The sequence below is a fragment of the Drosophila virilis genome, chromosome 2, assembly GCF_030788295.1.
Source record: "Drosophila virilis strain 15010-1051.87 chromosome 2, Dvir_AGI_RSII-ME, whole genome shotgun sequence".
Classification (NCBI taxonomy): domain Eukaryota; kingdom Metazoa; phylum Arthropoda; class Insecta; order Diptera; family Drosophilidae; genus Drosophila; species Drosophila virilis.
Window position 1 is genome coordinate 11,649 of NC_091544.1, and position 1,144,653 is coordinate 1,156,301.

Here is a 1,144,653-nt window from a genome sequence, read left to right on the forward strand (position 1 = left end):
CAATGCCAGATTTTCAAATTGTATACCATTTTGGACTCGTAAGGATCAGTACTATCCACTGACATCAAAAAATAGAAAATATAAATTTTGACCCAAATCGGCCAAAATGGCAAGAGGTTACATCACGTTTTTATCAAAATCGGGGTCGGTTCGAAAATCAAACCTTTTTTGATGATTATTTTTGAGTTTCTCGGGCAAATAAAGTCTGATTTTCAAATATTATACCTTTTTGAATTTGTACGCATCCCTATTGTCAGTTGGCATTCAAACAAATTAAAAATCGATGGGTTACAAAAAGATGTGGACCCGAAAATGATTCGTTTGTAAAGTCAACCTTTCTTTATGATTTTTTTGAATATCTTGGCCAAATAATGTCAGATTTTCAAATTTTATACCATTTTGGACTCGTAAGGATCAGTACTATCCACTGGCATCAAAAAATAGAAAATCTAAATTTTGACCCAAATCGGCCAAAATGGCAAGGGGTTACATCACGTTTTTTATCAAAATCGGGGTCGGTTCGAAAATCAAACCTTTTTTGATGATTTCTTTTTAGTTTCTCGGGCAAATAAAGTCTGATTTTCAAATATTATACCTTTTTGAATTTGTACGAATCCCTATTATCAATTGGCATTCAAACAAATTAAAAATCGACGGGTTACAAAAAGATGTGGACCCGAAAATGATTCGTTTGTAAAGTCAACCTTTCCTTATGATTTTTTTGAATATCTCGGCCAAATAATGCCAGATTTTCAAATTGTATACCATTTTGGACTCGTAAGGATCAGTACTATCCACTGACATCAAAAAATAGAAAATATAAATTTTGACCCAAATCGGCCAAAATGGCAAGAGGTTACATCACGTTTTTTATCAAAATCGGGGTCGGTTCGAAAGTCAAACCTTTTTTGATGATTATTTTTGAGTTTCTCGGGCAAATAAAGTCTGATTTTCAAATATTATACCTTTTTAAATTTGTACGCATCCCTATTATCAATTGGCATTCAAACAAATTAAAAATCGATGGGTTACAAAAAGATGTGGACCCGAAAATGATTCGTTTGTTAAGTCAACCTTTCCTTATGATTTTTTGAATATCTCGGCCAAATAATGTCCGATTTTAAAATTTTATACCATTTTGGACTCGTAAGGATCAGTACTATCCACTGGCATCAAAAAATAGAAAATCTAAATTTTGACCCAAATCGGCCAAAATGGCAAGGGGTTACATCACGTTTTTTATCAAAATCGGGGTCGGTTCGAAAATCAAACCTTTTTTGATGATTATTTTTGAGTTTCTCGGGCAAATAAAGTCTGATTTTCAAATATTATACCTTTTTGAGTTTGTACGCATCCCTATTATCAATTGGCATTCAAACAAATAAAAAATCGATGGGTTACAAAAAGATGTGGACCCGAAAATGATTCGTTTGTAAAGTCAACCTTTCCTTATGATTTTTTTGAATATCTCGGCCAAATAATGTCCGATTTTCAAATTTTATACCATTTTGGACTCGTAAGGATCAGTGATTGTGTAACATAACTCTGCGCGGAGATTTGACGTTCCAAAACGACATAACTCCGCGCGGAGATATGACGTTCCAAAACGACATAGCTCCGCGCGGAGATATGACGTTCCAAAACGACATAGCTCCGCGCGGAGATATGACGTTCCAAAACGACATAACTCCGCTTGGAGATATGACGTTCCAAAACGACAAAACTCCCGCGATATGACCTTCCATAAAATCATCACGTTGTTTTTCAAAATCGAGGTTTTTGCGATAATCGAAACTTTTGCGATGAATTTTTTTAATATCTCGGGTAAATAATGTCTCATTTTAAAATGTTATACCTTTTTGAATGCGTACGGATCCCTACCATCAATTGGCATTCAAGCAAATTAAACATCGTTTTTTTTTTTTTTTAAAATGTTGTAGACAAAAAACCGATTCGTTCGTAAAGTCAACCTTTTTGATGATTTTTGGAATATTTCCGTTGAATAATGTCCAAAATTTGGACCCAAATCGACTAAATGGCAAGGGATTACATCACGTTTTTTATCAAAATCGGGGTCGGTTCGAAAATCAAACCTTTTTTGATGATTTCTTTTTAGTTTCTCGGGCAAATAAAGTCTGATTTTCAAATATTATACCTTTTTGAATTTGTACGAATCCCTATTATCAATTGGCATTCAAACAAATTAAAAATCGACGGGTTACAAAAAGATGTGGACCCGAAAATGATTCGTTTGTAAAGTCAACCTTTCCTTATGATTTTTTTGAATATCTCGGCCAAATAATGCCAGATTTTCAAATTGTATACCATTTCGGACTCGTAAGGATCAGTACTATCCACTGACATCAAAAAATAGAAAATATAAATTTTGACCCAAATCGGCCAAAATGGCAAGAGGTTACATCACGTTTTTTATCATAATCGGGGTCGGTTCGAAAATCAAACCTTTTTTGATGATTATTTTTGAGTTTCTCGGGCAAATAAAGTCTGATTTTCAAATATTATACCTTTTTGAATTTGTACGAATCCCTATTGTCAGTTGGCATTCAAACAAATTAAAAATAGATGGGTTACAAAAAGATGTGGACCCGAAAATGATTCGTTTGTAAAGTCAACCTTTCTTTATGATTTTTTTGAATATCTTGGCCAAATAATGTCAGATTTTCAAATTTTATACCATTTTGGACTCGTAAGGATCAGTACTATCCACTGGCATCAAAAAATAGAAAATCTGAATTTTGACCCAAATCGGCCAAAATGGCAAGGGGTTACATCACGTTTTTTATCAAAATCGGGGACGGTTCGAAAATCAAACCTTTTTTGATGATTATTTTTGAGTTTCTCGGGTAAATAAAGTCTGATTTTCAAATATTATACCTTTTTGAATTTGTACGAATCCCTATTGTCAGTTGGCATTCAAACAAATTAAAAATCGATGGGTTACAAAAAGATGTGGACCCGAAAATGATTCGTTTGTAAAGTCAACCTTACCCTATGATATTTTTGAATATCTCGGCCAAATAATGTCCGATTTTCAAATTTTATACCATTTTGGAGTTGTAAGGATCAGTACTATCGACTGGCATCAACAAATAGAAAATCTAAATTTTGACCCTAATCGGCCAAAATGGCAAGGCATTAAAAAAATAGAAAATCTAAATTTTGACCTAAATCGGCCAAAATGGCAAGGGGTTACATCACGTTTTTTATCAAAATCGGGGTCGGTTCGAAAATCAAACCTTTTTTGATGATTTTTTTTAGTTTCTCGGGCATATAAAGTCTGATTTTCAAATATTATACCTTTTTGAGATTGTACGAATCCCATTTATCAATTGGCATTCAAACAAATTTAAAATCGATGGGACACAAAAAGATGTGGACCTGAAAATGATTCGTTTGTAAAGTCAACCTTTCCTTATGATTTTTTTGAATATCTCGGCCAAATAATGTCCGATTTTCAAATTTTATACCATTTTGGACTCGTAATGATCAGTACTATCCACTGGCAACAAAAAATAGAAAATCTAAATTTTTACCCAAATCGGCCAAAATGGCAAGGGGTTACATCACGTTTTTTATCAAAATCGGGGTCGGTTCGAAAATCAAACCTTTTTTGATGATTTTTTTTTAGTTTCTCGGGCAAATAAAGTCTAATTTTCAATTATTATACCTTTTTGAGATTGTACGAATCCCTATTGTCAGTTGGCATTCAAACAAATTAAAAATCGATAGGTTACAAAAAGATGTGGACCCGAAAATGATTCGTTTGTAAAGTCAACCTTACCCTATGATTTTTTTGAATATCTCGGCCAAATAATGTCCGATTTTCAAATTTTATACCATTTTGGAGTTGTAAGGATCAGTACCATCGACTGGCATCAAAAAATAGAAAATCTAAATTTTGACCCTAATCGGCCAAAATGGCAAGGCATTAAAAAAATAGAAAATCTAAATTTTGACCTAAATCGGCCAAAATGGCAAGGGGTTACATCACGTTTTTTATCAAAATCGGGGTCGGTTCGAAAATCAAACCTTTTTTGATGATTTTTTTTTAATTTCTCGGGCAAATAAAGTCTGATTTTCAAATATTATACCTTTTTGAGATTGTACGAATCCCTATTGTCAGTTGCCATTCAAACAAATTAAAAATCGATGGGTTACAAAAAGATGTGGACCCGAAAATGATTCGTTTGTAAAGTCAACCTTACCCTATCAGTACTATCCACTGGCATCAAAAAATAGAAAATTTGAATTTTGACCCAAATCGGCCAAAATGGCAAGGGGTTACATCACGTTTTTTATCAAAATCGGGGACGGTTCGAAAATCAAACCTTTTTTGATGATTATTTTTGAGTTTCTCGGGTAAATAAAGTCTGATTTTCAAATATTATACCTTTTTGAATTTGTACGAATCCCTATTGTCAGTTGGCATTCAAACAAATTAAAAATCGATGGGTTACAAAAAGATGTGGACCCGAAAATGATTCGTTTGTAAAGTCAACCTTACCCTATGATATTTTTGAATATCTCGGCCAAATAATGTCCGATTTTCAAATTTTATACCATTTTGGAGTTGTAAGGATCAGTACTATCGACTGGCATCAACAAATAGAAAATCTAAATTTTGACCCTAATCGGCCAAAATGGCAAGGCATTAAAAAAATAGAAAATCTAAATTTTGACCTAAATCGGCCAAAATGGCAAGGGGTTACATCACGTTTTTTATCAAAATCGGGGTCGGTTCGAAAATCAAACCTTTTTTGATGATTTTTTTTTAATTTCTCGGGCAAATAAAGTCTGATTTTCAAATATTATACCTTTTTGAGATTGTACGAATCCCTATTGTCAGTTGCCATTCAAACAAATTAAAAATCGATGGGTTACAAAAAGATGTGGACCCGAAAATGATTCGTTTGTAAAGTCAACCTTACCCTATGATTTTTTTGAATATCTCGGCCAAATAATGTCCGATTTTCAAATTTTATACCATTTTGGAGTTGTAAGGATCAGTACTATCGACTGGCATCAACAAATAGAGAAGCTAAATTTTGACCCAAATCGGCCAAAATGGCAAGGGGTTACATCACGTTTTTTATCAAAATCGGGGTCGGTTCGAAAATCAAACCATTTTTGATGCTTTTTTTAGTTTCTCGGGTAAATAAAATCTGATTTTCAAATATTATACCTTTTTGAATTTATACGAATCCCTACTGTCAATTGGCATTCAAACAAATTAAAAATCGATGGGACACAAAAAGATGTGGACCCAAAAATGATTCGTTTGTAAAGTCAACCTTTCCTTATGATTTTTTTGAATATCTCGGCCAAATAATGTCAGATTTTCAAATTTTATACCATTATGGACTCGTAAGGATCAGTACTATTGACTGACATCAACAAATAGAAAATCTAAATTTTGACCCAAATCGGCCAAAATCACGTTTTTTATCAAAATCGGGGTCGGTTCGAAAATCAAACCATTTGTCATGGTTTTTTTTAATTTCTCGGTTAAATAAAGTCTGATTTTGAAATATTATACCTTTTTGAATTTGTACGAATCCCTACTATCAATTAGCATTCAAACAAATTAATAATCTATGGGTTTCAAAAAGATGTGGACCCGAAAATGATTCGTTTGTAAAGTCAACCTTTCTTTATGATTTTTTTGAATATCTTGGCCAAATAACCAATTTTTTTTGATGATTATTTTTGAGTTTCTCGGGCAAATAAAGTCTGATTTTCAAATATTATACCTTTTTAAATTTGTACGCATCCCTATTATCAATTGGCATTCAAACAAATTAAAAATCGATGGGTTACAAAAAGATGTGGACCCGAAAATGATTCGTTTGTAAAGTCAACCTTTCCTTATGATTTTTTTGAATATCTCGGCCAAATAATGCCAGATTTTCAAATTGTATACCATTTTGGACTCGTAAGGATCAGTACTATCCACTGACATCAAAAAATAGAAAATATAAATTTTGACCCAAATCGGCCAAAATGGCAAGAGGTTACATCACGTTTTTTATCAAAATCGGGGTCGGTTCGAAAATCAAACCTTTTTTGATGATTATTTTTGAGTTTCTCGGGCAAATAAAGTCTGATTTTCAAATATTATACCTTTTTAAATTTGTACGCATCCCTATTATCAATTGGCATTCAAACAAATTAAAAATCGATGGGTTACAAAAAGATGTGGACCCGAAAATGATTCGTTTGTTAAGTCAACCTTTCCTTATGATTTTTTGAATATCTCGGCCAAATAATGTCCGATTTTAAAATTTTATACCATTTTGGACTCGTAAGGATCAGTACTATCCACTGGCATCAAAAAATAGAAAATCTAAAATTTTGACCCAAATCGGCCAAAATGGCAAGGGGTTACATCACGTTTTTTATCAAAATCGGGGTCGGTTCGAAAATCAAACCTTTTTTGATGATTATTTTTGAGTTTCTCGGGCAAATAAAGTCTGATTTTCAAATATTATACCTTTTTGAGTTTGTACGCATCCCTATTATCAATTGGCATTCAAGCAAATTAAAAATCGATGGGTTACAATAAGATGTGGACCCGAAAATGATTCGTTTGTAAAGTCAACCTTTCCTTATGATTTTTTTGAATATCTCGGCCAAATAATGTCCGATTTTCAAATTTTATACCATTTTGGACTCGTAAGGATCAGTGATTGTGTAACATAACTCTGCGCGGAGATTTGACGTTCCAAAACGACATAACTCCGCGCGGAGATATGACGTTCCAAAACGACATAACTCCGCGCGGAGATATGACGTTCCAAAACGACATAACTCCGCTTGGAGATATGACGTTCCAAAACGACATAACTACGCTTGGAGATATGTCGTTCCAAAACGACAAAACTCCCGCGATATGACCTTCCATAAAATCATCACGTTGTTTTTCAAAATCGAGGTTTATGCGATAATCGAAACTTTTGCGATGATTTTTTTTTAATATCTCGGGTAAATAATGTCTCATTTTAAAATGTTATACCTTTTTGAATGCGTACGGATCCCTACCATCAATTGGCATTCAAGCAAATTAAACATCGTTTTTTTTTTTTAAAAAATGTTGTAGACAAAAAACCGATTCGTTCGTAAAGTCAACCTTTTTGATGATTTTTGGAATATTTCCGTTGAATAATGTCCAAAATTTGGACCCAAATCGACTAAATGGCAAGGGGTTACATCACGTTTTTTATCAAAATCGGGGTCGGTTCGAAAATCAAACCTTTTTTGATGATTTTTTTTTAGTTTCTCGGGCATATAAAGTCTGATTTTCAAATATTATACCTTTTTGAGATTGTACGAATCCCTATTATCAATTGGCATTCAAACAAATTAAAAATCGATGGGACACAAAAAGATGTGGACCTGAAAATGATTCGTTTGTAAAGTCAACCTTTCCTTATGATTTTTTTGAATATCTCGGCCAAATAATGTCCGATTTTCAAATTTTATACCATTTTGGACTCGTAAGGATCAGTACTATCCACTGGCAACAAAAAATAGAAAATCTAAATTTTTACCCAAATCGGCCAAAATGGCAAGGGGTTACATCACGTTTTTTATCAAAATCGGGGTCGGTTCGAAAATCAAACCTTTTTTGATGATTTTTTTTTAGTTTCTCGGGCAAATAAAGTCTAATTTTCAAATATTATACCTTTTTGAGATTGTACGAATCCCTATTGTCAGTTGGCATTCAAACAAATTAAAAATCGATGGGTTACAAAAAGATGTGGACCCGAAAATGATTCGTTTGTAAAGTCAACCTTACCCTATGATTTTTTTGAATATCTCGGCCAAATAATGTCCGATTTTCAAATTTTATACCATTTTGGAGTTGTAAGGATCAGTACTATCGACTGGCATCAACAAATAGAAAATCTAAATTTTGACCCTAATCGGCCAAAATGGCAAGGCATTAAAAAAATAGAAAATCTAAATTTTGACCTAAATCGGCCAAAATGGCAAGGGGTTACATCACGTTTTTTATCAAAATCGGGGTCGGTTCGAAAATCAAATCTTTTTTGATGATTTTTTTTTAGTTTCTCGGGCAAATAAAGTCTGATTTTCAAATATTATACCTTTTTGAATTTGTACGAATCCCTTTTGTCAGTTGGCATTCAAACAAATTAAAAATCGATGGGTTACAAAAAGATGTGGACCCAAAAATGATTCGTTTGTAAAGTCAACCTTTCCTTATGATTTTTTTTGAATATCTCGGCCAAATAATGTCAGATTTTCAAAGTTTATACCATTTTGGACTCGTAAGGATCAGTACTATCGACTGACATCAACAAATAGAAAATCTAAATCTACCTTGTTGAATTTTTACGAATCCCTACAGTCAATTGGCATTCAAATTAATTAAAAATCGATGGATTACAAAAAGATGTGGACCCAAAAATGATTTGTTTGTAAAGTCAACCTTTCCTTATGATTTTTTTGAATATCTCGTCCAAATAATGTCCGATTTTCAAATTTTATACGATTTTGGAGTTGTAAGGATCAGTACTATCGACTGGCATCAACAAATAGAGAAGCTAAATTTTGACCCAAATCGACCAAAATGGCAAGGGGTTACATCACTTTTTTTTTTATCAAAATCGGGGTCGGTTCGAAAAGCAAACCATTTGTGATGCTTTTTTTAATTTCTCGGTTAAATAAAGTCTGATTTTGATATATTATACCTTTTTGAATTTGTACGAATCCCTACTATCAATTGGCATTCAAACAAATTAATAATCTATGGGTTTCAAAAAGATGTGGACCCAAAAATGATTCGTTTGTAAAGTCAACCTTTCCTTATAATTTTTTTTTAATATCTCTGCCAAATAATGTCAGATTTCCAAAGTTTATACCATTTTGGATACGTAAGGATCAGTACTATTGACTGACATCAACAAATAGAAAATCTAAATCTACCTTTTTGAATTTGTACGAATCCCTACTGTCAATTGGCATTCAAACAAATTAAAAATCGATGGATTACAAAAAGATGTGTACCCAAAAATGATTCGTTTGTAAAGTCAACCTTTCCTTATGATTTTTTTGAATATCTCGGCCAAATAATGTCCGATTTTCAAATTTTATACCATTTTGGAGTTGTAAGGATCAGTACTATCGACTGGCATCAACAAATAGAGAAGCTAAATTTTGACCCAAATCGACCAAAATGGCAAGGGGTTACATCACATTTTTTTTTATCAAAATCGGGGTCGGTTCGAAAATCAAACCATTTCTGATGCTTTTTTTAATTTCTCGTTTAAATAAAGTCTGATTTTGAAATATTATACCTTTTTGAATTTGTACGAATCCCTTTTGTCAGTTGGCATTCAAACAAATTAAAAATCGATGGGTTGCAAAAAAATGTGGACCCAAAAATGATTCGTTTGTAAAGTCAACCTTTCCTTATGATTTTTTTTTTGAATATCTCGGCCAAATAATGTGAGATTTTCAAAGTTTATACCATTTTGGACTCGTAAGGATCAGTACTATCGACTGACATCAACAAATAGAAAATCTAAATCTACCTTTTTGAATTTGTACGAATCCCTACAGTCAATTGGCATTCAAATTAATTAAAAATCGATGGATTACAAAAAGATGTGGACCCAAAAATGATTTGTTTGTAAAGTCAACCTTTCCTTATGATTTTTTTGAATATCTCGTCCAAATAATGTCCGATTTTCAAATTTTATACGATTTTGGAGTTGTAAGGATCAGTACTATCGACTGGCATCAACAAATAGAGAAGCTAAATTTTGACCCAAATCGACCAAAATGGCAAGGGGTTACATCACTTTTTTTTTATCAAAATCGGGGTCGGTTCGAAAAGCAAACCATTTGTGATGCTTTTTTTAATTTCTCGGTTAAATAAAGTCTGATTTTGATATATTATACCTTTTTGAATTTGTACGAATCCCTACTATCAATTGGCATTCAAACAAATTAATAATCTATGGGTTTCAAAAAGATGTGGACACAAAAATGATTCGTTTGTAAAGTCAACCTTTCCTTATAATTTTTTTTAATATCTCTGCCAAATAATGTCAGATTTTCAAAGTTTATACCATTTTGGATACGTAAGGATCAGTACTATTGACTGACATCAACAAATAGAAAATCTAAATCTACCTTTTTGAATTTGTACGAATCCCTACTGTCAATTGGCATTCAAACAAATTAAAAATCGATGGATTACAAAAAGATGTGGACCCAAAAATGATTCATTTGTAAAGTCAACCTTTCCTTATGATTTTTTTGAATATCTCGGCCAAATAATGTCCGATTTTCAAATTTTATACCATTTTGGAGTTGTAAGGATCAGTACTATCGACTGGCATCAAAAAATAGAAAATCTAAATTTTGACCCAAATCGGCCAAAATGGCAAGGGGTTACATCACGTTTTTTATCAAAATCGGGGTCGGTTCGAAAATCAAACCTTTTTGGATGATTATTTTTGAGTTTCTCGGATAAATAAAGTCTGATTTTCAAATATTATACCTTTTTGAATTTGTACGAATCCCTAATGTCAGTTGGCATTCAAACAAATTAAAAATCGATGGGTTACAAAAAGATGTGGACCGTGGATGTGATGTGATTCGTTTGTAAAGTCAACCTTTCCTTATGATTTTTTTGAATATCTCGGTCAAATAATGTCAGATTTTCAAATTTTATACCATTGTGGACTCGTAAGGATCAGTACTATCCACTGGCATCAACAAAAAGAAAATCTAAATTTTTACTCAAGTCGGCCAAAATGGCAAGCGGTTACATCACGTTTTTTATCAAAATCGGGGACGGTTCGAAAATCAAACCTTTCTTGATGATTATTTTTGAGTTTCTCGGGCAAATAAAGTCTGATTTTCAAATATTATACCTTTTAGTATTTCTACGAATCCCTACTATCAATTGGCATTCAAACAAATTAATAATCTATGGGTTTCAAAAAGATGTGGACCCAAAAATGATTCGTTTGTAAAGTCAACCTTTCCTTATGATTTTTTTTAATATCTCCGCCAAATAATGTCAGATTTTCAAATTGTATACCATTTTGGACTCGTAAGGATCAGTACTATTGACTGACATCAACAAATAGAAAATCTAAATCTACCTTTTTGAATTTGTACGAATCCCTACTGTCAATTGGCATTCAAACAAATTAAAAATCGATGGATTACAAAGAGATGTGGACCCAAAAATGATTCGTTTGTAAAGTCAACCTTCCCTTATGATTTTTTCGAATATCTCGGCCAAATAATGTCCGATTTTCAAATTTTATACCATTTTAGAGTTGTAAGGATCAGTACTATCGACTGGCATCAACAAATAGAGAAGCTAAATTTTGACCCAAATCGACCAAAATGGAAAGGGGTTACATCACGTTTTTTTTATCAGAATCGGGGTCGGTTCGAAAATCAAACCATTTGTGATGCTTTTTTTAATTTCTCGGGTAAATAGTCTGATTTTGAAATATTATACCTTTTAGAATTTTTACGAATCCCTACTATCAATTGGCATTCAAACAAATTAATAATCGATGGGTTGCAAAGTGGACCCAAAAAAGATTCGTTTGTAAAGTCAACCTTTCTTGATGATTGTTTTGAATTTCTCGGCCAAATGATGTCAGATTTTTAAATTTTATACCATTTTGGACTCGTAAGGATCACTACTATCGACTGGCGTTAAAAAATAGAGATTCTGCTCTGTCAATATAAAGGAACGATAAAAGTTCATGGTAGTGCAATTTAAACAATTTTTTGCCCAGTATATGTGGGTGCAAATAAATACACGACAAAGTGCACACAAAACGTTAGAGTCAAAGTGCAATGCAGCGACTTACTATCGTATGTTGCAGCTATTGCGCTGCTCGGCGCCAATACGGAAATACAAATGCGCATTCACCAAATGCGAAGCGAGCGAGGATACCGTGTTTTACTAAAAAAAAAATGTCCACCACTCCACACCATGTGAGCTAATCCGAGCAAAATTAGCGAAACATGGACACACCGTGCGGTTATGCTAGCGGCGTTAAGTCGATTTGAGCGACGGCCACTTATGTTTCAAGCTGAATTGGCACCAAAACGGCGACGCCAACCACAAAGTTCTGTAACTGAGAACTCTGGGAAACCAACACATAGCAAGAACTACTGTCGTAGGCCCATTGCATGCCTCAAATGCGGCGAACAGCACCCGACTGCATGCACAAAACCAAGAAACACACCTGCTAAGTGCGTCAACTGCAAGGCGTGTACAAAATGGAGCGTAAGAAGTAGCAGCAAATCGTGTCCGTGCCGCAATTGATAGGAAACAGCAGCAGTACAGCAACAGCAGCAGCAGCAACAACAACAACATCGGCAGCAGCAACAACATCAGCAGTAGCACCAACAACGACAGCAATAACAATACCCAGCAAATAATACTTCAGCTCCAAGTGGACTAAAGTCGGCTCAGGAACGAAAGCAGCAGTAACAACAACAGCAGCAACAACAACAGCAGCAACATCAACAGCTGAAGTCAAAAAATCAACCGACTTATAGCCAAGTAGCCAGTGGGCATGCAAATACGAGCCGGACTCACAATCGAGCCATGCAACACCTCAAAAACTACCAGCAACAACATCAACAGCAGCAACTCCAGCCCAAGCAGTAGTAGCAACTTCAGAGGCAACAGCGACTGAGGCAGCAACAACAACCGGACCAACAAAAACGGCTGCAATATCAACAGACAGCAAAAACAGCAACCACATGAGCAACAGCAACGACAGCAGCAGCAATCCCAACAACAACAGACAACAGGCGAACTCACCACTTTTAGAGGCGCTGCAGCTAAATATGATAAGTATTAATGTATATAGACATGCTAATTAGTCTGCTGCTCACAATGGCAGCAAGCAACAATATCCCAATATCCAACAATCGATCCCACTAACATCAACCCCTGACACTCTCAATATTGCTAATAAAACACACAATATCGGTAAAGGTATAGTCAGCAACTACATGTTCGCCCTCTGTAGCAACTAGTGCAGCAAACGCAAGAACAACAGCTGCCAACTTTTCTGCGTATGGAGCTAGAAGAAGCAAATTCGCTCAGAAGACAGCAGACTACACAACAGCCAGCCAGATTTAGCGAAATAAGGATAAACTCTAAGAAGACAATACAGGGAGAACCGAATCTCGCTAGAGGAGCTAAAACTTGCTGTTAGGGACCAGCCATTGTTGATACATCGCCATAGATGCTCCTCGGCAACCAGCTCGTCACCTCGCATCCACACAACAGCTCCACCAGCAGCACTCAAACTGTCAGCAGCAGCCCGAATAGCAACAGCGGGAGGTAGTGGAGGCCCACTTGCAACAACGCACAGTCAACAGTCAGGGCGGCTAAAAGGCGAAGAAGTTAATCAATAAACCATATTGAACCCAAGAGACCTCACCTCACTAGGCAAAAGGCACTCTGCGGGACCAGCTCAACACAACTGCTGGCCTCTAAAGCGCCAGATACTCGTGCAACAACAACGGCAAGCATGCCTGTGAAGAACACGGCTGGGTACATGGCAGCTACAAATGCCCCACAGGCTGGGAATATGGCTTATGCTCTCCTGCTTTGGCATGCAAGCACGCCATAAGATGCCCCGGAAGCTTGAGTGGGCATCTATAGCAGACTACAGTGAATCCTTGACGAATGGCAGATATTTCTAAATTGCCAGATGGCGCCCGTGGCACTCCTGGCAACGTCGACGGCCCAATTGCGGGCGGCAAGAACACAGGAAAGTATAACATATTAATCCATGCGACCTAGAATAGATAAATAATAAGTTAATTTGCACCATTTAGAATAATTTTCAACAAATCTTTAAATTCTCCCTTCTGGCAAGCTTTGTTACATTTTTAACTCAACTTGTATAAATTCAACATTTGAGTATGTCATCTCAGCTGATCTGAACGCAATCAAAATTAGCCCTGATAACATTAACAGAGGTATGTTAATAACAGAAATAGTACCGCCAACTGTTAAAAATTCAAATACGCCTGCTAAGCAATAAATTTATTATTGTTAAATGTAAAAATTATAAAATATTTATTATTCGTATTTTCTCACAATTTTGTTCTACGTTGCGATATGCATATAATTTTTGTTAAATTGTTTCATACATGCCAGTAATTTTCAGCTCGTCCGTTCACAATTAGACCCACTTTATACCAATCCTCTCTCATATATTGTATTGTGAATTAGTCGTTAGCAATAAAAAGACAATAAAATGCGATTGCTAGCTTAATCTTTAGCAGTTCGTCGTAGCGAAAGCATGCGCAGCAATTTAAAATAATTTAATAACGATTTCACTGGCACTTTAAAATTTACCTACAGCTTCACATTGTCCACCTGCAAGATGCGTAAATTTAATAAAATACATTTTTAATGATTGTTAAAAACAAGATTCGGAAGATTATACACATTTTTAGACAGACCATATTTGAACATATGTATTTCTATCAATAGCAACAAACGGTATTTTAATACAACAGATCAATTTTTAGCAGACCGTTTCTATGGGATAACTTGCTTTTGTAGTCCAACAATGATGAGATGTTCATGGTATAGCACAATCGTAACGTATTATTCAATTTAACTAAAAGGCTTTAAAAACAAAAATAAGTAAGGGTTCCGATCCTGTTGTCTGCATCAAGGATCTACGGTAAGTATACAGTGAAAATATTTATTATTTTTTTTATTAAACTCGGAAATCGATAGCTCCTTTTAAAGTCTGCTCACAATATTTTTATTATTTGTTAATGATAAAAAAAAATTTGCAAAATCAATATATGTTAAATGGTTCTGAGGCTTGGATTTAATGAACGATGTGCCTGAATAATTATTATTTAATTGTTAAAACAATATTAATATAATACTTTACGTATTCCTTAACACATTTTCCAGGATAGTTAGAATTATGAAATAATTTAACATGTGCAATGGAGGTTGAATAACTTGGACGATTTGCAGTTTTTAGCTCTACATTTTTAAACTTAAACTTATATACATCTTATACCAATGCCTTAAAATATGTGGACAGCATGACTTGTTTTAACTCTTCAAAGTACCCAGGCTGTACGGGAATCTAGCACATAAAATTTAGACTCAGTCTTAGGTATGGTTAATGAATTTATAGTTGCTAATTTCATGACCAACTGTAACCAATCCCACCTATTTAAAGTCAATAAAATTGTATAGCCACCAGCTTTTAATGGATCTTCAAGTCTCTTCACCTCAATTAAGAAATGTCAACATTCGTAGACAAATCTTAGTTTCTAAAAGTACTATTAATTAGCACGTATTGCACTCTGCAATATATACAATTTTATTCAATATATTGTTTATATATATATATAATTAAGTTTTGCACGTTAGGTTACTATAAAAAAATATATTTCAATTTATTATTTTCACTTAACGGCTACTTTTGTTGAGTACATTCAGATTTGCTTCCCGAATATGAACTAATTTATCTAACTGTTGCGGTCGCTTAGCAAACTTCGCTTTGAGAGAGTTTGAGTCAAAATTGAGTGAAGTTTGAGCTGCGTCAGCAATTATGCGTGGGATAGTACTCTGATGGGAACATTGACAGTGGCGTGATATTTAGGGTGAATTGTTTATGTCTACCAAAAGGGGGACAGTTTGATCTTGACCAATGTCGATGTTATCACCAGGCTCTTTGTTTACAATATTAGAAATGTTTATAATTGTGCTTATGCTTATGTGCTAAGTTATGTTAAAGGGTGGGTGCGACTATGGATATGTCACTCCCCCAACCATTAGAAAAGTGCCTGTCCTCAGGTGTTTAAGTTTGGATATAGTGTAACATTTTCTTCTTTTACAATTGGTATATCTCCTATTATTGTAGGTGTTTCTTCTACTTTGGGTTTTTTATATTTTATAATTAATTTCTTAGGTATGCTTTTGAACTTATATGTCAAATACAGTGTTAAACTTATTAATATGATTACAAATATGGTTATTGTAATTATCTGGAATACATTGTTAAATTTTGTATGTGCATTTATAATTTGTTTCGTTTGTACAAACGAAAGTGGTTCTAATTTTATAACATCATTGCTTACGTAAATGCTTTGAGTATAATCTAACATATTGTTTGAAATTGAAATTTCATTAATTTGCAATGAACAATTAAAGATTTTTATTATATTGTTTCCTTCTATTGTTATTTCGTTATTTATACAATTATGGTTTAATATAGTTTTTGGTAAATTCCAAGTTAAAATTATATTTGGTTCTATGTAGTTGATTTGAAAATTTTGCAAAATTTTAGTATAACTACATTCTGATGTTATTTGGTTTAAAATTCCTGTTAAACATTCATTATTAATTAATTTTTTTGTTTCTCTGCTATAAACTTTTTTATCTTGGGTAAAATATTTTTCATGAGCTATTTCTGTCAAAATATTATTATTTTCATCCGGGTATGGAATTATTTCGAATACCGGGCTTTTTATTATTTCTCGAGGAATATGGGATATTATCAGTATTTCGTTTGTATCTGATTTAAACCAAGTGGAAGTTTTTGTATTCAACAATTTCTCAGAATTAACATGCAACAAATAGTCATGTTTTAGTAATTTTGGGTTAAAAATTCCTAATCTTGTGAGCTGCATTCCCATCTCAATGTCTTCTATATATTCTGTAAAGTGTTGTAAGTTAAATATAAGGATATCTAATTTCTTTCCTTTTTGTTTCTCTTGATCTAGTTCGTTCATGATTTCTATTCCTTTGTTTATAGCTTCTATTATATAATTTAATTCGTTAACCTGAACGCTGTTTTCTGCTAAGTTGCTTATTTTTTGTTCAATTTCTGCTTTGTCTTCTTGATCTAATGTTCCAAATAAGTATTTATATGCTGTTCCTACTATGTTAACTAAACCTCTTTTGCTACGTTTGGCTATTTTTAAGCCGTTTATTTCTCTGTTTAATTTTTCTACTAGGTATTCGATTTGTATAAGGTTATTGAATTCTTTACTTTGTTCAATTAAATTGTTAAAAGTTTCTTCGGTTTTTGTTGAGGTTATTTATTAGTTTTTCTTTATTAGCTTGAGTGTCATACTCTGGTGTACCTGCATATATGAATATGTCCGCTGGTGTTCTGTTAGTCGTTTTGTGCTTTGTTTTATGATTGTACGTGTAGAGTATAGTTTCAAATTTTGTAAGTTTATTTTCGACGTCTGAGTCGCTGTTAATGATTCTTAGTTTTTCGTTAACTGTCTTATGAAATCGTTCTACGTCGGATATACCGTTTTTACTAGTGGTTATATTAATATTTACTGCTTCTGATTTTAGCCATAATTGTAAAGCTGTGCACATAAAAGCTGAGTCTTTGTCTGCCTTTATTTCGATGGGTTTACCCATTTGGTTGAACACTTGTAATATAGCTCGTTTGGTTTCTAGCCAGTCTCTACTTTTTATTTCTATTAATGATGCAAATTTTGAATAGATATCAATGCAAGATAAAAATTGTTTATCTCCTACTATGTAAAAATCCATTACATATTTTTCTCGGATATTAGCGATTTCCGGAGTTATTTCGAAAGTTAATTTTGTATCTCTGTGTTCTGTTTTTGCGATGTTGCAAATCTCACATTCATTTATTAGATTTTGAATTAAATTTTGATAATCTGGGAAATAGTGGGTTGCTTTGAACCAATTAATAGTTTTTTCAATTCCTGGATGTAATAATTCTTTGTGCTTTTTTAATATTAATTCTTTGAATTCTGCGTATGTTTGAAGGTCTATTAATTTTGTACTAGTTTTCATTGCCTTTGTTGAATTATTTGGACTTATTATTTCTAAGTAGGCTTCTTGAAAAATTGGAAAATCTGCTTCGTTGTGGAAGTATAGCACACTTTTCTTTGTGCATAAGTATTCTTTTATTAATTCTTTGGCATGCGTATTAGTCATGTCTTTGTACGTAATTTTTATGTTGGTTTTGTGAAAGTAATTCGTAACTTTTGTTTCGTTCTCGGTTCCTTTTTCAAATTCTATTTGTCGATTATAATAATTAAGTGGTCTTTCTGTGATTTGTAAATGGTTACTGTTGTCTTCTTGAGCACTATGTATTGTTGCTCTTGTGCTAATTGTATCTTCGCCTAAGAAGTTTTCGTTTAATTGAATTCTGGACAGAGCATCTGCCACATAATTTTCTTTTCCTGGGACGTATTTAATTTGGAAATCAAACTCATTTAGCTTGATCTTCCACCTTTGTAATTTCATGTTAGGTTCTTTCATATTATTTAACCAGACGAGTGGTCTGTGATCACTAAGGATTTGAAATTGTCGACCAAAGAGATAGGACCTAAAGTATTTAGTGGCCCAAACGATTGCTAATAATTCTTTTTCAATCGTTGAATAATTTAACTCATGCTCGTTGAGAGTTCTACTTGCATAGCATATAGGCTTATGCTCTTGCGAAAGGACGGCCCCTATTGCCATATTACTTGCGTCTGTAGTTAATGAAAATGGTTTTTCGAAGTTAGGGTATATTAAAATTGGGTCGGATGTTATGAGTACTTTTAGCTTTTCAAACGCTAGTTCGTAGTCTCTGTCTTTTATATTGATTTTTGCTCCCTTTTTTAATTTAAGTGTTAATGGTTTTACTATATTAGCGAAATTTGGTATAAATTTCCTATAGAAACCACATAATCCTAGAAATGATTTAATTTCTTTTGGGGTTTTTGGAATTGGGAATTTGACAATTGCTTGTATCTTGTTGGGATTTGGTTTTATACCCTCAGTTGTGATGATGTGACCGAGAAATTCAGTTTCTTTTCTCATAAACTCGCATTTATCCAACTGTAGTTTTAAGTTAGCTTCTCTAAGCTTCTTAAATACCTTTTGTAGCGACAAAATGTGTTCCTCCAATGAAGTGGAAAAAATAATAATGTCGTCTAAGTAGACCAGACAATCTTTAAAAATTAAATCTTCTAAGAGATTGTTCATACAACGTTGGAACGTTGCAGGTGCATTCTTAAGACCAAATGGCATGCGAGTGTACTCGTAATGGCCATGTTTAGTCGAAAATGCGGTCTTGGGTATTGAACCAGGATCCATTTGGATTTGGTGGAAGCCTTTGGCTAGATCAATGGTTGTGAAATATTGACATTTTCCAAGTTTGTCTAATATTTCATCCATGATCGGGATAGGGTATTTATCATTAATAGTTAGTTCATTGAGATTGCGGTAATCTATGACTAACCGGAACTTTTGCTTTCCAGATGCATCGTTTTTCTTTGGAACGATTATTACTGGTGAGCAGTAAGGGGATTTGGATTTACGTATGATATTTTGTTTTATCATATCGCTTATTTGTTTATTTACTTCCTCATCGTATATTTGAGGATATTTGTATGGACGCTTGTAAATTGGGTCCTCATGTTTTGTTAGAATTTTGTGTTTAATTGTACTAGTGAAAGTCAAATTGTCACCTTCATGGTACTGGATATCACGAAATTCATGTAAAACTTTTTTTATTTTTTCTTTTTCTTCTGAGTTTAGGTGCTCTAGCCTAAACTCATTGTTTTCTATTAATTCATTATTAATAGCGAAGTTAAATGGTCTGTCCTCTGTTGAGGGTGGATCAAGGCACTCTTGTGCGGTCATGTCCTCTTCGACCTCTTCGTTGTTATATCTAAAACAAAAGTTAAATTCTCCTAAGGTTACGGATCCTTGTGCATAGTCTATTTTTGCTTGACATGCCTCAAGGTATTCTCTCCCAATCAGAACATCATAATGCTCTGAGAAGTCGTGAATATAGAATTTTTGTTTGCTCGGACAAATTTTGCTTGCTCCTAATCGTATACTTTGTTTTAATTCAATAACACCATTTATGGTGTGAACCTTTAATGTTTCGTTGTAAACTGGAAAATTTAAGCGGTTAGTTTTCATTAGATTAATGGTTGAACCTGTGTCGATGACACATTTTAGAACTTCGTCATTCATAATCAATTTTATGAATGGATTTCTTCTGTTTGTTCCGAGGCTTGCTGATGAAAATTTTCGGATGTATCCATTTTCATCTGCCCACTGTTACTATCTCTTTGACGTTTAGTCGGAGGGTTTGGTGCATTCAAGCGTGAATGGGACTGATTTTGGTAGTTTAAGGGATTTTGGTATCTACCTTGACTTAATTTCTGTTGGAACTCGTGGTGAGCTTTCTGATTGTCTTCGGACTTATTGTGCTGTTTATTTTGTGCGTGATAACTCTGATTTGTGTTGGAATAACCACTTGAAATGGTGGTTGGGTTAGCATTTTGCTGATAATTTCCCATGTTCCTACGATTGTTATTTGGATTTCCCTGAACATTATTATTTTTAGGTTTTTCAGTAACGCTATTTTCATATAATCCCTCTCTTTGAGCTACTTGCTTTAGTTTTTGTGTCGACGTAATGTCGTGTCTGGCTAACATCATGAAAAGCCTATCTGGTAATTTTTTTGTAATAACATCTTTGATTGTGTTATTCATAGCATTTGTATAAAGGGTTGTATTGCTAGGTATATTTTCTAGTGCTAACTTATTTAAAATAACAAAAGATTTATTCTCGAGCTCCTCGATGAACTTACGGACGTTTCCTTGGTAATTCGTGTTGTATAAGCGTCGAAGGAGTTCTTCAAATGGTGTCTGCACTTTGTATTCTTCAATCAATGCGTTTCTCAGCTCCTGCCAAGTGTTGGCTGCTGTCCTTTGTGATATTCTCTGAGCATCTCCTGTGACTTGCAATTCGATGGCTCCGTATAAGATGCTATGTTGTCTAACATCTCGGGTTGGATACAGGTGTAGGATGTAATCTATCCTTTTAATGAAGGCGTTTAGTTGATCCGTTGATCCGTCAAAGCTTGGCACCTGTCTAAGTTGTGAAAGGGCCTGGTTGAGGTGTTGTTCTGATAATTCCATTGTCATCTTGGTGTAATACACTTTTTTTTGAATAGTTTTGAGTTTGTAGGTTTGAACTTTATTGTTCTTTGATTTTGCACTTTTATTTTAAGTTAAAGTTTGTGATGGATTATTGTGTAAATGTTTTTTTTTTTTTTTGTGTGTGTGTCTTAAAAAGACTCAGTAATAACGTATTGCAGGGATCAAACGATATGCAAAGCCAGTCGTTATTAACTGTAGTAGCTTTATTGCCCAAAGGGTCAATATTATTAAGCTACTAATGACCCGAAGGTTCTTGTGCGGATACGTATTCGAGAAAATTTTTATTACACTCCGACAACACTTTCGGTCGCGATTGTGCGTTAGATCTGGGAATTAATTATCCTTTAGCGATCTTTAATTTTTCCCGACGTATCCTACCGGCTGCGCCAATTAAGTTTTGCACGTTAGGTTACTATAAAAAAATATATTTCAATTTATTATTTTCACTTAACGGCTACTTTTGTTGAGTACATTCAGATTTGCTTCCCGAATATGAACTAATTTATCTAACTGTTGCGGTCGCTTAGCAAACTTCGCTTTGAGAGAGTTTGAGTCAAAATTGAGTGAAGTTTGAGCTGCGTCAGCAATTATGCGTGGGATAGTACTCTGATGGGAACATTGACAGTGGCGTGATATTTAGGGTGAATTGTTTATGTCTACCAAAAGGGGGACAGTTTGATCTTGACCAATGTCGATGTTATCACCAGGCTCTTTGTTTACAATATTAGAAATGTTTATAATTGTGCTTATGCTTATGTGCTAAGTTATGTTAAAGGGTGGGTGCGACTATGGATATGTCACTATATATATATAGATAAATATTATTATATATATATATATACAAATATGTGAATATATCAAATAATTTATATGAAAATGTACAAATAAATATACTTACAACATATGTACAAAAACACAAATTGCTCTTCTTAAATAAATCTCTTATCGTTTTTAAAATGAACATGTACTTAATATTGTAGTTTTTAACCTTTTGGCAGGAAGATACAATTTATATTTTTAATTGGCATCAGCTGCAAATGGTATACACTAATATGCACATCAAGTTATTTTCGGTGATTAAATAGGGGACATGCCTAAAAAAATTTTGGTATTAATGATAATAGAGATTATGTTTAGTTACTGATGCATGGTTCTGTTGAAATAATATGTTTACTTTATTTTCTTTATAATACCTATATTACCATTCTTCTGTGTCGAAGGTATGATTAATACAAACATGCAGATATATATAGTTATTATAGTTATGCTTTTTTCGGAAGTTTAAAAGTAATACAATTAAATAATTAAATAAATACTTTTCTTGATTGAATATAAAATAATTTACTAGATTTGTTTAAATTAAAAAGGACTAGGAACCATTACAAAATATAAAATAAATGTTCCGAAATCAAATTAATTTTATACATACTTCTGGGAACATATGAATTGAAAGACCTATTATACTTAAATTTTAATATTCATAAACTTTATTCTATTATAAAAATATATCTAAAATAGTATTTTAGTGCCAACGTTTAATTGGTGAAAGATATGGTAATTGAAATGGAAAGCAGAGAACACAAAAATCTATACAACTAAACATTTCGTGTGCAATCCTGGTGTATTCTGATCAAGCTATCAAATGTTAAAGAATTTTTCCTGATACAATTCCCAAAGTAAAAGAAACCGAAAAACATTTTTAAAATTGCTTGATAAATATAAAGTTAAGTTTAACTCAATATGGCTAGCCACCTTGTCCACTGCCCATTGATTGTTGTTGCTGCTTTTTCTTGTCGAATATGGATAACTTTGACCTGACTGCTCCTTCGCACACCATAATACGCTGTTGAGACGGTTTCTTGTCCAATTCAAAGCATAACGGATCGGTATTTAAATGTCTTTTGAAATCTGAATATCGATGCGACTCACATGACAGATAACTTGAGCCCAGCGCGGAGGCAGCTACAGCAGCTGCAACACTACCATTACCACTACGAGTATACACCGAAGCCGGCAAAGATTCCTGTCGCTTTCGTTCAAAGTACTCTACAATTTTGGCTATTTGAGCAGAACGCGTACTGGGCAATGCGGTAAAAGAACGATCATCCCAAAGAAGAGAATCCGAGCTGATGTCATCAGAACTGTCCGTGTAGATGGACGAAGTGCGGTTCTTGCAGTAAAGCAATTGATTCGTGGAAAACGGGCTGCGTTGTAAAAGGGAGTGTATCTCCGAATCAAGAGCCAATCGATTGATTATTCCAGCTGTCCCTGGCATCTGTGGATCCGCAACATTAGCACTTACTAATGGGTGGTGACATGTATAACGACGATATGGTGTGGGCGGTGGTACAATTTCAGGATCCAATTCATCTAATGAATCTAATGCTGTTGAGGAGGATGTGTTACCGGCGATTGCTGCAGTTCCGTTATCTAAAAGCAAAAGAGATGATGAGGTTGTGGGAGAATCACTCTGATGATGTTGTGCGACTGCAGCAGCAGCCACTATAGCGGTGGTTGAAGTAGGGGTTGCATAGTAACAGCAACGACAAAGACCTGCCAGTTTATCACTGAAAATGAAAACGTTAAACGACATCGACTTTTACGATCACAAAGTGCTTACTTAAGTTTATGATTTGCCAAAGTTTCAATCCTCAGCTGTGATTTTAACTCGTCGTAGCAGCAGTTGCTATTGTTGCCACTGGCGGCGCAACCGACAACTAACGATCCGATGCCGCATAACTGTCGGCTGTAACTAGTGGTGGTTGTAGCTGCATCCGATTCTTCATTTAAGCACGAAAAGAAACCACTTTCAATAGAATCACGCCGGGTCTGGTTTCTTTTTGGGGGGAGTGGCTCGCAGGAATTTTTTTGTTCATTCGGCTCGCGGTCAGTGAATGCAGAAACTGCAGCGGGTGTTTTTTCATTCTGAACGAAACATGTAGGAGTCGGGGTTTTGGAATGCTCTTTGCTGTACTCCTCCCTATTTTTTTCACTATTCAAATCTGCGTTTATTTTAAGAGGGGGCAACGTGTTGGTGAATGTGCTTGTTTTTAATAATGCCGTAACTTCAAGCTCGCTTTTACTGTACTTCATAATAGTTCCGCTGTTTCCACGAAAAAGTGGATGTGTGTACAGAGAGTTTGCGCGATATTTACGTGAGACTGGCATTATAGATGGACGTATAGCGCTGTCATCACTGCTGGACTCAGCATCAGCGCAATTGCCTCCTCCATCAAGATCTTCACCTTCTGAGTTACAATAATCGCAATCGTCAATATCAGTAAGAGCTGATGTTACAAGAGAGGCTATTGCAGCCGTTCCAGAAGCTGTCGAATTGCTGACCCGTTGAGGCAACTTCAGTTCGACAGCGCTGTACTTTCGCGTCAGTTGTGGGGAGACAGGTAAGCTCTTTGGTTCGCTGCAAGTAACTGATTTTTTCGAAGCACAATGATTAACTTCAATTTCAGTGCCAGGTGCCATGGTTTTACCCTGCATTGAAACTAGCTCCTTAAAAAATGGAGCAGACATCTCAAAGCACGAGCTAAATAAATCACCCACGCCCGCAGCGTATGTCTTTGGATTAGCGCCCAATATCTTCTTTATGCCTCGAAGTTGTGCTAGCGCCGTAAAAGGGTTTGGTTTTACCCCGTTGTGATCCTTAGTTGACGATGGTTTGTATTGCGGATCCTTAAGGCACATTGTTTCACCCACTTTGCGAAGCGTTAGAACTGCCGGTACTGGTGGCAGAAGTGGCAGTGTTTCCGACATGTTCGTAGTTGGTAAAAGCACCGCAACTGTTTGAGAATCCCCTAATTGTCGTGGTGGCGTCGGCGAATGCGTAGATGATCGCTGTCGTTGCATTTGATGACAACGCGCTTTATCACTGGGTGATGTATGCAGCGGAAAGTGGATTATGTTCTCACTGAGTGAACGGCGGTGTAGCAGAATTTCTGCTTCTAGCTTCTGTGTAGCACGACGAACGCGTGATTTTAAAATATGTTCGTCGTATTCGCTGCTCCCCGCCAACCAATTTGGCGTGCATGGTAAAGCCGCAGAAGCTGATTTACAACTAATGCCTGTACTGGGAAAACGAAAACCATCTTCATCAACGTCTCGTTGGTCACGCGGTGTCAGCACACCAGCTGGTGCTGTATAAATATTAGCAACAGTTGGCGCAGTGCATAAACTTATCCCATTTTCTATATCACTACCGTTCAAAGAATAATTTATTAATTCCAGCGAGCTTAGTGGGCTCTCGCATCTTGACTCATGCTCGCACTTTTCTAAAAGCAGCGTCAGCTTTTTAGTTGCATCACGGAAAGTAGGTCTACTTTTAGGATCGTACTGTGTTAAAACAAGAAATTTTAAGAAATAACTTAACAAATCTATACATCTTCAAGAACTTACGAGACAACAGTAAAATGCAAGCCTTAAAAAATCAGGTGGTGTATCCATTGGACAGAGCTCAACGAACGCCAGATAATCAAGACCAAATGAAGCAGTGCGTGGCATCAAGTCTGGGTCAGCTTCGATGCGTGCGATAATCTCGCACTGAATAATTCCGAAAGAGAAAACATCACTTGTCTGATCGTACCATTGACCCTTTAAACACTCAGGACTAACCCAGTACGGTGAACCAACAGTCTCTAAACGCGATTTACCGCTGTAAGCAAACAAATTATTATTAGGATAAGAAAGATTCATATTTAATCATTAACAAAAAAAATATAAATATTTGTCTAAATAGAACACACATGTGTACTTAAACATATTCTTTGTTTGGAAATGTATTGAGCATAAAAATTAAATCATATATAAATAGAAACTGTCAGATATTGAATATACTTACGACTTGACTGGTATTTTAGCGGCCAATCCAAAATCACCAACAACAGCTTCATATTGTCCATCTGCAAGATTACGTATAAGCACGTTCTATTGGGAAAACATTTAATGATTTAAGTATGTTATTTAAAAACTTTGTGAGCTCACCTTGCTAGTCAAATCTCTATGAAAAATGCCAGCGTCGTGAACATAACTCATTCCGCGGGCTATGCCCAGTGCCAGTCTTACTTTCTGGGCAGCGCTAAGAAATGCCTCTTGGTTAGCCAGCAATTGCTCCAATGAACCACCGTTAATGTACTCGGTCAAAGCATGTAGTTGTCCTTCTTGCACACAAACTCCCATAAAGCTTAAAAAGTAGTTGGTGTAATTATATTATAATTTGGAGCACAAGGATAGAAGTATGGAATTGGAGAAGTATAGAATTGGAGAAATTGTTCAGTTTGGTTAAGATATATTAGAAAGCAAAATGTTTTCGATACAAAAACTCTTTTTTTTCGGCCTAGATGACCACTCTTTATAACTCTTCTCACATGTAAACAGCGTTCAAAAGATACATTCAACAACAAAAAAAAAGCTGTCCGATGCTTTTAACATTTTGATTAAATCTAACATAGAATTGCATTTTATATTCTATTATTAAAGGAAGTACGCTACTTAGCGATCTTAACTTAATCAAGCTTAGGACCCTAATGAGTACAAATACTCAGCAACACATTAATTATTTTATATTAAATAAAATGTTACAAATGTTACAGATGTTTTTTTCTTGTACTTACAGCTGTAAATCACGTTTAGAGACAGTATTTTCAACGTAGTAAACTAGGCCTTCACGTAAATACTGCGCTAGCTATCATAACCGTTTTTTGTGTAGGCAAACTATTATGATACGAGCTTGAAAGCCAGCAACTCTACCAACACACTGATCCCGGGGAAAATAATCGTATATTTTATTATTGGCTAAATTAAAAATGATTCCTCAAAAAAAAAGTATAAGCCGCGCCTTAATTTGTATTGTGATGGGACATTTTAAGTATACCTGCGGATATATTCAAGCCCATCAGTTTCCAGGTTTTAAAACAATCTTGCTTAAACCAGGCAAAGACTTATCTTGTTGCAGGTAAGTTCAGGCAGATTGGTTTACCATTTCAAAAAGTTGATATTGGCGCTATTGGTGTTTATGATATCAAACAAACTCAATTTATACTGCCTGCCTTCTTTATGGAGTAGCATATTAGGAAAGTTCTTTCAAAATCTGACTACTATATTATGTAGAATATCAAATCTCTTATTTGCCCGCAAGGGCATTTGTCCTTTGAGACATCCGAACAACTTTTTTTTTTTCAAGATGTAAAAAAGGGTCTATCAAATTCAGTAATACTATTCCGAATATGTTATTGCTGAAGCACACTTCTATTACATATATAAAATTATAAGCACTTACCTTAATATGTTAGCATGGGACAATTTATTGAGCAACTGAACTTCCCGCAACATGTTAGGTCGATTGGCGCGCAATTGATTCATTTTCAGCACCATCACCTCTCCAGTAGTTCGATGGGTGACCTATATATATAAAATCAATAATATATATAACAAAGTTGTGTACTTGTGACCTAAAACCCAAAATTTATTTAGAGGACTCTAGTTGGGAGTACTTGACTAAAAAGTTACCCTGACTATACATACGCAGCGCAAGTGCTAATTCTTCAGCCTGTGTCACGATATTGGATGTCAGATGATTAATTGCTTCAATGTTTGTTGTCTGATCTTTATACATTTTTTACTGTATGGTATATGATATAATGATCCCATGTTGATCAAATTTTACATATACACGAGATCTAATAAATGCAGAGTTTGGTAAAGATATCTTAATAATCAATGTGTTCTATTCAAACTTAATTTTCGACCGATGGCAGCTATATGCTATAGTGGACCGATTTGAATTAGATAAGTTATATATGAGGAGCATATTAGAATTTATAAATGCCAACTATTGGTAAGATATCTTGATAAACAAAAAGTGTTTACAAGAACCTAGCTTTGGACCGATCATTCCTACGGCAGCTATATATGGTTATATGTTATATATATATGTATATATGATATGGTTATATGTTCTGCCTGCAAAAAAAAGGCGAATCTATGCTAATTCGCAAGACGAAAGAATAGCAAAATACAGACGGACATGTCTATATCAACTCGGCTGATCTAGAATATGTATATTTTATGGGATCGAAAATGTCTCCTTTTATGCGTTGAACAAAAAATTATAATACCTTAACTGCGGTACATGTATATTTGATTATTTGGGTGTTCATACGACGTTCACTTTAAATCTACATGTCCTTTTTCTTAGGTAACAAACTGTGATAAGAAATTAAGTATAAGATATACTTAATTAGGAAAGTCGGACTTAAAATTTATAATTTTCTTGTTTAATAAAAGTGTTTATAATAATATCTATGTCACAGCGTCTATTATTCGTACAGGCGATTGCTGTAGCTTAAATACTTGTGAGCTATGGTATTTTCACTTTCAACTATGTGAGAAATAGCCAGTGCGGAAATAAAACAAGAAGCAATTGGCAACCACCATAAGAAAATCCTTTTTGCACCAAGATTGAATAGTAATGTCAAAAACCAGTCGGCTGCCTGAGACGACTTTTAGAGGCAAACCTGACAGCAGGTTACGAAAAACCCGCCTTCTGTAGTTTGTTACACGGACAATTAACTTGCAGGTTTCAACTCTGTTCATACGGGGATATTCCCAAACAGAGAAACGAGTTTTATTAAGCGGCATTGACCACGTTTGACATCGATTGCATCGGCAGCGAAATTTTTTAACTATTTCCACATGCAATTTTGTTTACTGTTAACAAACTTTTAATACGATTTAAAGCTGATTTTCATTTTTTATTTTCAAACAAGTTTTAAGTCAAAAGTGATTACCAAAATTTGAGGATCCCATGCACAGTAATTTTTTATACCCTTATAAAGGGCATTAAAATGTTGTCACCTAATGTGTAATTCAAATAAGGAGACATCCGAGTTAAAACATTGTCTAGCTCCATGTTTTAATTGTATGCAGTACAAATTTCGGAACCGGCCAGATCGGACCACCTATCATGTATCTGCCATAGGAACGATCGGTCGAAAAGTAGTTTTTTATGAGAAAAACCTTGTTTTTTTAAAATATCTTGACCAACCATGGCTTACGTTTCCAGCTATGTTGCTTATATATGAGTCAAATCTTATTATGATCGCACTACCTTATTCGATTGTATGGCAAAATATAAAGTTTGCAAGATATTTGTTATCAAACTCAGCATTAATAAAAAAAAACTATTCTCACTACAAAACCGTAAGACAAATGTTTGCAAGGTATTTATATCATCCTTTCTTTGTCGTTTAAACATTTAAAACGTTCTTTGGCTTATTTTTTTGTCGCACGATGTCATACAAGCAAACATGTACAATGCTTGTGTGAAAATGCGTGTAACAGGCAAAAGAAGACATATTCTATCGAAATCGATATCAAAGTCATGTTTTTTGCGAGAATATTTCTAAGCTCACAGACACTAAATTTGATACGTGTACTTTTGGTGAGTTTACACAGATATAAAATATTTTACTTTACGAATATATCAGCTCTTATTCCACTAACATTTAAGAAAGAGAAAATTAATTAAAATATTTTTAAATTTCTTTAGGATCGGGCAAAGGAAATAAGCAACATAACTACAGCGCAAATTGCAAACAACAAGCGGTGTACTTGCGTGTGAGTATGATTGTAGAACGCGTGTGAAAGCAGTTCGGTGCGGGATTCGAGAAATCTCCTAGTCAGGCAAATCCGTACTAGAGGACCCTTACTTGTTTCTTGCTTAATTTCAAGAGTAGGATTGTTGCCTATTTATGCAGGGCTCTATTTATTCTTATTTTGCAGAATAGTGCTAGACAAGGCGATCGTGAATGTGTCTACCGTTTCTGAGTTCTGACCAGTAGATTGAGGTCGTAGCCATCAGCAAAGTAAACAGTTAGTCTTGAATGGAATTTGGCCCAGTTTGCTTTCTTTTACGCCTGCATCGTGTTTGTCTGTATCTCGTCTTTTAACTTGCTTGTCGTTATTTTGGCACGGTTCTACTTTGTTGTGCAGCTCATCAACGGCAGAGCGAGCTTTTATATACCTCACTGCTAAGATCAGTTATAAACAAGAATACCGAACCACTAAACGGTTTCTGTTTTTTATTTTTTTTTCCTTTTTTAATTACAATGATGTTTAACGTGTTATTGCCTTATAGTCAGAAATAACAAGTGTGATATGTAATTTGGAACAACAGAGAAACATCGAAAATAGTATCGTAAATGACTTTTTCGATCAATATTAAACAGATCGCAAGGTAGAGTTATAGAGTTATACACACAAAACATAGTAGTAGATAGTAAAGCTATGATACCTATTACTCTTAAAACTGTGTATAAGAGCTGGAAACCTGTAACTTTTATTTAATGGAGGTGCACACTAAGGCCAATTTTTAAATTCGAGCCTTCAACCTTTAACTTACTTTCAAAGGCCTTTATAAAAAATAAATGATTACGTGTTTTGCAAATTTTCAACTGTTTTGTTTACCATTTACCATTAGCTTTAAACTCATTTTCAGCGACCTTTGTGTACATTTATTTAAGACTATTTTTGCAAAATCTACTGCTCTTGGATCAGCCAGATGTTTAATGAACGAAAGTTTACTTTTCAACGATGGACTTTTAATATATCTTCAAATAGATGTGGAGTTCAAGGCTTGCCACGGGGTATTCCCGATTTTAGAAACATATGCTGTTTACATGAAATAAGAAATGGATACAAAAATATCTGCACTAAATGACCCAAGAGAATAAGACTGCTGAGACGTTAAGACTCAACATTTGAGCGAAAAAGGTTTTACAACAATTTGAATATTAATTATTCCAACTAATTAACTTCAAAATAAGTTTACGAAAAGTGTTTAAGCTTTACATGTGCTTACTCAAAAGCACAATACAACATTTTTGCAACGTATAGCCCGTGGTAAGCATAACACCAAGCAAAAAGTGAAATGCAGCAAGTATCAAATAAATAATTGCTTTTTACACCACAAAATAGGTACAGTTGGCTGCGCAGTTCAGGCCAACTGCATGCCAACTAAGCCGCGCTTCAGCTCATTCAATTTCACATTTCAAATGTGAGAAAAAATTATTTATTTATTTTCCAATGGTGTTGACGTCTAAGAGTTGGTTCGCTCTTTACTTTGTATGAAACCCCTGTGCCATTATAATTTACCTCAATAAATACAATAACCATATAAATGTGTGTATATATGTAATATATACTTCAATAAAGTACAATAACCACATCACCCTCACTTTTTATACACGAAATTTTCTTATTTTTGTTTCATTAATTTTTTTAAGCTGTTGCATGCAGTGCGAAAAAGAAAGTGTAATTTAAATGCATTGTTTTAAGATAGATTTATGTAAGATAGATGCATAAAACGGAAAAATATCAATTAACATTGTAATGTTGAACACAAAATACTCTATATTCATCATCTGTGAGAGTTATTCCTATACTTTAGTGCATATCGGTGTTACTTATAAATGCTCAGTTTTCATTAGTTTACCCATTTTAAAAGAAAATTGTTTTTATGTTTTATATTCATAAATTATACCTTGAGTAGCTAATTAAATATTTAAACATGAAAATGTCAAAAAATCCCGCATTAAAAAATAGATATATACAGATATTTTTCTTATGTCGTGCACGAACAATGAGCCCAAATATGAATGTAAGATTTGTATACACGGGTAAAAGTTGCTCCTACTAGATTTATAATATATTATTTAATCTTTAATTTGCATTTTAATTTGCAAAAAAAAAAAAAAACAGTGTTACATTGAAATTTTTCAATAACGACAATGATTTTAAACAAAGCATTTGACTACAGCTATAACAAATGACAACGGTACTGATCGGACTGTGTGTGTGACTGTTATGTAAGGTTTAACTTACTTTCGGTAGCTGGTTTGGGTTTCTTATGCTGCGTTAAAGCTTTTGGTAATGAACATGTTTTTGCCTGCTGATTAGTGCGTTAACCATTTTGACTTTTCGCCAAGCTAAAAAGTTGTTAAGTAAATTAGTTTTTCTTCCAAATTTTTGGTCTGGCATTTGCACAAATACTACTACCTTTCTCCATTCTAGCTGCTTAACATTAAGCAATCAAATTTGCTAGATTACTGGCTAAAATGCTGAAAACAAAAACTTAACCGTATTTGCAAGTGTTAGTGAGGATAAAACTTTTGCTTCTATCTAAGCATAGCCCGACACAGAACTGTTAAATAACATTATAATCATTAAATACAGTGTATCCCTAATATTACCTATCCGCGTTCCAACTGCTAAAATGCGGTGCAAAAATGTTATCGAAAAAGCCAAACGGAATAACGGACAAGTGAACGCACTTCACACACTATAGGCATGCCCCAGCATGGTGTGCATTAGTCAATGCGTATCTAAAACATATACACAATGGGTAACTTAATATGAAAAAGCGATCGAACGATCGTACAATGAACTGAATTATAACAGAAATTCATACGCAAACATCGTCTATTTAAAGCCCTTTAAAGAAAAAGTTACAATTCAATTTTTGTCAAATCTTACTATATTAACATCAAAATTCTCTTTTCCCTATGAAACTGAAACGAAAATACCACATTAATAAAAAATGAGAAAATTTGGAAATTTACGGCACGCAGAATAGTGACGCTCGTAAATGCTGAGATTGATCAAAAATATCGAATATCTATCTAATATCTATCTAACTTTTATATGCCCGGTTTGGTCAATAGACCTTGATACACAAAAATATTTATGATGTAGTTTAACAAAATTATAATACCTTTTACAAGGGTATTTTCTTTTCGACAAGAACCGACTTTGTTTTCATAGCTACATGGTATAGTGGTTCGATCCGACCAGTTCCGAACCTATTTACCGTTTTTAAAACGATACATTTAAAACTATTAAGCTAGTTTTTATAGAGAGAGACAGACAGACAACCGGTCGGACATTGCTATTTCAACTCGGCTGTTGATGCTGCTCTAGAATATATTTAGTTTCTCGAAGATGTCTCCTTCTATACGTACACATATGTTGTATGGATAGTGGTATCATATTTTTATCACCCATTTTCTATTAAATATTTTGCTCATGTCCAATAACAATGCTTAAAGTTGTCCCCGTCAATTTTATTAAGGAGTATTTAACATATAAAAGGTATTTTTAATTGTCTTCTTTCCCCAATGGGCTTGGTAAAATATTTCTAGATCAATTTTCAGACGAGAGACGAGACTGATGACTTTATTTCAAATATACATTATATATACAAATAAAAGAATGCGCTTCAAAGCAGGTGCCAGCAGTCAAGAATTAATCGAAAGCATTCATCTGCTTATGTTTTGCTTGCGTTATACATAATCGTTTGTGTGCATGCTTTGTTTTTTCCTTGTAGCATGTAGCATTCCCAATTTAAACAAGTAAGCGGTTCTAGTCTGGAGCTCCCGACTAGAGGATACCCTGAACCCTCTTCTTCCAACATCAAATGCATATATATATTCTATTTTAGAAGTAACATATCATGTTTCGTGACTCTAGCTCTGATTATTTATCAAAATTGCCCAAAAAACAGGATATCGATAAAGATTTTTATCGATTGCTTGGAGACGGAGTAAGTTATCGATTATCGGAAACAAACTTGATCTGCACAGGCACTAGGAGCACCTACATCTAATTTTCAAGTCTATAGCTCTTATATGTTCTGAGATCCTTGCGTACATACATACGGACGGACGGACAGACAGACGGACATGGCTAGATCGACTCGGCTATTGATGCTGATCAAGAATTTATATACTTTATGGGGTCGGAGATGCTTCCTTCTGCCTATTACATACATTTGCATTTTGTACAAATACAATATACCCTTTTACCCATTTTTAATGGGTTCAGGGTATAAAAATGTAAGCTGTATAATATATATGTTTGCATGTAATTACAATAGCTGCCTGTTGAAATTATTTATACAGACCAGAATTTTCATTTTCAAGCATTAAAAAACAAAATCTACGTGAACCAAAAAGGTTTAAGCCGATTCTAGACCGGATTGCAGCCCTGGTTAAGATACCTTAAAAATCAAAGAAGTTCATCGAAGAACTTAATCTTTTCTATAGCAGCTATGTTCCGGGCGGTTCCGATATATATACTGCCTGCCTTTCGTGGAAATATAGTTAAAACTGAGAAACTAGTTTGCATAGAAACAGGCAGACTTTGCTATATCAACTCGACGGCTGCATATGGGGTACAGAAAGAGTTTACTATGCTTTAATTACCGCAAGTAAGAAAATAATAACTTTCCATAAATACTTAAAAATATGCAAAGTTTAAATTTAAGCAATTCAATATTTAAAAACATTCTAAGATTCTCCACTTACCCTGTAAACTTCTGAGAAAAACCCGGAACCAATTTTTTCCTTGACAAAATCATCCACAGAATATAGTGCTGAGACAGCAGTACGCAGCGCGCGACATGAAGAGCCTGTCACAAGTCGGTCAGAGGACATTGTACGCATTACCGATGCCGGTGGAAGACCGCAACAGCTAGAGCCATTGCCAGTACTGAAACTTTTACCGTTACTGTTACTGTTATCACTGTCATTGAATACTAAAGGCGACGAATCAGCCGGCGGTACATCACTATTTGCCATTTCGTTCTGACAAACCTGCGGACCGGCAACTCTTAATGACGTACACATGCCTGCTGTGCTTTCCTGCCACAAGGTTTGCGACGAATCCACTTGATCGCACGACTTATCACTGTAGCTGCTACTGATCTCTGGGGGGCCAGGTCCACTATGTTGATTAAGGCTCATAATTATCAACTACGATGTATGTTTTTATGTAGCAGGTATGATTTTTTGATGGATTTAGTAGGCCTAGCGGAACAGAAGCTCTCTTAAGCTGCGATAGTTGAAAAAAATCACATTGGCCACATTCACAACAAAACGGCAGGGTGGAGCAACACGAACACGAACACGAATACGTTTTATGTTAAGCGATCAAATTTTATATTATTTTTTTTAGGCACGACGTACAACACTTTAAAATTCCTATTTGGCGAAGTAAATTGACAGCTTAGAGAAAAATTCAAAACTCAATCACAACATTTTTATTTTATTGCGCTAGAAACTCCAGAAACGGTGATGTCATTTACAGATCCGGCAATTTGGCACAATTGTAGGAAGATTTTTGCATTGGAAGCGCTCCGGAAGCCTGCGGGAAAGAAAGAAAATAAATATACAAATAACTTTTTACATTTCAAAATGTTTGCTTCAAATTAAACTGTGGTAGAGTAAGACACAGAAATATATACACGCGTATTCAAATTTCATTTAAAAAATGTAATAAGGACTGCTTGAAAACCACCTTCCGCTGTTGGAAAATGCGAGGAATTATATTGTATTTGTTTTTATTGGATCAGCTACAAATTAGTTTTGAAAGATTTATAGAAGAATTTGAAAAAATCCATTTGGTGGAAAATTAAGAACCAATGTTGATCGTAATTGTTAATACAGTAAGAACTCTCTTGAGCGGACAGGGAATCTCAGGCATTTTTTGTTTACTTAAAAAGAGTATCCACCAAACAGAGGAAGAATGAGTGTAGCTTGATTTATAATGGGAGAGAAAATGTTCGACCAAGTGGAGTGTCCGCCAAATGAAAGGGGCATGAGTGTCCAAGTGAGGTGTACGCCTAATTAGAGTCTGCCGCGCCTTCACATCTGTTATGACAAAAAATAAGAATGTTTAAAATGAGGTTTGTACTTCAACAATGACTTTCTGATTAGACTTATCTGTATTTATTCATACACTAGAAGCAGAAAAACTTCAATTTGGACATATGCAGTATTCTTTTATTAATTTATTTATATTACACAGCAAATTAAAAATTGTTCGCTTATGAAAAGAATACTGAACAGCATTTGTATTGTAAAATCAACTAATATAAACAGTTTGCATTTTACATATTCAAGAAAATATAATCAGAATTTTAATAAAGCCTATCCTAGTACAATGAAACTGCTGTATTTCTGTACTTACAACTTTATTCTTCAGAAGTACGAAAAAATATTGGTGAGCCGAACTAATGACATAACATATTTTGCTTTAATCACAAAAAATAAAAATACAGCTTGGCAATTTCATTCTCGCCCTTTTATCAACAAATTTGCGATAAGATAGTAGCAAAAATAGCCAAGCAAATCTACAAATTGGGTAGAAAAAATGGCTAACCAGCAATGAAAGCCAATAGATATTAAAAGTGTTGGACAAAATACCCAATACTCATAGCGTATTGGAAATAAATTTTGTTTCCACGTGATTGGCTTGTGTTAGAGATGGAAAAAAAAATTAAAGCACTGTGCTGGTGGCTCTAAGGTTCTAACATCTGCCTATGACATTTCTTCAATAATGGTCGTTAGTAGTCTAAAACATAAGGCCATCGGTTTTATTCTATTTAATTATTAATTCTATTATTCTAATTTAAAACATATATTTTATTAAACATTTTTAGGTATAAGCTTCTAAGCTGCACATAAAAAACTAACCCTATTCAGAAGAAGCAGTGCACTTAGACGCAAAATATAAACATTTAACTATGGGAACTGATTAAAAATATATATACCTTCAACACAACGTTATATATTAAAAGAGTGATCGAGTTTCCGACTAGTATATATTCGAACTTTCACTTACACATATGTACATATCTTTTCTATCTTTTCATTCGCAGCTGTATATAAACGAAAATATACTCACGCAGTTCAGTTTTTAAAGAGGATGTGTGCCTCTCTACCCTTTACCTCCAAATTTTCCAAGTTGACTTTGCCCAACTATATAAATTCGTGCTTATAGAAGCTATGTATATTCTAAATCATTTTTTTCTCTTTATACGCTGAACCGCAGGACAATATTAAAAGATAGACAGCCAAACCTCCTTCTATAAAATCAATGTGCTGAGTTTCATATTGGGTTCATATTTGTTGACCATATATTGGATTCTAAAGGCTAGACATGCGATTAAAGATATATTAAATAATACATCAATTGAAGATAATGATGTATTATGTAAAAAATAAATTTCGAAAATAAGAATGGATATATTTTTCCTCCATTATTTATGAATTATTGAGGCAAGTCATCTATTCCAACGTCGCAAAATGTACAATTTTTTTAAATTACCATATAAATTTAATTATACCTTAGATGCAAGTAGAATAGACTAGAAGGCGTACGAGAAAAACAAACGAAAGCGCAAAACACCTAGTATGCAGAAACTGTCAAGGCAGAAAATAAATGCAAATCAAAGATGTATTTATGATTCTTGTCGACCACCACGAAATCCAATAAGTATAAACTGAAATTCTGACTCAAAATAAATACATACATAAATACTGACTCCAATACATATACACATAAGTAAAAACATATTGAAAGACAAAAAACATCATGGAAACAAAAATGATAAATGATGATTTTACATATATATATGCATGTGCCAGAATGAATGAATTCACACAATAAAAAATGAAACATCTGTCGCAGCATTTGCATTTTCCATTGAAAAGTGACTTTCCACTAAGCGAAAGATACGTTGGTATTGGAAATCGGCAAACAGTATAGACTAAGCTTCTCATCATCTATGCTAGTATTAGTTTGCTAAAAGTGTGTGTGTTATTTTTACATTTCCGCTGCTTACAAAAATAGGTGCATGAGTGTTTGTGTAGCCCTCCACACTAAACCGCATTCCAAGCACACACACACAGCCACATACATAAGGCCCATCAACATAAAGGGGTAAAAGCGAAGCAAACCTTATGCATATATTCTAAACAAAATTATAGTTTAATTTATTAAAAATATACACCTTTTTTTAATATAAGGAAATTCTTTACATCATTTGATTTGGAAATATTGATGTATTATCCCAGGCAAAGGTCACATCTATGGCAGCAATTCCGAAGAAAATGCAGCAGAAAAGAGAATAAAGCATGTACACTCACAAATATATACGCTCACAAACACGCACACTCATTCACGAGTCAAGCGCAGAAAAACATTCAAAAATATGTTTGTATTTATGGCTTTACGGAAGAAGTGCAACAGAAAAAAGTTAAGAATTATTTTTTAATGCTCACATTGATAACATATAACAACCAAGCATTATTTACCATTTTCTTTAGTTGCTATAATCCAATAAGTATGTAGTGCATGTACATATGCGTTTCTGCCTGCGCTGTAAATATATTAATATGAACACAAGCACAAAGTGGACACATAAGCCTTGCGAAATTTGCGATTTTTTATAGGAGGTAAAAATTTCACAAAACAATGCAGTCTTGTTTACTGCGTACTGCATACATTTATAATCGTGACTTTATTAGACATCTCAAAATTCACTGTTGCGTTTTATACAATGCTTTTTATGTCGGTCGAAAAACGTAACTCCATTTGACACTACTATTTTCTTTTCTTGAATTGCTTCCTTTAGTATATATTATTAAACTTATATTTGCACTTGTGAAAAATCGTTCGTAAATTGTTACGACGCGTGACCACGTCAAGCTCCGTTTCTGCCTCGATAATTTTAACAATTGATTTAGCTGTGTGACCGCACTTGGCAACACAAACTCACCAACAAAAATAAAGTATTTTAATCTCTTAGGACATTTTAGTATTTTTCGCATCAATGTTAATACCGTCTAAGATTATCAATTTTCGGTCACACTTTAATTCTGGTTTTGCTTATCGTACTAGTCGAACAGAAATGTATGACAACTTGAGTTGAACATTTTTTTAATTAAATAAAAGTTTACTTATTCATTTTTATATATTTCATATACTTTCTGGCATTAAAATTATCCTCTACTTCATCCATAATCTTGACTTTTTTTCGCGGCTTTCGGGCCTCTATGCGTGACTTGCGCTCCAAATCCGACAATGTACTCAGATCCAATGGCAGCTATATTGAACATATAAATTTGTGAAACACATATGCACATGCGAATAAAAGTCGTCTTATATAATTACTTTTATTATTTTGCGGGGCTCGTGATATCGAATGTTAATAGTGGATCCGTCTGGATGTACCACAACCGTCGGATAAATGCGGCAGTATACAGAACGATGCAGCCGTGTCACCGATGCAGTGGCCGAGGACAGGGCACGCGTATGTTGTAATCCTTGAACACAAAGCTTAAGCATTTTACCCAATAATGTAAAAGCAAATATTTTTAGGCGGATTTACAGCAATTGCTTCCCAAAATTTGTGTTCGATGAGTGTGACCAGTTGTTACCAACAGAAGGAAAAAATATTGACAGCTACACTGCCAATCGAATTTCGAAAAAAAAGTACTCGATTGTTTTTACTGTCAGAATCGATAATTATTTTTGTTAAAGTAAGTGGTGTGAAAATCGCATGTAAAATAAAACTTATTAAAATGTATTAAAATTATTTGGGAAATTACATTTGTACATCTGATACGAATAGGAGAAATAGAGGCTGATAGCCCGACATAAACATTCTCAATCGTTTTATTATATATTAGTTCGTTTGTGTTCCGACAAAATTACATAATTATTGCAGAACAAATTTTCAGTGCAAATTCTGAACTGGGAAGTTAGGTTGTAAAAAAAATCTGTATATACCTCATGATACTTAAAAGCTTTAAAAAAGTGCACCAAACTGGTGCATATATACCTCCTGTTGTGATGTAAAAAACTAAAACTACGGAAACATATTTTTGTACTTTTCAGCGTTTGAAATAATTATGGCAGCACGCCGCATCACTCAATCTTCGATCAACTGGTCTGCTCTGGCAGAGCGTGTGCCCGCAAGCCAAAAAAGCAGTTTCGGTGCCTTTAAGACTAAGTCGGACATTTATGTGCGCGCCGTGCTGGCTAATCCAGAGAGCCCACCAAAAATTGATTGGGCATACTACAAACGCTTGATACCCGTTGCTGGTCTTGTTGATAGCTTCCAGAAACAGTACGATGGCTTGTCCGTGCCCTACCCAAAGGACAATGTGTCGAAACTTGTTGATGCTGAAATCGAGGAATCGCAGTGCGAAATATCCAATTACAAGAAAGCTTCTGAGCAACGCATTCAGAATTACCAGAAGGAAATCGCTCATTTGAAGGCATTACTCCCATATGACCAAATGACAATGGAGGATTATCGTGATGCATTCCCCGAGAGCGCTTTGGATCCGATCAACAAGCCAACGTTCTGGCCACACACTCCAGAGGAACAAGTTGGTTACAAATCCAAAGAACAGTTGGAGGCCGAAGCCCATGGACATCACTAAACGCATATGTGCAAATAGTTCAGAATTGAATACGTGTTTTAATTCAAATAAAAATATAATGAATTAAAATCAATATCAAAATAAACTGAGTCGAGCTGGCATTTCGTCATGACTTTTTGGTTACTCATTTTCAACTATCGAATGTTATGGATATTCAAGATCTAAAGATTATATATCTATTGACAATACAATAGAAGACTTGTGTATGTATATATAGCGAAAAATGAGCGAATATTTGTATATATATTTTTTCGCTAGTATACGATATATACATTTCATATCCATTATAAGAACTCGGCGTAATTTTGCAAATTCTACATCTTACGCTAGGGATGAGTATATTTACATAATATCGCTTTGGCCATCTCTAATATTTTTGAACAAAGAAAGAATAACATTAACATTTGAGGTTCTGTTAGTGATGTTTAACCCAATAAAGTCTTAATCCCTTTAAAGGACAAACTAACTAGTCTTGGCTCGTAAGTTAGCCATTTTTGTACAAACTCTTGCGCAGTTCATTAGGTTGTTTAGTTTTCGTATATGTTAAAAATTAACATCAGAGGCTAGATAGTGGAACTAGATGAACGACAAAAGTTCGCTCAGTTTAGTGTGTCGGCCAATCGAACATATGCAAATCGATTTAATGCAGCTAAAATATTTTTGATTACTCATAATAATAGTTTGCAACATAAATTGCACATTAAAGTTGGTAGTAAAGTGAAAATTATAAAAAGACAAAACAAAGTTACTCTGATCGGCTGCTCTGCATGAACTATTTAACGATTTTGCTGTGCAATCGTAAACCAACGATGCTCTCGCGCCGGAGCAAGGATAAATCACAGGCACATAAAGAGGGCGTAGTTGGGAAGTATGTAAAGAAGGATACCCCACCGGAGATACCGGTGATAAATGTGTGGACTTCCTATTCCGATCAACATCAACGTGCAAAAAAGAAGTCTTTGCAGAGGTGTGCAAGTACTTCGCCCAGCTGTGAGTTTAAGCCGCGCAGCTCGAGTTCTAGTCGCAATACGTATTCTTGTAGTGACGTTCAGCCGGATTACTATCACGCGCGCAGAGCTCAAAGCCAGTTGCCGCTTAACAATCAGCAATCACTTCCACCACAGGGTAACACACAATTTCGAGGTGGCAGCACCCAGCTATGCCAAGGAAACAGTAACTACGTCAACATTGAGCAAATGGATCGTATGCGACGTCAGCAGTCATCGCCACTGTTGCTAACCAACAATCCAACAAGGGGCTTCCAGCGAAGTTATTCTACCCAAAAGCCCTCGCAACCGCATGGGGGTACAACTAGCTATGACGTCGATCATGGACTTCTTAACACCTCCTACGCAAATATGATACAAATGCCGCGTCGACCACGATCACCTGCACAGTTCGCAATGCAGCAACCTCAAAAGCTCCTACATCACCCTTCCACAACATTTGGATCAGTGATTCGATTCGAGTCGTCCACAATAGCAACAAAAGATCAACCACGATATCCTCAGACAAGGTAATGAATAGTTCATTGTTCATAGTTCATACTCAATTTAATTTCGAGTACACATTTTCAGGTCACCATTGGGACAACATCATCAGCAACAACAACAATTGGCAGCGCATATGGTTGGTGGTTATTCCAGCGATTCGTATCCAATATATGAGAATCCGTATCGCGTTTCTTCCATGCGGGCGACGCATTCACAGCGCTCCGAATCTCCAATTTACAGTAATACAACAGCGTCATCAGCTACGCTTAGTGTTACTCCACATCATTATCATCATTTACCTGTACCCTTAGGTGGATCTCTGAGTGGTAGAGGCGGCAGCATGCGTGGCGCCTCTACTTCAGTTCAATCCCTTTATGCGCCACCTCTCACGCCGCCTGCATCCAGTACTTCAACTGCTGGAGATACCAATGGTAACGGAGCGTTGCAAAAAGTACCCTCACAGCAGTCGCTTGATGAGAGCGAAGAATTGCCACTGCCGCCAGGTTGGGCCACGCAATACACGTTGCATGGTCGGAAATACTATATTGACCACAACGCACATACAACGCATTGGAATCATCCATTGGAGCGCGAGGGTCTGCCGGTTGGTTGGCGCCGCGTTGTCTCGAAACTGCATGGCACCTATTATGAAAACCAGTATACCGGGCAGTGCCAGCGGCAACATCCATGCCTTACATCCTATTACGTTTATACCACGTCAGCAGAACCTCCTAAAGCAATACGGCCCGAAGTACCAATGTATTCACCACCTTCACATACACATACCGCATTGGTGCCAGCCAATCCCTACCTACTTGAAGAAATACCAAAATGGTTGGTTGTCTATTCTGAGGCGGACTCCTCCAAGGATCATCTGCTGCAGTTTAATATGTTTAGCCTGCCTGAGCTCGAAGGCTTTGATAGCATGTTAGTACGTCTCTTTAAGCAAGAGCTCGGTACAATCGTCGGGTTCTATGAGCGCTATCGGTGAGTGTGTTTGGCTTCAACTGTAACGCGATTTTATGGTATCTGCTTTTCTTTACAGTCGCGCCTTAATCCTGGAGAAGAATCGACGTGCCAATCACAACAAGCTACAATGATTATACAGGATAATATACCGGACTTGTTGGCTGTGGTAGTCACATCCAGCTTTACGAATGTGAAATTCGCACAACCGGTGTATTTTTACAACTTACTGAGATGTTTTTTCAATGTTTCGGTAGTTCAGTTTGTAAACTGTGATATTATTTGACTTAAAACGAATGAAAAATGGTTTCAAGAATATGAGTAATTGTGTTTAACCGAATTAAAAAAATTGTCTATGCTTTCAAACCGATATACATAGTTAGCAATTTCTTAAACATTATCTTATTGTTATTTTAAGCTTGCGTTTTGGTGTATGCATATTAAGTTTATTAAATTCTTGTGTTTTAATAAATAATAGATATGAAATACTATTCAGTCCAACAAAGACTGTGAAGACTTTGACATCTCAAATAAGTGATGTGAGTTAAGTTTATCTTAGTATATATATGTACATTGGAAAGTACATATAAATAGTAAATGCTTTCAGTGTATGTGTCTTCTTCCCTATGTAAATGCTCAATCTCAGAGTCTAAGACAAAAATATACTTATTTACTTATACTTGTTTATATTTATGCCATGTAATCTTTAATTTCAATTGTAGAGTCCCCAGAAGCTCGCTGATATATGTCTATAAGTATAAATTATATGTGTTCAATCCGACTGCTTATCCGGCGTAGTTTAAGGCATACCGGCAATTACATTATAAGATTATTTATAGAAAACGAAGTTCTATTTAAATACACGATATTCAACTCAATTCAACTATGAAGTGCAAAAACAAAACCTACTTACAATCGTCGCACGAAAGAGCTGTTGAATCGCGCCGAACCCCACAGCGGCGTGAGCTTCGTTTATAAGTATTGGCGCTGTGCACAGTGCCTCAGTATCTTGATAGTCGTGCCGACGTTGATATCGCTAAACATATTGAAGCTACCGATTGGTCAATTATAATTTCAACACGTTAAAAGATACAAGAAATGGTTATTAATTCGGTTCGAGCTTGATTTACGGCACTATTTTATAACACGATCAGTGCAGAAATATTCTGCCAATATATAGCGTAGATTTTTTGGCATTGTTATTGCTCGAAAATCAACAGTGCTTTCCAATTCACAAGCTTCCAAGTGAAAGTTCTAATCCGGCTGCATTTTGTATCGTTTATTTATACAGTTGGTAAAGTCAGCAAATGTGGATATTTAGATATAAATAAATTCACGCACATACAAAATACGAAGCATGCGAATGTATTCATATTTATATACGCATATATACATACAAACAAAAATAAAGAGTGTGATCAGAAATATTGCATTTATGTTCCAACGTGACCAGTTTTCGGTCGGCGCAACTCGGCTTGTACTTTCAATTCACATTCGAAATTCCCATTATTATATGAAGTGTCTACTAATTTAGATATTTTTAATTATCGCAACGCATTTATCGGCGTTTGAATTGCCCAATTAAGAGGAACGTGCACACACTGATATTAAGGCAATAGCCAACAGCAACAACTGTAACAAGCCGATTAGCGTTATCAAAGTAGTGATAAGTGGCATTTCAGGATGTTGTATACTTTTTTTAAACAGCTTTTGCAAAGTCATCTGTTATGCCATAAATGAATAACTTAATGAGTAGTCGAAAAAGTTTTTTTTATTTAGTGTAACAAGCCATAGTTAAGGCGGCTTGATTTATAGAAGCACTGCTATATATTTTTTTCTGTGCTTTTTGTTTTGTTTTTGTTTGTTGATACATTTTTATACAAACGCCTTTTCATAGAAGAGATACACTTGGATATGTATGTACGTGCGTAAGAATTTGGCTCGTATAGATTGTTGTTCGTTTGGCTTATGCTTGCAAAAAGCTCGATTTGATTGCTAGCTATAAAACTATTGTGGACCGTATAAAAATAATAAAGAAGGGTTCCTCCACAGGCCATTTAATTAATAAGCAACATTAAAGAAATATCTGAGGTGTTTAATTCCCGTTAAGAAAGTAATAATATAAGACATTTTATATATGTATATCCAAAAATTCTTCAAAAGCCTCCTACATTAACTGTGTGCTTGCACTCTGTGCTTTCCTGTTGATTGCCTGTAAAGTCTGCCCTGCATGCTTTTTGCGTTACTCTCAATAAGCGCGATGAAGATATATCAGCTAAAGAAATTGTTTACTGACTTCAATTGATATACAATCTACAATCTATTGATATAAAGTACTGCAATTTGTAAAAGCTAATAACTTTTAAATTTTCATCATATACAATTGAGGCCTCGTACAGATGTATTTTATATTTTCGTGGCCACTTTTGACTTATATTTTAATAAATGTTATTTTTTAAAATACCGACTTAAAATTGGAGACTTCTTAAATTCTTTACTAATTCAATTTACACGTTACGATTCTTAATGTTACTTAAAAAAAAAAAACAAGGTGTAATTATAATAAAATGGTAATGATACATTTAATTTGCAGGTGTTCTAGAACATAAAAGAAACAAAAAAAAAAAAAAAAAAAACGAATATTAATGCAAAATGGTGCTTTGCTTAAGTTATTTACGGCAAACGCTTGTAATATTGGCTAGTAAGTTTTTAAAAAGTATTTTACCAAGACAAATGCTCAAATTTATTTTAAAAATGCAGTTGGTTTTGGATGCGCTCAAGAAAGTAGTGTTTTTACAGTGAATACTCATGACCTGACGGTGCTGGTGAATGCCAATGAAAGCTTCGTAATTTATGCTAGGTGAGTACTACATTAATCTTGCTATTTATCAGACTAATTGAAAATCCTACAGCAACAATCTTGCAGACACTGTTAACTTAACGTTAGTAAAACAACATGAAGATCATGTGGATTTGGATCCTGAGTCCTTCATATGCCGCGCAGGTATCTCATACAATGAAACTATTGTTGTAACGGGTCAGGCAGCCGGTCATGTAGAGATCACTGCAAGTAGTAATTCCAGTGACACATGGATGTGAGAAAAAGTTTAAATCATTTGACATTTTTATATGTGTATACTATTTTCAGCACCGATGCAATTTTTGTGCGAATCGTTGTGGCTAAATCTCAAGCTATTATTTACACTTCCGTTATTTTTGGTTGGATATACTTCGTGGCGTGGTCAATATCTTTTTATCCACAAATTTGGATCAACTATCGCCGCAAATCGGTTGAGGGATTAAACTTTGATTTCTTAACTCTGAATATTGTTGGATTTACACTGTATAGCATGTTTAACTGTGGACTCTACTTTATTCAAAGCTTACAAAATGAATACGGAAATAGACATCCTCGTGGCGTTAATCCAGTTCTATTGAATGACGTGGTGTTTTCATTGCACGCAATGTTTGCAACAAGCCTTACTATTGGACAGTGTTTTAAGTATGAGGTAGTGGTGAATCAATTGTAAAAGCTCCTAAGATTAACCAAAATTTGTATTTACAATTAGCGGGGACAACAACGAGTCTCAAAAACTGCTTATGGTCTCTTGATAGTTTTTGCCCTTGTTGTGGTCATATCAGCGGGGTTGGCCGGAGGATCTGTAATTCATTGGCTAGATTTTCTATACTACTGCAGGTTCCGATAATGAAAATTTAAATATTTCTCGAGCGCTATAATATTATTTTTATTATGCAGCTATGTAAAACTGACGATTACAATCATAAAGTATATACCACAGGCCTTAATGAACTATAGAAGGAAGAGTACTATAGGGTGGTAAGTATGCCAATAAAGAAATTCTCTAACATTGTGTACATTTCCTGATTTGAAACAAACATCTTACAGGAGTATTGGCAATATTTTATTGGATTTTACCGGTGGCATTCTGAGTATGCTACAAATGATATTAAATGCATATAACTACGGTAAGCAAGTAGTAGTAGCATTATTAATATGTATAAACTAAAACCGACTGATTTTTGTTATTTATTTTTAGACGATTGGGTTTCAATATTTGGTGACCCGACGAAATTTGGTCTTGGTTTGTTTTCTGTGTTGTTTGATATATTTTTCATGCTCCAGCATTACGTATTTTACAGGTAAATAAATGTATATATGTGTTTTAACTAGTATGCATTTCAGTCACAAGATATTATTATTTTCAATACGCTTTTACATTTTTAGAAGCTGTTGTTAGCTTTCCTTTATTGATAAACTATTTATGTTTTTCGGTTTTTTCAGACAGGCAAATAAGTCTTCAATTTCTTCTCTTACGACGGACACCGAGGTTCAAAGTAATGGGCAACCGAACAGGAGAATTGAAAAATAGTGCTAAGCTAACTTAAATATATTGTTGACAACAATCTTGCGAGCGAAAATGACTCTCAAAACGAACTTCACAGAAGGATAACTAAGAAGTAGAGTTAAACTTTCTTAATTATATTGTTGACATTAATCTGTAATGCTTAATTTTAATTTGTACAATACTTTTTAATCTACTTTAGTAAACGAAAAGTGTCCGTACATTCAATAATACATTATATGCTAACATACATGCATACATAAATATATATTTTGTTTAAAGAAATCTTACTTACTTACTTGTAGAGGTAGGTTTCGCGCTGGTTGTGCAATTTGTTTACTGTCAAAGTAGCTAAGCCAAATTAGCAGTAGGGCAGTAGGTCCATTTTTGATCATTCAAATTATGGCTAATGCCAAAATCTAAAAGATGAATCCCTAAATCGTTAAATTTTGCGTGACTATTATAGAATCTTAGTGGTGGTAAAATTTGTGACCGAAGCATATGCCAATTTTTTTCTTGAATAGAAAATAAATAAGTGAATGCCTAAAAATGCGTGGGGTATGTTTGTTATTTTGACTTAATTTTCTATTTTATCTTTTTCTAGTTAAATATAGAATAAAACTACTTTTAATCTGCTTAAATATAATAAAATAAAATTTAGGGAGTACCCTTACCAAAAGTGCATTTATCGACAACAGCTGTGTCCGATATGCCACACTGTGACTTTCAAAATGGGAAGAAGAAACAACTTGTTAACTTTTTAGAATATTAATACTTATTCTTAAATGCATTTATATGTATGCATGTGTAATATTTGTTAGGAAGGATTATTTACATTACGCCGGCAATGTCTCGTGAGAAAAAAAGGTATTATTGTTAGTTCGCTGCCTATGTATGGCAATTAAATGTTGGTCCCCGATCCGAGATGTAATGAATTGTTTGTAAATTTACGTGTGTGCATTAATTTTTACATTATTAATTGTGTAAATATGCTTCCATTTTAGGCAAAGCACGTTTCTTCTGGAGGAGCAGGAGGAGGAAAATTTGGAAACTTCTGTCTCAACGTCGCAGGAAAACATTATTATTGAAAATGTTACAGACGATATGTAAGTTTACATTACAAACATAAATTTAAAAAATAACGTCGACTGCTTTTTGCATAAGTTTATGAAAGTAAAAATCAATACAAATAGCGTTTTTGATGTATTTTCATTAGAGTAATAAACTAATAGTACCAAAAAAGTAAGAAATTTGTATTATGCAAAATACAGTATAGTCCAAATAAGTTATGCAAAAAGTAGTCGAAGACCAAATTGAACTGTTGTAAATTTATTTATACTTGCAGGCCCATTGAGCCTATGGCTTTTCTACAAGGCCTTCACGTAAGTACAATTGGCAAAAATACAAGGATTTTTATCTGATTAATTAGTTTTTATTTTCTTACAGTCAGGAAATTTGATGCAGTTTAGTCAGGTAACATGCGCGCACATAATAAATAAAACTTCCTATGATTGCTTAAAGCGCTGGGACAGATCTGATTGCACAAGTATGAGCGAAAAACTAGCTACTGTAGAAATTACACTACTTATAAGCGAAATGTCAATTTCAAAAAGTCCCATTGGCTTTATTTTGTACTTTATCGTGTCAACTTGCAGTGAGAATGCGTGTACGCATTGTCGAAAGCGGCAATGGGTTTGTTGTAGTTTAATCTCTTGCAAAATGATTCCTGTCGCTCGAGTTGCGATTAAAATGTCGTTGCTCACGTACGTCAACAAGGATACTTCAGAGATAGATATGGCCAAAAACACTAAATTTATAAGTGCACCGAACGCATCGTACCGTTTGCCTCCAATAAAGGACTCAGCAATAGCGTAATACTGATTATAAAATCCCACAGTGATTCCTAGCAGATGGCAAATTAGCGATAGGACTATTGAGAGTGAAATCAAAGCCATGTACTTCGTAGCTTGAATGCATATAATTTTGTATTTCACCGCTAGCACGTCGAGCTCGTCCGCTAATGTGCAATAGTGCTGAATGCGGTGATATTTCGAGTATAGATTTTTATGGATCTCCTGCTGCATGAAATTCACCTGTTGCACTAACATTTTAAGTCTCTCATTTAAGGTTTCCATTATGTTCTTCGCTATGATCATTGCACCAAAATAGCAATTGTTTAAAAAATTTGAAATTATCATTGGAAACAATTTATAGAGGGACCAGGTCCAATGAAGCTGAGGTTCACTTCGTTTTTGCTGCAACACCAAAGCGATCTCTAAGGCAAGCGGGAATCCAATGACTTTAATCAGTGCCAAGATCACCGATTTTTTTATTTTGTTGATGTCAATATGAAGTTCATTTAACGTTTCAAAAAGGGGCACGTTGCTCATCATTCGCGCCACCTTTTTGCTCAATAGCATTTGAGTAACAAAATTAAGAATAGCTACTGTTGTATTCATATAGCTGTATAGTTTGACGGCGTCGCGTAAGTTGAGTTGTGCATTTGTATAGTCAAGGTACATCTGACGAATATATACACTTGAAAATAAGACTGTTACAAGCATAGCATATGCCAAATATTTCTTTGAAAATACGAAACGTTTTCGACCACGCCAAGAGTACCGATTGGCGAAAAGCCCGAACAATGTTAGCATAAAAATGAGCGTAACAATTAATAATTGGACCAGCATGTTTTTACCCTGAATGGGATTCCACGAAAAGAGACCCATTGCAGATGAAATTTGTTTGTTTACTGACCCTATATTTTATGCATTGGTATTTTAATTGTTCCTTTTATCGATTAATATTATCTGATGTCTTGTCCGAGTCCGAAATGACGCTGAACATCAATGTCACTCAACCAATATCAATAGCAACAATCACCCTGTGTTTGGTACGTGTTTGCTAACCGTTGCACAACCAACTGAATACGTTAGACAACGCATTATGAATTAATTAATAAGAGAAAATAATAACGACTTATTTGACTCAAACTTATGATGACCCCATAAGAAAGCATGCGATTGTGAAGGATGCCGTAAAATATATACTTTGTTCAGACCGTTAAATGCTACATAGATATGTTTTATATTTTTTTTTGTTACAACCTTCAGTCACAAATTTATATAAACATTATATTTAAGCAATCCGTTTTACGTGAAATGATGCTACAAGATATCAAGACACAGATTAATTCTCTGCCCAAGTTGGAAAATCACAACAATGGTGATTATCATTTTGGCATGGTCCTCGAGGAGCCGCCAAAGTCGCACTGGATGTTCTCAATGCCATTAAACAAGCTGTACATTCGTATGAATAAGACTTTTAATATTGATGTAAAATTTAAAACAAAAATGCCTATTCAGCCTCTGAATTTGCGAGCCTTTCTTTGCTTTGTTAAGGATGTCAGTGGACCCGTTCTGCGTTGTCAAAACCATTTAAGTACAGATCCCAGTAAGTAAAAAATAGTTGTATAAAATGTTCCCCTATTAATTATTGGTTTCTTTTAAGTTAAGGGCAATCAAAGTATGCGAGAAAATTTACTACGATGTGAAAACCCGAACACTTCTTATTGTGGAACATCTGAAGGAAAAAGTATTGCAGAAAGATACTCCGTGCTTGTGCCATTAAATATGAGTCGTTCTAGCCACGAAAGCGGTGGATTCGTTCGCCAAACCCTTGCCTTCAGTTTTGCCTGTCAGAACTCATGCTTTGGCCGCAAGGAAACCTGTTTGGTTTTTTGCTTGGAAAACACGAAGTATGCTATTCATTTTAAAAAAATAAGTTTACCCATATAAACTATCATTCCAGCCGTGACATATTGGGGCAACAAGTACTGTACCTTAAAATTTGCACGTGTCCAAAACGTGATCGCAATCAAGACGAACGCCACCTAGAGAGCAATAAAAACAAGTTGTTTTTCGATGCATCGGAGGAGGAAGAACTTGACGCATCAAGTGCCAAAAAGAAGTGTCGCCGCACTATGAAAAACGAAGTTAAAGACGAAAACGAAAGCAATGATAGCTCCGATGTTCACCCTGTCCCAGCTGATTGGGAAGTCTCGCGTGCGATAGACGGTGATTACCGACTTGTCATAAAATTTTCAAATAAGGATTTGCTATTGCGGAGCATCGAGGGTATTATTGAAAAGACGGCTGTCGCAATGATACGGAACCCACAAAATTTAAAACTACGCCAACAAACAAACCATTTGATGAATTTAAAAAGTAAGCACTATCCGATTTAAGAGCTCCCTCTAATTTGTTTAAATGTCATATTTTTGCTTACAGAGTATGCATTAAAGTTGTCCTAAGCAAATAAAATGAAAAATTCACTTAATCTATATTTCTTTCCCATGCTTGTTTTTGATATATAATCATTCCTATGGAAATGTTTCTGCACTATAAGTTTTGTCATACATCATACATCATACATGATGCATTTCATATTTAATATTACTATATCACCATATGCCTAGTTACAATTAAGAAATTTGATTAATTTGAAATAGAAATTTTATATTTTATATTTTAAATGTGTAAAAAAAATACAATACAATACAGGTAACAGTGTATTTTCTTAGTACTTATTTTTGATTTAAATAAGCTTTATTTGGGACAGATAAATGAATGTACAAATTCTATAATAAATTTGACTTCCTTTTTTACAATCAGTACACTCATTTCGTTTTCCATTTTTATACCCTTGCAGAGGATGTTATAATTATATCATAATTATATATCAAATTATATAATGTATAGCTAATATAAGGCGTCGGCTATAACCCCGTAAAAGATCTATAATCTTTTTGATGCCATCGAAACGATCGGTAGAGAATATAATTCTAAAAAATTATTTTTTGTTCTGACCGATACCTTAACTAAACTAAACACGATAGAGTATCTAACACGATAGTACATGTGAGTAAAGTCCATCTACTTTATTATATAGCTCTTATAGAAAGAATTTATAAGCAATCAAGTCTTTGTATAAAAGTGTCCGTTTTTATACCCAACTGAAAATAACACTATAAGAGCTAGACACACCAAATTTGGTATAGTGACATAGGCAGAAGAAACAGCGCTCGAATTCATATTGGGCTATATTAAAATTTAACTTGTCATATATACCTACTTTACGTGTATGTAAGTTGTCATGGAATAGTGAAAAATAATTAAAATTCGTGGTATTATGATTTTGGCGGCTTTCTATTTTTAAGTTTGACAGCTGCTATTTAAAGGCTTCCTACCTGTTTGGAATAATGAATGAATGAGTGAATTCAACAAAAGCTCAAAGTTTCACTCAAAATATAAAATTTGAGATACATTTTCATTTAACACCCTGTATCCACAAATAAGGGAGCAGAGCTAAGGTATTTTAACAAAATAAATTAATTTAGATTTCAATAATTTAAATAATTTTAGCAATAATCGGTAGTCTTGTCTTTTTTAAAATTTATATTAAAGCAATTTAGAGATTGAGTCATCGAAATTATATTCGATTGGTTATTATATACGCAGCTTATGACAAATGTTATATGCAGGGTGTTTTATAGTTGAACATTATGGACATGTAATATTTTACTTGTTTGGTAACATACATAATGCAATTGTTTATAAAGCCAAGACATCAGGTGGAACTGCCTACGCATTCATACTCTATTGTAAGCCACTGAATTCCACTTAAAGCTCGGGCACCTAATCCACCGACATTGGAAGCATTGGGAGAGGTGCGCCAACAACGACAGCTACAGCAACGTTCGCTACTCATTTTTGCAGTCGCTTGATACAAAACAAGATAACTCGACGACAACGATACAAGTTGGCGGAGAGCGATCTCCAATTCTCATAGAAAGAGTACGAAAAGCTGTGCGCGCAGTTTTAGTTTTGTTTGATATCGGTTGGTTAACGCACGTGCGATTTCATTACGGACGGCTTTAAAAAAACATACATATTTACTTAAATAAAGTAACGTACTTATTATTAAATAACAATATTTCTGTTGCTGTTGGAGCAAATTTTAATGCAACTGTGTTAACATGGTTGAAACGGCTACAACAACAACTATCACGCGTACGTCGTCCAGTGCGTCGCCGAGCAACGTTGGGCCACCAGCCACGCCTACTGCAGCGCTGGTGCATCGCAATGACGAGACAACTCGCGGCATTTACAATATAAAAATTATTGTTTTTTTATTGTTTCTGCCTTTTGTGTTATTTGCTGTGCTTCTTAAACATCTTTTGGACTACCTATTCGCTCTTGGACTTAAGGAAAAAGACGTGAGCGGAAAGGTAGCACTGGTAAGGTTAGGCGGTAACTTGACTGAAATTGCTGACGATATTATTTTTTGTATATATATTGTTTCTAAATTCACAGTTCGTTTGACTTTGGCGTATATACACACATACATACATAAGTATGTAATTGAGTTAATATAAACATGCAATACATAAATTGTAACGTCACGCAGTTTTCTTCTTTGGTTTTCCACTCTTGACATCTAGCCCACCGAATGGGTGCGGCTCGGTTGCGTCGCTTACCCAGCATTTTTTTTTTACTCAAACAAATATTTTCGCTTGGCTTTCCAAAAGTAGTCAACTGGTTATGTACATACATATGTACACACAATATGTATATAAATGATGTATTTCCCTTGTTTGTTTGCCAATGTTAGTTGTTTTTTCTTTTAAATCAAATGAATAGCTCTCTCCATTTTAATATATCTACATATATATGAATAAATATGTACAAATACATGCATACATATTTATATAATTAAACGGGTTTCAATGTCAATTGACAGTTACGGCAAGGTCAAGACAGCTGCCCAAACTAACATATAGATACGTTTGGGAGCGCTACGCATTAGGAAGTTGACCAACATCTTATATATGGAATGTTTTTATTAGAATTCCATTCGAAAGCTGTAGGTGGGTCGGACGTAATACAAGCATGCGTCATTAAAGCGCAGTCTGTCCTATACTCTGCCAATCACTTATACATACTAGTCAGGAAAAAACAGGTTTACTTTGTAAAAAAGGTTATAAATTTCACTTTTGTTTTCATTTTATAAAAAGTTTTTGACGTTATGCTTCGCTCCGTCAGTCAACAAAAATGAAAACAAAGATTAAAAGATTAATATGTAATGAAGATACGAGATAAAGAATATCGTACAAGCATGTATTGTAAGCATATTGTTTTGTAATCGCAATCGCGCTTAAGTGGTAGAACGTCAGACCTCGCCCATACATACACGCTTTTAAAAATGCTCAAAAATGTTTAACTTCTTTGTCTAACTTAAGTATAAATACATATCTATATAGATCAAGTATTCATCGGCAGCCCAGCTAGCGGGTCACGTTATTTTAATTACGTTCATAGCTAGTCAACTATTGTAAATACGCCGCACGTTTAAATCAAACATAATCAGTTTTTGGATGCATGTTTATACAAATGTACATATTTACATGAGTAGCCTATTGTTTGCCAATAAAGCCAATTAAATGGGACTATTTTTTATAATGAGTAGTTCAGGAAGATCCTAATGTTCATTTGACGAACGTACATGTATGCATGGATGAGAAAATGGACGCACATTCATAGTATATGTATGTACTTTTAAGGTGACAGGCGGTGGGAGTGGCTTGGGTCGCGAAATTTGTCTGGAGCTGGCAAGAAGGGGATGCAAGGTAGCCGTCGTGGATGTCAATTCCAAGGGCTGCTATGAGACAGTAGAGTTGCTATCTAAAATTCCTCGTTGTATGGCAAAGGCATATAAGGTAAGCAAGTGGTATTCGAAAGTGCTGGTAAAATGTTAATTTTCCTTTTACTATAGAATGATGTTTCCTCACCACGTGAACTACAGTTGATGGCTGTTAGAGTGGAAAAGGAGCTGGGTCCCGTCGAAATTCTGGTGAACAATGCGTCCCTGATGCCAATGACATCGACGCCGCATCTGAAAAGCGATGAAATCGACACTATCTTGCAGCTTAACCTCGGCTCCTATATAATGGTATGTGATAGGCTACCACATTTACTTTCTTAATTTTAACTGATTGCGGATTTTAGACAACAAAAGAGTTTTTACCAAAGATGATTACGCGTAAATCAGGTCACTTGGTGGCAGTTAATGCATTGGCAGGTCTGTGCTATTGGTGTATCAACGAATGATTTTTTTTATTCGGATAATATATCCCGCAAATAGGACTGGTACCGCTTCCTGGCGCGGGAATTTATACGGCAACAAAGTATGGCATTATGGGCTTCATGGAAGCACTACGTGCGGAGCTGCGCCTTTCGGACTGTGACTATGTGCGTACAACTGTCGCCAATACTTACTTAATGAGGACCAGCGGAGATTTGCCGCTTCTAAGCGATGCGGGGTAGACTTTAAATGTTATTTAAGTCAGAAAAGTTGTTTGGTTAATAATTATAATTTTTGCAGAGTATCGAAAAGTTATCCCGGCCTCTCTACTCCCTATGTGGCAGAGAAAATTGTTAAAGGCGTGCTATTAAATGAGCGTATGATTTACGTGCCAAAAATATTTGCACTTAGTGTATGGCTTTTCAGGTAAAGTGAACATAATTGAAATGGCCTTTTACGTTGAGTCCTCCTATTTCTGTAAACTTTTCTTCATCAGATTATTGCCGACTAAATGGCAGGATTATATGCTGCTACGATTCTATAATTTCGATGCGCGCAGCGCACACTTGTTTTATTGGAAATAAACGTAAAACATCTAGGGTAATGATATTTAACTAATGCATTTTTTAATTCAGTTAAAGACAAATATCCTAGACCAAATTTTAAATGTAAGCTTTGAAGAGTATTTATTTAAATAAAACGAAAATTAAATAATTAATTAATTTTGATTATGTTTTTTTATTATTTCAAAGGCTGGTTTCAGTAATTATTCTTCTAAGAAGTCGTGAACTATAACTGTTAAATGTTTACGTAAATGCACTGTATCAAGCGACGAGTTGTCCTATAGGGCGAGACAATTTGTATGACTTCTTTATACAGCAAATAAGACAGATTATCAAAAGCAAATTTCTATAAGCGAAGGACCCCTGTATGGCGATTAGGCTCAAGTGCAGGTTGTAATTCAAACAATGATGTCGCATTAAATATAGTAAGAGTTGAGATTCCCTAACCAGCTCCCCCGAGCTGCGCACTTTAATTTCAATATATCGTCAATAGTTTTGAAATTTAATCTTAAGTTACTTCTGTTCTTGTTGCCTGGACGATATTATATGATAAGGTCACTAAGATGGACATGTCTAGATCGACTCGGCATTTGACGCTTATCAAAAATGTATAATTTCTTATTGAGATCGGATCGGTGATTAATGCTAACTGTACATATGTACATTTTTAATTCTGCAATCCTTTTTTCTTAAAACATGTTTGCATATTACATTCTCGTACATTTTTGGGAGCTTAGTGCTTCCTATAATTCTCACATGATTTAAGTACCAGCACGGCTTTGATATGATTAGTAAGTACATGTTTACCTAAGCTATGTATATGAAAAAGCAGACAGCAGTGGTTGTACTATCCGAAATACAATGCCGTCGAATGTATCTTGAAGACCCGGATTGCTATACATAAGCAATATAAGCAGCATCTCAGAAATAAATTCTAGTTTCAGTTATGACATTTGGTACAGCACGGAAAGACCCCCAGCACCTGACAACACAACACAAGAACATGTACACACATAGCCACATGCGTACATAAAACACCCATCTCCGTCACTGCACAGCGCATGCGTAGCTGCTTTGTTCCATAAATAAAAGGGACTAATTACTTATGTGCTAGGGTTACAATTACAGTTGCATTGTCGATCAGGGTCATGCATGAAAAACCGTCGAGTGTTTTATAGTTGCATTTATGTGCCCTTGCCCCCGCGAAGTTGTCTTTTCATAACATCGATTTCATGCTGCGCCTATGTACATTTACACATATACATATCTTCAAACATTGTTTGATTTGCACTGTTCCTGAGTTTTGTTTATTGTTTTGTTAGTGGTTGTCATTTTCCCCAACTTGTTTCAATGCTAAGCTCTCGATCAGTGCCCTTCTATGGCTACAAGCAGTGCATCACATGTGCGCTGGAGCGCAGCTACGTGAGCCAAGAAATTGTCTGCTTGCCGCTCCATGTGGTCTAGCACTCCGCCCAGGGTCTTTGATGTTTTCTATGTTGTACTATAAGAAATACATAATAGTATTCGTTTATATGACTTGAACGCATAGAATAGAGCAATGGGTTTAAATATCTATGCAGATATATGTACTAAGTAATTTCTGCCTTCCAAAAACTATATTTATATATTAATGATCAGCAATCACAGCGGAATCAGCTCTAAGATCTTAGAGACTCAAAGAATTGAATACATCGATTAAATTATTAATATAACTATCTTTTATAACTTCATATCCGGCTCCTATTAAAAATATATTTCAAAGATGAGAAATTAGTTTAGTTTAAATAAACTGAACTGCACATGATGATATATATTCGACCTTATATTTATCAAACATTATTTCTGTTGTGCTTGCAATATTCATCGACACTCTTCAAAATGTCAACTTAAAATAGAATATTATGATCTTTTTCTGCGACCGTCAATAGCATGTCTCAGTTTTGTGAACTCTAAAAAGCGCGCTCTAAAAATAGGCAGCATGTACGGAGCAAGGCAGCCAATGTAAAAAGCAAATTTGGCCCCATACTGCGGTTGCATTACACATATTTTGTATATACCTTCTAAATATAAAAAAATTGTTATATGTATTGGGAGTTCGCTCCTTAACATTTCAAATACTTCAAACTATTGAAAAAAATTTGTTTGACAAATTTTATATAAAACCTGAATATTTTCGATATCCGCATGGTCCATTCCCATATATTAAAAAAGATCAGCAGGGATTACCCAGCCTTGCCCAGCTCAATGAATAATTTTGATCATATGAGTGTGTAATTTTCTTTGGAGGATAAGAAAGCAACCAATCTATTGAAACCGAATATTTTCATTTCGATCTTTAAACCGTGTATAAATATGTTAATAAACATTATTCACGCCTTTCTGTCAAAGTCAAAGCCAAAGATAAATAAAAAAAGGCAATCCTTAGTAAACACGCTGAACAGGAGCTATGGCAGCTGTGTTTCGAATATCCTTGCAACAAGCCACACATTTTAAACTGTTAAATTATGACGTGCAACTGTCAGTTCAAGTACCGTTGCTGGTGCTGCGTGAGAAAATGTTATCGTTGTAACCAAACGGATGCATTTGCATTGTTCTGTGCATGTTGTAAGTGTGCTGCAGTAGCATTCATCTATAGCTACCTCGTAGCTGCCGTTGTACTGTCCTGACAACGGTATCAGGTTGCTAAGTATTTTGTACCCTGAACCCATTAAAAATGGGTATAAGGGTATATTGTATTTGTGCAAAATCCAAATGTATATAACAGACAGAAAGAAGCATCTCCGACACCATTAAGTATATATATTCTTGATCAGCACCAATAGCCGAGTCGATCTAACCATGTCCGTCTGTCTGCCCGTCCGTCCGTCCGTATGTATGAACGCAAGGATCTCAGAAAATGTTAGATGTAGGTGCTCCTAGGGCCTGCGCATATCGAGTTTGTTTCCGATAATCGATAACTTACTCCGTTTCCAAGCAATCGATTAAAATCGATATCTATATCCTGTTTTTTGGGCAATTTTGGTAAATAATAAGAGTCACCAAACTTGACATATAGCTTCTAAAATAGAATATATATATATATATTTCATGTTGGAAGAAGAGGGCTTAGGGTATCCCCTAGTCGGGAGCTCCCGACTAGATCCTCTTACTTGTTTTCTTTTTTTTTTGTGAGGGCATTGTGCACCCAGCTAATTTATTTACTTTTGGCTTTGTTTAACGATTACTTCAGCTTTTTTCTAAATTGAAACATGTGTCAAATTATCCCGAGTTGTGCTGAGCGGCAAAAGAGCGTTTCACAGGACATTATACTCCTGTCTCATTGGGTACTGTGCGACATTGTAACTTCCCGTGATCTGTTTCAGCACTTTAAATTGGTGTTGACAGCCGTGTTGAGAAATTGTCTTACCCTTTACACATTTTTGTTTTTTTGAGTGCTCTATATACTTATGAAAAATAAAAAGTAATTAAAATTAGCGTTTCTAAGCACTCCTGCTTGACACTCTTCATTTCAAGCACATATTTTCCTCAGCTGCAACATCTGTTGCTGAGCTATTTCGTTAGCCGTGGGAAACTTTGGAGGTCACAATTAAGTATGCTTATTTGATAATACTTTCATGGAAGGTAAATCAAATCATTGCTCATCTTTTAATTGTAGTAAAAGTAAAATATGAGCACCGCCTTATATATGAAATTGTTGGTCGTTTATTCCTTACATTTACATATCATACGCCATAGGTTAAAGTAAAAATAAGGAGACATTCTCAAACTAATTGACTTGGTTTTGAAAATCTAAATAACAAAAAACAATCATAAAAATACTCTATTATGAGCCGAAAATACGGGCAATTAAGTAGAAGATTTGCAAGCAAATGCAACGTTGACATTTACACACAAATTCGTTAAATAATTTTCATTGGCGGTGAACTTGAAATGTGAGGGTCAGAAAGGCAGCTGTTGCACTTGAAACCAACTCAAGTACTCTAATGTGTTCGGATAAATTATTATGACAACCAAGTGTACAACACAATTGTGTTTATGCTGATGCTAGAGCACCTCAGCAATCTTGTTCCATGAAGACAGCCACATGTACTCGCAATGCGGCATAAAATATAAAATGGTATTTTGTTTAATGAAAAAAAAAAAACAAGTAAAAGGTGCTGAAGAACTCGCATACACACATACATGCCCAAGGACCACGGAGAAAGCTGCGCAAGCCGCTAACTACTATGTTTCGTCTGATCATTATGAAAGATAGACGCCATATTTTGGTATGTAAGTTCTTGTTTAAAATATATATAAAAACATAAATAAACATTTAAATAATCTTTATTTTCTTCAAAAGTTGCAAAAAAAAACAACATAGTCATATAGGCATATAGCGTTCTTAAGTCTAGTGTTGGTATACAATACGTTTCTATACTAGTTGTATACATGCAAGCATATATATTATTGTTATTGCATTTTAGACTCAACGAATAAGTCCGGTTTATAATGAATGCAATTAAAATATTGCATCGATCTGAAAGCAGCTTTAAAACATCTTACGTAGTTTGTTAAGCAGCTCAGGTGTTTTAGCTTCGCTCTCGTAAACACTGTAAACAGTCGCAAAGTGCTATTTAGTCTTAAAAAATATCTTGCTCTTAAACCATGTCTCTACATAGCGCGCTGATAAAATTGCAGGCATCAGTGGCCTTGTCGGTCCTTCTTTGCGCCACTCCACTGCTGCTTCTGGCAGCTTTGGTGGCCAAAATCTGTGAAAGTTTCTATACATTCTTTGTTCCGTCCAGAAAATGTTTTATAGGCGAGGTGGCTTTGGTATGTACTTATCGAGAGTTTCAACGAATTTAAATTAAAGTGTACAAATTATAGTGCCTTAGTTGAGTGCCAGACTGGGAGACACCGTGTTGAAACAGTCTTACAATTCCGTGTTGTCCAATCATGTTTTCTTGTTGTGTTTATACTGTTGGTAAACTTTTTTGGAAAAGTTGGGGTTCCGTCTAATAAATTACGACTGAAAATGGAATCTGATCGTTTTCATTGAAATAAGAATGCTATGGTTTTTTTAATATTCTATATAACCACGACTGACGGACATAAATACTCCAACTCAGGTCGGCATGATGATAAAGAACATATATTTTTATATATTCTATTGGTCGAAAAATGCTTCTTTTGCCTGACTTTCCAAACAGCTTTTAAAATATTTTTTAAATGAATCCTTTATTATAACCCTTAAGCCATATTTGCAATGAAAAAATTATATATAAAGTTCACAGATCAAGTACAGATCTCCGCCTCTAGTTTAATGTCGCACTACACTTGTTGAAGGTTGACAAGCATTAGCAGGTTACGTGGTAATAACAGTAATTATTTGAGTAACTTGTTTTTTACTTTAATATATTAAGATATGTACATTATTTCAATGATTGCATATGTAGGTAACTGGAGGTGCTCACGGACTTGGCCGTGCTATCTCTCTTGAACTTGCTAAAATGGGATGTCACATGGCCATAGTTGATATTGATTTACAAGGCGCCGAAGAAACTGTTAAACAAATCAGTGAGACTTTTACAGTGCAAGCCAAGGCTTATAAGGTCGGTAAAAATAAATTTCTTAGCTTAAATCTCAATTTTGCGACTGACCCAAGGTGAATGTGGCCAATTACACCGAGGTTAATGAGCTGAAATCAAATATCGTCAACGATCTTGGACCAGTTACGATTCTCGTTAACAATGCAGGTATTCTTTTGCTAAATAATTCTGTAGAGCCTGAGCCAAACGATGTTCAGCGTATGATTGATGTAAACTTAACATCCCATTTTTGGGTAAGCCTATGTTTACGAAGCAGCATGTATGTCATGCACTAACCTGTTTTTAAATTCCCCACTAGACTAAATGTGTATTTTTACCCACCATGAAACAACTACGCAAAGGGCACATTGTCAGTATAAGCTCTCTTAGTAGTAAGTTTATATTATCTGTGTATTAAGGGAATGGTACATGTTTTTTTTTACATTACAGGTATATTTTCCTTACCTTACAACTGTCCTTATAGTGCCTCTAAGTCTGGGGTCTGCGGGCATATGAAGGCACTTCGTTTGGAGTTAGCTTTTGAAAGGCAGCACAACATTCATGTCTGCACAGTAATGCCTTCGTTCCTCCAGACCAATGACGAGATCACAAAGATTGCGAAAAATGTACGCTTTAATGATTTCTATCCACTAATCAGTGGACCTGCCGCTGCTCGTCGCATTGTCCAAGGGATGCTTCGCGGCGAGCGCGAAGTACTCCTTCCAGGGATCGCTTCTATAATGTATCGTGCTCTAGTGTAAGTTTATATTCTGTAGCATGTTATATTTGTGCCTTCATTTTAATCTTATCTTTCGCAGTCTATTACCGGTCAGCTGGCAGGATAATTTATTTCTATTGATTGCTAATAAGCAGATTCACCAGTTTTATAAGCTTCGAACTTAACGCACCAAAAACATAATGTTTGGTGGCAGCTTACTTTCGTTCTTAAGAAATTAAAAAAAAAAATTATGCATTGCAGAAAAATGTTATTTTGAGCTTCTGCTCACACTCAAAAAACAATAAAAACATATACCTACCTTTATTAGTTGATGGCTACTTTTTAGAGTAATTTTAAGTAAAGAAAAAAATATATTAGTGGATTGCAGAAAAATATTATTTTGAGCTTGTGCTTACAGTCAAATAACGACGAACACAATAACCTACATCTATTAGTTGCTAGACTAGACTAAACTACTTTTTATAGACATCCCCTGGGACATGTTTTTGGTGGGTACACCGATATGCAAACATGAGTTCATTAACAGAATCGGATTTAAATTTTATGAACTCATTGTTATTTGTCAGCCTACTGTAGTTTGGGTTGAAACTTATGTTAACATAATTCCCCCATAATTCGGTCTAATCTCATCCAATTTTGAAGAGGTTTTGGCACCTAAGTATTTACATAAGAAGTTAATGAATACGGGATTCAGCGATTTGGGAAATTTCGCCCGCAAAAGTGCTAAATTTTGTTACCATCTGATCGTTTTTAAAGTCTTTTTTTTAGAGAGTTGAGAGAATTTAGTTTATACGTACCACGAGTTAGGCCTGGGTATATCCGCTAGTGTGTGTACATATATATTTATTTATGTAGAAATCATTGACGTGTCTCACTGAACGCCTCATTGGCAGGCTGATTGAAACACAAATGTGGTGGTGTCAGTTTGTTTGTCTTTGTCTTTAACGCGCACTTTTTAAATAAAGGGCTACGAACAGACAAGGGACTTACGTTCCTGATTATCGACCAATCCCCCACTGGGAGACATTTGAATATAATTTTTTGATGTTGTAAATATTTAGCTGTTGATGCGTGGGAAGTTTGTAACCCTTTGCGCCTTGGAGCAAGTCGAGCCGTCTTATCTGTTAATATTAAAAGCTAGACACAATCATAAAGTAAGTAATTCTGTGCATTCAGATTCAATGATCCTCTTGTGCAAAAGATTTCTTTTATGCAAAACTGTGGTTACTAAAAAACCAAATCTATTCTATGCTAACCACATAAACAACATGTTCATATAATATTATGTGCACGTTTTGCGTTTAGTATTGCGTTATCTACTAACGTAAAGGTAACAAAAAGGCTTAGCCTATTAAATAACATTAATAAATTTAACTGCTTCAGTTTAAGGGCAGCATGGTTGGGATATTGAAACTTAAATAATAAAATGTTTTGGGGGCGTGCGTGTATTGTTTGGCTGCTCCCAATATCGTTTTTATTCTGTCAGACCAAAAAATGTTTATGAATATAGTCAATTTGCTGTCAACTTTTGAACTAGTCACACATGTTCTAGCTCGAATTGGGCATTGCGGCAGTAAGTTGTAAAAATGTCAAGAAATCAAAGTACTAGTATATTATATTATGTGCAAGCGGGACAGCGTGACAAAATGACACTTTTTCAGCGCTAACAGAAATTTTTTCAAATGGAAAATATAATTGTGCACAAACAAATCACGGACAAATGAAGCAACTACAACTGCGACCATGACACGCATGTCAGCGCAATCATTTGACATTTTGACAGCTATATCCCTGTGTGTATTCGTGTAAGGGTTTGGTTAAGTTCAAGTCGTAGGTCAGATTACAACTATAATTTTGCAGACATTTATTTCGATTTGAAGAGAGTTCAAGAAGTTCGAGCGTTAGTTCTAAGGGATCACTGTATTCGTGATGCGTCAAGTAGCTAGTAAAAAAATAAATTATGTTTAACGATAAACATGCTAGACGAGCCGACTGTGTTATTATTATATGTGTTGATGTATTCAATGTAAAAGAAAGGCCGACAGAGCACTCTTACTTATTATTTATACAATTATACATATGAAAATTAAATTTATTATTTATTATCTGCGCAAAGGATATCTTTAGTCGAGCACTTTTAACAAAAACATTTATTCATATATTTTAATTTGCAAGTATACCCCACCCCCATACTGCTCAAATTAATTAATTTTAAAAGAAATTAAAATAATACCTATTACTCCTTAATATTGAATAGAACTCGATAGGAGGCTCAGTCCCAGACTAGGAGAGTCACTGTCTAAATTACAAATTTTGTGGCTGTGTTTCATATATTCTGGAACTGTATTATATCTTTTACAGGCTAGTCGCATAATTAAACAAATATTTTGTAGCGAAAACAGTTACTTTTTTCTCAATAAATGCAGACTTCATCGTGCGTCATTTTCTAAAAGAAGAAACAGTTTTTATCAGGTTGCCAAACATGAAATACCCTTCATGCCAATATGTTAGTGGAAGAATTGTTAAGTTTTATTAAGATAGTTATTAAACTGAAACAGACAGATAGACATTACTGTACTAGCTGAGATCGTATGATTGATTAAGAATACATATACTTTACAGAGTTGGCAATGTCTTTTTCATTGCAGAATACATTTCTTGATAAAGCTATACACCCTCTGCAAGGGAATTAAAATAAAATGAGATCATTTCAGAGACGAAGGCACAAGTGCTTACCTTAGCCGCATCTTTTACACAAGTAGTTCTACTGGTCCGCAGCGACGTCAAAACGGCCACTAATTTTAACAATGATGTAAGTTGTCGCACTTCGGGGGAAACAGAACAAGCAAATCCGTAAAAATGCCTACAGTTTGGTTTTGGGCATGTGCCAAATTTTTTTCGCATTGGTATCCCATGAGCATGCATATAAATGACAAATATTCAAGTGTTTATATGTTGAGTGTTAAGCGTTTCTGAATGGACTTAATGCGAACTAGTGGGGCAAACAGCTGTTATTGGCCACAAAGCGTGTGCCAAAATGCGTTGTTTGCCAAAACATAAATTTCAATTAAATACAATGGGATGTACTAATCTAAGTTCACGTGCATGTATTGACAGATTTGGATATGCAGAGGCTATTCTAGCCCTGTTAGATTTCCGAACTACCTAACCCACAGTCACGTTGCCAGATTTTATAACAATTAAACTCTATTCGATTATTAGGAAACTGGTTTGTTTAAAGATTCTTAATAGAATAATAATGAAACATTTTTTGCAGTTTGCAAAAATAGTGCGGAAAATGCATTTTCGTATCGCAAATTAAAAACATATTGTCAGGCCGTTTGCTCAGCTGGATAAAGAACTAAAAATAGCAAAAAAAATATCGTAAAGTTATGCATATGCATGCATACACTTGCAGTAACAGTTGCATCTGAAGTGAAGAGGAGAAGCCGCATGCACTTGAGGCCAGGGACAGGCCAAAGTGATCAGCATCAACAGTCTTTCCGATTGTCATGAGTCTGTGTCTGTGGATTTTTGCCTCATGCCGCAGATGAAATAGTTGTTCGGAAATGAGTTGCCTTAATAAATTTAGCTCATAGTCTCACTGTATTTTTTATGCTCTGGCGGTGCCTGAAGAGACAAAATATTATGTTGTAATAAAAAATAGTGCTAAAGCATTCGACAAACGCTCACCGTCTATCTGCTACACTCCGGTGGGGGCGAGGAATTGGAACCTAAAACAGACTGGCACCATATGTGCCTGTGCCAAGACCGTTGCAGTGGTGCGCTGAAAAAAGGTCTCCGGTCACGCGCTCAGTTGGAAGTGTAAATATAAATGCACACAGTTTAGAGTAATCCTCTTCATTACTTGTTGTTTTTCGTTAGTAATGAATATTTACGTTTTATGCACATATGCAACAATCCAGCAAATTTCCTATCCGCTCAGAACTATACGACGCACAACTTCTTTATACTCGTGTGCTGATCAGGGAACATCACGCCGGGAATAAAGGAAAGGAGAGGAAATTACGAAAAGTATTGCAGCAGAAACAGACGCACATGTTCTTATAAAGGAGAAAATCCAAGAGTATTATAAATACAACTACCACCGATCATGACAGGGTGTCGCAGCGGCAGAGTCGGGAGCAGAGCCCCAGCTCAGGACCTATGTTTCGTTCCGGGCATTTAAATATCGTGCAGCCACTGAACTGCGGGTTATTGTCAGACACAACGCGGTGGCGTGAACATCACAAGAAATACAAATCAGTACAATATTATTGAAATAGAACACTTCAGCGTTCGTGTGCGTGCGTTTGTGTTGCCCTGTTTTGGGATTTCCCGTGCTCGTCGTCGAATTTGGCAATTGGCCGAGCCATTGAGACAGACAGTTTTTTCATCAAAAGTGTGGCGTCTTTTAAATGTGTGTAATTTGCCGGTAGTGCTAATGTGACAGCGACTCAACCTGGCACATCTATATACATTAAAAAATCTAAATGTCTTCCACAATGAAGTCGCAGCAGCTTCCACTGACCATTCCTACCCACTGCGAAGATATGTTCGGTAAAAACAAGGCGACGTTAAATAAGACATTCAATGAAAACGGTTGCTACGATTCCTTTATGTCGCCACCATTAAGTGCTAGTATCAGAAGTGATCACGATGGCTTTCAGGCGACAAAAGTAACTTTCTCTGGGAGCGTAAACAATACCAATTTTACATGCGCCGAATTGCAGTTTCCGGACTTCTCACACCCCTCCTTCACCACCGACACGCCCAATTCCGCTTTTAGTGACTACACTAACCACACAGGGCCTGAACAGGATAGGGATGATATTGTGTGTGCTTCCTCGGATCAAAGAGGCATGCCCTATCAGCAGGGTCAGTACACCCAGCTAAACCGTGAAGACGTCTTTCGCTTTGAGCCGGAGGATATTGCTCGACTAACAAGCGACAGCGGGAGCGCATACGCCGAACTCGATGGATTAATGCAGGTGCCACAAACCCCGTATACACCTTGCAGTGCCCAAATCACTCAATTAGGGGTCCTGCCAACACAGGTGGAGCCACCTGAGTCACTTAATCAGGATACAGATTATTTTAACTATGACGAAGTTAATTGCCAGTCAAAAAATCAATCACCGTGCTCTTCGCCACATTTAGATGCTTGGTTGAATTTCAACCTCAGTGAATTATCTTCGCCAGAGGCAGCTCAAGAATCGTCACCAAAATTATGCAATATTTACGAGCAACAGCTGTCGCAAGTGAAAGTAGAGCAAACGCAAAAGAAGTTGCCGTCAATGAACTCAACTTTCGGTACACCAAAGTGCACACCCATGTGCAATAATTATGACGACTTCTCCAATCTGTACAACAGTGCGGAGACGTTACAAGGTGTAATCTATGACTATTCAAATGAATTTTCGCCCGAAAATTTTCAACATAATATTGAACACACTATTAAGAAACCAAACCGTGAACACAAAGTTATTTGGACAATTGATGAACTGGATGAACTTAACGCCGCGCTGGTCCTTGACGAACAGCAGCCACAACATCAGTTGAGCTCAGTGTCAGTTGACAGGTCTAATTTTACAGGAGAACATTTTCCAGTTTCAAGAGTTGAAACATCAAATGCTGATGACCAACTGCTAGCCACTGGCGGCAGCGACGACGACGATGACAAGGAGGAGGATGACATGGACGAGGTGTTTGCCCCGCCAGCCGAGAGCGAAAGGAGGCTCAACTATTCAGACTTAGTGGACAGTGAAACTGAGCAGCCCGTTTCGCTTATATGCCGCTGGACTGCATGCAATATGGAGTTCCGGCACCAGCATGTTTTTGTAGAGCACATTGAAAAGTGTCACGTCGATGTCCGCAAGGGAGAAGACTTTTCTTGTTTCTGGCTGAACTGCCCAAGACGGTACAAGCCCTTCAATGCGCGATACAAGCTCCTCATACACATGCGAGTACATAGCGGTGAAAAGCCCAATAAGTGTCCGGTGAGTTAACAATTTGGCATTTTACCCGTTAAATACAGAATACTTCACTTCTTTCAGTACAATATTTGAGAGTTTGGTTGAAAAACTTTTTTCTCGTTTGTAGCCTAAATTTATAAATATTGTTGTTTGCATTAATAGACTGTCAATGACAAAAAAGAAAAAAACTAACAAATCTAGTTTGCCAGTATGTCATAGGGGCGTTATATATTTTTATCCTACACGAGTTTTTATTTATTACAAACATCATTAAGCAAGCAAGGCATCTGGCAGAGTTGCTACGAACCCTTTTTAAGCCACTTGAAATAGAACTGTCAATGACAATCATGACATTGCTCCATGTTTGGCTGTCTGGCTGTGCCGCGACTTTCAACATCCAACACATCAGTGGCTGGATGCAAGCCAATTAGAATAAATTTGCCTAACAGTTCAGTTTTTGCCATACCTATGCTCCCTGAATTGCGAGAATTTGCTTTCCAGCAGCAGGGTGCTCTATCTGATATATGCGTGCTAAGAGTTCGCAATTTCCTGCGCCTAGTAATAGTAGCATTCAATAATGCAATTTTATCACTTTTCATTACAGTTTCCGGGATGCAATAAAGCATTTTCACGTTTGGAAAATTTGAAAATTCATCAGCGTTCGCACACAGGCGAGCGGCCTTATGGCTGTCAATATAAAGGTTGCCTCAAAGCGTTCAGCAATAGCTCGGATCGTGCGAAACATCAAAGAACACACTACGATACGGTGAGTATTCGTCTCTCTGGATGTTTTTGTATATATATATGGCGGTGTGTGCGTATGCTGTAGAAGCAATTTGCTCCTCGTGTCAAAGGAAATTAAAGAGCCCGTGGCATTGGTCGCCTAGCCATCGCAGTCCAATTTAAACGCAGCCTAAAGTTTAAGTCATGTTGTAGTGTTTAAGCTTACGTACGCGGGAAAATATAGCGGCGCGGCAACTAAGAGTTCTGTTTTCTAAAAATGTTCGCTGCTTCTCAGGGGAAGCTGATGTGACTGTCGCTGGTGCCGTTGCCTCTATGACATGTGCACATTTGCCTGATTGATTTATGGTTTTTACGTGTATTTGTGTTGTGCCCAACGAAAATAGCAGCGACAGTAGCAATAGGTCCAGCACTCACGACAAAGAATTATAACGTCATAGCCAACATAAGAGGCCCGGCAAAGCTCACTGAAGTTTCAAATGTCGATGGAGAAATTGAATAAGCGAAACGTGTTACACCAAGGCTTAAGCTGCTTTAATGCTCCATGCAATGAGTGGCAGCCAATCAGACCCACACAACTTTGATCGCGAGAAATATGTTTTAATGGTTTTGGTTGCCCTTATGCCTGCTCTGTGGCAACTAGGCATGCTAGTGTTCGCCCTGGACGCTGCCAGAATAAAATACATTGCATTTTCGAAACATTTTACATAGAAAAGGGCTAGATGCTTCGCTCGGTGGGTGCTAATGAGTTGGACATTTTGTTCCTTTTTAACACCATTGCCAAATAAATTGATTGATGATTAATTGCATTGGAAAACAAAATAATATAACTATCCTTTATCTATGTTCCCTACTCAACAGAAGCCATATGCCTGTCAGCTACCGGGTTGCACCAAGCGTTACACGGACCCCTCAAGTCTTCGAAAACATGTAAAGAATCACGGACAAATGCGCCGCAAGTCTGCCAGTGGAACGCTTACTCCCTCTACCAAAAAAGCGGTCAAGACACGCCGCAATTCGGAATCGGCTGTATCCTTGAGGGAACCGTTAGGTTCATGTGAGCAACGTCCGCAGCGCAGCAGTAGCTGCAGTGAGGCAGCGCATCTGATGCAAAATGATGTACACAATAAGGACATACTTATGCAAAGGTTAACGGAAATAGTATCAACTCCGTCTACCGAAAACCGCAACCCCTGCAGTAATGACAATGTTCCATCTAATAACAATTCAATAAAATTTAATGAGTTGTCAAATTGCATTGTTGAACAAAGCCAATCCGGGACGACAGCCACGAAAGTAGCTGGCCGTGAAAGCCAGGTACATAGATACAATACAGTAGTTGAAACTGCAGCAACGGCAACAAATGATGGCTTTAGCTATTTTGGTAGCAAAGGTGAAAGCGAGTGTGTAAACACATATGCTGTGATGGAAAGGAATACATTGAGCACTTGCAGCATTAACAGCAATAATTACATAGCCAACAACTATAATTGCTGCAACAACGAAAATATTAATAAATTTAACGATCTTGAACAATTGCTAAATTCTACAGCGGTACCTAGCGAACTGCAAAATGTTGGGACTGTTTTTAATTCAGGTGCAAATAAATGTCAATTAAATGAGTTCGTATCGTTTGAATATGTGCGAAAGTATCTAACAGATGCATTTGAGTCCCCCAGTGCGAAGAGGCCGAAGAGTCCTGTTACAAATTTTCAAGAGAATATTCCGATTCTAAATGATTTCGAAAATTATGATATTCAGTTTATTTGAGTATTTAATCTTTAAATGAGATTGTTTGTCAAATATTTATATTTTATCTGAAGATCTCAACCGTATTAAGTAAGTGGTCAAGTTTGTCGATTGTGGAAAAAAGTGTGTATACTCATTTCTATTTGTATATAGTCAATTATTTTTTAGTTTTAGGAACTGTAAGCTAACTTTTGTTTCAGTACGCTCGATATGTTTGTATATGTTTATGTAAAGCTAGTTGAATTGACGGACAATAAGTTTTGGCCTAAATTAGGCCAAGGAAAAAGGCCTAAATTAGGCCGAAATTTTACTTTCTTTAGTGATTAATAAGTCTTCCCAATAAAAATTAACTGTAACTATGAATATATTTCTAAGATACAAGGATTGTACTTCTTAGTTCTCAATAGAATTACAAAAATACACTTATATTTTTATAAATTGCTAAGAAATATATATAGAAATCAAATTTACGCAGTAATACGCCATAAATTAGCGTAATTATGCTCCCAAAAATGATGGAATCTAAATAAATAATTTTCTCTGAAAGAAATTATCTAAATGTATAGCACTTCGCATAAAATGTTCGTGCTTTCTTTTATTTTGTAAAAATAAGGAAAGAATACAATGAAGAGGCGGTGCGGACAATTTTTCTAAAGCTTAAGAAAAGCTTTAAAGCCTGGGTATTGCTCAGGTAAAAGCCGAATACTGTAAAGTAAATATTTATACTCAAGCAAGAATATCTCTTTCAACATCAAGTCACTCCGTTCGTTTATACACCTATATGAGCAATGGGGAAAAAGAAAAAAGGGTCACAGAATCACAAAGCATTTAGTGATTGGTATTTGTCGTATATGCTTGTAGACACTTACACGTGTGTTTTTGGTAGTTTGGAGTTGGATGCAGCCTATTTCCTAGTCGAGCTGAATTAATAAAAAATATTGTTTCTACACTGCATCATGTTAAAAAGCTGTTCTGTTCTAAACTTTATTATTAATAACCATTTATGCTTATTAAAGAGATAATAACTAAGAGGTTCTAGTCGGGAGCTCCCGACTAGGGAATACCCTTAACCCTCTTCTTCCAACATCAAATGCATATATATATTCTATTTTAGAAGCAACAGATCATGTTTCGTGACTCTAGCTTTTATTATTTACCGAAATTGCCCAAAAAACAGGATATCGATATCGATTTTTATTGATTGCTTGGAAACGGCGTAAGTTATCGATTATCGAAAACAAACTCGATCTGCACAGGCACTAGGAGCATCTACATCTAATTTTCAAGTCTCTAGCTCTTATAGGTTCTAAGATCCTTGCGTTCATACATACGGACGGACGGACGGACGGACGGACGGACGGACGGACGGACGGATGGACAGACAGACGGACATTGCTAGATCGACTCGGCTATTGATGCTGATCAAGAATATATTTACTTTATGGGGTCGGAGATACTTCCTTTTGCCTGTTAAATACATTTGGATTTTACACAAATGCAATATACAATATACAGTATAAAAAGCCGTTTGTCCGAAATTGCTTTTGCCTGCACCCACATTCATGCCTTCTGACGCTCCCGTTTATCTCCATACTGTTACTCTGTTTTCGTTGTACGACAATAATGCTAAATATGCTTGGCGATGCTTTGGGGGGTATAATGAGCCACACTATGCATTTAAAAGCGCTCCGAGTGTGCCAGTTAATTTGCAGACTGAGAATGGTCTTCATTACCAACCACTCACACAAAAAAACGCACGTCCACACACGAGCACACACTGGAAAACATGCAACAAAATGTAAAGCAATTAAAAGCAGTGCTGCACAACATGAAGCGCAAAACGAAAATATCCATAAAACATGGACAGCAGCCCAAATTTGACCTTTCGCGTTTCATATAACAGACTGCCTGCTGCGGCTACAAGTGGCCCACGATTTTGTTTTTGAGGTTAAAGTGCAAAAATTGCAAGCAAGTGTGTATCATAATACTCCATGGGGTTAAATATTTACGGACACGCGCAGTCCCGTTTCGGACTCTCAATGCATACGCTTCAGGTAATATATTTTTATGAAGATGACACTGCGCTGTGCTAAATGCTTCCAACTGCTAAACCAAACAAAACAAATATTAGTTTATCAGAGAACTTTTCAAATAGAACATTTATGTGCATATAACATGCTTAATGTAAGAAAATATGGCAACAATTGTTTAATATGTGTAAAAATATGTATTTCTATTCTTTTTTTTTTTTCTTAATTAAAATCAGAAAAGATTCGATTTCTTCGCCATGCTGATGATTAAATACCCTTTCAAATTAGAACACTGTTCTAATCTTAGTTCTGAAAAATACTTAGCAGATAGCTTCATAGAATCGGACAGACGAAATTGGTTTTACTAACACAGATCCAAATGCTCTTAATTGAGTTAAATATCTCTTTCAATATTTTACAGTTTTAGTGACGAAATTAAAATACCCTCTACAAGGATATAAAGAGGTAGTACATGGTTGGGTAGCTGGACTCAGCTAAAACGTGAATACATTTCATACCCCAAGAGGTAGTACATGGTTGGGTAGCTGGACTCAGCTAAAACGTGAATACATTTCATACCCCCCCCCCCCCCCCCCCCCCCCCCCCACCCGAGAAGGTCATAAGCAAATACCCTCTACAAGGATATAAAGAGGTAGTACATGGTTGGGTAGCTGGACTCAGCTAAAACGTGAATACATTTCATACCCCCCCCCCCCCCCCCCGCGAAGGTCATAAGCAAAAGCGCGTCGCTTAGTTTTTCATTTATATAGCTCCTCGCATTTCCCTGAGAAAGTGTTGGCCAGCAGTCGGCCGGCAAAACTGACATCAGGCCAGTATCCGGATTTTTTCTGCGTTTGGCGCTTTCGTTAGCAATTATGCAAATTGGGAGATTGCTGCAGGATGATATTGTGAAATTCCATGCATTTACAATTTTCTAATCAATGAATTTTAATTTATGTCTTCGCTCCCAGTTGTTGTACATTTTCGAATGCTTCCCGCGCATAGTTGCAAATTTTTGTAAATGTTTAAGTTTTTAATGTGTAACAGCTATTTGACTTTTTACAGAGACATCCAATAGCGGTAGGATTTTTTAATTAAGAAATGATGCTTCAACTATAAATCTCAGCAAAAATGTACCTTAACATAATTTACTGGAGGATGGAGGATGTCTATAAAAATTATTAAAGCTTTTAACATAACTAGAACAGGCGAGGATAAGGGCACAAGGATAACGAAAAACACGTTTCTGATCCGTAATTAAGTTAACGTTTAAATTTCATAAAATTTTCAGCTTCATCAATATTCATCGCGAATCCAAACAATTTAACAATATTGGGATCCTCTTTTAATTTGTCTAGCAGTTGCGTCACGTTTTAATTCTTAATTAAATAAATGATTTCCATTGACAACATTAAATATTGGCACAAGGGAAATATTAAAATAAATAAAATGCTGCCCATCCCCAACATTTTATTTTGCGTCATGCATCGCAAAAGTTATGGAAATCGGCAATAGTACTTATAAACTCCAACTCATATATTCAAGCACGTAAGTAAAGTTACTGTTTTCCTTGTACATTTCTACATATGTACATCAGACTTGTAAAACAAAAACTTGTTCCATGAGCGTAATTAGAAGCCTTACTGGACTGAATTGTTGCTAGCATCGTGCTTAAAATGCTCTTTTGGCGTTAAATTTATGACAACCGCACATGTTCGTTGCTGTCGTACTCAAAGGCAACAGCAGACGCATTAACTCTAGCAGCCAAAACTAAGCCACTGGCGGCATAGGTGGTCAGAAAGGCGCCCACACTTTAGAAACTTTCCAAGAATGTGTGGCTTCTATTAGGAAGCAGCTGCGTCATTAAAAAATTTTCAAAAATATTGCACTCCACCGGCATTGGCGGTAGCCACATCGTTTCGATACCCGGGGGTAAAACGCTGAGTAAAACACATCCTTAATTTGAGTTTGTATGTACCCCACCACGAGACGAAACATTTTTTATTGGTCATTTGTATCACTCATTACTTGTAAGTTTTGCCGTTTATTTGTTAATAATTTGTAAAAGCAAACAAAACAAACAAACAATCCTGTTTTATCTTGGATCTTGCGTCTTTCTAAGATACCAATCAAAATCTTGAATATGATTGTGTAATCAAATCCCACTTTATAATTTTAATGAGGACTAAAATATTTAGTTCTTTCGTACAATTATTTATTTTCTATCAATGTCATTAAAACAATTGCAATATCGCTACCTTTCCTGTTTATGTTGCTTGGGGAAAACAATTAAAGTGGGTGCCTTTTTTTCCAATTGATAATGAAATGCAATTAGAAAGTGTGCAGAATTTAATGCTATAAACAGTGCAAACCACTCGAAAAGGAAAAATGGGAAAATTGATGGTGCTAAATGTAACAATAGAAGTAATTTACACAATTTCCTCTTTCATTCGCATTCCCTAAAAGATTTTGCCTTGCAATGCAACGTGAAGCCAGCATAGAGCCTGCATAATAAAGCAGGTTGTCTGTAATTAAAGTTTGTCGAAGCCTGGCTACTGCACTGTTGACGACGGCAGCAGCAGCATCACAAAGCATCATCAGAAAATCAATCCCCGCATCACGACACCGCCACAGCGGAAAATAGAATTCAATTAACGCGCTTAAATTAAACTGCCACTTCCGGTTTTGATGACGTTTTAATCTGAGCCTGCATTGGGCAGACAAGAGAAAATTTTGCGGTGTGGTCATACACTTTTGCCGATCCAACAAGTGACCGTTGCTGACAACAACGGCGCCGTATCGCCTCTTGCGTGACACATGAATGCTGAGGTTGGGCTAGCTACGCAATTTTTCAATTTATTTCAACTCAAGTTTTAAAATTATCTAAAGTGGTAGCAGACGGGTCCAATCGTCAGTCTTGACTGTGTGTCGTATCCTTCGCTTATTTCCCTTGATGTTTAGCCTTGTATTTAATTTACTACATATCACAAACAGATAATATTGGCTGTACCAATGTCCTTACCAACTCCAAGAATAGTTCAAATTGAATCGTTAAATAGCTTTATTTACGAAACTGCATTTCAGTCATAAGCAGTTAATAAATTTTTGCAGGCCTTACATAGTTACATATTAAAAAATGAATTTATGTTCAGCTGCAGCAACACAAAGAGCGCTAACATTTACTTTTGTGTACTTTGCGAGTGCCATCAGTTGTCAGTCATTTACTCAGAAGCTGTGGCTGGGGATTTATTTAGCAGGTGGTAAGCTTAGAAAGTGCAACAAAGCAATTTAGATTTAATTAAATTAATTTAAAAAAAACTTTAGCTTTAGTCAGTAGCGTGCAACTACCAAGTGTTTCAAAGGTACTCGGGGGAGATTATTCAAGGCATATCTTACGAGCTGTTGCTTTTAGACAGTTGGCAGTTGTCAAACAATGATCACAGGTCTTAGCCTTTATTAACGTCATGTTGCCAAATACCCTATGGCGCAATTTACCTTCCGGTCGGCATTGCTTGAAGGCGAAAGCAATGATTGCATATATCTCTTCGGCAATACTTGAACGAATGGGAGTGAAAAAACCACGGCAGATAGGACATTTTTCAGTGCGAATGCGGCACTCGAGACAAAGCACATGTCCATTCTGGCACTGCATAACTGGAGGTGCTATAATAGAGTTGCACACAGGACACTCTATAGCCTTCAGAATACTGTCTACAATTATGACCAGCCGTTTCAGACTGGTTGGCATGGGAGCGCAGCTGATGCTCTGTAAAATACAAAAATAAATATGAAATTAGTTTTATACTGACCAATATTAAAGTTCTTACGTTCTCGTCACAGTCGAATTCATGGTCGCTATTCCAACACAAAATTGTAACGTGATCTATTTGGCTTTTAACAATTTGGGCAACTTCGGCTATCCTCATACCAAGAATATCAACACCGTTAACCTGAAAATTAAAAATTTAAAAGAAATGTAATACTTTAAAATAAGTTGTATCTAGTTTGGATAAGATCCTGTAAATGTTGTTATGCTGTTAATGTTGGGTAAGATTCGTACATGTGTGATTAAATGGTTAAATTAAGTACTAATAAATCAATAGTTAGGTTAAACGCTTCTCGCTGGACTTCGTCGTGTAAATATTACGTAAAGCAGTTGCACTGCTTAATTTCTATTGAACGTGGGTCCCTGTTAACCCAAAGTAAACTGTAACGGCTGCAATACGTATATTGTGGTTTGATATTTAGTAAACACTTGCTTTTTAAGACAAATTTTTGTTAAGATGCCTCTGCCATTTGGTTTGTACACCTAACAGCAATATTTTTAGTTAGCTAGTAGTCATATCTAACAGTAGAGCAAAGGAAAAATTATGACATGTAAATAGGTAACATTTATTTATTATTGATTATGATTATTAGACTATTAGAATAATAATAATAATAATAATAATAATAATAATAATAATAATAATAATAATAATAATAATAATAATAGTAATAATAATATTAATAATACTAATAATAATAATAATAATAATAATAATAATAATAATAATAATAATAATAATAATAATAATAATAATAATAATAATAATAATAATAATAATAATAATAATAATAATAATAATAATAATAATAAATAATAATAATAATGACAATTCTATAGAATTCTATAGTCGCATGGACAAAAAATCATAGCATTAAACGAACCAACCTTTAAAATGCAATCACCGGCCTTTAGGCCACGGAGAGAGGCAGGTGTGCCCGCGGCCACTTCACAAACCTAGACCAAACAAATACAATAAGTAAATAAATTTTAGACAAATTTCAAAGAGGGTATAAAGTGTATACCCAAGGATATGGATCCCACTTGCTGCGCGTCAAACAAAATCCATACTTCTCAATTTTAGGTGCGGCACGTGGTATTGTTAAGAGACGCACGGATGACTCTTGATCTTGACGGTACCTTTCGGTATTGCTGGCATTAATTGCGTTTTTTCCATTTTCATTTAAGTTGCGCTCTTGCATTAGACACGTTTACTCTGTTCAACTCTGTCAGAACTAAGCCGAAAGTTTTAATACGAGCCGCGGAGCATCAAAATAGATACGTGTTTAACGCGTGCTCACAATAAACATACTGCCTCAGAGTTTTTACTCTAAACGCTCGATTCGCACTTGGTCTTTACTTTGTTTGGCTCGTAGTCTCCCTGTGTAGTCGCTACGCTGTTTAACGCTCGCAGCATCCACAGTTGCTCATCACCGTGTATATATTTTGGAGATTTTTGTGAGATACTCGTTCATATGAGGTGAAGAGCGGCTTATTGTAATCGTATAGAGCATCCGGAGGCGTGAACTGCCACCATCAAAATTAGTGAATCCATTCGTACAGAAAATATATAAGCTTTTAGCGAGTGCTTGAATAAAAATTAATATAACATACTCCCCGCAATATTTACACAGTTGGTTAGATTTGTATTAGTTGGCAGATATTGCTGTTGTGAACGTGATAAAAAATACATAGTTTTATAGCAATTTTAAAAATGTTACTTATCAAATATCGATTTTAACTCTGCGATATTCATTCTGCTATGAAAGGATTACGTGCCTAAGATAGCATATCCGATCCTGTAAGTTTTTCTTTTATCTGGGGCACAGCCAAGAGAACGAAAGACTTAGTTAAATAAATGGTCCGAAGCGCATATTATGTATAAAAACAATTTATTATAAAAACCAATTTTCTGCCACGCCGTTGTTCGCTACGCCGTTGAAGTATTTAGTTGGTTCTTTGCGCGCAGGTTATGTTAAATATTAAAATTGTTAATTATTGTACCGCACACCTAGCAAGCTTCCGAAAACAACATGGGCGGTTAACGTTTCGAATGAACCTTTTAATTTGTGTTTAATTTTAATTTGTTTAACTCAATAACGAAATTTAGAGCCAAATGGTCAGTTAAATAAACCCAGCAACTACCTGTCAAGCTTGTAGCATAAAATTTAATGTTTTCGATTGGCTTGGTCACAACAACAATTGGATTTTATTAATCAGAAGGCAAACAACTTATTTCAAGTGCGGCTGCCACACAAATGGTATAAAAAATTTACATTTTTGAAATACCTACTGTCAGATTTGTAATCAAATTAGTTAAACACACAAATTCAGTCTCAAGTGGGATTATATTATTTTTTCTGGAAAAATAAACAAATTCATATTTTTATTTCCATATGCAGTGCTTGCAAAGCTTTACGCAGTAACGACCGTATAAGCTTTCTGCAGGTGGCGCTTTAGAGTTAAGGTCAGCTTACTTCGGGCCGTCTGTTGCTGCTTAGCGAAGCCACAGTTTACTTTTAGCTCTTTGAGTTTGCGCAGGTGTCGCTTGCAAGTTCCGTTTACGCGAAGTGGGAGTGCGCTATCGGTGCAGGTTTAACGTATCCCGTTAATCACATTAACAATATAAGCAGTGATACATAATTATACAAGTTAAAGTAAGTTGCAAGAACTTTATAGGTACTTGAGAGCCACGGACTGGCATTGGGCTCGGCGTAAGCTTTCAGTGACTTGTGTGCTTGATTTGAAAGCGATTCTAGACAGTTGAATTTTTTTTTTTTTTTATAAGCATGACTGCGTTATTAGCAAAATGACCTTACCTGTGGCTAGATACAAAGCCCTTCTGCAATTTTATTGTTTTGGCGTTTAAAGTGGAAAAAAATACAAGAATAAATGAAAATGAAATGTTTAATATTAATGCGCGCCAACGCACCTTTACGAAAATGATCAGGAACTAAATGTTATAAGTTTACAAAATCAATGAGCGTTGAAAATATATAAATATACCGTACATATATAGGTAATTGCATACATTAACATGTGCTGCTTACATGTGTATATGTTATTTCTGTTAAAGCGGGCATCGATTGCGGTGGCGCATGCGCAGCAAGTTTTGACTGTTTGGGGTTTCTGGGTCTCTGCCGAACGTTTCGTTATTTTTGTTTTTTGAGTTTTTTGTTGCTGTAGCATTTGTGTAACTGTGACGCAATTCTCGTGTGAAGTTGTGTGTGTTTCGACTTGTTGGCTATTGGCTGAAAACGAAAGCGGCAAAACCCCCATTAATTGTACATTTGTACACACATATATATATTTATGTACTTATGTATGCTGCCACTATTGCTTACATTGCAAAAGCGAACAGCTGTTTTAGCGTTTAGCTGTTTGGCAGTTTATCTGGTTTGTTAGTTATAAATTTCGCGCGCCAATGATTAGTTCATTTAAGTTGTGAAGTAAAGTATAAAGATTCACTCTGAATCTCGTTAATTTAATATATAAATTACAAATAACGGTAAATGTTGCAATTTTTAATAATTCAACTTATTATTGGAGCACATCGAGTTGGTGTTGAAAACAAATTATTGTTATTGCTTTCATACAGTGAAAACAACCTTTCGTGGACAGCGTCTGTCTGGCATTTATTGTGCTGTCAAGATGAGTCTCCGCCTAATGGAGGCAGATTGCGGATACTGAACCTTTAGATTTCGAAATGATCGATTTAACTAAAATATTTGCTTTTCTTGAAAAATTTACTTTGCTTATGGTTTAGTACATTTTGTCTATGTTCAAACCCTATGTAATCGTCATTTGAATATTTCTTTCAATATGCGATTACATTTGAGTGTAGCGAGCAATAACTCCAGAAGCAGTATATGTATCGTCGCTTACGGCAATTACGACTCTATCCCTAGCTCGACCTCTGAATATTCTTTAAAGAACCGTCCAAGTGAGTTAATGTGGTTTGAGCGAAAATGTCCAAGATAGGGGTCTACAAGGTGTCTATCGGCTAGCGAATATACTTTGATTTTGATTCGGTTCTGGATTCCTTTTTCTTGGCATTGAAAACTATTTGTATTTAAACTATGCTAAGACAATTACTCAACGTTTATAATAACTTAATTTGAAGCTAAAAAATCAAGTTAAATTATTATTGATTTACTATATAAGTCGATGTGATCAGAATCGGCACTATTCGCTTAGCTTTTCTTTTGATACAATTTTGACATTCGCTTGCCTTTCGACTGTGAGCACTTCACGTTTTCGACGTCACACAAATTTCATGGCCAATGTCGGATAGAAGTGAAGTGAAGTGGGCGCTCGTTCGACTTAAAGTAAGTTCATTGTGAGTGTTCAGGTCTTTCCATGTATGTATGTATGTAGCTTTTTAAGTTGCACACTTATAAATCAAAATTTCAGATTGGAAATAATAAATATTTTCTTATTAGTTAGTAACTAGATAATAGTTACATTTAGTACGGAGTGGAAAACTTCATGGCTGGGCAAACACGGAAGAGTATGATAATCAATAGATGAAAATATAAACTCGTCATACACGAAACCCCTTAGGCCGATTCTGCACACTTTAGATAATTTGAATGCTTCTTCTTTCCCTAACCTATGAAGAATCCAGTCTATTTTGTCTTAGTTCCCGCTCAATATTTAAAAAGGAAGGAGGTATTGAAAAACACATAAAGTTGTTCTGCATTAAAATTTGGATCCAAAATTCCAGATTTGAGGTGTCTAATTTTTAAAGTCTCTGAAATCAGCTTACAATGCTCGTCTTTCTGGCTAATAGTTTATTAAAAAGTGTAATTGTTCAGTTACCATTTTGAGTGAGTACAGGGTATACAAATTGCATTGCTTTCCATGACAACTATAACGCTTTAGCGGATGCTGCGCTTAGCGGCCTTACTGCGTAGCTTGATGTACTTGAACTTGCGTTGCCCGTACTACTCATTCATAAAATTACACGGACTCAGTTTTCGTCGCTGCTTATTTGATTCGCACATTTCCGGTTGTGGCTGTGGCCAACTACTTCTAGTGCTTATATGTATATACCTTCGATCTTTTTTGTATAAGTGAATGCAATGCCAAAGTTTTGCCACCCCTTCTAATTTATATGCGTAATTTTATGCTATTTTGCTTGCGATGCCTGTGGCGGTGAACGCGACGTATGCTTAATTACAACCAGTAGGCAAAAATATGGTCTGACGTTGGCAACTGTGCAACTTTCAACAGTCTGCTAATTAATTGTGTTTCGAAGCTGATGCCAAGAGGCAAAAGAATTGCCAAAAAGGTGCAAACATTATTACGGCAATATTAAAGTCCAGTGCCCTCTCATAATTAATAGTACATGAAAAGAAATAACCGTTGAGTTAGGTTTGTAAGCAATTTGTACGTGCGGCGCATACAAAACAGGACCTTGAACTGAGGTTCGCTAACCGTCTTTACGGCTTTTCAACTATTAATAGGGCTTTCCACTCATTTTTAAATATATATGGATGTGCTTAAGAGTGCCAGATTCAGTGAACACACGCTTTTGTGCATGTGTATGCTTAGATAAATTACTTAAAATACTTCGCACGTTTACTCTTCAACGTCAAAAAGGTGTAAATATATATGTCTAGAAATCAAGCTCACACAATCAAACTCTCGTTATCCTTACCTTATCTCTTACAGTTCCGTTAATATGCTGCAGCAATGCACTATTAAGGCACCCAATGGTGCCTTGGGTTTGAATTTGAGTCGTGCACCATGGGACCCCTATCCGTGGGTCAGCGGAGTGCAGGATGAGTCCAATGCGCAGTTGGGTGGCGTTTGCATCGGTGATACGCTGCTGCAGCTAAACGGAAAGGATGTGTTAGGCATGAGGATCAGCGAGCTAGCCACGCGACTAAGCGAACACTGGCTTACCGGCGCTGAGCATGTGACTATGATGATGTGGCGACAGCAGCCAAGCGGGTCGATTTCGACTGGCGATTCGATGGAATCGACGCATGTTGTGGTAAGCCAAAAGCTTGCATGGTTTCAAAATTGTTATTACATTCGTTATATGTGTATGCCATATAATATATGTTAGTTAATCAAACAATTCACAGTATATTTTATGCAATAAATGTATCATCAGAGGCTACCGTTTCTATTGCTTTACTTTTGGCAAACAAACAAAGGCTTACTGACAAAATGTTCTAATGTCCGAAAAAATTCTTACACTGATTCACCCATCATGCAAGTAATTTATCAAACTTAAATATTTCACTCCAAAATTGATGTCAATTTAAAAGTGCAGCATCTTTTTGCCCTGAGGGCGTCTGTCCCCCAAGGTTTTTATCTGACAGTCATATTCCAGTGAACTTTATTAAATTTGACACTTTGTATGCAGTACTTCATTAAAAATTCAATTGACCCAAATTTAGCAAGGATGCAAACAACCAAAATATAATACATGACGCAATGCCTCATGTCTCACTAATGTACTCTATGACAGTCTGTATTACAAATCCATATAAATTTCAATCAAGGTAGCCTCCAAATGCTTATGGCTTAACGCTGGGGTAAACGATTTAATAGTTAAATGTATATTTGAAGTGTGTGTGTGGAATGAATGCAAGCACTTTACAGTATAAACTATTTAGTTATCAGTCATTGACTTAAAAAAACACTTACTTTTGGCTAGTTGGTATACTAAAAGATTTTTAAAAACAAATATTTTTAAGAAATCATTGCGCACTTGTTAATGCAAGTATCTATCCTGATCATAGAAAAAGTTTATTCAAAATGCTAAATTAAACTATCTTCTTTCTTTTCGTTAATTTGTCTTTGCAGCACCATGGCCTTAACCAACAATCGCTGCAAAAGTTTGCAACATGCCTGCAACATATTGCCCAACTACTGGAATGTCCTGTTTGTTGTGATGTAAGAAAATAAACTAATATATATATACTCTTTACATCTATATGTATACAAGGGGGGTTTTGCCGGCGTTGCCCGTTGCATCTTTTTGCTTCAAATTTGATATATAACTTTCTCCCATTTCCGCCAGTAGACAATTTTAATCTACTCGCACTATCTTGAACTTAACGTGTAAAGTTCTATTTTTATAAAATATTTAAAAATCTGTTTAAAATCTATCGATCAAAGAACTACATATTAGAACCAACGGTTTCCGGCTATGTTAGTCTTGTAGTGAGAATCCTCAAGCCCTTTGACAATTCTATCTAAGAGCTGTGAATTTGGTGAAAAACGAAGGAAATAAATTTTCACAAAGATGACTTTGTAGCCGAATGATTTTTCGCTATTATTACAGTTGTGAGTAGAATTTCCCAAACCCCCCCTTAACGTGCATTTTTACCACATAATATAACTACAGCGTCGCACCTCTTACGGTTTGCATTGTATGTTGATCACCAATCAGTCAGTCCGACAGTTTTATATATAGAGATATATATTTATTTTTGTATGAGATTTAAACAAGAGATTGGTGAATGCTGCCATCGGCGCTCTTTAAAACGGGCATGTGAGTTGCATATTGATTAGGTCGGTGGTCTTTTGGCGTGCATCGTCAGTTGGTTGCCAGTTGCCGGTTTTAGTTTTAGTTCGTCATTATCTAAGTTAACCTAACTCAACTCTGGTCGCAAAACTTAGTTGGCAGTTGCCGCTTGTTTCCCTTTGTGAGCCGCCTCCATCATCATACACCGCCACGCCCTCGCCCATGCTGTTCTTCCGGCATTGCGTTGATTTTGCTGCGCAAGTTTGTTGCTAATCACTTGACCGTGTATAAAGTTGAAACGTCGAGCTGTACCAGTGATTGCGTGGCCATGCCCATGCTGCAGGTATGCTGTCGTGGTATTGTTTACACAATTACTTACAGCCTGACGCTGTCATGACTACAAATAACGGCCGATGTTGTTAGTTAATACCCGTTTGCTTTGTTATTACTCACCTATACTTATATTTTCGAAGCTCTATTTTTATTTTTTAACATTTCATTTGTGTGTGATATATGTATATAGTATATGTACACATGCACATATGTATGAATATATGGACACAAAATCATATATTTCGTATGCTTCTTAAATGTTTGCTATTGCATGTGATTTGATTAGCTTTGTCCGCCTACCTGCCGGCACTTTTGCGAAATATATCGAGCATGCTGGCATGATTGATTACCAAATTTAAAAGTCAAATATTGTCGATTAGGCATGACCAGCACTACAGTCGGCCGGGTCATTTTCTTGCGGCACCTGCTACACAGTGCCCCAAGTGCCCTATCTGTACTCAAAGCTTGCGCTAGAATTTAAATTAAAGTTACGGCCAGTGGCTGTTGAAAAGTGCTATGCTGTAAATTTGTTATAGCTACCATGTCAGCAAACACATAACTTCAATTAATTAGACAGAATAAAACGGTCGGCACCTCCAGCCCGGTATATTTAGACTTGCATTTAAATATTAAAGTTATCTTCTAATGAAATTTAACATGCAAAAACACAGTGCCATGTGTTGACCGTAAATAAAGCATTAAGCATGTGGCATGAGAGCAAACCAGAGACGCACAGACGGTTGCATTTGTCACTTGGACAAGCGAACATACATACTAAATACTTACATAGGGTTCGGATGGGCCGATTCGGCTCTATTGGAGCAGCCTTTCAAATAAGCTGAAGACATTGCTTACACGACGACTGCCTCCTGTCTTGCTGCCAACACTGAATGCGTTATGTGCTTATTAACCTTAACTTAGTTTATAGAAAGCACTCTTTAATAGTGCCTCAGTATGTATTTGTCTGGCTTGCGGCCTACTTTAGCGTTCTATATCATATTTGGAAACTCTTTGTACGGCACGAATAAAGCATCACTTTCCGGGTATCTAAATTAAGAGTTTATGTGTATGGATTTGAATATATGATAATAAGTAGGTTGTGCCAATGTGTATGCAAACCAGCAAGTCCATTAAGTTATTAAGGGATTTGTTGCGATAGATTTTCAATAATTCTATAAAAGCATTCTCTTACATTCACACATTTGTATAGTATACTTCAGTATGCCTCTACCTAATGCTAAATTCAACCTATAAATAACAAATTAAGACAACTTTGTGCATTTAGTCGTCTGTATCTCTCCTTTGAAGCCTTTTGTTGACTTTACATAACACCCAAATCGCAATTTCATTATATTAAATATGCATAAATTTAACATTTCATAAGTTGCAAACGCATACTGAAGAAATAATTAGAATAGTTATTTTCTAGACTAGTGGGTATCCCTTGACTTTGCTTAAGGCACCATTTCCCGCTAACAGACACTACTCGTACTATTTTTAATTCCAAGTCTTAAATTGTATTATATTTTAGATAAACAAAAAATATATGAAAATCTAATAAGATAAAAATTTAAAAAAGATCCCTGGAAATAAATTAAGAGCCGAAACATCACCCACTTAATCTTTGGCCCCTTTTCCACCACGGAATATGCTCTACTATTTGCTTTAAGGCATTTATTTTCTTATATATTATTATTATGGGATTGGAAGCAAATCGGTTTACATTTATAAAAATTGAATTTCATATTTGTAAATGATGGCAAAAACAATTCAAGCTGCTGTACAAAATTGTGTCTTTATTGCTACATATTTATAGCTGCTCCTGTGCACATCGAGGCAGGGCCACGTACATAAGTACATGCATTTAAATACGTACATGCAAAACGCATCAATTGAATTCCTCTCACATAATACAGTTATATTATTTTAATCCGCTTGTAATATTTCCTTTTTTTTATTTTCAATTTGTATGGAATCCTTTTATTCTTAAAGTATTGGCAAATGTATGTATGTAATTCAAAATTTCAAAAACGTTGATTATAAAATGGAGGACAACGACTATATCATTGTTAACGTTTCAATTCTAATTAATATTCTCTTTGCATAATTTCATACCTTTATTTAATTTGGGCTATGCTGCCTTCCTGCTGATGGCGACTTTATAACTGACCTCGCCATCACGTTCGTCGGTTACCTTGATTATGCCTACTGCGACTGCATTGGGTCAACTGCGGCTACTGGAATACAGGTTATTAAACCACCTGGCTGGCAGTGCTGCAACGGACACGTGCTTTGCAGTAATTGCCGTAACCGCTCTGAAAAGTGTCCGGTTTGCAGAGTGCCTTTGGGGCCACGGGGACGGTGCTTGCTGTCGGATAAATTATTTACGCTGCTGGCGGAGAATTTCCCTTGTGATGGTCGTAAGTATGGCTCATTCTTAATAGTCAAACAGGCAAGTCTGCCAAATGTTGTTGCGAGAAAACCTATTAATATGTCTTCAGTGCGCCAGTTGTTGGATAAACTTTTGGAATATCTGGTTGTAATCTACCTAAAATGGTGCTTAAATTAGCGTTGTCATTAGTATAATGTCTCTGCCTTGGACCATTATTTGCCTTTGCTTTAGTTTGAGCCAAGCCAAAAACTTCAGATTCCCATTCACATTACTTTTACGTAACAACCGTGAAAGGTACAACAGAATTACAAGGGAGCGCTATTTGTCAATGGCTCGGTGCAAAAGTTTTCACCTCCGTAATAACGTTTAGACGAAAAATTAAGCTGGTGTCAACATTTTCCTAAATCTCGGCACAAATTGAAAAGAAAAAAATATTAAAAAATTAAAAGCAGTATCCATTTAGAGTTGAGTGAAAAGTCCTTAGGTCCTTTTTAGGAGAAAGAGATTAGACAAAAACACTTTTTTTTAAGATAAGAGTATCATCCAAATATACCAATCATATAAAAAGTCTATTCTGTTTTCTTATTGTAGTTGTTTTTGTTTATTATATAATTATGTCGCATAAATTGCAAAAGTTTTTTACGCTTTTTGCCCTCCTCGCTGGATACTTTTTCTTAACATTGTTTTCTAGATTGCTTTGGTTGTTTTATATGACGGTGATGGTTTTTGTATCTTATACCTTATGCTTATGAAATGGGTACGAATGGAATAATAAACTTTTGGGACTGTATCCAAAGTATATGTAATCCGTCCGTCTGTATGCAAGAGGACGAAAAGGGGTATTATATTTATGAGCCTGCACTTTTGGTCAAGAGTTTCGATTCCACAAAAAAAAAAAACAAATTGAGTTTGAATACTTGTGCACGTATTATTAATGTATATCCAACAAAATTAGATTGTTCGTATGGTCAAAACATTTCGAGATATCTTTTAGTTAAGCTCTGCCCACTAGAGCACAATATGTTAAGATATCTGTCAATCGACTTAACCGAATTCCTGCAGTTTTCAATTTAAGCATTTCCATACAATACTTGCTAACTCGCAATAATGTGAAGTTGAAAACGTAGCTAACAAACGACAATAAAAGAAAACAATGACGTTGCTTTTCTAAAAGGCGGATGCATTTGCTCTTGTTGAATTTTCTTGGTACTTTGCGGTCTTAGTACTTGCCTCTAAATTAAGTGTGGTTTCTTTATAAAGAATTGCTTTAGTATTTTCACAATAAGTTCTTCGCATGTTTCTATGTATGTAAGCTTTTACTAAGTACTTATTTGTATTTGCAAGTTCCTTCACGATAAGCTCGTGGAAATGGCTACCGTGGCTACGAGTCAAAAAGGACAATTTCAATTGCCCAACAGCAACAGAAGTCGTGCAAGTGTGTAGGTTAAGTGTAACTCTTTTTTCTGTAGATAAATTTTCAGTTTTAAAACGCTTTCGAATATATACTTATGAATGCTCAAATATATTTTCTTCTTTCTATGTTTTTAATGTTTAGTTAAACAAGGCAAGAATACTGGCGTGGCCGCCGAATGCAATAACAATCACATCAGCGCCAATAAATGCACAAATGAATATCATAGTCAGCCAAAAATGGCATTGCCCAAATCAAATTCGGAAAAAAAGTCCAGAAAAACAGACCGTCAAGTGCTGGCGGACACAGAGCCTTCAGTTGTGAATAACGCTCGGGAGGAGGTCAGGAAGCAAGTTATGGGTATGCCGAAGGGAAATGAGGAAAGTGTGCAGGTACGAAATAATGTCAACGATGCAAACCTGCAACGTTGTGTGATAAAAGAGCAGAAGAAGGAAAATGTCTTGAAGGAGCTTCTACAGGACGGCAACAATATGCTCGTTAAACCAAAGTTAAAGTTGAGTAAGAAAAGTTGGCAGATTACAGGCCAAGATCAAGACGAATTGCACAGCAATGAAGTTGGAAACATAAATAATGGCCAACAGCACTTACTGGGACCGGGGCAGGTGTTGAAGCCAAGCAAAGGCCACCAGAAATATCAAAATTATCATTGCCCGACTGGGAAATCATGCAACAACCAGGCGAAACTTTTCCAGCCAACCAGTGCCAACAAAATGTCAACCGCCAAACAAGCGACCACCGCAGAGTCCCAAAAAGAGTTGGATACAGTCGCTGAAATTGCACTTGCTGCTGCAAAAAACAGTGCGGCGACCTTATCAACGGGGACCCATAAAGGGAAGCCCGAAGCGGAGGCGCTGGCCAAATTTTTGAACAGGCCATCAATAAAAACGCCGGTACACACGCACCCAGACGCGTCCAAGTGGTTGCTGCTACAGCATCTGAGCGCAGAGCATAACTTGGCTGCTGTGCACATCTATGGCACCTTTGGCCAACGCTTGCATGTCCAAATTCAAATGATGCCTCAGGAGAAGCATGTCTGTCTTAGTCTGAGTGAAACAACATCACCCGATGCCGGGTCTATTCAGGTGCATACATTTTTCTTAGCTGTGGTGGCGATCGGCACAGTTCGGAATGACAGCTATGCAGTATTCCTCTGGCACCTTAACCCGGACCAAGAGGTCCAGCAGAAATATCAAACAGTCATCGAGTCACAATGCAGACAGGTCAAATGGTTTGGCACAGCTCAGCCCCTCGCGCGGAGTTGGTCAGAGATTAGCGCTGCAGGCGAATTTCTTACATGGACCGTCAAAAAACAAAGCTCCTGCACGCGTTTTGATATTACCGTGAAACGAAAATAGCACTAAATTCTTATTTTAAGTTACTGCCATGCTTCTATTTGCAAATTCAATTGTAGATGTGTACTGATTTTTGCATGGCATGTAGCAAAAATTAATTCGCACGAATGCACAGAAATACATAACTAGTGCAAATGGTAAAAGTATCAATTTAAAATAGTTTGCATAACGTACATATGTACAATCTGATTTTTTTCTAGCAAATTTGAATAGTGAAAATACAAGCTCCTTCCCTTTTGAATTGTATACTATGTTAATTATATTTGCATTTTTTCATCTCGTTCATAGCATGATTTTAAATATGGAAAATACAATTTTAAATGTGTTAAGTCAGCTGAATTTTTAATTAATAAAAGCATTTAGAAATATGCTTGCCTGGTGTGGCAGGTACCCGGCTACATCATGACATGATTGCCCATTAAACTCTTATCCGCGAGGAGTTATTTTTTCATTTTTTATACATATTTGCATAAAACCAACAACATCAAACTGCCGCTGTTTCCTGATAATTGACTTGCACGCAAATTAATGTTTTTTGCTTCGCACATATATATGTACATGCATATAAGTATAAACATTTGAATATATGCACCAGTAGATATATGTATTTATTATTGAAATTGCAGTTGTGAGTGCGACTGTTACATAGAGAAAATTGCTGTAAATGGTGTATAAACTAAAAAAAATGCATTAGTAAAAAAATCATAGGGCAACATTATTCTTGGTCAAAATGCATGTGTAAATGGTAATCCCATATAGGCATAGGTCAAAACCATCCCCATAACTCGGTCAAATCTCATCCGATTTTTACGAGGCGTGGGTCCTTTTTCATTGCTCGGCCCCTTGATAAATTTAGCATATAATTCTGGCAACATTATCCTTGTTTTAGGGTTTTTAGGGACCGTCATTCTGATTTACTTTTACTTAGGAATTTACTTTTCCAGGAAAAACCATCAGCAAAATATTCTAAATAGCTTTAACATTCATTCTATAGAAAATTCAAGCTATATAAAATCTATGTATACTTATGTATGTAAAATTTGTATATGAACGCAGTCCTACCTTTTAACATTGAATAATAAGTCTTATTACCCAATGCGCCTGCGCTAAGGCGACACCAGCACTAATACCTTAAAAATCAAAGCTCACCACTATTAAAGCTCCTGCGTCTACCTACAGAACCCGCGAGTAATAAAGATAACGGGATAAAAAGCGTTAAGACCAATACCGTGAGACCTGTCTTCATAGAAAAAGACTAATTGACAAACAGACATAGTTATATAGCCTCGGCGTTAATATTGATTAGAAATTATGGGTTCGGACACAATAAACATAACATCTTCTGCAGGGGCGTAAAAGTTATTTTAAATAATTAGCAATCATATTTATGATTGTAATTTATGTGTGCTTCATTCTGTTTGTTGTAGACTCTAGACTCAGTGCCGATGATCAACAAGAAGACTCAATGGGCTCAATCAGTTGACTCAAAAGTATTATAGGTGCACATCCATAACGCACATGTATCACACATGAATATTCATATTTACACACGATATGCATACATACATAGCTTTTGGAATAACAGCTGTTCATTACGCTCATTTTTTTTTATTCTCTCTGTTATACCCTTTAAGCAGAATTATGTGGGAGGAGTATAAGGCAATGCATTCGCCACAAAGATCTTTTCCTATATGTATATGTGCATAATTATTTATGAACCTTCATATACTTATTTACATTTGAACGTTTTTCTGGCAGCATAAAAATATATGAACATTAAAATATATTTGTCGATTTTAAACATTTTGTAAGTACTCGGTATTCCTTAGTCGAATATATGACACTTTTGACTCGCATTTGTGCTCTTCGATTCTTCTTTCGGTGTGTTCGTATATGTTTGCAATTAGTTTTTTTCGATGAGCGTCTCAGTCACCTCTGTTCCGCGTTCATTGTATATATACGTAGATTGTATGTGTATAGTGATTTGTTTAATTTGAGTTTATAATTAATTTGTTAACAAACATTAGCGAGCGCATTTGTAACAAAAATAATAAGATTCCGTGTTTGTCGAAATTTGGAAAACATAGCAGACAATGCGGCCGCCATTGTAAGTTGTTCCCCAATATCGGTGCTCCGCTGGCGTCGCTTAGCTCATTTGTTCTCTCGTCTTCGTTACGTTCACCATTCTCGTTTTCGCGCGCATTCTTTTACTATTCACTTGCCATTCGGTCAGTCATTTAATTACGCCACATACATACATACATACATGTGTATATGAATGTGTGTGCATGGATTTTGTTTTTCTTTTTGATGTGCTAGACAATCATGAACAGCGAAAGAGGTGAGTAAATGTGTTGGGAATATAATACAGTTAAATTATAACAATACACGCTACTCTTTGATAAATGCAACACCCGAATTCTCAACATTGTAGACATACCATATAAATTCTTGCAAAGTGCCAAAGACTAAAATATATATTTCATATTTTAAAAAAAATTAAATTAAACTGCTCCACATATGTATGTATTTTTCGATTTAATTAAATTGGAAAAACTAAAAGCTTATCCGTTGGCCACGGATTTTTCTTTAAGCGCAGTGTTTGCAATCGATCCGATTTAGTTGCGTGAGCTAGAGTGTATTGTCTATACAGTTCAAATTTTCGCTTTTACAATACATACATACATACATATGTCAAAAAAGTAACAAATAAATAAAAAACCAAATTCCCTCATATTTTTGCAAACATACAATGTTTACATTGTAAGTTAATGATAAAAGAAAACAATTCTATTTGATTAAAACAATATCAAATACTCGATATTTTCTACAATTTCGTACAATTGTTATTCGCGAAAAAATTATTTGGAGAGATTGCTTTAAAAAAAGCGTGTATATGATATATAATGGAAATAAAAAATTAATTGTGTGTATTGTACTTAAACTTGTGGTGAATTTAGATGTTTATGATATTGTGGCGACTAGTGATGGACCAAAGTTGCAGGGCTTTCGCAAAAACTCTTTAGATGAGTTGTACAATTCTAAAGTGCAACAGGAAATTGAATCCAATTCGACACCTGTGCAATTGTTGCGACGTGTCAGTGGGACGGTAACACAGAGCATACTCAGTGACTTGGAGCCGGAAACGCAACACTTGCTGGGTGGAGCTGTGATGGGGCCTAGAGATGGTGCCCAAAAGCGCCCGCAGCCCCCACCGCGATCCAACACGAATTCCAGGGTACAGCAGAACCCTTTCAACGAGAGTGGAACAGGTAAGTGTATTGCTTTCTTTGCATTCTAACCTATGTATGTACATACATACATATATATGCTCCAATGTGTAACCTTATTTATTTGTACTTTTACGCGTGCAAAAATGTGTAAACACACACACAAAAAGCGATTCATCCTCATACAGTTTAAATAGTTCCAGTTTTGTCATATACATACATATTTTAAGAGCATAATGCAAAGCTCCGACGTAGTCAATTATTTTCTCCGGTAATAAATTTTATGCACATGTATAATCTAACGCGTGCACGCAGGATCAAATGCACGCAGACCAAGTCGCTTACAGAAGACATCGGCGCCAGGACGACACTGGCAAAAGAACAGACATTCCTTCGATTTCACTGCAAACTGCGCTATTTTGACAACCAACTGATGGTGTTCTCTTTAAGCTCAGGTACATAGAGAAAAAGAGCAAACGCTTATTTAAAGTTTTTGCCGCGCTCAGCCGGTGTTTGGTTCGATTCTTGGCTTTTGTGCGCCAGTGTTTGTCACGCGCTCTGCTGGTTGGGGTGTCACCGGTTTGATTGGAAATTAGGTTTTTATATTGCTTATGCAGGGACATATTATACAATGAAGCGAGCTTATTGAAAGTAGTGCATCCTAACATTGGCGCCATCAAGGCGCTGCGGCGATGTTGTTTATATGTGTCCTTGAAGACGCTGTACGTGTTTGCTGAGATAAGACTTATGTTTTATTTAGTAAATACGAACTGGGTATCTTCTAGTCTACCATTCTCGAAAGCCGCTTTTCCACTTGTTGAAGTCCAAGGTTTTTTTGCTGTTACAGCCGCGTATGTTTCCATGGCACTAACATAGTTAGGCGCTTGTTGTTTTTGGCTAAAATAACTATTATTATTATTGTTACATTGCGTTTGCAGTCGCTTTTTTATTTTTTTTATAATTTTTGCTTTTTGGCATGCAGAAATTCAGTTCACATTTACATAAAGAGCAAAGCCAGTAGTTTCTGTAGTATTATTTATTATACGAGCAAAAGTTTATGTAATTACATACATGATGCAGCATATATATAGTGAAGTATTTTGGATGAATTAATATGTTGAAATTCATTTTTATGCAAAAAAATTGTTCCACTGAGACTCCAGACCATTTAAGCCGTCTTTTAAATGCGACACATGGATGTTTTTACCCCTGCCTGCGAAAATGAATAGCTGTTTAGCTTCTTCACCATTCCTGTTTACTTAAATATGTAACATGAAGAACGATTTGCTTTCACGTACTAACCATTCATAAATTTACAAACACGACGAGTCAGTCATACACACATATGTATGTATTGACATTTATATGCGTACTTATATATTCAAATGCAGACACTTGCAGGTACATGCAAATGTTTGCATGCACGTCTGTACATAAGTATACATAGATGGTGGTATATATATATGTATTTATACGCTAGACCCAATAATTAGAAACGACTAAGTCAGCGGGATGTTAGGAAAACTTTTTGCTCAATGAAAAGGAAACTGTCAGCATACAGACACAGCGCAGTAAGTGCCAAGGCAGACACTCGGCGCTTCATTTCACTTGACACACAAAATCCATTTCTTACTACTTATGTACATAGTTGGTTTTACTTTGATCCCATTTACATTGAATCACTTGCGTTGACTGTACACACTCGTTTTCGTCCCCGTAGCATTCCGACGTCGCGCATCTCACTCGAGTTGCCCGAAGTCATTTTACTTGAATCAAAGCAGTGCCTCGACAACTGTGGTTATTGGGCCAATTACAAAGACACGGCTTATGAGTGCTTTTTCCGTTTACTCTAAAATTATAAAATTTGCGTTTTTAAAGTGCTTTCCTTTCGAAATTTGTTTCCTGCAATGTTTTATTCGACTTTATTATACCCATGTGAAGAGGATTCAATTTTTTCATAAAATGTGTAACGTATAGAAGAAGACACATATTATCAGTATCATAGTCTATCAGTTTTAGAACTATCGTATCCAAATTTTGCATAGATCCGTCTTTCTATAGCTGGCAGTACATATGTCGCAACCGGCCGGATCAGACACCTATATCATATACCTTACATAGGAACGATCGGTAGATAAGTGGGTTCTAATATGGCAAAATAATATGTTTTCCAAGATATTTTCATCAAACAGGTTCTTAGAGCTTCACTATTCTTACATATCTGCCAAGCCGGAAGGATATTAAATCTTTTGCAAAAAAAAAGGTTTAATTGTTTTTCTTGACCCTTGCAGAGGATATTATAATGTACATATAGTCTTGTAGTAGACAAAGTATATATATTCTTGATCAGTATCAACAGCCGAGTAGATATAGCCATGTCTGTCTGTCTGTTTTTATGCTAACTAGTCTTTCAGTTTGAAATAAATAAAATAGCTGCCATGGGAACAATTGGTTGAAAATTACGTTTTTGTATGGAAAACTTTTTGTTTTTCGAGATATCCTTACCATACTCTTCCTTACCTATATTCCCCGTGCTTATTAGATACAAGCAAAGCACTGTAAGCATTATAAAAAGATTCGGTATTAAATCTTCGGCGTGCAGAAGATAGCCCTACTTTCTCGATTTTTGTTAAAAAAGTTTTGCAATAATTGAAATCAAAAATTGTGCTCATCTAAGAAACTGCTTCAAAAAACTTAAGATTATTTTTATTTTTTGCCAGTTGACACTTGAAGAAAATGAAGCAACTTAAAATGGCAAAAACAGCCGTAAGCTCAATGGCAATGAAGGCCAGGGTGTGTAAAAAACGGCAGTTTCTTACCAACCGGATCTTAAAATGGACAGTCAAAGCAATAATGAGAGTTTCTGCTCGGCTTCAGTGTGGGTGTACAAAAAACGTAAAAGCGTCTATATTAAAGTTTCTGCCTCAGAGTACCTTAATGACTTTGGCAAGTTGCAAACCTAAAGTTCATAACAGTTTTTTGTGAAGTGTATGAATATGAAATATTGCAATTGTAGGCCACACATACAAATGCACATTCCCGTCACCCGATGGCAGTAGCCAACTGAAACTAAATTCCCGTCTTACCTGCTTCATGCAACATTGTGTGCACTCCTTGCTATCTTTGGTGACACCTTGTGCAATTTATGTTCAAATTTCTAGCAACAGAAAGGCTGGAAAAAATGGCTCCGCCGCAAAACTTTTAAATGCGGTACATTATTCATAAATGTTGAAAGGAGCTTCAGGCTAAAAGTAACCAAGCGTGAGGAGTCGGTTATTGCGTCGTATAACGTGGTGGAGACATTTAAAATTAATTAACACAATGTTAAATATTTGTTGCACTTCAAACGCGAAATTCGAATTGAAGTTGTAAATATTTTATAAAGTACATACCAAGAACCAAGAGCAGGCCAACTAAACTGAACTGTACCGAACTGAAATGGTCAATATTTACTGTTGATTATAGCTAATTAATTAATAAGCAAACGCTTGTAAACATAATTTTAAATCAGTGTTGTTTGGTTGTGTGTATTATCTGCCGCAAAGACACAACAGCTCAACTAATTGCCCTTTTCTAGCCCATGAATCAGATTGGTATAAACGTACATATTTTTTTGTATGCCCTTGTAGAGGGTATTATAATTCTGTCATGAAATATTAAACGCATAGAAAACATGCTCACCCCATAAAGTATATATGTACATTCTTGATCACCATTAACAGCCGTGCTAATATTACCATGTCCGTCTGTTCTTCTGTCCGTCGGTTTAGTTGCAAATAAGCCCCTCCGATTGTAAGCTGAAACTTTTTAAAGGCCGGTGTTTCTGTTGTAGAAACTACATATGTGGTAACTAGCCGGATCGGATTACTATATCATATTGCTGCCATTGGAACAAACGGTCTTAAAATTAAGATTTTGTATACAAATTTTTTTGTGCATCCAGATATCTTGTTTAGTGCTTATATAAACCAACCCTAATTAAATAGCACTTTTATATAATATGGGAAGAATTATCGAAAAATTAGTTTCTGAATCGCAGAATATACTGCTACTCTAAATATTTTCACCATGCTCTGCATTAATTGGGCTGAGCTACTATCACATATTTGCAAGTTAATGTTTACAAGGGTCGGTTGATGGTAATATAGAATATATATACTTAAGGGGACGGAGATGTCTTCTTCTACGCGTTACACATTTCACGGAAAAATATGTAAACAAGGGTATAAAAGGTCGGTGCACAAATATATATCGGCCTCAAAGCGTATTTAATATTCGTACCGCTGAAGTTTGTTTTTTTCGCTCTGCTTTTTTCTAATATTCAAATATATAAAGATCGCTCGTTCATTGGCTTTGTTTGCTGCTTGCTTCTATCGAAAGAATTTTTGTTGTTGTTATTTTAACTAATTAAAAGAGAGAATTCCCGAGTGTATAGCTGGCACGCGATCATTCGAGTGAGCTTGAGAGAGTGTAGTGGACAGTTTCGTTTATGTTTTTTATTAGCATAAGATATTGCAGCAACAAACGTAAATATTCTCCTATATCTATAGATGTTCGGTGCTTTCCGTGAAATGAAAATGATTCGTTTGGAGCTATGTCAGTAGTACCCCGCCGACTGGTGCGCATCAGATCTGAGATTAGTCAGATTTTTTCATTTAATCTTATCGTCTCGGTGCGGTTGGTAGACAGAAATTTTTTTGTTATTCTCAGTTGTTTTCTATCAACCTTGGTGAAGTGTGTGGTGAAGTGTAATTTGTAAATTGTTTATTGTACTTATAGATTCAACACAATTTGCACTTATTTTTGAGTACATGTTTCTACGAAAACATTTGTAAATCGGGATTTTCCAATTCTGTGTAAAGGCATCTTTCTATAGTGTCGCTTTGGAATTGTGGACTTCCTAGGTGCTATAGTGCTAAAAATTGTGTTGACTTTGAATGATTGGTCAGCCCGAATTTTGAAACCTCAAAAATTTATCACTCCGCAAATTGCACAAATAAATTGTTCATAAATATGCCACAATCCTAGATTCGCTACTTAATAATAGTCTGTTTTAAGCTTATTAAATTTTACTACTTAATACCTCAATTGATTAGCTTTTATTTTTATATTGGAATTAATTAAATATGTTTTGCATTTGGAAGATTTTGAATGTGAGAATCAACTAACCTTCCTTCACTAATTTGCTAGTCGCATGATAGCTTGATCCATAACTGACACGTGATCATTTAACGCAATCAGTCATACTAAACTGGCAAAAACTGACACCAAATATTTGTAAGCAATTATCGTATCGGGGCTTTGTGATAAGTGGCGAGTCGATTGATTTGTCAAGGCAAATATGGTTCAGGGAAATGGAATGGTAAACCGGTCAGAAAAATCAAATCAAGTTTTGATTATTTACAATAAGCAAAATCGACGTTGGACTAATTGTAACAGTACTGGTACCTTCTTGAAAATATAAACCAATTTTAATTGAGCTTGAATCCTTAAGTCATTTCAATTATTAACTATTGACTAACTAGTAATCTCCTAGAGGCAGTATACATCAACTATGGAAATATTTATGTCTTCTACAACCCTAAGAAGTCCCTGTTGAAGTACAGTGATAGGTTGTTGTGCAACTACTTATAATGCCACATCTATCGCGTCGACATCGAAGACAAGCGGCAATTGGAGCATTTTAACCAAAATCAGTCCAAGACCTTTCCTTGTTACTTTCGACGTCACCTTTGCAGCTGCCGTCACAGTTGTCGCTACTTCGGCGCAATCAGCGACTGTCAATCTTTGTTGCAATCTTCAGTTTGCCATCTTAGCGCTGACTTCGCGACAACGTCTTAAGCATAAAGGTTGCTGAGGCTGCATTTTACAATTTAAACGTGATACATAACAGGGGGTTGCTGGTTACGCAGGGCACGGCAAAGCTGGCGTTGCTGTTGACGTTTGCAGGTGTCGATGGCGTCGCCGTCGCCATTGTGTTTGTTTTAGCTTTTGCCATTTAAGTTATGCATGAGTTGCACAGATGAATGCAAAATGGCTTAAATGTAGCATTCTGGCACTTATAACCAATTTGAGAGATCACAGCTTAGACAGGCAAGTGCACAGTAAGGACAATAAGAAAAAAAGGGTAGCATTTAACATATATATATATATATATATATATATATATATATGTTATGTTAAATGCTACCGTTTTGCCTTATTGTCCTTACTGTGGATATATATATATTTATATATATATATATATATATATATCCTCCGTTAGGATCAACATATACTACAATTTAAAATGTTTAATCCTGTTTGCTACTTACAGGCAAGCACATCAAGCAAAAAGTGCAGCTAAATACACTGGCGCACAGTGACAACATGACACAATGCGGCAACACTTCTGGTAGTCCCGCTTCGCAATCACATACCAAATTAGACATACACAATTTCTCGGAGGACTACAATAATGGGTCGTCTGAAGTCGTTGGCGAGAATGTTGGCGAGACGGCACAAAACGCTGCAACAATAATTTTAACGCCGACATCATTAAATTTAACAAACACACCGCCAAATGCGCCCGGTGGGGGTGGCGTTGGCGGCAGCAACATCAACAACAGGGCAAACGCAGACGTTGGCAACAATGACAGGGGTTATCCGGCGCACAGCGAACAATACAAAGGACCTAAATGGTAAGTCAAAAACGCATTAGGGCAAGGGCGAAGCCTTCACATTTTTGGGCGCCTGATGAGCTCCCAACTGTGTGTATATGTGCGCATTTGTTTAACTCTTTGAATGTACTTCCGGTACAGACAAGCCTACATGAACACGTGCATTGCACGCGTTTTTCGCATTGCCGTTTTATTAAGGTTCTTGCTTATTGTTATACATTACATTTTGTATTTTATTTATTGCAATTGATACAAAGGTTGCTATCGTCCTCACGAGTCTGTCTGCTACATTTCCAAGATGCTCTTCCGTTGCTGCGCAGAAATCACGGCCTTAGCTACTGCTTGGGTCAAATTTTCTAAGTGTGATGACCATATAAAAAGCTGGCGTTTCTTTGCTTAACTTTATAGCGTATCTTTGATATTATTATTAACAGCAGCAAGATATACAAAATATGTTAAGTTGTGGGACTACTATTGTAGGCTGCGATATATATTGAAATAGTATTTGTGTTAGTACTTCTTATAAATATTATAAAACTTTTGGTTAGTTCTGGTACTCTTGGTCTATTTTGACAAGTTTATGAGCAAAGCCAAAAAGCTGTACGCATTATTGATGGTCTGCGTACAAAAAAAAATGCAATATAGAATAATAAAAATAATATATTGTCTGTTAATACTTAGCTTATTTTGGAATGCGTACCTTCATAAATATTGGTAGTCCGATTTCAAAAAATACTCCCGCACGCAACTTTACGGGTCGTTTTAGAAGCTCCATGTAGCAGTTGAGAACTTTGCGAGTGGTTACAGAATACTCCAACCAATTCGTGTTAAATACGCTATTTGTAAGCTGCTTAGCACACACGGTTAGCTCGTTGCCGTAATAACAGGGCAAAAATATCTGAATGATCATCATGCAGACAAACTGCATAGTGGTTAGAAACACACCCGGATTTCGTTGCCAGCCCACTTGCACTAGCCGGTAACCACTAAAGCAGATGATAAAGGCGCTGAACACAACTTGGGAGAGGACGTATGGTGAAATCAACAGCTCGCACTGCTTTGTCAGGATGCGCACTCGCTGGTGAAGCTGAAAGATGCGTCGCAATTCTGGGAGAGCCTTCTCTTCGGGCGCCTCGTGCAATGCAAGGAATCGCTGACCTATAATGCGGTAAAGCAAAGCAATATGAAACATAAAGTAGCACCCTATCGTGTCCAGAAGGCAATTGGAAAGGCAGCACAGTGACATGGCCGCCGCGTTGTAGCTCCAGGCATAAAAGTAACCCTGTGGGTTATGCCACTCGAAGGGAACGTAATAACCGAACGGAAGTTCGTATGCATCCTGGTAGAACACGCTGATGTATCCTTGACAAGCTACAAGAAAACTTCCTCCAATATAACCGTAGAAAATTCGCTTAAAATGGTTTTGCTCGTGGCGCCAGAACTGAATTTCTCCTCTTAGCAATTTGTAGTGTCCATGTCTTTCCAGCTCATCCATTAACCGTAATGCCTGTACGCGCCTGTACCAAATGTTGATGACCTTTATGATTAAAACCACTTCTGTCACTGACATATACAAAACATTGCCCGCCTGTTCCATCCCTTTAGCAGTGAAGACTTCCAACCACATAAGCGCAATGTAGGTGAATGTCAATGGAAAATGTAATACAAAAGGATATATTCTCTTCAGTAATCTCCAGGAATCGTTTTCATTTCGCCACTTCCAGATGCCTAACCAACGTTGAACTGTAAGGACAGTTCGTATGCCGGATATGCGATCCGCACATTCAGTTGTCGACATATTAAGTGAAACTCGTGCCCCCTAATGATAAGCTTGCAGCTATAAATTACCTGCTTTTATAGACTTACTGAGCCCGAATTTCATACAAATGTTGTAAATACCCCTTAATACATATGTATATATTCATGTACATATATCCACACCAATGGCATAAAAGCTGACCTCAGATGTGTAGTAGTTCACCCTTGTCCCCTTCATAAGGATAGTTGTTCTGGGTTGGACCTTTCTTACTTTAAATACAACGCTTAGCACAGCTTAGGCAATAAGAGCTAGTTCCATTCGCCATCTCTGTTTACGAAAGCCAGCCCTGCTATGTTTTTTAATTGGTGTTCATATTGACAATTTTAAAACCAAAGCAATTACAATCATTAACATACTGACATAATGATAACGTTAATTGGTATTTATCGTATATTGAATAAGTCACGCAATTTCTGCCTGATATATTTTAAGTACGGTGGCTTAGCCGCAGTCAGTGCAAGGATAACTCTGACATAAACAACATGCCCGCGTGTACTCGTAAGAGTACAAACAATATTTTTCCTGTATATTTTATTTAAAATTTAAGGTCAGTTTTTTTGCTGACATTTCTAAACAATGTTGTAAATGTAAGGATGAATTTAGTCAATCCTTTAAGCTGTAAATTTGGTGTTTCAGAGAAACCCTAAAAAAATATTTAACTCCCAACTTGTACAAATTAAGCAGATTTCATTATTCGAAGTTCAATCCATCTTCCGATTATCAGTCTTGATAAATATGTCGATGTCAGGAAAATGAAAAAATATATTCAACGTTTTAGAGCTGTCTTCTCGATGGATATGTTTAGTTCTTAGTATATGATATATTACATTATATATATATTATTTAAATAGCATTAGTGTGTTTATTAAGCAATAGCTAAGCCAACATTTTATTATGGAAATTTTTAAACGTTAAGGATACACTGAACCCTCTTATTCCAACGCCAAAATGCAGTTCGCGCAACGCGCTCAACCCTTGGCAGGGTTCGAACTCGCAACTAACCGTATTACTTGCTGACGACTATACTCAACAGACGAACCAGCAAAAAAAAAATAATAGTTTCCCAGGTAGGGCTCGAACTCGGACAGACCGCAACACTTGCTATGCCTCTAATTAACAGCCACACTAATAATTAAGTATTTTCGAGAAAAAAACCTACTAAAATGCTGTTAGAGTGCGATAGAATGCGAAGGAGACGCGTATGAATGTGTGTGTGTACATGTATACACAAATTCTTGATGTTTTCGCTAGCTGTGCCATCCAATTGCGCAGTTACATATAACTTTGGTTTTCTCTTAATCGATCTTAATGAAATTTTCTACAGTATATCTAATTGTACCATAGAATATTTATGTTTTCTCAAAAAGTCAATTGCATTAAAATTGTGGCTTAGATTGGTGGCAATATAAGTTGGGTTATTAACTTGATTTATAGCTCTGCGGTGGTAGCGTACTTGATATATATATAATATTCTAGAAGCAACATATCATGTTTGGTGACTCTAGGTCTTATTATTTACAAACAAACTCAATCTGCGCAGGCAATAGGAGGACCTACATCTTAAATTTCTCTAGCTCTTTTAGGTTCTGAGATCCTTGCGTTCATACATACGGACAGACGGAAAGACAGACAGACGGACATGGCTAGATCGACTCGGCTATTGATGCTGATCAACAATATATATACTTTATGGGGTCGGAGATGCTTCCTTCTGCCTGTTACATACATTTGCATTTTGCACAAATACAATATACCCTTTTTACCCATTTTCAATGGGTTCAGGGTATACAAAATTTGAAGGACCATGACACTCAGAACGCTATAAACTGGCCGGGACTGGCCTGTATCCCAACGTGCTGTAGACGATAGCTACTAAAGCATATGATGAAGGCACACAAAACTATCTGCGAGAGAATGTAGGGTGAAACGAGTGTCTGAACCTCGAAAATTAATATGTAAAATTGATCAACAAATTTAGTTCTAGTTCAAGCATACGAAGATCGATTTGGTGACCTGCGTACGCGATCGTGTAACGTGAAGATCATCCGCAGCTCCTGCGTAAATTTCATATCGTTGTCCACATTCTTCAGCCCTTTCAGTCGCATGCCCAGCAATCGATTTATTAACGATAAATGAAACAATAAGTAACACCCGATCGTGTCCAGGGTCACATTTGAGACAAAGGTCTGCGTCATATCAGTCTTGTTGTAACCGTAAGCATAAAAAACCCTGGCCATCTTGTCACTCAAAAGGCAAAAAATAGGCAAATGGAAGCACATAGTCGTTGAGAAACAATACTCCCATGCTGCTGCTGTAGACAACTCCTACACTTATGAGCAGATATAAATAAAATCGCTATTTGAAGACACGCTGCTCATGGAGCCAATTGTTGTGTTCCTCCTGCGGCCAGGGTCAGACCCCGCAGAGTTGCATAATCCACAGGATCCAATGGATAGCTTGTGTGCGATGCGATTTGTTTTCCATTTCTATTCTGAAATATTCTGTACGACGGGTTTTTTATTTACCGGCGTGAATGGATAATTAGCAGCAATTAGGGTGTCATGAATTAAGAAACAAGCACAAAAGGCCATTTACGGAAATTATTTCTGGTCGTGTTTTGATGTTCTGCTAACGATAAGTTGACAGATATAAGCCAAGTTTGTTACATTTAATGTAGCTGATGCACTTATTTTTCGAAGGTGGCGTCGCTTATTAGTTCACTGGTCTCTTGTGTCGGAGCATATTGCCCTGCTTATGATTTTTCTAGCGCTTTGGACCTTGGCCTTGGCATTGTTACCACAGTATGCTACACCTGAAACAGTGATAATGCGTATTATACTACTCTTTGTTGGTGCTCAAATATCTGGCATATTAGTTACCTTTATACATTTGCCAGACATGCTGGGCATGCTCTTCTTCGGTGTCCTTTACACCAATATTGGCTTGGCCAATTTCGAAGGTTATGAGCGCTTTGAACTGTTTTTAAGGTAAGTGTGTAGACACCACCTGGCTAAATGCTATCATTAATTAGTTGACTTTGCAGAGAACTGGCATTGACCAATATCATGCTGCTAGCTGGTCTCGGTCTTGATGGCAGTGCATTTAGGCGGTTGTGGCTTATGATTCTCCGACTGACACTCGTTCCGACAATAGTGGAGGTTGCCGTTATAGCTGTGCTGGCCTATTTTACATTGTCCATGCCCTGGATGTGGGGGATAGCTCTGGGGTAAGTACTTACGAGGTATATTGGTTGAAAAATGTATCACGTGATTGTATTCTAGCCTGGTCATCACAGCAGTCTCACCCAATGTTGTCGTCACAGTCATGCTTAAGTTAAAGGAGGATCGCCTGGGTCTGAACAGTGGCATACACACCCTAATATACGCTATGACCACGTGCAATGACGTCGTAGCTATCTTCATGTTTGGCGTCGTAATCAGCATTATATTCTCCACAAGTACGTGCCACCCAAAAACCAACTCTCTGCTGTAATGCAAAAGAGAATAAGCATGCTTGCATACTTTCAGGCTCACTGACACAAAAAGTATTGCAAGGACCCATTGGTATTGGTATTGGACTTGTTTTCGGCTATCTTTACGGCATGATGCTTCACTATTTGCCGTCGCGGAATGCGGTAAGCAATGGGTGGAGCTCAGCACTGTTTCTGACGCCAGTACGAAACAGTTATAATATACTTTCACTGCATCGCGCTGCATTAAAAAAGTACATTCAGTGAGCACTTACTACACTCAATCAGCGCATTTAATGGCACAAAACTCGCGACACCGCAATGTTATTAGGTGGCGTAAGGCTCCGAAAGCTATCATACATACTACAATCCTTTCTTGGAAAACGTAGTGTGAGGCCTTAGATATTCAACACGTATGTATGTTATATACGTATATAAGAATATGTGTCGTTGTGCGTGTTTGTGCCTGGGCGAATTTTGCATAAAAACATGCTTACATCCATGCGACGACGATGTCGACGATGGCACTGGAGCTGGAGACATTTGCGACGACAGTTATTGCCAGCGTCCATGGAACTTATGGCATCTGTGATGCAGGCAGTTGCGATGCAAGCAGCGTGCGGCAACACAGCTTCGTTGCAGCCACAAAACTCATTGCCGCAACTTACACCGCTAATGGTGCGCATAATCAAACGCCATGGGTGGGACTGAATGGCTTTGAACTCGGAAATACACACGCCCTCACACATGTACATAAACATGGATCTTCACACAAGTGCATATACATAAACCCCTCATAACTTTTGTTTTTTCTTATAACCACTACGCGAAACTGCCGTCGGTATAAAAATGTCATGCTGTGTTCTTTTCAAGACGCACCACTTGCATTCATGTATATATTCGCAACTATCACTATTTATTGTCAGTGTGCATGTGGGTTTCTGTGGCTGCCATTAAGTCCTGGTTTTTTCTTTTCTTATTCTGTTCACTTACTTGTTAGAGTGTATCAGTTTTGTGCCCGTGATGCTGACCGCCCGTCTCTCTGTATGATCGTCGTCGAGAATTCAATCTTGGAATGTATGTCAAGAGAAAAATATACACCTTTTCTTTAATGTACTAAGAAAAAAGCATTTAAATGCAACTAGTGAACAAAATTAAAAACTGAACTGATTTGAAGTATTTCGATTTCGATGTCTATCAAAAAACTGGAGATGAACAGTCGTCTCCAGATTTCACTGTATGTTGTATTTAGGATACAAATACATTTCTAGTTTTGATACTTAACTAAAATTTAAAAAGCTTCGTCCGCGTTGTTTGTAATTTAATGATTTTATTATAGTACTTAGTTGTTAATTAACTTCACTTATGTTGGTACACGTCACTTGTGATATTGTTCTCAGTTGCTAGCTAAAACCCGGTTGAGTAAATGCATACAGTACATATTAGGTTTATTTGAACACCCATACACAATTGTTTGTTTTGTAGTACACAGAATATGTTAAAGAACTTGCTTTAAGCAAAGGCGCTTGTATATCTGCTTGTATATGAATGAGCGGGGCTAGAAGTGTTCACCATCGACTTAGCACACTTGCTTATCATTGAAATTATTTTCCTTTTCATCCATCATATCCAGGTTTATGCAAATGGACTGCGCTTTGCTTTGACAATCTTGGGTGGCTCAATAGCTGTAATGGGCAGCCGAATTATCGGCTATACTTCGGCCGGTGCCTTAGGTTGCGTAATGTTGGCCTTTATAGCTGGCATTGGTTGGAAAAGGGAGGAGCTCAAACTGACCCCATATCAAATGCAAGCACATCAAATAGTAAGTACCCAGCTCGTCAGCGTTGCCTTTTATAGCATATTTAGTGTATAAGCAAAACTTTTTTTATTTGCTGGAAGTCAACGATTCCTTATATTTCGTGAAGATTATCTGAATTTAAAATGATTATCTAGCAAGATACATTATTCTTGCCTTTATTACTAAATATTGCCACGAAATTTAGTAAAATTAATAAAAATATTTATTGCACGTTTTTACTTTATATTCATTATTAATTCTCATAAACGAAATATTTGTTTTAGGCAAGTGTTCCTAAGCGTCTGGATCTGCTGTGGAAATTTCTTAAACCCGTCTCATTTGCACTAATTGGCAAGGAAATCAATTTTGCCGTGCTTGAAGGTCGCGTAATTGGCTATGGAGCGCTGCTGGTACTGTTTGGAAGTTTGGTAATTAAAATAACCGGCAACGCCGCTGTAGTAACTGTTCCTCTCTGGTTAGCATGCCAATAGTTTGTGTATGAAAATATTTTGTTGGCCTGTCGGCCTCTGCGGCTGTCGGACTGAAGGTTATGCACTCAATTTATTAAAGAATACTTAAAAATTAAAATTTAAATAACAGCTGTAAAGCAATGCAAACTGTTAAGCATAGAAAAATCTTGACTGCTTTCTCTCTTGGTCTCGTTTCAGCTCCGCTTAGCTTTTGCATATTTATCTACATATGGCGGAAATCTGTCAAGAAAGGAGCGTGCTTACATTACAATTTCCGGTTTTCCCAAAGCAACCGTCCAAGTAAGTTTACCGTTTCAGCTGCTATGACGTACTAGGTTTAATGACAATGAGAAAGTTCGGCATGGTTACTGGACATTGGCTATACTGATTTTGGCAAGCCATTATTTGGGTTTTATTTGTTTTGCTCAAAAGCTAACGCTATACTTTGAGTTTGTATGATAATATTATTGTGGTTGAATCCGTTGTTGTCTGCAATTGCAGCGCAAGAGGACATTTCGTTCGCATTGCGAGCGCAAACATATGTAAGAGCGTGCGCCTTGTGGCGTACGCGTTTATGTTTCGCACCTCTTTTGTGGTTAGCCAGAATGAAAATGTTACATTTACTTGGCTATCAACCTGCTGTTTGCGGCTTTACCATGCTTCTTGTTGCGACGCAGTGCTCTTCAAGGGATGACCGTAAATTTGTACTTCTTAAATAATGTTTAATATGCAGTCTGCATTTCACTGGTTGTGCAATTCGTCATGTCTACTTGTTTGTCGTTTATTAAAATTGTATTCATTTGCGCATGCAGTCGCAATTGTATACATACAGGAACAGCATAAGCAGCCTTCATAAAATTGTAAGGATCTACTATAATTTAAAATGATTTCTCTTCGCAGGCTGCCTTGGGTCCGGTTGCTTTAGATTTGGCTCGTTCAGCCAAAGTCGCAAGTGATTTAACATTGGCTAACAACGTGCTCATAATTTCGGTTCTGGCCATTATTTTCACAGCGCCGTTGGGTGCTATTTTGATGCTTCGTCTTGCGCCGCTCTGGCTTAAACATGGAGATCCTGAGGACGTAGCTGAAACGCCTGTGACACCCGGTTCATCAGAACCAGGCCCACTGACCAATGTGGGTGAACTTAATTCAGCGCACGGTCAACAAAATATTAAGTAGAGTAGCGAGAGCGCCGAAAATTTATCAAGTGAGATACCAATGAGTAAAATCACAACCTTTCTGTAGTTTTTTATCTTTTGTAGTTAAACATAACCATTAGTTATTAGTACTAACATATTGCCAAGAGCGTAAGGTGAGGGGTAGACCTAGTAAGTTCTAAAGTTTTTAGATATCCTAACCAAAATGTGTTTTGTATTTTACTTACTATTCTTATTTATGTACTTATTTACTTTTGTAATACAGAAAATATTTAAATGGAAATCAATACATAAATACTATCATTTTGGTATTTTTTAATTTACAGCTATACCATTCGTGGAAATAATTGGCCTGGGTGAGTTTTTGATACCATTCGTATTAAATTTAAATGTGAGATAGCTATTTGTTATACAAATATCTCAGTTACTCAGAAGTTTCCTTAGTTAGAAACTTTGCATAAATTATCAAGGCTTAGCAGTAATCCTAAAAGACTTAGAGCCCTCCTAGAATACGGCATTGACAAAAAATTTACAAGAGTTCGCAATCGGCAAGTAATTTTATTGTTTTTACTGAAATGCTAATTATGACGAGATTTGTGTTAATCTCCTCTCCGACCTGGATTTTGGTAATTGGGCTCTCAATTAATTTGAGGGGATTTGCATCCTTCCCTGTGTCAACTAATTTTGTTATGTGTGTATATTCTGTGTGTTATTTCTGAACATTAATAATGTATGACTGTGTTTCTCGAAAATTAATTGAAGTAATTTCATCATTTAAATATGTATAAGGGGGAAATCTTCTAAAGCCCATGCAACATACCATTTAAAATTTAATTTAAATTACAATCAGAGAATTTAAAATTTGTATTTTTGCATCTATAACATAAGAAAGTGATCTAAACTTTTAACATCGTACCGAAAGCGAATACTATACGTGCAATGCAAAGAACTTAACAAGAGTGCAAATTTGTTGCTGGTTTTGCTGCTATTGTTAATGTCCCTTTTAAGATGACAGACTTTGCAAATGGACTGAGTTGGGGCTAGTTGAAAAAAAGAACACATTTGGATTTCCACGTCTATAAACCAGGGAATAAGTGAAAAGGAGTAAGAATTCATCAGTGCATGATATTTTTTTGATTCAGTTTTATTCTTTCAGCTTTGCAGATTTTACCTCTGCTCCGTTTTTCCGCATTATAGGAAGAGCGAGTTGAAAACTGAAGGTAAATTAGTGTTATTAAAATTGCTGCACTGAAATAATTGCGCAGCTAAATGAGAATTTTAATGAAAATTCTTTGGTTTTGTTCAGTTGTCGTTGCCTTCTCTGTTGTATTAATAGTTGTTTTTATTTGCTTTATTTACCTGCGCTGGCCTTTGACTACAAGCTGTGCTGAGATTTTTCAGTTCACGGGGTACTTGTAAATGGTATTTAAAATGCACAGAATCTCATTATTTTTGATGTTAGCTAAATTTGTTTTATGAAATGTTTTATTTTTGATTTATTTTGTAACGAAGGAAACCAAATAAGCCGAAGCTGTGCATGTAAAGAGCACAACATTTAAATCTCGTAAAGTGTACAATTAACCCCAAGCGATTGAGTTATGTTGCCTTTCAATCACTTTCAAATGAGTGCTTGGCACGCCCGTAGGCTTAATCCTTAAAAATTCATTGCCCTTATCGCGGTCCATTTGAATTCCTGTAGCTATAGATCAAGCTTATCAGCGCAAAATATTTTCCTGTATAAAATAAATGTCAGTAGTTTATTATTGTAATTCGCATGCCAAATATGTATAGAATAGAGGCGCAAGCCGAAACCAGGCCAAAGTATACTACCATTGTTGAAAAGACAACACGCATAACACAAATACCATACAACGAGCAACAAGAAGGGAATCAGCGGAGTGGTAGAAAGCAAAAATCAAATCAAAAAGTTCACAAATATGCCAAAAGCAGCAACAAGAAAAAATACAACTGTGCAACACAAAAATTAAGTTATAAAATTTTAAGGGCTAAGTGCGGTTTAATTTCCAAATGCCACGCCAGACCCAGACACAGGTGGGCTAGGCTGGGTTAGGGGTGTGGTAGCGTTTGGATGGTTGGAATTTTCGTTTGGGCTGATTACCATAAGCCCAAGCTAAAGTAAACTGCTAGGGTTTAGGTTCGTCATCGTTTTCTTCGTTGCTGGCGTCGGAAGCGGAAATCAAGAAAACAAAAAGAATGAGCTTAAATTGAGTCAAACTTGGTGCCCGCATAGTTAATTAATAAAGTTAGTTGCGTTTGACTTGACTGTTAAAATTGTGAGTTACAAGCGCACAAATTATGGCTTACAACAATGTCCCAACAGCCAACTAATAATAACAAGAACGAGAATGAACTCGTCAAAGCTACACAATTAACATGACGGAGTCATAAAATTTCACTTTGCCAGTCGCCTGCCCTTTTTCAGCTGGGTGCGCGTCATATTAACATTTGAATTCCTCTGTGGAAACATGCGTCAATCACGTGATAAGTCGCAGTATTCGTCTTGTTTGTGTCTACGCCTTGTCATTTGCTAATTTTAATACTTGTCTCTATATTGTCCACTCATGGGCCTGTCCAAAGCATAGCAATTTTATATTTAAGTTTACACGATTAACATGTTACAGAACATCACAGTTATGTTCGTTAAAATTTGTTAGTTTTATGACTTGTTGCTTCTGTTGTTTTTGTGTAAAGACAAAAGGCAAAATAGTTCGGATCACGGCACTCCACCCTTAGATTGCAATTCTTTAATGGGTATTTCGTTTTACTTTTATTACTCTACATTACAATTTCAAAGCTCTAGGTAAAAATGTCGCGAACGGTACAAACTTGATTTCTTTTTGTGTCTTACTGATCAGATCACCATATCTCACGGCAGCGTCCACGGCTGTCAGGCAGGTAGCCTGGCTGACAGGGAAAATCAATCATAGCAACCTCCATAATTTTTTCGGTTGTTGCTCCACCATATGACGATGGTTTCGTAGTAGTTGCTTCATAGTCAGCCAACACTTGAGTCTCGTCTAGCTCCACGCACTGATTAGGCTTACCGCGAATCACCTGGTTGTTGGGGCACTCTATGCGTTTCAGGCAGTACTTAACGCATGGACGTGGTGCTGCCACATTTGTAAGCTTCTTACTACATGCATAATGTGCAGTGCATTGCGCCTCCACGATTGGTAAGTTGTTATTTATATAGAGCTGATTGCCTGTTTTCTCTGTCGTCGATGTCGTCGACGATTTCGTATCCCGGTGCAGTAGACGTGTTAGCAAGTTCCCCTCAGCGGCGCTCAGTAGAACGCCAGTACAGAGCCCCAATACAAATAGCAAAAGTTTCATTTTTAAAATGTTTACGCTTGCAGCCGTCGACTGAGAAATGCGCCCGCTGGTTTCCACTATATTCAAATAAATTGTAATCTCCGAGCTAAGTCGCAATGATAACATGATAACCTTTAACCGCCCGTCAGACAGACCTAATTAAAACAAACAGATATTCGTTTAGCATTTGTTTATTGACTTGATTATTAGCAATACCCTGTGATCATGAAATTGGAACATTATCTAATAGGGCTAAGGAGACAATAGCGACTCTAATGTATAAATATTCCTAATTAGATAAGGCTTGGATTATTCAGCTAAAAACGTTCCTCAGATGGTCAATCTCCGCCCTGCTGTAAATATGGCTACAAGTAAGGTTCAAACTGATTAAGCAAAACTTTATGCCAGAGGGTAGGGTATTTTCTAATCTACAATAATCGTATAAAAGAGTAAATTCAATTCTTTTACAGGGAATAATAATGTTGTCACAAAATACTTGACGCATTGAAGGAGGAGTATATAAATACTTCATCTGAACAACGACATACATCATTAGACAAATATTTTCACAGGAGTATTTAAAATTCGCTTTCAAAAATCAAATATTTTTATACCCTGAACCCATTAAAAATGGGTATAAGGGTATATTGTATTTGTGCAAAATCCAAATGTATGTAACAGGCAGAAGGAAGCATCTCCCTATTCTTGATCAGCACCAATAGCCGAGTCGATCTAGCCATGTCCGTCTGTCTGGCCGTCTGTCTGTCCGTCTGTCTGTCCGTCCGTTCGTCTGTCCGTCTGTCTGTCCGTCCGTCCGTCTGTCCGTATGTATGAAAGCAAGGATCTCAGAACCTATAAGAGCTAGAGACTTGAAATTTTAGATGTAGGTGCTCCTAGTGCCTGCGCAGATCGAGTTTGTTTCCGATAATCGATAACTTACTCCGTTTCCAAGCAATCGATTAAAATCGATATCGATATCCGGTTTTGTGGGCAATTTTGGTAAATAATAAGAGCTAGAGTCAACAAACTTGACATATAGCTTCTAAAATAGAATATATATATGCATTTGATGTTGGAAGAAGAGGGTTCAGGGTATCCCCTAGTCGGGAGCTCCCGACTAGAACCTCTTACTTGTTTTGTTTTGTTTTGTATAAGAGTTTTTAATTTGCTCCTCCCTATGCCTTTGCTGATTCTGTCCGAAAACGTGTCAAATACACTCAATATGCATTGATTTCCCATCTTTTCCCCAAAGTAAGAAAAATTTCCAGACATCTTGTTTATGACGTTATTAATGAATCGTAATAAATGTGCATTAAGATTGCCGTTTCTGATAACGATGAACAGCTTTTGGTTGCAACGAAACTATTTGAATAATTGATATAAATTATATGCGAATGCTGTCAAAATGGATTTATATACAAGATTGATGATGATTATAAGAACCAATGAAACCCATTCTTTAAAGAAGTTCGAGCAGATGAAACCAAAGGCATTCATTTTACTTTATAGCGAGTTATTGATGACAAGAGCTTGTTTATTTTTATGGGCCCTCAGTAGAAGTTTGCTGACCGTTATTCCCGAAGGCATGTACCTAATAAGTATTAACATTTATTACCTTGGTGAGATGCCGTGCATAGACAAATGGATGCTTAGCCAGTAGCATACCGGAAATTGCCAAACACTGATACTTCCGCCGGAAATAAGCTCAATTGTTGTTACTTTTCTTGGTGTGAGAATTTCAACGGAAGCATAGAAGCCAGAACTATGCGAACAAAGTGCTTTAAGAAATTTCACTTAAAGTATAGTGAAGAGCAAATGCTTCACTATTTTATAACAGTGATATATAGTTAATATAATATTTAGACAATGGGAAGCTAGACATCGAATTTTCGCACTTCGTATCAGTAATGACACATTTTACCTTCTTCATAAGATACATGAGGAATGGAGAAAACCGTGGACACAGGAACTCATAAAGTTGAAAGTTAATGTGTTTATATCAAGTATAAATTGCAATAGTAAATAATTAAAGTCATGGAACGAATGAAAAACTATCCTGACAAATAAATACGTTTTGTGACAACATAAAATAGTTTTCTCAGCCATATCGTTAAGGCTCTGTGCAGCTTGCAGAATGTACCGATCATAATCTTGTTAAACCTCTCTTAGCACAGATAAAAACGTTGTTTAATGCAGATTTATTTAAAAGTGTAAGGCTATTTTAGTTTTCATAGCCGCAAGTCGTAATGAATCTATAACTATATTGTTTATTGCTATTGCTTTAATACTGAATGGATGTATCCGATTTTGGAAGAGAGAGAGGGTGTTGGTGGTGGGGGAACTAATGAAAACTTACGTGTAATAGATTGCTTTACAAAATAATTAATAGCTAAGCTATTTAATAACTGAAAAATGTCTATCATACGCTGTAATTTTTATACTCACTTTTCAAAACATTTTACTAGGATTATTTGAGGTTAATATGTTTATTTAAATTAAAATCGAATGTTTAGGAACATGAATATAATTTGAAATTCATCGGGCACTAATTGCATAAGTACATACGCACGCAAAACTGATTGATGAAATGCTTTATAAATGACCCGATGGCATTGAATTAGCGATAAAAACATAAATTATGTGCATGCCGTGTTTAACCACAAAAGCAGCGGTAGCGGTACCGCTTGAAATCGATTTTAGATTGGCAAATTGCTTTGTGGGCATCTTAAAGTAGGCTGGAGCATTTGCCCACGGGCTTAAATGTGTACAATGGATTATTGCAGCAAAGTGAAGTGTAACGTGTTTGTAACAAATTTCATTTAAATTTTGAATGCAAACGCTTATATAGCTTGGTTAACTTTGATATCAAATTTAACTGCATACAAAAAGGCGCATACAGATTTCATTAATTAGCGCCAATGAAGGTATTTAATTTCAAATATTAATGCAGATTTGTAGAGGCAATGCGGCCGTAACAATAAATAAGGCAGTTTTGTGGAAGTGCCTGCCTGTTTTTAAAATTGCAAATCATTTAGCAATATGTTTGTATAGCATTATTTTATGGTAACTTAAACTACTTATTAAACAAAATTTTTTCCTAGTTGAACAACTTGTTTGTTATCGTTTATGGGTGGATTATTTTTATGTCAAAAATATGCATTGTTAAGCTAAATATTCTTAGTAAATTTCTATAGTAGAGTGTAAACTGCCAAAACATTGACACGTATAGTTCCCAAGTTCCTTCTTTACATATTGAACAATATCGCAAACCTATGCATTTCTTAAAAACATTACATTTATTTAGTTAGTTCTTGGTTAAAATTTTAATTTTAGTTCTATATTTTGGTGTGCCACGTAGCAGTCCATGATTTTAAATTGTATTATAAACACATGCAGTATTAATTATCTCTATATATAAAACTGTTTGTTCTGACTGACTGATCTCGGTCAAATTTCATCCTCTACATCAATGTAAAAATTCATTTGAAAATGGTACTCTAAAATATCCTATATTGACATAGGTCGAAATTGCCCACCCACATAAGTCAATCTTTGTTTAATTATTATATACGTATCATGGGCATGGCCACGTCATACCCGCTAGATACATTTGTTGAGGTAACTACTTTTTTTATAGCCTGAACTCATTAAAAATGGGTAAAAGGGGTATATTGTATTTGTACAAAATGTAAATGTATGTAACTGGCAGAAGGAAGCATTTCCGACCCCATAAAGTATATATATTCTTGGTCAGCATCAAAAGCCGAGTCGATCTAGCCATGTCCGTCCATCCGTCTGTCCGTCCGTATGTATGAACGCAAGCACAGATCGAGATTGCTTCCGATAACCGATAACTTGGCCCGTTTCCAAGTAATTGATTAAAATCTATATCGAAATCCTGTTTTTTGGGCAATTTTTGTAAATAATAAGACCTAGAGTCACCAAACTTGACATGTTGCTTCTAGAATAGTATGTATATTTGCATTTGGTGTTGGAAGAAGAGGGTTCATAGTATCCCCTAGTCGGGAGCTCCGGACTAGAACCTCTTACTTGCTTAAACGTAGTTTGGAAACATATTTGTAGAAAAATTTGTGCAGTTATTAAGTGCGAGAATGCGTACTGGAACTCCATGCCATGTCAAGAGCACGACCAATGCCACTTAAGTTCAATTAAAACCGCACTTTTATTTGTTTATACAACAAACACACTTGACCAGGTGAGCGAACATCCAGAGGACACCAACTCTTTCCAAGACCTTTTGGGCCTCCTCTGCCGCCTGTTTTCATAGCCATTCAGCAACGTAGCTCTGTAGCGAATATTGTGGTAGCGAAGGAAGTGAGTGTTCAGAGCTTTCAATGCTAGCTATTGTTTAACAATTAACCGCAAATTGAATGCAATTAAATAAATAACGGTGTTGAACCTTTGCGTAAACGTTTGTAGGCGTCGTTGCAACTTTACCTTTGTTATACCAATACCAATGTTAAAGTAAACATACGCACATGCTCTGCACATGAGCACCCAGCTGTGTTGTACAAATGAAATGAAATATTACGTATACGTCACATTGGTCCATTTGCCAGTTCACCCACACAAAAACAACAATGGCTGGCAGTTGAGCCGACTACGGGTCGAGTATTTGTTTAAGGTATTGTTATATATGTCGTTCGACTAGTGGCAAATGGCTCTGGCTGTGAAAAAAACAATTTATTGAAGGTAGCAACGTGCCAATCATTAACAGTGAGCGTCGATTATTTGCGGGCGAATGAGGCCTGAAAAGCAGCAAGCCCGTATTCAACCCATTGTAAATTTTTGTAGCGTTTGTGATTTTGATTGGATTGGGAAAAGATTTGCACACCTCTATATTGATTAATCACGTAATATTTTGGTATTTAAGAGTTGTGCAAGTTATGCTTATTTAATACAGCAATTGCGTTAAAATAATTTAAATACCATTTTATTTTTTTATAAAGGTAGTTAAATAAGTTACTTGCTATTGCTAAAACTTACAGGCTATAGACATGGAAGCATACCTGCCTAAAATAAATAGAAATATTTCATAAAATGAATGAGGAAACCAGTTGGCTAGCACGAAACACGGTAGGCAAAAGTCAAATGTCAGTATGGCATGCAAAGTTGTTGTCACACATTACTCTTTGTTTGATGATGCGACGGTGGTGGCCTATGTACTGTTTGCAATCCCAGTTTTGCTAGTCTGCCTTTTTTTATTGCTAAAAATTTGGCTCGTACATTGCCGGGCTTACATTGAAATCAGTTCGTTTTCAATGGGAATGTCAGATGAGGACACCTTAAATTTGCATGACAATTTATTAGTTGGTGTTTGGTAAAATTGATTTTATCCGTGGATTTCAAAGGAAATGGCAATGGTTTTTGTTGTGTGAATTTAAGTCGCACAAAATTAACCAGAAAAGATTCTCTAAAAGAGGAAGCCCTTTCTTTATATGTATTTATATATAGCATACTTTGTTCATTTTTATACCCTGAACCCATTAAAAATGGATATAAGGGTATATTGCATTTGTGCAAAATTCAAATGTATGTAACAGGCCGAAGGAAGCATCTCCGAACCCATAAAGTATATATATTCTTGATCAGCATCAATAGCCGAGTCGATCTAGCCATGTCCGTCTGTCTGTCCGTCCGTCCGTCCGCATGTATGAACGCAGGGATCTCAGAACCTATAAGAGCTAGACTCTTGAAATTTTAGATGTAGGTGCTCCTTGTGCCTGTGCAGATCGAGTTTGTTTTCGATAATCGATAAAAATCGATATCGATATCATGTTGTTTGGGCAATTTCGGTAAATAATAAGAGCTAGAGTCACCAAACTTAACATATAACTTCTAAAATAGAATATATATATGCATTTGATGTTGGAAGAAGAGGGTTCAGGGTATCGCCTAGTCAGGAGCTCCCGACTAAAACCTCTTACTTGTTTATAAATATTTTTATTAAAGCAAACGACCTCGTAGCGCGAGATGCGATTGGTGTTGGTTGAAGAGCGCTCAGGGTATCCCTAGTCGGAAACTCCCGACTAATAGCAAATACGTGATTTTTTAATATGTTAAACCATTAGCAGATCTAAGCAGACAGGACATGTATAGGCCTAGCCATAATACAATAAACATTGTTTATTCTGCCCAAGTTATTGTTTAATATTGTCAAATTTCGAAATTATGAAAAAAGAACGGATCTTTGTACTTTACTCATTGGTGTTAAGTGTTACGAGGCAGCTTTTTTTTGGGGTGGTTGTCTGCCCAGGGCATCGATACTTAAGCAACCTTTGAAATTGTTTAATGGCTATGTGTGTAAATACACAGACATAGTTAGAATATGCTTGGGTAGGAAATATTTTTAGGCATCCATTCAATTGCATTGCATGTTGTTTTAGTTTGCCGAACGTTAAATGTCCTCGCTTAAGTACTTGCATTATTCTAGCGTTTTAGGCCTTAAGTAACCTTCGCTAAACAAATTATAGCTATAACAGGTAATGCTATAGCATTATGTATTATAGCAGGTAATGTATTATTTTTGTATAATATGGTAATTTGATTAATCTAGGAACTAAATTAATTATCCAGATACTCGCGTGTGCCCTTAAAAATGCTAACTACACGAATATGTTTTAACAAATGAGATGCACCTAATTCAAGTTTCCTAGCAATTTTAGTAACCAAGACATGTAAATGAGGTGACTATACTCAGCTTGGCTTGTGCTCAATTACGATAAACGTCGCCGGGAAATGTTGATTTAAATGTGAATGATGGTTTTCATAGCCTTTATACTAGGTTATAGCTGAGTAGCCTTTCGTGGCTTCACAGTTGCGTGCGTTGCTTGCGACAGACTTTCATGTGTTTGGGTCTGGGATAACGCGAAACAGTATATTGACTTTTATACCAGTCTATAGGCGTTTGGTTGAGCTTTAATGCCAATTAGATTCTCTCGTGCCAAGCGGGCATGATTGCGGCATATGTATATGTGTATGTATATATATATAGATATATACATATGGATGAACCATTTGTAAGTGGAATCATATTCCACATGATCCTTACAGTTTCTGAGATGTATACGAACCGACCCTATTGCAAATATGAAAATCTTATCGCACGACTAACGAAGTAACGCCATTAGGTGGCATGACCTTTACGACAAATAATGGCATAATAAACAAATAATATTGCTCTATTCTGGGGCGCCCGACTAGGGGATACCTTGAAACTAATATTACCACTGCTTCATATTCCACAGCCATACCAGGAATTGAGTTTCAAAGACAAACTAAATTAAAACGGCAGCACGGCCCCACATAATACAAAACAATCACAATTGCAATTCTGTTTATAGAATTTCAAATTGAAGCTCGTATGAATATATGTGATTTATATGATGATGTTGGCGAAATTTCCATATAGATTATAATCGATTGCTGGAAACGGGACAAGTTATTGATTATCGGTAACTTCTGTTGTACATATCCTATATTGATAAAATGTTCAGCAGTATGTCTAATTGTGCTGTAGAATATAATATTTTCTCAAAAAGCCAATAGTATTAAAATTGTGGCTTGAATTAATAAGAAGTTGAAAAGAATTTATTTATTTGATTTTTAGCAGGGGGTGGCGGTACTTAATCTGTATGTACTCTTCTAGAGTGTCTAATATGGTGATTCTAGTTCTGAAAACCTAAAAAATTTGCTTTAAGACCGGAGGTCGATATTTAATTATATCGATAGCTTAGAAACGGGATAAGCTATCGTCTGTCGGAACTCGTACTCGGACACTAGTACAATTCAAAATTTCTTCTAAGATCGACGCGTTCATACATACGGACATGGCTAGATCAACCAAGAAAATATTTTTCTTTCTTTATGGGGTCGGAGATGCTTTCCTTGGCCTGTTACATACCTTTGCACAAAACCATTATATCCTTCTTACTTGATTTCAGTATGTTCAAGGTATAAAAAGGCAACAACCGGCCATTAAGCAATAACAGTGGTGATGAGGGCGGGGTGAAGTCTAATGAAATTCCGGAGAAACATGTTCTCGCCTGATAAGCTACCATTGGTCAGCTGCAATGTAAAGCGAATGGCATGCAATGTTGTCCCAAATGTGCACCACGCAGGCGAAGGCGCGGAAGCGAGCGTGACGTTATTGAGCGAGAATGGTGGGTTAAACCAAATAAAATATGAAAGCCACAAAGGCACATGGTTCAAGTCATTTTACTATTGGAGAGAACGTAGTAGTTCCACCTCCTTGGTATTGCCTTGAACAATTGGGCTGTTGCTTGGCCAACTTTAAACATTTATGTTAATGAAAAGAAAACGCCTAACGCACAAGGTTTAACATTCAACGCTCACCATCTGGCGTTCAACATAGGCGTCATTGTTTTATTCTTAACGGGCACACTCCGAAACGTTTCCGTCGCATGATCCTGCGCTGAATTTTATGCAACGATTGTCAGAGCGGGCAATCCCACCCAATCTCCGCCCTTGCTTGGTTTCTTTGTGTGGGCAAACAAAGTACGAGATAAACTTTTGTTCTGCATGAACTTTACCGTCGTTGCTGTTGCTGTGGCATTATATTTTTTGCTTACTTAGAGACAGTTCCTTTTTTTGTCCTCATTTTATCAGAATTAGTTTAGCATAATTCAAATCGGACCAGAATTTTTTAAATTTTTATACCCTGAACCCATTAAAAATGGGTATAAGGGTAAATTGTATTTGTGCAAAATCCAAATGTATGTAACAGGCAGAAGGAAGCATCTCCGACCCCATAAAGTATATATATTCTTGATCAGCATCAATAGCCGAGTCGATCTAGCCATGTCCGTCTGTCTGTCCGTCCGTCCGTCCCTCCGACCGTCCGTCCGTCCGTCCGTCCGTATGTATGAACGCAAAGATCTCAGAACCTATAAGAGCTAGAGACTTAAAAGACTTAGATGTAGATGCTCCTAGTTCCCGCGCAGTTCGAGCTTGTTTCCGATAATCGATAACTTACTCCGTTTCCAAGCAATCGATAAAAATCGATATCGATATCCTGTTTTTTGGGCAATTTTGGTAAATAATAAGAGCTAGAGTCACCAAACTTGGCATATAGCTTCTAAAATAGAATATATATGCATTTGATGTTGGAAGAAGAGGGTTCAGGGTATCCCCTAGTCGGGAGCTCCCGCGGATGGTTGCGTTTTCGACGCAATGGCACATTTTTTATTGCCATTTTTGGCTGTTAAATGAATGGTAAAAGCTTACGTTGTTTCAATCATACAGTGATTATTGTTTCCTATTGATTTTCCATTTAATTATCTGGTTAGTTCTTGTTGCAATAATCTGGTAACGACACATGCATGGGTATAAGGTTTAAGCATGCAGAGTACTTGCTTCTTTTCTTTAAATTGTATGCTATTCAATTTACTAGCCTTTGCTCCAATACATGAGCAGAATGTGTTACTGTGAGCAATCAGACAAAAAGCGCACCAACACTTAGCCTGCCCAACCGCTCAATCCAACTTCGCAACCACCAATGCTATAAATTATGTAAATCTCAAGCGGCTAACGTTACAGACACGACCTGAAAGCCTGTCGAGAAAAAATCAAACAAAATCGATTGATGTACAAATTTTTGTAACATCCTGCCTGGAGGAGGCAGCCTTTTGATTTGTGCCCAGTGTCAGGCGGCCTAGGAGTTAGAAGTGTTTTTGCTTGAATACTTCATTGCCAGCCTGCTTCTAAATTATGTAGATTTGTTTCAGCATAACTCTTGCGTAAGTGAGTTTGTGTGTGTGTTTTTTCTGGATACAGAGGATCTTCGCTTTGCTCCGACGTACAACATTTTAAACCGTCATTAAGCTGCGCCCATAAATATCAGGGCGCCTCTCTTCTACGGCTTTCGCTTTTGACTGTAAAATTATGTAAATTTATTGGGCAATAGCATTGCCCTTTTGCTGTTTCTTTAGTTTGGCCTTGTTTTGGGCACTGAGTAGATTCTTGTAAATTGTACCGAATTATTGCCGGGCGGACACAGCAGATAGTTGGTTTGCTTTTCTGTGTCATGTGTTCAATGGCTAGGGTGTTTATTCGATATAAAGGATATTTTACTTTAATTTTTAGTTAACGCCTTTTTGTATTTTGCTTATTAAACTTTTCCTTCTCGCCAAGCCATTATCGCACTACATTTGAGAGCGAAAACTTTTTTGCAGTTTGGAAAAATCAAATCAGTTGAAAATTAATTTAATTCACACTTGGCTTCAAAAGTTCTTCTTTCGTGTAGCTTTATGATTTTCCTGCATCTATTTCTTATTTGCTATACGAAAAAAAACAGGATGCAAATTTTTAATTATAAAAGTTTGAATCGCACTTGTCGCCCCGCTGCTAGCTAGTCCATCTGTTCGTCACTGAGCACTGAAAAGCAGAAAGCAATGCTAACCATCTGAAATTGTTGATAGCTTACGCAGTGAGTGCTGACGGCGCCCTTGCCAATTTTACCAATACTAATTATGATTTTATTTTCAGCCGATTCCTTACAGTTGAAAGTGCAGCTTTTTGTTTCGTTTCTTTTTTTGTGCCATTCCTGAGTTGCTCTGTTGAAAGTTTACTTCTTGGAGCTCTGAATTCCAATTGTAGTTTATGTGAATGTCCTTAGAGTTTGCTCGTGGCGCAACTTAATTAATTTTACATTGCCTTGAGTTTTCCGCGATAGCTGTCAAAAAAGTGTTCAAATGATAAACGAGCTAATTAATATGCGCTCAAAGTTTACACTCTACCCATCATAGCAACATAAATGGCTGTAATTGTCGCTTGTGGCTGCGCAATTATCCATTATGGGCTTTGCAAAAATTTGTAGAACTGTAATTGCACAGTCCAAATAAAAAAGATTTCTGCAGCGATGCTAGTTTTTGAGCCAGCTGCTAGGTCGGTCAACGACATTGTTGGAGGCACTCCAGCAACTGGATACGTAAATTTCATTAAAATTCATGTGAAATATATTGAGACTTGCATGCATTATGGTCACTAAGTTTGAAATGCGCAGAAACTTGTGTCAAGTGTGCCTCTACATACCGGTGCAGGCCTTGCTCAAATATGCAAATATCACCACGGAAAGGGGGACGTTGCTGAGTTGCAACTTTAAATAACAGAATTTTCCGGGAATAGTAGCTCACCCCGCCGTCCCTGCTTTTCTTTGGGTTTTCTAAAAATGGAGCTCAAGTAGTTTTTCGCTCTATAAAATTTCATGCATAAACTTTAGAAAGTGCTTAAGATTTTATAATTTAAGCATAGCACGTATGCGGTGTCCACTGCCGTACAAAGGAGCCAAGAACTGTTCAGGGTAGTTTGTTACTGCAGGAATATGTATGTATGTTGTTGAACCAAAACTTTATTAATCCCTGAAACCGCTGAGTGGTTTTGATTTAAAGCTATTGATAATATTACAAACAGTTCCATAATTATATGCGAAGTCTTACCGGAACTTAAGTTCGAGAGCAGGCCAGTTCAACTTGTTATGATTGTTATTAGTGCTATTCTTATATAGAATATAAATGAGTTCGAGTTTAATTTTGTAGATACTTGGCAAACACATAATAAATATGCGTTTGGAATCCGCAACATAAATTAAAAGTAGTTTTCATATTTTATTTTACATCTAATGCTTTATTTGTATTTGATTAATTTAGATATTTTTTATCGGTAATGTTTCTTATGCACAATAATCATATAAGTACCACCATAATTAGCATATAACTAGTTAGAATTTAGTGAATTTTATAAATATTCTTTGGTTGCCTCGGTTTGATGAACTTTTTGTTTGCTTTTTAGTTGACATATATTCAGGAAATACATTCTAATGTTATTATTTTTACTTGTCTGATTAACTTGATGCTACTGTAAATTGTCAAGTTGTTAATGCTTCAATTACAGTAGTTACACCATAACCCATGCTTACGAGTTCACTTCTTAGTGGCAATTTATTAACACACATAATTAATTTACCTCTAATTCGACAATTTATTTCAAGTGCAACTACACAAAAGTCGTATCTGTATGGGTTCATATTGCATGCTTAAAATTAGCTTGGCCGTATTTTGTGGCTAAATATACAAGTACGATCGTACAACTGCTAGGTGCAAAAGCTGATCAAATACAGCGCTCAATGTCCTTGTATTTACAAGTACTTTAATGAGCTGTTATTCATGGTTTACTTATAATCTGTATTTTAGTTTGCTAAAATGCGTGTTTGAATTTTATATTAGGGTTTATTTTAGTTTTCTTGTTTTTGGTGGTACAACATGTTTTCTTAAATGCTAACTATAATTCGAAACGTTATTCTAAATTAATGTGGTTGGTGCACTTACAACTAAGTTGAGCGAAATAAATAAAAACAAAAACAAAAACAGGAATATTAAAAATACCTTACAGCTAACATTTTACAGTGGTGTTTCGTTTGCTATTCATAGGTATTTATGATTTCATTTTAAACTAAATAATATCACTATATAATGCTTGCTTAATTTACATATATTATTTACGCATTGGAGTTTTTATGAAATACTTAAAATGTAATTCACATTCAAATATCTGATGCATATTTACATGACCTAGTTCGAGTGGACTATCCTACTATGGATTTGCTGCTTTCATATTCTCATATATTGCATTCGCAGTTGCCCTTTATAATACGTTTTTGTATTACTCGCACTTTTTATTCTGCGCTCATGAAATAGCTAATTTAATGGCTGACAAAATGGTTGAAAAATTATTTACATTGGAGGTTGTTAAGTTTTTGCCTAATTTTTTTTGTATATATTTTTATAAATCTAATCTGGGTGTATCTTTGGTTTGTTTTCTGTAGTACCTGTACGAAATGATTGATTAAATTCAACGGTGGCAGTAAAAACAAAATATACATTTAAATGGGCTTAAGTAGTGAATGTGTTTTACAGATGCACATTTAGATACATGAAATAATGTTGAAGACTTATATAGTATCTTTTAAAGCGTGTAGTTTAGAGATCGTCTTCATATTTTCCCTAACCTTTTTGGCAAAAAAACAAGTTAAACAAAATACAAATTTAACTTTATAAGAAATCAAGTTTCTCGGCATAGCCGACGCTGTATGTATGGCTTATCCCAAGCCAAAACGAAGTCGTTCAAACTGGCTATTTCGCAAGCCAAAGGCAAGCAACAGTGCTCCACGAAGAAGCAAACAATGGGGGATAGCGTTTTGTAGGCTGCTGAATGCGCCGCTGTTGCTGCGCGACTTTGAACTGGCTACCACTTCGGCGTCCTCGGGCGCAATGTCCATGCTGTTGCTGGCAACGATAAATTGAAATATATCGCTGACCTGCAGGAATAACAGTAAAAAAATAGGTAATAATATATCTGTAGAAATAATGATTAACTTTTCGGCTCTTACTAAAGTACTAGAGTATTTTAACGTAACCTGCTCCTGACTTACCTCATTCCAACCATATCGGTTTTTAGCTTGAACAATTGCTTCGTAATATGCACCTGGATGCAGATGCTTAATAGTGTAAGACATGATATGAGTAAGGGGCTCAGAGGCTGGACGATGTTCGGGGGTGAGAATAAAATCATGCCATCTTCCTGGCTGCTGAAATGTGTCATTCATCTAAAGTAAAAAAATAAAATAAAATGAAATTATGGCGTTTATGGGAACGTTTCTCAGTTCTACGTTTTGACAGCTTCTCTATATTATAACAGTCATCTATCATGTACTTACCAGTACTCGTCGGTAGAGCAGGCGCACCTCCTCTAGAGGGGGATAGCTATCGATTTTCCATGTCAAATTGTAACTATCAGAAGAACGTCCCCACTTTGGCGAGTAAAACTCAGCGGGACCAGGCCGACCAGAGAGTTCCATGTACTTGCGGGAGCGTCCCAAAGAGTTATCAGCTACGCAACTGCATAAGTGCACATAAAATCAAATTACTTCAGGCTGTCTCAGTCTAGGCAAGACGGCTACATTTTTGTATAGGTACTATTTCTTTCAAAAATTTAAAAGATATTTGGTTTTATATTTAATTTTGTATCGCATTGCGTACCTAAACCAGTAACCCGCCTGTTACCAAAAGTTTTTGGAGTTTTTTCTCAAAGGAGGTTGTGGGAGTGGGGCAAGCTGCGCGTCCGCATTTCGAAAATTGTGTCAACTTAACTAATCTAATCACGTCTATGTCAGAAGCTACTTGCAGTCAAAGGTAGGTGGCAGTGGATGGGTTGTGGTTGTCCCACATAGTTGCCGGCAAAAACAAAAACTTTGTATATGAAATATTGTGTCAACGTGGCGAAACTTCCACTTCCTTAATATGTTTCAGACAGATTGACGTGGCACAACTTGTTTGCTTATGTAATGGTCAGGACACGGTTATTGGTACGCTGGAGAGTATTATTATATAACAAATAATAAAGAGACAATAACTTATGTGTAAGCACAGGCAACAGTCCATCAAGTTTTATGGAGAAGGTTATAGTAAAAGTTCTTGAGGTTTTTATTACAGTACAATCAATGGTTTTGCTGTTCAACTTACCTGTAGTTGCCAAAGTCCTCCTGCTGGATGTGACGTATGGTAAGTGTATGTCGATTGGCTCTTGTGTTCATAATTCGCCGATCGGTTGTTTGAATCGGAAATGAGTTTTGGTACCAGGACACCTGCAGTTGGAAAATGCCAAACAATATAAAATGTAGAAAGCGAAGCTTTGAGTCCTATTTTCGTTTGTTTAAGTAGTAATAAAATAAAAAGAATACATATAATTTATGGGATCCTTCTGCCTATTACATGCATTTTACACAAACCCCTTATAACCTTTTTTACCATATTCAATGGATTCTAGGTGTAAAAATATGTATTCAAATATAATATAACGTATTATTAAAAATTAGACCAACCGTTGCGACCGGATCAGCGTAAACAATGCAAACGAGTTTTGCCTCGAATCCTTCTCCAGAGTGTATCCAGGATTTTTCCACTTGAATATCCGGTGGGTCTACACGCATTGACACACATTCAATCCAAAACACGAAAAGATAATTGGTTGGATTTTCCATCATAAGATTCGTCAAGCCGCAATTTTAAAAAGGAGAGATGAATTATTTCAAGAGTGTTAACGAAGACTTGTGTTTGTTTCGACTTAGTTTATTTAATCATGTTATAAACGAATGTATTTTACACAACTTACATAAAACATCCAGTCGCATATCCACCGTAACTGGGTCTCCGACGCCATTATCGGCGGTGCATTGATATACCCCCGCTTGTTGGCGCTCCAATTTGTCTAAAGTTAGTATAGGTCCATCACCAATTCTAGCCGGCGATTTGCCAGTGCCGCTCTATCAAAATACAATTTTATATTACTTCATTATTCTTTTGCTTTTAGGCAATAAAAGTAAAGTTCTCGAGGGCGAGTAAAAAATGTTAAAAGTCAACTGCAGTGGCAACTGAAAGTAAAAAGAAATGCAATAGAAAGATCTCTTGACTACAAGTACGCTCTGCAGGAGTTAACCTGCTGTCCTTCTTTCGGTTGCCTTACACAACTAGAGGTAAACACCAAAAAAAGAAGAGAACGATAAGACACAAGAGGCGATGTGGGACTCATGTCTAGTACTTGTATGTAGCCAGTCAGCTTTTGGTTGCGAACATCTTGTTTTTGGCCAAGTGACGCCAACGGGGAACACGTGTCGATGGCTGCTCTAAACGCAAGCAGAGCATCAAACTTGGATAGAAGGGGCCGTGTTAAGGTTGCGGAAATGACAGTAGATTCAAGCGAAATTCAATGGCATACAACTTACTAGAAAGGTTTGAAAGTCAACGACTGCGTTTACATATGGAGCGCAAACTATTTGCTGAAACATGGAGAAACCGAGTGATTGAGCTACGCCCATGTCAAGAGCAAGGCATGCAAGCAAACAAATCGAACGGAAATGTCTAATGTGCCAAAGTGCAGAAAGGCAAACAAGATTGAGCAGGGCGGAAGATAGATTTTTTCGACTATATTAAGAATTTTACCCCTTGTTTTATTAAAAGCTTGCTGACTCTCGGTTAAAGTTGTGGGTTGTAGGTTGCTTGTTTGACATTTGCCAATGTATACTGTTTCATCAAAACGTTTGTAGTTTTATGCAACCCCCTACATTCTATTCAATCTTAATTAAATCACGCTTGGGAGTGCGAGTGTACGTGGGCAAACGATTTCTAGCTTAATATTTTAAATGTTGCGTTTATTTGTGTGTGACAGGCATATAGAATTCTTGGTCAGATATTACACTCATAATAAAAACATATCTCCATACGAGGGAAATATTTTTGTAACCAACCCTTTGTTATGTGTACGTTATCGCAATACACTCCTTAACCCAACACATTATTATATTGTAAAAATTACCTAACGACACTATTGAGATCTATTGATTGCTCATCGAATATTTTAGTGTTGACACCTATATTTTTCGGTCTGAAGAACTACACTTACCTTTTTGGTCCAGTAAATTGATGGTACCGGATTACCGGATCCCTTACATTCAAGGGTAATAGGTCCGCCCTTTCGTGCCTGCAGCTGTCCCGATGTGGGGATAGCGCGAACGCTTGGAGGCACTGTTTGTATGGAAAATATTAGTTTTAATGATTAAAATGGGTTTAACAAACTATTTACGTACAATTTAGATTTGATATGTTGTAAGTGTACATAAGTATACTTACCCAAAATTTCGACTGTGTGTACTTGATCACGATTTATTTTGTCACTGATTTGGCAAACGTAATCCCCTGCATCTTGTGGTTCCAAATCTGATATCTCTAAATTATAACCATCTATCAGTCTTACGCGCTCATCCCGTGTTACCATGATGTTGGAGGCGGTAAGTACATTTGGGCCACGGCGCCACAACAAGACGAAATTGCCTGCAAGAAAAGCAAGCAGAGGGCTCAAATTCAGGAACAGACAAAATATTAAAGGCGCATACGAAAATGTCTTCGTCTGTTGTTCTCCTTGTTGGCTGGAAAATTTATTGTGAATCGCCACAATACAAATACAAAGCAACTGAGATATACATATACTTTCAAGAAGCTAAATAGATGACATTAAAGCGGACAGGAGGTTCACATTGAAGTTGTCGTTAGACATAGACAAACACACATTCATGCAGGCATATACAGATACAGACATCTATCTAAAATGCTATCCGCTTTTTCAGGCCCCAAGTTGCTTGGCCGGTTTGTAGAGCTGTGTGCAGTCTAAAGATTCCCTCTTGCTTGGCTATCCCATTCCGAGTGTGTCCTAGTGCTTTCATCTATTTTTTAGTGTGTTTGTTCATATAAATCACATAATTTCGTAGATGTAGCTGGCAGATTTTTCTTCCATCTTTTTGCATATTTAATAGAACTTACAGTTTTTATAGCCGTAACAAACTACAAATTTGTTATACGAGATTACAAGACACATAATTTATTTATTATTGCATAGGCTTAGGCTGGGAATGTACATTCACGATAAATTCCGAAGCACTGACCTACCGACCCGCTTCAAGAAAAGTTAAACACAATAATTTCGTCAGCTTTGTATTACCTATTTCTGTACTCAGTCATGTGCATTTTGTTGGACTTTTCTTTAAAGTTATTAGAACATACATACGCTGGTATTTTAATTGCTTCCTTCCTGACTTAATATTAAAGGCTTAAAATATGAAATGGGCAAATTGTTTCTGAGATCGCATTATTAATAAATATAAAGACCCTAATTAACCGAAAAAGCTCGACTCCTGGATACACGACTGCGTGATAGCTTGTACCAAAGGCCGCAAATAGAGTATATGGTCGGAGTTTTCTCCTTCCTGATTATGAATATGCATTTGCAGAAAAGGGAAACTATACCGAAAGGTGTATTAAGGGTTGTTATATGTTCACAACAATTTGAATTTGCCACAACATATATGTAGGGTATTTCAGTCGAAACGACATAACGCAGTTAAAAATAAGTAAATGTTAGGGGACCACGTACATATTAACGTGCGTACTAGGATAAACGTTGTCACATTGAATATTTGAGCAAAAAAAACTGTCTCTTATAACTTTTTATTTATACCCCTCCTTGGCCGTCTATAAAGTCGTCTTAAGCGAATACAATCATCTTTTTATTGCTTTGATTATTATTGAATCCCGTAAGTGTTCGAGGCCCAGTTGATGGTAAAATTAGGGTTTTGTTCCTCTACTTTTGTGAGTTGCGTCCGTTCGCTCTGGTCCCGAATTGTTTGCGAATACATTGGCTTACCGTGCGAGGTTATTGATATTTTTTAGCTGAGCAAAAATTGTATGCATTGGGTAATAAGAATTGAATTTTATATCCTTTTTTTATAGACACGAATTTGTGCAGAAGTTGAAAGGGTTGACTAGCAAATTGGACTCCTTTTTAAACCTTTTTTAAAAGAGTTGTGCATATGCATGTGATATGATATGATATGATATATCTATTTATAGATAAACTATTTATATCGGCACAAACAGTCATCAGATATATGAAGGTTTTTACGAACTTTACGCAGTTCAGAAGCGCTAGATACACCAAGACAACAGCTAAAATACTCTATCACGGCACGTTTCTGAAGAGAATTTCAGTATTTTTTGATTTATACGAATATTTTAATGTCGTCTTTTAGCCCAAAAACTGTAGTATTGTTAATCTACATTGTGAATTGTAAATTTGGGAATATTAATATTAATGTGAGTTTAGGTATTTTGGAAATCGGCTCGGGGTGTATCAAAGTATGCTCATCACTTTTTGCGATTCTGTTACTTGTAAAACTTTATACTAAATATCGTGCTATTATGTTGTATTTGCAAGTTAGATTCGTAATCCCTTAGATATATTACCTCTCCTTATATCCAGTCAAAGTTTTTTTTGTTTTGATTATAAGGTTAATGATTTGTATGACGAAGGGCTTCATTCACAGTTTGATATTTGTTTTCTTAATTGGATTTAAACTATTTTGTCATGGTCCCCTTTGTCTGTTTTTCAATTGTGCCAATTAACCATGTTTTCCGTTTACCTCACTTGGCTCTTTTATTTAAAATGAGTAATTTAATACTGCAATTAAACCTTCGCCGTCCCGCAATCATTAAAGACTAATACGGATTAAATGTAGTAAAAAAAAGATAGCAGTCACTGTAAAAACATTACTCGTATGTACATTCGACCATTGATGTGTATACACAGTGAGGTTTACTTTGCTATCAGTTAGGTTTTCCAGCTGTGTTTAACATTTGGTGTGGCCGGAATAGGCAACGACTAAAAAATGTTAAAAATCCTCAAGATTGTTGAACATCTCTTGTAATAATATTCAACTATTTTAACCTTGAACTAACTAACTTAGCCGAAGGTAATTAACGCATTATCCTATAGTCTTAAGTATGACATATGTTTGCATGTTATTAATTGATTTTGTCGTCACAGTCACAATCATAAGGCAGTTTTTTGAACGTGTATCCCGTATATCTCCTGCTGTCTCCAATACGTACAAATGATAACTGACAGGTTGAACAGATTTCGGTCGCATTGTCGTCGATGTCGTCAATGTTCAATTTATTTTCATTTTGCTGCGAACGGTTTATTGCGTTTTATTTATTGGCTTGTCAACAGCATCGCAATTAAAACTCTTTACAAGTTTTCCTTTAAACTAGGTCATGTTAAAGTGTATTGGGCCCAACAATTAGTGTTTATTGAAAGTAAAGTGACTACGTTTTAAAGAAGTATTGGACCTATATTTTATTTGTTATTTTGCCTTCGCTCACATAAATGATGTATGTAATTGTCCACAGGAGCTTGCTGTGGACTGCAAGTTTAATATCATAAAGGTTTTTTTATGTTTATGACATTTATTTATATTAAAAGGCTATTTATTAACTCAGGAATTAAAATTGACACTTATATGCTAATATAATTATTTGTAATGCATTGAAAAATTCTACTGCATGTATACTACGCAAAGTCTTGAATACTCCAATAGTAATTTTACCATATTGCGATTTTTCGTTAGAATTTTCAGTATTTATGATTGTTATACAAAACCAAGATGGAGGTTTTAATAATTTAATTTGATTTACTGCTAGTGTATGTAGTTTGTGTGAACATAAAGTTATAGATGTTGTTTGATAATTATGTTGGTTAGCTGTGCCACGCGAGGCATCGCATGAAAGCATCGATTGGCAAGCTGCTGACAGCTGTTGGTTTTCATTGTCGTGCTGGTGCTGCCATCATTATTAATGGTGTTTATCAAACTTATTTGGAGAGACATTTTGCCTAAACATATTTTCATATTATTTTGCATAATATGTATTAAATGACTATGCGGTTTTCGGAAATCAAAAAATCCTCATGTGTTTTCAGGCTTAGTGTTTGCTTTTCCCATCAATAAATTTTAATAATGGACAATCAATTATGCGAAACTTACCCAAATCGCGAAAATTAAGTTGAACTTTTAATTTCTTAACGGCTTACTCACCCAGATTCTCAACCTGACAGGGCAGGACAAGCGTGTCACCCACTACTGCCCGATAGGTGTGCCCACGGGAAAGGAAGCGCGGTTGCGCCGCAGTCAGCGAGGTGGAAGAGGCCGCAATTAGTTGCTGGGCATTTGTCAGGGATCGGGTATTGGTTCCTGAAATTAAAGACAGTAAAATTATAAGAACATAAGACGTGTATAAGTTGTCTTGTAGTTTAGAGGCAAATATTGTTTCGAAATCGAATAGCTTTCAATTAGTAAGAAAACGAAACGCTGTTGTTTCAGTACCAGGATATGTTTAAATATTTGCGATGGTGTGGCTATTGTCTTATTCCACGGTCCTCAACGGACCGGACCACAACTCTTCGGGAGTATGTGGACGAGTCGGTTTTCCTTGGGGCATCATTTGATTGGGGGAAAAATTGCGGAGAGAGCTAACCCAAAGCCGGTTTCAACGACGTTTTAAGAAGATCTGACTTAGGAAAGCAGCAAAAAGCTAGACGAGTAATGCCCGCTGTTGGCATTGACGACAAATGTGCACACCGACTCAACTAAAGTCAGCTCTCTAAATATAAAGCGTTCTTGCAAAAGTTGCTGAAGTTCTCATCTTCAACCCCAACGAAGCGTGACAAATTTGATTACAATAGCAACAGTATGTTCGTGAACAATAAACTTTGGCCCCAGAAAGCGCCCCAAGGAGCAACTGACTGTTGGCATGGATCAGACCGGCACTCAAAAGTAAAAACAGCAACATCAGCAATGGTGTTCCCCGTTTCCTGCACTGTTGAATTTTATGGCGCCTAGACACATGGTCTGGACATTGGCACCATTTTTGGCGCCACACACCCACGCCCACCATCTTAGTTGCTGCCTTGGCCATAAGCAAGTAGGTGGTTCTTCATGGACTTAGCCTTTATTCGCCAAGTTTGCTGTGGTTGCTTAACTTGTACTAACGGGCCATCATTTTATAACCGAAGCACGAAGGAAACGACAAGTATGCGGTCAGTTTGGCGATTCTGTTAGCCTGTCTTAGGTTTTCTCACCTGCACATAAAATATGTCAACAATGTTGAGGTTAGAGAAAGTTGCTGGTTTACCATTAAAATTTAATTAAAATTTAAGAATTCTCACAGAATAAAATTTGTGACAAGATTACTAGCTTTAGTTGCCTTAAAACCAGCATTGAAAATGGTCATTTGAGTCTGGCGACCCAGGTGAAATGGTATGCGAGCAGCCTTAAATATCATGCATGAAATGCATAACAAATTAAGCGGCAAACTATGAATGTTGCCAGAATGGGAAACATTGAATTTTATTTTTAGGGGCCGCACAATCTTAAGGCTCCCATAATTTGAACTCATGCCTTAGCTCTATCAGTTAAAGAGTGCACACCTTGAATGCATTTTGAATTATACTTACTTCAGTCAAACCAAAACGAAAGCATACAGAAAAAATAGTTATTCCTACTCATGGTATTTGAATGAACACACTTCCAAATATTAATATATAATGCATACTAGTAGTTTTTTTTCAAGTGTATTTAATCTGTGGCGTCTGGTAGATAGTAATTTTTTATATTGTTTGTTAACTTTATACTCTTTCTCACCCAGTATTTTAACTGTTGTTGTTGGCGCTAACAGTGCTGAAAAATGAGCTGCAATGGGTTTGCATGTTGGAACTACATAGGTCGCTCACAATGCGGGTGCAGAAGTTAGGAAACTATTGCACACCTTCTTGCATGTGTACATGTACATGGACTTAAATACATATGTGCTAGTGCGGTTACTTCAGTTTTTGTTCGTTTGCTTACCACAAATGCTGTCGTTTGCGTCACAACACAGCAAACTCAATTTTAAAAAGCGCAGTTGTTGCTTGAATAATTTATCTAAAGCACACACATTTTAAAGTGTCATCAGGCAGTAGGCAATGGTTACAAGCACAAATACTGCCACCGCTCACTGAGCTCTGGTGTTACTCTTGACAAGGTAAGGTTAGCTTTGACTGGCTGTGTGGTGAGTGCTAATGTGTTCACGTGGCATTAGCAACTGCTTTTGTTCATAAAATGCAGAGGGGTTCTTTGATACAGGGCTTTGTTATGCACGCACCTTGCCACAGCAGCACAATCTGACACTTAGGAAATCTGCATAGCTTACATTTCAATGCGAATGTCGCGATTACTGAACAAGTGGTTGCAGCCCAATGTTATCGCTAGCTGTAGGCTTCATTGTGAATGAAACTTAAAGTTTTTTAAATAATAAAACTATTGCTAAACACAACAGTAACCATCAAACATCATCTATGCACGCTTGTTTTCTGCGTCTGTGTTGATGATTCAAAGTATGTGTTGTTTGGAATTCTATTAACTACTTCACCCGTTCGAAGTTATTTCCTAAATTTATTCGTTTTATTTCCGAAGGACATGGCGCTCAAAAAAAACAGCTAAAACACTGAATTTGCTTCATTATTTTACTCGCACGCATCACCACGTGCATGTGAGAAATATGCATAGTGCACCTTTCCGTTGTATTGGTATCTTTTCTCATTTCCGGTGGGTGGCTAACAGTTGACGCCAACAAACTTTGTATGGTTTTGTGGTAGAGTTTACCCGCCATGACACCTTTCCAACTGAACATTGGCGACGCTCTGGGCAAAGCTAGGTGTAGACTTGCCCATTTATACACGTGTGCATCAAAACACCCGTCAGAACCGCATTTTGTTTCATTAAAACTTCGGCCGCATATGTCGAACATACATGTGTGTGTGTGTATGTGTGGTTATATAGCGTGGGGTGTTTGCGATCAGCATCTTGGATGTTTTGCTATAAGTTTACTGTTTGCTTTTCTTTGGTGCCTGGCTTTCAGCGCTTTTCCATCTGCAATTCACTACCTTTTAAATTATGCACGGAAAAGAGTCTAGCAGGAGGAAAGTGAACAATAATAAGGAAAAGTACTATTCGGAGTACCGAAGATTAAATACCCTTGATTCAGTTAACAAGGCTATATAAAATCATTTTAGGCCCGTAATTGCTGCGTTTGGTAATCAATTCAAATGACATTATAGTATTGACTGATTATTCCTATAGGATCTATATATGTCATATGGACTGCCTTCTTCAGATCGTGGCAAGTTCCCGACAGCTTTTAAGCTGAGAGACTATTTTCCACAAATACAACTTTCAGACAGATTATAGATGGCTTTTTCAACGCGTTACACATTTCGCAGTAAAATTTCAATTCCCTTTGCATTAATGTGTAAATGGGAGAGAAACAAAAATGTTCATTTCCTCCAATGCAAGTTGTTTGCTTGTTAGCTCACGTTTTCAGGCACATGGAGCCGAGGGCCGCGGGCTAAATTGCCACAGCACCGGCCTAAACATATTGTTTTTTTTTTCCGTTGTTTTTCAAATGCATTTTAAATGAATGCAAATTATTTACGCGCAGACACCTTCAATAAGGTATCCGACAGTAAGATTTCTGCTCAAGGCGTAGCTCTTTCCTTTCTTCGAGTTTTTTTTTGGGCTGGAATTTACTAGAGCAACTAGCCCGCCTATAGACATAACAAAGGTACCCGCTTCTGTCAGTTGCCATAAGATGGTGCCGTCTGGGTGACTTACTTGACTTCTGCATTGGAACATTTATCAAAATCCGCTTTCAGTTGCGCGCTGTGAACTCTAGATCGGGAAAAGCATCGCAATGTCAGGTGCCGAAGTCGACTTTCATGCACCGACTGCGAAGCTTGGCACACAATTTCGCAGCAATTTCGGAAACTTCAGTGCAATGTCATTCAAACAGTGAAAATGGCATACATATACACACGCCGAGTATTTACATATGCGCGTGTGTATAGTGAGGAGTAGCACCATTTGACACCCAAAATATGCAAATGTTTCCAGCTTGCTCTGCTTCCGCTTTCGAAGGCCCGACTCTCGCACAGACCGAGAACCTGTCAAGCGTTTTCGTATGTTGATAGCCAATCTATTCATCTTTCTAACTGCTTTCACATTTGAAAGCTGGGAGTCATTTGGGTTACTCCTGGTGCAGTATATTCGTCAGTGCCTAACAGATGCTGTCACTAGGTTGGCGGTGAATCTGTTGACTTTTATGCACATATCATTTGCATAACATTATTTATCTATCCGCCCAGCGCATTAAATTTTTAAATTCAAGGTAAATCCGCAAGTAAAATGCTTTTCACGCTTTTTTTCGTTAACTCTTGCACTCTTGAAGCGTAATGCACTTTGGTAAGTTCCTGCACATCCGGTTGTGCATCGTTCAGTGCTGTGGCTGATTGCAGCTAAAGGTGGGTCCTGGCTCTGACATTTGCATCTTGAGCTGCTTCTGCTTTTTTATGTGGAAAAAGCCCAATTGGTGATGCGCAAAACGGAAATAGATTTCTGCATGTTAAGTCAGTACACCATTAACCATTAACCTTTATACTCTTTAAATCACAACTTTCATACCGCATATTTTTATTATAACCATAATTTTTTTCCCAATCACTGACGATTATGTGTAATCAACAGTATTAATTAATCATAAATCTAATTAGAGAGCTTAATTCTTTTTATTCCCCTAAACACATTGTAATGTGGAGAGATTGTTAGGAAAGTCAAGAGTTTTCATACTATCCGTATTAGAGTGGGTCGGTTGATCTGCAAAGTATTAGTATTCCTTTTAAATTATGTGGTCTATATTTACTTGAAAGCGGTTTTCAAACTTTAATTGGTTGGAAAATTTCTTACCGACTTTGACAGTCAGGCTTCCGCTTATGCTGTTGCCCTCTGTGTCTATTAATTTTCCGCGCCTAAAATTGTTTACGCAACATTAAACAAATGCAGCGCCAGCGTAAAAATCGTTTTAAATATACATACGCTTGCCTGGTCTCGTTGCAGAAGGGCAGCATTAGACAGTCATGGCTACATACTTAACTAGGAGTGAGAGGCAATGTGGACGACGCAAGATATCGCATTAGGAATTTAAATTAATAAAATTAAAATGCATGGTGTATGTGGTTGTGTTGTTGTTGCTATTACTGATTCTGCTGCTCAGGGACAGAGCGACGAACGAAGTAATTGGCAACATGGTGAGGCTGACCGCGAGAAAAGAATCTACTGCCCGGGCGCATGCCCCGGGTTGTTAAAGCTGCCACAGCATTTGCATAAAGTATAATGGCCAATATCCTGCTGGCGTTATACGACAGTCGGCATTCAATTTACCGCTTTTTCCCTGGCTCTGCTGCCATCGTCTTTGAACTTTTTCAATTTCTCGTCTTGGCTGTCGTGAAACATTTGTTCCACACTTTATACAAGACGTTTCCGTGCCGCATGTCCAGTTTCTGGTGGTAAGTTACTTTGGTCAATTTTGCATTGGCTCTGTGAATTTTCGTTTCTCCGTCCATATCCATTCGGCTTTGTTTCCTGAAGCTGACCATGGCGCGTATAAATTTGATTCGCTTTTGTTTCTTTTAGCATCAGAAAGTTTATTCCATGAATCAGAGCTAATTAATATACTTTTTCTAGTAGATTTATCAGGAAAACGTTCAAAATGTCATTTTAATGCACTTACTATCGAAATGCCTTCAATAAATGACATGGAATTTCATAGGTGGCAGGTTGCAGTTCTAACTAATGACAACATTAGGTTCAACTAAATACTCATTTTGTGTAGCTTGCTTTTTGTGTGATTTTGATGAATTTTAAAAGAAATTAATCCGGATAATTTGTGGTCTGTTTGTTTGAATTATGTTTGTTTACGCTTACTCGTTTTCTTAATGACGAGAATCAATAAATTAGTTGAAGCAGTTGATGGATAATTATATGTTTTTAAATTGTGCGCAATTATCGATAATTTTAATAAGAAAGAAATTATTGGAAATTTTGTGGTTTTTAATTTAATTTAGATATGGCTAGTGAGCGGTGTGCTGAGTTTCTTTAAATATCCGCCACATAACCGAAGTCGGAGCAAATAGACTTTAGATAGAAATGCATGTCATGCAGTTCAAGATACTTGGCGATTTTTATAGCCGGCTCCAATAGCCGAGTCGATCTAGCCATGTCCGTCTGTCCGTCTGTCCGTCCGTCCGTCTGTCCGTTTGTCCGTATGTATGATCTCAGAACCTATAAGAGCTAGGGACTTAAAATTTTAGATGTAATAATAATATCGATAATCGATAACTTACTCCGTTTCCAAGCAATCGATAAAAAGATTGCCAAGATATCGATATCCTGTTTTTTGGGCAATTTTGGTAAATAATAAGAGCTAGAGTCACCAAACTTGACATATAGCTTCTAAAATAGAATAAATATATGCATTTGATGTTGGAAGAAGAGGGTTCAGGGTATCCCCTTGTTCATATATTTATGCATGTGTATAAAACGGAAGAGTGTAACGCTGAATGGCGACTGCCAAGTCTAGGCCAACCAAATTCTGTCTGCACAGGAACCGGAAACAAGTTTTGCAAGTAGAGAGGAAGGAAGCAGGCGCGCCATTCGAAAGCAACTAAAGATTGTCCTTCTTAGCAAAACCAAATCAAATTCTGCTCGCCATTTTATTCGAAAGTTTTGGAATAACCAGAAAAAAGAGAATAAAAACACCCTTAGTGTTCGAAAGTTACCTCTGGTTTTTGGATTTGCTTACATGTAGGTGCAATTGACGTTCTTAATGACAATGACGTTAATGACCTTCATAAAGGAGAAACCTCCACTCCAATCATTTTTGGTATCCTTTGTATGTAATTCAACATATAAACTAAAATTCAAAACACTAACAATTGCTTGCGCCAACGTAGATACAAGCTGACGCTTTTTTACTTACGTAGAACAAACTCACTGGCCAAAATGAAACCATTTCCCAGCTTTGGTTTTTACCCACGGTGTATAAATACATGTATAAGGCTGTCATCAACAGAGCCAGAAAAATCAGTGCAATCTGTGGAATTAATTGCACTTTTAATTAGTGAGTCTGTGTTTCACATTTTTGTAGGTGAGTGTGGTGGAGCTATTTTATATTTTGAAGTATAGTATTTTGAATACACTTACATAACGAAAGGTAAACAAAATACCTTTATATATTTTTTATACCTTAATACCTTTTATATTTTTTATTCATTTATACAAGGAAAGGTAGACAAAATACTTTTACGGAAATAATAAAAAATGCGGGCGTGTATTTTTATGCCCTTATAGATTGTATTACAAATAAATGTTCCGTATCACATCCGAGCCGATAATATCATGTCCACGTATCCTTCCGTTTAACCGTCTGTCCGCCTGTAAGTTTCTATGCAAACTAGTCTCAGCTTCTAAGCTTCCGCTACGAAGCATAGCATACGTCATATAGTAAATTTCAAGTTTTACTATTGGTTTGGTGTATAGGAACATTCGGGGTGATTAAAAATTTTGTTAAAATCACTTCTCTATTTTATGCCTAAAAGAGTATTTAATCTTCAGCATATCTCATTTCTAGTTTTAATTGTTTTTGCTTGGTTATGCAAAATATACACATATACATAAATATATACATATACTTCTTTTTTTTTTTTATTGAAGTAAATGCCTATTGAAATTGCATAAAATAATATATATTATAATAATAAGTTTAAAGTTATATTATATATAAACTTATTGTATTTTCTTTTCTATAGCCTAACTTTTGTAAATTCGGTTAATATATTAATGTTATGTCGTTTATTTTTTGCAATTTCAATAGGCATTTAATTCAATTTAAAAAAAAAATATATATATATATAAATTAAAATAAATACTTAAAAACCAATGCGTATTTCGCATGTGTTGACTGATGCGGCTCAACGGTATTATTATTATTATTGTTTTAAATGAAAATTAGATTTTAGAATATTGAATGCTCTTTTTAATGGAGGTTTATAACATATACAACAAGTTGCATTTGTATTTTTTCTTGTGAGCCTGTTTAGTCCACACAAACGTTCATATTATTTGAACAATGTTCAAATCATCAATTATCAATGTGTTTGACTGTGCCTTTCGCTGCTGTCGGTTTCCAGTTCTATAAAATATTCGCTCTAAGCATGCACGCTTAATTTGTGTATAATGTGTTCTTTTTTCCCCTCGCTCATTAACTTACGCCGAAGGCCGATTCTTTTGCGCAATTGCCAGCATTTTTTCCTGGACTCCTTCCAACTGTAGGCAGTTTAATGTGTGGTCGCCATTTATCAAAGCTCAAATGGTACCTTTTGTTGAGGACATCAAAGGGTTAAATCTCATTTTGTAAAGTGTGCGATGTAGAAATTTGTATGGTAACGAGTGAGCGTTGTGGCGTGCATTGTGTATGAACAATCCTTCGGCTAATAACTGATACGCGTCGATAAATAAAACCGTATAGAGGGTTCAACTTGAACTCCACATTTTAGTGCGGTTGATAGATAGAGTGTGGCGTACTTCTGAAGCCCATGTCGCATACAATTATTATACAAATTATTATTTTAATAAAAAAACCTAAAATGGCAAGCACCAACTTGTACGGTCCATAATATTTGTATAAGAAGCTTAAGTAGGTCCCATTAGCGGTATTTACTATATATTCAGTAATAACAAGTAAGAGGTTCTAGTCGGGAGCTCCCGACTAGGGGATACCCTGAACCCTCTTCTTCCAACATCAAATGTATATATATATTCTATTCTAGAAGCTATATGTCAAGTTTGGTGACTAGCTCTTATTATTTACCAAAATTGCCCAAAAAACAGGATATCGATATCGATTTTAATCGATTGCCTGGAAACGGAGTAAGTTATCAATTATCGGAAACAAACTCGATCTGCGCGGGAACTAGGAGCATCAACATCTAAAATTTCTCTAGCTCTTATAGTTTCTGAGATCCTTGCGTTCATACATATGGACGGACGGACGGAGGGACGGACGGACGGACGGACAGACAGACGGACATGGCTAGATCCACTCGGCTATTGATGCTGATCAAGAATATATATACTTTATGGGGTCGGAGATGCTTCCTTCTGCCTGTTACATACATTTGGATTTTGCACAAATACAATATACCCTTATACCCATTTTTAATGGGTTCAGGGTATAACAAGTAAGAGGTTCTAGTTCAGGGTATGAAAAGCACTTTTTTATTTAATTCCTTATATATTATATGACCCCAGTTAGCAGTATCGATTGTATCATCTTAATGCAAAATATGCATCATCACATTTCTCCCTATATTCTCTCCCTCAACCTATTCAAAAGCTGTACTTTGAAGTAAATCCTGAGGCGGTTTTATTAGCAGCTAGTGTGTCTCTAAATTGCTTGCATATGTTTTACTGGCGCCCACTCTCCAAAGTTTGTAAAAAAAAAGTTTATTTTGTTTGTCAACCTCGGCCACTGGCTGACAGCTTTACTCAGCTGTGCTTGTGTATTATGTGTATAACAAGAAACTTCAATATTTTTCTTTTGCACCCAACAATAAACAGCAAAAGAGAATGGAGAGAATTGGCTCAAAAGAATGCCAAGCAAATATTAACCCAGGGCTATTCATTAAGTAGTCTTTTGCCCATATGCTTCTGCCTATTCAAGCTTATGTCCTCTAGCTACGTAGCCTTTGCATCATTCGGGTTGTGTACTGATGTACCCAATGTTTGCGTTTGATAAAGGTACCGAAGAGTGGTACTCTGTATACTCACCGTAGTACCATTTGAAGCCTCTTTAAGACGGTTTTATTTACGGTGTATTTAAGATTAAAACTTAACATCTAATTTAAATTCTGGTACTTCTTATTTTAAATATTTCTGGAAAAATTTGTCAGCCTTGATGCCTATAAAAGATTTCTTTCTTTTCGTTTATTATGTCTTCTATCTACAGCTGACGTCTGGAAGCATTAAAGGGTTTAACGTTGGTGCGCTTAGTTGTCATTGCTGTCCCCCTCTGCGTTCTCTATAGGTTTGTTTACCCGTCTGAAAGTCTGGCGTATATAAAACGCACCTGATGTACAAAAATTGCTTAATTGAAACATAAGCCGCAATAATTTTTCCGCCTTCAGAGCCAAAAGACGGTATTAAATTATTCAAATTTGCGCTGTGCATATTAAGAGGCACGTTCGTAGTCCCCGCTGATTTTGTCTGCGTTTTAAAGTTTGTGTAGCAGAATTTTTGCAGCTGTTTACAATTAAAAGTGCCTAAATCAAAATGTACGTCTTGGCTGCAAACTAGAGCTTAACTTCTTTTTATTTTATAACGATCTAAACGATTACAAATAGCCGCAAAACTGTAGCAAACTGACAAAAAGGCATATGAATTTTTGCATCGGGCTGGTTTTGACCGTTTGAGTTATTATAAAGGCGTACTGTCACGCTTTATCGCTTTTCAGATGATTTTTATACCCTGAACCCATTAAAAATGGGTATAAGGGTATATTGTATTTGTGCAAAATCCAAATGTATGTAACAGGTAAAAGGAAGCATCTCCGACCCCATAAAGTATATATATTCTTAATCAGCATCAATAGCCGAGTGGATCTAGCCATGTCCGTCTGTCTGTCTGTCCGTCCGTCCGTCCGTCCATCTGTCCGTCCGTCCGTCCGTCCGTATGTATGAACGCAAGGATGTCAGAACCTATAAGAGCTAGAGACTTGAAATAGAGATGTAGGTGCTCCTAGTGCCTGCGCAGATCGAGTTTGTTTCCGATAATCGATAACTTACTCCGTTTCCAAGCAATCGATAAAAATCTATATCGATATCCTGTTTTTTGGACAATTTTGGTAAATAATAAGAGCTAGAGTCACCAAACTTGACATATAGCTTATAAAATAGAATATATATACATTTGATGTTGGAAGAAGAGGGTTCAGGGTATCCTCTAGTCGGGAGTTCCCGACTAGAGCTTCTTACTTGTTTTTAATTTATTTGATGTTGGAAGAAGAGGGTTCAGGGTATTCCCTAGTCGGGAGCTCCCGAGCTAAGCTGTCACCTTCAAGTTTGCTGTTAGTATTTTGGCTTAGTGTCAAGGATAACATTTTGCTCCATATAACAACCCGAGTATAACAAAATTATCGGAGTGTGACAATGCAGCACGACAAATTCGCGTGTTATCTTAATATTCCCCACATCTGGCGATTTCATAATTTCTGTCAAACATTAAAAAAGATTTCGTAACCGGGCAGAACCGGATAGAAAAATAATCAGCCCGGACCTTTGTTTGCTTGTAACTTTCGTAACTTGTGTAATGCTTTTGTTACGAATTGTGGTTCGTGCTGGTGTTCATGGCCCAAACACGCTATGAAGCTAAAGGTGGTGAATCAGTGTGGTGCGTAGCATCTCAATTCGTTACGGGTGGGTAGTTATCTTAAGACTTTGGCGAATTCGTTTTTCTCGTGATTTCACAGTCTCCAAAACCCAAGCGACTGTTTGTGGCTTGGACGTTGTTGCTACACTTGAGCTCTGAATTTTTAACAAGGTAAACATTGATATATTAACTGTACATTTCGAGGTCTACTTAAGAACCATCATCTGAAATTAAAACATCATTAAGTAAATAAATTTCAGTTAGATAATCTAAGCAAGTAAGAGGCTTTTTTTGGGAGTTCCCGACTCGGGGATACCTTAAACCCTCTTCTACCAACACAAAATAAAGCTCGCAGTAAGAATGAGTTCGCCTTAGCAAAAATAAAAAATAATAATAATTTATTTTAAGAAAAAATAAGTTTTTTCCAATCGAACTCGAGCCCGTACCTTTGCTCGCCACCACCTCTACTCGACAGCCATGAAGACAATTTGTTGTCCAAGGAAAAAATGAATTAAAATATCAGCACATGCATACAGCACAGCTGTTGATAGAATCGTTAACCATACAACATATAGATGGAAAGCTCGACGAAAAGTTTGTAGCCATTCATTTTTTAGATTTTTGGTCATTAGTCGACTTCGTTTTTGTCCGGGTCGGAGTAAGAAGTCCGCATGGCTTGTCAGATAGAACGACATCGCTGTTTTTTGGTTCGCTCACATTACCGGTAACTGTTTTTTACCCTTGGTGCTCTCAATGCTCTCTCATAATGTCTAGGGATTCTTTAAATGTATGTGTGTGTAAGTCCATATCCGCACAAGCAATAATGCTCACAAATTGAATTTTCCGGGCAAGGCCAGGGTATACGCGCTAGCATAATATATACTATTCAGAAATCTACATATCAAAATTGGTGACTGTAGCTCTTATGATTTATGAGATTGATTTTTATCGAAACGGGGCAAGCTATCGATTATCGGTACCCAATTCGTACTGGGCGGGCAGCAGGCGGACCTAAATTCCAAATTTCAATGTCTGTAGCTCCTTCCGCTCTTATATACGGACGGAACCAGTACCATAATGCTGTCAAATAAATGTGTTTTTAATGTAGTTTTTAAAAATTATATTATATTGCAGCTATAATATTCTTTTAGTAAGTCTATTATATGAGTTTATTTATAATAATTATTATATTGGTTTTTTCCGTATTAATCCCAATCCTTAGAATTTTTTGTAAAAAATGTCTACAATATGCAGTTTTAAATTGCTTCTGTAAAGAAAACTCTAAAAGCCTCGGACTAACTCAACTTTTGTAAAAAAAAATTAATATAAATACTGAATGTAGCTGCAGCATGAAACTTTTCCAATCTGGACACAGACCACACAGAGGTGCACAGCACGATGTGAAATGCTCGAAACTACATCCTGCACAAATCCCAATATTCGGGGGTCGCCTTGAGCAATCTTGTGCACACGAATTATACAAAATAGTTATCCCCTTGTCCAGTTGTCGCTAGTTGTTCATATACATTATCACTCACTACAAAAATCAAATCTCACACAATTTGCGTTTTTCCCGTTCCTTACTTAAATACCTTTAGAGCATTTCATATATTGTGCGGTTGGCAGCAAAATGTGTACCTAGGTTAGGCATCTGATCCTGGTCTAGGCTCTAATTATCGTCACCTAAATGATGAACAAAATGCTGATACAACCTTTTTGTAATGCGGAGCATTGGGCTACACGTTTTGACAGGATACCCAGATTGTAGCTTATAATAAGAACATGAGGTTAGAAAAGACAGATAATACTAGTGCTCAAAGGTCTCACGTCAACAGAAGGTTCAACAGAAGGTTCAGGCAGGGCGAATTCGAAGAACGAGCAATGTTTCTGGTCATTTTCGCTGTTATTATTAAGGTTTCTCATATTTAAGTTGCCGCCTTCAGCCTTCAGTAGGCATCGTGTAACACCGAGCAGCATGCTGTGTTATTCACAAGCCCGATTTTGTTGGTCCGTACGTACCGGTCTTCCGGTCGTCCGGGTGTCTGTCATTACAACAGCGTCTCCTGCTTGACAGCAGCGGCGTGGCAAAGTCGTAAAGTACATTTTTTAATTAGAGTCACGAGTAAAACAAAGCAATTAGTAGGGCTGTCAGAGCAATCCCTTTACTTTCCCCTCTGTCCCTCCCAATTTCTCCGTTCTGTCCCGTGTTTTTAATTTTCTGTCCAAATTTTCGCGCGGGCGTGTGAATTATTAAAAAATAAATTACGTAAAAAAATAAATTAAAAGACCGGAAGCCGGCGGGTCAAACCGTTCTCAAACCTTTCCACTGTATGACCTGGAAGTAACACTTGGTTACCATTAGTGGTTACTCGAGTTGAGTAGTTGGTTGTCAAGTATGGCTTTATAATAAAGACTCTAAAAAAAAACAAAGCTGTCTGACACTGTGGGGCCGCTTATAGAAAATTCGATCTTGTACTTCATGCATCTCCCCCGCAAATTAACAAAATCCAAAAATCTAGAGTCACATAATAAAATGGAACAGAGTATGCCACAGTCGGCAGCTCTCAACTGCATAGTGCTTACCTTTTGATTTAGTTTTTAATTTATATTTTGGTTGAATCGAAATTTACTAAAGTTTCAGAAGACAAATAAAAGAAAAAACTCGCATAACTCTTGGTCTGAAACGAAGAGTGCGCCAGGCTCTGGTTTGAAAGTTTTGAACTTGCCCACAGTCGCGTGGCTTACAAAAAACTAAGTTATTAGCACCAACTGTTTTCTGTTGGAGGCGCGGCTGCAGCTTGGTTGTTGCGGGTGTGGTCTGCTACTTGTTGGTGTGGCAGGCAGTCAGCTTTTAGTTTATGTTTACTGCATTTTGTGTGTGAACGTGCGGCAAAAATTTTTGCGTTGCTTTGACCAAGCACTATGTGAAGCACATTGACATTTTCGGGTAGTTGGTGGCCTAGACCCAGTGAATTTAAGCAATGGGTGCACTGTATGAAAGAGTGTCGCCGATACCATGCTCCGGTTGTTGCTTGCTTTAGTTTCTGGTTGCAGCTGCAGCATCCGCCGTTTACAAAATTTATTACACTTGCACTTTGCAGAAAAATATTTGTGGTTCTGAGCATTTACATTTTATTTTTCGAATTTAATTCTTGGTTATTTTATGAAGGTTGTAAGATTTATCATACGATCTGGCATTTTGTTAGTCAGAATAACGAATGCCAATAGCATACACAGGTATCTTACTTTTTATACCCTTGCAGAGGGTATTATAATTTTGTCGTGAATTTGTAACGCATAGAAAGAGACATCTCCGACCCCATCAAGTATATATATTCTTGATCAGTATCAACAGCCGAGTCGATATAGCCATGTCCGTCTGTCTGTTTCTATGCGAACTAGTCCCTCAGTTTTAAAGCTATCTTTATGAAACTTTGCAGAAGTCCCTCTTTCTGTTTCATATGTCAAAACCAGCTGGATCGGACCACTATATCATATAGCTGCCATAGGAACGATCGGTCGAATACTAGGTTTTTGATTAAAAACCTTTTTTGTTTATCAAGATATCTTGACCAAACTCGGCATTAACTATTTTCCCTGTGCTTCTTAGATACGGGCAAAGCACTATATGCATTAAGAAAAGGTTGGGTCTGCAAGGGTATAAGATATGCGGCGTGCTGTAGATAGCCTTTCTTTGTCGTTACTATTAAAGTTTAAGTACAATATACGATGTACGCTTATGTTTCTTTTAGGAAAAGAATGTGCTAATGTTATTGACGTAGTTAAAGTTTCGCTTTAATAAAAATAAACACAAGATGTCAGCAAATAAAACGAATCCAAATGCTGCTACTAATCATTTTTTGTCATTCTGACAACTCACAATATCTTTAAGAGTTATAAGTTTTATGATTCAGTTATTGCGAAACTATTGCTAAGAGCTTGGAGCCACACTTAATTCTCTTAATTCATAGTATTATTACTCAGTCTGATGGCTATGCGCAAAGTTAGTAGAGTCCTTCTGAAGGCAATTGAAATCTCCTTGCGAGGTTAGTTACACTATAGAAGCACTTGAAACGAGTTGCCAAATGGAATGAAACGACGCACAAAAATTAAACTGTATTGATTTATGAAGGCGGGGTGTGTCGTGTGGCGCTCTAAAAAACTTTATCCTGCAGTATAGAAAAACTGAAGGCGAGTGCGACCAGGCAGCCGGGCAGTGGTGGGTGACTTGTTCAAAGTTCAATGAAGTATGGACTACTCGTCTCTAGCCAAGTGCGCAACCAATAAGTGGCGGAAGTTGCTTCGTCGCTTGGCAGGTTGAAACTTTGTCAAAGTCAAACAAAAAGTCGCTGAGCATTCACAACAGTCAGGGTATCTGTGAGGGTGTCAACTCGTCTGGCATTAGCAGTGCATTAGTCGATGGTACATTATTAATGTTCAGTCGTTTGATTTGTATACTTGTTTGGTTTTATGTGTGTTCAGCCCAACCTCAATACTAATTGGGTTGGATTATTCGACCAACACAAAAGTAGCTTTGACTTGATCGCACCTGGCCGTTTCATGCCTGTGCCAATTATTGTATAGAGATAAGTTTTAACGTGTGCGTGTCAGTTTCTTTAGCTGTATTCGACCCTACCGACTGACCCCGTGACCTGTTGCATGACGCTACAAACCGCGGCGGGAAGTTAATTACTTTGATTTATTTGTAAATTATTTAGCTGCTGTACGATGCTTGTACGTGCGTGGCTTGTCACAGATTTCAAATTGCACTTAATTACGATTTCATGTACGTACAAATTAACAAAGTTGCGTAGGAGTGAGTTTAGCTGGCTTGTAAATCGACCGATGAGTACACACATTTAAAGAAAGTTTAAAATTATCAATAACAAATGGAAAAAGTGAATCGCACACTTATAAGAGAAAATAGTAAAACCTTACCGTTGAGTTGTAAAGATAAAAACATATTCAGTAGTAACGATATTATCTTTATTAAACTAAGTTACAGCCGCGAAAATTGTGAAAACGAGGGTTTAGCGATGAAATCGCCCGAAAAAGGATTACTAATGAAGCAACGAAACTAAAACTATTAAATATAAAATGTATAATGTCAAATAAATCGATTATAACATCATTTAATTTGAATTGCAACAAACACATTTTGTAACAAGTAAGAGGTTCTAGTCGGGAGCTCCCGACTAGGGGATACCCTGAACCCTCTTCTTCCAACATCAACTGCATATATATATTCTATTTTAGAAGCTATATGTCAAGTTTGGTGACTCTAGCTCTTATTATTTACCAAAATTGCCCAAAAAACAGGATATCGATATCGATTTTTATCGATTGCTTGTAAACGGAGTAAGTTATCGATTATCGGAAACAAACTCGATCTGCGCGGGAACTAGTAGCATCTACATCTATAATTTCAAGTCTCTAGCTTTTATAGGTTCTGAGATCCTTGCGTTCATACATACGGACGGACGGACGGACGGACGGACGGACGGACAGACAGACGGACATGGCTAGATCGACTCGGCTATTGGTGCTGATCAAGAATATATATACTTTATGGGGTCGGAGATGCTTCCTTCTGCCTGTTACATACATTTGTATTTTGCACAAATACAATATACCCTTATACCCATTTTTAATGGGTTCAGGGTATAAAAACGATTTTATGATCATGTACCCTATAGATGCTGTTAAATATGCTAGTCACATTGTCGCTGGTTTTTGCACAACATCAGAACATATCTTTTGAGCTTCCGTTCTCAATATTTACGCTTGGTTTCTGCTTGAACTTTATTATTAGAAAAGTTTTAATGTATTTGATAAAGGCACGAACAAACCTAAAGCAGAACAATCAAACACAGCAGAAAAACAACTTATACATGAACTGTACAAGTATGCATCCATGTTTACTATGGTGAAATGTGGTTCGAATTGTTGTGTATATCGACTCAATATCTAAGTATAATATACCTAGAAAATCGAGAGCTGATGACTAATACAAGAACAATGTCAGCTTAGTGTTTGGCAAGGTCAGTCGAAATGTTTATTCATATTTCACAATTTACATACACAAAGAACTTAAATCATAAGCTTCTACTTCTTGTTGTGTAACTCAACTTAGTTTCGCTTTTATATTTGCCCCAGTTACTCCGTCCGTTGGCGTTTCTTGTAGCCGTTGCTTGCGAGCTTTGCGTACGTAGGTTTTGTAATAGAAGTCGAAGAATAGTGCAAACATGAAGACGTTCTGAATAAAGCCGATAAACGCGATGAAGACAGGAAATTGACAAGGATTGCGAACGATCACAAGTAAAAAGTGCAGTGATAAGTAGCCGAACTGAACCAGCTGCAGCTGCGTGATATGCCGCTTCCACCATAGCATCTGTTTCAATGCCCCCAGTGAGGTGGCAAAGTAGTAGGCGTACATTACAGAGTGCACCAGGAGGTTGATCAAGCCAAGCATAGTGCAATGAGAGCCCGCTAAGAAGGTCATAAAGATCGAAACACCGAAGACCATGCCAGCGTGGTGATATACATGTAGAAAGCTCACCTGGGAGTTCTTCTTGCGCAATACTATGAAGACCTGAAATAAATTGTGAGTTAGATAATTCAGAGACGTTCTGCTTTAAATGGCCTTGTGTCACTTACAGTATCTAGGAGATCTAGATATTTGAGAATATAGTAGCCATAAGAGGCATACAGCAAGTGCATCATTTGCGGCGTTCTATTGAGATGTTCGACAGGCTGGCAGATAAAGCTGAACTCAGGTTGGAATAAGGTGTAGGTAATCCCGTAGACAAATATGATTGAATTTGCCACAACCTGAATAACGTTGTATAGCTGCATCACAAGTTTCAGCTCAAAGGGTCGCCGCTTTTCCATCCATTTGGGCCCAAAATATAGTACAAATGCCAAATAAACGACGATAACGAAAGCCACACTCCACAAATTGCCAGTGAGCGGTAAATGTGCTACGCGTGGATCTTTGTGCAGTTCGTACAGATCTCGCAGCATATAAAATAGATAAGCTACAACGTTAGGCGCCATTTCAACTCCCACACTGTCACAGGATTCTGGCTTTCCTTTCGTTCGTTCCTGTTCGAATTTTCAAAATAGGCGTCAGCGTTTGCACACTTCGAAAGTCAGTATTCATCTGAGCAATAAACACTAACATGGCCACGTGTTGAAGTTTGCGACCACCATATACCTCTGTCCAACGCTTGATATGGTAATGACCGCTAAATGAGAAGCATTACTCTCGCCCAATTGACCTATGCAAAGCGTCGGCAGCATTACCTGCCGTGGAATATATGCGAGTGGCATTGGCCACGGCGACCAACAATGACAACTATGACGACAAACTATGACGTTTTACGTTCTGGAAGGTATTTATATACATTGTTTTTCTGAAACAAGCAATGGTTGAGATTTTATTTGACTTTCTGGTAATGCGTTACCTGAACGCGTGATAATGATTTTAACTGCTTTTGCACAAATTGAAAGGCTATTTACCGAATCTTGTGTTAGACGGCCATTCTGGACACTCTCAAAGGGTCAGCCACGACCTTGTCTGCGCAAGCGTCTTGCATGACCTTGTTGCTGTGCAGAATTTTTGGCTAAAGACCATCATTTGCATTTTCTTCGCAGCTGCGGAATATGACAATAAACAGGCTGCAGCTCATTTACACAAATAAGCTATAACCGCATGACTGTTGGCGGCCATTTCCATCTAGCATGCTCGCTGTTGGATTGCGCTTGGACTCGGGTACAGTTCGTCGGCAATGTAAAGGGCCGCTGGTAGTGTAATAACCATAATGCCGACGTTTATGGCCACAGCAAACAACAAAAATAATAATGGTAATCATTTTGCCGTTCGCTGGAAGTATGCAAATATACGAGACGACTACGATGATGGCCATGGCGATGTCGATTCAGTTACACAAGGCATATGGCGTGAGAAGGCCGTGAACTGCTTCAAGGATATGGTCAGGTGTTGGGTGGGATTCGCCAAACACCAAGTCTACAACCTTGAGTTCTGTTCTACAAATGATGCGTTAATGACACATACATATATATAGAAGTAAACAGCGGGCCGAAAGCAAATATACTGGCAATGCGAACGTGTCTTACCGAGCCATTTTCTGTGTGTGTCTGCCGGTAATCATGGTTCACTGAATGAAAATAATAATCTCTTTCGGCAGGAAATGAAGGGAAATTCAACAGGAAGCTTTCGTGACGTGCCGCAAACATTCCATGTAAATAAACCAATTCTTTTAGTACTAGTGCCTATTTGTGTGGCAGCCTCTTTCGAGGCATTGAAGAAATAAATTTAATTATCTGGTTTCTATAATTTAATTTTTTAAGCTTTTGTGTGTTCAACTCTGATTGTTGACCTAAAATGTTGCCTACCTACACGGTATTTCCGGATTTGAGTTACTCGAGTAGAGCTTTCTTATAAATGTATTGCCTTCATCATGTTATTTTGATGTTGGTGTTTTTTTGCGCTCGCCATATTCCCTGTCGCACTTAGCAATGCAACTGCCAAGTGTAATAAGTTAACTGAAATTAGTAATTGCTTTTAAATTACTAAGATTTTGACTGTGTTTTTCGCAATCGCATCTGATTTTCTAATCAACTCTTTATATACAATGTATTTGAATATTTGCTTTGATTAGTAAAATAGATAGTAGATTTTTCTTGAAAATATATTTCTTTTCAGCATACCTTATTTTTCTTGTCGATTAAGTTATCACCCATCAACAGGCGGTGTTAATATTAGTTTGCGTAAATGAGAGTCCAGTCTCAGCTCTGTTTATCAATCATTCTAGCGCTGTCAAAGTAAATCCCCTGGTAATAAGATATTTATTTCTATTTCCTCGCGGATATTTTATTATAATTTTTCTTTCCTTTTTGATTGCGCCATTGCATTTGTATATACGAATGCGTTAATACAAACAGAGAGATATGGTAAAAGTGTACATAGTTACACGGAATTTCAAATCAATGGCCTTATTCCGTTAAAGCCAAGCGAAGGACACACGTAAATTCGCCTTATGTTGGTTGTTCTATAAAGCTATGTCCCCTTTTAGGGTGACAGCCATAAGAGCAAACCAAAGAAACAAAAAGGCAGTAATAGAAACGATTTCGTAAAAATATGACAAACAATCAAAACGTATTCGAAAAAACCACAACACAGCCAACAAAACTTGCCAGCTGAGCCCGAGATTTGCTACCCAGCAGCAGACCCAGCAAGGCAGCCTAGTCAGCCAGAGTGCTGGGCGGTGTTGTAGTTAATGGAGATGAGGCGCGGCCGGCGTGAAGTAGGAAAAATAGCTTTGCCGTTCGTTGCACAGAGGAGGACTGATGAAAATTTATTGCTGCCAACATACCCATAGGGATTCGCAAATATAATACTACAACCACAGCGGGGCGGATCCAACAGTTGGACAGATGAGCGCGCGAACAGATGGCAAGAAGGCGTCGGCGGCGGCGTCGGTGTTGGCAGAGGTAGCAGCGATGTCGGTAGCGAGGCGACTGCATACAAACACGTACAACATGTCATGCAGTTTGCCCGGTCCCTTGTTGTTGCCTGGATCTGAATCTGGATCTGGTCTATGCGCTCGTTGCTATGCTAACATGTTTGTAGTGAGTGTGTGTGGAATGTGTGTTGGGATTGTAATGTCTGTACGCTAGATGGGCGTGCGTACGGCAAAACTAAACCTATGAAAAATTCTACAAAGCAAAACATATAAAATGCGGTTTTCGCAGCACTCCGCTGTGAAGAAATCTGTAAAAAAATCTGTTAAAAATATATATATGTGTGTGTGTATGACAGCTAGAACATGCTGCTTTACCCTCTGCCTCGACTTCTATTCAATCTCATATAGTGTTGTACATCGTGCTCAGCTTAGCCGAGCTGCATGCACGCACTCTTCATGTTTTGTTATGAAAATTTAAGTGAAATCACTAAAAATGCCAAACAAAACTGCCAGATATGCAGATATACGGCGCAGGGAGCGGGGATAAACGTATGTGTATTTGTTGTTGGTGCAAAAGAAAGCCTTCGGGTGGAACGCGTTTCCTGGCTATGTTTCGTGTGTTCTTGATGCTGTTTTATTTACGCTATTAGAGTACATTTATGAAAAACTGTAGTCAGTTTATAAAATGTGACTCGATGTGAGTTAATGTGCTTCCTTTAAGAACAACCGAATGGGTTGTGTAGTGCAACACTTTTTTCAGTAGGCGACAGCTGCTGTTTTTGTCACAGGACGATATCACTTGTAAAATGGGTCAAACAAAGTTCATGTTGCACGATTCTCTTATAGTGCCGGACTGTTGTGCTATAAAAAGTTTTCAGCTAATGGTTTTGGCTACTCAATAAACATTTGTCAAGGACGCAGTACGCCCACCCAAGGCGATGCCGCCAATTTGCTACGGGCATACGTCCGTCCTTTGCTTGGCTGGTTGTGAATCGTACGTCCTTCTATATGTCGATGTCAATAGCTACGTTTTATTACCTTGTCCTTTGCATCCAAAACAAAAGCACCGAAAAAAGCAACGCAGCGGGAATGGGTATGACACTCACAAAGCTAGTTCAAAAATTTATGATCAGTGACAAAAGCACATTCCCACCTGTGATATACCTTAACTGCTGCTCACTTTGTGCGTCTGTAATGCTGTTATTGTTGTGTGCTTTGTTGCTTTCGTTTTTTTCTCAGTGTACACGCCTTTTCAGTGCCATTGTTACACACACGCCCCGCCTCCAGGTCGACAGAAACGTTGGCAATTCCACGGTGCGCCACGCATCGATGGCCCTTTTATGCGCTTCGCAGTTTTCACATTTTTTGTGCGCGTTTGCCTTGGATTTTTGCGATAATGGAGACAAATGTTGGGCTCTTAAATTTATCGATTGGTTGGTTTGTAAAAGTTGCCAAGGAAAAATATTGGCCTGGCATGTGAATTTGTTTTTATAGGTAGGTTAGCTGTGCATGTGATTCCATTCCAAGCGCTGCACAGATTTAATGCTTTAAGTCGATCAAAGTCCAACGACACACCTGATCTTTCAATTTATTTCTTGTTTTTCATTGCCTAATAGAAGAAAAGCAAAGTCGACGCTCGATAGCAAACAATGAATTGCGCTCTGCCCAAGATAAACTTGCGCCAAGATAAGCCAACTATTTGTGCAATGTACCCTGTTACCTCGTTGCTCTTGGCCACAGATCCGAAATTTACAATTCGCCCGCCGGCCTGCCTGTAGAAACTTTCAAATTGAAAGTTCATCGCATTTAGGCAGCTGTTCGTTCCGGCTTGGGACTGGGAAGACGCATCTGGCAGGCAAATTTTTTGGACATTTGTTGGTCTCCCTCTCTGCGTATATACGTATCTGCATCCATATCTGCGATGCTTGAATTTGTGCACTCTTTGTAAAGATATTATAGGGCGCCAGCCAGCAGCAACAACAGCATGTGCTTCGGATTAACTATCAGATAAACGCAGCATCTGTAGTCTGTTTGCTTCAGAGAACTTTTAATTTTTCGTGCTCACGCAATTGCAGCGTTGTGGTCCGGGTTAGGCGATTAGGGCTTAACGTTAAACACTGCAACGTGCTGAAGGTCCTCGGCGACCGGATTTATACAGCGTTACATTGGCATTTAAATAGGGTCGGGATTGTTGTACCAAGCGCGTTTTGCAAAGTATTTGCTTTTATGTAAAATTATAAATGCTACTTAGGTTGATGCGGCAAATAAAACAAGTAGTAATGCCTCTTGTCGAAAAAGCTTAACTAGGAAATACCCAGTATCAGAATACTTAAATTACCCTTTTCAAACAAAAAATAAGTAAGAGCTTCTAGTCGGGAGCTCCCGACTAGGGGATACCCTGAACCCTCTTCTTCCAACATCAAATGCATATATATATTATATTTTAGAAGTTATATGTCAAGTTTGGTGACTCTAGCTCTTATTATTTACCAAAATTGCCCAAAAAACAGGATATCGAAACAGGATATCAAAAAATCGATATCGATTTTGATCAATTGCTTGGAAACGGAGTAAGTTATCGATTATCGGAAACAAACTCGATCTACGCGGGAACTAGGAGCATCTATATCTATAATTTCAAGTCTCTAGCTCTTATAGGTTCTGAGATCCTTGCGTTCATACATACGGACGGACGGACAGACAGACGGACATGGCTAGATCGACTCGGCTATTGGTGCTGATCAAGAATATATATACTTTATGGGGTCGAAGATGCTTCCTTCTGCCTGTTACATTTGGATTTTGCACAAATACAATATACCCTTATACCCATTTTTAATGGGTTCAGGGTATAAATATAACGTTAATGCATGTCCGATGATCACGAAATTTCCAGCCAACAGTGGCTTGGGGAAATAAAATATTCAATCATTATTTTTCCAGTACCTTTAATCCTTCCTTTAATTACTCACTTTAAAGGTATAGGGTACACAAAATGAGGAGGGAGAAATATTATAGATATAAACATGTGAATGTACTGGTACAGGTTAAATGCATAAGCTCAGGCGCAGAGTACCCATCAGTTCCCTTCCCATTGAAAAACACTAAAATGCCTGCGGGCTCATGCTTTTAGTGGCTTAGAGCTGCCTTTGTTCGCCGGCTGGGCAATATATATATATATATGTATATATATTTGTAAATATATATATATTGTACCTACAACTTGGTCTGAAATTACTCGCAACTAACTGCGAATCACTTACCTCGATTTGAAGTGGTGGCATCGGCGTAGCAGAGGGCGGAAAGCAGACATCCTAGGCTAATTACAATCAAAATGGGACACTTCATTTTCAGCGGCACTTGGTTGCGGGGTCGACTGCACGCTGAGGAAGTCGCACCGCTCCCGTGGCGTATGCTACCCGAAATTATTTTCATTGTTTTATCCCGTGCTACGTATACGCACCCCTCTTTTAAAATTGGTTGAAGTGGTCTCTTGTGCGGCGCGAGATGTTTCCCGTAATTGATATGGTATGTGAAATACAATGCGCTATTTCGTGTCCTCTTTAAGTTTTAATTTATTAGAAGCTTACATACTTTGCATTAAATTCCAGCGCTTCTGGCACGCATCATTCCTTTTTGCTCAATTTTAGTTTTATTTTATGTTTTTTTCAAAAGCGCTCTTTGCTTTTCCAACTAATTAGCAACTAGGCACTGAACCACATGCGTTTTCTGTATTGCATACGTTCACTTTGCCTTTGACAGATTTTATTGTGTGTTCTATTAAGCGCCCAACGTTTAATTGTCCTTGACGCTTTTTAAACAAAAGAGAGTGTAAATTTTAAAATGTTATTAGTAAATTATATAGGTAATACAGGTAATATATAAATGATTTTGTCCATTAATTCAGAGGTTATAAACTTTTGTTCAGTTCTCAGTGCTCAGCTCAGGCAAAGAGTTGACACTGAAAATTTTACCACAATTTTACTAAATTTACAAATTTAATATATGCGCATTTAAGAAGTTCTCAACAAGTTCGAAAATCCCATATTTTACGAAATTAACGAGGAAAGCTTTAAAGTGCCTGACGGAGACGGGGGGCCAAAGTAAACTAAACTTCAACGCTAAAGCTCATAGCCAAATAACGAATTGCTCTTAAGGACATACTCTTGCATGTGCACACATGTACACTTGGGCCCCTCTTAGCACGCTTCTATTATGATCTACCCGCTGTCATATTTAAAGGCGAAGTTTTGTATAATTTAATGAGTTTGTTTTTCGTAATAGGCCAGCAGAAGGACCGAGCTGGACAGTGCATGTGCGGCCTGAGGGTGTGCCAAAGAAAAACAACTAAGCTGAAAAGTTCAAATTATTTCATTATCACTTCCATGCAGGGCAAAACTCAAGTGCCAAAGAGGCCAGAAAAAGTGCTTTATAGCTATACAATTTTTTATACCCTGAACCCATTAAAAATGGGTATAACCCTGAACCCATTAAAAATGGGTATAAGGGTATATTGTATTTGTGCAAAATCCAAATGTATGTAACAGGCAGAAGGAAGCATCTCCGACCCCATATATTCTTGATCAGCACCAATAGCCGAGTCGATCTAGCCATGTCTGTCTTTCTGTCTGTCTGTCTGTCCGTTTGTCCGTCTGTCCGTATGTATGAACGCAAGGATCTCAGAACCTATAAGAGCTAGAGACTTGAAATTTTAGATGTAGATGCTCCTAGTTCCCGCGCAGATCGAGTTTGTTTCCGATAATCGATAACTTACTCCGTTTCCAAGCAATCGATATCGATATCCTGTTTTTTGGGCAATTTTGGTAAATAATAAGAGCTAGAGTCATCAAACTTGACATATAGCTTCTAAAATAGAATATATATATGCATTTGATGTTGGAAGAAGAGGGTTCAGGGTATCCCCTAGTCGGGAGCTCCCGACTAGAACCTCTTACTTGTTTTTTTTTTGTTGGAGGCAAGACGCGGCTGCTCATAAAAATAAAGTTATAAATTTAGATAAGCCCATGCAGCCGATACTACTTCCGTGAGGAAAAAGCAGTCGGGGAACGCGACTAGTTCATTCTTACACTCGTCCATTCGGTTCAGCCACAAGGGCGAGCACGAAACCCATTAAAGTCACTGCGCTTCTGACGTTGTATGCGTGTTTGAGAGTACGCCATGTATAATTATCTATCGTATTCATTATTGCCATGGGCAGCCAGTGCTTGTTCGACGGCTTGGTATCAGGAAGACCCTACGCAGTGCACCCTAGTGCCTGCCCGTTGCTTCGCCGCATGTCCTGGAGGAGCAATAAAATTTTTGTATCCATTTTGTACGCTACACAATCGACTTGAAGCTTCGTAGGTGGTGTACCATTTATTCGCTGGCCATGTAATTACTCAAAATTATTCCAAGTATTTTGCAGAAGTGGAGTGAACAGAAAGATAAGAGTTTTATATGCTTTGGCCTATACAACCAAAAAGCTCTTATCATGTAGGCGGTAAAGAGTCATAAATAAACAGACCGGCAACGAAACGGTAGAAGAGGGCAAACTGTCGACGCCATAGCCATTGTCCATTGTCATTTTTGCAGCCACCTTGGCTAGTCCAGCATTAGTTGATGTTGTTGCTGGCCGTGGTTATCAATTTTATGGGTGCTCGGCCTCCAGATTTATTGCAGAGCGTCGCTTATTTTTAAGTAAAATTCTGCTTTCTCCTTAGCTTGGAAAAAATGTTCTCTAAATAATTTGGTGTTGTATTTCGCTGTTGACTTGTCTTCGTTTCTCCGCAGTCATTTTTTCGTGAGACTTCACCGTTCCTTATTTTTGGGCTATTCATTTGATATCTAACCTTAACTAATTGCGACTTTCGCTTTCAGAAAACTGTGTCCGGCGGGCTCTTTGTAGCTGTGGCTGTTGGACGTATAAATTGCCCTTTGCCGAATAATTTCAAGCTACAAGTTGCATGCGCAATTAGTTTTAGCTGGTTTCACTGTTAAACTGATTTTCTGTCAGCAGGCGCTGAGCGCCAGTGGGACGTGAATAAAAACGAAACAAGAGCAACGGAAAGGAGAAGCCACGTCTTTGTCAGTTAGTTTCTGTGGTCGACAAGCGAAACTTTAAAATGGGTTAATTGCATTGTAAACTAGACAAACAAATGTCAAACAAGTGCCGTAGAAACTGAGCAGCAAAACAACAAACACTGCTGAGCAGCTTCGGTATTCGCAAGAGCCTGGTGCAGATTCGATTCAAACAGCTGATTTTTATTTTTTAATCCACCGCGGTTGTTTTATAGGATGCCTTGCAACTGAGCGAGCTGCGAAGTGCATAATTAAAATTAGCAAAACCATGTTTAAAAGTCTGCTAAAGACGACAACCAACCAGCAGAGCTCATTTCATGCTCTGCTGCAAACGCTTTAAGCAGAATTGGTTGGCAGTTTAATCAAGCCAGTAGCCCATGCATCAGCAACGACCTTACTCAAATATGCAAGCCTAACCCCTGGCGAACAGAAAACATGTATTCACAGCGTAATTCTGTATGATGAAGGCCATTACTCAGTCCGCTAAATTTGTTAAAATCAGATTGAGGACGAAATGTTGCCTGTGCACTATTTTAATATTGAAATTATACATACTTCAAGAGCTAGCAGAAAAAAACGACGCATACAAGAGCTTAGTTCAAAGTTCAAGCTATGCCTTTTAAAAACTTCGCCAAGTCAAGGGGTACTGACACTCCAACAATGTGCGGAGTTGGCACACACGCTTGCATATGCTGACGCAGAGGCCTAATATGTTGGTCTTGTTGAAACATTTATCGGCTAAAGAACTTTTTTACAAAAGATCTCGATAAAAGATTATTAAAATTTTCCAAAAGAGTGGCACAAGTTCACTGCAACAGTTCTTCAAGTGCTTGCGGGCTGCAGGTTATCTGCAGTCTCTGTGTCCCACAGATGCATACTCCACTTCAACCTAAGTACATCTGCGTCTAAAAAGTTTGTTGTCAGTCTCCATGTTTCAAAAGCGATGAATGCAGTGCATATCAAGTTCTCAAGTTCACTCGCGGATTTTCCTGAGCGGTGCGACATAGACATAAATATAATAAAATATTTGCCTTTCCTCCTTATGTCTGGCAGCAAGTTAGAAGGATAAGGCAGCTAGACTGCCCGCCAGCGACTGGTCACCTACCAATGGATCGATATATGAAATATGAAAAAATACCTTCACCATATTAAGTATATATATGATGGTTGATGTTAGCTTTAGAAACGTATTTTGCCTGCGCCTTGCTTGCTCGAAACCAGTCGGCTAATCCTATGCATTTTTGCTGAAGCAAACATAATTCATCTTTTATGTACAGTGCGCTGGTCCTTGCCGGCGTGGCACCTATGTAGTTGAAGTATGTATTGGTATACAAGCCTGGGGCTATGGATTCACTTAGCAATTACTGCTTTATTTTTTATGCCGAAATGAATTATCCCTTACCGCCACGGGATGCAATTTCTGCTTGCGTTGCTTTTTGAGCTGTTCACAATATTCTTCTATGAATAGCACTTGAGTTTGCCCCCATTGTTACCTGCCCCTATGCTTGTTGCCAACGCGCTTATTTGATGTCAACGTCATAAACGTTCAGTGATGCCTTAAGCGGAAATAAACACGATTGCAAAAACAACAACGTGAATGTTGTCTGTGTGTACACCGTGGCGAGCGCTTCGGTACCTTTTACATTAAGTCGTACAGCTATTTTCAATATCAATCTATTAATAATCTTTTGAATATAATTTAATAATTTAATTTACCTATATGCATATAAGGTTTTATTTAAATATGGCACTGCTCAAATATAAAATCTAGCCTTGCGACCAAATATCGAATACAACTAAATCCATAAATCAAACAAAATGACAGCGAAATAATTGCTAACATAAAAACAACAATTGAAGTCATTATAATAAATTTATAAAATGAAAAAAGTTATTTTAGAAAGTGAAAATGACAGTCAGGATTTTGAAAAAGTTCAACAACACGAAAGTTACATGAATTTGTGACTTTGCTTGACACTTGTAAAAGGTAAATATTGAAGTAAATATTGTTAACGAACGCAAAGTGAAGAAAACATACTGAAACTAACCAGCTGTACGGAAAAAACGCTAATGAAAAAACGCATATTTTCGTACGCGAAATAATTTACCACTTTCTTTAATATTGAAAATAAATCTTTATGCCACAAAACGTTACGCAGCACAAATACTGATAAGGCATTGAAGGGAAAGGCTTCTTCTGAAGTAGCACAATTCTAGTACTTTTTCCTATCTTTTTTCTTTTACAGGTAAGGCATGAAAATATGCATGACCCGGTACATACTTACAAAGCAAAATCGAAAATCGAATCGAAATTGAATTGAATCTTACCAAGAAGTCTTCTTGTGTTACCATAAGAACGGCGGTCAGAAAATGTTATGTGAAATATTGATTTTCAGGACTATGTTGCTCGAATCTAAATTGACAATAGGTTAAAAGAAGTATCACATTGATTTTGCAGGGCTCCAACTAATGTCTTCTGTTGACTAGATGACTAAGTAAGGTGCTTCTTTTTATAATCAAGTCCTATTATGTGTTTGAGACTATGAACAAACGGAGCGTAAACGGTATCTCATTAAATGAAATGTCGGTCTTTTAATCAAGGTCAAATAAGAATTTAATTTTTTTGGTTAATTATCATAATGCCAGCGCTAGACAGGTGTCTTAATCTAAGACAGTCTAGTCAATACATTCAACCATCATTCTTCTTTTTTCTGTTAGCCTTAACGTTAACATACTAATTAATTTTAGTGAACAAATTTCTGTGATACCCTACGTATAGAAATTAGAAAAATTAACTAATTCCGGCCGGTAACTTACAAGGCTTGTTAGCCGACTGCACAATAACCGCTGGCCTGTCTCACTTGACAGCGCAAATTGACTGAGCGCCGGTAGCTGTCGTACCCAGACAGGTAACAATGTTCACCTCTTGTTTTCAGCGACAGTTTAAGATTAAAGCACACGATGTATTGTGACAGTTGACAAGTTGTTTATGCAAAGTCACTGTTTAGATTGACGGACAACCTGTAGATGAGCTACTTTTCCTTTACATATCAATACTACCAAATTTGTACCATCCGAGGGCCACTTGAAGAAAATGGCCAATTAGAAGTTTTTTATGTGTTTTTGAGTTTCACACGGTAATTAATTGAAATTTCAATTGCAGTGAATGTCAGCTGGGCAAAAGGATTTGTGTTCAGCACTTTTTAGCCCCAGCCTGCGGCAGCCTTGCTTATACATACAGCTCGCATTCAACGTGATGAATCCAGTTCCTTCGGCTAAGCGGAGAAAACTTTCAGCCACAGACTTTGTCCTGGCTGTCAGCACCACTTGCTAAACGCTTTTCCTGTTCTCCTTTGTTGTAGTAGTTTTCATAAACTGCATGTGTTTGTGTGTTTATGCATGTGTCTATGGCGGCACAAAAGCTGTTGCTTTCCTGCTTAGGCGCTAGCTAAATGCTTTACCCGCAGGGGCAAGGCACCAGACACGTGAAAGGGCCCTTGTGCCTCTCACAATGCATGCTTTTGGCCACACTAAAGATTTTCTTTTCAAATTTCTTTCGATGTTGGCCCTTGTTGCTTGTCGCAGTGGATCTCTCAGACCGTTTACTTCCTTGGTGCTATTAACTATAATTACCGCATTAAACGGCAAAGTGTCTTAATATTCAATTATAAGTTTTTTTTATCCACAGGCCTTTCGTAAAATACATTTATGCGTGTTTTGTGCTATTTGCGGCGGTCGATTGGAAAAGTTTCACTTATATACATTTCGGCTGACTTTTTCATTCTGTCTTTGTTTACTCTTCTAGGCCCTAATGACGCTTGAGTGCGTACAAATTATATCCGTAAATCTTAATGATTGTATTGCTTTTGATTTTGTGCCAAAAAGCTGTTCGAGTTTTGTCGCCTGCTTGTGTATTGATCGGCTGCTAGCCAATGTGCGCTTTGGTGCCAATGGTCATCTGTTTTATTGGTGCATCGGTAAATAAAATTGTAATATTCTGCCTGCCGGCGCTGATAATGGCCTAGTTGAATATTTCGACATCACCGACTGATTTTCGGTGCATTTGTAACAACACATGGCAGAAAAAACATTGCTAATGAAATTACGAATATGCTCCTTTATCAGGCCCCTCAGACTTTACTGTAACAAGTAAGAGGTTCTAGTCGGGAGTCCCGACTAGGGGATACCCTGAACCCTCTTCTTCCAACACCAAATGCAAATATATATACTATTCAAGAAGCTACATGTCAAGTTTGCTGACTCTAGCTCTTATTATTTACCAAAATTGCCCAAAAAACAGGATTTCGATATAGATTTTTATCGATTACTTGGAAACGGGGCAAGTTATCGATTATCGGAAACAAACTCGATCTGCGCAGGCACTAGAAGGACCTACATCTAAAATTTCAAAAATTTATCTACCTCTAATAGGTTCTAATATCCGGACGGACGGACAGACAGACAGACGGACATGGCTAGATCGACTTGGCTATTGATGCTGATCAAGAATATATATACTTTATGTTACATACATTTAGATTTTGCACAAATACAATATACCCTTTTTACTCATTTTTAATGGGTTCAGGGTATAATAAGCATCTTCCCAAATCGTTGTGCAAATGCATTCGAAGCAGCTCACACGCACTTCAATAAACTAATGAGCACTATTAAAGTCAGCAGCGTGGGCGCTTGGCTGGCATTGCTGGCACCGACAGAATTTTAATTAACAAATCGTAAAGCGCTAATTTTGCAAATTAATAAACACGACACACTATACAACAGAGTTCCACAGCACAGATGCCCTTAGTCGAGCCTTGAACTGGAACTATAAGGCTGGGTAAAGCACATACATAGACCTGAGTACGACGCGACACGCACACAGGGGAATTAAATATCCTAGTATATTTGGTTTGCTTGGAATATAAGTAGAAGCTAATTTCAATTCTGCTCAATGCTCGTGAAAAAGCTTTTTTCACTAGAAGTCAGGCAGATATTAAAAAGAAATCTAATTACAATTGTAATTTAAATTACATTCAAAATACGAAAAATTGTAATAAATATACTTGGAATTAAATAAAGTATACTAGAAAGAATACTCATTGTTCAGCTACGTTAAGCTACCATAGTTGTTCTAATCGACAATCTTAGATATAATATATGCTTCAGCCATGTGGCCGTATATATTGATGATAAGCTCTTCAATTCTTATTGAATAATTCTTTTCGCTTAAGAAATTATAGAGAATTTTTCTGACAGTTTTAGCAATTAAAAGTGGAAATTGCTTGTAAATATAATCGCCCTCAAAAATCCCCCAACTCACGGTATTGATACCTAAATTCAAATTTAACTGTGCTCACAGGTTTAATTTCAAATAGGATATTTTATTATCACCGTTTTTTAAGTCATAGGCACATTACGCAACGCTTGCAATTCACTTCTATTTTTGTTTTCGGATACTAGGTTATCGTACATTTGTCATCATCTATGCTTTGATTAAATTAAATGTATATATAGAAAAAGCTTTTCTGTGTAACTTATTTTGCACAAGGAACCTGTCATAAATAAGTAAGTAGGTCAATAATTTGCACTTAAAGAAAAACAGAGTGTTAATTTCCATCAGAAATACGGAAACTTCTTATCCACAAATGTTTATCAAAATTTGATATTATTTAAAAAAAAAAAAAAAACTGAAAAGAAGAAATGACTATAAAATATAGGTGCACATTTGAGGGCGACTCATTCGCATTGTGTTCTTGATTTTATTACAAGCCTTTCTACGTTAACAATAGCAGCAAAAAGGTCGAGTAGTCCCCGTTAAGGTTACTTGTTACCCTATAAAAAGTAACCTAAAATATCGTGGGAAATGTGGTTTAAAAAATAATTTAAATGCAAACTCAACTATTTCTTGACGACTTCCTGCAACAATAGAATCCACAACAAAAGCTGAACAGGAAAATTTAATAAATAAAAGCTGGCTTTGAAGCTGACAAAAGTTGCGCAAAAATGTATGCAGCAAAAAAGGAACAATATAGTCCCAAAACAAAATTGTATATTTTTCTAAATAATTTACATAGAGATGTTTTTTGGTAAATTGTTAGACGAAAACAGCGGAAACGTCTTAAAGCACCAAAATTGAATTTTTTGTTGCAAAGTAGCGAACGAATAGGTCTTTCATTTATATGCTTCCAGTCACAACAACTTAAAGAAGACAAAACGGTTCGTGACGCAAAAAGGCCTGGATAAATATGATGTTGTCAAAATATCTCCTGCCAATCTGTCAGCTAGTCGGTAAGTGAAACCCTTGCAAGGATTTGTAATATGCTTTACGAGCAAAGTTTTGCGCGAGTAAACATTGTAACTTGCTGGGGTAGAGCGCAGAAGCTGTCGGAAGAAAAAACTCGTATAATTAGTAGAAACTTGAATAAAACCCTGAAAATTGCTTTAAACTGCGCGTGAAAATGGTGTTCGGTGAAATCCATCACAGCTTCGGGGGTAAAATCGGCATAAGCAGAGGTTCTTGGGTGAATATAAATTTGTACAGTCGCGCTTATATCCATGTTTGTTCGCTATCCATGGGTCATACTTGCAAACAAGTTAATAATTATAGAAATAATCCTAATAGAAATAACTTGTGACGTTAAGAATAACAATTTTCTGGTGCTGTTTGTAAACATTTCAGAAACCAGCAGTTGCAGAATGAATGTGGTATTGCAGCATGTGGCAATAATATATTAAAGTATTTCATCTTTGTAGGCAAATTATTTTGGGTATACAAGCTCCAGCGGGTAAATATTCAGTGACAGGCCGTTGAGCTTTTACAAATATTTTAAAAATGACAGCAAAGAGTGGGACGAAAAAACGTGCTGAAGGTTACTTGGCAGTGGCAGCCGGCAACTGTCTTTTTCTAGAAATAGCTGAGAAATAAGACTCAGAGTATAAAGTCTGAAGCGGGAGCTGAACACACAAATATTCGAGGAGACATTCAAAAGTCAGTATAAAATTTAATTAAAAATTGTATAATAACTACAGCTGCACAGTAAGGAAACCAAAATTAGAACAGAGTAAGGCCACATATATTGCATCTCTAGTGGGTACATACATACATACATTTGTTCTTCTTCTAAATTGTCACAATTATCGAGTTGTTAGTGAAATGCGTTTAAAGATATTCGCATACCCCAATAAAAAGGAAGAATGTAATATGTCCCGGTTGATGAGTTCTATTTGAACAAGAAAATATATTAAAAGTGTTGCAAAGAACAAGTTTCTCTATAGTAGTATGTATGCTACAATCGAAATCGAAGACATTTAATGGTCTGGCTTGTGCCGCTAGTTAACTGTCTAATCGCATTAAATTAACACAAATGAAGCTCTTGGCAGCTAACAAAGCCAAACAATTACAAGGCAGATAGTAAAAGGCAGCTTAAGCAGGCGATAAAAAAAGTGTTAGTAAAACAAATAAAAAAAAAAAAAGAATCCAATAAAGTTGTTGCTGCTCTTCCTTAGTTTTGCTTGCTAAAGGCGTTTATAAATTACTTAAATCGTTTAACGCAGTACGAAAAAAAACTGGGGCGCAACAGGAACATCCTGCCCCAAAAACATCCCGAGAACCGGAGCAGAGAACAACTTGTGCCGTGACCACGTACGCACTACTGCAACAGAGCAATACGTTTTCGCTGCCGCCCTGAACAAGTATTCTGCACAAGTCTAAACCACAGACAGACAAAGGACTGTGTATAGAGAAAAGAAAAGCTTTAGGCGTAAGAAAATCCTCTCAATTGATTATCAATCAATTTTTGTGCCAATGTGTGGAAAACAAAAAAATTGAGGTTAAGACAAGCCAATGGTATGAAACAAACTCTAGCGCCTTAGATTGGGACTACTGCGTACGATTGTGTTAATGGAATTAAAACTGGCAATTTCGGCCATGGTGGTTGTCAGGCTGCCTTGTTAGATGTTCGTTGTGCTTCGTTGTTATGCTATAGCTATATCTTCTCACAGTAAGATAATTGACTCGTGTAACCAAATTAGTGAACACAAATCAATTGCATTAAGCGACAGATAGTGCGCGTGTGTGTGGCTTAGGCTCTCTTAGGCTTACCTAAGAATACCATTCATTTTGGCTAACGAAATTGGGATAAGCGCAAAGTTGCTAATCAACAGCTGCTAACGACTAATTTATGCATCACATAGTGGAATACGGCTGGGCTTGAAGCTTCTCATAATAATTAAGGATTATTATGCGTCTTCTCAAGACTTTTGCTTTAATTTCCTCTATCTGCAAATTCCAGGAGACATTTATTGCTATAACAAAGGCAAAATAGAAATATCTTTCTGCATGTCGGGAAATAGGTTGTGTGTCAATTCTATGTGTTGGCGTTATTAGAGGCAGCGCACCAAATATTTGGGCTATTTTCCGACAACATCCTTTGTTGTATATCTATTCAAGAATATATTTCGCCCATTGCTTGTTTTCTTCTTCGCACGTCGGCGCATGTGTTTATTTCTCATCTCGCAGTCAGCTCAGTTTTGCCTTATTTCATGTTGGCATTTGCACAATTTCTTGCCGGTCTTCTTGTGGGTTTTGGCGTCTTGATGGAAATTTTGCTTTACTCTTTGGTTTTCCGCATTTCGGCGCCTTGGCATTTGCCTGCGTAGTTGGTGAAAGCGCCTCAAGCCACCGCAAAACAATGAAAATTGGTTTTGTTACTTTACTTATTTTGCACCGGCTGTTGGCTAAGTTTGTGGTTGGCAATGCGAGTGCGGCTGCGACTGAGCCTTTTGCCCAAGACGTTAGCCTTTTATTGCTCGTGTTATTGTCGGAGTATTTCTTTGGCAGCCGTAAATGTAGCGAGATATTCAACTTCCTGCGTCTTTGGCGGTTTGCAACCCAACCCCGTATTATATTTGCGTTTTGTTATTTTTTTTTTTTTATTTCTGTTTATGGTGTCGGGTATTATCTCATAAAATGTAAAATGTAAACACTTGTAGGCTGCCAGTCTGCCAGCCGTTGAGCTGGTTGGCTGGTTTTGTCTCTTTAGCACGTACACGTTTATCTCCTTAATGTGATATTCAGTGTCTTGGGCAGACGTATTTTACAAGTAGCTCCCGTTTGGACGAGTTCCACGGTAAGTGGCGCTATTGTCCACCGGCTTCAGTAATCGTTTTGCTAAGTATATATCATATATTTCGCTAGTATTACCAGAGTTCGCTTTTATATCTGAAAATTTATTACCTTATTGTAAGGAGGCCCAATCTATGACAACATTTCGGTACACATTCGTATAAGTTTTTCACTTTTTATACACCTTTTATGGATGACAGTTATTTGATTTTAATCAACTTTTTGTGTTTTATGCGAGTAATTCAAGGCTTGTTCGAGTTAATTAGCCAATTAAGTCTACCTTCTTGGCAGCTTAAGTACGCACATGCATAAGCGACAACACAGCGAAACTGATTCACTCTTGGGTCAATATCTGAATCTATAACTCTATCTATCTTTTGAGCAGCAGGGAACGAAATCGCGTACGCGCGCGGAACGTGTCAACCTTATGTCAGAGTTCACTTTCAACTAAACGCTTTTTGCTGAGCGCGTGCTGCCGATTACCGTTATTTGCTCGGCTGACTGTCGGTAATGCTTCGTGTGAGGTCGTAGTAAGTCGTGGTTGTTTCTCGCAACTAGAGTCGTTGAGCGAGAACAGCATGAAGTCGATTGCGTTCTCATTTGTCGTAAGGACAAAGTTCGGTGAGTAAACTTAAGGATACGGCGAATTTAAAGGCAGGCTTGAGGCTTGCCGTGCAAAACCTTCAGTAAAGGGGCATTAGGGTAATTTTTGGCGATCGTCGTAAATCTATTGAATTAAAAAAAAATACATATTTATATACCCTGAACCCATATAAAATGGGTAAAAAGGGTATATTGTATTTGTGCAAAATGCAAATGTATGTAACAGGCAGAAAGAAGCATCTCCGACCCCATAAAGTATATATATTCTTGATCAGCATCAATAGCCGAGTCGATCTACCGATAATCGATTACTTGCCCCGTTTCCAAGTAATCGATTAAAATCTATATCGAAATCCTGTTTTTTGGGCAATTTTGGTAAATAATAAGAGCTAGAGTCAGCAAACTTGACATGTAGCTTCTTGAATAGTATATACATATATTTGCATTTGGTGTTGGACGAAGAGGGTTCAGGGAATCCCCTAGTCGGGAGCTCCCGACTAGAACCTCTTACTTGTTTTTGTTTCAGTTTATAGTATTTTTCAGATTATAACATATTATTGTAAAAATTAATTAATTAGCACTTTGTATAGCTTTGAATATATAACATGTAAATCATCGAGTATCAGTTAACAGGGTAATCATAGCTATGGATATGTGCTCTCTATTTAAACTTTCTTCACAAGTTATCTCTAATGCGTTTTGCCAACAACTTCACTCCGAATATTTAAGTGCCAAGGGGAAATTTTAATTCGAACATCCCGAAGTGTGCCTGCAACATGTTCGTTCCAACATTTCGTTGCATTCAACCACAGCATTGCGTTTGTGGGCTCTTGCTTCCGAACCTTGAAAACAACAAAAAGATTGTTTTGCACATGCATGAAACAGCAACTGAGAGTCAAAATAGTGGAGCATGACCAGCAACCAGACGCGCGTGTAATTAAAATCAAACAGATTCGGAGAAGCAACCTACCGTGGGTCTACCTGATAAGAACCGTCGCCATGAAGACTTCGTACGGTTCGTCAGCATTTTATTGTTGTTGTTCAGCAATAAAGGAAAACAGAAGGAAACTCTTCACAGGCTTGCAGTTATTATGGGGATGATGATACTGGATAGTCTAGAGGTCCGGATTAAAAACAACAATAATGCTTGGTGGGCATAAGCAGCGACATGCAAAATATGAACGTAGGATACAAAAGCCGTCATAAATTTAATTTAAAAATTTTTCAACCTTTCTGCTCCTGTGCCGCTTTTTGATATAGCTGCGTTGCTGTGCTACCAGCGGGGACTTTGACTTAATCAGAAAAAATGGTGGACTTTTTATGATGACCAAATGTGTTGGTTTTTGAAAAATTTGCATATATATAGGAATAGAATGCGCGGGTCGTCACAATTTTCAAGATACAAAAATCACGATTGGCCTGGCAGCTTGCTTTTATTATTTCACTTACCCAAAATTAATATCAGTAGCGGCTTTATCGACAAGTGAAAATTTGAAGCGAATACGCACCAACTTCTATTTCGCCCTAAGAAGTATACTAAGTATACTGTATACCACAAGTAAAGTTGGGCCACATATATTGGCTGGAGGATTTGTCGCCATTTAAACATTTCAATTTTTGGTGCCATCTGATTAAAACTAACTAAGGTATCTATTGATGCACTCAGATGCACTTACAGGAGGCCAAGCGGATTATGTGTCAGTTTGAATTTACTTGCTCGTCGCCGCATAGGTGTGTCGGGATGGGTATCCAGGAAGTCACGGGGCGTTAAAAATGGGAAACCATTGAAAGAGTGGGCGCAGGGAAAACAATGGGAAGAAGAACTACAAACAGGCAAACAAATAAACAAGCTGCAAATAAACATGCCGTGCTGTGATTGCCGGACAAAAAGGCAAAACAATTGAATTGAATTGAAAACAACAGTACAGGCACCAGAGGGTAGTCGAGGGCTTAAGGGAACTAGCCGACAACGGTGCTGATAGTATTAAACATACCTCTCCGAGGTCGCCTGGTATGCGTGCCGCCGAAAGTCCTAGCCGCCAGTGTTGCATGTCCAATCTGTGCGTTGTCTGTCTGTTGCCGGTTGTTGTTGCTTGATGTTGTTTGCGCTGCACTCGAATGCTTTTTGCAATGTAAACAGCTGCTCTCGACCACCCTCCACTGACACTCGGTCATATTTTCACTTTTTTTATTTTTGTTTATTTGCGTTGCTGTGGTTAATTTCCTCTTTTTGTTTGGGTGTCCGCAAATTAGTTGAATTTCAGCAATGCCGACGAGGCTGTTCTCAGTTTTTGTTTAAGTTTGGCGATCGGCCCGACCAGATGTGACATAGGCTGCGACTACCACCCCTATTTTCACTCGTATACCCTTAAAACTATGCCGTCCTTCTACGAACTTAATCCTCTTAAAATTTGAAAGTGCTAATAGTTTTTCATGTTTCATCCCTGACTTTTGGGTTTACAAAAACCATCCACCATAAGACTATAACTTCTCTCTTTTTGCCCAAAAAAAGGTATCAAAGCCTATAACATATATGCTTAGAATTATCATTTGCGGCTGTGCATGGATATATCCTTGCTCTGTATACTAATCACATATATTGTGATTGTGGTAATTGAAAGTCTGGCGCTCCCGACTTAAGCAATTTGACTTGTTTTCCGCACTGAGTGTTTGAAAGAATCTGTTTAAAAATGTGTTAAGGCTAGGCCTTTCGGCGTTAATGCTTTTAATGTCAGTTCTCGACCAATACTATTACGACCCATCTGCATTTGCACGTACATTCCCCTAATTGTGTGAATACACAATTATGGAATCATATAGAAATTCCGGTAATAAATAAAGCCAAACGAACAAATTTTGTGCATTTGTCACCAAAATTAATCACAAAACAAATTGCACACGGAATAGGTATAACAATATTCAACAATGCAATAAAATTATTCTTTAGTACGCTCATACACCCATTTCCTACTCTATGGGACATGGCTGGCTTCTGCGATATTACATTATTAATATTTTTAGCACTTAGCTAGGCATAGAAAAACTTGCCGAAATTTGACGGGAAAATAATAGCATTGTGACAACAACAACAACCACACATGTGTACACAGCCACCCATGCGAACATGTCCATTGAGCAGGACACATGTCTGGAATCAGGCGGACATCCTGGGGTATATTGAGCCATGGTGGCTTGCTCTTTTATTTATGATAATGTCTGGCCATTCGTTTGGTTTATTGTGCTAATGTGCCGCAATTAAGATTAAGAAGATGATTTTCCTGTTTCCGAGCCTGCGTTTGTGTGCGCCAATCAGCACGTGTGCGAACGCCCACGTTTATACTCAAATGCATTGTGCACTTTTGGTTACCTTACATTTGTATATATAGCTGGTGCCATTAATGCCATTTGTTGCTGATTAATAAATTAAATTTTGACATTTTTAAATAATTTAAAGATTTTTTTTAGTCAAATTTTGGGCTTTAATTAAAATCGTAACAGTCTACCTGCCAATCTAATCTGGTAGTTTCTCAATAGGGACGTCATATGTACAAATAGCCTCGGTTTTGAATTTTTGCAGTGCCGATTATGTGATTAATGACTTGGGCAAAAGGTCTCCCACCAATCTGTGAAGTCGCGCCGTATGAAATCGTGCGATAAAAAGTCTTAAACATCAATTTCCATTGGCTTGTTCCTTTCTGGGAACCGTAAGTATTTATTTATGACAATCATTTATCATTGCAAGCGAACAAGGCAAGTTTTACGCGATTACGTTTTACCATTACCCTGCACATTGGGCCTGTCTCCGCAAAAGTGCTGGTGGAGCTCATCCTTTTCCTCTTGTTATGTTAAGTGCTCAATCGAATTTGTACTTATATTTAAAGCGTGTTTCAAGCTACGTTGCTGCCTTGCCCATCTTTCTGCTCTACATTTATGTTAACTTTATGTATTTAAGATTTGTTTTATTTTATTGGTTTTGGCAGGTAATTAATTTATAGTTTATTTATTTCGTAGTTCATTCGTAGATACGCTGGTAAAGGGTACCTAATTTCTTTAGCAATAACTAATTATATGCAAGCTTAAAAAAATGTTGTAACAGAAATAATACGGTTAAAAAAATACAACTCATTTCATCTTTTAAGTTGCTTTTAAGGCAAACACATCTCGTCCCAAACACTCAAATGCAATTTAAATTGTTTTTATTTCCCTTCCATTATATTTCATTTGTTTTCGTTTCATTAAATTCATTTATTTCTCGAGTATCATGATACGTGTATCCTATATTTAATTGCTATACAAACCTCAGGGGCAATAAGAAAATCGGTAATCATAGATTAGATGAACATTTTGTAGTTACAAAACTTACGCAAAGTTTCGGCCAGAAATGATTTTAATTGAGATTTTTGCACACAGAACATAGAAAATAGACACATTGCCTGATTGTTTGTTTGCTCCTTTGCGTAAGAGTCGACAATTGGCAAAATGGAATGAAACATAAATATTACGTATATGTTGATGCAAACGAAATCCATTGGGGAAACTGCAAAAGTTCGTCCGGGAGTAGAGCTTTGACTGTGCAAATAGCTGCATGATAAATTAAATTTATGTGAGCACCGCCTCTTCACCTTGATTTGTCTGTTATGGGTATCAGTTGCAGAGCTTATATAAGTGTATAAATCGAACAGTTTTGTGGAGGTTTCACTTACAACTTATTTGTGGATATTATTAGGTTCCCCGAGATGGCAGAAAATGCTTTGAAGAGGCACTGTGTATCAGAGCAGTCACCGGGGAACTTTCAGAAATTGAACGTGCGGAAATTGCGCGTTGAACTCTAATTAGCTTTGTGGGTGCAGCCGCAAAAGTGAAAATGCTGAAATTATACAATCTTGCCACAACCATTTTGGGCTCTCTTTGTGTCCTAAAGCGAATAAATAAATGGCTCTTGGTCGGGATCGAAATGGTTGGTAGCTATTTATTCCATATTTGACTGTTACAGAAATCACTCCGTTACTTATGACAGTGTTTTTTTGCGCAGCTCCCTTCATCTCGCTAACTTAATGTAAAATTATACGCTACTGAGATGTGGGCTGAGATTAGGGTCCACACAGATGCAGAAAGTTGCAACTCACGGCGGCCAGTAGTCAAGTGTCTCTCACGTAAGCGGTAATGTGGGTGCACTGGCTTAATCGACAGTCATTGTATAGCAGAACCACAGTGGACACAACCGAGAGCACACGGTGCTAGTGTCTCGGTCCCTGTTAAGAAGCAATCACGCATCGAAAGCTGAATCGGCAAAGAGTGAGACAGAGATGGGCATGAGTCAGAGATTGGTATGGAAAAAGTGCGGCCGCACGCTCAGGGGCGGGATGTCGATTTTCTGCAATATCATCAACTATAAATTACGAATATTGACGCACAAGAACTGCGAGTACGTGGCGTGATAATGGATATTTGTCAGATATGTGAACATTTTAAACTCCAGCCTATAGCCGCCCGGAGAACCAAAACGTTCTGACGAGCATTGGAGGGTGCAAGGGTCATGGTTGTTTACCCGTACAGATTGGACCTGGAAATAAACATAAAAAGGTAATATGCCGCAAGGGATTGTTGGGCAGGAAAAAACCAAATATTCGGCACTCTGATTGCAGTGAGTGCACAATAAACGTAAAAGAATGGCGGCGATATAAGATAGTAAATATACGAAATGGCGATGCCGAATGTTTGGCAATGATTTGGCAGGATTTTTTCGACTATTGACAGCCTTGGTGTAATGTTGGCTTATTGTGATTAGCTGTGGCAGTAGCACATAAAGAAGAATTTACAGGGCTCGACTGGTCCGCTACTCAATATCTTTGGACGGACAAAAATCATAAAACTGAATTTGCACAACAGCTAAATCGAGCAGCAACAATTATATTTCGTTGCCTTTTATAAGCAACGTCAGTAAAGCAAGAAACATTATTCTCACATGATTGTGTGACATTGAACTTTTGCGAAAAACTTAAAGTTTTGCTTATAAATTCATGGCCTTCATAATGAATACCCCAGGCTCTCATGCTTGGTCTTCTTCATGTACCTCACCAAAGTTTTAGTTATGATTGTTTTCAACTTTCCATAAAAATAGACACAAGTATGATGCAAACTTTGCATTTCCTGCTCATATTTTCTTCGCATTTTACAACAGTTACTTCCTGTTTCCGTTCCGAAAATATAAAAATAAACCAAAACAGCCATTATCGTTGTTGTTGTTGCGTTTGTCGTCCTGTTGGCACTTTTCAGCCCGTTTCTACAGCTTGTCGTCTAGTGAGTGCAAAGAACGTTTGTACTGACACCACCTACTTTCTGCAAGGCTGCTTTATCTACTCATCAGTATTATTACGCAAATAAGAATGTTCTACGTGAATTTGTATTTATATTTAAATTTCTAGTAATTGAGGTTGTGTTAAAGTTTAAAATGATGTGTAATTTAATATTTGCGTCATAGTTCATTGAACAAATTAAAATTCCAGTTTCGTTGACTTTCCAACTTCGATATTGAAAGCGAATTTCTCAAAAAACCTATTTAATACTGAATAGCTGATAGCTGACGTACAAAAAATTTCTGTCTCTTTTGTGCTACACAAAAAAGTGTGGCACGCAGTAAAAAAAGCATTAACAAATATATTTTATTAATTGAAGCGCGCAACTTGAATGACATTTATAAAGCAACCTAGCGCACCCAAAAAATAACACGTTCCGCAACAGTAATGAGGGCTGGACACAAAAAGGGATTAACAACCCTTAGCAATTCCGATAGCACCGTGTGCATGTCTAAATGCCAAATAAAAGCGTTGAGCTAAATGAAAACAAATTACCATTGCATGTGAAGAGAAGCACAGGGAGGGGCATTGCGACGGCCATCATAAGGCTTAACCACGTCCAATGCAATATGCTCCTGCCTGAAGGGTGACTTAAAATGCAACAAATGCTTTTCAGGACTTTAAACACGCAAGTGCGTTATGACATTGCAGGCGCTTTAATAGCATGAAGCAAAAGGCAGGAAGCAAAAATTAATGAACGCAGCCTTAAATGAGCTCAGTTTTTCGATAAATGAGTGTCTCTCGGTGGTAGGTGGTCAATGGTGGGAGCTTAATGACAGAGCTGTTAGGGAGTCAAATGAAGTCGCGACTGGAATTCGATATTGCTTGTGGCTGTGGCGGCTTTGGCTGATAGCTTACGGTGTGCGAGCTTCGTACGGCGATGTCATATAATTTTCAGCTGCCCATAAAGACACCGAATAAGCCGTGAGTACCGAGAGGAATGCAAAATACAAATTTTTTGGCTATGATTAGCGTATCATTACATTTTCTCCACCCGCAGCAATGATAGAACAATAAGCTTGGTGAAATGCTTGAGCAAAAGCCACAAAATTCGTTGACGGAATTGAATTTGGTACAATTTAAATTGCTCTAGACAAACACCCAGCAGTATCGAACCACAGTAGGGGATTTGCTAAGGCGATTCCCTTTTGTCAATGCCAGATACCACCAGGCTCCTACGCTGCATAAGCCTTTGTAAAAACAACAAGTAGCGTCTGCCAATGTTCTGTAATAAATCTCAATAAAGTTCACGCGACAAGCCATAAGATGCAAACCAAACAACTGTTGGTTTCCCATCCCTAAAGAGTATAATAACACCCTCCACAATCTAAAGAAAGAATATTTTAAATTTGATTATCGAAAGAGTGTGACGACGGCGACGATTATATGATTTGTGTATTGTGTGAAATGTATTTGCAATACGAAACTCCTTGTGCCAAAGCTATGGGGGAAGCACTCAAAGAATGGCATTCATATGCACATGTGTTGCCATTGGGGTTGTGCGCGCTAACTTTGTTTATGTTTTTAACAAGTTTTTAATGCGGAAAGGGGAGCGTGCAGCAAATAGGGTTCACGGCACTAAATTGAAAACTCTTTGGAAGCTTCGATTCTCTTGCCTATGTTTCCACCCCTGGTAAACAAGACACAGCATTTTTTTTTTATTGTTGATCAATTTTCTGCTATTTTGGACACCTCAAAGCGTCGCTTTGTAATTAACTTTGGAGAGCTGCCAACAAAGCATAAATCTGAATGAATCAGAATAACGATTATTTTGAATGCATTCGAGTACAAGGATAACATAACTGCTGGCAGCAGTCTAGTCTGTTCAGTCTTGTCTAGTTCCCCATGCATTGGTCCAAACTGGCGCAGACAAAGTTTTAAGGCAACTTCCTGTACGGGCCGAAAAAGTGCCAGCTACGCAAAGGCGAAGAAGAAAAATCCGAATCAACTGTTCATATTTTTGTCTATCCTCGCAACAGACCCATAAATCTCACAGACAATAAGGTTACAGTGTATCTATAGCATATACTGATTTGAATTTATGAGAAACAGATTACGTTCCATGCAGTTGGAAAAAAATATAATCAAAGCGGAAAGCGAGCGACGCAGGCGACAATTCGCCACTGAGACAGTAAGATATATTTGTGCACGCCGCGTGCCAAACAACTATCGAATACATACATCCATATGTCTGTATATGTCTGTATATGAGTGAATTGGATTAAAGTTTTAACCATTCCAAGTGCTGCCTTAGAAGGGTCCGTTCCCCCCACGTTCGATATGGTGCGGCCACGTGACTAGCGCCATGCGGCGCTTAAGACAACAAATGCAAGCGCAAGCCGCAACAGCTTTCAGTATCAGAAGCACTTATTTGAATCTTATTGAAAGGTCAACCGAAGTGTTGCAGCTAGTTGTCTCGCCTGTTGGCCAGTATTTATGTTGGTACTATTCATTTGGTTTTTTTTTTAAGTGAGAGTCTACGAGAGCCCTTAATAAGCTCGAGGGTCTGTTGTACAATCAGCACTTCATTAGACGCGTGGCTAGCCGCGTTATAAACAGCCAGAACGCGGCAGGGCAGACAAATAACAACAAGCAGAACAGAACAGAACAAGAACAAGAACCAAGTAAGTTAAGTACTGCAGCCCTTACCCTTTCTGGCTCAAGCTGTGCGCTGAAGTGTGGCACACACTGCGAGAATCGGGGTCTACCTTGTCGTGGTGTTCCAGGGCAATGGGGCACTTTTTGTTGCTTTTTGCTCGGCAAATTTGAAATTGATATTCGCACGGCGTGAAATCAGTTTCAGTTTCCATTTCGTTTGTCCATTTGCCATTTGGTCTCCCGTCCGGCCGTTAACTATTTTTACGGCGCGTCTATATTGCGTGTTTCTTTTCAGGGCCGGACAGCTCGGCGTCCTTTTTCGGTGACGGTTACAATTGCAAGGGCAGTCCTTTAGATGGGGTACTTGATTTATTGAGTTGCATAAACAGAAATGGCAACGCAATCATGTCGCAACCGGCGTAAAGTGAACGCCTTGGCGTCGTAGCCAACTCACTCTCACCGTTACCCGGCTGTAGCTGAAGGAATTTACCGATGAGCTCAGCTTTCAACTCAATTGCTTCACAAGTCGTTAGGCGTCATCGAGAGGTGTACGCGGGCAAGGGCAAGGGGCAACTTGTATAAGGCAAGTCCTGCACTTTACGGTCGTGTGGCAGCGGCTACCCTGCAGGCCTCCCCGCCTTTTGGCCACAGTAGACATTGAATCTCAAGCCACAATTTTTGGTTGCGGGTCCCTTTCAGCGGCCGCACTAACAGCGCTGGTCATCCCGCCTTCACAATGTATAAATCACAAATAGATTTCCTTCGTTGTGCTTTTTAAACCCCTTGCCGCCTGATGCTCGGGGGCTGTTGGGCTAAAGTTTATGTCGGTTGCTATGTGAGACGTTGGTGGCACTTTGTGCAGCTTTGTGTTGCGCTTCAATGAGGTCGGAATGGCTCAAAAATAATGTGAAAAGTTGCCTTTAACCATTTTTTCACTGCAGCAGCAGCAACAGCGTAAAAAAACAATGCCTCCAAAGGAAGAAGACAGACACAGACACACATACAAACAAACATAGAGAGATACTCAAATGTGTCTTGGTGAGCCTTTTGGGGCTAAAGGATTCTCTAGAATTTACTCCTTTCATTGCAGTACGACTCCTTTGGTCGCCTTTGCTTCGTTGAAGTTATGTGACTTAGGGGAATTGTCTGCTCCCTTATTACCCTCGGCTCCCTACTGCCCATTCTGTTTGCCACTTTGGGTTTCACTTTGCTTTACAGTTGATTCTTTGACTTTTACAAACTTTGTTTGTAAGTCTTTCACATGGTTGTTGCTGCTTACGAGTTATGCCTCTGACTACTACAGCCCCTTATATATTGATAGTGAAAACTTGAGGCACTTCCGGTGGCTAATGTTGCGGAATGTACCCATAGTACTGGGGGCTTAAGGATACATAAGTGTATTTAAATCAATATGTTTAAATTTTTAACTGCTGTGTCAGCACATTTGGTTTTCAAAAAGTCAAGAATGATTGGAATTGGCCTAGAAAATCGGTATGACAAAACGCACCGTCAATTAAAGCAATTAGCTCTAGACAGTTGAAACGCGAAAAACCAGTTAGAAGCAAGCGGCAATTATACTTTAGACTAAAATGAAGCCACAATTGTGTCATGAATGGCATAGAAAAAAAACGAGTCAGCGTAGTTTTTGCCCCGGAACAATGTAGAATTTGCTGTTAAGATAAATGGCGGCAGCAGCAATGCCAGATTATCAACTGCCTAGCCGGGATAGCAACAAACAAAGAGACATCAATGAGAGCATATCTGTACTGTTGATTTTTGGTGTCCCTGTGCCACCAGCTCAATTAAGATGCTTTAATTGGCCTAATTAATTTACGCTCAAGCGCTCTGGAAGTCTAAACCTGTTTTGCACAGCCTGCGCATTCGTGCGACGAGCTTTGAAGAAGGGTTGCGGTTTGGACGGTCTACCGGCTGGTAACCCTGAAATATGCATTTAGCCGCAGATTTGCCACTCTCAATAAAAGCGACGACAAACGAGGGCTGTAATTGGGAAGCAGCAGCCGACTTTCTTGCCCTCTCATGAGTTTCTGAGCTGCAGACGAGCTTGAGGTTGATCCGTCTCTTGTCAACTGGCAAGTTATATGAGAATCTGAAAGGTAACTGTCGCCAGCAATCAGCAAGTCCTGACTTTTTAAAGTATCAAGTTATGCGTTTAATGAGCGGCACGTGCCGTACGACAACTCCAAAACCCCTACCCAAACAAACATTGGCCTTGATTGTGGGGGCTTGCAATTTCAATGGCGGCTCTAAACTATTGTGTTTCAATTGCATCAAAATGTACTATTGTTAAAAAATATGTTTGGTTATGTGCATGTACCAAGAATTATTTAATATTATATATCAAATGTAAGTTTTATCCATAGAAAATTAGTAGATGAAGGTTTTTTGTTTCAATTAATAGGTACAGCCCAGCTGATTTAGCTATATCAATCTGTCAGTCTGTTTGCATAATAAAACCCGTCGATCTCTCAAAATTACTACATTGAAAGTACTTATCATTTTTGGCAAGATTCCCGAAAGGAAAATCACACATAGTTTGATAGTCTTTTAGATGGCATTTTATACTTATTTCGACAACACTCTATTAGGAAAATATGTACGGAAAGGTTGCTTAAATTAAATTTACGAACTTTTAGTAAAAAAAACTTGATTTGGAAATACTTCGTAAGCACTTTAAGGTCAAGCTGGTATAAACAATTTTTTAATGTTTTTTAAGTGAGTGACAGCTATAAAAGCTATGGAAAAATGACTGATGTTTAATTGCTGAAGTATCCATGCAAAATATTATGAATATGCATAAGCTAAATATAAAGCGCAGCATTCGGATATGCGCTGCAGCTTTTCAGGGTGGGACCGAATCCAAGTGCGCTATCACAATAAAAATTCATTACGAAAAGCGCAGAGAAACCCAAAATGCCGAAAAAGAAACCGCAATAATTTTTCCCAAAAAAATAAAAATAAAATGAGAAGAAATAACAACTCTGGCAGTATCATGAAGAAATATAGCTGCAAACTGCTGTCCACCTACTTAAAATTAATTTCGAGACGGCTAGCAAGCCGCCAAGCTACAGACGCCGGGCACATCTCCCGCGGCGTCGAGTCAATGCGAGTGAAATCGTTTGTTATAAAAGGGTAGGAGAATGGCTGGCGTTGATACTGTAAGTAACGACTGCAATGGGCTGTATAGAGCCAAGGGATGACTGGGTGTGGTCCTTAAATGGGCAAAAGGGCGCCATGACTTTTGGTGCGTGTGTCAAAATATTAAAATATTATAGCAAATAGCAAATAGCAACAGCAATAATGAGTTGGCTGGTTTGTTACCCGCTGCTCACCCCGCTGCTGTAGGCCTGATGAATGTTCGATGTGATAACAAAAAGCGAGCAGGACATTTCTAGCTCGCAGCGGGACAGCCAGCAGCTGATAGGGTTGGGCCACTACGAGTGCCAGCAGCAACAATCACAATCAATTTTAATCTGGGGTGAGATTCAAACATAACAATTGAATTATGAAACTCTAGCCGATCGGTACGGCTGCCATGGGAACCTCCACAAAGGAAGCGTTGCTAAGAGGAGCACTATTATCCATCTCATTAATCAGCTTCATTTATCGCCACCTCATATATAAATAGTCATATGTGGTAGCTGTTTTCTGGAACATAATAATGCCTCGTTTGCCAATGCCCCCAGGCGCTCATAAAGCCATTAAGCTCCTCAACCCTTGCGTGTAATTTAGAGAGCGATTCCTCGTTCGGGTTTCGCCTAGTGCAAGACTTCGACCGTCATAAATTATTTGAGTTGAAACAACACAAATAAGCTTACTGGGTACCGAAGGTGGCGGTTGTAAAATAGAGTCTAGACATGCTAAATTCCCTGCTTGGGGATCGCTCTTGTCTGAGATGATCTTTTGCTGGTGCTCGACAAGCTGTGAAATCGCCGACTAATGGCAATGCAATACACACACGACCAATCCAAATATGTACTTCAACCGTTGAACTTTATAAGATGATTGGCATAAGGTTTTCAGGTAAAGTGAAGAGCAAAAAACTGTGCTGCAAACTATGTTAGACGCAAAGTGTTCGCAGTGTCAGTTTTCAATGCAAGGAGAAAACTACCTGATGAAACTCGGGTTCAACCCATTAGCCAATAGAATGAAAAAGCTTCCCTTAAAAATAAATCAAACGCCGGGGCGACATGGCAAACAAGCAAAATAAAAAGTAAGCCCCATAAACTAATCCACCTTCGAAAGCCAACGTACCCTCGGGAAAACTCATACCTGACTCAATCGGGCATGGAGGCAATTCAATTATATTTTTGCAATAATTTTCAATACACTTAAGTGCAGATACACCATTTACCCCCGCACACCTTGGTTCCGCTGTGCGCAACTTCGGCGGCAGTTTAGAAAACAAATAACAGTCAATACAAACTCTGGCTTCCGCTCCTACCACCTTTCTCCTACTACCACGGCGTCCTATCAAACCATTCAGGCTGCGTGGCAGTCTAGTACATTTGCTTATGTGGCTGCTGCTGTTGCATATATTCTTTATTTTATTGGTCGGTCGCTTGTGTATGTTAATGGAAATTGAACCAGCGATTGCCTTTTTGGTTTGATTTGAACTCTGAAGAGTTCGGTTGCAAAGTTCTTGAATTATAGAAGCGACTGAAAATTAACTTAAATTGTTTTGCGCCTGGCAAAAAACGTAGCCGGCTCTAACATGGGACTAAAAGTGGATAGACATAAGTCGATTACTCTGTGATAAAAAGTAATCACGCATGTGTAGAACCTCTATAGACTGTTTGTACTGACTGACTGACTGACTGATTGATTGATAAGACGTGGTTTTGAGTAATTCCATCCTCTAATGTGTAAAAATCGCTAAAAACCTTCGAATGATCATTTTTGTTGCCCATCCAATCGGCTTCATCGTCATTTTCAGGAATCTTCGTTCAAATCATCATTTAAGGTGTTTCATACTTTTCAAAATTTGCCACTGTCTTTTCTTGGTGGAAATGGGGGTCAATGATTTGTTGGGTGAAGTTTCGGGTTAACATTCATTTCCAAGTAGCTTCATGAAAAAATATTGGTCTCGTCCGATTGGCCTCAATTTTAGTTTTAAATCACTATTTAAAACATAATGGACGGAAACCAATTCCAACTTGTGATTCTTTAATTGATGGACCTTTAAGATGTTTTAAAATAGATGTGGAGTTAAATTTAGTTTAGGTTTAAATATGCCACGGGCGGGAACTGGGTGAAAAAAAAAATAAACAATTTTAAATTTTAATACCCACTTGCATATTATATATGTGTATGTGAGTGTGCTTGTGTGTGTGAGTGCGCAGTAAATTTAAACCAATCGCTTACAAATCACTCGACAGTTGCCATCGACTCTGATAAAACGTCGCGCTTGTCGTGCATTAAGTGCAACTCCTTCAGAATTGTAGACAGCACCGGCATCAGTTAAGAATAACGACAACGACATCGACAAGGGTAACTTCAGCACAGACCAGAGTTATGTAATGTCAGTGCTGGGTAGTGCAGCTTACCCAACTTGACATTGACATTCAATATTATCGCAAACAAACGATCGGCAATTGAAAACTGAGCAAGAGAAGAGTTTATAAAATACCTACTAACGAGCGATTGGGGTAAAATTCATAAGCGTGCGCGAGCTTATCTTAGCGCACTTTGTCACAGCTTATCAACATCTCCCGGCTGTCGGGATACGCACTGCGAGGGGATGCAGCAAATGCAGTGAGCTGTACACAAGTATGCTGGCTGCCCCTGCAGTGATTAAAGCAATTTACAGATTGAATGCGAGCTCTCAACCACGCCTCAGCGGACGCCACACAAACTTCAATATCTTTAAACTGTTGGGTTGCTCTGCAAATGTTGAAAAAAGCAACAGACACAATAATCGCAAAACCAACATTATCAACTACAGTAGCAGCCCTTCAATGTGCTGTCTGACGTGTAGTGGGTGGCGTATGAAACAAGAGACGTCAACCGGGATGTGTAGTAAAAATCTTATGAAATGCAACCATTTGGAAAATCCAGCCAATACTTTTATTGTTATTGCTTCATGTAACAGAGCAACAACAATGGCACTAGGGGAGCTGAGGAAATGAGCCCTTGTCAGGGTCTCAGCTAGCACATACATATGTTGCCACTTTGAAACACTTTTGTCAGCCTTTTTACCAATTTGCAGTTTCAATTTTGCACGGTCTTCAAATTTATATAGTAGCTTCCGTGGCCATATATTTCCCTTTTCCGATCACTTTAAATGTTCTTTAAATTCTTAATTTGTGGCAATTGTGAGTGCAGCAAATCGTTGCTTTCGCTTTTATCTTACTTCAGTAAAAATAATAACAGCGCAATAAAAGTCAATCAGCATCTATTTCAATTAGCAGTAACTGGAAGAAATAAATAACAAACTGTACATTTAAGGTTGGGAATAACAGACGGAGGGAACAAGTAGGTGTGGTGTTGAAATGTTTCCGCAAACTTCTTAAGACATATACATATGTATCTAATACATATATACATATATTTGTGTCTGCGGAACGGCTTGTGTGTTTACGACTTTTTGTATGTGGGGTACTTTACAAACATCATTTTTCCGATTCACTCGACGTTCTGAGGGTCGACAGCATCTGCAAATTTGTCTAAATAAGCATCACTTCAGATCATATTGTTAATAATTTAAATTTATACGAATGTCAACGACTTTATCCCGGCAACGAGAAGTGAATTTAGCTGGAGTTTGTTTCACCTCAGTATATATTTATATAACATAACCCCATTGCGCACATACATCCCGTTCAGATTGTTGTGTATCATAATATCTTTAAGTTCGGAGTCCTTGTACAAGAATATTAAGCAAACATTCTGGAAGGAACTTTCCGAAACTTAGAATCAGCCGCTAAACCACCCGCTCAATCAAGAGATGTTGATTTTTTTGTGACATATGCGACCGTTGATATGCAAATTATATGCAAATAGGTATTTCAAATTTCAAGCTGTGTGTTATTGATTAAAAGAAAATTGAGAGCTTTGGGTGGTGCTAAAGAACCAGTGAGATAGCTAAATGCGAGCAGTACATTTTTTCATTGTTGATAGAATACTGTGCGTAAAAGTGCGTAATTAGTAGATAAACAAGGCAACAAGGCTGGGCTCGGGCTGGCATCGCCGCGGGTAGAGCAACTGTAAACAATTCAAACAGACCAGCCGTTTAAATTTAAACGAAATGAATTGAAACGGTTTCAAAACGAATAAGCACGCCAAACAACACGTCGCTGAAATTCCCTTAAGCCTTCTGGTGTTTATAACGCCGATAGCGAAACCGAATTTTGCTAACAACAATTTGTCTAAACACCTACCGAGGTGACGAGAGCATCACCACTTTCATGTTTTGTGTCAGGCATCACAAACAGGAAATCGATGAAATACAATTATAAAATATCTAAGATCATATTTCTAGAATAGTTAATAGCATGTCAAATTCAAATATAGACTTTAATTAATTATAAAGTTTAGGCATTGAAATACAATTATAAAATATCTAAGATCATATTTCTAGAATAGTTAAGAACATGTCAAATTCAAATATAGACTTTAATTAATTATAAAGTTTAGGCTAGAGAAAAAATAGAAGATTGCATAGGGATCATTATGAAATTGCGTTTGCCTAAGCTGTCCAAATTTTACAGTTTCGTATTCGCATTATTTACAAAATAAAGTCGCCTTCTGTTACTGTTTTTGCTCAGCGTCGCGTAATATACAATTTTACTGACTGTGATAAAGCTGCCGAAAAGTGCCCAAGAGATCAATGTACAATGTCGTATGCATGTCAGTTAATAGCATGACAAGTATTTTTGGGCCATTTTAGATTATAGATATAATTACAATACGGAAAATTAAAGCATAAAAACGCACCTTTGGCGGTTGGATTCGTTGATATCCCTAATCTATTACATCGTCGTAGTTATGGGTGGATTTTCTGCCGGTCACATCCATAGCTTTCCCGAAGCTAATGCAAGAAAGCTTCTGATACGGCGGTAAATGCTTTTATTCTGGGTTTTGGAACGTAGGTGTAAACCCATTCCCCATAAGGGCGTATGAGGATAATAGAAGGTCGCCTATAATATATCTATAGCTCGCTGGTCCCATATTTTTGTAATCAAATGCGACTTTTGCCAACACAGGCGACGGACCGTACATATCAACATGAAAATGCAATTAACGCGTTAATGTCACAGATGAAATGTCCGCCGCCTGATGTTGGCCGTGGCGACATCAATTTTTCGTTTAACAACCGCCTGGAACAAAACACATTGTTCGCCTCGTCACCTTTGATCTGTATATTTAAGAGAATATAGCGCTGACGCGTGTTTCTCGGCGGGAATAACAGCGAAAAGGCCGCAGTAACAAGTTGTATCACACAAATGCAAATATATGCGAACATACTTATTTAATTAACAAGTCGTTAAGGGCAACATTACGACGACTACTGCGTTTGGTCATTTTGTTCACTAATTGCATCGCAACCTGTGGAGCAAAAATATCAAAATCAACTATTCCTGCGATTCCCTTCAAAAGCATCTCTAATTATAAACACCCGCTTTCCCTGAACCGGTCGTGGTGGCGCGCGTTGCATAGAAAATTGGTTGGCTTTGTTCAGAGCTGCAGTTACCGCTGCATGGTAACTGCCACACAGTGTGGGCAGGCATAACGGAATTATGCCGTAACAGCATAGGTGCGGTTTGGCGCGCACCACCCCTCTGCGCGATCTTGGTAACGCAGGTATAACCACATAATATCGTTGCTGGGGCAGTGATTTTCTAATTAGAAAAAGTTCGCAGACCATTTGGTGGCCACCAACGAGCATTGCAGCAATTTACGCATGCCGGATAATGGGGATTTCTCCAAAGCATCTGCATGTGTATTTTGTATGAAATGAACAGAGAAAAATGTTTCAGTTATGACAAATGGTGACGACAGGTGTCTTTATAGCTAGACTGAATTTACCAGTACATTTGAATACATTTACGTCCACTGAAACGCTCGCCCTCTTTACAAAAATATTCCGCTACCCACCTAGGCATCCTTCTCTGTCGTCTTCCAATGAACCACAAACCTCGCATAATAAATTTAAGGAGCTCACTGATGTGTATCCCTACAGATCTCAGCAAAATTGTTATGCAAAGAAAAAGGTGCGAAATACAACCCAATGCAAATAGACCTGTTTGTGTGAGTACATATTCTTACACATACATACACACATAGGATATAAGTGTGCAAAGGTGCAGGCCACAGGATAACAGGCAGTTTGTGTCCGTGTGTGAAGCCACGCCACGCCACGCAAAACGAAGGAGCATGAGCCTGGGTAATCTCAGGCGATAGGTGGGAGAAAAAGGCAGGAAAAACTGCGTTGAGTTGTAAATGCCACGCAGGGATTTACGTTTTCATTACGTTTGTTAAAAAGAAGACCAGCTGCCCGGCAGCCAGCCTGCTTGTATATGTTTGTGTAGGTAAATTGCTCCGTGCATTGCCGGGTGCTGTTCGTGTGTAATTTATGTGCTTATTGTCTTTTGCGTAGCCCTCGCAAAATCAGATGGTTGCCTGCCGCGTAGGATTCAGATTGGGCACTTACTTGCCACCAGTTCGTAGTCCGTAGTCAGGTACACCGTTCGCACTGTATGCGGGCGAAGTCTTTTCATTCTTGTAATGTTTCATAAACGTCGGTCGCTGTTACAGGTCGCTTTGATCCTTTGTGACACTTTAACTGCCAAGCGGACTTCGGCGCAGCTGCAGCCAGTAATACCCACGACATCGGCTACCCGTCCAAAGATATAACACCCACGCAGAAATTAAATTTAATCGCTGTGGAACTTTGGCTCCTACAACGGGGTGCCCCTCACCAACATCAGTACGTGGAGCTCTCCTCTCTCAAGAGGGTAATAAAAAGTCCCAAGTTTTTGCTGTTGTTACTTGTTAATGTGGCACTTGCGCTGTGCTGTAGCTGTTAGCCGTTAGCTGTTGCTGTTGCTGTTGCCCTTAGTGGCTAAGTGGCAACTTCATCATCGCGGGCAGAGCGCTTCAAGTTTCAATCTCAAGCTCCCATAATTGTATCCAACAAGCTGTTGTCGCTTCACATTCTTTCCTGCCTGTTCACCTGGCTAGTGTATCCATGCTAATATTTTGTATTTTTCATTTTAACCTTCATCAGTCACTTCCTCACTAATTCCATCGAGCGCACGGTTTTTATTTAGATTACACAATTTTTATTAGCTGAGTTTCTTCACTTTTGGCTGCTCGCGTTTACATGCTTTAATATTGTTGAGATTTAATTTGCTTACTCGTGATTTATAGCTCTTGCCATCTTTAATATCAGTCATATCTTAGAACATATGATATAAGCTGATGAACAACAATTTTGAAATGATTTGTTGAGAAATTAAAACAGTAAAATAAAGCATTGTTACCTTAATCAAACATGTCTATTGTCCTTATTTTGTACGGGATTTCAGGAAGTCTAATCTAAACTCTTTGTCGACGGTTAGCTTAACCGCATTAATTATGTTGCGTGTTGACTAGAATATAGATCTGAGACGCAGATATGATACAAAATCAATTTATTAATTTGGCTGGAAATTAAATATTTATATGGTTACATGAGAGCCATTTCCGAAGCATTACTTACTGCGGCTAACATAATGCACGCAACATGTTTCCAAGTCATGCCTAAGTCTTCCCAACAACAAGAACGACATATGACGTTAACTAAACTGAAGCGTAACACACACATAGTTGGTTGTACATGCTGTAAGGCTAACTTGTTGAACAGTTGATGAAGTATTAAGATTATGTTAATGAGTTAATTAAGTCACAAGTAGCATAGAGCAGACAACCGTATAATAATCATCCAATCTTCAGGACTAGCGGCCAGCTGCTTTGGACGACAGATTTTGTATTGACAGGTGTTAAATTACTTGGCTAAAATCTGTTGCGACGTGATGTTGAGCTAATCGAGAATGACATTACTTAATCGAACAATAACCTTCACATATATTTAATAGTTAGTAAATAGTTTCTGCGACCATCTTCAAAGTTAATGTGAGTTAAGTTAAGTTGCCTGCAAATAATTTCGACTTGATCGATTTGTGTATTTGTCAAACTGATTTATCGAGTGTTTCGTTTTGATGGCGCGGAAATCAGTGCACACACCTCACACATTGCACAGACCGCATCAGACGTACAGACAGGTAACCAAACAAACACAAATGGACCCGCACCGAATAATGATATGCAAATAGCATGCGCTTTTCAGTGGCATTCCAACATCTATGTGCATGTGTGCATCTCTCTGTTCTCTTCTACCGCTCTCCCTCTCTGTGTGCGTGTGTATGTGTGTTTGCAGTCACCAAAATCCCCAGAAAACCCCGTTTCAATCTCAGCTGATTCGCACTGAGCTGCCGCAGTCAGCCGGTGAAACCTGATGCAGGCGGCTGTCACGTAAGTAAGTATGTGCGTTCTCGCATTAGCCTCATGCCCATGCAGACGATGCACGTAAAACTGCAGATAACCAAAGTCATTATTGTGAATGACCTTTTTGGCACACACGCTGTACACCTGGTCTATGGCATATTGGGATTGAATTAAAAGCCGTACAGTTCTAAAAGTGTGTCACTTAATGTACAGAAGTACAAATGTAATTTGTTTGGCTAGCTAAGAGCATGTCGCGCAGTCCGCAGCTATTCGTTATTTGACCCAAATGGCAGTACGGCGTAGCTTATTAAAGTGAGAAAAAACCTCGATATAAATGTTGCTGCTTATCATATTTTTTACATTTTTAACCGCTTCCCCAATTTTTAAGGTGGCACATTGAGGTCAATTTTAAATTATACACTCCCGCTTCCGTGCTCCGGCTTTCGCTCGATTGACGCCGACTGGCAAGGAGTACGGGACGGCAAACGCCGCTCACCGACAGCGACTTGGCTGCCATTGCTCCCCAGGTTGGTTTCTTGCTACTGCCGCCCTGTGTAAATATTGAAATCGATTCAGTTTTCATAAGCCGCTCCGTCCCCAAACGTCCCGGCCAAGGCCAGGTGCGGCTGACTGCAGCTCGTCTGGCGAGATTTACTGGCTCGACCAGGCGGACTTGTGGTTTCGATATTCTTCATGTTTGTTCCTAGTTGTTGTCGTCACCACTGGGGCTGCCTTTGCCTGTTTATACAAGTGGATTACGGTGTTTGGTTCTGATTATAAATCATCTTTATAATCTGTAAATCGTGTTTGGTTAACATAATGGAATAAATTTATTTTATTTATTGCAGCTGTAAGTTTTAATAAGATTTCCACCAATCTTCGCCGTCTCCCCGTCTGCTGACTATTAAACTTTATTCTGCCTATTTTTATGAACTGAGCGTTTAAATACTTTAAGGATAGACGCTCTCATTGCCCTTTCTACTTTCTGACACTGCTTGCAATTATTGAAAATTGCTCAGTGTCATTTACACACTTTCCTCGCATTTTCGCTGGCATATTTGTTGGTTTCGCTTACCCATTTTCCGGCTCCCTCGGTGCGGCCGTCTTGAGAGTTGTCCCTCGCTTATCTGTACATTGTTCTTCTCGCTCTGGTCTCCTCAAGTGCCCCTCGCTTCCGTTATCGTTTGTATGTACTTTTGCCATTTACCAACCTGCCCGCAAAATGTCAGAGCCACTGCCCCTCTGCAGCTCATTAAACGCATGCACAGCAAATTGCAAATATACTTATATAAAATGGGGGCGTGGGGCGTCACTTGGTACCGTTTAAGCTGCAAATAATTTTCAAACAAGTTCTTTAAGAATAAGCTGTCTAACAATCAAGTCTAAAATGTTGTTAAATCTGTATTTTGTAGTATATTACAAAGTAGAACCATACTTAATTTTATGTGAATATGAGGTCTTTTTGTCATAAGCAAGGCTCGCCAGGAGCCGACAGCCGGAGTTTCAATTGAGCTTTGTGTAATGTCTGTTTTAATGTTCTCTGGGCACATAATACAAATTTATAGCCACGCCCAGGAACTTGTTGTAATAATTCATGCCTGGTAAAACTTTAAAATATAACTTCTTTAAATCTCCTTAGCCTTATATGGAACAGATATATCAGCATCTGCTCAAAATTATTATTTTACCGCAGACGATCCGCATTTAGTGAATCTATTTTAAGTGTGGATTCGCGTCGAGTCTGAGTAATTTACCAACGGACAATTAGGAATATGCATGCACATATGGCTATAAACCAACAAGTTAAAAAGAACTGTAGGCAGTCCGGCTGGAAGGCGAGACCACTTAGGGGCAATAGTGGGCAAAATTCTGACGAGGATAATTCAAAAAAGGCCAAAAAGAGGATGCAAAAAATATTTTAGCTAACTTTGCAAGGGGCGGCTGGGGCTCCCTACATACGCCGCGTTAGCTCGGCCAATTTATGGCTGTGTATTTGTCTGGATAGCATTTGGATTTTGAGCGCAATTTACCAGCAAATTAAAGCGCACTTTCACACACTGAAGCACACACATGGAAGCTATTGCTTTTTGATGGTTAATGTTGGTTGCTTTCATGCGCCCTATACCCTATAAAAAAGGTGTATAAGGACTAACTATTCCAGTGTGCAATATATTGTTTCGAAGTTATCTTACAAAAATCCTTTTTTGTATAATTATAATACCCGTTGAGGCACTGCGTCTTTACATGTGTGCATGCATTCCTGTGTATAGGGTATCTTGCCATTGAGAACTGAAGTGCAGATCCCTTTTTGTGCTTGCTATCAAATTGAAAAAGTTTTTGGCTTCCCGCTAAAAGTTGGGTTGTGTTTCTATGCAATTTATTGAGAGACTACTCCCGCATTGACGCATATTGAAGAGTCTTGCTGTGGCTCACATTTGTGCACTGATTTATATGCTGCTTAACTGCAGCGTAGCTCTCGAATATATGACCCACAGTCCAAGGGGTAAATGGCTGTGCTCTAATTAAATATTTTTACTTTGTGTGTGCGAAACTAATTAAAAAGTATTTATAATCCGTAAACATGCCCAAAACAAACTCTACCATCGCCCCAAAAACAGTCGTGACTGTCCCAAAAACTTTGTCTTCTAATGAAACGTTGCTTCTATGTACTTTTTACCATGCCAGCGCTTACATTATCAACACCATCAAAAACAACGAAAAGGCACTGAGTGTTTGTCCTCTAAATATTCCAATGTCGCTTTTTGCTTCCTCATTAGAACTATTGAAGTTATCAGCCATTCGGCAGTTGGATGTTGCGCAAGAAACCTTTTCTATGCCGCATTTCTCATGGGAAGCATTTTATTTTCATGCGCTTATCTGTTGAAAGTTGAAGTTTAAGCTGCTTGTTGGCCATTTAACGGCTTTTCGCACTGGCAACAGCCCAAATTGGACCTAACCAGCGTTTCGGTGTAGAAGTTGGGGGTTTTTGATACATCAACGGTTTTTATAATAATACAAGTGTTACCGAAATCACTCTAAAAAAGAGCAAATGTACTCGAATCTAGACAAATTTGTTTTGCGACACGAATTAAAAGAATGAGCTACTGTACTTATGTGATTTTAGCAATTTACCTTGACAGTATATTCTTACTATTGCAATGTAAATACGCTCTCTAATTTTCTTATACAGCACAAGTATACGTTTGTCAGAATCTTGTATGCGTAGCAGCGGAAGGCAGTGCTATGAAACAAAAAATCCTTAAAACGGAAATACCAGCATGTTTCGCAAGTGTAACCAACTTCAAAGACCCTATAAAAGTTAAAACACACACATTAATAATGTGTTTTTTATTCAATAATGTTTATAGCCAAACAAATTTTAAGATTGTTAAACACCAAACAAGCTGAAGTTGTATGTCGAAAATATATATGTATGTTCTTATATGTACATATGTGTGTATACGTGTGTGTGCTTATATCGATGCCATGATGAAAGGCACAGCGGAAGTGCTAGCTCTGTAAAACAAAAATTCATTCACAATTGAATAGACTTTAGTCGAAAAAAGATTTGCGATGCACAAGCTTTCTAACATTAACATCCTACTGCGCAAAGACGATATGTAATTGTAAAATGTTTTTCTGATGTCATCTTACTTTGCTAGTTTATTATTTTTGAAAAGTTCGCAGAAAGCAGAGCTCCTTAGACTTTCGTTTAGCCACTTGACAACGGATGCATTTTTTCGCTGAAGGCTTTATTGCAACAAGAACTGCAATAAATTGAAATGTCTGTGAGTGCTTCACTAAAAACTACGACTTCTGTACGAATAAGTCTTGGGTGGGTTCCTTGCACTGTTTTCTGTTGATAAAAGCACTTGTTCAACTGTTGTTTGAGTCTAAGTTTTGAATTAGGAAGTTTTCATCGTTGCGTAACTAATTAATAAACAACCCTATATACCACCCACTTATCACCATGAAGGCAAAAATGCTACGGCTTTCCAACCACACGTAGTTTAATTTGCAGCCACTAGTCGACCCGCATCCATGTCCCCTACTGGGCTAATTTGCGTATTTGTTCAATTAGAGCGAACCCTTATCGGCAAATAAGCAAACCTTTCCAATTAAATGCGAACACATGTCTATGAAATTGATATATGCAAATTTTAATAAAATAACAGCAATAACAACGATGGATAGTAAATCTGCCCCCAAAAAGCAAGTATCTCATTAATCCAATTAAGCTAAATTAATTGAAATGCAAATCGACTAATGAGCACGCTGCACCGATTTCCACTCTACGCACATAATTCCGAAGGTCGCTGTGTGAAGGGCCTGTAGTGGAGGTTGAAGTGCATTAAAATATGTTTTAATGGCATGTCATGGCAAATTATACGGCTGTGTAGCACGCATACGCCGTGTTGTACATTGATGAAGCACTTCGATAAGACGCTGGCAAGTGACGTCACGGGGTGGTTAGAGTTATCCTTATTCAGTGAAGCTGATGTGTATATCCTTGTGCGCTTAAGTATGAGAGAAGTTGAGAATATTAATTTTCATGTGGAAATGACCGCTGTTGGTTGTTAACAAGCTTATATCCAATGATTCACATAAAATAGCTCAGACGACTGAGGACAGAGGAGTCTGGTTGTGCTAAGCCTACGACAATTCCAATCAAATTACTGATAAATATGCAATTACTTAACAAGCGAACTTAATCTCATGAGCTTTCCCTCTTTTGTCCTGTCGCTATGAAAATTGTCCACTAATAGAAAATATTTAAAACTATGCATTCCTGACAATTTCATTTTTTGTTTTGTTTTGGCTTACGCAGAATAAAGTTAAAAACTTTGTTAAACTGTCCTCTTATGGCAAACTGAGGAAAAGACTACTCTAAGAATTCATCAATTTCGAATGCAATAGCGACTAAAATATTATCATGCTTCACTGGGCATTTGCAGGACTCTCCCTTTTCCACTACGGCATAGTTCACAAATAAGCTCACGTGCGTGTAAGCAACATTTGACCTACTGGACGTCGCCTGTCAAAGAACTGGGTTAGTGCTGGCACATGGTCCACTTGACAGAGCTCAACTCAAGGTACTTTGGTCTGAGTTAAAAAATGGGCGACCAATGCGCCATTGGGTCAATGAGTTGCTCACCTGTTTTCAATTGAAATAGTGTTGGGTTTATTTACACATCTGAACCTATTCAAAATAGACTAGGGTCCTTCAAAAGTAGACACATGGTCTCTTCTGATTATTACATTTATTGGATGCCTGCCGCCAACTCTGTGCTAGGAAATTACAAAAGTTTCTTAATATTAAATGATTTTATATGTATTGACTGTATGAACATTGCATGATCAAACAAAACAGTTACCTTTGAAAAGTTTCATTAATTTAAAAAATGGCAGCTCATAGAAGAAACACAGCAGCTGACCTTTTTTGTAAACCCTTATTTATTATTAATTTCAGTAGTTGGCAAATTGACCAGTGGATACACAAAACCCTTACATTAAAACTCTTTTAAGTAATTTACCGAGTTTTCTTTTGCTAAGGCCTTCTCTAGCACCTAGTTTTGGTTGGAATTTAACGTCTTTAATCCCATTACTTTTTTCTTAAGGTATATGGCTAATGATCAAGGGCACTTAACGGCAGCTGCTTACGATTCACATGCGAATGCTCATCCAGACAGGTGAACAAAGGCTAAGCAAGGTAAGTCTAGATTCAGCATCACACACTGCCATTGTTTCCGCTAAATCCGTCAGAGATTTATCAGCCAAATGTCACCAAGAGCGAATATTTATATGCGCTGGGTATGGTCCCAGCTGCTGCAATGAATATCTGTGACAACTGATCGCCGGGCCAGTGGCAGCTTCTTGTTATCCGCATACCCATTTCCTACTCGCAATATGCGCAGCATCTTCATCTGGATGAGTGTATCTGGGGGCTGAGAATTAGCGAAATGTGCTTGAAATTCCCATGACTGTCGCTAAGCTGAATTGCCCTTCTTCCACATTTGTACACGCATAGACTCGAGGCTCGTACTTGTTACTCAAATGTGTGCCTGCTGTCGGCTTCCGTCTTAAGTAACGCTCTGTCGCTTCCATTTTCATAGTCATTGCTTTAGCATGTGTGAGTATCCGTGGGTATATAAATTTACATAATGTTTAAGTATGTGTGACATGCGACTTCCGGGATTTAGTTTACGTAAATTTATGTTGCTTTCAAATTGTCTATATATGCAGTGTATGTTGCATCTATGCACGGAGCTTGCAATTAAAATCTTCAAGAAATAAAAATACAAGCAAAAATAAAATATAATACAATTTGATGTCACAAGAAATTGCACAAGCCATCAAGTTGCCCAGATATCTACGCACCTCAAATATTAATTCAAGTTGGCACTAATCAATGAATGGCTTTTGCGCTTCTTTAGCAAAAGCCAAAGCAAAAGCCATTCGAACTGCCAATTGCAACTCTGAAGCCAATTCAAATTCTAAACAGAACTCAACTCCACACCAAGTTTTTGGTTGATATCTATTCCAACACGGCCTTAACGGTACTGATAAAATTTATTACGCATGCGACACGCGTATTTCATTTTGTTTGCTTGTTTGGCGCGTTATTATCGCCCAACGTGGCGTATGATTAACATAAAATGACAGCGGCAATGCACGCTACCTGCGGTACATAAAGCGTTGGTATATCGGATTTGGGCTTTTCAGCTGATTAACATAATTTTCTGCGGTATTACCGGAAAGCCAGATCGACAGCTAAACAGGCAGACAGTGGAATGAATGTAGGTCTGCGGTTGCGTAACGCACAGGCTTCCGTCACAAGCTTTTCGCGTTTTATCTACGTATATATTTTATGATACGTGAACGGAATATTATCGCCTTCGATCATCGTCGTTGGCCCCAAATTCACACTCATTAGCAGTAAACAATTTTTTGAGAAACTGGTAACAGTCACCGTGTTACCAGCAAGTTGGGTATTTAACTTTTAAAGACTTGTACCACGCCGAAGGTGAGCTGCGCATTGTTTCCCTTCTGTCTATGTGCAAAGGACAGGCGAAATGAATGGTCGCTATTGGCGAAGAGATGGCTTTGCTGTGACATAACTGAAAGACGAGCATGGCAGTATTACTAACGGTCGGCAACGCCAGACAATCAGTGAGACATTGTGTGCGTATCCCGACAGGGTCTGTAAGTGGCGTATGTGATATCAAAAGTCGCTGGCAAAAAAACGGAAACAAAAACAAATTGCAACAAAACGAGAGCTTCAGAGACAAAGTGTAGCCGATCCACAATAGCCACGGCTGGTATATTTAAACATTGAAAAGCAATAAATTCCTAATTGAAGTCACTTGCCAGGCATTTGCTGAAAGAGGATAGTGCACATAAATGTACTTACATACTTATCTTTCATCTGGTGATTTATTTATTATACGGGTATTAAAAGCTATTTCAATTTAACATCAATGAGGAAATTTCAATTGAATTTATCAGATTAATGCTAGTACATGTGCAAATGTGTGCGCCACATTTAAAAAAAATCATTAAAGCAACAGAAATGAAAAGCTTAATTGAAACTAGGAGTATAATAACACGAGAATTGCTAACATTTTATATGGCCGCTCCTCAGATTGATTTTTGAATACAATGTTTATGTTATATAAATTTGACACTTAATACCAGATTGCTAGCTTAAGAGTGAAATTCAACCCTTTGCTGCACTATTTACTAAATAAGTTTGTCAGCTTGCAAACTTGACCAGGTCTAGTCAGTGAGGTCATTGGGTTACGAAACAAACTATGCAGTTGCAGCTTATGACACGGATAGGCAGACAAGGACATGCATCAACGCACAGCTCAAATTATGAAGCAAGCCAACGAAACAGGCCATAGCCTTGTGATGATGCGTACATTGTTGCTGAAAGCTGGTGACATAGACATCTGCCTTAGAGGTATTATTACACCATTACGCATACACTTAAGGCTTTCATTAGTTCCCAGATTGACGCTATTTGGAAGGTAATTACGAGAACGAGGCATCGTAAGAGTGATGTCGCATACCAAGTCCCAGGCCAATGGCCGGAAGAGACAGCAGCTGGTAGGCAGTGCACAAATCCAAATGCAATGAGCTCAGCTGCAGACAAAACAGAGCATAAGGCATAGGCAATCACAGTCTGCTAAACCGAGTATATGGGTCTTCGGCTTGGCAGACCGCCCCTCTTTGACCGACCGACCATACAAATGCCGAATAAGCGGAAGTCACTTCAGTCAGTGACTGTCGCTTTGCTAGCTCTCAATTGGCTTTTACTATGTTGTTTGCCAGCTGACCCCCAAAAACAAAACTCTTCTGCACACAGCCGGCCGACGCGTCTGCAACACGAAAATTCAATTAACACGCCAGCAGACAAACCGGAAATGGAACGCTGCTGGCCAACGGCGGTCGAGCACGTGTCTCATATGGCTTTTAAAATTGGCCTTCCTGCATTCTACATTAACGTAGGCTTTGACTTTCGTTTTCTGACTTTGTTCTTCAAATTACATGTCTGACGAGACCAAGTCAATTAGTGCTAAATTATCTTTTTATGAGTGCTAAAAAACCTCAATGGAGTAAAATTAAAGTTATAGCCAGTTTTACTAGCTAAGTGAATTGTAACCAATAATTTGAAAGGGCAACTAAGCTGTGAGATGACAGGTGTAAAGTCAGAGTCGATGGCATACGAGTATTTGCAATATAAGGCCTTTGCTTGACAACTTTTTGGGCGGCGATAACATTTTCTTGCCTTCATTTGAAATTTACCTGAATGGGGATATTTTATAATTTGCATTTAAGTAATTTTAAATTTGGGAACAAGAGAACAGAGTTTATTGAATAAAATGTATTCGTTTTCTGGAGTTCTTGTACCAATTCTAACTTTAATTCCGCAAACAGGCCAATTGCGAGAACACTGAGAATTTTTAAGTTTGACTAATTTTTTGTTTATAAACCTCAACTCAATATAATAAGTTTTATTATTATTCATCTCATATTAAAGTTTAAGTCATGCTCATATTAGTGCAGTCTGGCATTCCACACCAGCACACGCACACTCTTTCCTATTTCCTGACTCATCCACACATGTACACAAATGCGTTCAACATTGAGTGCAAAAAGCATTGTCCAGCACATGAACTACGTTGCAAATGACCAGACGTGAGCCCTCCATTAGTCCGCCTGGCCGCTTGTTTTCGTACCAGCCTGCTCTGTTGCTAACCCTGTAAACGGTCCCGGTACGGGCCAACGAGCCTTGTTTGTTGCCTCATTTTTGATTTGAGTTCTGCGCAAGACCAATTGTTATACCCTGCACCTAAATCCTTAGTATAAAGAATGATGCCGACTAAACTGACAAGCTTATATTAAATATGTAAAAATGTACCGCAGGTTCTCGGTAATCATACGCATCCCAAGCTCCTTAATTTCTGCGTTAACGCTTCCCATTTTTTCCTGTGCGTGCTTTTATAGAATTATGCTACGGAAACTTAGAGCTAGATGCAGGGTATCTTATCGAAGTTTCGACTATAGCCTACTGACTCGTTTGTTATTGTTGCAGCTGCCAGCGTCTGTTGGCCATGTCGTTCTATTGCTTCTCATATTGTTTGTTCCACTTGACCACTAAAGCATAGTTTTAGGCGCTAAAAGCTAAACACCGAAATTCTAAACCAGCTGCTCCATGCGAATACCAGATGCAGAATGGCCTCCGGCCGAGCACTTTAGTTTATTTCGGTGGCTATATGCTGCGAAGAGTTGTGTTTTGGCAGGTGCCTCGTGCTAATATTGAATACTCTGTGCCTCGAACGCATGAGTTAACTCACCACTAATTGTAGATTTTCGTTCACTCTTTCTCTCTCAGGTAGTTCAGAATGCATTTAGAATGAGATTCGCTTCCCAAAAATATAATTTTGTTTTATTTTTTTCCTTATTAAATTGAAAATTATATTGGAAACCACTTTCCCGCTGGTTTTTCTGATTGGTCGACCATAACAAGAACCTGTCTCTGTTGGATGACATTGGAGTTTTGCGGTTGTGTCATAATGATTATTATTGTTCGGTATCGAAAGTCCGCTGTTGATGTAGGAGCCTTTTATACCAGTTGCAATTGATCACAGCGAAATAAACCGCTAAATAAATAAAGCAAAAACAATTAAATCGTGAATTCAATTGAATTGAATGCAATTGAATTGACACGCAGTGGCAAATAACGGACGATCGACCGACTTCAGACCATGAGTAAACATTTTGGGGACAACCATGTAAATACAAAATAGCAAAATTAATTAAAAATATAAAAAGGTCAATCATTGTGCCTTTTATAAAAACAATCATGGTAAACTAAAATAAATAATAAATTTGATTGATTTTTTCCAATAATCACCGCTAAATGTTTAATCAAGCATTTATTGAGATGATTACATCTGGCTCAGTCAAATTGTCAGTTTCCCTGCGTTATAGCAGAAGCAATGCTTTGGAAAAAATAATTCTTAATTCCTAGATTGCTCTTACCCTGTAATCCTAAAGCAGTGGCTTGCGAGGTTTGGAGTGGGTGAACCAGACATATTTTTGTCGATTCTAATTGTACCAGTCTACCCATGAATTTTAAAAGACAAGTAGACGGTAATAGACACCAAATTTTTGTGCTAAGCCAAAGCCACAGCGTGCTTCGTGATAGTGTATTCGGGCGATTATAAATGACAAGCGATAGTCAACGACATCAGCAAGTTCGTAGATCTCCAATAATTTATCTGTGCAGCGTGACACCTACTTTGCCGTGTCGACAATCTGTCTCGGTATATTCGTGGTCGATGGTAGGCAATAATTCGGAACGGCGAAATTGCTGCTATCGGCGAACTGATAACCCTCATATAATATATCCTCTTACCAGCTAATGGCACTGCAACCAACGATTTATGGCGTCTATTAGTAATTGTTGATGAAAAGTGCAACTTTGTTTGACGCCTTATGCTTTAACCTATTAAATACTATAGAAACTTTCATAGAACATCAAATGTGTGCATTCTCTTGCAGGTTATTGACAAATTTAAGCGACGAACGTTCTGGGCAATTTCACCTCGTTGCCGAATTCTGCAGTCAAACGACTTTGCACGTCTCAGCTGTTTAAATTTAATTTGCTGCGTAGTGGTGACTGCTTCACCTGCAGCCCCCGAAGCTGAAGGTTTATTTTCAGGTCGCCAGAAATCAACATTTCTTGGGCGACGTGCGCAATCGAAGAAAATGCACTCAGCAGTCAGGTGAGGTGCACAACACACGGAAATAGTTACCGTCATGCCAAATATGACAAATGCTGTTGCTTATTCCCCCTTTCCAAAGTTGCTCGGCAGTAGCACAAAAAGCTGTCCTGAAGCAGCTGACACGTAAACTGCATAAATATAAACGCAGAATGAAAACGTGCGGGCTGCAACGGAAGAAGCTTGACAACTTTAAGATGGCGAGTATGCGGTTGAATTTAGTCAAAATCAAATGAATTCAGACAGCTTCAGTTTGTATATATAGTATTATCTCTATATATATGGCAATATGGGGTGTCACAGATTTGGTGGGTGACGTTTCGTGTTCAAATTTATTACTGAATACTTAATAAACTTAATGAATACAATTTACTGCGATTTAGGTAATTCTGGCAGCATCAGTGGTAAATTGGCGGAAAACGATTGTATAAAAGTTTTTTGGCATGGCCGGTGTGTATTTAGTATTCTGTATAAACATAGGTCGTCATTTCCCACTCCCTTAACTCGGTCAAAACTCAACTGATTTTCATATTGTTAGGCTCTTTGTTCATAGTTTGGCCTCGTGATCAATTTGGCATTTAAATCTGGCAACATTGTTTTTGGTCAAAATTCATGTGTAAATGGTACCCTCAAATATTCCATATAGACATAGGTCAAAATTTCCCACCCCATAACTCGATCAAATCTCATAATTGCTCGGCTTCCTGATCAATTTGGCATCTAAATATGGCAACATTATTATTGGTCTAAATTCATGTGAAAATGGTACTCTCATATATGCTGTTTTTAAAATTATTTTCGTGGCTTTACATTGATCTTTGTTCTCTGAGAGAATTTGTTGTATACGTGGGGTATACCCGCTAGTAATATAATAATATTAAAAATCTAAATAATATCAAAACAAGCTTTGTCACGCAGATAATATTAAAATTTACGCAAACAACGGAAATGGCAAAGCAAATATATAAAAAAAAATCGATATTTGTTCTCCTTGTGGGTCAGCTAAGTAAGCAGAATCGGTGTAGAGCCATCAACAGTCTGTATATTCAGTCACACATACACATACATACAGTGTCCTATATGGTCAGCGGAAACAATGGTTGAATGGTTCAATGTATGCAAATGCGGAAAGTTTCATTTGCATGTGCAATCGACTCGCTTGGCGACGTAAGTAGTTCACTTTTCCAATTGACATTGCAAACAGATTGTGGTCGTAACTTGCTCTGGACTTCACCACTTGATAGCATTAAACATACCTTCGGTAATGAAAAGTATAAATGTTACAAACGGAAGAGCTCGACTGCGAGATGCTCTGCTCTAGTGGTGGCCCAAAACTGTATGCTTATCTTAAAAACTGCAACAGAAATACAAATACAATTATCTAATGTGTAGTGATAGATTTAATACGGTCAGACAAATAGAAATACATTTGGACGTGCAAGGAATACAAAAATAATTATTAAGAAACAATCTTAAGGACAAGAGTGCTCAACGTGCCTAGAAATCAAAGAATATTATAATCATTAAGTTAGTTTTCAGGAAAAACAATTGTTAGACCTCAGATTTTATTTTAATTTAATCTAGAAGTTAATTTGCGTAAATGTCAATAGTTTTCCAAAGTATATACTTGTACAACACAATTTTGTTTTCTGATAAATGTGTGAATTATTGCACGTTCGCATATATTTTTGCGATATCTGCTTTTGAATTTATCTCAACCAAAAGCTGTTCCTGATAGCCATAATGTGCCTAATTGATTTATTGCGTAATCCGGCTTAGCAAGACGGCCTCCATTAGCAGCATCTTGCTGTTAATTCGAAGGTGGGATGGATTATTGATAGCAGCCATATTCTCAACCCATTCATATCACAATGTCTGCTCACTCATTCATCAATAGGTATTTGGGCGTCTTTGGCTAAGACATTACAAATTCTAGCAAACGCTACATTTTCAGATAGAAAATAGGCATGTCATAAATGTCAATGGCAACTCGCCATTGCACACGCGCTATAAACTCATACTCAATCCAGTTTGTGCAAGAATTATGTGAGCATAGGAGAAATTTAATCAAACAACGCAACCCTTTTAAGAAACGAAAGTCAAACTTCCCATTTGCAACTGGGATAGGCAAAAGTTTCATATTACCTCCCAAAATTGGCCAAAAGGCTAGATACACATTCCATTCGGCTTTTTCACCATTAAATCCGTGCAATTGTATTAAACCTCTTTCTGATTTCAAAGTTACTATACTGGTAGGTACGTATAGTACGTTCTTAGGAATCGCTGGGGTAAATTGCAATTCACTTAGCTTATATTGGCTTGGTAGGCAAGCCGTGCAAATGTACCATGCTTTCAATAACCAGCAAGACCAACAACAATAAAAATGTCGAAAACATAGTAAACATTAACGGGAAAACAATTTTCATAAATCTAGAATTATTACCACGGGCCACGTAGGGCCCACAGACTTGAGTAAGCAGCGTATCCATTGAAGCAACAAATTTGCACAAGAAAGATGAGTAAAATTGCTACAGTGAAAAACACAGTCGACTACTAGATACGCTGCAACAACGCACTTAAATATTTTGCCAGCTTATTAAAGAGTAAAAAGGAATATCAGGGAAAAAAGATAATTAAAAAATTCGTCTATTGTATCCAAATAAATCTTTTTCACAGATATAAAAGATTTACTGTATTCCTGCTTTTATATTATTAAAAAGATTAGGCATATCTTGAACCATTTAGAGATGGAAACACTCCGCCCAATATACGAATAAACTTTCATTCTAGAAACAACAAAGAACGTTGTAATTTACATCGCTGTCAACAAACGATATTTTTCACATATTGCACGCATATTCTAAGCGCAAGCTGTTTGGGGTTGGTTTTTAGATAAATCCTTAGAAAGGGTCCATTATATAATTTTCGAGCATTCGGCAAACAATCTGCTGGAAGCTAGACTGGGCTAAGCCAGTACATAAGTCACATAAATCACGCTTTGTGCTTACTAGTAAATTGGGATGCGACCCCAGAAGCGTCCGCGTTTCTCATTGTCTTTTAATTCAATTTGTGCAATCGGCTTGGGGTTCTTTGAAGTCCACTCAAATTTCAATAATTCTCTTTGCATTAAAATTCAAACAAATTAAAAAAGGGCAAAAGTTGTGAGGAAAATCAAGTCAAGTGAGAATCACAGACAACTTTCAAGGGATGAGCGTGAGCCTTCCATTGGATAAAGACATCAACTGTCGCTGAAAAACTGTCTATTGAATAACTTTAGTTAACACAAACAATGAAAGCAAGTGAATGCCACTTGGAAGCTCAAGTGCTTATAGGCACACTTTTCAGTGGCCTATCAAATCTTAAGCTGACGAAAATGGCAGACACATCCAACCGACGCGCACAAAGGACGAACTTATTCACTTTCATATGAGCTTGCAAAACAATTTGAAAAAAAAAAATTAAAAATATTATATTTAGTGTTCTCCTATGTACTTTATGGTACATAATCAGGAATGTGTTTATATGCCTGTCGTTCTCCGAGTTGCACGTAAATACTTACAATACAAATTTGGATAGCTTTACAACTCGCATATCGAAACTCTGGCACTGCAGGTGACAGTTTTCTCGTTAAATCAAAGATTATACGTCTAACGCACTACACATCACAAATGTTGTGGATTTAAATTTGCATATGCAAATTGGCGTCTTTTGTAGTTCATTAATATTCAACTACTTAAGTTACCACAACATTTCATTCCTTTAACGTTTTAGCCATACAATTAAATCCACACCTTTTATCCGGAAGACAAATATAAACAAGTAAGAGGTTCCCGATTTGGGAATACCCTGAACCCCCTTATTCCAACACCAAATGCAGTTCGCGCAACGCGCTCGTTTGAAGAAATAAAGATACATTAAAAAAAAAAGTTCCCTTGGCAGGGCTCGAACTCGCAACTGACCGTATTACTTGCCGCCGTCTCTACTCAACAGACAACCCAGCAAAAAAAAAATAGTTTCCCAGGTAGGGCTCGAACTCTCGGCAGACCGCAACACTTCCTATGCCTCTACTCAACAGCCACACCACTAATTAAGTATTATTGAGAAAAAAACGAACTAAAATAGCATTACAGAAAAATGTCGCAATTCTACGCTGTTAGAATGCGATAGAATGCGAAGCAGACGCGCATGAATGTGTGTGTGTACATGTATACACAAATTCTTAATGATTCAGTTACATATAACTTTGGTTTTCTCTTAACCGATCTTAATGAAATTTTCTACAGTATATCTTATTGTATGAAAGATACTTGATATATATATAATATTCTAGAAGCAACATTACAAGTTTGGTGACTATAACTCTTTGTATTTTCCAAAATTGCTAAAAAAAAAAACAGGATGTCGATATCGATTTTTATCGATTGATTGGAAACGGAGTAAGTTATCGATTATCGGAAACAAACTCGATCTGCGCAGGCACTAGGAGGACCTACATCTAAAATTTCAGGTCTCTAGCTCTTATAGGTTCTGATGTCCTTTCGTTCATACATACGGACGGACGGACAGACGGACGGACAGACAGACGGACATGGCTAGATCGACTCGGCTATTGATGCTGATCAAGAATATATACATTTTATGGGGTCGGAGATGCTTCCTTCGGCCTGTTACACAGATTTGCATGTTGCACAAATACAATATACCCGTTTTACCCATTTATAATGGGTTCAGGGTATAAAAATACACACGGTGACAGTTGCAATTGATTTTCAATCAAATAAACAAACAAGTGTGCACATTAGTGCGAATGTTTTCGCCACTTAATACATAGGAGTTGGGCTTTTATTTACTTTTCGTTTAAAAAATTTTCACCTTTTTGATGCACACCTGACAATGATGTTTACACACTCCATAATAAAACCAATAGATACGCAAAATGAATTGATACGAATTTGTAAAGAAGGGAATATCTAGGATCAAGAAACTTTAAGCACATCTGTAGCTAACGTTGGAATTTCTATTTCACAGGAACGACAAAACTTTTTATTGTACATAAAATCCACCAAAAATAACATTCCAGAAAAAAATCGATTGGAAACTCTAGTTGCGAGAGATAGAAGATATATTTAATCTTTATACTCTATACTCGTCCGTGCGAAGGCATGAAATGTCAGTTCTAGAAAAAAAGCAGTCGGGCTGGAAAAATAAATTAAAGCCAATATTAATCCTTAAACTTCCGTCATACATTGGAATACATGAAAAATTCAAAATTTGTAGGGATATGGAAATCGTTTGTCCACAACGCACGCCATGTCAATGCGTGGCTTCGTGGTAAGTGGAAGGATCACCGTGCACGCTCTTATGCGAGGCACTGTGGCTGCAGTTGGAGTATAGTCAAGCAACGTCTGCTTGCCTTTAAGTATTATTCGCTGTTTATGGCAAGCGCCTATTACCAAGATTGGCTCATTCCGTTTTCACGTGCTTTATTGGATGATAATAGGGCTAGAGATCGTGTACTGCAGGATAAGAGTAAAAGTACAAGCCTAATTACTACGCTTTTGACAAAGATGCAAGGTTGGCTGTTGCACGCAAATGCCGAAAAGCTGAATCCCGAAGCTAAGGAACCAAGGGGACTCTTCCCGAAGGTCGAAACTGGCGCCCGCAGAGTAACTTTTCGTGATATTACCATACAGGAGTATGAGAACCGACTGCGAGTATGCTCACAGCCGGAAAAAATTTTTTGCTACTTTGCCACGATCAAGACAGAGAATGATGCCGGCAAATTGAAAGTTTTTATGACGCCCGTCGACTTTTTGCGCTCATTAAGACCAGGCCTAAGGCAGCCAGAGGGCTTGGGCTTAAACCAGTTCCGCAGGATGGACAGAGAAAAAATTAAAAAGCTTAAGTGCAGCGGCTTACCGAAGGACAGCATATTTTATAAGCTTCGACCCGATGGCCTCCTCACCTTTTGTGATTTTCTGTACCTGGTCATGCTGCTGACAATGCCAGAGAAATACTTTAAGATGGGGTTCAGACTTTTTGATCAGCAGGGAAATGGTAACCTCAGCATAAGGGATATGAACACTTTACTATTAGGCATCACCCATGATGAGCGATTCAGGAATATCTCTGCTGTACACTTCTATTTTTTTGGGCCTCAGCTCAACCAGAAGCTGAGCCTAGCCAAGTTTCTAGAGTTCAGGCGGCAGTTACAGCACGATGTTCTTCTGCTCGAGTTCAACTTACTTAAGAAGAAGCGTAAGCCAACGGACGCAAATAAACCGCAAAGTAATACAATCAGCGAAGTATGCTTTGCTAAAATACTGTTAAAATGTTCAGCTATGTCAAAGGCTGAGAAGACCAACACTCTGAAACGTATCAACAAGAAGTATCAACCGGTCAAGCGGGGCATAACACAAGATGAGTTTATGTCATTCTTTCGATTCGTTCAACATCTGCCAGACATAGAAACGGCACTGTCCTATCATTATCTTGCAGGTGCAGACATATCCCGAGGAGCACTTAAGCACATTTCTGATGTGCTTGTCGGAGTTCCTCTGTCGGCCCACGTGATCGATGTAATCTTTACAGTTTTCAATACCAAAAACAGCGGGATCCTGGGATGCAATGGCTTCATTGAAGCCTTGCGACATCGCATGTTGCGTTGCAAACACACCTCCTTTAATCTAGAGGATCTGTACGGAAGCATCCTAAAGTGTGCCAAGGAAGCGTTGATCGTATAGGGATATGTAATTTCACCCCAGCCTCACAACACATGTTAGATGTAATAAATTTATATTGCACCAGAATGCCTGTTAGTGTCCTTAAAACTCGAATACCAACATTACAAAGCCACGGCAGCTCTCCACAACGCGGCGCTCTGGTTTGATGCACTTTTCCAAGCTCTTCACTCAACTCCTTTGAGTATAAACGCTTTTAGCGGAAACACATCGCAGGCAATACCTACTACTAACCCAGGTGTATAGCAATACCCACAACTGGCACAGACTGAGCGCACACGTACTTAAGTACATATAATTTACTTTTAAACAAGAACGCGCATTGCTCAAAAGCGCAGTTTGCTTGCTGTCAACGTTTAAGACATGAACAACGAGGCAAAACAGAAAATCTATATATACTGATGTCCTTAAACCAAGGTTCCATGCTAAGCGAAACCCAAATATATGTACTCCTGTAACGAGAAGTTTTTTCAGACAAAATGCCATAAAGCCCTTTAAACGTTTTTGGGGATTAAAACTTGATTAGTTTATTGAATAGTTGCATTAAGATTTGCATATGTACTTGCGACGCTGACTACCTAACCGGAACACAATGCCATAAAACTATTTGGCTATTGCTTATTTTCTATACATTTTTATTTGTATAGTTATATTAATTTTTATCCATTCAAATAGTTTTATTTGACATTTTTCGTAATTGAACGCACTAACTGGGGTTTTAATATAGCAAGTGAAACCACAAAATGAAATGAAATGAAATGAAAATGAAATGAAAACTCAAAATCAATTAAGTGCAATGCAATAGAAACAAATCAGAGCGTTTGTCGAGCACGACGCGGGAACACCCTAACCCTTCTACTCATACCAGACTGTACACTTTTTTTTTCAATTTAATTGTTAAAGGGATGTCTTAAAATGTATACAGAAATTCCTTCTACTAATTACCTAGGTTTGCTTTAGTCACTTTTGTGTTTCTTAACCATATTTATATTCATATATATGGGCTAAATCGGCTATTGATTCTGACAAATATAATCCCTATAGGGTCGGTGATTCTTCCTTTTACCTGTAAAATATATTTGCACAAAGCCTTGCCTTTTTTTCAGTGTATTCAAAGTGAAGTTGGACAAATATGAGAAGAATTTTGTAGTCTTACGAATTGATAGCAAGTATCCTTTGCGTAAGCATGCACGACGGACTTACACTAAATGAATTTGTGACAACCGTTTCATAAAATCTGCCTCAACTGTCAATGGGATGTGTTTCATAAATAAATAAAATATAGGAATTTAAGAATTTATAATGAAATTGACTGAACGTAACAAATAGCATTAAGGAGAATTTTATATTTCTTTACAAATTTCTTTGCGTTGTACGCTAGTAAGCTAGTTATAAGCTTATTTCTAGTCGACTTTGCCATTTTATTTTTTCTTGTCAGATGTTCGGTCAAAGCAATAAAGGTCCAATTTGACTGAACAGAGTGCAGCATTTTCTTCACACACTTGTTCAAAAACATTTACACATATACGTGGGCTTTTGAAGCATTTCTGTGTGGGATATTCAAATTTATAAATTATGAAATTTTATGGCTTTGAGGCGTAGTATGTGCAAAAATATTATTTTACACACGTCTATGCCCAAGCATATTTTCATGCATTTGCGCAGTTTATATTCCTGGTTGCCACACCCATATTCAGACAGACCAAACGACTTAGAGGGTCTGCACTTTAACATAATTTACTTGAATTTAGGTTGCCGAAAATGTTAGCCTGACAGTACCGGCAGGGTATCAAGGTTGAAAGTTGGCCAGAGCCACAGCCACAGCAGGAGCGGCGCTTATCTGAGTTATGAATATGCAGGTTCTTATCGCGTGAATACGAGCATGTGTGCGGCTGTATGACTGGTGTAAGTAAGCATAAATGTGCCGTCCAAGCAAAATTTGCACAAGATTTAACCACCTGCAAGTTTTATTTATCATTAATCCATTTTTGGGCAGTGCACCTAAGCAAAACCTTAAATTTTCAAAAACACCTTTCGCTCATAGTTCATAGTAGTTCATAGTTCATCATGGTTCTTACTCTAAAGTTTATTGCCATTTTAAAACTAGCCAATATAGATTGACTATGCATATCATTGTCTCCTAATTTTATGAAGGTCGAAATAAAACATAGTCTTTAGCTTAATTCATATGTTAATTTATAATACATTTTAATCATTCCACTCAAACCCCCAAAACATTATAAGTATGTAATATTGCAAATTTAAATAACTAAATTATAGATTGCCGCTCATGCAAAAACGGTCAGCTCGACAAGTCGAAATTTAAAGTCCCATTTAAAATTATTACAACACGAACAGAGTTTTAATTTGAAATACAATACCGTGATACATAATTGTAAATCCAGTCATTTAGTCCAAATTAAGCTGGCTTCCTGAAGTTCGATTCCCCTACGTTGTATTTGTATTCCTGCGCATGACAGCAATCAGATACCCCTTTTAGGGCTATAAATCCCCTGTTTTCACTATCAAATACAGATTTTACCGAAATTAACCACAATACTTATACACTTAAACAAATATATTCCGCAATCAAACCAAAGCTGTATACAATTTTAATGAAGCCATCGCATTAATATACAACCAACATTAACTGCCCTATTTGTTGGTGTGCGTTTTGAAATACATAATTGATGAACTTTCGGGTAAACAACTTTTTGAAAAAAAAAATGGTAGAGAGAGCCTGACGAGGAGATTCCTTAGCCCACACACGAAGCTGTCATTACAAGCATTCTATCTTCCTTTTTATGTTATTGGAAGCGCTTTTTTGATTTCATTCGGTGTTTATTGTCCGATCATTATAAAATGTTTAGGTCATACTATGACATCCAAATATTTGTAAGTGCCTAAGCACATGACTATATCTCTAAAAATGAATTTTTTCCATTTTTCGGGAAACGGTACATGGATCTGTGTATGCTATACGATATGGAACAAATACAGAATTTCGTTAAGGATTTTATGAAAACGGGCCAAGAGAGATCGATGTGTTTATTCATGCGCACGGACGGATAGAAGGACTACGTTATTGATCCTGAGTAAGTTTGTGTATTGTATTGCTTTTATTTATAAGGATGGTTTTTAATACATTCCATGACTTTAATTATATATTATTTCAACTTCTGCTCGACATCGCAAGCCAAACTCCCTGATTGCATATCTCTTTATGCATCAATTTATGTCTTATACTCATATCTTTTACCACTGTTCGTTACTTTATGGTCCCTGATATTATTTCTTCCTGTTGCACACATTGGCAAAAAACCATTTGAATTTTTTCCAATTTTTTTTTACCAAGCTGGGTCAAGTTTTATATTAAATTACGATGGAAACGAAGATCACAACAAATGATTAATGTTGTAAAAGGAAAATCTGTCAATAGATTAAAAGAGGCCGTGCTTGAAGTTTTTTTATATCCAGCAATCATTTATCACATGCAAGGTGGACACGTGGCGAAATCAAAATGGCTTCCGATCCGGCTTAAAGTGCCGATGACTAAACGGAATATGTGATAATATACAAAAGGGGGTGACAACCCTCTAACATTTTGCAGTTACCTATTGTTGCTTTTTGATTTGACTGACCCCGAAATAAAAGAGAAAAAATTAGAATCCATTGACGCAACGAATGGCCCTCCAAACCTACACTTTCATATATGGCATATGAAAAATGAAAGGCAAACTGCGAATACAATAATATATATAAAGCCACTGACTGAAACAGTGCAGCCTTTATTTCCAGTTTTTCTGCCAGTGCTCGAACAACTGGCTGACTGCATATGTCAATCAGAAAACAGAGCCATAATCTCTGCTTGACATGAACTTAAAAGTATTATGACAAATATTTCGCAATCTGTGCGCTACTCTGTCTCTGAATTCACGCTACTTTATCCATTTTGCACGCATTTGCATGGGGTCTTCCTATTATGGCATGAAATGTGTAACGTTCTTCTATATTTATAGATGTTTTTTCCCCTAAGGTCTTTTGAAGTACATAATTAAGAAAAAGAAATTTAGCATTAAATTTGCTTATTTGGATTACAAGTGCGTTCAACATGAAATAAATATAACACATATATCTGTAAGGGTTTTAAATCAATGCCCCCCGCAGATAGCTTCTCTTCTTTAAGTTCACATATTTGATGTCATGTATGTAGAGTGTATTATGCTTGGCTCCTTGTTGCCAGTGCAATGGCAATGTACTGTGTGTGTGTGTGTGTGTTGTCCTTGTTGTTACTTTTACTGGACTCTGGCATTTGTGTGACGCACAATTCTGTTTAAATAAAAATCATTTCGTTGCAAATACCTTATGACATATTTCTGTTTTTGACATGGCCTTATTGTAATGTTGTTGCTGCATCACCCCCAACAAGCATGCAAAATACTTATCGAAGGCCTTTCACTTGTTGGAAGAAAACCCAGAGCATATTGTCGCTTTCGGGCAACTGGCACGTATCCTTTTATTTGCTCCTTTTTTTGTACACCGGACATGCGGTAAATCAATTTTTATTTATTATTTTATGAATTGCAATCGGTTTTTTTTTTAAATTTTACTCACTTAAGTTCGCATCGTTTGCATGTATAGCTGTTACCCGATTTAATTTACTGTGTGTATGCCTCCAACCGCCAAGCCCGCTTATCGCTTAATTGAGAATGTATCCGCGGCCGTGCACAACGTGGCACGTAATTTTGTGGTCATTGCAGCGAATGCTGGCAGCCATAAAGCAAATAAATATGAAATATATTTCGTTGATGAATATATTCCCGCCGAATCTCAACCAGACCGACCTACTGTAGCTTGCTTAAGTGTTAAAATGGTTCACTTGCTTTGGGGCTGACATTTTACTGGATTTAAAAAAACATGCTGAAGGGCTGCTTTTTTTTAGCAAACAAACAATTGTAATCTATGAGTTATCCATGTGTGTACGATTTTAAAAGTTATAATTAGCTCAAAACTTTGAGCAATACTTTTGCAAAACGCTGTCGTGTTGCCTGCCAATTTTGTTCCTGCCTTGTTCCTATTTGATAAAGTTGAGCAAATCCAATTATCAGTTTTCAAATCGCATCTTATGCAAATGATGCCTATGCCAAAATGTAAAAAAAGAGACAGAAAGCGAATGTGTGTTTGTGGTTTGGTTTTTACATTGGCAAAGCCAATTGAACCTTGAGGGCGGCTGCACGAGTTATTTGACTAGAAACCTAAAGTAAACCTAAGTTCATGCAGCAATGAAATTCTCGGCGTATGGAAAACTTAAACGGATACGAAAAACTAGTAAAATATAAACTTTTGAGTGTTAGCGTTTTGTTAATACAAACCCACAAATTTGTGGCAATTTATACCCAAAATTAAATAGTCTCTGTGTGTCGACAGTTTAGTAATTTGAAGCTGCATACTTAATATAGGAATTTTCAATTTGGGTAGTAGTGTATCACATTCAGTCACAAGCGGAAATTTAAATGAAAGTAACGTGAAAACTAACAAGTCTACATATAAACGAAGGCCGTAAATGTAAAGGTATAAGGATTGCTTTCTTCATAGAGGGCTGGTTTTTCAACATTTGAATTAAACGCTGTTGATACTGACTCGTCTCAAAAGAGAATCCTATATTTTCATACATTCTCACTAGCTCCCACTACTCCAATGTTCTGACGGAATTCGCTTTGCATACTTGGGAGGGACCCACACATTTGTGAAAGCCTACACTCTAGTGGAATAGCCTCAATTCTGAAGCTGGCACAACTAATTATTCAACTAATATTTGCTTTAACGCACACACAAGCTTAAGAAGAGGAAGAAACTGACCACATAAATCTCGCATTGGTCCCCATTAGACACACACCAGCTGCGCAAGCTGGGAAACACACACTCCCCATAACTTCATAATCGACCATACTAAGTCGACAGTTCGTGCATGTTAATAGGTCATTCAGTTACAGAACTAACGAATTTTCTGTGTGAAAAGGTTAGAAGCTCGGGCAGTCAGACAGATATTGAGCTAATTGTAGGCTTTAGAATGCTCTGAGAAAGACCTTTTAATATATTTTTGCAATCTTAGGCTACTGACAGGTTTGTCCAGGGTTAAAAATGATTGATAACTGCAAATTGCGACACAATTAGCGTACTGGATATTGTATAAGAAAGTTGTTGAGCAGCAAACTTGCCCTTTCATGCAGAGTAAGAGTCGAGCACTAAACTAACGAAGCTGGCTAGACATTTGTTATGAAATTTTCAGCAAAAATTTCTGCAAATCATTTAGCTTATGCTGACGGCCAGAGAAAGATAAATATTAATAACACAGTTGGCCAGCGAGCAAAAGGTGACGGCTAAGCCGATCCCCATCGCCAAGTTGCCGCCGCAGCAGTTTCTGTGTGCGGTGCAGTTTGCACTGCAAACTAAGCCCGGGCGATGCTGTGACAGGGAAAACCGTGATAGACAGAGTCAGAGTCATAGTCCGATCTGAAAATTTTAAATAATAATAGCAAAGTGCGGGACATAGTACATAAAGTGGAGAAAGGCAAGTGAATAGTTCTGTTGTTGATGACAATACAGAATAATGAAGGGCAGTGGAAAACAAAGTAAGCGCCAAATAGCCTCGGCGTATAATAAAGTAGAGCCAAGAATAAACTGAGAGGTGAAGTGTAAGCAAAAATGGAAATGTTTTATGTGAAGTAAGAATATCTGTATGCTATGTACATGAAAAATGCAAGGCCGTACGCCAGTCAAGCCGCACAGCTACCTAAGCCGCCTGCCCTATCCACATGGCTTAGCTAAATATTAAAATTCATACACCATGTTGTACGGTCAAATCACTTTCAGGCTTTGGCCATCTACGCCCTTGTTACTGACACAAACACAAAACGACAACTGCGACGATTTTCGTATGGCAAACAGCAGAACAGCATATTTTACATAGAGCATTTGAGGCCAAACGATACAGCTGCACTGAAACAATTGCACAATTTATGTGGCATTTAGTATTTGCACATCATTCAAGTCCGACTCAACTACCATACCATACCCGGCCCCTAATGCCTGTTGGCAATCCAACGTCCTTTATACGCCTTTTCCAAGTTTCAGACAATAACATAAAACGAGCCGTTAAGCATTAAAAAAAAAAAAAAATGTGCAGGTCAGACACTCACTACAATTCATTTGAACCCCTTCCCAACACATGCTCGACAACTAACCTGCAGAAATATTACAAATTCAAAATGCTAAATGTGCATTTAACTTATGTATTTATGTAAATCCGTCGAAATTATTTTGCCCTGCGGCCCACAAAGCCGAGAAACTCGGAGGACCAGGGCAGGTATTGTGAACGTAGTATTGCCACCAAAACAAACTGCACGTCATTTGAATAAGCATTCCTTTTCGAGGATGTATGTTTGTTTAGTTATCTTACTTTTGCCACGAACTGTCCACATGCACACTTTCCTCAGCTTTGCTGTCAATTGTCAGTGTTTCGGATTAATGGCATGGACGCTCTCATCGTCCTGTGCAGACCCAGTGCTACCAATGGTCGAATCGTACCCTGTTTCTATTTTGCGTCAGTTTTTCATATTTTTGCCATATTTTCGTTTCAAACTATGTAACTCTGTCCTTTTACACTCCCTCTCAGGTGCTTTCGGTGCCACATATTTGTGTTCCCAAATTAAATCTGCACAATATGTGGAGAATACTCCAACTGTGTATGCCATGCACGGTCCCAAAGATAAGTGCATATTTAAATATATTTGTCTGTGTGTGTTGGTCCATAAATAGTACTTGTGTGCAATATGTATGTTGGGCGACGTCCTCGGCTTCATTTTCATCATAACTTATTTACTTGGAAGCACCAAATAATTTAAGATAATGCAGTTGGACTAAAGTGCTAAATCCGATTTGGCCAGTGCCTTGAGGGTAGTTGTAAGATGGTAAGATATTCAACATTAATGCATATAACAATATTTAGATATATATATAACGTACATATGTTATTTCTACAAGAGAATATTTAATGCCTCTGTGATCTCCTGCCTCCTTCAATTAAAGGTTTTGAAATGAACTACCAGCCATTTGCGATGCCCTCTGCTTTAAATGCTCGGTTTCGTATTCATATCGGCTTTTGCTTAATACACTCAGCCTAATCCTTTGCAAATTGCCAACGAAATATCGACCTGGCCACCACTGAGTAATGTCATCAGACAAGACTGCACAAAGAATCCATGAATCGCGGACTATTGTTATTCTATTTTATGCAAATCCTCGCTAGTCAACATTTTAGCATTTTATCGTGTAGCCGGCATAATTTAGTAATTGAATTAAGTTACCTTTCGCAATCGAATAAATTTTAATAATTTAATTTTAGGAGACTGTCCCTTCATACACAATAAAACATTTTATCAAATAATTAAAATCTAAAACCATTCGGCGTATTAAATTCATATTGAAGAAGTGGACATTTATAGGAATACAGGTTTTCATAAATGTTTTGTATGGCTTTGAGAAATTGTCGAGCCACAATATGAAAATAATGCGCGGCGCGGGACGCTTGATGATTTCCACTAAGCCGTAAATTCGCTTCATATTTATACGCACACGCTTCTGCATCTACGCATCCACTGGCATATACGGGAAAGCACAACTTTCACAACCATTAGAAGTCGTGGGCAACTGAAATTGAGACCTTTAAGAGCCCTAGGCCGAGTGGACCGCTCTCGTGGGCTGGCACCCACTACCAGGGGCTTGAAATAAATCCGTTGCCATGGGCCATACACGACTTTGTCAGCCAGATTTTAATTCAATTACATCTGTAGCTGCAAGTTGTGTGCAAATATTTTCATAGGAAAAATTAAATCGTAGCCCGACCCACCAGTCATACCACGCTTTAAAGCAATTCAGCAAACAAGACCAAAAAAAAATGCCCCAGGCATTCGCGTGCGCCGCTATTTGCACTTGAATACAAACATACTTGGTCAAAGGAAGTAAGAATATAGGAAAGTTACTGAATGTCTAGCAGCCTCAGAGATCTTTACTGAATCATTTGTATTATATAGTCCTATACATTAAATACTGTATTGCATAAGCCCATTGAACAGTTCCATTATTATATAATCTTCTGAAATGAAATTCGCTAGTGACGAATATGTTAACTTCGTGCATCTTTCCTAAACTATTTCCCACATACCACTTGTATTGGCAATGCATTTTCTCATAATCGATCACATTGCAGTCACTTATTCTGAAGCAGACACTTTGATTTTGATAAGCTGGCTTATAAAGAACAACAGCTACAACAATTAAAATTAAGACAAGAATCGCTTACCGCCGCAGTTTGGCTTACGGATAAGCAATAAAAGCATGAACAAAACTTTGCACAGGAAGTCGCTATGGGGCGAAAATCTGAAGCGGAAATCGAAATTTGTTAAATGGAGCAATCGATGAATAGCGTTGGATCTGACGTGCTCAACTCCACGCCCCTCGCAAGTCCACAGTTTGGTTTTACATTTTATCGCTTGTACGTTTGCACCATTTCAATTACAAACAATAACAATAAAATGTGTACGAAGGAGACTACGGGACGAGCACGAGCAAGCCGTTAAAGTTCAAGAAAATGCGTTGGCAAAAAAAAAAAGCGGAAGGAGGATTAGTTCACACGGAAGTGGCTGTCAATTGACCCCCTGTGACCCCCATGGCTCCAAGCCAGGGAACGTATTGGCGTCCGTGCGGAAGTTTGACGCCAATGCGGGAATAGTAGGTAAATATTATTGCAAGGAAATTTAAATACAAATTTTCCATTCTCGTCTGCAGTATTTCAGTTTGTAACGCTAAAGTGAACACGTTAATGGAATTGTTTGGGTTCATTTCTTCGCTCATGCCCTTTTAAATTTCTTATACGTTTTTTTAATGCATGTTTAGATATGCTTTGCAAATTTTTTAAAACAAAAACGTAAATGGAGGTATCATCAGGTATCACCAGTATCAGTATCAAAAATTATTTATAAAATTATTAGCTAGCCTACTGAAAATAAACGTTTATTCCTTAGTGAGAAGGTGCATCCTCCACGTCCTGGCAAATCTCTGAGCTCGAATAATGCGTCTTTTTTGGCGGCATTAAGCTATAACACAGTCGTTCTAACAGATTTACGACTTGCTGTGCCATTAACCATAATTAACGACCCAAGTTTGAAGGACTGTATTTTTTAATAAAAGCCATCTGTGTAACAAGATGTTATGAGATCTTTACAGCCAAGCTAACTAATCTCAACCTTGCTACAATCAATACATAGGTTGACATAATTCAAAGCAAGTAACAAAGTCTTGGAACAGAAAACTTATTTCATTAGCAAAGTCCATCAACTCAAAAGCCAGTGAAAATTACGTTGTGAGACATCCCACTTCACAATGTGTTTCTACATGTTGTGGACAATTTAATTCAACGCTAATAAAACTCCAGTAAAGTGAAATTTGTTAGCTGTTGTCGCCCTTGGCAGTCACTGGGAACGATTATCATTGACAGCCGCTGTATAAGTGACAAACGGTGGCCATGTGTTAATCTGGGACGGTCTTAGCACAGTGCAAGATTATGGGCAAGAAAAAAACAATAGGTACAGGACCAACAATACGCACAAGCAAAAACTTGCACATAAACAAAAACAAAAAAACAAACAAAATAACAGTGGTCAACATTTTTAGTTGCGGTAGAATGAATACCAAAGTGTGTTTCATGAACAACACACATTAATATAGCTACTCTCATACGTTCACAGAGAAAGACTCTTACGTAAATAGAAATACATCTCCACAGACTTGGAGACGCACATACGCTATAGGAAAAGCAATCACTGCCTTGGCAACATTTCTTATATCACAAGTGGCCAACTGTACCCCACTGATGGGGCCCGTTCATTGTTGGCTCTGTGTCTTGCGCCACTTTTATTATTATTGATGACAGTTTTGAACAGAAAATAAAAATAACAAATGCATCAAAATACTTCTCCTATCTCACCGTCTGTCCATCTCAGAAGCTTGTGCTGTGGAGGAACCTAACATAAGATCAAAGTGAAGGGAAGAAATATCTTCTTGCAGGCATAAAGTTGACTTACAATATAATGTTTTACAAGTCAATTTTTGACCGAATTGGGAAGTATACGATATAGTTATTTGATATTGATAGGAGTAAACCTAAATATATATCCGATTTTTAGAGCCAGAGACGTCTCCTTTAAAAAAATAACTACACCCCTCGCAAGGATATCAAAAGCGAACTAAACTCAAATAGGGTGGCGCACGAAGATTCCCTATAATTTAAGTTGTAAATGAACTGCTTAGCTTCTATTAAAAAGTTTTCACACCGAAAAAAATGTATACCCAAGCCGCGCTGAGACATATTCCTAATAGATGACAATGCAAAGTAACATCAACTGATACTATCATCATATACTTTGGGAGTAAAAAAGAAAAAATAAAATAATGGAGAAAAAGCAACTCAGGAATAAGATTTAACGAAAAACTAATTTCATTAGGTTGGCAGCAGCCGTCACGCGAAACTGCGAAAAATAAAATATAAAAGTTTCTTCCCGAATTTTTTATTTACATAAAGATGTGTGGAAGCAATGCCACAAAAAGACCCACAAGGCAAGATAAATTACCGGAAAGTGTATACTGTACAGACATCTGTTGTCCCTTTTGCCGTAAGCTCCAGATATTTTTTGTAACTTTTTCTTCTACAAAGTTAAACTAACTCTGATGCAGCACATCAACAAATTTTTATAATTTTTGCTCCAGTTGGAAACAAATGTCTGAATAGTACGTGCTCCATCAATTTTATACTTTATATTCCCTGCCTACCGAGTTACCCAAACGCAAACAAACTCACACATACACACATCCACATATTGAGCTGACACACCCAATTGATTAACCTAAGCCACACGCCATAGCAACTTTGCTGAGTAGAGCTGAGGCAGCACACCCAAGTTAATTTTGAACCGTTTATCAAATGGCGCTGAGCTGAAAACTTAGAATGCATGTGCTGCCGGATGCCAGACTAAAAGCATGGGTGAGTAGTGCACCTTGGCTGGCCGGCTCAACCAGCTGGTGGCAGATGCAGCCTGGCCATAATGCAAAATAGCAAAATAGGAGCAAAAACTAGATATCAAACAAACCTAGATGGACTGAGCATCAAATATGATGTTACAAAATCCGGTGGGAGCGTTGCTCAGCTATTTGTCAAATTTGGCTCTGCTTAGCTCTTTGGCAAAAATTGATGACTTGTGAAAATTCCGACATTATGAAAACTGAAGTGGGCAACAACTTACACAAAGTGTGGGGCACAAGGAGTTGACTCAACAGCCAACAGCTGTAAAGCATATTTTTTCACTTCTTAACAGAATAATGTGAGAACTCAGTCAGAACATGACAATTGCAGCTTGTGGTTCTACTTTGCACAGTGTCACGCCAATTTCGAAGCACTTAACGCCTGGTTTCTGACTGTGCAATCGGCGCAAAAACAGTGTAAACTGCAAGCAACCAACACGAAATGATTTTTCATGAATTCTCCTTGACACGTATACACCTTGAGGCAACGCATGCGTTGCCACTAACTGCTGGGGTGTAAACATTTGCCGCTCGAATGAAGCGCCCAATGAGGCGACTCAGACGAGTGCATAAAGCATGCTCACACAGCCACCACATGTGGCTGCTAGGGTAACCCAAAACAAATATTATATGAAAAGTCGGTAAAGGTGAGCAAGGCTAAGTTGACAGCGGTAGCCCCTACAAGATCGCATAGCTGCAAAGTCAAACCAACATAGTATTGAAGCGATAGATATTATGTAAAATAGTGTTAAGTGAAACTGAAACAATGTTACGAAACAACTTCACCTTCTTTGCTCGCAGAGTGCGATTTTTATTATGCACGTGCATTCAAAATGTCCATATTCCTCACGGCTCAGACAAAGGCAACTTTCAACAAAGCTGAGGTGTAGTTCCCATACAACGTGTTAAACTAGGCGTCCGTTTTCAAGTACGCGTATTTTCCGATCCATTTATCACAGCAAGAGCAGCCACAACCAGAACAGCTCCTATAATATCAGCAAAGATGCCTGGTAACAAAGCGGCAGCCTATGCCCCATTATGCCCTGCGTGTGTGGGTGAAGTTCGAGCCAGTTAACGGAAAAATGCAATAAATGCAGCAAATGTGTTGCTTTGTGTGGCTGCTGCTGTTAAACGCATTTTATAGAAACTGCATTCATGCAACACAGCCAACGCCCATTTGTATGCAATATTTTTTGCACTCTATGTGAATGGCTTTTATTATAATCGTTTGCTCGCCGAGGCATCAAAAGCAGGGCTCTTTAGCACGAATTTCCATCACAAAACGGGCCAATTAGCGAGCGTTAAATGCAAACGATTTTGATTGCAAAATAATTACCATCACTGAAGACATTTTAGAATGTTAATCTCGAATCATGCGACTAAGTATTGTAGTTAGTTATAGACGTGAAAGAGAAGAAGCATTGACTGCTTGTCGAAGCGTGGCTTCAGTATATTTCCCAAAAAGCGGTCATAAAGTGGCAGGACTAGGAAGAAGCTCATGTCTGTTTTGCTGTTTTTGCTATAAAACTTTTATTATACATATGTACATAAAGTAGACGTACTAAGGGAGACTGTACACAAATTTGTCCTAAATTTTGCTTAAATGGGTCACTGCTATCATTGGCTTGGCCACCTGGTGAACGAAGTGTTTGATTAGCTGACACACACCCAGTCTATCAGACTTGGTGAACGAATGCTTAAATTTTTCAAGACTTCAATTTAAAGTTGCATCTAGTAAAAATGCAGCCTTTGAAAACCCAAAGCAATTTACTCGCAATCGCAGCGAAGGCCATAAATTTAAGTCCAATGCGAACCGAGGCATTGCTGTTCACCAAATTCAAAGCTGACCACATTCAAATTTTTCAAGCCACACAAATCCGCGTTGACTGGCTTTGTACTAAAAGCAGAAAGCAAAGAAGTGAGGTATAAGGAAACAACGTAGTACTGCACGCAATGTGGCTCGGCGTTGAGATACCTAATGACATGCTACAAGAGTCAACGCATAACCAAAGACAGTGCTGACCCAGCATTTTACTGGCCCAAGCACAGGGTATAAAACAAAATTGCTACAAGGGTTAACATGGGCAACAGACGTGGAAGCGACCGCAACAATTTCTACAGCCGTGGGCAACTTAATTTCAATATAAATAAATAAAATTCGTACAATGTTTTCTTTTTGGCTCTTTTCAACATCATGTTTTCGCGCAGCTGCCAACCTGCTGCCAAGTCCTGGGGATCAGGGGAAACCAGCATTTGAAAGACCTGCCCAATGCAATACGTTCATTTGTTAGAGCTCTTCCTTGCTTGCTCTAGTACAAGCACTTTAAAAAAAAAAAAACAAACTGTATTCAGTAAAAATAACCTAAGAGCATACTTTTGGAGCTATCAGCCCTGAAAAACTCGCCTCTTGCAGCCGCAAATGCTACGAAAAATTAAGATAAATTCAATTTGCTTGACTCCGGCAGAAGGCACACAAATAATCCCATATACAGTTCTTATTGCCACCACACATCCGGTCAACAAGTTGTTGGTTGTCTTGCCCCGGCATAAGATGTTTTAGCATCTAGTGCGTATGCCGGTCTCGGTCTGGCTTTTGTCATTGCCACACATAAGTATAAATAAGTGTAGGAGAGAGCATATAGCCGTATGGCCATGGCCATAGACATACTTACTAGAACGACTGTGCTTATACTTTTTGCCTCTGCGTTGTGCATGCGCTATTGAAATTCAATAAGGGCGACTGCCGTGGCTTACATTATGCTGGCAGGACCACAAAGTCGCCTTCTCCTAGCCAATAACGACGTTCGCTCCATTCCCACAGCACAAACAACTGGTGTAGCCGTGTCCTACTGGGATGTGGCTATATGTGTGCGATGACTTTCATTACTATGAAATTGATTTCCGCTTATGGCACTTTGGTATTGCTTACATGTTGCGTCTGCTGCAAACACTGACAGGCACCACTCACGAACAATGAATGACTTTTTCTGTCGCTTATCTTCATCAACATGGAAAAGTCTTCGACAGATATGCTAGGCCACTGAGCTGATTAGGATAATGACTTTAATAAGCTTGCCAGTTCGTAGGCGCTGAAGGGCAATTATTCAATTAATTGTGCTTACGTATTTAATTATATTTTTGATGCTGCTGGTGCGGTTGATTTTTAAGACTACGTGACTTATCCTCGGGGCATACTTTGCAATTAAAATTGTTGCACTGTCAACGGCAGCTAAATGCTTTCAGGCTGCGCGTCAGGATGTTAATTGCTCATAATTGAGCATTGCACATGCACTTTAAGTGGCCGGCAAAGGGAAAGGAAGTATGCAACTTCTGAACGCTAATTAAAGGACTCGTTCAGAAGGCGAAACGCCTTGTAAGACCATTTTCTATTGCTGCCCTGAAATAATTAGCCCAAGATGTTTTGACTACGTTGAAAACTTAATTGCAGCGCACACGCTAATTGCCCAACGGATGTGGTAGTAAATTGATGACGTATAATTAAACAATAAAGAACGGATATATTCACAAAAGGTATATACACAAAAGGTTTTTTTCGACCGATTGATCCTATGGGACCCATATTTCTTAAATGGCCTATCTGATATCATAGTGAAACTTTTATATGACAAGTGTGGTCAAGATATCTTAAAGATAAACTATTTTAAACAATGGCATATTATAATGGCCTCGACATATATTTACTGCCTGTAATAAAAAAATAGATCTATGCGACTGACTTGGGTTAATTACCAACATATATATATTTATATGTACATTACACAAATACGTTACGTTTTGCCAAAATTTAATACTACCCCTACAAGGAAAGAAGCATCCAACAAACTGACCAAACAAAACAATTTATTAAAATGCTTTAGCTATAAAAATAAATATCGATAAAACTAAACAAGTATACATATGTCATGCGGCTGTTCAACGAAATGCAATTGCTGCCGTGCATGTTGCAGAAAGGTATCAGGATGGTCGGTTGCATTTGCAGTTGATTTATTAGTGAAAGCAAATCACTTGCTAAAAAATAAACGAAAATACGTAAAATTGAATGCATGCTAGAGGCAAAACAAGCAGTAAGCTCCTAGTATGCAGTACACAAAATGCGTATATTGCGTGTGTCTAAAATGCTCCAGGAATCACTCGGTGTCCATTTGGTCGATATTACAATTTGCATACTCGTGGTCGTGTCTTCTGCAAGAGGCTGGCGGGAGTGTGTTAAAAACAAAAGTGCACTTCATTAAACAACCATCAAAACAACTCAATAAAATAATATTTTTCAGAGAGAATAAAACGAATTGTGGCTGCGTATGTAGATTTGAATGTGGTTGAATGTAAATGTGTGTGCCACATGTACCAAAAACTATATAAATATCGCAAACAACGAAACTTTTCCGATTCAAATGCGATAACATTGCGCGGCAGGCCACAAATTTCTGGTTATCCTCATATTTACTGCAAACAGACAAGCGCACAGGCCCATGGGCATTTCATATATCCAAGGCCGAACCCGAACCATATTAGGACTTGACAAGCTACTGATGGTATTTTTGTTATGCTTTTAACTGCAAAGAGCACAAATGTAACTATATTAATTTAATGAAATGCAGTCCATCAAATCCTAAGCAGTTGGAATGCATCTATAAGCGATACTTAGTTACAGTTTCATGCATGCTGTCTGATGTGTCAGTCAGATGTGTCAGTCATCCTTAGTTTTCTCGCTTGGCAGCAACCATGCGGGGAAGGAAGTCACTAGGATTTGCCATCGCTGCAAATTGGACGAAGAATAAAAATGCTGTACGTCAATAAAAATTTGTCATATAAACGTAAGTGGCTCTAGCCTATAACCATTTGTATACCATGTGCCGTTTAATGGAATGTATTATTATATACCTCGTGCAGGGATCAAACAAAATGCTCAAGATCACGACAATCTGCCATCTTATCGAGTACTTCAAGTTTTACTAGAACAACTTTTTGGATGAGATGTTACTTAGTTCATTTCATATTGATGTATTTGAAAGCAAAGGAACACCCGAATCAAGACTCGAACTCTTATTTGTTCATGTGGCAAAAATCACACAAAGTCACAAAATAAGCGAAACAGTCTTAACCACTACGATGGCTAAATAAACTCATAGGTAAGCCGTTATGCGCAGACAAGAAAACACTCCTAATATCGACAGGAAGTTGACAAAACTAGGGAAATGAGAGAATGAATGGATCAACACAAACACCAGTATAATAAATTACATACGAGCTGGACGCAAAGCATTGCGTTGACGATTTGATGCTTAGTGGGGATGCGGACATAAAGTTGTGTCCTTTGTCTTGCAAACTTTGGCATTGTTTAGTTGAATTCTTTCAAGGAATATGTGGTGATTATTAAGATTAATAATACGACTTGCAGCCACAGGGCGGGTGACGAGCTACCCAGTTGATGTGTTTTTAATGAGATGGTCGACAACAGAATCACGAGCTTCGCCGCCAACACCGCAGAAGCAATTAAAGAGCATCAATTAATATTAAATATTTCAGCGGCATTTAAATGAAATAATTCGCAGTCGCCATCAATCCAACCACAAAATGGCCCGAATTGGCCAATGAGCCGCTGGCTTATAGCCGTCAAGAAGACAGGCGAGCACTGACATACAATGAAAAACTTTGCCGGTATTCCGTATGAAATTTTCATTAACCAAAGAAACCAAAGTGATTTGGTAGTTGCTACCCCATCGCCCCAGCAGCCAAGTTTCAAGTGAAAACTTTTCGACTTGCGCCAACTGGACACATGTTACAAAATTCGCAAATACATTTTTGGTTCTGAGAAAGTTTTCACGCATTCGAAATGCAAATGAAATGCGCGCGATTGTTGACAAGCGAACCGGGAACGAAGTTGAAGTGAACAAAGTTGAACCGAGGCTGCATTTCTTATGAGCGACGAAATGAAAATATTTCAAAAAGCATTTCAATTTCTCCAGCTATACTCGTAATTGAAATTTGCATTTGTATGATGCTTGCATACAAAAAAACAAAAGCAAAAAGTGAACTTTGCCCAGCTAAGACAAGCAAAAAGAAACCTTGGGTCGGGTCGACTCCACCATTGCCAGTTGACTGCCTGGCAAAAAATATAAAGAAAAAAAAAAAATGAAAAACAATTAAGCGCCGCGTCGTGGAATTTTGATTGCAAATTTTTACACCAGAGGAAACCGACAGTGGAGCATTCGTTTAAGGCCTGGTCAAAATATATCTTATGCCAATTTTTTTAATTCATTAAAGCACGAATGTATGCATGTATGTATATATTTTCAGCCACTTAAAGATTAAATCGTATTTTTGTAATTTTAATGCAACAGTGGCATTTTACCAAAATCCGAGACTGTAACAAACTAAAAGCAAGGTGCACTAGCATACCAAGCAAATAATAGCCAGAATGCCTTCATTTGCAAAGACTGCAAAGAATTCTAAAAACTTCCTTGAATCGAAAACAAAAAATACCTAAAACTTTTACCAGCCAGCATTGCCGAGGACCGCAAATTGTTTTAAGTCAGACAGAAGGCTGAACATACTCGCGGAAAAAAACAACAAATATTAGTACTTGTAAAAAGTACAAGCCTCGCAAACAAGGTATCCTCTACCTGGCAGCAAATTTTCAACGAGTCACTGACCAACACAAAACAGGCCAAGCATTGTAGCGCACACTTGACCAAGAAGGCAGCTCCAGTCGGCAAACCGTAAATTTTATTGCATGACTTGATTAAATTCGCATACAACCTCAGCTAGACGGACGGAGGTCGAAGCTGGGTCAGTCAATTCAAAGAAATAAAAACCATGGCCTTTCAGGCTTTTTTTCTGGCATTTTCCCCATTTTAACGTTTTAACGAAACTTAATGAACTTTCAGTGTCACAGCAAAAAGAGTCACCAGCACCTTCTGTGTCTGCATTTAATGTTATGATGGATATTGTGCAAGCCGAAAAGCAATTTTGAACTTTTTAAACAATGTTTAAATGTGTGGGAGCTATTATGAGTTCCGTTTCTATGGTTTCCAGTGACAAGCCAACTGGGTTTTCTATGAATAGTTGCTTAAATATGCCTCACAAGACTTGAAAGCATTTACAGTAATTAGACGCAAATAAGGAGCGAACGCTCGACTTAACGATTCCCTCTAATATATTTCCAATGTGAGAAGCAGCATTCGAACTACAAGCGTTCATATATATTTTTAGTAATTAGAAGCAAATAAGAAGCTAACGCTCCCTCTAATATATTTCCAATGTGGGAAGAAGCATTCGATCTACAAGCTTTATATATATTTTTGATGTATGTAACTCGAATTCGTTAAAAGAAAAAAGACAATTTAATGTGCTTTCTTAAGAAGATCAAAACGTATATATATTGATACTATGCCCCTTTATATACATTTTTTGGAAATTTGACTTACGAAGGATGCTGAGTAGTTTAGCGGTTTGGGGCTTGGTGCTACGCTGCGCAAAATTTAACGAAGCTTAACCTCGCTCAATGGCAAAAAATCCACTTTACTTACACTTTGGACTGTCATTTCGGGCGCAGCTCAAGCAGCAATTGTGCAAATGGGAGGAGTTCAGTAAGTGGTCGACGGGACAAATGTGTCGAGAGTTAGCGAACTTTTTCAAGCTAAATGCAAGCAAAAATGATGAATGAGCTGCAAGTAGCAGCCACGTCTCATGCTGCTCAACGCGGAATGTAGTGAGAAATTATTCTGATTTTCGCAAACGCCAACGCTTGCCAATGGCTATGGCAGAGTTGAACGTGTCATCTATAAACTATGCAAGAAAAAGGAAAAAGCTAGATTACTTTGGATACACAACAATGAAACTGAAATCGAAAGTGCGACAGCGTAATACCGGAAATTGGTTTCATATGACACTGGTATCATATGGACTGCAACATAGCAAAGACAAGGCGATGCTTTCCTGCGTACCTAAACCCAGGCGCAAACCGCAAACACATAATATATACCAGGCCAATAACGCCATACAACCACAAGTGTGATGAGTATATGCGCTATGTGTGAAATATGATGCAGATGGTGTGTCTACGGATAGATTAACCTTCTCTTTGCATGCTAGTAGACAGGGAAAAGGGCGCCTCATTTAGTTTAGGTGAAAGTGAACGCAATTAATAATAGAAACCAAGCGAAGCAGTGAACTTGACTCTCAGCTCAATGCCCTAACCAGACATTTGTATATCGTATTACACATACGTGAGGGCTATAAAAACGTAGCTGCATCTACGCAATGTCACACTTGAAATCCAACAGCGACTTAGTGCTCTGCTTCCTGTGCTCTTCGGCAAGGATTAGCTAGTTGATATAAGCAAAAGAACAGGCTATCAAGTAATCTCGGCTAACCAAAAGCATGAAGACACCCAGCGACGTGCAATGTCGAAATTGGCAAAATACAAACAATCGATTAATGATCAATGAATTCAGGTGGCCCTGGCTATTGCCGCTGTTGTTCTTGTTCATATCAATGAGCCCGACGGCCGCGATAATGGCGTCGCTGCCACTGGAGCCGCTTCTGAGTGAACTGCCGTCAGCTTTGCGCCCACACCACCACACCAGAAGCAATTACCATGACCCGAACAAGGAGCCGTTTGCAGGAGTAGCAGGATATACGAGTACACGACATTATTATGGCGCAACCACTGCAGCTGCTGACGGCCAACCGCTAGATGATGGCGTGGGTGACTTGGCAGCGGCACCATATGCAAATTATGAACCAAAAGCCGTCAGTGCTCTTAGTAGCACAGCCACCGGCTTTGTGCCAACGAGCACGCTACAGAGCTACAACAACAGATTGCAGTCGGACTACGATGCTCGGCATCAGGGCAAAATCGATTTTGTCATTAATACGGCAAATTATGAGCTTGATGCCAATGACGAGCAGCCCGACTATCAAAGCTATTCATATCAGCCACGGGCGCTAGTGTCGCCCCTACGCGATTATCATATTGAGCAATTTTCCAATTATCGCCATCCGGCTGTAGGCCGAGAGCAGGAAAGGGTGGCATTGCACCAACGACAAGTCAGCGATAGCAGCATGTTTGCCTTTGGCGGTAGTAGGCTGCGCCCCGAATTCGACTTGCCTGTTAAACGACAACAACAGGAATCCACCCAACATTATCGAGCGGAACCACAGCCGCAACAAGAGGATCAGCAACTGCTTTACTCTCAGGCACAGGGTCACATTGCCGATCTGTCGGACAGTGGTAGTACTCGTAACTCCTTGCCTCCTATCACAACTAGTGTCCATCATACCGCATCGAGCAGCAAAGCGATCGCTGGACTTCCACTGGCTAAGCATATTGAGGTCACCAAACACGTACCAATAACTCACTATCAAAAACAACACGTGCCCTACAAGCAGCCGGTTCAGATACGCGTTCCCCGACCTGTGATTGCGGCCATTCCGAAGCCTATTCCTATCAAGATACCCGTCTCAAAGACAGTGGCCGTGCCTCAGCTTCAGGAAGTCAAAATACCATTGGAAAAGGTTAAGCCAGTGGCTGTAGAGCGACCGATTCCATTTGTCGTGGAGCGCCGGGTACCCTACCGCGTGGAAAAGCCAATAGCCACTCCCATCTACTACCCATATCCCGTTAAAGTGCCTATTGTACGGACAGTGGTGCACAAACAAAATCCGCAATACGTAATACCCACACAGGGGATGGGAACATATGGAGAATGGAATTCTGGTAATCATCTGCTGGGATAAACAGTAGGTGTAAATCAAACAAAATCATATTTATATTTTATTTTATATTTTATTTTATATACCTACTAGAAATAAAGTATAGAATCTATACAAATCTTATAATAGTGAGCCTATATGGAACAAAGTACATAATAATACAAGTATATTGTTATATATATATGTGTGATTGAGTCGGACATGGCTAGATCGACTCGGCTATTGATGCTGATCGAGAATATATATACTTTATGAGGTCGGAGATGCTTCCTTCTTCCTGTTACATACATTTGGATTTTGCACAAATACAATATACCCTTATACTCATTTTTAATGGGTTCAGGGTATAACAAACATATACACATGTATATACAAACAAGCATACATATTTATGCAGACTTAAAACATCGCCCAAAAATCATCGCATTTGCCACCGAGAAAGCTGGGATTCTGTGAAGCACGTCTCAAATGATTTTTCGCATGCGAGTGGTGTTTCACGAAACCCCGTCTTAACGTGTACCTTCATTATTTAAGGTAACTACTGTGAAAATTTCAGCTTTATAGCTCTTACAGTTTGGGCTTTGCGTTGATCTCCAATCAGTCAGTCAGTCAGGACAAATAGTTTCATATATAGAGATTATTATATAAGTGTCTTAAAATAATAATTCGTTTATATGGTTTTAAGAAGTCCATGTAAACCACTGCTTAGTCACTGGCATTTAACCCTTGATGTCTAGAGCAAAATAATTGCAATTAAAGCCAGAGAGGACTACGAAATTGCAATGCAACTCAAAAACTTTCTCCCCCGCAGCTCAGCAGAACTGAGTAGAGCATAGCCAAACAAGACATTGAAGTCAGAGTCAGAGGCCAACCTCCAAATGAAGAAAAGTAGCCAAGTAAAACTTTTTAATTGAGCTAAGATCCAACGAATGCGGCTAATAAATATGTATTGAAGTGCGGCACAGCGGCGGGTATGCAATGCAAAGGGACAAGTGTAAGAGAATGCAGCTGCTAATTGCCAAATGTAACTTCAAAAACAACAACAACAAAACCAAAAAGCACGTAACGAAACACAACAACAATTCTGCACTAAATAAACGCGACGTTCAACTTCGGAAGGGCGTTAACAGAACAGCAACAAAATTAGCCAAAAAGTAATGTCTTGGCTCAGCTAGCTTGAAGCGTTTCGGGTGGTAGCTGATGGAATTGCTGCAAATTATTGCCGACTAATGAAATTAACTCTAATTGACTCGGAAGTCCTGGGCTAGTGCTTGTTGAGCATTCTTTAGCATTTTTTTTATATAACTTCAACATTCTTAAGGTTACCCAAAACTAATGGATTATAGCCTATATGATAAAAGGTCGCAAAGAAATAATACTTATATGGGACGGGTATGCCGACAGAAAGAACACGAACCGAAATTTAAAATTTAAATTATTACCCTTCAAAATTAGACCTAATAATCAGTTAGTATAACAAATGAACTCTTTTGTGGCTTATCATAGACATGCAGGCGTACACATGTGTATATACATATGTGTTCTACATAAGTGTGTGTGTCACAGCGCACATAAATTTATAATTGTAGTACCCGCAAAACCACTTCGTTAAGAATACTGTGGCTAGTTTGACAACTTCCCCACAACTGGCCGGAACCCGACAAATGACGGCGAACGGCAAATACGAAAGCCGCAAATCGCAATGAACATGCATGCACGCGGTCAAATTGACATCCAGCACGCTGCTGATGAGGCTGGTTAAGCAGTAGTACGGCGAAAGTTAGAGTATGTCTAGTTGTACACCGTATATTCAATTATAAGTATGCATGTATGCCTGTACATGCGAATGCACAAGCGCCAGTCACCATGTTGCTATCTGTGATTGCTTACCATTAATTTGTCACGCACACGCCACATACCTGGAAGGAGTACAGATATGAACCCTTTTTAGTAGTACACTCTAACATTGGCGGAGAGCCATGTCAACGGTGCGTCATAGAAGGACATTTTGGTACATCAGTGTAAAAAAAATGCCAAATTTCAAAAAGCACACATCCTTAAAGAGTCGTAGGCGGCGGTCGAGCATCAAAATGACTTTATAATTTGGCAAATGACTCTACACTTTGTGTAGAGCGAACGTTAAATGCTGCAGAAGCGTACGCCAATGGGGTGGCTAAACATTAAAAATTAATCAGCAATTCCACCTCAAAACTTTGATAATTTCAACGTTGCTATAATAACAAGAAGCAAAAACCTGAACCAAAGCCAAATGGTTGGCTGGTGCGCGAAATATGGCGACAAAAAGAAACGTTTTTGAAAAATGACAGCTAAACTACACCGAAAACAGTTGGTGCCCTTCACCAGACCGCAGCTCTAAAACTTTTAACCCATTTCGAGGGGCGCGCGGACCCCTTTCAAAGTTGGCCAGGCCAGGCCAGCCAGCTTTTGGTTTTTCAAATTTATGTGCGACATAAAATTTTGACTCAGGTGGGTGTAATTTTTTATGTTAACACCGAGCGGGATGCCTTAGTGTTAATATACTTTCTGGCTTGCTTGATAGCTTTAATTGGTTCGCTTGCGTCACAAACTTGCAGGAGAAACTGTGTACTGTACTAAAATACAAGCGGAACTTTTCTCAGCTTATGAACCTAAAAGGCGGTCAATTTTTCGGACGTTCACTTGGCGTATGAGTGATTTTTCATGTTGGAAAATTTATGGGTTGCTCGTTTGTATAGACCTGTGTTTGTATGCGCGTGTGTTTTGTACAAAACTAAAGTGCAGCTAGTGTGTACATTTTGCGATTACCATAAATTATTTACGCTTCACTTTAAAATGTTTAGCGCACACAATCATAATTTTGGCAAGGACATACACACCCATAACCATATTCATAGGCAGCACAGAAGGGCATAAAAGGATTTATGTCAACTGACACAATAGCGGAGTTTCAGGAGAAGGATATGGAAGCATGGCCGACGTTTTTAGTTACTATTCAAACTTTACTCAGGCGAATAATTGTTATTAAAGGTCGCAATTAAGATACAAAAGGACAAAATGGAGGGGCAACTTGTCCATGAACGAGGGTGAGCTTTGACAGCTGTGCCTGGCGTATCCTTAAAATTGAGCATTGTCATTTAGAAATCAGCTGCAAATTTCTTGAGCTCTACATACATTTTTCATGACACATTATCCAAAATTCAAAAACTACTACGTTCCCAGCTGCTCAGGTTCTCATCCAAACTGTTTCAGAACTAGCGACACTCTTTTTCCTGCGTAAATGTATTCCGTTGCACACAGGTCAGCCTGATTGACAATTGCTACAGAGGAATGCAATTCAATAATTCTGATCTAGACACTGACTCAGCTGCACTCATTAGTTTTCAAACTTAACAGCTGCAAAAGCAAACAAGCCTGACTCATATTTCAACCGTGGCTATTATTCAAGATACGCAAACAGAGACACACGCATAATGAGCAAAAACTGTGAACAACAGGTCGTGCAGAAACACAAACAAATGTTACAAACATGAAACAATTCCTAAAGACCTGTTAACAAGCTGACAGGAAATTATTTATTGCCAGCAATGACAGAAATTATGAACTCAAGCTATCTTGCAGGTCTCTGATATATATTTCCACATAGTCACTCAATAAAGAGTCCGTAGTTTACCACACTTGGAATCTAAGATAGCAATATGCATCTAGAAATATGTACAATTGACAAAAAAATATTGCATACGCAAATCATAGAAATATACCATAGGAAAAAGAGTTTTGCAAAATTATTTATTAAAGTTTCTTAAAATGAAGACTAGCTCAGTCACACAACAATTTGTAGAATAGTAATTAAATATAACAGTGCACACTCTCCAACTGTAAATACTCCTGAATGCTTTCGATACAGAACATTAATGCCAACAACACATGTGGCATTTACCATACTATGCTATTTAAGAGGGGAAAGTCCTTTTAAGGCTATTTGTATTCGTATTTCTGTTGTGCATACAAATGAAAATATATGCGGCAACCATCTGGTAATTGGCAACTTATTTAAGCCATTTATATTCCAAAGTGGGCGTTGAGGCTAAACAGGCACACGGGCAACACGTAAATCATTTTATCCAACAGCAGACACAATCCGCAAAAATTTACCTGAATAAGTATGTCCTATTCGTGTTTAGGAGTATGTCGGCGAGTGTTAACAATGTTTCCCATAAGCCGTGCCCTGTGTCGCAGTTTAGATGGGCAAAACCCTAAAAATGCTATCACATCGCGAAAATCTAAGGCAGCTGCAGCGCTGACCCTAAAAAAAGAGACTATCCTAAATTGTATGAATATCAAGAAGTAACAACTTAAGCCTCCATCTCGCTGAGTGGCGATATATTTTTTATACCCTGAACCCATTAAAAATGGGAAGAAGAGGGTTCGGGGTAGATCGACTCGGCTATTGGTACTGATCAAGTATATATATACTTTATGCGGTCGGAGATGCTTCCTTCTGCCTGTTACATACATTTGGATTTTGAACAAATACAATATACCCTTATACCCATTTTTAATGGGTTCAGGGTATAAAAATGGGGATAAAACATACCCATACTTAGCTAGAGGAGAGTCGGGACTAATGCCCACGATTCCACAATCTACATAATCAAATAATTTAACAACCAGTTTAAAATGGATTGTAGTGCGGAATATTATGTGTATGTGTGTAAATTGTATTATGCTTCGCCCATATATACTGTGCAAAATCATATTTTCAAAACTTATACAAAAATATTTCTACGTATAAGTAACTCGCTACAGCAAACTTTTTTGGTAATATATTGCGTGCAGACAACTTTCATTATGCAAAAGTTTTTTAATAATACTACAAACATAGTGGCTGAATAGAGCACACACACAACACACACCTCCTCATACAATACTCACTAGCAGTCATTATTAAAAGCCTCTGTTTTTTTTTTGCCACTGAATGTGCATATAATTGTGTTTAGAGTATACAATTTTGGGTGTTCTGTCAACTTTGAATTTTAAATAATTTATTTAATACGCAAGAACGAAAAACGAGCACCGTCAAGTGTGTAGGATGTGCAGCCGTTTTTGACACCAGTCCGAAAGCCAAATAAAAGAAGACTGTTCCTGCCCCGATTCACCTTCTAATGCTTTAGTAATGTATTGCTGTATTAAATATTTGTGAAAGACATCCAATGAGCTGTTGCCATGCCTAAAGGAGAATCAAACTTTACTGTACAAAAATAAGTTCAATTTCTAGGATGGTGCTCATGAATTTTGCTAGCTACTTAACAACTTGCTAACGAGCATCAAAGATCAATACATGAAGAAGATATATAAGTGGAAATCTATTTTTTTAACATAAAGATAATAGAAGGTAAGTCCTACAACTCTTTCGACTACGGCAATGTTAGTAATTAAAAAATAAAAATAAAAATGGAAATCGGAATATTTTATGAGTTCGTTTTTATACCTCTGTGAAAAGTGCATTAGGTGAAGTCTAGTGCGAACTTCTATTAGTGAAGTAGAACGGAAGCTACCACCCAGCCAAGACTTATCAGCCGTATGAAGTGTATGCACCACATTCACACGTATGCACACACTTATGGCAAGGCAAGGCAAGGCTTTGTATGCAAAATAAAGTGCTTCAAAAGTCACTTAAAGTGTGTCGCTGGATCCCTCCCAGCATAAAGACCGTAAAAAATGTTAAATGATAAATAAAATTTACAACCGCAACAACAAGAGGGACATCAACAGCAGCAGCAGCGGCGCCGACAGCGACATGCAAAGTCACAAGCGCCGAGAGCCGACAATGATATGAGGGGGGGAAGGGTGCAGATGGTTTGTAGAGGGGGAGGGTTGGGGCTGGGCAGCATATGGAGCGAGCAATGGAGTTTTTTCTGCTGCTCGCTTTGTTGTTGCAGGCGACATAATAAAATGCAATTTAGACATCAAAAATACAGTAAATGGAGCGGGCGAAGAAGCAGAGCCAAGGACGTGAACGTGGACTAAAACGAGAAAGAGTAAGAGTAAAAGAAAGAGAGCCACATACAACCACATGACTGACAAGCGGCTGGCAAAGGCAAACGACCACAACCACACACAGCTGCAACAAAGAAACGCGCGGCGCGGTGCGGCCCGGATTGAAGCACGCAGGACGAGCCATGCAAATGCCTAAGTGTGCGTGCGAGCTGTTCAAAATGGCGGCGAAAGACGCGCAGTGCATGTGAGCAATTGAGTTTTATTTTGTCACGAACGGGAGATGGAGACAGCCAAATGATGAATGATATATGTTTGTGCTTCCATGTCGGAGTATAACTGTCTCTCTGCCTGTGCCTGTTTGTCTACTTGCGAAATGCGAATAAATTACAATAATTTAATGACAGTTAATGGGCATTTAAATAAGCCAAACCAAATACTTACTCCTAGCTAACCAAGTTAGTCCAACAATGTGAGAAGATGTGCTGCACAAGACAGAGCTGATTTAGCGACTTGCATGCGACTCGTTTCAAATACTGTCACTGCAGTGTTCCAACACAATCCAGGCAAAATACAAACTGCCATCAGGTCAAGGCAGAGACAGAGAGATAAATACTGAGAACAGCTGTGCATTCCGATCCGTAGCAGGGAAACAAAAGGTGTGCTCTTAATTTAATTAAAGTTTGCGTGACGGTAGCTCTAGCTGGCTGGAATTGCTCAAATTGCTCCGTAGGCATAAGGATGTCCTGCTGCTAGATTCTACTAAGGATGTAATGGTCTGTAAATAGCATTTGGCAGTTTGAAAACAACAACAACAGCCGCCTAGATGAACTTCACTTCGTTTAACAGAATTCCATTTTGTGCGATTTAAGTGAATAAATTTGCCCGATTGCCTTGATGGCGCCTGTGTACATAATAAATGCAGCGTTAAATAACGGCTAAAAAAAAGCTCGACCTCAACTGACGATTTCTGAAAATGAGTTAATGCAACGCATTCTCGTTTGTTTTATACTTATTTCTGTATTCATACAAATGCAAATGGTTGTAATGTTAAATGAGTCACAAAATTGGTATACAACACAGGATTTTGGCTTAACAAAATTCATTTTACAACTCGACGATAAACACAACACGAACTGTGCAAAATTGCATGACAGCGTTTGCAAAACGCTTTGCTGGTGTACGGGACGTATGAGTAATGTAATTATTGCTAATGGAATGAATGTTCGCGATTATGCTTATGTGAAGAGTGGAGTGCAGTGAAGAGTTACCACCAGCCTTTGACCTTGTGCAGGATTGTCTTAAATACTGGCACCTTGACAGGGAATGGCTTGGGCACCTTGATTGGCAAATACTTGACGACCGTGTATGGTACCCGCTTCTCTACAGGTACTGGGATGTGCTTTTCCACTGGCACCGGCACGATGCGCTCCACCGGCACTTTTAGCTCCTTCTCGACCGCCACTTGTACTTGCTTAGTGATGGGTATGTGGATTGGAACTGGCTTCTTGATCGGAATGATAACAGCATGGGAGATGGGTATTTTGACAGTTTTCTCCACGGGCACGTGTTGCTTCTTAACATGCTTTACAGGCACATAGTTGATAATATCCACATGGTGATGTGACTGATGGGAATGAGCGTGACTTTCATCGTGGCCACTTGACTCGGCCAGAAAATTGGAGCTCTGCTCCTCGCCGTCCTGGTGCTGTTCGTAATCACTTGGTCCGCTGGCTGAAGAGCCCGATCCTGTCGCAGATGCCGCACCTTCATGAGGTGTGAAATAGGAAACGTGTTCCAGCTGTTCCTGCTGTTGTTGCTGCTGCTGCTGTTGATGATGCTGCTCCTCAGCGTGATGCTGCTGAAATGCTTCGTATCCTGAATTCAGATAATTTCCCACTGACATTTTGTCGTAGGCGTAATGGTTGCCCGCCTGTTCCGGCTGATATCCTACCGCTTTCTTATATTGCTGAGCAGATGAAGGCGCCCAGGAGCCTTGCTCTCCTCCACCAAATGACGGCAGAAAGCCATCCGCGTGCTCTCCAATAGCCGCTGGATAATTGTAAATCGCTGAGTTGAAGCCCGCAGTTGAGTGCTGCTGGATGTGTTCCCCACCGCCGTAACCGCTTTGACCTGCCCCTATATCGCCGTAATCGTGGGCTGTTGCCGCCACCGCCGCCACGGCCGCGTCCTCATGCTGCTCCTCATAAATTGGTATCTCTTGTTTTGACGAAGCCACTGCTAAGGCTTCGGTGTGCGTGGGCGCCACTGAGCCGTAGCCGTTTGTAATGTGTCCCATGCCCGAGAGATTTGTGAGCCCATTAAGCACGGCTCCTAGTCCGCCCTGGCCATGTCCGCTAAAACCAGAGGAATCGCTACTGTAGCTGCGCCGCTCCCCTGCTGCCGCATCGTAGTTTAAGGCGTAGCGATGCAGCATGGATGTTCCTTGCTCTCCCAACGGCAGCCACCGATTATCGTACTGCGCCGCGCCTTGTGCCATGTTGTGGGCATAACTGCTGTAAATGGCTGTCTGGGCGCCGTTGTCCGTACCCGTCGTCCGTGCTGGCATTGATGAAGCTTTCGTCGTCGCTGTCACTGCGGTCGGCACGGCAATCGACACAATTGCAACGGCCACAATGAGCGGCATCTGCGGAACAAGATTTAGTGAAGTTCATGGAAATAGTTTTGTAAAAGGCAAAGTGCGAAAATATTCCAGCACTGACCTAGGACGCCATCTACTCATCTCAAGCTAATGCATTTTTAATAATCACCAAGCGACCAACAATTGCTATCTACAATACTAAGCTTGGAACTGGTTCATTCGCGTACCTAACGCCCTTTCTCTCTACTTACCCTAAAAGTGTTGGCCATTTAGCTTGGATTGAGGCTTCAGGCTTAAGTAGTCTTCCTGGCGCTGGTCGGTAGACCTCGATAGCTGCACTGCTGCAATTGAAATGTATGCAGTTTACATTTGGCCTGCGTTTTTATACTGCAGTTTCTCAGTAGGACAACGCAAGCAACGGCCAATGTTTTCCTGTTACACAATCTGCAACCTCAGCCCCGCAATTTTTGTTTATAGAAGGCGGCCGTCGCGTCGTGCAGCCAGGCAAAGTGAGTGTCTTGCATTGGTTGACCTGCCTGCTGCTACCTATTTCTTTCTTAATATTTCTCGCTTCCTCTGGCTATAATGGCCAAATTTTAATAGCAATGCATTTGATATTGCCATTTCCAATTTCGCACCCATTTCTCTCTTTCACTGTGCATTTATGAATCAAGTTACGCGATCAATTCAACACAAAAAAACCCCCCAATAAATGCAGCGCAACTGCAAACCGAAAACAACAATCGGACTAAGCTAAACAATAAAGTTCAAAGTCATTTTCCATTTTCCATGGCAAACGAATGATACCAACAATACTGGGGAATAAGCTGCAGGCGGCACGCGCCAAGTTAATAACGAGCTGCGGAACTTCATTATAATCTTGGCATGATCACGATTCGTCCGACTGCGCGTCGTGGCCTTCATAAGCAAAACTAACTTGCACTCATTCAAAGCCGCCATCATCGTCGTCGTCGTCGTCGTCATTGTTGACGACGCGTTGTCATCATCGGCACCTCGAGTAGTATAAACGGGCCGCCAGCTGAGCTCAAAAGTTGTGGGGCAGGTTTGGTCGGGAAAGTAAACAGCGAACAGGTCCAAGTGGAGCGCAATTGATGTAGACTGACAAAAGCTGGCTGCTGGGACTTACCCGAGATTTGACGCTTTCTTGTTGCTGTGTCCGTAGGCTTAGCCAAACTTAACTGAAAACTGTTTAAATATGTTCATTTTCTTTGTTTGGCTCTCCTTCACCTGCTTTGCATGCTTTTTGCTTAAATGTCCAAAAAGGTTAATTTTAATTGTTTTACGATTTTTTCAACTTAGCCATTGTTCAGCGTATGTTAAGGCGCTGAAGCTCTCCCATGTCCGCCTGGCAGCGTGGAGAGAGAGGGGCGCGGCAAGAAAAAGTGAACGCCTTTTAAGTGCACCTGCAGACATGATGCTGCTGATTATATTTTTCTTGCCAAGCGTAACAGCTCGTTAGTATTTTCAAGTGATTTCCACTTATTTTCTTTGCTTCGTCTCGGCCTCAGCGCCACTTCAACGGCAAGGCGAAGGTAAGCAGCAGCCCAGGTTAAAGGAAAAGTACTGATTTGAAAGGAAACAAACATTTTGGTGGCTCGCTGGCTGCCGCCGCACTGCTGCTTTTTTCCACTGGCCGTCACTTTTTTTCGCTTCGAGCTGCTGCTGACTTTTATTTTATCGCAATTTACGTTTACTTCATTTCAATTACAATTACATGACTTCTTTCTATCAGTTGGTTGTGCAATTTAATGGACGTAAACGCAAAATCGCCGACATTATGCAACTAAGGTCAAGCTAAAGATCTAGTTCACAAGTTTATAAATTAGATAACATATTATAAGCTTTTGTAGAAAACCGAACCTACACCACAAACTCATACTATTCCTGAGGAGCTAGACCAGAAGATTAAAAGCAGCAGCATTAGATAATATTTTCTATGTTTTTAAAGATTCCAGACCTACATCATAATCTTACAAGCTCATTATGAAATTGCAGAGCACACAAAATTGCACTACAATCTGCATTTTTCGAAGAAGGAACTTGCAAGAAGTCTAAAAAATATATAAAACGAATTTCACAAAGATGAGGCCGATCATCGCTTTCCTTCACACAAGGTCACAGTGGAAAAAAATTTCAGCTTCCAAGCTCATAAGTCTCTTCGAGTCTGCGTGTTTCACGAATTAGTCAGTCGGCAAATATTTGTATATATTTAGGAAAAATACCTTTACAAATTGAAATGTAGAAGCGAATTGGAATGCTTAATAGCTGTTGCTTTGCCTTTGAGCCGGTTTAAAATTGTGTAGAAATGCTGTGCAATATTTGTTGTCACCCGTATTTTTGTTCGATGCTGAATATTTCAATAGATATAGAAGTATTTGAAAAAAATTCCAGCTTTTCTATAGCAGAGCTGGAATCTATGCCAGTGTGGGCGTGTGTGTTTCAAATACCCATGGGAAAGGGCATTTGCATTTGTTTTTATGCATTGAAATTTTGCTGTTGTTTATTGTAATTCTGCAATTGTAAATTTGAGCGGAATAAAGGATACAAAGACAAAGAACAGCTAGCAAACAAACAAAAAAATAATACACAAAAAGGCAGCCTACCAAGCACTGTGACTATTTCTACCATATTTTTTGCACACATATATTTTGTAACTCTTTGAAAGCGTCACACACCGCGTATACATAACATAAGTATTTAGCGCGAATTAGCACAAGCAGCTTTGGAGTCCACAAGGGGTTAGTAGGAAACGAGGACCGTTACCCGAACTAAACGTGCCACTTGCAGAACAAAATTCCCTATGCATTGTGAAGTGTCATAATAAGCACAAGTATGATTTGCGACATTACCACACTCACAAGCACACAGGCACACACACGCATATACTCTTTAAGGCATACAGTCGACAGTTTTTCAGGTTGTACACTTAGCGTGTTTTAGTGTCGCGTCCTATAGTTTTGGTTCGCCTTTTATAAGCGACTAGCTAATTAAGATAAGTGTGCCTGATTTTTATATTAATTGCACACAAACGAACCCGTTGCGCTGCTCTTATCTCAAATGCGTAGAGCAAAGCAAATCGTCAACCGTTGCCTGGTGACCGAAGTGTGAGTATGTTTGTATGTACTATATAATTCCCGAATAGAAGTAGTTGTGGTCGGGGGTGGGGGTGACTGGGGACTGGCAAACATGAGCAACGTGCGCCTTTGAAACGGACGTGGCTTACATGAGCATGTGTTTTTAAGCCTCGTTGGGTAGAAAACAATTAATTCTATGCCACGCCCACCCACACATGCGCGCTCAGCTCGAGTCAGCCTCCTGTGAAATGTGAAGCATAAAAGTACCGCAACAACCGGAAGCGGAAGCGCACAACTCTTTGCGCGAATTAATCACACAACAAGCACAGCAACAACATTGACTAACTACAAAGGCAACTACAAAGGCAACTACAACAAACGGTATAGGAAGGACACGGTCACGCATAAGCCGTTGGCCAGCGTCAGCAACGGCAGCGGCTCACATTACATTGCTCTGCTCCTAGCGCGAGGACTGGTTGAGCTCTGACCCCTCCGTTGACGGACAGAATTCCTTTATAGAGGGTCACTCTATATCCACCCCCAGACGGCAACCCCTGAGCTTATTAATATGCGTGCTTACACCCTTCCTTCGCCCCTTAACAGTGCATTCCCCGCCGGGGGTTGCGTGATGCCGTGCTTTGGGGCTAGGTCGTAATTTTGACGTCCTCCTATGAGAAAACGCGCCCATCATTTACTCGTATCCGTGGGCCTATAGTATATATATTTGGGCATATTTGTCAATCATTTTGTTTTATTGTTTTTAAAATGCGAACGAGGTCGCCGCTGGCAAGTGAATTTAACGATCCGCCTCACTTTATAATGCAAGTTAAATAAACATGATTTTATATGATTTCGGTGCGTTGTCTCTTGTCTGCATTGTCTGGCTGTCCGATCAGGCCAGCCAGACAGACTAGCCGGAGTTGCCGGTGTTGCCGGTCCTTCCTTCTTCTGCCGTGCTAGTTCGCAGTGTCAGTTTTATGGGTCTGTCAGCCATTTGCCGAATGCGACATCTGCAACGCCTTCGAGTGTAATTTAATTGAATAATTAACTTTTTTATAGCTGCTGCATGTGTGTGCGTGTGTGAATATATATAAGTATGCAAAACGTGTCATTTTAATTTACGAGCATTATGTTTGTGTAACTGCTACCAAGGCAGATAATAAACACGCGCAAAATTAAGTATACGCCTGTTGGAACTTTCTTTTACCGAGACACGCGAAAAACGTCTTGTAATACTTACAGCACATTATTTTAGCTAATTGAAATTATGTTTTAGGCGGTAACTGGTAAAATATTATTTTGGACTATTTTTTATATTTTATAGTTCCACTCCCAGTCTACAACATAGTTTCTTAAAATCTTAAAAATTTAACCGGGTAAATATTGTCTGATTTTTAAATGTTATACCTTTTTGAATTTGTACGAATCCCTACTATCAATTGGCATCCAAACAAATTAAAAATATGTTGGGTTACGAAAAGTTGTGGACCCAAAAACGATTCGTTTGTGAAGTCAACCTTTCTTGATGATTTTTTAGAATATCTCGGCCAAATAATGTCCAATTTTGAAATTGTATACCATTTTGGACTCGTAAGGATCAGTACTATCGACTGGCATCAAAAAATAGAGAATCTAAATTTTGACCCAAATCGACCAAAATGGCAAGGGGTAACATCACGTTTTTTGATAAAAATCGGGGTCAGTTCGAAAATCAAACCTTTTTGATGACTTTTTTTTAATATCTCGGGTAAATAAAGTCTGTTTTTTAAATATTATACCTTTTTGAATTTGTACGAATCCCTACTATCAATTGGCATCCAAACAAGTTAAAAATCCATGGGTTACAAAAAGTTGTGGACCCAAAAACGATTCGTTTGTAAAGTCAACCTTTCTTGATTATTTTTTGGAATATCTCGGCCAAATAATGTCCAATTTTGAAATTTTATACCATTTTGGACCCGTAAGGATCAGTACTATCGACTCGCATCAAAAAAAAAGAATCTAAATTTTGACCCAAATCAACCAAAATGGCAAGGGGTTACATCACGTTTTTTGATCAAAATCGGGGTCGGTTCGAAAATCAAACCTTTTTTGATGATTTTTTTTTAATATCTCGGGTAAATAACGTCTGTTTTTTAAATATTATACCTTTTTGAATTTGTACGAATCCCTACTATCAATTGGCATCCAAACAAATTAAAAATATGTTGGGTTACGAAAAGTTGTGGACCCAAAAACGTTTCGTTTGTAAAGTCAACCTTTCTTGATGATTTTTTGGAATATCTCGGCCATATAATGTCCAATTTTGAAATGTTATACCATTTTGGACTCGTAAGGATCAGTACTATCGACTGGCATCAAAAAATAGAGAATCTAAATTTTGACCCAAATCGACCAAAATGGCAAGAGGTAACATCACGTTATTTGATCAAAATCGGGGTCGGTTCGAAAATCAAACTTTTTTTGATGCTCTTTTTTTTAATATCTCGGGTAAATAACGTCTGTTTTTTAAATATTATACCTTTTTGAATTTGTACGAATTCCTACTATTAATTGGCATCCAAACAAGCTAAAAATCGATGGGTTACAAAAATTTGTGGACCCAAAAACGATTCGTTTGTACAGTCAACCTTCTTGATGATTTTTTGGAATATCTCGGCCATATAATGTCCAATTTTGAAATTTTATACCATTTTGGACTCGTAAGGATCAGTACTATCGACTGGCATCAAAAAATAGAGAATCTAAATTTTGACCCAAATCGACCAAAATGGCAAGGGGTTACATCACGTATTTTGGTAAAAATCGGGGTCAGTTCGAAAATCAAACCTTTTTTGATGCTCTTTTTTTTTAATTTCTCGGGTAAATAACGTCTGTTTTTTAAATATTATACCTTTTTGAATTTGTACGAATTCCTTCTATTAATTGGCATCCAAACAAGTTAAAAATGGATGGGTTACAAAAAGTTGTGGACCCAAAAACGATTCGTTTGTAAAGTCAACCTCTCTTGATGATTTTTTGGAATATCTCGGCCAAATAATGTCCAATTTTGAAATTGTATACCATTTTGGACTCGTAAGGATCAGTACTATCGACTCGCATCAAAAATAGAGAATCTAAATTTTGACCCAAATCAACCAAAATGGCAAAGGGTTACATCACGTTCGAAAATCAAACCTTTTTTGATGATTTTTTTTTAATATCTCGGGTAAATAACGTCTGTTTTTTAAATATTATACCTTTTTGAATTTGTACGAATCCCTACTATTAATTGGCATCCAAACAAATTAAAAATCGATGGGTTACAAAAAGTTGTGGACCCAAAAACGATTCGTTTGTAAAGTCAACCTTTCTTGTTGATTTTTTGGAATACCTAGGCCAAATAGTGTCCAATTTTGAAATTTCATACCATTTTGGACTCGTAAGGATCAGTACTATCGACTGGCATCAAAAAATAGAGAATCTAAATTTTGACCCAAATCGACCAAAATGGCAAGGGGTAACATCACGTTTTTTGATAAAAATCGGGGTCAGTTCGAAAATCAAACCTTTTTTGATGACTTTTCTTTAATATCTCGGGTAAATAACGTCTGTTTTTTAAATATTATACCTTTTTGAATTTGTACGAATCCCTACTATCAATTGGCATCCAAACAAGTTAAAAATCGATGGGTTACAAAAAGTTGTGGACCCAAAAACGATTCGTTTGTAAAGTCAACCTTTCTTGATGATTTTTTAGAATATCTCGGCCATATAATGTCCAATTTTATAATTTTATACCATTTTGGACTCGTAAGGATCAGTACTACCGACTGGCATCAAAAAATAGAGAATCTAAATTTTGACCCAAATCGACCAAAATGGCAAGGGGTAACATCACGTTTTTTGATAAAAATCGGGGTCAGTTCGAAAATCAAACCTTTTTTGATAACTTTTTTTTAATATCTCGGGTAAATAACCTCTGTTTTTTAAATATTATACCTTTTTGAATTTGTACGAATCCCTACTATTAATTGGCATCCAAACAAATTAAAAATCGATGGGTTACAAAAAGTTGTGGACCCAAAAACGATTCGTTTGTAAAGTCAACCTTTCTTGTTGATTTTTTGGAATATCTCGGCCAAATAATGTCCAATTTTGAAATTTTATACCATTTTGGACTCGTAGGGATCAGTACTATCGACTCGCATAAAAAAAAAGAGAATCTAAATTTTGACCCAAATCAACCAAAATGGCAAGGGGTTACATCACGTTACATCACGTCTTTTGGTCGGTTCGAAAATCAAACCTTTTTTGATGCTCTTTTTTTTTAATATCTCGGGTAAATAACGTCTGTTTTTTAAATATTATACCTTTTTGAATTTGTACGAATCCCTACTATCAATTGGCATCCAAACAAATTAAAAATCGATGGGTTACAAAAAGTTGTGGACCCAAAAACGATTCGTTTGTAAAGTCAACCTTTCTTGATGATTTTTTGGAATATCTCGGCCATATAATGTCCAATTTTAAAATTGTATACCATTTTGGGTAAATAACGTCTTTTTTTTAAATATTATACCTTTTTGAATTTGTACGAATCCCTACTATCAATTGGCATCCAAACAAATTAAAAATATGTTGGGTTAGGAAAAGTTGTGGACCCAAAAACGATTCGTTTGTAAAGTCAACCTTTCTTGATGATTTTTTGGAATATATCGGCCATATAAAGTCCAATTTTGAAATTGTATACCATTTTGGACTCGTAAGGATCAGTACTATCGACTGGCATCAAAAAATAGAGAATCTAAATTTTGACCCAAATCGACCGAAATGGCAAGGGGTTAGTTACATCACGTTTTTTGATCAAAATCGGGGTCGGTTCGAAAATCAAACCTTTTTTGATGCTTTTTTTTTAATATCTCGGGTAAATAACGTCTGTTTTTTAAATATTATACCTTTTTGAATTTGTACGAATCCCTACTATTAATTGGCATCCAAACAAATTAAAAATCGATGGGTTACAAAAAGTTGTGGACCCAAAAACGATTCGTTTGTAAAGTCAACCTTTCTTGATGATTTTTTGGAATATCTCGGCCATATAATGTCCAATTTTGAAATTTTATACCATTTTGGACTCGTAAGGATCAGTACTATCGACTGGCATCAAAAAATAGAGAATCTAAATTTTGACCCAAATCGACCAAAATGGCAAGGGGTTACATCACGTTTTTTGATAAAAATCGGGGTCAGTTCGAAAATCAAACCTTTTTTGATGACTTTTTTTTAATATCTCGGGTAAATAACGTCTGGTTTTTAAATATTATACCTTTTTGAATTTGTACGAATCCCTACTATCAATTGGCATCCAAACAAGTTAAAAATCGATGGGTTACAAAAAGTTGTGGACCCAAAAACGATTCGTTTGTAAAGTCAACCTTTCTTGATGATTTTTTGGAATATCTCGGCCAAATAATGTCCAATTTTGAAATTTTATACCATTTTGGACTCGTAGGGATCAGTACTATCGACTCGCATCAAAAAAAAGAGAATCTAAATTTTGACCCAAATCAACCAAAATGGCAAGGGGTTACATCACGTTTTTTGATCAAAATCGGGGTCGGTTCGAAAATCAAACCTTTTTTGATGCTCTTTTTTTTTAATATCTCGGGTAAATAACGTCTGTTTTTTAAATATTATACCTTTTTGAATTTGTACGAATCCCTACTATCAATTGGCATCCAAACAAATTAAAAATCGATGGGTTACAAAAAGTTGTGGACCCAAAAACGATTCGTTTGTAAAGTCAACCTTTCTTGATGATTTTTTGGAATATCTCGGCCATATAATGTCCAATTTTAAAATTTTATACCATTTTGGGTAAATAACGTCTTTTTTTTTAATATTATACCTTTTTCAATTTGTACGAATCCCTACTATCAATTGGCATCCAAACAAATTAAAAATATGTTGGGTTAGGAAAAGTTGTGGACCCAAAAACGATTCGTTTGTAAAGTCAACCTTTCTTGATGATTTTTTGGAATATATCGGCCATATAAAGTCCAATTTTGAAATTTTATACCATTTTGGACTCGTAAGGATCAGTACTATCGACTGGCATCAAAAAATAGAGAATCTAAATTTTGACCCAAATCGACCAAAATGGCAAGGGGTTACATCACGTTTTTTGATCAAAATCGGGGTCGGTTCGAAAATCAAACCTTTTTTGATGCTTTTTTTTTAATATCTCGGGTAAATAACGTCTGTTTTTTAAATATTATACCTTTTTGAATTTGTACGAATCCCTACTATTAATTGGCATCCAAACAAATTAAAAATCGATGGGTTACAAAAAGTTGTGGACCCAAAAACGATTCGTTTGTAAAGTCAACCTTTCTTGATGATTTTTTGGAATACCTCGGCCAAATAATGTCCAATTTTGAAATTTTATACCATTTTGGACTCGTAAGGATCAGTACTATCGACTGGCATCAAAAAATAGAGAATCTAAATTTTGACCCAAATCGACCAAAATGGCAAGGGGTTACATCACGTTTTTTGATCAAAATCGGGGTCGGTTCGAAAATCAAACCTTTTTTGATGCTTTTTTTTTAATATCTCGGGTAAATAACGTCTGTTTTTTAAATATTATACCTTTTTGAATTTGTACGAATCCCTACTATCAATTGGCATCCAAACAAATTAAAAATCGATGGGTTACAAAAAGTTGTGGACCCAAAAACGATTCGTTTGTAAAGTCAACCTTTCTTGATGATTTTTTGGAATATCTCGGCCAAATAATGTCCAATTTTGAAATTTTATACCATTTTGGACTCGTAAGGATCAGTACTATCGACTGGCATCAAAAAATAGAGAATCTAAATTTTGACCCAAATCGACCAAAATGGCAAGGGGTTACATCACGTTTTTTGATCAAAATCGGGGTCGGTTCGAAAATCAAACCTTTTTTGATGCTTTTTTTTTAATATCTCGGGTAAATAACGTCTGTTTTTAAATATTATACCTTTTTGAATTTGTACGAATCCCTACTATCAATTGGCATCCAAACAAATTAAAAATCGATGGGTTACAAAAAGTTGTGGACCCAAAAACGATTCGTTTGTAAAGTCAACCTTTCTTGATGATTTTTTGGAATATCTCGGCCAAATAATGTCCAATTTTGAAATTTTATACCATTTTGGACTCGTAAGGATCAGTACTATCGACTGGCATCAAAAAATAGAGAATCTAAATTTTGACCCAAATCGACCAAAATGGCAAGGGGTTACATCACGTTTTTTGATCAAAATCGGGGTCGGTTCGAAAATCAAACCTTTTTTGATGCTTTTTTTTTAATATCTCGGGTAAATAACGTCTGTTTTTTAAATATTATACCTTTTTGAATTTGTACGAATCCCTACTATCAATTGGCATCCAAACAAATTAAAAATCGATGGGTTACAAAAAGTTGTGGACCCAAAAACGATTCGTTTGTAAAGTCAACCTTTCTTGATGATTTTTTGGAATATCTCGGCCAAATAATGTCCAATTTTGAAATTGTATACCATTTTGGACTCGTAAGGATCAGTACTATCGACTGGCATCAAAAAATAGAGAATCTAAATTTTGACCCAAATCGACCAAAATGGCAAGGGGTTACATCACGTTTTTTGATCAAAATCGGGGTCGGTTCGAAAATCAAACCTTTTTTGATGCTTTTTTTTTAATATCTCGGGTAAATAACGTCTGTTTTAAAATATTATACCTTTTTGAATTTGTACGAATCCCTACTATTAATTGGCATCCAAACAAATTAAAAATCGATGGGTTACAAAAAGTTGTGGACCCAAAAACGATTCGTTTGTAAAGTCAACCTTTCTTGATGATTTTTTGGAATACCTAGGCCAAATAATGTCCAATTTTGAAATTTTATACCATTTTGGACTCGTAAGGATCAGTACTATCGACTGGCATCAAAAAATAGAGAATCTAAATTTTGACCCAAATCGACCAAAATGGCAAGGGGTTACATCACGTTTTTTGATAAAAATCGGGGTCAGTTCGAAAATCAAACCTTTTTTGATGACTTTTTTTTAATATCTCGGGTAAATAACGTCTGTTTTTAAATATTATACCTTTTTGAATTTGTACGAATCCCTACTATCAATTGGCATCCAAACAAATTAAAAATCGATGGGTTACAAAAAGTTGTGGACCCAAAAACGATTCGTTTGTAAAGTCAACCTTTCTTGATGATTTTTTGGAATATCTCGGCCAAATAATGTCCAATTTTGAAATTTTATACCATTTTGGACTCGTAAGGATCAGTACTATCGACTCGCATCAAAAAATAGAGAATCTAAATTTTGACCCAAATCGACCAAAATGGCAAGGGGTTACATCACGTTTTTGATCAAAATCGTTGGTCGGTTCGAAAATCAAACCTTTTTTGATGCTCTTTTTTTTAATATCTCGGGTAAATAACGTCTGTTTTTTAAATATTATACCTTTTTGAATTTGTACGAATCCCTACTATCAATTGGCATCCAAACAAATTAAAAATCGATGGGTTACAAAAAGTTGTGGACCCAAAAACGATTCGTTTGTAAAGTCAACCTTTCTTGATGATTTTTTGGAATATCTCGGCCATATAATGTCCAATTTTAAAATTTTATACCATTTTGGGTAAATAACGTCTGTTTTTTAAATATTATACCTTTTTGAATTTGTACGAATCCCTACTATCAATTGGCATCCAAACAAATTAAAAATATGTTGGGTTAGGAAAAGTTGTGGACCCAAAAACGATTCGTTTGTAAAGTCAACCTTTCTTGATGATTTTTTGGAATATATCGGCCATATAAAGTCCAATTTTGAAATTTTATACCATTTTGGACTCGTAAGGATCAGTACTATCGACTGGCATCAAAAAATAGAGAATCTAAATTTTGACCCAAATCGACCGAAATGGCAAGGGGTTAGTTACATCACGTTTTTTGATCAAAATCGGGGTCGGTTCGAAAATCAAACCTTTTTTGATGCTTTTTTTTTAATATCTCGGGTAAATAACGTCTGTTTTTTAAATATTATACCTTTTTGAATTTGTACGAATCCCTACTATTAATTGGCATCCAAACAAATTAAAAATCGATGGGTTACAAAAAGTTGTGGACCCAAAAACGATTCGTTTGTAAAGTCAACCTTTCTTGATGATTTTTTGGAATATCTCGGCCAAATAATGTCCAATTTTGAAATTGTATACCATTTTGGACTCGTAAGGATCAGTACTATCGACTGGCATCAAAAAATAGAGAATCTAAATTTTGACCCAAATCGACCAAAATGGCAAGGGGTTACATCACGTTTTTTGATCAAAATCGGGGTCGGTTCGAAAATCAAACCTTTTTTGATGCTTTTTTTTTAATATCTCGGGTAAATAACGTCTGTTTTTTAAATATTATACCTTTTTGAATTTGTACGAATCCCTACTATCAATTGGCATCCAAACAAATTAAAAATCGATGGGTTACAAAAAGTTGTGGACCCAAAAACGATTCGTTTGTAAAGTCAACCTTTCTTGATGATTTTTTGGAATATCTCGGCCAAATAATGTCCAATTTTGAAATTTTATACCATTTTGGACTCGTAAGGATCAGTACTATCGACTGGCATCAAAAAATAGAGAATCTAAATTTTGACCCAAATCGACCAAAATGGCAAGGGGTTACATCACGTTTTTTGATCAAAATCGGGGTCGGTTCGAAAATCAAACCTTTTTTGATGCTTTTTTTTTAATATCTCGGGTAAATAACGTCTGTTTTTTAAATATTATACCTTTTTGAATTTGTACGAATCCCTACTATTAATTGGCATCCAAACAAATTAAAAATCGATGGGTTACAAAAAGTTGTGGACCCAAAAACGATTCGTTTGTAAAGTCAACCTTTCTTGATGATTTTTTGGAATATCTCGGCCAAATAATGTCCAATTTTGAAATTTTATACCATTTTGGACTCGTAAGGATCAGTTCTATCGACTGGCATCAAAAAATAGAGAATCTAAATTTTGACCCAAATCGACCAAAATGGCAAGGGGTTACATCACGTTTTTTGATAAAAATCGGGGTCAGTTCGAAAATCAAACCTTTTTTGATGACTTTTTTTTAATATCTCGGGTAAATAACGTCTGTTTTTTAAATATTATACCTTTTTGAATTTGTACGAATCCCTACTATCAATTGGCATCCAGACAAATTAAAAATCGATAGGTTACAAAAAGTTGTGGACCCAAAAACGATTCGTTTGTAAAGTCAACCTTTCTTGATGATTTTTTGGAATACCTAGGCCAAATAATGTCCAATTTTGAAATTTTATACCATTTTGGACTCGTAAGTATCAGTACTATCGACTGGCATCAAAAAATAGAGAATCTAAATTTTGACCCAAATCGACCAAAATGGCAAGGGGTTACATCACGTTTTTTGATCAAAATCGGGGTCGGTTCGAAAATCAAACCTTTTTTGATGCTTTTTTTTTAATATCTCGGGTAAATAACGTCTGTTTTTTAAATATTATACCTTTTTGAATTTGTACGAATCCCTACTATCAATTGGCATCCAAACAAATTACAAATCGATGGGTTACAAAAAGTTGTGGACCCAAAAACGATTCGTTTGTAAAGTCAACCTTTCTTGATGATTTTTTGGAATATCTCGGCCAAATAATGTCCAATTTTGAAATTTTATACCATTTTGGACTCGTAAGGATCAGTACTATCGACTGGCATCAAAAAATAGAGAATCTAAATTTTGACCCAAATCGACCAAAATGGCAAGGGGTTACATCACGTTTTTTGATCAAAATCGGGGTCGGTTCGAAAATCAAACCTTTTTTGATGCTTTTTTTTTAATATCTCGGGTAAATAACGTCTGTTTTTTAAATATTATACCTTTTTGAATTTGTACGAATCCCTACTATCAATTGGCATCCAAACAAATTAAAAATCGATGGGTTACAAAAAGTTGTGGACCCAAAAACGATTCGTTTGTAAAGTCAACCTTTCTTGATGATTTTTTGGAATATCTCGGCCAAATAATGTCCAATTTTGAAATTTTATACCATTTTGGACTCGTAAGGATCAGTACTATCGACTGGCATCAAAAAATAGAGAATCTAAATTTTGACCCAAATCGACCAAAATGGCAAGGGGTTACATCACGTTTTTTGATCAAAATCGGGGTCGGTTCGAAAATCAAACCTTTTTTGATGCTTTTTTTTTAATATCTCGGGTAAATAACGTCTGTTTTTTAAATATTATACCTTTTTGAATTTGTACGAATCCCTACTATCAATTGGCATCCAAACAAATTAAAAATCGATGGGTTACAAAAAGTTGTGGACCCAAAAACGATTCGTTTGTAAAGTCAACCTTTCTTGATGATTTTTTGGAATATCTCGGCCAAATAATGTCCAATTTTGAAATTTTATACCATTTTGGACTCGTAAGGATCAGTACTATCGACTGGCATCAAAAAATAGAGAATCTAAATTTTGACCCAAATCGACCAAAATGGCAAGGGGTTACATCACGTTTTTTGATCAAAATCGGGGTCGGTTCGAAAATCAAACCTTTTTTGATGCTCTTTTTTTTAATATCTCGGGTAAATAACGTCTGTTTTTTAAATATTATACCTTTTTGAATTTGTACGAATCCCTACTATCAATTGGCATCCAAACAAATTAAAAATCGATGGGTTACAAAAAGTTGTGGACCCAAAAACGATTCGTTTGTAAAGTCAACCTTTCTTGATGATTTTTTGGAATATCTCGGCCATATAATGTCCAATTTTAAAATTTTATACCATTTTGGGTAAATAACGTCTGTTTTTTAAATATTATACCTTTTTGAATTTGTACGAATCCCTACTATCAATTGGCATCCAAACAAATTAAAAATATGTTGGGTTAGGAAAAGTTGTGGACCCAAAAACGATTCGTTTGTAAAGTCAACCTTTCTTGATGATTTTTTGGAATATATCGGCCATATAATGTCCAATTTTGAAATTTTATACCATTTTGGACTCGTAAGGATCAGTACTATCGACTGGCATCAAAAAATAGAGAATCTAAATTTTGACCCAAATCGACCAAAATGGCAAGGGGTTACATCACGTTTTTTGATCAAAATCGGGGTCGGTTCGAAAATCAAACCTTTTTTGATGCTTTTTTTTTAATATCTCGGGTAAATAACGTCTGTTTTTTAAATATTATACCTTTTTGAATTTGTACGAATCCCTACTATTAATTGGCATCCAAACAAATTAAAAATCGATGGGTTACAAAAAGTTGTGGACCCAAAAACGATTCGTTTGTAAAGTCAACCTTTCTTGATGATTTTTTGGAATATCTCGGCCAAATAATGTCCAATTTTGAAATTTTATACCATTTTGGACTCGTAAGGATCAGTTCTATCGACTGGCATCAAAAAATAGAGAATCTAAATTTTGACCCAAATCGACCAAAATGGCAAGGGGTTACATCACGTTTTTTGATCAAAATCGGGGTCGGTTCGAAAATCAAACCTTTTTTGATGCTTTTTTTTTAATATCTCGGGTAAATAACGTCTGTTTTTTAAATATTATACCTTTTTGAATTTGTACGAATCCCTACTATCAATTGGCATCCAAACAAATTAAAAATCGATGGGTTACAAAAAGTTGTGGACCCAAAAACGATTCGTTTGTAAAGTCAACCTTTCTTGATGATTTTTTGGAATATCTCGGCCAAATAATGTCCAATTTTGAAATTTTATACCATTTTGGACTCGTAAGGATCAGTACTATCGACTGGCATCAAAAAATAGAGAATCTAAATTTTGACCCAAATCGACCAAAATGGCAAGGGGTTACATCACGTTTTTTGATCAAAATCGGGGTCGGTTCGAAAATCAAACCTTTTTTGATGCTTTTTTTTAATATCTCGGGTAAATAACGTCTGTTTTTAAATATTATACCTTTTTGAATTTGTACGAATCCCTACTATCAATTGGCATCCAAACAAATTAAAAATCGATGGGTTACAAAAAGTTGTGGACCCAAAAACGATTCGTTTGTAAAGTCAACCTTTCTTGATGATTTTTTGGAATATCTCGGCCAAATAATGTCCAATTTTGAAATTTTATACCATTTTGGACTCGTAGGGATCAGTACTATCGACTCGCATCAAAAAAAAGAGAATCTAAATTTTGACCCAAATCAACCAAAATGGCAAGGGGTTACATCACGTTACATCACGTCTTTTGGTCGGTTCGAAAATCAAACCTTTTTTGATGCTCTTTTTTTTTAATATCTCGGGTAAATAACGTCTGTTTTTTAAATATTATACCTTTTTGAATTTGTACGAATCCCTACTATCAATTGGCATCCAAACAAATTAAAAATCGATGGGTTACAAAAAGTTGTGGACCCAAAAACGATTCGTTTGTAAAGTCAACCTTTCTTGATGATTTTTTGGAATATCTCGGCCATATAATGTCCAATTTTAAAATTTTATACCATTTTGGGTAAATAACGTCTGTTTTTTAAATATTATACCTTTTTGAATTTGTACGAATCCCTACTATCAATTGGCATCCAAACAAATTAAAAATATGTTGGGTTAGTAAAAGTTGTGGACCCAAAAACGATTCGTTTGTAAAGTCAACCTTTCTTGATGATTTTTTGGAATATCTCGGCCATATAATGTCCAATTTTGAAATTTTATACCATTTTGGACTCGTAAGGATCAGTACTATCGACTGGCATCAAAAAATAGAGAATCTAAATTTTGACCCAAATCGACCGAAATGGCAAGGGGTTAGTACATCACGTTTTTTGATCAAAATCGGGGTCGGTTCGAAAATCAAACCTTTTTTGATGCTTTTTTTTTAATATCTCGGGTAAATAACGTCTGTTTTTTAAATATTATACCTTTTTGAATTTGTACGAATCCCTACTATCAATTGGCATCCAAACAAATTAAAAATCGATGGGTTACAAAAAGTTGTGGACCCAAAAACGATTCGTTTGTAAAGTCAACCTTTCTTGATGATTTTTTGGAATATCTCGGCCAAATAATGTCCAATTTTGAAATTTTATACCATTTTGGACTCGTAAGGATCAGTACTATCGACTGGCATCAAAAAATAGAGAATCTAAATTTTGACCCAAATCGACCAAAATGGCAAGGGGTTACATCACGTTTTTTGATCAAAATCGGGGTCGGTTCGAAAATCAAACCTTTTTTGATGCTTTTTTTTTAATATCTCGGGTAAATAACGTCTGTTTTTTAAATATTATACCTTTTTGAATTTGTACGAATCCCTACTATCAATTGGCATCCAAACAAATTAAAAATCGATGGGTTACAAAAAGTTGTGGACCCAAAAACGATTCGTTTGTAAAGTCAACCTTTCTTGATGATTTTTTGGAATATCTCGGCCAAATAATGTCCAATTTTGAAATTTTATACCATTTTGGACTCGTAAGGATCAGTTCTATCGACTGGCATCAAAAAATAGAGAATCTAAATTTTGACCCAAATCGACCAAAATGGCAAGGGGTTACATCACGTTTTTTGATCAAAATCGGGGTCGGTTCGAAAATCAAACCTTTTTTGATGCTTTTTTTTTAATATCTCGGGTAAATAACGTCTGTTTTTTAAATATTATACCTTTTTGAATTTGTACGAATCCCTACTATCAATTGGCATCCAAACAAATTAAAAATCGATGGGTTACAAAAAGTTGTGGACCCAAAAACGATTCGTTTGTAAAGTCAACCTTTCTTGATGATTTTTTGGAATATCCTAGGCCAAATAATGTCCAATTTTGAAATTTTATACCATTTTGGACTCGTAAGGATCAGTACTATCGACTGGCATCAAAAAATAGAGAATCTAAATTTTGACCCAAATCGACCAAAATGGCAAGGGGTTACATCACGTTTTTTGATCAAAATCGGGGTCGGTTCGAAAATCAAACCTTTTTTGATGCTTTTTTTTTAATATCTCGGGTAAATAACGTCTGTTTTTTAAATATTATACCTTTTTGAATTTGTACGAATCCCTACTATCAATTGGCATCCAAACAAATTACAAATCGATGGGTTACAAAAAGTTGTGGACCCAAAAACGATTCGTTTGTAAAGTCAACCTTTCTTGATGATTTTTTGGAATATCTCGGCCAAATAATGTCCAATTTTGAAATTTTATACCATTTTGGACTCGTAAGGATCAGTTACTATCGACTGGCATCAAAAAATAGAGAATCTAAATTTTGACCCAAATCGACCAAAATGGCAAGGGGTTACATCACGTTTTTTGATCAAAATCGGGGTCGGTTCGAAAATCAAACCTTTTTTGATGCTTTTTTTTTAATATCTCGGGTAAATAACGTCTGTTTTTAAATATTATACCTTTTTGAATTTGTACGAATCCCTACTATCAATTGGCATCCAAACAAATTACAAATCGATGGGTTACAAAAAGTTGTGGACCCAAAAACGATTCGTTTGTAAAGTCAACCTTTCTTGATGATTTTTTGGAATATCTCGGCCAAATAATGTCCAATTTTGAAATTGTATACCATTTTGGACTCGTAAGGATCAGTACTATCGACTGGCATCAAAAAATAGAGAATCTAAATTTTGACCCAAATCGACCAAAATGGCAAGGGGTTACATCACGTTTTTTGATCAAAATCGGGGTCGGTTCGAAAATCAAACCTTTTTTGATGCTTTTTTTTTAATATCTCGGGTAAATAACGTCTGTTTTTTAAATATTATACCTTTTTGAATTTGTACGAATCCCTACTATCAATTGGCATCCAAACAAATTAAAAATCGATGGGTTACAAAAAGTTGTGGACCCAAAAACGATTCGTTTGTAAAGTCAACCTTTCTTGATGATTTTTTGGAATATCTAGGCCAAATAATGTCCAATTTTGAAATTTTATACCATTTTGGACTCGTAAGGATCAGTACTATCGACTGGCATCAAAAAATAGAGAATCTAAATTTTGACCCAAATCGACCAAAATGGCAAGGGGTTACATCACGTTTTTTGATCAAAATCGGGGTCAGTTCGAAAATCAAACCTTTTTTGATGCTTTTTTTTTAATATCTCGGGTAAATAACGTCTGTTTTTTAAATATTATACCTTTTTGAATTTGTACGAATCCCTACTATTAATTGGCATCCAAACAAATTAAAAATCGATGGGTTACAAAAAGTTGTGGACCCAAAAACGATTCGTTTGTAAAGTCAACCTTTCTTGATGATTTTTTGGAATATCTAGGCCAAATAATGTCCAATTTTGAAATTGTATACCATTTTGGACTCGTAAGGATCAGTACTATCGACTGGCATCAAAAAATAGAGAATCTAAATTTTGACCCAAATCGACCAAAATGGCAAGGGGTTACATCACGTTTTTTGATCAAAATCGGGGTCGGTTCGAAAATCAAACCTTTTTTGATGCTTTTTTTTTAATATCTCGGGTAAATAACGTCTGTTTTTTAAATATTATACCTTTTTGAATTTGTACGAATCCCTACTATCAATTGGCATCCAAACAAATTAAAAATCGATGGGTAACAAAAAGTTGTGGACCCAAAAACGATTCGTTTGTAAAGTCAACCTTTCTTGATGATTTTTTGGAATATCTCGGCCATATAATGTCCAATTTTAAAATTTTATACCATTTTGGGTAAATAACGTCTGTTTTTTAAATATTATACCTTTTTGAATTTGTACGAATCCCTACTATCAATTGGCATCCAAACAAATTAAAAATATGTTGGGTTAGGAAAAGTTGTGGACCCAAAAACGATTCGTTTGTAAAGTCAACCTTTCTTGATGATTTTTTGGAATATCTCGGCCATATAATGTCCAATTTTGAAATTTTATACCATTCTGGACTTGTAAGGATCAGTACTATTGACTGGCATCAAAAAATAGAGAATCTAAATTTTGACCCAAATCGACCAAAATGGCAAGGGGTTACATCACGTTTTTTGATTAAAATCGGGGTCGGTTCGAAAATCAAACCTTTTTTGATGCTTTTTTTTTAATATCTCGGGTAAATAACGTCTGTTTTTTAAATATTATACCTTTTTGAATTTGTACGAATCCCTACTATCAATTGGCATCCAAACAAATTAAAAATCGATGGGTTACAAAAAGTTGTGGACCCAAAAACGATTCGTTTGTAAAGTCAACCTTTCTTGATGATTTTTTGGAATATCTCGGCCAAATAATGTCCAATTTTGAAATTTTATACCATTTTGGACTCGTAAGGATCAGTTCTATCGACTGGCATCAAAAAATAGAGAATCTAAATTTTGACCCAAATCGACCAAAATGGCAAGGGGTTACATCACGTTTTTTGATCAAAATCGGGGTCGGTTCGAAAATCAAACCTTTTTTGATGCTTTTTTTTTAATATCTCGGGTAAATAACGTCTGTTTTTTAAATATTATACCTTTTTGAATTTGTACGAATCCCTACTATCAATTGGCATCCAAACAAATTACAAATCGATGGGTTACAAAAAGTTGTGGACCCAAAAACGATTCGTTTGTAAAGTCAACCTTTCTTGATGATTTTTTGGAATATCTAGGCCAAATAATGTCCAATTTTGAAATTTTATACCATTTTGGACTCGTAAGGATCAGTACTATCGACTGGCATCAAAAAATAGAGAATCTAAATTTTGACCCAAATCGACCAAAATGGCAAGGGGTTACATCACGTTTTTTGATCAAAATCGGGGTCGGTTCGAAAATCAAACCTTTTTTGATGCTTTTTTTTTAATATCTCGGGTAAATAACGTCTGTTTTTTAAATATTATACCTTTTTGAATTTGTACGAATCCCTACTATCAATTGGCATCCAAACAAATTAAAAATCGATGGGTTACAAAAAGTTGTGGACCCAAAAACGATTCGTTTGTAAAGTCAACCTTTCTTGATGATTTTTTGGAATATCCTAGGCCAAATAATGTCCAATTTTGAAATTTTATACCATTTTGGACTCGTAAGGATCAGTACTATCGACTGGCATCAAAAAATAGAGAATCTAAATTTTGACCCAAATCGACCAAAATGGCAAGGGGTTACATCACGTTTTTTGATCAAAATCGGGGTCGGTTCGAAAATCAAACCTTTTTTGATGCTTTTTTTTTAATATCTCGGGTAAATAACGTCTGTTTTTTAAATATTATACCTTTTTGAATTTGTACGAATCCCTACTATCAATTGGCATCCAAACAAATTAAAAATCGATGGGTTACAAAAAGTTGTGGACCCAAAAACGATTCGTTTGTAAAGTCAACCTTTCTTGATGATTTTTTGGAATATCTCGGCCAAATAATGTCCAATTTTGAAATTTTATACCATTTTGGACTCGTAAGGATCAGTACTATCGACTGGCATCAAAAAATAGAGAATCTAAATTTTGACCCAAATCGACCAAAATGGCAAGGGGTTACATCACGTTTTTTGATCAAAATCGGGGTCGGTTCGAAAATCAAACCTTTTTTGATGCTTTTTTTTTAATATCTCGGGTAAATAACGTCTGTTTTTAAATATTATACCTTTTTGAATTTGTACGAATCCCTACTATCAATTGGCATCCAAACAAATTAAAAATCGATGGGTTACAAAAAGTTGTGGACCCAAAAACGATTCGTTTGTAAAGTCAACCTTTCTTGATGATTTTTTGGAATACCTAGGCCAAATAATGTCCAATTTTGAAATTTTATACCATTTTGGACTCGTAAGGATCAGTACTATCGACTGGCATCAAAAAATAGAGAATCTAAATTTTGACCCAAATCGACCAAAATGGCAAGGGGTTACATCACGTTTTTTGATCAAAATCGGGGTCAGTTCGAAAATCAAACCTTTTTTGATGCTTTTTTTTAATATCTCGGGTAAATAACGTCTGTTTTTTAAATATTATACCTTTTTGAATTTGTACGAATCCCTACTATCAATTGGCATCCAAACAAATTAAAAATCGATGGGTTACAAAAAGTTGTGGACCCAAAAACGATTCGTTTGTAAAGTCAACCTTTCTTGATGATTTTTTGGAATATCTCGGCCAAATAATGTCCAATTTTGAAATTTTATACCATTTTGGACTCGTAGGGATCAGTACTATCGACTCGCATCAAAAAAAAGAGAATCTAAATTTTGACCCAAATCAACCAAAATGGCAAGGGGTTACATCACGTTTTTTGATCAAAATCGGGGTCGGTTCGAAAATCAAACCTTTTTTGATGCTCTTTTTTTTTAATATCTCGGGTAAATAACGTCTGTTTTTTAAATATTATACCTTTTTGAATTTGTACGAATCCCTACTATCAATTGGCATCCAAACAAATTAAAAATCGATGGGTACAAAAAGTTGTGGACCCAAAAACGATTCGTTTGTAAAGTCAACCTTTCTTGATGATTTTTTGGAATATCTCGGCCATATAATGTCCAATTTTAAAATTTTATACCATTTTGGGTAAATAACGTCTGTTTTTTAAATATTATACCTTTTTGAATTTGTACGAATCCCTACTATCAATTGGCATCCAAACAAATTAAAAATATGTTGGGTTAGGAAAAGTTGTGGACCCAAAAACGATTCGTTTGTAAAGTCAACCTTTCTTGATGATTTTTTGGAATATCTCGGCCAAATAATGTCCAATTTTGAAATTTTATACCATTTTGGACTCGTAAGGATCAGTACTATCGACTGGCATCAAAAAATAGAGAATCTAAATTTTGACCCAAATCGACCAAAATGGCAAGGGGTTACATCACGTTTTTTGATTAAAATCGGGGTCGGTTCGAAAATCAAACCTTTTTTGATGCTTTTTTTTTAATATCTCGGGTAAATAACGTCTGTTTTTTAAATATTATACCTTTTTGAATTTGTACGAATCCCTACTATTAATTGGCATCCAAACAAATTAAAAATCGATGGGTAACAAAAAGTTGTGGACCCAAAAACGATTCGTTTGTAAAGTCAACCTTTCTTGATGATTTTTTGGAATATCTCGGCCAAATAATGTCCAATTTTGAAATTTTATACCATTTTGGACTCGTAAGGATCAGTTCTATCGACTGGCATCAAAAAATAGAGAATCTAAATTTTGACCCAAATCGACCAAAATGGCAAGGGGTTACATCACGTTTTTTGATCAAAATCGGGGTCGGTTCGAAAATCAAACCTTTTTTGATGCTTTTTTTTTAATATCTCGGGTAAATAACGTCTGTTTTTAAAATATTATACCTTTTTGAATTTGTACGAATCCCTACTATCAATTGGCATCCAAACAAATTACAAATCGATGGGTTACAAAAAGTTGTGGACCCAAAAACGATTCGTTTGTAAAGTCAACCTTTCTTGATGATTTTTTGGAATATCTCGGCCAAATAATGTCCAATTTTGAAATTTTATACCATTTTGGACTCGTAAGGATCAGTTCTATCGACTGGCATCAAAAAATAGAGAATCTAAATTTTGACCCAAATCGACCAAAATGGCAAGGGGTTACATCACGTTTTTTGATCAAAATCGGGGTCGGTTCGAAAATCAAACCTTTTTTGATGCTTTTTTTTTAATATCTCGGGTAAATAACGTCTGTTTTTTAAATATTATACCTTTTTGAATTTGTACGAATCCCTACTATCAATTGGCATCCAAACAAATTAAAAATCGATGGGTTACAAAAAGTTGTGGACCCAAAAACGATTCGTTTGTAAAGTCAACCTTTCTTGATGATTTTTTGGAATATCTCGGCCAAATAATGTCCAATTTTGAAATTTTATACCATTTTGGACTCGTAAGGATCAGTACTATCGACTGGCATCAAAAAATAGAGAATCTAAATTTTGACCCAAATCGACCAAAATGGCAAGGGGTTACATCACGTTTTTTGATCAAAATCGGGGTCGGTTCGAAAATCAAACCTTTTTTGATGCTTTTTTTTTAATATCTCGGGTAAATAACGTCTGTTTTTTAAATATTATACCTTTTTGAATTTGTACGAATCCCTACTATCAATTGGCATCCAAACAAATTAAAAATCGATGGGTTACAAAAAGTTGTGGACCCAAAAACGATTCGTTTGTAAAGTCAACCTTTCTTGATGATTTTTTGGAATATCTCGGCCAAATAATGTCCAATTTTGAAATTTTATACCATTTTGGACTCGTAAGGATCAGTACTATCGACTGGCATCAAAAAATAGAGAATCTAAATTTTGACCCAAATCGACCAAAATGGCAAGGGGTTACATCACGTTTTTTGATCAAAATCGGGGTCGGTTCGAAAATCAAACCTTTTTTGATGCTTTTTTTTTAATATCTCGGGTAAATAACGTCTGTTTTTTAAATATTATACCTTTTTGAATTTGTACGAATCCCTACTATCAATTGGCATCCAAACAAATTAAAAATCGATGGGTTACAAAAAGTTGTGGACCCAAAAACGATTCGTTTGTAAAGTCAACCTTTCTTGATGATTTTTTGGAATATCTAGGCCAAATAATGTCCAATTTTGAAATTTTATACCATTTTGGACTCGTAAGGATCAGTACTATCGACTGGCATCAAAAAATAGAGAATCTAAATTTTGACCCAAATCGACCAAAATGGCAAGGGGTTACATCACGTTTTTTGATAAAAATCGGGGTCAGTTCGAAAATCAAACCTTTTTTGATGCTTTTTTTTAATATCTCGGGTAAATAACGTCTGTTTTTTAAATATTATACCTTTTTGAATTTGTACGAATCCCTACTATCAATTGGCATCCAAACAAATTAAAAATCGATGGGTTACAAAAAGTTGTGGACCCAAAAACGATTCGTTTGTAAAGTCAACCTTTCTTGATGATTTTTTGGAATATCTCGGCCAAATAATGTCCAATTTTGAAATTTTATACCATTTTGGACTCGTAAGGATCAGTACTATCGACTGGCATCAAAAAATAGAGAATCTAAATTTTGACCCAAATCGACAAAATGGCAAGGGTTACATCACGTTTTTTTGATCAAAATCGGGGTCAGGTTCGAAAATCCAAACCTTTTTTGATGCCTTTTTTTTAATATCTCGGGTAAATAACGTCTGTTTTTTAAATATTATACCTTTTTGAATTTGTACGAATCCCTACTATCAATTGGCATCCAGACAAATTAAAAATCGATAGGTTACAAAAAGTTGTGGACCCAAAAACGATTCGTTTGTAAAGTCAACCTTTCTTGATGATTTTTGGAATACCTTAGGCCAAATAATGTCCAATTTTGAAATTTTATACCATTTTGGACTCGTAAGTATCAGTACTATCGACTGGCATCAAAAAATAGAGAATCTAAATTTTGATATCTCGGGTAAATAACGTCTGTTTTTTAAATATTATACCTTTTTGAATTTGTACGAATCCCTACTATCAATTGGCATCCAGACAAATTAAAAATCGATAGGTTACAAAAAGTTGTGGACCCCAAAAACGATTCGTTGTAAAGTCAACCTTTCTTGATGATTTTTTGGAAACCTAGGCCAAATAATGTCCAATTTTGAAATTTTATACCATTTTGGACTCGTAAGGATCAGTACTATCGACTGGCATCAAAAAATAGAGAATCTAAATTTTGACCCAAATCGACCAAAATGGCAAGGGGTTACATCACGTTTTTTGATAAAAATCGGGGTCGGTTCGAAAATCAAACCTTTTTTGATGCTTTTTTTTTAATATCTCGGGTAAATAACGTCTGTTTTTTAAATATTATACCTTTTTGAATTTGTACGAATCCCTACTATCAATTGGCATCCAAACAAATTAAAAATCGATAGGTTACAAAAAGTTGTGGACCCAAAAACGATTCGTTTGTAAAGTCAACCTTTCTTGATGATTTTTTGGAATATCTCGGCCAAATAATGTCCAATTTTGAAATTTTATACCATTTTGGACTCGTAAGGATCAGTACTATCGACTGGCATCAAAAAATAGAGAATCTAAATTTTGACCCAAATCGACCAAAATGGCAAGGGGTTACATCACGTTTTTTGATCAAAATCGGGGTCGGTTCGAAAATCAAACCTTTTTTGATGCTTTTTTTTTAATATCTCGGGTAAATAACGTCTGTTTTTTAAATATTATACCTTTTTGAATTTGTACGAATCCCTACTATCAATTGGCATCCAAACAAATTACAAATCGATGGGTTACAAAAAGTTGTGGACCCAAAAACGATTCGTTTGTAAAGTCAACCTTTCTTGATGATTTTTTGGAATATCTCGGCCAAATAATGTCCAATTTTGAAATTTTATACCATTTTGGACTCGTAAGGATCAGTACTATCGACTGGCATCAAAAAATAGAGAATCTAAATTTTGACCCAAATCGACCAAAATGGCAAGGGGTTACATCACGTTTTTTGATCAAAATCGGGGTCGGTTCGAAAATCAAACCTTTTTTGATGCTTTTTTTTTAATATCTCGGGTAAATAACGTCTGTTTTTAAATATTATACCTTTTTGAATTTGTACGAATCCCTACTATCAATTGGCATCCAAACAAATTACAAATCGATGGGTTACAAAAAGTTGTGGACCCAAAAACGATTCGTTTGTAAAGTCAACCTTTCTTGATGATTTTTTGGAATATCTCGGCCAAATAATGTCCAATTTTGAAATTGTATACCATTTTGGACTCGTAAGGATCAGTACTATCGACTGGCATCAAAAAATAGAGAATCTAAATTTTGACCCAAATCGACCAAAATGGCAAGGGGTTACATCACGTTTTTTGATCAAAATCGGGGTCGGTTCGAAAATCAAACCTTTTTTGATGCTTTTTTTTTAATATCTCGGGTAAATAACGTCTGTTTTTTAAATATTATACCTTTTTGAATTTGTACGAATCCCTACTATCAATTGGCATCCAAACAAATTAAAAATCGATGGGCTACAAAAAGTTGTGGACCCAAAAACGATTCGTTTGTAAAGTCAACCTTTCTTGATGATTTTTTGGAATATCTCGGCCAAATAATGTCCAATTTTGAAATTGTATACCATTTTGGACTCGTAAGGATCAGTACTATCGACTGGCATCAAAAAATAGAGAATCTAAATTTTGACCCAAATCGACCAAAATGGCAAGGGGTTACATCACGTTTTTTGATCAAAATCGGGGTCGGTTCGAAAATCAAACCTTTTTTGATGCTTTTTTTTTAATATCTCGGGTAAATAACGTCTGTTTTTTAAATATTATACCTTTTTGAATTTGTACGAATCCCTACTATCAATTGGCATCCAAACAAATTAAAAATCGATAGGGTTACAAAAAGTTGTGGACCCAAAAACGATTCGTTTGTAAAGTCAACCTTTCTTGATGATTTTTTGGAATACCTAGGCCAAATAATGTCCAATTTTGAAATTTTATACCATTTTGGACTCGTAAGTATCAGTACTATCGACTGGCATCAAAAAATAGAGAATCTAAATTTTGACCCAAATCGACCAAATGGCAAGGGGTTACATCACGTTTTTTGATCAAAATCGGGGTCGGTTCGAAAATCAAACCTTTTTTGATGCTTTTTTTTTAATATCTCGGGTAAATAACGTCTGTTTTTTAAATATTATACCTTTTTGAATTTGTACGAATCCCTACTATCAATTGGCATCCAGACAAATTAAAAATCGATAGGTTACAAAAAGTTGTGGACCCAAAAACGATTCGTTTGTAAAGTCAACCTTTCTTGATGATTTTTTGGAATACCTAGGCCAAATAATGTCCAATTTTGAAATTTTATACCATTTTGGACTCGTAAGGATCAGTACTATCGACTGGCATCAAAAAATAGAGAATCTAAATTTTGACCCAAATCGACCAAAATGGCAAGGGGTTACATCACGTTTTTTGATCAAAATCGGGGTCGGTTCGAAAATCAAACCTTTTTTGATGCTTTTTTTTTAATATCTCGGGTAAATAACGTCTGTTTTAAAATATTATACCTTTTTGAATTTGTACGAATCCCTACTATCAATTGGCATCCAAACAAATTACAAATCGATGGGTTACAAAAAGTTGTGGACCCAAAAACGATTCGTTTGTAAAGTCAACCTTTCTTGATGATTTTTTGGAATATCTCGGCCAAATAATGTCCAATTTTGAAATTTTATACCATTTTGGACTCGTAAGGATCAGTTCTATCGACTGGCATCAAAAAATAGAGAATCTAAATTTTGACCCAAATCGACCAAAATGGCAAGGGGTTACATCACGTTTTTTGATAAAAATCGGGGTCAGTTCGAAAATCAAACCTTTTTTGATGCTTTTTTTTTAATATCTCGGGTAAATAACGTCTGTTTTTTAAATATTATACCTTTTTGAATTTGTACGAATCCCTACTATCAATTGGCATCCAAACAAATTACAAATCGATGGGCTACAAAAAGTTGTGGACCCAAAAACGATTCGTTTGTAAAGTCAACCTTTCTTGATGATTTTTTGGAATATCTCGGCCAAATAATGTCCAATTTTGAAATTTTATACCATTTTGGACTCGTAGGGATCAGTACTATCGACTCGCATCAAAAAAAAGAGAATCTAAATTTTGACCCAAATCAACCAAAATGGCAAGGGGTTACATCACGTTACATCACGTCTTTTGGTCGGTTCGAAAATCAAACCTTTTTTGATGCTCTTTTTTTTTAATATCTCGGGTAAATAACGTCTGTTTTTTAAATATTATACCTTTTTGAATTTGTACGAATCCCTACTATCAATTGGCATCCAAACAAATTAAAAATCGATGGGTTACAAAAAGTTGTGGACCCAAAAACGATTCGTTTGTAAAGTCAACCTTTCTTGATGATTTTTTGGAATATCTCGGCCATATAATGTCCAATTTTAAAATTTTATACCATTTTGGGTAAATAACGTCTGTTTTTTAAATATTATACCTTTTTGAATTTGTACGAATCCCTACTATCAATTGGCATCCAAACAAATTAAAAATATGTTGGGTTAGGAAAAGTTGTGGACCCAAAAACGATTCGTTTGTAAAGTCAACCTTTCTTGATGATTTTTTGGAATATCTCGGCCAAATAATGTCCAATTTTGAAATTTTATACCATTTTGGACTCGTAAGGATCAGTACTATCGACTGGCATCAAAAAATAGAGAATCTAAATTTTGACCCAAATCGACCAAAATGGCAAGGGGTTACATCACGTTTTTTGATCAAAATCGGGGTCGGTTCGAAAATCAAACCTTTTTTGATGCTTTTTTTTTAATATCTCGGGTAAATAACGTCTGTTTTTTAAATATTATACCTTTTTGAATTTGTACGAATCCCTACTATCAATTGGCATCCAAACAAATTAAAAATCGATGGGTTACAAAAAGTTGTGGACCCAAAAACGATTCGTTTGTAAAGTCAACCTTTCTTGATGATTTTTTGGAATATCTCGGCCAAATAATGTCCAATTTTGAAATTTTATACCATTTTGGACTCGTAAGGATCAGTTACTATCGACTGGCATCAAAAAATAGAGAATCTAAATTTTGACCCAAATCGACCAAAATGGCAAGGGGTTACATCACGTTTTTTGATAAAAATCGGGGTCGGTTCGAAAATCAAACCTTTTTTGATGCTTTTTTTTTAATATCTCGGGTAAATAACGTCTGTTTTTTAAATATTATACCTTTTTGAATTTGTACGAATCCCTACTATCAATTGGCATCCAAACAAATTACAAATCGATGGGTTACAAAAAGTTGTGGACCCAAAAACGATTCGTTTGTAAAGTCAACCTTTCTTGATGATTTTTTGGAATATCTCGGCCAAATAATGTCCAATTTTGAAATTTTATACCATTTTGGACTCGTAAGGATCAGTACTATCGACTGGCATCAAAAAATAGAGAATCTAAATTTTGACCCAAATCGACCAAAATGGCAAGGGGTTACATCACGTTTTTTGATCAAAATCGGGGTCGGTTCGAAAATCAAACCTTTTTTGATGCTTTTTTTTTAATATCTCGGGTAAATAACGTCTGTTTTTAAATATTATACCTTTTTGAATTTGTACGAATCCCTACTATCAATTGGCGTCCAAACAAATTACAAATCGATGGGTTACAAAAAGTTGTGGACCCAAAAACGATTCGTTTGTAAAGTCAACCTTTCTTGATGATTTTTTGGAATATCTCGGCCAAATAATGTCCAATTTTGAAATTGTATACCATTTTGGACTCGTAAGGATCAGTACTATCGACTGGCATCAAAAAATAGAGAATCTAAATTTTGACCCAAATCGACCAAAATGGCAAGGGGTTACATCACGTTTTTTGATCAAAATCGGGGTCGGTTCGAAAATCAAACCTTTTTTGATGCTTTTTTTTTAATATCTCGGGTAAATAACGTCTGTTTTTTAAATATTATACCTTTTTGAATTTGTACGAATCCCTACTATCAATTGGCATCCAAACAAATTAAAAATCGATGGGTTACAAAAAGTTGTGGACCCAAAAACGATTCGTTTGTAAAGTCAACCTTTCTTGATGATTTTTTGGAATATCCTAGGCCAAATAATGTCCAATTTTGAAATTTTATACCATTTTGGACTCGTAAGGATCAGTACTATCGACTGGCATCAAAAAATAGAGAATCTAAATTTTGACCCAAATCGACCAAAATGGCAAGGGGTTACATCACGTTTTTTGATCAAAATCGGGGTCGGTTCGAAAATCAAACCTTTTTTGATGCTTTTTTTTTAATATCTCGGGTAAATAACGTCTGTTTTTTAAATATTATACCTTTTTGAATTTGTACGAATCCCTACTATCAATTGGCATCCAAACAAATTAAAAATCGATGGGTTACAAAAAGTTGTGGACCCAAAAACGATTCGTTTGTAAAGTCAACCTTTCTTGATGATTTTTTGGAATACCTAGGCCAAATAATGTCCAATTTTGAAATTTTATACCATTTTGGACTCGTAAGTATCAGTACTATCGACTGGCATCAAAAAATAGAGAATCTAAATTTTGACCCAAATCGACCAAAATGGCAAGGGGTTACATCACGTTTTTTGATCAAAATCGGGGTCGGTTCGAAAATCAAACCTTTTTTGATGCTTTTTTTTTAATATCTCGGGTAAATAACGTCTGTTTTTAAAATATTATACCTTTTTGAATTTGTACGAATCCCTACTATCAATTGGCATCCAAACAAATTACAAATCGATGGGTTACAAAAAGTTGTGGACCCAAAAACGATTCGTTTGTAAAGTCAACCTTTCTTGATGATTTTTTGGAATATCTCGGCCAAATAATGTCCAATTTTGAAATTTTATACCATTTTGGACTCGTAAGGATCAGTTCTATCGACTGGCATCAAAAAATAGAGAATCTAAATTTTGACCCAAATCGACCAAAATGGCAAGGGGTTACATCACGTTTTTTGATAAAAATCGGGGTCAGTTCGAAAATCAAACCTTTTTTGATGCTTTTTTTTTAATATCTCGGGTAAATAACGTCTGTTTTTTAAATATTATACCTTTTTGAATTTGTACGAATCCCTACTATCAATTGGCGTCCAAACAAATTACAAATCGATGGGCTACAAAAAGTTGTGGACCCAAAAACGATTCGTTTGTAAAGTCAACCTTTCTTGATGATTTTTTGGAATATCTCGGCCAAATAATGTCCAATTTTGAAATTTTATACCATTTTGGACTCGTAAGGATCAGTACTATCGACTGGCATCAAAAAATAGAGAATCTAAATTTTGACCCAAATCGACCAAAATGGCAAGGGGTTACATCACGTTTTTTGATCAAAATCGGGGTCGGTTCGAAAATCAAACCTTTTTTGATGCTTTTTTTTTAATATCTCGGGTAAATAACGTCTGTTTTTTAAATATTATACCTTTTTGAATTTGTACGAATCCCTACTATCAATTGGCATCCAAACAAATTAAAAATCGATGGGTTACAAAAAGTTGTGGACCCAAAAACGATTCGTTTGTAAAGTCAACCTTTCTTGATGATTTTTTGGAATATCTCGGCCATATAATGTCCAATTTTAAAATTTTATACCATTTTGGGTAAATAACGTCTGTTTTTTAAATATTATACCTTTTTGAATTTGTACGAATCCCTACTATCAATTGGCATCCAAACAAATTAAAAATATGTTGGGTTAGGAAAAGTTGTGGACCCAAAAACGATTCGTTTGTAAAGTCAACCTTTCTTGATGATTTTTTGGAATATCTCGGCCATATAATGTCCAATTTTGAAATTTTATACCATTTTGGACTCGTAAGGATCAGTACTATCGACTGGCATCAAAAAATAGAGAATCTAAATTTTGACCCAAATCGACCAAAATGGCAAGGGGTTACATCACGTTTTTTGATTAAAATCGGGGTCGGTTCGAAAATCAAACCTTTTTTGATGCCTTTTATTTAATATCTCGGGTAAATAACGTCTGTTTTTTAAATATTATACCTTTTTGAATTTGTACGAATCCCTACTATTAATTGGCATCCAAACAAATTAAAAATCGATGGGTTACAAAAAGTTGTGGACCCAAAAACGATTCGTTTGTAAAGTCAACCTTTCTTGATGATTTTTTGGAATATCTCGGCCAAATAATGTCCAATTTTGAAATTTTATACCATTTTGGACTCGTAAGGATCAGTACTATCGACTGGCATCAAAAAATAGAGAATCTAAATTTTGACCCAAATCGACCAAAATGGCAAGGGGTTACATCACGTTTTTTGATAAAAATCGGGGTCGGTTCGAAAATCAAACCTTTTTTGATGCTTTTTTTTTAATATCTCGGGTAAATAACGTCTGTTTTTTAAATATTATACCTTTTTGAATTTGTACGAATCCCTACTATCAATTGGCATCCAAACAAATTAAAAATCGATGGGTTACAAAAAGTTGTGGACCCAAAAACGATTCGTTTGTAAAGTCAACCTTTCTTGATGATTTTTTGGAATATCTCGGCCAAATAATGTCCAATTTTGAAATTTTATACCATTTTGGACTCGTAAGGATCAGTACTATCGACTGGCATCAAAAAATAGAGAATCTAAATTTTGACCCAAATCGACCAAAATGGCAAGGGGTTACATCACGTTTTTTGATCAAAATCGGGGTCGGTTCGAAAATCAAACCTTTTTTGATGCTTTTTTTTTAATATCTCGGGTAAATAACGTCTGTTTTTTAAATATTATACCTTTTTGAATTTGTACGAATCCCTACTATCAATTGGCATCCAAACAAATTAAAAATCGATGGGTTACAAAAAGTTGTGGACCCAAAAACGATTCGTTTGTAAAGTCAACCTTTCTTGATGATTTTTTGGAATATCTCGGCCAAATAATGTCCAATTTTGAAATTTTATACCATTTTGGACTCGTAAGGATCAGTACTATCGACTGGCATCAAAAAATAGAGAATCTAAATTTTGACCCAAATCGACCAAAATGGCAAGGGGTTACATCACGTTTTTTGATCAAAATCGGGGTCGGTTCGAAAATCAAACCTTTTTTGATGCTTTTTTTTTAATATCTCGGGTAAATAACGTCTGTTTTTTAAATATTATACCTTTTTGAATTTGTACGAATCCCTACTATCAATTGGCATCCAAACAAATTACAAATCGATGGGTTACAAAAAGTTGTGGACCCAAAAACGATTCGTTTGTAAAGTCAACCTTTCTTGATGATTTTTTGGAATATCTCGGCCAAATAATGTCCAATTTTGAAATTTTATACCATTTTGGACTCGTAAGGATCAGTACTATCGACTGGCATCAAAAAATAGAGAATCTAAATTTTGACCCAAATCGACCAAAATGGCAAGGGGTTACATCACGTTTTTTGATCAAAATCGGGGTCGGTTCGAAAATCAAACCTTTTTTGATGCTTTTTTTTTAATATCTCGGGTAAATAACGTCTGTTTTTAAATATTATACCTTTTTGAATTTGTACGAATCCCTACTATCAATTGGCATCCAAACAAATTACAAATCGATGGGTTACAAAAAGTTGTGGACCCAAAAACGATTCGTTTGTAAAGTCAACCTTTCTTGATGATTTTTTGGAATATCTCGGCCAAATAATGTCCAATTTTGAAATTGTATACCATTTTGGACTCGTAAGGATCAGTACTATCGACTGGCATCAAAAAATAGAGAATCTAAATTTTGACCCAAATCGACCAAAATGGCAAGGGGTTACATCACGTTTTTTGATCAAAATCGGGGTCGGTTCGAAAATCAAACCTTTTTTGATGCTTTTTTTTTAATATCTCGGGTAAATAACGTCTGTTTTTTAAATATTATACCTTTTTGAATTTGTACGAATCCCTACTATCAATTGGCATCCAAACAAATTAAAAATCGATAGGTTACAAAAAGTTGTGGACCCAAAAACGATTCGTTTGTAAAGTCAACCTTTCTTGATGATTTTTTGGAATACCTAGGCCAAATAATGTCCAATTTTGAAATTTTATACCATTTTGGACTCGTAAGTATCAGTACTATCGACTGGCATCAAAAAATAGAGAATCTAAATTTTGACCCAAATCGACCAAAATGGCAAGGGGTTACATCACGTTTTTTGATCAAAATCGGGGTCGGTTCGAAAATCAAACCTTTTTTGATGCTTTTTTTTTAATATCTCGGGTAAATAACGTCTGTTTTTAAATATTATACCTTTTTGAATTTGTACGAATCCCTACTATCAATTGGCGTCCAAACAAATTACAAATCGATGGGTTACAAAAAGTTGTGGACCCAAAAACGATTCGTTTGTAAAGTCAACCTTTCTTGATGATTTTTTGGAATATCTCGGCCAAATAATGTCCAATTTTGAAATTTTATACCATTTTGGACTCGTAAGGATCAGTTACTATCGACTGGCATCAAAAAATAGAGAATCTAAATTTTGACCCAAATCGACCAAAATGGCAAGGGGTTACATCACGTTTTTTGATCAAAATCGGGGTCGGTTCGAAAATCAAACCTTTTTTGATGCTTTTTTTTTAATATCTCGGGTAAATAACGTCTGTTTTTTAAATATTATACCTTTTTGAATTTGTACGAATCCCTACTATCAATTGGCATCCAAACAAATTAAAAATCGATGGGTTACAAAAAGTTGTGGACCCAAAAACGATTCGTTTGTAAAGTCAACCTTTCTTGTTGATTTTTTGGAATACCTAGGCCAAATAATGTCCAATTTTGAAATTGTATACCATTTTGGACTCGTAAGGATCAGTACTATCGACTGGCATCAAAAAATAGAGAATCTAAATTTTGACCCAAATCGACCAAAATGGCAAGGGGTTACATCACGTTTTTTGATCAAAATCGGGGTCGGTTCGAAAATCAAACCTTTTTTGATGATTTTTTTTTAATATCTCGGGTAAATAACGTCTGTTTTTTAAATATTATACCTTTTTGAATTTGTACGAATCCCTACTATCAATTGGCGTCCAAACAAATTAAAAATCGATGGGTTACAAAAAGTTGTGGACCCAAAAACTTTTGACCCAAATCGACCAAAATGGCAAGGGGTTTCATCACGTTTTTCTTCAAAATCGGGCTCGGCTCGAAAATCCAATCTTTATTGATCATTTTTTTGGAATATTTCGGGTGATCATTGTCTGATTTTTATATTTTATGCTTTTTTGTATTCTTACGGATCCCTATTATTAATTGACATTCAAACAAACTTAAAATCGATGAGTTCAAAAAATTTGTTGACCAAAAAACGACTCGTGTCTAAATTCGACCTTTTTTCATGATTTTTGGAAATATCTCGGCCAAATAAAGTCGGATTTTTGGAATATTATACCATTTTGTACTCGTAAGGATCAGTACTATCGATTGGCATCAACAGAATAAAAATCTAAATTTTGACCCAAGTCGACAAAAAATCAAAGGGTTATATCACGTTTTTTTTTCAAAATCGAGGTCGGTGCGAAAATCGAAACTTTTTCGATAATTTTTTTAATATCTCGGGTAATAGCTCCGCGCGGAGATATGACGCTCCAAAACGACATAACTCCGCGCGGAGATATGACCTTCCAAAACGACATAACTCCGCGCGGAGATATGACGTTCCAAAACGACATAACTCCGCGTGGAGATATGACGTTCCAAAACGACATAACTCCCGCGATATGACCATCCATAAAATCATCAAGTTGTTTTTCAAAATCGAGGTTTTTGCGATAATCGAAAGTTTTTCGATGATTTTTTCATGATTTTTGGAAATATCTCGGCCAAATAAAGTCAAATTTTGGAATTTTATACCATTTTGGACTCGTACAGATCAGTACTATCGATTGGCATCAACAGAATAAAAATCTAAATTTTGACCCAAATCGACCAAAATGGCAAGGGGTTTCAGCACGTTTTTCTTCAAAATCGGGCTCGGCTCGAAAATCAAATCTTTATTGATGATTTTTTTGGAATATCTCGGGTGATCATTTTCTGATTTTTATATTTTATGCTTTTTTGTATTCTTACGAATCCCTATTATAAATTGACATTCAAACAAACTTAAAATCGATGGGTTCAAAAAATTTGTTGACCAAAAAACGACTCGTGTCTAAATTCGACTTTTTTCATGATTTTTGGAAATATCTCGGCCAAATAAAGTCGGATTTTTGGAATTTTATACCATTTTGGACTCGTAAGGATCAGTACTATCGATTGGCATCAACAGAATAAAAATCTAAATTTTGACCCAAATCGACAAAAAAGCAAAATCGGGTTCGGCTAGAAAATCAATACTTTCTTGATGATTATTTTGAAATATCTCGGGTAAACATTGTCTGATTTTTATATTTTATGCCTTTTTGTATTCTTACGAATCCCTATTATTAATTGACATTCAAACAAACTTAAAATCGATGGGTATAAAAAAATTTGTTGACCAAAAAACGACTCGTGTCTAAATTCGACCTTTTTTCATGATTTTTGGAAATATCTCGGCCAAATAAAGTCAAATTTTGGAATTTTATACCATTTTGGACTCGTAAGGATCAGTACTATCGATTGGCATCAACAGAATAAAAATCTAAATTTTGACCCAAATCGACAAAAAATCAAAGGGTTACATCACGTTTTTTTTTCAAAATCGAGGTCGGTGCGAAAATCGAAACTTTTTCGATAATTTTTTTAATATCTCGGGTAATAGCTCCGCGCGGAGATATGACGCTCCAAAACGACATAACTCCGCGCGGAGATATGACCTTCCAAAACGACATAACTCCGCGCGGAGATATGACGTTCCAAAACGACATAACTCCGCGTGGAGATATGACGTTCCAAAACGACATAACTCCCGCGATATGACCATCCATAAAATCATCAAGTTGTTTTTCAAAATCGAGGTTTTTGCGATAATCGAAAGTTTTTCGATGATTTTTTCATGATTTTTGGAAATATCTCGGCCAAATAAAGTCAAATTTTGGAATTTTATACCATTTTGGACTCGTACAGATCAGAACTATCGATTGGCATCAACAGAATAAAAATCTAAATTTTGACCCAAATCGACAAAAAATCAAGGGGTTACATCACGTTTTTTTCTCAAAATCGAGGTCGGTGCGAAAATCGAAACTTTTTCGATAATTTTTTTAATATCTCGGGTAATAGCTCCGCGCGGAGATATGACGCTCCAAAACGACATAACTCCGCGCGGAGATATGACCTTCCAAAACGACATAACTCCGCGCGGAGATATGACGTTCCAAAACGACATAACTCCGCGTGGAGATATGACGTTCCAAAACGACATAACTCCCGCGATATGACCATCCATAAAATCATCAAGTTGTTTTTCAAAATCGAGGTTTTTGCGATAATCGAAAGTTTTTCGATGATTTTTTCATGATTTTTGGAAATATCTCGGCCAAATAAAGTCAAATTTTGGAATTTTATACCATTTTGGACTCGTACAGATCAGTACTATCGATTGGCATCAACAGAATAAAAATCTAAATTTTGACCCAAATCGACCAAAATGGCAAGGGGTTTCATCACGTTTTTCTTCAAAATCGGGCTCGGCTCGAAAATCCAATCTTTATTGATCATTTTTTTGGAATATCTCGGGTGATCATTGTCTGATTTTTATATTTTATGCTTTTTTGTATTCTTACGGATCCCTATTATTAATTGACATTCAAACAAACTTAAAATCGATGAGTTCAAAAAATTTGTTGACCAAAAAACGACTCGTGTCTAAATTCGACCTTTTTTCATGATTTTTGGAAATATCTCGGCCAAATAAAGTCGGATTTTTGGAATTTTATACCATTTTGTACTCGTAAGGATCAGTACTATCGATTGGCATCAACAGAATAAAAATCTAAATTTTGACCCAAGTCGACAAAAAATCAAAGGGTTATATCACGTTTTTTTTTCAAAATCGAGGTCGGTGCGAAAATCGAAACTTTTTCGATAATTTTTTTAATATCTCGGGTAATAGCTCCGCGCGGAGATATGACGCTCCAAAACGACATAACTCCGTGCGGAGATATGACGTTCCAAAACGACATAACTCCGCGTGGAGATATGACGTTCCAAAACGACATAACTCCCGCGATATGACCATCCATAAAATCATCAAGTTGTTTTTCAAAATCGAGGTTTTTGCGATAATCGAAAGTTTTTCGATGATTTTTTCATGATTTTTGGAAATATCTCGGCCAAATAAAGTCAAATTTTGGAATTTTATACCATTTTGGACTCGTACAGATCAGTACTATCGATTGGCATCAACAGAATAAAAATCTAAATTTTGACCCAAATCGACCAAAATGGCAAGGGGTTTCATCACGTTTTTCTTCAAAATCGGGCTCGGCTCGAAAATCAAATCTTTATTGATGATTTTTTTGGAATATCTCGGGTGATCATTGTCTGATTTTTATATTTTATGCTTTTTTGTATTCTTACGAATCCCTATTATTAATTGACATTCAAACAAACTTAAAATCGATGGGTTCAAAAAATTTGTTGACCAAAAAACGACTCGTGTCTAAATTCGACTTTTTTCATGATTTTTGGAAATATCTCGGCCAAATAAAGTCGGATTTTTGGAATTTTATACCATTTTGGACTCGTAAGGATCAGTACTATCGATTGGCATCAACAGAATAAAAATCTAAATTTTGACCCAAATCGACAAAAAAGCAAAATCGGGTTCGGCTAGAAAATCAATACTTTCTTGATGATTATTTTGAAATATCTCGGGTAAACATTGTCTGATTTTTATATTTTATGCCTTTTTGTATTCTTACGAATCCCTATTATTAATTGACATTCAAACAAACTTAAAATCGATGGGTATAAAAAAATTTGTTGACCAAAAAACGACTCGTGTCTAAATTCGACCTTTTTTCATGATTTTTGGAAATATCTCGGCCAAATAAAGTCAAATTTTGAAATTTTATACCATTTTGGACTCGTAAGGATCAGTACTATCGATTGGCATCAACAGAATAAAAATCTAAATTTTGACCCAAATCGACAAAAAATCAAAGGGTTACATAACGTTTTTTTTTCAAAATCGAGGTCGGTGCGAAAATCGAAACTTTTTCGATAATTTTTTTAATATCTCGGGTAATAGCTCCGCGCGGAGATATGACGCTCCAAAACAACATAACTCCGCGCGGAGATATGACCTTCCAAAACGACATAACTCCGCGCGGAGATATGACGTTCCAAAACGACATAACTCCGCGTGGAGATATGACGTTCCAAAACGACATAACTCCCGCGATATGACCATCCATAAAATCATCAAGTTGTTTTTCAAAATCGAGGTTTTTGCGATAATCGAAAGTTTTTCGATGATTTTTTCATGATTTTTGGAAATATCTCGGCCAAATAAAGTCAAATTTTGGAATTTTATACCATTTTGGACTCGTACAGATCAGAACTATCGATTGGCATCAACAGAATAAAAATCTAAATTTTGACCCAAATCGACAAAAAATCAAGGGGTTACATCACGTTTTTTTCTCAAAATCGAGGTCGGTGCGAAAATCGAAACTTTTTCGATAATTTTTTTAATATCTCGGGTAATAGCTCCGCGCGGAGATATGACGCTCCAAAACGACATAACTCCGCGCGGAGATATGACCTTCCAAAACGACATAACTCCGCGCGGAGATATGACGTTCCAAAACGACATAACTCCGCGTGGAGATATGACGTTCCAAAACGACATAACTCCCGCGATATGACCATCCATAAAATCATCAAGTTGTTTTTCAAAATCGAGGTTTTTGCGATAATCGAAAGTTTTTCGATGATTTTTTCATGATTTTTGGAAATATCTCGGCCAAATAAAGTCAAATTTTGGAATTTTATTCCATTTTGGACTCGTACAGATCAGTACTATCGATTGGCATCAACAGAATAAAAATCTAAATTTTGACCCAAATCGACCAAAATGGCAAGGGGTTTCATCACGTTTTTCTTCAAAATCGGGCTCGGCTCGAAAATCAAATCTTTATTGATGATTTTTTTGGAATATCTCGGGTGATCATTGTCTGATTTTTATATTTTATGCTTTTTTGTATTCTTACGAATCCCTATTATTAATTGACATTCAAACAAACTTAAAATTGATGGGTATAAAAAAATTTGCTGACCAAAAAACGACTCGTGTCTAAATTCGACCTTTTTTCATGATTTTTGGAAATATCTCGGCCAAATAAAGTCGGATTTTTGGAATTTTATACCATTTTGGACTCGTAAGGATCAGTACTATCGATTGGCATCAACAGAATAAAAATCTAAATTTTGACCCAAATCGACAAAAAAGCAAAATCGGGTTCGGCTAGAAAATCAATACTTTCTTGATGATTATTTTGAAATATCTCGGGTAAACATTGTCTGATTTTTATATTTTATGCCTTTTTGTATTCTTACGAATCCCTATTATTAATTGACATTCAAACAAACTTAAAATTGATGGGTATAAAAAAATTTGCTGACCAAAAAACGACTCGTGTCTAAATTCGACCTTTTTTCATGATTTTTGGAAATATCTCGGCCAAATAAAGTCGGATTTTTGGAATTTTATACCATTTTGGACTCGTAAGGATCAGTACTATCGATTGGCATCAACAGAATAAAAATCTAAATTTTGACCCAAATCGACAAAAAATCAAGGGGTTACATCACGTTTTTTTTCAAAATCGAGGTCGGTGCGAAAATCGAAACTTTTTCGATAATTTTTTTAATATCTCGGGTAATAGCTCCGCGCGGAGATATGACGCTCCAAAACGACATAACTCCGCGCGGAGATATGACGCTCCAAAACGACATAACTCCGCGCGGAGATATGACCTTCCAAAACGACATAACTCCGCGCGGAGATATGACGTTCCAAAACGACATAACTCCGCGTGGAGATATGACGTTCCAAAACGACATAACTCCCGCGATATGACCATCCATAAAATCATCAAGTTGTTTTTCAAAATCGAGGTTTTTGCGATAATCGAAAGTTTTTCGATGATTTTTTCATGATTTTTGGAAATATCTCGGCCAAATAAAGTCAAATTTTGGAATTTTATACCATTTTGGACTCGTACAGATCAGAACTATCGATTGGCATCAACAGAATAAAAATCTAAATTTTGACCCAAATCGACAAAAAATCAAGGGGTTACATCACGTTTTTTTCTCAAAATCGAGGTCGGTGCGAAAATCGAAACTTTTTCGATAATTTTTTTAATATCTCGGGTAATAGCTCCGCGCGGAGATATGACGCTCCAAAACGACATAACTCCGCGTGGAGATATGACGTTCCAAAACGACATGACTCCGCGTGGAGATATGACGTTCCAAAACGACATAACTCCGCGCGGAGATATGACGTTCCAAAACGACATAACTCCCGCGATATGACCATCCATAAAATCATCAAGTTGTTTTTCAAAATCGAGGTTTTTGCGATAATCGAAAGTTTTTCGATGATTTTTTCATGATTTTTGGAAATATCTCGGCCAAATAAAATCAAATTTTGGAATTTTATACCATTTTGGACTCGTACAGATCAGAACTATCGATTGGCATCAACAGAATAAAAATCTAAATTTTGACCCAAATCGACCAAAATGGCAAGGGGTTTCATCACGTTTTTCTTCAAAATCGGGCTCGGCTCGAAAATCAAATCTTTATTGATGATTTTTTTGGAATATCTCGGGTGATCATTGTCTGATTTTTATATTTTATGCTTTTTTGTATTCTTACGAATCCCTATTATTAATTGACATTCAAACAAACTTAAAATCGATGGGTTCAAAAAATTTGTTGACCAAAAAACGACTCGTGTCTAAATTCGACTTTTTTCATGATTTTTGGAAATATCTCGGCCAAATAAAGTCGGATTTTTGGAATTTTATACCATTTTGGACTCGTAAGGATCAGTACTATCGATTGGCATCAACAAAATCTAAATTTTGACCCAAATCGACAAAAAAGCAAAATCGGGTTCGGCTAGAAAATCAATACTTTCTTGATGATTATTTTGAAATATCTCGGGTAAACATTGTCTGATTTTTATATTTTATGCCTTTTTGTATTCTTACGAATCCCTATTATTAATTGACATTCAAACAAACTTAAAATCGATGGGTATAAAAAAATTTGTTGACCAAAAAACGACTCGTGTCTAAATTCGACCTTTTTTCATGATTTTTGGAAACATCTCGGCCAAATAAAGTCAAATTTTGGAATTTTATACCATTTTGGACTCGTAAGGATCAGTACTATCGATTGGCATCAACAGAATAAAAATCTAAATTTTGACCCAAATCGACAAAAAATCAAAAAATCATCACGTTTTTTTTTCAAAATCGAGGTCGGTGCGAAAATCGAAACTTTTTCGATAATTTTTTTAATATCTCGGGTAATAGCTCCGCGCGGAGATATGACGCTCCAAAACGACATAACTCCGCGCGGAGATATGACCTTCCAAAACGACATAACTCCGCGCGGAGATATGACGTTCCAAAACGACATAACTCCGCGTGGAGATATGACGTTCCAAAACGACATAACTCCCGCGATATGACCATCCATAAAATCATCAAGTTGTTTTTCAAAATCGAGGTTTTTGCGATAATCGAAAGTTTTTCGATGATTTTTTCATGATTTTTGGAAATATCTCGGCCAAATAAAGTCAAATTTTGGAATTTTATACCATTTTGGACTCGTACAGATCAGTACTATCGATTGGCATCAACAGAATAAAAATCTAAATTTTGACCCAAATCGACCAAAATGGCAAGGGGTTTCATCACGTTTTTCTTCAAAATCGGGCTCGGCTCGAAAATCCAATCTTTATTGATCATTTTTTTGGAATATCTCGGGTGATCATTGTCTGATTTTTATATTTTATGCTTTTTTGTATTCTTACGAATCCCTATTATTAATTGACATTCAAACAAACTTAAAATCGATGGGTTCAAAAAATTTGTTGACCAAAAAACGACTCGTGTCTAAATTCGACTTTTTTCATGATTTTTGGAAATATCTCGGCCAAATAAAGTCGGATTTTTGGAATTTTATACCATTTTGGACTCGTAAGGATCAGTACTATCGATTGGCATCAACAGAATAAAAATCTAAATTTTGACCCAAATCGACAAAAAAGCAAAATCGGGTTCGGCTAGAAAATCAATACTTTCTTGATGATTATTTTGAAATATCTCGGGTAAACATTGTCTGATTTTTATATTTTATGCCTTTTTGTATTCTTACGAATCCCTATTATTAATTGACATTCAAACAAACTTAAAATCGATGGGTATAAAAAAATTTGTTGACCAAAAAACGACTCGTGTCTAAATTCGACCTTTTTTCATGATTTTTGGAAATATTTCGGCCAAATAAAGTCAAATTTTGGAATTTTATGCCATTTTGGACTCGTACAGATCAGTACTATCGATTGGCATCAACAGAATAAAAATCTAAATTTTGACCCAAATCGACAAAAAAGCAAGGGGCTTCATCACGTTTTTCTTCAAAATCGGGTTCGGCTCGAAAATCAAATCTTTATTGATGATTTTTTTGGAATATCTCGGGTGATCATTGTCTGATTTTCATATTTTATGCTTTTTTGTATTCTTACGGATCCCTATTGTTAATTGACATTCAAACAAACTTAAAATCGATGGGTTCGAAAAATTTGTTGACCAAAAAACGACTCGTGTCTAAATTCGACCTTTTTTCATGATTTTTGGAAACATCTCGGCCAAATAAAGTCAAATTTTGGAATTTTATACCATTTTGGACTCGTAAGGATCAGTACTATCGATTGGCATCAACAGAATGAAAATCTAAATTTTGACCCAAATCGACAAAAAATCAAGGGGTTACATCACGTTTTTCTTCAAAATCGAGTTCGGCTTGAAAATCAACTCCGCGTGGAGATATGTCGTTCCAAAACGACATAACTCCGCGCGGAGATATGACGTTCCAAAACGACATAACTCCCGCGATATGACCTTCCATAAAATCATCACGTTGTTTTTCAAAATCGAGGTTTTTGCGATAATCGAAACTTTTTCGATGATTTTTTTAATATCTCGGGTAATAGCTCCGCGCGGAGATATGACGTTCCAAAACGACAGCTCCGCGCGGAGATATGACGTTCCAAAACGACATAGCTCCGCATGGAGATATGACGTTCCAAAACGACATAGCTCCGCATGGGGATATGACGTTCCAAAACGACATAACTCCGCGTGGAGATATGACGATCCAAAACGACATAACTCGAGCGATATGACCTTCCATAAAATCATCACGTTGTTTTTCAAAATATCTCGGGTAATAGCTCCGCGCGGAGATATGACGTTCCAAACAACAGCTCCGCGCGGAGATATATATGTTATGCCTTTTTGTATTCTGACGGATCCCTATTATTAATTGACATTCAAACAAACTTAAAATCGATGGGTTCAAAAAATTTGTTGACCAAAAAACGACTCGTGTCTAAATTCGACCTTTTTTCATGATTATTTTAAATATCTTGGCCAAATAAAGTCGGATTTTGGAATTGTATACCATTTTGGCCTCGTGAGGATCGGTACTATCGATTGGCATCAACAGAATGAAAATCTAAATTTTGACCCAAATCGACAAAAAAATCAAGGGGTTACATCACGTTTTTCTTCAAAATCGAGTTCGGCTTGAAAATCAACTCCGCGTGGAGATATGTCGTTCCAAAACGACATAACTCCGCGCGGAGACATGACGTTCCAAAACGACATAACTCCGCGCGGAGATATGACGTTCCAAAACGACATAACTCCGCGTGGAGATATGACGTTCCAAAACGACATAACTCCCGCGATATGAGCTTCCATAAAATCATCACGTTGTTTTTCAAAATCGAGGTTTTTGCGATAATCGAAACTTTTTCGATGATTTTTTTAATATCTCGGGTAATAGCTCCGCGCGGAGATATGACGTTCCAAAACGACAGCTCCGCGCGGAGATATGACGTTCCAAAACGACATAGCTCCGCATGGAGATATGACATTCCAAAACGACATAACTCCGCGTGGAGATATGACGTTCCAAAACGACATAACTCAAGCGATATGACCTTCCATAAAATCATCACGTTGTTTTTCAAAATATCTCGGGTAATAGCTCCGCGCGGAGATATGACGTTCCAAAACGACAGCTCCGCGCGGAGATATGACGTTCCAAAACGACATAACTCCGCATGGAGATATGACGTTCCAAAACGACATAACTCCAGCGATATGACCTTCCATAAAATCATCACGTTGTTTTTCAAAATCGAGGTTTTGCGATAATCGAAACTTTTTCGATGATTTTTTTAATATTTCGGGTAATAGCTCCGCGCGGAGATATGACGTTCCAAAACGACATAACTCTGCGTGGAGATATGACGTTCCAAAACGACATAACTCCGCGTGGAGATATGACGTTCCAAAACGACATAACTCCGCATGGAGATATGACGTTCCAAAACGACATAACTCCAGCGATATGACCTTCCATAAAGTCATCACGTTGTTTTTCAAAATCGAGGTTTTGCGATAATCGAAACTTTTTCGATGATTTTTTTAATATCTCGGGTAAATAATGTCTGATTTTAAAATTTTATACATTTTTGAATGCGTACGGATCCCCACCATCAATTGACATTCAAGGCAAATTTAATATCGTTTTGTTAAGAAAAATGTTGTAGACAAAACACCGATTCGTTCGTAAAGTCAACCTTCTTTTGACTCGAAATCAAAACTTTATTGATGATTTTTTTATTAATTTCTCGGGTAAACATTGTCTGATTTTTATATTTTATGCCTTTTTGTATTCTTACAAATCCCTATTATTAATTGACATTCAAACAAACTTAAAATCGATGAGTTCAAAAAATTTGTTGACCAAAAAACGACTCGTGTCTAAATTCGACCTTTTTTCATGATTATTTTAAATATCTTGGCCAAATAAAGTCGGATTTTGCAATTGTATACCATTTTGGCCTCGTAAGGATTGGTACTATCGATTGGCATCAACAGAATGAAAATCTAAATTTTGACCCAAATCGACAAAAATCAAGGGGTTACATCACGTTTTTCTTCAAAATCGAGTTCGGCTTGAAAATCAACTCCGCGTGGAGATATGTCGTTCCAAAACGACATAACTCCGCGCGGAGATATGACGTTCCAAAACGACATAACTCCGCGTGGAGATATGACGTTCCAAAACGACATAACTCCCGCGATATGACCTTCCATAAAATCATCACTTTGTTTTTCAAAATATCTCGGGTAATAGCTCCGCGCGGAGATATGACGTTCCAAAACGACAGCTCCGCGCGGAGATATGACGATCCAAAACGACATAACTCCGCATGGAGATATGACGTTCCAAAACGACATAACTCCAGCGATATGACCTTCCATAAAATCATCACGTTGTTTTTCAAAATCGAGGTTTTTGCGATAATCGAAACTTTTTCGATGATTTTTTTAATATTTCGGGTAATAGCTCCGCGCGGAGATATGACGTTCCAAAACGACATAACTCCGCGTGGAGATATGACGTTCCAAAACGACATAACTCGAGCGATATGACCTTCCATAAAATCATCACGTTGTTTTTCAAAATATCTCGGGTAATAGCTCCGCGCGGAGATATGACGTTCCAAAACGACAGCTCCGCGCGGAGATATGACGTTCCAAAACGACAGCTCCGCGCGGAGATATGACGTTCCAAAACGACATAACTCCGCATGGAGATATGACGTTCCAAAACGACATTACTCCGCGTGGAGATATGACGTTCCAAAACGACATAACTCCAGCGATATGACCTTCCATAAAATCATCACGTTGTTTTTCAAAATCGAGGTTTTTGCGATAATCGAAAGTTTTTCGATGATTTTTTCATGATTTTTGGAAATATCTCGGCCAAATAAAGTCAAATTTTGGAATTTTATACCATTTTGGACTCGTACAGATCAGTACTATCGATTGGCATCAACAGAATAAAAATCTAAATTTTGACCCAAATCGACAAAAAAGCAAGGGGTTTCATCACGTTTTTCTTCAAAATCGGGTTCGGCTCGAAAATCAAATCTTTATTGATGATTTTTTTGGAATATCTCGGGTGATCATTGTCTGATTTTTATATTTTATGCTTTTTTGTATTCTTACGGATCCCTATTATTAATTGACATTCAAACAAACTTAAAATCGATGGGTTCAAAAAATTTGTTACCCAAAAAACCACTCGTGTCTAAATTCGACCTTTTTTCATGATTTTTGGAAATATCTCGCCCAAATAAAGTCGGATTTTTGGAATGTTATACCATTTTGGACTCGTAAGGATCAGTACTATCGATTGGCATCAACAGAATAAAAATCTAAATTTTGACCCAAATCGACAAAAAATCAAGGGGTTACATCACGTTTTTTTTCAAAATCGAGGTCGGTGCGAAAATCGAAACTTTTTCGATAATTTTTTTAATATCTCGGGTAATAGCTCCGCGCGGAGATATGACGCTCCAAAACGACAAGGGGTTTCATCACGTTTTTCTTCAAAATCGGGTTCGGCTCGAAATACAAATCTTTATTGATGATTTTTTTGGAATATCTCGGGTGATCATTGTCTGATTTTTATATTTTATGCTTTTTTGTATTCTTACGGATCCCTATTATTAATTGACATTTAAACAAACTTAAAATCGATGGGTTCAAAAAATTTGTTGACCAAAAAACGACTCGTGTCTAAATTCGACCTTTTTTCATGATTTTTGGAAATATCTCGCCCAAATAAAGTCGGATTTTTAGAATTTTATACCATTTTGGACTCGTAAGGATCAGTACTATCGATTGGCATCAACAGAATAAAAATCTAAATTTTGACCCAAATCGACAAAAAATCAAGGGGTTACATCACGTTTTTTTTCAAAATCGAGGTCGGTGCGAAAATCGAAACTTTTTCGATAATTTTTTTAATATCTCGGGTAATAGCTCCGCGCGAAGATATGACGCTCCAAAACGACATAACTCCGTGCGGAGATATGACGTTCCAAAACGACATAACTCCGCATGGAGATATGACGTTCCAAAACGACATTACTCCGCGTGGAGATATGACGTTCCAAAACGACATAACTCCAGCGATATGACCTTCCATAAAATCATCACGTTGTTTTTCAAAATCGAGGTTTTTGCGATAATCGAAAGTTTTTCGATGATTTTTAGAAATATCTCGGCCAAATAAAGTCAAATTTTGGAATTTTATACCATTTTGGACCCGTACAGATCAGTACTATCGATTGGCATCAACAGAATAAAAATCTAAATTTTGACCCAAATCGACAAAAAAGCAAGGGGTTTCATCACGTTTTTCTTCAAAATCGGGTTCGGCTCGAAAATCAAATCTTTATTGATGATTTTTTTGGAATATCTCGGGTGATCATTGTCTGATTTTTATATTTTATGCTTTTTTGTATTCTTACGGATCCCTATTATTAATTGACATTCAAACAAACTTAAAATCGATGGGTTCCAAAAATTTGTTGACCAAAAAACGACTCGTGTCTAAATTCGACCTTTTTTCATGATTTTTGGAAATATCTCGGCCAAATAAAGTCGGATTTTTGGAATTTTATACCATTTTGGACTCGTAAGGATCAGTACTATCGATTGGCATCAACAGAATAAAAATCTAAATTTTGACCCAAATCGACAAAAAATCAAGGGGTTACATCACGTTTTTTTTCAAAATCGAGGTCGGTGCGAAAATCGAAACTTTTTCGATAATTTTTTTAATATCTCGGGTAATAGCTCCGCGCGCAGATATGACGCTCCAAAACGACATAACTCCGTGCGGAGATATGACGTTCCAAAACGACATAACTCCGCATGGAGATATGACGTTCCAAAACGACATTACTCCGCGTGGAGATATGACGTTCCAAAACGACATAACTCCAGCGATATGACCTTCCATAAAATCATCACGTTGTTTTTCAAAATCGAGGTTTTTGCGATAATCGAAAGTTTTTCGATGATTTTTGGAAATATCTCGGCCAAATAAAGTCAAATTTTGGAATTTTATACCATTTTGGACTCGTACAGATCAGTACTATCGATTGGCATCAACAGAATAAAAATCTAAATTTTGACCCAAATCGACAAAAAAGCAAGGGGTTTCATCACGTTTTTCTTCAAAATCGGGTTCGGCTCGAAAATCAAATCTTTATTGATGATTTTTTTGGAATATCTCGGGTGATCATTGTCTGATTTTTATATTTTATGCTTTTTTGTATTCTTACGGATCCCTATTATTAATTGACATTCAAACAAACTTAAAATCGATGGGTTCAAAAAATTTGTTGACCAAAAAACGACTCGTGTCTAAATTCGACCTTTTTTCATGATTTTTGGAAATATCTCGGCCAAATAAAGTCGGATTTTTGGAATTTTATACCATTTTGGACTCGTAAGGATCAGTACTATCGATTGGCATCAACAGAATAAAAATCTAAATTTTGACCCAAATCGACAAAAAATCAAGGGGTTACATCACGTTTTTTTTCAAAATCGAGGTCGGTGCGAAAATCGAAACTTTTTCGATAATTTTTTTAATATCTCGGGTAATAGCTCCGCGCGGAGATATGACGCTCCAAAACGACATAACTCCGTGCGGAGATATGACGTTCCAAAACGACATAGCTCCGCATGGAGATATGACGTTCCAAAACGACATTACTCCGCGTGGAGATATGACGTTCCAAAACGACATAACTCCAGCGATATGACCTTCCATAAAATCATCACGTTGTTTTTCAAAATCGAGGTTTTTGCGAGAATCGAAAGTTTTTCGATGATTTTTAGAAATATCTCGGCCAAATAAAGTCAAATTTTGGAATTTTATACCATTTTGGACCCGTACAGATCAGTACTATCGATTGGCATCAACAGAATAAAAATCTAAATTTTGACCCAAATCGACAAAAAAGCAAGGGGTTTCATCACGTTTTTCTTCAAAATCGGGTTCGGCTCGAAAATCAAATCTTTATTGATGATTTTTTTGGAATATCTCGGGTGATCATTGTCTGATTTTTATATTTTATGCTTTTTTGTATTCTTACGGATCCCTATTATTAATTGACATTCAAACAAACTTAAAATCGATGGGTTCCAAAAATTTGTTGACCAAAAAACGACTCGTGTCTAAATTCGACCTTTTTTCATGATTTTTGGAAATATCTCGGCCAAATAAAGTCGGATTTTTGGAATTTTATACCATTTTGGACTCGTAAGGATCAGTACTATCGATTGGCATCAACAGAATAAAAATCTAAATTTTGACCCAAATCGACAAAAAATCAAGGGGTTACATCACGTTTTTTTTCAAAATCGAGGTCGGTGCGAAAATCGAAACTTTTTCGATAATTTTTTTAATATCTCGGGTAATAGCTCCGCGCGCAGATATGACGCTCCAAAACGACATAACTCCGTGCGGAGATATGACGTTCCAAAACGACATAACTCCGCATGGAGATATGACGTTCCAAAACGACATTACTCCGCGTGGAGATATGACGTTCCAAAACGACATAACTCCAGCGATATGACCTTCCATAAAATCATCAAGTTGTTTTTCAAAATCGAGGTTTTTGCGATAATCGAAAGTTTTTCGATGATTTTTGGAAATATCTCGGCCAAATAAAGTCAAATTTTGGAATTTTATACCATTTTGGACTCGTACAGATCAGTACTATCGATTGGCATCAACAGAATAAAAATCTAAATTTTGACCCAAATCGACAAAAAAGCAAGGGGTTTCATCACGTTTTTCTTCAAAATCGGGTTCGGCTCGAAAATCAAATCTTTATTGATGATTTTTTTGGAATATCTCGGGTGATGATTGTCTGATTTTTATATTTTATGCTTTTTTGTATTCTTACGGATCCCTATTATTAATTGACATTCAAACAAACTTAAAATCGATGGGTTCAAAAAATTTGTTGACCAAAAAACGACTCGTGTCTAAATTCGACCTTTTTTCATGATTTTTGGAAATATCTCGGCCAAATAAAGTAAGATTTTGGAATTGTATACCATTTTGGACTCGTAAGGATCGGTACTATCGATTGGCATCAACAGAATGAAAATCTAAATTTTGACCCAAATCGACAAAAAATCAAGGGCTTACATCACGTTTTTCTTCAAAATCGAGTTCGGCTTGAAAATCAACTCCGCGTGGAGATATGTCGTTCCAAAACGACATAACTCCGCGCGGAGATATGACGTTCCAAAACGACATAACTCCGCGCGGAGATATGACGTTCCAAAACGACATAACTCCGCGCTGAGATATGACGTTCCAAAACGACTAACTCCGCGTGGAGATATGACGTTCCAAAACGACATAACTCCCGCGATATGACCTTCCATAAAATCATCATGTTGTTTTTCAAAATCGAGGTTTTTGCGATAATCGAAACTTTTTCGATGATTTTTTTAATATCTCGGGTAATAGCTCCGCGCGAGGATATGACGTTCCAAAACGACATAGCTCCGCATGGAGATATGACGTTCCAAAACGACATAACTCCGCGTGGAGATATGACGTTCCAAAACGACATAACTCCCGCGATATGACCTTCCATAAAATCATCACGTTGTTTTTCAAAATAATTCGGGTAATAGCTCCGCGCGGAGATATGACGTTCCAAAACGACAGCTCCGCGCGGAGATATGACGTTCCAAAACGACATAACTCCGCATGGAGATATGACGTTCCAAAACGACATAACTCCAGCGATATGACCTTCCATAAAATCATCACGTTGTTTTTCAAATTCGAGGTTTTGCGATAATCGAAACTTTTTCGATGATTTTTTTAATATCTCGGGTAAATAATGTCTGATTTTAAAATATTATACATTTTTGAATGCGTACGGATCCCCACCATCAATTGACATTCAAGGCAAATTTAATATCGCTTTGTTAAGAAAAATGTTGTAGACAAAAAACCGATTCGTTCGTAAAGTCAACCTTCTTTTGACTCGAAATCAAAACTTTATTGATGATTTTTTTATTAATTTCTCGGGTAAACATTGTCTGATTTTTATATTTTATGCCTTTTTGTATTCTTACAAATCCCTATTATTAATTTACATTCAAACAAACTTAAAATCGATGGGTTCAAAAAATTTGTTGTCCAAAAAACGACTCGTGTTTAAATTCGACCTTTTTTCATGATTTTTGGAAGTATCTCGGCCAAATAAAGTCGGATTTTGGAATTGTATACCATTTTGGCCTCGTAAGGATCGGTACTATCGATTGGCATCAACAGAATGAAAATCTAAATTTTGACCAAAATCGACAAAAAATCAAGGGGTTACATCACGTTTTTCTTCAAAATCGAGTTCGGCTTGAAAATCAACTCCGCGTGGAGATATGTCGTTCCAAAACGACATAACTCCGCGCGGAGATATGACGTTCCAAAACGACATAACTCCGCGTGGAGATATGACGTTCCAAAACGACATAACTCCCGCGATATGACCTTCCATAAAATCATCACTTTGTTTTTCAAAATATCTCGGGAAATAGCTCCGCGCGGAGATATGACGTTCCAAAACGACAGCTCCGCGCGGAGATATGACGATCCAAAACGACATAACTCCGCATGGAGATATGACGTTCCAAAACGACATAACTCCAGCGATATGACCTTCCATAAAATCATCACGTTGTTTTTCAAAATTGAGGTTTTTGCGATAATCGAAACTTTTTCGATGATTTTTTTAATATTTCGGGTAATAGCTCCGCGCGGAGATATGACGTTCCAAAACGACATAACTCCGCGTGGAGATATGACGTTCCAAAACGACATAACTCGAGCGATATGACCTTCCATAAAATCATCACGTTGTTTTTCAAAATATCTCGGGTAATAGCTCCGCGCGGAGATATGACGTTCCAAAACGACAGCTCCGCGCGGAGATATGACGTTCCAAAACGACATAACTCCAGCGATATGACCTTCCATAAAATCATCACGTTGTTTTTCAAAATCGAGGTTTTGCGATAATCGAAACTTTTTCGATGATTTTTTTAATATCTCGGGTAAATAATGTCTGATTTTAAAATGTTATACATTTTTGAATGCGTACGGATCCCCACCATCAATTGACATTCAAGGCAAATTTAATATCGTTTTGTTAAGAAAAATGTTGTAGACAAAAAACCGATTCGTTCGTAAAGTCAACCTTCTTTTGACTCGAAATCAAAACTTTATTGATGATTTTTTTATTAATTTCTCGGGTAAACATTGTCTGATTTTTATATTTTATGCCTTTTTGTATTCTTACAAATCCCTTTTATTAATTGACATTCAAACAAACTTAAAATCGATGGGTTCAAAAAATTTGTTGACCAAAAAACTACTCGTGTCTAAATTCGACCTTTTTTCATGATTTTTGGAAGTATCTCGGCCAAATAAAGTCGGATTTTGGAATTGTATACCATTTTGGCCTCGTAAGAATCGGTACTATCGATTGGCATCAACAGAATGAAAATCTAAATTTTGACCCAAATCGACAAAAAATCAAGGGGTTACATCACGTTTTTTTTCAAAATCGAGGTCGGTGCGAAAATCGAAACTTTTTCGAAAATTTTTTTAATATCTCGGGTAATAGCTCCGCGCGGAGATATGACGCTCCAAAACGACATAACTCCGCGTGGAGATATGACGTTCCAAAACGACATAACTCCAGCGATATGACTTTCCATCCAATCATCACGTTGTTTCTCAAAATCGAGGTTTTTGCGATAATCGAAACTTTTTCGATGATTTTTTTAATATCTCTGATAAATAATGTCTGATTTTAAAATGTTATAAATTTTTGAATGCGTACGGATCCCTACCATCAATTGGCATTCAAGGCAAATAAACATCGTTTTGTTAAGGAAAATGTTGTAGACAAAAAACCGATTCGTTCATTAAGTCAACCTTCTTTCGACTCGAAATCAAAACTTTATTGATGATTTTTTTTATTAATTTCTCGGGTAAACATTGTCTGATTTTTATATGTTATGCCTTTTTGTATTCTTACGGATCCCTATTATTAATTAACATTCAAACAAACTTAAAATCGATGGGTTCAAAAAGTTTGTTGACCAAAAAACGACTCGTGTCTAAATTCGACCTTTTTTCATGATTTTTGGTAATATCTCGGCCAAATAAAGTCAGATTTTGGAATTGTATACCATTTTGGACTCGTAAGGATCGGTACTATCGATTGGCATCAACAGAATAAAAATCTAAATGTTGACCCAAATCGACAAAAAAGCAAGGGGTTACATCACGTTTTTTTTCAAAATCGAGGTCGGTGCGAAAATCGAAACTTTTTCGAAAATTTTTTTAATATCTCGGGTAATAGCTCCGCGCGGAGATATGACGCTCCAAAACGACATAACTCCGCGTGGAGATATGACGTTCCAAAACGACATAACTCCAGCGATATGACTTTCCATCCAATCATCACGTTGTTTCTCAAAATCGAGGTTTTTGCGATAATCGAAACTTTTTCGATGATTTTTTTAATATCTCTGATAAATAATGTCTGATTTTAAAATGTTATAAATTTTTGAATGCGTACGGATCCCTACCATCAATTGGCATTCAAGGCAAATAAACATCGTTTTGTTAAGGAAAATGTTGTAGACAAAAAACCGATTCGTTCATTAAGTCAACCTTCTTTCGACTCGAAATCAAAACTTTATTGATGATTTTTTTTATTAATTTCTCGGGTAAACATTGTCTGATTTTTATATGTTATGCCTTTTTGTATTCTTACGGATCCCTATTATTAATTAACATTCAAACAAACTTAAAATCGATGGGTTCAAAAAGTTTGTTGACCAAAAAACGACTCGTGTCTAAATTCGACCTTTTTTCATGATTTTTGGTAATATCTCGGCCAAATAAAGTCAGATTTTGGAATTGTATACCATTTTGGACTCGTAAGGATCGGTACTATCGATTGGCATCAACAGAATAAAAATCTAAATGTTGACCCAAATCGACAAAAAAGCAAGGGGTTTCATCACGTTTTTCTTCAAAATCGGGTTCGGCTCGAAATTCAAAACTTTCTTGATGATTTTTTTGGAATATCTCGGGTAAACATTGTCTGATTTTTATATTTTATGCTTTTTTGTATTCTTTCGGATCCCTATTATTAATTGACATTCAAACAAACTTAAAATCGATGGGTTCAAATAGAAAAAAATAGAGAATTTAAATTTTGACCCAAATTGACCAAAATGGCAAGGGGTTACATCACGTTTTTTGATCAAAATCGGGGTCGGTTCGAAAATCAAACCTTTTTTGATGCTTTTTTTTTAATATCTCGGGTAAATAACGTCTGTTTTTTAAATATTATACCTTTTTGAATTTGTACGAATCCCTACTATCAATTGGCATCCAAACAAGTTAAAAATCGATGGGTTACAAAAAGTTGTGGACCCAAAAACGATTCGTTTGTAAAGTCAACCTTTCTTGATGATTTTTTGGAATATCTCGGCCAAATAATGTCCAATTTTGAAATTGTATACCATTTTGGACTCGAAAGGATCAGTACTATCGACTCGCATCAAAAAAAAGAGAATCTAAATTTTGACCCAAATCAACCAAAATGGCAAGGGGTTACATCACGTTTTTTGATCAAAATCGGGGTCGGTTCGAAAATCAAACCTTTTTTGATGCTTTTTTTTTAATATCTCGGGTAAATAACGTCTGTTTTTTAAATATTATACCTTTTTGAGTTTGTACGAATCCCTACTATCAATTGGCATCCAAACAAATTAAAAATCGATGGGTTACAAAAAGTTGTGGACCCAAAAACGATTCGTTTGTAAAGTCAACCTCTCTTGTTGGTTTTTTGGAATACCTAGGCCAAATAATATCCAATTTTGAAATTGTATACCATTTTGGACTCGTAAGGATCAGTACTATCGACTGGCATTAAAAAATAGAGAATCTAAATTTTGACCAAAATGGCAAGGGGTTACATCACGTTTTTTGATCAAAATCGGGGTCGGTTCGAAAATCAAACCTTTTTTGATGATTTTTTTTTAATATCTCGGGTAAATAACGTCTGTTTTTTAAATATTATACCTTTTTGAATTTGTACGAATCCCTACTATCAATTGGCATCCAAACAAGTTAAAAATCGATGGGTTACAAAAAGTTGTGGACCCAAAAACGATTCGATTGTCAAGTCAACCTTTCTTGATGATTTTTTGGAATATCTCGGCCAAATAATGTCCAATTTTGAAATTGTATACCATTTTGGACTCGAAAGGATCAGTACTATCGACTCGCATCAAAAAAAAGAGACTCTAAATTTTGACCCAAATCAACCAAAATGGCAAGGGGTTACATCACGTTTTTTGATCAAAATCGGGGTCGGTTCGAAAATCAAACCTTTTTTGATGATTTTTTTTTAATATCTCGGGTAAATAACGTCTGTTTTTTAAATATTATACCTTTTTGAATTTGTACGAATCCCAACTTTCAATTGGCATCCAAACAAATTAAAAATATGTTGGGTTACAAAAGTTGTGGACCCAAAAACGATTTGTTTGTAAAGTCAACCTTTCTTGATGATTTTTTGGAATATCTCGGCCATATAATGTCCAATTTTGAAATTTTATACCATTTTGGACTCGTAAGGATCAGTACTATCGACTGGCATCAAAAAATAGAGAATCTAAATTTTGACCCAAATCGACCAAAATGGCAAGGGGTTACATCACGTTTTTTGATCAAAATCGGGGTCGGTTCGAAAATCAAACCTTTTTTGATGCTTTTTTTTTAATATCTCGGGTAAATAACGTCTGTTTTTTAAATATTATACCTTTTTGAATTTGTACGAATCCCTACTATCAATTGGCATCCAAACAAGTTAAAAATCGATGGGTTACAAAAAGTTGTGGACCCAAAAACGATTCGTTTGTAAAGTCAACCTTTCTTGATGATTTTTTGGAATATCTCGGCCAAATAATGTCCAATTTTGAAATTGTATACCATTTTGGACTCGTAAGGATCAGTACTATCGACTCGCATCAAAAAAAAGAGAATCTAAATTTTGACCCAAATCAACCAAAATGGCAAGGGGTTACATCACGTTTTTTGATCAAAATCGGGGTCGGTTCGAAAATCAAACCTTTTTTGATGCTTTTTTTTTAATATCTCTGGTAAATAACGTCTGTTTTTTAAATATTATACCTTTTTGAATTTGTACGAATCCCAACTTTCAATTGGCATCCAAACAAATTAAAAATATGTTGGGTTACAAAAAGTTGTGGACCCAAAAACGATTTGTTTGTAAAGTCAACCTTTCTTGATGATTTTTTGGAATATCTCGGCCATATAATGTCCAATTTTGAAATTTTATACCATTTTGGACTCGTAAGGATCAGTACTATCGACTGGCATCAAAAAATAGAGAATCTAAATTTTGACCCAAATCGACCAAAATGGCAAGGGGTCACGTTTTTTGATCAAAATCGGGGTCGGTTCGAAATCAAACCTTTTTTGCTGCTCTTTTTTTTAATATCTCGGGTAAATAACGTCTGTTTTTTAAATATTATACCTTTTTGAATTTTTACGAATCCCTACTATCAATTGGCATCCAAACAAATGAAAAATCGATGGGTTACAAAAAGTTGTGGACCCAAAAACGATTCGTTTGTAAAGTCAACCTTTCTTGATGATTTTTTGGAATATCTCGGCCAAATAATGTCAAATTTTGAAATTGTATACCATTTTGGACTCGTAAGGACCAGTACTATTGACTGACATCAAAAAATAGAGAATTTAAATTTTGACCCAAATCGACCAAAATGGCAAGGGGTTACCTCACGTTTTTTGATCAAAATCGGGGTCGGTTCGAAAATCAAATCAAATCAAATCGACTGGCATCAACAGAATAAAAATCTACATATTGACCCAAATCGACAAAAAAGCAAGGGGTTTCATCACGTTTTTCTTCAAAATCGGTTTCGGCTCGAAAATCAAATCTTTATTGATGATTTTTTTGGAATATCTCGGGTGATCGGCCAAACAAAGTCAGATTTTGGAATTGTATACCATTTTGGCCTCGTAAGGATCGGTACTATCGATTGGCATCAACAGAATGAAAATCTAAATTTTGACCCAAATCGACAAAAAATCAAGGGGTTACATCACGTTTTTCTTCAAAATCGAGTTCCGCTTGAAAATCAACTCCGCGTGGAGATATGTCGTTCCAAAACGACATAACTCCGCGCGGAGATATGACGTTCCAAAACGACATAACTCCGCGCGGAGATATGACGTTCCAAAACGACATAACTCCGCGTGGAGATATGACGTTCCAAAACGACATAACTCCCGCGATAAAACCTTCCATAAAATCATCACGTTGTTTTTCAAAATCGAGGTTTTTGCGATAATCGAAACTTTTTCGATGATTTTTTTAATATCTCGGGTAATAGCTCCGCGCGGAGATATGACGTTCCAAAACGACATAACTCCGCATAGAGATATGACGTTCCAAAACAACATAACTCCGCGTGGAGATATGACGTTCCAAAACGACATAACTCCAGCGATATGACCTTCCATAAAATCATCACGTTGTTTTTCAAAATCGAGGTTTTGCGATAATCGAAACTTTTTCGATGATTTTTTTAATATCTCGGGTAAATAATGTCTGATTTTAAAATGTTATACATTTTTGAATGCGTACGGATCCCCACCATCAATTGACATTCAAGGCAAATTTAATATCGTTTTGTTAAGAAATATGTTGTAGACAAAAAACCGATTCGTTCGTAAAGTCAACCTTCTTTTGACTCGAAATCAAAACTTTATTGATGATTTTTTTATTAATTTCTCGGGTAAACATTGTCTGATTTTTATATTTTATACCTTTTTGTATTCTTACAAATCCCTATTATTAATTGACAAAAAACAAACTTAAAATCGATGGGTTCAAAAAATTTGTTGCCAAAAAACGACTCGTGTCTAAATTCGACCTTTTTTCATGATTTTTGGAAGTATCTCGGCCAAATAAAATCGGATTTTGGAATTGTATACCATTTTGGCCTCGTAAGGATCGGTACTATCGATTGGCATCAACAGAATGAAAATCTAAATTTTGACCCAAATCGACAAAAAATCAAGGGGTTACATCACGTTTTTCTTCAAAATCGAGGTCGGTGCGAAAATCGAATCTTTTTCGATAATTTTTTTTATATCTCGGGTAATAGCTCCGCGCGGAGATATGTCGTTCCAAAACGACATAACTCCGCGCGGAGATATGACGTTCCAAAACGACATAACACCGCGTGGAGATATGACGTTCCAAAACGACATAACTCCCGCGATAAAACCTTCCATAAAATCATCACGTTGTTTTTCAAAATCGAGGTTTTTGCGATAATCGAAACATTTTTTAGATGATTTTTTTAATATCTCGGGTAATAGCTCCGCGCGGAGATATGACGTTCCAAAACGACAGCTCCGCGCGGAGATATGACGTTCCAAAACGACATAACTCCGCATGGAGAAATGACGTTCCAAAACAACATAACTCCGCGTGGAGATATGAAGTTCCAAAACGACATAACTCCAGCGATATGACCTTCCATAAAATCATCACGTTGTTTTTCAAAATCGAGGTTTTGCGATAATCGAAACTTTTTCGATGATTTTTTTAATATCTCGGGTAAATAATGTCTGATTTTAAAATGTTATACATTTTTGAATGCGTACGGATCCCCACCATCAATTGACATTCAAGGCAAATTTAATATCGTTTTGTTAAGAAATATGTTGTAGACAAAAAACCGATTCGTTCGTAAAGTCAACCTTCTTTTGACTCGAAATCAAAACTTTATTGATGATTTTTTTATTAATTTCTCGGGTAAACATTGTCTGATTTTTATATTTTATGCCTTTTTGTATTCTTACAAATCCCTATTATTAATTGACATTCAAACAAACTTAAAATCGATGGGTTCAAAAAATTTGTTGCCAAAAAACGACTCGTGTCTAAATTCGACCTTTTTTCATGATTTTTGGAAGTATCTCGGCCAAATAAAGTCGGATTTTGGAATTGTATACCATTTTGGCCTCGTAAGGATCGGTACTATCGATTGGCATCAACAGAATGAAAATCTAAATTTTGACCCAAATCGACAAAAAATCAAGGGGTTACATCACGTTTTTCTTCAAAATCGAGCTCGGCTTGAAAATCAACTCCGCGTGGAGATATGTCGTTCCAAAACGACATAACTCCGCGCGGAGATATGACGTTCCAAAACGATCCCCCCCATCAATTGACATTCAAGGCAAATTTAATATCCTTTTGTTAAGAAAAATGTTGTAGACAAAAAACCGATTCGTTCGTAAAGTCAACCTTCTTTTGACTCGAAATCAAAACTTTATTGATGATTTTTTTATTAATTTCTCGGGTAAACATTGTCTGATTTTTATATTTTATGCCTTTTTGTATTCTTACAAATCCCTATTATTAATTGACATTCAAACAAACTTAAAATCGATGGGTTCAAAAAATTTGTTGACCAAAAAACGACTCGTGTCTAAATTCGACCTTTTTTCATGATTTTTGGAAATATCTCGGCCAAATAAAGTCAGATTTTGCAATTGTATACCATTTTGGACTCGTAAGGATCGGTACTATCGATTGGCATCATCTTCAAAATCGAGTTCGGCTCGAAAATCAACTCCGCGATATGACCTTCCATAAAATCATCATGTTGTTTTTCAAAATCGAGGCTTTTGCGATAATCGAAACTTTTTCGATGATTTTTTTAATATCTCGGGTAATAGCTCCGCGCGGAGATATGACGTTCCAAAACGACATAACTCCGCGTGGAGATATGACGTTTCAAAACGACATAACTCCAGCGATATGACTTTCCATCCAATCATCACGTTGTTTCTCAAAATCGAGGTTTTTGCGATAATCGAAACTTTTTCGATGATTGTTTTAATATCTCTGATAAATAATGTCTGATTTTAAAATGTTATACATTTTTGAATGCGTACGGATCCCTACCATCAATTGGCATTCAAGGCAAATAAACATCGTTTTGTTAAGGAAAATGTTGTAGACAAAAAACCGATTCGTTCATAAAGTCAACCTTCTTTCGACTCGAAATCAAAACTTTATTGATGATTTTTTTTTATTAATTTCTCGGGTAAACATTGTCTGATTTTTATATGTTATGCCTTTTTGTATTCTTACGGATCCCTATTATTAATTGACATTCAAACAAACTTAAAATCGATGGGTTCAAAAAATTTGTTGACCAAAAAACGACTCGTGTCTAAATTCGACCTTTTTTCATGATTTTTGGAAATATCTCGGCCAAATAAAGTCAGATTTTGCAATTGTATACCATTTTGGACTCGTAAGGATCGATACTATCGAATGGCATCATCTTCAAAATCGAGTTCGGCTCGAAAATCAACTCCGCGATATGACCTTCCATAAAATCATCATGTTGTTTTTTAAAATCGAGGTTTTTGCGATAATCGAAACTTTTTCGATGATTTTTTTAATATCTCGGGTAATAGCTCCGCGCGGAGATATGACGTTCCAAAACGACATAACTCCGCGTGGAGATATGACGTTCCAAAACGACATAACTCCAGCGATATGACCTTCCATAATATCTCGGGTAAATAATGTCTGATTTTAAAATGTTATACATTTTTGAATGCGTACGGATCCCTACCATCAATTGGCATTCAAGGCAAATAAACATCGTTTTGTTAAGAAAAATGTTGTAGACAAAAACCCGATTCGTTCATAAAGTCAACCTTCCTTCGACTCGAAATCAAAACTTTATTGATGATTTTATTTTTATTAATTTCTCGGGTAAACATTGTCTGATTTTTATATGTTATGCCTTTTTGTATTCTTACGGATCCCTATTATTAATTGACATTCAAACAAACTTAAAATCGATGGGTTCAAAAAATTTGTTGACCAAAAAACGACTCGTGTCTAAATTCGACCTTTTTTCATGATTATTTTAAATATCTTGGCCAAATAAAGTCGGATTTTGGAATTGTATACCATTTTGGCCTCGTAAGGATCGGTACTATCGATTGACATCAACAGAATGAAAATCTAAATTTTGACCCAAATCGACAAAAAATCAAGGGGTTACATCACGTTTTTCTTCAAAATCGAGTTCGGCTTGAAAATCAACTCCGCGTGGAGATATGTCGTTCCAAAACGACATAACTCCGCGCGGAGATATGACGTTCCAAAACGACATAACTCCGCGTGGAGATATGACGTTCCCAAACGACATAACTCCCGCGATATGACCTTCCATTTTTTTTCTGTTTTTTGCCTTACGAGGTTTAAATTGGGACCCTAATCTTCGGTTGCCGTCCTACTCCAGCAGACTGCTTCTTCTCAACCTTCCATCGTTAATCAACCGTAGGACAATTCTCGGTGTTGTCCTTCTACATAAGTTGATTATTGGCGACATTGATTCTCCTTTTCTGCTAGGGCGTCTTCAATTCTCTGTTCCGGCTAGACCAACCAGAAATTATCGCCCCTTATTACTATCTACGTGCACAACTGATTACGCTATGCACAATTCTTTTCGCGTGCTATGTAAAAATTATAATAGTTTGCATCACGTTTTCTCTACCGAACTGTCTCTACCCCTAATAAAATCGTTGCTTTCAGGATACCTTCGGGAAGTCGCTGACCATTCCCAGCTATGAGCAGGGGCATAGCTAGCCGGACAGGCTGAAAAATTTTCCCCCACCGTGTCGGTGATTTCCCATTACTTTTTTCTTTGTCCTATCCACTTAACACTCTTTATCTAACTTACATTGCTTTACTTTATTAACAATTTTCTTACTTTCTTTTTTCCTATTTATTGTATTTTCTTTATTAATATAGCAAATTAAGATTATTTTTAATTTCACTTGAGATCACTTTTTTCCTACTTACAACCTTCTGCTTAGATGTAGGCTCTAATAGCGTCACTGACAAAATTAGCTGTGAAAAGGGGCACAGCTGGCCGGACTGGCAAATAAAACACCTCCATCGGTCGGTGATGCTATTTAGAAAATTGTATCCTTTAACTAGGCTTTTAGCATATAATTATATTGTACAATCTTTTGAATAATGAGGAAGACACTCGTTTGTCGACCATTAATAAATAAATAAATAAATAAATAAATAAATAAATAAAATCATCACGTTGTTTTTCAAAATCGAGGTTTCTGCGATAATCGAAACTTTTTCGATGATTTTTTAATATCTCGGGTAATAGCTGCGCGCGGAGATATGACGTTCCAAAACGACAGCTCCGCGCGGAGATATGACGTTCCAAAACGACATAACTCCGCATGGAGATATGACGTTCCAAAACGACATAACTCCGCGTGGAGATATGACGTTCCAAAACGACATAACTCCAGCGATATGACCTTCCATAAAATCATCACGTTGTTTTTCAAAATCGAGGTTTTGCGATAATCGAAACTTTTTCGATGATTTTTTTAATATCTCGGGTAAATAATGTCTGATTTTAAAATGTTATACATTTTTTAATGCGTACGGATCCCCACCATCAATTGACATTCAAGGCAAATTTAATATCGTTTTGTTAAGAAAAATGTTGTAGACAAAAACCGATTCATTCATAAAGTCAACCTTCTTTTGACTCGAAATCAAAACTTTATTGATGATTTTTTTATTAATTTCTCGGGTAAACATTGTCTGATTTTTATATTTTATGCCTTTTTGTATTCTTACAAATCCCTATTATTAATTGACATTCAAACAAACTTAAAATCGATGGGTTCAAAAAATTTGTTGACCAAAAAACGACTCGTGTCTAAATTCGACCTTTTTTCATGATTTTTGGAAGTATCTCGGCCAAATAAAGTCGGATTTTGGAATTGTATACCATTTTGGCCTCGTAAGGATCGGTACTATCGATTGACATCAACAGAATGAAAATCTAAATTTTGACCCAAATCGACAAAAAATAAAGGGGTTACATCACGTTTTTCTTCAAAATCGAGTTCGGCTTGAAAATCAACTCCGCGTGGAGATATGTCGTTCCAAAACGACATAACTCCGCGCGGAGATATGACGTTCCAAAACGACATAACTCCGCGTGGAGATATGACGTTCCAAAACGACATAACTCCCGCGATATGACCTTCCATAAAATCATCACTTTTTTTTTCAAAATCGAGGTCGGTGCGAAAATCGAAACTTTTTCGATAATTTTTTTAATATCTCGGGTAATAGCTCCGCGCGGAGATATGACGCTCCAAAACGACATAACTCCGCGCGGAGATATAACGTTCCAAAATGACATAGCTCCGCGCGGAGATATGACGTTCCAAAACGACATAACTCCGCGCGGAGATATGACGTTCCAAAACGACATAACTCCGCGTGGAGATATGACGTTCCAAAACGACATAACTCCAGCGATATGACTTTCCATCCAATCATCACGTTGTTTTTCAAAATCGAGGTTTTGCGATAATCGAAACTTTTTCGATGATTTTTTTAATATCTCGGGTAAATAATGTCTGATTTTAAAATGTTATACATTTTTGAATGCGTACGGATCCCCACCATCAATTGACATTCAAGGCAAATTTAATATCGTTTTGTTAAGAAAAATGTTGTAGACAAAAACCGATTCATTCATAAAGTCAACCTTCTTTTGACTCGAAATCAAAACTTTATTGATGATTTTTTTTTATTAATTTCTCGGGTAAACATTGTCTGATTTTTATATGTTATGCCTTTTTGTATTCTTACGGATCCCTATTATTAATTGACATTCAAACAAACTTAAAATCGATGGGTTCAAAAAATTTGTCGACCAAAAAACGACTCATGTCTAAATTCGACCTTTTTTCATGATTTTTGGAAATATCTCTGCCAAATAAAGTCAGATTTTGCAATTGTATACCATTTTGGCCTCGTAAGGATCGGTACTATCGATTGACATCAACAGAATGAAAATCTAAATTTTGACCCAAATCGACAAAAAATAAAGGGGTTACATCACGTTTTTCTTCAAAATCGAGTTCGGCTTGAAAATCAACTCCGCGTGGAGATATGTCGTTCCAAAACGACATAACTCCGCGCGGAGATATGACGTTCCAAAACGACATAACTCCGCGTGGAGATATGACGTTCCAAAACGACATAACTCCCGCGATATGACCTTCCATAAAATCATCACGTTTTTTTTCAAAATCGAGGTCGGTGCGAAAATCGAAACTTTTTCGATAATTTTTTTAATATCTCGGGTAATAGCTCCGCGCGGAGATATGACGCTCCAAAACGACATAACTCCGCGCGGAGATATAACGTTCCAAAATGACATAGCTCCGCGCGGAGATATGACGTTCCAAAACGACATAACTCCGCGCGGAGATATGACGTTCCAAAACGACATAACTCCGCGTGGAGATATGACGTTCCAAAACGACATAACTCCAGCGATATGACCTTCCATAAAATCATCACGTTGTTTTTCAAAATCGAGGTTTTGCGATAATCGAAACTTTTTCGATGATTTTTTTAATATCTCGGGTAAATAATGTCTGATTTTAAAATGTTATACATTTTTGAATGCGTACGGATCCCCACCATCAATTGACATTCAAGGCAAATTTAATATCGTTTTGTTAAGAAAAATGTTGTAGACAAAAACCGATTCATTCATAAAGTCAACCTTCTTTTGACTCGAAATTAAAACTTTATTGATGATTTTTTTATTAATTTCTCGGGTAAACATTGTCTGATTTTTATATTTTATGCCTTTTTGTATTCTTACAAATCCCTATTATTAATTGACATTCAAACAAACTTAAAATCGATGGGTTCAAAAAATTTGTTGACCAAAAAACGACTCGTGTCTAAATTCGACCTTTTTTCATGATTTTTGGAAGTATCTCGGCCAAATAATGTCGGATTTTGGAATTGTATACCCCTTTGGCCTCGTAAGGATCGGTACTATCGATTGACATCAACAGAATGAAAATCTAAATTTTGACCCAAATCGACAAAAAATAAAGGGGTTACATCACGTTTTTCTTCAAAATCGAGTTCGGCTTGAAAATCAACTCCGCGTGGAGATATGTCGTTCCAAAACGACATAACTCCGCGCGGAGATATGACGTTCCAAAACGACATAACTCCGCGTGGAGATATGACGTTCCAAAACGACATAACTCCCGCGATATGACCTTCCATAAAATCATCACGTTGTTTTTCAAAATCGAGGTCGGTGCGAAAATCGAAACTTTTTCGATAATTTTTTTAATATCTCGGGTAATAGCTCCGCGCGGAGATATGACGCTCCAAAACGACATAACTCCGCGCGGAGATATAACGTTCCAAAATGACATAGCTCCGCGCGGAGATATGACGTTCCAAAACGACATAACTCCGCGCGGAGATATGACGTTCCAAAACGACATAACTCCGCGTGGAGATATGACGTTCCAAAACGACATAACTCCAGCGATATGACTTTCCATCCAATCATCACGTTGTTTTTCAAAATCGAGGTTTTGCGATAATCGAAACTTTTTCGATGATTTTTTTAATATCTCGGGTAAATAATGTCTGATTTTAAAATGTTATACATTTTTGAATGCGTACGGATCCCCACCATCAATTGACATTCAAGGCAAATTTAATATCGTTTTGTTAAGAAAAATGTTGTAGACAAAAACCGATTCATTCATAAAGTCAACCTTCTTTTGACTCGAAATCAAAACTTTATTGATGATTTTTTTTTATTAATTTCTCGGGTAAACATTGTCTGATTTTTATATGTTATGCCTTTTTGTATTCTTACGGATCCCTATTATTAATTGACATTCAAACAAACTTAAAATCGATGGGTTCAAAAAATTTGTCGACCAAAAAACGACTCATGTCTAAATTCGACCTTTTTTCATGATTTTTGGAAATATCTCGGCCAAATAAAGTCAGATTTTGCAATTGTATACCATTTTGGCCTCGTAAGGATCGGTACTATCGATTGGCATCAACAGAATGAAAATCTAAATTTTGACCCAAATCGACAAAAAATCAAGGGGTTTCATCACGTTTTTCTTCAAAATCGAGTTCGGCTTGAAAATCAACTCCGCGTGGAGATATGTCGTTCCAAAACGACATAACTCCGCGCGGAGATATGACGTTCCAAAACGACATAACTCCCGCGATATGACCTTCCATAAAATCATCACGTTGTTTTTCAAAATCGAGGTCGGTGCGAAAATCGAAACTTTTTCGATAATTTTTTTAATATCTCGGGTAATAGCTCCGCGCGGAGATATGACGCTCCAAAACGACATAGCTCCGCACGGAGATATAACGTTCCAAAACGACATAGCTCCGCGCGGAGATATGACGTTCCAAAACGACATAACTCCGCGCGGAGATATGACGTTCCAAAACGACATAACTCCGCGCGGAGATATGACGTTCCAAAACGACATAACTCCGCGTGGAGATATGACGTTCCAAAACGACATAACTCCAGCGATATGACTTTCCATCCAATCATCACGTTGTTTCTCAAAATCGAGGTTTTTGCGATAATCGAAACATTTTCGATGATTTTTTTAATATCTCGGGTAATAGCTCCGCGCGGAGATATGACGTTCCAAAACGACAGCTCCGCGCGGAGATATGACGTTCCAAAACGACATAACTCCGCATGGAGATATGACGTTCCAAAGCGACATAACTCCGCGTGGAGATATGACGTTCCAAAACGACATAACTCCAGCGATATGACCTTCCATAAAATCATCACGTTGTTTTTCAAAATCGAGGTTTTGCGATAATCGAAACTTTTTCGATGATTTTTTTAATATCTCTGATAAATAATGTCTGATTTTAAAATGTTATACATTTTTGAATGCGTACGGATCCCTACCATCAATTGGCATTCAAGGCAAATAAACATCGTCTTGTTAAGGAAAATGTTGTAGACAAAAAACCGATTCGTTTATAAAGTCAACCTTCTTTCGACTCGAAATCAAAACTTTATTGATGATTTTTTTTTATTAATTTCTCGGGTAAACATTGTCTGATTTTTATATGTTATGCCTTTTTGTATTCTTACGGATCCCTATTATTAATTGACATTCAAACAAACTTAAAATCGATGGGTTCAAAAAATTTGTCGACCAAAAAACGACTCGTGTCTAAATTCGACCTTTTTTCATGATTTTTGGATATTTCCAACCCTCCGAGATATTTCTCGGCCAAATAAAGTCAGATTTTGCAATTGTATACCATTTTGGCCTCGTAAGGATCGGTACTATCGATTGGCATCAACAGAATGAAAATCTAAATTTTGACCCAAATCGACAAAAAATCAAGGGGTTTCATCACGTTTTTCTTCAAAATCGGGTTCGGCTCGAAAATCAAATCTTTATTGATGATTTTTTTGGAATATCTCGGGTGATCATTGTCTGATTTTTATATTTTATGCTTTTTTGTATTCTTACGGATCCCTATTATTAATTGACATTCAAACAAACTTAAAATCGATGGGTTCAAAAAATTTGTTGACCAAAAAACGACTCGTGTCTAAATTCGACCTTTTTTCATGATTTTTGGAAATATCTCGGCCAAATAATGTCGGATTTTTGGAATTTTATACCATTTTGGACTCGTAAGGATCAGTACTATCGATTGGCATCAACAGAATAAAAATCTAAATTTTGACCCAAATCGACAAAAAAGCAAAATCGGGTTCGGCTAGAAAATCAATACTTTCTTGATGATTTTTTTGAAATATCTCGGGTAAACATTGTCTGATTTTTATATTTTATGCCTTTTTGTATTCTTACAAATCCCTTTTATTAATTGACATTCAAACAAACTTAAAATCGATGGGTTCAAAAAATTTGTTGACCAAAAAACGACTCGTGTCTAAATTCGACCTTTTTTCATGATTTTTGGAAGTATCTCGGCCAAATAAAGTCGGATTTTGGAATTGTATACCATTTTGGCCTCGTAAGGATCGGTACTGTCGATTGGCATCAACAGAATAAAAATCTAAATTTTGACCCAAATCGACAAAAAAGCAAAATCGGGTTCGGCTAGAAAATCAATACTTTCTTGATGATTTTTTTGAAATATCTCGGGTAAACATTGTCTGATTTTTATATTTTATGCCTTTTTGTATTCTTACAAATCCCTTTTATTAATTGACATTCAAACAAACTTAAAATCGATGGGTTCAAAAAATTTGTTGACCAAAAAACGACTCGTGTCTAAATTCGACCTTTTTTCATGATTTTTGGAAGTATCTCGGCCAAATAAAGTCGGATTTTGGAATTGTATACCATTTTGGACTCGTAAGGATCAGTACTATCGATTGGCATCAACAGAATGAAAATCTAAATTTTGACACAAATCGACAAAAAATCAAGGGGTTACATCACGTTTTTTTTCAAAATCAAGGTCGGTGCGAAAATCGAAACTTTTTCGATAATTTTTTTAATATCTCGGGTAATAGCTCCGCGCGGAGATATGACGCTCTTTTTTGTATTCTTACGGATCCCTATTATTAATTGACATTCAAACAAACTTAAAATCGATGGGTTCAAAAAATTTGTTGACCAAAAAACGACTCATGTCTAAATTCGACCTTTTTTCATGATTTTTGGAAATATCTCGGCCAAATAATGTCGGATTTTTGGAATTTTATACCATTTTGGACTCGTAAGGATCAGTACTATCGATTGGCATCAACAGAATAAAAATCTAAATTTTGACCCAAATCGACAAAAAAGCAAAATCGGGTTCGGCTAGAAAATCAATACTTTCTTGATGATTTTTTTGAAATATCTCGGGTAAACATTGTCTGATTTTTATATTTTATGTCTTTTTGTATTCTTACAAATCCCTTTTATTAATTGACATTCAAACAAACTTAAAATCGATGGTTTCAAAAAATTTGTTGACCAAAAAACGACTCGTGTCTAAATTCGACCTTTTTTCATGATTTTTGGAAGTATCTCGGCCAAATAAAGTCGGATTTTGGAATTGTATACCATTTTGGCCTCGTAAGGATCGGTACTATCGATTGGCATCAACAGAATGAAAATCTAAATTTTGACACAAATCGACAAAAAATCAAGGGGTTACATCACGTTTTTTTTCAAAATCAAGGTCGGTGCGAAAATCGAAACTTTTTCGATAATTTTTTTAATATCTCGGGTAATAGCTCCGCGCGGAGATATGACGCTCCAAAACGACATAACTCCGCGCGGAGATATAACGTTCCAAAACGACATAACTCCGCGCGGAGATATGACGTTCCAAAACGACATAACTCCGCGCGGAGATATGACGTTCCAAAACGACATAACTCCGCGTGGAGATATGACGTTCCAAAACGACATAACTCCAGCGATATGACTTTCCATCCAATCATCACGTTGTTTCTCAAAATCGAGATTTTTGCGATAATCGAAACTTTTTCGATGATTTTTTTAATATCTCTGATAAATAATGTCTGATTTTAAAATTTTATACATTTTTGAATGCGTACGGATCCCCACCATCAATTGACATTCAAGGCAAATTTAATATCGTTTTGTTAAGAAAAATGTTGTAGACAAAAAACCGATTCGTTCGTAAAGTCAACCTTCTTTTGACTCGAAATCAAAACTTTATTAATGATTTTTTTTATTAATTTCTCGGGTAAACATTGTCTGATTTTTATATGTTATGCCTTTTTGTATTCTTACGGATCCCTATTATTAATTGACATTCAAACAAACTTAAAATCGATGTTCAAAAAATTTGTTGACCAAAAACGACTCGTGTCTAAATTCGACCTTTTTTCATGATTTTTGGAAATATCTCGGCCAAATAAAGTCGGATTTTGCAATTGTATACCATTTTGGCCTCGTAAGGATCGGTACTATCGATTGGCATCAACAGAATGAAAATCTAAATTTTGACCCAAATCGACAAAAAATCAAGGGGTTACATCACGTTTTTTTTTTCAAAATCGAGGTCGGTGCGAAAATCGAAACTTTTTCGTTAATTTTTTTAATATCTCGGGTAATAGCTCCGCGCGGAGATATGACGCTCCAAAACGACATAACTCCGCGCGGAGATATGACCTTCCAAAACGACATAACTCCGCGCGGAGATATGACGTTCCAAAACGACATAACTCCGCGTGGAGATATGACGTTCCAAAACGACATAACTCCGCGTGGAGATATGACGTTCCAAAACGACATAACTATGCGTGGAGATATGACGTTCCAAAACGACATAACTCCAGCGATATGACTTTCCATCCAATCATCACGTTGTTTCTCAAAATCGAGATTTTTGCGATAATCGAAACTTTTTCGATGATTTTTTTAATATCTCTGATAAATAATGTCTGATTTTAAAATGTTATACATTTTTGAATGCGTACGGATCCCTACTATCAATTGGCATCCAAACAAATTAAAAATCGATGGGTTACAAAAAGTTGTGGACCCAAAAACGATTCGTTTGTAAAGTCAACCTTTCTTTATGATTTTTTGGAATATCTCGGCCAAATAATGTCCAATTTTGAAATTTTATACCATTTTGGACTCGTAAGGATCAGTACTATCGACTGGCATCAAAAAATAGAGAATCTAAATTTTGACCCAAATCGACCAAAATGGCAAGGGGTTACATCACGTTTTTTGATCAAAATCGGGGTCGGTTCGAAAATCAAACCTTTTTAATGCTTTTTTTTAATATCTCGGGCAAATAACGTCTGTTTTTTAAATATTATACCTTTTTGAATTTGTACGAATCCCTACTATCAATTGGCATCCAAACAAATTAAAAATCGATGGGTTACAAAAAGTTGTGGACCCAAAAACGATTCGTTTGTAAAGTCAACCTTTCTTGATGATTTTTTAGAATATCTCGGCCAAATAATGTCCAATTTTGAAATTTTATACCATTTTGGACTCGTAAGGATCAGTACTATCGACTGGCATCAAAAAATAGAGAATCTAAATTTTGACCCAAATCGACCAAAATGGCAAGGGGTTACATCACGTTTTTTGATCAAAATCGGGGTCGGTTCGAAAATCAAACCTTTTTTGATAATTTGAGCTCAGTAGCAGCTGAAATGTTGCATTTCTCGTTTCCATTTTGTGAAGCAGCCCCGCATCCACCGCTTCGCTCAGTGCTTCAGCTTTATTTAGGGCTTTTTTGTACATTTTGACGGCTATATTGTGCGTATTTTTGGTACACTGTGCGAAATATCTATAAACGTAATTGGATATGTAGCTGATTTTGGTAAGCAGAACTGTGGACTACTCTAATACTTCGCAAGTATCTCCCATGAATTTTGAGGGCTCCCTCGGCACGACCAAGACTAAGGCACACGTCTCCTTGAGCGGAAATTGGCTACAATTGTAGCACGCCACAAATGGCAACCATAAAAAGTTTTATGAAAATTTCTAAACGCGCCGCGACCTCAGAATTCCCTATCCTTCGGGGTAACTTGGCCATCAATTGCCAATTACTCGACTTGAAGTTGGGTGCATGTAATGTGGCTCTCATCGCACCGTTGTATACCGAGAATTTTAGGGAAAAGTAGATTTCCTTTATATTGTTTTTTTTTATTATTTGCCAAGTGCATGTGTAAAAAATGTAATCAAATGTTACTATTGTCCTTTACCGCCAACACCCCCCCCCCCCCCCCCCCCTTGATTCCCGTGTATGATGGCATCTAATTGAGAGCATCAGTCTCTGCTTTCCGCTTTAACTTGGGTTACATGGCCAAATGGTCAGATAGTTTCCTCTTCTTGCCGAGGCAACAGCTGCAGCTACTGTTGCTTCTAACTTTCAACAGCTACCTCCTTCTGTATTTCTAAGAAACTAAAAAACAAAAATTAAATGCAAATTCCTGCATTAAGCCCTTTGACAGTTGAAAACTTCTTGCCCAAACTTCGCCTCTATTTTATATTTTTAAAACAATCTAACCGCTGATTAAAGATGCACGTTAAACAAAATTTTGTGCCAAGAGAGAGGCCCTAAAAGTTGCCAATGTGGCTATGAACTTCGCTTAATATTTGTGCATTTGGTGGGCGGCTACCTGTATTTAGGACGCTCTTTTCGGCTTACAACAACAACTATTTTTGCACTTAGCTGCAGTTGAAGCATAAAATTGATTTTTAATTGAAAATTGTTTGCATATTTTGTGGAAGAGCCCCTGTTGCGCAGTGTATATGCATTTCGACTTTCAACTGAATATACTCCGGCGTGAATAGACTTGGGCCAAATTGAAAACTGCATGGGGCTTTATAAACCTCAGCACTTTAGTATCTAGTTATCTTATTTTTTGGGTAGCTGAAGCTTGTGCAGCTCATTTTCCGCAAAATCAATGAGCAAAATTGACTTGATTTAATTCAACAATATGCTTGCATGTGTAATCGTGACGTCAATGTGGCTCTGGGTAGTGCATATATTGAAATATTAAATCAAACCACGCCACGACAACAAATGGCATGCAACAACAGCGGTACATTCAGGCAACCATAAAAGCTGCAGGAGCTACATAAATTGTTGGAAATATCGTAGAGCAAATAGGAGCCGAAGCGCCAACCAACCTGCAAAAATGTTGAACTAGGTCAGGCTTTCAACAGAATCCGTGTGAAATTCGCCGCACTAGCAGTCCCCCTGCAACACCTCTCCCTTAAGGCGCTTCTCCACTCGTCCATAAGCGGGAGCTGGAGTGAGCCGTAGCTGTAGAGCATGCGCACCTGGTACAAAGCGCCACATGGAGCCCCTTCGGCAATTCGCCGCCAGTAATTCGCTCTTAGTGGTTGGTGCTGTTTCTGTGCCGTGTTTGATTGTTTTCTGCAATTTCCCTTTTGAATATCAATTGCATTTTATTTTATGACCTTTTATTGCCTTGTTTTGTTTTCTGTGACCGGCCCATCGCGTGTCCTCAGGCCGAACACCAGATTCTACTTGCCACACCAACAATAACAGCAACAGCATATCCAACCCCCAAAACTCACACAATAATACAACAACGACAACAACTGCAGAAGTTTTCTTGCCATTTCGCTTTGTCGAGCCGTGTCGTGTCCTGACATTGCCAAAAACCACAGAAAACCTCCTGCGGCGGTCGCCTGTGCCATGTCTCCTGTCTTCTGTCTCCAGTCATAAACAGCGTTTCGTTCTTGTTCTTGCTGTTTTGTAGGGCATGTGCATGTAATTATTTCTGCAAAAAATATTTCAATGCAAATATTGTACGCCCCATTCTGCTCCATGTGCATACTTTATGCACTTTTGCTTTTCGGTTGACAGCAAAATGTATATGACCGAGTTTTTGGATAATGAATATGACATGGCGCTGCTCGCGAGAAAGACGCCAACGGAGTTGCTTTCTGGAGTAAGTTATTCTGCCACAAATTAATCAACATTTTAAATTATATTTGCCAATTGCCACAATAATAAAACAACAATTTCATATGCACATGAATGCTGGCGCTCAGAGTCAATATGAGCAACTTAATGGGAAACAAATTCGAATACGAACACAAAGTGAATTTTCTCAGCTAAATATTTACTTTTCAAGAGGCAAAAACCTTAACGCAATTAGCCAAATTCTTTTCCCTCGCTCCACTCCACCCATTACCTACCAAATGAGGCTGAGAATTCGCTCAAGCAAACGATAATTATCAGCCACATTCGTCGTACGCAGGCACACAGTACATAGTCTAATTAAGTTTATACATTTAAAATACTTATACTCAGATATACGCTGTATATGTATGGTGTGTATTTTAAACTTGAACACAGGGTATTTCCCAGCCGAGCACTCCGATTTGTTGATTTTTCCGATTGTAAAACAAATGTGCGACCAAAAGCTAAAAAAACAGGAGCAAGCAGGGCGGACCACCTTCATGGCGAATTCTCGCGCCCTCTGCAGCTCTTGCGTTAACATTATTTTATTTAATTAGGTAAATGTATGCAAACCCTCATACCTATCCACACATATATAGTACATATGTAGCTAAAAGTGGCACAACACATGTTGTAATTACAACGAAGTTTAATAAAGCTGCCTGCCTACGGTGCGTATAATTGTTAATATGCCTTATCCAGTATGTGTATGTGTATGTGTGTGTGTGTGTATGTGTGTGTGTGTGTATGTGTGGGTGTGTGCGCGTGTGATACCGAAGCAATGAGTTTTAATTGCTGGCTGTAAAACTTTAAAGACATTTATTTTGAAAAATTAACTTCTTAACTTAGGCGCAAGTGTGCTTTAGTATACAAAATTGTAAAGCGTTTGTTGAACTCAATTTGCTTCAATTTTTAGAGGATTCATTCCATTAAATTATAAATATTTAATGAATTTCGTAATTAATTAAAATATGTAACGCATAGAACAAGTCATCTCCGACCCCATAAAGTATATATAGTATATATGTATATATATATATATATATATATATGTATATATATATATATATATATAGTATATAAATATATATATATATTCTATAAATATGTATATATATTCTTGATCAGTATCAACAGCCGAGTCGATATAGCGATAACCTTCTACCCGTTTCTATGCGAACTAGTCTCCCAGTCTTAAATCTGTGTTTATGAAACTTTGCAAAAGTGCCTCTTTCTGTTGCACGAGAACATTTGTCGGAACCGGATGGATCAGACCACTATATCATATAGCTTCCATATAAAAGATTGGTGGAAAATTAGGTTCTTGTATGAAAAAGTTTTGTTAAACAAGATATATTGACCAAACCCGGCATTTATTACTTTCACTATATATATGCAAAATCCTTTCAACTTGGGACCAATATATCATATAGCTGCGGTAGGTAGAAAATCATGTTGTTGTATGGAAAACTTTTTTGTTTTTCAAGATATATTGACCAAACTTGGCAAATGGAAAAGGTTAGACCTACAAGGGTATTAAATCTTCCCCGTACCGAATATATTCGTTCTTTCTCGTTTAAGATAAATTTGCAATATTTGTAATGTGCTTTTCTTTGAGTTTAAATATACTTTGCAGATCTGACTTTATTACAATATATGTTATTGGATAAAATATTGATCTGACTTTGATAATACTTTTTCTTTATTAATATTTTTATTGAATTTGTGTTTTATACATTTTATTTTATATTTTTTTGTTGCTTGTTTTTTGTTTTAGGTGTAATATATATTTATTCTCCCGCATATCCTTTTCATGATACAATTCTCCCACAAATACAGTATTGTTTGCTTGTAAATATGATATACAATAAAAATGTCTATACAATTAAGGATACAAAAGTGGTTAAATTAAGGCTTAGAGTACAAATTATGTCTTCCAGTAATTTATAATAGCAAGAGTTTTGTTTTAGATGGATAGATTTAAAGTACAAATCATAGTAGGAGTAATGATAGTATTAGCGTACATCGTACATTTATCGTACAATTAAAAAATCACTTGATCTTAGACTATGCAGCAAAAGCAGGAAATAAACCCAAATCAGGTATTAACGAAAAGTTTTTTCAGAAACCTCAAACACAAATTAAAACTGAAGTTCATTGTCATTGTTATAGCCAAAATAAAGAAATACTAAGCTTTTAACTGTCTCTCGCTAAAAACATTGAAGGCCAAATAGTTGATTTTCTCATTGTGGAAGGCTAAATAATATGGATTTTATGTTTTAATTTCTACGCATATAAAGCAAATCAATAAAGTGTTTGTGAATAACAATGGCCTAAACCATTACCCAATCTTTTTGAGCATTACACACGCGTCCTCACAAATACATAATTCGCTTTTTAATCTTTGCGTGTCTGGATGTACTTTTATTAATGTACGTACATAGTATAAATTTGTGGGTCGTAAATATTTTGCCATATGCACATGTCGATATCTTTGATTAGCTAATGGAAATAACTTTTTAGTATGTGATTTTTTTCTGTGAGTGTATATATACATCAAAATATTTGTTTCATATGCAAACGCGTATTGGCATTTATGTTTGTATAATTGTAAAAAAGAAATTTAGCTACACTCCGCTATTGCTTTCGCGTAAATTAAATCAATCAAAAATACTAGCACTTGCGACCGACCACTGGCCTGTTTAATTCTTTCACTACTCTTTCTCGTTTTTCAATGGTTTCCCAATTGATCTCACTTTGAATGCTTTTCGTATCACTTTTGTGGTCAGGCCCAGCATTTAAGCAAAAGAGCGACGCAAAGCCTTAATCTATATTTTTACAATGTTTTATTGTTCTGTGTTAATATGTTTGAGTTTGGATAGCTAGGTGACTAACGCCAGTAGGGTTTATATCGCGCTAATTCTTAACGCACTCGTGATGTCGGTCTAAAAAAAAATTTAAATTATAATTAGATATGCGTAAAGACTTTAAGCTTCATATTTCATACAGACCTGGACGATTGGGCGCTACCCTGCCGTTTGGGAGTATTTGGAGTGGTCACTGTTGATCCCGCTCGATTTGTCGGAGTGCGTGCGCGTCCGGCCGTGATCGTCGTCGACGTGGGCGTGGTGGCCAGGCTATAGCGTTTGGGTTGGACGATGCGGCTGGGGGATCGAGTACTGCACTTGCCGCTGCTAGCTGCGTCGTGTGCGCTGCTGACTCTGCAGATTTGTGGAGAGGAAACATTAGGAGGGGTATTTTTGCTTTTAGTGACAGCCTTGGGTGTGGCGCGAGCGGGACAAGGATCGCTGGCACTTGACTTCGGACTTCTGCCATACCCAGGTGAAAAAATCATGCAAAATGATAAAGTTGTGCACAAATGCCGAACGAAAAAGAAACAAAATTTAGCTACAAGTTCCAAAACAAAATTTCCAAAACGCTTTCTGACAACGGTTTTTTCACTCACCTGCCCGCAGGGTAGCTGACTGGCCGTGGTATACGCGATTTCTGCGCCGAGTTGGAGTTGGAATTAGGCGAATTCGTCGAGGTGGGCGTTGATCCTCCGCTCTTGGTGGCCTGCTCGTTGGCCAGTTCCTTGAGCATGCTTGAGTCTTTGCTCATAAGTTCCCACTGGATCTGCAGACGCTTAAAGCGATTACTTTCAATTTTGCGCTGCTCCTGGACATCCAGAGTCTCACGTCGCTGCAGCGCGGCAATGGAAATGTTGGGTGAGTTGGGTGGCGTTGAGAAGCGTTTGGCTTGCAACTTTTGCAAATCAGCTTCAGCCGATGCGGCAACATCGTTAAACTTGACTTTCTTTTGTTGGCTGAGCACACGGCTGACCTCCTTCTTGAGTGCCGCTGCATCGTACTGCACTTGCTCACAGGAAGACTCTAGAATAGCCGCAATCTCTGCATAGTACTTGAGCTCGGAGCGTGGAAGCGAGGTAAGAAAATTTTCAGCACGGGCGCGAGCATCCAGATCCTTTCGGGAAAGCCGCTGCTTGGTGGTCTGCGTTTGCACTGTGTGCTCTTCCTCCTCGAACACTTTGGCCAACTCGTCTGTTGAGCCCAGGGCGTAGTTATGCGGCGGCTCCTGCAAGCTGCGTCGCTTCTCCAGCTTCGACAGCTGCTGCGGCTGCTTGGCTTCAATCATGGAATTGCGTTTTGTGCGCGCTTGCACTGAGTTGGCCTTGCGCAATATGCTGCGCGGCATGGGCTGCGGCGGTGTTTGGCCAGTCGCCGACAAGTTCCGACTGGCTGGGCTCGGCTCCATGCCTGAGTCCATGCGCTGCTGCTCATATTGATAGACGTACATCTGCTTTAGAGGATCAGCGTCCACCTCAGAGTCGGTGAGCAGCGTGGAGGAGCCGCGGTAGCCAGAGCTAGGCGGCTGACTAGAGCCCGAACTGGACGCATCATCCAACTGCGTCTGGGCTTGATTCTGCTGCAAGTTCTTTACGCAGTCGCAGACATTGGGCCGATTGCGACGAATAGGCGGCGTCATGCAGAAAAGCGGCCGCTGCAAAAGTTCCGTGTCCAGTTGACTCGAAATATGGCGTACCTCAGGAATGTGTTGCAGCCGCCGACGGTACTCCACAGGCAGCAGTAAGGCCAGCGAATGCCAGTCAGAGATGTGTTTGTAATCCAATGTCTTGAACAGCTCATTTTCGTTAACGCTGCGGTGGCTGCGCTGCTTTTTTAGGGAGGCCGTGGAGGTGGCGCCGGACCCGGCGCTATCCAGCGTCATCTTGTAGTTAAAGGGCGAGAAGATGACATCAGGGCTGGTGCTGGTCTTGACGAAGCCTAGATCAGGCAGCGCGTAATTCGGATAGATCACATAAATTGGCGCCTGCCGCTGCTCGCCCAGATTGTGCAGCTTTGCCAGAAATGATGGTGGCACACATCTGTAACGTTCACTAAGGCTGCTGTGCGTTGTGCTGAGGGAGCCACATGAAGTTTGTATGGAGCGTGTTATCATCTCCGAGCTGGAGGCGCTCGAAAGTGGGCGAGTACTATTCGCACGCCGTGGTTTGGCCCCCATAGGCACCTGAGTCAGCTGCTCTGAATTGCTTGCCTCCGACGATTGTTGACTGCATTGTGTTGGCGTCTGCGTGTTTGCGGCCAGCTGGTACAGCTGGGGATTTCGCAGCGGCATGCTGCGGCGGCGGTGCGCCGGCGAGTTTGTGGCCGTCAGTGATCCCGTAGAGCTGGAGCTAGCGCCGTCGTCATAGAATACGGTGTCGCAGCGAGTGCGCGTCTGTCGCTTGGGCGTCGAAGCCGCGTCCGCCTCCTCGTAGTTGTCGTCGTCGTCATGGCGACTTACTGCCGAGCCCTTGCCCGAGTCATTCATGCTCTTTTTGCGCAAACGTTTTTCTAACGAGCCACTGCTACAACTGGATACGGCGGCATCGCTTGAGGGCCAGCAGCCAGAGGAGACGTCCATGCAGGTAAGCGCGCAGGCCTGGCCCTCCTCCTGCGCACAGCTGCTGCTGCTGCTGCTCTTTTGCTTTATGAAGAGCTTGACTAGATTGAACGCGGCTGGATTTGAGTTACCCGACGAGGCTGAGCCAGAGATGTGAGCTTGGGAGGCATTCGAGCAAAAGTGCTGGCTCCCTTGGGTGGACGACAGCGCGCAGCCGCAACGATGCTTGTGCCGATGTGTATGTGAATGATGATGGTAATGCTGCTGCTGCTGTTGCTGCGGCGTTGGCGTTGGCGTAGCATCTTTGTGCTGCTTGTCCGTCTGCTGCTGTTGCAAGCGGTCCGATATTGAAACACTGATTGAGATCGGCATCTGGCACATGGGGAGCAGGTTGCGCGACCGCGACGTGCACGATTCCATAGTTGAAGTACTGATCGCTTGGGAAACATTCAATGGTGCCGCATGATCTTTCTCCCGTTCATCCTGGTGCTGCTGCTTCTGCAGTTCGCTCTGTAGGTTTGGTAGGCTGCTGCTCTTGCGTACACTGCAGTGCGGCAAATGGCGTGTAAGGACGATGGTTTCCCCGCCGCCATTGTTATTGTTGCCCGACGGATACCTGCGAGCGGGCGAAGGAAGGAGAAGCGAGCGTCTTTACAAGCGCAGACACATCGAGTATTTCTTATTACAATTTGTTTGGTGAAAGGTATGCGGATTGGTTTTTTCAAGCACAACTAAGCATTTAAAAACCCATAAGTTCCGATAACCCCGTCGCAATTGCTGAGCTACCTGAGGGCGCCTGCACGCCGGACGAGTAAATTTCAGGGTTTTCTTTATAATACCGTAATAAATGATCCTAGATAGTCTGGTTATGTGTTTTCTGACGGAGGAGCCTACGCAACACGAGCCAACTAAGAGAATCAAGAGATCGGCTCCAGTTGAGATCTGCCCATTTTGCATGTTCTCGCAAATAAGAGCCAATTTGAATGGCACGAAAATGAAACTTAATTGAACTCAATTGAAATGACCTCATAGCTGCACTCGAACCAGCAAAATAAGAGAAAAGAGGGCTACTCAGATATCCGCAATGCGATGCTCGACAAGTGCTCAAAAACCAATCTGCGGGAATGTGCGTCAGTGTTTGTGTGCATGTTGATGTGTATTTGGATTTGGATTCTGCTTACCGCTGCAATTGAGCCTTTGCCTGGGTCTTTGGTGACTTGCATTGGAACTGAAAAGATTGGGCAGAGCGTGACATGGATACCTCCAGGGCCTTGTTGCGCTTCACAATATCCTCCAAGTTGCCATGCAAGTTGATGTTTTGTTTGTTTCTCACGGCAATGTCGCAGGGCTCCGCTAGAACGCAAAACAGATATTAATGCAATCAATGAATTTACAGAATTAGATCAAATAAGGCTTACCATAGAAACTCTCGTCCGAATAGAGGACGCTGCCCTCGAAGGCAATCGTGTAGTTGTCCTTGTTGCAGGTAAGTATGATATCACCTTCGTCTGGATAGGCATCCATGTCCAGCGAGTCGACAGAAATGTGCGACTCCTTGACCGGCGAGAAAAGCAGCTCGGATTTGCAAAATGAGTTGTCGATGAGCTCGTTGGTCGAAGTTGTCGACGTCTGCGACATGTTGTGTGCCATATGTTGCACATTGGTCATCATGTTACTCTGCTGCAGCTGAAGCTGCATCTGTTGTTGCTGCTGCTGTTGTTGTTGCTGTTGCTGCTGGTACAGCAGCGACTGTTGCAGGCGACTATTGGCGCCGCCCAGGCTTTTGCAGTAGGCTGGCAGCTGCGAGAGTAAGGAGTGTATGTCCTCGGCCCTGAAACTCTCCATGTCTACCTCAGCCAGATTGGCGTCCAAGTTCTTCAGATCCTCGTAGTAAATTAAATCGCCCATCGCATTATAAGATGCCGAAAGCGAGCTCAACACGCTGCGCTGCATACCGCCGCAGCCATCCCGATAGCCATAGTCAAGGAACCACTGATAATCGGAATTGTCGTGAGTAAAATCTTGTGACGAAGCCAGCGAGCAGTTGAGATTGTTGCCACCTCCACCGCCATTACCAACACCAACACCAACACCACCACCACAAAGCAAACCACCTACCCCATGTTGTTGTTGCTGCTGCTGCTGAACCAGCTCGTTGCTGCGCGCGCCAGGTGTTGTCGCATTGCTGTTGTAGTCGGACTCGGGCGTAGCTATATTAGTTGCTGCCATTGCGTTACTTTTCAAAAAGTTGTTGTTATCAGCCTCAGCGCTGGGATCGTCACAGAGGAAAAGGCTGTCGCTGGCGCTGATGTTGCTCACCTGTTCATTCAATATGATGCTGCGCAGCGCGCTGTTATAGCGATCCAAATTACTCAGGACAATGGCCACATTCTGCTTAAGGCTCTCTTCGCTCAGTTCTTCGGCGGCATCCGCATCGGCGTCCTCATCGCGCAGTTGTAGCTGTTGTAACTGTTGCTGCTGGCAAAACTGCAAATGTTGTTGCTGCAGCAGCCGGTCGTTAAGTTGTTGCTGCTTGTATTGCTTGCCGGACGTCACATGCCCAAGGGCGAACAGCGAGTTATTGGGGCTGTTCAAGGGGATTCTATAGTGCTGCTGCGGGGATTGTGGGGCCGACCCTAGGCCGCTGACGCTGGCCAAAGCTGTGCTGTATCCGGCCGTGTTGCCGTTGTATGGCTTACCGCCGTCAATCAACGATTGCTGCTGATGCTGAGCGCTGTGTTGCTGCTTGGCGAAACGTGAGTTCGGATGAGGATGCGAGCTGAGGTTAGTTTTGGTATATGGTTCGTGAGTGGGTGAGCTTTGTGGCGATTTGTTTTTTGATGAGAATTGTTGATGTTCGATATGGCGGTTAATGTTGCTGATGTTGTTGTTGTCGTTTATTGTTGAGATGTCGGTCATACCACGTCGAAATTGTAGTCCTGCAAGAGAAAGGAAAATTAAATAGGAAATTAATAAATTGCTACATTTAGTAAATACGGCTGCAGACCACTTTAATAGGCAGTTAATCTAAGATTTATGTAGTCCCAATTCTAACTGAATTAAAAACTTATATGTTTTTTAATTAGCTTTTTGATCACATCAGATGGAACTAAGTGGGCTACTACCTTTAAAAGACACAGTAAGCATTTGAATAATTTTTATATATATTTTACGAGTCAGCTTCCTATGAACCTTGACATGGGCATTTGCATCTACCACGGGCCAGAAACGCCCTGTCAGTACAAAAAATCTATATTTCTTTAATATGTAGTCATGTTTTAGGGCATGCAACTAACGCAAGGTCACAGAAAGCAGAACATTTGCAGCCCATACTTATTAAAATTCAAGGTGTGAGCAGTCAAAGGACATGTGTGCTCCTGGAATGCAGCAACAGCAAATGGCGATGAGATAGGGTAATTCAGTTTCAATATGAAATTGCAGTGCATTTTTATGAATTTTAATATTTTGCCGGTTTCTTCTTACTATCTTTATAAGCAAACTAATGCAACATATTTATGTCATATGGTGACATACTGTGCCAACGCAAGATTTCAGACAAATAAAATTCTGTAATTCTGTATTAAATAAATTGCAAGATAAAGCATAATGTGCAACAGCCTCTGAAGGGATTGGGAAACGCCCTCTGGCGTGACATTAAAATCAATTAAGAGTCAATTTAAGAAAGTCACAATCTTAAAGTAAATTCATGCAAGAAATGATATTGGCTGTGCTTTTTGTGACAGCAATTATTTGAAGAGGCGCTAGGCAAGTTTAAAGGCAAACAAACAACTTAAGGTTTACCTAAATACTAAGAGTTAATGTTGCCCACCTTGAGGCACGTTGATGCCAACGCCAACACAATTGTTATTGTTGTTATTATTATTTATGTTATGGCTTTTGTTTTCATTGTTGTTGCTCAAATAGTTCCTCAAGTTTTTGTTGTTGTTGTTGTTGTTTTGATTGATTCGCTGTTGCATCAAATACTCTTGATTGCAGGTCAGACCATGAGCCGTTGTTGTTGTTCTTGTTCTTGGCGGCGGCATTAAGCCCTGTTCTCGTAGCTGCTGCTGGAGGCGGCGTTGCTGCATCAACTGTTGCTGCAGCAATCGCAATTGTTGCTGCTGCATGCATTGGTAATAACGGATCTGCTGCAACTGCCGGGGGGTCAGCCCGTTGTTGCCGTTGTGTTGTTGCTGCTGCCGCTGCTGTGGGACATAGTAATTTTCCTTGGAGGAGCTGTTGCTATCGCAGCCGCTGCTCGTGCTGCTACTGTTGCTTGTATCAGCAACATGTTGCCAGCAGGTCGTGTTGCCGTTGGCATCAGAGTTGGAGTTGCTGAGGGGGCATTCAACATCAGCGTTGGCACAGGCCGTGCAGCGTTGGCGCCTCTGCTCTTTGGAAATGTCTACGAATCTCATGATGAATGCAAGCAAAAGCAACAACATCGAACGGCAAAAGTGCTCATCCAATGTTGCTGCAACAAATGTTGCCTGCTGCCTGTCGCTGGCGCAGATTTTATTTTTGGTTGTCGACTGTTGCGACCAACGCAGTCCGAAGGCTATGGCTAGGGCCCGGCCCGATGGGGATCGAACTGTTTTGATCGCTTGTATTTTTTGTTCACTTGTTGCCAAGTTCTTGGCGGTTGTTATTTTTAGTTATGGTCTCTTTTTAAGGGTTCACTCCATTGATCGGTTCCACATTGGCTTTTTAAGTTTTTTTCCGTTTAGTTTGCGATCACTCGCTTTGCTATACATTTCGTACTGCACTTTTCATGATTTTGATTTCTTCATACCATTTTTTCTATTTTTAAATATTGTTTTGCTTTATGCGTAAGTTTCTCTGTAAGATACGAAGCACTATTTATGTGTGTCTGTAATTTTGAGTACAGTCACAACATTTTATAAATACACACATATTTATATATTTTTTGTTTTTCAGTTGTATTTTTTTTTTTTTTTCGTTCAAAAGAGAGCGTATTAATGTAATATATGAGTTTTCTGCATCAGAGTCTCAACAGCAGACGAGTAATTTAGCTTTGGGAAACTATTATTTTGCCGCGCAGCAATTAAGAGTCGAAAATAAACTTTTGAACCCGACAAAGTAATAAACAACGCTGCCTACAAAGTTTTTCCCTACAAACTAGGCCGCGAAATGCGGCTGAGAATGAAAAATTTACAAGTAGTTTAGGCAACTGCCAACTGGGTCCTTTGTTTACTACTTTGGCCACTTGTAAAACGGAAATGGAAAGGTGCTTCACTTGTTTTCACCGTGCCTGTGGCCATTACCAGCAGTATCGTTTGCAGTGCCCAAATCTATTTAAAATCTGACAGACAATTACGTTTCATTTTCCTTATATTCCGCAATCACGGCCGCTTGCTTTTCAAACAATTTATATGAATATACGTGAATAAATATACTCAATGTCGCAAAACCGTGCCAACAAACATGCACATCAGGTTCGGCCAGGTGTTTGACATTTTTGTTTACTGACATAAGCGAAAGGTAGAATATACATAGAAATAGATACAAGACAGCCAGTATCTGGCATAAAATTGCATTAAATTAAAGTAGCCAGGCATTAACGCCTTAGACGCTCCCAGTTTGGTTGGCTTTTGGAAATTGCCAAACAAAGGAAAATGCTCGGCCCCACGAAAAACTTAACGTTACTCAAAGACGTCCATTTCCAACATGAAATCCAAAAGAGAAAGCGAAGCAAGGAAAACGTAACGTATCAAGAAGCTCTTTAGAGGCAGCGCAAACGCAAAAGAACTTGCAACAAGGACCCACCTCATTATATTCAAGCAAAATGGCTGCCAGGCTGCCGCAGACAGTGGCAATGAGGCAGGAGGCAGGTTGGGCGAACTGGCAACCAGCCAACGCCAACGAGCAAGCACTGAGGAGGGGCAGCTGAGAGGTAGACGTTTGGTCAAAAGGAAAACAACTTAAAGCATCTCGCACGCAATCGATAAGTTCATGGAGTTTTTCAAATCATAAACAGATTTGGCAATGCATTAAATTTCGCGTAGCCTGAAACGCAATTTGGCAGTCGATTAGCACCTTCAGGTAGAGAGGAACTCTGAAAATAGACTAGCTCGAGGTATTTGGCTGCAACACACCGGCTGCTGGCAATTAAAACTTAAGATACACATGTGCACGTTAAGTTCAACCACATTTCGAACTCCCAACCAAAGTATGTTTGTGTTTTTATTTTATACATCTGGCCAAACGGACGCTATCTTGGGTGATGCCATCGTCGGGCTGGTCGAATTGGATGCTCTATAGAATAATATAAATTTCTGGTGTGTTGCGTTTTAGTTCAACGCACTTGTTGGCCTACATTGCAGTTGCAGTTGCAGTTGCAGAAAATGAGCATGCAACTCTTTCCCTCTCTCTCTCTCCCTCTCTCTTTTACCTATATAGAGCTTATGCTGGCAAACGACAGACACTATTAAATAAGCCAGCTAGAAAATATATGCATTTACAATGTTTGTACTAGGTTATATTTTTTAGTGAATGCAATGCGGAAATCATTTCGATCATTGTGTCAATTTATTTTCTTTACTGTGCAGTTGCGAGTTCGGAAAGCAAATGCAATTTACAAAAGAAGGATAAACTTTAAATTCAATGGCCATGAACTGGCAGCCAATTCTGCATTTGTTCACTCGATGATCTCATTTCCAGCTGCAGAAAACTCATAATATTTTTTCTATATGCCGCATTTTACCCGAACGAGAAATTATTTTATAGTCACAAGTTTATCAACCGGCACAGAAGGCTGATAACGTGGTTAGCCCCTTTGTAAATCGGTACACTCACTAGCGCACAGTGGGTCTTATATGTATGCGAACGTGTGTAGTGCTGCGACAGTGCGTCACTTAAGAATTTAACAAGTATCTGGCGTGATGCCCGCCCACACTCATTTAATGTTACGTTGATTCTTTTTTCAATTAACAGCTGCTTCACATTCCGAGAGGGTTTAATCAACAACATAGAGCTCGTAAGTTAATCGAATGTATCTTTCGTGTGTTATCTAAACCCATATATATATATATATTCAAATGTATATGTACGTTAGAGAGAAAAAAGAGTACAGTAAAAACATTTTCACGACAGACTCGACGCGCCGCACATTTTCACGGTTGCACAAGCCCAAGGAGACTGACTGAAAATTCACGAGCGAACGGCAATGCGTCGACCACAAGCAACAACAACAACAAGCGACGCGGGCGACGCTGGCGACGACTACAAAGCGACGACCGACGATGTTTGGCAGCAGTCTCTCCCGGCTTTGGGGTGTGTGTGTGTGTGTGTATATATGGATGGGGTCTGTTTGTATGGCTGCTTGCTGCTTGCTGAGCCTCCCAGCTTGTGTGTGTGAGAGTACGTGCATGTGCAAGTGGCAAAGAATGAAAAATGAATAAAAGCACCCGTAGCATCAGAGAGTTGCGATGATTATACAATGTGCAACAGAATTAACCCCAAATGATTTTAAAATATCCGAATACTCTGACCTTTTCAGTTGGCGGTGTAGACTCTATCATCCCAATTTGCAACAAGAAACCAGAATATAAACTCATCCCAAACTAATTACATACTAAATGTATACAAAACTAATTTAAATTCGGGTACATTAAGATATAAACCCAAATGATTTAAAAATATCATTAAAACGTCGGGATTCTGTGACCTTTTCAGTTGGCGGTGCAGAATCTACAATCCCAAATTGCAACAAGAAACTAGAATATAAGCTCATCCCAAATTAATGACATACTAAATGTATATAAACTAATTTAAATTCGGACACAGTTTTATGTTCAGCTTAATAGGGCAAGCGATAGACTCCCCACTCCCTATTCCCTATTCCCTTCCCTTATAGAGTGCGGGCAGTCAGCATACCGTATCCAATGAAAACAAATGAAGTGCTCTGATAACCGAAGAGGGTCAGGATGTCACATCCTACATCCTACATACTACTTAATATGAGATCGGTTTTTGTCTATGTATGTGCGTATGTGCGCGTGCCGCGACTGAATGAACATCTGGATTGAAGACACTTGAGAGGGAAGCACTACAGAAACGGAGAGAAGGGAAGCGGAAAGTGGGTACTTGCTCATTAATGATGACAACCAAGCGTACTACAGACCATTTACAATAAAACAATTACAAATGCGCATAAATTCAAAGAAATCCAATAAGGGCACAATATTATGGCGAACATGGACGTTGGACTCATTGGGAAACACATAAATTAACATCGACACACCCCACAAAACTGGTCTATTAACAACAAGTAAAATGCGTGAAAATTTCTTAAACAGCATTAACGAATGCGAATAAATACAAAAAAGAATATTGTAAAATAATTGTAAATCCTTCCTAGTATATATTCTTGTTCTTTCACTCATATCTCGCAAATCTCCCTCAATTTTTTTATTTTGTAGATTCTCTTTGCTTCTTAACTCACATTTTCGATTATTTCATTTTCTCAAAAACAGCTGAGGGGTAACTGTCTGCCATGCCAGGGTCATTTTCATCATCCGTAAATTGAGACTTTTACTACACACGTCAGACGGAACGAATGGAGAGATGCTGCTATAAAATGTTCAACGAGTCGTCCGCAAAAAAAATTCATCTAGCGAGTATTGAGACAGCGAGAAATAAAACAATTTAAAACATGTATAGCATGCTTTTAGGTGCTTTACAAAATTCATCGAATCTTGTATAGAATAAATTTGAATATTTGGAATTCGATACAGCGTAAATTGTTTAATAACTACATGTCATCTTACATTTTTTAGGTTTCGCTTAGCGAGTGCCTTCTGTACTCAAGTTAAAATTGACCCAGTGATCAAATTTATTTTTCCCCAATGGCGAACTGTGGCGTGACTCATCGCATGCATTTCTAAGTCATCTATACAATTTATTTTCGCCCCCTGCCGAATTGGCGACAATTGAAGGCAAATTAGCGAACTCTGAACTATTCGACCACACTCAGATTATGGCCTCCTACTTGCCAGAGTTTTAATTGTCTCGCACAAAAATAAATTGCTGAACAATGTTTATTTGAAAACACAAACTCGCAGTGGGTCTTGGAAACATTTCCATTTCTACGTCCGTATATTGAATTAAATCCATGTGAACGTCTCTCAAAGACTGGCAGCTGATCTTTGCTTGAAGTCTATAACAACTATATATATATGTCGTGTATCCAATAAATTATTGTGAGTATTATTTTGAATGCTAACGATTAAGTGTTAGTAAGAATCAGAGAATTTGACAGAAGGTACTGCTATTTAACATAACTGTCCTACTTGTATTAGGGTTGCTACTGAAAGCATGGTGTGAGACAAAAAAAGATAGTCTCTGCCGAGCATGGCCCGAGTGTGTTGTATAACGTCCAGTTTGCTATAGTGTTGAATGTTCACTAACAGTACTAAAAGTCAGAGAAGAATATAGAATGACAAGAGCATGAGTAGTATGCTCGAGGACGATGAAAATTATTCATTCTAAAAGTGGAAGTCATAGAGAACAGACGTGCTCGCTCCTAAAAATATAATTATTTTGTGACTATAACGACACTCGGGACTTGCTGTACTGCCAGTATGCCTAATTGCAAAGAAAGTGATTTCTCTGTTCCGACATCAGAAGTGGGATTAGGCGATGCCCCTCCACGAGGCAATTCTGACGATTCGTGGCGTCAGCTTTTGGAATCTCAAAATCGAAATATTCTTGAGATTATTAAAGCAATGCAGATGTCAAATTCAGCATCCTCAACAAAGAAGAGCATCTCGTTGCCAAAGTTCAACCCGGACATTGCAGGCGCAGATGCAAATGCCTGGTGCAAAACTGTGGACATAATACTTGACGATAATCCTATTGAGGGCAGTACACTGGTGATGACCCTCAGCGGCTCCCTAGAAGGAAGCGCCTCGCCCTGGCTTTCTCAAATATGCTATACTGGAATGAACTGGCAAAATTTTAAGGAATTGTTTTTGCAACGTTTCGTGGGAATGGAAACATCGGCGGCAACTTTAATGAACATTTTTAATGGCCGACCGAATGATGGCGAATGCCTCTCCGTATATGCGAGCCGTCTTGTGACCTCACTTTTATCCAAATGGAAGACAGCGAACATGGAGGAAATTGCAGTCTCAGTTGTTTTGGCACATACATCGAAAATCGACAAAAGTCTGCAACGTATGTTATATACGACTAATATTAAAAGTCAAGACGAGATGCAACAGCATCTGAAGGCCTATGCTTATGGAAGGTCAAATGGAGGTCTACAGCCAAATATCCCAATGGAACCAGATCGCAAGAGATCGAAAACATATGGCATTAAATGTCATCATTGTGGAAACCTCGGACACAAAATGGTCGAATGTCGCAAGAGGAAGTATGAAGAAGGCAACGTGTCAAAAAACTCAGCATTACCTAAAGTTCGATCTGCCGTTACCTGCTTCAAATGTGGCGATGCTGGCCACATTGCGTCTTCATGTACGAAAGGAGTTTCTACGAGCGGTGTTGGATCACATGACAAGCGTATAAACATCTGTTGTGTGTCCGAGCCAAAAGGAATCCTGTGTCAATCTGGTGAGCTCCTTCCATTTTGTTTTGACTCTGGAGCGGAATGTACGCTCATCAGAGAGAGTTGTGCCGAGAAATTTTCCGGAAAAAGAATTAATAATTTGATAGTTTTGAGGGGTATTGGAGAAAATCCTGTGTATAGCACTATGCAAATCTTGGCTACTGTTAAAATTGATCAGTACTCCTTAGAAATATTATTTCATGTAATAATGGATAAGTTTTTGAAATACGATGTATTGATAGGCCGTGATATACTCGGATTAGGCTTTGGAGTCTCCATCGAGGCCGACAAATTTGAAATGTACAAAACCAAAACTGTTGATGTACTAATAAAAGTGCCAGATATAAGTTACGTAGAGCATCTGAATAACGATAGAGCATTAAGCAACACTGATAAGAATCGTCTGCTAGAATTATTGCAAAACTATGCTGATAAATTTATTGAGGGTATTCCTCAAACGCGAGTGACTACGGGTGAACTTGAAATCCGCCTGCTTGACCCAAATAAAACTGTACAAAGGCGTCCGTATAGGTTAAGCATAGAAGAAAAAGAAGTCGTGCGAAATAAAGTAAAAGAATTGTTAGACGCAAACGTTATACGTCCTAGTTGCTCTCCATTTGCAAGCCCAATGCTGATGGTAAGAAAGAAAAATGGAACCGATCGACTATGTGTCGATTATCGGGAACTGAATGCTAATACGGTCGCTGACAAATATCCGCTGCCTTTGATTTCTGATCAAATTAATAGACTGAGTGAAGGCAAATATTTCTCCAGTTTAGACATGGCAAGTGGTTTTTACCAAGTTCCAATACACCCAGACTCTATCGAGCGCACTGCTTTTGTCACGCCAGAAGGACAGTATGAATTTTTGGCCATGCCTTTTGGATTAAAAAATGCTTCCTCGATTTTCCAGCGCGCAATCGTGAGAGCATTGGGTGATTTGGCTCAAACGTATGCCATCGTCTATATAGATGACGTGTTAATTCTAGCGAAGACAAAGGAAGAGGCACTTGAAAGGCTACAAACGGTCTTGGAAAACTTGTCTAGAGCTGGATTCTCATTTAACATTACAAAATGCTCGTTCTTGAAAACAAGCATAGAATATTTAGGATACTTGGTTGAAGCGGGTCAAATTCGACCAAATCCACGCAAGATACAAGCGTTGGCCGAATTGCCGTCACCGCAGTCAGTAACGCAGGTGCGACAATTCATAGGCCTAGCCTCGTATTTTAGGCAATTCGTACCAAAATTTTCTGAGCAGATGAAAGCTTTATATAATCTCACCTCCAAGAATAATAAATTTGTCTGGAAGCCGGAATATGAGGAAATTCGTCAAAAAATCGTATCAATTTTGACTAATGACTCCGTTTTGACAATTTTCGATCCACTAAAGCCAATTGAATTACATACAGACGCAAGTTCTATTGGATATGGTGCTATTTTAATGCACAAGATAGAAAATAGACCCAGAGTCATTGAATATTACAGCAAATGTACGACAATGGCTGAAGCAAAATATCATTCATACGAGCTTGAGACCCTCGCAGTTTACAACGCAGTAAGACACTTCCGCCATTATTTACATGGTCAAAAATTTATTGTGCATACAGATTGCAACTCCCTGAAAGCAAGTATCAAAAAAATTAACCTTACCCCAAGGGTACATAGATGGTGGGCATATCTGCAATCATTTGATTTCAGCATTGAATACAGGAAGGGAGAACGCATGTTACATGCTGATTTTTTCTCGCGCAATCCGTTGCCTACTGATTATAAATCCTCAGCGAAAACGGTTGAAATGCACATAAACCTAGCTGAGATAACCGACGATTGGCTTCTAGCCGAACAGCAACGAGATTCTGACATTGCTTCCATAACCTTAAAATTGCGAAACCATAAGATGGGAGAAGCTATCTCAGCGTCGTACGAATTGAGAGCAGGAGTATTATATCGAAGGATTCAAAGAAATGGCAGCACAAAATGTTTGCCTGTAATACCTAGAGCCTTTAGATGGTCAGTCATTAACAATGTTCACGAAGCCATAATGCATTTAGGGTGGAAGAAAACTCTAGACAAAATGTATGCCAACTACTGGTTCGAGAAGATGTCTAAGTATGTGAAAAAGTTTGTAGAAAATTGCATTACCTGTAGAGTGTCAAAACCACCATCTGGTAAGCTACAAATAGAAATGCACCCGATTCCTAAAGATGACATACCCTGGCACACTGTGCATATTGATATAACCGGAAAATTAAGTGGCAAAAACGACTTAAAAGAGTACATCATAGTTCAAGTTGATGCATTCACAAAATTTGTTCACCTTCAACATACGCTGAACCTTAATACGGAAAACTGCATTAAGGCAGTCAAAGAAACTGTTGCACTATTCGGAGTGCCGGCACGCATCATAGCTGATCAGGGTAAATGTTTTGCTAGCACAAGGTTTAGGGAATTTTGTTCTTCGCAGAAGATAGGTTTACACCTGATTGCGACGGGCGCCAGTCGAGCAAACGGCCAAGTAGAGCGTGTCATGAGCACCTTGAAGAGCATGCTCACAGCGGTTGAGAGTAGTCAGCGATCCTGGCAAGACGCTTTAAAAGACATACAGCTGGCAATAAATTGCACGACAAATCGTGTAACGAAATATAGTCCGTTAGAATTGCTAATCGGTAAAGAGGCAAGGCCGTTAGGAATGATAACAATATCAGATGAAAAAACAATTGATAAAGATTTAATAAGAGCACAAGCGAAAGATAACATGGTGAATAACGCTAAATATGATAAGGCTAGGTTTGATAAAAATAAAGCAAAAATTGTAAAATATAAGCTTGGTGATCATGTCCTACTCAAGAGGGAAGAACGAAATCAAACGAAGTTAGATCCCAAGTTTAAGGGACCTTTTGAGATAATCGAAATACTTGATGGAGACAGATATTTATTAAAGTCATTGACGAGTAAGCGCACGTTTAAGTATGCACATGAGTATTTGCGAGCTTTTCCAAGCAACAATGTATCGGAGGAGTTGATAGATTTGAGAGATGATGAGTGTGACAATGTTGAGGACATTGCTCAAGACACTGTGGCACTAAGAGAGAGTGCGGTTGGGCTCATACACGATGGCTAAGACCGCACCATAATACTCACGCCGTGCACAAGTGCTCGATCATGGCGTGCTGAAGCGGGTGATATTATGGCGGGGGTCAGAGGTTGAAAGACCTGTATGGATCCGCTCCATATTATCGTTGCTGGGCAGCAAGAGCCTATAGACGTGTGATGACAGAACAACAACAAAAAAAAAAAAAAAAAAAAAAAAAAAATAAAAAAAAATAAAACCTACAATGACCGATGATACTGCTGTTTGTAAAGCTATTCTTAAAGTAAAGTAATGACTAATAAATTTTACCCAACAATTTTGACTATGGCATGATCTAAGCGAAATGTACACACGAGGACGTGTGAAATGTCAGGAAGGCCGTGTCGTGTATCCAATAAATTATTGTGAGTATTATTTTGAATGCTAACGATTAAGTGTTAGTAAGAATCAGAGAATTTGACAGAAGGTACTGCTATTTAACATAACTGTCCTACTTGTATTAGGGTTGCTACTGAAAGCATGGTGTGAGACAAAAAAAGATAGTCTCTGCCGAGCATGGCCCGAGTGTGTTGTATAACGTCCAGTTTGCTATAGTGTTGAATGTTCACTAACAGTACTAAAAGTCAGAGAAGAATATAGAATGACAAGAGCATGAGTAGTATGCTCGAGGACGATGAAAATTATTCATTCTAAAAGTGGAAGTCATAGAGAACAGACGTGCTCGCTCCTAAAAATATAATTATTTTGTGACTATAACGACACTCGGGACTTGCTGTACTGCCAGTATGCCTAATTGCAAAGAAAGTGATTTCTCTGTTCCGACATATATATATATATATATTTTTTAATATATAACTTAACTTTAATCACTTTGTTCAGCACATAATTTATTTATTATCGAAGAGATAGATCGTAAATAAAAATAGAAACTGAAAAAAAAACTGTTAAGACCAAACAGATTTTAACCATAGCGATTATTTTATGAAATAAAATCTGTTTGGTCTTAACAGTTTTTTTTTCAGTTTCTATTTTTATTTACGATCTATCTCTTCGATAATAAATAAATTATGTGCTGAACAAAGTGATTAAAGTTAAAGTGATGGTGATGAAATTTAACCGTCTACGAATCTGTTTGAAGATGATGTTTTATACTTAGTTTAACATCCGCAAATTTGAACATCAATCTTTTAATTTCAGAGAGAAACGATGATGAATAAAAAAAATTTAATAGCAACAAACTAAAACAGCAAAAATGCATAAATTTGAAATGCAGAATCAACCAAAAAGAAATCGGGTTAATTTTGAAATATTTACTTGTTGAGTTCACACATGGTAAAGTGTTCTGGTTTACAAATTTAAAAACGTATTTAATTTTGCAGCAGATTGTAATTATGCCAGCCCAAGAGAGAGAGAGAGAGAGAGATGAGCCCTCCAGCGTTGACACTATTCGAAGAAAAAAAGGGTGATCTCCTCCAACATATGGTATGAAGCTAATTAAAGACATAACGCCCGTTCCTTGGTGTGAAGTCAAACATGTGGGTGCAGTAAGAAGCTCGTCAGAATAATACGAATATTACATTGACAGGGCTAAACTGCGTCACCAAACTATGTATATTTGTCACGCCCCAAATATTGATAAGAATCATCTGTTCTGTTTTGTAGAAACTCTAGAAGGACAAAGATTGCAACATGTGTTGCAACTTGGCTTGACATGTCCCTGCTGTCGGCAGTTGATTTCAACAAAAACAACATGTTGCATATCACAAACTAAGCCAGCAAAATGCGTCAAATACCAATAAAATTCCACATAGGAAAATTGCGGAGTTTTATTTTATTGTTGAGTGAAAGTCTTTTCCCGCAGTCGTAATAACCGGGCACATAAATGCGGAATAGTCTAGTCGGTCTAATCAATTCAGTGCGCTGCGGGACTTAAGCAACGGGTCGGGTCTAAAGCGACTCGGACTCGAACATGACAAGCAACAAATGTGCGCAACTGCAGCCTTGTCTGTCACTCATTGTGCATGTAGTATATTGTGCGTATATATTTATTAGTACATAAATTGGGAAACACATTCGATCAACACAAAAACAACTCCAGTACTTGACACTCAACCGGTTTTGGCAACCATCCGTAGTTTTCACCTTAGATAGCGACGTCATCGAAATGAAGATTGGATCTACTAAAGATAAACTGATGACAAACCCCCAAAGACTCCGACAAATTGGTTTATAAAATACTTTTAAAAACGCTTCCATGGCAAAATTAAATTGTCTGTGTGGCTAATGCAATTTTCAACAAATCAATGTATAATAATATATAATACATATAAATATAAAATAATATAATATATAATCGTTGAGAAACTGGCCTAATAAGGTTACAAAAATAAATATATTTTTATTTATTTATTTATTTATTTATTAAATGGTCGACAAAAACGAGTGTCTTCTTAATTAGTCAACATATTTTTGTTTGCATTAAAAACCAATAAGTTATACGTAATTTGATTTATAAGAAAGCACATGTTTCTATCCACCAACCAGTTTTATGTTTCTTTCGCGGCTTGCTCGTGTTCCATGACACATTTGTGACTAAGCCGCCGGTCATCCAAGCTGCTGGAAAAGACTTATGACTACCTTTGACTTCTTGATTGCCAATTAGAAATCAGACGCACGACTGCGGTCCGGACCACCTAACTAGCAATACAGCTGAGATGCCCATGTTAACGGCTGGCGGGAGAATTCTATTGAAATGCAAAGCTTGTCATTTAGTTCGCAATTAGTGGCATACAGCCATTACAGCCAAGCTCAGATGCATGGGAAATCTCAAGCCTCAATATGGAAGTAGTATATGCACGTAATGTTTACCCACTTGGCAACTGTCAGGCCCCCGGGAAGTTGAACGCGCTTGCACAAATAATGCAATACTGACCTAGCACAATAGTGTTTACACTATACTTATCTAACGTTTATCATTGTTTATTAATGTGGTTAGGGTTATAAAATTAGTGAATGAACATACAATTCGCCTATAATAGGCAATACGAGAAACTTTTTACTTAAATTTTACGCACTGAGCCAAATTGTCATTTGAAACAAATTAATTGATGGCAACTAAAAGTGCAAACTAAATGGTTTACGCAGCGCAGTCGCGCGATTGATAGAACAGAATGTAGCCGGTTTCCGAGGACTTGTGTATATCCGAGGTGAGGCCATAAAAGTCCTCGATGGTCGAGGCCTCAATCTTGTCGACCATGTCGTCGTCGAAGAGCAGCCAGAGCCCGTGACTCTTCACAATGCTTATGTAATGGCCGCGATTCGGTCCCGATCCGCAGTGAATTACCACCGCGGTCAGATCGTAAAGCCTGTCCGGATTGACCGCATCGTCCGAGGTGTTGAACAGGCGCAGCTCCAGCGGAAAGACGACGCGATGCGACACCTTAATGTGCCGATTGAACTGCTCCATGTACTTGAAACGCTTCAAGTGCAGCGCCAGGATCATCGGCAGCTTCTTGACGCGCATCCGCTTCTGTGCCTCCTGGTAGCTGCAGCAATTGTCGCACTTGAACTTGTTATCCGAGCAGAGGGTCTCCGTGTTGCTGAAGCAGCGCAAGCAATGCGTTATGGACGTATTCTGATCAACGTCCACCTGCAGATCGAAGAAATTCTCGTCCTTGCTGCTCACCGTCTCACAGTTGAGGCAGCGTGTCTCTGACGTAAGTATTCCCTGGAAGATCTCGTGCACCCATGTTGGCTCCGTGTTGGCCCCGTTTGTTTGTGCTATGGGCGTGGTCGTGGCGGTTAGACTCCCATTTCCATCAAGCACACTCAACGAGCCGGTCGAGTTGCTGCAATTGCCGTTGGTTGCCGTCGAGTTGGAGGTCGAGGTCGTTGTGGAATTTGACGAATTCGAGTTCGAGCTTAGCTTTGTTGTGGTGCTGCTGTTTCCTGGCATTTGGCCACCATTTGGGCCGGGAATGGCGCCACCAGCAGCCGTCTTCCCGGTGCTGCTTCCCGTGTTGCGTTCGGCCAAAATAATCTCGTTTATGTGATTAATCAAAAAGTTGAGAAACTCATGCGCATCCTGCTGCATATAGTTGTCGAACTCCTCCTTCTCCTTGCGCAATCGTGTTATAAACTTCTTGGGCGCTATCGAGCCGACCTTCTTTTTCTGCGTGGCAATGCTGTAGAAGAGATCGGCCAGGCACGAGAGCAGCGTCTCCTTGGGCCGCTTATTCTTGGCCTTATATTCGAGCACCTTCTCGCGAAAGGGCTTGCAGAAATACAGCGCCTGCAGCACCGAGTTGCTATAGCAAGTGTTCCCAAAATTAACCAGCCCGAAGTAGTGCTCGTTCGGCGGAAACAGATCAGAGCCGATCTCGCGCTCCAGCTGCGACACGTTGGCGCCCATGGTAGCTACAGGTGCTGCCGCAGCACAGCGGTACAGAAAACCCCACACCGTGTTGTATGCTTAGTGTCGATTGTTAGGCAGTACTATTTACAGTTCATAAATAGGAGTTCGTTATCGAAAGTTATGGTCAGAGCCTTGGCTCGATTTGGTATTGCCTACAGAGATTGCTTAATTTGGGTGGCAGATGCGCAAAACACTTTTCTATTTGTCTGAAAATAAATAATTTTGGAAGAGGGGATACACGTGAGTTTCTTTCGCATAACACAAACAACAAAATTATAAATATTTTAATGTATACTGTGCTTCTTTTTCATTTGAATGCTTTGTTGTTTTTTTTTTTTTTCGCAGGGTGACACTAAAAACTAAGAATTTAACTGATAAAGAACTTTATAACTAAAATGGCAAACTTAAAAAAAAAACTTTAAATCAAGTATGTAATATTCTATTCGCGAATATCCTCTCTCCAAAATATTTTCAAACAGTGTTTCGCTTTGCCCCGCTTTTCAATTATAGTTTATTTATGAAATTCGAATTTTAAATTTTTGCATCAGTTTTAAAGTAGTTTAATTATGAAATAAAAATTTGTAAAATACTTTAAAATTATTGGAATATTAAATTGCTTGGTAATTAACATTTTGGTTACAAATAACATTAATTTATCACAATAACATTAAGTACATACATTAGTTATTAGTCAGAACTTAGGCAAAATTTGCTTGCACTATGATAAATCAAATCATGCAAAATTTTGACGTCAAATAGAACACGCCCTCGGCCATTTTTTAGCGAGGCAAAGAGAATTTGTAAACTAGCTTTAGGTCATTTTCTTACTATCCAATACATTTACTTAAACTATAGACATAGTGAATCATCTATCGCCAATCGCTAGTAGTTGATTTGAGCGTAATCGATACATTTTGCATCTTTTAATGGTAAGAGTAGATCTTTTGATGACTGGCTGTACTAAAAATAGTGCCAATTTTATGGCAGTTAATTGTCAGTACGGTGATTTTTTTTTTATTTATCCGCTAGAAGTGCGCTGGGAAAATTCCGGGCAAGTGCAACGCCTCTCTGACGTGTGCCGATCTACCTTATGGCAACTTGTCGTGTGCCATGGGCAATGCACTCGACACCAGACGCTACTATAAAAGCCAAAGCCCGGGGTCCGATCAACTCTTAATTCCATTTACAACCATAGAGAATATACACACAGCGCGAGGCTCAGTGTCAACTAAACTCCACTCTGCACTTCTGGGATACTCTCAACTTCAGCCAAACTTCAAACTTAAGAAGAAGTTCAATAATATATAATATTTTGTGAACAAGGGGCACCCGATCGTTGGTACTCGTATCCTGAACTACACCAAGTTGGAGCAAATTCTAATTTCTTACGCTACCGAAACCAAACCATATGCTGTGCAGCAGGAAAGTCTATTTCGCCGATCTGTGCGGTATCCAACCCAGCCAGTGAATTCTTTATCAGGAAAGCTGCTCAAAATTCTAGCCTAATTTTTCAAATTTCACAAAAAAAAATATTTGTTACTAATACACTTAAGTTAAGCTTTAAGTCCTAATATTACCAAGTACCTGTAAAGCCATAATTATTATGTGCCATAAGCTTTAATATTTAAAGCCCATGTATAATTATTGAGTAAATGCGTTTGATAAGAATATATTCTCAATAAAGCACTAAAAAGACAAAAGAGCCTGATAGTTATGGGAAAAACCTCAACTGCCAAAGAAAATGAGTTTCAAATTGATGTGAAGCTTAATAAGATTTAAGTATGCTCACACCGTCTTGAACAATGTTTAGTACAAAGATATTCAAACAAATAACTAGTTTTAAATTAAGATCAATCCTATATTTAAGGCCCATGGATAATTATTGAGTAAGTGCCCTTGATTTAAAAATAATCTCAATAAAACACTAAAAAGACAACGGAACCTGCCTTTTAATTGATGGTTATGGGAAAACCCTCGTCTGCCAAAGAAAATGAATATCATAATGATGTGAAGCTTAATAAACTTTAACTATACGCACACTGAGTTCCAATAAGTTTCAGGAATTTTAGTACTTAAATATTCAAACAAATAACTAGTTTTAAAGTAAAATCAATCCTATATATTTCATAGATAAAGTATTTTTCCAACATTGCGAAATACGGTACGCTTCGGTACGCTTTTAAAAGCTCTTAATATCCACCTATTCAATTAGGGATGGACATTTTCCAAAACTTTAGCTACTATTTAAGTGCATTGAATCTTAACGCCCGGTGAGCTCGTTTTCATTTCTATGGGTATTTCTATGAATTGCTAACTATGCATCGACGACTATAAAACTCGCTGTGCTGTGGGGTAAGTAAACAGTACGCCAGGCAAAATGCAGCTAGTTGTAAGTATCGGAATGTTAATAAAACTGAAGGAACAACGGAAAGCTTCAAATTAAATTCGTCCATCACGATATCTACAACGAGCACTGAAGGTAAAATATTTGACAATCGTCAAAGCATTACATCTGAAACGAATATTATCGAGCCTCGACCTTTGCATATCGAACCAAGATTGAGCGTCAAACTTTTGAAAGTACTCACGCTCCTGGGCTAAGGTTCTACTTGGCTCAATAACACAAATGTCTGTTAAAATAATAAATAACATTAATTTAAAATTAATTTAAAATTGCTGCAGTTGTATTGTGTTCAGGTATACAAAACGATGGGAATTCTCAGCAGCTTTATCCATATATAATTGTCGTTCTCGTATTGTACAATAATTATTTGAATTGCAAGTTAAGTTAAATATTTAGTGAAAAGTTTTCCAAAAGTCGCAGTGATTTTCCCCTCGATACATTACAGTGCGAAACGTGAATATGGCAAGGCTTGTTATCAAAATAGCAATTACTGTCAATCATTACTGTCGGTCAATGTAATTATGAATCGAGCTCAATACAAATACAAAAAGAATCTTTCCGATTGAGGCTAAGCTAAACTGGTTCTTCTAACCGTAGAACAAGCGATGCGGAATCGCTCATTCAATATTTGCTAATGGAAGCGTGATTCTGAACTTCTCAATTGCAACATCTGCAACCGGTCAAACCTGTTTGTAGTACTATGTGCAGTAGGAATCACAGTAAATATCGCCTTGCATATATCAAATAGTGATAGAAATAGTAGACGCTCAGTGCAATGTAAGAGCTTGAGCTAAAATGGTCAGCAGAATCACAGTTTAGCCCCATTTGGATTGTTGTGAAATAGAGAAGCTAAGAAATGAACGGCTGGCAAATAATATGCTTCTTACTAGTGGTTTTTGCCTATATCGAGCACAATAATGCCGCCACCAAAGTGCTCTACGAATTCCGGTAAGTTTTCTACCAGATTGCTAAGAATCGACATCAGTAATTGTCCATACCCGTTCTCAGCATTCGCGAGGTTCACAGTGAACGCAATGAGACGGGCACGCTCAACACCTCGAGCAACAAGACGGGAGAGCCCGAACTGATAGTCACAGGCAAGCGCACGTCGCAATTGATACTGCCCGGCAAGGACTTGAATTCCAGCAGCACCGTCTACAATGAGCTGGTTGTCTATACGGCCGATGACAACGGCTACCATGTCAAGTACAATATAAGCATAAGGCCACTCGACCTGGACATACGTCTCGGCGGGAAGACCCTTAAGGTGATCGTGGGCTAGCTGCGGAACCAGTATTATTTTATTGTAAGTGAAAGTGATAGTAGCCAACAATTTTAAACCCATCCTCAGAGTAGTATATTAATTAATTTATTTAAATAAATAATATAGAGACTGGATCTGTTCTAAGCAATGAGAATAGATTTCCATCAAATGATCATCGATTTTGATTATCGAGAAAACATTAAAAAAAAAAAAAAAAAACAAGAATTTATGCAAGAATGGATTAGTCAGTAAATTTTAACAAGAAAAAACAATTCCTACCGTCTGAGAAGTTTCCTTTTGTTGCGGTTTTGGTAAATTCCTGGACCCAGGTCAATGAAAAAGGCAATTTCTGGACAACACTTTTTCGGCAATTCAATAAGAAAAACAACCAGAGGCTGCTTTAATTAAAGACGCCAGTTGCTCAAAGTGTAGCAGAACTTTGCAAGAATGTTTTTCCTGTAAAGAGAGGAAACGAAATGAAGGGAATTATTAATTATACAAACACACAAACAGCTTAAGTGCGGAAGACACAAATTTTAATTATGTACACATAGAACAACTGGCAAAGTCGTAGGCTAACTAAAAGTAAAAGCGAGGCCCTGCAAAAAAAAAAAAAATTAACTAAACAAAAATATGATATTACCTTGTGGGTCAAGTGCGCGAGAAGCAACAACAATTACGCTGATGAGGCCCGACCATGTGAGTGTGAGGAGAACAGCAATAGAATTGGGTCAGCCGGGCCACTGAGACGGAGAGCAAATTTGTTGCAACCGTTAATAAAGCTAATTAATTAATCAAGAATCACAAGCTGCTGCCGCTGTTGATAAGCCTCCGCCCAAGTCAAAAATCGACGCATCGCTCAATTTGAGCTTAGTTTTCTTTCGACAACTAAACGGAACATATCTCACGTCGCAAAAAATAGTCCAATAATAATATGGAAAGCTGGAAATGCTCGTTGACAGGCTTTGCCCTGTTATCGATCATTTGGAGCTGTGCTGGCACGCATCCTGTGGCCAACAACTACACCAACGACATACTGCGCCTCGCCAAGGCAGCCCACATTAAGGCCTACCTCAGCACGGAGGAGCCCCGGCCGTGCGACAACTTTTACAACTATGCCTGCGGCAACTGGCCGCGTCTGCACCCGGCGCGTCTCCACAACAAGAAAACTAACTATCTGGAGGAGCTGCAGGAGCTATTTGTGCGCAAGAGCGCAGATATGCTGAAGAGCACGAAACCTGGCGCCGACAGCAGCGCGGATCGTCTGCTGAAAAGCTTTTATAGCTCGTGCTATGCCCAGGCTAACAACACAGCCTCTGCTCTGGCGGCTCTGCTGCAGGTAACCGATTTCCGTGGCGGTTGGCCAGAGATCCGAGTGCCATCCTGGTACCATTATGAGTATGACTGGCTGCAAGTGGTGGCCATGCTGAAGCGTCGCTTGGGAGTGGACATACTCATCGGCCTCGACGTTGTGCTCGACTACAAGGAGGAGCGTATGCATCGACTCAAACTGGGAGCACCGCAGCTGCCACTGGGCCATCGTCGTCAATATCTAGATGCAGGCTACCATGATGCACGCGAGCGCTACGAGCGCTCGATCAGAGTGAAGCTGGAGGCGTACTTTCCGGAGCAGCCGGACCGCTGGCATGAAGAGGTGGCGTCACAGGTTCTGCAGATTGAGCAGCAGCTGGCGAAAGGATTGCCACACAATGCGGCGCTTACGTTGGAGCAGACAACCCGACAACGTACGGCCGCCGAGATGAAGGCCGCCTATGGCAACTATGTTGATGTCAGCCGCTATCTGCAAATGATCTTCAACGATTCCATGTACGTGGATCTGTACGAGACGCCAGAGGATTACATGTCCAATCTGGTAGACGTGATTCGCAACACGCCGAAGCTGCATTTGGCCAATTATACCATTTGGCGCGCATTGGATACGCTCGACCAGGCACGTGTTCCGGCGACAGTCCAGCCAGGGATGTGGTGCGTGCAACTGGTGCGAAAGTACTTTCCACAGCATCTAGAGAGCCTGTTCCATCGTAACTACAACAACATGGACATGATCAACGAATTGCAGTCCACCTGGGCGGACATTAAGCGAGTCTTCCGTGAGGATTTGCAGGCATCCACAGATCTGCACTGGCTCACGCTGGACACCCGCCAGAAGGCCATCGCCAAGCTGGAAGCGTTGGAGCTGCAGTTCCGCAATCACGATGACACACAACTCATACGACAGATGCACGGCCTTCATCTGCATCCGGATCAGTTCTATCAGAATTTGGTGAGAGTCTTGCAGTGGCACACGCAGCGGCAGCTATCGAAGCTGGTGGAGGAGCCGCAGCTGACGGACCAGGTGTATAAGGTGCCACACTACGAGCTAACCACCAACAAGATGCAAATACCCATCACTTTTCTTCAGGCGCGCTTCTTCTGGGATCCCGCCTATCCGAACGCCCTGAAATACGGCACACTAGGCGTTTTGCTGGCTCGCCAGATGCTGCATGGCTTCGACGATGTGGGACGACACTTCGACCGACATGGCTATCGAAATAACTGGTGGGATGTCACCTCGGAGAGTTCCTTCGCCCGACGCGCACAGTGTTTCCAGGAGCAGTATGCCATATTTGTGCAGTTCAGGGACAAGCCCGTCAAGGACAAAGGTCTACTGAGCCGAATTGTCGCCGACAACGGCGCCCTTAATATCGCATATCGCGCCTACACAAAATGGCTAAAGAACTCGGCCGAGACGCCCATCATCTATCAGCGGGAACGTTTGCCATTGCTCGATCACTCGGAGAATGAGCTCTTTTACTTGGCCTATGCCCAGCTCTACTGCTCCGACTACCCGGATTCCCTGGAGATCTTCGATGAGCTACCCGAACAGCTGCGTGTCAACACAGCGCTCTCCAATTCGGAGCAGTTCGCGAATGCCTTCAGGTGCTCCAGAGACGACAAGTTAAATGCCCGCTTCAAGTGCGCACTCTATTGAATGGCTATTCACAACATTTTGTATTCGCGACACATATCTATTACACAAGTCCAATAAAGCTTTGCACATTTGAAACTGTTTTTAGCCCATATGAAATAGTTGTCCAGTCTTCGGCAGACAAGATTCCTCCACATAGCAAACATAGACTTTAAGTCCAGCATTGCAGCCTTGTATTTCCATTCCTCCGCTCTTATGCTCTCTCGTGATAACCCGCGATGAACTGCGGACTTATCAGCCCCACTTTAAGGCCGGACCGAGCAACGAATGCTGACAGTTTACAGCGACCCAAAGATGCAGCAGCATGTCAGAAACAGGCTGTTCAAAATCTCTCTTGCTGCTGACTCTGTTGCTTGCGTACCTCGGCCAAGTGCCTGGTGAGGGAGGTGCGTTTCAGCGCGTTTTCCAGACGGAGGAGACAGTTCGTCAAAACAAGGCGCATGAGATGCGGCGTCAGATGAACTTTCGTGCCAGTCCCTGCAGCGATTTCTACGAGTATGCCTGCGGCAATTGGGAAACGGAGTCCACGCCGCTGGCCAAGCTGGAACACCGCATAGATGTGGATTTGATGCGACTGCTGGAGGAGAGTGCACATCGCAAGGACAGTGCTCTTGCACGTCAAGCCAAAGAATTCTACCAATCCTGCCTTGTGGCCCGGGCCCACCAGAGTCAGCAGCAGCAGGACTTTCTCAGCGATTTCATTCAGCAAAACGGTGGCTTCCCAGCCGTACCAGGCTCGAAGTGGGCTGCATATAACCTAGAATACAACTGGGCCCAGGTAACAGGCCGACTGCGACGACACTATGGCATGGATATCCTCATAGGGCTGCGCGTCAGCTACAACTATGCCAGCGTGCAGGAGAATAGCATCTACTTAAGTGAGCCAACCACCTTAATTCCCAGGGAACTGTGCACCAAACGCCACCTTAATGAACGCGATTCGGCATATAAGGCGATCGAACGGCTAGTGGCCACCCAACTTAAGACCTGGCTAGCAATGGGCAATGAGGAGTCCGCTCGACTCGCAGGCGAGATTGTCAGCTTGGAACATGAGCTGTGTGGTGGAATGCATGGCCTGGAACCTTGGAATGCCGAGCAGCAGCTCTACACGGCCAATTTTACCCGAAAGACACTATCTGAGCTTTCCCAGCTCTACGATCTAGATTTCAAGACATATGTGAGCAGCATCTACGATCAGACTATCTTCAGGCCCGTCTACATGGCAGCTCCTGACTATTATCGCCAACTGAAGCGCACACTGAGTATCCGCAATGGTACCCAGATAGCCAACTATGTCATGTATCGGGCAGTCGCTGCCCTCATATTTCCGCTAGAGGATAAGCCGGAGCACAGGCCAGCCTACTGTTTGGCCACGGTTAAGCGCCTTTTGCCAGCTGCTTTGGGCGAGCTGTATGCTAGTCAGTATGTCACGGAGGAATTCAGACTGCAACTGCTTCAGCTTTACGACCAGTTGAAGGATGCACTAAAGCGGAGCGTGAGCGCCGACTGGCTGGAAGAGGGCAGCAGACGCGTTGCTCAACGTAAGCTAAGCGATCTACAATTAATACTGCCAAGTTACGAGCAACCTCTGGCACTGCGGCTAACTCTGGACCGAAGCAACTATTGGCACAATCTACGTCAGCTTTTGGATGAGGTGCAAGCACAGCAGCTAAAGCGCCAGCTTGAGGAGAGCCCGCCAATGCCAGCCGATCCTGTGGAGGCCTATGAAACTCGGGTGCACTACCGGCCTGTCCAGCGGCGGCTTGAGATGGGCTGGGCGCTGCTGCAGCCGCCTGACTACGATGAGCGCTACGGCCATGCCCTGCGCTACGCTACTGTAGGAACCGTGCTGGCACGACAGATGGCCACGGCTTTCGACGAGCTGCATTGGTCGATTGGCCTGCTCGAGCACGACAACTGGGACCCACTGACGGCTTATAGGTATCAGAATCGAAGTGAATGTTTTGGACGCCACGTGGAGGAGTATCTGCAGCACAATTCAACCGCCACACAGCTGCTAATAAATTCCAGTGCCGGTCTGAACATTGCCTTTAACGCCTACCTCACATGGCTGGGCTTGCAGGCACCCAACAATGACTTCGTGCGTCTTACTAAGGAGACCCTGCCCGGGCTAAACTACTCCAACACAGCACTCTTCTTCCTAGCCTTCGCCCAGCAACACTGCAATCCGAAGGAGCAGCATTATGGCGAGCCCAATTTATGGCCTACGATCACGTATAGTGTCCGACAATCGCACAGCTGGACTCGCCTAGCAGTAAATGGGCCGTTAAGAAACTTGGCAGATTTCGCACGTGAATTCCATTGCCCAGCCGGATCACCAATGAATCCTTCAGAGAAGTGTACTATTTACTGATGCAGCAGCCAAATTCAATGTAAAAAATATCGTACTATATCCTATGTTAGACATCAGACAACACCTAGAGAGACTAGTTATTTCTTTCGATTAAGTATTTTGTACTGACTATTTACAATAATAATTCCCAGCCCACAGTTAATTTAAGATAACAATTATTTACAGATACTATACATTCAAATGGAGGCGAGTGGGTGAAAATATGAATTATGTTACTAAAATGTCTGAATTTTAGCGATATTGATTTCGACGTACTTCTTATATGTGGAAAAACAATGAGAATGAATATATTTTCATTTGAATAAAGCTGTAGAATTCTATACATATATTGTTTATTTATTCAATTTCTGAACAGTTGCAAATGGTCGACGTGCAAGGTCGGTTTTATTTACTTCCCTTCCCGGCCTTAGAGCGTCTCTACGGCGATAACCCTAGGAACTGGGCCTCAGTCGGCCAAGTTGACCCAATGCGTCAAGTTCAAGAGCGAAACGATGATAGCGGCGCTCATCTTTCAGCGCCGGGCTCAGTCGATTTTTGAACGCTAAAATGGGAACTACACGAGTTGCTCTATTACTGTCACTATTTCTGTCTCACCTTGCCGGGAAAGTCTACGGGGCCGGCACACAATACAGGTACAACAACATAAATCGCGCGAGCATGCAGGCAGGTATTTCGCCGCAGGCCGCCGCCATGCCCAGCCTCGGCAACAACAACGTTGAGAGTCGCCAGGAGCAGAAAGTGCGCCAAACCATGGCCAGAGACATACACAAGTACATGAATCTGAGCACCGATCCCTGCGTGGATTTCTACGAGTACGCTTGCGGAAACTGGGGACGGTACCACAGTCGCCAACTGCGCGCTGGTGAGCTGATCACGGCCCAGCACCTGGTCGAGGCGCGCATAGCGGAGCAGCTGCAGGATTTGCTGACACTCCCGTTGCCACCGCAGCACCATCCCAACGAATACAGCGCAGCGAGCGCGGCAAATGTGCGCAAGGTGCGCAGCTTCTACGATTCGTGTGTCGCCGTGGAGGCCAACACTGCCGAGCGGCGACAATTCCTAATGAAGATTCTGCGGGAACACGGCGGACTGCGCAATGTGCCCAATTCGAACTGGAAGCCCGACTATCACTGGCTGCAAATGCTGGCAGCGCTGCGACGCAACTATGGCCTGGATATACTAATCGGCCTGGAGGTGGACCTCAATCTGCAGCAGCTGCGCGGCAACAGTATTTACCTGGGCGAACCCCGCCTGACTATCATACCACCGGAGCACTGCAGCGCAATAGCCACGCGGCAGGCGAATGTGCGCGACGAGATCTACGAGCAGATCCAGCAGCAAGTTGCGGATAACATGCGAGATTGGTTCGGCATGGAGAGTGGCGAGGCGGCACGTTTCAGCGGCGATATTGTACGCTTTGAATTTGACCTTTGCAAACGCATGCGAGAGGAGGAGACCCTGCCGGGGTCCGAGCCCGACAATCAGCAGGAATCAGCACAGGCTCCCGTTTACGGCGGACGTTCTCGCATCGGGCAGGAGAGATTGCGCCAGCAGCCCGGCGGTAGCTCACTCTATCCGCGAATGACACTGACCGAGCTGACCACTAAGCTGAGCAACTGGCTTGACTTTAAGCTCTTTGTCGAGAGCATTTTAGAGGACGCCTATACGGAACATGTGTACCTGCGCTCCCAGAGCTATTTGACACACCTGGTGCGGACAGCCAAAGCCAACAATCCGATAACAATTTCCGGTTACATTATATACAGGGCACTGCTGGAGCTGAACCAACCGCCAGAGGAGCAGGCGATGCGGCGTCCACGTCAGTGCGTCCATGTGATGCAGCGGCTCTTCCCGCAGGTTCTGGGCGACATGTACCAACGCCACGTGCAACGCGATGACGCACAGCATGACATGGAGCAGGTGTTCAGCGACCTGGTGAAGGCCTTTGAGCAACTGCTCAAGGTTGACTGGCTGGACGAAAGTGATCGACGGACGGCCAGGACCAGATTGGCCCAATACCACACCCAGTTGCCAGACTACCAAGGCGTCGATCTCTCGGGTCTGCAATTCCAGAAAAACGAAGACTACTGGCGAAGGCTGGAGACGACACTGCGCTTCAATTCTCGTGAATATCTTAACAAGCTGCGGGGCAATGATTTTGCACAGATCCCCGAGGGCACGGTGAATGCCTTCGAAGTGCGTGCCGCGCTGGTGCCTCGCCAGCAAGCGGTGCTCGTGGGCTGGGGTCTAATGCAGGAACCCTACTACAGCTACTACTATCCCAAGGCGCTGAAATATGCGCTGCTGGGACAGCGACTGGCCAGCGCACTGCTGCAGGCCTTTGATGACGAGGGCTGGAACAGACACCCCCAGGCGACGGCGCCCTGGAACGAGCTGACAATGGCCGGCTACCGGAACGCCACCGAGTGCCAGCGTGCCCAATACAGCAATTACCTGTCGAATCAGCCCAGCGAGTTCCGCAATGCGACGCGCCTGAGAGAAATCATCGCCGAGGGCGGGGCTCTGAATGTCGCTTTCAATGCGTACTTGGGCTGGCTTGAGCTGGTCCATGGCCTGAAACCTCTGCTTTTCCGAGAGACGCTTCCCGAGCTCAACTTCACTAACACGCAGCTTTTCTTCATATATTTTGCCCAGCTTCGCTGCTGGGCCAAGCCGGACGAGCAGCCCGCATCCGAGGCAATGCCCCTCATGCAGCACACACCCCAACGCTGGGATGTCAACGGGCCACTGAGTAACTCGGAAGAGTTCGGACGGGAATTCGGCTGTGCACTGGGCACCCACATGAACAGCGGCAAAAAGTGCCTAATTTTTTAAGACAACTAACAATAGCAAAAAACTTAGTCAAGATAAGTTCGCGAAGGTAAAATTAAGACTAGACACTTAAGAGTGTTCCACTGAGATATACCCCATCTAAACATATTCTTAAACCCATTTCATCTGGTTACAATCAAGGCACATTTTATTAAATATTTAGCAAAAAGAGTAGCAAAAGCCTCCTTCTACTTGTGTGTTTTGGGTTTCCGGCAAGCGCGAGACTAAATAGCAAGAAAAATAAATTAATATAAAAAGCTGGGCTTACACTTCTATATAGATATATACATGTAAATATATATATATGCATGACGGCGACAATCGCTGAAGCGTGAGATGAGATTCGGGTTGAAGGCAGAATTAAGCACTTAAGCACGCAGCGTCAAGATGCAAAAACAGAAAAATACAATTGCCACATGTACATGAGTATAATTTTCAATATATAAATACCTACATCTGCGTCTTGTACTCGGGTGTAGATACAAAAAAAAAACTCCAAATGTGGGTCGTTGTTGGCCTTAAACTGTCAATCGGTTACTTCGACAGCAACTATTCAATATAGGGGTTTGTGACTCACGTATTTCCGTCTTGAGGATAGGATATGGATTATGTTACAGACTCGAGGGCTAAGTCTAGAAGTTTCAATGGATTTCCTTTCACAGAAATTGCACATTTTGTTTTTTGATATGTAAGATTAATTTTTATAGACGTTGGTTACCCGTCAAGTCAAATTAGCATTATTATCGGTTAAATTATTCATTTAGAACGCCTCAAGCGATCGATTTCAACTTCATTATGAAAAAATAAACACATCGTATCAAATAAATGTATGTTTATATTATAAATAAAGCTGTATGTGAGCGTATCTGAATTCTCTTCACTAAAAAAAAAACCTTGTTGCCGCAGTATAAAATTACGACAAATAAACACAGTGCGGGGTCCAATTATTTATACAACAAAAAGCGTGAATCATATTGAAGTAGAGAAGCAAGCTAAGCTATAAACAAGCATATTCGCAAGTCAAATTAGAATAAAACGAGTACAGATCACTTTTCCTGCAAATAATTATATACTCGTTCAATGTTCAATGGCAATACATAAAAAAGAATTTCTCTCTCGAGTATTTATCATTATTCATTCATCTTTAGCCACATATTTATGTAAATCCTTTCATGATCTACTCTGACGCGGCTTTAATTATTGTGAAAATGTTATTTAAAAGCAGCTGAAATGCATTCAAGTTATTATGTCAGCACCTGACTTACAATTGTAATAAAACAATGAATCCCTCCATGCCGCAAAGGTGCAGAGACCAGAAATAAACTAGTCGCCAGAGCTGGCAAACTCAAACAACTTAATAAATCAAATATACAAGTCCCCAAATATATCAAACATACAAAAAAACATATAAGTTCTCAAAGCGATCGTCCCAATTTCTTCACTCAACTCGAAGAGTAAGAGCCCCGCCCTTGCACATATTCTAATGATCCCACCGACTGAATTCCGGGGCGATTCCCTACTCTTCTCCTGGCTTGGCATTTAACATAATACGCTATTTGATTTACAATTTTAGATCTCAATACTGAAACGAACATTTATTTTCAATGAGCAGCAACAAACAGACACTCCTGTTCCCGTTTTCAAGTGGTAAGCAATTGGGAGTCTATTAATCCTAAATGTTTTAGATGAGCAAAGTACAGAAGAAATACTTTGACTACATATATTAGAATGTAATTAGTTTGAAAATAAAATAACGAAAATAACTAACTGCGATAGAGTCTGACTGTCAATCCGTTTCGTTTAGAGTTAGGAATAATTATTATCTGTTGCGCCAAAACACACACACACACACACACACACACAAACAAGCACTCACAAGCCATGTGGGCGATGATGACGCCTTCGCAGGCTCATATATGGCCCACATATTTGAGTAATAACACTTTACATACGGTTTTGGCAAGCATTTAATAAAGAAATTTATTTCTCCATTCAATTATTGTTTTTGCTTATTGTGTACCAGTTACGAATGCCTCCATATTTATCATCGACTTCTGACAAAACAGATTGTCCCAAATATAAATATATTGTATTTAACATTATATATATAATTATTTATTTTGTATTATTTTATTGAGGTGTTTTCATTAGGGCCACTGAGATAGAGAAACCAATAAAAAGGAAAACATTTTAAGGGAACTAAACCTCGAGACAACATAAAATGTTCACATGATAATGTGCTTGAATTAAGAATATAGAAAATAGCTCCCATTAATCGACACGTCAATTGCGACATTACCGAACCCCAAAACAGCTGGTTCAAGAGGGAGTGTAAGAGAGAGTGCGCGCGAGAGAGAGAGAGAGAGAGAGAGAGAGAGAGCAAAAGAGAGATAGAGAGCAGAGGCGCACACATGCTTATTCAATAACGAACAGCATCGATTTTTCAAAACAAACCCAACCTTTTGTCTGCGCAGAGTTGTATTCAAAAATTATTTTGTACAGATTATGTTTCCATGAACAGCTGCAAACACAATTAAGGAAAATAATGTTAGCAAAATATTTCCAATATAACACTTTGCAACGCACTTGACTTTTCTGTGTATGTATGTATTTGTATACCATTTTCAACTGATAAGGAGCTCGAACGCATTTCAATGGGGCTGCACGATATTATACTTAGGTAAGATAATATTTTGTAACATTAAAAAAAGAGGAACACTTGCAACTTAATCGATTTGCCACACACAAATTTCTTTGGCACTTGCCTTAGATAGATTACTGTTAAAATGCACTACGCACTGGAAATTAAATTCTCAACACGCCAAGAGAGCCAACTATATTATATGGAGTGGGGGTTTGCTCATTGGGTTTGCGGGTGTGGTGAATTCCGCAGAATGCAGGTTTTACACTGTATACACTTATCGATTTATCAATAGGTAGCAAAGGCAATTAATTTTACATTTTAACTATAGTTTAGTCCACTTATTTGGCATAATATTAAACTATTTTTACATTTTACTATTTCCAAATGAAATTAATGAAACACAACGAGCGAACGAACGAACAAGCCCAACAAACGGGCGACGAGCAACCGTCGATGTGGGGCGCTGCTTTGTAACTCATGAAGGCTCTCGCACTCTCGCCTACTCTCGCTCCATGGCTCTCCATGGCGCTGCCACAACATAGGCAGCGACGTCGACGCCTCTCCAGTCGCATAAATTGACCAACATAAAAGCATAAGCAGAGTAACAGCCAAGCAGAAGAGAGTGCGAGAGAGCGACTTCTTAGTCACCCACTGAGAGGGAGTGCGTGCATTTAAAACAATGAAATTTGAGCACTTCGGATGACACACCACCAGAATACCTGATAAGCGAGGTACGCTCTACAGTGTAAAGCGTACTGGTAACACAATATCACAAGAGAGCAAATCAGAAATATGTTTATATAATTGCAATTATATGTGGTAATAAACATTTAAATAACACCATAAATATGTAAATAAAACTAATTAGAAATCTCGATTACAAAAAATAACTGCATTTCAATTTTAAATGTAAGTTTTAAGAAAAGTTTATACATTTAATTGGCTCTGATCGAGGGCAATATTAGCCTGACGAAATACTACCAATTGGCACAAAATGCCAAGCAATTCCAATGCGCAGGCCCATAACAAAAGAGCTTAGAATGATGACTTTGGTGTTGTGCTTGAAGTTAGGGGTGGCTTTGCACTAAAATCCAAGAATATAAATATACATTTGCATGTACTTATGTGTGTATCAATGTTCATGTTACAGCCACAGCAGGTAAGTAATCTCTACATTGATTGTTCCAATTGCAACTACAAGGTGGCGGTGTTTTTATTTATTTTATTTTTATTTTATGACACATAATCAGACTGCATGGCTACGGATAATAGTTGACACTCGAAACATACTATAATAATTATAGAACAAAGATAAGAGGGCTGCGATTCCATAAACTAAATAGAACATATTGCGGTGTTTATTTAGTTAAATAAGTCATTAAAATCCTCATACTGCGTTATGGGGTTCGGGTCTAAACAAAATTTTCCATACATGTTAAGGTACTAAATTATGATTGTACGTGTTCTACACTTAATAATAATAAACAGAAAAAAAAAGAAATCATTGAATTCATATTTGCAAGTTTAATAAAGTCTCGTCTGCTTAAATAATAACAAAATGCAGTTCTCTATGTAAATACATAACTTTATGTTTAATTAAATATAAAAGCAAAAAAAAAAAAAAAAAAAAAGAAATATGAACAATATTTGAAAAGGTGGAAAAACTTATTTGAAATATGTTGATTACTTCGAAAATGGAAAGAGATAAACAGAGACGTGATAAAAACAAATGTGACACCATAGCGCATGAGACACCGAAAGCAAAGACGTTGCCTGAACGAACAAACGAAACAAAGCGGAACGGAAGCTGAGCTCAAAGCAAACCGAATGCGGGAGCGAGTTAAATTAAATCACAGCAGCAGCTGCACCCCCCGACCCCCCCGACGCACAAATACTTGGTATAAGCCGTTAACACAAACAAATCGACAAGCAACTGGTATTTCTCTCATATGGTTTTAAGCAACTATTGAAAATAAGCAAAATTTGCAGCGCCCAATATGAAAGTTCAAATTGTATTTTGTAACTGAAGAAATAAAAATAATATTATAAAAAGCTTGCCTTAAATCAATTACCGCTGAAAATTTAGTAAATAACACACACATGCAAACATATACATGAACAATACAGAAATACAAAGGTGCCATCTGTACGTGTGCGCGCACATATATATATATATACAAAGGTGCACCTACAGGTTGATTGGATAAAATTACCTCTTTTGCATTGAATTGTATTAGGCAATTATCTCAACAATCATCTCGTGCGCTGCTGCTGCGTTCGCCAACGCCTTTGCCGTCCACCTTGTTGCAAATTCCACTCCACTCCTCTTGCAGTTTTCCAATGTGGAACGGTTCGTGTTTAGTTGTGGGTACACAACTTTCGTTGCCAAAATTACGTTTTTTGTTGAATTTGGTTTTTTCTAGTTTTTCTCTTTGCGTGCTTCTCCCGCTGTTCAATAATTTACTTTTGAATAAATACTTGAGTATGCGTTTGCAGTTATGTCAACTTTGACTGCTATTTAATCTTCGATTCGCTTCGTTTTGTGTTGTTGCAAAATTCGTTTATAAATTATGGACAATGGAATGAATATACACCCGCGCTTGATTCGTTTTACGTGTTTTCGATTTGACAATATGCCACACGCATAATTAAGCGATCGCAGAAAGAAAAGTCGTTTTATTGAATTTTGTCGTCAGTAATTTGGCGTGTTAATTTAATATTAATATGGAAACTTTCGACGTAGTGTTGGCTGTTTTTTCATTTTGTAGCAGCCAGTGTGCACACACTCCGCGAATGCCTAAAAGCAACTCTATTGGTAGCTGTTACCAAATAAGTGTGACCAGAGTACGACTTGTTCACAGACTTTCGATGTTTTTGATGCACGACTACCTTCAATACAGCCAACGGTCCGCCTAATTGCGTAGCAGTTGTATGTAACAGAACGCTAACTTTCGTTTTTCTTACGATGGCAAATGTAATCGATAACTTTTCGCGTAGCGGCAGGCAATTTGTTTATTCGAAGAATGAGCAATAATGTTTTATTAATTATATTAATAATAAGTTTAAGCAACTTAGGCAATGGGACACAGAAAATACAATGTGACGGCGCTGAACACACAACTTGTCGTGAAACCGATGGAATTGACCCAAATCAGGTCGCAAGTATGTAAACCAGCGCTACTTGAATTACAAAATTAATTTAAATCATTTCAATGTGTTTTAGAACATTCTAAAATTACTCAGAGCATACAAAATGCTTTAGCCAGCTATGAGCCATGCACTACTGATGTAAATGACGTTAATTGTACCTGCTACGCCGCGGGTATCAAACGCGACCTGGCGCTGTATAAATCAACAGGTGTCACCCGAAAAATGATTAACGACGCCGCGAAGTATGGCACGCGGTACAAAATCTATAATAAGCAGCTGTACCGTGATGACAATTGCATGTTCCCCGCACGCTGCCAGGGAATTGAGCACTTTCTTCTACAGTTGCTGGCCGAGCTACCCAACATGGACTTGGTGATCAACACACGAGACTATCCGCAACTGCATTCTGCTTGGAGACATGATGGGCCAGTTTTTTCCTTCTCAAAGACGAAAGAGTATCGGGACATTATGTACCCCGCCTGGACGTTTTGGGCAGGTGGACCTGCAACCAAATTGCATCCAACGGGCATCGGACGCTGGGACTTAATGCGTGCAAAGCTGGAGAAGCGCTCATCAAGTTTATCTTGGCACGATAAGCAAGAACTTGGCTTCTTTCGCGGCTCACGAACCTCGGATGAGCGCGATTCGTTGATATTGCTTTCGAGGCGTAAGCCACACCTTGTTGAAGCACAATACACTAAGAATCAGGCCTGGAAATCACCTAAAGATACTCTCGATGCACCACCGGCAAGTGAAGTGTCCTTCGAGGATCACTGCAAATACAAATACTTATTTAATTTTCGCGGTGTGGCTGCTAGTTTCCGTCTGAAACATCTTTTCATGTGCAAGTCACTTGTGTTTCATATAGGCGACGAGTGGCAAGAGTTTTTTTACCACCAACTGAAGCCGTGGGTCCATTACGTGCCACTGCATAGTTATCCCAGCCAGGAAGAATACGAAGAATTGCTAACCTACTTTAAAAACAATGATAGCCTGGCCCAGGAAATAGCTCAGCGTGGCTATGACTTCATTTCGCAGCATCTGCGTATGCAAGATGTCAAGTGCTATTGGCGCAAGCTGCTGAAACGCTACAAAAAACTGATTAAATACGATATAGAACCCGATGCTAAAATGCAACGTATAGGGGGTTTGAAGGATGAACTATAGTTAGATTATTAAGTCTTATCTTAATCTTTAATGTTAATTTTTGTAAGAATTACTGAACAATAAAAGAAATATTTCACGTTCGGCGTGCATGAAACATCTTTTATATAAGCTTCAGTCGTTTGTTATTTTGTTTTAATATAGCATTTTTTTTTAATTGCATTGTTCATTAATTACATTCGATAATGAACAAAATAACAAATGCATCAATTTTCTTATAGCTAAAATATCTCAGAATGAAGTAATAATACCATGATTCGACAAGTCAAATCAAATCCATAATAATTGATGGAGGAACGTCTTAAAGATAAATACGAAATATGGAACGCTGGGTGACTTTCTTGTTACATAGAGGACACTTGTGAGTTGACTGTACGGCAGTTAGGATGCAGTTTTTACAAAATATGTGACCGCAGCGAGTCGAAGAAGGTTCACGCTTACGCACGCTGTCCAAGCAAACCGGGCATTTATACGATTCATCGCATGGCTCAGTTTTCTCAACATGCCTTTGCTTCGGCGGAGAGACACCAACTCTAACGTCCTCGACAACTACGGGCTGGTCGCTGGACGTATTTAATAGCCGACGTCGGCTGACACACGATTGTGGTTCATTAGAATCCGCTAGATTAATGTACGTTGGAAGTTGGCGTCTTGGCTCTGGTGAGCATAGATCTATGATAGCATCTGGAGCAAGACTTCTTGCAGATCGGGGAATCGGATTGAATTCAATGTTTGACAGATCAATTAAGTCTACGGGTTGGTCTGTAATTAGATGAAATTAGTTCCCGGTTAATTCCTAGTCTTGAATCAATTAGACTTACTGCTGGTTTCGGGTATACTATTCCTGCGACCAATTATGTTTCTTTGTACTGAATTGTTGCCCTCGGGTCCCAAGCCAGCTTCAGCTAAATTATTTTCAACGTCCTCACAGAAAAGTCGTACTAAAATATTTGGAAAGGTATTTCATGTAAATGTGTAATTATGAATATATTTACTGCTGGCTATTTCGGCTTCTATGAGCTCATTGCGCAGCGATTCTTCCAGCGCGAGCTGCCAACCGTCATCTGTTAAATCCAATGTTGGAGGAGAAGAATCTCTGAATGGTGGTCGGTCAGCATTGAAACTAGAGGGCGAAATGTCCGTGGTCACATTAGGTTCGCTAATATTGTCAGAGCTTGAGTTTTCCATTTGCCCGTAGATGGGAGAATGAGAGCTAACTATGGAATCGTTAGCAGTTGTCTGTAAATGGTGCACAATATTATTGAGGGCTCTATTTCAAGCAAATTGAACAAACCTACCGGTGACGGGACTGACTCCGAAAGAGAAATATTCCAAACACCTGACATTTTCTGTAAGCAAGACTTGCAAATTATATCAAATCTGTAGCATTTCAGGCGGCTATAGCAAAATAAATGTTATCGAAAAGCAGCTGTTCGACACCTATCGCATCTCCGGCAAGTAGAAAGTGTTGTAAAACGAAACGACAATTGGCACTTATCGATATGCCACACGTCACGTCAAAACAAGAGAAAGACAATTGCAATCATGGACAAGGATAAATACACGCTTCAGTCTATTCGGCAAGATCTGATTGATAACAATCTGCAAGCCAAGGCCATTATACAGGTAAATTATAAGTTCAAGCTAAACATATTCTTGTACGAATCCCCAATTTTTAGGATATCCTTAACAGCAGATCTTCTATCGGCGAACTGGAGGAGCTCAACGAAGCGGGACGTGCCAAATTGTCTGCGATTCGCAAAAACATTGAACGGCTGGACGATTGGGCACGGGACATGGCCGATCCCTCGTTGGCCATAGAGGTGGACACGCATCGCGAGCAATTTTCCAAAACTTTACAAGCATTCCGCAAGGCCAACGTCTCCACAATGCTGGAAATCGAGAAAGCCAACCGTGAAGAGCTCATGGCCATCACGGGAGAAAGTGATCTGAGACAGCGCACAACGGCAGGGGCGCGGCACAACCGGGGCAGTCTTGTATCGCAGGAGAACGACGTCACCGAGAAAATGCTGGCCATATCGCGGCATCTGTCGGAGACAACACAGAAGAGTGCGGTTACTCTGGAGACCCTCGTTGCTTCCTCCCAGAACGTGGAGGCCACCAACGATGAGCTACACAATACGGCTGGGAGTATCACACAGTCGGGCAAGCTGTTAAAGAAATATGGACGGCGCGAGTGTACCGATAAGATGTTGCTGTTCTTCGCCTTTTGCCTGTTTCTTGCCTGTGTCTTTTACATTGTGCAAAAGCGACTATTTTAGATTATTAACAAGATCTGCTTTGCAGCCACGTGCAGACAACTTTCAAGTAATTTATTAATGTAGTTGGTATAGGAAGTTTTCGTTATGTGTAAAATGCTTCGCTAATTTAAGAATTATTGTACAGGCACATATTTAAACGCAATAGGAAAACATATTTATTTAAAGCGATACTTTTTTTAATAATTACAAATGTTGTTAGATTATGCTAATAGGGACATCGAGGAACACCGCTGGGATTTGTGAAACCATTCGTGTTAACCATGCGGCAAATGTCCTTATAGGAACGCTGATGCTCATGTGATCTGGGTCTCGATCTTTGAGGCTGTCCATAACGTTGGTCGTAATAGCCTTGATATGACCCACCTTGATATGCTGCTGGATAATAATACCCGCCTCTCGGTTCACTTTGAAATAGTTGATCAAACACGGTTTTACCGCTGATAGAAGCCATCGTACATAGCATGATAACAATATATGAAAATAAAATATACATTTTCTATTTTTACACGATACGGGAAATAAAAAGATCTGACTTTGAATGAGACGATTTCAAAACATGTTGTGCTACTTATGAGATTTTTGTAACCTTGCGCTATTTTGAAAAATATTGCTGTCGCGAGCTACAACTGATAACAACTGATTTAAAAGTGAAATTGAGTAAACTTGACGTTATTCAACACTGCGTGCCGGTATGCAACAGCTGACAGCACTGTCCCGAGTTTGAGTTTCGTTTGTTTTAGTTTATAAAATTGGCGGAATATATAAAACTACGCATAACATGAATCGCACCGAGCAGACGTTTGAGGATCTCAAGTCGTACTTTAGATCCCACAGTAAAATACGTGAGCAGCGGCCACACATGTCAAAGGTGGGTATAAAACCATTTAGTCTGTCGGTGGCATTTAATTGGTTTTCTTTTCGTAGGTGCATTCGGTGTGCTGGAACGCAAATGGCTGTCACTTGGCTTCCGGATCATTTGACAAAACTGTCGCTGTTTATGCCTTGGAGCGCGATCGCTTTGTCAAGAGCAACGTCTTTCGCGGCCACACTGCGTCCGTGGACCAATTGTGTTGGCACAAAACGAATCCGGACCAGTTCAGCACGGCCAGCGGCGACAAGACTGTGCGCATTTGGGACATACGGGTTGGCAAATGTGTTTCAGTTACCAACACCAAGGGCGAAAACATAAATATCGCCTGGTCACCGGACGGTAAGACAATTGCTGTGGGCAACAAGGAGGATTTGATAACATTCATAGACACGCGCACAAACAAAATACGTGTGGAGGAGCCCTTTAGCTTTGAGGTCAATGAGATATCGTGGAACAACACGAACGATTTATTCTTTCTGACTAATGGCATGGGCTGCATGCACGTACTTAACTATCCCAGCCTAGAGCACCAGATGACGCTAAAGGCACATCCTGCCAATTGTATATGTATTGAATTCGGACCGACAGGTAGGTGGAGGGTGTTTAAAAAGAAACTTTGTAAAATGCTCTTGATCACAGGCAAATACTTTGCGACGGGATCGGCAGATGCGCAGGTTTCGCTCTGGGATGCCAACGAATTGGCCTGCCTGCGCATGATTAGCCGCTTGGAGTGGCCCGTGCGTACCATATCTTTTAGCCATGATGAGCGACTCATAGCCTCCGCCAGCGAGGATCTAGTCATAGACATTGCCTACACAGAGACGGGCGAGCGAGTCACCGACATTCATGTGGACGCGTCCACCTTCACGGTAGCATGGCATCCCAAGCAGTATTTGCTGGCCTATGCCTGTGACGAAAAGGAAACTATTGGTGATAGGCGTCGTGATGTTGGTAACGTGAAGATCTATGGATTTCCCGAGTAGCTCCGGATTTCAAATAATACAACTATATAAATTGTTTTTTGACTAGTAACAATTCATTCAATTTGCGCATATTCAACAGATTCATTTAGATATTAATGACTGTCTAAAACATTGAACGCATTTAACAACCATCATCTTCTTGATTGTTTATATTAAGCAAATAATGTAGGTAAAATAAAAATGTAATATATCTTTCTGAATTTAAATTTTTTTAATTTAATATTAGTTATCGATAAAGTAAGCGATGAGAATTTTATATTGTACGGATATCATACAAAATATGTTTTGATATCCACTGTCCAAATAATAGTATAATAACGTCTACAAACAAAATAGGATAAAAGCCATAAATAATTTAAACTAACACTTCTGCTGACGGGGTCGATAATAGGAAAAATATAAATGCCAATTGGCAACACGGAAATTAACCGAGTAATACTAATTAAACGAATGAAAGTCGAAAACTGCGTTTTAGTTACCTGACTTAGGTTGAGTTGGACTAGGCCTGACAATAGATTTTAGTTAAATAATTTATGTTAATGGTAGTCAAGGTCCAGATTAAGCGTTACCACCATCATCCAAGCATTTTCTCACACAAACAGAATGCAAAACATTTGCAATCAGTCACCGACTCGACCAAAGGCAACCGCCACCTAGGCAACATCCACCACAAAGCCAAACCGCAACAGAGCAAAAGTTCGCTAAGGTCGGGCATCTAATTAAAAAGCATTGCAATTTGCAAAAGTTCGACCAACTTTGCAACTGCTCTTTCACTTATATTACTTTGTTCTTGTCCCTAAGATGGATGGATTATGCATTATGAAAATAAATATGAGGCAAGGCATATATTATCATCAATATACATTTGATATGCTACGAACTGGTATATAGTCTTAAAGTCCTTTAGCTTTGCCATCTTTTTTTGTTTCTCATTATGCATTTGCAATTAATTAGCTGTTTAGGCGGAATTAGCTGTGAATTAATTACTTATAATTAATTAAATGTTTTAACACTATTTCTATCAAGATATTATGTATACATATTTCAACCAAAAAAAATCTACATTTCTTGTACAAAAAAGGCCTCGTCGGATATACTTAGCTGTGGAATTTAATTAGCTTGCAGTCGAGTCGGGGCTGCCAAAAATCGGCAGTCGTCAATTTTATAGGCGCCTTCAATCCACTTTATAAGCCATTCGACAGCGATAAAGTCTGAAGTGAGTGGCCTTTAATATAAAATTAAATTTGAATAAATGGAGTCGAGGACGTAAAAGCGAAAAGAGCAAGCTGCCGGCGGCACACGTTTCGCATCCGATTTGATTAGTTTGCAGGGCAGTATTTGAACGCCCTTCCTCCTGGACCAACAAGCTCACGCTCAGCACTTAGCCAAAATTTAATATGCCACAATCTTTGACAGCAACAAAATGGAAGCGCACAATACACAGTAGGAGGCAACAGGAGCTACCCGAAGGTGTTGATACTTTAAGTTAAAATGCGACACGAAAGAGATTTAATTTATTCAAGCCCCGTTGGAAGAGAAGAGGCAGTGATTAAAAATTCAACAAACTGCACTCCGATCCTTTTGCACTCAAGTTTCCCACCCTTTATCCTGCCACAAGCTGAGCCAAATTATGCAAATGCTGTCGCCAGCCAAACAGGAGGCAGACAAACGGTGACAATCTACAAATTGGCAGTTTGTCTGGCCGCACACGTGGAATTCATTTGACCAATTAACTGCCAACCTGGCCAAAACTTTAGTATCTGTAATTTCGAGCTGTTTTTTAAATTAGCATAATATTAAGTTTTTCTTATTCATATATAAATTACATATGTATATTAAACTATGCAATTGTAATTCTTCAAATTTAAATATCCCATTAAGTAAATAAATTGGCAAAAAATATAGCACATCAAGCCAACAAATATTCTTGATTGTTAGCTGAAATCATTTAGGATTCTATCTAGATGAATTTTTGGGTAAACACTTGTCAAGATTTTGCCACGAGGCATTTTCGTAGGCTATTTCTGAGACCTTTATGAAAATGTTATTTGTTTTTGTGTGTTTGTCGGGTTATATTATCGCACACATAGTCTGATTATAATGTGACGATGGTTGCCACAAAATAATATCAGCATTTTCTCATTTCTAAACATAAAATTTGCTTACAACTGTTAAATACGCACCTGGCACATTGCGAAGCGAAAATGTCGACCCTGACCCTGGACTCCCGCTCAAAAGATTCCGTATTAAATTGAACTTTACATTGGCCCTAAAGTTTAAGTTCCATTTAGACAACGACTACTGAAACCTTGAGGAAATTTGGCCTGCTGTCAGCAGCGAACTTAATAAAATGACAGACTTATTATATTTGTGGATGTAAGGTGATGAGGATATTACCTGTGGCGGACTAGATGTGGCGACAAGTCCAGCTAGGTTAACTAAAATAAATTTTGGCAATAAGAGCTTGTATAAATACAAAACACAAAAATTTCTGAAATCCGATTTACCTGATTTATGTGCAGGGTTAATTCGAACATAAAGATAAGGCACAACATGGGGAGCTACGATAGACACAGATACGAGTACTTCAGCACGCTCTGCTCCACACGTGCTCCCTGCCCCTGATCCCTGCCCCTGCTCTCTGCTCCTTGCTCTCTGCCCTTGCTGACACCTGTGCAAAAAAGTTTTCTATTTACAGCCCATCAAGGTGGCTTTATTTTCGTGAGTTTTTGTGCTTCCCACCTCAGATTAATTTTTTGTACAGAGGAGACCTTTGTCTATTTACTTCACATTTGTTGGTTGGAATATTTTATACTTTCGCCTTTAACAATGTATATCATTTTTTGCAAGTCGGCTTACAGCTTTACATTTTACTGCATTGACAAAAAGTTCTTCTTATGTGAAGCTTTGGCAATGCTGCAAAGGCGAAAATATGTACCATTGTTTTCTGTTGCCATGCCGAATAAGGCCGTCTTTGTTTGCGAATCATTTTTTCAACGACCTTCGCAACTATTTTTCATTTCACACTTAAATTTTCAGAGACGGCTTTAACCAGTTGGTTGCTTCGTTGCCTCGTTTAGTCCCTAAAAATCGTGTGGCCCACAAAATAAACAACCTTTGGATTGGGTGGCTTATGTACGATGTTGTGGATTGTGCCCGAATGTGGAGCACATTCTTGTCGACCATCTAAAAAAAATATGTAGAAAATTAATCTGCTGGGTTTCCAAGTGTACTCAAGGGACTTACACATTTGCTTGTCATTTGACAGTTTGCACTTCATTTGGCCCCGGCTGCCTCCAGCGAATTTGCAGCAAGTTATTTTCACATCTGTTTCTTCCTTTGTCAGAGCCCTGTTAATGCCCCAAATATAGTGACAATAGTGAAAGGCTCAAGTTGCAATTGATTTTCCGCTTAGGAGGACAATTTTCTTTCGAATTTATAGATTTCTTCCCATCTAAGTTGATTAGCTTTTGTTATTATTTTTTGCCTTTATTCAGACAAATTCCTTATTGTTATTATTGTTGTTTGTTTTCTGTTGGCTGAAATAAATAATTTTAAATCCCTTAGCTTAGTTTTTGGAAGTTTAATTAATTTCACAGATTTACATTTCACTCCTATTTGGTTATTACACATTTAATTATCAGATTTCGAAAAATCCACATAGTTCAGTAAGGAAAAATTTGAATTTCTCACGTTCGTGAAACATACCCTGTCTAAAGCTGAGTAATGGCTTTCAGTGTAATTTGAAGGTAGAGATTTATATTCTAATAAGCAATTACTAAAGACAATTTAAAAAAAATAATTTTCTTATATTTTCTAACTTTTTAAGGTTCATGGGAGATTGTAACGTGATTTTTTTAGCGTTATTTTGGCGATCTTATCGTACTATTGTAATACCAATGCAAAATGTAATTTCAAACTTGACTAATCGATTTCGAAAAATCCACTCAGCTGAGTGGAAATGAGAATTAAAGGAAGGAAGGGATCAGTGTAATATAAAAGTAGCTTTGAACACATTTGCTGTCGTTTCTGTTGTCAGTTGGTCAGTTCGTAGAATCAATGTTGTGACCCGCAACCGTAATACGGTTTTACTGCCAGTGGCGAGAAGCCCAACCCACGCAAACACAGAGATTGACTTTCTAACACGAAACTTTGCCATTCTGTCTGAAACGCTTTTAATCTAACAACAAAGTTACTAAGAACTTGCCAACCTGAGGTTAAATTTCGTGAAACGTTTTGCAATTTAGAGCTTAACAAATTTACGTTGTCCTCGAAAGCAGAAACATAAAGGTATCTTCTAAGCTTGATATTAAATGGGATCAAATTTCATTTTGTCGTGATACCTTAACATTGAAAGTACATCTTTGTGAAATAAAATCCTTATAGGTATAAGCAAACTGAGACAAATCAGCTTAGCTCAAATAAAGGCCAATAAGAAAATCTTAAGTGTTCGATAAATCTCTTTGCTACGTTTTAACTTAATTTTCAGCTTAGCTTCATTCGGGCATAAAAAGCTGTTTAATAATTCGGAGCCTAAAACGGGTCGTAAGAAGTTGAATTCATTAATTGCCAAAAGCTGCAAAAAACAACGCCTCGACTGTCAAAGAGAAATATGTAACAGGCCTTTTTTACTCCCAGTAAAAATTAATTAGCGTTTCGAGCCGGAAATGTTGGCCTTAATTATGACGCCGAGACAAAAGTCTAGGCCAAAAAATCAATAAACAGTTAAGCTTTCGTGGCAGACCCGAAAAGTGTACAAGGCCTGTTTAAAACACAGTCAAGCCTAACGTACCTGTCCAAGAAATCCAAAATCTTATCTTTCGCAGAACATTTTCTTTCTGCCAGTCGATGCACAATGCTTATTGCAAAATATTCAGCGTAGAATAAATTATTTTTCTTATTATTATTCCTGGCAAAACAATTAAAAGTCTGAAAATAGCAATATTAGAATATTTAAGCTGAGCACAGGGAGCTCTGCAAAACCACTTAAAAGTCACGAAAATATTATAATTCTCGTGGGGCTTGTCGGAGATGAGAGCTCTTGACTTCTGGTGACTGGGACAAACGTCTTTGCTAAGCTGAATGACTTTTGAATATTAAATTACTATTTATGTACACAAAATATATGCCTTGTATAAGGGCAGACAATTTTGAATGCCTTTACATTCCCAGAATTGGCTATCATAAAAATTGTCCACACAATAAGTGTTTTCAAAGCAATGGAAATCTCTGAGGCTCAATCAGTTTATCGATTTAATGCTGCTATCATAAAACGCCAAATGTTAAAAAGTATGCGAATTGTTGCAAAACCCTCTCCCCAACAATTTGTTACCCTTCCACGAGTTGCTGCTTGTGCCACAGCCGGTGACCTGTGCACCGTTCCTGCCCCATCAACTCCCCCCACGCGGATCGTTTTCCAAGGCAGCCATAACAGAAACCTAATACATTTTTTATACCTAATGCGAGTCATTTGGGAAATTTCGAAGCTGTGAGCTTATCTGGGAGTCTGTGGCAAATGTGAAAGGATATTTAAAGGTCATGCAAAGAATGATACCTTGAATCTATATATTGATTTACCATCGTTGCCTTAAATTCGTTGCTCGTTAATTTGGACAACATTCAATCGAAAGCCCAACATCTTAATGAGATAAATTCTAGGTGAGTCTGCATTTTGCTACCATCAGCAATTGAAGCATCGGGGAATAGGGCAAGTATTCGACCGGAGGCAGTATTACCTGAAGGAAAACATTAAATCTAATATTGCGGCAGCAGGTGCCACAGCATCAGCCCATCTCGCTTTCTCCGACACACTAAATGATTTATTGGCCATATCTTGAATGCGTGCGGTCTTAAATTTCAGGATAAAGTCTGTATTTCTTGGCTAAATAAAGCAATAAAGTTTCCCGGAGCTGCTTTTCTTTGCCTTTTGCTCAGAACGGACATAAAATGTATTGGGAAAATATGTAATTTATTGCAGTAAATAATTTTAAATTATTATTTAATTAATTTTGCTATCGGAGCAAGCTTTGTGTATAGGTAATAGAATCAAGCTCAATATCTAACTATGCAATTCAGAAATCAATATAAATGCATTGAACCCGGGCATAATCCCTTGGATTATTTCAATTAAATTAAATAAATTCGCTATGTGTTTACTTTAACATCAACAAAATGTTAGGATAAGGCTGCATTACACATAATAATTTTAATTAATTCACGCCCAATTGGTTTGCTATTTTTATTATAAGTATAATTAAATTTCAACTGAATGTATCAAAAATCAATTTTCATTTATATAATATTTTCATATATATAATATAATATAATTTAATTTCAAATGAACGTAGCGAAATTCAATTTTCCATTTGTGTTCGCCGATAATTTGGTTACACGAATAGCATTTAAATTGCATTCTGGGCAAGGTTTCGGCCATGCTTACATGTGGCCATGGCATCAGCAAAAACATACTTGATGTCAAAGTCATGAAATACCAAATGCAGCAGTGGAATGTACAATTTCGGAATATAGAGTATAATACATTACCTAATAATTGACCAATACAATAAAGGCTTTGAATTTACTCATATTTGTTTCTTTATGGGCATCTAGATGGAGTGAGATTGGATTGGCGAGCATATTGAATTTTTCAAGGCTTTAAAGGACATGGAATGAGTCTTAGCTGATTTAATGGAGCCTTACTTTAAAAACGTTCAAGCGGCTCGCAAAAATGTGTATACTACATTAAACGCAGTCAACTTTACTCGTAAATCCTTTTTCTAACAGGTGCGCTTATTAAAATATTAAACAATTCCGGGCAACAAAACTTTTTCATAAATAAACAAGTATGAGGTTCTACTTGGGAGCTTCCGACTAGGGGATACCCTGAACCCTCTTCTTCCAACATCAAATTCATATATATTCTATTTTAGAAACTATATGTCCAGATTGGTGACTCTTGCTCTTATTATTTACCAAAATTGCCCAAAAGACAGGATATTAATATCGATTTTTATCGATTGTTTGGAAACGGACGGACGGACGGACGGACGGACGGACGGACGGACGGACGGACAGACAGACGGACATGGCTAGATCGACTCGGCTAGTGATGCTAATCAAGAATATATATACTTTATGGGGTCGGAGATGCTTCCTACTGCCTGTTACATACATTTGGATTTCGCACAAATACAATATACCCTTATACCCATTTTTAATGGGCTCAGGGTATAAAAAACCAAGCCAAGTGAATATTCACATATGTGTGTATGTGTGTTAGTTTCAGAATTTGGAAATTTGTTTGTATTTGTTTCCGCCAAAATACCACTAAACCGGCTACAAAACATTTCATTGGGGCAAATTTTCCTTACAAATTGTAAAACTTTTTACTTACGTGTGGGTGTGCCTGTGTGTGTGTGTAATTGTGTGTGCAACCTGCTCTTCGATCGCCCGATTCGCTCTTGGTTTGTTCTACCTTGTTGACTTTATGCCTTTGTTTCGGGTCGCCTTTAATCTTACGTTGCTTTTGGGCGATTTACCTTACGAGCCCGAGCATGCCACACCTTGTCAATAATTTGGTTAGCTGTAACGCACTTTTGTTGCCTTTCGTCTTCGATGAGCTTAAACGCGCCTTATTTCCGCTTCCGTTTCCTGCCATTTTTTCCATGCTCCATTTTATATTTGATGGCATTTACTTTGGTTCTGCTGAATTGAAGCAAATCTGAAGAGGCAGCGACTTTAATGAATTACTTTTTATAGTGTTGGGCGTATACATAAATACTCACTTTACGTAATGCATTGTTTGCGGTGTGTCAATATGTGTTGAGAAATTTATAATGAAGTTACGCGCAATGAAGGACTATCAATTATTCGCCATGCGGGAGCGTGTGTACGTGTGAGCGTATCGCTTGCAGTTAATCGAATTTATTAGACCTGCCATTTGTTATCAACCTAACAAAGTGTACAGGCCCTCAAGCACCCCCCCCCCCTCCCCCTTCCCCTTCCGACCCACTCGACCGGATGCCAACAATAGGTTCATAATATTGCCTATGGCTGTGTCGCTGTGTTTGCATGCGTATATATTGTATATGTGCTATATGGCATACACATACACATGTAAGCAGTAGCCAGCCATCGACGCCAATATTTATGACCATGTCCTTGCGCCTTGCGGCATTTGTTGGCAGACAGACTGTGTAGATAGATAGTCGTCTTTATTATAGTCGTTAGTATGAATATTAATATAAAAAACTTTCCTTTCGCAATAATTCAGTTGTCATTTGCTGAAGCTGAACTGACGAGCCAGGTATCAGAATGACCTTTACGGATGATGGACATCGGAGCGTACGTCCGGCGACTTGGACTGACGCTCACAGACTTCAACATGTTTTGCAAATACCGCTATTACTAAGCTAACAAATTCAAAGCTCAATAGAATTACAAAATACATAAAGTATGATAAATTAAAGTAACAGGACATATAACTCGAGCGCTTGAGAGAGAGCCACTAAATTAAACTCAACTCAACCGTTATAGCGCCTGATCCATTTTTGTTACTCGTTCTTTTTATACGCTCTTAGGCCGGCGCGATTGCTCTTGTGGGTTAGCTGCACCCCAAACAACGGACTTTCACAAGTATTCACATTGGATCGTATTGTATTGTATTGTCTATCTGAAACTAAACTATTCTTGATAATATACTAGGCAATTAGAAATTCATTAGCCCACCAGCAGACAGTCATGGAACCGCATACAAAGTAAACAATGGGTATATGCCATTTTGTTTACGAGGCGTCAATGCCAGAGTCCATGTGCTACCCCACATATGGTTGTCTGCCTCTGGCTTTGTCCCTGTCCCTGTCTCTGTCCCTGTCTCTTTGTGGGTGTGGTTGTGTTTTGCTTTGTGTTGGCAGTTTGTTGTGTGCTTTTGTGCTTTTTATGCTGCTCACTTGTTGGACGGACAAAAAAGAAGCGAAAAGTCCAAAACAAAGTCGACGTTAAAATAGATGGTAATTTCATTATTCAAATGCAGCAACATAAATGAATATATATGAGTGTTTTTGTGATTGAGGTGACTGACTTACTCACTGAATGAATGAATGACTGAATGACTTACTGGTCGGCGTGAGGTGGGCCTGCTTATGGTTTGTTTTACTTTTGCGATTGATGCACGACATTCATTGCGGACTTTCCCTTTTAAATGCGTCTTGCCCTTTATTTGTTGCTTTGCATTTGCATTATTTTTTGTTGCAGCTTTGTTGCAACAAACGAAAGCCGTTTAGTGCTGCAACAAAGGGAAGAGCCACTCGGTTGAGTTTTGGGAGTGGTTTACATTGTGTTCTTTGTCTCACAGCTCTTTTTCTATTCTATATTTCTTTGCGGATAATAAAAGGTCCATTTAGTAAACTTCATTGGCCATGCGGTCGGTCACTACATTAATTTGCACGGCTTTTGATTATATTTGAAATTAGCCAGCATTTTTATGGGCTGTGAGCCTATTTAATGCATTTTCCAGTGCAATTTAAGCATAAGTCAATTTCGTTGAGAGATTTGTTAGCTATTTACATAAGAAACTATTGACGTGAGCTTTGAAAAGTGTACTCAGAAACTGTAGAAGATGTTGATAATCTGAAATATCTAGCAACATACTCAACTTTGACTTCAAACCAAACATTAAATTTATCAACACCTGGGGTATAATTACCTGCTAAAAGCAGGCGGCCAGAAAATGGGAAACTCTCAGAGCTCGCCGCATAGTTGATTAATTAATTTATTGACCAAAAGATTTTGTGCGTCCCACTTTTTGACTTTTGCTCTTCACATGTTATATACTACATATGTATAAATACCTTAGTTTGGCTTCATTTATTAGCTATGAAATTAACAGATGCGAGATTCAATGACCATGAATGTGATGGACTTCCTTAGATCACAGAACTTACATGTAATTAATACCTCTCGTTTATTAATACCTCTAAAAGAATATTTTAAATTTCACGTTTAAACAGATGCCCTGAACGAATGTGCTATTCATGAATAATTTAAATCACTTCATTCATGGCAATTAAGTTAGTCGTAGCCATTGCGTAAATATCTTAAAAACTAGTAAGGAGTTCCCTGGTGACTGTAAATACCTTATTTGTTAATAATATAATATTTGTTAATAGCTTATTTGCGTGTCACTTGCTGTTGGCTAACGGTTCCCCCTTCAATTTGTAACTAATAGAATTGTCACTAGCATATCTTACACATCTGTTTGCCAGCCCAGAAAAAGTCGGTTGCCATCATTCATGTCGTCCAAGCAATTGTGTTGTCGGACAAATGACTTTGTCCTGGTACTAAAGTAGAAAAACAAAGCCAAGGCCAACAAAAGCCACTGGGCAAAAAAATGCTAGAGCCTAGAAAGTATGTGAGAGAGAAAAACAGACAATTAGAGTGTGGTAATATCTTAGATTGCCGCGGAGAAAAGGGTACTTACAAAAAATCATTTAGTCAAAATATTGCTTGCTATTTTTTGTGATCTTTGGCAAAAGCTAATTATCTAATTACGAAATGTTTTTCATTGAAAGTGTTCAAGATAACCTTATCATAACTAGTAAAATGCTGTACGCCGCGTTCGCTTTCACTTTAACAGTAGCTGATAAGAAAAAAACATAACTTAAGCATTTTATTTTATTTGCATAAGCAATTATTTTAAGTGTGTATATACTGTTATATATCATACACATTTTTATTTATGTATAAATGTTCTTATATCTCTTCACTTGTTTATTTTAGCGGTCAGTAAAATTTCCAGCAATGCGCACGCCCATCTCTTAAATCAAATCGTATTCGCTCGCTCTCTGTGTTCAAAATGGTTGCCGCTCAGTGAGTTGTTTTATATACAACATTGGGCAACAACACTCTCATCGCCTCTTTAGCTCAGTGGTAGAGCGTTGGTCTCGTAAACCAAAGGCCGTGAGTTCAACCCTCACAGGAGGCAGTTAAGAATTCGATTTTATTTTTTAACTAACATATTTGCCATTAAATATTATTGATGAGCATTGGATCTTATTTTTTTTACAGATATTTAATTTTTGAATTGCTACTTATTACTGGTTTATTTCTTCCTCCGATTCCACTTTCATTACAAATATATAATGGTTGGCTTAGCATTCTTATCAATTTCAATTCTCCAAACACATTTCACTCGATTTTTCTTGCATGTCAATTCTCAACAAGCAAAAGAGGCATGATCTTCAGATAAATCTGCTTAAAAGACAGTTTTATTCACATATTACCTAGCTTCTTTAAGTGGCATTTTGTATTGCTGATTTGGCCGCGCTCCCATCGGCGCCTCTTTAGCTCAGTGGTAGAGCGTTGGTCTCGTAAACCAAAGGCCGTGAGTTCAACCCTCACAGGAGGCATCGATTGAGAGATTTCTTTTTATTTATTTTTTTGTTACTACAAATTTTATAATAATGGAAAAACTAAAGTAAATAGTTAGTTGTTCATAATTACCTGATTATGCTAAAGATTCAAAGGGAAAAAAACGTATATAAGAACATACATATATATCGGACTCAGTCAAATCCACTTGTGTCGGTCGCATAAATAGCTCTAACGCGCAATTATTTTCTACTACTGTTATTTTATGACCAACACAAACGCATACATATTCCGATTCATACATATACATAAAGCACGTTTAGGCCTTTAAAACTAACGGCAAATAAGAGTTATACGCAGTTGTTTTGGACTGTATATGGCAAATAATGCGGGCGCTCGCCTCGTAAAACGAGTACATTCTATGTCTGACCCAATCTAGCGCGTTTGTGTGTGTGTGTGTGTATGTGAGTGCGTGCTTAGCACAGGCATTGACATTCATTTGCGAATGTAAGGGGCGAAATTAAGGAAAATGTTTTTCACGTCGCTTAAACTGGAAGTAAAAATATATTCAAGCATGCGAATACATCAGTAAAACTGCTTTATCTTTAATATTAATGCCACCTTTGACTATCCAGCTGAGGTAGTTGAGATGCTTATAAGGAAAAAATTATAGGGTTAAGATTATCACAATATTAATTTCATTTGACTTGCAGCCAAAGGTCAACTGTTTCTTACTGGCACAAACAGAAACAGATAATAGGCAAAAAACATTTATACATATAGATACTATATATATAAAGAAAAGCAGAAGAACAGATGTCAATTCAGGTTGCTTTTTATTGTTTTAAGTAACACTTGAACTGTTATTTTTACGCCGTTTAGCCCTTCCAAAGAGCATAAGTCAAGCTTGACTTTTCAATTAAAAAGTTTTTAATGTCAATTAATGCGGGTCGATGTGAGTACCCAAATTAAGCTGATCACATCAGTAGAGTGTACTTTCCTGCACACGGCCAGCATATTTGCTCATATATATTAAAAGTTACCTGACTTGACATCGAGCGCAAGCTGCTTTCTGCGTTAATTAATGCGGATTTGCGGCCCTGTAAAGTATGCTTTATATTCTGAAAAGGGCTAAAGTGGCGGCTGAGAAGTGTGCAAAATGCGTCCATTTTTGCCTGTGGCGTTAAATGAAATGACATAAATTTAAAGCGTCTTGCCACGACCTAGGCAAAATTCGTATTTATGAATTAATAAGGCAGCTGATGGAGCCTTGTGCTAGGCATTAGCCAAGTCGGGGGCCTTGTGGCTGAAACTAATTGAAGGTGACAGTGCGACTGACGCAATGTGAAGCTCCTTTGTTGATGATGATAATAATGACAGACAAAGTCACAGGCAGAGGCAGAGACAATATGTAACTACGAAAGACTGTGTCGTCGACTGAGACCTGGCTAAATCAAATTAAGGTAATTTAGCGTTAAAGACAAAAAGCCATCATTTCATTTTCATACTCCCAGACAGGCATATAGATACTGGCTGGCCTTGTCAGTCAGAATTTATGGGCGTGGCATAGCTGACAGTAATTTATATGCGTATCTCAGGCGTTTTCCTTACTGTTTTCCGTATATTGTTATGCCGCCATCTGCACAATTTGCATATTGTTTTAGACCTGGGTATATACTCAATAAACACAACCCGAAAAAAAGTACGTGAGACGCCTCAGGTAGATGCTTAGTATGCAGGTGGCACGCTCACCTCGATGCCTGTCTACCTTGCTTCCACATGTTAAAAGGGGGCGGCATTGCACTTTCCCATACCTTTGCGCTTGGCCCATTTGCTTTGGCTTTGGCTCTGAAGCATACTTCAACACGCACTCGCACATTCAGAGGCAGCATTTGCCTTTTCTCGTTTAATTTCAACATTTTTTGTGCTCGACTGAGCTAGTCTGGGCCAGAAGCGGCACGTGCACAGGCCAGGGCCCGCAGTGAGTCCTTTGTTCCTTGCCGTGTGTAAATAAATGATTGTTGTCTGCCTTGAATTTAAACAAATGCCAGATTGTGTTCGCTTTTATGATCTCCTGCCTTTTCAGTTATTTAAACATACTTTTTTCTAGGCATTTGCCTGCCTTCGACGTGGCAGGCACTAGCTCTATGCATCTTTTGAATTAATTTGTATTTTATATAATTATCTTTCGTTTTTTTTTTTTTTTGGTATTGCTAATGCATTAATGATATTATTCGCCCCTCTTTAACTGAGATATTCCATCAAAATAGTGTTCATGAACAATTCATGAATATTATTGGCAAAATCAACGTCGACGAATTTTGTGAATATTGCTGCAACAATTAAATGAATAAATGAAATGTTATAAATATTATATTATGGCTTATCATGGAGTATGAAGAGAGTCCCAATTAAGCTGACATTTGTATCGATGGTCAAGGCGAGTCGTTCCCTTTCACTCTCCCAGTTTCAAGTTTTTTTTTTGTTTGCTCAAAAGTCACAAAATTCTATTTTACCGGAAAATGTTCTGCATTTGCACATCTTATAACAAAATGTTTAATTTTATAGTTATTTTATTTGTAGTATATTTTTTTTACATAGATTTAGCTTGTCGCACTTTGATAGACTGTTTGCGCCTATTTGTGATCATAATACGTTTACTTTTGTTAGATAAAAGTTAATTTCGTTTTATAGCTCATTAATACATATATAATTTATTTACTTGTTTATTCTTTGTTTTGTTCTTGTAATATGCTCACTGAACTTAATACTAAACATATATAGATAATTCAATATCGACAATTGATTTAAATATATGTATACGAATACGCGCTAGGTTTCCTCAACATAACTATAGTGGGGCTTAAAAGTTGATTTAAGTATAATCCCAAACATTTTGCTATAATGTACATTATACATACACATATCTGACTTTAATACGATTTTATGTGAACTATTTCATTTTATACAATTATCATTTCGTGTGCATTTTAGCCCAAGTTCATATATGTAGTATGACATGCAAATGTTTATACACACATATGTAAACATTTATTTGTGCTAATAAAAAACCATAAACAGAAATTTCAACGCATCACAATTCCGCGTTTGCCGTTGAGATAACAATTTCAGCAGAGGGTTAAATATTTTTAATTTTTATATTGATTGTTCTAGAGATTATTTAAGGACGATCGAAACATAAACTTAAACTCTTCTAGTTTCGACACTTTACTTATGAGCTTACTTAGTTCAGCAAATTTTTAGTATCTTCGTGTAACTTTAATGGAAGTTCTTTGGGCAATTTTAGGCAATATCTAACATATATATTCAATTCGCATATATAAATATTTGCCATATTTTGCCATATAAATATTTCGAAGACATGGGCTAAAGAATACTTGGGTAACACCGAAAACAGCTGGGAAAAATAATGATTTGATTTCTTAAGTTTGATAAGTTAAATTCCACCTATTCACATTTGATAAAGTTCAATTAATAACAATATTAAAATTATGATATTTCGAGTGGTGTAAGCAAATCCTTTATATAACATCGTTCTCACTTTTAAGTAATCACTCAAACTTTTCAAGATATTTATGCTTAATGGCATTTGGCTGACAATTTTTTATGCTCCTTATCCTCGTTTTCTTTCAGTTTTGGCAAGAAATATGGAATTCATATTGGTTATAAATATGTGTGGGGGAAAGTATTATGTATATACCTCATATTGTATATTTGACATTATTATTGGCTGCATTTGTGAGCTTATCCTTTAACTGTCCGTTTATAAAGCGTTGTAAGTGTTTCCTTGTATATTTTATGTACTTTCAACAATATTGAAATTCAAATGCTATTTGACTATTTTCTAATAATTTATCCTTGAACAATTTACCATAGGTTTCTCCTAATCACCTTCGGGCGTTGAGTAATAAATAATCAATTTATTTATTATAATAAATATATTAAATAATAAATATATTTATTTTGGTAAATAAATAAATAACAAATATGTTTATTATAATAGGTATATAAATAATAAATATATTTATTATAATATATATATTGAATAGTAAATATATTTATTACTCAATGACTTGCGGGTTTGTGGCTAAGATTGCATATTTACTGACTTTCCTTTATATGTTATTTACTCAAGAAGTGACCCGTATTTAAATAGTTGCTTGTAGTTGTTTTTGGTAAGATAGCCGAGATAAATTCTTACAGTTTGTCTAGAGCTGAGACCCTACTTATATAAGTAAAAACATGTTTGTAAATTTATTTCTAGATTTCTTCAAATCACGTTTGTTTACGTTTTGCTCTGGTTTATTTCATTAACATTCGCATTTCGCGTTTCCCAATTTATAATTTCTAATTTCCTGTACTTGATTTAACAATTCAAAAATCATAACTTATTCTCTTTATGCACTCGGAATAGCATCAAATACTTCTTTAGCCAAAGGCAAACCGTAAGTTATTCATCAGCCGCTGCTTTATATAATTATTCATTCGTAAAATTCACTAGGATTCAAAACTATTAATATTCAATTTTATGCTTGTCTTTGGCTTTAATCAATCGGAACTAGCAATTGGTAAATAAACTGTTTACTTTCAGGTAAACCGCTTGGGTATTTGCCTATGGGGATTGTTACACAAATTGTACGCTTAAAATGTTCCCATCGGAATATAAAGGTGGGCTCAAATCATTTAAGATAAGGATAGATTCTTCTTAGTTCCGCTATACTCTAAACGAATTTCAATTTGATGATAATTCTATTCAGATTAGGCCAATAAGTTAATTTGGTGACAAATGCTTGATTTTTTCTCTCTCTTTTTCAAATATTTGCCTGCCTTGCTCCCATTCAAAATAAATATTTTTGATAAAAAATTAAGAAAACTCTCGACAATACAAAGATTTGGCCTATTTCCGGGTATATAGACCAGAGAAGAGGCGTGTTTAAATTATGGTTAACGGTATCACAAACTTAAGAAGTTCGGAAGAGAGCAGAAATGCACTCCCGCAGCTGCTTAGTCCCGAATGAAAACAAATTCATTGTAGTGATTCCAGCGATTCTCCTCCGTGTCCACGCCTGGCTTGGGCTCTGCCGCCGAGCCTGCGGTGCCGGAGCCACAGCTGCCAGCCATGCGATATCCGTGATCGTGTAGATTGTCGAAAGCCTGCTCGATGAAGCAGTGCTTGAGGAAGAAACGAGACGTGTAGCGATCCGGACCACCGTGATCCGGATCTCGTGATTCATTCAGCGTGTCGCCGAATACCTCGCGACACTGTGCGACACGGCCACAAACCAGGATGCGTGACAGCTTCCGGAACTTGACATCGGCCAGGCCATCCTTGCCGAACTGGAAACTGCCGCGGTATCCAATCGTGATACAGCCAGGTGGCCGGGCATCCCGGTCGCCACGTATGCACTCCAGCATGGCGGCCAACTTGAAGTGCTCGGCCTCGCGCTGCAGGCGCTGGCGTTCACGGAAGCCCTCGGGCAAATTGAGCGCCTTGTCGCGCAGAAAGTCCAATATATAGCGGAAAAGGACACCATCACGGTCCAGGAAATAACGGCCCTTGCTGTCCTTGGCCAGCGACTCGCGACCCTCCGGCCCTGCAAACAGCTCGTACAGCAGCGTCGCCTTCTCCTGCAGCAGGGTCTTCAGCGTCGTCGTGTAGTGGACACCGCCAACGTTCAACTCCACAATTTCAGGCATATCGACTACTCTAGCTTAAACTTTAATAATTCCTGTATTTACCGTTAGTTCAGTTTCTCACTTTTCTAACACATATGGGAAATGTGATTCGCAGTTAAAAGACCTCTTGCGATGTCTACACTAACAGGATTTTCTGTTCGCACAGATTGGCTTGTTGCTGTAGTTCTTGTTGTTGTTGTATGGTTTATGGCTTTGGCACGCGCCGTTATCTAGCTTCGATTCCGATCGACCGTTTCGTCCGTTTCGCGCGTCCGCACTCGCTGAGCTCTCGTGTCGAACTGGTCTCCTGTCTGCCAGTGGGGAACTGCTTCTCGTTGGTGTGGTGTAAAAATATGTGTGTATGCATTGTAGAAACTTTCGAGAGAGACAGCGCAGCTTCGGAGGCGGAGAGATGGAGAGATTGAGCGAGAGACGCGATTGGGTCGCGCACACGTTGCATTTGTTTTGTTTTTGAATAATATTTTGTTTAACAAGTGGTTAAATTCTCCAATGTTCAGCTATATTTTGGGCATCTAGCCTTGAGAGAACGATATGCATAGGTGCGATTGATGAGTGCTCGACGGACCGAGCAGGTGTTGTTCTGTTAGTTATTGGCATCAAGTGTTGCATGCAACCAACACGCATACGCACTCACACGCATCGAACTATGCAGATGGCAGGCAACTAGAGAATACTCGTTCGGCCCATTTCCTAATAGGCATGCACACACGCCTTCAAACCTCGGCTGTCCATTTTTGGGGCAACAGGCGTTGACAATTTGACACCTTGGCACTGACATTTACCCATTTACCTATTTGCCCATTTGGCCATCAGGCCACAGCAAACGTGCCTCGCACGACTAAACGCAACTGGTTGGGCTCCCCCACTTACCCCACTTTGGGCTTGAGGCTGGAACTGGCCCCGTTGGCTGCTTGCCAAACGGACAGCATGTTGGCAGATTTGTCTGCCTGCCTGTTCACGCTTACCTGCGGCAGGTTAACAATTCATATGCCTGTTGACAGACACTGAACATTGCCTTGGCGACTCGACCAGCTCATTGGGCATCGGTTCTCAATATTAGCCGCAGATGGCCAGCATAAAAAGCAGCCAGAGCAAAATCCCCCAAAAATAACAATGCGTTGACGCAAAAACTTCGCTTGTGCTTTAAACTTGACGCACATGCACACACATGCGCACACACCCATGCTTAATTGAAGTGAAAACTTTCACTTGAGACAACATTTTGGCCACTGAATAAAGTCCCAGCTGCGGCGACTGTTTGAGTATGTTTTTCAGCAAACCCAAACTCCTTTTTGTTCCTCCTACTTTCGTCCTTGCTGATTCAGTTCATTTCCGTTTCCTACCACCTGCTTCTTTTGAGTGCTGGTTGATGTCCTTCAACGTGTTTTCCCTAGCTCGTAGTCGCTTATCGGTCGCCCGTTAGGCTCGGTCAGCTTCTCTTCCTCTTGAGTCATTGCGCCGTAGAATTTGCGGTTTTTAGGAACACACATTAAGATGGCAGCAACAATTTACGCGCCATTACGCGGCACGTGCTCTGTGCATGTAAAGGAGGGAGAGAGAATACACCAGAGCAAGAGCGAGAGAGAGAGAGAGAGCATGAGAGGCTAGGAGCAGAGGCCAGAAGAGAACATAAGTACTTTTGTGGCCAGTGTGAGTGCACAGCTCTTATGCTCTTATACCTGCGGTCTGCGGCTCACCCTCCCTCCCTCCCTTCCCAGCGACAGTGTTGCGCAATCGTCTCGCCTTGATGCTTTTTGGCTGCCTGGAAATTGATTTTGTTTACACACGTATGAGTGTGTGCGTGTGTGTGTGTGTACGTGTGCGTGTATTTGTCTGTGAGCATATCGCATTTTGTTTTGACAACACGCCAAATTGTCGCTTCAGAGTAGCAAAAAGTAGCTCACGTGCTGCTTCTGATTTGTTTGTTTACCTTTGAGCAATCTTTAGACTATAACGTGTAAGGCAGGCTCATCACAATTACTTAGAGAAACTCGCAAAAACAAGCGCTCGTAGATTTAAATTATTTTCAAACAATATTTTATAATAATTCAAACAGATTATGTACAAGTTACAAACTGACATCCTGTCAATTACAATGATAATAGGTCGTTTGGCAAAGATATGTCAGTATCCACATTATTGCTGCTTTATTCTAAATGCAGTCAGAGTGTGAACATTTCTCTATTCTGTTACTCATTCGCACCGTTGCACAAATATTGAATACATATTTCATACCTGATTGGCAATAAATCGATGTCCAAAATAGCATTTCGTATCTCAAGGCTTACACTGTCAATCAAAACTTTGGTGCAAATGTGAATTTGTTTTTGTGCAGCGAGATTGCCCAATGCCAAATAACGGAATTTCAAGGCAAACAAATACACAAAATCACATACACTCACACATACATACAAGTTTCCATTCTTATATACACGAAACTGACAGCCCTTAAATATTGACACAACTAATGTGAGGGAAATTGCAATTGTGGTGGGAAGCAATTGATGGAATAGCAGGAGCCACCGATTAGCCGAGTCGCAAACACATCGACTATTGATTTACACCGTGTTCGATGTAGCTACTGATGACTGTCCATTGTGTGGCATGGATAAATGCCAGAAGTTAGAGCACAGTCGACTTAAGGATACACGTCAAGAAATTTTCTAATGTGTGACAACGAGATGAGGCATGCTTGTGTGGGGCTTCTTGTCTGTGCATCCTCAAGATACTCGTATTCTGAAAGCCTGCACGCGCCGCTGCGCACGCGAGGAATGCAAATGTGCGCCGGGCTGCTGGGCAATTTAACACCATGCAATCCTCGGCGTTAAGGCGCCGCGGGGAAGGACGTACATGGCAATAGATTTAATGGCAGTGCCTGGGCATGTAAATAAAAAATGCATAAGTATGCAGCGAACAGCAACAAACAAAAACATGGTGAGACAGAGACGGACACGGAGACGCGGGCGGATATTTCAGTATTTATATGAAAAAAGAGAGAGAGAGGGAGAGAGAGAGGGAGAGAGAGAGAGAGAGAGAGAGAGAGAGACAGAGAGCGCAAAAAATGGAACGGGACAGACAGTTTGTCTGCATGCGTTATCGTAGAGCTGATTTTATTTACTGCCTGCAGCAACAGTTTTACCCCCCTTCTCCCTTTTCGTAAATGATGTTGCATGTTGCAAAGGCATTGTGCACGAAGGACATTCCCGAAAGTACTCATATATATACGTATGCACGTTATGTAGCATGCCTTGTGCTTCAAGCAGCTATAAATAGAAGCATTCGTTATAAAAAATAAGAGACTCTTGCTTTATACAATTTAAGTGGATTATTCAAAGCCGACAAAGTTAATGCCAACTATTGTGCCCCAGGCTACAAAAAAATTTATATGTCTGTAGTTGCAAAAATATTTGGCAACACTGCGTATAAATTGTTTGGAAAACTTTATAATGTTAATGTTGTTCATTAGTATGAGTTAAAGCTGGTTATAAACTTCTGCTTTATTCAGTAACTTGTTTCAGCTTATTGACTCAAAGTTTGTTTATGTTTACTAAAGAATTTGGTCTTTTAAAATTTAATTAAAATGAAATATTAGAATTGAAGCGAGTTCTATTTGATGAATTGATAGAACTTAATTAAGCTTGCTCTCATTTTAATCCTTGACAATGCAGAAAGAATATCAACTATCTTTAAAAAGACTCTGCGGCGAATTCGTATGCTGCTGCAAGTGTAATTTGCCTCAATTTTGCGATATTCGCCGCGCGTTTTCACAGTCGCTGCAGACAGTCGAAAAGCAAATGCAAAACTATTAAAACTAAAATTAGCCATGCAATAAAAATTACTCGCAAGAAAAACTGTATGTACAATAGTAAAATTTAACGAGTCTATTAAGGAGCAATTAATGAATTGATTAATAATTGCATTTTCTGCAACAGCAATCAGCGATCAGATCAGATGACACATCTATTCACTGGGGGTCAGCCCCGCCCCGCGACGGTCCACTGGGTCATTTGGCTGATTTCTCTGTGCGCCTTCACAAGTCTGTTGGACATCTGTCGAGCCGAGCGTACCAATGTGGGTGAGTTGGGTGCTAAAAAACTAGCGGTTTTTATTGTTTTTCGCTTAAAATGGTTATGTAATCAAAAATGTATACAGCAGCGTGCAACTACGGCTGGCGTTTTCCGTGTGTATGTGTGTGTGTGTGTGTGTGTATTGGTCCATGTGTGTGTGTGTGTAAGTGTATTTTTATGCAGCAATGAAAAAAACATATGGCACTGCGGCGAATTGGGCGCATTTGTTTTGGCCCTGTAGAATTCGTAAACAGAATTTGCAAAGCAAAATAAAAACAAAGTTCAAATACTATGAATAGATTTTCGATCTTCTCTCTTCTTTCGATTTTGTTTACAATAGGTCTTATTTATGAAAACACTAACCCCGATCTTGAGAAAATTTTCCACTTGGCCATTGGCAAGGCGAATGAGGAGAATGAAGAACTTAAGCTCCATGGCGTGGCCGTGGCCATTGAGCCGAGCAATGCTTTTGAGACCTCCAAGAAATTATGCAAAATGCTAAGGGTAGGCGAGAATCTATGTCATCATATTGCAATACAAAGTTATGATTTACACGTTTTTTAGCAAAATTTGGTGGCAGTCTTTGGACCCACGACAAATCGAGCGGCTCGTCACGCACTGAGCATTTGCGATGCCAAGGAGCTACCTTTTCTGGACACACGCTGGGACTTTGGTGCCCAGTTGCCCACCATCAACCTGCATCCGCATCCAGCGCAATTGGGGGCTGCGCTCAAAGATTTGGTTACTGCCCTAGGATGGGAGAGCTTCACCATCATCTACGAGTCGGGAGAGTATCTGGTCACAGTCAATGAGCTGTTGCAGATGTATGGCACAGCTGGTCCTACCATAACACTTCGTCGCTATGATCTAGATCTCAATGGCAACTATCGCAATGTGCTGCGGCGCATACGCAACTCCGAGGACGATTCATTTGTGGTGGTTGGATCGATAGAAACGCTACCTGAGTTCTTTAAGCAGGCGCAGCAAACAGGCCTGCTTACCAGCGACTATCGCTATATCATTGGGAATCTTGATTGGCACACCATGGATCTGGAGCCCTATCAGCATGCCGATTCCAACATTACCGGGTTGCGCTTCGTTTCACCAGAGAACGGGCAGGTACTGGAGGTGGCTAAGGCATTGTACGAGAGTGAAGAGCCATTTCAAAATGGTAAATCTGCGTAATCCTTATTTAAATAAAATTTTATTTCCTGCAGAGTGTAGCTGACACTCCATGGCTTCCCAGAATCCATTCATATGAGCGCATATAAATAATTGAATTTCCTGTAAAAATGATAAATGCAAATGACCATTGAACCATTTATGAACGTTATCCTTTATGGCCATTTTCCTCTTGCAGTATCGTGTCCTCTGACCAACAGCATGGCCCTCATCTACGACGGCATTCAGTTGCTGGCCGAGACATACAAACATGTTAACTACCGACCCATGCCCCTGAGCTGTGGGGACGACAGTGCCTGGGACAAGGGCTACACGCTCGTCAACTATATGAAGTCGGTGAGTGAAACATGGCGGGAAACATGGCAGAGAACGCTTCATAAAACATAAACATATGTATATGTGCCGCCGCAGTTGTCGCTCAACGGCCTCACGGGCCCCATTCACTTTGACTACGAGGGACTGCGCACGGATTTCCAGTTGGAGGTCATCGAGCTGGGCGTCTCGGGCATGCAGCAAATTGGGCAGTGGAGCACTGAGGCCGGCTTTGAAATGAATCGTCCCGCACCAGCACATACCCTCGAGCCAGATATGCGCTCGCTGATGAATAAGAGCTTTGTGGTAGTCACGGCCATTGTGGGTAGCAATTTTTTGCAATATCAGAATATGGCAATAATAATTTCTTGCTCTGCAGAGTGAACCCTATGGCATGCTGAAGGAAACCGCCGAAAAGCTGGAGGGCAACGCTCAGTTCGAAGGATTTGGCATTGAATTGATTGATGAGCTCTCGAAGAAGCTTGGCTTCAGCTACACCTTTTATTTGCAGCCGGACAATAAATATGGTGGCATAGATCCCAAAACTGGCGAATGGAATGGCATGCTACGCGAAATAATAGACAACGTAAGTTCCTGTCTGGGGAATGCCCATAAATCCAATTGAAATCGCCCTGCGGTCATCTATATCAATGAGCTTACCTTTCCCTTGAGCCCAGATATCGGGAATCACGAACAACGTTATTAACATAATTGCCCCCCTGCCTTCAAACAACAATATATCTTATCAATAGATTGTTCGTTATTAATCCAATTTCTATTGCCATAAATTATGATGGTTAAATTAGTAGAACACAGAGCCCGTGAATTAAATCAATGTGTGTGTACATGTATGTGAGTGTGTGTATGTTTGTGAGTGTGCGCAAGTTCAAGAACATGTCCAAATTTATTAATCAAATACCAAATAGTTGGCTGAATTGGAAAAAACGTTAAAATTGTTGCTGATTGAGTACACATAAATTCAAAATTTTTTTAATTAAGTCAAAGAATAATTTTTTTTTTGTATATCAGACCCAAATTTGCATGTTTTGTGTATACATCGCGAACTACGGACAGGTAAATAATACACAGGTAAATAATACAATTAATAATTAATATAGTTGCGCACGCTACGAATATGTAATATTTGCACATTCATTTCAATTTGCATTTCAATATACTGAGCGAAAAATTGTGAGAATTTGTAATGGATAATACATTTTTGATAACGTAATTAATTAGCGCGCTGACATGGGCATAACTGATTTGACCATGACATCGGAGCGGGAGAGCGGTGTGGACTTCACGATTCCCTTCATGAATCTGGGCAAGTATTTGCTGACCGTGTCGACTTGTGACTTGTCATTTTCTATAGTCTTTGTATCGCGACAGGCATTGCAATTTTATTTCGCAAGCCGATGAAGGAGCCCCCCAAGCTGTTCTCGTTTATGTCGCCCTTTTCCGGCGAGGTTTGGCTTTGGCTGGGTCTCGCTTACTTGGGCGTATCCATCAGCATGTTTGTTCTGGGCCGCATGTCGCCAGCCGAATGGGACAATCCATATCCTTGTATAGAGGAGCCCACCGAGCTGGAGAATCAATTTAGCTTTGCCAATTGCTTATGGTTCTCAATTGGTGCTCTGCTGCAGCAAGGATCCGAGCTGGCTCCCAAGTTTGTGCCTTAGTTCCTTAATTTAAATGGGCTTTTCCAAACTATGTTCTTTTGCTTGCAGAGCGTTCTCTACGCGTGCCGTAGCATCTTCTTGGTGGTTCTTTACGCTGATTTTAGTTTCCTCCTATACGGCGAACCTTGCCGCCTTTCTCACTGTCGAATCGCTCGTGACGCCAATAGAGGATGCCGAAGACTTGTCGGAGAATAAAGGCGGTGTCAATTATGGTGCGAAAAATGGTGGCAGCACCTTTACCTTCTTTAAAGTAAGCAAATGTCGATACTTTCAACATGCAAGCCACCTTATGTTTTTGTATTTGTTAAGGACGCAAAATTTCCCACGTACCAGAAAATGTACGAGTTCATGAAAGACAACCCCCAATATATGACGAATTCAAATCAAGAAGGCGTCGATCGCGTCGAGAATAGCAATTATGCATTCCTCATGGAGTCCACAACAATTGAGTACATCACAGAACGGCGTTGCACACTGACCCAGGTCGGGGCACTCCTAGATGAGAAGGGCTACGGGATTGCCATGCGAAAGAGTAGGTAGCTCCCAGCTCCAATCTATTGCTTTGTATTCATGGCCCGCTTTCCAGATTGGCCTTACCGCGACGTCTTGAGCCAGGCGATACTAGAGCTGCAGGAGCAGGGTGTGCTAACCAAAATGAAGACCAAGTGGTGGAAGGAGAAGCGTGGCGGTGGCGCCTGCTCGGTAAGTGTTCGCATATCCGAAAGGAGTTTGCCTATGCCCTCGGGTATGAATGTGTCTGTGTGTGTGTGTGTGCGCGCAGGATGCAGGCGGAGAGGCTGGCGCAGTGGCCCTTGAGATAAGCAATCTGGGCGGCGTTTACTTGGTGCTGGGTGTGGGCGCCGCCTTCGGCGTATTTGTGTCCCTCCTGGAGATGCTGCTGGGCGTCAAGGAGCGCAGCAATGAAAACAAGGTACTGCCAATGCTTTTCGGTTATCTGGAACGCGTTCGCTTTGGCGACCATTTCGCTTTATTATGTACTTGGCCTGTATCCCAAACACACACACATACACACACGCACCCACACACATACACATACACACACACACACAATGGCAACACCTCGTTATGTTCATCACAATTTCCGCCATCGCTGTTGACATTGAGTACAGGAGGTTGCGGATTCGGATGCCTCCTCGTTGGGCTTTGCGAATTTGGGTGGCGTGTATCTGGTCATGTTCGTGGGCAGCTGCTTTGCCAGTATTTATGGCCTGATTAACTGCTTGCTCAGCATCTACTGGACCGCGCGAGAGAACAAGGTAACGAGCAGGAGAGGTGGACGCTCTAAAAATACATATATATATATATATATATTAACAGCTATCCAGCTCCTCCGACGCGTTGGAAGAAACGCTTTTGTGTCGTGACTAAAAATGGGCATGGGCATAAAGGTCAATTGTGACTTAAATAACGAATATTTTTCAACAGCTTGTACATCGATTTATGGGGTAGCATTCGATATCATCAACTTGGTGACCTAACTAAAACTAATTTTCATATTTTTTTTTAACAGAAACTCGAACTTTAAATAACAATCATATCTTTGACTAGTTATGCGATATGCTTTGCATGGCAGCTTACCATAATCAATGCATGCCCACCTTTGCCAAAGTTGACCTAAATATTAAAGGAGCTTCGTACATTCCTAGGTCAACTTCAAGGACGAACTTCTGGATGAATTGCGCTTTATTATACAATGTTCGGGAAACACTAAGGCGGTTAAGTATCCCAAGGGCTCGGGCAGCTCACACTCGAGTGGCAGCTCCAAGTCAAAGGGATCGTCTCTATCTGTGGACACTTTACCTGAGGAACCATCTGATGCTGATGTGGAGGCAGTCAGGGAAAGGCGCGGAAATGCTGCAAAAAATTAGACAACATTTAATTTTAGTACTCCCATGAAAGTTGGTTTTCATAGCTAATAAAATTGTTGAAGAGCTTTACATTAAGCTTTTACAGAGAGCTTAATAGTGTTTTTGCGCCGAGACCGAGTCAAATGCAGAGCTTTTTATCTGAGAGCTTTATTTCTGTGCATATCTTCACACATAGATGGCATAATTAATCTTGTAGAAAGTGTCATGAGCCGGGCAAAACGTATTTAAACAAATTTAACCAGTTTAAACTGAAATGCAGAAACAAGTCGAAAAGTCAAAACATTTAATAAATTTTTAAATACCAATATATTTAATAGGTTTTTATAATTTTGCATATTCGATTATAATGCCATATGTAATAACATACACACATAATATCTTTAATTGTTTATTTTGTTATGTTTGTATTTTACTTTGTATAACCACTTTCCGTTTCTGGTAGACACTTAGATATTGAAAGGTAAAATTGTACGAAGTTTTCGTATAAATTATGTAGGTATATACCCCATTTAGTGGGTATGTAAGCTTTTGATGTGTATGTAAATATGTATAGATTGTATAATACAGCTTTAAATATCCATTGAAGTTAGTATTAACTAGCTACTATGTATTTATTTGATAACATACTTCAGCTAAACAGACACACACACAAACACACACACGCACACACAACAAAGGACTAATGAGGCGTCAAGATATTGCTAGTATTCTTCATACATTTTGATTAATTTAGGTACGTTACTTTATATATTTGATATATGTCCATATAATGATATATTTCAAAATATTTAATTTAGTTGCCAGAAATTAACTACTCAAACGTGGCGTATCAACAAAATATAAAAGCGACAGAAACACTTAGTAGTTATGTTGTACAATATTTATTGTAGTACATATTTTAAGCATTTGTCGAATTAATGCCACACTATTTTAATATGTCTTACGTGAACTGCATCATCGTCGACTTGTTCAACTTTCCTGATTTACAAGCTTTCAAAATAATACTTCAATTATATTATGCACAGTTGTGCCAATATTTATAATTTGAAAAGAATTGTATTAATTTTTGTTGGAATGAAAAAAATAATAATTCGAATTGTTGAATAGCTTTCAAGAATTCAACATGTACTGTAATGAACATCAAATGTCTTCTCTTTACGAACTGTTTGATCCATCGTATATATGTGCCTGACTTGTTCAGACATATGCTTCGTATTGATATAGTACTTGTTTTTAATTATAATGGTTTGCGTTTAATGTGTAGATATCTTAAGTTGACATTGATGTGGTTTTTGTTCGAGTGATTGTGTACAATTAGGTATCGAATTGTCTTTTATGTCGGTAAGTGTTTTTGGGCGCACAGTTGGCGTGACTTCGGTGGGTGTATCAACGTTTTAGTTAATTTATATGTAAAACAATTGCAAGCTCTAAATGAAGTAAATAATAAATTTAATTGATAAGATAGCTTACTTTCACCAAGTCTCAAAGTTCGATATCAGGTGTTAATTTATGCAATAAGTTATTGAGTGTTGGATTGAAAAGTATTTTAGAGTAAAAATAAATTAGTTACAAATAAATATTTTTCTTTTTAATTCTGCCATTTAATGTTGTAAGCTCGTAGAGTTTGTCATTGGTCTCGTATAAAAGTATTTGCATTGTGTCCTCTTTTTTTTTGTGGGTTTGGCTAAAGCTAAAACATGCACATACAAACGGCAACAATTTATTAATATTTGTATTTTTGACATAACTCTTTTTGTTTCGTGGTATTTTTAATAACATATTGCAAAGGACTTAAAGCTTTTTTTTAGATAAATATATATAGTTACACATTTAAAGCGCTTGTATATTTGTAAAATAGGCTGCTGCATATTGTTGGGAGAGCCAAGGAACCATAACAAATGATCCTGAGTTATTTTACTTGAATATATAATAGCTTTTTTCGCATAAATTTGGTGTTTCCTTCAAAAAGTGTAAAGAATTTTAATTCTGGGAACATTTCCCTTATATTGTCTAACTATACAAGTAATATTTTAAGTATGTATATACCATATGCATAAAATTGTTGTTTTAGTTGTGTTTACTTCTCCAGATCAATTATAAAATAGAAAAAGGTTAGGGCCAAAGGAATATTTATGAGTTTAATATTTAATGCACTCATTATAAGTGAGTTGATAGTTTTTAATACCATGTATATGAAGTTAACTTTGATTAGTTTATGCAAATCATACAATATTTGAATTTAACATTATCCGCGTGTGTTCAGTTTATTATGTGTTTTTTATATTCATCTCAAAAAGTCATTAAAATAAATGCGTTTCTTTTGTTGGTTGGATGGTTTCTTATCCCAACTACCAAAGTATATCCGTACTCAACTGTCTGTAAATAGCATGTGGTTGTAGTAAGTTGTAGTCGTAGTTAGTTGTATTTGTTAGTAGGTTACATTTATGGTGGGGCTTGTGGTGTAGTTTGTAGTTTGTTTTGCCTACTATTTGGCTAAATTTTATCTATAAATTTGTATCTAACTATTCAAAAGTCAACATCGCTCGTCCGGAACTAGCAGGAAAGGCTTTTAAAATTGTTAAACATTTACGGAATGACAGAAAGACGCATGTGAAATTGGCACACACACACACACAACTTACATCCTGTTGATGCATTTGTTTGTGTGTGTTTTTGCCTATGGGTGGTCCTCTCAAATGACACTCATGCGACGCCTGCCATTTCCGGATGCCTCGGCTCAGTTGGAGTTGGCCAGCGTTTCGTGACATACCTCCATGTAGTCCGGGTCGTGCATTATGCCCTTTATCATGTCCTTGAGCATTGTGTATCGTGGAAATATCGGATACATCTTTGAGCTGCCGTACTCTTCCTGCAAGGATACGGACGCATATAAAGAGAGAGACACAGGAAAACAATTCACAATGGGGTCAATTTATGTCAACTCTTTCTTACCTTTAGCACGCGTATCAAATGCCGCAGGCCCAGATACTTTTTCAGCAGACGATACAAGTCATTAATCAGCTGTGTATTTTCGAGCTCAATTTGCGCCGTTGTCATGTCTGTTGAAGATGCAGTTAATCAGGATTCCTCTGGCTAGCATCTGTAATCGACTTACGTTCTAAACGCTCCATGCGCTCCCGGCGCTCGGCGGCCTCCTCGGCCAGCCGGGCCGATGTCTTTACGCCCTCGCCGGACTTCTGGGTCTTTTCCATAATTGAACAGGCTCGCATTACGTATGAGGGTACCGTTTCCTGCTTCTCCTGTCGCGGAATGTCTACCAACGTCCAGTACTGGGTCTCCAGGCGTATTACTTCCTATTAAAAAAAAATATATATATGTATATAACATTAATACTTTATGGGACAACCAAAGTAAATTACGAACCTTTATCATTAGCTTGAGCATGGGGTAGCGCTGAAATATGTTGCGATGACTCTTCGAATCGCCGTACTTGTTCATGAGGTTGATCAGTGCTTTCTTTACCGTGTCGTACGACTCCTCGAGGCGCAGGCGTAGTGAGCGTAGGCGTTCGTTGGTTTCGATAACCTCATCACGGGTCATGCCGCTGGGTGCACCCTCATCTTTGACATCTTGCACGATGCGACGCACGCTCTGCGTGAACTTTCCAACAAAATTTGTGGTTGCTATAATGAGAGGAAAGTATTTTATTATTATCAAAAGCATAAGTCAAAATATAATTGTACGGAAATTGCACGAAACACTGTCATTCACCTTGGAAATGTCAGTAGATACGCACATTAACCCCTATTTTTTACTCTGCGATCCATGCGGAAATTATTCGTCTATGAAAGAGTCGAACTATTATGCCATGATGAGTCGCATTGTATTATTAAAAATAAACAAATTTAATTTTTTCCAAGCATCTACCAAAATTCATTTGAGCGGTTTCGAACCTGCGCCCACAAGACTATAAAACAACGCGTGAGACTTGACTCCCTACGCACTTCACCAAAGCTGCCACTTTTTAAAACATTGCTAGCGTGCACTTTGTTAGGTTTATAAAGTTTTTTGTTTAAATATGGTATACGCATTAAACATCCCGTTTATTTTTATTGGGCCATGGTATGGTATGGTATTTTAAATATAATTGAGTTCTGATTAACAAATGTAAATTTCTCCAAATCTTCTTATTAAATTTTGCCTTATTTTTGGAGTGCAATGTAAATACATATTATGCGTTTTTTAAGGGAGCTATATATTTATTATGTTTAGTATCGATTTAGTTAGTCTGGTTACTAGCCTTTTGAGCATATGAGCATAAGAGCATATGAATTTTTATAAAAATTTCAAAAAAGAATAGAGTAATATCTTATGCAAGAGTCATTTTTCTGTGCTACGAAAATTCGTTATCTCAAGTAAATGATGTTGAATAAATAAGTTTAGATATGATTGTAAATCATAAAAATTGGTAAGGGGCAATTAGCATTAATAGCCACATCGGAAATTCGAATTTATTCATATGCACGCGAAACGTGACATATTTTATGGCTTTAATAAGTCGGAGTTGAAAAACGTTGCACGTTAGTTTCAGGGTAAATTAGATGACGAAGGCGTTGCAATAGGTTCCAGATGGGACTGAATAAGTGTTATATAGAGCTAATAACATAGCCTTTTTATGTTAAACTTAGTTTGTACAAAGCTTCCAAAAACTAATGATTTATATACATGTATTTAATATTTTACCTCGTCACGTGCATCACGTTGCAAGACAACATGTATTAGTCATACAATCATACATTGTTGGGCTCTCTTGTGTCATGTATCATGTCAAATGTATAATTGTTTTAATAGTGACGATCTATACGATGTGATCGATAAGCCTGAAGTTTGATTAAGTAATCGAAACGAAAGCTCAAGGGAATTTTCTCAAAGCGTTAAAAAAAAACTTTTCTTAGTATGATTAAGGAGGATTATAACCATAAAAAACGCCATAGCATATCGTGCTAGTCTCTTGGGAACAATTTGCTCTCTTTCTCTCTCTTTCTCTCTCTCCCTCTCTCTCCCTCTCTCTCTCTCGGCTCTCACGATCGAATGGCATCTGGGCTACGAGTGTAATTATAAGTTCTTACGCGAGGGAGATCTTTTCAGTCTTTAGTAATATATCCGACCGCCAGCACACGAACGTCCGAACAAGTGAGCGCAAAACAAATCAAACAAGACAACGAGGCACGAATACAGCATAAACAAACAGTAGAGAAACCTATATACACTCATACATATAGATATGTAAATATATTTTTGCATAGAGTAAAATTCAAGCATATAACGAAAACGAGATATATCAAAACGAAAAGCCAAAGAGTCAACGATCGGGCGTTTTATTGAGTTTAATTGCGACAAAAATAATTTATAATTGAAAAATGTTGTGAGACGGCATTATTAAAGATTGAACGACTTATCTGATACAGCAGAGAGAAGCCAACAGTAAGGTGTTAAAGTGCGAAGAACTTTCCCTATTTCCCGCAGATATACCCATAGTCAATCAAGGTAAGCTTGATTAGTTTATACTATGTGATGTGTACGAAGAAATAGTTCCCAAGCGAATAGCTCATTTACATTAATTGCATTAGTAATTGCCGTACTCGACAGTTGGCCTTATGCTGTGCTGATTATTTGACTTCGCTTTTAAAGTATGCCACAATATTTCCACATTAAAGCTAAAAGCTGCAATTAATACGTGATTGTATTGCAAGCGCACGATTTTTGCTGATTTGCATATTCAACATTATTTTTACAACATTTTTTTTTTTTATATGTTTTATTATTAAGCTTTTCGCTAGCGATGCGTAATAATATACATAGAACAGCATGTTGGCCATATGGAATCATGTTTTCATTTCAGAAATAAAAGCAAAAGTCTATGTTTTTTTCAAATATTAATTTAGTTAGATCACTGGACACAAGTTTTTAAAAAAAAAGTAAGGAACCAGTTGACTTTAATATGTTTATTTTAATAGTCAAATTGGATGAAATAAAATGCAAAAAAAGTTTTTAATTTGTCATAAAATCAACATTCCATAGTTGCTTAATACAGGTTTTTTAAAGGGATATTTATTTATTTTATATTATTTGTCTATTCATATAGAAATCCTCGACTCTAAGTACTGACGTCAAAAAATATATGAATCGTCACTTTTCGAAATAGCTGACGTAACCTGAAACTCTCAAGCATCTTCCACAGACGCTGAGTTATCCTATTATTATAATTTTAGTTTTAATAATAATTTTATACAAGTGTGAAACTTGAGGTTGCCCGCCAAATTTTTGTCTATTTAAGCTGGCCTCGCAACTGGAGTATAAAGCGCAATTTTCGACTCAACAAATCAAAAATGCACATACTATAAATGTTATTATCGATAAAACCCATGGAAACTGGTGTCGCTTGCTAAACTTGTTTCGCGAATCTGGACCAGTCCCAGAGCCAGGGACCAGACAGACAGATTTAGAATTTAACAGCAGATAACAGTCAACCTACAGCTTCACGTCGCTCAAATTTAATCCGATCGCACGTGAAAATATGCATCATCTGAATTTGAATATATGTGTATGTACCTAGACATGTTTGAACGTGCAGAGTACATGGGCTCCATTGCATGTTATAACTCTCCACTTGTTGGCTTCTCTTGCACACTTTTGCCCACTCTCCCTCTCTCTTTTCATTCTTTTTCGCTCGCTCTCGCTCTCCCTCTCTCTGTCTTGCTGCTCTCACGACCTTGTTGACGCTCAAATAATTGGCAACCTGCCTGCACCCAAGTAGCTTGGCACTCCCCCCATAAATGGAGCTGATATGAGGTACGTCAAATGTTTGACTGTGGCACTCTATTCGCGAGTTGGTCGCGAGTTCGAGCGACTGCGACTAATGAGCAAAAGCGGCTTTTGTTTACCTTTAGCTTGCGTTGGTACCACTCCCCGATGCCCTAGCCTCCCCTCGACGACAACCAGTGTAAACCGGTTGTTGCTAATTTGGCAAAACACAAACACACAAACACAAAAAGAGAAGAAAACAAAAAATGAGCATTGTGTGAACAGTTTTTTTGTTGTCTTGTTGGAGGGCACACTCATAAATGCACACATACGCACGTGTGTGTGTGTGTGTGTGTGTGTGTGTAGCCACAAACATAACGAAATATGCTCATACTAGGAGTGACTCGCACAACAATAACTTCAAACGAAACGTGTCTCCAGTTCTTCATCCATTTGGTCTTCGCTCAGTTTTCAGTCACATTTTGTGTTCGACTGCATGCAGTACTGTGAGTCGAATATACATATATATATATCTTAAATATACATTTAGTCGGGTCGAAGATACATTTTGTCGGGAGGGAATTTTTGAAATGTTTTGGAAGTGTATGTTAATCTAATCAAAAATCCGTAAATTCAAGAGTAGGAATCGTGTGCATTTTAATTATTTGGTATACATTCCAGTTACAATTGGCCCAAACTTTAATATTAATTATGTTATGCTGAATTATGAAATATTTACAATATATGTATATATGTGTGAGCCAATAATTTGCTGTGCGCCTATTTCAAGTTCAATCTTTTCTATATTAATCTGAAATTGTATTTGTATAGTGCTGTTTACGTTTGTCTTCTTTGTTTACTTTTAATTTAGCGCTTTTCATTTTTTGTTGATTATTTAAAAAAAGTTTGTGATGTTTACCAGTCGTTTCTTGTTGTTAAAGTATTTCAAAGAAAATTATTCCTTAGACTGACGCATTTTTTTGGTATTTTGTGTTTAACGTTTGCATAAGGAATGTGATGGAATTGGGTTTTTACGAATTATTCATCATTGACCTATGAGACATTCAGTACAAACAGAACCGATTAACATAAAGGGGCATGCCTTCTAATGAATGCATACATTAATGAATAGATAAGGTTTATGCTACGGATACTTTACTTTTTATTGCATACTTTAAATTGTTGGAAAGCAAACATGAAGCATGTGCGAACTATCTATTACCTTTCACATTAATTTGTCAGCAAACCACAGAAACGTGCTATATGAGATAGGGTAGGAGGTGCTATTCAAAGCTAATTAGCAAGAACAGAAACACACCCCCTAATAAAACGCATTTGAGCGGCATTTAATCTTTAAATAGATAGATTTTATTTTAATTGTGGGAAATAACTTTAAAAGCCACCGATGATAATTCATCATTGGAAAATTTAATGACGTTGTCAAAGTTGTCTTGAATAATTATGAAGTGAATAATGTTTAAACAACTAATAGTAAGAAAATTCGTAACTATTTTAATCCAATTAAGGGGTTGGCTTTAAAATTTCCTTGCATATAATAATATAATAATAATAAAATAAAATAAAAAAAGGTTAAAAAAATATTATGTAGAGCTTTAATGCTTCTGTTTCTACTGTTGAGTAGCTAGTAAAATTATTATTATGGATGAGCTACTTCGTTGCTCATTGTCGTACATATATATGCAGATGATGTCATGAACAGTCGATTGCACTTTAAACAAGTGCATCCAAATAAATTCCTTTAATTAAAATCCACAATCGATTGCTCTGCATGTCAGGCGACCGAATCGCTGAAATTGTTTTCTAACCCACCAAATGGCAAAATTAATTGCCGTTTACTTTGTGCACACGCGTATATATTTCACAAAATGTGTGTAATTAAGCTGTGTACCTGGGCGTCTACGATAAGTACATGAATAATAAAAGGCTGACAGGTGCTAGAGGCAAAAAAAAGACGCCCCAAATGAGCTATAGAGAGGTATTAAAAGGAATGATCACAAATATACCACATCCGATATCCATTTGCAAGTCTATTTCTAAGGTATGTTTCGGCTTAATTGGGATTGTAGCTTTGGTCACGGCCAATGCACAAAGGAACGGAAATTGCCATCGCCAACATGAGATCATAAGACATGAGGTAATGCTGAGCAAATAGTCGAGGGGCTTAACTCAAGTGAGAAAGAAGCGGGAATTAAATAGGTCTGAAATTTCAAAGTCCTCACTTTTAGATTTACTAAAACCCAATTTGGCATAAGTTATCATGTTGCTTATTTATCTTTTTAATCAGACTTCACTATCAGCGTATGCACTATATTTGTTGCCGAGAAATTTATCCTCCCCTCTCCCTGGGGACGCTTTAGTATTCGAGGAGTTGCCCGTGCCATTGGCCATTAATCAGGAAGCTAAATAAGCGTAGGAATGTGACGACGCCTCACAAATCCTAGTCGCACGTGCTATATTCCCCTTTGATATTTGTTCGTCTGGCAAAATGTTTGCTCAGCTCGTTTTAATTAGTTCGGGCTAAAGCCCTTTGTTTCACTAATTGACCGCATTTGGTAACATTGACAGACGACACGCCTCTAAATGTAAGCTGGGGCTGGAGGCGTGTCACAGTTTGGCACGTGTTTGATTTATTGAATTCGTGCGCCGTGCCCATGCATTGAGATTGGGTTAAATTGACGTTGACAAAATGCAAACTGCAGTCGTGACCCGCAGCATTTATGAATTCATGGGCTGATGATTTATTTCAGATCAGGTACTCGTGGGAGTTAACCATATACCACCGTAATAAATGTGCGAACATTTGTAGAATGAAGGTGACAATATCACGGATTAGTCACATTAAAAGCCCGTACAGACGGCTTAGCGCATGAAACCCAACTGATTAAATAGAGCGTGGGATTCTAGAAAAAAAAACGCCCAAGGTGTGTAAATATTTATGGAAGTATATTGAGTATAAAACGAGAACAGCTCAAGGGTTTTTCAAAAAAGGGCTTTCGTTTGACTTAAACTAATATAGTTAAGCTTAGTGGGGTAACTAGTTATTTATTAACTTGTTAGCCTCTAAATCCAAACGTTTAACAGAATATTTAAGAGAACAAGGCAGAAATCTTTAAACTTTGTCTTGGATATCTAGCTTCATACTTATATGTATAACATGGGAACTTTAACCAGTCAAGTCTCCGGACTTATAACCATTTATACCAATATCCTATGGGACGTATGCGCAACATGCATACTTTTAATTCAATCGCTGCGCTAAATATTATCAAATTTTTGCAACTCTTAAGAAACTTTGTGTAATGCAGAAGTTACATTAAATTCAACGGAGAGCGGGATTCTGAAAAATTAATGCGCACTCTAAAGCAATGCTTTAGCGCCTCTTAATATTTGATGAATGACACTCGGGGGACACTCCGCATGCGGTGCTTGCCAGAATGTGGTAAGTTCGGCATTTTCATTAAAACTTTAAGTCACTTTCGTCGCTTCGTCATTTCATGCTGCCATTTTGCATTATTTAAGCAACAAACAAAAACAACCGACAGAAGTTGACAGTCGTGGATTCTTGGGGTAGCACAAATAAATGAGTGTCACATAAGCAAACAAAAGGAAACGTTGCAACACAGAACCCACAGGCACTTGTTAGAGCCACAGATGAGGCCAGGCAGCTACAGTGAAGTCCCAAATGAGAGATCTATGTGGAAGCGAGGTCTTGCTCTGCGTAGCTGAGGCCCAATTTTAACTCTTGAAAAAGTAACAAAAAGGCAAGTGGCTACGCACTTTGACAGAGTGGCAGGAGGTAACCCGCATGATGTGGCAATAACCACATCGATAGACAGACAATAATTACAAAGGCAACAAGGATTCTTTGCCAATAACATATTGGCACGGCAACAACAACAACATCAACAACAACAACAGCTCCGACAACCAGCTGTCAAGTTGTGCAAACTAAACAACCAGAAAATACACACACAGGAGAGAACGCTTTCAGCCAGCGAGACAAATTGACAGACAATTTAGCTGCCAATTGTGCGTCGCTCGGCGGCTTTCCACAGCCCCAGCCCCAGCCCCAGCCCCAGTCCCAGCCCCAATCCCAGCCACAGGATATACCATGGCATTAATTTGGCTCGTGCTGCGTGCAGCACGAGTGCGGGCAACAAATGCAAAGCAGCACAAAATGAAAATGGCCATTTGATGACCGTTAAGCTGCTCAGCAACAAGCCGAAAAGCACAAAGCGAACAAAAAGCTGCTTTTCGGCCATATTCCTGAGGGGTGGAGGGGGGGGGGGGGGGGGTAGGGGGGAAGGACTTCAGCTGGACTTATTCCAGAGCGGGGGAAGGACCTCAGTTGGGCTGTAAATGGACAGCCGCGTTTGTTTGCCCTTGGCGTCAACATGATTATTAGGCCAATTGGGAGTGTCCTATATGTGCTACATCAAATGTATGGCTTCGCAGGACCCGTGTTAATCGGACAGATTGCTTGGCTAATCCACATCGCAAGCTATACAGACTAATAAATAATACATGGCAACTACAAACTGGCTGCTCTGACTACCCCAAGTCTCTATAAGTTTTCTTTTCCTACATATTTCAAAATTTGCATCTTGTGCGACGACGCTGAGTGCATCTAATTTGGCAGCTCGACTCTGTCGTTTGGCCTTTTGTGCAACTTTGGCAATTAGAACTGCAGATCTGGCCAAGTGGCATTTGTGGCAACCTCTGTCCTGTCGCAAAGTACGCCCTTGTTGGGGCAGCAACTTTGGCAGCCACTTGCAACAGAAACAGCTGCAACTGCCACTTGGTACTTGCCTCTTGGTACTTGCCACTTGCCACTTGCCACTTGCACTTGCCACTTGTTATTGCATTTGTTGCTGCTTGTTTTACTGTTGTCCCTACTTTGCAGTTTCATTTGAATGTAACCAAGCCCAACCCAACCGAAAAGTTGAATTAACATACGTGTAAAACTCTTCCTGTTGCACCTATTTGGAGCACCTGTACGTTATCGGGAGAGGCACAAATGTGAGAGTCAGCCGAAATAAGCATTCTTGTGTCTAGAGATGGATTCATTTTGTATACCATCAGATTGATACTCAAAGTTCCATCAGATACATTATTATTATTCACTATTCAGACAGTCTACAGTACACAGTTGAGCATTTGGTTTTGTATTGTTTTACGTTTGGCCCATTTTACGAGCACAAAGTAAAGTTTTTCTATGTGTTTCTGTGTGTGTGTGTGTCGGGCGCATAAAAATCATTCTCAACAATAATAAGAAAAGTTGGCAGTGTTTGGCCCGCGGACGAACCTCCCAGCCAGATCCGCAAAGCCCAAGCAACAAGAGAGAACAAACAGCACTGAAAACAAAAAAGCAGTGTGCAAAATTTACACACAAAAGCATCCAGGCCGAAGCTAGAACACACTGCCAGAATAATATTTTGAGCTTACGATGTGTTTTTTACCCTCCAAAACACTTCTGGGCGTTGCAAACGTTATGGTAAGTTGTATATATCCCAACGTATGGAAAAGTATACTGTATATACATTTATGAAAAAGTAATGGCAAAAACTGCAACACAAAGAAACTCATACGAACAACTGACAGCATCTGGCCGCATTCCAAGGCAATGGGTGTCATCGTTCATATTGCGTATACGCACCATTGAACAAACAAATCGCAATTATGCGGCCGCATTTGCAAGCATTCGGGCCAAAAGCACATTTCAACAAAAGCCGTGCTGATTTTGGCAATTAATGGGCATCACAAAAAAATCTTAATTATATATATGCCAGGCATGAGAGCGCAAAATTGGCACAGATTATCGCTTGGCTATCAGAAACACATTTACCACTATTTCTACTTGTTTTCAATTTTTAACTTACAACTATTTTCCAAGTTGAATAATTTTTACTAAATTAACTTTTTGATAGTTTTAATAATTTGGTGGAAGCATAATCCTCGACAAAAAGAATAACAAGAGAATAATTTTTCAAAACTTGTTCCTCTCTTATTAGCTCAGGTGTCGAAAGACAGCTTTTTGACGAAATAGGTAGACACAAAACCTTGTTAGAAATACTATTAAATAGCATTTGCATTCTGTTGCAACCAGTGCAACTTGTGCTACGTGAGAGTATGACATGTCGACACCTTGACACATGAATGGAACGGAACGAACGGCAGGATAATGCTCAGCTCAGAAGTTGCTACTTCTTTAGCCTGACATTGTAAACCACTTAATATGGAAACGGTTTTCAAATTCATGTCACGCCCGTTTTGGCCAACACTGGCACTGACAGTACCTGTGCGTACCTGTAAGCAAATGAGCTTAGCTCAGGAATCAGTATTTAAAATTACATTTTGTTGCATGGCTCTGCTTTAGTTTCCATTAGGTGCGTCATTTGAGTTATTGCGCATTTTTAAATAAAGTTTCAACATTTACTTTACCTCTCTGCATCTTTGTTTCAACTTTTCTGTTGGCGTTTAGTCACATTTGTTGGTCTATTCCATATTCCTTTCATCAGCTCCTGTCTTCGCTGCGATCGACATTTCCGCTGAGTAAATTGACTTGAGCACCGAGCAGCGTGTCACTTAAAGGCCACCTGATTCGCAATTACTGTCCCGGCGACTACAACGTCCGACTCACAGCCAGTGGACTGGTCATACGGAAAAGCTCTGCCACTCTGCTTGAGGTTGGAGCCTAGCAGTCCAATTTGCGCCCAGGTGGCCTGGCAGTTGGCTTGGACACGCTTCACTGACTCGGCCCATAGCCTTTTTTGAGGCATATGACGAGCTTGCCAGCTAAATGGCTACATTATGAGAAAACGGCTGACGGGATTAGTCGGCCAGCTGCATGCCACAGAGGGGCAGTTGTCCCTGGCTTGCTGCGCTGCAGCAGAATGTGTTTGTTTGTTGCTTTGTTAAAAGTTTATCGCCAGCTTATAAAATACAATTTGCCCGAAGGTCAGTCGGCAGGTCGGTCCATTGCTCAGCGGATCGCAAACCACATGGCTGTGCGGATGGCTACCCATTTAGCCATCCAATTGAGTGCTCCTCACTTTACTAGATAAACATTTACTTAAGGGGCAAATGTACGTCATTTATGTTATTAGCCCCTCGTGTGTTCTCTATATATTTATTTGATTTGTAGGTCGCAATATTAAACGTCCTTACATGCAATTTAACCAGTAAATTATGCTATGCACATAATACAAATAAATAGTAAATGTTGAAATAAATAGTTAGTCCGCTAAATTAAAGTAGTTTACTTTAAAATATGCCTGGTATTGGATATTATTCAATATTGAAATTTCCGCCATATGTATTAATATAAAATGTCCGCTAATTCGATTACATTCAAAATATTAGGTTATAATGTTATTTACGTGTTGTTGTTTATTTTATTTAACAATAAATAACTGCATTGAACAAAAAATAAATTAATATCACAAAAAAAAAGGAAAATTTGCATTGCAATTAAGCTTAATTCTGTGCGGAAATTAAAAATTAATGCCAACTCCATTTGCTGTTGGTAACATGTAAAATCGAAATTGCAAATTTGCAGTAATGATGAAATTGTGTTTCAAATTATTAAGCTGGCTTGAATTTATAACACATGCTAGATTTAATAGCGCAATACTTGACATTTGTCTTTATTTATTTTCGTGTTAATACTCTACTTCAATCAAAAAATAACGCTCCATCATTTTTGGCTTTATTTAGCTTTTTCCACACCTGACGTACATACACATACCTACATAACCACATTTGCCTAAAAATACTTCGCGGATTTTGTGGCCAACAAATTTGAAATGAAAATATATTGTTTGGTTTGGCCAGTAAGGGGTTGACTTTACGGCAAAATGTGATGGTTTTAATAACGTGTAAACAATTCACCATTAGCTAATGTTTTAATTGCAATAGACAAATATTCCACTGGAAGCCCGAAAATACATTTTTGTTAACGTACGAATTTTGAAAATGTTTTATTCAAATTTTCAGCCGTTTTATTTGGCTGTATATTTATGACCCCATATCATTTTATTCCCTCACTCTAATCTATATAGCAATTTGTAAGGCTTGCCTTTCTATCTGCAAGCTCCATTTGCGCTCAATTAATGTTGCCTAAAGCTCATATAACAGCAATAGATTCACGCCTTGAAATTAAATGCTTTATTAAACTAATTGGCTGTCGTCCTTACTCGTCCTGCAAACAGCTTCCAGCTGAGACAGCTTTATTTTATACCTAGTACCCAAACCGTAGGAAAAACAACAGGGAATTGGCTCATGTTTGTTTTGTTTTTGGCTTTTCAGTTTATTCCAAGAAAAAGTAATTTTTCTTATGCCAAAAATAAATGTTCAAATTTCATTAAATTTTTGGCAATAAACCAAAATATTTCCCTCAGTGCTTTAATACGAAGCAATGTTTGCATTTAACCATGCACGTCAGCAATATTTGTCAAGCTGATAACAAATTGTTATTAACAATAATAGAATATCTATAAAATATGACTCAACTCTAACTATAAGTCAAAGTTCTAGAATCTTCCAAAAGGAATGTATGCACCACAATTTTCTTAGTCACCATCTTAGTCTCCACATTGATAAAACGCACTGAAAATAAACATTTTCTTCATCAAAAGTATAAAATATAGTCTGTTTAAATCAATATTTTTTTAAAAACAAATCTTATGAGTGTGCAGATGGCGTAATCGCTGAGACAAATGTACGTTTAGCCGGGTTATCAGTTCTTTGCAGACATATCTCTGCATAACTCTAAGTCTATTAAAATTACTCATCTAGGAGTACTGTTTACCTTTTACTGTTTGTTTACATGAATAACTGGGGTACGCGATCGTGAGAAACATGAAATTCTAGAGAAACGTCAATTAAAAAGCTACTATTCGCGAGAACGGCAGGCATTCTTTGAGCAGATACCTTATTATATCAGCTGTTGGGATCTCATTAAATTCAATTGCTTTCGGCTAAAAAAGCGCAGTATCGATTTGGCCAGCAAAGCGAAACGACCTAATATTCAAACATATAGGAAGCCCATTTGAAGGGAAATCGAAGTGCACATTTAAAGTGGGTGAACATTATAAAAATGAAATATAAATATTATTGAACGTTAAAAAATAAGTTTCAAGCTTTGGTTATTGTGTGTGCGAGTGTGTGATTCTTTTCGGAAGAAAGTTTTAAGCTCGAAACGAGTCCGGGCACTTTGGTTATGCCGGTTACTGGCGAGGTGGCGCAATAATTCCGAGCATTAGAAAAACAAAACAGATGTCAGAGAAAAGTAATTCAAAAGTTAACCGCAAGGCACAACATGCAGCAAAGTGCGAAGGCGAAGAAGAAAAATTACACCAAACTTGATGTCTAATTTAAAACAAACTCCAAGCCTGGCCAAAAGCCAAGGCAGTAACGCAATAAGATTTACAGTTTCCAAAAGTTTGCTACGCAAGGGTTGGGCCAACTAATTGAGATTGAGTTGGACCATAAAAACTTGACACTGAGCTGTGCGCCAACTAATAATGAATCTTTGCTCTCCGCTCTCCATTGTAGACCTTGCACCACAAGCAGGAACGACAAACTTGAGGATATGAACAAAACTAAACCGTCAAAAGCCGGCCTTCCGGTGCGTTTAGTGATTTTTCTGCTTTTTGTTGCCCAAGCCGCGAGTCGGCCTTCAACGGAAAATGAAGGTGACATTGCATCTTTGCCGCCGGATGCAGACAACGTTGAGGTAAGCGGGGGTCTAGAGACTGCGAACTGATTTATCCTTTACTTTAATTTGCATCCTTGCTGCAGTTTCATCATGTGAAGGTCGTGGACGGTGTTATGCACGAGGATCATCCGGTGGTGATGTACAAAGAGGACTTTGTCAACGAGGACTATGGTAACAAACGCTTCCATTTCTCTAAAAACTTAAATTAATTTCCACACACTCACACACAGATCCCACCAAAAACGAGACCAAAGTGCACCATCGAAAATTGTTTAAGGGTCAGCAGCGTATTCGGCATCATCACTTAAGACCACCTACAAAACCGGTGGCGGTGGAGGAAAAGATCGTATTTGATGTGTTGCCCGAGTCCCCGCTTATATTGGGTGATGACGACTCTGTTGCCGACAAGTATGAGGTCGCCCAGCTTGTGCAGCCTTTACAGCAGGAATCACCGCAGAAGTATCCCAAGAAGTACCACAGTCGCCAACGTCGCCAGGCCGACAATCCGTATGTGCGTAAATCATATAAGAGCGATTTCTATGGCAAAGCACCAGCACCCTACTATTTGCCCGTTCAACCTCAATATCACTATCAACGGTAATATATAACTTTGAGCCACTTGGGGGATCTTACAAGTCTGCATATTATATCTTTGCAGGATTCCAGTTGTGGGAAAGAAACCAAAGTACCAGGGAAAACTTCCTTTCTGGCAGACCCCAAAACCTTCCCTCAAGCCAATGAGTATTGGCAATCGCGACGATTTTGGCGAAGATAATGAAAACAGCCTGTTTCACAATTCCAATCCAGACGATGCGGACTTCTCGATGTTCGATCAGCCCAGGCCAGACGATAAAGTAACCGGTGGAGGCAACGGTATCAACTGGCAATCACCCCCAGTGCAAGGTTAGTTCGACCAGTTTTCTAACCCAGCTACTGTGGAAATGTCAATCTATAACACAAGCTGTATTCACAGAATCAGAGCCTGCACCAGTTTTCGGATCAAGCCAAGGCAGACGTCCAACTAGTGGCCCAGGTAAGCTATCACAGCAATCGAGACGTTGCCGTCTGTCATACTTATTGGTTAATTTACGATCCATCATCCCAGTGTACATAACAGAGTATCTTTGCTTCCTAACAAAACGATAGGTCGTCATCATTTCCATCGCTTTCTGCATATCCTACCTTCTATCTCATACTCTTGCTGACCCGTTCACATTCTTGTTACGTCACAGCACGGAGACCCGACATACAGTTTCCACCGTGGCCTCCAACAACCAGCCGACCAGAAGTATTGTCACCATCAACCACCCGGCGACCGGCGCCACCGCCACAGGTGACCAGCTCACCCCCAGCACAAACCACAGCCCGGGTGTCCAACTGCGTGTGGGCAATTGTCAACTGCTGTTCGCAGGGAAGCAATAAGATTCGATACAACTGCTTTGAGGAGTTCGGTTGCCATGGCGCCTTCTGGGGTGTTAATCCCTGTGCAGACAACATTCGCGACCGTGCGATAGCCTCCTTAACAAGATCGTCCAAATAGGCAGTCTGCGCCAAGGCTATTAATCTTACAAAAGTATTCGATTGTCTTGTATGGCTGTGTGCCCATGTCAATGTACTTTTAATAGCTATACAGGAAATCATTTTAATTTATTTTAAGATAGGTCTTAACTCGACAATAAAGTATCCTCTTAATCACCATCAAATACGTAACCTAAAGTATTCATTTGCAGACCGCTCCCAGGCATAATCTGAAAAATACTGTGAATAGCCAAATATTATCGGTGTGGTATTTCCGAACTATTTCTATCTTTTTGTTGCTTATTAGCTAAATTAACTTAATTTAACAAGTACTCGATAATTGGTTATATTATTTTAAATCGCGAAGCTTAAGTTAATTTAAAAATAGCCGATGCATGTTTGGCCTAATTACAATTGGAACATTATAAACACATCTCTTAATTACCCATCTACTATAGGATCCTTCAATCCTCATTCAATTCTAACTGCCAGACAGCGTTGCCTGGTCGACAACCCCTGCTTTCCATTGGCCCCTCACCTGACTAACGGTCAGGTACTGCATAAAAACCTACCCCTACCTGTCCCTAATTAGAGCATGAGAGCAGCATAGCTAAGAGTCATTGTTATTAAGTGCATGATGAACAATACCAAAGAGCTGCACCCAGTGTTCAGTAGAGTGTAAATTAATTAAATTTTTATTGGTCAGCTAATCGCTCACATGCATGCATGCACTCACACGTTCACGCCTCGAAAGTTAACATGTCGGCGCCTTTTAATTGCAGGGAATGTTCAGTCGCCCTCAGTCCAGGCGGCATCCTCCTGGGCCAATCCCAGGCCAAGGCCACGGCCGGTCTTTCGTCAAGGTGAGAAAAATAAGTATAACTGATGCTAAGTAAACCGATTCATTTGATACTCTTTCAGATTCCGTGCAGTACCCATCGGAGCCCAGCTACCAGCCAGGCACCGCCTGTCATCGGGCCGCGCAGCTGTGCTGCAGTTTCGCAAATCTGGGCTCAACTTATGATTGTTTTCATCGCCAGAAATGCGAGCGAAGCCTCGCAGAAATAGTCTCATCGTGCTCCTAGTGCTTCTTTACCTCTGTCGTAAAAAGATCTGTATCTCGATTACGCCTAATCCAATTTGAATCAATGCCGCATCTGTATGGAACAACAGGAATCTAGTCGACACTGCCCACCAACTACTCGCTACTAAGATGGTGCATAGGGGCTTGTTTTGCATTTTCTTTGAAGAATATACACGCCTACAATGTACTCTAGCTTAGCATATTTGTACATTTGTATTTATATATTTTGGAAACCGAGATTATTAAATTCACTACGCCGGTAATAAATATATATTAAATATATCTCTTTATATAAAACTGTTTGTCCTGACTGACTGCTTTGTTGTGTTGTGTTTTGTTCATGGTTTGACGTCTAGATCAATTTGGCATCTAAATCTAGCATAATTATTCTTGGTCAAAATTCAAGTAAAAATGGTTTTCTCAAATATCCTATACATAGGTAAGACTTCTAAATTGCTGCACGCGAGCCTTACGTAACATTTGAATGACATATTTTTATGTAAATACATACATGTATACACACATTCACACATACATACATACATAAGTAAATTTATATATACATACATACATACATACATACATACATACATACATACATACATATATACATACATACATACATACATACATACATACATACATGCATACATGCATACATACACACATGCATACATACATACATACACACATACATACATACATACATACATACATACATACATACATACATACATACATACATACATACATACATACATACATACATACATACATACATACATCCATACATCCATACATCCATACATACATACATACATACATACATACATACATACATACCTACATACCTACATACCTACATACCTACATACCTACATACCTGTATACCTACATACCTACATACCTACATACCTACATACCTACATACCTACGCCTCCAGCTCCACCCCCTTGGTGCTCCTCCTCCGGCTCCTCAGCTTCCAGCGTTGAAGCCGCCTGCGCCTAATTCATAAGTGAAGCCTGCAGGCCTTACTTACATTTTTGAGAATCGAGGAGGAGGGCAGCTTAAATAATTACGTTTTCTTATTCGAACATGCCGCGCAACAAGACAAATTGGTCTGCTATTGGTATAGAAGTAAACTTACGTGCATGTATACATACATATATACGTACACACACACACACATACACACACACGCACACACACGCACACACATACACACACATCTCATAGACCCTATTTATAAGTACATAGGTAAAAATTTCCCACCCCATAACTTGGTCAAATCGTAACCGATTTTCACGAGGTTTGGTTTTTTGTTCATGGCTAGACATCTTAATCAATTTGGCATTTAAATCTGGCAGCATTATTCTTGGTCGAAATTCATGTAAAAATGGTACCCACAAATATCCTAAATAGACATAGGTTAAAATTTCCTATCCACATCACTTGGTCAAATGTCATTCGATTTTCACGTGGTCTGGCTCTAGATTAATTTGACTGACAACAATTTTCATGGTCGAAATTGAATTACAAATGTTACTCCAAATATCCTATATAGGCATAATATTCAAAGCTCAGCAGCAGTGGTAAATTGGCTTTGAGTGAATTTTTATTAGACGTACCATGTGCAAGGCCGGGGATATATATATATATATATATATCTATATATATACATATATATATACTTATACTTATATATATATGTTTTTTCATACACCCCATGGATGAGAATCCAAGTAAGCTAACACTTATTATACTTATTCGCAGGCAGCCGGCGGTTACAAATCTCAGTTGATTTAATTTGCCAGCCTAATGTCACTTGCACTGATATTTACAGACCTCCATGCGAGCCGAGTCAGTAAGGCGATTATGTTGTGGGTATTGTAGTGCCACACCCACAGTTGGTGACATTGTGTGTTTTGGCTTAATTGATTTGTGTTTTGTCGTACAACACGTTGTTTGCTCTTTCAAGCGGGCCCGAAGAAAAAAGGTTGTACTCACCGCTGCCGCTGTCGTAGGATCGGGAGGTGGAGCCACTCGTATTGGAACGCTTAATCTCGCGCCGACCCATGCTGTCTCTGTCTGTGGTCTGCTGCGGTTCCTGTTGCTGTTGCTGGTGGTGGGATGAGTGTGCGGGTGAGCTGCTGGCCACGTGGCACGTGGCAAGAAGTGCGCAAGCAGTTGAGGCAGCCGCTTTGGCCACCGCAGAACTGTAACTGGAGCTGGGTGTAGCTGCTGGGCTGCTGGGCTGACAGTGGAGCGACGGGGTGGAGGCGGTGGCGGGATAGCGGTTCGCGAGCAGCGACCCGGCACTGCGCGTGGTGGGTGGAAACTCAAAGTAGTTGACCTGCTGCCGATTGCCAAGCAAATTGATGGCCGGTTTCGTGGCCAAGCTGCTGCCCGTGTCCGCGTGGCTGGAGCTGCTGCTGCGCCTGTGCTGCTGATGATGCTGGAGCTGATGATGATGATGCTGCTGGTGATGATGATGCTGATGCGTATGATGCCTTTGGAGCTGATTGCTGATGGCGCTGCTGCAGCTGCTGCCGGCTGTTTGAATCTGATGTGGCGTGGGCGGCGGCGGGGGACAAGCGTTGTTGATGCTGCTGCTGCTGGAGAAGGACGATTTTCGCAGTGATGATGGCCTTAACCCCTTGACAGGGTACAATGGGTACTATCGCCCGGCAACGCGTACCCAATCGCGGTGGTCTCGGTCGCTGTTGTACCAAATGCCTGCAAGCAAATAAAAGACAGACAAACTTTAATCGTCATTGTCGTAATCATCGTAATCATTATTGTTATCGCCGAGCATCGCCCAGCGATAGGCAACAGCTCTTAAAGCGTACTCGGCGCGCGTGGCCAGCATGACAACGCACATTGCGTATACGCCCTGCGTTAATGTTGTGCGGCAGCATCGTAAAAGGCAGACCGCGAGCCCATTAACCACGCCAAACCATTTGGGACAGTCTCTGACATTATCGACAGTCAGTGCCAATTTTACCAAATATTTGGCACATGAAATCATTTTGCGCTAATAAAATTTCACGCCCCAATGGGCGGATCATTGATTTGCTGTAAAATGCCAACCAAAATGCCAACAAACTGACCACGCATCCCTTTTACAATTTGCGCTTAATGGGCGTGTCATATGGAGCTTAATATGCATTGATTAGAATAAGATAGTTAAATGTGCTCAGGAAAGTTCATAAATTTCAAGTATTAGTAAAAGTTTGTTAGTAAAATTTAATCACCTGGCGCCGACTGTAACTCGATGTGGTTGGTAATTTAATCAAACACACAATACAGCAAGTGCCTTGAAGTCGCCAAGGTGGCCAAACTAGAGTAGAGTTTTATTTGCCTCGAAGTCCCACTTGAGGAGCCGTCAAGCTGCAGCAGCTTTCTTTAGTTGACATCTTATCTTTATGTGGCAGAGAAATGCTTTTAGTGACAAGAAAAATCAAGCCGAGGCATGCCACGCAATAAGAAGGTAGCTGAAGCAGCAGCTGAAGCAGCGGCAACGGAAGTAAAAAAAGAAATCAATAATAATGGCATTTTATTAGAGTTGGATGCTTCTCGAGCCTGCAGTACTCAACAGGTTGCACTTGCAATATGTGAATCAGGTCAGGATGGGAGTGGACACGGACTCGATTAACTGTCAGAATCGAATCAATTCCTGTTGCTGTTAAGTGCAGCGAGTATTGAGTAGTAAACTAGTTTTTCCTGCTATTTAATTATGTTGTGTATCCGCAGATGGCACACCACTAAAAAGCAAATGAGATTCCAGTTGCAGCACACAGAAATCGAGACAAATGGCAGAAAATGGAGTGGAAGTGGGAACCACAATCTTGACATGCTCAAGGCGAGCTGGCAACCTGTAAATACAATTCCATTTAAATGTCATGAAATGCCTTCTAATAAAGCAAATGCTGGCTGTCTACCTAATAGCCCGGGGGAAAGTCCTGCACAGATATTGTGGTATTCATGGACAGCTTCCGTTTTCATTTGTCGATGCAAAGCAACAAGCTGATTTGCTCATTTGCTCGGTCAATATAGGAATACAGGAAGGTATATACTTGTAAAGCTGGCCTGAGCTTGGCAGGAGAATATCAAGGTTGAATGGTCTAATTCCCATGTGCAAGAGAAATAAAGACAGTGAAAGAGAGAGGGGGGGAGGGCAAAACTCAGTCTTCCACATGTTGCCTCTAATCGGTTCGGATTTGAATTTCCATAATATGAGACCAGATAGTAGAGTGAGAGACAAGGATGAAACCATGCACAAGCAAGAGGAAGGAAAGGATGAAAAAACGAAAAAAAAACACACGATGTCAAACCCAGTGAAGCTCATAGCTCAGTTTGCCAGCCCAACCAACCAGGTTAGATCAGGCAGCCTGGGCCGGATTAAGGCATCAAATTGTTAGCTAATGCCTTTGCCTACATAGATCAAATCATGCCACAAACCTGGCATATGTATGTGTGTGTGCTGCATTTGTCCCTAAGACTCCAACATCGTCGGCTATTCATGGCTAGCGAGGTCGGCTCTAGTTTTAGCGTCGACAACGTTTTTTAATCAATTCCTCAAGTCAGTCTATCAATAATGCCAAATGGTAGACAGACAAAATGAATAATGTCTTGGCATCGCTTTTGTTATTGTTGTTATTGTTGCCGGATAACTGCTGAGCAAGTGGAAAATACGAGTTTCCTTTCGCCTTCCCATTACATTTTTCCATTTGCCATTCGCCATTAGCCATTTTCCTTTTCCGTTTCCTTTAAAGCCGCAGTTATGGCATTTGCCATATGCCCTGGTCACAGAATGTGCCCGCCTTTGAACATGTCAATTCATCACCGGATTTCACCTGCAGCTACTCGCACTTTAAAGGAATCGCTAATCTTTGTTATCCATTAAATTTGATAGCTGAATGTTCCTAAATCCTATATGGAATTTAATTTGTTTAAATAATCGCCAACGCGTTCAGGTGAGCCCTACTTATTTTGGATTTGGTATTTATTGCGCTTGCGGCATGCTCTTCAAAATACTTTTGTTATAATATTTGAGTACCTGGCACATTCCAACCACAACTCCAGCGCATCCCTATCCCTTGTCAATCGGGTTCCCACTCCAAAACTTCGCTTTGGCATAGTTGATGTTGCCCAAGGCTCGACGATGTCATAGTTAAGCCAATGTAAACTTTTTTAATTTGCCATAATACTAAAAATTCCCTTTGCCGCTCCACACAAAATAATTCAACAAGTTTTATGCAAAAAGCCGCTCTCAAATATTTGTGGTTCCAGTTTATGTTTTATGGCAGCTCACACATGGCCAGAGCCAACGATGGGGATCGGGTTCGGAGCGGGTGGTGGGAGGTGGGGAAAGCTCACCAGCTTGAGAGCCATTTGATTTATAGACTCAAAGTGCAAGTAGAAGTGGTTTAATCCCGCAGCTCCACTCACCAAGACGCTGGCATTTCGAGTACCTGCTTAAAATTTACAAACACTTCAATTTGCCATAAAATATGTACAACAATTCGAGACTGCAAATTGTTGATAACAAAATTCAATTTGGGAGCTGCCTGGTCGCAAAACTGAATTTATTAATAGTTTGCTAGTAGAATATTTAAATATTTAAAATATTTAAGTGACAGCTGCTTATCTATAATCTGGAAAAGGATGTGAATTAAGAAAAATATCAGAGCTTCTCGGACTGTTCCTCAATGGAATATTCCCCTATTTCAATGGATATAGTGAGTTCGGACCACCTAAGCAAAATGGTGCCATCTGAGGATTAAATAGTAAAAACGCAAGATACCTTGTATCTCCCAAACATCTGAAGTCCACAATCAGCCAACGAGCTTTGTTTTAAGATTAAACGCTGGGAGGCGTCACCAGCAGAGGCATCAACGAGGACACACAAAGGAAGCTACAGGGAGATCCTTTAAAGTTAATGCCGCTGTCGTTTCCCGAAAATCGATTGCCACACGGGACATGAAAACGAGAATGTAGCAAAATGACAGGGGGGGGGGGGAGCAGGTATATTGGGCGAGCAACATGTGGCTAGTGAGAAGCTGGGCGTTCTGTCGGTTGGGACGAGTTTCAAATGAAAGCTCAGAGGAAATAGCGTTTGCGATGTTTTTTTTTGTGAGTGCTGTACATTTTTAGCAAAAGCATTTTTATTGTCGCCAGGGCAGGTTGATTGACAGAGGGCTACGCGAATTCGTTAAAAAATTGTTTGGATAAACGCCTGCACACCTGAACAGGTAGTCTACATGTTGGCCAACTCAATTGCCCTCGGCTTAAATAAGCGAAGTTGCACGTCCTTTGCCACAATCAGTTGCAGTTGTGCGTGTGAGCTTCCGCTCCAGCCATTATGAACAGCTTGTTTACTCAAGCCAAATGTGCAAATAACCACACCGGAACCCACACGAACTGGAAACCAGCAAGAAGCTCTAGTCGGGAGTTCCTGACTAGGGAATATCCTGACCCCTTTTCTACCAACACCTTATACATCACAATCGCAAACATATGTTAATATAAGCAAACGTTCTGTGTTTCGAAACCGATCTTGATGAAATATTCTACAGTAGATCTTATTATACTTTAGAGTATTTATATATTCTCGAACACTAGGAGGAAAATTTCAAGTCTCTAGCTTTTTTAGGTTCTCAGATCCTTTTAGACAAGCGGACAGACAGGCGGTCATGGCTAGATAGACTGGGTTGTGATGCTGATCAAGAATATATATACTTTATGGGCACGGAAGTGCTTCCTTTTGCCTGTTACATACACTTGCACAAATACATTATATCCTTCTTACCCAATTTGAATGGGTACAAAAACAAAAAGCTGGCCTGAGGCACAGGCAGAAGTGAGACCTGAACCCATAAACAGTAGCCGCCATAAATGTTGTTTTTTTTTAATTAAAATTTAATGAAATTAAGCAAAATATTTTTATTGCCCAGTTGCGACGGTCCTGGTCAGTCAGTACTGTTAAATATGAAATGTGAAACTTTGTTAAAATTTGTTTATGTAAATGACACGGCGCCTGAGAGCTCGGTATTTGTTGAATACAGTTTTAAAAATTCGAAAAAAAAAAAAGACTCCGGAAAAAGTGGGCAGAAAGCGGCAACGAATGCTCTCAACTGTAAGTAATTCACGTTTATTAAAATACCATGGAAAAATCAACCTTCGCTGGCAGCCAGTTATGCGACAGTGTTGCACAGGGGCACAGGAGCATGCGGCACGCGGCACTGTGGCAACACTTATAGCTTTAGATTAACTGGCAGCTTGGGCAAATTCAAAGCTTAGTTGGCAAACAGTTGCGCTCCTTTGTCTCCCCCTGGCATTTCGTCCTGCAAACAGGTTAATTGAATTTACCGAATGCGTTGAATGAGGGGTGGGCGGAGGAGGGACGGGGCGGAGCACGCCAGCGAGGGCAGTTTAGAACGCATGCAGCTCGGACTGCCGTTAGTTAGACGATTACCAGCTATTACTCCTCCCCTCCAATCCACAAAAATTTATTTTCCTGCACCATTTAATGCTTTCTTCTGCCAGCTATTTGCATACAAAAGATCTGGCGACGTTCTCTCTATCTCTTTCTCTCTCTGTCTGTTAGGCTGTTAAACACATTCCATTTCATGCCTGATTTCAGCAAAAAGTGAGTTGCAGTTACCTGAATTATTCTACGGCCAACCCCCTGTTCGTGTGAGTTTGTTTGTGTGTGTGTGATGTAAAGTTAATTATTCTACGAAATGGATTCAACACTCAGTACACGTAACGAGGCGGCAATGTACAAACTTTTATCGCCATTGCTCTGCAATTTGGCGGCGGTCTCGACTGTGTCTATGTGTGTGTGCGCTGAGTGTTTGGGTGTGTGTGTGAGTGTATGCGTGTGTATGCATTAACTTCATTACTACAGCGCAGCACTTGCGCTGGACCTTTCCCTCATAAAATATGATGTGCTCCCAGTCTCCCTCCTATCAGTCCGCCCCCCCCCCCTCCCCACCCCTTTCTGTCTAGCTTGTGGATTAACAGCTTTGAAAATTTGCACGTCATACGCACACACAGCTTTTACGAGCAGCTAGGGGCTGCAAAGCGGGGGGCTGGCAACCCGTTTTTTCTCTTTTTTTTTGGACCCAACCCCCAACATACATATATTTGCGACTCGAAACTTTGACGTGTTTTCAACAGTTTCTACGTGACTTTTCACTGAGCGCTGCACTTGGCACTTCAGATGTTGCCTCTGATTTTGCGCCAACTGGAAGCCAACCTGATAGCCCCAATTTTTGTTCAACAGTTGGCCGCACATATCCATGACATGGCACTCCAATCAATTACAAGCTAGCCATGGACACGGAAGCAGCATCATTTGGGCTTGGTTTGAGCATTCAAATGGGGGGGGCGATCGGTTGGCAAAGCTTACAGGTTGGACTGCATTTATAATTGGTTCTGTATAACCCACTGAAACGAGCTGGCAATCTGGCCAGCAGCACAGTCCAACCACAATGGTATAGCGTTCACCCACCATAAGTGGGGGCAACGAAATGACGGAGAACCCAATTACATTTTTCATTTTCTAGTCATAAATCACATCGAACAAATGCCGCAGAAAACATTTTCATACAAAAAACAGTGCACAAAATTGGCGAAAAATTTCAAAAGTACAAATAAATGTTCAAAAAACATGGAAATGCATTTTTTTTCCTCCGGAACTCTCTATTCCCAACACATGTGAAACAATAGAATCGTTAATGAAAATGGGGCTAATTGGACGTTGAAGAGCCGGATGAAGCGGAAGGGTCACCCAGCCGCCATTTGATGCACTCCATTTGTGCAACACGGAGCCGCAATTGTGTGCGTCTGCCTCCATGTGCATGGATAATTAGAAGCAACTAATTGTGGCCAGAAAATTGCTGAAAGTGGCTCCAATAAAAAGGAAAAAAATTAGAACGCCATTAGAGCAGCAGTTGATGATTGTCAGCAAGCAGTAGAAAGATATGTGAGCTCCATTTAAAATGTCTAAATGGATTCACAAACACTAATACATACGCACACACACACACTCAGGAACTTGTAAATAACTGCGGGATATTCGATTCAATGAGATGTTTTCTCAGCTTGGAATCCATATCACCTCCTTGAGAACTATTAAGCTTGAGAACTATTAAGCTTGAGGAACACCCATGCAAAGTATATTGTGTGTTATGGAAAGTGCTTATATATAGTATATACAAACTTGTTGATGGCTGCAGTTTTCGAGTTTTTCTTATCCTTCTTCTTCCTTTTGCATTCCCACACACACAACATCTACAGAGCATATTTACCCTGCTTGCTTTCTTTTCTTTACAAGGCTTGCAATTTTATTGGAGGGATAACAAAATGTGGAAGTGTTGAAAACCATTTTTTATTTTCAATTTCGTTGTCGATGACATGACAAAGTGCCCTCAACAATGGGGTGTGGCATTTCTCTGTTCAAATATTGCCGTCGCGACTGTCTTGCCAATAAGTAAGCGAAAGAATACAAAAAGAGAAAAAACTTAGGAATCCTCTAGTACTATATGCATACCGATAAAAGGATATCGTTGTCAGTGTTGTAAGCCGGGCCAGCCGGAGGGAACAACAAATTCGATTTAAACGATGACGTTGGCGAAGGAAACTTTAATAGCAGCTGCTCAGAAGGACAACTAGGAAGTCCTTCTACAAACAGAGACCCACCCCACCAAAAGGTGGACCATACTCCAGCCAAAAGTTGGTAACCCAGTAACATTAACTGGGTGCCTTTTTTGCCTGGTTTTGTCTGCCTTCCGCCCTTAGCCTGAGCGAAACTGGCTAAAATATTGATGAAATTAAGGTTTAAATTGTTAATTAAACACGGAGGCAACGCGTTTGGCTTTCGTCGTGCAGACTCAGTTCCTCTCCCCTTGACACCCCTCCCCCCTCCCACCTCCCCCTCATGGGGAACTGGTACATTCTGATGTCCTTCGTCCTTCGTGCTGGTTTGTTTTGCCATTAATGCTTGTAAGTATTCATTAATATAAGCCGCAGTTGTTGTTGTTGTTGTCTGAATTGAATATCTGTGCGGCGTGGTCCTGTCCTCGCGGCCAAGACTTGCCCAAGCCACATTTAAATCAATTTTAATAAAAAATCAAGAAAATTTTGTGAAATTGCCCCATTAAATATATTGTGTATAGAGTCACAAGAAAGTGGTCCATAAAAGCACAGAGCCAACTTGAAAACGAAGGCGGGGTCAGGCAGAGAAGTGTATGGCATAAGCCCGAATAAAAAGATAAATTAAAAAATAATATTAAGAAAACAACGACAGTGACAAGGATGCGGACGACAACGAGGAAAATTACGCATAAAAAGCCGCAATTGAGTTTTTCGACCGAACTCCGAGCCAGAGACCGAGACAGAAAGAATACAATTTTCCATGCAATATATGCGTAAATCTCAACAAATTTCATTTGCCTGCCTGCCCCCGTTGGGGGCGTGGGCGCCGTCAGTAGCAGCGACAACAACAACAACAACAAGGCGAAAATGTACACAGAGCCAAAAAGTCATACACGAAAACGACTGTCAAATAAAAGCGAGGGTTAGCAGGAAAAGAAATACTCGACTTGAATATACCCTCTTAAATACCACGACTGTTATATAGCCAAGGGTTTCTTAGGGTACTATATATTTGTAAAATTGAAGGTCTTAGATTGGCATTCGATATTCTGAATTAAAATATTTTTTTTATATCCTGAACCCATTTAAAATGGGTATAAGGGTATATTTTATTTGTGCAAAATCCAAATGTATGTAACAGGCAGAAGGAAGCATCTCCGATCCCATAAAGTATATATATACTTGATCAGCACCAATAGCCGAGTCGATCTAGCCATGTCCGTCGGTCTGTCCGTCCATCCGTCCGTCCGTACGTATGAACGCAAGGATCTCAGAACCCAGAGACTTGAAATTTTAGATGTAGATGCTCCTAGTTCCCGCGCAGATCGATTTTGTTTCCGATAATCAATAACTTACTTCGTTTCCAAGCAATCGATATCGATATCCTGTTTTTTGGGCAATTTTTGTAAATAATAAGAGCTAGAGTCACCAAACTTGACATATAGCTTCGAAAATAAAATATATATATGCATTTGATGTTGGAAGAAGAGGGTTCAGGGTATCCCCTAGTCGGGAGCTCCCGACTAGAACCGCTTACTTGTTTTAAAATATACATGTACTTGAATATATACCCTCATTAATACCACGACTATTAGACAGCCAAAGGCACATCTAATTAGCTGAGCTATCTCTTGGGTAGTATATTTTTGTGAGATATTAGCTTGGCATTCGATATTCTGAATAGAATTAATTTTGATAATACATGTATTTAGAGCAACACATATACCACTTGCACCCTATAAAAGTGAGTATATGAAAATACGCCAAAAGCAAAAGTGAAAAAGCACAAAATGTCGGAAGCAGGCCTCATAAAAATGTACACACACTGCGGGGCGTGAGGCGATGAGGAGTTGCAGGGGGATGGAAGTTTTTTAAAGCGCTTGCACTGTTCCATTAGTTCTGCGGCAATACTATGGTTCGGGACTTCACATGCTCCCGGAACTTGCAAACTTTTTACGAGCCCTTTTTTCGCTTATGGAAATCAATGCACGCTTATCCAAAGTAGACACACACACACACACACACCGACACACACACACACAGCCACTCTTAAAAGGACTTAAGCAGTCCGTTGATTTACTTGGCGCTCGTGACTTAAATCTCGTAAATCCTGCGGATGCTTGAGAGGAAATAAGTTATAATTGCAAATGCGCCCGCGCCTTGATGTCACTTTTTATTACTTAGTGATAGGCAAGGAAAGATTTGTTTAGCAGCACCGTAAGGAGCTTAAGATTTGGCCACATAGCCTGGCACTTGCTTCACAATAATCGGGTTTTGAAAAATGGAAAAGCGCAATAATTATCTGAAGCGAACACCTTTTACCCACCTGCCGCTCAATCCTCAGTTCTCCTCCTACCTAAGCTAGGCATGCAGTTCATTTAGTTTTTCTTTTGTTCTTTCTTCAGGTTTTTTTTTTTGGTTTTTTCTACGTACGTGACAAATTCTTATTACATGAATTAATGCTGTTTCTCTCCAGCAGTTGTACTTATTGGTTGCTGACCAACTTTTTTAACCGTTTTTCTGAGCTGGTAAATAACTCTTTTGTCATTGTTATAGTTGGGTTTTTGTACCATGTCGCTACAATTTCTCTATTTCGCACTGTCTGTCTGTCTCTCCGTCTGTCTTTCCGGATTTTCCCTATGTGCTGGTGAGGCTTGGATGCGGAGTATGGAGCAGATCTGAAGCGCATATTGTGCGCTTGTCAGATGTCGGCAGACAAGCGAAAACTCGAAAAAAATAAGAACAACACTAACGCTGAAAAGTAAATATAAAGGACATTAAGTGGCGTTTAACAGGACACAATATGCGGCATTGAGGGGGAATCAAGATCAACAACAACAAAGGCAGCAAAAAAGTACAAGGGAGATGCAACATGAGCTTGTGGTACGTGGCGGGTAAATTAGCAGAGCAATCCCCACATTTATTAGCATAATAAGCGCATGGAAGCAAGCATCGACAATGGCAATCGCAGCTGAGACGAGCAACAGCCGTGCCCTGTGAACAGAGAAGTCTGGAAAGGAGAAGTCCCTACATTTGGTAACTTACTTATCATTTTATGCCGCGTGGCCGTGCGTAAATCCTTCCGCAAGGATTTTTGCTGCGCGCTCTAATTATGCCCAAGCACAATGAATAACTGTTGCTCTTGCACGGCGGATTCTTCCTATTCAGAGTACACACACACACTAACACACTCGCACAGTCACTGAGTTTTAAGTTGGGGGGCTGATCGTCTGCAGCACGGCGCCTCCTTCAATTGCAGCAGCCTTCAAAGGTATGCGTAAGCAGGTATTTTGCTCAGGTGTACAAGCTTTTATCGCTAATTCCTGCGATAGACACAAAAACGCGCTTAAGACTGAGCTGACATAATCGGACAACTGTGCAAGTTGGAGGCTTTGGAGTTGTGCTCAGCCCCTTTTCTGGCTGCTGCGACTGCTATTAAAATTTGGTCGTAAGAGCGTTTTGCCGCGTGCAACGTGCCACCAGGACGAGAACTGTCAACGAACTGTGCGTGCCGAGCAGCTGGAATTTCAACAGGCACGGCTGTTATACGCCGCCGCGTATAACAGTTACAGCCAGCGACTCGCAAGCACAGTGGGAAGCATTTCATTGCCGACGCACACGGCGTATGCGCAATTTCCCAGTAACCGAAAGAGAGAACGCGAGCGATAGAGAGAGACAGAGAGAGTGTAAGCGATTTGCTACGCAGCAGCAGCGCAACAATTTGTTGAAGAGCGACGAGGCAGCCGCTTTAACTTGTTATACGACTTTAGGCAGGCGGACGTCGATGTCGTCGTCGTCCTGACCGGAAACAAAAAGTCAGTGCGATAAGCAACGGCAGCTGCTGGGACCAGGCGAGCTTCTAGCGCCCTTTTATTGCCAATTCGAAGGAAAAAAAAAAAACGAAGACGAAGACGCAGCTCACCTTGGCCGAGCCTTGACAATTGTGCAGCAACAGGAGACGCCACAGCCAAGGCGCAGCACAAATTATTGTTGTTGGTGTTGTTGTTGCTGTGCCCCGCATTAGCATAATGGCATAGAATGGCGCTGAGTGGAAATTGAGTTTGGCAGTCTGCAACTTTGTTTTTAGCATTTGTTGTTGCTTCTTTGTTGCCGTGGCAACTGCGTTCCAAATGTGGTTTTCTTCTGGGGCAGCAACTCCTGGGCAACTGTTGCTCAATAAGCAATTTCGAGTGTCGAGTCCCCAGTTTTAATGCCCTGGTCCAGTATAAATAAATAAATATGCATGAGCTGCAGAGGGTTTCAATTAAATTTACTTAAATTGTTGTTGTTGTTGTTTTCTGGTTATTTGCCAGACTCTCAGCTTTGTGCCCTTGCCTGACTGAGGTCAAGAATTTGCATCCAAAAAATATCCAAAGAATTTATTTAGGTTTTGCATTTATGATGAGCAACAGGAATAATAACAAGTAGGAAGTTCTGGTCGGGAGTTCCCGACTAGGGAATACCCTGAACCCTTTTATTCCAACACCAAATTCACCTCGCGTTACGTGCTTTTGCTTTAGATAAATTGCAAAAAAAAAATAGTTCCCTTGGCAGGGCTCGAACTCGCAACTAACCGCACTACTTGCCGCCGTCTCGCGACAGACAACACTACCTGTCACCGCCTCTACACAGTCTTTTTCAGTCTCTGTGAGGAAAAAACCAATTAAAATAGTAGCACAGAAAACAATACAATCGCAATTATAATGCTGTTGATGAATACGAAGCAAACGTGCATGAGGGGTCGGATATGCTTTAGTCTGCCTGTTACATACATTTACAATTTGCACAAATACAATATACCTTTTTTATCCATTTTCAATAAGTTCAGGGTATAAAAACGCAAATTAAGGCAAAATCCAGCTGGCCAGGACGAAAGTGTTAAAGCACCAAACGATTTCAATGGCGAACGCGGACTTCCGTCTTGACACGGGCTGCGACTCGGACTTGGCCATAAGTCCACGCAGATCCGGCTCAAATTGCTGCACGCGCAGGCACATACGCACATACACACGCACACACACATACAAACTTGAGTTGAGTTGACTTGTCCACGGGCAAACATGAGCAAAAAAAAATACATGAGACGTGCGCTGCCTGCAAAGGACGTTGATTACGCAACAGGGCTGAATGACTGACTGCCTTATTCCTTTTCTGCCTGCTGCTGCTACTGCCACGCCTCCATTAAATTAATATATACACACGCACAAACCCTCAAATCAATGTATCACACCCCCCACAGTTGAATCATCTTGGCAAGCTGGCTGCTTTGCTGGGTTATTGAACCACAACACCTGTTGATTTGGCTCATCAGTTATTAGATTAAATAATGCCCACAAACAAAGACATTGTATGGCTTTACGAGCAGCTGCACAAAGTGCCGTCTTAGCCAGATCCTATAACAACGTCAAATGAAATAATTGCATAACATTAAATTCCAGATGGTTAGCTTCAATACGTATTAGTGAGTCAATCAAAACTTATCTCTAAGACTATTTAAATTAAAGTAAAGCAATCGGTTAATAAAGACTAAGGTTAAAGAAAACTTAAACGGAAAATGGGCAAATAAACGTGTTTAAAAGAATTAGAAATAACAACAACAATCACAGCTAGAATCTAAAAGTGTGCAATGAGCTTTCTATCTCAGTTGCTCTCAAAACGGCTTCCATTTTTCAAAAACGCCCTCTATGTTTGATTGTAAGACTAACAATCTTACAAAGCATTTTGTATGAAGCTCTTTTACGCTACCAGCCAACAGATGGCGCATCGAAAAATTTTAAAACAATTCATGTTGTTGACTTCTGCGGATAAACAAATTCTCTGTTATTCTGGTTATGTATGCCATGGCTAGTATGTTTAAGTCATGAATTTCTACGTTTGTTGTTGTTTTTTATTATCATCGTTATCTATATATATATTTATATAATATATATTTTGTAATTGTTTTAAATATTATGAACTACATTTGAATTTACAATCTAATTAATAATTAACATTTAGCCCATAATAGTACACAAATATGCGCATAGGTATAGTTAGGTAATATATTTATTTTTATATTTTGTTTTCTTTACGTTTATTTGCCTAGCAACATTTACATTTACTTAGATTAATATTTTATGAATTACATTCAATTTGTTTGTGTTGTTTTGATTAACTTGTATGATTACTATCTATAACAAACATTTATAGCCCAGCGTTCTCTTACCATTCAGTTTTCAATTGGATTAACGACTTTTCACAAAAAGAAAATCTCGTTAGCCACATTTGGGCCTGTGGGCCGAGCTATTTACACACACAGAGTAGTACCAAAGAATATTACGTATTCCATTACGAATCTTAAGCATATAATATACATATGATTTAAAGACTTCGTTAAAAGCATTCTAAGAAAATGTACAATTACAATTACACGTATGTATGTGGACAAATATTTTCAATCAAATACATTGGGCATAAATTATAATATAATTGTGCTAATTGGTTTTTTAAGTTTTCATCATCTTATTATCTTTTTTTTACTTGATTTACTTGTCGCTCTGCTAATTGAATATTTGCATATTTTTATCTTTTGGAACATTAATTTTTTGTATATATATTTTTATGTACGTTTTACGTCTTACGCTTTGTTATTTGTGGTTCACTTTACGCTAAGGGTATTAAAATTAATATGTACATAAAATGACTTACTAACTAGCAAATATTTGCAAGGGTTGTTATTATAAATGTTGTTGTTGTTGTTGAATGCAACTGAAATTTCTTTCAAAGAAATTTCAATGTAATTTTCCATTTTATGTTTTTTTTTTGCGTTCGTTTGTTAATTTGTTATATTTTCAATGCACAGAGAATTCTACTAATTATAAGCGCTAAACATTGTATATTATTTATTTCTATGGTACTATGCAGTTAAGTTTACGCGTTTCAGTATGCTATACGTATGTATGTGTGTATTTATGTGTATATTTTAAATTAGAAGCGACCAGATAAATCCTGCAACGAAAGAAAATCATGTTCTTATAAGTTTTGTAATCGAAATAAAAATGGACTCTTACTGAGCCCATCAACATATCATTTTGTATTAGAGAGTCCTCCAAAGGCAAATCAACACTTCATATAGGGGCAATCAGCAGCTTCTCCAACTGCCCAACGCCAGAATGCTCCCCCGTCGCCCTGCTCCAGGATGGGTGCTAATTTATTCATTTAGGCACTTGACACTTGGCGTCAAAATATTCATAAGCGATAAGCAAATGTAAGAGATGGCTTGCCATAAGCTTCAGCCTAGCAATTTTTATGCAAATGTGCGACTGCGAGTCAGCAGGAAAGCAAAATAGATGCCCGAAAATGGAAAACTACAAAGAGCTGGCTCAAATTGTATCATAAAAATGACAGCCTAAACATTTAAAACGAGAATCTGGCTATAACAATAAATTTTCTCTCAAATTGTTGTTGCCAGCATAAAAATCAAAACTCAACGCTTATCAGCCGTTTTATTAGTTTCGGCTTAAAAAAAAAATATATATATATAAATATGTATATATATTTGTATATGTTGATCACGCGCAATTTTTATGGCCAGCAATTGAATTTTATGCGCGCCCTTTGACACGGCCGGCAGGGCCAAAAAATCATTGCCTACTTATGGGCGCCGTCAAATAAGTTTATTGCCGCCCTTGAGGGCGCATTCATTTCGCCCGCTTGACTGCCTCCTCGCTGATTAGTTGCTACGCCCACCGGGCATATTTGCACTCAGCACACACACGGTAGTTAAATTCCTTTGCTGTTTGCCAGCGCCTCGGCTAAGTCCTGCAGGGCCTTGCAGTTTATTACAAGCGTGTCGCTTGTTTGCTTTATTACTTATTGCACACACCGTTAACGTGTGCGTGTGTGTGTGTGAGGGTGTTCATGTCTGTCACGTCATTATCCTTTGTCCGTGCAACAAGTGTTTCAATCCCGGGCTTTGTTTGCCGTGTGTACATGAGAGTGTGTGTGTGTGTGTGTGTGTATGAGACAGGCACACAAATCCTTGCGTGTCTTAAGCAGCTTTTGCTGTCCCTCTCTCGCTCGCCGCCAGCTGCCTGATGCTCGTCCTTACACAAATGTATGTACTTTGCCCTTTTCCTGCCACTTGGCAATTGTTTTCCGACACTTCCTTCGGGGCGTCGCCTGCCAACTCTGAAACCCGGCAAGACCTCTAAGTGTGTGTAAATGTGGTTTGAGGCCCGCACCGCTTCGACCAGCTGAGTCTTTTGCCATTTGAGCTTCCTGTCGCCAGCTTAAATGCTGCTATTCAATTGCTGACAATTTGTATCATCATTATAAATTCTGCGCTCGCTGGCAAATTGATTCTGCTGCCTTGTCAGTCCGTCCGTCAGTTAGTTTGCCTGTCCGACTGTCTGTCACCTTGGCTTACGGATAATCAGATTTTCAATGGGCGAACAGTTGAACAATTAGCTGTCCGTCCTGACAACGAATTAGACGCAACAGCAGCATAGTGTGCTGCTCTCCTGGGCCATGCCTGGGCTAACTCAATTTATACCGCAACTCGAGCAAATCCCCGGACATTTATTAATGATGCGCGACCATTAAAATTTAATCAAATGTGCCCAAAAAGAGAAAAGGAGAAAAAATAGCAAAGTCGTCTTGACTTCTTCTTGAATAATTTAGCGAGTTGCGGGCAAGTTGCAACACCTCAAGAAATGAAACCCAGCCCCAAACCCAAACGAAAAAACTTTTGGTTCCCCCGACAGCCTAGGAGTAGGCCAGGACAACGTCGCCAATGTCAACCTCAAGCTGAGGCAACAGAAATCGCGCATTTTGGTTTGCTCGCTTTTTGCTTTTTACATTCTTTTTCTCTTTTTTCTACTAATAAATTGGTCTAAAATGCTTTTGTGTTTCACGCGCGCTTTCGCCGGGGCAACATCACTCCCCTCTCCCTTCCCTTCCCACCCCTCCCCCCTCGCTCTCCGCTGCCTTGCCACACAACAGCAGCTGCAGCCATAATTTGTGCGACTTTATTATGTGTCAAGTGAGTCAATCTGCGGACGATGATGACACGACGACAACGTGAAGAAATTGTGATTTCCGGAGCGGGGAGCAGCTCACATCTTAGCCGTTTATTGACATGTGTCTCGCTGGCGGCGGCTTATTAGGCAACCGTGTGCTATATATATATATATATATATATATATATTTGTGTGTGTGCGTGTCCTTATATTTTTTATTCTATTAAATATGCAACATGCGGCTGGCAACTTTAAAGCATGCCACAGCATTTGCCGCATTTGCATAATATATACAAAAAAAAAAATTTTAAAAAATTTTTGTAAATTCTAGCTATGAGAAATACTTTGGTAAGTAGATCTGTCAGTTGGCCGGAATTATAAAAAAAAAGTGTAAGATGGATAAATGGAAAAATGGAAATCCGCCTTCGAATGTTGGCTGCAATTCAAATTATTCACTCAAATGAAGCGGCGGCAGCCAAACACAAAAGTTTGCACTTGGCATAAATTTCAATGTGTCCCTGGCCCATTCCCCTTCCCCTTACCCGCCCCTCCCCAACCCTTGTCTTAGGTAGCACGCTGCTTGCCCCATGACAAAGGCGATTTGATTTTATTTTATTAGCACATCACATGATTGGCGCCAGAACTTGACAAAGTTTCAACTTTGTCCTGTCGCTGGCTACACCCCCCACCCCCACCCTCTCTCTATCCAGCCGTCTCTCTCTCCGCTCTCCTGGCAACTTGCTCTTGGCCAGCAACTTGAAGATTTTTTTCTGGTCGCTTTGCTGTTTTCTAATTGTTGGCTTACAAAACTTAATGTGGAATTCAATTTGTGCGTACTGCACCAGGCGGAGACGTGGGCGGAGGCGGGGCATTTGAAAAAGTTTTTCCTGGCACTTCATTGGGTTTTTTGTCGCCCGCTGTCCACTGTCCCTACCCTCCCCGCAACAAACTTGAGCACAAAGCTAAAATGCACACTGACAGCTTAACTGACATTGAAAAAAAGCCAGCAACAATGAAAGGTAGCGCAAGCAGAAGCAACGACTATTCAATACCCTGTAATATGAAAGTGAACAAAAGACTTGACAGAAAGCAATCAGAACCTGAGCTCCCTTTCCCGACGAGCTTTGAACTGAACTTTGTCAAAGCGAAAGCTAAAAGCTGCACTCAGAATCTTAACCAACGTTCTATAGGTAAAACCTTTGTAAAATATGCAAAAAAACTGGAGGTAATTTTTCAATATTAGCTGCACTTAACACGCTTGATTTGAGCGCGGGGCAAACAGGCAAATAGCCATAGGTTTTGTTGGCCAAGGACAACAACAACAACAGGAGCAACGGCAGCAATATTAGGGACATAAGTCACCCTAAGGACGTAATTAATTTTTCAGCATTCGCTGTTGCCACACACACACACACACACACACACACACACCTGCACACACTGAGGCGGCAGGTAGAGGTTGCCTTGACGAATTTGCGCCGCGGTCGCCAAAGGACTTGCAAAGGTAGCCCTCGGGCCGCTTGCCCAACCAAATTAGCGCGGCCATTACGTGGGCGAAATAGGAAGGGCAGGAAGAATGTGGGAGTGAGGGGGGTGGGATGCATGAGGAGACTTGAATGCCGGTGGCCAGGTCTTACATATTTTATGGGCCCTGGTAAATGGACTTAATTTTCCGCAGTACGCGCCGCTTTAACGTTGGAAAATTGAAAAAATATCAAAATACTTTAAACTTGTGTTTTTTTTTGCGCCTATTTCTGTTTTTTTTTTGGAACGGAGGCGGGGGCGGGGTGTGAGGCGCACTTGACATTGTATTATGATAATTGAACGCGTGTAATTGCCCTCAAGACGAGAAGCCAGCAGTTGGCAGTCAAAAGCCAGCTCTGAAGGAGGCATCCAGCAAATGGAATCGCCATAAAAGATTCATGGAGCAGGCAGCTCGGGGAAATGGCGACTGAACTAAGGCGATTTGTATATATGTATATGAAATGCTTATAAAAGCAGGACACGGCGAAAAAAATCGGAGAGAAAAAAAATTTGTGGAGCGTGGGAGGTTAACTGTGCTCCCCTTCTTTGTCCCAATCTTTGGCTCCGTCTTTGGTCCCGTCTCTGATACCGTCTCGGGCTCCACCATTTTACATATTCATAATGTATCGCTTTATGCGTTGTGATTTTACATTATTAACATAATTTATGCATAACTGTCACATTGAATGTCTTTTAGGCTTGATGTTAATTGAAACCGAAGCGGAGTCGGAGTCGGATCGAATCGGAGCACCATCTACTCACTTTGTAAACTGTTGTGGCTGCAAGCTCCCATCCTCCTGCTAGTTTAAAGTGTACACATTATATTGTCCTTAGATTAGGCCCAGCCACGTCTTCCAGCTAGATACTACCTAATGCACCCAGGAGGGCGGCGAGGTGACCACGCTGGGCTGTGAGTACTGGACGCGGGCGTTCAGATTTGCAGTCGCCGTTTGTGTGGCCAGTTCCAAGCTGTTGTTGCTATTGTTGTTGTTGTTGTTATTGTTGTTATTGTTGCTCATCAGCAACTGTTGCTGATGCTGTTGTTGTTGCTGTTGCTGTTGTTGTTGCTGCTGCAATTGCAGCTGAGCCTGCAACTGATTGAGCTGAACACCTGCGCTGCTGTTGGAGGCGGCATTGCTGCTGCCGCTGTTTGTACTATTATTGGTTAAGATCACATTGTTGGTATTCGTGTTGACCGCCGCGAGCGGTATATTAATGTCCAGCAAGCCGTCGTATCGCATCTCCTGCTGCAGCAGCTGGAAGAATAAGCAACAAGACAGGTTGAGAGGCTGGCTCCAATCTGGGATCTATGTTTGGCTTACCTCCTCGACGTTGCACTCGAGTCCACCCTGAAAGTCCTCCAGATTAAATTCGTCAATTTGCTCGCTGTTGAGCGCCTCCAGGCATTGCCCTATCAAAGTAGAGGCGCAGTTATTATCTGTTCAAGCAGCGACAGACATAGACAATAGATAATAGACAATAGAGGAATAGATAAGACGGAAAGGAGATCATCAGAGAGGCTCTCAAGACTTACCCTCCAGACCTGAGGACAGCTGCTGCCTCTGCTGTTGCTGTTGCTGTTGTTGCTGTTGCTGATGCTGGACAAGAAGTGCAGCATTATCCGCAGAGCCATCTAGCAGGACGTTGCTGTATGTGTTCAGGGAGTCGGACGAGGGCTCGCTATTGGGATACGCAGGCGACATTGTGGTGGTAACTGAGTTGGGCGACAGGCCCTGCCAAGAGAGGAGAACAGGCAATTTAAGGAGATTGATCCTTGAGGATCCTTGAGGATGGGATTACTCACATCTCGCACTGGGGCGCTGTGCAGGCAGCCGCAGTTGAGCGAGCGATGCAGCAGGCATTGGCCCTGCCCCTGTGGCTGTGGCTGCGGCTGCATTGCGGCATATCCTGGTCCATTCAGGGAATAGCCCTGTGGAAGCTGCGGCTGCTGCGGCGGCTGATAGGGCGGCGGCGGCTGCGTCGGCAGGCCAGATGCGGCGCTGAACCTGCTCCAGCCGTACGATCGTTGGGTTGCAAATACAGAAACAGACGTTGACTTTATAGAGCAGTTAAATATCGTATATAAATAGTGATTGAAATAGGAATATGTATATCAAAGCATGCAAAGCTTGTGAAACGAACAACAAAAAAAAGCGGCTCACACACACACACACACACACACACGGACACACAATCATAATCAAACACAACTGACCCTTGCTGCTGCAACATGTCGCTCTGGAGTTTCAGCTCTTCGGCCATGGAGCCGGCCAGCTGGTCAAGCTGTTGGGCCTGTGCCTGCGTCATTGTCGTGTTCTGATAGTCAACCGAGAAGCCCCAGTCGGGCTCGAGATCCAATGCCCGTATGGGACTCAGACGGCCGCAGGAGCTGGCATTCGATGAGGCGCGCTGACGAAAATCGGGCGACAATTGAAAGCCGCCGCTGAACCGCAAACCGATAGATAAATGTAAGGAAAACAAGTAAACAATACAAAATTAAAAATGTAATCAAAACAAAAAATTACCATAATAAACGAATCCAAAAATCATAAGCAGCTAAATCAAAGCTCAGACTTTTGAGTAATCTACAGTTAAAAGCCAGCATTCAAAACTATTTATTTATATATTTATTATCTAAGATATGCGAAAAAAAATTGCCAAGTCTGCAAACTACGTAAGGGTTAAGATTATATAGCCAGATTTTGTGTAGTCTGTTTCCTTTGATAATGGGTAAAAAGAGTGTTATATTTATTTCGGATATTTTATTGCGACTCTAATAGGAATATAAATGCAGCGTGGAGCTAGATAATCAGGCAGGATTAAGCTCATTATAACTAGATTCTGTATACTCTGAAGCTATTTATTTATTTTGGAAAAGGCAAGTCCGTCTATCTATCCTTGCTTCTTAATAATCAGAGTCTATAAGAGCTATAGGCTTCACATTTAAAGCTTAAGCACAGTTCTCTTCGGGGTAGTATAGATTAATAACCATGAAGAAATCTACCAGATGTGTTTGTTTCTATACTATAACTTTTCTATAACTTTATCCAATAAAAGCTATGCCAAATAGTTGCTTGATAAGATTTTTTATAAGGATAGTTAAAAAAAAAAACTAAAACTTATATTATGAGCAATTGTTTTAATCTTGCCTGCAGCAAAATTACGAAACATTGTTTCATCAGCTTTAGTTTTAAAAGGAGAAGCTTTCAATAGACAGTCGGAACGATTCAAATTAAACTATTTTTTATAGGGGTGATGTTTCCTTCAAATATCTTGACAAATTATCAAACATATCAACAAATTTCTTATCAAATTCCTTGACAAATTTCTTGACAAAATTCTAATACCTCCGGCAGAGCTTACGAACAATTTCAAATATCTTAATGCTTGATTTGTAGATATATAATGATAAATGATAAATAGGTAGCAAAATATCTAAAGGATCTACTGAATTGCTATTTATATTTTATAATCGAATCAAAGCTACTTTCTTTTTTGTTTTCTCAATTGTAAATAGTTACCTGTGCAGCGGACTCTCTGGAAAGTGATCCAGCCCCTCGCTGACGCTGCTGCTCGGCGAGGGCGTGGCATCATTGAGACCGACAACGCCGCCCTGGCGCAAAGCCTCGACACGCTTCTTGGCCCGTCCGCGGCGCTTCTCGTAGCGCGATGTCTCCATGGAGGCGGCACGACGTCGCACCGATTTGCCAGGCTTAGCCTCCGGGTTGAGCATCCACCAGGAGGACTTGCCGGTGCCCTCGTTCTGCACGCGCATAAACCGATTGTGCAGCGATAGATTGTGCCGAATGGAGTTCTGTAAATGGGAGGGAAACCCAAACCAAAAACGTGGCAATTATTATCGACGCTGAGCTGAGTTTTGTCTTTCTGTCATTTTTGCGGGATTTGCAAATCTTGCGGGTTAAGCAATTCCCTTCAAGTCGCGCCGATGTAACGATTTGTAAGCAATTGCGTTAACTTCCTGTGGGGGTCGGATAAGGTCGGTAAGGTCTTGTGCTACGTTTCCTTTTCCCGGTTTGCCATTCAATTGTCTGACGACATTTTTATGGGTTTTAGAGAGCGCGCACATACACGGTCTCTAATTGGAAGTTGTCTTCACTTGACTGTCGTTCTAAGAGCTCCGCGTTGTAGTCGTCGTCGTCGTCGTCTACGTCGTTGCCTGTCGCTTAAGCTGTCAATTCATATTTTATAACAATAGTCATAAATATATCGTCATGCGCAACGTAATGACAGCAAATCGACGAGCAGACAGACAGACCACCAACTGGCAGACTAGAGTCCTCTGACTAGAGGTAAAAAAAGACGCACAACAATTACACACCAAACACAAGCAAAAACAATCAAACACGTTTAGAGCGGATTTGTCATCGGTTACAATTTTGCGGGAATATATATATATACCATATAGAAAAAAGTGAAATGGAGCATTACAAGCTAAACTAACCGAAAAGCAAGGCTGCCGCAGATTCCCTCGTGTCCCAGCTCCGAACCAAATTCGATGCGTCGCGACTTCAGGCGGCAGATTGGCGCCATTTATCACCGTTGCCAGCACATGGTGTGTGTGTGTGTGTGTGTGGGTGGAGGTATGCCTGAGGACTAAACCTGTGCGCAGTCAGCAGACGACAGACGACATACGAGAGATAGGGTAGACAGGAGCAGAAACACCGCCAGGGTTCAGACCTTCTAATACTTTTTTTTTTGTTAGTCAAAAACTTTTACTTGGCGTCAGTCGAGTCCTGTTGGCGTCTCCTGGCGTCGTCGTAATGACATTTCGGTTTTAGCCCACGCACACCCCCGCATACCCCCACTCACCCACACCCACACACACACGCACACCACTTTACCCCTTCTATTTACTGGCTCTTGCATAAAGTTATCATTTTTTTTAAATGTTTAAGTGCGTCCTTTGGCCCAAGCCCAGCCGAACTTAATGTCTGCCATTTGCAAAGATGCTTGGCAATAATTTAAACAGCGAAACGTTTTTATTATGCTAATACGCCTAGAGGAAATTATCTTACAATTCGCTGGACAGGGACCATTCTATTGGCATAACATGCATAAATTAATTCCGATTAAGCTGCCACATGTCAGGCCAAAGGATTAAGCTGCTTAGTCTATAAATACGTTCCTTATCCTTACTGTCTCCAGCTCGATAAACGCAGCATCAAATACATTTAAACGACAACTTTATCATTTTCGATGCGAAATCAATAAATAAGGCAAACCATGCCCAAGTTAAAACGCCGAAGATTTCATACCCTTGCAGAGCCAAGCTTTTCATAATGCTCATAATGCTTTGCCTGTATCTAAGAAGCAAATGTAAAATAGTTAATGCTGAGTATGGTTAAGATATCTAGATAAAAAAGTTTTTTCATAAAAGATCCTCATTTTCGACCGATCGTTCCTTTGGCAGCTATATGATATAAAAGTCCGATGTAAATAAGATTTTGCATATATAAAGGGAGTATAGTAAAAATTTTAAATACCTAGTTTTGTCAAGATATCAAGAAAAACAAAAAAGTTGTTCATATGGCAGCTATATAATATAGTGATCCGACATTAAAAGGATTTTACATTTATATGAAATCCAAAGTAAAACTTATAAATGCGGAGTTTGGTTAATATATATTGATAAACAAAAGAATTTTACATACAAGAGCCTACTTTTCGACCGAGCTTTCCTATGGCAGCTATATGATATAGTGGTCCGATCCGGCTGATTTCGACATATGTACTGCGCGCACTTCTGCAGAATTTCATGACTATAGCTTTTACACTGAGAGACTAGTTCGCTAGCAACAGACAGAGGTGCAGACGGACATAGCTGTATCGACTCGGCTTTTATTACTGATCAAGAATATATATACTCTATGGAATCGGAGATGTCTCCTTCTATGCGTTACACAATTCACGACAAAATTATAATAGCCTGTGCAAGGGTATAACAAGTTAAGTTTTAACTAGGTAAAAGGGCAGTTTAAAGTCACGAGAGAAGATTTTTCGGGGGTTTGTGTTACGCCGGAAAACACGACAAACACCCATCGCTACTTGGGTCCACAAAACCTACTATACGAAATGCTAACAAATGGCATTCATAATTTATAGCACACACTTCATTGAATATTCATAAACTTAAATCTGGCGAATGCCTGCCAGAAAAAAATTCAATTCATCTAACTAATTGGCGCTATAAACTTGGAAGATATGTGTGTACATACATCGACAAGACTTCCAGCCGAGTACAAGATACTATAGAAAGGCAGCCGACGGCGAGGGCCGGGGCAGTTGCCAGGGCGCTGCATTATGTGCTTGCCAGAGGGGTGTAGGGGGAGAAAGAAAGGGGGGTGTGCGCTCCCAATACGTATGTGGGTCACACTCGGGGGGCAACCCCTCCAATCAAATATGAAAAGAAAGAAAGCCTGGGCTGTTATGGAAAAAAAAAACCGAAAGAAAGAAAGAAGCAGAAATTATGGGAAATGGCAGCTCGAAGGCTTCATTGAATTTGCTTGCAACAAAATGGGCGAGATTCAGAAATGGAAATTTAATACGTATATGAGCACAAGTCCATTTGTCGCCAAGGATATTCGCATGTCCTTTTGTGTACACACATAATTAATGTGCACCAAGCGTGAATTACAATGAAACAGCATCCCCCTACCTCCCAATTCACCCCCTCCCCCTCCTACCAATTGGTTGCCAGGCGCTCAGAATTTGACCCAGTTATGCAGAAATAGTTGCGAGCTGCCGATGCCAATTACATTTATTAGACACACAGTTTTTATTTATTAGTCAGCGCCTTGTTAAAGGTCGGCCTCTGATTCATTTCTCTATAATTTATAAGAGTAATTGGTCCACAGTTGGAGAGCTGGTTCAAATGGGGGCGCAATATATGAAATCTACCCGAGTCGAGTCCCCATTCAGCTAGCTTTTTGCTTGCCTAGCAGCAATCCGGGGGCACGCAACCCCCGCGACCCGCGACCCCTCGATAATGTGCCCTCAGCTCGACATCAAATATGCACATTTCACGTTTCCAGTGGCTTATTGAGCGCTTGTGGCAGCCACAAATGCCGCCATGTGCCACTAAGTGCGCCCAACTTGCAACGCACTCAAGTTGAAGCTAAATAGCAAACATTTCTCACAGTGGTATGTATTCTGAGGATGGATTTGTTTAAGAACAAACATTTTTCGCAGTGCACAGTCCTTGTTAGGTAGTTAAAGAGGACACCTCACCACAGAGGTGAGCCTAGCCAAGGGTAGATACATATATTTAATTTAAATGCAGATCAATCAGTTTTATTCATTTAATGTCCGAAAGAAAATAACTTGAATTAGACGGATCTAACAAGTACTTGACTCAGAAGTGAGCCAATCCGAAGGATAATCCTGCATAAATCAGATAAATTTCATTTAAATGCTGCTCAATTAGTTTAATTCTTTCAAAAGAACTTGTATTACACGAATCAAACAAGTATTTAATGTCGTGTTCCGCTTAATATATACATATATATTTGTAAATATGTACTCAAATGAATAATATTAAAAATTATACACAGTGGCAATTTTTTGGTGGGTTCCCAATAACAGATTGGCAGCAAAATAAAATTGTCGCTTTGAGTGGACTAAATGCCAGTTAGCCGGCCAAAGCAGAATAACACGGCAAAGCACAGATCCATATCGGCACAAGGTACAGATATACATATATATTTTTACAAAGGTGTGTGTGAGTCTGTGTGTGCATTGTGCTACTATAAAAAGAAATAAAAGTAAAAATAATAATAAAGAAATCGCGCTTGAATGCTAAACAGCTGCGGCAATTCTCACACACAAATCAAATGAACCCATGCGCTGAACCCAACACAAAAAGCACAAAAAAAATAAAAATGGAGAAAAAAAGATTATTCGCATTTAGATGTGAAATTGAGATATAAATTTTGAAACGGCAACCCATGCACCATGCGCAGGTTGTTCAGCATACCCCACAGCCTGCCACTAATTGCGGCACGAGTTGGCCAAGTTCAATGTATTTAAAATTTCATTTGCCACACAACCTGCAGCTGGCCAAGCCCCTTGTTCTGAGCGCCTACAACTTGACTGGCCAGTTCTCTTTTGCGTGTTTTTATTCTTCAATGAATTCAATTGTTTTAACAAATTTTTCTGCTAGCCAATTTGTAAACACTTCGACACCGAAGACTAAACAAATGCTTGTATCCATGAGATACAAATACTACTATCCATGAGATACATTTTTGCCGGCCCTAAAATTGATGACCTCGACTCGAGCATGTTTATGTTTACTTCAGTCTAATTAATTGTTTAAACATTTTTTTTCTTTCTCTCTACTCTTGACTTCAAATGTAGTATCTTTTGAAAGTTGGGCAAGTAAGTAGGGGGGGGGGGGGGGCGTGGCATATATGGTATGTGGGATCAGGCCATCGCAATTGCATTTGCATTTGCAATTCTCATCATCGTTGCTTTTGACACTCGCTATTAATAAAAGATCATTTATCGTTCACCTTTTGTAGCCAAGTTCTCAGCAGGGAGGGGCCTCATTTGGACACTTATCAGTCACCTATTTAAAAACAATTGAACAAAGGTAACTCTTTTTTTTTTTTGATTCAACTTCTTATCTTTTTTTTTTACTTTTTTGACGCGTTTCATAAATAAATTCATAGCTTTTAAACGGCCAAAGCGAAGAATTAACTCGATTTAAAGTTTGGTTTGTCAACCAAGTTGTCAAAATCCATGAAAACTAACTAGCCACTTTTCAATAGATAAATTAAATTAAAAAAAGAGTTAAGGCATCATTTTATTTTTATATACTTTGACATTTGATGGATTTTTACAGTGTATCAAAAAAGTATTTGACGTCGGCGGAAACTTGAGCAAAGCCATTTGAACCAGTAAAACTTTAAGCACAAGCCGACTATCAAATTGGAATTGAGCAAAAACCCCGTCGAAAAGCCTATGATACAGATATGGCCCATTCCAAGAATCCACCCCTCCCAGAGAAAGTTGCCCAAATATTGTAAAGATATGCGAACATAAAACTGGCAGCATTATCGAGCCGATGATGATGTGATGATATGGTCATGATATAAAGAAAAGCAAAAGTTTTTCGTATCTCTTTTAGTTTTTTTTTGTATCTAGACAAACTTTTATGAATTTGAGTTGGCGACAAAGCCAAAAGGAAAGTTTGCGATTAATCGCTAAGGCAATGGCGCCTGCCGGCAGAGGAAATAAAAACCGGAAGCCGATGCTGTAACGGAAGCTGTGCTGAAATTCTCAACTGCATTCAATTGCACCTGCACGACTTTAAGAAGCGCCACATAAAATGGCCAACAAATGGTAAGCCACACAAAATAAGGATCTCATCGTCCTGTCTGTCTGTCTGCCAAGAAGCAGCAGCAGCAGCAGCAGAAGGGGAATGCACTCGATAAACAGTTCATAAGTGTCGCGTTTGTCTCGCAACAAACTGAATGGTCTAAAGGTTCTCAGCCAAAGGCTACAGCAGCAAAAAAAATAAAAAAAAACTTTTCCCATTCAAGTGGCGACAACAACAACAAAAACAAATCAAGCCAAATTATGTACAATTTGTGCGGCGAGGACATTGCCCCAAAATGTATGCAATCGAAATGGCAGCGAATTGAATTCAGTTTGTGCCACAATTTGTGGCAATAGTTTGTTTGCCTGTCTGTCTGTCTGTCTGTCCATTCGCTTGTCTGCTTATGAAGCCGATGACATTCATTAAGTACTAGTCCAGTGCACTGTCCACCAAATCCCTGTGCCCGCTGGCCAATGCTTAGCTCGTGATTGATTATGCGACAGCCTTTCGAAGCAGGTTTAAGGCACAGGCTTAAAGGGAAGACCGCGCGACTTAAATTTCATAATCATTTAGTTTGTTCCAACTCTGCCCAAACTAATCGCAAATTTACGAGCTGGCCATTAGCTGGCCATGAATTGGCCATTCAAATGATGAACGTGCTTCGCCTGGCTCCTTCTCCTACGTTGTGGCCAGGTTGTCGGCACCTACTCTGGCCACGCCCACATAAGCAGAGACAGGTTCTCGCGCTGTGCCAGAAATTTGCAACACGTTTTGCGTTAATAAAATATATAATTTTATTATCCTCAGTCCGTCTAGTCTGGTCCGGTCGTCAGGGCCGACCACATTAGGTGCCACACACACACACATCTCTACATAAAACAGTTTCTCTTCTGGCCAAGTTTTTATTATATCTTTCTTTGATCAGTTGCTGTTTCAGTTTTTTATTTTTATTGGCGTTTCTGATTATTATTGCATTATTATTTATTGCCTGTGGGGTGGCATTTTCTCTATGAGATAATTTCTCAATAAATTTTTTAATTTATTTTTTTATTACTTCTTTTTTGTTGGTGAATCGAAACCAGTTTGGAATGCATTTATTTATAATTCTTCAAGTTCATTAAATGCCAAACTTTGGCTTTTTTATTCGAACAGCTAAAAAACTGAAGCTTTATGTAAGCGTAAGATTCGGCTCATTTGTTTTGAGCCGAGTTTGGGTAATTGACAACTACTTAATTTTTGACTGATCGTTCATATTAAGAGGTTGGGTTGTTTAATAAGTGTTTTTCTGCAACAGTCAAGCTTATTATGCTATAGAATATTCGTGTATTCCCAAAAAATGTCATTAAAAGTGTGACTTAAATTGGTGGGCAATACAAATTGCTTGATTTACTTGATTTATAGCTATGTGGCGAAAGTGGGGTGAGGATGAAACATACTTTATATGTATATACTATTCTAGAATCTACTTTTCACATTTCGGGTTCCCAGCTCTTATAATTTACGAGATTTGCTCAAAAAACAGAATTTCGATTTTGATCGATTACTCGGAAACGGCGCAAGTTATCGATTATCGGAAACAAGCTCGTGCTACGCGGACACTGGGAGCACCTACGTACTAAATGACAAGCCTCTAGCTCTTATAGATTTTGAGATTCTTGCCCTCGTACATTCGGGCAGGCGGACGGACATGCATAAGATCGACTTGTCTGTTGATGATTAATAATATATACTTTATGGGGTCGGAGATGCTTCCTTCTGCCTGTTACATAGACATTATACCAATTTTACCCATTTTTCATGGGGTGTAAGAACTTTTTGACCCAAGGACATGTTCCTAACAGTTCTCAAATATCGCTTTGCAATGAGGCCTTGCAGTCCACACAAAAGTCTACTGCGCACTTTGCCTATATTCCGGAGCGTGTATATGTGTATGTGTGTGTTTATGTGTGGATGTATATGTGTCTGTTATTCTGGCTGGGCTGCCAGACGCTCGCAACTGCCAGACAATATTTGGCACATAAATCGTGTAGCATTTAGAAGTAGCTTTATTTTGCATTTTTGTGCGAGAGCCAGGCAAAAAATAAAAAAAAAAAAACATTACAACTTTACGGCCTAAGGCAGACGTTGGCGTTAATAAGTGCAACAAGCCCGAGCGTGCCATAAAAATTCCAATGTTTCGAGTGGAAATAGTGCAACAAATGCCACTAACCTCGGACAATGCAAAACTCAGTGCGACGCAATTGCAATTGCAATAGAAACAGAATTAGAAGCGGCTATAAAAAAAAACTATTACGTGTTTAAGGTCTATTAGATCAGCCTCACAATCAGATTCTAGTTGAATCGAGCAATTTTAAAATATCCCCCATATTATTATTATTGTTATTAGTCATACTTGAGATATTAATCAGAAGTAACAATTTGGAAAGCTTCCGAGAAATTCAACAGTAATGCACGAAATTTATAAATATTCTCAACATTAAATCTAGGAGTTCTTTTAATATAAATACTTTCAGTATTTTAGCGATTCAATAATTTCGAAAGCACATTAAAGCTTCAGCTCAAAGCTTTTCGCTGGATGCCATTAACTTTTCTTAAATTTGAAGCGTTTTTATTTTTTTATAATTAAAGTGTTTGGTTCAGATTCTTACTGCAAGTGCCTTAATCTACATACTACGTGGTGTGCTAATACACATAAGTACTATATATGCACACACATATTTGAGGTTTATCAGTAAAGATATACATATAATTAAATGGAGGCACTTTAACAAACGGCCTGCAATTAAAATGTTAATAAATAACTGTAACTGAAGCTAACACATGCACAAAAATAGAAAAAAAAAACCCACAGCTAAAATCATTTGCCAAAGGGAGGCACGGCTGCTTCCGCGTCGCCAGCTTCTGACGTCGCTGTCAGCAGCGAAAAGTGGGCGTGTGTCAGGCCAAGCGTCTACTACGCAATTGCCGGGTACAGTTAGACGAGACACGACACCAGCAACAACAACGACAACGACATGTCAGCAGCAGCAGGCAGAACAACAAATACAAGAACCGAACGAAGACCATCAAAATAAGTAGCCTGCCACAGTCTGGCTACAGCGTGTGAAGAGCGAGAGAGAGCGAGAGAGAGAGAGAGAGAGAGAGAGAGAGATAAGTAGAGATCGACAGAGTTCGGCAAGGGGGCTTCGTGCAAGGTTATTATTTATTTATAAATAAAATATTGCTGATTGCTCTCATGTGTTTAGCACGCTCTCTCTCCCCCGCCTTCACTGTCACTCTCTCATCTCGCATTCTCTCTTTTTCTCATTCCTATCAGTCTGTCTTTCAAGATTTCTACCGTGCACAATTATTCCAGTATTTGCACGTTTCATTTCATTGGATTTGCCAAATGTAAAGGAAAACAAAAATATTTTGCTTGATTTTACTTTGCGACCGTTTCTCGAAGCCCACACACAGAATACCTCCACCTCTCTTCCACTTATTGGTTTTATTGTGTTTCGAACTAGTTATTGTTTTTGTTATTGTTTCTCACATGCGCTTAGCACAAAATGCGCCGCTAACCGCATAAACGAAGCTGGGCGAACGAGGGTTAATGCGGCGTATACTTAACGCGCGCGCTTAACTAGCGTGCAAAATATTTTTGTTGTTAATCGTTGGCGTTTACAGGTTCTATTTCGCATTCTCCTTTCCGCTTCTCTTTTCTGCTGTTGCTTCTTGTTTGCATGCCGTCTCGCTTTATTTGTTGCCATTTGATAAATTTGCAAGAGCGCAGCTGCATTTTTTCTTTATTTATTTTTTTGTATTTCCTTTTGCAACTTTGCTAAGACGCAGTTCGACTCGGCACATGTCACATGGGCCCCGCGACCCGCTCCGCTCCTTCCAAGTGGCTGCTCCAAGTGTCAAATTGATTACGCAAGCGACATTGGTTAAACGCAGTTAATGAATGGAATTACTTAGCCCACCTTGTGGTGAAATGCGGGGCACGTGTACTGCAACTGTATGCATAATGAGACCCGTTCTTTTGTAATTCCCCCGTATAGACAGCCAAGTGCTGCGGGAGCAAGGCTGTGCCGTTAAATGGAGCCGTTTATATCAGAACTAGTTCGAATAATGATTCCCTAACTTGACGCCCCTGGCAAGGGGGGCACCTTGCACTGATAAAGACAAATGCCTTATGTACTTAGAGTAACAAAAGAAGTGCGAATTGGCCACTTGATGACAGCTGATAAGGTGTATTGATAAAACAAATTACAGTTACAATGACTATATAACTATCTAAAGATAAGCACCTTATGTTTTGAATAGCTTTCAGGGGAAAAGATTAATTTTAAAACGTCATTTGAGATATGTCCAATGAACAGTTAGAAAATATATCCCAGCTGCAACTAACATCCTTTTGTTATAAATCACCCTCATTTAATTACTGCATCGACTTATAAAAACTACAAAATGTTGGGCCAAAAATATGTTAACACTTTTAGGATCGCAGCCAAATAAAAATAAAAATATATTTATACAAGAGAACATACGAGCACATACTTATAAAAATACAAGTTTTATTTCAAGATATATAAAAAAAAATTAAATTAAAAAAAATAACACTAAAGAGAAAAAAACTTGGCACAGGTTCAATGGCCAATCGTCGCTGGGAAAGAAGACAACGCTAACGTGAACGTTGCCACAGACCGACCGCGAAGCCAAATTTAAAATTCCACAAATGTCATTTCAGTTTGTTTTTATTTTCCTTTTTTTTATTGAAGAGGAAGCGCCTGGCGAAGGTGTTGCAGTGTGCCAGAATTGCGCGAAAGGCGGGTTGCGGGCCGCAGGCCGCGGGCAGGCCAAAGGAAGCAAATGTCAGAGAATTGCAACGTGTTGCATAAAATTAGCCAAACACTCTAGAGAAATTCATAAAAGGCATCCCGCACTCGACTGTCCCTTTCAGCAGAAAACCGGAAAATTACAGCACTAAAAATAGTCAGAATGCACACGTTCAGCTGCAGTTGTACACTCAGAGGAATTTCATGCTCACAGCGAAAAGTTCGAATTTGATCAGTTCTTAAATGCAAGACTCAAATGCAGACATCTCTGACCCCATAAGGTATATATATTCATGATCAGTAACAACAACCGAGTCGATATAGTTCGTCTGTAGCTACCATAGGAACGATCGGTCGAACATTAAGTTCTTGCATGAAACACTTTTTTGTTTGCCAAGATATCTTGACAAAACTCGGCATTTACCATTTTTACAATGCTACTCATATATATGCAACATCCCATCAACATCGGACAACTATATCATATAGCTGCGATAGGAACCATCGGTCGAAAATTGAGTTGTTATATGGAAAACTTTTTTGTCTTTTAAGATATCTTGACCAAACTCGGTATTTATAAGTTTTACATTGTTTCCTATATTTATGCGAAATCTTATTTACATCGGATCACTATATCATATAGCTGCCATAGCAACGATTGGTCGAAAATTAAATTTTTGTATGAAAAACGTGTTTTGTTTACCAAGTTATTTTAGCCATACTTTGCATTAACTATTTTTCCTGTGCTTTTTGGATACAGGCAGAATATTATGAAAAGGTTGAGTATGCAAGGGTATTAAATCTTCGGCGTGCCGAAGATAAACCTTCATTCTCGTTAAGAACTACTTTTGCAATGTTTCAAAAGGAAAGTTTAAGAACTTAGACCCGGGTTTTTTCCGGATCTAACTATGGGCTATATTTACATCTGCATGTCACAAATGCGGCTGGCCTGGACTGAGGCTGCCCGCCTGTCTTACTGTTTTGGCTCTATGTTGAATTTACTCTTTTAGTCCGCTCGGCGCGTGTTTTATGTCAACTGCGTACTTTCTTTGCCCAATCAGCAGGCGGTGTCAGTTTTCGCAGAACACGAATCGCACTGACACATTCACGCCTAAAGCGTCATCAGAGTGCGTTCTCATTCTCCGGCGGTTTCGTTACCAGGCTGTTATTTTGCCGCGTAATCGCCGAAAAGGGATCGAAACGACAATCGGGCCGACGGAACGACACTCGACTACTTCCGCGAAAATAGCAACAGGCACATTTATAAACAATAACAATAATACATTCGCATTTATAATACGCTCATCACGCGATATTTCGCCGTACATCATCATCATCTTAAAAAAAAATATAAAACATCAAAATGGGTTTCGGATGTCGCCAGTGCAGCAAATTCTTTGGTTTTTGGTAAATGCGCAGACAGCGAGGTGTTAAAGTACAGCAACGACAGCCAGTCTGGTAAAAAATAAAAAACCAAATTCGTGATATGGCCAGAAAGTGGCGACGGGCAGAAATCACGTGCATGACGCACAACAATTCGTGCGAACCGAAACTGGGAATGGATTGCGTTCTGTTGAAATTGATAAGCTGTTCTCTAGGAACAGTTTAAACTAGTTAAATATTGTTCGTGTATTTATAATTTATGAAAACCATTTGAAACTTTTAGGAAATGTAATGTGAGTATTAAACAAAATAAATATAACTTATTCAGTTAATTTGCAAAGTGTGAAGCGCAATTTTATTGATATACAAGTGTCAATGACCTTGCGCCATTTTGATAGCTAGCAAAAGAATGAGCATGACCTTATCAGCCAAAAAAAAAATACTGTGTACATGCTAAAAAAACTTAATCAGAATTCCGATTGTTAACTGTTTTTTAACTGCCACACAATATCAGATGCTTGCATCGGGTCAAACAGAAAATAAAAAAGAAACCCTCTCACTTAATATGAATGGAAATTAAACGTGTTCTTTGTGTAAGTGTGTGCGTGTGTAACTGTTCTTCTATTTACGTATGAATGGATGTAAACAAAACGTAAGAGAGCAATGATAAAAGCGCATTAATTGCAACTTTGTGTTCTGTACATGGACCACGCAGACAGGCTAGAGGAGTTGATTGTGTTGATGAAAGGGGGGGCAGACAGGGAGGTAGCATGTGTAATATTTCATGTATTTATTAAGTAACATGCACAACAAGTGGAAACGCCAATGCAAACAGCAGACGACGACGTCGACGTCGACGGCCACTGACCGAACGACACACAACAGAAGCAGAAGCGGAATAATATGCGAAATAAAAAGAAAAAAGCACAAAACGAATACAAAAAGTAAAACAAACCAAACACGCAAAAAAAAAATGAAGAATAAAACGAAAAGCACAGCACACAATTGCCGACTCTTTCACTCCATCAGTAAATCTCTTTGGCCGTGAACTTGACCATATTCATGCTTCTTTTATTCGCACGCTATAAAGAACCGAATCGTGTTTGGAACTAGTCGAATAAACCAGTTAGCATTATGCAATAGCTCACAAATATTGTGAACTTGTGAACAGACAAAGATCAAGTGAGCGCACTAGCATAGTTGCAAGTGTTTTTTTTTTTTTAATTTTGTTGCTAATGAAGATTTTCCCTTAAAGAGAAAATGTCCATTTAAGGAGAATATGTTCCCTTAAAGGAAATTAACAACAATTGCTTCCGATGGAATTGATTGGCTAAAAGAGACTGATTTACAGCGAAGAACAAGAACTTAGGCTTACCTTCCAGCCAGCACTGCTATTCGAGTCGCCTTTATCCTTAAAGTAGGACACGTTTTGGACCATCCACTCGTAGATTTGGCTCAGCGTTAGACGCTTGTCGGTGGCGGAGCCTATGGCGTGCGTGATGAGATCGGCATAGGACAGATTGCCCCATGCGTTGCGACGGGATGAGTTCTTTTTGGCCGCATTCGCATTCTGCATGGCCTGCTGTGGATCTGCGATTGCAAGAATTTGTCAAATAGAGACAGTCGGAGTGAGATAGTTGCTTACCGCCGCTGGCCAGCTGCTGATTGCTAGCCTTGGTACTGTCCAGCTCATCGACCGGCTCCACAAAGTTCTCAGGCCGTGGACATGGCCACGTGTTGGAGCGGGCGCGCGTCTGCGGCTCGAAGCCGCCATCTGTTGGCAGCTCGCCGACCAGCTGATCCATATGCAGCCCGTTGTCCGACCGAGGCAAGTTGGGCCAGTCCTGAGCGAACCCGTCCATGATGGCAAACAGTTCGTCCTGTAGTTGCAGCTTTGTAGCTTTCTGCAGCTCGCTCCAATACTTGAAGCAGCACTGCCAAATAAAGAGAGAGAGAGAGAATGAAAGATAGAGAGAGAGAGTTAGTTAAATTGAGCGCAACTAAATGAAGCTCTTAGCAATATCCCCTCCCCCCTGATGCTCTACGCACACACTTTCAATTGATCTCCCGTTAATCATGATGCGAATTGCTCTCATTTGCAATTCCATTATATCATTTTGCAATTCCATTAAGTAATTGTGCCATGTCATTTAGTTATTAAACGAGAACACGATCTTGCTTTTACGGGTAATGGGAAAAATGATGGGACTGACATTCCATTATAATATCCGATCACGATTAGCATGTCATGGAGAAGCAGATGATATAGACGCCAGCCTAATTCGATTTTCCAATTCAGATAATTTAGCCTGTTTCAAATTGATTACGAAATACGAAATTTTTATGCTTTCAAGAAGACAGCTCATTTTGTAAAATGATTATTAAATAAAATGAATGTTTAATTACTCGATTTAACTGATTACGAAATAAAACATTTAAATGCTTTAACAGAGCGAGCTCACAAAAATATTGTCATAAACTAAAATTATAATTTCCCTCTTTTATAAATATAAAATTAATAAACTTTCTATAAGCACATTTTTAGTCCTGCCAACTTTCAGAATAATATAAAGAAGAAAAAATATTGTGACAAAAAATTAAGTAATAAATAAAACTAAAATTATAATTTCCCTGTTTTATTAATATTAAATTAATTAAATATCAATTAAAACATTTTTAATCTTTCCAACCTGCAAGGTTTGAATACAAAGAGGGATAACTGGCAGCACAAAGATCAAAAGCGATCAAAGGCGTGTTTGCTTAAGAGCGAAAATAGAGTATTTATGTAGGGGATTTATGTGTCTGGGTGTGTGTTGGCGCAATCAGCTCTGGGTTATGATCGCTCCATTGGGGGTGGTGAAAAGTCGCTGCTTTTGTAACTACATTTGGCATGCCAAACTTACTAAATGATAATATTAACAAGGTAACCAAAAGAAAGGCATCGAATTGCTGTCAAACATTTGCTTTGTGAAGCTTTTGTCAATGGACATGTTGTATATAAAGATGTGTGTATACCACACTTTTCAAAGTGTGTGTGTGTGTTACTTTGTGTGTGTGTTTGTGTGCACATTATCAAAAGTCTATTGACACTGGCCGCGCTGTCTGCATGGGGACGCTGATAAGCTACTGAAGATTGACTGCAGCTTGACGAACTTTGCACGAATTTTAAATGCTCTTATCACTCCTCTTCTTTCTTTTTTGGACAGCAGAACTTTGTTGAAATTTGTATAATACGTATAGTATATATGTATATATATATAGTGACATATCCATAGTCGCACCCACCCTTTAACATAACTTAGCACATAAGCATAAGCACAATTATAAACATTTCTAATATTGTAAACAAAGAGCCTGGTGATAACATCGACATTGGTCAAGATCAAACTGTCCCCCTTTGGTAGACATAAACAATTCACCCTAAATATCACGCCACTGTCAATGTTCCCATCAGAGTACTATCCCACGCATAATTGCTGACGCAGCTCAAACTTCACTCAATTTTGACTCAAACTCTCTCAAAGCGAAGTTTGCTAAGCGACCGCAACAGTTAGATAAATCAGTTCATATTCGGGAAGCAAATCTGAATGTACTCAACAAAAGTAGCCGTTAAGTGAAAATAATAAATTGAAATATATTTTTTTATAGTAACCTAACGTGCAAAACTTAATTGGCGCAGCCGGTAGGATACGTCGGGAAAAATTAAAGATCGCTAAAGGATAATTAATTCCCAGATCTAACGCACAATCGCGACCGAAAGTGTTGTCGGAGTGTAATAAAAATTTTCTCGAATACGTATCCGCACAAGAACCTTCGGGTCATTAGTAGCTTAATAATATTGACCCTTTGGGCAATAAAGCTACTACAGTTAATAACGACTGGCTTTGCATATCGTTTGATCCCTGCAATACGTTATTACTGAGTCTTTTTAAGACACACACACAAAAAAAAAAAAAAACATTTAACCAATAATCCATCACAAACTTTAACCTAAAATAAAAGTGCAAAATCAAAGAACAATAAAGTTCAAACCTACAAACTCAAAACTATTCAAAAAAAAGTGTATTACACCAAGATGACAATGGAATTATCAGAACAACACCTCAACCAGGCCCTTTCACAACTTAGACAGGTGCCAAGCTTTGACGGATCAACGGATCAACTAAACGCCTTCATTAAAAGGATAGATTACATCCTACACCTGTATCCAACCCGAGATGTTAGACAACATAGCATCTTATACGGAGCCATCGAATTGCAAGTCACAGGAGATGCTCAGAGAATATCACAAAGGACAGCAGCCAACACTTGGCAGGAGCTGAGAAACGCATTGATTGAAGAATACAAAGTGCAGACACCATTTGAAGAACTCCTTCGACGCTTATACAACACGAATTACCAAGGAAACGTCCGTAAGTTCATCGAGGAGCTCGAGAATAAATCTTTTGTTATATTAAATAAGTTAGCACTAGAAAATATACCTAGCAATACAACCCTTTATACAAATGCTATGAATAACACAATCAAAGATGTTATTACAAAAAAATTACCAGATAGGCTTTTCATGATGTTAGCCAGACACGACATTACGTCGACACAAAAACTAAAGCAAGTAGCTCAAAGAGAGGGATTATATGAAAATAGCTTTACTGAAAAACCTAAAAATAATAATGTTCAGGGAAATCCAAATAACAATCGTAGGAACATGGGAAATTATCAGCAAAATGCTAACCCAACCACCATTTCAAGTGGTTATTCCAACACAAATCAGAGTTATCACGCACAAAATAAACAGCACAATAAGTCCGAAGACAATCAGAAAGCTCACCACGAGTTCCAACAGAAATTAAGTCAAGGTAGATACCAAAATCCCTTAAACTACCAAAATCAGTCCCATTCACGCTTGAATGCACCAAACCCTCCGACTAAACGTCAAAGAGATAGTAACAGTGGGCAGATGAAAATGGATACATCCGAAAATTTTCATCAGCAAGCCTCGGAACAAACAGAAGAAATCCATTCATAAAATTGATTATGAATGACGAAGTTCTAAAATGTGTCATCGACACAGGTTCAACCATTAATCTAATGAAAACTAACCGCTTAAATTTTCCAGTTTACAACGAAACATTAAAGGTTCACACCATAAATGGTGTTATTGAATTAAAACAAAGTATACGATTAGGAGCAAGCAAAATTTGTCCGAGCAAACAAAAATTCTATATTCACGACTTCTCAGAGCATTATGATGTTCTGATTGGGAGAGAATACCTTGAGGCATGTCAAGCAAAAATAGACTATGCACAAGGATCCGTAACCTTAGGAGAATTTAACTTTTGTTTTAGATATAACGACGAAGAGGTCGAAGAGGACATGACCGCACAAGAGTGCCTTGATCCACCCTCAACAGAGGACAGACCATTTAACTTCGCTATAAATAATGAATTAATAGAAAACAATGAGTTTAGGCTAGAGCACCTAAACTCAGAAGAAAAAGAAAAAATAAAAAAAGTTTTACATGAATTTCGTGATATCCAGTACCATGAAGGTGACAATTTGACTTTCACTAGTACAATTAAACACAAAATTCTAACAAAACATGAGGACCCAATTTACAAGCGTCCATACAAATATCCTCAAATATACGATGAGGAAGTAAATAAACAAATAAGCGATATGATAAAACAAAATATCATACGTAAATCCAAATCCCCTTACTGCTCACCAGTAATAATCGTTCCAAAGAAAAACGATGCATCTGGAAAGCAAAAATTCCGGTTAGTCATAGATTACCGCAATCTCAATGAACTAACTATTAATGATAAATACCCTATCCCGATCATGGATGAAATATTAGACAAACTTGGAAAATGTCAATATTTCACAACCATTGATCTAGCCAAAGGCTTTCACCAAATCCAAATGGATCCTGGTTCAATACCCAAGACCGCATTTTCGACTAAACATGGCCATTACGAGTACACTCGCATGCCATTTGGTCTTAAGAATGCACCTGCAACGTTCCAACGTTGTATGAACAATCTCTTAGAAGATTTAATTTTTAAGGATTGTCTGGTCTACTTAGACGACATTATTATTTTTTCCACTTCATTGGAGGAACACATTTTGTCGCTACAAAAGGTATTTAAGAAGCTTAGAGAAGCTAACTTAAAACTACAGTTGGATAAATGCGAGTTTATGAGAAAAGAAACTGAATTTCTCGGTCACATCATCACAACTGAGGGTATAAAACCAAATCCCAACAAGATACAAGCAATTGTCAAATTCCCAATTCCAAAAACCCCAAAAGAAATTAAATCATTTCTAGGATTATGTGGTTTCTATAGGAAATTTATACCAAATTTCGCTAATATAGTAAAACCATTAACACTTAAATTAAAAAAGGGAGCAAAAATCAATATAAAAGACAGAGACTACGAACTAGCGTTTGAAAAGCTAAAAGTACTCATAACATCCGACCCAATTTTAATATACCCTAACTTCGAAAAACCATTTTCATTAACTACAGACGCGAGTAATATGGCAATAGGGGCCGTCCTTTCGCAAGAGCATAAGCCTATATGCTATGCAAGTAGAACTCTCAACGAGCATGAGTTAAATTATTCAACGATTGAAAAAGAATTATTAGCAATCGTTTGGGCCACTAAATACTTTAGGTCCTATCTCTTTGGTCGACAATTTCAAATCCTTAGTGATCACAGACCACTCGTCTGGTTAAATAATATGAAAGAACCTAACATGAAATTACAAAGGTGGAAGATCAAGCTAAATGAGTTTGATTTCCAAATTAAATACGTCCCAGGAAAAGAAAATTATGTGGCAGATGCTCTGTCCAGAATTCAATTAAACGAAAACTTCTTAGGCGAAGATACAATTAGCACAAGAGCAACAATACATAGTGCTCAAGAAGACAACAGTAACCATTTACAAATCACAGAAAGACCACTTAATTATTATAATCGACAAATAGAATTTGAAAAAGGAACCGAGAACGAAACAAAAGTTACGAATTACTTTCACAAAACCAACATAAAAATTACGTACAAAGACATGACTAATACGCATGCCAAAGAATTAATAACAGAATACTTATGCACAAAGAAAAGTGTGCTATACTTCCACAACGAAGCAGATTTTCCAATTTTTCAAGAAGCCTACTTAGAAATAATAAGTCCAAATAATTCAACAAAGGCAATGAAAACTAGTACAAAATTAATAGACCTTCAAACATACGCAGAATTCAAAGAATTAATATTAAAAAAGCACAAAGAATTATTACATCCAGGAATTGAAAAAACTATTAATTGGTTCAAAGCAACCCACTATTTCCCAGATTATCAAAATTTAATTCAAAATCTAATAAATGAATGTGAGATTTGCAACATCGCAAAAACAGAACACAGAGATACAAAATTAACTTTCGAAATAACTCCGGAAATCGCTAATATCCGAGAAAAATATGTAATGGATTTTTACATAGTAGGAGATAAACAATTTTTATCTTGCATTGATATCTATTCAAAATTTGCATCATTAATAGAAATAAAAAGTAGAGACTGGCTAGAAACCAAACGAGCTATATTACAAGTGTTCAACCAAATGGGTAAACCCATCGAAATAAAGGCAGACAAAGACTCAGCTTTTATGTGCACAGCTTTACAATTATGGCTAAAATCAGAAGCAGTAAATATTAATATAACCACTAGTAAAAATGGTATATCCGACGTAGAACGATTTCATAAGACAGTTAACGAAAAACTAAGAATCATTAACAGCGACTCAGACGTCGAAAATAAACTTACAAAATTTGAAACTATACTCTACACGTACAATCATAAAACAAAGCACAAAACGACTAACAGAACACCAGCGGACATATTCATATATGCAGGTACACCAGAGTATGACACTCAAGCTAATAAAGAAAAACTAATAAATAATCTCAACAAAAAACGAACAAATTATGAAATTGACACTAGATACAAACACTCACCGTTAGTTAAATCAAAGACGACAACCCCGTTCAAGAAAACAGGAGAACTAAGACAAATCGACGACAAACATTTTGAGGAAACTAACAGAGGCAGGAAAATAACACATTACAAAACCAAATTCAAAAAGAAAAAGAAGACTAATCAAAGCAAATATAACAATTACAGGTCAACAACAGACAGCGATCAAAACATACAAGCACCAGCTTAAATTAATTATTATAATATTACTATCAATAACTGTAAACTATATAAATGCACAGAGTATTGAAATTAATCCTATCAAAGCCCATAACGGATATCTCATATTTAAAACAGGAACCATAGACATTCCGACAGATTACGAATTCCACTGTTTAACGGTTAATATAACAAAAACCGAAGAAACTTTTAACAATTTAATTGAACAAAGTAAAGAATTCAATAACCTTATACAAATCGAATACCTAGTAGAAAAATTAAACAGAGAAATAAACGGCTTAAAAATAGCCAAACGCAGCAAAAGAGGTTTAGTTAACATAGTAGGAACAGCATATAAATACTTATTTGGAACATTAGATCAAGAAGACAAAGCAGAAATTGAACAAAAAATAAGCAACTTAGCAGAAAACAGCGTCCAGGTTAACGAATTAAATTATATAATAGAAGCTATAAACAAAGGAATAGAAATCATGAACGAACTAGATCAAGAGAAACAAAAAGGAAAGAAATTAGATATCCTTATATTTAACTTACAACACTTTACAGAATATATAGAAGACATTGAGATGGGAATGCAGCTCACAAGATTAGGAATTTTTAACCCAAAATTACTAAAACATGACTATTTGTTGCATGTTAATTCTGAGAAATTGTTGAATACAAAAACTTCCACTTGGTTTAAATCAGATACAAACGAAATACTGATAATATCCCATATTCCTCGAGAAATAATAAAAAGCCCGGTATTCGAAATAATTCCATACCCGGATGAAAATAATAATATTTTGACAGAAATAGCTCATGAAAAATATTTTACCCAAGATAAAAAAGTTTATAGCAGAGAAACAAAAAAATTAATTAATAATGAATGTTTAACAGGAATTTTAAACCAAATAACATCAGAATGTAGTTATACTAAAATTTTGCAAAATTTTCAAATCAACTACATAGAACCAAATATAATTTTAACTTGGAATTTACCAAAAACTATATTAAACCATAATTGTATAAATAACGAAATAACAATAGAAGGAAACAATATAATAAAAATCTTTAATTGTTCATTGCAAATTAATGAAATTTCAATTTCAAACAATATGTTAGATTATACTCAAAGCATTTACGTAAGCAATGATGTTATAAAATTAGAACCACTTTCGTTTGTACAAACGAAACAAATTATAAATGCACATACAAAATTTAACAATGTATTCCAGATAATTACAATAACCATATTTGTAATCATATTAATAAGTTTAACACTGTATTTGACATATAAGTTCAAAAGCATACCTAAGAAATTAATTATAAAATATAAAAAACCCAAAGTAGAAGAAACACCTACAATAATAGGAGATATACCAATTGTAAAAGAAGAAAATGTTACACTATATCCAAACTTAAACACCTGAGGACAGGCACTTTTCTAATGGTTGGGGGAGTGACATATCCATAGTCGCACCCACCCTTTAACATAACTTAGCACATAAGCATAAGCACAATTATAAACATTTCTAATATTGTAAACAAAGAGCCTGGTGATAACATCGACATTGGTCAAGATCAAACTGTCCCCCTTTGGTAGACATAAACAATTCACCCTAAATATCACGCCACTGTCAATGTTCCCATCAGAGTACTATCCCACGCATAATTGCTGACGCAGCTCAAACTTCACTCAATTTTGACTCAAACTCTCTCAAAGCGAAGTTTGCTAAGCGACCGCAACAGTTAGATAAATCAGTTCATATTCGGGAAGCAAATCTGAATGTACTCAACAAAAGTAGCCGTTAAGTGAAAATAATAAATTGAAATATATTTTTTTATAGTAACCTAACGTGCAAAACTTAATTATATATATATGTGTGGGTATATGTAGTTATGTATCATATCAGAAAAAAAACTTTGTATTCAAATACATTAAGGCCTGAATACAGCTTATTTTCGACTCACTCGCAGACTCTCTTAAATTGGCACATGATAACACAGCCGCCCACTGCGCAAGAGAACGTCCGCTCTCTTCGAGAGCTTTGTAAACAAATTGAAATGTGTTTGTGATTTAAAATACACCTCACGCGCACACTTTGCGCGCTCGCGAAGAGAGCGCCAGACACACACGCACACATTGAAAACTGTATATGTACAATGAAATTTTAACGAAAGAGGCGCAAAACACAACGGCCGTTGATCGCCGCAAAGGTTTTTTTTATTGAGTTTGTTTTCGTTTTTGTATTTTTTTTGTTCAACATTTCTTTTGATTTTTTTTTTTTTAACAGTGGCGCACTAGGTCTACCCTGTGTGTGTGTGCGTTTATGTGTGTGTGTGTGTTTGTATGTAAATTTAGGAGCAGATGTGGCGATGGCGACAGAGGAATACCTTGAGACAAAACACGGAAGTGTATCAAACAAACGTTGCTCTTGTTAAGTATGTATGCATGTACATATATGTGTGTAAGTGCTTGGGATCTACCTGTGCAGGTAACTCGCACATAACCAAGTTATTCCAAGAACATGAACCAGCCGGCAACAAACTCGCTGGAACAAATGCTGGCTAAAAAAAAAGTGAGGCCTTGAAATATTTTTTAATAGTGCCATTTTTTAGATAAGCCACCCGGCATTGCATAATATTTGTAGCGAGTAGTTTATGGCTGTAGATAATGAGAATGAATTGGAAATTAGCTGCATTTTAACAGCTGGAAAAACCGCACGAACAGCCAACTGAACTGCACCTCAAACTGACCTTAGACACCACCGGCAACAGAAAAACAGCAAAGCAGAAAAACAGTAAAACGGAAAAATGGAAAACAAAACAGAAATGAAAACCCATAAACACCCTGTAGCCAATTATATCCGTCACATAACTTTTACAGCAAAAAAAAAACAAATAAGTGGCATTGTCTAGTTCCGAGTGCACGACTGGAAAATACTCTGTTACAAGCAGTTTATATTAATTCTACACAAAAATATACAAGGACTTTCACACATACACATACACCAAAGCGCCACACTATAAACGATTTCTTGGTTCATTTCGGTGCTTATTGTCCGATCAATAAGCAATTTTCAGGAAGGAGATTTATAAACACTACATTCGAATTGTGGTGCATTCAGCAATATTATTAAAATAGAAGGAATGGGGATTACGTATAAGATAATATTTGATTTCAATTTCAATTGATTAAAAGTGCATGTATTCACTTTATGTATAAAAATGTATACTCATCTCCACAAAATGGGTTCAGGCTATAAACAGGTATACTCTATATGTACTCGAGTGTAGTAAAAGCAACTACGACGACTTGGGTCTTATGTGTCAAACTATTAATTGGCTCTATTTTTAATAGCTGTGCACTGTTTTCAGATGCATTTCTAGGCCAGGCACTAACAATTGCCTTGAGCTTTAAAATAGTCCAAATATTCGAATATTTTTTTTTCGAAAATTGCGTCGCTCAGTGAGAAGCCCCTGATGGCACTTGTTGCCGCATAATAAATGTCCAAATTCTTGGCAATGCAAATATATTTATATATATATATATATGTATTAATTGTGAATAACAAAATAAATAAAAACAGAAAGCAAATCTTTGATGGGACTGCTCTCGGGTTTAAAATCTGCGTCATCCAATGTTTTTCTATACATTATCAAATTCCAGCAAAATTAATTTGATATCAACTAAATAATGTGATTTGTTTACAACATCAAAACACAAAACCTGCCCAACAAAAAGCATATAGACCTACGGCTGACGAGAGTAAAAAATATATAACACGCATATTGAATCGATATAAATATATACGTTATATATACATATATCAAAACACATATCGGGCATTATTACCACCTGAAAATGAGTCAGAATCGTTTCTCAAAGTGGGCCGCGTAGCATAACACAATTTTTTTATAAGAACCAGAAAAATAGAGTGTGGGCGAGAAATTAGCATCTGAAATTTTGTATAAACTACGTAGTTCTAATTCTGTGCATTACACAATTTTCCCAAAACGTATCTGTGCCGTGAGTTGATCGAGAAAAGTACCTCGAAACGAAATATTTGCATTTTCAATGTCAGCAAAACGGAAAGGAAAAGTTCACTTTGACAGCAACTCATTAGCGAAAATTTTAACTAATCTATGGATCTCTTATTTTAAAAGTGAGAGAGAATATATAATGAATAAATATTTAAACAGAATTTAATAATAATAATAATAAAAGGCAAGAAAACAAGTGGCGAGCAAACAAGAAAATGAAAGCAATAAACAACAAAAAACGCACACATAATAAAAACAGAAAACTAGAACTGGGCGAATATCGAATACCCTTTGTTTTAAAAGCTGTACGATAAGGTAGTGTGATTTTTGGTAAAGATAGCATGAAAAGCAGAACAAATTTTGGATGGAAAAACTAAGTTTTCGACAGATAATTCCTTTATCTTCCAGCATATCCGATGAGGCAATCTCCTCCCATATATTCTCCCAAATATACATAGATAAAATCCCAGGGACTTAAACTCAATAAAGTCAATGCGACTCACATTTCGTGTAAAAGTTATAATAGCCCGGTTAGAGTATAACTAAAAACTTATTACGAAATATTTGTAACGCATTACATATTCTTTTTTGTTTTTTTTTTTGTCTAATAATATGAAGAGTAAAAATACACACACAGATGTATTTAGAGTTTGGCTGCATCAAGTGATAAGCAAAAAATTAGAGAGTATGTTTTTTATGCGTCTATCTAGAAAGAAGCATTTATCTGCTGCTTATCAGACTCGGCCGCCAAGTAGATCCCAACTGTTAGCTCTCTCCTAATCAGTGTGGCCAATACAGATAATTTTCGGCTAAATTTGGGCACTTTTAGAGGTCTTTGGGTAGAAGCAGAATTGCTGACAGTGTGGCCAATTCAGATCATTTCTGGATAAATTTGGCTACTTTTATAGGGCCGATAACAAAATGCAGCTGTTTTGTAGCTATTTAAAACCTGGTTTCGGCTACTTTGACAACACTGCTCCCGATGCTCATGCGATGTGATTATGCGTCCGAATCAGCCAACCCCTCACACATGGCCAGGTTCAGTTACGTGGAAGTAAAAGATCGACCCACACACGCACATATAAAGAATATATACACACACACATACAGGTACACGCGCACGCACACACATGCTTGGCATAACTCGTCAAACAGGATTATTAAGCAAAGTATGTCAGCGCTGGCTTTGCTTTAAAGACGGCATCTCGCGTGAGAGAGGCGGCCCTCGGACGAGAAAAAAAATAAAGCTGACAGCTGGTCAACTGGTCAACTGGTCTTGGTCCGGCTCGGCTCGGACTGGCCGGGCCAACACCTCGGCCCCAGATGTAAATGACATAGATGCTGGCCGGGCCAAAAGCCGCTCACTCTTGTTACCGTTGCAGTTGGATTGGGCCAGAGTGCTCTCTGGTCACACTTGATCGGGCGACCTTTTAGGCCAGGCTGATATTGAGCCGCCGATTAGCATTTCCCGTTCCCATCTGGCGAAAGTGAAATCCATAGCTGCGCTTTTATAACTTTCTTTCCCTGGATCATAGCAACAAATTTTAGAAACTTTATTCATATCCTGCAGAATTTTAGTAGGAATGTTCTCTTGTGGAACTTTGTAAAATACAGTAAAATCTTAGTCGAATGTTTTTTAAAAGTAAAGCTGGTAACTAATTCAGAGCAAAATGTTTGTGCTAAATTTTGATATAATCAGTTAAAAAATCATATCTGAAGATTTTAAACACATTCTCTTTTTGACAATTCTTCTACAGGGCTATAATTTTATTTATAATTGAATTTTGATAAACTAATTCTTTTTTCTTCTCCTTTACCGGTAATAAAAAATTAAATGTTCGACAAACGCTTGGATAAAGTGCATAATAGGATAAATATGAAACTTAAATAAATCTATTTATTTCTTAAGTCTTGTTTTTTTTTCGACTAGTAAAAAATTATATGTTTGATCCTGGCGATAGTTGCTGGCTTAGTAACCCGCTCGCTTCACTCGCCTTTCAGCACTTGATTCGCCCACAAAATGTTGGCGCTTTACGACGCTCGCATTGGGCTCTCTTATCACACACGCATTAAGATAACACACACAGAATACATTATCTGTGGCCAGCAACAGTCCAGTTTTCCCAGCTATACAAATGTCTGTCTGTCTATATATATATATATATATATGTATATAGCTTATCACACGCGGCATTCCCCGGACTAAAACCTATCACAACACAAAGAGCAAAAGTACCTTTTTTAGATGCCTTTTTCTCTTGCAAATATTGTCAATCCTCTTACATACACGCACGCACACACACACGCACACGTATCTTTAGTTGTATGTGTGCGTGTGTGTAGTTTTGCATGCTTCTGTCATTACTTTTCATTAGCTGCTGGTCTTAAGTAAATCATCTCGACCCTGCACGCTCCCATGCACTTTGCCCCTCTCCTCTCCCTCTCCCTCTCGCTAGCTGCAACAATATTGTCAGTGCCTTTTCCCCCACGGAGAATGTGGAATGGAGAGGGAAAGCACCAAAAGAGGCGGTCAGTCATCGCAGGCGCCGCATTCTGGTTTTCATATGCTGCTGCTGCTTATACCCTTCCGGCAGGCGGGAACATCAATTAGCTCATGCGACTTGACAGCAGTAGGCAAGAGTAGAGCATCGCGTTGTCGCCTAGGCTAATCTTATTTGTTATTAATTTATGAACTCAATTATCGCGGAAGCGCATTCAAATAAAAGCTTATTGAAAGTGCAATGCGCCGACTCTTTCGCACTTGTTGGCTTTGGAGCTTTACACGTGCCGAGGAAGGTCAAAGAGAGAAACACGCGCGATCCGCTCGAAGGGGAGCAGACCGAAGCTGACAAATAGAAGATGAATTTTATTTATTTTATTTTTCATATTAATCAAAGGCTGTTTGGGTTATAGGAAACCGCCAATCGATCGATCAACAAATGATTGGAATCATTTTTAAGGCAGATGCAGTTCATAAATAGATAAAGGTACATCTAATGAACTATTTTTACCTGAGGTGACATTGCATGTTGTCGAAAGCTACTTTTTTGTTAAAAACTTTAATCGAAAACCACTTGAAAATACAACGTTGGTAAGTCACACAATTTTTCAAAAGATAGAAATATAATTTCAGAATGAAAAAAAGTTTTAAAGAAATTTGGAAATTAAATGAGATTATTTTGTTTTCTGATTTTCTTAATATTTAAGTATATTCTTAAAATAGGGTATATATAATTGATACTATTTAGCTGAATTTAATGTTTAAAAATAAAATAACACAGCTTGGCTAGAAAAAAGCTGAATTACCAGCGCTAGTCCCGCAGCGTTCCCCTCCAAAGATCTCTCACCGTATTTTGTAGAAAATTTTCCCTGAATTTACTTAAATAAATTGGTTTGATTTATGGCTTTTAAAATTAATAATTTGGCAAACCTATTTCAGACACTATCTGAACACACAATCTCAAGATATGCCAAAACGGCCAAGCAGAGCCATAAATACACGAGTTCCAACTACCACCAGCAGCTATAGATAAGCCATTTACATAGACATTTATATAAGCACGCTCTGCACTTATCGCCGCTGATCGCCGGAGAATCGACCCATTTAATAAAATCATTAGACCTAATCACATTTCAATGTCAATATTCTGTTGAGAAACTAGAAAACGACGACAGAAAAAAAACGAATTGAAGTCCTGAACAAAACAAAACAGATTTAGATTTAAAAACAACTTTGGAAATTATTCCCGCAAATCCACAAGACAAGACTTCCTATAAGAAATATTGCGCGCTTTAAATTCCGATTCTAAACTAAAGTTTTTCTAATAAGTGTTATGTTTTCTCTGTTTTAAATCCCACAACAAAAAGGACATAGATTATTTATTTAGTATCTGAATAGGAAAAAAAAAGTTATTATTTGTTCTTGAACCCGGAGGATTTCTGCCGTTCGACCTATGTGTTGTAGCTAATAAGTCGCACTGGCTGGAAGGGTAACAGAGAAAAAAAGAGCAAACGACAGCGACTGCGACAGCGACAGCGCACCGACACGCGCTGTAGTCGACGCTATCAGCAGCGCGTACTATTTTTAGACGCATTATCAGCCGTGCTCTAATTAAGATCTCTGCACTGGGCTTTCAAACAAAATGCTCACTAATCGAAATCGCAGCTCTGCAGCCCCCAAAAGAAGCGCAAGTTCAATAAGTCCAATAGAAACAAAAATCTCCCATTGGAGTTCAGCATACACGCACACAAGTTAAACCCAAGTAAAACAAACGCGCAAGTTTAATTAGTCCCATAGAATTCAAGATCTCTAATTGGAGTTATAACATACATATGTACAAAATACACAAATTTAAACACGCAAACATGAACACAAGTTCATACTCAAGATACAAGATGCCCAATTTCGATAAGTCCAATAAAATCGAATATCTCCAATTGGAATTATAATCTAGACACACACACAAGTTCATAATCAAGTACGACTCTGATCCGCCTGGTGACAAGCGTCTCGCATTTAACCTTTTGTAGGCGTTAATTGGACAGAATACTTAAAAATATTCTAGACATGTTTAATGGAAATGTTTTTATTTACCTGTGTTGGTCTAATCAGAAATGGAGTAGAAGCTTTGCTGGCTCCTGATGAGGTTGCTGTTGTTCTTGTTGTTGTTTTTGTTGTTGTTGTTGTAGTTGCTCCTTGTGAACTTGTGTTTATTGTTGTTAGTTGATATTGTACACTTTATTATTAGTTGTCGACACTTTTACGGGAGTCTCTTTGTTGTGCATTTATTAACTCTTTAAATGCGATGTTTTTTGTTGTTTTGAGCACAACTTTTGTCGGTTTTGTGTATTAATTATTATCAAGCTTCGTTTTAAGGCTAACTGGCATTATTTCTTGCTCACACACACACGCACACACAGTTACGTGTATCGATTCCGCATACAGATAAGAATGTACATATGTATATTATGTACAAACACACACTTATGTTTTTATACACTTGTTGTTGGTTTTTTGTGGGCGGCTACTGCTGTTGCTTGAGCTATAAGCATACAAATTAAAACTGTATTTACTTAAGGAATAATAATAATAAAAATACAACAAAAAAAATCTAAGAGCAAGTTATGTATAAATGTTAATATGTTTAAAAGCTTTATGAAGAGCGCGCGCATTGGTGCCAAATAGCGGGAGTGGAAACAAAAGAGAGAGTGAGCGCGAGATCGCGTCACGTCACCAATTCATGCCAATTGGACGCATACAGAAATTAATTGGAATTCGTATAAGAATTCAATGAAAGCGTGCGCCGCAGTCGACGACGGCGCAAACACACACTAACGATCTACAGCGCACATATACATAAGCAAGCATATGTGTGAGCTTATGTAGATAAATACATAATATACATATGTAGATACGTGTGTGTGCTTGTGTGTATGTTTAAAGTTCAAATGGAAAAATTGATATGTATATGGATGTTCGTATGTACACATACATATGTACATATATATAAGCACGTTTACTGTTTATTTTTTATTCTTGCTTTACTCAAATTTGAATTTGAGTAGCTATTTTGATTTTGCACTAGCGTATATGTGTGTTTATGTGTGTGTGATTATACGCGCGTAGCTGCCGGCAGCCCCCAATGGGAAAAGATCATTTCCAGGTCTTCTTGCTACGCTATTTGATTTAATTTCTTACTACGCATTCTTCATACGCTATTTCTTTGTATTTATTCTTGCTCTCTTGTGTATGTGTGCGTGTGCGCGTGTGTGTGTGTATTTTGTATTTTGTATTATGCTGTGTTCACTTATTCACATGTAAATGTTTTGATTGGGAATTTTGCAGAACTATTCACTTTTCAGAACAATCATCGTTCGCAGTTAATACGATTGTCGATTGGTAGCGGGGCGGGGGAGGGCAACACGTGATCAAACGGCTTGGGTAGGGCTCGAAAGAATTTGGTGACGTTGGGGTTAAGTAGCGCGCTTAACGCTGATCGACCTCGTGGCTTTTAACCGCAAACGCAACGGACTCTGCTCGTTAACTGCTTTCTAGTTGGATGCGAACTGACAACTGATTGGTATACGAAACGCCACAAAACGAAGCAGCGGGAAACGACAGCGTCGGCAACGGCGACAGCGACAGCGACAACGACGAAGCGACACGAACAGCTAGCCGCCAGCCAGCAGCCAGCCAGCCCGGCTCGTCTCTCGCTTAGTGGTGTGGGTCATAGATGGTGAGCGCCGAGAGACAAAGCTCTCTTAAAAATGCGTGAGTGTGTGTGAGTGTTTTGAAGTCTACATTTAAGTTCCACAAAAATGCACGTTTTGTATTTTGGCGCTCACATATTTTTACAGCACTCTGGCTCACACACACATGGACATCAATTGAGTAATAATGCTTATAGTTTGCGTATACTTTTGTGCATGTGTGTATGTGGGCTTTAAATGATTTTTTCGTGAATTTTTGCTATTTTGTTTTGCCTGCCATATTCTTGACAGTCGATCTGAATCTGGTAGCGAATCGCGCAGAGTAAAATCCAGTTTCAACCGTTGCTGATAAGCGGCAAATGGGGCAGGACTGTTATCTGCGCGCGTCGCCGCACACTCTGTGGGAAATTTTCCGAAATTGCACTCTGATAAGGAAAGCGCTGCATTTTGCAATGCCCTGGCACGCGCATTCATAACACGAATTTTATTGACCTCCGCACCGCCCGCCCGCCATGCGCTCGGAACCAGTTTGTCGCATAGACTGGTTCATTCGCTTGGACATTTGAGTTTTTAATGTGACTGCCACATAAATTCCACAAATTACGCTGCTAATGAAGTCTAGACGTTTGAGCTTAAGTAAGGCTCAGACGGTTTATGGCCCAGACACTGCTCACAGATGCGAGTCGCAAAAGTGATCAGATGAGAATTTATGAGGCATAGATCAATTTTCCGTTCTATCCGTGCTCTGTCACATTGCAATCTGGCATTCATACTTTCCCGACTGTAGTCGCGCTACACCCCAATTGTCTGGAACATAAAATGTTGCGAACTTGTTCAGGTTCATGATCAAGCATGTGAACCAGTTCAAGAGCTCACCAAACTCTTCTCTTGGAGAACCTTATAAGGTTCGTGAAACCGGATAGGACTAGAGTTTAAACTTGTTAAAAATATTTTGAAGCAACCCTTACAAATGTTATCATTTACGCATAATACATTGGCAAATGTTTGCCTTTTCCAACGTTTGTTTGATATAAATCAGAGATCAACAGATCCGAGCAGGCGTGTGTAGAATATTCAAGTCTGATCGTCGGCGTCATCATCGACTTCTAATCACAACCAAGGTGTTAAATAAGGTTTCACATAGACGTCAAATGTCGTCTGCTCACGAGCGAAAAAAGTGACGAATGTTCTCTGCGCGCTTGTGACGTCACAAGCGGACAAAAAGTACCGAGCAGCACTGCGCTCATGTTGGCTACCACGGCGCAAGCGCCGCTGTCGCCGCCGGCAGAGCCAGGTCCAAAGCTCCGCTCCACCAATTGACGACGTAGTAAAAAATTAGCGCGACATCGGCTCAATTGGAATTAGATGGGGAGTAATGATATCAGTCCGCGACTGGCCTTCAAAAAATTATAATTTCTGTTTAATGGTTCGCCTGTGCGCTGACTGGTATGCGATGAGAGGTGTTGGGGTGTGGGGAGAGGGAGGGGAGAGAAGGGCAACTGGAGAAGAGAGCTAACTCGCCTGAGTTCTGTTTGTCTGTGTTAAGAATGTTTGCTTTCAGTATGCCTGTGTGTGTCATTGTATGTATTGCGAGTCCAATTTGAATATGGGTACTAACAATTTGTTGGCTTGATAGAGTCTAAACTGGAATATAGATTGGTTATTTGGCTGTTTCTCTGTGTGGTGAATGCGAAATGAGTAGGAATCAAATATTTATTACTGTTATTTATGCGAAATATAGAAGCATACTAATCGGTCTTAACAGGAATCAAATTGGTATCTTTTTTAATGGGTCTCTCCTTCAAGCCCAGCGATAAATTGCGTAATACCTTCTTTTTTAACTGAGCTAATAAAGTTAATGCATTGTGATTAATTAAGCGACGCAATTGATGCAATCACACATTAGCGCACGGTCGAAGAATCAACGCAATTGAAAGAAAACTTGTATTTCCAGCATTCCCATATCCCCGCATCCACCGTCATCCTCCTCCTCGAAAGACGTCAATGAAAGTGCGACTTAGTTTAAGTCTATGGAACTGGTACTTCTCGGAGCGGAGCGGACCGGAGGGTTCGCTGATGACGTCGTTTTAAAATGACACCGGGGCCTGGGGCCGAGTGTTGTACAGGCACACACACACACACACGCAAATACAGAGGCATAACTGTATTTGTGTGTATGTAAATTTGATGAAGCACTTCCTGATGCTGCTAGAAGACAGCAGATACCAGATATTAAGATAAAAGAGCGCGACGCTCTTCCGAATGGCATCCACAGCGAAAATCGACAGTCCACAAGCACAGGCTTGGCATCCACATCCACAGACTTTACGAACTGGCGACTCGCCAACATAAAACCACGTGGTCTCTCAAGTTCACAAGCGAAAATAGACAAGACGTAGAGCGCAATAAAAATAGGCAAAAGAGCAAAGAGTATAAGAAGACACTCCGCTATACATATGTAGATATGTGTATATAATATGAATACACATACATACCTGCATATGTATGCCATGTGAATTGAAGAAAACCACATGCTACGCGAAAATATATATATATGTATATGTATGTATGTATTTGGAAGAGGCAGTAGCAGCGCTGACGATGATGGCAGAGCGCAGAGAGTGCAGCTAACAGGTTGGATACCGGCAGCAATGAAAACAAAAACAAAAGCAATGAAAGCGGAAATAAAACACAAATACGCGAAAGGTTTTTTGTAAACAAACCAGAGTAGTTTGTCTGGAGTGCAAAGAGAAAGAGAGCAGTTAGAGAAGCACCCGCGATCAGTGGAGAATGGCGCCCACAAAAGTGAAGCTAAACCAGAAATACACACGCATACACACGACTTAAACACATATGTATGTATATATGTACATATGTCTGGCAAAGTGCCAGCTACAAAGCGGCCCGAAGTTAGAAAACAAAATTAAAAACCTAACCTTACCTAATGTGGTATGAAATGACACGCATAGCTACTCACACATACACTCATGCACACTCGCACACACGTACAAACTAAGTAGCGCAAAAACGTGGTTTGCGGCGCTGACTGCGACAGCGCAGTCGGCGTCAATTGCGTCGTTTAAAATACAGAAAGAAAAATAAAAAAACGACACAATCGCATGTTGATGAAAGAACGAAAGCGAATAGAACATAAAATAGCGTAAAGAGTTAGGCTCGCGTATGGAAGAGTGAGATGGAGGCATGGCCAATGTGTGAAAAGTGAGCACCAAAAATGCGAGTCTTTTCTAGAATTAATTTAAATACACATGCACATGATATATACATATGTACAGTACGAGTATGCACTACAATAGTTCCAGTTAATAAATTAATCTACTACAACCTATTAAGCTCTTTACTGATTAGCACAGCCATTATGTTCCACAAGACCACTTGTATGATTTTGACTTACACTCCACAATAATTCTCACTCACACACACATACACAGTCGCTCTCTCACACTCAGACGTCGGGCAGCGGCCACTTACTTTCTCTCGGCTTTTCGATGCGTGTACTCTTCTTACTACAAACTTTTCGTAGTCTCGCTCCTCTCACTCAACCCTCGAAATGCATTTGCACGCAGACTCGTTCGCACTCAAACGCCTTGCCATGCATTCGACAGAGACGGACGATTTACGGGAACTTGCCTATGACAGGTAACGGTAATACGTATACGCAACCAGGCTGGGTCGCCTTTCTTGACACACTTTCGCTTCGGCTTGGAACGTGTGTGGGCCAGGCGGGTGGCTGCAGCTGCGGTCGGCCGCTGTCGGCCGTTAACTGTTGGTTAATATCGCCTCCGGGCCGTCCCGGTGGGTGTGGCTCCTGCTTAGCTGCCAGGAGTCTGCGCAGCGCGTCCTGTGCTCCAATAGGTTGCGCTTAATTGCCGCCTGGTTGGCTCCCGCCGAGCCTGCTGGTTGGGCAGCAACAGAGTCAGACGCCTTCCTCGGGCTAGGAGCCTTTCATGCTCGTTCTCAACACATCCGACATCCGTCGGCGTTCTGCTCGCTCAGCTCTTAGCCGACAGCTTAATATGGGGGTTGTTAGGCAGCCTAACACCGTGTCCTTGGGCCTAGCCACACTCACACACTCGCAGCTCTGGTATATACGCAGGTAACACAGGCTGTTTAGGTTGGCAGATTGTTTTATCCAGCCATAACCGAACCCGCCGTAATCCTTAGCGTCATCTCTGCTGGGCATTTGTAGGTAGATAACACGACAGACTGCGCAGCATATCAACACGTAATAATCATTCAAATTAGAGCATCATCAGCATAATTCAAGGCGCTGCCATATCAACAGGTACCCCCTCGCTCCCTGCCCCAGGAGCACCCATTAGTAAATTGAGCAACGACCATTATCCTCATCTCAAGCGTGATTTCCACTCGTCTCCCGCTTCCATCTAGCTGACCTCCTTAAGTCGTAAAAACCTGTTAATTAAACTCATAACAATAATACTCATAATATTTAGGTTTATAGATTAACATAAAAATACTACAGTAATTGGGAACTGTAATGGCTGAAAATTATTTGAGGACATGATCTATGCTTTTTTTCTACGAGTTGTAAAAATAATAATAAGCGTATTTTCATATATTTTTCAAATACTATTTTTACCCTGTAGCCATTATTTTTTCATCCCTTAAATGAGATTTTTTCCTGTTTAAAAGGACGTGGTAGGTAGATTTAGTTATGTATGTCCGAAATTGGGATTTGAGATCTACAGGAAAAAATGATCTTTTACTTCTTCCAATTACCCGACATTTATAATATGAACTCTCCAATAAGTAAGTGACACAACTTGTCGCCAGAATATAGAATATTAGTTCTAATTAAAGGTACGGTACATTTTCGATAGTTAATAATAGTCCATATTTTCCATATCATGCCTCAGTGCTACAGACTTCGAAATGGAAGGCAGGCAGCCTATAGAAAACATAACAAATATTTGCCCATCTTTAAAAATCCCTAAATTAAAAGATACAACTTTTGCGCCTTACACACACATTCGCATATAATCTCGAAGTCTTGACGTTCTTAGGATGCTTCTTATAGGTAAGCGGATCGCCCCCCCATGCAACCAACCCCAATTGCCATTATGCACGTGGCTTCTGCACTTTTCATTGTTACGTTGAACCTGTCGCAACAGCTACTGCTGCAGTCGCTGCTGCTGCTGCAGTCGCCGTCGCAGCTATTGGAAAATTTTTGTTTCGCTCGACATTTGCATTATCTCTGTAATATTTGCCCTGTAAATAAATATATATAAAAATTTGTCTGTGTGCGTGATTACTAAGAATACTTTTGCGAGCGCTAAACAGAGAGAGAGAGAGAGATGGAGAGAGGAAGAGAACAAATGTGAATGGGGCATGGGGGAGATTGGTGGGTGAGCGAGCTAGCATCTCACATATTTCTCGGCCTTGCTGATTATGTGTGCACACACACACACACACACATACGCACACATGTGTGCTGGTCTGTCGATTCACATTTTGGTTTTATGCACTTCTCAATTTATGACTGTTGCAGTAATTGTAACTGTAATTGTATGTATGTAAATGTATGCGGAGACACGCACTGGCCGCTGCCACCAGCAGCAGCGCTGCCTCCTTGTCGTAATTATAGATACGTGCGTCTGGAATCCGTCGGACGGCCCAGCCTTATATATAGAAATATATATATTGCGGCATATCGGTGAATGTGCCCCGATGACAAGTGACATTTGTGCCGGTTTGTGTCTGGCGCTTCGCTGATAGCGCTCCTTGCCCCTTAAGGAATGCGGCGTTCACGTCTGCCCGCTCTTCGGAATGAGGAATATTGAGGGGAATATCAGGGACTCAACTAATTTATACTAGAGGCACTTGCGGCCTACTGGGCCCGAGCTTTCCTGGTATGCATAACTTCCACGTATGCGTGGAAGTACAACATTTCTTAGACCTAGTACTTTCTGTCTTTGAGTCTTGTAGTCAACAAATCTCTATACATATATTACTCTGTTTACCCTGACTGACTGAATGACTGAATAACAAACTGACTGACTGACTGACTGACTGACTGACCGACTGACTGACTGACCAACTGATTGACAAACTGACTGACTGATGGACTGGTGATCATCGCTCAGCCCATACCATAAGAGCTGGGAAGCTGAAATTATCGATGTAGTTATGTGATGAAAGCACAGACGGGGTTTCGGAAAATTCTCGAAAAGTGCATTCCTCCTTGGTGGAAATGGAGGTCAAAGGTTTGGTGGGTGGCGTTTCGGGTTCAAATTTATTGCCAATACGTGTTTCACACTTTTTACAGAATACATTCTTACTCGGTGGAAAATTATATACAAATATTTTTTGGGCGAAGTGTTAAGCTTGCATATATGGTATATGGATGCCTGTTTGTAGATACATGCAAACATGTATGAATACCTGTTCGGATACCTACAATCATGTACATATGCATACACGTATAAGTACGTATAAACGTACATACATAAATATGCATACATACATACATACATACACACACACACATACATACATACATACATACATACATACATACATACATACATACATACATACATACATACATACATACATACATACATACATACATACATACATACATACATACATACATACATACATACATAAATACATACATACATACATACATACATACATACATACATACATACATACATACATACATACATACATACATACATACATACATACCTACATACCTACATACCTACATACCTACATACCTACATACCTACATACCTACATACCTACATACCTACATACCTACATACCTACATACCTACATACCTACATACCTACATACCTACATACCTACATACCTACATACCTACGCCTCCAGCTCCGCCCCCTTGGTGCTCCTCCTCCGGCTCCTCAGCTTCCAGCGTTGAAGCCGCCTGCGCCTAATTCATAGGTGAAGCCTGCAGGCCTTACTTACATTTTTGAGAATCGAGGAGGAGAGCAGCTTTAATAAATACGTTTTCTTATTCAAACTTGCCTCGCAACAAGTACATACATACATACGTACATACATACATACATACATACATACATACATACATACATACATACATACATACATACATACATACATACATACATACATACATACATACATACATACATACATACATACATACATACATACATACATACATACATACATACATACATACCTACATACCTACATACCTACATACCTACATACCTACATACCTACATACCTACATACCTACATACCTACATACCTACATACCTACATACCTACGCCTCCAGCTCCGCCCCCTTGGTGCTCCTCCTCCGGCTCCTCAGCTTCCAGCGTTGAAGCCGCCTGCGCCTAATTCATAGGTGAAGCCTGCAGGCCTTACTTACATTTTTGAGAATCGAGGAGGAGAGCAGCTTTAATAAATACGTTTTCTTATTCAAACTTGCCTCGCAACAAGTACATACATACATACGTACATACATACATACATACATACATACATACATACATACATACATACATACATACATACATACATACATACATACATACATACATACATACATACATACATACATACATGCATACATACCTACATACCTACATACCTACATACCTACATACCTACATACCTACATACCTACATACCTACATACCTACGCCTCCAGCTCCGCCCCCTTGGTGCTCCTCCTCCGGCTCCTCAGCTTCCAGCGTTGAAGCCGCCTGCGCCTAATTCATAGGTGAAGCCTGCAGGCCTTACTTACATTTTTGAGAATCGAGGAGGAGAGCAGCTTTAATAAATACGTTTTCTTATTCAAACTTGCCTCGCAACAAGTCAAATTGGTCTGCTATTGGTATAGAAGACAACTGACATGCATGCATACATACATATATACGCACACACATAAATACACACACGCACAAACATACACACACACCTCATAGACACTATTTATACAATTGGTCAAATCTCATCAGATTTTTGCTAGATCAAATTGGAAATTAAATATGGCGGTATTATATTTGGTCGATGCATAGATGCATACAAACACACAATTTAAAACATTTTTACTAAAATTAAGATAAAACTTCTTGATTTATACATTGGCTCTTTAAAAATGTATCTTTTTTTTTAAAGGGCTTTTGATTAAAAAATTTAGAATTTAATTAGTTTTAAATATGACAAGCGCAAAATCTCACCGCGTAATAGATTATAACAAGCTTGTATATTTTATTTATAAGCGTTTTTTTTGCTTTCGCAAATGGAATCCAGATCAGACGATGTCAGTAATCATTTCCACGGCAACCAATAGCCAAATAGCCACTAAAAGGCTTAGATAATCCATTAGTGCCAAAGGGCCAGGCCAAAAGGTACAACACGCTGCGCGAAAAGGTCAGGAGGCGGTGTCAGGACAACGTTGAGTCCTTTACCCCACCAAAAAAAAAAAAACAGTACTTGTGCGTGCGGGTGCGTCTGTCTCTGTGTGTGCGTCTGCCTGTGTGTGTTCGTGTGTGTGTATCGCTGTCGATGTCGGCACAGCAATTTGTACAAGTCAAACTCGTTGGCGCCAAAAGTCTACGGCGCTGGCATTAGCAAAAGAAAAGCCATGCAAGAGATGAAAATCCGTTTAAAAAAGTGCCGAACGTGCCAAAGGTATCGTCCTACCGCCCCTCCCCCCGCGCTAACCCACAAGGCGAACCCCCTGGATGATAATTTATGGCCCTGAAAACTTTGCGTACAGAAGTTTTTCGCCTTTTTTTCTAGCGTAACTTTGCCATGTTGCGCGGCGTTTGCGATTTTTAATTCTTGTGCTAAATTGTTTAAAAATGTTTTAGAAGAATTCTGCAAAATGCGAACAACTTTTACCTCACCCACCGCCGCCCGCACGGCTCGCTGCCAAGAATCTTTCGTGCCGCGTTTTGGCAGCTGCAACTCTGCTGCTAACAAAGTTTGCGGCATGTTGACCACTTTGTCGCCGGCTGGAGATAGTTTTTTACAGAAATTTTCCCAACTTCCGCTTCAGTGTCGATGCAATTTGTATTAGCAAAGTTTTGCGCAAGGAATTTCGCAGTGCACACAAAGTATCCTCGAGGGCTGTAAATTTCCAAATGCTCGAACGGACGGAGGCTGATTTATGGTCAATTAGCGCGGCGCTTAACCGAACCTGTCGCTGCCCCATCACCGGTCACAGATGCAAATGCAGATGCAGATTTCACAGATATAGATACAGATAAAAATTTTACAGAAGCAGATACAAATAAAGATACCGACACAGATACAGTAACAGATACAGATGCAGATATAACAGATACAGATACAGCTTTTACAGATACATCCATAATCCCCCCGCAACGCCTTGGCAGCACATTCATCAAAACTCTTTCGGCACTTTGTTTTTTATGCGTTACGACTTTTATGTGCGACGTTTAGTACCAGCTCCGGTTTGGGCAGGAGTGAAGGATGGGCCATAAAACCATTTAAGCCGATGCCGCTGCCGACGCCTTTTCGATTTTATGCCCAGTTAACCAGATAGTGTGCTGCCAGGGGCGGACATCCAACTGATCATAAAACTACACGCGCCCTCCATAAAAAGCGCCAAAGTCAATTTCAGGATGATTTTTAACTTCATCTTTGCTCTCCAGGAGCCTGGAAAGTTCTTTAAGCCATTTTATGAGTTAACAAGTTTTTTGAGTTAACTTTAATACGGTTAAAATTAATTCAAATTGATTCTTGCGGTTGCGAGAGGCGGGCACTGTTTGAGGTATAATTTGCAACTAAGAATCGGGAATTTTTATAAAATATTCTAAATTATTGTAGTATATTTTATATTATTTATATATATTATTATATTAATTATTTAAATAATAATAATAATATTAGTATTTAGAATATGGAAAGGTCGCCAAAACCAGTAACAACTTTATTATTTTATTTTGGTTCGCATATTAAAATAATATAACTAAAGATCTAAAGGTAAGTAATGCTCGAATCAGCAATAACATCTATCTATTTTGCCTCTCGCTCTTTATCAACTTTGTTTTCAGCTGTTTATCTTTCTCTATAAACTGGAAACTAGCACAAAATTCAAAAGTCAGCAAAAATTTGGCAAGTTATGAAAGTTAACTTATTTAACTTAACTTACGAATCAGCTCAAAGCTTAAGTTAAGCAATTTGACGATGAAGTTCAAAGCGACGAGGTGGCCGAGAGGTTAAGGCGTTGGACTGCTAATCCAATGTGCTCTGCACGCGTGGGTTCGAATCCCATCCTCGTCGAGCGTGTTTTTTGTTTTATTATATTTTTTGCTTTTTTAAATGGCTACATTCCTGGCACCTGGCTAAATCAATTGCCAACAAGCTTTCGAGCTATATATGGCCAATTGGACTGGAAGCCAAGAACTGTGGCCTCTGGCACAGAATTCGTTGATAAAATTGGAAAAGGCGCTGGCCGGAAATGTCAAATAGTTTTCTGTGAGCAAATGCCACACAGTGCCGCATTTCACTTGCCCACAGCACTTTACCCCACTTGTGGCCAAAAATAAAAGTCTTCGCGCTGCAAATTTTTGCAAATTTCGTGCTCAGAAAAGATGAAAAAAAAGGACGAGAAAATGTTAGCGAAATGAATTGGATTGAATGGAAATCGTAGGCGATAAAAATAAATCTTTGCAAGTGCGCAGCGCGGCGCCGCCAACAGCTGACAAGATGAAGGGATGAAGGGCGATGTATTGTAGCAGGGAGGGGGGGATGGAATGATGAAATTGAAAAACTACACGAGTTGACGGCTGGCGCAGTCCAATGCCCGAAGAGGGGGTTGTGTTAGCTGCAGCCAGCGCCATAAGTCATACAATGTGCGTTATCCTTGGCGTCTGCAGGATATTGTGTCCTAGCCGCGCCTTCCAGCACAGCACAGCAGCTCATTCAATATGCAAATGCTGCTCAATTGCGCTTGTCTTTCATTTTTATGCGCCGCTCGGCTTCAAATCCTTTAAAGTCACCACCCACTTGGAGAGGGGAGAGAGGGGGGCAGCACTCATCAGAGAACTTTGGAAATCTTCTAGACACCAAACAGTTCTCCTCTGAAGACTTCCCATTGCCATCAATTTTTATGCGTTTTCTATCGATGGCCATTTTGACCGACTTCATAAAAAAGTTTACGATATCAACAAATTTTTTGAGTAAAAACTATAAATACACACCACACATCGACTGAATGGACTCTTGTTGTCCTTAAGTTCTCCCTCTATCTCTTTACTTGCTTGGCAACTGTAAACTGACCCCAAGTGTTGATGACATGGACATGCTGACAGTTGGATGGTAAAACGAATTTAAATTGATTATTTATGTCAAATGGATTCATATATGATGTACTTATTGTTTTTATGATGATGTGGGATGTAATGATTATCATATTAAGCTATACTCATTATTATTATTATAAATAATAGTAGTTGTCCGATTAGGTTGATTTTATGAGAATCGCATAGAAATGCGATACAAAGGAAAGAGAAGAAAATCAGTATGTGAGCTGTAGTCGGAAAGGATTAAAGGGAGGCATAGGAAACTGAAATAAAAAATGTTTAGAAAGGGCCAGAGAGAGAGAGAGAGAGAGAGAGAGAGAGAGAGTGAGAGAGTGAGAGAGAGTGAGTAAGAGAGCGGGAGAAAGGGGTAGAGAAAGAAACGGGAAAAAGCGAGTGAGAAAGACTGAGAGAAAAGGTGATAAATGTCTGTCAGAGAGAAAAATCAAGAGTTTCTCTGTGGAAGTAGAGAAAAAGACGGATTATATTTCTTTATATACATATGTATTAATAAATAAATTTGTATCTTTAAAGCATGCGTTTGTAGGTTATGCGTGCCCGTCAAGGTCACATACTAACCTGATCCGAAATTCAATCATACGACACGCTGGCATTTACGAAGCATTAATACATATCTTTTTTATTCCTTTACATAGCCTGCGGCGCTTGCCACACGCTTGAGCTGGGCACATGTATGCCTTCCACATGTACACAGATTCCAGCATGACTCCAGCCCAACTGACCTGACTGACCAGGGGCTGGGCGTGGAGCTAAGTCTGTGTCTGGCTTTGGGCATGGGTCTAGGTTTGGGCCTGGGCAACCAACTGTGCGGCTATCGAGCGAGCTCTGATTGAATAATCGTGCGCCATGTCGGCAGTGGAACAAATCGTGTCTAATAGACTGATTAATATCGCAAGATTTCCAGTTCAAGTCCAGCGAACAGCCCCCGAACTCTGCCCCCCTTCTCCCAAGACCAACCCAGACTTTTTGCCCAGTTCAATCTGCTCTGCCGCATGTAACATGATTCATGTGGATTAAATGTGCTCAAATTGATTGATTGCTCAAATGATGTATGGTCATTAGATGGTTTCTATTTTTTTTCGCAGTCAAGCACCTGTCACCTCTTCTCATCTCACTCTCTCGCTCTCTGTCTTTCTTTCTCTCTCTCGCTTCGAGCAACTGCTTAGCCGCACTTTTAATTAGTTTGAGCTAAGCGAAAAACGCAATTTTCAGCATTTTCTTCGACTTTTTTCTTTCACATTTCTTCTTCTTCGTCACACATCAAATTGATTTCTAGCGATGCAGAAATAAATTCGGGCCGTTTCAGTTAATATGGCTTCGCTAAAAGCAGCATAAAAATTAGAAATAAAATGATATATATTCACGGATATCCGCAAGTGCTCAACCCCAACAAAACGAAGAAAGACGCACAAAAGTATGCGCAAGTTTTTTTTATACTTTATTATCATATCCAACCCCACCTCCAACCCTTCCCCTAAGTATCCCTGCCCCTTTTAAGGATACACCTTCTGAGTGGAGTACGGCGGATGCGTAGTCGGTTATAAAGAAGAAATATTACACATTACGCCAAATTGTGGAGACTGTCAGGCGACAATAATAACGTTTAGAGTTAAGTGTACGTATGTGCTGGTCGCCAGAGGGTGGGGGTGGTCGTGGGGGAGGGGGCTTGTCTACAGACAATAGATAGACAGTTTTATTGTAGCCGGGCTGTAAAGTGTACGAAAATATACGCTCCATATTCAAGGGGCAGCTTGAGGGGGACACATTCTAGCCAAAGTGCAACAGCTCATTGATAAGAAAATGATCCAAAGTGCATTTAAGATATGCAATGGCAGGGGTTATAAGCGACGGTAGGGGCAAGGGGTAGTGCTAAAGTTTTCACACTCGGAGAAAAGGGAAAAATAATTTTTACATAACAAAAACTATTTGAGAATGTTGGCGCTCTTTTTTCACTCTTAAATTTAACATATATTTTTTTCAAACTAATTTATTTTAGTTTTTCGTTCCGAAAGTTTTTTTTAAAAGTTTTTTCACACTTCATTACAAAAAGTATTTGAGAATGTACTCTATTACGACTTTTTTAATTAATACTTATTTATGCAACTAATTTATTTATGCTTTTCTTGCTCAATTTATAAAATACCCCGACTTTAAATAAAAAAGTAATTTTTATATCACACAAATTATTTAATAATTATAATGTTCTACTAAATATAATAATAAAATTAATAATAATAAAATCATAATTAATAATTAATTTTTTTGTATGTAATTGATTTAAGTTTATTTCATACAAAATTTATCAAATGCCAATGGCAAGTACTCGGACCTGTAGGACTTTTGTAGTCCATTGAGGCATAATATAATTTATTCTGCAAACATCTTATATATGAGCGCAGCCAGGCCCCCGAATGTCGGACAGTGCGCCATTAGGTAAGTCCACTAAATGGCCGATTTAAGTCGAGGAGCAGCTGGAGTCGAGGAGTTGGATTCCTTACAGGCAAATAAATATTTATTGCGCGCTCAAGAGCAAGAAATCAAAGTGCCGGGCAAAAGGCAAAGGCATGCGGAAAACTTGGCCCGAAGCCACCCTCCCCCGCTCCCAAATGGGCGAAGGTACACGGTAGGATGTGGCGCCTGGGTGCTCAGCGAGTCGCACAGCTAAGGACACTAATAAAATATTGAACGGGCCATCGATAAGAGAAAGAAGGAGTTGGCCCCAAAACTCAAAAGCGGTAGGCAAAGGGAGGAAGAGCGAGGGGGAAGGACGTCAACAAACCTTGCGGACGAAATTTCTCCAGAAGTAGGGAAGCGCTTACGAAGGATGGCAAAGATGACGATTAAAACAAATTTCCACGACAACCTGGCGCCGTTTAGCCAAAGCGGAAGGAAGCGAAATTGTTAAACGCAAAACTTGCTAAAATGCCAGCAGGAGGTGGGCGAAGGGGGCGGGGGGCGAGAGGGGGATGGCACACTCAAAAGCGGAAGAAAGGACTTTACGATTGCACCTTCTCCGTGTGTGTGTGTGTGTGTGAATGTGGGAAAGGGGAGAGGGTGGAGGGAGGCAGAACTTGGCAACTTGCAGACAACTTTTAAATGAATGAGCAGCGCTTCCGTTGAATGCGTTTCACTGTGTCCAGCGTGTCCTTTGTGTGTGTGTGTATGTCCCTCCGTGTGTGTGTCCTGCTCCTGCCAAGCATGACAATGCCGATGGCGATGTCGAGTGGCGGCCACTTGCCAATTGCGATTATGGTTTATGTACAGTGCGCGATAAAGGTCGTCAATAGGTCGCCGGGCACACACAACATCCTCTTCTGGCATCCTTTCATCGCGGGCAAGGAGCAAGTTTCTTGTAACGGTTACAGTTGCGAACTTTTGTTTGACCAATCGAGCGCCATTTTTAATGGCTCAATTATTTTTGGACAATTTGCGAATAAAGCAAAGTTTGCCAGGACATCGTAAGGACAGCCCGCATTCTACCCGCAGCTAAAGCTTGTACCACATTCAAGCTCGCGTGTTATTAGCCTAATTGAGTTGCCGGGCAATTATGCCATGCGATGGCTTAAAGCGGGATATGTACAGATTTCTGGGGATTCCTGGGCATTCGTTTTCCTTGCATTTAATGCACAGTTGCGTGCCTCGTCCTGTTCTTGAAAATTGCATTTTCTTCATTTATTTGCTATGCAAATTTATTTATTGACTGCATGTCGAATGGGGAAATGGCCAAAATGGCATTGACGCAGCCCAGCTGGCCAACAAGCGGAGGACATGCAACAAGGCTGCAAATACAAATCGATTGTCTGACCCCCCCCCCCCTCCATATCCCCTCCCCTTCCTCCCACACGTGCGTGCATGTGGCACGTATCCGTTGCATCCTTCAATGAACTGGAGGCGGGCGGGCAGAATCAGAGCTTCATTCTGAGGTCCAATTCGAAATGAGATTTTACAAATTTGCTCAATGAAAATTCTGGCGAAGTGAAATTATTGAGCTGCAGCTGCAAATGGCTTTAATCAATGCAATAATTGAGTTAAGTCCACAAATAGATGCAATTCCTAAGAAGAACAGCTGAGCAATTTATTTATGGACCTATTGGAGTTGCAGAGAAACTATATATAGTATATGGAAAGAGATCAATGTTGGGAACAGGGAAATTATCCCAATTAAGGCCACTTCTAAAGAGACATAAATTGGATATATAAATATATATATAAATAAATAATAAATACATTTTATTTTTAGTATAAATTAAAAAATAATAATAATCAATTAATCAATAAATGTTACATTCAATTATTCTATACAGACATAGGTCGAAATTTCCCACTCCCTCTAGGTAAATTTGGGACATCGGTCGTTATTTCCCAGTCCCATAACTTGGTTAGATCTAATCCGATTTTCCTCTAAATCAATTTGTCATCAAAATCTGGCAACATAGTTTTTGGTCAAAATTCATGTAAAAAATGAACCCCAAAATATTCTATAACGACATAGGTCGAAAATTCCCAGTACCAGAAATCGGTCAAATCTCATCAGATTTCTATAAAGTTTCGCTTTTTGTTTCGTGAGTTGGCCCCTAAATCTGGCAGCAGTGTTTTTTGGTAAAAATGTATGTAAAAGTTATACTCTCAAATATCCCATATAAACAAAATGTGCCACTTATTCTTGTACTCAACTGACCTTCTCAGCCACAGTGCGAGTCAATCCTGCCAATACCCTGCAAGCCACTTTAACCACGCGGCGAAACAAATGTCAAAACATGAAATTAACCCGCACAGGCAAACAAAGATAAATTCCGCCCTACCGTAATCCCAACCCCCACTTCCTCCTCCCCAACCCACACTCCTCGCACTCCCTTCCGACAGGGCAATAAAAAACAATGCAACTCAATTGGAGCACGCGGCCAAATGCCGTCGCTGACGAATGGCAACCCTGCTAGAGTCTGTTACCCCACCCCCACACGCATGCTCTGCCCCCGAACCCCCTTTAGCTGCGGCTGCCATCTATTTCGAGGAATGCAAAAGCCAAAATTTACTGTGTGAATTCGGGCGTTCAGTGGCACATGCAAAATGAAAGTGGAAATAGAAAAGGAAGTGGAAATGGTTGTGGAAATGGCGCCTGAAAATATGCAGTGCGGCGAGGCCAAAACCACAATGAGCCCCAAAATTGCCAACATAATTTATGTGCATGTGCATGCCTATGTGTGCGTGTGCGTGAGTGTGTTTGGACTCTGCCATTGCTAATTAGCGGCATAATTTAATTCCCAATTGGCAATTGGCAACGCAGCGCAGAGCTGAGCGTCGACATCAGGCATGATTCCAATTGGAAGCAGGCCCTGGCAATGGTTACAAGCATTTTAAATGAGCGGCCTGTTGCTCCAAACACACACACACACACACACACACACACACACACACACACACACACAAACAAACACACGTACACCAATATATACATACACTCAGAGAAATAAATATACTCTAATTTCTAGTATGTAGATATCAGACCAATAAAAGTTCTTGAATTAGGCTTTAAATTAAATAAATAAATACAATTATTTAAGAAAATAATTAGTATTCTTACTACAAGAATTTACATACCAATTGAAAATAAAATTTCCCATTAGTAATAATTATTTGTATTATTAATAATAAATAATGAAATTCTTAAAACAAGAGCTAAAGAGCGCGTTTCGAACTTGGCTTGGATTTCGACAACGCTTGAACATGATTCATGATTAGTATTTTCTTCAAGTGTATGCAAAGCAATATGTTTGCCTCATGTGCTGGCACACGGCGACAAACAAATTTTTTTGGCTGCGAGCGTGTCCTGCATGGGAAATGACGCCCAGAGCCAGGGCCAGAGCCCCATTTGGAGGCTTCTCCAGCTGCTGCAACAACGGTTAAAGCCAAGCAAAAATCGCTGACGAGTGACGCCGAAGGGTAATCGAATTAAATTAAAATTGCAACTGACACACACAGATACACACACACACACACACACTATCACACATATGCTCCCGCCATGCGTGGGGCATTACACTAACAAATGATGTTGACCGCCCGTGGGTCGAGCTGTTAATTAATCTTGATTTTCAAGCGAGAGTGCGAGTCGCTTGCGTCAAAGTGACAATTAAATTAATCATGATGGCAAACGATTATGTCAACAGGAGAAGCTGGACATACAGCAGGACATCGAGCAGGACATGGAGCAGGACGCCCGCAGCGCGCCGACGACTAGGAAGCAAGGCTGTCGGATTTGGGTTCACCGCTTGCCCCAGAATCTCATTATGTCTGCTATAAAACTTATAATTAACATTTTGACCGCAACAAAATTCGCAGCAGCTACATTCCGTGCAAACTAGGCAAGAGTTATGGGAGCTTCAACAAAAAAAAAAGTGTATTAAGATATAAAAAACTGCATTTGACCGCAAGCAAGTGTAAACTTTATGTTAGAGATATTTTTAATTAGTTTTGTGGTTTTACATTTCATGCTCTTAATTTAAGGGCATATAGAAAGGGTATTCAAATTGATGCTTTAAAGATCGGTTATAAATTTAAATTTAATTTAAATATATTTCAATATGTTAAGACCAAATGAATCAACATTCAGAAATAGAGATGACACGAACCGAAACGGCACGCATCTCTACATAGTTTTGTCTACACATTTTTTGCTCTGTTCAATTTTGTAGGAAATCCGCTAAAAACAAATTAAGAATTTATTTTATTTTTCAAATGCCCAAGTTTTTTTCTTTTAAAAAATTCCTTAAATGCCATTGTTGCTGCTCTGAAAACATAAGAAATTTAACTATTTACATGTCGAACGAGAAAAATTGGCGCGTACCCAACTCTACACAAAATTCAAAATCATTGACAAGAGCAACAAAACTTAGATATGAATATAGCCAATACACACACCATCGCTTTTGCTGTCATGCAATGAATTTGTTTCGTTAAGTTTTATGTTCGCTGTGAAATGTGTCGGTCAGTCGATTAATAACACTGCAGCAACTTGTAGTGTTGCAAAAACAAAAAAAGAAACACTCGCACGAGGCTACAAAGCAAAATTAAATATAAATCACTAAATTGAAACAAAACGGCGAAATAGAATGGCGGAAACAGAGCCAGAGGTTGAGGTCAATGGCACCGAGGTCGAGGAGGATGGCCAGGACGAGGACATCAAGCAAAAGAAGCAAACGCGTCACGACGGCGGCGCCGCCGACCTGGAACGTGTGACAGACTACGCGGAGGAGAAGGAAATCTCGGCTGCAAATATCTCGAGCGTACGCAAGAGTCAAATATTAATGGCAAACTAATTTTAAATGGAAATTGTTAACTTTCAGGCCGTGGAACAGTTTGGCAATCAGCGCAGCAAAGAAAACGAGATGCGAGTGGCCAAGGAGAAGGAGCTGCAAAAGGTGCAGGTGAAGAAGGAGGACATCGAACTGATCGTGAGTATAAACCATGACCACTTACCCATGTAATGATCCAACAAAACACGCCCCTCTCCTGTAGATGAACGAACTGCTCGTGAGCAAGGCCCAGGCCGAGAAGGTACTGCGGGAACAGAGCGGCGATGTGGTGGCCGCCCTGGAGGCCATCATCAGCAATTGAGTCGCCGGCCCACCCAGCCTGGACACGCCGTCTCCTTTACTTAGCATAACACTGCTTTATTTGTACATTTATAACTAGTAAAGAAAAAAAAAGAGAAAACCTGATTGTATCGCGTCCTTTCGACCATGTCCAAGATGTCATCCGGAAACAGTTTGATTTTAAACTAACTTACAAATATCCAGACTTAATTTGTGCTCTAGATAATTAGATCATTTTATCCTTGCTGCTCCACAGACGCCTTTTCCATTAAAAAGGTTTTCCATTTGGTTTATTATATTTAAAGTATTTATTTAGAACACTATCCATTGTGTTGACTTCTCTCTGGTCTTGGTAAAACCTTTGAGAATTTGACTAACGAACCAGCACGTACAGTGAAAGCTCTCTAAACGGACAGCTTCTCCAGAAAGAGTTTTCATTGTATGCCGTCAATTTTATATATGAATGAAAATAATTGTCTAGCTAGCAAAAAACCCGAAATTGACATTTGGATATTGCTTTAGTTAAGAATTTCAGATGCACATTTCCGCAGACATTTTCAAAGTCGGCTGTTTCTCATTAAATCTATGCATAAATATTTTGAGTTTGATTTGATGTGGTGTCTCGTGTAAAAAAGGCATAAACTATAACAAATTATTTTTAAACAAAACTCATTTTATAACAACTAGGCAGACAAAAACTAGAACCAAAACGAAAAAATGGTTAAATCACGTTTAAATTTCATTGCGAGCGTATTGCGGATATTGAAATCATGTGATTAAATACTTTTGCAGGTTCTCGCATGACGGCGTATTAATGTTCTGAGCCTTCCGATACAGATCCCGGTCACCAAACGTGCGAGCCTTGGCCAGCATCGAGTCGCCTGCAAAGCAGACATTTAAGATTACAAATTCAATTTATAAAAGTTAAATGGATGGAAGCGATAATTACGATAGTTTCGCTCTCGACTGCAAGAGTGCTTCAAATGATTGATAAAATCTTCCTCCACCGATTCCTCGAGACGTGCCACCGAGCCCTGATATTCCGAATAGAAGTTGTCCTTGACGTAATACGGAATCTTCAGGCCGTTTGTTTCGCGCTTCACAGAGTATTTACTAGCAAATAAATTTGTTTAAATCAAGAAAATAGATCAAATAAGTAAAACTCACTGCGAGGGCGTCAGACTGTACATGGGATCCGATATGAAGAAGGAGGACATCATGGACAGGCCGATGAGCAGTAAAATGGGCAGCAAGTTGATCAAGGCAGAGGAATTGTTGGTCTGCAAGCATCGATTTAAATGTATTTAATAATTTGTTTCATTTATTAGCTTTTCTTACGTCTCTCTCCTCGCGCGCATGCTGACGGCGTCGCTGCTGCCGCATGTAGACATTCTGCTGAGAGAAGCCGCCGTTGAAGAACATGTTGAAGAGTTCCTCAGGACTGATGTCGGCCTGGAAGCCGCCGTAATCATTGTAGTGCTGGCCATGTCCATGGTGTCCGCCTCTGTTGCCGTGTCCGCTTTGCGACTCATTGATGCCATATAGATCGTAATTCTTTCGCTTTTCGACATCGGTCAAAACGCCAGCAGCATTGCTCAAAGTTTTGAATGCCTCGACAGCACCGGGCGCCTTGTTCTTGTCCGGATGCAGCTGCAGGGCGAGCTTCTTGTACGCCTTTTTAATCTCCGAATCAGTGGCCGCCTTAGTCACGCCCAGCACTTCATAGTAGTCCTTGCATCTACAGGAGACATTATTGAGTTAAGAAAATCAAATTGTACAAAGGCTATGCATACACACTTTTTAACTTTTCGCACCGACTCCAGCTGATCGTTCGTGTACTCTGGTGCATGGCTCCTAGAATCCGAGTTAACACGCTTTCGCGGACCAGTGTCCGCATCTGCGCCTGCAGCGGGACGCTCTTTGCCATTGCCGGCATTACCAGGCGCGCTTTTCACTTTCGTCAGCAGCTCTAAAAGGGTTGTCGATTTACAATTAAAATTATTGAGAAAAAATTTACTACACTCACGCTTTGCCTTCTCCGTGGGGTAAAGTCTTTCCGCTTTTAGGAGCAGCTTTTCCGCCTTTTCGGTCCTCCCCTCGGCATATGCCTGCTCAGCCATATCGATGCATCGCTGCGCCTCATCTTTGTTGCCATCCATGGCTGCTGCAGTTGTTCTCCGCCGCTGTGAATGTTGCTTGTTCGACACGTAAGTACGTGGTCAAGGGGCACTATGCAATTGCAATAGTTGGGATCTGTGCGTGTATTGGTATACTACATACACGACGATTTTTGGAGCTCGCACTAAAACACACACACACACAGAGCCTGCCGTGGTCTTTAGCAGTTTTTTTTTTTGCCACTAATTATTTGTTTAATCTAGGAGTGCACATGAGCTGCCTGGCCACTTAATAACCCAGTTTTTTTATTTTTATATATATTAACTAGACGGCCAGCTCAGCTCTCTAATTTAATTGATTTTACTGCGTTTCGTTGACTTTTTCATCACTTTGCAAAAGGACTTATCGATCTATCGCCTTGCCACCATAATCTATCGGCCTGGACGTAAGGTGAAAAGCGCTCAGTTAAGCACACTGACTCGAAATTATTTTATTGCGAAAAATTTAAAATTGATGGACACATTCCGTGTATATATCCTTTTTGTTAAATTGGTAATCTTAATGTTCATAAGCATTAGTTAATGATTCGATAACTTCTAGTTGGCTTTGACAGCTGGTTTCAGGGCTGCTTTTACCAATAGTGTTGCCAGATCGCTGTGGTGCGCCCACTCACATTTACATTTGCCGTACGTAAGTGTGTGTGTGTGTGTGTGTTTGTGAGCGCCGCAGCATGGAATGAAAAGCGCAGCGCGTTCGCTGGCTTAATTCGTCTCGTATTTATTTATAATATAAAAATAATAATAGAAGGCGCACAGAATCTGCGATGCAATAATCCCAAATACCGCGTAGCAAGAATATAGTCAAGTGCAGTGCAATAACCGATGCATTTCGGCCCATCGTCACCGTCGTCGTCGTCGTCGTCGTTGTCGTTGTCATCGAACGTGTGTGCGTGTGTGGCGCAGTTTATACAAGTTGGCCTGAAAAAAAGTGAAAGAAGCAATATCGCCATATTGTGTTGTGTACTAAAATCTATATAATTTCGTCAACAAAACAAATGCTCAGCTAATTTTCGTATTGCGTCGACTTATGTAAATCGAATTGACGGTACGCAATCAAGAAAAATAACTATCTACAAAGGTGCGTATGTATGACTCTTTGGGTGTATTGATGCATACATGTGCATATATACGAATAGGCAAAACTACTACTACACACTTGCATGCAAGCGCGTGTGTGTGTGTGTTTTCGGAAAATGCAGCAATCCAATCTTTGTCTCCATGCTCTGTGGTCATGCGAATTGATTAATGCGCCCCTTGTCTGTTGCACGGATTGATTGTTTATATTATTTCAATATATATCGAGCACAAAATTGGAAAATACAATTTAATCGATATTAATAAATATATATCGATAGGCAACAGGGCAATGTCTGGCAAACTGTTTACATTTTCACCGTTTCGTTTTATACGGAATATATTATATTTTGTGTTAAAATGTATTATGCATTAAATATGACATTAGGTGTATTTTTGATGCTCGTTCACATATAACTGCAATGGGTATTATCTATTAACATTGCTTTTTTGAAACGCTTTAGAAATGCAATTTTGATGCATCTCAGCTAATAGACCTACAGAAAATATGACCTTTTAAATTAGGCTTAAAATATTCATTATTTATTATTATTTCGGTTAATGGGGTCAAATGAAATAAGTATTCGTCTATTTAGTTATTGTGTTTTAGAGTTTTGGGCTCTTGGAACTTTGTAATGGGTATTTCGTTGTCGAACACTCTCGACTCGCGTATTTTCGGCTGATTTACTTTTGTTTTTTTTTTTATACCGAAACTTTTTAAATTCCGAGGAGAGTGAATGCAACACACAAAGGGAACAACAACAACAACGGTAAAAAGTCAAAGACCGATTTGCGCATTTTTAATTCGTTAATTTTGTATTTTTATGCAAAGGCAAAGTAAATGCATGCGTCGTATACGATGGAAAGCACTTGCAATGGCTTTTTCCATTTCAGTCGATGTGCACTTCTGATTCGTATTTAAATTAATATCTATTTCTAAATGAATATCTATATTTAATTTGTTTACAGACCCCGATCGCTGTTGCTTTTGTTCTGATTGCTGCTTACACAACAAGCTACATACAAATTAGGTTGCTCGGTTTCTGGACAGCGCTGGCTGTCAACAGTTAAAGAAGGTGAGTTATCTAATATTCGGAAAGGGAAGTAGCATAGTTTAAATGTAAGTTTGATTACGCCGGCTATCGATTTCTTTCGGCCGGCCAAATGAGTTGTCCGCCCAAGGGAGGTTTTACTGTAGTTTATTTTTGCGCCGAGCTACATTTTAGACGCCTTGCTATATTAAGCCTTGCTATGGGTGGACCTTGAGTTCCATCATCTCAAATCTAAGCAGTTTTCTAACTATAAAATAATCCTTTCTCCCTCTGTTGGAGGAGTTCTCGTTACGCGGCGACAGCTGAGAGCGAAAACATAAAAAGCTCAACCGCAAAAACAAACAAAGACAGAGGCAAACGCAAAGGTAGCGGCAACAATGAACAACACACGCGCGCACACACACTGCCAGCCAAAAAGCCAAGAAAAAAGCTCCCTCAGTCGTCAGCTGCTGCGCGTAGCGTGAAGTTTATGTGCTTTCCTCTCGCTGTTTCGCAGAACGCGTCTAACACAGTCGAAACAATTTGGCTCAAAACTAAAAACTACAAACTACTACGCGTAATCCGTTGTGGAAGAAACTGATTTCGGTTTGCCAAGGTGTGTAAAGGTCGGGCGTCGCTTAACGTTTTCAATCAATTTGTAACTGCCGGCCATAGCGTGACCCGAACGCGCGTGCTTTACCATTGCTGTATAACTGTGACCTTAATTTAAACAAATAATATCAGAAGCCAAATACAAGCAAGCTTCAAACAACAAACACGCGCAATTAAACACTAAAAGCGAACGAGCAGAGAGCTTTACAACAACAACAACAAGAGCACTATGAGAACTACATAGATAACTTCCTCAATCTGGCAACGACCACTTTGCAGTACTCTTGAATTTTTGGTCGTTTGAGGTCATTCTTCAAGTACGCACTGGCAACAAGACAACAATAAAATAACAACAACAACAATTGATGCTTGGCTACATAAAATTTATTACCTCATTGGAGACAAGCGGCTTTAACGAATCGCACTCAAGAGTAATTTCTTGCTCTCTTCTAATCTCAGTGACGCAAATGAACAGTTTCATTCTTATAGAATATTGCTAACAGAAATTAGTATAAAAAATTCCGCCGCATCAAAGTTGTTTGCTTAGAAGCGTTGCCAGGTTTGTGCAAATTTTTTAACAAAATAAAATAAATGCTTGCCAACAGTAATAGCCATTGCAGTCAGCATTGAAATTCTCAAGCTGGTTCTCTCTCTTAATGTATATGTGTGTGTATGTTCTTGCGTATGTATGTATGTGTGTATGTACGTACGTAAATATGTCTTATTCTATTCGTCTCACTCGCACACACAACACATGTTTTGATTTTGCCTTGCTGGCCGTGCAAAGTAAAATGCAATTAAAAACATGTGCGCCACTATTTTGTTTATTGTTTATAAATGAGCGCACTTATTGAAGCTCAGCTGCGCGCTCACTCACAAATTCACTCGCTCGTTCGCGCTCTTCCAATTTGCACTATTTCTCTCGCTGAGGTTATGCTCAGCGCTCAATAGTCAAACAGACGAAACACCCACCGCTATTTACTGCTATCAAACGACCCTCGCCGGTGCAGGTTTTTTGCCTCGTTGCTCGTGAGCAAGTGAGTGAGCGAGAGAGTGTGAGTGAGTGGCGGGTGGCGGCAGAGTAAGCGAGTGAGCGCATGAGTTTCTGTGCAAAGTCAAAAGTAAACGCAAGCTTTTTATTGCTGCGCAGGTTTTTGGCTTTTCGATGTGCTTTAGCTTTTTTTGTATACACACGTACGCTACATATGTGTATATACCCACACACACACAATCACGCACACGCACACATTGAAGTCAATTCGACTGATATAGGAAGAACCTTGTGTACTCTCATGACTATGGAATGGAATTTCGTTAGTAGTTTTTCCCTCTCTTCTTGTTTGCACTTCTCAATGCTGCCCGCTGTGGCCGTTGTTGCTTCTGCTGTGATTACTACACATTCAGACTCACACTCACATTCCCATTCACATTACGTTTTGTTTGAGTGCACTGTGCACCTATTCTAAAATCGCATGCAAAGATGCCCAAAAGACCGTCCATTTACTGCCCCATGGGGTAATGTGAAGGTGCTCATCTGTACATTTGCTCATCTGGCCTGGGTGTCAATGTTGACCTCGCTGTGCCCGGTGCACAGTTATTGATTTTCTTTGTATGCCCTTGCAAAAGATATTATCCTTTTTTTACCACTTGTGTAACGTGGAGGAGACATCTCCGACTCTATAGAGTATATATGTACATTCATAATCAACCGAACCAAAATAAACGCAAATTAATTTTAGCACTGTTTGTTATACATTTGTATAACGGTATAATTTACCGCACATCTGATAGACGTAAGCAAGGGTATTAAAGCTTTGGCATCCAAAAGTTTTGCTGTTCCCTGTTTATTTTTTTTTTTTGCTTTCGAGGCTTTTCTCAATCCCTTTGCCGGGCCATGTGCTCATGAACAAAGCGAGGAGGAGGGGCCAGCATTGTAGAGTCAGCAATTTTTGCTGCCGTTGTTCTTGTTCTTGTTGTTGCCGTTGTTATTGTTGTACTTGTTGTTACTGTGACCGTTACCGTTGCCTTGTTTAATTTCGTTGCTTATCACACAATGCTGATAAGTTGGCTCGCTTCTTTTTTTTTCTGTTTCGAATCATATTTTTGCTGTTGTTTTTGCTTTTTTTTTGTCGATGGCATTGAACATTGCTTTCTGGTTTCTTCACCCTTCTTTTATACATATACAGACATATACATCTACATATTTATATTCATATGTATATGTGTATTTGTTATGTGTGCTTTTTGCTGCTGCTGCTTTGGCTTTGGCTTTTTGCTTTGTTGCTTTGTTGCTCTTTGACAATTTCACGCACAAATATCACGTAGCCGGGAGTATCAGCTTGGCTTTAATATGGTGACACACGTACTCCCCGAATTGACTGTGATAAATTTGATGTGTGCTTTTTTCACTTTTACTCCCCCTTGTCGTTGTTGTCATTGTGATGATTGTTATTTGATCAAAGCTTTTCCGCTTAGGACCAAAGCGTTTTCTAAGGCTTCATGTGTATATATCTGTTTGTATATATATGTTTGTTCAGCATGAATATGACGCTCATTTGAATGACAAGCAAATAAACATAAAAAACAAAAACCACTTCTAAAATTGGAAACCAAGAAAATTGGCAGCAAATTGGCAAGAATTTAACTTTGAAAATTCCTCATAATATTAAATAGTGCGGTGAACTACAAATTTATAAAAAAAATTACTAAATCTGACGCAACAAGTTCTGGATTTGTTTTTGTGCTGGTCGCTGGTCAAAGAAAATCTTTCAAAGTGGATGCAATTGCGCTGCCTCTCGGAGGGCTTTCTCATGTTAGAATGGCCTTAGCCAGGTAAGATAACGGACATCCACCTGCATGTTAACTATGAAACCCTAGAGCGGACATATAAACTTTTATATCGAATATTTTTTACTAATCTTTCAAAACAGCAGCAAGAATTCTCGAAATACATAACGACAAATATTTGTACTTGGATACTTTTTAAATTGTGTTTAATCGCTTGAATCTAATAGGAAACATATATTTACACAAGTATGTGTGTCTGTGTGTACTCGAATTCAGGGCCAATGCCGTGCCTAGACGTAATTACCGTTATGCTCTAGCGCAACAACAACAACTACAAAAGCTCATATGACAGATAAATATTTAAATATTACTGACCCCGCTATGGGGCTATGGCTGATCGTTATCATAAAATAAAATAAAACGAAATTTCCTTGCCATGAAAACTCATTGCAACTATTGTAATTGTAATTGCAACCTTAGCGAGAGAGCGAGAGAGAGAGAGAGTGAGAGAGGGAGGCGCGATCGATACACATGCTTACAATCTGTAGATATCGGGGTTATATTTTCCTATAGGGACAAACTACTCTCTCCTGGCTTTGAGTGGCGAACCGAGTTACTTTCACGCCTTGCGATCTGTATTTGTATTTGCATTGAATTTTTTGTCTGGAACTCGATTTCAACTATTTATAGAGAGAAAGTAGACAGCAGTAGCAGCAGCAGAGCAAACACTCGCTCACTATTACATTCACAGCGGAAGAGAGAGCTAGTTAAAGAGAGAGAGAGATGTTCACAAGGCTCGATTGACGGAACGAAGGTGAGAGGATGCCAGTGGCAGTGGGCGTGGTAGTAAATGATGTGGGAGCGGATAGGAGAAGGGGGTGTTGGTGAGTGAAAATGTTATGCGAAGGATGGCGCCACATTTGACGTCGACAGCGGCGAGGAGATGCAAAGAGACAATGATTGTTGATGATATTTATAATGCTGCCGCTCTTTGTAAATGTGTGTGTGTGTGCGTTTACGTGTGTGTGTGTGCGTGTGTGCACTAGGAAGTAAGCAAGCTTTTGTAATTCTGTGCAAATGTGTGGCTCTTGTTGTTATTGTTGTTGTTGTTGTTGCCATTGCTAAGGTTTTTGTAATTACAAATACACGAACATACTTGAACATATGCTTGTATGTATTTATATGCATGTATAGATACCTAGACATCAGCACGTGTTCACGTCTCTGCTGTAATCATAGGTTACAAATGCGCGTTATGTTATTGTTGTTGTACATAAAGTTAATTTATACGATAAGGTCGTTTTGCTCTACGGTTTTGCGTAATTTGCCTTTGATAATTTTCAATGAGATTTAAGTGCACAGCACATACACCATGAATTTATTAAATATGACAGAAAGAAAGTAAACATGCATATTTAAAATATTTTTTATAATCTACTTGTTGTAAACTACGACTCACAAGTCTCACACTTTTACTATTTCCGTATTAAACATTCTGAAGTCAGAAAATGTTCAATTTGTTTCTCAAAAATGTAGCAATATCTCAAGGTATGACTTGCATTATCAGATTTCCAGGGCATTGTTAACGACATACAAACATTCAGCTTATCGCTGTGACACCTCTCAGCGTGTATTGTCCAAGGTTGCGTCAGCTGTCACCTATTGACACGTTGAAAACTTTTAGGGTATCTGCTGTGTAGGCAGGGCTATAAATAGCGGTGGTTATCACAACAGGCCAATGACAAGATAGGCAAGCCAAAATGCCCCCCCCCCCCCCCCCTCTCCTATCTTTCTCTCTCTGCCCTTCCGCCTAACAGCGACGGTTTGTAAGCGTGCGTGTATCGATTGTGATTTCGGATTGGGTATATGACCTCTCTCGTATATTTACATGCACTTAACGAAAAGCGTTAAACGCAAACACAATTACAGTTAGAACTTGGTTGGCAGGCAACAAGTTGAAATATTTATTTAAATGCAACCGGGCACAAAGCGGCGCAAACAAATGCTAAATAAAATAATACTGTAAAACAATGCATTGCGAAAAAGGAGGTGGAGGCTAAAAGCAGACAGCGCGACAAAACGCAGCAGCAGCAGCAGCAGCAACGACAAAAATGCAGGCGACTGCGACGTCGGCAGCGCCGTGACAGAGGCGTTGGCGGTGCCGTGCCGTAAACATAACATAATGCTGCTGCGCTGCGCTCGCTTAGCCTCGTTACAAGCGGTCGCGTCAGCCGCGCCCTCGGCAACGCCAACGCTAAACGTAGAGGCGGCAGCAGCAGCGGCATCGGCAGCGGCATCGGCAGCGGCAGTTCAGTTGCCCTCCATGCGGCCACAAATCTTGGCGGCGAATTCGTCACCAGGTGGCAACTTACAGCTGACGTCGGTGCCAACGTCGACGCTAGCAGCGTGTACTACTTTTGTTTTCATTGAAAACGTTTTCTGTAATATGTTTGTGGTATGCTGACGTCGGCGTCGCTGCTCGCTGTTCGCTGCTCACATGGTCACTGAGCTTTGCTGAGCAACGGCTGACACTTATTTAAACAGCAGAGGCAGCCGCCACCTCTGTACGTACGTGTGTGTATGTGTGTGAGTGTGTGAGCTGGGGGAGCTTGCACGACAACGTCAGCGTTACGTTTGGCGCTCTGCTTCGCTCTGCGCTGCGTTGCGCGTTGCGTTGCGTTACGTTGCCACGCTCGTTTGTTTTGGGTTGTATTGACCTTCTTCAAAAGTAGGTAACCTCATTTCTCATTTATCGTATACAACTTACATGCTGCCGCTGCTGCTGCTGCTGCTGCTGTCTGCTGCTGCTGCTGCTGCCTCATACGCAGGCGGGGAGGCGTGTTCGATTTCTTGGCAATTGTCTGTCATTCAAGTCGTACGCACAGTGCGCGTCATTGTTTGACCAACGCATTTGTAATTTTCACACTCCCGGCGAGTGTTAAACATAATGTAATTTGTCATGCAGCCCGACAGGGCAGCGAATGGGGGTGAGAGGGAAGGCATGAGAGAGAGTTAAGGGGAGTGAGTGCCAGGCTATTGAAATTGAAAAGACAACTGGGTAACAAACCGATTCGATTAGATCGATTAGATCGATTAGATCTTGCAAAAATAAGTACTGGATCACACTTACTTGTTTTCAGGCTGATCGAACGCTAATTAAACTTTCGCCTTTACAACATAAGATATAAATAGTTATCTATTTATAAATCGAGTTTAATGAATTTAGGCAATAATTTTGTAGTTTGTTGTCGGTTGAAACACAAGTAGATTCATTCCTCATTTTATCCACGTTTTTGCAGGGAATCGCCTTGTTTTTAAGCTGATCGAAAGCTTATCAAACTTTTGCGTTCTATGCTCAAAATATAAATAGTTATCTATTTACAAATGTAGTTTTCAAATGTCAACTTTTCGTCCTTCATAACAATAAATCTTTAAAGATTAGTTTGTAGTTTCATTCCACATATTTTCCACGTTTGCACTTGGAATCGCCTAAAGCAAAATCACAAATTGTGCAAAATGCAACTTTCTTGTTTCAATTAAGTAGGACTATATAGTTTTATAGATATTTAGACATATCAGACAGCTGTGTAAATTAAGGTGTGAGCTCACGGCTGCCGCTTCCTGGTTTGGTGCTGACGTCACAGTTCGCTTGGTGCTGTGCTCCGTGTTTCTCTTGGTCCACATAAACATTTGTACGTTAATTGTTGCACTTGGAAATAGTGTCTCAGCTTGCCCCGTGCCCCGCGCAACCCAAGCCATGTTTGCTTTGTGCGTGCATAAACATTCAACATTTCACGTTCGTCAGCTGCTGCGCCGCTGTCGGCGTCGCTGTCGGCATCGTCGTCGTGAGTCTCGTTTACTATTGACACCATTAATGCTGCTATGCTGCCCCAATGTAGGTCAATTGCGCGCTAATTGCCCCGCACTCGGCTAGATGAGGGGCAGAGAGGGGCATAGCGGGGTCTCTCAATGTTGCCGCTGAATGATTGACGCTGCCGACGTCGGCGTCAGCGCTGGCAGTAGCAGCAGCTTGACCTTTTGGGCAGCAGCAGCAGCTGCCTTTCAAAGAAATTGCGCATATTACGCATACGCCAAGTGCGCCAAAAATGTGTCCAACGAACAGCCTCTTTTCTAACCCCTCCCCCCTTCCCCCTTGCGCCCTGTATTGTTAATGCTGCTGCCTATTGTTTTTTTTTTTGACAGGCTGGCAACTCTGACCCAGTTTCCGCTTTTTAGGCACCGCAATTCAAAACTCAAACTTGGCTTTACTTTGCATGTCATGTCTCCAGAGAGACCCCTCGTCTCCCTCTTCCTCTTCTATAAACACATATATAGTTTTGCATATTTTATGATTTAATCAAAGATATTATACGTACACATACACAGGGCCATCCAGCGGGACTGCTCGACTGCCCCTCTACTCTCTTCCCCGCTGTTGAGGGCAATAAAACAGAAACTTGACCCAATTCTGCCAGCGGCAATCACCAGGCATGAAAACAGCTCGAACCACAGAAATATTGAAAATCTGTGTGCGATGCAGGGCCACAACTCAATAACGGCGGGGGGCTTGATAAAGGGGGGGGGGGGGGGCAGTGTGTGTGTTAAGAACGCTTAAAATTATGGTATTTATTCAATATACAATTGGCTACTTTGGGTCAATTCGATTGGCAAATCCATGGGCAAACATAACTCGAGTGAATCCTTGGGGCCCTTATTGCCTAATTAGAAAGCGTAGTTAATAAAGAAAGTTGAGTGTGCATGGACTCGATGTCCAAGGGAACACGTTAGGAACGAGAAGAGAAATTCGAAGCACAGACTTAGCAAGTAATTTCTATGGCAAGTTAACAATTATAAAAAGAAGAAATCCCCCCTTGTGTTATCCGGAATAGATTCAGAACTCTCGAGTTACATCTGATTCAACATACATTAAAGCTTACATATTATAAATATATTAGGGATTCATCATCGGGTATCACCGATTACTAAGAAGAAATCATTTCCACGCCTTATTCGGATGTATATGCAGCATTCTCGGAAAATATCTAATTAACCTGGCAAGCATATAAACTCCGTAATTCCTTGAACTGGTAGGTTGTTCTTTGACACAGATCTTGCAGGTCGCAGTACAGTAGAGCCCCATTTAGCGCGACATATGTATGTACTTGCCGCATGCCGTTCACAATCTATAAAATTTCATTGACAATTCCGAAACCTTGCCTATAGTTGTTGTTGATGTTGCTTTTGTTGCTGCTCTCAAGTCCGTTCGCACAGGGTTATTACTGTCCGTATTCCCTGCAGCTCCGTACCCTTGTAGTTCCCCCCCGTCAATCACTTAATGCAGTCATTCGCCTAGGGCCAGGGCCGCACACACAAACACACACATAGAGACATGTACCCTACCTCTGGTCGGTTTCTATTCTATTTCGATTTATTCTATTTAGTTTCTGGGTGTTGGGTACATTGTGCCCCCATTTAATTATGATTGCCATTATTAAATATTTTCATTAGCTAGTTGAACGCTTGTTGCTAACTGCAGCCCTCCCACTCAACCCGTCCCCACCGCTTCCATCTCCCCCTCTCGTCCCGGAGAGTGTCTCTGGTTATTCTGGCTTGTAATTGCAACGCTTCGAATACTTTTTGCCTCGTCTGGTTGCCTGTTGTTCTGTTCGCAACCTTGTAGCAACTATTTGTTGTTGTTGTTGTTGTAGTTTTTGTTGCCTTTAACCTTTGCTGCGAAGTCGACTGCGACGTCAGCGTATCCTTGAAAGCGTCTACTGTCTGAGGGTCATCAACAACAATTTTATTGTCGTTGTCGTCGTTGTTGTTGTTGCCAGTTATAGTTACATATCGTATATATACAGCATATATATCATTTGTTATTTCATGGCCAAGCGAATCGGGACTATTTGAAAAGAGGAAGCCAGCGAGTCCACGAGGTGTGCCCAGTATGACATGTGTGTGTGTGTATCTGGCTGATGGTACGCATTAATGATAATTATCAGCGATAGCTTGCGGAGTAAGCGACCCATTATCAGTAATTGCCTTTGTCCAATATCGATTTTCATAGCTAAAATGCTTTGCATGTTTCTGGCCCATGCCCATAACTATAACAAAAAAAAAAAAAAATCAACATGCCTACAAACATTTATATACCCCATAGCCAAAGCAAATAAAGCGGCCTTTCAGGTCAGGGCTTTAAAGTGCGCGCACATACACACACACACTCAGAGAGTTACACATAGCTACATAAATAAATAAAAATACTCGCACTGCTTGATAATTATCTGACAATGAGCTGCGGACAGTGCTCATTGAAATGAGCAAGCAAAATCCGAAAAAAAAAAAATAAGAGCAGAGGCCAAAGCGAAAATCTGTGTGTGTGTGCTCCCAGAGCTAGAGAAAAGTAAATCCCATACATGTGCGCAAAAATACTTGCATTTAGTGTAACTGAAAACTGAAAACTAAAAACTGGAAACTGGGTTATAATTGAAGTCAATGGCAGACGGCGGACCGCGGACGTCGGACTGAAAGCCGACAACGCGCTGACTTGAATTTCAACATAAACAATGCATGTGGCCAAGAGAGGAGACCCGTAATAACAATGATTTATGAGAGCCGCCAAAAGACGCTGCGCCGACGCATGACGCTTGCAGCCTATAGCTCGTAGCTTCTTCTTGCCGTGTTCCATTCCATTCCGGTTCCATTTTGGTTTGCAATGATTTAAATTGAATTCAAGTGGCAGACGGCGGCCAGAAGGAGTCTTCAAAAGGCGATGTGCGTGACAAAAATGATGACAGGCCGTAAAGCAGCGGCTGCTTTTCTTTTTGTATGCCCTGTAACCATTGACAATGAATAAAACCGGGTATATTGATTCGCAAACCCAAAAAGTATATAGCACAGCCAAAAAGCCATTGAAGAATGTATTAAATAGGTATATTTATTCGCAAACCCAAATACTGTATAACTTTGCTTATTGACAATGAGTGAAACAGGGTATATGCCCTTCAAATCCAAAAGATATATAGTCTTTATCAAGACGACAAGCCGATTCGGATTTCTTTTTATACCCCGTACGCATTAAAAATGAGTCAATCAGGCTTTTAAAAGAAAACAAACTGATTCGATTTCTGTATATATATTCCTCTTTCCATTTCGTCAATCGATCCGAATTGAATACCTAATACTTATTTATTAATGTCAAGTTGAGGGGAGAAAGGTTATCTCTATAGGGTATCTCCTTGTTGGACTCGCTCGACTTGGACACTCTTGTTATTCTCGAGGCCCTCTGGTTTGCATAAGTTGCCCGGTTTGGCCCGCTGGCCGTTGTCTCGCTGTTGGCTGCCTGATTTCTCAAGGGTAGCCTCGTTTGTTTCAATTCCAAAATGTTTCAATATGTTCCGCTGCCAGAAGAGTTGGCGACGCCCCGTTGACCATGAGGCCGTCTACCTTCGACTGCGGCTGCCACTTCCACTTACACTCGACCAGACATGCTCTTTAAGCTCTTTTAATCATTTTCATGCTGCCTCTGCTCTGCTTCTGTGTGTTTATTTATTGCCCTCCACTCGACAACAACAACAACAACAACAAGGAGAAGAACAACGTTGGCGTCGTGTTCGCTTAGGCCTCAATCTCAATGTCTACCTCTTGTAATTTGTATCTTTAAGATACGGCAAATGTGGCCGCATCTCTCCACACATCTACATCTGTAGATCTTCGCATTAAATATTTATTATGTAGCCAAAGAGTTGGCTCGCTGTCCGTTGGTCTGCCCCCCTACCTCCCTCCCATCCCTACATTCTTGTTTGTAGTATCTTCTTCTGTTGTTTGTGGTCGGCCGTGTTTCCGCTTCGTGTCCAAAAGTATCTCAAGAGCAATAACTACATATGCTCTGCTCTGCTATGGCTGCTTTGCTGCTGCGGTTTGTATCTGCCAGCACGCAGCTACCTAATGTCAGGCGACTCTCTCTCTTTCCCCCCTCTCTCTCTCGCACTCACATGCGCACCCTACACTCTGGTAGGGTATTTCGCTTTTGTGATGCAGTTCGGCATCGCCTTAAGGCAATGTTGAGACAATAAATCAAGATTCTCCAGAGATTCTCTGGCACTACATTTCTCTCTCTCTCTCTCTCTCTTTCTCTCTCTCTCTCTCACCCTACGCTTACAAAGGATATTTCACTTTTGTCATGCAGTATACCGTGCCTTTAAGGCAGGCAATGTCGAGCGTTTCTCTAACGATATTCTGTCACTGTATTTAATCTCACCCTGCATTTTTTCTCTAGAGATTCTCTGTCTCTATATTTTTCTCACCCCACATTTTGTTAAGTCTGTAAGCGTATTCAGTTGTCGTGGTCGCCTAGTTTTCTTCTGCTTTGTTAATAAGTAATCGCTAGCGATATTCACTTCAACGTGCCCGTCGTCGTCGTCATCGTCATCTGCTTTTTTCAGATTTATTTTTATTTTTTTATTGTTGTTAATCGCTTCTATTATATCGCATTTGCTTGCCTGCTTTTTCAGCTATCTGCACATTTTGATCTCATTCGGCTCGTCATTTTCCAGCCCCCTTTCTTACTAATTACAGCTAATCATTTCACAAAGGTTTTTCCTACGCTATGACTTTGTGTTCGTTTTATATTTATTTTCTGGTCTCCCTTCCAAGTGGTTGGCTTTTAATTTGCATAGTAAATCAGTTCTTGTTGTCTGTAAATTGTGTTGTGTGTTTGGGTTGTTGCCTCTTCGCCGGAAAAGCGTGAAAATTATGGCAGCTAATCGCAGCTTTCACCGAATTCTCGTTAAGCCTATCGCCTTATTAACATCGTTTGCCAAGAACTTAACACTCACTTTCTGAAATTTGAGAACGCTACAAAGTCCAGAGTTATGGCAGAGTGGGACTTGGGAGGAGGATGGGGCTTAAGAGTAGGGTGACTAAAGATGAAATGTTCAGCTCTCGTTTTTAGCTAGTTAATTAACTCTGCAAATTGATGTTTATCAAAATTCTTCTATGAGCGGGTTACAGTTCCATTTTATTTTACGAATTTCGGATACATTTCGTTCAAAAATTAGGGTTAGTTCCCAAATGTCTTTGATGCAATGTTACGGAAATAAGAAAAAAATTCTAAATGGATAAAAATACTTAAAAAAATATTTTAAATTGCTTTGAATATAAACTACCACTTTTATTCTCTCAGTGCAGGCGCCTATAAGGAAAAAGAGTTAATTTTTCTTCAGAAACTAGAAGCATGGCCATAAAATGGTTAGGTCCTAAGCAGAATATCGTTTCGTTTTAGTAGTGCACTTAAGGAAATTTAATACACATTATTTCTGTGAATTGTGAGCGCAGCTGTTAAAAAAGGAAAACCTCTCATTACAAGATAAAATAAGATACCACTGCTTTGTCGTGTTTTAAATACAAGTAAAAGCGGGCTCACTTCCTGTTAGTCTGGTAGCTATACAGAGAGAGGGAGAGGGAGAGAGATAATTAGCCAAAATATTTGGTTGGCTATTGGAAAGCCGCTGAAATTGAAATTGGTCCTTTTCGCTGTAAAATGAAATGAAAACGGCTAAAATTGAAAACGAGTCAAGATTATGGATAAGAGGGGGAGGGCGCGGGGGGTTTTGGCGCATGCTGGGCGCCAGTCAGCGCGAGTATCTTTCACTCAAATGAAAGTAATGAAAGTACTGCAGAAAGGCAGGCTGGCTGGCAGACTGACTGACTCGGAGAAACAAAATCAAATGAAGAAATGAAATTTGCTTTCAAAGAGCTCTGAAGCGCCAGCCCCAAATGCCTCAGCTGCCAATTGTGACGCCGACAGCGACGTCAACTGCGACGTCGACTGCAGCTGAGCTTGTGACTGCGGTAAATGAAAGCTTACGACTTGGCATTGGCCGACGACAGCTGCAGCTCAAGGTGGCAACTGTCAGCAAATGCTGCCGCTGCTGCTGCGTCCTCAGCTTAACTTGACACCTTGCAGCTTGAAATTGAAATTTATGAAGTGAGAGCGAGTGCGAGTCAGAGAGAAGTCCAAGTCCGAGCTCAACTCCCGTCATCTTGCTGTGTATCTTGCATTACTTTCTCTTCCTGTTGGCGCTAAATGATGGATATCACAAAGAGAGCTCTGGTGCAGCAGTTGGTGCCACATGTGGGTGCCTCGCCTGGGCGCAGCCGAGTCTGACCACAGATAATAACAAACGAGAAAGAAGGGCTATCTTCGGCACGTCTACGATTTAATACCCTTGCAGACCCAACCATATTATGTTGATGATCTAAGAAGCTCAGGGAAAATAAGTTAAGCCGAGTTTGGTTAAGATATCATGAGAAATAAAAAGTTTTTATAGAAGTACCTGATTTTCGACTGGTCGTTCTTATGTCAGCTATATGTTTTAGTGGTCCGATATGGATAAGGTTAAGCTTAAATGGAGGGAGCATAGTGAGACCTTCAAATTCCGAGTTTGCATAATATATGTTGAAAAACATAAAAGTTTTTCATCGAACACTTAATTTTCAGATGTTAATAGATGTTGGCGTATATATGAGGAGAATAGTAAAACTAAATGCAAAAAAGTTTTCGAACCGATTCCGCAACAAAGAAACGGACGGACGGACGGGCATGGCTATATCGACTCGGCTGTTTTTACTGATCAAGTATATATATACTTTATGGGGTCAGAGATGTCTCCTTCTAGGCGTTACACATCTCGAGACAAAATCATAATAGCCTCTGCAAGGGTATAATGACAGCTGTCGTTTGTCTCCAGCCCAGGGTGCAATTTTGTCTCAATTGCCCAAGCACAGCTGGCTTTTTGTGGCATTCTCCAGACTCTAAAGCTTTTCCTTTCGTTGGTTCCATTTGGAAAAAACACCCACATTTGAAACTTTAACAATTATTAGACGCAACAGAAAACGAACCTGTCATATATATGTAAGTTGTGTAATTTATATAAAAAGGCTAAGGCTAAGCTTCAATTTTTTAATATTGTCACAGAATATATAATGCATTATTCCGCTTGTTTTAGAACTAGCAAAGTTTAGTCTTATTGCAGCAGGCCCCATCGGATCCCTATATCATATAGCTGCCAAATCGAGTTCTTGAGCGAAAAACTGCATCGAGGACTTCATAAAATTCCTTTATATTTTATAGACTATTTTATATAAACCATAAATAGGGCATTTAAATTATAGAGGGTATTTAAACTGCGGCACTCGAAAGTCAACTGTTTTCCTCTTATTCTTTTGGCAAACGCAATTTGCATTTGTAAATTATTTGCGGCTGTTGGTTTATTGCGCAATTGGACAACATGTTAAATGCTTTTAACCATAAACTGTGCGCACAGTGGGGCAAAAGCAAAAGAAACTGTCTAAATGTGTAACGGAATTAAATATTAATGTTTAAGGAAATGTGTACCTGAATTAAATATCTCAGTTGGGAGAGAGTCCTAAAACAAGGTTCACATCTTAACATATCGCTGAATGCCACTATGCGAGCTCTTCAAAGTGCCAACGCCTCCTGTCATACCCTCCTGTGCCCCCTCTTCTTCTCATCCACCTTCTACTCCTGCGATAAGTTACGCTTTATGGCTGCGCCAGTTCATTAAATTGAGTTTACCAGACAGCGACAACAATGTCTGCACAGGCCTTCCCTCTGCTCCCACTCCCTCCCCTCATCCCACTGCGCTGCTTCTCCCCCTCTGCTCTGCTTCGTCTGCTGCTGATTGCAGCTCGCCGCACAGTTGCTCGGTTCAACTCTAGCTTCAAACTCCGGAACGGTTTCAAGTAGCTTTAAAACTGGCAGCAGCAAAAAAAGACAACACTCACACACATGCAGATGCACGTACATGCACATGCACTTACCACATGCACACTTACACATATGCACACTTACACATATGCAGCTGCTGAAAACCGCAGACAACGTCCCGTTTGCTGCCCCCCTTCCCGCCCACTCTGTGCGCTCAGCTCCATGTGTCTGTCTCTCTCTCTCTCTCTCTTTTAAACTCTCTGTCTCTTGCAGACAGTAGTCTGTGCAATGTAGTAAATTTAATGTCAGTTGTATTTAAATTGAAACGAGCGAGGGCGTGGGATACGAAGGGGATGGAAGGGGACGACGGCAACTAGTGGCTAAAGGGAGCTGCTTGGCTGCGCTTTGCTCTTGTTCTCGTCCGCATTCTCACCCGTGTCCTCATCCTCGTCAGTTGGGTGACGTTCTCTGGACTGTCGACAGTTTGAGTTAATTTCGTAGCCACCGCCTTTTCCACACATTTAGCGCACACACACATAAATATATACACACACACGTGTGTGAGTATCTTGTATCTTTTGCATCTGGCATGCAGCATTGCCCGTCCTCCTGCACCCTTTTTTCACTGCCAATCTCAAGCCCTAGCCCAACACCAATCCCAATCCCTTTTTATGGCCTCTGTCTGTACGCCCATCCGTCCCTCTGCGTTCCTCTCTCCTCCGTTCCTCACAAATTTAAAGTTGAGCAACAACGAGTAAAAGTTGGCCCCTTCTGTCGTTATTGTTGTAGTTGTTATTGTTGTTGTTGTAGATGTTATTGTTGTTGTATTGCTTTAACGCGCTCCACTGAAAGATACAAATTGTTATGCAAAATGGTGAAAAGTTTCATTTGGCATCCTCAGCGACCGACTTTATTGTTGTTGTTTTTTTTTTTGTTTCACAGCCGCTTGGTTTGCTTTTTATGCAAAATTTTTTTACATTTTGATTTATTTTCATTTTATGTTGATCTGCTTTCCGCCACTGTCTCTGTTTGCGCTTTTATTTAATTTTTTTTTGCCTTTACTTTTCGTCTGGCATTGTGCACAACTTCAATTGACTTTATTTGACTTGATGGGCTTATGTTGGGTCTGATCGCTGTCGCTTTTTGTCAACGGCAAGAAAATGAAAAGAGATCCCTTTGCGACAAGCCTCCACTCGCGATGCTATCTTGATCGCGACGTGGCTGTTAAATTGTTGTACAATATGTAATTTATAATGTTTTTAATAAGCGCTTACGAGTTATTGTACTTATCTCAGGCATATTTAAGCTATTTGTCTGTAGATGGCACAGCCAGACAAGTAAGCAACGAGGTTATGCATGGAATTGGAACATTGTATGCTCTAATGAGATTTAAATCGATTTTTTTCATAGGTTGTTTTTGTAAATTTGTTGATTAATATTTATGATATTAATCTGCTGCTGAAACTATGAGAATGAAACAGCAAGTAAAGTTAGCAAGGTTTGTCATGAAAACGTTGGAATGGAACATTGTTCGCATTAGTGAGAATTAACTCCATTATTTCATCAGTTTTGATTGTTCATTTTCATTTTTATTGATATGATGAAACGATGAGAATAAAACAGCATGTCAAGCTAGTGGCCATGCCTATGGCCTGAAACGTTTGGAATGGAATGGAGATTTTGCTGCCTTCTTTTGTATCATGCCACAATTATCTCGCAAAAATATGCAAATTTTCGGCACTTAAAAATTCCGAATGATTTTATTATTGGTCGCCGCCGCTTTCGTGTACAAAATTCTCTCTTCTGCTCAAGGCCAGCGGTAAAAGAACCCGCTTAGCCCCGGGCTATACGAAAATACTGCTGCCCAAAAATCGCCCTAAACCTTGAGAGCTCATCGCACGTTTAATGCCCCGAACGGTCACTCAGACTGATAGGCAAACTTATACAGATATATATATATATATATATATATATATGTGCTTGAAAGACGTTGGTTTCTAATGTTCATAATTACTGGGCACACAGACACGCAGCTCGTTAATTATGCCGTCGAAATTATGACAAATTTCAATAAGGCCAGCAAAATACGTCGGCGAGCAGAGAGTCAAATAAGTTCAAATAGTCCGCCCATTTAAATAAACAAAGCAAAACGTGAGCCAAAAAGTCAGAGAGAAGACGCGTTAAACGAACGGCCCGTCTTTTGGGCTTGCCCCAGACACACATATCCACACACACTCAGATTCTCTGTCAAACATTGCCCGAAACCGAAACCAAAAACCCGAAAAGCCCGAAGCGTACGGCATTTGAAACTTATGATGGGTTCAGGGTCACAAACAACCTAAGCTCGTGAATACAATGAAAAAGCTCAAAGAATTTTGGTACTTCAAAGTTTTTGGCGAACTATAAGAACCAAAAAAACCCATCTTCAGGTAGAATACAATTATAGATCTATATAGAATTTGAAGAAGATTGCAGCAATACCTAAACCTTTGTACTTAAATATTTACATAGATTTCAAGTCTAGAGTTAGAACAACTTGCCAAAGTAAACACTCGGGAAAGTTAAACGATCTGCAGGGCTTTTACAAATTTTAATGCCTTCGCCTATTTCTAACACCTGGGTGACAAATTATGAAGAATTTCTAAAAATATCTCAGCACGGGGCAATTCTTATGCGAAAAAATTGCGAGCAACTGACAAAATGTTTGCTTTAAAGCTGTGAGCGAAATAAATACTAAAATAGCGTCTTACAACACTGAAAAAAAGTCACTTCAAGTTCAAAGAGTTCTATAAAGTGTTTGGTTATTTAAATACAAATTACTTATACTAACTGTTTATTATACATAGAACAAAATGACAAACAATGTATTTTATTTGGAAATTGTATAATCTAATCCAACTGGCAAAACTAATTACAACAAGTTCCAACACTAAATTGGTATTTTTACAACACTTATAAGAAATGCACGCTCTGTTGCAAGTCTGAGCATTTTCATCTGCAAACTATTTCAATGCTGACATGTATTTTCTTGTATGCCGTGCAGATTCTCATTTTCTTAACAGTTCTGCTCGTCCCCAAAAAAAAAACTTGCAAGGTTGCCGGCAATGGCAATGATAGCAGCTATTTGTTGTAGTGTGATTGCTGCACTTACTCGGCGATGTTTTCCGCGACTTGTGGCATGCTCCGGGGCCAGGGCGCTTCCTCAATTCCGGCTGCATGCTCTGCCCATGTGAATGGTTTTATAATTTTATCATCAAATCTGTGTAGACTTATCCGATGCCATAATTAATTGCCATAAGCCAATTATTGCTAATCCCACAGTTTTAAATATTTAAAGATGGCCAAATCTCGGAACGAGTATATTACATAGAGATCCTACTTCTAAGCCGTGTTATTTGACTTTTGGAAGGAAAACTTTGCTGTGCTTAGGTAAATCAAATTACTTGTGAATGGAATCACAGACTGTGAAGTTTGTGAATGTAATGTAACATATTTTGAGCATAGAGGAATCAGGCTATAGGTTGTAACTTATGAGTTCTACCAAGATGCTTGCTCACAAGTTAAATTAACTCGACCTCTAACGAAAAATAGATAGATGGGAGCTATGAGCCACAAGCCAATTGTCTAAAAGGGTATTTAAAATTCGTTGTGCCTGAGGTAGACGTTCTTTTTTGAACATAGTTAAACGTGTTTTCACGTGGCTGAGCGTCCCGATTGGGCTATGGGGCTGGGTTCCGGCCCACTTACGGCTCGACCTTAGTTCTTTAGCATTTTCGTTGATCTTTCGGTTTGCCGAGATGCCGCAGTCCCAATTAGGGCACATAATGAACGCCAAATTGTGGCCCGTTTGTAACTTGCAGGCGCCCTTTGCATGAAACCTTAAATGTAGCCCGTTTTTTTATACGTTTTTTTCTGTCGGTATCTGTGTCTGCATCTGTATGTTTGACCTACTTCTGGCAGTTGTAAAAATTCAATAACAAAAATGGAAAATTAACTGAAAAAGAGTCGCAAGAGCCAGAGTCGGAGCATTGATAAGACACCCAAAGCGAAACTGAACCAAGGCCTGCAGCTCGGCACGATTTCTACTTTGGATGCCCTTCGTTTGGCTCAGCTCGCAGAAACAGAAACAGAAACCAAAACCCAAGAGTTGAGAGCTAAGGAGGAGACACGCTGCGGATTGCACCCATTCCATGCCATTTCCCATTAACGTGGTCGCATATTCGAAACGTGAGTGGCCCACTCCTCCCCTCCTCTAGCCCTCCTCCCTCCTCCCTCGGTTGAGAAGAGGCGACCGTCGATGACACCAGCGATGCGTGTGCGTACGTGATGCAATCAAAATGTTATTAATAACGCAATAAAGTAACCATAATTTCGAACATTAAAATGCACACATTTTGCGCTACGTGCCGCCATAAAAAAAGGCCAAACCGTAACCGAAAATCCAACAGAGCCAACAATATTTAAACCTAAACTTGGCTAAAGACGCAAAAAAGAAAGAAGCACTGCGGCTTAATGTCATGTTCAAGTTTATGGCAACAATTTTCGCCTACAATAGTTGCAACACGCTGCCAGTCCACTTATTGTCACGCCCCATAATCCCATGTTATGTACCGGGTTGTTATATTGAATGTACTTGAATTTAGAATTAATCTAGAAGTCTGACCATGACTAAAATAGCATTAGGTTTTTAAATTGGTTACGTTTTGAAAAGGTTATGACAGTTAAAAGTCTACGCAGAGTATTAATAATATCTATATAACTTTATATATTTGAAAGAAAAAAGAAAAACTAGAATCTCAATTAAGAAGATATATTGTACTAATTATACCCAGCAGGCAAAAGAAAGCATCTCCGACCCCATAAAGTATATAAATTCTTGATCATCAATTGCCTTGTCTATCCGTCCGTCCGTGTTGTGCGCAATTTTCTTAGATCCTATAAGTGCTAGTGACTGATGTCCGCGCAGTACGTGTTTGTTTCAGATAGTCTATAACTTGCCCCGTTTTGTGTATAATATTGGTAGAAGAGGGTTCAGGATAATCCCTAGTCAGAAGCTCCCGACAAGAGCCTCTTACTTGTTTTAATAAGCAAAGGAGGGGGAGTCAATCAGAAGGTTAAATAATGGTCAAAATGCCAGCTAGCAATATAAACTTTAAGATTTCGGAAGCGTTTAATGTCTGGGAAGGGCATTTACTAGGAGTTCTAAAAAGTTACGCGAGTAAACTTACCCAAAAGAGTTTAAACTCAGTTCAGATATTAAAATAGACGAAACACACAAATGCATTAGACAATTCGATAAAAGGAAGTGTTGGAAAACAAGAAAACTAAAACAAAAATTGAGGCGTGAGCTTAAATTGACTGTGTATCTAAGAGATACACGTTTCGGAGAAGGGGGAGAGGGAGGGGTGGAGAGATATCGAAAAGCGGCAACAAAAAGTAAAACGAAATTTGTTTAAAGGAGAAATCATTAAAAACGAGGGCTCCAGCGACTCGCAGATGGCGACTGTCTGTGAATTGTGGCGTTGCGATATCACCAAAACCCAAACCAAGATACATTTACTCCTACAGCAACAACAAAAACAACAACAATAGCAACAACAAAGCTCAATTGAGCTCGAGTTATATTTATGACAGTTGTCCGTAGTTGTTGTTGTTGTTGCTTTGAGTTTCGCTGTTGCTTTCCCATTTGCATGCTGAAAATTGTGACTGTCGCTTGGTCGGCAAATGCAAATTTGTGCAGCGATGCGTTTTGGCAGCGTTTAAAGTCGCGCGCGTGAAAGTCGCGCTCAGCGTCCAGCAGCTGCGCTGCCAAAAAAAAAGAGCTGGCCAACATTTTGCAATCAACAAAGAATTGTGAAGCTGGTAATTGCTAAAGTTGGGTCAAGATCTCTTTGACAAATAAACATACATACATACGACCCCCCAATCTTGCTAGAAAACTATGTGATATATAAAATTGTGTAAGATTGGGCTCATATGCGAGGTGCTTGATAGATCTCGCAAAAGCCAAGTTTTCGTAATCGTATCAGAGATTAATTTTCCGCTAATCGATTATCCACAGGATAATAAAAAAATAAAAACAGGAAAATATTACTACAAAAATAAAAATAATAAAATAAAATAAAATAATAATAATAAACACATCTAATTATGATAAAGTAATTATAATAAAATTATCCCGTAATAATAAAATAAAATAATAAAAAAAAATAATAATAATAAAATAAAAATAAAAAAAGAATAAAAAAATACTAATAAAATATTAAAATAATTGGTGAAATAATTTATATTTGTAAAAATGTGTATATATTTAATTATTAAATTATTATTATTTATTATTAAATATACTTCTGGATATCTCCGAATGCTTTTCTATAGCCTAGCTAATGCTTTCCATACACACATTTTACCTCTGCAGTTGTTGCCAAGCGAAGCAGAAATCATTTTCGAATTGTGGTTGTTGCTTATGTTGTTGTTGTTATTTGTTACGGTGCGGCCATTGCCGTGAAATTTGTGTGAATCAAAGCGACATTAACAACAAAAACGACGTGAATAGCTCTTGACAAGGCAAAGCGAGCCGGCTTTTCACTTCGAGCTCTGCAAAATATGCCTATATTAAGGTGAGGAGGGGGGGGGGGGGGGTGTTCAGAAGCAGCAGCCAGCGGAGCGGGGGGCTGGCCGTGAAACTAGCAGAGGCAGTGGCAGAGGTAGAGGCAGCGACAGAGGCTGTTAGATATAGCCCCAGCATCAGCATCACATGAGCATTGCCTTCAGCTCGGCAATGGACAAATATGCGTGCCTTTTGTATTTATTTATTGTTTCAGCTCGCAAGCTGTTTGATATTTGTGCTCGGCAACGAGCCGAAGAGCTGGCTCATTGCCAACAGCAGCAGCAGCAGCTGGGCGTGGCTTCCTGAGGTTGACCCCAACATGGGATCACATGGAGCAGACATCTCTGCCCTACCAGTAGGCCCAGTTCCAGGGCATGTCTAAGCATGTCCCATGTCAACTCTTGACGACCCGTTGCCAGCTTGATTTATGGCCAGATTAATCACAGCTAAACTCACACACAACACACACACACTCGCATGTTAACACGCACTTTTTGGAGACCTTATAAAGATTTCGAAATGATTTTCGAACTTTGTTCCAATTTCACTATGTCGTACAATATTTATAGCTGCCCGAGAGAAGAAATCTGTTTGAGTTTTCAACATTTTGTATTTCGTATAAAGGGCATCAAAATTGAATGATGGACAATGCTCCTTTTGACGGATTTATCGCTTGTTTAGAGACATTAAGCAGCATTTCCAGAGGCTGGGCTTACAAGATGTATTTTATAGATCGTTAAGAGCGTGGAAAGGGGGGAGAGGGGGAGTGGGGCATGGCATGCTTTTAATCCCCTTTTGGGGTTTTTGGCATTGTTCAATTGGACACAAAAGGGAGACTTATAACCTGAACAATACCCTGAAAATGCGTAAAAATGTATAATAGTTTTGGGCTAATGTATGTGACAAACAGGCAAAGGCGGCTGCGACTCCATAAAGTATATATATACATCCTTGACCAGGACGACAATCTGACAAGCTAGATCGAGTCTTTTTTAACTGTCTAATCGTCTTTGTGAACGCTTTGATCTTCCCCATCCTCAATATATTGATCAGCTATTATTTGGATACATTAATAAACACTTTTATTTCCATATTTAAAACTAAAAATTGAAATAAGGTCACACAAAATTAACGAAAAATGTAATCCACATAGTTCGGTACTAAAAGTAGAAGAAGCAAGTCCTTTAAACTGCGTATCATGAAGTAAAAATTCAGTTACATTAGCTGTAGAAGTAGCTGGGCTTAGGGTATCTCCCAGTCAGGCACGTCCGACTATAATAATTGTTTCTTCGCGACGTGCTTCGCATTAGTCTAACTTTAAGATCTTATTTCTTTTTTTGTTTGTAATTGTAATTGTAAAGTGTAATTAATTAATGGTTTCCTTCTTTCCAGGTATGTAAAAGAAAAAATGACCGTTTAATGCGTTCACATAAAGCCCAATTAAAAGGCAGCTGAAATTGTTGGCCAAAATACCGAACGCTTCTGCGCGTGAGTAATTATAATTTATTTAAATTGATTAAAAAACTTGAAATCTTGATCAGCTCCAAATCGAAACGAACCGATCCGATGCGATCGACCCATTTAAGAGGCTGTTGCAATTATTCATTTAAATCGACACCAAGGAAAATAAACCCAAAACCCAACCAAACCAGTTCGTTTCCTGTCGCTAAAAATATGTTGACAAATTCTTAACAAATATTTGATACCCTACAATTGCCACGGGGCGTAGCCAAGAGCCCAACCGTATCTGTTTCGTATTTTATATAATTAAACATCTCGATGATATCATGCTTCCGGTTTCAGATCAATTCAAACTCGATTCAAAACTGGTTAAAACAGTTGTAAATTAGAATTGCCTTTAAAATATAAAACATGATGAACAATTTAGATTGGTAGATTAATAGATTGGGAACTCTTTAAACAATTGCTGGGTATCTCTTAGTCGTTCAAGTAAAATATGTTTGCCTTTAAAATACAAAATACGATTAAATTGTATTTGTAGATGCGAACAAGTTGGGCATTAGATCGATGTTTTTTCAGTTATAAAGAATTACTGAGTATCTCTTAGTCGTTCAATCGGATTAATTCGTTTTTGTGTTCGCCGCGTGCGTGCCCCAAATACCAATGACGGCTCTGAGAGGGGCGTGTGAAATGTGGAAAGTAAGGGGGTTGGGGGGAGGGGGGATAGCTGGGCCATTGGGCTGGGTCAGTAATGAAGTGGAGTAGGCGATAGCGCCATCTATTGACCAACTGCTACACTTAAAATGAGGTCACTCCAAAAAAAAAGAGCCTCTAATTTGGCTGCGTTTTGCCGGCGTTTTAAGCCGCGTTCAACTTTTTAATTGCGGATGCGCAGACTTTCGATTTCGTTTCATTGTTATTGTTGTTACTGTTGTTGTTGTTTTTACTTTTGTTGTTGGTATTGTTGCTGTTGAGGCCTACGCTCTGTAGCGGCAGCAGCAGCGGCAGCTTCATGAAGCGTCGAGTTTTGCGGCTTTCCAAAAAAATGAAAAAAAAAAAAAAAACAATTTCAAAAAGTTGCTGCACAGTTTCACTTGAGGGAAATCGCAGCTCCCGGTGTCGCGACTTTGTTGTGGCTATGACATAACACACGACGCTGCCGCTGCCGCTGCCGACGTCGACTACAGCGGCGACTGCGACTGTGGAAAGTTGAACGCAAATTGTCGCGCTTGGCTTTTGCTTGAATTTTCAACTCTTGCAACTGCCTTCAATTGACGTGAAAAGTGATTTTCGGCCGACCCAAAAAATTATGTTACCATTTGAATTGTGCAATCCGAATTTGAAAGTATCTGTTAGATACATATTGTAGCACAGATTAGATGGCGGCAGCTTTCATTCAAATGAGGCGCTAACGATGTGATTGTGAGTAGCCTAATCACAGATGATAATAATAATCACTTAATTTGAACTCTAATTGGTGGCCCGGGCCTTTGGGGGGCATTCACTTAATGACTTTCTCAACAGCGTGAAAAACGAAAGGTGATCTCCTATTTTTTCTTTCGTCTTTTCTCTTTCATTGAACTTATGCAAAACAATGAGCACTTTTTGTCCAGCTCTCCCCTCGGTTGCCCTCGGCTACAGAAATTTGAATTCCAATTGTAAAAGTTCATTTTCATTTGCTCGTTGTGCTCCGCTTGACGGCGGGGGAATTGGAAAAGTAAAGATAAAGGTCTGGACCAGGAGAAACACACGCAACATTTACCAAAGCTGGAAGCTTTAGTGGGTGGTGGGGGTAATACATGGATTGCATGACTCTTGGAATCATGGATATGCATATTAATTTTCCAACTGTTACTAATGTGAATCATAGTTTTTAACTTGTGGCACGCATAACAGCTAACTATTTTCTATAACAGTATAACAGGTTAGGTATAGTGAAATAGTATATATACAGTATATAGGCACAGTATATATGCTGTATAACAGTCAGGTATGCCAGGACTAGCTTATGCATTTCAACTCCAAAATAATAATGTTCAGCTTAAGGTTGTTGTCTGACAGTTTGGTCAGTCGTACAGTCGATGCCTATCTATATTGTATAACAATTGCCTTTCTTGATAAGTCGTGCATGTCACACCCAGCTGTATATATCAGTTATTGTTGCGCTATATGCATAACAGATTGCATTTAAAGAAAGTCACCCATATAAACTTTACTAATGAGTAACCATGTAACATTACATTTCCATTTAGATGCATATAACAGCATTTCACATTGAGCGTAAAGAAAATTTGGCATTAAGGAAGAATGGATTGATTTATTTACTTCAAGCCTCTTATAGAACAGTTGACATTTAAAAAAAAATCGCCCATATTAAACCCACCTGCATATAACACTTCGGGTATACTCCTATTGTGTATAACTGTTGGCGTTCATAGTTGTGTTTTAATATAAGAGTTAAACCCTTCCCATATAATGTGTATATATATATATATATATATATATATATATAACCCATCTGCATATAACACTTACTTAGGGTACTCTTCTATTGTGTATAACAGTTGGCATTCATAGTTGTGTGCAATTGTGTATAACAGTTTTTATATATAGTTGTGTTTTAATAATAAATAATGAAACAATGAAACAAACATTTAAAAAGCCTACCCACTTTGTGTACTCTTCTATTGTGTATAACAGTTGTTATTCATAGTTGTGTTTTTATTATGAACCATCAAGACGAATGCCCCCTCCCCGCTGTTCCGTTCCACTTCTGGGCTCAATTTTATTTAGCATATCCCATCTCCTCTCCATTTCAAATTCAATTTCCTTTCGCTTTGCCAATCAATTTAAATCCCGCCTGCGCATCCAGCTGGCTGGGCAAATCCAACAATGCCGGAACTATGCACGACCCAAAGCAAACACCCAAAAATAAAAGCAACAAAAAAGAAAGAGAAATAAAAAAAGATTCATGCACTTTTTACCTTTTACGGTTGCGGGGCGATTTCACTTGAATTCATAACACCCAAAAGAGAGTTGCAAAATTTGTCGAGTTGAGATTTGTGTTAAAACAAAAGACAAAACGAAACCACCCGCGATATTATTTTTTTTTTTTTTGTGATTGTGTGTACACACACGCGCACACACAAACGAAATCTCACCCGCTATCACATGAGGCAAACTCTCTTTTCTGCTGCTGCTGCTAGCCGATTATCTACACCTTTCACCTTTCACGCCAACAACAACAACAAGTGAAGCTCCAGCTGACGTTGGCTCTGCCTTTGTTTTCATTTTGATCTCCAAATTTGCAGCCTTTCTAATTTCAATTGTGTTGTGCAATCTGAACCTAATTGCCAAGGATTGGACTGAATTTTCTCGCTGCGCTGGAAGCTCTGTGACATTTGTACAACAATGTGTGGCAGCGCCCACGAGCTGCAGCACAGCACAAAAAATCCATGACAAATATGTATTACATAAACACACTCTCGAGGGATTTCCACACCAGCAGCTAACTGCAACAACAACAACAACTGCAACAACAACAACAACAACTGCAACAGCTAACAAGTCAAACAACCACACACTCCCAAACAAATACCAAAACACACAGAGGAAAAAAAGAAAAAAATTAGTTTCACCTCTTTTTCATGCCATGCGCTTAAAAAGCGCAGCAAATTATAAACAAGCGCGACTAAGCACTGGCAACAGAGAGCAACAGAGAGAACGAGAAAGAGAGAGAGAGAGCGAGAGAGAGAGGGAGAGAGACGGATTGCAGCGCCCACATTTGCCGCTGCAGTTGCAGTTACAGTTGTTGTTTTTTTGGTAACTGCTTTTTGGCAACACCGAAATTTGGAATACACAAAAACAAACTCAATAAAAAAAATTAAATAAATAAAAGAAAACGTCTACAACAAATGACAAACCGCAGTCAGCGTCTACGGCTACGTCGGCGTCGCTTCGTTGGGGACTATTACATAACAAGCGCGACACGTTTTTGTGCAAGCGACGACGGCAACGCGACGTCGGTAGCGACGGCGACGTCACATGGCCAAAAAAAAGGGGGCACGACTGCGCGCCACAAACGTCGTCGACGCAGGCGACGTAATAAGCGAAACAACAAAAACAACACTTGATCTTGGTTTAGTTACCGCTGCTGATTGAACTCCAAAAATTTGGCATCGCTAGTGGCTTTCTTTTTTGTACATATACACAACACGTACATATACATATCTCCCTCGACAACAAAAAAAAAAAAATATTCAAAAACTGTAACTCCAGCAAATGAGAACAACATACGCAAATAACCGACGGGAAAATATCCTGTTAACGGTCAAGCTCGAAGCAAAGCTGATTGACGATATATAGTGTCTGGCTTGTTTGAGTTATCTGTAATGATTAATACCTGGTCTAAAAGGATTTATTTATTTACCTCTCATTAGTTACACTTCTAATATTTTCATGCCTTAAAAGTTGAAAAATTAATTTATATCCCTTTGAAAAAGAGCATAAAAACGGAAAGAAACGTATATACCCACAACTGTACAGGGTATACGAAAAATGGTTTTAAATACGTTTCGACTGGTGCTGCCATCTTGTGGCAAACTGTTTGGCGTGCGCCTTTTGGGCCGCCCTAATTTCGCTTAATTACACACACGCACACACTCGAACAGAGACTGTCAGATACATACACACATACAGACGTACGCACGCACTCACACACACTTGAACAGAGAGATAACAGCTTTACAAGTTGCGCAGCAAAGTCGCCCGCATTTATATTTCATTAATTTTTGTGTTTTGGTTATTTCTTTTTTTTTTTTTCAGTCTTCATCTGTCTGGGCCATAATTTTTTTTCTGTTTCGCTCTTCATTTTTTTCAGTTTTTCATTTTGATGTAATTCGGCTCTTCGGTTTTGTGCAACTTTTGAAATTTGTATGACATTTTTCGGACTACTGCCAAATGTTTGTCCGCGCAGTTTTCACTTTTTCATTTTTTAAGAAATTAGTCTTAATTTGGGGCGTGCTCAGTTTTCGTATTTCGGTTTTCGGGGCCAACTCTTTCCGAGTCCGAATCCAAATCTCTCAACTGGGCCTTGACGCTGAGTTTCTTGAAGCGTGTGTTTGTCTGTTCAGTTTGCGAGGTCTTAAATGGTGAATACATATAATTTGGTCCCTGCCTGATTAGCAGTTCGTTTGCAAGTTTGCTTAGAAGATAAGTATATACACTTCTTCTATATATATATAGTGACATATCCATAGTCGCACCCACCCTTTAACATAACTTAGCACATAAGCATAAGCACAATTATAAACATTTCTAATATTGTAAACAAAGAGCCTGGTGATAACATCGACATTGGTCAAGATCAAACTGTCCCCCTTTGGTAGACATAAACAATTCACCCTAAATATCACGCCACTGTCAATGTTCCCATCAGAGTACTATCCCACGCATAATTGCTGACGCAGCTCAAACTTCACTCAATTTTGACTCAAACTCTCTCAAAGCGAAGTTTGCTAAGCGACCGCAACAGTTAGATAAATCAGTTCATATTCGGGAAGCAAATCTGAATGTACTCAACAAAAGTAGCCGTTAAGTGAAAATAATAAATTGAAATATATTTTTTTATAGTAACCTAACGTGTAAAACTTAATTGGCGCAGCCGGTAGGATACGTCGGGAAAAATTAAAGATCGCTAAAGGATAATTAATTCCCAGATCTAACGCACAATCGCGACCGAAAGTGTTGTCGGAGTGTAATAAAAATTTTCTCGAATACGTATCCGCACAAGAACCTTCGGGTCACTAGTAGCTTAATAATATTGACCCTTTGGGCAATAAAGCTACTACAGTTAATAACGACTGGCTTTGCATATCGTTTGATCCCTGCAATACGTTATTACTGAGTCTTTTTAAGACACACACACAAAAAAAAAAAAACATTTAACCAATAATCCATCACAAACTTTAACCTAAAATAAAAGTGCAAAATCAAAGAACAATAAAGTTCAAACCTACAAACTCAAAACTATTCAAAAAAAAGTGTATTACACCAAGATGACAATGGAATTATCAGAACAACACCTCAACCAGGCCCTTTCACAACTTAGACAGGTGCCAAGCTTTGACGGATCAACGGATCAACTAAACGCCTTCGTTAAAAGGATAGATTACATCCTACACCTGTATCCAACCCGAGATGTTAGACAACATAGCATCTTATACGGAGCCATCGAATTGCAAGTCACAGGAGATGCTCAGAGAATATCACAAAGGACAGCAGCCAACACTTGGCAGGAGCTGAGAAACGCATTGATTGAAGAATACAAAGTGCAGACACCATTTGAAGAACTCCTTCGACGCTTATACAACACGAATTACCAAGGAAACGTCCGTAAGTTCATCGAGGAGCTCGAGAATAAATCTTTTGTTATATTAAATAAGTTAGCACTAGAAAATATACCTAGCAATACAACCCTTTATACAAATGCTATGAATAACACAATCAAAGATGTTATTACAAAAAAATTACCAGATAGGCTTTTCATGATGTTAGCCAGACACGACATTACGTCGACACAAAAACTAAAGCAAGTAGCTCAAAGAGAGGGATTATATGAAAATAGCGTTACTGAAAAACCTAAAAATAATAATGTTCAGGGAAATCCAAATAACAATCGTAGGAACATGGGAAATTATCAGCAAAATGCTAACCCAACCACCATTTCAAGTGGCTATTCCAACACGAATCAGAGTTATCACGCACAAAATAAACAGCATAATAAGTCCGAAGACAATCAGAAAGCTCACCACGAGTTCCAACAGAAATTAAGTCAAGGTAGATACCAAAATCCCTTAAACTACCAAAATCAGTCCCATTCACGCTTGAATGCACCAAACCCTCCGACTAAACGTCAAAGAGATAGTAACAGTGGGCAGATGAAAATGGATACATCCGAAAATTTTCATCAGCAAGCCTCGGAACAAACAGAAGAAATCCATTCATAAAATTGATTATGAATGACGAAGTTCTAAAATGTGTCATCGACACAGGTTCAACCATAAATCTAATGAAAACAAACCGCTTAAATTTTCCAGTTTACAACGAAACATTAAAGGTTCACACCATAAATGGTGTTATTGAATTAAAACAAAGTATACGATTAGGAGCAAGCAAAATTTGTCCGAGCAAACAAAAATTCTATATTCACGACTTCTCAGAGCATTATGATGTTCTGATTGGGAGAGAATACCTTGAGGCATGTCAAGCAAAAATAGACTATGCACAAGGATCCGTAACCTTAGGAGAATTTAACTTTTGTTTTAGATATAATGACGAAGAGGTCGAAGAGGACATGACCGCACAAGAGTGCCTTGATCCACCCTCAACAGAGGACAGACCATTTAACTTCGCTATTAATAATGAATTAATAGAAAACAATGAGTTTAGGCTAGAGCACCTAAACTCAGAAGAAAAAGAAAAAATAAAAAAAGTTTTACATGAATTTCGTGATATCCAGTACCATGAAGGTGACAATTTGACTTTCACTAGTACAATTAAACACAAAATTCTAACGAAACATGAGGACCCAATTTACAAGCGTCCATACAAATATCCTCAAATATACGATGAGGAAGTAAATAAACAAATAAGCGATATGATAAAACAAAATATCATACGTAAATCCAAATCCCCTTACTGCTCACCAGTAATAATCGTTCCAAAGAAAAACGATGCATCTGGAAAGCAAAAATTCCGGTTAGTCATAGATTACCGCAATCTCAATGAACTAACTATTAATGATAAATACCCTATCCCGATCATGGATGAAATATTAGACAAACTTGGAAAATGTCAATATTTCACAACCATTGATCTAGCCAAAGGCTTCCACCAAATCCAAATGGATCCTGGTTCAATACCCAAGACCGCATTTTCGACTAAACATGGCCATTACGAGTACACTCGCATGCCATTTGGTCTTAAGAATGCACCTGCAACGTTCCAACGTTGTATGAACAATCTCTTAGAAGATTTAATTTTTAAAGATTGTCTGGTCTACTTAGACGACATTATTATTTTTTCCACTTCATTGGAGGAACACATTTTGTCGCTACAAAAGGTATTTAAGAAGCTTAGAGAAGCTAACTTAAAACTACAGTTGGATAAATGCGAGTTTATGAGAAAAGAAACTGAATTTCTCGGTCACATCATCACAACTGAGGGTATAAAACCAAATCCCAACAAGATACAAGCAATTGTCAAATTCCCAATTCCAAAAACCCCAAAAGAAATAAAATCATTTCTAGGATTATGTGGTTTCTATAGGAAATTTATACCAAATTTCGCTAATATAGTAAAACCATTAACACTTAAATTAAAAAAAGGAGCAAAAATCAATATAAAAGACAGAGACTACGAACTAGCGTTTGAAAAGCTAAAAGTACTCATAACATCCGACCCAATTTTAATATACCCTAACTTCGAAAAACCATTTTCATTAACTACAGACGCGAGTAATATGGCAATAGGGGCCGTCCTTTCGCAAGAGCATAAGCCTATATGCTATGCAAGTAGAACTCTCAACGAGCATGAGTTAAATTATTCAACGATTGAAAAAGAATTATTAGCAATCGTTTGGGCCACTAAATACTTTAGGTCCTATCTCTTTGGTCGACAATTTCAAATCCTTAGTGATCACAGACCACTCGTCTGGTTAAATAATATGAAAGAACCTAACATGAAATTACAAAGGTGGAAGATCAAGCTAAATGAGTTTGATTTCCAAATTAAATACGTCCCAGGAAAAGAAAATTATGTGGCAGATGCTCTGTCCAGAATTCAATTAAACGAAAACTTCTTAGGCGAAGATACAATTAGCACAAGAGCAACAATACATAGTGCTCAAGAAGACAACAGTAACCATTTACAAATCACAGAAAGACCACTTAATTATTATAATCGACAAATAGAATTTGAAAAAGGAACCGAGAACGAAACAAAAGTTACGAATTACTTTCACAAAACCAACATAAAAATTACGTACAAAGACATGACTAATACGCATGCCAAAGAATTAATAAAAGAATACTTATGCACAAAGAAAAGTGTGCTATACTTCCACAACGAAGCAGATTTTCCAATTTTTCAAGAAGCCTACTTAGAAATAATAAGTCCGAATAATTCAACAAAGGCAATGAAAACTAGTACAAAATTAATAGACCTTCAAACATACGCAGAATTCAAAGAATTAATATTAAAAAAGCACAAAGAATTATTACATCCAGGAATTGAAAAAACTATCAATTGGTTCAAAGAAACCCACTATTTCCCAGATTATCAAAATTTAATTCAAAATCTAATAAATGAATGTGAGATTTGCAACATCGCAAAAACAGAACACAGAGATACAAAATTAACTTTCGAAATAACTCCGGAAATCGCTAATATCCGAGAAAAATATGTAATGGATTTTTACATAGTAGGAGATAAACAATTTTTATCTTGCATTGATATCTATTCAAAATTTGCATCATTAATAGAAATAAAAAGTAGAGACTGGCTAGAAACCAAACGAGCTATATTACAAGTGTTCAACCAAATGGGTAAACCCATCGAAATAAAGGCAGACAAAGACTCAGCTTTTATGTGCACAGCTTTACAATTATGGCTAAAATCAGAAGCAGTAAATATTAATATAACCACTAGTAAAAATGGTATATCCGACGTAGAACGATTTCATAAGACAGTTAACGAAAAACTAAGAATCATTAACAGCGACTCAGACGTCGAAAATAAACTTACAAAATTTGAAACTATACTCTACACGTACAATCATAAAACAAAGCACAAAACGACTAACAGAACACCAGCGGACATATTCATATATGCAGGTACACCAGAGTATGACACTCAAGCTAATAAAGAAAAACTAATAAATAACCTCAACAAAAAACGAACAAATTATGAAATTGACACTAGATACAAACACTCACCGTTAGTTAAATCAAAGACGACAACCCCGTTCAAGAAAACAGGAGAACTAAGACAAATCGACGACAAACATTTTGAGGAAACTAACAGAGGCAGGAAAATAACACATTACAAAACCAAATTCAAAAAGAAAAAGAAGACTAATCAAAGCAAATATAACAATTACAGGTCAACAACAGACAGCGATCAAAACATACAAGCACCAGCTTAAATTAATTATTATAATATTACTATCAATAACTGTAAACCATATAAATGCACAGAGTATTGAAATTAATCCTATCAAAGCCCATAACGGATATCTCATATTTAAAACAGGAACCTTAGACATTCCGACAGATTACGAATTCCACTGTTTAACGGTTAATATAACTAAAACCGAAGAAACTTTTAACAATTTAATTGAACAAAGTAAAGAATTCAATAACCTTATACAAATCGAATACCTAGTAGAAAAATTAAACAGAGAAATAAACGGCTTAAAAATAGCCAAACGCAGCAAAAGAGGTTTAGTTAACATAGTAGGAACAGCATATAAATACTTATTTGGAACATTAGATCAAGAAGACAAAGCAGAAATTGAACAAAAAATAAGCAACTTAGCAGAAAACAGCGTCCAGGTTAACGAATTAAACTACATAATAGAAGCTATAAACAAAGGAATAGAAATCATGAACGAACTAGATCAAGAGAAACAAAAAGGAAAGAAATTAGATATCCTTATATTTAACTTACAACACTTTACAGAATATATAGAAGACATTGAGATGGGAATGCAGCTCACAAGATTAGGAATTTTTAACCCAAAATTACTAAAACATGACTATTTGTTGCATGTTAATTCTGAGAAATTGTTGAATACAAAAACTTCCACTTGGTTTAAATCAGATACAAACGAAATACTGATAATATCCCATATTCCTCGAGAAATAATAAAAAGCCCGGTATTCGAAATAATTCCATACCCGGATGAAAATAATAATATTTTGACAGAAATAGCTCATGAAAAATATTTTACCCAAGATAAAAAAGTTTATAGCAGAGAAACAAAAAAATTAATTAATAATGAATGTTTAACAGGAATTTTAAACCAAATAACATCAGAATGTAGTTATACTAAAATTTTGCAAAATTTTCAAATCAACTACATAGAACCAAATATAATTTTAACTTGGAATTTACCAAAAACTATATTAAACCATAATTGTATAAATAACGAAATAACAATAGAAGGAAACAATATAATAAAAATCTTTAATTGTTCATTGCAAATTAATGAAATTTCAATTTCAAACAATATGTTAGATTATACTCAAAGCATTTACGTAAGCAATGATGTTATAAAATTAGAACCACTTTCGTTTGTACAAACGAAACAAATTATAAATGCACATACAAAATTTAACAATGTATTCCAGATAATTACAATAACCATATTTGTAATCATATTAATAAGTTTAACACTGTATTTGACATATAAGTTCAAAAGCATACCTAAGAAATTAATTATAAAATATAAAAAACCCAAAGTAGAAGAAACACCTACAATAATAGGAGATATACCAATTGTAAAAGAAGAAAATGTTACACTATATCCAAACTTAAACACCTGAGGACAGGCACTTTTCTAATGGTTGGGGGAGTGACATATCCATAGTCGCACCCACCCTTTAACATAACTTAGCACATAAGCATAAGCACAATTATAAACATTTCTAATATTGTAAACAAAGAGCCTGGTGATAACATCGACATTGGTCAAGATCAAACTGTCCCCCTTTGGTAGACATAAACAATTCACCCTAAATATCACGCCACTGTCAATGTTCCCATCAGAGTACTATCCCACGCATAATTGCTGACGCAGCTCAAACTTCACTCAATTTTGACTCAAACTCTCTCAAAGCGAAGTTTGCTAAGCGACCGCAACAGTTAGATAAATCAGTTCATATTCGGGAAGCAAATCTGAATGTACTCAACAAAAGTAGCCGTTAAGTGAAAATAATAAATTGAAATATATTTTTTTATAGTAACCTAACGTGTAAAACTTAATTATATATATATATATATATATATATATATATATATATATGTTTGTCCTACTTGACATTTAGAAATAGGTCTATATTTCCCAGCCTCATAACTCACGCAAAAATTTGTCATCAAAAACTGGCAACAGTATTCTTGGTCAAAATTCATGTAAAAATTGTACCCTCAAATATTCTATATAGACATAAGTCAGAATATCCCAGCCCCATAACTCGGTCAAATCTCATCCGATTTTCATAGGGTTTGGCTTTTTGTTCATGGTTTGACCTCTAGCTCAATTCGGCATCAGGAACTGAAAACAGTATTTTTGGTCAAAATTCATGTAAAAAGTTTACCCTCAAATATCCTAAATAGACGTAAGTCAAACTTTCCCAGCCCATAAATCGGTCAAATCTCATCCGATTTTAATAAGGTTTAAATTTTTATTCATGGTTTGACCTCTAGATCAATTTGACATCAAAAAGTGACAACCGTGTTTTTGGTCAAAATTCATTGAAAAATTTTACCCTCAAATATCCTATATAGACATACGTCAAAGCTTCCCAGCCCATAAATCGGTCAAATCTCATCCGATTTTCATGAGGTTTAACTTTATATTCATGGTTTGACCTCTAGATCAATTTGGCATCAAAAAGTGACAACAGTATTTTTGGTTAAAATTCATGTAAAAATTTTACCCTCAAATATCCTATATAGACATACGTCAGTTTCCCAGCCCATAAATCGGTCAAATCTCATCCGATTTTAATAAGGTTTAACTTTTTATTCATGGCTTGGCCTCTAGATCAATTGGGCATCAAAAACTGGCAACAGTATTTTTGGTCAAAATTCATGTAAAAATTTTACCCGCAAATATCCTATATAGACATACGTCAAAGTTTCCCAGCCTATAAATCGGTCAAATCTCATCCGATTTTCATGAGGTTTATCTTTTTATTCAGGGTTTGACCTGTAGATCAATTTGGCATCAAAAACTGACATCAGTATTTTTGATCAAAATTCATGTAAAAATTTTACCCGCAAATATCCTATATAGATATAAGTCAAAGCTTCCCAGCCCATAATTCGGTCAAATCTCATCCGATTTTCATGAGGTTTAACTTTTTATTCATGGTTTGACCTGTAGATTAATTCAGCATCAAAAACTGGCAACAGTATTTTTGGTCAAAATTCATGTAAAAATTTTACCCTCAAATATCCTATATAGACATACGTCAAAGTTTCCCAGCCCATAAATCGGTCAAATCTCATCCGATTTTCATAAGGTTTAACTTTTTATTCATGGTTTGACCGCTAGATCAATTTGGCATCAAAAACTGGCAACAGTATTTTTGGTCAAAATTCATGTAAAAATTTTACCTTCAAATATCCTATATAGACATACGTCAAAGTTTCCCAGCCCAGAAATCGGTCAAATCTCATCCGATTTTCATGAGGTTTATCTTTTTATTCATGATTTGACCTGTAGATCAATTTGGCATCAAAAACTGACAACAGTATTATTGGTCAAAATTCATGTAAAAATTGTACCCTCAAATATCCTATATAGACATACGTCAAAGCTTCCCAGCCCATAATTCGATCAAATCTCATCCGATTTTCATGAGGTTTAACTTTTTATTCATGGTTTGACCTGTAGATCAATTTGGCATCAAAAACTGACAACAGTATTATTGGTCAAAATTCATGTAAAAATTTTACCCTCAAATATCCCATATAGACATACGTCAAAGCTTCCCAACCCATAAATCGGTCAAATCTCATCCGATTTTCATGAGGTTTAACTTTTTATTTATGGTTTGACCTGTAGATTAATTCAGCATCAAAAACTGGCAACAGTATTTTTGGTCAAAATTCATGTAAAAATTTTACCCTCAAATATCCTATATAGACATACGTCAAAGTTTCCCAGCCCATAAATCGGTCAAATCTCATCCGATTTTCATAAGGTTTAACTTTTTATTCATGGTTTGACCGCTAGATCAATTTGGCATCAAAAACTGGCAACAGTATTTTTGGTCAAAATTCATGTAAAAATTTTACCCTCAAATATCCTATATAGACGTAAGTCAAACTTTCCCAGCCCATAAATCGGTCAAATCTCATCCGATTTTCATGAGGTTTTACTTTTTATTCATGGTTTGACCTGTAGATCAATTTGGCATCAAAAACTGACAACAGTATTTTTGGTCAAAATTCATGTAAAAATTTTACCCTCAAATATCCCATATAGACATACGTCAAAGCTTCCCAACCCATAAATCGGTCAAATCTCATCCGATTTTCATGAGGTTTAACTTTTTATTTATGGTTTGACCTCTAGATGAATTTGGCATCAAAAAGTGACAACAGTATATTTGGTCAAAATTCATGTGAAAATTTTACCCTCAAATATCCTATATGGACATACGTCAAAGCTTCCCAGCCCATAAATCGGTCAAATCTCATCCGATTTTCATAAGGTTTATCTTTTTATTCATGGTTTGACCGTTAGATCAATTTGGCATCAAAAACTGGCAACAGTATTTTTGGTCAAAATTCATGTAAAAATGTTACCCTCAAATATCCTATATAGACATACGTCAAAGCTTCCCAGCCCATAAATCGATCAAATCTCATCCGATTTTCATGAGGTTTAACTTTTTATTCATGGTTTGACGTCTAGATGAATTTGGCATCAAAAAGTGACAACAGTATTTTTGGTCAAAATTCATGTGAAAATTTCACCCTCAAATATCCTATATGGACATACGTCAAAGTTTCCCAGCCCAGAAATCGATCAAATCTCATCCGATTTTCATGAGGTTTAACTTTTTATTCATGGTTTGACCTCTAGATGAATTTGGCATCAAAAAGTGACAACAGTATTTTTGGTCAAAATTCATGTAAAAATTGTACCCTCAAATATCCTATATAGACATACGTCAAAGCTTCCCAGCCCATAAATCGATCAAATCTCATCCGATTTTCATGAGGTTTAACTTTTTATTCATGGTTTGACCTGTAGATTAATTCAGCATCAAAAACTGGCAACAGTATTTTTGGTCAAAATTCATGTAAAAATTTTACCCTCAAATATCCTATATAGACATACGTCAAAGTTTCCCAGCCCATAAATCGGTCAAATCTCATCCGATTTTAATAAGGTTTAAATTTTTATTCATGGTTTGACCTCTAGATCAATTTGGCATTAAAAACTGGCAACAGTATTTTTGGTCAAAATTCATGTAAAAATTTTACCTTCAAATATCCTATATAGACATACGTCAAAGTTTCCCAGCCCAGAAATCGGTCAAATCTCATCCGATTTTCATGAGGTTTATCTTTTTATTCATGATTTGACCTGTAGATCAATTTGGCATCAAAAACTGACAACAGTATTATTGGTCAAAATTCATGTAAAAATTGTACCCTCAAATATCCTATATAGACATACGTCAAAGCTTCCCAGCCCATAATTCGATCAAATCTCATCCGATTTTCATGAGGCTTAACTTTTTATTCATGGTTTGACCTGTAGATTAATTCAGCATCAAAAACTGGCAACAGTATTTTTGGTCAAAATTCATGTAAAAATTTTACCCTCAAATATCCTATATAGACATACGTCAAAGTTTCCCAGCCCATAAATCGGTCAAATCTCATCCGATTTTCATAAGGTTTAACTTTTTATTCATGGTTTGACCGCTAGATCAATTTGGCATCAAAAACTGGCAACAGTATTTTTGGTCAAAATTCATGTAAAAATTTTACCCTCAAATATCCTATATAGACGTAAGTCAAACTTTCCCAGCCCATAAATCGGTCAAATCTCATCCGAATTTCATGACGTTTTACTTTTTATTCATGGTTTGACCTGTAGATCAATTTGGCATCAAAAACTGACAACAGTATTTTTGGTCAAAATTCATGTAAAAATTTTACCCTCAAATATCCCATATAGACATACGTCAAAGCTTCCCAGCCCATAAATCGGTCAAATCTCATCCGATTTTCATGAGGTTTTACTTTTTATTCATGGTTTGACCTCTAGATCAATTTGGCATCAAAAAGTGACAACAGTATTTTTAGTCAAAATTCATGTAAAAATTTTACCCTCAAATATCCTATATGGACATACGTCAAAGTTTCCCAGCCCAGAAATCGGTCAAATCTCATCCGATTTTCATGAGGTTTATCTTTTTATTCATGATTTGACCTGTAGATCAATTTGGCATCAAAAACTGACAACAGTATTTTTGGTCAAAATTCTTGTACAAATTTTACCCTCAAATATCCTATATAGACATACGTCAAAGCTTCCCAGGCCATAAATCGGTCAAATCTCATCCGATTTTCATGAGGTTTTACTTTTTATTCATGGTTTGACCTGTAGATTCATTCAGCATCAAAAACTGGCAACAGTATTTTTGGTCAAAATTCATGTAAAAATTTTACCCTCAAATATCCTATATCAACATTCATGTAAAAATTGTACCCTCAAATATCCTATATAGACATACGTCAAAGCTTCCCATCCCATAATTCGATCAAATCTCATCCGATTTTCATGAGGTTTTACTTTTTATTCATGGTTTGACCTGTAGATTCATTCAGCATCAAAAACTGGCAACAGTATTTTTGGTCAAAATTCATGTAAAAGTTTTACCCTCAAATATCCTATATCAAAATTCATGTAAAAATTGTACCCTCAAATATCCTATATAGACATACGTCAAAGCTTCACAGCCCATAATTCGATCAAATCTCATCAGATTTTCATGAGGTTTAACTTTTTATTCATGGTTTGACCTGTAGATTAATTCGGCATCAAAAACTGGCAACAGTATTTTTGGTCAAAATTCATGTAAAAGTTTTACCCTCAAATATCCTATATAGACATACGTCAAAGTTTCCCAGCCCATAAATCGGTCAAATCTCATCCGATTTTAATAAGGTTTAACTTTTTATTCATGGTTTGACCGCTAGATCAATTTGGCATCAAAAACTGGCAACAGTATTTTTGGTCAAAATTCATGTAAAAATTTTACCCTCAAATATCCTATATGGACATACGTCAAAGTTTTCCAGCCCAGAAATCGGTCAAATCTCATCCGATTTTCATGAGGTTTATCTTTTTATTCATGATTTGACCTGTAGATCAATTTGGCATCAAAAACTGACAACAGTATTTATGGTCAAAATTCATGTAAAAATTTTACCCTCAAATATCCTATATAGACATACGTCAAAGCTTCCCAGGCCATAAATCGGTCAAATCTCATCCGATTTTCATGAGGTTTTACTTTTTATTCATGGTTTGACCTGTAGATTCATTCAGCATCAAAAACTGGCAACAGTATTTTTGGTCAAAATTCATGTAAAAATTTTACCCTCAAATATCCTATATCAACATTCATGTAAAAATTGTACCCTCAAATATCCTATATAGACATACGTCAAAGCTTCCCATCCCATAATTCGATCAAATCTCATCCGATTTTCATGAGGTTTTACTTTTTATTCATGGTTTGACCTGTAGATTAATTCGGCATCAAAAACTGGCAACAGTATTTTTGGTCAAAATTCATGTAAAAGTTTTACCCTCAAATATCCTATATAGACATACGTCAAAGTTTCCCAGCCCATAAATCGGTCAAATCTCATCCGATTTTCATGAGGTTTATCTTTTTATTCATGATTTGACCTGTAGATCAATTTGGCATCAAAAACTGACAACAGTATTTATGGTCAAAATTCATGTAAAAATTTTACCCTCAAATATCCTATATGGACATACGTCAAAGTTTTCCAGCCCAGAAATCGGTCAAATCTCATCCGATTTTCATGAGGTTTATCTTTTTATTCATGATTTGACCTGTAGATCAATTTGGCATCAAAAACTGACAACAGTATTTATGGTCAAAATTCATGTAAAAATTTTACCCTCAAATATCCTATATAGACATACGTCAAAGCTTCCCAGGCCATAAATCGGTCAAATCTCATCCGATTTTCATGAGGTTTTACTTTTTATTCATGGTTTGACCTGTAGATCAATTTGGCATCAAAAACTGACAACAGTATTGTTAAAATAGTGACAATAAGCTGTTAAGCTTCTTTATAATCTGGCAACATTGTATCAGCACAGTACTCATTCTGTAATTGAGTACTTGTTCAGATTTTTGTACTCATGCTTTGAAGTTTCCATTAAACATTTAACCGAACCACTACGTGTGTTTTCTTTATGTGCATCTTAGGCACACTAGAAATTTCCCAACATTAGTTATGGGCCCAGGTCTCGTTGTTTTCGGTTAAATAAGTACACAAAGTGTCTATGGTTTTGAAAGCTTCCTTTTGTTAAATTTTTAAAAAGTTTATTTCGTGCGAAGAATAACGTGGTGAAATTGTCAAAATGAACATGTCGCATCAAATAGAAAAACTTGGTGAGGACAATTATGACGTATGGCATATGGCCATGAAAAGTGTCTTGGTGGTGGCGGACCTATGGAATGTTGTGTGTGGAAAATATGTTAAGCCAGAAGGAAATGGTGAGGATATCGAAAAATGGGTTAGTGTCGACCAAAAAGCGATGGCTTACATAATTTTAAATCTGAAGCCAACACAGTTGATGCATATCAAGTCATGCCCAACATCTGCAGCTGTATGGAAAAAACTAAAGGAAATTCATGTCTCAGTTGGACCGATTAGGAAGGTCCAATTATATCAAAAATTAATACGTTTCAATATGCAGCAGGGTGACGATGTAGTCGCATATGTCAATTCATTTGTTGAGACAATTGAAAAGTTGGCAGAATTAGACATCAAACTCAATGACGAGTTGCAGGTCATCATGTTTTTGAGCAGTCTACCAGACACATGGGAAAATTTTGTAATAGCGATTGAGACACGCGATGAGCTGCCCAAATTCGAAGTCGTCAAGGTTAAAATGTTAGAAGAGGCCACGCGAAAGCAAGAAAGAGCTAGCAGAGACGGCATAGGGACACCAGAAGCAGTGTATACACACAAACATAATGGACCGCGGGACAACAACAGTGTCGAAAGCAAAGGCAGAAAGAATAGCAGTAAGCAGCCATTCCGAGGCAAATGTTTTAATTGCGAAAAAGAAGGGCATCGAGCGAGCGATTGCCGAAATAAAAAGAAGGATGATAAAAAGAGCCAAAAGGACGAAAAGTCTCTATGCTTAATGCACACGTGTGTCAAGGAGAAGCAAAAGAGTTTTTGGTGCGTTGACAGTGGTGCAACATCGCACATGTGCTGCGACCGCAGCATGTTCCTTACGTATGCTGATAAAAAGACGTCGATAATGTTGGCCGCAAATAAGTTTATCGATTCACCCGGCAGTGGCAGTGTTGAGTTGCACTGCAATAGAATAAAATTAAAGCTGCAAAATGTTTTATATGTCCCTGACTTAAGCATGAATTTTTTATCAGTAAGTGCTGCAGCAAAGTTTGAGAATTCTACCATATTTGAAGGGAAAATTGCGCTGATAAAAGACAAAGAAGGCAACGAGATAATAAGGGCAAGACACGAAAATGGTTTGTATGTTTACAAACATAGTCTTGATCAGGTTCATATGCTAAATAGTTCTGATTCATCTTCCATAAAATGGCACAATAGATTTGGCCACCTGAATTTTAAGGATTTGAAATTGCTTAATGATAAGCAACTGGTGCGTGGTATGAAAGTTGAAAATGTACAATTAGAAATAAATTGCGATACATGTAATAAAGCAAAAATTTGTGCATTGCCATTCCCACAGAAAGCGAATCGTGTCTCAAAGCAAGTACTGGACTTAGTACATACAGACGTATGTGGTCCGATGAATGTTAAGTCGCTTGCAGGCAATCGATATTTCGTAACTTTTATTGATGACTACTCACGCAAGATATTTGTTTACCTTATGCACTCAAAAAGCCAAGTTTTTGAAAAGTTTAAAATGTTTAAAACTTTTGTAGAATGCCAAACAGGAAATAAAATAAAGGCTGTGCGCAGCGACAATGGAACAGAGTATGTGAATAAGCAATTCACTGAATTTTTGATCGAGTGCGGTATAAAGAGGCAATTAACAGTTCCTTACACTCCGCAGCAAAATGGTGTGGCCGAACGTGCTAATCGGACCATCGTTGAAATGGCAAAAAGTCTTCTAATTCATTCAAAGCTTGAAGAATTTTTGTGGGCAGAGGCTGTTGCAACAGCAGTTTATTTGCGCAACAGATGTCCCACAAAAGCATTAGATGGAAGCACACCATTTGAGGTATGGAAGGATCGCAAGCCATCAGTACAGCACTTGAGAGTATTTGGCTCGCGGGCATTTGCACTCGACAAAGTCAGAAAAAGCAAGTTCCAAGCAAAGGGCAAGGAGTACATTTTTGTTGGTTACTCCTTTACAGCAAAGGCATATCGCCTATATGATCGCGAGAAGCGAACAGTTATTGAAAGAAGGGATGTCAAATTCATTGAAGGTGAGTTTGACATAGCAACAACTGATGCATGCAGTATTTCAGAGAGAAACACCTTCACGACGTACATTATCCCGTTTGAGTCAAATCATGAGGTTGCAAAAAACCACCCAGAGCAACCTGCCGAGGTGCAAGAGTACAACAGTGACTCAAATGAAGAAGAAGAGGAGGATTTTGTGAGCGCAAGCGATCCAGGAGAAGATGGCAACGATGACGACAATGACCAAGTAGCGCTGCCACAAGTTGAAGCTGTAGTAAAACATGGGCGTGGCAGGCCAAAAATTATACGTACAGGTCAGCCAGGCAGGCCCAGAAAGCAGTACCAATTGATCAATAGTCTTAATCAGATTGAAGACATTGAAACTCCGCAGTCAGTTGCAGAAGCATTACATGGCCAAAATGCGCAGGATTGGGAAAAGTCTATGCAAATAGAGTACGACGCTTTACAAGCAAATGAGACATGGTCAGTGTGTGAGCTACCTCCTGGACAAAAGGCCATTGGTTCAAAATGGGTTTACCGAATCAAGAGAGATAAAGATGGTAATATTGAAAAATTTAAGTCTCGACTAGTTGCACAAGGTTGTGGTCAACAATTTGGTGTCAATTACTGGGAAACGTTTTCTCCCGTAATTCGATATGAAACCATTCGCATGTTATTCGCAATAGCTGCCGAAAAAGAGCTGTATATGCATCAAGTCGACATTTCAAACGCATACTTAAATAGTAAGCTTAATGAAACTGTGTACATGAAACAGCCGCCGAATTTTATTGACAAGCAGCATCCAAATAAAGTCCTCAAACTAGAAAAGGCACTTTACGGGCTTAAACAATCCGGACGAGTTTGGAACAATACGCTCGATGAGGTATTGAGAGGCATGGATTTTAAAAGATGCAAAAATGAAGCATGCTTATACGTCAAGCAAAAGCAACAACAATTCAGCTACATCGCTGTCTACGTCGACGATTTAATCATAGTGTGTCCCAGCGAAGAAGACATAGCCGTGATTAAGAAGAAGATTGCATCAAATTTTAAAATGCACGATGGAGGCCCCATTAGCTATTTCCTAGGCATGGAAATCCAACGCGACGGCGATCGAGGTTCCGTTTCGCTGTGCCAGAAGACGCACATTCAAGGCCTATTGGACAAGTATGGCATGAGCAATTGCCGTCCAGTAAGCACACCTCTTGACCCAGGTTTTCAAGTGGACTGCAACGACGATACTTGTGTAAAGGTAAATATAACGCAATATCAGTCATTAATTGGTTCGCTTATATACTTAGCAGTTTTGAGCCGACCAGACATTTTGCATGCTGTAAACAAATTATCACAAAGAAATGCTAATCCTCATGGAGAACACCAGTCTGCAGCAAAGCACATTCTAAGATATCTTGCGGGTACAAAGAATATGAAATTAGTATACCGTAAAAATGGCAAACCACTAAAAGGCTATGCAGATGCAGATTGGGGCAACGATCGGCTGGACAGGAGATCCTATAGTGGCTACGCATTTTTCCTGGCAGGCAGTGCGTTCTCTTGGACTTCATCAAAGCAAAGCGTTGTCGCATTGAGCAGCACTGAAGCAGAATATATTTCTTTGTCCATGGCTGCCAAAGAAGCAGTTTATCTACGCAGGCTACTTAGTGAGATGGGATGGTCAAAGGATACAGAGCCGTTGACTATATGTGGCGACAACCTAAGCGCGCAACATATTGCGCAAAATCCAGTCCATCATAAGCGCACTAAGCACATAGACATAAGGTATCATTTTATACGTGAAAAGGTACAATGTAATGATATTGCATTAGAATACGTACCTACAAATAATAATGTTGCAGATATACTAACAAAATGTTTAAGTAAGCAAAAGCACGTAGGCTTTGTAAAAACACTTGGATTGAATTAAATTTGTTATTTTGCAACTGATTATAATTAGCTTAAGAAGAAGTGTTAAAATAGTGACAATAAGCTGTTAAGCTTCTTTATAATCTGGCAACATTGTATCAGCACAGTACTCATTCTGTAATTGAGTACTTGTTCAGATTTTTGTACTCATGCTTTGAAGTTTCCATTAAACATTTAACCGAACCACTACGTGTGTTTTCTTTATGTGCATCTTAGGCACACTAGAAATTTCCCAACAAGTATTTTTGGTCAAAATTCATGTAAAAATTTTACCCTCAAATATCCCATATAGACATACGTCAAAGCTTCCCAGCCCATAAATCGGTCAAATCTCATCCGATTTTCATGAGGTTTTACTTTTTATTCATGGTTTGACCTCTAGATCAATTTGGCATCAAAAAGTGACAACAGTATTTTTAGTCAAAATTCATGTAAAAATTTTACCCTCAAATATCCTATATGGACATACGTCAAAGTTTCCCAGCCCAGAAATCGGTCAAATCTCATCCGATTTTCATGAGGTTTATCTTTTTATTCATGATTTGACCTGTAGATCAATTTGGCATCAAAAACTGACAACAGTATTTATGGTCAAAATTCATGTACAAATTTTACCCTCAAATATCCTATATAGACATACGTCAAAGCTTCCCAGGCCATAAATCGGTCAAATCTCATCCGATTTTCATGAGGTTTTACTTTTTATTCATGGTTTGACCTGTAGATTCATTCAGCATCAAAAACTGGCAACAGTATTTTTGGTCAAAATTCATGTAAAAATTTTACCCTCAAATATCCTATATCAACATTCATGTAAAAATTGTACCCTCAAATATCCTATATAGACATACGTCAAAGCTTCCCATCCCATAATTCGATCAAATCTCATCCGATTTTCATGAGGTTTTACTTTTTATTCATGGTTTGACCTGTAGATTCATTCAGCATCAAAAACTGGCAACAGTATTTTTGGTCAAAATTCATGTAAAAGTTTTACCCTCAAATATCCTATATCAAAATTCATGTAAAAATTGTACCCTCAAATATCCTATATAGACATACGTCAAAGCTTCCCAGCCCATAATTCGATCAAATCTCATCAGATTTTCATGAGGTTTAACTTTTTATTCATGGTTTGACCTGTAGATTAATTCGGCATCAAAAACTGGCAACAGTATTTTTGGTCAAAATTCATGTAAAAGTTTTACCCTCAAATATCCTATATAGACATACGTCAAAGTTTCCCAGCCCATAAATCGGTCAAATCTCATCCGATTTTAATAAGGTTTAACTTTTTATTCATGGTTTGACCGCTAGATCAATTTGGCATCAAAAACTGGCAACAGTATTTTTGGTCAAAATTCATGTAAAAATTTTACCCTCAAATATCCTATATGGACATACGTCAAAGTTTTCCAGCCCAGAAATCGGTCAAATCTCATCCGATTTTCATGAGGTTTATCTTTTTATTCATGATTTGACCTGTAGATCAATTTGGCATCAAAAACTGACAACAGTATTTATGGTCAAAATTCATGTAAAAATTTTACCCTCAAATATCCTATATAGACATACGTCAAAGCTTCCCAGGCCATAAATCGGTCAAATCTCATCCGATTTTCATGAGGTTTTACTTTTTATTCATGGTTTGACCTGTAGATTCATTCAGCATCAAAAACTGGCAACAGTATTTTTGGTCAAAATTCATGTAAAAATTTTACCCTCAAATATCCTATATAGACATACGTCAAAGTTTCCCAGCCCATAAATCGGTCAAATCTCATCCGATTTTCATGAGGTTTATCTTTTTATTCATGATTTGACCTGTAGATCAATTTGGCATCAAAAACTGACAACAGTATTTTTGGTCAAAATTCATGTACAAATTTTACCCTCAAATATCCTATATAGACATACGTCAAAGCTTCCCAGGCCATAAATCGGTCAAATCTCATCCGATTTTCATGAGGTTTTACTTTTTATTCATGGTTTGACCTGTAGATTCATTCAGCATCAAAAACTGGCAACAGTATTTTTGGTCAAAATTCATGTAAAAATTTTACCTTCAAATATCCTATATGGACATACGTCAAAGTTTCCCAGCCCAGAAATCGGTCAAATCTCATCCGATTTTCATGAGGTTTATCTTTTTATTCATGATTTGACCTGTAGATCAATTTGGCATCAAAAACTGACAACAGTATTTTTGGTCAAAATTCATGTACAAATTTTACCCTCAAATATCCTATATAGACATACGTCAAAGCTTCCCAGGCCATAAATCGGTCAAATCTCATCCGATTTTCATGAGGTTTTACTTTTTATTCATGGTTTGACCTGTAGATTCATTCAGCATCAAAAACTGGCAACAGTATTTTTGGTCAAAATTCATGTAAAAATTTTACCCTCAAATATCCTATATCAACATTCATGTAAAAATTGTACCCTCAAATATCCTATATAGACATACGTCAAAGCTTCCCATCCCATAATTCGATCAAATCTCATCCGATTTTCATGAGGTTTTACTTTTTATTCATGGTTTGACCTGTAGATTCATTCAGCATCAAAAACTGGCAACAGTATTTTTGGTCAAAATTCATGTAAAAATTTAACCCTCAAATATCCTATATCAAAATTCATGTAAAAATTGTACCCTCAAATATCCTATATAGACATACGTCAAAGTTTCCCAGCCCATAAATCGGTCAAATCTCATCCGATTTTCATTAGGTTTAACTTTTTATTCATGGTTTGTCCGCCAGATCAATTTGGCATCAAAAACTGGCAACAGTATTTATGGTCAAAATTCATGTAAAAATTTTACCCCCAAATATCCTACATAGACATACGTCAAAGCTTCACAGCCCATAAATTGGTCAAATCTCATCCGATTTTCATAAGGTTTAACTTTTTATTCATGGTTTGACCGCTAGATCAATTTGGCATCAAAAACTGGCAACAGTATTTTTGGTCAAAATTCATGTAAAAATTTTACCCTCAAATATCCTATATAGACATAAGTCAAAATTTCCCAGTCCCATAACCCGGCCAAATCTCATCCGATTTTCATAAGGTTTAACTTTTTATTCGTGGCATGACCTCTAGATCAATTGGGCATCAAAAACTGGCAACAGTATTTTTGTTCAAAATTCATGTAAAAATTTTAACCTAAAATATCATATATAGACATAAGTCAAAGCTTCACAGCCCATAAATCGGTCAAATCTCATCCGATTTTCATGAGGCTTAACTTTTTATTCATGGTTTGAACTGAAGATCAATTTGGCATTAAAAACTGGCAACAGTATTTTTGGTCAAGTTTCATGTAAAAATTTTACCCTCAAATATCCTATATAGACATACGTCAAAGTTTCCCAGCCCATAAATCGGTCAAATCTCATCCGATTTTCATAAGGTTTAAATTTTTATTCATGGTTTGACCGCTAGATCAATTTGGCATCAAAAACTGGCAACAGTATTTTTGGTCAAAATTCATGTACAAATTTTACCCTCAAATATCCTATATGGACATACGTCAAAGCTTCCCAGCCCATAAATCGGTCAAATCTCATCCGATTTTTATAAGGTTTAACTTTTTATTCATGGTTTGACCGCTAGATCAATTTGGCATCAAAAACTGGCAACAGTATATTTGGTCAAAATTCATGTAAAAATTTTACCCTCAAATATCCTATATAGACATACGTCAAAGCTTCCCAGCCCATAAATCGATCAAATCTCATCCGATTTTTATAAGGTTTAAATTTTTATTCATGGTTTGACCGCTAGATCAATTTGGCATCAAAAACTGGCAACAGTATATTTGGTCAAAATTCATGTAAAAATTTTACCCTCAAATATCCTATATAGACATACGTCAAAGTTTCCCAGCCCATAAATCGGTCAAATCTCATCCGATTTTCATAAGGTTTAAATTTTTATTCATGGTTTGACCGCTAGATCAATTTGGCATCAAAAACTGGCAACAGTATATTTGGTCAAAATTCATGTAAAAATTGTACCCTCAAATATCCTACATAGACATACGTCAAAGTTTCCCAGCCCATAAATCGGTCAAATCTCATCCGATTTTCATTAGGTTTAACTTTTTATTCATGGTTTGACCGCCAGATCAATTTGGCATCAAAAACTGGCAACAGTATTTATGGTCAAAATTCATGTAAAAATTTTACCCCCAAATATCCTACATAGACATACGTCAAAGCTTCACAGCCCATAAATTGGTCAAATCTCATCCGATTTTCATAAGGTTTTACTTTTTATTCATGGTTTGACCTGTAGATTCATTCAGCATCAAAAACTGGCAACAGTATTTTTGGTCAAAATTCATGTAAAAATTTAACCCTCAAATATCCTATATCAAAATTCATGTAAAAATTGTACCCTCAAATATCCTATATAGACATACGTCAAAGTTTCCCAGCCCATAAATCGGTCAAATCTCATCCGATTTTCATTAGGTTTAACTTTTTATTCATGGTTTGACCGCCAGATCAATTTGGCATCAAAAACTGGCAACAGTATTTATGGTCAAAATTCATGTAAAAATTTTACCCCCAAATATCCTACATAGACATACGTCAAAGCTTCACAGCCCATAAATTGGTCAAATCTCATCCGATTTTCATAAGGTTTAACTTTTTATTCATGGTTTGACCGCTAGATCAATTTGGCATCAAAAACTGGCAACAGTATTTTTGGTCAAAATTCATGTAAAAATTTTACCCTCAAATATCCTATATAGACATAAGTCAAAATTTCCCAGTCCCATAACCCGGCCAAATCTCATCCGATTTTCATAAGGTTTAACTTTTTATTCGTGGCATGACCTCTAGATCAATTGGGCATCAAAAACTGGCAACAGTATTTTTGTTCAAAATTCATGTAAAAATTTTAACCTAAAATATCATATATAGACATAAGTCAAAGCTTCACAGCCCATAAATCGGTCAAATCTCATCCGATTTTCATGAGGCTTAACTTTTTATTCATGGTTTGAACTGAAGATCAATTTGGCATTAAAAACTGGCAACAGTATTTTTGGTCAAGTTTCATGTAAAAATTTTACCCTCAAATATCCTATATAGACATACGTCAAAGTTTCCCAGCCCATAAATCGGTCAAATCTCATCCGATTTTCATAAGGTTTAAATTTTTATTCATGGTTTGACCGCTAGATCAATTTGGCATTAAAAACTGGCAACAGTATTTTTGGACAAAATTCATGTAAAAGTTTTACCCTCAAATATCCTATATAGACATACGTCAAAGTTTCCCAGCCCATAAATCGGTCAAATCTCATCCGATTTTAATAAGGTTTAAATTTTTATTCATGGTTTGACCTCTAGATCAATTTGACATTAAAAACTGGCAACAGTATTTTTGGTCAAAATTCATGTATAACTTTTACCCGCAAATATCCTATATAGACATAAATCTAAGTTTCCCAGCCCCATGATTTGGTCAAATCTCATCCGATTTTCATAAGGTTTAACTTTTTATTCATGGTTTCACCGCTATATCAATTTGGCATCAAAATCTGACAACAGTATTTTCGGTCAAAATTCATGTAATAATTGCACCCTCAAATATCCTATATAGACATAAGTCAAAATTTCCCAGTCCCATAACCCGGCCAAATCTCATCCGATTTTCATAAGGTTTAACTTTTTATTCATGCCACGACCTCTAGATCAATTTGACATTAAAAACTGGCAACAGTATTTTTGGTCAAAATTCATGTAAAAAGTTTATCCTCAAATATCCTATATAGACATAAGTCAAAGCTTCACAGCCCATAAATCGGTCAAATCTCATCCGATTTTCATGAGGCTTAACTTTTTATTCATGGTTTGACCTCTAGATGAATTTGGCATCAAAAAGTGACAACAGTATTTTTGGTCAAAATTCATGTGAAAATTTTACCCTCAAATATCCTATATGGACATACGTCAAAGTTTCCCAACCCATAAATCGGTCAAATCTCATCCGATTTTAATAAGGTTTATCTTTTTATTCATGGTTTGACCTGTAGATCAATTTGGCATCAAAAACTGACAACAGTATTTTTGGTCAAAATTCATGTACAAATTTTACCCTCAAATATCCTATATAGACATACGTCAAAGCTTCCCAGGCCATAAATCGGTCAAATCTCATCCGATTTTCATGAGGTTTTACTTTTTATTCATGGTTTGACCTGTAGATTCATTCAGCATCAAAAACTGGCAACAGTATTTTTGGTCAAAATTCATGTAAAAATTTTACCCTCAAATATCCTATATGGACATACGTCAAAGTTTCCCAGCCCAGAAATCTGTCAAATCTCATCCGATTTTCATGAGGTTTATCTTTTTATTCATGATTTGACCTGTAGATCAATTTGGCATCAAAAACTGACAACAGTATTTTTGGTCAAAATTCATGTACAAATTTTACCCTCAAATATCCTATATAGACATACGTCAAAACTTCCCAGGCCATAAATCGGTCAAATCTCATCCGATTTTCATGAGGTTTTACTTTTTATTCATGGTTTGACCTGTAGATTCATTCTGCATCAAAAACTGGCAACAGTATTTTTGGTCAAAATTCATGTAAAAATTTTACCCTCAAATATCCTATATCAACATTCATGTAAAAATTGTACCCTCAAATATCCTATATAGACATACGTCAAAGCTTCCCATCCCATAATTCGATCAAATCTCATCCGATTTTCATGAGGTTTTACTTTTTATTCATGGTTTGACCTGTAGATTCATTCAGCATCAAAAACTGGCAACAGTATTTTTGGTCAAAATTCATGTAAAAATTTTACCCTCAAATATCCTATATCAAAATTCATGTAAAAATTGTACCCTCAAATATCCTATATAGACATACGTCAAAGTTTCCCAGCCCATAAATCGGTCAAATCTCATCCGATTTTCATTAGGTTTAACTTTTTATTCATGGTTTGACCGCCAGATCAATTTGGCATCAAAAACTGGCAACAGTATTTATGGTCAAAATTCATGTAAAAATTTTACCCCCAAATATCCTACATAGACATACGTCAAAGCTTCACAGCCCATAAATTGGTCAAATCTCATCCGATTTTCATAAGGTTTAACTTTTTATTCATGGTTTGACCGCTAGATCAATTTGGCATCAAAAACTGGCAACAGTATTTTTGGTCAAAATTCATGTAAAAATTTTACCCTCAAATATCCTATATGGACATACGTCAAAGTTTCCCAGCCCAGAAATCGGTCAAATCTCATCCGATTTTCATGAGGTTTATCTTTTTATTCATGATTTGACCTGTAGATCAATTTGGCATCAAAAACTGACAACAGTATTTTTGGTCAAAATTCATGTACAAATTTTACCCTCAAATATCCTATATAGACACGTCAAAGCTTCCCAGGCCATAAATCGGTCAAATCTCATCCGATTTTCATGAGGTTTTACTTTTTATTCATGGTTTGACCTGTAGATTCATTCAGCATCAAAAACTGGCAACAGTATTTTTGGTCAAAATTCATGTAAAAATTTTACCCTCAAATATCCTATATGGACATACGTCAAAGTTTGCCAGCCCAGAAATCTGTCAAATCTCATCCGATTTTCATGAGGTTTATCTTTTTATTCATGATTTGACCTGTAGATCAATTTGGCATCAAAAACTGACAACAGTATTTTTGGTCAAAATTCATGTACAATAGATTCATTCTGCATCAAAAACTGGCAACAGTATTTTTGGTCAAAATTCATGTAAAAATTTTACCCTCAAATATCCTATATCAACATTCATGTAAAAATTTTACCCTCAAATATCCTATATAGACATACGTCAAAGCTTCCCAGCCCATAAATCGATCAAATCTCATCCGATTTTAATAAGGTTTTAATTTTTATTCCCGGTTAGACCTGTACATCAATTTGGCATCAAAAACTGACAACAGTATTTTTTGTCAAAATTCATATAAAAATTGTACCCTAAAATATCCAATTTAGACATACGTCAAAGTTTCTCAGCCTATAAATCGGTCAAATCTCATCCGATTTTAATAAGGCTTAAATTTTTTTTCATGGTTTGACCTCTAGATCAATTGGGCATCAAAAACTGGCAACAGTATTTTTGTTCAAAATTCATGTACAAATTTTAACCTAAAATATCCTATATAGACATAAGTCAAAGCTTCACAGCCCATAAATCGGTCAAATCTCATCCGATTTTTATGAGGCTTAACTCTTTATTCATGGACATACGTCAAATTTTTCCAGCCCATAAATCGGTCAAATCTCATCCGATTTTCATGAGGTTTATCTTTTTATTCATGATTTGACCTGTAGATCAATTTGGCATCAAAAACTGACAACAGTATTTTTGGTCAAAATTCATGTACAAATTTTACCCTCAAATATCCTATATAGACATACGTCAAAACTTCCCAGGCCATAAATCGGTCAAATCTCATCCGATTTTCATGAGGTTTTACTTTTTATTCATGGTTTGACCTGTAGATTCATTCTGCATCAAAAACTGGCAACAGTATTTTTGGTCAAAATTCATGTAAAAATTTTACCCTCAAATATCCTATATCAACATTCATGTAAAAATTGTACCCTCAAATATCCTATATAGACATACGTCAAAGCTTCCCATCCCATAATTCGATCAAATCTCATCCGATTTTCATGAGGTTTAACTTTTTATTCATGGTTTGACCTGTAGATTAATTCGGCATCAAAAACTGGCAACAGTATTTTTGGTCAAAATTCATGTAAAAGTTTTACCCTCAAATATCCTATATAGACATACGTCAAAGTTTCCCAGCCCATAAATCGGTCAAATCTCATCCGATTTTAATAAGGTTTAACTTTTTATTCATGGTTTGACCGCTAGATCAATTTGGCATCAAAAACTGGCAACAGTATTTTTGGTCAAAATTCATGTAAAAATTTTACCCTCAAATATCCTATATGGACATACGTCAAAGTTTTCCAGCCCAGAAATCGGTCAAATCTCATCCGATTTTCATGAGGTTTATCTTTTTATTCATGATTTGACCTGTAGATCAATTTGGCATCAAAAACTGACAACAGTATTTATGGTCAAAATTCATGTAAAAATTTTACCCTCAAATATCCTATATAGACATACGTCAAAGCTTCCCAGGCCATAAATCGGTCAAATCTCATCCGATTTTCATGAGGTTTTACTTTTTATTCATGGTTTGACCTGTAGATTCATTCAGCATCAAAAACTGGCAACAGTATTTTTGGTCAAAATTCATGTAAAAGTTTTACCCTCAAATATCCTATATCAAAATTCATGTAAAAATTGTACCCTCAAATATCCTATATAGACATACGTCAAAGCTTCACAGCCCATAATTCGATCAAATCTCATCAGATTTTCATGAGGTTTAACTTTTTATTCATGGTTTGACCTGTAGATTAATTCGGCATCAAAAACTGGCAACAGTATTTTTGGTCAAAATTCATGTAAAAGTTTTACCCTCAAATATCCTATATAGACATACGTCAAAGTTTCCCAGCCCATAAATCGGTCAAATCTCATCCGATTTTAATAAGGTTTAACTTTTTATTCATGGTTTGACCGCTAGATCAATTTGGCATCAAAAACTGGCAACAGTATTTTTGGTCAAAATTCATGTAAAAATTTTACCCTCAAATATCCTATATGGACATACGTCAAAGTTTTCCAGCCCAGAAATCGGTCAAATCTCATCCGATTTTCATGAGGTTTATCTTTTTATTCATGATTTGACCTGTAGATCAATTTGGCATCAAAAACTGACAACAGTATTTATGGTCAAAATTCATGTAAAAATTTTACCCTCAAATATCCTATATAGACATACGTCAAAGCTTCCCAGGCCATAAATCGGTCAAATCTCATCCGATTTTCATGAGGTTTTACTTTTTATTCATGGTTTGACCTGTAGATTCATTCAGCATCAAAAACTGGCAACAGTATTTTTGGTCAAAATTCATGTAAAAATTTTACCCTCAAATATCCTATATCAACATTCATGTAAAAATTGTACCCTCAAATATCCTATATAGACATACGTCAAAGCTTCCCATCCCATAATTCGATCAAATCTCATCCGATTTTCATGAGGTTTTACTTTTTATTCATGGTTTGACCTGTAGATTAATTCGGCATCAAAAACTGGCAACAGTATTTTTGGTCAAAATTCATGTAAAAGTTTTACCCTCAAATATCCTATATAGACATACGTCAAAGTTTCCCAGCCCATAAATCGGTCAAATCTCATCCGATTTTCATGAGGTTTATCTTTTTATTCATGATTTGACCTGTAGATCAATTTGGCATCAAAAACTGACAACAGTATTTATGGTCAAAATTCATGTAAAAATTTTACCCTCAAATATCCTATATTGACATACGTCAAAGTTTTCCAGCCCAGAAATCGGTCAAATCTCATCCGATTTTCATGAGGTTTATCTTTTTATTCATGATTTGACCTGTAGATTAATTTGGCATCAAAAACTGACAACAGTATTTATGGTCAAAATTCATGTAAAAATTTTACCCTCAAATATCCTATATAGACATACGTCAAAGCTTCCCAGGCCATAAATCGGTCAAATCTCATCCGATTTTCATGAGGTTTTACTTTTTATTCATGGTTTGACCTGTAGATCAATTTGGCATCAAAAACTGACAACAGTATTTTTGGTCAAAATTCATGTAAAAATTTTACCCTCAAATATCCCATATAGACATACGTCAAAGCTTCCCAGCCCATAAATCGGTCAAATCTCATCCGATTTTCATGAGGTTTTACTTTTTATTCATGGTTTGACCTCTAGATCAATTTGGCATCAAAAAGTGACAACAGTATTTTTAGTCAAAATTCATGTAAAAATTTTACCCTCAAATATCCTATATGGACATACGTCAAAGTTTCCCAGCCCAGAAATCGGTCAAATCTCATCCGATTTTCATGAGGTTTATCTTTTTATTCATGATTTGACCTGTAGATCAATTTGGCATCAAAAACTGACAACAGTATTTATGGTCAAAATTCATGTACAAATTTTACCCTCAAATATCCTATATAGACATACGTCAAAGCTTCCCAGGCCATAAATCGGTCAAATCTCATCCGATTTTCATGAGGTTTTACTTTTTATTCATGGTTTGACCTGTAGATTCATTCAGCATCAAAAACTGGCAACAGTATTTTTGGTCAAAATTCATGTAAAAATTTTACCCTCAAATATCCTATATCAACATTCATGTAAAAATTGTACCCTCAAATATCCTATATAGACATACGTCAAAGCTTCCCATCCCATAATTCGATCAAATCTCATCCGATTTTCATGAGGTTTTACTTTTTATTCATGGTTTGACCTGTAGATTCATTCAGCATCAAAAACTGGCAACAGTATTTTTGGTCAAAATTCATGTAAAAGTTTTACCCTCAAATATCCTATATCAAAATTCATGTAAAAATTGTACCCTCAAATATCCTATATAGACATACGTCAAAGCTTCCCAGCCCATAATTCGATCAAATCTCATCAGATTTTCATGAGGTTTAACTTTTTATTCATGGTTTGACCTGTAGATTAATTCGGCATCAAAAACTGGCAACAGTATTTTTGGTCAAAATTCATGTAAAAGTTTTACCCTCAAATATCCTATATAGACATACGTCAAAGTTTCCCAGCCCATAAATCGGTCAAATCTCATCCGATTTTAATAAGGTTTAACTTTTTATTCATGGTTTGACCGCTAGATCAATTTGGCATCAAAAACTGGCAACAGTATTTTTGGTCAAAATTCATGTAAAAATTTTACCCTCAAATATCCTATATGGACATACGTCAAAGTTTTCCAGCCCAGAAATCGGTCAAATCTCATCCGATTTTCATGAGGTTTATCTTTTTATTCATGATTTGACCTGTAGATCAATTTGGCATCAAAAACTGACAACAGTATTTATGGTCAAAATTCATGTAAAAATTTTACCCTCAAATATCCTATATAGACATACGTCAAAGCTTCCCAGGCCATAAATCGGTCAAATCTCATCCGATTTTCATGAGGTTTTACTTTTTATTCATGGTTTGACCTGTAGATTCATTCAGCATCAAAAACTGCCAACAGTATTTTTGGTCAAAATTCATGTAAAAATTTTACCCTCAAATATCCTATATAGACATACGTCAAAGTTTCCCAGCCCATAAATCGGTCAAATCTCATCCGATTTTCATGAGGTTTATCTTTTTATTCATGATTTGACCTGTAGATCAATTTGGCATCAAAAACTGACAACAGTATTTTTGGTCAAAATTCATGTACAAATTTTACCCTCAAATATCCTATATAGACATACGTCAAAGCTTCCCAGGCCATAAATCGGTCAAATCTCATCCGATTTTCATGAGGTTTTACTTTTTATTCATGGTTTGACCTGTAGATTCATTCAGCATCAAAAACTGGCAACAGTATTTTTGGTCAAAATTCATGTAAAAATTTTACCCTCAAATATCCTATATCAACATTCATGTAAAAATTGTACCCTCAAATATCCTATATAGACATACGTCAAAGCTTCCCATCCCATAATTCGATCAAATCTCATCCGATTTTCATGAGGTTTAACTTTTTATTCATGGTTTGACCTGTAGATTAATTCGGCATCAAAAACTGGCAACAGTATTTTTGGTCAAAATTCATGTAAAAGTTTTACCCTCAAATATCCTATATAGACATACGTCAAAGTTTCCCAGCCCATAAATCGGTCAAATCTCATCCGATTTTAATAAGGTTTAACTTTTTATTCATGGTTTGACCGCTAGATCAATTTGGCATCAAAAACTGGCAACAGTATTTTTGGTCAAAATTCATGTAAAAGTTTTACCCTCAAATATCCTATATAGACATACGTCAAAGTTTCCCAGCCCATAAATCGGTCAAATCTCATCCGATTTTAATAAGGTTTAACTTTTTATTCATGGTTTGACCGCTAGATCAATTTGGCATCAAAAACTGGCAACAGTATTTTTGGTCAAAATTCATGTAAAAGTTTTACCCTCAAATATCCTATATCAAAATTCATGTAAAAATTGTACCCTCAAATATCCTATATAGACATACGTCAAAGCTTCCCAGCCCATAATTCGATCAAATCTCATCAGATTTTCATGAGGTTTAACTTTTTATTCATGGTTTGACCTGTAGATTAATTCGGCATCAAAAACTGGCAACAGTATTTTTGGTCAAAATTCATGTAAAAGTTTTACCCTCAAATATCCTATATAGACATACGTCAAAGTTTCCCAGCCCATAAATCGGTCAAATCTCATCCGATTTTAATAAGGTTTAACTTTTTATTCATGGTTTGACCGCTAGATCAATTTGGCATCAAAAACTGGCAACAGTATTTTTGGTCAAAATTCATGTAAAAATTTTACCCTCAAATATCCTATATGGACATACGTCAAAGTTTTCCAGCCCAGAAATCGGTCAAATCTCATCCGATTTTCATGAGGTTTATCTTTTTATTCATGATTTGACCTGTAGATCAATTTGGCATCAAAAACTGACAACAGTATTTATGGTCAAAATTCATGTAAAAATTTTACCCTCAAATATCCTATATAGACATACGTCAAAGCTTCCCAGGCCATAAATCGGTCAAATCTCATCCGATTTTCATGAGGTTTTACTTTTTATTCATGGTTTGACCTGTAGATTCATTCAGCATCAAAAACTGGCAACAGTATTTTTGGTCAAAATTCATGTAAAAATTTTACCCTCAAATATCCTATATAGACATACGTCAAAGTTTCCCAGCCCATAAATCGGTCAAATCTCATCCGATTTTCATGAGGTTTATCTTTTTATTCATGATTTGACCTGTAGATCAATTTGGCATCAAAAACTGACAACAGTATTTATGGTCAAAATTCATGTAAAAATTTTACCCTCAAATATCCTATATGGACATACGTCAAAGTTTTCCAGCCCAGAAATCGGTCAAATCTCATCCGATTTTCATGAGGTTTATCTTTTTATTCATGATTTGACCTGTAGATCAATTTGGCATCAAAAACTGACAACAGTATTTATGGTCAAAATTCATGTAAAAATTTTACCCTCAAATATCCTATATAGACATACGTCAAAGCTTCCCAGGCCATAAATCGGTCAAATCTCATCCGATTTTCATGAGGTTTTACTTTTTATTCATGGTTTGACCTGTAGATCAATTTGGCATCAAAAACTGGCAACAGTATTTTTGGTCAAAATTCATGTAAAAATTTTACCCTCAAATATCCTATATCAACATTCATGTAAAAATTGTACCCTCAAATATCCTATATAGACATACGTCAAAGCTTCCCATCCCATAATTCGATCAAATCTCATCCGATTTTCATGAGGTTTTACTTTTTATTCATGGTTTGACCTGTAGATTCATTCAGCATCAAAAACTGGCAACAGTATTTTTGGTCAAAATTCATGTAAAAATTTTACCCTCAAATATCCTATATCAAAATTCATGTAAAAATTGTACCCTCAAATATCCTATATAGACATACGTCAAAGTTTCCCAGCCCATAAATCGGTCAAATCTCATCCGATTTTCATTAGGTTTAACTTTTTATTCATGGTTTGACCGCCAGATCAATTTGGCATCAAAAACTGGCAACAGTATTTATGGTCAAAATTCATGTAAAAATTTTACCCCCAAATATCCTACATAGACATACGTCAAAGCTTCACAGCCCATAAATTGGTCAAATCTCATCCGATTTTCATAAGGTTTAACTTTTTATTCATGGTTTGACCGCTAGATCAATTTGGCATCAAAAACTGGCAACAGTATTTTTGGTCAAAATTCATGTAAAAATTTTACCCTCAAATATCCTATATGGACATACGTCAAAGTTTCCCAGCCCAGAAATCGGTCAAATCTCATCCGATTTTCATGAGGTTTATCTTTTTATTCATGATTTGACCTGTAGATCAATTTGGCATCAAAAACTGACAACAGTATTTTTGGTCAAAATTCATGTACAAATTTTACCCTCAAATATCCTATATAGACACGTCAAAGCTTCCCAGGCCATAAATCGGTCAAATCTCATCCGATTTTCATGAGGTTTTACTTTTTATTCATGGTTTGACCTGTAGATTCATTCAGCATCAAAAACTGGCAACAGTATTTTTGGTCAAAATTCATGTAAAAATTTTACCCTCAAATATCCTATATGGACATACGTCAAAGTTTGCCAGCCCAGAAATCTGTCAAATCTCATCCGATTTTCATGAGGTTTATCTTTTTATTCATGATTTGACCTGTAGATCAATTTGGCATCAAAAACTGACAACAGTATTTTTGGTCAAAATTCATGTACAATAGATTCATTCTGCATCAAAAACTGGCAACAGTATTTTTGGTCAAAATTCATGTAAAAATTTTACCCTCAAATATCCTATATCAACATTCATGTAAAAATTTTACCCTCAAATATCCTATATAGACATACGTCAAAGCTTCCCAGCCCATAAATCGATCAAATCTCATCCGATTTTAATAAGGTTTTAATTTTTATTCCCGGTTAGACCTGTACATCAATTTGGCATCAAAAACTGACAACAGTATTTTTTGTCAAAATTCATATAAAAATTGTACCCTAAAATATCCAATTTAGACATACGTCAAAGTTTCTCAGCCTATAAATCGGTCAAATCTCATCCGATTTTAATAAGGCTTAAATTTTTTTTCATGGTTTGACCTCTAGATCAATTGGGCATCAAAAACTGGCAACAGTATTTTTGTTCAAAATTCATGTACAAATTTTAACCTAAAATATCCTATATAGACATAAGTCAAAGCTTCACAGCCCATAAATCGGTCAAATCTCATCCGATTTTTATGAGGCTTAACTCTTTATTCATGGACATACGTCAAATTTTTCCAGCCCATAAATCGGTCAAATCTCATCCGATTTTCATGAGGTTTATCTTTTTATTCATGATTTGACCTGTAGATCAATTTGGCATCAAAAACTGACAACAGTATTTTTGGTCAAAATTCATGTACAAATTTTACCCTCAAATATCCTATATAGACATACGTCAAAACTTCCCAGGCCATAAATCGGTCAAATCTCATCCGATTTTCATGAGGTTTTACTTTTTATTCATGGTTTGACCTGTAGATTCATTCTGCATCAAAAACTGGCAACAGTATTTTTGGTCAAAATTCATGTAAAAATTTTACCCTCAAATATCCTATATCAACATTCATGTAAAAATTGTACCCTCAAATATCCTATATAGACATACGTCAAAGCTTCCCATCCCATAATTCGATCAAATCTCATCCGATTTTCATGAGGTTTAACTTTTTATTCATGGTTTGACCTGTAGATTAATTCGGCATCAAAAACTGGCAACAGTATTTTTGGTCAAAATTCATGTAAAAGTTTTACCCTCAAATATCCTATATAGACATACGTCAAAGTTTCCCAGCCCATAAATCGGTCAAATCTCATCCGATTTTAATAAGGTTTAACTTTTTATTCATGGTTTGACCGCTAGATCAATTTGGCATCAAAAACTGGCAACAGTATTTTTGGTCAAAATTCATGTAAAAATTTTACCCTCAAATATCCTATATGGACATACGTCAAAGTTTTCCAGCCCAGAAATCGGTCAAATCTCATCCGATTTTCATGAGGTTTATCTTTTTATTCATGATTTGACCTGTAGATCAATTTGGCATCAAAAACTGACAACAGTATTTATGGTCAAAATTCATGTAAAAATTTTACCCTCAAATATCCTATATAGACATACGTCAAAGCTTCCCAGGCCATAAATCGGTCAAATCTCATCCGATTTTCATGAGGTTTTACTTTTTATTCATGGTTTGACCTGTAGATTCATTCAGCATCAAAAACTGGCAACAGTATTTTTGGTCAAAATTCATGTAAAAGTTTTACCCTCAAATATCCTATATCAAAATTCATGTAAAAATTTTACCCTCAAATATCCTATATGGACATACGTCAAAGTTTGCCAGCCCAGAAATCTGTCAAATCTCATCCGATTTTCATGAGGTTTATCTTTTTATTCATGATTTGACCTGTAGATCAATTTGGCATCAAAAACTGACAACAGTATTTTTGGTCAAAATTCATGTACAATAGATTCATTCTGCATCAAAAACTGGCAACAGTATTTTTGGTCAAAATTCATGTAAAAATTTTACCCTCAAATATCCTATATCAACATTCATGTAAAAATTTTACCCTCAAATATCCTATATAGACATACGTCAAAGCTTCCCAGCCCATAAATCGATCAAATCTCATCCGATTTTAATAAGGTTTTAATTTTTATTCCCGGTTAGACCTGTACATCAATTTGGCATCAAAAACTGACAACAGTATTTTTTGTCAAAATTCATATAAAAATTGTACCCTAAAATATCCAATTTAGACATACGTCAAAGTTTCTCAGCCTATAAATCGGTCAAATCTCATCCGATTTTAATAAGGCTTAAATTTTTTTTCATGGTTTGACCTCTAGATCAATTGGGCATCAAAAACTGGCAACAGTATTTTTGTTCAAAATTCATGTACAAATTTTAACCTAAAATATCCTATATAGACATAAGTCAAAGCTTCACAGCCCATAAATCGGTCAAATCTCATCCGATTTTTATGAGGCTTAACTCTTTATTCATGGACATACGTCAAATTTTTCCAGCCCATAAATCGGTCAAATCTCATCCGATTTTCATGAGGTTTATCTTTTTATTCATGATTTGACCTGTAGATCAATTTGGCATCAAAAACTGACAACAGTATTTTTGGTCAAAATTCATGTACAAATTTTACCCTCAAATATCCTATATAGACATACGTCAAAGTTTCCCAGCCCATAAATCGGTCAAATCTCATCCGATTTTCATAAGGTTTAACTTTTTATTCATGGTTTGACCGCTAGATCAATTTGGCATCAAAAACTGGCAACAGTATTTTTGGTCAAAATTCATGTAAAAATTTTACCCTCAAATATCCTATATAGACGTAAGTCAAACTTTCCCAGCCCATAAATCGGTCAAATCTCATCCGAATTTCATGACGTTTTACTTTTTATTCATGGTTTGACCTGTAGATCAATTTGGCATCAAAAACTGACAACAGTATTTTTGGTCAAAATTCATGTAAAAATTTTACCCTCAAATATCCCATATAGACATACGTCAAAGCTTCCCAGCCCATAAATCGATCAAATCTCATCCGATTTTAATAAGGTTTTAATTTTTATTCCCGGTTAGACCTGTACATCAATTTGGCATCAAAAACTGACAACAGTATTTTTTGTCAAAATTCATATAAAAATTGTACCCTAAAATATCCAATTTAGACATACGTCAAAGTTTCTCTGCCCATAAATCGGTCAAATCTCATCCGATTTTAATAAGGCTTAAATTTTTTTTCATGGTTTGACCTCTAGATCAATTGGGCATCAAAAACTGGCAACAGTATTTTTGTTCAAAATTCATGTACAAATTTTAACCTAAAATATCCTATATAGACATAAGTCAAAGCTTCACAGCCCATAAATCGGTCAAATCTCATCCGATTTTTATGAGGCTTAACTCTTTATTCATGGACATACGTCAAATTTTTCCAGCCCATAAATCGGTCAAATCTCATCCGATTTTCATGAGGTTTATCTTTTTATTCATGATTTGACCTGTAGATCAATTTGGCATCAAAAACTGACAACAGTATTTTTGGTCAAAATTCATGTACAAATTTTACCCTCAAATATCCTATATAGACATACGTCAAAGCTTCCCAGGCCATAAATCGGTCAAATCTCATCCGATTTTCATGAGGTTTTACTTTTTATTCATGGTTTGACCTGTAGATTCATTCAGCATCAAAAACTGGCAACAGTATTTTTGGTCAAAATTCATGTACAAATTTTACCCTCAAATATCCTATATAGACATACGTCAAAGCTTCCCAGCCCATAAATCGGTCAAATCTCATCCGATTTTCATGAGGTTTTACTTTTTATTCATGGTTTGACCTCTAGATCAATTTGGCATCAAAAAGTGACAACAGTATTTTTAGTCAAAATTCATGTAAAAATTTTACCCTCAAATATCCTATATGGACATACGTCAAAGTTTCCCAGCCCAGAAATCGGTCAAATCTCATCCGATTTTCATGAGGTTTATCTTTTTATTCATGATTTGACCTGTAGATCAATTTGGCATCAAAAACTGACAACAGTATTTATGGTCAAAATTCATGTACAAATTTTACCCTCAAATATCCTATATAGACATACGTCAAAGCTTCCCAGGCCATAAATCGGTCAAATCTCATCCGATTTTCATGAGGTTTTACTTTTTATTCATGGTTTGACCTGTAGATTCATTCAGCATCAAAAACTGGCAACAGTATTTTTGGTCAAAATTCATGTAAAAATTTTACCCTCAAATATCCTATATCAACATTCATGTAAAAATTGTACCCTCAAATATCCTATATAGACATACGTCAAAGCTTCCCATCCCATAATTCGATCAAATCTCATCCGATTTTCATGAGGTTTTACTTTTTATTCATGGTTTGACCTGTAGATTCATTCAGCATCAAAAACTGGCAACAGTATTTTTGGTCAAAATTCATGTAAAAGTTTTACCCTCAAATATCCTATATCAAAATTCATGTAAAAATTGTACCCTCAAATATCCTATATAGACATACGTCAAAGCTTCCCAGCCCATAATTCGATCAAATCTCATCAGATTTTCATGAGGTTTAACTTTTTATTCATGGTTTGACCTGTAGATTAATTCGGCATCAAAAACTGGCAACAGTATTTTTGGTCAAAATTCATGTAAAAGTTTTACCCTCAAATATCCTATATAGACATACGTCAAAGTTTCCCAGCCCATAAATCGGTCAAATCTCATCCGATTTTAATAAGGTTTAACTTTTTATTCATGGTTTGACCGCTAGATCAATTTGGCATCAAAAACTGGCAACAGTATTTTTGGTCAAAATTCATGTAAAAATTTTACCCTCAAATATCCTATATGGACATACGTCAAAGTTTTCCAGCCCAGAAATCGGTCAAATCTCATCCGATTTTCATGAGGTTTATCTTTTTATTCATGATTTGACCTGTAGATCAATTTGGCATCAAAAACTGACAACAGTATTTATGGTCAAAATTCATGTAAAAATTTTACCCTCAAATATCCTATATAGACATACGTCAAAGCTTCCCAGGCCATAAATCGGTCAAATCTCATCCGATTTTCATGAGGTTTTACTTTTTATTCATGGTTTGACCTGTAGATTCATTCAGCATCAAAAACTGGCAACAGTATTTTTGGTCAAAATTCATGTAAAAATTTTACCCTCAAATATCCTATATAGACATACGTCAAAGTTTCCCAGCCCATAAATCGGTCAAATCTCATCCGATTTTCATGAGGTTTATCTTTTTATTCATGATTTGACCTGTAGATCAATTTGGCATCAAAAACTGACAACAGTATTTATGGTCAAAATTCATGTAAAAATTTTACCCTCAAATATCCTATATGGACATACGTCAAAGTTTTCCAGCCCAGAAATCGGTCAAATCTCATCCGATTTTCATGAGGTTTATCTTTTTATTCATGATTTGACCTGTAGATCAATTTGGCATCAAAAACTGACAACAGTATTTATGGTCAAAATTCATGTAAAAATTTTACCCTCAAATATCCTATATAGACATACGTCAAAGCTTCCCAGGCCATAAATCGGTCAAATCTCATCCGATTTTCATGAGGTTTTACTTTTTATTCATGGTTTGACCTGTAGATCAATTTGGCATCAAAAACTGGCAACAGTATTTTTGGTCAAAATTCATGTAAAAATTTTACCCTCAAATATCCTATATCAACATTCATGTAAAAATTGTACCCTCAAATATCCTATATAGACATACGTCAAAGCTTCCCATCCCATAATTCGATCAAATCTCATCCGATTTTCATGAGGTTTTACTTTTTATTCATGGTTTGACCTGTAGATTCATTCAGCATCAAAAACTGGCAACAGTATTTTTGGTCAAAATTCATGTAAAAATTTTACCCTCAAATATCCTATATCAAAATTCATGTAAAAATTGTACCCTCAAATATCCTATATAGACATACGTCAAAGTTTCCCAGCCCATAAATCGGTCAAATCTCATCCGATTTTCATTAGGTTTAACTTTTTATTCATGGTTTGACCGCCAGATCAATTTGGCATCAAAAACTGGCAACAGTATTTATGGTCAAAATTCATGTAAAAATTTTACCCCCAAATATCCTACATAGACATACGTCAAAGCTTCACAGCCTATAAATCGGTCAAATCTCATCCGATTTTAATAAGGCTTAAATTTTTTTTCATGGTTTGACCTCTAGATCAATTGGGCATCAAAAACTGGCAACAGTATTTTTGTTCAAAATTCATGTACAAATTTTAACCTAAAATATCCTATATAGACATAAGTCAAAGCTTCACAGCCCATAAATCGGTCAAATCTCATCCGATTTTTATGAGGCTTAACTCTTTATTCATGGACATACGTCAAATTTTTCCAGCCCATAAATCGGTCAAATCTCATCCGATTTTCATGAGGTTTATCTTTTTATTCATGATTTGACCTGTAGATCAATTTGGCATCAAAAACTGACAACAGTATTTTTGGTCAAAATTCATGTACAAATTTTACCCTCAAATATCCTATATAGACATACGTCAAAACTTCCCAGGCCATAAATCGGTCAAATCTCATCCGATTTTCATGAGGTTTTACTTTTTATTCATGGTTTGACCTGTAGATTCATTCTGCATCAAAAACTGGCAACAGTATTTTTGGTCAAAATTCATGTAAAAATTTTACCCTCAAATATCCTATATCAACATTCATGTAAAAATTGTACCCTCAAATATCCTATATAGACATACGTCAAAGCTTCCCATCCCATAATTCGATCAAATCTCATCCGATTTTCATGAGGTTTAACTTTTTATTCATGGTTTGACCTGTAGATTAATTCGGCATCAAAAACTGGCAACAGTATTTTTGGTCAAAATTCATGTAAAAGTTTTACCCTCAAATATCCTATATAGACATACGTCAAAGTTTCCCAGCCCATAAATCGGTCAAATCTCATCCGATTTTAATAAGGTTTAACTTTTTATTCATGGTTTGACCGCTAGATCAATTTGGCATCAAAAACTGGCAACAGTATTTTTGGTCAAAATTCATGTAAAAATTTTACCCTCAAATATCCTATATGGACATACGTCAAAGTTTTCCAGCCCAGAAATCGGTCAAATCTCATCCGATTTTCATGAGGTTTATCTTTTTATTCATGATTTGACCTGTAGATCAATTTGGCATCAAAAACTGACAACAGTATTTTTGGTCAAAATTCATGTACAAATTTTACCCTCAAATATCCTATATAGACATACGTCAAAACTTCCCAGGCCATAAATCGGTCAAATCTCATCCGATTTTCATGAGGTTTTACTTTTTATTCATGGTTTGACCTGTAGATTCATTCAGCATCAAAAACTGGCAACAGTATTTTTGGTCAAAATTCATGTAAAAATTTTACCCTCAAATATCCTATATCAACATTCATGTAAAAATTGTACCCTCAAATATCCTATATAGACATACGTCAAAGTTTCCCAGCCCATAAATCGGTCAAATCTCATCCGATTTTCATTAGGTTTAACTTTTTATTCATGGTTTGACCGCCAGATCAATTTGGCATCAAAAACTGGCAACAGTATTTATGGTCAAAATTCATGTAAAAATTTTACCCCCAAATATCCTACATAGACATACGTCAAAGCTTCACAGCCTATAAATCGGTCAAATCTCATCCGATTTTAATAAGGCTTAAATTTTTTTTCATGGTTTGACCTCTAGATCAATTGGGCATCAAAAACTGGCAACAGTATTTTTGTTCAAAATTCATGTACAAATTTTAACCTAAAATATCCTATATAGACATAAGTCAAAGCTTCACAGCCCATAAATCGGTCAAATCTCATCCGATTTTTATGAGGCTTAACTCTTTATTCATGGACATACGTCAAATTTTTCCAGCCCATAAATCGGTCAAATCTCATCCGATTTTCATGAGGTTTATCTTTTTATTCATGATTTGACCTGTAGATCAATTTGGCATCAAAAACTGACAACAGTATTTTTGGTCAAAATTCATGTACAAATTTTACCCTCAAATATCCTATATAGACATACGTCAAAACTTCCCAGGCCATAAATCGGTCAAATCTCATCCGATTTTCATGAGGTTTTACTTTTTATTCATGGTTTGACCTGTAGATTCATTCTGCATCAAAAACTGGCAACAGTATTTTTGGTCAAAATTCATGTAAAAATTTTACCCTCAAATATCCTATATCAACATTCATGTAAAAATTGTACCCTCAAATATCCTATATAGACATACGTCAAAGCTTCCCATCCCATAATTCGATCAAATCTCATCCGATTTTCATGAGGTTTAACTTTTTATTCATGGTTTGACCTGTAGATTAATTCGGCATCAAAAACTGGCAACAGTATTTTTGGTCAAAATTCATGTAAAAGTTTTACCCTCAAATATCCTATATAGACATACGTCAAAGTTTCCCAGCCCATAAATCGGTCAAATCTCATCCGATTTTAATAAGGTTTAACTTTTTATTCATGGTTTGACCGCTAGATCAATTTGGCATCAAAAACTGGCAACAGTATTTTTGGTCAAAATTCATGTAAAAATTTTACCCTCAAATATCCTATATGGACATACGTCAAAGTTTTCCAGCCCAGAAATCGGTCAAATCTCATCCGATTTTCATGAGGTTTATCTTTTTATTCATGATTTGACCTGTAGATCAATTTGGCATCAAAAACTGACAACAGTATTTATGGTCAAAATTCATGTAAAAATTTTACCCTCAAATATCCTATATAGACATACGTCAAAGCTTCCCAGGCCATAAATCGGTCAAATCTCATCCGATTTTCATGAGGTTTTACTTTTTATTCATGGTTTGACCTGTAGATTCATTCAGCATCAAAAACTGGCAACAGTATTTTTGGTCAAAATTCATGTAAAAGTTTTACCCTCAAATATCCTATATCAAAATTCATGTAAAAATTGTACCCTCAAATATCCTATATAGACATACGTCAAAGCTTCACAGCCCATAATTCGATCAAATCTCATCAGATTTTCATGAGGTTTAACTTTTTATTCATGGTTTGACCTGTAGATTAATTCGGCATCAAAAACTGGCAACAGTATTTTTGGTCAAAATTCATGTAAAAGTTTTACCCTCAAATATCCTATATAGACATACGTCAAAGTTTCCCAGCCCATAAATCGGTCAAATCTCATCCGATTTTAATAAGGTTTAACTTTTTATTCATGGTTTGACCGCTAGATCAATTTGGCATCAAAAACTGGCAACAGTATTTTTGGTCAAAATTCATGTAAAAATTTTACCCTCAAATATCCTATATGGACATACGTCAAAGTTTTCCAGCCCAGAAATCGGTCAAATCTCATCCGATTTTCATGAGGTTTATCTTTTTATTCATGATTTGACCTGTAGATCAATTTGGCATCAAAAACTGACAACAGTATTTATGGTCAAAATTCATGTAAAAATTTTACCCTCAAATATCCTATATAGACATACGTCAAAGCTTCCCAGGCCATAAATCGGTCAAATCTCATCCGATTTTCATGAGGTTTTACTTTTTATTCATGGTTTGACCTGTAGATTCATTCAGCATCAAAAACTGGCAACAGTATTTTTGGTCAAAATTCATGTAAAAATTTTACCCTCAAATATCCTATATCAACATTCATGTAAAAATTGTACCCTCAAATATCCTATATAGACATACGTCAAAGCTTCCCATCCCATAATTCGATCAAATCTCATCCGATTTTCATGAGGTTTTACTTTTTATTCATGGTTTGACCTGTAGATTAATTCGGCATCAAAAACTGGCAACAGTATTTTTGGTCAAAATTCATGTAAAAGTTTTACCCTCAAATATCCTATATAGACATACGTCAAAGTTTCCCAGCCCATAAATCGGTCAAATCTCATCCGATTTTCATGAGGTTTATCTTTTTATTCATGATTTGACCTGTAGATCAATTTGGCATCAAAAACTGACAACAGTATTTATGGTCAAAATTCATGTAAAAATTTTACCCTCAAATATCCTATATGGACATACGTCAAAGTTTTCCAGCCCAGAAATCGGTCAAATCTCATCCGATTTTCATGAGGTTTATCTTTTTATTCATGATTTGACCTGTAGATCAATTTGGCATCAAAAACTGACAACAGTATTTATGGTCAAAATTCATGTAAAAATTTTACCCTCAAATATCCTATATAGACATACGTCAAAGCTTCCCAGGCCATAAATCGGTCAAATCTCATCCGATTTTCATGAGGTTTTACTTTTTATTCATGGTTTGACCTGTAGATCAATTTGGCATCAAAAACTGACAACAGTATTTTTGGTCAAAATTCATGTAAAAATTTTACCCTCAAATATCCCATATAGACATACGTCAAAGCTTCCCAGCCCATAAATCGGTCAAATCTCATCCGATTTTCATGAGGTTTTACTTTTTATTCATGGTTTGACCTCTAGATCAATTTGGCATCAAAAAGTGACAACAGTATTTTTAGTCAAAATTCATGTAAAAATTTTACCCTCAAATATCCTATATGGACATACGTCAAAGTTTCCCAGCCCAGAAATCGGTCAAATCTCATCCGATTTTCATGAGGTTTATCTTTTTATTCATGATTTGACCTGTAGATCAATTTGGCATCAAAAACTGACAACAGTATTTATGGTCAAAATTCATGTACAAATTTTACCCTCAAATATCCTATATAGACATACGTCAAAGCTTCCCAGGCCATAAATCGGTCAAATCTCATCCGATTTTCATGAGGTTTTACTTTTTATTCATGGTTTGACCTGTAGATTCATTCAGCATCAAAAACTGGCAACAGTATTTTTGGTCAAAATTCATGTAAAAATTTTACCCTCAAATATCCTATATCAACATTCATGTAAAAATTGTACCCTCAAATATCCTATATAGACATACGTCAAAGCTTCCCATCCCATAATTCGATCAAATCTCATCCGATTTTCATGAGGTTTTACTTTTTATTCATGGTTTGACCTGTAGATTCATTCAGCATCAAAAACTGGCAACAGTATTTTTGGTCAAAATTCATGTAAAAGTTTTACCCTCAAATATCCTATATCAAAATTCATGTAAAAATTGTACCCTCAAATATCCTATATAGACATACGTCAAAGCTTCCCAGCCCATAATTCGATCAAATCTCATCAGATTTTCATGAGGTTTAACTTTTTATTCATGGTTTGACCTGTAGATTAATTCGGCATCAAAAACTGGCAACAGTATTTTTGGTCAAAATTCATGTAAAAGTTTTACCCTCAAATATCCTATATAGACATACGTCAAAGCTTCCCAGCCCATAAATTGGTCAAATCTCATCCGATTTTCATAAGGCTTAAATTTTTTTTCATGGTTTGACCTCTAGATCAATTGGGCATCAAAAACTGGCAACAGTATTTTTGTTCAAAATTCATGTACAAATTTTAACCTAAAATATCCTATATAGACATAAGTCAAAGCTTCACAGCCCATAAATCGGTCAAATCTCATCCGATTTTTATGAGGCTTAACTCTTTATTCATGGACATACGTCAAATTTTTCCAGCCCATAAATCGGTCAAATCTCATCCGATTTTCATGAGGTTTAACTTTTTATTCATGGTTTGACCTGTAGATCAATTCAGCATCAAAAACTGGCAACAGTATTTTTGGTCAAAATTCATGTAAAATTTTTACCCTAAAATATCCTATATAGATATAAGTCAAAGCTTCACAGCCCATAAATCGGTCAAATCTCATCCGATTTTCATGAGGTTTAACTTTTTATTAATGGTTTGACCTCTAGATCAATTTGGCATTAAAAACTGGCAACAGTATTTTTGGACAAAATTCATGTAAAAATTTTACCCTCAAATATCCTATATGGACATACGTCAAAGTTTCCCAGCCCATAAATCGGTCAAATCTCATCCGATTTTAATAAGGTTTATCTTTTTATTCATGGTTTGACCTGTAGATCAATTTGGCATCAAAAACTGACAACAGTATTTTTGGTCAAAATTCATGTAAAAAGTTTATCCTCAAATATCCTATATAGACATAAGTCAAAGCTTCACAGCCCATAAATCGGTCAAATCTCATCCGATTTTCATGAGGCTTAACTTTTTATTCATGGTTTGACCACTAGATGAATTTGGCATCAAAAAGTGACAACAGTATTTTTGGTCAAAATTCATGTGAAAATTTTACCCTCAAATATCCTATATGGACATACGTCAAAGTTTCCCAGCCCATAAATCGGTCAAATCTCATCCGATTTTAATAAGGTTTATCTTTTTATTCATGGTTTGACCTGTAGATCAATTTGGCATCAAAAACTGACAACAGTATTTTTGGTCAAAATTCATGTAAAAATTTTACCCTCAAATATCCTATATATGTAGATATAAGTCAAAGCTTCCCAGCCCATAAATCGGTCAAATCTCATCCGATTTTCATAAGGTTTAACTTTTTATTCATGGTTTGACCGCTAGATCAATTTGGCATCAAAAACTGGCAAAAGTATTTTTGATCAAAATTCATGTAAAAATTTTACCCTCAAATATCCTATATAGATATAAGTCAAAGCTTCCCAGCCCATAAATCGGTCAAATCTCATCTGATTTTCATGAGGTTTAACTTTTTATTCATGGTTTGACCTGTAGATCAATTCAGCATCAAAAACTGGCAACAGTATTTTTGGTCAAAATTCATGTACAAATTTTACCCTAAAATATCCTACTTATATAGACATAAGTCAAAGCTTCACAGCCCATAAATCGGTCAAATCTCATCCGATTTTCATGAGGTTTATCTTTTTATTCATGATTTGACCTGTAGATCAATTTGGCATCAAAAACTGACAACAGTATTTTTGGTCAAAATTCATGTACAAATTTTACCCTCAAATATCCTATATAGACATACGTCAAAGCTTCCCAGGCCATAAATCGGTCAAATCTCATCCGATTTTCATGAGGTTTTACTTTTTATTCATGGTTTGACCGCTAGATCAATTTGGCATCAAAAACTGGCAACAGTATTATTGGTCAAAATTCATGTGAAAATTTTACCCTCAAATATCCTATATATGTAGATATAAGTCAAAGCTTCCCAGCCCATAAATCGGTCAAATCTCATCCGATTTTCATGAGGTTTATCTTTTTATTCATGATTTGACCTGTAGATCAATTTGGCATCAAAAACTGACAACAGTATTTTTGGTCAAAATTCATGTACAAATTTTACCCTCAAATATCCTATATAGACATACGTCAAAGCTTCCCAGGCCATAAATCGGTCAAATCTCATCCGATTTTCATGAGGTTTTACTTTTTATTCATGGTTTGACCGCTAGATCAATTTGGCATCAAAAACTGGCAAAAGTATTTTTGATCAAAATTCATGTAAAAATTTTACCCTCAAATATCCTATATAGACATACGTCAAAGCTTCACAGCCCATAAATCGGTCAAATCTCATCCGATTTTCATGAGGCTTAACTTTTTATTCATGGTTTGACCTGTAGATCAATTTGGCATCAAAAACTGGCAACAGGATTATTGGTCAAAATTCATGTGAAAATTTTACCCTCAAATATCCTATATATGTAGATATAAGTCAAAGCTTCCCAGCCCATAAATCGGTCAAATCTCATCCGATTTTCATGAGGTTTATCTTTTTATTCATGATTTGACCTGTAGATCAATTTGGCATCAAAAACTGACAACAGTATTTTTGGTCAAAATTCATGTACAAATTTTACCCTCAAATATCCTATATAGACATACGTCAAAGCTTCCCAGGCCATAAATCGGTCAAATCTCATCCGATTTTCATTAGGTTTTACTTTTTATTCATGGTTTGACCGCTAGATCAATTTGGTATCAAAAACTGGCAAAAGTATTTTTGATCAAAATTCATGTAAAAATTTTACCCTCAAATATCCTATATAGACATACGTCAAAGGTTCCCAGCCCATAAATCGGTCAAATCTCATCCGATTTTCATGAGGCTTAACTTTTTATTCATGGTTTGACCTGTAGATCAATTTGGCATCAAAAACTGGCAACAGTATTATTGGTCAAAATTCATGTAGAAATTTTACCCTCAAATATCCTATGTAGACATAAGTCAAACTTTCCCAGCCCATAAATCGGTCAAATCTTATCCGATTTTCATAAGGCTTAACTTTTGATCAAGGTTTGACCTCTAGATCAATTTGGCATCAAAAACTGGCAAACGTATTTTTAGTCAAAAATCATGTAAAAAATTGTACCCTCAAATTTGTCTGCATAGAATATTTGAGGATAACATTTTAGATCCCAATATACCACTCCCATAACCAGGTCAAATATCATCCGATTTTCATAAGGTTTGACTTTTTATTTATGGTGTGACCTCTAGATCAATTTGGCATCTAATTCTGACAACACTATGTTTGGGAAAAATTCATGTAAAAATTTTACACTCAAATATAGAGATAAGTCAAAATTTCCCAGCCCCATAAATCGAGTCAAATATTATCCGATTTTCATAAGGTCTGGCTTCTTGTTCATGTTTTGGCCTTTTTAATTAATTTGTCATCAAAAACTGGCAACATTATTTTTGGTCAAAATTCATGAATTCATGACAAAGGTCAAAATTTCCCACGCCCATGTCTCGGTCAAATCGCTTCCGATTTTCACGCGATTTGGCTTTTTGCTCATGGTTTAGACTCTGGCGGAGCTGACACCTTTTCCACAAAAATTGGAATAAAATTAAACTTAAAAATAGGGTACCAATAATATATGACTGTCGCCCATTTTCTCTCCCTTAAAGAGACCTGTGATTAATTGCAGGTAAATGTAAGCCATTCGTTTAGTACGCACATGAGGTTATAAAACCATCCTCACTTGCTTAAACACGCGTAAATCAACCTCAAATCATAGACAAGCCTCATCAACAACCTGTGGCTGTTGGTTCCACAACTAATTACCAAATAAGAATCCATAGAAAACAATTTTTATGGCTCCTCGACTAACTCCAACCGCCGCTGTTGTTGTTGGCACTCGCAAAGGCAAAGGTCACATTGGGCGAGGGCCAGACAAAGTAAATTAAATAAGAACTAAAGCCAATTCGAGATGCGAAAGGGCCTTCTTTTTAATGGGGACGGAGGGATACAAACGCTGACAGCTGAAAACAATTACGCCACAACAGCAAAGGCCATAAAATTGTAGCCCAAAAACTAATAAGAGTAAGCTAGTCGAGGGTGCTCGACTAAGAGGTACCCTGCAGGCAACATACAGACAATAATTAGTTTTTTACTGTGCTTCTTCTGTTTCTCAGCCCCACACTTGGAAATGATTTCTTTACTTTCAAACTAACTTCTGTGTACAATAATATCTAATTATTATGAAATTTAAACCCTTTACATTGAAAAGCACAGCATAAGCTGTTGATAAGGAACATAATTGAATTGAGAGAAATTCGGAGTCTCGCACATTCATAATGTGCTAAAAAAAAATCCGAACGAGAAATCGATATAATTCGATTATCGAAAAATAAAACACAACTATTATTAACCCTTTCAATAAACATTTTCAATGGAAGTGAACAAACTGAAACGGGAGAAATATTCCGCTTCTCTTTAGTTTACTGTTCGAATTCTGTTTCTTTCTCCTTTGTCTTGCCTTGTTCCGGAATGTGCTATCATAATCGAAATTACAAATCGATACTTATCGATACAACTATTATGCATACTATCGTTAAATATATGCAATGGATTCTAGACATAAAAGAAAACGAAGTCAAGTGGGAGAAATATTCTGCTTCTCCGCGGGTTACTGTTGCGACTGACTTCTGTTTCTTTCTTCCCCCTTCCTTTTCCCTTGTTCTTGGCAGCGACGTCGCGACGCGTCGGCCACCAACGCTGCTGCTCAAAAAAAAAAAAAAAATAAGAAAAAATGAAGAAACAAATTCGTGTGTGGCTCCTCCACTCATCGCTCTACTGGCATCGCCAGCGTCGCCGAGGCCGAGGTCGACTCTCATGACTCTATGAGTGTGTGCTCCTGTGTGTGTGCTCGTGCGTGAGTGTGTGTGTTTGTGATTGTTTAGGCTCTGCGTCTGCGCTTGACACACACACCACACACACACACACACACACACACACACGCTCACACACGAAGCCGCACAACTTTGGTGGCATTTAGCTGTATTTTTTTCTCTCTCTTTATTTAAATTATTAAAGAAACAAAAAGATGTATTATAACTGGCAAGGGGTTTCCTTTTCGGTCTGTTGCCCAGACACCGCATCCTATGCGAGATCGGGAAAAGGCAGCACCAACAGCTCCGAGCTCTGCTCTCACAGGTACCTGGTCTGCCAGGGCCACACACAAAGCCCCGCACACACGCACATCAAATTAGCCTAGCCGCAGCTACAAATGCCCAAATGAGTGTGTGTATGTGTGTGTGTGTGTGTGTATGTGTGTGTGTTCTTTGCATTTTGCTCCAGCTCTCACACATCTCCTCGTGGTCATCCATCAGAGGAGCATCCATCACAATAGCAGAGAGTCGTCAAAAGAGCAAGCGCAGATTGAATTATTTGCCATTGAGTCGTAATTGTTAGAAAAGTCTAGATACACTCAAAAAAAAAAGTGTTCTTGAAAATTATTATTAAGAACTACTATGTCATAAAGCTGCCATAAGAACGATCGGTCAAAAATAAAGTTGTTGTATGAAAAACTTTTTTGTCTTTAAGATACATTTACCAAACTGGAAATTAAAAGATTTCACTTCATTCGCTCCTCTGCAAAATCTTGTCTACATGGGACCACTATATCATATAGAGGCCATAGGAATATCGGTCGAAAAGTTGGCCATTGTATGAAAAACTTTTGTTTATTAACATATATTGACAAAACTCGGCATTTATTAGTGTTACAATGCGTACTTTCGATCGGTCGAAAATTTAAATTGTTGTTGATCATAGAATTCCTTGTTTTTCTTCGAGTGTGGATAAGGCGCGAAGAGACTACATAAGATCGGGCCACACACGCAGCAATCCTTAGGTGCAGGTGACCGGCTGCACCTTTTAACGTTTAATGAGCGTAAACAGACGCCGTGGGAAGTCTATTACCGACTGCCCTTTCAGCTCTTATCCTATCCGGGTAGACTGTGGTTTTGCCTGCCAGCGGGAAGAAGCCTCAGCAATTGCATTTCAAATAGATGCTGGATATTTAACAATCAAATTGCGTCCTGGGATGTCCGTATGCCACTTGCCCACCCAGGGACGAGACGAGCGATAGGCAGGACACTAAAAAGACTCGCAGCAATCATATTAAGGCTTGTTGTTTTGACATTGTCGGTTGCTCGAGATAAGATCGACAAACCCTGCTTGGGTGTTCCTTTGTCTTTGGTTCTTTTACAGATAGGTTGAATCCTAACTCAGGACGCGCTTTGACAAATTGTCTATAGCTCGAGCTGTAAAATATTGCAGTTGGTTTTGTGCACAAAGGACCTACAATTGTAGGGATCGTATAGAGCAGCACGATCTGATTTTACAGATTGAATTGTTTAACAATAGGTATGAAATGTTGTATGCACAAAATCCCAAAGAAAATTAAACTCTAGGGTGTCGAAGATTTAATACACTTTCTATACCGAAACCCAAAGAACATAAAAAAAAACAAATAATCTATAGGCTGTCGAAGATAAATATACACTTTTTGTGCTTAGACCCAAATTTAAACTTAATTTTCGATCAACCCTATACTTTGTCCAAATATTAAAATGTTACAAGTCTTTAAAAAAATACAGTACAAAAGACTAAACATTTTTGAATAATACTTCCTGTTGTATCTATATCATAGAGATTTCATACAGATTTCCTGAAGATAGCGAAGAGATGATCTTGGCTTAAGAGTACCTATACTATATCACCTATGCGTAGCACCTTTATTGCCCTTTCGCAAGGGTTTAAAAAAAAAGAAACCGACGAATGTTGAATAATCGTCGAAAGCAGCAAAAGCACAAGCCAAGGCCAAGTCGTCAGGCTCGACACGCGTTTTTTCGAAACTTTTCCCGCACTGGAGAGCCTAAAACCAAGAGCTTTGACAAGCTTGATTACGCAAAGTAAAAAAAAATCGAATCAAAATAATAAACTGTTTATAAGTTATCGTTGAACTAGTTTTAATGGGCGCGTGACAGATACAATAAAAAAAAAAAGCAGAAAAAACATTACCAAACTTTATGTGTATGCTAAACGGCGAATGGAAATCGAAAATTGGGAGCTCGAAATGTGTCAGTGTTGGAAAGTTGAGATTTGTCATTGATGACGACAACAAAATGTGGGCGAAACAAAACGGAGACAAATATTTTAATGTGTGCGTGTGTGTGTGTGTGTGTAAATGCGGAAAATGGCGCTGGCTGTGCGCTGCTCCAATCACTCATAAATTGTTACATGGGCCACGAAAGATTATGAAAATTTGAAATGTAAATTAAGCGCAGCGCCAAAACGCCAAGCAGAAACAAAACAAAACGAAACAAAACAAAACAAAAACGAAAAAGAAAAGGAAGAAGAAGAGTAAAAGACTGCAACCAAAACGGCAATTGCTGTGCAAAGTGATTACGAAAAAAGTCTCAAAGTTTCACTCGGCTCACTCACGGCACGAGTGCGGAAGTTATCCCACGGCATTTGGGCAGCTCTCGTCGATGTGAAATGTGTGCATGTATTTCGCCGCTTACAACTCCATTTGTGTGTATAACCAAACTCTTCCCTCCCCCTCTCTGCCCCCCCCCCCCTCCCCTCCAACAAAAACCGCCTGGCAACATTTACACTCGGCTTTTCGTGTGATCGTTGAGAGCTGTATTTGGAATAGTTTTTTTTTTTAGTTGTAGACGCGTTGATCATCAGTTAAAGCAGCTCTCGCAGCCAATAAAATCAATTAACACTTTCATCAGCGGCGCCGCAGCCCACGCACTGCAGGCGTCGCAGCCAGCCGCTAGTCAAAATTATTAGCAGGGGGCGAGGGGGAGCGCCCAATAGCGCTCAAACATTTGGTTTAGTTTTAATTTTGTCAAATGTTGAGAAGGTAACAATACGATTGAGAATGAGAATGAGAAGGCGAATGAGATGACGTCGCGGTCGCCGTAAGCGTCGCTGCCTGCCTTGGTCGTCAATGCGTCGAGCTGTCCACATACACATGTGTGTGTGTATATGTATGTGTGCACGAATATTTTGCTTTGTTGCTAGTGAAAATTGGGTTATTGTCAGAGAGCCATCCATTCATTGAAGCGTCAGCAGGGGTGAAGCGGGCGAGGAGGGGCATCGTTTTTATTGAACTTTTTGTTTTATTTATGGAAATTAGTGTCAAGTAAATCATGTGCATGCGCTTTTGCCATACAATAAATAAACATATAAGCACACACATGCTCGGCGATAGGAATTTCTATTAACAGCTTATTGTAAATCGATTAACTGTGCACTAAGCTCAGCTCTTCAGTGTTGTGAAAGTCGATAGATATTCAAGGAGTTTGCTGAACTGTGGACCAAAACATTTTGAAAGGTGAACCAGTTGTGTTATTTCCGCTATTGCGGGAAGTGGTCAAAGGCCAATGGACGTGAAATGGCCTTTAATATCAAATACATATGAATAATCAACACGAACTTGAGTCTCTATCTCGCTGCCCAATAAGGTGATTTTGGTGTGGGAAGTATTGGATCGTAAGTTTCGATGATGATGAGAACATCGCAAAGTGACTTAAATTATTGACGAAACACGTGACACTTAATTTCTGTTCTTATTGTAAACATATTTTGTTTTAAAAGACTTGAAAAACTGTAAGGGAAATTTGAAGCTAGGGAATTTTTGTTTAAATTCCCCGACAGTTTAAGCAGCCAATTTCGCCAGTCGCTCTCCCAGCGATAACTCAACTTAACGCAATCGAAACTCTCGCCCAGCTTTCAACATGTTTTGGTGTTTAAAACTTCAAAGTGAACGACGCATTACTGTCAAATTTTCACACATTCAAGTGATGCCCAGACGCAGCTGTGGGCCCGACTAATGGCCAACAGATTGCCACCCGTTGCTGATACAGTAGCTGTTGCTGTTGTGTGGCCCGGGCCAAAGGACACGGACACACACGAAGACCCTACGGCCGATGCTAATTTGCACGCCATAAATGAAACGAATGTGTTGAGTGGCCAACCAAAGAGACAGAAAGAGAGAGAGAGAGAGCGAGAGCGAGAGAGAGAAGGAGGCTTCAAATGGAGTAAAGTGAAGAGCCGGCTGCTTCTGCTGCTGCTGCTGCTAGTTGGGTGGGCCAAGACAACGATGACGACCACGACGACGACGACTGCAGACGACGTGACATGCGTTGCCGACAACGCCCCTGGGTTGATACATAGTTCCGCATACATATGTACATATGTATGCCTATGTATGTATGTGTGTATGTATGTAGTCTGAGAAAAAAACTAAGAATTTTATGCTCAAATCAAGTCAATCTCCAAAAACTTAACAAAGTTTCTATTTGAAGAACTGTCCAAAACTATACTCAATTTATGCATGATGTATGCCAATTCTTGTAATTGTTAAATTGAAGTTACTCCAGTCTTTTGAGTGATTCAGTTCCGCCCATACTAGAATTATGAGTGGACAATGCCTCTGAGAGCATAACCGATATGGGCAATCGAAGTTGAAGCCGTCGCGCACTTTGATGTAAAGTAGGAAGCGCCGATAAGCCAGCCGCAACAGCAGCAGCAGCAGCAGCAGTGGCAGCGGTAGCAGCGCAAGGCCGCCTCGGCGGCTCAATTGAAGAGCTGCCTCTGTGACTAAATGATTAAGGCTTATCTGCTCGAAGGACCTCCGGCTTGGCCAGGCCGTTCCATCAGCCATCATCATGCCATGCCATGGCCTCATTCGCCTCGCCCTCGTCAGCCACAAACACATACACATACACATACATATACATACGCACTTGAATACATACAATTATCAGCTGCCGTTGGCCCTCAGCTAGCTCTCGCTTGCTTGCGCGCTCACTGGCGCACTCTCTCCGCAGTTGCGCTCAGTGGTTTTTCAGTGTCGCCGCTGTCGATTTTGCTTCCTTTTCCATACGCTAGTCGACCTCACACAAAGCGTCCCACCAACGCCTCTCACTTGACTAACCGTGGAGAGTGTAGGTGTAGGTGTGCTCTGTACGAGTCTAGTCGAGTGTATGTGTTTGTGTGTGTGTGTGTGCGTTTAACGTTTCGCCATAGTACGTACTGCAGCGTCGACTTTGTTACATAGTGAAACGAAACGAAAACTGAAACGCTGCGAGCAGCGCTGCTGGCGTCGACACCGAAATTCGCCGAGCATTGAAATCGGACAGCCGCTCACTCAGCAGCAACAGCAGCAACCGTAGCAAGCAGCGACGTCGTCGTAGTTGTAGTCGTCGTCGTCGGCAGCAGTCGCCCGACCCGTTGCTCAGTTGGCTACACTTTGTTTAGTTCTCCGCAAACTTTCAAGCGAAGCGGTTGTGGTTCGTTCTCAATTTTTGTGCGCCCACTAAAAAAAAAAGCTGACGGCCAAATTAGCAGCTGCTACAGCAACAACGACAGCTTTAATAAACGGCATGGAGCGTTGCAGGGTTTCAATAAAAGTTTTCCAATAATAAAAACAATATTTCTTTTGTGGAATTTTGTAAATTTGTAAACATAAATTGTATCCATTAATTGCAAACGCGTTGAACGGTTGAATAAAAAAAAAACAACAACAATAAACATACAAAAAAAAAGCTTGCCAAAGAGCTACAGAAAATTTATTAATTTTATACGTGTGCCTGCGTATTTGTGCTTTTGTGTGTAAATGTGTGCAATAAGCAAATCGCTTAATACATAAGTTTATCAAATTAAATTCAAATTCAACTAAAAATAATAAAAAAGTAAATACAGCAACAACTATAAGAGCCAATTTATTCAGTTATAAAATGTTTGAGCCGTATGTGAAAATCAAAAAAAAGCGTAACGTGCACGAAATCTATCAAAATGAAAATGTTGTCGATGTGAATTTGGAGCAACAGCAGCAACAGTCATCGCAGCCGCAGCCGCAGTCGCAGCAGCAACAAACGTCGCAGCAGCAGCAGCAAGCGTCTAGTGATAATTGTTGCTGCCAAAGTGGCCCGCGAAATGTTGCTTTGAGCAGCGCGTTGGCTGAGACGCCAGCAGCGACTAGCAGCAGCAGCAGCGGCAGCAACTGCAGTCGCCTGCAGCAATTGATATCAACGCCTCCAGTATTACTGCGCAGATCGTCGCTGTCGACGCCAGCGTCAGCGTCCACGTCGACGTCAGCGTTGCCGCAACACCCATACACTGTTGCTGTTAGCACGCCATCGCCGCCGCCGCCGCCGCCGTCGCAGTCGCAGCAGCAACAAGCGGCAGCACCTTCAGTTTTGCAACAACATTTGGGTCACCTGAATTACGAAAGTGGAGCAACTGCAGCAGCAGCAGCAGCAGCAGCGCCTGCGGCAGCAACGAGAAGTGGCACAGCAACACTGGCGCAACATTTGGCAACACCCAGCAGCATATTGCAGGCAGCTTTCAACAACAACAACAACAACAACAGCAGCAACAACAACAGCAACTTACAAAACATTTTGACGCGCGCACAAAGTTCCTCCACAGCCTCTGCCGCTTCCTCGAACAACTGCAGCAGCGCCTGTGCCGGCAACAGGCACTACAACGGGGGCAACAACAACAGCAGCAGCAGCAACAACAATAGCATTATTGCCAGCCGCCTGTTTGGGCCCACTTTATCCAACGCCAGCTCCAGCTCGTCTGCCTCCACCTCGTCCGCCTCCTCGACTCATCTGTCGCCGCATCATCATCTGCATAGCCATCATTCCGCTCTGACCAATTCAATAACGAATCGCATTAATCAATCGATACGGCGGCATCTCAACCAGCAGCAACATCAACACAACAGCAACAACAGCGCCTCATCCTCAGCTAGCACCAGCTCTAGCTCCTCATCTGCCGCCGCTGCCTCTACCTCTGCCTCCTCATCACACTATCAGCAGCAGCAGCAGCAACAGTTTAATTGCGCCCATCCTGCACAGCAGCAACATCAGAGCCATAGCCATCATCATCATCACCAGCACCACCACAGCACCAACTACAACAACAACAACAACCACCACAGCAACAACCACCACAGCAACAACCACCACAACAACAACAGCAGCAACAATCAACAACAACAACAACAATCTCCTCTGTGCCTAGTATTATTAGTTAAATGCCCCAATTCGAAGGAGTTTTGTAACGCCGCTGCAAATTTCTGTGATAAAAGGTAAATAAACTCGAAGCCAAATGTGTGCATTACAGTTGTGTACATAAATATTTATTACCTGATCGAGGATGACAGAGTTAATGTACAACTGGTTTTATTGAACCAAATGTATGTCTGTACTTTTCGTGATGTAGTCTAACAGTTCTTTGCTTAACATAACATAACATAATCTGTTACTAACTGGGAGCTGTTGCCTGCTCTGTTAATACGGGCCATTGATATTATGACGTCACTATCCGACTACAATACGTACAATACGTAAATGTACCGCTAGAAATAAAAAAGAAACGCCGTTGGTCAACTATTTTTCTATAAATTTTCATTTATTTAAACACGCTGCGAACTTCGCTTCCTGGTGTACAAATTCGAGCACTCAGCTGAGGAACAGTTTTCTGTAAAAATTGTTTCAGCTTAATAACAAGCTCTACTCACAGTCTGATATATTTTTTTAGTCCCAACCTCTTAACTTACCTTCTCTAAATTATGTACTTAGTGGCAATATTGCACCTCATTGGGCGAATTCTCTTTTTACCGAAAGTCTAAAAACTTGTAAAAGTTTCTATAATTATTTGTTAACAGAGATTTCCCTTTGTTTTTTAACAATTCTTCAGCATCTCTTTTAAGCGGAGCTCAAACGAGCTTTCACTGTAGTTGTTCAACACTAACCAGTCAAGGCGCATCCTTGACGACGGCAACAAACCGCACCATATTTGGTTTAATTTTAATTCATTTATCAACATTATTTGCGTTAATTTGGATGATTTGTCGTCTTACTCTTGCATTTACTTATTCTCCACACACACATACATACACACATACAAAAAAAATGTGTGTGCATGTATGTGTGTGTGTGCTAGGTTATGTGCTAGTTCGGTTCGCAACCTCGGCGTAACCCACTTTTAATTGGTCGCTTTGTAGATGGGTGACCTTATCGTTGAGCGCGAGATTGCCAGTGTTGGTGAGTGCGACTTGCTGCACTTGATACTCGGCCTCATAGAATAGGGCTGGGGGTATTGAAAGAGCTTTACAGCTGTAACAGTTGTTTCCTAAGAAATTGCACGTACATATGTTTTCCTTAGTTTTATGGCAATTGGATTTGGAATCGAAAACATAATTTTTGCACTTGTTTTTATTAATTAACCTTGGAACTTCGTATCGTCTGATAGGCCCGGAAGCGATAGCCTCTTTCATGCGATTGTTTTTACTTTCTTTATTAATGTGATTCATTTAAGAAATCAAAGAGAGAAGGGGAGAGAGACAGCGACATATACCTTAAGTGAAGACTGTAATGGATATTATGCTTTTTTTTTGTCTCTGTTTTTGTTCTTGTTAAGTTGTGGTTTTTTTTTGCAGGTCCTCTGCGCAAACGGAACGGGAAGTTTGCTTCAGTGCCCCTGCCACAGGGGTCAGAACTCAGGCCCCATCCGCTTGAGCCCCTGACAATGTTAAGCCTATGTTATGCTAATGTTAATGTTAATGCTTATGTAATTGCTTAACGCATTCGTGGGCTAATGTTAATGCGTATGTAATTGCGGTGGCATTTCGACTTTTCAACGCCAAAGTGAAATGTTGCAGCAACAAGTTGCATATGAAATATGAATTCGAAACGAAATGCGTCCATCTTTTGCAACTTTCTCATTTTAATATCAATAAGTAAGCGTACATAGTAAATAAATTATTTAAAAGCCTATGTATATGTGTGTGTGTGTGTGTGTGTATAGTTTGGCGCAAAACTTTCAAAAATTAAATTAATTAACAACGGCAGACATCGATTGCTGCAGTTGCGACTGCGGCAGCAACATGTAGCCAGCACGCTGCGGCTGAGTGATTCGAGTTGCTTGAACTCTGCTCTGCGCTGCGCTGCTCTGCTTCAATCAATGAAATCATTTCTACAGATGTTTTTTTTTTTGGTTTTCACTTTGCCTAACGCATTTCACCCAATAATCATAAAAGCAACAAAAACAACTAAAGCAAACAGAATCAAAATACTCCTCTTTCACTCGGTCCCACATTTTGAATTTAGAACAAATCTCTACACAAATTTCTAAGCCAATAAAAAACAGAGAGAGGGAGAGCAAGAGGGAGAGAGAAATCCGGCAACAATATCAGCAGCAGCAACAACAACCACAACAAAAATGAAAGCACGACAAAAACAAAATGTGAAAACGCATGAAAGCCAATTTCTTGTCGTCGTCGTTTCCTTCGCTTCGTCGCAGTCGCCGCACAATTTGTTTAGAAAGTGCAGAGAAATGGTAAAAGCGGCAAAATGCAAACAAGCCAACAACAACAACAACAACAACGACAACGGCAACGGCAACAATAGTCGGCCAAGTTTGGCCTCTTGTGCACTGTAAAAATTGGGCACAAAATGTTTATTAATTTATTGATTTCATTTCATGCCTCAACACGATAATGAAGCAAGTTAATGACGTATGCTTAATGATAATTAAACATTCATTTGAGGTTTTTACTATTATACAATACACACGCCACGCGCTAAGCCACAACGTGCTCATAAACCGCAGAGAGTGCGGCAAAACGACAGAGAGAGACTGAGAGAGAGTAAGTGAAGGAGGCCGCGTGTAAGCTGAGCTTTGCTGCACTACGTCATCAAACAAGTTTTATTCGCCGCGCTTTGACCGCTGTTTTGTTGTTGTTGTTGTTGTTGTTCGCTTACGATTACATAAAGCGTTGTCGTTTCGTTATTCGTGCCTAACAGCGATTTGCTCTCGTTTGACGTCGCCTTACTTCGTTTACACTGCGATCGGGTGAAATTCGCTGCCTCTGCCGTGGCCGCTGTCAGCGTGTCGCTGACGCCTACACGCCTGCGCATACAGTAAACGCCACACAAATAAATACAGGCCAGCGTCGGCGCGAATTCGACGGCTCATTTCATTGCTTGTAATACTTATGTAATGAAATATGTTTTCCCTTTGTCATTATTCGTTATTAACGCGAAACTGGTGTAAACTTTCATTTATGTTGCAATGCTGCCAGTTAAAGTGTCAAAATTGTGTAAAATCCTGCCTTCCGCGAGGTCTCTCTCTCTTTCTCTCTCTCTCTCTCTCTCTCTCTCACACACATTTCCATTTCCTAGGTCTATATTTTGTTTTCTTTTTTGTGTGGAGTTTAAAAATAATCAATAAAACGATTCTATAAAAACGAACAGCATGGTTTATGTTACAAGTAGAACGCAATACTTTAGTGCACTATAAAGTTGTACAAAACACAACATGTTACTGTCACTGTTAAATATGTAAACTTGCTATCGTTTGCAAAAATTTTGTAACAAAATAACAAAAATAAAAATTTACAAATTTCACTCTACTTAAATGATTTTATACGTTTTATATAAGAAAAGCAACAAAAACAACAGTAGCCACAGCAGCTTCACAGTCGGCAGCGACTTTCACGAAAACTGCAAGTAAAACTGCAGAGAGAGAAAGAGAGAGATAGATACGCTGAGGAGCTTTCTCCTTATGGGTCGGCCTTTGCCTCGACTGCGCTGCCCCGCAAAGGCAAATGGACGCAGCGAATTGACGACTGACTTCACAATAAGACGAGGCAGATAAAACAACAGCAGCAGCAACAATAACAAAAACAACAACAAATATAATAAACGTAGCGAAGCAAACCCTAACGATAAAACGAAACTTGAGCGTGGGAGCTTACAAAATTAATATGCGTTCAAGTGTTGACATCGCCCCAAAATACACACATACATACATGCATACTTGCGTATATGTATGACGACGACGGCGAAGAGCAAAGGCAAGGCGTAGACGAAGAGAAATTGCATGAACGATGGGTGGGTGGCTATTGTTTTTGTTGTTGTTGCTGCATTTAGTAGCGGAAGTGAAGAGATGAGCAGGCGCTAAGAGTAGTTTCTCTTTTGAAATCATTTTCATTGGCATGAAAGATCACATTATTTAAATTAAATTGCCAGTCTGTTTCTGCTCTGTTGTTAAATTTATCTTTGCATCGCCTATATATAAGTTTGCATATGTGTGTGTGTGTGTGTGTGTGTGTGTGTGTGTGTATGTAAAATGAAAAGCATTTCCTTTTCTTCAAAACGTTTTTCACTCGGCTCTGTTGTTGTTGTTGGACATGGAGTGAAAGGAGTATTTTTGCCGCTTCTCTTGTTGTTGTTTTTTATGTTGGTGAAAACGCCAGCAACAACAACAACAACAACAACCACAAGCGAGTGAAAACTCATGCGATAATTTGTTGTAAAAATGAAAATTTTCACCATTTTTATTATTGGCTTGCCTTTTGTTGTCGACATTCGTGTCTTAACGGGGAGGCCTTTTTTCTTTCAAATTTCATTTAAATGCTAATGAAAAGTTGCCGGAAGTGTGTGAAAAGCATCACGAGAGTCGACTTCAATTATATAACAAACAACTTTTGGCGGAAAATTGGTGAAAAGTTGTATGTGTTTTGTTGCCCAATTTGGCGCGATTTTCTTTTGCAGCTGCCTGCTGCAGACCCCAACATATTTTTTCCTATCTCTTTTGTCTCCTCTTCCTCCTCCTCCTCCTCCTTCTGCTCGACAGCTTAGCGCATCTTAACACGTGCCGCTCTTTGTCATAAATTCTCTTTGCTTTGCTGACCTGGTGCTACACTCTGTCTACCCTCCTCTCTCCGCTCACTCAAGGTGCCGTTCTTTCTAGGCAGCGTGTCCGTGACCAAATACATTCGATTCAGCTGCCAATGGCGACTGCGGCTGCGACTGCGCTGTCGGTTTGCACACTTAAAGGCATGAAAAGGCTGGTCCTTAAAACAAAGTGGCTGAACCCTGTACAGTGTCCACTCGATAACGCAAATCTTTACTATTTGTTATTTATACATTAAACAGCTTCAAAAATTACTATTTTACTTTGCATTTGGAGTGTCATAACTACTGCTCAACTTTCCAGCCCTCAAACTTTTTGGGTCCAGCCTAATCAGCTCGCGTGCTGAGTCATTCCTCGCGTTGGGAGTTCTCGACGATTGCTGTAACTCATTAATCATCATGAGCTTAACTGTTCACTGAGGCTGCCCAAAATCACTTTAGTTTAGCCCCCCCTCCCCCTGGCTCATTCAACCTTAACTGCATACTTGTGCGCCATGGGCTTTACCTTGTGGCGCCGCCAAAGCATGTTTGAGGTAAATGTGTCCAATGTCATAACAAACAAAAGTTTTCGCTCTGGCCCTTCGCAACTACAAAAAAGAGAGCGCCAAGCGAGAGAGAGACGACAGCTTGTGCTTGTGCAGGTGTAGCTTTCAGTAAGCATGTGTGTGTGTGTGTGTCGCTCAATGCCAAATCAATGTCATTAACATTAAAGCACACTCACTAAAATTGAATAAAGCTACTTGAAGGTACTAAACCCGACGACTCAGCGGTCGCCAGCCCCGCATGATTGACGTCGGCGTTGGCGTTGACGTTGGCGTCGATGTCGACTGCGCTGCTGCGCACGCTGACTTCGTTTTTGCGTTATAATTGTGCCTGCTGCTGCTGCTGCGACTGCGGCTGTTTCCGATGCTGTTTTACGGTTTGTTCACCTTGATAAAATTCGCGTCAGCCTTTTAACACACGCAAGCGCTGTCACACACAGGCGCATTGAAGGTCCTTTTCAGCGTTTGATGGCCACTGCGCGCGGCAGCAGCAGCAGCAGATGCGACTGGGCTAAGAAAACTCCGAGAAAATCTCAGCGTTGTTGTTTTTTCAGCCTTGTATAAATGTTTCCAAGTTTTTCTATTCTTAATTGTATATAAAAATGTTGCTGCTGCTCTGTTGTGCATCTGCGGCAGCGTGAAACTCGCATTGTTGTTGCTGTAGCAGATCCTCGCTCTCTGCCGCGTCGCCGTCGTCGTCTCGCCCATTGTTTGTCAATTTTCCACTCTTGGCTACATTTTCGGCTATTGTTTGCTGTCATCTGCAGGCTCTGCTGCTGCCTGAATTATCCTTGTCTCCGCATCCTGTGACGCATCTTGGCCGTTTCAGATTCAGATTTTACAGGCCCACACAACGGTGCAGTGTTCAGTTTTCATTTGCCGCTTCAGCAGGACGGTCGTGCCTTCGTTCAGTTCTTACACTCCCTCTCTCTCTCTCTCTCTCTCACTCAGACAATCCATAGCCAGCCTAGACAATCCGTGCTCAAAAGCTCACTCGCTCGCTCTCTCTCTCGGTGCTCATTTATGATCTCTCACTCAAATATCGGACAATAACGGTTAACGCTCAGCTTTCGCTCATTTGCTATATTTGCGATATTTGCGCGCCTTACTCGCAATTATGCGCGCTGCACATTTTGGCGCATTCCGTTTTGTGATTTCCGTGTGCCTGTGTCTCTGTCTCCGTGTCTGTCTCGTCTCCGTCTCGTTTTAAACTGTTGAAAGTGTCTTTATTTTTTATCTTTATTGTTAACAAATTTAAATAAATTTTTTGTTGATATTTCCGCGCATCTGGGTTGTGTTCGTGCGCGTTCAAGCTGGAGAACTCTCTGCTCTTAAAGCTGCTCAATCTCCTGGCCCGGCATTCGAGTTCCAACAGCAACTTTGTCAAGATTGAGTTCGAGCGCAGCATCATGGATCTACTGCATGAGCCAAGGTGTTCATCCAGCTATTTACATTTAAACAAATGATTATATATAAATAAATTACATTTTCATCGCATTCCGACTCGATCTAACCACACTTCTCTCTCGCCTCTTACCTTTGCAGATTGCCGGTAAACGAATGTCAGGCAAGCCAAACAGCTAGAGTCACCTCGAACCTGCACGCATCCAGTAGCACAATGGCGGTCAGCCGTGTACCCTCGCCGCCCCTGCCGGAAGTTAATACGCCAGTTGCTGAGAACTGGTGTTACACGCAGGTAAGCCCCGCCGCTAAATCCCTTGTCCTCCTCCTGCAAAGGATTAAATTTCCAATGCACACCCAAGACACAATCTGGGACCTGAGCATTCCTATGGATTTGCCGCTGCATCTGCTCGAATTTCATTTATGTAAACTGAATCCATTTTGTGGTTATATGCGTATTTGCACTTCCAGCCAAATGCATTTCCGTTTGTCCATCTGAATCTTACGTTACGCAGGTGTGCGTCGAGGATGAACTGAAACTGAAAACTAATCCATTTGGAGAATCGTTAAAGAGAGGCGAAATCTGTTGAAAAGATTTGCAATCGCCGACTATAAAACTGTTTAATCTGCCTGACTGATGGGTGACTGGCTGATTGACTGATTGACTGACTTACTGACTGACTGATTGATTTATTGATTGACTGACTTAATGATTGGCTAGCTAACTAATTGATTGACTGATGATTGATTAATAGATCAATATAAGAAAATTATGAAGACGTAATTTACCAATGCCAGATAATCCATACCATAAATGTAAAAAGGGCTGTTGTAATACCGGGCAAGGCCGGGTTATTTGCCATTACTAATCACTATTTCTTATACAAATTCTCAACTTGCAGGTCAAAGTGGTTAAATTTAGTTATATGTGGACCATAAATAACTTTAGTTTTTGTCGGGAAGAAATGGGTGAAGTACTCAAATCGTCCACATTCTCAGCAGGTGCTAATGACAAACTAAAATGGTGAGTACAGCAAAATATATACCTGTTAAATAAATACTAATGATTACCGTTTTAAAGGTGTTTACGAGTAAATCCCAAGGGTCTGGATGAGGAGAGCAAGGATTACTTATCATTATATTTACTGTTAGTTTCGTGTAACAAATCTGAAGTCAGAGCCAAGTTCAAATTTTCCATACTAAATGCAAAACGTGAGGAAACCAAAGCAATGGAATCCCAGCGGTAAGTCCAAAATAATCCAAACAATCGAAGATTATCCCAAATATAATATTTTATTCCGTTTACAGAGCTTACCGTTTCGTGCAGGGCAAAGATTGGGGCTTTAAGAAGTTCATACGCCGCGACTTTCTTCTGGACGAGGCCAACGGCCTCCTGCCCGAGGACAAGCTGACCATCTTCTGCGAGGTCAGCGTCGTGGCGGACAGCGTGAACATCTCCGGACAATCCAACATAGTGCAGTTCAAAGTGCCCGAGTGCAAGCTCTCCGAAGATCTCGGCAATCTCTTCGATAACGAGAAATTCAGCGATGTGACGCTCTCGGTGGGCGGCCGTGAGTTCCAGGCGCACAAGGCCATACTGGCAGGTAGGACAACTATATCCTACCAAGCCTGATAGAACCTATTGCTAATCTCTCTCTTCCTCTTTCTCTCTCACTCTCTCCATCGGCGCTCTCTCAGCGCGCAGTGATGTCTTTGCGGCCATGTTTGAGCACGAGATGGAGGAACGCAAGCTGAATCGTGTCGCCATAACCGATGTGGATCATGAGGTTCTCAAAGAAATGCTCCGATTCATATACACGGGCAAGGCGTCCAACCTAGAAAAAATGGCTGATGATCTCTTAGCGGCTGCTGATAAAGTAAGTCCTCCACTTCCATTCGTTGAGCTGACGGACAAACTGACTTTGGAAAATGTATATCTGAGACTTGTTTTCTAATTGTATTTTATCTATCGGGCGGTGAAACGGTGAATTTCTAATGAAAAACTTAGAGAAAAACAAAATAACTGCTGCTTGTGTATTTGAAATTTATTGTAACTCATTTCTCCTTCTCCCAATTACAGTACGCACTCGAAAAGCTGAAAGTGATGTGCGAGGAGGCGCTGTGCGTCAATCTCTCTGTTGAAACAGCAGCCGAAACGTTAATATTAGCTGATCTCCACAGTGCGGATCAATTGAAAGCACAAACGATAGATTTCATTAATACGTGAGTACCCACTGGCCACTCGATCTGTTTAAAATAAACTAATAGATCTTGGTTATTTACAGTCATGCCACCGATGTGATGGAAACCACGGGCTGGCAAAATATGATCACAACACATTCACATTTGATAGCGGAGGCATTTCGTGCACTCGCAACACAACAAATCCCACCAATTGGACCACCAAGGAAACGCGTGAAAATGAGCTGAAACTACAATGAAGCAGCAACCAATTCAAATGCAACAGCAACAACAACAACAGCAGCAACATGCAACAACAACAATACCTACAACAGCAACAATAATATTAACAACAACAACAATTGTAACATACATTTTAACAGTTGCATGCAAATTGATGACTTGATCAACAAATTCATATGCGATACCACAACAACAACAACAACAACAACAGCAACAACAAGGGCAACTATTAATAATATTATCAATAATAACAACAACAACAAGAACAACACCATCAATTGGCCTAAGCCGCAGCCGTTTATTGTTTCGATATCGAGTAATTTAATTTTGAAACACTTGATAAATGTAATTTTTTTATTTTGTTGATTTATGATTACGATTAATGCTTAATTTTAAGATGAAATTGAAAAAAGAAAAAAAATGCTTAAACAAAAAAGAAAACAAGAGTAAAAACCGCAAGCAAAAACAATTTGAAAACTAATAAAAAAAAAAAAACAAAAAACAAATCAATAAGCGTAAAGCTCATAAGTAAAACGCAAGGCAAATATAAAAAAAAAACATATACATAAAAAAGTAAAATGCGTAACTATTATAATTATTATTATTATTATTAACTATATTATTATGATTACCGCGTATAATTACAAAGCGTACACTTTGATTGTGATGTATATTCGATGAGTATGACTAATGCATAATGATACGGATATGATAATGAAGTTGATTTATATATTGTGTATATGTAAACTCTGCTAATTGAATTCAAGAGAGAGCATTAAAGGTTTTATTTTTGTATTTACCGAAATCTGCACCCCCTCGCGCCTCTACACACACACAACAACCCCCGCCGTAACACACACCCCGTTTCAATAGAACAGTAAAGGCTTAAATTGTATTCATTAAATTTCTTCTCTTTTTCGTTAAAAATAAACTTGAATGTTTTTTGTTTTTAAGTATTTAATGCCAACTTCTTTATTTCTTGTACAAAAAAAAAAGAAACTAAAAAGAAACACAACAACAAAACATTGTCGAAATAAAAGAAAAATTTAGCACTCTGTGTAAAGTAAGCAAAAAAAACAGCAATTAAGTCTTTCTTATAAAAGAGGCCACCTTTAAGTGGCAAAAAGAGCCAACAAATGGGACAGATGAGAGGCTGAGCTCGAGTCTAGTCAAGGCTTCTTTACATATTTTTCATTTGCCGCATCTTAATTGAAAATATAAATGATAAAGAGACAGACAACCGAGTAACGAATAAAGTAAAAGTGATAATCCAACTATAAATATTCAAATTTGTATAAGATCGAATTGTTTAAACTTAACTTAATTTGTGTACGACTTGAGATTCAGGTATTCATGCACATAGAATTTTGCAATCGAAAAATAGATGGAATTAAGCAAATCGAAGGAGAGTTTTTGCTTGATTTGCGCAAGTGTAAATATATATAGAGCAATAGATTTTTTGATTCCGTTCTCGTATAATATAATTAAAATGCACAAGAAATATAAGCTAAACGGGGTGTTTGCACAGCTCGTGAAGAGCCTACCAAAAATCAAATTAAGGCATAAATTAATTAGGCATATTTTATTTTTATGCTTTTTAAAACGATTGTTTGTGGGTTTCATTCCAATTGACCAAATGCAAGCAATTAAGTGGGCTGTGCGAATGCCGCCAGGAATCTGAAGATGGTTAATATTAAAAGCAAACATATTTAAGCTAATAGAAGACATTTTTATGCATGCCAATCTAAATGTGTAGAAAACAATAGAAAGGGAGATTGAGAACTTTATAGTGAAAACTGGGGAAATGCGAAAGAAAAAACGAGCAACACGGGAAACCTTTTTAAAAAACAAACGCAAATTGTAATTGTATTTAACAAATTAGATAATAAATTAATATGTTCTAAACAGCGTAGCGGCTATTTTTTCTCCTGCTCATCGAGAAACTGTTGCAGAAGAGCCGCATCAATTGGAATGTTCAGCTGCTCGGAGCCATCAACACTGCGCTTCGACTTGACCAATTTGTGATCCAGGAACTCGGTCAGCTGGGCGCGCAGTGCCAAATCCGAGCTAACCAGAAAGGCTTCACGACAGCTCCAATACAAGTCCTTGAAGGGCATACCCTGATAGTTGGCATTGCCCTTGTTCTTCAACTGAAACTTCACAATCAGCATGTAAATGCCACGCGAGTTTGTTGTCAGCGAGGAGAATACGCTGCGCAGCGAAGAGAGCGCCAGTTCGCCGGAGTTCTGCACCAACAGCGAGTTCTCGAAGGCCGTTTCATCCGTGTAGGGCAGCATGGTGGTGCAATCCCACCAGGAGAAGTTATAATTGGTCAGCTTGTTCTGGTCCCAAACTAAATCGTGAAAATAATTTCAAAGAAAAAGACATCAACAATAATCATGACAATTTGACTGATGGCTACTTACGCAAGGGCGTATTGATGTGGTCTATGGAGGCCAGCAGATGAATGTTTGGAACGCGCGCCAGACGTGATAGGATGGACTGAGATTTCACATTACGAAGCATGGCGCCGTCCAAATTGTGAACAATCAGGTACAGATGTGTTTCGGGTATCAGTGCAAATTCCTCCTCAATCATGTCTACGGCCTCGTGTGCATTGGCAGAGCTCGGACCAGCGTCCAGAATCTCGCCGGTGATGCTGTCCAACACGTCTTTGAGCGTCAGACTGGGAAAGAATCCGTTGATGACCAAGACCGTTTGCTGGCTGAGAATTTCACGATGAAACGATTGCAGCAGCTGCCGTTTTGAGCCGAGTCCATAGAGCAGAATATTAAAGCCCTCGTTCAAGATGCACATCCACTTGGCGAAGTACGATCGATACTCTTCCATAATAGCATTAATGGCTGTCTCGTGCTCGGCCGATGTCTTCATATCGGCCAACAGGCTAAACAAACGATCTGCGGCCAGTCGTGGATTCTTCAGACGATCCAGTGTGTGATCCGATGTGAGTATCTTGCTGCTGGCGTGTGAGTGAAAGTAGCCATCGCTTTCTGGCACAAATTCGTTGGATCTCTTTACGCGCGCCGACTGCCGCTGACGTGCTGCCGACGGCGTCTTGGGCAGCACAGGCACCACAATGGCACGACGCGCCTTGCACGGGGTTTTTGACTCATCATCTGCGGCGTCGTTGTCTGAGCTGGCTCCGTCAATGCTGCTGCTGCTACTGCTTGATGATGAGTTGCCGTCGGTCGGGCGAAAGTCGCTGTCGTCCGCCGAGAAGTCCTCATCAGAATCGGCCACTATTTTGGCTATCTCTGTAAGAGGGTGGAAAGAATGGTATTCAATATATTGACTGAAGCTTTTCTTGAATGACAATTACGTTGCTTGACGCGTGTCCGGACATGGGCTGGCGTTTTTGGTTGATCTGCCTTCTTGCGTTTCGTATCTGGGGTCTTAACACCCAGCCGCGGAGTCTTTGGTGTCTTTGGCGTGCAGGGCGTCGCATTGAGCGCAGCCAATGCCATGGCATCCCTTTTCTTGGGCGTATTGAAGCCAAACAAGCTGGCGCCCGCCACGTTGTAGTCGGACTGTATGAGCTGTAGATCCCGTGTGCTCGGCTTTGCTGCACCAATGCCTATCTCCGTAGCATGGTCTTGCTCAGCTTCGGTCTGGGACTCATCTTCATCCGTGCACTCAACATAATTGACAACAACGCGCTGCTCCTCGACTTTGGCTCTATAGTCTTGATACTTCTTAGTGGGACTCGGATTGCGGGCTGAGCGACGTGTGCGTGGTCGCTCCTCGATCTCAGCGGCACTTGATTCATCCGAATTTGTTAAATTTTCAATAGATTTAAGACTGGCCGATTTTGGACGCCGAGTCGTTTCTTTTTGTTTCTTTGGCGTTTTATACTCGGAGGCACTGGCCGCAGCCAAATGTGTTTTTGACGGAGTCGCACTCATTTTAAATGTTATTAAACGCTATAAAGGAAAATATGAATGCTTCCTAAAAAATTAAAAACAAAAATAGCTTTTGTTATTTTGCCGCGGATTTCTTAACTTTTTATCGAGTAATCACTTCTTTGCGCATCGTGTCATCGATTATTTTACATGCGTTCAATCACTAACCAAACAACATAAGTGGCATTATCCAGCTCTCCTACATTCTCAAAGTCGATAAGGAAGAAATACATGTTTGCCGCCAATCGACAATTTAAATAATTAAATAAAAGTGAAATAATAAAAGCAAGATCTTATAAATATTTTAATTTATCAATTAATGTTTTATTTTTTTTTTAGCTTTTTGCTTTGAGAAACTTGCAAGAAATAAACTTATACATCTCTTAAACTAATTATATTGAGAGCAAATATTCGATTACTAGTTATCGATAGAGAGAAAAATATACATCACTAACTCTGAGTCAGGCGGTTTAGCGTGCGGCGATTTTTCACTGAAAGTAATAGCAGTGCGTATTTAAGTTGTTTGAAATATTTATTAAAAGTCGCACAACACAGCCAAAAAATGTCGACAATGGCAAGTCCCTTATCCATCGCTGGAACACGGCAGTCCGGCGCTTCTGTGCGCACACAGAATGGTAAGAATTCCCTGCTTTCAGCAACAGCTGCAGCACTTCAAGTTGCCGGGGAGAAGCACGTTGCCAATCAGACCCCCAGATGGTGGTGACGAATCTTCTCGAACAAATCACTCGAAATGTCTCTTTTTTCTAAAACTTGCGTTTGTAAAAGCGAAAAACAAAGTAAATGAGATTTAAATGAAACAATGTCTAGTAATTAAAGTGAGGTTATGACGTCTAGCGTCCAGAGCACTTGTCATCTCGGCTTGAATTTTCATCTGGTTTTCTTTTTCGCAGTTATGGCCGCGCTATCCATATCGAACATTGTCAAGAGCTCTCTGGGCCCCGTCGGCTTGGACAAAATGTTGGTGGATGATATTGGTGATGTGACCATTACCAACGATGGAGCCACCATTCTTCGTCTGCTAGAGGTGGAACATCCAGCGGCAAAGTAAGTTGAACAATTGATTTTGTGATTTTTGGTGACTATTCTATATTCCACATCAGGGTGCTTGTGGAGTTGGCCCAGCTGCAGGATGAGGAGGTTGGCGATGGCACCACATCCGTCGTCATTTTGGCCGCTGAGTTGCTAAAGAACGCCGACGAGCTGGTCAAGCAGAAAATTCATCCGACTTCAATTATCTCTGGCTACCGTATTGCCTGCAAAGAGGCGTGCAAATACATTTCCGAGCACCTGACTGCACCAGTAGACGAGCTGAGCCGTGACTCACTAATCAATATTGCAAAGACATCAATGAGCTCCAAGATCATTGGCGCGGATGCCGATTTCTTTTCGACCATGGTCGTGGATGCCGCTCAAGCTGTGAAGATCACCGATCCCAAGGGTCAGACAGCCTACTCGATCAAAGCCATAAATGTGCTGAAGGCGCACGGCAAGTCGGCACGCGAATCGGTGCTGATCCCAGGCTATGCATTGAACTGCACCCTTGCCTCACAGCAAATGCCTAAGAAAATAGTGAACGCAAAAATTGCCTGCCTGGACTTCTCGCTGCAGAAGACCAAGATGAAAATGGGCGTACAGGTATTGATCAATGATCCCGACAAACTCGAAGCCATTCGCGCACGTGAGCTGGATATCACCAAGGAGCGCATCAACATGATTTTGGGCACCGGCGTTAACGTTGTGCTGTCCAGTGGCGGTGTTGACGATTTGTGCATGAAGTACTTTGTCGAGGCCGGCGCCATGGCTGTGCGTCGCGTTAAGAAGAGTGACCTAAAAATCATTGCCAAGGCAACTGGCGCTGCATTCCTTACCTCGCTGACAAACATGGATGGGGAGGAGAGCTTCGATGCCTCGATGGTGGGCGAGGCAGCTGAGGTGGCACAGGAGCGCATCTGCGATGATGAGCTCATTCTCATTAAGGGCACCAAAGCTCGGTAAGATGTCGCTTAACCGAAAGGCTAAAGTGACCATTTCGTATAATTCTCTTGTGCTTTTACAGCGCTGCTGCATCTATAATTTTGCGTGGTCCCAACGACTTCTACTGTGATGAAATGGAGCGTTCCGTACACGATGCTCTGTGCGTAGTGAAGCGTGTGTTGGAAAGCAAAAAAGTCGTTGCTGGTGGCGGCTGCGTGGAGGCGGCGCTGTCCATCTACCTAGAGAACTTTGCTACGTCGCTGTCGTCGCGCGAGCAGCTGGCTATTGCCGAGTTCGCCAAATCGATGTTGGTCATTCCCAAAACCTTATCTGTAAATGCAGCCAAAGATGCCACCGATTTAGTGGCCAAGCTGCGCTCCTACCACAACTCCAGCCAAACAAACTCCAAGCATGGCGAGCTTAAGTGGACCGGCCTGGATCTGATTGAGGGCGTCGTGCGTGACAACAAGAAAGCTGGCGTCCTGGAGCCGGCCATGTCAAAGATCAAATCACTGAAGTTTGCTACGGAGGCGGCAATCACTATTTTGCGCATTGACGATATGATTAAGCTGAATCCCGAGGACAAGAGCGGCAAGAGCTACGGCGATGCCTGTGCTGCCGGCGAGCTCGACGGTTAAAGCGACCCGCAAACCTTGCTCTTGGCATTTCTAAAATTTGTTTAGGCACTTAATCTTATGTTAAACTCACTGCAAACTTTCGCTCCCATTTAATTGTAATAACAATTTAATTGTTTTCTGCTAACTGCGATTTGTATTAACCCCGCACATCATTTATAGGCCCGCCTCATTCACGTAACATACATAATAAATGAAACTTCAGAATATGCTGCGGCGTATGCAAAACTAAATCGGAAGCTAAATGTTTATTATTTAGCGTAGACTGTAGAGAATTATGTGAGAGAGCGCAGCAAAGAGAGCCCGAGTCCAAAAATGAGGCTATATATAGAACATGCATCTATTTTGTCTATAAATACAAAAAGAAAAAAACATGCCAGAGAAATCGGACAAAGAAGCGTAAACCGTGTGAATATTTTATAATTATTTAGAAAAATTGTAAAAAATATGTCTGCAAACATTTCGGAAAACGCGGTTGACGGCGATGTGAATAACAATGAAGCAACTGCCTGTGGACAGGCTGAACAAGAGGATCAGCCAGCGGCGCAACCCCAAAACGAGCTGCTCGACATGGTATTCACATTGGAGAGCGAAAAGCAAGCGTTGCTCGAGGAGTCCCGCAAACGAATTGGTGCGCTGCGCAAAGATTTTGAGGTTAGTTTTGGATGAGCCATTTGCCGAGTAGTTAAATTGGCTTACAACCCATTTGAACAGGAGGTGCGATGCGAGAATGAGCGATTACAGAAGCGAGTGGCCAATTTGGAGCAGTCTCTGAAGCAGTCGGTGATGCTGGGAGGCACAGATGCGCCCAAATCACGCCAGGAGCAGGAGGAACTGCTGCTTAAGGCCAAAACTTTGCTCTTTGAAAAGACAAAAGTCAACAAGCAACAGGAACAACAGATTGCCGTGCTTAAGAATCAGGTGGACTCCATTAAGGATGTGCTGCAGGTGACCAAAGATATGCTGCAGCTAAAAACCACAGAGTGCGAGCACACCCAAGCGCGCCTGGAGAAGAGTCAACTGTGGATCAAGGCCGAGCAGGACAAGTGTGCGCTCACCGAGAAGAAACTGGCTATATCAAAGTCCGTCTACGACAAGCTGCGTGCAGAATATGACACACAGTCAAAAATATTCAAGGTGAGAACAGCTTTGAAATATGATGAAAAATAGGTCAATAACAAACATTTCCAACTTTACTTGGCAGGACCTGAAGGCTGCGTATGAGCAAAAGTTGCAGGTGCTGAGTGTGGCATTGGCAGAAGCCAAAAAGTAGTTGAACAATTTAATAAACTACATATGTCAATTAAATGCACAAATTCTTTATAAGTTCAATAATTTAATCATCATATTTGTTCTGCGACCAGTCGACTAGGCGCTCTGCTTGCCTTGCGGCTGCTGCTGTTGTTGCTGGATCATTTTTGCGGCAGCCGCTTGCTTCATCTCCAGCACACCCATCACAGAGTTCAGGAAACGCGTCTTTTGCAAGTGGATCTTTTCGATTTTTTCGATCTGTTCCTGCACATACTCGACGCGTCGCTTAAAATAGTCCTTGGAGCCCTCCAGATCCTGTTAAACCAAAGAATTGAAGTGAGCGCAGCAATATGATTAAAAGCAGTTCGTGTTACCTTTTCGATGTAGTAGCCGGTACCGATGTCTATGATGAAATTATTCAAATCCTTTATGCGACCCGGCACATACATACTGCTGGTCAACGGCACAAGTATTTGACGGTTCTCCCAATCTGGCTGGAATGCTTCTAGGGCATCTTTCGATCCAGCGTATTTCGCTTTGCAGCCGTGTAAAGTGGACAGCGAGTCCTGTATGTTGGTCATTTCCTAAACGTGCCGCATACAAAATCAAATTGTTAGCATGTGCCATATTAGCGTGCAACTGCGCTACGGCACCCCGCGCTCCCCCGGCAGCATGATGAGCAGCAACACCCACACGCGACTGGCACTCACCTGCTCGAACTCTTGCTTGATTTGCATCAATTGGTCCGGACTGAGCTTGGTGAGATCAATCATCTCGGTCTTAGCGGCAGCATTTGCGGTTCCAGCCATATTTTGTGCTTAAACTTATAACTTAAAAAAGTAATTTTTATTCTTAATAGTCACACGCAAATATTATAGTGTTGTATTATATCTTTTGGAATAAGTTCAATTGAATGACTCACGAAAATGAACAACTAGTTCCTTACGCCCCTGATAACAGCTGTTATGGCTTTTTTAACATTAACATTAACATAACATTTTTCTGCACTGTTATCTAACATAACAGAGCCAGCAGTATAAATACAGCTGCCCATCGAAGCTGAGCTTCAGTCGAAGCTGCGCGGCGGTCCAGTGCAGGTGAAGTGGTGGTGTGAGTGTGTTTGTGTGAGTGTGTTTGTGTGAGTGTGTTTGTGTGAGTGTGTTCGTGTGAGTGTAAAAGTATGAAAGCGTGTCACTAATGTAGGCGCCGCCAGTATAAATAAGGCTGCCCGGCGGTCCGGTGCAGATGGTATAAAACCTTGTATGCTGGCCTATATAAAAATGAACAATTTTCGGCAATGTTATTTAACATTGCAAAGCCAGTCGAATAAATACAGCTGCCCGTCGAAGCTGAGCTTCAGTTGAAGCTGCGCGGCGGAATAGTGCGGTTGAAGTGGTAGTGTGGATGTGGTTGTTGAGTGTGTAAAAATATGAAAGCGTGTCATTAATCTACGCGCCAGCAGTATAAATAAGGCTGCCCACTAAAGCTTGGTTTCAGTTGAAGCTGCGCAGCGGTCCATTGCAGATGGTATAAACGTTGGTATGCTGGCCTAATTTTTCTTTGTAAATAAAAATTAACATTTTTTAGCAATGTTATTTAACATTGCAAAGCCAGTCGTATAAATACAGCTGCCCGTCGAAGCTAAGCCTCAGTTGAAGCTGCGCGGCGGACCGGTACAGTTGAAGTGGTAGTGTGAATGTGGTTGTGTGGTTGTATAAAAATATAAAAAGCATGTCATGCAAGCAAGAACTTAAGTAGCTAGCAGTATAAATAAGGCTGCCCGCTAAAGCTAAGTTTCAGTTGCTGTTGCGAGACGCAGTACAGATGGTGTGAATGTAATTGTTGTATAACAATTTAAGGAGCATAATATGAATGTTTGCCCGCAAAGACAATTGACCCTGCGCAATATGAATGTAATATATGTACACACATACGTCAGATGAGGAGCAAGCAGTATAAATTGGGATTACAACAGAGATGCGGACTCAGTTGGAGTTGGAGAGCTGTTCAAAAACGTTTGCCTGGTGAGTTCACAATTCATTTTATATATTTAAAAAAAAACCGTCTTTTATACTTTTATTTTATTTATTATATGCAATGTTATAATTCTGTGTTTTGTCAGTCATTCTGTATGCAATTTTATACCATTTTTCTTTCTCATAAATTATAAAATCTAACACAAAACAAAGCCATTTCATTAACAATCACTGCCGCTACATGTACAGACACGTACAGACATGCTCATACACGATACTATTTGTTATAATATAGACGCAACCTGAGCGTTGCGCAGCCATTACATGTTCATATACATATTCTTTTTCGTTATATACTGGGTATGTGTGTGTGTCTGTTGGGTGTGTGTTAATTTCGTATATATATATTAGATAACAATGATATTAAGCCTAAATAGATATAAGTTTAAGTTGTATTGATACATTGTTTGCATTTCATTCGCATTTACCTGTTCCTACAATCATTCAACTATTACATGGTTTAACTAAGTTACCGTTACCGTTACTGTTACTCATTAAACTAACTGTACTTGCCTTGCCCCTTATCATTTAGGTTTATCATACATAACATTATTCTTTAATCAATTGGTAGTTGTATTTGTTTTATCTAATATATTGTTATTAAACAACTTATTAAGTTTTATTTGCATGGCGCGTAGACTTCTCAATAGGTTGAATTTATTTGCTTTTTGGGTGCACTTTTAATAATCGCAAGGCAAAATTTGAGTTTCCTTCAAATTGAAATGAATAAACTTTGTGGTTTACTTTAAATGCAGAGTTTTCCTTGTGCAGCATTAACATTGTGAGAGGATACATATAGATGTATATATATATATATATATATATATATATATATATATATATATATATATATATATATATATATATATATATACAGTATGTCAATAAAGTGTTTTTACTAACAAAAAAAAACTAATTTTTTGGGTTTAGTTGAAAATAAATGTACCTAAAAGTGAGAATTTTTTTTCAATTATAATTTATTTCGATTCTATATTTCTCCTAGAACTTAATGGCAAAAAGAATTGTTAAATAACATTACCCAAACATTTTATAAAATTAAAAAACTAAAAACATTCACATTTTATGCTGTCAATAAAGTGTTTTTACAGCTACGGTAAATTGTTTTGCCGTTCTCTTTTGGGTGATCCCGTTAGATTTGGGCCCATGCGTTTTGGCTTCTCTTGTGTCTTCGACTTTTCTTGTCATTTTCTATTGCAATTTATAACGTTTTGCTTTAATTTTATGAAAAATAAAATGCCAGGAAAAAGAACAACTTTTGAAGTCGCTCAGCTGGTGTATTATAACCATCAGATGGGACGTCAAGTCTCGGAACTGGCTGATATGTTTAATTTATCAAAAGCAACGATATACAACATATTAAACAGAGCCAATAAGGAAGATAGGCTAGAGGCAAAGCCAGTATGTGGTCGACCCTGCAAAATTTCTGACAGAGATAAGCGAAAAATTCTGAGAAAAATTGAGAAAAATCCACAAATTTCGCTTAGGGATATTGCTCAGGAGTTCAAGGAAGAAAGTGGTGTTGATGTGTTACATGAAACTGTCCGAAAATTACTGAATTCCAATGACTACACATCACGAGTTGCCAGGAAAAAACCTCTACTATCGGCGGCGAATATTTTGAAGCGGCTATCGTTCGCTCAAGTCCATGTAAATAGTTCGAACGATTTTTGGAGTAACGTCATATTCTGTGACGAAAGCAAGATGATGCTATTCTACAACGATGGGCCATCCAGAGTCTGGAGAAAGCCACTAACAGCGTTGGAAAACCGCAATATTATTCCAACCGTTAAATTCGGAAAACTATCAGTGATGGTGTGGGGGTGTATTTCGAGCAAGGGTGTAGGAGATTTGACCTTCATTGAGAATACCATGGATGCTAGACAATATCTGAGCATTTTACAGACACATCTCGTCAGTAGTGCACAGAAATTTGGATTCTATGAGGACAATAAGCCAATTTTTAAATTTTACCAGGACAATGACCCGAAGCATAAAGCTCATATGGTAAGAGTTTGGCTGTTGTACAACTGTGGAAAGGTGTTAGACACTCCACCACAAAGTCCAGATATGAATCCAATAGAAAATGTGTGGTCATATTTGAAAAAAAAAGTCGCAAAGCGGAGTCCAAAATCAAAAACTGATTTAAAAGCTGCTGTACTGGAAGAATGGCAGAAGATTCCAGAAACATACATACAAAACCTTATTGTTTCAATGAAACGGCGATTGCAGGCTGTATGTGACGCTAATGGCAGCCACACAAAGTATTAAAAAAAAATATTCCTGTTTTTTTAACATTGTTATTTAGTAATAAAGTTTCGTGTAAAAACACTTTATTGACAGCATAAAATTTGAATGTTTTTAGTTTTTTAATTTTATAAAATGTTTGGGTAATGTTATTTAACAATTCTTTTTGCCATTAAGTTCTAGGAAAAATATAGAATCGAAATAAATTAGAATTGAAAAAAAATTCTCACTTTTAGGTACATTTATTTTCAACTAAACCCAAAAAATTAGTTTTTTTTTGTTAGTAAAAACACTTTATTGACATACTGTATATATATATATATAGAAATTTGTCGTAGCCATTGGAGAGTGGTACATACATATTTAAGTGGGAATGTTAATTTGTTATCAACAGCATATTAATTTGTTAAGAATTAGTTATCAAATCGAAGGGACGAAATACATAATAATAATTCATTTATTACAATCGTTACAATATATTGTATATGTATGTATATGTTGTATAGATGTACATTTATAGAGTAGAGTATATATATATATATATGTAAGTAGGGTTGCCTTTGTATATATGCATGTGTGTATATGTATGTATATATATGTGCATTGTATAGTGTTGTAAATGTCCAAAGTGTTTTCGCTAGTTTGTCGTGTATTTCGTTTGTATACAAGTTGAGGTTCTCAATAACTCAAAAATGTATCAAAAAATTTGAAAATTCTATAAATTTTTAAGAGGAGTCAAATGTACATGCATATATGTAAATATACATATATATATTTATTTTAATTTAAAGCAAATTTAGGCGAAAGTCAATGAGATATATATTAAGCTAACTCATGTGTTTTAAGTGTGTGTGTGTGTGTGTGTGCTCGTAAACCTTCAATATATATAAATAGATATACGAGTACGTGTGTATAATGTGTAAAATTGAATTTATTAAAAAATGTGTACAAAAATTTGGTATACAAATAGCAGCAGAATTAAATAAAGCCTTCGAAATTGATATATTTAATTACAAATGATTGAATTTAAATCTGTGTGTGGGTGTAGGTGTGCTTGTCTGTGTATTGGTAGTTTGCCTTATTGTTAGTTGCTGCTGCTGCTGATTGCGTATACGTCACGTAAGCCGTCGAAAAATATGCACAAAGCGGCTCTAATACTGTAAAATTGTTGCTTGTTTCCGTTTTCTTTTCAGCTGTAAAGTAATTCTGCTCACATTTGTAAAAAAGCTAGGTAGGTTCGCTTCAGTGTGTGTGGGGGTGTGTGTGTGTATGTGTGAGATTTCGTGTCTTTTGAATTGATATGTCCGAGTTCATATTGCATAAGAGTCTATGACAATATATAGTCTCAAATACATATACATATATTTAAAGTATATATGTTGGGTTTTGTTTTTAGAAATTAAATTGGTTAAATCATTAATTATTAATTAATATATGGCATATTGTTTTGCTGCACGCAAAGAAATCGCGTATTCAACCAAGTTGCAATTGTTTTTCGTTTCAATTAACTTATTCAATAAACAATATTTGCATTTGTCATCAAGATAACGCTAATAATATTTGATCTTACGCTGCCTGCATTGTTTATATAATTAAACAGCACCACATTTTGTAACTTTACACGCTGCTTGTCGAACTTTATGTTTATGTACTTTGTATTGTATTTTAATATTTTTGTTAATTACGTTTACATCGAATTTCGCTAAATTGTGTAAATTCTAGTTTATATTTTGCAGTTTAGTTTTGTTTAATAGGCCGCGCTTAGCTAACACTTGCTCATGCTTTATATTTAATAGCGATATTTTATACACAATTATTTGATTGGCTAGTGGCATAATTTATTATAACATAATGATATATGCTTGTGTGTGTGTGTGAACGTGTGTATATATGTTGTGTTTTATATTAACTTTTTGTTTTTGTTTTTTAGCAAGTCTTGAGTTTGAAGCAATAATTACTTAGGCATATTTTGTTTTCTGAATTTTTTTTTAAATTTTTTTGCTTGTAACTTTTTCGAATACCTTTAAAACTTAATGCGTATGCAGCTAAAATATTGTGTGTTTATTTGTGTGGACTGTCCATTTGCTAACAAACGAATCCGTGCGGGCTTTTCTTATTATCCTTCCGTCATTTGTACACTTTGTCAATGCGTGTGACTAGTTAAATAACGCCATGAGATTGCTAAATAAATATATATATATATTTTATTTATTGTGTTTTTTGTTGCATGCGTTTAAATATAAATGATGTAAAGTACTTGGGTTTGTCTTTCGGATCACCTGGATCACCTGTCGTATTGCTAATTTGACGCTGTTTGTTTGTAGCTGGCGTTGGCGTTGCTTACACATACCACTCCTTGACATCCTTGGAGTCGCGCTTCTTGGCCTTCGGCTGTACCAGGCCAGCCATCTGGGGTCGCCCGTCGCTTCCGTAGCCGAGCGAGCCGCTGCCGCTGGACATCATGCCACCGCCTCCTCCACCAGCTCCATTGATGTTGTGATGCTGCTGCTGCTGCTGCTGCTGGTGCTGACCGTGAAGCTGTCCAGGTAGTCCGCCGCCGGCTGCCTGATGATGCTGCCGCTGCTGATGATACGAGCCATTGGTGCTGGTGTTGCCCAGGAGCGCGGCATTCGGATTATGCGAGCCGTAGGCGGCGGCTTTTTCGCTCTCCGTCTTGTAGCCTCGATCGCCGTTCGACTTGAGCCACAGCACCAGCAGGATAACCAGGATAACCGCAATTAAAATGCCCGCCACAATGCCTATAATCATGGCTGTGCGCTCTTCCTCAATGGAATTAATGCGTCCACCCTTGCCGCCCTTGGGCCTATAGCTGTTCACATTGCTGTTGTAGGTGGTGCCGCCATAGGGCCCGTATGGCGGCGGATCTGGCTGGGGTGGGAGCGGCGGGGGCATAGGAGGCAACTGGTGGTCGTCGGGCAGTTGCATGCGCTCATGGTCCCGGTTGCCGCCGCCAGCCCCACCGCCGCCTCCGCCTATCGCCACGTAGATATCGTGCGTGGTTTCGCGCTCTGTGACCGTGGTGCGCAACTCCGGTTGTGCTGTTGTCGTGCTCGTCGTGGTTGTTGTTGTCGTCGTGGTTGTTGTCGTCGTGCTGGAGCTGCTGCTCGGCTGGCTGCTGCGCTGCGTGCTGGTGCCCGCGCTGCTGGACGTGCTGCTTGGCTGGCTGCTGGACGTGCTGCTGCTGCTGCTGCCGGCACTGGACATTGTGGTCATATAGGTGGAGGTGCTGCTGCCCAATCCGCTGCTGCTGCTGCTGCTACCATGTTGCTGCTGCTCGGTGGTGAGATCGCTGCGGCCGGTTGTGGATGCGGTCACCAGCTCGTTGTTGGACTCTGCAAGTGGTTAGCACCGGTTTTTAGTGACTGATTTGGAATACTGAGTTGTGCTGCGAGTGCTGCTTGTGCTGTGTGCTCTGTGCTGTGGCAGTGCGTGTTTGCCCCGCCCCAGAAAGAGAGTATTTATCTGCCGTTGGACTTTAGTTTTCATAATTTATTGAACGTAAACTTAGAGAGCCTAGTTCGATATTGATATTGAGAGATATGCTGGCTGATATGTACAATTGGAAGAGAGAACTAAACGAACATTTAGGTACTTATGCAGCTAAGCTAATTTTGTATGTAAGTTTGTAAATTATTTATGCAAAAATACTTTCTTTCAATCAATCACACTTCTCGCTACGGGTATATACATACATTAACATATCGAGTGTTTGCATATATACATACGCATTTTATTTTTAAATATATTGTATGTATATGTGCCATATAATTACACGTTTTTTTCAGCGAACCTTTTTCGATGCATTGGGGTCTCAAATAAAAATAATTTGTTAAAAAAAATGAATATTTTTTAATCGAATATTTTTGTAATGTAAGAAATGTTTTTAAAAAGTATTTTTCTCAAATGAGAAAATTTTGCAAGTTCAAATCATTTTGAATACATTTTAAAATGTATAATAAAATAAATTTTTGTAATGAAAGAATTTTTTGTTTCAAATTATTTCAATACATCAATAAAGTTCGATAGTGTTAATATCCCCTGATCCTTGAACCCAGCCCGAACGCTTTTTATGTGTTGCTTTAATAGTTGTAGGATTAATTGGAGTTGTTATTGTTGTTGTTCGATATCTTGTTGCTGTTGTTGGTGGTATTGCTCAGATACATATAATACATATATGCTAAATATATTGTATATATATATATATATATGATATATATATATATATATATATAATTAAGTTTTACACGTTAGGTTACTATAAAAAAATATATTTCAATTTATTATTTTCACTTAACGGCTACTTTTGTTGAGTACATTCAGATTTGCTTCCCGAATATGAACTGATTTATCTAACTGTTGCGGTCGCTTAGCAAACTTCGCTTTGAGAGAGTTTGAGTCAAAATTGAGTGAAGTTTGAGCTGCGTCAGCAATTATGCGTGGGATAGTACTCTGATGGGAACATTGACAGTGGCGTGATATTTAGGGTGAATTGTTTATGTCTACCAAAGGGGGACAGTTTGATCTTGACCAATGTCGATGTTATCACCAGGCTCTTTGTTTACAATATTAGAAATGTTTATAATTGTGCTTATGCTTATGTGCTAAGATATGTTAAAGGGTGGGTGCGACTATGGATATGTCACTCCCCCAACCATTAGAAAAGTGCCTGTCCTCAGGTGTTTAAGTTTGGATATAGTGTAACATTTTCTTCTTTTACAATTGGTATATCTCCTATTATTGTAGGTGTTTCTTCTACTTTGGGTTTTTTATATTTTATAATTAATTTCTTAGGTATGCTTTTGAACTTATATGTCAAATACAGTGTTAAACTTATTAATATGATTACAAATATGGTTATTGTAATTATCTGGAATACATTGTTAAATTTTGTATGTGCATTTATAATTTGTTTCGTTTGTACAAACGAAAGTGGTTCTAATTTTATAACATCATTGCTTACGTAAATGCTTTGAGTATAATCTAACATATTGTTTGAAATTGAAATTTCATTAATTTGCAATGAACAATTAAAGATTTTTATTATATTGTTTCCTTCTATTGTTATTTCGTTATTTATACAATTATGGTTTAATATAGTTTTTGGTAAATTCCAAGTTAAAATTATATTTGGTTCTATGTAGTTGATTTGAAAATTTTGCAAAATTTTAGTATAACTACATTCTGATGTTATTTGGTTTAAAATTCCTGTTAAACATTCATTATTAATTAATTTTTTTGTTTCTCTGCTATAAACTTTTTTATCTTGGGTAAAATATTTTTCATGAGCTATTTCTGTCAAAATATTATTATTTTCATCCGGGTATGGAATTATTTCGAATACCGGGCTTTTTATTATTTCTCGAGGAATATGGGATATTATCAGTATTTCGTTTGTATCTGATTTAAACCAAGTGGAAGTTTTTGTATTCAACAATTTCTCAGAATTAACATGCAACAAATAGTCATGTTTTAGTAATTTTGGGTTAAAAATTCCTAATCTTGTGAGCTGCATTCCCATCTCAATGTCTTCTATATATTCTGTAAAGTGTTGTAAGTTAAATATAAGGATATCTAATTTCTTTCCTTTTTGTTTCTCTTGATCTAGTTCGTTCATGATTTCTATTCCTTTGTTTATAGCTTCTATTATGTAATTTAATTCGTTAACCTGAACGCTGTTTTCTGCTAAGTTGCTTATTTTTTGTTCAATTTCTGCTTTGTCTTCTTGATTTAATGTTCCAAATAAGTATTTATATGCTGTTCCTACTATGTTAACTAAACCTCTTTTGCTACGTTTGGCTATTTTTAAGCCGTTTATTTCTCTGTTTAATTTTTCTACTAGGTATTCGATTTGTATAAGGTTATTGAATTCTTTACTTTGTTCAATTAAATTGTTAAAAGTTTCTTCGGTTTTTGTTGAGGTTATTTATTAGTTTTTCTTTATTAGCTTGAGTGTCATACTCTGGTGTACCTGCATATATGAATATGTCCGCTGGTGTTCTGTTAGTCGTTTTGTGCTTTGTTTTATGATTGTACGTGTAGAGTATAGTTTCAAATTTTGTAAGTTTATTTTCGACGTCTGAGTCGCTGTTAATGATTCTTAGTTTTTCGTTAACTGTCTTATGAAATCGTTCTACGTCGGATATACCGTTTTTACTAGTGGTTATATTAATATTTACTGCTTCTGATTTTAGCCATAATTGTAAAGCTGTGCACATAAAAGCTGAGTCTTTGTCTGCCTTTATTTCGATGGGTTTACCCATTTGGTTGAACACTTGTAATATAGCTCGTTTGGTTTCTAGCCAGTCTCTACTTTTTATTTCTATTAATGATGCAAATTTTGAATAGATATCAATGCAAGATAAAAATTGTTTATCTCCTACTATGTAAAAATCCATTACATATTTTTCTCGGATATTAGCGATTTCCGGAGTTATTTCGAAAGTTAATTTTGTATCTCTGTGTTCTGTTTTTGCGATGTTGCAAATCTCACATTCATTTATTAGATTTTGAATTAAATTTTGATAATCTGGGAAATAGTGGGTTGCTTTGAACCAATTAATAGTTTTTTCAATTCCTGGATGTAATAATTCTTTGTGCTTTTTTAATATTAATTCTTTGAATTCTGCGTATGTTTGAAGGTCTATTAATTTTGTACTAGTTTTCATTGCCTTTGTTGAATTATTTGGACTTATTATTTCTAAGTAGGCTTCTTGAAAAATTGGAAAATCTGCTTCGTTGTGGAAGTATAGCACACTTTTCTTTGTGCATAAGTATTCTTTTATTAATTCTTTGGCATGCGTATTAGTCATGTCTTTGTACGTAATTTTTATGTTGGTTTTGTGAAAGTAATTCGTAACTTTTGTTTCGTTCTCGGTTCCTTTTTCAAATTCTATTTGTCGATTATAATAATTAAGTGGTCTTTCTGTGATTTGTAAATGGTTACTGTTGTCTTCTTGAGCACTATGTATTGTTGCTCTTGTGCTAATTGTATCTTCGCCTAAGAAGTTTTCGTTTAATTGAATTCTGGACAGAGCATCTGCCACATAATTTTCTTTTCCTGGGACGTATTTAATTTGGAAATCAAACTCATTTAGCTTGATCTTCCACCTTTGTAATTTCATGTTAGGTTCTTTCATATTATTTAACCAGACGAGTGGTCTGTGATCACTAAGGATTTGAAATTGTCGACCAAAAAGATAGGACCTAAAGTATTTAGTGGCCCAAACGATTGCTAATAATTCTTTTTCAATCGTTGAATAATTTAACTCATGCTCGTTGAGAGTTCTACTTGCATAGCATATAGGCTTATGCTCTTGCGAAAGGACGGCCCCTATTGCCATATTACTTGCGTCTGTAGTTAATGAAAATGGTTTTTCGAAGTTAGGGTATATTAAAATTGGGTCGGATGTTATGAGTACTTTTAGCTTTTCAAACGCTAGTTCGTAGTCTCTGTCTTTTATATTGATTTTTGCTCCCTTTTTTAATTTAAGTGTTAATGGTTTTACTATATTAGCGAAATTTGGTATAAATTTCCTATAGAAACCACATAATCCTAGAAATGATTTAATTTCTTTTGGGGTTTTTGGAATTGGGAATTTGACAATTGCTTGTATCTTGTTGGGATTTGGTTTTATACCCTCAGTTGTGATGATGTGACCGAGAAATTCAGTTTCTTTTCTCATAAACTCGCATTTATCCAACTGTAGTTTTAAGTTAGCTTCTCTAAGCTTCTTAAATACCTTTTGTAGCGACAAAATGTGTTCCTCCAATGAAGTGGAAAAAATAATAATGTCGTCTAAGTAGACCAGACAATCCTTAAAAATTAAATCTTCTAAGAGATTGTTCATACAACGTTGGAACGTTGCAGGTGCATTCTTAAGACCAAATGGCATGCGAGTGTACTCGTAATGGCCATGTTTAGTCGAAAATGCGGTCTTGGGTATTGAACCAGGATCCATTTGGATTTGGTGGAAGCCTTTGGCTAGATCAATGGTTGTGAAATATTGACATTTTCCAAGTTTGTCTAATATTTCATCCATGATCGGGATAGGGTATTTATCATTAATAGTTAGTTCATTGAGATTGCGGTAATCTATGACTAACCGGAACTTTTGCTTTCCAGATGCATCGTTTTTCTTTGGAACGATTATTACTGGTGAGCAGTAAGGGGATTTGGATTTACGTATGATATTTTGTTTTATCATATCGCTTATTTGTTTATTTACTTCCTCATCGTATATTTGAGGATATTTGTATGGACGCTTGTAAATTGGGTCCTCATGTTTTGTTAGAATTTTGTGTTTAATTGTACTAGTGAAAGTCAAATTGTCACCTTCATGGTACTGGATATCACGAAATTCATGTAAAACTTTTTTTATTTTTTCTTTTTCTTCTGAGTTTAGGTGCTCTAGCCTAAACTCATTGTTTTCTATTAATTCATTATTAATAGCGAAGTTAAATGGTCTGTCCTCTGTTGAGGGTGGATCAAGGCACTCTTGTGCGGTCATGTCCTCTTCGACCTCTTCGTCGTTATATCTAAAACAAAAGTTAAATTCTCCTAAGGTTACGGATCCTTGTGCATAGTCTATTTTTGCTTGACATGCCTCAAGGTATTCTCTCCCAATCAGAACATCATAATGCTCTGAGAAGTCGTGAATATAGAATTTTTGTTTGCTCGGACAAATTTTGCTTGCTCCTAATCGTATACTTTGTTTTAATTCAATAACACCATTTATGGTGTGAACCTTTAATGTTTCGTTGTAAACTGGAAAATTTAAGCGGTTTGTTTTCATTAGATTTATGGTTGAACCTGTGTCGATGACACATTTTAGAACTTCGTCATTCATAATCAATTTTATGAATGGATTTCTTCTGTTTGTTCCGAGGCTTGCTGATGAAAATTTTCGGATGTATCCATTTTCATCTGCCCACTGTTACTATCTCTTTGACGTTTAGTCGGAGGGTTTGGTGCATTCAAGCGTGAATGGGACTGATTTTGGTAGTTTAAGGGATTTTGGTATCTACCTTGACTTAATTTCTGTTGGAACTCGTGGTGAGCTTTCTGATTGTCTTCGGACTTATTATGCTGTTTATTTTGTGCGTGATAACTCTGATTCGTGTTGGAATAGCCACTTGAAATGGTGGTTGGGTTAGCATTTTGCTGATAATTTCCCATGTTCCTACGATTGTTATTTGGATTTCCCTGAACATTATTATTTTTAGGTTTTTCAGTAACGCTATTTTCATATAATCCCTCTCTTTGAGCTACTTGCTTTAGTTTTTGTGTCGACGTAATGTCGTGTCTGGCTAACATCATGAAAAGCCTATCTGGTAATTTTTTTGTAATAACATCTTTGATTGTGTTATTCATAGCATTTGTATAAAGGGTTGTATTGCTAGGTATATTTTCTAGTGCTAACTTATTTAATATAACAAAAGATTTATTCTCGAGCTCCTCGATGAACTTACGGACGTTTCCTTGGTAATTCGTGTTGTATAAGCGTCGAAGGAGTTCTTCAAATGGTGTCTGCACTTTGTATTCTTCAATCAATGCGTTTCTCAGCTCCTGCCAAGTGTTGGCTGCTGTCCTTTGTGATATTCTCTGAGCATCTCCTGTGACTTGCAATTCGATGGCTCCGTATAAGATGCTATGTTGTCTAACATCTCGGGTTGGATACAGGTGTAGGATGTAATCTATCCTTTTAACGAAGGCGTTTAGTTGATCCGTTGATCCGTCAAAGCTTGGCACCTGTCTAAGTTGTGAAAGGGCCTGGTTGAGGTGTTGTTCTGATAATTCCATTGTCATCTTGGTGTAATACACTTTTTTTTGAATAGTTTTGAGTTTGTAGGTTTGAACTTTATTGTTCTTTGATTTTGCACTTTTATTTTAGGTTAAAGTTTGTGATGGATTATTGGTTAAATGTTTTTTTTTTTTTGTGTGTGTGTCTTAAAAAGACTCAGTAATAACGTATTGCAGGGATCAAACGATATGCAAAGCCAGTCGTTATTAACTGTAGTAGCTTTATTGCCCAAAGGGTCAATATTATTAAGCTACTAGTGACCCGAAGGTTCTTGTGCGGATACGTATTCGAGAAAATTTTTATTACACTCCGACAACACTTTCGGTCGCGATTGTGCGTTAGATCTGGGAATTAATTATCCTTTAGCGATCTTTAATTTTTCCCGACGTATCCTACCGGCTGCGCCAATTAAGTTTTACACGTTAGGTTACTATAAAAAAATATATTTCAATTTATTATTTTCACTTAACGGCTACTTTTGTTGAGTACATTCAGATTTGCTTCCCGAATATGAACTGATTTATCTAACTGTTGCGGTCGCTTAGCAAACTTCGCTTTGAGAGAGTTTGAGTCAAAATTGAGTGAAGTTTGAGCTGCGTCAGCAATTATGCGTGGGATAGTACTCTGATGGGAACATTGACAGTGGCGTGATATTTAGGGTGAATTGTTTATGTCTACCAAAGGGGGACAGTTTGATCTTGACCAATGTCGATGTTATCACCAGGCTCTTTGTTTACAATATTAGAAATGTTTATAATTGTGCTTATGCTTATGTGCTAAGATATGTTAAAGGGTGGGTGCGACTATGGATATGTCACTATATATATATATATATGATATATATATATATATATATATATGATATATATATAGGTATATAAGTAGTTCGACACTGTCTAAGTATTTAGGCGCTTAGCCTATGTGCATTGCTTTGTATTTGCATATCGCATTTCGATTTCTTTTAGTTTTAGTTAAATTTACAGAGTATCCAAGGCGCAATCACAGTCAGAAATATGAAGACGTGTTCACATTCTGAAAGAGACACATAAGGCGTACTCATTGTCAGTTCAAATTAGAAGCATCATCAACAACAAAGTGGATGAAGTGGGCGACTTTTTTTTTGGCGCTGAAGCTGAACTGAGGATGACACGAGTTGAGTGAGACTGAGCTGAGCATTGATTTTGAAAAATTGAGTTTCGAGATATTGAATTGAATTGATAAACTCAACATAGACATATATAGACTGGACAAATAGCGTAAGAGTGGGAGCACGCATATTTTGTTCGAATTGTTGCTTGTGCAAACACACACACAAACACACACATTTAAACGATCCCTAAACATGAGGAAAGCGCATTGAGAGAGCATTTAGAGTAAGTGACAGCGATGCCGTTCTACCACAAAAATCATATGGCTGAGAGAAAGCCAAAGCAGTTTCCTGTAGTGGGAGCGAGATACCACACAAATCATTTGTATTTCTTACTCTCTTTGCTGTCTAAGCATGCTCGAGCGACAAAAATATGCGTCGTCCCATTATTCTTCTTTTACTCTATTTGTCCAGTCTATATAGGTTTTATGATCTGTGTTGAACTGATCTCAAACTGAACAATATGTGTGTGTGTGTGTGATATGTATGTCTGTGTTTGTGTGTATTTTTTGTAAGCGTTTATAAGCGTAGCATAGTTCAAGGCGCATAAAAACCCAGAGTAGAAGAACATCTTTAACTGATAAGCGGCTTAACTAGAAGTTATATATATGTGTGTCTACTAGGCATTAAAAACGAACCACATTCTACTTTTATACATCTGTATATATATAAGTATATATATATTATATGTACTCGAACAATACAGTTATGGCTAGCTAATAATTGTGTCTGATGATGTTGTGTGATGCAAATGTCAATGACAAAATGACACCACACTGGCAGAAAAAATTAAATAAAAAAAAGGAAAACTTTTCTCACCTGCACCCTTGGCCGTGCTGGTCGACGTGAACTGCTCCGTTGTCTCTCCATAATCCCCGGAGCCGTGCACACAGTCCTCGTCATCGCAGGCGCGCTCCGTGCCATTGTTGTTCGTGTTGTTGTTGTTGTTGCGATCGGAGCCCAGATTGTTGTTGCCCTGCTGTGCGGTCGTCGTCTGCTTGGTGGGCGGCACATAGACGGGCGTTATTAGGTCATCCCCGCTGCCCGACTCGAAGGGGGGCGTGCATTCGTCCTCGTCGTCGCCGCGACAACCGGACCCGGCCCCGGAGAAGATCAGATCGTCTATGGCGCCCGGATAGCCGCTCGCAGGCGTCTGTCGAGTAGAGTTCAAAGTCTAAATTTACTTCAGTTGATCTGGCGCCGACCTGGCCAAGCAGTTATATTGTTTGTTAGTGATTGTTACTTGAGTAAGTGCAATATATTTTTATGTATTAAATGTTGGTCATGTGATATTTACACTCAGAGAAAAAATCCGTACATAATTATGTAAGGAAAAAATTGCGCTTTTCTCAAATTTTTTAGTTTTTGATCAACTTTGGGCTCAAAACAACATTTAATAAAACAAATCTTTTAAGAAAGTAAAATCTCGGCATTAAAAAAGAAATAACTACTCTTCAAGTTTCTTTGATTAAGTGGGCTTAGTAAAAAAAACAACTTAATGAATCTAAAATATTTAACCTAATAAAACTTGTCTTTTAGAATCTTGGCATTAAAAAAAACGTTCTTGAGATAATAGGGAATTCATGATTTTTTCTCTGAATAAAGGCAGCAATTACTTTTGAATTAGCCGAAAACGTTTTAAAATAAATGTACAAAATTGACAGAACTATTAAAATATTCATAAGCGACTTTAGATAATTTCATAATATTTCAAATATTTAATACAATGAGTCCTGTATAAGAAACAATTAAACTCATGATTTTTTCTCTGAGTATGCGTACTATTTGTAACTGTGTAAATGGTTGTGTTAGCTCATGTATTATGTAGTGCAGTGTATTTGAGTACTTTGTGCTGGTTATGTATAGAGTCATGCAGCATTTGTGCGTTTAAACTGGCTTCAAAACGAGAAAATGTACAGTGCAAACAAAACGATAAATCTATCTGGATAGAAATGTATATCTATAGATGTGAGTACTTAAAGGTATTATACATAATACATATATATGGGGATATATATATATATGTATTGATTATTGCAAAAAACTAAGGTTAGTGGCAGTTTCTTGAGGATTATTTGCTGGTGCTGGTTACAAAAAGCGTTACGTTAAGATTAATTTGGATGACTTAAAGCGCATCGCTGATAGAAACAAGGGAAATTAATATATAACATTTATATTAATAGTATATAAACGGAAATCAAATATGGCATTTACACTAGCGTAGACATTTAGTAGCTAATACGTTAGTTTTAGTTTAGGTTTTCAATGTGGAACAGGATTTCCCCCAGCATCACATTAAAGGCTCAATCTCGAATGATTGATTCTTGAAGGATGTGTACTTCAGGTAGGAAATGCGGTTCACACAAAGCTGATTAATTATTTCGATTTTATTTTGGTTTTGGTTGATTAAAGAAAGAATTTTGAATAAACTTGTTTGTTACGATGAGAAAAATACTTTGGAAAGTTGAAAGTTGAGAGGAATTGAAATAAAATTTCAAATAAATTCCCTAACCTGCTGCATTCTCTGCAGATCATTTCTATCTAATACTCCAGTTACCAATTGAACATCTCCACGTATGGTGATATGCGGATCGCGCTCGACGGCCAGATCCAGGATGCGCAGCTTGTTCACCGACAAGCCGGCGATGACGCCCGCGAACGGTCGCTCGATCCTGGTGCGACCGTTGCGGCTAAATTTGCCGCCCACCTGAATATTCGACATGGTATTGAAAACGGTCGAGTGGTGTCCTGTCGGATAGAGTTTCAAGTTCTATGATTATCAGTGAGATCTAAGAAGAGAACTCCCTGAACTTACCCTGCGGCGTGAGCGCCTGTACATTGTAGTCGTCCAGCTGGAGCGTTGCGTTGCCACCCTTGCGGGAGAAGCGCACGACATGATAGGCATTGTCGTTGACCTTGGTGCCGATCTCGCCCAGCGGCAGGTCCACGCTGCCAATGTTGTACACCATAAAGATATTGCCTTCGACTATCTCCAGCTCCATGTAATCCTGTGTGGTCGCGCTCTCAATGCGCAGCAGCACGGCATCCGGCTTGGTGGTAATGAAGCCCAGCGCAATGTTGTCCTCCTCGGTGTCCGCCTGTGCACTCTCCGGGAAGCTGTACTGCACCATGCCCTTGCTGTTGCCGAATTCATATGCAATTGATTCTACAAGATTGGGAATTAATGTGTTATCTTAGCAAGAATTACTGAAATAGAACCCACCGTCATAGCAGGTCGGACCCGTGTAAGAGGTCATGTCGCACTCGCAGGCATACGCGTTCCATTGCTGGACACAGACGCCGCGATTGGCGCACGCATTCTGGCTGCACTTGGTGGGTCCTTCGCAGCCGCTGACCACCAGCGAGCTGGGCACAACAGCATCGCTGGTCAGCGAGGGCGAGCTATCGCCCAGATCCAACGAAGCCAGGCAACCTTCGAAACCGGAGCGGGAGGATATTGAGCCCGGCAGCTTTGAGTACATATCCTTGAATACGCCGCCAATATACAGGATGCCTGCCAGCTCGAGATGCATATTGTTGCCCGTTAATGTGATTATTTCAAAGGAATCGTCTACGGTCAAGGTGTGCGTCTTGGGACCGGGCCGCCGAATGCTGACCTGATGCCAGCGATTGTCGTTCATGTGAATCCGCGACTTATCCCGCATGGTCACAGGCCCATCGCCCAGATCGAATGTGTAGTGTATGTGCCCGTTGACCAGCTCCACGGCCACGAAATCATTGCGTCGTCCGCCATTGAAGACCAACAGACCGTTGGGCTCCACGGTCTTGAAGCGAAAGTCTATAGAGATGCTGGTGTAGGCCTTAAGCATGGCCAGACCTATGTAGGAGTGCTTGGAGCGAAAGGTAGCCGCATGATACGGCTGTCCTGCCGGCGAGTTGACAAAGCGTGCCGTCAGCTTGAACGTGGCGCTGGGCAGTGCCGAGAGCTCCGGTCCCAGCGATTTGACGATGTCCAGGTAACTATTAAAGGAGCCAATGGATTACCGTGTTTCTTGTCATTTAAGAGCCAGAGATTATTTCCTTTGCTTACCGCTGACCATTGAATATGAAGCCCTGCATTTGGCCCACGAAGTTCGGCATCGTCGAGGTCATCTGTATCTCCTCCTCGGCGTGGAACAGCCCGCCCAGGTGTATCGAACGTATCTCCATGGTACTGTGTCGCCCCAGTATTGTCTCAGCTGTGCAAAGAATACGGCAAAGATTGATAAACCTCGGGCTAGTACGGGCTAGCTGGGGCTTGCTCTAATTGTTTAGTTAGACTAGTACCGTTAACATTTGGTATAGGCATACATACAAACATGTATGTGTACTGTACTACATAGTATATATGTATGTATACGAGATATGGATATTATGAAGTATATTAGTTGTTGTTGGTAACAAATTAATGTTTTAGTTACAAGAAGCACATACGCATTTGTATTCAAAACGGAGTAAGTAGTATATAGTAGAAGTATTTAGTAGTAGCACAGTCAAAGACAATATAAACACCAAGAAGAGTAACGGCATACCACAAAATGCTAAAATTGAGAACGAAAACTAAATCAGTTTTGTTGCTCTCTCACAGCAAATATGCTAACAATATGTGTGTTCATATTTGTACAAATATAACGACATATTTTAAGTGTCCCGTTAATATACATAACGGCATTTTTGAATGTGTTTGCTCATCTTAGTGTTTTTTATTGTCTTTGGTAGAGTATATAGTGGAGTATGTAGATGTATATGCATTTAGTAGACATAGAGCTAAATTTGATTCAAAATCGTTTCAAGCAGTTGGATATTTAGTTAGGTGTCAATCGACAGTCGCAGCTTTTGGGTACATACTATAGAAAGGTGCAGTTACGGATAGTAATTATATATATGGTATATATATATTTATGTAGATACGAGTATACGAACATACGTATACACATATATGTGTGAACTGATAAATATAGAGAAAAATTAAAGATAAATGCTGCAGCTTTAAACCATGAATAATCGTTAGACTAGTTGAGTTAGGTAAAAAGGTATATATAGTTAGCTTAGTTAGTTGGGTGCGCTTGCTGATATACATACATATATCCAACCACATACATACAGAGTGGGTATATGTATATGCCATTTTAAGGTACTTATTTTTAGGTGTGTGAGACACAATTTCATTACGATTACTTTACGTAGCGGTGACATATTTATTCATTAGGTGCATTGCTTGAAAGAATATAAACCAAAAGTTAAGGAACGAAATAAAAAAAGAGTTTAAAATAATTTGTTTTTAATAATTTTTGTTATTTCCTTTTTTCACCTAAACCAAACTCGAAAATAATCGAAAATATTCCTATATAAAAAAAAGGAAACGCAATTATATTGTGAATTTTTGCTTCATTTTGAACGACATTGAAACTAAACATCGATTGGCAATTTATACTCAAATTTTGTATAGTTAGTATAAATAGGTTATGTTATGTATGTGTGTGTGTGTGTTAGTGTGTATGCGTGTCACCTATACGTTGACTACGTCTAGCTAATAATGGTGCATTTGCCTCAACGGGCAGCGACCACAATGCGCATACGACGCGTGGGCCACGCGTGGCAATGATTGATATCTGTACATGCAAATGACTGCTGAAAGCTATAACTGGAGTTGTAAAGAGACAGAGAGACAGAGACAAGATAGAAAGTGATAGAGATAAATGAAATGGACTAAAACTAGGTGAAATGCAAAGTGGTTCACAATTGTTGCACCTGCAGGCTTAACCATATAATTAGCCGCATTTGTATTTTTTTAAGTACTCGACAAAAAGAGAAATATGAGAGATATAGATATATATATATATATCGGGCATATCGTAGAGCTAGGCAGCAAGTCATGCGTTTTTGGCTATTGTTTTTTTAAAGTTAAATAATAATTTTGCTTCCTATTTTATTTTGTAGTTGTTGTTACGTTCTCATTTATTTCAGGTGCGCACATGCAAACGCTGACGTGTGTGGTGTGTGCAAAGGTATTGGTGTGCGTGCGTGTGTACATAACAACCGAGGTGCAGCAAGTATTCGCGTGTGCTTGTGTGCGCGTGCGTATGTGTTTGTGTGCGAGTATGTGTGCAACGCCTAAAGCTGGCAACGGCGAGCAGCCAAGAGGCCATACACAGGAGCCGCCTGGCTACTGGCGCCGGCGCTGCTTCTTGGCGAGTTTGCACATTTACGACACTTACACAACGAGAAACTAGTTTGGACACGCTTATTAAGTAGTAGTTATTAACTAGTACATTAGTAGTTTACTTAACACAAAGCTAATTACATATTAAATGGTGCAAAATTACAGCCCTGGGTGCTTCCAAACATTGTTTTGCCTTCTCGTCTCAATAAGTCACAGGTCGCGTGCGCTCGGACACCATTTTCTTTTTCATTTACAGTTTCTTTTTGGCATTTTCATTTTCATTTGTCGTCACGCTCGCATCCTTGACGCGACTTTTATCGAGCGATTTGGCAAAAAAATGCTTCACCGAGTTCTTGCGTGTCGATTTTTTTTCTCTCTCGCCTAAAAGAATTGAAATTGCAATTGAAATATTTTCCGTTGGTTTTTCTTTACTTTTCACGTTTTTCGCTTTTCATTGTTGCTGTTTGCATTTTGAAATAGAAAAGATCGTTAAGATCACATTTGTGATTAGAAAATTGCATTTGCATTCGACATTAGTTGCTGTTGTTGCTGCTGCTGCTGCTGCTGCTGTTGTTATGCTTTTGTATATATAGAAACACAAAAATGTGTATCTATTTTAATTACACACTCCTGAAACAGTCTGTTCACATACCACACGTGTCGTTTAATTATTAAATAGCAGTTATTTAAACACACTTTCTTTGTTTAGCTTATACTTAGTATGCCTGTAAGTAAAAATCTTTGATATTTACATGAAAACAATAGCAAATCAAATCATAAATTATAAACAATTTACAATGCTTGATGTTGAGTCTGACCAATCAAAACAGGGATGTTATCAATTGCTAGTTATAACAGAAGCAGAGCACGGACACTGGCAACTGGTCCCATGTAACCGATTATATAAAGCAGTCTACAGACTGCAGAAATAAATTTGATTGAATAAAATTAGGTATAAACAACAAATTTATCATCCTCTCACAATTTCGAAAATATTTTTTTGAATTAATTATTAAGTTAGATATTCGAAAAGCCATCAACTCAACATCAAGGTCACAATAATGTTGTTCATATAATTGAAATGTAACCCAAAGATGAATATTCATGTACATCTATAAGTACTCAATATGGTAATATTTTCAAGGACATAACAATTTACAAGACAATCAATTTCAAATGGATATGTATAACATTCAATGCGATTTTGGCAGCTGTACACCTGAATTTGTTTTTTAAAACGAAATCTGTATATTATTTTTAAATGTATTCTTATTTATACATAAGAGAATATACATACATAGCTTTATGTATGTTAGGTAAATTCGTTGAAATGTTAGTTTGGGTATTTGTATTGGCAATCATATAGTCGGAAATTAAACAAAATACTTATATGACAGAGTAGAGGTATCGCAAATGAAAACACAACATCAAGATGTTTGAAAAAGTCTCAAAAAAATCTAACGAGAGTCAAATAAATGATAATGAACGAGTATTCAAAATGGAATCAACATCTTCTTTCTCACTCCAAAATCAATTCAAATACAAAGTAAACAGAGTGTGGATAGTTAAAGTTGTTAGGTAATTACGTGAAAGAGGCGTTAAATGTATTGGTGTGAATATGGGTACATAATATGTATACAAATTTTCAAATGCGGTTAAGAAATGAGAAATTCAAAATGAGAAATGAGCATCAAAGAATTGTTTGGGAAAGCAAACGTAACGTATATATATTTTTTAAGGTTCTCCTTACGTTTTTTCCTTATCAATATATTTTTTTTATTGTGTATGTGTGTGTTTATTGTAGTGCTCGTGTGTTTGTAAAAGTTAAATAAAAAATCTCTCAAAGTAAAAATTGAAGTTTAGAAAAACCGAAAAACCGCTGCTGACTGCACTTTTTAAATTGAAATCCTAGCACCTTCACACACCTTCACGCAAAAAGGGGGCGGAGCAGGGTATATAACTGGCTATAACTGTCAATATAATGCACAGGTCGATTGGAGCTGGTGCTTGAACTTGTTCTGCTTCAGATTGGAAACTAACAATCGAATAGGAGTTGCTTATGGATAGCGGGAGACTCGAGACTTGGGAGTTTCCTTTCAAAAAAACGACACGGCACGACACGTAGTAGGGCAATAGATGTGCTGTTGATACATACATAACATACCCCTGACGGGGGGAGCCCCGTCAACTTGTAGACGCAGATTGGACGCTCTGCGCGAGAAGCGTATGGTGTGCCAATTATTGTCATTGAGCACCGATTGGCCAGCGAGCAGGTTCTGCAGGATATGGATACATGGACACATAAGTTACTTGAGGCTGTGAAGCTAGAGCACGTACCTTTTCCCGATCGCTGAGCCGCACGCTGGCGCGAATACGACCCGCTACTAGCGCGATCTCTAGGCGATCCGGGGAATTGGATTCGGCGCTGGTTAGGAGCAGGAGGCCGGCCGGTCGCGAGGTCTTGAAGCGTATGACCAGCTCCTCCGTTTGCGTCTTGGTGCCCTGGCCATTGGCCAGCCAAATGGTCATGTGCTGGCTGCCATTAAAGGCCAACGTCGCCAGCTCCCGGCCGCAAGTAGGTCCGCCGTACAAAGTTGCCGAGCAATCGCAGATGGGTCGGTTCCAGCCCTCCAGACAAGTGCCGCCATTAAGGCAGGGATTGCCGCCACATACATTGCCCTGCACATGGCACGAGGGCTTCACAGAAGCTGCAGAAAATGGGTAATTAGGCTATGTTTAATGTGTACCAATAGGCATGGCACACTCACCGGAATCCTGCACGCGTGCAAAGGCAGCTATATCGATCGCCTTGCCGCTGAGCACCAGGTCACGCAAGCAGCCGACAAATCCTTGACGCAGCGTCGCTGTCCAGATGGCCGCCGGCCAGGCAACGCTGTTGTAGGCGGGCCCAACGCCACCCACATACATGTGTCCGTCTAGCTCGAGTATGGTGCCGTCGCCGGGCGTGCGAAAGTCGTTCCACACACCGTCCACGCTGACCTTGGCATCGCGGCCGTTGCGGCGCAGGATCAGATCGTGCCAGTCGCCATCGTCCACACGACGCCGCGATGCGCGTATCTTCGAGGCGCCCGATCCCAGATCCAGATGTATATAAATGTGCCCGTTGAGTAGCTCAATGGCAATCAGCACAGGCTGGAAATTATGAAATATTAGCAGAGGAAGGAGAAGAACAATCAAGGCTTAGGGGCTTACGTTTTTGGCGCGTGGCTGCTTGGAGCCCGTGGCTAATATGATGATGCCATTGGGTTCCTTAGTCCGGAATTTAAAGCTTATCGAGCTTTGCTTGCCAGTCTCCCAGGGGGGCAACACCTAAAAGGGGCCGGGGATAGGGGTAAGGACTTGACAGAAGCAACTTGACAAAAGCAACTTGCTAGATAACTTACCAAATGGGATTCGCGAGTGGTGAATGTGACCGGGTCCTGAGGATCGCCGCTGGGGCACTGGTATTCCACATTGCCCGCTACCTGTATTAGCTTGGAGCCGCTTTTAGCCAGATCGATGAGATTCAAGTTTAATGTGTCCGCCGAAAACTCCACCTTTCGCAGGCAGCCCACGAAGTTGTTGTGCACGCGAGCACCGAGCAGAGCACGAGGATTGACAGCACCGCCGACATAGACGCGCGAGGAGGAGAGCATGGTGAACTTGCCGGCAATGTGCGAGTGATCCGTGTAAACATCATCCACCACCGTGACGAGCTGTGAAAGCAGCGCCTATCAGACCTTTGCCCTTGAGCAGCTTGTGGAAATAAATACGCACCCGACAGAAACTGGTTATGGACGAGATTTCCTGAATGCGTCGATGGACGGTCACCTTGTGCCACTGATGATCATCGAAACGCACCTTGGCGGGCTTTATGTGCATCTCCTGCTTGCCGTTGGCCAGCCCCATGGTTAAAGAGACGCCCCCGTCGCGCAGCGCCAGGTTTAGATAGTCAGTGCCGTGGCCCGTGTAGAAGAGCAGCCCATTCGGCTGCCGAGTGCGAAAATAGAAGGAGATGGCATCCTGGGCGCTGACAATGGGCTCTGCGCCCGTCTGGCCCAAATCGTACGAGAGGAACTGTGTACCGCGGAACGTTGCTTCGGATGGCGCCTTCTCCTTTTCACAATACTGGCCGTCGTACTCCAGATTACGACACTCGCATATTGGACCCGAATCCGTGGATATGCATATGCCGCCATGCTGGCAGGGATCGTTGCGCTCACAGGCGTCGGTTGTGTTGCCGCGAACGCCCTACAACAAATAAACGCAAGTCATGAATGGATGCACAGTAGAGATTTAAGGGAAGATTGCGCTTTGATGCATGCTTAACTGCTCCAGAAAATGATTTTAAAGTGCAACAATCCTCTTTCAGAATTTTTTTTAAGGCTATGCATAAAAATGCTGTCAGTAACGGTTTCGACTATTGATGACAACGACGCAACGTGAAGCTGCACCTCCTATCGATAACTTTCTCAGTTATCGCACAATACATAACGGGCGATAACAAAGAAAAGAGTGCTAGACAATTATAGAAAGCCTCAAACGTTAGAAATCAAATGAATAAAGATGCTTGCGTTTTGCAAGAAGAGTGAAACATGTCATAAAAGGTCCGTTTCCCCCCATGGATAGACTGATTTTTTTCAAGGTTAAAACACGTCTAAAATTAATTTGAACAAAGATCATGGAAAACAAGATTAGGGCTGATCGAATTTCAAACATAAATGTTTGAAATTAGCGTTTTTCACAATTTCACTGCGAGAGGAACTCCCCAAAACCCTGTATTAGTGCGTAACTGCTTCCTGCTTGTGCTATGAGTTGATCACTAATCAGACAATCAGTTCGACAATCCGTCGGTCCTTCTGTCCGTCAGTCAGTCCGTCAGTCATTCATTCCGTCAATCATTCAGTCCATCAGTCATTCAGTCCGTCAGTCATTCAGACCGTCAGTCAGTCAGTCAGTCAATCAGTCAGTCCGTCCGTCCGTCAGTCCGTCAGTCAGTCAGTCAGTCCGTCAATCAGTTCGACAATCCGTCGGTCCTTCTGTCCATCAGTCATTCAGTCCGTCAGTCAGTCAGTCCGTCCGTCAGTCAGTCAGTTAATCAGAGAATATAAGTACTCGCGTGTATTCAAAATAGTTTTGTCTTACCCTCATTCCTCTTTCGCGGGGTGGCATCTCGCCATGGTCACAAGGGGCGTCGCCACATTTAATGTCGCGCGGCTGCTTCATTTCCTGACGCCTGGTGATGCCGCCCGGCTGATCCGCATAGACAAGATTGCGAATGGAGCCACGGAAGCGCGGCTCAAAGATGACGCTGGGCAGGGCCAGCAATGCAAGCTTGCTGTTGTACCAGTTAGGCATGCCGCCCACATAGACATCCGAGTTGCTGGCGAATTTGCCGAACTGGAACTCCTTGCCCTTGGTGGAACGCTGCTGTGAGACGCCGTCGACGATCAAGGAGGTCTGATCATCGTTGCGCAGCACCTGCACCTTATGCCAGTGTCCGTCGTGGAGCTCGCGTCCCACCGTGATAATCTGGGCACCGCCGCCCAGATTGTAGCGCAGACGAAGTGCGCCCTCGACCAGCTTGAGCTCGAAGAAATCGTAAGTGCCACCGTCGTCCGTATAGAGCACCAGACCGTTGGGCTGCTCCGTCTTGAACTCCAGCTCCAGCGTGCCATTCAGACCCGTATACCATTTGCGAAAGGTGTAGAACGAGCTTTGCGACCCGTCCAGCTGGAAGCCAGCGCTGATCGTTATAAAACTCGCCACCAGGCTGACCAGAAGAGCCGTCACAATCAGCACCCGATATGAGCGACGATATTCCACCACGATGGCTGGCCGGGAGCAAGAACGCGAACGACAACGACGCTGGGGACGCGAGGGCTGCGGGCAAGTCTCGGCGAGAACTCTTCGCCGGCGGCGCGCCTTATTGAATAGCAAGTCGGAGGAAGAGAAGCAGGCCTTAGTGGTCGATGGCTCGGGCAGTAGCCGGATGCCATTATTATTATTATTCTCGGACAGCAGCTCGTCCATTTTGTGGGCGTTCTCAATGCTGTGGGCTGTCATTGCCGCAAGTACATAGTCTGTGTCCGGATCTTTGTGTATATATATCTCAGGCTCTTTAACTCAAATATGTTGCACTTGGCGCGCGCTCATTCACACACACAGCACGCGTACGCACGCACGCACCAATGCAAGCATGCGGAGTTGCGCGCGTAAAACGTAAATGTCGCCTGCGTATTCGTATTCCTTTTCGTATTCGTATTCCAGTCCTTGACGGGCAGCTTTTCGTTTCTGGCGCGTGTCCTTGTATTGGTATCTACTATTACTACACGCGAGCGAAACACTTTGGAATTTTATCCGCGCGTGTAACTTTCATTGAACTTTTCTGCTTTTTGTAGTCGTGTGTGAGAACGTCAATCAAAAGAGCGAGAGAGAGTGAGAGAGCGAGAGAGCAAGAGAGTGGGAAAGAAAAGCTCGTCGTACGCAAAGTTGGCTGCGGCTGTTGTTACGCTGTTATGCTGTTACCGTTACTTATTTCTTTTGTTTTTTTTTTTTTTCTTTAGCACAAATCACTTAAATTGTAGCTAATGTTGCCTTGTTTTCCACTTTCGATTGCAATGTTCTTTGAGTTTTTGGCATTTTGTAGACTTAATTTGCATATTGCTTGACAAATTGCTCACGAGCGTGCACATTTCTTTTTTTCTTCACAATTTATTCGTGTTAGCAAACCGTTAGCAGCCGAATATGTGGCTTGGTGTAGGGGTGGCAAAAGCTCGCCGGATGCTCCCTCCACCCGATGCTACTGCTGTGCCAAAAAGCGCCTCAACGTACATGTACATACTAAAAATCGGAAAATTTTCACTGTACGTAGGAGAAAATTTTTAATGCCACATCAGAGTTAATATTTCCACGTATGCAAAACGCGAATTCCTTGTTAATTTAAGCACCACTTATTATTTGAACTATTGATTTCACCTTTTAGTTCAAGCACTCGATTTGCTTACACAACTGTTCAACTCGATTTGTAACACACTTTTTTGTATTTATAACAATTTTGATTTAACTTTTGTAAGGAATTTGAAGCTGGTGAGATGTGTGCATGAAAATTTTTGAGAATTTCTACCCAAATAGGGATACAAAAAGTAAAAGTCGAATTTTTTCAAAGCGCCACCCGCTGCTCCAGGCTTTAATATCGATCTGCGCTGCATTCACGACAAGACTGAACTGCAATTTCAAACTCAATTTCTTCGCAGCGTTTCCAATGGATAACAAAAGCTCCGACAGCGTTTTCACAGAGTACCAGCACGCGGCTTAGGCGACATAACTTAGACGCTACACTGAGTGCAAATTGTACACGAATAACAATCATTTGCACTGTACAACAAGGCAGTAAACTATTCTAATAATTAAACAATGCCTGCTTGCTTGGGTGAAAATACTCTCGGTTGTATACTCTTGTTCGCGCCTGGGTGTATACTACGAATAAGCCCGACTGCCGTGTGTAGGGCATCAGAATGCCAAAAATTAAAAGCTTCCTTACTTCGACGAGCCATGCATATGCGTACTACTAACATACATATGCACAGACACACATACAGGCACGCACACACACAGAAGCACACTCACACACATGCGTAATGAGCGCTGAACACGCAGGTTCATAACCTGCACCACTTGAAGCGTATTAGAAGGGACAGAATATATGTACATACACTTATACAGGGACGTCTAGGACGACCCGTGTAAATGCCTTGACATTTATTACACACTTCACAACTTCGACAGCTCAGCGTCAAATTCAATTTGCATTTGCTGCTGCATGTGTGTGTGGGTTGCTTGACCACATGGGTTTCTGCACGGGAACTCTTGGGTTAATCGCGTCAAATATGCAACTTTGCACGAATCTCGAAAGGCGGGCACGATTATATTTGATGTACATATTAATGTACATGTATTAACGTTACACTCTGCACATTTCTTCAGCATTAAAATCACGTACTAACCAAAACGCAGAATGAATTTTAAATTTTATTATAATAATTTCCCATTTCGACAAGAATTATACCCGCAATACCGCGTAGTCCTTTCGGACGCTTAAACAGACTGCTGCAATGTGCTGCAGCGACTGAGTGTTTCATAGCAAGAAGCTTTACAGCGTGTGCAGACCGGGTGATTCGGGCTAGCGGTGTCAGCTGAGTGCGGCGCCTTCAACAACTTGCTATAAATAGATATAATTATGTTAATTTTATATTATATTAATTTCAATTCAGGGTGAAATTTTGAAAGTACTGCATACTTTCGTATACATATACATACAAATTGTGAATTATTGCCATACACTTTTTGGGGATTTGACGTAAGTAAAAAAGTTTCGACCATGGTGCTTTAGACAAACTCCATCGATTTGACTAAAACATAGTCACGCAAATGCCAAGATATGCAAGCCCTTGTCTGAATTATGGGTCAACTTTTATGATTATGTATAAAACTAATTAAATTTTTGCAATTGGAAGGGAGGCAAGAAGTTAGACACGGCATTGCACACTAATAACAGCCCTGTTTACAGTTTTTAAATACAATTTGTGATCAGTGTAAATAAAAGTTATCGAACCAGTGCTGTAAAGCTCTACGCAGCAAGAACAGAAAATAACAAACAAAGCGCAGAGAAGCTTGCCGGACGGGAAATCTCCGCTGCTCGCGCCAGAGTTGACAGCTGTGCGATTTATCAGAGAGCTTATCGAGCACTTTACAAGGCGTGTGTGCGCACCTGGGTGTGCACCTGTGGTTGTGTGTATTTACACAAACAAGAATGAAAACGCGCTAATTTAAAGTGCACTCGAAGCGGACAATTTGACTAAAGTTTCTTTTGTTAATACCAGCACCTTACGTAATGCTCTCAGGCACTCAACTGGGCCGTCTGGCAGCAGGCCGTCTTTTGCCGGGACTTGTGGCTAGACATGCCCACACGGAGCGCAAGGTGCGGGTCAAAGATGCCGGCGACCTGCACATTGTCGAATCCGGCAGTGGATCACGCAGTTTGCTGCTGATGCCCGGAGCTCTGGGCTCCGCCTGGACGGACTTCAAGCCACAAATAGAGCAGTTGCCCAAGCTGCTGCCGGATCACACAATAATCGCCTGGGATCCGCCTGGCTATGGCAAATCGGTGCCACCGCAGCGCAAGTTCGGGCTGGAATTCTTCCGAGAGGATGCAGAGGCTGCCGTTAATCTGATGCGTGCCTTGAACAGGCCCCGGTTTTCGGTGCTGGGCTGGAGCGATGGCGGCATAACAGCCCTAATACTCGCCGGACGTCATGCAGATGCCGTGGAAAAGCTGGCCATTTGGGGTGCCGGCGCCTATTTGAATGCAGATGAGGTGAAGGCGCTAAAAGCGATCCGGGACGTGGCCAAGTGGTCACCACGCATGCGTGAACCTATGGAGCAGGTGTATGGCGCCGAGCGCTTTGCCCAGCTGTGGGCAGAGTGGGTGGACGCCGCCTGCGCTTTCTATGCGCTGCGCGATGGCGACTTCTGCCGCACGGAAGTGGGCCAAGTGAAGGCGCCAACATTTATACTGCACGGCAAAAAGGATCCCATGATTGCGGCCGAGCACGTGCCCTGGCTAAAGCAGCGATTGCCACTGGCACGCTACCACGAGTTTCCCGACGGCAAGCATAACATCCATTTGCGCTATGCGGCGGAGTTCAACCAGCTCGTGGCCGAATTCTTCGAAGGAAAATAAAGCACGAAGGGATTTGCTTATGGAAAATTTATTGCTTTATGTTTTGGAACAGAGTGTTTACTTGATGTGGGCGCGAATGGTGGGCACATAGTCGTCGTACTGCGCCTGGAAAAAGTTGCCGGCAACGGGCGTGCCAAAGCTGTATTTGGCCACGTAGTCGCGGATCTTCACGTTGAGACGACCCTCCAGGGTGCTAAAAGGGGAAGAACAAATGGGATTACTTGAAGAATTGGGATATATTTGAGGAGCACCCACGTCTTGTTGATGAACTTGTCGCTGGTGATCTTGTCGCCCTGCTTGAACACGAAGAAGACGTAGCGATGCAGGCCGCTGCCCTCGGCTGGGCCGGCGCCCACATACTCAGCCAGGACCTGGCCGTCGGCGACCTTGTTGCCGGGAATGTTGATGACGGCCCAGTGGAGTACTTCACGCATCTTGGGATCGGTGCGGCTGGGCGCATCGGGATCGACCATGAGCAGAGTGTACAAAGCGCCAGCCTCGGCATCCCAGCTAACGGTGGGCTCATCCTTCACCTGTGTGGGCGTCAGCTCCTTGCCCAGATCCACCTGTGCGCCGGACGGATAGGTAACCGTTGCCCGCGCCTTGGGCTTCTCGTCAACAATGTCGGGAATAATGCCGCTGGTGTCCATGGTGCTCTGTGATGCTCTCTGTCTGGCGTTGAGGCAGTGACTCTGCCTTCGATGCCGCGCCGTGCGCTATTTATCGATCCGGGCCGGCTGGCCAACGCTTCCGCTGCCAAGTCATCGTTGGCTCTAATCAGTTTTGTGCACTTTTGGCTAGATAAAGATAAAGACAAAGATAAAGATAAAGACACCCAGCTGATACGGGCCCGGTTGACTTTATTGACCAGAAAAATGACTACAGCATATTGCATAAATTTTGGAGTCCAAGCTAGCCGGTAATATCCTTATTCCGTATGGGCACATAGTCATCGTATTGCGCCTCATAGAAATTGCCGGCAATGGGTTGGCCCAATCCATGCTTGGCTGCAAACTGGCGGGTACTGAAGTTGAGGCGACCCGTGCGAGTGCTAAAATGGGCAACAAGATATCAGTAAAACCCGGAGCAGGAGCAGTCTCTTACCCACCGTCTGTCTATGTGCAGCGACTCATCAATCCTTTCGCCTTGGCGGTACAGCAGAAAGATATAGCGATGCAATCCGGTGCCCTTGGGCGGGCCCGAGCCGACGTACTCCGCCAAAGTTTGGCCCGCACCCAATTGGTTGCCCGGTATATTGACCACGGCCCAGTGTAAGATCTCACGGAACTTGGGATCTGCGCGACTGGGTGCATCGGGATCCACCATCAACAGCGTATGCAGAGTTGCTTCATCGCCCTCCGCGGCCTCCCAGGTCACAAGCGGCTCGTCCTTTACCTGGGTGGGCGTCAGCTCGTTGCCCTCCTGGACAGCGAGCTCACCCGCATAGCTGACCTTCAGCTTGTCCTTGGGCGGCGCCTCATCGAGCACATCGGGCACAAGAGCATTCATATTTTCGTCTTTTACTGACCAGGCGACGTGTAAAATAAAATCTCAGTCGGGCGATATCGATTTTCGTTATCGCCGTGGTAATTTCGTAATTCGATACGGTGATTCAGACAAATGATAAGGCAAAAGGTGGACAGCTCCTTCTCCTCAGCACACACATGCATTCATATATATGTATATAATATAATTCCAATTAATTAATATCCAAACAAAATTGCCAGGCCTGGTGACAACTATCGTCGTCTTTATAAATCAAAAATGAACTTTGATCCGCGCAAGTTTTTCCAGATAGTAGCCCATGCACACGGCCACAGTCTAATATTTTATAGGTCTTTTAAAGATATCTTTATATATATATATATATATATAGACCTCCCCATACCCAGGCAAATTCATTTGATTTTTGACTGTGTGCATTTATCAGTTGATTCCTAATTAACTTTAGCTGGGCCATAGATATATACATTTATATATATCAAATCAGTTGACACACATCACAACTATCGTCTATATTTTATATAAAATGCTTGCTCATTTATTTGAGTATATGCATATCTTGCTATTTATTTATTAAACAATTCGATTAACACTTTGAATATCAATATTATTAGCGCGCTCTGACAGAGTTTTTGTCTATCAAATACATCCATGGGGGCAAACATTTAATATAATAATACATAAATCATAATTAGGTGTAAAAAGTGAGATTTAAGACGCGCGTAGTCTAATAAAATTACATAATATAATATTGTAAATAATAATATAATATAATGGTATGTTTAATATGTGCCTATATATATGCATACATAGTTTAGAGGATGGGCCAACTATAGTAAATATATGCATTTAAGGCCCGTTGCTGAAGAACTAAATTTGGAATATGCGACAACATTTGTTCAATTTGATTGAGAGAAATTCCAATAACATTGAATATTGGCAAAAGCTTTAAATTCTCTTTCTTTTGTCGTCCTTGTGATACATTTGCTCGATTGCTTCCGGGAGGCCTGAAGTTGGGCTTTAACAGCGTGTCTCGTAGAGACCGCTGCGTCCGATGTAACGCACCCATTTGACCACATCGTGATCGGAATAGTTAAGCTTGGGCTCGAACACTTTCAGGTAACGCACCTTGAAGCCGGACGGTGCAAATGGCACCTCGAAGTTCATGGATATGGGCGGGCGTGTCCATTTCTTTTTAGTGTCCGTTTCGAGCAGTTCAATTTCGGCTGAAAGTTGGGTTTCCTTCATTCCCGCCATCCGTTTGATTTTCCACACAATCGCATTCTCCGAGGCCTTGTACTTGGCCTTGCCTTTCAGGCAAATCAACTGCACGCCCGAGGTGTTGAGCGGTGTGGGTATCTTAACCTCGATCTTCTGGCCAAGCAGCGAGGGCTTAAAGTTAGACTTCAGCACCACCTTGGCCTCCATTTTGGTGCGGCCCACCTCGCGTACCAGGGGTATCACACGGAACGGCAGCGATATGTCCTTAGTTGTACGGTAGCGCATCAGCTCAAATTCACCGTCCGGCGGTATGAAGCTAATCGAATGCTCCGTTTCAAATTTGCTCAGCTTGACGCATTGATGGAACTGGCAATCGTCAATTACGACCACCGGCTTGCCGGAGCGCGATGTCTCCGCCTCGGAATTGCCCGAGAGGCCCCTGCCCTTAGACTCCATGACAATTTTATCGTTGATTCCAAACTTGCATTCGGGCATTCCTAAAAATCGAATTGATTGAAATCGAATTGAATTAATTATGGTAATGATCGAAGAAGTGGATCGGAGCTCACCTGACAAATACGACTTCATGACTACTTTGCCGGCAACGTGTGCCGATAGCACCTGACCCTGGGGGCTCATCAGCAGATTAACATACTCGAGCACATCAAGGAACAGTTCGTTGCGTCGATATTTGATGCCCTCGCGTCGCCAGCCAATCTGGCCGGTAACCTGTGAGGTTATTTGCATTTGCTCCTCCTTGGTGGCTGATTTGATGCCCTGCTGCGTAATGAACGTCTTTAGTGTACCCGAGTCGGTATTCTGCGGATAACCGAAATCCAAGATCTCGTCCAGCAGCTCATAGATGAGCACAAAGTTATTCTTGATGTTCTCCTCAGAGATCTTACCAAAGTAAGACTGCATCACCTCAATGATCTTGAGCAAGAACTCAAATACCATCGCAGCATTCACATTTTGCTTGGTGACCGCAGCCAGCCAAATGTTGGCACGCTAAAAGAGGAGGGGAGGGGAAGGAAGAATGGATTAGAGGCTGGGCGGACATCCGGCTGATGTGGCACGTACCTTGATGTGGAAAAAGCTGGTTCTGGCAATGTTGGTCACCGGCGAGCGCACCTGCTGCCTGGCATGGATGACGTTGACTCGGAAAGCGTCCACGGCGTTGCGTCCGATGTCATCGCGATAAACTCGGGAGATTAAAACCTCGCCTTTGTGGTTGTAAACAAACAAGCCACCAATCATATTTGCGCTCTCTAGTTGCGGAAGGAAATCTTTTGAAAATTCGTTCTCTACACGATAAGCACTAGTCGGAAACCAATAATTTTCCACAAATTTGGGGCCTCTTATCACTTTTCCACTAAAAAATCAATTGCTCTCGCACTCCCCTTTTTTCGATAAGCAGCTGTACATCGCTACTATCGATAGAAAATTGCTCAGGTTTTCAACACTGTCAAAAAATCATCGCAGCCAACTTTAACTTGTACATGACTCTGCGGCTTTGACGAAAACAAATTTCATCTTTACTCGGAAATAATTTCCCTGTTTGATTTAATCGAGACATAAAGTTATAACAAAAACATGCCTGCCGAAAACCTTGAGGAACAGGGTCTGGAGAAGAACCCCAACCTGGAACTGGCTCAGACAAAGTTCCTTCTGACGCTTGCGGAGCACAAACAAGATGCGGCACTCAAGACCAAGCTGCTGGATGCAATACGCGCAGATAATATGGCTCCATGGTACGAGCACATCTGCACTGAGCTAAACTGGAATGTGGACAAGGATTTGCTGGCACGTATGCGCGAACAGAATCGCATTGCAATTGAACAGTTGGACGCTGCCATTGAGGATGCCGAGAAGAATCTCGGGGAGATGGAGGTGCGCGAGGCCAATCTTAAGAAATCGGAGTACTTGTGCCGTATTGGCGACAAGGCAGCTGCCGAGACGGCCTTTCGCAAGACCTATGAGAAGACCGTGTCGTTAGGACACCGCCTGGACATTGTCTTCCATTTAATTCGTCTGGGCCTGTTCTATTTGGATCACGATTTGATTACACGCAACATCGACAAGGCCAAGTATCTGATCGAGGAGGGCGGCGACTGGGATCGTCGCAACCGTCTCAAGGTATACCAGGGCATCTATTCGGTTGCCATTCGCGATTTCAAGGCGGCAGCCACCTTCTTCCTGGACACCGTCAGTACCTTTACTTCCTACGAGCTCATGGACTATCCAACCTTTGTACGTTACACCGTATACGTGGCCATGATTGCGCTGCCCCGCAATGAGCTCCGCGAAAAGGTGGTCAAGGGCTCCGAGATTCAAGAAGTGCTGCATGGCCTGCCCGATGTGAAGCAGTTCCTGTTCTCGCTCTTCAACTGCCAGTACGAGCAGTTCTACGTGTATCTGGCGCAAGTGGAGAAGCAGCTACGTGCAGATTACCTGGTGCATCCGCATTATCGCTATTATGTGCGCGAGATGCGTATTCTGGGCTATACGCAACTGCTGGAGTCGTATCGCTCGCTCACGCTCCAGTATATGGCCGACTCGTTTGGCGTTACCGTTGACTATATCGATCAGGAGCTGGCACGTTTTATTGCCGCTGGACGCTTGCATGCCAAGGTGGATCGCGTGGGCGGGATTGTGGAGACGAATCGGCCGGATAACAAGAACTGGCAGTATCAGGCGACCATTAAGCAGGGCGATCTGCTGCTCAATCGCATACAGAAGCTCAGCCGTGTTATAAATATTTAAGTTCTTCATTCTGCTGTAGCATAGATATACTCATACACACCCAAGAACATATAAATTTTATTAAAAAATTCAAGTTATTACAATGTAAAACTATAATTAATGTGAAACGATACAGCTTAATGTAGACAGCAGAAAATGTTTCTTAAATTCGCTAATCAAATGTAAGAACATTTGCATTTATTTATTAACTAAACTCTTTGGAATTTGTTTGGTATCGTTCTTTTTTTTTATTTGAGTATTATTGCATGCTTTCCGTTTGTACTTAATTTGGTCTTTAAATGTATATTTAAATCTCCTCAGCGAAAATACGCTAGGTGGCGTTTTGCTTATCGAAATTTGCTGCCCTTGTTATCGACAACATTGCAACGCTGGGTTCGCGCATTTAAATCATTTCGAAAGTACAATATCAGTGCACATCAGCCCCTTCGTTTTTACACTTCCAATCATGCTCTTTAGTTAGATCATTGCCAATATTGTCATTATCTGTTTGTTTGTTGTTGCTAATGCAACTGCGTGCCATGTCCTCCAGCGCAGCAGAGTTTCGAATACCGCAGTCGAGCGGTTCTTCGCTTTCGTATTTAAGTGCCTCATTTGCCCGCTGCTGCTGCTGTTGCTGATTGGCTTCTGCCGATGCCTTGGCCAGATCATGCAGATTCTGCACCACTTCATCTATTATAGGGGACCCCGGAGTTAGCGCGCCTGGTACCATAGCTATGGGTGGCAGGGCACCCAGCCCGCCTGGATTGTGACGTCGCATTGCGGCTAAATGGTTCGTGCTCAAATTGATCAACGCATTCATCATGACCTTGTTGCGTTGATAGTCCTTGCGCAAATGCTGCCGTATCTCCGTGTGGCAATGTTCGTTGTTAGTTACTATGATCTCGCCCGTGTCAGTCGTGGTAACTCGTGCCTTGCAATTAAATTTGCGTGACAGATTGCACTGCCAGTATTTTTTATCCTTACGCACGTACTGAATGCCAAAAGTGTGACCGTCGTGGACCAGCAACGGTTTGCCGCGCTGACTCAGCATAAACTCGAGCTTGCCTTGAAACCAGTGTTCGCCGGGTGCGACTACAATATACACAAGATTGGCAGGATTGAGCGCATGTACATGTGTGGGTGTGTGTGCTTGTGTGTGTGTCTAGATGTGTATGAGTGTAGGTTATGTTTGATGGCTGGACATTCACAAATGAGCCCCGTTATTATTATTGTCTCATGCAAGCCCCAGGATGTAAGACTTACCTGTTAACACGCTAACGCTACACTTAGGCCCGCTTTTCTCAATGTCTAGTTTCGCTCTCTTCTTACATAATACAGTTTCTGATAAAAAAAAAAAATTGCAAAATTGCGTTTTAAATAAGGACGTCACGTTACAGAAGTTTGAAGAGATATTTTTTGATACTTTCTAACACGATCAAAAAAGTGTGCCCAACTGGCAGTAGTTAAATTGACATTAAAAAATCCAAATGCCGACACTAATAGACAGATTTACTGGACATTGGAAAAACGCGCCAAGTTTGAGAGAAAAGTTCAGATCGGATGTGAAAAGCTATCGCAATTGGTATGTATGTTTCATTTGCATTTGCATTTGCATTTTACATTCGATATACATGCCCGCAGGTAGTACTATATACATTGATGTACATACAATCAAATTGAATTTCGTCTATAAAAACACTAACTAAGCGGCTCCAGCCGCAATAAATTATCGTTGTCTTATTAACTAGAAACGGCGCCCTCAGATGTTCTCGATTTTAAAATTGTGACTGGCACTGCCGGGTGATATCGTTATAGAGTCGATGACGTGCGCTGCCGTGCCCGCTGCGCTCTCCGCCGATCCGTCCGCGCTCGCATTGATGTCCATGTGCCGCTGCTCCGTATCCGCTGGCTGTGGCGGCGGCGGGGGGCTCTTCATGCCTAGCGGCGACTCGGTCGCATGCATCGATTGGCTGCTCCTGTTCGACTGCGGACTCTGCTGCTGCAGCTGCGCGGGCGACAGAGGCAGCAGCGATGGCCCTGGCCCCACGCCCAGTTCCAAATGGTGCGGCGAATGTTGCTGCTGTTGCTGGTGATGATGTGGATGCGGCTGTGCCTGCATGGGCAAATGCATCAGATTCGGATTGTGCATTATGTTTTGTATGACGCTGCTGGACGGTGGAGGCGGCGGCGGCGGCGGCTGCGGCGGACCATTGGCCATGCTATGCTGCTCCATGCTGACGTGCGACGAGTTGTGATGCTGCACGAGAAGATTGGGCAGCGCCTGCGTCAGATGTTGATGATGATGATGATGGTGATGCTGATGTGAGCCGGCTGGCGACGCTGATGTCTGGTTAGCGAATATGTTGGCACCCAGGCGCGCGCCGGATCCATGATTAATTTCCACGACGGCTGCTGCCGGGGCAGGCGTCACATGACTGCCCTCAGAGACGTTGTAGCCTGCCTGGCCGGGATTAGGATTGGGCGTAACCGTCACCGAGCTACTGCTACTGGGCGTGCCGGTATTGCTAGCGCCGCCGCGCATATGGGGCATGTGATTGTGAACTCCGGTGGCGGATATAATCCGGCCCAGATGCGTGATGCAGCGCGCCCGACACATGCTGATGCGATAGGACTTGCACAGCCAGTATGTCTTCATGCCCTGCTGCGTGGCGACCGTGTTGTTGCGATTGAAAACGCAATTGCCGTGCAGCAAGGATGTGGTGGACAACATGACCATGTTACTGCCATCTGATCCATCCAAATGGGTGCAGCGTCCGCAACAAATATACGTACAATTGTGGAAGATTAGTGGGGCAAATCTTGCGGGTTAACCAAACAAATGCTTAACGCCTAGACGGAGGATGTTATGTACAAGGAGAGGCTACGAAAATTCGTTTTGGGTAAAATTTATTGCCGGTGGGGCAAAGCATGTCCAGGCAGCGAGCTGTGCAGATAACGCTGGATAATCCAGAGATGGAAACCATGCGCGCACGTGAAACACAAGTGAATTCAAGTGGGATAGGTTCCTATTTGGTTATAATATCAAAAGTATCTATTATCATTGTCGAGTTGGCTTTAAGCTCGGTTTTTATCCCAGTTTTAAGCCAATATCGCATGCGTTCGTGAAATACAATTGAATTCAAATGTGATAATTTCCTATTTGGTTTATAACGTCGAATTGGCTTAAAGCCCGGTTTCCATCCCTGTTTTAAGCCAATATTAACACTGTGGGTTAGTAATAAGAGATGGAAACCACGTGCGCTCGTGAAATACAAGTGAATTCAAATGTAATAATTGCCTATTTGGTTTATATCGTCTTGTAGGCTTAAACGTCAGTTTCCATCCCTGTTTTAAGCCAAAATGATCACTGCGGATTAGTAGTAATTCATGATGGATGAAAGGATGAACCAAAGAATTATAAACTAAAATCGAGAATGCATGCAACAGAGTGACAGAGAGAGAGAGAGAGAGAAAGAGAGAGGGAGAGGGGAAGAGGAAGAGATGTGTTGACACATAGATGGTTAGTTGGAAAGCGTCACCTACTTGATGGTATGTCCATGTGATTGGCAAAGTTCTTGGAATAGTCGCTGGGCATATACAGATCATTTGGATATTCGGTGGCGGGGCCAACGTTGACGCCCAGGCTGCTGCCGCCACCGCTTCCGCTCCCGCTGCTTCCGCCGCCATTGTTGTTGCCTATGCCGACAGCCACGCCGGTCACATTGCTGGAGCTGCTGGCGCCGCTGCTGTTGCCCGCCTTGTAGAAGTTATTGTAGTCCAGATTGAAGGCCGGCGCAAACGGATTGCGCAGCGAGCCGCCAGCTGTTGAAGGACCGGAACTGCCGCTCGCTCCAGCCTGATGATGATTCTCCGCCTCGCGCTTCAGGCTGCCCATATCGTAGCGTGGCTCCACCATGGAGATGTGCGGTATGGGCGGCAGAAAAAACTCTTCAGTGCCCAGAGCATTCTCCATGCCGCCGCCGCCGCTGTCCGCATTGTCGATGCTCTCGCCACCCGGCTGCTCTGTCAGTGATCTGCGCAACTGCTTGCGCGAGTAAATGGACAGGGAGTCGCTGCTGAATTCTGCCGGCGCCGGGCGCTTGCTCTGCATATACATGGGCAAACCCGCATCCGCTCGACTGCCGCTCGGCGAGGTCATCGGCGTGCGCGAGCTGCCCTTCGGCTCAGCCTGATCCGCATCCGCCTTGCTGTGGTTTTGGCTGCTGGCGCTGCTGCTGCTGTTGGGCTCGTCGCCGCCGGCAGCATTTGTCGCTTGACTGGTGGACTTCTCTGATGCACTGGAGCCGGGCGGGCTGTTCGAATTGGTCGCCAGCCCCTTGATCTGCAGCAGCTGGCCGATCTTCATAAAGGACTGTAGCTCCGTGTGCTTGACATTCACGACGCCCTGGTACATAAACTCCAGCAGCTCGCACATGATATTGAAGCTCACATCTTTGAGTATGACTGAAAAAGGCGATGCAGAAAGTGACCAGACATTAGAAAATATATCTCAACAGGAGTTTATTATTTTCCGGCATTGGGTTATAGAAATTGAAATAGAAATAATAAGAAATTGGAATAGAAGTAATTAGAAATTGCATCAGAAATAATTAGAAATAATTCGAAATTAGAGAAAAAAAATGCTTAACAGGAGTTTGTTATTTTTCGGCATTGGGTTTTTTTTTTTAATTCCAATTACGTTCTATATTTAAATATATTTGTTGATGCGACGCAAACATCATCATCAGCTTGAAAGGAGGTCACATTCATAGTGGAGATGTTATCATCGAAGCGCTCAAATACTAAATCAATACATAAAAAAAAACACGCAGCTACGATAAGAAATCTGAAAAAAACTTAAATACAAAAACTCAACAACAACGGCAATAATTATTAAATAAGTAGCATGTCATATCATCGCCGGCAACTGGCAACTGGCGCTGCCTTCGACACGGCCTATGGAACTGTCCGACTATTTATGTTTCTGTTTCTACTACTCTGGAGCTGATCTCGGCACAGTGGTCCACATAGCTTGACCCGGAGGGCAGTATTCCAATTAGAATATAATATCATTTTGCTGAAAGCTCTTTTAAGCTCATAGAGAAAACTTTATATTTCACAAAAATAAGCTTTAATCGAGAATTAAATGAAAAAAATCAACTGACGAATAGGAATCCAGATACTCAACCTAAATCCTTTTTGAAAAATGATTTTTAATGTTTAATATGCTAATAAAAATCTATAATTATTAATTAATTTCATATATTAGGTGCTCAGTAAAAGCTCCTAAAGAAAGCTTTTTTTAAGGAAAATGTGATTTAATAGAGAGTAAACTCTACATTTATTTTTAAACACACCAAAATAAATATCAAGCAAAAGCTTGACCCGGAGGCCAGCAGAAAATATATTAATTGGAATCTTATATATTTTCTGTAAAAGCTCCTTTAAACTCCAAAGGGAAGTTTTCTTTTTAAGAAAAGTGTGATTTAATAGAGAATTAACTGGATAAAAAAATATCAAAATGAATATCAAATCACATGAATATGATATAATTTGAAATAGTTGTTGATTTTTGTGAACCAAAGTTGATTTTATGGAAAACATAATATTAATTCTCAACAAAATGAGATAATGTCAGATTTGTAGGTTAAAGTTGAAATATGTGTACACAAATTTGAATGCAGACTTAAAAGAGCTGCAACATTTGTCAATGGAGCCAATCTCTCATTTTCTTAAAATGAAATATAATGGAACCAACTCCCAATAAATCGAACCCAATCGAGACACATTCGATCCACTATGCCGCATCTCAATACGCTGGCATCAACATCTAGTTAAAATAAAAACAATATTATCACTTGTTCTCAATAACAATATTGTATATATGAAATCTCGAGCTCGACTGGTCAACTGTTGCTTAATCTCATCTGGGCTCACGACGCCGTCATCCTATCCCGTGCCTATCTACGACTCGTATCTGTGCGTCGCCACGTCCGTGTTTGCTAAGTATTGCAAAGATCAAAATCCGGGCAATACTACCTATATATATATACACATAGGAGAGGGCTGCAGCCTGTAACCCTCAACGATCTCAAAAGCCTGACGGCTGATCCCCCATAGATACGCGGCGATAGTTGCAGCTAATCATATATTGAAAACTTATTTTCAATAAAAATAAATTTATAATCAGCGATAAATGTAGAAATCTGTACAATATTTGTCGCAGTACAGAGATACAAAATAAATATATATAGAGACGTGTCGTGGATAGGGACAAAGTGTCGCACAAAGAGATCCACAGACACAGCATGATCGAATCTTCGAGTCATATAAATGTACTGAAACGAATTCTGTAGATAAACTTTTGTCTAAAGTTCACGGAGAACGTGATAAATACGCGTAGCATGCTGCGGTTGCTGCTGTTGATAAGAAGAACATCCACCAAAAAATCTACAAGCACAATTCGGCCTGACGATCAACGATCAACGATTGTCAATTGTTGCCTCTAGCTGGTTGTGTATGTTTAATATATTATGTACACACATAATGTACATATAAAATATTGTGTACATATGTGTATAGAGGTCGGCAGAAGGAGAAGCAGAGCAGAGCACACAAATCGCCCGCCTTGCAGGACAGTCTTTTACGAAAGATTCTTAAGACTGATCTGATCTGATGTGATCTCTACTGGATAGTAAAGATATATATTTAAGTTGATCTGATCTCACTTGATCTTTACCGATCTCTACTTTCCCCACGGCTGTAGGGGCTCTGCTGATCTCTACTGATATTGCCCCACAGCTATATATCGCCACAGCTTACCCGCCATAAAGAACAGTGTGTTACAATATATATTTAAGTTGATCTGTTCTGATCTCTATTGATATCTACCTATCTTAACTCTACTACTCGCGCCACAGCTTTAAATCGGCAGCTCGTCATGCAGCACAGTCAGCCCTCGATATACATACATTCAAGTTTATCTGATCTGATCTTGCCTGCTATAGATCGCCACAGCAGGCGGAATACAGTCCCCAGCTCGCCCTACAGAAATGTCAGTTACGATATACTTGATTTAAGTTCTTATTTTTTTGTGCCCACACCCATTGTGAAGAGCACGCCCACTTGGTGCTGGCGACGACCAATAAGATTGCAGTCGATCGCTTTTGAAAGCAATTTTATTTTATGATTATGATAAATGTTTATCGAATCAGAACGCCAATTGGTTTGGTTTTTGTTTTTGTGCATGTGCCTTGTGCTGGAGTGGGCTGTCGCATTTCGACAATGTCGACTAACTGCCACTAACATTAATAAATAAATGTTATCTTGAAACGCCATATTAATCAGGCAGTCGTAGTGCCAGTTAGGTGTAGGCTAGGTGTAGGGCTAGTCTACCACCTGTGTAAAGGTGGGAAGAGCGTTTCACCACGATATAACACTATCCGCAATCAAGGATATTTATACAACTGGAAAGCCAATTCAACTTATTATATATATATAGTAACCGCTTGTGATGTCAATAAAAATCTTGGAAAGATGGAAAGTTTGTCGCAAGCATTTTTTCTTAACACTTATTGGTTTATTATTATTATTTATTATTTATTACTTATTTTTTATTATTTAGTATCTATTCGCAATTATCCATTATCCATTATTTATTATTCATTATTAATTATTTATTATTATTATTTATTATCTATTATTTACGACATATGATCCATTATTCATTATGTACTATTCATTATTCATTATTTATTTATTTATTATTTATTATTCATTAGTTAGCTTTCATTATTAATTATCTATTTATTTACTTTTTACTCGGTTATTGATTTTTCATTATATTCTCCCGCACCTTAGTGGTAAATTGAGATGGAACGTTAAATTCGTTCAATCGGTTTCAAATTAAATTTCTCTCCTCTACACAAAAAGTTAATGAATGAAAATTAATTATTTAAGAAAATCAGTCATTAATGAATATCATTTTATATATATGCATATACTTTTAGTTCTTTATGTTTGTAGGCCTATCCTTTTTTAGGACATGCTGGTTTTTTCTAGTGTATGGCCTAATACCTAAGATTGGGCATTTTTTGGCTTAGGTGTTTCAACGTATGTGAGCATTAGCCAAGGAATTAGCCGATAAGTAAATCTATTTGTTGCTACTGCCTTTTGACTCATAAATTTTGAGTATTTGTCAACACAAGGGCTCCATAAAAAACTAAAGAAGTTTCATATGCTGAATGTCAAAGTCTGATATTATATGATACACTTATAACATGTAGCCCCGTTAAAATACGTAACAAAACGACCAATGACTGCTGGAAGACAGGGGCGTACTTTAAAAGGGTGATGCAAAAAAAAGGGGAATTCTAATGCAGAATGAGTAAAATAATACTTTTAATTGTCCTTAACTAAAAATTAAGGTTTTAATTTTATTTTATTTCCCTTTTACAAATAAATTATAAATTTATAGGCAACCCCCGTTGTCTACCCCCATTGAAATTGACAGCTGAAAGGCAGAGGCGTGCTTCGAAAGGATAAGATAAAAAGAAAACCTGAATGCAGAATGAGTAAAATAATACTCTTAATTGCCCTTAACTAAAACATAGGGTATTTCTTAAACTATTTATAAATTTAGTTCACCCCCATTTACTACCCCCATTGAAGTTTTAGTGCTTCCTGAATACGCCGTCCCTGCTACTGGTTTCTGGGCCATAAAAATAACATTGAGTTTGATATTTACGACAAGTTCACCCGGTCGATATTATATTATCTTCATTTATTGCGGCTAATATCAGCAACAGCCAGAGCCAGAGCCAGAGCCCCAGCCCGATCCCTGGAGCACTTGAAGAGGAAACACGGTGGTTCTCGTCTGGCATTGTAATTGTATTTTGGGTTTATTAAGTGCCAATAGAAAACTTATCTCTGCCCAACTGGCCATAAGTCGAAAATCTTATTTTACGATTTAAAATTATACAAAAAAAAAAAAATAAGAAAAACTGATAAACATTCGAGCTCATACTTATTGGTGTTTATGCCAATAATAAAAAATGGGAAATAGATAATATACGAGGATTAGCGTTGTATGAGGCCACAAAATGGCGTAGATATTAGAAGTGCCCACCTCTTTTTAAGTATTTTGTATATATCGATCGCAACACGGCAACAACTAGAACAACGACAACGGCTATATCAATATACAATATACAATACGGCAATTCATATCTCGCTCCGGTAACCAACTCAAGCCTCCGAGCACCCCTAATCAATATCTCGAAAAAGTCTTCAAGTGCCTGTCGACTAAAGATGGGCGCGTGTCGAAGTACAACTCACGACTTATCTAAAAAATAAATGCATTTCATAGATAAATTAATTTAGACGGTTGCCTTAAGACTAAAAGAACGTAAACTAAAAAATATCAAGTTCGCCAAAATTAATGAATAATACAATTTTGCGAATTGTGTCGAAATTGTTAACGAGATCTATATGTTCCATTTCCTTTCCTTTGTGTGATCTCTCACGATGTTTGATGTTTGTCGTTGTCTTAATTAGACACGTCCGAACAGACATCCAGCTCTATTTTAGACACTTGAAATGCACACGAAAATAATTCACGACTTATTGAAAAAATAAATAGATTGCATTGCATAAATAAATTTATTTATTTTAGTTCGAGTCAACTAAAAATTGGAAAGAACGCAGAGAACCAATATTTAAAGTTAGTAAATAATAAATCGTTTTTATTATGTAATGAGATTCTATATGATCAATTTTGATATAAATCTTTCTTTTAATTCAATTTAATTTTTGTTCCCTTCTCATATTCCCAGTTTCTCTCACGATGTTGGTTTTTCTGACTCGTGTTCGTACACGTCGGGTTCATTTGACACGACATGCTCCCAGCTCTTCTTTGGACACTCGGCGTGCAGAAGTGCCGTTAGGCCCCGGGCAATCGGGCACCGGGCAACCAGTTGCTCAGTGTTGGGCAATAAATGATTGTTGGGCGCGATAAAAAGATAAAATGTTTGACTTTTGTTGTTGGACAAGTAGTTGCTGCTGCTGCTGTTCGTTGTTGTTTGTTGTTATTTAAGTGTAACACGCAGGAGCAACAACTACAACAACAACAACAACAACAAAAACAAAAAAAACAACGACAACAACACCAACACCATCATTTGGCTTGTTAGCACCTTAACTTATTGTTTTTGTTGTTGTATTATGACTTGGTTTATTTATAATTATTTTTACCCAAAAGCATTATTTATAGCCTATATTAATATTCTTTATCATTGAAAATAATACTTATGGTGCTGTTCCCTTCTTGTTAATATACCCTTTACCCACTAAGTATGACCAAAATATAAGGGTATCATGGTTTTGTTTTTAAATATGTAACACAGACAAGTTTATTATTTTTATTTTTCTTAATCATTTTTATACTTTTTTATATTTTCCCAAAATTTGACATCAAGGTTCCCTTATACCCTATAACACCTATTCTCCCAAAATGAACTTATGGAATTTAAAGACAATCTTGGAGAATATTAATTGCTCTATTTATATAACTGTTTGTCCTGACTTTTGTAAGACTTATGAAAAATGCATTCCTGCTTGAGTGAAATGGAGGCCACAGATTTTCGTTTCAGCATTTTCAATAATCTATTCGTAAAATCATGTGGGACGTGTTTCAAGCTTTCTTCACCCCAAGCTTTCTGGGTGAGATTATAAGGGCGAAGTTTCAAGTTTTGTCCATTTTGCTTTAAACTTATTTCCAGCGATTTGGTAAATTCCACCCACAACAGTGGAAAATTGCGGAAATCGGTCGTCGTTCGACCTTTAGTTTACCGTACGATCGATTTCAATATTATTCTCAAAGTTCTTTGTGAGAACTTATTTGATACGTCCCTCGGGCAAGGCCGGGTCATACTTTAGTTATATATACATATATCTAAATATATATATATTTATAAATAGATATAGATATAGAGATATATCTCTTTTTAACATCTAGATTCGCCAAGTCCAACAGACTAAGAGACACATTTGCAGGGTATCTGCTAGTTGGCCAACTGCTACTTCCTTTCTGTTTTTTTTGTTGGTGTTGTTGTTTTTGTTGTTAGGTAGCACATTTCCACAGCTACTTGAAAGATAAAACATTGTTGTTTATTGCCGCTTGATCTGATAAAGCCACCGTGCAGCAGGCGAGGCGTGTAGAACAAGCCAACGACGTGGCAGGCAACCGGCCGGGTAGCCGGGCGATATCATATCCATGAACAATTCCAGAGTCCATGCCCAATATCTAGGTTGAGTTGAGCATTTGATGTGCATTTGATGAGGTCAGCAACGCACCCAACATGAAGTGGAGCTACCTTATCAAGGGAGCACTCGCATCGGCGTGGACTGGGCCATATGGAGGCCAATGGATAGCTGCATCTGGAGACAACGTGGCGACGACTAACCAGCCCAATAGAGGATTATCAGCAATGATTTTTGATTTATCACTGAACCCAAATAGATATACACATTCGTCTTAGACTTGGAGTTGGGTTCTTGTTAACTCTTAAATGTGACATCGAAATTTATGATATGAGCTTGATTTATATCGAGCACGGCACGGGTGGGCATCTGACAACTGACGGGCGTACTTAGATAAAGCGACAGGTGGACAGGACCGTGGACAGCGGGCATATCAGTGATAAAAATTCACCATGTCGATACCTTTGCAATCCGTGTACAGTAAAAGAAACAATGTGGACAATGCTTGTTCAGGGAGACGTCCGTTTTCTATGAGAAGGGAACTAACTATCCGTACAAATTAAATACCCTTGCAGACACATAATCTGCTTGTAATAAACAGCGGAACCCGTAAGAATTCCAGACAACTTGAAAGATTTATTTTAGATAAAGGGTAGCTAAGTTAATAATAATCCAAGAATTTGGAGCAATATTTCTTATGGATGCTATAAAAAAATTTAGCTCGATCCATAAGGAGGAAACAATCTTTTCTATAAAATATCCTGCATTTCAGACAACACTTGATGTTCTCCATATTATTACAATTATTATTTCAGAAGCTAATTTTGTAAAATTCTAGAACTTGAAGTGTTTTCTATGTAAGCTATATAAAAGTTCTTTTTATTCAAAATCGTGGTTGTTTAAATTTTCCTTTTATATATTTAAATCCAATTCCCATTATTCCTTCTTTCTTCTTTGGGGGTTTTTTTTTTTACCAGGAAGAGGGTCATAAGAACGTCCACCAAGTTGAGATCGATTTAGAAAAGAATATTAGATAATTAATGGGACTACCAAAAATTATATGTTCGCTCCAGCGAGCTGTCCATTGTAGACAGTTTACTGTACATTCAGGGCAAAACTTAGCGCGCCTTAAATTTCCCTTTTATAATTCCCATTCATTTCTTCTTCAGGAAATTTTGTTGTACTATTAAGATATTCATACCAACGTCCACCAAATGGAGATCAATTTCTATAAACGAATTAAAGATAATTACTGGGATTACCAAAAATTAGATTCTCGCTCAAAAGAGCTGTCTGTTACTGAAAGATTTTACTGTACATTTCCCCTTTATTTATATATACTTATTTATTCCTTCTTCAGGGAATTTTTTGTTATGTAAAAAGAAGAGAGCCACAAAAAGTCAACCAAATGGAGATCAATTTGTGTTTAATATTTTAAGATAATTATTGGTACAACCAAAAATTAAATATTCACTTCAGCGAGCCGTCTGTTAGTAGACAGTTTACTGTACATTCTGCGCAAAGCTTGGTGCGGCGCCGCGTGAACAATTTGGGCAAACAAATGCTAAATAAATCGGAACACACACAAAAAAACAACTTGTGAAAAGAACGTGCCAACAATTAAATATCCACATACATATACACAGTCTTATATATTTAGAGAGCGTGTGTGTGTGTACTTACTGATTGGATGCTGGCAGGGATTGGTGGTGAATATCTCCTGGAAGTACGGACTGCATATGGCCAGGACGATTTTGTGGGCCTGCAGCAGCTTGCCGTCGCAGGCCAGGGTGACGTCTACCAGGTCGCCGCGGTCGTACAGATTCTGGAAGCCGCTCGCGATATTGTCCTGGAAATTTTTCCAGCAAAGCTTGAACTCATCGTCCATGGCGGTCGCCAATTGTCGGCCGCGTTTCACGGCCAGCCAGCTGTATATATTGGTATTTATTTAAAATACTTTTATTTGTCGTCTTCTTGCTGGCGACTCGACTTATTTGCAATTGTTTCTAGTTAAATGTGCAGAGAAATCTTGAGTCTGTGTTTTATTGCCGTTTTTTAATGATTCTTGTTTATTTGCTTTTGGCCGTGATTTCTTGGCTCGTGCACTTTGTGGCTGACATTCACAACTGAGATGCCACAGAATGTCAGGTAGAACATAAACACAAAATATATATATATATGTATGCAAAAAGCACACTCACGAGAGCCAAACGCCGTCGCGAATGTAATTTGGTATTTTATTTAAACAGATGCTGCAAAACAATTTTAGTTTGTTGTCGTTCACGCGCACGAAACACGAACCGTCTGCGAGCACAGCCAGATTGACTTTGATTTCGGTTTTAATTAACACTTTTTGATTTAAAACATTTTTATCAGAAAAGCGTGAAATGGCAGCGGACGCTGTTTACGTTTCGGTTCGGTCGCCGTTCATAACTGATAGAGAGAGCGAGAAAGAGAGAAGCAAGAAATCATGCGCACAAGCAAAACAGCTGTTTAACGAGTAGTGCTGTAAAGTGCGGAAAATGAAGATGGCGGGTGATTAAATTCAAATGGCTCAAAATGGGTTTTTCCTACAAGCATGAAATGATTATCATATTTTAACAGTAAGACAGTCTTCTTTATATTTATTCTTATACTATACACATCCCTTAAGTAAAGAGAACTTACTGATATTCGATTTATTCAATCGATGTTCGATACATTTCTCTGATAATATTTCCAGGCGCGGACTATAAAATTAAAAAGCGCCAGCAGTGCTGATTGATAAGCGCTTATCTAAATTTTGTAAACTCGCCGACACTGTTCGGCTGAGGTCGACTTAGTGTGTGCGGTAAAATCGTAGAGCCAAATATTGCCAATGCGACCGTCACAGTAGATAACGTGGCCGTGTATAACCCACTTTGTGTTTTAAACAAAAACAAAGAATTTCTTATCTGTGAATGGCTTGCACGTTAATTATATACACACCCAACCATATATAGGTGGATACCAATGCCAATTGGTCACCGGTTTGATTTCTCTGATTTAGTACTTTAAAAACGTTCAACTGCTTTGGTACAAACGACATTTGATTATCTTCCTATTATAATGGGTGGTTGTTGTAGTAAGCAAACAACGCAGCTTAAGCAACGATTATTCAAATAATTGTAATCTCTATTAACTTTCTTCAGGTACTAGTAAATCGGTCGATTTGCCAGCTGTGCCGCCAGCGCCAGCTAAGCAGCGAGCCACAACGCTACCGGAATTTCCGAGTACGCTTTCAAACAATAATTCCGGCATTTCTACATTGGGAGGAGCTACGAACAGAGCACTTGAAGAAGATTAGCAGGGCTAGAGCAATGAAACTAATAAAGAACATCTACAAGTAATTTCAAGAAATAATTATTAAATATGCACCCAATTAGAATTCACGTCAAATTTTCCTTTTAAAAATAAAAAGTTTAAGTAATGTAGTTAATATTTTGTGAAATATGCAGCTTTAAATATTAATTATAAAATCAGTTTTTTTAAAAGAGCGCCAAAAAGACTTTTACAACACTCTGAGCACAACTGTTGCTCTAGTGCGCACATAACAAAAATACTAAAAAATACTTCTGTCAAATACTTGTACGCAATATGGTACTACACGCTGTAAGTGTTAAATATACACCTAATATGAATTAACATAAAATTTGCCTTTAAAAAAAGGTTTAGATATTGCAGTTAATATTTTTTCAAATATGCTGTAATAAATAATAATTATAAATATAGTGTATTAAAAACATTTTCCCAGAGCGCCAAAAAGATCTTTACAACAACGTGAGCACGACTGTTGCACAGCACTAAAATCGCTACTAAAAATACTTCTATTAAATACTTGTACGCACTACACGTGCATGCGGCTCGTGTGTTTTTTATTTTTGTGAAAAGTTTTTTATCAAACTTGGCCGATTATATATGAAAACACGGCCAGAGACATATAAAGATGGCAATACAAACGAATAAACGGAAAAGAAAACATGAATCTTCAGCCGCAGACCAACCAGATGATGCTGAAATAGCGGTACCCAAAAAGCAGCACAAAGAGTCCCATACGCCAAAGAGAAAATCAAAAAAGGAAAAAGATCAGGTGAATAGCGAAGAAAATGCGAATAAAGCAACCAAAGAGGAGCAGTTGGAAGCCTCCGACAGTCCATCCAAAAGTAAAAGGGAACAGACAGCTGTCGATCAAAAAGTTGAAAAAGTGGACGAAGCGGAAATCAGTCCCGACTCGGGCATCGAGCCGGAAGAGAAACCTCTACGCTTTCCCAATGATTTCAAAATGATGCATTTTCGGAGCAAGTTGCTCGGCGACAACTTTATAACGGGTAAGACTGAGATTCAAGACTAAGATTCCTTTTATCTAATTTTGTTCTGCGAACAGAATTGCGTCACTTTCTGTATATGTGCGAAGTACGGCCCAGGATCGTGGCCAAGTATATTGAGAAGCGCGGCAAGCCGTTGGAGCTAGCCGAAGCCTTCAATCGCATCGACAAGACCAACATACTGCATGTGGGCTACCTTTGCGAGGCGTTGCAGCGCATTATCATGGAGATACTCACGAATCAGAAGGCTCACATGGAGTCGGCAGCTCACGCGGGTCGCTATTTCCTCAAGGTGCATGGCGCGCTGCTGGAGCAACTGTTGCAGTCAGCGCAGCCGAAGCATCGACGCAACGCGCTCAAATTGCTGACGGCGATTGTATGCGTGGACTCGCAGCTGGGACGCCAGGTGCTCAGCTCCTACGATATACTCTCGAATGTGCGCACCATGAACGAAATGTTGTCGCACTCGAAGCACGATTACCAAAACGAGGATACGGTGCGCAAGGCATATATACACTTTATACTGGCCTTTCTGGTGGATGGCAATGCGCTGCTCATACGCAACATTATGGATCGCGCCCATTTGATCCGGGTGCTGGCCAAGGGTCTGGTCTACGATGACCATGTGACTGCTTGCGTGGTGCTCAACACGCTGCGCCAATATGTGTTGGAGAATCCGAGCATATTGAAAACAAAGAAGGTGCACGTCTTCGATCTGGAATGCTGCAAGTATCTGCGCCGCCTTTACGACTGGGAAGGCCCCCAAGGCCTGGCCGTCTTCTATAAAGGACACAAGATGAAGCACGACTTTGTGCCGGAGGAGCGCGAGGCCGTTGCCGCCGCCGCACATCAGTTTCTGCTGCTGCTTTTCACCTCGCGGAAACACGGCATCAGCTTCGATGCGATGAGCAACTACCGCCAGAAGCACAACAAGCTGCAGGGCAAAATCCTGGGCAGCCTATATCGTGCATATGCTGACCCGTATAAAACGGAGCTTATATTGAAGACGCTGCACGCCTGTCCCGATCTGGGCAGGCACACGGTGCGCAATTTCGCCACGTACGTGAATCCGATGCGAGTGCCCGCGGCCGATTTGCCCAAAGCCATCGATTTGCTGGCCCAGATCATTGCGGCGGTGCCGCCAAGCGCCCTGTCCGTGGCCATGGACAAGATGACACTGACCGACTTCGGCTATTGGATCAAGGAGCTCTGCCTGCCCATCGAGGCGCTGCTGCACATTGTCGGCAAGTACATGCTCAAGCACAACGATTTCCAGGTGCGCCTGGCCGTCAACCAGCTGCTACTGGCCATGATGACTCAGTACAGCAATTATATGGGCGCCGTCGCGCTGCGGGAGCAGTCGAAGCGTGCGGGCAACTCGTTGCGTAAATTTAAATTTGAGCTGCTCAATCATTTGCTAATCAACTTTCCGCCCATCGAGAGCGTACTTTACTCGCTGTACGTAAGCATAGAGGAGCGTCAAAAGGATGGTGTCCATGTGCTAGAGCATCTGTCGGTCACCCTGGAGCTGATCCTCATCATGTGCAAGGAGAATCGCGCCTTTGTGAACAAAACCAGCCAGATTCTCGATTATTTAGATGTCTTGAGGCCGCTGTACGAAACTAACTTCGATGAGCCTGAGTCGACGGAGGCAAATCCACAAGATCTAGACAAGGTGCAAAAGATTAAGCTGGAGCTGAAATCGATCAAGACGATTTTGCTGCTGTTTCCACGCTCGCTGCATCCGCAGGAGCAGCTCTTCGAGAAGGTCTTGCGCTCCTTCGTCAAGGCCTACATGCTAGAGGATGATAAGGCGGTCAAGTCGGAGGCCGGCGAGCTGCTGCATAGCCTGTTCCAGAACACGGGCATGTTTGACTCGTGCAGCTACGAGATCGACATCTGGCTGGAGGCATTGATCGGCTTCGATGCCCAAACCGTGGACAATGTGACAAGCATTCTGCTCAACATACTTTCGCTGGACTTGTCGCAGGTGGAGGAGGAGCAGCTGCCGGCCCAGGATTCGGCCGCAACGACGGCCAGTAATGTGCAGAATCTGCGCAAGCTTTTATCCCAAATCGAACAGGGCCAAACGGTGCAGGCCTATGTAGAGACGCTGACGCTGAGCAAAATGTTGCCGCTGCTGCTGCAGGGTGTCGCCATCGAGCCGCCGCACGATGCCTACGTGGAGCTGGTCTGCGTGCTGCTCTTTCACTATCACACCAAGCCCGACCAGCTGCAGCAGCTCTACAGCTCGCAGCTGTCGCGGCACAAGGACTACATGGAAATCGGTCAGGGGCCACGTCCTCTGCCCGCGCAGGTAGCCAAACATTGGCCACAGCTGGCGCAGCTGCAGCGTCTGGTGCTGGAGTCTTCTCCGACGCAATCATTTGAGCACATATTCCGGCCGGCGCCGGATCAGAGCGAACCGTTTGAGCTGCAGCTGTCGGACGGCAACAAGCTGCAGCTGCATCTCAGCCTGCGCAATCCGCATCGCAACATGATCTACGCCCACGAGCTGCTCTTTCTACTCGCACAACTGGTGCAGAGCAAGCAGCTGAGTGCCCAGCAATCCCAACTGATAGCCGATTGCCTGATTAGGCTGCTGCAAATTGCCGCGCAGCTGGATGGCGATCAGCCGTGCGCCCCGCTGGCTGATGAAGAGGAGCAGGGGCAGCAGGGGGAAAAGGAGCGGCAGGAGACGCACACACTGCGCCTGCTGCACTACATCTACAGCATACGGCTGAGCCAGCTGCGCGCAACGCACCTGTTCAGCGAGACGAGCGAGACGCAGCTGCACTACGTCAGTTGCCTGCGACGCCTGACGGATCACTGTCGCCGGCTGCCCGGCTTCTGCAGCTACACGAGCTACTACAGGCAGCAGCTGGTCCTGGCGCTGGAGATAGCACTGGACGACAGTGCAGTCTTGGCGGCTGTCGAGCAGCCGGCGCAGCTGTTGGAGTGCGTCGCCCTGGTGGATGCCTTTGAATTAAATGCCAACGAGTGCGCGCAAATGCTGCAGCTGCTAACGGCAAAGCTCGAAGCGAGCGATTACCTGGGGGCGCCGCATTACTTTGAGCTAATGCTGCGTCTTTTGCGGCGCCTGGCTCAGCTGCAGGACCAGCCCGTCGACTGCAGCCTCGCCATGCTCCGGCTGCAAAGCTATTACGGCGAATTTTGCGATAGCTCCTTGCCCGCCGAGCAGCTGGAACAGATGGAGGTGGCCCTGCTCGAGTTCCTCAGCAGCCAGCATCATCATCTGGCCGCTTGCCACGCCCAGTTCTTTAGCTGTTTCTTTTCCACATCCAACCGTAAGCTGAGCAAATCAGCTGTAAAACTCGCCTGCCTGCTGCTGCAGCGCAACACGCAGCTGTCCTCCACTTTTGTGCAGCTTTTGCCAGAGCATGTGGAGCAGAAGGATCTGATCTACCCGCTGCTGGCTGTCGCTTTCAGTCGAGGCTATCGGCTGGAGCAGTCGCTGCTGCAGCGCTGCTATCAGAGCTACAAGGGGGGCATCCTCAAGAGCATCGAGAAACCGCAGAAGGCGGCGCTCATTTACCGGGAGCACGCGGCGGCCAGTGCTGCGATCATTGGCCAGTGCATGCCCAAGTCGGAGTGCGTGGACTACTGCCAGAAGCAGCTCAAGTTCGATGCCGTCGGCCTGTTCCAGATGCGCGTACTGCGCGAGATTTACTGCCAGGCCTTCGGCGCCAGCAAGGATGCACAGCAGCAGGCGCAGATCTTTGTGAACTACGTGAATTTAAATGTTCAAATGCTGGCGCTCGACCTGAAGAAGCAAAGCGTGCAGCTGGAACAGCTCGAGCAGCTGGCCTTCAATTGTTACGACTGGTGGCAGCAGCAGAAGCTGGACTCGGACTCCTCCAAGCCGGATTGGACGCGTCTGCTGAGCGCCTCGCATTGGCTTAACTTCTGTCGCAGTTGCTTGAAGCAGGCCCTGCACATAGCCGAGGAGCCGGAGCAGAGGCAGATCAATGGGCTGTTGCTCAAGCTGCTGGCCTACCTGTGCGATCAGCTTTACGAGGATTACAGTGAGGAGCAGGCCGAGGAGCATGCGGATGCCGCGCTGCTATACGAGATGGCCTGCACGCACTCCTGCTGCTATGATCATCTGCTGGGCGAACCGAGCGCCGTGAAGACACATCTGCTGCAGCTGCTCGAGACGCTGGCACGGAAGGCGCCATCGGCGTTGCACAGCGCCCACATACCCGTGCTCCTGGGTGCCTATCATGCCAGCCTGACGCCCGCCGATCGCTACGTCCTCGCGCTGCTGGAGCACTACGAGCGCTACGATGTGGGGCTGTCCGCATATCGGCCCTTTATCTGGGGCGAAAGCGCCGTTGCGCACTATGCGCTGCGCGAGGCGGACGCGGATGAGCGCGCCAAACTGCAGCAGCAGGAGACAAATGTGGCCCAGGTCCTCGCCTTGATTGTGCGTCACACCTGCCAATATACGATAGAAAACTTTCCCATCTGGCGCACGCTGCACGCCAGCCAGCAGCTGCCGGAACTGCAGTTTGTTAACCCGGCGACAAAATCTGTGAGATTCGGTGATAACTATCTGGAGCAGCGCATCGAGCTGGAAGGCGGCAGCAAGAACTTCTCGCAGGATCAGCGCCGGCTGTGCCCGAAGCGCGACGAGCTCTACGAGCGCTGCTACGATCCGGCCTTTATGCTGCCGCTGATGATGCACTGCTTCGCGCCGGAGTCGGCGGTGCGTGCACAGTGGCCCGTCCAGAACGGACTCCTAGCGCTGAGCTTCTGTGCGCTGTCTTCGCTGGACAAGGACATGCGTCTGGCCGCCGCCTGCTGTCAGCAGCGTTATCGCAGCCATTTCGAGCTGTCCAAGTTCTTCGAGAAGCCGCTCTGGACGCAGGCCTACGACAACATTCAGTCGGGTCTCGCCGAACTGCGCGACTCCTGGCTAGCCCAGCGCCGAACACACGGAGGTATTCCGCGTGTTCCACTAATCCCGGTGCTGTTCATAGCGCACAGCTTCAATCTGAGCACGGATCCAACACATTTGCTGTACAAGCGCATGATGATGTATCTGCAGCTGAAGCAGAGCTTCAATTTCCAGACCATACCCGAATTCAATATATTCTTCTACTCCCAGGAACCTGAGCATCAGCAATACCGCGAGTTCATTGTCCAACTGCTGAGCAATGGCATCAAATGCAGCTCGGATCTCTTCCTGCTGGTGTCCACCAATACGTTCAAAGTGCTGCTCAGCTTCTATAGCTCCCAACTGGCCACTCTGGACACCAATCTGCTGCTGCTCTCCGTGCTGTCCACGTGCGTGAAGATTCCAGGCGCTGTCAAGATCATGCTCGAGCATGTAGGCATCTTGTCCTGGCTGGTCGGCGTTATACGTGACACCCAGTTCCATCAGTTCGACATCATCGAGGGCATCATTAGCATTGTCAACAATCTCTGGTATTCCGTTGCCGCCAGCCAGTCCGAGCTGCTGTCCGACTACGCATATGTCCAACTACGCCTGCATCGTCTCGTGCTTCACCTGCTGCCGCTGCTCTCGCCGCGAGTCTCCATACCCGGTCTGGCGCGGCTGCTGAATGTCGTCCAGAAGACCGCCTCCGCCGGCCAGTATCTGGCCCTGTCAGGCCTGCAACTGGATCTTCTCCTGGACTGCGTCGCTCGCCATTGGCCGGAACAGATTGCCAGCATACGCTACGTACGCAGCTTTGGCGGCACCTACGCCTGCCCGCGCTCCGAATACTGCGACTCACTGGCCAGGGAGCATAGCCTGGATATGCACTCTGTGCTCGCGCTCTCCAGCCTGCGACAGTACGTGACAGACTGGTGGCAAGCGCATCACCAGGGCACAGATGTCGAGGCAGCCCACAAAATGGCTATAAGCGTGCATCCGCCAGACAAAGAGGTGTCCGCTTCTTAGGGAGACAATTTTATTAGCCTGTTAATTATAAAATGAAGCCCTAAACCGTGTAATATATAAAATATTTTTGCATTGATTTAATGAAGATTTCGGATTTGTGTATCTTACCCGGCATTTAACGGAGCAAGTTATTTCTTTAAATTCATTGGCAACGCAATCTCTAAAACAATCAATTAACAATCTTTAAATTTCACTGAATGGAACCTTGAATGAACTTTAATGGGAGAATTGAAAGAGAACTGAGCGACAAACAGCCTAAGATATATAAAGATAAAATATAAATACTATTTATATAAGGAAGTCTTCCCTAAACTTCTCTTAAAATAAGCTTGAAGGTAATGGGATAGAGGAATTTTCCCAAAATGCTTCCATCCATCCAGGAACTTACCCGATTCCACCTCTTACTGTTATGACAGATGATTTCTCACTATTTTTTTTTTTTAAAGATTGGAGCCGAGTTGCAGAAGAGGACAATCCCTTGACTGAGGGACAAAAAGTTTAGGACATATTAAGATAATGTTTAAATTCAACTTATAAAAGGAAGTCTTCCCTGTATTTCCCTGGATGGAAGCTTGAAGGCTTATTTAAATACTTTTCATACAAATTCAATGCAATTCAATTGATGAATTCAAAAAGAAGAAGGAACTCTTTTAGGGAAAAGGTGGACAATTATTTGACTGGAGGACAAAGAGCTAAGGATATATTAAATACAATTTATATAAGGATTCTATGATTATTGTGTCGAAATGATGTTGCGCATTTGCCTGATGGCCGTCACGAGGCGTGGCTCGCAACCGCTACTCAGGTTGAGATACTGCTCGGGTGCTGCCTTGAGCAGCGTGAGGATCTGGGCCAGCTGCATGTTAATGGTGAGGCCCAGTTCTTCTAGCACGTTCGACAGGTACTCAATGTCCACGCTGAGCTGCGTAGCGTCGGAGGCGGGTAGCGACTTGATCTGCAATATCTGCGCCTGGTACATGACACAGCACTGCTCCACGACCAGACTGAGCAGGACATCAGCACAGGGCATCGCCTGCGTATACTTGATGTTGCACAGCTCCAAGGCCTGCTTAAGCAGCGCGGACGGCGCCAACAGCAGCGGCTCCAGATGCTGCGGCAACGTCAACAGATATTGGCCAATCTGCGTGATGCCCTCTTGTGGCGCAAAGCTGAACGCGGGCATGTTGATGCCCGCCGTTGGGTACACTTCGACAGGCGGGCGTATGTGTGCCAAATGCGCCTCGATCGGCTGCAGTAGGATGTTCAGCGTAATGTCATGCGTCTCGGCCAGATAGGTCTTAAGAGTGACATAGACCTGGGGAAAGATGCCTAAGCTGTCCGCACTGGTGGCCGCTGTCGCATCGCTTCCCTTCTGCTGGTAATCCGCAATATTGGCCAGCAGCTGGGCGCGCAGCGCCGGCTCACAAGTCTGATAGATGCTAATGGCGCCGCTGGCGGGTTGCTGCAGCCGGCTAGCGAGGGCGACCAGGCGCAAATGCAGCTGCTGCTCGAACTGATGCAGCTGCAGCTGAAAATCGGCCAGACATTGTAGCTGGGACATGGTGTACTGCAGCAGGGACCAGTTTTCGCTGCGCGCCGTGCCCTCGCTGTTGCCGCTGCCGAGGCTTAGGCTCAGCTGGCGTTGTGTGCGACTGAAGTTCTCCAGCTGACGCTTGAAGATGCCACCGAGTACCATGATCAGCTTGCACAGCGCCAAATCATTTGTGATCGAGTCGCAGCGGGCACAGGCCTGCTGCAGCCACTCGTAGAGCTTGCGCGTGCTGTCCTCCAGATGACGCACTGCATCGCTGGGCGTAGCCTGATTGGACAGCAAACGATCGACTTGCGTGGACAGCTGCGTCTCCTCCAGCCGTGGATACTGTTGTATAAACTTGTGAAAATATTCAAAAATCGATTCGCCCAGCTGACGATGCAAATCGACCGATAAGCTAATCTGCGACTGCTCCAATGTTGAGTTCAGATGCAGCACAAAGTTTTGATTGGCCTGAGCGTATTGGGCCAGTAGCTCGAGCCGCTCATTGGAGCTCTTCAGCAGCTGGAGTATATGGGCGTCCCGGGTGGGCTGTAGCGCCGGCAATAGCTCTGCGATGACCAGAAATGGCTGCGACTGTGCCATGTCCAGCGGCTCCCCGGCAAACAGCTGAACACACCATTTCAGCTGACGCTGGCAATGCTCTAGCAGCTGGTCGTAGTAGAGCGCGAGGAAGTGCTGCTGTGGCGACTCGCTGACCTGCAGCTCCAGCGTCTGCTTCCACTGCTGCTGCAGCACATTCTTCTGCACGGCTCGATAATATTGTTGCAGCTGCGGCAATCTTTGAATGCTTGCGAAGATTTGCACATGCCGCTGAGCCTGTTCCAGATTCGACTCGGCGAAGCACTGTACCAGGCTAGGCGAGGCCATGGCCTCCAGGCGATTCTTGAAGTCCTCCACCTGCGTTTGGCGCTCGGCATGACCGGGCAGCTGTTCCTGCGCCTGCAGCGACTTCTGCAACGCCGTCAGCTTATCGCAGACGCCCTGCAAAGAGTAATTATGTAAATTTGTGATTGAAATTCTCTGCCGGAACGGGTTACCTTCATGTCGTTGCGTTCAAAGCAGTCTTCCAGTTCGGCAAGCAGATTGCCCCAGCCATCCGACTCCTGCAAAGATTCCTTAGCCGCCTGCAGCTTGGTTTGCAATGTGTTTAGGCGCTCCAACGTGGCCATACAGTCGCCCGTCTCCTCCTGCACGGCGGCCACCTCTTGGCGCATCGCGCTCATCTTCTGCTGCAGCGCTGCCACATCGCATTGCAGAGTGGTAGCCTCCTTGGCAATGCGCGGCATGCTGGCCACGACCTGCTGGCTGGACTCCTCGACGGCATAGTTCACCTGCTGCACATACAGCTGCAGCTTGGCCACGTAGCTTTGTATGAATGCGGTGGCAGTTGCGCTCTCGTTTTTATTATTCTCTTCCGTATATTTTTTATAGTTTGCATTTATCCAATCAGCGGCAGAGAAACTTGACTCTGATAGCGCCGAAATATCCATTATCAAAAACGGGTTATATCCGTTTAGGAAATATTTTTAATATAAATTCGGCCCCTTGAATGGCACAGCTGTTAGACTTGTAGTGTTGGAAAATGTTGGGAAGTTGTTTATATTTTTTTTTAATATCTACTGATTTTTGCTTAGAGCTTAAGAATTTATAGCTAAATATATCATATCTTAGCCATAAATTAAGGTAACTACCAAGCGTTAACGGTAGTTACTAATTCGCATGTCGATTTTTTGTTCATGATACGAAGACGCATGATTCTCATCGCTCATCTCTAGCTCACGCACTAACAGATGACAGATATTAAAACATGTTTTTAATATAAGTTCTGCATCTTGAAAATATTGGATAGTTGTTTAAAAGCTGAATATAATTATATCTTAGACACAAATCAAGGTTGCAGTAGCTACTAATTCTCATTTAGCTTTCGATTTTTTGTTCATGAACGAACACGCACGACCCAACAATATTAGTTCGTGCGAAACAAAATCGGAGCACGCGCTCATCTCTAGCACTGGCACTGACAGATGTGTTATTATGAGTCTTTGATACTTTGCTCGAACAACGACGATTTGCTTAAAAGCTTACGCTGATGTATTTAGTTAGTGAAACATGTCAGTTTGCAAAGCCGATCCCTGGCAAGTGAAAAATAATAGCAGTAAACCAGAAAACGGAAATACCGACGTGATTGAAAAATTCGAAGATAATTTCAACCCCAATAAATCAGAGAGCAGACGCACATCAGATATCGTCTACAGCAAAACCGAGAGTAATGCTTCAGGCTCACAACGCATCGAGCCGCTGCCGGATTCGGCAAATTATTTGCAATTGCTAGGTGCGTATAATGAAACTGCCTAATTAATTTGAATTTATCTTTAATTGGCCACGCAGAGCGAAAACTGGAGAAAGTGCAAAAGGGCAACAAATTGTTGGACTCGCTGCAGGAGAAGAAAGAGGATTGCATGCGCTCCTTGCTGGCCTCGAACGGTGTGCCAGAATCTACGCTCGAGCAACTGCTCGATTTTGATACGCCTATCGAGAGCGGTCGGCTGCATCGTCACCTGCTGCCCGTGCAGGCGGTAACTGTAGGCGAAACATTGCAGATCGTGCAATACGACGCTCTCGAGGAACAGGAACAGCAAGTCGAGCAAGGTCAACAAGAAAAGCAGCAAGACGAGACGGAAAAATAAATTAACTAAACCTAATAATAATGGACTCTACGTTTGGCAATGTGTTCCTGTTCCTCACCGATTTGGCTTGGAAGAGTCGTTTGACAATACCATTGCTGGTCACAACAGCTTTCCTGGTCATGGACATACGCTTGCAGATCGAGATTAACATCCAGACGGGACAAGTGGTACCTGAAAACTCACTACCATTAAATCTAGAACTAATCCCTTTATAATACAACTACAGAATGCCAGCGACCTTGATGAGCCGGACGACGCTTTCGAGGAACAATTGGCGCATGGCGCAGCGTTTGCAATGGAAGAGGAGAGCGACGTCTATACGGATGATCTCGAGGAGTATAATAGCGAGTATACCAACGGAGATGGTAACAGCAGCGACACGTCACGTTACAGCGTGGATATCGACGATGACTTGGGCTCCGAGTACGACGTCGAGAATGATCTCGATGCTTACTATGCGAGCGAAATTCACTTCTAGCTAGACTACTTCGAATATAAATTTTAAGAGTAATATATGTACATGTTAGAAGCTAATATCTGTAGATTTTAGATGTATATGCATATAGCCCCAATATTACGTATTTGTATATTTCGGTGTAATCACAATTTTGAAACCAGTTCAAGCCAAAATGCTTGTCTTTTAGTTTTATTAGCCTTACATATACAATTTAATCAATTCGTCGCTAACCGCCGATGGCGTCAGTATGCCCAAATCGGTGAAGAGCAGCGTGATATATGCAGGCGGTGTGTAGTCAACCAATGGATGCACCTTAGACACATCATTTAAATGCTTGCGCGAATACTGAAAATGCAAATAAAAAATTAATTTTGAATAAGCGCGTCACTGTCACAGCGTTACCAACTGCCGCTAATCAGCTAATCAGACACTATTAGCTTCCGTTTTAGTGCTAATTGGAATAAACGGAGCTGCTAATACGTATTAAACTGCCAATAAGTATCTGATCTCTGGAAACGGTTCATTGAATTGGCAACCCTGCTTGCACTACATCTTGCGTACCTTGTACTCGTTAGACAAATCTCTTTGATTCAAAGGATATAGGCGAGAGAACTTGAAACTTTCAGAGAGCACATAGAAGGGCTTCTTCATTTCGCGCGCACACAAGCCCATTGTGTAGGAGCCAATGCGATTAATAATGCCACCGCTCTCCACGACCGCCTCGGCGCCTACCATAACAAAGTCAACCGATTCCATTACATAGCCGGTGGCAGCGTCTAGTATTAGCGTACAATCAATGTCCGCGGCCTGCAACTCCTGTACCATCTCCTCCCTAAAAAATGGTACAGTTAAGCAAAAGATAACAATTGAGTCTCCGATTACTTGCCCGGGGCTACCTATGCCGCCCTGCGTCACAAATACGTGAAAGGTCTTTTTGTTTTGCGATGCGGCTATCAGCGCCTGGAGGACCACTCGAGAGCGGGAGTGGGTAAGGATTCGACAGCCATCGCTGATAAAACGCTGTGCCTGCTGTGAAATGACCTGACGCGAATTCAGTAATTTGGTAAGAAAGATTTTCCCCCGATTCAACATGATCTGCCGGCACTCCTCCATGTGTTTGTCATCCAAACTGAGTGTTATAAAACGACAGAAGAGCTCGCCAGCCGACACGATGGCTGCTATGGACAGGTCCGTATTACGCATCGCTGCCACAGCCTCGCGCATTGTGGTGTGCAAAATATGTATGGTGCCAACTAAGAGTTTATTACGATTATTATTATTACTAGTTTATAAAAAAAATATGCTTACATTGTTTTTTTTCTAATATCATCAGCAACGTTTTAATGGCCGCTATGCCAGAGGACATGTCCTTGTCATCGTCGAGCAACTGCAGAAAATACTTGACAACGTCTTAGAAAATAGTTTATTAATATTGTACAATTTAATGTCATTTCACGGCCACTTACCAAATTCTTCGTTCGTTTTTGTAACTTGTGGCATCTTAAAAGTAAATTTTAAGCTGTTACTTCTCGCTGTCAACAATTGCGATGTAAACAGCTGTTTTCTTGCGCGGGGTGGTTACACGTAAAGACAGGCTCTGGAGATTAGGGATGGATTAAATAAATTAATTGATTAACAAACCAATTAATAATGTGAAAGCAGGCAATTTACATATTTAGCAGATATCATAACACCTTACATTTATGTATATCTATAATGCAGCAAATGGCATAACAAAGTTTTTATTCCCTGATGACGTGCATGCCAGTGTTGCTTGGCGGCGGGCACATTAATAATTTAACCAACACTGAGTGCCGGGGCAAAATAGTAAACAATTGAATATTGTGGCAAATGTTATTTTGTTTTTATTTTATGTTTCGGCATAATATCGTAACAAAATTAACGAAATGTGCATTAAATTAGAGAAGGAAACGTTCAATTAACTAGGGAACCCACTTGAGCTTTGGTTAATGCGCTTTGCCAACGTGTAGTCGTGGACAGCGACAATGTTTAAGCTAGAGTCCTACATAACACCAATTTTGCTGAACTACGTGGCGAAATATGTAAACATTCGCGACGAAGATGCACAGGTGTCGCTGTGGGAGGGCGAGGTATCGTTTCAGAATTTGGACCTGCGCCTGGACGTGCTCGAGGAGGAACTGAATCTGCCAATTGAGCTCGTCTCCGGCCACATACACGAGCTGTCCATCCAAGTGCCCTGGACAAAGCTAACATCGGAGCCGGTGCGCATCGAGATTAATACCATTGAGTTTGTAGCCAAGCTGCCTAACGAGGAGAGCAAGCAGCGTCGCGCCGCCCTGCTGCAGGAACAGCGTCGCAAACGCACTGCGGCCGAGGCCGAGGAGCAGCAGCAGGCCCCCACCAGCATTCCCGGCGTGGTCAACAAGATCATCAACAACATCAACTTGCAGTGCCACAACATCATTCTGAAATACGTCGACGATGACATTGTGGTCTCCATGAACGTGCAGTATTTGAACTTCAGCGCAGCCGATGAGAAGTGGCAGCCAGCCATGGTGGATGTGAATCCCGTGAATGTGTTCTTGCGCAAGCTGCTGCAGGTATCCGATTTAACGATATGTCTAGATAAGCGCAACACGGCTGGTCGTATTGAGGTGTGCCAGGAGCCGGTTCTATACCGTTGCACACTGGAGCTGCGTGTGCTGCGGAAACACAATGTAAATACCATGAGCACCATGAGCACCACGCGGATTGGCGTCTTTACCAAATCGCTGGACATTAATGTGTCGTCGATGCAGCTGCCGATGGTTATGAGGCTGGTTAAAATGCTACTGGAGCTGAAGCCCGCTGAAATTGAGGAGGAAATCTTTAGCTTGGAGCCACCAGCGGCGTCTCCCAATGTCGGCGGCACCACAAATCTGGTCTCAAGCGACGTGGTCACAACTTCATTATTTTCGCGTGCGTGGAATTTGTTTCCCAGCTTCGAGACACCACCGACCTCGGCAACTGTCGAGGATCCCGTTGGGCATGCCTTCGATGTGGGCGTCTATGCGGAGGAATTGAATTTCCAGCTCAAGAACTCGGAGCTAATCACCGACCAGGCCATGGGCGGCATCAAGCGCATACGCTACACCCCAATTCTGCGCATCAGCCTGGGCGGCATATACTACGAGAGGTCGCAGCTGAAGGAGAGCGATTGGACGAATGTGCGGGCGGGCCTATCCAGTATTTGTATGGAGCCGTTGGGTGTCTATCGCAGCGATGATCCCATGGATCGCAGCCTGGTCAACACAAAGGAGGTAGTAGTCAATTCTCCATTCCAATCTCTTGGCTCTAAATTGTTGTCCACTTGCTTTTAGTTCCACAACGAGCGCGCGTTTATTGACAAGAGTCTGTTCGATGATCAGTACACGTTCGCGGATCGCAGCTGGTCAAGCCACAATCACGACGATTACTTCGCACGCAACACCGACGAATATATGCTCTTTCGCAGTCCGGTGCTCGCCTTCGACATTGTCGAGTGCCGTGCGCCGCGGCCCGCTAGGGGCCAAGCCTCGCCGGAGGCGCAGCTGAGAGATCTGGGCCTGCGCGTCAAGTATCGAGTGCTGTCCGCGGGCATAACATTCCATTTTACGCAGTCATTTCTACAGGTTAAAAATGTAATTAGTGATTTATTGCGTCCTTACGATTACTCAGGATATCATGCAGAGACCGTAAACGACAACGTCAACAGCCCTGTGAGCAGGGAAGAGGAGTACAAGAACCGGTACATGACCTATGCCGATTTTGAGTACCTGATGGGCTTCATGCCCACGTGCAACTATAAGATTGAGTTGCGTGACATGACCGTAAAGTTCTATCCGCGACAGCAGAGTGACGAGAGCTCCTCGGCCGCCAATCAGCATCGCCTGAGCACCACGGTCAACCAATCTCTGCTGCCCTATCTGCAGCTGAGGCTAGCCTTCGCTGAGGGTGTCATTTGTGGGCCGGCCAATCCGCAGCGTCTGGTGCAGCTAATCACCCATCTGGAGGACAAGCCACGCGAGATAATCGAGTCCTGCTACAATGCTTACACGTTTAATGTCAAGAATTTGTCGTTGTCGGCAATCAATACCACGCCAGAGATGGGCACGGCCAAGCTGTTGAATATACCCAGCATGCAGGTGCAGTTCAAGAGCCTCCTATTGCCCAATTATTGGCGCCGAAATGTGGCCGCTCTGGAGACGGCCGAGGTACAATCGGAGCTGATTAACTTGGAGTTCTCCAAGCGTGAACTCGTGCTAACCACACGCATCATACCCCTGATATTGGGCTACAATGGCCCCCAGCTGGGCGCGCTGGCCAAGCTGGTCGCTCAGGCGAACAACTCCTCGGACGTGATCAAGCTGCAGTCGCTCATCACCAAGGTGCGGCTCAACTATCGCAAGTACCATACGCACCTGGCCATGTTGTTCTCGCTGCGAAACCTGAGCACAGATGTTTACCACACGATGATGAACATTCGAAACGTCGTCTTGTCCACAAATAAGGGCATCACCAACAAATGGCTTGAGCTGCAGTTGCAGGTTCCGTTTCAGGACTCGAACCCGGACAGCAAGCTGATACCTGCCAATGCAGTGTGTCTCTGGATCGAAAGTTTTCGCATCACACTGGACATCTATTTGTTACAGTTTCTCAACTCTTTCGCAAATCCGGAGCCGTGCATTGAGAATGGTAAGTATCCTCTTCTCCTAGATATGTACACAAAACGGAATGTCGGAACCGACTCAAGGGGTTTGGGGTAACGGAGAAACTATTAACATTTGCAGTATTTAGCTTTCATGTCCTAGATAAACGCCTTAATATATACGGCCGGACGGACAGGCGGGTGGACATGGCTAGTTGCATTCTTAAGAAGCACAGGGATAATAGTTAATGCCGAGTATGGTTAAGATATCTCGATAAACATACAAGAACCAATTTTCGACAGACCGTTCCTAAGGCAGCTTTATGATACAGGGGTTACTAGGACTTTGCAAATGTATGAGGATTATAGTAAAACTAATAAATGCCGAGTTTGGTCAAGATATCTAAAAAAGAAAACATAATACATGCATAGAAACAGACAGATTCATTCGGAAATTTATATACTTTATGGGTTCGGAGATATCTCCTATGAATCTTACTCTCTACAAGGGCATTAAAATCATATTATAATATTATACTTTTTTCTGCATTTTTTTTTTTTTTAGAAATGGAGCCCGAGTTTGATTCGTTCAGTCTATCCGAAAAGCATCCGTCGAATTCGAACTTTTCGATGGCTTCGGTGCCAAAGTTGTCGCAAATGGAAGTGAATATGCGTCGCCTAAGCCGGACGAATAGCCGCAAGATCTCTGTTCCCGCGGAGACGATACACGCGAGCTCCGAACGCGACGAGAAGCCGGCCACGCACATGGAACCCGTAAAAATGGCGCCAAAAAGCGAAACAAGCGGTGACCAAACCATCGAATTGATCCAGTTTATGAAGCGTCTGAGCACCATAGTTGTGGTCATGGAGATAACAAAGGTGCGGATCGATGTGTGCGAGGTGATGCTGCGCAGGGCCAATAAGGATGCGGATGTGGAGTACACATCGATACGATTGGACCGCCTTAAGATCAAGTCGAGCCACGCCGACGAGGTGCTGCGCGGCAACATACGCACCGTCATCAGTGTGACGAACAATCCGGAGCTCTGCAACTGGGTAATGGAGCTGAAGGATTTCGCCGTCTGCTATCGCCTGGGCGCCACAACCGAGATGATTGTGGCTCCGGTGCGGACAACAATCACGCTCGCCCTGTCCCACAAGAAAGCCGAGAAGGTGCCGGAAACGGCGGACTCCAAGTCCAACAAACGTACCGACTCGTTTATCGAGGAAGCCGGAATTGAGGGCCAGTCGGGCTCCAAGAAAGTTGAGTGGCAGGAGGAGCCGCAGTACAAGGAGCTGCCGAGCACCTACTCGATCAATGTGCACGTGGACATGTCAGCTATCAATATCTTTGGCCGTCATGTAGGTGTCCTGATTGGTCTTGGATCTTCTAACTGTAACCAGCTCTCCTTTTATCTCCCTTACAGCTTAAACTCCTGCATGATCATTACGAAATCCTCAACGCGGTCTACACTTCGCTTCTCTCCTTGAGCGCCGGCTCGTGCCAAACGCATCGGTCGGAGCGCCGGCCCAGTCTGGAGATTTACACGGGCAGCGCACAGAACTATGCCATGCTGAAGGAGTTCCTCGAACTGGATCCCAACTTTAAGCCCCCCGCTAACACCCCAGGTTATATAAGTACTTATAGATTATCCATTGACTATTTAGTTACATTTTGTGTTATTTAGATCCCAAAGTGAAGGCCTCCTTGATATTTTTTTGTCAGTGGACTATTCCGCGCATTTCGCTGGAGTTGGAGGGCTTTTGTGATCACAAGGCTCGCAAGCTCTTGTTGAGCTTTGAGGATCTTTTGCTAAACGTGGACAGGCACGAGGACTTCACCAAGGTCACCACCAAAGTGGAGAACTTCAGCCTGAATTACTACGAGGCGATCGTGCTAGACGAGTGGCGACTCATGGACGACTTTCACATCAAAATGCTGGGCGACAATACGAATTTGCCCCTGATCAATATCGTCCTCACAACTGTCAGCCTGCAGGATCTGCACTCGAAGATTGGTGCTCGCAATCTGGTCAATGAACGTCGCACAATCTCCGAGCTGATCATCGAAGTGCAGCCCATCGAAATAATCTTGCATGTGGATCGCATTAGCGAGTTCTTGGTATCCCAATGCGAGTTCTTCGAAATGATGCGCAGCGGGCCAACCAAAGAGGTCGCCAAGACCCAACCGGAATCTGTTAAGGATAGCATTACGACTGTACAGGATCTGCCCATGGTACATCTGAACAGCAAGGGCATCTTTATCTACCTACCCGTCGAGTCGGAAAAGAAATGCTGCAGCGTCCTCTTGCTGCGGGTGAGATGAGAATTTATTCCATAAGAAATCATTCCTTAATCCTTTATGTACCTCTCTCACAGATCGAGAGCATCAAGCTGACGCCGAGTGTGGAGAATCCTCTGGTGCGTCAGCCCATTCGCCCGGATGTATACAACAAGGCAGCGGAGCTGAATATGCTGAGCACGCCGGGCGCCCTGGTCGAGGATCGTCAGTACGAGCTGAGCGTGCGCAGGATTTCGCTCTCCTCGGGCAACTGGCTGCAGACGCAGAAATATCGCTCGGAGGCGACGTTGGTGAACAAGCACAGCAATCCGGCTGTGGAGTGGAACAATCAGACCCGTTCCACAGAGCTGGAGCACATGGATATATTCAAGGACTTTGATTTTATCACCATTTTCGCGCCAGCCATCAGCTATGATCGGTTTTTGGTATGCGGCGAAAGCGTCGAGTTTAATTGCGTGACGGATTTTGTTGCCACGCTGAATACGCATCAAATTCACCTAATCTCCTGCATCATAAATCGCGTGCAGCGGCTGCGCGGGTGGGTTCCTGACTTTTCCTCCAAGAAAATCAAATAACTTGTTTAAATTCCTCAGCATTCTAGGCCAGAGCTGTTTAGAAACATGCCCCAAATCCAGACTCCCTTCGATTGTCGGCAGCCAGAAGGTTTCCCTAGCGGATGTGCAACTCGTTCAGTCGATCTGGTCGCAAACGCATAAAAGTAAACTGAATAAGGATTGGGCGACGGCGAAGGTGCCTGCCTTCGGCAGCTTTGTGGATGCCCACAGCAGCGACACGCTGCTCGTTTCTTGCCAGAGCGACTCGGGCATTAATATACCCAAAAATACAATTGGTGTCCAGGTGCCGCGAAATTTTACATTAGACTCGCAGAAGATGCTGGGCGTCACAAAACAAAAGCTGAGCTATCCGCGCAGCGTCTCCTTTGTCGCAGGCATCTTTGCGCTCAGGGTCTACGATGTGCTCGAGAAAGAGGATAAGCTGATGTTTCGACCGCTGCTGCTGGTGACCGTATCGCAGCCGAGTTTCATGTCCACGCAAACGCCGCGTGCTGTCATTACCCAGGCTTCCGTTTTCGACTTCAATATACATTTGGCCAGGTCGGACACGGAGCGCGATTTCGTCAGCTATGATGAAGCTCTGAGCGGGCAGTTCAGCGAGCCCGTCTTCGACACGCAGCCCGGTATGCTCGGCAGCTCCGGAATTCCACCGCCTCTTTTTACCCTGAAGACGCAAGTCGATAGAAGCCAACACGTGGACGTGGACATCGAGCTGCGCAAGCCCATGCAGCTGAGCCTGTGCGAGAGCAGCATCAAGCTCCTCTCCAGCGATCTTATACGCATCTACTCCTTGTTGAGCCTTACTCCTTACTTTGCACAACGCAGCGAGAGACCTGTTGTGCATACCACTCGCATGCGCCAGCTGAAGCTGCAGTGCTTCAATGCGGATCGCCTGCATCTCGTTTGTGACCGGGTCACCGTCAAGTTCTACGACGAGGCGCGGAGCTACAGCTGCAGCGCCGTCTGCCTGGACTTTAATGCCAATGTCAAGTTCACGGACCGGCCGCAAAAGGCTTCCATTAAGTCGACGTTGGGCGCCTTCTATGTGCAGACAGGCGACCAGATACTATTGCATCCGCTGCTGATACGCCTCTCCGCGGATCTGCTCAGTGAATCCTGGTGCGATCAGCTGCTGACCAGCATCACGCTCAAGCTCAACGTGCTGCACGTCGATGCGAGCATCCAGAACATTTTGCATCTGAGTCAGGCGCGCGACGGACTGGACAACATTAAAGAACACGCTGACCAGGAATGGCAGCACTTTCTGCAAGAACGTCCATCGCTTGGCCAGCCGCCGGCAAATCCGCCAAAGGAACTCTTGAAATACACGCCCTCCCAGGCAGAGATTGTGCGCTCCAAGACGGCGCAGAAACCCAAGATTGAGTTCTACCAGGACGACTTGCGGTCCGTTTGTGAAAGATTATTATTTTCTCAAATCGAATTTAAATATTTTTATTTATATTGCAGAGCGGGCGCCTTTCAGTTTGTCTATCTTAACACGGACACCATGTTGCCAATGCCCTACCAGGTGCAGATAATCAAAAAGAACTATGGCATCATTTGCTGGCGCTACCCGCAGCCGCGCCAGATGAGCCGCATACACATCTATCCCGTGCCAATGCCCGTATGTTGTCCAAATGTTGCCCTGATCTCTGCTAAAGCTTAAATTTTTATCCGTACAGGTGGATAATCCCATCCACATCCAATGCCGCATGGAGTACTTCAGCGAGACGCACGAAACATTCTTGCACTATTGTGATTTCGAGCTCTCGGAAATTGCCAGCAAGCAATTGACGCCGCCGGATCGCAACATTAGCGCGACAATTTGGCGCGTGGTGATCATGCAATCGCTCATCTCCGTGAACGGCTCCTGCTTCGATCCGGAGGAGGATGAGGATCTGCAAACGGTGAGCGTGTGCACATGCTTATAAGCCGTCACCTTATCAATCCCCTTTCAGATCGAGAGCAGCCGCTTGGAGTTCGACTTTAGGAAATGTGACAACAACGATTTTATCCTGCATCCGAAAGTTCTGGTGGGCTGCATGCGCATCGATACTACCTTCCAGGCGGAAATGGTGCCCAAACTGCAGCTGCTCGTGTGCTGTCAGAATATTAAATTGAACTTCTTGAACCAGCCGGACGCGTCAAATGTGCTGCCGCCGCCGCTCCAGAAATATTACTTGCGACGCATCACGAAAATAACGCAGACATTTCTTACCGTGCACGTGGATGATTTGCGGCTGCACGCGTCCGTCTATACGCCAAGTAATTACAGCGTTGAGACGGACTTTCGCAGTCGCATCAAGTGCCTGGACTATGGCTGCCTCAATATGCTGGACATCATGGAGCCTATGGCCTTTCATAGCTATTTGCGGTTTAACAGCGCGAAAAGTTTGCTACAGGCCAACTTTTTGCTGGACAAGCTGCGCTTCAATTGTGGGCCCTGCGTGATACACACGCTGCTTTGCTCCAAACAGCACTGGCAGGAGCTGCTGCAGCAGCGCGACGTCGTACACACCTTAATGCCCAGGTGCGTGATCGTCAATCGCATGCAGACGGCTTTTGTCTTCGGCCAGACGGGCACAAGTGAACGGATCCCAGTGGCAACTCAGGAGCTGCGTCCCTACTATTTCTGCAGCGATAGTCACGGTCAGGAGCTAACGTTCCACATCGAAGATACGGACACACATCTGCTGCAGGTCAGCGAATCGGTGCCCATTGCTTTAAAGTTCGAGGACGAGCACCAAGTGCGGCATGTGCGCATCGGTCAGCGCTGCCTGACCATCAAGCTGAGCAAATTGTCCGCTACGCAGGTGTATATCCTGGTCAAGGGCCAGATTGAGTTGGTGAGCATGGTGCCCTTTGAGCTGCTCACCGAGTTTCGAACCGAGGGCAATCCGCAGGAAGAACAACAGACACATTTGCTGCCTGCCAAGGGCCGCGTTTCCTTCTACCAGGATGTGGCGCGAAATGCCGATATCAGCATGAGGTTCGTGAACCTGAAATATGTAGCAGACCCCTGGAACTGTTTCCAAGAGTTAAACACTCCTATGGTCAAGTAGCTCTTGCTTCCAAAAGGAGCAGGACTTACCTCTTTATCGAACCTTCCCTTTTATTTTTTTTACTATAACTATTGTTACACATACTTTGTAATTGCCCACCATTTATTTTTCAGGCTCAAGCTAAGCTCGAATCAGGGCAAAGGACGCACTGGAGATATCCCGCTTAAGTCGAACAACAGCCTGCCCTGGCTGGTGAAGGTGCCGACCCAGTTGCCGCAGCAGTTTATCAGCTTTTGGGTGCGCATTGTACGCGAGGACGTTCCGCTGGGATTTATCGATGATGATGATTTGCCGCCGCAAAGGATACTTGTCAGCATTTGGCCCATATTCGAAATCTGCAACTTGCTCAGCTGCGAGTTGCCGGCAACGGAAAGCAGCACTGAGGAGCAGTTCATCATTGCCGCGGAGGGAGGACGCCAATCTTTGAGTACGGCCACAACGCACTCCACGGAGCATTGCGTTAAGTTCGAATTCCCGTACGTTAACCATGTAAATAATTTATATTCCTTTTCCTAATCTACCTTCTGTTGATCATCAGCTGCGCCCTCGGCCCCGCCTCGCAAGGAGAATACACTTTTATGCTCAAGAACATCGACTGGCACAAATTCTTCCACTACGAGCCTGCGGATTGGCCCATTGAGCGCACGCTGGACCAGCTGGACAGGACTCTTAAGCCCAAATGGCCGCTGAACGATGCCGAGGAGCTGCGCGTGCATCGCCCTTTCAAGCTGCTCGGCCAGCTGGATGTCCAGTACCGTGCGCAGGCGACACGCGAGTTCTCCTGCACCCTCGGCCTGGAAATTGCCGCCTGGGGCATGTTCATCAACGACACGGTTCTGGATGTTAGCATCTGTTTGCCGGCGGCAGGCGCTCGCCATCTTATCCGCGCCAACTGCCTGGAAATGCTGCCCGCGCTAGGCGGTCACTTTACCATCGCAGCGCCCGTCGCCTCCAGTTGGGTATCCTCGCTGCCCATCTGCCTGGAGAATCAGACGCAGGCGGCGGGTGGCTTGGGGCGTCATGTGCTTCTGCGCGCCAATTCGTTTGTGGACATAGTCCTGGTGCGCTGTGCGGATGTGTTGCGTTTGCTGCTCGAGTTCAAGCTGGAGGATGGACATCGCGTTTTTAAGCTGCGCTCCAAGTTTGTGATCGCCAACTTCTCGGACGTCACGCTGTCCGCCCTGCCACTCACCATGGATCATAAGGAGACCGCGTTGCGCTCCGAGGTTAATGCACTGGATTTTCTAAAGACCATTCGTAAGCTTGAGTCCTTGCAGGCCAAGAGGCATAAGTGAGTGTATTAAGGCGCTTTCATCTTATTTGGCGTTAATGGATCTCCCTTTTTCGCCCTTCCTTAGCAACATTGGCGTCTCCGTGGAGCTGTTCCACGATCTGAACGCGCACAAGTCCAAGCACACGAGCGACACGGCTTTCGTCTACTTCATGTGCTTCGCCGTGGCCGGCGAGCAAGACATTTCCATACCCGTGCCGCTGACACTGCCCTTTACGCGCCGCTGCTTCAATCTACAGGACGGTAGCGATTCCATACCCCTAATGATCAGCCTCATCGAGAAGGACAATGTGTACTATCTGAACGTGTTTCGGGACACATCGCCGGCCTTGATCATAAACAACAATACGAATGTGAAGCTTGTGGTAGCCCAAACGAGCGCCTCGGGCAACAGCAATGTGACCTGTACCTCGCCCGAGCTGGCGGGCAAGCACTTCGAGTGGAATCAATTGATTTCGCCGTTTAGCAAATGCTATTATACACCGCCCCAGATGTACGCCAACTTTCCCGACGTCGAGTTCACTATGTGCAACCTGTCCCTGGCCCTTTACAGCGGTGAGTCTTGGATTATCAAAAAAATTCCGACTCAGCAACTATTTCTCCTTGTAGATTTGGTTGCTTGTGGCAAGCACAAGATTAGCTGGTCGAAGCCAATTCGCACAGACAAGTCGTGGCAGAAGTTCATACATGTGCCCAACCATGGCGTCATCAAGGTCGTGATCTGTGATAAGCATCGAGCGATACGCTTCAACATCTACTACATAGCCCAGCAGCTGGAGTTCTCCGTCAAGGATCTGCGATCGCGCCTCAAACAGCCGGAAACCACGGCACAGCCGCAATTGCCAGATCTCGCCGAGGAGCAGCCGGCCCGGTCGGAGGTGGAACCCTCTGGCTGCGAGCCAGAGCATCGGACTGTTGACTGCATCCACTTTAGGCAGGAGTGCGAGGCGCATCTGACGATCGCCGTGCGCTTCTTCGTCAAGAGCTTCGTCTTCAGCCTGCACACAAACGATCGGGATCGCGATTATCTGAAGACCGAGGTGTGCAACATATATGCGGACGATGTCATGTTGGCCTACGACGACGACGATGATGGACAGCGTGTGCTGCAGCTGCAGCTGCCCAATCTTCAGGTGGACAATCAGCTGTACTCCAATGGCAAATACGATTTCCCGGTGCTTCTGTGCACCCAGAAGCTGTACAAGCGAGACTGCTGCATGCCCAAGGTGTACGATCTGGAAGAGCTGTATCGCAGGCAGGCGCTGGGCACGATTTCGATGATGACCTTTGTGCTGTACGAGGATGAGCTGCAGTTGCAGGCGATGCGCTGCCAGCTGCAGCCCCTGCGCGTCTACATCGAGGATGCGTATCTCAACCAGCTGCTGGACACGCTGGTCGAGTGTGCACCCTCCAACTGTGTCTATACGCCGCGCCTGGACACCAAGCGCGTCGTCCTAGACGCCGGCCAGATATGGCTGCCGGAGCAGGTGGTCGCCCAGGCGCGCTACATCGCCGAGCCGCTGCGTCTGAACAGCTTTATTGTAGAGCCGCTCAGTCTGCTGCTCTCGGTGCACACATCCTCGCGCCTGTATATCGCACTGGATCATTCGCCCCTCTCCTTTTCCCGTTACGAGCGCGAACAGATTCTTACCGTACCGCTGCGATTCGGCCAATCCCTGGGTTTGCACTATCTGAGCGGAGCCATTTTTGGCGCCGGCTGGGTCGTCGGTTCGCTGGAGATACTGGGCAGTCCGAGTGGACTCGCCCGCTCATTTACCACAGGTATGCGCGACTTCATTTCGATGCCCGTCCAGGGCCTGTTTCGCGGCCCGTGGGGCTTCCTTGTGGGCATCACCCAAGGCTCCGCCTCGCTGCTGCGCAATGTCACCGCGGGCACGGTCAACTCGGTTACCAAACTAGCCGGCTCGGTGGCCCGTAACATTGACCGACTCACGCTGGACTCGGAGCACATTGAGCTGACGGAGGCACGACGACGCGCTCGACCCCAGGGTTTCGCGGATGGCCTGACCCTAGGCCTGACCGGGCTGGGTATCAGCCTGCTGGGCGCGGTCGGCGGCTTGGCGCATCATACGCTGGAAGCGCGCAGCTCCGTGGGCGTCCTGACGGGCCTAACCAAGGGCATTGTTGGCGCCATAACCAAACCCATAAGTGGCGCGGCCGAAATGCTGGCCCTGACGGGGCAGGGCGTGCTGCATACGGTCGGATTTAATGCCATGCCACAGCAGGTAGAGCCGAGCGTGACGCGGAATGTGGCCCTGCATAGCAGCTCATATCGCATCTGGCGTTTCCTGCCGGAGCAGCTGAGCACCGATCAAATCCTGTGCTTCCAGGAGATTACCCTGCTACACGCTGGCCAACTGCAGCCGGCTCTGCTGTTCCTGACATCCTCCGTGCTGGTCATTATGGAGCTCAAGTGCGACGATCTGAAGTTCATTTCACCCGTGCTCAAGGTGGAGCTGCTGGCGGATCGCGACGATCCATCTAAACTGTATCTGAGCCTGAAGCCCGAACAAGCCGACGACATGCAGGGCGTAAGCATTCCGAAGGGGCAAATCTTTTGTCTTATGTACATTAATCCTTTTCCTTCTCCTTGCAGCAGATGAAGTACACCAACGAGCGCATCATTAGCTTCCTGAACGCATCCCGTGCCCACGGGCCGACCAGCGATTCGTTAAGCGATCTGCTGCAGCTGCATGAACACGACCAGGACCAAAACGACCACGACGCTCGCCGCCAGACGCAGTGCATCTTCTACATTAGACCCAACCTGGGCGAGCATTTAATACACTACCTGAAGGTTATCAGCCAAACCCGATAAAGCTAAAGTGGGCGACCCTGTACAGAATGTATTGTTAACTAGATGCATATTTGTACATAATATTTATTCTAATATAGTCTACGTGCATCCGTGTTTCGTGCATCATATTCCCACAAGTGATTCTGACTCCGACTCTGTACACTTAAAACCAAAAAAAAAAAAAAAAAAACAAATAAGACAATTAAGCAACCTATTTTTGTTACCTTTTTGACTGGTTGCACTTTTTGCAATAAAAAACATAATTTCTTAATATTATTATATTTGTAAACAAAAACTCGTTCTTATATCGGTTCGTGAGCCTAGTTTTGGATCGAACCTTATTAGTAATTGCTCGTAGTACTTTAGCTCGGTTTCGTAATGATATATGAATATATTTACCAGCTCAATTAACTTGTTGATGGCTCGACCTTAAGCCTTCGTTTGGTCCGATTTTCAAGTTCACATTAAAGAATTCTTTACGTTTACTATGTAATTATAAAAATAATTGCAAGCTTCAAAAGCGTTATGTCTTAAAAAATTACAATGAAATTGTCTTAAATGTGCGGAATACTGATGTCAGATTTAACTTGTGCTTGTTTATGCTTGCATGTCGAATCGCGAGTTATTGAAAAGTTTAGAGCAGGATGTCCTCTTGGAATTTCCGCTCACGTGCGCCAAGGACAACGTTTTCCTGCCGTGGTACATTAAGCGTGCCGCAAAACTCAATTTAATCAAACTGATTTTAGCTAAGACCAGCGGTAAGCGAGCAACGAAACTATGTGGCCGACCAGCGCACAAATACCAACAAAATGTCCAGGACACGGGCGAACCCTGGATGCAAGTGCACTGCGAGGAGGCTGTCAAGACCTTCACTCGCCGCATCGTAAGTAGAGCCCAGAACAACAACCAAGCAAGAGGACTCTCACCTCGCCGTAAGTAGTCGACTAGGGGATGCCAAAGACAATATCAAAATGGGATCGAAAATGAAATCGTTATCATTTGCCCTCTCACAACTGAAATCGTAAAGTATATAAATTGAATTTACTCTCAGCTTCGGCTCTCTCAAAAACAATATAGACACTAAGGTAAATAACGCCATAACACAAAATTCTACTATGCAGCATGCATTTTTGAAAATTGAGAACGAAAATTGGCCATATCTGTAATTTTAAGTATAATTTTTTCCCTCTATACCTAAACCCTTAAAAATGTACGAATCTGGACGCTTTCATACAGATGGTCAGCAGTCGTCGTGGCTTACCATGGAAATTCATTGTGTACAGGGTATAAAACAATAACAAAAGCAGCAAAACCATAAAATTTACTTGGCGCCAACCGCGGCAGCAAATTGCTTCGCATTTTTTCGCTTAAAATATAATTTGCTTGGTGGTTGGGTGCATGGCTTCGCTACACGCGGCTGCATAGCCAAAGGATTCAATTATATTATGGCCACCACCTGCCCAAAACCACAGCATCATACTCTCATATGGTGGACTCTGTGTGTGTGTGTGTGTGTGGGACTGTGCGTGTGTGTGCTTGTGGGCATCTGCTGCATGCATGCGGGCACATTATTCATACTAAAAAGTCTGCAATAAGCTGACCTATTTAATGTACTATAAATAAACATTGCCTACAATAGAATCCGTATAAGGATATTAGATATAAGGCCATCAATTGTTCTTTAAGATATGTGCACTTTACGACTTGTTTTGGCTTTCGCAGCAAAGTTTTGCCTTTGTTTTCCGGTTCCGCCTCAGCAAATGTGTCTATGTGTGTGTTCGTTTGCGTGCGTGTGTATTGTGCACTTGCGTTGCTCTTAAAAGTAGGCAACGAATTGTGTCAGGCACAGACGTTTTCCTTTGCCTTTGACTGCGCTGGGTGCATGCGGTGAGTGGGCGTAGCTGCTCTTACCTTCGGATGCAGAACTACACCCAGACAGATCCCTCAACCGTGGGAGCTTTATGAGGTAATGTATCTATTGAGGCATTTTAAGATCTGCGTTTCAATCTATATCTTTTCCCAAAATGTTTTTATTCATTACATTCCATTACTTTGATTATTAATGATTACCATTTATATTTAATGCATATACCTTAAATTTATACATTCTTTTAAAGAGTTCTTAATCCCCTCTCCATATTCGCTCTGCCATAGTTATCGATCGCTGATTATCGATAATTCCTTATTATTAGTAATAAACTTGTGTCCTATTCATCCATCTTATATTACTCATCATTTGTCTTTTGACAATCTATCTTATACTATTCCCCATCTGTCTTTTGACAATCTATCTTATACTACTCTCCATCTGCTTTTTGACAATTTATCTTATACTAGTCTCCATTTGTCTTTTGACAATCTATCTTATACAACTATTCATCTGTCTTTTGACAATATATCTTATAATATTCTCCATTTGTCTTTTAACAATCTACCTTATACTACTCTCCATCTGTCTTTTGAAACCTATCTTATACTATTCCCCATTTGTCTTTTGACTCTCCATCTGCTTTTTGGCAATATATCTTATACTAGTCTCCATCTGTCTCTTGACAATCTATCTTATACTACTCTCTGTTTGTTGACAAACTTTGCAAACTTTAAGGATTTTCAACTGACTAAACAACTTTATGAACTATCAAAACCAACTAACTCTTGTCCTGCAAGTGCAGTATTTATTGAATTTCGAAATGTTAGATTTATGGGTCAACTAATGCATTTGTAACTGCAAATGAAAATCACTTCGAGCAGAAATTATAAACGTTATTATGCATTTAGTGTGCTTCCAGGCGAACGAGTTGCATAAACATAATTACCTCCGTGCTGTCAATCAATTATTTATGGCAGCTGGTTAACTGCTATGAAAAGCAGGATATACTCTACATGAGCTGCAGAATCAAAGGGTATTAGAACCCATGAACATGATGATTTATCATTTTTTTTTTGACATAAGTGCAAGAGTTTTGTTCATATATTTTTTTTTAACTTTATACAATAACGCGGAGGAATCGCTATATGCGGCACACCTTTCCAAACAATTTTCCATACAAGAACATAATTTTCGACCGATCGTTCCTATGGCATATATGATGTGATATGGTCCGATCCAGTCGGTTTCGACATATGTACGCGCAACAGAAAGAGAAAGAGAGAAACAAACAGACGGACAGAAATATATATGCTTAATGGGGTCGAAGATGTATCATATGCGTTAACAACAAAATTATCATACCCTCTGCAAGGGTATAAATATACATACATATATATTTCTGCGTGCGTCTATGTATTAGGGAAAGTAAATAAGGTACATGATGGCATGGAGTGGAAATTCATGAGGGGGGCATCGCAGCATTTGGGTACATTGTGCACATCTATGCAAATATTAGTGGCACAGGCCTCAAGCGATTTAAAAGGCGCCCAATGCGAGATTTTCCGGCACAGATGCTAAATTACTTTGACATATACACACACACACACCCCTCCACACACACGCGCACATAAAGCAAATAAAGGCAAATGCAATTTTCTCCAGAATTGTAACTTATGAAAAATTGATACGGCAACAACAAAAAATACGGCTCGAAGGTACGTAAATAAATGTATGTATGTGTACATGTATGAATGTATGCATGTATGTATCTATGTATGTACGCATGTACGTACGCATGTGTGTATGCATGTATGTATGCATGTACGTGTACATGAATGTATGTGTGTATGTATGCATGTGTGCATGTATCTATGCAAGTATGTATTCTTGTATGTATGTATGTATGAATCTATACATGCATGTTTGTATGCATGTATGCATGTATGTAAGCGTGTATGTATGCATGTATACGTGTATGTATGCATGTATATACGTATGTATGCATGCACGGATGTACATACATAGAATGTACGTATGTGCGCGTGCTGTCAGACTTTTCCTCGGCATATGAATGCAACCGTGCCTGCCATACTTCACGTCTAACGGACGCCACAGGCCAACCGGGATATATCTATTTGCATACAATTTTTCCAGCTTTCCATCTTGCCCCGAAGAGCAGTTAACGGACAGGGATTTTTATACCCTGAACCCATTAAAATGGGTATAAGGGTATATTGTATTTGTGCAAAAAGGCAGAAGGAAGCATCTTCGACCCCATAAAGTATATATATTCTTGATCAACACCAATAGCCGAGTCGATCTAGCCATGTCCGTGTGTCTGTCTGTCTGTCCGTCCGTCCGTATGAATGAGGGTTCAGGGTATCCCCTAGTCGGGTGCTCCCGACTAGAACCTCTTACTTGTTATTAATCTGTTGCTCTGGATCCGGTTGTTGTGCGTGAGTTTCAGAAATTTGTGTGCAAGTTTTTTTCCTATTTGGATATTTAATGCTGAAAACGCTTTGGATTTTGAGTAAGACGCTTTATTCACAATTCACAGAGGCTGAGACATACTTAAATATATACATAAATATTTTTATATATTTACACAATAATCTTTGATAAATCAAATCAACATGAATATTTATTTTCGGTATGCCGACGATTAAATACTCTATCCTATCAAATTTTCATTATATTTTTAGACTAGACACAAAATTCAAATTTTAACTGACTTTAGTAATTAGAATATACTATATAATATTTTTCGACTTGTTTTTTTCGATAGTTTTTGACCTGGTTTTTCTGTTTGGTTAATATGATATGAACTTTGTTTTCAACCGTCTGTTCTTGGATAATAGAGCTACATAATATATTTACCTAATTTTCATCAAGCATTAATGCAGACAGACGTAGTTCGCCAGATCGAACAGAATAGGAATATATATTTGTCTGGGAATTGTTACACATCGCGTGATTAAATTGGATTACCCTATGGAAGGGTACATATATTTAATTTTCAATTCTTCTACACGAATTATACACTTAATCTTATATACAAGGGGTATGGGGAGAAGTCTTCATATGCTTCATATGACTTTGTAGCATGCATACATACATATAGTTTAATACATCATATATTTGTGTCATGCATACATACATATTGTTACATACATCATATATCATTTACACACTTAGATCATCAAAATTGTAACTAGACTTGGGCTTAACAAGCGACAATTTGCATTTAGTGAAGCCACAATGAATATTTGTAAGACGATAGGAAAAGCGGAGGAGAGGTCCAACTTTACAAAGTATTTTTCCAAATTTTACAAATAGAAGCCATAAGCTGAATTTTCAAGCAAAGAAGGAGAAGGGAAAGGGAAATATTCTTTGCTACGAACAGCGTTCATGACAATTCTGTAAAAATTGGGAAAACATTTTTAAGCTGAAACTCGAATCATCTTAAAGCTGAGAGTCGAATCAACTGGAAGCTGAGACTCGAATCAATTTGAAGTCAAGACTCGAATTAACTCGAAGCTGAGACTTGAATCAACTTATATCCTATACGTTGATATATAGAAGCTAGTTGTAGGTCTATCCATCTTTTATTCTTGCTTAGTCTAAATTCGAGAGATAGTGAGAAGAGGAAACCTACAGCCAGGTCTTGTCATCAGCTGCAGATGTATTGATGCCTCGTCGATAGTCGTTGTTGGAGCTGCAGACGAGTTGCATCTGGAGCTCCACGTTCTCCGGGGATGCGGCCTGTCAGGAGAGCAGCTGCGTGGTGCGACATTCCGTAGTCGAGTTCAGGGAATTGCTTGACTTGTCGCCGCTCCACCGTTCCTGCATTTCCTGCTGATAGGACGATCTCTGGCCACGCCGGCTGCTGCTCAGCTGCTGCACGGGCAGCGACCGCGGCGGAACACCTGCAACGGAGTAGGAGTAGGAAAAAGCGTGGCTAAGTGACAAATCTTTTCCACTTAAGGAGTCGTCCTTACCACAGTGCGAGACGCGTTGCGACTTGGGCGAGCTGGGGCAGGCATAGAGTATGGACTTCTGCGTGTCTGTAACGCAAAATTTATATGTTTTAAAGAGCGAGGATTAATCTTTGGCTGCATACCATTCCGTTTGATGCGATTGTGATCCGGCGAGCCGGAGCAGGAGTAGCGCGAGGTAAGATTCTCGCGACGGTTTAGCGACTCGGCGCCCACGTTCACGAAAGGACACCAGCGGAAAACCATTTTGAAGCCATAGCGGAAACTGAAAATGGAAAATGAAAAAAGGAAATATGAAAATTAAAAGTGCAAAATTTAGCTTGTTCGACAAGCCAACCAACTGGCTGTTCATGAAAACCATGTGGACTAAGTGCATGTTAAAATGAAATTTCTCGACAGCCTTTCTATGCAATTCTCAGTTTAATTGGTAGCACATCGTAATCTGTAACGCATGCAACTCGGTTATGTCAGACGTCTAACAGTCTGTCTTTTCTAATCCTATCGTTTGTCATAAATTTTCAGTTGCCTTTTTCTCTTTTGTTGCTCTGCATTTGTTCTCGATATCCTGTGTACATTGATGATGGCCTGCAGCGGGCATCTCCGACCAAGACAACAGCTTGGATTTGGTGAAAAATATGAAACACCTATCAAATCAATCCATTTGTAACATACGAAAAATTGAGTTTGTTTATGAGCAATATTCATATAACATTTTTTACATTTATTACATTTAAAACATATCGTAAAAAAAACCTTTGCTTAGACTCGTATTACTTAGTCGCATAACAAGGCATCAGCTAGTCGACTACACTCGGGTTCATCTCCCTTATTTATTTTCTACGAACTATGCAAGCATTTTCCTTTCCCACCCCCTGTCATGGCCAGAGAATCTTTGGCATATGAATGATTGGGTAGCTAACCAAGCCTTGAAACACGTCAAGGCGCTTGATTTATGTTTCAGTATTTCAGTTCGTTCGGGTCTTTATTTCGTATTCCTACGGATCGACACGGAACGACAACCTGTTAAAGGCGCCTGCAATAATAATAAAAAACACCTTCATAGTCGACATCATTTACATAAGGGCGTCGCCGAGCGACGAAGGGTTCTGCTCTGGACGGGACGGGAAATGAGCCGTAGTTACACATGTCGGATTCTTGGCGCTAAAGTTGTACATGCACGTAGTACCCAATTCCCGCGTCTCCCCCCTCATCACCCCTGGTCGCTGGCAATAGTCATTGGCATGTTGACTGGGCGAAATTAATTGCAATCAGTTACGCTTCCCCTTTTGGCGGATGTGGCCCACGGACGCGACAACATCAACAGTCAATTTGTGCAAACGTAACGAACATAGTTCACTGTACATACATATGTCCATATATGTCTATTTGTGCGTATAAGTATGTGCATGCGATAAATGCGAGGGCACAGGCTGGTTGGAGCGAGGCTGGTTCTATATATAAAAGTTTGTCTAGTAGGTAGAGTCCCAAAACATGGAAAGCGTCGTAAGATATAATGAACTCTTGAACAAATTCTCAAAAAAAACAAACTTGAATTTTAATAAACAGTTTTAGTTGCATGTAATTTTCTTTTAAGTTAGGTTAGGTTAGGGTTGAGGTAAGTAAGGTTAGGTTAGGTTATGTTAGGTTAGGTTATGGTGTGGTTACGTCATAAATAGGCATACGTCCGAAATATGGAACATTCAATTAATTAAAAATATTTTAATAATATATTTATATTTACTTATATTAGGTAAGGTAACCTAACCTAACCTAACCTAAAGAAAGTGAGATTAGATGCATATACATAAATAGAAATATTTGAAGAATTTATTATTGATTTTAGGTTAGGTTATGGTTAGGTTAGGTCAGTTTATGGATAGTATATGGTTAGGTTTGCTTTGGTTCGCTTTTTTCATATGTACCCATTCGTCCGGTACACTCAACCTGCATATAATTAAAAATATTTAAAGCATTGGTATGAGCCGCCCTCGTATATGCTGTTGCGAAAGTTAATGCTAATGTCAATGGCGCGCATGATATTGATGTTAATCGCGACATTGATAATGATGATGATGGACGGCTTCATTTCCGGATAACAAGCTAAACGACCAACTGGCTAAGTGATGTACCCGAAGCCAGCGGCGAGGACTGAGTCAAAGGAACGACCCTCGACGCAAATTACATAATTTGTTGCGGTTGCGTTTGCGATTGTGGGGGCGTGTGCTAGAACTTATGGAGTAGCACTCACCGGGAATTCATCCAGCAGTATATAATCGGGTTGTACATAGAATTGCTCATGGCCAGCCAGTAGATAACCAAATATAGCTCCTGAATGAATGGCGCCTCGGTAATAGCCGGATAACAGGATGTGACGATGAAGTACGTGTGGAAGGGCAGCCAGCAGAAGCCGAATATCAGAACGACCACAATCATCATCTTGACCACCTGAGCGGAAAATTGAAAGTCAAAATATGAAATATACTCGCATAATAAATTGAGACTTAATGTTAAACAATAAGTAAATGAAGCGATTAGAATGAAAGAAAAGAAAACGTAGCATACTTTTTGGGGCAAAGTTCAAATTAATGCTGGTGCATGTATTTTTACGACCCTGCACTCAGCCTTCGCTTGCTCCGCACATTTTAAAATTAGAATTCAAAATATGAAATATATTCGCATAAAAATTCGACAAGTTATTAAGAAAATTGGAATTCAGATTATGAAATATATTCGCAAAAGAATGTAATACCTAATATTTAATAATAAGCAAATGATGCGATGAGGCTGATGATGAAAACTTAGCATACTTTTTGGGCAAATTATCCCCTGTGAAAGTTTTTTATGTTGTGGACTCACCCTTCGCTTGCTACGCACATTCTCCGTTTGCCTGGGCGTGTACTCGCCAATTGTCTTGGAGCCCCACAGTTCGATGCCCACGCGCGAATAGGTGACCGTCATCGAGATAATGGGCAGAAAGTAGGTGAGTATTAGGATGAGAATATTGTATCTAAATGGAAGTCAGAGAATCACATAATGTCATCATAGATTAATGGAAAATAACCATTCCAAATTAGTCAAGGATTATATTTTTAGATTTTATTTTCCCATACTTCAAGTTTACGAACATGTTAAAGCCCCATTTACAATGAGCTTTAATTTGTCCCTTTTGAAACAATATATTTATTTATTTTATGTTTATCACAATCTACTGATGAGCAGTTTAATAAATTTATAACATCAATATAATATAAAAGTATATATGACTTCTAATCATACGGCCCATAAATGAATAGTATTAATAATTTTTTGGATTTTTACACTGATGATGGATAAACATACATCCAGATGAGGCTAATAAGACGTTTGATTATTATTATTATATTGTTACGTTGCACTGGTAAAGTGCCTTCAGTTCTCATCGTTATGTACACAATGTTCTCTCCATTTTTATTGGACTACTAGATCCTGGTTTAATGGTCTCGCGTGCCCGAATGCATTGAGGCGGGCAGTTACATTTTGATTACCCATATTTGCTTTCAAATTTGTCATGCCAAGCGGCTGTTAAAAGCTGCATATGTCTTTTATGTGGACAGCCCCTGGACAGTTGTTGATGTACTGCCACTTCTATAAGGTGCTAATAGGGTATGATGAACTCATAAATAACTTGGCCCGATTCTATATTCTATTCTATCTCAATTGAGAAAATTTACGCTTCAAGGTATGGTCTCTGGTAAATACTTTAAATTACTTTACATTACATTACATAATCTCACATTTTTCTACATAACTTAACATTACTTTACATTATTTTACATTACTTTCAGTTTATTATTATTATTAATAAATATAGCATATTATATAATGCTATATATTGCTTATCAGGATTGTAATACAAACGCTGAAGTTAATCAAGCAGGCCTTTCGTATACTCATAATACAGACTTATGAATTTATTTGATTTGTAAGCGCAGTATCTGCTAGTCGGATACTTCCGACTCTTATTCGTTTTTATGATTTTGGTTTAGTGACTTCTTTTATGACATAGATGCATTCCAACCCGAGTCCGACTCCGACTCCCCATGATAATCTGATAGCATAGATTGTCTCTGTCTCTGCATGCGCATCGCAGATTTTCCGATTTATGGCACGTTTATTTCAGCTTTTTTCCCGCTGACTGCATGCACACACACACACTCGCACACACACAAACACATTGATTTTCTCACTTACATGTGCTCCTGCTTGGAGTGATTCGTCTGTCCGTCGGGCCACTCGGGAAAGCAGACGATGCGTGTTTTGTTCTCCATGGTCACCGGCACCTTTGGGCATTGAAATAAAGCGTTCGCATATATTAAAGGGAACAGCAATTGGTTTATTTTCGAAAAGAGGAAAAAGGGACTACCTCCTCGGTCCTGAAAAAGAGCAGCATGGGGCAGGAGATGAGCGTCGAGGAGAGCCAGATGAGCGCGGCAATGGCCAAATTGCGTCGCTTGCTCATCCGCGGCTGCAACGGCTTCATAATTGCCACGTACCTGCAAGGACAAAGTGCCAAAGGACATGCCCACTATCATTATTAATGCAATCAAAGTGGCACACGATCACGCGAAAATCCGATTATTTCATACGCTCATCATTTCTGGACATGTCAATAAATTGTCAGTGCCAGAACCTTTCCAAAGTAGGTGAGGTTTGAGCCAGCACGATGGTTCAAATTTCTAAACTATACTAAAATTTATTGATATAATTGAATTAAATATATAGTGAGAATAATAAAAGAGCATTTAGGTGAGGTTTGAGCCAGCGCGATGGTTTGAATCTCAAAATGTAGGCCTCTAGCTTATAACAATATCCTATACTAATATTAATAAATATAATTAAACAAAAAATATGGCAAACATAATAGAGTATATGGAAATCGTATTTAACATTTAAGGCTGTTACCCTACCAACTCTAGTTTTTGGAGCACATTTTTGTTACTCGCCAAAAATAAATTTAGGTCTGCAAATTTTAGTTACGCGTCGGCGAAAACTGAACCCGGCTAAAAGCCTAGTTGACTAACATTTTGATTGCCAGCATTTTACTCTATTTAAGTTTATATAGTTTTTGTTTATAAGCTTATCTAGTTTTTTGTTACTCGCCAAAAATCAAATTAGGTCTGCAAATTTTAGTAACGCGTCAGCGAAAACTGAGCCTGGCTAAAAGCCTAGTTGACTCACATTTTGATTGGCAGCATTTTGCTCTATTTAAGTTCATATAGTTTTTGGCTGAAAAATTAGTTTATCAATGGGCATAATAATTATCGATGGAAAGTATATATATTTTTTGCATATATATTTTTTGCATATATATTTTGATGAATTTGACAGTCAAATCTTGTCAAAATTAATGAGCTGGCCAAAATATTTGAAGTTTGGATTTTAGCAAATCCCAGTTGGCTTTAAATGAGCCTTTCATTAATGGGGATGAATGATGGCCTACATTCATGTTTGTTACCCCTTGAGTTTGACATATCGAGCGACAGGCATATTCATAATATTAAATTGAGCAGTTTTTCTTCTTTTAACAAGATTGATAAGGGTAAAAAATCCCGCTGCCCCTCAAACCTGACCAGCGGGCCACGCACAGCTGCAATTTGTTAAGTATGTTACGATGTATGTAACGATGCATGTGTGTATATTGTGATGAAGTGCGGCACATTAACTCACTCACCTGTCGATTGATATGGCCATCAGAGTGAACACCGACGCACAGATACTCAGCATGGCAATAAATTGCGATACCTTGCAGTAGAACTCGCCAAATATCCAGTCGCTGTCCAGCATATAGTAATAGTTGAAGGTCACGTTCAGACTGGAGACCATCGCATCGGCTATGGAGAGGTTCACTGGGAAGAGTATACAAAAAGTGCGTTTATCAGAATAAGTTCTCCAAAAATGAAGCAAACAAAACTCGCGGCAAAGCTAACAAATGAAAATCCAAATGGCAAATATAGGAGAGACAAAAAATGTATCCCAACTCAAACATGAGAAATGATAGCTATGTTCAAAATAGCAGCTATGTTCAAGTTGCCGAAAACTGAATACCCTACCAAATAAATTTGCTATAATAGCTTAATGTTTGCTATATGACGAAGTTATGCGATACGTTTGGCCAACTGCCTAATATATATTCTATACCTAAACATTATTAGGTGGCTGTAATTCTAATAACTTACGAGATTTGCCCTCTCTAGAAGGGAATAGAAAAGTGACCAAACAGGCAGCAGTCCAATTTTTGTTGGTCATATGTACTTATTCTTGTTTGTTTATGCGTTGTAAATTTACAATTAGTGAAAAAAGCCAGCGCTACCGAATCTGCATGAAGTGGATGGGTCTGGGACTTGGGTTGGGACTGGGACAGGATCTGAGACTGGACTGCGCATAATTAAATGAAAGCTGCAAATGGAAAGGCGGCCATTTGTCTGTCTGCCTGTCTGTCTGTGTGTTGGCCACCATTTATTACTTTGCACATTTGTTATTGTATTTCGGTTTGTGAGTGTCTAACGATTTACATGCCAATGAATCACCAAAAACAATGCGGTCGTCACAGGGTGGGGGGAGGGGGGAGGGGGGCAACAGCAGCATAAAGACAAAAATTATTATGGGATGTCTTTTTGCCATTGTTTACTTTTCATTATCTATGTAGATAAGCAGGGCCAGAAATAAGCATAAAAAGCAACACTCGCAACAACGCCCTCACGTGACAACAACAACAACAAGTAAGAATTAGTCTGTCGGGTCCAACCGACTGCCCAATACTCGTCCAGCTTAATAAAAGTTTCAAACAGGTTATTAGATAAATAATTATAAAAACTCAATTCCGAAATTGGATATTATTTGGCCGAGATATTCCGAAAAAAACTATTCAAAAAAGGTTGACTTTACAAAAGAATCGTTTTGCGGGTGGAATTTCCCGAAACCCCGTATTAACGTGCACCTTCATCCCATAAGGTAGCTTTAGCGGTGTGGGCTGTGCGTTGATCAACAATCAGTCAGTTCGTTAATCAATAAGTTAGTTAGTCAATAAGTCAGTCAGTCAATCAACCAGTCAGTCAGTCAGTCAGTCAGTCAGTCAGTTCGTCAATCAGTATGTCAACACTTCAGTCAGTCATTCAGTCAGTCATTTAATCAGCAAGTCAGATAGTCAGCGAGTCAGTTAGTCAATAAGTCAGTCAGTTAGTCAGTCAATCAACCAGTCAGTCCGTCAATCAATCAGTCAGTCAATCATCCAGTCATGCAGTCAATCAGTCAATCAGGACAAACAGTTTTCTATATATAGAGATATGTGGTATAGACAGAATATATTTCATAATGTGTTACACCGCCTCACGAAGCGAACCAGCGAGTTGATTCAAACCCTATTCTGAATCACCAATACTTTCTTTGGAAGGCGCCTTCTTCTTTTTTAGGCCTCTTGTATATATCCCAAAAAAACAAAATCTCCAACGTGAATCCAACAAAAAGTCGCTGCAAGTGGACCAGCCCATCAGACTCTCTTCTCACTTTGTAGGCGAGCAAAAGGAATATTCCTCTTATTGCATTACACACTGTCTGTAGCACTGGCCACGCCCACAAACGTCCCTACTTTGGGCAAACGACCTGGCCAAGAAGCCAGGGCACGGCCAGAGCCTGTCAGTGCCACGTAGTTGATATCGATTGAGCATCGTCTTAATTAATCAAGACAGAATCACAATGCGATTGAACACAGACAGAAATAAGAATAAATATCATAAAGCTGGCATATTATCAGCTTGTATCCGGCTGGGCACTTTTCCCGAGCAGAGGGCAAACTTAACTTGGTAAACTAATAATAATAGGGCAGCGTGTATTTAGAAATGCAAATTTTTGTAATGGCTTCCAAAGCCGTTCGAGGCTTCAAGGCATTTAGTTTACATAATAATAATAATCATGGCGCTGAGATAACAGCTGCCCAGGCGGAGACTTGGCTGGCTTTGGACCCACCCGATGCCAGCAACAGCATCCGTTCCGCAGTAAGTTCACTTTCCAGCTAGGTCAGATGAACGGGGGAGAGGGTAGGTGCAAGGGGTGAGTCTCAGAAGCTATTGTGTCTGACAGTGCAACTAGTTTGAATTAAGATACCCTTTCCTAGAGTTATGTGGGGTCTACTGCCTGTTTTGCCTGCTTGTTAAGCATGCTGAAGATAACTATTTCATATCGATATTAACTTATTTACTAGATTATATCTATATATAAAATCTCTCAAACTGCCGTTTAACTTTAACTTTGACTTTTAAAAGTCACCAGCCACTGCAACCAGTGTTGGAAAGCAACAGTAATATAAGACATACTAGTGTATGGGATATAAATAGTAGAATATAAGATATAACTATATAAGATGAACTTTAAGATATTTAATGTACCCCACATATAATTAACATGCCTTGAAGGGTATTCAAACTTCGAAAAGGTCTCAACTTTCTTTTCTGATTGTCAACTTGCCTGCGGGCTTTGGCATGTGTGTGTGTATGACAATTGTCGGAAGGCAGTCAGCTGACAGCATCTGGCCAAGCTTATTGCTGTTGTTGTTGTGTGTTGCATTTTTATGCCCTTTGTTTTTAACGGTTTCGGCAAACCCAGCCGGACGGGTGGAAATGCGGACAGACATGCAAACATGCATACTTTCGCATGCAATATAAATGACTCGGCTGCAGGACAAAGAAAGGCAAGGCGCAGTACCAATCTTCCATTTAAAGACATTCGAAAGGAAAGAGCAATGTCTGAAATGTCATTGTTATTAGACAGGCAGAACGAGAGGGTGAGAGAGAGAGAGAGACAGACAGAGGGGGAGAGGGAGCAACAGAGAGGGAGAGAGCGAAACATTTCCATTAGGTGAACTTAGTCATAAATTATCTCTCAAAATGCAATTACGATTCAAATAAAATTTTGCGCAAACGAAGTTAAAAGGGCAAATGCTGTAACCTTCGCTTGGTTAGACTTCAGTATGTCAAATGAAGGAATATTAAAATTTGAATTGATTTAAGCTGGCAGGTATTACCCGGCTTTGCCCGACACAAGCATATTTTATCCAAATTAAGAACTGCATAACATTTCAAGAGCTCTTCAAATAAACAGTTAAAATTTATTTTTAATGAAAACTTAAAAGTGAAACCTTTGTCTAGTCAGCGTTGTGTATATGTAATGAAGGAATATTAGAGTTGAAATTAAGGTATTATCCGGATTTGTCCGACAAGATCATATTTTATACAAATTAAGAACCTTAGAGGGCTGCAAACTTAATTTGAATGAACTAAAAAGTGAAAACTTCGCTTTGTTAGTATTAACCGGCTTTGCGCGGAATAAGTTCATTTTATCCAAATTCATCTTTTTGGCTTATTTTCTGACCTTTGGAGAATCGTAGAGGGTTGCAAAACATTTTCAGCATTCTCCAAAGAAACAATTTAAACTTAATTTGAATGAAAACTTAAAAGTGAAACTTTTGGCTTAAACGCGCTTCGAATTTTCTACACTCATCAGTCACAAAACTTGACATATAGCTTCTAAATAGAATATATATATGCATTTGATGTTGGAAGAAGAGGGTTCAGGGTATCCCCTAGCCGGTATCTTCCGACTAGAACCTCTTACTTGTTTATAACGTCAAGTGTCTAATTTCAGAATACTCGTAATAAAGCTGCACGCTTGAGTGTAAGAAATATTAAATAAATACAATTCGAATATGGCAAAAGTATTAAAAGCCTCGAGGCCCTTGAAAACCACAAGCCACAAAAATCAATTGCTGCAGTTGAAGTGCAGCTCGTAGCTTATAAAGCAAATAATTTAATTAATTGTGCACTGGCACGTACCACGAATTTTCGGCTTTAATTGAGAGCATTTTGAAGGCTCAAGCAATTAGGGCAAAAACAAAAAAAAAAAAAAACAAACAAAAATAAAAACAAACAAAATCACAACAAATTGTTTGTTGAGGGCCAGCGTGGCGTAATTTATGGCTCATACGCCTAGTTCCCATGGCCACACGCTCACATAGGCACACACACACAGGCACACCCACGCAGGCAAACACACAGTGTATACTCACCTATAAAATAGTTGGTGACGGTGCGCATACGCTTGGTGGTCAGCACAATCCAGACGACAATTAGATTGCCGCCAGTTGCCACAATAACCATGCCGCCGAATAGAATGCTCCAGAGCACCTGGCGCCACCAGGGCACAACGAAGGCAAAGCTGGCCACGGGCGTTGCCGCATCCTCATCGACATCTGCAGCCGGAAGTCCTGTGATGCCCGTGGGCAAACTGTAAGGGAGAGAAAGGGACATTGGTAGAGAAAGGGAGAGAGAAAGGGTGGGCGTGTTGAGTTATAAAACAATGGTGAATTAGTGGCATGAAGATTATGTGCGTTAAGCCGAAACAAGTGGGTGACAAGTGTGTGTCCTGTTTAAGTCCTGTGTGTGTGTGCGTATACGGCATATTAGGCGCATGTAATTGTGCGTGCGTTAACAAAATCCTTGTCTGTTGTTATTCATAAAACCTCAGGCTCAGACTGGGTTACGACTCCCCTACGTTTATTTAGAGCGTGCATGTGTGTGTGAAAGTGTTTAAATAGGCACACACACATGCACACCAACACAAGCACACGCCTGGAAAGCCTGAGATTTGGGTGTCTGTCATGCCCTGAACTCATTAAAAAAAGGTAAAAAGAGATATAAGTTCTCGTCGATCTGAATAACTTAAATAGCCATAGATTGGAAATTGTCCGTCCAAGCTGGATGCCCGCCTTACAGAAGTGTCCGCTAGGAGAATTTGCATCAAATCAATTTATTTAACATTATTTGTTTGATAAGTTTCGTTTAAGTTTAGGGTATTCGCTAGTAGGTCGCACCCGACACCAAAAGGCTGCTACTTGTTTTGAGAATCTGCACAGGCTGTTGCTGGGCCTCGTCATCGCCTGTCAACGCTAATACGGCCGTAAATTGGGGCCCGGCTCGTTAGGAGCCCGGACATCAAGTAATTTAATATGCTGTGCCCCGTCTCTCTCTCTGTGTGTGTGTGTGTGTGTGTGCGTGCGTGAGTGTGCTGACATTTGAAGCCTGCTGAGCGTGGCTGCACCCCAGTTAGTCAGCTGTTAGTCATTAGCGGTTAGTCGGCCCTTCACAGCAATTAAAAGCATGTATTATGATCGCTTCGGCATACCCTGTACACAATTTGCATAAAACGTCTCCCTTTGTTGTTGAGAGGATTATTGATTTTTATGGACAGTGCAAAATGTAAAGAATACAAAAAAACTAAAAAGCCAACAATTTCGAGCAGCAGCCGCAGGCACACGAAAGAACGCTAAGTAAAAGGAAAAGCCTCGAGTGGAAAGTGCTGCACAAAAAGCTACCCTGTAAATGAGCAATTGTGTCTTATAAGAAGTCCATATATGTCAGGCTGACTGCAGATTCTTATAAGAAGTCGATAGATGTCCGACTGACAGCAGAGGGTATTTTTTTTAATATTCACTTCAGACTTATGCCAATATCTTTGGCTCATGTAGTTCCTCAGGCATATTTTATGCCTTACAGCGACGTCTTCCTCTACTTTATAGGCAACCTTTTCTGCCAATTTTAGGCGTGCCGGGAATAAAAATAAGAAAAAAATACAATTCGTGTTGTTAAATCTATTGTTGTTATTTTTCTTCAAGTTTTTTATTTTTTGCCTTTACTTGTTTTGATTTTTTGCATTAAGCACGGCAACGCGCCGGCAAGCCAAACAAATAAACATTCTAAAGAGGAAAAACATTGTGAAAACCGCAGGAGCAGAAGCCAAAAGCTGTTGCAAAAGATACTTTTACTTAAGGATGTCATCCAATATAGCTGAGGCAGAACCAAGACGATTTGTGGACTGTCAAAAAGTATTTTGCGAAAGTCAAACGCAGCAATTATCTGTTCGAGTGGAACAGTCCATATAACTCTGTATATTTATGTGTAGTGTGTGTGTTGGGGTGTGTGTGGTGTGTGTTGGGGTGTGTGGGTGTGTGTGTCGTTGGTAAACAAATTTTTGCTGCAGTAAGCCGACTGTCGTTAAAAATATATAAAATAAAAATATAAAAATAGAATAAACTCGACTAGAAAATGCCCTATGAGATTTTGAAATTTTCAAAATATGTTTATCTAATTTAGATAGAAATTTATAAATGAGAAAAATGAAAAAATATAAAAACAATATAATGTAAACAAATTGCAAAATAATTTGAATAATAATACTGAAATTGGTGCGAAACAGTTTTAGTGCGCATTTAAGAGGCTAAAAATTCGTCAAGCTTCGAATTCAAGTGTAGGCAATAGCACTGAGCTATCCGTTTAATTAATGTAAACTTTTTAAACTCAACTAGGGTTGGAAAGCAACAGTATATTAGATATAGTATATATATATGCTATATACAAGTATGCGTGTACTTTTTCTTAATATAAATAATAGTATATAGTAAATATATACTAGCATATATGTATTTTTATACCCTGAACCCATTAAAAATGGGTATAAGGGTATATTGTATTTGTGCAAAATCCAAATGTATGTAACAGGCAGAAGAAAGCATTTCCGACCCCATAAAGTATCAAAAGCCGAGTCGATCTAGCCATGTTCGTCTGTCTGTCCGTGCGCAGATAAAGTTTGCTTCCGATTTTCGATAACTTACTCCGTTTCCAAGCAATCGATGAAAATCGATATCGATATCCTGTTTTTTGGGCAATTTTAAATAATAAGAGCTAGAGTCCCCAAACTTGACATATAACTTCTAAAATAGAATATATATATGCATTTAATGTTGGAAGAAGGGGGTTCAGGGTATCCCCTAGCCGGGAGCTCCCGACTAGAATCTCTTACTTGTTTTGTAAATAGAAGTTGGGCACTCAAAAAAAAGGAAGAAGAGAACACAAGCTGATGTCGACTCATAAAATAATTTAAAAAAAAAAAGAGAAAAAAGAGAAAAAAATTAAAGAAAAAAAATAAAATAACGAATATATAATCTATTTGATAATAAAAAATATGTCCTACCCTTCCGCTGGGAATGCTTTAAGTGCGCGGCAGAAAACATAAAGAAGTCACGAGCAGCACACACACGCACACATTCAGGATTGTAGATAAATGCGGAATGTGTTTTGTATATATTTGTATTTGTATTTGTATTCCGCGTGGGCCATCAATGTAATGTATTTGAAACGGAAATAAAAGCCATGGCAAACGGAAATGCATGACTGATTGAAGTGAATGACGAATTGAAGTGAATGACTGATTGAGTGGGTGAGTGAATGACTGAATGATGCGTCATTAGATATGCATGGCCAGTACAGAAATCAGGAGGCGGAGGAGTAAGCTCATCAGCCCAAATCCTGAGCTGTCCTAATGCATCGCTCTAATGAGATGGCGGCATGTGTCGTGCATTAATTCAATTTGTATCATAATTAGACATTCGGACTGGACGCTTTTCTTTTTTTTTTCCTGCTGTCCCTCTGTGTACTTACACCCTGCTCAGATTGTAGGCCAGACTGGGTCCGTACTCGGAGGAAAGAGGGGTCTGATTGGCCAGGACGCTATTCATGGCATTATAGATCAGGACGGGGGCATAAGTGCTCCAGTTGCTCCATGTGTTGTCCAGCAGCTCTTCGTTGTTCTCCATGACCTGTCCAGCTCCGGTTGTTGTTGTTGTTATGGAATCCAGCATGATCTTTGGTAGAAAGAGGGGGGAGAGCGGGGGCTTGGACTCCCCTTTGTTTGCCCAGACTAATGTTGCGTGTCCTTATTTGGCTGGCATTTGTTTGCTGTGCGCCTGCAAAAACGACAAACGGATAGAATAATACATTTAACTAATTTCCTTTCTATTTCTTTTTTGTTTATTTTTAGCAGTGGGTCAAATAATTCATAGATGTTGTTCCCTTTGCAAAAATGGACACATTTTTTTTGTTATGCTCAAAAGTTTGCAATTTCATATTCGACTTTTGGCTGTGCTCAGATTGATTTTTTCATTTCTATTTGTCGCTGGGTCGGGCTCATTTGCGGCTTCTTTGACGATTTGAGGCCAGAAAAAAAGGTTTTTATTTTGCGGTTTGTTTTGGGTACTAAATAAAATGTATTTCCATACAAAGCGCTTTAATAGGATGCATATTAGGGCGCTTTTCAAATGTAAATAGGGCTGCCTTTATTTAGCAAATACTAGTAAGAGTTTGCTAGTCGGGCGTGCCCATTCAGGAGATACCCTAAACAAAAACCATATGATCTTTATTAAATAACTTCGGTGTTTATAGTCCGATTTTCTTTTCATTTTCGGGGCTTAAATCTGGAAATATGACCTTCCATATTTTCAAAATCGAGTTCGGTGCGAAAATTTTCCGAAACTTTTCCGATGATTTTTTTTTAATATCTCGGGTAACAGCTCCGCGGAGATATGACGTTCCAAAACGACAGAACTCCCAGCGGAGATATGACGTTCCAAAACGACATAACTCCCCGCGGAGATATGACGTTCCAAAACGACAGAACTCCCCCCGGAGATATGACGTTCCAAAACGACAGAACTCCCCGCGGAGATATGACGTTCCAAAACGAGAGAACTCCCCGCGGAGATATGACGTTCCAAAACGACAGAACTCCGCGCGGAGATATGACGTTCCAAAACGACAGAACTCCCCGCGTAGATATGACGTTCCAAAACGACAGAACTCCGCGCGGAGATATGACGTTCCGAAACGACAGAACTCCCCGCGGAGATATGACGTTCCAAAACGAGAGAACTCCCCGCGGAGATATGACGTTCGAAAATGACAGAACTCCGCGCGGAGATATGATGATCCAAAACGACAGAGCTCCCCGCGGAGATATGACGTTCCAAAACGACAGAACTCCCTGCGAAGATATGACGTTCCAAAACGACAGAACTCCGCGCGGAGATATGACGTTCCAAAACGAAAGAACTCCCCGCGGAGATATGACGTTCCAAAACGACAGAACTCCCCGCGGAGATATGACGTTCCAAAACGACAGAACTCCCCGCGGAGATATGACGTTACAAATCGACAGTACTCCGCGCGGAGATATGACGTTCCAAAACGACAGAACTCCCCGCGGAGATATGACGTTCCAAAACGACAGAACTCCCCGCGGAGATATGACGTTCCAAAACGACAGAACTCCCCGCGGAGATATGACGTTCCAAAACGACAGAACTCCCCGCGGAGATATGACGTTCCAAAACGACACAGCTCCCCGCGGAGATATGACGTTTCTAAACGACAGAACTCCCCGCGGAGACGTTCCAAAACGACAGAACTCCCCGCGGAGATATGACGTTCCAAAACGACAGAACTCCCCGCGGAGATATGACGTTCCAAAACGACAGAACTCCCCGCGGAGATATGACGTTCCAAAACGACAGAACTCCCCGCGGAGACGTTCCAAAACGACAGAACTCCCCGCGGAGACGTTCCAAAACGACAGAACTCCCCGCGGAGATATGACGTTCCAAAACGACAGAACTCCCCGCGGAGATATGACGTTCCAAAACGACAGAACTCCCCGCGGAGATATGACGTTCCAAAACGACACAGCTCCCCGCGGAGATATGACGTTTCTAAACGACAGAACTCCCCGCGGAGACGTTCCAAAACGACAGAACTCCCCGCGGAGATATGACGTTCCAAAACGACAGAACTCCCCGCGGAGATATGACGTTCCAAAACGACAGAACTCCGCGCGGAGATATGACGATCCAAAACGACAGAACTCCCCGCGGAGATATGAAGTTTCAAAACGACAGAACTCCCCGCGGAGATATGACGTTCCAAAACGACAGAACTCCGCGCGGAGATATGACGTTCCAAAACGACAGAACTCCCCGCGGAGATATGACGTTCCAAAACGACAGAACTCCCCGCGGAGATATGACGTTCCAAAACGACAGAACTCCGCGCAGAGATATGACGTTCCAAAACGACAGAACTCCCCGCGAAGATATGACGTTCCAAAGCGACAGAGCTCCCCGCGGAGATATGACGTTCCAAAACGACAGGCCTCCGCGCGGAGATATGACGTTCTAAAACGACAGAACTCCCCGCGGAGATATGACGATCCAAAACGACAGAACTCCCCGCGGAGATATGACGTTCCAAAACGAGAGAACTCCCCGCGGAAATATGACGTTCCAAAACGACAGAACTCCCCGCGGAGATATGACGTTCCAAAACGACAGAACTCCCCGCGGAGATATGACGTTCCATAACGACAGAACTCCCCGCGGAAATATGACGTTCCAAAACGACAGAACTCCGCGCGGAGATATGACGTTCCAAAACGACAGAGCTCCCCGCGGAGATATGACGTTCCAAAACGACAGAACTCCCCGCGGAGATATGACGTTCCAAAACGACAGAACTCCCCGCGGAGATATGACGTTCCAAAACGACAGAACTCCCCGCGGAGATATGACGTTCCAAAACGACAGAACTCCCCGCGGAGATATGACGTTCCAAAACGACAGAACTCCCCGCGGAGATATGACGTTCCAAAACGACACAGCTCCCCGCGGAGATATGACGTTTCTAAACGACTGAACTCCCCGCGGAGACGTTCCAAAACGACAGAACTCCCCGCGGAGATATGACGTTCCAAAACGACAGAACTCCCCGCGGAGATATGACGTTCCAAAACGACAGAACTCCCCGCGGAGATATGACGTTCCAAAACGACAGAACTCCCCGCGGAGACGTTCCAAAACGACAGAACTCCCCGCGGAGATATGACGTTCCAAAACGACAGAACTCCGCGCGGAGATATGACGATCCAAAACGACAGAACTCCCCGCGGAGATATGAAGTTTCAAAACGACAGAACTCCCCGCGGAGATATGACGTTCCAAAACGACAGAACTCCGCGCGGAGATATGACGTTCCAAAACGACAGAACTCCCCGCGGAGATATGACGTTCCAAAACGACAGAACAACCAGCGGAGATATGACGTTACAAAACGACAGTACTCCGCGCGGAGATATGACGTTCCAAAACGACAAAACTCCCCGCGGAGATATGACGTTCCAAAACGAAAGAACTCCGCGCGGAGATATGACCTTCCATTTTTTTTCAAAATCGAGGTCGGTGCGAAAATCGAAACTTTTTCGATGTTTTTTTTTTAATATCACGGGTAATAGCTCCGCGGAGATATGACGTTCTAAAACGACAGAACTCCCCGCGGAGATATGACGTTCCAAATCGACAGAATTCCGCGCGGAGATATGACGTTCCAAAACGACAGAACTCCCCGCGGAGATATGACGTTCCAAAACGACAGAACTCCCCGCGGAGATATGACGTTCCAAAACGACAGAAATCCCCGCGGAGATATGACGTTCCAAGACGACAGAAATCCCCGCGGAGATATGACGATCCAAAACGACAGAACTCCCCGCGGAGATATGACGTTTCAAAACGACAGAACTCCCCGCGGAGATATGACGTTCCAAAACGACAGAACTCCGCGCGGAGATATGACGTTCCAAAACGACAGAACTCCCCGCGGAGATATGACGTTCCAAAACGACAGAACTCCCCGCGGAGATATGTCGTTCCAAAACGACAGAAATCCCCGCGGAGATATGACGATCCAAAACGACAGAACTCCCCGCGGAGATATGACGTTCCAAAACGAAAGAACAACCAGCGGAGATATGACGTTACAAAACGACAGTACTCCGCGCGGAGATATGACGTTCCAAAACGACAAAACTCCCCGCGGAGATATGACGTTCCAAAACGAAAGAACTCCGCGCGGAGATATGACCTTCCATTTTTTTCAAAATCGAGGTCGGTGCGAAAATCGAAACTTTTTCGATGATTTTTTTTTAATATCACGGGTAATAGCTCCGCGGAGATATGACGTTCAAAACGACAGAACTCCCCGCGGAGATATGACGTTCCAAATCGACAGAACTCCGCGCGGAGATATGACGTTCCAAAACGACAGAACTCCCCGCGGAGATATGACGTTCCAAAACGACAGAACTCCCCGCGGAGATATGTCGTTCCAAAACGACAGAAATCCCCGCGGAGATATGACGATCCAAAACGACAGAACTCCCCGCGGAGATATGACGTTCCAAAACGACAGAACAACCAGCGGAGATATGACGTTACAAAACGACAGTACTCCGCGCGGAGATATGACGTTCCAAAACGACAAAACTCCCCGCGGAGATATGACGTTCCAAAACGAAAGAACTCCGCGCAGAGATATGACCTTCCATTTTTTTCAAAATCGAGGTCGGTGCGAAAATCGAAACTCTTTCGATGATTTTTTTTTAATATCACGGGTAATAGCTCCGCGGAGATATGACGTTCCAAAACGATAGAACTCCCCGCGGAGATATGACGTTCCAAAACGAAAGAACTCCCCGCGGAGACATGACGTTCCAAAACGACAGAACTCCCCACGGAGATATGACGTTCCAAAACAACAGAACTCCGCGCGGAGATATGACGTTCGAAAACGACAGAACTCCCCGCGGAGATATGACGTTCCAAAACGACAGAACTCCCCGCGGAGATATGACGTTCCAAAACGACAGAACTCCCCGCGGAGATATGACGTTCCAAAACGACAGAACTCCCCGCGGAGATATGACGTTCCAAAACGACAGAACTCCCCGCGGAGATATGACGTTCCAAAACGACAGAACTCCGCGTGGAGATATGACGTTCCAAAACGACAGAACTCCCCGCGGAGATATGACGTTTCTAAACGACTGAACTCCCCGCGGAGACGTTCCAAAACGACAGAACTCCCCGCGGAGATATGACGTTCCAAAACGACAGAACTCCCCGCGGAGATATGACGTTCCAAAACGACAGAACTCCCCGCGGAGATATGACGTTCCAAAACGACAGAACTCCCCGCGGAGACATGACGTTCCAAAACGACAGAGCTCCCCGCGGAGATATGACGTTTCAAAGCGACAGAACTCCCCGCGGAGACGTTCCAAAACGACAGAACTCCCCGCGGAGATATGACGTTCCAAAACGACAGAACTCCGCGCGGAGATATGACGTTCCAAAACGACAGAACTCCCCGCGGAGATATGACGTTCCAAAACGACAGAACTCCCCGCGGAGATTTGACGATCCAAAACGACAGAACTCCCCGCGGAGATATGACGTTCCAAAACGACAGAACTCCCCGCGGAGATATGACGTTACAAAACGACAGTACTCCGCGCGGAGATATGACGTTCCAAAACGACAGAACTCCCCGCGGAGATATGACGTTCCAAAACGACAGAACTCCGCGCGGAGATATGACCTTCCATTTTTTTCAAAATCGAGGTCGGTGCGAAAATCTAAACTTTTTCGATGATTTTTTTTTAATATCACGGGTAATAGCTCCCCGGAGATATGACGTTCCAAAACGACAGAACTCCCCGCGGAGATATGACGTTCCAAAACGACAGAACTCCGCGCGGGGATATGACGTTCCAAAACGACAGAACTCCCCGCGGAGATATGACGTTCCAAAACGACAGAACTCCCCGCGGAGATATGACGTTCCAAATCGACAGAACTCCGCGCGGAGATATGACGTTACAAAACGACAGTACTCCGCGCGGAGATATGACGTTCCAAAACGACAGAACTCCCCGCGGAGATATGACGATCCAAAACGACAGAGCTCCCCGCTGAGATATGACGTTCCAAAACGACAGAACTCCCCGCGGAGATATGACGTTACAAAACGACAGTACTCCGCGCGGAGATATGACGTTCCAAAACGACAGAACTCCCCGCGGAGATATGACGTTCCAAAACGACAGAACTCCCCGCGGAGATATGACGTTCCAAGACGACAGAACTCCGCGCGGTGATATGACCTTCCTTTTTTTTCAAAATCGAGGTCGGTGCGAAAATCTAAACTTTTTCGATGATTTTTTTTTAATATCACGGGTAATAGCTCCCCGGAGATATGACGTTCCAAAACGACAGAACTCCCCGCGGAGATATGACGTTCCAAAACGACAGAACTCCGCGCGGGGATATGACGTTCCAAAACGACAGAACTCCCCGCGGAGATATGACGTTCCAAAACGACAGAACTCCCCGCGGAGATATGACGTTCCAAAACGACAGAACTCCCCGCGGAGATATGACGTTCCAAAACGACAGAACTCCCCGGGGAGATATGACGTTCCAAAACGACAGAACTCCCCGCGGAGATATGACGTTCCAAAACGACAGAACTCCCCGCGGAGATATGACGTTCCAAAACGACAGAACTCCCCGCGGAGATATGACGTTCCAAAACGACAGAACTCCGCGCGGAGATATGACGTTTCAAAACGACAGAACTCCCCGCGGAGATATGACGTTCCAAAACGACAGAACTCCGCGCGGAGATATGACGTTCCAAAACGACAGAACTCCCCGCGGGGATATGACGTTCCAAAACGACAGAACTCCCCGCGGAGATATGACGTTACAAAACGACAGAACTCCCCGCGGAGATATGACGATCCAAAACGACAGATCTCCCCGCGGAGATATGACGTTCCAAAACGACAGAACTCCCCGCGGAGATATGACGTTACAAAACGACAGTACTCCGCGCGGAGATATGACGTTCCAAAACGACAGAACTCCCCGCGGAGATATGACGTTCCAAAACGACAGAACTCCCCGCGGAGATATGACGTTCCAAAACGACAGAACTCCCCGCGGAGATATGACGTTCCAAAACGACAGAACTCCGCGCGGAGATATGACCTTCCATTTTTTTCAAAATCGAGGTCGGTGCGAAAATCTAAACTTTTTCGATGATATTTTTTTAATATCACGGGTAATAGCTCCCCGGAGATATGACGTTCCAAAACGACAGAACTCCCCGCGGAGATATGACGTTCCAAAACGACAGAACTCCGCGCGGGGATATGACGTTCCAAAACGACAGAACTCCCCGCGGAGATATGACGTTCCAAAACGACAGAACTCCCCGCGGAGATATGACGTTCCAAAACGACAGAACTCCCCGCGGAGATATGACGTTCCAAAACGACAGAACTCCCCGGGGAGATATGACGTTCCAAAACGACAGAACTCCCCGCGGAGATATGACGTTCCAAAACGACAGAACTCCCCGCGGAGATATGACGTTCCAAAACGACAGAACTCCCCGCGGAGATATGACGTTCCAAAACGACAGAACTCCCCGCGGAGATATGACATTCCAAAACGACAGAACTCCCCGCGGAGATATGACGTTTCAAAACGACAGAACTCCCCGCGGAGATATGACGTTCCAAAACGACAGAACTCCCCGCGGAGATATGACGTTCCAAAACGACAGAACTCCGCGCGGAGATATGACGTTCCAAAACGACAGAGCTCCCCGCGGAGATATGACGTTCCAAAACGACAGAACTCCCCGCGGAGATATGACGTTTCATTTTTTTCAAAATCGAGGTCGGTGCGAAAATCTAAACTTTTTCGATGATTTTTTTTTAATATCTCTGGTAATAGCTCCGCGGAGATATGACGTTCCAAAACGACAGAACTCCCCGCGGAGATATGACGTTCCAAAACGACAGAACTCCGCGCGGAGATATGACGTTCCAAAACGACAGAGCTCCCCGCGGAGATATGACGATCCAAAACGATAGAACTCGCCGCGGAGATATGACGTTCCAAAACGACAGAACTCCCCGCGGAGTTATGACGATCCAAAACGACAGAACTCCCCGCGGAGATATGACGTTCCAAAACGACAGAACTCCCCGCGGAGATATGGCGTTACAAAACGACAGTACTCCGCGCGGAGATATGACGTTCCAAAACGACAGAACTCCCCGCGGAGATATGACGTTCCAAAACGACAGAACTCCGCGCGGAGATATGACCTTCCATCTTATTCAAAATCGAGAACGGTGCGAAAATCGAAACTTTTTCGATGATTTTTTTTTAATATCTCGGGTAATAGCTCCGCGGAGATATGACGTTCCAAAACGACAGAACTCCCCGCGGAGATATGACGTTCCAAAACGACAGAACTCCCCGCGGAGATATGACGTTCCAAAACGACAGAACTCCCCGCGGAGATATGACGTTCCAAAACGACAGAACTCCGCGCGGAGATATGACCTTCCATCTTATTCAAAATCGAGGTCGGTGCGAAAATCGAAACTTTTTCGATGATTTTTTTTTAATATCTCGGGTAATAGCTCCGCGGAGATATGGCGTTACAAAACGACAGTACTCCGCGCGGAGATATGACGTTCCAAAACGACAGAACTCCCCGCGGAGATATGACGTTCCAAAACGACAGAACTCCGCGCGGAGATATGACCTTCCATCTTATTCAAAATCGAGGTCGGTGCGAAAATCGAAACTTTTTCGATGAATTTTTTTTAATATCTCGGGTAATAGCTCCGCGGAGATATGACGTTCCAAAACGACAGAACTCCCCGCGGAGATATGACGTTCCAAAACGACAGAACTCCGCGCGGAGATATGACATTCCAAAACGACAGAACTCCCCGCGGAGATATGATGTTCCAAAACGACAGAACTCCGCGCGGAGATATGACCTTCCATCTTATTCAAAATCGAGGTCGGTGCGAAAATCGAAACTTTTTCGATGATTTTTTTTTAATATCACGGGTAATAGCTCCGCGGAGATATGACGTTCCAAAACGACAGAACTCCCCGCGGAGATATGACCTTCCAAAACGACAGAACCCTGCGCGGAGATATGACCTTCCATTTTTTACAAAATCGAGGTCGGTGCGAAAATCGAAACTTTTTCGATGATTTTTTTTTAATATCACGGGTAATAGCTCCGCGGATATATGACGTTCCAAAACGACAGAACTCCGCGCGGAGATATGACCTTCCATTTTTTTCAAAATCGAGGTCGGTGCGAAAATCGAAACTTTTTCGAAGATTTTTTTTAATATCACGGGTAATAGCTCCGCGGAGATATGACGTTCCAAAACGACAGAACTCCCCGCGGAGATATGACGTTCCAAAACGACAGAACTCCCCGCGGAGATATGACGTTCCAATACCACAGAACTCCCCGCGGAGATATGACCTTCCAAAACGACAGAACTCCCCGCGGAGATATGACGTTCCAAAACCACAGAGCTCCCCGCGGAGATATGACGTTCCAAAAGGACAGAACTCCGCGCGGAATATGACGTTCCAAAACGACAGAGCTCCCCGCGAGATATGACGTTCCAAAACGACAGAACTCCCCGCGGAGATATGACGTTCCATTTTTTTAAAAATCGAGGTCGGTGCGAAAATCGAAACTTTTTCGATGATTTTGTTTAATATCTCGGGTAATAGCTCCGCGGAGATATGACGTTCCAAAACGACAGAACTCCCCGCGGAGATATGACGTTCCAAAACGACAGAACTCCCCGCGGAGATATGGCGTTCCAAAACGACAGAACTCCCCGCGGAGATATGACGTTCCAAAACGACAGAACTCCCCGCGGAGATATGACGTTCCAAAACGACAGAACTCCCCGCGGAGATATGACGTTCCAAACCGACAGAACTCCGCGCGGAGATATGACCTTCCATTTTTTTCAAAATCGAGGTCGGTGCGAAAATCGAAACTTTTTCGATGATTTTGTTTAATATCTCGGGTAATAGCTCCGGGGAGATATGACGTTCCAAAACGACAGAGCTCCCCGCGGAGATATGACGTTCCAAAACGACAGAACTCCCCGCGGAGATATGACGTTCCAAAACGACAGAACTCCCCGCGGAGATATGACGTTCCAAAACGACAGAACTCCCCGCGGAGATATGACGTTCCAAAACGACAGAATTTCGCGCGGCGATATGACGTTCCAAAACGACAGACTCCCCGCGGAGATATGACGTTCCAAAACGACAGAACTCCCCGCGGAGATATGACGTTCCAAAACGACAGAACTCCCCGCGGAGATATGACGTTCCAAAACGACAGAACTCCCCGCGGAGATATGACGTTCCAAAACGACAGAGCTCCCCGCGGAGATATGACGTTCCAAAACGACAGAGCTCCCCGCGGTGATATGACGTTCCAAAACGACAGAACTCCGCGCGGAGATATGACGTTCCAAAACGACAGAACTCCCCGCGGAGATATGACGTTCCAAAACGACAGAACTCCCCGCGGAGATATGATGTTCCAAAACGACAGAACTCCCCGCGGAGATATGACGTTCCAAAACGACAGAGCTCCCCGCGGAGATATGACGTTCCAAAACGACAGAGCTCCCCGCGGAGATATGACGTTCCAAAACGACAGAACTCCCCGCGGAGATATGACGTTCCAAAACGACAGAACTCCCCGCGTAGATATGACGTTCCAAAACGACAGAGCTCCGCGCGGAGATATGACGTTGCAAAACGACAGAACTACCAGCGGAGATATGACGTTCCAAAAGGACAGAACTCCGCGCGGAATATGACGTTCCAAAACGACAGAGCTCCCCGCGAGATATGACGTTCCAAAACGACAGAACTCCCCGCGGAGATATGACGTTCCATTTTTTTAAAAATCGAGGTCGGTGCGAAAATCGAAACTTTTTCGATGATTTTGTTTAATATCTCGGGTAATAGCTCCGCGGAGATATGACGTTCCAAAACGACAGAACTCCCCGCGGAGATATGACGTTCCAAAACGACAGAACTCCCCGCGGAGATATGGCGTTCCAAAACGACAGAACTCCCCGCGGAGATATGACGTTCCAAAACGACAGAACTCCCCGCGGAGATATGACGTTCCAAAACGACAGAACTCCCCGCGGAGATATGACGTTCCAAACCGACAGAACTCCGCGCGGAGATATGACCTTCCATTTTTTTCAAAATCGAGGTCGGTGCGAAAATCGAAACTTTTTCGATGATTTTGTTTAATATCTCGGGTAATAGCTCCGGGGAGATATGACGTTCCAAAACGACAGAGCTCCCCGCGGAGATATGACGTTCCAAAACGACAGAACTCCCCGCGGAGATATGACGTTCCAAAACGACAGAACTCCCCGCGGAGATATGACGTTCCAAAACGACAGAACTCCCCGCGGAGATATGACGTTCCAAAACGACAGAATTTCGCGCGGCGATATGACGTTCCAAAACGACAGACTCCCCGCGGAGATATGACGTTCCAAAACGACAGAACTCCCCGCGGAGATATGACGTTCCAAAACGACAGAACTCCCCGCGGAGATATGACGTTCCAAAACGACAGAACTCCCCGCGGAGATATGACGTTCCAAAACGACAGAGCTCCCCGCGGAGATATGACGTTCCAAAACGACAGAGCTCCCCGCGGTGATATGACGTTCCAAAACGACAGAACTCCGCGCGGAGATATGACGTTCCAAAACGACAGAACTCCCCGCGGAGATATGACGTTCCAAAACGACAGAACTCCCCGCGGAGATATGATGTTCCAAAACGACAGAACTCCCCGCGGAGATATGACGTTCCAAAACGACAGAGCTCCCCGCGGAGATATGACGTTCCAAAACGACAGAGCTCCCCGCGGAGATATGACGTTCCAAAACGACAGAACTCCCCGCGGAGATATGACGTTCCAAAACGACAGAACTCCCCGCGTAGATATGACGTTCCAAAACGACAGAGCTCCGCGCGGAGATATGACGTTGCAAAACGACAGAACTACCAGCGGAGATATGACGTTCCAAAACGACAGAACTCCCCGCGGAGATATGACGTTCCAAAACGACAGAACTCCGCGCGGAGATATGACGTTCCAAAACGACAGAACTCCCCGCGGAAATATGACGTTCCAAACCGACAGAACTCCCCGCGGAGATATGACGTTCCAAAACGACAGAGCTCCCCGCGGAGATATGACGTTCCAAAACGTCAGAACTCCCCGCGGAGATATGACGTTCCAAAACGACAGAACTCCCCGCGGAGATATGACGTTCCAAAACGACAGAACTCCCCGCGAGATATGACGTTCCAAAACGACAGAACTCCGCGCGGAGATATGACGATCCAAAACGACAGAACTCCCCGCGGAGATATGATGTTCCAAAACGACAGCACTCCGCGCGGAGATATGACCTTCCATTGTTTTCAAAATCGAGATCGGTGCGAAAATCAAAACTTTTTCGATGATTTTTTGTTAATATCACGGGTAATAGCTCCGCGGAGATATGACGTTCCAAAACGAAATAACTACCCGCGGAGATATGACGTTCCAAAATGACAGAACTCCCCGCCGAGATATGACGTTCCAAAACGACAGAACTCCGCGCGGAATATGACGTTCCAAAACGACAGAGCTCCCCGCGGAGATATGACGTTCCAAAACGACAGAACTCCCCGCGGAGATATGACGTTCCAAAACGACAGAACTCCCCGCGGAGATATGACGTTCCAAAACGACAGAATTTCGCGCGGCGATATGACGTTCCAAAACGACAGACTCCCCGCGGAGATATGACGTTCCAAAACGACAGAACTCCCCGCGGAGATATGACGTTCCAAAACGACAGAACTCCCCGCGGAGATATGACGTTCCAAAACGACAGAACTCCCCGCGGAGATATGACGTTCCAAAACGACAGAGCTCCCCGCGGAGATATGACGTTCCAAAACGACAGAGCTCCCCGCGGTGATATGACGTTCCAAAACGACAGAACTCCGCGCGGAGATATGACGTTCCAAAACGACAGAACTCCCCGCGGAGATATGACGTTCCAAAACGACAGAACTCCCCGCGGAGATATGATGTTCCAAAACGACAGAACTCCCCGCGGAGATATGACGTTCCAAAACGACAGAGCTCCCCGCGGAGATATGACGTTCCAAAACGACAGAGCTCCCCGCGGAGATATGACGTTCCAAAACGACAGAACTCCCCGCGGAGATATGACGTTCCAAAACGACAGAACTCCCCGCGTAGATATGACGTTCCAAAACGACAGAGCTCCGCGCGGAGATATGACGTTGCAAAACGACAGAACTACCAGCGGAGATATGACGTTCCAAAACGACAGAACTCCCCGCGGAGATATGACGTTCCAAAACGACAGAACTCCGCGCGGAGATATGACGTTCCAAAACGACAGAACTCCCCGCGGAAATATGACGTTCCAAACCGACAGAACTCCCCGCGGAGATATGACGTTCCAAAACGACAGAGCTCCCCGCGGAGATATGACGTTCCAAAACGTCAGAACTCCCCGCGGAGATATGACGTTCCAAAACGACAGAACTCCCCGCGGAGATATGACGTTCCAAAACGACAGAACTCCCCGCGAGATATGACGTTCCAAAACGACAGAACTCCGCGCGGAGATATGACGATCCAAAACGACAGAACTCCCCGCGGAGATATGATGTTCCAAAACGACAGCACTCCGCGCGGAGATATGACCTTCCATTGTTTTCAAAATCGAGATCGGTGCGAAAATCAAAACTTTTTCGATGATTTTTTGTTAATATCACGGGTAATAGCTCCGCGGAGATATGACGTTCCAAAACGAAATAACTACCCGCGGAGATATGACGTTCCAAAATGACAGAACTCCCCGCCGAGATATGACGTTCCAAAACGACAGAACTCCGCGCGGAATATGACGTTCCAAAACGACAGAGCTCCCCGCGGAGATATGACGTTCCAAAACGACAGAACTCCCCGCGGAGATATGACGTTCCAAAACGACAGAACTCCCCGCGGAGATATGACGTACCAAAACAACAGAGCTCCCCGCGGAGATATGACGTTCCAAAACGACAGAACTCCGCGCGGAGATATGACCTTCCATCTTATTCAAAATCGAGGTCGGTGCGAAAATCGAAACTTTTTCGATGATTTTTTTTTAATATCACGGGTAATAGCTCCGCGGAGATATGACGTTCCAAAACGACAGAACTCCCCGCGGAGATATGACCTTCCAAAACGACAGAACCCTGCGCGGAGATATGACCTTCCATTTTTTACAAAATCGAGGTCGGTGCGAAAATCGAAACTTTTTCGATGATTTTTTTTTAATATCACGGGTAATAGCTCCGCGGATATATGACGTTCCAAAACGACAGAACTCCGCGCGGAGATATGACCTTCCATTTTTTTCAAAATCGAGGTCGGTGCGAAAATCGAAACTTTTTCGAAGATTTTTTTTTAATATCACGGGTAATAGCTCCGCGGAGATATGACGTTCCAAAACGACAGAACTCCCCGCGGAGATATGACGTTCCAAAACGACAGAACTCCCCGCGGAGATATGACGTTCCAATACCACAGAACTCCCCGCGGAGATATGACCTTCCAAAACGACAGAACTCCCCGCGGAGATATGACGTTCCAAAACCACAGAGCTCCCCGCGGAGATATGACGTTCCAAAACGACAGAACTCCCCGCGGAGATATGACGTTCCAAAACGACAGAACTCCCCGCGAGATATGACGTTCCAAAACGACAGAACTCCCCGCGGAGATATGAAGTTCCATTTTTTTAAAAATCGAGGTCGGTGCGAAAATCGAAACTTTTTCGATGATTTTGTTTAATATCTCGGGTAATAGCTCCGCGGAGATATGACGTTCCAAAACGACAGAACTCCTCGCGGAGATATGACGTTCCAAAACGACAGAACTCCCCGCGGAGATATGACGTTCCAAAACGACAGAACTCCCCGCGGAGATATGGCGTTCCAAAACGACAGAACTCCCCGCGGAGATATGACGTTCCAAAACGACAGAACTCCCCGCGGAGATATGACGTTCCAAAACGACAGAACTCCCCGCGGAGATATGACGTTCCAAAACGACAGAACTCCGCGCGGCGATATGACGTTCCAAAACGACAGACTCCCCGCGGAGATATGACGTTCCAACACGACAGAACTCCCCGCGGAGATATGACGTTCCAAAACGACAGAACTCCCCGCGGAGATATGACGTTCCAAAACGACATGAAAATATTTTTAATTTGGATAATATAGCTGAAACAACTTTTCAGTCAAAAACTCTCTAACATTTGATTGATATGATAAAAATAGGACATATATAAAGATAGTGATAATCTGGGTTTGCACAGGGTAGACGTTAATATACATATGTATATATAAAAAGTCTCTAGTTTTCTTAGACCTTACTATATATATTATATTATTGTATGTATATATATATTTTATTATTATTATATATTTATTTATTTGTATATTTATGCTACATATATATTCTATATTCTCGCAAAACATTGTCAAGCCCAATTTAACCAATTTCCAAATGGGTTTAACCCTTGAAAAAGCCCAATTTACATTAAATAAACAAACTTTTAAATTAGCACAAACTTTGCTACATCAAAGGTAATTAAAAAACTTGGCTCATCGGAAATTAAACTGTATTGAAATTGGGCTTGAATGGGGCTTAAAGCTTTCATAAATAACCTGAGCATATTTACTAGAAAACCTTATGTGGTTTACAATTAATATACTATGTAGTTTAATTTTGGTTGATATTCCCCATTAGGGTTTACCCTAAAACTCGTCCATTTAACTGAAGAGTTCCAAGCGCAACCACAACAAACACTTTAATTGCACATTATTTAAATCGCGTTTAATTAATGTTTGGTATTTAATAAATGGTTTTATTGATTTTATTTAAACCAGAAGAGAGCAAAAGCTGGCTTTAGTATCTAACCAAATCAAACGCATTTCTTATCTGAGCAAAACACTTGAAAACTACTTGAGAAGCAACTTGAAAACAAATTGAGTAATAGTTGGAGAATATTTTGCAAGTGATTGACTTTGAGATACCCATTGTTGAAGCACCCGATGCTCATGAATTCAATTTCGATTTTTCTTTTCTTCTTTGCTAATCAAACATTTTGCCCTTTGACTAGTGAAACAGTTCGAGAACTTTGCAAGTGATTGACTCTGAGATACCCATTGTTGAAGCATCTGATGCTCAGGTATTCAAGTCAAACACTTTGCCCTTTGACTGGTGGAAAACAAAGAACTAAAGAACTCTCCCCAGCTTAAAACCCAAAACTAATTCAATTCGCAACATTTACACTCGAACGACTCCCCAGAGCTGGATTTACATTACCTGTCGCCGCTTTCTTTGTATGTTTGTGACAAGGCAACGAAAATTTCTATTGTTTTCAGCCCAGCCCCGCCCTGATAAAGTTTTTCGCCCCTGATAAGAGGCGAACAGTTTGTCGACGTCCGGCGCTGACAGATTGAGACAATTGCGTCTTACCTCACCTGAGGCAGTTGCCACTTGCCACATGCCACACTTTTCACTTAACGAAATGAAAGTAGCTGCCAGTCAATGGAATTTGAAATTTTTATACAAATTTATATATATATTTTTTATACATTTACACAAATTTTGCTTACAATTCTCCTACATTAAAACTTTTATTTATATACTGTAAATTTTTTAGAGTTAATTCACTTATAATGATTAAAAAAAAACCCGCGATCTTTATTGCTTAACTTCGGTGCTTATAGCCCAATTCTCTTGTAATTTTCGGGCCTTAAATATGGCACACGAAAAGCTCTCTCTTTCAAAATGCGTTTTTCGAGGTGTTTAAATATTTGTAATTTGGATGATATACTCCTTTTTGTTTTTATACATTTAGATGAATGTTGCCAAGGAAATTTATTTTCTTGTTGCCAGATTAGTTGGAAAAGCAGCTCAATCAACAAATCGGACACGAAATATTGAAGAACTAGGCAAAAAATCAATTAGCGGCGAGTTGTCTACCCCTCACAATAATCAGAAATGTATGTGCATACAAAACATATGGCTAAATTATATGGTGCGAGGGTGTGGCACCGCCGGGAGAAGGGCGGCCAGGGGGGAGGGTGGGTGAGTACGGAGGGATAGGGGGTGGGCTTGGGCTGCAATTGCGGCGACGACGCGCATTGTTGTCTTAATGAAATGTAAACAAACTTCAAAAGAATGTTGGCCATAATTGGCAGCTAGCCGGACGGACGGACTGCAATCGAATGGGAGTGAGGAAAGAGGGCGAGAGGGGGGTAGCGGGTGATGCGGGGCGTGGCAGATGCAAGACAGAGCGTCGTGCCACGAAATAAACTCAAAATATTTGTTGCAAATATATATACTCAAATTATTTTTTTTCCCAATTAAACTCAAAATATTTGTGCAAAAATATAAACACAAATAATTATTATTTTTCCTTTTCTTACATTTAAACACAAAATAATTCTTGCAAAAGTATAAAGCCAAATTATTATTATTTTTCCATTTAAACTAAAAATATTTATTGCAAAAATATTTGCTCAAATAGAAAAAAAAAAAGTGCGGCCCGGCAATAATTTCGGCTGTCCGGCAAACAATTTCAGCTGTCCGGCAACAAACTCCGGTTGCCCCGCCTACTGTCGACACACGCCCCTATTGACTGATGTTGCCATGAAAAATGTTTTTTCTTTTGTGTCGTTTCGCAATAATCGCACAAAAATTGAATTTCATTTTTGCTGCTTCTGTTTTACTTTTTTGCCGTGGTCTTGAAAAATAGGCAAAATGTCATGCGGGCAGATAACATATACGCCCCGTTGTACGAGAAGAACTTAATGTTTGTCTGCGTGGCATTAAAATGAATTTGTCTTCGGCCCGTCTGTAGTTTGTGCTTCTTTTTCTTTTTGTTTACAATTTTATCACAAAATTTACACGCAACTAAGCACGTTTTGTAAATATATGTTGACTCTTTTTAAAGAAGAGAGAAAAAGAAGAAACAATTGTGTAGCTTTAAGGTTCAGGCAATAAAGTTTCTTAGCATACAAATATAAATTAGGAATGGGTCTAGACAGCTGTGTGAAATTGATGGAAAATGTTTGCATCAGGTTAAAACTGTTCTTTTTTGGCAAACTTTTTAGCAAAACGCACGCTCTTGTTGGAATTTATGGCCTAAGGCAACTGTTGAGTGGAACCGTTTGTATCTGGTTCAATTAACTGCAACTTTTAACCTTTTGCTAAATTTCACTATTAGTCTCGTAAATCTAACCTTTGCGCCATTTGTCTTGTAATACATACGTGCATCGTAACTAAGGTAATACATAATTGAATATATTAGAATCGCATAATAGGGCGATATGCACTACTATCAACTATTTTATACGTTAATTATAATTATCAGCACAGAAAGCGTATTTAGGTCTCGCAATGACTGAATCTCAGTTGTACGTTTGTTTGACAAGTCAAGTATAGGGTACAACAAAAATATGTATGAGAATAATAATAATAAAGAAAAGTTTTTTGGTCTGCGTGGCAGTTGCGCCATGCATGTATGTACATATGTATGCATATGTATGTATGTCAATAGGCAATGGGTTCCGTTGGGCACAATGCGCCATGCTGGTCTCCTTTTAGGCTCGTTGCTAGCCCCCCACCCCCTCACGCAGTCTCTTTGCCCCCCTTTCTACTTGGCCTGCTGAGTTCTAAAACAATTTAATGTTAAAATGCGCACAGCCCACATTTGTGGGTGTGGCAGGGCGAGAAAAACACTTTTGCTTTTCATTTAGATTCGGCTTTTGTTTGGCTTGTTCCACACAATGGAAACGAAATGAACTTGAATTGTAATTGCCAAGGCGAAAGAGCTCGCAGAATTTTTTTTAATCTGCCTCACACACACACACACACATACACTCATAATATATTTAAATAAAATTAATTTTAATGCCACGCTGCAAATTGGCCACATGCCCTGCTCCAGCGGCAGCTACTGAGAGCGCGAGGGAGTGTGGGAGTGGGAGTTGGGGAGAAAGAGAAAGAGAGAGGTTGAGCATTTTCTTGACTAAAATTCATCAAAATGATTTTTTAATGAGCTGCGCGGGCCTTGTCGGGAAAATTTATTTATGGCTATGTGTTTGCTTTCGCACCTAACAAAAAGCAGCCAAAAGTTTAAACAATATCCGCAAATACCAATATAAATAAAAGGGGTGCCTGGCACACACACACACACACACACACACACACACACACACACACGCAAACATACACACATGTCTGTAGAGGCAAAAGTCGCTGGCAATCTGTTTTTTTTTTTTTTTGTCTGCGTGGGCGCGAGATAAATTGTTTATGCGCTTTTAATTTGTTTGCGTGTGTATTAAAATATTTAAAATGAAAGCAATTACGCTCGACCCAGGCGAAGGCCTACTTAAACGCAATTTGCCAAAGCGATTTGACAAAATTTTCGTGCTCAAAATTTGGCGCCATAATTGCGCTGGAAATTCTTAATTTGTTCTCGAAATCAACTAGGGGACACGTCGAGCTAAGCTTTCAAACTTTCCAAGGGGGCTAAACCGGACATTTTTAAAAGCCTAACTATGTCAGTTTAGAGTTTTTTAAATATTGTTATACATTTTTACATTATTACACAAGCAGTGGAGGGTATTATAGAATATTCATTAAATATGTAACGCATAGATTAAGTTAAGTGGGATTTCTTGTGTCCGCTTTTATGTCAAAGTATATAATTCTAATAATACATATATCCGTACATCTAAATACATCCTTGCTATATGCAAAAAATTCTTATGAGCATAAAAGTATTATATCACACAATTTCCATATCTGATTTATATCTGCAAGGGTATTTTATATTTTATGCTTTATACTTTATGCCAACATATGCGCACAGTTCCATAAATTTAATTTAATTATCCATGACGTATTTCACAGAAACTACAACTAGGACAGTTAATGAATATAAATATAGTTAGAGTAGCATACGTCCTATTGTACATGCAATATAAATGTCAGTTTTGATAAAGCTAAGTCAGTAGATCGGGTGCGCTTGACTAGGAGATGCCCTAGAAATAGTCTAGCTTCGTTTAATACGTGTAAAGCAAACAGGAAAATGCATTCTTTATAAAAATCGTAGCTTTTTTTCCGATCTTTCTTCAATTTTGAGGGCCCATAAACGGCGTCCATTTGTACTCATGTTTCTACATAAGAAAATGAGTATTTTTCAATTATGAGGGGAATGGGAGAAGCTATTTAGAACGTGTAATAATTCAATCTATAAATACCATACGCAAACCTACAAAAGCAGCTTGGCTCATTTTCGAGACGTGCTTTAAAAATAAACTCTTATATAGAGTTCTATATGGAAAAGAAAATTCGATGCGAGCTGCTACGTTTTATCTGATAAATAAATTTCAGTTCAGCGTACAAAAAGAAAGAAAAGCATAAGGCAACAACTAGTCATGAGCATGACTTAAAAGCCATGGCCAAGAGGCCAGAAGCCAAAGTACTTGGCTGCCAGTAAATACGTTATCCTATCGCCTTTGAGTTTATCAAGAAGCCAGCAGATATTTATGCCCCTGTGTTGTGTATGGGAAACCGAACTCGTTCTCCCGGCGGGGAACAGAGACAATCGATGGTTGCATTACTTTATATTTGTCTCTAGATTGGAAGGGGAGCTGCGTGTTGTGGGGATCACAATATATATATTTCGCCTGTTTGCCCTGCCCTCGTGTCAATTTATTGCAATTATGTGTAAATTGAGGAACAAAGCCAATCCAGACGTTGGCATTCGTTCAATGAGATCTCAAGCAGCAAGTGCCAAAAGGCACCCAACCGCCAGGCACTTGTCACCACACAGCGGGGTGGGAGGAGGGGCATTGGAAAAGCTGAAAACTTAATAATCAAATAAAACGAGAAAGAACGCACACCGAAGATTTAATACCTTTGAGAAGCAGAGGAAAAATAGTTAAGATATCTTGAAAAATAAAAAACTTTCCCATACAATAACCTAATTTTCGACCGATCGATCCTATGGAAACTATATAAAAAAGTAGTCCGATCCAACTGGCTCCGACATAAGTATGTGCTGCGTGCAACAGAAAGAGGGACCTCTGCAAAGTTTCATTATGATAGCTTTGAAACTGAGAAACTAGTGCGCATAGAAACAGACAGACGGACAGATATAGCGACTCGGCTGTTGATACTGAACAGAAATATATATACTTTATAGACTCAGAGGCATCTCCATCTATGCATTACACATTTCAACCACATTTATACTCTTTGTAAGGGTATAAAATGGGGAACAAACTGAATTCGCAGAAATATGCACATGATTTACAGAGTTCTTTAGGACACTCGCCGTTGGCTTCATTTAAATTCATATAGTGCAGGATCGCAGCAAGGATCCGGGTCCTGGCTAGCTTCAGTTCCAATTTAATTAAATGTTCTGATACATGACAGGGCCAACAAAGAATGTGGATGCAGACACAGCCCTTCACACAGACTTCAATTCGTTTAAAGACCTTTCCGCTGAGTGAATTCACAAAAAAAGTATCTAAAAAGCAAGAAAGTATCTCAGTGTGTAAATATAGAAGCTACGTCTGGGCATATAAAATTTAACTAATGGCTGGCAAAACGCTTCGGACTATACCCTAATGTGTGGGGTCGAGGGCTCGCTAAAAGCAATTCGTGTTGAAAGGATTTCAGCTAGCTAAGCTGACCAGCGAGTGATGCTCGTGGTTTTTTATACCCTTAGTTGATTCAAAATGGGTAAATGGGTATATTGTTATTGATCAAACGAATGCGACAGACAGTAGAAGGAAATCCGAAATCACATTGTTTTCTTGCTTCTTGTACAGGCCATTTTCAGGCCGAATCGGACTTTATAGACCGAAAATTATTTGTAAAAATAACCGGAAAATATTAAATATATATTAATTTCCAAACTAAACCAGAGGCATACCGCCTGCTTATGTTTACGGAAGGAAGCTGGCATTTTCTAACTGCTGTGCTGAGAGTATCTGCTAGTCGGTCACACCCAAACAGATGCTTACTCTTTCATATTATTAGCAGGCAGCTGGTTTTGGCCTATTGGCCTGACCGCCGGATTGCGCAAATTAAGCCATAGTTCACGGCGACGAACCACACTATTCCATTGGCCCATTGGGGTCCATTGGTTACGTGGTTACGTGGTTTCATGGTGTTTGGTGGTTTTAGTGTTCCCGGAATCAAAGCCTGACCGCGGCTGGCTCAGCTCACGACCAACCGGACGACCCTCATTTGCAACATTAAATATTTAGTGCCAGACGGGTTAGTCGTCATCTAAAGGATTGACAAGATTTGGCCATATTATGCTCCGGGACATAACACTCTCACACACTCACACACTCACACACACACACACACAGTAACCCACAAATACAGGCACGTAGAAAATTGAGTTATGTTTCCGTTTTGTAATAAACGAAAAGAAATGCGCAGCGCAAATTTAATTACATATTTTGAGTTTTATTCCCGTTTTCACATTTGTTTTAAAATCAGTTTCCAGGCAAGGCCACAAATTGTTGTTCGAAAAGCAAATAAAAACTGATATACGAGCAGGAAATTGTCTCTCAAATATGCGGAAGGGTAAGGCGAAAAGTTTGACTGTGTTAAACTATTTAAAATGGGAATTCTCAGCTTTTTTTCATTATATTATATTTTATATTATTATATTTACTTTCATTATTATTTTTTATTTTTATTTATTATTTTATTGTTTTTACACTCTCGTTGTTTAACTATTTAAAATGGGAATGCGATATTCTTTTTTCTCTTTTAACAAAATCCAAATAACACTTAAGCTCTGCTTAAATTTAATTATAAATATTATTTTATTTTATTGTTTTTATTATTATTTTATTGTTTTTTCACTCTCGATTTATCACATAATTGCACTCAATTAATGGCAGCCCACAACACAACAGAAGACTCGATGGAGCGTGCTGAATATTTGAATCGAGCTTCAATTATTATTCACTCGATTTGAATTTGAACATGCAATGCTTAAATCGAGTGAAAGCACGAGACATAAAATTTAAATGGTGCTTAAGTTGGTTATCTTCTGGCTTCACTGAGCTACCTTTTCGCACACAAACGTAATTAAATTAGCATCGCTGGGATGAAATACTTCAATTATTTCTGTGCACGCAAAAAAAGATGCAAAATTAAAAAAAAAAAAACAAAGTATCCAATAAAAAAAAAATGTTCTTATCTATTTCAAAGTTTACTAGTCTTACAAACAACAAGTTTGTTTAGATAAATAAGGCATATATATATAAAAATTTTAGAAAATTTTTAATTTGGGATTTTTGGGCAGAAAATGATTATAAATACATTATAAAATGGACCCAACGCTCGTATTAATTCAAAACACTTTTAATTTATTTACAATTTCTTACGTTTGGAAAATTGTTAAAAATTAAAGAACTGAGCTGCTCGAACGCGAAATGATTCTGAATTGACAGCGTTTAAATTTAGTTGTTCAGCTAAACAATTGCACAAGTTTGAAATATAATATTAGTTAGTCAATTGTTTATTTTATGGTGCATTATTAAGCACTTCCTGTTGCACACAGCAAATACTCAGAGAGCTCTCTGAATATTCGTCTCAAATAACAAGGGCTTTTAAGTGTAAAGCAAACCTCGTCGGTGGTTTCACTGTACAGTTTTTAATTATTTCAATTCCGGTTAATTTAAAAAAATTCTATATGTAAGACTTACCAGGAAATGAGTTTTCAGAATTCAATGTGAGCTCCTGCACCGCACGAAACAAAAGTCGACAATAAAAAGCGTTTTTTATTTATGATTTGTTTTTTGTAAATATTTCTGGGATTCATTTAATTGAATATTTACAATTTTTTTTACTAGCTTATTGTTTAAGGCTTTGTGTTTATTTAGCACAAATTTAATTTAGATTTCAATTGAATTACGTTTCGAAAAATGTTGCCGCCGGCATTTTCCACGCTCAACATTTTCCGAACAAAGTTTTCTAGCGACGCGACGCAACGCGTTTCTCCCGTCTTTTCGAACTGTTCGCGCGCGACTTTGCCGTCGAACTGTGGACGACAATCGCTGCCCAAATGTTCCAACAGTGCCTCTGCTCAGTATGTGCGCACCCGCCCCCGCCCGCCCCTTCGCCTGTCAGAGGTTCTGATTGGGATGGAGCGGCCTGTGTCTCAGCTGCTCCTGCTGCGCGTTTGCTGCTATTTGATTCCGCTTGTTGATGCTGCTGCGTGCGATAAGAGAAAATCTTATGTAATAAGCCAAATTTTTTTTATCTAATTTTATAATTTGCCAACGATTTCAATTTACTTAACAACCATTAATACAAAACTGTAAAGTGTTTAAACGTACCGTACATTGCCCGCGTTTGGCCAGTGTTGTCTTGCTGCGCGCATATATAACAAGTACTATTAAATGAAAACGATTGGCCAGTGTTGTCGTGCTGCTTGCCGACTGCGTGCACTTTTGGTTTGCGTCTGCGCTTTGCCCCGTCGGCCTCGCTTTTTGTGCTCTCTCTGTTTTCATACGCACATTCGTAAACAGAGAGGCCGCAATTGTCTGTGGGCACGTGCAATTGGGCCCAAATTCAAATTGGCGGCCACACGCGGCGCTAGTTGTGTCTGACTGCGAGTGAATGTGCCTGTGTGTGTGTGTGTTCGGTGCTGGCAGCAACAAATGTTTTGTCTCATTCGCATAACGCAGCTGCAGGTGCGCGTCTATAGTCAAAAATGCCTTAAATAAGCAACATTAAAGCATATGAGAAGCCACAACGAAAACAAAAGTTTGTCAGTGCCCAAAAAGGATATACCCTGTATTCAGAACCAACCTGCCGTAACACATGTTCGCCTTAGTTCGTCAATTCGATCAAGAAAATGGACTCGGAAATGTTGCCTTCTTTCTGTATACCCTGTATTAAACATTGACGTACCATAACAGAATATGGATTTGGAAAAGTTTCCTTCTGCCTGTATACCCTTAGTATACCCTGTATTCATTCATCTCAGCTCATCGCTTCGATAAGAAAAAAGTGTTTGGAAATGTTTCTTTTTGCCTGTTACATACACTCGCACAGCTGCAACGCACCAATTCGCATTGCCTACAGGATATGTCTGAGTTTTATGCATCAATCCTCGAGTACTTTGTATGCTTAACCTGCTGGTATGAGAAGAAAAACTCATTGCGAAGGCTTGGTCCTGATTGCTGGAGCCAAGATCCCATGGACACGGGTAAATCAATCATCATCATCACAACTCGATGGCCGTTTCCAGCACCTTGCCACGCCCAAGCACGCGTGGCGTATACTTTATTAAAAGCCGTGTTAATGGGCCACGTTTAATCTACATTAATTGCGCAAAGCTCGCTTCTGTTTCTGGGCACCCCACAAAAACTGTGGCCTTAATGTTAATCTGTTTGTCAACTTCAGCTTGCAAATTTTAAATTTTTTTGTGGCTAAATACCGACAGCATTTTTTTGATTGATGGCCATCTCACATCTCCTTCTGCTCCTCTCTCATATATATAAATAAAGAATTTAATTTTCAACAGGATATCCTGTTGCGCGTCCTGTTATCAAGCTGGCTACGAAAAATCAACTACTTCGTCTTAAGTTGACCAAAATGCAGCTGTAATTTTATACAGGATGTGCACAATTAAATTAAGTGTATTACACCGATAAAAGTAACCCGGCGTTGCCCGTGTAAAAGGAATGTTGTTAAATATCCTACAAACCTTCTTTTGGGTAATTTGCGGCATTAACCCAAAAATGACAAGTAAGAGGTTCTAGTCTCCCGACTAGGGGATACCCTGAACCCTCTTCTTCCAACATCAAATGCATATATATGTATATTGTATTTTAGAAGCTATATGTCAAGTTTGGGGACATGGCTAGATCGACTCGGCTATTGATGCTGATCAAGAATATATATACTTTATGGGGTCGGAGATGCTTCCTTCTGCCTGTTACATACGTTTGGATTTTGCACAAATACAATATACCCTTGTGCCCATTTTTAATGGGTTCAGGGTATTAATATTGGATTTGATCCAGCGGCTTGCCGTTTATCAGTCCGACGCTCAGACATTTACAGCAGCGCGCTCCTGACGTCACTTTCACCAAGCAAATTTCTCTTAAATTTGTTTGCTTTTCCAATTAATGCCTCGACTTAAGATTAAGCTCAAAACTGCTTTGGTTTCCCCAAGATTTGGTTATCCGGCAACAAGCCACATATAAATATTCGAGCCGCCATCTGTTAGCTTTCAAGGTCGATTCATTAAATTTCCAGGTATGCCTCTCAGGTGTTATTTGTAAACTCCGCAACAGTTTGATTTACGGGCTAATAAACTAGAGGCATAAACATGGCCAAGGGAAACTTTATTAAAATATGCAACACGGTGTCAATAGATGTTGTTGTTGTTGTTGTTGCTGTTGCTGTTGCTGTTGCTGCAGCTTCATTAGAAAAGGTTCAATTTCCATAAAACACAAAGTTTTCTTTCCTTTAAAGGGGCGCATGCCAAATGCTCGTAAAAAGTAAAAGCTGACAAAAAAAAAAAAAGGGAGCCGCAAATCAACTACAAAAATTGGAGGCACAAAACTTTTTGGAGCACGTGCAGGTGTGCGTGTGCAGGTATTAGTGTAGGTGTGTGTGTGTGTGTGTGTGTAAAAATTGAAGGTGTCACCTTATGCTGCTGTTAATTTCACAAAGCAAGCGCGTATGTTCAAATAAACCTTTGGGGGAAAAGCCAGAAGCTAGCTGGGAGTTGCCTGGAGGGGGGGAGGAAGGGAAAGGCAGGGAAGGAAGGAGCGAAGGGGAAGAAAGGTCCTTTATCCCTGGCTGGCGCTGCTGTTAATTATGCGTCTACGTGACTTTTGTAGCCGAGGCAAAAGTGCGCTTGTTGCGTTTCGGTTGCAGCTCAAGACTTAAGCTCAACCTTGAACTCTTAAAACGACACGAAAGACACATACACACACACAGGACACACACACAGGGACACATTTAATGTGTATATATTAAGTGTAACATGCGCCATTTATCAGCCGGCCCGCCGTCTAAGCATATCCAATCAAGCGAAGACTCAGATGCCAGCCGGTGAGAATCAATGCGAATTGCCGCATGCCACAACAACCTGCAACTGTGACCAAGTGTGCCCCCCTCTCCCCCTCTCTCTTACACCCGCTCTCCCCCCCCCCCTTTCTCTCTCTCTCTGGTGTGGCAGCTGCCGCAGTTGCCGCATGTTATTTGCATGCACTCCAAATTGAAGTGCAAAGTTTCAAAACTTACAACGAAATAAAACATGTTGTAAATGTTGTCTGTTGAAGCACAGCCGAAGTTTGAATACCCTTCACAGACAGGCTATAAAATTCTCTATAGATATACCCTACTAACTTTGGCGGGATTTGGGATTCTCAGAAATGAAAGGGTCTAGATTCCATAATGTCTGAGACATAGCTATGAATAGGAGCTTAGGCTTAGCTTGCCGGATAGGCTATAAATTTCCCCAACTATGTAAGTTAAATTATATAGAAGAATGCTTTTAAGCATAACTCAAATTTAAGCATACTAACCAAGAATACATTTAATTGTCGGATATCTTCATCCATGAGTTACAAATTTTGTGAGGAAATTAAAATACCCCACTGCAAGGGTATAACAAAGCTGAATGCTTACCTGGAGAGCACATGAAATGTTGGGCGAAGTTCAGGCAAAGCATGGTTTATGGTGCGAAAACTTTGATTTGAATTGTGAATAAAATGTTAAATATGACTGGCTGCTGTTCTGACAGTTGATTGTAGGACAGATTTATTATAAAAACCCAAAGTTTCAGGTGAGCTAAAAATTTCTTTAAAGCCACATTCAACATTTTCCAGCATTTACTTTGCAAGTTATTTCAACAATCCCTAATGGCTTTGACTTTGGGGGCACGTCCTGTTAAAGGTTACATTACGGGATTAGTTTTTAGGTGTAATCAGGAGAAAAGTTGGCAGTTTTATGGCCTTGTTGCGGATGTTCCTGAGCCTATCGAATTCCGACAACAGCTCCAAGTGGCCTAGACCCTTGACAAAGGTGTCATTTGATGGGCAATTGGACAACCTCAAAGCTCTAAAATGGGCTGCTAAAGAGTCCCTCTTAGCCTTCATCTAATATTTAATGTGGACTGCCAAATTAGCTTAACGATGATCTACTTTACGGCTGCGGAAACACGTTGGGAAAAAGTTGCTCGAAACAATGAAACTTTTCAATGTTATCCCAGCCAAAAATTATATTCACCAACAATTGTAAATAAATTTCATTCTCAAGCAAGAGAAATAAATTATCTTTGCGTTAACGAAGATTAAATACCCTGTCTTACATATTAGAAATTCAATATATGTTTCTATGTTGTCTGATAATTTGATTATTATAGAGAGAGCTAAAGTTCCATCTTTCATTCATGATACTAATTAAAAATGGGTAAAAATGGGTATAATGTATTTGTGCAAATGTATGTAATAAGCAGAAAGATAACATCTCCAACCTACTATACTATATATATTCTTCTTCAGCAGAAAGATAACATCTCCAACCTACTATACTATGTATATTCTTGTTCAGCATCAACAGCCGGTTCAATCTAGTCTTGACCGTCTATCTGTCTGTCCGTCTGTCTTCCCGTCCGTCCGTCCATGTATCTGAACTCAAGGATCTCAGAACCTATAACAGCTAGAGACATTGAAATTTAAAATTTAGGTCCTCCGCGCAGTATGAGTTACTTTCTGATAATCGATAACTTGGCCCGATTTCGAGCAATCGATAAGACTCGATGTCAAAATCCTGTTTTTTTTTTAAGAGCTAGAGCTTAAGAGCTAGAGCCGCCAAATTTGACATTTAGCTTCTAGAATAATATGCACAGATCAAGTATCTCTCATTTAAACATTTTTCGTGATCTGATTTTTTTCAAATATTTTGGTACCATGTTAGGAAATAAGTGAATATTTAAACTCAATCTTTGGCAGATCTCGGCATATATTCGTCCTTATCTTTAATTAAAAATCTTAAAGGCAAAAAGATAAGTTAGTATAAACACAGACTCAGCTTGCCTTCCTCTGGAAAGGGTATAACACGAAGCTAAACTCTTTAAATCGCTTACAAAATTGAATTAAAGCGAAAAAGGCTTAAATCACAAAATTTTATTAAAGAGTAAAAGGCTTAAAGCATCATCACATTCTACTGGACATAAAAGCTTACGGCTATTTGGAGGCTTTATTAATGCCAAAGAAAGCACATGAAAATATTTGTATGCCAAGCAAATCAGGTCTTCAATAGGAACCGGCAGCCACAATGGAGATGACAATGACAATGTTGACGACACCACAGGGAGTAGGGAATGGGAAGTAGGGAGTTGGGAATAGAGTATGGGGAGTAGGGAAGTTGGGAGTTGGGAAGTTGGAAAGTTGCGAAGTGGAAAGTGGGGAGAAGGGAAGTGGGGAAGTTGGAATGTTGGGAATGAGGAGTGGGGAGTAGAAAAACATTCTGCAGAGTAGGTAGTAGGGAGTGTCGAGTAGGGAGTGGGAAATTCTGCGGCTGTACCGTGGTCGACTCCAATTGCCCGGCAATAAAAACTTTATCTTTGCTCAGACTTAAGGCTTACTCACCCCACAAGGCCCCTTCGGGGCAAATACGGCGCACAGCCGACTTGGTAGATGAGCAAGGACTCTGTCAACAAATAGAATTTGAAGCAGAAGCCCGGGACAAACCCGCAGACCAGGACAAAAAAACAGATTTGGGTCGTCGTAACCAACTTGATGACAGATTTATTACATTTTAATTTGTTGAGCAGTGACTATACACAATATATATTTGTGTATTTTATGCCAACAATTACCAAGTTGTCTTATAATTTTGCATATCCCTTTTTGAGACCGGCCTCCCCAAATTAAGAGTATATTTATTTACTGCCCGACAACTTAATACAGAAATACCCTTTTCCGCATCAAACCCAGTTAAGCGTAAGAAAAAATATAAATAAATAAAGAAAAAAGAGCTAGGAGTCCTTGCACTCAGCCCGCCTCAGCTCCTGTCTCTAATAACGAACAGCGAAGCAATTTGCTCGACTGTCAGGCAAATTTGGAGGCGACGCCCGAAATTTAAAAGGATAATTTGAAACAAATTACGGCAAAAACAAAGAAAAGAACCAGGCGACGATAAGAAAATGTTAAAAATCTTGAATCACTTCGTCATCTCGTCAGCAGACATTTTGCATGCGCTGCAATAAGTTGGCAGCGAAAATAAGTGTTTGCCCATCTCTGGCCAAAAGCGGAGATCATAAATTTTAACTGGCATCCAGCTAAAAGACTCGCTCTCCAGCTGCAAGTGCAGAGCTTAGCGAGGGTCGGCTACGACCGAATAGGGAGCCAGGAGACAAGTTGCTTCAGCCAGACAATATGGTAATTCCAGGCAGCATAATGTAATGTAATTGAGACAGCAACGAGGGGCGTTTAACACCAAGGCACCAGAGAAGCATGAGTGTTATATAAGTGTGTGCCCGACTAGAAAATACCCTGAATGTGCTCTACAGTTACCTACCATATTTGGTGCATCTAGCTCTAAAACACACCCTAATAGCCTATTTCCACTGACATTTCTCACATTTTTTGCGAATGTAACATTTTACGTTTTTCTTTGAGAAACCACATCTTTCACATTAGCACAAAATGTTCATATTCTCCCCTAGTAATAAGCTAATTCTACTGACAAAATTTCTTACATTTTTGTTAATGTAACATTTTTTGCTAATGTTAAAAATGTTTTCTGTACGTATTCCCACAAGAAACCACATTTTTCACATCTGCTTAAAATGTAATATATGCAGAAAATGTTGGTATCCGCTCAGCTGTTTATTTAAAAAAGCGATACATTTGCCATTTTGCCAAATAACACTTACTATTGGAATCGCCGAAGGTGAAGTTTGTAAATGTAACATATTTTGAGCATAGTGGAATCAGGCTATATGTCTATTCATGTTGATTAAATGGTAACAAAGTAAGTTATCGAAAACTTATCGATAGGACAGCCTACATTGTACATTAAGTAAACGGATGGACAGATGAATGGGTCCTCATCTAGAAAACACAAGTTAATACTTTATGTACTCGTAGAATCCTCGTTCTACATTTACACGAAAACATTATACCCTCTTATACCTATTTTCAATGGGCTCAGTGTATGAGAACAAAAGATGATGACAAAAATGTATAAAAGTGAAAATTAAAAATAAATAATATCTGGACCTTAAACGTTGAACGTGACTCTGGGGCGAGCACTTTGTAAAATTATGCGAGCTATCGAAATCCCAATTTTTTTCATTTTAAGATGCATGTCAAACCCTTTTCTGGGCTCTGCCAGGCAAACACCTTAGCGATATTCATAGTCGCCCCTGGGTCGTGTACATTGCGCACACAATCGCATGCAAATGAGCGCGATGAAAGTACAATATGTCTCAAAAAAAATATATATAATAATATATATATATATATATATGAGATACATTTTCCTGCAGGAGATACTCTTACTTAGCAGCTGTCTCTGGCTGCTTCTGCTAATGTTCTCGTGGATTGAAGTGGGCGGTCCTCGACTTTATGCTTATTAATGTCGGTCGCATTTTGGCCGGGCAAATGACCCGGTCGCGGGCCCAGACGTCGCCCACTTTTCCGGTCTGCCAAGCGGCAAACTCGTCCATCAAGCCTCAAGTTTATGAACTTTATGAGCAATCGTTATACTGTATTTAAGCAAGTGCCAAATGAAGTTGGCTAAAATTATTTATTAGTTTGCCCTCGTTCAGTTATTTAGTATACACCCTTTGCCCGACTGCCTCAAGAAGTTAATTCGCAACAGTTACTTCAAGAATTCGCAACTCACATACGCGACAAGCCTGCCGCCCAATCATGTGGGCAGGATCAGGGCTGCAAGAAATATAATAATTTTCCTTGGTTCAGTTCACGATTCAATTGATTCACTTCACAATTTTCAATGAAAGAACTAAATTTTTAATTTTAGGATATAATACATTATATGTATATATTAAATAAATACCAGAAGCTAAATTGTCAGCTGATCTGATTCATTTATTTAATAGTAAAGGTAGATCTCATAGTAAATATGAAAAAAGAACTGGCTCGCTACGAACTAGTTCGACAGTCCTAATTAATGTTAATGTTTAAATGGTAAAATTTAGCTTAGTTTTATTTTTGACCAATAGAAGTAGATAATTGGATTAAATTATATAAATACCGTAAGCTAAATTGGCAAATAATCCAATTCATTTATGTTGAATAAGAAAAAGGAACTGGATTGCCAGCCCTGGCCTGGAAGGTGTGTGCATGTGAGTGCGTAGCGGCAATGTTGCAAAACTGTTGCCTACTTATCGCCGCCTCTGACGCGGTTGAGGTGTCGCACTGTCACGCACAGGTTAATTTCGTTGAAATTTTGACACGACACGTTTACCTCAACCAACACATCACAGTTCAGAGTGTGTGTTTGGATGTGTGTGTGTCTCTTTCTCTGTGGGTGTGTGTGCTGCCATTAAATGCGAATGGCTCTTTGAAAAACTTGCTGCATACTTTTTGCGACTGGCGCCTTAACAAAAACCAACCGAAAAGCCGTGCGGGATTTGAGCGTCATTTATTGAAAATTTGAAGCGAGGCTCATAATTCGTCTCTATTGTTCGGCGAACAAGCTTAATTTCAACACTCGGCTGAATTTGCATATTATTTTAATTGAGTGCTTTTCAAATTTGACAGGCAGGTGAGGCAGCATCCGTTTGGTACAATAAGTGGAGTGCATTTCCGACTTCTATTTGTAATTTATATGGCAATTTTATAGCTCTAAGCGCCAAATGGCTTCATGAATTATGTGAGCATAAAATTTGCCCCAACCTACATGGATTTGTATTTTAATTTATTGCGCACCTCACTCGGCCTCACTCGGCGTATTTTATGCCAGGTGTCTGTGCTACATTAGTCAATATGCATAATTCGATTTTTGATTTTTTTATTATTTTTCTTTTATTTTCTGAGTTTGCCTGCTGGCAATCTGCTTCTAATAAAGTCTAGTACCAGGGCTGCAAGCTCTGAAAACGATTCAAGCTAAAAATCTTGAATTGAGTTATTTTGAGAAAGCAACGAAATATATGGAATTTCGTTTTCGGCCCAATTTTTCGCGTTCTTTACTTCGACTCCCTCCCTTTTTAATTTAACTTGATATGATCCAGTTCAATCTAAGTCTCGGCTAAGCCGTATCCAACTGTCCCGGTTTATGGTTTAGTTCATGGCCAAAAAAAAAAAAACATAATAAATTAATAATAATAATAATAATCAAATTTTTCGTTATTTTCTTGGATTCCGTCTTTTTTAATCAAACAGTTTCTTGATATGAACCAGTTCAGGCTAAGTTTCGACTGAACCTTATCCAACAGTTCCGGTTCATGGAATGAAATTAATAATTAATAATTATTATTCCAACCTTAAACTGGTTCATTCAAAACAAATTTGCTGGCTTTATAAATATATAAGCACACTTTTTGGGTTCATGCTAAGCAGGCATTGCAATTTATGGAATCTATTTAGTTAAGGAATAGAAAATTCCTCAGCCTTAGATACTTATTTGTTATGCATAATTTGTAAATCGAATGTTACGCATACGCCATGTTAGACCATGTGTTGCCAACATATTGAAAGGCAAGCACAATTTGTTCAAATCTCGTAATATTTTCGACATTCAATTTCACAGCTCGCTGCAAAGCTGAAAATGAACTCGAACTTTTACAGGAGGTGGGACGACATCATCACATGTCAATCTCGGTGTGCGTGTTTATTATGTTTGCTAAGCTCGGTAACCTTTTTCACAAGGCTTGTTTATTTTGTCATGATTTTAAATATGCGCCAAAAAAATGTCAGAAAGTATTTGTTGGCCCTAATATATGCAAAAGACGTTGGCATGGAACTCCTTTGGGACAGGTATCCCGGCTCCAGCCTGACATTTAATGGTTTTTCAATAGGAACCTCAGCTCTGCGGCTTGCCGTTCATTCGATTTTATTTAAATTTTAATTTAGGCTTTTGTTTCATGTTTTAGACAGAAAAGTTACTGTGTTTCTTTGAAATTAAACAGTTTAATTGCATTAAAGTTAAATCAAATGCGCGTGCAAAAGTTTTACGCACAACCGAAATCAAATCGCGCAACTCAACCATGGCAAAGCCTTCAATTGGAGCAGCTCGATGGGCCGGGGAGGCAGGCAGACTTGGGAGCTATTGGCTCTATTTTGCTCGAGTCTCGTTATACCCTTGCAGAGGATATTATAGTTTTGTCGTGAAATGTACAATGCATAGAAGGTGACATCTACGATCCCTGAGTTCTTTGTTTTTCAAGATATTTTGACGAAACTGGCCAATTACTGGGACCACTATATCATATACCTGCCATAGGAACGATCGGTCGAAAAGTAGGTTCTTGTATAAAAAACTTTATTGTTTATCAGGATATATTAACCATAATCAGCATTTACTATTTTCCCTATGCTTCTTAGATACGGGCAAAGCGTTATGAAAAGGTTGGGTCAGCAAGGGTATTAAATCTTCGTCTTGCTGGGGGGCACCCTTCTTTCTCGTTTTTGTTTGCGGTTAGATTTCGTTGTTTTCGCAACGCGAAAAAGTTTTAATTAACCCGGCGTTGCCGCAGCCAAGGCCTCTATTTTCAAGCTCAGCCTTTAATCAAGTATTGAGGAAATCAGTTTGTCCCAGGTAAACATCAACCTGAGCCCCTTTTGCATTTAAATTTACGCTTCAACTTGTTTTAGCTGTTGGCTTTGTGGCTTGCATTCAATTTATTTACTTTTAAGTGATTATATTTGTATATATGTTTTTTATCTGACAACAAGAACATTTCTCAACCCTGCCTAGAAATTCTATATTTATTGCAATATAAAAACTTTCATCTCATTGATTAAAGTATTTGTCAAGGCTTTCGCCTGTTATCCTGTAATACGCTCATTTTCCAAAGATTAAAATTATTTTAAGGGATTAAAGTATTTGCAGCTGCAATATATCCATTCAACACGCACATCTATAGATTTTTGTAATACCCGAGGCTTAAATCCTGTAAATATTCTCGTATATCTGTTGAAACTGTCGCCAATTATTCTTTCAATGAATTTTGTTTGCCTCAATCAATTCAGGCGAGTTTTCATGCGTTTTTTTCAGTTTTGTTTTATTTTCTTTTTTTTTTTAACTAGCAGCTTTCACACCCTTTGAAAACGCGTACAACGAGTAGATTACTTCCATGGAAACGAAGGTAACGGACAATCAGAAGAGATTTGGATATATCCTGCTATATTCTTCTGCCTAACTGTCCGTCTGCATAAGCCCATAAATAAATATATATAATCTATTAAGCCTAGAAGATTTATCTGTCCGTGTATATAAACCCTCCGATCAGGACTTTAGCAGTTGAAGACTTTGAGCATAATTCATAGAACCTGTAAAACTAGAGTTTACATGAAATAGATAACGATATATTATTATTTTCCACTTATGCCGCTAGAAATACCCAATTTGGGAATATATATATATTTGATTAAGCCCAACCCATTAATCGGGACGTTGAGACTTAGTATAAACGATATCGTTATATAAAGGAATTTAGGATATCTTAGAGTATTTACTTAGAGTACTTTACTTCTTGGCATTCTCATAAGGAACGAGCCTTGCTCTTTATGAGAAAAAGAGAGAAAGATAGAAGCATAGTCGCTCTTTGTATGCAGACCAAACAGGTTATCTGCCACTCGAGCATTCGCTTCTTTAAATTGTATTTTTTATTTTAACGAGCAGTTTTTATACTTTCACGTGAATACATTTTGGTGAATGAACATAGCAGCATATATGTGTGTATGTGCGCGCGCGTATGTGTGTGTGTGTGTGTGCGTGTGTGCGTTTGTCCGTGTGTGTGTAAGTGCAGCTATCATTAAGACAACTGCATTAATAACGCACCTCTGCACCTGCACCTGCTGCTACTGCAATTGTTGTTGTTATTGTTGTTATTCTTCTTGTTGTTCTTGTTGTTGTTGTTCGTGTTGTTGTTGTTCTTGTTGTTATTGTTATTGTTGTTGTTGTTGTTACTGGTGCTGCCGTTTTATTGACAGCTTCCTGACCAATTATGGTGCAATTAACACACCTGATTGGTTAACATCTCTGACTCTGACTCGGTTAACTGCAGTACACACTCATGCACACATGCACACATGCACACATGCATGCATACACACGGCTAGTCCCACATACACACACTCTGCTGCTGCCTGCGCTCGTTTGCATGCTTTGGTTTTAACATTTCAAAGGTGCCTTTCAGCCCCAAGAACAACGCCCAACTTTGCCCAGCTGCTGTCTACTTAGAGCACAACAACAACGAGAATTGCAACATTTTTTCGTGCTTTCCACTGGAAAGTTCATTCCAACAACTTAGCCATAAAGCTATTTGCCAGCTGGCTGACATTCTGGCCAAAGGCGACTCGACTCTAAGCCAAAAATACTTAGTTAAAGCCGCCTTCTCCAATACTCCTCCGCCTTCTTCACGTAAAGTCAAGCCCACGCGACCAACTACAATTCATGAGAATCTCGTAGTAGGCACTTAGTTAGGAATACGTTTTTTTTTTAATTGGCAGCGCAGTTTGAGTCAAACTTGGTCTCACATATGCACATGCAAAATATATGCATACATTCTTGTAAATTTATAAAGGCAAATATAATGTATACATATAAATGCGTACGGACATACTTTGACGAAAATGATTGGTGGCACGTTTTGTTGATCTAAGATATAAGATATATAAGCACTTACTACAAATTGAATTCAAGTGCATTCGTAATGAAATTATGTCTTATTTATCACCTCACGCATGTAAATAAAAGATAACAAACATAACATAATAAATTAATCAAATAATGATAATATACCATTAATCCAAATTACTTTATTTGTACTCTGATTATAAATGGGTGCGTGTATATATAAGTACTTGTCTTTCTGTAAATGTGTGTGAGTATGTTTGTATGTGTGCGTGCATATGTATATGTATGTATATATGTATGTATGCATGTCTGCGTGCATGCCTGTATGTAAATATGTATGTATGTATGTATGTATGTATGTATGTATGTATGTATGTATGTATGTATGTATGTTTGTATGTATGTATGTATGTATGTATGTATGTATGTATGTATGTATGTATGTATGTATTTATGAATGTATGTATGTATGTATGTATGTATGTATGAATGTATGTATGTATGTATGTATGTTTATATGTACGTATGTATGTATGTTTCTATATGTATATGTATGTCTGGATGTATACATATATGTATGTATGTATGTCTGCAATAATATATGTACGTATTTCTAACTAGGTCCCTTCTACGCGATTCTCATGAATTCAAGTAAGTCTCGTAGGCTTCACTTCAGGCAAAGGAGGCGGCGCTATATCTTAGGAGGAGGCGGCATCGACTAAGGGGAAGACGGCAGCTTTGATATTGGAGGAGGTGGCTTCAACTAAGCAGGGAGCGGCGCCTTCAGTATGAAAGGGTACGGCTGCATAAGCAGAGGAGGAGGCGGCGGCACCTTCAGCAATGGAGGAGGATGCGGCTTTAATAATGGAGGAGATGACTTTAATTAGGAAGGGTGCGACGGCTTCAGCTACGACTTCAACTATGGATATGCCTTCAACCATGGAGAAGGCTTCAGTCTGAGCAAAGAAGGAGGCGGCAGCTTGAAAATTGGAGGAGACAGTGGCTATGGCTTTGACGAAGGCCATTGAACAACAGGTACGTGTTCCAATCAAAACTATATCTTATTATATTTAAAATCAATCTAAGAACTATTTAAATATATTATTAATATTGTCCTGCTATGCGATTCTCACTAATTTAAGAAAGGTTTAACCAATATACCTTTGTTTTTCTGTTCTATCAGCACTTATTGATGACGATAAAATCATCGAGTAATTGAATTTACAGGTGAGTACGCAATCAAAAATATATTTTTATATATAACAATTTTGAAGATTCGATCTGCAACTATCCTTAAGTTGGCCATTATCCATCCGCTTGACTTCAAAACATTTTATAAAGACCTGTGTAAGATTCATATAAAACGACAAAGGTTTAGTGTATGCATGTTTGCTTTTCGGCTCCAAATTTTCAACCCAGGACCAAGTAGATTCCAACATTTGTTCCTATATTTTATGGACATTAAACTAGAAAAAATCCGCTAGTGTGATTTTTTATTTTTAACTTGATTCACGATAATACACAGTATGCAAGGGCGGAATATGTTTGGAAAACTTTAAAATTAAAATTTATTGAGGTTTTTAACCAAACGCCGGTTTTCCAATGTATATTAGTTATGTTGTGCATTTATATATTTATGTATGTTTGTGTGGGCTCATAAAACTTTTAATATATGAATATAGATCCCCTTCCCGAAATATCTCTACGTAGAACATATTGTTTAATCAAGTTACATTTTACCTGTCAAAGCATGGGAGCTAATGGGAGCTGTTCTTTAGCACATCTTTTTCACTGCCAAAAAGTTGAAGACCATTTTACTAGCAAAAAATAGCCGTCAAGGCCTTGAAGCACATTAAAGACTTGCGAATGAACTGCCAAGCCTCTGTACAATCAATAACCCGAATTGTCAGAAATGTCCAAAATGTCCGAAATGTCCTGTGTTCCAGCTTGTGTTTACTGACACTTGCTGTCCAATTTGATGAAATATCCTGTCTGGTTTAAGGAAATGACGTACACAGGCATTAAGTATGAGGACAATGGCCAAAACGAATGCTACAAGTTGTACTTTAAATACATAATTTATCAAAATCGCAGTCCGGAAAAAGGAACAGAGCCATGTCCCAGAGCTGGGACCTGGAGGGCAGAGGCTCTGTTTGGCCTGACGCATTATTTACGTGGCAAGGACTAATAAAATGAAATGGCAACTGGGGACAAGGACAATGAGACGCCGCCATCGCCTTATTATGTTGACATAGCATTCCGGGCTGGCGTTTGTATAATTGATTAGGTTTGGCTTTACTTATCGCTTGCCCAGACCCCAGACACGAGTCCCCTGAGTAGTATGTGGCTCGTTTCTAAATAATAATTTATGTGCTGTGTACAAAGACATTAATCTTTATTGGAACTCAAAAGTATATGCGAACCGCTGACAAGCTATTTGCTTGCCCAGCCAAAAGTACTATAAATAAAGCACTCGCCAAGCGACTTTCTCCCTTCTCACCAATTTCCAATATACCTATTGCTGGCCATAATCAATATAATTGTTAAGGAACGTTTAGGCCGTGGGGCCTTACCCAACATTTTATGTCCAACTTGTTTGCCTTACACCTCTTGACAATGGTCCAAATTGGGGTATCATAAAGTTATGCAAATTTATTTAAAGGACAAAAGGAAGCAGAACTCAATATTATATACCTAAAATAATATACCCAACATTATATATACCTAAAATTATATACCTAAGACTATACACCAAAACTTTTGGATAATTTTTACTTTAATTTTATATTTTAATTTTTATAATATAAATTTTCTTTTTTTATTATTTATTTACTTTTGCTTTATTTGGAACTCGAAGATTAAACGAGCTAAAAAATCGAGAATATTTCACTTTTTGGACACCGCCCATGTTTCCCCAAAATGTAAAGCAATTAAAAGGCATTTTTCTTGATAGTTTAATTCAAAACTATAAATAACACAAAATGTCAGAATATGGAAGCATTTTCCACAGTGGAAACCAAGAGAAAAAGTTCATTCGCATTGTGTATGTATTGACAGAAGTAATGGTATCTCCTAGTCGGTCATCGCCGACTAGAGAATTTAAATTTTTTTAAATATTTATCCAAGAGCGAAATAAGATACTTATGAGCTGGTCTTTCATTTAAATTGTTTCGTACTTATATTAAGTACATTTAATGCTGATGGATTGCTTTTGAGCCTTTTTTAGTTTAAGCCATATGTTTGTTTATGTGAATCCTAAACTTGACCTGTTTAATGGGGCCACGCACCTGGGTCAACAGTCTGGACGTTTACCAAATTTACCATATATGCAAATAAAGCGTGCCAATGGAATGGGGGGCGTGTCTGAGAATGTAAGGGGGCGGTTGTGGGTGGGCGATGAGTTTTCACCAAGCTGGCCAAAAGCCAGTCGAGTGTTGCGTTTAAGATACAATTCATTCGTTGAACGATTTGATTTATACGGTTAAACACGACAGTTGGGGTTTTTTTTTTAAGTTTTCATTATTGAGATAATATTAATTTGTTGTGTGTGGATCGGATAGCTTGCTCATGAAAATGGAAAGTAAAAGAAATCTGTGCGCTGTTAACATGCATGCCTTAACATGAAAAAGCATTAAATATTTACTTAACCATATTTATGTATACGTGAGGAAGAGGGAGGGGGGGCTAGTCTCCTGGTGTTAACAACCTCAGCCTAAGCTAATGATCATTGTGAATGTATTCGCTGTCTCGCTCTATGTAATTAGTTCGCAAACAATTTGCTAGATGGAAAGTGAGCGCCGTCTGTTTTGTCAACCTGCCCGCGCTTTATTGAAGACTTAACCCCATTAGCGGGAATTGGCGCACTTGCCGATCAGAGCAGCAGGTAACTGGCAAGGGCAGCGGGCGGCGGGCAGCAGGCAGCGGGCGGCGGTAACACAAAGAAACAAACTTTCTGCGGCATGCCAAAGAACGGCGAGGCGAAAACTTTTACCCAGCCCAAAAGACGCACAAAACTCATTCACGAAGCTGTATAGCTAAAGAAAGAGATGTCAGAGAGAGAGAGAGAGCGGGAGAGCAAGAACCAGAGGCTTGTGGTCATCTTGGGAATTTTTAGTACTCTGCTTTTAGTACCAATGCAAAGAAAAACCTGTTTCAGAGCAGACAGCAGCCGCACAGTCGCAGCAGCAGCAGCAGCCGTGGCCAGCGCCAGCGCCAGTTGCTGCGCGACGCTCAAGTGGAGCACAAGACGTACAAAGCACAGTCGAAAAGAAGCAGCCGTCGCGAATTGAAACGGGACGCGACGTCAAAGTCGAAGTCGAATTCGAAGCCGAAGCCGCTGCCCATGCGCAGTCAGTTGTAGTTGTAGTTGTTATTGTGTACTTGTTGCTGTGCAACGCTAGTGCGCAGCTTAATTATTGCCCCAGCTTCAGCACCAGCACCAGCAGCTCCCGCGCTGTTGTTCCCGTTCCCCCAGTTGGCAAAGTTTACTTGTTTGTCTGCATTTTTCCCGCACTTGTATAAGTACAAGCACACAGATATACACACACAGTGTGCGCTGTAATATATTTGTTACCAACTGTCTGTGTGTGTGCGCGCTTTTCCCTGGGAAAATATTCTTGACGTTTTGCGCTTTCTTTTTGTGTGTGTGTACTATAACAAAAACACAAATGTAAACAAGCCACGATAATACAACAACAACTAAACTTCGTCGGTTATTACGGTGCTTTGTGCAATCGGCGAAAAAAAAAGAATCGAGTCAAAAAATTTCCCAAGCAAAAACAACAACAACAACGACAGTGACGTGCAATTTCCCAAACAGCCGACACAATCAAAAAAAGTAAGCCAAAATATAAATCAGAAGAGAAACAAGTTACAAACCAAACACAAAACACAAAAAAAAATCGTAAACCGCAGTTTGTGATTAACATATTTCCCATCAAAAAGTCTCTGTTTTTAATAGCCATGTGCATGCATGTGTGTGCGAGTGTGTGTGTGTAAAAACAAGAAGTGGACGCAGTCGCACAGCGGACCATGTAGCTCAACGAGACCTTGAAGCTGTCTCTGCCAGTTCAGGTCGCGTTTTGGAGCAGCTTTTGGTATCGAATCGATTCCCATCATGCATTTCAATGAGTAAAAGGGGCACTGCGATTAAATGGTTGGGAAATTTATATGAAATGCAACCTGCGATGTTGTTTTATAGGCAATATAAATTTACATACAAAAATTTACGAAAGATCTCTGGCCCGCTATTTCGACAACTGACCAAATAACGTTTTGCATGACTATGGACCGTAGAGCAATAGCAAACACACTCACCCATACGTGCAAACATTCCTATGTGTGTTGTATAAACACACACACATATGTATGTACATGGTTATTTACGCTCAAAGTTTTTGGTGTCGATGCGCAATCCACCAGTCCAATCCAACGGTACATCAAATGCTTGAGAAAAATAATCAAGAATATGATGCATAGCTGCCCCACACATCCGTATGCATGTGTGTGAGTGTGTGTGTGTATGTAGAACAAACTGGGTACTTTCTGAAAGTGTATAAACGTATATTTAAGTATAGAAGTAATTAGCACGTCAATGTCTTTATAGAATTTACTTTGTTTGCGTAGATTCATAATCAATTTTCGGTGCTCTTCGGTTTTTTACACATCTTAGTTTTCACACTTTTTAATACGTAAATTTAACATTGAACAATTTCTTCTAAAACATTTTTTTTGTTCAAATAACGGTGCTTACAGAGTTGTATTTTGGCAAAGTGTGACTATAGCAAAACTAATATTAAAATACCAACTTCATATTAAAAACAGCTAAAACGTAGATACTTAAATAACCTGCGCAATTCTATGGACGGATACTATGTATTTTTGATTGATTGATTGATCTGTGCAAGTGCTAAATAATATTTTTTTAAATATTTTGATGAAATTTTTATTTAATTTAAACCTTAGATTCATAAGGCGAGGTTCAATGTTTGCGAATAACCAAGTTTTGATACTAATAGAGATAGATGTAGTTTTGGTAGACCGATTTAAAAAAAAACAACTTAATTTTGTCAGGACAAGCAGAAAATGTTTCCACTCCTCTTCTTTTATTTAAAAAACAACTTTGATATATAATATACCAGTTAGTAATGCCGCATTCTTGGCCCAATGTGTAGGTAGCTGGCCTTAACTTGTTGTTGGCTTTATTGATTATGGAGCTGGAGAGCTTGGCCGAGTCTCAACAACGAGAACAAGAAACTCAACTTGTTTAAATATGCGGTTTTCGACAATAACAAAAAAAGTCTCCAATGTTATTCAAATTAAATGTGCTGGCCGGGTCCGAAGATAAAAGAGGAAATGACCAAATACAGTGGGGCTGCGGCTGTGGCTCGAACCTGAATAAATGCTCAATCCAAGCACATAATTAGCGCTATGCTCTTATACCCTGTAACCATTGAGTAACTAAGAAAGGTATAAAGGTATTATAAATCAAGCAGAAAATTTACACTTTTCGCTAAACACCAAAAAGGTGCGTAAGCTTTCTCGTATAATATGCACAGATCCCAAATATTTGACCTCTTGGAGACCTCCACATTTTCATAATTTTAGTAGGTATAGCCTTAAGCTTTTGTATTTACATACATTTTATTGCCATATTTATGCCCTGAATATCGGCCGATGAATTCGGAATTCGGAAATTGTCGGAACCACCATATCATATAGCTGACATAGGCATGATCGGTCGAAAATGAAGTTGTTGTATGAAAAACTTTTTTGTTTATCAAGATATATTGACCAAACTTGGAATTTATTATTTTTACCATGCTTCCTACATTTATACAAAGTCTTTTTTACATCGGACTACTATTTCATATAGCTGCAATAGAAGCGATTGTTTGCAAGTTAAGTTGTTCTATAGAAAAGTTTTTTGTTTATCAAGATATCTTGACCAACCTTGGATTTATTATTTTTGCTAAGCTCCTCATATACAGATATATCCTCTCAACATCGGACGACTATATCATATAGCTGCCATAGGAACGATCGGTCAATAAGTAGTTACTTGTATAAAAAACTTTTTGTTCCTCAAGATATCTTAACCATACTCGGCATTAACTTTTTTCACTGGGCTGAAAAGGTTAGCTCTTTCTCTTGTTTTATATGTGTGAATAGAAGAAAGTGCGACTGTTTGTGATTGGGCAAAGGGTATCTACCCATTACGGCCGACTGGAGCGCTCTTGCTCCAAACTAGTTTTTGCGTTGGTAATAGGTGTTACTAAATGGAAAATCAATCTTTAGCTGCAGCGAAAATGGAAACGTGGAAACAGCTGCTGTTGCTTTTGAGCTTTCTGTGCTGCTTGAACCGACGCAGCGAGGCCTGGCGGCCATGTCCGGAGCTAAGTCCCGCCTTGCGATTGCCATGCAGGTGAGTGAAAAAAATAACTGACAGACAGACGGACGGACGGACGGACAAGAGACGGATGAGAGACGGTCGGCAAATTTCCGCTTGTTGTTATTTTAATATCTGCAATTTGTGAGCTGGCTTTGTTTGTGTTCAATCAATTGCGATTGACGACAATTACTTTTACAATTACAACAATTACAGATGCAATGTGGTGCCTTTTGCGGCAACTGGTCAGCTCGGCGCGGTTGCCATGGACTGCGATCGGGTTGTCTTCCACGGCGATGCGCCGCAGCTGCCGTACGGTGCGCCCATCGTGGCGTATACGCAACGGCACAGCGGACAGCAAACGTTGCCAGCACAGGTGAGTTAACTCCATCTTATCCAACGGAAGTCAATGACCCAGTCTTTGCAGACATTTGGTCAGCTGAAGCTGCCCATCGAAGAGCTGGACCTGTCCAACAACTTGATACGTCGCATACCGGAGAAGGCCTTCGACGGCTTGAAGGATGCGCTGAACGAACTGCGTTTGGCCAACAATTTGTTGGGCGATAATCTGAATCCCATATTTTCGACGGCGGAGCTACACGCTCTCAAAAACCTGCGCCTACTGGACCTGTCCGGCAACAAGATCAAGCTGATTGAGGAGGGTGTGCTCAAGGGCTGCATCGATCTGAAGGAGTTCTTCATGGATCGCAACAGCCTGACGGCGGTCCCAATCAATTCGCTCAACGGACCCAGCGCCTTGAAGCATCTCTCCTTGCGACAGAATCATATAGGTAAATCATATATAAGAAATATTTCCTACATTTGCATCATTTGGATGGAAAAGGGTCACGAGAAACCATGAAGCAAGTTTGGTGACCACCTTCGAGTTGTGCTCTAAAAACCATGTGAAAAAATCAGTATCAAACAAAAATGAGTGGGTATGTCGAGATATAGACAGACGGCGGACTTGGCCAGTTGGTCGACCTGAGTTGGTCGACCTGAATTCGGAGATACTTCCTTTTGCCTGTTACCCGTTTTCAATGTCTTCAGGGCCTACAATCAAAGCACAGTCAGTTGAACTAATCCCCTTTGCTGTTTCCCAGCTACGCTCCAGCGCGATTCCTTCAGCGCCCAGGCCCAGCTGGAGATAATCGATCTGCGCTACAACATTTTGCGCAGCATTGACAGCCAGGCTTTTCATGGACTGCGCAAGTTACGGGAAATCAAGTTGGCCGGCAATCGGTTGACTAATCTCAACAGCGATGTCTTCGAGCAGCTGCACACGCTTCAGAAGCTGGATCTTTCCGAAAACTTCTTCAGCCAGTTTCCAACCGTGTCGCTCGCCGCAATCGCAGGCCTCAAAGCGCTCAACGTAAGCGCCAACATGCTGCAGGTAAGAAAGATTTTCTCCTGATTCGATTTGATTATTAATAAGTGGTGTACTCGCTAGCAACTGGACTACACCCACATGCAGGTGGTGAGGTCTCTGGAGAGCCTGGACCTGAGCCGCAACAGCATAACCAGCATTCCGCCGGGCACATTCCGCGATCAGAGCGCACTCAAGTATCTGGATCTGAGTCTCAACTCGCTGCGCACGGTGCGTATATATTGGAAAGTAAAAGGAAGAATTAACTAATTACCTTCCTTTTCTCCAGATCGAGGACGACGCCCTGGAGGGTCTGGAGAGCCTGCAGACCCTGATAATTCGGGATAACAATATCCTGCTCGTGCCGGGTAGCGCTCTGGGCCGTCTGCCGCAGCTCAGCTCGCTGCAAATGGACTACAATCGCGTCGCAGCGCTCTCTGCCGAAATTCTGGGCTCAGTGCAGGCTGGCGACATTACGACCTTGTCCCTGTCACGGAACGTCATACGGGAACTACCGCCCGGCAGCTTTCAAATGTTCAGCAGTCTGCACACACTCGATTTGTCGGGAAATTCTTTGGTGCTGGTCAATGCGGAGACCTTTGCGGGCCTGGAGGGCACCTTAATGCAGCTGCGGCTGGCGCAGAACAAGCTCAGCGGGCTGGGCAACGCGCCGCTGGCGCTGCCCGAGCTGCGTGGCCTGGACCTGAGCGGCAACGGCCTCGGCGAGCTGGCGGCCAACATCTTCGAGGACCTGGAGAATCTGCAGGCTCTGAATTTGAGCGGCAACCATTTGTCGCCGTCGTTGACGCCGGCGCTCTTCCGGCCATTGACGCGGCTCCAGGTGATCGATCTGAGCCAGTGCCAGATTCGCCAGCTGAGCGGGGATCTCCTTGCCGGACTGCAGGATCTCAAGCACATCCATCTGGCGGGTAATCAACTGCAGGAACTGCAGGACGGCAGCTTTGTGAATCTGTGGAACATCAGCTCCATCGATCTGTCCAATAATCAGATCAACTCGATCCGTGCCGGCGCCTTCGTCAATGTAATGCAGCTGAAGCGGTTGGATCTGCGCGGCAACCGGTTGTCCGCGTTCAAGGGCGAGTTCTTCAACACGGGTACGGGCATCGAGGAGCTGGACATTTCACACAATCAGCTCAGCTATCTTTTCCCCTCCTCCTTTCGCATACATCCACGTCTGCGCGAGATTCGTGCGGCGCACAACAAGTTCTCGTACTTTCCCGCCGAGCTGATCGCCTCGCTGCAGTATCTGGAACAGATTGATCTCTCGGACAATCAGCTGAAGACCGTCGAGGAGCTGGACTTTGCAAGGTTGCCGCGTCTGCGCGTACTGCGCCTGGCCCACAACCAGCTGGACATGGTCAGCGAGATGGCCTTCCACAACTCGACCCAGCTGCAGATCCTTGACCTTTCGCACAACAGCCTGGATCGCATTGGCGAGCGAACCTTCGAGGGCCTCGTGCGTCTCGAGCAGCTAAATCTGGAGCACAATCATCTGGCCGAGTTCTCCGACAGCGTCTTCGAGCACTCCAAGCTGCACATGCTCGAGAACATCAACCTGGCCCACAATCGTTTTGAGTATGCGCCGCTTAAGGCGCTGCAGTTGCGTCACTTTTTCGTCTCCTCGGTGGATCTCAGTCACAATCGCATCCGGGAGCTGCCCCGCGACGACAGCATTATGGTGAACATCAAGCGGATCGATCTCTCCTACAATCCTCTCAGCGGGCAGGCCGTGCACAATGTCCTCAACGAGCCGAAGACGGTGCGCGAACTCAATCTGGCCGGCACGGGCATCGAGGAGCTGCAGCTGCTGGAGACGCCTTTCCTGCAGTATCTGAATCTCTCCCACAACAAGCTGCGCAACATCAAAGCGGAGATCTTCCAAAGGGTCACCCTGCTGGAAACTCTGGATCTGTCCAGCAATGAGCTGAAGTCCCTGGACGATCTGTCGCCCGCCTGGCCGCAGCTGCAGGTGCTCCAGGAGTTGGACGTTTCCAACAATAGCTTTGAGCTCATCTCCCAGTCAAACTTTGCCCAGCTGGAGATGCTCCGGACGCTCCGGCTGAACCATTTGCCGCTGTGCAGCCGCATCGAGAAGCAGGCCTTCCGGGCGTTGCCCAATCTGGCCACGTTGGAGGCGTACGACTTGCCGCTCCTGGGCTATCTGGATCTGCAGGGCATCATGGAACTGCTGCCAGGCCTCGAGCAGCTGGACATTGAGGTCAAGGATGCGACCATAGGCAGCGAGCAAATCCAGCCGCTCAAGCATCCAAGGCTTCGCTCGATCGGAATACGCGGCGAGCGCCTCAAGTCCATATCCTCCGGCACTCTGGCCGGGCTCCGGAGCAGCGATCTGACTATCAAGCTGCAGAATACATCGTTGACAGCGCTGCCCCCAGCTCTGCTCTTTCCCGTGCCGCGCTCCTCCCAGCTCCGACTCAACGTGGAGGGCTCCAAGATCGGCTCACTTGTGCCGCAATTCCTCAACGCACTCGAGGATCGGCGGGCGAGCCTGCAGCTGCAGGGTTTGGCCAGCAATCCGATTAACTGCAATTGCGATGCACGCGCTCTGCGCCGCTGGCTGCCCAGCTCGGGCATGCCGGAGCTCGTCTGCCGCGAACCATCCTATCTGGCCGGGCGTAAGCTGATCGAGGTGGGCGACGATGAGCTCACCTGCGATCCGCGTCGCATGACATCCTCCTCCAGCTCCTCCACCTCGGCGCGTCCCTCCACTTCGCAGCTGCACAAGAACTCCGGCCAGCTGTTGACCTCACGCACGGAGGAGCCGCTCATCATCTGGAGCCTGGAGCCCCCCACACAGCCGACGATCATGAAGATCAAGACAAAGGCGCCGCTCATGAAAGGCGCCCAGGCGCCGATCATCAGCAACGACGATACGCTCATCATTGGCATCGTCGGCGGCGTCGTCGCCTTCATAGCCATATTGATCATCATCATATGCATCATCCGGCTGCGCATGAGCAATGCCGAGTATCAGCAGAGCGCCGCGATGATGGGCTTGCCAACGGCAATGCAGCTGGGTGCCCACAATGCCGCCTACAATTACAAGAACGGAGCCAACGGGCCAGCGCTCTACGCCGTGCCGCCTTACCAGGCCAACTATGCCACATTGTCGCACAAGGCGCAGTCCACGCAGAATCTGACGCAGCGACAGCAGCAGCAGGTGGCCCAACAGCAGCAGGCGCAGCAGCAGGCGGCAGCGGTGGCCGCCTACTCGACCATGTCGCGCATGTCCTACTTCAGCGGAGCGGGTGCGCCGGCCAGCGCGGATGGCCCCGAGAGCCTGACGCATCATCACCAACCGTACATTATCTACTCGGACGACAAGGCATATAGATAGACACGCTCTCTCTCGTCTCGCTGTCTCATCCCAATCTCTCAGTCAGTCGCGGGTTCTACATGTTGTATGTATATAGACCTAGTTCATTTCGTATTTTAACTTAATTAAGTCGACAAATCGCACACGCGTAATAAACAAATTATAGTATAATATTAGAAGCGATTAAAATTATAATAGTTATCTTATTTGCTGCTCGAAGTCGCGAGCTGAACCTTAAGCCGAGGCTTTGATTTGAGCCTTTCCTGAACTTGTAAATGAAAATGTCTTTCTTTGCAGAGATTATATTAGCTATAATCTTTTCCAGTTGCGGCTTCCTAAAATTGCATCTAAAAAAAATAGAACGATTTTTGTAAAAATTCATTTTTTATACCATGAACCCATTAAAAATGGAAATAAGGGTATATTGTGTTTGTGCAAAATCCAAATGTATGTAACAGGCAGAAGGAAGCATCTCCGACCCCATAAAGTATATATATTCTTGATCATCATCAATAGCCAAGTCGATCAAGCCATGTCCGTCTGTCTGTCTGTCTGTCCGTCCGTCCGTCCGTCCTTCTGACTGTCCGTCCGTCCGTCTGTCCCTATGTATGGACGCAAGGATCTCAGAACCTATAAGAGCTAGACTTGAAATTTTAGATGTAGGTTCTCCCAGTTCCCGCGCAGATCAAGTTTATTTCCGATAATCGATAACTTACTCCGTTTCCAAGCAATCGATAAAAATCGATATCGATATCCTGTTTTTTGGGCAATTTTGGTAAATAATAAGAGCTAGAGTCACCAAACTTGACATATAGCTTCTAAAATAAAATATATATATATGCATTTGATTTTGGAAGAAGAGGGTTTAGGGTATCCCTAGTCGGGAGCTCCCGACTATAACCTCTTGTTTCTTTTAATTACTGGACTAACCTTTGCCCAAATCTTTCGTATACACTTTGCAACAGGTTTTATTTAATTTAATACAACAGACTTTCAGTTTAAATTTGAGCCCGTTTTCGTTTTTTATTACAGTTCACAAAAAATGGTTTGTACAACAAGATGTTTTCATAAAAGGCCTATACTCGTAAATGCAAATATATTCATCTATACACGTATATATTTTTACTAATCTATGATATATATAATATGGGACACATGTAAATGTGTACAAGAAACTTTCAGGGTAACCATTCACAGTCTTTGTTTTGTCGTCGTTTAACAAAAGAAACAAGATCATATGAGCTTAACAATATACATTTACAATTGTCGCACACAATGCGTACACAAACAATTAACATTAATTAAAGAATTAATGGCATTTAAACAAAGACATGGGGAGATTTATAATAGATCTGAAGCCGAGCGCAATAACTCAATCTAAATTTACATTTACAATTGTTGCACCAAATACGTACATATATGGAGCACAAACAATAGTCGTACTTAAACAAATAATTAATGGCATTCAATCAAAGACAAGGGGAGATATATAAAAATAAGTGGCTAAAGCTGAGCAATAACTCGATCTTAATTCAGGAAGTTGGCGTAGTCTTTCAATAAGCATCCCAGCCATCCTAGCCATGCCCTAATTTACGCCATTTGCGCATAGGAAGTGTGCATGTTGTAATCCCGGCGACGATAGTAGATCATCAGGCCATAGCTGACGCATAGCAGAGCGGCAATGATGCATATCAGAATGCCTGCAAGAATATATTTTTAATTATAGTTAAATGTCTGCTCAATTATTTAATACTTAAAGTACTTAACATATTCATAAAGAACTATAGATATTTTTATGTATACTCCCAGTTTTTCTACGATAACTTGCCTGTTGCTGCGCCCAAATTGGCCTCCTCGTATGTCATTGTCAGTGTGGATCGCTTGCACTCATCCGTCCAGTTCTCCGGCAAGACATCCTCATACAGTGCATACATCTTTGACAGCGGGCAGGATACACCGCAGCCGGGTATATACATTGGCAGCGGTTCGGCTGTCGTGTTTTTATAGAATACGGAAACCAAGGGCCTGTTGTTATCATCCACACGCAATTCGAACATTATGCACGCCGTGTACGGCGGACTGTGCAGCTGGAAGATGACAAAAAATAAATGGGAATTAAAACTAAACTGAAGCAATAGAATGATAAAATCACTCGGCACGCCGAAGATACGAATATACGAAGGTATATTGAAAAGAAAAAATGTTTCGAAACAGAAGCTCTGCCTGAAAAATAAAGGCGAACATATCAAAAATTTCGTGAAGATAGCTTTCAAATCAAAATCAAATCAAATCAAAATCATACAAGAATCTATTTTTGACCGATCGTTCCTATGGCAGCTTTATAATATATTGGTCCTCTAAGTGAAACCTCTCAATGCCGACCTTGGTCAAGATATCTGCTAAAACAAAAACCTTTCTATACAAGAACCTACTGTTCGACCGATCGTTCCTATGGCAGCTATATGATAAAGTCGTCCGATTCAGCCGGCTCCGACATATGTAATGCGAGCAATAGAAATATGGATTTATGCAGTTTCATGACGATAGCTTTAAAGCTGAGACAGATGGACTTGGCTATCGACTCGGCCTTGATGATACTTATCTGCAATACCATATATATAATTTATGGATTCGGAGATGCCTGATTAGTAGACCCTCTACAAGGCTGAAGCTAGTTATAATTGGTTATTTCCTTATACCTGAAACAGCTTGAGGGTATTCAACATGTTGGCAATTGTGGTATCATGTGCGCTGTATATAAACACAGACCGATCCGGCGACAGTTGTTTCTTATGCTTGCTCTCCAAACGGGTGAGCACATCCTTGAGGAGCGGTCCGCCCTTTAGGCGCGCCAGCTGACGTGTGTAGGTATTTATGGAGAAGGCAAAATTCGAGACGTAGGTCAGGTCAGCGCCGCCGTAAACCTTTTGTGCCCATTCGGGCAGAGTTCGGTTGTACAGGGTTTCAATGAACAATGTGTTGTTGAAATATTGTGCATCCATAAATGACTTAATGGGCCGACCGCTATTTTGTCCCAAATAATCAAAGAGATCTTTGTAACGTGCCCACTTGGCCTGAAACTCGGCGGATGCCTTAAAGTTTTCCAGATAGTAGTCGAAGGCTGGACAAGGTGCCTTGGCAGCCAGAACCTGTTCAAAGGAAATTTCTGATTATTATTTAACAGATCTAACAAATTTAATACGTGAGATACCCCTACCGGATCATCCTTTTCGGGCACGGAATGCACCGGAATTGGCTGCCATTTGATCAGGGGATTCCAGACATCGTTGCCAACAGGCTCGTATAAGCCAGCCAAGTTTGACTGTGCACTCATGAGTGTGCGATCCACATCCGTGGACTGAACAAAGACCTGCTCCCTGTCGTACCTGGCGTCCAACAACGAGCTGTAACGTTTTCGAAGCCATTTGCCCAGCTCGTAGTGTTGTTGCTTGCCACGCTGACAAATAATTATGAGTAAGATTTGTTGAATCACAGCCCGTACAATTACTCACATTTGTAAGTTGACCCCAGCCTGTGGGCCAGTATTTACGATTGTTCCACGGATCTGTTGGATACGGGTCGACGGGCATTCGGTCGCCATGTCGAAATATCTGCATTGAAAGAACAAAGAACAAAGAGCATTTACCATATGGCACAAACTAGTATGCCCGGACATTGGCATTCACTTACCACATGCACGAACTTTAGCTCGCCAGGCAGGGTGGCCCGGACACCTTGAGCCTCCTCCTCGACATAGGTGGGGCGAAATGCATGGCCCAGATGGAAGCACGAGCATAGAAAGAAGAGGGCCTTGACACAGTAATGTGGGTACTTCCCCATCTTCGACAAAGGGGGTGCTCAACAAATTGGTAAATTGTTAAATAAGATGCTTTGTTGTGGCTGGCTGGTGCAATTTATGCACAATCGCGTTGCTCACCAGAGAAACAACTTGAAAGGAATATGGTTTAAGCAATTGCCATTGTTGCCCGATTGCCGTCGATATATTATTTCCAGCTGTGCTATCGATTAATTGTGAGTCGATAAGATAGTGTGACCAAATATTACAATATTTTCAGTTGACAAAATATATACTACAAATTTTTGTTATTTTGCTATGAATTGATGATTTAAAATACAAATTAGACTGTGCTAAGAGTGTTCACATGGCGTTGTGGCTTTGCTTGCGAATCCCCCACATATAACATTTGCCATATATATTGTAATTCGCCCTGAGTAACTGGTTTTTGCAAAACTATCGGTAACGCAGCATTCACAATATTGAGCTTCTACGCCTATTCGACTACGTTGCCCATCGCTAGTAAAATATGACGATCATATTTCACAAAAGGGGGCTTTCTGAGCGCAACAAAGAAATAAGTCGCAACAAGTTTTGCAATCCTATAACATTTTTTTTTATAACTTTTTGTTATGGCATCATTCGAGGTAAGATAAATCTTATCGCCAAACGGGAGACTGAGCCAATTAATTTGTTTTATGAGAACAATTTTAGCAGGACAAAAAAATGGAGGAACTCAAGCTTTTATTGGAGAACCGCAAGCAAGTTTGGAGGAAGACAAGCTTGAATTTGAGAAAGAAAAGTTTAAGAAAGAAGAAGGATTGGAACAAAGAAGGTTGAATCTTGAGCGATACAAGATACTTTTCGAGAAACGTCAATTCGAAATAAAAAACAATAAATCGTTATTTGACCTCAACCGTTTTGAGGATCACTTAAAATGGACATAAGACTGAATTCAACCTCTGTATCTCCATTACAGGTTGCTCTCATTTGTGTCTCTTGACCTTATAATAAAATGTGAAGTGGTCAAATCGATGATTTTATTTTTCTGTGATTGGCCATTAATTAGTATTGATAGTTTTCTTTTATGACGTCACGTTCGATAGTGCCACCAGCGATAATATAAATACTATCGAATTTTGATAGAACTATCGATTTCCTACATTTTTGAATTAAGATTGTTTATCTACAGATATTATAAACATGAAAAGATGTACCTGATTATATTTAACAGGGTATCCTAAATGGCATCTACCTCAAATTGGCAATTGTATAAAAACTCAAAGCAACCAAGTTAGCAATTAATATTTGTATTGATAATATCGTAAGTCGTCAAAAATAGGGAAGAACATGTCTCACTAGACGTTCGTGTTGTCAAACTTTCTATTTGCACATTGCTCAAATGGATAAATACTTTTCATACTTAATGAATACAATTAACAAATATACTGTTGATTGGTTGGGCTTAATATAACGCGTATTGTTATTGAACATTTGTTTCAAACTGTTTGCCTTAACTTAAGATGTTGCATGGGCGCAATTATTGGAAAACAAAATTCGGCTATTAGGTCAGCAATCTACATAGATTACACCGGCGTCTAGGGTCCATGATAAAATGTTACATACAGCATGTTGTTGGCATTAAAATCTTCTATTGCCGCTCATATTATGCGCTGGCCTGGGTCCATTGAACCTGCGTAAATCGTTTCTATTAAAGCATCGATTATGTATTGATCAATACAAGTTTCAGCTTACCGATTCCTATTTACAGGCCCACCCCCGCTACCATGACTACCCCCCAGGGGCGGAAAATCCGAATGATATGCATTTGCTGAGTTGTGAGTGTGCCCGTTTGCTGGTCCATGTTTGTTAAAGTTTTGCGACATGCTGCTGCTCGGCCCGTTGGGTCCACCACCACGTCGAGCACTGAATCCACCACGGCCAGCAAAGCCACCACGGTTGGCGTTAAATCCACCACGGCCGCTTTGCGTGCTGCCACTGTAAAAGTTAATAAATAATTTTAGTCAAACTTTATAGAAAACTTTATGTGTCCAGTGCTGCGATTGAGCTATTTTAGAATTATTGGCAGCATAAAATAGTTGATCATTTTATGTAATAACAACCCTGTTATTGCCAGGAATTATTGGAATAAGCTACTTTTTATAAGCAGCAGCTGGCATACGTCTCACCTGTTAATGCCAGAATTGTGGCGATTCCGCTGGTACATGCCACCATCGGCATTATTCCCGCTCGGTACCATTGTGCCGTTGCCAAAGCGACTTTGCTTTGCTCCGAACGACAGCTGCTGCTGCTGCTGGTGCTGATGCTCCACGGCGGGCAAGGCAAATCCGCGACGATCTTGGCCAATGTTGTTTGATGGTCCATGGCTGCCGCCGCTTCGGTGAGCGCCAGCAGCGCCGGCAGAACCAATATTGCCAGCATAGAAATCATTGTGACCCATTTGGCCCAGGCCTTGGTTAAATTTGTTTTTGTAAGGTTGTGCGGGCCCGTCAAAGTTCTGGTTCTGCTGCGGCAGGACCTTGCTGTAGGGCGCATTGCGCTGCTGTCTAAAATTGCCTTCATTTCGCATTGGCCCAAACTGACTTTCGTTCGAGTTTAATGATCGGCTGCCGCCACCTGCTCTGAAATTGTTGCCACCAGTGTGGCCGCCACCACGATTGAAGCTACCGCCGCCGTGACCTAAAATTGAACATATTTGTTATTCCCCATTGATTTAGTGCGTAAATTGCTTACCTTGTTGCATGGGTCTTCTGTTGCCGGCACTTCCCCCACCCCCTCCTCCTCCAACACCTCCGCCACCGCCACGTCTGTCTTTGGGCCTGCCCGGTTCGACGACAATGGTCTGACCTTTGAATTCAATGCCATTTAGAGCGGCAATCGCTTCCTCTGCCATTTCAATGGTCTCCAAGTGCACAAATCCGCACCTGTTCATAATATCGCATTCGACTACCACGCCATAATTTGTGAACAAATGTCGCAGCTCCTCGGGCTTGCAGCCAGGCGGCAGGCTGCCCACAAAGACTTTGGCGGTCTAAAGAGCAATTTAATACAAATTGAGCACTCCTCGTGATTTGATAACATTAGAAGGATAATACTTACAGACATATAGATTGGTACTTGTCTCGCTTTGTTTTTTTTTTTCGCGTGCACTTTTATTTTCTATTTCGTGTGTGCAAAACGCACAATAACGATGAATGCGATGAAAACAAACTCAGTTACTATCGCTGTTTCGATAGTATAGAGTCGAGTACAATTGTATCTACTTACACATTTTTGTAATAAATGTGGGCGCCAAGCACTGAAACATATTTTGCTAGCATGGACTACAGTGATTTTGTAATATCAATGGGATAATACTGACATACTTGTCACGCTTTGTTTCTTTTTTTCGCGTGCACTTGTATTTTTTATTTCGTGACCGATGAGTGCGATGAAAGGACACTCAGTTCCTATCGATGTATCGATAATATAGAATCGAGTACTGTTGTATTTGTTTACACTTTTTTTGTAATAAATATATTTTAAAGAATGTGGGCGCCAAGCACTGAGGAAACATATTTTGCCAGCATGGACTACACAAAAAACGTTATAAACATAATGCCCAGCGCAGAAATGCTGGTCACCTTCAGCGGAGGGGACAGGGACTTGATGCGCGCTAAGAAAGCTTGTTTACTGTACGCCGAAAGAGTTGACTTCAAGGAGCTGATTGTAAGCCCCGCCTTAAAAAGAAGCCTAGTTGTAAATATTCTAATTTACATGTTACACATGTCCCATAGCAATTGCGTTTGGCCGAGAAGTGCGATCAGCGACGCATGTACATCACCACGGTGGACAGCGTATCCTTCCAAGAGCTGAAACAGGATCAATCGCTAAATGTCACATTCGCTGGATTTATGGAAAATGTGATACGCATGCTGAAGGACTGCCAGGCCGGCAAGCTGGAGCTGTGCCTGTCCGCCAAGGAAACAGCTACCAGCACAGCTGAGCACCCGAGTCACGACTACCATCTGCAGTTCGTGGAAATACGCGCCTTCAAGAATCTGGTGCATTTGTGTCTGCCCTGTCGTTCCGCGCCGCTACACACGGTTCTCTTCTACATCAACACGACGCTAGATGTGGCTCACAAGAAGCTTTATTTGCTGGAGCAGAACATGCAGCAGTTGCAAATGGAATTGAATTCCCAAAACGCACACATCGAACAGCTAAGCTCAGACAATGGAAAATTACGCGAAGCGCTGGTCGAGAATACACGGCACCTGGGCGAAAAGCACTCGGCCGAGCTGCAACATATGCAGGATAAGCTGGAGAAGCTAAACGAGCAGCGTGCCAATGAGCTGGAGCGCAGCCGCCGCTCGGTTGCCGGACTGCAGACGCAGTTGGAGCGCGCGACGCTGGACAAGACGGAGCTGAAGACAATGCATGAGCAGGCCGAGAAGCGCAACCAGAGCCTCAACGAGGAGCTCACCTGCTGTAAATCGCGTATCTGCAACCTCAAGGAGCAAAACGAGAAGCTGCACACCGAGCTAACAGCTGCGAAGAAGCAAGAACGCAAACTAGAATATAAAATAGAAGACTTAAAACAGCACACTATGGAGCTGCAGGAGCACATACAGAAGGGCAACAAGGAAAAGGTGGGTGTGTCTCTCTTAGCTATTTATTTAAGCCAAACACTTGACATATATCAAGCTATAGGCAAACATTGCAGCCGAACTGGAGGCAGAAAAGAAGATACTCCATACCAAGCGGCAGGCACTGGAAATGGCCTCCGATGAAATAGCCAAAGCGAATCAAATAATACTCAAGCAATCGCAGGAGCTGCTCAACCAGAAGAAAACAATTTCGTGGCGCACTGAAGTGGCGCTGCAGCAGGAGAAGGCGATCAAAGAAAAGGAGAAGCTGCTGAACATGCGCGACGAGGAACTGAAGCAAACCCGACAAACCATCCAACAGCTGCGCGAAGAAATTCCACAGCAGCTGCAGTCCATGCGGCACTTTGCCCAGGGCCTGGAGGAGAAGTACAAGAATCGTAAGTGCATTATATTTAACCAATTAAAGTCTCAGACTAAGTCTTTGTTATTCCCTTAGAAATTCTCACGCTGAAGGAGCACTTGGAAGCGGCAAGCGGCAAGGAAAACTGCAGCCGCAGAGCGAATCGCAAATAGGCCTACATTTAGTAAGCATTATTGTGTATTGTATAAATAATTTGCATTGTTAGTTAACTGTTTTATCGTAGCTTTAATTAAACTTATTTATCTATTTGTGGGCTATTCGAAATCTTCATCCGGATTTCTGCCTTGTTGCACGTGCGCCGTGGCGACATTCACAACTTGGCTAATGTCTTCGAACTGATTCATTTTCAGCCTCTCGCGTATTAGCTCCGCGATGGCCTTCTGTGTGCGCCGCTCCAGACGCTCCAGTTTTTTGCTAACGTCCCGCTTAAGATCCCAGTCCGGCTTGCGCGGCGCCAGATTCGTGATGTCTATCTCATCGATGACCATGGGCTGCTCCAGCAGGCTGAGCTGGGACTGGACGGCGGATTCGATGTCTCCGGTGGGCTCTTGTGGCAGTACTTCACCTTCTGTATTTTCATTTTGTGGCTTATAGCTACGAAAAACTGGCCTAAAATTTTCAAATGTTGTATTCCAATGCAAACAGTGTGAAAAATGTCGCATCTCACCTGGGCAATTTCTCGGCAGCCCCCGAAATGCTGGTACCTTTTGATTGGGCTTGTTCGCGCAGCTTCTGCAAGCGCTCCTTGCGTTTTAGAGACTCCTCTGTAAGTTTGCCCAAATTGTTGTCATTGTTGGCCATTATTGAGCAAAAGTAAATAAAGCAAATATATGCGCTTGCCAATTGCTGCCTTTTATATCGATACAAATATGACAAAAACGAATAGCGATTGTTTTTTGTATGTTATCGATTTTAAGAGATATCGACAGAGACGTAAACATTGCATATTAATTAAATATAGTGATATATAGAAATCAAAATCAAAATTGACAAAATTTGGTTAAAACAGCGTATAAGCATGAAAAATATTGCTTATGAGCCACGAAAACGTTTGTCAATTGCATGACGATAGCTATTCGATAACAACTTATCGATAGGTGCACAACTGAATTGGATACATAAACATTGCAAGTTGGCAGCACATTTTCAAGGTATAAGTGTGAGGGGAGGATAAAAACAACGCAAAATTTTACTTGTAAATCAAAAAAAAAAAACAACAAACATATTTTGTTAAACTGTTATAATTATATTTGCCAAATTGAAAACCAAATAAGAGCCTCAAATTGCTGTTGCCTTTGACCCAACATGCAGCAAATATTTAAACACAATTAATAATGTGGCAGCTGCTGTTGCAATTGTTTTGGAGTAACAAAAATTAGCTGCTGCTGCTGCTGCTGGCGAGCGCTGCAGGTAAAAAACTCTTTGGCTATTAAAAAACTATTTTTATGTATTACAACGCCTCGGCGCGCGCAATGACAATGTATGCAAGCGTGTGCTAATTTGAGTTGGTTTTTGATTAAAGGGAGCCGCCGCCGCCGTCGACGTCGCCAACAATACAACGGACGATCGCCAACTAACTGCAGCGGCATCCGCCTCGTCGAGCTCATTGTTCTGTGACTGTGACATCGTTTATTCCTCGCCCGCTTGCCTGCTGCCCGGCCCGGACCCAGAGGCAGCTGCAGCTGTAGGCTAAAAATGGAGTGGACCAGAGAGAAGACGTTGCTGCTGATCAGCGAGTACCGACAGCGGCGCGGACTGTGGGATATGACATGTGACGAGTATCGCAAGAAGGATGTCAAGCAGCGACTCTTGAACGAAGTGAGCGACGTGCTCGGCGGCAATATACCAATATCGGAGCTGGAGAAAAAGTTTCACACGCTTCGCACGCAATATCATCGCGAAATCAATCGCATGAAACGCAAGGAGCCCTACAATTCAAAGTGGTTTGGCTTTAAGAATCTCGTGTTTCTCAGCTCGCCCTTTGCCTGCCGCTCCACCAAAGGCCGTTCCAAGGAGGATCCCTCAGCACATAAATACATATTGGGCGAGGTGAACACATCAGCAGCAGCAGCCGCCGGCTCAGCGGAGGGCAATAATATGAACGACGAGTATATGATTGCGTCGCGCAAGTCGCATGCCAGCAGCCGGGCGCAGGAGCTGGAGAAGCTAATCGAGGAGACGACCAAAGATGTAGAAGATATTGACGACGATGAGCCGGGTGTCGAAGAGGACGTCGATACAAAACCCAAGCTGAGCAAAGAGCTGAGCGGCACGTATGTGCACATCAACGAGGATGAGCAGGAGCCGCTCGAGACGCACACACACCATCAGCCGCAGCAACAGCCACAGCATACCCATCAGTCGTCCATGATGGAGCTGCACCACTCTGGGAACGCTGTGGAGGCCGTCAGTTTTCAGGCCAGCGAAAGCGGCGAACTGCACTACCAAACCACAACGACATCCGGCAATAGCGGCAATAGCTCCTCCGTGCATGTGGTGCCCACGCGCATTATAAAAATACAAAGGCGTGACACGTCCAACCAGGAGAACGGCTACTTTGAGGAGCAGTCCACACAGCATCAGCTGCATCCGCCGCCGCCCAAACGACTCTACTTCGATCCCAATGGCACGCACAGCACCACAATACTCTCCGCCTCCACGCTGGCAGCGGCCACCCAGAACGGCAACGGCAGCAATGTGCTGACCACGACAGCCGGCACGGCCGTAGCCGGCGGCACACTGCGTCTGCCACGTGTCAATGCCATAGTCAACACGCAGTCGCTGTCGCCGCCCAAGCCTGCCAGCTCACCCATACCTCCACCCGCTGTCGTCAGTTCGCAACGCGACGAGTTCTCCACTTACGGCGAATACGTGGCCAACGAGATGCGTGCCATTGGCAACAGGGAGGTGCTGATCGCGCTGAAGCACAAAATCAATACGGCCATCTTTGAGGCGAATATGGCGGAGCTGCAGAAATGAAATTGAAATAGAAAATGGAAAAATAATCAATTATGCAGACGAGTTTTTAGCAAGAATTTATATTAAGTTTCCATTTTAATTGTCGAAAATCGCAATCCCCCAGTAATAACAATTGTAAAGCTTTCGTGTTTTTATCTCTGTGTTTCAAACTGTAAATTGACATTAATTCACACAATATAATATGTATGTAACAATTTGATTAAATAAGCCAAATATAACATTTAGAAGAATCCGAATATCTGTATATATTAAAAAGAGTTTGACCTGAGAAGAGAATTATATATCCAAGTAGGCGATTTGTATTTGTATCTCAATCAGTGTTCCCCTTACCTTTAGATAAATTCTTGTTTCTTTTGTGTTTTTTTTTTTTTTGGTTTTAAATTTCGGTAAAATGATTACGAATCCAATTTGCGAACCGTTTACAAATTTACCCGTCAGAGTAGATATTGAGAAACTGGCAGCCGAATTTAAGCCCAAGGATAAGGAAAAAGGTGTCGAGAAATCGAAAAGTCCACGTGATTTTCTCAATATTCCCGACAAGAATTGGGTGGTATTGCCCATGTTTAAATATCATTTGGATCATTTAAAGCCATTTCTCTCGCTACGCACCAATCCATATATGCGTTGCCGTTACGTAAAGTTTCTAAACAATGTGCCTGAAAACTATGTGAACGTTACTTTATTCAGTTCAAACATTGACAAGTATTTAATTTATTTGAAATTAATAAAAAATAGATGTATTAATACATATAATTTAGTCAGCCAAAGCCACGAAGAAAATCGCTTAATGGACAATTTTACGGCGTGGACTATAAATTGGCGCCAATACCAGTTTCAGCGGATCCACGGAGTTACGCGGGCTCAAGATCGGTCAAATCAAAACATACTTCCAAGTAGCCGTTCGAAAATCTTAAATTTGCCGCGCAACTCTGTTATTGTTATCGGCTGTAAATGTCATCGAACAGATACAGACTGGAGTTATCGGCAAATAATGGGCAACCCTAATGGCAGCAGATGCATTTGGCAACACTGTTCGATCAATTGGGACGAAAAATGTTTACAAAATGCATTAATTGTTGTGCTCCAATAATTATTTGTGTAATATTTACATGCCTTTTGGTCGAAAACTGTGGCAAGTACCGAGCTGAACATATACATTCTATTATTTATTGAAATTACGATCCGTCTTGACCAACAGTCGCCCTGAAACGCACGCTGCGCCACTACGAGGTTTTCCACAGAGATGATGTTGTACATCGGATTGTCAAGAGGGGCGTTAGGCAGAGCAATAATCCATACAACACCATCAAGGAGCTGGAGTTCAAAACACTTGGCAAAAACTTTCGCGTGATTTTACATCCACATCGCGATGTGCTCCACAGCAAATTTCGTGCGTACGCCGTGGACGCCGATGGAAATGAAACTGTTGTCCACTTGGGTAAGTTATATAGTTGGTTTATATCAGTAAAAACTAACTTTTACTTTGTGCGCGCCCAGATCACGACAACTTTTATACGGGTCGCGTCTTTGGCGAGTTGGAATCGTCGGTGCGTGCACATATCGAGGATGGCACATTGACCATGTCCATTGAACTGCCCCAAGAAACCTACCACATAGAGCCTTCCTGGCGCCACTTGCCGACAGCCAAAAAGCATACAATGGTCGCCTACAAATCTTCCGATGTCAAACTCAATCACGCCGAACACGGTTCGGTGCCCAAGACTTGCGGCTATATCAAAGAGGGCCGCGAGCTAGAAGCCAAGGATGAGTTAATCGTGCGGGACAAGCGTCAAGCGGATCAGTACGAGTACACGCCCACCAAAACGCGCTGCCCATTGCTACTGGTGGCCGACTATCGTTTCTTTCAGGAAATGGGCGGTGGCAACACAAAGACAACCATCAATTACCTAGTAAGAGGAGCATATCCCGTCGATGCTATTGTCTCATTTGCCTTGCTTCCTTTTTTTTCTTCAGATAAGCCTTATAGATCGTGTGCATAAAATCTATAATGATACAGTATGGCAGGATCGGTCCGACCAGGAGGGCTTCAAGGGCATGGGCTTTGTGATTAAGAAAATCGTTGTACACTCGGAGCCGACACGTTTGCGCGGCGGCGAGGCCCACTACAATATGATACGCGAAAAATGGGATGTGCGCAATCTGCTTGAGGTGAGTCTTTGCCGTCTTCTGACATACATGTTGATTAGTTGTCCAATTCCAGCTAGCTAATTCTTGTAAATCTTATTCTACTCCCATACAAACTGCTAACTGTCTCTCGTCTCTTGCCAATTTATTCATGCATCATTTATGTAGGTCTTCTCACGGGAATACAGCCATAAAGACTTTTGCTTAGCTCATCTCTTTACCGATCTCAAATTCGAAGGTGGCATTTTAGGCTTGGCTTACGTTGGCTCCCCACGCCGCAATTCTGTGGGTGGCATCTGTACACCAGGTTGCTAATTCCCACACAATTAAACACAAATCAAACACATCATGTTTAATCGTTATCATTTCGCTTACCCTTGTGTTTCCTTTCTGTTTTGTAGCCGTCGTGTTCAGTTTGTTTTTACTTTATACCCTTGCAGAGAATATTATTATTATTATTTGTCATTGGAATGTGTAAAGCAATATCTCCGATGCCATTAGCTATATATATATTATACAAATTCTTGACCTGGACGAGAAGCTGAGTTGATGACATATATGTATCAGTTTCTATGCAATCCCCAGAAATTATTTATTTCCAAATTTATAATTGGTCTTTCTTTTTTCCTACATATTTTCCTACTGACCCTAGAAAATAGCTCTCAATCCTCTTCAGGTTCTTAAATGATTCAATTCCTAATTTATAATTGCCCTGTCTTCTATCCTACATATTTTCCTATAGAAGTTGTGGGATAAACTTAATCTCTAATAAATATTTGCAACTATCCACAAAATAGCCCCAGGTAATTTGTGGCTTGAATCTCCTATTAGAGTTGTCTTCGGTATGAGATTTGTTAATTAAATCCCAACGAAAACTATTTTATATTTGAATACATCGAGCTTTATCATAATTACAGAATTATTTCAAATATGTTTTTCATTTATGTCTGCAAGGGTTTTTATTTTTGCATGTCTACTTTCTAAGAATTATTACTGAGTCGTCTCATTTGTTTAACTATCTCAAGAATACTTCAAAAATGGCTATACACTCTACCTGAACTCGGGCCTGAGCAGCTCGCGCAATCATTACGGCCAGCGTGTGATAACGCGCGAGGCCGATCTGGTGACTGCCCATGAATTTGGACACAATTGGGGCTCTGAGCATGATCCCGATATACCCGAGTGCTCACCTAGTGCCTCACAAGGTGGCAGTTTTCTAATGTACACCTATTCCGTAAGCGGTTACGATGTGAACAACAAGGTAAAATCATGCAGCTGATTATAAAATCATTTATAAATAATAGTTCTACTTGTAGAAATTTTCGCCCTGCTCCTTGCGTTCAATACGCAAAGTACTGCAGGCCAAGTCTGGCCGCTGCTTCTCGGAGCCTGAGGAATCCTTCTGTGGCAATTTACGTGTTGAAGGCGACGAGCAGTGCGATGCCGGCCTGCTAGGCACCGAGGACAACGACTCGTGCTGCGACAAGAACTGCAAGCTGCGCCGCAATCAGGGCGCCATGTGCAGCGACAAGAATTCGCCGTGCTGCCAGAACTGCCAGTTCATGCCGGCGGCAATGAAGTGCCGCGAAGCGCAGTATGCCACCTGTGAGCAGGAGGCGCGCTGCACGGGCTCGCATGCCGAGTGCCCCAAATCCCCGGCAATGGCCGATGGTACCATTTGCCAGGAGCGCGGCCAGTGTCGCAATGGCAAATGTGTGCCCTACTGCGAGACGCAGGGACTCCAGAGCTGCATGTGCGACATCATAGCCGATGCCTGCAAGCGCTGCTGCCGCATGAGCATCAACGAGACATGCTTCCCGGTGGAGCCGCCCGATGTGCTGCCCGACGGCACACCCTGCATAACAGGCTTCTGCAACAAGGTCTTCCACTTTGCACACTTTTATCCTATATCCAAAATCTCTATCTATATATATTGGTATTCGTGTACAGGGCGTGTGCGAGAAGACAATACAGGATGTCGTCGAGCGTTTTTGGGACATTATCGAGGAGATAAATGTTGCCAAAACATTGCGCTTTCTCAAGGACAACATTGTCAGTAAGTAAAGAAAAATATAAAGATCTTGGTGTACGTTATGAAAAAGCCTTGACGAGGATTATAAAACCTAGCCCTGGCAAGACCGGGAAATATCTCTGAGTATAGCATAATATTTTTTGCTGCTCTTACAGTGGCCGTTGTGATGGTGACCGCCGTCTTCTGGATACCCGTCAGCTGCGCCATCTCATATTTTGATCGCAAGAAGCTGCGCCTTGAAATGAAACAAATCGAGTGGAGTCACAAACTCGACCTCATACATCCCAGTGACGACAGGCGTCGTGTTATACACATACGGTAGGACTAGCTTGAAGTCTGAAATGGAATTTTATATATTTAATATATATTATGCATTTGCAGTGTACCACGGCAGAAGATCTCAGTGGCGCGTGCTTGTAATTAGCATATAAAAACCGGGTGGCGGCCATTGTTTAATCTTCCGTGAGCATTCTTCTCAAAACTGCCACAATTATTTGATATTAAGTATAACATTTAATAATACATAATGAATAAAATTCCCGATAATATAGACCAATTCAAAGGGGCATTGAGCAACAGATTCAAGTCTGACAATTTAGAGCGATTTCTTAGATACAGATTTCAAATGGTTAAATAATTATCTCTATCAAATATCTTTATCCGTGTATATTTCTCAATGTCTAGAAAAAACTTAAGCTTAGTTATGAATTAATTAATTGTGATTTGTATTGGATTGTTTTAGTTTATTCATACTTTAGCAAAAATATGGTTTTTGTTTCGGAGTTTCTTCTACTGCATACTGTTAATAATTATGATTGATTTTTCTGTTTGTAGATTAGCTTACTGGAGGTGTGTGTTTCACATTGTATTACTTCTTTTTTATGCTCTTGCCATTTGTCTGTGGTGAACAATCGTCATCAAGCTCCAATTCACTGTCATCCTCGTCGTCCGAATACTCCTCGTACATTTGCCCGTCGTCGTATTCACCCAAGTTCATCTCCGCCTGCGGAGAAACGTGTGGAAATTGTAAATTAGATAATTTTTAAGAGGCGCATCATTTACCTTGCCGCAGACATAGACCGGCCCCGTGCCCTGGACCAGTTTGAATGTGACGGAGCCATTGGGGAATTCAACATTTGGCCTCAAACTGCGAGTTTCGCCAACCTTTAGGACTGCAATGGGAATTTTGACTGTCTTCTTCTCGCCGTCGTCGTGCACGTTGGTTTCCGCCTGCAGATGCCCAAGTAATTTGTTATGTGATATGAGTACTAATAGACCACAGCCATAACCCCAACCCCTCGACAATCCCTTGACCAAGTGCTTGTCGGTATTTTTCCACTTGAAAATTGTTTATGTACATACCTGTACAACATTGAATTCACCAGATTTTGCCTCGGGTCCGAGTGATATCTGTTTAATGATCAGCTTGTGCGAGTGTACTATGTACTCCTCTGGTATTTCCGGCACATCAAACTGTGCAATTGGCTCTTTTTCGCTCAGCGTAACACCTGAAATGGGAGCATAATTGTTAATACTGCCGTTATTAATAAATATAGTTAGCCGGCGATTCCGTAAAAGCAGACACTTGTATCCTGTATTGCCCGTGCAGGACTCAACAATGTTGGTTGCTGCTCACCATAAAAAGATTCGGACTCCATTTGTATGCTCGAGGAAACGCTCTTGTACAGTCCAATTAAAGAGTTTATGAAAACTTGTACTTTTCACACGTGCCCGTACAATGGCGATAGCTGAAGAGACAAATGCGGTAGAAATGATGCTAGACATTCATCGATGATACCGATATATTAAACCGCCGATAGTACTTGACAATTAACGATATGAAAAAAAATTAAAACTTTAACAATATAAACGTTTCAAGCGTTTCAATGATAAGCATAAGGGGAAACTATGTACATATCTTTGCTTTAATTTAACACCCATTTAATAATAAATCGTAAACGATTATTGGATTCGCAATTAATGTCGTTACATCTGGTAACGCCATGCGTGCATGGCCAACACATCACTAACTTGCGTTGCATCCCTAGTTGTTAGCTACCATTTTGCAAAAGTTTTTGCTCAACACGTGCTCGGCGCTTGAATTTTAGAGTTAAAACTATATCAAGTAATTGCGATGGCAGAGGAATCATTCTATGGTAAGTATTATTTTTTTGGCGCGCCAATTGTGCACTGTGGGAGCGACAAGAGTTGGGTTTATTTGCGGTGCGCTGGCCGTGCGCCGGCTGCCGGCATTTTTATTCAAGGTTGCGTGTGCCTGTATGTGCGTACATAGTGTGCATACACAAGCATACAATGTATCTGTGTGGTTAAGCGCATAAGTGGTTGTATTTTTATTTTATCAATTTACAACTAATACGTTTAATTTTCAGGTGTTACCCTAACCGCAGAAAACAACAGCGTCACCTGGGACGTTGTCGCCGATGAGGATTATGCACGAGGCCAGAAGCTGGTCATCAAGCAAATCCTGCTGGGCGCCGAGGCAAAGGATAATGAGTTCAACGTGGTCGAGGTAAGTGCGCCAGTCAAGTTTGTCTGTTCGTCTGTGTACATGTGTGTGTGTCTGTGCGTGCTGTAGTGTGTGTGCAAAACTCTTATTGTCGCCTGGGCATGGACCGGTTTGCATTCTCCAAGCACGCGCAAGGGTAATTTTGTCTGTATCTGCAGTACGCGCCCTTTGTCTGTTACCGCTGCTGCTCTTCTGTGTGCATAAATGTGACGTCACAAAATGCCCAACAGTCTGCTTTACATATGCTAAAGCTTAAAATACGCCAGCCTAGCAAATATGCCAAAACGAGACAAAGTAAAAATCGTTATGTTTAATTTTTTTTATTGTAATTCTATGTATACATAAATTGACAGACCATTATAATTATGTTAAAATAAAGGTTTAATTAGCTCTATAGGAACCGACGTTAACGAAAAAATGTTAGGGTAGGGTGTAGGACAGCATATGTTGTTGCTCTCTTTAGATACATTTAGTAAATCAAACCCCTAACGACGACTCAAATAAGCTGTAGCGCTTAATACAGGGTATCTACGCGGCGACTACTCGTGAGTCAAATACTTATTTAACTGTAGTTAGCAAAACAGTTTTATTGACTCAAGTCGCATGCAATTTGATCGCATTTATTGTTGCGACCCTCTGCTATCATTTCTAATAGCTCCGTGAAGCTTTTCGTAAACCAGAACATGCTGCGGGCCTTCCTTTGCAGCCGGCAGATCACGCCCGCCGCCCTAATATCCCAATTCCAGCAGATGAGCTCGCACTGCAATAGCTGCAGATCATCTCGCAAAGAGATTAAATTCTGTGCGGAAAAAAGGCAAATTGTGTGTGAAATATTATATCTGATGTGCCTAGAGTTTCATTGTTAAATATGGCAAAAAAAAAAGCTGAATAAACAGGCCTGTCATCAAAATACCAAAAAGTAGCTATATTAGTTTAAAGTGTCAACTCTGTATCCAACACTGGCTTCGAATGTCACCTGCAACCAACCCGATTGACAACTCTGTCGCGTGAATGTACTTACCAGCGCCACGGTCGCATCAATTGAGCGAATCTCCGGGCCTTTAATGATCATTAGTCTGACTGTGTCTGTTTGCTCCGTCACGTGAGCGACAGTTGTCGTTTTCAAATATTCGGCAGCCGTGTAGTCCACGTCGCCCTTCAGCTCCGCCAAGCACAGCTCGAGGCCATTGTGCTATTTGATAAAAATAATCGAATTGAAATTATTGCAAAATGCCTCAAAATCATGCTCACCTTTTGCGTTTCGAGCTGAAACTGTGGTGTCATGCTTTTCCCCAGTATAAAGAGGGCGTTGATAGCCATGCCCACCAACATGCCGTACTCCAGGGACCAGAATAAACAGCTCAAAGCGGTGGCCACAAAAGGAACCAAGTCGCGCTCTGTGTAGGAAGAAAAAAAAGAAGAAGAAATGGATTGGGCTATAAATGTTATATGGATAAATGGGGAACTTACTTTTGGCGCGCCAGATCTCAGCTATTGTTTCATACTCCACCATAAACAGCATGGCCGAGATAATGATGGCCGCCAGCGTAGCCTTGGGTATATAGCCAAAGGTGGAGGTCAGAAAGGCCAGGGTCAGCAGTATCAGGATGCCGGTAAAGGCGCCGCCTAACGGCGTCCTCACACCGCTCGCATTGTTGATCGCCGAGCGGGCAAAGGAACCAGTTATGGGCATCGAGGAGAAGAAGCTGCTAAACAGATTACAAAAGCCCAGAGCAATCATTTCCTGCGAAGCGTCCACAATTTTGCCCTTGGCTAAAAAAGTATTAGCATTAAATGTATTTAAATAAGACAAAGGCTTGTAGGTTCACGCACAGAAAGCCTTCGCAATCGAAACGCACTCCAGTATGCTCAGCAGTGGAATCGTTGCGACTGCTCCGCCCAAATGGGAGAGCATGTCGCCAAAGCTCAGGGGCTGTCCCTCAGCGTCCACTGTGTGAAACGGCGGCGGACGAAAGGGCGGCAGACCCGGCGTGATTTTATCGCTGATCCGGAAGGGCAATTCCTCCGTGTCCCGGCTAAGCAGATAGCATAACAGGATGCCAATGATAACGGCCAGCACGTTGCGGCACAGGGACAAATATTTGGTTAGCTGGCGGCAGCCACATGGCAGATCCTTCAGTTTCTACTCTGAGGATTAGGATTAAATTCACTTTATTGGCCTGCATTTGACTTACTCGCATGATCAGCAGTAGGATGAGCGTGCCGAAGCCGAGTATCGCATCGTTGCGGCGCGTCTCCTGAATGTGTCCGAAAAAGTTGATCCACGCGCTGAGAAAGTCATTCGATTTGCTTTGTATGCCAAAGAGATTGTTGATCTGGCCGCTGCCCACAGTCAAAGCAGCGGCGAGTGTAAAACCCGTCGTAACTGGCACCGAAATATAACGCACCAAAACGCCGAGATTCAGTAAGCCAAGCAGCAGTATTATGCAGCCGGAGAGGAAGCACATTAATACGGCATAGTCCGGATTACCGCTGACATGCGGATAAATCATCATGGACATGATGGCTGTGGGACCTGACGAATAGATTAGATTAGCGACAGGCAAAGACAGCTTCCACTCCCAGCTAAGACTATCTGGAGCTTGATAAGTAAGCTTTTGTTCCATTCATTTTGCTAGCCACTCACCCACTGTGATATCCTTGCAGGTGCCGAATATTATGTACAGAAAGCAGCCCATAAATGATGAGTAGAGTCCGTAGACAGGTGGCAGTCCGGCGACGGCGCCATACGCAATGCCCTGCGTGACGGCCGTCAGGCCGACCGTCATGCCCGCCACAAAGTCGACTATTAGATATTTCGGTTTGTACCTGGGCAGCCAGCTGTAGACGGGTAGCATCCGCTTGAGGGTCGACGTACTGCAACAGCTGCGCGCCTTGGCGCCCAATGCGCCGCACACATCGGGCAGGCGCTCGTGGTAGAGTTCATCTGAGAGGGTAAAAGGAACAAAAGTACTTAAGCTTGATTAAAAGCAACGAAATGATTAGCCAGCTTCTTATCTAGTTGTCAATGTTATATTGTGTATTGCTTTTCACTTGAAGCGTGTTCTCAAGTGGAACGACAAGTTTTACCTTGCTTGGGCGCTGGCTGCGTCACAAATTAAAGATCTCTACTGCTAGATATAGTATGCTTTCCATATAGTATAGAAATGTTTTCGATGGCAATCATCTGTAGAATTCCATTGTGATAGCAGTGTCAATGTACACGCTTGCAGAACGACAACCATTGTTTTTAAATACATATTCCTTAATTATTTCGATAGGATATTGTTAAGAAAATATTCAATATTAACTAAGAGCAATCTCTGAAGTTGAATTTCATTCAATTTTTAGTTATTACTTCAACCCGCTCGGCTATGAAAATCTTTTTTCTGAATGCACTCTTTCAAAATAGTTGTCTATTAAAATAGATATAATTGGATTTCTTTTTAGTTTTTAAATTGTGGCTGAATCACAAGAGCTAGATGTATGTATTCCTTAAAACATCAACATGCTTTTGAATATCTCAGGTAGAAATCAGCTGCAGAAAATACATCCATAATCGATTTAGAGCTAATATTAACTGAGAAATATCTCTGAAGATTAATAGATTATTCCTTGTTAATTTTAACCATTTTTCAGAGACTTTACTATTCTCTCACATTCTCTCATTTGATTCCATAAAAAGTTGCTTATTATAATCAACATAATTGGAAATCTATCACATTATTGGATTCACTTATCAATTGTTGCCACGTACCGTCATAGTCGCACATGTCTGTGAATAATTCTTATTATTATTACTTTTTTTTTAACCCTTCACACTAAGTGGCTTTTATATATGATTAACTTTTCGCGAACTTGTTAAACATAACACGTGCTTGTGGTTTTTTCTATACGCTTAAGTGGGAGGACTTGAATTTAAACTTCCGTTCGGATTTGTGGAGCAGAGCTTGCGATGTTGTCTCTCCGGCAGCAGCTCGCCGAATGGCCCGACCAGAAAGCATTAGCACACTTTTTACGTTCCCGATTTCACCCAGTTATCACACTTTTTTTTTTTGGTTTCTTTAAAATGTTAACGTCGATTAAGGAGAACTTTTGTCGAAGATTAGCTTTGGGACAGATCGAAGATTTGTCGAAGATCAATATGGGACAGCTACGATTAACAAGAACTCTTGTTGAAGATTATCTTTGCATTATTTTTATAGAATTCTTTAATGTGTGTTCATATTCGATTAATCATATTAAGAACTGGACTTATTTTGGTCAAAATGTTTAAGCTGATCAGGAATATATATGTATAATATATAATATGCTCGACAGGATCGGATCGTAACATTTAATAATACCCTACGTATGGACGAATTGAAAGTTGATGTGGTGTCTTTTTAAATTAATCCCCCAGCTTCGATTAAGTTTTGTGATATCGTACACATATATCTCGACAAATTTCCTGCTTACTTTGTGCCCAACAGGTGACCACAATGAAGGATTCGGTGCAAATACCGATTGCCGTGCTGAAGGCTGGCGAGACACGTGCCGTCAATCCCGATGTCGAGTTCTACGAGTCGAAGGTAACATTCAAGCTGATTAAGGGCAGCGGACCCGTCTACATACACGGCCAGAACATCAAGGATGATGTTGAGGTGGTTGACATGGAGGAGGAGGATGATGAGGACGATGGCGAGGACGATGAGATCGAGCATCCAAAGAAGCGAGCCAAAATCGAGCCGAATGCTGCCGATAGCAAAAATGCCAAGAACCCGAAAAAGAAGTAAAAACTCAAAAAGCAATTCTCTAAGCTAAATCTGTAGATTTTAAAAAGTGTTTTAGGCCCTATAAACAATACAATTATACAATATTATAACACACACAACTACATACTTACGCTATGTAAAACTACAATTTAGTTCCTTTCTCTCAGATCCTTGAAACATTCAAAACTTTAAATATTGATTATATACGACTAAACCCCAATCCGTATGCAATAAGCCAGAGATAAACCCCGATTTAGTCAGCATATTTGTATATAAGTACTTACAATGCGATTTCTCGATTTTATACAACAAAAATAAACAACAAACTGTCGTCGGTATACAACAACAAAAATTGAACAGGATATTCGTTTTCTGTTTTAACATCTTTTATTGATTCACTTATTGTTTCTGCATTCTGCCTAAATAGTGGGGAAATTGTTACATTTTCTACTGAATTTCATTCCGATCGAAAACAGGGAGAAACCATTTTGCGGGAATGCATATAAAACATATTTAAAATTTCTTTGCTCGATTCGTTGCACTCTTTAAAATGGGTTGTTGAGTTTAATCGCAGGAGGGCATCACTTTGAGTCGCTCGTAGACTGCCTTCTCCAGGGCCTCGCGATGTTTGGGATCGGCGATTTGGATCAGTTCGTATGAACGCTGGCGCACATTCTTGCCGAACAGCGAGGCAATGCCGTGCTCGGTGACCACGTAGTGAACGTGTGCGCGGGAGGTGACGACGCCAGCACCTGAGAAATCAAATCGGTAGAATTAGCAATCGATGCTTTTATTTATGAATAAAAGACCTTTACCTGGCTGAAGCGTTGGCACAATCTTGCTGCCTCCTTTGCTGGTTGTCGACGGCATGGCAATGATGGGCACGCCCAGGCCATCGGTGCCCTCGGCTGCGCCACGTATAAAGTCCACCTGACCTCCGAAGCCGGAATAGAAGCGTGTGCCAATCGAATCGGAGCACACCTGACCAGTCACGTCCACCTCAATGCAGCTGTTGATGGCTGTCATGCGTGGCTGCTGCTTCACAATTCCCGTATTGTTCACGTAATCAATGGCCAACATTTCTGCGGATAGGATTACGGATTAACAACATATAATATAATAGGGAATCTATCTGGCGTATAGTTCCTACCGATAAACGGATTGTTGTTGACAAAGTCGTAAAGCGGCTGATCGCCAATCAGGAAGGAGCCCACGATGCGACCCTGGTGCATTTTCTTCTTGCTGTTGGTGACACAGCCCTTCTTGACCAGATCGACAACGCCATTGGCGAACATCTCCGAGTGTATGCCCAGATCCTTGTGATTGTGCAGAGCGGCAAGCACGGCATCCGGTATGCTGCCAATGCCCATCTGTAGCGTGGCGCCATCCTGGACCAAATTCTCGGCAATCAACTGGCCAATCTTCTTCTCCACAGCCGAAATCTCGCCGGTGCCATGCTGCGGCAGCTTGTCGTTGACCTCGATGGCAAAGTCAAAGTGCGACTTGTGGATGATGGAATCGCCAAAGGTGCGCGGCATATTGGGATTGATTTGGGCTGTACAAAAAGTGGGTTAAAATCATGTTGTTTGATTTACGAATCATTCGAGTCCATTTACCAACAATCTTCTTCGAGTTGACCAGCGCGGCTCGGACGCAGTCGACGCTGGTGCCCAGGCTGCAATAGCCGTGATTGTCCGGCGGCGACACATGGATGAGCGCCACGTCCGGCTGAACTATCTTCTTGTAGAACAGCTGCGGTATTTCATGCAGAAATATGGGCACATTGTCGGCCCGGCCCTCGGCGACGGCCTTGCGCACATTGGCACCCATGAAGAAGGAGTTCGAACGGAAAATATCCTCGTACTCGGGCTTGCAGTACTCGGCCGGTCCCTCCGTGTGCATGTGGCAGACGGTAATATCCTTCAGCCTATTGCACTTGCCATACTGCGTCATGGTATTCAGAAGCGTTACCGGAGTGGCAGCTGCGCCCTGAGCGAAAACCGTGTCGCCTGTAAAAATTTGGAGCCTATTAAAAAAGGGGGTTTATCCAAGAACTACATTTATAACAGATTTTATTTTGGTAAAAATTTATGTTTTTATTGAATTTTTAATTGATTGATTGCTGATGAGCCGGGCAACGCCAGATAACTAATATAATATACCATACGAATATCAGTTACTTTTAAACAAATTATTTATCTGGAAAACATTTTTTTGGCAGTATTATTTTTAAAAGTTACGATTTAATAGGCAACCCAACTTTAATAAACGGTTTTTTTTTTTGGTAAAAATGTGTATAATATTTACGTTTACCCCCTCTTCCCACCATGTAAATACATATTTTGGCTGTAATCACATTTTACAGTAACGTTTTACGAAATCTTTAATAAACGGTAATTTTTGCACGTGCTATTATATTTTTGGGAATCTAGCCAAAAATACGCACGTCAATAGACTGGGCAAAAATAAGCAGTTACAGTGAACATTCATGCACACGAACTAGCTACGTAATTTTTTAATTTTGTATTATCTTAGCGAGTGTTTACTGTACTTGATATGACTAGTTGACGTCGCAGAGCGTCGCAACGCGCAGCCAACTTATTTACATGCGGTATGTACTGTGTATATATACACATGTGTGTGTGCATATGCAAGTGAGTGTTTGTGTGTGTGAGAGCATGCCAATAATCTATTTTTATTACGCCCTACAGATGCAATGTCGTGAAGATGCCTGCCTATACATTTATTAATGCACAAAACGGGTGTGCTTGTGTTTGTGTTTGGCCATAAAAAAGTGCTTTAAAATAATTTACATTTAATAATTTTCATGAATGATGTTTGTTATTTCCCATTCATCAAGCTTGTCGAATGAAGTACGCATTATAATACATAACAGCGTACTTGCCTTATTGGCCAAATTGTTGCATAGAAAACAAAAGCAAAACAAAAAAAAAATAAACTTTTCCAAATGAAATGACGTAGCCGATTTAGTTCGGCGCGCGTGTGTGAATTGATCTAAATTTAGAACGACAGCGCTAACTGTATTTGTACAAGACTCCGTTAGATCAAAAATGAAGCACTTAAAGTGCGATCTAAAAATCAAAAAAGATGTAAATAAAAATATGTTTGGGGGGGCAGGGCTTCTAAACAAGTTTTATGACATTTCTTTTGCTTTGAGCTCTTGCGCAACTACCGATTGAAATTGATTAAATCAAAGCTAAATTAGCACCAACAATTTAGCAAATTTATTTCGGCTGTAGCTCTGTTATCAGAGCCGTGGACCCGCCCACTTGAAAGCAGCCAATAAAATGCTAATTCGCCCCCACGCATCTCTCGCTGTACAGTCCCCTCAACTTTAGATGTTGTTGCATAATGTCGGACATGCATATGTACATACACTAAAACAGTTTTAGCTTTGTAGTTATTATTATTATGTATGTACGTAGATAAGTTGCCCTTATCAGCACAGCTGTCAGCGCAGGCAGGTTCTAACGGCAATTGCTGCGTTTTAATGTGTGTGCGTGCCTGTGGCACTAAGCTCAGCTTTTGTCGGGCGCAGCAAAACAGCTGGACAGAGTCCAAAGTACGATGTTATCTAACACTGCTTGGAAGGAAAACAAATTGCAGCTGCAGCTGGAGCGAGTCAGAACCTGAAACTTTTCAACCAGTGCTTAAAACAATTACAAAGTACATATGTATGTGTGTACATACGCATATTAGAGAATTTAGTTTTGTATGATTTGTTATTCCTAGGGTATTTTGCATACGTGGGCGCGCAGAGCTCGTAAATAACTGATAAGTCCACTGTCAGTTCATAGGACTAATCACGGTCAATTGATTTCTTTATGGGCCCAGCTACTGAGCACCCTGTAATTGCCCACTTAATATGTTTATGTGTGCGCACACACACAGGCACATGCATGTGTGTTAATAGTTTGATTTACAAACGCGCCACAAAAACACACGCACTGGCGCGCCTTTCATTTGCATTCTTTGAGCGGTCGTCGGCCCCCTCCACGCGTCCCTTTGGCTATCTTCAACCTTTGCTTTGCTAAGCACACAATTTAGGGCAAAGGGCTGAGGGGGGCAATCACGTTAGTGGCTGGCATTTTCAGCGGCAGATATTACATAACACTACATTTTTGCCATTCTGCGACGCCACAAACAAATCTCGGCAAAATTATGAAAGGGGGCAACGCATCCGGGGATTCGGTAAAGAGCTACTCACCAGATTTAATGCAGGCGACGGCTTCCTCTGGCGACACAATTGGGGGCTCGCGTGGAAGCGGATGCGACAGCTCCTGCACATAGGTAAAATAGTTGTTGTGCGTGGAGCCGGCAGCATTCGCCGAAGCGGTGGTCAGCAATTTGTTGATTTGTCTTACATGACGCGACAGTTGCTTGCTCATGATTGCAGTCTATTACACAGGCGACACAGTCTTCTATTTGTCCAGAACGAAAATAGTCGTGGCAGGTTATGAATGCGCAGCAAGAGTTCAATCTTTGGCTTATTCTGGTACACACTGTGCTCTTGCGGTTTTTCAATCGGATTCGGTCTGTGTCTCACCACTCCAGCGGCGCGATTGAAACTAGCTTTTGCCAAAAGCTTTACCACACCGCAAAAGCTTTTAAAAAACAGCGGTCTCTAAAACATCGGCGTATAGCAGATAACTAAGTACATCTGGAATTTTGAATGTCCAACTATACGATTTCTTATATATATGTATATAACATTGTAAGTTTTTCACAATTAAGCATATTTTCTTATACTTATGTATTTGTTTTTAATAATACTTGCTGACATATAGTGCTCAGCGAAATAACAACGTTGCACAGCACTTAATACATTTCCGGGCGAATGGCATTCCACAGCAGCCCGCTAATATTCAAAATTAAAAAAAAAGGCTGGCCACACGCTTGTAATAATCTGACGACAAATTCCACAAATGGAACTTTTGTTGAAATCAGATATCATTAGAAAAATAATTAGAAGTGTTTCCCAATATTATTAATTAAACCAATATTTAGTTAAGATTTCTCGTTGGTTTTATCGAATCAAAAAGACTCTTTGATTGTATTTAATTAGCGTTTAATATATATTATTTTTCGTTCAGTTATAGTTGAAAACCTAATAGATAAAAGCGCCTTGGACTAACAGTTAAAATAACAAATTACGTACATAATCGTAATACTTATACATAAAGAGAACTTATGTGAAATCTATACAACAAAGGTTTTTACTATTTACATGCTTTACCCATATATCATAGACAATATCTATTGAAGAGTTTTACCATGTTATATTATCTGATTTCCATGCATGTCGGATTTAGTTTTATATTTATTATGACTAGTTTATGCGTTATGGTCTGTTACTAAACTTGACTTTGTTTCGGCACAATCTGGGGTTTCTTTTTTTTTGCTCAAAATATGTAAAGGTATAGATATATAGTAGAAATGTTCGTGATAGTTTAATGGGAACAGTTCGGTCTTTAACATTGGACGGAACCTAAACAATAAATGATATATATTGTATATATAGTATGAAATTTCATTCTGTTGCCTAGACAAATCTGACTAGAGGCTAAACTTAATTGTGCAGCATTTTATAATAAGTTCTCCTGTTCCGATTTTGTTTTTAAATATATATATATGTATAAAAAGTTGCATATAATGCACAATTTAGCGTTGATTGCGATTTCGAGTACTTTCAGATGTTATTGTTAGCTTAAAGAGTACTTTCGAGTATAATTCGAGTACTTTTATATGTTTCCTCTAGCTTAAAGAGTACTTTCGAGTATAATTCGAGTACTTTCATGTTTCCTCTAACTTAAGGACTTTCGAGTACTTTCAGATGCTGCTTTTAGCTTAGAGTACTTTCGAGTACTTTCAGATGTTGCATTTAGCCTAAAGAGTACTTTAGAGTATAATTCGGGCAGCTACTTAAAATGATGTTCTACGCAACTACAAGCTAATATATATATTAACTAGTTTAGCCATTTTTTGGCTTAGTTTTTTTTTTTTTTTTTTGGTTTTATCAGCTCTATCTCGTCGGCAACGACATGTTCAGGCAGAGCTCATGATCGCGCAAATCGCCCCAGCCGCCGTTGCCCTTGCGCAGCTTGGACTTCTTGATCAGGCTGGGCACCGTCATCATCAGAGAGCGCGGGAACAACTGATGCGAGTTGCGTGCAATGCGCAGCACATGCTGCACCTTGGAGATTACCTGATTGGACTCGCAGTTCTTGTTCTTGTGATGGACGCCGCTACAAAAGGATTGCATGAGCTCACATAAATCCTTATGAGGTTCAGGTACTCACCACTCGCCGATGTGGAAGACGCGCGGTCCCTTGACAATCATCGCGTGCAGCTTCCGCTGCAGGCACTGCTGGGACACGTGCTGCAGGGACCAATCCCAGTTGTAGTCGTCGTAGGTGCAAAAGTGTCGGGCGCAGCGCCGGATGCTCGTCCAGGTGGTGCGATTGAAGGCGAAGCCCATGTTGTGCTTGCTGCTAATCCAGGGCATTGACTCTACCTGGGAGGGCAAACAAAAACGCACATCAGTAATATTTACATCAGTTAAATTTGAAAGGGGGAAACAGCGAACAGTGGGACAAAATGGTTTGTAAGCATGCAAATTTTATAAAGTCATAAAACGAGCCAAGATAATCTAAAATATTACAAAATTTATCAAGATGAAGTTAAAAGTTTTCGATTTGTTGAGTTAAGGAAATAATTATTTTTGTTAGGCAACATGTCCTGCTAAATAGGCCCAATACACTGTACATCAGAGAGCAAAATAGCGCAGCGTTGCCAGACTTTAATGCGAGATGCATGGTGCATGTGACCCCTAATGAATGTAAGCAGTTAAATTTGCTTACAATTTAATTAGGTGAATTTGTGACGCAAAGAGTTCTTCTAGGCCAACTACACCGTACATCAGAGCGCGTACATTGCGTATACGTGTTAAACGCAGCGCATGTACACCTTGCTGTACAGTGCATTAAGCCTCTTATGAATTCTCATTTAAATTCGTGATTAAAAGTTTTAACGCTTTTTTTCTACCTTGCGATAGTCTTGGACGATGCTGTGCCTATCGAGCTTAACGGTACGTACGCGGGCGCGCAGCTGTGTGTTGCATGCGTTCGTGTGAGGGACGGGTGAAGACGATTGTAACGGTTTATCGGCATGCCAAAAGAGAGACAAAGAGAGAGAGAAAGACGCGTGCACACACACACACACACACAACATAAAGAGAAACAACAAGAACAGTAACGGTAAGTAAACAAAATAAAGCAACAACAACAACAATTACATGCGATACGCCAAAGCAGTTGGTTAGGGTATACGGGCGAGTAGCATGCCAACAAGTGTCATTTTGGGACACACTACAAAAGCAAATGAAAAAATTGAAAATAAAAAAAAACTGTGCTCTACTACGGCAATGATCGGAGGTGCTAGATTTTCTTTTATAAAATATGAAAGATATTTTTGTTGTATTTGTTATTTAAGTCGAGGGTGCGCTACCTTCTGATAGACGGAATACAATGACGGCAGGACATGATAGTTCCATGTTTGTGCACCATTTTTATTATTATTATTATTGTTATTGTAATTGCTATTGACATCATTTGTGTTGGATGCGGCGGTGACAGTGTTCATGTGGCTAGTTCTTTTATTGTTCATATTGTTTTTAATATTATTATTGTTGTTGTTATTTTTGTCGGCGTTAACGGTGTCGCCCACATAGACTTTGGCATTCTTTAATGAAGTGCTGGATGAGGAGGCAGGCAAGCTTCTACCGTTATTATTATTGTTATTACTGTAATTATTCTTCCTATTTGATCCTAATAGACTGTTTGACGAGATCAGCGAGGAAGCATACGATTTTTTGTTAGTCTGCACGAAGTAGAGAAGAACGCAGAAAGATATATGATTTTAGATACAAAAATGAACTGCAAATGCGCGAGTTGATGTGTGGAAAGATAAGAGATAAAAGCAAATAGTTAAATGGCATAACATACATATGTACAACATACATATTTATGGGCGTTACAGACAGATGTAAATATGTATGAACAGAGCTATGTATGTATGTATGTATGCATGTACGAGTATGTATGCAACTGTAAGATGTGTAAGTACGGTAAAAGCTCTATCGCATACTACCAATTGGAATTCGTCTAGTGTTTACCTGATGTAGCATCTCAAAAGTAATAACAGTCCCGTTTATTAGCCCACTGCCGTTTTAGCACAAGATAATCTATACTATTTCCAATTGAAACATGTTAAAGTAAAACTGATTTAGCTTATTGAACATCTCAGAACAGGTATAACAGCCCTGTTTATTGGCCAATTTGGTCGTTTTTAGCACTGTAGAAGCTGCACTATTTCCAATTGGAACGGTTAACGGTTAAACTTAAACGGAATTAGCTATTGAGAATCTCAATAGCAAATAATAACATCCCTGTTAATTGGCAACTTTGTCGCTTTCAGCACTGGTTTTAGTACTTTTTCGAAGCGGCAGTTGACAGCACTGAGATTAACGGACATTTCTATTCGTATAGCTTTGTTTTTCCAATTCTGTTTAAATTCTTCATTAACTATTATTGTTTAAAATACTGGACTTGTTTATAATTTGGCAGCATAAAATCTTTCAACAAACGCTTATATAAAATTTGATTAGATTCAAATAAAATTTTGAAATACTGAAATACACACTATAAAAATACAATTATGTTTATATGTTTTCCTTAGCGAGCTTTCACTGTAACCGAGTCAAGAACATGATCTATGTACTAAAAAGCCCTAGTGCTGATATGATGTACATTATACGTTCATGTTTAGGTAGGATGTGTTCGTTAATAACAATTAAATTGGCATAAGCGATTGACATTTGCTTTTGGTTAAAAAGACATTAATTAAATATGCTGTATTTGAAGCAGTTTTTTTCTCTTTTTGGACGACTAGGCGATTAACGAATATCTCAGCCAAGCAGTTGAGGATCTTACCTTGCTGTGGTACGTATAATAGTTGAATGTCTTTAGATAGGTGCCCAGCGAGAGGATGTTGCACTGCGGACACAGATCCTTGGTTCGCTGCTGCATCATGCCCAGCAGATAGAGAAAATCCTCGGCGACATAATGATCCTCCTCCAGGAACAAAACGAGACCTGCCAAAAGTACAAATATTAATGTTGTTTTCTTTCCAGGCGTGGCCTTGACTAACCCGTATGAAACCGAGTGACCTCCAGCTCGTTGAAGACGCGGTTCGATTTCCACCACCAATGATGCTTGGTCTGCGTGAACTTGGCCTCGCGATAATGGCCATAGAGATCCGGATACAATGCATTGTTGCAGTTGCTAATGAGAGCCCTAAAAGGATAATATATATTAATATAGATAAGACCTCTTGCTTAAATGCACTCACTGCTCCTTCTTGATGTTCCTGGGACAGTCGTTGGGATCGACGCCGGGATATTCGTGCGGATGCGTTTGCATAGAGTACGGATAGAATATCTGCAGCACCTTGCAGAAGTCGATCTGCTGCACCAGATCGTTGATGTCATCGTCGTAAAAATCGTGCGAGAACACCACCAAAGACTTGGAAATGTCGCGGGCCTGCGCCAGGCTGACAATCAGATGGCGCAGATAATTGATGCGCGTGTGCACCTGCGAGTAGGAAATGTTTCTAAAGCCAAGGAAACAAACAAAACACAAGTTCACCCACCTGCACGACAATTATCACAGAATCGTTTTGCAACGGCCCGAACGTGTCCTCGTTCAGCACCAACTGCAGCTCGTTGTATCTGACAATCTGACGCTTGATCTCCGAGATGTTGGGCGGCCGGTAAGCCTCAAAGTTGATTGTGGTTGCCGCCGCCGCAAAGCCAGAGTTGCTTAGCCCGGAGATGCTGCTGTTGAGTTGGAGCACTGCAGGAAAAATAGGAGCAGGAATAAATATCGAAAAAGCTGTCGATCCTCACCTGCTGCTGCCGCCGGCGCGCTGTGATTGCGCGTGTGTGGCGTCAGATATTTGTGAAGCGGAGCCGGCACCATGGACAATATGGCATCCGCCGAGTCATTGGCCAACGCATCGCTGAGCAGCGCATCTCGGCTGTCCACTGAGAAGGAAGTTAAGCAAAATTGTTTATTTAATATTGCCTTAATCATTTAACAATTTGTCTCTTACGATAGTTGAAATTGTGATACTGCAGCAGTCCGAAGATGCACAGCGCCAGGATGAAGACGCTGCGCATATAAAAATTATTGCGTTTGCGTCCCATTGCCCCCGTATTGGGCAGCGGTATCAGTACACGGCCTGCAATAAGTATTTTTAATTGTTGTGAAAAAAAAAAAAAATCAAAAAAAAAAAACCCTAAAGTGCCACGAATTACCTCTCATTTTCGACATTGTTTTGGTCCGAGTTGCTAGCAAATGCCTACTAGGCGAGCTCTTTTATAGCGCCATCTGAAAAAAGCACAATTGATAAGACATGTTGTTTATTGAGATAAACATGTACAGTGAAAGATCGCTGGAGTGAACTTCGACTTGACTTGTGATCTCGTGTAGAGGCTGCCCAAGTGGGACGTGGCCCGAAGTAACGTTAAGAAGGAGCTCCTATCGTTCCAGCTGCCTTCTAGGAGAAATAGATCGCTGAGGTGAACTTGAGGAGGATTTGCTCTACACGGAGTTGCACGACTGGGACGTAGCCCGAAGTCAATACCAAGAAGGAGCTACAATCATTCCAGCTTCCTTTTACTACTAGGAGAAATTAATTCCAATTAATTTGGGTTCCTATAGTCAGATTTCGGTTCTTCGGTGTAACTTGGGTAAGAAAAGCTCAGCTCCTCTTAATATTTAAATCAATTTTCTCTTACTTTTGTTGTGCCCAGATCCACGTATTTCCACGGACAGACTGACTGATCAGCTTGTCGTACGGATCGAGTGTATATATATATTTTGTATGCCCTGCATGTTACATACATTTTTACACAAACAATACGCCCTTTTATCTATTTTTAGTGAGCTCATTGCAGAAAAATCTTATCATTTTTAATGGAATTGAAAACTAATTATTTGAAATGTTTTATTTATCGTGTTGCGCATTTCTAAATAATTGCAATTTGCTTTTTACGGCTGCAAATGGAAACGGAAAACTGCCAACGCAATTCGCCAATTCTCAAGAGGCTTTGGATTATATAGAAGCTTGCGCAAAATGCACTCGTAAAACGTTAAATGTGAGCACAGTTCCGAGCGGGGCTTCGTTTGGAGTCTCGAGCTGGAGGCAGCACTTGGAACTCGGCCGGTGGATGGGCGAGTACCCTGAGCACAATGGAACCGTAGGGGGCGGGGGGCACCACATCGGCCTCCTAGCGACACGTAGCCATTGCGTGTGTTGTCATTAGGCCCCCGGCGGGGGATTACCCGCCCATCTGTTCGCCCGACTCGACTTGTAATGTGGGCGATCGCGCGGCCTCGCATAAATTGGCATAAAAATAGAATATATTTGGCGAGTGCGCTGTCTGACAAAAAATTATTTCATTTCTTAGCAGTTGTCAAATAGAAAAGAATCTAGTTGCCGTTAAGACGAAAAAATTTAGCTTTAGTCATATAAGTATATATAATAATATTATGTATCGACCTAAAAATCGTTTTCAAAATATTTTCTCTTTAATTTGACATGTGAGACGTTTCAAATTTTTCGCAAAATCCGCCCTTTTAAGCGAAAATGCGGGTCAACGAGGTTTTTCGTTTTGTCTTCGACTTATTTTCAACTCCACGCAGCTTTTACTGCAAATTAAGATATACTTCTAGAGGTATATATACGCATATCTATATAGTATGCTATTACATATATTTAAAATGAAAATGTGGAAAATAGCGGAAAACGATTTTTTTCATCCTATAGAATGGAACACAACATTCAATCAATCTGAACTTTTTTATACCCTGAACCCATTAAAAATGGCTATAAGGGTATATTGTTTTTGTGCGAGATCCAAATGTATGTAACAGGCAGAAGGAAGCATTTTCGACCCCATAAAGTATATATATTCTTGATCAGCATCAATAGACGAGTCGATCTAGCCATGTCCGTCTGTCTGTCTGTCCGTCCGTCCGTATGTATGAACGCAAGAATCTCAGAACCTATAAGAGCTAGAGACATTGCCCAAAAAACAGAATACCGATATCGATTCTTATCGATTGCTTGGAAACGGAGTAAGTTATCGATTATCGGAAACAAACTCGATCTGTGCAGTCACTAGGACAACCTATATCTAAAATTTCAAGTCGAGTCTTTCTATTGCGTTAGATTCTGCAGGAGCTCTTGCATTATCGTTTCAAAACGATATAATTCCGCTCGGTTTTTAGAGCGGCGAAGTTATGTCGTTCTGACACGACATTATCGCTTCTACAAAGATTTTACATTGTTTGAGCTTGTCACACAATTAAGTAATAATTAATATTCCTGCAATCGAATTTTATAATATTTTGTCGATAAGTGTGCGCCCCAAAGCCCAAATCGAAGCAGATGATAATATATATTTAATCACGCCCCTTATATCTTATCCCTATATCTAGAGACCATTAAATAAATCACAAAAGTGGCATTAAAAATGCGTTTGCTCATTAACAATGAACTCTAATTGATTTCAGCGCCTGGCACGCCCCTTTAATGTCATGGCAACATTATATGCTAGAAATGACAAAACATTCCAAGTATTTTCGGTTAATGAGAGAAGCGAATTTCCATAAATAAATAGAGCAGGGTGCAAGTGGACTTGAGGCAACTCGCCCCGGAAAAGGCCTCGCGTTTGACTTTGAATTTGAACTTTAGACATCGATTAAAGATTAAAGCAAGTGAAAGATATTTAGTTCGAAGTGACCGACTAAGAAACACTGTGTAACCAGTTTTTTTAAAGACATATATATGTTTAATAAATAAAAATAAATTTACTCGGACGACGATTTTTCGCAAATTTCCCATGAAGTACTTAAGTAGAGTTTTGAAAGTGAGTTTAAGTCCGATCGAATGGTAAACAAAAAGTTTCTTGCAAACGTTTTTCGCAATTTTGCCATACTTGCGGGTGGAATTTTCGGATACATCGTCTTAATGTGCACCTACATCACATAAGGTAACTACAGTGCAAATTTCAGCTTCCTAGCTCTTACAGTTTGGGCTGTGCGTTGATCATCAATCAGACAATAAGTCAGTCAAGCATTCAGTCAGTCAGTCGGGACAAACAGCTTCATCTAACTTACATCATAATGTAGACCAGTAAAGCCGTATCTACGTCCGCTTGTTACAAACAGACATGCAAATCAACATGCCCTATGCTGCACATATTTTTAAAGGGTATAAAGCAGGCAAAAAATACGCGATAGTGCAGGCGTACTCAAAGAAATCGGACGTTGCGCTCGAAGGCGTCGTCAAGGGGAGGACAAGTGTAAATTCAGGTGAAACAGGTATGGTATTATTTATTTATTTATTTACTGTTTGGCTGTTACGAAATCCGAGCGACATACAAAACGGCCAAAATGGTCACACAAAAGGCAAACAACAAAAACAATAACAAAAAACTGTTGTTGTTCGCATTTTCGTGCTAATTTATTGAGAATAAATGTTAAGTGTTAGGTAGATTTGGTTTACCTTTGGCTAAATTTGCAAGTGCGCAATGTTTTCGTTTCTGCCTCCGCCTCGTCTGTGCTCCGCATTGTTGGTCAATCGATTTTTCTCAGACGCCCCAAGTCCAGTTAATCTCTAACGGCAACATTTGAATTGTTGCTGCCGCCTCGTTGTTCTTGTTCTTGTTGTTGTCGTTGCGTAGTCAATTTGTAGCATTTTGCAACAGTTCGTCAATTGGTTAATTACTTAAAACGCGTTTGTTGTTGTTGTTGTTGTTGAGCTGCTGCGCGCCTTGCGGCTGAGATTCGTGCAATTTCTATACACACACATGCATACATACATGCTGGCAGCTGCGGTAACACACACACACACACACAGCACACACTCATACGGGCATATTTTCGGCGCTTATCTCATTGCTTCATCTCACTTTTGATAAGGCCAATGCGTTTTATACAAATTATCTATTCACTTTTCATATATTATCACATCAGTTTTCGCTTTCTTTTGGAATATGGCAACAAATTTCACCGATGTTCGACCGCTGCTCGCAAATGTATCTTACGGTGCGCTCCCACAACTGAAAGTCAAAACGAAACAGCTGGCCTGTCTAGAGAATGGTACGCTGCTCATCGCAAATAGAGTGACCATATTTGTGGTGAATTCATTTGCTATCGGTTTCTATCGAGTACACTTCTGTTAACGTGCTGTTAAGTTCGGCTAAAATTTGAGATGTAAATAAATAATATACATTTTTATCAAATGTTGTTAACAAAACAAAAAAATGGTTCCATTTTGATATAGTTATGCGCATTTGAAGTCGTGCAAGTTTACGGGCAAACACAAACTATTTGATTGCTTAGAGCCCAATTCGAATTGTAGCTTGTAGTAATAAGTTGACTGTCAAGCTGTCAAAGTGATTGTATTTTTGAAATTTTCTCTCATCAGTTTGTCAAATTGTTAAGCCTTTTCTAGTTTTAATTGAATTTAATTAGGTAATTTGTGGAAATTTCGAGTGAGAACAGTTATAGACGGTGGTGATGATAATTTTAATCGCGCGCAAATAATATGCCACCCTGGACATATATCGCATGCAGTATCGGCCTATCGGTGCGACAAATCGATAGACACATCAGTTCACTTGGATTTGGAATTGCAGCCTTGGTGTCTGTCGCTTTGCACCAACATTTTTTTATTCCAAAAATATACGTACGCGCGTGAATCATACGCGACGTCTCGACTCACGACACGCACAGTAAAAATCGAGTGTACATAGTATATATTATATCTATATATATATATATACAAAATATTCATTTATTGAATTTTTGTATTACACGTATACGAGAATTTATTTAATAGCGCCTTGACGTCGTTGCAGTAATTGCCGCCCCGCACCGCGTCCCTCGCCCCCGCGCCGACTGAGTGTGTTACTAAAAAATTGTATTAATAGTTGTGTTCCATCTGTGTTCAGTTGAAAATGTTTAGTTTTTTGAAGCGCGAGACTAAAAACCAAGAGGTTGTCGAGAACGTCATCGGCGAGCTGAAAAAGATTTATCGCAGCAAACTGTTGCCCCTTGAGGAGCACTATCAGTTCCATGACTTTCACTCGCCCAAACTGGAGGATCCGGATTTCGATGCCAAGCCCATGATACTGCTGGTGGGCCAGTATTCGACAGGCAAGACGACCTTCATACGCTACCTGCTGGAGCGAGATTTTCCCGGCATACGCATCGGGCCGGAGCCCACGACAGATCGCTTCATTGCCGTCATGTATGATGACAAGGAGGGCGTGATACCCGGCAATGCGCTGGTCGTGGATCCCAAGAAACAGTTCCGGCCGCTGTCCAAGTATGGCAACGCATTTCTGAATCGATTCCAATGCTCGACTGTGGCATCGCCCGTGCTGAACGCCATTTCGATTGTGGACACGCCCGGCATCCTCTCCGGCGAGAAGCAGCGCATTGATCGCGGCTACGATTTCACGGGCGTGCTGGAATGGTTTGCGGAACGCGTGGATCGCATCATTCTGCTGTTCGATGCACACAAGCTGGACATATCCGATGAGTTCCGGCGTTCAATTGAGGCGCTTAAGGGCCACGACGACAAGATACGCATCATACTGAACAAGGCCGATATGATCGATCATCAGCAGCTGATGCGGGTCTATGGCGCGCTGATGTGGTCGCTGGGCAAGGTGCTGCAGACGCCGGAAGTGGCGCGCGTCTATATTGGCAGTTTCTGGGATCAGCCGCTGCGCTTCGATGCTAATCGCCGGCTCTTCGAGGATGAGGAGCAGGATCTGTTCCGGGATCTACAATCGCTGCCACGCAATGCCGCTCTGCGCAAGCTGAACGATCTGATCAAGCGGGCGCGCCTGGCCAAGGTGCATGCGTTTATCATTGCCGAGCTGCGCAAGGATATGCCCTCTGTGTTTGGAAAGGATAGCAAAAAGAAGGATCTGATCAAGAATCTTGGCCAGGTGTACGATCGCATTCAGCGCGAGCACTCCATATCGCCGGGCGATTTCCCAGATATTAAAAAAATGCAGGAGGTGCTGCAGCATCAGGACTTTACCAAGTTCCATTCGCTGAAGCCGCATCTGCTCGACATTGTGGACAACATGTTGGCCAAGGACATTGCGCGTCTCATGGAAATGATACCGCAAGAGGAGATGACCCTCGTCCAAGACCCAATCGTCAAGGGTAAGTCATCCCAGCCCATCCAATAATCTTAACCCAATTCTTGTGGTTCCAAGTGAAATTCCTTGCTCGGCTTATCGAAACCTGCCTCGCACCTGGTCACCCTGTCGCTTGTCCACAATTAATCGAGCACAATTAATCGATAAACACTTTCGATACGAACCTTTTTTTTCAGCACTTTGCACTTTGCTCTGTGTATCCGTTTCTAATTTAAGCTTTTCGCGACTTGAAAAAAAAAAACATTATAAACGCCCAGATTCATTTTTTTTGTCCGCTTCTCAGCATAGGTCACATCATGCGTGCATTTATCGCTTATCGATAAATACGAGAAAGCATACCAAGCCTGAGTTTTTCCTTGCTACGATATTGAATTATTGACGTATAAACGTTGGTATATTTTTTTTTTACTTTGGCTATTGCCTGAATTTCTTTAGTTGAGCTTTTTCAGTCTGCGCGCGCGCAAATGCTGCAAATAAAATAAAATCAAAAACAAACCAAGTTGACCCAGTTAGTAAATAGTCATGCCAAATTGTGGAAAACAAGTTTGTTGCTAGCACACACACACATACTCACACCGAGATAGATCACTGAGTGTATCTAATGGATGCAGCAATTACAATTTAACTGCTTAGCGGCGCATGCAGGTACAAATGAAAGCTAAAGGAGCTGTATTTGGGCATTTCCACTCACATAGATAGCTATACATAAGCTGATTGACTGATTGACTGAATGACTGAGTTACTGATTGACGATGCACTGATTGAAAAAAAGCTACATTAGCTGTACTTGGGCATTAACTCATAAGTTCAAATTCTAATTCAATGACTGACTGATTGATTGACTGAGTTACTGATTGACGCACAGATTGTACCGTAAAGCGGTGAACCCTAAATTTCTTACAAGGTTTTGGGAAAAACCTGGTGTAAGTTTGGAAGATGCAAATTCATTTAGAGCTTCCTTTAAACATGATGAAATTTCTAACAGAGACTTGGGAAAAGTCTGGTATAAGTTTAGAAAAGGAGCTTTCTTTAAGACTAATAATATCCATAATCCATTACAATATCCATTATATAATTATTATTATCAATAATACCCTCAGTTCTGAGGTCGTTTGAGCAAAAGTTCGTGTTAAATTTAATGAATAATACTTCTCCCGGGCTAAGCCGGGTATTGCCCGTTGTGCCTGAAATATTTAATTGAACAAATCGTCTTCCAGCTTCCTCTTTTCGCACTTATGTAATGTGCTGGCCGCATATATATTATATATATACGTGTAGCACAGATATTCTATCTCTCTATATAGTATTTGCTACGTAAACAGTGCGATAAGAAGCCCTCGCTGATAACAGGTTGCCCGCGAGCACACACATCGTGCTCCATGTGCCAGACGCTAGACGCACTTTTTATTATTTTTTTGGCAAAGATTATGTGTGCAACCCGGCGGAGTTCGAGTAAATAGTCGTAGGACGTGCCGGCGTTAGGGTAACGGTAACATATTTCTCTCATATCTAGCTCAAATATTGTAAATGCTTGATAAGCTACAAGTTTTGTACTTGTCAAGGGGCGGACAAATACTACGCCCGGGGCGTGGCCCCACGACTATGTATGCGGGTTAATTATTTGCTTATTATCGAACTTGGTCGCCGTCATCGTGTCCGAGTGATAACAAGTATCGAACCGCATTGTTCGGCATGATGTAAGCAGAGAAAAAAAACTGAAAAGAAAAACGTCAAAGTCATGACTCACGTTTAAGGCGAAACGGGGAATGGCAGCCCAGAGGGCAGCCCCTCGGTACAGTTAGACAATATATATATATATATATATATATATATATAGTATAGTATAGTAAATATATGTATTTTACAGTCCAGCGACCAGCATAAAGCTGCGCTGGCCATAGACGCATCCAGATTCAGGCCAGCCGACCATGACGACGAGCACGCATTGACCAAACAATCTAAACAGTTTAATTCGATAGAAAAAGTTAGCAGTAATAATGCTAGACTTCGAGATACCCAGCACTGACAAAAAACTACATGTTTATATATCAAAGTAGCTTAAAAAAAAGGCTAAGCTAAAACGAGAATTTCAATAATAATAAAGAAAATTATCAAGAATTTTATACTCAAATGATTGCAACACAATTTTCTTAATTTGAGATCGTAACTCTTATTTAAAGAACTTTTTTTTATGAGGCTTGAATACACTGCTTGAACAAAGAAATGTTTAACTTTCATTCGCTTTTGGCTTTTGGCTTATGTTTAGCAACAAAATCCTTGTTAAAATTGCTTTTTACTGAATTCAAGACTTATTTAATTGATTTGTAAAATTTAATGTTAAAATAAAAACAATTTTTACTTAATTTAAGTCTTCGAAAATTGATTTACTGAATTCAAGACTTTGTTTCATTATTTGTAAAATTTAGTTTTAAAACAAGAAAGATTTTCACTTAATTAAAGTCTTCAAATTATTAAGTGTATTTTGAATTTTAGGAAAAAAGCGTCATGAAACATTGTTTTTACTTTTTACTGAATTCGAGATTTATTTTTCTTGATTTGAAAAATTCAGTTTTGAAATTAGAATGATTTTAGTCTTCGAACATTTAATGTATTTTGACTTTTAAGAATAAAACGTAGTGAATTCTATTCGTGTTAAAATGTAGGCGTAATTTTTTTGCTCAGTGTACTCGAGAGCCCTCTTAAAGCAGCTTCCGCTTGGCTTGCGAGGCATTAATAATTGCATTGGCTCCATAAATACTCTACAGATGTGTTATGTACATGAAAGCGATATATAATTGTCGCTTAAATTATAATCTCTGACGTTCTCTTTGTGTGACCCATTGTTAGTTATTTGTTCGACTTTGGTTGAGTTTGAGGTTGAGATCAAGGTTCCACTTACAAGTCCGACGCTTACCTTAGCACCTGTTCATTTTCCAGCCAATAAATTGTTTATTGCCGCAGCTCTTATTAAATATGTAGGCCAAGTCAACTGACTGTTTTTGTTTGTTGTGGCTATCTCGGCTTGTCGCGTTGCCAGGCTCCTCCATGAGAATAGATATGAAACTAAGCCTATTTCTAGATAAAAATCAATGCTATGTGCGAACCTCAAGAACTCTTAAATGAAAACATAGACAGGAAAAATAAACTGCAGTCATTTTCAAGCTGTCGCAGATTTAATACACTAATAGCTTGATTACACTATGCTCAACAAATTTTCACATTTTGCGGTTCTGTTGTCCGTTGTCGTTAAAATGTGAGTGGCAAATATATCTTACATATTTAATATATACTCCCAGCTGCCTAGCTAAAACGCTTTTGTAGTTTAATTTCAATTGATTCGATGCGGAAGAAAAAGATTAGATATTGTATAAAATAGTAGTCATCTTAATGACAAACTGATTATACCCTATGGCAAGGTATGCATATTCAACTAATCTGTCCCATGCTAGAGGCGTTGCCCGCGCCTGTTTTTAGCGCTGTTCTAATTTTCAGCAACAAAGAACTCGCCCTGTTATCAGTTCAGAGCTTCAAAGCGAAACATATGAGCGAAGAGTAAATAGAATATTATTAAGTAATATTTATGCCACATGACGGCTTTTTTTCTGTCGTTTCATGACAACGTTTCAAAGGCAAATAAAGAAGAAGCAAATGCTTAAAAGAATCAGTGTGCCCAGTTATGCTTATGAAGATTATATATAGTCTTTAATTGAATATACAAAAGATCAAATATATATACAAAGAAAGAACTTGTGAGATTAAAAATAATTATTACCTAATAAGTGAATCACGTTGGGTAAATAAAAACGCGGAAGATGACATAAAATATTCTATAAAATATGTATAGCCGAAAGCTGTATGCTCTATCAGAGCATTTTATTCATTATAAGGGCTGGCTGTTTGATCTGATTTAGTATATATATATAGATCCACTATAAGTATGACAGCAAAGAAAGTGGGTCTCTAGTTTTCAGTTTTTATTTCGGAAGAATGCGAGAGGTATCTAGTTTTCTTTGTTTGGAAGAATAGGGGAGGTTTCTGGATTTTCATTTTTTGGGAGAATGGTGGAGCTATTTAAAGATTGAAAAGTTCTGTGTATTATTTAGCCTTAATATGATAATAATTTAGTGTAAGAATATTTGAAAATCTCCAAATTATGGAGAGATATATATAATTTCATATAGATCAATATAAATTATTTATTATATGGATCGATATTATGGAAATAGAAGCAGACCGATATCCTGCTCAGAAATAACATAAAAGGGCAGCAGAAAATCTCAAAAAAATTGACATTTGCTAATTTTTAGTAGTTAATTTGACAAGTTATCAAACATATTCATTTATCTAAAAGAATATACTTATGTATGTGTATTTAGGTGACAACTTATTCAAGCTAGATAAGTGAGTAGATAATATAAGTTATAATAGCATTTGCCTTGCCAGTCTCAGGCATAAATATATTCAAATTGAACAAACGCAGTCTCCGAGGCACAAGTCAAGCTCAATTCATGCGCTAAGCTCTTGGGAAAGGCAGCTCTTAAGACGAGCCAAGCCCAATTGCAACCCATTCTAATTCCAATTCGCATTCAAATTCCAATTGGAATTGCAATGCCTCTCGCCGGGCAACCTGATTCCGCCGCGTATCAATTTGTGGGCCGCACGGCGCCGACATGCCGCGTGTGCCATTAAGTGGCCCCATCCTGAAATGGAAATTGAAATAGATATAGAAATTGAGAGCCAAGTCTCGGGCGACTGGCATTTGCCATTTGGCATGGACTTGCACTAAGCGCAGGAAGAAAGCATTTATTTGATGATCTCCAGTCTCTTAAATGATTACACATTTGCCTCTTGCCCACTTGACTGGCGCATTTTGCCAGGCCTTGCCAAAGTATTATCTTTTTATTATTTATTTTAAATAGTTTTATTTTAAATTTCGCCCAAAAATTCCAGCCCAATTTGCAAGCGATCGCAACTGATGTCATCCGATCACTTTTCTCGTATGCGTCATGCCTGGCCGCAAAGTCTTCCCTGGTTCGGGCAATCAAATTACGTCGATTTTGCAGTCGGGCGTGACCGACTGTGGGTATACCCTGTATCAAACGCCAAGCTGCCTTTACAAACATACCTATGTCTCAAAATCGATATTTATCGATAGTATGAAATTGCAAGGACCTATTGAAATTGTATTTACCTAATATCCATTGCCATTGCTGCCGTGACTTTACTTTTCTAACCGGCTATGCTTCTTCTTTCCGTGGCCAAGAAAAAATTCCATGATATGATATCGATTTTCATCGAAAAATCGAAAGGGCATATCGATCATATCGACATATCGGTATCGAAAATTATATAAAGATTGGAATACCATTCATATCGTTTTCTTTAAATATCAAGTACATTTAAATTTTGATATATATTTTATATTAAGTAAATTGATCTTAAAGTTGACAGATTAAAAAAGTTTCACTCTCCCAAAGTTATATTTTACAAGATTTAGGGCTGTAACCGAAATATTCATTTTTTTATTTGGAAATTACGAGACTTAAAAAATGTCATGTTCATCTTGGTCTATTTAGGCACAGTTTGTACAGGTTTTAAGCACTGCAACAAACTAGTTGATATAGTCGTACACTCCTATCTTGAAGAGTATAAAGAAACTTCACTTATGCAGGCAACAAGTGAATGAACTTGCCGTTTAAAATTATCCCAGAGCAGGAGGAAGAGTGAGTTGCAGGGGGTATTCACTGCCAAAAGATACCCCCCAAAAGAATGTGCTGATAGTGCGCCGATGTGAATAACAAGCAGAGAACAGAGAGCTGAGCAGAGCGGAAAATCAAAGTCAAGAACGCGTGAAATGTTGATTTGTGTCGAATGTGGCTCGAGTGTGTGCATGTATTTTCGACTTTGTTTTGTTTTTCCTCCTTTTATTGTTGATTGTGTTGCTGTCTGTCGATTTTCCGATTTATTTTTGAGAATGTATTGGTGCATTTCCGTTTTATTTTTTTGTGTTTAAAATAAGCTATTTTCTCTGGAGATGCCGAGTGCAGGGTGCCTCAAGAGGTCATTGATAGCCAAAGTTTTAATAAAAGTAATTGATCTATAGGCGGATAAATTGGGCTACCTCTTATGCTTCGATATGGGTGCTATACATTTGCTCAAAATTGTTATCTCATTTGTTAGCGTGTAGAAAATTTAAACTTTAAAGTTGAAAAACGTCGATTTTGGAGAAAATCGATATTTTCGATTGTTTTTAAGTATCGATAGTATCGTATAGATAGTATCAATAAGTAAATAATTGGAAGACATTGTTTTTATTAACTAATTTATTATTTTCCCTAAAAATAATTCACATTTTCAATACAATTCATGTGAGATCATGCTAAGATTAAAATTTGTTAAAGTTTTTGCGATCTGAAATTATTTGACCAGCTTTGCTAAATGTTCTCTTTGATACATTCGTTTGGTTTCTCAAAATATTGCCTTAAAACTGTGCAAGAAAAGGCCAAAATAAAAGGTATTTCATTGAAATTTATTTTACTTGTCGCTTTCTTGGGCTCAAAAAGTTTTAGAGCTGGCAATACATCGATGCTTCTAAAAAACTCATCGATAGTTCTTAAAAAACAATATACATTCCAACTCTAGTAATATACATTCCAAGCCAAGCAAATCAAGTTGAGATATTTTTAAATGTATTCTCTAACTGATCAAGAACTGGCAAGAGTATCACAAGACTTGAATGTGGAATTGAAGCGTTGAAGCGTTGCGAATCTAAAACTCCAATTCGATCAATTCTTTATTTGCAGATCTAGTTTTTTCCAGAGTGTTCGTGTTTGTAAGGGTATTTAAACTTCGGCACACGCCTGAACTCTGTTCTGTATTGTTCTATAGAGCTCACAGCAAATTGTCACAGATTGTTGCTTAAAGCAAAAGCATCATTTCCACACGTTCCCGGACAAGTTTTTAGTTTTTTGCTTTATCTCCAGTTTTATCAAGCCTAAACGTACATACATATATACGTACTCTTATTAGACACACCTGTGCAATATCACGAATGTTTAGCAATATGTCGCTAAAAAGTGAGCTGCTCTTCTTCAGTTGGCCAATTCTTTTTAGTTTTTTGACAATGGCACACTAATTTTTTTTATGTGTTTTTCTGTACATTTCCAAATGTGCGTCAAAAGATGGTTTGAATGCTTTGTCACGCTCTCGCACTAGAATCTCTCTCTCTCTCTCTCTCTCTCTCTCTCGTTCGCCTTTGCTAATTTCTTTTTTGTATCGCAGAAGAGGAGCAGGCGGAGGCGCAGGCGGAGTTCGTTGTGTCCGAGGAGGAGGAGCCGCAGGTTCTGACCCCCGGCACACAGAGCGCTCAGTTTGCGGAGCGCTTCGATCGCTGGCTGCAGAACCTGCGCCAGCAACAGCTCCGGCTGTTCACCAGCTGCACTAGTAGGGTAGGCAATGTCGCCAATGACCACACTGAAATCGAACCCGTGACCGAAACAGACAACAGCCAAATTGTTACAACGCCAACCGCCGCGTCTCCAATCCAACCCGATCCCAAACTCGATTCCCCGCCAGAGCCGGCCATTGATGTAAGCAAGCACATAACTATTTCTCGAACTCGCCATTGCAAAAAATATAAATTGAATCCAAGTGGCAGGCAACTATTAAAAACTCCAAAGGAACTGTTTGCTTCGGCTGGCCGAAGATACAATGCCCTGTAAGAAGTGGAACCTAAATGTGATTATATGGCTTTTTAGTCGATCCTTCAGTTATTATATTATATAGCAGTCCGTCTCAATACGTGTTTTACTATGTAAGAAGGGATTAGTGAAGCTTTTGAGTGCTAAGCTTGAGCGGAATATCTAGATAAACTTATGATTTTGAAAGCCTCCCTATTTGTGGAGGTCTATAATAAAGTATAGTCCGTTGTTGATTAAGTTTGGATTAAGATATTTTGATAAAGCAAAAATGTTGTGCATAGAGGAATTAAACTTTCGGCTCACCATTCCGATCCGGCTGATTTTGGAATATGCAACAGAAGAGCTGTCGTAAAGACCGAAAGACTCCGAATATAAATATGTCATGAAAATCAACTGCTCTGCAAAACAGTTCCAGTAGCCACACGCAGCGGCAAGCTGCACTCGATCTCCGGAGCACTCGTTTGCCTCGTTTAGTATGCGCCTGCACTTGAAGCAGGCGCTGCCCAAAGTACGTACTTAAGTCGGTCGCCAGACAGACGGAGCTGGTCACGATGGGGCGGCGACAACGTCAATTGGAGCCTAAACGAGCTGAAGGTTTTTAATTGCGCAAAATTGAATGTGTGTGTTCGTGCACCGAGAAGCCACCTAGATTAGATGCTTAATTAAAATATATGCACGCGTTTGTGTTGCTTGACCCGAGACACAGAACCGTAATCGATTCGAACGGTAACTGAACTGATTGCATTTGTAATTTCTTGCAGGAGGCGCCTTCGAGGGCGTCATCGACGACAATGTCTCGCCGTTCGGTTACATGAAGGGCGAGGGAATCGATGCCGGCTGCGGCGAGCACGAATGGATATGCAACAAGGATAAGCCGCGCACAGATGCCATCTTCAACGGGCTGGGACCGGTAGATGGCAAAATCTCCGGCTCAAGTGAGTACTGGCAAATATATATTCTGAAAGTGTAATAATTTACCCAACTATTCGTAATTGCAGCTGCCAAGCAGGAGCTCATCAAATCAAAACTGCCCAACTCTGTGCTTAGCAAAATCTGGAAATTGTCCGACATTGATTGCGATGGTTTCCTCGACATTGATGAATTTGCGCTGGCCTTGCACCTAATCAATGTCAAGCTGGACGGCTGTGAGCTGCCCAATGCGCTGCCGGAGCACTTGGTGCCGCCGTCGAAGCGTTTCGCCTAATCCTCGGGAATTCATACAGAATATCGCACACCCTTCCCTATACAAAAGACGGAATTCTGTCGGCAAATCCTATGCTGCACTCGTGTTTTCATGTTTTGTTTCGTTTCGCAGAAATTGTCTTTTTATATGTACTTTATTTGTCTATAAAATTGCTAAACTGGGTATTTTAACATCCAGCAAAGCATTGTGGCATAAAACTTTAAAAATATCAGAGAAAAAAATCAAGCATGCATAAATTCATAGAATTTACACAAGAAATATTTTTGGATAACAATCAATTTTAAATTGTACAGCGAGCAGGAATTAATAATATAAAAAACTAGCTAGTGGAATTATACAAAATGAAAAGAATTCAGTCCGCCTAAAAAAAACCGACGTCAAATGTTGATTTAAGAGAAAAGTACATAATAATCACTTGTTCAATGATATAATATAATAATGATAATGAAAAAGGCACTAAATAAAAACGTATACAATATGTAGGCTTAAATATGTTTATGCCCTTTAAAGAAGTTTGCCTAAAACTGAACCACTTTTGATATACATATTTTATATATAGATATATACAAACATACACATATTGAAGTTGGTCGAAAGTGAAATATTTATTTGCAATCATGTTTAATTTATCCATGCAATGAGAATTGTGCAATTGTTGGTTTAGTAGTGCAATTAAATACCTTTGCGTCTTATTTAGTGAATTCGTGAATAATAATTAATGTGAAATGAAAATTACTTTAAAAAGTATGTAAATTACGAATAAAATGAATAATTTTGAAAATTACCGGTTAACGTGCACAATATCTGGTCACATTGCGTTGAGTAAAACGCCAAGTTGACATTCTGTTATATCGATAACGCCATCGATAGTCGATAACTAGCTCTGGCATACTTGTTTGGCGTTAGTTTGATATTCATTACATTTAATCACCGGCTTTTCCTGCTTTTAATTGTTGATTTAAAATGGCCAGCTACGAGGAAGTAAAAGATGTGCCCAATCAACCATCAACATATTTAGTTGATGTGCGCAACAAGACCGAGCTAGCGGAGACGGGCGTATTGCCCGCTAGCATTAACATTCCCCGTGAGTAGTTAAGATATGTACATGTAGATTAATTAAACCAACAAAACTAATTACATGAGTCATGCTTGATTTGTACACCAGTGCCCGACCTAGAAAAGGCCTTTAACCTGCCGGACAAGGATTTCGAAAAGACCTACGGTCGCGCCAAGCCCCCAATTGACGCAGTGCTGATATTCTCCTGTAAAGCCGGCGGCAGAGCTGCGCGTGCCGCCAATCTGGCCAAGACCCTGGGCTTTGTCAAGTAAGAATTCAAGCAGTGTTGCTAAGGTGCTAAAGTCCAAAATGACAGTCGGCAACACTGGCGCGTACATGTATTATGTATATTTATTAAAACAACATTTATTACAGCGCTAAGGCCTATGCCGGCTCGTGGACCGAATGGGAGCAAAAGCAGGCCCAATAAATTAGGCTAAAACAAGAAATAATTCTAATAAAAATCATTTGTGAAATTTGTTACCCTATATGCCAACATTTAAGCCTAAACTTTAACCTCCTGGAGCTCGCCCCAGCTGCGTCCTATTTTCAGCTTCACGCGCAGCGGCACATTTAGTTTGACGCAGTTTTCCATCGTGAGACTTAGGACCTTGGCCACCTTTTTCGCCTTGTCCGCGGGCACCTCGAAGATGAGCTCATCATGCAGATGCAACACCAGGTTGACGGCATTTTCGGCTAAGCCCAGCTTCTCGCGATAACGCGCGATGTTCTTCTCCATGCGCAGAATGGCGCTCTTGGCTATGTCGGCGGCGGAGCCTTGTATGGTCGAGTTGATGGCCTGGCGCTCGGCTTGATCTGCAAGAGATGAAGGTTTAGCAAAGGGTTGGCTATGGGAAGCTTTAACTGGACGAACTCTTGAGCTGCGGCTCGCCGCTGTTGATGTGATCCAGATAGCGTCTCCGCCCGGTTATGGTCTCCACGTAACCATTGTTGCGTGCAAACTTGACCACCTTCGAGGCGTAAGCTCTGCAAATATAAAGAGTGTATAAGATTAACTTCGTTTTGGAGAAGTTCAACACGCACTTGATGCCTGCGTAAGCCAAATGGAACTGTTCGGAAATCATTTGTGCCTCCTGTTCCGTGCATTTGAGGGATTCCGCCAAGCTGCGCATGCCCATGCCATAGACAATCCCATAGCATATCTGTTTGGTGCCGTTGCGCAGCTGCTCGGAAACATCCGACTCGGCTATTTTGTTCCAGTGCGCCGCAATGGCCGTAAACAGATCTTGCGGAGAGTTCATCACCTTGAGCAGCGCCTTGTCCTGCGACAGATGCGCCAAGATGCGCATCTCCAGCTGACAAAAGTCTGCCGAAAGCAGGCAATGCTTCTCGTTCGACGACACAAATGCGCTGCGACAGGATATGTTAATCTTCTCCTGCCCCAAATCGACCAGAAAGTCCTTGGCGACATTTTGCAGATTCGGCTCCGACATGGAAATGCGTCCGGTGGCCGTATAGGTGATGCTCTGGCCGTGCACACGATTCGCCTGGCAGCACTTGAGCAGTGGCTGCATGTTCTTCGCTAGCACCATGCTCAGCTTTCGGTGGTCGAGGATCAGCTGCGATATGGGCGAGTCCAGCTTCTCGAGTATCTGGCGGGATGTGCTGATGCGTCCGTTAGCCTTGCGATGTAGTCCCAGCACCTTTGCCACAGCCTGTGTGGAGCCCAGATTGAAGCGCGAGCCGTGCAGTTCAAAGATCTTCACCTCCAGCTTCTTCATGGTGGCCAGCATCTGCTGAAGGAGACGCTGCAAACGCTGCTCCTGGGCCGGAAACCCAAGGCATTCCATGTTGCACAGCGACATCTGGATGGGCATCTCCAGTTCTGTGGGGAGATCAGGAATGAGTAAGGGTATCTTTAAAGGCATTTAAACCGACCTCTGAAGAACTTAAGGAGCTGCCCGGTGCCAATCCTTTCCAGATTTTCCAGCTGCCCGTTCAGTATGTGCACACTGAGGCACGCCTCGATGGAGGCGCGCACCTTGCCCAGAATGGCGCTGCTGGCATCCAAGCCGTAGCTGCTGTAGCCGCGCCCGCTGCCGCACAAATGGGAGAGAGCCGTGCACTCCGGCGCGAATTGCTGGCACTGCGTGGAAGGAACAGCTGTTTATAAATTATGAATCTTAATAGGACAAAGATTCCTACCATGTTTTGGAAGCTTAGCGTCTTGTCCGGCTGCAGAAGCCAGTTGCCCACCTTGGGATCCTCCAGCTTAACCTGCATGCCCTTCAGCTGCGGCAGCGCTTGACGCAGCGCCTTTAGCTGATCCTTGCCGTCGTGGATGAGCAGCGTCAGCTCCGGGCGGCTCAACAAGCTGCACAATAACTCGACTTTCTGCTCCGTGCTGACCGGCTGCTGCTCCAACTCCTCCTCTGCCTGCATGTTCATGTAGAAAGCCACGTTGTCGCTCAGGCAGAAGGCTATCCCGGCCAGATAGGCGCCATCGTCCACCTGGTAGAGCAGCTTTTGGCCCGCAGCAGCCTTACGTTGAGCGGCCGCCGCCACCTGGTTGATTAGGAGATTGGCGCCAATCAGTGGCTTTCTTCGGCCCGCCTGCGCCTGGAGGCCAATACTGAAGCCGCAACGATTGGCCGCGTGCAGCTCTTTGGAGGCTAGCTGAAAGAGCTGCCTATTGCCACAGATGTCCACGATGTCAATGCTGCTGAAACTGGACGCATTGTCGTCCTCCGTTTTGGAGCAGCTGAGTATATGCGAGGCATTCAGCTGCAGCGGATGCTTCATCAGCGAGTTCTCCAGCGACAAATCGGAAAACTCCATGGAGCAGGCGCCAGTTGATGTGGGAGCCGGTTCCAGCTTCACTTCCGGCCGGGTCGCCGTCTTGGGACTCTGCCTGCGCTGTGAGCGCAGCATCAGACGGGAAGCATGCGGCGTTAGAGCTCCGCGAGGCAGCTGCTCTGGCGATTCCTTGGGCTGTGAGCTGGGTATCTCGTCGGCATCCGGCAGAGCTTTGCTTTCGGCGGCCGTCAGCGCTGCCGTCAGGCCCGTGTTGAGCATGAAGGAGTCATCGCCGTCATCGTCTCCGGCGAACAGCTCCTGCTCCACGGCAGCTGCTGATCCTCCATGATTCCGTGGACTGCGTCGAGGCAACTGCGTGGGTGTGGTCGCTGAACTGATCAATGTGGGCGTCTTAAAGCTCCTGGTTATGTTCTCCTTTGTGCCGCCCATTTTTGTGGGCGGCGTTTGACCAGCTGACGTATCCGCCGGCGCATTCCTGGGCAATCCTTGGCGCACGTTCTCCATTTCGGCGCGCCTCTTGTTGATTTTCATCACGGCCACGAGACGACGCTCCTCGATCTCCTTCCGGAGCAACTCCTTGCGGCAAGCCGCGCTTGTGCTAGGCTTCTCCGCGAGCTGGCAATTGGATGAGCTCCCTGAGCTCGGCTGATTCCGCTCGGCAAGGGGTTGTCGAGTCAGCTTAGAACTAGGTTCTTTTACTTTTCCTTCTCCTTGCACTGGATCCTTGGTATTTCTCCTTATAACTCCACTCTCCGCCGGCTTTGGCTGATATTGGCTTGATTCTTGCTTGGAGTTCGCGACTTTTGGAGTCAGCTTTGGACTTGGTTCTTTTACTATTTCTTTTACTTTCACTGGATTTCTAGGATTTCTTAGTATTCCACTCTCTGCCGGTTGTGGCTGGACAGTGTTTGATTGTTGCTTCGAGTAGAGCACCATCCCGACGTTTGGAGTCACCGTTGGACTAGGTTCTTTTACTATTTCTTCTACTTGCATGGGATCCTTGGGGTTTGTTCTTATTAATCCACTGTTTGTCGTTTTTAGCTGTGATTTGTTCTGATCAAGCTTGCGCAACTTGGATGGCAATGGCTGCTCCGCGCTGTCGGGTGTCTTGCGCTTGCGTTGGGAGCCTTGAAGCTGCGCCTCCTCGAGGAGATCCTCGACTTTGCCTTGCGGCTGCGCCTCCTCGACGGACATGTGCAGATCCTCGAGCTTGCCTTGCGGTTGCGCCTCCTCGAGGGACATATGCAGATTATCAACCCCCTTCACTGGGTCTGTGGCGCCCTCCTCTTGCGACCATTGGATGTTGCCCACCCCAATCTCATATTGGACAAACTGACGCGCTTCGTGGAGGAGCATCCTGGCTGCCTCGGCGACGGTCATGCCTGCCTTGCCCGTGATGAAGAAGTTTCGGGCCGTATTGCGCTGTGCCGCCTCCAGAGCATTTTCGTGCTCGTGCTGCTTGGACAAATCGAAGCTGAGGGAATTGTAGAGCACCTTCTCGACGGCCAGGACATTGGCGCCGGCCAACTCGACGAGGCTTGTGATGCCCGCATCGTGCAGGGCACGCGCACGCTTGTGGCTAAGATCGGGCAGACGCATCAGATCGATCAGGTCGCGATGAATGCCAAAGTAGAGGCGATCCTTGAACTGGGACACAACAAGCGAGAGCGTGGACCATTGCAAGGAGTTGCAAAAGGCGGTCACAATGCCCGCAAAGGTGGAGGCCATCTGCTGCAGACCTTGGAGCATGCCGCGCTGGCACTTGAACTTGTGGGCGACCACATTGATGGGCGTTTCGTTGACCAGCTCCTGCAGTGCCAGCGCCGTGTAGAAGCTGCAACGGACAATCTTCTCTGAATATGCTCGACCTAATCCCAAGCCGAAAGTCCACCTACCGCTTGTGTATCTGCATCAGCTTGTAGTCCAGCTTGGCCTGGCCGCGCATGGCGCGCACCAGGAACGCCTCCTTGACGCCGACCAGCTCGCCCACTTTCTTCATGGCGGGACTTAGCTTCTCCCACATGTCCAGATAGAGCAGCCAGTCGACCTCCTGCAGCTGATAACACACGGAATACGGCGTCACCAGATAAACCGCATGCAACTCCGACTCGAGCACAAAGCAACGTCGCGACTTTTGTAGCTCGGCGAAGAGTATTAGCCCGTCCGTTGGCGGCATGGAGGAGGCCAGGCAGGCGGCGCCCAGCCGTGTGGCCATATAGTTCTCCGTCTCCGCCTCCTCGTCCGTTTGCAGGCGTATAAACTCGTACTCGATGAGGAAGTCCAGGGCATCGCTTATGTAATGGTCAACAGCCTCCGGATCGTGCTCCTCCTCCTGCTCGCCTCTACTTTGCGCACTGAGCAGCGTGCAATTGAAGAAGCTATCGATGTCCTGCCGCGTGCTGGCCACACCCGACGAGATCACCTCGAGCAGCGCGCGTTTTAGATGTGTCTGGAAAAGATTTAACCTTTTAAATATTTGCTTGTAGATTTACTAGTTGCACCTTACGCTGCCATCGAGATCCAGGCAGGATCTAATGGGCTTCAGCTGCGCGGTGACCAGTTCCCGGCCGATGCGCGCATTGCTCTCGCTGCAAATGAGTATGGATTCGCCGAGTGTATCCCTACCCGTGCGTCCGGCACGGCCAATCATTTGCCTGTACGTCAAGGAGCTCATCGGCTTGCCGCCAAACAAGGGCGAGCGGATGAGCACGCGGCGAGCGGGCAGATTGACGCCCGAGCTGAGCGTGCTGGTGGCCACGATGACCTTGAGGGCGCCCGCCTTGAAGCTGGCCTCAACAATGTCGCGCTCCTCCGTGGTGAGGCCGGCGTGATGGAAGGCGCACGCGTAGCTAATCGCCTTGGACATGACCGAGTCGAGACCTGTTGGATGCAGCACGGAATTAAACAGAAGCAAGGTTATTCTTTAGAAGGAGCACTTGCCTGTGGGTATGTCGCGCAGCTGCCGCTTCACATCATCGAGCGCTTCCCGGTTCAGCTGCCCGCGCAGCTTCTGGGCCAGCTGGCTGTCGGATTTGATAAGCGCGTGCATCGCCGTGGCCAGCTGCACGGCCAGGTTCTCGCACCAATCTTTGGAGGGACAAAAGACGACAACGGAGCAGCCCTCCAGCAGCGTCTCGATGCACAGCTGCGCCACCTGGTCGCTGTCGTTGGCCAATCCGGGGAGCTCCGCGTTGCGGCTGACATCTCGCAGAAAACGCAGCTGATTGTCATAGATCTTGGTGCCCACCTTGATCATCTCCTGCAGCGCCACCGGGCGATAGTCGGTCACGTAGAGCTCGGCGCTGAGCCAGCGCTGCAGCAGCTCCACGTTGGCCAACGTAGCGGACATGGTGATCACCTGGATTTGCAGCGCCTGCCTGCGCGACATGTACAGAATCTTGGCGAGCAGCAGCTCGAGGATGTAACCGCGTCCTGGATCGGAGATCAGGTGCACCTCGTCAACGATCACGGTGCCCAGTTCATCCAGTTTGGCCTGCTCCAGCAGCTTGTTGACAATCGAATTGGCCTTCTCGATCGTGCAGATGGCCACGTGGATGCTTTCGAAGCCGCCGGGCGGCGTGTAGCCCCCAAAGAAACCCTCCACACGGTAGCCGGCGGGCGTGAGCAGATCCTGCAGGTAGAACATCTTCTCGCGCACCACCGATATGAACGGCAGTATAAGCAGCACCTTCTTCCGGCGTTCCAGCACGGTCTTTAGGAGGAGGATCTCGCTGACGAGCGTCTTGCCCGCGGACGTAGGAGCCGAATAGACCAGGTTGCGATGCTCGAAGAGCACGCTCGGCTTGCTGAGGCACTCGACCTGCCAGTCAAACATGCGGACTACGCCCTTCTTCTTGTACTCGCCGAGCACGCTGTGCGGCAGATTCCACGAGGAGATTAGCTTAAGAGCGGGCGCTGGTGGCAACTGCTCCGTGCGCATGGGACTGTTTGGACTGTTCGGGGATAGGCGCAGCTGATTGGGCGACATGCTGCTCAGGTTCTGGGTCAGCTTCTGCGTCTGAGTGAGACTCTGTTTGGCCAGTTCGCAGCGACTGCGCATGAGATCCTGCTGCAGATGATGGGACGCCTGCGCATCTTTAGCCGCTGGTCCCAGGAAGCTGCTCTCATCGAGATTGGCCAATTCAATGGGGGAATCACTTCTACTCGGCACAGGCTCGGTTTCCGTTTCCGTGCCGAAGACATCTTCAGTGCAGATTTGTGCCTCAAAAACGGACGTCGTGTTGAGATTCTCGTAGCTGCCTTCAAGCACTTCAGTACCCGCATCCAAATTCGCCTGGATTTGTGAGACACGCATCAGGGACTCACACGGAGAAACCGCTTCTTCCTGGTTTTTTTTATCATACGAAAAATCGTCCTTGAAGAACTGCGAGTTAATTGCCGTGCTTCGTCCCAACTTGGAATCGGATTTGCTGCGTCGGAATTGCTGGCGCTGGGATGCATTCGATCTGTTTGTGTTGGACTGAGTGTAAATACGCTGAGATTTTGTTTGAAATTTTGGCGGCGATTCTTGGATAATTTCCAAGGCATTTGCTTCTTGTTTTGCTTTTAAATCGTTTTCCAGTTTCATGAACGTACTGTCGCCAAACTCAAAAGATTGTGAAAATGCCATCATTTGATAATTGTTATTAAATAAACTATTATGATACAATTTAATTAAACTACAAATAAATAAACAAAACAAAACAAAAAAATCCCGCGGTCCTCCAAGTGCGGACTGCCAACTGATTTCACATTACGGCATTTTTAGTACATTATTTACGATAGTTGTGTCGATGCTGTTAATTGTGTCATCGATAGTGGTAATAACTAACGATAGTAATGTGTGCAAAACATATAGAAAAATTGATAATACCACTAAACATACTATAAATGATGTGGTATATATATTGTATGGTTAGTGATAATATATAACATTCAGTTCCCACAAATTTAATAATATATACGGTATTCTTGCCATCGCTTCGATGTGCTGCAGATGTAATATCGGAATATATCGTTAACGCAATTATATCGATAGAGGTTCTGATAATTTTCTCACATCACTAACGTACACAGAATTGCCAATTACCATCAAAGTCGAAAACCTATCATAGAAAGGCGATTCCAGGCGATGCGTATACGTTTTGGCGGAATTGCAATATGGATGATTTCAAGGTGCCAGTTTTACCAGCTGCACCAACAGCCAAAAGCGAACATTTCGACGATGATCCGATGCCGACAGCTGCAAAGCCCAAAACGAGCGGTGGGTGCCCATACAAAGTACCAAAATGGTCTCAGGCGCCTCCCGCCGAACAGGATTACAGATTCGAGGTGCTAAAGTCGGGTCAAATCATCGACGAAGTAAAGGATCTGCAGCAGCAAGCCATCTGGACCTTTGGCAGGCTGCCCGACAACGATGTGGCCATGGCGCATCCCACAATATCGCGATATCATGCCGTGCTCCAGTACAAGCCAAAGGCAAGTCAGGAGGACGACGACAGCTCGAAGCCAGATCAGCCCGAAGGCTGGTACATCTATGATCTTGGCAGCACACATGGCACCTTCCTCAATAAACAGCGCGTGCCGCCGCGTGTATTTATACGCATTCGTGTAGGCCACATGCTGAAGCTGGGCAGCAGCACGCGCGTCTACATACTGCAGGGTCCCGGCGATGATGAGGAGCCCGAATCGGAGCTTTCGGTAACGGAGCTACGTGAACAGCGGGAGCAACAAGTGGCCGCAGCTGCTGCTGAAAAACAGCGCAAGGCACTTGAAGCAGAGCAGCGGGAACGCAATGAAGGCGCCAGCTGGGGCATGGGCGAAGACGCGGACGAGGAGACGGACCTAACGCACAATCCGTACGCGAGCACCAACAACGAAGAGCTTTTCTTTGACGATCCCAAGCGCACGCTGCGCGGCTTCTTCGAGCGCGAAGGCCTCAATCTGGAGTACAAATGCGACGAGTTGTCGCAAGCGTCGTTCGTCTGTCGCGTGGAGCTGCCCATAGACGATTCCAATGGCCGGCCCATTGTTGTGGAAGTCACCCACAAGGGTCGCAAAAAAGATTGCGTCGTGCAGTGCGCCTTAGAAGCGTGTCGCACGCTCGACCGGCACGGCGTGCTCCGGCAGGCAAACCAGGAGTCGCAGAAGCGCAAGCACCTGAAACCCGGCGACTCCGATGACGAGGATGAGTTTTGGGATCGCACAGGCGACGTTGCCAGGAAGAAGCAACGGAAGGCAAATACCAGCGCTGGGGTTACGCTCACCTACGAGGACTTGGTAAAATAACATATAAATTAATAATAAAAAAATATTTAACCAGATAATTTCTTTTCAGCTGAAGCAGGAGCTTGAGCTGGATGCCGAGCTGCAGAAAGTCGAGCAGGAGATCGGCGCCTACCAGCAGAACGAGAAACGTCTAAAGGAGCTGGCCGTCCAGCAGCAAAGTGCCGGCGATGATCTGGACAATTTCATGGATACGCTAAGCGAAAATGTCGCGCAGCTGGACAAGACAGAGATAAAAAAACTGAGGGTAAGTCGGGGAGTTCTTCCTTAATAAACTTTGCATATTAACTGTCTTCTTCAAAGTTGGAGCAGCAAAGGATTAGGGGTGAGCAGCAGAAATTGCAGCGACTCATAAGGATTGCCAAGCCGACGGCCTTGCCCTTTGTGATGCCCAACAACAAGTCATTGGACCCCAATGTTGCCAAGAAGCAGCTGCCGATGATTGGCAAGCGAAATCAATTTAGTAAATTTAAGGTGGTCAAAGCGGCGCCGAGCGTACGAGTCAAGGCTTCCGAGGAACAGGAGTTCGAAGAGGAGGAGGAGGAGCAGGATGAAATGGAAGGAAAGCAGGAGGAGGAGAAGATGGCAAAGGAAACTGTTACAAAGGCAGCAGCAACTGGAAAGGAGTACGCGCAGGAGTTGCAGGAAATGACAAAGGAAACAGTTGTAAAGTCAGCAGCAGGAGAAGCCTCAAAGGAAATAAAGCCAACGCCTGAGCCGGAAGTGGAATCGGACAAGTTGCCAGTTGCAGCAGCTGAAACATCAACAGACCTAACTGCACCGAAGGAGGAGGAAAGTGCCGAGGAGGAGGACGCGGCAGCTCACAAGAAGCGACGTCAACGTGCGCGACAGCGCAACAACAAACAGCGGCAGGATGTGGACATGGATCTCAATGAGCTGGCCGAGCACGAAGATGGCGACAAGTACGCCAAGTGGGTGCCGCCCACAAATCAAAGTGGCGATGGCTTTACGCACCTGAACGAAAAGTTCGGCTACTGAAAATACATTTAATTAGTGCTAAACAAAAATGCACAGACAAGTGTTATTTTATCTAACTAAAATATTATTAAGCCAAGGCATTAAATTAAACAATTTTTTTTTATAGTTTAAGAACTAGCTAATATTTGTTCTATTTTCTTTATCGCTTAATCTTAAGCTTCAAAGGAATTAGTTTAAAAAGGGGAAGCCTGCCGGACGCTTCTCACCACGCTGTGTCCATATTCACCACAGCTGTGCTTTGATAAGCCGCAGCTACCCCAGTTCCAGTTCCAGTTCAGTTTGTGAGTCCAGCCCCTGACGCCCGACGCGTTGCTTTCCAGTGGAACTGGAACTGGAGTCGGGTGCAAAATGAACACATTACGAATTCCTGTGCACGTATAGAGAATGAACGCGGGTTGTCGGTTGATTGCCGCTGTTAAGGCTCCAGCACTTGAACTTCCAATTCAGTTATAATTTTGCTACTCTTTTCGTCGGAACGACGAACGGTCAAACGTGTCGCGAATTTTTTTTGATTTAACCAAAAAACGTCGAATCATATTTGTTTCCGATTTATTAAAATTTAGTCGTTAATTGAAAAAAAAAAAAAACAAATTAATTAGCTATTTATATTAACTTTTGAGTTTGCTTGAGCTGATTAAATTAGTATTAATGCGGTCGCCACGTGCTTTCTCAATAGCCGGAGCACATGTGTGGGTTACATTTTAAAACGCGTAACAGTCCGTCTCAAAAGACGTCCCTGCGTTGGGGCGACTGCTGCTAATCTCCAAGATATTCCTGGCAAAACACTCTGTTTCCTATATTAATTAACTGTTAGTTCAGTTCGTGACGTCTGTGATCTGATCATAGTAAAAAGTAGTCGCACCTAATAAAAAAAAAAATAACTCACTTGTTTAGGAAATGTTGCATAAGCCAAGGCGCATTTGATTGGCGCGCGCATTTGCCGTCGTTAAAAGCAGCCAAGACATAACTTAACGCCTGCTTTGAACTTGGCACACTCACACACCCACACACTCACACACGCGCGCACACTTAAAGGTTTTACCATAACAAAGGTGAGTTCGATTGCCCGCAAAAGCAGTGGGACATGCGCAAAGATTGCGGCCTTCTCTCTGCCCGCCTTTAGGAGCAGCGCTGCCCCTTGGAAGTGCTCTTCTTCTTCTTGTTGTTGTTGTGGTTGTTGCTTAATTGCAATTTATTTTGTGAATGAAGCTTTGCTCGCTTGTTTGTTGTTGTTGCGCTTCGGGTCATATAGACAACAGAGCTGCAAGCCCAATAAAAATGCCTATTTTCCCAAAAGTTAACAACTTTCAAATATGTTTAATGAAATCCAAGATGAGTGCCCTATTTTAAAACATTTTCTAGCTCTGAATTTTTATCGTTAATCTTCACTTAGCAAATATTTGAATACATATATTATACTTAGTTTATATCCATCCAGCCCGACTAATTGGCGGCTGTCGTTTAACATAATTAGTGAGAACCGTTTGAAGCAGCTCGTATTGCAATTTGCTGCGTTGTTAGTTAATTGGGCGCCATTTAGAAGGACAGCAGGAGACCCAAAGGCTTCGAGCAAAGGCCATTGCAGAATGTCATTGCGCCTCATTGGGCTCACGGCTTATCCTTGGGCAGAGGTCAGTTGCGGGCGGTTGGCCTTGGCTAAGGGGAGGGGGGGGGGGGGGCGTGGGTGGTTGGTGTTGCAATAGCTTCATATTTAATGCTTCACGAAACCTAAGTTAAACAACAAGGAGAAACAGGCTGTCCCCTTGACAGGGGACAAGAATACCCTAGTTGTTATATAAGTTATCTTACTTTATTTTTTTATTGTTAAAAATGGAAGGTTCTACAAAAGCAGCATTTTTATAATTTTTATTATTATTAAAAATGTGATTGGCCTAATTATTTGTATTTTAATTATTATTGTTAGGCTATAGTTATCCAACAGTAGCCCAAGTAATTTCCAACTGCGGCTAAGATCGCCAGCCATAAACTAGCCAGGGATTATCCACACCTACAAGACCCAGTTTAAATATAATGAGCCCATAATACTTATAAATTTTGCAGAAAAGATTTACTAAGCTTTTCGAAAAGTTTTGATTTTAATTTCTATATTTATGTATAACATTTAATACTGTATCGATTAGTACTGGGATTTGGTAATTAATTTATTAATAATTAAATTAAGATATTCACAGCTTGCAACAAGAATTAGTATTTATGTAGTTAGCACGAAACTGAGAGATTAGTTGAAGCTGCAGCTATATTCTTGTGTGCGTTGCATATACCCACCGCATATACCCTCTGCTAGGTTATATTAAGTGCAATCTGAGCGCATGCTCAACTAATTATAATTTTGTTTCGGGTCTATCCTCACTCCCCTCTCCCCTTGGAACCCGCAGCGGAAAGGTCAGACCCCGCGCAAAACTATTAATTGACAAGCAGAAGGACAGGACAGGAATCCTCCTAAACGCAACAAGATGATCAACATAGCCGGCGTCGCGAGCATTATACTCTTCTATGCGCTCATCCTGGTCGTGGGCATTTGGGCTGGCCGCAAAAAGCAGGCGGGCAATGATTCCGAAGAGGAGGTCATGCTGGCGGGTCGCTCCATTGGACTCTTCGTGGGCATCTTTACCATGACAGGTGAGTAGGATGCAACCACGAATCGCTGACTATGCTAATCCGTATAACTATTCCTAGCTACTTGGGTGGGCGGCGGCTACATAAACGGCACGGCGGAAGCGATATACACCTCGGGCCTGGTCTGGTGCCAGGCGCCGTTCGGCTATGCGCTCAGCCTGGTCTTTGGTAAGATTTGATACTCCTCTTCGATATGGATAAATAGTTTATATATATTCCCTCCCTCAGGCGGCATCTTCTTTGCCAATCCCATGCGCAAGCAGGGCTATATAACGATGCTGGATCCTCTCCAGGATTCCTTTGGTGAGCGCATGGGTGGCCTCTTGTTTCTGCCTGCGCTTTGTGGCGAGGTTTTTTGGGCAGCTGGGATTCTGGCTGCACTGGGCGCCACCTTGTCCGTCATCATAGACATGGATCATCGCACCTCGGTCATCCTGTCTTCGGGCATTGCCATATTCTATACGCTCTTCGGCGGCCTCTACTCGGTGGCCTACACGGATGTCATCCAGCTGTTCTGCATCTTTATCGGGCTGTGGATGTGCATACCATTCGCGTGGACTAATGAGCATGTGCGCAGCCTAAGCGACATGGAGGTGGACTGGATTGGCCACGTGGAGCCCAAGATGCGCTGGTTTTACATTGACTACGGACTGCTCCTGATCTTTGGCGGCATACCCTGGCAGGTGTACTTTCAGCGCGTGCTCTCCAGCAAGACGGCGGGCCGGGCCCAACTGTTGTCGTACGTGGCCGCCGCCGGCTGCATCCTGATGGCCATTCCGCCCGTGCTCATCGGCGCCATAGCCAAGGCGACCCGTAAGTGCCACGCCCAACTGATTCCCAGCTAAGTCCTGGTTAACTTTTGTATTCTCTTGCCAGCTTGGAACGAGACAGAGTACACGGGTCCGTACCCCTTGACCGTGGACGAAACCAGCATGATCTTACCCATGGTGCTGCAATATCTGACGCCCGATTTCGTTTCCTTCTTTGGCTTGGGCGCCGTCTCGGCCGCGGTCATGTCCTCGGCCGATTCCTCCGTGCTGTCCGCCGCCTCCATGTTCGCACGGAATGTTTACAAGCTGATATTCCGCCAAAAGGCATCCGAAATGGAAATCATTTGGGTAATGCGCGTCGCCATCGTCATCGTCGGCATACTGGCCACTATCATGGCCCTGACCATACCCTCCATTTACGGACTTTGGTAATTGCTTGGCCCAATCCCGATTGACAGCTCAGCTGCTTAAAGACTTTCTTTTTGCAGGTCCATGTGCTCGGATCTGGTCTACGTCATTTTGTTCCCGCAGCTGCTGATGGTCGTCCACTTCAAGAAGCATTGCAATACCTACGGCAGCCTGGCGGCCTATATTATTGCCCTGTTCATCCGGCTGTCGGGCGGAGAGTCCATCCTGGGCCTGCCCGCCCTTATACACTATCCGGGCTACGATGTGGAGACGAACACACAGCTGTTTCCCTTTCGCACCATGGCCATGCTGATCAGCCTGATCACGCTGGTCTTTGTCTCCTGGTGGACAAAGTGAGTATTCCTCCGGGTTTCAACCCAATTATCCAATGTCAACCGTCTCCCCCGCTGCAGAATGATGTTCGAGTCCGGCAAGCTGCCGCCCAGCTATGACTATTTCCGCTGCGTGGTCAACATACCAGAGGATGTGCAGCGCGTAGGTGATCCGGCTGAGTCCGGGGAGCAGCTGTCCGTCATGGCGGGCCCCCTGGCGCGCTCCTACGGCGCCGCCACCATGGCCGGCAAGGATGAGCGCAACGGACGCATCAATCCGGCCCTAGAGTCCGACGACGACTTGCCCGTGGCCGAGGCGAGGCGCCTCAATCAGCAGACGGCCCAGTCGCAGGTGCAAAAGATGCTCGACTCGGCCACAGGCAAGGCGGGCGGTGGCGGCGGCCAATGTCAGGGCATGGCCATGCCCACGCCGGAACAGGACAATACGGTCTTCTGAGCGGGGTCCGCCTGATTTTAGTGCGCCGAAAAGTTACTACAATTTGTGTTTGAGTTGGGCTTCTTTTTCTTTTTTACATCACGTATGATGTATATGATGCATATATGATGTACGTTAAACACACAAGTGCTCAGGTATAAAGTGCAGAATGTTGCGTTTAAAGTTTATAATTATTTTGCCAAAGTTTTTACATAGTGTTTTGTAGAGTTTTTTTTTTATTTTTATTTTAATTTATTTTAATATTAATTTTTAATTTATGAGGCTTTGCATAGAGTAAATGGAATACATATAGTTCAATTGACGCATAACCAAATGTATAAATGTTATATAGCGTTAACCTGATCGATAAGTCGATAAACGTGAAATCGATAAAAACATATCAATGAAAAACTGAAAGCAACTGAAAACATATCAAATGCATTTCCCCCATTTTGCGCGAGAAATGCATTCAAATACGTATTATTCAATAGAGTTTAAAGAAGAAAAGCGAATAATATAACTATAATTAGTATATATACCTATTAATATACTAAAATATATATGTGTATAATATATATTTTATTCTGTCACGTTAATTTGTTTGTGTCATTTGATGTAGTTGAAATAATTTGGCACTTTTATTGATTCTATGAAATTTAGATGCATATAATGTGAATCATGTGTCCTTCCACAAAGCAAAACAAATGAATCAAAGCTGACTAAACATACAGAAAGAATTAAAAGAAATATTCGAATGAAATGCAATAAATAACGAATACATATCAACTATGCAACTGAAGAATATAAGGAATATAAAGCAAAAGAATTTTAGCTGCTCTCAAAGAGCGAAATAATCCCCCCTCCCCCCAAAAAAAAAAAACCCAAACATATTCGAGATGTTGTCTCATAGTACCTACAATTACCATATACATACACATAATTATAAAACATATATTAATATATATTAAAATATAATATATATAGAGAAGGCAATTTAATTTAGAAAGTTTATACCAAGTGGAAAAACCAATTATGATACCCAGATATTTGCAATTGGAATGCAAGCCCATTTAAAAATACTCCACATTTGTTTCCAATTTGCCAATTTTAAATCAATTTTCATAAAACGTTCTTATTTTCTTATTAATTCTCCCGGCTCGTTTGTTAAACTTGGCTCCAGCTGTTGCCATGGAACAGATTTAATATATTTAATACTATATAATATAGGTGTTATATAAAACTTGATAATGTTTAAGTACTTAAATGTTGACTGCTTTTTGATTGAACTTTATATGAGAAAATTGATAAAGTAAAAAAAGAGAGTCCAAAGATATGGCATACTATATATACTACATATATATATATATATATATATATCTGTTCTTGCTGTTGTTACCTGCTGTTAATTGTTATTTGTCTCTTGATTTTTTGCCTATTATCTGAGTGTGTAACTCTTGCTAAATACTTAGTCAAAGCTCGTAGCTGATACTTATGCAAAATTGTTTGGGCAACTCTTTAGCCATGGTTAATGGAACTGCGGAATTTGCCAGTGTTTAAGTTTGAAGTTAACTCACCTTTTTGTATATATAGGAAAAAGTAACTTAACTGCAATTGTTTAAGCAAATTACTAACAACAACAAAACCACCAACTATTTTATGTATTACGATATTATGGGATGAGCAATGAATTGAACTAACTAACTAATTAATATGGCAATTATAGGGTATCAATGCCGTCGGACATTACTTTCACGTTCACCCATTATTGTTGTCTAATCAATTGATGTATACATAGATACCCATTAGCGGCATATTACAATTATGTTACGATATATTACGAGCGAGTTTACGATATACAAAAAAAATATATATATATATACGATCAAATTATACCGAAAAAAAACAAGATACATATCAATGTTTAAAGCATAGCAAAAGAAAGATAAAAAAAAAAATAAAAGAGGGAATAAAAAAAGTATTTAATAAACAAATATATATATATATTAAAATGGTTTCTCTGTTGATGCAAATGCCGTGTAATTATTTATTCTATTTCGCAAGTTAACCGTATTTATTTATTTACATGTAATCTCATGTTATGCAATAACAACGAAAACATTACAACAAACAAAAGCTGCCTAATGACAAATTTAAAACAATGGAACTCTATTATCGTAAGCGGAAATTTCCCATCATAAAAATGCAGTTTCCAGTGTTTGGCGATCTGCGGGGGAAGCTGGGGGAACTGGGGGAAGCTGCCGCATCCAAGTTAAAGAGCAAATGGCAATTGGATCCAAGCCACCAAAGCAGCAGCAGAAGCCGCAGAAGATCATCTGACGTTGGAGTAGATGTCAGCCTATGTGAAGTATATTGTAGCTCTTAGAAGTAAATTAGTTTACTAATTCTCCTAGGTACACGGGAAAAAACATTGGTTAAGTAAAATGACTTTTTTTAATTTAAAATGAAATTAGAAGTTAACTTTATTTTAGATGCTTCGCTTTAAAGTTCACAAACTTCAGAACGCTCTAGTCACAATTTCATTAATTTATTTATTTATTTTTTAATTGTTAATTCAACATTTTTTTTGTTCTGTTAATTTACTTTTCAACTTAAAATTAAATTTAGTAATTGACTTTTTAAACGTTATGTTTGAAAGTTTGCTCTAGGCTCTTTTTTATTTTTTTTTTTATTTTCAAATTAAAATTTGTTTAATTTTTTTTTCAGCGATGCTTAGAAGTATATTAGTTAGAAGTATATTAGTTAGAAGTAAATTAGTTTATTTATTCACCAAGGTGCTCGTGAAAAATGCTAATTTCGGTTAATACCTTATTTTTGAATTAAATAAGAAGTTGACTTCATTTTTAGCGGTTTGCTTTAACGCGCACAGACTTCAAATCCCTCTAAAAACAATTTTAAACTTTAACTTTTTAAATTATTTTGCAAAATTTGAGTGAATTAGTTAGAATTTTCTGGTTCAAGTTTCCGCACAATTCAGATTAATTTATATATTTACTTATTTATATATTTAAGCATCTATTTATTCATTGATTTATTTAATTATTTATTCATTTATTTTTTATTTACTATTGAAAATGAGTTAAAATATTGCTCATCAAGTATTAATTGTTATATTTAAATTTATTTTTAAGACAGCCGAAAGGTGCCCAGCTAAGTTTTAGCCGTGTAACATTAACTATTTTAAGTTGGGCTCATTATGTTGCTGCACTAGTGCAATTAACTTGTACTCTTAATTAGATACAAGCCGCAACAGGTTGCTGCGGGCCGCCTCATCACAAGTTCATATCTGGCGTCGCACAAGAATTGCCCTCTAATTGATGTTGTTGCTGCTGTTGTGGATGTTGCTGTCGTGTATGTTGCTGCTGCTGTCGCTGTGCTGCACATGTTGCTGGCAGCTAAATATCCGGTATTTTTCAAGACATTTGCATAGCAATCGCCAAAGCCTTCAACTGTCATTCGGCTGATGGTTTGCTGCCAATTAGCAGGGCGGAAGAATTTCACGAATGTCATAAGAGGAAGTGAGAGGTAGTTATTGCGAGATCTTACTGAAGATGTGGCGTTCCAACAGGCCAAATAACAGGTAGGAGTACGACTAGAAAATACCCTATATCCAGTTTGTGGAAAGGCGAAGGCATTAAGCTAAATAAAATGTTTAATCTTCGAAGTAGGCTTAACAAAACTTAGCTGTAAATCTATATTTACCGATAATTTATATTTCTAAAAAGCACATAGCTGAAAATCGATATTTATCGATTTCGAGTAAATATGCCCGATGTGCAGCTTGGGGAAAGGGAATGTGTTAAGGTATATAAAATATTTTCAATCTGTGAAGAGCTTTTTTAAACTCGGATGCTGAAAGGAAAGTATCCGTAAATCGATAGTTATCGATTTCGATACTTTCTAGAAAGTCTTCCAGATAAACTTCATGCATGGGATCGGAGACAACTTTTTCCACCTGTTGCTTACTCTTTCACACCTGCAATGTGCCCCTTTTTTGCCCATTTCAACATATTGTTATTTTTTTTTAGAAATAATTGTCTCTTCTTCTTTATTAAACAATTGATAAGTATTATGTCTAACGCATGTTACAACTAATATTGGGGTCGTACAGCGGGGTCGAGTTCTCTCAAGATGCGAATAATTTACAATTGAGGTTTAGTTTTTTTTTTCTTGAGCAGCGGATGAATTGGGATGAAATGCAGCTGGGACGGATAGGGAGACTGTAGATGAGGGCACGAGTATTCTAAGGCACTGGATCGAATCTTTTACCCGATTCTCCGACTCCCGTCTCACTTCTTGCGGTAGGTGTAGCCACCGTTGGAGCTGTAGCCTTGCTGTATGGTTTCGGGCACCTGGCTGGGCGCCGAGTAGGCGTAGCCGGAGTCTTGGGCGGGTGCGCCGTAAGAGGGGGCGGGACCGCTGGGAATGCTATCACCATTGGGTGCGCCGTAACTGCTGGAGGGAGCTGCGGCGGGTGCATTATAGGAGGAGGAGGGGCCCGTGGAGTAGCTGGATGATGAGGAGGATGATGAAGAGCTGGAGCCGAAAGATGATCCGCCATGAGAGCTAAAGCCGCCGGAAGATGGTGCACCATACGAGCTGGAGGGGGCCGCCGGATAAGGTCCACCGCTGCTTCCACCTGCACTGGGTGCGGAGTAAGAGCTGGAGGGAGCCGGTGCTCCATATGAGCTTGAGGGTGCAGCAGGATAGGGTCCTCCACTGCTTGCTCCAGGGCTTGGTGCAGAGTACGAGCTGGATGGAGCTCCATATGAGCTGGATGGAGCAGAGGGATAAGGTCCTCCGCTGCTTGATCCTGAGCTAGGAGCCGAGTATGAGCTTGAAGGAGCTTTCGGTGCGCCATATGAATTAGAGGGAGCTGAAGGGTAGGATCCACCGCTGCTGGAGCCGAGGCTTGGTGCAGAGTAGGAGCTGGATGGCGCTGAAGGGGCTGAGTATCCACCTGATGGAGCAGAGCTTGGTGCTCCATACGAGCTGGAGGGTGCGGCAGGATAGGGACCACCACTGCTGGCGCCGGGACTCGGTGCAGAGTAGGAGCTGGATGGAGCTCCATATGAGCTGGAAGGAGCAGATGGATAGGGTCCTCCGCTGCTCGATCCCGAGCTAGGAGCCGAATACGAGCTGGATGGGGCGGAGGCATACGAGCCTCCACTGCTGGTGCCCGAGCTGGGTGCTAGGTATGAGTTAGAGGGAGCCGGAGCCGAGTAGGAGCTGGATGGGGCAGAGCTTGGTGCACCATAAGAACTGGAAGGTGCTGCGGGATAGGGTCCACCTGATCCCGAGCTGGGAGCCGAGTAGGAGCTGGAGGGTGACGAAGCATACGATCCACCGCTGTTCGCACTTGGGCTGGGTGCGGAGTACGAGCTGGAGGGACCAGAGCTGGGTGCGCCATAAGAGCTGGAAGGAGCAGATGGGTATGGTCCACCGTTACTTGATCCTGGGCGAGGAGCAGAGTAGGAGCTAGATGGGCCAGAGCTGGGAGCACCATATGAACTGGAAGGGGCTGCCGGATAGGATCCACCGCTGCTGGCGCCCGGGCTCGGTGCGGAGTAGGACGAGGAAGGTGCACCATAGCTGGAAGATGGCTGCGAAATCGGATGGAAGGAGCTCGAGCTGGATGGAGCGCCGTATGATGAGGAGGGTGGTGCCGGGGCGGCTGGGCCGGAGGTGTAGCCGCTGCTGCCCAGGGTCTGCGTCTTAGAGGGAGCGCCATAGTTGGTCGCAGGCGCCGACGGCGACGGCAGGAAGCTGCTCACGCTTGGAGCACCATAGCTGGAGGAGGGCCGAGCTGGCGCGCCATAGCTGCTGGATGGAGGAGCCTGTTTGGGTGGACCGTACCTGGGCGAGGGCGGAGCTGGAGGTGCGGGTGCTCCGTAGCTTTGCGAAGGCGGCGAAGATTTCGGCGGGCCGTAGCTGCTCGAGGGACGACGCGATTGTTGTTTCCTGGGCGGACCGTAGGATTGGCTGGGACGACTGGGCGGCGCGCCATAACTAGAGGATGGCGGTGGAGCGGGACGAGCAGGTGGTCCATACGAGCTGGCAGGTGGTCCATACGAGCTGGAGGGCCTATGTGCGGGCGCGGGATACGGACCACCCGAGGAGGAGCCGGGGCCGGGCGCCGAGTAGCTGCTGGACGGAGCTGGACGTGGATTAAAAGACGGTGCCGGGCCCGAGGCGGGCGGCAAGTAAGAGCTGGCCGGTGGAGCGCCATACTTGGACGAGGGTCGCCCGCCGCCGCCCGAGGAAGGCGGCAGATACGCATTGTTCAGCGGCGGTTCCGCGGATACATCGACGGGCAGGAGGAAGGCGATGGCAACTAATCCAAAAAGCTAAAGAAAAATACAAAAGAAAAGCGTTGCGAAAATGAGGAAATTAGTTTTGTGTGCCAAGCCGAGAAATGAGGCATAGCTTACCACGGCAAACGACGAGCTCATCTTGGCTTGGGTCTGCGAATTGGCCAGGCTGCAAAAAAAAAAAACAGAGTGCAAAAGAAAGTAAATGGCCGAGTCGCAAGTCGAAGTAATAAATGAAGCTAATGTTGCATAAGTTATTTATCTATTTTTTATATTTTTTTTTTTAAGTTTTCTTTTCTCATACGCACTATGGCTATTGACCGAGAAATGAAGCTCGTCAGGGGTCATGGGTCAAGGGGCCTCAATCAATGGCCCATCAATCTTGGCCCGGCGCTCAGAACTCCGACTGCGCATCGTTTGGCCTCCAAACCTTCGCTTCGCATTTACATAATTCGCTTATGCTTTGAGTACAAAAAAAAAAGAAGAAAATCACACACGAAGTGAAACTTTTCCTTTATTGAATAAAGGGCTTTTCTCGTAAAAGCTTTTGAGTCAAGCGTGTGGGCGCATTCATGGATTTTATGACTTGGCATCAACTTTAACTGCAGCTGCAGCTCCTAATCCAAACGCTCGACAATCATTTTTCCTACAGAGCTCTTGCCAATTATGGCAATGTTCACTTTCAATTGTTGTCTCTGTTGTTGTTGTTGTCTTTGCTCATCAGTTGACGCTTTGTCTTTTTATTGCAAAAAAGCTGCAAAAGCAAATTGTAATTATTTTTCGAGCCCAACTTAAGTGCTGACAGCTTTGACCCGCTCACTGTGGCAATAACACATATTTTTCTTTTATGTTCCAACATTTCTAATTGGGCATTATGTAAGGCTCATGGCAGCGGCTAACATGCGTTGTAAATGCACATGTAAAATGACAAGTTGTGCGTTGAAATATTGCAAGCAAACTGTTTGTTATTGCACAACTTTTGTAATCAATAAATATTGCTTAAACGGATTCCTAGAAGCGGAAGACACACTTGGTCTAAAATCCAGGCTGTAAGCTTGATGTTAAGCATGCGTTTTGTAACTTTAGTAATGTGTTTGGCAGCGGATAACTTGCATTGTAAGTGGTAATCAATATACTTATTGATTAATCGGATTCAGTAAAGCTGAAGCTATAGTTGTTTCAAAATCCAGGCTATAAAAGTGTGCCTGGTGTTAAACTTGATGTTAAGCATGCGCTTATTTTAACATGGTAACATGCATTGTAAATGTTAATGTTAAATGCCAGTGCCAGAGGGCGTATAATTGTGATGAAATATTGCAAACTGACTAGCTAAATACTGCTTTACAGGATTTTGAAAAGCTTAGCCCGTAGTTGGTTACAAAATCCAGGCTGTAAACTTGATGTTAAGCATGCGCTTAGTTTAATTAAGCTCTTGGCTCTTCTGTTAAGTTTCGTTTAACTTTTGAATACACTTTTGAAGACACTTTAACAACTTTTATCCTTCGAGATGTGCACACTAACCGATTAAAGGCAACAGAAGATTTATTTGGTTTTGTTGCTGAAGATGGTTTTTGCTGCTGCTCTGCCGAAAACCGAATGCAAACTACTCTGTGGTCTGGTGCGGCGCATGCACTTTTATACGAAAGCCGTTTGGCGTCCCAGCCAAGCTGAACGAACATCATAACTGAGCAGAGGCAAAAGCCGCCAGCGTCGCGGCCAAAGCCGAAAAATAAAGCTTCGAGACAAACACAATGAGCGCCAACATGTTTTCAATTTCGTATTTTATGTAACACCAAATGCACTCTTCAAAGCCGAATCACTCAGCCAGCATCTACATTCAACATGCCACAACAACAGCAGCAGCAGCCAGCAACAAGTAAAACGGCGCTGGTCGTGGCTGAGAGACTAGGCGATACGCTGTAGCTAGGCTTGGGCTGCCGTGATTCTTTCTATTCATACACCTGCCTAGCCCCATGTTCTGGGAATAATTTTATGTCGAAAACCAATAATTGCCGATCTTTATAGATAAGACCGAAAAATCTCTGAGATATGCTCAAAAAGTAAATGACGAAAATCGGTACTTATCGATATTTTGTGCTCAAACATGCTCAAAAAATATACATGGAAAATCGATACTTATCGCTATTTATAGAATAATCTCTGAAATATGATCAAAACATATATGTTGAAAATCGATTATTATCTATTATTGCGTTTATTTTAGTTAGTTTAGAAGTTATATATATACATACATATAATGTATATAAATAGAGTACATACAGCATTATAAAGCGAAGGGAAATCACCGACCCGATGGGCAAGCTTTGGGATAGATGGAGGAAATTGGGTAACCTGACTCACTCTTGATGATCAAGAGTGTATATCTTTTCGACCTACCTTCAGCTGCCTGTCACACAGTTTTGCACAAATGCAATATACCCCACTTTACCCATACACAATAAAGGGTATTGCAATAGCAACAACGAAAGGCGCTAAGCCAGGGGCATCATTCGGAAAGCGGCCGCTCGAGCTTTTGTGGTTTTTGCATTGATAAAAACCGACTTCACAGAAACTTGACTCTAGGGGCAAGTTCAGAGGCGGCATCAATAAACAATTGCCAAAAAATTGTATAATTGCGAGCACGGTGCGTATGCTTGATGTGCGAATTGCGTATTCGCCTGGGGCGCCACATTGAAAACACATTCATTTGCATTTTTCAATTGTTTATTGTGTCAATGTTAAGATGATGCTGTAGTCTGCCAGGGATTAGGCAACCGTCGGGGGCATCTCGGGCTTCTTCCAAATGTAACTGGCCCAGGGTATGCACTCCTTGAGCAGATGCATATAGGCCAATCCGTGTGGGCAGTCCACCTCGGTAGCCGGCTTGTCTAGGGTCTCGCACAGCCAGTACTTGGCCGGATCGAAGTGATGCGGGTACGTTTGCCCAATCTCCGACTCATCCTTGCAGGCCGAGCGACCAGCATCAGCATTTACAGCAACAACAACAACGGCCAAAACGGCGCAAAGTACAAAGACTGCAAATTTGAATTTTATATAAATCATATCTGAGAGATATTTTGAACATATAATAATACTTACCGGCTTTCATTGTTAGCTGTGAAAGTTTTTTGTTAGGTGTGTGCTCTTGCCTAGCGAGAGAACGACATTTATATGCTTCTCAAGCTGCCGGCAAAAAAATTAAATAAAAAACCTAGAAAAGTGAAAACAAAATTGAAAACAAGCGCATCCGTTGATTACGATCTGGACAAGATATTGATAAGATTGATAAGTGCCAACCAGCTAGGACAATTTAGTTACGCAAGTAATTAATGCATTTTTCTCGCTACTGATAAAGCTGATACAAAAAGAAATAGACGAAAGAGAAAGCCTCGCTACAAGAATTGACATTTATTCCAAATTATTTATATGTTTCAATTGGTAAAAAGAGATAAAAGCTCAGACACATTAAATAATAAAATTAATTGATCATCTTTATGAAGAAATTATTCAGATATAACCTGAGAAATGAAATAAAATAATTTGTCTTGATACATCATTTAATAAAGCGTATATAAACTGAAAAATAAAATAAATTGAAATCCAATTTCGATGGATTTATTTCTTTATTCATTTTAGAAGTAGCACTTGGTTTAATTTTCATTGAGTTAATCAGTTGACTAGCATATTGCTTAGATAAAAACAAAAGGAAAGTTGTTTTATATAAATATTTCAACTTATTTAGTTGTAGGAATCGTAACTTTTTTAACAATCGATGTAAAGATTGTGAGAAAAATTTAAGCCACAGAAATTACTTAAATTATTTCTGATTATGAACTTTATTAAAGCGAGTCACTTAGCATTTGTAGATAAAAGAAAAATAAAATTTACTTGCACCTTTTAATTAATTCAATTCCAATTATTTTGCTAGATATTCAGCAAAAAAAAAAAAAAGGAAACAAAGTGCGTATATCAAATATTTAATTAATTGCAAATTGGTTTGCCAATATTAAGCTGTGCGGCTCGAGGTCAATATTAATTATATTTTGTATAAATAATAAGCAAAAAACAGATTTAAACATATTTTCTGTTTACCTTCTACATGAATCTTCCGCTTATATCAAAAGCTGTTGACTGTAAAATTGTGAATGTTTTGTATGCTATTCAATCCTTTAAGAGTGCATTTGTCGTTTGCAGCAAAATTTGTTATGCTTTGCCCTCTATATATTGTATTATATATTATACATATATAATAGTGAATACCTTAGCTATAGTTCGAATATATATATTTATTCTTGATATCTGTTTCAGCTTACGTCAAGTAGCTGGTATTTAATTATATTATGGGTACAATAAAATTCTAATAAAAATTCCTGCAACTCTTTTGTGCGCAACAGCTGATGAATACTGATTGACGAGGTATTCAATGCAGCCAGATGGCCATTGATTGGCTCGACAGACACGATTCCATTAGCATAGCGCCAGGCTTAACAAAGCCAAATTCAACATAAACGAAATGAAATATTAAACAATGAAAGGTGAACATAATATATAATTACTATCATGCTGTAATGTGAATTCATTTAAATTGCAAAACAAACATCAACGAAAATTTGTCCATATTTTCGTTTTTCTGGATTTGCAAATTATATATTTATCTTTTGTTAACTGTTCATCGTTTTTTTTTTTGTTTTTTTGTAGCTTTTGTTGTGGCTGACCCCCCTAAAGCGTTTCGGGCCAAACACTTGACCAACATAAATGCTTAAGTGTGGATGCAAAAAATATCACGAAATCAACCAGAGCCAAAAAAAAAAACCAAAAAAAAAAACCTAAAAAAAAACAGTTAACAGCTAACACATTGATGAACACAAAAAAAGGCCAAAAAATCTATTACAAAATGCTTAAAAAGTAATTACAGTTTCCGCATTGAACTCTGCGACCGTCTGTAGGGCAGCTGAGGGGCGGGGCGGAGGGCAGCAGAGAGGTGTCGCCAAGCAGCAGGTGCCCATGGCGGGGAATTGGTTGCCTACAAAAATTGCTGATGAACCTCCAAGACAAAGACAGAGCGAAATAGAGAGACAGACAGACAGAGAGAGAGAGAGAAAGAGAGAGAGGGAGAGAAAGAGAAAGACGGGGACGGGGAAGAGAGAGATGACTTGGCGAGAGTGTTGGCCATGTAGCTGTTATGGCTAAATATAGTCGGAAGTTATAGAAAGTGCTGGTAATTCTGGCTATTTTTAAACTGACAAGCTATTTCGAAAAATATTTCAAACATATTTTAAACATGTTTTAACATATATTAAACAGAAGCTTTGGTATTCTTAGGAGAGAGACAGAGAAAGAGAGAGAGAGGGACGCTGAGACTTGTCAGCAGTGTTGGCTATGCAGCTATTTTCTAGCTCGGAAGCTATTGAAATTTGCAAATATTTTAATATTTTTATAAGAAAGCTTCGGGATGCTTGGATAGATAATGCAGACTTTAAGCACTTTTCCAAGCTTGACAATTTTATGCAGCTATTTATAGAACTTTTTTTTTGTGCCCATTAAACTCAGCTTGCTTGTTGGCTATTTACAAATTGATTTAGCTATTTTAAGGCTTTTTAAAACATATTTTAAAAATTTTAAGACAGAAGTTTCGTATCCAAGCTTGAGAATTTTATGCAGATATTTATAGCTTATTCTTAGCCATTCAATTCAGCTTGTTTGTTTGCGGCGACAGTTGACAACACTTTTTGGCAGTCAGCGACAGCCTCTGGGTCAGTTAATTGGCGTTGCGTATAGACGCTTTTATATGTAGTTTGTTAAATGCTGCGGCTCAGTTTTGAGCATTTCGTTAAAGACGATGACGAAGATGATTGCAGATGGCATACGGGCAGGGGCATGGGGCAGGGGCAGCTCATTATCGATTAAGTGGCTACGCTTTGAGTAAATCCAATTATTGGAAAGGAGGGAGAGGAAGAGTGGAGGGGGGGGGGGGTGGCGAGGGAAAATGGGGGCAGATTGCACAAGCCGCAAGCCACATCTCACCTGTGCCCAACTGCGAGACGTCTTCTATCTTTGATGGGCTCCGAAAATAGCGTGGAAAGGCGAATCAATTTGCAGAAAGTGCTTTTGCTTGTGGAGCGTGCAATTTGGACAAAAACTGATAAGCACCCAACCCAGGCCCGAGAATCCGGTTACGGAATACTATAAATATGCTCCAATTTGTGGACAATTGCAACATTTCCATTTAGTCACGCAACAAAATGCATCAAGGTTCGAGTTGAAAGAAGGAGAAGAAAATTATTGGAAAAATCTAATTTTTCGCTTATTTATTGCAGCCACGATCTTCAGCTTTCTGCTCTTTGGCATCCTGGTGACCCTTGCGAGCGCCTACAACGGCCAGGACATCTATGCGGAGCCCAATTGCGCGATTGTCGACGATCATGCTCGCAAATTCCGTGACATCTCCGATCCGACACATTACTGGGTCTGCCCCGAGGGCCAGGAGAAGGCCGACTATATCCAATGTCCCGACAACTATGCCTTCATGGAGCCACAGCAGGATTGCGTCGTCTGGGAGGAGTGGAAGTGGCTTGAGCCTTATACCAAATAAACAGCGTCTGCGTTGAAATTTCGGCGTAAACGCAGAACACAGCGAACAGTAAACAAAATCCCAACTTGTCATTATTTTATTTGTTCTTCTTTTGGTTTCTGCTGTCAATTAGTTTTGGTCAACTTTTGATTGGTTTTGACAGGCATCTGTGTGTAAGTTTGTCAGCTGCCTTCCATTTGGTGTCTAAAAAATCAATTAATTATATGCCCAAACTTTGGCATGCGATGCCATGTTTGTTCTTCACATGTCGTCGTCTTCCGCTACACACGTGCTCGACAGTTCCCTAGATGCTTATAGAAAAGGTAACAAAAAGTTGCCTAGCTACTAGAATATTATAAATTAAGTACATCATTTTAATTGAAAATTCAATACAATCAATATTGAATTGTTCTTAGTTTTGGTAAGTGCTTTTCTCAGATTTCAAATTACACTAACCTAGTCAAAGCCCAACCATATTTCAGGGATTTGGACATCATTTAAAATTTTGCGAGTGCCCTTCATAAATTTGAAGCCAACATAGCTTTATCAAAATTGCCCCGATTTTCGTGTGAACCAACTTTGACGGCTATGGATCGGCTTCAATAAATAAATAACAATTATAGTTTTTTTTTTATTGATATATTATTGTTTATTTCGTATAACCAAAGTAAACATTAAACGTCATGTAAAATCATACTCCCCTGCTAGGTTGCCTGACGCATTTTACAAGTAAAATTCCCTTCCCTTCCTTCCTAAATTTTAAACACACATAGCTTCATTCAAAGGTGGCCCGATTTCCGTGTGAACCGGACTATGGCTTGGCTTACAATCAAAAAAAAAAAATATTTATGTGGCATGGCATATAGGTAGTTCGTTAGACGAGTTATGCCAATGGCAATGCGAACATTACTTTGGTGTTTTCGTGTTTGGTTAGATATGGCGGGTATGTCTGATAAACGATAATTAGGCAGTGCGTGTCTCTGTTGCGCTTGTAATGTTATCTAACACCTGCGATTGGCAATCAAAGCTGACGCAGCAGCAGCAGCAGCTACAATCAATCAACTCGGATGGCCCACACGTCTGTGGAGAGATTCATTTGAAGAGCGCACGAGGCCCGGCTGATGACAAGCGCTGCTCCAATTTGGAGCTTAACAAAATATAAATTGTTCATTTCAGTTCGCTTGAATTTCCTTTCGTTTAAAAATAAAAGTAAAAACTAACAAATAAATAAAGAAAACGAGACAGAAGGGCTAGCTTCGACACGCCGAAGATTTAATACCCTTGCGGATACAACCTTTTCATAATGTTTATGGAAAATGAGAGATATATCGACTAGGCTATTGATTCTGATCAAGAATATATATAAAGTATATGGGCTCGGAAATGTATACTTCTATGCTTCATTTCACGACAAAAGTGTAATACCCTCTGGCAGGGTATTAAAATATATATAGATGACGCGAAGGCCCCGATAAAGTTGCGCGTTCACATTAAAAGTGAAAAGTACTTCAATAAATTTTTGTTAGAAATCATATTGCCGCAATGCAAACAACTTGTCGCTGCGCTGAGCTCAAGAGCTGCACTCGCTGGCCCGAAGCTGGTGAAGTGTTGATCATTATGAATTTTGGTCATGTTTGCTTTGTGCTCCAATTAGTCTCCACCTGAAGAAAGTTTCAAATGGCCTTGACAAGGCCCATCAAAATAAGTAGCAGTAGCAGCTGACAATAGGCTCAGAAACAAAGCACTTGCCACAACACAATACAACTTGCCACAGAAGAAAGATTTCAGCTATTCTTCATCTGCCTCCATCTGTTTCTGGGCTATGTAACCGCACAAAAACAAATCTTTCGCAATTACTTGATAATTGCCAGCTTTATTTGTTGACGTCTATTCATCTCAATTTTTCGACTCGATTGTGCAAATGATAAACAATTGCGAACACAATCTGTAGCTTCAGCTGCAACATTTCATTTCCATTTCAATTTGTACAACTTTAACAAGTATAAATACAAAGTCGTGCTGCTCTCCTTAAATAACCCACAACACGATTCAAAATTGTTTTTAAATGTTAGCGATCATCTTATTCATAAAATCATTCGCCGATTCATCTTTCATTGTCGCAACAACAAGGTTGTCAAAGTTGGCAATAGGTTCGTTGGTTAAGCATTCAATTTTGTGCCAAAAAATATAAATATGGCAACAGTTTTCTTGGTCGAAATTTTCCACTCGATCAAAACTCAAGCGATTTTCTTAAGGTTTTGCCTCTAGATTAATTTGGCATGCAAATCTCACAATTTTCTGTATATTTATATGCATGCATGTATGTATGCATTTATCTATGCATGTGTGTAGGCATGCATGCCTGCCTACATGTATGTATGTATGTATGTAAGTTTGCATGTAAGTATGTATGCATGTAAGTAAGTATGTATGTATGTATGTATGTATGTATGTATGTATGTATGTATGTATGTATGTATGTATGTATGTATGTATGTAATGTATGTATGTATGTATGTATGTATGTATGTATGTATGTATGTATGTATGTATGTATGTATGTATGTATGTATGTATGTATGTATGTATGTATGTATGTATGTATGTATGTATGTATGTATATATGTATGTATGTATGCATGCATGCATGCATGTATGTATGTAAGTATGCATTTACGTATGTATGTACGTATTTTCAACTTAGTCCCTTCTACGCGATTTTCATGAATTCAAGTAAGTCTCGCACGCTTCACTTCAAGCAGAGGTGGCGGTGCTTCAATATCTAAGGAGGAGGCGGCTTCAACTAAGCAGGAGACGGCACCTCTAATATCAGAGGAGGCGGCGACTTTAGTATGGAAGGAGACGGCAGCATTAGCCAGGGAGGAGGCAGCAGTAAGTTAAGCTATAGAGGAGGATGCGGTTTAAATATTTTAGGAGAAGACTTCAACTATAGAGGAGGCGGTAACTTAAGAAAATGAAAAAGCGGCGGCTTGAGCAAAGGATGAGGCGGCGGCCTGAAATTTTGAGGAGACGGTGGCTTTGGCTTTGGCGAAGGCCATTAAAAACTGGTACGTATTATATTATAGGAACTATTTAAATATGTTATAAATATCGCTCTACTATGCGATTCTTACTAATTCAAGTAAGTTTTAACCATTATATCTTTGTTTTTCTGTTCTTTCAGGAATGTGTTTATAAAAGAGCCTACTGACTGATGACGATAAAATCATCGAGCGAGTGAATTTACTGGTGAGTACGCAATTACAAATATTTCTATTTCTATTTCTATATATAAAATTGGTTGTCCTGGCTGATAAGACGGGGTTGTTACCCTTAAATATCGTATATAGACATAGGCAAATTTTCCCACTCGCATAACTCAGTCTAAACTACACGAGCAAGGCTAGGTTATTTCCGCTAGTTTATATATATGTGTTTTGTATGCCATTCGCACTATGAGTTTAACTTATTATTTTGATATTTTCTTCTATTTTTTATAATATTGTGTGAACTCAAGCTTTAAGGGAGTTTGCTATTAATTCAAAAAAGAGAGGAACAAATAACTAGATGAATGGTTTGCAAATTCAACTACTCTCTTTTCCACTTTCCAAACAGAGTACAAAAATGCCCCAAAGTGCGCGACGTACATTTACGAGTGGGTCGGCCAAATTGCAGAGGGCTAGTAAAACCTTAGCCGTCTCCTCCTTTCGACCCTATATTAGTGAATATTTATTGTGTTAAGATACAAGATTCACGAATATCGATTATAAAAATAAATCTTTCTTTATTAATCAATTGGCAATGAGAAATGTGCACAGCGCTTTTGACTGATGGCTTTGCTGATTACATCGTTGCGGGTCCTGTGTATATATAGATGAATTAATGTATGTGGGGCTGGCTGTCAGTCAAAAAAAGACAAATTGACATGTTGCAAAAATGATAAATCTACCAAGTAGACAGGTGCTCCGACAGTTGGCAAAAACAACAAGCCAAATGACCTTTAATCAAAGTGACAAATAAATGCGGAGCTCTTAAATTGGCTCTAAGGCGATCCATCGAATAAAGCACTCAGATATGAAGTTGGCATAGGTCAAAGTTCAGACCACCTTCGTTAGCTTCGAAAATTCACAACCTTCCCAACTTCAATTCCGTTCAAGTTCGTTACTGACGTCATTTTCAGATTTCCTCTCACATCAATTGTAGACTCGGGAGCATCTCATCTGCCATACTTAAATTATTCATTGTTTTTTTTTTTTTAAATCCGAATAAATAATTCACATGTCTGGCAAATGCTGCGTATGCGCAATTTATATGTATTAAAGAAGCGTTTCCACCCCCAATTAATGGACATGATATGTCACAGGATTAATTAAATTTAAAAGGTAGGCTAAAAGCATTTTTAAAATCAACTATTCGACCTTTTTAACCTTATACAAAAGTTAAAAAATGTGTAATTATATATATTTAATATATTTGCGAACAAAATATAAAATTATTAAAATAAATTCCAAACTTTAATATAGTTGTGAAATAAATGTAAATTTTTTTTAAAATGAATTCTAAGCCGCAAAAGTTTAGGCTTGAGAAAATTACATTTTCCGCCTATCCATAAAGAAAGGTATAAGAAAACTGTCTCGCAAAGAAAAAAGTTGGCTTACAAAAGAAATTGGAACTGCATTTACATGAACTACCAAGAGTGCTCTAAAGAAAAAAAATACGGAGTAAATGTTTTGTGTATTACAAATGCCCATTGTAGACGCCCCACTGCCCGCTTGGCGAGCTTTCACCACAATTTCCCCGCTTTGAACAGCTGATGAACAGCTGGAAAGTACAGAGAACTTGGCCTGGAACTTTGCTGGCATATCCTACGTCTGGAAGGCGATTCATTCTGACAGGCCAACGATTAGAAGAGACAGCTCCGCCTACATATCAGCTCGTCAAGTTGTTTGCGTGTGTGTGTATGTGTGTGTGTGTATGTATTTGCTCTAGTATTGGTGACAAGGCCACACCCACGCGGCCATGTTTGAATGAAATGACAGGCTGCGTAGTCGGAGGCGCCAGCAGCAGCAGCTGAAACGAGAAAGTTGCTTGGTCAGCGCCAGAGAGGGGCACGGGGCACAGGGCACATCGGGCAGAGAGAGCCCCAAAATGGACATGAATTTCAAAACGGACCAAAGTGAAAATGGAACATGCTGCATTGAGAATTTAGGTTACACATTTTCAGATAGTTGTTGTTGTTTTTGTTGTTAACTTAAGTAAGGTCATCGAAATGTCAAAAGTTGCAGTTTTCGATTCGACATACACACACACACACACATAGCTATATACAAAAAAAAATACAAACACATCTACATAACTGCATTGCAAAGAGATAAGCACGGGGGGACACGCATTTTGCGTGTTCACAAGTTTCATTTAACAAAGTGTTTGTCGCCTTGTCATATTTGTTGGCACACAGGCACCTATAAATACACACACACACACACACTCTCACGCACACCCACACGTACATGTGTGTAGTTGGCAACGGCAAATCGCAATTAATTTGCCAGCTTTGTCTGCGTCATCGACGTCGTCGTCGCCATGACAAAAATACTTGTACGAAAACTTATTGATCGCAGTGTTCCTTTTTTGTTATGCTACCCTTTACCTCTCGCCTGCTCGCTCCTGCTGCGATTTGTGGCCGATTTTCGCCTGCTCGCCTTCTTCTCCTCCTCCTCTTTCTCCCTCCTCTTTCTCCCTCTCTCTCTGCTCGCTTACACACTTCAACACTTTCGGCGGCCATTTTGGTGGCGATGTTCCCGGTGGGCGCCTTAAAAATTCCACCACTCGTGTGACCCACACACTCACACACACACACACATGTATACAGAAGTTTCTCAATTGATATTTGTTGTTCCGTTTTCGGCCTGGCATTGCTCGTCCGTTTTGTCTTATTTGATTTTAATCTCTCTGCATCTCCCTCACTCTCTCGCACTTGGCTGGCTTGTTCTGTTTTCTTTTTCTTCCTCTTGCTCTCTCACATGCTCGTCACTTGGTTGGCTGTGCCGGACGTTAGCTTAATTTATTTATTTTAATTTTATTGATATTATTCTGTTTGCGCTGATTCTATTATAATACTGTATGCCCAGCATCGTCCGCATTTGATGCATTACGAGCTGCCCATTGACATTTAAGTGTTGTAAAATTGCATTAGATATTCTCTTTTGCCTTTTTCCTACATTCATAACACTTCAGCTTGTACATTTTCTATATTCCATATATATAATGAGCAGCTCCTAGTGCTTAAAATGTGGTCGCCTGGATACAGACCACATTTTAAGCACTAGGAGCTGCTCATTGACTTTTAAGTGTTGTAAAATTGCATTAGATATTCTCTTTTGCTTTTTCCCTACTTTCATAGCACTGCAGCTTGTATATTTCCTAAAGTCCTATATATGTTCTGTATCCAGGCGACCACTTTTATTCATTAAGAGCTGCTCATTGACTTTAAAGTGTTGTAAAATTGCATTAGATATTCTGCTTGGCGTTTCTCGTGCATCCATACAGCTTAGACTATTCTGTTTGATACACAAAAATGTTAGTATAAATGTAAGTTAATGTGGCCATTAATAATAATGCTTATTATCCTCTGGGTTCTGCAGCCTTAATCAATTAATTGTAACTTAATATACTGAATGGTTTTATGGCTAAATGTGAACAACGCTGATGGAACTCGATTCCAATCCAGCGCAAATTACCATCTAACCCTTCACCTCTGTCCCCAGTCTAGGTAACGAATGCCAACGAGCCACAGCTCGTGTTACTCTTGCGTAATCTTATTCTATCTGCTGCAGGTGCAAACGACACGGGCATCATCCACATTGATATCATGGGAGATTTGCCCAAAGTTAGACATTAAAATAACTTGAATAAAGTTATATATTGTGGCTGCAAATCCCAAAGAAATTTATGGGGGTCCCTTACAAGGTACAAGGCATACGTTAATGCCTTAATATTTTCGAATAATGCTAAAATAAATCGATGTTTAAATACATGAATATACATCAATATATATATATACATTTAGTTCTAGTTTAGGTGACCTTTCCATTTATAAAAATTTACTTCATTGGCTCGATGTCCGAGGTTTGAATCAAACTGTGAATAATTAAAATTATTATTTTTTAAATATAAGTATTTTGTGTCCGCTCCATTTCAATATTTTATATATAAATATCAAATGTTTAGCTCCTACAGTAGACCTTTAAACCCATTTTCAATTGGTACACGGCATAAGAAAAATTAGTTTATATATTATATTATATATATACATATATATATATATAATATATATAAATATAAATAAAACTGATTTTAGGCCTTAAGCAGCGTGAAATTCAGCAAAGTGTACGAAATTTGACAAAACATATTTTGAGTGCCCCATTTTAAGGTACCTGTCATTTTTTGGCATCAAAATCAAGTCAACCCATTTGGAATCAACTGCAGAGCGCAGTTTGCTGCTGGTGCTATCAAATGTTGCACTCTGGGGGGCGCTCCGGGTTCTCAGCCCAGCTCCGGAGCAGGAAGCAGAAAGAGATTCCTGGCAACGACCACCCGCTGTCTATCCAGCTGTCAATATCAGAGGACGACAGGATCAACAACAACAAGAAGATGAAGCCATCAAGCAGTACACAAATATTTTATGGAAATAATAATTTAAAGCAACTTTGAGGTACGAGACACGATTTCAGCTTCAGTTTCAGGTTCAGGTTGGAGCAATCCAATTAAGCCAGTCGATCAAGGTGTGGGTTAGTTATATTTTTAAACCCAGGCAATCGGTGTGTATACACACACGTGCACACACACACACACACATATGGGTATAAAAATCGATAGATTGTAGGCATAACGAGCAGGCGAAGGCGTTTTTTACCTTGGCCACATCAACTCAGCCCAGTTCCAAGACCCAAGGCCCAAGGCAGTTCCACAACGTGATATTTTACAAGTGTTGCTTTTGTTGTTGTTGTTGTTGTTCCTTGTTGTTGTTGTTGTTTTTACTGGTGGTGGTTGTGCTCTGCTTCTGGCAGGGGGCGTGGGGTTTGGGCACTTTGTGGGGGTTGGTCGGGTAGTCTGTTTTACGGTTCGCCAACGTTCGAACAGATGCCCCGAACCCGTCCATCTAATTACGAAAAGGCGTACTTGCCCGAAAATAATTTAGTGAAGGGAGTATTGGCTAGCTCATGGGATATGCAGTTAATACGGAACATACAATAAATAAAGCGTCTGTGAAGCGATCTTTAAATTAGATCACGACCAAGAGCTAATAGAATCTAGTTAACTGAGCTAGAGACTTGAAATTAATAATCTTTGGCTAGAGACTTAAAATTATAATATTTAATATTCTTTAAAAATAGTAATTATAAATATCTATAGAGATTGTAGATGTCTGCTAAATTGTTTTAGAAATTGTAATCTTTCTATAATCTATAATTTATCCAGAAAGGTTTCAACTAGGAGCTTATATGACTTGGAGATGCCCGCTTTGACATGTTTTTTTTTTCTCAAATAAATATTCTCAATAAGATCGGACCATAAGCTCCGAGCGAAAATTAATCTGTGGCAAAGGAAAGAAACAGCACAGTCAGGAAGAAGGCGAGGGCCGGAGAGCATCACCAGGTCAGTCTCTATTTTTTTCAGTTAAATTATATGAGTAAAGTGTATATTAGCTTCGACTCGGCTTTGTCTGTCCGCTGTGGCTGCCAACTGCCATGAAATAAATTCATAATTGAAAATAAACATTGTGGAATGAAAATTAGACTTATATCGTATTTGTATACGTATTCGCCCAAATGTTCTTTTGTTCATATTTGATATCCAAGAATTGTCGAGGCAGACAGACTTAAGCTTCGCGCTTATGCCCTGACAGTTTTATTGCTAAACTCATCCTTGGCTTGATTTTATAAAAACTGTCACATTTCTCACATTAAAATATTTAAAATATAAGCACGAATGTATCTGCGCGTCGCTCATCAAATGTCATCTCATTTGGTTAATTGAAGTACAGAATCTTGAGAGCCAAATAATTAGCGGCGAATTAAAATTGAATTAAATTTAAGTGCTGTGCAAATCGATCGGCAAGGCTAGAAGAGACAGAGGTATTTCTATTTATACTAAAAAAAAAGTAAATTCAATTCTGTACGCGACTTTTCTAGATATGTAAAGTTTTTAATTTGATGTTAAGCTCATTTAGAAATTTGTATGGTCTTAAAATGCTGTTAAGCCTTTAACATGATGTTCAGCTTTTAACATTATGTAAAATACAAATATCGAGCACAAGAGACAGAAGTAGAAGACATTTTTCATCCTATGACAATTTCTTTACTAAGAAAAAATAATTTAGTTTAAATTATTTTTTAAAAATGATAATTTTTTAACAATATGTAAAAAAAGAGCCAAAATTAGAAGTCATTTTTTACCTTATGACGATTTCTTCATTTGGGAATAATATTGTTTTCCTTGCACTTCGTAAAGGCTTTAATAAAGATAACATTTTAAGTACAGAGCGCAATGCGGAGTTCTCTTCGCATTTTATTTCTAATATAATCTAGAACGTATTTCCTTTGAGTGTGAAACCTGTGCCTGCCTCCTGTATTTTACAGCTTCGAGTTCGAGTTATATATAGCTCGCTTTTGGTCTTTTGTGGGCAGTTGTTGTTGTTGTTGTTGTTTGGTTGCGTGTCTTGTGCACATTTTGTGTGTTGTTTTTTTTTTCTGTGGCTGCTTTTGGCAATGCTGCGTCCCACGCCCACGCGTCTTGGCCGCGGGCAAAATAACCTTGTTTCCAACCACTTTCCGAGCCGAGTGCGACGACGTCTGTGCCATATAAGTTTGCCTTTATGTACGGTTATGTATAAAGTTGAGCTTTGTGCTTTATATTTAAACAACACACGCACACCTGCTGAGGCACACCTTGATTTACCTTGCGCCCAGCGGGGGGCAGGCGTGGCAGTTGCTCCTCCGCCTACTTCTCCTTCTCCGTCCTGCGGGCCTTATCGATCGTCTGTGGAACGAACTGCACATTGCAAGTTTTTCCTATATTTTCCACATTTTCACAGGGAAATAGTTTTGGCTGGATTCCGCACACGTAATTGCTTTTACGTGGCCAAAATTTGAAGTTGCGCTCTGATTGTGGACTTATGTATTTTAATGGAGCTCCACTTTTAAGCACAATTCTGGGGAAAGTCTCTCGCGAACTTAACTCATTGCTGGCTCAACTTGTGCTGGGCGGATTTCCAAGTAATTGTTATTTGCATAACTAATATGAAATACAAGTCGCGCATTCGATATGCACCAGGGCCAAATGGCCCGCCTTACCCTTGGCTGGACTTTTATTGGAGTTGTGACCAGTTTATGAATAAAATATAATAATCGTATAATGGGGCACAATTCATTCCGTTTTCTTCTACAAATGTCCATTACATTTTGTTCTAAGCCTAAGTGATTCTTTAATAAGTAATTCGTTATTGAATCAAGTGAAAAATGTGTAATACCAAGTGTGCGCAATCAAAAAAAGGCCAAGCTTACGGCTCAAGGAAAAACTTTTTTTCACTTAGTTAATATGTTTTATTTTGCCTTCTGATTTCTGCACAGGAGAATAAATGGGGGATCTAGGTATAGTTACAAGTATTTAACTCGAACGTCTCGTCTTTCTTTTTGACTGCCCGTTTTCTTGAAAATATTGTAATTCATATATATTACAATAGAAAAGTTGCGGGCTATATTAATTTTTGTGTTTGTTTCTTAATGCATTATTTATTTAATGATTAATATACATATTTATTTTTTTTATTTATTTTCCAATATCATCTCCGATCGGCCAGCTAATCCCCTCCCAAAATTGGCATTTCATATATGCTTAGATATATGCCATGATTGGGGCCCAAGTTACATAAGATTTTGACTACAACGATTTTTTAAATGAACAAAAATATAGTTCGGTTCGAGTCTTCTTTAATTTTTGGCATACGATTTTATTTTATTTATTTTATTTTTTAAGAAGTAAATAAAGTAAGTATAATAAGAATTTGCATGCATCAAAAAAGCGTACAACTTTTCAATTCAAGCAGAAAATTGAGTAATTATATGTAGATGTTATGGTAAAAGTGTCTGAAAGAGGAAATTCGTTTTTAGGGCAATTCGCAAAGAGATTTTCTCTTAGTGCAACTATATTTATGGCTTTAATGCCTAAGTGTGTCCTTCGATCTCTTTTAGATCTAAGAGTAGAGCACATTCTGGTTCATTTTGCTAAAATGAATTCTTTTTAGTTTTTCAAGGGCAACCTATATCACAGCTCTTTGTGGCAAATCAGAGCACAAAAGCTATGGCATTTGAGGTCGGGAGCACAAGTTAAATCTTGATAAATTGCAAAAAAGTGCCCGCAAATGATAAATGACATAGAAATTGCCAAATTTGTGCGGTATTCGGCAAAAGAAAAGCCCACTAGTAGGCAAGCGGGAGGGTTCGTCAGCGATTGGCATCGACTGCAGCTGCAGTGCAGTTGTCCTCCGACCGCAGATATTAATCAGGACTCACCACAATTCAGGGCAAGGGAATTTTAGTTTATTTACTTGTGGAAATTAAAAGAAACCTTGATGCAATTTGCTGAAGCAAGCAACGAAAAATTCGACAAACGTTTTCTTATATAAGCGCCAAAAAGTATGCTACGACACGTGAAAATGAGAAGAAGAAGCGGTAACAAAAATAAGCACAACAAAATATATAAAGAAAATATGTAGACAAGGGAAAATGGGTTTTCTTGAGAAATCTGTATTGTCATAAAAATTATAAAATATAAAAGAAATTATCTACAATAACAAAAATTATTTATACAAGAGCCAAAAAGTACGCTATGACACATGAAAACAGAAGAGGAAGAAAACAATGAAAAAACAGCATATATAAAGAAAAATGCCTAGACAGGTGAAAATTGATTTTCTTTTGCGTGGGCAAAAACAAAACGCGAGCCAGAGGCAAAGGCAAAGACGACGACGCAGCGCGAATAGAATTTTATTCAAATGTGCTCAACTGGGCGAACATAATGTGCATGGGAAAAGCGCACGCAGGCAGAGGGGCGCCCGGACGGGTGGAGCGGCAGAGGGGGAAAGGGGGGCAGCCAGGCAGCCAGCCAATTGGTTGGGCTGCCGAATGGAGGCGCATGCGTCATGTCCTGCGCCGTGGAAAACGCACGGCAGACGTTTAGCTACGAGCTGGAATTCCAGGCTGAATACCGACAAAAAAGTAACGGTAACGGCAGCAGCGCGGCGCGAACAGCGCCAGACAGAAGTTACCTTTGCTCCTGCCCGGACGACACAACGCACGCTGCCAATTGCTGTCGTTGTCGTCGGCCGCCCAAAAAAGCAAAAGAAAACTGAAAATTCGAGGAAAAACTTGCTGTATTTTGTGCAAAAAATTAAACGAAAAATTAACAAAAAAAAATTAACTAAAATATAAAACGAATTCTCAAGCGGGCAAAACGGGCTCCGGGCGTGTTGGTGTACGGGCTTCTTCTGTGTTCGGTGTGTGGCTTTTCCTCTGTTGGTTGGTTTTACATAACGCGGCAGGCGAAAATCTAGGCGAACTTTGCCTTTCGCATCCTGGTCAAGACGAACATCTCCGCCTGAAACGTGGCGTCCAACGAGGCCAACAGCAGCGCCGCGGGCAGTGGCGCGGAGTCGGCCGCCCTGTTCTCCAAATTGCGTAGCTTCTCGATTGGCAGCGGGCCAAATTCGCCGCAGCGCGTTGTCTCCAATTTGCGCGGCTTTCTCACCCACCGCCTCAGCAATATCACACCGAGCGATACAGGTGAGACACATAACTGTTCTGCATAAATCACACAGAATATTCTACTATAAGTCCAGCTCTTACATAACCTGACCATCGCCTGGGATATTCGCATTTAATTAAAATTAAACAACTTCTCACATGCAAACACTGCAAGTGTTTCGTCCTCTAACACACACACACACACACTCTCATGAGCACACATGAACTCATACACTCTCACCTACACACTTGCTACATTTCCCAAGGTGTGGATAGACACACATTGCTTCATAGCCCACATGTACAGCTCGTTTCGTTTCCTTTTGTCGGTGGAACGAAATGGGAATCGAACATTTACAGTTGGATTTCTAACGTGACAGCGGCGAGAAGCGTGAGCGCTTCTTGCTCTTATGTAATCTATATCTGAGAATATTATTTGGGAAATCAAATTACAAAAAAAAACAAACTTTCGATTAATATTATTTTTATTATTTTAAGAGTTATATTTTCTGCGTCGGAAGCTCGGGTAAATATCTGCAAAAATTATGTAGGAAAACAAATTAAAAAACAAGTTTCATTTTTCAATTGATATTATTTTTATTATTTCAATTTTCACAATTGATTTTCAAGAGCTCCATTTCTTGCTGACGAATGTAGCACAACTAATATATACAATTTTCCGCCAATTGGATATAAATTAAATTAAAAAAAAATAACAAATTGAGAATTTTAATAAATTAAATTTTTATTAATATAACTTTAAAATCCGTTCTTTAAAAATATTCAAAAAAACTTTTCTGAAAGAACTTATTAATTGTTTCTAAAATTGAAATTTTGTAAAAATTTGGAGTTAATTGAATTATGTTGCAAATATTTGAATTTGCTACCGAAATATTTAAATTAGTGATTAATTTTTAAGCAAAATAAACATTGGATTAGCAAGATTAATATTTTCAGCATTTAGTTGGCAGAATACTTACAGTTTTGTTTTTCAAGTGGTTTCCAAAAGATTTTATCTTTTTTATCTTTTATTTAGCAACTATTCAGCATTTTCTCCAAACATACGATAATAATTTAATCACAAATAATTGATCTTAATTATTTAAATCTCGAAAAAATGGGTATTTAATATAAATTTAATATATATTTTAAAGTACTATATATATATTATACTATATTATATATATATTAAAAGGTAAACTTCTGAAGCCAATTGCACGTTCCAAAAGAAAACTTAATTATTAGATTGCAAAAGCTAATTAAATTTGTGCGTGTATGTGTGTGGTTTCTCGTTAAATCATTAAAAGCTGAAATTTTCATGCGTGGGGTGACAAAAATATCTTTTAGCAAAAGTATCTGTCTCAACTTTATGAAGAAGACAGACACCTGAGCAAAGAATTTGGGCGGTTGCTGCTGCTGCTGTAGCTGCTGCATAATGAAGCCAATAAATATAAATTTGCCACACAAACACAAACACACCAATACATCAATAAATATATACGTATCTATGTGAGCGTGTAAGGACAGGGCGAGAAATGCCTCGTCATTAGATTGTTTGCCTTGTTTTCCCGTTGTAGACGCGTTTGTAACGCTGATGTGTTCATCGCGGTTGCTTGTCAAAACAAAAAGGGGGAGGAAGGACAATATTCGCAGGGGTTGGCAGGGACCCCAGCAGGACGCTGAGACAAAGCACGCTGACAAAGGAAGGTAGCTCTAAATAAGCCAAACGAGAAACAAGTAACGCATTTGTCTAGATGCTGCCTGATAAAACGAACGACCCGCCCGACCAGACCAGAGCAGAGACCGCAACCAGCAGCAGTTCGAGGGTTGAACCGGGTCGGCAAACAAACAGAGTGCCCGGCTAGCAATTACCCTGTGCCAAGCCCAGACGAACATCGATTTAGACGGAAGTTTTCAGAACATGAAAGACTTGCAGGCTTGAAGATGCCTCCTCCCACTTGTCACAAATATTCGCACAAAAGCAATCTATCCGTCGTGGACTTTTTAGTGGGTTTAGAAAGTTCTTGTAGAAAACGTCATCATCGACTCAGTCCGAAGTTCTTCCTTACACAACTTCGCACAAAAACAGTCTACCCTTCTTGGTATTTTTAGTGGGTACAGAAAGTACTTGGAGGAAAGGTCCTGCTTGTGGGCAGCAGCCGCATCAAAAGTCGTAAAAGTTGTTAACCGGGCGCTGATGGTGTTTGTTGATTGGAAGGCATTTGCAGCGCGACAAATGTTCACATTTCGGATGCTTAAAGCTTGCCGTGTGATAAGACTGAAGAAATACCATTAATCAGACTCGAACTAAATTAACTAGACTATCTAAAAAAAAGAAGAATGTTTAGCACAATATGAATGTAGTTCAGCAAATGCCGAACGAAAAGGTAATTTATTTGGCAATAGACGCTGGCCAAGTTATTTACGAGCAAATCAATTTGTAAGCAAAGCTTGACCGAGGCATATCCTAGAAAAAATGGGGGACGAACAGAGGTTGTATACGATTCTGGCCACGCCCAGTTAATGTTTTGATTTATCGTGCGTGTAGCTAAAGAGGCCACGCATACGCCTCGTGGTGCCATTAGAGAAAATGGAGCAAAAGCAATTATCTCTGGATGATCGAAGATTGCATACCCTGAAGAAAAACGGGTAAATAATTTATGCTCAGCAATTGTTCCTAGTCCTTGACCAAGCTTGTAAAGGTCAAATTTATTTCTGATTGAAGATAACTTTAGTTGATTAAGATATAAAGTTGTAATTGTTTGATAGTTTCTATGGATAGATGGACAGATAGATACAGAGATTATATATATATATATATATATATATATATATATATATCAAACGTTCCATTTCCGCGTGCATAAAATAGTTGAATCTCTCCCAAGTTATATCAAAAAGTATTAGAACTGAGAGATAGCTCAACTTAAGATATTCTTGAAGAACATATATAGCATATCTTTAGAAACTCTCCAAAAATATAAAAATATAAATATATAGTTCTGAAGAAGAAGCTCTCCAGGAATAATATATAGTTTTTGATTGATATGATGAATAAGTAAATTTCATGATAAAGTCGAAATAACCTTAGTGGAGGGTATATTAAAATTTCTGCATTTTCCCCAACCAACTTCGGTGTAATGTACATGCTTTATATTTACGATAATGGAGGCGAGAAAAAGTTGCTTAGCCCAGCTTCTCGACCCTAAGTCGGAGCCAGATCTGGTTTGCCTTCGAGCTAAATGGCTGCACATCTCTTGGGAATTGATAAAAGCCATTTAAGGCTTGGAAACAACAGGGATAACAACAACAGGGACAACAGCTGGGAATAGCCATTTATCTAGGCACGTTTCGTGCATGAATTTTGACAGCTTCGGGCTCCTTAAAAGTTTTGCAATTAAAATATTTGGCGTTGGCTTTTTTTAGACTGGCTAGCAAAGGCAATTTGGCTAACCCAATTGCAGGTGAAATGCAATGTGAAATCGATAGGGCCAAAGCCGAAGACAAGACAATTAAACTTGAAACACAAAACACAAACGAAAAGAAAGGCGACGGGGGCGGGGAGGATGACAAAAGAAGCGCTTGAGTGACAAAAGGGGGTTAAGGCTAAAGCCAAAGGGCGTTTGTTAATCGATCGAAGTTGTGGGCGGGGCCACAGTTGGCCACGGCTAAGCGCGGCTAGCTAGGTAGTTAATTAATCGAACACAGGCCACAAATTACACGCACACACATCTGCTTCACATGCGATTAATCAATGAATGCGCCCGAAATTAGGCAACACATATTTCTCTAGACACTGGGCGCCATAAATATGCGCGCGCTTCAGCGAACTCTGCCAATTGCCACAGCGACAACCCTTGCCCCGACCCGGCACTTGAGCAAAGCAGCTTACAACACTTGCAGAGTGCTTGTCGAAAGGGGCTGAGAGCTTGCCCCCTGTGCGTGTATGTGTGTGTGTGTTTGTGTGTGTGCCTGTACAATAGCACACTTGTAAGGATTAGCACTGCCTTTTTTGTCGGCCGACTTAGGAAAGTGGGCTTATCATAAATATTATGATTGGTTTTTCCTATTCCGCTTTGTAGACTACCTCCAGGGTTGATAAATGAATTTATTGTGCGCCTATTTATACATATTCGTATTGACAAACATTATTAAAATATATCATATTTTTAGAGCATGTTTATTCCATTTCAAAATACGCTTGCTTCCCAACATTTACCATAATTGTTGTTTCCCAACTATTTTTGAATACTGCTTTCCAACACTTTACATAATGTATTGTATTCCAACAGCTTTCCAACACTAAAAACGATATTTTAGTGGTGAAAAACGTATTTATTGTATACGATATATATAAACGTAATATTCCGTGTGGGACGGAGCACAATATTCCGAGTTCTAAAAGAGATATGAAATGAGTAACCTCTTTTAAATATATTGTAAAAGGTTACTTTCCAACACGCAACCCAACCCGGTAGTGTTGGTAAACGTTAATATTGCATATTTAATTTGTACAGTAAGATTGAGAAATAGAAATGTTAAGCCTGAGCCGTCTGCTTTGTGATATTTGCAATATTTTATGTACACCTTTTGCAAAGATGAAATTGTATTTTACGCTGATTACCTTGTCGGACAGGCACGCCCCTCCAGACACGTGCAGAAAATGCTAGCAGCGAGATATAAATGTAATTTCATTTTGATGCCCCGCAGCTTGTAAAGTGTGGGGACTGCACAGCCCGAGCTCAAGCTGTCTGTTTATTTTTTTTTAATAGCGAACTGCTGTGAAGTTCCCAGAGAAAAAGGAAAAGTCGGCGATTATGCAGACTATATATTTCAAGGTGAACCAGCTGAACATTTAAAGCTGCTTGCACTTAAGCCTTAAACATTAAATTAGTTGGGAAAACTATCCGCAAAATAAATATATATTTTTCGCAGCTGCCTTTTGCGGCAGGCAGCTCAAATAACATTTGACGATGGAGACTGGGAAAAGTGCACTTTGGGCTTTATCGAGTTGTCGGCGAATAGATTGAATTTCCACAAACAAGGCGATGTGAGCTGCTTAGCTTTTATTTCTCCAAATGCTACAAATTGAAGCAGCAGCAAAAGATCCTGTGAATGTTTTATAATCGAAGCAGATGCAGAGCTTATGCATTAAAGATGAATACCCTAGCTGACTGGCTAATTGGGGCAGCTCGGGATGCTCGGGAGGCTGTTGCTCAAATATGAAAAGGAAACCAATGATAATGAGCCCCAACAAAGAGCCGCAAAAATAGAATAACAAAATAAAGCACAAAATGTTATATCACTGGGAAATGCGTCAGCTGGGCCGAGTTTTGCCAGTCAGCGCGTAAAAATCAATAAAATTATAAAGGCGTAAATATAAATTGGCGCTGTTTGATGTTCAACATGGCCTTTAATAATCCTCCGGCCCCCGGGCTTGCTGCCAGCTCTCGCTCCTTATTGCCACACACACGTTTCTGCACTTGACTCGACCAGCGCCAGAGCCAACCCCTGGTTCTGATGAAAGCTCCGCGTGCAGCCAACCCCAGGGTCAAGTACAACAGCCCACCTGGGCCGGTCTCTCCTCCTGTTTCTTGTTGTTGTAGTTATGGGCACAAAAAAACCAAAATAAAAGTCTTTCAATGCAAAACGAGAAATAAGGCCTATCTTCGGCACGCCGAAGATATAATACCCTTGCAGACCCAACCTTTATTTTCGACCGATCTTTCCTGTGGCAGCTTTATGATACAGAAGTCCCATATTGCTAGGATTTTGTAAATATGTGAGCAGCTAATAAAACTAATAAATATATCGATTCGGCTGTTGATACCGATCAGGAATATATATATTTTATGGGTGCCTAGTTGTCTTCTTCTATGCGTTACATATTTCAATACAAAACTAGAATGCCCATTGCAAGAGTATATTAACAGGGAAACACGCTTCACATACACACACACACACACACATATACGATAATTGACTCATGTGCTAGCTTAGCGGCTGGCACTCCCGCCCCCGATCAGAGAAGCCCCTCGCCCGCTCCCCGGCCCCCTTAAAACAGGCGGCTGGGGAAAAACCAACACAACCAACTCAACAACACACGAACGTGGTCATGAAAATTTAATGATAAAACGAAATGTTATTCCAGCGTCTCGCATATACCAAAGGCCCCGCCAGACAACATATTTCGGGGGGTACTTTTATACCCTGCACACGTAACGTTTTTATGTTTGTCTATTTGGGGTGGCAGCCCGCCGAGCTGCTACGTAGATAAATGTTGAAATTAGATCAGCATTGATAGCCCGGGCCTGGGAGAGCAGACAGTTGTGCCAGACAGACAGACCCAGATAAAATCCATCAAAAAGTAACTAATTCTAAAATGTTTCAAAGTGAGATAATGGAAATTGTGGCTAGAGTCAATCTACATTAGTATATAACATAATCTGCCGACCTAGACGGCAGAAAATAAATTACCAATTAATTTCGGTTTCTACCTTTGGACCTTTATAAAATTTACAGGGTATGCCTAAGACATATGAACTTGGGATGCATGCCAAAGAATCAAACTTTATCCAATATCTTCTTTCAAGGCGTAGAGGTATAAAAAATATGGTGGAATATATTTTAAGTTTACCCAATATAATATGCCAATGCAACAAAGGGCATATACTTTTATTATAACCATAATTCTTTGGCAAAAGTTTAGCTTGGTTTGGGCTGTGCTTTATGTTCTTTATTATTCAGTTCTTGTGGTTCGCGTGTTATTTAAGAGGTGCTTCGCTGTGCTCGTGGGTTTTTCTGTGGGACAAAGCAATGATTACGTGTAATTACAGGTCTCGAGTGCGGCCACGCGACTTTCGAGGGCTCTCCTCGAACTAACCCCCAAAACCGAGCCGTGTGATTATTAAAGTCTAGCAAAGCCCATTGAGTATATTTAATGCTGCAGGGCACTTGGTTTGAGCACATTTTGTGCACAATCCAATTAAAATAATTGCTTTTGTATTTGCATTGAAATGAATATTAAATACCTAAATTAAAAAATATATTTTTGGTATTTGTTTTATGATTGAAATGTGTCAATTGCTGTGCAAAAAAACAAAGAAGAAAAATCTCGATCTACTTGTCCTATGTAAATGTGTGTGTCGAAATTGTGCTAAAGCTGTGTTAACTAATTTTAACAATACACATTTTTTTGTTCACCAGCAGGCAACCTTTTTGCAACACAGAAACAACATTTCAATCATAAAAGCAAATTACAAATAAATATTTAAATAAAAAAAAAAAAAGAAAAACTATGTTAACAAATAAAATAACTACTGTGCGAGAGAATAAGAAAATAAATAAGAAAAAACTAACGAAATCTTGTTTCTGTGTCGTTAAAGGTTGTTCTCTGGCAATCCAACAACAACAACAACACGAAATCATGTAAAGGTCAGCAGAAAGTGCAACTAGAACAAAGAAGAGAGTTAAGCATCAAAGCAGCTCAAAGCAGGCAGTACAGAACAAGCAGCACAGAGCAAGCAGCTCACAGAGCTGGCAATTAACGGAAACGGAAGCGGCCATATTGCTGCTTAATTTCCGGTTGCTCGATTTCCGGCGGCGGACATGAAATTGCAGAGCGCCAAAAAGCAACAATAAAACCGAAGTACAAAAGAAAAACAGAGCGAAAGAAAAAGAGAGAAGAAGTACGAAAAGGAAGAGCGAGTAAAAATAAGAGAAGAGAAAAACAACAAGAAAAATAAAGAAAAAATAAATCAGGAATAAAGCAGAGCAAAGCAAAATGGCCTCATTTCAAATACCGCTCATCAACCTGGAGGTGGGCGAGGTGAAGGAGATTGTCTGGGAGAAGATCAGGGAGCCGGTGAATCAGCGTCGGCTCATTCTGGTCATCGTATCGATTGCCCTGCTGCTGGATAACATGTTATATATGGTGATTGTGCCGATTATACCCGACTATCTGCGCGAGATTGGCAGTTTCGATGATGGGCCGACGCCGCCACCGCTGCGCGACAATGTTACCGGCCGGATAATACCGGTGCATCATGATCATCATGGCCAGGACTCGGCGACTGGCATACTGTTTGCCTCTAAGGCGATTGTCCAGCTAATGGTGAATCCGTTCTCGGGCGGTCTGATCGACAAAATTGGCTACGATATACCCATGATGATTGGACTGACTATCATGTTCTTCTCCACGGCCGTCTTCGCCTGCGGCACCAGCTATAGTGTTCTCTTCTTTGCGCGCTCCCTACAAGGCGCCGGCTCCGCCTTTGCGGACACTTCAGGTCTGGCCATGATTGCGGATCGTTTTACGGAGGAGAACGAGCGCTCCCAGGCACTGGGCATTGCGCTGGCCTTTATCAGTTTCGGCTGCCTGGTGGCGCCACCTTTTGGTGGAGCGCTCTATCAATTTGCTGGCAAGGAGGTGCCGTTTCTTATACTCGCCCTCGTCTGCCTGCTGGATGGCCTGATGCTGTTGCTGGTCATGAAGCCGTTCAAGGAACAGATCAAAATGAGCAAGGAGGTCCAGAATCAGGTCATACCCATCTGGCGCCTGCTCATGGATCCGTATATTGCCGTTTGCGCCGGCGCCCTGACCATGTCCAATGTGGCGCTCGCCTTCCTGGAGCCGACCATCTCGCTGTGGATGGAGGATACGATGACAACGGAAAACTGGAAAATCGGCATGGTCTGGCTGCCCGCCTTCTTTCCGCACGTGTTGGGCGTAATAATTACGGTGAAAATGGCCCGAAAATATCCGCAACATCAGTGGCTAATGGCAGCCGGCGGCCTGGCCCTGGAGGGTCTGTCCTGCTTCGTGATACCCTTCTGCAGTGGCTACAAGATGTTGATGCTGCCAATCTGCGTGATCTGTTTTGGCATTGCGTTGATAGACACCGCCCTGCTGCCCACGCTGGGCTACCTGGTGGATGTCCGCTACGTGTCCGTCTACGGTAGTATCTATGCCATTGCGGACATCTCGTACTCGATCGCGTATGCCGTGGGCCCGATCATTGCCGGCGGCATTGTGGAGGCAATTGGGTTTACAGCGCTCAACTTTTTGATCGCTTTCTCGAATCTGGCCTATGTGCCTGTGCTCCGTAAGCTGCGCAATATTTACGACTTTAAGCCGTTCGAGAACGAGGCAAACATCTTGATGCAGGATCCGCCGAACAAGGAGTACCAGACCTATGTCATGCACGACCAGAAGCCCGTCGACGGCGAGCTCAAGAATCATCTCGAGTACGGCCAGCAATACCAGCCGGAGCAGCAAGAGACTAGCCTAGACGATCAGCAACAGCAGCAGTATGAGTATCAGGCGGCGGATGGCTATCAGCAGGATCAGAGCTATCAGCCGGGCTACCAGGAGCAGGGCGGCAGCTATGCCCAGCCACGTGTCGCGAATCCTTTCCAGCAGCCACCAAGCAGAGCTCCGGCACCAGCCAATCCCTTCAGACAAGGATTTTAAACTGTTGTCAAAAGTCTTTTGATTCATTTTATTTTCATTTGGAAATCTTTGTTATACTCAGACGTATTCAGTTAGGATATTACCTATATATATATATAAATAGCAAGTGGTACGTACACTATAAAATGCATATATGGCATGCAAACAGTTCGAGCAGCTGTTTTGTATAATACACGATCGCCAATTGAGTTAAATGGGAAAACGCACTATATAGAATATATATATATATATATATATCAAGCCCGATGCCGATGTCGGGCCCTATATAATACAGAAGCTAGAGAAACCAAAGCATAGTCATAATTAGATCGAACTCAGGGGGCAGGAGCATTGCCTGTTCTCAGCTCTGATCCTTAACAGATATCACACATATATATATCTTTATATATATACAAGCTAGTTCGTAAGCGGCTTAGCTGATCCGGCTCCACTGTGCCGCAGATCCGTCGTGGTTAACCAGGCAATGGCATTCATATCGCAGACATATCACAAGTTGCACAAATCGAATACCCAACCCAAGGTATACCCTTTCGTTTGTCATTGCGACGGAACTGTGCGCAGCATACAGTGGCGTCCGATTGGTAGTGCCATATTATTTTACAATTAAATTTTACGTTAATTGATTTTTAACATAAGACACAACCAAGGTAACGATACATATCAGAGTCTCGATGGCTCGCCTGTTAAAATTACCAAAAGTGATATTAACTATTGCTATATACATGTAGAATCATAATTATATATCGTATATATATATATCGTATCATATCGATATTTTAGGCCGTAATAAGTATAATGAAAACAATTTGAAAATATTAGATGTTTCATATTTACCTACCAATCAATTATTATTTGCTTGTCGCCAGATGGTTAACCCTCTCTATGAAGGTATATACCCGTTGCCATAGCAGCTCGACGATAGCATAGCATAAATGTGTGTACCTTGTGTCTAAAGTCAGATGCATTATCTAAACGTAGTTATACTAACAATTGATATATATATATAAACATATATATATTTCAATTCACTTCGATTATCGCACTTTTTGAGAGCAGTTTATTGCTCCTATATATATTATACACCCAACTACTTTTAGCCTGGTCTAAATATAGAGCCTTAAGTAAACTGAATTTTTGTATACATACCAAACCATTTGCTAACTATGCAGATAATTATTATTATGTAGTAGTTATCACATATAAATATATGGTATATATACATACAGATACAAATTAAAATAGGTTTTTAATGTGTACTTATTATATAGACAAAAAAAAAAAACACTTGAACATTCGATATCCGTAAACATATCAGTGACACGGCCATTTTCAATTAAATAGCAAGGTTATCTAAGCACGAGTATATATTTATACAGTTAGAACATTTATATGTTCTATCATATACAACATACACTGAAAATTATTTCATTCTACATTTTAATAGAAAATTTTCTTGCTTGGAAAAATTGTTTATTAAGCAAAAACATAAAATATTTTATTGCGATTTTAAAAGTTGTGGAAAACAGTTCATTTGAGTGTACAATGGGTTATCCTGAGGAATTTTAAAAAAATAAACGCCTAGCTTATATAGTCTGCCATATCGAACATACACTCAAAATTATGTATTTCCACATTTTAGAAAGCAGCCAAGAAAAAATTAAATATTTTCGTATTTCTTGTATTTTTTTTTTTTTAATTACTTTTCTTGCATGGAAAAAATGATAATGAAGCCACATTTTTCATAAACATATTATGGCTACTTTTTTTTCAGTTGTGGAAAACAATTTTTTTGAGTGTACACACATACATATACACATATCTGTGTAACTAGCAAATGCACTGATTTTCAAAGCAATTAGTTAAGCAGAGTTTTGAAGTTTCGGCTAAGATTTTGAATATGAATAAATATTGTTTGATTGCACGGCGTCATTTGATCAATTACCTAAAACGTCTATTATTATTTTGATAATATATATACTTATATATACATATATATGTATACATATACAAATTTAACATAGCATTTAAGAGTTCTACATAATAACGCGCTTTAGCAATATGTATAACTACATAATGAATAAAACTCATGAAAAAATCTCCCATCAAATGTATCAATTAAAAAAAAAAAACAACGTACAGACCGTGCGAACAGAATCTAAATGCAAAACTATATTATACGTATATAGCAAAACAAATTTATATACATAAAGACATAACAAAAAAAATAGTTTATATATATGTATGCCTATGATCCATGTTCACAAGAAAAAAGTCACTCAAAGGATCATTTAATCATTTCATTTAAAGCACATTACAGCGAAATCTAAAAGATATTGCTACGATCTGTTTTGAAGTGAACTAAAATATAGTAAATATATCAGTATAAAAAATTCAACACGCATATGTATATTTAATGGACATTTCTAAAAGCAATATACAAAATAGTTACAAATACTTTGAAATTGTAAACAACATCTAGGCATAAATCCGTAAAACAATATGTTACGCAATTCTTCTGTAAATGGTCTTGTATTTCAATCCTAACATGTTCTTCGAATTTTAGTTATTCAAAAAAATATAACAATTGAACAGGATTTATACAAGTTGCCATATGAAGAAGAAGAATCTTCCAGAATTGAATTATAAATAAAACGATTATAATATGAATTTTAAAATTAAATTAACGGTTAGTACCTAACTGGAGAGTCCGCGAGAACTGCACAACACTATCGAGTGCTCCGTTACTACAGATATACAGTAAATTAGCATTCCGAAACAGTGTTGTAAGGTTTTCAAAGATCTTCATTTAAAGCTTACAGAACACGCAACAGTGCCGGCAATGTGTAATATTTAACGAAATTTTCTAAAAACAAGCAAAGAAGAAAAGCAGAAAAAACTATAACAAAATATATATGTATGTATTGTAAAGATTAAATAATGTTGCTAAAAAATATATATAAATATGTATTTATACAAAATAAAGAAAACCATAAAAATAATGTAAAATATAAATATTAATATACAAATTAATATAATTGAGATATATACAAAAAGATAATTTCAAATATTTCAACATAAATATGTATTAAAAGTGTTAAATGTTCAATAGCATATTATATATTATTATAATTACAAATGCATACAAATTAATATTATTATTTTCATTTGGAAAACTAACAAACATTATAAAATGTGAGTTATGGTGAACCCCTAAAATGTTTTATAATATTTGAAAATTAAATGCGTAACATTCTGTTTTTGTTTTAAATGTTATACATTTAATATGAGTTATATTTATAGGAAATTGTATTCGAAAGCCCTCAAGAAATGCCGCCACAGTTCAGTTTTGTGTAATATATCTAACACTAAGTTTTGATCAAAATATTTCAAGTACGTATATACACACATACATATACATATACATATACATATACATATATATTTAAGTACTAAAGTGTGCTAGATTAAATTGAAATTTTTCACAATTTGTTTCTGCTAATGTTATAGACGTTTGTGTTAAACTAGTACTTGTAATATTATATAATTATAATAGAAAATCAATTAAAAGCAAAAAAAAAAAAACCAAACTATTCTACCTAGCCCAGTTCTGAAACTTTGCTGTTCAATTTCAAAGTCTATCCAACTTTAATCTAAACAAAATTCTGTTTCTACCTAAATCCAAAAATGACAAAATTTTCAACTAAAATCGGACTTTAACTAAAGTTATAGGTATTCAATCTAAGCTAACCCTTGGTGTTCCGATCTATACAATACTCTATCCTATCCATTAATATAATATCATAGAACTTGATAAGCTATGATTGACGGGTAAAACTTCATGTCAGGAATTACTTTCAATTCGATTAATCCCACACGGGATATACATTTAAAGAAAACCAAACGAATTCCCAATTTCCCCCCCAAAAATCATGGCTAAAGTGTTATGAACTTGAATATGAATATGAATATGAATCATTTGGAATGAACAGCTAAAGAATACTATGAATACGCAAAACAAATTATTCTAATTGCAAATGATATGGATAATGTGAAGTATCGAATGGATAATGATATAATGCATATTAAAGAGCAAAATATACACATACAACAAACAAACAAAACAAATACTATTGAAATATAATTGTTAACCATGAAAAAAAAAGCAAAAAAGTGTTTCATTATATGAATTATCTAATTGAGCATTCGTTTTTCTCTTTAAAGCGAACAGACGTGTTTTTTTTTTACATATTTATATATTTAAAAATATTAATTAAATCTTTTCACCTTCTCGGATTCATTTTTTTTTCGACAGTGCGAACTTGCGGCCTCTGCATTTAAATGTATCAATATCATCATTAAATTCTATTTTGTGCAGTTCTCTTCTTCTTCTGTGCCCATTAAAAATGGGTAAATATATCTAACAGGCAAAAGAAAGTATTTTCAACACCATTTATTCTTGATCGTTGGAAAATTATTTGAGGAACATTCTTAAGTTAACTCTTTATATCTTTGGTGCGACGCCTCATGTATTTGGAGTATATTCTATTCAAGACAGAATTTAATCTGTACAGAAATAATAATTGATGATTGCACTTCCTGGTCTCAAAGTGTGATCCAGTAGATAATTCTGTAACTAATCTTCCTTTTTTCATTTATCGTAGAACCATGCTTGGTGTAAAATTTATTCATAAGTTAATTACGGTTGGTCGAATCATATAGGTTAACTTATATAAAAAAAAAGAGAGATTGCGAGAGCGATAGATAAAATACTTTCTGCTTACAATTCTCAAAAAGCTAAATTGTTAAAAAGTGTGACCAGTCCTTTGCATTCCTAGAGCCGACAGCAATGTCTACGGATGATAGTAATTGAAAATTTGTTTAAATAGCCCTTCAAAGAATCTTCTATAACAAAAATAATCAACTCATCTGAGTTGACTTCTCTAAAAAATATGGAGAGAGATATAAAACAGTTTTTCCTTGCCACTTATAATTCTCAACAAGTTAAGTTGCTGCACAGTGTGACCAGGAGCTTGTCTGCCAAAGTCCCCGGATAATAATAACTAAAAATTCTTGAAATCACTTTAGAGAACTGCTAATTGTTTTTTTTTTTTGTATGACTTATTGTTTGTTGTTTTGTTTGTTATCATTTATTCTCAGATATTTTTATTATAATATATAAATAAATTAACTACAAGAAAAAACTAATTTTCGAATAGATATAAAAGTTGATGGAGCTTTACTGCTTGAAGCCAAAAGGTGGAAGGAGCAAAGTTTTGCTTGTTCGGGGTGGTTGTTGGTTGTTTGGTGGTGGCTCATCAAAGCCAACAGGAGGATGATGGGACGGAACGGAAAGGGAAGGCAGGTCGAGAGGAAATTGTGTGCGTGCCCTGGGGCCAGAAATTTGGACGATGTTGCCGTGTGGAAAATGGATTTTCTTTTCGCAATTTCCATTAGCAACTTTTTTTGTTGTAGCCCCAAACGTCACGCATAAAGCTGAGCCCAAAATGTAACTTTAGCTTTTTGTCCGGTGCAGTTTGGAGGCGTGGCAACGCCCTAACCACAGGCTATGTTAGACGTGTATTGAAGTATCTGTGTGTCTATTGTCCATTCGCTTTTGTGAGTACAATTTGCGGGCAAATAACGAGTCAATATGAATTCCAGGCCCGGACCGCAACTCGTTGGCAAACAATACGCAAGCAATTTGCGCTTTCCGCTTGTTTCAATTCGAACAATTAAAAATAAAAATAATGCCGCAATTCATTTCAGTGTGCCACACAAAAGTGTGTAAAGGTCTTTTCATATGCCCTAAGAAGTATAGCATGACCCAAGTTCTGGAGGGTGGGGCTCGAAACAATCCAAACAAGTAAGAGCAAGGCTTTTTGCACGACAATTAAATGCCCTTGTCAAATGGATTCTAAAGATATTCGAGGAGAACAATAAGCTTTGTGAAGATATTTTGTAAAATAAGACATTATTCTATATAAAAACTTGATTTTACATCGACTTTGAGATTTAGTAAATGCTTAGTTTAGTTAAGATATCTAACTATTCGTTCCTGTGTAGCTATATAATGTATTGATCCTATTCCGACAAAAGCTTTAAATTTGTTGAGAATAGTTTTTGTATAAACACACTCACCTATTGATATAGATCAGCTTCAAACATACTTTATGGGCTCAAAGTTGTCTTCCTCTGTGCATTTCATATGCCATGACAAAATATTAATACCCTCTCCAAGCGTGTTTAAACACACAAAAGCGCAGCCAAAGGCCCAAAAAAAAATGTATTGAAAGCGGCGTAAAACAGCAGCGCTAAGACCGTAAAGGATTTACGGCTCAATTGTTGCGTGCGTGCCAGAAGGAGCAGGAGTGGGAGTGGAAGTGGGAGCAGAAGCAGAGGCTGGAGCAGGGTCAGGAGCATGACCGGGAGCAGAGGCTGGGCAAAACACCCTCAAATATAAATGAAGCCCTTTACGAGCAGCCAAAGCGAACAAAGAGGCAGCAGCTCATTCATTCAGTCAGTTGCTCATTCATTCACTCAGTCATTCATTCATTCACCCTGCTCCTGCTGGTAGTCACATCCTGCTGCTGCTGGTGTCACTTGGTGGGGGTTGGGAACTGGCACATTCTCGGCGGTCACGGATTTGTTTTGCCTTTTTAAATTGTTCCGATTCATTTGCTGCGGTTACAGCTGGAGTGCAGGATATGCCAAAAGGATGCCAAGGATTCCAAGGATTCACAAGCTAGATAAAGATCCTCAGTGCTAACTGCATGCTGATTCCGAGTTTTTTTTTCATTGATCCGGACCAGCTCCAGCTCAACCCAGCTCCCCCTTCAACTCCCCCTTTCATCCCATCGCACGTAATGAGTTCTGGTCTTTGGGGTTGGAATTGGAATCCTGCCAACATGGAGAAACATTATTTTTCATTGGGATTACATTTTTATCTCCGCCTCTGACAGGCGGCAGCAGTTGCCTGTCGTCCGAAGACAGCTTGGGGTTTGGCAATTCAAGCGTGATTTTTGCTGTGTTAATAATGAGCCCGAGCTGGTTTATTGAAGCGTTTTATTGCCAACTGTTAAACGCGGGGCGTGTGGCCAATAAGCTCCATCATTTTAGGGTGTGAATCGTTCCCCTTCCCCTCCTGCTCATAACTAGCTAATGCATCAATCGATTTGGCTAAAATGCAAATCGAGTTAGGGCCACAAAACTTTTCGCAACAGCAAAATCGAATCATGAGCAGACAAAATAATCGACAAATTGAAGCTGACGGCTTCATCAATAAACAGGAGCTTCATCTTTGGGTTCGGAAATGGAAACGGAAATAGGAACTGCGCCCGTCTGCTGTAATGGCGCATGAATATCTGATTAGCCGCCCGTCGGTCTAATCAAAAATCCCAGCATCATCAATCAATCAATTGGAAACGTGTCCATGTCAGAGCACATAATTGAATGCGATGCGAATGCAATGTGCCAGACTCAGGCTGAACAGAATTCCAGCTTGTGCCAACTCCGAATGTCATCTCCTACCTCATCTCTAAAGGTGTTTGATATTTACACACATTTGTTACACATTTGTATCTACCTTTAAAGGTTACGACTTCATTGGACTCGCAGCACCGACCCATCAATTCAAGCTCGCATCTTGCATAGAAAAAAGCTAAAAACTGACATATTCTTGCCATATTTAGGTTCTTAAAATTTCAATTTGATCCGAGTCTAAGCATTGATGTTTCAACATAAACTCGCATTTTTTTCTCTTTGGGGCAGGGTATCTGCTAGTCGTTCACTCTTTATTGAGCTGTTTGTCGCCGCAACTACAAAGAGTAGGCTGTATAAGCTTTTAGATATCCAATTTTAGTCGATTTTATTTTAGTTAAAAGTGAAAGATTAAAGTAGATTCACGCACCGCAATTGGTGTGGGGCACAACCTCATGCTTAATTACTTAATTTGAATTTTCCATAGCCAACCGACGCTTCCTAACGCAATTTATTATCATTTACAGCTAACTGCGGAGCAGGTTGCCCTATTCAAAGTCTCGTTAGTCTGAGCACTGCGTGCCCATCCACAAGGGGCAGGCGACAGTCAGACAGTCGACCAGGCCAGGCCAGGTTGTGGTTAATGTTATTTCTGCAAAGACAACCATGACACCAGCAAGAGTAAGGAGGAGAGCTCAGAGTGCGCAAAGTGCTTAGTGCTCGACTAGAAAGATACCCTAGGCTCAGCCGCGATTGTTAGAAAAATATGCACGCTCTTTTGTTTCTTGTTCCTCCATTTTTACTCTATGGGAAAATCGACTCTTGAATAGCTTCGGTTTTTATCATACAATAATTATTCTTAGCCTGCAAATAGTATATCCAGCTTAGTTACCTACATGATATTCATACCCTACATACCTACAATTATTTTTAAAAAATCGATTTATATCGATTTTATGTAAAATAAGGATTGCCCAGGAAAAATAAATATATTTTATATGTTTCCTTTCACCCATTCATCAGTTTTCACTGGATATCCAGCTCTTATAATCTTTTAAAATATACCTAAGAAAGAGCTTAAAATCGCAAGAATAATTATATTTAATATTTATTTTTCCTGCTTGTCGCATACGTCTCCTCGAAAAACAGCATAGCCCCCTCGACCATTTTCACGGGGTATAGCAACAACTGGGTGGGAACAGCAACAATAGAGCGGATGCTCAAATTGGTGCCACGTGACTTCATTGTTGGGCGAACAACTGTATCTAGTTGTAAGCCCCCCCCTCCCGCCTCCCGCCACGCCTACAGCTAGGAGATGGGCCATCTTTGGCCAGATAATGAAAAAAGGATAATAAATTGCATTAAATGTGGCCGCGCTGCGGAAAGGAGGGCGGCCGTTAGCCCGTTTTGCTTTTATCATGATTGTCGTAAAACCATTTTTATTAATAACATTATGATTGTCATAAGTAGACCCGGAACAATCCCACGACGGAAGTGCGAAGGCCCATACCCACATTTTGAATTAGTTGATGTTCTATTATTTTCTGCCTCTCGGATGCGTGTGTTATGCTCTACAAGTCCAGAGCCTCTTTTATCTGGCCAAAAGCCAATAACGGAAATCGCCGTCTCTCTGGGCAACCGGAAGTGCTTACACACTTGGCTTACAGCCGGGCCAGTCAAAACTTTAAAGGACACCCACACACAAAAAGGGAGCAAGAAAATGGGAGGCTCCTCTTTCAAGTAGTTTTAGTTTTCTTGCCCAATTTATTGCATTCCTGCATGACGGAAGCCAATAAATTCTTGATGAGCTTACGAAAATTTAAGCACAATAGACAGAACTAGTTGGATTTGGATAGAGTTCTTTAAAGTGTGTTAGATAGTTGGGGTAGATAGATGGATAGAGTTTGGATATATATCTATATATCCATATAGGATAGATAGTTGGATACATGGGATAGATAGATGGATGGAGTCTAGATAGACAGGGTAGATAGCTATATAGGATAGATAGATGGGATAGGTAAAGGCAGGGATTTTTAATAAAGAGGGCAGATAGATGGATAGATAGGAAAGATTGATTGAAAGTTTGGGTAGATGGATAGACAAGGTTTGGATAGTTTGAATAGATACTGTAGAGCAAAATGATTTCCTCATTTCTCGCATTTGCCCAATCTTACCTGATATTAAGTTGGCTTTTGGCTTAAACGACAGCCTGACAAACAAGAAGTGCGATAAGCCATATTCCACTGCCCTACTGTCAGCCTATAAGATAACGCATTTTTTTGGGAGCTACCCAGCCAATGGCACTTGAACCTTCTGACATTGATGAACTACCTGGTTTTTATCAAGCATCCCGTATCGGATCTTAGATTAATGCGTCATTTTCATTAGTCAGGAATTATATTTTTGTTTTCAATTTTAATAACAATACCTTTGTGCCTTTGTGATTTTGTGAGGGTGAGGGCATTCCATGTTATTAAAATTTTGACATATTTTGCAAGCTCTTTATCATACGGAGCAGAAAACTGCGCAAGATCTTGCTAGCAAAAGGAAAGAACATGCTACGCTTTTTTCAGGTAATAATAATATACTATTTGCAGCAGCTAGAATTTCTTTATAAATGTACACTTACACATTCATGCACGTCTTCATTGAATTCTATTTTTTTTCTCATTAAGACTTAATTATTGATATACCTGTTGAGTCGGGAACTCCCAACTAGACCCTCTTGTTCTTATTTTGAATTCTCATCTTATTAACATTCGTTTTATTTTGATTTTTGTAGGATGGAAGGACTCGATATTGTCCATACCCAAGAAGTGGCTCTCCTCGGCCGAATCTGTAGACGAATTTGGATTCCCTGATGTGAGTGAAATGCGATTTAACAATTTCAAATTTCTTTGCAGGCAGCGTCAAATATTTGTACAAGGGCTCGACAAACTTGCTACTAGACTAATTCAAATACAAATACAAATACAAATACTAAAGCGCACACACACACACACACGCTTGAAGACAGACTAATCCTGTTTGTTATAATTACAAATGCAAATAACGAGCGCTTTTGTATGGCAACCGTCCTCTGGGGCAACCGGAACCAAAGACCAGACAGCCCCCCCACATTCCTTCCATAAACAAACATTCCACCAACTCCCCCCGCTCACAACTCTCACCTGTAAAAGCACAAGAGCAACCCCCAAAAAGAGACAGACATCCAAATATGAAAAGCCTGGGAGGGCTGCTGTCAGAGTCAAATGACAGATGGAAAAGTTGCTGCACACTTTAACTAAACACAAAATGGGAAAAGATGCAGAAGATTAAATACCCTAACATCGGAAATTTAACATCACATAGATATCCGATATCGTTTAGATTGAGATTATCTTAATGCAGCAACCCATTTCTGTGGAAGATGTTGAAACGATTTTTCTCATATTCCAAAATGCGTTCGACTTTAAAATAAATTATTTCGGTAGTTCCAGAGGGAGATATAAGACATTATTAGGATTTTTCTATTAATGTAATAATATTGACGAGATGGTCAGATTTGGCTTACTCCGGGGTATATTATAGCAAAAAGACTGAGAGGGGGGGTAACAAACTATATCGACTCGGCACATTTCTCAATGTGTGTCATACCCTCTGCTTAAGAATTCCAAGTCAATTGAATACAGAGAAACGTTTCGCAAATTGAATAGCTATGCAACATAGAATTTGAAAGACATTTAACTGAATTGCGATAGTAAAGAGCTGTAAAGAGCTCCTTTTGTCTATCGCAAAAGCCAAAATAATCGATACCGATAACTCAGTTGTTCACATACCCTATGTTGGGATTTAATAATTCCAAGTCATTTGCATATAAAGAAAAGTTGCAAATTAAATTGCTGTGCAGCATAGAATTTCCAAGAAGATTTAATAGAATTGTGATAGATAAATAAATTCTTTGTATATAACTTATTTTGGCTATTGCCAAATTCGGAATAATCGATATCGATAACTCAGCAGCTGCGCTTCACAAAACGACAGGAACTGCCGCACAAAACTCGCTTTTTATTATGAAATTGTGTTGGGCCACTGGGGAATCTCAAGAGCCGGAGCTCTCAATTCAAGTTGTCCGTGACAGGGCACAGCAAATGCCAAGGAAATGCCAAGCAGCTCGCCCTCCAAGTTGGAGGAAGTTAATGCAGCACGCCCCAATGTCAGATTCATGCCAATCCCCTGCTTTGGCCCCTTTTCCAATACTCTATGCTTTTTATTTATTTCTTTTTTTGTGATTTGAAATTTGGGTCCCTGGGGCATACACTTTCGTGCCCGGCTAGAGCAGGGAATTTTGTATTTTAACTGCCATAATGTCCTGCATATAAATGAGCAAGAGCGAAAGAGGGGAAGCTAAAGCCAAATACAATTTGACTGAAGTTCCCAAAATAGAAAATAAAATAATACAACTGAACCCTTTCTGGCTTTCAGACTCTGCCGAAGGTGCCTGTCCCACCGCTAGATCAGACAATGGCCGACTATGTGCTCGCCCTGGAGCCCATCACAACGCCGGCGCAGCTGGAACGCACCAAGGGCATCATCAAGGAGTTCATGTCGCCGCAGGGTCTGGGACCCCGACTGCATCAGTATCTGCTGGACAAGCGCGAGGCCGAGGATAATTGGATGAGCTGCTATTGCTGCAATTCTCTGAATACTTGTGTGACTGATTGACTGATGACTAGTGTCGCAAGGTTGGCATATACCAAATATTTTTTATCCGCTTGGCCTTAAATTCATTGACAAGAATTTTACTCAAAAAACAGAGAATATCTACTTATTACAATTGGTAAAACTTAAGCGCAAAGAAAACCCAATTGAAATATTTTTGAACCCTGGCCGGGTAATATTTGCAAAGGTGTGTATGTATGTCAATCATTGCACTGTGAAAAGTTTATTCAATTCCAAAAGCAAGTGCACTTAAGTATAGATTAATACATGTGCATGTGGATAATGGTTAGTAGGATTATATATTCTCAGACGCCGACAGTTGGTGGCCCGGGGACAATGGTGCCGGCCGTGGGCGCCGGAGTGGGCGGCGCGGGTACATTGGGATCGTTCGGGGACGGTGGATTGGGTATGGAAATTGTGGTGCCGGATGGCTCATTACCATCGACCGTGGTGCTGGCACCCGTAGTCACCGTTGTGGGTGCAGCAGTCGTGGGATCTTTGGTGGTGACCGTGGTCGGGGCAGCCGATGTTGAATCACCTGGTGGTGCCGCAGTTGTGACCGTGGTTGGTGCAGCCGTAGAATTGCCTGGTGGTGCCGCGGTGGTCACGCCGGACTCGCTGATGGGCTCACATTTCAGATTCAGCTTAATCTCTTCGCACGCGACGGCGGGTAGGTAATTGGCACAGGACGTGCACTCCTGGAGCACATAACTGAAGTAACCCGTTGGCGCCTTGCATTGTGTTAGGATTGGCTTGCCCGTAGTGCAGGAATAGTAGGAGGTCGGATCCGCGTAGCTGGGCAGCTTGATGCGTAGATTCGCCTGGCACACGGGAACGATATCTGTCGTGTACTCGGGCGTGACGCAACTCTCCTGGGCCCGGACGCTGATGGCCAACAGTCCGGTGACTGCGATTAGAACTGAAAGCAAAATTGGTGAGATCCTCTCCAGGCGACAACCGGCAGCTGCTTACCGGCTCTCATATTTCTGCTGCTGCTGCTCGACGACTCGCTGGTTGCTTGTGACTGCTCAACGTGGCCCGTGGCAAGGCCTTTTATGGCTCCGGCTCCAACTGTTGAGGTATTTGTAATCAGCTGCCGCGTCTAGATTAATTCTTGTCAAAATCAGAATTCAATTCTATGTAACCGGGGTAATCTTTGGCATATGTACTTAGATAACGTGCAGCACAAGACTTCGCTAATTATTGTATAATCGGAACTATATTTCCCCATTCCCAAGCGCCCAGCTCTTCCCCTTGCCAGGCCAATTAGCATAGCTGACATTCCCCCTTTCCCAATCTTCTGTGAGTTGAATTCATATCAAAAATATTTCCGCTGAATTTTATCATCTGCTCGCTGCTAATAACATTTCGTATCTCCCCCGAAAACGACTTTATTCATAACCCAACCAACATGCTGGGCGATAAATGGAGCTCTGTCTTTCTTCGGAAATACAAAGTGATCGGAAATAATTTTAAGCCATATTTCGCGCAATCTCTCATTAAATTAGAGCCAGGATTCTGATCCTTTTATCGAGTATGCGACAAATTTGTTAAAAATTAAAAAGTATTACATTCGAATTTCCCATAACTCAATTAAATAGAGTCTTACTTTTACTTCAATCTACATTCAAATTTCGATTGATTCTGAAATCATTTAAAAAAAAAAAAAATTGTAAATTTTAGTACACACAATTCAAATAAATAACGCCAGATAAATGTAAGACTCGCAAGGAGCAGGCCTTGTAGATTTTTACGCGTTTCGTAAATAGTCTGCATTCCGAATTCGGTAAATTTTTATTTTAATATATATTATATACATAACCTAGTCGAAAGATTGTTTAATATGCCGGTATTCAATATTTAAGTAATTGAATAATATACCTTTCAGATATGTAAATAATTCAAACAAAAGTATTGCGAAAATGTTGATAACAAATTGACTCAAATGGAAAAGATTAAGAACACAAATGGAGACAGTTCTCAATTAAATATATTTCTTTATTTTTTAAATAATTTTCTATAATGTAAAATCGAGTGAACAGGAAGTGCTTCTTGAAAATACATTTTACAGGGTATATCGCAGTCGTTCACACTTCCAACTGTTCTGTCTTTTAGATTATTTAAATACTAGATAACAAATAAAATGCATTTTCAGTAGAAAATCTTCAACGCATTCGAGGTAGTTCTAGGTTATCTGCTAGTCGTGCATGCCTAACTACAACTTTTTCACCTGCCGAATACTTGTCAATATCTAGTTACAATCATTAATTAACTAAAAGTTGTAATTTTAGTAGAAAACCTCCAATTATCCGAGTATTTGCGAGGTATCTGCTAGTCGTACATGCTCAACTGCCGAATTTTTCCCGATTTCTATCAATTAAAAGTTTTACTTTTCGTAAACAAATTTCCAAGTATTCGACTACTCCCCAGGGTATCTGTTAGTCGAGCATGTTAGACTAAAACATTTACCCCTGGCAATTTCTAATTACAATTATTAATCAATTAAAAGTTTAAAATATAGATGAAAATCTCCAAGCATTTGACTAGCCCCCAGGGTATCTGCTAGACGTGCATGCTTATCAAGAAAACATTCACCCGCTGAATTCTTGGCAGTTTCTAGTTACAATTATTAATCAATTAAAAGTGTTCGGCATGGGACAACAAGGTCCATTAGCTAATTGATTGATTGATTGATTAACATACGGCTGTGTCTATGTGTGCGTGTGTGTGTGTGTGTGTTTTAATACACATGTTATTATGGAACAGGCACTTCCCCATGGCTAAATAAATATTTGTGGAGCGATTGCAGTAAAGATATTTATTTGGGTGTTATTTAGAGTTTTGAATGAAATTCCGCTTGTTGAACATTAATTTTAGTTGTTAAATCTCCGGGAATGGAACTGGAGCTGCAAAGGCGGCGCCTCTTTAAGCCGAGCTTTGAGTTGGGGGCTTCTTCTGTGCCTTGCTGGGCGGCGTTGGCTTCTTGGCCGCCTTGGGCGGAGCCGGGGCCGCTGGCTTCTTGGCGGCGGGCTTCTTGGGCGCGGCGGTCTTTGGCGGCTGCGGTGCGGCCGGTTTCTTGCCGGGCTTGGGCGCCTCGACGGCCACGGTGGGCGGCGTTGGTGGCTCCGTGGGCGGTGTGGGCGGTGTGGGATCCAGCGGCAGCGCATGCACAACCTGCTCCTGGGCGGGCTCATGGGCATGAATGGGCTGCACGCCGCCAACGGACGCAAGCACGGGCGGCGCCTCGTCGACCAGGTGCGTCGTTATGGGTGCCGCCGTCGGCAGCACATCCATGGGCGGAGCGGGCACATACAGAGCTGGGGCGGCACACTGCTGCAGCACAAATGTGAAGACCTGACCGGCGGGACAATGCACAGTCAGCTGGCTGCCGTAGACGCTCTGGCAGACATAGTACTCGGAGTTGCTGTAATAGCTGGGCCAGCGTATGCCCACCTCATCCCGGGTGCACTGCAGCTTGTAATCGATGCGCGCCTGCGCCAAAGCCAAAAGGCCGAGCAGAGTCAGAGCGAACACTGGAAAGTGGGAGCAAATGTAAATGTGAGTAGAGGAAGTAGAAGGAGCCGACGGCTGCTCACCTTTCATCTTGGGTGTGTTTGGTATCCGTGGAGCTGTCCGTCGTGGTTAGATGAAACTGTTGAACTGGTTTTGCCGAGCCGCGCCGAGCATTATTTATACGCACACCTTATCAGAGATCTACGCGCTGATGCGATCTGCCTAGATGCTTTATCAGACATTCCTCTGATAATGTGCCTCCCCCCAAAAATTCTAAGTGGGCCGCGCCCAAACTCCCGTCCGTGCTAATTGAATTTGTATTCATAATGCGCTTTCCATGTACTCTGCAGGCTTACTATTACTGGCTCAACGACATGTACATGAATGTGCGCATCCCGTTGCCGATCAACTCGAATCCTGGCATGGTTTTTCCGCCTCGCCGCTTCCGTACCGTGCACGATGTGGCCCACTTTGCGGCCCGGCTACTGGACGGGCTGCTCGCCCACAAGGAGATGCTGGACAGCGGGCAGCTGCCGCTGGAGCGTGCCGCCTCTCGCGAGAAGAATCAGCCGCTGTGCATGGCCCAGTATTATCGCCTGCTCGGCTCGTGTCGTCGTCCGGGCGTGGAGCGCGACTCGCAGTATTTGCCCAGGTGTGAGCAGCCGGGCGAGGAGGATCGCCACGTGGTAGTCATCTGTCGCAATCAGATGTATTGCGTCGTGCTGCAGGCCAGCGATCGTGGCAAACTCTCGGAGAGCGAAATTGCCTCCCAGATCCTGTACGTGCTCAGCGATGCGCCATGCTTGCCCGCCAAGCCGGCGCCTATCGGGCTGCTGACAGCCGAGCCACGCTCCCAGTGGGCTCGGGATCGGGAGGCACTGCAGTCGGATGAACGCAATCAGCGCAATCTGGAGCTGATCGAGACGGCGCTGGTCGTACTCTGCCTGGACGAGCCGCTGGGCCGCAATTTCAATGCACGCGGCTTTACAGGTGCCACGCCCAGCATGCACATGGCCGGCGAACGGGATGAGACGAACATGGCGCACGAAATGATCCATGGTGGCGGCAGCGAGTTCAATTCTGCCAACCGCTGGTTCGACAAGACCATGCAGGTGGGCCAGCCCGAGAATAATCCATCTTTCTCCTGAAGCTAATACCCTTTTTTTTCTCCTGCGGCAGCTCATCATTTGCACGGACGGCAGCTGGGGCCTGTGCTACGAGCACTCCACCTCCGAGGGCATCGCCGTTGTGCAGCTGCTGGAGAAGATCTACAAGTCGATTCTCGAGCAGCCGTTCGATGACAACGGCCTGCCGCAGCATCATTTACCGCCGCCGGAGCGTCTTGAGTGGCATGTCCCAGCCGAGGTGCAGCTGCGCTTTCCGCAGGCCGCCGTCAGCGTAGACAAGGCCATCGACAATCTGGATTTCTACGTCTATCGCTACAACGGATATGGCAAGAATTTTGTCAAGGCCTGCCAGGTCAGCCCGGATGTCTACATACAGCTCGCACTGCAGCTGGCCCACTACAAGTGAGTATGCGTGCCTCGAACTCCAATTCGAGTCCTGATCAGACAATTCAGTTGCAACCAACTCGAATACTCAATCGATTTTACTATCTGACTCGTGTTTCCGTCATTGTCGACTCACAAGATTCAAAGACTGTTCAAGTCTGCAATATGTTCGTAAATATGTATATGTAAATAGTTTACCCAAAAACGAAATTAATTTCTTTCAGACTTTACGGCCACCTCGTGGCTACCTACGAGAGTGCTTCCACCAGGCGCTTCCTGCACGTAAGCACATGAATTCTAATACATCTATTACATCGTATTCCATTTGCTAAGCCTGTGCTGATCTTTAGGGCCGCGTGGATTGCATACGTGCCGCCAGCACGGAGGCCCTGGAATGGGCCAAAGCCATGTGTCAGGGCGAAGGCGCCAATGTGCCGCTGGAGAGCGATCGCGAAGATGACGAGGAGGATGCCCGGAAAGTCAAATTTAGCATTTATAGCGTGAGTATTCCATATAAAGCTGGTCGAATAAAAAGGCAACGCTTGTAAACTTTCGAAATTCTTTGACAGAAGGAGCATTTGCGGGAGCTCTTCCGCTGCGCCGTCGCCCGCCAGACAGAGGTGATGGTCCGGAATATTCTGGGCAATGGCATCGATATACCATTGTTGGGATTGCGCGAGGCCTCCGTCGAGGTTACCGGCGAGCTGCATGAGCTCTTCACAGACGAGTCCTACAAGATATCGCAATGCTTTCTGCTCTCCACCAGTCAGGTATTCCCGAGCGTTGACCAGCTTTGCTCGCTTAGCCCGCACCAAGCACTAAGCACCTCTCACTTATCTATTGTCCTTGCACCACATTTCTCTTAATGCTTAACTTTTGCACCAACAGCACCTCGAGCTTTACACGTAAGCCACCTAGGTTTAAGCTCTGTAGACCTATCTCTCCGATTCCATCTGATCTTTGTCGCGTCTGTTCCCGTTCCAACAGGTCGCCTGCAGCACGGACAGCTTCATGGGCTACGGTCCGGTGACACCTCGTGGCTATGGCTGTTCCTATAATCCGCAGCCGGAACAGATTGTCTTTTGCGTGTCGGCCTTCTACGCCTGCGAGGATACGAGCGCCTCACGCTATGCCAAATCACTGCAGGACTCGCTCGACATAATGCGCGACCTGCTCCAGAACTAGATATAAATAACGAAGCGAAAAGCAACACAACAAAGCAAACATATCATTAAATGTACCTTAGCAACAATTTGTCCATGAAGATCCTAATGGATCTCCCTAACTATACAACTCAAGGAGGAGAAGTGGAAAGCCCTGAAAGAAGGAACAAATTATATAGAGAAGAAAGGGAAGACCAGATATAAGGATAAAGTTATATAGAGAAGAAAAGGAAAAACAGAGAGAAGCATTAAGTTATATTGGCAAGAAAAAGAAAGAAATAGCAACTTATAAGAAGAAGAAAATAGGAAACAGGAAGGAGGAAAACCTATAGACAAGAAAGGGAAAACCTTAAAAGAAGGAGCACTTTATTTAGTCTTCGGTTAGCCGAATAATATATACCCTTGCAGACATTCAGCAGAATTTCGATCCAATTTTCTAGGAACCACATTCCATTGCATGTTTATATAGGTTTTTATTTTGTTCTCTTGGTTTTTTATACCCTGAACCCATTAAAAATGGGTATAAGGGTATATTGTATTTGTGCAAAGTGCAGATGTATGTACCAGGCAGAAGGAAGCATCTCCGACCCCATAAAGTATATATATTCTTGATCAGCATCAAAAGACGAGTCGATCTGGCCATGTCCGTCTGTCTGTCCGTCCGTCCGCCCGTCCGTCCGTCCGCCCGTCCGTCCGTCCGTCCGTCCGTCCGTCCGTCCGTCCGTATGTATGAACGCAAGAATCTCAGAACCTATAAGAGCTAGAGACTTGAAATTTTAGATGAAGGTGCTCCTAGGTGTTCGAGTTTGTTTCCGATAATCGATAACTTACTTCGTTTCCAAGCAATCGGTAAATCGATATCGGCATCCTGTTTTTTGGGCAATTTTGGTAAATAATAAAAGCTAGAATCACCAAGCTTCTAAAATAGAATATATATTTATGCATTTGATGTTGGATGAAGAGGGTTCAGGGTATACCCTAGTCGGGAGCTCCCGGCTAGAACCTCTTAGTTGTTTTCTCTTAATTTAGTTTGTAAACCAATCCCTAAATACTATTGGTGTGCCACGATTTGGGATAAAACACACTGATCTATTATAATATTAATCCTAGAGCCTATTATTTAACTTATTACACTATTATTTTTCTTGAGAATTAGTTGTTGATTTATAAGGTCGAAAATTCCTGATTTACAAGTAAACAATTCAGTCTGCAAGGGCATACAAAATACCTATGTAAACCGTAGTTAACTAGCGTCCACAAGACGTCAGAAGTTCTTACAAAAAAAAAAAAAAAAAAAAACAAAGAGAAATACTTTTAGTGTTGTACAAGTCATTTCAATCAGATACGCTGATTGATTTGCACAACTGATGTCAATCATCTGTAATCATATTGAAACTCATTTGCTTTAACCCAAACTATTAGTAGATATGACATGGAGAAACTCTGGTCAATTAAATGTTTTAGAGCAATTTTATGCGCAATTGTTAGTGCTGTTAAATGAACAAAAAATATATATATATCTGTATGTGTTGGTTAATTGTGCAATATTATTCTATTAGCTTGGCTGTCCGACACGAATTTCCGAGGCATGCCTATCAATTTGGCCGCCACTGTGCGTGTGCACTCAAAAGTATGCAATACTTTTTGTTCAACGTTGTGTTTTCGCATTATAGAAAAAATGTTATTAGAAATTGATGTTGCAAGTATATTGAATAGTCTATAATAATCAAATGTTTTTTTTGTTGCTGTTTCAATCAAAAAAATCTATAAATTATTTGAACTATATGCTTGCTAGAGGGAGCCACAAAATATAGGCTTTCCGATATGATTAATACTACAAATATTGTTGAAGTTAAAGTTAAAGTTTTGTTAAATAACAAATTAAAAATCATTGTACGTATATAGACTTGAAATGTAACAATACATATCAGTAAATTTATATAAAGTATTTACCCAAAAAAAAAGGCAAAACATATCAAATTAATAAAACGAATATTAGAAACAACTACAAAAAACATATACTATATATATATTATATATTTTAGCCATATCTGTTCTATGTACTTACTATGTGTTATACATATACTCGATGATATATATATATATAAATATACCATGTTATACACAGGGGAAATTCTTATATGAAAATGTTAAAATGTTCATTGTTGCCATATAAATATATATATATATATATATATATATATATATATGTACTTTATGTATTCGTTGAACCTATCCTAGCTATTATCTGTTCAATATATATATGTCGTTAGGTTCGCTTTTCGTTCCAAGTTAATGCATGCGAAAAAAAAAAAAACATAAACGAAAAGGAAATCACAAAAATAAATCGAAACATTGCATTGAAAGCTGTCGACTACCATCTTGACCTACATATATATATTATATATGCTATGTATATCTAGTATATAGTCTAATATCTAGGTTGGATTCCCAGAAGCGTCGCATATCCAATATTAAACTTATTCCGGCTGCGATAAGCTGACGCAGATAAGTGGCTGATTAATCGGTTTTTTTTTAATTAATTAAAAAATAGCAAAATTGCGTTGTCCATAAAAGTCTCGCATTGTCAGCTGCGTTCCAACAGTCAACGCCAAACAACCAACATGAAACGTAAGTCGCCGTTAACTTAACCTGAAGGATTATAAATTTATTTAAATATTTGTAGTACTCCACTTGCTGCTTAGCCTGTGCCTGGCCTTTCTGCTGTGCTCCGTGCCGCTGATCCAGGCCCAAACGGTGCCATCCATTTCGACGGCGGCACCCACGCCACCAAATGGTGCGCCCGGCGCCGATTCCGGTGAGGATGCTCCACCTTTGCCACCCATGCTGACAACAGTAAATGTGCCCACAATAGACACAACCTACGGCGATTACGCTGGATCTGCTTGAATCCTAACGGGGTCAGGATATACGCTCGGCGTATGAAAGTTTAATAAATTTGCAATTTGAATTCGAAGTTGTCCAATTTCTGGGAATATTTATTGTCCAACATACAAAAACGACGACCTCTCATAAATTACACACATTTGCACACACATAAGCATAAGTATGTATGTGTGTGTGCGATATTAGGATTAACTAACTGCCGGATCAGATCTGCACCACATTGCGTCGGAAGGAGCCGCGCATCTGGGCCTGCAGCTGCTCGCTGCTGCACTCCTCATCGCGACCAGACTGCAAGAGGAATGTTTCATTAATAATATATTAGATAGTGGAATCTTCTTGGAGCTTACCTTGCAAAAGTTGAGCTCGAGAAGCTCAATGGCCGATAGACGCTGTTTGGGATCGTGCTGCAGGCAGCTGTCGATAAACTCGTGACCCTCCTGCGAGAGGCTCTCCGGCGCCTGCGGCTTCTCGCCCATGCCCACTTTGAACATGATTTGGAAATTTGAATCGAACTGTGCCCAGGGCCGCTGAATGGATCGAAACGAAAATAAAACAGTTTATAAAGATACTAGCAAGGTACTTTCAGGCTTTGCATGGCAAAAGGAAATAGGTCTAAAACTGACCGTTCGTCTTCTGGTCACATAGCTCCATAAATGTTCTGTAAAGTGTGACGCACGGCTCATATAAAAGCGCACAAAACTATTTGTTAAGCCTTCAATCATTAGTTATTTAGTCAGTCATTAGTTCATTAGTCAGTCATTTTAATAGAGGGTCAATCAATCAGTCAGTCAGGTTTTTTGCCATTTGCTAGAATATTTACTGTCAGTCTGTCATTATCGATCAATCAGTCAGTTATAAATTGCTAATTAATCAAGCATTTTAAAATGCTGCCAAACATTTACTAAATCAATCAATCTGTCGATCAATCAGACATTCAGTCAATTGTTCTTTAGTCAGTCATATTAATATTAGATCAATCAATGAGTCAGTCAGTCCGCTTGTAATAGATCAAACATTTTCTCCATCAATCCTACCATTTGTCAATCAGTCTGTCTGTTTGTCTGTCTGCCTGCCTTTGTAATTTGTCAATCAGTAAGTCAATCAGTCTGTTAATACGTCAATGGAAAAAAAATAGTATTCTTTTTGTCACTAAATAATTCCCGAACTGTTTGATCAATCAGTTAGTCTGTCTATCAGTCAATCTATAATTCAAGCAGTCTGTTAATTCTCCAGTAGACAAAAAATAATTCTCATTTTTATCGCTAATATGTTAGATAGAATAGAATTGCCGAACTGTTCGTCTGATCAATCAGTCAGTCTGTCTGTCAGTCCGAGAGTCCGTCAATCAGTCAATCTGTAAGTCAATCAATCTGTCAATTCGTCAGTGTTAGTTCTCCTTTTTTTGGCTAAAATGCTAGATAGAATAGTCACACCATACCCGAACTATTTGATCAATCAATCAGTCAGTCCATCAGTCTTTCTGTCAGAGAGTCCGTCGTTTGTCAATCAATCAATCAATGCTAGATGGATTAGTCACATTATTGGCGCACTGTGCGACCAATTAGCGATTGCTCATTCGTAATAGTTCTGAGGGCCGTCGAGTCGCGTTTATCAGGGGCTTATCAGTTTATCAGGCTTATCGGAACGTGAACTCACCTTGCCCGAGGCCATCTCAACGACAACACAGCCGACGGACCAGATATCGGCGGCTCTGCCATGGCCATCGCTGTTCGTCTTGGTGAAGACCTCTGGCGCCATGTAGGCCTGGGTGCCGACATAGCCCTGCAGCTCGCCGGGCACCGTTGTATGGGCCTGGATCTTGACCGCGGAGCCAAAGTCGCCGAGCTTCAGGCTGTTACTGCCATCGACAAGGAAAATGTTCGCCGTCTTGATATCGCGATGCACGATGCCGTGCTTGTGCAGCTCGGCCACGCCGGACAGCAGCTGGGCGGTAAAGCGGCGAGCCAGTGCCTCGGGCAGGCCACCCGTCAACTCGACCAAGGACTCGAGTGTGCCCTCCGAGCAGAGCTCCATGAAGATAAGCAACTCCTCGCGATGCACCTCGATGCCGTAGTAGCGCACCAGATTTTTGTGCTTGATGCCCTCCAGGATCTTGAGCTCCTCGGCAACGTTCTTGAGGGCGCGCGTCTCGCCCGGCTGGATGGCGATCTCCTTCATGGCCATCAGCTCGCCCGTATTATTGTTGACGGCCGTATAGACCTTGCCGAAACGGCCCTGACCGATCTTGATGCCGCGATGCCAGCGAAAGTGGACGCTGCGTGCCCGGATCTGGATCTTGTCGCACGAATTGAGCGCCTTCACCTGCCCGATGAGCCGGCGTTCGCGCAGGTGCTCCTCCAGATCCAAATCCAGCCGATTGACCGCATCGCGCACACGCTCATGGCGGGATGCTAGCGGAGTCGAGCTGCCTTTGCCGGATGTGGCTGTCGATGTGCCTGTGGAAATGGGCGGCGTCTGTGGCACGAGGAGACGCAGCTCGCCGGCGCTGTGCGGCGCCTCGGCAAAATCGGCGCTGTCTACGGAGCTGTAGCTGGCGGAGCTGTGCTGCAGCAGCTCCTCCTTCAGGCTGAACTGCGGATGGAGCAGCTTGTTGTACTGCGGCGATTGCAGCGGCTGCGTGTTGGGATTCACCACAACCCCCGCGGACATGGGCGTGCGTGTCGGTGTCCGGGAGCGACTTGTGGCCGGCGAGGAGGTCTTGCGGGTGCGCGGCGATGCCTTCTTGCGGGCGACCTTCTCCGGCTCGGAGGTAATGCCGATCACATGGGAAATGCAACGATCCATTTGCTGTTTCAGCTCCTCGAACTGACGATCGTCGAGATGCTGGGTGATCTGCAGATCGCAGGCCAGCATCAGGAACTCCAGGCCCTGGGAAGCCCAGCGCGGACGCATGCCCCGGCCGCGCTCGCAGCGTTCCATCACAAAATGCATCCACATCTTGGCGAAGGCAATGATGCCCAGCGCCAGGTCGACGGTGTGTCCACTATCCTTCTGGTCCATGATGCGCTGCTCGAACAGTCTGATCACATCCTTGTGATACTCGAAGCCGAATTTGTAGCCCTGATGCAGGATCTCGCGCGTACGCGACAACACCGCCAACCGATCCTGTTCGTCCAGCTCGAGCATGTTGCGCATGCAACACCTAAGCTGGACACCCTTAATGATGTTGGTCAGCTTGTTGCGCACCTCGAGCACATCCTGTTGGAGCAGCTTGAAGGCCGCTTTGACGTCCGAGCAGATGAAATCGTGCTGCTGATTGGCCACATCGTGCTCGTAGTGCTCCCGATGGAAGTCCGTCGTCTCGACGTCCCGGCAGAAGGTCTTCGCAAAGAAGAGCACCTTAATCGAACGCTCTCGCTCGACGGTGAGCAGCGCCTGGGTCTCCCGACAGATGGTGAGCAGCTGCCACTTAAGCTCCTCGCTGTCGTTGCTGTGCGCCGTGCTGGCAATCTGTTCATCCAGCTCCTCGGAGCGCTGAACCAGCCGCTTGGAGATGCTGCACAACAGCTTGCTGATGATGCCGCAAAACTTTTGGGAGGCCAACGTGTGCATGCCCTTGATCATGGGACTAATCAGCTTGGTGAACATCCATTCCTTCTCGAGCACAGACTTCTGGTTCGTTTCCGGCACGGCGACAAGCACCAGCTGATCGATATAATCCAGATAGAGCTCGAAGGTCTTGCGCACCGTCGCATCGTACTGGTTGAGGATGTTGATGTAGCTGCCCAGCTCGGTTTCGTTCTCGGCCAGGGCCGTCGTTATGTGGCGCTGGTAGCGCTCGCGATGCGTCAGTGCAAGGGTGAGACCCTCGCGCAGCTCCTTCATTAGCTGCTCTAGGCTGAGCGGATTGGGGCGCACCGGACGCGTCTCGAGGCGCATGCGCAGGAACTCGTGCATGAACTGCAACGGGATTCCGCTGAGGAACACAAAGGTGGGAATGTACGAGGGCAGATTGATGGACTGCGCCTCCTCGCTCCAGTAGCCGTAGGTGCGCAGCTCGATGACCTGTTCCCGGCTGATTTGCGGATCCATGCGCGGCACATCCTGTTCAATGATCTCCGCATCCAACTCAAAGTCCTCCAGATCCTCCGCGCCGGGTTTCTCCAGCGCAATGTGTGCCTTATACAACGCGACCGTGTGCAGCTGATGGAGAAATGCCAGGGATTTGGCCAGACCGCGACACTTCAGGACATTCTCAATGAACTTGCGATACAGCCCAGAGACCTGCTCACCGTTGCAGTCATTGGACGAGGTGCCCAGCGGCTCAACGCTAAAGATATTGATGTCGTGCATCGAGCCCTTACGCAAATGCCCGCCCGGCAGCTCGTTCGACAGCTGGCTAATCTCCGTCGATGTGGACCTAAGTAGGGGGTAGGAAGGCAAATTGTTTAGATATATATGCTGATGCTTTGGGTTTCCACCTACTCATTGCTGCTGGAGGTCTCGCCGGGCACATGGGTCGAATCGTTCAGCATGAATTGCACCCGCGCACAGGACACGGTGCCGCAGCCCCGGCGGCCCGGCGCCTGCCCGTTGCCCGCCACGCTGGGCGGTTTCGAGGAGTCCATCGAATTGACCGCCGAGTCGTCGTTTTCCACGCCCGAGGCGGATGACGAATTGCCACTATCCGAGCCCATGTACGATGTTTGCACCGGCCAAGAGAATTTCTCATCCTGAAGCCTGCAAGGAGTCGAACGTATAAATGCATGTAACAATTTTCAGTGGAAAGTAGACCAGCAGATACCCTGTAGCCAGCGCCGAGCTGCAGTAACATACATTTCGGTCTCGATTCTCAATCAATCAATCTATCAAACAATCAGTCAATCCACTTACCTATCTATCTGTTAGTCATTCTACAGTGGTCAATCAATCAGTGCATTTTTTAGGTGACACTCCATAAATTATTCCTTTTTTTCTGCCAGTCACTTTTCAATCAGTTAGTCAAATAGTAAATCAATCAATCAGCTTATCCGTCTGCTTATCTATCTGTCAGTCAGTCATTCTAATAGATGGTCAATCAATCATCCAGTTGGTCTGCCAGCCACTTTCTAAACTCAGTCGCTTAGTAAATCAGTCAATCGGTCTGCATTTCTGTCTTTTTGTCAATTGTCAAGCAGTCATTCAGTCAGTCAGTACTCCAACAGTGATCAAGCAATCAATCAATCAGTCAGTCAGTTTGTGTGTTTGTAAGTCGCCAGTCAATCAATCATTCAATTGGTCTGCCAGCCACTCTACAATCAGTCTGACAAGTAGTAAATCAATCTGACTGATTGATCCGTGTGTCAATCTATCAATTTTTCCTTTGACAAGCAATCAGTCAGTTACTCCAGCAGTGGTCAATCAATCAATCAGTCAGCCCGTCTGTAAAAGTCTTACCGCGCCAAAATCCTGCCCAGAATACTCAGTTTGAGCTTGTTCTGCTTGGTTATGTTGTACCAAAGGCACATGGCCTTGATGCGGCCGACAAAGCTCTGGGATTTGTAAATTGGATGCAGTGCACCCATGGCCTGGGAGGAGGGATACAAGGCCTCGGCTGCCTCCAGGCGTGTTAGCAGATCCTCCACCTCACGCAGCGCCATCTCCTGTCGCTCCATGCAGTCCTTACAGTACAAAGACATGCAGCCCTGGCACACTTTGCTGGGCAAGGGAGCTGCAAGAGATTCAAATTAATCACAGTTGAACTTTAGATATCAGGGATCTGTGCTACTTACAGCTGGCATTGGAATTGGCGTCCGAGTTTATGCCGCTGTCGAGGCTGAGGAGACTGGGCTCGCGTCTGTAGCGCGGCTGGAACTTGTAGCTGATGATCTGGGTGAGCAGATCGGAGACACCGTGACGCGCCTCGTATAGATATTTGTCCTGCTGCTCGACGGTGCGATCGGCCTGCCAGGCCTGCAACTCCAGCCAGATGAGATCCTTCAGCTCGGTCTGCCACGTGTGCTCCTCCTGCGAAAGCTTGCCATCCTGCCGGTCCACGCTGCCCAGCTTGATCAGATTGGAGAATGTCTCGTGGAAGTCCTTGCGCTTGGTCAGCCCAGGCGTCGTCTTTCCATCCACGCGTAGCGCCGGCAGCTGCGGCGTAAAGGCCAACGGCGGCGCCGACGAGCGACAGCCGATGGGCCGCGACGAGACGCAGCGATATCGATTGCAGCTCTCCACCACCTTGGACGCAATACGCAGTGGCATCATCGGCGGCTCGTCGGAGCTCAGCGGCATAATCTTGTCCAGCGATTCCAGCGGATGGGCGCCGCCCTCATGGAAACTGTTGCCACGCGGCGCCGCAATCGTTGTCGATGCCAGGGAGTTCTTCATCTCCCGCTCGGAGTCCCGCAGTAGCGACTGCAGTCGCTTGTCCGTTCGCTTGCCCTCGTCGTTGACGAACATCTCGTTCAGCAGGGCGCAGTCCATCGTATTGCGCCTCAGCACACGGGAACGCGCCATTCGCGTCATGCCCTTCTTGGGCGTGCCTCCAACGCTCGCCGGCGCATCGACGGAGCTGTAAGGAGAACACATTGGATTTTTTAATTGATTGATTGATTGACTGATTGACTGATTGATTGTTTGACTGATTGATGACTAACACACAACTCAATCAAAATTTAGGCAGCGATATTTTTTCCACTCTCTTGTATGAAAAACGGTTGGAAAACGTTAGAACTACTGATTGATTGACTAATTGAATGACTGACTGATTGATGACTAACATACAGCCCAATCCTTGCAAGCTAGGAAATGAAATTGTTCACTGATTTCACAGTTAGGTTTTTGGGCAACAGGAATTTCGATGGATTGAATAATTAAATTTTTCACAGTTTTCCCAGTTAGCTTTTGTGAGACAGAAATTCGGAAAATTTCGCTCGCTTGTTTGGAAAACGGTTGTAGAGCATTGAAATTATTGATTGATTGACTGGTTGAATCACGTACAGCCCAATCCTTAAAAGCTAGGAAGCACAGTTTTTTTCACCCGCATGTGCGTAAACGTTGATTGATTGACTGATAAATGTGACATACAGCCCAATTCTTAGAAGCTTGGAAATTCTTAGGAGACATATTTTACACTTTTTGACAAAATTGAAGCCCTAAAAGACTGGGTTTTATTTGCGTCCGATCGTATTTGGAAAATTGGTTTTACATTTAATGAATATTACTTAGTCCTGGCAAAGCCGGGTAGTTATCTACTTACACATCGACAATGTTGAACTTTTGTTTACGTTCCCAGTCGCGATTCTTGATCTTCAGACGGGTGCGCGGGGGCGTGGTGCCAAATGCTTCATAGTGTGCCGCCAGCTCATCGTCCGGATGCAGATCCTCCTCCAGCGTGCCGATGCGAGCGTTTGCCATTTGCATTGGACGCGACGACGATTGCTTCACGCGAAATTCCACTCTAAAAGTAGAGGGGAAGGAGGAGGATGGAAGAGAGATTCGGCTGATTAGCAAAGTCCAAGAGTTTGCTCTAATTTAATTGCTGCACTAATTGGCCGATAAACCAAGCAAATAAATACACCCTATTTAAGCTCCGACTAGGCACGGATGCGGGCGCGCATAGCTGGGCAGGTGGGCGGAACTGTAACGTTATCTTATCTCTATTTTTTTTTTGTTGGTTTTTTATCTAGCGCACGTTCTGCAGCAGACAGTCACTTGTCACGCCTATAATTATGCTTTAATTTCATTGCGGTTCTGATTTATGCACAGCCATATGTAACGCCTGACGTCTGATTGACGATAAAATAGAACAAATCGACTCCAAAAAAAATCACAACACAATTTCGAGGCCAAGTTTCATCATGCAAAACGTGAAATTTCGCATTTTTATACCCTTTGCGTTGAGCATACTTTTGACTTTATATGGCAATATGGCAATATCATATAATATATATGAATAAACTTTTATATATATAGGAGGGCGGATTGGTTCAAACTTTGAGTACAATCTTTTGGGAAAGGAACTGCTGTGAAGACAGTTATTTATTCTAATATAATATCAATAGTTAATTAGATTTTGCTTAATCTTTTTTTTATCTGTTTCTTCCATCTAGATTCTCAAGTTTAAACATATGTCAGTCAAATTTTGTAATAATCCGGGTAGATCGAGCCCTGAATATAGGGGCTTTATAAAACAACTCGAATTCGTATATTATTTTTCTTAAAACTTAAAGAATATTTTCTTCCAAAGTATTTATTAAACTATGTACAAATCATTTTTGATACAGAAATAATTAAAAAAGTGAAGGCTTGGATGTACGTCAAATTATTTGCAGGAATTTATTAATATTTTTCCAATATATATTTAATTATTATATAAAGTGAAAAAAAATTAATATTATGGAGTATTTTTGTTTTGCACAAATTTACGAATTATCTACCTCGACTCTTGCTGCAAAGGGTATTCAACCTGCGGCTCAACAAAGCTAATAATTTTGTTCTTCTTCTTCGTATTTTACTTACTTTTTGCGCGGCATTTTGCGGTTAATTTGCGTTTACAGTTTGAGCAGCAGCACACAGTTGGGCAGCCACTGCGGCCGCAGAGCACAATGATAAAAAAAAACTCTTTTATAATGCGTCTTAATGTTGCGTTTTAATGTATTTCACAAAAATTAATAACGATTTCCTTTAAGAAAACTAGAGGCGGGGGGAAACACCGTTAAACATAATCAGGAAAGGGGACTGCGACAATATTTTCCTCCGATACGCACAAACACACACAGGCACTCACACATACACACATACACACATACACACATACACACACACACACACTGGGCAGCACTTGTAATAACAGCCCTAGGGAACTTTGAGACGATGAGTGTGCCCGTCGAATCGAAACGAACCAACCACCCCACCCCCCGCGAATCGATCGATACGTATCACGTTGAGTCTTGTTTTAATGGCAATTTACTTGAAACTTAAGCTAATAAATATGCAAGTAGACGGCAAGGGCTGGCGGCACAAAGTTGAATTTCACAAGGTAAACACAGTTGGAAAAGCGAAGCGAGTTATTTTTCAAGCCGAGGTGAGGAGCGGCGCGGCGATGACCACTTGATGCGCGGCCATTGGCGTGCGAATTGAAATGCGGCGGCAGACCGTCAATTTATTAGCACTTTAACAACAACAATTTTCACCCCATGTAGTCGCAGAGACAATACTGTGTATTTAGTACATACAAGCGCACACACACACACAAACGCACGCACGCTATATGCACACATACATATGCGTGACTACACAGCGAGCAGCGACCGCAACACACAGCGAAGCGCGACAAACTAATCGCCAGGCGAACCCACAAAAAAAAAACAATAAAGAGTCATCCAATTCCAATTGTCGGCGAGAACAGTAGCAGGAGAGTGAGAGTGAGAGCGAGAGAGTTGGTCGGCCAAATAGATAGCGAGTGAGTGTAATTAGTGGGTGGCAGCGTGACAGCACAAGAGAGTGAGCGAGCGGCAGAGAGCACAGCTGGGAGAGCGCATGTGGAACGTAAGTGCAAAAGTTGGCTTTGGCAGATCGAACAAACGGTAGATCGAAGAGATTAACTTTGCGATTGTTGATTCTTGTAATACCCTGTAAGCATGGAAAATAACTAGAAAACGCAACAGAAAAATGCATATCCGATGCCATTATAAATGCACATATATGTATATGTAAATGTGTATGTTCATATATATATAAAAAAAACATAAAAAACCGTCTGGCTTAATACATTTATAATATTTAAATTGAATATGCAAAGGTATCACTTAGTCGGTAATTCCCCGCTCGAACTCTGCCACTTGTTTGTGTTTGCGGCGAGCGTATTTATTATTATTATTGAATTATGAGTATTATGTATGTATCGGTGCTCAGAAACACTTGTGTTTCCTCAATAACAAAAAACCGATGGCTTTTACAGTACTGAAAATCTGTTCGACTTATCGGCCAGCGATGCGTATACTCAACGCGAGTATTAAGCATACGCACAGTGGTTATTATAAATAAATCAAACGAGGAACGAACTTTACCTTATTGGACGGCCCATTGTCCGATAGCAATAAAATTAGATAAGCATCTAAATAAATAATCAATAGACTAGCATGGCCATAACACGGCGTATGAGTAATCTGTCTGGAAACTGTTTCAACCTGCGACAAGACAAAACATATTGCGCACGCACACACACACACAGCTGCACGTGTATACGTGTGTATGTGTGTAATGTGCTCTTGGCAACAGTTAAAAAGTATTTAATGCTTTTATTTACAGTTTATCAGCTTATCATATATTTATGTATATCAACATTTGCATCATATATTTTATGCATATTCAAAAAGAACATAGAATGCTATATAAACTATTTATGAAAATTACATCAACCTTTTTTATGGCAGCACCATTTTGGCGTTATCATTTTGCCAACTTAATTAAATATGTATATCAGGTGTAATCAGGTCTAATCATTAACTAAGCAAGCATTTCAATGTGTCTAAAAAACGTTTACTTGTTTATGATAATTATTTGAATTATTATAGTCAAATATTGCAACTCTTTCGTCAATTTTGAAGTAGAATATTAAATCCCTGTCTTTAGTTTCGGTTATATCAATTATTATACATTTATTATGTTACTGAACAGACAGCATTTCGTAAAAATTTTAATAATTTATCTCCAATTAAATTATGATTTGTAGCCGAGACTAGCTCAAATATCTTATTATTTTCGGTCGTTAGGTGCAATTGATTAAAAATCAATTTCTAGATTTTAGCAGATTTTCATGTTTCAAGTTCAAGCAATTAATTATTTATTAATTTCTTATTTTAATGTACTAAACTTTCTGTATACAAATCAATCGACACTTATGAAAAGCGCTCCCCTCCTCTGCTTGTTCAATAAAAATTTATAGACCAGAATTTGTAAACATACAAATAAATTTGGAAAAATGAAAATATGCAGCTATATTATATAATGTATCTGTGTGTGTGATTGCGGAAATGTGTTCTCATAGAGTGTGAGTATGTGTGTGTGTGTGTGTGTTTTGGCAAGGTCATGTGATATTTGAGGCACTGCAAAGGACTCTACGCTGAAGAGAGACAAAGAAAGAGCGAGAGAGAGAGATTGGGAGAGCGGGAGCAGTCGAGTGCAGCTCCTTCAGCCTGCAATTTAACCAACCCAAACTGTTCCTTCATTATTTTAACCGGTCACACTTACAACTCTTTCTCACTCTCTCTCCCTCTTTCTCTTTCTCTTTCTGGATATGTTGGTCTGCGCTCAAGAGAGCTTTTACTGTATATTTGAAGTTCAAGTGCAAAAGATTCAGCGGCCTCGTTGATCGTGCGGGAGAAGCAACGGCACTGGCTACGTGAGCTGTTACGTGTTCGTTGCCAAACAACAGTTAAGAGGCGGCCGCACAAATTCCATTAAGAATTCCATTGGAAGACAACGAAGAGTAGGAGAAGACAATATTGTAACTTGGAAAGAAAGCGAATTCGATTTCAAAACAGAATTGACTTTTGCGTTGAGTTGAGTCGAGCTAAACGCATAACGAAAGAGGTTAGCAAAGCGGAATGTGCAAGCGCACGTATGCATGTATGTGTGTGTGTACGTAAGCACGCACACATCTGCACATAGGTATTAAACGCGTTTTAACATCGACGATACCCTACAGCGCCCCCCGCGCGCGTGCGCTTGCCCTCAGTCAGTGCAACAAACTGGTATACGAAGATGAAGACGAAGAAGAAGAACAAGTGAGACTGGAGACACAAATGAATTTCACTAAATTTCAATAGGCGACTCCCCAACACTCACACAATTTACACGAAAATTTATGTTTGACATTTATTTCGTGCTAAATGCGAACAAGAAAAAGACATGCGAAATTTTCATAGGAAACATGGCTCACAGGCGCAGACCACGCGACAGACACGCAAAAATCAAAACAGTGAATTCTCCCTAAGGCGGATATAATAAAGTTTTTCGCTTTATAAATATGTCTCAAGCATGAATAAGCGGAGCGGAAAAGGTAAGAAATGTCTCTGATATGCATATGCGCATATATGTATGTATGTGTGCGTTGTCTTATCAGACATTTGGAAATTCTTATCAGCAATATCTTGGAAGAGCCAATTTGCAGAGAGCCGATACACACACACATACATACATACATGTCCATGCATGTACAACATGTATTGGTGTTTGCATGATAAATGCCATATTATGAAGATTCTTTTTCGCCAAAAATAATAATATAGAAATAAACTGAACCGCGTATTGAATTTCGAGTAATATTTGTATTATTATTGCCGCCTTGCACATTTTTTGCAACAGCTAAATTGGTGGTGTAATAAAATGATGAAAGGAAAAAAATTGAAAACGCAAATACAACAAAAACGTAACAGCCAACACGTTGTTTACGTTTCGGCAGTCAAGTCCAAAGAGAGAGAGAGAGAGAGAGAGAGCATTCACCCACTGTTACATGCATGCTCCAATCTCATGCAAGTATGTGTGTGTGTGCGTGTGTGTGTTTGCATGTTATAAGATGACAAGAAATGTTTTTTCGGGTTTTCCACGACAACCGGCAACGGCAGACAACTGGAAAATCACAGTTGTAACAGTATATGGCTTACCTTGCAACATCCTCATCCACGTTATGCTCGCGACGTAATCTTATGGGTGGCACTGGAGCCACGGCTGGATCCGCAGTCGCTGCTGACTCCGCAGCTGGAGCGAGAACTGTGGCTGACTCCGCCGCTTGTGCTGGCGGCGATATCGCCGCTGCCGCTGTCGCTGTCGCTGCCAGCGCTGTCGCCGTCGACATTTGCGTGAGGTACTCAATTGTGCGCACTCTTCGTCTATTGTGTGACATTTCTATTTCTGTTGTTGTTGTTGTTGTTGTTGGCGGTCTTCTTGGAATTCCTTAGCAGCTCACTCACACATGCACATTGGCGCACACACACACGCACACACTCGCGTATATTAGCACACGTTCTTTTGGCTGTTGTTATTGTTGTTTCTTTTGCTGGTGCTAATCAAATTTATTTAAATTTTTTACTTTCACAGCGCCGTAACACAGACGCACGCACATAACGGCAGCGTTGCCTTTTAATTTCGTATCTTTCTTGGCGTTTCCACAACACAATCAGGTGACAACGACAACGCGTCTTACCTGGGCTAAATTGCGGTTTTAACTGTCAGTGTGACCGCTTATTGTTAGCCACATAATTCCAATAAGATATGCAACCGGTGAGCGCATCAGCTGACAGCAGCGGCTAACGAAGCTACGTTAAAAATAATGCATAATAATTAGCTTTTATCAGCGAAAAATGCAGCGAATTACCAATTTCTACCATTATGATTAAGGGAAGTATTTCTGATTGGGAATTTATAAATATGCCAACAATCAATTGTTATTCTGCTTTGCGAGTGTGCCCACATTAATGTTGCACAAAATATTAGTGCTGCCAGATAAATAAAAACAAATGCATTGCTGATAGAAAGCTAATTGCATAAGAGTGTGTCATGTTGCCAGATCAATAAAAAAAATCAGTAGCACATAAAAGCTGGCTGCTATTTTACCTGCGCGCGAATTTGAATTTATAGGTACACATGTGTGTGCACACTGGCTGTACCGTAAAACCCCAACTGTTAATTAAATGTTCCGCTTTTAATTAAATTAGAATGTGAAAACGAATTTATTAACGCCACACAAAGGCCATAAACAGTTTCGATTACATGTTGGCCGAGTCTTAAAATGTTTAGCCTTGACTTTGTGGCCATCTAATTGTTTGGATGATAACCAGTTTGTTTTTCACAGCTGTCACACATTTTACATTAGAGCCCGATCAGAAACGAAATCAAATTTTCAAAATACACTGTGCAACGTCAGGGGGTCGTCGTGTGTGTCTTTCAAATTAGTTGCAATTCAATAATTGAGCCATAATTGTGGCTGGGCCCATTTCTCGCCCGTTGTGCCAACATTTTTTGTCCAAGCTATATATTAACCATAAATATGAGTTCCTCACACACTCGACAAACGCAGATGCGCAAAATTCACACAAAAGCGCATTTGTCCGGCGACAAGTCGTACGTGTTTTCACAATTAACACGATTTATTTTTTATTCATAATACAAATATTCAATCGGTTCGTTGATTTAAGCAAAATAATGACGTCGAACAGATACGAGATACCTCCGAACTTTCCGACTAGATGACAGTTTCACTTTTATTTGCAAAGAAATTGAATCATCCAATTCTCCAGTAACGGTATTTTACCATCTGGAATCTAGAGGATTTTGCGATACCAGCACCTGGCAACAGCCAGATATACCCATAATTATATATTTAGCAAAACTTATTGGTAGCTGACGCATTTTGCACACACAGCCATTACCGTTAGTAGGTTAGTTTAACAGATAGTCGTTATCGATATTGTTGATTTTGTTCGTTCTCAAACTAACACGGACTGCCTTGTATGACAGCTGTTGGCGCTTATCTTCTATGACAAAAAACAAAATAGAATAAAAAACAACATGTTCATGATCAAAGAGCAACAAATCAGTAACAACAATGATGAGTATTTCTAGTCTAGGTAAACAAAATTCCCCATTTCCACTTACATACTCACATAAATAAGAAAAAGAAAAAAACCCAAACAGACACAACTCTTTGTTTACAAATGCACATATTCATTGACGCCGTTCTTAAATATGCATTTGTAAATAGACAATTGCCTGGGTACACTCAGAGAAAGATACCATATTTCATTCATTAACATATTTAATCATTCGCAATTTCAAATTTGATTGTGAATTTTGTAAAAATACATATTTTTAACTAGAATAGTTTGTCTATTGCGAACAAATTTTGTCTATTTATTCTCAGTGTATTCATATATGTATATGCTTAAGGAGTTGCCGGCATGCTAATTAAGCGACATAATGACGAAGCTGGCGTTGCCAGACGACGCAGCAAGTGAAGGAAGGGCAGGAAACATATGTATTTCTTTTGCCTGAAGCCACGACCTGTTGCTTGAGTGTTAATCTCCACTCATAAAAATTCTCAGAAAGTGTCAGCAACAAGTGAATTTCTCTTACATGATAACAACAAAAACAAATACTTATCACTTAAACGAAATCTGTGATACGTACATAGATGTATGTATGTACATATGTATGTTTGGATGTGTATTGGGCACATTTCGTGAGCGTAGGCGTCGAAGAGAACACAAATAAACAAATTGAATACACATGTGTATGCATGTCTGCATAACGTAGCCCAATTCTTGAATTGCAGGCAGAGCTGCTCTCTTTCTCTGCCGCTCTCTGCCTCGGCCGTACGCTCCAGGCAGCAGCCCAGTGCAAATGAGTGTAAGAGCACCAAGGCGTGGGAGCGGCAGAACGTACGAGCGAGAGAGCGCGTTTAGGTTTCGTTTGTTCGTGCTCACAAGCATTGACGCCGATCGTCGCTGTCGCTGTCGCCGTCGCCGCATCAGTTGGAGCTGACTGGGCTGGAGTTCAGTCAGTCAGTTGTTATCGAGCGTTACTTGAAGCTGGTTGGCTGCTCACTGCCCGGCTGTGTGTTGTTGTTAGTATTAGTGTTTAGTATTAGTCGTGTGTGCGCGCTGCGAAAATCTGAGCTACCCCACGCCCCCAGCACCGCTCGCGTTGTCGCCGCCGTCGTCGTCGCCGTCTTTACTGCCAGTTTTATTTGTGAGTGCCAGTGACTGCCCAAAAAAAAAAAGAGGTTGCCATTTAAATACAACTACATACACTACAAACACATACATACATACATATAGTCAGGCAAAGCGCGCATAAACCGTTTCAGTTGAAACTTCAGTTGTTGCCAAGTGACGCAGCAGCAGCAGCATCTGCAACAAAAACAAATGAACAATTAATAATTATACATTACGCCCACACACACACACACACACACACACACACACACACACTTGCAAGCCCATTATGTATGTGCATTGACACACATACATACATACACGTGTACGTATTTGTTGTATACATTTCCATTGTGCGCTGCATAAGCGACAAACAAGCGGCTCGTTGTCTCGCAAAAAAATCTTAACAGCAGCGGCAACAACAAAAAATTAAAATAATAATAAATAAATATATAATTTTTGTAGATAAAAACACAACGTCAACTGCAAAAGATCACGAAATGAGGTACACGCGTTGTTGTCGCTCGTTGTCGCTTGACGTTGTCGCAGACGGAAAACAAATTCACTCACTCACACACACACACACAAACATACATTACACCTACATCCGCACACACATACACACGCTTGAAATGCCACACACTGGAGATTTGCACAAGTGCAAAGACAAAACGATTTCTTTGGGTTTTTTTGTTCCATCTTTGGCCTTGGTTAACATTATATGAGTGCACATACACACACACGCACACATATATACAGATACGGTTACAGTTAGTCACACATACACACATACACATAACTGCAATAGCCAAAAACCTTACCCTGCAGAAATTGAGAGCAAAAATTCGTATTAGCAATAAATGAGAACTATAGAGAAAGGTCTCTTAATGAGATGCCAGGTCAAACAAACAAAAAATCATAATTGAAAATAGATGAATATCTAAAAAGTGTTTTATATTTGATCAAAAAAAAGAAAGTATATTGTTGCCATATTTTTGACGCTCAAGATTAAAAATTTTTGAATAAATTAGTCGTTCTTAAAGACTCTCTTATTAAAATTGGAGTCAAAAGAAGTAAGCGAAAAGATTGCCAAAGCCTGTCTAGAAGTCTGCCTGAGAAATAAGTCCGTTAGTAGAGCTTTCACTGTACTCATTATAAATTAGTTATTTTTTTTTTTAATCATAAGATTTAATTGCAAGGACGCAAGAAAATTCGAATGCGTAAAAAAATAAAAACTGAGACTTATTGGAAAAATAAAAACAGCGCCAACAGCAACAACAACAAGAATATCATCAGCTAATCATAAAAGCGTAAAAGATCGTGACCAAAACTAAAAAAAATATACAAAACCCATTAATTTATGGTCGATATATAAAACAACAACAATTTTCAATAAAAAAAAACACACGACCGACCGGCGATAAGTGAGAGTGAAGTGAAATATTTATTGTACATACTTAGAATACTTTACGTTTTCCTTCACGCAGATCTTTCATAAAGCCCAAAATCAACAACAACAACAGCAACAACAACAAAAGATAAACGCGGAAATGGATTACATTGTAAAGGCCTACAAGGACTGGAAATTGCATTCGCAAGTAAGTAAAAAAATATAACAGAGACAACATCAACAGATCAAGGCAATACGCAAAATGATTCAAGATTATTCTATATTATACACATAAATATATCATATGCATACATATATGACACAAAGTATCATATGTGGGCAACTGTGAGGCTGAGTTGGGTTAGGATCGTGAACTACAAGTATTTTAATGTGTTTGCAAAATATTAAATAAAATATCCGGTTAGACAATGCTTTGTAACCAACTGTGAATTAGGTTGAATTACTTTGCTCTGATGAAAGCTCTTAAAATTAAAGTGCTTTAAAAAATTTACATGCCAACCAGAATAGGATAGATATTTGCTTTATTTATAATTATGTATAATAATTTGTATAAATAATTTGCTTTTATTAATGTTATTAAAAATAGTTTGTTTCTGAAAATCGTCTTGGATTCCAATGCATGGCAAATATTTTAGAATATTCATCGATTTCGGTTAGATTAGCCTCGTAAGATCTAAGCCTAGCTGAAATTCCACCGACATGTGTGGAAAAATCTGCGAAAAACGTTTGCATGAACATTTTTTGTCTACCATCCGATCAACCGCAAACTCATTTTCAAAGATCTTAGTTCTAATTCATTTGAATCATGTTTCTCACTTTTCGCCGAATCGCACAGTAGGTTCCACGGGCAAGGCCGGGCAATACCCGCTTTGTGAGAAAACGAGATTCCTTTGGCCTCTGGCTGTTACATACATTCGCACACGAATAGGCGCCCCACTTGAAGCCACTCTCAATGCTTACAGGGTATTGAAACGACTTAAAAATCCGACTTGGAGCTAATGTTCTGGGTTAGTTTAGGCCAAAATGTCATCAAGAGTGAGAAGTGCAAGTCAAGGTTTTCGAAGAAAAAAACGAGAAAGAAACGCCGAATATTTAATACCCTTGCAGACCAAAGCAGACCAAAATATCTTGATTAAAAAAATGTTTTTCATACAAGAATCTACATTTTGGCTGTTGATACAGATCAAGAATATGTATACTTTATGGCGTGAGAGATGTCTCCTTATATGTGTAACACATTTCGAGACAAAGTTATAGGGTATCAAAAACCCAAATTAATTGGTTAACTGAAATACCTATGTGAAATAGACGCATGTGAATGAATCAACGAACACGGCTCGAACACGGATTCAGAGCAAATTAAACTTTTGCAATGCTTTTAGCTGCAAACATACATATATAAATACATATATGTATATGTGTGTATATATGTATATGTATGTATATAATTCGTATATAATTCGTACATATAAGCAATAGTATGAAGTCATGCCCAGCTCGCAGGTCGTTAGCTCTTGGTTCGGTGGCTTAAAGCCAAAAGAGCAGAAAAAGAATGTATGCATGTGTGTGTGTGTGTGTGTGTGTATGTGTGTAGCAACAATCAGGCAGACAAAGTCAGAGTCAGAGATCTATTCACACACACACACACTGCAACAACTGTCCGAGGTGCTTAACCGCATTTAACAAATTTTAACCAACCTGGGGGCCAAAGCAGCCGCAGCAGCAGCAGCAGAAAATAATAAATAATTCTCATGAAACACGATCGTGTCGAAATGGTCTCGCATTACCCAAGAAAAACCACTTTGAATGGAGCTTTTTTTATATATCTTTTATACTTGCTTGTCTAAAATACCCTGTAATTCTTCAACACGCTTGCAAATGGGCACATTGCAGTTGTCCAAATTTAGTTAAGAGCCAAAGTATAAACATCTATATTTTTTCTTTCAATTCATTTTATTTTGCGCTCGACCAGTAGTTTTAATTTCTACCATGAATGTATGCATAGCATAACAAGTATATCCCAGGTCATCCTTGTATAAGATTAGAGCAATATTTACGATGAAGGGGAAGAAGGAATTTAAATGGGTCGCCTCGTAAATAGGTCGATAGGAAGTGCTTCTCTCTGATGTGCATATATTTGAGTAGCATCCACGACCGAGTCGGTCTGGGCAACTGCTTACCCAAAATCGATAAATATCGATATTCAGCCTTTATTTTTAAGCCTATCTCAAAAATGACAATAATTTGCATGTGTAAAGCATATTCTTACTCAATTAACCCTTAGCTTGAGTTATGGGTACCTCTCAATCGATAACATTTATTTCTTTTTGTGCAAATCGATAAATATCGATTTTCAGCTTATGTTTTTTAAGCATAACTTAATGCTGACAAACAATTTGCTGTTTTTAATAATTTTTCTACTCAATTAAAGATATTACGAATGCACTTTTCGAAAGCTAGTCGAGTAATGAGTATCTTCTAGTTAAGCACTTTTAATTGTTCTTGTGCAAGGAAATATCGAGTTTCAGCTTATGTTTTTTAAGCCTATCTTAAAGATGACAAACAATTTGCTAATTAAAGTCAAACTTCTACTCAATAAATCCAGGCTCGAATAAAGGGTATCTCCTAGTTGAGCACTTTTATTGCTCTCTGTGTAAATACCACCAATGTGTGCAGCTTGGCTTTGGCGCTGGCTTTTTGTGGATGTGTGCCGGCTGTTAGTGCGGATCGTGGCCAACGAACCAGGCGATGAGTAAGCCGCCAGCCGCCAGCCGCCAGTTGTCAACGTCGTCGCACATCTGGCCTAAAGCAGAGAGTCAGTCAGCCAGTCAGCCAGTCAGCAAGCAATGCGGCCAACTTGTGCGACTCCGTCTGAATTGCAAATGAGTGCACGAGTGAATAAAGCCAAATGCATTTATGTATTTGCGCTGCCCGTGCTCATTACACTCTGTTAGCGCGGCGTCTAAAGCAGGTATATTGGCTTTGTAGTTACATCTACCTGAGAGCAGAAAGAAAACAAAGCATTCAGAAAATCTTTATCATTGCAGTCCAAGAAAACTTAGTAAACCATAACTTAAACTGAGAACATTTCATCTTAAACAAAGTATGTGATTATATTTATTACCTTTGCCTTCATTTCCATTGTCCTTCTCAAGATAGAGAGTACATTCGGCACATTCCGACATTTAATTTCGAACAGAGTATTGCGTAGTCGGTTGCATTCACTTGCAAAATTTCGTGCTGCCTTAGCCAGTTGTTGCCAGTTATTGCTAATTAGGCCAAAGCACAAAATACACATAAAAACTCGAAACTGCAATTTTATGCTCTTTGTTGGTTTTCGCATTCTGAAAAAAACGCGCGTGCTAAAAATATCCTTAGCCTTGGGCGTGGCATCTTCTTTGCGACGGGTTCAATGCCCAAACCTAAGCCCAGGTCCCAAGTGCAAGCCCAAGTTCCAGCTTAAGAACAAGCCATGGGCCGGTTTTTTACGTATTCAGTTGCCGCCATTTGCTTTTGGCATTTAGCCACGTTAGAGGCTCAGCGTACAGTAAAAACTCTATTACCGAAAATCTAAGAAAATTATTAATTTGAGAAATTTCGTTCAAATATATATTTATTTATATACTAGCGGTTACTGCCTGCCATTGATGGTGGAACGTTTTGTGCTAAAAATGTTACTATTTATTTTTTTATTTATTTACGTGATTAATTATTATACAAAAAATATAATAACTAGCGGGAAATTACCTTTCCATTAAGTACACTCTCATGGAAAATTAAATCTACTAATGTTTATCCCCTTTTCTTTACTTCCACTTATCTTTACATCGAGCAAAATCAGTCAGTCAATCAGTCAGTCAGGCAATCAGTCAGGCAATCAGTCAGTCAATTAGTCAGTCAATCAGTCAGTCCATCAGTGCTCAACAGACAAACAATTTTATATATAGGTCGATCAATCAATTAGTAAGTCGATCAGTCAGTCAGTCAATCAGTCAGTCAATTAGTCAGTCATTCAGTCTGCCAGTCTGCCAGTCAGTCCGTCAGTGCTCAACAGACAAACAGTTTTATATATAGATCGATCAATCAATCAGTAAGTCGATCAGTCAGTCAGTCAATCAGTCAGTCAATTAGTCAGTCATTCAGTCTGCCAGTCTGCAAGTCAGTCAATCAGACGTCAACAGAAAAACAGTTTTATACATGGATCAATCAATCAATCAGTCAGTCAGTCAACAGACAAACTGTTTTATATATAAAAATGTATGTGTCTGCTCAAGGGAGCTGTCACTGTACTTTACGCGGTATAATCCATTGAGTCCGCCCTTCAACTAACGCTCGCAATGGGGGCAACTGGAAATGCCAGCGCGCTTTATCTTTGCTCGCATAATGACATATTATGCCTAGCCTCGGTATTTCAATAAACCCCAACGATATGCGGGCTGACCTGGATTTGGGGTCCCTTCTCGAGGCCCCATTCGGTTAATTAGCATGCAGTCCCTCTCGGGGAGGGGGATATTTAGGCTGAGTCAGAATTCGGCTAAAATTGAACATTTTCGTAAGGCTTGTTTAAGATCAGACTCTCGAGCTGATCCATCAGCTTGGTGGCTGGTTATTGTTTCCTGCTGCAATTCGGTTTTAGCCGGTTTTTGCTGGGCTTTAAGCTTGACGTAGTTGTTATTAACCAACTAGCTATATTTAGGTTTTTCTTAGGAGCGCCGTTAAACTGGTTTCTGAAAGACTTACATTTGAAATATATGCTTAAAAGTAGGCGTGACTCGGCAAAAGTTATGATTAAACAAAATGAAACAATCATCTAAATATTTCCAGGCAGTTATCATATATTTACTCAATGACAAGCCCCGATGCTAAGTATGTAGTATCAATGCCATAAACGTGTTTTTCTTTCATTTCAAGCGACAAACTTTGCGATATCAATAGGAATTGTGGCCCTTTGTTCGGGGCATTCAAGAATTTTTCTTTGTTTAGCAATTGCTTCTAGACGGGATCAATCACATTGTAAGCCATCAATAAATACTCACAAATATTGGCTATAAATAAGCTGCTGGCCTTGCACTTGTGTCGCCCCACTCATAATCTTATCTCTGGTCTATTTTGACCAACCAAAGTTTATTATAAAAAAAAAGGTGGGGGAAGGGGGGGAGTTAAAAAAATAAGACAATAATATGGAATATAATAGCAACAGCAGTTGAATAAATCAAAATAATAAGCATTCCAACGATCTGATCTTGCAAAAATAAATTAAATTCCCTCAACAATCAATCAAGCACTCCAACTGATTGATTGTGATTGATATAACTAAATAGATATCAGAAGCTAACGGCATATATTATCATTAACGTAAGCATTTAATTGATTTGAATATTCAAAACGCAGCCTGAATATATTTAGAAATATGAGTATTTATGAGTATATAAAAAGCTGCTCAGCAAGCGGTTTAACCACAAATTGACATATACAGTGAACGCTCTAATTAGCGGACACTGCAATTTATGTTAAACAAATTGCATTAATAAAATTCACATTCAATGTGAACCATCTTCAACCAACACCTACTTTACCAGTAAGAAAAATAATATTTTAATTGTTTTTATATACATTTTGTGTTTTGTATACAGAAATTCTTAAAATTTGCGCTAGCTGCAGCAAACACGTGTCTTAATAAGAACACATTATCCTTAATAACTTCTGTGTGTCTTCACAGATCTTGATGAAATTTTTAAGAGTAGATCTTATTGTGCTATAGAACATTTGAATATTCTCAAAAAGTCAATTGCAGTAAAATTGTGTTGGTGGGCAATACAAAACAGCGGGAAGTTGGCGATAGCTATAAAATGAAAGATTTTTGATAACTATACTATTCTTGAAGCTACTTATCAAGTTTGGTGACCTAGCTCTTATAAGGGTATAAAAACAGGAATCAAATTGAGACCTAAAATGATATTAGGGTGATTTCGACACACTTGGGCAAGTTCGTTATCATCGATTTCACTGTACGCACGTTGCGCAAAACCACAAAAACTGATAAATACTATGCATATTATATTATTTAATTGTATTCTTCTCGAAACACCCTTCACTTTGATATTTAACGGGCCGTTAAAATGGCATTTGCGAAATGTATTTGTCGAAAGGCACTTTGTAAAATCTCATAGAAAGTCACGTTGATGATTATATTGCACGTAGCCGATGTCCAGTAACAGGTACTACGTAGTAGCATACTATATCTGCATACATAGTATATACTGGTTAACTGGAGGAGGCGATGACGTTGCCCTTCAATTGAACAAACAGAAAGTTAAACAGCTTAATAAATAAACACACACACAGAAGCTAGAAGTATTTACCTTTTTACAAGCAACTATTCAGTGAGAACCCATCCATTTAATTTATCAGAAAATATATATGTAGACATATAAATAAACTTAATGCCACTTAAGATTCTGGCACTTGACTTTCGGTATCGGGCTTTTGCATTTTCAAGTGCAACTCGGGTTATACAATTGATAGAGCGCAACAAGTTGAGCCCGGGTATATAGAATGTCGCTAAGCGATATGCTAAAAGTCCCCGCTATGATAACAAACATGATGGAGCATATGAACTCGATGTTTACTATAATATTTCAGGTATCATAAGAGCCCAAGGAGGGAGTGTCAATGGCTAAAGTACAAGCCCATTGTTAACTGAGTAATTCTTGACAATCTTTGTGATACTCGTATCTAGTAGTTATTATCAGTTAATTAAACATGTTACCCAGAAAACTTTTTAAATGCCCGACGTTAAGTTATCAACTGACTAGAGATGGACGCGTGACAGATTCTCAAGGCACAACACGAACCGCACACACACTCCGTAATGTCACTTAAACGACACGCATAACTTTTTGCAAAAGAGTAAAATACTTTATTTCTTTATATTTAATTCTTTATACATATTTATAGAATTTAGAGAAAGCACAGTTTGCAACCTGACTTGGTGTTTAGCTTGAAATAAATAAAGAATTTCATTTGTTTTTCTATTATTATTTTACAAAAATCTATACATTTTTATATTTTTTTAATTTTTTGCTTATTTATATTCCTCTTGTCTTATTATTAGCACGCACACGTCTAATATTGTCTTTTTTAACACGAGCACGAAACAAAACAAAACAAACGTTCAACTCTGCTTTAGATCGTTTGAAGCACACGTTTAATATTATTCTTTCTAATCACGAATATGTCGTGTTGAATGGAGCGTGTTCGTGTTCGGCATGAATGAAAATAAAACACGCGCCCAGCTCAGCTGTAGATCGTTCTATGAAAGCGTTTAATACTTTAGAAGAGCGAAGAAGAACCAAACACGAGCCCAACTCGTCGTGTTCGTGTCACGAAAGACAACAAAACACGCGACCAGCAGCTATGCCTTAGTATGAGCACGACGTGTTCGTGTCACGATTGTTCTACGTACACGTCGAATATTTTCATTTTCAGCACGCACACGTCGTGTCACGAAAGCAAAACAAAACACGCGCCCAACTCTGCTTTAGATCGTTCTATGAATACGTCCACATATGTGGCTCGCGTTAATAAAACCGCCCATTCCATAGTTGTCATGCATAATAATAATATCTAAATTGATATGTGTTAGCTTCTTATATTTGTGTCACGTACGATGTGGTTCAGATTTGTTGTGGCTTTTGTTGCTGCTGTTTATCAATTTGCCAATTTCCTATTTTGTTGATTTTAATTAATACTAAAGATAGTGCGGCGCACTACAGCTGCGCTGCCATAAAGTAACTGTTACTTAAATTCAGCCTTCGACTATAATTTTTGTGCGCCTTGCACGGATCCATAAATTTTGACATACTTACACGCACACAACGACAAAAAAAAAAAAAAAGCCCATAAGCAACAAATTGAAATAGATTGCAAGCGATATCATTAAATTTATGGCTTTTGCAATACGAATATTTATTTATGTGTGTTTTCTGTTGAAACGCCGTTCGATTCGCTTGGCAACTTTTAATTTTGGCCTCTCGAGATTTCCAATTAACTCTACGTGACCTTCCTGAGCTCTGTGTGAAGTTCTTTGGTTAACCATCCGGCGTAGTTCCCAACCGGAGACCAAACAAAAAAAAATTAGTGAGTCACATGTGAAATTTGGACTGTCTGTTATTTACATTTAGCGACTTTTCAATCTAAATCTGTGCAAAATCACACGTTTGTCTTTTGATAGACATAAACAATTAAAAAATAAATAATTATCACATGGCAATTGACCCGTCTTTTACGCCGGCTGAAAAATCCCCTTCTGAAATACCCATTGAATGTGAGTCGAACTGGGAATGATGGTTTTACCCTTTTACCCTTTTAAAATATCTATTGAATGAGTCGAAATGGAATAATTTTTTTAGGTATATTCAAAAAGCGGTTTTATAATTTCCTAGTCAAAAGCATTTAATTATAAGACTATCGATAAATTTCCCCTGCTTTTCCGCAATCGATAGGCAGCGTCTTATTAGAGACATACAGTTATATTTGCTTAGAAGCGCAAATCCTTGCTACAGGGTATCTCTGGTTGGACAGTTAAGCATATACTCATTCTTTTGTTTGTTTCTTTTATAAGTGCTCATCAAACGATCAGTTGCGCGCAGCATGGACAATTTCAAGTGCTTTCACAGCTGATGTAGATGTGGACATACATATACATATATATATACATATATATATCTGCCTGTAAAAACGTATAATGCATAAGTTATATGCATAAGTATAGCGAAATTCAATTGAGGGAAACCCGGCGCGTGACTAGCCTCTGCGATTTGTGCATGTCAATGACCGTTCTTTTTTTTTTTTGTTTTATATTATTGGGGTGAAACTGTTAAATTGTCTATCGTCTCATAGTTGGAGGATGCGGTGCGCTTATCATTTGCGCTATATCAGCTAATATTTACCGTACATTCAAAACAGTGCTCTCTCCCTTTCTCTTTCTCTCCGCTGCATGCGAATGGTAACATATTGCTATTGCAGAAAACACTTTGACTGCGACATGTTGCGACAAGTTGTTGTTGACCTTAACAGCAGCAGCTGCCAATGCAAATACAAGCACACATGTGAGTGTGTCTTGAGGTGGCAGCCAAGGAAGTAATTGCATTTAGCCACGTTTTAGTATGCTGGCAATAATGCATTAATATTACAAATTAAATACTGAGATATCATTAATAAATAAAGTCACATGTTAATTAAAAGTCATGCCGGCAATTCGATTTAATAATTTAAATATACTATGCACCAGCTGCCCGCCGCCGTTTGGCTTGTTGTTTGTCTTTGTTGAGTGGGTCGACAGCGAGCTGCTGCTTTGTCCAAACAGGTTTAAGCCTAACAACAACAATATGAAATACATAGAAAGCCGTTTACGTTGTTGGCTATCACGTGAAAAAATTATTATTCGCCCTCGTAAGCCATTAAAAACAATCGCAAATTAGCATGCGCTCGAAACAAAAGGCAACAAACAAACACGCGCCCTACAATTACAGTTGCAACTCTGTGCATTGCAGCAATCGATAACTTTTAAGCGGGGTATCAATTAGTGGGCGTGACACGACGATCCAGCACATTGAGTGGCTTAAAAGAAAACGGCTTATTGTGCTCGAGTCGACAATTTCAACAAGTGCCCATCTCTAGCGTGTATTGCATACTTCTTCGGTATATTTGGCTTTTTCTCAATCGAGCGCTACGGCCACACTGGCATCACAGCACAACACAACAACTTGTAAACACGTAGTAAACGCAACTGTAAATCAACGTTAGCGAAAAAATATTAAAAAAAAATTAATTAGCAAAACAGCAGTGAAATTAAATACTTGCGTGCATACAGTTTAAAATAATGCATTTTTTTTTTTCAAGTAAAATGTGCTCTTATATTGGCATAACAGTTGCAACTGCATTGCTTTTGTTTTAACTTTCGGTTGCGCTTGGCTGCAGTTACCTGCTGCTGGGGAGTTCGTGTGAGTGCAGGGGGCAGGGGGAGTGTCTAATAAAGAAATCACTGAAATTGCCTGTGCTCTATTTATATTAAAAGATATACATATACATACATGTATAGACACACACACACGCGCACACACAAACGTTTGTTACGCTACAACAATGACATCACAGCTGTTGTTGGCAAAAACAAAAGTCAAACAAAAAACAAATAGCATGCAAACACAGATACGAAAACATAATTAACACTTTCTCCTTTCACTTGTTCGATCCAATTGCAGTTTCAAGAGATCGTGCCTGATATGGATGACACCGAATTCATGTTCAACGAAAAGCAATCGATACGCGACTCCTCACGCACCCTCAAGAAGTATGGCAGCACCTGCTGCAACAATCTGAGGAACAATGAAATTCTCATACGACACACGGTGGAAAAAACGGATACACTGCAAGGAATTTCACTCAAATATGGCGCCACGGTATGTGCTAGTAATAATAATAATCAGTTTGTCGGGTTAAACAAACGTTATAAAGTTATCAGTGCTGCCAGCTGTCGCAACAAAATGGCTGAATTAGCGATGTGAGCAGAGGGGATGCCAATAAATAGCTAAATCAGCCAAAATCCGCTACAAAATAGCTGAACGGGCAACACTGAAATGTATTTGAGCTAAAATTAGTTAGAATTTAGCTGAACGTAGTAGAAGTTGCTTATTGGAATTAAGCTTAAAAAAAAACTTTAAAATAGCTTTAAATAAATAGCTGAATGTAGTAGAAGTATGCTTAATCGATTTCAGCTAAAAATAAACAAAAGTAGATAGAAAATAGCTGAACTGCAAAGTATGCTTAATTTAAGCTAAAAATAGTCCAAAGTAGCTAGAAATTAGCTGAATTGGCAGCACTGCAAAGTATGCTCAATCGATTTGAGCCATGTATGCAGTATGCACTGGAAATCCCCCCCTTCCTCCGCCCCACAGAGTGTTGGGTGGGCGGGCGTCTGCACGTGTGTGGATCCGCCTGCAACTTGCAATGGCTTCTTTTTAGCTGTCGTGTGGCACGCAAATTCTTTAAAATTCCAAATGTCAGCCAACTTTCAACTTTCAATCGATTTAATAGCGTGAAATGCTTTTCGTATACATTTCATTGTTTATGAGCTGCGAGCCACGCTTGACACTAATTTTGGGCAAATAAGATAGCATCACAATTTAGTCATGGGCGGAGTAGTTGGGGCGGGGGTTTGGGCGGAGGGCGGCTTATCAGCTGTGTTATCGCGCAAACTGGAGAAATGCTGCAGCCAAATGTTCCGACAGTTTGCTGCATATGATTTATGTACAGTTCACCAGTCACGAGTGCGACCAGAATCTAGGCTAATATTTAAGTTATTCTTGTCAACATTTAATCAGCTTCCACACAGATAAGTTGTTGGGATTCTTAGTATTAGTTGTTTCATTTGGTTCATTTACCTTGTTGTTGGCCCAAATTATCATCATGACTCAAACACGGGCTGTGTCAACGCAGCCAGCCATCAATTAGTTAGTCTATTAGCTGTCACTCATTCAAATGCATGTACAGTGAACGCACGCTTGAGCGATCGTTCCACAGATATCTGGAAATGCAAGCAAATTTCTTAGGAATTTCCCATTAAAAGTCGCTTACTGTCAGCTTTTAAAGATTTTATTTTTAATAAATAGATAAGTATTATTTGTACAGTGAACACACGCTTAAGCGAACAGCGGTTCCTGATATCTGGAAAGAAAAAACCAAATATATTAAATAAGATTTGGTGACGATATAGCCGACTTCTTCCATAGAGATAGATGATATATTGGTACGACTTGATAAAAATATCTTGAAGAACAAAACTGTAGCTTATGCAAAAATTTAAGTTTCAACCGATAGTTTCCGTGGCAGCTATATAATATAGTCCTCCGATCTGAACTGTTCCGACAAAAAGTCGAAGCTTTACAGTGTTTCATGATGAAAGCTTCAAGACTGAGAGATTAGTTTATGGACAGACGAACTAGAGGACCATATCGACTCGGATGAACAAAAATATATATATATATATACATTAAATGTTTAATTTATAATATATAATTAATATTACGCGTCCGGAAATGTCTTATGCTATACTTGACACACATAAAGGCAAAATGTGTGAAAAAGGGAAGAGAGGAGCTGTCCACAAATGTCCTCCAGTCAAGCTTCGACTGTAATTGATAAGCTTATATATATTTGTTTTATTAATATAGATATGTCCACCTTTACCTAAACATTTCAGACGGAGCAAATAAGGCGCGCGAACCGTCTGTTTGCCTCGGACAGTTTGTTCCTGCGTCAGTTTTTGCTGGTGCCTGTGGAGAAGACGTCGCCCTATTATTTGCAGGCAAATGGGGCTGACCAGCTGGCCGATGTGCTGGCCTCGCCGCCGACCACGCCGGATGCAAATGTGCAGCGGGAGACGCTGAACAATGCCAACAATTTGAGCTACAACAGTGGCAGCGGCGGCAGCAGCAACAGCTGCAACACAAACATCTCGTCCAGCTCGTCGAGCACACGTTCCGGCCAGCTGCACGGCACACCGCGTCCCTATTCGATTGCCGGCGAGCTGCTGGTCCAGGCCAGTGACGAGGATCCGGCTCTGATGCACAATCACAGCGCGTGCAGCAGCAAGCAGAGCAAATCCCTGGACTCGGTGGCCGCAATGACGCCCGAGGAGGAGAATCGCAAGTGCATGAACGACTTTCTCAACAAGATAGACAACACAATATCCGAGTCACGCAAATACGTGGAACGCTCCAAGGAGTATGTGCCTCGACTGTATCAATATAAACCTATATAACATGTCCCTTTCTTTTTCTATCTTCAGTCTGGTGAACAGTCAGAGCGATGCGGAGATTTGCATCAGCCCCACAACCGATGTCTTCTCGCAACGCCGCAATCAGCAGCTGAATAACTCCTACAAGAACAACAACAACAACAACAATCGTCCGCCGCATCATCAGAGGCACAGCTCGACGGGCAGCGGCAACTCGGACACGGCGCAGCTTCTGAACACAACGCAAACGCGTCGCGTGCAAAACTCGCTGAAGCGCCTGGAGAAGCAGCAGGATGATTTCTTTGAATTGTAGCCGAGCTAGAAACTAGATTTAATTGCTGTGAGACGAGAGACGGGAGCTAGAGTTAAAGAGGGGGATAATTAAGTTTATAAATTGTTTTTAATTGCGGCACACGAAATGCTGCGCTAAATGTAAATTATAGATACGTACACTACCTTTATACTATATACCTATGTATACCTATATATGCGTACATACATTCATATATAGATATGTTTATATGTTAGGCAGCGCTGCGCTATTTAAACCTGTACTATATACTAGATGACGACGCGTTTGTCGAATGTTTATTCTTGTTTGATCTTATTGTTAGTCCCAAACTGTCAGCCCCTTTGTAATTGCCGCCAATTTGCTTGCAAGGCCCAGCCCCAGCCCCAAAATATGTTTAAATATATTTTCCTCTTTTGTATGATTAGCTTTAATTACACTTAAAAATGCCTAGTTTAGCTATGAGAATTATTAATCTTAATTCACACACACATTTAGTCGTTAGTCTCTGCAAGTTTAAATGCATAACTGACTGCTCTGTTTGCACATTTAATTGGCCGCTAAAAATAACTGTTAAATCTAACTTGTAACTTTTAATTATAATTTATATGTTAGCTTTCAATAGTATTCTTAATGTTATTGTCAATAATATATTGCAAATGTTGTCAATAATATTGCAAATATTTGTGCAATCGCGACACAATTCAGCCGTCTACTTTCCCAAGGCCAACTAAAATGCAAATCAAATTCTATGAGAAGATTTTATAAACAAAATAAAGTAAGAATGTGTTATAAAAATACTCTATTTTTTGTTTAAATACTTTAGACATATTTTGTACCATTTTACCATCTTTTGTATGTATATTGTCTGCTTAGATCTAATTTAGCTTAGATTCTGAAACGGTTGACTTTTACTTTTTCCCAACTTCTGGAATTCCATTTAACGCATGCGTAGGTTGAGCTGGTTTCTTCAGGGGAACTGGTTGCCCCTGGCAACGGGTTGGGCCAAACAATGGGCCGAGTTGTTGGGTCAAGTTTCAGAGACATTTTAGGTGGCAAACATGTCCGACCAGGAGCTGGACGCAGCTGTGATTAAGGCCACCCAGCAGAGCCTGGGCAAGTACATAAAGAAGCCGCCGCTGACAGAGAAGCTGCTCAGGAAGCCGCCCTTTCGCTACCTGATGGACATCTTTAGCGCGGTAAGGCCTAACTCTGGAATTCCTCAAAATTAGCTCAGCTTTTCTTATCTCTGTGCAGTTTATAAGGGAAACGGGCTGCTTTGAGGGTCTCTACACTCCGGAGGAGCAGCTCTTCGAGAACATCAACGATCGGTAAGACCACGAGCTAATCCCTAATCCATTAAATTTTATCCAAATATTAACAGCAATGACAAGACGCGCTTTCTGCAGAAGATGATTGATGTCACAAGTGAGTTCCCGGCTAAGACTTTATGGTATACCCCATCTAAATCCGGAGATTCGTTTCAGAACTGACCACGAAGCGGGAGCTGAAGGTGCGCACCTCGAAAATTGTGGCGGGGCACGAGCCAAGGCTGACCAACGAACTGCTACAGGCGATGGCCAGCGTCGTGGAGCAGCAATTGGACTGGCATGATGCAGTGCAGCAGGTGCTGGCTAGCGACCAGACCGAGCTGTCGAAGTCCAAGCCAAGCAAAGCCGGTGACAAACCAAAAGCTAGCGGCAAGCAAACGTCGCCAACTGCCAAGGAACAGCTCGCTCAGCGCAGAGAGAAGCGCATATCGCCGCAGGAGCAGAAGCTACGCAAGGCCACAGATCAGGCAGCACGCGCAACGCCCACCGACAAGGTGCCGGCAGCACAGCAGCGCCGGCACAAGGCCTCGCCGGAAGCGCCAAAGCCGAAGCCAAAGCCGAGCAAGCAGAGCTCCAAGCAAAAGAGTCCCTCTCCCACGTCGAAGATTAAGCAACAAGCTTTAACGGAGGCTGAACAGAAGTCCATGTCGCCGACACCTGCTGTCAAGCTGCCCTCCCCAGCGTCGTCGCCCAAGGCTGAACCGCCGGAGCCGGTCAAAGAGCTTGCCAAGGAGCCAGCCAAGGAGCCAGCCAAGGAGCCTGCCAAGGAGCCCGCCAAGGACCCACCTCCAAGTGCTGCTGCAGCTGAGCACGCGGAGCCGGAAAGCCGCAAATCCTCTAGCAAAAGTCGACGCTCCAGCGCTAGTCAGCGGCAGGCAGCAGTCGAAGCGGTCTCCCCGGATCCGTCCAAGAGCCCCAACGAAGAACAGAGCACAGCCTCAGCCTCGACTCAGCCAGCTGCGGACTCCAACATCAGTGAGCCCAAGCGGGAGCGCGAGGGCACCTTCACACGCGAGAACTCCAAGGAGTCGACACGTCCGCGCACCTCATTGCGGCCGCCCAGCGCCCGTCCGGCCTCGGCACGTCCGGGCGCACCACGGCGACGGAATGTGGAAATCGTGCTGCAGCCAAACGATCAACTCAAGATGAACGGCATCAATGTAAAGCTGGAGACGTTTGGGGACTTCGATGATGACGGCGAGAATCTGGTAGTCATTGAGGATGCCCATGCACATGACATCGATGCGGGCACGGCGGACACTGGAGCACTAGATCCGGAGGCTAATCAGGGCCGTTTGGTGCAGCAAATTCTGGAGACCCAAAAGGAGCTCGTGCAGCAGGGCAACGATGCAGGCAAGGAGGAGTCCCAGCAGAAGACTCAGTCGTCAACCACGCGGCAGAGCTCCGCGCGCCAAATGAACGATCTGCGCGACATCATACAGACCCTGACCAAGTCCGTGAATCCGCTGGGCAAGCTCCTTGACTTTATACCCGAAGACATCGATGCCATGCAGCTGGAGCTAAGCATGTGGCGGGAGTCGTACACACAGGCCGCCGCAGAGCTGAAGCGGGAGCGCAGCCTCACGGCATCCGCCACGGAGCCCATGAAGCAGCAGCTGCTCGCCATCGAGGCCAGCATTGTCGAGTACAAGGAGCTGGTCGACGAGAGTCGCCACAAGATCCTCCAGAACAATGAGCGCATACTCAAAATGCTGATGGAGCAGTGAAATGTTGTTTTTTGTGCCTTGTCTTGTAGTTTTTGAAATATGTTTTAATAGGAATACGCCGCGTAAATAAAGTAGAGTCCAAGTTTGTCGAGTCCGAGGTGTAAATTCTTAAAATCAGAGTTGATTGATCCGACAAACGAATCTTCGACATGCCGAAGACTAAATACCCTTGCAGATTGAAACTTTTATTGGTTAATATATCTTGCAAGACAAAAAACTTTTTCACACAACTTAATTTTCGGCCGATTATTCCAATAGCAGCTATATGATAAAGTAGTCCGAGGTTAACAGGATTTCGCCTATTTATGAGGTTGATTGTAAAACTGATAAATTCCGAGTTTGCCGATCTCTCCTAGAGCAGCTTTGTAACATAATGAAGTTTCCCAGCTCTCAATTAGGTCAGATCAATTAGTGATCAATAAATCAGTCAGGATCACAGCTTATATATATAAAGATGTATATTTAATAAATTTGTTTAAAAATAGTATATGAAATATCATCAGCATGTAAATTGTAAACAACAGTTCAATGGGGTGGTACATTATTATCATTCATTATCTAAGGTCACTTAGTGTTCAAACCAAAACCAACATGCTTAAGAAAATTAAATGTATCGGGTATTTCACAGCGGATGCAGCATGCATTAATTGAATTTCATCGCTTGGAATGATGAAAAAGCCGTATAGTTGACCGACTTGGTGAATACCCCTTAAATGTATTTACAAACGATTCTCGGGTGCCGTGTGTTAAGCCTCGGACTCAACAGCATCCTCTCTGGTGTCCGTGTCCGTGTTGTCGGCCTCCCTGTCTTTGCCCTTGTCTGTCTCCTGATCCTGGTCCTGATCCTCATCGCCCAGCACATACTCAATAACATCGTCGATCGGGAAATTATTGAGCAGCGCCTTTATCGAATCATTGTGAATCACCACGGTGAAGAGCAGTTTGCAATATTCGCGCATGCGACTGCCGTAGTCCAACTCGGCGTAGGCTTCGCTGCCCTTGGCCAGATCGTGGCCACAGTTCTCAATGACCTTGCACAGTACCGACTCCTCGGAGCTGTTGGGCCAGCCGTATTTCTTGAGGGTTTGCGGATCGACCAGCATGTCGATTAACTTGGCAATGTTCTCCTTGAGCTTCAGATCCTCCTCGGTCAGCACCTCGCCACTGAACTCATCATCGCTCGACGGCTCCTCCAGATTATCCGCAATGGCAGCGGCCAAGCTGGCGGCCAGTGATTTTCGCTGCTCCTTCTTGACCACCGGCGACACAGATGGCTTCTCCTTAGACGACTCGGCCTTGACGTCGGTCTCGGCCGTGGACTCGGTTGCCTTGTCACCCTCCAGCGGCAAAATGGTGTAGACCTCGTTTTCGAGGACAATGGTCTGCGCGTTGCCATCGCCCTCATCCACCAGAAACTCGCGCACCACGACTCCGTTGCCATCCGTTTTGCTGGAGATGAGCGAGCCCGCAGACGTGTTGGCCGCCGGCACGTCATCCTCCTGCTCTTTCTGCTCCTCCGCTACCGCGGCCACGACGGTCTTTTTAGCCTTACGCTTGGCTGGCGGCTCCGTGCCAAAGATGTCATCCGGATCGCACTCGTGCACGCTGCGTATATGATTCCGGAGTGTCTCGGTTGTGTCGAAGTTCTTGTCGCAAATGGCGCAGTCCGTGCGCTCGATCATTTTGGCCGAGCGCTTGGCTCGTGTCGATTTAACAGCTGCAAAAATGATTTATTAAGAGAAGCGTACACGAAGCCAAATCAGAGGCAACTTACGCGAATGATCGCCAGCATCCAGGTGCTCCTTGAGCAGCGCGCTGGTGCGGAAACTTCGTGTGCACTCCGTGCAGGCAAAGGAGGCGCGTTTCTGGCGCGTATGATCCTTCACGTGGCGCTCGAGTCTGAAACGGGTACAAGTATTAGAGTAAGGCAACGATATATCTAATGTTAAACTTACTGCTTCTCTGTTTTGAACTTTTGGATGCACAAGGAGCACGCATAGGGACGCAGATGCGTCTTGGAATGGGTGCGCAGCTGTGTGGCCTGTATAAAGCTCTTGCCGCACTCGTTGCACTTGTGCGGACGCTCGCCCGTGTGCCGCTTCATGTGACGATTAAGCACCTCCTTGACGGCAAAAGATTGGCTACACTGCGGGCGGAAAACAATAACAATTAACAGGAATAACTTAAGCCGGGATAACCAATAATACCACAAGGTATAAGCACAACAAAGAAAAAGATTGTCTATGGATTAATACGAGAAACAAGCTTTGTTCTTAAATGAAGGATAAAAAATCTCTCTGCCCCTCTTGAGGCCTTAACTTGAGAGTTTCATGCACAAAAGGGACAGAGTATATAATCTTTGTGTTATACCCCGTGGCAACAATTGGATTGGTGAAAGACTGTGGCTCTCTATCAACTAAACAGGGCAGCTTTTTTAATTTGATTAATGGAGTTGACAGGTGCGTACCACAGTGCAGGTGTATGGTTTCTCGCCCGTATGATAACGTCGATGCTTCTTGAGCGCGACCAGAGCTGAAAACTTTTTGTCGCATAGATCACAATCAAAGGGCTTCTCGCCCGTATGGGTGCGTATGTGAATGCTGCAGGAAAGGGGGCAAATTGGATTAGCATCTGGTTGGGACAAGACACAGAGCTACTTACTTGAGTGTGGAGAGACTGTAGAAGCAATTCTTGCACACATGACACATGTACTCGGGTTTCTTGACCACCTGGGTGCCCAGATGCTGTTTGAGATGAGCGCGCAAATTGTCGAGGCGATAGAAGACACGATCGCACACCTTGCAGCTCATGGTGTCGTTCTCATTGGCCGAGCAGGACGAGTATTTCTGATGGCGCTTCAGGTGATACGAGCGCGTAAAGTCCTTGCCACAGATTTTGCAGGCAAACGGCTTGCCGCGCAATTGATGCTGCTGCTCGTGCAGCTTAAGCAGCGCGCCGCTCCTCAGCTTGGCATTGCAAATGGAGCACGGATAATCATTGAACTCCGAGTGTGTTATGAAAATATGACGCTCATAGCTAGTCTGCGTCTTGAACGACTTCGGGCAATCGGGGCAGTTGATGTGACCCAGCTTAAAAGAAGATTTTAATTAGACTCTTAATGGGACTATGTGTACTTATAGTTACATGAAAGGTGTCGTAGCTCTCGCTGCAGCAGAAGCAGATGTCCTTCTTCTCCATGACCACGGCGTCCTTCTCGATCTTCTCCAGATTCTTGAGCATGTCCGCCTTGCGCAAATGATAGCCGCTGTCGTAGCGACAGAACTCCAGGTGTTTCTTTAGGCTTTTGACGCGCCGGAATGTCTTGTAGCACTTGCCGCACACGTGCTCGACCATTTCCTTGAGTTCATTATTGCCGCTTCTGCGCTTGGCACCACCTTCCACCACACCTTCATCCTCGTCATCGTCATCGTCATCATCATCCTCATCCACGCCAGATACCACAAATTCTTCACCATTCTCCTTTGCTCCAGCACCCAGCTCGACTTCATCATCGGCCAGTATAAAGTCTATGGTGTCCTCGTCCTCGACGACCACGACGCTGGTCGTGTTCTCCGCCTTGTTGTTCTCACTTTTGATGGCCTGCAGCACATAGTGATCCATTTTTTTCTTCTTGCTGGGCGATGTCTTTATCTTGGCTGTTTCCACAGCTGAGCTGGCCGGCGCCGAGCGCTTCTCGTTCAATATCTTGACGCTGGTGCTGGCGGCTTTGGGCGTGGCACGCCTGTCACCGCCCTTTGTACTTGTCTGAGCTTCATCGTTGTTGTTGTTGTTGAGTATTTTAATGCTTGTGCGTTTCTCCGGCTTGAGGCGCGGCGATACGGAGGCGCCTTTACTGGCAACTGCAGCCTTTGCTGCTACATCGTTGAGCAGCTTCATGCGTGTGCCAGTGCGTTTTTCCTTGGGTTTGTCGCCGTCAGAAATTTTGATGCTGCTGGAGGCGGGGGGAGTTGCCGGTAGGGCGTCCTTGCTGGCGCTCATTGAATGCCTTGCGAGAATCTGTGGCGGAAGCAGGATGACAAGGATCAATGGGATTGCGTAAGTTAGCCTACTTTCAGGCTCGTGATTTATTTAAATCGATCTCTTCGCCCAGCGTCACGTCAGCAACGCCTAGAAGCAGCGCACAATAAAAATGGCGGCGCCAGCCACTGATCGGTTCAAAGAGAGCGAGCGAGAGCACTCTACGTGCTGACTAATGGAAAAAAACAGGCAACAAGTTCTCTCGCTCTGCGTTTGCTCGTGAAAAAAATATTTAGGGTTGAAAATAATTCTAATATAAAACTTTGAAAATTGTTGCATACTTTTCAATATTGAATATTTCTGTTGCCGGCTTTAAAGGAATTTCGTTTAGAAATTTATTTTCTAAGTTTTCTATGCTAACTTGTTTATTTGAAATTTGAATTTTATTATATTTGCGTTACACACACGCTTCCACATACACACACACATAAAAACTGCAGTTGTGGTTTCTCTAATTAAATGTGAAACTTGCGTCAATGAAAGTCATACGTCGTCTGAAATGTCGCTGTCGACCTGATCGACTGTAGCGAAATGCAACAGTTATATGGGCAAAAACTGTGGGCGAGAGCGAGAGAGATAGCGTGGGCTTGTTATTTAGTTGTACATCTACGATGTCCACACTGACTGAAAACGATAGTTTTATATTTCTGTATCAATATCTCAATTTATTATCGACCTTAGTCAGGCTCTACTCATGCTTATTTAATTTTATTCACTCACAAATTCACAGCTCGAGCAAAGGCACGTAAGCGTACACAATGGCGTTAGCGTCGGACTATTCACACTTTTCGTAGACAAACAATCAGCTGTGCTGACATTGGTGTGACCAGGCGTTGTTTTGTCGCTCGCATTCCTAATCTCGTTACTCGTTCGAGACTTAAAATTCAATAAATTCTTTAACTGAACGATTTGAATCATTATTTTATTTGTTTATTCTTTTAAGTTTGTCTTATTTAAGCTAAAATATTTCTCATGATAGTTTAAACAATAAATAAAAAACATAACAATCACAAAACTGTTACTTGCAGCTTAAAAATATTTTTAAGCGTATATGGTCGATAATACTTGTCGAAACTATCGATAGTTTGGCATTTTTGTTGGTGCAGCTTTACAAACATTGGTAAACTGAGGTAATGTTTGTAAAAAGTAAACTATTTATATTTTTGTAATTATTGTAGACATCATGGCTGGCTTGTTCGACTCGGCGCATACCGAAGGTCCCGGCTTCGTGGGCATACGTTTCTGCCAGGAATGCAACAACATGTTATATCCCAAGGAAGACAAGGATAATAAAATATTGATGTATGCGTGCCGCAATTGTGACTACAAACAGGAGGCCGACTCCAACTGTATATATGTAAACAAAATTATGCACGAAATCGACGAGCTGACACACATTGTGCCGGATGTCATATCAGATCCCACGCTGCCGCGCACCGAAGATCACGCATGCCCAAAATGCTCACATCGCGAGGCGGTCTTCTTCCAGGCGCAAACCCGACGCGCCGAGGAAGAAATGCGACTGTATTATGTGTGCACCAATCAAAATTGCACCCACCGCTGGACCGAATAACATCGGACGCTGTATAGCGGCTTATTTCACACAATTGTGCAAATTGCGCTTAGTCTTAAAGTACATAATAAATTTGTAATTTGTAATCTAAGAATGTTTGAGTTCTACTGCACGCTGTGTCGGCTACGTTTCCATTGTGCGGTCGCAAATGCTTCTCATTCTTAACTGACTGCGTTCACAGTATTTGTTATTCATTGCAGTCATCAATCAGTGCTGCCCAAAACACAGCTCAAATCAATGGGAAAAATAGCTAAAAATAGCTGAATTTGCTTTGCGAACAGAAATTGGCTATAAATTGGCCTGCGATTTGAATGCCAAAAAGCAGCCGAATTAGCTTAAAATTATTGACAATTAAAAACGGCCAAATTAAGCTAGAAAAGAGCTGAATTAACAACATTACATTCAATTAATCACTATGAGAGAGAGAGAGAAGAAAAGTCTCTCGCATGCAAATTTCTTTGCTCATCGCGACGACAAAAATGCCAATATAGCTATCAAACAAAATAAAACAAAAACAACAGAATAAAGCAATTTATTAAACAAGTTTCTTGTGCGTATTCTGAGCTGTTGTTCTAGCTCAGCTGCCCAGCCAGACTACAGTTGGTTATTAGAACTTGCCGCGACATGTTGGGCGCCTAACATGTAGACACCGAGAATTTCAAAAGCGCAATAATAATATAAAAAAAAAAAAAAATAAAACAAAAAAAAAATTGAATATGGCAAAGTCAAATCAAACGGGCGCGGTGCCTGCACCAGAGCCCAAAATGAATTATTTACAAAAAATTTGGCACTTTCGCCGTTATTTGGTGATCGAGCCGTTCTTCTTCTTCTACTTTATGGCCTCCGTGCTCAACCAGGTGGCCATGCAGAATTTCCCGCTGGAAAAGGCGTGTCGCGTAAATCTGGGCTACAGCAAGGCCACCTGCACGTCCATGCTGGACAAATCCGTGTTAGGCATCGAGTGCGATGATTTCAACTTCGAGAACACCACAAAAGGCGCCTCGCCAGAGCAGGGTCTGCTGGGCATCGATGCGACGGGCTTTAATTACACCGTTTGCAAAGCGGAAGTGGAGGCCCAAATACTGTCTGCCGATATTTCGGGAAAGCGTGCACCCATTGGTAAAACACACACATCGTTTGCTGATATCTATTTAAATGCTATGCCCAATTATTTATAAACAATACAAGTGCAACCAGTTTTAGAACTTCGCATTCCAGTATTTCACATTTCAGGTTTCATAATCATAAACACCGAAACAGCTAATAAATTATTTCGCATTGTGTATTCCCATATTCCTAATATATCTTCAAATATATATGTATGCATGTCTAAAGGTTGGGCAAATTAGCAGTTGGTGGTTCCCTCGGCATTTAATTGCAATCATTTGTTTGATAGATTCTCTGAGCTCTTTTCGATTACATACATTTTATTGCCGTTTAAATTTTAAGCTCTGTGCTAAGCCTTAAATCATGGGCAAATTTGAGTCCAAACCGGTTTTGTTACACAGATTGATTATATTTGTTGTTATTGTTGTTGTTTTTTTTTCGGATATCTTTTAACCTTTAAGTTTTGTCATTGCCAAGGCAACTAAATTGATATGTGATTAGAAATCAACAGAGTTTTTGCCCAGCCTCAGGCACTAAGCAGTTGATTAAATGCCAATAAAATATTTATTGACTATCATTGCATCAGCATCAGCCAGCGAAACAACAGTTTAATTTAACTACAAATGTAGATAAATGACACTTGTGCATTTTGTGGCTATTACATTCCATTTCTTATGCCTCCATTGATGAGTTTTTCCAAGTGCTTACAGTGTTTTTCTGTGAACAACTTTTTTTTATCCTCATCATTATTAGAAATTGCGAGCTTCTATCTAAGGAGAACCAAATATCATATAGATCTGGATATTTTTTAAATATTTTTAAATACGGTTTTGTTCGGGCTACGTTCCATCTGTCTTTTTAACCCAAATAAATACGAATTTGGTTCCGTTTAAGCCCGGTTTGCATCCTTCATTAACAAGTAGAAGTAATCCACACAACTGCTTTTGTCCATTTTTCTTATAGCCGCCATTTTCCCGCTGATCGTGCTGCTCTTCGCTGGAGGCTGGTCGGACAGATACAATAAGCGCAAGCCATGCATGATAATGCCCATTGTGGGCGAGGCTCTGGGTTTTACCTGTAAGTAACCTAATGTGATTAAATATTCATAGAGTATATGAGGAGTACTTTGCAGGTCTGCTCATCTCGGCTATATTCTTCGATAGCCTTCCCGTGGAGTTTGGCATGTACCTGGAGGTGATTGTGCCCTCGCTTTGTGGTGGTCTGACCTTCTGCTTGATGGCCATATATAGCTATATTACCATTGCCACGCCCGAGGAGGATCGCGTCTTTCGCTTCGGCATCTTTGCCATGTTTGTAACCGGTGCGCCCTTCCTGGGCGCCTTTAGTGGAGTGCTCTTCAACACATTCGGTTACATAAGTAGGTTGGATACATTTTGATTTACCTAATATAAAAATATAAGATACTTGGTCCGTCTGTAAAAAAGCCTCGATCACGGCAAATACAGGAACTGATATCGATAAGAATCGGTATCGATATTTTACTTTCCCCACGCTGACTCCAGGGTATCTCCTAGTCGGTCATGCCCAACTAGTGCACTCTTGATTGATTTTAACTGTTTCCATTTTGATTTCAGTTTCTTTCGCATCTGCCGTTGTCTTTCAAATTATTGCTATACTCTACATCGTCTTTTTTATCAAGGAGATTAAGCCGGCTGCAAAAAAAACAGAGGAATCAACTGGCGCCGATCTGCCTGCCAGTCAGCTGCGAGGACATGCGGCTGATAACATGGCTTATGAGGCGACCAACCTGGATGAGCTGCCGGTCAATAAGAATGTCAACTTTCAACTGACGCCGCATTTGGAGCCGCCCAAGGTGGAGCCACCGCCACCGCCCATGCCAGCACGCCGCTCCTTGCTAAAAGAGCTCTTTGATCCCACGCTAGTGGTGGACTGCCTCCGGTTTCCGCTAGTGAAGCGCAAGAATAATGGGCGCTTTCTATTGATTCTGCTGATTCTGGCCTATTTCCTGACACTGGGACCTGCCACCGGAGAGAACGACTATTGGTATCGCTACACATTGAAGAAGCTGAACTGGAATGGCAACGATTTCAGCATCTATTCGACCATCTCGGGCCTGGCGGCGCTGGTGGGCACCTTTATTGGTACCGCAATTCTGAGCAAAATGTTAAAATTTTCGGACCCGGCTATTGGCACACTCTCCGCCCTGGCCATTGTCGGCTCCCGCGTCTTGTTTGTATGTTCTCTAAGGATCTGATTATTTTTTTTAAACATGAGACATGATTTTTTTAAGCAAAGCTTAAAGATTGCAAGAGTTAGATGCACCAAACTTAATATTAAGGTTTCATTAGGAATATTTCCGTTTTTAGATGTCTCCCATAATTGAAAATAGTATCTTTTAAAGGTAGAGCCTTCTGCTTTGGTATATACACACATGTGAATACTTAGACCCTGAAAAAGAAGAGCTTCAAATACAGAAGTTATTCAAGAAAACATTGGAGCAAATTGAAGAAGCATAGCATAGAGTACTTGTGAGGGAAGCTGGTCGGGAACCCCCGACTAGAGCACATTGTAATAAAATTTTAATTTGCATATTTATTTTCATACAGTCCTTGGCAACAAACACTACCTCCTTCTATGTGGCCACTGCAGTGGACATGTTTGTCAGTCTGCGCGTAATTGCCATCAAAACAATTGGTGCCAGTATTGTTGATGGAGACGAGCTGAGTGAGTTCCTGTTGATGATATATGATTATCAGTCGGTGATGCATCTAGAAAACTCTTTCTATTTCAGGCAAAATGTATTCCATCTTTGGCATCAGCGAACCAATCGGCCAGTTCATATTCCCACCCATCTACAGTGAGATTTATCAAAGCACCGTGGACAAATTTCCCGGAGCCATCTTTTTGTTTGGCGAAATCTTTTATGTCCCCAACGTACTGGTCTTTGTGTAAGTTTAAGACAGTCATCAAATATGTAATTCCAAGTTTAACTACTACGCCTTACCTTTATAGTCTCTGCTATTTCTTGATACGTCGTCGCAAGTCCAAGGAGCAGAAAAATGCCGTCGAATTGGCACAAAATAACGAGGGCAATGGGCAGACAAATCCCGCCAATGGCACCGAGATTACTAGTCTTTAAATCAATTATATATACAACTATTCTCCTTTTGTTATATACTTCTGCAAAAGCCAAGTTTAGATCTGATTCTAAATATAAACATATATGTAAGTCAGTCGCAGGAGTTGATGCTTTATTTCTTGCCTCTGGGCACTGGGAGCAGGAGAAAGGAAATTTATATAAAAACAACAAGAGTGATAGCTAGGAGATACTCTATGCACAGCTGCTTACATGCGTCTTAAGCATCAATTGAGCTATCCCCCTTATCTGACCCAAATAGTATTTAATGCATAAATACATTTCCTGCCTTGCAAGGCGTACAGGGTATCTCCGCCGTTAAACATTGCGAGATTATGTCGTATAAAATTTGAAAATCGGACATTATTTGGCCTAAATATTCAAAAAAATTCATAAGGAAAGGTTGACTTTACAACCGAATCGTTTTTGGGTCTATATCTTTTTGTAACCCATCGATTTTTAATTTGTTTGAATGCCAATTGATAGTAGGGATTACTAAAAATTCAAAAATGTATATTTGAAAATCAGACTTTATTTGCCCGAGATATTAAAACAAAATCAACAAAAAAGGTGGCCGAGATATTCAAAAAAATCATAAGGAAAGCTTTTCTTTACAAACGAATCTTTTTTGGGTCTACAACTTTTAGTAACATCGTTTGTTTACCGTTCGACGCAAAGGAACAAAAGCAATGTAGGTCTGCCGTTGATCATCGCGACATAATTCCTCGCGAAGAGGACATAAAGACAGACATAAAGTCTCGCCATGATCAACGGCGGAGTTATGTTGTTTTGAAACGACATATCTTCACGCGGATATATGTCGTTTTTACAGCGCGGAGATATGTCGTTTTTAGAGCGGCGGAGTTATGTCGTTTCAAAACGACATAACCTCGACATGATCAACGGCGGAGCTATGTCGTTTTGAAACGACATATCTTCGCGCGGATATATGTCGTCTTTAGAGCGCGGAGATATGTCGTTTTTAGAGCGGCGCAGTTATGTCGCTTCAAAACGACATAATCTCGCCATGATCAACGGCGGAGTTATGTCGTTTTGAAACGAAATATCTTCGCGCGGATATATGTCGTTTTTAGAGCGCGGAGATATGTCGTTTTTAGAGCGGCGCAGTTATGTCGTTTCAAAACGACATAACCTCGACATGATCAACGGCGGAGCTATGTCGTTTTGAAACGACATATCTTCGCGCGGATATATGTCGTCTTTAGAGCGCGGAGATATGTCGTTTTTAGAGCGGCGCAGTTATGTCGCTTCAAAACGACATAATCTCGCCATGATCAACGGCGGAGTTATGTCGTTTTGAAACGAAATATCTTCGCGCGGATATATGTCGTTTTTAGAGCGCGGAGATATGTCGTTTTTAGAGCGGCGGAGCTATGTCGCTTCAAAACGAAATAGTCTCGCCATGATCAACGGCGGAGTTATGTCGTTTTGAAACGACATATCTTCGCGCGGATATGTCGTTTTTAGAGCGCGGAGATATGTCGTTTTTAGAGCGGCGCAGTTATGTCGCTTCAAAACGACATAATCTCGCCATGATCAACGGCGGAGTTATGTCGTTTTGGAACGACATATCTTCGCGCGGATATATGTCGTTTTTAGAGCGGCGGAGTTTTGTCGCTTCAAAACGACATAATCTCGCCATTATCAACGGCGGAGTTATGTCGCTTTGAAACGACATATCTTCACGCGGATATATGTCGTTTTTAGAGTTATGTCGCTTCAAAACGACAAAATCTCGCCATGATCAACGGCGGAGCTATGTCGTTTTAAAACGACATATCTTCGCGCGGATATATGTCGTCTTTAGAGCGCGGAGATATGTCGTTTTTAGAGCGGCGCAGTTATGTCGCTTCAAAACGACATAATCTCGCCATGATCAACGGCGGAGTTATGTCGTTTTGAAACGACATATCTTCGCGCGGATATATGTCGTTTTTAGAGCGCGGAGATATGTCGTTTTTAGAGCGGCGCAGTTATGTCGCTTCAAAACGACATAATCTCGCCATGATCAACGGCGGAGTTATGTCGTTTTGAAACGACATATCTTCGCGCGGATATATGTCGTTTTTAGAGCGCGGATATATGTCGTTTTTAGAGCGGCGGAGTTTTGTCGCTTCAAAACGACATAATCTCGCCATTATCAACGGCGGAGTTATGTCGCTTTGAAACGACATATCTTCACGCGGATATATGTCGTTTTTAGAGTTATGTCGCTTCAAAACGACATAATCTCGCCATGATCAACGGCGGAGCTATGTCGTTTTAAAACGACATATCTTCGCGCGGATATATGTCGTCTTTAGAGCGCGGAGATATGTCGTTTTTAGAGCGGCGGAGCTATGTCGCTTCAAAACGAAATAGTCTCGCCATGATCAACGGCGGAGTTATGTCGTTTTGAAACGACATATCTTCGCGCGGATATATGTCGTTTTTAGAGCGCGGAGATATGTCGTTTTTAGAGCGGCGCAGTTATGTCGCTTCAAAAAGACATAATCTCGCCATGATCAACGGCGGAGTTATGTCGTTTTAAAACGACATATCTTCGCACGGATATATGTCGTCTTTAGAGCGCGGAGATATGTCGTTTTTAGAGCGGCGGAGCTATGTCGCTTCAAAACGAAATAGTCTCGCCATGATCAACGGCGGAGTTATGTCGTTTTGAAACGACATATCTTCCCGCGGATATATGTCGTTTTTAGAGCGGCGGAGTTTTGTCGCTTCAAAACGACATATTCTCGCCATGATCAACGGCGGAGTTATGTCGTTTTGAAACGACATATCTTCGCGCGGATATATGTCGTCTTTAGAGCGCGGAGTTATGTCGCTTCAAAACGACATAATCTCGCCATGATCCACGGCGGAGTTATGTCGTTTTGAAACGACATATCTTCGCGCGGATATATGTCGTTTTTAGAGCGCGGAGATATGTCGTTTTTAGAGCGGCGGAGTTATGTCGCTTCAAAACGACATAATCTCGCCATGATCAACGGCGGAGTTATGTCGTTTTGAAACGACATATCTTCGCGCGGATATGTCGTTTTTAGAGCGCGGAGATATGTCGTTTTTAGAGCGGCGCAGTTATGTCGCTTCAAAACGACATAATCTCGCCATGATCAACGGCGGAGTTATGTCGTTTTGGAACGACATATCTTCGCGCGGATATATGTCGTTTTTAGAGCGGCGGAGTTATGTCGCTTCAAAACGACATAATCTCGCCATGATCAACGGCGGAGTTATGTCGTTTTAAAACGACATATCTTCGCGCGGATATATGTCGTCTTTAGAGCGCGGAGATATGTCGTTTTTAGAGCGGCGCAGTTATGTCGCTTCAAAACGACATAATCTCGCCATGATCAACGGCGGAGTTATGTCGTTTTGAAACGACATATCTTCCCGCGGATATATGTCGTTTTTAGAGCGGCGGAGTTTTGTCGCTTCAAAACGACATAATCTCGCCATTATCAACGGCGGAGTTATGTCGCTTTGAAACGACATATCTTCACGCGGATATATGTCGTTTTTAGAGTTATGTCGCTTCAAAACGACATAATCTCGCCATGATCAACGGCGGAGCTATGTCGTTTTAAAACGACATATCTTCGCGCGGATATATGTCGTCTTTAGAGCGCGGAGATATGTCGTTTTTAGAGCGGCGCAGTTATGTCGCTTCAAAACGACATAATCTCGCCATGATCAACGGCGGAGCTATGTCGTTTTGAAACGACATATTTTCGCGCGGATATATGTCGTTTTTAGAGCGCGGAGATATGTCGTTTTTAGAGCGGCGCAGTTATGTCGCTTCAAAACGACATAATCTCGCCATGGTCAACGGCGGAGTTATGTCGTTTTGAAACGACATATTTTCACGCGGATATATGTCGTCTTTAGAGCGCGGAGATATGTCGTTTTTAGAGCGGCGTTTCGCTTCAAAACGACATAATCTCGCCATGATCAACGGCGGAGTTATGTCGCTTTGAAACGACATATCTTCGAGCAGATATATGTCGTTTTTAGAGCGGCGGAGTTATGTCGCTTCAAAACGACATAATCTCGCCATGATCAACGGCGGAGTTATGTCGCTTTGAAACGACATATTTTCACGCGGATATATGTCGTTTTTAGAGTTATGTCGCTTCATATCGACATAATCTCGCCTTGATCAACGGCGGAGTTCTGTCGTTTTGAAACGACATATTTTCGCGCGGATATATGTCGTTTTTAGAGGGCGGAGATATGTCGTTCTTAGAGCGGCGGAGTTATGTCGCTTCAAAACGACATAATCTCGCCATGATCAACAGCGGAGTTATGTCGCTTTGAAACGACATATCTTCACGCGGATATATGTCGTTTTTAGAGCGCGGAGATATGTCGTTTTTAGAGCGGCGCAGTTATGTCGCTTCAAAACGACATAATCTCGCCATGGTCAACGGCGGAGTTATGTCGTTTTGAAACGACATATTTTCACGCGGATATATGTCGTCTTTAGAGCGCGGAGATATGTCGTTTTTAGAGCGGCGTTTCGCTTCAAAACGACATAATCTCGCCATGATCAACGGCGGAGTTATGTCGCTTTGAAACGACATATCTTCGCGTGGATATATGTCGTTTTTAGAGCGCGGAGATATGTCATTTTTAGAGCGGCGCAGTTATGTCGCTTCAAAACGACATAATCTCGCCATGATCAACGGCGGAGTTATGTCGTTTTGAAACGACATATTTTCACGCGGATATATGTCGTTTTTAGAGCGGCGGAGTTATGTCGCTTCAAAACGACATAATCTCGCCATGATCAACGGCGGAGTTATGTCGCTTTGAAACGACATATTTTCACGCGGATATATGTCGTTTTTAGAGCTATTTCGTTTTAAATCGACATAATCTCGCCATGATCAACGGCGGAGTTATGTCGCTTTGAAACGACATATTTTCACGCGGATATATGTCGTTTTTAGAGGGCGGAGATATGTCGTTCTTAGAGCGGCGGAGTTATGTCGCTTCAAAACGACATAATCTCGCCATGATCAACGGCGGAGTTATGTCGCTTTGAAACGACATATTTTCACGCGGATATATGTCGTTTTTAGAGCTATGTCGCTTTAAATCGACATAATCTCGCCATGATCAACGGCGGAGTTATGTCGCTTTGAAACGACATATTTTCACGCGGATATATGTCGTCTTTAGAGCGCGGAGATATGTCGTTTTTAGAGCGGCGTTTCGCTTCAAAACGACATAATCTCGCCATGATCAACGGCGGAGTTATGTCGCTTTGAAACGACATATCTTCGCGTGGATATATGTCGTTTTTAGAGCGCGGAGATATGTCATTTTTAGAGCGGCGCAGTTATGTCGCTTCAAAACGACATAATCTCGCCATGATCAACGGCGGAGTTATGTCGTTTTGAAACGACATATTTTCACGCGGATATATGTCGTTTTTAGAGCGGCGGAGTTATGTCGCTTCAAAACGACATAATCTCGCCATGATCAACGGCGGAGTTATGTCGCTTTGAAACGACATATTTTCACGCGGATATATGTCGTTTTTAGAGCTATTTCGTTTTAAATCGACATAATCTCGCCATGATCAACGGCGGAGTTATGTCGCTTTGAAACGACATATTTTCACGCGGATATATGTCGTTTTTAGAGGGCGGAGATATGTCGTTCTTAGAGCGGCGGAGTTATGTCGCTTCAAAACGACATAATCTCGCCATGATCAACAGCGGAGTTATGTCGCTTTGAAACGACATATCTTCACGCGGATATATGTCGTTTTTAGAGCTATGTCGCTTTAAATCGACATAATTTCGCCATGATCAACGGCGGAGTTGTCGCTAGGAAACGACATATCTTCACGCGGATATATGTCGTTTTTAGAGCGGCGTTTCGCTTCAAAACGACATAATCTCGCCATGATCAACGGCGGAGTTATGTCGTTTTGTAACGACATATCTTCACGCGGATATATGTCGTTTTTAGAGCTATGTCGCTTTAAATCGACATAATTTCGCCATGATCAACGGCGGAGCTATGTCGTTTTGAAACGACATATCTTCACGCGGATATATGTCGTTTTTAGAGTTATGTCGCTTTAAATCGACATAATCTCGCCATGATCAACGGCGGAGTTATGTCGTTTTGAAACGACATATCTTCGCGCGGATATATGTCGTTTTTAGAGCGCGGAGATATGTCGTTCTTAGAGCGGCGGAGCTATGTCGCTTCAAAACGAAATAGTCTCGCCATGATCAACGGCGGAGTTATGTCGTTTTGAAACGACATATCTTCCCGCGGATATATGTCGTTTTTAGAGCGCGGAGATATGTCGTTTTCAGAGCGGTGGAGTTTTGTCGCTTCAAAACGACATAATCTCGCCATTATCAACGGCGGAGTTATGTCGCTTTGAAACGACAGATCTTCACGCGGATATATGTCGTTTTTAGAGTTATGTCGCTTCAAAACGACATAATCTCGCCATGATCAACGGCGGAGCTATGTCGTTTTAAAACGACATATCTTCGCGCGGATATATGTCGTCTTTAGAGCGCGGAGTTATGTCGTTTTTAGAGCGGCGCAGTTATGTCGCTTCAAAACGACATATTCTCGCCATGATCAACGGCGGAGTTATGTCGTTTTGAAACGACATATCTTCGCGCGGATATATGTCGTTTTTAGAGCGCGGAGATATGTCGTTTTTAGAGCGGCGCAGTTATGTCGCTTCAAAACGACATAATCTCGCCATGATCAACGATGTCGTTTTGAAACGACATATCTTCGCGTGGATATATGTCGTTTTTAGAGCGCGGAGATATGTCATTTTTAGAGCGGCGCAGTTATGTTGCTTCAAAACGAAATAGTCTCGCCATGATTAACGGCGGAGTTATGTCGTTTTGAAACGACATATCTTCACGCGGATATATGTCGTTTTTAGAGCGCGGAGATATGTCGTTCTTAGAGCGGCGGAGTTATGTCGCTTCAAAACGACATAATCTCGCCATGATCAACGGCGGAGTTATGTCTTCCCGCGGATATATGTCGTTATTAGAACGCGCAGAGATATGTCGTTCTTAGAGCGGCGGAGTTATGTCGCTTCAAAACGACATAATCTCGCCATGATCAACGGCGGAGTTAATTCGTTTTGAAACGACATATCTTCCCGCGGATATATGTCGTTTTTAGAGCGCGGAGATATGTCGTTTTTAGAGCGGCGGAGTTATGTCGCTTCAAAACGACATAATCTCGCCATGATCAACGGCGGAGTTATGTCGTTTTGAAACGACATATCTTCCCGCGGATATATGTCGTTTTAAGAGCGGCGGAGTTTTGTCGCTTCAAAACGACATAATCTCGCCATGATCAACGGCGGAGTTATGTCGTTTTGAAACGACATAATGTTGGTTTGGAACGACATATCTTCGCGCGGATATATGTCGTTTTTAGAGCGCGGAGATATGTCATTTTTAGAACGGCGGAGTTATGTCGCTTCAAAACGACATAATCTCGCCATGATCAACGGCGGAGTTATGTCGTTTTGAAACGACATATCTTCCCGCGGATATATGTCGTTTTTAGAGCGCGGAGATATGTCGTTCTTAGAGCGGCGGAGTTATGTCGCTTCAAAACGACATAATCTCGCCATGGTCAACGGCGGAGTTATGTCGTTTTGAAACGACATATCTTCCCGCGGATATATGTCGTTTTTAGAGCGCGGAGATATGTCGTTTTTAGAGCGGCGGAGTTATGTCGCTTCAAAACGACATAATCTCGCCATGATCAACGGCGGAGTTATGTCGTTTTGAAACGACATATCTTCCCGCGGATATATGTCGTTTTTAGAGCGCGGAGATATGTCGTTTTTAGAGCGGCGGAGCTATGTCGCTTCAAAACGACATAATCTCGCCATGATCAACGGCGGAGTAATGTCGTTTTGAAACGACATATCTTCACGCGGATATATGTCGTTTTTAGAGTTATGTCGCTTCAAAACGACATAATCTCGCCATGATCAACGGCGGAGTTATGTCGCTTTGAAACGACATATCTTCACGCGGATATATGTCGTTTTTAGAGCTATGTCGCTTTAAATCGACATAATCTCGCCATGATCAACGGCGGAGTTATGTCGCTTTGAAACGACATATCTTCACGCGGATATATGTCGTTTTTAGAGCTATGTCGCTTCAAAACGACATAATCTCGCCATGATCAACGGCGGAGTTATGTCGTTTTGAAACGACATATCTTCCCACGGATATATGTCGTTTTTAGAGCGCGGAGATATGTCGTTTTTAGAGCGGCGGAGCTATGTCGCTTCAAAACGACATAATCTCGCCATGATCAACGGCGGAGTTATGTCGTTTTGAAACGACATATCTTCGCGCGGACATATGTCGTTTTTAGAGCTCAGAGATATGTCGTTTTTAGAGTGGCGGAGTTATGTCGCTTCAAAACGACATAATCTCGCCATGATCAACGGCGGAGTTATGTCGTTTTGAAACGACATATCTTCGCGCGGATATATGTCGTTTTTAGAGCGCAGAGATATGTCGTTCTTAGAGCGGCGGAGTTATGTCGCTTCAAAACGACATAATCTCGCCATGATCAACGGCGGAGTTATGTCGTTTTGAAGCGACATATCTTCCGCGGATATATGTCGTTTTTAGAGCGCGGAGATATGTCGTTTTTAGAGCGGCGGAGTTATGTCGCTTCAAAACGACATAATCTCGCCATGATCAACGGCGGAGTTATGTCGTTTTGAAACGACATATCTTCCCGCGGATATATGTCGTTTTTAGAACGCGGAGATATGTCGTTTTTAGAGCGGCGGAGCTATGTCGCTTCAAAACGACATAATCTCGCCATGATCAACGGCGGAGCTATGTCGTTTTGAAACGACATAATGTTGGTTTGGAACGACATATCTTCGCGCGGATATATGTCGTTTTTAGAGCGCGGAGATATGTCATTTTTAGAACGGCGGAGTTATGTCGCTTCAAAACGACATAATCTCGCCATGATCAACGGCGGAGTTATGTCGTTTTGAAACGACATATCTTCGCGCGGAGATATGTCGTTTTTAGAGCGGCGGAGCTATGTTGCTTCAAAACGACATAATCTCGCCATGATCAACGGCGGAGTTATGTCGTTTTGAAACGACATATCTTCCCGCGGATATATGTCGTTTTTAGAGCGCGGAGATATGTCGTTTTTAGAGCGGCGGAGCTATGTCGCTTCAGAACGACATAATCTCGCCATGATCAACGGCGGAGTTATGTCGTTTTGAAACGACATATCTTCCCGCGGATATATGTCGTTTTTAGAGCGCGGAGATATGTCGTTTTTAGAGCGACGGAGCTGTGTCGCTTCAAAACGACATAATCTCGCCATGATCAACGGCGGAGTTATGTCGTTTTGAAACGACATATCTTCCGCGGATATATGTCGTTTTTAGAACGCGGAGATATGTCGTTTTTAGAGCGGCGAGGTTATGTCGCTTCAAAACGACATAATCTCGCCATGATCAACGGCGGAGTTATGTCGTTTTGAAACGACATATCTTCCCGCGGATATATGTCGTTTTTAGAACGCGCAGAGATATGTCGTTTTTAGAGCGGCGGAGCTATGTCGCTTCAAAACGACATAATCTCGCCATGATCAACGGCGGAGTTATGTCGTTTTGAAACGACATATCTTCCCGCGGATATATGTCCTTTTTAGAGCGCGGAGATATGTCGTTTTTAGAGCGGCGGAGTTTTGTCGCTTCAAAACGACATAATCTCGCTATGATCAACGGCGGAGCTATGTCGTTTTGAAACGACATAATGTTGGTTTGGAACGACATATCTTCGCGCGGATATATGTCGTTTTTAGAGCGCGGAGATATGTCATTTTTAGAACGGCGGAGTTATGTCGCTTCAAAACGACATAATCTCGCCATGATCAACGGCGGAGTTATGTCGTTTTGAAACGACATATCTTCGCGCGGAGATATGTCGTTTTTAGAGCGGCGGAGCTATGTCGCTTCAAAACGACATAATCTCGCCATGATCAACGGCGGAGTTATGTCGTTTTGAAACGACATATCTTCCGCGGATATATGTCGTTTTTAGAACGCGGAGATATGTCGTTTTTAGAGCGGCGGAGTTATGTCGCTTCAAAACGACATAATCTCGCCATGATCAACGGCGGAGTTATGTCGTTTTGAAACGACATATCTTCCCGCGGATATATGTCGTTTTTAGAACGCGGAGATATGTCGTTTTTAGAGCGGCGGAGCTATGTCGCTTCAAAACGACATAATCTCGCCATGATCAACGGCGGAGTTATGTCGTTTTGAAACGACATATCTTCCCGCGGATATATGTCGTTTTTAGAGCGCGGAGATATGTCGTTTTTAGAGCGGCGGAGCTATGTCGCTTCAAAACGACATAATCTCGCCATGATCAACGGCGGAGTTATGTCGTTTTGAAACGACATATCTTCACGCGGATATATGTCGTTTTTAGAGTTATGTCGCTTCAAAACGACATAATCTCGCCATGATCAACGGCGGAGTTATGTCGCTTTGAAACGACATATCTTCACGCGGATGTATGTCGTTTTTAGAGCGCGGAGATATGTCGTTTTTAGAGCGGCGGAGCTATGTCGCTTCAAAACGACATAATCTCGCCATGATCAACGGCGGAGTTATGTCGTTTTGTAAATGACATATCTTCGCGCGGATATATGTCGTTTTTAGAGCGCGGAGATATGTCGTTTTTAGAGCGCGGAGATATGTCGTTTTTAGAGCGGTGGCGTTATGTCATAATCTCGCCATGATCAACGGCGGAGTTATGTCGTTTTGAAACGACATATCTTCCCGCGGATATATGTCGTTTTTAGAGCGCGGAGATATGTCGTTTTTAGAGCGGCGGAGTTATGTCGCTTCAAAACGACATAATCTCGCCATGATCAACGGCGGAGTTATGTCGTTTTGAAACGACATATCTTCCCGCGGATATATGTCGATTTTAGAGCGCGGAGATATGTCGTTTTAGAGCGGCGGAGTTATGTCGCTTCAAAACGACATAATCTCGCCATGATCAACGGCGGAGTTATGTCGTTTTGAAACGACATATCTTCCCGCGGATATATGTCGTTTTTAGAGCGCGGAGATATGTCGTTTTTAGAGCGGCGGAGCTATGTCGCTTCAAAACGACATAATCTCGCCATGATCAACGGCGGAGTTATGTCGTTTTGAAACGACATATCTTCCCGCGGATATATGTCGTTTTTAGAACGCGGAGATATGTCGTTTTTAGAGCGGCGGAGTTATGTCGCTTCAAAACGACATAATCTCGCCATGATCAACGGCGGAGTTATGTCGTTTTGAAACGACATATCTTCCCGCGGATATATGTCGTTTTTAGAGCGCGGAGACATGTCGTTTTTAGAGCGGCGGAGTTATGTCGCTTCAAAACGACATAATCTCGCCATGATCAACGGCGGAGTTATGTCGTTTTGAAACGACATATCTTCCCGCGGATATATGTCGATTTTAGAGCGCGGAGATATGTCGTTTTAGAGCGGCGGAGTTATGTCGCTTCAAAACGACATAATCTCGCCATGATCAACGGCGGAGTTATGTCGTTTTGAAACGACATATCTTCCCGCGGATATATGTCGTTTTTAGAGCGCGGAGACATGTCGTTTTTAGAGCGGCGGAGTTATGTCGCTTCAAAACGACATAATCTCGCCATGATCAACGGCGGAGTTATGTCGTTTTGAAACGACATATCTTCCCGCGGATATATGTCGTTTTTAGAGCGCGGAGATATGTCGTTTTTAGAGCGGCGGAGTTATGTCGCTTCAAAACGACATAATCTTGCCATGATCAACGGCGGAGTTATGTCGTTTTGAAACGAGATATCTTCGCGCGGATATATGTCCTTTTTAGAGCGCGGATATATGTCCTTTTTAGAGCGCGGAGATATGTCGTTTTTAGAGCGGCGGAGTTATGTCGCTTCAAAACGACATAATCTCGCCATGATCAACGGCGGAGTTATGTCGTTTTGAAACGAGATATCTTCGCGCGGATATATGTCCTTTTTAGAGCGCGGATATATGTCCTTTTTAGAGCGCGGAGATATGTCGTTTTTAGAGCGGCGGAGTTATGTCGCTTCAAATCGACATAATCTCGCCATGATCAACGGCGGAGTTATGTCGTTTTGAAACGACATATCTTCCCGCGGATATATGTCGTTTTTAGAGCGCGGAGATATGTCGTTTTTAGAGCGGCGGAGTTATGTCGCTTCAAAACGACATAATCTCGCCATGATCAACGGCGGAGTTATGTCGTTTTGAAACGACATATCTTCCCGCGGATATATGTCGTTTTTAGAGCGCGGAGATATGTCGTTTTTAGAGCGGCGGAGTTATGTCGCTTCAAAACGACATAATCTCGCCATGATCAACGGCGGAGTTATGTCGTTTTGAAACGACATATCTTCCCGCGGATATATGTCGTTTTTAGAGCGCGGAGATATGTCGTTTTTAGAGCGGCGGAGTTATGTCGCTTCAAAACGACATAATCTCGCCATGATCAACGGCGGAGTTATGTCGTTTTGAAACGAGATATCTTCGCGCGGATATATGTCCTTTTTAGAGCGCGGATATATGTCCTTTTTAGAGCGCGGAGATATGTCGTTTTTAGAGCGGCGGAGTTATGTCGCTTCAAAACGACATAATCTCGCCATGATCAACGGCGGAGTTATGTCGTTTTGAAACGACATATCTTCCCGCGGATATATGTCGTTTTTAGAGCGCGGAGATATGTCGTTTTTAGAGCGGCGGAGTTATGTCGCTTCAAAACGACATAATCTCGCCATGATCAACGGCGGAGTTATGTCGTTTTGAAACGACATATCTTCCCGCGGATATATGTCCTTTTTAGAGCGCGGAGATATGTCGTATTTAGAGCGGCGGAGTTATGTCGCTTCAAAACGACATAATCTCGCCATGATCAACGGCGGAGTTATGTCGTTTTGAAACGAGATATCTTCGCGCGGATATATTTCCTTTTTAGAGCGCGGATATATGTCCTTTTTAGAGCGCGGAGATATGTCGTTTTTAGAGCGGCGGAGTTATGTCGCTTCAAAACGACATAATCTCGCCATGATCAACGGCGGAGTTATGTCGTTTTGAAACGAGATATCTTCGCGCGGATATATGTCGTTTTTAGAGCGCGGATATATGTCCTTTTTAGAGCGCGGAGATATGTCGTTTTTAGAGCGGCGGAGTTATGTCGCTTCAAAACGACATAATCTCGCCATGATCAACGGCGGTGTTATGTCGTTTTCGAACGTCATAATTTCGCCAGAAAAAAGCGAAATAATTCCACCGGCAAAATGTACTGGGCGGAGATATGTCGGTGGAGTTATGTTGGTATGCCAAGCGGAGAACCCTCTGCCAATATAGCATATCGAGTTGCCAACGTTTTCAGCAACTGTTTTGAAACATTAGCCAAGAATAAAAAATAAGGAATTTGGCTTTAAACAACGGCTTGCCAACCTTTAATATTTCTATACCCTGAACCCATTGAAAATGGGTAAAAAGGGTATATTGTATCTGTGCAAAGTGCAAATGTATGTAACAGGCAGAAGGAAGCATCTCCGACCCCATAAAGTATATATATTCTTGATCAGCATTAATAGCCGAGTCGATCTAGTCCGTCTGTCCTTCTGTCCGTCTGTCCGTCCATCCGTCCGTCCGTCCATCCGTCCGTCCGTCTGTCTGTCTGTCCGTATGTATAAACGCAAGGATCTCAAAACCTATAAGAGCTAGAGACTTGAAATTTTAGATATAGGTGCTCCTAGTGGCTGCGCTCCTAGTTTGTTTCCGATAATCGATAACTTACTCCGTTTCCAAGCAATCGATAAAAATCGATATCGATATCCTGTTTTTTGGGCAATTTTGGTAAATAATAAGAGCCAGAATCACCGAACTTGACATATAGCTTCTCAAATAGAATATATGCATTTGATGTTGCAAGTAGAGGGTTCAGGGTATCCCCTAGTCGGGAGCTCCCGACTATAGCTTTATACTTGTTATATACTTCTGCAAGCGCCAAGTTTAGATCTGATTCTAAATATAAGTCAGTCGCAGGATTTAATGCTTTATTTCTATCAGAGATGAGCTTAAGGCCACGTGCTTGCCTCCTGGGCACTGGAAGTATAAGGACGGAAATTTCAATAAAAACAACAAGAAAGCGTGCACCAGTCTAGTGCCCGACTAGCAGTTACCCTGTGCCACCATGGACATGTGGATATGACCATGCTGAGCGACGCGCCGGATTCTGATCAGGAAAATATAAATCGTCTTCTGCCTGTTACATACATTTGCACAGAAACATTAAATCTCGATTTGGCCATTTGCAATGCGTACAGGGTATCCGAACAGATGCCCTAACCCTTTCACTGTTGCTGTTGTGCTCTGTTTTCCGACAGAGTCCTGGCGCAGGACTCTGGAGCAAGTGGCAATTTTCCAATCAGCAAATGCATTCAATTTGATCAGCCAGCCGGAGTGGTGGGCGTGGCACGTGGGTACTAAATGCCATCTTGGCCACGCATGAAAACAATTGCCAACTAATAATCTCAGTTAATCTGCATGTGTGCGGCGCCTGGAGGGCATCTTGCCAGGAAAAGCACTTGTTGCCACACCCCGCACTCGGCACCCCCTTATCCATATCTATTCACCCCTTTTTTGGAGCCATGTTTATGGCCGTGGGATTTTAGCGAAATTGCAGTTTGCTCCTTTGGTTATAAAAGCGGCTGTCAGCAGCAATAAAGGCTCAGACGTTGCTTCAGCCTGCTTGTGTGTGGTTTGGCCGAAATAATTTTGGATTCTTGGCAAGTGTGAAAATTAATAAACTAAATAAAATAAAGACCTAAAAAGCTCCATAAGTATACTTACAGAATAAGGCTCAGAAAAGTTTACATTCGTTGAAAACAAAAAGTTTACTCAAGTTTCCATCAATTTTTTAAGTCCGAATTTTTAAATTTAGTATTCAATTTAAGAAATGTTGGAATTATTTTTAAGAACTTTCGTTTTTCCAAATTTGTGCTTAACTCTTTTTAAATTAAGTATTATTTACACTTAATTTGAGAGTATTTTAAAGAAAGTAATAGCAATATAACAATATGTATTTATATTTATATGTATAGACATATTTCTTCCTTAGAGTCTCCATTTGTCTCTGAGTGTATTCTCTCTTAATTAATTATATCTCTTCTTTAGAATCTGCTATCTAATCATGCTGCGTCTCTTGCTGCTGCCCCTGTTCCTGTTCACCCTGTCCATGGCTTGCATGGGGCAGACATTTCAGTATTCTCGCGGCTGGACCAATGGAAAACGGGCACCGCCCGCAGCTCTGGTGACCAATGGCCACAATCTGGGCCTATTGGACATTTACGATATTCAGGATAGGCCCACCGATATTAAACTGGAACGGTAAGCGCTTAATTAGTCTCTGTTTAGCATGAAATACACCTCCTCCTCTTCTTTTTCTTCTTCTTCTACAGCTGCCTGTTGCAACTGCAGCACTTTGTGGGCAACGCCCTGCTGCATCGGTCCTTTGCCAACGGATTAGCCTACAGTGCGAGCAGGCCCGACCCGGAAACGGACGTGCGCAGCATTAATATTCATTCGAGACCCGGCTCCGGTAACAACAATATTGAAAACAGTTTGTACCCGAACGTCAATCATCGTCAATCAAACGAGCTGTTCGAGGCCTTAAATGCGCCGGGCCCCGATGCGGTGGAGCCCAACGATTATGGCAAGCATTAAAGGCGGACAAGAATATAAGTAAAATTTGATTTAATTAATAATAACTGTTATTAGCAAGAAATGCTACAAAAATATTAAAAAAAAGGAGAAGAAGAAACTAATTGATATTGGCAAAATGAAAATGTATTTATTTAGGTATTATACCTAATATCGTTCAAGTTTTAATGTTAATAAAAAAGAAAATGGAAAATCTGAAGAAATTATTATTTATATTATTATTAATATAATTTGAAGTATATAAGTTACTTATACAATAGTGGCGCCATCTATTAATTTCTATAAAAAGTAAGTGAATCAGTATAAGTACTGGTTGCTGCCTCAGTTAAATTGGTTTATGTTCCTGCTGAAACGTACGTGGCACCGTCTGCAGCTGGCGTGCACCAACCAGCTGTTTGAGACATATTGCTACAAATAACCGCAAAGACCTAAAACTAGGTTGATGCCTTGGTTAAATTGGTTTATGTTTGTGCTTAAACGTACGTAGCGCCATCTGCAGGGTATCTGTATAACGTTTTATGCAACTTTGCTTCACTCCGAAAGTTGGTTTGAACATAACCGCTACAAATAAACACCGTACAACAACAGTAATTTAGGATAAAGTAAACAAATCGTTTAAATGAACTTTTTAAGTTACTTACTAAGAAAACTGCTTGTATTTTTAAATATCTTTATGTATACAAATATTTAAGCATCTATATAGTGTGATAATCAAGGTCTTTATCTATGTAAATATAAATATATGCATAATAAACATAAATATATAAAACTTACAGTTCGGTTTTTTATTTTTTCCATATATCAGCTGGTTATGAAAAAGGCAGGATGAACGTTTAGATTAATTTATTGCTTGTGGTTAACTGAAGGGATGAGCTACAAGATGAACAAGTGAACTAGTTCGCAACTCAAAAATGAACTGAACTAGTTCAGCAAATAAAAGTAGAATTTATAGCTTCAACTAAAGAACTTCCAGCACATGCTCTACTAGGAGTAAAGTACTAAGTGTTGGTTGATCACCAACCGTTAACAAGCCAAGTGAATTGAACAGTTTACGAGTCAATTCTAAATAAATAATAATGCTTGAGGCCAACGTGCTAATCTCAAGTCTTATCATCAATCAAAAAAGCACTTGAGCACAGATGTAGGCCAGCTTTTTGGGGGAAAAGGAGTCAAATGATTATGATGGGCATTAAATCGAAACGGGTTAAGAAATCGATAGAATGGTATGCTAAAGCGGGAGTTTACGAAGATTGCCAAACAGACATTTCTTTGTAAACTCAGAGAAAAAATGAACCATTTCGGAAATTGCCGTTAATAGACATTATAGGACACTCAGAGAAAACATGAACAATTTCGTTCTCATTGATTTAAATATAAACTTTAAAAACTGAGCAAGAAATTTTGACATTCAAATACAGTTTTAAGAAAACATTTTATGCTTAGTTTGAGAATGCAAATTCTTTTAATGATTATTATTTTATTTCTATATCAATTAACTTTTTCTTTATTTTTAAACCAAGGAAAGAAAAGTCTTTATACTTATATTTTTAAAACTGACGACGAAATTGTTGTATTCCAATAAAATATTAACGAATTTGATCTAAATTGGGAACATTTTATGCCTAATTTGAGTATACGAATTCATTAATTACTTATTTCTTAGGAAATGGGGATTTTCTTAATTTGTCAATTAAGGAATGAAATATTTAAGCTATAAAATTTCAAAAACTTAGATCGACATTGTTATATTCAAATACAATTCTAATAAATTGTATGCAAACTCTTAAAATGAGTATTAATTTATCAATGGAGATTTTCTTGATTTTCGTAGTAATAAAACGTTTTAATAATGAAAATAGAGCTCCGTTTTTCAGTTCGCAGAGTTTATACTCCTATGTTTTTATGTGTTTATTCCATATTCTTAAAATAAAAGCGGGAATCAAATTATTTGTGGGATGAAAGATATATAATTGATGATTGCGCATTTATGAGAATTGTTGTGTGCACTTCAATGCGAAAATCTTGTCGAGGCACGCTTCGAAGCCGTCCGCCGTCTGCCGGAGTGAGTCCTGTGCCCTGGGTTCAGTTGAGATGAGAAACAGCAGACATTTAATTTGGCTGGGGTTGAAGCCGAGCAGCCGGGCAAAGCCGAGCAGCGTCCTCTCAGCATCTTGCAGTTAATTACTTAAAGTGGTTTGAGCGCTAGTTGGACGCGGGTTCGAACTGTGCGCCGGCTGCACCTGTTTTGGGAGATAGATATCAAATCAAACGGCCTGCCATAAAGCTGGGCGGGCTCATCATTCACGCAATCCCTTCATAAAAAAGATATACGACATGGTCACAGTCGGCACGGAAAAATGCAAAAAGAGCGAAACGCAGTTTTCACAATTGAATTCCTAACAAGCTAATCGATCCTCGGGGAGGAGGGTGTGTGCGTCCGTGTGCGCCAGGACTTGGACACGGACGGGCACGCACCGCCGCCCTGGCTGCTTTGGGAATATGAATTTATATCTTTTAATCTGCGCTGGGGCTGAAGCGAGTGCTGTTTTGCCGTGGCTGGCTGGAATAAAAGTGAAATTAAGGACGCAGGACATATTTCAACAATGCAGAGCACTGTTTATTGTCAATGTCAAGTGGGCCTCCGGGGGTGTCAAGTGGCAACCAAAGGGCGGGGGCGGAGGGCACGGCTCGAATTGTAATTGCATTAAAATGCAATTGCAATTGCCACTGGTGCTTTCCCAGGCTCTGCGGCTCCTGCGCCTGTCGTCATCGACTTGTCGATTGTTGAGTGTCATCCTGTGTATTGAGTCCTGGTGGCATGTAGGTGGACCGGGCCTGTCCTTGTAGGTGCTCTGTCCGACTGCGTAAATTGTATTGAAAGCTGCTTTTAACGCCCTTTCAAGCGGTCACCAGTTGAGCGATGTCCTTTGGAGCCGTTGTCCTGCGGCTGCCCTGACAAGGATATCAAATTGCTTGCAACACCTGCAATTGGCTGGTCAAATTGAAAGGAATTTTTGATCAGTCTTTCATTTTGGCCATGAACGGAAGCGATTTAGCCAGGCTTGTCTCCCTGTCCAATTGGGAACCTGCAAATATATTAAATATATATATTATATTATTAAATATATATATAAGGTATATATTCCTTTACAGCATACGCAGATCTATCTTACCATTTTCTTATTCGACATTTATTCCTTTACCACAATATCGATATATATCGATTTTGAGACAGAGCATTTTGAGCATAGCTCGATAAGTATATGAGATGGATGCATGAAACTTTGTATGCAGATTCTCCATTAGACACAGATTAATATTATTTCACAAACAAAGTGTGGAAGTCGAGTTGGAAGTGAAATACTTGAAGATAACTTAACAAAGAAAAAAATATCTTAATAAAGCTAATATCAAAGAAAAATGTTTTTCTCAGGATATATTTATTATGGTTAAAATTCTCGCAACTTTCCCAGGGTATTTGGGTGCTTGTCTATTTCTAGCATCTGCTATAACTCTTCTTATCTGAAATCAAGTGCTGAGAAAATCTCAACACTTGCCAAAGGGCAAACAGTGCTCACCCCCTACGAGGAACAGCGGCCAAAACAGGCGACAAGCGGATAACAATTATATTAAACAGCAAGCAAAACAATATTCGCCCAGGATTTGTAACAGGATACGCGTGTAACCACGAAATGGCGAGTCCTTCAGTCAACGACAACAACAGGAACAACAGCAAGGATAATGCGTAAAACACCCTTTCAATTAAATATTTGAAAACAACATTCGGCAATTACACAATTGACACTAGCTGAGGGGTGGCCCGACAAGCCCAGCGTAGCCCACCCCGACCCCACCCACCAGCCCTTGGCATTATTCCGGCGCAACTTCATCAATTTGAAATGCTGCCAAAAAGCCCGTGAGTCGAAGGCACGCGCGTCAATTCTCGCCGCGATCCGAACGCCGGGTACCGCAGGGATTTAAATAGAGAGACCACGTGCGGGGTGCGGGCTGCTGTGGCAGGTTCATAAACAACATCAACAAGGACAAGTTGCGCTCGTTAAACATTAGTCAACATGAACATGACATGGCCAATGCCCCATGCCAAGCTCCTGCTCCTGCTGCGCTCCGGCCGTATTAAGGCCCGTTTTCACGTTCGTTTCTCAAATGTCGTAAGTCGTGGGCTTCTTTCTATACCCTGCACGCACGGAAAGTGCCTAAAAAGGGTACGTTTATTTTGTGTACATGTTTGTAATAGGCAGAACACACAAATATAAGCTCGTGATCAGAAGCAACAGCCGATTCGATCTAGTCTAACACAGTTATTTTCAAGATATCAACCTCCAGTTTTGTGGGCATATCTCTAAATAACAAGAAATCGTAAATTATACATAACGCTTAAGGCTTAAGGCTTTAATATTTACACACATTCGAATGTCTTAGTTATGCACTGAAAATTTCATAAGGATCGGTCCATAAGCAACTGAGTTATTCAAGAACGAATTTCTTAAAGTGGGAAGCATGCAAATGTTGTCTACAGGATATCTCACAGCGAGCACTCCCGCCTGACTTGGTTTTTTATTGTTTGGCCCATTCGTTTGTCGTTTATTTTTACAGTACGCCATTTATTTGGCCAGCAAACGGGACAACAAAAAAAATAAATAAAAAAAATAAAATCTGTGGGACTTGCGTATTTTAATATGCATTTGGGAAAAGTTTGGCCGGCAAACGTAATTCCCGGATATCTAAATGAGTTTCTTTTCATTTCAATTTCCGTGTTGCTGCCCTTTTCTTCTTCTTTATTTGTTGTTGGGAAATGCGTGAACATTTTGGCCTCAATGTGATTGAGGCAATTGCTGGCACGCTGTGCATTATTTATGGCCCAGCACCGAATTTTGACTTGGCTCAAGAAAAATTACGCAGAAATCAAAATTTGCCCCGAAGGCCACTTACAGAGTCCGGAGTCCGGAGTCCGGACAAGGGGCCAGCAAAAAGGTCAATTCTGTTGTTTCAAATAAAAAATGCAAATGCTGCGTGTCCATGAAATGGACAATTGGGAATGAGCACAATCAGACCGAGAAAAGCAAACGAAATGAAAGTCGACAGCTTTCGGCTGGGAGATACCCTGTAAACCACACATTTGAGAAGAGTGAAGAGAGGCGTTCTAAAAACTAATCATTTGTTTATACCGTACGAGAACAAATGTGCTGAATGTGAAGTCCTCTATAAAAAGGTGAAAAACTGTGGCTTCAAATCGATAATTATCGATTTTTGGAAAATGGGTTTTTGTTTGTTACACACATTTACACAGCTGCAACCTACCTATGTCAGACATTTACGGGTATTAGCAGGAGGCCTAAGCAGTTTAAGCGCAAATGAAATGAAAGTCTCGCTTTTATAACTGGCAAATCTAGCACAATTTGCCAGCTTGGCCTAAATATTTGAACAGGCCTTCCGCCTTAAATAGACTTTTGAGATTTGCCTCAACAATCTTGCAATGTAGTTTGATTAGCTGGCGCTCCTCCATGCATACCTCATGTTCTTATTATTTGTTTTTTTTTTTTTTTAATTGTGGCATTGATTTTCGTTTAACAAATTTCCGAGGCTATTTTCACGCCATAACTCTAATGGAATACGGCATAAATTTTCCAGGTTTTTTAATATTTGATGAGCTGTTTTCTTGTTTTTGTTTTTTTTTTTTTTTTTGACTTGAACCGAGGCAAGGCAATAAAATTGAAATGTTATTTTTGTTGCCTTTGATAGCTCGAAGCTCGTCAAAGTCTGGTTATAAATTTGTGTGCTTGGCAATAAATACCCGGAATCGTAATGCTACGTGTGTTTCTGACCCCGGGTCCAAATGCTGCTGGCTGTTGACATTTCTGGGGAGGGGGTTGGAGGTTGGGCAAAAGCAACCCCCGCTTCAAGGCTGACCACTCAATTCACATTGAGTCTGTCTGTCTGTCTGTCCGTTGCTTGGGAGTGAGCCCTGTACCTGGCACTTTACACTTTCCACTCTCCGGCTTTCAACTTTTTATGCTGCTGATGTGATTTTGCACTCAATTGAAAACAACTTGATTAAATTTTCATGTCGAATTGCATGGAAAGTGTGAAACACGAATTTTCTACTTCGCCTCACTCAAAATCCTGATGGAATCCTTATTTTTCCCTATTTCTTTCATTTTCTATTTCTATTGCTTTGAATAGTCCCTCAATCAGTTTTAATGTCGTATTAATGCATATTATTCAGTTATAATAATATTAAGAATTTGTTTTGATAATAATAATGATATCACAATAATATATCTGTCTATTATTTGAAGGGTCTAATAACTCTTGAAATATTTATATCATTATACAAATATTATTAATGAATAATAGTAATTAATATTTTAAGACTCATTTCTTAGTAGATAACTCAGCAAAGAGGACGCTGGCTCGAATCCACTTGTGTATTATTGTCGTATTCGCTTCATTCTATTGAATAATTATAATAATGAAATCCAAATTTAATTACTGGCATTTGCAAGCGACAGCTAAGAACTTGCACAAGGTATTTAACAATTTTGTGCTTGTTGTAGATAATTTATATGCTCTTGGGTATTTTGTTGTTGGACTTATCTGGCAAATTGCACGTGTGCTTGGGCGAGTTTTTCAGAATCATTTAGCCAGTCGATTGTCGATTGTCCACACCCGGCAAACAACACTTCATGAGCTTTTAGCATATGCCATACAGAAACACGAATAAAAAAACAAATTGAAAGAGTAAACAAAAACAAAGACAACACAAAAAAAATACGCAATAAAGTTTAAGCACATTCAACTAATGACAAGCCTAATGATTAATTTGGAGAACGGCGCTCGGTGGTCATTAGAAGTGAACTGTTGTTTGTCGCCGTCGCACCGGATCCCAACGGTTGGTGGTAGATCCGTATCCGGACAAGCACCCGAAAAAAAACTGTAACTGTGTCCCGTTCAGGCATAATGGCGTCCCTCGCTATCGGGGTATGTTTAGCGCACTTCCCACTCCATTTACTCCATTTTTAAACCCATTTATGCTTGCGCTGGGGTGTACTAATTTTAATATACCTATAGTCACACAGACAGCTAATGACGGCCCTCTGGCCCAACAATAGAGTAAGGGGTATATTCGTCATGTATTTCAGTATGCTATAAATGACATATAGTTCGACGTCATGCGTTCAATCATGTTGTAAGATCTACAGACTACGAAACTAATTAATATTGATCAATCAACAGATGTCAATCATGAGATTAAAATGCTTGCGGAGATCAGTCTTGCTATATTCATTAGATTGAATGACTTTATAAAGAAGTAAATGGTAAATAGATGTGATTGAAGGCATGAACGATGCTTAGAATATAATAGAATGGAATAGAAATCAATAAAAATTGGTAATGAAAATCCATCATGATGTATTAAACACATTAATAGACTACATATAATTGAATATGCAAAATTGAAATGCATGCAAAGATCAGTTATGTATTTAGTACATTGGGTGACTGGCTAGGAGGAATATGGAAAATGAAGATATCTGCAGATTTCAATCATGATGTATTGCTGGTGTCTGCAGATATTTAACTTGGTATATTAATCCTTAAGTACTTGATAGGTTTGATAGGCTACAAAATTAAAATTCAGTGCTGTTAACGGATATCAATCATGATCAGTCATGATGTATGCATCACATTAAATGACTAAAATAGAAGAAGATAGGAAATTAAGGTGATTGAACACATCAATCATGATGTATTGAGGCCACTGATCGATTAGCCTTAAAATAAATGTAAAATGGAAGTGCTCTTCTTCGAGTTAAGGGTAGCTGCTAGCCGCATATGTTTTAACTGCATACCGACTAGTTGTTTTCAGGTGGGTTGTTAAAAATGGTTTCCTTTATGGCATTTTTTTTATGACTGCCATGTGGCAGGTTGACAGGCCAACCAGCGACGAGTATAATTAGAGGCTAGACGTGCCACCGTTAGTCCAACTATAACAAAAACAATAACAACAGCAAGAAGAAGAAGGGCGAACAATAGCAAAATAGCTAGTCATATTTAATTTAAATGTCGCCATGATGGCCGCTAATTATTTGCTGTCACTGTGCGCCGTCTACTGTGACTGCAACTGCTACGGCTATTGTGACTGCTTTTGTGAGTATCTGTCAAAGTTTGTCTAGAGCATTATTGTCAGCAATTCCCCCAAGCTTTGACTTTGCCTTGCTCCATTGTTGTGCATTTTAATATGAAAATTGCAGCCAGAAATTGTTGCCTTCAAAAAGGCTGAAAAACTAATTTGAAAATTGCTACGCTGCCCGCTTGGCTTGGCTTGGCCTTAAATCCCTTTCAATCTCTGGCCGTAATCCAAATTGACATGGCAGACGGACCAAGAGGCTTCCACTCCCGCCACCCTCTCCGCCTTCGCCTTCGTCGCTGTCCTGGCTTGTCTTGTTGACCAACCGCATGGCTGTTCATTTGTATTTTTCATATCCAGTCGACAGCAACCCCCTCTGGTCACTTTCAATTTGGTTTTCTTTTTGCTGATTTTCGGCAGAGCAAACTTTTCAGCCCAGAACTGTGGCGCCTGTCACTCCACTGAGTGGACACAAATAGATTGCTGCTTTACCCCAAGACCGGGCGCCTGTCCGCAGCTTGGCTCAATAATCAATCAAACCGGACAAATGCTACAAAGTGGGCAGCCAATTAGAGACAAGCCCCAAGAACTGGCCACATGCAATATGGACGGCAAACACGGAGTTCATCCTCATTACAAGCCGCCGCTGGCCACAAAGGAATATAACAAAAATTGTCCAATTAAACGCAATTTATGCGAATTTCCAGAAGGTCCAGCGGCAAAAGCCACCAAATTAAAAAGGTGTCTCTCTGCTGAAGTTTCAATAAAAGAAAATAACAACAAACGGACGCAGTTTGTCTGCAACTTTGTGGGGCGCCGTCTTTTAACTTGTTGCCGATTGAAGAACACAAGAAAAAAAAATGGATTACTTCCGGACCACCGGAGGCCAACTTGTAGGAGTTGAAGTCCCCGACGCTAATGTGACAGCGGCCAACACTTTAAGGAGCGAGCCCTAAGCCTAAGGTAGAGCTACCTGCCAGATCAGGCCAGGTCTGGGCAGGCCAGGCGGCGTCTGTTTGTTTGTTTGTTTTGTCTTTCGGCGCCAATAAAAAACACGTAATATATTTATAATGAAAGGCCGCTAGATATAATTGATATATGTATATCCAAGGTTCAGGTTGTGCAGCGCCTAATTGTTGTTGGCTTCGCAGCATATGGCCCGGGCATAATAACCTGTCTATAAACTGTCTATAAATCATATCAGCCCAACTACACTTAGAACTCAATTATTTGGCATATGTTTAGTTTGTGTTCTTTGATTCCGTAATGTATTTATTTTGCCTTTGATTCATATATTTCCCCGATTTGATACTCGAACCGACACCGATTTTGAGAAGAAACGTGATGTATCCTCTTGCTCTTTGGTCGCGTCGGATCAACATTAAGAATTTCATTTTTTTGATTCCAACTCATAGTACTTTTCCGCACGAGTCTAAAATGGTTCCAAAATACGGCATTATTTGGCGGAGAAAACCCGAAAAATCTTCAAAAAAGGTTGAGTAAACGAATCGTTTTTTTGATCAATAACTTTTTTTAAGCTATCGATTTTTAAATTTTGCCAATATTAGTAGAGATTCGTAGGAATTCAAAAAGGCATAACATTTCAAAATCGGCCAAATAACGTACGATTTTGGAATATTATACAATTCTGGACTCGTATTTTATTTCGCATTAATTTTTTTTTATATTTTTTTTTTGTTTTTTTTTTTTTTATTTAAATTTTGTTTATTTTCAGATCTGGTATTCAGTTTGTGTTCTTTGATTCTGTAATGTATTTATTTTTCCTTTGTTTTCTTTGCTTTTTGTTAGTTTATAAATTTTTCAATAGCTATTTAGTTTTATAATACTATGCAATGCCATTCGACTTACAACTAACGTACAATACAAGCCATATAATTAAAATTTTGTATGTTATATACCATATTTATATATATATATATATTTATACTTTAAAGTTGACATTTTGAGATTAAATTGAAATGAAGGAAACACTGTGCTACAAACTAAGGGACACTACTTAAACCTAAATCGAGTACTTAAGTAACTAGGTGATTATTTTAGATTATATTATAGTATGGGGAGTAAAGCTAGATATTTACAACTTGTGCTTGATTGATTTTCACTGTAGCGCACACATTTTTCTCAACTCTATTTACAAAGCAAACTGTATCACAAATAAACCTTATACACATACTTTATATATATATATATAGATCTACTATTTGACAATTAGCAGCCCGCTGCATGCGACGCCTCCGCCCAGGGCTGCAGTCCGTGCAGCGCGGCCAGCGGGGCTCCATTCACGCCGGATTGGGAGCTCAGAGGCGCCGCCGGCGGCGCAAAGCCCTTGCTAATGGCCTCCGCCTGCAGGGATAGCATCAGCCGATTGGCCGCCTGTCGCTCGGCTTCGCGCTCCTCCGCCGTCTGACGTCTGTAAAGGGGAGAGAAAAAGAAAGAGAGAAACTAGTTTAAAAAGCTGCACATGATTAAAAATTTTAAAATTTAATAGAGCATAAAAAGCAAGAGTACTTTTATCGGTTTCGACTGGGAGAGACTCAGCTTTGAGCTGCCACATTCTATATTTCTTCTATGCACAAAAACACAAACATAATGGAGAAAAATTTCCTGATTAACTTCGGTGCTTGTAATCCGATCTTTATAAAATGTTCAGTTCAATGTACGCTATTTTTTCAAATTTGGTCAAAATTTTAGAATGTGATATTTTGAATGCCAATCGAATTAACTAATCCGTAGGAGTCCAAAATTATTAAATCATTCCGAAATGGGACATTATTTAGCAGAGTTATTCCAACATAAAAAAAACGATACCAGTTTTTAGTCATAGTTCAGGGAATAATACGATTTGATGAGGCTTATCTATAATTTGGCATCGGCTAATGTGCATATTCATTATCGAAAAGCAATTTGGCCCAGAGAGAGAGAGAGAGAGAGAGAGAGAGAGAGAGCAAGAGAGCAAAAGATAAAGAGCTGGAGGGAGGGAAGGCTCATCAAGTCATTATGTGGGCGGCTTATTAAGACCATTTAAAACTAATCAAATCAAATATGCTGATTGCCAACAGTCAACCCGCCAGACCCCTGCAATTATGGCATTGTTTCGCTTTTGTTTATTGAAAATTAATTTCGATTCTGGCCTGGCCTGGTAAAATTGCATTTTAAATGTTGCGCTTAAATGGGATTTAAGCCGAGCAGCAACAACAATAACTCGCTCACATTTGGCCATAAATAATTCAGCTGCAATTGCAACACGGGCTTTTGCACTTTGCACTTTGCCCTTTGCTACTGCAGTTGTAATTCTCTTCCTCTTCCCAGATCATTTTCCAGCTCCAGTTTCAGTTCCAGTTCCCAGTTCCCATTTCCCACTTCCTTTTCCGTTTCCCATGCCCTCATCTTTCGCGTTTGCGCAGCATTTATGCTCTAATTGTGGCCACCCCCACACACACAGTCCCACACACACACACACACACACACACACGCATTGCATCTCTGTCTGTGGGGTTGTTTTCGCCTTCGCGCGCCATATTGAATATTTCATGATCTAATAAAGTTCTTACTACGATGTCTAGCAAAAAGTTTTTGGCCCGTAATTACAAACCCAAATACTTGGCTCGTTAGTGTGCGCGTGTTCGTGTGTGGGTGTGTGTATGTGTGTGTGTGTGTGTGTGTGCGACCCACACATGTCATTATTGTATTTTAGTTAAATATGCTATCATTACGGCTTTCATCAGCAATGTCATCATTCAAACTACGAGTTCGTAACTTAAATGCGAACTGATTAAAAATTCATTAATTTCATAGTCCAATTGTGGCTTGTTTTTGTGTTATACGAAAATATAAAATTATTTACTGGCATACGAATTGTACAGAGACATTTATATTTTGTCAAAGAACATTCTCAGACCTAATTTTGCGATTCCCCTTAAAAGTTAATTAATATTGTATACATTTTCTTCCTTATTGACCTCTTCCTTTTCTTCCTTGTATTGCCCTTTCCCCAAGCCCATATATTTGCTATGTTTAACAATTCCTTATACAGCCTAATTCACTATCCACATTTCTTAAATGTTTTTCTAATGTGAAAAATATTGCCCGCTGGTTTTCCCATAAGAAACCACATTTTGCTAACATTTGTTAATGGAATCGCAGCATGTGAAATAAAGCTAATATTTACATATTGCAACGTTGTTTTCGATTTTCTTTCAAGGTCAATATCGGTAAGTATTGTAAATTATGAATATCGATTAAAGAATTAGAAATATCGATTAAGGAAAATAATTACATATTACATGTATTTGTTGCTTTTGGTCTAAAATTCGTAGATTTGACTTAAAGTATAGTTAAATTCTTAGATATGAAAACATGTCTTTTAAATTACAAAGTATTAATATTTAATAAAAATTATAACTTGTTTATTCAACGAACTTTGCCAAAAATTTTTTCGTTGGTTTGGGAAACAAAATAATTCAAAACTCCCCATTGTACAAGCCACATTAATTGAATTATTGTACTCGAAATGTAACTCCATTGTCTGGCATTTGTTCGAGTGAATAATAGTATGGGAAGTATTTCACTTTTACTTTCTGGCATTTTGGATGCTTTATCTGCGAGCATTTTTAACAGCTACCGCATGAAAAATTCAACGAAAATTGATTAAAAACTCCAAAAACAAATGTGTGTGAGTGAGTGTGTGTGCGTGTGTGAGTGTGTGCGGGCTTAATTTAAGCTGTGCGAAGCAGAGACAAGCGGCACGATTGTAATTTATCTTCAGGCGCACGAGAGTTTTTCCAGCGGAAAATGGAAAATGCACGAAACGCTTTACAAATGTTAACTGTTTGTCAGAGCGATGAAAATGTTGTTGTTGTTGCTTTTGTTGTTAAACACGATAAATAATGGCCAGACATTAGGCTAAAATGTTTATTAAAGCTCGAGGCATAAATCGCTACGTAGGTGTCGGCAGGTGTGGAAGGTAGGAGAGGGGAGAGAGGTGGGAGGGGAGGCGTGGCTTAGATTAATGCTGCCACAAATTTAATGGCAAGTCAATTGTCGCACTGTTAGCAGCTGTTCAAACGTTTTGCTTTGGAGCTGATAATTAAAATCCGCCCGCAAACGATGTCAACAAATTAGAACAAAAGTTGAGGGAAAAAAAGTAAAAAGGCCCTCTGGCAATTATCTGGCAAGACATAACAATTTAGCTGGGCCATTAATCGGGCCCGGTTAGCGTCCTGTGGGAGTTGCCGCCCAAGACAAAAGATTTTCTTTTGGCCACGTGGACACGTGGCCCAAAAGTTAATTTCCAAATGGCCAACAGGCTCTTTGCCGTAATTAATTTCATTTGATTTTCTTCGCTGGCGCAAAACAAAACTTTGCTCTCTGCCAAATTGATATTTGCCTTGCGGTTCAAGTTTGCCAGCAAACTTCTTCTTCTTTTGGACACTTACACACACACGCACACACACACACTCATCTGTCACTGTGTGGGTGTGCGTGTGTAAATTTTTAATTAGACTGCTTTCAGCAGCAACAGCAAAAACTTTTCCATATGCCACGCAATTAATTTCGTGTGAGTTTTCGTACTCGAAGCCAAGATTCTCCCCCAAACAATCCGCCGGATTCTTGGCTTTTTGATGCATGGCCGTGTAATTAAAAAGGGTTTAACGGCAGCTTGATTTATGTGCCGGTTGCTAATTAAATTATGTACACACATCTAGTAGCTGGCCGTGCAAATTCTGCAAAGGAGAGCGCTTGCGAGGCAGTAGATACCCTGTAGTTATTGATTCCAAACATGAAATCAATTTGGCTTGGGAAAAGCTTAAGAACATTTACATTTCATTTTTGTTTCCGGTAAAGTAGATCTTAAGTAAAATAGATTCAAAATATTTATATAGATCTATAAAAACAAAATTTATATACATTTATAAGAATAAATCAGATAAATGAAGTGAAAATCTATAGAATATGTTGAAAACTGAGAAACTAGCCCAGTGACAAAATAGTTCAAACTCAAGAGTTTTTTTAATTCTCTTATAAAAATCATCATGGTTCGAAAAGATATATCAATAAAATATCTGGTTTCTGTACCCAAAACATATTAAAATACAAACTTATCTCAAGAACTTAACCGACATTCCGACATTCGTATATTCTCCGCCCATTTACTGGATGTACGGTATTTGTAAGGACATGGCGAAGCAGACAACCGTTAGACAACATCATTTGTTTGGCCCCATTGTCAGACACTGCGCAATGACATGCCATTTTTTTGCATCACAGAGTTTACAGCATGCTTGGCACTCACTCTCTCTCTCTCCTGCTCTCTCTCTCTCTCTCCCTCTCTTTTTCTCGCTATCTATCTGTTGTTCTGTGTGGCATTTGCCTTTTGCCCGCAGTTGCTATTTTATACCCTTGCAGTGGGTATTATAATTTTGTCACGCTTCGTGGTAGACATCTGTCAGTCTATTGGCTATGTACTATATGTTCTTGATCCGAATAAATAGCTATATTTGTTTAATCAAATTTGCCTTTCTGTCTCTTTATAGGGTCTCAAATATGTATCTTTTTGCTGCAGGCATTGCGAATATGCGTCGGAGTTGGTCGGTTCACTACATTTTGAGGACAGAGCTTTTTATAAAAACATCTATTTTAACATTTTTGAAAAAAGGGCTTCTGAACTAACTGAAAATAAGAGAAGTATTAAAAAAAAAACATTTAATAAGTATTTTTGCAACTAATAAAATGTACATTCTATGCCAATTTTATGAAATTGATGCGTAAACTTTTTGAAGAAGGGTATTCAATATTCAGCAGGTAACAATTAACTGTGCTTGCTTGTTGTTTCTTTGTTCACGTTCTCCTTCCTTCTCTTCCTTTGCTTCTGCTGTTTATTTCTTTTTCGCTAAACACATTGTCAAATTGACAGGCAACAAACTTCATTCAATTGCTCAAACTCAGTCGAACATTGTTGTTGTTGTTGTTGTTGTTAATTATTAATTGTTGTTGTTGTTGGCATTTAAAAGCCTCTGAGTCAAGCGCATTGCCTTTGTTGTAAAACGGGTTACAGTTTTTTTTTTTTGATAAAGAAAAGCAGAATTTATTGTAAAATACATTTTGTAATCTTTGGGCGAAGCGAACATAACTCATACGCCATGTTGAACGCTGCTAATTATTCAAATTACTTTTGGCGCGCACAGTTTGCAGCATTGCATTAAGGCAATTATGTGATCAGGCACACACACAAATACACACACAGCTCTGTGTGTGTGTGTGTGTAATCATGGTGCCTGTATTATGCCGTTGCCATTTCACTTAGCCACAAACGAGCCGTGGCCATTGCCGTTAACAAAATTGCGTTTTACATCATTAATTTTTACGAGCTAAACTAGGTCCAAAATGGCTGATAAGCTGTGAGAGCCAGGAGGAAAGGGAGAAGTAGAAGAGGGGGGGGGGGGGGGGGCTTCTGGCATTGTCGGGCTCTGGAGGCCTGCTAAGCGGCAATTAGCGCGTCTCAAAAGTGTTGTTGTTCTTGTTGTTGTTGGTGCATGCGACGCTGGCGTTGCCACGTTTTGAAAAGTTTTGCTTTTGCTCGTTATTATAATGGTAATTGCATAGGGTCTATGTATATATATATATATATATATATATATATAAGTATATTTTGTTATAATTCTAATGCTAGTAATAAAATAGAAAACAATTTGAGACACGCAAACGCGCTGAACGCATCGATGCCTCATTAACAATTACGAGACAAACAAGCGCGTGACTTGTTTATAGGACAACACACATACACTCGGAGAAAAACTATAGCACTTCTGCCGCAAATGTAGGTAAAAAGAAATAATTTGTATTTGGAACTGTTCTATTAAAGGAAAATGCTTGTAAAATAAACTAAATAACAAATATATATTGGAAACACAACAAATTTCTGACACAAAAAGCTTCGTTCTCAGCTTAAGGAATGTTAACTGTCTCTAGCGAGTATAAACGGTACAAATTTCCAGACATTTTCTTCGAGTGTATGCGTTTCTACTCATATGTATTAAATTAGGGGCGAGTGAGTATTCGCTTGATAAGGCAACGAGTTGAAAGTACTCGTTTGCATGGCAAATGTTCTGTGTTAGGCTACTCGGAAATGGGTCATAAATCAAAATGATAAACCAAGTAAATATGTTAAGTAAATTATTTACATGAGAAACATGTATGAACATTTAAATGCTACTTTTCTGTTATTTAGGTGCAAATATGCCTGCAGGTCTAGATAGTGTACAATTTAAGTATTATTCTGGTTAATAAATATAAATTGAATAAATGTGTTGTGTTTTTTGATTATAATTATTGTACAATTTTTTTTCTATTTATTTGAGTTACTCTGATCCCATTTGTTACATAGATACTTGTGTGTTCCATATTCAAGCCCTGGAAATATTATGAAACTTTGATAACAAAGAGAGAATGTATTTCCGTAAACGAGGAAGCGGCAAAGGAAAGAAGAAACGTATGCCAATGGGTTTACATAATCTCTCTCTGCAACTATTTGTTAAAACATTCTTTCTATTCTATTTACTTTATTACAATATGTTTTCATAACAGCCATTTTGGTGTTGTGATTAGCGTCTGGTTAGTGAAAGCCTCTGCTTATTATGGCTAAGCGTTGCAAAGGACTTTGCCGGCAACCAGGAGAATCCACCCCCAATGGATGGCCAACCCCTAAACGGAAAGCGGGGGCGCTTTTTCATTTAATGTGCTCATGCATAATGGAAAAACCTTTTACCCCACGAGCTCTATTCTTTTTTCTTTTTCTCTTTTTTAGACAAAAGCCTTTTGTGCATTTTGTAGTTTAAAAGGCTGGATCAGGGCGAGGAGGCGGGTACAGGTGTCAGCTGTCATCACATTTTACATATCGATTTTTGTTGTGCTCACCTCCATTTGGTGCGTCGATTCTGGAACCACGTCTTCACCTGGGCATCGGTCATCTTGAGGCCGCGAGCCAGCGCCGCACGCTCCGCGGAGGCCAGATATTTTTGCTTGTGGAAACGCTTCTCCAGTTCCGCCACCTGGATGCGTGTGAACGAGGTGCGCGGCTTTTTTCGCTTCGGAGGCGTGCGATTCTGGTAGGGATGTCCAATGCGCCGGGCGATGGGAAAGGCAGCTGTGGAATAGAAAAGAAAATAGTTAAATGGTTAAATGGAATATATTGATAATTGCACTTAAATTTCTCCCGCTGTGTGTCCTGGCTGGGCAATTAGCTAACAATAAACGGCGTAGACCTGGCCGCCGGATAACAAGCCATTTCCGATATTTGCTTCCGGCACCTGTGCGGCTACTTAGCGAACCGCCTGCTACCTGCCCATCCCCTCGCGGCCCGCTGTGAAATCAATTTAGACCCTGAGAGTCAACGACTCCGAGTCGAACCCGGTCCTAATTGCCGAAGTCTGAGGGCGATCTTTAACCTTCATCATAGAGTCTTTGCAGACAACGCACGCGACATCAATTTCATTCAAAGCCAAAGCCGGCTCGCCTCGAGTTGAGTCATAAACTCGCGGCTTCCTAGGATGCCTATGTGACCCAGTGTCTGGACTGGACGGGACTGCGCCTCGGTCTGCCGCCTAATGGTTGCAGGGGCAGGGACTGAGCGACTCTGGCGCTGAACCTTTTAAAATTCCAGCCAGACCTGACTCTCCTGTTGTTGTTGCGTGCTGTTGTTTATTTGCTGCGATAAGCCGCGGCCACCAACAAAAAATAAAATAATAAAAAACGATGTCGTTGCCGTCCTCCTGGTGACAACTGGGAAACCGGCTTGACCAAAGTCTCTCTGGGGTCACAGGCGACAGGTCACGGCAATTGCTTGGTAAACATGAACTCTAAGCTGACTAGAACTTTGCATTTTTCGAGCTGGAAAATAATGGAACAAGTCTAACTGAATATGTGAGCATTTCCAATTAACTATATTCTCAAGTAAAAATATTCTCGAACCATTTTTAACGCTTTGAAATGAAAGCTCACAAAAGGCTGCTCTTTGTAAAAATAAAAACAACAAACATTTTCTTCTATGAAAGTTGAGCTCGAAAATTAATTTTTTGGGTTTAGCGTGGTTAACTTTGGCATTTAATTTCATAATGAGATGCGTCGAATAATTAGGAAGACACTTGTTTTTTTTGACCATTAACAAATAAATAAATAAACTTGAGAAATTAAGCAACGTTAAGAACGAAAAAGTCTGAATTGAATTTGTCAAAAATAATGTGAATTATGATAGCATCTAAATTATATTTTAAAATAACCAAAATTCGAATAATATTCGGCAAATGGAATGCTTACAATAAATTTGCTTAAATTTGTTGGAGATTTAAAATGAGCTTGACAAATTAAATTTCTGATCTTCTGGTTTATACATTTTTTTTTTTTTGGTTATTGTTATTCCAATTTTACTTGCAGAGATATTTTCGCTTCAGAAATAACTTTTTTGAAAAATACTATGTAAAAAATTGGGCAACCCAAATTCTTAATTTTCTAATAGCAAATCCTAAATGTGCAATAAGAAATACAACTTGTTACTTCTATTCACATTCTAAAACTTGCCTTTTTTTATGGTGCACACAAACTTAACTCCCTTTAGGCAACTTTCATACTTGCGCCAATAAAACGCCATCAAAATGGCTGAAATTTCCATCAATCCGAAATGGGAGCGGAAAAATGCTCAATGCTCGAATGTATATGGCGGGTGTTAAACTGACAAATCATGTTTTTTATTGCGACTTTTCCCAGGAACCCTTTTTGAGCAAGATGTGTCTCCCTCTCTCGCTTTCTGTGTGGCATACATTTGGCCGTTTGGGGATTTGAACCATTTGAATATTTCAAGCAATATCAATTTCAATAAAAAGCCATTTATCGCACCACATAAGCAGGCGCTCATGGTGGATTCCTTCAAAGGATTCCAGCCATATATACTCGCGTAAGCATAATTTTATGGCCTACCAGCACGTATCCAACCTCCCCCCCCCCCCCCCCCCCCTTCCATGCCCTTCAAATGCTGGCACGCCTTGCTCTTATTTATGATGTTTTGGCTCAGTTCTTGGCGTATCTTAAAGATACTCACAACCTGTCTGTGGGCTGCGGCTTCTGCTGCTGCTTCTGCTGCTGCTTCAGCTTCTGCTGCCTTCCCAAAATACGTAAAATAATGCTAAAAGCTTTTAGCATGCATTATTGATGGCGCCTGTGGCCGAGACTGAGGCTGAGACTGAGACTTAGCTGAAGCTGGAGCTGGAGCGGTTTCTGGCCAACATCGACAACGACCCACATGGTGTATGCGCAATATGCGCAAAGTACTTGTGTCTACACTCAAGCATTTACACTTTGACCTTTTGCTAAAGTCGCATGCGATTTAGCCGAAAGTTACACTCAACAAATTAAATAAATGGAAAGTGTTTGAAAACTAATACTCTTTAAAAACATAGAACTAGGAAAATTAAAAAAAAAAAAAATAAAAATGTTAATATTTTAGTTAATGAAAAATGTTCTCAAATATCGAAAATGCTCTCTTTGCAAAAGTAAAACTAAAATCCCTTAAAAAATTAATTCATATAAAATGTATAAAATATATTTTTTTTTGATGAGTGTACTTAAATATTTGGCTATTTGGCAATTGCAGCAAAAGGGCTGCCGAAATAATTGGCGCCTGCTGCGCTGCCTGTCAGCGTAAAGCCAACGGCATTCCAATTAACATGCAAAGGTTATTAATCATATGAGAGAGCGAGAGGGCTTAGGGATAGGGGGCAGCGGAGAGAGCGGGGATCATGGCAAGGGTTAGGCTGTTACGGCAGCTCGTTTGTCTTGTTAATGAAAAAAGCCAAGGCGCCAGCTTATCAGCAGGCCGAAGCGACACAATGCACATACACACGCACAGTTGGAGACACACACGCACACATGTTCAGTCACTCACACACACACACACACACACACACATACTCTCTCATTCACACTCAGAACAGACAGCGGCTGACGAAGATGTTGACAAAACGAAACTGGTCAGCGGCTCATAAGTGTGGCCAAGTTAGGCTACAGCGCGCTCTCTCGCTCTCACTCCCTCTCGCTCTCTCTTTGTGAGCTCAGCCTAATTAAATGCTGCCCATGTCAGTTGAGATGCGCTTCGCATTGAAGTGTGGTATGCTGGCGATAAATAAGCCAAGTCCGCAGCTACTCACTAGACGACCGCCCAATGTGTAATTAATTCCTTTTCGGGTGCACAGCGCGAAATTAAAAAGTCATGTAAACCAGCCTCATTAAAATAACTAAAAAAAAATAAAATAAAATTTATAAAATCAAGAAGAAGAAGCAAAAGAAGCAGAGCGGATGTGTGGAGCATAAAAAGCAAAGTCCGTTTCGCAATCGGACAAAGCGATCGGCCAGCTAAGCAGCTTTTGTGTGTGGGGCAAATATGAGTTACATGCAACTGACAGCCGAAGGGTGCGAGCGGGGTGGGGGGAGGGGGGAGGGGATGACAGGTGATAAAGGGCCTGAGGACGGGTAATAAAATCAACGCGTTCTCATTATTTAAGCGGCTCGCGCTGCCTGTAGCTACAACTGAAGCTCATAATGTAAACAAATTAAGGAAGAGACCCAGGATCGAGACGAGGATTGCCAGCGGGTGGGTGAGCAGGAGGGGTAGCCGGAGTCGTATGCAAATGCGGGGACAACGCGTTGGCTTTTGCTTCTGGGCGGCGAAGATTTCTGTTTTGGTTTTTTAACTTAAGCTCCGATTGTGCATTTGAAGGCAAACATGTTTTTATACTTTACGGGGCGTGCGTGTGTGTGTGCGAGTGTGTGTGTGTGTGTGTGTGTGTGTGTGTGTGGCACTGGCTGAGCACGAATGACATGCCGACAGGCATGTTGGCTTAAAAGACTTCTCTGATCGCGCTTATTAGCCAGGGCTCAGACTCCAAGCTGGACTCGTACACACACACAAACATACACACACACATATGCGCAGGTAAACAGTAGCTGCTTGTTTGGGGCTACCGTCCATTTGCTCACCTGCCAGCCTATCCTTGACCGCCTGATGGGCCAGCGCCGCATGATGCAGTGGGGGCAGCGCCCAGGTGAGCGGCGTCCGCTGCGGCGGCACACGCAGCACATGGCCAGCGGCCGCTGCCGCAGCCGACGGATACAGATGCGGATAGCTGTAAAGCGCCGCGGCGCCTCCATAGGTCGAATTGGCAATGCTGGTGGCCAGCTTATACGCGGCCAGATCCTGTTCCTGCTCCTGCAGCTCTTTCTCCGAGCTGTTGTTGTTGTGGTTGTTGCTGCCGCTGTGGCTGTTGTTGTTGTTGTTGTTGTTGGTCTCGAAGGGTTTAGAGAGCAGCCGCGATATGCTGAAGGGCAGATTCTCGCTGGACGAGGAGCGCGTCTGCTCCGATTGCAGCGATTCGCTGGAATGGGAGGAATGGAAAGAAAAAAACAAGAGTTACAAAAAATTGTTGTTGTTGTTGTTGTTGTCTCATTAATATTGAGAGTGTCGCCCAATGATAAGCGGCAGAACCAATTATTAATTAATGTTGCAAAGTAAACATTTCCCAGCCCAGTTGCCCACGCTCACATATGTCGTACACTGAGAGAAAAAGTATTTTGCGAATTTTTAACCTTTGCAATTCAAATGCTGAAAGGAGTCTGATTTATGGTTATTTAAAGAATATTTTGGAGATTATTTAATCATTCTTAATTCTATTCGAATCATATTTATGTTTATTAACTACGCTTTTCTCTGAGTGTATTTGTCATTTGTCTGCCATTTGCTGCTGCTGCCAGCCTTAGAGATAACACGCACCAAAGTATTGGCCCGTAACACGCAGAAATCATGTTTCATGTTTTTTTTGCTGGCGTTAAACGCGGCGTATGCGTAACATTTCGCTTGACTCTTGGCAAATGAAGTAATTATGCAAATGGCATTTGATTTCGGTTCTATAAATCATCGCACAGTCCGTGGCGAGTCACGATCCTCACTTAATTCATCAGCAACAACAAATGGAAAGTGATTTAAATGCGACCGAGTCTACACTGTTCAAAAACCACACACAATTAAGTCAATAAAATAAATATTCGACGATCTTTGATTTGTTTCTATGCATTCCCTTGAGCGCTCGCATACCCTTTAAAAATGGCTGAAGTATCGATAAATATCGATTCTAAGCTTAATTTGTTTAGCATAGCTTGAAGATTAAAAGAACTTTCGCCTGGTAAATCGAGCTTAAGAATATTTTAGTTTTTATATGTAAGGTTAATTTGATTGTTTAGGGTATCTTTCAGTCTCTTACTCATTTTTTGTGCGGGTTTGCTTGTCTTCTTTTTTCCAGTCTCTAACTTATTTTTAATACTTCTTTTTATAGGGTATCTTGAGTTAATGATGAACTAAGCCCATCCAGCCAGACTCGTCTATCCGCTTGGGTGAACGGTCAACCAATATTCGGTATTACATTATTTATCGGTTCCATATCGATAAATATCGATTCTAAGACGTGATTACTTAAGCATAGCTTGAAGATTAAAATAGTTCTCGCCTGGTAAATCGATTCTAAGAATATTTAGGGTATCTCCTGTATTATTAATTTTTTGTATGGGGTTTTTTTCTTCTTTTTTTAGGGTATCTTCCAGTCTCTTACTTAGTTTTTAAATTGGGATCTTTTCTTATTTATTTAGGGTATCTTCCGGTGTCTTACTTATTTTTTGTCTGTGCTTTTCTTCTTCTTTTTTTTAGTGTACCTTCCAGTTTCTTACTTGCTTTTTATAGGCTTTTTATGGCGCATTCTCTATTAAAATGTTAATCCAATATGCTGGGGCGTTGTCTCTCTCTCTCTCTCGTTAAACTCGTTTGGAGCCCATTTGGGAATTGTTATCAGCGCGCGCTTTTGGCGCCTTGCTAATGTGCCTTTTATCATCGAGTCGTCGACTCTCCTCAGTTCCCAGATTCCAGACTCCCAATTCCCTATGGCCCAGTCCCTACCTGTGCCCCTACCTGTCCCTCCGTTAATTCAGGAAGTTTCTTGTGAGGCAATTTATTAGCGTTTAAGAGGTTTGTTCACGCCAAGCCCCAAATTGGTGCGTCGAATGTGAATGAAAGCATTTATTGGACTGGTTAGCTATTCAAATGTCCAAAGATTTGTTTGAGCTTTGTGTGGCCAGACAATGCGAAAGCAAATTTGAATAAGGCGACTTTAAATTTATCTAGAGATTAAAACAGGTAAAACTGACTGTCTTCTACTCTGTTCACATTGCAAAAACAGCTCAAAATGCAAAGAGTTAGCCTGGCAAGGAAGTTAGCAGCAGGAGTCCAAGAAAAAGGAGGCTTAAACAGATCTACCCTAAAGACCTGGCCGCCCAGTGCCCAGGCAGACCTTGAACAATATAATCTGTATAATAACATAAACCTCCTCCTAAAATAAAATAAATATTCAAACTAAGCTCCTTTCTGTTAAGTTAGTCAGTTATTTAAGATAATATTTCTTAAGTTAGGATAACCTGAAAGCTACGAGCATTGGTTAATAAATAAATAAACAATTTATAAAAAAAAAACTCCATAGTGTCAACACTGGGCAATGGCTTTTAAACTGTGACTTTGTAAACTTTGGATATATATTTTATATATCGTACCTTAAGAGAGATAATTAGCAATCTACCTGCCAAATTTGTTGACTCTAGCGAAGCAATATACTCTCTTGCTATCAATAGAGTGTAACTACAAAAAGCCTCTTTCGAAGAACAATAAAACTCTGCTCTAAATATGCTTTATAAACCCTACGGCCTTTTGATATAGTTGAGCAACTTTTAATTGGTTCCCCGGAATGTAATCTGTTACCTGAGCGGAGTTTCGGATTCATCGTAGCAGCTGCCGTTGTCCATATCCACATCTGAGCCGCTGCCGCAGGACATGCGTGAATCGGAATCGACATCGACATGAATCTCCTGCTCCTCGACATCGTCGCCGTGTCCGTCAAGCCCGTTGTGCTCGTGCTCGTGCTCGTGTTCATCCTCCTCGTGACTGGACATGTTGAGAGCAAGTGGCGCCAATTTGAACAGTTTGAAAATGGCGAGCACTAACTTTTTATTTGAACTATTATAATTTTTTTTTTTTTTTTTTTAGATATATTACAAATATTCCAAATATATTTATTTTAATAATTTTTCAATAAATAAATATTCATTTGCCTCACACACTGCACACTTTTTCTTTTCGATTCGTGGAACGCGACGCGCATTCGTTAAACGGCGCTCGACAAATTGAACTGACGCTCAGATCCGGAGCTCTGCGAGATTCCGTGCTGGGAAGCGGGCGCGTGCTGCGTGTTGGCGGGCGTAAACGCTTTTCATAAATGCAGCCAAAAATATGCCGACTGACGGCAGTCGCTGCCTCAGTCGCTGTCTCAGTCGCTGACGCTGCCGCAGGAGCCAGCCCGTCAAACCAGTTCCGTTGACGTCGGCAGCGCTGCTCGCTTCCTATTTGGTTAACTTTAACGAGCCTGTTTGCCACCTTGTTTGAACCTAACCTACCATAATAAACGTTGGCCATGCCCAACCGCCCACCCGCCGCCGTCGCCGCCGCCGCTGGCGTGTGGTGGTTGCTGTTGGTTGGTCACGCCCCGGGGCGTAGCGCTGTCTCGCTCACACAGCAGACGCGCTCGCTGCGGCTCGACGCAGAAACTGGTTTCGGTCTGCGCGCAGCTTGGCAGCACTGGCCAACAATTGGCGCAGTGGGCGTAACGCTGCCGGCCTGCCATTGGCTGCAGCTTTGCCCAAGCAGTTACAGTTAGCGGAGCGAAATCATCTGCTGGAAGAGGGGGTTGGGGGGGGCTATGCATTTGCGACGACATTTTAAATGGAAAACGTTTTGCTTTTGGGGTTTTTATTACGCACAGACGAGAGTATGAAGAGAATGTATATTTTCATTTTGATTGTTTCTATTTTCGGTTTAGCGAAGCGTTCCGCCATCTCGTTCCCGCCGGACCGAGACGAGGCGGAGCAGAGCCTGGCCTGGCCTGGAGAAGTGCAAATGTGGCAGATTAATAGCACAATTGGAAATAGCAGCGTTTTGTCAGTTGCGAGTGCACAAAGCGAGGGGTGGGCGGTGGGCGTCTTAGCCTGTGGTCCACTTTCCACTGCGGCTTTTCCTAATGCCTGTCCAGGCCTAAGCCATTGACAGCCGCTGTGAGATCTCTATTAGTTGCCGCTTCCACAGCCGCTATCTGGCGCGGCATTCTGGCAGTCAGCGATAAGATATGTCCCACCTCCCAGTTCCCCAGTTCCAACCCACCTGCTGTCTATGCAAATGGAAATTATTTTGTTTAGCTTCATTTTCAGCGTTTCGCTGGCATCTTTCCAAGTTTGCTTAAAGGTTAATTGACAGTTTTATTGGCGAGTCTTGGCCTTGGGCACGGGTCCAACAGGAGAAGGAATGCGACAGGAATGATTGTGGCCATTGAAATAGCAATTGGAATGGGAATGGGATAGCCAAGAAGCTGCTTCCAAAATGTTGGCATGTGCCAGGTACACACATCGCATTAGAAAGGAGACAGGGAGACAGAGAGGGACAAAGAGAAAGGGAGAGAGGGAGTCTGTCATTTTCCTCTGGATTCCTTCAAGTCCATCCCAGGTTTTCCTCGTGTTCGGCAACCCAAAAAATTAATCACAAAAATTCAATTTTGCACTTAAGCGCAACGCTTTTTGGTACCAGGCAAGCAAAATCATGGCCAACAATGAAACGGACAATTACTGCATATTCAATTCGGCGCGTGAGCCAAACACACAGACTCTCAGTCTACACTGAGCGAAACAAGTGTCAACAAAACATAAAAGAAACCAACTGCTCTAAATATTTCTAGTGGATTGTATACTTAAACAATGTTAATTAATCGATTAAATTTAAAAGTAAGCTTAAAAAACATTGCTATGTTAATTCCCAGAAGCTCGAAAAGCGTATTACAATCAAGTCGAACTATAAACGAAAACCCTAGATGAAAATAAAAAAAAAAAAGAATATATAAATACTTAAGAAAAAATATGCTGGCATTAAAATAATATATATACAATAATAACAATGTATACATACATAATGTGACTAAGTGAAAATAAAGTGTTGCAAAATGAATTCATTTGCTGGACATATCTGATATATGTCATATATGCTCCTATATATATATATATAGGATAATATCATATAAGAACAACTTTTTTTTGCTTTTTAATAAATTTTGCTAAAGTATGAGCTAAATATTATCAGAATGGGGCTATTATATCATATTAATTACGTTCTTGTTACTGTACATTATTTATTATTTATTTGCTTGATCTAGATGAGAAGGCATTGCTCGATTCCAGCGCTAAATAAAACATATTCAATTAGAAAAAAGGACTTTTATAGCTATATTTTTTGTTTCCCAGCTGTCTTAACTAACCGTAGCAAATTACCTGGGCAAGAAAATTGTTATTTATTTTTGTCTCAGTGCACGCATCTACATACAAGTTCATAGGCACACACATTCAGACACAAAAGGACTTTGCCAGTCACGACGCATCTCACCATCGACGGACGTTGTTCGTAGGCCTTGTAGCCAACTAATTGGATTTCATTTGAACAGCAGCAGCAACAACAACAACTCGCAACAATTGCCATAATAAAACAGCAGCAACAACGGAAAATGGTCTCGACTTGGGCAATTGCAATGCAATTTTAATGCAAAATGCGAGGCGGGCCGCATTTTTATTGCATTTTTACTTTTATTTCAGTTAATAGCAGGCACAAATACAACAACAACAACAACAACAACAGCAATGGGGAACTGGTGCTTGATATGAATACAAAATGAGGCCAAGATGCCACCACAATGCAGCAGCGGGGGGGCGAGGGTGGGGGAAGAGGCAGCAGGCAAAATTAGTATGCAGCAGCTGGCTGCAGTCAACAGCGGCAGCAGCAGCAGTAGGAGCAACTGCCTCGAGTCTTGCCACAGGACTTGCCACTTGACTTTATTGGCAACTTCATGGAATATTCAGCAGCCAAGTTCTGCGCAAGTGCCTCCAAATGGCGACTGTTCTGCCCTGCCCCCAGCCACGCCCCTGACTGCAGCTTCATTTGATATGCATTTTTATTTGGCTCATATACAAATGCTAGTCGGGCAATCAGTTTGGGGGGATAGGGGCGCGCGCAAATGTCACTTCAATTGCCAATACTGATTATGGCTGTCGCTGTCCGTCGTGCCGGGAACTTTATGTGCGGCCAGCGGGTCGCTATTATTGGTGACAGTTTTAGCTTTATGCGAATGTCTTTCAAATGCCCACGAGTCGACTCAGTCGCAAAAAGAGAGACAGAGAGGGAGAGAGAGATAGAGAGAGTGTGTGTATTTATATGCCCATGGGTATAGAGGGTGTAATCTCTTTGTGCAAACTTATGTAACGGACAGCAGGAAGTATCTTTGACTCCATAAAGTATATAAAATCAGCTTCAACTGTACAGCACGTCTTTTTGGGAAACCAAAAAAAGGAAGATACTTGAAATTTCAGACATATATTCTCCTACTACGTATGCTGAACGAGTTTATAATTTTTCTTACCGATAGCCGAACACATGTTCTGATATCGATATATATCGATTTTAAAAGAAAGTTCAAAATAATATTCACGCACGTCGGTCTGCCCAGAGGTACAACACGTCCTTCTGGGAAACTAAAAAGGAAGATACTTAAAATTTGATATATATATTCTCCTCTTTAGTTTCCCTTTTTTCTTATCGATAGCTGGTCATATGTTAATAATATCGATAAGCATCGATTTTAAAACTAATTATTTAAAACTAATTAATTCGCATATTCGATTATCTAGTTGTGTTCTTGATCAATAAAATGATTATGTATGACTTTTTGGATAGCTGCACCCAATTTTCCCATATAATCTAATCTAATAAATATTTGTTTGCAATATTCCCCGTCTGAACATTTCATTAAGTTAAGTTAATAAGCAAAAAGCTAAGCCCAAAGGTAACAAAAATGGAGTGTATTTTTTTGTACAAATGCATGGAAGAGCGTAGGGTATCTCCTAATAGATCACTCTCGAGTAGAACAGTTTTGTTCGTTTCTCGTTGCCATTTGTGTGATTTCCCTCAACACGTGAGGCACTTTCTGTGCTTCCTTGCCCCCGGCAATCGTGATTGCCTTTCGAAATTCTCTTCGCCTGTCCACACTTGACTTCGATTTTGGTTGGGGAGGGGGAGGGGGACGAGTTGTTGGGCCAAGTGTTGGGTCTATGCGTGATTTTGTTAGTGAATTGACCACACAATTTGCTAAGCGATAAATTAACACATTAATTATTTAATCATGCTGCTGTGTGTGGGAGTCTAGGCTGTTTTTTCAAAAGGCGGACTTGTTGAGCACAGATTTGGGGCTAAGAACTGGGTAAGAAGGGGCTAAGAAGGAAGCCCAGTCAGCAGCTGAGATTATTGACCTCAAAAAATATTATGTCAATGGGAGAGTACGCAGAATAGCCCCATTCTAAATGGGAGAATGACAGCGAATTGAGAACGTTTCTTTTGAATGATGGCTTTATAGCTATTTAAATAAATTTGAACAATTCAAATTTAAATTAAAAAATTCAAAATTTAAATTCAAAAGATATTTACTTCGATTCTTTGAGATCGGCAATCCCTTCAGACTATATATAGAATATGTGTTACATTTACAAACTTTACATTTCGTGGTTCCATTAACATGCTAATTAGCAACTTTTTTTGCAAAAGTGAAAATTGTGGTTTCTTATGGGGAAAACCATCATACTTTACATTCCCAAAAAATGTAAGAAATATCGAAAGTGGAATTGGGCTATAACATTGCACTCTCTACATACTGGTATATTATTGGACACATTTATAACTTGGTTTTTAACCCCATTTGGAATTCAAGAACGTGTTTAAATGGTGAAAAGAAGTGGGGCAAATGGTTTTGTTGTGCATAATAATAATCGTGGCATACGAGAGTGTTCTTAATTAATTTCGCACCCACTCTCCGCTGGAGTCACTGATTTTTATGTAGCCGCACTCACACTCGCACACACACATACGCACACACAGACATATATATATACACACGCACACTCGCAACATGCATTTTAGATGTGTTATATGGGCATTTTTAATAAGTAACCAATTTTTTCCACGCATTTTCCTGCCGCAGCTTATACGTTTTTGTGGCACCCTTCGTGGCTGCTCCAAGTCCTAAGCCTCCATTTGGCCCCGTGCCTCTTCTCACCCCGCGATCTTCGTCCTGCGTCCTGCCCCTAGCCTCAGCATATGCTCTTCCGACAATTTTGTGAGCGCCATTTTGGTCGTTTTATAAATTAAATATGCTCCTCACGCAATTTCAGCCTGCGATTGTTTCGATACCCTATAATTTATACCAGTAAAAGGAGTGCTTGTCATACAGTTAAATAAACATTTCTAAATATTTCTTTATAGGTTTGGTAAGTAAAAATAATATGGATATTGCTTAAAGCCATTTTGATATTTAAGTTATTAATTGAAAAAAATAATTTCACATCACTTTTATTATAAGATCTTTTTTTTTAATGTATTAATTGTTTTTCCGAGTGTAGAAAATATTCAGTTTCAGCTGAGAAAATGTTTTCTTTTATGGTGATTTTAGGTAAATATTTATTTTAGTATATATTAAATATATCACATATTACAGGGTATTTCGCAGCCGAAACACAACGTTTTCCGTTGGCTGCTTTGCCCTTGTTGTTATTTGGCTACCGCAAACGCAACTTTGGCACAGTTTTTGGGCCCGGTTAAATGGAATACAATGGGGTTGTTAGGGTTTAGCCTGGGGTGGGACTGACGCTGGGTAAGGGTGGGGGTAGATGGCCAAATGTGCGACACGCTGTTAAGCAGTTCATTTGTAGGCAATTTTCGTATGATTACAAACCATTTCCGTTGCGAAGTGCGTGCGATTAGCTGCAATGTTTATGGATCCTATTTAGCCATGATTTTTATTGCCTCAACTGGAAGAGGGAGAGACTGGCATGATGTGTGGCTCATAAATTGATTTCAAATTTCTGGTTTGAGTCGAAACATCTAAATTTTTGGCACATTTCACTAATTTGTATAACAACTTTGTTAGCTCGCGTGTTTTGTCAAAAGGGGTTTCCAGTATTTTATTGCCGCCGCGCGCGTAAAACTAATTAAATCAGTTGGGCTCGTAAAAACGGAGATCTACAGCTTTCATTCATTTCGGTCTTCTCAGCGACAAATACGCCCACAAAGACAGTGAAATATTTACGTTAAATATTTGGGAAAGTAAATTATAACATAAAAAGCTAATCGAAAAAAATAAAGCGGAAAGAAACGTTAGTTGAGCCACTCAAAACTGTGTCTTTATGAGAGGCATTTTCCGAAATATGTTTTCAAATGGATTTTTGAGCTCAAAGGCAAACTGGCTAAAACAAAATGCATTATAATCGCCCAGATACGGGAAGAAATCATCTACATAAAACGACACCTCTTTGACCAGAGCTGAGAGTATAGTTTCGGCGTGTGAGCCTCTTATCTCAACTACCCAAGTTAATTGCTTAATCTATCGAGGAAGGCAGCTACGAACCTCCAGCCTAGTGCATTAGAGATAGTGCAGCTAATTTAGCTCTTTTCTAGCTAGATTTGCTTAAAGAGGAGATTGTTAAATTGAGGCAGAGCTACTTTTATTTTATAGCTAAGCAATTCTTGGAATATTCTTTATATTGAATATTTATTGATTGATTGATATAAGATTTTCGTGCTTAACTGACATCTCCATAAAAAGCGAATGCAACCCTGTTTATCGTCTCTCTATGCCAAAATTTTAGGTTTTTTACAGAGGTCGTCAGCCGTAGAATGTAAAGGTTTGCAAGAGCTTCTTTTACTTTTAAAACATGTATTGTCCGATTAAGATTTTTCTGCTTTTGTAGCTTCTCCATAAGAAGCCGCTTTGGCAACCCTGTTGATCGTCTATCAATGGCTCAATTGTAGGCATTCTTTATTAATTTAGCTTATTCAGCTATTTTCAACACTGGCTACAGCTAATTCTATTGTATTCTGAGCTGGCAGCACTGATTAGAGGTTGCATGCGACATGCTTGGGTCATATTCTGTTTGAGCGCACCTTTTACCTGGGCTCGTGGCATGAGTCATGCCCTTTGGTCACATTTCGAAGCGCCATTTGCTTATCGGGACGAGAAATGCGTGTCTCCTGGCGGTGCGGCGGTTGCTTCAATAATTTTATGGTCCACGTTGCGGCAACAAAACCTCGCTGCAATCAATTAGCATTGTGACCTGTTTTTACTGCACCCCTTCCCGCCTCGTTCAACTGGCCCCCGCTTATCAGCTTGACGCGCTTGTTAATGAACGAGCGAGGCTCTGCGAGCAGAGCGAAGAGGCGACCAGAGAAGGGTTTGGGGGGTTCCCTCTCATATTTTGATACATCGATCTGAGGCCGAGTTGTTGTTTGTTTTTGTTGCGGCCGCTGCTTAAAAGCTTTTTGCTTAATACGCATTTTAAATGCTAATTAAATTGTATTTAAGTATTTTTATATTTTTTTCAGCTCGAAATATTCAATTCGCATATATAAAATTTGTCAGAATTGTTGATGCCAAAGAAATATTATAAATGACTTTTACACTGCGCAGCGCACAAAATCATTTTTCACGCGAAAATTCCCAGTTACAAATGAATATTTTCACATTTTTTGCTGGCCGTCTTTTCCCAAAACAATTAAAAATGCCTGTGGGTTGGGCTTGTAACTGAGTTTGTATCTGTATCTGAGTCAGTATCTGAGTCTGTCTCGTTCATCATCCGAAATGCATTTTAGCTGAAATTAAAAAATCCTGTATCCTGTGTCCTGTGCTCTGTGTGCCGTGAATCGCAGTTCATTAATTTCAAATGTCCTTAATGCTGTTCCCCAGCCAGCTCCTGTTGCAGTTCTTTTCAAAAATTCCGGCCAAAACATACAGGAACAGGTCGAGGGACAGGCCTTAACTCAAACTACCTTCGGCTGACTGACATATGAAGCACGACCAAATCCCAAGGCTGGGCCAAACGGAGTCTCTTTACAGTCGCAACAAGTCCAGAAACAGCAACAGGATTCACTTCAAGGACAATTTTTCATATTCTGCTTTATTACAAAAGGGTTTGCACTCAGTAAAAATGCCTCAAATTATTCTCTTAGAGATTTTAAAATTAAGTATTATTATTTCGTAATTATAGAAGTTGTACTTTTAATGTGCGAAAAAGAACGAAATCAAGCAATACTTAGCCGGGTGTGATCAACTGGGAGATACCCTGAGCATGCTTTTACAAAGAATCTAGCTTCATCTTATACGCATACTTATACTTATACCTTTACTTATATTTATACTTATACATACACACAGGAAAATGCATTCCTAATTAACTTCGGTATTCGTAGTCCGATCGTCGTACGTTTAAGATCAGAGTACTCCCTGATATTCTCTTCATGATGGACCAAAGCTGTTCTCCCTTTTATTTTTGGCCTTCTTAACTCTTTGTTAATTTGGTTAGTCACTGGGTGAATCGATATAACTGGCGATTTAGACGTATAATATTTTAATGAATCTTTCTTAATGGAGTTCTCTCGCAAGGCTTCCATGACTAATGGAGAGACCAAGATCTATATCGTCTTGCAATTGTTTCCTGTCATTGTAAAGATATGTGCTGCAAAGATAAAGTCGAACTTCTCGTTCGTAGCCAGCTTTGGGTTGATAACTAAGAGCTGAGGTAGCGGGACGCATAATTGCCAACTGCATCATATGCTTCCCTGTTTTCAATTCCCTATGAGACACGCATTCTCAAGAATCAAGGGAGATCACAATATTTAAATTATATTTTCTGTCGTTACTTAACACTACGTTATCGATTTGTGTTCACCCGCAAGGGTGGAAAATAAGTGGAATATTCTCAAATTTACATTTAAAGTTTACAGTTTTTTCTAAATAATTTCCAGCTAAAAGCTTTATTGTTACATAATTTGTTTTACCGATAGTTGGTTACTGTTTAAGGCGCATTATTAATTTTTGATTCAACGGAAACGCATGAAAGATACAATTTTCGAACTAGCTTGCGACTCATATCTGAGTTGAGGAAATGAATTTATGTGTGTCGCCTGCTGGCAAATGCTTTTAGGAGCACATAAAGAACCATTAAGAAGCCAAACCAAGTGACAAAGTCTGATGCATGAGTACAGAGGCGGGGGCGGGGGCGTGGGCGGGTGTTGCACTTCCATTTACGCCCACTCGCATTTTGTATTGTCGTCCAATTGCCCAGCTAATGGATGGCCAGCGCGGCTAATAACTGGGGACAACTTGGCGACAAAAGTGTGCCAAGTCGTGGATGCCAATTAAACAAGCTCCTAATGAGCGAGCCAGGGGGGGGGGGGGGGGGGGCAGGTGAGGAGGCGGGAAGCCTGGAGCTGACCACGTGTGACAAATTGACGCTTTTTAATTTCGCCAGATCCAGCGAGCACTTTAAACGTAAAGCGCCACACGAAACGAAACACGCGTATAACGAATCGAGGAATCGCGAATCACGCATACGCCGCGTTGTCCCATTTTGTAAATGGCTTCCAGGCTGCCAGCTTGTCAACTGATACTGATTGACGACGTCGTTCGGATACTCTGCCTGTTGCTGCTGCTGCTGCTGCTTAAAAAGGTGTTTGCATTTTGAATGCAGCAAATGTCGCCTTGATTAATTGCCTCGCAACTGCTCCAAGAGAGAGGGGGAGAGAGCCGGACTCTGTCTGCGACTGTGACTCTACTTTATTTAACAAATGATGTGCATGCCTTGTGCGCTGATAATATGGCAGCCCCTCTTTTCTGTGCCCAGTTCCTGGCGCTCCAGAGCTCGAGCTGGAGCTGAAGCTCGGACTGCGCCGCGTCTCGTGTCTGGCGAACCAATCAAAATGTTAATGACACTCTCAATACAGTTATCGTCAGTTTCGTGGACTGGGCGGGGAGCAAGGGGCGGGATATGCTGGATACTGCTGGCCACTTGACCGAGCCTTTTAACATTGCTGTCATAGCTCTTGCCCGCATACCCTGCCATAGGGTACTTTACCATACGGGTATCATTTGCTCTATCATTTAATCGAGTGGGACTCTAAGCTTGGCAATTGTAATATAAAATATAAAAAAAAAATAGGATATTAATAATTGATCAGAGTCGAGAATCATATCAGTTTGAAGAATCATATCAGAATATATATCAGTTTGCTGCAGACAGTATATAGATGAGTCGAGCTCAGGCGAATCGTATGACTATAAAATATAGCAATTAGTTTAATAAAAAAATGAATTGTTTTAATATAAACTGTTTTCGTTTTTCAAGATAGACCAACGCCACTTAACAATTAGAAGCTTTACTTAGTTTCTCTCATATCTACAACTTTTACTACTTTTCAAATAGAAACAAGTATTGTAAATCTTTAATATTTTCTCTGCAAGGGTATTTGCACTTCGGCACCTCGAGCCTTGCAGTTCTTTCTTGTTTTCGTTTCTGGCTGTTGTCATTGGAGTCACATCCAGTTCCCCTTCTTCCTCCCCTTCCCCTTAGCCTTCTCCTTGCCCTTCCGCGTCGACCTCGTCGTCGTCTCTGTTAAGTTGTCATTTCCATTATGACCATGTCGCTTTAGCATTTAACAAATAGTTGAGACATTTACAAGCATCGATAAGCGTCGCAGCCGCGGCACCTGGGGCAATCCCCTTCCCCCTTCTACATCCCCCTGAGAGAAAAAGAGGCTTGAAATGCAGCCAGCGAGCGATTTGTGTTAATGTGCTTAGATTTCGGGCTTTGCCGTCGACTAATTTATGTCGCTTTTAAATGGCCAGGCAAAGTTTTTAATATTCATACGGCATTTGTCCGCCGGACTGTCGCACACATTAATCAACAGCAAGCAGCATCCATAAGGCCCATAAATAACCAAATCCAAATCGAAATCCAAAATCCATCACTGGCCAAGGCAATGGCGACGGCGGCCCACACACAATAGGCAAACACTCACGACCTGGCCATAATAATTGGCTGGCGCATTTGACATGCCAACACGATAATATGACAGACAAGTCAAGAACATTTCAAAGACAGCAACAGCAACAACAACAACAACAACAAAAACAAACTGATGGAAGAAGGGCCTGAGACACCGGATATGCCCGATGGGAGAATGGGAGGATGGGAATGTGGCTTGAGGTTGAGCGCGTGTTTTCTTTTTAGCTCGTGACACGAAAAAAAAAAATACCACTATTTTAAATAACGTGAATCTAACATACAAAATATTACCAATAACAATACCGAAACGATGGCTAGAAACGATTATTCAGCCGATTTTTCAAAGTTGTCAGTAGAGCGAAAAGTACTCTTAATTATGTAAGTTTTATTATATTAAGAGTAAATATTAAAAAGAGAAAAGAAAACAAAGAAAATTGTTATATAAAATAAAGAAGAAACACAATGATCAGGCTATCTTGACAAACAATAAAGTTTGCTATGCAAGAACTAAATTTTCGGGCGATCCTTCCTATATAGATAGTCCTGTGCAGAGTATTATGTCGAAAGACAGAGAGAGAGAGAGAGAGAGGGAGAGAGAGACCGAGAGAGAAAGACAGAGAGAGAGAGAAAGAAGTTTACATAAAAACAGATAGACGGATATGGATACATGGAAGCGACAGTTCACACTGATTGTATATATATATATATATATATATATATATATATATATATATATATAAGGGGTTAAAGATGTCTTTTTCTAGGCGTTACACACTTTATGGCTAATTTATAAATCTCCCTTTAAGACTTTATCTTTTGACTCTAATCTGACATATATCTACAAGCCTTTACATATGAGAATTTTTAACTAAACTCTGAAGAAAGTGTCATAGTTTTGGATAATTATAAGTATTATTTTTAAAATTATTCATTTCTGGACTAGCTTTTCGTGCTCCTGTCAAGTCGTGCTGAATACAAGAAGGGGCGCCCATCTCTAGCTCGGCTGCGCTTGGCTGGCGTCTAACCAAGTTGACGTTAAAGTTGACGAGAGTGTTGACAACAGGGAAAATTATCAATTGATAATGCAGCAAATTGTGAACAGAGCATTAAAAACATATCGAAGAGAGTTTGGTTAATTTATCCAAAGATATGAGAGAGGGTGAGGAAGTGCAGGAGAGTGGAAAGGAAAGGGAGAGGAAGAGCCAATTGGTGGGCGGCATTGTTTATAGGGCTAATAACAAGCCGAGAGATGGTTTGTAACAATTTGAAATCGATTTGTCAGAGAGCGGGTGAGCAAGAGAGAGATCGAGAGAGGGAAAGAGAGGGAGGACCGAGCATATGGCTGGACGTATATTACTTTTTGCTGGCATCTTCTCATTAGAACGAGCATAAATCATTCTAGCTGATCGTTTCCCTGAATCCAACGACAGTGAGAGGGGTTAGAGAGAGAGGGAGTTTGTGTGAGAGAGAGAGAGAAAGAGAGAGGGCAAATTGAGCCGCAGGCAATCAGCAAAAACACTTCCGATGGCCCAACGAGCCGCTTTCAACTGCCATCTTTGAGCTGATGCAACACGTACGTGAAGCAAAACCTTTGCGTAATTTGCACGAAAACGTTTTGTTTGAAATTGAAATTGGTTTTCTCCTCTTGCCAGACAATTTAACCGCAAATCGAGTAAAACGCGCAAAACGATAGGCCCAGCCCCGGCCCCGGCCTGAGACTCTGAGAACTCGCGAGCAACAAAAAACGAAATAGAAGGGTTGTCTTAGGCACGCTGAATATTTTATACCCTTGCAGACCTAACCTTATCATAAGCACAAGGAATGTGGTTAATGCCTAGTCCATATAACAACTTAATTTTCGACCGATCGTTCCCATGGCAGCTAAATGATATAGTTGTCCGATGTAAGTAAGACTTAGCTTAAGTGTAGGGTACATAGTGAAACTTTTAAATGCCGTGTTTGGTCAATAAATCTCGATAAACAAAAAACTTTTTTATTCAAGAACTGACTTTCCGACCGATCGGTTCTATGGCAGCTAAATGATATAGCAGTCCGATCCTGCCGGTTCCGACATCTTCACTCCATGGAAACAGAAAGGCGGACCTTTTTATGAAGAGAAGAAAAAAGGGATACCTATAAATCCCAAGAATATATATACTTTATGAGGTCGGAGATGTCTCCTTTTATGCGTTACACATTTCACGGCAAGATTCTGTTACCCTTTGCAAGGGTATAAAAAAGATTAATTCGAGCAAATGTTAAACTTTTGTGTACGATTTAGCATACCCTACAATGGAGACGAACTATATAATTGGACACGCCGCATCAGGCAGGCACGTTTCGTATTAACAAAATCAGCCAGAGCGAGAGAGCGAGAGAGAGACAAAGAGAGAGAGAAAGAGAGGGGGGAGAGGGCGAGGAGGCGTAGCGGTCAAATGCATGCAATTGGCTATAAAAATGGATGGCAAATGGAACGTTTGCAGTTGGATTTGCATTCGCCGCGAATCAATTGCAAATGGCCATCCAACTGCACTTCATCATCATCTATACAAATGATCATTATCAAGATCATTATCAAGCAATTGCTGGTAGATTGTCTAGCAGGAGAGGGAGAAAAAAATAAAGCTCTTTTGTGTCGTTGTTGATGAAAACGATTTTAAATTATTTTTATATCAATTGCGAAAATGATATTATTGCTCCGACTCGGATCGGGCTTTTGCATCGACTTCCATTTGCGGCTGCCGCATGGCTAAAACAATTTTTTGCGCTTTTTCTGTTTTATTGCTACTCCATTAAAATTGAATTGACTTTTTGTTGTTGTCGTGTTTGTTGCTGGCATATTGCCTGTTAATGTTGAAAATATAATAATGGCCATTACGGGCAAAACAGAAACGATTGTGCGATTGATGTTAAATTAAAAATTATTGATTATGCAGCAGACACCAGCCGCAAAATGTTAGCGATTCGCGATTCAGATTCAGAAAATATTTTAATTGAAAAATTTACATTAAATAAAATCGATTGATTGAAAAATTATTCGAGATTGTCATTTCAAACATAATAGCTTAAATAATTCTATGAGTTACACACTTCGTGACAAAATTAAGGTACCTTCTGCAAGGATAGAAAGTTTTCTTAAAAAATTATCTAAAATATAAATTTTACTTAATTTGGAAAATTTACTATACATAAATTCGACTTATGTGCCTATTCAAGAAATTCTAGATTATCATTTCAAAAATTATAGCTGTAATTATTCTCTGTGTTACGCATCTCATTACATAATTGTAATACTGTCAGCAAGGGTATAGATGGACTTACCTTTGTTTTTTTGCAGGTTTCGGAATTCAAAAATTAACGTAAATAGTTAACAATTCGTTACAATATATAGTGGCACAAGCAGTGCAGAACAATGTAGTTTTCCAAGCAGTTCATATGCCTATTCGGTTCCCTCTTCAGTGAACAGGTGGCGCTACGTTTTGGTTCGCGTCTTCACTGTGCCGTTCGAGTGCACACTTAACGAAATTCATTGCAGTCAACGACACTTCACAGAACATATGAAAAATGTACAAAGCGATGTTTTTCTGATGTGTGCGTAAGCTTTGTGCGCCTGACACTAGAGTGCGCTCTTCATGATCCGAAGCTAAACCAGGAAACGGCCCTGTTGAATAGAGGAAAAGTTAAAATTAAATAATAGGCAAATTAATTAATACCCTATCATAACTAGTTCTCAGAAGGATATATTAAAAAATATCTTAAATTTAGTTTTTAGAATTTGCATGCATATTTTATTGTGTTAAAAAAAAATATAACAAATATATGCAAATATAAATAAAAACAGCAACCCGAAGATAAAATACGCTAACAGACAACTAGCATGTTAAACATGGACATGGCTAAATAACAAAATATTTATATATCCGCAGATGTCCCCTTTTATGCTTTACAAATAGCATCACACAATTACCATGCCCTGCCCATGATTGCACTTCCAGAAAGAGGAAGAGATAAGTCCTGATGAGATTTGACAGTCAAAGTCTCAGAGCTATTGCCCAAAAACAAATTGCCTTTAAATGTATAGGGTATTTAAATTTGTTATAGTGTGCATTTTTAATTAATTTATTTAAATTTATAGGGGATTTTTTGACAAACTCAAAGGGCACACGAAATTCGGATTTACACTTTTGTTTCCACAGTTGCAGAATAAAAACAAATACGCTACAGTCAAGCCTCATTAATAGCCGCCAGTTGAACATGGTCGCCCGCCCGGCTGCAGCGCATTCTCTGCGGTTCCTGTTCCCGCTCCCGCTGCTGCTCCAGATTTCCCTGCTTGCGATGTTTTCGACTTTTCTTGTGATTGTCTTAAATTAGGCGATGTCAATGAAGGCTGCTGCCCTGCCCCAGCTTACCCCTAGCCCACCCGCAACCAGCTCATTCTCTGGCAAATTGTGCGGTAATTGAAGTGGAACAGTAAATGCGGTTGGCGTCGACGCCGACAGCGACAGCGACGCGGGCAGAGAAACACTCATACGCACCGTTGCTGCTGATGAAGGGAAATGATAATTACAGCAACACACACACACACACACACACACACGCACTCAGACAGGCGCAATTTTTGTGGAAAAACGTACATAAATAGCAAGAATCTCATTAAAAAATCTACGGCAACGGGCCTTAATGAGCGCTTACAGCAAAAAGCCAGCCCCCCACCCTGTCTTCCCACTCCCCCTCCCCACCCCTTCACTATTCACTCTCCGTTTTTACACAGTCCAACAAAATGTAATTATATCGCATTATTTGTCATTTCGAGCAAATGAATTGAAACAAATTTAGTGTGACAAATGAATTGTTTATATGCGCGTAGACGCACACACACACACTCATACGCACACACACACACGCACACTCACACACACACACACACATATATAGGTACATGTGGTTACAGTCAATTTGCTGTTTTTGCTTTCTAGCCAATTTGATTTGATTTGAATGCGTGCCTCGCATTAGAACTTGGCATGCTCGTATCTCTTGGCCATCGGCCTTTTTTTTTTTGTTTGTTTGTGCTTTTGGCTTCTGGCTTTTGGCTAATTCAAGTTTATGAGCCATGTCTAATTACCAAATGAATTGTGCAATTATATATTTTTGTTTATTAATTGGCTGCCTCACTAATGAGCCCCAATGCACTAAAAATGTGAGATGCGCTGCGTTGCGAGTCAGCTTTTGAATGACTAACCGATTGGCTAACCGATTGAATGATTGACTGACTGACTAACCGATTGACTGACTGACTGGCGACATAAATGTGTTGAGTTATGACGTCTTGTGGTTTTCGGGGTCACATCATCCAGAGCCCATCGATTCATATACATATATTTTTTCTGGAGAAGACTCGTCGCATCGTCGCCTCGTCGCCAATTGCCATCGGTGGATGGATGCGGTTTTGCGTCCGTAACGAGCGTTTTGGCCTACAATGTTGCCAACGCCAGCGGAAGCAGCCACCGCAAAGAGCCATTTATGCAAAGTGCTCAAGCATTTAATGCTGGTCCTCCTCGCTCCTCTGCTCCTCTGCTCTGCGCTCATTGTGCAACTCATTAGCACTTATTAAAATTAAGTGCAGTCAAAGGGCTGCGCTGGGCAGACCCCAGCTACACTCAGCGAAAAATATAAGCCAATCTAAATTCGAGCATTAGAATTCATGACGTCTTTCTTTCTTCAAATTATCAACTACGATCTTCTACGATCTTCCTTTAAGTCGTCGTTTTATAATTTTAATGCTAGACTATTAAATAAATACTAAGTGCTTCTAATAAGAATTTACATGCTTGGAAAAACTATAAACTATAAAACATTACAAGCTTGTAATAAAAATGTAATATACTTAAATATTATAATAATGATTTATAAGTTTAAAAAATGCGTTAGAAAATAATATAATAATTTCAAAATTAAACTATTTGTGCCCCATCTATATATATATATATATATAATTATTATTATTATTTAATTCGATTCAGACTTAAGTTCGTTTGTTCTTTGTCCAACTAATATGTATTCATATGTTCAGCAACAAATTGGAATCAAATGAAAGCTTTGCTTAAGATACTTTAATTTAGATGCATGAAATTTGTTGATTTTTTCGCTGCGTGTATTTTAGTAGCTGGCGGAAATGATGGGCCTAGATTTGTGAGTTGCGGGCTTGGCCCGGGCCCTGGGTGCAACATCAACAGCCGGTCGCAGTCGCAGTCGCGGTTGCAGTCGCAGTCGCAGTCGACGTCGACAGCAGCTGCTGCTGCTGCGTCAGTTGTAATCAACATTTCAGCAATTGTCAGTTGCAGTTGCAGTTGTTGTGGTTGATATGCTAGTTGTTTGTTTTTGATGTTGTTGTTGTTGTAGTTGTTTGTTGTTTGTTGTTGCTGTTGTTGTTGTTGCAAGTGTGCAGTGGCGCGTGTCGCTGGTTGTATTAAAAAAGGCAAACCGAGTAACAGAAAAGGAAACAGAAACAGAAACGAAATGCGCCTCAAAAAATGGCGTCCAATTAATGTTGGCTGCCATGTTTGTTTTGTTGTTGCCATTGCTGTTGTCTGTTGTTGTTGCTGTCTGTTGCCGGGCAATAAAACATTTCATTTATTAGCCTGAGGCGTGCCCCAGGCCCAAGAGTTGTTTGTGCATTCGCCGCATTCGTAATTCGACTGTAAGTTTCATTGATTTTAGCGGCTCCAAAAATTGTTGTTTGTTTGTTTGTTTTTTTTTTTCTGGTCGTGTCAGTTGGCCGTTAGCTTAATGCGCCCAGCTGTGCCACGCCCCGCGCGCAGCGAGCAGTTCGCACGTTCGCAGGCCAAAGGCGAAGGCGAAGGCGAAGCCAAAGGATGCGGCCAAAAGGCAAACAAATTAAAACAAATTGGTCAACACAATATTTCATTATAAAAGCAATAGCAAGAACAACAACAAGAACAACTCGAGGAATTATCATCACATTAGGCGCAGCTGCTGGCGCCGTGTCTCGATTATCCTTTCGGGTCCAATCCTTTTGCATACGTGCCGCACCTGTTGTCATGGTTAATCGACAGCCGCAGATCGCAGATCTCATCGCTCCTGCTCCTAAATGTTGCCCGGCCATGCGATGGATATCGCTCTCTAATGGCGTCCCTGGCCATTAATGCTTGAGCTGCTCGAATTGGACACGGCCAAAGGGTGCATGTTAAGTGCCTGCCACAGCCACTGCGGCACGGAGTAGGTGTGAATTTTGCTGTTGCAGCCAAGTTGTTGCCACAAAGTGTTGGCCCGTTGCATAATTATATGCAATTTATATGCAGGCTGGACAGGGACTTGGTACGGCTTCCAAGGAAGCGGCTACCGAGTTACCTGCCCGGGCAGGTCAAGGGTCAAATGCATTTTTTTCGCTGAATGAATGCTGCACGGATGGCCCTGTGTGAGTGGGCGTGAACGGTGCGTGCGAGCTGCAGCTGCCTGTCTGCTTTATGTTACATGTTGAGCGCGCGTTTTAAAACGCGCTCAAAACGCGCGCGTGCTTTGTGCTCGCAAACTTGGCCATAACTCGCTTAATTAGCAGTCAATATCACGCACTTCATATTGTCCAATTAATTTAGCATACGACTACGGCTAACTACGGCAGTTGCTGCACTTGCTGCACTTGCTGCCGGCAATTACCTCAACTGCAACATCAGCCGGAGCCCGAGACAGGGCGGACATGCAAAACAAAAATCAGCATATTGCATGTTCGCTCCGCAGTACGTGCCCCCAGCCCCGCCCCCTAACAACCCCTGGGCGCCTAATGACAGAGCCTGCCGCAGCCTGGCGCAGCAAAACGTCAAAACGTCAAGCATCTATTAGCCCGATTCTGTTTATAAATATATACATATATTTTTTATGGCATGCATCGTTGTCGTTTGTCTGGATTCAACGCCTTGTCCTGGTCCTCTTTACTTTGGAATGTCCTGTGCCCTAGGAAAGTGGCGCAAACATGGGGTATATTGCAGCTGGGTGAATGTGTGTTACGTTAGAGCTGCAAAACAATCGATTGGCCTATCGATTATATCGATAATATCGGCTTTTAAAAACTATCGATTGTTTGGATTTGGATTTGGAGCAAAGGAAAGCGACAAGTGAAATAGTTGTAAACGGACTTTGTTAAGCATATACATATTTTTTTATTTATTTATCTGATATCTCTCAGACGTTGGAAGATTGAGAATGTAGGCACATATTTTCTTTTTATTTTCCGATAAACGATTAATATCGATAACCTGATAAAGCTTTCTTGAATATTGCAAACAAAATCGAGGATTCAAAGAGTCAGCACCATGAACTTTGGTATGCTCACTCATTTGAATGACAAATTATAATCTAAAAATTTTTATAAATAATCGGAGGACACAGATCTCAGTTACTTAAGACTACATTTGTCATGGTATAGGGTTAAGGGTTAGAAGAGGCACAGCCGCTTTGTGTGAGTGTCTTTCCTTATATATATTAAGATGCATACGTATTTCAATTGCTAATTACAGGGCATTCGCTAGTCGAGCACGCTCAGACATTCGCATGCCCTCCGCTATTTGAAATCAGGTAACAAAGTCTGGGCCCAGCCTCGAGTTTGTTTGTTCGTTAACATTTTCTACATGCAAATGCCGCAGCTGAGTGATGCATGCAACCGTTGCACTTGCCACGAATAGTTGTTGTTGTTCTTGTAAAACAATATTTAGTAAATTTATAGATTGTTGTTGTTGCTGAAATTCTCTCTGAAATTCGTGTCATGCGCCTGTGTAATTTAGCGTTTAATGAGAAGGCGTTTGTTGGTCATTAAACTATCGCCTCAGCTGCCTCTCCGTGTCGCCTCCCCGTGTCAGCTCTGTCGCCTCTGTCACGTAATTGTGACTCGACTCTTTTTTCAGCTTATTTTTTTTTTGTATATTTTGTGGCAATATATCTGGCATAGCCGCTTATTAGTTGCACTAAGCAGCTTGTAACGCAGCCATTGAGCAAGTTGCGTGTTAGTTTAGCGTGTTTCCAATTCTTCTTTTTTTTTTGGTGGTTTTTCAGTTTTTCAGTTTTTTATTAGTTGCGGGTTAGTGTGTAATCAAGGGTTAAGAGGCACGCTTAAGAAGGTGTGCCATAATTGGGCCTCACAAATTATAATTTAACAATTAGGCGTATTCAATGTATGACAAAACAAATTGAACATACATTTAAAATTGAATTTACATAATAATATTGCTAAATTAAAAAGATTTTGCAAGGCAAGCTTCCAAATGCCATAGAGTATACACTTTTGCTGATAAATAACAGACATGGAATATTTATTTATATTTATTTTTGTTTATTTATATATACTTATATTAATTTATATATATTTATATTTATTTATTTATTTATATTTATTATTTACTTAATAGCATGGGAATAAAAAGTTTTTAATGCCTAATGCATATTTATTTAGCCAAAAAAACTATTCAGTTCGTGAGAGGAAAAATTTAACAAGGACGAAAAGGTTTCTTTGGCGAGCCGAATTTTTAATACTCAGCCAGATATATGTCTGATAACTTTGCAAATATGCGAGGAGCATACTAAAGGGTTATATGGAAATCAGATAATTTGTCTATACAGAAACTAATTTTCGATTCTTCCGATAGATCTATATGAAATGGGAGGGCGATGTTGATAACATTTCACACATATATATGTGAATGGTAATCTCCCAAATATCTCTGGTTAAAATATAATGAAACCCCAAAAAAGATTTTCACATGGCTAGATCGATTTGTCTCTTGATACCGAAAAAACAAATAAGAGGCTCTAGTCGATAGTTTCCGAATAGGAGACTTTTTGATGTATATACACAAATCAAGAAGTTACACGACAAGTTTGATAACTTTAGCTCTTAAAACATAAGAGATTTGCTGAGAAAACAGGATTTCTATATCGATTCTTAACGACTGCTTGGAAACGGGGCAAGTTATCGATTATCGGAAACAAGCTCTTGCGTACAGAAAGACGGACCTCTATATATATATATTTATTCTTTATGTGGTCGAGCATGCTTCTTTCTGCCTGTTACATACATATCGCAAAAATGTATAAAACCCTTTTTATAAAAATATTTATGCTTGGGACATAAGATGTCTTCTTACAGGTTGCATTTACGTGACCAAATAATAGTTTGCACACTTTGTTGCGCACATGATTTTCCTATTAATAATTATATAATTAATTGCACCCAATAGAAGGCAAACACAGACATTTAATGGCGATCGCAATCGGGCTAATATATGCTATATAACGCTTGGAATTGTTTTAGTTTTCGGCATTGCTTTGCCATATTGAAAGATACATAAATAATAACCAACAATTAATTTTCATGTAAAACACACAACACGAAATTGTCGCATGAAAAATGCATGTGAAATGCAATTAATTCAAGTGCCATAAAAACGACAAGCACACGGCAACAACAATTGTTGTAACAATAACAATAAAAAAAGATAAATTTTAATGACAATGTTGCCGCCATTTTTTTTTTTGAAATTGTGCCAGCAAAATCGGATTGTGGTTCTCTTTATTGTTGTTGCTGTTGTTGTCGCTGTCATTTGTTGCATTCGTATTAATTATAATTATAGTTGCCAAAGTATCTCATTTTACAAATTGCACTCAACACCAATTCCGACACCAACTCCAACTCCAACTCGATTCCAGCTCCAATTCCAATTCGAATTCAGCTCCAACTGGCATTTAAGTTAAATATTTTGTCTTTTGTTGTTATTGCCGCATTCAAATTGGCGCATTAGTTGGCTAAATGTGTTTCTGGCTGAGCTTACAGCCGCAACGAGACGGACGCCCGTGACGGTTTGCCATTGCCAACTGCCCGACTGTCGTCCCGCCCGGCTCCCCCACCCCCTCTCGCCACCTCGCAAACGCTCACGACGGGCAACCCTATGTCTATGTATGCAGATGCAGTGGCCACGCCCCAGCCCCAGTTCCAGCTATAGCCTTATTTGTAATTCATAAGCTTGACGGCGGCTTTTTGATGTTTCTTATACTCTGTTTACAGAGCTAAAAGAGTGTATATTGATTTTGGCAATTATTTCTTTGAAATACAAGAGCTGAAAACTCTTTATATATGTATATGCGTCTTCTTTGAGGATCGAACCTAAAAATTATAGATTTATTTTATTTTTATATATTTCATTTATTATTATATATTTTATTTATTTCATTCAGTTCATTTTGTTGATTGTATTGTGATTCTTTTTTACTCTGAATCTTATTTTAAAGCTCGAAATCCGGAATCAAACTTTATTTATTTTCTGCGTACAGCGTATTCCGTAGTCGGTTATATCCGATTTGAATGCTCTTACTTCTTTTTTGGCTTATGCATTTGTCATTTGGCGGCAAAAGTTTTCCTCCAATTACACGTTGCAACAATATAATGACATAATGTGTCAGGCGATTCACTAGCTGCTCCTGCTCCAGCTCCACAATCACATGCACATTCACATTCGCATTCACATTCGCATTCACATTCTCAGGCACATTGTGTTTATGCAAATCGGGCAATTCTGCGGCTTATAATTGGCAACAGTCTCTGCAATCGCAATTGCATTTGGACACAGGCCCAGGTCCTGGCCAAGATTACGAGTCATAAACTGGTAACTGGGCCGCTTTGATTGGCTAGCCAGGCGTTCGGCCAGGCCGCCATTGCCATTAGGCCGACTGTAGCGTGGCTTAGGAGGCGGCTTTGGTTGAAGATTTGTTTATGGCCAGCGCCAGAGCAACAGCTCGCCCGCCATATTGTGCATCATTAGCTTTTGAGCCGCGCTGCACTCGTTTTGGCCTTCTTCGTTTACACTTTGCGAAAAAAAGCTGAAGTATAAAATATATTTGAAGAACATCCACAACAAGTAAGCCTGTGTGGCTTAGGTGTCTGTGGATCGGACGTGCAAGCGGTAGATCACCGGCTCAAATCCAGCAAACAATTTCCATCTTTGTTTATTGAACTTATTAATAATTGCAAGAATATAAATTAAAATGCAGTCCACGCGGCGGCAAATTGTGCGGCTTTATCTGAAGTTAATTCTAGTTAAATTTAGCGCCAATTACACTTAACAATTTATTAATGATTCGATTCTATTCGCATTTATATTGGAATTTAGATGAAGCTTTTTTTCTGAGTGCATCAGACGCTCAGTGCTCAGTATTCCGTCCTCATCCTGGTCCACACCTTCAACTGGCGCAACAGCATCCGCCTAATTGCCTTAATTGCGCTTTGTTGTTGTTGCTGCGATGTGTAAAGTTTAAGTGTTAATTTTGTATCTCAGATCCGAAGCATAATTATCAAGTGGGCCAAGTCTGGCCATAGTCTGAAGTGTGTATTAGCCTCCATTCCTTCGATATGGCTCGATGCACACATGTGATTGGTTGCTGGGCATGGAACTGACTTGGAAAGCTAAAAGATGAAGATGATGTTGATGTTGAGTCAGAGCCCGGATTTGGCCTATCATCGAGCCGATATAATGGCGATCGGCCAGCCATTTGACTTGCTAACCAAAGGCACAAAAATAAATCAATTAGCTGAGTCTCTCTCTCTGGCTGACTAGACTAATTAGTTTGCGACTATTTTTGTGGTGTTGTCGATTAATTCGTTTTCGGTTTCACCAATTAACACATTTTGTTTATGGTAATTTCATAGCGCAAATGATAAACCATAGATAAAGCTGTGTTTTCGTTGATTTTAATGGCAGCCAAACAGTTTTATGGCTTTATATAATATTTTAATACGCACACACATATCCCACTTGTATATGACTTTAATTTGCACTTTGCAAAAGTATCACGCAAAAGCAGCGTCCACAAAAAGCTGCTAATTGAAATTAGTTAAAACCCACTTGAACCCCATTTTAGTATTGCGCAAATCACGTCCAAATCAAGCCCAGACTTGGAACGGGGCCCGGCAGCATTCCTCTAAATAAAAAACAAACACACACACAAATCAATTAGTGACCCGTCCGCAGCTTTCAGAACGTGATCAACTCATCAAAACAATCCGATTAATTGCTAGACGTAGCAAATAATAGGAAGCTTCAACTCAACTAAACTGTCATAAAAAATAATTGGAAACCATGTGCTCAAAGTGATCACCCGGTTTGATATGCCAATACCGATATGCCGAGAGATATTTTAATGAAATTGAGAATCAAATAGTTATTTTCTACTTTTTTCTATATTATATACATATGTATTTTATATATTTTTTTAGGAAATTGACAACAAAATAGATTTTTTTTTACTTTTATATAAATATATTTTATATAATTAAGTTTTACACGTTAGGTTACTATAAAAAAATATATTTCAATTTATTATTTTCACTTAACGGCTACTTTTGTTGAGTACATTCAGATTTGCTTCCCGAATAAGAACTGATTTATCTAACTGTTGCGGTCGCTTAGCAAACTTCGCTTTGAGAGAGTTTGAGTCAAAATTGAGTGAAGTTTGAGCTGCGTCAGCAATTATGCGTGGGATAGTACTCTGATGGGAACATTGACAGTGGCGTGATATTTAGGGTGAATTGTTTATGTCTACCAAAGGGGGACAGTTTGATCTTGACCAATGTCGATGTTATCACCAGGCTCTTTGTTTACAATATTAGAAATGTTTATAATTGTGCTTATGCTTATGTGCTAAGTTATGTTAAAGGGTGGGTGCGACTATGGATATGTCACTCCCCCAACCATTAGAAAAGTGCCTGTCCTCAGGTGTTTAAGTTTGGATATAGTGTAACATTTTCTTCTTTTACAATTGGTATATCTCCTATTATTGTAGGTGTTTCTTCTACTTTGGGTTTTTTATATTTTATAATTAATTTCTTAGGTATGCTTTTGAACTTATATGTCAAATACAGTGTTAAACTTATTAATATGATTACAAATATGGTTATTGTAATTATCTGGAATACATTGTTAAATTTTGTATGTGCATTTATAATTTGTTTCGTTTGTACAAACGAAAGTGGTTCTAATTTTATAACATCATTGCTTACGTAAATGCTTTGAGTATAATCTAACATATTGTTTGAAATTGAAATTTCATTAATTTGCAATGAACAATTAAAGATTTTTATTATATTGTTTCCTTCTATTGTTATTTCGTTATTTATACAATTATGGTTTAATATAGTTTTTGGTAAATTCCAAGTTAAAATTATATTTGGTTCTATGTAGTTGATTTGAAAATTTTGCAAAATTTTAGTATAACTACATTCTGATGTTATTTGGTTTAAAATTCCTGTTAAACATTCATTATTAATTAATTTTTTTGTTTCTTTGCTATAAACTTTTTTATCTTGGGTAAAATATTTTTCATGAGCTATTTCTGTCAAAATATTATTATTTTCATCCGGGTATGGAATTATTTCGAATACCGGGCTTTTTATTATTTCTCGAGGAATATGGGATATTATCAGTATTTCGTTTGTATCTGATTTAAACCAAGTGGAAGTTTTTGTATTCAACAATTTCTCAGAATTAACATGCAACAAATAGTCATGTTTTAGTAATTTTGGGTTAAAAATTCCTAATCTTGTGAGCTGCATTCCCATCTCAATGTCTTCTATATATTCTGTAAAGTGTTGTAAGTTAAATATAAGGATATCTAATTTCTTTCCTTTTTGTTTCTCTTGATCTAGTTCGTTCATGATTTCTATTCCTTTGTTTATAGCTTCTATTATGTAGTTTAATTCGTTAACCTGGACGCTGTTTTCTGCTAAGTTGCTTATTTTTTGTTCAATTTCTGCTTTGTCTTCTTGATCTAATGTTCCAAATAAGTATTTATATGCTGTTCCTACTATGTTAACTAAACCTCTTTTGCTACGTTTGGCTATTTTTAAGCCGTTTATTTCTCTGTTTAATTTTTCTACTAGGTATTCGATTTGTATAAGGTTATTGAATTCTTTACTTTGTTCAATTAAATTGTTAAAAGTTTCTTCGGTTTTTGTTGAGGTTATTTATTAGTTTTTCTTTATTAGCTTGAGTGTCATACTCTGGTGTACCTGCATATATGAATATGTCCGCTGGTGTTCTGTTAGTCGTTTTGTGCTTTGTTTTATGATTGTACGTGTAGAGTATAGTTTCAAATTTTGTAAGTTTATTTTCGACGTCTGAGTCGCTGTTAATGATTCTTAGTTTTTCGTTAACTGTCTTATGAAATCGTTCTACGTCGGATATACCGTTTTTACTAGTGGTTATATTAATATTTACTGCTTCTGATTTTAGCCATAATTGTAAAGCTGTGCACATAAAAGCTGAGTCTTTGTCTGCCTTTATTTCGATGGGTTTACCCATTTGGTTGAACACTTGTAATATAGCTCGTTTGGTTTCTAGCCAGTCTCTACTTTTTATTTCTATTAATGATGCAAATTTTGAATAGATATCAATGCAAGATAAAAATTGTTTATCTCCTACTATGTAAAAATCCATTACATATTTTTCTCGGATATTAGCGATTTCCGGAGTTATTTCGAAAGTTAATTTTGTATCTCTGTGTTCTGTTTTTGCGATGTTGCAAATCTCACATTCATTTATTAGATTTTGAATTAAATTTTGATAATCTGGGAAATAGTGGGTTTCTTTGAACCAATTGATAGTTTTTTCAATTCCTGGATGTAATAATTCTTTGTGCTTTTTTAATATTAATTCTTTGAATTCTGCGTATGTTTGAAGGTCTATTAATTTTGTACTAGTTTTCATTGCCTTTGTTGAATTATTCGGACTTATTATTTCTAAGTAGGCTTCTTGAAAAATTGGAAAATCTGCTTCGTTGTGGAAGTATAGCACACTTTTCTTTGTGCATAAGTATTCTTTTATTAATTCTTTGGCATGCGTATTAGTCATGTCTTTGTACGTAATTTTTATGTTGGTTTTGTGAAAGTAATTCGTAACTTTTGTTTCGTTCTCGGTTCCTTTTTCAAATTCTATTTGTCGATTATAATAATTAAGTGGTCTTTCTGTGATTTGTAAATGGTTACTGTTGTCTTCTTGAGCACTATGTATTGTTGCTCTTGTGCTAATTGTATCTTCGCCTAAGAAGTTTTCGTTTAATTGAATTCTGGACAGAGCATCTGCCACATAATTTTCTTTTCCTGGGACGTATTTAATTTGGAAATCAAACTCATTTAGCTTGATCTTCCACCTTTGTAATTTCATGTTAGGTTCTTTCATATTATTTAACCAGACGAGTGGTCTGTGATCACTAAGGATTTGAAATTGTCGACCAAAGAGATAGGACCTAAAGTATTTAGTGGCCCAAACGATTGCTAATAATTCTTTTTCAATCGTTGAATAATTTAACTCATGCTCGTTGAGAGTTCTACTTGCATAGCATATAGGCTTATGCTCTTGCGAAAGGACGGCCCCTATTGCCATATTACTTGCGTCTGTAGTTAATGAAAATGGTTTTTCGAAGTTAGGGTATATTAAAATTGGGTCGGATGTTATGAGTACTTTTAGCTTTTCAAACGCTAGTTCGTAGTCTCTGTCTTTTATATTGATTTTTGCTCCCTTTTTTAATTTAAGTGTTAATGGTTTTACTATATTAGCGAAATTTGGTATAAATTTCCTATAGAAACCACATAATCCTAGAAATGATTTAATTTCTTTTGGGGTTTTTGGAATTGGGAATTTGACAATTGCTTGTATCTTGTTGGGATTTGGTTTTATACCCTCAGTTGTGATGATGTGACCGAGAAATTCAGTTTCTTTTCTCATAAACTCGCATTTATCCAACTGTAGTTTTAAGTTAGCTTCTCTAAGCTTCTTAAATACCTTTTGTAGCGACAAAATGTGTTCCTCCAATGAAGTGGAAAAAATAATAATGTCGTCTAAGTAGACCAGACAATCTTTAAAAATTAAATCTTCTAAGAGATTGTTCATACAACGTTGGAACGTTGCAGGTGCATTCTTAAGACCAAATGGCATGCGAGTGTACTCGTAATGGCCATGTTTAGTCGAAAATGCGGTCTTGGGTATTGAACCAGGATCCATTTGGATTTGGTGAAAGCCTTTGGCTAGATCAATGGTTGTGAAATATTGACATTTTCCAAGTTTGTCTAATATTTCATCCATGATCGGGATAGGGTATTTATCATTAATAGTTAGTTCATTGAGATTGCGGTAATCTATGACTAACCGGAACTTTTGCTTTCCAGATGCATCGTTTTTCTTTGGAACGATTATTACTGGTGAGCAGTAAGGGGATTTGGATTTACGTATGATATTTTGTTTTATCATATCGCTTATTTGTTTATTTACTTCCTCATCGTATATTTGAGGATATTTGTATGGACGCTTGTAAATTGGGTCCTCATGTTTCGTTAGAATTTTGTGTTTAATTGTACTAGTGAAAGTCAAATTGTCACCTTCATGGTACTGGATATCACGAAATTCATGTAAAACTTTTTTTATTTTTTCTTTTTCTTCTGAGTTTAGGTGCTCTAGCCTAAACTCATTGTTTTCTATTAATTCATTATTAATAGCGAAGTTAAATGGTCTGTCCTCTGTTGAGGGTGGATCAAGGCACTCTTGTGCGGTCATGTCCTCTTCGACCTCTTCGTCATTATATCTAAAACAAAAGTTAAATTCTCCTAAGGTTACGGATCCTTGTGCATAGTCTATTTTTGCTTGACATGCCTCAAGGTATTCTCTCCCAATCAGAACATCATAATGCTCTGAGAAGTCGTGAATATAGAATTTTTGTTTGCTCGGACAAATTTTGCTTGCTCCTAATCGTATACTTTGTTTTAATTCAATAACACCATTTATGGTGTGAACCTTTAATGTTTCGTTGTAAACTGGAAAATTTAAGCGGTTTGTTTTCATTAGATTTATGGTTGAACCTGTGTCGATGACACATTTTAGAACTTCGTCATTCATAATCAATTTTATGAATGGATTTCTTCTGTTTGTTCCGAGGCTTGCTGATGAAAATTTTCGGATGTATCCATTTTCATCTGCCCTCTGTTACTATCTCTTTGACGTTTAGTCGGAGGGTTTGGTGCATTCAAGCGTGAATGGGACTGATTTTGGTAGTTTAAGGGATTTTGGTATCTACCTTGACTTAATTTCTGTTGGAACTCGTGGTGAGCTTTCTGATTGTCTTCGGACTTACTGTGCTGTTTATTTTGTGCGTGATAACTCTGATTTGTGTTGGAATAACCACTTGAAATGGTGGTTGGGTTAGCATTTTGCTGATAATTTCCCATGTTCCTACGATTGTTATTTGGATTTCCCTGAACATTATTATTTTTAGGTTTTTCAGTAACGCTATTTTCATATAATCCCTCTCTTTGAGCTACTTGCTTTAGTTTTTGTGTCGACGTAATGTCGTGTCTGGCTAACATCATGAAAAGCCTATCTGGTAATTTTTTTGTAATAACATCTTTGATTGTGTTATTCATAGCATTTGTATAAAGGGTTGTATTGCTAGGTATATTTTCTAGTGCTAACTTATTTAATATAACAAAAGATTTATTCTCGAGCTCCTCGATGAACTTACGGACGTTTCCTTGGTAATTCGTGTTGTATAAGCGTCGAAGGAGTTCTTCAAATGGTGTCTGCACTTTGTATTCTTCAATCAATGCGTTTCTCAGCTCCTGCCAAGTGTTGGCTGCTGTCCTTTGTGATATTCTCTGAGCATCTCCTGTGACTTGCAATTCGATGGCTCCGTATAAGATGCTATGTTGTCTAACATCTCGGGTTGGATACAGGTGTAGGATGTAATCTATCCTTTTAATGAAGGCGTTTAGTTGATCCGTTGATCCGTCAAAGCTTGGCACCTGTCTAAGTTGTGAAAGGGCCTGGTTGAGGTGTTGTTCTGATAATTCCATTGTCATCTTGGTGTAATACACTTTTTTTTGAATAGTTTTGAGTTTGTAGGTTTGAACTTTATTGTTCTTTGATTTTGCACTTTTATTTTAGGTTAAAGTTTGTGATGGATTATTGGTTAAATGTTTTTTTTTTTTTTGTGTGTGTGTCTTAAAAAGACTCAGTAATAACGTATTGCAGGGATCAAACGATATGCAAAGCCAGTCGTTATTAACTGTAGTAGCTTTATTGCCCAAAGGGTCAATATTATTAAGCTACTAGTGACCCGAAGGTTCTTGTGCGGATACGTATTCGAGAAAATTTTTATTACACTCCGACAACACTTTCGGTCGCGATTGTGCGTTAGATCTGGGAATTAATTATCCTTTAGCGATCTTTAATTTTTCCCGACGTATCCTACCGGCTGCGCCAATTAAGTTTTACACGTTAGGTTACTATAAAAAAATATATTTCAATTTATTATTTTCACTTAACGGCTACTTTTGTTGAGTACATTCAGATTTGCTTCCCGAATAAGAACTGATTTATCTAACTGTTGCGGTCGCTTAGCAAACTTCGCTTTGAGAGAGTTTGAGTCAAAATTGAGTGAAGTTTGAGCTGCGTCAGCAATTATGCGTGGGATAGTACTCTGATGGGAACATTGACAGTGGCGTGATATTTAGGGTGAATTGTTTATGTCTACCAAAGGGGGACAGTTTGATCTTGACCAATGTCGATGTTATCACCAGGCTCTTTGTTTACAATATTAGAAATGTTTATAATTGTGCTTATGCTTATGTGCTAAGTTATGTTAAAGGGTGGGTGCGACTATGGATATGTCACTATATATATATTTATATTAAATAAATTTAAATATTTCCTATTTTTTTCTAGAATATATTTTATATTTATTTTCAAGAAATTGACAACCAAATAGTTATTTTCTACATAAATCTACTGCTTTGAATGCAATATTGAATTTTGTTAGGGTAAAAACCCGGAATCGATATTTGGAACTCTTTTTTTTTTTTTTAATTTTTCCACATAAATCCAAATACCTGAGGCTTTTGTTTTTCTTATTTCTTGTCTTTAGTTTGCCAATGAAAACCATGAACAAAAAGCCATTAAGCTCAGTTTTTGAAGGAACTGAAGGCTTATCGTATTTAATTGCAAGTAACTGAGGATCTTTACATATGCACACTTTTATGATTGGAAAATAGAGACTACATCTGGATATATGTCTTTTAAGACCCAAAATCAATTATGAGCATGAATTTTCTACATTCTGATAGAAGCCGTTGAGAAAACAGAGTAATTTTTTGGGAAAAAATAATATTTTCTCTCTATGCATAATAAATGCATTATTATTTTAGAGGAATATAGGCTTAGTTAAAAAAACTTTATCAAGGCTTGGAAATCACGAAATATTTATTGAATAAAATCGATTTCTATTTATTTAATAGAATAATATTACTTAAGCTAGTAGATCCGACTTTTAGTTGTCATTGAGGTGGCTATAAAGTAATTTCTAAAAATAATTAATATGTGATCGCCAGTGCCCGTTAATTTGGAATGGGATAGAGCAGCGGGCTGCCTGGCAACATTCATTATAAGCACAAATCAATTAGTTAGCAATCCGGTCTGAGCATGAGTTTCATTAGCGAGATGGCCCTAATTAAGCTAAACAATCAAAGCCAGCAATTGTCATAATTTAGTCATGGCAACAGATGAAAACAGATGAAAATCGACAGCAAATCGACAGTCAGACAGACTATTAACATTAATATTGATCCAAGAACAGACGCATTTTAGGTAACTAGAAGTTAAAGCTCATCGCACGATCTCGGACTCGGAGTTGGCGCCAACTGTACCCCGTTTTGTGTCGTGTTTGACTGTATTATTTATTTGAGTTCTTTTGCAGCAAAGCAATTGATGTCTGCTTAATAAAACTTAACGTTTCGTATAATTCCGCCGAATTGGCAGCGATCCATGCCAAATGACAAGACCCAGCCGGGCGACCAGGCTTTATGCTTGGCTGGGGGCCTGGGAATCGGGCCTGGAGATCGTTTGGCGTTGGCGGCACTTAAAAAATTCAGATACGCATTATATACATATATATATGTATATTTATTTGGCCTTTTTTTCAGCACATCCGGCACAGAAATGGTGTGTGTTTTGTTATTTCTGCTAATTGGACTGTCAGCTTTGTGTGCGAGTGTTGGCGCGTCTTTTGTTTTGCTGTATTCAACTGGCATCAATTTCACTTTAGTCGGAAACGCCCACTTTTCATACGAATCTGCTCTATTAACATAAATAAAATCTTATTTCCTATAATTATATGCATAATATGCAAGTTTAATAGCTGGATCGTAGCCATTTATATTGACACTTAAAAACAGCTTAACAATATTATTATTATTTAAGATTTATTTATAAGTCATCAAATGCAGAAATAATGTGACAATAATACGAGCGCACAAAAAACTGGGTCCAAACTTCGACCAAATGTCTGTTTCACTGAAACCAGACATCTACACTGGCAGAAAAAACTTAAAACATTTTTTCTCTATTATAGGCAAATATATGGACCCATATTGGGAGACTATTTTTTTATAAGACATGGAAATATATTGCCCAAATTTAAAAATAAATAATTAATATATTCAATGGAAGGCAATATATATGCCAAAATACAGACAATATCCAGCTGAAAATTGGGGAAAATACAGGCTAAAATTGAATTACTTTTTTAAAAATAATTATTACACTATATAAATCTAATAATAATGAGATGCTCTGCTTTTATTGTTTTATTATTAAATAATATTTTACTGTTCTGCTTTCAAAATTGCAAATAATTGCAAATAAGTGTATTGAATGCCAGCAAAAAGTTGCCCAAAACTTTTCTCTCAGTGTATTGAGGCCTGCTGATGACAATTTATTTTGTCAGACTTGTCGCTGGCAAATTTGTCAAATTACCTGCTGCGCGAGTTGGTCTTAGTGCAGGGTATGGAAATAAATAGATTAAAAATGCTTCATAAATAAATTCTCATCTAGTCAGGTTTTCGAGTCTGCGAAAAGCGTTTTATGCACGCCTCAATGCTGCGGCACAGTTGTTAATTAAGTGCCATTAACTGAAGGATATAAACGCAATTAGCGCCGAGCGGATCTCAAGCAAATCGTCAAGGCACCCCCGCACCCGGGTAATACCCCTACCCCCTTTCCCCGTGGTCGACTGCATAAACGCGCCCGGCGCTGTTGTAGATGTTGCGTAGCCGCGAGCAAAGTGCCGTCTGCTTAATTAGTCTGCCTTCGTACCGATGTGTACAAATATATCTACATATATATATATATATATATCTATATATATATGTGGATATATGGCGACTGGGTCCCAACTCATTTAAGTCGCATTTAATAAAATCAAAATCCATTACGCGTAATTTTGATTAAAACATTGGCATTGCGGCCCCAACCCGGCGACTGCTCATTAAATTGTCACGCATGTTGTGCCACACACACACACACGCACACACACACACACGCAGACACGTTCAGTTGCCTCCCAGTTCTCCAATCTGGGCGCACTTTGAAGTCGGTTCCGCGGGCCGCCAACGCCTGACACTTGCTTGACATCCCGTTTGACACTCCGCCAACATATTCTCTCCGATATTTTTTCCAACATGTAATATCTGGCCATTTTCCCCTTCTGGCTGTCCCCCCTCCGCAATCGGAGGGTTTCACCGCGGATCTATTTGCAACATCTGTCGGGGTGGAAATGCAAGCCCCGCTTCGGTGCGGCATTCTTAAAAACGATTTAATTTAATTTTTATTGTTGACATAAACGTAATTGTCAGACCATTTATCCGCATTAAGTTCTCCGATGCGTAAGGATAACAACAACAACAACAAGAACAAGAGCGACAATGACAACAATAACAGCCACAAACAAATATGGCGTCAACATTGATAAGAGGACGAGGTGGTTGCGACAGTGGAACAAATACGAGAAACTGTGCTCAAATTCTTCAATAATTAAATCCCAGGCATTCGAACTGAAGTTAATAAAACAGCCTATGAGATTGAGAATTTATAGCCTACTTCCACATTTCTTACATTTATTTGCGAATGACACAATTTTGTCTAATGTGTAAGTTTTCCCATAAGAAACACAGTTTCCAAAAAATGTCGAATAATTCGTGTTTTTTGCGATGACTTATCGAATTTCGTATCAATGTTATGTAAAACATAAAAGTATTATTGCCATAAAATATAACAACGAAGGCTTTGACTTTAACTTTATATACAAATTTTAAATCGAATTTCACAGTTCTTAATATTTAAACATTAATTGGAGCCCTTCCTTCGAGAACGTATTAATTGTCGTTCAGAAGGAAAATTTTCTGGCGCTGGCCGATGGAATCGCAGAATGAGGAATTAGGTTATTAGTTTAAGCTTCCTTTTATTAATTATGCCTTAGTGCATATTGCAATTGGAAGCGATGGTTTCTCTTTACCTTACGACTTTCATTTAGTTTCAAGAACTCCAGTTTTTATCATTTTAATCCCAAGTATATTCATTTATAGCCCAATCGCAACCACTGTGCAAAATGGGTGACAACATAAATATTTACAATTTCGCACACTGTAAAATCAGTTAAAGTTTATCTCCCATTGTGGTTGTTTACCAGATAGACAGCGGCTTATTCCGGCAGGGGCAATGCGGGGTTTATCTAAAGCGAAAGTCGGTTATTTTCGTTTGTTTCGTGGCTTATTTATATGCAAGTCAGGTTTTTGTCAACAGAATGTTGGACATAATGGCGCGGAGGCGTTGCCCGTCGTCACACAGAGGGTGGGTTAACGCGCATCACGCGCCTCACCGGACACTAATGGAAAAACTCGACCAGCCCCAAGCCCCGGAGCCGACCAGGGCGAGGCAATAACAACAACAACAATTTCTGCCTGGTGGTTGGTTTCCACTTTCATGCTCGCGGCCTTAGCTCGGCTTTAAAGTGGGCCGAAATAAAAAGAGGTTGTTATTTTTCTTGGCAAGTTTTTGAATGTGGATTTGTTGCCAATGAATTGGCTCAATTTATGTTATTGAAATTCTTTCAATTTGTTTGATTTGCAATTAAAAAGACGCCGCAATTTGTGGCTGCCACATGCCGCGTCTTGAGTTTCCGCTGGGCGCGGCACGTGCCCTCTCCGCGGAGTTGGATGTAAGTTTATATTACATGCGAATACTTTCACATATGCTACCACACACACAAATTTCACATTTCACATTTTTCACATATCACATTTTGCTAGTAATTACGCCTAATGATCTGATGTAATGTATATAGTCTGATTAAATCGGCATAATTTGATGGCATTAAAATCGAATTAAAGTCAAGGCATTTTCTCTCTGCTTGACTCTGGCCGCAACAATTGCAATTAGCATTTACATAAAACAATTCGTTATTAAAGTTGGGCTAAATCCACCCTCGCCCTCTCTCTCCCATCTCCATCTCCCTCTGCCCCTCGCTGGTGGGCCCTTTTTTTGGGCGTTGGCTTGCGGCACAACATGGCGTATAATTAATAAATTTGTACACGCGCACAAAATGCCCATTATTTAAGTTGATTGTGCTTGTTGTTGTTGTTGTTGTTGTATTTGTTTTGTTGCTGGGCGTTAATTGCACAAATACGTTTCTGAGCAGTCCATTTTGGAATTACTTAGACCACAATGGTTGCACCGCGTTCCCCTCCAGCTCTCCAGCCCTCCATCCCTCGGCGTCGCCCAAGTCGCGCGGCGCGCGTCAAAAGCGGAAATTTGTTTATAATCGTTGTTAGCGTGTGGTGCGCTTCTGCAGCTCTAGCTATATTTATAGCTGAAGGCCCTATCAATACTCCAACAGACCCAAAAAAAAATAAATAGGAGTGATGTAGAAGGGAATGATCGACTGGCAGATACTTTGAAAAACCGCGTAATAAGCTGTTGTTGTATAAACTCACAGATACACTTACATAGTCACACGCTTTGTTTTCCCTTTCCTTGACCGCATATCATTTTTGAGAAATGCAACCTTGCCTAACCCCGGTTCTTATAGTCCGATCTCTCTGAAATTATCAGGGCTTATATATGGCGAGCTAAAATGTGCACATACCAAAGCTCAAGGCTCTAGTTTAAGTTTTAAATTTTTTACAATTTTGGGGGACATAAGTAATACGTTTTTATTTATATTTTCGAATGATATACAGAATGTGATATATTAATAAATCGTCTATCGTCGTTCTATACCCGCATCTATATGTCACGTTGCATGCATATAGCTCTTATGATTCTCGAGATATGCTCTCAAAATCGATATTTGTCGAAATTATGAGGAATAAGAGTCTAGATTGTCTTTAGCTCGGCATCCCTAGATCGCAGACGCCTTCTGCCGCCTGTTACATACATTTTAATCAAATCATTATACCCCTTTATAAACATGTTCAATGGGTTGAGGGTACGAAAAAAAACACGAGCCCAAATTTGAGGCTGAACTAAATTGATACATTACCCCGCATCTCGCCTCGGCCTCGCTCTGGGCCTGGGCCTGGGCCGTGCGATATTTCAATTTGTGGGCTCAGTTCTTGCTTCTGGGTGTTCCTATTCCCTATATGTATGTATGTATGTATGTTATATATGTCTTCCCATTGGCCATATGACATGGCCACTTTCCTTGGCCCATTGTCTGTCCGTCTATCTTTTTCACTAATTTTCGTCTTGCCTTTCTTTAATAAATTTTTTATTGTTTGTTTGATGGCAGCAACAAAAGCCTCAAGTCAAGACTCGAAAATATATTTGATGGCCGTCGAGCACGCGGCCTGGCCCTCTAAAACGTATCTATTAGCGGGAGGGCGGGAGAGAGTGAGGGGGGAGGGGGCTGCCTTTGTGTCTCTATTGTTTTGATAAAGGATTTTCGGGTCATCTAATTGCCGTTGCCTGATGGTATTTTATTTTTTCTTACTATCTTTTTTTTTTGTGTAATTTACCGCCTGAAAACCGCAACGAAAATGCACAACATATGAACGTCATTAGAAAATTGTTTTGCCAAATGGTTTTTAAATTGTTTTTGTTTCTGTTTTTGTTTACAGTCGTCAGCCGGCAACCGTTTCTAAACGTTTTCTACAATGCGCCTGGCCAACTGTCGAGTTAATCTCCTTTTCTCTCACTCTTGGCCTGCGGTTTGCACCGAACGTTTAGCGATTTTTAGGCCAAAGTCTGTTGGAGTTGGACCGATCGTGTCGTTGTTTGGCATTAATTAGTGTTGTGCCGCATTTCGGATTGGCGGCAATTAAATTAACTGGTACCAGTTGAAGGATCCGCTAATTGAAGACGATGCTTAACTCATTCGCACTTATTCGCTTTAAACAAAAACTGTTCGCCGTTAGATGCTAAACAATATTTTCGGGAAGCTGGTTAAAGCCTATGTGCGAAATACCGCGCAACTAAATTTAGTAGCCATATATGTCTATAGCTGATTGACGTACTGATTGATTGATTGATTGACTGACGATTAACGCGACGCCCGAATTGTAGCAACTTTCAAGGCTTCACAAACATGGATAAATTTTGGGAAACTACTATTATAATTATATAAATATCTAGTTTTTTTCCTCCGAAAATAGACCGACTGTCCACCCTTTAGAGTTTTTACTGTGCATATAATACATACATATAAGGTATTTACTTGGTAATAAAAATTAAGAAGGCAACGGCTGAGTTGATCTTAGTTCTTAGTTCTTAGTTCTTATAATGTCTATATATATCTATAGCTCATTGACGGACTGATTGATTGATTGATTGACTGAGGATGAGCATGACGCCCGAATTATAGGAACTGGAGAGCGGCTATCAAATTTCCTTTCACAAACGTGGATAAATTATGGAAGTACTTAATTAAATTTTTACATAAAAATATACCTTTTTTGCCTACAAAAATATCCCTTCAGCTCGGTCTTTAGAGTATTTACTGTACATACATATATAGTTTTTACATGATAATAAAAATGAAGGAAGGCAACAGGCTGAGATGATCTTACTCATCAGAGGGCTTTCAAGAACTCGTATACTCGTAATTCAATTAACTGTTAAAGCCGTCATTAAGTTCTTATAATGTACCCAGGTCGGGCAGGCTTGAAAAGAGGGGGAGGGGGTGGGGAGTATGGGGGTCACACAGAAGTAAGCAGCCCATAAAAACTGAACAACAAAGTCACACCTCAAAAGCGGCGCGATAAATCAGCGAGAGATCTGACCGATCTGGCTATACATATATGAGAATCTGGCTTGCGGGCGGCCAATTTTAATTACCAAAATTATGACAAAGTTGTTTACGACATTTTGGAATGTCCGAGAGACTGAGGGAAATATTTGAGTGGAAATTTATTGATTTTTAAGAGTCTCTCAGGCCGCGCGGCAGCTCAAAGCCAATTTATGTAGATGCTCTCGCCTCGGTGTCTATAGATCCGCTTAGCCCAACCATAAACAATATTTGAGAGCTATAATAAAACAACAACAAAAGCGCTAAACTGCTGTCTGCGGAGGTGGAGGAGGGGGGATTTCTTTTGGCTACCGTTTTGCGGGCAGACTGCAGCCGCAAGCGCTGTAATTTTCGTCAGAGTTCATGATCGCAAACTAAAAAGCGGGCCACACGAATTCATAATTTGAATTTGAAGCTAACGTAAAATCAGGAACAAAACCAGATTTAATCCTTGACTGCATTGTTGGAGCGCCCAGCGCCCGCCCAGCCGCACGCTCGCGCCCAGATTAATTGCTCAGACGCCAGACGGCGAGGGCTGGGTCTCGACCAGGTTCTGGTCCAGGTTCTGGCTCTGGCTCTGGGTCTGGGGACCTACAGCAGCGCAGCGAGGCGTGAGGCACAGAGCTGCAGCTGCGCCGAGTGCGTTGTGTGGAAGAATGCGCGCTTGGTGAATCCAATAAAGCCAAAATTATCAATTTATTTCACGCCTCAAAATCACAGCCAAGAGGGTGAGAGAGAGAGAGAGGGAGAGTAAGAGAGAGAGAGAGAGAGAAGCGGAGTCTGAGCCTGGGACAAGACAACGGCTTAATTATAGTCGCGCGGTCTGCGGCATTTGATGATGATGCGGAGAATGTATCTGAAAGATGCCGAGCACTAACTAAGGACTAATGGGCATGCAGCGCATATTGATAGTTAGTAGAACATAAAAGTGAGTTGTCAATTCAAATATTAATAAAGAAACATGCAAGTATTGCCATGGAATTAAATAGCCCTTGCCGATATCTAACAAATGAGCAGAATATTTCCTTATTGAGCACAAGAATAAAAAATCGATTATCGTCCGAGAATTGTGGGAAGTATATAAAAAATAAGATAATATTAATCTGTATATGCTATACGAGCACCTAGATACCAAGTATTGTATATGTAGGACCCATAATTTTTGGTTTGATTTTTTTTAGCTATATTATTAAAATAAAAGCGAGGCTATCAGAAAAAAATGATAGGCTTGGACACATGGAACTGGTTACATCGATATAAAATTACATTATTATAATATAAGGTAATTCTTAATAATTAATAATTATGAAAAGCTCGAGTTGAATTCGATGAGTGTATCTTTAAAATCTGAAAGAGACGGACAGGCTGATTTGTCAGTTGATGTTGCATTAGCCTTAGTCTTGCTTGGATCGCATCTATCGTCTACAAATAATTGTGAAACAAAGGATAACAAAGGATTTTTGCCTTTTTTTTCGCTCGATTTTAAGCCAATATTTGTTTTCATTGCATCAATGAATACTCTTTCCGAATCTCTTGCTTGCGTAATTTTTACTTTGTGCGTGCCGCAACGCAAACAATGTGCCCGAGGTAGGCGTTAAGAGGGTGTTATCCTTTAGCGCCTTCGCTTTGTGAGCGAACCCAAAAATCGGCAGCCTCTCCGCATGCCGCAGACCCTAATTGCAGCCGAGGAACCCAGGCCCGGGTCCGCACAAAGCGGAATTTACAATGGCCAAGAGAAGAGGCCGCCCTCTGGGCCCATTGTTGGCATTGCCAATTCCAGCGGGGTTTTTTTTTTTAGTTGTTGCTTTGTGGTCAAATCGAGCGACCACCGCCTGCTGTCCATAATGAATGAATTCCATTAAAGATTTATGCCAGTTTGATGATGCCGCGCAACAGGATCAGCAGCAGGAGCAGAAGGAGGAGGAGGAAGGTGAGGAGGCGGCTCCTACGGTTGTCTTGATTGAAGGTTGATTTGTTGCGTTTAGTCGGTCGATCTGTCGGTTGTTTTGATGAGATTAGCACACGTGTTGAACACGCACAGTATAAAGGTGTGTGCACGTGTGTGTGTGTGTGTGGGTGCAGCGGCAGCTTGAAAGGCTGCTCAATTTTATTTTGACAAATGACATTTCAATTGCAATTGTTCACACAGCATGTGGCCAGCCTCTCTACCCTCCTCCTGCTCAACCTTACCTGTACTTCTCTCGCTCTCCCTCACCTGCTCGGTTGCGGCATAATTCAAATTGAAACTGCGCAATTCATTTGGGGCAGATCAAACAAATCGTAAAAGGCAAACGGCGCGCGAAAAAACGTGATTGGAGCCACCTCAACTGATCTCTCCCCACCCTCTCGCACTCTCCCTCTCTCTCTCTGTCTACCTACAGCAGAGCTGGAGTAAAGTGATTTGATCTTTGCACCAAAGTGGTAATCCGCATCTAATAATGTGAAGCATTCGGCGCACGATCCGCGGCCATGGTTGGTGATCGCATTCGGAGCCTCTGGCAGAGGCGACTGCAACGGAGACCTCCCAGTTGGTGATCCTCCTCCTCGTCCCCCCCGCCCCCCCTCTGCCGATTGCCTTGGCCCAAAAGTTGATTGGAGTCAACGATGGAGTTATTTGTACGATTGTACAAAAGCCGAGCCTGCTGCCGGTTTGAACCAGCTGCCGGTTTGCCAATTTGCCGATCTGCTGGCGATCTGCTGGCCGACAACAAATTATATGCGTTGCGCGTAATTGAGAAATATTGAGACATTATAAACGGCCAGCCGAAGAGCAAGAGAGAGAGAAAGAGTGGGAGAGAGAGGGGAAGAGAGACAGAGCGAGAGGGAGTTAGCTTGACTTGGGCTAGTTTCTTCGAGGTGTGTCCAAACCAAACGCTATTCCAATATTCCATTTCATTTCTAATTACAAATAGTTTGAACTGAAACGTGTGCTCGCTGCCTTGCCCCGCCCGCCTCCCCCCGCCCACTCTCCGCAACTGCTGCGTCATTCCCCCCTACCATTTGGATTCTCCAGATTTCTCGTGGCGGGCGCCGAACGTTGATTTTATTTCATAGATAATTCGCTTAAATTATGGCGCAGCGGCGTCGACTTAATGCCCCAAAGCGACCTACAGCAGCGCCTGATTGGATCGCTTCGCTCACCTCTTCTCCTTCCCCCTACTCCCCCATACCTCTCCTATTCTGGCAGCGATATCGATATCGATCGAGCCGGCGTCAATCATGCCACGATTTGAGCTGCAACAGACCAAAAGCTGACCAACAAAATGGCTGCAGCTAAGTATAATGCCAAATAGCGTGCATTTAAAACCAAACAATACAGCAAAGGTCGGGCTTGCGCGACTTGCAGATACCCTTACTTAATTTTTGGACTTCATTATAATCATGCTATTATTCACACTTGTTGGTAATACTCCATCAGCAAGTCGACCTATTAATCTGGTCTTTGGTATCTTTTCTTCGTATAATTGGTTTTTTATCTATGCAGATAGCACAACTCACTTTAACGTATACAGTTTATTAATTTATACGTTTACAGGGTATGTTTTGCCCTAGGGCATCAACTGGGCTCTTTATGCTAGAGAAGGTAAATAAACTTTCTCACACTTTAAGCTTAAGTTAGACTTGCTTTTTATATATGCATATTTATTGATAACTTAGTCATATTCTGTTTAATTACTTATACGTTTACAGGGTACAAAAAGCAACAAAAACGCATCTCAAGCGTAATGCGTTATATTGTTGCGATAAAAATGTTTTAAAATGTGTGTGTGGGTGTGTGTGTGAGGGTGTTTGTGTTGGCAAGTGAAAAGAGCTGTCATGCATATTTTATACTCGTATTGCGGCATTTAGCGGAATTAAAACACGCCTCTACCCCTCGCTCCCGTCCTCGCCCCTGCCCCAGTCCCTGCCCAACGCCCAACGCTGTGGCACAGTCATGTGTAAAGAGCTGCCCCACCCGTGGCACTTGCTGGTGGCAAAGCGAGAGATTGACAAATTGAAACGAATGTGGCCATTCACTTGGAAAAGTTCATTAAATGCCCAAACAGCAGCCACCCCACCAGACAGGCAGACAGGGAGGCAGGGTATATCATAAAAAGGCAGCGAAGGGACATGGGCAGGACATGGGCATTATGACAATATGGCAACACCTCAACAGGAACAGGAACAGGCATAGGAACCAGACGGGCAGCGCTTGGAATTGAAAATTCCTCGTAGTCATCTGAGAGAGAGACGGGGAGGGGGAGGGGGTGACAAGGCCGAGGAGGAGTTTATGCCCATGGCCCGCGGCCCACCCTGCCATCAGGCAGCCGCAGAAAAAGCGTGACGTATTTCCGTTTCCCATTCGCACCTGCATTCATTATCCTGGAGTACATTTCATGTTGTAGTTGTTGTTTTTTGTTATGCGTAACTAAGTTTTAGCTGTCAGTTTTTATGTTTGCCGCATAATGAAGTCGGATCAGGCGCAGGGCCTGGGGTTGACATTGCCCTGCTTGAGGTATGCGCGTGTGTGTGTGTGTGTGTGGATGTGTGTGGTACAAGTGCGCGTGTCCAATCCGATTTAATGCAGTCAAGTGACTTTATTTTTATTAGCACAACTTAATGAACTTGAAATTTCAAACAACATTTATTACAATCTCCTTTCTGCTCTCTCTGTGTGTGCGGTGAAATTTGAAATTAGAAAGTCAAGTGATTTATGAACGTGCCGTGACTGAAGATTAGCCGTCGTTTATATATAACCTGCAAGTGTAACCCAACTCGGAAATTTGGGACTACTGAAGAATAAAGTTATTCAATATTTAGCTGAAAGAGAGAGAGAGAGGGGGGGAGGGACAGACAGAGATAGAGAGAGATGCGATAGAGAGAGAAGGGGAAGAGAGAGACGAGAGAGAGAAAGGGAGGAGAGAGAGAGAGAGAGAGAGGAGAGAGAGAGAGAGAGAGAGAGAGAGAGAGAGAGAGAGAGGAGGGAGAGAAGAGGAGAGAGAGAGAGAAAGGAGATAGAGAGGATAGTGAAGATAGAGAGGAAAGAGAAGAGAGAGAGAGAGAGAGAAGAGAGAGAGAGAAAAAGAGAGATAGAGAGGTAAGAGAAAGAGAAAGAGAAAGAGAAAGAGAGAGAGGCAGAGAGAGAGAAGAGAGATAAAAGCGAGAGAGGTATAGACAGAGAAAGAGAAAGACAGAGACAGAGAGAGAGAAGATTTGAACCAGTAACCTCTTCTTTAAATTACCTGAATGACTGGATTATGAAGTAAGCTTATCTACTGAGGAGTACATGAATATATTATTATTATTATACAAACTTTAATTAGTATCGCGCAACCTTATTTTGAAAAAGCACTCTCTAAACTATACGCTAAGATTCGAACCAGGAACCTTCCTTTTCAGCTGCCCGAATAACCGAACCAATAAGACAACTCATCTAGTAAAATGGATAAATTTAAACCTAGGCTCACACTAAATCTATTTTTCAAAGCTTTCAGCCATATTTCAACTGTTGCACAACATAGTTGACTGATTAAACCACTCCCCCTGCTGGCACTCGAACCTCTGAAACCGCCCAAGTGGGCTCATTAATGAGCGCAAACGATGCATTTGATGGCAATGCAATCAACAGACAAAAGAGCGAGAAAGTTTAATTGCAGCTTTTTAGCTGAAAAGCAAAAGTACGCCGTAATTATATACATGCACACCCAGCGAAGAGCCGAACTAGGGACGCGGGCACGGACACGGACACGGAGAGGTGCCCACCATGACGCATGCGCCTAATTGCGGCATCGCACACCAAAAAAAAAAAAAAAACACGAAAAGTTGTTGAAGAAAACGAGAAAAATTGGTTTCTCTTCGGGAGGGAAAACTAAAACACCCTCAAAGCCCCCTTTTATACATATGCAATATATTACTCGACTGCAAAGTAAAGACAAATTTTGGATAGTTCGTTTCAAGGTTCTATCAAATGCCTCGATACTAGATTATTTATGAAAATACAATAGGAAAAAATAAAACAATAAGTTATTAAAGTAAAGAAATTTATACCAGATATATACAGTTAAGTAGAGAGGATGAAGAGATAGGGATGAGAAATCATCGACCCGGTGCTGGAAAATGTAGAACCTGTCCGGCAAGCTATAAAAAAAGTTCTATCATCAATATCAAAGACAATGAAAATAGTTCTTTATATTGATTTTGGTTATATGTCAAAGTAGGGTTCTTAATTTCAGAATTTATTTAATATTTGTCAAAACGCAAAAAGATTCCTTAAATAGGAGCTCATCTTTCGACAAAGTGTTCCCAATAACCTGACAAAAAATGATCTGTTTGGGCCAAGACTGACTTATCTACTGACCCCTTAATAAACATATAACGACAGGCAGAATAGTTCATATTAAATGAGTTACATAAGTGGCAATAAAAAGAAAATACTCTTTGAAAGTGTATAAGACAACGTCAACACCAAACAAGCGGGAGAAGGGTCGCGGCCATTGTTGCTGTTTACGTGACTTATTTATATAGCCCGCATTGTTGTCTGCCGCTGAAGCGATGCGTCGCCGTCGTCGTCGTCGTCGACGTTGTTGCAACTTGCAACTTAAGCAAATCGCATTCTCATTACTTACGCGGCGTCCAGAACCTATGGAGAGGGCCAAAGCTCCATTAACGTCAGCCTCGCGTTAAAAATCGATAGATAGATTGAGCCAACTGCCAACTACTGCTGAGAGCGGGAAAGGGAACGGTACCGGGACCGGGACCGGGACGGGGACCAGGTCGCCAACGAAGCCCAGTCGAGTAGAAGGCGAGGCGCGGCGAACTCTGGCTTTGAGTCTCGTTGCGGCGGCAGAGATCAAAGCCCGCGAAAAGCCACCATCATCTTCTTAAAGGTGGTAATTATGTCCCGTCTCTGGCCAGAACGTTCTGACTGGGCTTTTGCTGCTGCTGCTTTGGGTCTCTCAGCCAAATTCTCTTCTTGTTGTTAAGGAAGTGTCGCTGATCAGTGATCAGTGATCGAGCTGATCGAGGATCGAGCTGCCTGCCGCAGTGAAAGCTTCACAGTCAAATTTGTACGCACTTGGGGCCCGCAAAAATGGCCGCCGGCAACCGAAAACCGAACCCGAAACCGAGCCCGAAATTTAATTTAAGTAGCCCTATATAGCGAGATCCGCGCAGCCCCCCTCATCATAACTCAGCTGTCAGCTGCATGTCACTTTTGTGGCTACCGTTGCCGATCCAAATTGTAGACGCAATTAGTTTGAAATATTATTATCGACACGTACTCCGGCTCCGGCTCGGGCCGGTCTTTCTGTCTGTGTCTGTCTGTGACCGCACCACAATTACCCTCAATTGAAGGGAGCTTCATTCGTGTTAAACTCTTTGACCACATCTCGCACTTATATACACACCACTTGCCACAGTTTGTTGAGCTGATTTCACTTGCCCCAAGCCACACTTCATATACAACCGAGATATATATATATATGGAGCACACACACAATTTCGACTTCCCGTGCTCGTTGCTTCAATTGAAAAGCTGCTGACAAAAGTTGTCATTGATGATCTTGCCGGGCATCGGGCATCGAGCGAACCGAACCGCTATTTGAAAATCAAATTGCGCCATTAAGTGGTGGCAATTAGTAAGCCCAGACACAGACACAGACAAAGTTATATTTTCTACACTCGCAGAAAAAAATCAAGAATATTTTAACAATATAAAAAGGACTATGATTTTCTTAATCAGAGTACAAAATTCTTTTCGAACCCGAAATTATTTACACTTAAACAGAAGCTAAGAAATAAAATGCTTCTTTCAAGTTTTTAAATTCTTCTATCAAGTATTTTGTCTGTTTCCATCTTATTTTTCTAATATTAACCTTTTGCTGCAAACCAGGCTTAAAATAAACCGAATCAAACCCGGACTCAACATATTTCATTCATCATAAGCCGCATATAAATTTAACTAATTAAATGCAAATTTTTGGTATTTTTGGACAAAAAAACAATATCGAAATAGATTGAGTACATCTAGACACAACTGAATCAAACCAAAACCGAAGCCTGGCTTACATATCAACCCTTAAAGCGAATCATTTGTTCGAACCGTAAAACGAAGCTGCAAACATTTTTGTTTGGCTTGCAATCAAGAATGAAATCAAGCAGACTTAAATTAAGATTAATCATAAACGAGATATACTTGGCAATCAAAGAACTAAACTAGAGTTTAGTTAGAGCGTATTTCGCTCAGTGTAGCTGTTATAGACACATAGACTTCGGCCTGTCAAACGGTAGTGGAACGTTACTTTTTTCAATTATGAATAGAGAATGATTGTTTCGTGCGCTGCTGAATGATGGATGAATGCGAGCCCCAAACATAGACAATGCCAGCTCTGAATGCCTTTTTGCCATAGACTCAAAGCCCGCAGTCATCAGGCCTAATGGGCCCACAATAGACGTACTCGTCTCTCTCTGTGTGTTGAAGGTGGCGTTAATTAATTTGTGACAGACAAACAACGAGAGAGAGAGACGGAGACAGAGCTTATTAATTAGACAATAAACTTGAGTTGGGGCCTCTTCAAAGCTGACATTTGCCTCGTTGGAATATGAATAGCCCAGACCGAGAACGAGTGCAATAAGAGCTGAAAGCTAAAAGCGCAATTATCAATAATAATATGATACTATAATTTAAGTAAATGTATGGCTCGATTCTACATAACGGAGGGCGCACAAATTATAGGTATACCTATCTCTGACTCTTTCCCCTCCGGCCGCTCCATCCGCTCCTTCCTTCGTCTCTAGGCAGACATTCGAAATGCATTCAATTTCATTTGGTTTCATTAATTTATTTTCGAGTGCCGAGGCGCAACGCAATTGGCAAAAAGAAAAATAAATACTTACGGTCCAAACTCGCTATGAAGAACCTGAAAGAGAGATTATAAAATAATATTTATATTTATATTTATATTATTAAATTGTTAATTATTTTATAATTAAATTGTTGTTAGTATTTAATAATTGAGTTTTATTTAAATATATTATGCCCCTCATTTTTGCTGCCATACGTTCAAGCGAAGCTCCACTGTAGCCACGTACCAATATGAACGTTTGCCTGTAAAAAAATGACGACGACAACAAAACGGCAACAGAAAATTACACTGAAATTATAGCAACAATTATTTTCAAATTGAATTACATCCAATTACAAATAAAATGAAATGCAGATGGCATGAAGATAGCGACAATGGCGTCGTCCGCCGCAGCCAGGAGGAGCCTCTACAGCTGCCTGTTGTAGGCGGCCGTGGGTGGGTTTTGTGTCGCCTCCGTCTGCCTCTGCCCCTGCTCCCGCCCCTACCTCGCCGAACGGCAAGACGGAAAAAAAACCAATTAGAGACTTGGCCAGCGGCTGTCACAGTCGGGCGGGTGTCAGCTCGTAAGTTATTATCCTGCAATTAATTTGGCTAAATGTTCCTCTTCTTCTTCTGCTTGCGCTGGGGTCTCGTACGCCGACGCGCAGCGCAAGCGCCTGAACGAGCCGCGCTGATTGGCTGACCCGCTCGTGATGACGTCACGGTTGCAAGAGCCGTGTAAGACACGCCTGCAACACGGCTTCAAGCAGTGGGTGAGCATGGAAGAGAGTGAAAACAAGAGAGAGCGGCGCAGAGAACAATAGAAAGAGAGAGGGAGAGCGCAACAAAGTGCGTTTGCCGGCAAAGTGTGCGCTCGCGCTTCAACATGTTCGATGTTCGATATTCGACTGTCGAAGTTCGATGTTGCAGTTGTGGGCGAGCTGCACATCAACTTTAGCATTCTAAATACTGTTAACTTCAATTGAAGTTTACTTTATAATAATGATATTTAATATATATTAAACTTGCGAACATTACCCGGCCTTGCACGTCCAAAATACTTTTCAGCGAATTTAAAATTAGTTTTACTCCTATCTTCCATTTGTGAACTGTTTTTCATTTAATTTTCAATATTTTTAAATGACAATTGAAATGTGGAATTTTCGTAGAGTTAGAAACATGCGTCTTCAAAAATTAGCATTTATTTTCCAGTTTAAGCCGAGTTGCAATTTTGCAAATTTTTGAATAAATATTTCAATGTTCACAAGGAAACACGTTTCTTTGAAAATGAGCTTTGAAAATTAGCTTGAAAAGGATGAGAAGAAATTCAGCTAACTTCATTTTATCGTTTTCCATTAATTTTCCAATTTTGCTGCAGAAGTTTATCATGTCTTACGTCATAAATTTTAAGTTTTTGTGTGAATTAATTAGAAAATCAACTCTGTGTGGGCAATCTATTTAAATACTACTATACTATGTTATAAAAAACCTTAAAAAACATTACTTAATAACCGAAGACAAGATAAAGAGTAAAATCCATTTAATATCTAACTGAAGTGCTACCCACTTGATTAAGAACTTAACGGAGCTTCTACGTTTAGGTAAAAATATTAGCCCCATTTTAATAAGTATTTTATTGAAGGCATTCAAATGGCATAGAATTTATGTTCCTAAGACTATTGCACCTCTTGATTAATTCAATTTAGATTAAAACCCAATCAAGAGCTTATCTTAAGCTAATTTCTATCTAAAATGCTGCCTACTTGAGTTGAAAAAAAAAAAAAACTCCACATTCTTTTTTTTTTTTATACGCAGAGGCATAGAAACGGAGATCCATTTAGATAGAACCAATTGTTAATTTTCAGCTTGCTTTCACGGGCTTATCGGAAAATGGTGGAAACCTTTTAGGCCGGCAACTTGTGTGGCAAATTAAAATTCAATTTTTCAAAATATCAAATCAAATCAAATCGAACAAAAAATAGAACTGATGCACAAATTGAATGTGAGTCCACTTAATTCGATTTAGTTTTAAGTTGTTGTTTTTGTTCGTGTGTGTCAGCGCGTGTGTTAATGACGCTTTAGAAAATGTAACAAATGCCATAGGTCATAGTACCTAGTCCTGTGTCGATCCTGACCCGCTCTATGACTGTGATGCTGCATTGTCTCTGGATGCGTAACAAATGCGCCTGACAATGGGAATTGGCACAGGTTTGCCAGCAGGTCTAGGAGAAACTCATTATAAGGCGTGTGATAATCCGCAGCCGAGCACAAAAGGACACATTAGCCACACGTAGTTAGCGCAAGGACCTCAGCAAGGACTAACCCTCATATACCTCAGCGTAGGTGGCTAATGGACTCTCGCTGCACTTTAGTTTTGGTCAATGCCTTTCACACCTTCTACTACTCCTCCATTCCAGGTCCAGGCCAAGACAAGCTGGGCGACTGAGCGTGAAGAATCGTAAACGAGAGCCGAACCCGAGCTCCGGCTGAGCAGATCCTTTCATGTCCCTATCTTTGATCAGTGCCGACTCACACACAGGTGAGACGACTGGCCAATAGCCAGGCCGCAATTAGTCCTTAATACGCAGCCAATACTTCATGCAGCCGGAGATTTATAATTGTGTTAAAAACTCGCGCTCACATTTCATGAGAATCCTCGGCCCCAACCGATTCGATCTAATCCAATCCAATCCAATCTGATCCGATCCGATCTGAGGGCGTCACACTATTTGCTGTTGAAATTTTAAGCTAATTTACACATTTCACAACAACAGCCTCGAGTATTCGACTTTATAATACCCCGTACCCAACTCGACAAATCAATACTTTTTCCTCTGCTGCACACAATGATAAAATTATATAATAATATAACTAACTTATTAATCTTATCCTATTATTATACTCAAATATTCTATATAGACATATCATAACTTCCCACCCCATAACTCGGTCAAAGTTCATTCGATTTTCATAGGATTTTGTTTTTTCGTCAACTGATTTTCAAAAGGTTTGGCTCTTTTATACTTATTTTATTTATAATATGGGCAAGACCGGGGTATATACAGAAAGAAAGACACTGATCGAGTATACCCTATAGACCTAGCTCGTCCTCCTGAAGGGGCATATATACTTTGTGCCTTCATCTAGCTGTGACACACTCTGTTACCCATTCAGCATACCCTTCATAAACCAGCTAGCATTGGTGCAGGGCATAAAAATGTTAAGTCACTGTGTTAATTGCAGCACTCTGCACCCCCCGCCCCCATTTTCCATTTCCACGCCTCAAATCTGAACATTTTTCCTTGGCCCGGCTTCTAATCTGAATATCCAGCATCTGCATCTGTGTCCATTCACGCCCCATATTAATCTCCATTATTTGGCGCTATTCGCCCACGCCTCACTCTTTCAACACGGAAGCAATAAAAACTCAAATTACTTTTCGTTTACATCCTGACTTTGGGAGTCTCTGACTTGGTCTCTCCTAATTCCCATGTTAATGACAGCAATTAATTTTCGTTCGTCTGAGATATCTGTATGTGACCCCAACCAGAGCCAAAAGTCAAACAAATCGAGAAACATATTTTTATTGTCGCATCGCAAAAATACCGCTGGGAGCTATTAATTACTCAAAATGTAGTCAACAAACAAAGTTCAGAATCCCTTTCCCCCCCAAATCGTGTCTGTCTAGCGTGGCGAATTTCTTATCCCTTTGTCAATTTCAGCAAACTTTCTCTACCAGAGCATATCTCCCCCCTTCCCCTCCCTCTATCTGTTTGCGCCCACGCAAAACTGTCCTGGGCTGATTTATGGGCTCTGGCCCACAATAAATTTCAGCACTCCAGGTGTTGAGCCACATAAATCAATCCATTAGTTTTTCGCACTCACATGTATTTCGATTTGTTGACTCTGGACTTTTATTTGCTGCTGGCAGGGTGGCTGCTCCCTGCGGAGAGGGGGGTTTGTTTCGTTGGACTTGGACGCCAGACTTGCGCGCGATTCGTTGCACTGTTTCTGGGCTTTGTCTGGGCTTTGGGTGACAATAAATTATGGCCATGATTAGTCTAAATTTGGCAAATCTATGTTGAAATCAGTGAAAAAAAAACAAGACGCGGAAACTTTGGTAAATAATTCCCACAGCATGGCTAATGTAAGCTGAAAACTTTCCCAAACATTTTTCTCACGGAAAAAAAAACAGTTGCGAAAATTGAAAAACGAAAAACAGAAAAAAAAGCAGCTCAACTAAATCATTAGCTAAAATCAATAATAAAAGTTGCATATCAGGCGGCCAAAACGCCGCAAGGTATGCTGCAATTTGCCCACGAGTGTGCGTGTGTGTGTGCGTGTGTGTGCAACACAGGTGGCAATGTGGCCATTATGGCTAATGGGCAAACGCAAGATGCCTCGCGGTCAAATGAGTTAAGCCAACAAGAAGAGGAAGAAGCAGCCGGCAGCAGCAGCAGCAGCAGCAGCAGCAGCAGCAGCAAGCGTTAAAGTAAGCCATAAAAAAGACAAAGCCGTCATTTTTCTAATGAAGCAGCCGAGTAGAGCGCAAAAGATACATTCTTATAGATACATATGGCCCAAGTAGAAGCCAGTTAAAGACTTTAGTTGCGCCCGGTAAAAAAAAAGCCAACTCCAGCTCGGCCAATCAGGCAGCTGCGCCGAACTTCAAAGCCAAAATCAGACAGTTGGCTGCGGATATGAGACGCTTAAGATACACACACACACACACACACACAGATACAATAATACAAAGATACAAAGATACACAGCTACAGAGGCAGCTTTTGATAAATGAGCAGACAGGCGTACAAAGTCGAGAATAACGAGCGAAAGAAACAGGCTCAGACTGGAGGCTGAGGCTCGAGAGCAACTGCAGCAAACACTCTCTGACTGTGTGTGTGTGTGTGAGTGTGTGCGTGTGTATGTATGTGTAAAGCAGGCTTAATCACATTGCCTGGCCATTGGCCAGCAGGCGGCTGAAGATCAAAGCGCGCTTTAGCTGTTAGATGCGGCTAGCTTGGTGGTCGCCTTGGCTGAGCCTCGGCTAGAATGCTGCCTCTGCCCAGGTAATTGGCAGGTAGCTGACGCTGCAGCCAAATGACATGCCAATGCTCCCCACCCCCCTCCATCCTCTGGTTTATGAACAAAAACAAAAGCTCTGCCGTATGTGATATTTGTGTCGTCAGTTGGCGTTGTGGCATTCCCAGACGAGTAATTCCCATGACAGCCAGCTACGATCCGGCGGAAGTGGCAAATCGAGTGGCGTTTCAAGACGCCGCCCGGAGATTTCCCTCTCCCCCTTTCCCCCTTACCCGCACAGTTTTTGGCGCATTTTTCGCATGCGAAATGTGACAAAGTGACAAGACAAAATTCTGTCAAATTAAAGTCATTCAAGAAGGCAACGCCCCGAAACCGAAACCGAAACCAAAGCCGAAGCCGAACCCGATCCGACTCACAATGTCATTAGCATAACTGTCAGAGCCAACGGAGGCGCATCCGTGGCGGCTCTCTGAACGGGTGCCGCGACACGCATCGCTGCCAAGCAGACAAATTCTGGATGAATAACGACAAGCGAATTCGCGAATTCACTCGATATATATAATAATAACACTGGGAAAATTAAATAAAAAAAAAAAACACAAATATACACACATGCCACAGCGAAGCTCGAAAGTTCTTATTCCAGGAACTTTTTAATCCACAAATTCTCTTAAATTCTATACTTAAGCTTCGAAACATTGAAGGCTTCAAAAATTATTCATACTTAGTTTAAGAAAATGTACCCAAATTTAAAAATATTTTTTACCCCAATAAGTAATGAAAAAACAATAATTTAATGTTTCTATTTAGGCAAAACGAAAAAATAATTTGAAATAAATAGAAAAATATTTGAGATTAAATAATTTCAACAAAATTCCCTTAAACGATTTGAGACTTTTATTACTAATACAATTATGGCATTAAGCTTTTTGTACTAATATTTCGAAATATTATTTATTATTGCAAATATTTATACCTTTTTTTTATTTTTATTCATACGCTTTATTTACATTGAATAAGAATTGTTGCTTTATATAAAAACGTTGTCGTTTTTATTTAAGTGTATGGGAATCAATTTTTGATTTGCTGTGTAAATCGAATCTGCTGTTGACTTCCCGTGGCCATCAGCTTAAGTACTTTAATAGCTGCCTAAACTAAACGTAGCACAAATGAGGCACATCCTAAAGGAAGTGCAGGACATGCATTTCCCATGCTTGCAGCAGGTGCCACCAAAGACGCGCGGAAAATTTGAAACTAATTGCAGTAAAAAGACAAGAGAAGCGAAAAAAACAGGGAAGAAAACGAAAAGCATAGAATAACAATCAAAACGCCCACTCGAGTGCCCAGTTGTCAGCCTAAAACAACAAATAAAGCAATCAAAACTGAAGAGCCGAGGAACTGAGAAGCTGAGCCACACAGAGATCTACCCAGGCAGCGACATATGTTCTCACACGCGGCACCTTTGTCCATCAACATTACGTCACAGACAGAGAGACAGAGATTCAGGGAGAGGGAGAGATGGAGAGGGGGTGAGGAAGAGATACAAATTGTGGGATATTTATAAACGTCAAAATAGCCAAAAGGAGCGCGCGGAAAAGAATATGGTCTGTGAGATCCCTAAAAGAGTTTCTTATGGTTTTTATGATCCACAGCCCAAGAGCTGGCCAATTTCGGGTACAAGAAGAAGCAGCAGCAAAAGAACCAATCTATAAATTGACATTGGCAGTGGGCTCTGTGTGTGTGTGTGTGAATAGAAACATCAAATAGTCGCAGGAAGGAGAAGGCGGAGGAGGCTGCTGCTGCCATCAAAGGGCCCACAGCCACAAATCGTAAAAACACCGACAATTTCACACCCTCCTTTCGGTTTTTTTTTTGTGTGTGGATAATAAAAAATTAAACGGTAGCTAGTTAGGATGCATTCTTGGAGCTGGGCATTGTTTGCATTGATGCCTCTTCTGCCCTTTGGGTTTTTCATTTCGTGGAAAACCGAATTCGACGGCGGCTTTTGAAGCGTTTCCCCAGAAGTGGGCGGGGGAAAAATGTTGGCCAAAATGTTCCTCGATTGCTGCTAATTAAAGCACCTTTTAATTTGTTCCGGTCCGGTGCGAATATCTGAAGATCTGCGGAATCTGCCAGATCATGTAGGCCGTGCAGATCGAACCGCATCGACTTGGTGAGATCTGCGTAGCTGGCGTGCTGGTAAATAAATTACGAACTAATCATTGGGAAATTAATCAGAAATCAGCCATTTTTGGCTGCTAATTAAAATGTTTACGCAAATGAATAATTCGTTAGGCGATGCGCTCGCCGGCAATGAATATGAATATTCATGAATCCCCACAAACCAAAACCGCAATCTCTCGCCACAGCTCGATATTTAAAATAAATTAAATTTAAATCAATTCAGAGACGAAAATCAATACAAGCAATGAAATGCCACCGACTGCGCTGCACGTAAGACTGCTCTAGTCGGCAGTGAGCGATTAGGAGATACCCTGTAATCAGTTTATAAATAATCACTTTATATAGAGTTTCCGCATTACCTACAACTTTCAACGATTAAATGTGGCATATAACCTGTGGTACATACCAAGGCGCAAGGTTCTACCAGTAAAAATGAGTTTTGTTTTCGATTTTGGTAAGAATAAGGGAAACTGAAGTATTTCTAATAATAATAAGATATATGAATATACTATATTTGTATATATAATATATATAATAAAGGTACTAAAAGTTCTATATAAGAGATATATATAAGTACTATAGTTCTCAAGCCAGCAAATGAATAAATATCGAATATTAAATATATGCTAGCTGTGCAAGTTTCTAACTATTTTCGAAGTTTCATGTCTCTTGCTTTTGTACTTTCCAAGTTAGATGTGTTTTCATAGACAGCTTTGGGTAGTTAGACTTGCGTATTTATGCTCATCAAGAATTGATATGCTAAATGGGCTTCCCTCTGCCTGTTGCACAAGAGCAATATACCCTTCTGTTCATTCCTGATGGCTTTGGGTATATAAAAATAAATTAATTGTTTGCTCTAAAAGTCAAAGAAGCCGCTTCAACGGTAGCAAAAGACTCGCACCACACACAACACACTCAGATTAAGCCAAAGTTGGGCATAATAAATTCCAAATAACGATCAAAATTAGTGGCAACAACGACCAATGGCAGGCCTCATGCAACTAATCACAGTTTATTAGCTGTTGTTGTCGTTGTTGTTGTTGTTATTGTCACCTGTGACAGCATCAAATCGCGCTGTCGACTGTAACAAACAACAACAACAAAATATAATCGCTATCAAATATCGTAAATAAGTCATCAACAGCGAAAATTCCACATGTCAAGTATGTTTTGAAGGTTATAGATTTTTTGCTCAAGCGTACAGTAGTCACTTGATATGAAAGAAGTGCAAGCCAATATTCATTAATTCCCTTTATCTCTGTATATAAAACTTTTTGTGCTGATTGTCGGACCTTTTAACTGTAGTTATGGGAAGGTGAAGGCTAAACCGGGTAGTTCGGTAAAATCCACTCGCAAGGGTGGAAAATTCGTGGAAACAGTTGTCTGAACTTTTTCCTAAAACCATGCAAACGGTCTCAAAATCATATTCAAAGATTTTTATGAAAATTTAGTTTTAAGGGTATTTCATTTTTTAAATAATTAGTTTACAACGCTTAAGCATATTGAAGAGTGAAGCTCCCTCTTAATGTCACTTAATGTCAAGCTGCACTGTACTGGCCCACCATTTTATTGCTGTGCATTTAATTTTGTGGAGATTTAATTGACTGAACGCCATTAAATAAAAAATGGAGATGAGATTTATGCTGCAATTTGTGCAAAAATTATGTTAATTGTCGCCAAGGGGTAGCAGCTTTTAATGCAGTCGAGCGCGAAAAAAAACTATATATAAATATAAATATATATCATTGATTTAAATTAATGGACATGTCAGGCAATTAATAAACGCAAAAACCATGGCAACAGACGAGAGGCTAATGAATGCCAGAGTGTGATATTTTTGCAAAACGTGGACGCATTTGGACTCGAATGTGGCCCAGTCTATAGTTAGGGCCTCATAAATAACTGTGGCGTTTGGTCGCGCTGTCAATCAAATTGGCAGACACCCTCGAGAGAGAGAGAGAGAGAGAGAGATTGTCTCTAGCGAGTTTAATAGACACATAAATGCATTTTGGACGCCCAGCTGCAATCAATTGTGTCCATTGTGTCCCGATTGCACTCGAAACTCGAAAGGTTCTAATGAGTTTTCGATTAGGTGTGACATGCCGAGGTCTGCCTCCGGGTCTAATCGATGAGCATATTGTTTGTCTCTGCCAACCCCCCCACATGAATTGGCAACCCGCTCGTTTTTATTATCCACTCGAGTGCCAAGGATTTAATTCGTTTGCATTAAAATGCCATCAATTCAAGTACAGTTGAGTGCGTCTCGCATGGGGCTTGGGGCATGCCCCCAAAAGTGTTTAGTCATGTCGCATGCGCCGGGCGCAAAGTTCGCGAGATGCCTTCATTTCCGGTGCTGCCAATACAGGTATCTGCTGGCTGGCACTCGCCATTTTCACACTCATGCAGCTAATGAGCAATAAAGCTAAATGAAAATGCCGCTAAAGAAAAGCGGGCAAAAAAAAAATGCTGAAATACGAAAAGAGAGAAAAACGCGAAGCCAACAAATCGATTTGGTCAATTTGTTATTGTTGGAGTTGCCCATCCTCTGGCCAGAACCAGGTCCAGGGCCAGTTTCAGAGAGCGCGAGAACAGCGTGCAAAACTGCGATTCTGCGAAGGGGGGGAGAATGGGTTGGCTTAGAGGGGGGGACCAACAGGCGGCAAAGTTGAAACGTGTCGGCATCCTTTGATCAGTTCATATTATAAAATACTATGGTCACGCCTTAAAGGCATTAAACGAGATGGCGCTCAGCTCCACACACACAGAGAGAGAGAGAGGGAGAGAAAGAGGGAGAGGGAGAGCAGGGTCAGCAATAGATTCCAGCTTGCAAGTTCTTTGGCTTCCTCATGAACAGCAACAAGCTGCAGCCTCCGCCTCGCCAGTTCTGTGCGCAACAGGAATTGTTATTTCCACATATGGACGCGCAAAAAAAAAGACAACAAAACAGAAAAAGAGGCAACAAAAACATTTCCTCGCTTCCTGCCACAGCCGCATCTCGGGCCGCGGCTCGTCTCGAGGTAGCGTCGCAAATGCAACGTCATCTCAAGCGGCGCGCGGCAATCAAGCAATGTGGTCTCAGGGCCAGGGCCAGGGCCACAGCCGGAGCCAGAGCCAGAACCGGGGCCGGAGCCAGAGTCGGGGCCAGGTTCTGGGCAGCTCTTCTTAATGCTCACTTGGGGCGTTTGTGGACCACCAAACGAGCAACTGACTGTGCACTGTGCACTGCGCGCGAGTCTGCGAGGTGTTTGAAATGCGCTTTTTAACTGCATTGTAGTTGATTTGATATTCATACGTGCCGTGCCCCTGACCGTGCCCCCAACGCCCTTACCCCGCTTTCAAGTTGTGTACACGAAGCTCTTTAGTAACAACAATTTGCAAAATGACTGGCAGACCCACAAGTCGAAGAATTAATACTCTTAGAGAATGATTAGCAAGGCCAATGGGAATTCTTTTGGAAACCTTTTGTAGACATCTAATGATAAATAATGAGAATACTAATGAATTAGGTATATATATATATATACAGCAAACTGATTGATTGACTTAATACCTGTTTGTTGGATGGACAATTGATAAGCTGATTGATCGATTGACTGACTGACTGATTTATAGACTGTTAGATTGAGTAACAGATTCACTAATTGTTAAATCATAGACTGATTGGCATTAGTTTAGTGATTGATTGATGACTGATTGACTGACGTATTGATTACGTGATTGACCAACTGATTGACTTATTGACAATTAGACAATGATTGACTGAATGATTGAGTGATTCACTGCCTTATTGATTGATAGACTGATGGATGGTTTGAATGATTGACTGACTGACTGATTACCTGATTAGCCATTTGAGTTGACTAACTGATTAACATTCAGTCATTTATGGACTTAAAAATTGACGGACTGAGGATTGATTGATTGATTGACTGACAGAATGACGAATTGACCGATAGATTGACTTAGTTATCGACTGACTGAATAACTGAATTGGCTGTCTTACTTATTGACCAACTATTCGCCTGACTGAGTAAATGAGTAACTGATTGATGATTGACTTTCTGCGAAAGCCGTAAGGGCCAGAATCCAGTTTCTTATATGCAAAGGGTAAATCATGATGAGTTTAGTAGAGATCTTCACAATGGAAAATATATGCTTGCATTTATCAATTTTAATTGTCGAATACATAACATTGTGAATATGCCTTTAATAAAGTGTATATGTTGGCACAATAATGTGCAGCCATATAATTAGTGTATTTTGCATGCAAATGTTGATTGCATTTGCGCCTATGAAGCGCACAGAGAAAAAAGAGCGTTATTTCCTTTCGGCCGATCGGTTGCGGCTACTGTAATTGCCACTTGCATTAATTATGTTAAACACAAGTCTCAATATTTAAACAAGAAGCCGCCGAAAAAAATAAAACAACAACAAAAAAGAGTAAATAAATAAAAAGAACAAAAACAATAAAAGTGCAGTGGGCAATGGCAGTGAACCGTTTGTTTGCGCACGGCGTACGCAAACTTAGAGTCAAAGAAAAAAGGCCGCTGTCCCTAACTAAGAGCTGCCCTCCCATCAAAGCGGCCGCAGCATCGATGCCAGCGTAATTATCACACATCGGTCAAAATAAATGCCGGCCACGCGTAGATCTGGCCGAGAGCCCAACTAACTCAATTAAGTTGCCCGGCGGACAAATATTTGTATGCGGCATTCAGTCGAAAAAGTATCTAAACAAAGTTCTCAACAGATGTAAATGCGCCGTGCCGTGCGGAGCGTGTGAGTAGCCGGATCAGGGGTCAATATTGATATAGCACGCAACAGTAGCTGCGCCCGAGAACCTGAGAACCTGAGAACCCATCAAGAACTCGACCCAATGCGATCCGAATCCATGTGGCTGTGTCCAGTGCTAGCTAGATTTGAGCCAAACCCACTCGATATACGCGTAACTATGAGCATGATACATATCTGTTAATGTGTGTTGGACTACCAAATACCCTGTATGCCATATTAATATCAAATCTTTGATTTAGTTTGCTTGACTAAGTGTAAGGGACTTCTTTTCTTCTTATTCTGATGTATGCTCTGATTTGCCTTATCAACATTTTGCGAAATTTATAACTCTATCAATCTCTTCAGGTTTAGTTCTTCTTTAATGATATGATATGAAAAATTGGTTCATAATATATAAATAAATAGAGTTCGAGGATCAACCCGGTTCGGCTCAGGGCTATTTTGGAGTGTTATCTTCAGACGACAAATTTAAGTTTCAAAATAAAATATTTACCTTTATACTTAAATCAAATTATTGTGCAGCTTTCAAGTCGAAAACACCCTACGTCTGTCAATTTTTATATTTACAGGGTATAACCAATAGAAATTAAACCAAAAAAAAACCCTTTAACTTTGATTTTAAATCAAGTCTTGCTTAACTGACTAGTCAATAACACCCCACATTCGTATATCTCTCATTTCACAGGGTATCACCAAAAGTTTAACATTTCAATTTGAGCATCGCTTTAATTAGCATTTGCTTGTTCATTGTATTTTCCATTTTTCGTGCTTTCCATTTGCAGCGAGCGTTTGATTTGTTGTCGTCGCGTTGTTTCTCGCTTTTAGGCCGGAGCTCTTAACTGTTCGACATTTGGCCAGGTATTGTGGAGCTTGGTGCTTGATTAGCGTGGCCGTCGAGCGAGGGCTGCGCTACCAATCTTGACCTGAAAGCTTTTCGGATTTTCTTTGGCTGCTCTTTGACTGCGATGTGGGTGGCCCTAAACGGCTTTGGTTCGATTTGCTACCTTTTTTTTTTCTTGAGCGTCTTTGTGCCAAGCTTTGTTTGGGTGCCCAGCTCAGTTGGCCATGCGGCTGATTACTGTGAAATTGGCAATGTTTAATGGTCGCTCTGTGTCTCTAACTACCTTTTCTGATGAGTTTTCTTCTGCGGCAGCAACACAAAACATTGCAGACTTTCTCCGCGACAGTGGCTGTGATCTCTTTTTTCGCGGGCCAAAGTTTGTATGTCAAATGGAAAAACGCGGCCTGCTACTAAAGAAGTGAAATGCCAAAATGTGTGTCATTAACACATACCAGATTTGCACAAGTGGCACTTTAGCGTAGAGGACGCTGGTTCAAATCGCAAGCTAGCGCGATGCTATTTAAATTCAAATCTTTTTCTAACTCTATTTTATACTTACAGTAATTAGCTAATTATATTATTAATAATTCACAGCCAGAATTGAATTATTATGCCCTCTGCAAACGTTCTTTTTAGAATTGGCAAACTTCCAAATATACTTGCGATATAAATAATTTCTCCACTAAATCTTAACAGATTGCAAAATATGAACACACACCCAGATTAATCAAGCCGAAATAGCCGTCAAATTACAGCACAAGCGTGTAAATTCATAATTCCAATAAAACATGCATAATAATAATTGTAAGAGTTGGTCGGGCAATTTTCGATACGCTACCAAACGGCAGCTGGATCGGCTGCATATCTGAGCCAGAAATCACATCAACAGCAAGTGCAAATGACAGCCATGTGTCAATGCAGCGTGGGTAGCCGAGATCTCGAGACCTCTAGAGATTTCGAGCAGTCGAGTTGTCGAGCTGGAGCTGAGCCAAGTCGACTTCGTGGCATATGCAAATTGGCAGCCGCTGTCACACCAAGAACTGTGGAAACTGGTGGAAACTCTCAAAACTCTCAAAATGAGCCACAGCGAAAATGTGATCAACTAGGGATTGCACAACTTGGAGATAGCCTGTAATTAGAATTATTCTGTCTTCATTACTATACATACATTTTTATTCTCCTTCCGCCAGACCAAAGCTATGGGAAATATATTTTTGCTTAACTTCGGTGTTAGAACTTTGAACTTAATGAAAACACAAAATGAGCCACATCTGCTGTTAGAATCATTCCAGCTTCATTTTTTACATACTATACATTCTACGCAACAAGGAACTTCTTCCTCCAGAAACAGACTATGGAATATATACACTTGCTTAATTTTGGTGTTTATAGTCCGATCAGCTGACGTTAAATTCATTTTTTCTTCATTCCATACATACTATACGTTCCTTGCACTAAATAACTTTATTCTTCTTTTTCCAGACCCACACTATATTAAAATGATTTCTTGTTTCACTTCGGTGCTTAAAGTCCGATCTAAATGAATATTTCGGGGATTAAATTTGCCATTCAACTCTTAAAACTCAATATGACCCACAGGAAAAATGTAAACAACAAGTCATTCTAGCTTCATTCTATACATTCTATGCACTAAAGAACTTCTTCCTCTAGACCCACATTATGGAAAGGGCAATCTAGATTAGCATCGGTGTTTATAGTCGGATCTTTTTAAGATTTTCCGAGATTAAATTTGCCATACAAGCGTGTGTTAATACAAACATTTCAAGCAATATCTTTTTTTTTCATTTTCAACTTTATACGAGTTTTGAGCTCTTAAAATTTTCGAGTTGTGCTTAAAAAAGTGTCTCGAAATTCATAATATCGATATTATGGTCATGGGAGAAGATATCGAGAAAAAAAGGTAGATAAATATTTCATATAGGCGAGGCTCTAGATTTTGTAGTTACCAGGAAGTACATACGAGCATGGCTTTATCGACTCGACTGTTAATCGACTGGGGTCAAGAATATATAAAGTATATATGTATTGATATTGCTGTTTTCTTCTGCCTGTTCTGTTACACACACTCTTACACAACTGTTATACCCCTTTCCAAACATATTCCCTGGGTTGAGGGTATAAAAAAGTGGAAGCTGTGACTCGACTAGGCGCTGTTGAAAGCTTGCTAATTGACAATTACAGGCAAGTTGCCGGCGTTGGCCATGAAGTGTTGCCCCCGGGCCAAATGCTCTTAACAAATAGTTGAATGTGGGCGTGGGCTGCGTATTGCTTTTAAGGCGAATGCGCCGCATAATTTGGATAAAAACTGAAAAATTGAAAACGTTTAGAGCGATTTACCCAAGCGATAGCTGGCATTTGGCTAAATCAGCTAAATTATGGTGCAGCATTTCCGCCAGAAGCCGCTGCAGCTGCCGCAGCTGCCCCCGGTTACCCTTTGGCCCCGGCGATAAATCAATGAAATCGACGCCATTTGAATATTAATGAACCCTTTTCACCACTTTCACCACAGGAACCACAATTTATCAGCGTGTGAATGAAGCCACACACAAACACACCTGGGGCACAGGTGTAAGGTGTAAATTGGCTTTGCTGTTATATTTTCTGTGAAGGATTTTCCAAGGACTTTGGCGGCATAATTAACAGCGCAGGCTTTCCCACGCCGCGTGCATCTAATAGATACACTAATAGCCGCCAAGCAAAGAAAGAGCCAAGTTAAGAAATTAGAATTATATAAGAAATAAAATAAAGGGCCAATACAGAAGCGCTAAACGCGGAAATCAAACGGGCCGCCTTTGTTTGGCCGCCGCGGCGAAACTCAATCACAAACCGAATGCTCAAATATTTGTATGATTAGTCCTTATCAACAGGGGCAGCAACTGCTGCTGCTGACCGCCAGGTAGCCCAGGTAAGCAAGACCCACTGCGGCTAAAGTCGAGCGGCTGCCGGCTGGTGGTCGACGCTAAATTCCTTTTTCATTTAGCATCCTGCAGCGACGGCAATTGGTTTCGATTTTGTATTCGATTTCTTTCTGATTCTTAAGTGCGTTTAGCTAATAGAAGCCGAGGCTCTATTGTTCTCAGACGCCTTGACGCCCTTTGTGTGCCTTCTTGGCCCTCTTTTGTTCTTTGAGTAATGCGCATTTGTTTCAATTAAAAGGATTAGAGAGGGAGAGAGAGATAGCTCGGAACAGAGCCCACATAATACACATAATACAATGCGTGTCAGCAATGTGTTTAAGTCGTGGCAAATGTGTCGACAATTGGATAATGCACGCAAGAATGTCACATATAACACATAAAACATTTTTAATTTGTGTCACATTTCTGACGTACATTCTTTTCTTTTTTTGTGGGTTTTTTCTTTAGATATGCAGATAGATAAGATGAGGACATTATCCTTCTCTCTCTCCGTCTTCGGAGTGTAATTCACAAGAAGGTTTATATGGTTATGGATTAAAGATATAAATTTCATTAGTTTGATTCCCGATTCAAATGAATACTTTGCCTTAAATTTCGGTTTGAGTTGGACTCCCCGGTTCGATTCAGGTTAGCTTTCCTCCAACTTGTCCGATTGAGTATCTATGTTATCTTATTTTATTTTGCTCTCTGTATCTATATTTGTAATTTTCTTCTATAAATAATCGAATATTTATGTGATATCTTATTCTGGTCATTTGCAGGCTTCTCAAATTAATGAAACCGTTTTTTGCTTGCAACAAATTAAATGCAAACGCTTGACAATTAAACACGATGAAGGGGGGGCATGGCACGGCGCGGATAGTCGTCTCTAGTATGCGTCATTAAAGGCACAGGCCACGACTAAGAGGGGACGGTGGGATGCGGGGTTAAGTCTCTGCCGGCGTCGCTGCCGAAGTTTTGAAAACTTTTGCTGAGGCTGAAATACTAAATACAGTCTCGTTACAAACTGAGAAGCGTCGCGTTTTTCTTTTCTTCTTTTTTGTTGTTGCTCTTCTCATTTGGCGCTGCGCTGTTGCTGTCTCGCTTTGGCGCGTGGCGCTTGATGAACGCCATAATTACCGTTACGTATACGCCACCATTGTTATTTTTTGCTGACATCGCTTTCCGGCCAGCCGATTGGCCGGCGCGCAAGAGAGCGCACAGGTAATGCCGGCTCGCTCTAACGCGGCGCAGAGCAGACCAACAAACTGGTTGACTGCCGAGAGAGAGAGAGAGAGAGAGAGAGAGAGAGAGAGAGAGCGAGCGGGAGAGAGAGAGTGCGGTGCAGAGAGAGCGCTTGTTGTGTGCAGTTATGATTTGATTGCCGAGTTTAACCACCGACAAACGAGACACGACACGAGAGAGCAAACGATGTTAAAGAGACGGCACACACACACACACACACGCACAGACGAATGAGTGTAAACGTGAAGTGAGCGGCGCGGGCAGCAAAAGAACTGAAGAAATATCGACGTGTCTAGTTAGCAAACCAATCTTCAATCTAGTTTCGAACAGTTGACTGTGAAACGTCGAGTTGAGAGGTCCTCCCATTGGATCAGCGTCGTTTAACGTTTGTCGTTTAACGTTTATCGTAGCGCGTTACACTGATTGATATAAGTACTAAATATATTTATTAACAAGCCGCAGACACAAAGTGCACACCGAATTCTGCACATACAACAAATTCCCCCGACATTGAGGTGCGCGCGTGTGTGTGAAAGATTTGCTCCCCGTTCTTAAATGCTCTGTCCGCCCACAATGCGTCCGGCCAGCCCTGCCGAATCCGAGATTTCCGTCGGCGGTGCGCCTAGCCCGCTGCCGGCCCAGCATCAGCTGCATCAGCAGCAACATCTTCATCAGCATCCCCATCATCTCCAGCAGCTGCCACGCGATCTGCTGCAGCAACAGCAGTTGCTGATGCAACAACATGCTGCAGCCGCTGCGGCGGCCGCTGCTGCCGCCGGGCTGACGCGCGGTGCCGTCGGCACGCTGCCGGAGGATTACTTTCAGCCGCTGAAGCGTCTGCGCATGTCCTCCTCCTCATCGGAGCCGCGCGATCAAACGCCCAGTCCACCCCCAGCCCAACCCAATCCAACTGCCACGGCAGCCGCTGGCAATGCACCGGGCAGCACAAAGTCCGCCATCGAGGGCGTCAAGAGCTTTTCCATAGCCGACATTCTGGGCCACTCGGAGAAGCAGCGCTGTGCGTCCAGTTCGCCACCGCCGACTGCCACGCTGCTGGCACCACCGGCTGCCCGGCCAGTTGGAGGTCTGCTGCAGCCGCGCAGCGAGCCGCTGGACATGCATCCGGCTGCGGCCGCCGCCATGCTGCTGCCCGGCGCACAGATAGTGCGTCCGTGGGATCATCTGCTGGGGCCGATGCCCGTCCGGCCGTTCATACCCTCAGCCCTGCTGCACTACGAGCAGCGCCTGGCCCTGGACTATCATCGCCAGCTGCAGGAGCACTTCAATGCCCAGGCCCAGCTGCTGCGCCACATGGGCATGGACATCATACCCTCCGAGAGTGGCTCGGATCGCTCCAGCTCCGCGGCCAGCGATTGCTGCTCGCCGGAAATAGCACGCGACTCGGCCGCTGCCGCTGCCGTCGCCGCCGGCGCCGCCCTGCGCCGCAGCCATAGCCCACAGTCCTCTGCGCAAGCAGCCCAGGCAGAGCGGGAACGTCACGCATCCAGCGGCTCTGGTAATGCCGCCTCGAGTCCCGCCCAGGCGGCGGGCAGCGCACAGAGCAACGCCAACGCCGCCGCCGAGGCCAAGGCCAAGGCCAATGGCACTCCTCTCGACGCGCTCTTCCAGATGACCACCAAGGACTTTGATGAGTCACAAGGTAAATAGCCCAACCATAAATTTCCTAGCTCAAGCGATTAATCTACAATCGATTATAGATAAATGTTATCGAAATTGAAATTAATTTAGATGCCCCTGTTCAATTAATTTTCTAGAATTTCCAATTGAGCGAATGCAACAAAATGTTTGCTTGGATTTTGAATTCAGCCTAATTGAAATTGAACGATCATCTGTTGAGGCCATTCCCATTTCCAATTTCATTCCCATTTCGATATCTGCTTCCATTTCTCTTTTTATAAACTGAAGGAGTATTAAGAGGGGCTTAATAGTCTTGTGCATTTGTTTGTAACAAACAGAAGGAAACATCTTCCATCTCCCAGTTGCGGATTTCCAGAGATTTGAAATATATACTATATATATATTATATATTATACATATATATATTATGTACACAGATAAAGTTTTCTATGCGTAACTCGAGAATTATTAGACCTACATGCACAACAATTTTTATTTAGATTATCTTGTGGTATATAAAAACTATAAATATTTTACTTGTTAAACACCTCCCCACATTTCCTTTATAATTGAAAATATCGCATTTTTAAAGGCAGAGCCCTGCGCTTTGGTATACACACACTTAAGTATGACATATTTTAGACCTAAAATTTTTATGAAGATCAGACTATTAAAAGTAAAGTCAAGAAAGAATGCATTTCCCTTAAATATAATAGATCCAAGGGAAGAAGAAGCAGCTTTCGTGGCAGAAGAAAAAGTTAGCCAGGCATATGCTAGCTGTAGGGTATTTGCTAGTCGTTTACACTTGACCATTTCATTCTTATTTGTTTTCTATGCAAATGACTTTGCTAATTCGCAGTTTTTGTATTTTTTTTTTTTTCAATTAATTGGCGGCATGTGCTGAAAAAACAAAAGCCAAAACGAATTACAGATAACTCAATATTTGATTGAGAACATTTATAAATGGTATATTAGCGAATGGGGGGGTGGGGGTGGGGGGATTATAATATAATCCCCGCATAGCACATGCGCATAGTTAATAGCCACAATTTGCCATATCAACGCGAATTGAGAGCCGCATCTGTCACAGTCGAAGTCACAGTTCATGTTTACACGCATTTGCTATATTAAGTGGGCGGTTTTAGTGTCAAGCCCCAAACTCAACCCCTGTTTTCATGCTAATTATTGCCTAATACTCCACACTGGGAGAAAAAAGTGCGTACTAGAACTCAAATCATTTTTAAACGTTTTTACTTGGAATTCTTGTGGCATTTCGATAATTTATAGAAAATTTCTTTAAATAACATTTTGTTTAATCTTTTCTCTGAGCTAATTAGCTGAAATCATGCTTACAAATTTTTATTTGAAACCCTTTTTATAGATTTGGTTTTGAGAAATTCTAGAAAAAACTTCCTTAAATAACATTTTACATATTGACAGCTCTCCCTCTTGATTTGCCAATTCTTTTCTCTCAGTTCGTTGAATAACATTTTGCGTGTGCAGCTACATTTTGACAGCATTTGATTGATTTGTTTTCTCTCAGTGTAGCCATAGCTACAACTAAATGTGACTATATGCGCCTCTGTCTGGTACACTCATATATTTTGTGCATTCGTGTCGATTCTGCGACGATTAGCAACAATTAGCCGGCGGCCAAGTTTGTTCATGTTCATTGCCTAATAGAGTTTTCCCAGTTGTTGTAGTTGTTATTTGTTGTTGTAGTTGTTGTTAACATGCCGTTGCCATTTGGTAAAATTGCTGTGTCTACTGCTACTAAAAGCTGACAAGCCGCAGCTCGCAGCTGATAGTCGTAAGCATATTGAAGGCAAATGCATTTGTATCGTTTGCTGTTGTTGTTGTTGTTGTTGTTGTGTTAACACTCAAACATGTCTATTTATCAAAATATTGTATAACCAAAAACGAAATATTTACGACTGCGCGACAACTTATGACGCTGGCATCGTTAGTCAATCAGCAACAAGAAGTGGAGCCGATAAACATGTAATTTATATTATGCATATATAATATATCCCTATCTACTGCGGCTTAAGCCTATGCGAGATGCGAGCCTGAGGGTGTGTGCACATTAATATCATTAATATCATTAACACTCGGCGTGCAGGAAGCGATAGTTGACATTGCATCGATAGGAATTTGAAAATATTTTTAGATTTTCAATGTTTAAATACGCATCACAGTAAGAGATTCAATAAGTTAACGCGGGTATATGTAGATAATATTGTGGTCAATCAATCAACCAATCAATCAGTCAGCCAGTCGGCCAAAAGTTTTTATAAATATATCTATTTAACTTCCATAAATCTCTATATATTTGTATACCATCGGTTTTTGTGTACCATTTTTAGCTTGATTGACTGATTGATTGATTGACGATTAACGCACTGCGCAGGCTATTAAGGCCTGGAAGCTGAATTGATTGTGCTGACTGACTGACCGACTTTCCGATTGATTGATTGATGCTTAACACACAGCTCAATCCGCTCATATTAGTAAAATTGGATATGCATACAAAAGTATTATTAACTATCCTGATTGACGCTTTGACTGAGTCACTGATTGATTGACTGATTGATGCTCAACGCACAGCTTATTCCGTAACAGCTAGAAAGCTGAACGCTTTTCCAAACATTAAAATTGCTTACAAAAAAATTACTTAAGACCTTATTTAGTTTGTAATCAAGCCCAGTTGAAGAATTATTAGAGACTTTCCTTTCATTCACAATTATGGGAATTGTAAAAAACAGTGTCCAATAAACTTTTTATGAGCATCTCCTCGAAGACGTGCCAGACACACTGTCGTCGTGCACTCGAATTCCTCGAATTGACACAAATTAAAACATAAGACGTGAACTGCAACTGTTGCAACGAGGAACAGGGCACAGGTTCCTTAGAAAGTGTGGGCAGTCGGCTGTTAAACTCAAATTACAACTGGAACATATTGTAGTGAAAGGTTTTCTTTTGACTACAACCAAAACAAACCACCCCTCAACCGAAGTGAACATTTCTCCATATAAGTGGACACCTGAGACCCTGACAGGGACAGGCACAGGACCCAAGTGGCCAGCGCACATTTCTCCCTTTTGTTTTTTAGATAAGTCACAGAAATTACTTAATGAGTCTCTGATAAAAACAAATATACGCACGCACACTCGTTCAAGTGCCTAATGGGTTTTGGGTTACAAAACGTGCTCGAGATAACAAATAGGCCAAATTAATGCTTTTTGCATTTGAAATATACGATATATACAACAAATTTAGGCGCTGCTCGAAGCGTTTAATTAGTTTTTAATGCTGAGCTAGTTTGTTTGACAAGCAATCGGCATGGAATGGGCGTGAAGACCGGTTCATATGCATATGAATATAGCTAAATATATCCGGATATATACATACATTTGTACTATATGCATATTTATGAACAGGGGGCACAGTTGGGTCTGAAATTCGTAGCCATGAATTAGCTTTGAAATGAGCCGAGCTCTCATCTGGCTCCGATTTCAACTGGGTTTCAGGAAGCGTTATGCAAGCTTTACTTTTACAATTGCAAATTATAGCTTGAGCTCCTGCCTCATTAATCAGGCAACAATAGCTGTATGTGATTTGTAGGTGTCAATAATTATGAAGTATAAATCAAGCCACAAACGAGACAAATGATTGCCGTCCAAAGTGCGACCAGAGCCCAAGTCAATGACGCCCACAACTCGGGCAATTAATCAAGCGAAGCGCGAAGAAAAATTGCAACCGACTGCACAATACTCTGGGAGGAGAAATGTAATCGAAAAGAGTGTTTCTGCTCCTCAAATTTTGCCTGGCAAAACAGGCTGTGATTTACTTTAATTTAATTTATTTTCCTCTTATTTTAAATTATTTACATTAATTTTATTTGATATGATAATTGCTTGCCCATCTACCCCTGTGCACTCGTTGCGAACAGAGCATGCAAAACGCTTGCAATTAAATCATTTAAATGTATAAATCAAAGCACTTTAATTAACACTCGGCCGGACACTCGTCGCGCGCAATTAAAAATTATTTCTAATGCGACTCACAAATGCGCTTGTTAACACTCGTGTATTCGAGCTACGAGCTACGAGCTTCGAGCTGCGAGTATTCGTTCGAACCGGTTTGACTTAAGCCAGACTCCAACTAATCCCCCCTTCTCTCTTTCGCTCTCGGCAGACAAATCGCACTTGGACATATTCTCGAACCGACCACAGCCGAAGAAGAAGCGCAAATCGCGCACCGCATTCACCAACCATCAGATCTTTGAGCTGGAGAAGCGTTTTCTCTATCAGAAATATCTGTCACCCGCCGATCGGGATGAGATCGCCGCCTCGCTGGGCCTCTCGAATGCACAGGTGATCACCTGGTTCCAGAATCGGCGTGCCAAGCAGAAGCGCGACATTGAGGAGCTGAAAAAGGATTTCGACAGCGTCAAGGTCTTCTCGGCCCACAAATCCTTTCTGGAGAACGTCAACGATCTGAGCATACTCAAGAAGAAGCCCATGCATGAGGCGGACATGGTTGGCCTAGCTGCCGCAGCAGCTGCCGCTGGCATGGTGGGCGTGGGCGTAGGCGTGCCCGTATCCGCAGCCCAGGCAGCGCTGGCAACGCCCCCGAAATGAAGGGGTGGGCGGCGGGCTGCGTTCAGCGCACATGCAACCTGATGAACGGTACAGAAAGCGAGCAAAGTATTGAGGAGGACATTATCATCAAGCGACAGCATTAAACGCTTCGCATTTTGTTTAATTTTGGAGCCGGGCCAGGTCAGGTCAGGCCAGGGCCAGGTCAGGCCGGGGCACTCCGGCTACGGCTCTCTTGAGATTTTATTTGACACGAATGTGACAATCTAATGACAACCCGGCAAAGGTCACGAATGAGGCACAAGCACGACTTGCCACGCCTTGCCACGCCTCTGGGCCACACCCGGACCAAGGCCTAATTTCGGGCCATCATCTGCAAAACCCACCAGCTTCGACACACGGCCAGGAGTCTCAGACTCAGTCGCCAATTTGAAATACCCAATCGGCTCTTTTCAGAGCCACCAAAGCAAACGCCAAAGAGTCTCGAATGCGTTCAATGCGAGCCCGGCTTCAATAAAAATCAGAAACAGAATCTGACAGTATTTTCATTTTACCAAATAAATTTAACCTGGACTCAAAGCAAGTGTATAAGCGAAAAACTTTGTCATTTTTGGCACGAAGTTTGACACAAAAGTCGTTCAACTTTTTATTCCTTTAATCAAAACAATAAATCGAATAAAAGAAACGTTTATACAAACAAGAAAATGTTTTAGATGCAGTTCCTTTAAGAAAGCAAGCGTTGAGCGAAAATTCGTTCAAAGTTCAAGGAAACTTCAGTTAATGTCGACTCGGCAAAGTTAATAGAATTTGTATAATATTGACAATTGACACAACCAGATTCTGCATTCATTTGATGAGTCTTGAATTCAAATAGGATTAAATCGGGTTCTATTTTCTGCACACTTTTAAGATCAAATCTATTAAGTGTCAACCAGGGCTCTGAATATTCGCTTAGTGTCCAAGATAAGTATTGGCAGGTTTATATTCTAGTTCAAAATCGGTTCAGTTTCTAGGGAAGATCTGTAAACGCTTTTAGTTGGATCGAATGGCCTCTGATCCTCTCTCGGAAACATTCGCTAAGCTCTTTTCTTATACACTTTTTAACCCATTTTATGGGTTATTCAAATTTAGAAACCGTTGCCAATAAATTTCAACATATTTAAGCAAACAGCGCAGAAGTCGAGGGTCATTAGGGAAACGAGCCGAAAGAGCTTCCATTTAATCGTGCCCCCTCCCCTTCTGCCACCTCTCCCCTCCGCTCCTACGTTTACATTCAGTTAAAAAAAAATTCGATTTAAAATTCTGGCAGAGTTTGATAATTGTGCTGCGTATTTTGTTGGGCTCTTAAAAATCAAAGAAATCTTTTTTAATTTTTATTAATGATTATTTACAACCGTTATTCAAAATTGAAACTAATTAATTATTAATTTAATCACTTGGCAAAAACAAAGAAACGCAAAACGAGTTGCGTTCACGTTGAATATAAAAATCAAAATCAAACTCGAAATTAAGCGCTCCAAGTGTTTAAAGCCGAGCGCGTTTTGCATACAAAAATTTACTTAAATTATTTCAATATTTATTAATTTTCAAACAATCAATACACCACGTAAGGCATGCAAGCGGGTATACAGGTTGGAGTGTAAAGAAAAAATATTGTATATTGACTTTCAAGACGAAATCGTATACTTGGAGTATATACATATTAAAGGGTATATACTACGGGAAAGGGGTATGCTGAGGACCACAGGTTGGACTGCGGCATTATATATTTTATATTGGATTGTATGTTAACTTTCAAGCAGACATCGCATACTTGGAGTATGTAGAAAGCAAAGGGTATATAATGCACATATGATAAAACGTATAGCCTGTATACTTTCGAAAGGGGTATACCGAGACTATGCAAATGTTTGTTTCGTTTTGAGGAGCATAAAAAATTGCGCTGTATTTAATACTTGTGCACTGCTTGCAGGGTATTTGGCAGTCTATCAGTCTGCCTGTCAATCGCCTTACTTGTTTTCAAATATTTCAAAGTAAAGCGGACGGACATTGGCTTGCGTTTGGCTACCGTTTGGCGGGCCAGTTCAAAGGCTTTGAACGCCGCCGCCGGCGCACACATTTTTCACTCTCAACTCGAGTCGATGCGATGCGATGCGATGCGAGTCGAACTCTTCCACTTTGACTGGATAGTCTGTCGGTGACCTGGCGGCACCTGAGCACTTTTCTGAAACTGAAGCGCGCCATCAATCGTCGCTTCTGGCCCGGCCCGGCCCGGCCCGTCCCGGCCTGGTCTGGCCTGGCTGGCAGCGATCGTTTGTTAATAATTTGAATAATCAAGCTATCAATTCCGGTGCTAATGATGCCGACCGTTGGCGGAGCTGAGCGTCCAGATCGGCTCGGTTTAATTTCGGCGCTTATCGAGACGATTGTCTCTAACAGTTCGTAAACTAGACGGAAAGCCAAGTCCCGATTGCATATGCATGAGTTGGGCAAATGCAGCCGCGGATTTGGGGGACCCAACATTTAGTTAAAAGCAATTTATTTTCATTTTCAAATGTGTGACAATGCGACGCATGCGCCGTGATAAAGAAACTTTTTTGGACCGCGCTCTTCAGCCCGCCTCCTCCACCTGCCCTTGGCTCATCTGTGAAGCTGGGCGTGATTAATGCGTTTTGAAAGTGCCGGGCGAAAGTTGCACTGGTAACCGTTTAATTGAAATCAACTCATTGGCTAGAGAAAGAGAGAGACACGAGGTGGATATTAGTTGGGAGTGCGAAAGAGCTGGAGCTAGGGTATGGGGCACAAATGACCGGCCATTACCGGTGGCATTTGGTTTTAGTAGCTGAGAAATTTGCCCGGGCAAATTGAGGCAAACTGTGTGGCTCTAATTATGGGAAAAACTCTCGGCGTTTCCGTATAAACAAATAGAAAACCAGGCGAGAGAGCTGCAAATGCCGTTTAAACATGGCTATTATACAAGTAGAAATGCGTAAATGTCGAAACTCATTAATCGAATCAACTAAAAATGACTAATCGACGCACCTCACGAGAAGTTGACCCTATCTCTCTCTCTCTCTCCCTCTCTTTCTTCCACGCCCTAATGAACGATACTTTATGGAGATGGCGCTACAAACGAGCGCTGTTAAGTTCATTGCGCGGCTAAGTGAAAAGCTTATGTATTCCATCTGGCCAGAAGGAAGTACGCACAAATGGTTTGGGAGCTTGACAGGCAAACGGAAATTGCTTCAATTGGTCCCGTATTTGAATATCATCCAGTTTTCGTAGAGCTCTTCAATTCCTCCTATAGCCTGTACAAATTAAGATTGCGTTTTTTCTTTTATAGCATCCAGTTGTCGTATAGTTTTTTCTTTTTATCACTTATACCCTGCACTATTCTCCAATTAACTTGATGTTTATTTTTTAAATTAAATCAATTTGCACCAAATAGGGTATCTACACATTCAGCATGCTCGACTGTATCATTCGTACATATTTTATTTGATTGCTTGTTAAAGTGTTTGCGTACTTCCTGCTCAGTCGCATTGTCAGCAATTACCCGACGTTGCCCGCCCCTCCCCTGTCACCCTTTGCAGAGCGCAAGTGCTGCCCTTTGGTCGACCTACATCAAGATCAGGTCCCAGTTGCCTGGTTGCCCGGTTAACTGGCGCCGTTTGCCAAAAAAAAGAAAAGCTGCGCTCGCGGCGCTTTCAGACAATTTTTGCCCAGTGCTGATTATGATAAATGTAAACAATTCAGCTTGGCACACACAAATGCAATCAAAGGACTGCAATTACAACATTGTAGTCAGGGAGAAAACCAGTTGAGAGAGAGAGAAAGAGAGAGAGAGAGAGACCACATGGTGCATTCTCGTATGCCCCCCAAAGCGGAGATCTCTGCTAAACAAGTGTGCATCCGTATCCGTGTGCGTATCTGTGTGTGCATCTGTGTGTGCGTGTGTATCTGTGTGCAATAGAGATATAAAAACTAAATTGGTAACTCATACTTAATTTGTTGGCGGCGCCTTTGAACATGCTGCCAATTAGCTTACAGCCGACACCTCGGGCCGCTCTTTAATACCAAAAACTGCCGCTCGGGAAGCTTCAGAGTCTGTTCGACTCAAAGGATAACCATGCCAGCAATTGGGGGGAAATGGGGGGAAATGATGCAGCAGAAAATGGCAATGTTCGCAGGCAAAGCAATTTGTTTCATTCATTCATCCAGTTGATTCAGCTGATTCTTCGCGTTGATCGTGATGCGGCGCATTTCTATGCCACAAACCACAATCCGCAGCATGAATGAAACCTTATGATTCGTTTCGATCTGAACATATTGTTAATGAAGTTGTAAATTACGCAAAGCAACATTAGCATCAAGTACAGCTAGGGAAAAAGGGCAAATGAGCTGTAGACCAGTTTATGAAGGCCCACAATTATTGAGGGTAAACAACAGAAGAAACAACAGCTGAAAGACAATTCCATGGATTTTTATTACACATGAAAAAATTAAATGTATAAATAGAATAATTTACATAATAAATTGTACGTATAGATCTCTGCTTTAAGCTCAATAACCAAATCTGAACCTTTTTGAGGTTCAAGTCGAGGACTGCATATACATGTTTCTAAAAGTATAAAACTGTTTGTCCTTACCAACTGAATGACTGATTGATATTGACTGACTGATTGACTGACTGATTGACCGACTGATTGTACGACTGATTGACTGACTGATTGACTGGCTGATTGACTGATTGGTGATTATACCGTAAGAGCTAGGAAACTAAAATTTTCAGCTTATGTGATAAAGATCTAAGTTAAGATGGGATTTCGGGAAATTCCACTCGCGTGTGTGAAACTATTTGTTCAGTTCCAATCGACCTTATTTTCAAAGATGTTTGTTAAAATTTATCTGAGGGGTGTTTCGGGGAGGAAAATATATATATAAGAAAACATTTAATACGAGTCGGAAGAGTGGAGGGAAACAAATTAACAGGCTTTCTATATTACCTGAACCTTGCTCTTCCATTTTCAGCGCTATTTGTTTGCACCGGGTAATGCTAGGTAATTTCTTCTAGTTATAACTGAAAGCTAGAATGTTTCAAATAGCAAAGTCGAAAGTGAGCTATTTGAGATTATCTACAAGCATTTCTTTTTAGCCGAGCATTCGAACCATGTTTGCCTACAATTTCAGCAAATTTTATTCGATTCAGTATATGCTGAGTTATTTTTTTTGGTTATAAGCGAAGCCTTTAACATTCTTTACAGCCCAGTCGACAATGTGCTGTTGATGATTCTCTACAAGTTGTATTCCTGTCGAGTATTCGAATCATGACTTAGTTGATTGCAAGCCTAAATCACAACGGGAACTCAGCCACTGAGAACTGTAAGAACTTCTGCCTTATAAGTTGGGCATCAAGTACAATCTAGCAATCTGTGGAGATCTCTCAAACTGGCAGCTGTTAAAAGTTTCCAGCTTCCATTCAGCAAGCAGACAAATGTGTTATCTTTACGATGCACTGCTCCATTTAAATTAGATAATGTTATGGGCCATGCTCTGCCCCGAGTTCGGCCAGATCAGACACAAAAGCCGCCAGATCAATATCCATATCGATTCCCCGTCTTCCAGCTACCAGCCAATTAGCCGCTGCGCGTGCAGAACACACACGTAGCCCGCTTTCAGCCTCCAGCCCACAGCTGTATATATTTATGTTTATATATATATATATATATGTGTCTATGTCATTTGGGTATATGATTCAGGCGAAGAGTCGTTAATTCGTTTGATGCCAAATGAATTGACGTTGACGCCAGACGCTATATCATCGATAAGAAGTGGAGAAAGAGAGACCCACAAGATATTGTGAAAATCAAAAGTTTCACAGCTCCAACTACAAAAGTGTTAATGTCTGTCACTTAAGTAAGAGACCCGATCTGGCCCTTCCCCCCTTTGACATGAAGCTTTATCAGAAATTCAACTTCAAACTCCAATTTGCATACAAATTAAAGCCGAGCCACTCAGAAATGTATTTTTTTTTTAAAAGAGTTTTCGGTTCGTGTTTTATTAAGTTTCCAATTTTTGTGTTTCGGTTTTTTTTGTTGACCACAAAAAAAGAGCCGCATAAAAAGTCCCCCTCAAAATGCAGCCAAGGGGCAAACAGCTACCGATTTTATTATTGATAATGTTTTGATTTATCACAAAGGGTTTAAAAATATTAACCGAGCCGGAGACCGAGTGTCTCTTCTGCCCGTTTTTCATCTTTTCTTTCTTCTGGACAAACTTTGTGTTCCTCTCGCTGCGAGCCAATTATTTGAATGCGGTCAGCGGCAGCAGCAACTACTTTGTTGATGTCACTTAAGTTTGATTTTTGCGGCTTTTCGGCTCCACTTGAGCCAGTAAATCCAATAAAAAACACTCGAAGAAATCGCGGCTCTAAATACAACTCGGGCTTGAATAATCGTAGCCTAGCCTAAAGATTCGATTCATACAACACATCTGTGAGCCCAGAATATATTTCAAGTGTAGACTCTTGTATATATACAAAATGTATCCCTCAGTATATACACCCTTTGGTCATAAGGGACTATAAACTCCAAAGTTAATCAAGAATGCATTACCAGCATTTAAGTACAAAATACTCGACATTTTCTCTGAGTGCACGATCCACTTGTAATTGCTATAGAATTGTCCTAGGATACTCGACTTCTTCTCTGATATAGTCGACTTTTTTTTTAAGTGTACGATCGCCTAGTAATTAGCATAGAAATTTTATAAAATACTCGACTTTCTCTAATATGCCAGACTTTTTTCTCAGTGACGATCGACTAGTAATTATTATAGAAATGTTTTTGAATACACGATCAGCTAATCACTGCTATAGAAATCTTCTATAATACTAGACTGTTTCTCTAATAGACTAGACCTTTTCTCTGAGTGTACGATCAGCTAGTAATTGCTATAGACATGTTCTGTTGCCTGACACAAAACGCTTTCGTTTTGTGGTCAAAATCTGCATAATTGTTTGCCAAAATGTTGACAGCTGCAGGTGTTGCAGACTCTCTCCCCCCCTCACTCTTTTTCTCTCTCTCTCTCTATCAGTCCCTCTCTCTCTCAGTCTTTCTCTCTGTCAACCAGTGTGACCAAAGCTGAGAACTGATCGCTGTTCTAGAGCCCGGCACTCATAAGCGCATTCGTCACAGACTTTTGGGCACAGCTGAGAATCGCGCTGTTCGAGCTGTTCATTTAAATGGCATGCGGCATTTTGGGCATTTGCCACAAAATGTGGCACACAACTTCATCACCAGGAGCCGCAAGCAGAGTCACAGGCGCAGTCGCAGTCACAGCTAAACAAAAGGCGACATTAATGCATTGCCGGCAGCCGAGACCGCCCGAAGGGGCGTGACGAAATTCGTGACAACAGCAACAACAATGCCAATGACTTTATTACCAAGTGACACTCGTGGCTGTAGCCTACCTCCCCTTCGTCCCCTCCCTCTAAACCTCACACCTCTCGAACCATAAACGTTGATATTGTATACAAATACTCGCCCGGAGAGCACTCGTTCCCTGGGGGACTCGCCCGGGTCTGCCAGCTGTACCCTCTACGGCACCTCTCCGTCCCCTTTTTGTCCCTCTGTCGGTTGCGACAATAAACACTTCAGCTATTTATGAGGTTTTAATGAACACACTCTGCGGCCATCTTGTGCTGACTAATGAAAAGGATACCGATACATGCATTTGGCTTATGAATTTGCACAAATTTTTCAGAGGCGTGTCAAATCGGGGCAAGTCGGGGCTAGGCTAGGGGCGCGTCGCGCTAATTATGATTGACAGGGCGTGTCGCGTCTATTGAGGCGCCCAATTAAGTCGCATTTTGAAATTGATTTCGAATATACATATCTAGATATATCTACATATACATATATATGACAACAGCTGAAGGGCGCGTTGCTATGCGGTAACTTTCCTAAATTGAACCAAACACAACAACAACAACAAGGACAACAACAAGGACAACATTTAAGTCAAGTGCAGGCATTAATCAAGCCACAGACAGCCATCTTGAAGCAAAAGGAAAAAGGAAACGGCAAATGCCAAGCAACGGCATTGAAAGATAACAACCAGGCGAAACAATGAAGCAGAAATCGTCGCACTTTTGATGCCCTATTAGCCTAGTCAGAATATCCTATGAAATGTGAGAAAATATATTTATGTAAATTTCTATTTTGAAATCAAACGGAACTTATAATCAAGAAAGGGATAAATGTCAGTCTATACACTCTATACGAACTTCAAATCCAAATAGATGAGCATAACATGAAGAGTTCTATATGTATATTGTATATAAACTCAGAGAAAAAAAAAATTGTATATTCTTCTATGATTTTTTACAAGAATTTGCACACTTAACATAAACCAAAAGCGTTGTCAGTAGAAATCGCTTGATTTTTCCCATGACTCAGATTTTTCTCGAAGTGCACTCGTTCTTATTGGAACTCGTAGAGTGCGGCAAGGTTTGGGACATAGCCAAGGTATGTTTACTTGAGAAGGGCATAAAATGTATTATCGATTCCGGTTCAACAGTTGCATCATTTCACTTAGCTAAGTCCACGAGGAGAGGGTGGGTGCAAGGCAGGGAGGGGAAGATGGGGGGCGCATTGCAGTTAAATAGACATTTGCATGCAAAAGATATGTCGGAAAAAACCAGGACAAACAACGAAGCAAAAATTGAATAAAACACAAACACTTACATACACACATACATGAAGAAGCGAGCACACACACATGACGTATGTATGTATATGTAACAGTGCAAAAGCTGAGCAAAAGACAAATGTGATTTACTGCAATCAATTTAAATGCAATGCAACAAGGGCCTGGCGTGGCGAGTGGGCCAAGGGAGGGAGGGCAGCCAGTGTGGCAATGACAAAGGCAGAAGAAGAGCTGGCGAAGAGCAAGAGAATGTGTGCCAAAGCAAAATATACGAATGCACACTCACAAACACACATATCTATGTACATGTGTATACATGCATATATATTTGTACTTCGACATAAGAACGAGAATGGGGCTATGACAACGACGCCGACAGCGACATCGACGTCGACGTCGACGGCGACACCTTCCCAAAGCTGATTTTAAAGACTTTTGCGCAAATTGCCGCAGTCAGCGAATACATCAGCGGCGAAAATAGGCGCTCACACAAAGGCGAAAAGGCGAAAAGAAAAACAAAACGGTACAAGCGCAGAGGCTGAAACTAGACATCATTATTGATGACAATTGAGTGCGCCAGCGAACAGCTGGACAGGAGTTAACGAAAAAGGAGAAGAGGAGCGCGAGTGCGTGTGCGTGTGCGTGTGCGAAGAGCGGAGAGTGAAGAGTGGAGAGCGAGTAAAGAGGACAGAAACTGCAGCAGCAGCAGCAATTACGATAATTAACACAGTCAGCCGCGCGGAAAGGCAGCCCGACACCAAAACGCACAAGAATGAGCAAAAGAGAAAGAGGGCGAGCGAGAGAGTGAGTCAACGTGGTGAGTCGGGGCGTAAAGGGTAAATGTGTGAGCGAGAGCTTCGAACAAGCGCATGTCAAATTGTTCAAATTGATGACGTTCGCACGTTGACAGCCCCATTGAGCTAATGCGAGAGTATGTGTGTGTGTGTGAGTGAGAGAGCGGGTAGTGAGCGCATGCCGCACGCTGATTGGCCAGCTCAAAGCACGCCTCTGTTTGGCAACAATTCCAATTAGAAGCAGAAGAACTGCGCAGCTGCAGCTGTGACGTCATCGAACACAAACTCGTTTGGCTTTTGTTCGCTCCAAACTGGTTGTTGGCAGCGAGGGGATAGGGGGCAGGGGCCAGGCAGCGCCAAGAAACGAGAGCGAGAGAGAGCGAGAGAGTGAGATAGAGGGAGAGCACACTCAGCCAAAACCATTTTCAGCGAGACGAGAGCCGAGCCGCAACGGCTGCCGCTCGCGTTGCTGTGTTGAATGTGGAACGTTGCACGTTCGCAGTCGCTGTCGCTGTTGTTGCCGTTGTGCGCGTATTTGCCGACGCGTTTTTGGCCCGAATCGAACATTTCCAAATGTGTAAAATGTGCACCACAAATTAAAGAACTAAACGGTGATATTATACCTTAGAACTTGATTGAAGCTAATTAAAATGCCGCAACGCACGCCGAGTCCCGTCGCCATGAGCGCCACACGCAGCTGCAGCAGTCCGGCTGTATCCGAGATTTCCGTGGGCTCGCCCAGTCCGCCGCCGCTGCCGCTTAACATGAAACGCCTGCGTATGCTGCGAAGTCCGGCGACCATACGCAAGTGCAGCCAGCCGGGCGCCGGCGAGCGCATCAAAAGCTTCTCCATAGCCGATATACTGGGCCGGGCGGATGAGGAGCGCCCGGCTGTGGCGCCCACAGAGCGCCTGCAGGCGCCACAGCCCGTGGTGGCCACAGCGGCGCCGGCCATGCTGCATCCGGGACTGCATCCGTTTCTGCCGCCGGCGCTGCTGCACAGCTATGAGCAGCGCCTGGCGTGGGACTATCAGCGCCAGCTGCAGGAGCACTTCCAGGCGCAGCTGCTGCGCCAGATGAGCCTGGATCCCGCCAGAATACCCATACCCTCCGAGGATGGCAGCTCCGAGGAGCGCTCGCAGCGCTCCAGCAGCAGCAATGGCAGCACCGACTGCTGCACGCCCCGCCAAGGCCAGGCCAAGCCAGAAGAAAAATCAAAGCAAATAGTTGCCCAGAATTCCGATCCCGGCCAGAAACCAGCAGCGGGCGCCGATACGCCGCTCGATGCGCTCTTTCAGCTATCGACCAAAAACTTTGACGAGGAGCAGGGTAAGTGTTGCCCCAACTCTGGTTGCAACCAGTGTTGCCGCAACCGCAAGTAAATTACATTTTAATATAAACTGACTCGCTATTGGAGCATCTCGGTAGCTCCACAGCTCAGCAGCTCATCAGACATTAACTCGACTCTCAGCTTGATCAATTGCTATACTCTAAAGCCATTGAAAATGTGTGAATAGGGTATACGGGTTTTGTGTGAGCATATGTGACAGGCAGAAAAATGTATTTTCCATCTTATATCTCCATAGAATATCCCATATAATATCCCATCTTATATACCATCTTATATCCCTCTTATATACCATATCTCCCATAAAGTTTGTACCAGAAACTTAAAAATGTCTCTGCATATTTATGTAGAAATGTTTGTCAAGGCACTTTATCGTTTAGGTACAGTGCATCTGCTAGTCGTTCACTCCCTAGACTAGAGCACTCTTATTTGCTGCCTGATGAGATTCTGCTTAAAGCGTAAAAACAGTAGTTGAGGTCAGGCCAGAGCCGAGGTGGCTAAATCAATTTTAGCCATTAGCCGACACGGCTTCAGTTTCAGTTTTCAGTTTTCAGCTGTTTCCCCACACATTGATTGCCTCCAACTGATCTCTGATGGCATCGGCGCATGCGTATCGTTCGCCATAATTTGCTTAGCGGCGTTGATTTCTTGTTAAGCCGGACGGACGGGCGGACGGGCAGCCATACGGTCAGATAGAAAGAGTGACAGAGGGGGAGACAGGGACTTTGCAATCCATCAGCTCGTCCGCTGACTCAATTGTGTTGCATAAAGAAGAAGAAGCAAAAAGCGGCTACTGAAATTGAATTTACGCGCCGCACGTAGCAGCCACAATTTGTGGCATCCACAACTGATCCAACTGCGATCCGAACAGCTACTGGCATTGACTCCTCGGCCGCAATATGATTGCGCTTACGACTCTGTTTATGATTGTGATTACGAATCTGATTATGTTGATGATTCTCCCTCTGATTATGCAGTCCACGTTTTTTTTTTTTTTTTTTTTTTTTTTGAAGGGGGGCGCCGCCACGTTTCGCAAACTGATTTTCCCAGGGCAGCCCAGGCCATCCGGTTGGCCAACAATCTTGGCTAATAGAAGCCTGATCAAAAGGCGCAGCTCGTGAGCATTGCGCACTTCCGTTCCAGCGCAGTCGGGCGGTAATTAGCAGGCTGTTCCTCCAGCTAAATAAGCCTCATAACGACAAAACTGTACACAAATAATAATTACAAAAATGACAGAAATGGGAGAAAATGGGGAGAAGTTGTTGTAAAAATGGCTGAAAAGTTGTTGCGATTTCAGACAATGCAATTGTCGTTAGGGCTCGTCAATTATGAGCCCAAAATAATACTTAATAATGGCCGAGGCACGGGCTGCTTCTTGATAAAACGCCAAGACAATTGGCACAGACAGTTAAAGTGAGGGAGGGGGAGAGGCGTGCAGCGGATGCAGCCCTAATTACAATTTAATTACTGAAAAACTTTTCCCACTTGACAAAAGGCAGCCGCAATGGCAGCCAAAGAAGCGACCCAGCCAAGCGTGAGCCACAAAACGCACAAAGCACAAATAAAACAACAACAACAACAACAGCAACAACTAAAACAACAACTCAAACAACTACAACATTAACAACAACAAAGAAAAGATCTTGAGTTGACAGTTGATTTGACAGATAGCAGTGTAAACATTTTACAACATGCGGGTTGCTGCTCTTCTGTGGCGGGTTGCGGGCTGCGGGCTGGGAGCGAGGCACTTGCAACAAATTAGTTCAACTAGACGTATACTTAATGCCCAGTCAAGAGGGTGCCAAAAAGCATATTAACTACAATATATACATATATACCAGAGAAAATCAACCGGCGTTGCCCAGCTCTAAAGCGCACCATCTTTAGACATATACTACAAGGCATTTAATTAAAGGAAACACGAGAAAGCAGGCCATCTTCTTCTATCACGCCTATGATTTAATACCCTTGCCTTCTTATAGTGCCCATAATATTTTGCCCGCATCGAATAAGAACAGGGAAAATAGTTAATGCCGAAATATATTGAAAAACAAAAAATTTTTCATACAACAACTTAATTATTCACCGAACGATCCTATGTCAATTATAAGATATAGTGATCCAATGTTGATAAGATTTTCCATTATTGTAGGGAACATAGTAAAAATTATAAATGGCAAGATTGCTCAAGATATCTTGAAAAACAAAAAACTTTTCCATACAAGAACTTAGTTTCTGACCGATCGTTCCTATGGCAGCTATATGATATAATTGCCTGACGTTGATATGATCTTGCAAATATGTAAGAAGCACAGTAAAACACAGTAAAAATGCCGAGTTTGGTCAAGATATCTTGAAAAAAAAAAAACTTTTCCATACAAGAACTTAATTTCCGACCGAACAAAAAACTTTATCAAACAATAACTTCAATTTCGACTTATCGTTCCTATGGCAGCGATAAAATATAGTGGCTTGATCCAGTCAGTTCCGACATCTGTGCTGCGTGCAACAGCAAGAGGGACTTATGCAAACTTTCATGACGACGCCTTTAAAACTGAGAGACTAGTTGTCTCTGGTGCTATATTTGAACCGGCGACCTCTCCTTTCTTAGTCCGACGCTCAAGCACTAGTGGGGCTATTGACCTTTTTCTCCCACTTGGTGCTCCAATTTTCGCAAACCTCGTCTCAGGAAGCTTCAGTAAACATCACCAGTCAGTCAACCAGTCAATCAATCAATCAAGTCAAACTCTTTAATGTATATAGAGATATAACATGCTCGACATAAATTTGTAATTAGATGGCGAATGCAAACGTGTCGAGCTGCTGCTGCGTTTGCTAAGTGCCATGCAAACTGGATTTTAACCAACATCGTTTAGAATATCATTTTCAGTCACGTCAGCAATTGGCAGGCCCAGCTAATGCCTGACTTAGAGCCAACTATGCCGGCTATCTATAGTCTATGGTATTCCATATTGACAGTTGACTGAGGAAAATTGCCTTCGGCTTTTTAGTTTCACACGTAACCAATACAAAACGCAGACAGGGTCATACAAGCGACATATATATGGTTGAATACACTGTCCAAAATTTCAATTTAAATTTAAAAAGAATAGTAAACAAATAAGTAGGTTAATAAAAGGCATCAAACTTTTGGCCACAATTTTAACTATGAGATTTCAAAATTTTAATTTCAATTTAAAAATAATTAAAAGTTAACCAAATTTCGTGCTGTGTAGAAACAAACAATAGACTTAAACAACGTGACATTCAAAATGGCGTGCGCTGATTATCGAACGCCCATCAAATGCCACGCCCATGTTGATGTTATGCACACAGAACATGAAGCTATGTCTACACACGGACATTAGCCCGATATATATCTGGCATATTAGTGGCAATTTGATTTATAATTCCGGTTGCATTATTTGCCCGCATTTCAGTATCTGATAAAAACCATGTGGATTGTCTCTAATTATTATGGAAATTGTGTGTAGTTTGGATAAGCTAATAAGCAGTTAGCGAGACCCAATAAAAGATCGATTCGATTGATAAGATTGTTAAATATAAACAGAGCATATATAATAAAAGAATGGTTCGATTGGCGGTTTGAACCAGCTATTTATCTGGGTTCCAGTTGTGAAGTTCGATTCGCGAGCCAGTTCTTTGTCTATAAGTTCCAATTGTGAAGCTTTTTCTTTAAATTCCATTTTTGAAGTTGCTTCGATTCGGGGCTTGAACCAGCTTTTTGCTTTAAGTTCCAGTTGTGAAGCTGGTTCGACTCATGGTTTGAGCCAGCTCTTTGTCTATAAGTTCCCGTTGTTAAACTGGTTCGATCGGCGGTTTGAGCCAGCTCTTTATCTATAGGTTCTATCTATGAAGCTGGTTTAGTTCGCTTTCTTTTACAGTTTACTTTATATTAAAGAACGAATTGCAGTTCCAGCTTCGATTCGCTCCGATTAAGAACAAAAACAATAACTATTTTTTTTTATTGAATAATTGATTGACTCTTCGATCAAGAACACTTTGGGATAATTATAAACAAATCGGATAAAAAACACTTGAGGGAATTGTCGTAAACAGCGCAACCTTCGAGTACAAATGCAATTTCATTCAATTTAAATGTTTAGCGTGAAAAGGTGAGCACATCACGAGGCGTTTTAGCCCATTGAATAATCATAAAATTGGCTGGCAAAAATCAACAGCAATTTCCAAGCATAAATCAAATCAAACAAAAAGAAAATCCAATAAACAGATGAAAACAAAAAAAAAAACACAAACAAAAAAAAAACAATTCATTTCGAATGATTAATAGCAGCGCAGCGTTTCAACAAAAATTTGTTAATGACATTAAAAAACGGCTAAAAACACAATAACAACAACAAAAGCAGCAACAAAAAGCTACCATAAAAATTACAAAGTAAAAACCGCGAATCGCTTGCGATTGCCTCAATAAAATTAATAAGATGACTGCAGGCGCAAAAAAAAAACATTATTAATAAAAGAGAGAATGTGTAGCTGCGGCACGCCGAAGTTTACATTCCCTACGGTCAAAATGCTGACTTTAGCTAAGAAAAACAAAAGGCTTTCCATGCAAAAACTATAATTGCTTGTTTGATAAATAAATATATAGATACACTAGAGTCGGAGTGAAAGTCAGAGTTAGGTCAAACGGCTGGTCGCTAGTTCAAATTCAGCAGCGATTTCTTTGATTTTATAGTTGATTTTTATATTATAGTTTTCACATTAAATCGAACAATACATTGATGTACTTACCTTCAATAGGTTCTTTTTGTCAAAAATCTTAAAACATTTGTATCGAAAAACACAGGAAACACACAAAAAAATTCACAATTAAGCACAGAAAAATAATTCAGAAAAAAATTTAAATAAATATTTATTTTATTTTATACAGCTTCTTTTAAAATCAAAAACCTTTGATCCAACACAATAAAACACAGAAAAAAAAATCACAGAAAAAAATTTTTAAAAATATAAAAGCACAGCTTGACTTCCTCTATTCCTTTCTGCATTAACTGTAAAACAGATATAAAGAATAAAAAAAATCCATTAATTGAAGAGAATATAAAAATATCTAGTCATATTAAAAATATAATTAATATAAGTTCCATATTAATTTCATTAAAAATAAGTTTGAAGCAAATCACAGATTGCTTCTTCCATATGCTACACATCTCATGACACAAGTCTAATACCTTCTAGAAAGGGTATACAAATGAAAACATTTTCTAACAGCGCGCGATCCGAGGCTTGGAAAAAAATGCTGCCTTGGGGCTTGGCTAGCAAACAAGTTGACAAGCTGGCGCTCGCATAAATTCGCTAATTAACGTTTGAGCCGCGCAAAAGTTAGAAAACAAAAAGAAAAGCATATATAAATAAATATTTTATTAAGCAAAAATTGGCAACAGAAATATGAGTTTGCGTGTTGTGCGTCCATAAAGCATTTGCATTTCTAGCTGGCCATTAAAAATTCGCAAAATACCAACGCGACTTGCGTGGCAACACATTTTTTTTCCTTCTTTCTTATAATATTTTTTTTTTTTTGCTTTCACTGCGCGCAACTCCCCGCGCCTCGGGGCTGTATGCCACAAACACACACGTTTGGGTGGTCCGAACAGACCTTTGAGCAAATTGCAGCAGCGAATGACTCGCCTGCTAAAAGGCCAACACACACACACACGAGCACACAGGCTCACACACGCACACTCCGAGCCTTATAAAAGGTGTGCAAAAGCAACGCACTGAAGGTGTTACCTGCACGCTTTTGATGAGCACTAATTGAGCTCAAGTTGCATTTTTCTTGGCCGGCCCATTACCCCGCGCCACGTCAAGATCAAAGCCGGCAAGCCGGTCATATAAAAGTGTATAGAGACAAGCGAAAATCAGGCATCGACAGTTGCCAGCGAGACAGAGAGAGAGCAAGAAAGAGAGAGAGAGAGAGCGGAAGAGAGAGAGGGAATCCTACTGCGCACAATTTTGGTAATAACTTTATCATATGTACCATATGGGAGGCCCAGACCTTAGCCCAACTGTTGCCAAATACCAAAGAGGAAGCCAAAACAAATGACTCGCCGTAGCTCGAGTCCGTGTCCGAGTCGAAGTCGGCGTCCGATTCATTGCCAGACATATGGGCGGCCCTTGGCGAGTCAGGACCTTGTCAAAGTTCTTAAAAACGCATTCGCATTCGCGTTTATGCCAAACATTAATCAACAGCAGCAGCGGCAGCAACGGACTTGAGCTGTGAATTTTCGGCATGTGGTGTCGAACAGAAAGAACATCAAAAGCCCGCGCCACGCACATAAAAAGCCATTTAAAAACGCATTTTCTGCATTTTGCCCCCACCAAGTGACCCCTCGGGGCCCAATGGGGCCAATGCAATTGCAAACACGAGTGCGGCTTTGCGCCTGGAGATTGATGCATTCAGAGACAGCCCAGCGTAAGGGGCATGGCAGGGCCAGGCGCTGGAAAACGCACAGGAAAAACCCCGACTGCCTGACTGACTGACTGACTGCGTCGCTGGCTCGTTATCGCAGTGTATTGTGGGGGTATTATTTGGGTCACTTGGCGCCTTGGCATAGGAGAAACCAGTTTCGCCGACTAGGTGTGGGCAATAAGCCCGAGTCTAAGCAAAAGACGAGCTCCGAAACAGGTACTGTGGGATGCAGGTACAACTGTAGCTGAAGATACAGATACAGATGCAGCTAAAGATACAGATACAGATACAGAATGAAATACATATGCAGATGCAGATACAGATACAGATACAGATACAGATACAGATACAGATACAGATACAGATACAGATACAGATACAGATACAGATACAGATACAGATACAGATACAGATACAGATACAGATACAGATAGAGATACAGATACAGATACAGATACAGATACAGATACAGATACAGATACAGATACAGATACAGATACAGATTCAGATACAGATACAGATACAGATACAGATACAGATACAGATACAGATACAGATACAGATACAGATACAGATACAGATACAGATACAGATACAGATACAGATACAGATACAGATACAGATACAGATACAGATACAGATACAGATACAGATACAGATACAGATACAGATACAGATACAGATACAGATACAGATACAGATACAGATACAGATACAGATACAGATACAGATACAGATACAGATACAGATACAGATACAGATACAGATACAGATACAGATACAGATACAGATACAGATACAGATACAGATACAGATACAGATACAGATACAGATACAGATACAGATACAGATACAGATACAGATACAGATACAGATACAGATACAGATACAGATACAGATACAGATACAGATACAGATACAGATACAGATACAGATACAGATACAGATACAGATACAGATACAGATACAGATACAGATACAGATACAGATACAGATACAGATACAGATACAGATACAGATACAGATACAGATACAGATACAGATACAGATACAGATACAGATATAGATATAGATACAGATAGGGCTAGAGATACAGAAAAAGATACAAATAGGGGTACATCGAGTCATCCGGATTAGGATCAGGAATATATATCTTTACATATATGCTGAATACAATCACAATAATTTATTTTCTTTCGTGCAAGAAATAGAATATCCTCTGCTTGGGTATAAAAATTGTGTTTGATAATCGTGAAAACGCAGTGAGACAAATCATATTTACATGGCCCGCTCCAGTCTGGCCCGGGCAGCGTGTGCTCCGGGTCTTTGATGATAAATGCCGAGCGGGCAGCATAAATTGAAGCGTTGGAATCATTAGCAACGATGCCGAACAAACGAGCGAGTGGGCAAGGCAACCAGACGCAGGCGAGCGGATGGGAAAATTATTCACAGCTACGGCTGCGCGGCTCAGGCATTAAGGAGCTTGGGCGAGCGGACAGCGGAGGCAGCGGATTGCCCTGCTCCAAAAGGAAGTGGCTGGCAAAAGTGTCCCAGCCGGAGCTGAGGACAAGGTGTTTCTTGTATTTTGGTCGCATTCGTTGCGCTGCCGGCAGGTGCTTCATTTGACGAACTCGCCTCATGTCGACACTTGCACAGCTCTGTATCTGTATCTGTATCTGTAGCTGGTGGCACGAGGAGAAGGGGATCGTTTGATCCAAGATGAATGCGCTTTGTAATGCAAAATTTACAGCTAAGCAGCGGCAATTAGTTCGGCTCGCCATGTGCTCCATTTAAATCGAGAATATAAGTAAAGCCCGAACGAATTGTGTACATCAATAATGCGTCTGCTTGTGGAGAGTCATAAATTATATAGATTATTAACTCGATTAAAGAGATCAACCTGTCGAACCAACTTCTTGGGAACTTTGTCTAAGTATTTGTCTATTAAAATACATCTCAGTCAAATTTCTGCTAGCCAGAGTAAAAATGAGATACAATCAGAAAACTACCTGAACCTTTTGCATAACAGCAAAGAATTAGATCAAATCAACTTTACTATAATACGTTCTTGTATTAATCTAATTAAATGTAACTAACAACATCTTTAGTTACAAAAATTAATTTATTTATTTTTGTTGCCTTGCTCACAACGAATAATTTGAAGGCTGTCGAGCTGCGAACTCGTTCATCCACTTGTTTTGCTGTCAAAACATGCAATGCCATCATTATTGCATAAATCTTTGTAAGTCTGACGCATATCAGACGCATATACATAAATTGTATAAATTGCGTAAGAGTATTTTTTTTTGTTAAACTTTAAACTTTACCCACGGCATACATTTAACTTATCAGAGAAGTTAAGCTTCCAAGCTCAATCAGTCCATCAGTCTGTCAATCGGACGTGTCCTTAAGCATATCGCTACAAAATAAGTATTTTGACTAGCCTTAGATGAACCAGTCAGTCAATCAATCAATCAGTTAATTTATGTTAGATGTTACTCTACTTGCCCTAGCATAAGCAATCAATCAGTGAGTCAATCCTTGTCATCCGCAATTATATTATTATTTTTGCCCTTCTAAGGTTTTCCTAGCTTACTCAGTCAAGCAATCAGTCAGTCAGTCAATCAGTCAGCACAGGTTGTCATGCATATAAATTTTCAATCCTTTAGCTTTCCACTGCTAAGTTAATCGTTTAATTAACTTTTTGACTTGTCAGTCAATCAATACTTCAGTCGATGACTCTTGAATATAAAGATTCAATTCTTTAGCTCTTATCATATCCTTCTCTTGTAATTCACTTCCAACAAAGCCCCCGCCCCTATAAGCATGTAAATAGAAAACATTTAACCCCTTGACTTAGCATATACCAAAATTTAACAAAGACCCAGCACAGTTGCCCGTTTACCCTAATCCAAATGCCATAATAAAAGCATAACAAAAATGTTCCAACAATTTCGAGCATTCAGAAAGTAAATTGAAAAGAAATTCAGTGATTTGGAAAAGTGCACAAGTTGTTTACAGCCAACACGCAAACAACCACCACAAAAACAACACAAACAACAACAACAAGACCAACAACTGGTAGTCCGAAGTCAGCGACAAACTTCACGCTAAAATCAAAGGAAGCTGTGAAAAATGTTTCTTCCCCGAAACGCGCAGCACATAAAAACCGAACAACACAGAACAACACAAAGGGGGCGGCAAACTGTGGAAAGGTATGCGAGTTGTTCGTGTTGTTGTTGTCGTTATTGTTGTTGTTGTTATCGTTGTTGTTGCTGCCAATGTCAACAAAACATTTAACACCTTCAACCGCCTACAGCAGCAGCAGCAACAGCCCAAAGGGCGGCGGCATGTATCTAGCAGCCACTGTGTATTTGTATAATCGTTTATTAAAGTGTGAAGAAAATTAATTTGACTATTTGATGCACTGTCGCAGTTGCAGTTCTTGTTGTTGTTGTTGTTGCTGTTGTTGATGATGACTTGCAGTTGTTGACAAGATTAATTAATCCCCGTTGGCGAGCATTGGCTGACGGGTGGGTGGGTGGAAGCGCAGCCCACGGCGCGTATACGTGTTGCGTTCAACTCAAAATTAATGTAGAAAAAAGCCATTGGCAATAATTGTTTTTTTTTTTTCGTATATTTTTATATGCCTTTCGTAAATACCCTGCAGCCAGTTAAAAGCGTAAAAAGGTATATTAACTCTAACAGCTAAACGTAACAGACAATGTTGCCACTTCAGCTATTTTCTAGCTAACTTTGACTTTTTTTTGGTAGTCATCAGCAACAGTTGAAATTGAAAGCTGAATGTTAAAAACCCATTGGCAATAATTGTTTTTTTTTTAAGAAAGAAATTTAACGCGTATTAATTTCTCCCATTTTACCATAATCGATAATTTGACTGGAAATTTGGTGCAGAGTTTGTCGAATAAAATTGAAAGAATATTTTCCGTTTTCGTTACGAAATTCCATAAGTAACACACCTCACTTGCTTACAATTACGATCACAGCTACTTACAGGGTATCTTCTAGTCGCGCACGCTCGTCTAGAGCGCTCTTAGCTGTTTTTTTCGCTGACTTTCATGCGCAAGTGTTGTGACAAGTCTTGTTATGCCAACGAAAGGCGGCACATGCATATACTTATGCGATATGTATACCCTCTAAGCATGCCCCGGCACACCTCTGCCCCCTCTGCCCCTCTCCCCAGGCTCGTGCAACGACTCCCCCCTTAGTGCTTATGAGCTGACGTCGCAGGCGTCGCGTCGTCGGGCTGTTTCATGTTCTACGACCAGGCCCAAACCCGACCCCAGACCTGGGCCTGTGCCTGGCCAGTTAAAGCCAGCTCAGACGGCACGACTCGTGTGTGTGTGTGTGTGTGTGTGTGTGTGTGTGTGTGCGCGCGAGTGTGCACTTTTGACAAGTAATTTAATAAAGCCAGCGACATGACGCGCTTGTTGTTATTGCTGCTGCTGCTGCTGCTGCTGCCACATAAAGCCAGAACCTTAGCCGGAGCCGGAGCTCGGCTCGCAGTGGAAGTGGAAGCCCAAGCCGCCGGCTCGAGTGCCAATGTCAGTCAGTTAATCATATATATATATATATATATATATATATATATATATATATATATACACTTGAGCAGGCAGTCAAAGACCCCGATTGTTGCTTGATTCCAATACGTTTTCTTGTCGCTGTTTGATTGCAGCTTGTAATCACAATTAAAGTGTTAAACATAAACATAAATGCCAGGGGCCAACTAGCCAAAAAAAAAAAAAAAAAGAATACACAAAAAACTGCAGAAGGGTTGCCCAAGTGGCACTTAACTTGGGATCGGTATTCAGCTCGTGCTGGAAGTTTATCATTTTAGTTTTGGTGGCATGTCTACGAGTTGACATGACATGCTGAAAAAATTACCAAAAATGCACAAAGCCAATTGGAAAATCAAAATTTTTGAAAAATATGTGTAAAGACTCGAAAAGGCGAATTATAGCCCCTAATTAAAAAATAATTAATTAAAAATTATAAAAAATAATACTCCCGCATACTTTGATAGACAAGTAAATGTAACATTTTATTAGTTTACTAAAATTCTCAACCAGATAAAGCTTTGAATATTTCGTACGCTGATGTACAGAAGGGCTAGGGAAAATAGAAAATTGTTCTCTTGAAATAAATTTAATAAAAATATAATTTAATTGACTAATACTTTAAGAAATTAATTGCGATTGGTAGTGTAGTGTACTACACTTCTCTTGTACGGTTGATATAGTTATACTCTATTTACAATATTTAGTTTTCACACTTTTTAACTTGTTTCGACTTAAAAATGAACAATCGAACATCTCGAATTTGCAAGAACTTACTTCTAGTAAGATATATTTTTATCAGCTTAGGCGTGTTATCTACAAGCTGTAAAATATTTAACTCGTTCCTTGAGCTTTTAATCAGTCTAAGCAATTATTTTTCTAACACAATTAAGAGACTAGTCCATTTGGTAAATAGTAAAGTAGGGACATTCGGATTGACATGAGAATAACAAACGTGTAAATGTCTGTAAACTGTGACCATAAAGTTGATTAAGTCCCAGCGAGAAGCTCATTTGGGCGCCATGAACTGGGCGCCCAGACTTAAAGCAGATCTCTTATCGCAGCTGCCGATCAAAAGACAGCAGCTTAATTGATTTTAATGTGCCAATATGCCGGGCTTATCGGACGAGGGAACATGTGTAACGATACGATATGGATCGGCACTTTTCACTAATCGGTTTGGTGTTAATTTATGGCCCATCTTTATGGCTGGCCCGGCAATTGCTTCCGCCTCGGCAGCCATGTTGAAGCAAGAAAAGCAGCCGCCGGGCAGCTGGAGCTCTTCAGAATCCACTTGAATGTCTCTCGCTAATTACGGCAATTAAAATGCACTAAATACAAGTAACGCATCAATGGGGAACGCTGCCGCTGTCGCCTTCAAGTGGCTGCCGGTAGCGCCACAAGTGCCTCCGATTCCAGCACAAAAACAATAATTTTCAATAAACCAAAAGCCAAACATAATCCTCGCCAGCGACTAATTAGAGGCCAAATGGAAGGCATTGTCAAGTGTGTGCTGGTACTTTGGAGATCCTTTTTGTGCTCAGGATCTGCAGTCAGATGTCGCCGCTGATTAGCCAAGTGCATTACTCGAAAGTAATGCCATTAACTCGGGCTCAGTCTCAACTCTGGTTCAGTCGCAGTTCTGTTGCAATTGCAGCGCATTGTTGAGTCTCTCGAACAACAACAACTGCAAGTCATAAACAATTTCAATTGCCGTTGCGCATTCGCAACACTCAATTAACGCTTTTCAACAAAGTATTCACAACAACAACGCAGCAACAATGATAATAATAATAATAATAATAATACTAATGCATTCATCACTTTATGACAGCCGCATACAAACTTGGCCTAGACAATAGTGTCAACCATAAAGAGACGGCAAAACCTGGCCGCGTATCTATTAAATTATGCTTAACTATGCGCTTTTGTTGCACTCAGACACATACAATGTATTCCACATTATTGTAGCTCTTGTTGCGCTTGTATCTCTGCCTGGGATCGCGCCCAACAATGGCCAAGCTACTTATAGACCCGGTCAGGCTGGCAGCTGGAACTGGACTTGCCGCCAAACAAAAGCCTTCAGCGGCAGCTACCATTTAAATTGGCTAAGACTCGGTATATTCGCATGAATTTATGGCTCTTTCAACAAGTATTTAGTGTATGTGGACTCGCATTTGGCTTTATTAAGTCGCAATGTTTTAGAATATCGAAAATGTACACAGGATTTCAAATTATTGAAATAATAATAATGTGAATTGCATAGAAATTTGCTGAATATTGAAAGAGCATTGCTGACGACACTTTTTGTGCAAGAAATTAATTAAAACTTCGGTCCATTGTTTTGAGGAATTGTCAGTGAAAGACAGAAGTTAAATATTCTTCCCTTTGTCAACACAGAATTAAAATAAAGAAATACAAATTAAATAAACTACGGAATTAAATTATTAAATATTTATTCTCGTTGTCAATGCGCAGAACGAGTTAATTAATTTGTTTTTAATAGCTCTTCTCTTCATATATTAATTAATTTATTAGTTATGTCTGTTCTTATCACTTATTTTTAATATATATTTTCCCATTCTCAAATTATCGTTAGATTTCTTTCTATTTTCAAATGAGCCATAAATATCGAGAAGGAAACTTGCGTTTTGAAACATATCTGAAAGTTTTTAAGAGCTCTCCTGGTAAAGCAAGAAAAGATATAGAAATTTAGTTAAACATAGCCCAAGTTTAAAAGAGCTTCCCAAATAAAATATATCTTATAAAATATATTTCATTAAAATGGGAGAAATGCGGAAAGAAGTAGCAGATATATAGGCCGGCTTTATGCAGTCGAAGTTTGTTTTGAAGATTCAATAACTCAATTTCTAAATGCCCAAAAGCCAACAATTTAAGCTGAATTATGGGCAGTTGCTCAGTTGGCAGCCAAGGCTCAATTGGACCGCATTTTTATGCCAATTGAAAGAGGCTGGCTGCAGCTGCAGCAAGCGCAGCATTTATAAACGCCAACGAAATTGTCAAAAGGCATCATTTGTTGCCCAGTTTTGGACACTCATAAAAGCAGTTAACGACGAGGTGCAACGCGTCGTATGCGTAATGGCCGCCGGGGAGGAGAAGCAAAAGGCGAAGAAATAAATGCATAAACTACGCAATTTATGCGTATTTGGCAGATCAGAGCCTCGGCCGGCAGTCAACGGGGCGTAGATTTAATTAAATAAATTCCAAGAGCGCCGGCGACAAACACGACGGCTGCCGCAGTCGACGTCGACTGCGGCAGCGACAGCGAATGCAAAAAAAAGTTGTCGCATTTTCATATTTTCAACACACAGCACAGGGTGTGTGTGTGTCGCTAGCAATTAAATAAATCTGCTCGTTGTTTGCTGCTGCAGCAACAACAACAGCAACAACAACAACGACAACAACGGCTACAAATTGTGGCATTTTGTTGTTGTACATTTTTTTGTTATTATACCCTGAAACCACAGGAAAGGGTATATCGTAGAGTTTGAAGGCAATCGATTATATCGATGTATTTGGCGTTTTTAAAAGCTATCGATATTTTTGGATCTCGATTTCGATCATTTTCCCCAGCTCCAACACTTTTTAAGCAAAAGAAAGCGACAAGTATAATAATTTTAATTTTAGCCTTTTCTTGGAAAATCAAATATCTCAAAGATTCCAATCATCACGCTTGGATGCCAGTTTTAAGGGAAACCAATCTAGGTGGAAAATCGAATAAATCGATAATCGATAACGATATGCTGTATTCTGAGATTCAGGGTATCACCTAGTCGGTCACGCCCGACTAGAGCACTCTTGCGTTAAATAATTCTCTCTCTTTTTTTTGCCTGCTTCAACGAGCATTGCAATTAAACACGCAAAGGCGCGACACGCCCACCGTCGCCTGTTTGATTCTCTGACATACACACATATCTACACACTCTCTCACACTCGCTCTCTCTCTCTCTCTCTCTCACGCACACACACACACTCTCACATGCAGGCACACATGCATTCGTGTGTGTATGTCTGCAGCTACTTGGTCAAATATATCAACGGCTTAACAATTGGCTCTGACATGTCGTCAGGTGGCCAACGCCTTCGACGTTGCCGTTCCTGCTGCAGCTCCATCCTTGCCCCCCCCCCCCCCCCCCCCCCCCCCCCCCCCCTCCTTCTCTTTCCACTCTGCGTTGCACGCATTTTGATACTTTAATTTATGGTTTCGCCTGCAGTTTATTTGTCATGCCAAGCGTCCATAACTGTAACTAGTTCCACGCGCGTTTCACATGCAACAAAAGCGCAATGCTGGTTAAAGCTAATGTCCAGGTCTGTAGCTTGAACTAGAGCTCGTTACCAAAGCAAAATGCCGTTAAGGAGGAACATAACGACAACGCTTAAAAGCGAAACCATTTTTCCAATACTCATTTCGCTTGCAGCATAGAAATCTGATAATATGAACCATACCTAGTTCTATATTTATATTTATAATATGGAAAGGCAGCCAAGCCCAGTATTATATGTATTTACATTATATTATTTATATTTATATTTATAGCACACACTTTCTACCCTCAAGATTATTCCCTATCTTTATATATATATATATCTTTTATCCTCTAGGTACATTTACCCACGCAGAATATACCAATTCGAATGCTACATATACATATATACAAACATACATATACATATAAATATAATTATGTTATTAAAGTTAATATTATTTCACGTTTAAAAAAAAGGAGCTTAAATATGCATCGACATATAAAGTAGGTCTTAAAATATCATTTTATTTCGATCATACTCGATTGCTTACTCTTTCTCTTGCTCACTCTCTCTCTCTCTCTCCTCTCTCGCTCCTCTCTCCCTCTCTGTCATTTATTTTATGACCCGTTCACAAGCTACGAGCGCACCTACATAAGTAATACAATCGATTGGCTGACTGCCTGGTCGCGATTACAGCTGCTTATCTGGCCGGCCATATCGATAAACATAAATAAAATAATATTGTCGACCCAACTTGGCCAACTCACAAGCAGTTATTGGAGGTGTGGCGAGAGGGGGCGAGCTTGTAAGCCGTTTTGCCAACTGGCAGTCAACATGCAGGCGCACATAAAAACTCGCAATAATGATAACGATAACGATAACGATGCGCAGCGGTTGTTTTACAAGAAAATTATGTGTTATTAGCACACGCACATGCAGACTCGCCCGCCAGTGTTGCCAAGTGTCGCTGCAAAAAAGTAGCTAAATAAGGGAAATAGCTAAAAGTAGCTGAAGTTAATTGAGAAGCGTGTTCCCAGAACTTGGAGCACAAAACGGCAAGAAGCTGCCTTCCGCTGTGCGGTTTCCTGTTACAAGGAACCACTTTTCTCAAAATGAGACCATATCAACTTAGAAGCCTTTACCAGCTGTAGACCTCTAGAATTGGCCAACTTTAGCTAATCAAAAAAAAAGGGCTAAGTACGCAACACTATCGCACACACACACACACACGCACACTGACACTTGTTTTATAGCCAGACATTTGGTCGTCCTGCTGCGTACGCGGCGTTATAAAATTGCCAGCTTTATCACAGCAGCGACTTCTCTGACCCGCGGTTGAAGCAGAAGGAGGGGGCAAACGAGGGGGAAACCTGGCTAAAAATTAACTTGTTTTTGAATTGTGAGTTCTGCTCGTGCCGCAGTCGGCTGCTGCGTTGCCGCATTAACGGAAATTTATCATAAATTCCAATACCCTTGCCTACTAATGGGCGTTGATTAGCTAATTTGCTGCGCTCGTTTCATTTTCCACTCGCCATGCCGGAAAGTCATTTCAAATACTTTATGCCTGCTTCGGATGCTGCTGCTGCTGCTGCTGCTGATCAAGCTGATCGAGCTGATCATCAGCATCATGCTCGTTCGATCAAAATCGTCTACATATTTGCCACGTTTGATTGCCGGCCGGCGGCATGTTTACTTTGATCTCACGCATCACACGGAGGGGGAAAAAAAAGAAGATATCAGAAAATAAAAATAAAAACCAACTTTGCCAACGGCCTCCGCATTCGGTGAACGCCTCGCTCGCACCTCGGCACAAAATAATGAATGAAATCAAATCCAAATCAAATTCAAATTAAATGCCGTTTTAGCTGGCTTTTTTATATATATATTTTTTTTGTACCTGCCGCTGCGTTAACTGGATCTGGTTAGTCCAGGATTTGCATTTGCGTGTTCTGCTGTAATTTTTGGCACGCATGCGCATATCCAAAGCCCTATGCAGCAGTTCTTGCTCCTCCAGCCCTCTCCCACCCCCCGACCCCCACCCCCCTTCCTGTCCTCATTCGCACTCTTAACAATGAGAAGATTAATTTATGTTATTAAGTCGGCAATGTGTTCTTTGATCTTGGCTTCTGCTCTGAGGTGTAAGGTAGGCAAGCCAATGCGGTGGCAATCGCGCCACCTGAAGAACTAACCAGTAAAAAAGAGAGGAAGAAGAAGTAGAAGTTGCAGCAGCAGCAGCAGCAGCAAAAGCAAATGCATATCGATGAGAATCGAGCCGAAGATCTAGATGAAACACAGTCGCCTTCAGGGCAACCAGCTACCTGCAGTCTCTCTCCGATGACCCAGCTAAAGTGTCCCCCGGCCTGTGGTTCGAAGCAGGGTCTACAAATATTGAGGGTAGGAATATAGCCAAACGCAACCGGAACACTGTCGACTGCGAGTTGCTTAGAAAGCAGAATCGGGCGAGAGTTTATCCAAACGATCGTTGGATTAGAGCCGGAGTTCGTTCTCTCTACCGACTGCCCATTACATAAACAAATGATCTCGACCTGCCTGGGGTAGAAACACGAAATACTACCGACTGACTATTACATAGCTACTTCCCCTGGAAGTTCAAAAACTGCACTACAGTACGGACCACACAACGAATAGACAGAGCAGGATTTTAGCCAAACGATCTGCAGCGCCCAGGGATTCGAACCCGGAACTCTGCGGACTGCTGACTAGAAAAGAAAGCAGAGTCAAGCGAAAGTTTATCCAATCCCGACCTGGGTTTTAAATGCCGACTACATTGTAAACACAGAGCGCCGGAATTTAGGTAAGTGATCTCCAACGTTCTGGGGTTCGATCCCTGTACTTCCCTGCTGACTAAAAAACAAACAGAGAGGGCTAGAGTTTATGTTAACTATATTCCCTACAAATAGAGAGAGCAAGAGTCTAAGCAAATGAACTGGGTCGACCTGGAGTTCGATCCCCGTACTTTCCTGCAGGGTTAAATAACAAACAGAGAAAGCAAGAGTTAAGGTCTTCGCTGGAAGTTCGAACCTGATGTAAATGATCTCCTCCGACCCGGAGTTCGATCTCTGTAACTCCCAGCCGACTACATAACAAAACGATCGTAGCTGGAGATTGCGTGCTGTGCGACTCGCTGATTCATTAATTTGTAATTTATGACAGCTTGTCATAATATCAACGCTTCGGTCTTCCTCTTCACAGCCTCACAGCCGTTAGCTGTTTATAGTAATACAAATTGAGCTAATGCTCATTAGGCATTAGGCAGCAGCAGCAGCAGCAGCATGAGAGTTACCAAAGTTTATTGAACAATGTCTCTGGGCCATGTTAGCGGTTGCTTATTCAACAACGCATCATCATCATCATCTATCTCCCTCTCCCTCTCTCACTCTCCATTCATTTATGGATCGAATGTTGTTGCCCGGGGTCATTGTTGTTGGCTTTATGCTGTTGTCAACGCTTTTTGTTGTGCCACCAATAAAAATGCCGGCCCCTTTCATCTGTCGGCCAGTTCAAAGGCCCGCAGCGAACTTCTAACTCAATTAGTGTGTAGTTTTTTAAACGGTTTTGATTACAAGCAACATTTTTTCTTCGGCTTCTTCTTCTTACTCAAAGGCCAAATACATATATTGTTGCTATACAGTCTACTTATAAAGACATTAAGCCAACTAAAACCAGGCACCGCGCCCAGTTCGGCCTCCGTTTGGCCTACTTTGCGCAGATGAGTAGCCAAAGGGGAAGGTCAACCAATCAGGGCAGGACTTCACAAGAGAGCAGTGGAAGGCGGGGCAGTCCAGGGAGTCAAGGAAAGTCGGGGGAGGGAAGTCCATGCGGGAGTCGAGGGCGTCGGGAAGCAGTCTTCAAGCTGCGCCGCGCTTTGATCGCATTTTAATGATGATGACCATTGTTAGCTGATGTTAGCGATTGCACAACCAAGAGATTTTCACTTAACCATGCCGCCAACTGGGGGCCCGGTCGCTCCACCCCACGCTGCAGGATTGCGGGCCCTTAAAAGCCGTGCAAACATTAAAATGATGTAGCACGGGCATCGACGGTGGCTGCCAATGCGCCCAAGACGCGCTCCACCAAAACCAGAGCCAAGTGCCAAGACTTTGAGTCTGGCGGCGGCCGGAGTCTGTCCTCTTTATGCCTCTACCCCTGCGGCTGCCCCTTCCCTGTCACTACCCCTGCATCTGCCTCTGTTGCAGCATCCAAATTGCAACGCTATACAATTTTTTTTATTATTTCTCTGCTGTGGCCAGGCGATTCTCGCACTGTGGCACAAAATTATATAAACAGTCAACACCAAAAACAATTTATCGAAAGTAAAATTAAATAAAAGGTATATTTGATATATGTAAAGTTTGATCACATGTCCGTGAGTTTTTAACTGGTTTTCTTTTTACTATTTCATTGACTGCTTGAGTGATTGACAGATTGAAGATCAAGCACAGCCAGAAAGCTTGAATACCAATTTGTAGTACTTTATATTACATACATTCACTTTAAAGCGGATTTCTTGACAATTCCACCCGCAACTGTGGTAAATGGGCGAAAAGCCGATGAGTTTTTTTTTTTTGCCAAGCTCGTAAGCGGAGATCTTTGTGAAAAATCATTAGGAACATTCGCAAGAGCCAAACCTCTTGGATAAGTAGATAAAGAAATTTAACATTTTCGGTAGACTTTTGTTAATACCACAAATTGGCAGAATCTAGTTTATAGATAGGTTTCAGAGCTTAAGCTATCCACTGTAGATGCATTATTTAAACTTGCCAATCAACGTGCTGTTCCACTGTCTGTACAAATCGTGCGACTGCGCCTCGGGTTGTAAGCGTCATGCGGACGATGCAAGTCCAAGCTAAGGTCGACTTGGACGTCGTCGTCGTGGTCGTGGTCGTCTACCGTCTGACTGACTTCATTGCTCTTTACGTAACGTTAACTTAAGTATACGTTGGTCCGAGCGCCATCTCGTTTAATCTACCTTTTAAAGGGCGTGGCCATAGTATTTTATATACGCTGATCAAAGGGCGCCGACGCTTTGTGCCCGGGCCGACACGACGACGACAAAGACGAAGACGACGAAGACGACGAAAACGAAGCTGGAAACGAAGAACCAAACGAAGTCGCATTTTTGCCAAGCTTTGCTGGGACTCAAGATCCGAGAGAGAGGGAGAGAGAGCAGGAACAGTGTGTGGTCGTCGGAGCTGGGCAATAGCTTTACGTATTCATTATTGAATTAAGGATGACCACGTTTTCGGCGCTTCGTTTGGCTGCGTTGGAGTTGCAATTGATTTGCCAGCCATTAAAATCAATCAAAATATCAAAGAAACAAAAAAAAAAAAGAATGTGTATATATATATATATACAGACTTGTAATTATATATGTTGTGCATGTGAAAGCTGTTGCGACGTGTTTTCCTAAGGTAAAGGTAAGGGAACATGGCACGTTAACGGTTTGTTGATATACCCGTTTATTGTTCTTCCACCCAAGGATCTGTCGAAGGGCTGTATTTAAAAAGAAAGTCATCGACAATATGAAGAAATTATGTGCATGTGGCTATTGATTACAGGCCCCAGCGGCCGGCCGGCCGGCCCCATTGACATGTTCTTTGGCATCGAAAATTGCCGGCACTCGAAAATGTTTATTGACCATGTTTATGTTTACAAGATGTAACGCGGCAATCAAAATAGCTGCGGGCCGGACATGACCGAAATTTACGCTGTCAAGAACCCGAAAACAGGGGAAGCAAGAACACGACAAGCTGGCAGGCAAATGTTTTACCAGTTCATAAGTTCCACAAAAACAAATATTCCCCGTTCAAAGAAACTAGCCCCAAAGATCAGGATCACATCGAGTAGGTAAGAGGGAAATATGCCTAGAATTTTTGTACACAAATCAAGAACAAATTTCGCAAAAGCTAGACAAGCTTGAAAGTTCTTAATGTGCGAACAAATATTCGAGTCCCTCAGACTTTTATTAACCCCAAAGTATATTAGGCAAAATTCGGAGAAGGTCGAATATCGCTATTTGTGAACGGAAGTTCTTGTTCCAGAGACTTTTATTAATCCCAAAGACAAGTTGTCAAAGTCAAAGCCAGCCTAGCAATTCTTAAGCTGAGCTCCAAATTCTTATTTCAGGATTCAAAAAACTTGTATACTATTTTCCTAAAAACTTGTAAATATTAAATAAATAGAAGTAATAAGTATTAACACGTAATAAACGTGTCTATTTCTAAATACAAAATAATAATTATTTCTTCGAAATATATTGAAGAGCTCTGTGTACTTGAAATGCAAAGAAGAAGACGTTGTAGATAACCAATTTATTTGCAGGCAACTCTATAAAAGTATATAAAATTATGTATATATGAATTAAGCTAAAAACGAATTTTTTGAGAACTTCAAAGTACGCTTTTGCAGCAAAAACTTAGCTTTAGCCCCGCTACTCCCGGACAAGGCGCAGGTTTAAGATCTCTGTCACAAATTGGCCAGCAACAAATTGGGAACGCAGTCTCATTGCCGCATCGCACAGAAGTGGGTCTCATTTTAATTCTTGTTTAAGCTAGTTAGCCCGGGTCTTCCCCCCGCCCTTTCCATGCCTGAAAGAAATGATGGGCGCACATTTAAGAGCGTGTAAACAAGCAGCCAACGATGACAGTTACAGACCCCACCAGTTGAATGGGAGCCCAGGCAAAGACTCTGACTCCGGCGAGACCCAAATGAAAATACCTAAATTTATAACTTTCTCGTTATGGAGCGTTGCGTTTGAGTCCGTTTTGTTATTTTGTTTTTATTTTGTTGGGTTTCGTATCGAAGCGCAGCTCTCTTTTGTCGGCGGCTAAATTTGTCTCATCTTCTTATATTAATTTGTGTGTTATTGTATTTCGGCTTTTGGTAGCAACAACAACAACAACAACAACAACAACAACAACAGCAATAACAACAATAGCAATAACAAAGGTAGCCAAAAGGTATCGAGTTTTATAACCTGCTCGAACTCATCAATTTCGTTGCTAACAACACGCAGACACGCCAAAGTGAGAAAAGGTATGCAGCTCGGCCTGCCATTCGACTGAATCATCATCCCTCCCTCTCTCTCTCTCTCCCTCTCTCTCTGTCTCTGATCTGGGATTTTGTGGTTATATTACGTATTGTGCACCCTGTCAAGATTTTCGAAAGGAGTATATTGACTTGGACCTAATGTTTGTATCAGGCAGAGACTTAACCCTTCTAAGTAAACATATTCATGATCAGCAATCGAATGCTGTCATTATTCCTATCTTCAGAGAATAAATATCTGCATACTGTAAATATATCTATTACTCCAGAACTTCCATTTGAATCCTGCCTTGATTACAGGCAAAATTCACCCCACAATATACAACAATTCCTATGTACATTTTTTGTGATATTTTCGAAATTTAAAACATGCAACTTTATTTGAAATTAACATACAAATTCCGTTTAAGTTGATCTTATAAAATGTAGACCGTTTATTTTATTTAAAGGATATTATGCCCAACAATACAGAACTAAGTTGTGAATGTGAAATTTGCTGAGTTTAAAAACTATTTTGTGTTTTCTCCAATTTGTTTAAACTTAGAGAATATTAGCTATGCTATTCCAGAGAAAATGGAGCTTAAATATTAAAACATTTTAAAACAAAATTTATTGACATTTATATGCAAAACTTCACAGACTTTTTTTGGTGAACGAAATCGATAAATGTTGATTTGCGGGCCGAGGCTCTTGCTCAGATACCATAGATTATAAAAGCTGCAGACATTACATTTGCTATGTAGGCTATTGTGGAGTACTGGAGCTGGGCCCCCTTTTTTCTAATCAAAAAAGTTTAGATTAAGATTAGCAGGTCACATCTTTATGCTCTAAAAATTTCCTAGCGATAGGCTTATAAACAGAGAAGTTATTTAAGAACGAGTGATACAGAACTGTTACGGGGTAAAGATCACATTGTATATGCAAGCATATATGCATATTGTCATATGCTCCGCATTTTACAGGGTATTATCCAGTCCAGACTCAAGCACATTTTAGCTGTTGGAATCGCAACTGCGCTGCGAACGTCATAAGTAAATTTCTTGTGTTGTTTCTGAGATTTTCAAAAAGCCATTTAGAATAAATTAACGTGGACCTACCGCTAAAGCGATCGCCGATCGTTCTGTTCGCCTCTGTTTTCCTCTTCAACTTCGTCTCCCCCCGTACCACTCCCCCCCCCCTCCATCCACCCTCTGCTGCTGCTGAGTGAGTGCGTCGCATTAATCTGATCCCTCATCAGCGTGGCCCCAAACAGGATTAAAATTAGTTTTTGATTACGCTTTCGAGCTTCTGGACAACGCAATTTGTGGTCCGCTCTGCAGCTCCGGGCTCCGGGCTCTGGGACCCGACTCCGAGTCCCAGTCCCAGTAAAAGGGCCCGGGCCGGGGTCTGTGGGGGTCTGGGGGATGTAATTAACGCTTTTAGCAAAACTCTTTGTCGCTGCTCGCAAGCGCGGCTCTTTTGCATTTCGAAGGTCGACGGTTTGTCATAATTTCTGCCCTCGGCCAGCCGGGCGGCGGCAAACTTATAAAGCTATTGGCAGGTATTTAGCCAGGCTAACCCAAAAAATGTGAAATTCCTGGTGCTCATAAATCCCCACAAGCGGCTTCTAATTGAGTCTTCCGTTGCCGACACACACACACACACACAACACATTCCTCAAGTCATGCTCCTGCTGTATCTATATATCTGGACTAGAGATGGACGCGAGTCGTGATCGGCCCAACACGAACACGAAGCTTTTTATTTTACGCACGCACGGAAAAAGTATATTAGGGTCAAAAGGTTTTGACTACGCTGGCAAATAATTAATGCAAATTGATTTTTGAACAAAAAAGATAACTTGAAAATAAGGCACGACTGAGCTAAGTCCAATGACATTTTATTTTTTTATTTTTCAAGCAGTTTATTTGTGTAATATGAAAAGGTTTTTCATTTAAAATGAAGTTAAGTTCATAGAAACTTCGCAATATGCTTTATTTATTAAACTTTATTATATTTATTCATGTTCCTGGAACAAGTTCTATTACTTTGGAAATCGTGCGCCTCGTGCCCAGAAAAACGCGATCCATGCCCATCTCTAATCTGGGTGTTAGGTAGCGCAGCTCATCTTACAATCTCTGCGGCACATTTGACGAGCGTGTGAAACGAGCACCTTGTGCTGATGAAAACACTTTTCCTAGCCGATACACATCTTGGCCAGCTTGATCGAGCTCCTCGAGGCTTTTAGCTGCGGATTAGGTGCCCTGCACTTTATTAGGCCTGTCGCAGCCGGCGGCCTGATTGCAGCTGATAGCTGATGCCTGATTGATCTCCAGTTGGCTTTAATTGAAACGTTTCCTCCTCCCAATCTCTCTTTCTCTCGCTCACTCTCTCTTCTTTTCTCTTAATTAACATAATTGCTTCTGGTTTTGCTTTTCATTCCACATTTGACACATTTGAGATGCTCAGCCGAGTCTGGGTTTATCTTTTGAGCAGTTGTGAGACCTGTACAGTGCGCCCCCTGCTTACACGCCACAATAATACTCGCTGCAGTCACGTTTAATGAATTGCCTTTCATTTGTGTGCAGCTACTTAATTTACCTAATTACCTAACGCCAACGCCATTAGGCCCAGAAGCGAGCCCAGTTTTGATCTGGCGATAAGGCACGCACACACAAGCACACATATATATATATATACAACTGTACATATATATATATATGTTATATATATGGATAACCCATGCGTGTGTCAGTTGGAGCTGGAAATGGAGGACTAGAAGAACCAAGCCCGTATTCTGAGGACAATGCGTCATTATGCTCTTGAATAGGGCATATTCAAATTATGACAAAATGTGGCGCGCATTTGAAAAGAGATTAGATAGAGATTTAGACAGAGATATAAGTGGATATCGATAGATATAGATGGACTTAAATAGATGAATATAAATAGATATACATATACTTGGATATATATAGATATAGCTAGATATACATGGATATAGAGAAAAATAGCTGTGTGGATTCCATAGACAAGAGTTTGTCCAGACTCGAAAGCTGGACAGCTAATTTACTAAAAGCATCAAAAGTAAAGCAGAGTTAAATTGTGCGCTTCAGGCTCTACTGTCTGAGCGTCGAACCTACAAAAGAGAAGTGGCCAGTTCAAGCTTAGCTGCTGTTACTGTTAACAAAAGAAAAGGCCATATTTAGCAATTGGAATATAGCTCTAAACGAATTCTCATCTTATGCATTTATTTGTGTGCATACCGCTCTGCGTAAGGGTATTTAAAGTTCGGCTTGGAGCGTATTTCTTGTCTGTCTTGTTTAGTTTGTTTTCTCAATTAGCCACGCTGTTGGCCAGTGGGCATAACTTATGCTTATTTTGGCCCAAACGGCAGCAGCTCCTTAGCTTTTGCCTAGCACACCCCACTCCCTCTCCCTGCCGCTCTCTCTCTCTCCCGCTCTCCCGCTCAGTCGCCTGTCATTCTGATTAGTTATGCTGATGACATTGTTTGTTCTGCACATGTCACTGCCCCGCCCCCCCGCCCCACACCCCCCATGCCCTCGCTCTTTTGTGGGCGCAGGCCATAATTCATTTGGCCAATTTGAATGAGCCTCGGCTCGTTGTGCAACTGCGACTGGACTGGGTGACTGGGAGCACGACTTGGCCAGCCCCAGTGCTGGCTTCATAATTAATAAAGCGCAACAAATGGCCAAAAAACACACAAACACTCGCGCACACACACACACACCTACGAAATGTAACTCTAATGAGAGGCGTGGCACACATGTTACACACAACAAAACTGAAGGAGGGGCGCACTTTTTTGGCCAAAGTTTAATTGGCAACTAGCGGGGATTTTTTTTTTTTGGCAAATTCGAATTTATTACAGCGCATCGATTGAGCCTTGGACGGCAAACAGCTGCCACATAATAATGTCACTTACATAAGCTCGACACAGCTAGATTGATGAACATTTCAAATTACATCTCTTCCTATCTATGTCGACATCTATAACTATATATCCATACATATGGGCATAGGTTTCGCGATTTGTCCACACTTGCCGTTGGAATTTCCTGGAATACCTCTATATCTTGGAACTATCTGAATATAATTACGTGACTTTCCATGCATTATCGTTTTATATACAAATGTTGTTTTACCTAAATGATAATGCGCGTGCTACCCTTGGCCTGCAGCTCGACTAGAGAAGGGCGTTTCGGACCGGTCTAGATAAATGGACTTAAGAATAAACACATCACAAGGGTGTCAAAATGGCTCTGGGTTAAACACAGCCCCAAAAAAGAAAAAGAAAAACCGCAAAAACAACCCCTTGATCGACTCGTAGTCCTTCGTCCTTGGTGCTTGTTGCTTGTGACTGCTGAGGGATCGCGGCGCATCTCAATTTGTTAATTGTTCCTCATGTTTAACAACAACTTTTGGGGGTTAAAAGCCGCGCAACCAGCTGCCATTGCCCCGAGAGACTCGCCGAGCATTTCCTACCCGCCATTTCCGCTGCTATTTCAAGCGCAATTCAGGCCATGTCTGCACAAATTGATGGGCATCAATGAAAGATACAAATTTCGGGTAAATAAACAATGCTCAATATGGTTTCCGACCCAAGAAAAAATCAATCAGCGTGCGTATTACCTTTAAACATGCTAACAAAACAAATGCCGGCAATCAAAACTGAATCAAAACCGAATCAAATGCCAATCGAAGCGCTTAAGAAAACAAGCCCCAAACTGTGGCCGGGGCCATAAAAACTTGACGATCGGCCAACATCCAAGCGTTGTGTCTATATAAATATAAAACAAAGCAAATTCCACACACTCTTCTATTTTATGAGCGTTTCCATTCGAAATTGTTTTAACTAGTGCGCGTTTTGTGTGGAAAGTGGCCCCAAGGAAAGCCGGAAAACTTAATAGAGCCACATTTTTTTATGGAGGCATCAGATCAGAGATTTCGAGCCTCTTTTGTTGCCCAGCTTTGACAGTTCTTCAGTGCGACAGTTCGACAGTTGTAATCGTTATTTATGGCATTCTATTACAGATCCCGCCACGCTGAACATCTTTGCCACGAGATCGAATCCAAAGAAGAAGCGCAAATCGCGCACCGCATTTACGAATCAACAGATCTTTGAGCTGGAGAAACGATTTCTCTATCAGAAATATCTGTCGCCAGCGGATCGCGATGAGATTGCCGCCGGTTTGGGTCTCTCCAATGCGCAGGTGAGTATTAAAATGCAATACGCTCTCAAATACACTCAGAGAAACGATTAGTGTACTTGGTCGGAGTAGATTAACAAATTTTGAGAGCTGAGAGGAAAATTCTTCATCAAATTTCTGAGATTTCAACTTATGAGAAAAAAAATCTTTATTTTGGAATATTTTAACTCTGCGATGTCTTGAAACACAAATCGAAAACATTTTCAGAGAACATTTCAATTTCTTAAGCTTAGAAGAAATTTCTTAATTTTGGAATTTTTCAAGTCGAAAAGAAGAAAATTCTTCATTTATATAAATTTAAATTTTCTGCACTCAATATAGCGCATTTTGCCTTTATTATCAGCAAGTCAAGAATTTCTCCGAGTGTAGTCGAGTTGTCGTTTTTTTTTGGAACTTTCTAACCTTTTCGCACCCACAGGTGATCACATGGTTCCAGAATCGACGCGCCAAGCTGAAGCGCGACATGGAGGAGCTGAAGAAGGACGTGCAGAGCGTGAAACAATTGTCAGCGAACAAAAGCTTTTTAGAGAATGTTAATGACTTGAGTATTTTAAAGACCCGACCAGTCAGCAGATCGCACGCGATGCCGGCCGAGCAGTAGCCACCACCATCATCCCCATTCCCATCAGCAGGCTCCGACCGGGTCCAGTCGGGACAAGGAGGAGCTGCGCATGCTCAAGATGATGACCCTGATGCGCTACTCGGACGGCAAGCTGCTCTACCCCTCGCCCCCGACGGAGGCGGGCAACAGCAACAATCCGCATTAACTTCAAGATTAGCCCAATTTCTAACTGAAACACAAACAAAACGCGCGACTTCTAATTTGCCAAAAAAAAAAAAGGAGGAGAAACAAAAGAAGAAAAAGAAAGCAAAGCAAATGGAAACATTTTCTTTTAATCATTTTCCTAATTTTAGAGTATTCAATTTCGTATTAGCTGCTTGTGATTCGTGTCTAAATAGCTGTAATAATTATGCACGTCCGTCACTCAAGAGTGTTTACTGTGCTAGCCGAATGTAGAGTATGTGGAGTATGTCACGGTTCATAATTTAAGTTTTTGCAATCTAAAATAAATCTTAGCATTTAGATTAACGACTCACCGACTTTTAGCTGCTGTCTCTCTCTCTCTCTCTCTCTCTCTCTCTCTCTCTCGTAATAGAGTACAGTGAAACCTCATTAATTTAAACAGTCAAAAACGGGCACTGCCCGATTTACGCAGCTGCCAGCTGCTGCCATATAAATATGATGCTGTATGCCACGGCACGGTGTATGCCATGCTGTTGACATTTAAAAGGAAGGATTCACAAGTAGCTGCATAGCTTTTATCCAAATTAAGATGTGACCTAATGCTGTATGACATCTGGCATATAAGTATGGCATCTTTAAATGAAAATCTTGGCTAACTGCTGCCATGTGCAAATAATATTATGATCTGTTATACCCGTATAAATGTTAACTTGTGACTGGATGTAATAAGCTGTCATATATATATGACACGATCTGTTGGCATATAGGCAAAAACTCTAATATGCTGCTGTCATATAAATTGTAAGCTCTGCCCTGATGCTGCCATGTAAAAAGTAACTCATGCCACATGTATGACATAAGTCTACCATACAATGCATATTAACTGCTTGAATTACAATAATGCAACAAGCAGTGCGTCCAACAATTGGTTGGCGTCCTAGCTAAACACTGGTTCCATTCAACAGTGACCAAAAATACAGGGGTGTGATTCCGCCAGAACTAGTTCATAAAGCAGGGCCAATAGCTTGCACTGCTTACGCTAAGCAGTGTAGTGGACTGCTTGACAGCAACTAGTACAGTTACACACCAAATAGTGCGAAAGCCTAGACGCACACCACACTCAAACTTTACGCAGCGTTACACAGCCTGGACTCAAACCAAAAGCTTATGCTCAAATGACGTTTGAATTTGAATATTTAAAATGAAACTATTTTTAAATATTATTTGAAATAAAATATAAATATAAAATAAAAAGCTTAATATTTGATTTTAAATTTTAAGTGTGTTTTATAAAACAGTTAAATTATAGAATTTGCCTGAATCCACCTTAACTCAGACATAAACAGCTCCTCACATCTTTTGGGGGCCCTGCAGGCCCATAAAAATAGATCTCAATCGAAGAAGTCGGCAAATCGCACATAAAATCGTAAAACTGAAAACTGAGTGCAAATTATGAAGACGTAAATATGCGATTGGCAAATTTGCGAAATGAGAAATGATTTGTTTTCATAGCCTGTTGATCTGAGGCGCAAATCAAAATGCAAATTATGTCGATTTTATTGACAAGTGTAAATAAATAGATGCACCTAGAAACAACAAAGCGAATCGAAACGGAATCACAATATGATGTTGAGGGCAAAGTTCCCAGTCGAATGGTTTATCAAAAGGTCAACAAACTGCAACCGAATACAGAGCTATCCAAGATCATCGTTAATGTGCTCAAAGTCGCACTTGAGCTGAGTGCGGCGCACTTTTCCCAGGCCTTTTCGGAGCACAGAGATACGCGCCTCGTAATGACACAATTAAGTCAAATTAAGGTCCCAGCCTAGCTCCCAGTCCCCCGACACTTACAAGTGGCCGCTTTCACCAGAAATCAATTCAATTATGATTCAGCTCCCACAGGGATTTGTGAGACGCAATCCTTGCAACATCCTGTTGCACAAATACAATACAATACGCCGATTAATTCCACACGAGTGACTTTGAAGAGTTGCCGGTGATTAGCACTCGCGGACATTTACATAGAAGAGGGCGTGGAAAGGGGCAGAGGGGAGGGGCAGAGGCAGGGGCAGGGGCACAGCCTTTGGCTGGGGCAACATAGCGACCACCCACATGGCCTGGTTCCGCGTCTGTCCTGCCCTGCCTTTTGCGCTTTTATTGCTCACAAAGTAGCATAAACAATTTGCGCTTCTAATAGAGGGCAGGAGGGGTGGGCAGGGGTAGAGTGCGGGAGGCGACCCACAAAGTCAACGCCGCCGCAACACCTGATGGGGCTGCAAAAGAGTACGATGTGGCAGCCGGGACACTGACGGGAAATTAACCGACTCGACTGGAGAGTGCATTAAATTTGTGCCTCGTCGCGGTTGCCTCCGCGCGGCATTGTTTGTTATTGCTGTGCGCTTTGCTTGTTTGAAATATGGTTTTGATTGGAGCTGTTTTTGTCGCTGCATTCCCAAATATGTTCAATTGAACGAGTCAATGTCGGGTCGGAACTGGTTCAGTTAGTTCATATTGTTCATGAACGTGTGGTTCCATGCGTTACATGTTACGTGAAAAAACAATTATACCCTCCCCAAGGTAATAAAAAAGAGAGGAGATAAATACCAAAATGTATTCCAGTTAATTACGGTAAATAAATATATACATACATATTAAAACAAAAGCACGCTTACCCATTCAAGAAAAGCTTCAAATTACTCTCGCGATTTCCCTCTCTCTCTCTCTCTCTTTCTCTCTCCTCTCTTGAATTGCGCGCCAATTTGCATTCAGAGCAAAGGCGCGTCATCAGAAATTAAACACTTATTTTATGGTTAAATGGCGGCGGGTAACAGATTAATCGTTGACAATTTACACACACATACACATCACAAACTTATCACACTTAAAAAAAATTCGTTAATTTAACCCTGTTAGAACACGACATTAAATACACCACGCGTAAACAATGCGACCGATTAATAGGCGAAGCGCGCACAGACTAATTCGCCGTATTGAGCTCGTCCCGAGGCTCAGCAGGCAATTGCACTAATACAACAAAAACGGAGAGCATGGTGAGAGGATTTGCGTCGATGCATAGTTAAAGAAACGGGATCAAAAGTGTTGCGATCAGTGGCGTACGCGCAGTAGACGCTTGAATAACCCCTGCCCTTCCCCATAACAACCACAGCTCTGGTGCAGACGCAGCCAACTGTGCATACATACATACATACACATACAAACAAATGTAAAACGGAATTAAAATATCAAAGATGTGTCAACAGCAGTCTTCGAAATTATTAGACACAGTAAAATCAGCATACCTTAAGTATTGTCTACTTTCTCATACATGGAGGTGGGAAATTTGGACCTATGTCTATATAGGATATTTGAGGACACCTTTTAAACATGAATTCTGACATAGATTTATATAACAGTTGATGCCGAACAAGGCAATATATGCTTAGTGGGAGAAGAGACGCCTACGTTACACATTACGTGGGGAAATAATTAGACTCTCTGCAAGGTTATCAAATGTAAGATAAATACCACAATGTAATTGCGGTAAATAAACATAAGCATATATACATAGTTATACAAGCGCACGCTTCTCCATTCAAGACAAGCTTCTAATTACTCTCGCGCACTCTCTCTCTCCGTCTCTCTCTGCATGCGGCTTATGGTAAATTGCGCGCCAATTTGCGTTCAGTGAAAAACTTCGGCATCATAAATTAAACGCCTTTTTTATCGCTTAATGCAATGGCGACGGTTAACAAATTAATATTTGACAGTCTACACACACTTACACAGCACGAGCTAAGCACGTTTAACTAAATTTGCTTGATTTAGCTATATTAGAGCCCGACATTAATCGTACGCGTAGACAATGCGACCGACAAACAGGCGATGCGCGCACAGACTAATTTCCCTCATTGAGCTTCTTCTACCTGCGCTCAGCGGACACTCGCACACATACAACAACAATTGAGGGAACACACAGGCACAAAATGCGCAAAAATGCATAGTTAAGTTAACGGGATCAAAAGGGTTGCGATCAGTGGCGTGCGCGCTGTGAACATTTGAATAGCCCCTTCCAACCGTCATACTGACCACAGCTCTGGTGCAGCCGCAGCCTGCTGTGCATACACATACATACAAATATATGTAAGACGGGATTAAAAGAAAAAGATGTGTAAACAGCGAAAAGAGAAATTGTTTACCTAAGACATCGGCCATTGATTAAAATATCAAAAATATTACTATTTATTAAATCTATTTATTACTCAATGGGTATTTTCCATTTTTGCATACATATATGCTATATATATATTTAATAGAGCTCCAATATCAATAAGATTAAGTACATATTTTAATATGGGGATGAGGGAAATTCTTATAAACAAAAACCCATTATTATCCGATAGTTTCTATGAAAGCAAACGATTCCGATATATGTACTTACTGCCTATCCCCTGATCAAGAATATATATTCATAACATAAACATTTTTTATTTATTTTTATTTTATTTCAATTTCTATTTATCTATAATTTTTTATTAATTGTAAATGTAAGCTTAAATTCTCATCTTGACTTGTGTGGTCCGTGTGGCCAGTTGGATGCGGAGGATGCGCCTCCGTCGCGCCGTGGCCAGCGTTGCCACTTAGGGGCGACAGACGTTGTCATTGGCCAATGTGTCGCAATTGTGGCCAACCGCCGTGTCCCGTGGCGCAAATCAAAACAAATAAATAAACAAACAACTTACCGAGGCCCGGAACAGTTGTCTAGACAAGTCCTGGCGGCAACCGGCAGACAGTTGACCACCAATTAGGGCTACCTTTCATGGGGCAGGGCAGGCACTTGACAAACTGGTCAAAATATTGAAGCAATTGGTGTCTGCCACAAGGCCACTTGAGCTGAGCCGAGGCCAAGGCTCGACTGGGCCAAAGGTTCACACATATTTCAGGACCTGCTGCCGACACACTCAAGTGCGAAGGCCGTGTCCTGTCTGGGCGACAAGTAGCCGGCGGCGCAGGCGTGACTTGTAAACAAAGCCACACGCATGATTAGATGATCAGTTAGCGGGTCGCGCGACCATGCCACCATGTCGACGGTTTCCAATTGCTTGCCACCAGATATCGGGTTCAAGCGGGTCGGAATGGGAAGTCTAGACGCCTTGGGCTAACTAGAACAAACTTTTGGCGGCTGTTGCTGCATAATTCCGTTGGAAATTTCGACTCAACGGATTCTGTCCTAGCCCAGGCTCAGATCCATGATCCATGATCCAGATCCCCAACTGTGCTGCATGTGTAAGAGAATATGGAGTCTTTATGACGCACGAGACGTATCCCACAAAAGGCCAAGGCAGAGGTACATATGAAGGAAGCTGCAACAATACCCAATACTTTTTACCTCTTAGAAGACACAGACAGAAGTCCAGCTGGAAGAGGCTGCAAAAATTGCCAATGCCCCCATAATGATCCGGATCAAGATTGCAAGATTTGACCAAGGCGAACACTGCGATTGCGGCTGAAGGTCAGCGAGAGACCTAGGGGGAGGCAGTGGGAGAGTGAGCGGTGGGCCAGTTCTCTGTTCTTGTTACGTTGAAGCTCTTAAGTGGCCAGCAATTCACTTTGGCCAATGTGCGCTTTTCATTTCATTTGATTTCGTTTCTATTTTCCGATTTTCCATTTTCCATTTGCCGCTTACCAAATAGTTTCAATTATTGTGGTATTATGGTATTATGGCATGGACAAGTACGCGTATTATTAATGTAATAGCGGCTAATTGCGCATTTGTTGGCCCAGTCCGAATGCCACTTCAGCCTGGAGGCTTAAAAGCCTCAATTTGATGGAACACTTGGCTCGGAATTTATGGCTGCATTTTGCGGCCAATCTGAAGATTGGGTTGGAGATCAATTGCAATGATTGCGGATTTAGAATTGTGCACTGGATGCCACTTGAGCTGCTCCAGCTCAAGGTTCTGCCTAATCAAATGATTTACCGCAACAAAATTCCGTACGCCATTTATTTTGGCCAATTCGTGCCAATAAACAAAGTATCATTCGCCCGGCATGTGGCAACAAATAAAAGATCCAGCTAAAGACCAATACAGTACGAAGATCTGCAGCCGAATGGGCGAAGAACAACAAATATTGCAGTGTAAACAACAATAAGCCCAATGGCAACCGATCATCATTAGACCAATGATTATCATTTGTCTAATGATCATTGGCAATTTGAATTCTATCGGAACCCGGACGTCAGAGTCGCGATTTTGAATCGCCGCCAAATCAAAATTCCTACACGAAAATAAAATTTAATTGCCTACAAATTGGCGCGTTGAGTTTTATTGCATTTTAAAAATATGTACCTCATATACATGCCAATACACTTAGAAAAAAAAACGCAACGGTTTTGTATAAATTTCATTTCAAAATTTGAGATGCAATATTGATATCGAATATTCCTATCAAGATCTAAACATAAGAATTTATTTTTCAATATGCATATGATTAAGTAATATATACTTATTAAAAGAATTTACATACTTAATGTAAGCATTACTCAAATAAAGTACACTTAAAAAAATGATTTCCCTCAAGCAATCAAAATTGTTTTCGAAAATATACATTATTGCAAAAAATATCTCTATTAACATAATCATAATCATTACCAAAATTTCGAAAAAAAACGCTATTAGAAAATATTACTAAAATATTTAAGTACATTTCATTTTAGTATTAAACTAAACTGTATTTTTAAGTATTCCACATTTTTAGATTAAAACGAGTTCTTGAAATAAAAATATCATTCCCAATTTAAACACTTTCGCGCCTAACAAATTGCTCGACTGTTTCTCTAAGTGCATCAGCCGCGAACTAAGCGCTTCGTAAAGCAAGTACGTGTACATGGAACATTTCCAGTTGAGGGCAGAGTCCTGCCCCCTGCCCCATTCCGCGCCCCTTCCTTCGCCCCCTGCCCCTGCCCCTGTTTGTGGGTGGCAACTTTTTACAGCAACCGGCAAACAAATATTTGATTTAGACAAATGGCTATGATTAATTTACGATTTCCTAACGTTTCGCCTAATTTGTCTGGGAAGTTCATAAAAAACTAATGCAAAGAAAAGCTGAGCCAACCAAATAGACAGAGAGTGCGCGGCTGGGGAATACCCTGTAAAAACTGTAAGAAACATTTGCATGCCTCACCTCTGTACAATTTATTCTCATACAACTTTCATGTTTTTTTTTGCTGATTTTAGTAAAAATTTCCGTACTTAAAGCTGGCACTTTAAAGATTTGATATACTGAAAATTAAGAAAATGCTACGAGATATAAAGGTTTTTAATTTGATGGAAGTAGACAGGTAGGCAAATATATAAATATTCCTCCATGACGAAGTCTCTTGTATACATATACAGATATATGTCTAACGTACATTGAACACACCTCTTAAATACTCTTTAGCTCTTTAATAGACCTTCGATTTCTTATCAAATTAAGAGAACGTTCGCCTCAATCTAATCTCTCTCTCTCTCTCTCTCTTGAAAGTTTTGTTTACCAGGTTATCAGCTCAGCCGGCAAATATGGGAATATATTAAACGTGTAATACACAGAGATCTATTGAATTTCAGTTCTAGCATAGCCACAGCTCGAGGCACAGTTCGAACCACTTCCAGCACGGGAGATTGCGAAATGGTATGTATTTTGGATCACGCTTTGAACGCGTGCATGCCGTTCTTATCGATTAACCCTTCATGAGCAATGTTAACTGATTAATTATGGGTCAAGTACTGAAAATAAGTTAGAAAATTAGTTGCCAACAAGAGGCAGAAGCAGCCTTGTCACGCCCATAAATAATTTATATACTAGCTCGAAACGACAAATCATTTTAGACCACCAGACGTCTATCTGTCAGTAAGAACCTATTGCACACTGGAATTATTTGACATAAGAATAAAGTTTAATATGAGTTATCGAGAAATTTGTGGGCTAGTCTGAATGGAGTTATTGATAAATTCACACAAATTCGAGTGATATTAATAAATATCGATCAAGCCATTTTGATCTGTCTAACCTGTCTTCTATCCGTCTGAAGTTCTTACAGATCTCAAAGACAAAATTTGAATAAATTAAGTTTACATTTAAGTTTCATTTAGTTATCGATAACTTTAAGAGCTAGACCAGATTTGATATATCAATAATGTTTACTTTAAGTTCGAAATTCAAATTCCTCTTAAATCAATAAATATCGATTTTTGATTCGTTTTTTCTTTATCAAGAACCGTGTTCAATTCTTCCAACTACTTTTATTTCATTTTATTTTCTTTTAATTCCAGAATTTAAGATGGGCGCTTCATTTTATGCTGCTGAGTCTATTGGCCCTTCAGGAAATACACTTTACGGCTGGTTCACGAATTCTGGCTGCGTTTTTCCTTCCCGGCAAAAGTCATTTTATGATGACAAACTCGATCATCAGGGAACTGGTCAAGCGCGGACATGAGGTTGAAATTGAAAACAGAAACTGATTTAAATATTCACTTGATTAACACTTTCTGTTGTAGGTGACTTTTATCACGCCTTTTTCACTGGCCAAAGAGAACCTGGGAGCTAATTATAAGGAAATTGTGCTGCCACAATACGATATGTGGACAGATAGTGAGTCGATAACAGACACAAAATAGATATAATTTAATAAATAATAGATAGATTAATATATATCTATATATATTTATTCGCAGTAAAGCAAATGTCGAACAGAGAAATAATTTTGGATATGGCGGATGTGTCTAGCCTGAAATTCCTGCGTATGCTGCAGGTGATGGGCGTGCATAGCACGGACTTTGCCTTTGAGCAGCCCGAGATTCAGGCTCTGATCAATGCCGAGCATAAGGTGGGCCAGTACGATCTGCTTTTGGCCGAGCAGTTCTACAATGAGGGCGCCTTGATACTGGGTCATCTGTATCAGATACCCGTCATCACGGTCTCCACGTTCGGCAACACGAACTACTTCAGCGAGCTGGTGGGCATCATTACGCCCTGGTCGTATAGTCCGCATGGCTTCATGACCTTCACCAATCGCATGAGCTTGTCGGAGCGGCTGCTCAACGTGTTCATCTGCGGCACGGAGCATCTGATGCGCCGTTTCCTCTATTATCCCGCCCATGATGAGGTGCTCAGAAAGCACTTTGCCAAGCTGCTCGATGTGGTGCCCACAACGAAGCAGCTGGAGCGCAACATCTCCGCCATCCTCATGAACAACTATATGCCCCTGGAGGCACCCAGACCCATTTCCTTCAACCAAATATCCGTCGGCGGACTGCACATTCTGCCGCCCAAGCCTCTGCCGCAACATTTGCAAAAGTTCCTCGACGAGGCAACACATGGCGCCATTTACTTTAGTTTGGGTAAATATTGAATATTTTTATTTATTTATTTGCAAAACTAAATGATAAATGTGTAGACTTGATCAGTATCCGAGTTTGAGTATTTCTTGTTTTAAAAGCAACTTGCACTCGTTCAGATCGAATCTATATATAATATTAAGACGATAGAACATTTTTTCTTCAAGATAAAGGAAACTAAACAAACGATCAAAATCTGATCCATTCTCCTCTAGGATCTTGCATAATTTGAGTTTCTATATATATTTTATCCGCAAGGGTATTTAATATTCGACAATCTATAGATATATCTTCCGTCTCATTCAGTAATCATATCATGAACGAGTCTTAAATTTCTTAAAGGAATCCTAAAGCATAAGTTAAATCTCTTCCACTCTCTCCTAGAATTTCCCATTATATAGGCATATCGGAAGTTAAACATATTTTAGCCGCAAGAGTGTTTAGTATTTGATATTCTATACATAACTCTTCACCCTCGTTCATTTATTATCTAAACATTATCCTCGCCAGGTACACAGGTGCGCAGCGCGGATCTGCCGCCCGAGAAGTTGAAGATCTTCTTGGACGCCTTTGGCAGTCTGAAGCAGCGCGTGCTGTGGAAATTCGAGGACGACAGCTTTCCCAATCTGCCCGCCAATGTCATGATACAGAAGTGGATGCCACAGGGTGACATATTGGCACATCCCAACGTGAAGGTCTTCATTGCCCATGGCGGACTCTTCGGGCTGCAGGAGGCGCTGCATTATGGCGTGCCCGTGCTGGGCATGCCCGTCTATTGTGACCAGCACTTTAACATCCACCAGGGCAAGGCCGATGGCTATGCTCTTGGCCTGGATTATCGCACGATTTCCACTGAGCAGCTGCGCTCCTCGCTGCTGGAACTGCTCGAGAATCCCAAGTATCGGGAGACCATGAAACGTGCGTCTCGCATCTTCCGGGATCGGCCGCTCGGCGCCATGGACACGGCCATGTTCTGGATCGACTACGTCATCGAGCATCAAGGTGCACCGCACATGGTTTCAGCTGGCCTGGATCTGACCTGGTATCAGTTCTACCTGCTCGATGTGATTGCCATATTTGTGGCCACAGTTGTGGCCATAATTGTGCTGCCCATTTGGATTTTATGCCGCATCTTACGCAAATCTCAAAAGCAGCCCAAGAGGAAGGCGAAAATTAATTAAAAAAACAGAGGAATGTTTGAATAAATGGAAGATGCCAAATAGATTTTGAGTTGCCCTACTTGATGGGGAGTGGTTTACCTGAAGTTTTCCCTGTTTTCAAATTGGTCTTAAATAACAGATAACATAAAAGCTCTATGGAATGAGTTAAAGATAAATTTCATGTTGTTAGCGAAACAAGAATTTATGATATTGAAATCGTTCGGCTTAGTCTTGCATTTTCCACTCGTGGGGGTGGATCTGACGAGACGCGTGAAAAGACATTGTTAATGAAAAGTCACATAGATCGGATTGTATTGTACATTGGCCATCAATCAGTGAGTCAATCAATCAGTCAGTCGGTCAATCAGGACACACAGTTATATATAGATACATATGTATATCGAATACATTACTCAACCATATGCTTAAGTATGGTTGGCCTTTGTTCTTTACGTGTATTTCATATTTTTTGTGTTTTTGCAATAATAAAGCGCAACACTTAAGCTTTGGCACTTGAGTCGACTACTTAAGTATTTAATGAATCAGAAATATATATGTATATGGCATGCCTATAGAGAAATTCAACTTAAGGCGCCAGAGTGCCAGGCCAAGTGCTCTTAAGAAATTGAGCAAAAGGCGCAAAGCTCTCCTCTGCCCGAAAAGATTTTGATATATATAAATCTAAGATCTCTAAACTCATTAAAGATCAGATTCATCATCATCTCAAATGGATTTCAACATCTTTGGAATTTGATTGCCTCATAGAGTTTTTGCCTAAGTGCGGGCTTACCAAATCAACAACTATATATATATATATATATATATATATATATATAAAGGCGGCACTGAGCAAGTTTTTTAATGCATTTACAATATTTATCATAATAATATAAACAAAGTTTGCCAAAAGACAGTTGCTTCCTGCCTACCCCCTTTCCCCCATCCCTCGCCATGACAAGTGCACTTGAGGCGAGTGCGACCCCCCCGCCCCCCTCGCTTGGAGCAGCCGCCTCTGCAGCTCATTATGCATGCACGAACTGACACTGAAGTGGCTGCGACGCCAGCCTTCACAGTTTCCAAATTTCCCTTGAGCCCTTTGCTCCCCTTGCCCCTAGCAATGCCCTGGCGCAAGAGATAGAGAGAGAGAGAGAGAGAGAGAGGGAGAGAGAGTTCATGTGCCGTTAGGGTTAGATTGCCCATTGGCTTTATTATTGGTATTAGTAACACATGATTACGCTTTATTGTAAACAAAAGCACAGATAAACAGACAAACTGAAAACACGGATACGAAGACACACCAACACACACACACACACACACACACACGCACTCACATTGGCCTAGGCAAATGATATGTTAATGCAGCTGGCGCTCAGTGCGTATGCGTGCTGTGAATAGAGCTGTGTGCGTGTGTGTTTGAGTGTGTGTGAGTGTGTGTGTGTGTCTGTCAACGGCTTGAGCAAATAAACTTCATTTGGGACTTATTTGTCGCTGAACGGAATTTCTGCTGGCGCTATAAACAACACGTTTGTTGGGGGAAATGTTAAGGGAAATGTTGGGGGAAATTGTTGCTCCTGACATTAAAGTGTGAGGCGAAGTTCATTGAGTTGTTGTTGGGCATTTTTCAAAGTACATTTGCGAGCTGAGTGACTGGCAATTAGGTACTCCGATTCTTACTAAAAATCAAGGGAAATTTAGTATAAATATGGATGCCTCCATTCTTCTTGCCTTAATTGGGATGATTATAAGCTACAATCTCTCTGTTTGCCTTTAGCTCTTCCATTTTCTGGCAACACCAATTTCAGGACATTTTTCAGCAATTTTAGGAGTAATTTCTATCTTTCAAAGCATTCTTTACAAACTTTCGAAATATAAAGAACAACTAACAAGCGTTAATTTTGTAATAATATTTAGAAAATTCAGGCGCAAGAAATTCCCCAACTTTTCTTTCATATTTCAGAAGAATTATTGCTTTTAGTTCATCCGTCTTACAGTGTTAGCCTTTATATATACCCTCTTATTATAATACATATATATAAATATAAAATAAATAAAACCTTAAAAAAAAGTAAACATAAAAACTAACTTATAAGAGTATGTAGAAACAGGTTTCTGATAATTGAATTTATTTTCTATATATATTATATATATTTTCCATATCAATTAAATAAGTATTCTGGATATGCCAGTGTTTCGCAATGCTCTGCTTGTTGAACTTTAGGTAGAAATGTATACAAAAGGAAATGTTAACTTTTAAGGAAGCGCGTTTATCCTCTTTGTCATGTAAATATCTTAAGGCCAACTTAACTGGGTTCTTGAAGGAAGTCAACAAGTTAACTTGCTTAGTTTGAGCGTGAAATTCTGTTGGCCTTTGATGAATGGAATTCAATCAAAGGCAGCCAACAAATGCTGACCAGTCCGGGACATAATAGCTCTAACCCCCTCTCTTGTCACCACCACACCACCCCCCCCCCCCCTTCTCTCTCTCCCTCTCTCTCTTTCTTGGCGACACGCCGCAGCGTTTAAGTGTAATTTTCTTCTTATTCAATTGAAGCATGTCCTTTGCTGTCGGCAAGGATAACTCACGGCAACGCACTGACTGAGTTGGCCGTCGACAGTTTCGACGGGTTCGGCTCGTTACAAATTCACTTCAGACCCTGCTTTCACTTGAGATCCACATAATGGCCGTTCATTTGCGCCGTCGCCCAAGCTCTGTGTGGAAATTGTAAGAAAATCTTCTTTTTCAGGACAATTGCGTACGTGCGACCAGGATGATGATGAGGGCAACAGAAAAAAAAAATTCAAAATAAAATGGGAATGTCTCAACTTGTGCTGTGTGCCATGTAATTTGCTCTCTTGCCATGTGCTTCATCAGAAAGGAAATTGAAAATTGCTGCTAATGGCTAATGCAGGGGGGGGGGGGGGGGGGGAAGGGAGCCGCAGCACTGGGTGTGGCCATTGGCAGGCACAAGGAAAAAAAAGACTGTTTAATGATTATGAAAAAAAATATATATATATATATAAAGAAATGACACTATGAAAAAGTGGGCGGAATTCATTTGAATCGTAATTTGCGCTCCTTACTTAGCCCAAGGAACTAACGAAGCGTTAAGAAGATGCCAACCAGGCCGAGAGCAAGAAGCCGAGCACAAGAAGAAGAAGAAGCAGCTGCTGCTCAGGCTTAGTTGATTTATGCACAGCATCAAATTTGTGTTAATTCATGTGCCAAGATTCCAATTAGCTTCCTGTGCACATGACTGTGTAAATGTTTCAAGAAATAAATTAGAATTATGAGTACAACAATAATATTGCAGCTCGTAATAAAAGCTTGGCTGTATGCACTAATATGCCACGCCCTTAGGTTCGGAAACTTGGCTTTGCACAGTATGAAATAGTTTCTACATTCGAAAGATTTGCTTGTTCTCTCAGCTTTTGCATATAGCTTGGCTTCACTGTACCCGATGGTCCATATAATGTTGTTTACGCTAAGCAATGAACACTTCAACAGACTTTAAGCGCTTTGCTTTTTTATGATTTTCCAAATAAATATATAAAAACAAAACAAAAACAGCCTGCAAAGTGCCCCAAAGGTGTCTGCACAAAGCTGGAGAGATTCCTAAAGAACAATAACAAATCTTTTGAGTCGAAGGAAAACTGATGCATGGCAAGTGTTTAGAATAAAATGTTGAATATGTTTTTTATTTATGTAGTTTTCCAGCGCCAAATCAGTTGGCGGAAAATACAAATTTTCTTAGCTAAAAAGATCAATTGATAGCGAGTTCTTCTTCAAGTGCTTTGGCGCTCTGGCAGCTGATAAGTCCACGAAAAGCCAGTAAAAAGCCATTGAAAAGCCATTGCGCAACGCAAACTCACGCGCACTTCCATTGAAATCCGATTTGGGGGCCCATGTCTTTGGGCGTCTTTAATTGTCGGGCGTTACGAGTCGGCAGCTCCATTAAAAAATGCTAATTAAGTTGGCACACACATGTGTGTGCTACACCACAAATTTTTATCTAAACAGCTCGCAAAACAACAACAACAACAACAACAACAACGACAACAACTCGAAGGCATTTGCCGATTTGAATGGCCGCCTATAAAAGATTCGTTTTATACATGCGGTAAAATTTGAATTGAGTTTCTTTTCTTTTTTTTTTTAGGCGAAATTTGAACAATAAACAAAATCACAAAAACCAAAACATTTATCATTTCAATTTCTACCAAAACCGAAAAAATCATTTAAATGCCTTTTTTATTTCAAGCCAAATAAGCAAGCGAGTGCCTCGTCAGGGGAGGGTGGGGTGGTTTGGGGTGGGTGTTGCCACATTACGCAAAGATTTCAACAGCTGCGCTGAGGTTGAGTTCTTTTTGAGGTGGGTGGCCATTTTGTTTGGCCGAGTGCCGTTATAATACACTGGCCAGCCTGGAGGCGGCGCATGTATGTGTGTCTGTGTGTGTGTATGTGTGTGTGGGTGTGGGTGCAATACCATCAACAACTTGCGCAAATAGCATCATCATCGACAACAATTGCTGCGTGTGTCAATGTGTGTGTGTGGTTGTGTGGTTGTGTGCCCGTGTGTGTGTGTGTGTGTGGGTCGGCTTCCCATGAATTTTTTTGGGGACCGCACACAGTCAACGGGTTGCGACTCAGTTCTGGTTGGTTAATGAAATGCTGAAAAACAATTAACTATAAATTAAACGCACAATTTTCAAAACAAAATAAACATAAATAGCACACAGCGCATCATTTTTCTATACTTCTTTGTTTTTTAATACCCTTGCAGAGGGTATTATTATTTTGTCTCGCAATGTGTAGCGTATAAATGGAGACATCTCCGAACCCATAAAGCATATATATTCTTGATCAGTATAAGCAGCCGAATTGTTATAGCCATGTCAGTCCGTCTGTCCGTCCCTTCTACTGTCCTCCCTTGCGTCATTCTGTTTGTTTCAATGCGAGATATTCTCTCAGTTTTAAAGCAGCACATATGTCAAAATCGGGTAGATCGGGCCGATATATCATATAGCTGTCAGAGGAACGATTATTCGAAAAGCAGGTGCTTAAATGAAAAACTTTTTCGTTGATTAATGTATCTTCACCAAACGCGGCATGCATTAGTTTTACTATGCTCCACATATATTTGCAACATTCTATCAACATCGGACCAAAATTCCATATAGCTGCCATGGGAACGATCGGGCGAAGAGTAGGTTCGTGTATGAAACATTTTTTTATTTTTAAGATATCTTAACCATACTCGGCTTTAAATATTTCCCCTGTAATTCTTAAATATAAGGGCATTAAATCTTCGGCATGCCGAATATGACCCTTCTCTCTTGTTGGTGCTTTTTTCTTCCTGTTTGTTTACGGCATTTTTCGGGGGCGTAAGATTTAATTTACTCATTCCGACGTGCTTCCCCCCTTTAGCCGGGCAATTAGGCAATGTAGTTAGCCCTGATCCGATCTGAACTCCTTCTGTCTGTCTTTCTCTCTGTCTGTCGGTCTGTCGCTCCGTGGTCGTCGATCCCATAAAACCAAGAGTACAACTTCAATAACACAACAAGTCAGAGTGCAAGAGCACTCTTGAATGTTCGACTAGAAGATACCCTGTAAGCAGCTCTGACTTGCTTCGTTCGGGTTACTTCTTCTCTTAGCCTGACACTTGAAGAGGTTGAAGATCCTGCAACTCTTCCCATATTTTCAGGGCATTTACATGACATTGAACTTTTCGATAAAGTCTTGATAGCTTTATTTATTCACATTCATTTAAATAATAATATAACCATAATGTTCGATTAAGACTAGCCTACACTTACGTAGATTAGCCTGGTCTAATAGGACGCATCTAAGATCTATTTCAACTCTTATTTTTGAACATGTGAAATGCTGTTAGAAGTCAGAGCAACCCATTCTGGGAAAGGGCATGAGTTATCCACGGCTAGCGCTCGCTTGATGAATTTGTCGTAGAGTTATTTCTACCAAGAAGTTTGGCTGTTGCATAAACAAGCCCGCCTACGCGCAACACGTGCAACAACAACAACAATAACAACAAGAAGAAGAACAATAACACGTTAGCTGCAAATCGAAGTGTCAGTCGGTGCAAACGCCTCATCCTCATCCTCAATCCCATGCCCATTCCCATTCCCATTCTCGATGATGAGCCTCATGAGGCTGACGCTCCTTTTATGGCTGGCGCACATGTGTGCAACAGACGCAACAGCAGCCAGCGGGGCAAGCGGCAACGGGGCAAGGGGCAAGGGGCAGGGGGCAAGTGAACGATGAGACAAGAAACGCTAAGAAACGCTAAAGCAAAGTGCATGCAAATGGGCCAAAACGCTCGACGCTCGGCCCGGGTCTGGGGAAACTGAGGAAAATGCATTTTACAATTTTCCAATTTGTAAAATAAGTGAACAGTTTTTCCGCCGGCGTCGCAAGTGCATTTTGTTTATACTTTAATCTGTCCGATCGGGCCAGTTCGGTTTGTTGTTGCTTTTTATTTGTGCAACGGCAACATTTGCCATTAAATGCACTCTCAATGGCCGCTTAAGAATGCAGGCCCCAAAATATGTTTAAGCAAATAGCCCAGAAAATAATCAAAGTCGCTTTTGTTTACACAACATTTACCCGACGACAAGCGACAGGTTAAAAGATTGCGCATACGCCGTATGTGACCGCAACTAGTTGACCTTAGTCCTGGCCCATCCGTAATAAATAGTTAGAGTAACTAAATCGTTTTATTAGTCAATGCTTCTAACCAAAGGGGCGGCCTCTTGAAAGGCTTGTGCTCTCAAGTAGCTGCCGCTGACAATGTCATAAAAAGAAAAAAAAAAAAAAAAAGGGCGCTGCCTAAACAAATCCTTTAACGGCGCTCAATATAAACAAATTAACAGGCAGCACAAAGACAGACGTGCGGGTGGTTGAAGGCATCCTCCGGCAAACTAAAGTCATGCAACTGACATGCCACATGCAGCGCAACCGTGCAACATTCCAGGCTACCTCGCACATTCCCAGCTAGTAAGCATAAAAATTCTAGAGAAGAGTAGAGCCTAGTTCTGGTTCTGCTCGCCGCTGCAATTTATCCAAATTATTATATATTTTATACCTATTAAAAAGGGTTTAAGAGGGTTTCTATGTTTGTACAATAGAATGGAGCTGGCAGAAGAAAGCATCAATGCTTAAAAGTATATGAAATCTGCGATCTTCTCGATCTTCACTTCGATCTCGTAAAGTACAAGAGCTGAAATCTTGAACTTTTAAATATTTATTTTTCTCCATGAATTCCCGCAAGAGTTAAAAGTCTGTCTCAATATCTCAGCTCATTTAGAAAATATCGTTAAATATCGATTTTCGAAAATGGGTTATCAAACAAAATTCAAAAGTAATTGGAGCTAAGCACACAAAAAGCGGTATGCTGGCTCTCGTGTAGTATTTATTTATTGGTTTGAAAAGTTTTTCCCATTTACACATTTACACATTTACATCCTTCAGCTCGAGTATATACAAACTTTTCTTAGAAGAATGCATGCCCCATAAATAGTAAAAAAAAACGAATATCGCGAATCACTTTTTTCAAGATACATTCTTGGCTCTGTAAAGTGCCATACATACTTTTGTTAGATCGGACTGTAAAGACCGAATTTAATAAAGAATGGATATCACCCATCAAAAGTTCGGCGCTGGATTCAGAGTATCTCCTAATATGTAGGTGTCCGTGTGGGTATTTATCCAAATGCGGGAATTAATTCTTTAAGGTACTTCCTTGGCACTGATAATTAGATCGGACCATAAAGGCCGAAGATCGTCAAGAATACATTTTCCAAACAAAGGAAGGAAGAAGGCAGCTTGTTGCTTAATTTAGGGCATCTGTTAGTCGGATAGCCTGACTAGTTTTTTTTGTTTTCATCGTTTCTAGAGCACTTCCTGTGCTGGCGCGAAAACTGAATTATGGCAACAGGGTCGGATCGGGCGCCCCGCAGCTATGTATTTGGGCGCAGACGCCGCCACACTTATTGACACAAGTAATTACAAATGTCAATTGATTTTTAGTGTCCCAAATTTGTCAGCTCTTGGCGTGGGCTTTTAGCTAGAAAATTGCGGCCAGACATGAACGAGGAGAGATGGGCCAGAGATCTCCAAAGAGATTCAAAGATCGCCAGTTGTTTACACAGTTGCTCCACTTGGACAAACTGTGAGGGGCGACTAGGCGAAGGGGTTGCTGGGTGAAAAATTCGGAAAATTCGATAGACAATTTGTAATTCGAGCCAAGTTGTTGCCGTGCAGCCTGGTCAGAGGCTAAAGTGCTTCCGATCATGCAATTGTTTTCATTCGTTTTGGACGACTTTGTCGCACATTTTGTCCCATTTGTTTGTTTATAAACATGGAACACTTGAGCCGTGTCCTTGTTGTCGTCGGCCGCCAGCTGTGCGCCTAAGGACCTCGGCATGTCCTGTCCTGGTCTGCCCGCCCGGCGATCTGTGCCAAAAGTCCAGACATTTGTGGGTCAGAGACTGTGCGCCCGTGTCTGGGCCTGACACATTGAAGCACTTCTATGCCGACATTGAGTGCCCGTCCTCATCATCATCATCATTTATAATCTTGCATATATATATATATATATTTTTTTTTTTTGCAAGATTCAGCCCACACGCATGGCCCACTTCAGCGTAACGAATCTTGAGGCACTTTCTGCTCAATCTGCCTGTCATTTGTGAAGTTGAGTTCGAAAAGCCAAAACGTAGCTCAATTGGGAAATGCGGTCATGCTATAATAAACCAGTTTAGGTCAATTGATTGTGATGCACATAAATTTAATTCATTTATTAATTTTTTAGCTAAAAAGAGCTAAAGCCTAAGGCCCTGGCAGCATTTGCTGATATTCACTTATCATCTAGTTTCAGCTCTTTGAAATAAATATATAAATAAATATCTGGGTACACTTAAAGTCCAAACAATTTGCTGATATACAAAAATATTAAATCTTATGCATTCCCATCTAAGACTTAATCGAATCGCTTTAAGAAGAGTTTTAAAATATTATCTTTATTTAAACGAACTTGCTTTACGAGAATCCCCAATCTTTTGTCAAAATAAGCATTCACTCAATCAATCAATCAACTCATTCAATCACGATTGCCATTTATTTTATTTCAAACATAAATATTTCAAATATAATATTTCAAATATTAAATAAATATTTGACAAATTTTTAAAGGTACTTGAATCAAAAAAAAATTGTTAAAAGGCGACCAAGGTCAAAAGTTCTTAGCCCCACACAAAATTTCCTATTTTAAGAAATTCTTTTTTTAACCTAAAATTCAAATATCAATTTGCTTCGTTGAAAAATTAAAGTAAGATCAATTTAAATTATTCTATTTATTTGAGTAAAGTTTCAAGATAAAGTAAAATTTTAAGTTTTGTTTATTTTAAATCAAGCAAAGGAAATGTTCAGTCTCTAATCAAGAATTAAATTACTTGAAGTAATATTTAAAAATTAAAGTTAAATGAAAATCACTTTGAAATTGCGTTTAATTATTTTATTTATTTAAGTAAAGAGTTTAACATAAATATATTTACATATATAACTAAAACTTAAAGCTACTAAAGCTATCAGCCAGAGACTTGCTCCAACTTTCTCCGCCTCCCTTCCCCTCCCTTTCTCTATCTCCCTCTCTCGCTTTGTCTCTCTACCTTAAACTGAGCCAGCCTTTCTGGGCTATACGTAAAGATCGATGGCTATCACAAAGGCCAAAGTGTGGCCCCCAGAATATGTACGGCATCTAATCGATTTCCACATTCTCCTCGCAATCCTCTGCCGCGGAATGATTGCTCTCCGCGCCGCTCTCCAGGCACAAGACCTGAGCCTGGCTGGGACTGGCGCAGGGACTGCGTTGATTGCGCGCGGGCGACGAGGAGGCCGAGGAGCCGGTCACAAAGCTGGCGGAGAGCGCGCTCTGTTGGCTGGGCGGCGGTATGGGCTGCGGCACCTTTGGATGCGGATAGAAGTACGGGAAATGGACCTGCGGCAGCGGCAATCCGCCGTAGGCCAGCTGCAGCTGATGCCTGTAGATGTTGAGCAGCGCCGGATCCAGGCCGTGCGGATAAGCACCGGCGACAGCGGCTGCTCCGCCGGGCGTCATATGAGCGTAGGCGGTGCTGCCATCCTCACGGACAAGCACCTGGACGGGCACACGCTTCGTGGCGCTGAGCAGCGCCGCCTCGTGCTGCTGGATTTGCTTGCGCTTGGTCTTGTAGCGCCGATTCTGGAACCAGATCTTCACCTGCGTCTCCGTCAGACGCAGCGTCTTGGCCATCTCGCTGCGCTCCGGGCCGGACAGATACCGCTGCTGGGCAAAGCGTCGCTCCAGCTCAAAAACCTGAGCGTGGCTGAAGGCGGCACGCGAACGCTTCTTGCGGCTGAGCGGGCCCCCATTGAGGCCATCCTCGTGGCAAAGCGGCGACCCACCACCACGCCCATAGCCGCCCGCATGGCAGGAGGCGGGCGAGCTGCTCAAAGGCGGCGGCGAATCGCAGTCTGTATAAAAGAAAATTGCCCAAAAGTTAGCAAAAGTGACAACAAAGGCGTGCTAATGGAATGCATTAGGCCGGCGTCCATTACTCCGGATTCGCACTTACCGGAGTCGTTGCTGGTGCAGCGTCGCATGTCTAGCGGAACGGCTGCGGCGGACAACGCGGCGCCAAAGTAGCCCAATTTGCGCTGCACATAATCGACGGGCGCGGCGGAGGAGGCGGCACAGTTGGAGTTGGAGCCGGAGTTGGCCATTTGCTGATTGTTGTTATCCAGCGCCGCGGCGGCGGCATAATAACGCAAATAGCTCGCCTGCTGGCCTGTCTGCTGCAGCTTATAGACACTGAGATCGCGACAGCATGGCTCCACATCGCCGCCGTGCTCCGTTTCCGCGTCCGTATCCGTGCGGGCGGCGGCCGCGGCGGGCGGCTTATTGCGCGTCAGTATGTCATTGATGGAGAAGGGCGTGGTCAGGCTTTTGCTTAAGGCCGCAATCGAGGCGCCGGCACTCGCACTTTCCATATTTAACATCTTGTCGAAATTTACTTGATTATTTTTTAAGATTAATTTTTGCTTCCGCGCGTCTCAACGTTTGACTCACGAATGGGCTCTGCGGACGCGCTCCGTGCGCTCTTTAAATAAACGCCGACCAGCCGATCCCGGACCCGGAGAGAATCACTCACTCACGGAGTGCGCCGCATATGGCACTCAAGTGGCTGCTCCGGCTGCTGCTTTTGATGCTCTTGGTGGTGGATTTTTTTACGGCGTCGACTTTGATTGGCCGCAGGCCGACTGAGCCGCACACTCATCTCTCTCTGTGTGTGTGTGTATGTGCGTGTGTAAACAAAAATTAACGTTAAATTGGAATATATATTCGTATGGATATTCTTATATGTGCATTTGTTTAAAACTCTCCAGTGTGCGTTATTTTTGGAAGTGCACGCATCCTGTTTATTGTTTATAAATGTGTGTTAACTATTGTGCAATCCATTTGGGCTGGGATTAGACACTCACACACACACACACAGACACCAACACTTGGGTACAGTCAGAGCTGCTCCTCATTTGTTTGTATCCCCCATTTGTTTGGTTTGGAAATTAGGCCGAAAATTCTTGATTTACCAAAACACATGCACGCACTTCCAATTTGAAGTCAATTTAATGGTCCTCTATCAATTTCAAGCACATCATTTCGAGCAGAAACAATTCTTTTGGTAGCCATTTATTTTCCGAACTCATTCAAAATAGATATTTTGATCAGCTTATCATATGTATAGATTATAGAGGTCTATATAAGATGATAATATATCTAATATATGATAATATATATGTATATATATAATATACAAAAACATGCAATAAATGATATTTTGATATAGTTTAGTTATGTTTGAGAATCACTTGAGAAAACCAAACCTGAAATTGAGATAATTATTTCAAGTAAGTTTATTTGAGTTTAATGTTTTTTCAGTGCCATTTCGAAATATTAAAATAATTCTATTCAATAATTATTGTGTGGTAGAACTGGGAAAATACTGCATATTCAACTATTGCTGAAGAAATCACAAATTATAATAAATATTAAAAACTAATAATAATTACAAGTTATATAAATAAAGTAATTTCTTGCTATTATCAAGTTTTGAAAGCCATATAATTGAGCCAAATGTATTCTCGGTCAAGTTGTTTTACATTTTAAATAAGTAAGTTTTTATGGTTTTCATAGTACCTATTTCAAGCCAGTTTTAATGCGCCAAAAGCAATAATAAAAATGCTGAAAACTTGTTTAAATGTCAAGTTTTTAATAGCCAATGAGCTATCAATTATTAAAATTTTCGAGCTCATTTTATAAAGCTTCATAATCCAGCAATGTGTATCTATTGTAAAATCTCAATTTGAGCACTTTTTCAGCGCCAAAGTCTGCCATTGGCCAAACGCCACATGCACAAAGGCCTCCCATTGGTTGGAGCGGCAAAATGGCTGCGCAGCCTTGCCAGATTGAGTGAGTTGCTGAGCCAGAACGAGCGAACGAAAGAGTGAGAGAGAGAGCGAGAGAGAGAGGGGGGGGGGGGGGGGGGAGGTAGAGAGTCAAGCAGTTGCTCTTGCTGGTTCTCCGCTACACTTCACACCTTCGGGCTATAATCTTTTTATTGCCAATTGAATGACTCTTAATGCCAAAGGCGTCACAGTCAGAGTCAGCGCCGCGCGGGCTGCTTGCAACAAAAGGAAGCAGCGAGAGCTTCACTTGTACCGTTATATATTGTTGTTGCGATTATTTGTTGCGGTCAGCATTGAGTAGGTAAAGTAACCAATTTCCAAGTGCGCTCAAAGTGTTGCAGCAGGAATCGAGGGGATAGAGGGAGTGTAGCTCGTTATATGTTTTCAATTGAATGCATTTGAATAATACTCGAGTAATTAGTATAATGCTGCTTGCCACGCGTTCGTTTCCCTTTGTCCCAATTTTGATTGTGACTGCGCTGATGCGATTATCTCTAAATAGTTTATTGAGACGCCAAACAGGTATTGAATTACGTTGCGACGAATGATGAATAGACATTTTCAATTAACTGGCGTCCTTGTTTGAGCTGAGCACTCGCCACCCTGTTGGACTCAGCTCTTGTTGTTTTTGTGGTATTAAATTCGCTTTAATGGTTTATCAAAGAGCACTTCAATTGTTTGCTTTGCTTTGCATTAGCATTCATAGTCTTTTTGTTAGTGTATTCGGCCAGCCAGTGTTATGATATCTGATCCATATTGCTTTCGGCTTTGGCATATGATTGATTCTGGCAAGTGTTCCTTGTCGTGTTTGTGTCAGGCACACAAATCAAACTACATTGATTGACTTATTGATTATCTTTTATATATATCATTTAGTTTATTTAAGGCGCACTTAAACGGAAAAACTTTTAGTGGCTGCTTCGTTAGTCTATTAAAGTAATTTAAGGTCGCTTTAATTTATTGGTTAAGAGAGCAAATATTATATTTTATTATTTTCCGTTAATTTTAATATTCAAATTTCGATTAGCTAGTTTGCACTGCTTGCATCCACACTACACTGCTTATGCGAATCCACAACTAATCGTGACTGCTTTGCAGTATGCATGTTGCACTGCTTGTGCCTTGCTTTGTAGCCAAGCAGTGAGCTAGAACTAACCGCGCTCCGTTAGAATTCAAAAAAGTAGAATTCATAGCGAATTTTTTTAAAATGTTTAAATCATAATGTTACACGTAATGTATATAATAATCGTAAGACTACGATTAAAATAGACTAAATGGCTTGGCCTCTAAATCTGTTTCGCATCTGAATTTTACAACTTTATTCTTGGTCAAAATTCATGCAAAATCGCTTCCCTTAAATATCCTATTATATATATAACTTCCGACCCCCAAAACTAGGTCAAATCTTAACCAATTTTCTTAAGTTTTGGTTCAATATTCATAATATCAATTCTGCATATTTATATGCTAATTTATTGTATACGTACCACGGGCCATGCCGGGCTAAGTCCCTTTGTATATATATTATATACATATATATATATATGTGCTAGTTTAATATAATTGAACTAAAAATAACTGAATCATGTGATTTCCTAAAGAACTGAATAAATGAACAGACAAATGAACAATGAACAAATTCGTTTGTTCATTTAAAGAATGAATAATGAACATAGACATGTGTTCATTTGAATAATTCATTCAACTCTATTTAGGAAACACAGGTTTTTGGGAATACAATAGATAGAAGGTGAAAACTGAAAAAATGGGCTAACAATCGTATAGTTCAAAGCCTTTTCTAATATATATGAAAATACTCTTAGCCATAAACTCAGATCGTGGCATGGAAGTTAATATAAATTCCATATAGAATTTCAATTTCCTTTCAGAATTTGTTTACAGGTGCTTGAAGTGCAATAGGATATTGCCAGCGGAAGGAAATCAAACGAGTTGATTCATCGATCCCGAAATCAATGCCCGCTCAGCTTATTGTTGGGCAGGGGGGCGGGCTGTGTACGAGATCCACTCGAGAGCGGGTTTTCCACAGGCCATAAATCAAATGCTTTTGAACGACAAACATCTTCAGTTGCGTATGCAATTACTCAATTAATTTGAATATAATTGTCACAATATTCCACTTGAAAAGCCGCACAAAACTGTTGGATATAAAACAGAAACATTTACCCGAATGCCATAAATATATATTAAGTCGACTCTGTGCATCCAGAGGAAATATTATGTATGTAAAATGAGCTCGCAATTTTTATGGCCACATCAAATGGAAATGAAACAACAACAAACAGCACGGAAAACTCAATGGGTGCCTTTGCTTCTTCTTCTTATACAGCTCTTTACTTTTGTATTTTTTGATAAAATGTCAAAGTCTTCAGTTGTTGGGGTTGGGGGCGGGGCTTGGCTAGGCACAGCAATCCACTTGACAGCTCCGGCTGGGAATGAAGATTAAAGACAAAGACGCGCAATGACAGCAAAAGGCGGAAAACGGCGGAAAATCTATTGGAAATGAGAAATTACGCAATGCGAATGCGGGCGGCAAAGGGTGAAAGAAGGAAAAGCGCGGAAGTCTAAGCCGCATACACTCAGCGAAAATAAACAAGACTTGCACCAAAATTTGGAAACTGTTTTTTTCGTAAAGTGTATTTTTAGTTTGTGGTTTAATTTCATATTGTTTATTTATTGTTGTTAATAAATCTTAATTTGCTTACCTAACTCTCACTTTGGCGGCTTCTCGCGTCGCCTTTTTCATTGAGGAAATGCAAATGAAAGCGGTGAAAGCAGCGCAGGAGCAGGGAGCAGGGAGCAAGGATTGGAGGGGGGCCACAGCTGGGAGCGCGGCTTGAGGCGTCTTTGATCCTTTGACGCAACATGAATTAAACGGCGCTACAAGCCGAGTCGCTTATCGCTGTGCAGCCTCGACGCAATCCTCAATTGTGATATATGGGAAAATGACAAATTTTCCACTTGACAATTTTCCCGGCCTCGGTCTAGACTCCAGACAGCGCAGCACACGTCGCCGCAACATTGCCGCCGACATTGTAAGACGAAACCCAAATGTATTCAGCGTTATTTCTGGCTCGATCCATTTTGCTAAAACGTATTCCCTTTTTTTTTCCCGCTGGTCAGTGTGGTCCATTAGGCAACATTTAAAGCCACTTGACAGGCATGGGCTGCAGCAGCATGTCCTTTGGGGCGTTTTGTTTGCCACTGTGCGTGGAACGCCTCGAAGAACGCTCTTTCTGTCTCTCTAAGACTGGGATCTCTTTTGCCGTCGCCTTCTTTCCATGTGTTCATTTTTGGGCTAAAAGGTTCGGCTTGACAATTTTTGAGTGCTTTAGTCGGCAGCGCTCGCCTGAGAAATGTCCCAAGTCCAGGGCCGAGCTGGCCCGCAGTATAGGAAATATGTTCGGAGCATAAATATGGCATCTAAATATGTGTAAATATATGGAGCGGGTTGAGCGTTAGAACGTTAGAAATAATTATGTTAATATCATAATTACTTAATATTTCTCTTCATATTGAAAGCGTGAAACTATCCTATTCCCCCATCGCGCAATTGCTCAGTAGCAGCCTGTTATAAATTAAATATCTAAGCTCGCGCCTGATGGCCTCTGATTGACATTTAACCCAGGACAGGGCAACCCCAATCCGAGCCAAAAGTTCAGGCTGTCAAAAATGCTGCACGTCAAAAACCAAAATACGAAAAGAAGACAGAATAAAAAGTGTGATCAGCTGCACTTGCTCCGTTCCCGTTCCCGTTCCCGTTCCGGTTGCGGCCTCTGTGGCATGTGTTTGTGCAGTAATTGATATGCCACTCCAGCGGGGCAACCACTGCACCACCGGGCAGGGGCAGAGGGAGGGGAAGAGTGAAGGGGCAGTGGCAACTTTGGCCCCCACACGCCATGAAATATTAGCCCTGCCTGTCATAAATGTCGAGTTCGAGTTGTGGCTGCATTTGTATCTGTATCTGCATATGTATCTGTATCTGTGCGCATTTGTATCTGTATCTTTGGGCTGTTGGAAAACATTTTACAGTTGCATTGCATTGCCACTTAAACGTTTCATAAAAGCAACCTTTGTAATGTCTGTGATGCCGCCAATGCCTCAGCCCCCCTCTCTCTCTCTCCCTCTTACTCTCCCCGTCCCCAATCCCACCGCTCTCGATCCTCCTGCCTCAACCCTTCGCTTGCCTGCGAATAGCAAAAGGAAAAACATTTTCGTTTTCGTATTCGTATTGAATTAAAACGGAAATATTCTTGGTGTTTTCCTCATATTTATTCATAAAACTGATCGTTTCGTTTTGATAAAATTGATTTATGCGCCGATCGACAACAATTATACGCAGATGCGGTGCCTAATGGATCCGTGCCTGACTAACCGAGTACTCCGATGCTCAAAATATACACAAATACAAAAATATATACATATATGCACATAAAGTCGACAAATCGAAAAGTGAAAGGCCATGCAGCGCATGAAATATCGAAGTCCTCCATAAATGAAATAGAGCCCAGCACAAATACCAATTGATCCTCTCTAATTGATCCTTTCAAATTTGAATTTTAAATTTTATTAAATTCAAAATTGAAATTTAAACCTAAAAATTGCAATAAACTTTAAATAAACACTCTCTTCCTGGTTTATCCTCCAGTTAAAATACATCATGTACCTTTTTTTACCTTACTCAGTTTAAAAGTCAACTTTTCTTTTTGTATAAACTTTTCTGAGTGTATAAATTGGTAGAAAACGCAAAACTAACAAATATTCTGAGGATATCAATTTTTGACAATTTTTGACAATTTTTGACTTGCCGAGTCCATTTACGAGGGAAACAAATCAAACTTGTTCTTCTAAATTTATGCGGCATGGCAAATTAACATTTTTGGAAATTGATTTGTATTATATTTTTAAAGATATTTTTACCATACTCAGCATTTATCAACTTTACTATTTTCACATATCCGCAAAGCCTGTAAGCTAATGTTTTCTAGGGTATTTTAACTTCGGTGTGCCGAAACAAGATTTTCATTCTTATTTTACTTTAAGAAAATTCAATTCTTTATCAGTCCAAAAGTTGGTTTTAATTTATATTAAATTATTTATTTAATTCTTTTATGATTATAAGAAAATATCCAAATGGTTTTTAAGAAATTCCATGCTTCCCATTCCCCTGATCCTCTACAGTTCCCCCCCGCAATCACCTTAGAACACCTGCCAATTGATCACATATAAAACTATTTTGTTTTAAAAATAATATAGATATGGTGAAATACTATACTCAAGAGGCTTTTGCATTGCCTAAAAATGATTTTGTGGAAATATCCCCTACTGATACCCCCACAAAGCCCAGGTGTTTGCAGGTGCTCTGCGCAATTAAGCACACGTTAAATTTCGTTTGGCTTAAACTTTATTTATTGTCCAAAATAAGTAGTATATACTATATACAACAAGGTACCAGAGTTATGAGGCATTTGCATTGGCTAAGAAAACATTTGATCGACATAAATTGAAATAAGTTAGAAATTGTTAATAATTGCCCGGGCTATTGCAACTGAAGCTGGAGATGATGTGCCTGCTGCTGCTGCGTGGAGCTGGGCGGCCACATCATGTGATTGGGCAGCGGTGGCGGAGGGGGCAGCGCGGATGTGGATGCGGATGTGGACGCGGACGTGGGCGACTGGGGCTTCAGCTTGAGGTGCTTGGTGAAGGCGTCGCCGTCGATGTCGCCACGCTTCGATTTGTAGCGACGATTCTGGAACCAGATCTTCACCTGTGTCGCCGACAGATTCAGCTTCTGTGCGATGATTTCACGCTCCGCGCCCGTTAGATACTTCTTCAGCCGGAAGCGGCATTCCAGCTCGAGCACCTGCGCCTGGGAGAACAGGACACGGGGCTTACGTTTCATGCGCGGCTTTCCACAAGCATTATTATTATTATTACTATTATTATTATTATTATTATTATTATTGTTGTTGTTGTTGTTGTTGTTGTTGCTGCTGCTGTTCTTGCGCAGCTCGGAGCGGGAGGAGGTCACCTGGCTGTCCTCTGCAAGGGTTAAAGGTAAGAAAGAAAGTGTTAAGACAGCAACTAAGAGTGTGTCCGACTGCGAGTTACCCTATGTCACACATACCCTATAAATTATATTGCATGATATATTTCCTCCTCTTACTTTCCTAAATAGAATCGAAACACCGAAATACACTCAAAAGCAAACCGCATGCTGACCATTCACATTGATCGATATCGTATAAACAAGACAGTTATCGATAAATTGAAGTAAACAGCGGCTGTTTAGAGGCGAGCTAGACCAATTTATCGAGCATCATAACTGATCGATTTGGCGTGAATAGAGACGAACAGCTAACCTAGGCGTATCGAGAATTTGATTTTGGGAATCGGTTTATCGATCTATTAAAATAAGCTTGAGCTGCGAAATGCTGAAGTTATCGATATAGTAAAATAAACGTTATCGGTATAGAAACAAATATAAAATCTGCGCGTAACTTCAATATTGATCGACTTAGAGCACACAGATCATCAATATTGATCGACTCTGGATACCGAATTATCGCTAAATTAAAGTAAACTGTCTCTATATAGAATCGAGTTATCGATATATCGATTTCTGGTAAATATGGGAATTATCGATAATGGGAATTAAAAAAGTTTGAGCTGTATGGAAAAGAACTGAAACCTCGACTGATCACTAAAATCTATCGATTTTAGTTATCGGGCTATCGATAAACTGAAGTTAGCTTGAGCAGAAAATATTGGGTATCATGTTAACGATATATTAAAAAGTTTGAGCTATTTATAGGCTAACAAAAAACCTTGAATTCTCATCAAATATTTATCGATTTCTGGTAATTGAAGGGAAGCTATCGATAAATTTAAATGAATTCAAGGCGCATAAATTCGAATTCTCTCGCTCTCATTCCCATATCTACCTCTGACAGATGAATAGGCGCTGGTTCTACTCAACTGTCAGCTTCCTCCTCTTCCTAATACCCTACACTTATGCGTAATCAATGTGATTACAGGGTATTTACTTACTTCGCTTGGCGCACTCCGTCGTCGCCTGTCCATTGATGCCCCTCGGCTCGAGCAGCCGCTGCGCGATGCCATTGCCATTCCCATGACCATTGGCCAGCTTGGCGTGGGCGGGAGCATGTGCCTCCACATGCTCCGTGGAGCTGTTCAGATCGAGTGTCGGCGACGGCGTCACATACGGCGTGGGTATATATTCGCTCTTAATGCTCGCGGGCAGCGACGGCACGCTGGAGCTGGCATAGACATCCGGCGTCGTGTTGTAGTTGTAGTTGTAGCCTCCCTGATATCCACCAGCTGTGGGCGTGGCATAGAACTGAGAGGCGCTAACATTGTACGCCGGCTGGTAGCTCTGATGTGGATGCGGGTGGGCATGGGGATGGGTGTGGGCGTGCTGCAGCATGTGCGTGGGCATGCCGTAATCCTGGTGATAGCTCGCATACAGCTGAGGATGACCATGTGGCGGCGGCGGCAGCAGCGGCGACAGCGAGGATCCGGCCAAGGCATCCTCCTCGACATGCTGCTGCTGCTGTTGCTGCTGCTGCTGCTGCTGCTGGAGCTGAAGCTGGTGCTGAGCGAGCTGCTGCTGCTGCTGCTGCTGCTGTTCGAGCGGCTGCTGTTGGTAGTCGGCGGCGCCATAGAGCGCCGAGGCGGTCGCGGCGCTGCAAGAGAGGAAAAGTGAAGAGAGGAAGGACAGAAAGTCGTTCGATTAGTTGGCCAGCACATGTTGCATCATGGTGGGAAAAATCTGGACGACAATTGGTGACATCATTTCATGCCTCATCAGCATTAAGAGGACGCCACAGGCGCATGTCCGTAGCGGAAGGGAAACGGAAGGGCAGGGCAGGGATACACATGCGAATCACATATGTTGGCCAGGCACAAGCTCAGCCGCAGGACGCAAGTCCCGACCGTCCGGCCGACCGCCCGCCGGACTGACCGCCCGCCGGACCGCCGGACTGCCTGCCTGACTCCGTCTCTGCCTCCGTCTCCGACTTTGTTTTTCTTATTGTTAACACTTTGTCTGCCTGCGCCTGCGTCTGCGTCTGCATCTTGTGTTTGTCCTTGTCTCCTGCCTCTTGTATAAATAACGATGATTTGTCCTTTCGTCCTATTTGCAATTCATGCTGTTCATGTGTTTTTATAGGATTTCTTCTTCTGCTTAGCTATAGTCTACCTCTCTCCCTGCTCACTCGCTCTCCCAGTCCTCGGTAAAGGTTAACATAATATTATTATTTCGTGGAAAATTGGTAGAAATTAATTTCCTATGGAGCCTTATTAAAAATAAATAAAATAAGACACACACACAAAATTGCTGTCCAAGACGAAGATTTGAGCCCAGAAAGGTTGCTCCAGACAGGTAGTTTTGCTCAAAACAAATGTTTATACAAATTATGGACTTGAGTTTTCTATTTAGCCAAAAACTAAAAAACTGCAAGAGACTTAAAGGAAATAGCTAAGAAAAGCTTTTGCTTTTGCCCGAAACGATTGACCAGAAAAACTAAACCTAAACCTTTCTTTTGTCAGAAGCAGAAGAAGAAAACCCCGAAACCTCGCTTAAGCACAATCTTAAATAAAATGTTTTGAACATTTGGAAAAATCATATTTTTAGTCAGTAGATTTTGTGGGAAGAGTTAGAAGTTAAAGGACTCAGTTCCTAAAGGAATGGGCCATTTTTGTCCCATAATTCATTAGGATAATGAATTATGATTCATTCAAGCTTATTATCACAAATTTGAATTACTTTTCTAAAACTTCTTATAATCAGAAGAAAGAGAAATTTTGCGAAAGGAGAAAGGAGTCAACCACAATTGAATATATTATAATATATATAATATATTTGAATAGAAAATCTGTAAGAAAAACTTGCTCTAGTTTTTCTTGGCAGGCTCTGGTAGAGTCTCTTACCTCTCGAGATGCCCGTAGGCGCCGTCGTATGCCTCCGTTTGATTGACCATATTGAGTATATCCTTGACCGAGAAGGGGGTTGTGTTGAGGGCATCCGCATTGGTCAGGCTGCCGGGACTCGGCGTTTGGTTGTAGTCATAGTAGCCCGCGGATTGGGCCTGATGTTGATGATGTTGCAGCATCTCTTTTAGTATAATTTGTGTGTGTGTGCGTGTGTTTTTTTTGTATTATTTATTTGTGTTTGTTGTTGTTTGGCTTGGCCACAATTCAAATCACTTGTGCGCTCGAGAGGCACTTTAAATTAAAATAAATACAACAATTTGCCAAAATGCACTTGACTCCCCGTACGACACTTGACGGCGACAACACGATTATGGCTGGGCGGGGGTGGGGGTGTTTTGGGGGTGGGTGGTTGTGTATGTAGCGCACCCCTTGTGCAATCGTATTGGATATTTTGTGTGAAAAGTTAAACGATGCGCCGTTCCGCTGCGCACTCGAGCGTGTCCTCAATTTGTCAGCGCGTTTTTCGTACTGAATGAAAATTGAATCTTTTCAGGCGCTGGCCAAACACCCGCACACACACACACACACACACACACACGCACTCACTCACACTTAAGCGTAGCTGCATGCGACTATGCTGCTCGCTTAAGAAAATGGCGGCCCAGCAGCCAATCACAGCGCAGCACAGGCAAGGCAGCTGACTGCCTCCGTTCGTCTGTGTGTGTGTGTGTGTGTGTGTGTGTGCGTGTGTGCGTGTGCATTTATCTTGCCTGTTGTCGTTGTTGCTTTTGTTTGTTCGCAGCCTCTTCATGCAGATTTAATTTCGCTTCTTGAGCTTAAGTATGCGTATTTATTACTACAAAGTCCTTAAGTTGTTGTTTTTTTTTTTTTTTCTACCCAATTGCCATATATACCATAGAATATACCCTGTTAATTGGCACTTTTTAATCGCTGATCCGATTTCAAGTGGGGCTCAAGTGCAGATTTTCGCACACTTGACGGCACCCTCATGTTTTCCTCAGTAAACAAATCGTGCACTGTGCGACGATATAAATAAAAATATAAATATTAAAATAAACAAAGGTGTGGAGAGGCTTCATTACGTTATTGAAATAACTTTGAAAAATATCTACTTCGACGATCGGCAAAAACAAAAAACTACCCCGTAACTTCAATTGTTCTTCAATCCTTCTATTCTTCTAACTAAAACTTAGTTACCTAGCCTAGCCTAGCCTAGCTAAGATGAGGTCAATATTTTCTAACTAGAAGAATAAAAAGTGAACAAAACTCAGTTAGCCGTGATTTTGGCAATCGATTAAAATCCTTATATATGTACATTCTCCATTTGGAAATAAAACCAATTTAAAATTGTTCAAATCAATACAATTTAATTTCGAATTTCAACTGTTTTTTTGACAGTTGAACGTAATTTTTGAATTTGAATCGGACGTTTGCCAACACACTCAGGTTCATCGTATGCGATATATCGTTATATATATATCGTTACAGATACTCACATCGATACATCGATTACATATCAGCATACCTGCCCAGTATAAAAGTCTGGCTCATCCCTAGCTAGTATACATTTATTTCGTTGTACTCGTTGAAAAAGTTGGACGCAACTGCGCGTCATCAGCGCAGGAAAAGTAATTATTTTAAATTTGTGCAGCAAATAAGTATCTCATTATAGAAATTTAATTCAAAGAGGTAAGTTGTGCGCATTTTCAAACAGTTTTTGTTTTAACTAGGTGTTTTAAACTCGGCAATTAAAGCGTATTAAGGTGCATAGTTTAAGCAGCCACTCGGCACGCGTGAAAAAATTTCCCAGTTTTTTTTTTGCTTCTAATTTTTGTATGCGTCTGCATTTTTGATGTGCCTTGACATTTGTAAACAAATGGCAGTGCTCACATTAGGTTTACCTGTAAATATAATTGGAGAAAATCAAATTTATTTATTTGCAATTGTCGATTTTTCCGCCACAGCACACACATACACAGCAGATACAGAAAATTCTATTGATTTCTACGCTCGTCCAAGATGGCGGACGACGAGCAATTCAGTTTGTGCTGGAATAATTTCAACACAAATCTGTCCGCTGGCTTCCACGAATCGCTATGCCGTGGAGACCTGGTGGACGTATCGCTGGCCGCGGAGGGGCAAATCGTGAAGGCGCACCGTTTGGTGTTGTCTGTCTGCTCGCCCTTTTTCCGCAAAATGTTTACCCAAATGCCATCGAATACCCACGCCATCGGTAAGTAGTGCAAAACAAGAAGAAGAAGAAGAAAAACTTGCAAATCGAACAAAGATTCATATACAATTGTTTTACTTTACAGTGTTTTTAAACAATGTTAGCCATTCGGCTTTGAAGGACCTGATTCAGTTTATGTATTGCGGCGAGGTTAACGTTAAGCAGGACGCACTGCCGGCCTTCATAAGCACAGCGGAGTCGCTGCAAATAAAGGGGCTGACAGACGTAAGTACAAAATACAAACATATGTACATACATACATACATGTAACTTTGTCAAACCGAGAAGAGAATACACCAAGCGCCTTTCGCGCGCGCAATACATACAAAGCTCACGTACACACACACACACGTGCACGCACCACAGATTTGTCTGTATAAGAGCTGGTTTGACTGTACCCAAGCAACAGAGAAATTACTCGAATTGCACGCTGCGCACAAAACGTGTGCGTCCGATAGAGCTAGCACGAGTGTGCGCTGTTGTTGAGTGTAGCTGTTCCGTTCTCTTTGCCACTTTTATGGCAACAGCAGTGCGCGCGCTTTGGTGGTTGTTTTTATACCCTTACAGAGGGCATTGTTATATTGAAATTGTGTATGTGACACCGAATAGAAGACATTTGAATACACAAGTAATATGAATATTTTTGATCAGAAAAAAATTCCAGGATGTTTTTTTGTTTTTACCCATGTCCGTTTGTTGTGAATCAGTATTTGTGTAGATTACTTTTATAGGGTATTCAAAACAAACTCGAACTGTCGGAAATCATATAATAACTCCAGCTTCTATTCTGCCACAAGTCTGAAAGGGTATTTAATCTACGGCACTCTAAAGCAGCCAACTGTCATTTAACAAATATCTATGTATACATAATTACCTGCCTGAGCATAAATTTGCTATAACCAGGGCTGAGATGCCAATACATAAATTAATTTTAAAATATTTTTGGTTGACAATATTGCAAAATGAAGCATGAACATATCTTAATTAGCTGACTCAAACAAATAAGTAATTAATTAAAATAAATTACAGAATGATCCTGCGCCGCAGCCGCCACAGGAGCCCACGCCCCCACCAGCCGCACCTCATGTACAACAACAGCAACAACAACAAGTCCCCGCCCAGCGTGTACAACGTCAACAGCCTCGCGCCTCTGCGCGATACAAAATCGAGACCGTTGACGATGTGTTGGGCGATGAGAAGGGAACCACACAGATTGTCATCCAGACAACAGCCGCACCACAAGCCACCATCGTACAACAACAACAACAGACACAGCAGCAACAGCAGCAGCACATACAAACACAGCAACTGCAGACGGCGACGACAACAACCGCAACGCTGGTGTCGACAAACAAGCGCTCGGCACAGCGCAGCAGCCTGGTTGGCAGCGGTGCTGTCAAGCGCTCGAAGACGAGCACCGCCAACGTAATTGATCCACTGGACTCGGCAACGGAAACTGTTGCTGCTGCGGGCACAACAACGACACAGCTGGCGCCGCCGCAGCAGATAACCGTACAGACAACCGTGGTGGCCGCCAACGAGGCAAAGGTGCGACAACAACAGCAGCAGCAGCAGCAACAACAGGCGGTTGCACAGGAGGAAGCTGAATATATTGATCTCCCCATGGAATTGCCCACTAAATCGGAACCGGACTATAGTGAAGAGCATGCCGAAGTTGCCGGCGATGGCGATACGGCCTATGTAGAGGACGATACCTACGGCGATATGCGCTACGATGATAGCTATTTTACCGAAAATGAAGACGCCACCGGCGCCCAGGCCCCGGGCAACACAAGCACCACCAGCGTCCAAGCGGCGGCAACCACATCAAAGGCCGTGGTCAAGCAGCAATCGCAAAGCTACAGCGATTCCTCGTTTGTCGACACCGGCGCGGAGCAAAGCAACACAGAGGCTCAAGGTTGGTTGAAATTTGACTATGGCCGATCCCAGCGAGACTCGGCTACGACCCGGGCTCCACGGATCGGCTAAATGCCTATAGAGTTAGCCCTAGTACATAGAGAGAAGGCAGTCGATTTGCGAGTTGTGCTCGGTTCAATATTTCCGGAACTATCTCTTAAATTCTCGCCCATTTTGGTTGGCTTCCATTTTTCAACCCCGGCGTGTGCAGCTCGCAATTCGAACCGGGCCCTCGACGGTTGTAAAGAGCGCTTAAATCTGCTTTAATCATACGCCGTGATGTCATCGCTTCATATTACCTTTGTTGCCCGTGCACATTTAAGAGCTGCTTTATCAACCATTTAGATAGATAAGATAAAAAAAAAAGCCAATGCTCTATTTTCGCTTAAAAGAGCATTTGGCCGAGCGGCAGACCGAATGTGAATTTCGATTTGCCGAGGCAGCTGCTTCCGCGTTTCAATTCGTTTATTTATTCTTAACGCGTGGGGTAAGTAGAGTGTTTCATATGCATTTAAATCTGATGGGGGGAGAACACCTGGAGATTCCTGGCTGGCGTGGACATCGCAGGATTGGCGGCCATTGGAACTGGAGCTACTGCAACTGGACTCGTTTGGTGGTGCTGTTAATACGAAAGGTACTCTGTTAATGCAGGTAATCTCTTCTGTTAGATTTGTAGTATTTTGCATTTTCCTTAACGTTCCCAGCCTAGGAGTAAGCCTGGAAGCACTGGAAATCGCGCTGGCGTTTGTTTACCAATTTGGTGCAGCCTTGCCACCTGGTGAAAACTGGCACTGCGACGCCGTCGGTGGTTGTTTTTATTCGTAAAGATGTTGTTACGAACCCCTTTGGAGCAACATAAAAGCTTGCTGCCATTGGTTCGAGCAACGGCATTAATTGCCGAGTCTTGGGATTTAGGGTGTGTACAGTTATTAGTCTTATATTGCGGATGGATTTTCAATGCATGAGTTTGGTGCGAAGATATGAAGTATTTTGTTAGCAACTGGGTTTGCTTGAAATTCATTGATTTCCGATTAGATTGCTGATAGAAATTGCAATTGATGTGTGCAGTGTTGCCACCGAGTCGAATTTCCGCGCGCAAGCAGATGTTTGCGTTGCCACTAGTCTTTAATTTCAAACGTGAATTGGTTTTGTAGTGGTCTGTTAATGCAACGAGGAAATGTGCTTATGTCGAATGTGCCTTTGTCCGCAATTTCAATTATTTGGGCTGTCGAATAATGCGTTATGAATGCGTGTAGGTGTAAACCAAGTAAAAGAAATACGTATATCGCAATAGAAATGTAGCCACTAAGTTAGCATGATGTGAGTAGTAGAGGGTGCGTTGATTCTTCGAGAAAGCCAACAGGTGCGTATTTTTCACATTTTAATTATCTAAAAATGTATCTAGATTTGTATTTATCTTTAAATGTACATTAAAAAGAGTGGAAAATATTTGCAATTGGTTTTAATTTGTGTGTAGTGCTGCCAGACTGGTTTTGTTTATAGCTCGCGAATGCAACGCTGTGTTTACAAAAGGTGGCAACGCCGTCAAAGATGCTTTGCCAATCCAAGCTAAATACATATTTTTTGTTGGTTCGTTAATTTATTCTTTTTTCATATATAAGTACAAATTAATTGGTGTTTTATTATTGATTGTGAATAAACAGTGAATTGTGGTGTGACTTGTGTCGTGAATGATCCCTTGGCTTAATTCGCAGGCCATTTTCCGTGCATGCCCCAGTGAATTTGTGCGTCTATTGTGCATTGGACAAAATTAAATTGTTTGACAGTTTTTTTTTTTTTTTGGGACTGATGTAAGTTGGGTTCCATTGCGGACTCTTCTGTGGCTTTTTTTTTACAAGTAGCATCTTTATATATGTGTACAGCATTTGTGTGCACATATGTAAGTGGATTCCGCCTTGGTGATTTGTGCTAATAAAATGCTTAAAGCCAATGTTTAATGTCTGTTGTTTTATTTCACGTAGCGTCTAAGACTAAATTGTAACTGTTTTGCATATTGCCCGTATATAAAACTAAGGCACGACATTTTAATCATACGATTCTCACGAAACTCACTTCTTGTCTGTCCCTCTGTTGTATATTACGCGCTCGCTGATGCAGCTGGCAAAATCCAATTTATACGCAGCCAGAAGAAGAACGCACAGCTTGTCTACAGGGATTACATCTACAACAAGAAGCTGACCCAAGCGAATGGCCAGACAACATGGCGTTGCGCGGACGTGCTCAAGCTGCGCTGCAAGGCGGTGGTCATAACGAAGAACGGCGAGTTCCTTGACGCCCGTCGCCAGCATAATCATGAGTCGCATGCGAGCCGGATTGGACAACGGCAGCTGTACAATGTGGAGGAGGAGCTGGATGAGTATATCGAGATATGCACATCGAATCCAAAGATCTCGCAATACCTGAGCAGCAGCAACATCAGCATCATGACCGCCAAGGATGGCAAGGAGTGCAAGCTGTATGTGCCCGCCTCGGAGGCAACGGAAATTGAGATGCAGGCACTGGTCGATGCCGCCGACGACGAGGAGGATCTCATGGAGCGTGTGGTCGAGCTGAAGCCCATACAGCGCCTGTCGCACAAGCTTAAGCTGCATTAGAGGCTATCTAAACGAAAGTTACAAAGAAATCCAAACATTTTACCACGTACTTGTACCCATGTCTAACCCTATTCAATAAAGCCAAAAACAAGCAGACAACTAGTTACAATTACTGTTAATGATATAAGCCACATACCCTGTAAAAAGAACTCGAAAACTAATTCCTCACTAATTCGGCTGCATTTCTCGTTCACAGCCAACAGTCAGCTGCTGTTCATCGAGAGCCCCTGGTCGACGCCCTGCCTGGTGCTCAATGGCTACATGTACAACTGTCACAGCCGGAAGAACAACAAGGAATATTGGCGCTGTCACAACTACTCGAAGAAGGTGCACGAGCAGCGCTGCCGTTCCCGTTGCGTGCTCGAAAACTGCAAGCTGAAGAGCATAACGGGCGGCCTGCACAATCATGCGCCGCACACCGAAAAGATCGAGAAGATCATACAGCGCAATCGTCTGGCCGGTGTGAGCACGGCGCACAAGAAGCTCAAGCGTCTGCACCACATTAGCCACTACCAGCCGCAGCAGCCCAAGGAGGAAGAGGCGGAGGAGGAGGAGCAGCAGCAGCAGCTGTTGCTGCAAACGGAACAGCAGCAGGAGCAACCCCAGTCGCATCATCTGCTGGCAACTGATGCGGCCACGCTGCAGCTAACCGAGCACGAACTGGTGCACGCCTCCTTGATGCTCATACACGACTAGAAGGTGGCACATTTAGTTTATATTGGAGCAGCTGCAGCGGTTATTTTTTTTTTTTTTTCCTACCAGACTCGAATCAGCCGATGCAGGGCTCTAGTTTCCATGTTGACAGTGCAATTTAGTTACTAAGTAAATAAGTCCGAATAAAGGCCAAAACTAAGCTAACAAGTTGTAGTCAAATATATCTGTATCTGCTCTCGATCAGTTGTAAGTACCTATATAAGATATATGTTCAACAAAATACTCATAACTTTATCCATCTTTGCAGCTTTGCTCAGCTACAACTATCGCGGCCAGCTGGTGCATCTGGGCTTCTCCTACAGCTGCCATTCACGCAACGTGCCGCGTTGCGTCGCCTTCTGGCGTTGCACCCAGCACAAGAAGCTTGGCTGCAGCGCGGCGCTGACCACCAGGCGAAAGGCAATTGTCGCTCAACGTGGATGGCACAATCATGCGGCGCCCCCGAGGATGAAAACATTCGTGCCCAGAATTTATAGCTCAGCGATTGAGACATCAGTTTGCGATTGATTGTAATTGATTTTAGGGCTTTTCCTGCTGCTAAAGACTAAAACATTTTTTACTTCTCTTGCAGCTGCAATATGCTCCACAAGCATCAGGATTACATTGTGAAGGAGAGAGAACATGGCGGACTTTCGTCTTAGTCAGCTGGAAAAGCTTATCGAAGGCTGCGCTCACTCAGCATATTCGCATTAAATAAAGATTCAGCTTGGTTAAACGCAAAAAAAAGAAACCGCCTCTCGCCTTTCTCTAGATAAGCCTTGTTTTAATTGAAATATTATATCGTTTATGTGCAGCTCTCCTTCTAAGTGAAAACTGAACGAGAAGTTTGCTGGTTCGAACCCTAACGAAGATAAGATCTAGCAATGTTTAAAGCTTAGATTAACTATATCCCATCAAATGTATTTCCAATATTATTCTACATTAATCTCTGCTCTCTTCCAGCTTACACCTACAGCCAGAGAACACGCAACTCGAACATGAGCAGCCCCCTGATCTTGCGTCGCGATCCGCAGCGTGTGCCAGTGCCCAGGACAAGCATCAAACAGTTGTCCGCGACGGATGCAGTTGTCAAGCGGCGCACATTTACGCCCGCAACACTCAACCTCAATGTGGACGCAGTTGTCGCTGTCTCCCAAATGGAGCCCGTGCGCGCCCGGCTAAATCTGAGCAATCCGGAGAACATATTGCGCACCTCGAGCAATCAGCACAATTTTGTGTTTGTCGGCGTGCCGCGTATGAAGGGCAAGTGCGTGACCTGCCTGAAGAAGGGCAAAACCAATCTGGAGCGTCTCACCACCTGCTGTGACACCTGTCCCGGCAGCAACTGGATGTGCGAGCCCTGCTTCGAGGAGCTGCACTAGCCCATATACAGGTCAAATATAAAGGTGTACTTTCCGATAGGAAAGTGTTCCAATATTTTTTATCAGAGTTAAAGTGTCGAGAAATATATATCTATATTTTATTTCCAAATTCTTGTCCAGAGCTTAACAGTTGTAAAATTGGTTGTTCATATGTCCTAGAATAATGAGATTCTGAAGCCGGGCCTATTGTTGCCTGGGATATCTATATATATAGTTCCTATACCAACTGTATAAAGGATCTAACAGTGCCAAGAGTCTTTTGGACATGGCTAACGCGACTCTTTACAGGGATTAAGACTATATATACTCTATGATATATTCGATTTTCTGATAAAATCTGTAACATCCTCAAGGCCAGACCTGACCCAGCTATATACAATAATGTATCTTATCTTATAGGCAAATTCTTTTGGGATATTTCAAAAAAATGTTTTCAGCAGAATGCGATGCGATCCGATTAAAGTTCGTAATATATTAACTGAGTGTGCGTCGCGACTTGGCACGTTCGCGCTGTCGCTTGGACATTTGATGATTGTGCGCTTCGTGGAGTACCTCGAGCGCATTGTCCTTGGTGCGGACGCGTGCGCGGCATTTGGTTGTTGAGCGTGTGGCGCAGATCCACTTGGTGCCGCGGCTGTTCTCCATGAACTTGACATAGCTGTGACCGCCAAAGTTCAATTTGATCGACTTCCTCTGACCCTTGGTGAAGTAGAAGATCGGCTCTGCAAAGTAAAGAGAGAGAGAAAAAGAGAGTGTGTGTGGTCTTCGGTTAGTGCGTGCTACAAAAGTGGAAATTGGGTGTGTAGATTAAATTGAATCGCTTGCGTGCTGTTTGAAGCCTTAGTTAAGTTTATTAAAGTTGCGTTTACTTGAATAATGTGTGTGAATGTATTAATTATAGACAATTGAAACGTTACGAACTACGTATACCCTGCCGCTCCGGCAGCTGCCCTCACTTCTTGCGGCCCAGCACTCGGGCATGGCTGTGTGCCCCGCCCACAATGCCAGTTACATCGGCGACAATTTCCTCATATTTTAAATGCATGCCCAGCTCGTTCACATCAATGGTGGCTGTGGTCTCGTCCGACAAGGTCGTGGTCAGCATGGCATCGCTTGCCAGCTGCTGCTGCTGCTGCTGCTGATGATGATGATGATGATGGAGCTGCTGCTGCTGTTGCTGTTGATCCTGCTGCGCCTGTGCCTGCTGCTGCTGCTGCTCCTGCCTGGCTGCTGTTGTGGCATAAGCCTTGGCATCGGGCACTGGAACGCGCCGCACGCGCTTCTTGCGCCGCACAATCTCCTCGTGCGTGTGAAAGCGATTCAGCGGGCAGACAATGTCGTTGATTGTGAAAACACGCGAGCGGCACTTTTGATTCCACCATTGATTGCAGCGCCAATAGCGCTTCTCCTCGCCCGTCGACAGCTTCAGGGTCTTCTCGAAGATGAACGGCTGCCCGCCATAGATGAGCTGCATGCGGCCGCGCGACGTCGCGGAGTAGATAGCAATGCTGCTTTCTATATATGCATAAATAAACGAAAATTAAAATTAGTTTAACTTGATTAAAATTGGATCTAAGACTTATTAATTAATCAGTATTAATCAGAGTCGTTTTCAAGTCGTTTCGCCATTCAGGGTTTACATATATTTTGTTTTGTTTTCAGCTTAAAGTCTAAACCCGGCTATATTGCTGGCCAGTTCCTGGGCTATCGTGCGCATGGGTTATGGCTCTCTAGCATGCGGGCGATGCGCCTGGACGGCGGATGATTGTGCTGCGGACGTGTCAGGCACACTTTGTAGCTGCCCTTGGGAAGCCGGGTCGTGGAGAGACGTGCATTGCACGCCGGCAATCCAGTGCGTCGTATGCGACAATTCCAGTAGGTGGTGGCGCCGTGCTCGTTGTTCTTGGCGTACGCATATTTGTCATAGACCAGCTGCAGCGACTTCCGTTGGCCCTGGATGAAGCGCAGCTTGGGGCACTTGTCCAGCACGCACTGGCCTTGCGCATTGATCACCGCATCCACGGGCAGATAGTCGCCCAGAGCAGCTGGAAAATGTAGAAAGGGAAAATATATTAGTGTGATGAACAGGATCTTGAGCAGCGCCTGGCAAAAATAAATCGAAAATTAACGATGCACACAAATTAGGTTTTATTTGCACTCAAGAGCCTTAGCTTAGTTTGACCGGCTCCTGTTTAGCCGGGCGTATGCCAATGCACAGCGGATTGCGCGCCAGACAGAGCTTATCCACGTCCAGGCTCTCCTGCTGCTGTTGCAGCATAAACATGACCGGATGCGTGTGCCTGTAGCTGGTCACATGGATCAGATCCCCCTGGCTGGTGATGCGCGTCACCAGGCGGGCCCGGCACTTGGCCTTGTGGTACATGGAGCACTTCCAGTCGCGCGACTTTTGGCCCGCGCGCAGCTTCTCGTTGGGCGTGTAGGTGTTGCCCTCGTAGTAGACCAGGTCCGTGCCGCGATTGGAGCGCACATATTGCGCCACATTAGCTAAAAGCAGCAAAGAAGAAGGCAAATAATTAAAGAACTTACGTCTGGATTGGGTTAATGCGCAGCAAAGTGATGGGAGTTATGTATTTTTTAATTATTAGTGAAAAGCAGGCGATTTCATTTGCAATACGGTTTATTATACATGGAGTGTGTATGTGTATGTGTGTGTGTGTGTGTTTGTGTGCGTGTGTGTGTGCGTGGTGTACTTGCTCAATTTGTAGCTTTGTGCGCGGCCATTTTCTGCCCACGATTATGATTGTGAACTCCATTGCGCAGCTGCACCTGCCCGGTCTCCTTGTTCTGTATGGCACGCGCCCGGCACTGGCTGCGAAAATTGGAACATTTCAGATAGCAGCGCTTCCGCTGCTGATAGCTGATCACGAAACGAAAGCCATCGATGAGCAGGCAGCCGGCGCGTTCTCTGTAAGTGATGCGTCGGTATCGGGGCGAGGAGGCGGATGCTGCGAACAGAGCATAAAATAAACAAATTTTTTACAGGTTTAGTGAGGCAAATGAGTGCGTGTTAGTAACAGAGACAAGCTCTGGATGATGTAAGAACATAAACAAAATATAACATAGTTATAGTGTTGTGTACAGGCTTATGTTTATTAGGGACTAGTTAGCTGCAGCACGGCGCCAGTGTTGCCAATGCAGCGAATCAGCCAGACACCGAAGAGAAGTAACTTTCGCCTTGCATTCAGTGTTGCCAATTCAGCTAGTTTCTAGCTAATTGTGGCAACATTCAACTTCGTTCATTAGGAACAGTGTTGCCAATGCAGCCAGCCAGAAACCAATAATAAATGCCTTTCGCCTTGCCTTCAGTATTGTTAAATGAGTTATTTTCTAGCTAAATCTGGCAACATTCAACTTTCGCCGCAAACAGTTAAAATCTTAAAACTAACTAGGTTACTGGTAGCTCAATGACAATTACCAGCCGTCCTGTTGACAATTTACAGCTAACTGCTGCTACTTTTAATTTTGGATAAAGCTGGCAACACTGCCCGAGGCTTGTGCATTTTGAACGAATTGCTGGCATGATTGTGCTTGCGATGGCTCAGCTTGATGCTGTTGCGGCCGCTGCTGCCAGCTGTTGTGACGCAGCGTGCCGGGCAGCGGATCTTCACATTGCTGTTCTTGGTGCACACCCAGTTGATGGTGGTCAGATATTTGCGCTCGACAGTGTACATGTGCCCGTTGTAGACGAGATTCTGGCCGCCGCGTCGATTGGCCACCAGGCGATAGCTGCGCTGCGTCCGCAGTTCATCTGCAAGTAGCACAAACAGATTAGTTACGACTGCCACTGAATGGGTGAAAGGTATTGCAAGAGAACATGAGCTACATATTTGTATTTGTTTAAGTTAAACGCAAATCATATTTATTCGATTCTTGGTATTTTCTTTTTGGACACACGCTCATTTTAGGGATGATTGTGCTGGCCCCGCAGCGCCGAGATCTGATTCGACTTGGTCACCACGCGCGCCGTGCACTTGATGTACTTGCAGCGCAGCTTGACGCACTCCCAGTAGCAGGCATCCTTGATGCGCCGGTTCAGGGTGAAGGGCTTCCCATTGATGGTCAGCAAATTGTTGCCGCGATTGCTGCGCGTAAAGCAGACATCCAAATGATCGAAGCTCTCCTTTTTACCCGATTTTCGTTTCAGCGGTGGCAACTGTATTTTATAGTCGGATAGTAGGGTATCTGGAAAACCAAAGGGTTTGATGGCTTCATTAGAAGATTTGCTAAACTATAAAGTATTCTACTCTTTCATATTAATTCAAATTCAGACTAGACAAACTAAATTCAATTGAAATATATGTAAATTCTTTTTATTATTTCCATATAGCATTCGTCTTACAAGCTCAGAATCTTATATTAATCATCTTAAAAGTAAAGCTTTATTTTATAAAGAACTATTTGTTGTTATAAAACTTTTATAGATTATTTTTTATATATGTTTATTAATGCGTTAAAGTCTTACCGTGTGTCCATATTGTTGTTGCCGTGTTTTACATATTTTTCGTGTAAATATAGCGAGTATATGATAAATTTTAAATAATTACAATTACAAGACGCACTTCTCTTTTTACACACTTTCACACGCTTCATTTATAAAAAAAAATCCTCTTAATTCTGTATTAAGTCGTGTTGTTTCAATATTTGAACACGAACACGTCGTGTTGAGTCGCCCTTGACAATATTGCCAACTGCCTGATTAAGTTTTCTAGCTACAAATTGGCCATAAACAGCTAGTTCCTATTATTGGCAGTATTAATTAACAAAACGCTAGCTGTTTTTAGCTGACAATCTATGTAAGTCGCTAAAAGTAGCCAGAAAACAGCTGAATCGGCAGCACACAAAAGCAAAGCTAGACATAGGCCCAATTCTATTTATTATTGTTTGAAATATTATTTAATTTTTGTGTAATTACACTTTAAATGTTCACACAGGACACAGCAAAGAAAATGCTCTGCAAATTGGTTAGCAGACATTTTAACTGCCAGACAGATAATTATGTATGTATGTCGGCCATTATAAATTGGAAGCTGCATTTGGCAGACACAGATGCAGGGCGCGGGCGGATGACATGTTGCATTGTTGTTTCATTAATTTGCGCGCGAATTAGGTGTGTTAAGGTGTGGGGCAAAGTATAATTAAGGGAATTATTAACATTAAACGCATTGGCATCTGGCACATATTAAGGGCTGGCTGGAGAAGCTGCGCGCAAATTGTAGACTATGTTAATGTCAATCACAGATTTATGTCACTTTAAATATATTAAATGTGTACTTTTAGGATTTCGATTTACTTCACGTCTGCAGCTTTGATGCCATAATTTGTACACAAACTTTTTTTTTTTTTATTCTCTTTTACAAACACAAACACAATATATGTACATTAGTACATACATCAATTATGCTCACATCAGCAACAGCTTCTTTCCCACAATTACACTCTCGCCTGCATTATAGAGGCCACAGCAAGGTATTTACTGTACGCTATTCACATTTTATTTGTTTTAACCAATTATTCAGTAATTTCTTACAGCATTTGCTGAAATTTTGTTTTCTCAACTCCGGCGACTTCTGGCGTTGCCAGATGTTTGGCGTTGCCACACGCTTAATGTGCAAAGCAACACTGAGTTAGCATTTTTTATGTGTGTGTTAGTGTGTCTGTCTCAAAAGACGTGCATTTTCTAGTTTGCCAAGATATTAACAATTGTCAAATGGCGTTTAAAGTGATTACAAATTTAAACGCAGAATTTGTGTATTGAGTATTTCAAGTGTTGATTGTGAAATGTGCCTTGTTATTAGCAAGAGAAATGCCCAAAGCATTCGCCGCGTTCGCTTCGCAAATGTAGGATCTCATTTTAAAACTTTATATACATATATATGTAAAATAAAATAATACAGCAAGCATTAAATGTGTTTTTTTTTATTTAATTTATAATTTTTAAATTCATTGCCAATATTATTACTATTTAATAATTGTGTGTGCATTTGCAGTGCCGCCAAAGCAAACGCCAACCGGAAAGGGCAAAAAGGAAGCGGAAATAAGCATAAGGGCAACCAAGGATGCGCGAATACCGCTATTTGCGGGCAGCAAAGTGTTTGTCTCAAAAGAAGACTTAGCCAAGGTTTATGTGCCCATTCCGCCCATATACACATCGCGTGTAACTGACCTGGTCATTGGCAAGGAGCAGCTGAAACGCATAGCGCGGGGCGAGCTACAACCAGAGAAGGATCTGTTCCAGGCAATTATAAGTATATGACACACAATATAATAACTGTTATATGTTATACTAAATTATGCTCTGCCGCAGCTCATGTATGCCAGGTTTTCGCCCGGCGCGGCGACAAGCTAAAGGAAGCCACAGTCCAGGAGTTCATAGACCACAAATTGGCCACCATCAAAGCCAACCTGGCCGGCGGCCGTAGTTAGTTAGTAGTTTTATACAAAATATAAACAAATTTGCCTCATTGTATGTCGAGTGTTGATAACTGAAAAATAAAATGTTGTAGAACAATTTGTTAATACCCCCGCCCCGCCCTTGTGATGTGTAGCCTATAAAACTTGCAAACAATATGTGTATTTCGCTATCTTTGTAACGTCCTAATCCATATATATATAATTCTTTGCTCTTTGTAGGTGTCATGCAGTCCATCCGGGCGCTCTTCGAGGACAAGAACACCAGCACAAACATTCAGTATACGACCACGCAACGTGGTCGCATCATGCTCATCTACAATGGCTATCGATATGTGGTGAATCGTCAAAGTCTGAAAAACGTATTCTGGCGATGCTCACGGTATGTGAAGCACTGCTGTCGCGCTACCCTGGTCACGTCCAAGGTGAACGATGTGACGCTTCGGATTGCCGGCTCGCCGCACACCCATGGGCCCGAGGTGAAGGCGGATGAATGCAGTTCGCCGGAGTTTACCGTTGAGATCCTCGACGAGCTGTCGGAGCTACAATAAACTATTTTCTTCCCCGTCATATTTGTTTAATGCATAAGATGTCACTGCAATAAATTGAATAGCACATGAATGTCTTCATGTTATCGTTTCTCTGCTACAGAAATAAGCCTAGCTTGTAGATATTTCGCAACTAATTAACTAATCCTTGCGCCTCTTGCAGTTGACGTCAAGCTGGAGTTTAGTTCGGAGCACTCGGCGAACACTACGCCGATTCCGTCGGAAACGGATGCTGCTATTGCCGCCTTCACCGTGGCGTGCCTCAGTGACGAGGACTCCATGTGCATACGGAAACCGTTTACGCTGCCAAAAATTCTCGATGGTAAGTTCTATAAGAATATACAACCCAACCAGAAGACGCCCGGCGCCATACAAGCCACCTGCACCAGCTGCTTTGGCCTCATATCGGGCACTACCAAATCCACCGGCAATTTCCTCAGCCACATCAAGCGTCGCCACAAGGAGCTATTGCCGCTCTGCCAGCTCTACTGTCAGGCCAAAAGCAATGTCAGCACGAACGCCAGCTTGAGCAACAGCAAACCCGCGATTCCAATCCAAACCTCAAGTGCCATTGAGCAGCAGCAGCAGCCGAGCATGGCACAGCTGCCCACAGCGTATGCGACGACCACGGGCCACCTGGCGGTGCCCATGCCCCTGGCCATGCCGCTGTCCATGCCGGTCACCGTGCAGGCACCGCAAATGATGGCACTGATGCAGCAGCATCAACGGAGCACAGCGATGCCTCAGCTACAGAGCTTAGGTCCCGGCGGCCATGCTGCCGTGTACATCAGCAAGGATTACTAGAGCGACCGGGTGTGGCCGTTGGAAGACAGTAGAGTACCTATCCTAAGTGCAACTTCGTCAACAGGTCTTTGGTATATATTTTGTATCAATTGTCAATTAACGAAAATTATGTGTACATTATAAATTTTGTATTATAAAAAACAAAGCTGGTTTCGTAAGTTTTTTATGCAAATGTATGGACCAGAAGGCCTTCCTCTTAATGTTGTTAAAAGGAACTGTGAGAAATGGTAAAAATCGAAAATGAGGAGAGCTAGGTTTTCGTATAGAAAAAATAAATTATAAGAATTCCTCTTTCTCCTGAATGCAGCTATGTTTTTGTATAGAATATACAGATTAAAAATATTCCATTTAGGAGAAGGAAATGAATTATTTCTAGTCTTTTGCAGAGCTAAAGCTGGTGCTAGAATTTTTGTTAGAGTATCTCCAAGTCGACTGGACTTAAACTTTGCGCCAGTTGCTTGTACTTTGACTCTACAATAGAACTCATGAGCAAATCGATATATTAAAAATGTAATATAATAAAGTTTATACAAAGCCAAAATCTAAAAAATATCATTTGAAACAGTTTTCGTTTACGCAATCCTTACCAAGTTTATTTCTATTATTTATGTATTTTTTATAAGCTATCAAGCTAATCTTCTTTCTTGTCTAGCCTGCAGTTTGAACCGACAAAAACTGACAGCTCCTCCGCCGCGAACTGCAATCTTTACTTAAGTTTCATTCATGTTTCCCTTTTCCGTTTGTTTTCAGTTCAGTCAAAAACTCAAAGAAAGCCACTCGCATCGATGGCGACGCCGTCTTCAACATGACCACCCATCCCATCTGAGCTCCAAGCTGGCGATTGGCCAGTGACTGTGATAAAAAGAGGTTGCAGATCAAGGGTGAGCACCTTCCTGGTTTTTTCACAAGTTAAACACGGACCGGATACCAAGTCGAAGAAGACAGTGAGAACAGTTGTGTCGGAGCATGGATCTGGGCTCAAGAAATCAAGCTCCAAGAGCTCGCCCATCTGGTAGATCCAGAAGTTCGTCTAAGCAGCCGGATCTGCAGTCGACAAAAGAAATGGGTTCCGCATTAGCCCGAAAAGAAAGTGTAGAAATTTTCATTTTACACAAGCCTCAAGCTTAATTTTTAGCATTGAAATAAACATGTTACAAACATATAAAAAAGTCTTAAAATAATTCTAAACAAACCTTTTGTGAACTTGCCAACACTTTAGTTTAAGCTCTGAAGAATAGTTTGTTAACTTTCTAAAAAAAAAACTCTTTCATTTTCTTGCAGCTAAAATTCGTGGCCGTAAACAGAAGTGCAAGCCCTTCGATGGCACCGCTGACTTTATATTGACGGCTCGGAATCGGCCCAAGCTGATCATTGGCCAAAATCAGTTCATAGCCCATCGCGGTGTTGGCAAAATCGGAACGTGGCGCTGCTCGCAGCACTCGAAGGGCTGCAAGGCGCGCGTCTTTACCTTTGCGTGGGGTTCAGAGATCAAATATCGTTTCTCGTGCGCCTCGCATGTGCATCGAAAGACAACATATTTTAAGAAAAAGCTGGCAAACAAGTTTGTCAAGCAGGAATAAAACAATTATCAAAGTATAAATACACTCCAAACTAGATGAGATAGTATGCCGAAAGTTGATGGAATTATTCTCAAAATTTGGCAGCTTGTTGTATCTAAGTTTTACCAAGTTTTTTTTGGAAAGTCCTACGAAACAAATAAGAACTCAAAAACAACTGCTTTCTATATAAGCTAGACGAGATATTGGAGTTTTGAAGGGGATTGGAGCATAGTCAAAGTTCACTAGATCTCTGAGATCGAAACGCTCAAACATACGAACAGATCCGGACTGAGCAAATATATAGCTTATAGAGGATTCGTCGTCTGCAGATATTGTCTAAAAATATATACTCTATATTTTATGGGCTTAAAGAACTCTTTCAACTTTACGTAAATAAATTATAATAAACTGCAAGCGCATAAAATGTTGTGCAAATACTTTCTATACCGAACATTTTGTGAATTCTGGTCTAAGCTTAAAATATGTCTTTTTTCAATTTATACATAAATGTTTATAATTAATATAACTACAGTAGTTAACATTTGCGGCGGCTCTAAGGCATTCATTTAACTAGGTTAGCTGCTCAGATCTTTCAACGATATTTTAAATATTTGCAATAAGAATTGACTTTTTCTGGTAAGCCTCAGATAACCTACTGGGTCTCGGGCTCAGGTTTTACAAATTGTACTCCATTTTGGTAGTCTTCGATCTCTTGGTTTTTTTCCTACGCAGTTTCAAACTTAACCATTTGATCGATGCCGCTGTCGGCCCGATTCCAGCCATGTATGCGATCCGCGGCGGTCAGAGAGCTCAGCTTCTTGTGTATGAGCATGCCGGAGGCTTTGGCTGCCTCAATGCGCTTCGTGTCGCCCATGTGGTTGTGCACATCTAAAAAACAGGAACGTGTCAAAATGTTGCCAATTAAATGAATTTGAGGACAAACCGTTTGTTACATAGAGATCATCGCCGATGGTCTTCAGGCGGCTGCGGCATTTCATCGAGCGATTCTGTACACATTCCCAGTACAAGATGTCGTTGCTCTTGCCGTAGAACTTGAGATTGGAGCGATAGACGAAATTGTTGATGGTCAGCAGGGTGCCGCCCTTGCGGCTGATCAGGAACGTCTGCGGACCGCAGTTGTGCACATGCTGGGTAACTGCAAGGAGTGGAGATGGAGAACATTGAATTAATTCGACGATTAGCTAGAAAATGTTGCGGATCAAAAATATATATATGTTTGATTTGAACAGATTGTAAAGTGTGGCGCTTACGTGCTAGCTATTTAATATGGAATCGCGGCTTTATTGTCCTCAATGTTTATTACAAAATAATTTGTTTAAGAGAATTAAGTGTAGCTTGCAAATTGCCTTGAAACGTTGTCGTGATTATTTTTAAGTATATAGAGTGTATAGTAATATGTATGTAAATCGTGTGTATGTGTGGGTGCGTGTGGGCACTGCATTGCCGACCAGTGTTGCCAAACGATGAGATGGTAAATGTATTGCATAAATCTGTCGTAAATAGCCATATTTTAGCTGGAAAATGGCTGGCTTGGCAACACTGGCGCCGTCAGACTTTTCAGCTTTTAGTTATTTTTTCTTGTTTTGCAGCGCCTTCTGCAGGCGCCGCTTGATCTTCTCGCGAAAATCATTTGGATCAATTTCTTCGCCAGTGGGTTTTATATTGGAATTCTCCTCTTCTCCAGCAGCCGGGGCGAGCACACCATCAGCAGCTGTTTCAGTGCCCGTCGATTCGTTAGCGTCAGCTTCTTCAATTTCATGTATTTCAAATACTTCGCCCTCCTCCTCCTCTTCCTCATCGTCGCCATCCACTTTCGCTACGCTCTTTTGTATAACAATCTCGACTTTTGGTTCGGGCTTGGGCTCCACGCTGACAGCGCTCTCGCCCGGCATAAATTGCGAAGAGGTGACGCTCTTGTCGCTGGCCTGCATGAAATGCACATGTTCTCCATCGAAGGGAAAGACATTTTTTTGGTCGCACACCACGCGCACTTTGCACTCCTCGCCGTGCTCCCGGAAGCAGCATTGGAACACCGAGAATTCAGCTTTGCGGAACGAAAACTTAAACAGATGACCCTCGTAGACCAGCTTCACGCCACCTGCAAGGGCATGCAAATCTTTGATTAACATCATCGAGGAAGCAACAAGTGTCGGGGAAAAGGACTTACCCTTGGTAGTGGAGGCATACACGGCTGGCCTGCTGGCGACCTCGTTCTCTGTGGCCGCCTTCAGCTTGTCGAGCAATTTGAGTTTTGGCTGCGCATCGTCCACCTTTGTTCTGGGTCGGCCGCGTTTACGTGGTGGAATTACCTGCGGTGCGGGCAATGTTGATGTGGCTGGAGCTGTAGTTAAATTGAAGTGCGGTAGAAAGTGGTTAAAACACGGCTCAATATGTAGGCAGCTTAACGGAAACTAAATAAAACACAAGTCTTAGGTTTGTGCCAAGCTGGTGGGCATTTATTAAATAATAAATTGAATAAAATAAAATATAATGCGCTGCAAATGTAAATCACAAGCTAAGAAGAAGCACTGTACTTGCGGGTGAAATGTTGCCACCTGCCAGCAATTGAGGGCACAGTTGCCACACATGTGGTAAAAATGTACCAAACTACTCGACGGGCCAACCATCTGTATATTTTAAATATATTCGTTATATGAAAATGTACATGGTTGTCTACCTATAGTGAGGCGACATTTGAAAACTTTTTAGCATTTGAAATACCTTAAGAATTTGCAGAAATGATAAATTATTTTTGTTTTTTGGTACATATTAGTTTTTTCGAGTGGCAACTATGATAATGTGTGGATGCAGCGTTGCCATATCCTAAAGAGCACAAGTCAGCCATCTTGTTATTATTTCGCCGTATTCTAGTGATTTTTCGCCGCGTTTAACTACGCTTGGTTTTGCTTGTTAATAAATTTATTGAAACCCGCTACAATAATTGTTGTTTAAAATGTACCAAAGAAGTGAAATACCATTGTGCAAATGTGCTGTATGTGCTGAGTGTATAAAAAGTGCTCTAATCTTATCAGAACGACGCCAAGTGGCCGCAGCACGCTTTGTATCTTTTGCGTTGTTTGTGTTTTGTGAGACTTGAACAAAAAAGATTGAGTTCCTTTTTTGCCATCAATGGCAGTTAATTTGAATTAAACAAACAATTTTCTCGACCAATGGCCATGGTAAGTGCTGCAACTTAAACAAAACCCATAGATGCTACGCTATACAATGTAAACTCCTTTAGTATATGGCATATATATGTATGTATGTGTATGTATATGTGTGTATACCTTGAATAAAATATTTGCTGCTCGAAATGTTGTGTATTTTTTCTGTAAACTAAGTGATTCTTAAGGAAGCCAACAGGCACAGGAGCCACACATATTACCCATTTTTCCTATACAATTGCAGGAACCGCAGCCACCGCCCAGAACGGTCAGTTTATAGCGGAGCTGCCGACCAGCGTTTGGATAAACAAATACGATTATTTCTTTATACGCAACCAGAAGCAGGGCTACAATCTGATCTTCAACGGTTACATGTACAAGAAGGAGGCCAGCTTTCGGGCGACCATCAACTGGATCTGCTCCGACGGCAATGGCAAGCGCATTAACGAGAACAAGTGCTCCGCCCGTGCCATTACCAAATTCGAAGGCGGCATCAAGCTCGGCAAGAATCCGCACAATCATCCGCCTCGGTTCACGGGCAATACGCTGCCCGCCAAGCTCATGACCAAGGAAATGTTATTGCAGCACTATTAAAAAGCCAAAACAACAACAACAACAACAAATCTCTCGTCTTGTAGTTTATTTAGTTGTGTGCGTCATCAATGTACAGTGAAAGCTCGATTTGAATGTCCTCATATATAAAGCTCAAAGAAATATTCAAAAATACACTGAAAAAAATCTTGAAATAGCTGATAGTGTATGATATATATACATATTTTTTTCAATGTAAATAATTAAATCAAATATCAAATATATCATATTTTTAGCTCAAAAAAATATTCATAAAATACACTGGAAAAAACCTGACCATAGCCGACAGTGTGATATATTTTAGTTTATTTTTTTTATTATTATTTTTTAATTTATTATATTTTAATGTAATTAAATCATGCCATATATCAAATCGAAAATCTTAAATGTACATACAAAAATCACAAAAATGCTTACGAAAATAGTTTTTTAAAGATTTAAAAAATTGAAAGCATAATATGACAATTTGTAAAAAGCTTGCGATTAAAATATGCTAGTTGATTATTTGAGGGCCACCTTAGCGAGCTTTCACTGTGCGCCTAGTTAAACTTAAGGCTCCTTCTAATATCTATCCCATCTGAGCATTTCTTCTCATCACCCATCAAACACATAATTTGCATTTATCATCCCGATACCACGCAGCAGCAGCCGCATCCGTCAAGTTCCAGCGCACAGCTCGGGGCGAGTTCCTGGTGATCGATGGGCGCAGCTATAAGAAAACCCGGGCCATGCAGTATCGCACATATTACCACTGCCAGACGCCCAATTGCGGGGCGCACTATGTGCACGTCGAGCTGAGCCGCCGGCCGCGTCTGACCAAGTACAATGGACATGCGATGCACTGCGTCCAGAATGAATTATAGCCAATAGCCTTAGTGTAAGCTTCTGTAACTGATTAGTTAACTTAAATGAAAAGCAACAATCGAAACATGAAGCCTTGTCTTTTATTTATGATCAGGCACAGCAGCTGCTAGCTAGACATTATCCGAATCCGTTTCACACACACGCACATCCTTTTTCTTCTTATAATTGCAGTCAAGTTCGACTATCAGATCAGCGTGGACGTGGACGTGGGCGAGGATCCGTCGCAGGACTGTCAGCAGCGTCGCAGCGCGGCGGTTGCCGTCGGCGACAACAGTTCGCCCTTCTTCATTGTCAGCAAATATGGCACCAAGCAGATCATGCTGAAGCAGCACACCTTCAACAGGCACATCACACGCGAGGATGTCACCTACTGGCGCTGCAGCCAGTTTGCCGTGTTGCGCTGTCGAGCACGGCTCAAAACCAAGCTGGACACGCTGACCATACTGAACAGCGAGCACAACCATGAGGTCATCTCGAAGGCGCGCAAATATGGTTCGCTCAAGCGTCAGCGGGCGGAGGCAGCGGCCCGTGCCGGCAAGGACGAGGCTGAGACGAGCGCCTGATTCGCATGTTAGCCTTAAGCCAATTGTACATATACGTAAAGCATGTTTAGTGGATCAGCTTCATACTCTCAATATATGTGTTAAATAAAACTCGACTTAGAGACGTGCACACAGCCTTGTAAACTCTTTATAAGAAACCTCTTTCTATCTATCCATATTTATAGATTTTCTGTATACTTTACTAATTTGTTTTAACTCTCTTTGTTTGCTCTCTCTAGATGCCATGTCGTATTACTCTTACATCACGGGCTTTCGCGGCAGCCGCAAGCTGAAGATCGGCGAGTTCACCTTCACGCGGAATAAGGCCACCGGGGCAAAGACCTATTGGTCCTGTGCACGCGCTGGCGCCCACAAGTGCAAGGCGCGCGTGGTTACCATACAGGATCACGACGTGATCGTCAAGTGCAGCCAGCACAATCATCCGCCATACTAGTCAACGTTTTTTTATAGTCTTTTAGCGTTAACAATTTAGCAAAAAATAAAATTGATTTCATTTAAAATGTTTGGCTACACCAATTGTTAAGTTCAATTAGCTTCTAATTAATTGCATGCCATGCGGACATATATAACTAATTGCTATTCCCACTCTCTACACAGATAGCTGCGCGGCGCTGGACGTGCTGGAGGATCTGAACCGGGCTGCCATCAAGCATTCGCTGCTCTCGTTTGTCCGGGGTCAGCGCGGCTGCAAACTCCTGGCCTTCAATGGCTACAATTATGTGCGCAATCGACGCAGCGGGCTCAAAACCTACTGGATATGCTCCAAGAAGGTAAGTACTCGAGCCCTGCTTCAATTAATTCATCTTGCATCAAACTCAAACGGACAGATTCGATCAAGGACAGACTCATACAAACGAAGTTCGAACTGGGACATGTTCGAGTTCGCTTTCAACAGCCGAACAAGTTCGAGTCTCGAGCGAAACAATTGTTCGACTGGCTCCATGTCTACCTCTAATGTGTCTAGATTATATTATTAATTTCCCAACCGATTCTCTACCTTCTCAGGGCAGCACCAAGTGCAATGCGCGCGTTGTCACGAACGTGATCGAGGGCGTGCACAAGATTGTGCTCGAATCCTGCCATCATACCTGCTTCAATTTCGATCGCAAGAAGCGTATGTCAATTATCACGCCGCTGATCAAAACGGGCCACAAATCGGCGGCCAAATCGTCGTCGTCAACGGGCCTGTCCGGCTTTGTCAAGACGGAAGCCGAGGAAGATTTAACGCTAGAGCTGCGCTCGCTTAATCTAAGCATCGAGGATCTGCAGCAGCTGCAGTAGCCAATTAGGATTAGATAAGAAACTAAATAATAAAATAAACTGGCCTGCTACGCAGCGCATAAGTAATATAAAACCCGCCAACTAAGTATATTTATTGTTAAGCAAGAGTCGCATTTATAATTCAAAGCCTGTCTCTAATTTGTAATATTTATTTTGTATGCTTGCAGTGCACATTCAGCTGCTGCGTCGCGCCTCGGCGCCTACGGTCCATTCCGCCTCGCAGCAGACGCTGGTGAAGCGCGTGCGGCTGGCCAAGACCATGGAGGATATACACTATATGAAAACGCCCGCCGGCAATTGTGTGCTGCACTGCGGCGAGCATCGCTATTTGCGCAATGCCGCCTACAAGGACAAGGTCTACTGGAAGTGCAGCAAGTGGCGCAAGCAATGCCGCGCCCGGATAATCACAAACACCACGTCCAATGGCCAGCCGCGATATGCCCTCAGCGGCGTACACAATCACGCGTAGTCGGACGGAAGGGCAGCGACTGCCAGCTAAATGAGGCCAATTAAACTAAGACTAGGCTAGTTACTTATTAAGTCGATGCATTAAATCAATTGCCTATAAGTTCGCCAGGCCAGCCAGGTGAGTTGTGCTTAATTTTTTAATTGCTTTAAATTAATTTTATTTTTGCTATTTTTTAGCCGCTTGACGTCTCAGCTTTTGTTTATTATTTGTCCGGCAGCTAAAATATAAGCTTCATGCAAACAACTAATAGAAAATGTTTTAATTTTTATTTGTATTTTAAGTTAATGCAAACAATTTGTTATTTAAACATGCAGTAAATATTAGTTATGGTAATTATTGTAAGGATATATTCAAACTACTTGAAACTACTTTTATTTTCTCTTATATCTTTAATTTTACACTTTCTGTTTGCAGAAATTATAAATTAATTGCATATTTTTTTCATATCTTCAATTTTCCTATTTGTCATTAACCCGTCGCCTTTTTTTTCTTTCAGCCTTGCGCCCGCTGGATCCCAACAATCTGGGCGACTATGGCAATGAGAGTTTTCTGCCCAAGTCGCGGGGCATTGTGCCGCAGTCCATACGCTGCGGTCTCTCTGCCAAGCGCAGCTGCACCCGCACCCTGGACGACTGGGATCGTGTGCGTTATATGCGCACGCTCGGCGGCGATGTGCTCATCTATGATGGGCAGCGCTTTACGCGGCGCGGCGCCTACGAGGACACAATTTATTGGATGTGCAGTCGCAAGCGACTGAATTGTAAGGTGTACATGATCACCAACCGAAACAAGCCCACCTATGTGGCCATATCGGGCGTGCATAATCACATCTAGAACTAGGAACTAGGAACACAATTATGCTCTTCTGTTATACTCAATAAATGTTCGCACAATCCTTAACATAAGCCTAGCCTTATAATTGCCATAGCACTCTTCTTACACAGAATATCTATTAATTTTGTAAACTGTGCTAATTGTTAATCTTTTCAAATTCTTTCAGAGCTGGCGGTCTTTGGCACGGGCCAGCGCGGACGCACAGTTCTGCTGCACAACGAACAGAAGTTTGTCAAGAATCGCAGCTCCGCCTCACGCACCTATTGGATATGCTCCCGCAAGGTACGCGATATGATTTCTTATGACATATGCATAGATCTGGGCTGCTTATAAAAATTATTAATTATTATTCTTCAACTTTTATACTCAATTTCTAGTTTTGTAGAAGTTTTGTTTATTTCTTTTATAACTTGCTGCTCTTGGAATAGGCCAGAAAGGATCTAATTTTGTTGTGCAGCAGGCTGCATTTCCTACTCCAAATATTCCCTTTATTCCTAACATTTCGTACCTTTCTTCAATATCTTATTGTCATAATATTGAGAATTATAAATTAATTGATATAGCTTAACTCAAAAAGTATAGAAACTTGGCACACAAAACTTGTTTTTTAGGTTTGGGAATAGTATATACATATTAAAATATAAAGAGTAGCATAGAAGAATGCGCTTTGATAAATAGAACTTTTGTATGGCCTATTTAGAAACCCAAAGTTCTTCAAGAAAGTGTATCTTTTCACTAGGGTTTATTTCTCTATAAGCTATGTACCATATTCGAGCCGGTAATTTGCAGCCATGATAATCTTCTAAGCATATACATATATCTTCCTGGAATTGCAACCATTTATAACTATATTCAATTTGCAGGACGTGACCGTGTGTCGTGCCCGTGTGGTGACCGCACTGGATGCCTCCGGGCAGGCGCGCATTATTAAGCGCAACTTTGAGCACAATCACAAGCCCAAGTTTCTGCACAGGGGCGTCAGCCTGTCGCAGCAGCTGTCCATAATTGAGGGCGCCACGACCGCCGCGCTGCTGAAGAAGGGCAAGATGAAGGGCAGCCTGTTGCCGCTGGCCAGCAAATAGAGGAGCAGCCTAGGCTTAAGCTAGGCTAGAAAAAACTGTCTGTTGAATGCAAACAAAATAAATTACATTTAAATAGGAGTTCTTTAATGCCTAAACCATATCAATTGTATATAGTCATAGCATTTAATTGTTGTTGTTCTTTTTTGTGGATTTGCTTAAACGTGTGTCACTAATCGGGCGTCTTTTTTTGCAGCATTTCACATCGACTTTGCGGACTCAAAGAAGAACGGCGGCAAGCTGCTGGTGATCAATGGCTTCCGTTTCTTCAGGAACAAGAAACGCGGCCATTTGCAGTATTGGAAATGCCGCAACTACTACAAGGAACGCTGCCCGGCCATAGCCATACACGATGAATCGACGCTCATCCTGCGGCTCTGCCATCAGCATCAGCACATGGAGAGCAATGACATTGAGATTAAGCCGCTACCGTCCACACTCAAGGAGCTGCAGCCGGAGGGGCAGCCGGAGGAGCAGCTGGAGCTGATCGACAGCGATCCGGCTGACATGGAGTCATCCACGCGTGCGCCGCCGCCGTTGCATGAGTACAAATCGAAGCATAGCTACGAATTTTAGTTAATATTATTATTGAAATCGTCTAGATCTAAGAATTCTTGTATTAAAGCACACAAATGTCTGCCCGGCTCTTTCAATGTAAACGAAGCAAGAAGAATTATTGTTATTATGATTATTATTATTGATGTGCTGCTCCGTTTCTCAACCATTTTTCTGCTTTCCTTGCAGCTCGCGGCTCGGGCCATGGCCAGTACAGCGGCTTGAAGCCTAAGATTCAGTTCTCGCTGTCCAAGCGCGGCGGCCAGCTGCTCTGGCTGGACGGATTGAAATACTTTCGCAACAACGAGAATCGCTCGAATTTCTTCTGGCGCTGCCATTGGTACTATCGTCATGTCCGCTGCCCGGTGCTGATCTGTATGAATAAGTTCGACTACAGCGACTTTCGTCAGATCCATCAGCATTGCCACGTGAAGCCGCAGCGCAAGGAGAAGCAGCCGCAGGACCGGAGCAGATCGCGTGCCCGTGTGCCCGTCGGGATCGAGGCGGACACGGAGCTGTTCAACATCTAATTTAAGTGATTTTTTTCGAACTTGGCTTGTAAATAAAAAAGAGAGAAAGATAAAGAAAAACTAGGAGCAAAAAACTTGTAAACATATTTGGCTAATCCTACATAATAATTGTATACAACCGCAACCTTAACTAATTCCACTTCATGTTTAAATCCTCCTTTCAGTTGTGCTGGCCAACGATGAGGTGCCCAATCCGGAGGATGTGCTCGTCTTTTTCACACAATCGCTGCGCGGTCGCCCGGCCATCATGGCCAATGGCATACGATTTCTGATCATGAGCGAAAACAAAAAGAAGATATTGTGGCGCTGCAGCTCGATGGCCACCAAGAAGCTCAAGTGCCCGGCACGCATCACCATGCTCAAGGAGAATCCGCCAAAGTTCATCATCAACAAGGCGGAGCACATGCATGCCGAACTGAAGCGCAACAAATATAGCTCCAGCAAGGCGCATTCCATCAACCAGACACAGACGCAGGACGCCGCCCAGATAAAGCTGGAGCGCGACATGGACGGTGCAGTCGGCTTCCAGCTGCACGAGGAGGAGGTGCACGAGCTGCACGAGCTGACGGACGATGCACTCTAAGACATATTAGAATTAGCAATGTGTATAGTTGAGAATAAAGTTCAAAAAGTGTACAAATATGGGAAATAGCTGAACTAGAACTTTACCAACTAGCTTTACAGATTCTCATGACTAGAATGTAACTAAAGTTGTTTCCTCTTCCATATATATGTATTCCAGATCTGCCCAACTTCTGCTATGTGATCAGCCAAAAGGGCCGCATCCTGCTCCTGCACGAGGGCTTCTACTATGTCCGCGAGAAGGCCTTGAATAATAAGACCTATTGGCGCTGCACTCAGTACACGACAGTGCTCAAGTGTCACGGACGGATGCACACGCTCAATGGACGGATTGTGCACTTTTGCAAGCACAATCACAGGCAGGAGGAATACGGACGCAAGCTGAAGGCCGCGCTGCGCGGGCGCACCTAGGATCACCTAGGGGATACTCACAACACATTCAATTCCTAAAGCAACACTAATTTTGATTTCAATTATATTTTTATGAACTGAGCAGAAGCAGGTTCGAATTCCGACCTCGCCTGGGCCGCAGGCCAGCAGCTATTTGAGAGCCAGATTGATTGTTTAAAACTCTAACAAATACTATTTAACATAATACAAATTCATGGAGCTTAGGATGAGTCTCCAGTTTGTAAAATTCTTTTATATTCTCTATATCAAGCACGATCTTTGGCACGTTAAATGCTTTCAAGTGTATTTAAGGTCTCCAGTGAACTGCAAAACTAGAGGTTGCCAGTTCGAATCCACAATTAGGTGTTTATATGTAACTATAAAACTCTATATATATGATATACAAATTATAATACTTATATATTTGTAGAGTTGAATGCTTTGAGGTGTATTTTAGGTCTCCAGAGAACTGCAAAACTAGAGGTTGCCAGTTCAAACCCGCAATGTAACTATAAAACTCTACATATATATGATATACGAATTATAATAGAAATGCTTTAAGTGTATTTTACGGTCTCAACCCAAGTGTTTATTAATATTTGAATGAAAAATAAAACGTATCTTAAATGTTTGCAGCTCGAAAAGCTTTGTGCCCCAACACAGGGGATGCTCTTGTCGAATTTCGAAGAACTTTTCGCACTAATCTCGCTACAATTTCTCACATTGCAGATATAATGCTTCTGGCCAACTTTACGAGCACCCGCAAGAAGAAGCGCAAACTGTTGATAGACAAACATGAGTTCGTGATGGATCGGAAGCTCAAAAGCAGCATTAATTGGCGTTGCGCGCGATATCGGAGCGCCAATTGCAAGGTGCGGGCCACGACGCACGAGCTGAAGAGCGGCCAGGAGGTCTACAGGATAAAGTACGCCAAGCATTCGCATTCATGAGGCAAAGCAAACGGAAGGGCAAAGGAAAAAGTGTAGCCGAAAAACGGGAAACTGTGAAAGCGTCGGCCACATCCTCTAGATTTAAAGCGGAAACCTTAATAAATGTCCTACGAAATGTCTAAAGAACTTTCGCCCTATTCAATGGATATTTAATTACCTTAGTTTAGCTTTAAATTCCAGCTCAGCTTATGTTAATCGAATCTTTCTTTTCATCTCACAGATCTGTTGCGCAAGCGCGGCATCCTGACCGTCACGGACAACATGGGCATTCCCAGGCTTCAAATGGACGGCTTTGAGTACGTACGGAAAAGTCGTCAGGGTTCGAAAACCTATTGGGTTTGCGCCCAGAATCGTCGCCAATTGCGCTGCTCTGCCCGCATCATGACCTGCTCCAGCACCGGCGAATTGGCGGTCAAGAATCCGGAGCATAATCACGAGCCAGAGTTTCCAATGTTGGATTACTGAAAGCGCTTCAAAGTTTACTTTTTAATAATTAGCCTCATAGCCGGGCAAAACCGGTCAATATAAGAACATAAATAATCACACGACAAACTCAGTTTAAGCCTATGGCATTAATTCCAGTTTCCATCAAAATTCGTGGATTTACCTCTCACGCGGAACTTTTCGAAATGATTTTGATTATCGTAAAAGAAATCAACAAAGTTTTTACAACATTTTCCGGGCTTGTAAATCGGTATTTATCCACTTTCGCCTAACTTCCACCTAGGAATGTGATTTTACAGAAATTCACCTAACTTTCACCTAGGTTTGTGGAAAGAGTGAAAATCATTTTTCAAGAAATATAAAAAACTTTTGCACTAACAATAAATTTCCTGCCGTTTCAGTTCGAGTACGTAATGGATCTAAGACCGAAGACGAGATGAGAAGGATCAACGTAGACTGAAATACACGCATTCCTGGAACGGAAATTGAACTGTTGATCCCATAGATTAAAACGGATCCAAGTTCGAGCTCAAGTCAATAATAAATGCTGTTTGCTAAAGCCGAAACAATTGTCGCCCTTGTCGCATAGAATAATGCACGCTACTTTAGTCTAGGCTTAACTTTCACCTGATCGAAGCTCTGAGGTATTCTAATTGTTCCATGTATTTGCAGATCTGGTGCGGAAGCAGGGCATCATGATTGTCAAGGGCACCAAGGGCAAGCCGAAACTTTTGATGGGCGGCTTCGAGTACTTCCGGAACAACAGCCGCGGCTCGAAAACCTATTGGTTGTGCGCCCGGAACAGGTATCTGCGCTGCGCTGCCCGCATCATCACCTGCTCCAGCACCGGGGAATTGGTCGTCAAGAATCAACAGCACAATCATGGGCCACAGTTCCAAATGGAGGCAAAGAAGACAACGTCCGATGCGAACAGCTCGCATTAGCTATTCCCCCCCCAACAAAGTATTTCTTTCTTCTTTCCAGTTAATAAAAGAGATTCTCTTTCAGTTTCAGATTTATCAGAATTATTGTTAACAGTCCCAATTTACACAGCTGCTCTGTGTACAAATGAGTTCTACAAAATAATCAAATAACATAGGCTTCTTTTTATTATTTATTTATTTGATTAACTTGTCATGATTCGAATTTCTCGTAGTCTTGTAAAAAGAGTGAAACAGTACTTCGATTATTTTTAACGCTAATCTTAGTAAATGTGTAGATTGGACAAAGAAATAGATTCAGAGCTTTGTGCGTGAATTTTCCAAAATATCGAAAGTTGAGGCTCAAACGCGTCTTTCCAGAAATTCTTCCAATCCCAGAAGAGATTTCAAAAATTGTAAAACAGGCCTCGATTGAATTTTAACAAGTTTTCCACACTTCCGATTAGAATTTTTCAGTGTTGTCTAACGTGCAGAGCTTAGCTAACCATTTCATACATTTTGGGCTGCTCGTAGATCGGAAATCGAATCATGTATATATATATATATATTTTATCTGTAGAGTTTTTTGTTCTCGTCTTGAAGTCTTGAACGTGAATTGATATTGTCTGCGGCACTTTGCTAATTTCTTGTGTAAATATTGTTTTGTTTATACAAAAGCTTGACCGAGAAAGACGAAAGCTGATTCAGATTTTCATACAGTTGAATTGTGTCTCATAAATTCCATGCGATGTGTGTGGCACATGCATAAACAAATACACGCACACGCGCACACAAACATGCGTGCATGTGTATGTGTGGAGGAGACTGCGTTGCGCTGTGGACAAAGCTGAACAAATATGTGTGACTAACTGCATAACGGGCAGGCGTTAAGTGCCTGCGATTAGTTAAGGCAGCAGTTAAATATAAAGCCTGCAATTCACATTTGCGTTGAGCATACAGTTACAAATATTGCTCAAATTTAAATAATTCAAGCGGTTCCGATGACCGTTAAAACGGTTACGCGGCGTTTGAAAACATGGTGGTTCATTTGTGAACGCTTATGAAGCACGAATGCCAATGCCTGTGGCTATATCTATGCCATGTCGTATTAAAAATAATTTTATAATATTTATAATTAAATTAATTTGCTCTTTATACAAGCAAAACTAGGCAAATTAAATAATTTTCGTTTTGTTCTCTCAAATATTCGAACTAGTTCATAGCTATCGATAGTATCGCTCAGAAATCGATTTCAATACATCGCTTGTAAATTCTCTTATACATATCGAAACATCGATGCCGCGAGTTCGCTCATTCGTTTTCACAGTATCGAAGCGTACGGTCGTCTCGCGCGTCGCGTAGATATTTTATTATTTTCTCAGCTTCTGGTAGGTGGTGCGCGCAGCAAATAAAGAAATTTGTGTATTGCAGCAGAAGTTTTTCGCTGCGCACAGGCTGTGCCGCTGCTTGCAAGAGACTCTACAAAGCCAAGCAGAAAACTAATCGTAACAAAGAAAAGCGTAAATTGCTGGAAAAAATAAGAAAAACAAAAATACATCCAATAGCAGTGAAAACGAAAAGAAACATTTAAGTTCAAGGTTTATTTCAACACAATGCCAGAACCGAAGTTCAAACGCATCTAAATTGAAAACTGTGTGCAGATTTTTGTATACACTGTCGTGTACGTGTGTGTGTGCGTGTACCTGTGCGTGTGCGTGTGTTAGTGAATGTGACTTCAGAATTTTGCTGTGGCTTAAACCAAAAGTCAGCCAGCACAATTATTGAATTAATAAATGTGCACACAATAAGAAAATATAGAAAACATTGTCTCGATCTATCTACGGAAAAATATCTAAACCCAATTACTCAGTTTGCTCTCAGTTTAATTCGATTGACACAGAGGCAGGCGGCAGAGCGCGAGCGCGAGCGCAAGCAGCAGCAGCAGCAGCCCCAACAAAATATAAGGCGACAGACTTAACTTGCCCACTCTTCGCCCGTTGGTGGTGGGAGACGCACACAGAGTACAACAACAACAACGGCAACAACCACAAGGAGAGGCAAACCTACTGCAGCTCTCAGCTCTGCTTTTGCGCAGAAAGACGCAGCGAATTCGCCGTGTCGTTTGAGCGCTGCTCAGTTGCAGCTCGGTCGACGCTGTTTGGAAACACCTTGCTCCAATATTTTTGCCTGGCTGTGTGCTCTGCTCTGCTCTGCTCAGCTCTATAACTGCCGTTAGTCCAAGCGACTCAGTGGCCGTTGACGTTGCCGTTGCCGTCGCAGTCGCCGTCTCAGTTTCGTTTTGTGCGATTCTTTAGCTGCAGCAGTAAAAATCGTCGGAAAATCGCAGCCACAAAGAAAAAGGCAACATATTTGTGTTGTTGTTGTTGTAATTTTCCAATGCTGCTTGACTGCGCTTTGCACGCGATTCCCTACAATTTGGTTGCGGCCAGCACTGCTGCAACAACAACAACAACAGCAACAACAATAACAAGCATAAGCAAAACGGCAGCAGCTTCAACATTGTCGCCGTGTCGCCAGCAGCGCCGCAGCATCGCCAGCCCCTTGGTCTCGCCATGTACAACAACAGCAAAGCGAGGCGCAGCAGCGATGCCAGCATAGAACAGGTTTGTAGCTTTAACATTTCTTTTTTTCTTCTTCTTTTTTGTTGCTTTTTTCGTCTTTCCGCTGCCGGCGCTGCCTCTCAGCTCGTTCGCTGCCGCAGCCTGCGCAGCGCTCGTTGCTTCGTTTTCGTTTCGTTCGCTTATTCATAACTTTTTTTGGTTATAGATTTTTGTCACCCACCCAGCGGCCGACCCTCGCCCCTCGCTGCCCCAAGACTTAGCTATGCTTTGGCATCCCAAACCCCCCTAGATACCCAAACCAACCCCTCCCCCGAGCAGCTCGCTCACATGCTCAACTGTTTCAGTTTTTCAATTATTAATGGTGGCCATTAGTGCGCGCCGTCCGTACGTTGCGCCGGCACGCCCCCCGCCTCGCCGCGCCTCGTGTCGTGTAGACTTTTTTCCTTATCGGACAAATTGTGTTTGTCTGAAAAGTTCAATGAGGTGCGCGCACTGCAATTGCACTTCGCTTCGCGGTCCAATCCTTTTCATATTTATGCTATCGACATATTTACAGTGAGAACTCGACTGAGGAACTACCTGGGTGATAATCTGCTTTAGCCGGGGGATTATTCACTTTCAATATTCACTGAATAAATAACTGAACGAGCGAACTAAATGACCGATTTAGTTCACGAACGTGTTCAGCAAATCGAGAATCGAGAAATTCCCACGCTCCGTGAATATTATTCAGACTTATTCATCTAATATTTGAATACAATTTCTTGTACAAAAAGTATCTTTTCATTTTAAATTATTTCACATTGTCCCTAAAGCGAAGCGGAAATAAGTTCGAATCGAAAAACTATACACAAACTGGATTTGAAAATAAAAAAGTTCCAGTGTGAAAGAAGAGCGGAATGGAATGTGATTTTCACTTCCAATATTCTCATTTATTCATCTTATATTTGAATCAAATTTCTCTTACATAAAATTGTCGCTAAAACGGAGGTGAACTTAGTTTGAATCTAAAAACAACGTAAATTGGGCTTGAAAATAAGAAATGGTCTAAGGTGAAAGAAGAGCGGAATGGAATGTGAATTTCTAGGGAATAAAAGAGAGGTGTTAAGTGGGCACGGAGTTGTACCACGAGTGGACCCAATGGGGGACCTAATAAGTGGACCCAATAGAGGACTCAGTGGGTGCTGCACTTAAAGCATATTTTGAATTCATCAATTAAAATCGAAAAATATCGTGTACATACCTCGAACTTGTAATAACAAAGAGGAACATTAAAAAACAACTATCTGAAGCTCCGAATATCGCAGTTGTCCGCTCAAAAGAGCTTTCACTGTAAGGCACAATATACAATAGGGTTTATGTGCATTTGTAGGCCTGATAAAAATCATGTTGGCATGTTGCCTGGCTTTTCAGATAGCGATGACGATTCGAACCCGCAGCACAACGGAAATGCGTTGCATTAAGTGAATTACGCGACACCCTCCGAACCCCCTTCCTCCCTCGAGCTGTTTCACCGTGTTGACTAATTTTCCCGCAACATGCTTGCGCGCGCGTGTGTGTGTGTGTGTGTGCGTGTGTGTGGGTGTTGGGAATGAAAAATTATTACTACAATAGCTGCCAACTCATAGAGATAAGATCCGCTCACAAATATACGTAATTTCACGGAAAAAGAGCTGGTCTTCCTTCTGTGTGTTGTGCAAATCTTGGTCATATCTTTGTGAATTGGGTCTACAGTCAGGCATAGCTTGCAATTTATGTAGTATAGAGATAAGAGAAAGGTGATATCTGCGACTACAGTTAATCATAATAATAACTTATACGGGTAATGCAGACGGTCATATATACGGGAAATATCCTGTGCAAAGTACTGTGTTGGCAGTTTTGGAATGGAAAGGCAATAAGATTTTAGATACGTTCAAATTCATGAGTTATGCGAGGTCAACAACCAAGTGAACTGGGAAATAAAATAACTATTGAAATTTGATAGTTAAAACGGACGATCTAAAATCGAGTTAAATCTAGATACGATTAAGACACAGGATTAAACTGATCTAGATTTCCCAACTCTTCGGCGGGTTGAAGATTGAATTTCCTTGCCATTATACTATATAGCTGATATTCGAAATGTATCTGTATGACTAAATGAATGAATAACTGAGATTGAAGATCAGAGCTAGAAAGATGCAATTTTCACTGTAGTTATTTGAAGTGATGAAGATGCTTCTTAAGACGGGGTTTCAGGCAATTCCACCCGCAAGTGGTGAAAAATGTTTCAATGCAAATTTTTCGTTTACGATTCGATCATGTTTAAAGATCTTTGTGAGAATTTATTTGATACGTTCCTGGGTGGCAAATGCATGTTAAAGGTTTAATAAACGCAAGTTTATTCCTCAGCTTCAAGATTCTCAGCTTGAGACTGAAATGGATGATTGATTTTAACACTTGGTTCGTCACTTGTTTTATTCGATGCACTTAAAACATATTTTTAGGTAGAAGTGGAGTTCAAAATGATTAGATTCCAAGTTTCCACGGGCGTGTACTTAGTGGAAAGGCCGTCTCACAAAAAAGTAGGCGATGATATGGGAAAAAGCTACTTTTTGACTCGAAAGAATACTTTATCTGTGGTTTCATCAACTGCCTTCTTAGTCATAAAAGAGCCTTTACTTGATAGAAAAGAGAACAGAATATTAAACTCAGTGGAAATATTTCTGTCGGAATTTCCAATCCAAAGTTTTGGATGTACTCTGTAGATGAAATACATCCTCATGATGTTATTGACGATGTCTCCATTGAAGTTCCTGCAGCAGAATTATGTATACCTTCGCAAAATAGTTAATAAAACTTAAACGAAAAAAAGGGTTCTCGAACAATACGCCAACTATAGGATGTATACATATTTATGATGATACAGTCTGGCCTTTTTAAACATATTGCCTGATGGATTAATGTCAAGTTTCATTAGGATACCTCTAAAAATGCGAGGCTAGACGTTCATTAAACAACTTATTCATGAAAGGCTACCCTCATTCGTTGCCAACTGCTTGCTCTCAATAGGAAATGCATGCCCGATGAAAAACTTCGTGTTATTGTTAAGTTCCTTTTTACCTGACTGCCAGATCCTTGTGCTGCAATTGGCGCGGTACGTACGGCTTGTTTCTACTACTTTATTATCCCCAGCTTAACCGTGTGTAACCCAAGCTCTTTGTCTTGTGCAGGCACACACACACACACACACACACAGATCCTTGAGACCCACCCCTTGAAACCAACCCAATTTGCCACAAAAACCAATAAAGTCATTTCACAGTCAAAATTATAGCAGCATGTCCTTCGCCAGGCTGGGTCCATTTGATAATTGCTTAAAGCTGGACGAGCCGCATCTCGCAACACTTTGTCATGGCCCATTCCCGTTTGCGAAAACACATGCGAAACTCGTGTCGGTTCGCATATGTTGCTCAAAGTGATTATTTTCACTAAAAATAAACGAAATGAATGATTGATGAAGTGAGACAAGGGAGCGAAACGTTGCGCCCAAATGTCAGACATCAACACCAAGAGAAGACCAACCCCCCCATTCCCATTTCCAGTTCCTTGCTCCGTTGGCAAACAACATTTCAATCGTAATGAGAAGGGGAAAGTGTCATTTAATTGAAAGCAGGTGAAGGAGGCTGCCATTTGCCAAGATGCAAGATGGAAGATGGATGCTGGGAGCTGTTCTTTCGGGTCCAGCCTTTTGTCACAGCCGCGAACCGCAGCCGCAGCCAGACGGAAATCGTAAAAGTGTTGCATAAAAATATTTTTTATGTGTCTTCGTTTGCGCCTTCGTCTGGCCGGCTGAAAAATCATAATAATAAAATGCAAATAAAATAAGACAAACAAGAAGCGATATATTTTTTGTCAGTTGCCGAATATTCAATACCCTTAAAGAACACATAAAGCTAGGCAGATCGTGTTAAGATTAAAAATTGCTTTTGAGCTTGAACTGGTAACTGTCTACTGGCTGGTTCGACGCTCACATATTGTTTGTATTATTATTTGACGTATTATTTGACTTTTGAATGAAAATCAAGTCTAATCGATCTGCTGCTTATTTAAAAAGGCGATACTTTTGTCAACAACTGATGATTGCTAATGGAATCGCAGAATGTGAAGTTTGTAAATGTTACATATTTCGGATATAAGCGCTGTGATCTGCTGTCACATTTGTAAAGCTGACTTTTATGGATGCATTTTCGATGTTTTTCATACAAAACTTGACCATCGTGTTAGCCCACTTTGAAGTCGAGTCTTGGATCTAAGAGCTCCATAAATAACTTTATAGTTCTAACTGTTTAGGCTCTGTGTTGACCACCTGACTGATAAAAAAAACCCATTGGGATATAGAATATCTGACAGAGTTTGTCTGGATGTTGATAAACCAAGGAAACTGTTCATTCTTCATGGGAACTGCTTTTATGATAAAGAAGGCGCGACTCAAAGTCGGGTCTATGCCAAGTATCATCACCCAGGCAGACGCATATGGCTCCTTTTCTTCTCGATGCTGTCCAAGAATAGATACATTTTAAGCTCTCTGAGATGCGTCACATATTTGTTGGCAAAATGATAATGCCCAACGAGGCAAGGGTACAACAACAAATGCCACAAGACGCCAATGCAGAGCAGAAGGCGTGGCGATGGCGCTGCGTGGCATGAATGTGACCGTGCCACATATTTCGTTTATATTTACTTGACAACTTTCGCAGGAGTCGTCGTCGGTTTGGGCTCTTTGGTCTGGTCTGGTCTGCAGGCCCCGGCGCTGCATGTCATCAACAACATCATCAGCGACTACGTCTCCGGCTCCGGCTCCAACTGCAACTGCGGCTCCGACTGGTGTCTGCCGTCTTCCTATTTTATAGTCCAAACGTGCTGGCAAAATGTGCCTGGCGCATATACATATATAAATATATATATATATATTTTTCTGCCTTGGCAGCGTCTTCCACGGGCTTTTCCCAGTGCCCGCTGTGCCGTGCATTTTCGTGCAGCGCCGAACGTTTTGGGGTCTGGGCTGGGCCTCGCCTGGCATTTTCCTCTGCGCTTTGGAAAAATAAATTAATGGGAAACATGCAAACATAAATTCGTTTTTTAGCTGTCAGGTGTTTCACATTTTAAACGTAAATTATAAATAAGGCACAAAACAAAATTATAATTCCGCCTAAATGTTTTATTGGCCACCGCCTGCTGTCTGTCTGTCCGCCTCCCCCACTGCTATGCTCCATTATACCCTATACCCAATGGGCAAAAGTGCTTTATATTCGTACCCGAAAAGCATATATAATATTTATAGACTTGTTATATAAATGCCTTCATCTCAGAACCACAAAAATTATGCAGAATCTTTTATTTCTCAAGCAGCTCAACTTTTTGCTATGCAAAGATCGATCAAAAGATCGACAACTCTCCCATTTCAGCTGAAATATAGAATGTAGGGCCTTTTTCGTATCGTATCTCTTTATTCTATTTATCTTACACTCGATAAACTAGCATATTACCGTATAATAATATATCACTACCTCTTTATCGTATATAACTTAACGTAGATCCTACTAGTAGGGCATTTTTTTTTAAATATATCTCTTTATCTAATAAACATTATATACGTATATGGAGTAGGAAATTTTTCCTATAATAATAGTATATAAATATCTCTCTCTCTTTCTCCCTCTCTCTTATTCTATCTTCTATATTCTAGTATATAGAGTAGACTCCTTTTTCTATAATATATAGTATAATAATATATGAATATATCCTCATGATATCTACTAATTTTTTTATTTTCTAGTAAACAGTTCTTTATAATAAAAAAGGCTATTAACTTTTTTCGCTATCTACTTTCCTATTTATTGTATTTTCTTTAATAACATAGTAAGATATATTAAGTTTATTTTCATTGTTACTTAAGAATTCTATTTTCTCTACTAAAAAATTCCTTCTAAGTTGTAGGCTCAAATAAGTTCACTGACAAAATTGGCTGCGAAAATGGGCACGGATGGTTGGACGGGGAAATGAAATACATCCAATGTGTTGGGGATGATATTAGAGATATTTGTATTCTAATTAGGTTCTTGGCATTTAATTTTCATTTTCTAATATATAACATAAAATAATATTATTTTCTAAATGATTAAATTAATATTATAATTAATTAATATATTAATATCAATATTGATATATCATTCTTCTTGGACTCGACCCTTTCCTCTTCAATTGCTGAAAGTTTCGTGAAATCCAAATCAAAGACACAGATGTTATTAATGAATGAATTTTCAATATCGTGAAGCAGAGAGAAGAAGTTGTATATTACAGGGCATCTTCTAGTCGTACTCTTTTATTGGTTTCTTTCTGCGCTTTTGCGGCAGCCAATGGAAATTAAATTTTATTTAAATTAATGATGAGGCTTATAATTGGCCTCGTTTTTGGTTTCATCTTCTTTCTATTTATTTCGGTTTTATTATTTTTTATGTGGACACTTCACAGTGTGAATGGCGGCGACATTCTTAGCTCCAGCTCCATTTCTAGCTCCATCTCGCATCTCCATTTCGCACAAAGCCATCAACAGCAGCAGAAGCAGAAGCATTGACGTCGTCTCTGGGCTTTTCTTTGCTGGCTTTTTAAGAGCATTTGACATGACTTGGGCTTCGTTCGTTTTCCGTGCGATGCGATGCGCTTCAACTTTGATTATGACGTGAAGTTGGCCAAGTGCAAATACTTTGCTGGTACTTTTTAATTAACTTAATTAGCATAGATGATGGGCTAAGAGCAGCGCTTACACAACATGAAAATTGCATTATGTCTTCTGCCGACCATCCTTCTCCCATACGCTGCGTACCTCTCGCATGCTAAAGTTCGTCAAAAGTCTTGGTGATGGGGGAAGGAGGGGGAAGAGCGAGGGTGTGTATGTTTCTGGCCTTTTGATTTCGGCTATGGCAGCCATATACAATGCTTAGGGGGTTGGCTTCCATTCACATGCTCATTAATGTGCATAATGTGCTCAAAGCTTTTCGAAGCGATTGCTCTTTTAAGTACCGACATACTTTTATGCTCTTATATATGACCCCCTGGCTCCCCTCCATTCAGCCCCCCCCCCCCTCCCTTGACGAACCTGCCTTATGTTAAATTCAGTTCTAACATACTAATTGGTCATATTAATTAGAAATATCTTTTAGGAGATTTTTAATAGATGCGTGCTCTGTTGTGTTAAATATTCTGAAATTCCTTTAGGACCTTTTCCATTAAAAAAAAAAAATCACTTAAAAAAGTGCTAAATATTTATTAAAGGAAAAGCATATTAGATTCAAGTAACCTTTTCATCTCGATATTTCACACGTGCAGGCGGAATTCTCAAAAATACCGTCTTAGTGTGAACTAAACATTGCTATCAGTCAGTCAGTCAGTGAATTAATCAGGCAGTCAATCAGTCAGTCAGTCAAACAGTCATTTAATCAATCAGTCATTATATCAATTATTCAGTCAATCAGTCAGTCAATCAGTCAGTCAATCATTCAGTCTGTCAGTTGGTCAGTGAGTCAGTCAATCAATCAGTTCGTCGATCAGTGAACCAGTCAATCACAGTCGGTCAGGTAATCAGTCCATCAGCCAGTGTATCAGTCAGTACATCAGTCAATCAATCAATTAGTCAGTCACTCAATCAGTGAATCAGTCGGTCAGTCAGTCATCAGTCAATCAATCAATGAATCAGTAAATCAGTCAGTCAGATAGTCAGTCATTCATTCATTCAGTCAATCGGTCAATCCGTCAGTAAGTCGATCAGTCAGTCAATTAGTCAGCTGGTCAGTCAGTCAGTCAATCACTTAGTCAGTAAGTAAGTCAGTCACTGAAGCAGTCAGTCCATCAGTGAATAAGGCAATCCGTCAGTTGTTCAGTCGTCAGTCAATCAATCAATGAATCAGTAAATCAGTCAGTCACTCAGTAAACTTATCAATCAGTCTATCGGTCTGTCAATCAGTTGGTAGCCTTAATTGTCTTGCGATCTATTTCGGCTAGGTGAAAAAGTCGATTAACACATCCAATTAATGATTTTTATAGTCATGATTATTGCTTCTCCGATTGTTGGTGCCACAAATTATGCGCCAAGAGTTTTGAAACTTAATTTATGTGTCGAGTATGGCCTATTTCTTTTCCTTAACTTTTTTCTTTACTTAATTTTTAGTCAAAAAAAAAAAGAAGTAGTCTCTCAAGTGGTTGTTGTTGCTTTTGTCGATATTGTTGCTTTCCCCCAGCTGCCCCTTGGCCGGAGGCGCTAAATGCAGGAAAACAAAAAAATTAAACGGAAGAGGCAACGCAATGCCGGAGATATAAGAAATTTGTATACGAAATCTATAAATTTTGTCTTAATTTTTTGTGTGTTGGGGGGTTTTTTTTTTTCTTTTATAGCGCGTGAGTTTTGATTTACGCGCCATTGGACATTTTATTTGGATCGGAGTGTTTGGTTTCCCAGAGCACATATTTATTTTTATTTTTATTGCTTTTTAATGCGCCGTCGAGGAAGTTTTATTTCTGTGGGCAACTGCAATTCCCCCAACCGCTCTCGAGCTTAGGCTGTGCGTGTGGATTGTTGAACAATGAATTTTCTTGGGATTATCCATGTGTATATATGGTATGTAAATATATACTTGTGTGTGTGTGTGAGATGAGGGGGAGGGGGTGCTGGCGACGGCAACAATAGCGCTGCGGTGGCGCTTTATTATACTTTCTCATAGAGGGCATCTTCATTTTGCCAACAAAATGTGCAACAAATTGATGAAGCCAGCAGCAATCATACAGAGTATAATATATATGTATATAATAAATATATATATCTTTATCGACAGTCGAGTCATGATAGCTATGATAGGCTCTCTGTCACGTCTGTTGATATGCATAGACTATCTTCGTGAAATGTGCTATAGATCCTTTTTATAACCTTCCAGAGGGTATTATTCATTTGTCTGGAAATGTGTAATGCATAAAAGGAGACATCTTCGACACCCTAAAGTATAAATATTCTTGAACAGTATCAACAGCTGATTTGATAAAAGCATGTCTGTCCGTCCTTCCTTCCGTTGCTGTTGAACGCAGTGCATATGTCGGAACCGAATGGATCGGACCACTATATCATATAGCTGCCATAGAAAAGATCTGTCGAAAATTAATTGTATGAAAAATTATTTGTCTATTAGGATATATTTGATAGCCATTTTTCTCATATTTGTAGGTTCGTAAGCCTTGTGTCTACAAGTGTATTTAATCGTCGACTCGCTGCAGCTAGGTTATGCATCATGTTTTAAATTCAAATGCGGCACCTTATATCATATTTACTTGCCTTTATACAGCTCGTATATGCCATTTACAATATATGTAAATGTATTTCTTTATGTATAAAATAATCATCAAATATTCCACTCTTGTCTTTTGCACCCCACGCAGAATACGCAGCAGCAGCTGGAGGAGGAGAAGGAGCAGCAGATGCAGCAGGCGGCCGCAGTCAGGACGAGAACGAGCACAAGCAGGAGCAGGACTATGGCCACGTCCAAGGCGAGAGCCAGAGCCACGTCGTTAATCTATTTACCGCCTTTCTGCCAGCCATGTGGACATGTGCCTGCGGCCAGCAGCAGCTGCTGTTGTTGTTGCTGTAGTCGGCGACATAAAAATTATGATAAACATGCCGCAGCGCCGACGCTGACAGCAGCGGGCACAGTCTCAGCCACAGCCACATGCTCGCCAGCGACTGGCTGGAAATTCCTGCAGCGTGATATTCAGTTAAGCGCGGATGAGGACGCACTGGCGCATAGCTGCAACGATCTCAGACAGGCAACGCAATTAGTTATGCCAATTGTTGTAGGTGGCAGCAGCCGCGGCAGCAGCCACGTCTTGGAATGCCTGGCGATTGTGCGGCGCCAGCGACGTGAACGACATACAATAAAACCAATCAGCAATGCAGCAGAAGGAGAAGCCGCAGAAGGAGCTGCAACAAATAGTTCGCAAACAACGACAAGGGCTTTGGCCACAAGTGGCCAGGACGAGAAGAAGGAGGAGGAGGAGGAGGAGGAGGAGGAGGAGGAGGAGGAGGAGGAGGAGGAGGAGGAGGAGGAGGTGCATGGTCTTGGCGATGAAGATGAATGTAGGTGCTTTAACTACAACGGTGATATTAGTGCGCTGGAACGTCTAAAGCAGCAGAAGGAGCAAGAGCAGGAGAAGGAGCAGGTGGAGGAGTGGTATCAACTTCCTAACATTACGTGGCTAAAATTGTGGCAGCAGCTGCTGCGGCGGCAACTGTGCAACAACAACAGAAGCAGCCAAGACGCCAACAACTCCGCCGCCAATGCGACAACGCAAACAACGAACACAACGACAACAACAACAACAACAATATTAGAAAGGAGCAGAAGCAGGAGCTGGGGCAGGTTCGGGCAGCTGGAGCCAATCACCAGGCTGGCAACGAGCTGCGGCAGCAACAGCATGACGTCGACAAAAAGTTGGCTCGGAGCGCTGTTGCTGACGCTGCTGCTGGCCACGTCCGTTAGCGGCTGGGGCGGTCGTCAAGATGGTGAGTAGCAAGTAGAGACGGAGAGTGCCTCACTCAGTGATATCCTGTAAAAACATTTTCTTTAAGTGGCAACTGAGGAAAGGCTGCGCTTGATTGATTGACGCTTAATATCAGCACATTATTTTAGTCAAGTTTTATTTATTGCACACGTGAATATTATTATTTAATTAAGTTGTCAACGATTTAACTGAAGTAGCTTAAAGATATTATTATTGAAATCTGTTTGACAAGAGCGCAGCATAGGAAAAATAGGGGTAAGCTGAGGGAGTATACAGGGTAATCTTTTTGTATCCAGCTCTAGGCTTTAGTTCAATGTTAAGGACAGTGAGAAAAGGCCGATAAACTTATGTCTTTCTCAAATTCAAAGTCGTTAGCTCTCCAGCTACAAAAATATGCCCTACACTATATTTTTACAGGGTACATCAAGTGGACTAGGAGTCTAGATGAAGAGTATGCGCGTAACGCATGCCGTTAAGTAGCGTTATGATAAGAATTTATAATTTGACTTGCGCCAAGATGGAGACCACCCCCTCCCCCTCCCCCTCCTTCCTCCCCCCACCCCCTCTCCTTTCTAATCCCCTTGCAAGTGGCCATGCCCCCGTCTCCCTTTAACGACAACAAACATTTCATTTAATTTTGAGCATAATTTTTAGTGGGCTATGAAGAGCGTCAGCTGCTGTCTGTCTGACGCCCAACGCGTACCCCTACCCCGACGCCGACGCCTCCGCCATTGCCTTCGCTTCCATCTGCGCTCCTCTCCCTGGTCATGCTCAATTGAATCCATAAGTAGTTTGTGACCACAGATCTGCGTGCTCGTAAAATGCGTTTCAACTGTTTCTCCATGAGCGAATTTTGCCCCGAAAACCAACCAAAACGCAAGTAAAAGTGTTTTAGTTGCGCCTGAGCGACTTGCAGATACCCTGTAATTTTTATTTATTTTTTTATTTATTTATTTTTATTTTGTTAGTAGTGTTTGGAATATTCTCAGCGAAAGCTCTTAATATTTAAATGGAACACATGCCCTTCAGCTGCTTAAGGTCTTTACGTATTTTAGCTATCGCATCTCCAGCTCTTACAATCTTAAAACTATGCTAAAATATGATAACTGATTTTTGGCAAAACGATCAGTATTAACTATAGCATAACCTTTTTTCTTTCATTTTCAATGGGTACAGGGTATTAAAAAACAATAAGAAAACAACAGCAAATGGCAAATTGTACGGAAATTGCCCGAAACAAACAGTCAGCAACTGCCGTCTGTCCGTCCGTTCGTTCATCCATTCGTCCGACCACCGACCGCTGACCATAATTCACTCAAGTTAGACAAAAGCATTTTCGGGGCGCCCTGCCCACCCCTCCCGGGCACCCTCTGCCCGGCTCGCTAACCAAACCGAAACGAAAGTCCAAATTCCAAATGCAAACGCAAATGAGTCTAAAACGAAGCGTCATGCTCTTTGAGCTACACTTGAGTGTGCGTGTGTGTGTGTGTTGTGTGTGTGTGTGTTGTGTGTGTGTGCTGTGTGTGTGCTGTGTGTGTGCTGCGTAGTCATTGTCCCGTCAATAAGGGTGGTCCAGCATTGCGCCCTGATAGAACACACTCTCCAGCAAGCACTTAATGTGTCCACACCCACCACAAGGTGCAGGCTGTTATAGGGAGGGGCGTTTTAATTGGGTTAAGGAGCTGTTAGCGCGTTAAAGCTGTCATTAAACAACCAGATCTAGATACAGTCGTTGAGATAAGTGCACACATGCTTGACAACCGGTTGAAGGTCTCCTTAGAAAGTGCCCATCATTATGATGTGAGAGACTAAAAGTTATGAATTCCATAAAAGTAGTTTTTTCCTTTTTCTTTTCGGTGAGCTAATAATTCAAATTGTATGACAAGTCTATAATAGCTTAATTCCACTGTGCTCAACATTTTCTACATTTACAAACTTTACACTCGGCGATTCCATTAGCAAGTGTCAGTTGTGGGAAACAGCTGATTGGTTTGATTTGATTTAGCAAATCGACGGAAAGTTTTCCATTCAAAGGTCAAAAAATAAAGCCTCCATTTAAAGGAATCTTTAATTTATTTTCCATAACATCGATACGAAATTCGATAAATCATCGCAAAGACACGATTAACTCGGGGCGAAGACCAACATCTTTTGCAAATGTGAAAATTGTGGTTTCTTATGCGAAAACGTACAGACAACATACTTTACATTTGCAATATCTACCCATAACTGTTCTCTCCGGCTTATTCGTATTTAATAGTCTCATGCTGCAACCTTTTTCCTTCTTTTTGTTTTTTTTTAAATTAAACTCGTAAAAAGCGCGCAATGCCAGTCAGTGCCAAATATAGTCTGATAAGGGTTTTCGGCTGCGATACGATACGATGTTAATGCCAGCGATTACTGTCAGTTGATAAGAACAAAATGCCAAACGCAACTCTTTCGAGTTGCTTAAATATTTCCCTTTCGCTGCCCGTGTTTCCCCTTTTTTTCCACCCAACCCAATCCACTCGGCTAGGCGTTCTTGAGCCACACTAATCCACACGAAACATGCCAGAAAAAAGTACATTTTTTTTCTGCTATGTTTGGTAGAGTGTATGTGTGTGAGAGTGTATTTGTGTGTGTGCGAGAGTGTATTTGTGTGTGTGTGTGTGTAAAGCCCGTCATTTCGAACTGTCCATACGTATTTGCACGCTTGTCTGTCTCTCCGTCCGTCCGTCTGTCCTTCCGTCCGTTGCGTTTATTTCTGGCGTATTTGCTTTTAGCGTGTAGTTTTGTTGGATTTATCCTGCAGCTAAAATTTGGGGGTAGCTGCTGCTATTGTTGTTGTTTTTTGCTGATGTTGCTGTTGCTGCTTTTTGGGCCACTCAGGCGGAGAGTATTGAATCATGTTGGGGCATTATGCACGGCACTTGAAATTGGCGAAACAATTACAATCCGTCGCGCGCTTTGGGGCTGCCCTGCAAAGTATGCTACACTTTATACACGCCCACTGTGCGTAGGGGTAAAGTGGTCAGGGGAGCAGCGAGTGGGAGGTAGCGGTGGGGGGGGGGGGGCGCACATTATGACAGCTACCGCAACAACAGCATCGGTAGCTGAACAAATGTACAAGTCATTGGACAATGGAACAGGGCGGACCTGGAAGGAAGTGAGGGGGGGTGGGCTCAATGCGGCTCAGAGTTCACAGCGATTCGCTGATCCTGCGCAGGAGCACCTTTTGTTTGCCACAAATGTCGAAAACAACAAAATGAAAATGAGAAGCAAAAAAAAATTCAAAAAAAAAAAAAAAAATAACAGAAAGAACAAAAGCAGAAAAAAAATAAAGCAAAATGAAATAAAATAAAATACAGTAAAGTAAAGTAAAATAAAAGAAAGGAAAGGAAAGGAGAGGAAAGGAATAATAAAATAAAATGTGTATAGCTGCGCTGTGTGTGTGTGTGTTTGAGTGTGTGTGTGTGCTTGTTTGTGTGCGTCAATTCGTGCGCACATTCGTCTCTGCTTCTGCTGACTGCGACTTTTGTACATTTGAATGCGTAGAGCGCTCGGCTTCGGCTTTTTCGGGCACAGCCCGAACCGACCCTGCCCACCCTTAAGCCAACAGGCATAAAGCAGGGTGGTTTTACCATTTTCTAGTCGTGCGTGTATGTGTGCATATATGTATTGCATTGGTTATACTTATTGTTTTTGCTCAGCCCCTTTTAGCTGCCGTTGTGCGTGTGTGTGTGTGTGTGTGTGTGCGGCATGCCTTTAGCTAACGGTTCGTTTTCTTTGCCTTATACTCTATGCTTTATGCTATATACTCTTATACTCTTTTTTTTTTTTTTAATATTCACAATTGCCATTTCGGTAGTTTTGTGTGTGTGTGTATGTGTGCGACATTATTATTATTACGAGCCGTTTTCTGGTTTTGCTGCTTGTTCAACTTATTTATGCGACCCTGCGCCAGCGGAGGGTCGTAAATTTTTGGTCTCTTAGACACACACAAACGCACACAGACACACACTTGGGCACTTACAAGCTGACACTTATGCGCACGCACTTAAATACAATCATAATAATAATAATTGAAACAATTTATAAATTAAAAAGCCACAAATCTTGGCATAAAAATTGACAATACAATTAGAAGAGCAAACGAAGAAAGTGAACAATGGTTAGGTACAATAATGAACTTTGTGGATATACCCTGTGCACAACGTGACGAATGGGTATATGCGTTTCAGTTTGAAGATAGAGTCTATATATTTCTTGAATATCCTCCAATTAACTTTGAATTATACGTGGCTGCAGTACAAATTCATTTCTTTCAGTTGATTTTAGCGCGATAGTTTTGTCCCACGATTTAAAAGGCTGATTTCCAACACTGTTTTTAGCTCTTTTTTTTTCTTTCTAGCACCTTTCTTTTGTTTTTAGCTCCTTACATAATACTGAACGCGTATTTCGGATTCGTTCGACTGGAACTCTCTGACTTGATTATTATTGAAACTTAAAACTCTCTTTTCCAACACTGTTTTGAGATCATTATAGAACACTGTTAGCGTATTTCGCATTCGGTTTCGTTCGACCATAATTCTCTGACTTGATTATTATTGAAACATTTTGGGGAGCTGCTCTTTTATGCAGCATCTTCCTCTTCTTGTTGCTGGTGTCGTTAAATGAACAATGAACCACAATTGAGGTCACATGCTGCTACTCACACCCAACACAAGCACACACACATACACACACACATTCACACACTGGCAATTGTTGTTTAATTCAAATATAGCTCACTTATTTGGCTATTAAAATGTATATTAATAATTTATTTGCCCGCCCGTTTGCCTTTTTGTTTATTAATAAATTGTATATTTTTTCGCCTTGCAGCGCCCACAAATTGCACGTTTCCGGCACGCTGGGAGGGCTCCTGGTTCCTATCTGGCTATCAGCAATCCATACACATCAAGGGCTCACAGTTCAGCTACCGCGGCAGGTGTGCGGCATCAGATGGTAACAAATATCTGATAGTCGATGAGTAAGTACCAATCAATACAGTCTCTGATAAAAATATGCTAACAACTCCACTCGAAAAACGCGCCTCAACATTGGCTGGCAAATAGATTGAAGAAAAGAAAAGAAACAAAAGAAAAGTCAAGCAACATGATGATGATGTTCAAGAAGAAGTTAAACAAGATATTAAAGAAGATGATAATAGAAAATGAAGAAGCAGAAGCAGCAGATGAAGTAGAAGATAAAGCAGAACAGGCGTCAAAAGTACTTGTACTTGTACTTCCCCCTTTTTTGTGTTTCCTGTTTGTAGGTTATGTTATGTTACGTTTTTTTTTTTTCTGGTACATTTTGAACCATTTGACTTTTGAGTGTGCGCCAAGTGGCTATAATTGAATAAAGTTTCGTTTTGTCGGCTGTTGAACGGCAGACTAAGGTAAGACCCAAGCACAGGCAGCAGCAGTAGCATTACACTCAGAGAAACCACAATAAAGTTCATATTTAAATTTACAAAATTAAAAAATCACCTATATTTTTTTAGATTACATTACTGAATTTCGGAAATTCTTTAATTGATTTCCTGCTTAATTTAATCCTTATCTTGATTGATGTAAAACAACTATTTAATGAAATTTAGACAATTTAAACAATTTAACTTTATGTACTTCTTTTCATAAGCTCGCGGACTTATTTCAAGTATAAAAGAACTTGTTTCAAGTATTTTGAGCATTGGACTTATTTTAAGTATGAATTTGCTCGTTTCAAGTATTTTGAGCGTTAACCAAGCTTTAATTCTTAATAATTTTGTGTTGAACACGCAAATAAAGACTTTTTAGACTTATTTCAAGTATAAGATAACTTGTTTCAAGTATGTTTAGCATAAACCAAGCTTATCTTGGTAATTATTTGCTTAGCAAACAATAAAATGAGAGTAATATATTTGAATTTTAAAGAACAAATTCCTAGCCACTTGTGGCACAATTAACTACATCCCTTTTTCTCTGAGTGTAGCAGCAGCAGTAAGAACTTAAAACGCAGCAACATTGCCCAACAACTGGGCGCCAGTTGCTCTCACACAGAGGCATTTGACATCGAGACACGGAGACATAGTCAGATGCTAGGCTAAAAAACCTGTCGTGTCGACGCTCTTGTCAGACATCTGCTCCTAACTTTGCCTACGAAACGAGTTTGTCCCTACTTCCTCTCTACCCTGCCCCTGTCTCTGTGTGAGAGTTAATTTCAATGTTCGACAACAGGCCCAGCCAAGTACCGAAACTCTGAAGCTAGCCAATCTACCCAAACATATATATATATATATATATATAAACGTTTTTTTTTTGTGTACTTATAAATGTTCTAAAGTTAAACTAAATTTGAAAACTATTTTTATAGGTTCAAAGGTGCCGACAGGCACCTAAACTCTGCTCTGCATCTAGTTTTTATTTTTTGTTGTAGTACTAAACTTAAGAACTTTGCTTTTTGTACCATAATTCAAAAACCTTTCTGTTTTGAATGTTTTTTATAAAAGAGCAAAAAAAACTATAAAAAAAAATAAGCTATAATTATGGGCTGCTATATACTCATGATTTTTTGGTTTTTGTGTTTTGCCATGTTTCCAATTAAATATACTATTATTACATAAATATATTTCTAAGAAATCTAACTAAGCAACAAAGTCTTGCAAATTTTTGGTTGTAGCTGAAATGTGTCTAAATTTTTGTTTAAACTCAACTCTTTAAAGCTTTTTGCAAAAAAAAAAAAAACACAAAAGACAAATCCAAAAAGATGTTAACCAATTAACATCTGTTTGTCTTTTTGTAACTTCTTTAAAACGAACATTTTTACTCAATTTTTTTTGTAAGTATTCTTGTCGTGTACTCCAATTATTTTTTCATCTCATTAATATTTATCGTAATATATTGAACAAAAAAAAAATAATAATAACCAAATACAGTTTAAGTATCGTACTACATATGATCGTATGTGCCATTTACCAACTAGGAAACTAACAAAAGCCCCCACATTTTGCCTAACCTCTGAAAAAGAATAAAAAAAAAAACCAAAACATCTATATTTTGATTTTGAAAAATGTGTTCAATTACAATTTTTACCAATTGTTTAACATCACTTTTCAACAACATATATTTTGGTTAAACTATTCAGTTATTAAGTGTACGTCCTTTCAGTTCGTTTTGTATAATCATTTTTTGTTTTCAACAATATAACGAAATATCTAGCTTCCAATTGAAAACTAGCCCACATCAAACTGGGTTGTCTTTTTGATAAAAAAAAAACACACACTTATATAACCAAACAGCATCCATTTTTGGTACACAAACATACATAGAAGACTGTGCTACGTGTAGAGCAGCTAAACTATCGAATGGACTATCGATAAATCGGTTAAATATCTTTCTATACACTCCTGATTGGAGAGATGTCTTGAGAGCAAAGACATGAATCTTCCAGATTTCAGATATATCATATAAATCCTTTTTTTCCTAAATATTTTTGGATGTGGATTAAATAAAGTGTATTCCTACTTTTTCGACTTAAAAGCTGCGATGCTATCGATACATATCGAAACTATCGAACATATCGACTCATTAAAAATCGATAGTTTAACAGCTCGACATGTTAACTCAGTTTGTTTTGGGGAATCGAAGAAGAAAACTCAATTTCTGCGATAAATCATGGGGTTTTGAATGTAGCCGGATGTTTCCTGCTGCGTTTTGCACAAAAAAACATTTCATTCATATAAATATAAAAATAACGAACAAAAAATTAAAATTAAGAAGCCCTGATTTAAGTATACTAAACGCATTTGGTTTTTACATTCAAGTGTCTACTGCGAAAACTTTTGCCAACACCATACTTTACAGTCCAACACCATAAAAAATAAAAAAAAAAAACAACAACAGTCCAGATAAAAGATAAAAGAGAAACAAAAACAAAACAAAACACAAACAAACTTATATATAACATATATAAACTACAAATCCTAAGAATACAAACACAATACAAAAACTTCTCGTTGCAACCAAAAACTTTTTTTAGGAAAGGATGTCATCGTTGCCTGGTTATCTATGAGAAGCATAAGAATGTGCTCCAGTATAAAGAAAGTGAGTGCGAAGGTGATAGTATGTATATGCATCAGTCGAATCCATCTGCACTGGCGATGCGTAGCTCTAATAAACAAAGTGATCATAGGGGGGGAGCTCATCCCAATACGAACGGGCATTCAAGACTATCATCATCGGATCAGTACATAATGAGATCCAATGACGATATGAATGATTGTAAGCATTAACTTTATACTTTTTTATTATTCTAAACTTAAGAAAAGAAAACCAAATACAAAAAAAACTCTATTCTCTTAACTCGCTATCTCAAAATACCAGTTTTTTTTTTCCACCTCTTAACATTTCGATTCTCGATCCAACATAACTAACATATCATTATAATTTAATCGCATATTCACTCTTGAACTCTTTTACTTTTACTCCTAATTTTGATCCCATTTTGGTTTTGTTTTGGTCACAAAACAAAAATACAAAAGTTTTTTTTTGCATTCGAAAGGCTGACAAAAACAAGAAGAAGAAGAAAAAAGAACACATAAACTTGAAGGATTCTCTACCTTTTTTTTTTTTTATTTTTTAGTATTTTGTCAAGTAAAGTTGAGTTTTTTACGTTGTTTATTAATAATTTATTCAATAATTTTGATAAATTTCTTAAATTTATTCTTTAACTAAAGCAACTTTTAAGTTATTTTGAAAAATAAAAAAAAATTATCAAACCAAACCAAACCAAACTTGTAAATAGTCTCAACAACAACAAAAATACTCTGCATACCAAATGATATATATCTATATTAAAAAATACCAAAAAACAAAACAAAAATAATTCTCCCCGTTTATGGCAAGGGTCCTCTCTCTATCTGTCTCTCTAAACTCACTTAAAGCAAATAAAAAAAGAATATATATATGTATATATTTGTATAAATATATATACATATAAAAAACCAAAATCGAATTGTATATTTTTCTCAACATACACACGTTGCAATTTATCCAAACGATACAATTAACAATTTTAACAAACAGCTATCCAATATCAACAACTATTTAATCGTTAGTGTCAATCCAATTAAGCTAGCTTAGTTGCGATTCTCGAACGTATTAGCGATTAGCAGATTAACCCGTCCCAACAGAACCAAACAAAACAAAAGAAAAGAAAAAAGCAAAACTAAAGAAATGAAAATCAAACACGTCAGCTTTAAAGTCAAAATCCGAAAAACCGCCCGCAATGAATTTTAAGAAAACTATAACCAAATTTTAGTTTAACAAAAGAAACTTAAGTTTTCGTTTTTATTTTTGCTTGGTTCTTGATTTCATTTCTTTCAGTTCGACTTTAACTGTAAATAATTATATTAAAAACAAAAACAAGAACTAATGAAAACAAAAATCGTGTAAATATATATAAAAACCATTTTCTTAAACAATTGAATTGTTTGTTCCGAATATATTTTTTAACAAAACATTTACATATACATATATCTATATATATTTGCAAACTCTATTCAATATTTATATGATATGTATATTTTGTTACTTTAATTCAATATTTTTAAACAACTCCCCAACTAAAACAACAGCAATAACTAAACAGCAACAACAACAACAACAACAACCACATACACCCAAACAAATGGCTTTCGATTCAGATTTCAGATATATACAAAATATATAGGGTATTCACAGTTTCCAGCAAAGCTGCACTTTGATTCAATGCGAACGGCTCTATGTAGAGTTTAATATTTTCTACTTCACATTTGATTTGTTTACATTTGCAACTTGTAGAGATTTGGTATTTTTCGTAACAGTGCTAAGCAACAGGACAGGGGTGTATTTTCCAACACTGACTTTGCAAGTCTACAGCAGCTAGACAAGGGCCTGGCCTGTGTAGGTGTAGAGTAGAGAGTGGAGAGTTTAGCTTGCCCAATTCTACTTTATACAGCTTTGCAGGCAACTAACTGTGAATACTCCAACTACAATTAACACCTTGTTCTTTTTCTGTTTTCTGTTGTGTGTGTGCGTGTGTGTGTGTGTTTGTATTTTGGTGTGCTTTGTACAGTTTAATTCGCAAATAAAAAAAAAACGGAAACTATAGATAATATTAAAAAATCAAATTGCACACATAGCAAACAAAAAAAAAAATAAAAGAAAGTTTTCTGATTTGATTGGATTTTTGAAATTTGCATTTGAAAATTGTTTTTGTAAAATATACATATATTTTAAAGGCCGTCACATGCAGAAATTGTTGTAAAATTAAGGCGTTACAATTTGTCTAGTTATTGTACATACGCACCTTCTAACTCATATATATTTTGTATTTACTCGTACATAGAGCTTTATACGTAAACTCCCCGCCCCGCGCCTCAAAAAAAAAAAAAAAAGGCAAACTCTATGTTGTTGGGCCGCGTCGCTTCGACTCATTTGTAAATAAAACTCATCTAAATTCATACAAATACGAAAATGCCCAGCACCCGATTTCCATAGACATTTATTTATTATATATCCAGCCACAGAGGCACCTTTTGTAACATTTATTATGCTGTCCATGCGTAAGCGTATAGCTCGGTTTTCACCTGCAATTTCGAGCTAGTTATTATCAATCCACACACACGCACACACACACACACACACACACACACACACACACACCAACACTCACACATACACACAGCTCTCTTTCACTGTAAATTTCATTCGCTCATCTCACAAAAAAAAAAAGAAGAAAATTCTGAAAGTATGAGTACATAAATATGTATTTTATTTATTGCATACAGCATATACAAAAAATTCGATATATGAAAAACCATTTAAAGCTCCGCTTTTAAAAGCAGTTTCCTTTTTTTTCTTTTTTAAAGTTCACCAATTATTTGCACGTTCAGCGAGTTTTCCGTTTTTCCGTTTTCCGACTTACACATTTCATTTGTTTCTTTATTTTCCATGATTTATTTATGGGTCTTCACGCAATGCTCCGAATACTGTTACCAGAAACAAAACCAGACCCAGAACCAGATCTTCTTTATATGTGCAAAGTCCATATATATATATATATGTAACTGTAGCTTAAATTTTAAAATGGAAAAACCCGAAATAAAAAAAAACCTTTCTACGAGCATTAAACACTTGACGTGTACATTCGCTGTTATTTCTGATACCCTGTACTCATTTAAATGGTTGAAAAGGGTAGCTTTTGTGCTTAAAAAGTAAAATAAGTAAAATAATATATATAAACTCGGCTTATATATATTTTCATATTTTTAACTAACTACTCTAGTAGTCTCAGATTGATCTTAACTCAAAATTTAGTGGTTCGGTTCACAGTTCGTGAAGCTGTTTTCCACATAAATTAAGACATGTTTTTCGGTTCGGTTTACAGCCTAAACTAGTTCTTTGTCCCTGGTTCAACAGTTGTTTCTTCATATCAATGAAGACAGGTTTTTCGGTTTAATTCACAGCTTAAACCAGTTCTTTGCTTTCGGTTCATTTGCGTGGTTTTTCACATCAATGAAGACAGGTTTTTCGTTTCGGTTCACAGCTTGAACCAGTTTCTCAACTGTGGTTCATTTATCTGATTTTCCACATGAATGAAATGAACCGGGTTTGTGCGACTTTGATTGCAGCTGGTTTATAGGGTATCTCCTTAGTCGGGCCCTGGTCAGTTGTACTCTCCATGTTGGTATCTATACAAAATTTGTGTGTGTGTGTGTGTGTGTGTGTGTGTGTGTGTGCATGTGTGCATGTGAATGGCTTTAGCTATCCAATCCTTTTGAGTGCAGTCTGGAGTGCTGCAAAAATAGTGCATAAGTATGCACCCGTGCGCCCCTCTAGGTCCTTTTCCCCCTTGGCCCATCATCTATGAGTTAAGTTTTCGCATTTTGATATCTTTCAGTGGTTAATTGCTGTAATCCGCTTACTAGCAAAAGTCAAGAGCCTGTCTCCCTGGCACCCACTTGGCGCTCGGATGCAATTATGGCCAACTAATTGTAAGGCTAAGTCCGTAATTGCGTACAAGTATCGCACGGCCAGATAATGCAGGAGCAAGGAGTCAGCTCCTTGGCTACGGCGGGCACGCATAGAAATGTAAATTCATTATTTATTATTTGTTTGCCTCAATAGAAATCAAATTAGTTTAAGTGGCGCCCCCCCCAAGCAGCTCGAGACCCGGACCCGGTGTCAGACCCAGCTCCGGCTACGACTACGACTAGGCCCCAAGCTCTTGTGAATCGATTTGAAAGCGCCAACTCACGCCCACAGCTCCTACACCGCCTCTTCCCCTCTTCGGAGGCCTTGCTCCAATTTAATGTAACCAACTAGGACTGACTGCCTGGCTGGCTGACTGCCTGACTGACACGTCTGTCAGACTGTCTTCTGTCTTGCTCTCTGCTTGCTTTTTTGATTTGATTTTGTTTAAATATTAAACGAGAGTTTTAGAGCTCATATTTAATGCAAAGCCTGGATAGGGGAGGGGAGGGTTGGTTCGGTTGTTTATTTTGATTAGCAGTCCGTAAAACAATGGCATTATTAGGTTTATGTCATTATTTGTTCTGACTGTCACACACACCCACACACTTTTGCCTGGGGCATTTTGATTAAAAGAGCAGCTTACAAAGTATTCAAAACTGATTGAAAATACTCTCGACTTAAATCGCTTGAAATTGCCTTTTTGTGTACATGATATGCGTAATAATTGAATTTGTTTAAGCCGAATTTTCATAGCTGGCCAAGACAAAGGTTAATTGGACTCGGACAACAGGCAACAGGCAACTGTTTCAATTACCAACAACTTGTACAGGATTAACAGCTAATGCCAAACAATTATTTTACGAGCCACCTTTATATATATTTATATATGTATATACATTTAAATACGTAGCTTCGTGTCCTGCCCATCCATTGAAATTGGAGACCCTTTTGCTCACTTTTATCCCAACGGCTTGTTGTTCAGCTATTTTCTAATGAAATACAGTTTCGGGTATCAAAGGATGTTGTGAATGTGCTTAACATATCATTTAAAGCGGAATGCATGGGCTTGACATTAATGAAAGTGAATATATGTACATTAAAATTGTAATCACAGTTAACTAACAATTTGATAACAGACTTTTAACAGACTTGTAACAGACTACTGTAGTTCGCAACTGGTTCTAGCAAGATCTGATTGTAATCACAGTTAATAAATGCAGGTATTAGCAGATGCTGTTATAAATTAACAGACTTTTAACAGTCTTGTAACAGATCGTTGTAATTCGCAAGCTGGTTCTAGCAGTTTCTGCTTTCACATTAATAATCGCGAATAGACATTATTATTGAAATGAATAGACATTATTAATGAAATCACAGTTAACAAAAGCAGTTATGAGCAGATGCTGTTATAAAATAACAGAGAATAGCAGACTTGTAGACTTTTGTAACTGGTTCTAGGAGATTCTGCTTTGGTCACATTACGAACTAGTTATTCGCCCTAGATTTCTATATACAAATCCTTATCAAGTCCTTCAACATAGTCTGATCGATATGTAAATGATGCCCTTCGCTTTAAATTAGATAAGTTTAAATGTGTATCTATCATTAGCTGTAGTTGATTTTTTGCTCGAGTTTAGGTACACCTGAGTCAGGGCCACAAACTACTTTAGGCCCAGCCCCAGCGCCCTCTCGGCTCCTCTGACTTGTTTGCCTGGCTTCTTGCATAATTATTTTGATGTTTTTTCATTTTCATTTTAAGTTTTGTACTTTTTTCTTCTTTTTGGACCCATTTAGCAGCATCTTGCGCAGCAGCTGGATTTTTAACTATTTGCATACCAATTCCATGATAGCACTCGGACCTGCAAGTGCCTGGCACTGCGGGCATTCAATGAAGGACATTCTGGAGGGCGGTATGGGGAAAGGGGCGGGCTGAAGGAGTCGACCACATTTTAATTGCTATGCAACGCTCGCTCTCGGAGGGCCAGCGAGCTTGCGAGTGCACAAATGTTGGCAGCATAAAAAATAATTAAAATAATTAAGCGCAAAACTGCGCCAACGCTGGCTGCCCCTTGATCCCCCTCTCTCCCTGCTCAACCCGCCTCCTTCACCTGGCTGTGTCTACCTGAGCATTTTTGCGTATTATTGCGCTCATCGTTCGCATTCGTTCACTTTTCTTTTCAATCCCAATTTTTGTGGCGTTAATTTTTGGCTCTTGTTCAGTTTTTTTTTTCTTCTGGTTTATTTATTTTTATTTTCCAGTTGCTGCATTCCTTGTTCGTAGACCATCCGACTTTCTATGCTTATGCTGAGGGTCTTATACATAAATCATAAAAAAAATATCTATTCAGGCCTGGGCGATGAGCTGAGTCTGTCCAGTTAATTCCGTTTGTCATAGGTAGAAGGAGTTTATATCCCATTTTCATAAGTTCCATAATTTCAAATCGATTTTGTGAACTAGTATCGAAGAATATAAAAAGTTCGAGACTTTATTACCTTTTACACAATTTCAAGTTGTCGAACCTTGCGATTAAGTATACTTTTTTGCATGCCATATGAAGACCGAAGTTAATCAGGAAACCATTTCTCAAAGGTAGATAGAGATAGAGAGGGGCTACGTAAGAGATGTGTGTATGTGTATGTGTTGATTGGAATTTTTGAGATATTTAATTTTCCAAGAAATGGCAATTCCAATTAAAATTATTTTACTTGCCGTGTTCTTTTGCTCAAAAACGGTTAGAGCTGGAAAATTATCGATAATTCCAAAATACTCATCGTTAGTTCTTATCGATAGTCGCATCGATTGTTTACCAACACTATTCAGAACGTTTGCAATGAAAGACTCCCGCTAGGCCTAGGGTATCTGCTAGTGAGCAGTGCCGACCAAAAAAGCTTTGGCCAATTTTCGTGCGAGAATATTTAAATTTAATCAAATGTCTGTAAAAATGTTTACCATGCCTTTTATAACACAACAACAGCACGCACATGAGTGTGTGTGGGTGTGTGGGGATGTGTGTGGTTGTGTGTGTGTGTGTGGCACAACCTGCTTTTGGTACGTTGACTGGGTAATTTGTTGGCCGCGCACAGGTCAGGACAACAGCCAATTTTATTTTATTTTTTATATAGTTTTTTTTTTTTTTTTGGCATTTTCATGCGACCCCCGGCCCGCCCACTTTTCCGGCTGCGTGCGCTGGTACAGTTTTCGCATACATGTATGTATAAATATATATGTATATATGTAAAAGAAGAAGAGAACTCCGTATTTACCTAGGGTAGCCTGCGAGTCGCGTGTTTGCGCCCGGGGTGTCAACCAATTTCGCGTGTCTCTTGCCCCCCTCTGCGCCCCTGAGCCCCACTCGCTGTTTCGTTAGCCAAGTTGTTATTGTTGGCGCTGTTGTACATGAATATATATATAAGTATGTATATAGAGATATGTTTATATATATTTTCACATGGCCATTTCATTTCATTTCAATTCATTTCAGTTATTTATGCAATATTTTATGTGCTCATTCATTCAGTTATTTTTTTCTTTTTTCTCCTATCTATTCTATTAATTTGTTGTCACTTGGTTCCGTTTCGCTCTGTTGCGTACATATATATAAATAAATAAATATATATATATATAGACAAGTCGTGCCGTAAACCTCATTCATCTTAATTTGTTTTGCGTTACGTTTGTCCTCCTTTTTTAACGATGATTTTTTTGTGGTATTTGTTGACTTTTTTGGTTCTTGGCGAATGTTTTTCCTTGCTTTTGTCAAGGATTGTACAGAAGAATCGCATAAATCAATTGTGTATATTATAATGAAAATCAATTAAGGATATTACAAACACAAAAACAACAACAACAACAACAACACACGCTGTAAATAAAGACTCCTTCCTCCATCTCTTGTACAGATAAAATATATTTATTGTGTTTGTTCGTTTGTTGATAAACGATTTCTTTTTCGTTTTGATTTTGAATAATTCATAATTATTTGGAGAACTGTTGTTTGTTGTCTTTCTTTTAATTTCAATTAATTTAGTTTATTTTTTTGTTTTGTATATTTATCAATAATAACTCTTGGAAAATAACTCTTTGTACATGATTATAATTGTTAATGTTTTATATTAACCCACTGCTAACCAAAAAAAAAAAAAAAATCATCATTACGTGAAATCATCGCCTAAATTTTTGTACAGTTCTTCAAACGAGCGAGTGTAGCCTTTTCTTTTTATATATTGTCCTATGTTTCGGCACAGAACGAAGCTGGAATATGATTTCCGAAATGGGTTCCATTGCATGTTAAAATCCATATAACATCTGTTTATCCGATTCGATCAAAACGAGTTCAATGTGCTCTAATCTAATCTGTATATATAAAAGACTGCTCATATTTGAAAACTTGGCCCGGACAATGCCGGGTAATTTCTGCTAGTTGTAAATATTTCATTGTTACATGCTATGTGTGTGTGTGTGTGTGAGTGTGTGCGTTATATATACCTGCCGCTTTTGGAAATCATACGAATAATGCGAGAACTCGGATTTCTTCATCATTCAAATCCCATTTTTATACGTTTGTCCGTTCCCAGTTCCCGAACAAATTTCCCCGAGATAACATTTTCATTTGTCGCTTAAAGAACTTTTGCATTTTTTGTTTGGCAACGAAAAAAAAAAATAAATCAATCGAAAAACACATTTTGTATAATAATCAATAGCAAATACATTCCCACATCCATTTAATTTCAGTTATTCTCTGTCACACTTTGTTTTGTCGAAAAAGAAAACAGGATTTCAGCTAAATTTTGTAAAAAAAAAAACCAAAAACAATTATTTACTCGTGCTGTGCGCTTTTTGGCACATGCCAAAGAAAATTGTAAAGAAAAAAAAAAAATAGCAAAAGAAACCTATGAAAAACGAAATAGTAGCAATTTATATATTTATGTATATATATTTTGCATACATATTGTACATGATGATAAAAATATGTTGGGATGGGCTGCCCGGTGACCGCTAGTATAATTGTCTCATTTATCAATTACTTGTTGTACTTTCTTCTTACTCTACATTCTAACCTAACCTAAAAAACCTACTACTATTTAACTACTTACCCTACTACTATTTGTACTACTTCTACTACTACTACTACTACTTCTACTACTATTCGCTCTATGAGTTCACACTTTTCCTCTTCCCATCCCACACCTCATCCGTGTTGTTGTTTCCTTTTTTTTTTCGAACATATGTGTGTGTCCGTGTTTGTACCTTTTAGTTAGTTGTTACTGTCTTCTACGTTTTTTTTTTCTTACTTTTAGTTACTTTTGTTTTTTTGCGTTTTGTTAATTTGTACATAATACTAAATGTGTGTGTTATTTAATTAATGTAATTTTAACATGAAACTCAACAATTTCTGCTCTCGGTTCTATCATAATTTATATTTGTACTTTTCCGTACGAAACTCCTAACTAGATGTGTGTCATTTTTCATTCCGTTCGTTCTAAGTGTTGTTTGTGCGTGTGTGTTTGTTTGTTTGTTCGTTTGTGTATTATATTATCGTATTATAGTCCAGCTATAAATATTACACACATTACATTTAACCATTTACATACATATGTGTGTGGGCGTGTGTGTGTGCGTGTGTGCGCGCCAACAAAAGGAATTAAAACCCAAACTACTTACATACCAAAAAATATAATACATAGTTTATTTTTAATGTCCTGTGCTGTCGTATTTTTGCCTTGTCATGATATACCAAGCTTCTTCGTAGTAGTTGCCGCCAAACCAACACTGAACAGCATAAAAACACACACTTTCCAGCTCACACACACGCACACAAACGCCACGCCCCAACAGCGCCTTGTTATAACGTTATGCTTTTCATCAAGTCTAGTTGCTACTTAATTACAATCATTACTCAAAGAGGCCACACACACACACACACAGTCACTCTACAGACAAAAACTCTACACACCTTGCCAACACACACACACACACAGCCATCTACTTTACACATGCCCAGCATTTGGCTTATACAAGTCTGTACATAATTTTTGGTTGAATTTTGTTTGAGCGTTTTTCGTGTATTTTCCAACACTATTCTGTGTGTGCTTGTTTTTATTTAGTTTAGATGATATTCAAAAAAGCGCTCCCGAATTGTTTGTTGTGCCTTTTAGCTGTAAAACCTTTTCTACTACATGTATTTACAACTATATACATATATATGCCTGTCTGTGTTGGTTGCCTAACCATATCTATATATATATATATATTACTATAAAGCTAACGGATTAAGTTACGATTAAAAAAAGCAACAAAAAAAAAAGAGAGGACCCTTTACCAAATATCGAATCCAACAAACTGCGAAAACTACATTTGCCAAAACTGCAAATCAAACTAATCTTTTTGTATTATTTCTTAGCATATACGAGTTTTACATTAAATTAATCTAATTAATTACTTATTTATTTTCATTTATACATGTTATGCTTGCCCTAGCAAACAGAAATACCAAAAAAAAAAAAATATATTGTTAAACAAAAGTTATCCTTTGCCTTGTATCCCGACTTTCTTCGGTTCGGTGTGTGTCTATCAAGAGAGCCGCAAAGACCATGTGTTCTTTTTTTCTTCTTTTCTCTTTTTTTAATAATTAAAACTTTAACAATTTTCAGTTTTTTACTTTTTTTTAATACACAAAGCTCAGCAATGCATAAAATCTCCTGCATTGTCGTGCAAAAAAATACAAAAAATAAACGCAAAAAATTTCTCTTGTCTTTTTGATTTGAGTTTGCGCCTCATTTAATTTTTTTTTATTTAATTTTTGAACACACATTTCAACAGAAATTGTTGTTGTTTCTGTTCATTGTGTCGCCGCACTCGAAGCTGACTTTCTCCGAAGAATTCTTCCGATGCGACATTGTTTTGTTGGCTTTGCAGATTTTCAAGCATCATTTTGCGCAATTTTCTCAGCAAGCGGCAAGAGGCCACTTAATTAAAAGAAATATCTGTTTAATTTAAATGGCATTCTTGACTTTGAGACCGGGGAGCAGCTTCCAGTGCGCCGCACAGAAAATGATTTAACAAAACTTTAGAACTTTGTAGAATTGTTTTTTATTTACTCCTTAAAGAAAAAAACAAAAAAACAAAAACAAAAGCTCACCTAAATGTGTTGTTTTCTATCTATCTATCTATTAATCTATTTAAACTAATCTATCTAACTATACTTTGCTATTCTACTCGATCCATCCACCTTTAAACGTATTCCCATTTCCCATTTCGTCTTATTTCCGCCTTTCTCTCTGTGTGTACGTTTTCTTTGTCTGCGACGAAACTGTTTTAGCGATTTGCATTAATTGTATTTCTATGTGTGCTTTTCAAATAATCATGTCCCCCAGACTTTTGCAAGGGCCGTGAGACTTTACAGAATCTCTGCGATCAAATACCGGGCGATGCTCTGCTCTATTCCCTCTTCCGCGAGAGCGCCGAGCCGGTCAAGTGCCCGCTAAAGGGTGAGTACCAAAAACCAAATTCCGCCCCATCTCTCAATTATTTAATTAATCATCATCATCATCCCCTCCGCGCAGGCCCCTTCATATTCACGTACAATCGGGGCCATGGCGAGTGCAAGTCGCCCGTCTCGAACATCGAGAGCTGCACCGAAGAGAGCCGCCTGCTCCTGAGTTTTCAGGCCTGTCCCGATGTCCTGGGCACCGAGAGCACGGGTAAGTCCACAACCATGATTCAGATCTCTGAAATGTTTCTCTTGAACATCAGTCGTTTTTCTTTTGTTCTGTTTAATGAGATGTTTTTGAGAAATCGCAAAGATACAGGAAAGCATATTTAATTAAGCTACAGTAGGCCCTCGTTGAGCTTGACGTAGTGTTGGAAAACGGACCTGCTTTTCCACACTTTACAGTTCTTTTATTTCATTCAATTAAATTACTTTTGGGTTCTTAAAGATATTTGAGGAGAATTCTGAAGCTCGTAAGTAAAGATCTCCTGGCAAAAAGACAGATCTTGCTCAAAAGATGTTTCTGAGAAATCCAAATAATACGGGAAAACATATTCAAGCATGCTACAGTATTCCCTCGTTAAACGCGAAATATGAAACGCGCGGCTATTGCTATAAAATTTAATTGAATCGAATAATCGAATGTATACTGCATTGTACGTCGTTTTCCAGTTGAGGAACTGACCTGCCTGGCGACCTGGAAGGATGGCAACTCACGCTATTTGGTGGGTCTTGTCTCGCATCATCATGCCATTTCGAATGAGGAGCGCTATCGTTGCTTTGTTTACGAGAAAATCTCCTCGCTGATGGGTAAGAAAAGCTGCTGGAAAAATGTGTGCTCTCAACTCACAACTTTTTATAACCCTTGCAGGCGGCCCCAGCATGCTCAGCTCGAAGGATGCCGAATATAAGCTGGCGCAATCCGGCGACGCCACTTGCAATGGCTTAGACAGCGCCGAGGTAAAAAGCAACAAATCCGAAATCAAAGCCACGCCATTAAATTCGCCTTTTTTACCCCCCTCCCCCATTTTCCGCAGGTTGGCTCGCGAATAATGTCGCTGCGGAAACCGCCGGCGGCTGAGCGCTGCGATTTTCCCGCCTGGTTCAAGGGTCCGCGACACTGGCATGCACTTATGGGCAATGCCGTCTACAATTATCATGCCAAGTGAGTGGGATCGGGAACAGCAAAGCCTGAGGCATCCTTACTGACAGCCAATAAAACGTTTCCAATTTCTTTGTAGCGATGGCTCCGTGCACATTATTAAGCCCAACGGCTACATGGAGACACGTGCCCTGTGCGAGCAGATAAACAAACAGACCTCAACCGAAATGATGGCTGTGGTGCACTACACCACCGGCTGGTAAGCTAAAATAAACCGTATAAGAAATCCCGCCGTAACTCGCTTTCCCCCCGTTTGCAGCCTATCCGGCTTTATGTGCATGATGTTTTACCGTCGGGACACGCACGTCATTGAGATACAAACGGGCAAGCCGGCCATTCGTCTGGAGGATGCCTGTGCACCGGATCACTTTGACTTCAATAAGATGGCCTACATAACGCTGCTGGGTAAGTTTTCTGTACACACGCTCTGTGCGCTGTTTTTATACCCTGTACAAGTTGACAACAGCCTTAGTATGGGGTATAATGGAGACGTCTCCATAAAGTAAATATATATATAACTACCGATAAAGCCGTGTCTGTCTGTTTATCTGCCTATCTATCTAACTATCTGTCTGTCTGTCCATCTATCTATCCATTTGTCTACATATCTATCTATCTCCCTGTCATCTATCTATATATATATCTGCCTGTCTGTCTATCTATCCACATGTCTGTCTGTCTATTTATTTTTCCATCTATATATCTATCTATCTATCTCTTTTCCGTTTTACTCAGCTTGGAGGTCTGAGCTAAAAGGAAATGACTAAAATATTTTGGCGCCTATTTCTTTCCATAGTTTCGGCTACAGGGTATCTTCTAGCTGTGCACTAATATAAAATCGATTCTCTTTTTTCGTACAGCAAGCAATCCGGAACCGCATATTTGCCCGATGGAGGGCCTGTACAATCTGCGCGGCGCAATTGGGCCACCGTACCTGGTCACGCGCCACAAGCGCAATCACAATGGCAAATCGCATCTCGGACATGGCCATCATCATTATCATGGCGATGGCTTGGATGCCGGCTCCTTTGGCCACAAGGGGTATGTTTGAACTTTTGAGCAAGTAGCCCAATCCAATTGTGTTTTGTTTATTTGTGCGGCAGGCACAGCACACTCAGCTTTCGCAATGCCGAGCGCATGGAGCGCGGCTCCTGGCATGCCAACACGCGCGGCCTGCCCGTGCGCAGTCGACGCAATGCACTCCCAGCACAGCAGCAGCAGCCGCACCAGGAGCAGGTGCAACTACAGCACCAAGTCCAGCAACAACAAGCCTTGGTGCTGAGCAGCGCCAACGATACCAGCGTGGGCTTCGTGGCCACGCGCAATCGTCGTGATGTGCCCGGCTGTGTAACCAACTACAATGCCCAGCGCCAGCTTTGGGTCGGCTGCAGTGCGCCCAATGTCATCGATGTGAGCCCGCTGTGTAGCGTGGACGGTGAGGAAGGTAAGCGAGACGCACGCTATGTCAAACAGCACAATATGCAACTAGTCTAATGTTTGCCCCTTATCTCACACACAGAGTACTCCTGTCATGGCTCGTGGAGCGAGAACAGCACCGTCTACATTATAGCCAGGCACAAGGGCACCAAGCATGGCGTCTGCATTAGCTACAGGCCCACGGAGGGCAATGCAGCCAAGCTGGTTGTGGGAGATGCCTGCTATCGGGGCACACAAAAGCCGCCTGATCATCATTTGGTGGCCAATCTATCCGTTTTTGGTTCGTGCTAATTTATACGATTGTTTCTCATAACTGACTGATTGATTGACTGACTGACTGCCTTACTAGTGGATGATAAAGCTACTTTTTGGGTTTTTGCCTGAGACTATGAGCGGTCTATGTAAACATTTCTAATCCAATGAAAATAGGGATAACAAATATGTTAGCTACGATTTTTTCACAGGCGGAAGATGGCTGAAAATTGATTTCTGAAAATGTGAAGACAAATAATGGGGTGAAAGGAGGTTATAGCTTCTATAATGTATACAATAATAATATAAAAATAGGAAGTCTCGATATGATATTTGTAAAAAATGACCTGTTTATAGCCACGTAATATATTTTAGTCCAATTATCTAATATTTTTCTCTTCTCTATCTGCAGGTAAATGCGGCGAAACCGGCTCCAGTGCCAGCACAGCTCACCAGGCCAACTGGATGGTTCTGTTGGCCATGTTGACGTGGCTAACGCTGCAAAGCTGAGTTAATCGGGCGGCGTGCAACATGTAATTTGCGACTGCACAACAACATTAACAATTTGATAAACCCAAAAACCAAAAACCAAATCCCCAATATGATGAACATGTATACAAGACACACACATTTAAGACTAATTGTACATTGCATATTGCATATTGCATATTGTAAGGCCTAAGCGAACGTAAACAATTCAAATATTTATTTTACTGTATATAACATTTATTGTTTGTTTGTTTTATTTTTTGACTACCTTGTTTTGTTTAGTTCTAAGTGCTTTATATTTGAAATCAATATATTATATATATATAAAAAAAAAGTTAAAATTAACGAGCAAAAAAATGGTTTGCAATAAAGCCTTAGAGCAAGCGCTGTTAAGGCCTAGTTAAACGCGCCTTTTGCGAAATGTAGCGCTGAAATTTAAACAAAATATTTCTTTATATGTAATACAATTATCAAAAAAAAAAAAAAAAACAAAAACAAAGATTAAATACAAATATGAAAAATGATTAAGCAAAAGACAAGATATAACAACTACATATACGAATAGAAGCTAAAAGCTTAACGTTCTGTATGCTTAATAAAGTTCTATGCATTTATTTTTCTATATCATTTCCAAAATGTTTCCTACAAAAAAAGTACACACATACACGAACACACATACACACATATACATAAATACTAAGTGGAGAACCGAAACAAATAAAAACAATTTTCTAGCAACTACGTATATGTATGTAAAAGTTTAAATTAGTTTTCAAATTGTACAAAAAACAAAAAAAAAAAACGAAAAGGAAAAGGAAATGCAGAAAACGCGTACACACATATATATTTTGTTGTACAGTGCAAAATAGTTTATAATAAGCATAATTATACTAACTATATATATATATGTATACATAATAATACAATTTTGCATAGGATCACATTGGTTTCATACATACATAATTAATACCTTGCAAAAACTAAGCATACAATACATACACATAGACATATATATATATATAAATATATATATATATATTGTATGATTCATAGCGCAGGCATAAGAAATTGTGAAGTTTCATGAACTTTGAACTTTATTAAGTAGCTGCACTTCACACACGTTCATAATCAATCAACTAATTTCTAATAAAACACACAGACACACAGAGGACAACCAATCCGAAAGACAACAATGAATCAGCAAGAAATGCTAAGAAATAATTAGAGTGTTTAAGGCAATTAAGCGGTGATATAGGTCTAGAATAAACAAAAAATAAAATGCAACTGTATAAACAACAACATCAGCAGACAGTCAGGCGGACAGACAGACAGACAGACATTGGCGTTAAGCCTAAAGATAGTGTATCCAAAGGATTTCAGAAACTAGCATTTTCGCTCGATTACATTAGAGTTAAATAAACAAAACAAAAAAAGGAAACAATTTTGTCCTAAAAACGAAAGCCCCTCGCGGTTTATAACTAACAATTCCGAAGCCTCTTCAAGGCGCATGCATAAATAACTAGTCAAAATTTGTAAGGCGGAAATTTCTGAAAAAAAAAAAACCATTTGTAAATAGCGAATGTTATGCGAATTGATTCACAACAAATTTCAAATTGTATTGCGGTGTATACATATGTAACTAATTGCTAGTTAGCTAAAAGTATATATTTGAGAGCGAATGAGATATAACTACATACTATATGCATAGGCGAAACGCTGGGAGGAGCTGGCGCAGACAAAGTGGATAGGGGTTACTTTCTAGGTACTACGTATATATAAATATATATATATATATATATAATGGTATATATAGTTATAACTGAAGCGGACATACTATATTAAAGGACAACAAATCAAGCAGCACACTCGAACTATAGCATCCAGTCCCCCCACCCACCACCGCCCACTCACTCAACGCAATAGCCAGGACGCGGGGACACTCCCAGGACAAGACAAATCAATAAAAAAAAAAGAAGGCAATATCAAATAATGGTTATTGAGCGAAGCGCCAACAGCAGCTAACTAATATGCAAGCACACATATTTTTGAGTGTACCTATCAAATAAGTATTTCAAATTTGTTGTCAGCTTTTACTAAGTAAACATAAACAACACACTAAACAATTAAAGAACAAAAAACAAAAACAAAAGCGAATGCAATTTAAAGCCGTAAGAAACAAGCATGGAAAATCGACACACGAAATAAGATGCAAAATATACAGATTTTATGGCCCACAACTCTCTCTCTTTTTGCAATTCCAAATCCCATTTATGTTTATTTACGCTTAACTCCTTTTGTTTTGCAATTGTTAAGCTCAAACACTTTCTCCCCATTCACAAATCGTGGTCCAATCCTTATTCCAGTCATTTTCCCTCTTTGCTTTCGTACTTCATCCGTAAACGTAGCACTGCATAAACGTGTTATTCATGTTCCAAAGGCTCTTCACTTGTGTATTCGATGTTTCCCATTATAATGCAAATTATGAATATTTTTGTAAATAGTTAAATGCAATGCTTGAATTTTTGGTCCCAACAATTTTCCGTGCAACTGCAATCGTGTGTAGGCGGGGCCACGCCCAAAAGCCCATCTTGCAAGCGCGCATTTTGGCCGCGAACGGACTCCAATTTGAATGTGAACGCTAAGCATTAGATCTAAGTGATTTTTATATATATTCAAGAAGCGATTTTATAAATCATTTTAATTGTCTATTTTAAAGCAAACAAAAAAGATTGTAAACAAATACAGAAAATTATAAACGCAATTAATTTAGTTGATGTGTGTGAAATACTTCTGCAATTTTTGTCAATAATTCAATGTTTTCGAGTCCTATGTTTATAAATTAATTGTTTTAGTTTTTTTAAGCAAATATAAATAAAAATACAAACTAATTACAAATATAAGA

General features: G+C 39.9%; 106 protein-coding genes, 8 long non-coding RNA genes and 3 other non-coding genes across 214 annotated transcripts; 63 read left to right on the forward strand and 54 right to left on the reverse strand.

The window, feature by feature from the left end:
• Positions 1-22,175: 22,175 nt before the first annotated feature.
• On the reverse strand, positions 22,176-38,712 carry cdi (center divider). 2 transcript variants are annotated; one of them, XM_032433465.2, is made up of 9 exons: positions 38,377-38,712; positions 38,187-38,251; positions 34,395-35,232; positions 27,311-27,432; positions 26,017-26,215; positions 25,874-25,959; positions 25,432-25,687; positions 23,645-25,368; positions 22,176-23,591 (listed from the first exon to the last, which is right to left on the reverse strand). In XM_032433465.2, the coding sequence occupies exons 3-9, from the start codon at positions 34,830-34,832 to the stop codon at positions 22,769-22,771; spliced, it is 3,648 nt and encodes a 1,215-aa protein (XP_032289356.1). In that variant the 5' UTR covers positions 34,833-35,232; positions 38,187-38,251; positions 38,377-38,712; the 3' UTR covers positions 22,176-22,768. The 2 variants fall into 2 exon arrangements, with proteins under 2 accessions (XP_032289356.1, XP_032289355.1); XM_032433464.2 differs by adding an exon at positions 37,883-37,959 and having other exon boundaries at positions 38,187-38,712.
• Positions 38,713-38,794: 82 nt separating this feature from the next.
• mRpL55 (mitochondrial ribosomal protein L55) lies at positions 38,795-39,322 on the reverse strand. The gene is made up of 2 exons (XM_002058312.4): positions 39,046-39,322; positions 38,795-38,977 (listed from the first exon to the last, which is right to left on the reverse strand). Exons 1-2 carry the CDS (start codon positions 39,217-39,219, stop codon positions 38,828-38,830), a joined length of 324 nt encoding a protein of 107 aa, XP_002058348.1. The 5' UTR covers positions 39,220-39,322; the 3' UTR covers positions 38,795-38,827.
• Positions 39,317-40,434, forward strand: ATPsynD (ATP synthase, subunit D). Of its 2 annotated transcripts, none has more exons than XM_015169393.3 (2): positions 39,317-39,413; positions 39,772-40,434. In XM_015169393.3, the coding sequence occupies exon 2, from the start codon at positions 39,786-39,788 to the stop codon at positions 40,320-40,322; it is 537 nt and encodes a 178-aa protein (XP_015024879.1). In that variant the 5' UTR covers positions 39,317-39,413; positions 39,772-39,785; the 3' UTR covers positions 40,323-40,434. The 2 variants fall into 2 exon arrangements, with proteins under 2 accessions (XP_015024879.1, XP_002058349.1); XM_002058313.4 differs by lacking the exon at positions 39,317-39,413 and adding an exon at positions 39,498-39,639.
• A 384-nt stretch (positions 40,435-40,818) lies between these two features.
• sav (scaffold protein salvador) lies at positions 40,819-43,671 on the forward strand. 3 transcript variants are annotated; one of them, XM_015169396.3, is made up of 4 exons: positions 40,819-41,838; positions 41,900-42,054; positions 42,127-42,802; positions 42,861-43,671. In XM_015169396.3, exons 1-4 carry the CDS (start codon positions 41,090-41,092, stop codon positions 42,913-42,915), a joined length of 1,635 nt encoding a protein of 544 aa, XP_015024882.1. In that variant the 5' UTR covers positions 40,819-41,089; the 3' UTR covers positions 42,916-43,671. The 3 variants fall into 3 exon arrangements, with proteins under 3 accessions (XP_015024882.1, XP_002058350.2, XP_070063766.1); XM_070207665.1 differs by having other exon boundaries at positions 41,102-41,312; positions 41,447-41,838; positions 41,900-42,802; XM_002058314.4 differs by having other exon boundaries at positions 41,900-42,802.
• Positions 43,672-45,375: 1,704 nt separating this feature from the next.
• On the forward strand, positions 45,376-47,401 carry Ctns (lysosomal cystine transporter cystinosin). Of its 2 annotated transcripts, XM_032433466.2 has the most exons (9): positions 45,376-45,482; positions 45,542-45,641; positions 45,694-45,876; positions 45,930-46,290; positions 46,351-46,478; positions 46,539-46,619; positions 46,689-46,768; positions 46,840-46,942; positions 47,085-47,401. In XM_032433466.2, the coding sequence occupies exons 1-9, from the start codon at positions 45,434-45,436 to the stop codon at positions 47,170-47,172; spliced, it is 1,173 nt and encodes a 390-aa protein (XP_032289357.1). In that variant the 5' UTR covers positions 45,376-45,433; the 3' UTR covers positions 47,173-47,401. The 2 variants fall into 2 exon arrangements, with proteins under 2 accessions (XP_032289357.1, XP_015024883.1); XM_015169397.3 differs by lacking the exon at positions 45,376-45,482 and having other exon boundaries at positions 45,561-45,641; positions 45,708-45,876.
• Positions 47,402-47,853: 452 nt separating this feature from the next.
• Positions 47,854-51,718, forward strand: p53. Of its 2 annotated transcripts, none has more exons than XM_002058316.4 (8): positions 47,854-48,012; positions 48,150-48,251; positions 48,491-48,527; positions 48,592-48,618; positions 50,289-50,598; positions 50,656-50,902; positions 50,956-51,371; positions 51,435-51,718. In XM_002058316.4, exons 1-8 carry the CDS (start codon positions 47,993-47,995, stop codon positions 51,455-51,457), a joined length of 1,182 nt encoding a protein of 393 aa, XP_002058352.2. In that variant the 5' UTR covers positions 47,854-47,992; the 3' UTR covers positions 51,458-51,718. The 2 variants fall into 2 exon arrangements, with proteins under 2 accessions (XP_002058352.2, XP_070063094.1); XM_070206993.1 differs by lacking the exon at positions 47,854-48,012 and adding an exon at positions 48,055-48,072.
• On the reverse strand, positions 48,629-50,084 carry Gr94a (Gustatory receptor 94a). Its single transcript, XM_002058317.4, has one exon. It carries the CDS (start codon positions 49,872-49,874, stop codon positions 48,651-48,653), a length of 1,224 nt encoding a protein of 407 aa, XP_002058353.3. The 5' UTR covers positions 49,875-50,084; the 3' UTR covers positions 48,629-48,650.
• Positions 51,719-53,005: 1,287 nt separating the features above from the next.
• Positions 53,006-56,009, forward strand: LOC6635092 (short-chain dehydrogenase/reductase family 16C member 6). The gene is made up of 7 exons (XM_002058318.4): positions 53,006-53,443; positions 54,767-54,922; positions 54,979-55,155; positions 55,212-55,284; positions 55,348-55,525; positions 55,588-55,713; positions 55,784-56,009. The coding sequence occupies exons 1-7, from the start codon at positions 53,183-53,185 to the stop codon at positions 55,869-55,871; spliced, it is 1,059 nt and encodes a 352-aa protein (XP_002058354.1). The 5' UTR covers positions 53,006-53,182; the 3' UTR covers positions 55,872-56,009.
• Positions 56,010-60,424: 4,415 nt separating this feature from the next.
• LOC6635093 (17-beta-hydroxysteroid dehydrogenase 13) lies at positions 60,425-62,467 on the forward strand. The gene is made up of 6 exons (XM_002058319.4): positions 60,425-60,665; positions 61,289-61,444; positions 61,498-61,674; positions 61,740-61,812; positions 61,871-62,177; positions 62,239-62,467. Exons 1-6 carry the CDS (start codon positions 60,498-60,500, stop codon positions 62,321-62,323), a joined length of 966 nt encoding a protein of 321 aa, XP_002058355.1. The 5' UTR covers positions 60,425-60,497; the 3' UTR covers positions 62,324-62,467.
• A 1,738-nt stretch (positions 62,468-64,205) lies between these two features.
• On the reverse strand, positions 64,206-68,278 carry LOC116650143 (uncharacterized). The gene is made up of 3 exons (XR_004303135.2): positions 68,184-68,278; positions 65,853-66,140; positions 64,206-65,789 (listed from the first exon to the last, which is right to left on the reverse strand). It is a non-coding gene; the product is annotated as an uncharacterized lncRNA (long non-coding RNA).
• lmd (lame duck) lies at positions 66,653-71,160 on the forward strand. Of its 2 annotated transcripts, XM_002058320.4 has the most exons (3): positions 66,653-68,158; positions 68,739-68,900; positions 69,737-71,160. In XM_002058320.4, exons 1-3 carry the CDS (start codon positions 66,653-66,655, stop codon positions 70,643-70,645), a joined length of 2,577 nt encoding a protein of 858 aa, XP_002058356.1. In that variant the 3' UTR covers positions 70,646-71,160. The 2 variants fall into 2 exon arrangements, 1 of the variants encoding a protein (XP_002058356.1); XR_011416134.1 differs by lacking the exon at positions 69,737-71,160 and having other exon boundaries at positions 66,653-68,582.
• A 4,549-nt stretch (positions 71,161-75,709) lies between these two features.
• On the reverse strand, positions 75,710-79,664 carry LOC6635095 (uncharacterized). 2 transcript variants are annotated; one of them, XM_070207151.1, is made up of 4 exons: positions 77,506-77,984; positions 77,369-77,437; positions 76,482-76,604; positions 75,710-76,420 (listed from the first exon to the last, which is right to left on the reverse strand). In XM_070207151.1, exons 1-4 carry the CDS (start codon positions 77,680-77,682, stop codon positions 76,031-76,033), a joined length of 759 nt encoding a protein of 252 aa, XP_070063252.1. In that variant the 5' UTR covers positions 77,683-77,984; the 3' UTR covers positions 75,710-76,030. The 2 variants fall into 2 exon arrangements, with proteins under 2 accessions (XP_070063252.1, XP_070063253.1); XM_070207152.1 differs by lacking the exons at positions 77,369-77,437; positions 77,506-77,984 and adding an exon at positions 79,531-79,664.
• Positions 78,264-89,866, forward strand: LOC6635096 (uncharacterized). Of its 3 annotated transcripts, none has more exons than XM_070207149.1 (5): positions 78,264-78,281; positions 82,157-82,481; positions 83,303-83,392; positions 86,548-86,719; positions 88,247-89,866. In XM_070207149.1, exons 2-5 carry the CDS (start codon positions 82,167-82,169, stop codon positions 89,476-89,478), a joined length of 1,809 nt encoding a protein of 602 aa, XP_070063250.1. In that variant the 5' UTR covers positions 78,264-78,281; positions 82,157-82,166; the 3' UTR covers positions 89,479-89,866. The 3 variants fall into 3 exon arrangements, with proteins under 3 accessions (XP_070063250.1, XP_002058358.2, XP_070063251.1); XM_002058322.4 differs by lacking the exon at positions 78,264-78,281 and adding an exon at positions 78,983-79,137 and having other exon boundaries at positions 88,247-89,864; XM_070207150.1 differs by lacking the exon at positions 78,264-78,281 and adding an exon at positions 79,971-79,988.
• Positions 89,867-91,409: 1,543 nt separating this feature from the next.
• Nha2 (Na[+]/H[+] hydrogen antiporter 2) lies at positions 91,410-326,824 on the forward strand. 7 transcript variants are annotated; one of them, XR_011416033.1, is made up of 15 exons: positions 91,410-91,816; positions 92,436-92,747; positions 99,022-99,385; positions 103,883-104,170; positions 104,227-104,409; positions 104,465-104,640; positions 104,711-104,817; positions 106,286-106,474; positions 106,735-106,878; positions 107,119-107,220; positions 107,821-108,127; positions 108,404-108,433; positions 194,555-194,646; positions 209,968-210,062; positions 325,033-326,824. XR_011416033.1 is itself a non-coding variant. In XM_002058324.4 (11 exons), the coding sequence occupies exons 1-11, from the start codon at positions 91,801-91,803 to the stop codon at positions 108,097-108,099; spliced, it is 2,160 nt and encodes a 719-aa protein (XP_002058360.2). In that variant the 5' UTR covers positions 91,410-91,800; the 3' UTR covers positions 108,100-108,360. The 7 variants fall into 7 exon arrangements, 3 of the variants coding, with proteins under 3 accessions (XP_002058360.2, XP_032289350.1, XP_032289351.1); XR_011416032.1 differs by having other exon boundaries at positions 326,574-326,824; XR_011416034.1 differs by lacking the exon at positions 325,033-326,824 and adding an exon at positions 300,895-301,046.
• LOC6635099 (odorant receptor 94b) lies at positions 99,929-101,200 on the reverse strand. The gene is made up of 2 exons (XM_002058325.4): positions 100,065-101,200; positions 99,929-99,982 (listed from the first exon to the last, which is right to left on the reverse strand). The coding sequence occupies exons 1-2, from the start codon at positions 101,160-101,162 to the stop codon at positions 99,929-99,931; spliced, it is 1,152 nt and encodes a 383-aa protein (XP_002058361.1). The 5' UTR covers positions 101,163-101,200.
• Gbp3 (Growth-blocking peptide 3) lies at positions 110,806-111,461 on the reverse strand. The gene has a single exon (XM_002058326.4). The coding sequence runs from the start codon at positions 111,429-111,431 to the stop codon at positions 110,955-110,957; it is 477 nt and encodes a 158-aa protein (XP_002058362.1). The 5' UTR covers positions 111,432-111,461; the 3' UTR covers positions 110,806-110,954.
• Positions 123,062-168,321, reverse strand: klg (klingon). The gene is made up of 11 exons (XM_032433461.2): positions 167,986-168,321; positions 155,933-156,480; positions 131,926-132,081; positions 128,132-128,332; positions 127,905-128,026; positions 126,618-126,768; positions 126,328-126,425; positions 125,969-126,090; positions 125,164-125,344; positions 124,879-125,052; positions 123,062-124,764 (listed from the first exon to the last, which is right to left on the reverse strand). The coding sequence occupies exons 2-11, from the start codon at positions 156,102-156,104 to the stop codon at positions 124,546-124,548; spliced, it is 1,596 nt and encodes a 531-aa protein (XP_032289352.1). The 5' UTR covers positions 156,105-156,480; positions 167,986-168,321; the 3' UTR covers positions 123,062-124,545.
• On the reverse strand, positions 149,208-150,530 carry LOC6635162 (very long chain fatty acid elongase F). The gene is made up of 2 exons (XM_002058328.4): positions 149,839-150,530; positions 149,208-149,773 (listed from the first exon to the last, which is right to left on the reverse strand). The coding sequence occupies exons 1-2, from the start codon at positions 150,235-150,237 to the stop codon at positions 149,306-149,308; spliced, it is 867 nt and encodes a 288-aa protein (XP_002058364.2). The 5' UTR covers positions 150,238-150,530; the 3' UTR covers positions 149,208-149,305.
• On the forward strand, positions 205,795-206,970 carry LOC6635163 (calcium uptake protein 1 homolog, mitochondrial). The gene is made up of 2 exons (XM_002058329.1): positions 205,795-206,485; positions 206,567-206,970. The coding sequence occupies exons 1-2, from the start codon at positions 205,795-205,797 to the stop codon at positions 206,968-206,970; spliced, it is 1,095 nt and encodes a 364-aa protein (XP_002058365.1).
• On the forward strand, positions 222,993-229,452 carry LOC6635164 (uncharacterized). The gene has a single exon (XM_070206740.1). The coding sequence runs from the start codon at positions 227,506-227,508 to the stop codon at positions 228,862-228,864; it is 1,359 nt and encodes a 452-aa protein (XP_070062841.1). The 5' UTR covers positions 222,993-227,505; the 3' UTR covers positions 228,865-229,452.
• LOC6635165 (hornerin) lies at positions 235,826-237,922 on the reverse strand. Its single transcript, XM_002058331.4, has 2 exons — positions 237,688-237,922; positions 235,826-237,481 (listed from the first exon to the last, which is right to left on the reverse strand). Exons 1-2 carry the CDS (start codon positions 237,703-237,705, stop codon positions 236,102-236,104), a joined length of 1,398 nt encoding a protein of 465 aa, XP_002058367.3. The 5' UTR covers positions 237,706-237,922; the 3' UTR covers positions 235,826-236,101.
• On the reverse strand, positions 314,347-340,262 carry LOC6635166 (serine-rich adhesin for platelets). Of its 7 annotated transcripts, none has more exons than XM_070206737.1 (7): positions 324,803-325,036; positions 321,908-322,917; positions 319,497-321,017; positions 319,260-319,431; positions 316,121-318,727; positions 315,666-315,983; positions 314,347-315,599 (listed from the first exon to the last, which is right to left on the reverse strand). In XM_070206737.1, exons 2-7 carry the CDS (start codon positions 322,521-322,523, stop codon positions 315,578-315,580), a joined length of 5,256 nt encoding a protein of 1,751 aa, XP_070062838.1. In that variant the 5' UTR covers positions 322,524-322,917; positions 324,803-325,036; the 3' UTR covers positions 314,347-315,577. The 7 variants fall into 7 exon arrangements, with proteins under 7 accessions (XP_070062838.1, XP_015024875.1, XP_015024872.1 ...); XM_015169389.3 differs by lacking the exon at positions 324,803-325,036 and having other exon boundaries at positions 319,497-320,070; positions 320,197-321,017; positions 321,908-322,919; XM_015169386.3 differs by lacking the exons at positions 321,908-322,917; positions 324,803-325,036 and adding an exon at positions 340,122-340,262.
• Usp12-46 (Ubiquitin-specific protease 12/46) lies at positions 334,707-340,262 on the reverse strand. The gene is made up of 2 exons (XM_002058333.4): positions 340,122-340,262; positions 334,707-336,380 (listed from the first exon to the last, which is right to left on the reverse strand). The coding sequence occupies exon 2, from the start codon at positions 336,169-336,171 to the stop codon at positions 334,897-334,899; it is 1,275 nt and encodes a 424-aa protein (XP_002058369.2). The 5' UTR covers positions 336,172-336,380; positions 340,122-340,262; the 3' UTR covers positions 334,707-334,896.
• Positions 339,264-340,458, forward strand: LOC6635168 (uncharacterized). Of its 2 annotated transcripts, XM_032439053.2 has the most exons (3): positions 339,264-339,526; positions 339,587-339,884; positions 339,969-340,458. In XM_032439053.2, exons 1-2 carry the CDS (start codon positions 339,435-339,437, stop codon positions 339,858-339,860), a joined length of 366 nt encoding a protein of 121 aa, XP_032294944.1. In that variant the 5' UTR covers positions 339,264-339,434; the 3' UTR covers positions 339,861-339,884; positions 339,969-340,458. The 2 variants fall into 2 exon arrangements, with proteins under 2 accessions (XP_032294944.1, XP_002058370.1); XM_002058334.4 differs by having other exon boundaries at positions 339,266-339,526; positions 339,587-340,458.
• A 117-nt stretch (positions 340,459-340,575) lies between these two features.
• Positions 340,576-342,909, forward strand: Nepl15 (Neprilysin-like 15). Its single transcript, XM_002058335.4, has one exon. It carries the CDS (start codon positions 340,777-340,779, stop codon positions 342,832-342,834), a length of 2,058 nt encoding a protein of 685 aa, XP_002058371.1. The 5' UTR covers positions 340,576-340,776; the 3' UTR covers positions 342,835-342,909.
• Positions 342,910-343,096: 187 nt separating this feature from the next.
• Positions 343,097-345,525, forward strand: Nepl14 (Neprilysin-like 14). Its single transcript, XM_070206739.1, has one exon. It carries the CDS (start codon positions 343,136-343,138, stop codon positions 345,203-345,205), a length of 2,070 nt encoding a protein of 689 aa, XP_070062840.1. The 5' UTR covers positions 343,097-343,135; the 3' UTR covers positions 345,206-345,525.
• A 105-nt stretch (positions 345,526-345,630) lies between these two features.
• On the forward strand, positions 345,631-348,217 carry Nepl13 (Neprilysin-like 13). Its single transcript, XM_002058336.4, has one exon. The coding sequence runs from the start codon at positions 345,752-345,754 to the stop codon at positions 348,038-348,040; it is 2,289 nt and encodes a 762-aa protein (XP_002058372.3). The 5' UTR covers positions 345,631-345,751; the 3' UTR covers positions 348,041-348,217.
• A 5,358-nt stretch (positions 348,218-353,575) lies between these two features.
• On the forward strand, positions 353,576-355,106 carry rumi. The gene is made up of 2 exons (XM_002058338.4): positions 353,576-353,843; positions 353,905-355,106. The coding sequence occupies exons 1-2, from the start codon at positions 353,705-353,707 to the stop codon at positions 354,996-354,998; spliced, it is 1,233 nt and encodes a 410-aa protein (XP_002058374.1). The 5' UTR covers positions 353,576-353,704; the 3' UTR covers positions 354,999-355,106.
• dgrn (degringolade) lies at positions 355,100-356,448 on the reverse strand. The gene is made up of 4 exons (XM_015169494.3): positions 356,294-356,448; positions 355,991-356,234; positions 355,817-355,936; positions 355,100-355,757 (listed from the first exon to the last, which is right to left on the reverse strand). Exons 1-4 carry the CDS (start codon positions 356,339-356,341, stop codon positions 355,297-355,299), a joined length of 873 nt encoding a protein of 290 aa, XP_015024980.1. The 5' UTR covers positions 356,342-356,448; the 3' UTR covers positions 355,100-355,296.
• Positions 356,449-356,454: 6 nt separating this feature from the next.
• On the forward strand, positions 356,455-357,832 carry Sec20 (vesicle transport protein Sec20). The gene is made up of 2 exons (XM_002058339.4): positions 356,455-356,621; positions 356,675-357,832. The coding sequence occupies exons 1-2, from the start codon at positions 356,541-356,543 to the stop codon at positions 357,275-357,277; spliced, it is 684 nt and encodes a 227-aa protein (XP_002058375.1). The 5' UTR covers positions 356,455-356,540; the 3' UTR covers positions 357,278-357,832.
• On the reverse strand, positions 357,308-357,770 carry LOC116651857 (uncharacterized). Its single transcript, XM_032439054.2, has one exon. The coding sequence runs from the start codon at positions 357,768-357,770 to the stop codon at positions 357,483-357,485; it is 288 nt and encodes a 95-aa protein (XP_032294945.1). The 3' UTR covers positions 357,308-357,482.
• A 102-nt stretch (positions 357,833-357,934) lies between the features above and the next one.
• On the forward strand, positions 357,935-359,331 carry tex (THO complex 3 homolog tex). Its single transcript, XM_002058340.4, has 3 exons — positions 357,935-358,145; positions 358,202-358,736; positions 358,788-359,331. Exons 1-3 carry the CDS (start codon positions 358,056-358,058, stop codon positions 359,129-359,131), a joined length of 969 nt encoding a protein of 322 aa, XP_002058376.1. The 5' UTR covers positions 357,935-358,055; the 3' UTR covers positions 359,132-359,331.
• A 10,709-nt stretch (positions 359,332-370,040) lies between these two features.
• On the forward strand, positions 370,041-370,112 carry TRNAT-CGU (transfer RNA threonine (anticodon CGU)). The gene has a single exon. It is a non-coding gene; the product is annotated as a tRNA-Thr (tRNA).
• A 352-nt stretch (positions 370,113-370,464) lies between these two features.
• TRNAT-CGU (transfer RNA threonine (anticodon CGU)) lies at positions 370,465-370,536 on the forward strand. Its single transcript has one exon. It is a non-coding gene; the product is annotated as a tRNA-Thr (tRNA).
• Positions 370,537-373,013: 2,477 nt separating this feature from the next.
• Ktl (BTB/POZ domain-containing protein Ktl) lies at positions 373,014-376,508 on the reverse strand. The gene has a single exon (XM_002058341.4). The coding sequence runs from the start codon at positions 376,214-376,216 to the stop codon at positions 375,524-375,526; it is 693 nt and encodes a 230-aa protein (XP_002058377.1). The 5' UTR covers positions 376,217-376,508; the 3' UTR covers positions 373,014-375,523.
• Positions 376,509-379,982: 3,474 nt separating this feature from the next.
• Grik (glutamate ionotropic receptor kainate) lies at positions 379,983-385,640 on the forward strand. 4 transcript variants are annotated; one of them, XM_002058342.4, is made up of 14 exons: positions 379,983-380,069; positions 380,149-380,291; positions 380,624-380,787; positions 380,848-381,454; positions 381,644-381,801; positions 381,877-382,098; positions 382,157-382,363; positions 383,017-383,101; positions 383,167-383,443; positions 383,505-383,706; positions 383,766-383,988; positions 384,043-384,158; positions 384,238-384,387; positions 385,124-385,640. In XM_002058342.4, the coding sequence occupies exons 2-14, from the start codon at positions 380,168-380,170 to the stop codon at positions 385,343-385,345; spliced, it is 2,757 nt and encodes a 918-aa protein (XP_002058378.2). In that variant the 5' UTR covers positions 379,983-380,069; positions 380,149-380,167; the 3' UTR covers positions 385,346-385,640. The 4 variants fall into 4 exon arrangements, with proteins under 4 accessions (XP_002058378.2, XP_015024886.1, XP_015024884.1 ...); XM_015169400.3 differs by lacking the exon at positions 384,238-384,387 and adding an exon at positions 384,587-384,733; XM_015169398.3 differs by lacking the exons at positions 384,238-384,387; positions 385,124-385,640 and adding exons at positions 384,587-384,733; positions 384,795-385,103.
• A 28-nt stretch (positions 385,641-385,668) lies between these two features.
• LOC6635142 (uncharacterized) lies at positions 385,669-417,600 on the reverse strand. Of its 3 annotated transcripts, XM_032439012.2 has the most exons (6): positions 417,160-417,600; positions 406,459-407,187; positions 388,730-388,989; positions 388,461-388,659; positions 388,298-388,404; positions 385,669-388,214 (listed from the first exon to the last, which is right to left on the reverse strand). In XM_032439012.2, the coding sequence occupies exons 2-6, from the start codon at positions 406,526-406,528 to the stop codon at positions 388,083-388,085; spliced, it is 768 nt and encodes a 255-aa protein (XP_032294903.1). In that variant the 5' UTR covers positions 406,529-407,187; positions 417,160-417,600; the 3' UTR covers positions 385,669-388,082. The 3 variants fall into 3 exon arrangements, with proteins under 3 accessions (XP_032294903.1, XP_032294905.1, XP_070062930.1); XM_032439014.2 differs by lacking the exons at positions 406,459-407,187; positions 417,160-417,600 and adding an exon at positions 398,573-399,446; XM_070206829.1 differs by lacking the exons at positions 406,459-407,187; positions 417,160-417,600 and adding an exon at positions 390,436-390,512.
• Positions 390,458-404,715, forward strand: hdly (hadley). 6 transcript variants are annotated; one of them, XM_015169403.3, is made up of 8 exons: positions 392,480-392,616; positions 401,687-401,867; positions 401,933-402,020; positions 402,080-402,446; positions 402,508-402,752; positions 402,823-402,882; positions 404,150-404,230; positions 404,289-404,715. In XM_015169403.3, the coding sequence occupies exons 1-8, from the start codon at positions 392,495-392,497 to the stop codon at positions 404,450-404,452; spliced, it is 1,308 nt and encodes a 435-aa protein (XP_015024889.1). In that variant the 5' UTR covers positions 392,480-392,494; the 3' UTR covers positions 404,453-404,715. The 6 variants fall into 6 exon arrangements, with proteins under 6 accessions (XP_002058380.2, XP_070062929.1, XP_015024891.1 ...); XM_002058344.4 differs by lacking the exons at positions 392,480-392,616; positions 404,150-404,230; positions 404,289-404,715 and adding exons at positions 390,458-390,499; positions 403,082-403,554; XM_070206828.1 differs by lacking the exons at positions 392,480-392,616; positions 404,150-404,230; positions 404,289-404,715 and adding exons at positions 390,473-390,532; positions 403,082-403,554.
• LOC138910887 (uncharacterized) lies at positions 404,789-407,219 on the forward strand. The gene is made up of 2 exons (XR_011416049.1): positions 404,789-404,890; positions 406,225-407,219. It is a non-coding gene; the product is annotated as an uncharacterized lncRNA (long non-coding RNA).
• Positions 417,601-420,143: 2,543 nt separating the features above from the next.
• On the reverse strand, positions 420,144-458,483 carry foxo (forkhead box, sub-group O). 4 transcript variants are annotated; one of them, XM_015169385.3, is made up of 11 exons: positions 458,418-458,483; positions 457,011-457,458; positions 441,823-442,111; positions 441,553-441,767; positions 428,159-428,451; positions 426,853-427,080; positions 426,442-426,643; positions 426,172-426,370; positions 425,960-426,075; positions 425,400-425,893; positions 420,144-421,101 (listed from the first exon to the last, which is right to left on the reverse strand). In XM_015169385.3, exons 3-10 carry the CDS (start codon positions 442,037-442,039, stop codon positions 425,507-425,509), a joined length of 1,857 nt encoding a protein of 618 aa, XP_015024871.1. In that variant the 5' UTR covers positions 442,040-442,111; positions 457,011-457,458; positions 458,418-458,483; the 3' UTR covers positions 420,144-421,101; positions 425,400-425,506. The 4 variants fall into 4 exon arrangements, with proteins under 4 accessions (XP_015024871.1, XP_015024868.1, XP_032294878.1 ...); XM_015169382.3 differs by having other exon boundaries at positions 458,272-458,481; XM_032438987.2 differs by having other exon boundaries at positions 425,960-426,048; positions 458,232-458,481.
• Positions 458,484-468,842: 10,359 nt separating this feature from the next.
• TRNAS-GCU (transfer RNA serine (anticodon GCU)) lies at positions 468,843-468,924 on the forward strand. Its single transcript has one exon. It is a non-coding gene; the product is annotated as a tRNA-Ser (tRNA).
• Positions 468,925-476,952: 8,028 nt separating this feature from the next.
• Positions 476,953-477,682, forward strand: LOC6635183 (huntingtin-interacting protein K). Its single transcript, XM_002058346.4, has 3 exons — positions 476,953-477,247; positions 477,308-477,415; positions 477,480-477,682. The coding sequence occupies exons 1-3, from the start codon at positions 477,074-477,076 to the stop codon at positions 477,576-477,578; spliced, it is 381 nt and encodes a 126-aa protein (XP_002058382.1). The 5' UTR covers positions 476,953-477,073; the 3' UTR covers positions 477,579-477,682.
• A 595-nt stretch (positions 477,683-478,277) lies between these two features.
• Positions 478,278-480,070, reverse strand: LOC6635184 (dnaJ homolog subfamily B member 12). The gene is made up of 6 exons (XM_002058347.4): positions 479,583-480,070; positions 479,354-479,525; positions 478,895-479,294; positions 478,724-478,836; positions 478,506-478,669; positions 478,278-478,437 (listed from the first exon to the last, which is right to left on the reverse strand). The coding sequence occupies exons 1-6, from the start codon at positions 479,713-479,715 to the stop codon at positions 478,325-478,327; spliced, it is 1,095 nt and encodes a 364-aa protein (XP_002058383.1). The 5' UTR covers positions 479,716-480,070; the 3' UTR covers positions 478,278-478,324.
• Positions 480,071-480,368: 298 nt separating this feature from the next.
• rdx (BTB/POZ and MATH domain-containing protein rdx) lies at positions 480,369-576,064 on the forward strand. 3 transcript variants are annotated; one of them, XM_015169408.3, is made up of 9 exons: positions 480,369-480,811; positions 481,777-481,883; positions 572,829-572,979; positions 573,587-573,708; positions 573,766-573,927; positions 573,993-574,288; positions 574,383-574,561; positions 574,765-574,907; positions 574,970-576,064. In XM_015169408.3, exons 3-9 carry the CDS (start codon positions 572,902-572,904, stop codon positions 575,112-575,114), a joined length of 1,125 nt encoding a protein of 374 aa, XP_015024894.1. In that variant the 5' UTR covers positions 480,369-480,811; positions 481,777-481,883; positions 572,829-572,901; the 3' UTR covers positions 575,115-576,064. The 3 variants fall into 3 exon arrangements, with proteins under 3 accessions (XP_015024894.1, XP_032295119.1, XP_015024893.1); XM_032439228.2 differs by lacking the exons at positions 480,369-480,811; positions 481,777-481,883 and adding an exon at positions 564,466-566,129; XM_015169407.3 differs by lacking the exons at positions 480,369-480,811; positions 481,777-481,883 and adding an exon at positions 572,190-572,715.
• An 877-nt stretch (positions 576,065-576,941) lies between these two features.
• Positions 576,942-579,168, reverse strand: Orc2 (origin recognition complex subunit 2). Its single transcript, XM_002058349.4, has 3 exons — positions 578,449-579,168; positions 577,535-578,383; positions 576,942-577,461 (listed from the first exon to the last, which is right to left on the reverse strand). The coding sequence occupies exons 1-3, from the start codon at positions 579,029-579,031 to the stop codon at positions 577,025-577,027; spliced, it is 1,869 nt and encodes a 622-aa protein (XP_002058385.1). The 5' UTR covers positions 579,032-579,168; the 3' UTR covers positions 576,942-577,024.
• A 311-nt stretch (positions 579,169-579,479) lies between these two features.
• CCT1 (chaperonin containing TCP1 subunit 1) lies at positions 579,480-581,891 on the forward strand. Its single transcript, XM_002058350.4, has 4 exons — positions 579,480-579,663; positions 579,940-580,093; positions 580,150-581,040; positions 581,106-581,891. The coding sequence occupies exons 1-4, from the start codon at positions 579,591-579,593 to the stop codon at positions 581,659-581,661; spliced, it is 1,674 nt and encodes a 557-aa protein (XP_002058386.1). The 5' UTR covers positions 579,480-579,590; the 3' UTR covers positions 581,662-581,891.
• A 127-nt stretch (positions 581,892-582,018) lies between these two features.
• On the forward strand, positions 582,019-582,974 carry LOC6635188 (optineurin). Its single transcript, XM_002058351.4, has 3 exons — positions 582,019-582,312; positions 582,373-582,795; positions 582,863-582,974. The coding sequence occupies exons 1-3, from the start codon at positions 582,106-582,108 to the stop codon at positions 582,929-582,931; spliced, it is 699 nt and encodes a 232-aa protein (XP_002058387.1). The 5' UTR covers positions 582,019-582,105; the 3' UTR covers positions 582,932-582,974.
• Positions 582,900-583,810, reverse strand: Pfdn5 (prefoldin 5). Its single transcript, XM_002058352.4, has 3 exons — positions 583,620-583,810; positions 583,284-583,493; positions 582,900-583,224 (listed from the first exon to the last, which is right to left on the reverse strand). The coding sequence occupies exons 1-3, from the start codon at positions 583,716-583,718 to the stop codon at positions 583,027-583,029; spliced, it is 507 nt and encodes a 168-aa protein (XP_002058388.1). The 5' UTR covers positions 583,719-583,810; the 3' UTR covers positions 582,900-583,026.
• A 158-nt stretch (positions 583,811-583,968) lies between these two features.
• Positions 583,969-589,676, forward strand: LOC138910940 (uncharacterized). Of its 2 annotated transcripts, none has more exons than XR_011416154.1 (3): positions 583,969-584,448; positions 584,497-584,933; positions 589,535-589,676. It is a non-coding gene; the product is annotated as an uncharacterized lncRNA (long non-coding RNA). The 2 variants fall into 2 exon arrangements; XR_011416155.1 differs by having other exon boundaries at positions 584,520-584,933.
• Positions 587,452-611,736, reverse strand: Nrx-1 (Neurexin 1). Of its 8 annotated transcripts, none has more exons than XM_032439220.2 (13): positions 609,487-611,736; positions 608,119-608,592; positions 607,746-608,057; positions 607,555-607,671; positions 607,110-607,494; positions 606,679-607,049; positions 606,506-606,617; positions 602,230-602,377; positions 601,402-602,159; positions 600,994-601,344; positions 600,691-600,926; positions 598,998-599,352; positions 587,452-590,563 (listed from the first exon to the last, which is right to left on the reverse strand). In XM_032439220.2, the coding sequence occupies exons 1-13, from the start codon at positions 610,405-610,407 to the stop codon at positions 589,551-589,553; spliced, it is 5,553 nt and encodes a 1,850-aa protein (XP_032295111.1). In that variant the 5' UTR covers positions 610,408-611,736; the 3' UTR covers positions 587,452-589,550. The 8 variants fall into 8 exon arrangements, with proteins under 8 accessions (XP_032295111.1, XP_032295115.1, XP_032295110.1 ...); XM_032439224.2 differs by having other exon boundaries at positions 600,736-600,926; positions 606,497-606,617; XM_032439219.2 differs by having other exon boundaries at positions 606,497-606,617.
• A 1,246-nt stretch (positions 611,737-612,982) lies between these two features.
• Positions 612,983-614,110, forward strand: LOC6635191 (valacyclovir hydrolase). The gene has a single exon (XM_032439231.1). The coding sequence runs from the start codon at positions 613,235-613,237 to the stop codon at positions 614,081-614,083; it is 849 nt and encodes a 282-aa protein (XP_032295122.1). The 5' UTR covers positions 612,983-613,234; the 3' UTR covers positions 614,084-614,110.
• On the reverse strand, positions 614,096-614,775 carry Pebp1 (Phosphatidylethanolamine-binding protein 1). The gene is made up of 2 exons (XM_002058355.4): positions 614,339-614,775; positions 614,096-614,276 (listed from the first exon to the last, which is right to left on the reverse strand). Exons 1-2 carry the CDS (start codon positions 614,731-614,733, stop codon positions 614,141-614,143), a joined length of 531 nt encoding a protein of 176 aa, XP_002058391.1. The 5' UTR covers positions 614,734-614,775; the 3' UTR covers positions 614,096-614,140.
• Positions 614,776-614,903: 128 nt separating this feature from the next.
• On the reverse strand, positions 614,904-615,802 carry LOC6635204 (protein D3). The gene is made up of 2 exons (XM_002058356.4): positions 615,192-615,802; positions 614,904-615,134 (listed from the first exon to the last, which is right to left on the reverse strand). Exons 1-2 carry the CDS (start codon positions 615,590-615,592, stop codon positions 614,996-614,998), a joined length of 540 nt encoding a protein of 179 aa, XP_002058392.1. The 5' UTR covers positions 615,593-615,802; the 3' UTR covers positions 614,904-614,995.
• A 321-nt stretch (positions 615,803-616,123) lies between these two features.
• On the reverse strand, positions 616,124-618,224 carry AP-2mu (adaptor protein complex 2, mu subunit). Its single transcript, XM_002058357.4, has 3 exons — positions 617,888-618,224; positions 617,377-617,815; positions 616,124-617,304 (listed from the first exon to the last, which is right to left on the reverse strand). The coding sequence occupies exons 1-3, from the start codon at positions 618,062-618,064 to the stop codon at positions 616,607-616,609; spliced, it is 1,314 nt and encodes a 437-aa protein (XP_002058393.1). The 5' UTR covers positions 618,065-618,224; the 3' UTR covers positions 616,124-616,606.
• A 64-nt stretch (positions 618,225-618,288) lies between these two features.
• Rpn7 (regulatory particle non-ATPase 7) lies at positions 618,289-619,660 on the forward strand. Its single transcript, XM_002058358.4, has one exon. The coding sequence runs from the start codon at positions 618,401-618,403 to the stop codon at positions 619,568-619,570; it is 1,170 nt and encodes a 389-aa protein (XP_002058394.1). The 5' UTR covers positions 618,289-618,400; the 3' UTR covers positions 619,571-619,660.
• Positions 619,661-619,773: 113 nt separating this feature from the next.
• LOC6635208 (protein bric-a-brac 1) lies at positions 619,774-633,242 on the reverse strand. Of its 2 annotated transcripts, none has more exons than XM_015169381.3 (3): positions 632,492-633,238; positions 623,093-624,013; positions 619,774-620,641 (listed from the first exon to the last, which is right to left on the reverse strand). In XM_015169381.3, the coding sequence occupies exons 1-3, from the start codon at positions 632,694-632,696 to the stop codon at positions 619,977-619,979; spliced, it is 1,791 nt and encodes a 596-aa protein (XP_015024867.1). In that variant the 5' UTR covers positions 632,697-633,238; the 3' UTR covers positions 619,774-619,976. The 2 variants fall into 2 exon arrangements, with proteins under 2 accessions (XP_015024867.1, XP_002058396.1); XM_002058360.4 differs by lacking the exon at positions 619,774-620,641 and adding an exon at positions 621,137-622,297 and having other exon boundaries at positions 632,492-633,242.
• On the forward strand, positions 620,648-623,479 carry LOC116651889 (uncharacterized). Its single transcript, XR_004304895.2, has 2 exons — positions 620,648-621,131; positions 621,191-623,479. It is a non-coding gene; the product is annotated as an uncharacterized lncRNA (long non-coding RNA).
• A 513-nt stretch (positions 633,243-633,755) lies between the features above and the next one.
• Positions 633,756-634,320, forward strand: LOC26530960 (uncharacterized). The gene is made up of 2 exons (XM_015169495.3): positions 633,756-633,911; positions 633,979-634,320. Exons 1-2 carry the CDS (start codon positions 633,896-633,898, stop codon positions 634,131-634,133), a joined length of 171 nt encoding a protein of 56 aa, XP_015024981.1. The 5' UTR covers positions 633,756-633,895; the 3' UTR covers positions 634,134-634,320.
• A 233-nt stretch (positions 634,321-634,553) lies between these two features.
• On the forward strand, positions 634,554-641,165 carry LOC6635209 (nucleolar pre-ribosomal-associated protein 1). The gene is made up of 2 exons (XM_002058361.4): positions 634,554-635,154; positions 635,211-641,165. The coding sequence occupies exons 1-2, from the start codon at positions 634,773-634,775 to the stop codon at positions 641,078-641,080; spliced, it is 6,252 nt and encodes a 2,083-aa protein (XP_002058397.1). The 5' UTR covers positions 634,554-634,772; the 3' UTR covers positions 641,081-641,165.
• Positions 641,166-641,779: 614 nt separating this feature from the next.
• On the reverse strand, positions 641,780-644,223 carry Cog7 (conserved oligomeric Golgi complex subunit 7). Its single transcript, XM_002058362.4, has 2 exons — positions 643,673-644,223; positions 641,780-643,616 (listed from the first exon to the last, which is right to left on the reverse strand). Exons 1-2 carry the CDS (start codon positions 644,123-644,125, stop codon positions 641,814-641,816), a joined length of 2,256 nt encoding a protein of 751 aa, XP_002058398.1. The 5' UTR covers positions 644,126-644,223; the 3' UTR covers positions 641,780-641,813.
• A 434-nt stretch (positions 644,224-644,657) lies between these two features.
• On the forward strand, positions 644,658-645,322 carry LOC6635211 (uncharacterized). Its single transcript, XM_070207240.1, has 2 exons — positions 644,658-644,967; positions 645,024-645,322. Exons 1-2 carry the CDS (start codon positions 644,745-644,747, stop codon positions 645,320-645,322), a joined length of 522 nt encoding a protein of 173 aa, XP_070063341.1. The 5' UTR covers positions 644,658-644,744.
• Positions 645,323-645,342: 20 nt separating this feature from the next.
• Positions 645,343-645,952, forward strand: LOC138910830 (uncharacterized). The gene is made up of 2 exons (XM_032439232.2): positions 645,343-645,489; positions 645,549-645,952. The coding sequence occupies exons 1-2, from the start codon at positions 645,343-645,345 to the stop codon at positions 645,798-645,800; spliced, it is 399 nt and encodes a 132-aa protein (XP_032295123.1). The 3' UTR covers positions 645,801-645,952.
• Positions 645,929-647,616, reverse strand: eIF2Balpha (eukaryotic translation initiation factor 2B subunit alpha). 2 transcript variants are annotated; one of them, XM_002058365.4, is made up of 6 exons: positions 647,479-647,616; positions 647,246-647,376; positions 647,088-647,189; positions 646,666-647,032; positions 646,341-646,611; positions 645,929-646,124 (listed from the first exon to the last, which is right to left on the reverse strand). In XM_002058365.4, the coding sequence occupies exons 2-6, from the start codon at positions 647,277-647,279 to the stop codon at positions 645,978-645,980; spliced, it is 921 nt and encodes a 306-aa protein (XP_002058401.2). In that variant the 5' UTR covers positions 647,280-647,376; positions 647,479-647,616; the 3' UTR covers positions 645,929-645,977. The 2 variants fall into 2 exon arrangements, with proteins under 2 accessions (XP_002058401.2, XP_070063340.1); XM_070207239.1 differs by having other exon boundaries at positions 646,341-646,607; positions 646,662-647,032.
• On the forward strand, positions 647,615-660,677 carry Vps13B (vacuolar protein sorting 13B). Of its 3 annotated transcripts, none has more exons than XM_002058366.4 (15): positions 647,615-649,060; positions 649,121-650,474; positions 650,993-651,789; positions 651,855-652,056; positions 652,116-652,744; positions 652,807-653,267; positions 653,323-654,708; positions 654,772-654,928; positions 654,987-655,211; positions 655,263-656,293; positions 656,480-656,842; positions 656,905-657,657; positions 657,725-658,212; positions 658,267-660,209; positions 660,275-660,677. In XM_002058366.4, exons 1-15 carry the CDS (start codon positions 647,786-647,788, stop codon positions 660,494-660,496), a joined length of 11,286 nt encoding a protein of 3,761 aa, XP_002058402.3. In that variant the 5' UTR covers positions 647,615-647,785; the 3' UTR covers positions 660,497-660,677. The 3 variants fall into 3 exon arrangements, with proteins under 3 accessions (XP_002058402.3, XP_032295108.1, XP_032295109.1); XM_032439217.2 differs by having other exon boundaries at positions 660,278-660,677; XM_032439218.2 differs by lacking the exons at positions 650,993-651,789; positions 651,855-652,056; positions 652,116-652,744; ... (8 more) ...; positions 658,267-660,209; positions 660,275-660,677 and having other exon boundaries at positions 647,663-649,060; positions 649,121-649,411; positions 649,470-649,586.
• Positions 660,678-664,891: 4,214 nt separating this feature from the next.
• Positions 664,892-722,720, reverse strand: TkR99D (Tachykinin-like receptor at 99D). 4 transcript variants are annotated; one of them, XM_032438903.2, is made up of 13 exons: positions 722,595-722,719; positions 722,299-722,526; positions 703,890-704,397; positions 679,864-680,168; positions 676,437-676,654; positions 672,051-672,225; positions 670,743-670,872; positions 670,571-670,659; positions 669,197-669,347; positions 668,589-668,785; positions 666,466-666,605; positions 666,344-666,409; positions 664,893-666,271 (listed from the first exon to the last, which is right to left on the reverse strand). In XM_032438903.2, exons 4-13 carry the CDS (start codon positions 680,061-680,063, stop codon positions 666,111-666,113), a joined length of 1,527 nt encoding a protein of 508 aa, XP_032294794.1. In that variant the 5' UTR covers positions 680,064-680,168; positions 703,890-704,397; positions 722,299-722,526; positions 722,595-722,719; the 3' UTR covers positions 664,893-666,110. The 4 variants fall into 4 exon arrangements, with proteins under 4 accessions (XP_032294790.1, XP_032294791.1, XP_032294793.1 ...); XM_032438899.2 differs by having other exon boundaries at positions 664,892-666,409; positions 722,595-722,720; XM_032438900.2 differs by lacking the exons at positions 722,299-722,526; positions 722,595-722,719 and adding an exon at positions 704,523-704,703 and having other exon boundaries at positions 664,892-666,409; positions 703,890-704,394.
• Positions 721,188-730,548, forward strand: LOC6635218 (chaoptin). 2 transcript variants are annotated; one of them, XR_011416075.1, is made up of 8 exons: positions 721,188-721,819; positions 724,279-724,405; positions 724,586-724,745; positions 724,797-725,160; positions 725,473-725,762; positions 725,820-725,966; positions 726,025-729,178; positions 730,126-730,548. XR_011416075.1 is itself a non-coding variant. In XM_002058370.4 (7 exons), exons 2-7 carry the CDS (start codon positions 724,290-724,292, stop codon positions 729,112-729,114), a joined length of 4,167 nt encoding a protein of 1,388 aa, XP_002058406.1. In that variant the 5' UTR covers positions 721,188-721,819; positions 724,279-724,289; the 3' UTR covers positions 729,115-730,548. The 2 variants fall into 2 exon arrangements, 1 of the variants encoding a protein (XP_002058406.1); XM_002058370.4 differs by having other exon boundaries at positions 726,025-730,548.
• Positions 730,091-733,091, reverse strand: Acph-1 (Acid phosphatase 1). 2 transcript variants are annotated; one of them, XM_070206903.1, is made up of 6 exons: positions 732,784-733,091; positions 732,606-732,704; positions 732,311-732,550; positions 731,793-732,242; positions 730,861-731,180; positions 730,091-730,793 (listed from the first exon to the last, which is right to left on the reverse strand). In XM_070206903.1, exons 1-5 carry the CDS (start codon positions 732,931-732,933, stop codon positions 730,908-730,910), a joined length of 1,212 nt encoding a protein of 403 aa, XP_070063004.1. In that variant the 5' UTR covers positions 732,934-733,091; the 3' UTR covers positions 730,091-730,793; positions 730,861-730,907. The 2 variants fall into 2 exon arrangements, with proteins under 2 accessions (XP_070063004.1, XP_002058407.1); XM_002058371.4 differs by having other exon boundaries at positions 730,922-731,180; positions 732,784-733,089.
• A 112-nt stretch (positions 733,092-733,203) lies between these two features.
• LOC26530921 (uncharacterized) lies at positions 733,204-733,924 on the forward strand. The gene is made up of 2 exons (XR_001449775.3): positions 733,204-733,536; positions 733,604-733,924. It is a non-coding gene; the product is annotated as an uncharacterized lncRNA (long non-coding RNA).
• Positions 733,925-734,179: 255 nt separating this feature from the next.
• LOC6635220 (uncharacterized) lies at positions 734,180-736,160 on the reverse strand. Its single transcript, XM_002058372.4, has 5 exons — positions 736,010-736,160; positions 735,644-735,941; positions 735,079-735,589; positions 734,645-734,887; positions 734,180-734,582 (listed from the first exon to the last, which is right to left on the reverse strand). The coding sequence occupies exons 1-5, from the start codon at positions 736,013-736,015 to the stop codon at positions 734,531-734,533; spliced, it is 1,110 nt and encodes a 369-aa protein (XP_002058408.1). The 5' UTR covers positions 736,016-736,160; the 3' UTR covers positions 734,180-734,530.
• A 220-nt stretch (positions 736,161-736,380) lies between these two features.
• On the forward strand, positions 736,381-738,168 carry Sas-6 (Spindle assembly abnormal 6). The gene is made up of 4 exons (XM_002058373.4): positions 736,381-736,618; positions 736,687-737,541; positions 737,603-737,936; positions 737,996-738,168. The coding sequence occupies exons 1-4, from the start codon at positions 736,439-736,441 to the stop codon at positions 738,070-738,072; spliced, it is 1,446 nt and encodes a 481-aa protein (XP_002058409.1). The 5' UTR covers positions 736,381-736,438; the 3' UTR covers positions 738,073-738,168.
• LOC6635222 (coiled-coil domain-containing protein 12) lies at positions 738,126-738,792 on the reverse strand. The gene is made up of 2 exons (XM_002058374.4): positions 738,588-738,792; positions 738,126-738,529 (listed from the first exon to the last, which is right to left on the reverse strand). Exons 1-2 carry the CDS (start codon positions 738,719-738,721, stop codon positions 738,175-738,177), a joined length of 489 nt encoding a protein of 162 aa, XP_002058410.1. The 5' UTR covers positions 738,722-738,792; the 3' UTR covers positions 738,126-738,174.
• A 274-nt stretch (positions 738,793-739,066) lies between these two features.
• Positions 739,067-741,154, forward strand: LOC6635223 (uncharacterized). Its single transcript, XM_002058375.4, has 2 exons — positions 739,067-739,330; positions 739,443-741,154. Exon 2 carries the CDS (start codon positions 739,616-739,618, stop codon positions 740,897-740,899), a length of 1,284 nt encoding a protein of 427 aa, XP_002058411.2. The 5' UTR covers positions 739,067-739,330; positions 739,443-739,615; the 3' UTR covers positions 740,900-741,154.
• Positions 741,155-741,217: 63 nt separating this feature from the next.
• LOC26530469 (uncharacterized) lies at positions 741,218-741,796 on the forward strand. The gene is made up of 2 exons (XM_015169486.3): positions 741,218-741,601; positions 741,658-741,796. The coding sequence occupies exons 1-2, from the start codon at positions 741,291-741,293 to the stop codon at positions 741,794-741,796; spliced, it is 450 nt and encodes a 149-aa protein (XP_015024972.1). The 5' UTR covers positions 741,218-741,290.
• A 92-nt stretch (positions 741,797-741,888) lies between these two features.
• On the forward strand, positions 741,889-746,848 carry Tace (ADAM 17-like protease Tace). 2 transcript variants are annotated; one of them, XM_002058376.4, is made up of 10 exons: positions 741,889-742,031; positions 742,098-742,337; positions 742,397-742,809; positions 742,874-743,068; positions 743,213-743,351; positions 744,070-744,305; positions 744,361-744,924; positions 744,995-745,100; positions 745,232-745,394; positions 745,458-746,848. In XM_002058376.4, the coding sequence occupies exons 1-10, from the start codon at positions 741,914-741,916 to the stop codon at positions 745,498-745,500; spliced, it is 2,217 nt and encodes a 738-aa protein (XP_002058412.2). In that variant the 5' UTR covers positions 741,889-741,913; the 3' UTR covers positions 745,501-746,848. The 2 variants fall into 2 exon arrangements, with proteins under 2 accessions (XP_002058412.2, XP_015024895.1); XM_015169409.3 differs by lacking the exons at positions 743,213-743,351; positions 744,361-744,924; positions 744,995-745,100; positions 745,232-745,394; positions 745,458-746,848 and having other exon boundaries at positions 744,070-744,248.
• On the reverse strand, positions 745,799-746,852 carry Nph (Nucleophosmin). Its single transcript, XM_002058377.4, has 4 exons — positions 746,713-746,852; positions 746,439-746,584; positions 746,139-746,306; positions 745,799-746,079 (listed from the first exon to the last, which is right to left on the reverse strand). Exons 1-4 carry the CDS (start codon positions 746,732-746,734, stop codon positions 745,945-745,947), a joined length of 471 nt encoding a protein of 156 aa, XP_002058413.1. The 5' UTR covers positions 746,735-746,852; the 3' UTR covers positions 745,799-745,944.
• Positions 746,853-747,075: 223 nt separating this feature from the next.
• Nlp (Nucleoplasmin) lies at positions 747,076-752,714 on the forward strand. The gene is made up of 3 exons (XM_002058378.4): positions 747,076-747,232; positions 747,467-747,606; positions 752,076-752,714. Exons 1-3 carry the CDS (start codon positions 747,211-747,213, stop codon positions 752,376-752,378), a joined length of 465 nt encoding a protein of 154 aa, XP_002058414.1. The 5' UTR covers positions 747,076-747,210; the 3' UTR covers positions 752,379-752,714.
• Positions 748,190-751,501, reverse strand: LOC6635085 (sodium-independent sulfate anion transporter). Its single transcript, XM_002058379.4, has 8 exons — positions 751,361-751,501; positions 750,251-750,550; positions 749,799-750,139; positions 749,437-749,746; positions 749,074-749,376; positions 748,855-749,000; positions 748,625-748,795; positions 748,190-748,402 (listed from the first exon to the last, which is right to left on the reverse strand). Exons 1-8 carry the CDS (start codon positions 751,374-751,376, stop codon positions 748,190-748,192), a joined length of 1,800 nt encoding a protein of 599 aa, XP_002058415.1. The 5' UTR covers positions 751,377-751,501.
• A 7-nt stretch (positions 752,715-752,721) lies between the features above and the next one.
• LOC6635086 (4-hydroxybutyrate coenzyme A transferase) lies at positions 752,722-756,998 on the reverse strand. Its single transcript, XM_002058380.4, has 5 exons — positions 756,586-756,998; positions 753,974-754,366; positions 753,508-753,912; positions 753,173-753,439; positions 752,722-753,109 (listed from the first exon to the last, which is right to left on the reverse strand). The coding sequence occupies exons 1-5, from the start codon at positions 756,764-756,766 to the stop codon at positions 752,922-752,924; spliced, it is 1,434 nt and encodes a 477-aa protein (XP_002058416.1). The 5' UTR covers positions 756,767-756,998; the 3' UTR covers positions 752,722-752,921.
• A 439-nt stretch (positions 756,999-757,437) lies between these two features.
• Positions 757,438-766,581, reverse strand: Mgat2 (alpha-1,6-mannosyl-glycoprotein 2-beta-N-acetylglucosaminyltransferase). Of its 2 annotated transcripts, XM_002058381.4 has the most exons (11): positions 766,011-766,581; positions 762,754-762,826; positions 762,549-762,677; positions 762,343-762,480; positions 762,087-762,289; positions 761,787-762,028; positions 761,586-761,731; positions 761,369-761,529; positions 759,885-760,256; positions 758,678-758,892; positions 757,438-758,623 (listed from the first exon to the last, which is right to left on the reverse strand). In XM_002058381.4, the coding sequence occupies exons 2-11, from the start codon at positions 762,767-762,769 to the stop codon at positions 758,401-758,403; spliced, it is 1,845 nt and encodes a 614-aa protein (XP_002058417.1). In that variant the 5' UTR covers positions 762,770-762,826; positions 766,011-766,581; the 3' UTR covers positions 757,438-758,400. The 2 variants fall into 2 exon arrangements, with proteins under 2 accessions (XP_002058417.1, XP_015024866.1); XM_015169380.3 differs by lacking the exon at positions 759,885-760,256 and having other exon boundaries at positions 757,441-758,623; positions 766,011-766,577.
• Positions 762,822-765,331, forward strand: LOC116651827 (uncharacterized). The gene is made up of 3 exons (XR_004304826.2): positions 762,822-763,188; positions 763,252-764,175; positions 765,017-765,331. It is a non-coding gene; the product is annotated as an uncharacterized lncRNA (long non-coding RNA).
• A 361-nt stretch (positions 766,582-766,942) lies between the features above and the next one.
• Past1 (putative achaete scute target 1) lies at positions 766,943-778,375 on the forward strand. Its single transcript, XM_002058382.3, has 3 exons — positions 766,943-768,691; positions 777,149-777,322; positions 777,386-778,375. Exons 1-3 carry the CDS (start codon positions 767,467-767,469, stop codon positions 777,589-777,591), a joined length of 1,605 nt encoding a protein of 534 aa, XP_002058418.2. The 5' UTR covers positions 766,943-767,466; the 3' UTR covers positions 777,592-778,375.
• A 92-nt stretch (positions 778,376-778,467) lies between these two features.
• LOC6635089 (rhodanese domain-containing protein CG4456) lies at positions 778,468-779,136 on the forward strand. The gene is made up of 3 exons (XM_002058383.4): positions 778,468-778,675; positions 778,757-778,916; positions 779,024-779,136. Exons 1-3 carry the CDS (start codon positions 778,555-778,557, stop codon positions 779,076-779,078), a joined length of 336 nt encoding a protein of 111 aa, XP_002058419.1. The 5' UTR covers positions 778,468-778,554; the 3' UTR covers positions 779,079-779,136.
• PolQ (DNA polymerase theta) lies at positions 778,982-786,165 on the reverse strand. The gene is made up of 8 exons (XM_002058384.4): positions 784,367-786,165; positions 783,933-784,306; positions 783,322-783,875; positions 780,815-783,260; positions 780,548-780,755; positions 779,693-780,494; positions 779,523-779,635; positions 778,982-779,464 (listed from the first exon to the last, which is right to left on the reverse strand). Exons 1-8 carry the CDS (start codon positions 786,057-786,059, stop codon positions 779,154-779,156), a joined length of 6,501 nt encoding a protein of 2,166 aa, XP_002058420.2. The 5' UTR covers positions 786,060-786,165; the 3' UTR covers positions 778,982-779,153.
• Positions 786,166-786,486: 321 nt separating this feature from the next.
• LOC6635091 (kanadaptin) lies at positions 786,487-788,825 on the forward strand. The gene is made up of 3 exons (XM_002058385.4): positions 786,487-787,705; positions 787,764-787,958; positions 788,015-788,825. The coding sequence occupies exons 1-3, from the start codon at positions 786,587-786,589 to the stop codon at positions 788,708-788,710; spliced, it is 2,010 nt and encodes a 669-aa protein (XP_002058421.1). The 5' UTR covers positions 786,487-786,586; the 3' UTR covers positions 788,711-788,825.
• A 113-nt stretch (positions 788,826-788,938) lies between these two features.
• Positions 788,939-794,179, forward strand: ChT (choline transporter). Its single transcript, XM_002058386.4, has 7 exons — positions 788,939-789,762; positions 791,107-791,350; positions 791,408-791,515; positions 791,576-792,160; positions 792,224-792,545; positions 792,606-792,878; positions 792,939-794,179. The coding sequence occupies exons 2-7, from the start codon at positions 791,185-791,187 to the stop codon at positions 793,312-793,314; spliced, it is 1,830 nt and encodes a 609-aa protein (XP_002058422.1). The 5' UTR covers positions 788,939-789,762; positions 791,107-791,184; the 3' UTR covers positions 793,315-794,179.
• A 3,173-nt stretch (positions 794,180-797,352) lies between these two features.
• Muc91C (Mucin 91C) lies at positions 797,353-801,234 on the reverse strand. Its single transcript, XM_002058387.4, has 3 exons — positions 801,144-801,234; positions 799,743-799,791; positions 797,353-799,658 (listed from the first exon to the last, which is right to left on the reverse strand). Exons 2-3 carry the CDS (start codon positions 799,761-799,763, stop codon positions 797,601-797,603), a joined length of 2,079 nt encoding a protein of 692 aa, XP_002058423.1. The 5' UTR covers positions 799,764-799,791; positions 801,144-801,234; the 3' UTR covers positions 797,353-797,600.
• Positions 801,235-802,328: 1,094 nt separating this feature from the next.
• LOC6634976 (uncharacterized) lies at positions 802,329-802,848 on the reverse strand. Its single transcript, XM_032439245.2, has 2 exons — positions 802,722-802,848; positions 802,329-802,657 (listed from the first exon to the last, which is right to left on the reverse strand). Exons 1-2 carry the CDS (start codon positions 802,729-802,731, stop codon positions 802,389-802,391), a joined length of 279 nt encoding a protein of 92 aa, XP_032295136.1. The 5' UTR covers positions 802,732-802,848; the 3' UTR covers positions 802,329-802,388.
• A 2,964-nt stretch (positions 802,849-805,812) lies between these two features.
• Positions 805,813-806,272, forward strand: LOC6634977 (uncharacterized). The gene is made up of 2 exons (XM_002058389.4): positions 805,813-805,874; positions 805,940-806,272. The coding sequence occupies exons 1-2, from the start codon at positions 805,865-805,867 to the stop codon at positions 806,212-806,214; spliced, it is 285 nt and encodes a 94-aa protein (XP_002058425.1). The 5' UTR covers positions 805,813-805,864; the 3' UTR covers positions 806,215-806,272.
• A 9,651-nt stretch (positions 806,273-815,923) lies between these two features.
• Positions 815,924-816,829, reverse strand: LOC26530394 (uncharacterized). 3 transcript variants are annotated; one of them, XR_001449776.3, is made up of 2 exons: positions 816,154-816,829; positions 815,924-816,066 (listed from the first exon to the last, which is right to left on the reverse strand). It is a non-coding gene; the product is annotated as an uncharacterized lncRNA (long non-coding RNA). The 3 variants fall into 3 exon arrangements; XR_011416189.1 differs by having other exon boundaries at positions 816,144-816,829; XR_004304945.2 differs by having other exon boundaries at positions 816,130-816,829.
• Positions 816,830-818,900: 2,071 nt separating this feature from the next.
• VAChT (Vesicular acetylcholine transporter) lies at positions 818,901-831,526 on the forward strand. The gene is made up of 2 exons (XM_002058390.4): positions 818,901-819,035; positions 826,382-831,526. The coding sequence occupies exon 2, from the start codon at positions 826,780-826,782 to the stop codon at positions 828,466-828,468; it is 1,689 nt and encodes a 562-aa protein (XP_002058426.1). The 5' UTR covers positions 818,901-819,035; positions 826,382-826,779; the 3' UTR covers positions 828,469-831,526.
• ChAT (Choline acetyltransferase) lies at positions 818,914-849,806 on the forward strand. Its single transcript, XM_070207320.1, has 10 exons — positions 818,914-819,035; positions 838,730-838,809; positions 840,412-840,602; positions 844,511-845,273; positions 845,341-845,690; positions 845,897-845,954; positions 846,023-846,172; positions 846,242-846,442; positions 846,660-849,466; positions 849,522-849,806. The coding sequence occupies exons 3-9, from the start codon at positions 840,451-840,453 to the stop codon at positions 846,855-846,857; spliced, it is 1,872 nt and encodes a 623-aa protein (XP_070063421.1). The 5' UTR covers positions 818,914-819,035; positions 838,730-838,809; positions 840,412-840,450; the 3' UTR covers positions 846,858-849,466; positions 849,522-849,806.
• LOC6634980 (peritrophin-55) lies at positions 840,843-841,776 on the reverse strand. The gene is made up of 2 exons (XM_002058392.4): positions 841,621-841,776; positions 840,843-841,567 (listed from the first exon to the last, which is right to left on the reverse strand). The coding sequence occupies exons 1-2, from the start codon at positions 841,628-841,630 to the stop codon at positions 840,954-840,956; spliced, it is 624 nt and encodes a 207-aa protein (XP_002058428.3). The 5' UTR covers positions 841,631-841,776; the 3' UTR covers positions 840,843-840,953.
• On the reverse strand, positions 849,807-862,792 carry Mekk1 (mitogen-activated protein kinase kinase kinase 4). 3 transcript variants are annotated; one of them, XM_002058396.4, is made up of 8 exons: positions 862,357-862,792; positions 856,947-857,147; positions 855,475-856,259; positions 855,140-855,413; positions 854,189-854,443; positions 851,399-854,123; positions 850,090-850,269; positions 849,807-850,030 (listed from the first exon to the last, which is right to left on the reverse strand). In XM_002058396.4, exons 1-8 carry the CDS (start codon positions 862,593-862,595, stop codon positions 849,947-849,949), a joined length of 4,743 nt encoding a protein of 1,580 aa, XP_002058432.2. In that variant the 5' UTR covers positions 862,596-862,792; the 3' UTR covers positions 849,807-849,946. The 3 variants fall into 3 exon arrangements, with proteins under 3 accessions (XP_002058432.2, XP_015024865.1, XP_015024864.1); XM_015169379.2 differs by lacking the exon at positions 862,357-862,792 and adding an exon at positions 858,209-858,998; XM_015169378.3 differs by lacking the exon at positions 856,947-857,147.
• LOC116651914 (uncharacterized) lies at positions 861,437-863,388 on the forward strand. Its single transcript, XR_004304941.2, has 3 exons — positions 861,437-861,752; positions 862,790-862,972; positions 863,037-863,388. It is a non-coding gene; the product is annotated as an uncharacterized lncRNA (long non-coding RNA).
• Positions 863,389-865,246: 1,858 nt separating this feature from the next.
• Positions 865,247-880,703, forward strand: red (LysM peptidoglycan-binding domain-containing protein red). 3 transcript variants are annotated; one of them, XM_002058397.4, is made up of 5 exons: positions 865,247-865,438; positions 866,892-867,002; positions 877,081-877,278; positions 879,078-879,601; positions 879,666-880,703. In XM_002058397.4, the coding sequence occupies exons 2-5, from the start codon at positions 866,955-866,957 to the stop codon at positions 879,925-879,927; spliced, it is 1,032 nt and encodes a 343-aa protein (XP_002058433.1). In that variant the 5' UTR covers positions 865,247-865,438; positions 866,892-866,954; the 3' UTR covers positions 879,928-880,703. The 3 variants fall into 3 exon arrangements, with proteins under 3 accessions (XP_002058433.1, XP_070063422.1, XP_015024897.1); XM_070207321.1 differs by lacking the exon at positions 865,247-865,438 and adding an exon at positions 865,507-865,729; XM_015169411.3 differs by lacking the exons at positions 865,247-865,438; positions 866,892-867,002 and adding an exon at positions 876,584-876,819.
• A 128-nt stretch (positions 880,704-880,831) lies between these two features.
• IFT54 (intraflagellar transport 54) lies at positions 880,832-883,052 on the forward strand. The gene is made up of 4 exons (XM_002058398.4): positions 880,832-881,102; positions 881,161-881,234; positions 881,288-881,331; positions 881,391-883,052. Exons 1-4 carry the CDS (start codon positions 880,965-880,967, stop codon positions 882,959-882,961), a joined length of 1,827 nt encoding a protein of 608 aa, XP_002058434.1. The 5' UTR covers positions 880,832-880,964; the 3' UTR covers positions 882,962-883,052.
• Positions 883,053-883,401: 349 nt separating this feature from the next.
• Positions 883,402-887,932, reverse strand: su(Hw) (suppressor of Hairy wing). Of its 2 annotated transcripts, none has more exons than XM_015169377.3 (7): positions 887,720-887,932; positions 886,106-886,978; positions 885,623-886,050; positions 885,429-885,561; positions 884,917-885,107; positions 884,736-884,860; positions 883,402-884,678 (listed from the first exon to the last, which is right to left on the reverse strand). In XM_015169377.3, exons 1-7 carry the CDS (start codon positions 887,915-887,917, stop codon positions 883,708-883,710), a joined length of 2,919 nt encoding a protein of 972 aa, XP_015024863.2. In that variant the 5' UTR covers positions 887,918-887,932; the 3' UTR covers positions 883,402-883,707. The 2 variants fall into 2 exon arrangements, with proteins under 2 accessions (XP_015024863.2, XP_070063420.1); XM_070207319.1 differs by lacking the exon at positions 887,720-887,932 and adding an exon at positions 887,281-887,538.
• Positions 887,933-887,994: 62 nt separating this feature from the next.
• Positions 887,995-888,666, forward strand: Polr2I (RNA polymerase II subunit RpII15). Its single transcript, XM_002058400.4, has 2 exons — positions 887,995-888,119; positions 888,178-888,666. Exon 2 carries the CDS (start codon positions 888,183-888,185, stop codon positions 888,570-888,572), a length of 390 nt encoding a protein of 129 aa, XP_002058436.1. The 5' UTR covers positions 887,995-888,119; positions 888,178-888,182; the 3' UTR covers positions 888,573-888,666.
• A 520-nt stretch (positions 888,667-889,186) lies between these two features.
• LOC6634926 (probable peptidoglycan muropeptide transporter SLC46) lies at positions 889,187-892,894 on the forward strand. Its single transcript, XM_002058401.4, has 7 exons — positions 889,187-889,691; positions 890,643-890,756; positions 890,812-891,057; positions 891,275-891,894; positions 892,268-892,385; positions 892,453-892,609; positions 892,674-892,894. Exons 1-7 carry the CDS (start codon positions 889,289-889,291, stop codon positions 892,798-892,800), a joined length of 1,785 nt encoding a protein of 594 aa, XP_002058437.1. The 5' UTR covers positions 889,187-889,288; the 3' UTR covers positions 892,801-892,894.
• A 14,760-nt stretch (positions 892,895-907,654) lies between these two features.
• Positions 907,655-908,799, forward strand: Crz (Corazonin). Its single transcript, XM_002058402.4, has 3 exons — positions 907,655-907,706; positions 908,095-908,307; positions 908,379-908,799. The coding sequence occupies exons 2-3, from the start codon at positions 908,111-908,113 to the stop codon at positions 908,641-908,643; spliced, it is 462 nt and encodes a 153-aa protein (XP_002058438.1). The 5' UTR covers positions 907,655-907,706; positions 908,095-908,110; the 3' UTR covers positions 908,644-908,799.
• Positions 908,800-918,524: 9,725 nt separating this feature from the next.
• Positions 918,525-1,045,522, reverse strand: C15 (homeobox protein C15). 2 transcript variants are annotated; one of them, XM_070207101.1, is made up of 8 exons: positions 1,044,944-1,045,522; positions 1,018,722-1,018,981; positions 979,889-979,911; positions 947,180-947,519; positions 932,649-932,831; positions 929,834-930,228; positions 925,724-925,952; positions 918,525-919,220 (listed from the first exon to the last, which is right to left on the reverse strand). In XM_070207101.1, exons 5-8 carry the CDS (start codon positions 932,720-932,722, stop codon positions 919,019-919,021), a joined length of 900 nt encoding a protein of 299 aa, XP_070063202.1. In that variant the 5' UTR covers positions 932,723-932,831; positions 947,180-947,519; positions 979,889-979,911; positions 1,018,722-1,018,981; positions 1,044,944-1,045,522; the 3' UTR covers positions 918,525-919,018. The 2 variants fall into 2 exon arrangements, with proteins under 2 accessions (XP_070063202.1, XP_032295050.1); XM_032439159.2 differs by lacking the exons at positions 947,180-947,519; positions 979,889-979,911; positions 1,018,722-1,018,981; positions 1,044,944-1,045,522 and having other exon boundaries at positions 932,649-933,164.
• On the forward strand, positions 997,208-1,003,139 carry lbe (ladybird early). Its single transcript, XM_002058405.4, has 2 exons — positions 997,208-998,518; positions 1,002,694-1,003,139. The coding sequence occupies exons 1-2, from the start codon at positions 997,414-997,416 to the stop codon at positions 1,003,137-1,003,139; spliced, it is 1,551 nt and encodes a 516-aa protein (XP_002058441.1). The 5' UTR covers positions 997,208-997,413.
• lbl (ladybird late) lies at positions 1,013,052-1,042,619 on the forward strand. The gene is made up of 4 exons (XM_002058406.4): positions 1,013,052-1,013,929; positions 1,041,351-1,041,529; positions 1,041,945-1,042,030; positions 1,042,083-1,042,619. Exons 1-4 carry the CDS (start codon positions 1,013,251-1,013,253, stop codon positions 1,042,291-1,042,293), a joined length of 1,155 nt encoding a protein of 384 aa, XP_002058442.2. The 5' UTR covers positions 1,013,052-1,013,250; the 3' UTR covers positions 1,042,294-1,042,619.
• A 4,351-nt stretch (positions 1,045,523-1,049,873) lies between the features above and the next one.
• On the forward strand, positions 1,049,874-1,052,911 carry Ugt49B2 (UDP-glycosyltransferase family 49 member B2). Its single transcript, XM_002058407.3, has 5 exons — positions 1,049,874-1,049,941; positions 1,050,583-1,050,747; positions 1,050,808-1,050,901; positions 1,050,985-1,051,650; positions 1,052,158-1,052,911. Exons 1-5 carry the CDS (start codon positions 1,049,939-1,049,941, stop codon positions 1,052,826-1,052,828), a joined length of 1,599 nt encoding a protein of 532 aa, XP_002058443.1. The 5' UTR covers positions 1,049,874-1,049,938; the 3' UTR covers positions 1,052,829-1,052,911.
• A 9,422-nt stretch (positions 1,052,912-1,062,333) lies between these two features.
• Positions 1,062,334-1,063,923, reverse strand: bap (NK3 homeobox bagpipe). Its single transcript, XM_002058408.4, has 2 exons — positions 1,063,440-1,063,923; positions 1,062,334-1,063,338 (listed from the first exon to the last, which is right to left on the reverse strand). The coding sequence occupies exons 1-2, from the start codon at positions 1,063,861-1,063,863 to the stop codon at positions 1,062,584-1,062,586; spliced, it is 1,179 nt and encodes a 392-aa protein (XP_002058444.1). The 5' UTR covers positions 1,063,864-1,063,923; the 3' UTR covers positions 1,062,334-1,062,583.
• A 6,827-nt stretch (positions 1,063,924-1,070,750) lies between these two features.
• Positions 1,070,751-1,074,898, reverse strand: tin (tinman). The gene is made up of 3 exons (XM_032439397.2): positions 1,074,301-1,074,898; positions 1,072,399-1,073,054; positions 1,070,751-1,071,390 (listed from the first exon to the last, which is right to left on the reverse strand). Exons 1-3 carry the CDS (start codon positions 1,074,480-1,074,482, stop codon positions 1,070,888-1,070,890), a joined length of 1,341 nt encoding a protein of 446 aa, XP_032295288.1. The 5' UTR covers positions 1,074,483-1,074,898; the 3' UTR covers positions 1,070,751-1,070,887.
• Positions 1,074,899-1,075,854: 956 nt separating this feature from the next.
• Positions 1,075,855-1,105,833, forward strand: LOC6635019 (modifier of mdg4). Of its 29 annotated transcripts, XM_015169434.3 has the most exons (7): positions 1,075,855-1,076,013; positions 1,076,289-1,076,557; positions 1,076,640-1,076,779; positions 1,077,584-1,078,472; positions 1,089,170-1,089,427; positions 1,089,487-1,089,604; positions 1,089,813-1,089,935. In XM_015169434.3, coding segments are annotated over exons 2-7 (1,620 nt in total). In that variant the 5' UTR covers positions 1,075,855-1,076,013; positions 1,076,289-1,076,343; the 3' UTR covers positions 1,089,814-1,089,935. The 29 variants fall into 29 exon arrangements, with proteins under 29 accessions (XP_015024920.1, XP_015024904.1, XP_015024902.1 ...); XM_015169418.3 differs by lacking the exons at positions 1,089,170-1,089,427; positions 1,089,487-1,089,604; positions 1,089,813-1,089,935 and adding exons at positions 1,100,455-1,100,570; positions 1,101,152-1,101,448; XM_015169416.3 differs by lacking the exons at positions 1,089,170-1,089,427; positions 1,089,487-1,089,604; positions 1,089,813-1,089,935 and adding exons at positions 1,098,302-1,098,474; positions 1,098,710-1,099,058.
• Positions 1,083,238-1,083,956, reverse strand: pre-mod(mdg4)-U (the record flags this gene model as incomplete). The annotated part of the gene is made up of 1 exon (XM_002058412.4): positions 1,083,238-1,083,956. A coding segment is annotated over one exon (321 nt), but the record flags the coding sequence as incomplete, so codon positions are not given.
• Positions 1,083,988-1,084,636, reverse strand: pre-mod(mdg4)-V. The gene has a single exon (XM_002058413.4). The coding sequence runs from the start codon at positions 1,084,633-1,084,635 to the stop codon at positions 1,084,114-1,084,116; it is 522 nt and encodes a 173-aa protein (XP_002058449.3). The 5' UTR covers position 1,084,636; the 3' UTR covers positions 1,083,988-1,084,113.
• Positions 1,084,865-1,085,285, reverse strand: pre-mod(mdg4)-W (the record flags this gene model as incomplete). The annotated part of the gene is made up of 1 exon (XM_015169373.3): positions 1,084,865-1,085,285. A coding segment is annotated over one exon (420 nt), but the record flags the coding sequence as incomplete, so codon positions are not given.
• Positions 1,085,286-1,086,015, reverse strand: pre-mod(mdg4)-AD. 2 transcript variants are annotated; one of them, XM_015169499.3, is made up of 2 exons: positions 1,085,873-1,086,015; positions 1,085,286-1,085,666 (listed from the first exon to the last, which is right to left on the reverse strand). In XM_015169499.3, exon 2 carries the CDS (start codon positions 1,085,542-1,085,544, stop codon positions 1,085,329-1,085,331), a length of 216 nt encoding a protein of 71 aa, XP_015024985.2. In that variant the 5' UTR covers positions 1,085,545-1,085,666; positions 1,085,873-1,086,015; the 3' UTR covers positions 1,085,286-1,085,328. The 2 variants fall into 2 exon arrangements, with proteins under 2 accessions (XP_015024985.2, XP_070063273.1); XM_070207172.1 differs by having other exon boundaries at positions 1,085,877-1,086,011.
• Positions 1,085,782-1,086,158, reverse strand: pre-mod(mdg4)-AE (the record flags this gene model as incomplete). Its single annotated transcript, XM_015169505.2, has 1 exon — positions 1,085,782-1,086,158. A coding segment is annotated over one exon (282 nt), but the record flags the coding sequence as incomplete, so codon positions are not given.
• pre-mod(mdg4)-X lies at positions 1,086,000-1,088,758 on the reverse strand. Of its 2 annotated transcripts, none has more exons than XM_070207171.1 (3): positions 1,088,588-1,088,758; positions 1,086,598-1,086,930; positions 1,086,000-1,086,127 (listed from the first exon to the last, which is right to left on the reverse strand). In XM_070207171.1, the coding sequence occupies exon 2, from the start codon at positions 1,086,851-1,086,853 to the stop codon at positions 1,086,623-1,086,625; it is 231 nt and encodes a 76-aa protein (XP_070063272.1). In that variant the 5' UTR covers positions 1,086,854-1,086,930; positions 1,088,588-1,088,758; the 3' UTR covers positions 1,086,000-1,086,127; positions 1,086,598-1,086,622. The 2 variants fall into 2 exon arrangements, with proteins under 2 accessions (XP_070063272.1, XP_015024982.1); XM_015169496.3 differs by having other exon boundaries at positions 1,088,573-1,088,758.
• On the reverse strand, positions 1,087,084-1,088,252 carry pre-mod(mdg4)-Y. The gene is made up of 2 exons (XM_002058415.4): positions 1,088,225-1,088,252; positions 1,087,084-1,087,364 (listed from the first exon to the last, which is right to left on the reverse strand). Exons 1-2 carry the CDS (start codon positions 1,088,250-1,088,252, stop codon positions 1,087,084-1,087,086), a joined length of 309 nt encoding a protein of 102 aa, XP_002058451.2.
• pre-mod(mdg4)-Z lies at positions 1,092,834-1,094,029 on the reverse strand. Its single transcript, XM_015169487.2, has 3 exons — positions 1,093,985-1,094,029; positions 1,093,445-1,093,703; positions 1,092,834-1,093,389 (listed from the first exon to the last, which is right to left on the reverse strand). Exons 1-3 carry the CDS (start codon positions 1,094,027-1,094,029, stop codon positions 1,093,226-1,093,228), a joined length of 468 nt encoding a protein of 155 aa, XP_015024973.1. The 3' UTR covers positions 1,092,834-1,093,225.
• Positions 1,093,783-1,095,027, reverse strand: pre-mod(mdg4)-T. Its single transcript, XM_032439145.2, has 2 exons — positions 1,094,690-1,095,027; positions 1,093,783-1,094,620 (listed from the first exon to the last, which is right to left on the reverse strand). The coding sequence occupies exon 2, from the start codon at positions 1,094,451-1,094,453 to the stop codon at positions 1,094,091-1,094,093; it is 363 nt and encodes a 120-aa protein (XP_032295036.1). The 5' UTR covers positions 1,094,454-1,094,620; positions 1,094,690-1,095,027; the 3' UTR covers positions 1,093,783-1,094,090.
• Positions 1,105,834-1,107,045: 1,212 nt separating the features above from the next.
• On the forward strand, positions 1,107,046-1,143,371 carry aus (argus). 3 transcript variants are annotated; one of them, XM_032439140.2, is made up of 15 exons: positions 1,107,050-1,108,362; positions 1,117,786-1,118,905; positions 1,123,768-1,123,915; positions 1,126,945-1,127,186; positions 1,138,296-1,138,409; positions 1,138,485-1,138,622; positions 1,139,084-1,139,221; positions 1,139,283-1,139,371; positions 1,139,449-1,139,576; positions 1,139,653-1,139,772; positions 1,139,833-1,139,978; positions 1,140,434-1,140,614; positions 1,140,677-1,141,017; positions 1,141,093-1,141,290; positions 1,141,675-1,143,371. In XM_032439140.2, the coding sequence occupies exons 1-15, from the start codon at positions 1,108,312-1,108,314 to the stop codon at positions 1,141,770-1,141,772; spliced, it is 3,252 nt and encodes a 1,083-aa protein (XP_032295031.1). In that variant the 5' UTR covers positions 1,107,050-1,108,311; the 3' UTR covers positions 1,141,773-1,143,371. The 3 variants fall into 3 exon arrangements, with proteins under 3 accessions (XP_032295033.1, XP_032295031.1, XP_032295032.1); XM_032439141.2 differs by having other exon boundaries at positions 1,126,945-1,127,009; XM_032439142.2 differs by lacking the exons at positions 1,126,945-1,127,186; positions 1,138,296-1,138,409; positions 1,138,485-1,138,622; ... (7 more) ...; positions 1,141,093-1,141,290; positions 1,141,675-1,143,371 and adding an exon at positions 1,124,001-1,124,415 and having other exon boundaries at positions 1,107,046-1,108,362.
• The last annotated feature ends 1,282 nt before the right edge of the window (positions 1,143,372-1,144,653 follow it).

Coding starts and splice junctions, on each gene's coding strand:
- cdi (XM_032433465.2), bottom strand. CDS start 34,832: ATGAGCCTTAATCAACATAGTGGACCTGGCCCCCCAGAGATCAGTAGC. Junction 27,433..34,394: donor TTTTCTCAGAAGTTTACAGG/GTAAGTGGAGAA, acceptor TTATATATATAG/GTCACCCATCGAACTACTGG. Junction 25,369..25,431: donor TTGCATTTTACTGTTGTCTC/GTAAGTTCTTGA, acceptor GTTTTAACACAG/TACGATCCTAAAAGTAGACC.
- mRpL55 (XM_002058312.4), bottom strand. CDS start 39,219: ATGCTTAAGCTTTGTGTTCAAGGATTACAACATACGCGTGCCCTGTCC. Junction 38,978..39,045: donor AGCCCCGCAAAATAATAAAA/GTAATTATATAA, acceptor TGTTCAATATAG/CTGCCATTGGATCTGAGTAC.
- ATPsynD (XM_015169393.3), top strand. CDS start 39,786: ATGGCAGCACGCCGCATCACTCAATCTTCGATCAACTGGTCTGCTCTG.
- sav (XM_002058314.4), top strand. CDS start 41,090: ATGAACTATTTAACGATTTTGCTGTGCAATCGTAAACCAACGATGCTC. Junction 41,839..41,899: donor CCACGATATCCTCAGACAAG/GTAATGAATAGT, acceptor ACACATTTTCAG/GTCACCATTGGGACAACATC. Junction 42,803..42,860: donor GGGTTCTATGAGCGCTATCG/GTGAGTGTGTTT, acceptor TTTTCTTTACAG/TCGCGCCTTAATCCTGGAGA.
- Ctns (XM_032433466.2), top strand. CDS start 45,434: ATGGTGCTTTGCTTAAGTTATTTACGGCAAACGCTTGTAATATTGGCT. Junction 46,620..46,688: donor AGGAAGAGTACTATAGGGTG/GTAAGTATGCCA, acceptor AACATCTTACAG/GAGTATTGGCAATATTTTAT. Junction 46,769..46,839: donor ATTAAATGCATATAACTACG/GTAAGCAAGTAG, acceptor ATTTATTTTTAG/ACGATTGGGTTTCAATATTT.
- p53 (XM_002058316.4), top strand. CDS start 47,993: ATGTCTCGTGAGAAAAAAAG. Junction 48,252..48,490: donor GAAAATGTTACAGACGATAT/GTAAGTTTACAT, acceptor TTATACTTGCAG/GCCCATTGAGCCTATGGCTT. Junction 48,619..50,288: donor ATTTGATGCAGTTTAGTCAG/GTAACATGCGCG, acceptor ATTATATTTAAG/CAATCCGTTTTACGTGAAAT.
- Gr94a (XM_002058317.4), bottom strand. CDS start 49,874: ATGGGTCTCTTTTCGTGGAATCCCATTCAGGGTAAAAACATGCTGGTC.
- LOC6635092 (XM_002058318.4), top strand. CDS start 53,183: ATGGTTGAAACGGCTACAACAACAACTATCACGCGTACGTCGTCCAGT. Junction 54,923..54,978: donor GTATGGCAAAGGCATATAAG/GTAAGCAAGTGG, acceptor CTTTTACTATAG/AATGATGTTTCCTCACCACG. Junction 55,285..55,347: donor GGCAGTTAATGCATTGGCAG/GTCTGTGCTATT, acceptor TCCCGCAAATAG/GACTGGTACCGCTTCCTGGC.
- LOC6635093 (XM_002058319.4), top strand. CDS start 60,498: ATGTCTCTACATAGCGCGCTGATAAAATTGCAGGCATCAGTGGCCTTG. Junction 61,445..61,497: donor TGCAAGCCAAGGCTTATAAG/GTCGGTAAAAAT, acceptor GACTGACCCAAG/GTGAATGTGGCCAATTACAC. Junction 61,813..61,870: donor CAGTATAAGCTCTCTTAGTA/GTAAGTTTATAT, acceptor TTTACATTACAG/GTATATTTTCCTTACCTTAC.
- lmd (XM_002058320.4), top strand. CDS start 66,653: ATGTCTTCCACAATGAAGTCGCAGCAGCTTCCACTGACCATTCCTACC. Junction 68,159..68,738: donor AAAAGCCCAATAAGTGTCCG/GTGAGTTAACAA, acceptor TTTTCATTACAG/TTTCCGGGATGCAATAAAGC. Junction 68,901..69,736: donor AAAGAACACACTACGATACG/GTGAGTATTCGT, acceptor CCTACTCAACAG/AAGCCATATGCCTGTCAGCT.
- LOC6635095 (XM_070207151.1), bottom strand. CDS start 77,682: ATGCAAGAGCGCAACTTAAATGAAAATGGAAAAAACGCAATTAATGCC. Junction 76,605..77,368: donor CCGGTGATTGCATTTTAAAG/GTTGGTTCGTTT, acceptor TTTAATTTTCAG/GTTAACGGTGTTGATATTCT. Junction 76,421..76,481: donor AATTCGACTGTGACGAGAAC/GTAAGAACTTTA, acceptor TGTATTTTACAG/AGCATCAGCTGCGCTCCCAT.
- LOC6635096 (XM_070207149.1), top strand. CDS start 82,167: ATGCTGCAGCAATGCACTATTAAGGCACCCAATGGTGCCTTGGGTTTG. Junction 82,482..83,302: donor TGGAATCGACGCATGTTGTG/GTAAGCCAAAAG, acceptor TTGTCTTTGCAG/CACCATGGCCTTAACCAACA. Junction 86,720..88,246: donor GAATTTCCCTTGTGATGGTC/GTAAGTATGGCT, acceptor TTTAATGTTTAG/TTAAACAAGGCAAGAATACT.
- Nha2 (XM_002058324.4), top strand. Junction 104,641..104,710: donor CAGCATTATATTCTCCACAA/GTACGTGCCACC, acceptor GCATACTTTCAG/GCTCACTGACACAAAAAGTA. Junction 104,818..106,285: donor ATTTGCCGTCGCGGAATGCG/GTAAGCAATGGG, acceptor CATCATATCCAG/GTTTATGCAAATGGACTGCG.
- LOC6635099 (XM_002058325.4), bottom strand. CDS start 101,162: ATGTCGACAACTGAATGTGCGGATCGCATATCCGGCATACGAACTGTC. Junction 99,983..100,064: donor GACTACCAATATTTATGAAG/GTACGCATTCCA, acceptor TTTTGTACGCAG/ACCATCAATAATGCGTACAG.
- Gbp3 (XM_002058326.4), bottom strand. CDS start 111,431: ATGAAACTTTTGCTATTTGTATTGGGGCTCTGTACTGGCGTTCTACTG.
- LOC6635162 (XM_002058328.4), bottom strand. CDS start 150,237: ATGGCGCCTAACGTTGTAGCTTATCTATTTTATATGCTGCGAGATCTG. Junction 149,774..149,838: donor ATCTAGATCTCCTAGATACT/GTAAGTGACACA, acceptor AATTTATTTCAG/GTCTTCATAGTATTGCGCAA.
- klg (XM_032433461.2), bottom strand. CDS start 156,104: ATGAAAATAATTTCGGGTAGCATACGCCACGGGAGCGGTGCGACTTCC. Junction 128,027..128,131: donor ACACACAGTCGAAATTTTGG/GTAAGTATACTT, acceptor CCATACAAACAG/TGCCTCCAAGCGTTCGCGCT. Junction 126,091..126,327: donor ACGCTGATCCGGTCGCAACG/GTTGGTCTAATT, acceptor TTCCAACTGCAG/GTGTCCTGGTACCAAAACTC.
- LOC6635163 (XM_002058329.1), top strand. CDS start 205,795: ATGCAAGGTTGGCTGTTGCACGCAAATGCCGAAAAGCTGAATCCCGAA. Junction 206,486..206,566: donor CAACTTACTTAAGAAGAAGC/GTAAGCCAACGG, acceptor TAAAATGTTCAG/CTATGTCAAAGGCTGAGAAG.
- LOC6635164 (XM_070206740.1), top strand. CDS start 227,506: ATGAAGACACCCAGCGACGTGCAATGTCGAAATTGGCAAAATACAAAC.
- LOC6635166 (XM_070206737.1), bottom strand. CDS start 322,523: ATGTTGTTGCTTTTGCTTGCATTCATCATGAGATTCGTAGACATTTCC. Junction 318,728..319,259: donor GCAAAGGCTCAATTGCAGCG/GTAAGCAGAATC, acceptor GCGCTTGTAAAG/ACGCTCGCTTCTCCTTCCTT. Junction 315,600..315,665: donor GGTAGCGCCCAATCGTCCAG/GTCTGTATGAAA, acceptor ATTTTTTTTTAG/ACCGACATCACGAGTGCGTT.
- Usp12-46 (XM_002058333.4), bottom strand. CDS start 336,171: ATGGGCGCCAACGTGTCGCAGCTGGAGCGCGAGATCGGCTCTGATCTG.
- LOC6635168 (XM_032439053.2), top strand. CDS start 339,435: ATGAACGGCTGGCAAATAATATGCTTCTTACTAGTGGTTTTTGCCTAT. Junction 339,527..339,586: donor AAAGTGCTCTACGAATTCCG/GTAAGTTTTCTA, acceptor ACCCGTTCTCAG/CATTCGCGAGGTTCACAGTG.
- Nepl15 (XM_002058335.4), top strand. CDS start 340,777: ATGGAAAGCTGGAAATGCTCGTTGACAGGCTTTGCCCTGTTATCGATC.
- Nepl14 (XM_070206739.1), top strand. CDS start 343,136: ATGTCAGAAACAGGCTGTTCAAAATCTCTCTTGCTGCTGACTCTGTTG.
- Nepl13 (XM_002058336.4), top strand. CDS start 345,752: ATGGGAACTACACGAGTTGCTCTATTACTGTCACTATTTCTGTCTCAC.
- rumi (XM_002058338.4), top strand. CDS start 353,705: ATGAGCAATAATGTTTTATTAATTATATTAATAATAAGTTTAAGCAAC. Junction 353,844..353,904: donor TGACCCAAATCAGGTCGCAA/GTATGTAAACCA, acceptor AATGTGTTTTAG/AACATTCTAAAATTACTCAG.
- dgrn (XM_015169494.3), bottom strand. CDS start 356,341: ATGTCAGGTGTTTGGAATATTTCTCTTTCGGAGTCAGTCCCGTCACCG. Junction 356,235..356,293: donor CGGAGTCAGTCCCGTCACCG/GTAGGTTTGTTC, acceptor CACCATTTACAG/ACAACTGCTAACGATTCCAT. Junction 355,937..355,990: donor AGAAGCCGAAATAGCCAGCA/GTAAATATATTC, acceptor CAAATATTTTAG/TACGACTTTTCTGTGAGGAC.
- Sec20 (XM_002058339.4), top strand. CDS start 356,541: ATGGACAAGGATAAATACACGCTTCAGTCTATTCGGCAAGATCTGATT. Junction 356,622..356,674: donor AAGCCAAGGCCATTATACAG/GTAAATTATAAG, acceptor CCCAATTTTTAG/GATATCCTTAACAGCAGATC.
- LOC116651857 (XM_032439054.2), bottom strand. CDS start 357,770: ATGTATATTTTATTTTCATATATTGTTATCATGCTATGTACGATGGCT.
- tex (XM_002058340.4), top strand. CDS start 358,056: ATGAATCGCACCGAGCAGACGTTTGAGGATCTCAAGTCGTACTTTAGA. Junction 358,146..358,201: donor AGCGGCCACACATGTCAAAG/GTGGGTATAAAA, acceptor TTCTTTTCGTAG/GTGCATTCGGTGTGCTGGAA. Junction 358,737..358,787: donor TATTGAATTCGGACCGACAG/GTAGGTGGAGGG, acceptor TCTTGATCACAG/GCAAATACTTTGCGACGGGA.
- Ktl (XM_002058341.4), bottom strand. CDS start 376,216: ATGCCTGAAATTGTGGAGTTGAACGTTGGCGGTGTCCACTACACGACG.
- Grik (XM_002058342.4), top strand. CDS start 380,168: ATGACACATCTATTCACTGGGGGTCAGCCCCGCCCCGCGACGGTCCAC. Junction 380,788..380,847: donor AATTATGCAAAATGCTAAGG/GTAGGCGAGAAT, acceptor CACGTTTTTTAG/CAAAATTTGGTGGCAGTCTT. Junction 383,444..383,504: donor GGATCCGAGCTGGCTCCCAA/GTTTGTGCCTTA, acceptor TTTTGCTTGCAG/AGCGTTCTCTACGCGTGCCG.
- hdly (XM_015169404.3), top strand. CDS start 392,495: ATGCTCATACTAGGAGTGACTCGCACAACAATAACTTCAAACGAAACG. Junction 402,447..402,507: donor CCTCAATATCACTATCAACG/GTAATATATAAC, acceptor ATATCTTTGCAG/GATTCCAGTTGTGGGAAAGA. Junction 402,753..402,822: donor GCAATCACCCCCAGTGCAAG/GTTAGTTCGACC, acceptor CTGTATTCACAG/AATCAGAGCCTGCACCAGTT.
- LOC6635142 (XM_032439012.2), bottom strand. CDS start 406,528: ATGGGTCGGCGCGAGATTAAGCGTTCCAATACGAGTGGCTCCACCTCC. Junction 388,660..388,729: donor TGCTCAAGCTAATGATAAAG/GTTCGTAATTTA, acceptor TTTTTTTAATAG/GAAGTAATACGCCTGGAGAC. Junction 388,215..388,297: donor ATTTGATACGCGTGCTAAAG/GTAAGAAAGAGT, acceptor GTATCCTTGCAG/GAAGAGTACGGCAGCTCAAA.
- foxo (XM_015169385.3), bottom strand. CDS start 442,039: ATGGACGGGTTCGCTCAGGACTGGCCCAACTTGCCTCGGTCGGACAAC. Junction 427,081..428,158: donor CCAGAGAGTCCGCTGCACAG/GTAACTATTTAC, acceptor TTTGCGGTTCAG/CGGCGGCTTTCAATTGTCGC. Junction 425,894..425,959: donor TCGAGTGCAACGTCGAGGAG/GTAAGCCAAACA, acceptor TTATTCTTCCAG/CTGCTGCAGCAGGAGATGCG.
- LOC6635183 (XM_002058346.4), top strand. CDS start 477,074: ATGGCGGAAACAGAGCCAGAGGTTGAGGTCAATGGCACCGAGGTCGAG. Junction 477,248..477,307: donor CGGCTGCAAATATCTCGAGC/GTACGCAAGAGT, acceptor GTTAACTTTCAG/GCCGTGGAACAGTTTGGCAA. Junction 477,416..477,479: donor AGGAGGACATCGAACTGATC/GTGAGTATAAAC, acceptor CCTCTCCTGTAG/ATGAACGAACTGCTCGTGAG.
- LOC6635184 (XM_002058347.4), bottom strand. CDS start 479,715: ATGGATGGCAACAAAGATGAGGCGCAGCGATGCATCGATATGGCTGAG. Junction 479,526..479,582: donor CCCCACGGAGAAGGCAAAGC/GTGAGTGTAGTA, acceptor CAACCCTTTTAG/AGCTGCTGACGAAAGTGAAA. Junction 478,670..478,723: donor TACAGTCTGACGCCCTCGCA/GTGAGTTTTACT, acceptor TTTATTTGCTAG/TAAATACTCTGTGAAGCGCG.
- rdx (XM_032439228.2), top strand. CDS start 564,769: ATGTTTGAGCCGTATGTGAAAATCAAAAAAAAGCGTAACGTGCACGAA. Junction 566,130..572,828: donor GCAAATTTCTGTGATAAAAG/GTAAATAAACTC, acceptor TTACCTTTGCAG/ATTGCCGGTAAACGAATGTC. Junction 574,562..574,764: donor TCTTAGCGGCTGCTGATAAA/GTAAGTCCTCCA, acceptor TCCCAATTACAG/TACGCACTCGAAAAGCTGAA.
- Orc2 (XM_002058349.4), bottom strand. CDS start 579,031: ATGAGTGCGACTCCGTCAAAAACACATTTGGCTGCGGCCAGTGCCTCC. Junction 578,384..578,448: donor CCGGACACGCGTCAAGCAAC/GTAATTGTCATT, acceptor ACCCTCTTACAG/AGATAGCCAAAATAGTGGCC. Junction 577,462..577,534: donor CCACATCAATACGCCCTTGC/GTAAGTAGCCAT, acceptor TTCACGATTTAG/TTTGGGACCAGAACAAGCTG.
- CCT1 (XM_002058350.4), top strand. CDS start 579,591: ATGTCGACAATGGCAAGTCCCTTATCCATCGCTGGAACACGGCAGTCC. Junction 580,094..580,149: donor GTGGAACATCCAGCGGCAAA/GTAAGTTGAACA, acceptor ATTCCACATCAG/GGTGCTTGTGGAGTTGGCCC. Junction 581,041..581,105: donor ATTAAGGGCACCAAAGCTCG/GTAAGATGTCGC, acceptor GTGCTTTTACAG/CGCTGCTGCATCTATAATTT.
- LOC6635188 (XM_002058351.4), top strand. CDS start 582,106: ATGTCTGCAAACATTTCGGAAAACGCGGTTGACGGCGATGTGAATAAC. Junction 582,313..582,372: donor CGCTGCGCAAAGATTTTGAG/GTTAGTTTTGGA, acceptor CCATTTGAACAG/GAGGTGCGATGCGAGAATGA. Junction 582,796..582,862: donor CACAGTCAAAAATATTCAAG/GTGAGAACAGCT, acceptor TTTACTTGGCAG/GACCTGAAGGCTGCGTATGA.
- Pfdn5 (XM_002058352.4), bottom strand. CDS start 583,718: ATGGCTGGAACCGCAAATGCTGCCGCTAAGACCGAGATGATTGATCTC. Junction 583,494..583,619: donor TCAAGCAAGAGTTCGAGCAG/GTGAGTGCCAGT, acceptor CGGCACGTTTAG/GAAATGACCAACATACAGGA. Junction 583,225..583,283: donor CCGGCTACTACATCGAAAAG/GTAACACGAACT, acceptor TTGGTTTAACAG/GATCTGGAGGGCTCCAAGGA.
- Nrx-1 (XM_032439219.2), bottom strand. CDS start 610,407: ATGACAGCCCACAGCATTGAGAACGCCCACAAAATGGACGAGCTGCTG. Junction 607,672..607,745: donor CCACTCGCGAATCCCATTTG/GTAAGTTATCTA, acceptor GGCCCCTTTTAG/GTGTTGCCCCCCTGGGAGAC. Junction 590,564..598,997: donor CAGCACGGCCAAGGGTGCAG/GTGAGAAAAGTT, acceptor AACCACTTGCAG/AGTCCAACAACGAGCTGGTG.
- LOC6635191 (XM_032439231.1), top strand. CDS start 613,235: ATGCTCTCAGGCACTCAACTGGGCCGTCTGGCAGCAGGCCGTCTTTTG.
- Pebp1 (XM_002058355.4), bottom strand. CDS start 614,733: ATGGACACCAGCGGCATTATTCCCGACATTGTTGACGAGAAGCCCAAG. Junction 614,277..614,338: donor GACAAGTTCATCAACAAGAC/GTGGGTGCTCCT, acceptor TTCCCCTTTTAG/CACCCTGGAGGGTCGTCTCA.
- LOC6635204 (XM_002058356.4), bottom strand. CDS start 615,592: ATGAATGCTCTTGTGCCCGATGTGCTCGATGAGGCGCCGCCCAAGGAC. Junction 615,135..615,191: donor TCGCTGCACATAGACAGACG/GTGGGTAAGAGA, acceptor TGCCCATTTTAG/CACTCGCACGGGTCGCCTCA.
- AP-2mu (XM_002058357.4), bottom strand. CDS start 618,064: ATGATTGGTGGCTTGTTTGTTTACAACCACAAAGGCGAGGTTTTAATC. Junction 617,816..617,887: donor CCAGCTTTTTCCACATCAAG/GTACGTGCCACA, acceptor CTCCTCTTTTAG/CGTGCCAACATTTGGCTGGC. Junction 617,305..617,376: donor CATGAAGTCGTATTTGTCAG/GTGAGCTCCGAT, acceptor TTCGATTTTTAG/GAATGCCCGAATGCAAGTTT.
- Rpn7 (XM_002058358.4), top strand. CDS start 618,401: ATGCCTGCCGAAAACCTTGAGGAACAGGGTCTGGAGAAGAACCCCAAC.
- LOC6635208 (XM_002058360.4), bottom strand. CDS start 632,696: ATGGACGATGAGTTCAAGCTTTGCTGGAAAAATTTCCAGGACAATATC. Junction 624,014..632,491: donor TCCCTGCCAGCATCCAATCA/GTAAGTACACAC, acceptor CGCCTTTTTCAG/TCATACTCAAAGATGTGAGC. Junction 622,298..623,092: donor TCACATGGACATACCATCAA/GTAGGTGACGCT, acceptor TGGATGGATCAG/ATGGCAGTAACATGGTCATG.
- LOC6635209 (XM_002058361.4), top strand. CDS start 634,773: ATGGCAATACAAACGAATAAACGGAAAAGAAAACATGAATCTTCAGCC. Junction 635,155..635,210: donor CGGCGACAACTTTATAACGG/GTAAGACTGAGA, acceptor TTCTGCGAACAG/AATTGCGTCACTTTCTGTAT.
- Cog7 (XM_002058362.4), bottom strand. CDS start 644,125: ATGGATATTTCGGCGCTATCAGAGTCAAGTTTCTCTGCCGCTGATTGG. Junction 643,617..643,672: donor TTGAACGCAACGACATGAAG/GTAACCCGTTCC, acceptor TACTCTTTGCAG/GGCGTCTGCGATAAGCTGAC.
- LOC6635211 (XM_070207240.1), top strand. CDS start 644,745: ATGTCAGTTTGCAAAGCCGATCCCTGGCAAGTGAAAAATAATAGCAGT. Junction 644,968..645,023: donor AAATTATTTGCAATTGCTAG/GTGCGTATAATG, acceptor TTGGCCACGCAG/AGCGAAAACTGGAGAAAGTG.
- LOC138910830 (XM_032439232.2), top strand. CDS start 645,343: ATGGACTCTACGTTTGGCAATGTGTTCCTGTTCCTCACCGATTTGGCT. Junction 645,490..645,548: donor ACATCCAGACGGGACAAGTG/GTACCTGAAAAC, acceptor ATACAACTACAG/AATGCCAGCGACCTTGATGA.
- eIF2Balpha (XM_002058365.4), bottom strand. CDS start 647,279: ATGCCACAAGTTACAAAAACGAACGAAGAATTTG. Junction 647,033..647,087: donor GATATTAGAAAAAAAACAAT/GTAAGCATATTT, acceptor ATAAACTCTTAG/TTGGCACCATACATATTTTG. Junction 646,612..646,665: donor GGCGGCATAGGTAGCCCCGG/GCAAGTAATCGG, acceptor ACCATTTTTTAG/GGAGGAGATGGTACAGGAGT.
- Vps13B (XM_002058366.4), top strand. CDS start 647,786: ATGTTTAAGCTAGAGTCCTACATAACACCAATTTTGCTGAACTACGTG. Junction 651,790..651,854: donor TCAATATCTTTGGCCGTCAT/GTAGGTGTCCTG, acceptor TCTCCCTTACAG/CTTAAACTCCTGCATGATCA. Junction 658,213..658,266: donor GTCCCTGGCCCTTTACAGCG/GTGAGTCTTGGA, acceptor TTCTCCTTGTAG/ATTTGGTTGCTTGTGGCAAG.
- TkR99D (XM_032438899.2), bottom strand. CDS start 680,063: ATGCTGGATTCCATAACAACAACAACAACCGGAGCTGGACAGGTCATG. Junction 670,660..670,742: donor TCTTTTTCAGGACCGAGGAG/GTAGTCCCTTTT, acceptor CAATGCCCAAAG/GTGCCGGTGACCATGGAGAA. Junction 666,606..668,588: donor TACTGCTGGATGAATTCCCG/GTGAGTGCTACT, acceptor TTCCATTTTCAG/TTTCCGCTATGGCTTCAAAA.
- LOC6635218 (XM_002058370.4), top strand. CDS start 724,290: ATGGAAACGTGGAAACAGCTGCTGTTGCTTTTGAGCTTTCTGTGCTGC. Junction 724,406..724,585: donor GCCTTGCGATTGCCATGCAG/GTGAGTGAAAAA, acceptor CAACAATTACAG/ATGCAATGTGGTGCCTTTTG. Junction 725,161..725,472: donor CTTGCGACAGAATCATATAG/GTAAATCATATA, acceptor GCTGTTTCCCAG/CTACGCTCCAGCGCGATTCC.
- Acph-1 (XM_002058371.4), bottom strand. CDS start 732,933: ATGGGGAAGTACCCACATTACTGTGTCAAGGCCCTCTTCTTTCTATGC. Junction 732,705..732,783: donor AGCTAAAGTTCGTGCATGTG/GTAAGTGAATGC, acceptor CTTTCAATGCAG/ATATTTCGACATGGCGACCG. Junction 731,181..731,792: donor ATACCCTCAAGCTGTTTCAG/GTATAAGGAAAT, acceptor GTCATCTTCCAG/CTGCACAGTCCGCCGTACAC.
- LOC6635220 (XM_002058372.4), bottom strand. Junction 735,590..735,643: donor CAGAAGACCCATGCAACAAG/GTAAGCAATTTA, acceptor GTTCAATTTTAG/GTCACGGCGGCGGTAGCTTC. Junction 734,583..734,644: donor GGGCCTGTAAATAGGAATCG/GTAAGCTGAAAC, acceptor CGATTTACGCAG/GTTCAATGGACCCAGGCCAG.
- Sas-6 (XM_002058373.4), top strand. CDS start 736,439: ATGTGGGCGCCAAGCACTGAGGAAACATATTTTGCCAGCATGGACTAC. Junction 737,542..737,602: donor AGAAGGGCAACAAGGAAAAG/GTGGGTGTGTCT, acceptor ATCAAGCTATAG/GCAAACATTGCAGCCGAACT. Junction 737,937..737,995: donor GGAGGAGAAGTACAAGAATC/GTAAGTGCATTA, acceptor TTATTCCCTTAG/AAATTCTCACGCTGAAGGAG.
- LOC6635222 (XM_002058374.4), bottom strand. CDS start 738,721: ATGGCCAACAATGACAACAATTTGGGCAAACTTACAGAGGAGTCTCTA. Junction 738,530..738,587: donor GCTGCCGAGAAATTGCCCAG/GTGAGATGCGAC, acceptor TGAAAATTTTAG/GCCAGTTTTTCGTAGCTATA.
- LOC6635223 (XM_002058375.4), top strand. CDS start 739,616: ATGGAGTGGACCAGAGAGAAGACGTTGCTGCTGATCAGCGAGTACCGA.
- LOC26530469 (XM_015169486.3), top strand. CDS start 741,291: ATGATTACGAATCCAATTTGCGAACCGTTTACAAATTTACCCGTCAGA. Junction 741,602..741,657: donor TTCAGTTCAAACATTGACAA/GTATTTAATTTA, acceptor CATATAATTTAG/TCAGCCAAAGCCACGAAGAA.
- Tace (XM_002058376.4), top strand. CDS start 741,914: ATGCATTTGGCAACACTGTTCGATCAATTGGGACGAAAAATGTTTACA. Junction 744,306..744,360: donor GTTACGATGTGAACAACAAG/GTAAAATCATGC, acceptor TTCTACTTGTAG/AAATTTTCGCCCTGCTCCTT. Junction 745,101..745,231: donor TCTCAAGGACAACATTGTCA/GTAAGTAAAGAA, acceptor CTGCTCTTACAG/TGGCCGTTGTGATGGTGACC.
- Nph (XM_002058377.4), bottom strand. CDS start 746,734: ATGGAGTCCGAATCTTTTTATG. Junction 746,307..746,438: donor GTGAATTCAATGTTGTACAG/GTATGTACATAA, acceptor GGGCATCTGCAG/GCGGAAACCAACGTGCACGA. Junction 746,080..746,138: donor CGGTCTATGTCTGCGGCAAG/GTAAATGATGCG, acceptor GTTTCTCCGCAG/GCGGAGATGAACTTGGGTGA.
- Nlp (XM_002058378.4), top strand. CDS start 747,211: ATGGCAGAGGAATCATTCTATG. Junction 747,233..747,466: donor GGCAGAGGAATCATTCTATG/GTAAGTATTATT, acceptor TTTAATTTTCAG/GTGTTACCCTAACCGCAGAA. Junction 747,607..752,075: donor ATGAGTTCAACGTGGTCGAG/GTAAGTGCGCCA, acceptor TGTGCCCAACAG/GTGACCACAATGAAGGATTC.
- LOC6635085 (XM_002058379.4), bottom strand. Junction 750,140..750,250: donor CTGCAAGGATATCACAGTGG/GTGAGTGGCTAG, acceptor TCTATTCGTCAG/GTCCCACAGCCATCATGTCC. Junction 748,403..748,624: donor TTGATGCGACCGTGGCGCTG/GTAAGTACATTC, acceptor TTTTCCGCACAG/AATTTAATCTCTTTGCGAGA.
- LOC6635086 (XM_002058380.4), bottom strand. CDS start 756,766: ATGAGCAAGCAACTGTCGCGTCATGTAAGACAAATCAACAAATTGCTG. Junction 754,367..756,585: donor CGTCGCCTGCATTAAATCTG/GTGAGTAGCTCT, acceptor AAATTTTTACAG/GCGACACGGTTTTCGCTCAG. Junction 753,440..753,507: donor CAACAACAATCCGTTTATCG/GTAGGAACTATA, acceptor TCCTATCCGCAG/AAATGTTGGCCATTGATTAC.
- Mgat2 (XM_002058381.4), bottom strand. Junction 761,530..761,585: donor GGTCACTCGGTTTCATACGG/GTTAGTCAAGGC, acceptor TACTTTTGGCAG/GTCTCGTTTTGTTCCTGGAG. Junction 760,257..761,368: donor ATTATACGTACCACAGCAAG/GTAAGATCCTCA, acceptor TACTTCGTGCAG/ACTAACAAAAAATCGTATGC.
- Past1 (XM_002058382.3), top strand. CDS start 767,467: ATGTTTAGTTTTTTGAAGCGCGAGACTAAAAACCAAGAGGTTGTCGAG. Junction 768,692..777,148: donor CCAAGACCCAATCGTCAAGG/GTAAGTCATCCC, acceptor AATTTCTTGCAG/GAGGCGCCTTCGAGGGCGTC. Junction 777,323..777,385: donor TGGCAAAATCTCCGGCTCAA/GTGAGTACTGGC, acceptor TCGTAATTGCAG/CTGCCAAGCAGGAGCTCATC.
- LOC6635089 (XM_002058383.4), top strand. CDS start 778,555: ATGGCCAGCTACGAGGAAGTAAAAGATGTGCCCAATCAACCATCAACA. Junction 778,676..778,756: donor CGCTAGCATTAACATTCCCC/GTGAGTAGTTAA, acceptor TTTGTACACCAG/TGCCCGACCTAGAAAAGGCC. Junction 778,917..779,023: donor AAGACCCTGGGCTTTGTCAA/GTAAGAATTCAA, acceptor CATTTATTACAG/CGCTAAGGCCTATGCCGGCT.
- PolQ (XM_002058384.4), bottom strand. CDS start 786,059: ATGATGGCATTTTCACAATCTTTTGAGTTTGGCGACAGTACGTTCATG. Junction 783,261..783,321: donor CTGATGCAGATACACAAGCG/GTAGGTGGACTT, acceptor TGTCCGTTGCAG/CTTCTACACGGCGCTGGCAC. Junction 779,636..779,692: donor TTGGCTTACGCAGGCATCAA/GTGCGTGTTGAA, acceptor TTATATTTGCAG/AGCTTACGCCTCGAAGGTGG.
- LOC6635091 (XM_002058385.4), top strand. CDS start 786,587: ATGGATGATTTCAAGGTGCCAGTTTTACCAGCTGCACCAACAGCCAAA. Junction 787,706..787,763: donor CGCTCACCTACGAGGACTTG/GTAAAATAACAT, acceptor ATTTCTTTTCAG/CTGAAGCAGGAGCTTGAGCT. Junction 787,959..788,014: donor CAGAGATAAAAAAACTGAGG/GTAAGTCGGGGA, acceptor TCTTCTTCAAAG/TTGGAGCAGCAAAGGATTAG.
- ChT (XM_002058386.4), top strand. CDS start 791,185: ATGATCAACATAGCCGGCGTCGCGAGCATTATACTCTTCTATGCGCTC. Junction 792,161..792,223: donor CGCCATAGCCAAGGCGACCC/GTAAGTGCCACG, acceptor TTCTCTTGCCAG/CTTGGAACGAGACAGAGTAC. Junction 792,879..792,938: donor TTTGTCTCCTGGTGGACAAA/GTGAGTATTCCT, acceptor CCCCCGCTGCAG/AATGATGTTCGAGTCCGGCA.
- Muc91C (XM_002058387.4), bottom strand. CDS start 799,763: ATGAGCTCGTCGTTTGCCGTG. Junction 799,659..799,742: donor TGAGCTCGTCGTTTGCCGTG/GTAAGCTATGCC, acceptor ATTTTTCTTTAG/CTTTTTGGATTAGTTGCCAT.
- VAChT (XM_002058390.4), top strand. CDS start 826,780: ATGGCCTCATTTCAAATACCGCTCATCAACCTGGAGGTGGGCGAGGTG.
- ChAT (XM_070207320.1), top strand. CDS start 840,451: ATGGCCGACTATGTGCTCGCCCTGGAGCCCATCACAACGCCGGCGCAG. Junction 840,603..844,510: donor CGCGAGGCCGAGGATAATTG/GATGAGCTGCTA, acceptor ATGTACTCTGCA/GGCTTACTATTACTGGCTCA. Junction 845,955..846,022: donor CCACCAGGCGCTTCCTGCAC/GTAAGCACATGA, acceptor GCTGATCTTTAG/GGCCGCGTGGATTGCATACG.
- Mekk1 (XM_002058396.4), bottom strand. CDS start 862,595: ATGTCACACAATAGACGAAGAGTGCGCACAATTGAGTACCTCACGCAA. Junction 857,148..862,356: donor GTGGATGAGGATGTTGCAAG/GTAAGCCATATA, acceptor CTCTACTTTTAG/AGTGGAATTTCGCGTGAAGC. Junction 850,270..851,398: donor TTGAGATGGCCTCGGGCAAG/GTGAGTTCACGT, acceptor CGATCCATTCAG/CGGCCCTGGGCACAGTTCGA.
- red (XM_002058397.4), top strand. CDS start 866,955: ATGGATTACATTGTAAAGGCCTACAAGGACTGGAAATTGCATTCGCAA. Junction 867,003..877,080: donor ACTGGAAATTGCATTCGCAA/GTAAGTAAAAAA, acceptor ATCCAATTGCAG/TTTCAAGAGATCGTGCCTGA. Junction 879,602..879,665: donor TACGTGGAACGCTCCAAGGA/GTATGTGCCTCG, acceptor TTCTATCTTCAG/TCTGGTGAACAGTCAGAGCG.
- IFT54 (XM_002058398.4), top strand. CDS start 880,965: ATGTCCGACCAGGAGCTGGACGCAGCTGTGATTAAGGCCACCCAGCAG. Junction 881,235..881,287: donor TTCGAGAACATCAACGATCG/GTAAGACCACGA, acceptor AAATATTAACAG/CAATGACAAGACGCGCTTTC. Junction 881,332..881,390: donor GAAGATGATTGATGTCACAA/GTGAGTTCCCGG, acceptor GATTCGTTTCAG/AACTGACCACGAAGCGGGAG.
- Polr2I (XM_002058400.4), top strand. CDS start 888,183: ATGGCTGGCTTGTTCGACTCGGCGCATACCGAAGGTCCCGGCTTCGTG.
- LOC6634926 (XM_002058401.4), top strand. CDS start 889,289: ATGGCAAAGTCAAATCAAACGGGCGCGGTGCCTGCACCAGAGCCCAAA. Junction 890,757..890,811: donor CGAGGCTCTGGGTTTTACCT/GTAAGTAACCTA, acceptor AGTACTTTGCAG/GTCTGCTCATCTCGGCTATA. Junction 892,386..892,452: donor TGTTGATGGAGACGAGCTGA/GTGAGTTCCTGT, acceptor TTTCTATTTCAG/GCAAAATGTATTCCATCTTT.
- Crz (XM_002058402.4), top strand. CDS start 908,111: ATGCTGCGTCTCTTGCTGCTGCCCCTGTTCCTGTTCACCCTGTCCATG. Junction 908,308..908,378: donor ACCGATATTAAACTGGAACG/GTAAGCGCTTAA, acceptor CTTCTTCTACAG/CTGCCTGTTGCAACTGCAGC.
- C15 (XM_032439159.2), bottom strand. CDS start 932,839: ATGTCCAGTCACGAGGAGGATGAACACGAGCACGAGCACGAGCACAAC. Junction 925,953..929,833: donor GGTCAAGGATAGGCTGGCAG/GTGAGCAAATGG, acceptor TCTATTCCACAG/CTGCCTTTCCCATCGCCCGG. Junction 919,221..925,723: donor AATCGACGCACCAAATGGAG/GTGAGCACAACA, acceptor TCCCCTTTACAG/ACGTCAGACGGCGGAGGAGC.
- lbe (XM_002058405.4), top strand. CDS start 997,414: ATGCTCTGTCCGCCCACAATGCGTCCGGCCAGCCCTGCCGAATCCGAG. Junction 998,519..1,002,693: donor GGACTTTGATGAGTCACAAG/GTAAATAGCCCA, acceptor CGCTCTCGGCAG/ACAAATCGCACTTGGACATA.
- lbl (XM_002058406.4), top strand. CDS start 1,013,251: ATGCCGCAACGCACGCCGAGTCCCGTCGCCATGAGCGCCACACGCAGC. Junction 1,013,930..1,041,350: donor AAACTTTGACGAGGAGCAGG/GTAAGTGTTGCC, acceptor ATTCTATTACAG/ATCCCGCCACGCTGAACATC. Junction 1,042,031..1,042,082: donor GTGCAGAGCGTGAAACAATT/GTCAGCGAACAA, acceptor AGTATTTTAAAG/ACCCGACCAGTCAGCAGATC.
- Ugt49B2 (XM_002058407.3), top strand. Junction 1,050,902..1,050,984: donor ATACGATATGTGGACAGATA/GTGAGTCGATAA, acceptor ATTTATTCGCAG/TAAAGCAAATGTCGAACAGA. Junction 1,051,651..1,052,157: donor CGCCATTTACTTTAGTTTGG/GTAAATATTGAA, acceptor TATCCTCGCCAG/GTACACAGGTGCGCAGCGCG.
- bap (XM_002058408.4), bottom strand. CDS start 1,063,863: ATGTTAAATATGGAAAGTGCGAGTGCCGGCGCCTCGATTGCGGCCTTA. Junction 1,063,339..1,063,439: donor CTGCACCAGCAACGACTCCG/GTAAGTGCGAAT, acceptor TCTTTTATACAG/ACTGCGATTCGCCGCCGCCT.
- tin (XM_032439397.2), bottom strand. CDS start 1,074,482: ATGCTGCAACATCATCAACATCAGGCCCAATCCGCGGGCTACTATGAC. Junction 1,073,055..1,074,300: donor GCCTACGGGCATCTCGAGAG/GTAAGAGACTCT, acceptor CCTCTCTTGCAG/CGCCGCGACCGCCTCGGCGC. Junction 1,071,391..1,072,398: donor GACGGAGTGCGCCAAGCGAA/GTAAGTAAATAC, acceptor TAACCCTTGCAG/AGGACAGCCAGGTGACCTCC.
- LOC6635019 (XM_015169424.3), top strand. CDS start 1,076,344: ATGGCGGACGACGAGCAATTCAGTTTGTGCTGGAATAATTTCAACACA. Junction 1,076,780..1,077,583: donor AAATAAAGGGGCTGACAGAC/GTAAGTACAAAA, acceptor AATAAATTACAG/AATGATCCTGCGCCGCAGCC. Junction 1,078,473..1,090,301: donor AAGCAACACAGAGGCTCAAG/GTTGGTTGAAAT, acceptor CGCCTCTTGCAG/TTGACGTCAAGCTGGAGTTT.
- aus (XM_032439140.2), top strand. CDS start 1,108,312: ATGTACAACAACAGCAAAGCGAGGCGCAGCAGCGATGCCAGCATAGAA. Junction 1,127,187..1,138,295: donor CAATGACGATATGAATGATT/GTAAGCATTAAC, acceptor CATGTCCCCCAG/ACTTTTGCAAGGGCCGTGAG. Junction 1,139,773..1,139,832: donor GTGCACTACACCACCGGCTG/GTAAGCTAAAAT, acceptor CCCCGTTTGCAG/CCTATCCGGCTTTATGTGCA.